The sequence below is a fragment of the Orcinus orca genome, chromosome 1 (genome assembly GCF_937001465.1).
Source record: "Orcinus orca chromosome 1, mOrcOrc1.1, whole genome shotgun sequence".
In the NCBI taxonomy this organism is placed as follows: domain Eukaryota; kingdom Metazoa; phylum Chordata; class Mammalia; order Artiodactyla; family Delphinidae; genus Orcinus; species Orcinus orca.
In genome coordinates, this window is record NC_064559.1 from 152,002,322 (window position 1) to 153,155,754 (window position 1,153,433).

At 35.8% G+C, this 1,153,433-nt stretch overlaps 4 protein-coding genes and 2 non-coding genes across 23 annotated transcripts; 3 read left to right on the plus strand and 3 right to left on the minus strand.

The window, feature by feature from the left end:
• Positions 1 to 40,695: 40,695 nt before the first annotated feature.
• On the plus strand, positions 40,696 to 126,005 carry ANKRD13C (ankyrin repeat domain 13C). 2 transcript variants are annotated; one of them, XM_004280741.4, is made up of 13 exons: positions 40,696 to 41,475; positions 65,280 to 65,321; positions 74,478 to 74,582; positions 80,107 to 80,192; positions 81,370 to 81,415; positions 85,823 to 85,889; positions 90,043 to 90,187; positions 95,982 to 96,113; positions 99,275 to 99,436; positions 106,899 to 106,978; positions 108,468 to 108,566; positions 111,090 to 111,190; positions 119,176 to 126,005. In XM_004280741.4, the coding sequence occupies exons 1-13, from the start codon at positions 41,031 to 41,033 to the stop codon at positions 119,304 to 119,306; spliced, it is 1,641 nt and encodes a 546-aa protein (XP_004280789.1). In that variant the 5' UTR covers positions 40,696 to 41,030; the 3' UTR covers positions 119,307 to 126,005. The 2 variants fall into 2 exon arrangements, with proteins under 2 accessions (XP_004280789.1, XP_033263363.1); XM_033407472.2 differs by lacking the exon at positions 65,280 to 65,321 and having other exon boundaries at positions 40,734 to 41,475.
• Positions 125,542 to 180,379, minus strand: SRSF11 (serine and arginine rich splicing factor 11). Of its 12 annotated transcripts, XM_033407479.2 has the most exons (15): positions 180,249 to 180,379; positions 172,030 to 172,251; positions 167,477 to 167,539; positions 166,947 to 167,168; positions 160,532 to 160,665; positions 156,655 to 156,764; positions 154,725 to 154,817; positions 153,880 to 153,929; positions 151,879 to 152,006; positions 149,792 to 149,873; positions 144,293 to 144,424; positions 141,800 to 141,889; positions 127,557 to 127,673; positions 127,037 to 127,175; positions 125,542 to 126,931 (listed from the first exon to the last, which is right to left on the minus strand). In XM_033407479.2, the coding sequence occupies exons 3-15, from the start codon at positions 167,524 to 167,526 to the stop codon at positions 126,734 to 126,736; spliced, it is 1,545 nt and encodes a 514-aa protein (XP_033263370.1). In that variant the 5' UTR covers positions 167,527 to 167,539; positions 172,030 to 172,251; positions 180,249 to 180,379; the 3' UTR covers positions 125,542 to 126,733. The 12 variants fall into 12 exon arrangements, with proteins under 12 accessions (XP_033263370.1, XP_033263371.1, XP_033263372.1 ...); XM_033407480.2 differs by lacking the exon at positions 167,477 to 167,539; XM_033407481.2 differs by lacking the exon at positions 167,477 to 167,539 and having other exon boundaries at positions 166,947 to 167,171.
• Positions 146,196 to 146,297, plus strand: LOC117196974 (U6 spliceosomal RNA). Its single transcript, XR_004477424.1, has one exon. It is a non-coding gene; the product is annotated as a U6 spliceosomal RNA (small nuclear RNA).
• Positions 180,380 to 180,418: 39 nt separating the features above from the next.
• LRRC40 (leucine rich repeat containing 40) lies at positions 180,419 to 235,546 on the plus strand. Its single transcript, XM_049703196.1, has 15 exons — positions 180,419 to 180,621; positions 199,544 to 199,725; positions 201,314 to 201,387; positions 202,547 to 202,676; positions 205,850 to 205,973; positions 209,570 to 209,712; positions 212,094 to 212,266; positions 216,177 to 216,264; positions 216,381 to 216,426; positions 223,265 to 223,373; positions 226,021 to 226,128; positions 228,673 to 228,783; positions 229,344 to 229,421; positions 231,648 to 231,833; positions 234,112 to 235,546. Exons 1-15 carry the CDS (start codon positions 180,471 to 180,473, stop codon positions 234,215 to 234,217), a joined length of 1,809 nt encoding a protein of 602 aa, XP_049559153.1. The 5' UTR covers positions 180,419 to 180,470; the 3' UTR covers positions 234,218 to 235,546.
• Positions 235,547 to 247,453: 11,907 nt separating this feature from the next.
• On the minus strand, positions 247,454 to 750,284 carry LRRC7 (leucine rich repeat containing 7). Of its 6 annotated transcripts, none has more exons than XM_004280746.4 (27): positions 749,161 to 750,284; positions 637,338 to 637,435; positions 563,110 to 563,312; positions 534,640 to 534,757; positions 512,728 to 512,806; positions 499,974 to 500,063; positions 496,123 to 496,179; positions 429,444 to 429,507; positions 395,805 to 395,879; positions 389,428 to 389,572; positions 383,736 to 383,808; positions 368,219 to 368,348; positions 367,112 to 367,227; positions 363,496 to 363,565; positions 361,455 to 361,554; positions 359,050 to 359,174; positions 356,717 to 356,965; positions 351,120 to 351,320; positions 344,076 to 344,187; positions 343,683 to 343,863; positions 340,320 to 342,000; positions 336,292 to 336,432; positions 326,785 to 326,904; positions 307,228 to 307,449; positions 285,560 to 285,652; positions 268,057 to 268,131; positions 247,454 to 255,087 (listed from the first exon to the last, which is right to left on the minus strand). In XM_004280746.4, coding segments are annotated over exons 1-27 (4,728 nt in total). In that variant the 5' UTR covers positions 749,163 to 750,284; the 3' UTR covers positions 247,454 to 254,979. The 6 variants fall into 6 exon arrangements, with proteins under 6 accessions (XP_004280794.3, XP_049555386.1, XP_033263364.1 ...); XM_049699429.1 differs by lacking the exon at positions 336,292 to 336,432 and adding an exon at positions 610,796 to 610,870; XM_033407473.2 differs by lacking the exon at positions 336,292 to 336,432.
• Positions 750,285 to 1,046,187: 295,903 nt separating this feature from the next.
• On the minus strand, positions 1,046,188 to 1,046,351 carry LOC117196973 (U1 spliceosomal RNA). Its single transcript, XR_004477423.1, has one exon. It is a non-coding gene; the product is annotated as a U1 spliceosomal RNA (small nuclear RNA).
• Positions 1,046,352 to 1,153,433: the final 107,082 nt, after the last annotated feature.

Sequence of the window (1,153,433 nt, forward strand, 5' to 3'; positions counted from 1 at the left end):
CTTACACAAAATGCCTTCATTGTTACGCAGTTGACAGCAACATCCCCGTAGGAAAAAGGAAGCAGTCCCGTGTCACAGTTTATTCACCTGTATCCAGAGCCCTACTCTCACAAGGAGCACTCCTTTAAAACAGACAACAAAAATCTCCTTGTTCCCTAAACAATACAGACTTGACCTATTTACTATTGTGACTATTTTCTAGGACTAGGGTTAGGAATACTTCTGTTCCTGCAGAGTGTTAACTAAATATCTGAAAATTTATTAAACCATTTAAGAAAGAAGAGAATACAGAATAAACGGCTCTTAAAATTACAGGACTGAGGCAACTGGCTTTTCAAATTAAATACCAGGACACAGCCATTAAGCACTAGGACAACAGAGCCTAAGGACCTGCAAACTTTTAGAAACCTAGCAAAATCTTTAGCCCTGTGGGGAAAATGGATGGACTCCAAAACACTAATAGATATTACTGTATATTTAATTAATATTTTCTGTTAAAAAATAACATATCGGGCTTCCCTGGTGGCGCAGTGGTTGAGAGTCCGCCTGCCGATGCAGGGGACACGGGTTCGTGCCCCGGTCCGGGAAGATGCCACATGCCATGGAGCGGCTAGGCCCGTGAGCCATGGCCGCTGAGCCTGCGCGTCCGGAGCCTGTGCTCCGCAACAGGAGGGGCCACAGCAGTGAGAGGCCCGCGTACCGCGAAAAAAACCAAAAACCAAAAAACAAAACCATATCAACTGCAACTCATCTCGAGATATATATATATATATAGCTGTACATGGGTATGTTTTTATATGATATGGTGCTTAGGGACCCAGAGGGTCTAAAACAGTCCTAATTAGTTTATCTCCTAATATTTGTGAGCAAACACTGAGTTGCATGAATAGGGATATTTTATTTAGTATTACCATAACAAAAGATTCTTTTAAAAATGACACTGGACTTCCCTGGTGGCACAGTGGTTAAGAATCCACCTGCTAATGCAGGGGACATGGGTTCGATCCCTGGCCGGGAAGATCCCACATGCCATGGAGCAACTAAGCCCATGCACCACAACTTCTGAGCCTGTGCTCTACAGTCCACGAGCCACAACAACTGAGCCCGGATGCCACGACTACTGAAGCCCATGCGCCTAGAGCCCGTGCTCTGCAACAAGAGAAGCCACTGCAATGAGAAGCCCACCCACCGCAACGAAGAGTAGTCCCTGCTCTCCGCAACTAGAGAGAAAACCTGCACGCAGCAATGAAGACCCAACGCAGACAAAAATAAATAAATGAATAATAAATAAAAATAACACTAATATAAATGCTCTAAATCGAGCCTTTTTCACGCTCGTAAATTGAGAGAACTCTATTAGGTGACAGCTCACTAGTAGGTATCAAGGATTCCTATGATTTAGTAACTTGTAGGAATTGATCCTTCAAATGTATTCCTGTATGTGTGTGAGGATGAATAAGGGTGTTTTTTGTACCTATTTTCGCTCTTTTTAATAGCAGAAGAATGAAAAACAGCTTAGTTATCCATCCATAGGAGACTGGTCAGTGTGTTATTGATACAGTTCTGTGATGGCTACAGTATAGTTGAGAAGCAGGTGAGATTGATCTGAGTTGGTATGTCATGATTGCTAATTTCTGGGACAGCAAAGCAAGGTGCAAAGCAATGCATATGTTATGCTACTACTTTTTCAAAAGAGTATATACCATGTTGTGTTATTTTTAGAGGAACACATATGATTTAATGTGTATAAAAATCATTCTGGGGGACTTCCCGGGCGGTCCAGTGGGTGAGACACAGCGCTCCCAATGCAGGGAGCATGGGTTCGATCCCTGGTTGGGTAACTAGATCCCACACGCATGCCACAACTAAAGATCCCGCGTGCTGCAGCTAAGGCGCAGCACAGCCAAAATAAATAAATAAATATATATATATATATATACACATATTTTTATACATCAGGCTCTTATTAGTTATCTATTTTATACATATTAGTGTATACATGTCAATCCCAACCTCCCAATTCATCCCACCACCACCACCACTTTCCCCCCTTGGTGTCCATACGTTTCTTCTCTACATCTGTGTCTCTATTTCTGCCCTGCAAACTGGTTCATCTGTACCATTTCTCTAGGATCCACATATATGCGTTAATATTTTGTTTTTCTCTTTCTGACTTACTTCACTCTGTATGACAGTCTCTAGATGCATCCACGTCTCCACAAATGACCCAATTTCATTCCTTTTTATGGCTGAGTAATATTCAATTGTATATATGTACCACATCTTTATCCATTCATCTATCGATGGGCATTTTGGTTGCTTCCATGTCCTGGCTCTTGTAAATAGTGCTGCAATGAACATTGGGGTGCATGTGTCTTTTTGAATTATGGTTTTCTCTGGGTATATGCCCAGTAGTGGGATTGCTGGGTCATATGGTAATTCTATTTTTAGTTTTTTAAGGAACCTCCAGAGTGGCTGTATCAATTTACATTCCCACCAAGAGTGCAAGAGTGTTCCTCTTTCTCCACACCCTCTCCAGCATTCGTTGTTTGTAGATTTTCTGAATGCCCATTCTAACTAGTGTGAGGTGATACCTCATTGTAGTTTTGATTTGCATTTCTCTAATAATTAGTGATGTTGAGCAGCTTTTCATGTGCTTCTTGACCATTTGTATGTCTTCTTTGTAGAAATGTCTATTTAGGTCTTCTGCCCATTTTTGGATTAGGTTGTTTGTTTTTTTTTTTTTTTTTTTGCGGTACGCGGGCCTCTCACTGTTGTGGCCTCTCCCATCGTGGAGCACAGGCTCTGGACGCGCAGGCTCAGCGGCCATGGCTCACGGGCCCAGCCGCTCCGCGGCATGTGGGATCTTCCCCGACCGGGGCACGAACCCGTGTCCCCTGCATCGGTAGGCGGACTCTCAACCACTGCGCCACCAGGGAAGCCCTGTTTTTTTAATATTGAGCTGCAAGAGCTGTTTATATATTTTGGAGATTAATCCTTTGTCCATTGATTCATTTGAAAATATTTTCTCCCATTCAGAGGGTTGTCTTTTCATCTTGTTTGTAGTTTCCTTTCATTTCCAAAGCTTTTAAGTTTCAGTAGGTCCATTTGTTTATTTTTGCTTTTATTTCCATTTCTCTAGGAGGTGGACCAAAAAAGATCTTGCTGTGATTTATATCAAAGAATGTTCTTCCTATGTTTTCCTCTAAAAGTTTTATAGTGTCCGATCTCACATTTAGGTCTCTAATCCATTTTCAGTTTATTTTTGTGTCTGGTGTTAGGGAGTGTTCTAATTTCATTCTTTTACATGTAGCTGTCCAGTTTTCCCAGTACCACTTATTGAAGAGGCTGTCTTTTCTCCATTGTATATCCTTCCTCCATTGTCATATATTAGTTGACCATAGTGCATGGGTTTGTCTCTGTGCTTTCTATCCTGTTCCATTGATCTACATTTCTGTTTTTGTGCCAGTACCATATTGTCTTGATTACTTTAGCTTTGTAGTATAGTCTGAAGTCAGGGAGTCTGATTCCTCCAGCTCTGCTTTTTTCCCTCATGACTGCTTTGGCTATTCAGGGTCTTTTGTGTCTCCATATAAATTTTAAGAATTTTTGTTCTAGTTCTGTAAAAAAATGCCACTGGTAATTTGATAAAGATTGCATTGAATCTGCAGATTGCTTTGGGTAATATAGTCATTTTCACAAGACGGATTCTTCCAATCCAAGAACATGGTATATCTCTCCATCTGTTTGTGTCATCTTTGATTTCTTTCAACAGTGTCTTATAGTTTTTTAAAGACAGGTCTTTTACCTCCTGAGGTAGGTTTATTCCTAGGTATTTTATTCTTTTTGTTGCAATGCTGAATGGGATTGTTTCCTTAAGTTCTCTTTCTGATCTTTCATTGTTAGTGTATAGGAATGCAAGAGATTTCTGTCCATTAATTTTGTATCCTGCAACTTTACCAAGTTCATTGATTAACTCTAGTAGTTTTCTGGTGGCATCTTTAGAATTCTCTATGTATAGTATCATGTCATCTGCAAACAGTGACAGTTTTACTTCTTCTTTTCCAATTTGTATTCCTTTTATTTCTTTTTCTACTCCAATTGCCATGGCTAGGACTTCCAATACTATGTTGAATAATAGTGGTGAGAGTGGACATTCTTGTCTTGTACCTGATCTTAGAGGAAATGCTTTCAGTTTTTCACCATTGAGAATGATGTTTGCTATGGGTTTGTCATATATGGCCTTTATTATGTTGAGGTAGGTTCTCTCTATGCCCAATTTCTGGAGAGCTTTTATGATAAATGGGTGTTGAATTTTGTCAAAAGCTTTTTCTGTATCTATTGAGATGATCGTATGGTTTTTCTTCTTTAATTTGTTAATATGGTGTATCACATTGATTGATTTGCATATATTGAAGAATCCTTGCATCCCTGGGATAAATCTCACTTCATCATGGTGTATGGTCCTTTTAATGTGTTGTTGGATTCTGTTTGCTAGTATTTTGCTGAGGATTTTTACACCTATATTCATCAGTGATATTGGTCTGTAGTTTTTTTGTTGTTGTTGTTTTGTTTTTTTTGTAGTATCTTTGTCTGGTTTTTGTATCAGGGTGTTGATGGCCTCATAGAATGAGTTTGGGAGTGTTCCTTCCTCTGTAATTTTTTTGGAAGAGTTTGAGAAGTATGAGCGTTAGCTCTTCTCTAAATGTTTGATAGAATTCACCTGTGAAGCCATCTGGTCCTGGACTTTTGTTTGTTGGAAGGTTTTTAATCACAGTTTCAATTTCATTACTCGTGATTGGTTTGTTCATATTTTCTACCTCTTCCTGTTTCAGTCTTGGACGGTTATACCTTTCTAAGAATTTGTCCATTTCTTCCACGTTGTCCATTTTATTGGCATAGAGTTGCTTGTAGTAGTTCTTAGGATGCTTTGTATTTCTGCAGTGTTGTAACATCTCCTTTTTCATTTCTAATTTTATTGATTTGAGTCCTCTCCCTCCTTTTCTTGATGAATCTGGCTAAAGGTTTCTCATTTTTGTTTATCTTCTCAAATAACCAGCTTTTAGTTTTATTGATCTGTGCTATTGTTTTCTTTGTTTCTATTTCATTTGTTTCTGCTCTGATTTTATGATTTCTTTCCTTCTACTAACTTTGGGTTTTGTTCATTCTTCTTTCTCTAGTTCCTTTAGGTGTAAAGTTAGATTGTTTATTTGAGATTTTTCTTGTTTCTTGAGGTAGGCTTGTATTGCTATAAACTTCCCTCTTAGAACTGCTTTTGCTGCATCCCATAGGTTTTGGATCGTTGTGTTTCCATTGTAATTTGTCTCTAGGTATTTTTTTTTATTTCCTCTTTGATTTCTTCAGTGACCTCTTGATTATTTAGTAACATATTGTTTAACCTCCATGTTTTTGTGTTTTTTACATTTTTTTCCCTGTAATTGATTTCTAATCTCATAGCGCTGTGGTCAGAAGAGATGCTTGAAATGTTTTCAATTTTATTAAATTTTCCGAGGCTTGATTTGTGACCCAAGATGTGACCTATCCTGGAGAATGTTCATTGCGCATTTGAGAAGAAAGTGTAATCTGCTGTTTTCAGATGGAATGTCCTATAAATATCAATTAATCTATCTGGTCTATTGTGTCATTTAAAGCTTGTGTTTCCTTATTAATTTTCTGTCTGGATGATCTGTCCATTTGTGTAAGTGAGGTGTTAAATTCCCCCACTATTTTTGTGCTACTGTCAATTTCCTCTTTTATAGCTCTTTGCTGTTGCATTATGTATTGAAGTGCTCCTATGTTGGGTGCATATATATTTATAATTGTTATATCTTCTTCTTGGATTGATCCCTTGATCATTGTGTAGTTCCTTCCTTGTCTCTTGCAACATTCTTTATTTTAAACTCTATTTTATTTGATATGAGTATTGCTACTCCAGCTTTCTTTTGATTTCCGTTTGCATGGAATATCTTTTTCCATCCCCTCACTCTCAGTCTGTATGTTTCCTTAGGTCTGAAGTGGGTCTCTTGTAGACAGCATATATATGGGTCCTGTTTTTGTACTCATTCAGCAAGCCTGTGTCTTTTGGTTGGAGCATTTAATCCATTCATGTTTAAGGTAATTATCAATATGTATGTTCCTATTACCATTTTCTTAGCTGTTATGGGTTTGTTTTTGTAGGTCCTTTTCTTCTCTTGTGTTTCCCACTTAGAGAAGTTCGTTTAGCATTTGTTGTAGAGCTGGTTTGGTGGTGCTGAATTCTCTTAGCTTTTGCTTGTCTGTAAAGCTTTTGATTTCTCCATCAAATCTGAATGAGATCCTTGCTGGGTAGAGTAATCTTGGTTGTATGTTCTTCCCTTTCAACACTTTAAGTATATCCTGCCACTCCCTTCTCACTTGTAGAGTTTCTGCTGAGAAATCACTGTTAATCTTATGGGAGTTCCCTTGTATGTTATTTGTCATTTTTCCCTTGTTGCTTTCAATAATTTTTCTTTGTCTTTAATTTTCTCAGTTTGATTATTATGTGTCTCAGTGTGTTTCTCCTTGGGTTTACCCTATATGGGACTCTCTGCACTTCCTGGACTTGGGTGGCTCTTTCCTTTCCCATGTTAGGGAATTTTTCAACTATAATCTCTTCAAATATTTTTGCGGGTCCTTTCTCTCTCTCTTCTCCTTCTGGGACCCCTCTAATGTGAATGTTGGTGCATTTAATGTTGTCCCAGAGGTCTCTTAGGCTGTCTTCATTTCTTTTCATTCTTTTTTCTTTATTTTGTTCTGCAGCTGTGAATTCCACCATTCTGTCTTCCAGGTCACTTATCCATTCTTCTGCCTCAGTTATTCTGCTATTGATTCCTTCTACTGTAGTTTTCATTTCAGTTATTGTATTGTTCATCTCTGTTTGTTTGTTCTTTAATTCTTCTAGGTCTTTGTTAAACATTTCTTGCATCTTCTTGATCTTTGCCTCCATTCTTTTTCTGAGGTCCTGGATCATCTTCACTATCACTATTCTGAATTCTTTTTCTGGAAAGTTGCCTATCTCCAATTCATTTAGTTGTTTTTCTGGGGTTTTACCTTGTTCCTTCATCTGGTGCAAAGTCCTCTGCCTTTTAATTTTGTCTATCTTTCTGTGAATGTGGTTTTGTTTTCACAGGCTGCAGAATTGTAGTTCTTCTTGCTTCTGCTGTCTGCCCTCCAGTGGATGAGTCTATCTAAGAGCTAAATACATATTTTTTTAAAAAATCATTCTGGTAGTTTGAAGCATGGATCTGCAGTAGAAAGACAAATTTTTTACATTTTATTTGCTTTTGTGTTCAAGTTTTATACCATATGTTACCTTCTAACAATAAAATTAATACCAGCTATCCTAATTTTAAAATGTCAGTTAAGCAAGTTATTTAGAAAGAAACTTTTTTTTTTTTTGCAGTACACGGGCCTTTCACTCTTGTGACCTCTCCTGTTGCGGAGCACAGGCTCTGGACGCGCAGGCTCAGCAGCCATGGCTCACGGGCCTAGCCGCTCTGTGGCATGTGGAATCTTTCCAGACCAGGGCACAAACCCGTGTCCCCTGCATTGGCAGGCAGACTCTCAACCACTGCGCCACCAGGGAAGCCCTAGAAAGAAACTTTTTAAGTGAATAGAAGACAGCTACTTTAAATATAATAAACACTATATAGTTTGGAGTGTGTGGTAATTTTTCATGTAAATTAGCTTGTAAACAACAAAACAGCATTATCTTAACACTTACTGAAAAAAGATTAATTCCTCTTGGTAATGGGATTCTTCATGGGCATATATTTTAGAGGAAATGGGATACTTCTTAGTTTTTACATTTCTTTCATAACACAAAGTTAATTAATATTTTTATAATAAATACTTTTTACACACTATGTAAACAGCATTGTCATTAAAGTCAAGCTATGGATAGAGATATTGTGACTGAACAGAGAAAACAGTAGGGACCTTGGTGAGATGTTCCTATAATATGTTATTATTGTAAAGCATAAATATAGACAGTGATTAGATCTGCTTTGTTTTACCTCAGAGGGGAAAAAAATTCCTCTTCCTTGGCTTTTGAAAATCAAATTTATGAGAAGGCAGGACATTTGAAGCTCAGGGAGAGGAGAAAGACTTTACAACACAAGTCCTTAATTTGGGTTTTGTAGATCACTACAGTGAGCCAAAGCCCTGAGGATATCACTTATGAACCTACTTTCATTTGCCTGTAAAAATAGTTTTTTTAAATAATAAGAAAAAAACCCTGAATCTGGTTTTGGTATGACATAATTGAAAGTGATAAATCTTGAGCATAAAAGTCTAAACACTGTTGATGGAATTATTAAATTTAATATCAAGAGAGACACCAGAGATTGAGTTTCTAGCACAATTGCTTTGTTTTAGTGATGAGATTAAAAAAGTTGTGGCTTGCTCATGCTGGCATATAATCTGATGAGCATATAATCTGATAATAAACAGAGTTCAGATATTTGGGATAATAAAGTAGCCCAGAAATCATTAAGATGCATTCCACAGTGGTACAAATGTAGCCTAGTATGACTGAAAAATGTAATGAAGTACCAACCGGGGCATTTTTGAGTAACAGTGAAGCTGCTGAGTTTTGGAGTCAGAATGCTTGGGTTTGGAGCTCAACTCTAGCACCTGCAACCTCTGTGACCTTGAGAAGTCAATTTACTGAACCTCTGTAAATCTCAGTATCCTCCTCTGTAAAAATGAGAAAAATAATAATACTTGACAGTTTTCAAAAATAGGTCCTTAGAAGCTCATGGCAGGCCAGGGATAAGATACGGGGCAAGGGTTAGGATATGGGGCAGGGATAGAATATGGGACAGGGATAGGATACAGGGCAAGTAGACAGAGTGGGCAACACTTAGGTCAGAAAACTACTTTTTGATGTTTTTGATATTTCAGCATCTTTGCAGAGGTATACTTTACACAGGCCACGTGGTCCAATGGAGAAAGCTGTGCCTTTTTGCACAGCCCATAAACCACCACAAAGATAAGATATAAGAGTGATAGATAACTTGAACTATTCAGATGCGAAGAAGTCTTGTTCAACTGGTAATACAACAATTGAAAAGCTCTTGACTTACTTGCTGACAATTTTATATCATAGGGAAAACGTGTTAATTCTCCAAGTTTCAGGACTGGCTGGCTCACTGCAGAGCAATTAACCTCCCTGGTGGACAATGACACAGCCCTACATATTTCCACAGATTTCCGAATGTGGAAAGACCAATCCCAGTTGAGAACCATGACTAGAGGAACTAAGGGACTGCTCTGAATTTAATCTTACCAACAGGAGAATGGATAGGTAATGAAGGCACATGGAGAACTTTGGGAGAAAATTACCTTATCTTGAAGATTCTGGTATCTCAGAAAAGGAAAGCAAGACATATAAGACATACTAGACAAAACCTCTCCAAACTGTGTCCCTAGGAATTTCTGTACAAAACAAACAGCCTGTGGTCAAAAAGGTTTAGGAAACACTACACAGTTAATCAGTCATCTTTAGAGTTAAAATGCCTACTATTACCATGATAAGGGTCAGAGAAGTCTTAGAACAAGAAACCAAGTGTCAAATATTTCAAAAGGGAAGACTCTTCTCCATAGACTTGTGCTCTCTTCTTCTGACTCATCTCCCATTTCTACTGTAACATTTTTCTCTTAACAGCAATTTAAAAAGATAAAAAGTTAAAATTAAAATAAATAAATTAATTAATTAAAAGAGCTTCTCTGGACAGGCTTTAAAATACAGACATACCTCAGAGATATTGTGGGTTTGGTTCCAGACCACCACAACAATAATGTGAATATCACAATAAGGTGAGTCACACAAATTTTTTGGTTTCCTAGTGCATATAAAATTTTACTTACACTATAATATAATCTATTAAGTGTGCAATAGCATTATATCTAAAAACCACTGTATGTACTTTAATTTAAAAATACCTTATTGCTAAAAAATGCTGATCATCATCTGAACCTTCAGTGGGATATAATCTTTTTGGTGGAAGAGGATCTTGACTCAATGTTGATGGCTGCCAGCTAGTCATGGTGGTGATTGCTGAAGTTAGGATGGCTGTGGCAATTTCTTAAAATAAGAGAACAATGACATTTGCTGCATCAATTGACCCTTCCTTTCATGAATGATTTCTCTGGAGCATGCAATGCTATTTGATAGCATCTTACCCACCGTAGAACTTCCTTCACAATTGGAGCCAATCCTCTCTAACTCTGAACAAACTCAAAGTCAACCATGAGGGTTGGAATCAACTTCTTTCAAACTCCTGTTACTGTTGGTATTTTGACCGCTTCCCATGAATCATCAATGTTCATAATGACATCCATTCTATATACAATAGTTTGCATCTGCTAAGCCCAAACTCCCAGTCCATCCCTCCCCCACCCACCCTCCCCCTTGGCAACCACAAGTCTGTTCTCTATGTCTTTGAGTCTGTTTCTGTTTCTTAAATAATAAGACTTGAAAGTCAAAATTACTCCTTGATCCATGGGCTGCAGAACAGATGTTGTGTTAGCAGGCACAAAACAACATTAATCTCACTGTATATCTCCATCAGCGTTCTTGGATTACCAGGTGCATTGTCTATGAACAGTAATATTTTGAAAGGAATCTTTTTTTCCTAATCAATAGATCTCAAAAGTGGGCTTAAAATATCCAGTAAACTATGTCATAAACAGATGTGCTATCAATCCAGGCTTTGTTGTTCCATTTATAGAGCACTGGCAGAGAAGATTTAGCATAATTCTTATGGGCCTAGGATTTTTGGTAAACAAGCATTGGCTTCAACTTACTGTCACCGGCTGCATTAGCCCCTAACAGGAAAGTCAGTCTGTCCTATGAAGCTTTGAAGCCAGGCACTGACTTCTCCTCTTTAGCTATGAAAAGGTCCAGATGGCAACTTCTTTCAATATAGGCTGTTTCAATCTACATTGAAATATAAGACTGTTTCATTTACATTGAAAATCTGTTGTTTAGTGTAACCAACTTTATTAATTATTTTAGTTAGGTCTTCCAGATAACTTGCAGCAGCTTCTACATCAGCACTTGCTGCTTCCCTTTGCACTTCAAAAAATTTTTTTTAATTAATTAATTTATTTATTTGGTTGCACTGGGTCTTAGTTACAACAACCAGGCTCCTGAGTTGTGGCAGGCAAACTCTTAGTTGCAACATGCATGTGGGATCGAACCTGGGTCCCCTGCATTGGGAGCACAGAGTCTTATCCACTTCACCACCAGGGAAGTCCCCTGCTTTTATGTTATGGAGGTGGCTTCTTTCCTTAAATCTAATGAACCAACCTCTGCAAGCTCAAACTTTTCCTCTGCAGCTTCCTCACCTCTCTCAGCATTCACAGAATTGAAGAGAGTTAGGACCTTTCTCTGGATTAGGCTTTGGTTTAAGGGAATGTTTTAGCTGGTTTGATCTTCTATCCAGACCACTGAAACTTTCTGTATATCAGCAATAAGGCTGCTTCACTTTCTTATTATTCATTTGTTCACTGGAAAGTAGCACTTTTAGTTTCCTACTTTTCCTTTGCATTCACAGCTTGGCTAACTGCTGCAAGAAGCCCAGCTATCTGCCTGTCTCAGCTTTCAACTTGCTCTCCTAACTAAGCTTAATTTCTAGCTTTTGATTTAAAGTGATTCTTTCTTTCACTTGAACCATTAGGGGCCATTTGTAGAGTTATTAATCAGCCTAATTTCAATATTGTTGCATCTGAGGGAATAGGGAGGCCGAAGGAGAGGGAGAGAGAAGGGGGACAGCTTGTTGGTGGAGCAGTCAGACCAAACACAAAATTTATCAGTTAAGTTCACTGTCCTATATGGGTGTGGTTTGTGGAACCCCAAAACAATGACAATAGTAACATCAAATATCACTGATGACAGATCACCATAATACATATAATAATAATGAAAAAGTTTGAAATATTGTGAGAATTACCAAAATGTGACACATAAAAATGAAGTGAGCAAATGCTGTTGGAAAATTCCCACCAATAGACTTGCTCGACACAGGGTGGCCACTAACCTTTAATTTGTCAAAAACCCAATATTTGCAAAGTGCAATTAAAGTGAACCACAATAAAATGAGGTAGGCCTGTATTTAAGAAAAAAATATAAAATAATTCTAGCATCGGAGAAGATGTCATTAAATAGTAAAGAGTAATTCCAACCCTTCCACTAATGTTTTTATATGTGAAAGAAATGGGCAGTACTTTAAGGTTCTCTCCTCTGATCCTTCAACCAATCAGAAATTCCTTTGAATGTCCACACCTGGTTAATTTCTTCTCTGAATGGCCACTATAGCTACTGTAAGCTTTCATCACTCTCTTCCATCACCCTCCTTCTCTTTTAACACTTTCACAGAAAAATAGGTGTGAATTCACTAAATTTTCCCTTCTGCTCCCCCCTAACTTTACTCCACCTCTTTATTGTCTTTTCTCTGAAAGTCACACCCTTACAATAATAATAATAGCTATAACAACTACCTTTTGTTGAGTGCCTACTTATTCTAAGGGATCTACATAATTATTTTCTAATTCTTAGAACAATTCCAAAGGATAGAAATTATCTGAATTTTATAAATGAGTAAACTAAAATTCAAAGAGTTTATGTAACTTGTTCCAGTCACAGGGCCAGTGAATGGAGACTCTAAATTCCTGATCCCATCCTGTGCCTTTCCTACATTTTTATTATGTTCTCCCACACAACTCCCTCCTCTCAGGCTACAACCATGCTCAAGCCTCTCCTGTAAATAAAACAAACAGGACTTCCCTGGTGGTGCAGTCGTTAAGAATCTGCCTGCCAATGCAGGGGACACGGGTTCAAGCCCTGGTCCGGGAAGATCCCACATGCTGCGGAGCAACTAAGCCTGTGCGCCACAATTACTCAGCCTGCTTTCTAGAGCCCGCGAGCCACAACTACTGAGCTCGCATGCTGCAACTACTAAAGCCCACGTGCCTAGAGCCTGTGCTCCGCAACAAGAGAGAAGCCACGACAATGAGAAGCCCGCGCACTGCAACAAAGGGTAGTCCCTGCTCACCACAACGAAAGAAAGCCCTCATGCAGCAACGAAGACCCAATGCAGCCAAAAATAAATAAATTTATAAAACAAAACAAAAAAATTCCTTAAACAGTTCATCATTCTCTAGCAATGACTCCAATTATCTTCTTCTTTTTAAAAATTCTTATTTTATTGAAGTATAGTTGATTTACAATGTTGTGTTAATTTCTGCTGTACAGCAAAGTGATTCAGTTATACATACATACATATACATTCTTTTTCACATTCTTTTCCATTATGGTTTACCAGAGGATATTGAATATAGTTCCGTGTGCTATACAGTAATATCTTCTTCTTTCTATAATCAATGTATCTTTTAAATATATCCTCTCTTCTTCATGCCCATTGCAGTATCCTTGATCAGGTACTACCATGTGCTCCTGCCTGTTCCCTTTTCAGTTCACCTTGTACATTACAGGCAGAATAATTCCTCTAAAGTGCAGGGTTTTTGTTTGTTTGTTTGTTTGTTTTGGCTGTGCCGGGTCTTAGTTGCGGCATGCTGGATCTTTAGTTGCTGCATCCGGACTTCTTAGTTGCAGCAAGTGGACTCTTAGTTGAGGTATGCATGCAGGATCTAGCTCCCCGACCAGGGAGCAAACCCAGGCCCCCTGCACTGGAAGCACAGAGTCTTACTCACTGGACCACCAAGGAAGTCCTTAAAGTGCAGTTTTGATCACGTTGGCCCCCTCAAGTCCCTCTTCTCAAGAAAGGACTCCTATTTGTACTTTGTTCCTAAAGCTGTACATGCGTGTGTGACAATGACCAACACTGAGCTATATTCATTATTAATTTATTCATTCAACAAACAACCACTCATTGCCAATTATGTGTAAGCATAATGGTTTGTCTTGGCTCAAGTCTCTTATTATATGTTACCTGGACTATCTATTCTATCCATTCTAGCTGGAAGAACTTTGAAAATGAAGGTGCAAAACTGATTACAGTATGCCCTGCCCAGAAAACGTTTAAATTCCTTCACCTGGCATCCAAAACCCTTGGTTATCTTGCTGGTCCCTACCCCTCTCCAGCCATACGAAGCTACATCCAGTTCCTTGGATGTGCCAATATCCTTTCATGATTATGGGTCTTTATACATATTGTTATGCTGGAATTCTCTTCCCCCTTTTTCACCAGATGAGCTAACTGCTATAGGTTCTGTATATCTTAGATCAAGCTTTTCCTCTTCTGGCAAGATTTATCTGAAGTTACTATCTCCAGAGTTGCTTTCCCTCCCACAGATGTGAGTTCCATACAATCCTTATTGTTTTTATTTGAAACTGCTTGTTTAAATGTCTTTTGCTAGGTTATATGTTCCTGGAAGGAAGGCAGCAGTATCTTCGTGTCACCAGCACCTAGCTTTGTAGTTGGCATACAGAAAACACTCAATAAATATTTGTTAAATGACTGAATAAATGTTAGGCAATCGAGGTGGAGGGAATACCAAGACTTCATTCTTCTCCTCAAGAAGTCTAAAAAGTAAGCAGTGGAAACACATCAGTATTGTCATACTATTTACTGCGCTGTGTATTTGCTTTAAATGAAGCTAACTTCTTTATAAAAGAAATTTTTTCCCAGATGAATTATTAACCAGTGTATTATAAGAAATCTATACGGGCTTCCCTGGTGGCGCAGTGGTTGAGAGTCCGCCTGCCGATGCAGGGGACACAGGCTCGTGCCCCAGTCTGGGAAGATCCCACATGCCACGGAGCGGCTAGGCCCATGAGCCATGGCCGCTGAGCCTGCGCATCCAGAGCCTGTGCTCCACAACGGGAGAGGCCACAACAGTGAGAGGCTCGCGTACCGCAAAAAAAAAAAAAAAGAAATCTATAGATATATACATAAACCTCTTGATGCCTATTGGAGTGGTTTTTCTGAAGTACAAATCGGATCATAGAAAGAAATGAATATGAAAATGGAGGGGTAGTTGTTAAGAAGGGAAAATGGCAGGGTAGGAAAAGTAAGTTAGCAGGTTAAACTGTTCTTCCTATGGTTGCAGTTCAAGAAAAGGAGGAGAAAAGCATAATAGTTACTGCTGCTCCTAAGTCTTCTATATTCAGATTTTTACTAATGAACAAGAAATACTTTGTCTTCTACATGACTACCTTATCTAATCATCAAAAAACCAAATTATTCAAGCTTCAAGATGATTGGATAAATATATCCAATTATACATTATACTTAGGCACTGCTGAGCTCCTAGCATAATAGTTTTTATTAGAAACAGGCCTGAAAGTCATGTTCTCTCACTTATAATTTCATGGTTATTTATTTAAAAGTCCTTCAATCTTTACAAAAAATGTTCAACACTAGATACATCCTTTGAGATATTTCTTCCATAAGCAGAAATTACAAGTCCATTTATTTGTCTCTTGCTAAATTTTCACTTATTAACAGAGCCTCAAGCAAAAGTTTTGAGTCACAACCATTAGGATGAATAATATCACCATCTAGTCATTCATTGAATATTATTTATTGAATGTCAGCTGTGTCAAGCACTGTGCTAGATGCTGGTTACATTAATAGATACAGTAACAAACAAGACACACACATTTTCAAATAAGAGAATTGGTCTCCACTTGTAGCAAAGACAGAGTAACTGCTACCTGACTTCCTCTCTCGACACAGACGACTAAAAAACTGAACAAAATATGATTTTTAAAAAACTATTATCAGACAACAGGCAATGCAGAACTATTCTATCTTAGAGAAGGAAACAAACAACGTGAGCTGTATTGTCATCCCAACAGGAAAACTGGAGTAACTTTCTGGATCAGAGAGAGAGGGATCTCAAGCAGAACATGTTGGCCCAATGCAGGGGGCCCAGGTTCGATTCCTGGCCAGGGAACTAGATCCCACTTGCCGCAACCAAGGATTCGCCTGCTGCAACTAAGAGTTAGCATGCTGCAACTAAAGATCCCACATGCTGCAACTAAAGAGCCCACATGCTGCTACGAAGATCCCACGTGCCACAACTAAGACCTGGGACTGCCAAATAAATATATATATAATTTTTTTTTTAAAAGAAAAGGACATGATGGCCTCATTTAGCTGAGAAGACAGAGATCAGAGTTCAGAGGATTGAGGTAAAATGTCAGAGAGGGAAATTATCTAGGGAAAAGCTCTAGGAATCTGTATAAGGCATTTCCTTGTGTCTTTGGATGAAAACTAAGCTACAAATGCATAAGTGAAATTCCACAAGCCTGGGAAAAGAACAACTACTGGGTAGCTGAAAGCTGAACAATTCCCAGAGCTCACCCAAGGCAGGGAGACATATGAGTTAGAACCACAGGGTAAGACCTCAGACTTCTGGGACATTCAATAGTGACTCTGTAAGTGCAGCATCTCAGTAGTAGGCTAAACCAGCCACAAAGTAAAGGATACTTTATGACCAACCTAACAAAGCTTAAAAACAAGCCTTTAAAGGGGCAAGCTGATAGAGGTAATTTCACCACTTCCACAATAAACTTCAACATTCTTTAAAGGAAACAAAATCCAGACACTCAGCCACATCAAAGTCCACAATACTCAGAATCCAAGCCAACACCTCTAGACAGGCAGAGAAGATAATTGTACAAGGAATTGGAAGGACAATAGTTACTACAATAACTGTTTAAAATAACTTTTTTACTATAGATTTCCTGGAAGCCAGAGAAAATAAAAATCAATATAAAAGTGCCCTGTAGCTCTTCATATCAGTTGAAATGAAACGTGTATTTCTTTCAATAGAAAAGTTTTATTCTAGGCATGAATTCTGGGAGGTATTTATCCTATAGATTGTTTCATGTGAGCTACTAAGTATCACGTTAAAAGTATACAGCTTCAGAACATAAGATTTTGAGAATTTAAAACTTTCATTTTAAGTTTAAAATAGTTATTATTAGTTTCATAGTCGACTCCTAATTTCTCCACAGCTCCTTAGGGAGATGTCCTAGAAATCTGTGGCAAGATATGGTAAGAATCAATGTGCTACAACAGCAGTTGTAATAATAACAAAACAAAAACTACAGTAACATGTACATCCATGTATTTAAAAAATCAACTCTTCAGGGGCTTCCCTGGTGGTGCAGTGGTTAAGAATCCGCCTGCCAACACAGGGGACACAGGTTTGAGCCCTGGTCTGGGAAGATCCCACATGCCACAGAGCAGCTAAGCCTGTACACCACAACTACTGAGCCTGTGCTCTACAGCCTGTGAGCCACAACTACTGAGCCCATGTGCCACAACTACTGAAGCCTGCGTGCTTAGAGTCTGTGCTCCACAACAAGAGAAGCCATGACAATGAGGAGCTCAAGCACCACAATGAAGAGCAGCCCCTGCTCACCGCAACTAGAGAAAGCTTGTGCACAGCAACAAAGACCCAATGCAGCCAAAAATAAAAACAAACAAATTAATTAATTAATTTAAAAAAAATCAACTCTTCAATCTCCCCCTCCCCTCTTCCTGTGCATCATTTTCCCTTCTCTTCCAAATTTCAGAGAACTTCCATATGAACATTTTATAATAAACATTAAAGGACATAATTTAATTAAAATATCTGACATCTGAAAAGTTTTTGATTACTTGTGTTGAAAGAATTTAAAAAATTAAACTGAGTAGGATCTTGGAAATCTGTTGACCTGAATGAGATTTCTTGATCTCCACTTCTGAGTCCCATTCATATGCCTCTCCCGAGCCAAATGGTGACATGGGGCTTATGGGAAGCTAGAAGTAAGACAGGAGTCAGCCCCAGGTAGGAAGTCCTGGTCCTCCAGACCTCCCTGTCCTGTGATAGGGAAAGTATGGAGAGATTGGGGACCATGGAGGAAGTAAGGCCTCACAGTTACCAAAAAACTGGGTTTACCTCTTGGTGGGTGTTGAGCCAAAATGAGACAGGGAAGGGGGAGGGGCAGGGCACAACCTTTAAAAGAATGACACAGTTATTGAGGAGACAACAAAAACTAGTTAGAACCAACTAGCCCCAAGATGGTGGAAGATTTGACTTCCCATAGACCTTGAGCCTCATTGTAATACTCAGCATGGCAAATGACACACCCAAAGGCACCATGACTGTTCCAAGGCTGACCATAAAAAGTCAAAACTTTGGTGGTGGCCCAATTCCTGGAAATCTCCACCCTTTCCCCAAAATAATTAGAATAATCCTCCCACTTTTTAGCCTGTGAAATTACCCCGCCCCATACTCTGGGGTGACTCGCACCTTCTGAGACAGTCCCCATTCTGCCTATGGAATGTGTATCTTTCTAAATAAACTTGCTTTCACTTTACTATGGCACACTCTTGGATTCTTTCCTGCGTGAAACCAAGGACCCAAACTTGGCAGCCCACCCCAGGGACTAACCCAAGACCTGGGATGTGACCATGTTCTCACTTCCCCATTCTCCTGCAACAAAAAGATACAACCAAGGCAAAAAGCAGGAGAAGGAAGGATTTATTACTTGCAGCAAGTAAGGAGAACATGGGAATCTTTCCTAAAACAGTCTCCCCAAACAGCAAAAGTGGGGAAGTTTTAGAAGTGGGGTACACACATATTCGTGAAGGGGCTTGAGCAGAGAAGAATTCAGCACAGAATTGGGGCAAAGGTTGACAGAGTCCTATCTTTAGTTGATTAAAGTCAGGAGGGTCAACATCATTCTTCCATCCTACACCTGGGTGAGGGCCTCAGGTCCTGCAGAACTCAAAGAAACATATCAGATTGTTACATATATCCCTTCAGGAAGCACTAGGACTATTTTATCACTGAACTATTGTTTGTTTGTTTTTTTGAATTTTTACTATTTTATTTTATTATTTTTGTCTGTGTTGGGTCTTCATTGCTGTGCGTGGGCTTTCTCTAGTTGCAGCGAGCCGGGGCTACTCTTCGTTGTGGTGCGTGGGCTTCTTATTGTGGTGGCCTCTCTTGTTGTGGAGCACGGACTCTAGGCGTGTGGGCTTCAGTAGTTGTGGCACGGGGGCTCAGTAGTTGTGGCTCGTGGACTCTAGAGCACAGGCTCAGTAGTTGTGGTGCACGGGGTTAGTTGCTTTGTGGCATGTGGGATCTTCCTGGACCAGGGCTTGAAACCCTCTCCCCTGCGTTGGCAGGAGGATTCATAACCACTGTGTCACCAGGGAAGCCCTGAACTATTGTTTCTTTTTTTTAAAAAAAATTATTTATTTATTTATTTATTTTGGGCTGTGTTGGGTCTTCGTTTCTGTGTGAGGGCTGTCTCTAGTTGTGGCAAGCGGGGGCCACTCTTCATCGCGGTGCGCGGGCCTTTCACTATCACGGCCTCTCTTGTTGCGGAGCACAGGCTCCAGACGCGCAGGCTCAGTAGTTGTGGCTCATGGGCCTAGTTGCTCTGCGGCATGTGGGATCCTCCCAGACCAGGGCTCAAACCCGTGTCCCCTGCATTAGCAGGCAGATTCTCAACCACTGCGCCACCAGGGACCCCGATAAAGTTAATTTTACATAATGAAAATTAATTTAGATAGCCACATGTGGCTAGCAGCTATTGTATTGGAGAGTACAATTTTAGAATTGTCAGTGAAACCATGTTCCACAATTATTTAAAACTTCAGAATTTGGAATCAATCCTGGTTACAAATTTGGTCTTGCTATTGATTATCTGAGTGAAATTAAGCAAGTTATTTTATTGAGCCAAGCCTCAGTTTTTGTTTTCAGCAGAAAAGTAGAAATAATAATCCATATTTTGTATAGGATAGTGCTATTACTCAAAGTGTGGTCTTCGTGTCAGTGTCCATCAATAGTCTCTTTGCTGCAGGTTAGAAATGAAGAGTGAGTGACTTCCCTGGTGGTCCAGTGGGTAAGAATCCATGCTCCCAATGCAGGGGGCCTGGGTTCCATCCCTGGTCTGGAAACTAGTTCCCACATTCATGCCACAACTAAGAGTCCGCATGCAGGTTTCTAAGAGTCCGCAGGCTGCAACTAAGAAGCCCACATGCTGCAACAAAGATTCCTCGTGCTGTAACTAAGACCCGGCACAGCCAAAATAAATATAAATAAATAAATAATTTTTTTAAAAAATGAAGAGTGAGCAATAGAAAATTTTATAAAAATTTGACAGAGTAATTTTATATCTTTTGACTATAATAAAATTTTTATGACATTTAAATTTTTCTAGCTATTTGTTTTTGTTGTATTTTACAAAATATTAGTCTGCAATAGACTGTGAATAAAACAGAGCTGGTACTTTATCACAGGTGGCTTGAGAGAAACTGTCAGAGATTCACTGCAAAGATGGGAGTAAAGGTTGTAGAATGGTACCTGTTATGTAGCAAGTAATTGATGAATGGCTATTATTATGAATGTCAGTCTTGTAATTTCTCAGTCTCTAAGGTGATAAAAACAATTTCTCTCCTTTGGACTGCTCAGAATAGAATCCCATTGGTTTATTCTGTGTCTGGCTAACTATGTCCAGGCCTATAAGTCTTTATTTCTTTGAACAGCCGTAAGGTACAATAGAGTCACTATGAGTTAATAGCAATATACTCATTCTAATGATTGATTGTGCTTTTGATTGAAAAATGTGTAAAAATGTATGTAAGGAATAAAGTTTGTTACTCCAAGTGTTTAATGAAAATTTGTATTTGGGTGAGTAAAAAGAGTATTGCAATTGAAGTGAAGCACAGAGGAGTTTTAGAGCAGTGAAAACAGTCTGTATGGTACTATATTGATGCCATGCATTTGTCCAAACCCGTAGAATGTACAACACCAAGAATGAATCCTGGGGAAAGCGGGACTGGGGGATGGGGAGGGTGGGGGAGGTGTGGGGTGGTGGTGGGATGAACTGGGAGACTGAGACTGACATATATACACTAATATGTATAAAATAGATAACTAATATGAACCTGCTGTTTAAAAACTAAATAAAGTAAAATAAACTTCAAAATAAAATAAAATGGTAAAAGCAGCTGTACTTACACAAATCTTATTTGACTGGTAATCAACTTGAGGGTTTAAAAAAATTTTTTTTTAAAAAGAGTGAATCATAATGCAAAACATGGGCTTTGAGTGAGTATGATGTGTCAATGCAAGCTCACTAATCGTAACAAATGCACACCCCTGGTGAGGGATTTTGATAATGCCGTGCATGTATAGGGCAGGAGGTAAGTGGGATATCTCTGCATCTTCCTCTTAATTTTGTGGTGGCTTTACTGCATTTGGAATTTATATGGTTATTTGGTAATATTGTTTAAGAACTACTAGGTCTTCATGCAATCCTGCGTATTGCATAAGAATATAATTTATGCTATGATTTTTTTAAAAGACAGATTTATTACTAGGAACCACAAAGACCAATCATCATAAATTTTTTACTGTGTTTTGTTTGATAAATGTGTGCAGCTGTTATACTGAAAAGACTGTGACAGTTTAAAATATCATAGCAAATAAACAATATTAAAATTTTTTTGTCCACACTTGTATACTGTGTATGCAAAATGCCTTAATTACTAATAAGCCAATGTGTTATGATACCAATAAAAATATTATTGTAATTGTATAAATGAAACATACCCAATCAAAAGGTTTTAATTACAAAATGGTCACTCAGAGAACATATGTGCTGGATAAAATGCTTGAAGAAAGAATCTTGGAAAATAAGGAGTTGCTGAAGTAACATAAATTAGACAATTAAAAAAATAGGTGTAGGGCTTCCCTGGTGGCGCAGTGATTAAGAATCCACCTGCCAATGCAGGGGACAAGGGTTCAAGCCCTGGTCCAGGAAGATCCCACAGGCCGTGAAGGAACTAAGCCCGTGCACCACAACTACTGAGCCTGTGCTCTAGAGCCCGTGAGCCACAACTACTGAACTCACGTGCCACAACTACTGAAGCCCATGCGCCTAGAGCCCGTGCTCCGCAACAAGAGAAGCCACCACAATGAGAAGCCTGCGCACCTCAACAAAGAGTAGCCCCTGCTAGCCACAACTAGAAAAAACTCACGCGCAGCAACGAAGACGCAACACAGCCAAAAATAAATAAATAAAATAAATAAATTTTTTAAAAAAAGGTGTAGCAAAAGAACACAAATGTTGAATAGCCATAGCATTGAGCAAATTGAAATTGCATTCAAAAGGAAATAATATTTTTACAATGAACAATAGAGCATCGAAGGAAACAAGAGCATATATCTAGGACTCGTTGAAAATTCAGGAACACAGAGTAATAGTAAATGCCTGTAGTACGAAAGAGCATTTGGAAAAGTTGGTGTTTTAAAAATTAGATGGTGTTTAAAAATTAGAGACTGATCAAAATGAAGCTGTACATATGTTATAATGTCTTGTTTAAAATTAATCTGGATGAGTTTCTTTTTCTCCTTCCACTTCCCTTCCTCTTCTTTTCTTCTCTGTCCTCCTCCTCCACCTCCAGTTCCTCCTCCTTTTAAAATTTATCTATGGTTATTTAAAAACAAATTAGAAAAGCTTTAAGAACTAAGAATAATTGTCCTATATTGTGTGTGTATGCACACACATGCAGAAGGGTAGTTTAAAAAGTCTAACAAATATTTCAATTGGTAGATCACATCCATTAGTAATATCCCTAATCCTTACTTCCTGAGATGAAACATTAAAAATATTTTGCTTTTATTTTATGTGTTAACTGTATATAGACACCACAGTGAGGAGCCTCCCCCCAGAAGAAAAATAACGGTTACAAGTAAGCAGACTTATTTGAAAGTAAAAATTTGAAATGATCACATAGTGAATTTGAGTAGAGATGTACAAAGTCATCTAAAAAAACATAATGGCTTCCTGGGTCATACTTGACAATGACCACACAGAATGTTTTAATATATCTAAAGAAAAAAGTGACAAGTAGATGTATATGAGATAAGGGGATAGGGGTGTAAGTCATCCAGGAATTCAAAGAAAAAGGAATCACAGAGGCACAAGTTGGCACTGGCCATCCAAGCACGGTGTGCTGGTGAGGCGTGGGCTGGTGCTCCTCAGGTCTTGTAAATCTCCATCTGCCTCACAGACAGAAATTTCACTCCTGTGGAACAGGGCACATCAGGCTCACAAAACACAATGCCGTTAAACATTAGAATCAAATAACTGGCTCCTCTTATTCTGATTCCATGCTCACCAAGCAGCATTCTGCTTATTTGGCTTTGTATGTAGTTTGTCTACAGGGGGATGTGCTAATGAGTAATTCTAGTCCACTTGGTCATTAATTTTAGATTGAAATTCACATATATCAGTCTTTTATCCTTGGCTATGTTAAGTTCGTCCTTGGAAAATAGACTCACTCTCAAGAAGCTGACAGTTAGATTTCTTCACGTGTCATACTGGGGACCAACTCATGGACTATGGTGAATCCATCACAGCAAGTTCCACTATAGAAGGCTCTTGACTGTCAGCCAACATTCTCCAAATGGTAGCTCTTTGCATTCCCTGGGCCAAATGTTCATAACAGTCAGGGAACCATGGTAGGTTACATTTTAGCAATAGGGGGTCCTCAATAATTATATGATCGCTTGACTTATTTTTCTTCTCTTGATATTGCCTCAAAATGATCCAGATGATATTATTTTAGAAATTGCAGAAGTAGAATGTGAGGATAAGACTAAACTGAGAGCTGAAATTATAAAGTTTGAGAAGTGGAAATAAATAAAGAGAGTGCATTTGGAGTAAAGATGGCATCCTGTTGATACCTGTCTCACATATTGTTTTTCCCTGTGCCAACTGCTCCAGCCTCAACGCTTTCCCAATATCCGCCTTTATTTTTCTATTAATGAGAATGGGGAAATCCTGAGGAGCAAAGACTCTATGAAGGATCTTAAAATCAGAATTGAAGGAAGAGTGCTGGTAAAATTTATAGTGGTATCAAGAAAACAAATAACAGGAGAGAGAAAACTCAAGAAGGCAAATCTGCATAGTAAAGGAAAGTTGTATTATTTCATTAAGGTAATAATTTATTGATTTTTTACATATGGGGTTAGGAGCTGTTAGTAAATCACAATTTTAGTTAGCACATGGACTTTAAAGGAAATGAAGGAAAAAGGCAGACTGAGCAGAAAACATAGGCAACAACAAAATTTGTATTAGATTCAATAAATGCAAGTGGTGAGTAACGATACCTAATACCTGCTGTATAATAAAATAATACCTACTATATTCATCAAATTTGAATGCAGAAATATAAAAAGCAATTTTCAGAAACATCACCTATGCTTAAGTGTTGTTTGTAGAAGCTGATGAGTGCTTAGGATGTGCTAATCCTAAACAGCAAAAGAAGACCTAGTTTAGGTGACAGTTGATATTGAAACCAAACTTTGCAATATGAATGATAGAAGAGAACTTTATTCCAGGTAATGATTCCAATCTTCACACTACGAAGTGGTAAGATTTTATGATTCCGTCTAAATACTGATTATAAATCAGGATTCATATTCAAAGTAAATTTATAGCATGCCTTAAGAATGTTAAATAAACCAGCTCATCATTAATTAATTCTTACCACAAATATTTATTGAGGACCCATTAATGGGGCAGGGGCTATGGATATTAGGGTAAATACAACATAGTCTATACTTTTAGAGTTTATGTTCTAATGGTATACTGATACAGAGAAGTAAGTCAGCAGTTACACTATTGTGCAAATAGATGGTAAGTAATGGTGAAAGTACTCAGTGCTCTGGAAGTCCATAGAATGACCTAACCCAGACATGGATAAGGTGCCAGAGAAGTTTTCCTGAAGATATTGACAATTAATTTGAGACTTAATGGCAAGAAGAGGAGGGTGGGGCTGAGTTCTTGAGAGAGGAAATAGTGTGGACAAAGGCTTGGACATCTTTTGAGAAAAATTGTTCAGCATGACCAGACTGTTGTGTACAAGCTGGACATGGTACAATTAGAGAGGTAAACAGGATCAGTGAACCCATGAAAGTGTTTGTAATCCATGTTCTGTTCTTTGGACTTCATCTAGAGTGTTGTTAAGCTTTTAAAAATAGTTATTATAAATATTTGAGACACACAAAACAGCATAGGAATATAAAAAAATCTATTTGTGCCACTAAGCTTAAGAAATGAAACATAAATCCCCTTAGAGAAAACTCTAAAAAGCAAAAATTAAAAAAAACATACTTAATAGGGCTTCCCTCATGGCACAGTGGTTAAGAATCCGCCTGTCAATGCAGAGGACTTGGGCTCGAGCCCTGGTCCGGGAAGATCCCACATGCCGCAGAGCAACTAAGCCTGTGTGCCACAACTACTGAGTCTGCGCTCTACAGCCCGCGAGCCACAACTACTGAGCCCACGTGCTTAGAGAAGCCACTTCAGTGAGAAGCCTGCGCACCGCAATGAAGAGTAGCCCCTGCTCACCGCAAGCAGAGAAAGCCCTCGCGCAGCAACGAAGACCCAACGCAGCCAGAAATAAATAAATTAAATAAATAAATTTAATAAATAAATAAATTAAATTAAATTTTAAAAAAACATACTTAATACAAGCACATATATGTTGGAATTTCCTTCTCTCTCCCTAACTGATGACATTTCCCCGTTCATATTCCATAGAAATCACTCTCTTGAATTTGGTGTTACTATTCCTGTACATTTGGTTTTGTACTTTAACTACATATGTAACTCTAAATAATACAAACAAATGGTTGAGAGGTTAGTAAGATAAAATACAAGTTGACCAGTTAAGTTTGAATTTCAGATTAAAAAAATAATTTTTTAGTATAATTATGTCCCACATATTGAATGAATATTTGTAATACTTGCAATATTGTCCCATGCAATATGTGGGACATATTTATACTAAAAATTATTTTTTTATCTGAAGTCCAAATTTAACTGGGTGTCTTGTAATTTTTTTCGATAAATCTGGCAATCCAAGTGGTGAGAGTATGTGGAGTTCTGTGTATGTGTGCATGCAGGAGTGGGAACTGGGAGCCAGAGACAAAAGAGTTTGTGGACAGTTTCAAGTGCCAGTGGCCTGAAGCCAAGTTGGCCAGTGTAAAGTTGAGAGAAATAGTTCAATTTTAGAGCTATATGGGAGATAGAAAAGTCAAGATTTAGTGACTGGTTGACTGTGTGAGTAAAGGAGAGGGAGGAGTTGAGAATAATAAAAGTGATGTACAGGTCTGGCTAGTGGGATTGCTGACAGATAAGTTCTATTTTGAACATGTTGAATTAGATGTTCTCTTGAGGAATATTTAGTCTAATCAATACAGCACGTAATTGGATGTATCTTGGGGCAATTAAGTAATTTAAAATAAAGCAGAACTAGGAAGCCATGGACACTAGTACACTCACCCTGATCCATCTGCTCCATTTAATTTCTTACATATATACCTATCGTGTCTTAACCTCTTCTTTTACTAAAATTCCTATTCATATCTTTGTATCTCTTGCTCCAAGCCTCTGTTGGTGATCTAAAAATAATCTCATTTACATATGTTGCAATTTATCTTTTCCTTTTCATTTCATATTGACTTGCCCTCTCATTAAGGTCCTGGCATATTTCCTCCCCCACCAAAGAAAAAAAAGTCTGTGTGTTTTATCTTTCTCAGAGGAATTTCTTCCTTCAGGAACTTCCACAGCTATCTGCTCTGGTTTCCTTGGCAACCCCTGCCTCTCTTATTCTTTCTGATTACTTAAGAGAAATCTGACTAAATCACTAATAATCACTGATCATAAATAGTAGAAGGAATTAAAAGTGCTCAGCATACCTTCTGAGAAAAGGAGTAGGCAAATTTGGAGGAAATAAAAATACGGAGACCTAAGGAGATGGATGTAAAACGTGTGAAGGTATTGATTTACAAAGTTTGTTATTTTCATTTGTCAGTGCACTGTTTGGAGTGTTGTCAGGGTTGATGAAGACAATACCTCATTAGCTAGGCAGCTGTATCATCTATCCAAGCAAAATTCTCCTAGGCCTATCTCAACAAATATGGAGTGTAGGAAATCATATTCTAGATTATTGTGAAAGTATGAAATACAAACCTTGAGAGAAGGAGAATAAAGGATGTAGACTAAACTTGCTCTAATGTTTACATTAGAACATATTGGTATACAACATAAAAAGGACTGCATAGGAGGAGGGCGGAAGATGGCGGAAGAGTAAGACGCGGAGATCACCTTCCTCCCCACAGATACACCAGAAATACATCTACACGTGGAACAACTCCTACAGAACACCTACTGAAGGCTGGCAGAAGACCTCAGACCTCCCAAAAGGCAAGAAACTCCCCACGTACCTGGGTAGGGCAAAAGAAAAAAAGAAAAAACAGAGACAAAAGAATAGGGACGGCACCTGCACCAGTGGGAGGGAGCTGTGAAGGAGGAAAAGTTTCCACACACTAGGAAGCCCCTTCGCGGGCGGAGACTGCGGGAGGCGGCGGGGGGAGCTTCGAAGCCGCGGAGGAGTGCACAGCAACGGGTGCGGAGGGCAAAGCGGCGAGATTCCCGCACAGAGGATCGGTGCCGACCGGCACTCACCAGCCCGAGAGGCTTGTCTGCTCACCCGCCGGGGCGGGCGGGGCTGCGAGCTGAGGCCGGAGCGCAGGGAGAGGACTGGGGTTGGCGGCTTGAACATAGCCTGAAGGGGTTAGTGCACCACAGCTAGCCGAGAGGGAGTCCGGGGGAAAGCCTGCACCTGCCGAAGAGGCAGGAGACTTTTCCTTCCCTCTTTGTTTCCTGGGGCGTGAGGAGAGGGGTTTAAGAACGCTGCTTAAAGGAACTCCAGAGAGGGCGCGAGCCGCGGCTAAAAGCGCGAACCCCAGAGACGGGCGCGAGCCGCGGCTGAAAGCGCGGAATCCAGAGACGGGCGCGAGCCGCGGCTGAAAGCGCGGAATTCAGAGACGGGCGCGAGCCGCGGCTGAAAGCGCGGAATCCAGAGACGGGCGCGAGCCGCGGCTGAAAGCGCGGAATCCAGAGACGGGCGCAAGCCGCGGCTAAAAGCGCGGACCCCAGAGGCGGGCGGGAGACGTTAAGGCTGCTGCTGCCGCCACCAAGGGGCCTGTGTGCGAGCACAGGTCACTCTCCACACCCCTCTTCCGCGAAGCCTGTGCAGCCCGCCACTGCCAAGTTCCCGGGATCCAGGGACAACTTCCCCGGGAGAGCGCACAGCGCGCCTCAGGCTGGTGCAAAGTCACGCCGGCCTTTGCCACCGCAGGCCCGCCCCGCACTCTGTGCCCCTCCGTCCCCGCCGGCCTGAGTGGGCCAGAGCCCCCAATCAGCGGCTCTTTTAACCCCATCCTGTCTGAGCAAAAAACAGACGCCCTCCAGCGACCTACACGCAGTGGCAGGGCCAAATCCAAAGCTGAGCCCTGGGAGCTGTGAGAACAAAGAAGAGAAAGGGAAATCTCTCCCAGCAGCCTCAGAAGCAGCGGATTAAAGCTCCACAATCAACTTGATATACCCTGCATCTGTGGAATACCTGAATAGACAACCAATCATCCCAAATTAAGGAAGTGGACTTTAGGAGCAAGATCTATGATTTTTTCCCTTTTCCTCTTTTTGTGAATGTGTATGTGTATGCTTCTGTGTGAGATCTTGTCTGTATAGTCTTGCTTCCACCATTTGTCCTAGGGTTCTATCCGTCCATGGGTTTTTTTAAAATTTTTTTTCTTAATAATTAATTTTAATAATGTTATTATACTTTACCTTCTTTCTTTCTTTCTTTCTTTCTTTCCGTCCTTCCTTCCCTCCTTTAGACAACGAATCATCCCAAATTGAGGAGGTGGTCTCTGACAGCAAGATTTATGATTTTTCCCCATTTACCTCTTTTAGTGAGGGTGTATGTGTATGCTTCTGTGTAAGATTTTGTCTGTATAGCTTTGCTTCCAACATTTGTCCTAAGGTTCTATCCGTCCCTTTTTTTTCTTCTAAATAAGAATTTTTTTAATTCAATAACTTTATTATACTTTATTTTATTTTTACTGTATCTTCTTTCTTTCTGTCTTTTTTCCTTCTTTCCCTCCTTCCTTCCTTCCTCCCTCCCTCCCTCCCTCCTTTCGTTCCTTCTTGCCTTCTTTCCTTCTTTGCTTCTTTCTTTCTTTCTTCCTTCCTTCCTACCCTCCTTTCCTTCTTTCTTTCCTCATACTTCTACTAATTCCCTCTACATTTTCTCCCTTTTATCCTGAGCCGTGTGGATGAAAAGCTTTTGGTGCTCCAGCCAGGAGGCAGGGCTCTGCCTCTGAGGTAGGAGAGCCAACTTCAGGACACTGGTCAACAAGAGACCTCCCAGCTCCACATAATATCAAACGGCGAAAATCTCCCAGAGACCTCCATCTTAACACCAGCACCCAGCTTCACTCAACGACCAGCAAGCCACAGTGCTGGAAAACCTATGCCAAACAACTAGCAAAACAGGAACACAACCCCACCCATTAGCAGAGAGGCTGCCTAAAATCATAATAAGGCCACAGACACCCCCAAACACACCACCAGACGTGAACCTGCCCACTAGAGAGACAAGATCCAGCCTCATCCACCACAACACAGGCACTAGTCCCCTCCACCAGGAAGCCTACACAAGCCACTGAACCAACCTTAGCCACTGGAGACAGACATCAAAAACAGGAGGAACTACGAACCTGCAGCCTGCAAAAAGGAGACCCCAAACACAGTAAGATAAGAAAAATGAGAAGACAGAAAAACACACAGCAGATAAAGGAGCAAGATAAAAATGCACCAAACCTAACAAATGAAGAGGAAATAGGCAGTCTACCTGAAAGAGAATTCAGAATAATGATAGTAAGGTTGATCCGAAATCTTGGAGATAGAATGGACAATAGATTGGACAAAATGCAAGAATCAGTTAACAAGGACCTAGAAGAACTAAAGATGAAACAAGCAACGATGAACAACACAATAAATGAAATTAAAAGTACTCTAGATGGGATCAATAGCAGAATAACTGAGGCAGAAGAACGGATAAGTGACCTGGAAGATAAAATAGTGGCAATAACTACTGCAGAGCAGAATAAAGAAAAAAGAATGAAAAGAACTGAGGACAGTCTCAGAGACCTCTGGGACAACATTAAACGCACCAACAATCGAATTATAGGGGTTCCAGAAGAAGAAGAGAAAAAGAAAGGGACTGAGAAAATATGTGAAGACATTATAGTTGAAAACTTCCCTAATATGGGAAAGGAAATAGTTAATCAAGTCCAGGAAGCACAGAGAGTCCCATACAGGATAAATACAAGGAGAAATACTCCAAAACACATATTAATCAAACTGTCAAAAAATAAATACAAAGAAAGCATACTAAAAGCAGCAAGGGAAAAACAACAAATAACACATAAGGGAATCCGCATAAGGTTAACAGCTGATCTCTCAGCAGAAACCCTACAAGCCAGAAAGGAGTGGCAGGACATACTGAAAGTGATGAAGGAGAAAAACCTGCAGCCAAGACTACTCTACCCAGCAAGGATCTCATTCAGATTTGATGGAGAAATCAAAACCTTTACAGACAAGCAAAAGCTGAGAGAGTTCAGCACCACCAAACCAGCTTTACAACAAATGCTAAAGGATCTTCTCTAGGCAAGAAACACAAAAGAAGGAAAAGACCTATAATAACAAACCCAAAACAATTTAGAAAATGGGAATAGGAACATACATATCGATAATTACCTTAAATGTAAATGGACTAAATGCTCCCACCAAAAGACACAGATTAGCTGAATGGATACAAAAACAAGACCCTTATATATGCTGTCTACAAGAGACCCACTTCAGACCTAGAGACACATACAGACTGAAAGTAAGGGGATGGAAAAAGATATTCCATGCAAATGGAAACCAAAAGAAAGCTGGAGTAGCAATTCTCATATCAGACAAAATAGACTTTAAAATAAGGACTATTAAAAGAGACAAAGAAGGACACTACATAATGATCAAGGGATCGATCCAAGAAGAAGATATAACGATTGTAAATATTTATGCACCCAACATAGGAGCACCTCAATACATAAGGCAAATACTAACAGCCATAAAAGGGGAAATCGACAGTAACACATTCATAGTAGGGGACTTAAACACACCACTTTCACCCATGGACAGATCATCCAAAATGAAAATAAATAAGGAAACACAAGCTTTAAATGATACATTAAACAAGATGGACTTAATTGATATTTATAGGACACTCCATCCAAAAACAACAGAATACACATTTTTCTCAAGTGCTCATGGAACATTCTCCAGGATAGATCATATCTTAGGTCACAAATCAAGCCTTGGTAAATTTAAGAAAATTGAAATTGTATCAAGTATCTTTTCTGAACACAACGCCATGAGACTAGATATCAATTACAGGAAAAGATCTGTAAAAAATACAAACACATGGAGGCTAAACAATACACTACTTAATAATGAAGTGATCACTGAAGAAATCAAAGAGGAAATCAAAAAATACCTAGAAACAAATGACAATGGAGACACAACGACCCAAAACCTGTGGGATGCAGCAAAAGCAGTTCTAAGGGGGAAGTTTATAGCAATACAAGCCCACCTTAAGAAGCAGGAAACATCTCGAATAAACAACCTAACCTTGCACCTCAAGCAATTAGAGAAAGAAGAACAAAAAAACCCCAAAGCTAGCAGAAGGAAAGAAATCATAAAAATCAGATCAGAAATAAATGAAAAAGAAATGAAAGAAACAATAGCAAAGATCAATGAAACTAAAAGCTGGTTCTTTGAGAAGATAAACAAAATAGATAAACCACTAGCCAGACTCATCAAGAAAAAAAGGGAGAAGACTCAAATCAATAGAATTAGAAATGAAAAAGGAGAGGTAACAACTGACACTGCAGAAATAAAAGAGATCATGAGAGATTACTACAAGCAACTCTATGCCAATAAAATGGACAATCTGGAAGAAATGGACAAATTCTTAGAAATGCACAACCTGCCAAGACTGAATCAGGAAGAAATAGAAAATATGAACAGACCAATCACAAGCACTGAAATTGAAACTGTGATTAAAAATCTTCCAACAAGCAAAAGCCCAGGACCAGATGGCTTCACAGGCGAATTCTATCAAACATTTAGAGAAGACCTAACACCTATCCTTCTCAAACTCTTCCAAAATATAGCAGAGGGAGGAACACTCCCAAACTCATTCTACGAGGCCACCATCACCTTGATACCAAAACCAGACAAGGATGTCACAAAGAAAGAAAACTACAGGCCAATATCACTGATGAACATAGATGCAAAAATCCTCAACAAAATACTAGCAAACAGAATCCAACAGCACATTAAAAGGATCATACACCATGATCAAGTGGGGTTTATTCCAGGAATGCAAGGATTCTTCAATATACGCAAATCTATCAATGTGATAAACCATATTAACAAATTGAAGAAGAAAAACCATATGATCATCTCAATAGATGCAGAGAAAGCTTTTGACAAAATTCAACACCAAATTATGATAAAAACGCTGCAGAAAGTAGGCATAGAGGGAACTTTCCTCAACATAATAAAGGCCATATATGACAAGCCCACAGCAAACATCATCCTCAATGGTGAAAAACTGAAAGCATTTCCACTAAGATCAGGAACAAGACAAGGTTGCCCACTCTCACCACTCTTATTCAACATAGTTTTGGAAGTTTTAGCCACAGCAATCAGAGAAGAAAAGGAAATAAAATGAATCCAAATCGGAAAAGAAGAAGTAAAGCTGTCACTGTTTGCAGATGACATGATCCTATACATAGAGAACCCTAAAGATGCTACCAGAAAACTACTAGAGCTAATCAATGAATTTGGTAAAGTGGCAGGATACAAAATTAATGCACAGAAATCTCTGGCATTCCTATATACTAATGATGAAAAATCTGAAAGTGAAATCAAGAAAACACTCCCATTTACCATTGCAACAAAAAGAATAAAATATCTAGGAATAAACCTACCTAAGGAGACAAAAGACCTGTATGCAGAAAATTATAAGACACTGATGAAAGAAATTAAAGATGATACAAATAGATGGAGAGATATACCATGTTCTTGGATTGGAAGAATCAACATTGTGAAAATGACTCTACTACCCAAAGCAATCTATAGATTCAATGCAATCCCTATCAAACTACCACTGGCATTTTTCACAGAACTAGAACAAAAAATTTCACAATTTGTATGGAAACACAAAAGACCCCGAATAGCCAAAGCAATCTTGAGAACGAAAGAAGGAACTGGAGGAATCAGGCTCCCTGACTTCAGACTATACTACAAAGCTACAGTTATCAAGACGGTATGGTACTGGCACAAAAACAGAAAGATAGATCAATGGAACAGGATAGAAAGCCCAGAGATAAACCCATGCACATATGGACACCTTATCTTTGATAAAGGTGGCAGTAATGTACAGTGGAGAAAGGACAGCCTCTTCAATAAGTGGTGCTGGGAAAACTGGACAGGTACATGTAAAAGTATGAGATTAGATCACTCCCTAACACCATACACAAAAATAAGCTCAAAATGGATTAAAGACCTAAATGTAAGGCCAGAAACTATCAAACTCTTAGAGGAAAACATAGGCAGAACACTCTATGACATAAATCACAGCAAGATCCTTTCTGACCCACCTCCTAGAGTAATGGAAATAAAAACAAAAATAAACAAATGGGACCTAATGAAACTTCAAAGCTTTTGCACAGCAAAGGAAACCATAAACAAGACCAAAAGACAACCCTCAGAATGGGAGAAAATATTTGCAAATGAAGCAACCGACAAAGGATTAATCTCCAAAATTTACAAGCAGCTCATGCAGCTCAATAACAAGAAAACAAACAACCCAATCCAAAAATGGGCAGAAGACCTAAATAGACATTTCTCCAAAGAAGATATACAGACTGCCAACAAACACATGAAAGAATGGTCAACATCATTAATCATTAGAGAAATGCAAATCAAAACTACAATGAGATATCATCTCACACCAGTCAGAATGGCCATCATCAAAAAATCTAGAAACAATAAATGCTGGAGAGGGTGTGGAGAAAAGGGAACACTCTTGCACTGCTGGTGGGAATGTGAATTGGTTCAGCCACTATGGAGAACAGTATGGAGGTTCCTTAAAAAACTACAAATAGAACTACCATATGACCCAGCAATCCCATTACTGGGCATATACCCTGAGAAAACCAAAATTCAAAAAGAGTCATGTACCAAAATGTTCATTGCAGCTCTATTTACAATAGCCCGGAGATGGAAACAACCTAAGTGCCCGTCATTGGATGAATGGATAAAGAAGATGTGGCACATATATACAATGGAATATTACTCAGCCATAAAAAGAAACGAAATTGAGCTATTTGTAATGAGGTGGATAGACCTAGAGTCTGTCATACAGAGTGAAGTAAGTCAGAAAGAAAAAGACAAATACCGTATGCTAACACATATATATGGAATTTAAGAAAAAAAAATGTCATGAAAAACCTAGGGGTAAAGCAGGAATAAAGACGCAGACCTCCTAGAGAACGGACTTGAGGTTATGGGGAGGGGGAAGGGTGAGCTGTGACAGGGCGAGAGAGAGTCATGGACATATACACACTAACAAACGTAGTAAGGTAGATAGCTGGTGGGAAGCAGCCGCATGGCACAGGGATATTGGCTCGGTGCTTTGTGACAGCCTGGAGGGGTGGGATGGGGAGGGTGGGAGGGAGGGAGACGCAACAGGGAGGACATATGGGAACATGTGTTTATGTATGACTGATTCACTTTGTTGTAAAGCGGAAGCTAACCATTGTAAAGCAATTATACCCCAATAAAGATGTTAAAAAAAAAAAAAAGGACTGCATAAGATTAGTAACTACCGATCTTCTATTAATTAATTAATTAATTAATTAGGCAGCGTTGGGTCTTTGTTCCTGCACGCAGGCTTTCTCTAGTTGTGAGAGCGGGGGCTATTCTTGTTGCGGTGCGCGGGCTTCTCATTGCGGTGGCTTCTCTTGTTGCGGAGCGAGGGCTCTAGGCCTGCTGGCTTTACTAGCTGCAGCACGTGGGCTCAGTAGTTGCGGTGCATGATCTCTAGGGCATGTGGGCTTCAGTAGTTGTGGCATGTGGGCTCAGTATTTGTGGCACATGGGCTTAGTTGCTCCGCGGCATGTGGGATCTTCCCAGACCAGGGATCGAACCCATGTCCCCTGCATTGGCAGGCAGATTCTTAACATTTGTATCACCAGGGAAGTCCATAACTACCAATCTTAGTCTGTTGAAGCATTTATAAATTATAACAGTGGGATTTTATTATTTTATACAGTGCATTCCATATTTCATATTGTGATACTACTGCTTTTATTAAATAAAGACACCAGTATGGGGATTAGGTGTTTGTCTAAATCTAATACAGGTACATACATTTCACCTAAAATTCAGAAATATTCATTCTTAGAACCATGCTTAATCCTCCAGTTATTGTTGGATGATAGTGAACAGTAAGGCATCTAACAAAATTTCATTAGAAAAAGTTGGGACTCCACTTATCAGAAAGTACTTCCTCCTGCTATTGAAGGCAAATTGACCATTATTTGGATTCTTAGCCATACCAAGAGGGGAATTAAGAAGTGCTAGTCTGTAAGACCAGAGTAAATATAGTATATTGAAAAGTTGTTATATAGTTGAGTTGTTGGATTGAATTCTATCTCTGTAACATTTGAATAAAATGTAAATATGTTGTTTGATGGCGAAGTTATTCACTCATTACTTATTGATATAATTGATAACCAACATATTTCATCATATTTAGTCTTGACACTGTGATAACAGGCCAGTTCTTCCCGCACCACCCCCCACAAGGAAAATCCTACTTTAAGTCATTGGATGTAGTTCTTTTCATGGCTGCTCTTGCGTTTGTCTCCCTGTCGTCTTTTCCACCTCATTCTCATTATGAAATAGTTTTGCAGTTTTGGAGTGCTTGGCCCCACCCCACCCTGCTCAGAGATGAGTTGTGATTGGGCAAACCTGATAAGGGTAATCTCTTCTGCCACAGGGATTTGTTCAGGTAGCCCAGGCCTGAGCCAATCAACACTCTCCCAGACGCAGATATTGGACAGGATCATCTTATGAATGTCGAGCAGCAGACTTGTGGGGTCTTGGGCCCTCCTTCTGGACCTGAAGGAGGAAGCTCCAGGCCCCTGTTACTGCTGGCAGCCATCTTGTATCCTTGAGAGAAGTTGGCCTTCGGAGAATGTTCTGAACAGGGAGAAGGTGCTCTGAGTCAGAGAGAACCTGATATGTGGTTTGGAGGGGCCCCTCTTGAAGACGTATCTCTGTACTGTTCTGTATGTAAGTCAATAAATCCCTTTAATATAAGACCGTTTCAGTTGAATTTACTGTTATTTGTTAAAAAAAAAAAAAATCCAAAGTGATATATATTTACTCTTGGGCCTCACTTAAGAATCCAAGAAACTAGTAGTCAGCTAAAGTATAGTCAGATTGGGATTATTTAGTAAGTTTACTTAACATCTCATCACTTAGTTTACAGTTCTCTTGGTACATTTTAGATACTTTGGGGTCTTATGTTATAGGTGATCGATTCAACAACTGTTTATTATTAATATTAAGCATTCACTATTTCACTCTGTAAGGCACTGTGCATACAACAGGGATAAACATAGTTCAGTACTGAGAAATCTCAAAGATCTAGTTGAAGAGGTGGACAAGAATATCAAAGAGGCACGCAAAAGTTAAAATCAGAAAAGGCAAATCAGAAAGATTTGGGAAAGAAAGGGAAATCAGAAGAAGGCAAAGAAGGGACGCATATTCAGAATGGTGGGGTGTTGGAGAGGAGACAAGGAGAGGAAGGGCAGGTGTCATTAGAGACTCCTAAGAAGGGGTTACTAACTTCTGTTTTTGTGCCACGGACCTCTTTGGCAGTATGGTGAAGTCTAGGAACCCATTTTCAGAACAATGTTTTTAAGTGTGTAAAATACTTTGGATTATGAAGGAAATTTAGAGTATTGAAAGAGCTATCAAAATACTTGAAAAAACAAATTTGTGATATAGCAGTATATGTGCTTCTTTATTAACTCATAAAAGAACAAGATTTATCAGTGAGCATAATTATTAACATACTTTTGAGGTAGTGATGAATTTAAATGATATTTTGAGTTATCTGCAGCAACTGTAATGTGATATGAAAATATCTGTGGTTTCTTTTGGTTGCAGAGGCACAGGTACCTCTAATATTATTGTGGTTTGTGGTCTACATTCATAATAGAAGGATGTGCTAAATTTTATTTAGTGGTTTCATTCAATGTAATTTTCTGGACCCCTGAATTGTATGCCAAGTTAAAAAAAAAGAAAACCCTGTGTGAAGAAGAGATAAAATTTGAACTAATTCTTGATAGATTGAATGAGGTATCTAGGTAAGTGAAATAGAAATGAATTCAGGATGTATGGAATCACATGTACAAAGGCATGGTGGCATGAGAGCGGATAAGGGACTGTCAGCAGATTGCTTTGGTTAGAGTGAAGAATGAATCTGGCATTGTGCAAGGAGGTTAAGCTGGAAAGATTGGCAAAATCTCATATCCTTGGGGTATTGGTTGGTTGTACATTATAGTATTAAATGTGATTCTGTCTTTAATGTGTTTGGAATCCTTTGCAGACTCTCTACTGCCTAGCATATATAGCCCAAGTTTCATACAGTTGCTCCTGTAATCAAGTCCCAGCTTTCCTTTCTAGTCTCATTTACTACCACTTTTCCTGCCACATACCATGCTCTGATAATTCTCAACTATCATGCTATATTTATACATACTATTCTTCTTATCCCTATTCATCATTTGGATGATCACTTCCTGTGCCTCAGTTGCCTCATCTGTAAAATAGGGACAGAAAGTACCTCATAGAATTGTTGTGGGGATTAAATCAAATAGTTATTGAAACTTGCTTGGAACAATGCCTAATATGGGTAAGCTCTCAATAAATTATAGCTATTATCATTATTGTAATTTTTATTCTTACCTATAATATCTTTTTCCCCTTGCCCAATTGGCTAGCTCCTATACATTCTTTAAAACCCAGTCTGGACATTACCTCCTCCAGAAAGATTTTCTGATCACCCAACTTTCATCTCCTCCAGATAGAATTAATAACCTCCTCTTCTGTAGTATATCAGGATCTCATATAATTTCAATTCTTGTATTTTCCACAATGTACTATAAACTTATATTTCTATATCATTTTTCCCTATTATACTGTGGAGCTCCTAAAAGTAAGGGCTGAATATTATTTTTGATGTTTGTAGTGTTTGATTTTACTGAGGGGACGCTTAGGAGTTTCCATATCTGTCCATGGGTGGCAGCCACTAATAAGGTACTTTTAAATTCTAAATCCAGTGGTAACACAGATATAATGGTAGACAATTTGGTATAAGTTTAAAAAAAATTTTTTTTTTATTAATAGGATTCTGGCCACTCTTCCTGTACACATCCCTTATATATTGGTGTTTTCAAGGTTTTGTTCTAGACTGGACCTTAATTTCTCACTCTACACAATCTTCCTTGGGGAACTCAATGACTTCTGTGGCATCAATTACTGTGTAATGATAACTTCTGAATCTTAACCCAGATTTCTGTTTCCTAAGGTTCATTTCCAAATACCAAAATATTTGCCATCTAACTCCTTATGGTGAGCAACACGAACATTCAATTCAATATGCCAAAACTGAACTCAGTTTTTTCTAAACTCTTAAATCGTCTCCAGCCTAACTCTTACTAACTTGGTTTATACTCTCATAATCTCTCACCTCCTGAATCGCATACTTCTTCTAAAAATTAATTTATTATTTTTTCTGATTAATAAAAAGGAATACTTTCTCTTTGTAAAAAGAAATTCAAGCAATGAAGGGAATATGTGATTTAGCAATCTTATCTTCCAGAGTGAACTACTGTTCCCCCTGTGTGACATATATTCTACCAGACTTTTACGTGCATATTTTTACACACATTTTTATTTGATTTATGCAGGAGTCTCTCCGTTTCCTTGTCTCTATAGTAGCCCCCTTGTAATCTATTCTGGATACATACTTTTCTAAGGTATGGGTGACTGGGTGACTTTTCTAAAAGGCAAATCGCATCATGCTATTCCCCTGTTTTGATTTTGTTCTTTTTTGCTTTGTGTGTGTGTGTGTGTGTGTGTGTGTGTTTACTATTCTCCTGTTTAACATCCCTAAAAGGCTATCCATTTCTTGTAGGATAATGTCTAAACTTTTGAGATAACATACAAAATCCTACACGATCTGGCCCCTTCCTATTTCTCTAGCCCTGGAGTTACACTTGACTGTGCTACATTCCACCTTTGATGCATTGGGAAGTTTTTCCAACTGTCAAATGAAGATTGAAAATAATACTTATCACAAGGAAATAGCATATAAAGTGCTGAGCCTACCACCTGTTTCAGAGGCTATTGTGGAAGAAGAAAATGTTTTTGTACATAGGTGTCCAGTCCCTCTTGCTTTCTGAGTAGGAGGACCCTTTGAGGTGCAGATTGCCCATGCAATGCTTGAACAGAATTGGAACACCTCCCCACCCCCAGCCCCCGGCCTCCCCCACCTCCCAGACACACACACAAGAAAGAAAAGGAAGAAGGGAAGAATGACATTAATTTGAATAGATTTGAAAGACGATGGAAGGTGAAACCTGAGTAGCAGGGAAGGATGAAGAGAGGACAGTTCCCACAGGAGTTTTTATTTGGAGGGGTGGTGTTATGGAGGTAGGGATAAAGTTGGTTTAAGAAAGAAGAGTTTTGAGAGAAGCAGCTGTCAGAGTAAGTGGGATTTAGGAGAGATAAACAGGTTAGTATCTTTCGGACATTGCTAACTCCTCTGCCCTCCAGTTCCCAACAGCTTTAGTTATTTTGTCAAGGTCAGATTTATGTTCTTCAGAATTTGACGCTAGGTCGAGGCTGGCCATGAACTAGTCCAGCGATATTCCGGTTACACAATTATTGTTTGCCATCCTTCAGGGTCCACTCCCCATGCTTTAACTCTGACGCCTGCCCGAAATTCATTCATCCGACAAATATTTGAGTGACCTCCCCTCTCCCAGTCTGCTGAATAGCCTGTTATCCAGGATCAGTCCCTAAACTTCGGTGGTGGCTTTTCTGACACTCCAACACTAAAATTTGCCTTCCCCCCCCCCTTTTTTTTTCGTGCAACCCAGCACTCCGCATCCACTTCATTCGCAGTTACATTTTGTACTCAATTGCTTGACTATCTTTCCTCCTCTAACGAGCACCTTGGAGCCAGGAGTGGTGTTTTATAAATCTACTAGCAGAGTGTACGGCACGAAGTAGATGCTTAGCGAAAGTTTATTGAATGAGCGTCCTGTGCATTTCAGTGACATCATATCCTGTGTGCCTTGGCGTCAGTCAGCACTCCTGAGGGAGGCCCAGAGGTCGCAGGGTTTGTCATTGTTTATAACGTGCATCGAATATCTCAAACGCAGGCTAAGGTTTCAGACGGCCCACAAGAAGCGCGGCCATCCGGACGCTGGATCCCGGTCTTTTAGTTCAGAGACTGCAGCTTGGGGCGGGAACTCACTGCCTGGGAAGCGCCGGCATTCTGCAACCCTGGGAACAGAACCTGCGAGGGAGGGAGCAGGCAGCTCACTTATCGCGGTGTTTCCTCCCTCCTCCCTCCCAGGGGAGTTATCGCGAGAGAAGCCAGGGGAAGATGGCCGTCCCCTGTTTTTCGGTGTGAAGCAGTGGCGGCGGCTGCGGCGGTGGAGACGGGGATTCTGGTGTCGTGGGCACCTGAACTCTAGCTCCCCCCAGCGAGCGCGCGTCCCTTCGTACCTAGGCGAGAGCCGGCTCTTCTTCCTCCGGGAGATGCGTTTGTCCCGGGCTCAGGGGCGCTCTGGGAGTTCATGCTGCGCTGGAGTATCCTGGCCACCGCTCTAATCGCCTTGTGCGGCCGCAGCGCAAGCTTCGTCGCCAGGGGTGAACCTCCTGGATCCCCTCTCTGCCCCTGGCGGCGATGACCGGGGAGAAGATCCGCTCATTGCGGAGGGACCACAAGCCCAGCAAAGAAGAGGGGGACCTGCTGGAGCCCGGGGATGAGGAAGCGGCGGCTGCCCTCGGCGGCACCTTTACCGGAGGCAGGATTGGCACAGGCAGCAGCAGCAAGGGCGGTAGAGCCTGTCATAAGATCTTCAGTAACCATCACCACCGGCTACAACTGAAGACAGCTCCGGCCTCCTCCAATCTCCCCGGCGCCCCGGCCCTGCCGCTGCACAATTCCTCCGTGACTACCACCTCCCAGTCCCCGGCTCTTTTAGCGGGCACCAACCCCGTTGCTGTCGTCGCAGGTGGAGGCAGTTGCCCCGCACACTACCCGGTGCACGAGTGCGTCTTCAAGGGGGATGTGAGGAGACTGTCCTCTCTCATCCGCACGCACAATATCGGGCAGAAAGATAATCACGGTGAGGAGTGCTCGCCCCTGTCCACCTCTCCTTCCCAAAGCCTAGGTTGTGCCTCCCCAGGCCTCTGAAATCCTAACAGACCCTTCTTTCCTCTCTTTTGCCCACCATTCCAAGCCAAATGCCCGTAAATCTTGTAATAGCATGCCAGTGGTTTCGGGATTGGTTCTTGTGGGTGCGAAGGAATGTTTCTTCCCTGGCTACTTCAAACTCTTAGAAGCTGTTTGGTTTATGTTTGAGACAGGGCTTCAGTGTGTTGATTCTTGACCATAAGAAATTTTAGATTGCCTCTCATCCAACCTGGTTATCATCCATTGTTTACTGAACTGTATCTTTTCTTCTTCAACCCCCCTGCCCCCTTGGGATCTTGAATTTTGAACATATAAATTACCCAACTCCCTTCATTGCCCAGGTACAAATCCCAACCTGACTGCAACTGGTTGTGATTTCTACGTGCCATCAGGTTGTCTGTTTCTTTTCTTTCTTTTTTCTTCTACTTTTAGGAAGCTTAGTTTGGTACAAAGTGTTTACACTTTGCAAATGCTTTGATTTCTGAAAGCCACAGTACAAATTTGTTGGCATTTGATACCTGGAGCATGTAAAGTGACTTCTGAGTGGCTAAGATTTTGTTGAAGTAGAGCTTAGAGTTTTTTGCTTGTTTTAGATAGATAATTGCTAATAGTAATGTTTTATCTTGATGATCTGTGACTAAAAATAGTACTATGATTTTTCATAGTAACCTCATCATATCCTACACGACAACATATAGTGTCATTTGTTATTCAAGGACTGTATTTCTACTTTTTGCTTTAATTTATTAGCTGAATTTTTTTGTTTCTTCTAAAAACATAATGTGACTGAGCTGACATTTAAGCCACAGTAAATTAATGAAAACTATTGTCAACACTGATATTTTCAACATTTGATAGGCCGTTTTAAACTGGGTAGTTGGCAAATATTTTTAATAGCTCGGCTTTTAACTGAACGTGAGTATTGTATACATTCAGTTAGAACACACTCAACTCTGCTCAAAATAGTGCAACACATTAATGAAATACTTGCCTGTGGAATAACCTCCCTTAATTCTGTTGGACTCTAGGCTTCTTATGTACAATTAGGGCAAAAATTGACATTAAGAAAAAAAAGTAAGATTTCTGTTGGTTGTATAATTCTCTAACAACTGCATTTGTATTCTGAATTTACAATATTGTAAGAATTACTACTTCTCATTTATCAAAAATCAAATCCTCCAGAGTGTTCCTAAAAGCTGCACCCAGTTTTTCATTCCTACATTTAATTTACTTAATTACTTTACTGTTGTTGCAACGACATAATATTGTTCGTTCATGGTAATTATTTTCTAACCCTTTGGGAAACAGTTTTTAGTGGGAGATCTGTTGTAGCTTCGGGTTGTTTAGTTATTAGGACATTTTTCAGATTTGGTCTTCATAGTAGCTATATATATATATATATATATATATATATATATATATATAGTTTATCTTATGGCCATTGCCTTTAAATTGTAGAGTTCCATTACATTGAAATGTACCTGAAAACAGATAAAACTTTGTTTTTGAGAGTTGATTCCCTTTGAAAGAAGAAAGAGGTGACTATGACTGACAAAGTATGATAGTATAGTATGTTAGAACTGATTTTCTTGACTGATCACAGAAGGTACTGAATTGCAGGATTATTGGGCTTGCATATGTCATCTAGCATTTACGAGTTGGTTTGTTAAAGTACAAATTCTGTTCAAAGTAATTAGAATCCTGAATATCCTTGAACTCTTCCTTAGCCCACTGAAATTCTCTTTCTAAGTCGTCTTGATATACTAAATTCTTGCATTGTACTTAGCTGCCCTTACATTGTTGATTTTATTTTTTTTTATTGACGTATAGTTGACTTACAATGTTTCAGGTGTACAGCAAAGCGATTCAGTTTTATATATATATGTATTTTAGATTTTTTCAGATTCTTTTCCATTATAGGTTATTGCAAGATATTGAGTATAGTTCCCTGTACTATACAGTAGGTCCTTGTTGTTTATCTGTTTTATATATAGTAGTGTGTATCTGTTAATCCCAAATTCCCAATTTATCACCCCCCTCCCTTTCCCCTTTGGTAATCATAAATTTGTTTTTTATGTCTGTGAGTCTATTTCTGTTTTGAAAATAAGTTCATTTGTATCATTTTTTTAGATTTCACATATAAGTGATATAAGATATTTGTCTTTCTCCGATTTACTTAGTCTGATAATCTAGGTCAATCTATATTGCTGCAAATGGCAATTATTTCATTCTTTTTTATGGCTGAGTAGTATTCCATTGTCTATATATACCACATCTTCTTTATCCATTCATCTATCCGTGGACATTTAGATTACTTCCATGTCTTGGCTATTGTAAATTGTGCTGCTATGTACATTGGTGTGCATGTATCTTTTCGAATTAGAGTTTTCATCTTTTCTAGATATATGCCCAGGAGTGGGATTGATGGATCATATGGTAACTCTATCTTTAGTTTTTTAAGGAACCTCCATACTGTTCTTAAAGGCTGCACCAGATTACATTCTGTTACATTGTTGATATTTTTGATGAATGTAACCAATGGTTCACATACCTGTGGAAAATGTAATTGTTTTGCCTGCAATTTACATTCTCATCTCCTGCAGTGAAGACTCCTAAGGAAGAGTGGCTTCTATTTAATGTGCTACTTCTTTAATCTCCTTTTCCCCTGTAGCTGCATAATTTCCCTGCTATATTACATTACTTTTACTCATGAAATTTTACTAACCTGGATACTTTAGTCTTTTTAGATTATTTTTCCTTTCAAATTGCAAAAGATAAATGTGTTTTGAGTCACCCAACAAAAACAAGCTCTTTGTTATATTTGGATTGTTATAGCATGATGAGTACATAGCAGAATCATACACTCATACAGGTGCATAGCAGAGCCATACAATTATATCACATCATATGACATAGTTTTATATTCACTAGATGTTCCTTCCATAATGTAATGATGATGATGATCATCATCAAAGATAATAGTTTATTAAATACATCAGCGCTATGCTAAGTGTTTACATACATTATTACATTTAATTCTCACAATAACCCTGCTATAAAGGGTAGCTTTATCCTTGTTTTAAAGGTGAGGAAAGTGAAGCCTGGAGAGGCAAGGAAACTTTGCCAAAGTTGCATACTTAGTAAATAAGCTCCAAAGCTGGGAACTGAACTGACAGTAGGAACTCCAAAGCACATGATCAGCCTGTTTGTAAATATTTCTGTTGATCGGGATGCACTATTTTGCAAAGAAGTCAATTTTAATAATGTGTATGTGGCAATTTATGGCAAAGTTTTTTAATATATATTTCTCATTTAGTACTTGTAGAGAGAGAATGCCACTGAACAGCTCACAGAGACTTTCTGTAGAGCCCAAATCTCTCACTGTTGTTATTTTTCTTTTTATGTAATGGCACGGATAAATAGGCTACTTTGTCCACATGATAGCCCTTTAGGTATTTGACAAGCAAGAGCTATCATGTTCTCCTTATCTTTAGGTTAAACATTCCTAACTTCCGTATCCATTCTTCATATGACATGGTTTATAAAATTTTAAGAATGGTCCCTGAAACACAGTAAATGCTATAGAGGTATATTAAAAAAGTAAATGAAAATCTTAGTCATCTTCTTTTAGTGAAACTCTGGTTTGTTAGTTCTTTCCTTTGAGGATGGTGCCCAGAACTAGCCTTAGTGTTGAAGCTATAGTAGCCTCATCAGCAAAGACAGAGACTATGTTTATTGCTCTAAGGAATACACATTTAGTAATGTATATTAGTAAAGAGCATACATTAAATAATATAGTACAAGAGTATGTAGATTTTTTAATACTGTTTATTCTCAAGTAAGTGGCTGTCTTTCTGTTCTGTCCTTTCTTGTCCTTATTTTTTTTTTTTTAACCTCAAAACAGGGCTTTACATTTATTAGTTTTTATCTTGTTAATCTTGATCCTTTATTCTACCTACCTGGAAAGCTTATTGAATCCTAATTTGGTCACTATTTAGCTCACTGTTCATTAGCTCTTTCAGTTTGCAGTGATCTCTGAATTGAAAAACTTTTTTTTGGTGTGTGTGTATGTATGTGTATTTACAAATTATTGTCAAATTGAGTAGGAGCAAGGATAGAGCTTTTTCTTTTATGGAAAAATGTTAGTTGAGTTTGAATTGCTTTTTCTAAGCCATCAATTATATTAAGGAATATTGTATTTGGATCCAAACATATCTCTTGAAATATAAGTTAAATACAGTAACAGCCATAATATCATATATATACTGTGTTCAAATATGCCAGTGATTTTGACACATGGTATATTTAATAACAGCTCTTCTCGGGTGGGGAAAAAGATACATTAAGTGTACAAAAATTACTTAAACCTTATATCATTAGTATATCTTTAGTTATATCCCCCCCTTTTTTTTTTTAGTATAGGATTAAAGTTTAAGTCTAGGCTTTTTTTCACATTGAGTGTGAAGATTTTTCTGAATCCTTTTTTGCCATTGGTAGTTAAACAAAGCATCATGATAACATGCTATTTTTTTTATAGTTGATGCTAATGATTTTTACTTCTTCCCCTTTAGAACTGAGAATGCTTATGAAGTTTATAGAAGACTTTCTTGATTTTGACTGCATCCTATTTGTTAAACTTGTAATTTTGTTTTTTCCCTTAATTGAGTCAAATATCTTTGGAAGTTAAGCACCTTATCTTGGACATTAGTCAGAAGCTTTTAGGGGCCAGAGTGACAAAAGTCCTTGATATAAGAATTGCTCAAACCAGCGTTTCCTAGATGTGAAAAATTTCTGATCTATTCTGAGAGGTTTGGCAGTTTCTACGGCCTTTAATTACATCGTCTGGCATGTGACAAGCCATCTTCTCTATACACAGTTAATTTTCATTTTTACTGAATTGTAGTGTAATCTTCTTGAAGCTATTTTACATAGTGATTAGAGATTTCAAATTTAAAATAAAAGTCAGTTTGAGAATATTCCTGCCAATGCAGGTAACTCAATGAAGTGATACAGAAATGGTTAACTTGTGTCTGGTGGCTGACAGATTTCTTCAGACAGAGATTTTAAAACATCTTACGTTCAGAAAATTTAAAAATGTACATTTGAGAATGGAGGCAATCTTTTTGCTGCCCATACAATATGTTTATTTTGGCTTTTTCTATATGAATTGATCTTTCTTTTGATATCATTTTCTCTGCTTCGTTTTTGTCCCTAACCTTCATGATGGGTGATACAAGAGAATAAAGCACAATATGTCTGTTTGAGAAAAGGCGACTATAAAGGTAAACTTTGCATGGAAAAAATAATCTTGAAGTCTCAGGTGAACAATTTTAGTCAAGAGGCACATCTTTAAAAGAACACTAGTAGTTTTGTATCTGTCCTCCTCGTGTTTTGTAGTCTTTTCTGAATTTTGTTTTTGGAAGGCATACTTCATTTTCCCTTAGGAAAAAAAGTGGTTTCTGGAGGCCCAAGATAATCCATTAAAGTTTTATGTACTGTCACTGGGTATGAGGGTGATTTGTCTGTGAAATCTGTCACTCCACTGATCCTGTGGGGTTGATTCAGTTGATATCCATGACTGTATGAATAGAACCTTCTTCCTTTCACCTTTTCCTGCATGTGCATCTCCAACAGAATAGGACTGTCCTGGTGTTAAATGAGTTTCCTGATGCCATCATCATTAGCACTATAGAACATGAACTGCTACTTGAAATTGTGATATGAACACATCTGCAGAGCTACCTCTGAAGAGCTGCCTTCACTGAACCACAGTAGAAGTAGGAAGTCTGACCTTCAAACTTTGGCAAAAAAGGAAGCAGAAATGAGCAATTACTGATGATATTGTGTCCTGGGCATCGGCAATGAGGCAGGAGAATTCTGGAGGACTTATTGGAGAACTGAATATGTCTGTCCCAAGTTAATGGCATTCATAAGTCATAGAAATCTAAATGAAGAGTACAAGGTAATTGTCAGGATGCTTTGTGTTCTAGAAAAGGAGTGTAGATTCTCAAAAATTGGATAGGGGCTGGAAAGACAAACAGTATATTCCTGTTCATATACCATTTATTTCACTGGGGAGCAGTAGAAGATCAGTTTTAGAGCAAGACAGAAGCATGTCAAATGAGGGTAGGAAAAAGGGAAAAGGTCTCTTTTCTAACTGTTTAAAGATTATGAATGGTGTTAGTTATCAGGATATGTGAGGTTTAACTGTGTGGTTGCATTTCATCTGTTCTTAAGCCTGTTAGTCTTGTTGGTATCCCAAAGATCATCTGTAAAACTAGAAGGCTTTTTCTATATATGGAATCAGATCTGAGTTGGAGACCATGCTTCTCTACAAACTGGTTTTTATGTAATTATACTATTTATTTAACTGCTGAAATAAGTCGATATAATAATATCTATCTCTTGGGGCATTATAGTCTTAAATGGGAGACCACACTTGAAAATATTTTAATGATGAAGGCTCATATCATAGTAATATCCATTAATATCAATATCTTGCTCTACTTTTGCTGTGACGTGCCTTTCAGTAGAGGACATTCTAGTTTTTGAGGTTTAGTTAGGACTTCATTCAATTGAGGTTTTATCTGCTTCTTGAATTTATACTGCCTATCAGTTTGCTAAAAGGTTTATTTGACTCTCCTGTCAGTCATCTTTCGTCTACTACTGGTGCAACTTGATTCAGAACATTTGGATTCTTGGCTGTAGATATCTGTCAGGTGTGTTAATTTATCCTCTCTTAATCAGCATTGCGCTGATTTCTATAAAGCCACCTGTGCTGTGTTGCATATCCTCTTGGATATTGGTTGGCTTTCATAGAGAATTGTGTGGACACCTGCATTGTCCTGAGGTAAAATGCTTTTTGGAGAGTAAAAATAGATTTTAACACTATTCTAATGGTTCTTCATAGTTTTTTTCCCCCTTTTTTTGTTCATTCATTCCTTCACTTAACAGATATATACTGAACTCCTGATATGTGATAAACAGTGTTTTAGGTGCTGGGGTTACAGCAGTGAACAAAATGAACAAAGTCGTCCCTGCTGTCAGGGAGCTTACATTCTAATGGGGGAAGATAAATAATAAACAAACTAATAAAAATATAGTAAAGAGAATATGGCAGAAAAGAGTTTTAGGCAGAGAATTGCAAACACAAAGGTACCATGTTTAAAGAATAGTGTGGCTGGAACAGGCAGAGAGTGGTAGGATATGGGAGATTTTGAGACCGGGGTATAAACATGTAGAACTTTTGTAGGTCATTGTTAAGGATTTTGACTTTTACTTTGAATAACATAGGAAGCTATTTGAGGGTTTTGAATAGCCAGGTAACATGATCTGATTTTAAAAGGCTCTTTCTGGCTACTATATGAGGCAGAAAAGAAACTTTGGTGGGGGGCATGGGTCAATTTAACATGCTATTATTATAAGTGGGGGTAACTGGAAATAATGAGAAGGTAGAGCTGGTTAGGAGTCAATGATAGATTGAAAGTAATGTGTGTGTGTGTGTGAGTTTTAGTACTATAGTACCATTTATGAGAGAAAGCACAAAAATTCTCCCTTTTTATTGCTTGCTTGGATGAGACTTGAAGATGTCTGTGGAAGCTGGAGCTGTGTTGGTTCTAGGACCTGTAATTTCCTGCTTTGCTCCCTCGTTAGCGGGCACATGAAGTCAAAACTATTTTTGTAATAACCCAAAGTCATTGTTTGCCTTTTTCACAGCGCTGACATTTTCACTGATGGTACAAAAGCAGTGGTGGGTAAAATTGTTGGAACATTAGCATGAATCAAGGCACCAAACTGCTAGTAGTCATTGTATTATTCACTGCCGTGTACTTGAAGTAGGAAAAAAAAAAAAAGCCAGTTTCACAATGTCTTTGACGAAGGTGTAGAAATTGTTAATTTTTAAAGTCTTAATCTTGAGTACATACTTTTTATTCTTTGTGACATAATGTGAATTATGCATAATACTTTTCTGCTGCATACTGAAGAAAAAAAAAGGGAGAACATTTGTGCAATTGAGTTGTAAGCCAAACTAGCTGCTTTTGTCATGGAACACCATTTTTATTTGAAAGAACAGCTTACACACAAACTATGGTTATCACAATTTGGATATTTGGCATACATTTTCTGGAAATTGGATGAAGTGAACCTGTGACCTCAAGGAAAACAGTTGACAATATTTGTTGCCAATTAAAAAATTCAAGCTTTGAAATGAAATTTACAATTTGGGAAACTTGTCTCTGTCACTGTAAGCTTGACAGCTTCCTAGTATTTAAAGACTGTTCTGGTCAGATTGGTGATATTACTAAATGTGATTTAAAAATTTTTGTATACTGAAATGTGTTGACATTTGGAAGATCTGCATAACTCAGTAAATCAGTATTTTTTAGACTGATCAACGCCTGATGTTACAAAACCATGCATCAGTAAAAGATCCATTCAAAGTGTAAGAGAAACCAATGAATTTCAGTGTACCACAGTACAAAAAATTTATTGATACGGTTTGAGATCTCACATGGCAACAAACCTTAAAGAAATAACCACTTACTAAGTTTTGGTGTAGTATCAAAGGATACCGCCAATTATTTGGAAAGGCTGTTAAAATACTCCTCTTTTTTTTCAAGTGCATATCGTCTGAATCTGGATTTTCTTCATATACTTCACAACAGCATTTACACCTGACTGAATGCAGAACCAGTTATAAAAACCCAGCTGTATTCTATTAGGCCAGACATTAAATTTGTTTTTATTTTTAATTAAAGAATTTAAAATAGTACCACTCTTGTCATTCTTTTTGTTTTGTTTTGGAAAATTGCAATTTTTTTCATAAAAAAATTATATTAACATGTAACGGTTTTAACAATTTTAATTTCTAATGTAAATAGCAATAGATTTATTCATATAAGAGATTTTTGGGATCTTCAATAATTCTTAAGAGTCTAATGGGGTCTTGAAACCAGAAAGTTTGAAATCTGTTGGTATAGTAAAAAGAATACTGATTTTAGAGTCATGACTCCCACAATTTCTGGATATGTAATTTTAGGAAATTACTTAACCATTTTTAGATGTATTTTTCTTATGACATGTGAAATAGGAATAATCTTTGTCTCACAGGGTTAGGGAGCAAATTAAATAAGATATCTAAAGTATACAGCATAGTGCTGGGCACATAGTATATAATATATGCCCTGTAAATGCCAGCCATTTGGTTGATAATTTGCATACTTTGACTATAGTGGTCTTAATATTACTGGAATGTTTTTTACTCATTTAACGAAACAGAGTTCAGTTTTGTTTACCAAGTTAAAACCAAGGCATCCAATTTCAGATTTAAAAGTATATTTTGAAAAGTTAACGGAGAAAGTTATTTTAAGTTTTTAGTGTCCTTTGTGTAACAAATTAGTTTAAGCAGTAGGTTGAGGACTTAGAAAACTGAGGGGATAGTAGGTGATGGGTCAAACTAGGATACTTGAGCACTTAGTTTCATGATACATTTAGTCAGTAAAGTAAATGTGGTATTGGGTAGATAATGATGTTGATAAAGATTATTTTGCATTTAAAATATTGAAATCATAGCATGACATTTGGCATCCTTGATTGTAAGTAGTATGTATTTCTGATTATGTTCTTACCTTAAAGTGAGAGGGACTGGATCGTTGAGCTCAAAGTCATTTCTAGTTCATAAATCTTTTGAAATCGTGATTAATTTGGACTTGTAATGGGAAGTTTCATTTGTAACTTAAGTAGGTGCTGAGGCTTTTACCTTTTCATCTATATGTTCTTGGAGGGTTTAAGAAAACAAAGAGTACTTATCTAGGTGCATAAATGCCTTGATTTCTTCACCTGTATGCTCTAGAGTGTAAGTTTTTGAATAGTTACTATGTTCACATGCTACAAAAGTATAAAAAGATATAAAAGGATATGATGTAAAAATAAAATTTCTCTCCCACCTGTCTTTATCCACCCAGTTATCCTCTTTGACAGCAGCTAGTGTTATCAGTTCCTTGTTTTCTTTTTCTGCTACCATTTAGAACATGGTACTTTTTTTTTTCTCCTGAAAGATAGGGAAGTGAAGAAAGAACTATTACAACCTTTCCTACTATTAGGACAAAAATGGATATTCAGAAATTTATATGTTTGATTTTAAATGTCTTTCTCTTTTCTTATTTTTAAATTTATATCTCCAGCCTCGACTTCTCCTTGGAGTTCCAGATTTTATAATTATCTCCACTTGGGAATCTCAGAGATATTTCAAAATTTATTTGTCCAAAATGGAGTTATCATTTTCCACTTCCCACCTGGCCATCTAGTAAATCACATCATTTAATTATCCAGTTCTCAAGTGTCAATCACTGGGATCATTCTTTGTCTTACCCCCTCTTTTTACCCATACATGTCTAATTAACAAGTTATTTTGAATCAGTCTACTTTCTGTCTCCACTGCTACCACTTTGAGACCAACCAATTTTTATTATCTTTTCCCTGGAATACTGCACCAGACTCATAACTAGTCTCCCTATGTCCCCTTCCATTCCATTCTCTGTATGTTAAGAATAGTGATCTTAAAATGTAATTTGTATCATGTCATGTCCCTACTCAAGGTCCTTTAATGCCTTCTCCACTTAAAAGTAAGTTCATATTTTTTACCATATGTTATAGAATCCTGCATGATCTAGCCCTTTCTTACTTCTCTGATATAATCTTTTACCAATCCCTCCTTTTTTTCTATGTCTGGCCATACTTATTTTCTTTCAGTTCCTTGAACATGCCAGGTTATTTCGGCCTCTGTCTGGAAAGCATTTCTTCTTATTCTTTGATTTCATAGTTCTTACTTAGCGTTTAGATCTCATTTTAGAGAGATTTTCCTGACTTAAATATCAAAAAGTATGTCTGTCCTTATTATTTTCAGCCTTAGCCTTTTATTTTTCTCAACACTTATAATCTATTTTGTTTTATTTTATATTTCTCTTTCTTTATGAATATAAACTCCACGAGGGCAAGAATTATTTCTAGCTTATTAATGGTTGAATCTCTAGTGTCTAGCACTATGCCTAGCACATAGTGATCCTCAGTAAATATTTATTGAATGGAAATGAATGGATTTTCCTTCTGGGTAAAATGTTGGAGAAATAACAGAACCTATGAACTCCTTCTAACTTTGTATTAAAATACAATGATAACTCTAGAATCAAGTAAACTAGATAATGAGAGAAATTTTTAATAATAGTAATGTAGTATGATTAAATATAGAAATTATATTGATGAATGACAGGTGTTCTTTCCTGTCACCTGTAATGTGACATGAAACCCTTAGTGATTAGAGCATTGGTCTACAAACATTTCATTAAAGGGCAAGATAATAAATATTATAGGCTTGCAGGCCATACCATTTGTTGCATGAAAGTAGCCATAGACAATTCATAAACAATCAGCATGTGGCTGTGTTCCAGTAATACTTTACATCATGTCCCTGAATTAGAGGATGAAGAAGTTTCTAATATGGAAAACAGATGGCAGGAGCAAGTATGTGCTCGACAGCAAGCTTACCCTTTCTTCTTGCCTTCATTTATTGTTATCATTAAGACTTATAACAGTAGAAAAAAAATAAAACTTTTTCTGGTACCTTATTTTGAATAGAGAAATTCACACTAAAGAAGCAAGTGGGCAAGAGAGCTTATTTTAGTTGAGAGCTAGACTAACCTTGGTGATGGTTGTTAAGGAACAATGAATCCAGTGAAAAGGCCTTTTTAAGGAAGACTTTTTCTTTTAAAATTATTAGGAGAGTGAATAAGTTTTTACTTATCGGCCACCTATCTCTTATTTATCTTTAAACAGCTTTATTCTGATATAATTCCTATAGCATGCAGTTGGACCATTTAAAGTGTACAATGAAATGGTTTTTGGTATATTTAGAGTTGTGCAACCATTACCACAATCACTTTGAGAACATTTTTATCAACTTAAAAAGAAATCATGTATTTTTTTTTACCTTTCACTGGCCGCCACTCCATTTCCTCCAGCCCTAGACAATCTCTAATCTACTTTCTGTCTCTTTAGATTTTATTATTCTAGGCACTTCACGTAAATGGAAATCACACAATCTGTGGTCTTTCACTTAGCACACTGGTTTTTAAGGTTCATTCGTGTTGTAGCATGTATCACTATTTCATTCCTTTTTATTGCCGATTAAGATTACATTGTATGGATGTACCTCATTTTGTTTGCACATTCATCAATTAATGGACATCTGAGTTGTTTCTACTTTTTGGCTATTATGAGTAATGCTGCTATGAACACTTGTATATAAGTATTTGTGTGGGCATGTTTTCATTTTCTTGGGTATATATCTTTTGCTGGGTCATGTGATAAGTCTGTGTTTACCATTTTGAGGAACTACCAAACTGTTTTGCAAAGTGGTTGTACTATTTTACTGGCCCAACAGCAGTGTTTGAGGATTTCAGTTTTTCCTCCTTTCCAACACTTGTTATAGCCATCCTAGTGAGCATAAAGTTGTGTCTCCTTATAGTTTTGATTTGTATTTTCTTAATGGCTAATGATTTTGAGCATCTTTTCATGTGCTTTTTGGCCATTTGTATATCTTCTTTGGAGAAATGGCTATTCATATATTCCCATTTTTAAATTGGGTTGTCTTTTTTTTTTTTTTTTTTTTTTTTGCGGTACGCGGGCCTCTCACCGCTGCGGCTTCTTCCGTTGCGGAGAACAGGCTCCGGACGCACAGGCTTAGCGGCCATGGCTCACGGGCCCAGCCACTCCGCGGCACGTGGGATCCTCCCGGACCGGGGCACGAACTCGTGTCCCCTGCATCGGCAGGCGGACTCTCAACCACTGCGCCACCAGGGAAGCCTGGGTTGTCTTTTTATTATTTAGTTTTAAGAGTTTATTTAGAGTATTAGAGTCTCATAGGAAAGTGCTTAAATATCAGCTTGTTCTTTTAGCTTCAGAGTGTAGAGGAGTTTCTGCTATTCATTCTCTTGAATGTTGAGAGGATAATGAGGGCAATATGCTTGTCCTTTCCCATATTAGATCTGAATAAATCATTTCAGGATGGATGAGCGGAAAAAGAAAATCCATTTGAGAGTCTTTGGAAAACAGTTATTATAAAAGAAGCATCATTATAAGTATCCTGAAGATACTGTTAGGAATACTATAAGAAATAGAAGAAAAGTTTAGAAAATAATTGCCTTGTTTTTCAGTAACACATAAAACAGTTTGTTTCTTTAAAACTGTTAAATAGTGATGTGAAGAAAACAGTCCAAATTATGAAGATACTATGGAAATTTTAAAAAATATAATCACTGCATTAAAATGATCTAAATTGAGTATAGAAAGTAAAGTTTTGACAGTAAAGAAAATTGAATGAGTGATGTACAAAAATAATTTGAAAACAAAGACTGTAGAGGAAAAGGAGACAGATTAAAAGAATGAAGGACAAGTTATAAATATGGACTTTACATGTGTAGATTGTATTCTATGAATAATATGAATTTCCAGAGAATAAAACAGAAGAAGTGGATCAGAGGCAACACCCAAAGCTATAAATAAAGAAGAAAACATTTTTTTATCTAAACTTTGTTCTGATTCCAAAGTTAGAGCTCATAATTTGTTCCAGGGAAAATTAATGAAAAGAGATCTGCATATCTTCACACTATTTTTTTTTTTTTTTTTAATTGCCCAAGCAGCGTGGCTTGTGGGATCTTAGTTCCCCCGACCAGGGATTAGACCCGGGCCCTCGGCAGTGAAAGTGCAGAGTCCTAACCACTGGACTGCCAGGGAATTCCCTCTTGGTGCTATTTTAAAATTGAATGAATCCTACATATATACAAGTAAAAAGCACAGATTACTATAATATTGAACTAAAATGTATATCAATTTGGCCTCAGACCTCGCCAATGTTAGAACATACTTGATACACCATCTGCCAACTGTAGAATTCTTTCTAGCCAAATATTCATTTGTGAAAGCAATAGTAACATTCTAGAAAATAGACCAACCATCATGATATCATTCCTGAAAAATATTATTCAAAGAAGTATCTCAGATTGGAAGGGTTAAATGACTAACCCAAGAAAGGAGACATGTGTCCAAAAAGGACTGATAATGAATTTTAAACCAGTTAAATATACCATAGATCAGTCTAATAATTAAAGCAAATATGATTATAATCCTGAGAGCAAATTTCCAACCCCCTCCCAAATAAAACCCCAAAAAAACACTTTTGCTTCAAATTTTGAAAGACATGTAATCTATAATGGGTAAGGAAATGGTTTATAACCACTGATTAAATTAGTGAAACAAAAATGGAGCTAGAGGAGACATAAAAGTACTGAACTCTTTATAATTGCATCAAAAAGAATAAAATACCTAGGAATAAACATACTTAAAGAGGTTAAAGACCTGTACTAGGAAAGCTATAAGACACTGATGAAAGAAATGGAAGACGACACAGATGGAAAGATATACCATGTTCATGGATTGGAAGAATTAATATTGCTGAAATGGCTATACCACCCAAAGCAGTCTACAGACTCAGTGCAATCCCTATCAAAATACTAAGGGCATTTTTCACAGGGCTAGAATGAATAATTCTAAAATTTGTATGGAAACACAAAAGACCCTGATTAGCAAAGGCAATCTTGAGAAAGAAGAACAGAGCTGGAGGGATCATGCTCCCTGACTTCAGACTGTACTACAAAGCTACAGTAACCAAAACAGTATGGTACTGGCACAAAAACAGACACGTAGATCAATGGAAGAGAATAGAGGGCCCAGAAATAAACCCACGAACATATGGTCAATTAATCTATGACTTTGTCATAGGAGGCAAGAATATACAATGGAGAAAAGAGAGTCTCTTTAATAATTGCTGCTGGGAAAACTGGACAGCTACATGTCAAAGAATGAAATTAGAACATTCTCTAATACCATATACAAAAATAAACTCAAAATGGATTAAAGACATAAATGTAAGACCAGAAATCATAAAGCTTCTCAGAAGAAAACATAGGCAAACACTCTTTGACATAAATAGTAGCAAAATTTTTTTGGATCTGTCTCCTAAAGCAAAGGAAAAAAAAGCAAAAATAAACAAACAGGACCCAATTAAACCTGAAAGCATTTGCATAGCAAAGGAAACCACCGACAAAAATGAAACGGCAACCTATAGAATGGGAGAAAATATTTGCAAATGATCTGATCAACAAGGGGTTAATATCCAAAATATATAAACAACTCATATAACTCAACGTCAAAAAAAAAAACCCAGTTGAAAAATGAGACAGAAGATCTGAATAGACAGTTTTCCAAAGAAGACATACAGATTATTAACAGGCACATGAAAAGATGTTCAACATTGTTTAATCATCAGAGAAATGCAAATTAAAATCACAATGAGATATCACCTCACACAGAGTCAGAATGGCTGTCATCAAAAGGAACACAAATAATAAAACAATTATACTCCAATAAAAATTAATTAAAAAAAACACAAATAACAAATGTTGACGAGGATATGGAGAAAAGGGAACCCTAGTACCCAGTTGGTAGGAATGCAAATTGGTGCAGCCACCATGGAAAACAGTATGGAGTTTTCTCAAAAAACTAAAAATACAACTACCATATGACCCATCAATTCCTCTCTTGGGTATTTATCTGTAAAAAGCTGAAAACACTAATTCAAAAAGATACGTGCACCCCAATGTTCATAGCAACATTCTTTACAATTGCCAAGATATGGAAGCGACCTAAGTGTCCATCAGCAGATGAATGGATAAAGAAGATGTGGTTTACATACAATGGAGTATTACTCAGCCATAAAAAGATGGAATTTTGCCATTTGTAACAACATTGATGAACTTGGAGGGTATTGTGCTAAGTGAAATAAGTCAGACAGAGAAAGACAAATACTATATGGTATTACTTATATGTGGAATATAAAAAGTAAAATAGACTAGTGAATATAACAAAAAAGAAACAGTCACAGATATACAGAAGAGTTGCAGATACAGATATGGGGAGAGGGAAAGGGAGACAAGAAGAGGGTAGTGGATTAAGAGGTACAGACTACCATGTATAAAATAAATAGGCTACAAGGATAATAATACAGGGAATATAGCCAATATTTTTTAATAACTATAAATGGAATATAACCTTTAAAATTGTGAATCATTGTGTTATACACCAACTATACCTCAGTAAAAAAGAAAAAGTCCAGACCTCTTCATTTGTTGTAATGGGAATCAAAAGTATAGTTTACTTTTTTACTTTGAGTGTTAGATAAGCATGAGTTTAAAAATGTGTTCTAGGACTTCCCTGGTGGCACAGTGGTTAAGAATCCGCCTGCCAATGCAGGGGACACGGGTTCGGGCCCTGGTCTGGGAAGATCCCACATGCCGTGGAGCAACTAAGCCCGTGCGCCACATCTACTGAGCCTGCGCTCTAGAGCCCGTGAGCCACAACTGCTGAGCCCACGTGCCACAACTACTGAAGCCCGCACGCCTAGAGCCCGTGCTCCAAAACAAAGAGAAATCACCACAATGAGAAGCCCGTGCACCACAACGAAGAGTAGCCCCTGCTCACTGAAAATATAGAAAGTCCGCACGCATCAACGAAGACCCAGTGCAGCCAAAAATAAATAAATAAATTTATTTAAAAATAAAAGGTGGTTCTAAAAAGTGTTAGTTTGCTATAAATAGAATTTAAAATCTATCTATAATCTGTTATTGTGGAAGATGAATTTTAAAAGTCCAAATTAAAAAAAAAAAGTAGAAAAGCAAAGCCACAGGACTTAAAAAACAGAAATCTCCAAAAGTATGATTGTGTCAAATAAAGCTTTATATTCCCATATTGTGTTAGTAATGATTCTTGGATTTACAAGTGATAGAAACTCATTGCAAACTAGCTTAAGCCCCAAAGTATTTATTGATTCATATAACTGAAGATGATAGGGTAGGAGACAATAGTGACATGATTGTATCCAGATTTTCTGCAGTATCATCAGGACTTTTGTTGGCGGCGGGGCGGGTATTGTACAGTTTGTTAGATCTGGTGTTATGTAGAATTTAATTCTTCCCTCTTGTAGTTGGGCTTTCTTCTATGTCAGAGTTCTTCAACCTCTACACTTGACATTTTGTGCTGGATGATTCTGTGTGGTGGAAACCTATCCTGTGCACTATAGGTATTTAGTAGCATCCCTGGCCTCTACCTTCTAGATGCCATTAGCACCCCCCACTCCCCAGTTTTGACAACCAAAAATGTGCCAGACATTGCCACATATCCTCTGGGGGATAAAATTGTCCCTGATTCAGACCTGCTAATCTATATGGTAGAGAATATGCAGTCTCATACTCAGAACCTTAAAGTACTAAGGTTCCAATGGCAAGAGACAGTTTTCCTCACTGGCTCAAGTACAAAAAAAAAAAAAAATGCAGAAAAGAACCTTGACCCAGGTGGGAATTGTGCCCTTCCCTGAAACTATTTTCTAATTAGGTATCAGACTAGTTGGATTTGTGTCATGTGTCTTCCCTGGTTCATGTACTTAAGGTATGGCATTTGTTACTAAGAGAAAGGAGTAGTGAAGAAATTCCAAAAGTAACAACGATGACATCTACTAACTAAAAGGGAAGAAAAGGACTTTCACACATACTTGAAGGAGAATAGTGAAAAATGGAGATTTTATTGTTGAGTCAATGGTAAAGAAAAGAAAGCTATGAATCCTCAAGATTAATTGCTGATAAAATTGAATTTGAGGTAAAAATGATTTAAAAGTGCTAAGAGAGTAATTATATTTTGATAGAAGTTATGATCATTAGCACTCATAAAAGTATTGCATCTTTATGCACTAATCAAAAGAGTATAAAAAAATAGAAAGCAAATTATTAACGAAGATGGAGAAAAGTTAACACATAAAATCAAAGTAGAACTTCTGCCTCTAGTAATGATGAACTAGATAATGAGGACAACTCTTCTTTAGAAGGCAATAAGAATAAAATATTCTACTTTAAGGACATTGGAGAGCTAATGAGGTAGGAAGGGATACTGGGCCAAGATCTGGCAGAAGATGGAAATCCAAAGATGCAAACCTAACATTTGAGGTTACTTTTCCCCAGCAGCTTTTGTGAATCCGGAAGAAGCAGTTAAGAGGCTGAGCAGTACTTTAGACAGCCTTGGTGAGCTAAGAGGACAAAAGATGGAGGTCAGGGCCCACCAGGTGTGGGGTATCTCTTAAACATGCTGCTTTTGGGGATGGAAACTTGAAGAGCTGCTTAGGAATAAGGTTGAACTGCAGGTAAATCAGCTCTGATATAGGTTGAAGCATAGCTTTGAGTCATTTGTGAGGGCCGGAAAAAAAATGTCAATCCCTGAATTAGTCTAGTACCCCCAGCCACATGTCAGAAGCAAATAAAAGTCTCTGTAGAATTTGTTTCTTAGGCTTCAAGATTTTTGCAGAAGGAGTTAATTAAATATGTTCAGCATACAATTCAAGATGACCAGCATTATAGGGAAACTAGACAACATGAATGAGAACCAGAGAGAAGCAATAAGAGAAACAGAGCCATCAGAGCTTCATTTATTGTAATTATTACTAGACAGACTTTATATTTTATTTATTTACTTAATAGACGTATAGTTGATTTACAATGTTGTGTTAGTTTCTGGTGTACAGCAAAGTGATTCAGTTATACATATATATATTCCTTTTCAGATTTTTTTCCATTGTAGTTTATTACAAGATATTGAGTATAGCTCTCTGTGCTATACAGTAGGACCTTGTTGTTTATCTATTTTATATATAGTAGTTTGTATGGACAGAGACTTTAAATAACAATGTTTATTATGTTCTTGGGGGATGAGAGACAAGTTTGAATATTTTAGTGGAGAACTGGAAATTATGAAAATTGAAGTAACATATTTGGAAAATAATTCAATAGAAATTCTCAAATGGAAATATATAATAACTGAATTAAAAACTAAATAAATGGGCTTAATACAGTTTAGATCCTGAAGAAGACAGAACTCATGATCTTGGAAATATGTCAGGAGAAAATATCTACAATGAAAAAGGGAAAGAAATTTTTTAAAAATTAAAAATGGTAAGAGTAGTTCTGTTAATTGAACCCCAGGAGAGAAGAGAGAGAATATGGGGCTAAAGCAATATTTGAGGAGACAGTTGCTGAGAATTTTCCAAAATTGATGAAAGACACCAATTCAGAGATTTAACAAGTCCAACCCAAGTAAAATAAAAAAAGGATTCCACATTGGAGTGAAATGGCTGAAAAAACAATCTTAAATGCAGCCAGAGAAGTCACATTACTTTAAAAGGATCAGTAGAAATTCCTACAGCTGACTTCTCAACAAAAAAGAAAACCATAAGACTACATAGAATACTGAAGAAAATAACAGCCAATCAAGAATTATATACCCTGTACAATATCCTCCGAAGTTGAATAAACATTTACAATCAAAAACCTAAGAGAATTCACTTATCAGACCACCACTAAAAGAAATACTGAAGGATGTGTTTCAGATAGAAGAAAAATGATTCTAATGGAAGGCTAGAGAGATAGGAAGGAATGAAGAGCAACAAAAGTGGTAAGAAATCTTAAATGAATATTGATTCTATAAGGTACAAATAAAGACTCATGGCACTAGATAACAGCATATAAATCTGGATGGAGGGAATGAAGTTAGTGTTCTAAGGTCAATGACTTGCTCTCAAGAAGGGAATGTGCCATTTAACATTAGACTTTGATAAATCAAGGATGCATATTGTAAACTCTAGAGCTGTGCTGTCTAATAGAAAGCCAATGCAAGCCACATTTATAACTAAGTTTTTTAATAGCCACATAAAATAGAAGTAGGTGAAATTAATTTTAATACTACATTTTATTTAACCCAAAATATCCAAAACATTATTTTAACATGATGATCAATATAAAACATTATTGAGATATTTTACATTCTTGTTTTTCATACTAAGTCTTCAAAATCCCACTTATGGCACATCTCAGTTCAGACTAGCCACATTTCAAATACTCGGTAACCACATGTAGCTACCATATGGGACAGTGCATCTCTAGGATAACTACTAAAAGAATAGTAAAATAAAAAAAATATATACCTTCCATCCACAGATAAAAAACCAAAATGGAATAATGAAAATAATCAATTTAGAAGAAGGTAAGAAAGATGAGAAAAAGTAACATGGAACCAGCAGGACAAATAGAAAGCACAAAGCTGGATGGTAGATTTAAACTCCAATAATATCAGTAAGTATAACATATGAGGCTGGATTAAATGCTCTGGTTAAAAGACAAATATTAGCTTACTGTATGAAAAAACACCCAACTACATACAGTTGGAAACACATCTGAAATATAACAATATTGAAAGTGAGAGGAGTGAAAAATGTATTCCATGTAAATATCAATCAAAAAATTTGGAATAGTTATATTAACATCATAGTAGGTTTTAAAGCAGAAAACATCTGAGATAAAGAGAGGTGCTTCAAGATGAAAATCATTTGTTGAACTAGGAAAGTATGAGGATTTGATTTGTACTTAGTAACATAGCTGAAAATATATCAAGCAAAGTTGCTAGAAGTACAAGAAGACATAGAAACCCCCAATTACAGTGGGATATTTTTAACATTCCTCTTTCTTTAACACGCTGACAAAAAACCAGTAAGGATATAAAAGATATGAACAACACAAACTGGGTCTAGTAGGTTTATATGAAATGCTGTACCCAAAACCCTTAAGATACATGTTCTTTTCAAGGTTACAGAAAACATTTACAAAAATTGACCAAACTTGACCATAAAGCAACTCTCAACATGTTTCATTGAGATTATACTGAGTCTGTTCTCTGATCACAGTGTAAGTAAACTAGAAATTATTAATAAAAAGGTAAATATACTAGGAAATGGTAAAAAAATCAAACATTTAAGAATCTATTTCAAGAAATTAGAAAAAGAACAACTTAACTTGCTTTATTTCCCAAGTTGAGTCTATTTTACCCAAATAACATAGAAGAAAAGAAGTAATAAAAGAGCAAGAATTATTGAATTAAAACAGACATTAAGTAGCAACATGCCAAAACTTTGTTCTTTAAAAAAGTGCATAAAATTAATAAACCTCAGACTGATCAAAGAAAAAACACAAGTAACAAATATGAATGAAAAGTGGGGCATCTGCATAAATTTTAATGTCATTAAAAAATCATGGATATTGTGAACAAAATGTATGACAATAGGTGGCAATTTATATGACATGGACAGAATCCCTGAAAAATTTAATTTGTCAAAATGCACACAAAAAGGAATTAGAAAACATAAGTACTCTTGTTATTATTAAAGACAATGAATCCGTAATAAAAATGTTCACTCAAAGGAAACTCCAAGGCTAGATGGTTTTACAAGTGTATTCGTGTAAACATTTAGGAAAAATAACACCAAAAGTTTTACAATTACATTACTTAATTATGGAAACATTTGAGTTTGCAACCCTTGCCTAAGGTAATGCCTGTCGTGTTTTAGTGATCAGGTTTCTGTAACGATTTGATATTTTTAAGGTTTGTTTCTATAGTCAGAACTTTTTCTTATGCCTTCATTCACGAATGCTTATTGACTATTTTGAATGTTAGATGTGTATTGGAAGCATTTCATATACATAAATGAACAAAATATGTATCTAGTTATCCTGAGGTTAATGTCTAATGAAGGAGACAGATGTTTACACAAAAAATTTAAAGTACAGTTTAGTGTGAAAAGTGCTGCAATAAAAAGATGGGTATAGAGAGCTTTGGGAGCAGTGCAGAGGAACATCTGATTGTCTAGAGAAGACTTCAGTGAATAGGTGATGTTTGAGCTAAGCCCTAAAAGGTGAGTATTAACTTGCCAGGCAGATCGGGAAGGAATATTTAGGAAGGATTAATAAAATGTGTGAATATCGAGAACCTGGCTTATTGGAGAATTTATTGTATGCAGTTCAGGTGAAATACAGGGTAAAGAAGAAAATAGGAGAAGAAAGGAAGGTAAGGACATATCTCAAGAACCTTTTATTCCATGTTAAGGATAAAATATGGACCACTTCCAGCCTTTTAAGTGTAACATGGTCAAGTTTTTGTTTTAAAATTATTATTCCAATATAGAGAGGAGATTGAAATGGGGCAAAACTTGAGGCAGGGAGACTTGAAGGTTGTTGCAGTAGATATTCAGGTAAGGTGATGAGAACTTAAACTAGAAAAGAGGTGGGAATTAGGAATGATAATCCGAAGTAAAGGTTTTGGTTTTGGCATAGTGTTGAGCTTTTGTTTCTGGCATCAATTTGTCAACAAGTTTGTTTACTTTTTATGACTGCTTTTTGGTTTTGATAAATTGTCATAGAATGTGAATGCAAACTTATGAAAATAGTTCAATATTTAGAAAAGGTGGAAGATGATCTTATTCTAGACCAATAAAATTGGAAATTGATACTTATACATGTGGATTTCTTTTCTTTTTTTCTGGAGCTGATCAGAAACAAAATAAATGTTTAGATTAACAAGGTACTGTTTTTAGTAAAACAGAAAATGTGTATCTTCTACAGACCCACCTAGGATTTAGCATTTTGAGACAGAAGAAATTGTTTACCTTTGCAATATACTTTTTTTTTTAAGTTGAAGTATAATTGTCATACAACACTTTATTACTTTCAAGTGTATAACAATGATTTCATGTTTGTATATAGTGAAATGATTACCACAAGAAGTCTGGTTAATATCCATCACCATACATAATTTAAAATATTTTTTTTTCTTGTGATGAGAACTTCTAAGATCTACTCTTAGCAACTTTCTAACATGCAGTATAATAATAGTCATGGTGTATATTACATCCCTGTGGCATTTTTTTGACTGAAAGTTTGTACCTTTTGATTCTCTTCACCCATTTAGCCTACCCTCCCATTCTCCACCTTTGGCAACCACCAGTTCATTCTCAGTATATATATATATATATATATATATTCATATATATTTAAAAGATTCCACATATAAATGAGATAATACAATATTTGTCTTTATCTGACTTATTTCACTGAGCATAATGCCCTCAGGGTCCATCTCTGTTGTTACAGATGGCAAGATGTTATTCTTTTTTTTAATGGCTGAATAATATTCCACTGTGTGTGTGTGTGTGTGTGTGTACACACACACACTGATTTTCTTTATCCATTCATCTGTTGATGGACACTTTGGTTGTTTCCATATCTTGGCTGTTGTAAATAACGCTGCAATGAACATGGGGGGTGCATATATTTTTTCCAGTTAGTGTTTTCATTTTATTTATTAAAACTTGAGGACTGGGATTGGGACTTATTGATATTTATGAGCAAGGATGAGTATATATATAGTAAGGTACTTAAATTGTGTGATGAATGAACAAAGATTGATATAACAGAGAAATTAGCAGCAAAGGAATCTGACATCTGTTTGGAGAAGAAATCCCAAAAGCAAAATGGAAACCTTTTACGGGAGGTGGGGGGGAAGAGGAGTAAGATACCTTGTGTTTAGAAAGCATGGCATCCTCTGACCCTCACTTTGCCACATAAGCAGGATCATTTTGTGGTCACATTATTTTTGCTTAAAATTTGTCAGTGAAATTTCTGAAGGAGCTGAAACCACCTTAAAATAATTTTTCTGATGTTTCTACACTAATTTAATTTATTTTTGCTTTTGTTTTAGGAAACACTCCTTTACATCTTGCTGTGATGTTAGGAAATAAAGGTTAGTAAATATGTTCTTTTTTTGTTTAACTTCACTCATGTATAGTCAGTTTAAATATTTTAAGATGAGTTTTACGTTTTGAGTTTTAAAAAATTTGCCTGATTATTTGATGTGCTAATTGAGTTTAGGATTCAGTATATTAAAAAACACAAATACTTTCTCATTTTTCATAGCACTTTTTTCAAAGAATTAGTGGAAGTCTTATACTAATCTTTATGCCTTTTGAAGCTTTTTTTTTTTTCTTGTTTGGTTATTTTATCAAGGAAGTATAATTTCAGGAGACTCTTGTTTCCAAATATTAAGTTTTATTAATTATTGTAATACTTTTAATATTCAAAGAGTTTTATAAAATTCTTTAATATGGACTATTTTATATATCTAAACTCATAAGTCTAGATTTTTTATGGTAGATGATAATAAAAAGTTAGTACTTATTTATTCTCCAAAAAGAAAAAAGGAAAGCAACAACTCATAGACAGGTGATTTAAAAGATCTACTTTTTAAGGCTATTCCTAGATGCAATAAGTCTTAGTTATCTGGATTCCCAGTAACCCTGGAAAGTGAGGATTCCAGATAGCTGATTGGCAACCTTTTGAGTGCTAGATTTTTAAATTTTGGATGTGTTTGATAAAAATCTTTGGAAAACATATACTCTTGAATTTTTAAACAGGCTAATTAATTTTTGTTAACACTTTTCTGATGATCTAGCTGTATCATTATGAACATCTATTATTGTTATATAGTGTGATGTGGCTGTTGCTGTAAACATTTGATCTGAATGTATGATGATCTGAAGGATGTTACTAGAACTTGCTTTGTTGAAAAAAAATTCTTTTGTTGGTTTGGTTTTATTAAGTTCTTGTGCTTAGGTGAAGCATATGATTTGTAGGAAATTTAATACTACATAAATTGGGGGCTCAAATCTTTATTTCTTTATTTAGTTATGTTATTTTTTTTCTCCTTCTTACAAGGAAGAGACTCAGTCAAGTAACCTTTTTTTTTTTTTTTGCGGTACGCGGGCCTCTCCCGCTGCGGAGCACAGGCCCCGGACACGCAGGCCCAGCGGCCACGGCTCACAGGCCCAGCCGCTCCGCGGCACGCGGGACCCCCCCCGGACCGGGGCACGAACCCGCGCCCCCTGCAGCAGCAGGCGGACTCCCAACCACTGCGCCACCAGGGAAGCCCAGTCAAGTAACTTTTAAGTAAAGAGAGATTCATTAAGGTGCTACATATTATAGAAATTCAAGCTATGGGGACTAGCTATGTCTCAGGAAGAGTAGTAACCAAGACAGTCTGGGAGATCAGCGATCCTTTCTCCCTTCCTCCCTCCCCCTGTCCTTCCTCCCTTCCTTCCTCTCTGTCTCCCTCCTTCCCTCCTTCCCCCGCCCCCACCCCCACCCCCGCAACCTTCCTCCTTCCTTCCCTTCGGATATGTATATCCATCTATTTGTCCAACTATCAATCATCTATCATCTGTCTGTCTCTTATGGTGCATCTGCTGTTCTTTCTTTATATATATATATATGTGTGTGTGTGTGTGTGTGTGTGTGTGTGTGTATATATATATATATATACATATATATATATATATAATATTCTCCCTTTTCTTGATTGACTTTTCTGTTTAGTGAAATTGACCATGACCCAAAATAACTGTTCTAGGTTCCTAAACCTTCAAGGCTTTGATTTCAGTGTTCTCCACCAAGTAGTTCAGTTTCTTAGGTTCCTGAATTTCTGAACAAAAAGTTTGATTGGTCTAGTTCATGTCGAGCCAAGTCACAGTGATGAGTGACTGGCAATCTCATGAATTGACTTTGGGATATATATTTACTCCTGTGAAGTTAGCTTTAGCTTGGCTGGCTTTGGGTGAGAGTTGGGAGTAGAAGAGGAAATCAGGAATACAGAGGAAGAATGTTTATCAGGAATATTGGCAGGGCAGACAATGATAGTCATCTTTAGTATAGATACCTTGGTGAAAAGATATCAGATATAGTTAGCTAAATTTGAGCAGTTAAAACTTATGCTTTCTTTCAAAGAACATTCGATCAGAACTTTAGAAAATAACTGGAATGTATTCATTTACAATATGCTAGATGCTTTTTTTAGGGCTTTATGTATGTTTACTCATTTAACACAACAACCATGTGAGGAAGATACTATTATTATCCCTATTTTACAGATGAAAAAGTTAGCTCTGAGAAGTTAAGCAACTTTCCCAGGGTAAAGTAGCAGAGTTTTGACTTGAACTTGGAGTATCTTGTTCCAGAGCCTGGATTCCTGATTATTATGGTGAATTGCCTTGCTCTCTTTTCACTGTGAACCATTCAAAAAGGAAATGGTCTAAATCAAAGTTAGCTAACATGCATCGTGCTTCCCTCCTGTTTTTGTGGAAAATATAGTTAATTTGATGCCAAGTCTGATTGCTATTCTAAATTTAGCACTTTAATAGTAAATATGGATTTGCCAGGATTCGAATATGAAATTAAACATATCTACCATCCTAGGTCTAAGTGTTCTAATTTTCAGTAGCGGTATTGTTAGGTTTCATCATAGGATTGTATCAGCCTATCCAAAATGTGTTTCACAGAATTAGTTTCATTGGATATTGATAAGTTTTTAGAGGAAAATAGTGCTTCCAGGTCAAATTGATTCTGAAAATAGTGAGTTAAGTTTTAAGCAGTTTTGTTTATTGTGGACCTTCTTAGAACTTTTGATATGCTAATATTCATTGTGACCTTCTGAATTGGAGCCTTCTGTTGGATATAGAGTCATTGTTCCAATAGTTATTTGGTATTTTCTCTTTTTCACAAGTATCTTGAGAAACTAGAGTTCTGTGGAACATATTTTGGGAAAAACTTGGTTAGATGATTCAGGATCTGCAAATAATGTCAGTATTTGCTCTTCCTGAGTCTTTTTCATGTAGAGTAGGTACAGCCATTAATATACTGATCAATTTATAATTTTCCATTTACATTTTTCCAGTTGAATACTCTTTTTTGCTTTTTTTTTTGACCTTTTAATATTTTTGATATTTGGTTGCATAGGAGTGAGATTGAAATATGTAGTGGAAGATAAAACATCTACCTTATACTTAATTCTGTAAAGCAATTTTACATTATACCATTGTTCAATCTGTGCCACTTTTATCTTCTCCTTTAGAGATATACTATGCCTTTAGTGACTTCACTGTTGAAGGGCACTTTCTGTTTGTATACTTGTTTGTAAACATAGTAAAAATTCCCAGGGTATTCAAATATTTATTGACTGAATTAAAGAGAGATACCCTATGACCTATACACCTTTATTTACTTCTCTCAGTCATCTTAACCTACTGAATAACCTTATTTTTCACCATTGAAGTCTGATTTTTTCTGAATTTCTGAGTCTATTGACCATGTTTGCCATGTTGGCTGGCAAGTTTTTCAACTATGGATTTGAATTGAAATGGAGAAAAACATTATACTTAAAAGATTTCAGGAATCTTTAGGAGGTGAACTAGAAAACTAACCTTTAATTCTTATTCTTTTGGTTAGACATCAGAAAAAATTCTTCAAACCAGTTGCTGCAACTTTTAATTTATTATCAGTATTTTTTGGAACTGCAGTTTTCCATTTTTTTTCTGAAATAAGTCTAGAGTTAGTTTGATTTTTCATCTTCATAAGGGTCTCTCTGAATATTCTGTTTTGTTCCCAGTTGTCCTATTTATCCCATTCACTCTCTTTATATTTTGTCACCTGTATAGCTCTAGTATATTTATATGTGATTTCTGTTTATCATAATTTCATTTTGTTTAGACTCCTCAAGTCATAACTTCTTTGTGGCTCATTTGTGCATTTTTAAGCCTTACTGCCTGATTGTTAACTACCTTTTTTTCTTATTATTCATTGTTACAGTTGCTGAGAGAAGGCATTTGATTGTTCCAGTTTTTTTTTTTTTTTTTTTTTTAATGTATGAGACTAGGTCAGAGATCATGGCATATCTATGATTTTCTGGCTTTTCGTTAGTTGCTCATTTCTACATCAGTTGAGTTGTGATGTGAGCAAAAGGCCTGTGGCAAGGTCTGTGGCGTATGAGAAAACGGTTGACATCTTTAACGTATATATAAATCATACCAGTTCTATACCTTAGTTTATGCAATTGGTATATTGCTTTAGATACTGTTGTGCATCTTCCTTTTCAATATTTTTAAACTAATATTTTTTCTTTAATGATTTTTAGGTTATTAATACATGCTTGATGAAACAATTGAAATAATGCAGTATAAAGATGTATATAAAAAGCATCATCTCTCCTACATTTTTTCTGATGTAATTAACATTAATAGCCTAGTGGGCATCCTTGCACACCTTCCTCCTTGTAATACAGGGGCTTAGTTTGTTTTTACTTAAGTTGAATCACTGCATCTAGTACTTTGCCATGTTTTTCCTTTCACTCAAAAGTTTATCATGAAATACAAAGTCTGTAGATATCTATCCATGTTCATGTTCCCCTACTTCTTTATTTATGCACACAAACACATATTTACATAAAACCCCCTGGTAGGTTTCTTTAGGAGAGTGTCCATTTTATTTATTTATGTATTTATTTATTTATTTATTTTTGATTCTTTTCTTTGGGGGGCAGTATAATTGCCTTACAGTGTTGTGTTAGTTCCTGCTGTACAACAAAGTGAATCAGCTATACGTATACATATATCCCCATATCTCCTCCCTCTTGAGCCTCCCTCCCACCCCACACCCCCCCAACCCCCACCGTCACACCCCTCTAGTTCATCACAGAGCACTGAGCTGAGCTCCCTGTGCTGTACAGCAGCTTCCTACTAGCTGTTTTACACATGGTAGTGTATATATGCCAATGCTACTCTCTCAATTCGTTCCACCCTCCCTTTCTCCCTCTGTGTCCACAAGTCTGTTCTCTACTTCTGCACCTCTTTTCCTGTTCTGCAAATAGGTTCATCAGTACCATTTTTCTAGATTCCATATATATGCGCTAATATACGATATTTGTTTCTCTCTTTCTGACTTACTTCACTCTGTATGACAGACTCTAGGTTTATCCACATCACTACAAATGACCCAATTCTGTTCCTTTTTATGGCTGAGTAATATTCCATTGTATAAATGTGCCACATCTTCTTTATCCATTCATCTGTCGATGGACATTTAGGTTGCTGCCATGTCCTGGCTATTGTAGATAGTGCTGCAGTGAACATTGGGGTGCATGTGTCTTTTTGAATTATGGTTTTCTCAGGGTATATGCCCAGTAGTGGGTTTGCTGGGTCATATGGTAGTTCTATTTTTAGTTTTTTAAGGAACCTCCATACAGTTCTCCATAGTGGCTGTATCAATTTACATTCCCACCAACAGTGCAAAAGGGCTCCCTTTTCTCCACACCCTCTCCAGCATTTATGGTTTGTAGATTTTTTGATGATGGCCATTCTGACCGGTGTGAGGTGATACCTCATTGTGGTTTTGATTTGCATTTCTCTAATAATTACTGATGTTAATTTTTTCATGTGTTTTTTGGCCATCTGTATGTCTTCTTTGGAGAAATGTCTATTTAGGTCTTCTAGAGGGTCCATTTTATTTATTTATATATTAAAAAAATTCTTTTTAGCTGGTCTCTCTATCATCTTCTCTCCTTATTAACCCCCTTCTCCCATTAAACATGGTAATCCGTGTTAACAGCCTGCTAGGTATTCTTCCATACTGTTCTCCATGCTTATTATTATATACAAATATGTGTGTATGTATCTAAACACACATTCATATGTGTAGTTTTTATTTATTCCTTTATAAAAACATGTGATCATAATATACTTCTCCATTGAGCAGATATATGATTTAGCAGTGCAATGTAGACATTTCTTTCAGTCTATTGGGATGACTTAAATTCATTCTTGTTTTTAATATTTGTCTTTTTTATTCATTTTTTTCTTTCAATGCTTTATTATGAATAATTTCAGATATACAGATAAACTGAAGGATTATCACTATGAGCATTCAAATACTCTCTACCTAGCTTCAATAATTGTTCACATTTTATCATTTGCTGTATTTTTCTCTTTATCTTAGTGTTTTATATGTGTGTATATATATATATATATATATATATTTTTTTTTTTTACTATTTTTGCTGTAACATTTGAAAACTAGATGTAAGCATCATGACATTTTACCACCAAATACTTCAGCATGCATCTCTAAGAATAAGGACATTGTCTATCATGACCAAAATATCACTATCACACCTAAGAAAGATAATAATATTGTTATAATATCTGATATCCAATCCATATTTAAATTTCTCCAGTTGTTCGAAAAATGTCTTTTATCGGTGTTTTATATTGAATCAAGATCTGATTGGGATTCATTCATTACATTTGGTTGTTTGTTTCAGATAATCTAGAAAAGTTTGCCCACCTTTTTTTCCCCTTCCTTTGTACCTGACTTTTTGAAGTGTCTTCCCCAGTTAATTTGTAGAATGTCTCCCATCTCAGTTTTGCCTGATTATTTTCTCATAATGTTATTTAACTTGTTCCTTATACTCTGTTTTTTCTATGAATCAAAAATTAAGTATCGATGCTTTATTAGATTCAGGTTAAACATTTCTGGAAATAATACTGCAGAGGCATATGAACTTTATATTGTATCACATTAGGAAACATAATTTTAAGTTATCCCACTATTACTGCCACTAAGTTTTTTGGTTTTTTTTTGCGGTATGCGGGCCTCTCACTGTTGTGGCCTCTCCCATTGCAGAGCGCAGGCTCAGCGGGCATGGCTCATGGGCCCAGCCGCTCCGCGGCATGTGGGATCCTCCCGGACCGGCACACGAACCCGTGTCCCCTGCATCAGCAGGCGGACTCTCAACCACTGCACCACCAGGGAAGCCCTGCCACTAAGTTTTGATCACTTGTTTGAGATGATGATCTTCAGCTATCTCTACTGTAAAGGAACACTTTTCATTTTATTAAGTAATCTTGGGATGATACTTTAAGTAAATATCCTATTTCCCAGCACATAGCCTTTTACCTAGTGACTTTAGCATTCATTGGGGTCCTTTGCCTGTATCAGTTATTACATTGTTGTTATTGCTGATTTTCTAGTTTTATCATTTCTTCTACATTTATTAGCAGTCATTCTTCTATAAAGGAGAACTCATTGTCCTCTCATTTTTTGATGTCATTATGGGCCTATCAGTTTTTTTTTGTTTAATGTGTTGTAACTAGTCATTATTCTTTTTGATGCTCAGTTTCTCAAATTTGGCCAATGGCTGACCATTCAGGTGGCTCCTTTGTCCTTTTGACTCTATTCTTTAAAAATGCCTGCATGTTATTAGTCCAGGGATATAGAAGCATCATGCTTTAGTCAGTCATTCTCCCATGATGGATATTCATATTTGCATTATAAATAATCCTAAAATAAATGTTCATGTACATATATTCTTATATATTACTAGCAGACTTTCTTAAACACCTTTGTGAAATTTCTGTATTTATTTTACTTTATTCTGATATAATTTCCTGCTAATGTAGATGTTCCTTCTATTACTAGGAATAGTGCTAAAACAGTGCCATTCTTCCTCCACCTCAGCTCACTTGTATTACATTACAACTGTCATAACACCTTTATTTCCTTCAGAGCACTTATCATTAGCCTTTTTTATTTATTAGTTTACTTAATTATATTTTAATATTGGAGCTCTCTGATAGCAAGATCTTATCTTTCTTCTCACTAATCTTTCTTCTCACTACTTATATCCAGGACCTAGTACTTAGAATTGGCATATAATAGGCACTTGGTAAATATTTGCTAAAAGACTGATTGAATGAATGAATCATTCATTTAGGGAATTTAGGTTGGATAGCCATCCTAAATTTCCCATGAGCCTTGGTTTCAAATGTTTTTCTGCCTGTTAATATGCTTTTTATTTTGAATTAAAAACAAATTTCCTCAATGTATACAAGTGTCTATACCTTAGACTTTTTTTCTTCTGTAGGAAACTTTTATTCATGTTGTCATATATTATGTTCTTATTTTAAGACTCAGTTCAGATTACCTGTGTTAAATGTTGGATATGCCCCAGCCACTGGAGTTGGGAACAGTAAATACTATATAAACAAAACAATTGAAACCACACAATCCATTGATGAAGTACTATGTACATTAATTTTCCCATGAATAACTGGAAACGTTGAGAGCAATGATTTATACCCACCACCCCTGAACTTATCAGCCAAGATCCAAGAGGCCAGAGATCCCTCGGTGCTTCCTAAAATATCCAGTGTTGGGAATTCCCTGGCAGTCCAGTGATTAGGACTCCATGCTTCCACTGCAGGGGGCATGGGTTCGATCCCTGATCCCTGGTCCGGGAACTAATATCCTGCATGCCTCAGGACACGGCCCACCACCCCCCAAAAAAAGGAAGAGATAAAAGAAAAATCCAGTGGTTTGGGAACTGTGTCCTGAGCATAGATTTTTCTTTTATGTAATTATTCTGTCACTTGTGGCACAGTCTTCAGTGTTCCCCTTAAGTTTCAGTGGGTGACTGTGCCTGGGCTGGATGGTGAGCTTAGTATACCTTAGACTTTGTTTGATTACTAGAAGGACTGTCTGGATTTGTCCTTGTAGTCATAAACAAGTTTTTGTCCCTTTTGGGTGTTTTTCTGAAATAAACGAATTGTAAAATTTGAAAAATAAGGGTTTGTGGAAACGTTAGTGATTCTTTTTGAAAATACTTTTTTTCCCCCTGAAATAAATAATGAGCTTTCCATTTGACCTTGCAGATGTAAGGTCTTATTAGATAGTGAAATTTTTAGGTAAATTACTCTTGAGTTTCTTGGGCTGTCTTTTATAGTATGGAAACATTCTCAAAATACCCTTGGGAACAATTATTAGGGAATATAATAGTTTCTTTGCAGAGAGATCCAATTTATTTTTAGGTAATAGAATAGATACTTCTTGAATCTAAGGATCTGAAATAACCTGGTTTAGATACAGAGGAATTTTAAAAATTATTTAATTCTCTATAGTATAGTGCTTATATCATAGATCTATTATATTAACTTGATTTCTTGAATTTTTACATGAGTTTTTAATTTAGAGATTCTGAAAATTGCATGATGTTTGACGTTATCACCATTTTATGTTTCAGAATGTGCCCATTTACTTTTGGCTCACAATGCTCCAGTAAAGGTGAAAAATGCTCAGGGATGGAGCCCGCTGGCGGAAGCCATCAGTTATGGAGATAGACAGATGAGTAAGCAATATAAATTACTATTGTTGATATGTATTCTAAAACTATGAAGTGATGCATTTGAGATATTTGTCATTCAGCGTAACTTTCCATACTATGAGAAGTTTGCAGTTACTTACAAACTTATATATGAATTATTCATGACTTTATATATATATAATTACTATATATATTATATATAAATGTACCTAAGTAAAAATATATATAGACATACAACATTATATTCGTTTCAGTAGTACAACATATTGATTATTTGTATGTATTGTGAAATGATCACCACAATAAATCTAGTTAACATCTATCACCATACATAGTTACAGTACTTCTGTTTTTCTTGTGATGAGAACTTTTAAGATATACTCTTTTACAACTTTCATATATGCAGTACAGTGTTGTTAACTATAGTCAACACGCTGTACGTTGCATCCACATGACTTATTTCTTTTATAACTAGAAGTTGGTACCTTTTGACTCCCTTTATCTGTCTGTTCCCTGCACCCCATCCCTGACCGTTGGTGGCTCCAGTTCTTATCTATACTGAGACCTAGCTGTCTTTTGTCTCTCCAGGACTTACTCATAGTTTATACAGATTTTCATTGTGGTATATTTATGTTAGGGTAGTTTTAGGAATTCTATCAGACTCGGTCTTATTTTTGTAGCACATCAAAAGTTAGTTTGGAGGGAAAGAGACAGCAGTCTTTGTTGGTTTGCAGTCTTACCAGGAACTGGCAGTCTTCTTCATTTGGGTCTCAACTTTATATTTCTTTTCCCAACTCGTTAAGTAGATTAACTTCTCTTATATGTTTTCAAAGTGGTCCATTATTTTCCTTTGCAGCACTCAGCACACTTCTAAATAACTGTTCAATGTCTTTTCCCTACACTGTATCCTGATGGTATAATCTTTGTGAGGACTCAAGTCATGAATATGTTTTCTTATTCATCCTTTCATTTCTGGCTCCTAGAACAAAGAAAATTAAAACTGCAAAGAAAATTTGAGATTAATCGAGAATTAACATTTTTCTGAAAAGTATTATATTAAGATTTTTATTTACTATAACTCTATAGTAACTCTTTTAAACTATAAAGTTTAAAAAACTTTAAAATATTTTTTTCTTTTAAGAAAGTAATAACATTTGTTGTAGAAAATTAGGAAATTATTGAAGAACAAAAGGAAATAATTTCACCCAGAGAGTTATTATATTTTCTTCTAGTTTCTTTTTCTAGTCATGTTACTTTCCTATTTAAAACCCTTTAAAAATTCTTATTCTTAAGATGAAGACGAATATGTCTAACTTGGTTTATAAGATCTAGTATAATAATGTCAGTTTTTAATCTCCATCCTTATCTTGTTCTTTCCACATGGTTTGTGTATGTCAGCTCTGCTGGCTTTTCAGTTTCTTATATTCACATATCCTTCCCCTTCTGCCCCAGCTCCTCATAATTCTTCAGATCTCAGTTCAAGTACAAGGAAGCTTTCTCTGCCCGTATACTATGCCAGAATTCTACCTGTCACTTTCATTAGGCAGTAAGCTTCATTTAGAGTAGGGATTGTCTGTTTGTCTCTTAAGTACATATCAGGTGCATTGGAAACATAGTAGGAATGTGCAATTAGCTTTGACATTGAGGAACTCATCTTAGTTGGGGGAGAGAAACCAATGAATATTCTGCAGTATTCTGAAGTATTCACAAAGTATAGAGGAAAAAAGATGAGGGAGAAAGTAATTTCAGTTTTGGCAAGGTGTTTGGTTTATTTAAGCTGAGTCTCAAAGGATTTTAGGAGTTAATAATTAGGTGGGTAAGGACATTCTAGCCTATGACAGCAGAATATATATAAAGCATGGAAATGTAAAGAACAAGGCACGTTTTAGGGAACAATGTATATTTCAGTGTGGCTCCCTAAATTAGGCTACACGGCAACCATGGGTGAAGGGGTGAAGTGTAGTTTTGAGAGATGAAGTTTGATGGTAAAGGAGCCACACTGACTGAGATGTGCTTTTCAAGGTTTTAATCTCAACCTCCAGTCACTGTAAAACCTCAGAAGACTTTAAAGCAGGAATTGACATTATTAGATAAGCCTGAAGACTGTTTAATTGAGTAGGGAGGCAAGAGATTTTTAGAAAAATAATCTTTAGAACAACTATGGTAAACTTGACTTAAAGAAGAGACAGTGTGTTTAGAAAAGTAAGGGATAGATTAGAAAGATAAATGAAGGAATCTACAGTGGTTGATTATCTCTTGGATACTGGTAGTAATGGAAGGATTCAGAGTAATTCCAAAGCCTTTATCATGGATTAATGGCTATCTCATTAATTAATTGATATACAGAAAATAGGAAAAAGAACAGTATGGATTTTAATTGATTTGGTGTTAGGTTTGTTGAGTTTGAGTTTTCTGTAGTATATGCAGGTGGAACTGTACAAGTAAGAAGTAGGAGATAATTAGACTGGAGCACAGAAGGAAGTGGAAGGCAGAAGATACACATTTAAGTAATACTTGGAGCAGTAGGACATAGCTCCAAAAACTTTAGACACAAAAAACTGAAAACTTTACAAGTACTCTATATGGGAGAAGAAGGAAAGAGAAAGTTAAGTTAGTTGTGTTTTTTTGGAGCTCTTCATTTGAGTCTTTGTATGAATTCTGCCTAATATCATCCAAATCCTCTAAAGCTGATTTTATTTTCATTATCAATCACTGTTAATAAGATCCTTACAGTATGGGAGTACAAATATTGACCCTCCCCCCAAATATGATGGTAATTTTGTCTGATTGTGTTTTTTTATATAAATTTATTTATTTTATTTTATTTATTTTTGCCTGCTTTGGGTCTTAGTTGCTGCGGGCAGGCTTTTTCTAGTCGCGGTGACCAGGGGCGACTCTTCGTTGCGGTGCACGGGCTTATTATTGCGGTGGCTTCTCTTGTTGCGGAGCATGGGCTCGAGGCGCGTGGGTTCAGTAGTTGTGGCACACAGGCTCAGTAGTTGTGGCTCGCGGACTCTAGAGTGCAGGCTCAGTAGTTGTGGCGCATGGGCTTAGTTGCTCTGCGGCATGTGGGATCTTCCCGGACCAGCGATCGAACCCATGTCCCCTGCATTGGCAGGTGGATTCTTTTTTTTTTTTTTTTACGGTACGCGGGCCTCTCACTGTTGTGACCTCTCCTGTTGCGGAGCACAGGCTCCGAATGCGCAGGCTCAGCGGCCATGGCTCATGGGCCTAGTCACTCTGCGGCATGTGGGATCTTCCCGGACCGGGGCACGAACCCGTGTCCCTTGCATCGGCAGGTGGACTTTCAACCGCTGCGCCACCAGGCAAGCCTGGCAGGCGGATTCTTAACCACTGCACTACCAGGGAAGTCCCTGTCTAATTGTGTTCTGAGTGTTCGTTTCTGCTTCCACAAGTGACGTTATTTTTAATGTGAAGTCTCATAGAACAGGAATTTCTTTGCATACATTACTATGCTATATACAGTTGTTGTCACTACGTTTTTAATAATGTTTGGTCATTTTAACATAATTTTCTATTTACTAAATGTCTTCAGTCAATTACAGTATATTTAGTTAATGGAAACTATGTGACTTCTGCTTTTCATTGATATCTTTTCTATTTAGGAAATTAATTCTTTTTGTTCTTTATGTCAACAGGGGTCTGTTTGAATTTGAAGGCAAGGTAGATTGAATAAACATTTATTAAAGTATTTGCCTTTATAGTGGAGAAGAATTATAAAAAGAATTCTACTACATTTAGGTAATATCGCTTTGATATTAAAGTTAAATTATAATGAACATGAAGGTTAACCAGATTCATATAAATTTGAATCTGTAAAGAACCCTAATGTTTATATAGGTCATTGGTTCTCACACTATTTGAATTTTATAGACCAGAAAAGGATTTTATTAAAGGATTGTTGTAGAGTAGCCGACTTTTTCACTTTAGCATATAAGAACTTTAAAAGTACTTTCTTCTGCGATCACAATTTCATTAAAAAAATAAAAGACACTTTGAAACCAAAAATGAAAGAATAGTCCTTAAATTTTAAAAAAGTGTATAATGTATAAAGAAAAAGAAATCCACCCTGGTACCCAGTTTTTTCATTTGGCTGCATATCACTGGAAACTTGAACAGTTGGCCACTGAAATGTAGACTTGTGTTTGGGAACTGCTGACCGAGATCACAGGTAGTGTGTAACTGAAACTAGGTCCCGTGTTCCCTGACTTTTAGGTCTCATCCTCTTCTGTCCCAAAAGACCTTTAGTAATTTAAACATTGCTCTTTGATTTTTGGCTTTTAAAAATACATTGGGATTAAAGTTAGACCTGTGGTTAAAAATAAGTGTAGATTCTACTATTTCTCATATTCTTCCCTGAGCTTTTCCTTTTGGCCTTTGTGGACAAAACAAATCTGATTTAATAAGCTTTTATTACTGTCTTCTTTCCACATTATTTTTCCCCCAACCTTATACTTCCCTTATACTTCTGTATTCCATATAAGACGTTAAGTAGTTTATAAGAGTGCATACTGTAAAATAGTAAAAATAATAGTATTTTTATTTGTTTGTATGTATACATATGTATATGAAAACAGGACCAGGAGGAAATCAGCATGTATTGATGTATACATTTTACCCCCCTCTGTACATTTTTTCATCTTATTTCATTCAAGGCTAATATTTTCCCTTATTTCAATAAATGTTAGGGATTGATTGATTTTGCTAGTTAATTTTAGACCTTTATTCTAATAAACAAAACTTATACTTACCTACTTGCAGGCACAGTAGTAAGCAATTTATATAGAGCCTCTATAGTAACTCCATGTAGCAGATTTCACTTTATTCTTAATTGACATATGAAAAAAAGAAACTGAAGTTTAGGGAAATTAAGTAAGTGTTCCATGCTTATACAGCTAATAAGTAGTAATGCTGTGGTTTGCGCTTAGGCAGTTTGTCTAAATCTCCATCTCTTAACTGTTGAGAAGACGCTCTGGGGGGTTTCAGGTTTTATTAGAGTCAAAAGTTCTTTTCACAGATAGAGTAGGATTCATTTTAGTATTTTTTATGCTATGTTGGTGGTATGTGAGAGTACAGCCTCAAGTGAAAGAAGAACAGATGCAACTGGTAACAATTGCAGATAATTACATTTTTAGAAAAATAATGTCCAGTGGGATTTTTGAGATCTATCTTTGAGATCATCTTTTAGATCAGTGTTGACAACAGGACACTGCATCATCTGACTGAGATTGGTAATCTTGACTCAGTCAGATAAAGCCTACTGATGATTAAAAACTAGCAAAACTAGTATGAATAAGTTGATGTCGAGGTATCTGTTTTCAATTTTCCTTGAGGATCTTAACAGTTTTGCTAAAGGTATTTTCTAACTTATTCACAATATCTATATTATATCTCTGTGTAATAAGCCAGTGGTGTTTTCTAGCATGGTGAAATTGTTTTTCATAAATTTTTTATTGAGGTGTAATTGGCAAACTAGCATGGTGAAATTTATTTTAAATTAAAAAATTTTTTTAAATTTAAATTTTAGTTACAGCTCTTTTAAGGAAGCTTAAGCAGCAATCCAGGGAAAGTGTTGAAGAAAAACGACCTCGATTATTAAAAGCCCTGAAAGAGGTAGGCTAAATTTCTTTGCTGATTTTGCCCTAAAGGGTAATTGCAAGTATACTTTTAAGCATTTTAAAAATACAGTTTAATTTCTCACTAATTATTAAGGGTCAAGAAATGGTAAAAATCCTGCTTCAATTAAGCAATAATGACATTACAAAATACTCTGATTATGATGTGTAATCTTATGGGAAGCATTATTTGCTTTGATCTTAGAAGGCAGATAAAGAATTATTGCGTTCAGTAAATTAGGTAAGAGCTCTAAGAAAAATGGAGGTAAGTCATAATTAATGGCAGTAGTTTTCCTTTGTCCTTTGGATTGAAAGATTTTCTATGAGCTGAAGTGCTACTGCCTTAGGAGCAGTTTGCATTTTCTTTATGTAACAAAACTCTTTTTGTCTGTCCTACTTCATGATGGTAAGAGCTGGGTGTGCTGGCACAGAAAGGGAGAGAGTTTTGTTTTCTGTTGTTTTTTCCTCTGTATTTTGGATGCGTGAAAGAACTGTGGGAGAAAGATATATCATCATGACTATGTCTTCTTTTAGGTATGCTTTGTTTTTGAAATCTCAAGGGATAAATTTTTTTGACAATATTTGATTAATAGTTCCTTGAACAGTTATAGTCTTTGATGTTTAGCTTCTAATTTGTGAAATAAAAACGTTCTCTATAGATCTCATATGATGACATATTATTTCAAATTTAGTAAACCTATCACTTTATAGAAAAAAAGTTTGTATTGCAGTGGGTGATTTTATTAGACCATTATGAGCCTACACAATAATCATTTTGGAAGTTACTGTTTTTTTTTATAACACTTCTAAACTTATTAAGTATTTTTACAATACTACTTACTGTTATGCGAAATGGAATATTTATTGATGCAAATTTAAATGCCTGTCAGTTTCAGATATGTTCTTATGTGATTAAAACGTTCTTGTAAAATCTAGAGTGGTGTGAGTTTTCCTTTGTAGATATGTGTAGTAATGTCTGCTATTGTAATGTAATTTTAAGTAATAACCATATATATTTTTTGGTTCTTTCTCCAACTCCATACATTGAAATTATTTCCTATTCCTGTCTATAGACCTTTAATGATAACAGATTTTTTTAAAGCAAAATATTAAGTAGGTATAAGAGCTGTTAATGAAGGTGTGCATTCAATAATTATTCATATTTCATTTCTCAGCTAGGTGACTTTTATTTAGAACTTCACTGGGATTTTCAAAGCTGGGGTAAGAGTGTGCTATATTTTACTATAAAATATGTATGTATGCAGAAATGCAAGTGCAAAAATAACTATTATATAGAAATGTTAACATAACAAATATTACCGTAAGGAAATTAAAATATTTTTCATCATGTTGAATGTAATGGTTATAAAGCCCTATAGTAATACTTAATTATCCTAACCTGATTAGTAACTTTCATAATTATTATTTTTAAGATTAAAAATTCTCTTTTTTTTAAATAAAATGCCGGTTCAAATATTATAATAATTTAATATACGGAATTTTCAGAGGGAAGAGAAGAATAATTATGGGATTATTAGATTACTGAATTTAGGGGAGTTTGACATATAGTATTTAGATCCCTGAATGTGAAGAATTTGGTTAACATTAATTGATTTTGTATGTTTTGTCATCTTTCAATCACATTTGCTGCTTTTATTGCATACTTTATAGCCACTGTTTTAACATACTATTTGGTTGCACACTCTTCCACTTATTTATGAAAGACGTTAATTCCTAGATATTTTACAGTCATTTATTGATTTACCTTGGCAAGGTAAGTTTTCTCTCCTCCCCATTTTAAACATGAGTCTACTTAGGGAGAAAACTTTGGTGTCCAAATAGGAAGTTTGATCCTAGTGACCTTTACTTTACTAAGTAAAAACTATCCAAACCACTAACTTTTGGGTTAAATATTTTTTTAATGTAATCTATATATAGGTTTGAATATAGTATGCTTATGTGTGTTTTTTAAAGCATCTGAATTAATCTTTATGATATTAAGGATATTTGAATGCTTATTATCACCAAAATAATCATAAAAATAGATCATAATCATAAAAATAAATCAGATATTGATAACTCTAGAAACCACTGTTAATGTTTCATATGAATATTTCAAACTCTTTTCAATGCTTACAAACATGTGTGTATGTACATATATATAAATATAAATGTATATGTGTATATGTATCCTCAGCATTAGTTTTTTTTAATGGGATCATACTATTATATCATTATGCATTTTGTCACGTTTACTTAATATATCATAGGTATCTCACATTTTAGTTCATGAGGAAGTACTTCATTTTTTTTTTAACAGCTGCATAATACTGTACAGCATGGGTGATTAAGGTTTTTCTAGTGTTTAATCTCTAAATGTAAAATTTTAATCCCTAAATATAATCAGTTTTTTCTAACATTGTTAACAACTGTAGTTCATCAGGCTAGTTTTGGCTCCATCAAAATCACACATGAGGGAGTTCCCTGGTGGCCTAGTGGTTAGGACTCTGGACTTTCACTGCTGTGTCCCGGGTTCAATCCCTGACTGGGGAACTGAGATCCTACAAGCCTCATGTCACAGCCAAAAAAAAAAGATCACACATGATTTTGTTTTGTTAACTCTCGTAGTCCTTTATGCTCTATAAATTATTCAGAAGTCCCAGTGTTCTAGAATACTGAGAGAAAAAAAGGTTTGTAATAGCACTGTATAATAAAAGAGGTCTAAGTTAGATTGGTCTAAAGCCTGAGTACTGTTTTTTCACACGGTTTTTTTCTGTCTGTAAAGACCCCAGTCATTCTTGGCGATCCTAAACTGAGGTTGTCCCTTGAGTGTACTGGCTCTTTAATTGATTGTCTTAGTAGTTGTTAGTGGTTTGAATTCTAAGATAGTCACTTTATGTTGCTGAGCAAAATGTTCTAAAATATTTTAAAAGTGACATTTCAGTTACATGAAGAAATAGAAATGGATGTAATTACTCCAGAAATTGTGCATATGATCTGTAGTTATAAACACATTATAAATGTTGCATAATCAAGTTCATTATGCAACCACTGAGGTACTTGTTTAAAGTATTGCTTCTTTGAGAACTTGACTTTGATGCAAAAAAGTCAGCCCATCTGTTTCATTGTTGCTAAAGGTTTTTACTGATTTCATGTCAAATTATTAGCACCTGATGGTTAGATGTCATCTATAATTTTAAAAACTAAACTCATTGGCTAGATTTAGCTTAGACACTTTGGATTAAAAAAATTGGATAATCTCTATTATTAGATTTGATTATCAAGCTTTTTTCCAGAGTTTAGGCATGGTTCCTCCCCTTGTTAAAGCCCCTAATATTTAAAAAAAAAAAAAAAAAGGCAACCTAGAAATAAGAGGAAGTTAAGAAATATTGAGGTCCGGCGTTAAGTTTAATTTAGAGGTTGTGGAGCTCACAAACTCTACTCTTTCTCCTTCAGTATTTGGCTGAAAATAGCCTCAGACTTGGTTAATAGCAAGTCTGGAGGTGACTGAATTATTCCAGCTTGAGTTTTTAGGTATGGAAAAGCTTTAAATTGGAATCAGAAGTACTGGCTCCTAACTGTTTGACATGGCAAATCACATAACTTTCCTGAGTTTCAGTTTCTTCATTTTAAAAATGGGGATAATAATAACTGCCCCACCTATTTCAAGCCTTTGTTTTGGTGTAGATTAAATGAAATCATGTTTTTGAAGGAAGCCCTTCAGATACTGTAAAGTGTTAAATAATTTTAAAAATCACTACAAATTTAACATTATGTGTATATAGCATGTTTCAACAGAAAAACTAATAGTTTTTTTTCTTTATCTCATAATCTACAGAATATCCATCTTGTATTTGGGACTGTTTTTTGCATATTATAGATGGAAAACATTCAACCTAGGAACTCTTCTTAAAATCAGGGAGTAAGTGATAGCAAAACCAAAATTAAAATTTTGAGACTTTCCATTTTTCAGTTCAGAGGATTATGCTGCCTTTGGAGTACTGTGTTAGACTCTCAGATTATGCTGAGGTAACTTAAGATACAGACAGCCTAATTGTTCAGTTTACATTGGGGAAGAAAAAGTCATCACAGAATTGGGAAAATGAAAATTGCTTTATTTTTGGAATGCATTAAAATCTTTTTTTCTCAATGATATCTTTTTTTTTTTAACTTTTGCTTTTCAAACCCTAAGCTTCTTAATTTTTTTCTACATTCCCCTCTTCCTCCTTTTCTGATTTTTGATAAATGGGTATTGGTATGTGATTCTAAGTTTTGTTTTTATAGGTTACCGTACTACTTCAAAAGATGTAATAAGTTAAATTTAAATTGTTAGGATGCTGTCTTCTTGTAATCGTCTTTTTCATGCTACACCAAATATTTAAGGACAGAAAAACTGGATCTCAATAAGCATGAAAGAGGAGCTTTGATCATTTACGTAGATTTATGCCATTATTAATCTTCTTAACTTCTATTGTTTCATATAAGGAAAAGTTTTATTGGAAAATGATTTCTTATGTTCTTTGACCAGGGTAACTCTTAGTTGATATTCCCTCTGGGCAGTAAAATTTTCTTGCTTTTATAAAATAAGTCTAGAAAACTGTCTTCAATGCTGGAAATCATTTTGGATTAAATGACCTCTAAGGATTTAAAAAAGACATTTTTATATTTGGTATACCTTTAATGTTAGTGAGCAAATATTGATGCTTTTGAAAAAGTTAACTAAAAAACTAGCCCTTAATTTTCTCCAAAGTCTTTGTTTCTTTCTAACCCAGGTTGATTTATCACCCATTTTTAAAACACAGAGTTTTGTAAAATATACATATAATATATCTTACATAGATACACACACCCACGTACATACACATGTACATGTGATGTAATCTTTAATTTCAAGAATTTTGAATTTCACATTTTTTTCTTTTTTTGGTATGTGGTAGTTTAATTATATAGCCTGTTATGTAGATTTATTTATCCATAGAATAACTTACATTTCCTCAAAATATAGCCGATAATAAATAATAAAAAAACTATGAGAATATAGCTTGTGATATGAATGTAAGCAACACTGGAATGTAGAAATCTATAAGTCAATAGTATGATTGCATTTTATGGATTTTGAAACTGAGCTACAGTGAGCTTAAGTAACCAACATATTTGGGATTCAGACTCAAATTCGACTATCTAGCTCTAAAAGTGTCTTTTTCTATTACACATATTACTTTTCTGGTATTTAATCCAATTATATTTAGAGGATCAGATGGAATCCAGGCTTATCTGGTTACCCATTCAGGAGGGTTTAGTTACCACAGGGCATCGTTTTCTAACTTACAGTAATATCCTACAATATATACCCAAGAGTGGCATTATATCAACTCTGCTACTCTTACATGTGTTTGGTGGGTGGTGGTGGTGAACTATACAGCAATTACAATTAAATAGTAGGTATTTGAAGTTCCTCAAAATTGCTTTGTATATTATTTTTAAGTGGAAAATACTATTTTAAAGGAAATTATTACAATTTTGGTGAAATAGTAAAATGTTTACATTACTCTTCTTCTAATTAAAAAAATTTGTAATCTCTCTGAACTTCAGGTGGTTATTTTTTGCCTTTTCTTTTTACAAATACAGTGCCTTTACTTTCCCGAATTCTGCCTTCTGATGCATGTAAAATATACAAACAAGGTATCAATATCAGGTAAGGTGATTTGATTTTTTTCTGAGTAACAGATAATTGAGATTTAGAGATAGCTTTTCTTTTTGTAGTAATAGCTTATACTTGGATGTAGTATTTTATAACATGTTGTAATATATTCACAATATTTTATCTCCTTTGAGATACTACAGATAAGGAACCAAAGGCATAAATTGACTAAAACAAAGGTATTATTATTTAACTACAGACTATCTGGAAGGCAAGTAGAGTGAAGATCATGATATAACACTAAGAAGATTTAAGATGGTTATTTCCCTCTTCCTAGCTTTGTAGGGAATAAGGGACACATAAGGAGGACATAACTATTGTCCTGTTTTTCCTCCATCCCTCTCCAACCCTTCCCTCCCCTGTCTACCCATCCATGCTTCTAGCCATTCATCTGTTCAGTCATCTATCAATTCTAGTGAACACTTTAAGGCTAATTTTAATTTTCTTCTGTTTCCTTTTAAAACTAAGATTGATGTTTGGATCTCACAGGGAATCTATTTATTTTATTTATTTCAGGATTTTATCATTATCTCTTTAGCTTTCTGTTAATATAGGTATATTTACAAGTTATATATATCTAAGCTATATATAATGCTGGTGAATATGCCAACTTTTTAGTATATTCATACCTATTAGTATATTTATATATACATAAAATTTTACATGTCTGTATCTTATAAAAATCCAGAATATTAATTTGAATATGTAAGGGTCTAGAACTAGAGATGTCTTAAAAGGTTATCTCATATAAACTCTTCATTTTATAGATTAGAACATTCTGACAAGTGAAGTGATTTTTATGAGCATATTGCAAATTAATCACTGAGCCAGGACCTCTCTGACTTCCTGTCAGATCATATCATGTCACAAGGCAGAAATTTTAAAAAATCAACTCTTTATGAGATTTATTGTTCAATATGTTGAATTATAATGAAGAGATAACCTTTAGATGGAAGTAAGTTCTAGGGTCATTATTCTCCAGCAAAATTCTATTAAGGTAGAAGTTTCTGTGATTTTGTTTTTAAAAATAACCTCCTCAGATGTTTCTGATGATGAAAGTGTTCATGCACATTAAATTCATGGTCATTATAGAAACCTTGGAAAATACAGAAAAGTATAGATTAGAAAACTAGGAAAGGATTTGATAATGATGTAGATTTAATTCAGTAGCCTATTGTTAGCAATATATTATGGTTATTAAAAAATTATCAGTTTAAAAATGCTTAATATAGGTGCTTGCCAAAGTTAGTACATAACTTGGGAGAATAGTATTATCTTCCATGTGCTACTTTAACTAAAGGTTAGTTTTAGTTCTGTTTGATTCTTAAACTTAGGAGAAAAGGAGCTTCTTTCTTTTAAAAAATTGTTTCACATTTATATATGACTTTTAAAAGTAAATGACATGATGCATATTACCTAATAAATATAGATGATAAAAAAACCACAAAATGGTTAAGATAGAGACATGAGAATAAGAGGCTGAGAGAGAATAATTGTGTCAAAGAATGTAGTTTAAGGGAAGCTACTGCAGTTTAGCAAGACTCTGAAACCTGGGACTTACTAGCAGCCGAGGTTGAGGGAGAAATGTGACAGGTTCAAAGTGCTAGTTATCAAACAAAGTTTACTAGATTAATGGAGAAGCTGCATTTTAGGATGTATGACAAAGGTTTTTTGCATAGATGAAGAATTATTTTAAAGAAAAAGAAGTTTGTTAACATTAAATAAAAACTTTCAAATTTAAACATCAGGAGATGATTAGTTCTTTTAAACATCACTTCAAATGAATTTTACTTGTATCTCCTGACAGTTATGTGATAATTTAAAGTATCTTCTTTGGGAATTCCTTGGTGTTCCAGTGGTTAGGACTCCACGCATTCACTGCCAAGGGCACGGGTTCCATCCCTGGTCGGGAAACTAAGATTCTGCAGGCCGTGTGGCCAAAAAAAAAAAAAGTATCTTCTTTGTTGTCAAAGAGAAATTAATACTTTAGTAGAAATAGGAAAGTGTGGGCAACTTTATTGTTGAGAATACTAACAAATATTTTCACTGTTAATAATTTTGAGGTTACATATAACCACTGACTAAAATAATCATTGCAAACTTTCCAGTCAGGCTCTTCCTATTTCGAGTAGGCCCTATTTCCTTTTCACTGTTACTTGGGCATTTTTCAAGTTTTTATCTGAAACAGAACGTGTTCTACTCAAATCTTTGCATTTGTATAAAGAATTTTTTGTTCTTCATGGTGAATTACATGGCAAAATTAAAAGTATTTAGGCTTATAAGCTGAAAGCCAAGGACTAGTTAATACATTAAAATATCATTGTGATAAATTATATAAAAAATTATATTATAAATTATATCATTATGATAAATTAGATTTAAGGGCTCAAATGTTGCCAGTGTCAGTCTGTCTTTGTCTCTCTGTACATCTCTTCTCTCACATTTCCTATCCCCACCCCTTGCAACCCACTACTTGCCCAGGATGGGCAAGAAGGGAATGGAGGCAAAAGACTGTTCTGGCCCTTTTCTTCTTTTTTTGGTGGGGTATAGAGTTCCCTGGTAGCTGAAGCTTGGAGTCCAAATAGGCCATGCATGTAAAATGATCTGTTCCTTTTTTGAGACTTCAGTAGCCTGCATCTTATAGAGGTGGAGGATAAGCCCCTTTTACTGGCATTATTTTCTCTTACGCCACATGTACAAGCAATAACAGGATATGTTTAGTAGTACAGGCACCAGTAGTACAGTAGCAGGCTACTGGAAGTGGACCAGGGGCTAGAATTCAACTGTAAAGCAGCAGGTAGTGTTCACTCATATAGGAGTTGGTGACTTGGTTTTCTTTTTAGGACTTCTTATTCGGTTCTGAGGGGTGTGTATATTTTATATGGCTCAGAAAAGAGCCTCTTATACATAGGATAACCATATTTCCCTGTTCACCTCTGTTGTCCTGGTAAAATTATTAACAGTATCACCTTCACCTTTAAAAACTACTAGTTTTGGTGATAAATTATATGTAACCCTAGTTATTCTTTTGCATGCGAAATATGCTCCATTTTTCAGCTTCTCCTACAAAGCCTTGTGCAAGATTGAAGCACTTCAGGGTACTTGTGAACTTTTCCATTCCATTATTCTCCCAAATTTCAGCAAGTAGTGATTTGTAGATTTTATTTGAGACCAACCCACTGGGTCGACCATGCCAGGTCTTGGTTATAATGAGCACAACAAACATACAAGTGTGTGAGTCCATGAATATTTGCCATAGGAACGATCCATAATGTTTTCAGGCTGTGGAGATGTTGGAAAAGAAAATGCTGGGAAAAAGAATGCTAATCTGAATCTGGGAAGTCAAGCAGAAAGGCCAAGAATTTAGAGTAAGTTAAATGGTTTATCGAGTTGAAGGATGAAGCAAGGTTTGGTACCAAGCATAAGCATAGATGCAGATCATAAGGACAAGACTGTGGACACACAGTCCTTAGTCTAAGAATGTGGTCTGTCCATGGCTATACCTCTCTTATATACAGTTGACCTTTGAACAATACCGTTTTGAACTACTTGGGCCCACTTATACGTAGATCTTTTTCAAGAAATACGTACTACAGTACTACATGATCCAAGGTTGGTTGAATCTGAGGATGTGGAAATGTGCATATGGAGGGCCGACTGTAAAGTTACATGTGGAGGGGATGTGGGTCAGCTCCCCAAACCCTGGTGTTCAAGGGTCAGCTGTACTCTGCCGAGCTAGCAACTTGGTCTTGAAAGTATCAGAGAATGTTAGACAGGTCTGCTTTCCTTTTCTGCCCTTCCCCCTTGAAGTAACTTTTATGGAGTAGCTACAGTATAGGAAATGGTAGAGAATAAGGGTACAGTTAGAGAAATGCATCAACAATGGGGAAACAACCTTTTTCTTGCTGGATTAATGAAGTATATATTCAGAAAAATGAAATACAGATAAAACTGAATATATATTTAAATATTCTTTTGGTGTTTTTTAATGAGATATTTTAAATTTAGCTTTTATCTATAAATTTGATTTTGAAATATGGTATTAGCATCTTGGTTTGAGTTTAGAAGGAGCAAAACTTGTTTAATTAATATGAAGTTTTATTGAAATTTTATTTGTCAGAATTTCTCATCTATCCATCTTTCACAGGCTTGACACTACTCTCATAGACTTTACTGACATGAAGTGCCAACGAGGGGATTTAAGCTTCATTTTCAATGGGGATGCGGCACCCTCTGAATCTTTTGTAGTATTAGACAATGAACAAAAAGTTTATCAGCGAATACACCATGAGGTGAGCATGTTGTCTTATCAGTATTCCTGTAAATGGTTTAAAAATGTCTGTGTAGGGATTTCCCCTGTGGTCCAGTGGTTAAGACTCCGCCTTCCAATGCAAGGGGTGAGGGTTCGATCCCTAGTTGGGGAACTAAGATCCCACATGCCACGGGGTGCGGCTAAAAAAATAAAAGAAGTCTGTGTATGCAACCAAGCCTCGGTGTAATTGTTTTAAAAGGCGTAAGGCATAATTGAGATGGTTCATTCCTAAAGCTTTGATTTTCTTACCTCTTGCTTTTTAAAAAAGTTTTATCATCTGTTCTCTATCCTGACTAATCCACTGAGTCTGTTTGCTCTTAATTCACTGATGATCTCCTAGTTAAATAAACCCTAACTTCTCATAGTTCTCATTTGTTGAACCTGTTCTGGCCCTGTCCCCATTTATCTTCCTATCTTAGTTTCTTTTATTGTTGTGAACCATCTCTACCTCTTTAATATGAACACCTCTCTTGGCTTTCTGTCTGTACCGTTTTACTTTTCCCAATTCTTTGGCCACCTTTCTTTTCTCCGTCTTTTCACTCTTAAAGTACAAAATTATACCCCGTCTAAACACCATATCTAAACACCATGTGAATTGCCTTCACAACGACCTTTGAGAGACCATATTCACCATCATCTTATATCTGTTGTTCCCTGAATGCTTATAAACCAAAGAAAAAGCTTTTCTAGTATCTATATATATCACTGATAGCCTTACAAATGTTTTTAGGTCAATATTTTGTTTTGTCACTGTGGCTTTTATTTTTCACCATTTCCTTTCCTTACGTTTACCACATCTTGTGACCCCTTCCTCAACATCTCTTAGATTAGACCCTCCTACTGTCATATCTGTTGATATTTAGTTACCTTGTATGTGTACTATTGAAATAAATAGTTTCCTAACTGGCACTGAGCAAGGAAGAGTTGGATTCGAAGAGAAGAAAAAAAGACATTCCTTGTGGGGGAAACAGGATGAGTAAAGTCAGGAAAGTAGGACTAAGAATGGTTTATTTGGGAAACAGAAAAGCAATCTATCTGACTGCAGTGAAGGTTTCTCTTACTGAGCATAGGAACATGATTTATGGAAGGCCTTAACAGCCAGATAAAATAATTTAGGATCTGTTATAGTTGGCAATAGAGAGTCATAGATTCTTAAACAAGGGATTGATTTGATCAAAAAGTAATTTAAATGAATTAATCTTATATATAATAGTTTTTTGACTTTTCCTCCTTCCCTCTCTTCCTCAAACATTTTATCAAGGACCTAATAAATGCTAGACACTGCTAGGTGCTATGGATAGTGGCATTGTATTAATAGTATACAGTTTGTCTCCTGGTATCTGCGGGGATTGATTCTAGGAATCCCCAAGGATACCAAAATCCACAGATGCTCAAGTCCCTTATATAAAATGGTGTAGTATTTGCATATAAGCTACACACATCCTCCAATATACTTTAATTCATCTCTAGATTACTTATAATACTTAATACAATGTAAAGCCTAGGTAAATAGTTGTAAATACAGTGTAAATACCTTGTAACTAGTTGCCTGTGTGGCAAATTTAAGTTTTGCTTTCTGGAACTTTCTGGAATTTTTTTTTCTCCAAATATTTTTGATCCCTGGTTGGTTGAATCTGCAGATGCGGAACCTGCAGTTATGGAGGGCAAACTGTATATCAATTACTATCATATATTAAGCATTAAATGCCAGCATACTGGAACTATAAATACTTTAAAGCTCTTTTATTAAATCCTTAAAATAACCTGTCTAAATAGTACCATCTCTATTTTATAGATGAAAATATTGAGGCTTATAAATGTTAAAAGATATCGCTAAGATCACACAGCTAGTATGCAAGATGGATTGGAAAAGGGAGAGAATGGAAGGGGGGAAAATATGTATTTTTATGGTTATAGGCATACTTCGCTTCATTGCACGTCACAGATATTGTGTTTTTTACAAATTGAAGGTCTGTGGCAACCCTGTGTTGAGCAAGTCTATTGGTGCCATTTTTCCAACAGCATTTGCTTACTTTGTGTCTCTGTGTCACATTTTGGTAATTCTCGAAATATTTTGACTCCTCTACCAGCAAACAGATTATGACTTGCTGAAGGTTCAGATGATGATTAGCATTTTTTAGCAATAAAGTTTTGTGTTTTTTTTTAAATTTATTTTTTGGCTGCTTTGGGTCTTCGTTGCTGTGTGTGGGCTTTCTCTAGTTGCGGCAAGCCAGGGCTACTCTTTGTTGCCAGTGCATGGGCTTCTCATTGCAGTGACTTCTCTTGTTGCGGAGTGCGGTCTCTAGGCACACGAGCTTCAGTAGTTGTGGCACACGGGCTCAGTAGTTGTGGCTCAACGGGTCTAGAGCACAGGCTCAGTAGTTGTGGCGCACGGGCTTGGTTGCTCTGCAGCATGTGGCATCTTCCTGGACCAGGGATCAAACCTGTGTCCCCTGCATTGGCAGGCAGATCTTAACCACTGTGCCACCAGGGAAGTCCCAGCAATAAAGTATTTTTAAATTAAGGTATGTACCTTGTTTTTTTAAGCATGATGCTATTGCACACGGAACAGACTACAATACAGAGTAAATGATGGTGGTGCCACAGATAGAATTGGGGCATTTGGAAAAGGAAACAGGTTTGGGGTTTTAGATGACCTTCATATTGGATCTGTTGCTAAAATCAGTGTATTTGTTTCAACCTTCTCTTTATATAGACTTCTCTGAAGTATTTGCTATTATCGGTAACTCAGTTCTTAAAATTTGCATTTCCTTGTGACTTGACCTTGATCATTAGATGTTCTTTTCCCATATCTCCTTCTTACTCTCTTTTGCCTGTTTCCTTTTCTCTGCTCACTTCTTGAATATTGATATGCGCTTGATGTTCTCATTTTTACAAATTGCCAGAATAATCTCTTCCATTCCCACAGCTCTCACTACTTCTTATCAGTTGATAGTTCACAAGTATATATTTGTAACTCAGATCTTCTGAGTGGGGACCTATCTATTTAAATGCCTAATGGATAGCCTGTGTGTCTCCTAGGTACCTCAAAACTTAGCTTATTTAAGACTTAACTCATTATTTTCCCTTTAAGGTGCCCCTTCTCCCATTTTCTTTCCTTTGGTGATTGATATCATTCTCTGTTCAGCGAGAAAAATTGGAGGTTTTTTTTGACATCTTTTCTTGTATTCTCACGTTTCCTAATTAGAGAACATGTGTGGTTATTCTTGTCTCCCTCATGTCTTATAATTATCCCTTTTTTATTCATGCTGTTATTGCCATAATTTAGGTATTCATTATGTCAACTGGACGGTCACAAAAGTCTCATAAATGATCTTCCTGGCCCCCTTCTTGTCTGCTTTTAAATTATTTCACATATTGGAGATAGGTTGAACATTGAAAACAAATTCATGACATTTGTCTTCCTTAAAGACACTTTAAAAGTTCCCTATTGCCTGAAGAATGAATCCAAGTTCCTTAGCATGCCATGGTTCCTTCTGTGACCTGGCTTTTGTTCATTTTTCCAGCCTTTTTCTTACCCTGTTATCATAGATACCTTCATGCTGAACTCTTTGCAATTTTTTCCAGGCTATTTAGTGTTTCATTCCTTTGTTCATATTGTTTCCAATTCTGGGGATACCCTTCTTCTTGTACCCTCACCCTGGTGGGGCACCTACTTAGTGTTACTTCCTCATCTGCCAAGTGACCATTGTTTTGATGTTCTCACTAATGTGGTACCATAGAGCTTCTAATGCTGTTTTTGTCTATATGGCTTTCTTCTTTCTTGGGGCTAAGCTTCTCAGAGGTTTGGGGTTCTTTTAGTTGTAGTCTCTGGTACCTAATACAGCATCAGTACATTCTAGTTAGAGTTTGGCAGAATCTTTCTGTAAAGGGAGAGAGCCAGTATTTTAGATATTTAAATATATTTGCAGGTCATATGGTCTCTGTCACAACTGCTCACCTCTGCTGTTATTAACATAAAAGCCACCAGAGACAATATATAAATGAATGAGTATGGCTGTATTCTAATAAAATTTTACTTGAAAAACAGATGGTGGACTGGATTTGACTGCTGGCCACAGTCTGCTGACCCTTATTCTAGACTCTCATATATGTACTAAATAATTCGAATTCTTATGTTTTAAATAACAACAGGATAGCTAACTGGGCAATAGATGAGTTGGAAAGATAGTACTAAAAGAGAAGCCAGAGATTAAGGCTAGTAGTGTAAGTATTAGCTGATGTTATAGTATCAATGAGATCGCCAGTGGTCTGGTATTTAGGCTATATGTGTGTGTATTTTATGTCTAAAAGAATACAGAAATGCTAGATTTTGAGCAATAATCCTCAGGGCAGGGAATACTTGTTTTTTATCCTAATATGTATACATAAGTAATAATTGTTCATTAAATGTTTGTTGAATGAATGTAATTAACAACAGGTCTTTTTCAATGATGTGGTTAGGAGATAGTCTATGATTTACAGAAGAGTTATGTTTCAAAAGTTTATTTGAAATTGGGATGTTTGAAACTTAAGGCAAATTTCTTCATAGGTAGTGTTGTATATAGTGTTGTTCCCAAGCTAGTACATAAAATCCTAATTGATTTGTAATATATTTACATCATGATGGTTAACAGTTCTGTACAATCTATGCCAGTCAAAATTTCTCTTTAGGAAATTGTGTTCAGAATTAGTTTGGGTTACCAGGAATACATTTTCACCTGTTACAGCCTTAGCATTAATGTCAAGATTTTCTATCCCTCACTTGTAAGGGTGAAGGAAATGGGCTATATCTGGGTGAAAGTTTGTGGTGATGAATAGAAAATGGGCCTCCTGGGAATCTAGAAATCAGGAGGTAGGGAAAATAGAGCCTCTACTTATTGGAAACCTTATGGATGGTTCTCATTCTCCAGTCAACTCTCTAGGTTCTGCCTTTTTTCTCCCTCTTTTCTTCGGATTCTGGGGTCCTAAATATCAGAGAATCTCTCTTGGCCTATTATATTTAGAATAGAGCCTCATCTAATGCCTACTCATTTACTCTTCTGTACCTGGTCTCTTAGTTTTCTGTCCCTGAAACAAGCACAAAGCTTTCTCTTTTAAAAAATAATTATCGATCAATTATTTTATGCCAGCACTGGGGAATATGTTGAAGCAAGGCTGCTAATTGAGTTTGGAAATTATGAGTTGATATTTATGGATTTCTTTTCTTTCTATAAGGTGTATAGAGAAGATCCCATGTGGCCTCCTTTCCTTTTTTCCTTCCTTATCACCTCTCTCCTTTCCTCCTTCCCTTCCTTCCTTCCACTTAAAACTATTGGGAAAGAAAGGCTCATAGTGGTGGGTCTTTAGATTAAAAAGAACTAAAGTAAGATTCATCTATACTTAAAGAAAACAAAACCTTCTTACAGGCATTTTGTCTCAGAAGTGTCTACTTAATTCTTAAAGTAATCTTTTACAATTACTCTGCATACTTTGTACTTCTGTAATGGGTAATCTAGTATTGTTTCCATTACATATCTGGAAGAGTGTGAGTACCCTTTTTATGTGTCCTGTATTTTTAGATTCATAATTAGTTATAATTCTAACTTATTTAGTTATATGAAGTTTACACTTCTGTAATTGTTTTTAGAGTAACTAGCACTTAACATTTTTTTAGAATTGGTCCTTTTTGTTTTTTGAAATCTGTAATGTTTTAATTGTTGACATTTTCATATGTGGCGCTAAAAACCTCTGAAAACCTAGATTCTTATATTTACCTTTTGCCCCCACCCCAGGAATCAGAGATGGAAACAGAAGAAGAGGTTGACATTTTAATGAGTAGTGATATTTACTCTGCAACTTTATCAACCAAATCAATTTCTTTCACGCGTGCCCAAACAGGATGGCTTTTTCGGGAAGATAAAACAGTATGTGCAAATCGAGATTTTTACACTTTAAAAATTGTTTAGTATTTAATGTTGTCAAAATAATGTGATGGAAATACAGGTAGAAAGAAGTATCTTACTTACTTGTTTTCAAGTAGTTTATTCTCTTCTCTTTGAACCCAAATAGGGAATTATATTGGTTGGTTACAGAGTTGGAAGATAGGAGAAGCCAGGGGAGAAAGTTTAGTTCATTTGAATTTTATGTTGAAAAATATTCTTGTTGTTTGTTGCCTTGTTATTATACAGGGAACAATGTCTTCACATGGTTCCATTATATTTCTAATGCTTTTTTTCTTAGGAAGACCACAAAGAAGCATATACTTTTAAATTCATTTCTCTGGACCTTTTTTCTTTCTTCTTTTAGAATTTTAAACTATTTACTTACCCAGTATCTGTCCCTCAGTATTCCATATATTTGACTAAAATTAAATAAGCTTACATTTCTACAACACTGTAATTAAATTAAATCTCAGTGGCGGATTCCCCATTAGTGAATTGTAAATTCTTTCCATAATTCCCATTTCATCTGTCAGCAAGAGGTTATATAATATATAATATTTCAAATATAATATGTTCAAAATATATTCAAACAGGTTTTAGTTGCATGTATGAAGAAGCATCTTATAAAATTTTAAAGTCAAGGATAAGTAACACATTAGGTAAGGGACAAGATTTTAAGAATTCTATTTATCTTTTATTACATACAGTAGAAATGAATATATCCCCATTAGAAAGACAAAAATAGCCTGTAATAGTCAGGGTTCTTTGAGAAACAAAATCAGTAGGAGTTCTGTATCTCTCTGTGTATGTGTATATATCTGCATATAGATGTATATATACCTATAGACAGAAGGAGAGAAGGGTGAGGGAGAGATTGATTTATTTTAAGGAATTAGCTTGTGTGAATGTAGAGGCTGGTAAGTCTGAAATTTTTAGAGCAGTCTAGCAGCTGGAAATTCAGGAGAGAGTTGATATGGTCTTGAGTTTGAAATCTGCAGGCTAGAATCTCAGGCAGGGTTTCTGTGTTGCAGTCTTGAGGCAGAATTGCTTTTCCTTTGGGAAACCTTAGTCTTTGCTCTTAAGGCCTACATTTGATTGGATATGGCCTTTCCATATTATGGAGGGTAATCTGCTTTACTTCAAGTCTGCTGATGTAAATTTTAATTAATCTAAAAAATGCCTTCATGGAATTCCCTGGTGGTCCAGTGGTTAGGACTCAGTGCTTTCACCACTGTGGCCTGAGTTCAATCCCTCGTTGGGGAACTAAGATCCTGCAAGCTATACAGCACAGCCAAAAAAAACAAAAAGCCTTTGTAGCAACATCTAGACTGGTGTTTGATTGAACAGTTGGACATCATAGTCTAGGCAAACTGACATAAAATTAACCACCACACAGTCTTACACATAAAGCTGAAAAATCTCCCTTGACCACTACTCACAATCCCAGAGTCCTTTGCAGAAGGTTATCCAGCTGTATACCCCCCAGACCTTTCTTTATGCTTTATGTACATAAATATCTATTTATGATTGATAGGTTTATTTTTCATAAAGTGTCATTTTATCTATTGTTTTGCAACTTTTTTTCCCCCAATGTCTTAGAAGTGTTTTCTTTTCAGTAGTATTACTTCATTCTTTTTAGCAACTGCATAGTATTCCATAGTATGGATATGTTGTAATTTATTTATCCAGTCTCTTATTTTTGGACATTTAGATGGACACACATTTGTGTCCAGTTTTCTTCCACTATAAATGATGTTATGTTTACTATCCTTTTACATGCCTTTGCATTGTCTTTTATAGATAGCAAGAAATGGAATGGCTGGATTATGGGGAATATACATTTAAATTTTTTTATTGATATGATTTATTTTTAATAAATGCTTTTTCATTATAAGATTTCAAAAATTGATCATTATCACTTGAGTGTTTCCCAACCACAGAAAAATTCTCACTGTGAGATCTAGGTTCATCAATTTTCCTCTCTAAGCCTATTTGGCAACAAGTACCATTATAGGATTCCCAGTTGTGAGATCCTACATTGCAATCCATTTGTTGGCTTGAAGTCTTATTTGTTTGTACTCTGTTCTTCTGGACAGCATTAGAAGGATCACTTCAAGAGAAGATAAAAATTGAAGCTGCTGTTCATCTAGTGCTACTGCTAAGCAGCTCAAAGCTCTTGAAGAGTGTCTAGGTGATCTTCTTAAGTCTTTGACAGGTAAGGAGGGAGTCAGTAATGCTTATGGTTCCCATTTTGTAGGTAGAAACAGGTACAGAATGCCTTGCTTTCTAATGACTGGTAAGGAAGCCACCAAAAGCAAGGTGGAAATGGAAGCAACAATAAACACTTAGTTTTGGAATGCCAGAAAACAGCAGCAAGAGGAGAGCAAGTGATCTGCATGCAGGTAGAAATGGGAAGCTTATTTTCAGTAGTTACTGATCATGTTTTTTGAGGTAAGTTATTTCAAACTCTGACCACCTGTGGGTCTGGAAAAAGGTGAAGGTTAATGTTGAAGGAGCCCTCTTTTCTTGATGTCCTTTTAATCCATTTGAGTTTCCCTATCCCCAATCCATAATATAAATACATAATTATATTGATGAGCAAAACTACTTGGTTGTTCTCCCACTGTTGAAAGAAGCAAGCAACTGTAATTTGAAGTTTGGGCCTGTTAGAGAATACTGGAACAGGTAATTAATTTTAGTTGTACTAGAAATTTTTATTTCTTTTTATTCCATTTTTTTCTATCTATAAAATGGGAACATTAATTATCCCTGACCCCTCCTTGTAACTCATGATATTTGACTATTAGCTAAATTAAGTTGTCAGATAGTTTTGTTCTACTTGGGAGTAGATTCTAAAGGAATACTATGTGTTGTTTTTACTTACACTTAATTCATTTGCAGATTAACTACCATACATCTTGTGTGTTTTAAATTTTCCTTTACAAATTTGAAATGTGTAATTTTATGTATTTTTTAGCTTAATAAATAGAATGTATAAGATAATTTGATAATTTCAAGTACCAGAGGAATATTTTATTTACATCTAAATGTTATATGTTTATGAAGAAACTGTGTATTACTTCAAAATTTTAAAAAAATCTAAGATAAACTTTATTATTTTGAAATATTTGATTTTGCTTTAGGAAAGGGTAGGAAACTTTTTGGCCGACTTTTATCTGGTGAATGGACTTGTTTTAGAATCAAGAAAAAGAAGAGAACATCTCAGTGAAGAAGATATTCTTCGAAATAAAGCCATTATGGAGAGTTTGAGTAAAGGTGGAAACATAATGGAGCAGAATTTTGAGGTATAACTTTTACTTTTCTTAATTTATAATGTTCTAAAGAGAGAGGGGGTAGACTTCATTCCTGGCATTCAGTGAGTTTATATAAGTATGCTCATAGGTTTTGTTTACCATGTATCACCTTTTATTTTTCTGTGATACAGTCTTTGGTGATTTTTTGTGAACCTGTTCTTGATCTTTGAGTCTTCACTAATAAATAGATTAAAATCGTTTTGTAAGCATGAAACCTGGTGTTAATTTTTAATCCATGTCCCTTTGCATATATATATATATTTTTTTTCCTACTTCACCAACTGAAATCTGCTGCTGCTGTGAAGACCTGGCTAAAAATCTACCTACTTTATGAAGTCATTTCTAGCCTATACCTTCCCATAATATTTTTATTCAGCATGTATTTATTGAAAACATGGTACATGCAAAGAATTGTGTGACAGTAGGAAAAGGGGAGGGAAATCATGGAACTACATAGCTATATGAGACAAGGTAACTTGGCTCTATAATCTTATTTCCCTAGTAAGATGAATTGGAGGGTTTCTTAAATTTTTTTTATTTTAACAATTTTAGACTTTAAAACCAGAAAAAAAATGATTCCCAAATGTTAACATTTTACTACATTTTTTATAGCAGTGTTTTCTAGGATTGGGACCCTTTAGTGGATTATGAATTCAATTTGTGGGCTGTGACCCCCACTTTTTTTTTTTTTTGAAGTAGAATCTAAATTCAGATAATAAGGAAAAAACTAGAGCACATAGTATGGGTCCTTATTACTTTATGAAACAATAGTGTCAGGGGTGTATGTTGTGTCTACTTGCATATGTGTGACTGCTGGGTTATAGTGTAAAATGTGAGTCACAGTCAGAAAAAGATGAAAGGCTACTACTATGTGGAGACTTGAATTCCTTGAATGTTTAGCCTCTCCCCTATGGTATTGTGCCAGATTGCATTTTCAGGATAGACAAACTTTTCAGAATAGTATGCCAGGTCTCAACTAATTCATGGTGATACCGTGTGTGCCAGCAAATTTATCTTAATGTTTAGAAAGTTTATGTGTTGAGTGAATCAACCATAGTTTAGTTAAGTGAGTATAGGATGTAAAGTGCTCAAGAAGCCACATTAAATGTTTAAGTTAAAATTGTGATCCAGTTTAGTGTGATCGTGTCCCCTTCCTGCCAGATCCTCTTTGCAGTCCTCATTTTTCTTTTGTCCTTGGGTTAGAGCCTCACTAGACTTTATTTTCCAGAAGCCTCCTGGTATTTGCTGATCTCTCCATCAGTAGGAGGTAATAGGATGTGATATGCTCAGGAAATAGAAATGGAGATGGATTGAAGAGAGGGAATGATGAGCCTAATCTTTTGACAAAGCTGTTACCCTTTCCCATTGTTAACCAGACATAAAGAACATTTCTTTGGACTCTAATGTGATTTAAATTTTATAACAGTTCTTTTTTAAAAAATGATTTTGTTGTGGTGGTGCTTATTGCTACCTTTGTTTAATTTTGGCAGCAAACCATTTTGGGATGAGTACACAAATTTATTTTCTTTAGGGCAGAGGTTGTAACTTGATGCACTTGAATTGGTAAAGGGGTCTTTAAATGACATTTTAATCACGTATAGTTTGGCATGTTGAAATTAAAACATAGTTTAATCCCAGATGTCTATATAATAAAACAAAATAATATGCATTAAATAATTAAGCTTCTGACTTCTGATCAGATCAAAGGAAATAGTTCCTGGGCATTGTGTGAAGTATTTTTTCATATATCATCTCATTTAATTTTTAATTATCACAATGACCTAATGATATAACTATCATTGCCCAATTGTATAGAAAGGAAAATGAGGTTTAAAGAAATTAATATATGTGAAGTCACAAAGCTATAAGTAGCAAAGATGGGTTTTGATTCTTGGACCCTTACCCCAAGTTCTTTTTGTTCTTGGGCTAAGTATATTGCTTCCCAGATTGCCTTTGTTAAAGTCTCATCTTTGTGTGTAACCAGATTTTCAACACGTCTTAGCAATTCTTACAAAATATTGTGAAGTTGAAGTTGTAAAAGGAATGAGAGAACGTTGCTATTGGTAAAAGTAGTCAAAATCAGTATTGTGGTGTTTTTTTTAATGATGTATAGAGAACACATTAGTAAAAAGCATGTTTTTGGCTTTGGAACATTATTGAAAATTTCAAGAACTTAGAAAATATGTATGACTATTATGATTGTTTTCAAAAGACATGAAAATATTATATATATATACATATATATATATATATGTACATATATATATATTTTTTTGGCCATGTTGTGCGGCTTGTGGGATCTTAGTTCCCCAACCAGGGATTGAACCTGCACCCTTGGCAGTGAAAGCGTGGAATCCTAACTACTGGACCACCAGGGAATTCCTGAAAATATTATATTTTAAAGCCACATTTTAATAGAATTTCAGTTCTTAAAAATGTATGGCCTTTTCAGAATGCATTTATGTTCTTTATTCTAAATGAATAGCTTTTGAGTTTCTTTTTTTTTCAGACAAATATTTGTTTTAATTTCTATAAGAAATAGCTTATAGGTAACACTTGGAAGTAATTATTTGCCTTTTAACTAGTTTTGCCATTTCTACTCCTTCTTTTCCCTCTCCTTTCCAGACAGTTCTAATATTTAGTATATATTTTTGACAATATTTTTTATAGTAAAATTTAAGCGCTCAGAAATTCTTAAGTTATGGACACTTGCTCCTCCACTTTTGGTGCTTTTTTCCACTTTGTTCTAACCACTTATTGTTGGAGGGGGGAGTAATGCCCCATTTATACCTTAGACAGTCATTGATAAAAGCATTAATTGTATGCAAGCTATACATACAGAATATTGAGTTAAACTCTATTAGTGATTATGTACTTTTTTAATATATAAAATCAAAATAAGAATATATAGATATAAAATACATGAATGTGTTAAACTTCCAGAAAATTTTGCCATATAAAATATTAGAATTCAGCAAATCTGGCAATAAATCAAAACTATTTCTTATATGCTTCAAGAAAAACAGGCATTAAAAGTTTGCATTTAATTATGTAGGAAAGGTTTGATTTCATTTTAGTTACAGAGCCTACTGACTTAGGGAAATAAACTTAGAAAGCCATCTGGTGTCCTGTGGCAGCCTTCATGTCTTCCTGTTTCATTAGATAGTTATGGGAACAGTATAGTGGGAACACTGATGGGTTCAGCTGTGAGTATCAGTATATAACAAAGGATCAATTAGAATAAACATAAACTAAGAAAGACCTTATTAAAATATAATAACTGATATTCATAATGATGAAGTAAAGTGCTCAGTGGAAGGTTAAATTAGATTCATTACAGTCTCTACTAAGATGGGGAATGTGTAATGTATAGTTTAGAAAGAATTCTATTGGCAATAGTAGAAACTGCTTAGAGAATTTTATTACCTGGAAAAATATACTTATATGACATGCCGCATTATCTAATCATGCCAGGAAAATGAGTCTTTACTATGATAATATATATATTATATATATATATATATATGATAATATATATGTGATTTAATATATATATAATTTAATATATATTATATATATATATAAACACTCAGTTATAGCCAAATGTATATACAGGTATTAAATATATATAGGTATTAAATAGACTGGAAGCAAGAGTAGACAAAAGAGTAGACAATTTTAAGCAGTGCTCTGAAAGAGAAATTGACCATGATCTGCTTAGTTAGATAGAGATTTGGGTGGAGGTGTGATTAACCTTTCTGGGTTGGAGCATCAGTGGTAAATTTTTTCAGTCATTTCTTCTGTTTGTTACAGCTTCTATTAGCTTGTCTGCCTTCTGCAGGATCACAAGACACTGTTTTACCTAATGTTTTGCCACAATATTTATGACAGTCACTACCTATTAAGCCCATTTGTCATTCTGTTAATAGCCATTGCCACATGCCATACTATTGTGTGTAGTATCACATTTTATATATCGTATTTGGTATTGGTTATGATATAATTTTGGCTGATTATAACAGTAACTTAAACAAGACAGGAGTTTATTTTTCTCTCATGGAAAAATCTGAGTTTATATGGTTTCTTTGTTCTGTGAGTTAATCTCAGACCTAGCCTTTTTTTTTTTTTTGGTCTTATTTCTCTACCATTTCTAGGATCTGGCCCTCATTCACATGGTATACGATGTTTTATTACCTGTTTAGCATTCCAACCATTAGGAATGATAATTGCTAATAGTAATTAGGAAAGAGAGGACATGCCTGTTCTGTTTGAGTACCCAGTCAGAAGTTGCATACATCACTGCTCAAATCCCATTGGTTAGAACTTAGGTGTAACTAATTTAGCTAGCTGTAAAGATATCTAGAAGTCTTTAATCTAGGAAGTCATGTGTCCAGCCAAAAATTGGTAGGGAGTTTCTTTTACAACAAAGAACAGGAGATAGGTTATTGATTGGGTAGACAATTAGTATTCTCTAATGTCTCATTGTTAGATACATACCTGATGCTTCAGTTACCACATAAACTAGTAACTGTCACCCAATATATACCTTCAATTCTGACCTGTCTCTTAATCACCAGATCTATAGTATTTTGCCTACCTCCACTTGGATAAACATAGGTATCTAAGATTTAGTATGTTTAAATCTGATCAGTTTTTTCATTCTTCTTATTTTCTCTGTCTTGAGTGGTAATACCATTATCTACTACCATTACCCAAACCAGCAATCTGAAATTTGTCCTTGGACTTCTTAGCTTTCTTTAACCTCTGTGTCTAATCGATTACAAAATCCTAAAGATCTCATGAATCTATTTCTCTTCTTCCATTTTGAAATAGCTTATCATTTCTCATTTGGATTACTGAGATAATCCAAATTACTCACTGCTTACTCACTGCTACCAGAATGACCTCTCTGAAATAGATTGAACTATGTAAAGCCTCAATAACTAAAATGTATAGAATATTTACTATGTGTCAGGCACTATTTTAAGTATTTTATGTTAACAAGCCAGTTTTATCCTTACAACGACCCTCTGAGGTTATGTAGTTGACTAAACTGAGACAAAAGAGGTTAAATAATTTGTCCAAAGTCAGCTAGTAATTGGCAAAGCCAGGATTTGGTCAGTCTGGCTCCAACATTTGTGTTCTAAAACATTATATTGCTCAAAATATTCGTCCATTGCTTTCTGAGTAAAATACAATCTACTTAGTGCACAAAACCCTTTCAAACTACTTTTTCTCTTCTGTGTCTTGCCCTCTTACCTTGTATCTTGCTATTTTTCCCTTCATGTATGCTACACATGAAGGGAAAAATAGCACCACACTTGTAGTTTCCCAGTACAGCATGCTTTTTCTCACCATTGTACTTTTCTCAACGTCCTTCATTTGGTTATTTTGTTCTCTTTCTCTTAGACTTCTCCACCAGGAACCACCATTGCTGGCACATCTTTTTGGCTACCCCAATCTGGGTCAGAGAAACCTCTTCTCAGTGCTTTTATGCCATCCTCTTGATCCCTCTATCATAGCACACCCATCCTGTATTATAATTATCTACTTCCTGTGTGTCTGTTTGTAAACTTCTCAAGGGCAGAACGTCATCTTTCATATTGCCTGATGCTCAAAAACTGTTAGTTTCCCTTCTTCCCCTATTCTTCTGTTGCTACTCAGAGATCATCAATGATTTCTAACCAACAAAATCTGTGGCCTTTTTTTCAGGCTTCTTTCCCTTTAAAGTCTTTGTCATGATATTGAAACAGCCTTTTCACTTCCATGATACTTGTCTTGCATCTTGTCATGATACTTGATACTTGTCTTGTATCTTGTCATGATACTTGATGCTATGTTTTTTTCTTTTCCCTTATTGATTAATATCTGGCTCCCTTCTGTCCTCTCCGCCCTCCCCCCTGGCAAATCTGTGTAGTTTTTAGGACTCAGTCATTAGTCCTCTGTTTTATTACTTTTCATTTAGTTAGTCAGAGAATTCTTAAACCATTATCTCTAAATATGATTTCTCTCCTTTTCTTTTTGTAACTGCCCTCTAGGAACTTCCAAGTATAAAATAGTTACTATTATTTACTGAATCCTTTATACTGTGCTAGGCACTAAGATTTTCCATACACTGTCTCCTTGAATTCTTAACTATGAGTTGGGTGGTCATATTGCCATTTTGCAGGTGAATTAAATGGACAATAATATAAATAACATGCCCCAATTCACACAACTACCAGGTAGTGGAGCTGGGTGGGATTCCAGTTCATTTTTGTGTCTTCAAAATCCTTGATTTTAACAACTCTAATATGCTGCCTATTAACATCTTAAACTCATTATATCCAAAACTATACTTCTCTGAATGGAATCCTCTCCCAGTGTTACTGTTCATTTTGTTATTTATGTGTCTTTCACTTATTGCCCTTTTGCTCTACAGTTTGTGGTTTTTCCTTAGCAATTTTCGATTTCTACTGCCACTCCGTTAGTTCTTTATTGCCAATTCATCCTATTGTGATCCAAGCTCTTAGTTAACAAAGATGAGGTGTAAGTTTTAAATCTGATACGACCTTTACCACTGTTGTTGATCTCCCTTTTGAACTTTCCTCCCTAGTTCAAATCAATCTAGTGTTTTCACTGTTAATTCTCTCTGTCCAAAATATTCTTTTTATTTTCTTTTCATTTAAATTTGAGCCTCAATCCCCTAGTCTCGATTTATTGTCTATAGAAAACTGCTCTCTTTTCTGAACCCCTGTATTACTCAGTTTTTTGTAAGCTCATTTGATCTTTAATCATTTAATACTTTGTATTCCTGATTAACTATTCATGTTTGTATGTGTTTTTTCTTTCCAACTTTGAATTGTAAACTCTGTGAAGTCAGGATTAGTTTTTATACTTCTCTGTAGTTCCCACGTTCAGCATCTAGCATAATGCCAGGGACATTTTAGATGATTAAAACATCGAATGGGGCTTCCCTGGTGGCGCAGTGGTTAAGAATCCGCCTGACAATGCAGGGGACACAGGCCATGCTCCACAACAAGAGAAGCCACCGTGGTGAGAGCCCGCGCACCGCAATGAAGAGTAGCCCCTGCTCGCTGCAACTAGAGAAAGCCCATGCACAGCAATGAAGACCCAACACAGCCAAAAATAAATAAATTAAAAACAAAACAAAACAAAAACAAAAAAATAGACATTGAATGAATGGATTTTACTACTTTGACACTTTTCTTTTTATTTGAGATTTAAAAAATGATAATAAATATTATTGGACCTTACATCACCAGGGAAGTATCTCAGAATAACCTCTTAAAGCATTATATTGAAGAGATTAAGTAGATTATAGTTTATTGTATGTTTTAATTTTATATTTTAAAAAATATAATTTTCTTTTCTCCCTCCCTCTTTGTCTCTGTCTCTGTATCTCTCTTTCTTTCTCTCTCTCTCCCCCTCTCTGTTTGTTATTTTTTGGCAGCCAATTCGAAGACAGTCCCTTACCCCTCCTCCTCAGAACACTATTACATGGGAAGAATATATATCTTCTGAAAATGGAAAGTAAGTGTTGTTTTGTTTGTTTATATATTCTTTGGTTTTTAGAAAAATTTGTAAAAACATGAATATTTAGGCATAAAATTTTTTTTACAGAGAATCACTAGTATAGTTTCATCTGAAGCAGTTCTTTTTCCTTTTAAAAATATGGATGAAGGGGCTTCCCTGGTGGCACAGTGGTTGAGAGTCTGCCTGCTGATGCAGGGGACACGGGTTTGTGCCCCGGTCCGGAAAGATCCCACATGCTGCGGAGCGGCTGGGCCCGTGAGCCATGGCCGCTGAGCCTGTGCGTCCGGAGCCTGTGCTCTGCAACAGGAGAGGCCACAACAGTGAGAGGCCCGCGTACCACACAAAATATGTATATATATATGGATGAAGCATGATGAGGGAGAAGCATCCCCAGTTACATTCTCTTTTTGAATAAGTTGTAGAGCCTTCTTTTTACATCCCTCTTGCCAATTTATATACACCAAAAAACCTATAGGACATTGTTCTAAGGAAATATGAGGACTTGCCCAATACAGTTGCTTATTTGAGTTTTTGCACTGTATGATGAACTTTATATTCTGTTATTATCCAGAGTCTTTTGCAAGGTATGTAAGGCTACTCATTGTTTATCTACTTTTTGCCTTTCCAAGCTCATCTCCTGTCGTGATCTCTTTGTTTCAGCCTGTGCCAGACTACTTCTTACTATGCTTACCCAAGATGTTTGCTTAATGTTATATTGCTAATACTTAGTAGAGTACCTATTACATAGTTTTTATATCCAGTAAGTACTTATTGAATAAAAGAATGATGAATGAATGGTTTATTTTGAATGAATAAATAAATAAGAATTTTTTTCTGGCTGCCCATGTCAAAGAAAATACAGTCCTTTGTAGAAAATATTCTTTTGGTGGAGAATAAAATATTACCTACCCTCATGCTTAGTCAGAAGTTGTCTTTTTTTTTTTATGTTGAAAGGTTTATTGTTATACTTTTTCTAACTTCTCTAAAATGTTTCCATCTTATAATATTCTACAAGTAATGTAAAATTCTGTATTCTTTATATCACTTCTTATTGATCAGTGCTGAGAACCATAGACAGTAAGAGGTTGAATTGAATAAGTGATTTAAAAGATACAAAATATTTTTAAAGGTTGCTTTTTTCTATGGATTTGCTTTGTTATTAAAAATAGTGATTTTTTTTTTTTTTTTTTTTTTAAATAGTGATTATTAAAATTCAATATGAAATTTTCTGGGTTTTGATCATATTCTTCTGAACTTTTATGCTTTGCTATTTTCTTTTTCTTGTTACCATTGCCTCATTTATTATACGTTTCATTCCCTTTTAGCATAATTTTATTTCTATCAGAGTAAGAAAAGTTGAAATACTAATGAATGTCATTGGAAGATGACAGATTCTTCTTGGGAAGATGACAGCATGTGGAAAAAATTTCCTAATATTTTCTTTCTTTCTTTCTTTCTTTCTTTCTTTTTTCCTTTTTCATTTTAGAGCTCCTCATCTGGGTAGAGAACTGGTGTGCAAAGAGAGTAAGAAAACGTTTAAAGCCACAATAGCCATGAGCCAGGAATTTCCCTTGGGAATTGAGTCGTAAGTTTGTTATTAACTGCACAAGTTTATGAAAGAAGCTACTGAACTCTAAATGCTATAATAGTGTTGGCATCTGAGTGGTGCATTTGAGGCCTTTGAAATGTAAAAGCAAACAGCCATTGCTTTGACAGTGTGTCGTGCTCCCTTCTAGAAGTTTTCCAGCTCACAAAATATTAACATTTTAATTATTTTAACCAGATAAATTTTTGAATAATTATTTTTTAATTACAAAAGTAATACATGAATACATGCTTATTGTAAAAAGTAACAGTTGGGAAGTTTATAGAATAAAAATGGCAGTTTTCTTTCACCTCAGGTAAATAACTGCTGTATTTTTGTCTAGATTTTTTCTGTGTTTTTTTAGAATTTTTTATAAAAATGGGGGAACAGTCTACAATTTGTTCTGTTAGTTCCTTTTTTTCTTTTAAAAGTGAGTTATCATGGAGTTCTTACAATAAGTACATTATTATCTATCTTTTTCTTCTTTCCTTGATATATTGTAGTATTGATATACTGCCATTTATTTTATCATCCCCCTACTGATAAACATTTTAATTATTTGTAGTTTGTCACCCTTATAAACAGTACTCCTGGAGTACTTGAATATATCCTTCCAAACCTGTATTCATCAGATGCTCATTAAAAAAAATTGATTTGGAGAGATGGATGGAATGTGAGGTGGGTAGCTAGAGCAGATTCTGACAGAATTGTACCTTTAGGCTTCTCACTAAAGTAGGGGATGAATTGAAGTCCTAGGCTTTCCTTTGTAGATCCTTCCACTTTCAGTCTGGGCTATTACATTAAAAAAAAAAATTCTCACAGAAGAGAGCAGGACCCTTCTTTTCTACAAATTCTGTGCACATCTCATACTCCTCAATAGCCAGGCTTTGGAAGAGTAGATAGAATTTGGTATACAGTCCTCAAGTTATTGATCAAAGAGGGAAATAAATAGTTCTCAGAAGATGCGGGAAGGGAATTAGCCATACATACAAATCTGCATAATTTATCATATCTTGGACCCAAATGACTCCAAGATGCACCAGATATATACTCTAATGAAGAAGAATAATGTGGCAAATTATAAGATGCTCTCAATTTTAGGAGTTATCCCAATTTCAGAGATGTTAATATGTGAAAAAAAATGGGTATTTTAGAATTTATAAAATGTGGAATTATAGCCATTCCCCCTGCAAAAAGTAAAATAAGGAATATAGATAGTATGTAAAAGCCAGAAAAAGAACTCATTCTAGAATAAAATATAAGTCAAAGAACAGAAGAAAATTTCTTGTAAGTACTATAGGAAAACATAAAAAGAACATGAAATTGGTAAACTAGATCACTCTAAGATGAGATGATAAGACAACAGAATGAAATGAAAAGGAGATTGTAAACCTAAGGAAATAAATTAAGCACTGAATAGCACTATTGCAAAACAAATACAGTAGAAACAACAATGAACAGGATAGATGTGACCAAAAATTAAATTTTTATAGCTTATAGTGAATCCAGTGAAAGAAGAGGTTAAAGAAATTTGAGAAGTAATATTTATGGAGGAGAGTGGTTCAATATAAGGATCATTGCTATTCCATTTAAATAGAAAGCCTCCAAAATGTAAACAAAATAGTATTCAAAATATGATAGAAGAAAATTTCTCTGTATGGAAGAACTAATTCTGTAGCCTAACATTAGGCTCCAAGAAAAATTGATAGAGAAGGATTAGTAACAATTATTATATTGGTTAAACTATTGTATTTCAATTGTTAATAGAGAGTTCTAAAGGCATTCAGGTGAAAGGGTAAAAAACAGCCTGGCCTTACATTTTTTTTACATCTTGATATTGCTGAGGCAAAGAAAGTGTGATCTGATAGTATATCTAGGTAAGATGTCATTTACATATCAAGGCAATTGAAAAGGACACAGAAGAATTCAATAAATATAGCAGCCATGGGCCTTTTTTGAAAGAAAAATACTACTACTTGAAAATGAAATTCATCCAACCAAAGGATAAAGGAAGTTAAGAGACCTCATGAAATTGTAGTTAAGAGGGAAGGATTATAAACTGAAATTTTATGCCAGTTGGATTTCTCTTTAGTATGTAAAAAAGAAACACTCAGTTATCAAATCTATAAGAAATCAAGGAATAATAAGTATGTAAGAGCCCTTCACACACACAAAATTGACAGTGAAATTCAGGCGTCCAAACAGTGAGGCTAATTAAAGAACTTGGGAATTTGTAGACTTCAGGAAGAAGACTAGTGTAAGCCTTGAATCTGCTGAAATATAGATCTGAAATCAACAACTGTGGGAATTATGGCTGCCCAATAAAATGTGAAAGTTATAAACTTTGACACAGTGAAAAGAATAATAAAACAAAAAAACAGGAGGTGGAAGGAGGTGTCATTTTCTCATCTTTAATATCTGGAAGTCAGTAATACTGTGTAAGTTTGAAGCATGTAGTTATAAAACAACATAAAGACACAATGAAATCAATTTGAAAAATGTTTTTCTCCTTCCATTTTTCAGATTATTGAATGTTTTGGAAGTAATAGCTCCCTTCAAGCACTTTAATAAGCTTAGAGAATTTGTTCAGATGAAGCTTCCTCCAGGCTTTCCTGTAAAACTAGGTAAGAGAAAAATTTTCATGTAAGTTCAGTGTCTGTTAGAAATATGGAGCTGTTTACTAACATTTAAGAAGAAGAAATATGCTTTGAAGGAAAATGCATTTCCTAGTTTAAATTTTTATATGGTTTTTCTGTAATTACATGCATTGATATTCATGTTTTGTCAAATATATAAAGTTCCTGATGAAAACTCTAATTCTACTTAAGTCAAATGTAAGGGATATGCAAATATTTCATTCAAGAGGGTGTGGGTGAACTTATGATGCACTGTGATAATGTTTTAATATGAAATATAGGGAGACTGGATTTTAGCCCAAATTTTCAGCAGACTCTGAGTTTCTGAATAGTGGGAATGTTTCTGTTGTCAACAGTCATTATTCAGGGATACAGTAATACTCCTTACATTTTATTTTTCAGTCTTAAATGTGTAAACTTAATTTTATTTTAAACAATGATCTTTCAAAACAGTAAACTTTCATTTTCGTATATATTTATCTTCTTAACTATATTAGAAAACTGGGAGCAAGACACTATTTACAGGTTCTTTAGGAGTTGAGGTTTAGATTTAGCATTGATTTAAGCTCCAGGAGGGCCTTCAATACCATCTACTGATCCAGCCTCCAAATATTTAATCAGTGCCTGCTGTGTACTGGACCCTTTTCTATGGGGGGGATGAGAGACAGCAAAAAGCCCCTGCCCTTTTGGTGTTTACATTATGTATGGGGTAGGGGGATATTATATAATAATATAATTTTTATATAATTCCTCTGATATATTTTATCTTGTTTTACTCAATATTACTGAAACCACATCTCAGAATAATTAGGCCAAAATGCTTTAATCCCAGAAGTAATGCTTTTATTGCTAAAAGTAAACTCGACCTTCTCAACTTTCCAAATTTGGGAATACATTTTGTGAATTAAAATTGATTTTAAAACATGTTCTAACTATGTCATTCTAGATTCCCTTTGTGAAGTAAAAGCACTGGGAACCCAGTGTCTACTTGAGTAAACCAGTGATAAGATTCTAGGCAGAAACTGTTAGAAAACTAAAGCTGAGAGTTTGAGCTGTGGATCATTACATGAGTATTTCTGCAGAAGCTTCAAATCCCACTGTAATTGTCTGTAGCCAGAAAATAGTTCAAGCATTGGACTCTCTTCTATATACTGTATTTAAGGGGCACAGTGACAAACTAGAATAGAGGGTAGGGATTAAATATATGAAACTATTACTGTATTCACATTTTTTAAAGTCCCAAACACAAATCAAACCTCACAATACAAGTTTTTTTTTATGAAAAAGAAATACTTTATATAGAAAGGAAAAAAATCTACAATACTTTTTTGCAGGCATTTCTCTGATATAGAGCCATATTAACAAGGGATTTATAATTTTTTGCTTGTATACTTATTGGGAATTTGCTTACCTCTGTCTCTCTTGTCTCTTTGTCCTTCTTTCAAAATGACCATATAAAACTCCAGTCCTACGTCAGTTTAATCTTCAGTCATTTCTGTTTCTATATTTAGGCTAGAAGGTACAATTGAGGGGAAAAATTTGGGTATTGTTAACACAATTACATGTTTTCAAAAGCAGCCAGAGCTTTAAATGCTGATTTTGAATGATCTTTTCTCTGATTTGCTGCTTCCCTCATTCTGCTTTCAAAGGTTAAATTTGAGCCTCCTTCACCAGTCCCCATCCCCACCCCCCACTACTTCCTCCCACAGTCTAAGCAGATGAATTTTGTTTTCTTAGTTACAAAAAAAGGCCATCAGAAATGAGACCTCCCTCATTACTCCCAACTTCTCACACAGACTTTTCTGCCCCAAGCCCTATCTTTTTCTCCATCTTTTCTATCTCAGTAGAAGTGGTGTCCCTTTTCTTAGCTTGATTATTCTCTTCATTTGTACTGTGGATCTGTTCTCCTCCCTGCTTTTTTAAAAAGCTTGCTCTATCAGTTTCCCCATATTTCTCCTTTATCTTCCAACTCCTGTACAGCCTTTTTCTTCTTAGCCGTTAGGCTTTGTTCAGGTCTTTCTCCTTTCAAAGTTAAACCAATTAAAGGTCTTTCTCTTTTTAAAATTCAGCCGATCTAGGGAGTTCCTTGGTGGCCTAGTGGTTAGGATTCTGGGCTTTCACTGCCGTGGCCGGGGTTCAGTCCCTGGTTGGGGAACTGAGATCCTTCAAGCTGCACGGTATGGCCCAAAAAAAGAGAAGTCAGGCACAGGGAGGTGAGGGGAAGATGGCCAAACTTCAGAAATAAAATTCAACCAATCTAATGAAACAATCCCTTTAGCTTCACCCTACCCAGCACTTGCCTTTAATCTTTGCTTTTCATAGCCCAGTTGCTTGAAAGTCTACTTTTATCTCTCCATTCTTTCTTTCTATTTATAGTTATATTATAAATGGGGGAAGGTGAAAGGAGATAAAGAGAGGTAAAATTTTTCTACTTCACTTGAATTGCTAAAGTGATGACACCAGGGGCCTATGATAAATTAGTTATATATAATGTATACCTAGAGCAACCACTAAAGAAGGTGTACAAAGAGATATACTGAAAAACACTATAGATAAATAAAAATAAAATTCTAAAAAGTAGTCATGTTGGGACTTCCCCGGGTGGTCCGGTGGTTAACACTCTGCGCTTCCACTGCAGGGGGCACAGGTTTGATCCCTGGTTAGGGACGTTCCACATGCTGTGTGGTGCAGCCAAATAAATAAATAAATAAATAAATAGTAGTCATGTAACCTACAGGAAGGCAAGAAAAAGAAAAATATATGAAAAAAGACAACAAGCAAAAAAACAAAAAATGAAACAGCAGACTTAAGTCTTAAGTATATAAATAATTCCATTAAGTATAAATAGTCTAAATAAAACATTTAAAAGATATAGATTGGAAAAACAGATTAAAGAAACATGACTCTACTACATGCTATCTTCAAGAAACCCTTCAAATATGATATTGGCAAGTTGAAAGTGAAAGGATGGAAAAAGATATATCATGCAAACATTAATCAAATGATAACAGGACTAGCTATATTAATATTAGATAAAGTAGATTTCAGAGCAAAGAAAACTACCGGGGTGCGGGGGGGCATTATATAATGATAAAGGGGTCAATCCATGAAGAAGAATAGCAATCTTAAATGTGTATACCAAACAACAGAGCTGCAGGATAAGTGAAGCAAAATCTGAAAGAAATGAAAGGAAAAATAGATTTTCAATTATAGTGAGAGTCTTCAGCACCCTTCTCTCAACAGATGATACAACAACTTGAACGAAAATCAGCAAGGATATTATAGAACATCTCTACAACACCATAAACCAAAGCACCTAATTGGCATTTATAGAACAGTTTACCCAACATCAGCAGAATACACATATTTTTCAAATACTCATGGAACATATACCAAGATAGGCCATATCCTGGGCTATAAAACAAACCTTAATAATTGAAAAACAATCACAGTAGAATCCAACTATAAATTAATAATAGAAAGATAACGAGACTCTCCAGTTTGTGATATTTTGTTATGCACTCTTCTAAATAATTTATGTCAATGGTGAAATCTCAAGGGAAAATAATATATTGAGCTGGATGAAAGTAAAATTACAAATATCAAAATTTGTATAATATAGCTAAAGTCATGCTGAGAGGGAAATTCATAGCACTAAATGCATACATTACGAAAAGAGAAGTCTTAAATCAATAATCTAAGCTCCTACTTCAAGAAGTTAGAAGAACATATAAACCCAAAGCAAGCAGAAGGAAGGAAATAATAAAGAGTAGAAATAAATGAAAGAGAAAACAGAATAAATAGAGAAAGTCAGTGATGCAAAGAGCTGGTCCTTTGAAAAGAGTGATAAAATCAACACATCTGTAGCAAGACAGATAAAAAACAGAGAATGAAACAGGATAGCATGACAGATCCTGCAGAAATCAAAAGGGGATAGTAAGTGTAATAATGAATGAAAGGGAAAAAAAGGCATTCAGAGTAGAAAAAGGAAGAAATAAAATCTTCTCTATTTGCAAATGACACGATTCTATGAGTTGAATCCCAAAGGTTCTAGAAACAAACTAGAGTTAATGCATTCTGCAAGATGGCAGGATAAAAGTTAAACATACAAGAATCAGTAATATTTCTGTATATTAGCATTGAACACACTGACACCAAAACTAAATATTTTTTATGATTGCAAAAAAAAGGAAATAGATGTAAATTTAACAAAACATTTACAGTACTTGTATGCAGAAAATTATACAACACTGATGAAAGAAATAAAAGAAGATCTAAACAAAAGTAGAGACATATGATGCGCATGGATTGGAAGATTCAACATAGGAAAGATGTTAATTCTTCCCAAAGAGATACATGGGTTTAACACAATTCTTATCACAATCCCAGCCATATTTTTTTTGTAGATTGAGAAAAGATTATTTTAAAATTTACATGGGATGGCAAAGAAACTAGAATATATATATTTTCGAGGGCTGCATAACAGAATACCACAAACTGTGAGTGGCTTAAACAATAGAAATTTATTGTCTCAGTTCTGGAGATTAGAAATCTGAGATCAGGGTGTCAGCTGGGTTAGCTCCTTCTGCAGGCTATGAGAGGAAATCTGTTTCATGGCCCTCCTCTAACTTCTGGTGATGTTTTTTGGCTTGTAGAAGCATCACTCCACAATCTTTGCCTTCATCTTCACATGGTGTTCTTTTCCTGTACGTGTGTCTTCGAATTTCACCTTTTTGTAAGGACACTAGCCGTTGGGTTAGGGACCACTCTAATGATTCTTAATTTGATTACTTCTGCAAAGACCCTGTCTCAAAAAACAGTCACATTCTTAGGTTCTGGGGGTTAGGACCGGAATAGATCTTTTTGGAGGGGAAAGAATTTGACTCAGAACAAGAGCCAAAACAACTTTGAAAAAGAATGAGTGTGAGTAATCAGTCTACTCCATTTCAATATTTACTGTATAGCTATAGTAATCAAGACTGTATGGTATTGGTTGAGATATAAACATATAAGTCAACATAAGAAAAGAGAATTCAAACATAGATCCTTATAAATATGCTCAACTTATTTTTGATAAAGGTACAAAAGTAGTTCAGTGGAGGAAAGATAGCCTTTTCAACAAATGATGCTGGAGCAATTAGACATGCAAAGGTAAAAAAATGAAACTCCACCTTAATCCTACAGCTTATACAAGAATTAACTGAAAATGAATCATAGACTTAAATTTAAAAGTAAAATAAAACAATAAAACTTAGGAAATAAATGTAGAAGAAATTCTTAGGGATCTAGGTTTAAGCAAAGAGTTCTTAGACTTCACACCACAGCATGACCCATAAGAGAAAAAAAATCAATGAATTGGACTTCTTCAAAAGTAAAAAAGCTCTGCTCTGTGAAAGACCCAGTTAAGAGTAAAAAACCACAAGAATGCTTAAAACTCATCAGTAACAAAATAAACAAGCCAGTTAGAAAAGAGCAAAAGACACAAAAAGACATTTCACATAAGAGGATATATAAATGGAAAATAAGCACAAAAACAGTGTTGAGAATCATTAGCCATTAGGGAAGTGCAAATTAAAACCACAGTGAGATATCATTATATACACCTAACAGAATGGCTAAAATAAAACATGGTGACAACTCCAAATGTTTGTGCAGATGTGGAAAAACTGGATTGCTCATACATTGCTGGTGGTTATGTAACATGGTACAGCCACCCTGGAAAACGTTTTAGCCATTTCTTAAAAAACAAACAAACAACTAACCACCCAACTTCCATGGGATCAGTCAGTTGCACTCCTAGGCATTTATCCCAGAAAAATAAAGATATGTTCACACAAAAACCTGTATACAAAAATAAGTTTGTAATAGCCTCAAGCTAGAAATAACCCAGCTGCTCGGTGCAGATTCTCTTCATCTCTTCCACTCTGTGTTTGTTATTGATGTTCATACCGTTAAGTCTGCTGGACACTTTTCTGTTATCTGACTTAACCTCTCAAGATTTCATTCTTTTTGTGGAGTCCTTGTCCCAGTGAAAGCTGGTAGTTTCTCTTCAGATTTCCTCCCACTTTTTGGATAGAGTTCTCTCTTGATCTTCTTCCTGCGTCTCTGACTGCTCCTTCTGGAGCACATCCCTCCTATTACTTTTGTCACCCTACATTATATTCTCATTACATCTGCCTAAACTTAAGCCAGAACATGTTACTGCTATGCTCACAACCATCCACTGGCTTTCCATCTCATCCAGAGTAGAAGCCGCAGACTTTTTCTTGACCTAAACCCCGCTTGATCTGGCTGCCTATATCTTCTCAAACCTCATCTTCTGCTAATCTTTCCCGTACTCATTTGGCTGTAGCCACACTGATCTCCTAGCTGTTCCCAGAATAAACCATACACTTTCATTTTAGGGCTTTTTTACTTATTCCCTCTACTTGGAATTTCCTTCCTCTAGGCAACTGTGTAGTTATCTCAGGTGTTTGCTGAAAGGCCACTTTATTGAGGTTTTCCTTTGAACCCTAATCAAGAACTCTTACCCTCAACACTGAAACTCCCTATCCCCCTACTTGCTTTATTTTTGCCTACATACTTAGTCACAATTATTTTTTACCTATTTGTGGTTTGTATCTCCCAACCAGAATGTAATCTCCATAAATGCATGATTTGTTTTCTACTGTTTCCTGGTGTATATCCAATGCCTAGAACAGGGCTCATTAAGGTCATCAAACTTCTTCTGAAAGATAGTAAATATTTTAGACTTTACAGGCCATATGGTTTCTGTCACAACTATTCAACTCTTGTTGGAGAATGAAAACAGCCATAGAGAATAAGTAAACCACATATTCCAATAAAACTTTACTCTGGACAGTGAAGTTTGAATTTCATGTAATTTTATCTGCGTGAAACATTATTCTTTGTGTTTTTTAAAAAACTACTAAATTATGTAAAATGTTTTCTTAGCCCACAGGCCTTACAAAAAAAGGCCAGGCAACAGGCCTTACTTAGTTCGCTGACCTCTGAATTAGAACAGCATCTTTACTTAATAAGCACAAATGAATGATCTTTTCCACCAGAAATAACTGGAAACTCTGTAATCCTTATGTTGATTTCTTTAAGTTTTTTTTTTTTTTTTAAATGAGAATATTACTTTCTGCAATAGAATACTAGGCTTGTAACAGTCAGCCTTAGTTTATGGCATGCCTTTATCCTAGGCATTCAACTTAGCTTTCACAGAATCATTTCAGAGTTTTAAGTAACCTTTAGAGTTTATTTTGTAGATGAAATCCTTGAGCCTCATAAATTAAATGATTTGTAGGAATCAGAATCTAGGTTTTATAATTTGTGTTCTTTCCACTAAATCGTATTAGGAATAAAACTGCAGAGTGATTAAAGTATTTGGCCATTTTTGATGTCACATTTCACTCATAATTTCAGCTAGAAATGTATTTTATTTAGAAGAATATTAGGCTGTGGTGGTATGATATTACTCCAATTCTGATGAGATTATTTTTATACCATATATTAAAGTGATGGATTGTTTTTTAGTGTTTTAAAACAAAAAAGGATGAATGTATTTCATTTGTATTAAATGAAAAAAAAATCAGCTCAGATTCAGAGTATATACACTACAATCTGAAGAAAAGATATCAGAATGCAAAAAGTACAAATGTAGCCATCCCTTTGCCCCAAGAAAAAATAGTCTAGTGGAATCTGCCATCATAGTGCTAAGACTGGGAAGCAGTGGGACCTTGAGTTTTTGATGTAATTCTTGATGCTTTGGTGTCTGTCTCTCCTCACAAGTAGCCAAACTCTTCCTGCAAACACCCATACTCAATATTAGATGTATATTAGGATTTGTCTGGTCCTTGAATAACACTTTTTTACATTTTAAGGAGTATAGATATCTCTAATAGTATTTCATAGTCTATAAATAGGTTACCATTTCATTTTACAGTGTTATCATTGATTGTCCTCTCTAGATATACCCGTGTTTCCTACGATCACAGCCACTGTGACTTTTCAGGAGTTTCGATATGATGAATTTGATGGCTCCATTTTTACCATACCTGAAGACTACAAGGAAGACCCAAGCCGTTTTCCTGATCTTTAACTGACACAGAAAATGATGCCATTCAACCAAGGAAAGCTAGAGAATGCAGAGACCCCAGAAGTGAATTCAAATAGAAGGGACAAATGTTTTCATTGAAGAAAAGGGAATTATGTTGGATCGACACATCAGTGATATGATATAATGAAATGGGCCTCTAATAAGAATTCCAGCAAGTTTCCTGATGTGCCATTTTCAGTCTTTTTAAAAATATACATATTATAAGTGTAATAGTTTGACAGCTTAATGACCCCAAGTCCTTCTTATGTAAAACAGCTATGAGTGCTGTGATTTGTTTTTAAAAATTTTTACACTTCTTGTTGAAATATATATGCATATAAATATATCTATATCTATATATAAAACACTCCTGGACCATTAACATAAATTAAATGTCTTAAGAGATATGAAGCCCTTTTAAACTTGTCATCTTATATTCAAGGTGACCTTTATAAATATTCCTTCAAGCTTTGTTTTCATAAAATGTAAAGTATGTAACATTATGTATAGTTCAGTAATTTGAATGTTTGTTCAATATAATGAACTAGAAGGAATGCAGTTTTCTGTAGCTGAATGAACCAAATGGTAACCATTAAACAATTGCATTTATATGTTGCAATACACTTCAGAAGGAGCATTCTCTCTGCAGGGAATAAGGTACCTCCTTTAGCACCTTAGTGCAATTCATTGTGGTGCTATTTGTTTTTACCTGAATTCTTTCTTCAATGGAAAATGTTTGTTAATAATCTTCCTTTCATAGAAACTTTTTTTTTTTCTAAACTTGAGTTTAAAAGTCCTTTTTGTGTTCATGATGAGCATGCTTAAAGATATTCTTCTTCCAAATCTGAGCACTTTAAAAAAATTCCAAATTTTTAAACTTGCTTCCTAAGTGCACATCATTCTGATTATTTTGTTTTTAGTGGAATATGGATGCATTTGTGTCAGTTTTAAAAACAATCCACATATTTTGGGCATCCCTACATATTTAATGCTTTCAAAATAAGGTAAAAACATTTTATATGCTAATAGAATATATTTGTTACAAGTTAAATTCCAGAAACATACACAAGATTGACAATTCCTACTGTTTATTTTTTTAAGTAAGTCACAAGAAAATATTTATTGATTTTAATTATCTCCAAAGTGTTAAAATCATGCATTATTCATTTTTGCACATAAAAATTTTTCATACTTATTCCAAGATGGTTTGAAGGTCCAACAATGACAATAAATTAGGGAGAATAATGTATAACAGTCATAAAATGTTATGTTGTATTAAAGAGCTTAGCTAAGGAAATGTTTTTTAAATGTATCTTGAAAAATGTGTCAGAATGCATCTGTCAAGTTTTTTAGAGTGACCAGTAACTTTTTTCAGGATTTTAAATAATTTGAATGAGTTTAGAGACCTTTATTGAAGAGATGGCTTAAAAATCCGAAGCATCAACCATAAGAAAAATTTTGTAATAAACATCTTTAAAGCTGCATCTTCCATGCTGGTACATACTACATTGCATATGTTGACATTTTATTAAATACATTTTATAATGGAGAAAAATAATCATAGTTAAAAATTCAAAGACCAGTTTCTACCTTACGTGGGTCTGTTGAATTTTGTGGAAAGGGCGGGTAAACCCAGACTAGTTTTGTTAAATAGAAGTTGATCCCTATTATTTTGGGAATGTTTGTTGGACTTAGAGATTCTATTATCCTGTCACTGATTATATGAGGTTTGAGATACTGAAAGGCAATGATCACTGTTGCTTTTAGGCTCCCTTGCTTTGTGGGAATATGGTATACTTTCAAGAATATACTGCAGACCTTTTTTGTAATTCATTGGGGAAAAAACATGGTAAATTGCAGCTTGGGATTTATCAATTTCCTAAAAGCTGTGACTGTTTTGCTGGGATACACTGGAGGTAGGAAGACTACTGAAAACTTTTGCACTTGAATTTTGTTTTTAACTTTTTCTTTCATAAAGAATAGTACAGATTATCCATTCCAAAATGTCTTTTATCTGATCACAAAGGACAAGCAAATGTCAGTATCTCTTATGATGGTAAAAATAGGAGTTATTTAATGCAAATAAACTTTTCACAGTATTAGACTTTTCAAAATGTGCCTTTTAATCCAGCTAATGAATGAAGCTATATGCCGTGTTTCAAGTAAGTAGATAAAAACGCTATATATTTTGATACTCTTACGTGGTAATCTAGATTTTGTAATGTAGGTTCATAAAATTCTCTTTGCCTTCCATTTGTGACTGAAAAAATTGTTTAAAATTGGGGGGCTATAAAATGGTTACCTTAAATGGCCGTTTAGAAATGTTCAGTATATCCTGCCACCAGTATGGTTTCAAAAGAATATAGGATTCTTTAAGAAAATTCCCTAGAGACAGTTTGCCTGTCTAGACATTCATGTACAGAAAATTATCAAGCTTCATAAAAAGGGAGGCATAAAGCTGATGCTCTGATTATTGTGAGTATAGCTACATACAACTGTCTAGACACAAACACATTTCAGAGAAGCTGATAGCCAACAGAAGCTGAAAAAACTATTCAGTTTTTCTCCTGTTTAGAACTGGTATTGAGCCCTACTCACACTAATAAAAATGTGTTTTCATAGTGTTATTCATGCACAGCTTATCATTCACATCTTGGGGAAGGGTGGTGAATAATGAGTGCTTAAGTGAAGTTTCTCCCTAGTTTTCACTAAGCCTAAAGCAGACAAAGAGCTTGTTTCGAGGCCACAAAAGGACTAAAGAAAATACTGAGTTGCTTTTGCTCTTAACTTTTATTTGTCACAATATGGTTGAGAAAAAGTTGTAGAAAACGGGGTGAGTTCAAAGTCCTACTTGTAGTATGCTAGCCTCTGAAACTGAGCAAATTACTTAGTATGGACACACTATGCCTGTGCTTAACTCCAGCAAAAGGTATCTTAACTGTGTTTTCCAAAATTAACAAAATGAATCCTTACCAAAGTTGCTATACTTGGGAACTTTCAAAGACAACTGACAGTGAAACCTAGATAAATGGACAGGAGGTATTAAATCACTTGTAAAGACATTAAAACTAAACTCAGTAAAAGCCCATCCTTTGTATATTATGAATGAGCAAAAACTGCTTTTGTAAAGCATTTTATATCAGAAATCTGGGCCAATAGTATCTTAGAATGCCATCTAAAAATGTCATAGAATGCCATCTAAAAATGTCATCTCAGTAGCGTGCACACACACACACATATATTTTTTTGTGGTACACGGGCCTCTCACTGTTGTGGCCTCTCCTGTTGTGGAGCACAGGCTCCGGACGCGCAGGCTCAGCGGCCATGGCTCACAGGCCCAGCCGCTCTGCGGTATGTGGGATCTTCCTGGACCGGGGCACGAACCCGTGTCCCCTACATCGGCAGGCAGACTCCCAACCACTGCGCCACCAGGGAAGCCCAATAGCACACTTTTCAGATCATGTGATTATCCTTGTAGTACTACCTAGTGATGAACTTTAAACTGTTACAGCTCATTTTAGGAATAGTACTTCTGGCCATAATGGCACATATGGTACATGGAATTAGAATTTTCCTTTTGCCACAGCACCTAAAAAAACTGAAGGAAATTTCCTGTGTTTTAAAGAAAGGTATTTGGCTATCATTCCTGAATTTGCTCATGTTTTGCAGGTGAAAATAATTAGCCTAAAACAAACTGTGTAGTATAAAAACACAAAAATAAGACGCACCTGTACCTCCCATAGAATTCTTGGTCACTGAAGAAGGCTGACAGTGACTGGCGGGGATGTTTAAGTAATGAACATGGGTAGCGTAGGAATTCTGAAGAAGTGAAGCAGAAATTATGTAGTTCATACACGTTGTGGCTTATCTGCTTGGTCCTGCAGTTTCAGCCCATTCTTGTGGGTTCCAGCTTATGGTTCCAACTTATTCTTACCCCTCTCAACTATCCTTCTTTTCTTGACTGCCTGTGGGCTTTAGTCTTCAGCATCAGATGCACAGCATAGACAACTTTGAGACTATTAAACCAACTCCCACAATTAAGGTCAAATCTCTGTCAACAAATCTTTTTGGGTCATTTGGCTCCCTGGATTGAATGCTGACTGATTGATTGATAAGAACAAAATTACATGTTGCTAACCTACAGGATGCTTGTCTTCCTTAACTTGATATTTAACGCCTACTATAACCTTTAAGTATATTCTTAAGCATATTCCCACTAGCAAAGAATTAGCATGGTTCACACGTTATTTTGCTGAAGAATGTCTTTATGAATTTTACATATACTTTGATATTATAAAATGAAAATGGGAAAATAAAACTAAGTAAAACAGACTCAAAATCAACAACTCCAGAATTAGTCTCATTTAAAAACTACCTCTGCTAATAAACCCTCAGTAACATATTCTGATGGTCTTTGAAAGTATCAGTAGAGTTTCCATATTTAAACACAACTACATGTATTTGATTAGAGAAAATATTTTAGATAGGAGTGAAATGCACTAGCTAGATTTGAGACAAAAGGAACAGAAATCACAATTCCAGTTTAAAAGATGTCTGTCGATCTTCAAACAGCACAGACCACTTAATCTGGTGCCCAAGTGAAGAAAGTGGTATTGTTTTGCCAGAGGAAAAGTAGGCTTGTACAGGCTATATGACACTAAGAGCAGAACATCAGTTTTAAGATGCAACTCCAAGGTGAATGTAAAATTAGTTTTCACTGTTCTAGTAGAAGCCCAGTTTGTCTTTCTTCCCTAAATAACTAATATTCTTCTACCTTCCACATAGAATCACTACCAGGGAGCTTATTATCCAAAACCTATATTCACAAAAATGTAAAGGGAAATATAGCCATATCTGCACGCAATTTATCTTAGTGCTTTTGCTAAAACGTTACCCCAAACTGAATTTTCATATAGTTTTGAAAAGCTCCATAATTAAATAGCAGGTACCGTTTACTGACCCAGGCACACAGGGCTACATTTTTTTCTACCAACTACTTTACAAGGTAGATATCACTCCCATTTTACAGACAGGAAAATGAAGGTAGGAAACAGGTCTCCCCAGCTGTAAATGAAGCTGAAATTCATGACTGGGCTCTTAAATAGCTACTACCTCATTCACTCATGAAGAATTTAAGCAAATAAATAGCACAAACATTTTTCTAACAAAACCACTTTTATTTTTTAATCATTTTCACTACCAAATACAGAACAAAATTCAGTGTGGAGGCAGTGTTCACTTGATTTCGACTGGTTATGTGTTAAAGGCTTCTGTCCCGTGCAACCCTACCTTTGTGCATAAATGTTCACTGAAAAATAACCTAAGTATAGACTCCCTTCACGACAGCATCTTAAGTCAGTGGTACTATTTTAAAGCCCAAAATTTCTTAATCCCTTTTTAGAAATCAGCATACTATATATTCAAAGACTACAAGTGAGGGAATAAAATTTGAGTAATATTAGGCTTAACCAAGTGAAACCGCCAATATCTTACTTGTTTTTGACTTACAAAACCGACAATATCATATGGTTCAATCTTTAAATGTTTTTCTACTAAATTTTTTTGTAAGTTTAAAGAATGTCATTTGCGTTCAACTTCGTGTTTAAAAATGCAGTGATTTTTAGGACCATTACTAGAATGTCTTACTACAGACAAAATTCCCTTCCATAAAATCTTTAAAAAGTTACTACAAACTGTAAAAACAATGCTGGCTTATCTATACGGCATTTCAATTCTAAAAGTTAAAAAAAAAAAAATTATACTCCAATTTGGATAAAAGCTACAATTCCGGCTCATTTCCCCCTTAATCCCAGCCACTCAAACACTACTCATTTCATAAATGAATAAATATACTATTTAGTATTGTACAGTAGATACATACCATTGAGTTTCTATACTATTCCAGAAAAGTATGTTTATATTCACCAAAAATATAAATTTACTAGATATAGGTGGGATCATTTATCCTAAAGTTCATTGCTTTACTCAACCCAAGTCCTACACCCAAAATATAAGAAAGAAAATTACACTTAGAAAAAGACTGTTTTAGATAGAAATTAAACTAATTCTGACAATTCTAATGGCAACTAATCACTACAGTGATGGATTCCATCTTACTACTATATTAAAATATGTGGACTGAAAGGAAAAAGAACTTGATATGTAAAATGAATGAGGTAAATGCCATACATTCAACAACGTAAATAAATACAAATACAGTTTTACAGGAACATAAACATAAGTTTAAGGGTTTTATTATCAAAGTCTTGTAAAACAATTTCAGAAACTGTACATCAACATGGCACAGACTGTAGCCTACTTTTGTTTTTACTGCACAAAAGTGAAGCTTGGAAACTCCTGTAAGAAAACAGTTGCCTAACTACTTTGCATTTAACATGGAATCACTGTGTGCATAAGATTACTACTGCAGTAACAGTAACACAAAATTTATTGGTTTTATACAACTTGAGATCAAATAAAAAGTACATTATCAAGTAGATCTGTCTTATTTTTAAAAGCATATGAAGGTCAATTTAAAATGCACTATCCCCCTTTTCCAACAACGAGATTAAAGCAAATTAATAAAAGAGTGGACAATTGAAAATCAGGACAAGAGATAACTTTCTTTTACAGATGGACTTCAGGATAGGCAGATAACTTTCACTGATGTAGATGTTCAATAAATTATTTTAGGAAAAAAAATTCCCAAACACCTTATGAAAAAGTATACAACTCTACTCCAAAATATGCTATTTACTTACTGCCAAAGACAGTTTCATTGAAATCTTGTTTCTGTAATTAAAGCCTAATTATAGCCATCAAAAAAGGTTAGTGCATATATAACCCTTCAAAGTTAAACAAAAGCCACAAAAATTTAGCCACAAGGCTTAAAGGATTATCTATTTCAAATGCTCATTTCCAGATGTAACTATAAGAATGTTAATTTGTCATGTCAACAAACAAGACCATAAGTAGATCCATCATGTTGGAGGATTTGAATGACATTTAGGATATTCCTGCCACAATTAACATGCAATCAGTGCATTCCCTACATGGCTCTATTACGGCAATGAATCAAATTCTAGAAATACTATAAGTGAACTTAATAAAGGAGATCATACAACATAAACAATCCATGCCTGCTGTAGATGCATGCAGCTTTTCATTTTTGTTATGAAGCAGCACCAGAATAGTAAAACTGCTTGTTTACTCAATCAGATTTCAACCTGTCAATAACTGGTTACCCATGTATCATTTTTCTAAAAGCTTTTGGATGTAAATAACAAATATCAACATCAAGAGCTTTATAACCATTTATGACTCAGAGCTGTATACATCTAGATTTGAGATGAACAAATACAGCATTAAGGAATCACACAGAGGAATGACACTGATGCACGTATACAGTTGGATTCCCACAGAGGCAATATTCAGTCACTCATATCCATGTCTTCTTCATGATGATCATCGCCATTCACTTTGGATTCTCTTAGTGAGTCACCAGTTCCCTTTTCCACAGAACACTCTTTTGCTTTAGGAGAAGCTGGCTCTGTCAGTTTCTTCTCCTCTTTCTTCTCTTTCTCGCTGTCATACCCCTGCTCCTCTTCATCATAGTCCCGTGTAACCTGCTTTGCCAAGGAAAATAATAAAAGTAAACGTCTTCACAGGAAAATCACTTCTTTAAAGTACCAGCATCACCCAAAACACCAAAATAAATTAGTTTGTAAACATACTTTTACATCTTTATCACTCTCTGATTTTCTTTCCCGTTCCTTTTCCTTATCTTTACTTTTCTTCTTCTTGCTTGTGGATCGTTCTCTTTCATCTCTGCTTCTTTCCTTGTCTTTATCTTTCTTCTTCTCCTTTTTATGTCTAGGATGACAGTAAAATGCTGACAAGATGCTTGAAACGAACTGCTCAAGAACTTTCACCATTAATTAAATAGGAGTAAGTTTAAACTTGTTTTAGATGGCAAACTTGACAACCCAAGTTCACTTGCTATAAAGAGGACAGCAAAGATCCAATTTCAAGTCACTGGATACAAGCTGTATATAAGTAATATAGGGAAGAAGACTATAACTTGATTACAGATCGAAAATGCCCAATCCTAAACTGTTTATTATAACACAGCCTCAAGTCATGAAGAGAGTGTATCAGCACATTCTTAAGCATTTTAATTCCTGAAAAGGAAGAAAAACTCTAGTACAGTTCCTGAAAAACAGGATAGATTTAATAAAAGATTAATATTCTTACCTCCTAGGGGATGGTGAGCGAGACAATTTTCTTTTGGGAGACCTAGGCTTTTTAGGAGATCTTGTGCCACTTCTGCTTCTTCGTCGTCGTCTCTCTCTAGAACCACAAATGTGCAAACTAGACTTTAAAATACAGTATTATCCAAAAAATGCAGACACATCATAGCAGATGTGTCTATGATGGAGCTCCACTAGAAAGAGGATTCTGACAACGAAAGACCTATTTTCAAATACTGTTCTGAGCCTAAGAAACAAATGAATACTAAAAAACTGCAATTCGGCCTTCCCTGGTGGCACAGTGGTTGAGAGTCCGCCTGCCGGTGCAGGGGACGCGGGTTCGTGCCCTGGTCCGCGAGGATCCCACATGCCGCGGAGCGGCTGGGCCCGTGAGCCATGGTCGCTGGGCCTGCGCGTCCGGAGCCTGTGCTCCGCAACGGGAGAGGCCGCAGCAGTGAGAGGCCCGCGTACCACAAAAAAAAAAAAAAAAAAAAAAAAAAAAAACTGCAATTCTTTTTTTTGTAAACTATGTGCCTTTCCTTTAATGTCCTCAAGAAAACCCTAATTTTAGCAATACTTCTTAAAGACATTATGTCATCAAAACACTAGAAATGTTAAACTTGGGGAAAAACTGATTAACAAAAGTTCTAACTCAAGGAAAAACAGTCTGAAGTAAATTATTATTTATGGAATCAGTTTTAGATTCATTCAGTGGCCAAAACGTGTATAGGATAATATGCTGTGTTACGGAAGGCAGTTGCTAATAAAATCCAAAATTACTTCTAAATCACTAGGTAAAAACCAGAAAACCAGAGTTAGTGGTAACACAGATCAAACTGACTTCCTGTTGTCTAGCAAACCATGCCCAATTCACGCCCTGCTTTGAGCAATTAGCTTTTTAAGGTGTACCTCTCCTCTCTCTTTCAATTTTGACTTAAAAAAAATTCTGTGTCTACAACACAAACAGATGGGAAGGAAAGTCCTGCCCTATTCTTGGACTGGAAGAATCAATATTGTTAAAATGACCATACTACCCAAGGCAGTCTAGATATTCAATGCAATCTTTATCAAAATACCAATGGCATTTTCGTAGAACTAGAATAATTTTAAAATTTGTATGGAAACACAAAAGACCCTGAATAGTCAAAACAATCTTGATAAAGAAAAACAGAGATGGAGGAATCATACTCTATGTCTTCAGACTGTACTACCAAGCTACAGCAATCAAAACTGTATGGTACTGGCACAAAAACAGACACACAGATCAATGGAACAGCACAGAGAGTCCAGAAATAAACCCACACACTTATGGTCAATTAATCTATGACAAAGGAGGCAAGAATATACAATGGAGTAAAGACAGTCCCTTTAGTAAGTGGTGCTGGGAAAACTGGACAGCTACATGCAAAAGAGGGGCAGAACATTCTCTAACACCCTATCCAAAAATAAACTCGAAATGGGTTAAAGACCTAAATGTAAGACCAGATACTATAAAACTAGGGGAAAAGTAGAAAGTGCTTTGACATAAATCACAGCAATATTTTTTTGGATCCATCTCCTAAAGTAAAGGAAATAAAAGCAAAAATGAACTAATGAGACCTAACTAAACTTACAAGCTTTTGCATAGCAAAGGAAACCATAAACAAAACAAAAAGACAACCTACAGAATAGGAGAAAATACTTCCAAACAATGAGACTGACAAGGGGTTAATCTCCAAAATATACAAACAGCTCAATACCAAAAAACAACCCAATCAAAAAAATGGGCAGAAGACCTACACAAACATTTCTCCAAAGAATACACACAGATGGCCAACAAACACATGAAAGGATGCTCAACATCACTAGTCATTGGAGAAATGCAAATCAAAACAACTGAGGTATCTGTCACCTCACACTGGTCAGAATGGCCATCATCAAAAGGTCTAAAAATAATAAATGCTGGAGAGCATGTGGAGAAAAGGGAACCCTCCTATACTGTTGGTGGAAATGTAAATTGGTGTAGCCACTGTGGAAAACAGTAAGGACGTTTCAAAAACAACTAAAAATGGAACTACCATATGACCCAAATTCCACTCCTGGGTACACATCCAAAAAAAACCCCACAAAAAAACAGAAGATAAAAACAAACCCACAAACAAACCAAACCCCACACAATTTTGAAAAGGTACATGCACCCCAACGTTCACAGAAGCATTTTTAACAACTGCCAAGATATGGAAGCTATGTTAAGTGTTCATCAACAGAAGAATGGATAAAGAAAATGTGCTGTATCTATACAACAGGATACTAGTAAGCTATAAAAGAATGAAATTTTGCCATTTGCAGCAACATGGATGGACATGAGGGCATTTAAGCTAAGTGCAATAAGTCAGACAGACAAAGGATTAATCTCCAAAACATACAAGCAACTCATGCAGCTCAATATCAGAAAACACAAACAACCCAATCCAAAAACGGGCAGAAGACCTAAACAGACATTTCTCCAAAGAAGATATACAGATTGCCCAACAAACACATGAAAGAATGCTCAACATCGTTAATCATTAGAGAAATGCAAATCAGAACTATGAGATATCATCTCACACCGGTCAGAATAACCATCATCAAAAAATCTACGAACAATAAATGCTGGAGAGGGTGTGGAGAAAAGGGAACCCTCTTGCACTGTTGGTGGGAATTTAAATTGATACAGCCACTATGGAGAACAGTATAGAGGTACCTTAAAAACCTAAAGAGAATTTTTTTTTTTTTTTTTAGAACCATACGACCCAGCAGTCCCACTACTGGGCATATACCCTGAGAAAACCATAATTCAAAAAGAGTCATGTACCATAATGTTCACTGCAGCTCTGTTTACAATAGCCAGGTCATGGAAGCAACCTACATGTCCATCAACAGATGAATGGATAAAGAAGATGTGGCACATATATACAATGGAATATTACTCAGCCATAAAAAGGAACGAAACTGAATTATTTGTAGTGAGGTGGATGGACCTAGAGACTGTCATACAGAGTGAAGTAAGTTAGAAAGAGAAAAACAAATACCATATACTAACACATATATATGGACTCTAAAAAAAAAAAAGGTCAGGGCTTTCCTGGTGGCGCAGTGGTTGAGAGTCCGCCAGCTGATTTAGGAGACACGGGTTCGTGCCCTGGTCCCGGAAGATCCCACATGCTGCAGAGCGGCTGGGCCCATAAGCCATGGCCACTGGGCCTGCGCGTCCGAAGCCTGTGCTCCGCAACGGGAGAGGTCACAACAGTGAGGAGGCCCGCATACCGCCAAAAAAAAAAAAGGTCAGAAGAATCTAGGGGCAAGATGGGAATAAAGATGCAGACCTACTAGAGAATGGATTTGAGGATATGGGAAGGGGGAAGGGTAAGCTGGGACAAAGTGAGAGAGTGGCATGGACATATATACACTACCAAACGTAAAATAGCTAGCTAGTGGGAAGCAGCCGCATAGCACAGGGAGATCAGCTCGGTGCTTTGTGACCACCTAGAGGGGTGGGATAGGGAGGGTGGGAGGAAGGGAGATGCAAGAGGGAAGAGATATGGGGACATATGTATAACTGATTCACTGTGTTATAAAGCAGAAACTAACACACCGTTGTAAAGCAATTATACTCCAATAAAGTAGTTAAGAAAGAAATAGGTCAGACAGAGAAAGACAAATACTGTTATGACATAACTTATACATGGATCTAACAAATACAACAAACTAGTGAATATAACAAAAAAGAAGCAGACTCACAGATATAGAGAACAAACTAGAGGTTACCAGTGGGAAGAGGGAAGGCAGGTGGTAATATATGTGTACAGGATTAAGAGGCACAAACTATGAGGTATAAAATAAGCTATAAGAATACATTGTACAACACAGGGAATATAGCCAATGTTTTATAATAAGTATAAACGGAGCATAATGTTTAAAAATTGTGAATCGCTATACTGTACAGCAACTAAATTAAAAACAAAAAAACAACAAACAAATCCCACCTAACGACAGCAAACTATTGGGTGTAAGACAGGCTCAAGTATGTACTGTACAACATGGGGAATACAGTCAATATTCTGTAGTAACTGTAAGGGGATAGTAACCTTTAAAAATTGTATAAAAATTTTAAAAAATTAATTAAATGAGAAAAGTTATAGGACTTTGAAGATGACCATTATATGATTCAGGCACAAACAAAATAATCAAAAAAAATAATAAAGCCCTATACCTTCAGTTGTCTTCATTTCAGCTTCCAAATTAAGCTTTAAATAACAAAAACCACCTTACAAGTCATCTGTGACCCCTGTCCTGGAAGCATTACACAGAACTTTCCCTTCATCAAATATTTAAGTTTGTCACGGTTGTATACCTTACACTTTCTTGTACTGCTTTGTGTAACTAATATTCCAAATTCCTTAGAAGGAAAAGATGTTTTTTATATTGTATTTCTGTGCCCTATGATAGACTGTAGTACGGCTGCAAACAATAAAAATGTATAGAATATGCCATAATTTAAGAATGATTCAATAGTTAAATAGGATAAGATGCTTATGAATAAATCCATTAAATAAAGAAACAGGCAAACGATATGCCTCCAGTTTTTAAGGTAAGAAAATACATATTGCACATCCCATCTTTTATGCCCCTTTGCCACCTCAGACCTACTATGGCATTTCCTTGAGCACTTATATCTGGTTTAACTTTCTGTTTTAATATATTTATATGTGTCTTTTTAAAGAAAATATTCAGCACCTTGAAAAGAAACCCCATATCCTTTAGCTATCACACTCTAACCACTAATCTACTTCGTCGTTATAGATTTATCCATTCTGGACATTTCATATGAATGAAATCATACAACATGTGGTCTTTTGTGTCTAGCTTCTTTCACCTGGCATGTTTTCAAGGCTCATGCATATTATAACATGTAACAGTACTTTGGTTCCTTTTTACTGCTGAATAATAATCTATTGTATGGAATGTACAACTGTTTACCCATGTTAGTGGATATTTGGGTTGACTTTTTGGTTTTGAATAATGCTGCCAAGAATATCCAATCCATGTACAAGTTTTTGTGCAGACATGTTTTTGTTTCTCTTGGGCATATCACTGGGAGCAAAACTGCTGTCAAAAAACTCTCCCTGTTTAATTTCTTTAGGAATTGCCAAACTGTTTTCCAATGCAGTTGCACAAGTCTACATTCTTTCTAAGACTGAGCTGTAACAGTTTTTTATATACTCTAGATACAAGTCCATTATTGGAAACATTATTTTTCTAGCACTCTGACAGTTGCCTTTATATTCTGAGTGTTCTTTGAAACAAAGTGTTTTTGTTTTTTTAATTTATTTTACTTAGTTATTTATGGCTGCGTTGGGTCTTCGTTGCTGCGTGCAGGCTTTCTCTGGTTGCGGGGAGTGGGGCCTACTCTTCGTTGCAGTGTGTGGGCTTCTCATTGCGGTGGCTTCTCTTGTTGCGGAGCATAGGCTCTAGGCACGCAGGCTTTGGTAGCCGTGGCACGTGGGCTCAGTAGTTGTGGCGCATGGGCTTAGTTGCTCCGCGGCATGTGGAATCTTCCCGGACCAGGGCTCGAACCCGTGTCCCCTGCACTAGCAGGCAGATTCTCAACCACTGCGCCACCAGGGAAGTCCTCCAAAAAAGGTTTTAGTTTTCATTATCCGCAACTTATCTATTTCTCTTTTGGTGCTTATGCTTTTTGTCATATCTAAGGAATCACTGCCAAATACAAGGTCATGAAAGTTAACTTACATATTTTCTTCTAATAGGATTTTACTTTTGGCTTGTAAGTCTTTTATCCATTTTGAGTTAATATTTATATATAATGTGAGCCTAAGTGAATTTAATCAAGATTAAGAAAACAAACACTGTAGTAAAATGTGTAAACAAGATTGGAAGAAAATGATTTGCTGAGAAATTCAACAGCTTTAAATTTTGAGAGAACTAAGCCTCATCTGTGTCTGTGGTAAAAGATTTAAGGATTCTTAGCAATGCTAGGAGTCCTAACATTTGAAGGAGAATTATTTCCTTACTGTTTTAAAAAAGTACAATGACCCTTTACTTTTGCTTAATAGAAAATGAACAATGTCAACAAAATGTTACTGGGACTGACAGATACACACTACCATATATAAAATAGGTAAGTAATAAGAACCTACTGTACAGCACAAGGAACTCTAGTCACTACTCTGTAATGGCCTATATGGGGAAAGAATCTAAAAAAAGAGTGGATATGTGTATATGTATAACTGATTCACTTTGCTGCATACCCTGAAACTAACACAACATTGTAAATCAACTATACTCCAATAAAATTTTTAAAATAAAAGTAAAAAACAAAAAATTGGAAGAAAATGGAATTAAGCCCTTACTACTATCATATGAATTCCATGTTAAATGTGAAAAATATATTTTCTGAGGAGAAAGTTTCCAACACTGAATTTTCACTACAGCAGGTTAAAGACAGAATTACTACTCTAAGAATGACACAAATCAGAACTTGCATTGCCTCCAATTATTTTATCAATGAACCACTATGTATGGGGAAAAAATTATTTTCAGCACTAACATGTAGATATTTTAAATATAACTTACTATGATAAAATGAATTTAATGTGATAATGCAGTATACATTAGCCATTAAAACTTAGACGTTTACGGGGAAAAAACCCACACAAACAATTCAAATTATGATGTGAAATGCATACAGCAAACATAAAAACTGACCTCTGCTGAATTCCCACACTATTTTAAATACACTCTACACCATAAAACATTAAGTGAAAAGAAAAATGAACTTTAGGTTATTCTTCACAAATTGCCTTTAAAAAAACTTCACCACGGGTTTCCCTGGTGGCGCAGTGGTTGAGAGTCCACCTGCCAATGCAGGGGACACGGGTTCGTGCCCCGGTCCAGGAAGATCCCATATGCCGCGGAGCGGCTGGGCCCGTGAGCCATGGCCGCTGAGCCTGCACATCCGGAGCCTGTGCTACGCAACGGGAGAGGCCCACGTACCGCAAAAAAAAACCCAGAAGACTTCACCACTGAAGTATGTAGCTATGTACTCGAAAACATTTCATGTTCACCGTCTATTGACAGTCTTGCAAACAAAGCTTAAAAAAATGAAAGCTTAGGAGAGGAGGAAGATAAGATGGCGGAAGAATAAGATGCGGAGATCACCTTCCTCCCCACAGATACATCAGAAATACATCTAAACATGGAACAACTCCTACAGAACACCTACTGAACACCGGCGGAAGACCTCAGACCTCCCAAAAGGCAAGAAACTCCCCCACGTACCTGGGTAGGGAAAAAGAAAAAATAATAAACAGAGACAAAAGAATAGGGACAGGACTTGCACCAGTGGAGGGAGCTGTGAAGGTGGAAAGGTTTCCACACACCAGAAACCCCTTTGTGGGCGGAAACTGCGGGTGGCGGTGGGGGGGAGCTTCGGAGCCACGGAAAGCGCAGCAACAGGGGTGCAGAGGGCAAAGCAGAGAGATTCCCGCACAGAGGATCGGTGCCCACCAGCACTCACCAGCCCGAGAGGCTTCTCTGCTCACCGGCCAGGGCGGGAAGGGCTGGGAGCTGAGACTCAGGCTTCCATGGAGCTCAGGGAGAGTACTGGCAGTAAGAAAACAGCCTGAAGAGGTTAGTGCACCACTACCTGGGAGGGACTCAGGGAAAAAGTCTGGACCTGCCAAGAGACTTTTTCTTCCCTCTTTATTTCCTGGTGCAAGAGGAGAGGGGAGGGGATTAAGAGCGCTGCTTAAAGGAGCTCCAGAGACCAGCGCGAGCCGTGGCTAACAGCGCAGACCCCAGAGACGGGCATGAGACGCTAAGGCTGCTGCTGCCGCCACCAAGAAGCCTGTGTGAGAGCACAGGTCACTGTCCACAACCCCCTTCCCGGGAGCCTGTGCAGCCCGCCACTGCCAGGGTCCGGGGATCCAGGGACAACTTCCCTGGGAGAACGCACGGTGCGCCTCAAGCTGGTGAAACGTCACGCCGGCCTCTGGCACGCCCACACTCCGTACCCCTCACTCCCCCAGGCCCGAGTGAGCCAGAGCCCCCAAATCAGCGGATCCTTTAACCCTGTCCTGTCTGAGCGAAGAAGAGACGCCCTCCGGTAACCTACACGCGGAGGTGGGCCCAAATCCAAAGCTGAACTACGGGAGCTGTGCAAACAAAGAAGAGAAAGGGAAATCTCTCCCAGCAGCCTCAGGAACAACGGATTAAAGCTCCACAATCAACTTGATGTACCCTGCACCTGTGGAATACATGAATAGACAACGAATCATCCCAAATTGAGGAGGTGGACTTTGAAAGCAAAATCTATTTTTTTCCCCCTTTTCCTCTTTTTGTGAGTGTGTATGTGTATGCTTCTGTGTGAGGTTTTCTCTGTATAGCTTTGCTTTCACCATTTGTCCTAGGGGTCTATCTGTCTTTTTTTACTTAAAAGAATTTTTTCTTATTAGTTTTTAATTTTAATGACTTTTTAATTTTACCTTATTTTATTTTAATTTCTTTTATCCTCTTTCTTTCTTTCTCCTTTTTCTCCCTTTTATTCAGAGCCGGGTGGATGAAAGGCTCTTGGTGCTGCAGCCAGGAGTCAGTGCTGTGCCTCTGAGGTAAGAGAGCCAACTTCAGGACACTGGTCCACAAGACACCTCCCAGCTCCACGTAAAATCAAACGGCAAAAATCTCCAAGAGATCTCCATCTCAACACCAACATCAGCTTCACTCAATGACCAGCAAGCTACAGTGCTGGAAAACCTATGCCAAATAACTAGCAAGGCAGGAACACAGCCCCATCCATTAGCAGAGAGGTTGCCTAAAATCACAGTAAGTCCACAGACACCCCAAAACACACCACCAGACGTGGACCTGCCCACCAGAAAGACAAGATCCAGCCTCATCCACCAGAACACAGGCACTAGTCCCCTCCCCCAGGAAGCCTACACAACCCACTGAACCAACCTTAGCCACTGGAGACAGACACCAAAAACAACGGGAGCTACGAACCTGCAGCCTGCAAAAAGGAGACCCCCAAACACAGTAAGATAAGCAAAATGAGAAGACAGAAAAACACATAGCAGATGAAGGAGCAAGATAAAACCCCATCAGACCTAACAAATGAAGAGGAAATAGGCAGTCTACCTGAAAAAGAATTCAGAATGATAGTAAAGATGATCCAAAATCTTGGAAACAAAATAGACAAAATGCAAGAAACATTTAACAAGGACCTAGAAGAACTAAAGATAAAACAAGCAACGATGAACAACACAATAAATGAAATTAAAAATACTCTAGAAGGGATCAACAGAAGAATAACTGAGGCAGAGGAATGGATAAGTGACCTGGAAGATAGAATAGTGGAAATAACTACTGCGGAGCAGAATAAAGAAAAAAGATTAACAAGAACTGAGGACAGTCTCAGAGACCTCTGGGACAACATTAAACACACCAACATTCGAATTATAGTGGTTCCAGAAGAAGAGAAAATGAAAGGGCCTGATAAAATATTTGAAGAGATTATAGTTGAAAACTTCCCTAATTTGGGAAAGGAAATAGTTAATCAAGTCCAGGAAGCACAGAGTTCCATACAGGATAAATCCAAGGAGAAACAGGCCAAGATACATATTAATCAAACTGTCAAAAATTAAATACAAAGAAAACATATTAAAAGCACCAAGTGAAAACCAACAAATAACACACAAGGGAATCCCCATAAGGTTAACAGCTGATCTTTCAGCAGAAACTCTGCAAGCCAGAAGGGACTGGCAGGACATATTTAAAGTGATGAAGGAGAAAAACCTACAACCAAGATTACCCAGCAAGGATCTCATTCAGATTTGATGGAGAAATTAAAACCTTTACAGACAAGCAACAGCTGAGAGAGTTCAGCACCACCAAACCAGCTTTACAACAACTGCTAAAGGATCTTCTCTAGGCAAGAAACAAAACAGAAGGAAGACACCTACAATAACAAACCCAAAACAATTAAGAAAATGGGAACAGGAACATAAATATTGATAATTACCTTAAATGTAAATGGATTAAATGCTCTCACCAAAAGACACAGACTGGCTGAATGGATATAAAAACAAGACCCATACATATGCTGTCTACAAGAGACCCACTTCAGACCTAGAGACACAAACAGATGGAAAGTAAGGGGATGGAAAAAGATATTCCATGCAAATGGAAACCAAAAGAAAGCTGGAGTAGCAATTCTCATATCATTCAAAATAGACTTTAAAATAAAGTATGTTACAAGAGACAAGGAAGGACACTATATAATGATCAAGGGATCAATCCAAGAAGAGGATATAACAATTGTAAATATTTATGCACCCAACATAGGAGCACCTCAATATATAAGGCAAATACTAACAGCCATAAAAGGGGAAATCAACAGTAACACATTCATAGTAGGGGACTTTAACACCCCACTTTCACCAATGGACAGATCATCCAAAATGAAAATAAATAAGGAAACACAAGCTTTAAATGATACATTAAACAAGATGGACTTAATTGATATTTATAGGACATTCCATCCAAAAACAACAGAATACACATTTTTCTCAAGTGCTCATGGAACACTCTCCAGGACAGATCATATCTTGGGTCACAAATCAAGCCTTGGTAAATTTAAGAAAACTGAAATTGTATCAAGTATCTTTTCCGACCACAATGCTATGAAGCTAGATATCAATTACAGGAAAAGATCTGTAAAAAATACAAACACATGGAGGCTACACAATACACTACTTAATAATGAAGTGATCACTGAAGAAATCAAAGAGGAACCCAAAAAATACCTAAAAACAAATGACAATGGGGACACGATGACCCAAAACCTATGGGATGCAGCAAAAGCAGTTCTAAGAGGGAAGTTTATAGCAATACAATCCTACCTTAAGAAACAGGAAACATCTCGAATAAACAACCTAACCTTGCACCTAAAGCAATTAGAGAAAGAAGAACAAGAAAACCCCAAATTTAGCAGAAGGAGAGAAATCATAAAGATCAGATCAGAAATAAATGAAAAAGAAATGAAGGAAACAATAGCCAAAGATCAACAAAACTAAAAGATGGTTCTTTGAGAAGATAAACAAAATTGATAAACCATTAGCCACACTAATCAAGAAAAAAGGGAGAAGACTCAAATCAATAGAATTAGAAATGAAAAAGGAGAAGTAACAACTGACACTGCAGAAATACAAAAGATCATGAGAGTCTACTACAAGCAACTCTATGCCAAAAAAAATGGACAACCTGGAAGAAATGGACAAATGCTTAGAAATGCACAACCTGCCAAGACTGAATCAGGAAGAAATAGAAAATATGAACAGACCATTCACAAGCACTGAAATTGAAACTGTGATTAAAAATCTTCCAACAAACAAAAGCCCAGGACCAGATGGCTTCACAGGCGAATTCTATCAAACATTTAGAGAAGAGCTAACACCTATCCTTCTCAAACTCTTCCAAAATATAGCAGAGAGAGAAACACTCCCAAACTCATTCTACAAGGCCACCATCACCCTGATACCAAAACCAGACAAAGATGTCACAAAGAAAGAAAACTACAAGACAATATCACTGATGAACATAGATGCAAAAATCCTCAACAAAATACCAGCAAACAGAATCCAACAGCACATTAAGAGGATCATACACCCTGATCAAGTGGGGTTAATTCCAGGAATGCAAGGATTCTTCAATATAAGCAAATCAATCAATGTGATACACCATATTAACAAATTGAAGGAGAAAAACCACATGGTCATCTCAACAAATGCAAATGAAAGCTTTTGACAAAATTCAACACCCATTTATGATAAAGACCCTCCAGGAAGTAGGTATAGAGGGAACTTTCCTCAACATAATAAAGGCCATATATGACAAAGCCACAGCCAACATCATCCTCAATGGTGAAAAACTGAAACCATTTCTACTAAGATCAGGAACAAGACAAGGTTGCCCACTCTCACCACTCTTCTTCAACATAGTTTTGGAAGTTTTAGCCACAGCAATCAGAGAAGAAAAAGAAATAAAAGGAATCCAAATTAGAAAAGAAGAAGCAAAGCTGTCACTGTTAGTAGATGACATGATACTATACATAGAGAATCCTAAAGATGCTACCAGAAAACTACTAGAGCTAATCAATGAATTCGGTAAAGTAGCAGGATACAAAAGTAATGCACAGAAATCTCTGGCATTCCTATACACTAATGATGAAAAATCTGAAAGTGAAATCAAGAAAACACTCCCATTTACTATTGCAACAAAAAGAATAAAATATCTCGGAATAAACCTACCTAAGGAAACAAAAGATCTGTATGCAGAAAATTATAAGACACTGATGAAAGAAATTAAAGATGATACATACAGATGGAGAGATATACCATGTTCTTGGATTGGAAGAATCAACATTGTGAAAATGACTCTACTACCCAAAGCAATCTACAAATTCAATGCAGTCCCTATCAGACTACCACTGGCATTTTTCACAGAATAGAACAAAAAATTTCACAATTTGTATGGAAACACAAAAGACCCCGAGTAGCCAAAGCAATCTTGAGAACAAAAAAACGGAGCTGGAGGAATCAGGCTCCCTGACTTCAGACTATACTACAAAGCTACAGTAATCAAGGCAGTATGGTATGCGCACATAAACAGAAATATAGATCAATGGAACAGGGTAGAAAGCCCAGAGATAAACCCAGGCACATATGGTCACCTTATCTTTGATAAAGGAGGCAGGAATGTACAGTGGAGAAAGGACAGCCTCTTCAGTAAGTGGTGCTGGGAAAACTGGACAGCTACATGTAAAAGTATGAGCTTAGATCACTCCCTAACACCATACACAAAAATAAGCTCAAAATGGATTAAAGACCTAAATGTAAGGCCAGAAACTATCAAACTCTTAGAGGAAAACATAGGCAGAACACTCTATGACATAAATCACAGCAAGATCCTTTCTGACCCACGTCCTAGAGAAATGGAAATAAAAATAAAAATAAACAAATGGGACCTAATGAAACTTCAAAGCTTTTGCACAGCAAAGGAAACCATAAACAAGACAAAAAGACAACCCTCAGAATGGGAGAAAATATTTGCAAATGAAGCAACTGACAAAGGATTAATCTCCAAAATTTACAAGCTGCTCAATAACAAAAAAAATCAAACAACCCAATCCAAAAATAGGCAGAGGACCTAAATAGACATTTCTCCAAAGAAGATATACAGACTGCCAACAAACACATGAAAGAATGGTCAACATCATTAATCATTAGAGAAATGCAAATCAAAACTACAATGAGATATCATCTCACACCAGTCAGAATGGCCATCATCAAAAAATCTAGAAACAATAAATGCTGGAGAGGGTGTGGAGAAAAGGGAACACTCTTGCACTGCTGGTGGGAATGTGAATTGCTTCAGCCACTATGGAGAACAGTATGGAGGTTCCTTAAAAAACTACAAACAGAACTACCATATGACCCAGAAATCCCACTACTGGGCATATACCCTGAGAAAACCATAATTCAAAAAGAGTCATGTACCAAAATGTTCATTGCAGCTCTATTTACAATAGCCCGGAGATGGAAACAACCTAAGTGCCCATCATCGGATGAATGCATAAAGAAGATGTGGCACATATATACAATGGAATATTACTCAGCCATAAAAGAAACGAAGTTGAACTATTTGTAATGAGGTGGATGGACCTAGAGTCCGTCATACAGAGTGAAGTTAAGTCAGAAAGAGAAAGACAAATACCGTATGCTAATACATATATATGGAATTTAAGAAAAAAAAATGTCATGAAGAACCTAGGGGTAAGACAGGAATAAAGACACAGACCTACTAGAGAATGGACTTGAGGATATGGGGAGGGGGAAGGGTAAGCTGTGACAAAGTGAGAGAGTGGCATGGACATATATACACCACCAAACGTAAAATAGATAGCTAGTGGGAAGCAGCCGCATAGCACAGGGAGATCAGCTCGGTGCTTTGTGACCACCTAGAGGGGTGGGATAGGGAGGGTGGGAGGGAAGAGATATGGGGACATATGTATATGTATAACTGATTCACTTTATTATAAAGCAGAAACTAACACACCATTGTAAAGCAATTATACTCCAATAAAGATGTAAAAAAATAAAAATAAAAAATGAACGCTTAAAAAAATGCCGAGAATTCATAATGCCACCCTACCTGCTTGCACTTCTGGAACGTCTGGCTGTGCTGTAACTTTTTGGTGGTGTTTTGGAACGTTTCTTTTCTTTGTCTTCTTTCTTTTTGTCTCTAATAAATGAAAACAATTTATGAATGTATTGGAAGGTTCAACTAATATATATTTCTATCAAACTACAAATAAAAACAGATGTACAGTGAAATCTAATGTTATTCTTTAATGTTATTATACAAACTTACAAACTTTTATTATACAAACTTAATGTTATTATACAAACTTACAAACTTAAAAATAATAGTAACTCAAGCGGCGTATTTGTGGTAAACAAATTTTAAAAATCCTATTTTCCTGGTATTCCACATAAAACTTCTCTCCAAGAGCAAAGCAGAGTATGTGGCAAGAAAACAAGGATGTTGGCCAGTTTCTTAGTGTGTCTGGCGATAAACGGTAATAGTTTAAATAATTTTCTCTAGGCTCTTCAACACTCTGTTTTTCTGTCAGCTAAGTAAGTAGCAGTTTCCCAACCGACCCTGGCTCTAAATCCTCTACTGACAGGCCAAAACCCCATCGCTATTGTAAGTTTTTCTTTCAAAGCACACACCCGATGTAACCTCTTCATGGATGAAGCCAACCTTGTAACTTTTTCCCAGCTGCTATATATTCTGGGCTATTCAATGCTTTTAGGAAAAAAACATCAAAATGGAGTGTTACTACAACCAGGCCTGAACTCTAAAATCTTTCTACAGATTCTTCTACGTTTACTTTTATTCCCCACAGCATTTTTTCGCCCCAAGATTCTAGGCAAAAGGTAAAATATATACATATTTATAATATATATATGTCCCTTATATTCTTATAAACACACACCTATTTTCAACTGTTCTACAGTTTTAGAGATTAATGTATCTCTTCGGTTGTTCTAGGCTAGTCCCACCCTATATCCTGTGCTTCATTCCCTCCCATCTTTGCTCATCCTGCTCCATTAGTTATCCTCTCTATTCATTCGAGTCTTTATCATCGAATTCCTAGATTACTTTAATAGTCCCTTAAGGGGCCCCAGTCATGTTTTCCACAAATTGATGCTATACCCCCTATCAGAAATCTTTCGAAGTACAAACCTGAAAATATTAATTCCCTGCTCATCACTTTTCAATTCATTCCTGTTGCCTCCTGGATCAGCCGCAAACTCCTTAGTGTGAACAAAAAAGCCTTCTATGGTGATCTGTCTCCTTAACTTTCCTGACCTCATTTCCTGGTCCTTCTATACCAAAATACTTGCTATTTCAAGAATTCATGCTAACTTTGTAAACATTCTCTACCTGAAACCATGGCCCCCGAGTCCAGTCAAATCTATCAGAATTCAATACTCAAGAGTCACCTCTCAATAAATCTCTTCCGACATCCCTAACAATGTCCCTTCCTTTGTAATTACATTCACCTCTCTCCTAGTATAAAGAAAGTTCCTTGAGGGAAGGAATGCCTAATTGCTTTGTATAAGAGATGTTTCATTAAGTAAGCTTGTTTGTTTGACTGATTGAATTAAAAGATGACTAACTGTAAAACATGAGTAAAAGCCTCGTTAGAGGCTGAACACTCAGTAAAGCTATCCCAGAACCTCTGTCCCCACTTGAGTTATATGCTTACCAAGAATAAATTTTGTTGCCCCCTCCCTGTGATCCTTACTATTTTAATTACATAATTAAATATATAAATGGGTAAAGTAGTATAAAATATAGGGCTGCTTCTAGAAAATTAAGGCAAATATTTTAGAAAGAGATAAAGGACATTTGTTAAAAATTAAGTGTTGTGAAATTGTATTGTGTGACAACTAAAAATGGGGGGAAAAATCAAGATATTTCCAAGTAACAGAGTTCTCAACACTTTTAAAGGTGGTTTAAATGAAAAGAAAGTGATTTGGTATGTATTATTCAAGACTAGGCCTAATTTCAAACAGTGTGGCCCTATATGAAAAAACAAATTATTGAATGCATGTTTAAGTTGAAATACAATGTTAAGGTGGGGATGTCTGTTTTTTAATGAATCCTCACTTTAATTCTCTACTGGTCCCCAAACCATGGGATAAGCCTGTTAAGTATGGTTCAGTCTCTAGAATATAGCAATACTGAATTCATATTTACAAAGGTGCTCACAATGAGGTATATAAAGATGAATTAGGAAGGCATGATTGTCTGCCATAAACTCTTTGGCATACCAAGAGATGTGGCTGGTAACACTACATCCTTAGTAATGGTTGAATAGAAAAGAGGAAATGAAAAAAGGCAGTAGAAACAGCTAAGAATTTTTACTACAAAGAAATTTTATCTAGGCCTTCAGCTGTAAATAGAAATCTCAAGTTTATGAAGGAGCACATGAAAACAATGTCAGCCTCCTCCAACAGTTTCTTCCCATTTCCTATCATAACCTCTTGTCATTAAAGCAGCAATATTTGGGGGTGTTGGGAACTCTAAAATTTGTCTTCCCACTCAGTGTTTGTTAATAGTTTTTTACTGTACCTGTTTTTTGATGTGCTCCTTGACCTTCTACCCCTCTCTCTGGAATGAGATCTTCTCCGTCTTGGACTTTTGGATCGTCGTCTACTCCTTGACTTAGAATGTGATCGCCTTCTTGATCTGCTTCTTGACCGCCTTATAATGTAAAAAGAAGCAAACACATGTATGTAAATGGAAAAAGACTAGCTCTGTTTCTGACTATTTCATATAAGCATCAGACAAAAGATTCAGACATGTGGACTAGCCATCAGTGAGGGTAATTTCCTGCCATTATTTATTTACTCTACACAACAACATCTTTGATATCCTAGAAATTAGTAAATACCTTTTAACCCCTGGAATTCCTCACCTTTTAATCTTTTGCTCAACCTGTCAAACCAATCCTACTTTGCCCATTGAAACTACAACTCCAAACTTAAAAATACTGCTAGAGAATGAAGAAAAACAAAAAATATCTGACTCATTTGCATCATTTCACAATTACATAGCATTTTTGCAAGTACACCTTATTTGATTCCTCACTATTGCAAGTTAAACCCATTTACTACTTATTGAATACTTATTTATGCCCACTACATGCTTTACAAATACTAAGTCACTTACCCTCATAATAAACCTAATAAAGTATGTACCATTATTATTCCCATTTTAAAAATGGAAACCATATAGGGTGTTGCCTTCTATGATTTCCAGTTGTTGTTCTCTGAAATATATTCCACTTCTTCGATTTGCAGTTTAAGAGAAATCCAAGTAATGCAAGCATGATACAGATATATACAACTCAGTACAAACTGCCTTTTCTACTCTTAAGTGTCCTCAACATTACATCATCATCTCTTTCCTGCCACGTAAGAGATGTTTCTCCCTGTGCCTACTGCATACCACCCTGCTCCCCATACTTTCTCTAAAAGGTTAAGTGCAATTAACCTTTTGATGTTCTTTGATCCTCCTTCCTGTTTTATTCCTTTCTATTTTAAGAATAATTGAAAATAAATTGCAGTTCTTTGCTTAGACTTGGTCATTTAATTTCTAGTGGACCATTCAACCTCTTTTCATGGAAAACTTCAAATACAATTTAAACTTTTTGCTTTTACTTTTTCAAAGTGCCAAAGGACGGACATTTTCGTAATGTAGAAGATATATGTTCAAATCTCATTTATAAGCCAGTTAACTGAGAGCATTCATTATTTAACCTCTTTGAGCCTATTACTTCAGCAAAGAAAAACAGCACCTCCATCACAGAATAGTTGAAATTATAAAGCCCAGCTCAGTGCCTTACTGTAGACACATATATTATATACTGACTCCCTCTTCTCTTACTAATGTGCTAACATAGTACTGCCATCATTCTCTAGAGCAGCTGTTTCAAAACCCATCAGTAGCAGTGTCTCATCGAATTCAATAACTTTATATTTTGCTCATTTCTTACTTTTGATCATAATTGAAACTATCTACTAAAGCAATCCCTCTCAATAACATGTCTATATCCTAGGAAATTTTCATGTAATGCTTACCTACCTTTTTCTAAGCTCCATAAGGACAAGTGGTATATTATGTCTATACCACTGTACCCTTGAGCAACGACTACAGTGTCTGACTAGTAAACGGTACTACTAATATATTTTGAGTGAAATATTGACCCTATAAAATATCAGAACCATCACTTTCTTATTAAGAATTTTTTAAAATTCTGGAAAACCAAAATTGATGCTATTAGAATTAAGTATTATTCATATTTTGAGAATTCTGGCTTTAACAAAAATTTAAGTCAACAATCATCTTAGCAAAACGGTTACACATTTATCCTACCTCTAATGTATATAGAAAAAAACATAGTTGCAGGAAAAAATCTTAAGTACATTGTTGTAGGTTTCCTTCTAAACAAAGTGATTAATAATATAAAATAGTGCTCGCTTCGGCAGCACATATACTAAAATTGGAACAATAAAGATTAGCATGGCCCCTGCGCAAGGATGACACGCAAATTCGTGAAGCGTTCCATATTTTTTCTTACTTTTCATGGAAAAAAGAAGTCACTTACAAAAGAAAAAAAATTGTTGTATTATTAGTTGAAACTTAACTAAGTCTGTGTAAAGGTAGAACTGAGTTGTTCAATACAGTAGCCACTAGTCACATATGACTATTTAAATCTAACTTTTAATAATTAAAAAAAATATATAAAATAGTTTAAAAAGTCTAATAAGCAGAGGTATTACATCAATCAATTTATTATAAGGTGCTGAAACAGTTATTTTTCAACAGCATTGCACTGCAGAGCCACTTCAACACAGTTTACATAAGCTTTTAAAAATTAGAAAAATAAAAATTATCGTATTATGTATCTAAATACGTAAAAAGCTTATTGAACGTAATGGTCATTTTATATACCAAGATGCTAAAAATACAACTCATAATCTTTATCTTTCTGTTATGAGGCATTACTACAAGTGTTCAAAAGCACTTTGTTCAGGGAAATAAATGTTTCACTGTTATTTCCCATTGGTCATAATTAAAATTAGTATTTGAAAGCCTTAGCATGTCCCTGTTATGTACAAAGGAAAAAGATATAGGTTCTCCTTTTTAAGTCTTTTTAAGTGTTAAACTAAGCTATGAGAGCACCAGTTCTGGAAGGTTAGGATTCTAAGTACAGGCACAGCTCAGAGATACTATGAGTTTGTTCCCAGATCACTGCAATAAACTTAGTATCACAAAAAAGTGAGTCACAATGAATTTCTGGTTTCCCAGTGCATATAAAAGTTATGTTTATACTATACTGTAGTCTGTGAAGTGTGCAATAGCATTATGTCTAAAAAACAGTGTACGTAATTTAATTAAAAACGTGGCTGAAGATTGCTAAACATTACCTGAGCTTTCAGTGAGCCGTAATCTTTTTGCAATAGTAACAACATCAAAGATCACTAATCACAGATCACCATAACAAATATAATAATGAGGTTAGCTATTCTGGAGTGGCAATTGACAAGTGTAGAAAGATTAAACCAAGATGAATAGTAAAGATCCTGGAACACCATTCTAAGGTTTTATGTGTCAACTTATTAAGACAATAAGGAGCTTCTAAAGGTTTCATAGAGCTGTGACATGTTCTAGATTTGGTTTTTGAAAGACATCTTTAAGAATGAGATGGGCTGGGTGACAGACACACCAGACAAAACTACCCTGTAACATTCTGCTACAGACTGAATGTTTGTGTCCTCCCAAAATTCTTATGCAAAACCGAATACCCAATGTTATGACATTATGAGGTAGCGGCCTTTGGGAGGTGACTACGTTATGAAGGTGCAGCTTTCATCAATAGGATTAATGCCCATATGAAAGAAGTCTCAGAAGACCCCTTGGTCCATTCCCCTATGTGAGGACACAGTGAAGAGACAGCAAACTATAAATGAGGAAGCAGGTCCTCACCAGACACCAAATTTGCTGACACCTTGATCTTGAACTTCCCAGCTTCCAACACTGTGAGAAGTAAATTTCTATTGTTTATAAGCCACCCAGTCTATGGTATTGTTATAGCAGCCGAATGGACTAAGACACAGTCTAAGAAATGACTGAACAATGTTATGGGGTCCATCAATTTTTTTTTTCCCCAAAATAATAACAAGATATTTTTTGCCTTTTCCACTGTGACATTTGCACTAATAGTGCAAAAGCAATGGTGGTGTACAAGTGCTGGCATCTCCTTATTACAAATCAAGGTAGTGGCAACTGAACCTCCCTATTATCTACTGTATTCTTCACTGGCATTTGTAGTATGCACTTGCAGTAAAAAGAAACAAAAAAAAAGAAACCCTGCCTAAGGATGTCTTTGATAAAGCCAGTAAAAACTATTAAATTTATTAAATCTAGTCCCTTGAGTAATATTAGAGTAATATTATTGACTAGTAATATTAAATCTAGTCCCTTCAGCAATATTCTGTGCAACAAAATGGGCAGTATGCATAAATCACTTCTGATACTTTATAGTTCAATGACTGTGTCAAGGAAGACACCTGTGTGACTGAGTGTGAGCTCACCTAATTGCTTTTGCCATGAAACATCATCTTTACCTGAAAGAACAAGTGACAAACCATGGTTGTTCAGACTTGGGTATTTGGTAGAACACTTTCATGGAAAATGAGTAAGGTTTATCATTTCAAGGAAAACAAATTTGTTGCCAATAATAAAATTTGAGCTTTCAAGAGAAAATTAAATTTTGGAAAACCTGAACACACCATTGTGAACCTGACAGCTTCCTAACACTTTAAAAGGGTTTACCGATGAGATGTGTGGCGATATTACCAAGTCATTTTTTGATCTTGTGTAACAAAATGTGTCAACATTTGAAAACTTGCATAATGCAATAAATCAATCATTTTCCAAACCACCAATGCATAACTGTACAAAAGCATGCCTGGGAAAAAGATCCATCAAGGTGTAAGAAAGATCAACAGATTTTAAAGTAGCAAAATATAAAAGGTTCACTATTATGGTTTCAGATTTCATATTACTACTACCTTTTAAGAAAGTACTCTTAAGTCTGGTATTATATCAAAGAATACTATTCCCAATTACCTGAAAAGACTATAAAATTACTTTTCCCTCTTCTCACTATATATTTGTGTAAGATTTTCTACATATATTAACTAAAATATATTGCAATAAGTTGAATGCAGAATCCTGTACACGTCTTCTAGTAAGCCAAAGGTTAAAGAGATTTGCAAAGGTTTAAAACAAAGCGATTCTTTTAATTTTTCTGGAAAAGTTTTGTTTCAAAGCTAAGTTAATACAAATGGGTTTACTACTGTTATTTCAGATGATGGTTTCAAATTTTATTACGGCCAACACTGATAGATATAACCCACATAAACAAAAGCTCATCGGAGTACTCAAATTTTCTACAAGTATAGAGGTCTTAATACCAGCAAGTTTGAGAGCCACTGGGCTAGAGAGACCCTTACAAACTTATACAGGAATGTCATGTAAAAAAAAAAATACACTGGTCCTTTTAAATTGCCTAGTCTTACTCTAGGTAGGATAAAGAATAATTGGTACTATCATGTGGTTTGTCCAATAATACAAAGAACAATCTCATAAAAGGTAACAAGTTGTCATCTGCAAATATTCAAGCTTTAGATGGTAATCTGCAGGCTGCATGATGACATTCCATGTTCAAACTCTCAGGAGTCCGGTGAAAAGTCAGAACTAAAATTCAAGTTAAAAGTTTCAAGTCCAGTGTTCTTTCCATAGTACTAATTCATTTTAGTGCTCAAATCCCAGTGGCTTCCTCCTAAGCCTGGATTTTTGGGGGTTTTAAAGTATCAATCATCCATGTCTTTTCTCCATTTATATATGTGTGAACACTTATTCTCATAATCTGCTAATAGCAGTAGTTACCAAAACCACTTTAACCAGGAGCTAATTAGGTTAAGAGATAAGCAGATGTGATAGAGAAATTATCTTTGTCTAAGCTACAACTTACTACCAAAAAGCAATCAATCTAATAACCTGTGCCTAGAAGATGAGGGTGTCCTCCTCCTCCTAGAACGTGATCTTGATCTCGAGTGCCTTCGTTTTTCTTCCTTCTTATCTGGATTTAAAAGAAAAGGAATTTGGCTTTAGACATCGTCAAGCAGGAAGATTATTCCCATTCAGGAGTTATTCTTAGAATTTATTACCTTAATTTTCAGCTTTAATACAAAATTCTTAAATTCAGGCAGCTAAAGGTTCCTTTGACTATTTCATTTGCCAGACTTAGGAGGCTGTCAAGTGTCATCCATAAAACAATCTATGAAAATCATTACCTTTCTCATTCTTTACCCTTTAGAGATTTCTAAATCATGAGTCCCTTTTTCCATTCCTAGGTTCTACTTCCCCAAATATAGCTACCATTCACCCAGATTAAAACTCTAATCTTTACATGTTTATGTATTAATAGCATCTCCCCAACCAGTACTTAAGTGTAAAATATGTTTTAAAAATACGTTTACAATAAAAATATAAACATTTAAAATTGTTGGTCCAGCAAAATGTTCCTTCTTTCATTCATCACTTAGCTCTATGCTCCTTTCCTAATAAGTGTCTCATTCATTAACTCTTTTCACTATACTGCTGGGACAGAACTGGATTTTACTAATCTAGCTCTTTTTTTAATCTGTCTGTCCTTCTTCTTCCTCACTCATTTTCAACTGTGTAAGTGCAGAGAGCAGAGCTAGAAACATCTGTCATCATTTCCTAGTTTTAAAATAACACATAAACTCCTTAACTTACTCCTTTAACTTAGGACATAATGAAAGAGAAATCCAGCCATTGCATTCTTCGTATATGGACTATCAAAGTGAGACTGAGTTCCTCTTTTACATTTAGATCATTTCATTAATAGGATTCAATTTATTGTGAATGTCATTATTAATAAATTAACAAAAATCTTCGGGCAAAAAAAAAATTCATAAAGAAACCAATTTTAGTCATTTCAGTTATGAGTTTTCAATGAAAACAGAAATGGTGTTCTGGCTTTGGAGTCGTACAGGTCCAGTTGTCTATCAAAATTTCCTACTGCTTGCCATGTGACCTTGGGTTAATTGTTTAATAATTTGTTGATTAAATGAGATAATACACATAAAGCATCTGGTATTAATTTATCCATTATACTTAACAATTATTTGCCTAATACTATATATAATAAAAACCATCCCATTTATTAAGAAATAGAGTGAAAAAATAAATAAAACATTGTTTTTAATGGGAAAAAAAAAAATCAGGACCAAAGATCAAAATACATGCAGGAAGCCGGGCTTCCCTGGTGGCGCAGTGGTTGAGAGTCCGCCTGCCGATGCAGGGGACACAGGTTCGTGCCCCGGTCCGGGAAGATCCCACATGCCGCGGAGCGGCTGGGCCCGTGAGCCATGGCCGCTGAGCCTGCGCGTCCGTAGCCTGTGCTCCGCAATGGGAGAGGCCACAACAGTGAGAGGCCCGCGTACCGCAAAAAAAAAAAAAAAAAAAAAAAAAAAAAAAAAAAAAAAAAAAAAAAATACATGCAGGAAAACAATGGGACAACCATTCATTTCATCTCAAAAAGACAATCTGCAAAGAATAATACATTTGCTTTTCTTTAAACAAATGGCATAAACAGAAGATCTTTAGTAGGTTTTCTTGGTCAAATAAAAGATTGAAATCAATTAGGCTACCCCAACTTATGCAAACATAAATGATTAAAAAACCACCAAAAAAAAAAACCTCATAAATTAAAAACCACCAAAATATCACACGAAGCATTAGGTAATCCTAGGCACTAATGTTTCCGAATGAGGAATTCTTTGTTTAGCGAGTGGGAGGTGCTTGTACACTGTAGGATGTTTAGTATACCCCTGGCCCTCTGCCTACCGGATGCAGCTGGTACCAGCATGACAACTAAGTGTCTCCAGATATTTCCAAATATGCCTGGGTAACAACTCTTACCCATACCACCCACCCACTCCCAAATGAGAATCACTGCACTAAATGATCTTTTATCAAAATATGGGAAATAAAATTTAAACAATGACTGAAGTATTATTCAACTAATTTCCAAACATAATTGCATAAACCTATTTTACCTGGTTCTATAGCAGCAGAAATTAGGGACTGTGCTTCTCGTACTCTCTTCATGGCTTCCTCTATTTCTTTACTAGAGGTATCTGATTTCAGACTTGGTGAAACAAGACCAGCAGCTACATGATTCAACCTGGAACAGAACCAAGAATTGCATCTGAAATATTTAAAAATGTACAACAGCATTTCAAATAAACACATGTTCCTATCTTCATTTTAGTAAGATACTCCTTGAAAAAAAGGGGGGGGGGAACTCCACAATTTTGATAAAATTATATGTAATATATATATACAGTATAGTAAGCTTTGGATATTTACAATGGCACCTGCATTTTAAAAGACTCAGAGATATGTGGAATAAGAAAAAAAAATCTATTTAATTTTGCTCAACATCCATGAACTTTCTATACACATTTTGGCAAATGTTAGTACATGGGAATATGCTGATGCTAAAGATTTTTGATTAACAGAATCTTCCTTAATATGATTTAAAAACTTTCTAAATCATAATTTTGTTGGGGAAGATAATTACTTTTAAGCTTGCAGATGGGGAGAAACTGAGGCAGAAGCCAATGGCACACCAAAATTACTTACGAAATTCCTGAATAGAAAGGCTAAAGATACACCTTAAGGGTTTATAAAAGTAAAAAAATACTGTAGACACCAAGTTGAGGCTGGTAGTTATTTGTGGGTAGAGTGGGAAATGTAAACAAGAATGAGTACACAGGGAGTTTTTAGAAACTGTATTAGTGTTTGGTTTTTTTTGCAGTAGGCGGGCCTCTCACTGTTGTGGCCTCTCCCATTGCGGAGCACAGGCTCCGGACACGCAGGCTCAGCGGCCATGGCTCATGGGCCCAGCCGCTCCGCGGCATGTGGGATCCTCCCAGACCGGGGCACGAACCAGTGTCCCCTGCATTGGCAGGCAGACTCTCAACCACTGCACCACCAGGGAAGCCCCTAAAAACTGTGTTAGTGATATTTTTATAAGCAGGGTGGTAGACACTTGGATTTTATCTGGTAATTTTTAAGAAAAAAATGCCACTAACTACTATAATCAAATGAGTCTGTCCTGCCTCCCCCACATGCTCTCCCACTTATTGACAGTGACTTTCACCAAGTTAAGAAGAAGAAGCATTAAGCTCAGATTTGATATACTAAGAAATTACCAATGAAAATATCTCATGAATTTGTGATATATCAAGTAGGAAATATAAGTTACAGCATGAAGAAAACTTTTCAAAGCCCCTAAAAAGATGTTGACTATTATTATGTGACATGTATTACTCCTTTACTCTGGGCTAGTGTTTCCCTCACTTCTGTCTTCCTCTTATTCATCCCCTAGGGCAGTGGTCCCCAACCTTCCTGGCCCCAGGGACCAGTTCCGTGGAAGACAATTTTTCCATGGACGGACAGGGGTATGTGTGTGTGGGGGGATGGTCCAGGCGTAATGCGAGTGATGGGGAGCAGCAGATGAAGCTTCACTCGCTCACCTGCCACTCACCTCCTGCTGTGCGGCCCGGTTCCTAACAGGCTGCTGTGGACCGGTATGGGCCGCAGCCTGGGGGTTGGGGACCCTTGTCCTAGGGCTTAGCCTCTCTGATCTTTGAACTAAGTTCTCCTCCTTGTAATAAGTTCCCATAGCACCTCTGTACTTCCTTTAGTTGGATGCACATGCTTTACTATAGTTAAATAGTGTCTCCCTTTCTGAGTATAGTAGTAGTCAGTGTAATTTTTTAAATGAATCAACTAAAGACAACACTCAGCTCTTTACTTGTCATCCTGGTTTAACCTATTTACAATGATTTTCAAAGACCAATAATTATTCCAAAACAAAACCCTTTATAGATGGGCTTACCTCTGGATTTTTTCTCCTTGTTTCTAGAAAACAGGATTACATATTGCATGCCTTGAGAAAACTTTCTTTTAGCTATCAAAAATAAAATACCTGTTCTCTAGATATTAGTATATCTCTATCACCAATGGAAACAGAAGAAAAAAATCCTTACTTGGGATCAACAGTACTCATAAGTTTCAGCAACTGATCTGCTGCAAGAGACTGGAAAAACAAAAAAATAGCAATGAGAACACACAGAACAATAAATGATTACTATTTTAATTTTTTTAGTATGTTGAAATGTCCTAGAACAATCTGGCAAACCTACAGAAACTAACATATCCCAAGCACAACAATGACCAATAGAAATATAATGCCAGCCAAATATGTCATATTAAGTTTTCTAGTCACAACATTAAAAAAGTAAACAGGTGACATTAGTGACTGTAGTACTGGATACCCAGAGCTGCTTTATCAGGTAAATAATGAAATTATGAAGCTGAACAGTCCAGATTTTACAGAATAATCACCTCCTCCTTATTTTAAGACTTTCTAAGGGAAAGTAACATTTTAAGGAAACATGTAAAACAAAACTCAATGTGCTTAGTCAGTATAATAATCAAAAGAATTCCATAAAGGACTTCAGGAAAAAGTTTAGCCAAATCGCAATGAGGGAAAACAAAAATTTCCAAGTGAGTAGATGACAAGAGAATAAATTATGAACACACATTCCTATCATTTCATGACTTTATTTTGACTTCATAACATATTGATGTGGTGTTGGCTTCCTGTGAAACTCATCTACTTTGAACTTTATCAAATGAGAAATTCTTTGATGGGCAAGGGGCCAATAATGCAGTGACCTTTTAAATCTCTCATTAACAAGTTTACATAAGAAAAAATTACTACAATATATAAGTCAGTTAACTCCTGCTCTTGAAATGCAAAGTAACATTTAATGAAGTAATTTTTTTAATTACAAAAATGAGTTCAGAGTTGAAGGGTATTAAGTTATACCTGAGAGTTCAAGTTTGCTCCAGGAAGCCCAAGTGCAGCAAGGGCAGGATCAAGAGTAGGAGCTCCCAAAGCAGCCAATGGAACAGCGCCAATCTGTGAAATTTCAAATTTTATTTATTTAAAATCTTGTTTCTGTTTCTTATACTGTGGGGGTTGGGGGAGTGCGTCAATTTTTATTTCCTCTAAAGGCCAGATAATAACTAGTTTAAGTCTGTAGGCTGTGCGGACTCCAGTGCAACTACTTAACTATGCCGTTGTAGATCAAAAACAGTCAGAGACAATACATAAATAAGTGGCCATAATTGTGTTCCAATAAAAATTAACAGATAAGGGGGGTCTGGCCCAAGAGCTATAGCTTGCCTACCCCTGCTATAACATGATGGCCTCATTTTTCACTCATCACAGCACATTTATCTCTAAAATCAGAATTTAGAAAAAAATGCAAAGATTTTCACACATTCTTGTGCCATTTATAAATATTTACTGCTTCTTAGCTCCAAATCCATTGTTTGTTGTCCTACTGCGTGATACTGAAGGCAGCACCCTTATAAGCATTTCTCCTTTGACAGCTGGCACGATGTTAAGCTTTACTTTTAGGGGGAGCTGGAAATACCTTTAGGGGGAGCTGGAAGGGCACTGACTGTGGAAGGGATTCTTTATAGTTCTTTTGTCTCCTTTCTGATTCTTATTGCAGTGCCACATGGGACACTCAGTGGCCTTCACCTCAGTGAGTTTCAGTGCCATCCTCTTAGGCAGCTTCCTAGCAAGTTCCGTGGTACTCCAGAGAACTTTCTACTGTATCTAACTTTTTGAAGGAGGTCTGAATCTTAGCCTTGAGGGGGAAGATGCGCCCCCTCACCTACATGTGTTTCTTTCTTGTGTTTTCTTCCTTAGCTTAGAAGTAGAGGTTGCTTCCTATACCTGCGATTCTGGTACTCATTAGAGTTCCCTTAGTAATCTCCTGTTACTAATTAGTAATTCCTTATACTAAAACTTTTCTCCTTCGAATTACGGTATGGTTCTGTCTCCTGCCTGACATAATTCTGATTAGTCAGTTTAATGCACACAAACCAAGCAAAATCTTATAACTTTGGAGGCCGCTGACCTTCTCTACAAGCACTGTGCTGAAATTTCTCCTAGTTTCATTATTATTTAGTAAAAATAAGTTACCAAACTTCCTGCACTGTAACTGTTTACTGAGTTAAAACACTGTTAATACAGTTGATCCTTGAACAACATGGGGGCTAGGGGTGCTGACTCCTCATGCAGTCGAAAATACACCTGTAACTTTACAGTGAGCCCTCCATATCTGCTGGTCCACATACTTGGATCATGCAGTACTATAATATGTATTAGTAGAAAAAAATCCTTATATTTTATATATATATATATATATATATATATATATATATATATATAAATGGACCAAACAGTTCAAACTCATGTTGTTCGAGGTTCAACTGTACTATTATAAAAATGGTTTAGTTAATACACAATTTTGTACATCAAAGGCATCTACAAATTACCCAGATCTTTGAATTCATCTTTATTTTAAGCCACCTACTTAACTTAAAGCCCAAGAGCAAGATAACAGCGCATGAAGAAAAAAAAAAAAGTCTGAACTTCACCTTAATTTTCTTTTGTAGTTCAAATGAACATACTATTTTAAACAACATGTGTAACAGAAATCTTATGCCTCCTGACTTACGGGCTATTTTGAGAGCCAGTGACAAAACGATACAAGATATTTACAATTCTCAGAATGTTCTTAAAACGCAAACTACCACTTTAATATTTTTGATTACAATACAATACTACAGCCTTCTACAATGCTCTGACCACGTGATAACAGTATACGAACGAGAATCACAACAGCACTCAAAAAGCACAAATATATTTCCATTCTTTAAGAATTCAACAGAACTAATACCTGGGTAAGTGGGTTAGGAGTAGGCAGGAGTCCACCACCAGGCAGAAGACCTGCCACTGCGTTAGCTGGTGCCAACAGAGACAAAGCCTTAGTCTCATCAGGAATAACTCCTGCAGAGAAACATCCATGCATTAGAACACACTCTTTTGCAAGACAGAAAACACACAAAAACACCCAGAAAATGTCTCCCTGATACACCACCTGAGTTTGTTGAAAGTATTTATGTTCGCTAAAATATAAAGCTTGATTTCTATGATTATTTATCATTAATTTTATGTCAGAATGAAACTTCAATGTGTGAAAATCTGTATCCTTTTTCTCTACAAATGGTTAAGTTTCTAGAGTAAAAAAAAAATAGCACAATACACACTACTTTTTTGTTAACACTGCCAAGATTTCATCACCTGTACTCGATTTTTAAGTCATGAACCAAACGTAAGCAAGCACAGTCGGTTCTCCAGGGGTGTGCTCTCAACTTTCAAAAGCTGTTTTATGAACAACGACTCGTGTCGGCTGCTTCACTATAAAGCACACAGAAAAATCAAGATACACAAGACAAAAAAAGTTTGATTTAGGGGTTAATAATATGGTACAGTTACTATGATTTTCTTTTACACCTACCATACAAATTTTGTAAAAATTAAGAGAAGAAAAGTATGTAAAGGAAATATTCTGTTGGAATCAAGCGTAGGGCTTTTGCTGACTCATGAAAATGAATGTTTCTGAAGGTCTCTGAATACACACAGGATGTGTGTGTGGGAGTGAGTGAGAGAGAAAGAGAGAGAGAATAAGTAAAACAACATGGCACATTCCTTACCTGTATAGTAAAATGCCTTATGTTCCAACATGTGCCATGCTAACCGTACCAAAAATGCTGCTACATAGTGTCAGTTGAAAAGCTAGCTTAGCCAAACTCCTAAAGCCAAAAACAACATGTATGGCTGTTTTTAAAGCCTAATCTGTGTATTCAGATAAAATCTAAGGGCCCTAAGACAAATATTTATGTAGACAATTTAAATTCTATCCAACAGCAAAAGCCCTATACAGATGGATTAATCTGTTAATGTGCCCAAGCCCCCAAAATGAGAGTTCAATAATACAATTAAACTACATATTTGCAAATACCAGTAGTATTTCTGTAATACATATTAAGAAACTGCATCTCATCATAAAACATACAATATGTACAGGGCACTTAAGAGAAACTGGATAAGCTGCAGAAGAAAACTGTTGGGTGGTATTTTCAGCAGGGCCTGGTATATAGTTCAGGCTGAACCAGGGAAAAGAACTGTAAAACACAACAACAAAAAAGAAAAACCACTGTTAAATAAAGGTAATGGTTCCTTCCACCTAAACTGAGAAGTGCCGATAATATAAACAAATGTATACTACACAGCACTGTTATCTTGCTTGTGTCAGAGCTGTCATCAATTTAGATACCAAGAGTTATGGAGGGGGGAGGGGGGGAGAAGATCATTTAGATATAGGGCATTAATGCATCATTATTAACAAACCTACAAAGATTATGGGATAATTTTGCATGCAAAATTATGTCTCAAGAGGATAATATTAAGTATCAACATCTTACTAAAATTAGTGCATTTGCAACATTTCTGGCAAACTAAAATCCTCTTGAATTTATTGTGAGACACCTGATAGAAGATCTGCATCCATTAAAAAAAAAGTCATGCATCTGATCCTCTGATTAAAAAAAGACTATTTAAAAATAAAACTACAATTTAAAAATAGCAATGAGGCCCCTCACCAGTTAATTTTCATGCGTCAAGAGTATTTTTTTTTACTGCTGCTTTGATAGAACCATGAAATACTGCATGAATGTGTAGAAACGAAAGAAAAAGAAACAGACAAAAGAAACAAACATTAACCAAGGAACCTAAATAATCCCCAAATCCATTACTATTAAGAGTTCCTTCCAAATCCAGCTATCTCAGTTTTACCAGTTAAGACTATTCCTTACCGTAGACTTTGTGTCTATTGTTCTAAAACACTGACCAAGAACCAACACCAAAGCTTAAGAGCTAAAACCAGGGTGAATGGTGACAAAGGGATTGAGTACATCAGATATTTAGTGGACATAACATTAATACAGCATACCATACCAAAAATTACAGTAATACACTAATAGATTCTGGAACTAAATATTTCTGTAATTCTATATATGTACTCTCTAAATATTTCACTTTCAAAACAGATCCAGAAAAATTATTATGGTCTAAAAATATTTATGAAAGCCAGTTATATGATATACTGTATTATGTTCAGGGCTTGGGAACTATAATACTTAGCCAATAAGAATTCTTTAAATTAAAAGGCTAACTAATGTTTTGTAAATTACTCACATGATTTGACCCTTGTTCCAAAAGCTATGTTCTACATTTTACTTATCCTAAATTTGAATTCTGTAAATTTTCTCTTGGTGATAAGTCTTATCCTACAACAGGCACACTGATATAAAAGAAAATGCTTAATCAAAACATACTAACTCATAAGTTTATCAGCATATATATATTTTAAAACCTTAGAATTGGGCTCATACACTTTAATATCACGGACATAGATTTACTGTTATTATATAGCATGCCTTAACCCAACTATGAATGCAATTTAATTTCTTTAGAAAACCACAGAGGCAATTTTTCTAAGTTTTAAGGACTAGACATTTCACAACTTTTACAAGGAATGGTGTAAATGTTCACATCGGTATTCAAAGATCTAAGATAGCATCTAAAGTTAACAATATCAAGATTCTGCTTCCACTGACCAGTTCACTAAGGAAAGGGGAAAGCATTTATATCCCGGTCAGCATATATGTTAATAAAATCCAGTAGTTGTAACATATTTCAGTGACTTCTTTGACTCAAATTTATAGTTACCAAAAAGCAAATAAAGTAGCAGTACATTGGGAACAAACTAATATATGTCTTAGAAAATTTTACAAAATGGAATTAATAGAGTGCTGTCTTGTCACAGTGGCTTTTTTAGATCCAAAAACCCTGCTCATTATTTTTCTGCCAAATTACTTTAACAGCCTAAAATGTAAAAAGAGAGAAAAATGTAGTTAACAAATGGTTACACCAGGAAAACACCTGGGGGACTTGAGTGCTTGCTGGCCTTTAGTTAATGTCTAGAATCCCCTGTAGCTGCAGAGGACCCACTGTTTTTCAGTCATCTGGAAGAGTTTTGCATTTGCCTTCTCCACTACAAAAATCACACACACAAATAACAGAGAGAAGAATTTATTATTTAGAGATATTCTAGAAAATATAGCAAGAATGAACAAGAAAATCTGGCATAAAAACAAAACACCCAGTGCCCATCTGGCACCTAAGCTATAGGAAATCTTGAACTTTCATAAAAACCAAAATCATTGCGACCCTTGGTATACTGAAATTCAATGTGGGATATATTTTTTAAAGTTATCAGTGAGAAGAATCACTAAGAGGAATCACTAAGGAATAAAACCAACCTGGTCACATTTATTCAAAACAGAAACAACATCATGCATTTATTTGAAGGTTTCTGTGTAAATGTGCATGGCGTGAACTGTTCACCTTCAGGACATTTTCAGAAAACAACATTAAATTAACTAAGTAGATATTAGGGATATGGTTTTAATGAACTTAAAAATACTTTAAAATAATGCAAAAGGTTAAATATCTTATAAAAACAGACCCGATTTTGAATTTTTAAGTTAAAAAGAAAGCCTTCAAGTAAAAATATGGACCACAGTATAACAAGGGTTTCAAAATGTTAATAGCTTAGATTTTTAACATGCTACTAATGCTCACTCTAAAACTACACTGAGGTAGATGGTCATCATAGGATGCCCACATAGGTAGTTAAACAAAGCACAAACCTTCTGCATATGGTACGACTATCAAAGCTCTGTCAACGAATACAGTGTTTGTCAGATGCTGTGCCACAACTGCTGAGTCCGGATCATGGAACTTAACAAAGCAGACTCGGGATGAGACTGGCAAAGGCGAATCACTAAAAAATAAACAGATAACATAAAAGAAGAGAAAAATATCAGCTAAAACAGAAATGAATGATTCACAAATGACACTTGCATTCCAAAAGTAAAAGAGGCAGATAAAAATACATAACTGCACACGTATTAGTTAACCAGTTCAAAAATACATGACATTTCCAATAAAGTACTACCCACAGAACTGACCGTAGCAAACTGCACCTAGACAAAAACAATCACTGTTTAAATTTACAATGCATCAAGTTACAAACAGCTTGAAACTATAAAGTCTCAGAGTTTGAACAGGTCACAAAAATGTCAACATTTATTTCATAATAACAATACCAGCCATTTAAAAATACAGGTAACAAATTAGTTTTGGCTTAAAAAACTTTTCATTACAGCTAACTTTTCAGAGTTAAAAACAAAACTTTTTCACTATGGCTAACTTTTCAGAGTTAAAAACAAAACCATTCCATTTTAGGGACATACGAATATTGTGGTAAAGTACACCTATTTGACAATGAGTTTTCTTGATCTGCTACTAAATGCCCTGTCCTCCTAAACCTACAGCATATTAAAACTCCCAGGCATTATAAATAGTTAAGGCTCTCCCACTAGAGCACTTTCACAGAGAAAAAGAAAATTAAGCACACATGGGAATAATACTACACCCCGCCCCCCAATTAGGCAAAATTTCAGTAAGCAAAGTGTCACTCCCCTCGGCAATTGCGTTCTTATATAAAACAAAAACAAGTTGCTACAGTGCAAGCAATGGTAGCTTAAAGATAAGATTAGAAAAAGAGCAGAGTTTTTGCTGTTTTTTAAAAATATAAGATGGTTAAATTTCAGCCACTAAACTCTCTGTGAAAGGGAAAGATTAAATAAACAAAGGCAGGGGTTGCCTTAACACCAAACCAAAAGCTATTTGAAAATCAATACCGTAAGGCAGTAGTAATCATGTCATCCCTGGTTTATATTAGAATCATGGCGGGAGTTGGGGGGGGGGTTGCGGAACTACAATTACATCAAGATCTCTGATGAATGAAGAACTGAGTGCTGCCTTCTTTAATTCTCCCTGACAATTTTAATATGCACCCAGGGTTCAAAGCAAAGCTGTCAATGTATGTATCACAGATATCAAAATGGACTTAAGCCATCTTGTTACAGAAGTTTACTGCAAAATGTTTTTGAAAGGATACAATGTTTTTTCAGTGTAAAGCATCACTGGTCTAAATTAACAATGTTGCACCCAGTATACTGAAAAGAATGCTGTTTCATTAGTTTTAGTACTAAAGCTATATAGCTCTTCGTATTTCTTCCCTGACATCCACATTCTTACCACTAAATTAAAAAGCTCTTTAAACGCTATCATTTTATGTTCTTAACATCTAACACAATGCCTTGGCAGGTAGTGAGCACTTAAATTTCTTAAAAAGTGACCTCTACCATTTCTTTGATACCATCTATTGTCATTTAACTAAAAGAAAAAGATAATGACTATCAAATATTAGGTTTTTAAAGAATATAAACATAACACTTCTTTTAAAAAAATTAGGGGGCTTCCCTGGTGGCGCAGTGGTTAAAAATCCACCTGCCAATGCAGGGGACACGGGTTCAAGCCCTGATCCGGGGAAGATCCCACATGCCACAGAGCAACTAAGCCTGTGTGCCACAACTGCTGAGCCTGTGCTCTAGAGCCCGCGAGTCATAACTACTGAAGCTTGGGCGCCTCGAGCCCGTGTTCCGCAACAAGAGAAGCCACCGCAATGAGAAGCCTGTGCGCTGCAACAAAGAGTAGCCCCCGCTCGCCGCAACTAGAGAAGGCCCGTGCGCAGCAACAGAGACCCAACACAGCCAAAAAATAAATAAAATTTTTTTTAAAAAATTAGGAAAGTATGCCTACATTCTCCCAATGTATTTCTATTTACTTGGCGATCTTAAATAATTCACATTTTTTCTACCCACTCATGTCTGTGCAACATTAGTTGGCTATATCAAACCTGTAAGTGGTGGTGAAGTAAAGATAAAATACAAACAATTTAAATATCACGGAAAAGAGAGTCACAGTAAGACAACTCAGAAGGACAAATAATTAATTTCTCTCCACTTTAAATGGTCTTGTTTAAAACCATTGCTATTTGGTCCCACAAGTATACTGTCATACTTTCTCAGTTAAAATTAATAAAAGATGCTAAGATAAAGAATTGATACTGGAAATTAATTTTCATACCCTAGAATTTTGTGCAAGTACCACTGCTACAAATAAGACTGTCTTTACTCCTTATCTTGAAGAATTAATATAGAAGAGGCAGTGCAGCTGAAAAGAACTGAGGAGCAAGACTGGTGGTGATATTGTCTCTACTTTCTTAAGAGTGACCTCTAAGGGTTTTTTCAGAATCTTCTGGGATGCACACATAAAATTCAGATTACTCTTCTCCATCTCAAGCCCACTGAATCTGAGAATCCCTTTTTTTTACGGGAAGGCTCTGATTCTTAACAAGATCCGCAGCTTATACTCGTGCCTGCTAAAGTAGAACTGCTGGTTTGGGTCAGATGTTCTTTCAACCCCCAACTTAATACTGAGCTAACCATTTCTGAGCAGAGAATTTTGAGCTTATAAACAGTGCATCTCCTAAACCCTGCAAAACAGCAAGTGTGTGGCAAAGCTAACAACTCTGTTGACCTCATATGCCCTTTCCATCATGTGCTCTTATTCAGTTCTGAAGAAATACAGTAAATTGCTGCATTTATTTAAAAAAAATTTAAAGGTAAACTATGTTCTTTCCCTTACCTAACTATACTAAGTTACTTATATGATCATTAAAGTATCTCTTTTTGGTCGCTGAAAAGTTAGTAATGAATTTATCTGCAGTGTTATAAGTAGCCTTCAGTTACTGCATAACTGGCATATGCATCTCAAGGATCATTACCTGATAAGGACCCCTGTTACATTCTCCACTCTGAAATCCCACTAAAATCAAACATTTGAAGAATACCTACCAGGTGTAAAAGAATGATTCCACTCACAAGTTGTTTGGCTAAATCAAGGAAATTCTGATCAAATGGCAAAAAAGAATCAAAACATTGGGGTTTGAATAATAGTTCTGACACTAGTAGAGGGGCTTGCGTATATAGAACCTATGTGAATTTCAGTTCACTCATTTGTAAAACGGTAAAATACCTTCTTATTCTGAATATGAAAGGACTGAGCAAGATAAAATAGGAAAGCATTTAGCATACAAAAGACAAACCATGTTGAATTTTCAATATGCATTTTAAGAAAAACCAGAATCAAAGTAACCTTTTCTTTTAAAAAGGAAGAATGAGGGAACACTGACATGCTTTCAGATAGCTGTAGGTAGGGCTATCATACTGAAGAGAGGGATAGAATACTATTTCCTGTGAAGATTGTATTATCACTGGGTGAAATTATAAGCCAGCAATTTCTGGCTTAAAGGAACCAAGATATAGATGGTTCAATAATGAAACAAAGGGAGACACCTTCTTGAGGAGGTTGTCAGTGAAATGTCTGGCATAATCCCAGATCCCAGGAATTTTCCCCCCAAACAGGCATGTAGAACTGAAATTAGTTTCAGCAGGTATGTGTTGGGGCTCAGTCATGTAAGTTCTTTAAAAATGCCCCTAGAGGGCTTCCCTGGTGGCGCAGTGGTTGAGAGTCCGCCTGCCGATGCAGGGAACGCGGGTTCATGCCCCAGTCCAGGAAGATCCCACATGCCGGGGAGCGGCTGGGCCCGTGAGCCATGGCCGCTGAGCCTGAGCGTCCGGAGCCTGTGCTCTGCAGCGGGAGAGGACACAGCAGTGAGAGGCCCGCGTACCGCAAAAAAAAAAAAAAAATTAAAAGAATTAAAAAAATAAATGCCCCTAGAGTGATGTTGATGACCCCAAGGGATCTCATTCTAGAAGAGGGAGGAAGTCAAACTTCTAAGTTGGTGAATGGTGCTACACAGAAAAAGCAGTTAAATGAATAGAGAAGGCAGGGAGCAGGGGTGTTGTATTTTTATATAGTGTGATTAGGTGACATTTGAGCAACAAAAGAAAGCAAGTCCGTCACGGGCATATCTAGGATAAGAGTTCCAGGTGGATAAGAATACCTTTTGGGAGAAATACACACATACCCATTAAAAGAAAAAAAAAAAAAATCAAACACCAAATGTGTTTACAATCAATAGAATTTTAAGTGATCCGAGTTAATTCAATCTTATTCTACGAATAAGAGTAAATTTTTGGAGTATTTTTGGAATGATGAACCCCTTTTAGACTGCTAGGGATTCCATAGCACATTATCCCCAGCAAACTGTTGAAAACTGTAGTGAGCTTTAAAGAAATTGTCAATAAAGTATTTCCAAATTGTGCAGGTGAGATTAGCTACTGAGGCTTAACTTAGTTAAAAAAACAACAAAAACAACAAAGTTAAAATGAACAAAAGCATCTACATTCACACTATTCAAACTGGAAAGGCCACTAGCAGTGTAACATTCACTATATTGTTACCTTATGCATTTTCAGAAGAGAAAATGATCTGTATGTGGGAGCATATATGAAGGAGTCAAAGAGAAAAAGTGTGTCAATATTTATCTATTCCTCCCAATATAGGGGAAAGAATCCTCTTAATGCATAGCACCCCAGATCATGTTACCTGGTGCACAAAACTCTCCTGGTTATAATGGAACCACTCCTTTGACTACAAATCAAAAGCCAGACTCTGTTCCATCATGACTCCCTCTAAGATATGGACCATGTGTTAGGTAAAAGATCCAGTAAACTTCCCACACTTCTTTGTCATCTTTTTATAAAAGTATCATAAAAAGAACACTTTCGAAATAAAAGCATTTTACAGTCAGCACCTATAAAGAAGTTCTTAATGACCTGCTGGACCAGAAATAATTTTTTCATAAATAAATCCAGTATCTCACATACTTTGAGAAACAACATGATTACAATCAAGTCATCGATAATAATCAGATGTGTCACTTTTATTTTCTGCCATTTTACTGTTTATTAATTTCACTAATAATTTAACAAAGGGTATGTTGTGAGAAGATAACAGCAAAACATCTATAAGTTTCTATTATGAAAGCTATTTGTCCTTCATTGTCAAAGCAAATTTCTGTTCAAAATAACTGTAACAAAAACATGTTTGTTCCCAGACTTCTACACTTCATGTAAATTACTCTGAAATCTCCCTCCACATGTATATTCCCTCAAAATTAAAGACAACACAACACTTGCAAACAATAATCATCTGAAAATACTTCAAGTAGAAAGTGATGAAATACAGTAATACTTAAATACCGCAGTATGATCAACTTCCATTAATTATTTGAGAAGTGTACAGAGGTTAACGATTTATTACATCCACAACGGTGGCTTCCTTGAGGATTCCAATTTCCTGTTTAGAACTTAAGTGACATCATAAAACTCTTACGGTACAGCGGGTACTGAGTACCCACTGACAGTAAAATCTGAATTTTCACTTTTCCCAAAGAGCACTGGACTGTTTCATTATTTCAAATTTTTGCTCTAATATTTATCACATTTTGTAATAGCTTAATTTTTTTCTTTACAATTACTGCACTCATTCAATGCTTTTGTGATACAAATAAGAAATGACAGTAGGATAAAAACAAAAACCACATACCCCAAATTAAAAAGTTTAACATTCTACAGAATTCCTTCTGAAGAACAATTCTGAAATATAAATATGTACATTATTTAAACAAAGGAAAACCCAAGGTTTCAGCTATAACTCATTCTCTCATTTTAAAAACTACTCAGGCTCACTGAATTAACTGTCTGTCCAAACGAGTATTAACGCTGAATTATGTTCACTGGGTCAGAATCACTGAATATTTAGCATTAAGTGAACAACAGCCTATAAAGTTCAATATCAAATTAACAGAGATGAATATTTTTGTTACTTTCCAAAGAATTCAAACATTTGTTTTTTATAAAGAAATTAACCTATATACAAAATACATCCAGTGGGCAGTTTGTCTTGATTTAAGTGCCCAAAGAACGACCACGCTGGCACAATTTAAGGAAAAAGAAAAAAAAAAAGATTAGAAGCGTCTCCTAATCCCCCAAAACCCTGGCCCTGCCTCTCTGCATTATTAATAGGCCTAATGCACAGATTGCTTGCATAAGTAAACGCAATAGCCAACCTCAACTAAAGCAGACCAGCCCAGGGAAGCATGAACAAGGGCCTGCAGGAAATGCTGTGCGTTAGGCCCAGGATGAGGAGGAGTTAGCAAAAACCGTGATGGTGGACGATACTCACTCAGGCGGGAAGAGGCGCAGTTCGTCGATCTTCCCTAGGAAACCGAAGAGGGTCCGCATCTGCTCAGAGCTAGCGCTCGGGGAGACATTAGTCACCTGGATTACCTCGGTGCCGCCGCCTCCGCCGCCGCCGCCGCCGCCCCCCGGCCCGCCGCTGGGGCCCGGGCCCGCAGTGCTGGGGACGATGGTAGTGTTGCTCATGGCGCTGCTCGCGTACTCGCTCCTGCTTTAACACATCAAACACACAACAAACAGTGAGAGGGAGGGGGAAGAGGAACCGGTTCGCCGGAGAGGGGACAGGACGGTGTCCGAAGCTGCAGCCGCTGCTGCCGTCGCCGCCGTTTCTCCGCCCCGCCGGTCGCCGCGGGGAACGAAGAGGCCGCGCGAGCTCGACACCACGAGAAAACAAACGGCCTCCCCCACCTCGTTCCAACCACCTTACTCTCGGCCCGAGCTCCCCACAATGCCTTGCGGCGCAAGGGCGCGTCACCCTCGGCTCCGCCCCGTGCCGGCCCAGCAAGCCTCACTCACAGCAGGAGAAACTCGAGGGCCCGCGGTCTCGTGAAAGGAGTCATCTCCATCCCTCTCTGCTCCCTTTTTGTTTTAAAGACAAGAAAAGTGGAAGGCGTTAACTTTTTTTTTTTTAAAGCAAGCCTCCACTCCCCGGCAAAAAACTGCATGCACACTTTAGCAACTATTCTTATTAAAAATGCCCACGATATTTATTTCTTTGTACAGAGTATCTTCTACAGATCTGTCCAGTTACTAATGAAATTTACACCCTAGCTATCAAGATTTTCCTCCCTACCACTATAAAATTTTCTAAATCTTTACACACACCTTTGTAACACTGAATTTGTGACGAATTTGCTTTCCCACTAAAATCTTAAAATATATTTTAATGTTACACTCACTAGTGCTTTATAAGCTAATTTCACAAATTCACTCTTTTACACTTGATCTTAGTCAAAAGGCCTAGAAGTGATAAATTCATTTTAAAGAACATTTTACAGTACCTAAATATGTACAAGTATGTGATCTAAAATTTCTACAGAAAAACCTGCTTTACATGCATATTCTTGCTTAAAATAATTTTGAAGCTTTTGATCATAAAAAGATCCTTGCCTAATTTTTCAACCTCATGTGAATTATTCTCCCACTTTCATCCAGTGTTATCCAATGACTTGCAGTTCCCAAACCTGACAAAATCTTTTATTTCACAGTGCCTTTACACAAATTATTAATGACCTCCCTCATTTTATCTAACTGCTATCCCCCATAGGGCCTTCCTTGCCTCACTGACACAACTGCAAGCAGAGTTAGTTTCCTTCTCGCCACTCAACAACAGAGGTACATATATTTGTTATACTGACATGTCCCCCACAAAGCTCTGAGTTTTCTGGGTCAGTTTAGGACCTAGCACAATGTCTGTCACATAGTCAATGCCCAATAAATGTGCTGAACACATGCACAAATATGTCTTAATGACTGTCATTTATTCTAAGACAACTGTTAAAAAATTTACTTGATCCTAAATATTTCTGGAGGCCAAAATCTGAGGACGTATACAATATTTTCTTTAGTAAATACTTCTATGGAATAATGCAACTGAGAGTGTAATTTGTTAGAGATTAGAAACTAAAGTTACTGAGAGCCAATTGTCTAGGTTTTCTTACTAGTTACGTCATTTCTGCTAGTTCTCATACAAAGGGATGGGTAGGTTGAATATACACCTAGCAAAATTACAAATTACAATTAACTGCATGTCATTCATAAATGTGTACCTGTGAATATAAAAGATGCCAGATAATTAATTTTCTTATTTTGAATCAGACATATGTCACTGTCAAATACAGATTCTTAACAGTTTGATAAAGTTAATTAGTATATCAGTACCCACAAAATGAAGGCCTCCACAGTAGCCCAGCCCATGTAACAAATCTAAACCTAAGTCAGCCAGCACTTACAGGAAACACCTGTCAAGGAAACCTAACAGCAAATCGCAATCTTCCAACTCAGTTTTAGCTAGATTACCGTGCCCTAGAATATAGGACCTGCTAGCCTTATGAAGAAATTCTCCACCTCTTGGCCAATGCTTCTTCTAATTCTTTATAAAACTCCCTCTTGCCCAAAATCCCTTGTGAAGAGTGCTCCATGCTTGCCAGGCACTGTACTCTCCCAATCCATGGATTGTTTTCCTTTGAATAAATGGCATCAAACATCTTACTAAATTGTTTCAGTTTTGTCACTTGATACATTTAACTCTTGTTAGAAGTGGCTATGATGTTCTATGACAAAAGGGCAAATAATACAGGGGCAGGGTTCATGCCTGTCTTTTTTTTTTTTAATGTTAACATCTTTTTATTCTCTGTGGTGGATACACAGAAATCTTTTCTATTATTCCACACTTTTCTGTATGTTTGACATATTACATAATTAAAATTACAAATTCAAGCCAAAGAAAAACATAGTTCTGTGATAAGATAAATCTTTTAAGTCCTCAGAAACCAGGTTATACATAAAAACTTACTGAACACACAAATAGATGGTGCTTCCATATGGAGAAACAGTGGCAAAAAAAAATCGTTCTAATAAGGAGGATTTCTGAATATTTTACTTTCAAATCATCTAGCAGCTAAAAAAAAATACTGCACTTACAGCCAGAAGACTGGCTTAAAATAAAATACTACCTTGTTATTAATTAAGTGTAATTTGAGGAAATTTCACTTCACTTCTAAGAACCTACTTCAGTCAAAAGCTGAGTGAGGAGCTGAATCATAATTTTGAAGATCCTTTTAGGTCTAATAAATAGATTAAATAACTAGGTACCTACCTTGTGTTATTATTGTCTGTTTCCCATAGAAATGAAATAGCTAAAGGCAAATAACTAATATATGAAAGCAAATAAATGTATCCAATCTATACTAGTATTAAATCACTTTAGGTTTATTTAGGCTCCCAATTGAACAAGACTATAAAAAGTACAGAACCTGGACACAAGTATCATGCCTGTCTTATTTACTTTAACCCCAGTATCATGAAAATGTTAAAAAAAAAAAAAAGCCTCACAAATTCCTTCAAATATTATTATGCCCCTGCTATGTTTCAGGATTTTCCTAGCCCCTAGAAATACAGCAGAGAAAAAAGATAGGCAATGTTCTGATCTCATGAAACGCCAGGTTCGGTATGGCAAACTCTCAATACAAAAACAAAGACGTAAGGGAGTAATGTGCTGTGATGAAAATAAACCAGGATAGGAAATGGGGGAGAAGGTGTTATCTGAGCTGAAACTTTATTGAAAGGAGGAAGCAAAGCAATCCAAGCAGAGGAAATAGCCAATTAGAAAGGTACTCAGGGTGAGAATAAGTTTGAAGCTTTCAAGGAAAGTAGGAAGACCATTTTCTTTGTTGATTAAAAGCTTTACAGTTTATATTTCAGAGAGAGACTTATAAGAAAATCCTGTATCATGTGGAAAGTGAAGTGAAAGAAGCATGCACAGGGAAGAGCCACCTGCTTATTTTTGGGAGTGGGTTTGGGAAGGCTTCCAGTTATATTTGAATGAAAATTATTACCAATCTCACTAATGGTTGATGCTATTTCCAAAGCAAAAAGTAACCTGTCATTTTGGCCTCTTTAGTCATATTATGGCCTATTAGTCATGTTTGGCCTATACATGCATATTATAGTGCATAATTTCTGATAGGCTTTTGAAATATGAAAAATAAGATTCCCGATAGTAGTGCCCTATTGCTCACAGGTGGGGAACTGCTACTACCACCACACTTCTAAGAAAAATTTAAAGAGGTGCTTGATATTGGAAAGAAAGTCTCTCAAAGAATATTAGAGAATACTACTTTATGCAAATCCTCAAAACAGTACCAATCCTATCAGTTATAATGAACAAGCTTTAGTTCTTTCCAGTATCAAGGTTCTAAAAGATCTCATGTATAAAAGAATGAAACTACACCCCTATCTTATACCACTCACAAAAATTAATTTGAAATGGACTAAAGACTTAAATGTAACACCTGAAACAATAAAACTCCTAGAAGAAAACATAGGAAAAACGTTCCCTGATGTAGGACTTGGGAACGATATTTTGAAAGTCGAAAGCATAAGCAACAAAATTAAAAATAAACAAGTGGGACTACATCAAACTAAAAAGCTTCTGTACAGCAAAGAAAACCATCAACAAAATGAAAAGACAACCTATGGAATAGGAGAAAATATGTACAAACCATATATCTGATAAGGGGTTAATAACTAAAATATACAGGGAACTCCAAAACACCTCACATCTGTTTGAATGACTAGCATTAAAAAGGCAAGAGATAACAAAAGTTGAGGAGGACGTGGAGAAAAGGGAACCCTTGGGCACTACTGGTAGGAATGTAAATTGGTGCAGCCACTATGGAAACAGAAACACCATGTTGAGATATCTGTATCCCCATGTTCATAGCAGCATTATATACAATAGCCAAGACATGGAAAGTGTCCATCGATGGATGAATAAAGAAGTTATATCTAAAAAACAAAGAAACAAACAAAACTAAACTCACAGAAAAAGAGATCAGATATGTGGTTATCAGAGGTGGGGGTGAAGGGAGGGAGAATGAGAAGAAGGTGTTCAAGTGGTACAAACTTCCAGTTATAAGATAAATAAGTACTTGTGATATAATGTATGACATAAGTATACTTAACAATGCTGGATGATATATATGAAAGTTTCTGAGAGAATAAATTCTAAGCATTCTCATCACAAGGAAAAAGGTTTTTTTTCTTTTTCTTTTATTTTCTATCTATATGTGATGATGGATATTAACTAATTTTGTTGTAATCATTTCAAGATATAGGTAATTAAAATTGTGATGCTGTACACTTAAAACTTATACAGTGCTGTATGTCAATTATATCTCAATAAAACTGGGAAAAAGAACAATTGCAATAAAGATATTTCTAAGGAAAAGAAAAAGACCTCATGTATTTAAATGGAAATTCTTTAATTAAAAGATAGAATAGCCACAGGTATGTACAATAACTCTACCCACTGGACACCATGTTCCCAGTTGGGTAAGTCAACTTACCTGTTACTGTTAGCCACCTTTGTTCATACTACTGGAAAAGATTGTAGAGTCCTCTACATCAGGGGTTCCCAATCCCCTGGCCACACGGCTACGGGTTCATGGCCTCTTAGGAACCAGGTCGCACAGCAGGAGGTGAGCAGCAGGCAAGGGAGCGAAGCTTCATCTGTATTTACAGCCGCTCCCCGTTGTTTGTTGTTCGCATCACCACCTGAGCCCCGTCTCCTGTCAGATCAGCAACGGCATTAGATTCTCATAGGAGTGCAAACCCTACTGTGAACTGCGCATGCGAAGGATCTAGGTTGCATGTTCCTTATGAGAATCTAATGCCTGATGATCTGAGGTGGAGCTGAGGCAGTGATGCTAGCACTGGGGAGTGGCTGCAAATACAGATTATCATTAGCAGAGAGGTTTGACTGCACAGAGACCATAATAAGTCAATTGCTTGCATACTCATATCAAAACCCTATCAGTCAGTGGCAAGTGACAATTAAGCTGCATCTTACAGAGTAGACTGGACATAAGCAACACACTTCAGGTGTCACTGTCTCCCACTACCCCCAGATGGGACCACCTAGTTGCAGGAAAACAAGCTCAGGGGTCCTGAGCTCAGGGGTCCTGATTCTGCATTATGGTGAGTTGTATAATTATTTCCTTATATATTACAATGTAATAATAATAAAGTGCACAATAAATGTAGTGTGCTTGAATCATCCCGAAACCACCCCTCCCCCCCCACCCCCCAACCCCTGGTCTGTGGAAAAATTGTCTTCCATGAAACCGGTCCCTGATGCCAAAAAGGTTGGGGACCGCTGCCGTAAATTGACATAATTTTGCAAATCTGCACAAGCAACAGGTCTTTTACCAAATTAGTTGTTAAGCAGCTCTTTCCCTCTACCAAATATACTCTTTGAGGACAGGGAAGGCAATGTATTCATCTCTGTGTTTCTGATATCCAACAATATTTTACTGGAACAAAGTAAGCATTTGACAAAAACTTACTTACTGAGTATCATCTGTGTGCTAGAAGCTTTACAAATGCCTTACACAATCTACTCAACAAAGGCTTGGTGAATGAAGGCAGGAATGCATTTGTTAGATTTACAAGGAAGTTTGGTTGAGAAACTCTCAAAGTATTTGGCTATACATTTTCCCCCCATAGCTATAGAAAGCAGTAAGAAAAACATGGGAAATAAATCGCTGCTTACAAACCATAACTTAAAAAAAACAAACTTACCTGCAGATCTGTTTTGTTTTTCTACTTCTACAAATTAGGTAATTGTATTTCTCTTCTATTTCTATTAATTGGATGATTCTATAATGATTAGTATCTACTTCAAAATCATAATTATAAATCCCACACTCCCTTTTCTGCTCCATCTAAAACGAAGGGGAGAGACTAAAGGATAAGTCAGCATTAGGGGGCTAATGGACAGAATGATGGACAGACACACACCAGAACAGAAAAAGTCTACTTACTTCCAAATACTTGTTTTGTTAACTTATATTGTCTGTCAATAGCAGAAATTCTATATCTACATTTTAAAATTGACAGCACAGGGTCTGTGAACACCTTGAAACTGTGGGCAAAAATCTGTATTTTTCATTTTATTTTTCAAAGTTTGTTTTTATGATTAACATAGAGAGAAAAGGAGTTAGAGCATTAGGATACTATTGCCTAAAGCCACATGCACAGTACTCTCAGCTGTGGTCCATACAACCACAATCAATTTATTTGTAACAGATTTATTGGCGTTTGGATTGAATAGGGTCAACAGAAATATTTGGAGGGGAAAGCTCCAGGTACTGACTACTCACGACCTATCCTCTATGTTATATGAGAATTTTTTACTCTCAACTGAGAAAAGGCCATTTGAGGGACTGCTTCATAATCTTAAAAAAAAAGTGAAAAAAAAATCCAGTACTTATATGTATCTTTATTCTAAGTAAATAGTTTCAAGCATTTTAATACTAGAGAGTTTTCCCTGATCAAGGAATTAGACATCTGTACAATTTGAGCTCTTTTTCCCCTTACGCTATAAAATTAACTTTCTCATCATGAAGGAAAATTATTTCTAAAGAGTCTTATGAAACTGGTAAAACCGAAAGTGTACTCAACTCAGTAATTTGAGGATCTACATTAACTGAATGCTTTTAAAATGTGCTTTATCCTCACAACACTTAAAGGGTGCTACAGTGATTAAGAATGCAGGCCTAGAGTCAAACCAAAGGGGCTCTGCCACAATTAAGGTATTTGCAATCTTTGGCTCATTACTTTGTGCTTCAATTTCCTCATTTGAACAATGAGGATAATAATAATTTCCAACTCACTGGGTTCTTTTCTGGATGAAGTGAGAATACAAATGCTTAGAAAACATAAATATCAACTACTATTATTATCCCTAATCTACAATTTAAAAACTTTCAGTTTGAAAAATGTTTACCTCAACTGTGTTCCACTTTATACCATCACTCTATTTTAGGCTAGTATCTTGGACTATTACTACTTCATCATTTACATGAAAGATATGAATCAAGAGTTAATTTATACAGTGAGAGGAGTTTCTTAAGATCCCACATTTTAATATAGGCTTTTGGTGGCATATATTTTTTTAAAAAGATTATAAAATAATAAATGCAAAATGTAAAATATTAAAACTATATGTGTAAAAAAGTAGAAGTCCCTCATTCCCATTCCCCATGCATGTTCTCAACTACTGTTAACAGGCAATGTGAACCTCAATTTCCTTACGTGAAAAATGGAGATAATGATACCACTTAAAGTTTTTAAGATTAGAAACATTATGGATATGAAACACCTAGCACAGTGCCCAAGACATAGGTACTCAACAAATGCTTTATACCATTACAAGAAAGTCTGTGTTCCACTTCCTCTTCTCTTCAACAGGTGAATAATAACAATAATACTTCTGGTCTAACCTTAGAGCATTACCGTCAAATGTGAAAATACTTCGTAAGTGGTAGTAAACATGTGAAGTATACTATTATTAGATGCTCTTTCTCCTTTAAGAGGCTGCTGCAATGGAAACATGATGACAGATTTCAGATTTTCATATTCATTTTGTTCCTAAAGCAGCACTTTACCAATAGCACGTGTAGATAGATGACAGCTAAACAAAACATTCCTTTTTTGATAAAACACAAATGCTTCATGGAAAACTCTTGCTAGGAAGGCTTCAATTACTTTTCCATATTTTTAGAGCAAGATTGCTATTCTAATTTTCAAAAGACAAACAACTCCACATATGCTTGATCAATCTTAAAAGTACTGTGAAAAAAAAAAAAGTACTGTGACATGGGTTGGAGCAACAGACTATCAAATAACCAAAGCACCGATTAAAAAAAAAAGCAAAATATTAGTAAATACACAAAACAATCTGAATTTTTGATACACGCTAAAGCGAAAGGCCACAATGCTTTTTTCCTTCAATTTCCATCTCAGCCACTTTTAACTATGAACTGCAGTTAGTTTCAAGCCACAATTAGCTCATGGTGAAGTCTAAAGCACGTGGAGACACTGATCAAATAATTATTTTGAAGGAAGGAAGAGATAGTGGAAAGGTAACTTTTTAGGAAACGAGGAATCAAAAGAGAAGCAAAAAGGTCAGGAGCTCTATAATGGAAAAATATCAAAGCTTTATTAACAGCAGATAAATTTAGTGATGAGTGCAAAACATGTATCTCTACAAAGATGAAGAGCAAAAGCTCTGGGTTCACAGATTTGCACTGTGGAGACCAAGTATTTAAATGTTCACTAGTATTTCAACCCCCCCAATAATAGTACCCAAATCACCTAAGTATATGTAACTGTGATATTTTAAAGGATGGAAAAAAAAAATGATGTAGAAAAAAAGTAGTGGACACTCTTGAAGGTATTTTGAAAGTTAAGCTAATATTTTTCTTAATTGCGAGTATAAATACTCCACCTCCAAATTTAACAAATTTTTAAATAAAAATCTATCAATTGTGAATGTCAACAAACTATCAAATTATTACTATTTCCCCCGTATCAACTTCAGTTGGTACTAAGAATAAAGTCTCAGGGGCCATATCTTGTCTCATTAAAACTGTTGGGGACGTTTGCTTATACAGAACTTTTACCATGTATAATTATTTAATGTCTCTTTTTGAAGTATTGAGCAAATGGAGTTGCAAGCCAAATCCATTTGAATAAAAATGTTGGCAGGGGTGATATAAAGTCAAATTTTAAAATAGTGGATTTTGATTAAAATGATTTTTCTTTAAACAGATTTATTTGGTACTGGTTTTGTATCTGTTAACACAAAGAAAGGATAGTATTATGAAGTACATTCTCAGATTTGGTGCCCTAATTTTATCTCTGTATAACTTTACTACTTTAAACAAATTCATAAAACCTATACAATTGATGTTAAAATTAAGACTTGAAATCACATAACACATTAATCTTGGAAAAACGATCAAGAAAACAGCTATTAAATGTTGGAAGTAAGAATCACTAGGGATAATGGGAAATATTTTCAGCTGATTTTAGAAAAAGAAATAATACCATAAGTGCTTTTTATTTAGTGACATAAGCGACTGCTTTATAACCACCACCTGTGTTTTAGCTTTTTTTAACAGACTATAAACAAACAAAAAAACTAAAAGTAATTAAGATAAAAAAACTTTAAAAAAAACTACTTCTTCCACTTCATGTGAAAAACATTAGCAATGTAAAAGCCTTTTTGTAAGAGGAAAGTAAAAATATTTTCCTAAAGCTAGTGGACTGTAATCCTTTTACACTGAAAGTAGAGAGAAACAGAAGACAACATTTATATCAAATATTAAACCTCCTAGAGCAAGCTCACTGCTTCCTAATTCAAAAGTAAGAAAGGGAAGCACAGGGAACATACAAAGGATGTACAAATGAATAATCTAAAATAAAATGCACCGTCTCCAGAAAAAATTACCACACAAAGTTCCAATGACAACAAAATACAATTCAAAGCCACATTTGAAACTATGAATAAATAGGCAAAATATGTACTACCTTCAAGGAAACAGCATGTTTTCTACTGACTACTTTTAAGTTGCCAGTTATAAGCCTAAATGGAAATCAAATGGGCAAAATGCAATTTTCAAAGGAAACTAAAGATGTGTAACAAGCACCATTAAAGTTGAATATTTAAAACACGACGAGTCCATGTGCAATATAATTTTGCTCTCAATTTTGATAATTCAAACCAACTTATTTACAGAGTAAGGACAAACACAGAAAGAAAACTTTGAATAATAAGCATATAAGAATGTAAAAAATTCAACTCAAAGAATACTTAATAAGCAATATATGTTAGGTCCAACAGCTCCAGTCAATAATGACAGTGTTAAAAAGTAGAATGTTCTCTCAATAAATAACGTTAGCATAAAACAGCAGTTCTCACAGATAAGGCAATGTTCTGAAAGGTGAACATTATACTGATTCAGTATAGGCTAAATCTAAATCTCCTATTTTACAGAAAAAGAAAACTTCCTAGAGATGTCTGCAATCAAATTCACTTTGCTCCTGATGACATTAAAAAAAATTGTGCTCAAAAATTTGCACAAATTAATACCATTTTCCTTTGCCACAATTTCTCAATTTGCCTCAATAAATTCATCTTACCAATTGTAGCTTTCAATTTTGAAAATATTTAACATGTAGCAATGTTCATAATAACACAGCCATGTTTTAAAATGTCTTATTAAATTTTAATGGTAGTGATAAGCTGCTCTATCTTACTTTGATAAGTCATACTTTCCGTTATGAAACAGAACAGCATTCTTTGGCCGATACAATTCTTAGGGTCAATGTATTTTTGGTTTCTTCACTTTCTGTTTTCATTTAGCAAATCTAGAAGAGTGAAACCTTCCATACTTTAATAAAATGAATATAATAAACAGTAGCTAGGCAAATTCTGTTACAAATGGCAGCTATGCAGTAGTCTCCAGCCCCTACACAGGAGATATCCGTTTCATATTATTTTAATAATCCATCTTTTTTTTAAAAGAAACAAATACTTTAGCTTCAATGCTCATGTTGAAAAAGGTTCGGATCTTTTGTTTTAATGCATTCTTTCGAAAGTAATACAATGAATATACAGTGTTAATTCCCACGAATATAACTATATATAATTACACTTTCTCATAAAGAAGCTCAATTAAGTTGATAAGCTTTCAGTTTGCATGAGTTTGAGATGAAACATGATTTTCCTGATTGCATGAGGTAATAATTTTCACCCTCACTTGTTCAATCTGCACTTGCTACAGAGGTACAATACACAGTGTAATACAGATATATACTTGTAAAATTTTTATACATGTCAGTTTGTTATCTATTGAAGTTTACCACAAGAGTGCAGTCACTTGGATTTTTCAGAATTACTCTGCCATTAATCAGGACATGCTTCTCTTATACAAAATGCAACAATGTTTCAACATAATACTATAATTAAATGTCAATAATGAAATATTTTTCAAGTAGAAGCACAATAAATCAAAAAACTGTATCTTCCTTATAATTAAAAAAAAATTGAACTAAAGAAGAATCTATTGTAGGGGGAGAGGTGGCTACTGTAAAATTTTACACTTGAGTAAATAATCCTCCAAAGGTAGGCTGCTACATCCTACAAAAGAGAAAAAGGGTTTTCTCTAGTAAATAATTACCTCCTAAAACATAATTGAAGTCTCCCTAAAAATGGTTCGAAGACAAATGTTGAAAATGGTGAAATAAAAGCCACTAGGGAAATCATAATGATTAATAAGAAAGGTTTTAGAGAGAGAGATCCATCTAGGTTCAAAGGCCTGGTCATACCACTTATAGAAACTTACGACTTTTGGCAAGTTTCTTAATCCTTTTTAGCCTTAATTTCTTCACCTGTAAAATTGATCCTTGTGCTAAATAAGAGATAGTAAAAGAGGTATTATCAGCACTGAGCCTGATACTTAGGGCCCAATAAGGTAACTATAATGATTATTGTCAAGACAAACTTGGGTCGGGGGGTGTTTATTAGCGACCTTGCAAAAACTGCTATGTTCCTTGCTTTAAAACCCACTCTGTTTGTTTGATAGTGTAATTACTGGTAGTTTTCTGCTGTTCACTTTCAATGCAAAGGACTCCATAGAATTAAGAAGAAAAATAATCGAGGGGGTCAGGGTTTAGAAACCTAATTTTACGGCTGGCAAGAACGTGGACTCAGGCAAAACCGTGTGCGCTGCAGAATTTGTTAGCTGGCCGTCATATTACCTTTTAATTATCCTAATGATCCCCAGCCGAGCTGATGGGGAGTTAAAAGGATATCTCCAGGGGAAGGCTTTTTAAAACAAAATTACTTTAGGCAAAACAAAAGTCTAGCACCCAGGACAATACTAAAGAGGATGAGTTATTAATTACTTATTGAATGACTCACTAAAGCTGTATATTTCAGGCAGAAACTAACTGTCCAAGATATACGACTTACTGCACAAAATTTTCATTTTCCATTCTGAACTGGATGGAATCCGTTTCCTCACCAAGCTCTCAATATTTAAAACTTCATCTTTGCTTAATTATTTCAAAAAACCCGAATGAGATAGGAAATGATTAACCCTACATTAATGAAAAAGGAGTGAGCTTTAAAAGCTGTCAAGTAAACTGTCTAAAGTTACACAGTTTGTAAGCTACAGAAGGACCTGGGATTCGAACTCGTAGCTCTCGGGCTCCGAAATCTAAGCTTTTCTCGCTACACTCAAGCTTGCGCTTCCACTTGGCTTCCCTAAACCGTCCGGTAGAGAGAACGTTCATTATGAAGCTTTTTTTTTTCTTTTTTCTTTTTTTGTTTCCTTCTCTGTTGCCAACCCTTCCATTTCACACTACCTCTTATGTTGGGCTACGAATTCCATACAACAACAATCGAGGTGCACTAAGGCTAGGAGTCGGAGTATAGACCCAAAGAACAGAAATTGGTTTTACTTCCTACGCGGAATGGAGGTCTGGCGCCAGCACCAAAAGCGACAAACAGGCAGGGGTCCAGAGAAGCTGCAGACCGCGCCCAGGTCTCAAGTTTTAGTCAAGGCCCACGTTCCGGCCAGGCGAGGGGAGCAGAGAAGGTTATCCTTTCTTGACACCCTCGCCGCCGCGGGAGCACAGAAGAGTAGGTTGGAGTCTCAGTAATAGTGCCCACAATAAATTCAAACCCCCTCTTCAGCCCGTTAAACGCACTTACTTGAGCGAAGTAATTTCCAAGACACAAGGCCGGCACCGGCAACGGGAAGGGCCCCTCGGTCCTCCTGCCCCAGACGCTGGCGGTGACGACAGCCGAGCCGCGCCGCCGAGAGCGAAGGCCCAGCGCACGGAGCGCGCGCTCCCGACAAGGGCTGGGCGGCTCCGCGGCGCCACCTTTAAGCGTCACTGGTGGGGCTCTGCTTCTGAACACCCGGGTTTGAACATGTCGCGGCTGAAGGGAGTAGCTGGGCGGGATCCCCGAGCGGGGTTCCGAGCTGAGAGGAGAGACCGCAGTGCCTCCGTACCCCAGGGCCTATTAAAGGCGGCGAGGAAGAGCGGGCAGTTAAACCTGTCGGGCCGCAACCTCAGTGAAGGTAAGATCCAGAGGTACGACCCGATTGTGCGACCTCGCAGAAAGCACTTGCCCCACGTAGCCTCCCTTTCCTCTGGCCTAGGTTTGGCCGCCTTTTGCCCAGGCTCCTAGCCAGGATCCCGGTGCTCGAATTCAGGCACTCATAACATTTCCACTGGTTCGGTCAGCTCGTTCGGTTCCTCCTTTCGCTCCAGGAGTGTCTGGTGCAGGGAATGTGCTGGGAATACGGTCAAAATTTAAACGGGGCGCTTTCTGGGATTCCTACATTCTATGGAATAACAACATAATGTTTGACTAAATTAGCTATCAAGTGATGGGCACATGCTTTGTTTCTTTGGCCCTCTGTTCCTCCTCTTAATTTAATCACTTAGGGCAGTTATCAGCGCTAAAATTCTGTATTTTATCTGCTCCTTTGTGAACTAAGAGTGAATGTCACTGTTCTCTATCAAGACCATTTTCTGTGTGCAACTGGACAGGAGGAAATACAAGGAATAATGAACATTATCCTAAATTGAAGATCAAGATGGATGCCATACTGAGTGAATTTGGGGCCATCCTGAAAATCTGGTAAAGATAAAAAGCACAAATCTGGACACCATGAACGAATAATAGCCAGATGCTCTTCTGATTTTCTGTTGTATACGGGAGGGAGTGGGAAGTGGGGAGAGAGAGATTATGGCATTCCTCCTGTTTTCCTCTACTTATATTTAGGTTTAAGGCTACCTGGGATTAAAAGCTTCCATTTCCTTGTAATGATTGCTTTTTTTATTGTGCCATGTATAGAGTTGACCATGCAAGCAAATACTTGCTGAATGAATGAAAGGGTATATGACAAAATCTCTGCTCTACCTAGAAAAGCTTTTAATCAATGGGGACATTAGTATTCTAAAACTACAGATGTGCATATACACTTGCTTTTTCCAAAGCCTGGAACTTTCTACATGATACCTGACTAGGGTTCACTCTGCTTCCTGTAGGACTCTGCTCAGATAGGCCCTTCCTAACTACCCTATCTAAATACCATTGCTAACGTGTATTCTCTGTTTTTTAATAGCATTTATTACTATCAGAATTTATATTATATATTTGTTTATTGTCTTCTATCCTCTGCTAGAGTATTAGTTGTATGTGGTCAAGAAGCTTTGTTTTATTAATTGTTGTGTCCCTAACACTCAAAATAGTGCTTAGTACATAGTAGATTCTTATTAAACATTTGTGGAAGGAATAAGTAAATGAATGAGTACTCCCAAATACTAAGTGTGTGCTGGAATGTACTTATTGATTGGATCCAGATGGTTTAGTCTATTAAAGTTTCAGGGAGCAAATGAATTTTGACTCCTAGCTTCATGATGACATGGATCAGGGCTGTTTAGGTCATTATTGTATAAACAGAGCCTAACATAATATCTGGCACATACTAGGTACTCAGCAAATTATGTTGAAGGTACAATATTTCATAGGAGACAAAAGATGTAAATGGGAGAGGCACATGGTATCTATAGCTTATATATAAAAAAGGAATTCTTGTTATCATAATATAAAAGGTTTTTCTTTATCTAGTTGTAGCCTTCAACTTCATCTCTTGTCTTTCAGCCTTTGATATCCAAACTGCGGTAATTCTGAACTATTTGTAGTCCAGTATGGGGCCATGCTTCTTATTTCCATATCTTTGCTCATGTAACTTTGAGATGCTTAATCTCCCGGTGTTTTATTTTCTCATTTATAATGTGATAGTAGGAATAGGACCTACTAAGGTTTAAATGAGATAATACCCATAAAAGGCCTGGTACATAAAAAGTACATGGTAAAAATTGGCCATTGCTATTATTATTGCAATAGCCTCCTAAATGGTTTCCTGAATTTCTTGTTTTAAATCTCACCCTCTAAATCAGTGCCATTACCAAGAATTATCTTTCCAAAACAAAGATCTTACTATGTCATTCACATTTAATGACTCCCAGTAGCCCACAAGATTCAGCATAAAGTTCTTAGTACAACAAACAAAAAAAGTCTTTTGAAATCTTGCCCCTAAGCGTCTACAATAAAGCCTCCTGTCTCTTTTCGGAATCCTATACTTTAACAACAACGACAATAGCAAATCGTTTTTCACCCGAACAACCGTACTTTAAGGTTTTTTTAGAACAGTTTTAGGATTCCAGAAAGTTGAACAGACAGTACAGAGAGTTCTCGTATACCCTCTCTCCCCAGCTCATAGTTTCCCCTATTATTAGCATCTTGCATTATGTAGTACATTTGTCACAATTGGTCAGCCAATATTGATATATCATTATTAAAGTCCATTATTTACATACTGTTCACTCTTAGTCTTATACAGTTCTATGAGTTTTGACAAATGCATGATGTCATGTATCTACCATTCCAGTATCATATAGAATATTTTCACTGCCCTAAAAATCACCTGAGCCCTACCTGTTTATTCCTTACCCTGCTTCTCCAGAAGCCCTGGCAGCCACTCATCTTTTTTTTTTTTTTAATAAATTTATTTATTTATTTATTTTTGAGTGTGTTGGGTCTTCGATGCTGCACGCGGGCTTTCTCTAGTTGTGGAGAGCGGGGGATACTCTTCGTTGTGATGTGAGGGCTTCTGATCGCGGTGGCTTCTCTTGTTGTGGAGCATAGGCTCTAGGTGCGTGGGCTTCAGTAGTTGTGGCTCGCAGGCTCTATAGCTGAGGCTCAGTAGTTGTGGTGCATGGGCTTAGTTGCTCCGCGGCATGTGGGCTCTTCCTGGGCAGGGCTCGAACCCGTATCCCCTGCATTGGCAGGCGGATTCTTAACCACTGCGCCACCAGGGAAGTCCCAGCCCCTCATCTTTTTACTCTTTCTATGGTTTTGCCTTTTCCAACACGTCATATAATTGGAATCATACAGTATGTAGCTTTTTCAGACTGCCCTTTTTCACTAAGTAATGTGCATTTAGGGTTCCTCCATGTCTTTCCATGGCTTGATAGCTCATTTCATTTAACACTGAATGATATTCTATGGTACGGATGTACCATTTTATTTATCCATTCACCTTTCGAAGGACATTTTGGTTGCTTCCAGTTTTTGGCAATTATGAATGAAGCTGCTGTTTGTGTTCAGGTTTTTGCGTGGACATAAATTTTCAATTCATTTGGGTAAAAACCTAGGAGTGCCTTTGTTTAATTTTTGGAGCTTTCTGGATTTTTTTTTCCTTGAATATTTTTGGTCTGCTGTTGGTTGAATATGCACATGCGGAACCCAAGGATACAGAGGGCGGATTGTATACTCCAGGTCTTTCTTTCGTCCTTTATATTTATATGATTATATAAATGTATTTCTAAAGTGCAGTCATGTCCATTGTTTCTAAATTGGAAAAATAGAACCTAGCCTTTAATTTTGCTGTATATAACAAAAAGCAGTTAAAATTCTGTTGATTCTTTTTTTTTAAGGGCAAATGTGGATTTTTATTTTGAAAGAAATCATAATACATTTTTTAAAAATTTAAAGCTAACAAAAAATTTAAAGCTAACGAATAACAAAAACATTCCAATTTTCAGAAAGAACAATATATATTTTTTACTAACTACCTAACAGCTATATACAGTGAATGATTTCTATAATGCTTTATTTCCTACATTGTTTTACATCTTTATTGGAGTATAATTGCTTTACAATGGTGTATTAGTTTCTACTTTATAACAAAGTGAATCAGTTATACATATACATATGTTCCGATATCCCTTCCCTCTTGCGTCTCCCTCCCTCCCACCCTCTCTATCCCACCCCTCTAGGTGGTCACAAAGCACTGAGCTGATCTCCCTGTGCTATGCGGCTGCTTCCCACTAGCTATCTACCTTACATTTGGTAGTGTATATATGTCCATGCCACTCTCTCGCTTTGTCACAGCTTACCCTTCCCCCTCCCCATATCCTCAAGTCCATTCTCTACTAGGTCTGTGTCTTTATTCCTGTCTTACCCCTAGGTTCTTCGTGACATTTTTTTTTCTTAAATTCCATATATATGTGTTAGTATACGGTATTTGTCTTTCTCTTTCTGACTTACTTCACTCTGTATGACAGACTGTAGGTCCATTCACCTCATTACAAATAGCTCAATTTCGTTTCTTTTTATGGCTGAGTAATATTCGATTGTATATATGTGCCACATCTTCTTTATCCATTCATCCAATGATGGACACTTAGGTTGTTTCCATCTCCGGGCTATTGTAAATAGAGCTGCAATGAACATTTTGGTACATGACTCTTTTTGAATTATGGTTTTCTCAGGGTATATGCCCAGTAGTGGGATTGCTGGGTCATATGGTAGTTCTATTTGTAGTTTTTTAAGGAACCTCAATACTGTTCTCCATAGTGGCTGTACCAATTCACATTCCCACCAGCAGTGCAAGACTGTTCCCTTTTCTCCACACCCTCTCCAGCATTTATTGTTTCTAGATTTTTTGATGATGGCCATTCTGACCGGTGGGAGATGATATCTCATTGTAGTTTTGATTTGCATTTCTCTAATGATTAATGATGTTGAGCATTCTTTCATGTGTTTGTTGGCAATCTGTATATCTTCTTTGGAGAAATGTCTGTTTAGGTCTTCTGCCCATTTTTGGATTGGGTTGTTTGTTTTTTGGTTATTGAGCTGCATATGCTGCTTATAAATTTTGGAGATTAATCCTTTGTCAGTTGCTTCATTTGCAAATATTTTCTCCCATTCTGAGGGTTGTCTTTTGTTCTTGTTTATGGTTTCCTTTGCTGTGCAAAAGCTTTGAAGTTTCATTAGGTCCCATTTTTTTATTTTTGTTTTTATTTCCATTTCTCTAGGAGGTGGGTCAAAAAGGATCTTGCTGTGATTTATGTCATAGAGTGTTCTGCCTATGTTTTCCTCTAAGAGTTGGATAGTTTCTGGCCTTACATTTAGGTCTTTAATCCATTTTGATCTTATTTTTGTGTATGGTGTTAGGGAATGATCTAAGCTCATACTTTTACATGTAGCTGTCCAGTTTTCCCAGCACCACTTATTGAAGAGGCTGTCCTTTCTCCACTGTACATTCCTGCCTCCTTAATCAAAGATAAGGTGACCATATGTGTGTGGGTTTATCTCTGGGCTTTCTGTCCTGTTCCATTGATCTATCATTCTGGTTTTATGCCAGTACCATACTGTCTTGATTACTGTAGCTTTGTAGTATAGTCTGAAGTCAGGGAGCCTGATTCCTCCATCTCTGTTTTTCGTTCTCAAGATTGCTTTGGCTATTCGGGGTCTTTTGTGTTTCCATACAAATTGTGAAATTTTTTGTTCTAGTTCTGTGAAAAATGCCAGTGGTAGTTTGATAAGGGAGTGCATTGAATCTGTAGATTGCTTTGTGTAGTAGAGTCATTTTCACAATGTTGATTCTTCCAATCCAAGAACATGGTATATCTTTCCATCTGTTCGTATCATCTTTAATTTCCTTCATCAGTGTCTTATAATTTTCTGCATACAGGTCTTTTGTCTCCTTAGGTAGGTTTATTCCTAGATATTTTATTCTTTTTGTTGCAATGGTAAATGGGAGTGTTTTCTTGATTTCACTTTCAGATTTTTCCTCATTAGTGTATAGGAATGCCGGATATTTCTGTGCATTAATTTTGTATCCTGCTACTTTACCAAATTCATTGGTTAGCTCTCTTAGTTTACTGGTAGCATCTTTAGGATTCTCTATGTATAGTATCATGTCATCTGCAAACAGTGACGGCTTTACTTCTACTTTTCCGATTTGGATTCCTTTTATTTCCTTTCCTTCTCTGATTGCTGTGGCTAAAATTTCCAAAACTATGTTGAATAAAAGTGGTGAGAGTGGGCAACCTTGTCTTGTTCCTGATCTTAGTGGAAATGGTTTCAGTTTTTCACCATTGAGGACGATGTTGGCTGTGGGTTTGTCATATATGGCCTTTATTATGTTGAGGAGAGTTCCCTCTATGCCTACTTTCTGCAGGGTTTTTATCATAAAAGGGTGTTGAATTTTGTCGAAAGCTTTCTCTGCATCTATTGAGATGATCATATGGTTTTTCTCCTTCAATTTGTTAATATGGTGTATCACACTGATTGATTTGTGTATATTGAAGAATCCTTGCATTCCTGGAATAAACCCCACTTGATCATGGTGTATGATCCTTTTATTGTGCTGTTGGATTCTGTTTGCTAGTATTTTGTTGAAGATTTTTGCATCTATGTTCATCAGTGATATTGGCCTGTAGTTTTCTTTCTTTGTGACATCCTTGTCTGGTTTTGGTATCAGGGTGATGGTGGCCTCGTAGAATGAGTTTGGGAGTGTTCCTCCCTCTGCTATATTTTGGAAGAGTTTGAGAAGGGTAGGTGTTAGCTCTTTCTAAATGTTTGGTAGAATTTGCCTGTGAAGCCATCTGGTCCTGGGCTTTTGTTTGTTGGAAGATTTTTAATCACAGTTTCAATTTCAGTGCTTGTGAATGGTCTGTTCATATTTTCTGTTTCTTCCTGATTCAGTCTTGGCAGGTTGTGCATTTCTAAGCATTTGTCCATTTCTTCTAGGTTGTCCATTTTATGGCATAGAGTTGCTTGTAGTAGTCTCTCATGATCTTTTGTATTTCTGCAGTGTCAGTTGTTACTTCTCCTTTTTCATTTCTAATTCTTTTTATTTGAGACTTCTCCCTTTTTTCTTGATGAGTGTGGCTAATGGTTTATCAATTTTGTTTATCTTCTCAAAGAACCGGGTTTTAGTTTTACTGATTATTGCTATCATTTCCTTCATTTCTTTTTCATTTATTTCTGATCTGATTTTTATGATTTCTTTCCTTCTGCTAACTTTGGGTTTTTGTTGTTCTTCTTTCTGTAATTGCTTTAGGTGCAAGGTTAGGTTGTTTATTCGAGATGTTTCCTGTTTCTTAAGGTAGGATTGTATTGCTATAAACTTCCCTCGTAGAACTGCTTTTGCTGCGTCTCATACGTTTTGGGTCATCATGTCTCCATTGTCATTTGTTTCTAGGTATTTTTTAATTTCCTCTTTGATTTCTTCAGTGATCACTTCGTTATTAAGTAGTGTATTGTTTAGCCTCCATGTGTTTGTACTTTTTACGGATCTTTTCCTTAATTGATACTAGTCTCATAGCATTGTGGTCGGAAAACATACTTGGTACAATTTCAATTTTCTTAAATTTACCAAGGCTTGATTTGTGACCCAAGATATGATCTATCTTGGAGAATGTTCCATGAGCACTTGAGAAAAATGTGTATTCTGTTGTTTTTGGATGGAATGTCCTATAAATATCAATTAAGTCCATCTTGTTTAATGTATCATTTAAAGCTTGTGTTTCCTTATTTATTTTCATTTTGGATGATCTGTCCATGGGTGCAAGTGGGGTGTTTAAGTCCCCTACTATGAACATGTTACTGTCGATTTCCCCTTTTATGGCTGTTAGTATTTGCCTTATGTATTGAGGTGCTCCTATGTTGAGTGCATAAATATTTACAATTGTTATATCTTCTTCTTGGATCGATCCCTTGATCATTAATGTAGTGTCCTTCTTTGTCTCTTTAATAGTCTTTATTTTAAAGTCTATTTTGTCTGCTATGAGAATTACTACTCCAGCTTTCTTTTGGTTTCCATTTGCATGGAATATCTTTTTCCATCTCCTTACTTTCAGTCTGTATGTGTCTCTAGGTCTGAAGTGGGTCTCTTGTAGACAGCATATATAAGGGTCTTGTTTTTGTATCCATTCAGCCAATCTGTGTCTTTTGGTGGGAGTATTTAGTCCATTTACATTTAAGGTAATTATTGATATGTATGTTCCTATTACCATTTTCTTAATTGTTTTGGGTTCGTTATTGTAGGTCTTTTCCTTCTCTTGTGTTTCTTTCCTAGAGAAGTTCCTTTAGCATTTGTTGTAAAGCTGGTTTGGTGGTGCTGAACTCTCTCAGCTTTTGCTTGTCTGTAAAGGTTTTAATTTCTCCATCAAATCTGAATGAGATCCTTGCTGGGTAGAGTAATCTTGGTTGCAGGTTTTTCTGCTTCATCACTTTAAATATGTCCTGCCAGTCCCTTCTGGCTTGCAGAGTTTCTGCTGAAAGATCAGCTGTTAACCTTATGGGGATTCCCTTGTGTGTTATTTGTTGTTTTTCACTTGCTGCTTTTAATATGTTTTCTTTGTATTTACTTTTTGACAGTTTGATTAATATGTGTCTTGGTGTATTTCTCCTTGGATTTATCCTGTATGGGACTCTCTGTGCTTCCTGGACTTGATTAACTATTTCCTTTCCCATGTTAGAGAAGTTTTCAACTATAATCTCTTCAAATATTTTTTCAGTCCCTTTCTTTTTCTCTTCTTCTTCTGCAACCCCTATAATTTGAACGTTGGTGCATTTAATGTTGTCCCAGAGGTCTCTGAGACTGTCCTCAGTTCTTGTCATTCTTTTTTCTTTATTCTGACCTGCAGTAGTTATTTCCACTATTCTATCTTCCAGGTCACTTATCCGTTCTTCTGCCTCAGTTATTCTGCTATTGAACCCTTCTAGAGTAATTTTAATTTCATTTATTGTGTTGTTCATCGTTGCTTGTTTCATCTTTAGTTCTTCTAGGTCCTTGTTAAATGTTTCTTGCATCTTGTCTATTCTATTTCCAAGACTTTGGATCATCTTTACTATCATTATTCTGAATTCTTTTTCAGGTAGACTGCCCATTTCCTCTTCATTTGTTAGGTCTGGTGGGTTTTTGTCTTGCTCCTTCATCTGCTGTGTGTTTTTCTCTCTTCTCATTTTGCTTATCTTACTGTGTTTGGGGTCTCCTTTTTGCAGGCTGCAGGTTCGTAGTTCTAATTGTTTTTGGTGTCTGTCCCCAGTGGCTAAGGTTGGTTCAGTGGGTTGTGTAGGCTTCCTGGTGGAGGGGACTAGTGCCTGTGTTCTGGTGGATGAGGCTGGATCGTGTCTTTCTGGTGGGCAGGTACACGTCTGGTGGTGTGTTTTGGGGTGTCTGTGGACTTACTATGATTTTAGGCAACCTCTCTGCTAATGGATGGGGCTGTGTTCCTGCCTTGCTAGTTGTTTGGCATAGGGTGTCCAGTACTGTAGCTTGCTGGTCGTTGAGTGAAGCTGGGTTCTGGTGTTGAGATGGAAATCTCTGGGAAATTTTCGCCGTTTGATTTGGAGCTGGGAGGTCTCTTGTGGACCAGTGTCCTGAAGTTGGCTCTCCTACCTCAGAGGCACAGCACTGACTCCTGGCTGCAGCACCAAGAGCCTCAGTATCATTTTCTGTTTTAAGAATGGAAAGGTAATTCAGCCCTTCTTGTAGCATGGTTGCTATAATCTGTTTTTCTTCAATCACAGCATTTAATCTGTTTACATTTAATATAATTATTGATACATTTGAGTTTAAATCTATATTATTTTATTTTCATTCTTTCCATTTTGTTACTTTTTTCTTGTTTTATTTTGGTTTAATTTTTTTTTAAATTTTTATTGGAGTATAGTTTATTTACAATGTTGTGTTAGTTTCAGGTGTACAGCAAAGTGAATCTGTTATACATATACATATATCGACTCTTATTTTAGATTTTTATCCCATATAGGCTATTACAGAGTACTGAGTAGAGTTCCCTGTGCTATGCAGTAGGTCCTTATTATTTAGTTATCTATTTTATATATAGTAGTGTGTATATGTCAATCCCAGTCTTCCAATTTATCCCTCCCCCCAAAAATTCTATTGATTCTTATTCTTAAGTGGTGGCCTCCTGAAATGGATTCTTCTTAATGAGGTCACTTGTTAGAGCTGTGAGGCATTTTACTAACTAGATGGGGTTGTTAACTGGTATCCGTACAGTGCAGATAAATATTTACCTGTAACTGAAATCTGTGTACTCTTGAGGGTTTTTAGATACACTTTCTTTTCTAGTTCCTTTGCGAAAGAACTAGGTCCTAGTTCTTTTGTAAAAATACTATTTATTATTTTCCTCTTTATATAACCAATATGTCTACTATAGAAAAAGTAGAATCTATATACAGCATAAAAAATGAAAATAACCATCTACGGTTATCACTGTTGATATTTTGGAGGTTTTTCTTTTATAATTTTTTTTTTGTGTGTGTGTGAATATATTTAATTTACTTTCTGTTTTTTTTATTTTTAACAAATTTGGAATTGTACTGAGTTCTGCTTTTATGACTTCTATTTGTACATTTTTCAGGAACACTTGAAAAATAGAGTCATTAAAATAATCAGATAATAGTCTGTCTTATGAATATTGTGATTAATTTAAATATCCAAATATTGTTGGCAGTTTTAGAGTCATCATTCTGAGTGTCAGTTCTATAAGTTACTTAGAAAGGTATACCCAAACAAAATAACTAATAACCAACTTCAAAGAAGCACATTAGAAATATTCTGGAAATTTTAAGTGACAGCTCTTTTTATGAGCAGCAGTGTGGGAATATATTATCTTTCAACCAAAATTAATTATCTTTTGTTCAGTATAGATATTGTAGCTCTTTTTCATTGGACCAGATAAAATGAAAGTAGAATTGTAAAGGAGGTATTGATTGTTGCCTTGTGCTTGCATGACCATGGCAGAACAGTAGTGTAGGAATGTTTTTGAGTGACTCAAAAACTCAATGAAAGTAAGAGGGGCCAGTGTTTGGAACAAAAGAATGCTGTAAATTCTAAAGGAAACCACACTATTAAACTGACAAGAACATTGGTAAGTGGATAATTTATTAAATAAGCCAATTAAATTAGTTTGGAAACCATATTATTTGAGAGAGAAATATGGGTGTAAGGCTATCATTCCTTATCTTGAAGAGAGCAGTTTGGTTAGTTTCTGTTTGTGGAATTAAGTAAATAGGTCTAGGGCTTCTAGGCCACAAGATGTCATGTTGTCTGTTTTAGGGTAATGAAAATTTGCCATGTTCAGTTTGTACAGTTTGTTGTGACACGACAAAAAGTGTAACACAAACCATATGTTTACTAAGATTTTAAATAACCATCCTTAAATCTGTATTAACCATGTTCTGCTTTACTATTTAGCTTAACTCTGTATTTTGACTCCTGATTGTCTTAATGGAATTTACTGTTATATTCTAAAAAGCTAATGAGAATTAACCAAACTATCCAGATTTTATAACAAATAATTCCAGAAAGAAACTACGCTTCCAGGTGAATAGATCATCAAAACAAGCTAATTCTTAAACAATTCTTAGAAATGAAAACACGAGGAAAGTGCCTTAATCCATATGTAATGGCAAAATCTGAGGTGAACATTTAATTTTTAGTATACTGAAATCCAGGGAAGTCTACTTGTTTAGATTATAAAACAAGGACCTTGATAGTTAATTGAAAATCCCATTCCTATTTCTTGATCTGTTGATATATATTACTGAATGTTAGTATTTTAACCTGTTGGGATGTGTATCCCAAGTTATCGCCAAGGCCAAAGTTTATTTAATAAATTAGTGCAAATTTAAACTTACCCCTATATTAATATCATGTTCACTCACTTGCATTTTAATATGTTTTCTTGAGTAGAAGAGAAAAAATACAGGCTGGGAAGAATGGAATTATAGTTTCAGTGAAGCTTGTCTTCACTATAAAACTGAATGTACCCTCAAGTTAATGTAATAAATTCAAGCATGTTTTTCTCTTAAAGTGATTAGTAAACATGTTTTCCTTTTCATATGTTTAACATTGTTTCACTCTTTTCTTACAGTATCCTGGACTTCAGCAAAGAAGTGTTGTCTTCATGCATTCTAAAATAACAGTGGTTCAGGTGTTCTAAACCACAAAGATATATTCCTTTGAATCAACCTAAAGCTGCAACTGAGTTAATGCCTCCCATATAACTTTTTGAGTTAATGCCTTCCATATAACTTTTTAATTTTACTTTGGGTGTGTGTGTGTGTGTGTGTGTGTGTGTGTGTGTGTGTGTGTGTGTGTGTGTGTGTGTGTGTGTGTTAAACTTTAAAGATAGCCTCAAAGTGACACTATAATATTATGGTTTATCAATTTGGAATTCTTTGTTTAATGTAATGAGGCCATTGGTGGCCATATATAAACTACTGTGGAGAAAATTGGAATGTTTATCAATGAGCTTTCCCGGATTCTTTACAGAGTGACTTGATCTATTGGTTTATTCTTTTAAAGTGCTCATAATTGGGTAGACAGTTTAGTAAATGGCATTTGTAAGATAAACTATTATCCGAATATTACCCTGCATCTAGCAAAAGCCTTTTTGTACTGCTGTTACTGGATTCTAGCATTTAAGTGACAGTAGGGCCCTCTCATTTAATCAACGAGGAAACTGGGGACCAGAAATACTAGGTTACTGGCCAGTTTGATTAGTTATACAGTTTAAACCAGAGCCTTAGGTCCCTGACTCTTTGGTCAGTGTATGTCCATGATGCTATACTGTGTATCATAGTTGAATATATTTACAATCTTTTAGAAGATGGTAATCAATCTAGACTAGATCTAGACTTTAATGGGTATGATTTTCTGCCTTAAGTAAACAGTTATTATTGTATACTATGCATGATCATTATATTTATGAAACTGTCCAAAGGAGTCAAAAAAATTTTTTTAATCTCATGATTTATTGCTCCTATAGTTTACTTGCTACACATTCTTTTATTCATCCATGTAAACACCATTTTAGACATGTTTTTTTATTTCTTCTCTGTTTCTTCACCTACCCACTTGTATCTTCCTCAAATTAGACAGTTCTCTGCTGTCAACCCATTTGTGACTCCCTATTTCTGTAATTAGCTGTTGTCAATGGAAGAAAGAATGAATTGCCCAAAAATACATGTAAAGAAATCTTTTTGCAGTGTTTGTTAAGGATCATGCCATCCCTTGTGGAAGTCTCTAGTCACATATGGCTATTTAAATTTTATTAACCAAAATTAAATAAAATTAAAAATCAAGTTCTTCAGTCACTTTAGCCACATTATAAGTGCTCATTGGCCATACGCAGCTAGTGGCTACCATATGAAATAGGGCAGATACAGGATATTTCCATCATTGCAGAAAGTTCTGTTGGGTAGTGCTGCTTAAGGGTATTATCTACCCTGTGAGAAACATATATATGTGTATATGTATATATATACACACATATACACACTTTATTTTTTTATTCATTCACATATATACATATGTGTACATATGCATTCATAAGATTGTCTTGATATATTACATCATCTATATTTAAAAAAATTCTCTCTTTATCTTTAGTTATCTTTATTGGGGTATAATTTACAAACAGTATGTACATTCATTTTAAGTGTACAGTTTAATGAGTTTTGACAAATATATACAGTTGTGTAACTTCTACCAAAATCAAGATAAAGAACATTTCCAGTACTTGAAACGTTCCCCTTGCTGTCAGTCTACCCCCACTGCTAGCTCCATGGAACCAGTGGTCTGCTTTTTGTCAATATAAATTAGCCTCTTCTAGAATTTAATTCAAATAGAATTATACATTTACAATTTTTCCGTGTTAGGCTTCTTTTGCTTAGTATAATGTTTTTTGAGGGTCATCCATATTGTTTACAATATGTACATTTAAGTCTGTGCTCTACTTGGCATTAATTTTAGAGCATGTCACAAGGTAAAAGTTGAGGTTCATTTTTTATCTATACGAACATTTGTTTAAAAGACTATTCCTTTCTTACTAAATTATTTTGGCAACTTTGTTGAATATTAACTGACATTATTTTATTGCCTGGAATATTTTCTGAGCTCATTTTTTTTTTTTTCCCTGTTGGTCTATATGTCTGTCCTTATATAAGCTTTATGGTAAAAATTAAAATCAAGTACTGTTAAGTCCTATCGCTTTCTTCTGTTTCAAAATTGTTTAATATATTTTAGTTCTTTTGCATTTCAGTATACATTTTAGAATTAGCTTGTTAGTTTCTACAGAAATGCCTTCTGGAATTTTGATTAGGATTGTACTGAATCTATAAGTCACTTTGAGAAGTGACATCTTAAAAATATTGAGTCTTCAAGCTGTAACTTGGTATATTTCTCTACTTATCTAGACCTTCTTTAAGTTTTCACAGCAAAAAACACAGGTCTTTCATATATTTTGTATTTTCATACCATAGGTTTTGCATATATTTGTTAAATTTAACACTCAGTATTTCATGGTTTTAGATGTTATGTCTTGTAAATCTTTAAGCATTTAAGAATGTTTTCAGTTACTGATTGCTAATATGTAGAAACACAATCGATTTTTGTATATTAAGCTTGAAGTCTGTGACCTTTCTAAACTCATTACATTTAATTTTTTTGGTCGCTTTCTTAGGATTTTCTATATAGATCTTCATGTCTGCTAATAGAGACAGTTTTACTTCTTCCTTTTCAGTCTGAATGGCTTTTATTTATTTTTCTTGCCTTGTTGCATTAGTCAGAACTGCTAGTAAAATATTGACACAGTAAGAATGGGCATCCTCACTTTGTACCCAATTTTAGAGAGTAAGCCCTGAGTTTTTCACCATTAAGTATATTGTTAGCTGTAGATTTTTCAAAGATACCCTTTATCCGGTTGAATGAGTTCCCTTTCATACCTAGTTTTTTGAGAGTTTTTATCTTGAATGATTGTTGAATTTTGTCAGATGCTTTTTTTTTTTTTCATTCCTTGACAGTCATATTGTGTTACTCTTTTTCTGTTAATATGGTCAACTGCATTGATTCATTTTCAAATGTTAAAGTAGCCTTGCATTCCTTATATAAATCACTTGGTCATGGTGTTTAGATTTGGTTTTTGGTTTTTGGCTTTTTTTTCCCCCCCTTTCAATGTCTTTGATTTTGATATCAGAGTAGTGCTGGCTTTATAAAATGAGCTGGGAATTTTTCTTTCCTCTATTTTCTGAAACAGTCTGTAGAATCAGTATCATTTCTACTCTAAATGTCTGTAGAATTCACCAGTGAAGTCATCTGGGCCTGGAGTTTTCTTTGTGGGAATGTTTTAAATAGCAAGTTTAATTTCTTTGGTAGATACTATGTGTTTTATTGTGATTTATAAGAAATATATATATTTGGTCATTCAGATGACCAAAATATATTTCTCAGAGATATTTGGTCCATAGTTCCTGGCCCACAGCTCCCAAAACCCTTGGAATTTCCTGAATAATAAGAGCAATGGGAGCATCCTTTGTTATAATATTTGGTTTCTTGTCCTCAGTTCCCGAAAAACAAAAACAAAACCCCCAAAAAACTGCTTCAGAGCCATAAAAGTTAAATGGTGTCTTGTTAACAAGCCTTTAGTACCACAAGTGAGTTTATGTTAATGAAAGTGACTTGCAAAAAACACCTAAGGGTGGAGGCTGGTTGCCAGGAGAACTAACCACAGATAGAATCAGAACCAGAAACCCTGATTCTGGGGAGGAGAGAGGGGATAGAGGTTGAATCAATCACCAATGGCAAATGAGTTAATCAATCATGCCTATGTAATGAAGCCTCTGTAAAAACCAAAAAAGGAGAGGGTTCTGAGAGCTTCCACATTAGGGAACCAGTATGCTCCCATGTGCCATTGTGCCGGACCACGAGCTCTACAAGGATGGAAGCTCCCTTTTTCAGACCTTGCCCTATGTATCTCTTCATCTGGTTGTTGGTTTGTATCCTTTAATATTGTTCGTAATAAATCTGTCACTAGTGAGTAAATGGGTTTTCCTGAGTTCTGTGGGCCATTCTAGCAAATTAACTGAACCCAAGGAGGGAGTCGTGGGAACCTCTGATTTATAGCCAATTGATGAGAAGTACTGGTAATAAGCTGGGCTTGTGACTGGCCTCTGAAGTGGAAGGCAGTTTTGTGGGACTGAACCCTTTACTTGTGGAATCTGATTCTATGTCCCCTAGTAGTGTCAGAGTTGAGACACCAGGAGGGTGTCTGAGAATTGATTGTGTGGGGAACAATATGCACACTGGAATTGGGTGCAGGAACCCTTTCAAAAGGCTACTCAGATTTCCTATTGCTGTTGTGCTTTTTTTTTCCCCGTTTGAGGGAATTTGTCCATATCCTCTAAGTTGTTGAATGTATGGATATAAAGTTGTTCATCATATTCCCTTATCCTTTTTTTAAAAAATAAATTTATTTATTTATTTTTAGGGTCTTCGTTGCTGCACGTGGGCTTTCTCTAGTTGCAGTGAGCGGGGTGGGGGGGGATACTCTTCATTGTGCGCGGACTTCTCACTGTGGTGGCTTCTCTTGTTGCGGAGCATGGATTCTAGGCACGGGCTTCAGTAGTTGTGGAACACAGGCTCATTAGTTGTGGCTCACGGGCTCAGTGTTGTAGCTCACGGGCTCTAGAGCGCAGGCTCAGTAGTTGTGCACAGGCTTAGTTGCTCCATGGCATGTGGGATCTTCCCGGACCAGGGCTCAAATCCATGTACCCTGTACTGGCAGGTGGATTCTTCACCACTGTGCCACCAGGGAAGCCCCTTCCCTTATCCTCTTAACATCTGTAAGATTGGTAGTGATATTCCCACTTTCAAAGAACTGGGTATTGGTTTTATTGCTTTTTATCTATTACCGTATTTGTTTTCGATGTCATTGATTTCTGCTCTTTTTTTGTTTACTTTGGGTTTACTTTGTTCTTTTCTATCTTCCTAAGATTGTAGTTTAGATCATTGTGATATGGGATTATATATGAGCAAGATTGGCCATGAGTTGATAACTGTTAAATGTGGGTGGTGGGTACGTGAAACATTATTTCATTATACTATTTGTTAATTTATGTATATATTTGACATATTATATAACTTTAAAAATTACATAAAGCAAATAAATCTAACTCCATAGTAAATTTTTTTCACATTTATATGCCTATTGACATTTATTTTTTACCTGGTAGTTTCTGTTTTGTGAATTGGTAGGCTACTTTTAGGATGGCTCCACTGAATTCCTCAATAATTAGGACAATATACCTTTCAGTGGTTCTTCATATTTGTGGGGAGGGAAGAAAAGTGACATGAATCTTGGTGCTATAAACTCTTGAAGAAATTGAGATATTTCACAAACAATGGGGAAAAGAATGAGCAGTAAGTCAATGTTTATGGAAAAGCAAATTGATACATATTTAATAACAGCAGTATAGTATCAACAATTATCCATCCCGTAATAGTTCCTAGAAAGACAAATGTGGTTAACCAAAATATCTGAAGTAATAATGATAAAATTGTAACATTCATTTAGTGTAGTTCATGGGTAACAGATATTTTTGTTGTGTTGTATACAAATTTCTTGTGTTCTCCACCTTCCTCCTTACAAAAAAAGATATTTTCCATTACATTGCCTTTTAAGTATAATCGTCTTAATGTACCTATGTATGTGTAGGTGTTAAGAGAAAAATATATGCACAATGCTCTACATATTTTCTTTAGGAGTAGACTTGTGCATCTCACATAGCTTCTTCCATACATTTTTTTTTAATGTTTTGTATTGTTTTGTCTTGCCTTGTTTTTTTTTTTTTTGTCGTTCTTATACTGGAGCTTTTTGTTGGTGACCCAAACTGGTATGGCACATTTGTAACTTGTTTTTGCTTAAGGGTAACATTGATTTTTAGTCAAATACATAAATGTACCCATTTTTATTGACTCATTTGGTGTCAGTAACTTCACATGCTAGTGCTGGGCTGATGTGTGTTTCTCATTCCCACTCAAGTCATCCATATCTACCCACCAAAATAATAATAACAACAGTGAAGATACATTTTATGCTGCTTTTGTACTCAAAGAGTTGGAAAGAGTGGCTTTTGTTTCTTTGCTTTGCTTTAAAAATAAACCTCTGTGCATAAACATGGGTGGATTTTCATTCTGTTTTATTCCCATTTGCTGGGGATTCATTGATAGAAGAGTAGAGAAATGCAGATTGCTTAGGCAGAGAGAAGGGTAGGAAAGGGATCTTATAATTTATTCTAATACAAATATAGGTACCTCATTTTTTTTGAGTGAATGGATTTCAGGAACTTTGCTTTGCTTCTGTAAAACCATTGTATTGGATTGCTTGATCTGATTGTGTCCTGAACTTGAAACTTTGACCACACCTTTCCATTTAATGTCATTTTAAAATGATAGTCAGTAACTGTAAGGCATAACCAATGGTTGCCTTGATTAATATTAGCTAAAGTTCTAGATCATACCCATATATCGTCCTACTGGTATCAAGGAATGAAGGACTATTTAAAATAGTTCTGCTATAGCACTAGAGCAAGTTAATATTTTCTGGAGCTTCAAGTGTTATAGTGATAAACCTGGACTCTTTCTGTTTAACTTGAACAGTCTTATTTGCAGTGTCAAAGGAATTGCTGTATATGCTGCAACAGAAGTAATACAATGTTGTGTGATGGGATAAGAAATAAAATTGTACGTCAGATAAAATAGAGAGCAGCTACCAGAGTCAGATATACCTTACAAATATTCACTGAGAAGCAAGACAATTTAGTTTTTCCAGGGTTTAAATCCCGTTTAGCTATATAACCCTGGGTAAATGATACATTCTCTGTGCCCCATTTTTCTCATCTGTAAAGTGAGAATAACACCTACCTTACGGAGTTGCTATGAGATATAAATGAGTTAGTTTAAATGTTGATTTCCATACGTTCTCTGTTATGGTTGCCTAATGGTAGAGTCCATTCTTTATTTGTCTTGTATATCTAACCACTATGTGCTGTGCAGGGAATGTATATAGTAAATATAGTTGAATGAAGATAAGAGTGAGATCTAATATGAAAAATACATATCCAATATTCTGTTTTGGAATAAAATCAACTTCCATTGTAATGTAGTTGGAATTCATTGCTATTTGATTTATTTGAAAGTGTTTTTTTAGTGTTTCAGAAACTTCTTTTCAGTAGATAAGCAGAATAGCTGTTATAAACGTGTACTTAGTATCTCACCTCTTTCCCTTCTTTTTTTTTTTTTGGTTTGGTGGTGGTGGAAATAGTGCCTCAGTGTGTTTGGAGAATAAATGTGGATATCCCTGAAGAAGCTAATCAGAATCTTTCATTCAGTGCTACTGAGCGATGGTGGGAACAGACAGATTTGACCAAACTAATCATATCAAACAATAAACTTCAGTCACTTACTGATGACCTCCGACTCCTTCCTGCACTGACTGTTCTTGATGTAAGTTGACTGATTATAAATATGGATCTTCGTCTGAAGAGACTCTAAAGCTAAATTTAGGCTTTGAGTAATAGAAGACCCATGTTCAATCGGTAGAGTGCAAGGAAGAATAACAAATTACTGTGTTCGGCATAGCATAATGGTTGAGTGCAGAGTCAGAACATCAGGCTTCAAATTTTGACTCTGCCACTTGATAGCTGTGTGATCTCGGGAAGGTTACCTCTTTGTGCTTCAGTTTCCACGTTTATAAACCGAGACTGGTACTACTACCTGTTTTTAAAAATTGTTCTTTGAATTAAATGAGTTAATGCATACAGACAGAATTGGTATTTAACAAGTGATTGCTGCTGCTCGTCTTTTTTTTTATTGCTATTATTATTATTATTATTTTTTTCCTGCGGTAAGCGGGCCTCTCACTGTTGTGGCCTCTCCCGTTGCGGAGGCTCCGGACGCGCAGGCTCAGCGGCCATGGCTCACGGGCCCAGCTGCTCCGTGGCATGTGGGATCTTCCCGGACTGGGGCACTAACCCGTGTCCCCTGCATCGGCAGGTGGACTCCCAACCACTACGCCACCAGGGAAGCCCTATTGCTATTATTTTTATCATCATTATTATTGTCGGTGTTAAAGCAAGTATTTAATATTGTTTTGTTTTTTGGGGTTTTTTTTGTTATTTTGGGGGGTTTTTTTGGTAACTTATCTCCAATACTGACTTGAATTATTGAGCTTAAATTTTTGTGTGTTTATTCAGGGACTATGTTGTTTTTTGTTTTTGTTTTTGTTTTTTTGTGGTACGCGGGCCTCTCACTGATGTGGCCTCTCCCGTTGCGGAGCACAGGCTCCAGACGCGCAGGCTCAGCGGCCACGGCCCACAGGCCCAGCCGCTCCGCGGCACGTGGGATCCTCCCGGACCGGGGCACGAACCCGCGTCCCCTAGCATCGGCAGGCGGACTCTCAACCACTGCGCTACCAGGGAAGCCCAGGGACTATGTTTTTAATCCCTAGTTGCCATGTAATGGGTAGTTTATTTCATAATCTACAGACTTCTGATATACTTTACTTAGGATCATCAAAAATCTTCCATTTCATGTCTGAAAAAGTTGGATGTAGTCAGATTTCTAGAGAAGTTTTTATATTCTTCATTTGTTAAATGAATGAATTGGCATAAGTGTTCTCTTAAAGGTTCCTTGTACCTTAAAAGCATATGATTCTGTAAGAACATGAGAGAAGTCTCCCTCATTTATTTTTTGTAAATGTTGACATAAATCATACGATCAGAGGGCTGTTAGTTTCTGACCTTGTCATCTCTCATTTGAGATTGAAGTTCCACTCAGTGAGGGGAAGTTTTTTGTTTTTTTTTTTAACTGTAGTATTTTAAAATTGATCTCTTATCACTTCATGATTTATTAGCAGCAGTTTGGTCAATTTCAAACTCCTTTTTCTTTTCTATACTCAAAACAAATTACCAATAGCCCAGCTATGCTTTTGAGCTAGAATAACGAGACTATCATCAGAGAATATTGTACAATAGCAAAGCTCATGGTTAATTGTAAGACTAAGATATTGACTGTGTCTTTTAATAACTTTTAGATACATGATAATCAGCTGACATCCCTTCCTTCTGCTATAAGAGAATTAGAAAATCTTCAGAAACTTAATGTCAGGTAAAATTTTAACTTATTTCAGTATTGCTAGTATAAGGGTGTAAATCTAACATTCTTTAAAAATTTTTTCAAACACTTTTTCTAGCATGTAAAAAATGTTTTGTATTATCTCAGAAAGTGATTAAGCAGAATAATAATTTTAAGTTTTATTTCTCAGATTATTTTATTTTTTGTTTTAGAATTGCCTGCATGTTTTCTGGTTTTACAAATTTAAGGCCAGTTGATTTTTTTTTAAATACTTTTTATTTTTATGAAATAATTTTTAGTGGTTATAATGAGGAAAATTTCATGTTTTCGATATTAGTAGTTTTTAAACTATTCTGAGGACTCCTGGGATTCCATGGGTATGCGTCTGGTACTCACTGATAGGTACATGGGAAGCCAGGTGGCTAAGGCCCTAGCTAACTCTGTTTGCCCTTCAGTACACACTCAGACTTTCAAGAAAAATAACTGCCTTTTATGTTATATATACACAGGGGGAAAGGGATTAGGGAAGATTTAATTTAGGAGAAAAAAATGAAAAAGTTTAAGTGTTCAAAACATAGTTTGAAAAGCTGGGGCTTATAAAATAGATATAAATCTATCTATCACAGCATGATAAAGTTGCAGTTTTCTGGAGTTAACTGGTTTGAGGGAGAACAACAGTTCCTCAAATAACAGTCCTTATTTGGTGAAAAATAAGACTGGAGTTGCATATTGCATTCATCTGGACATGCCAGGCCCTCAAACAGAAATAGCTATTTTTGTCTTGAGTGCTACGTTGAAACCTAATCCCCATGTAAAATGTGACTTCATTGTAGTATATGTATGTGCACATCTTTGTCAAAATTCTAAGCCTCATATACAGTGTAAAAATTATAGCCCAATGTTTTCATTTATATGTAAAATCAAGTTGATTAAAAGGAACTAATCAAAAGTTCACAAATTATATGTTTGGTTAAAAATCTTTATTTCTTTGAAACTCTCAATTTGATTACTTTAGATTACTGTCATTTTAATGGGTGTGTACTTTTAGGATGTAAAGTTTGTAAGTACTTAAAATTAGTAACCTTACTTCATTTTTTTTAACGAGCCCAGGTAGTCGATTAGCAAAAATGCCTTTATAAATATTTATTGTGTTGTCACGAAATTGTTCAGCATTTGTTTTATCAATCAATAGCCATAACAATCTGAAAATACTCCCTGAAGAAATTACAAATCTAAGAAACCTGAAGGGCCTATATCTCCAGCATAATGAACTAACTTGCATACCAAGGGGATTTGAACAACTTTCCAACTTAGAAGATTTAGTAAGTTTTGATTTTGCAATATTTATATAATTTGGGGCTGGTGGGATTTTTTATTAGGCTGAAAAATTGGATGTATGATTGAAATCATGGTTATATGGGCAGCTGATTGTATGACTAGATTATCAGAAACAGTGAATTACAATTAGAATGCTAAATTAGTAATTGTAAATTTGATTTTCTTATGTTTTTCTTATGAAGGAAATCACCTTAGATTTTAATTTAGGAATAGAGTTTGGGAAAGGAGCCATTGAGGATGACTTTGTTATTCAGAGGCTTTTACGGCTTAGCAAAATAGAGGAAAGGTGTTTTTAGCGTATACCAATTCCCTTTTTTATCTCCATTTTCATTTCCTCCTCTGTAGCCCTTATGGCTCTTTTGTCCTCTGAGTGTCCAGATAATGCCTTCAGGGCCTGTTTTTTCTACCCTATTTTTCAAAATGGCCATATTTCTTGGTAAAAATTTTTATTCTATCCATTTCACATCTTAAATAGAGATAACCATAAAGCAATGCAAGTATTATTTTAGTCATATTGTTAAGAATAATACAAACAATAGGCACTTTGCTATACCTATAGCATATTACTATATTTGCTATACATATAGTAGATTACATATTACTTTGCTATACACATAGCAAAGTAGATAGTTTTATCCCCATTACAGATAAGAAACTAAGACTTGTAAAAAATAAAAAAAAAAAAAGTAACTCATCCAAAGTCATATAACTAATATGTAAGGAATTTAGGAATTTAACATAAAATAATCTGACTTCAGAGTGTATCCTTTTTTTTGTTCCCCCACTTTACCACGGAAGAAGTAAGGCTCTACTGTAAGGTATCCTATCTGAAAGACTTCAGTTGTATTCGATCAGATGTTCTAATATAAATCTCTACTCCACATAGTTATTTCATGTTACATTCTTGTTCTAGTCACAATTACATGTTTTGAAAAACTCATTAGTCATTTTAGCCTTAAAGTTTATTTTTTGTTCAAGGAAAAATTGCTTCTTTTACTTATTTTTTCTTGATATTTCACCTATCTGCACCAGTGTTTGAAATCAAAATACATACTCTCTTCAACCATTTCTTCAGTAGCTCTTTGTTTTTCAATCTGATCAGATTGGAAATAAGGTTTGGAAAGTAAAAGGCATAGGTAGGTGAAATGAGTGGTAAAGGAAGGAGCCATCAGATTTCCTTATAAAATTTGCTGGTAAAAGATAGCAATTGATTTAAAAACAAAAAAAAACAAAAGCCTAGTAGAAAGCTTAAAGGAAACCTAATAAACTTTCTTTATGGGTTCCCAGATAGTCACTGCATAATGAAAGGATGCTTCAGCTGAGAACTGTGTTCTTAAGGACTCATTAGCAAATAAATCATAAATTGAGCAACAATATATTAAAACATTAAAAGTATAAGATCTATAATAATTTAAGCCAATAATATTTCTTAAAGTTATATAAAAACTGCCTAACACAATGGTACTAAATAAATAATGAAGAAATGACTTAGCATAAATAATGATTAATTTATATGCACTGTACTTATTTTGTATCTAATTTAGTCATTAACTGCAGTAATTAAATATTTATTAGCAATTCTGTTGTTTTGGGTTCTTTAAAACTTATTAAGAATTTGTGAATCTTTTCTTTATCAGAAACTTTTTTTTATTTTTAGCTTTTGATATTGGAATAATTTTAGATTTACAGAAAAGTTGTAAAGATAGTACAGAGAGATCCCATATACCCTTCACCCACCTTAATGGGCGAACATTTTTTTTTTTTTTTTTTTGCGGTACGCGGGCCTCTCACTGCTGTGGCCTCTCCCATTGTGGAGCACAGGCTCAGCAGCCATGGCCCACGGGCCCAGCCGCTCCGCGGCATGTGTGATCTTCCCGGACCGGGGGACGAACCCGTGTCCCCTGCATCGGCAGGCGGACTCTCAACCACTGCGCCACCAGGGAAGCCCTAATGGGCGAACATTTTACTTAACTATGGGATATTTGTAAAAACTAAGAAGTTAACATTTGTACAATATTGCTAACTAAACTACAGATTTTATATTTTCCCAGTTTTTCCACTAATGTCCTTTTTTTTTGTTCCAGGATCCAATCCAGAATACTACATTGCATTTAGTGTCAGTAACTTTTGATATTACTAAATATTTATTTATTAGTAATCTGTTGATTCTTAGACCTTAGAGTATTTGGGTTGTATATTATTATATTGATGTTGTAGATTATGATAATATGTTATTTTATGTTATTATAATAACAGTATGTTTTAAAAAATACACTGATCTAGCATTTTTCCTTTTTCTATCTTAATTTATTTGGAGTTACAGTTGTTTAACGTTAGACTAAATCATAGTCTTCAGAGAACAGTTCCTCTAAGTCATTTTTTTCTTATTCATTGTTGCCACTTGCCTTACCTAACAGTTTGATGATAGCTGGTGTAGTACTTATATCTGATTTGAATGTTGTAAGAAGAATACCTGATTCATAACATTGTCTTTTAAAGGGAGTTTCAAAAAAATATTCTGTCATAAAAGACAAAACAGAAACAAAGACTTAAAGCAACATCAAGGTATAGAGATTAGGCAAGCTTGAATGAGTGAAAACTAGAGAGTAGAGTAGACTTCTGTACTTAGTTAAAGCAGACTTGCTGAGGTCAGCAGAACCAAGAGGGAATATTTTTTTCCTCCCAAATTAAAATGGCCATTTTTTTTCAGCTTACTTTTTTTTCCTTCCAAGAATTTTTCTTTCTTGCAAAGATGTTTTTCATTTCATATTACAATTTAACCATACAGTTTGCCTGATTTATCATAGGTACTCAACAAATATTGGATGAAAAAATAGATTTTTTTTTGAAAACATGATAACATGGTACAGCATGACTTAATATTAACAGAAACCTTTGTGTAAAATATTTCTGAAGTCAGAATTCATTTTAATTCCTCTCTGCTACATTATTAGGCACATAGTAGGCCCACAGAGTATATTGAGGTAATGAATGATGATCTGTGAAATTGTCAGTGAATGAGAGTTACAAAACATATCATCTGTAAATAGTTTTTTTTAATGTTGCAATGCCCTCAAAATTCTGAAACTCCCCTTAGGGATCCTTTCTTTTTTTATTTACTTGTTCATTCATTCACTTTGTCTTTCTCTTTTTAAAGGATCTTTCGAACAATCGTCTTACAACTGTTCCTGCTAGTTTTGCATCTCTGTCCAGCCTGCTGCAACTCAATCTTTCCAGTAATCAACTGAAGAGTTTGCCTGCAGAAATAAGTGGAATGAAAAGTAAATCTTCTCTATTTTAAAAAATAATTTGAAGTTGGTGCAACTTACATTTAAAAAAATATTTTTTTTTATAGTTAGTTACAGAGAAGTAAAATAATAGATTTTATGGTGGTAAATGCAAACAATAACAACTAGTCAGATTTTCTCCAGGCCATTGTAGTCTAGCAACTTTGTAAAGAATTACCACCAGGGGACTTCCCTGACGGTCCAGTGGGTAAGACTCTGTGCTCCCAATGCAGGGGGCCCGGGTTCAATCCCTGGTCGGGGACCTAGATCCCGCATGCATGCCGCAACTAAGAGTTCACATGCCGCAACTAAGAAGTCCGCATGCTGCAACTAAGAGTCTGCATGCCACAACTAAGATCCTGTGTGCCACAACTAAGACTCGGTGCAGCCTAAATAAATACATAAATAAATAAATAATAAAACAAAACAATAAAAAAAAGAAATACTGCCAAAACAATACTTTGGCATATCAAAAGGAGAAAAAGAAAATAAGATTATAAATTGTGATAATATTGTATACCTGAGAAACTGATTAAAGTTTTGAGCTATTCTATCTCTTCATTCATTTTATTCAACATTTACGAAGAGGTCATTCCCCTTTCCTAGGTGATGCCACCGATGATACATGGTTATATTATTACTGTATCCTCCTTGAGGTCCATAAGTAATAATGTCAAGAGATAGTCTAGTTTTGCCCAAATTGTCAATTCTTTTTTAAAAAAAAGTTAAAATTTAGTGGTTCCATTAAAGTTTACCATTGAACCATTATATTTGGTGTATTGTAGAACTAATATTAAGGGATAAAAAAACTGAAGGTACGTTTCAGTACCTTTTAAGTAAGTATACTTAATCATGTTAGAATTCTTGATTTAGAGTCCAAAATCTTCATAGTGATTTTTTTTTTTTGTCTAAAGGCAAACTATTATTATTTCTTAGTTGATGACCATACTGTGTCAGCTATAGACCTTACTACACTTTTTTGCTAATCATATATGAGCCTTTTCATTTTTTTAAACCTCCCTTTTGTGGAGGAAGTCATAGATGTGATTTCGTACAGTTGATTACAGATTATTTTGCAGTGAACTTGTACAATTGTGCTGTTTGACTTTTTAAAAAATTAATGTATAATTGACTAACAATATTATATTATTTCAGGTGTATAAGATAGTGATATTTTTATACATTACAAAATGATCACTGCTGTTTTACTTTAGATTAATGGTTATTTGTAATTTATAACAGGAATGCATAAATTAAATCTGCCATAAATTGAATTGACATTTCAGGGGAGCCTTTAGTTGTGATACCAGTAGTTGACTCTGCTTGCCTTCGCCATTTTCAATAAAGGTATCAGAAAGTAGAGCTAAACATAAAATATGATATCTGGAGTGCGTATGTAAGCATTTTTTTTTCACAAATTGAGTAGAAATATTGAGAGAGAGAAGCAAATATTGAAGTCAATAGAAAAATACTTTGAACTTACAGCAGTTTTTCTAATATACTATATAATTATGCTCAGATGCTTTCTGTCCTTCAGCCATGACAATGCTACTTTTAAGCTATCACCAGTAGGACATGTAGTTATTATTTCACTATTCATGATGAGATTCCAAGAACAGTATCTAACATTTGCATGGTTCTTTGTAACTCAGAATACTTTTAAATATATTATTTTGCTGCCACAATAGTTCTACAAGTTAGTAGGGATGCATATTATTTACATTTTAAAGATTTAGAAAAAAAAAAGATTCAGTAACCTAGGCTTAGAAATTATGTAGTAAATTGTAGAGCCAGCGTTTGCATCTTCTTACTCCATCCCCATTGCTCTTTTTCACTTTTACTATTCATATTTTTAAATTTTTTATTGAAGTATCATTGATTTACAATGTTGTGTTAATTTCTGCTGTACAGCAAAGTGATTCAGTTATACATATATAAACAATCTATTTTTTTTAAAATAGATCTTTACTGGAGTATAATTGCTTCACAATACTGTGTTAGTTTCTGTTGTACACCAAAGTGAATCAGCCATATGCATACATATGTCCCCATATCCCCTCCCTCTTGAGCCTCCCTCCCATCCTCCCCATTCCACCCCTCTAGGTCATCGCAGAGCACGAAGCTGATCTCCCTGTGCCATGCTACTGCTTCCCACCAGCTAACTATTTTACATTTGGTAGTGTATATAAGTCGATGCTACTCTCACTTCGCCCCAGCTTCCCCCTCCCACCCCGTGTCCTCAAGTCCATTCTCTATGCCTATGTCTTTATTCCTGCCCTGCAACTAGGTTCATCAGAACGAATTTTTTTTTTTTTTTTAGATTCCATATATATGCGTTAGCATACAGTATTTGTTTTTATCTTTCTGACTTACTTCACTCTGTAGGACAGAGTCCATCCACCTCCCTTTCTTCTATGTACTGCTTCTATTCTCAATCATGCTCTTAGATGGAAACACTTGTGAAAGCTAGTTTCTAAATTTAAAACAAACTTGCTTTATAGAATTTATTGGATCTAGGGTAGATCAGATTGTGACATTTTTCTCAGTGATCTAGCCAAATAATACATAAATTATTATAAGTTGAAAGTAGTACTATTAAATTTGTTTTGGAAAGCAGTTAACGTCTTTAAACAATGAAAGAAGTAGTCTAAGGCAGTGCATCAATTCAGTCTTGAATTATGTTAAAATTGACAGGCTCAAAGTACAGGAAAAAAAAGTTGTAAAATGCATATTGTCTATTCAAACTATAGGGTTGAGCATATATAGTGGAAAATATATGGTGGCCATTGTAAGTGGAAGAATCTGTAGTATGGATTAGGGAGAAAACTGCTTATTAAAGTCTTAAGAGAAAGAAGACCTTTACTTTTTTTCCATTTTTGTTTTCTGTTCTGCCTTTTAAGAAAGATCCAGGAGGTGAGAGAGATGCTGCAAGTGAGAACATTCTTCTTGAGCTATCTGATACCTTCTTATCAAGAGTGTTAGCTAAGGTGTTAGCAAAAGAATGTAACTTAAAAAAATTAGAAGAAGAAAGGAAGGAAAGAAGACAGGGAGAGAGGCAGTATGAGTAGATGAAAGAATAAGAGGGAATACATAGAAATCCATGGGTTTTTGACAGAACGTCAGTTGCCTATTTTAAATACAGATGTGTCTAAGCTACCACTGGCCAGAGTTACTTGACATTCTTTCATACGAGTAGTATGCTTGTATGTTTACCTTAAACTTTTTCTTTTTAAAGATGTATAATTACTGAGGGAAATAATCTCATAGTATATAGTTTATATATTTTAGCATACTTTAAAGGAGTACTAGAGTACTTTGTTTTTTAAATCTTTACAAAGATGACCTGAACTATTATTAAACATTCATTTTAATATCATTGTTTCTCTTTAATTATAACTAAATACATTTTTAGTTTACATTTATGTAATTCAGTGGTATTCTAGGATTCTTGATTATTATAGCAGTATAGAACATCACAGGTTTGTAAGTCCTCATGATTACTTACACATTCTTTGAATGTATATACAATTATAAACCAGTATTTTTTCTCTATTAAAATATCTTTGTGTTTCACTAAATATATATTACAGGATTAAAGCATTTGGATTGTAATTCAAATCTCTTGGAAACTATACCTTCTGAATTGGCTAGCATGGAATCACTAGAATTGCTTTATTTGCGGAGGAATAAATTACGTTTTCTACCGGAATTTTCTTCTTGTAAATTATTAAAGGTACTATTTAGTTGATTATTAAATACCTATACATTTTCTGAAAGTTAATCCTGAAAATGAAATTTTAAACGTATTTTACATTGAGAATATGTATTAGTTATGTGTTATTTTTTCCTATATTCCTGTTTTTCAGAATTTTAATGACTATATTAATGGTATTGTTAATAATAGATTTTTTTTAAAAAAAGCAGTAATCAATTTTAAAAATAAGAATTTGTCCATTTCATCTGCAGAGTAGTTTATAACTGGAGAAGTCGTAGATGATGAGGCTTACAGAGTAAGTTGGGACCATAGTGCAGGAAACCTGGAATACCAGGAATGAATATGTATCTAATTCTATAAGTTGCCAGCTCATGTTTACCTCATCATAGAGTCTGTTTAAAATTAATTACTTTTTTTGGTATTAAGTATATAGCATTAACATTGTATTTAAATTTGCTATGCTTTGCTTTTCTGTATGTATACTTTTATGCACTAGTGTTGAGTTTGTTTTGTTTTTTGTTTGTTTTTCTGAGTATAGTTGCTTTACAATGTTGTGTTCCTTTCTGCTGTACAGCGAAGTGAGTCAGCTATATGTGTGCATATATCTGCTCCCTCTTGGACCTCTCTCCCAGCCCCCCCACCCCATCACACCCATCTAGGTCATCACAGAGCACCAAGCTGAGCTCCCTGTGCTATACAGCAGGTTCCCACTAGCTATCAGTTTTACACATGGTACTGTGTATATGTCAATACTAATATCCCAATTTGTCCCCCCATCCCCCTCTGTCCACACGTCCATTTTCTATGTCTGCGTCTCTATTCCTGCCCTGCAAATAGGTTCATCTCTACCATTTTTCTAGATTCCACACATATGCGTTAATATACAATACTTGTTTTTTTCTTCCTGACTTACTTCACTCTGTATGACAGACTCTAGGTCCATCCACCTCACTACAAATAACTCAGTTTCGTTCCTTTTTATGGCTGAGTAATATTCCATTGTATATATGTACCACATCTTCTTTATCCATTCATCTGTTGATGGACATTTAGGTTGCTTCCATGTCCTGGCTATTGTAAATAGTGCTGCAATGAATATTGGGGTACATGTGTCTTTTTGAATTATGGTTTTCTCAGGGTATATGCCCAGTGGTGGGATTGCTGGGTCATATAGTAGTTCAATTTTTAGTTTTTTAAGGAATCTCTCCATACTGTTCTCCATAGTGGCTGTATCAATTTACATTCCCACCAACAGTGCAAGAGGGTTCCCTTTTCACCACACCCTCTCCAGCATTTATTGTTTGTAGATTTTTTTTGATGATCGCCATTCTGACCCGCGTGAGATGATACCTCATTGTAGTTTTGATTTGCATTTCTCTAATAATTAGTGATGTTGAGCATCTTTTCATGTGCCTCTTGGCCATCTATCTGTATGTCTTCTTTGGAGAAGCGTCTATTTAGGTCTTCCGCCCATTCTTTGATTAGGTTGTTTGTTTTTTTAATATTGAGCTGCATGAGCTGTTTGTATATTTTGGAGATTAATCCTTTGTCAGTTGCTTTGTTTGCAAATACTTTCTCCCTTTCTGAGGGTTGTCTTTTCGTCTTATTTATTGTTTCCTTTGCTGTGCAAAAGCTTTTAAGTTTAACATCATACACAAAAATAAACTCAAAATGAATTAAAGACCTAAATGTAAGACTGAACACTATAAAACTCTTGGAGGAAAAAATAGGCAAAACACTCTTTGACATAAATCACAAAAAGATCTTTTTTGACCCACCCCCTAGAGTAATGAAAATAAAACAAAAATAAACATATGAGACCTAATTAAACTTAAAATCTTTCACACATAAACAAGAGTTACTTTTAAACAGAATGGTGACAATGATATAAATAACTGAAAAAGTTATCATTTAATAAGATTAATTATCTGATAATCTTAGATTCTGCTAGTGAGAAATCAGTATATATAATAATCACTAATAAAAATGTTGAGTAACAAACATTTATTATAATATAAATAACTTTTTAAATTTGTACTGATTTGTTTTAAAACTTTAATTTTTTATCAGTATAGTTCTTGGATTTGTGTTTTTATTAATTCTATAAATGTAACTACTAAATCATTTCTCTGCTTTGGTTTTATAAACTTTGAACTTTCTTCCAGTTTAAACCTTTAATTAATTTTTAAATTACTAGGAAATTTTTGAAAATTTTCCTTTTTGTCATTTTTCTTTAACTGTAAGATCACTTAAATATAATTAAAAATTTAAGCATCTTAGTAATTAGAAAATTTTCCATGTATTTTTCAATGATTTGAAATCAAGATTTCAATTTTATTTTCATTATCTAGTATAAAGTTGAATACAGAAATACACATGATTGATCTTTGCTTTTGTAGGAATTACATGTAGGTGAAAACCAGATTGAAATGTTAGGGGCAGAACACCTTAAGCATCTGAATTCTATCCTTGTGCTAGACCTGCGAGATAACAAGTTAAAATCTGTTCCAGATGAAATTACACTCCTGCAATCTTTGGAAAGGCTTGACCTAAGCAACAATGATATTAGTAGGTAAGTTTAAAGATGGAATGAATAAGAAATCATGTCTGTATTTGGTTGTAATTCATAAGTTACAAAAGCATGTAGAGATCTCTTTTGTAAATCAAATTCAATAACTGTTTATTGAGTAGGTATCATGTGTAGACCTACAAAGATTTTGTTCTTGGCAGCAAGCTTAATATGCTAATGGAATCAGTTACTCCAACTCGCTGGGACACAAACTCTACGAATAACTCCTAGATCAGTGCCTGGGTACATAGAAGCTGCCTGATAAATATTTGTTGAATTTGTTAAATGACGTAAAGCCGTGGGAGAGATACGAAATACTTTGGGGGTTTAAAGGAGATACAGGAATCACAATTTATTGAGAAGAATCAGGGCAGACTTTGTGGAAGAAGTAAAATTTTTAGATGATATTATAGAACTGGGACCAGGGTGAAGCAAGTTAATTGCCTACAGCACAAAATTTAAATGTACTCACAGGGTCATGCCTCATTATAGTCCTATCATGTGATCTTTGAAGGATGACCACTATTTTCAAGTGCATGCATAAGGTGGTCATTTGGCTGGAGGAAACTGCACAAACAAAGCTCTGAAAGTTTAGAAAATAAATTGTAAGTATATATAGAGAGAACAGCAAGGAATCGAGTTGAGATGGTAGGGTGCACGAAAGGAGATTGTGAGAATTTAGGTCTTGAAAGATAAGTTGAGGCCATGTGAAAGAGGTCCTTAAAATGCCTGTGAAGAGCCAGTTTTCATTAATTAAGAGGTGGGGAGATTAAGAACAAAACCAACTTGATTGTAATCTCATTAAAAAATAAATTGGTGATAGTGGGTCAGATACTTTGGATAGGAGTGGTTTTGTAGACGGGAATTCTAAAAAATTCTATTAATCTAATAATGGTCACTAAGGAGCACTTGATATATCCAATTTACTGAGTTGACAACTTTGTAGATTTCTCTCTTATGTAATAAGGACCTAAACTGTAGTGACAATGGGAATGGAAAGAAGAGGAAAGATGTGAAAGGTGTGATGAGTTAGAATAAGTAGTATTTAGCAATTGGTTGTGTTGGAGCTGCAGAGGAAGAGGGTAGTGAGCAAAGAATCATAAGGAGTTATAAAATCATAATATTTAGAGATGGAATTATTTTCCAGATACATTAAAAAAAGACTCAGACTCACCTAGGATTGTATGCCAGTTAGGTGTCTGAAGTTTTATGTTTGGATGTCAGACACATGGTTCGCTCTTCACAGAAGGAGAAAGGTTAAGCAAGGTAGACTTTCTTCTATGTGTATATTTCAATAACTTTTTAAAAATCAAAATTGTTTTCACAATGTACATATGGCATATGGTACATCTTTTTATTTTATTTTATTTATTGTTTCTGGCTGCGTTGGGTCTTCGTCTCTGTGTGCGGGCTTTTCTCTAGTTGCGGTGAGTGGGGGCTACTCTTGGTTGCAGTGCGTGGGCTTCTCATTGCGGTGGTGTCTCTTGTTGTGGAGCATGGGCTCTAGGCATGTGGGCTTCAATAATTGTGGCTCGCAGGTTCTAGAGTGCAGGCTCAGTAGTTGTGGTGCGTTGGCTTAGTTGCTCCATGGCATGTGCATGTGGGATCTTCCTGGACCAGGGCTTGAACCGATCTCCCCTGCATTGGCAGGCGGATTCTTAACCACTGCGCCACCAGGGAAGCCCCATATAGTACATCTTGACCATAGATTTGAATGCTTGGACAGTGACCATTCTTTCCACTCACTTCTCTTTATGACAGAATTAATAAGTGACCTGGATATTCCTAAAAGTACTTATAACTAATGAATGAAATAATCGCTTGCCTCATAAATATTGGCACATACATTTTTCCCCATAACAGTCTTATTTTGGCTACTACGTGAAAGCAGCAGAAAGCAAATATTTAAAACAAAAACAATGACAAATAATATTAAATAAATAGAGTAATGGGTACAAATATTTCTGATATATATGTTTCTCTTTCTCCAGAGCTCTGGATATAAAGTGTGTATATATCACAGGGCCTAGAACATAATGAAACTTATAAGTATTTTCCTTCCTTTCATCTGATCTCATACTTCCTAGATATTAGACCATTCTATGCATTTTTTACCCCTCCAAAATCTCCTCTAACTAAAATATTGATTCCTTGCAATGCTACCAGAGTAATTTTTATAAAGTACAAATTATCAGGTTGTTCTTCTACTAAAAAACTTTGATGATTCTCCATTCTTACAGCACTGTTTCCCAAATATGGCTATGTATCAGAACCACATGAGAAGCTTTAAAAAAAAATGCAGATACTGAGGCAACAATGAATCAGAATTTTTAACAATGGAACCTTAGAATTGTTTTGGGTTTTATTTTTAAAAATTCCTAGGAGATTTTGATGCGTCTGGTTTTCCATCCAGCAGTTGGGAATCACTGTCTTGAAAGATAACGTCCAGAATTTTTAGTGTAACAGCCAAGTACATCTCACAGTCAGACTTCACTCATTCTCTTTGTCATCTTTCACTCCCACAGGTATCCTACTCTGACAACACTGAACTGCAAATGTACTGACTTTTTCTTCATTTTCTTTACCTTAGAATGCCCTTTTCCTGCCTGACTGCCTGATGGAATTCCATTCTTTTTAAGCCCAAATCCAGGCTTTGCTATTCCCTTCTCCCTCTACTCCCCTTGCTAATTTCTACTTCTGTACTCTCAGAGCAACTTTACTTGTTTAGCACTTGTCTTATTACATATATATATATATTCATTTGTTGATGTATAATCTACATACAGTAAAATCTACCAATTAAAATATACAATTTGATGATTTTTGACAAATGTATGTAATTGTATAACCATTGTTACAGTCATGAAGAACATTTTTGTTTCCCTAAATTCTCCTCGTACCCTTTGCAGTCAATCCCCTTTTCATATCCCCAACCCCTAGCAACCAGTGATGTGCTCTGTCACTGTAGTTATGCCTTTTAAAAAATATCATACAAATGAAATCATAGCATATAGTTTTTGTGTCTTTTTTCTTGTAGTATAAAGCTTTTGTGATTCATTCATGTGATTTTGTGTATCAATAGTTTATTCATTTTTATTGCTGAGTGTTATTTCATTATACAGATATACCACAATTTATTCATCTCTTCACTAGTTAGTTGATGGATGTTTGGATTACTTTCAATTTTCTGACTATTGTGAATATTCATGTAAGTCTTTGGTTGGACATTATTTTCATTTTTCCTGGGTAAATATGTAGGAGTGGGATTGCTTAGTTGTATGGTGAGTGTATGTTGAACTTGAAAAAACTCCACTTTCTAGAGTGGCTGTGCTATTTTATATGCTCACCAGCAACATAAGATAATTCCTATATTTTGGTTAGCCATACATGTGTCCTTTTCCTTTGTTCAACTAAAAATTTTTTAAGGGAAAGTTCTTGAAATCCCTATACCAATGCCTAGTATATTATAGATGCTTAATAGATATTGAGATTTAATATTTATGTGTATAAACTGGTTATCTTTTTGTGTACCAAAGATAAAAATTACTTTCCTTACTGAATGAAAATATGAATTATGCAATTGAAAATTATTCTTTCTCATTTTTTTCAATTAGGAAATATTTTATTTGCTTACATTTACTTTTTGGCACTGGATACAATTTAGCAAATGTTTTATAGCTCACATTCTTTTTTTAGTAATCACAATATGATAGTATCGAAACAAATCTCTCTCTTTTTTTTCTTTTTAAACATGTTTGGCGTCTATTTCGAGAGGAAATATTTTAGGTCTAAATTACTTAGGCTTTCTTTGACACTATTTTATGGTGTATAGTTTGTCATATGTTAGTTTTATAATCTACTTATAATCTGGTTGAAATATACTCTTCCTTGAAATCAATTTAATCTTTTGTAGTCTGCCCTGTTCATTGGGAGAACTTCATTTGAAATTCCTGGCACTAGAAGGAAATCCTTTGAGAACGATTCGAAGAGAAATTATAAATGTAAGCATATTTAGAATTCAGTGCTGGTTTTTAAATTTTATATTGAAACATACATGTTGATCTATAAAACTGCAATGTATGTCTTGGTGAATATGTCTTTCTCCCCACATTTTCAGAAAGGAACCCAAGAAATCTTAAAATATCTACGAAGCAAGATTAAAGGTACTTTTCTATTTTCTCCCATATTTTGAAGGATAACATGAAAAGTGGTAAAGAGTTAATAATATATAAATTTACATGTATTTTTGGTATAAATATTTAGAGAAAATGCTCCCTGGCAGGTGTGGCTCTAATTCTGAATCCACTAGGCCATAAATATGCTGAAATTATTTTAAAAATCATTAAATTCACAATAATACTGTTCTATCCTTAATCTCTTTGAGTCGTGTTATACTGTAGCAATTAGAAAATATAAAAAAAGATTCTGTAAGCACCTAATGCTTTACCTTTGAAAAAAGAGCAAAACTTGACTATTATGGTATAATATAAGGGTTCTGTTGACTGGGAAGTATATTAACAGGCATTTGAATATATGCTGCATTCATAGTTTTGGTAAGTTCTGACAAAAATAAAGACAAAACACATTTTTTAGGATATGCTAATTTAGCACAAACATGCACCAAAAGAAAAATTACCATAAATTTAATTTTTAATGTTTCACTAAAATTGTGATTTATTCCAGTTTTTATTTCATGTATGTTATTGTAGTACACACTACATTTAGAACATTAAGAAAAAAATTTTTTGTGCCAGTGTAATGCTGCATAACAAAGCACTCCGAAACGTAGTGGCTAAATACAGTAGCTATTAATTTAGCTCACAACTCTTGGTTATGCACAGCCTAGTCTAGCACCATATTGTCAGTCAGTAGATGTTAAATAAATAAGATAATTGTATACTTAAGTAATTTATATTTTCCACTTTGCCCTTCAAATAAATTGACATAATTTTCTAAGACTCATTTTCTGACAATCAGAGAGTGCCCTTTTTTCTCCAGATATACTTTCTCCTCAAGAAAGATTGATTATTCTGATATAAATCAGTTAGAAGTCTTGTCAGAATAATTAGAAAAAATTTTAAAGCCTTTTTTTTAGACTAGTTTAAGGTTTACAACAAAATTGAGAGGAAGGTACAGAGATTTCCCATATGTCCTCTGCCTGCACACATATACCCTCCCCCAGTATCAGCAACACTCACCAGAATAGTACATTTTTTACAAAGGATGAACCTACATTGACACATCAAAATCACCCCAGGTGCATAGGTACCTTAGGGTTCACTCTTGGTGTTGTACATTCTATGGGTTTGAACAAATGTATAATGCCATGTATTCATCATTGTAATATACAAAGTATTTTCACTGCTGTAAAAATCCTCTGTGATCTGCCTATTAATCCGCCCTCCCCCCCACAATCCCTGCCATCCCTGACAACCACTGATCTTTTTCTTGTCTCTGTATTTATTTCTTTTCCAGAATGTCGAATAATTGGAATCATACAGTCTGTAACCTTTTCAGATTGACTTCTTTCACTTAGTATTATGCATTTAAGCTTCCCTCACGTCTTTTTAAGGCTTGATAGCTTATTTCCTTTTAGCACTGAATGATATTTCACTGTCTGTACGTACCACAGTTTATCTACTCACCCACCTACTGCAAGACGTCACGGTTGCTTCGAAGTTTTGACAGTTATGAATAAAGCTGCTATTTTTTTTTGTTTTTTGGGTTTTGTGGGGTTTTTTTGCAGTACGCGGGCCTCTCACTGTTGTGGCCTCTCCCGTTGCGGAGCACAGGCTCCGGACGCACAGGCTCAGCGGCCATGGTTCACGGGCCCAGCCGCTCCTCGGCATGTGGGATCTTCCCTAACCGGGGCACAAACCCGTGTGCCCTGAATTGGCAGGTGGACTCTCAACCACTGCGCCACCAGGGAAACCCAAAGCTGCTATTTTGCATATGGTTGTCCCATTGTTTCAGCATCATTGTGAAAAAGACTATCTTTGCCTTTGTATATTCCATTGTATTACCTTTGCTCCTTTGTCAAAGATCAGCTGACTACATTTATGGCGGTCTCTTTATGGATTGTCTATTCTGTTCATTGATCTCTTTGTTCTTTTACCGTATCACACTGTCTTGATTACTGTCTTTAAGTTGGATAGCATCAGTCTTCCAATTTTGTTCTTCTCTTTCAATACTATGTTTCCTATTCTGTCTCTTTTGCCTCTCCATATAAACCTTAGAATCAATTTGTTGATACTGACAAAATAACTTGCTGGGTTTTTGATTGGAATTACATTGAATATATAGATCAAATAGGGAAGAAATGACATCTTGACAGTATTGGATCTTTCCATCCATGAATATGGGATATCTCTCCATTTATTTAGATCTTCTTTGATTTCATTCATCAAAGTTTTGTAGTTTTCCTCATAGAGTTCTTATTCACATTTATTAGATTTATACCTGAGTATTTCAGTTTTGGATGCTAATGTAAATGGTACTGTGTTTTTAATTTCAAACTCTACTTGTTTATTGTTGATATAGAGGAAAACAATTTACTTTTATACATTAACCTAATATCCTGCAGCCTTACTATAGTATAATCACTTATTAGTTCCAGGAGGTTATTTTTGGATTTTCTAACAATATGATTGTGCCATCTGTGAACAAAGACAGTTTTATGTCCTCCTTCCCAATCTGTGTACCTTTTATCTCTTTTCTTGTCTTATTGCATTAGCAAGAACTTCTTCCAGTGCAGTGCTGAAGAGGAGTGAGTGGAGAGAGGGAACATCCTTGCCTTGTACCTGATCTTAGGGGGAAAGCTTCAAGTTTCTCAACATTAATTATGACAGCTGTAGGGCTGTTATAGTCTTTATTAAATTGAGAAAGTTCTCTTGTTTCTGTTTTACTGAGTTTTTATCATAAATGCCTGTTGGATTTTATCAAACACATTTTATACATCTATTGATATGACCATGTAATTTTTCTTTTTTAGCCTGTTGATATGAAGGATTACATTAGTTGATTTTTTGAATGCTGAACTAGCCTTGCATACCTGGGTTAAATCCCAGTTGGTTATGGTGTATAATTCTTTTTATACTTTTTTTAGATTTGATTTGCAAGTATTTTGTTGAGGATTTTTACATGTATGTTCATGAGAGATTTTGCTTTCTAGTTTTATTTTCTTGCAATTTCTTTGTCTGGTTTTGGTATTAGGGTAGTACTGACCTCATGGAATGAGGAAGTATTCCCTCTGCTTCATTCCTTGGAAAAAGATTGTAGAGTATTGGTATAATTTCTTCCTTAAATGTTTGGTAGAATTCACCAGTCATACTGTCTGGGCCTGGTGCTTTCTGTTTTGGAAGGTTATTAATTATTGATTCGATTTCTTTAATAGGTAATAGGCCTATTCAGATTGTCTGGTTTTTCTTGTGTGAGTTTTGGAAGATTGTGTATTTCTAGGAATTCACCCATTTCGTCTAGGTTATCAAAATTGTGGACATAGAATTGTTCTTAGTATTCTTTCATTATCCTTTTTTGTGTGCATGGAACCTGCAGTGATGTCTTCTCTTTCATTTCTGATATTAGTCATTTGTGTCCTCTCTCCTTTTTTCTTAGTTAGCCTGGCATAGAGGCATACTAATGTTATTGATCTTTTCAAATAACTAGCTTTTGGTCTTATTGATTTTTCTCTATTGATCTCCTGTTTTCAATTTCATCAATTTCTACTCTAGTTCTTATTTCTTTTCTTCTTAATTTGGATTTAATTATCTCTTCTTTTTCTAATTTCCTAAGGTAGAAACTTAGATTGGCGATTTTAGATCTTTCTTTTTTTCTAGTATATGCAGTGAATGCTGTGAGTTTCCCTCTAAACACTGCTTTCACTGCATACAACAGATTTTAATAAGTTGTGGTTTTATTTTTATGTAGTTAAAAATATTGTAGAATTTCTCTTTAGATTTCTTTTTTGAGCTATGTGTTATTTAGAAATGTGTTGTTTAATAATCACATATTTTGAGAATTTCCAGTTATCTTTCTGTTGATTTCTAGTTTAATTTCATTGTCCTCTGAGAGTAGACATTGTATGATTTCTATACTTTAAAAAGGTATGTTTTATGGCATTATAAGGTACAAGGTCAATTAAATATATTAGGATATATATTAAGCTGTTGTATTGTACATGACTTCTTCTCATATGCCATTGGTCAGAACTTATATTGCGGCCACTCATGTAAGGGGAGCTGTAAAATACAGCTTTTTTTTTTTTTTAAATAAGCAGCTTTATTGTCATGTAATTCACATGCCATACAATTCTTCCATTAGAATTGTACAACTACATGTGTTTTTGCTATATTAACAGGTAAGTACAACCATTGCCATAGTCAGTTTTAAACATTTTCATCACCTCAAAAAGAATTGCAGTACCTTTTGGCTATTATGGATAATGCAGTGATAAACATTTATTTACAAGTTTCAGTGTGAACGTGTTTTCATTTCTCTTGCGTATATATCTAGGAGTGGAATTGCTGGATCGTATGGTAATTTTATATTAAGTCATTTGAGAACTGCCAGACTGTTTTTCACAAAGCAGCTACACCAGTTTACATTCTCATTAGTATTGTATTAAGGTTCTGATTCTTCCACATCCTCACTAACACTTGTTTTCTGACTTTCTGATTCTAGCCATTCTAGTGGGTATGAAGTGGTATCTCATTGTAGATATGATTTGCATTTCCCTGATGAATAAGAATGTTGAACATCATGTGCTTATTAGCCATTTGTATATCTTTGGAGAAATACATTGCCCAATTGAGATACATTGCCCAATTTTTAATTATTTTTATTATTGAGATGTAATAATTCTTTATGTAGTCTAGATATAAGTCTCTTGTCAGATATATGATTTGCAGATATTTTCTAGGCTTCTGTGGGTTTGTCTTTTCATTTTCTTGATAGGGTCCTTTGAAACAAGTTTTCTTTGAATTTTGATGGAATCATTTTCTTTCTTTTTTTGCTTATGTGTTTGGTTTCATATCTAAAAGTCCTTTGCAAAATCCTGTTTTGTGAAGATTTTCTCCTATTTTTCCTTCTATGAGTTTTATACTTTTGCTCTTACATTCATGTCTTTGATCCACTTTGAGTTAATTTTTATATATAGTATGAGATAAGGGTATAATTTCATTCTTTTGCTTGTGACTATCCAGTTTCTGTGTACCATTTGTTGAAAAGAATTCTTTTCTCACTGAATGGTCTTGGCATTTTTTGTTGAATATCACTTAACTATAAATGTAGGATTTATTCTGGACTCTCAATTTTATTCCATTGATCTGTATGTCTATCCTGTGCCAGTACTACACTATCTTGATTGCCATTGCTTTGTACTAAGTTCTGAAATTGGGAAGTGTAAGTCCTACTTTATTCTTCTTTCTTGGGTTTGTCTTGGCTATTCTGGGTTTCTTGCAATCGCATACAAATTTTAGAATCAGCTTGTTAATTTCTACAAAGAAGTCAGCTGGGTTTCTGATAGGGATTACATTGAATCTAGATCAGTTTATGGAATATCGCCATCTTAGTTTTTTTAATCAAAAAGTCAATAAATGTATATGGTAAAAAAAATTCAAGCAATATATAAGAACATACAATGAAAAATAAATCTATTTGTCACAGTAGTCCCCTCCCAAGAGACATCAGCCTCTCTCTTTACAGTCTCCTTGATGCTGATTATTAAAAGTAGCTCTTTGGAAAGTGTTGAGAGTATTCTATTTCAATATGTAATGATGCTAATATACATGTATATTTAAAAAATAATGCTGGGTTTTGTTGCTGGTTTAATATGTCTCTCTGCTGATGTAATTTGGCAATATATATTACATATTTTTTAAAGTGACATAACCAAATTGCTAGAGAACTTCTAAATACCAAAGCATTTCACTTGGTATTAATATTTCTCTCGGTGTCTTTTATTTCTATTTGATATTCTGTCATTTATTCTGTGCTACTTCTGTAAATAAAATATTTATATGATATGTATTTGTGTGGAAAATAATCACTTAATAATTATTGATTAATGAATAACTGATGAGCTTAATGCAAGAGAAATACACTTGGTATTATTCAACAAATGTTCACTAAATGCCTACTGGGTTGAAGCAAGATCAAGGATGCTACTGATTTTTTTTTTTTTTTAATGTTCTTTTGGCAAGCCTCTGCTCTTAACATATGAATACTAGGACCATTTTATCGTTTTTGCATCGCTAAAAATTAATAGTCTTATTTTATTTCTGTCTAGATTGCTGAAGTCTCTTTTGCCAAACAATCACAAAGCTGTCTCTTTTAAATGTGTATGATTTTTGTTTGTTTTGTTTTTTATGCCATATTATGACAGTGTGAAACATTAAACAGTCTCTGGAGATTAGTGAAAGGGTTGATTGTATGTAAATGTGTAAGTAGGTATGCATGTTAGGAAATATCTATTTAAAATAAAGTCTTAATTTGCTAAGAAAGATCTTAATGTGAGTAATGTACCAAAAGCTTACTTGACTCTGCAAATTGCCAGATTTTAAATGATTAGGGATAATCAGCTTCATAGTATCCTAAACTGAAAAGATAGGCAGATGCCTGTTTGGTAGAAATTTTGGGGAAATAATACTTTTCCTTTGTTAACAAATTCCTTCATTAGAAGTAATACCATATTATTTTTGCTTAAGAGGAAGGATTGCTTGTCATTGTTTCTTCTGAGACATTGTAGTTATTCTTTATTCTTTCCTACTCCTAAATTTTCTTATGGTAGGATTTATTAAAATATTTTGAACTTTATTTCTATTAAATAAAGATTAAATTCTAGATCTAGATTTGAGATATTGGAAATAAAGCATATGAAAAGATATTTTTACCAGTAATATCTATCAATAGAAATCATGTAAACTATTTTTAAGTATTTTTAAGAATTTTAAAAATGACTTTGCAGTATAAATATTGGTTTTTATATAACTTTTCTTTTGCCAGATGATGGACCTAGCCAAAGTGATTCTGTTACTGAGACTGCCATGACACTACCAAGTGAATCTAGAGTCAATGTACACGCCATCATCACATTAAAAATATTAGACTATAGGTATGTAATTCATTTTTTTAAATGTTGCAAAACACATAGGAAACTTTTAGAAATAATCCTTCAGAAAAATTGGTGAAGAATTCATCAGAGTGCATTAGTACTTAGAATAATAGCAATTGCAAAAACAGTGATGAGATAAAAGCATATTAAAAGTACAGTGAACTTAAATGCCCATTCCTTAGGTGATTTGTGTTGATTAGGCTTAAGAGATAGATAAACAGTTGTTAATAGTAAAATTTTTATAATAAAGAACATTTTATTATTATAAAAAATAAGAGTGACAGTATTCATTGGTAATAAAATTTTCTGACTCAGTTACCAACATCCAGAGAGAATTTTATATTGGAGGGGCTCCTATATTGGTAACTAAAAAATAAGTATCATTTATTTAATGAACACCTCAAACAGGCAAAGCGTGAGAGGTTGTACTCTGTTTATATATTTGAATACAAGTCAAATAATATGTCATAATAATGTGCTCTGGTAGCACATATGATAAACCTGAAATAATTACAATGTTGGTATATAAACTGAGGCAGAAGTCTAATAATTTTTATATATTATGGGTGTGTGTTCGATTGGAGAAAGAAGATACCTATGCAGAGATTGGAAGTGGTTGTCAAGTATTCAGTACTATCTAAGGCAACAATGATAAAAACCAATACTGTCAAAACTCTTGCAGTGATTAGCTCATGTCTGGGTATTGTAATGAAAATAAAAAAGAATACGGACTCAAGTTAGATAGTGACTGGGTTTGTTCAGTTACCCACATAGCCAGCATTAATTTCTGGCCTCTCTTCCTTAATGTATCAGTAGGTACCACCTGCTGAGTGGTTAAGATTCAGTCTCTGTTTCAGATTTGTTATGTTCCATTCACATAGAAATCACTACCCTAAACCACCTTCCTTCTTTGACACTGTAACACAGGATAGTACTCTTCCCTACTTGTAGTTGTGTCCTTCTTCTCATAGCATAACATAGCAATTTAGCATGTCTTATCTTACGCATAACATATCCATTTATTCAGTAGGTATTTTTGGAGTCTACTAGGTATGTATCAAATTCTATGCTAGGTGTTGTAATACACTGAATGATCAGACAGACTTGATTCCTGCCTTGGAATTTCTTAGCTTAAAATTCCTTTTATCTCTGGGTTCCATTCTCTCCACCCTGCATGGATATGATTTATTGAGTTTCTATTCTGTGCTGGACATTGTACTAGGTACTTCACATATGCTCTTGCTTTTAATCATTTAAAAAATCTATAAAGTAGTATTGATACAACTTTTTTTTGGTGGGGTGTAATCATTCCCATCCTTTAAAGGTACAGATGTCACAAAAGCATAATGAAGATAGTGCTTAAGACCATACATCTTAAATTGTTTTGATTCGAAATTTATTGTAATTTGTTTTCCTTGGAGTCTTTAATTGGACAGAAGTATTCTATTTAAAATATAAATTATTTCCCAATCTTAAGGCATAAATGCCTTCAACTAAAGTTTTAAACATAGCGTAAATCTTCAAAGTTTAATTTGAATAAATCAGTTTCCCATGACTTGAGCATTTCTGATGGAAAAGATAGAAGTGCTCCATCTGCACAGCAGAAAATGGGTCCTGAAAGCAAAAGTGGAAGGCATAATAACAGTGAAATCTAGGCTTTTTATCATTTTTTTTTACCTTTTATCTTTCTGTATACTGTATGCTTTTCTTATACAGTTCTCCCATAACACACATTATACGTAATATTGTTTTCTTGCTCATACAGTCATTCGACATTCCATTGAAGATTCTTTTAAGTGGATGAGGTTAGGCATTAAAAATTGTAAAAGAATAACATAAGCATAACAGCTAATTATAACATCAAATTGTTAAATCTGCAAATGTCAGAGTTCTATACTTTCATTTAAGATTAAATTTATATTTTATTGAAAATATAACTGAAAATTTTAATGAAAAGGAAATGTATTTATGTTTATATTTGCAAAAAATCTGACATAAATAACAATGACTAATTCTTCAGATTCTAATTTCATAGAACTGAGGTTTAAGGAAGGTAAATTACAAAGCTTATTTTATTAATGGAAGAACCAGGAATAGCTTAATCCAAGGCCACTACCCTGTGTACCTTTTCACATGCTAAATGAGAGAGAAATTGGTTTAGGTTATGAGAAAACTAGTTTAGTACAGTGTTGAACTTTTAAAAATGATTGTTGTCTTATAGTTAACTATATACCCAAAGAAAGTTGAGAGCTAACCTGTGTTAGAGATTTTTAAGAAAAGGGGTGAGAACAGTTCTTTAAATTATACATTTAGTTTTACTCTGAGGTAGAGGAATCTATTTACTGTTCCTTTACTGCATGACTTTTGGACATCTTAGGCTCTGAAGATATCTGTTTTTATTCCCATTGAGTATATGACTACACAGAAGTTGTGGCACAAAGCGTTATGACACAATATGTTGTCTGAATTCCTAACAGTTAACATTTTGTGGGTTGGCAGGTTTTTTTAGCATTTTTTACAGAACTTCATAATCAACTACCTTGAAAAATCTCCTTATGAAATCTTTAAAGGCCTTTAAAATGAAAAGCAATAATCATATCTTTCCAGATTGCTAAGAATGATGCATTTTAAACCATTTTTCATTTAGTGATAAACAAACAACTTTGATTCCTGATGAAGTGTTTGATGCAGTAAAAAGTAACATTATCACTTCTGTTAACTTCAGTAAGAATCAGCTATGTGAAATTCCCAAAAGGTAAGAACTGTTGGTGATGCTATTTCTGTTAAGTTGTGAATCATTCTCAGTTGTACTTGCATCTTAGTTGCAAGAATAATTATTTTTCATAGTTTTGTAATTAAAAAGTATATGTAAAATTTCTTACATTGTTAATATTTGAGGGATTTGGTAAAATTTACTTAAGTATTCCCTGAGACACTTTTAACATTGGTTCTGAGAGATAGATAGGTTAAAACTTTCTTTTTCATTTACATTTTAAACTTGGAAAATAGGTATTAGAATTATTAAAAATATTACTTTTTTCCTATATAGTGAAATATCAGAGGAAAGTCTTAAGAGGTCATCTAAAGCCAATTTCATGTAGATTAATAGGAATTTGGGGCTTTATGTTAATGAATTGCCAAGCCAGTGAATTTTTCCACTGATAGTAAAAGCAAAATTGACAACTCTGTTAACATTTTTCTCCTAGAAAAGGATTCTTCATTTACAAACATTAGAAATCATTTGCATTGTACTTTGTACTGTTTAATACATCTCTCTGGATGTTAATTATAGCACAATCTTTAGGTTTTGAGAGAATATTAGTTTAGTATAGTGTTGAACTTCTAAAAATGATTGTTATCTTGCCATTAACTATATACCCAAAGAAAGTTGACAAATAGCCTTGCAATTAAAACAGCACTATGGGAGACAGGATAGGGTAATCATAAAGAATTTGGGCAATAGAGTCAGTTGCTTGTATCTATATCCCAGATCTATGAGCTTTGTGGCTTTGGGCAGGTTTAACTAGCTTCTCTTAGTTTCCTCAGTTGTGAAGTAGAGATAATAATAGACCTATTTATAAGAGTTAAATTAAATGACATATCCACTTAAAGCATTTAACCAGTGCCTAGCACTTAATAAATACTTAAGTACTTAAAAAAAAAAGAAAAAGAAAGAAAAGATGATGTATTGGGGAAATTTCATCTGACTGCCCAAAATTTTTTTAGATGGCTTAAAATTTTTAAAAAGTCAGACAAACTATTACTTGCATTCTATTTACAGAGAATAGTTTGAGGAATGTAGATCTTGAAAGGTGATAACTTTAAGAGATTCTACTGAGAAAGGGGATCTAGTTCATCTTCTTTTTCTCTCTTGTTTAAAGTGTTCAGAAAGTATTTGATAGAATAGTTGAGCATTTAGATTGGCTCTTAGATATGACAAGTTTGCCTTGGGGATCCTAGATCAAACAAGGTGATTGGGGATGAAGAGGGAAGGAGTTAAAAGATATTATGTTATTGCTTACTTTCTCATATTATTCCACAGTCTGATTATTTTTATGCAAAACAGTATGCTATTCTGTTACCACAGTTATTTTGTCATGTTTTTTTTCACAAGTCACAAAATTGATTGCAAAAATAATACTTATTTATAAAATATTGGACTAAATGAAGAGACAAGTAATTTATCGTCTCATCACTGATTTATTCTATTGACTTTCTGGCATATTTTATTTCAAGCTGCTACCCATTTAGAATTATACATATAATTCGTATCTTGAGTGGTTTATTTGTCATAAACATTTTCCCATGTTGTAAACAATACTTTAAACATGTATTTATCTATATACCATAAGCTTGATTGTAAATAAAACAAAACATTGTATCTCTAAACCAAATTTTCAGAAGAATTACTAAATCAGAGTATGGCTCTTGATACATAAGTCCAAAAGCTTTCCAAAAAAGTTTTATCAGTTACATATCCAGACTCATGGTATCTTTCATGATGGTTTCTTTCACTTTTAATCTTCTTTAGCACAGCATTTGATATTCTTTCTTTCTTTTTTTTTTCTTTGCTAATATGATAGACAAAAATGATTTACAGTTTAACTTTTGTTTTTTGGCAAATCATATGTAACATCTCTTGTTCTTAAATTAATATCATACTTTCAAACTACTAAGTTTGATCAGGTTTACTTAGAAGTATTTAATTCTTCCTCTCTAAGTATTTGGCTTAAGTTGCTTAGTAGTAACACTTAGCAAACCTAGGAATTAACTTACAGTTTTCTTGCAATCATGATTAAATGATAATTTGGATAAGAGATACTATACTTTTAAAATGTTGCCATATCTGAAAAGCATTTTGATGTATCAGATACTTCTGGTACTTAGATGGTTTTATATTATGGAGTCTAAAACAATAACTACGATGTTACAGAATATATGTCTGACAATTTATTTTATGGATTCAAGTCACAGATATAGTATAAACATTGCCTAGATTGAATTTTTTTTGTCCATAATTGGTTTAAATATAAACTGAATGGTTTCTTAAACTTCAATCTACATTTAAGGTCAAATAGAAATTCTTGGACAGATAATATTATGGCTATTTTTCAAAACCTATTTTTATCAGTTACACATCCAAACTGATTGCAATTTTTATGAGAAAAGTAACAGTTACAGAAAATCTTAATTAGCAAAAATAATGTAAGATTTTTTTCCTCTATAGTCTGCTTGTAGTTTTGAAGTTCTGACAGTGAATTCAAATAGTATTAACATTTAAAAATTATTTTTGTTTCAGGATTGTGGAACTGAAGGAAATGGTTTCTGATGTCAATCTCAGTTTTAATAAGCTTTCCTTTATATCCTTGGAATTATGTATGCTTCAAAAATTAACCTTTATAGATCTCAGGTATTTATTGATACTGTTGCTTCCCTTTTTAAAAAATTATTTATTATTTATTTATTTTATTTATTTATTTTTGGTTGCATTGGGTCTTCATTGCTGTGTGTGGGCTTTCTCTAGTTGTGGCGAGTGGGGGCTACTCTTTGTTACGGTGTGTGGGCTTCTCATTGCGGTGGCTTCTTGTTGTGGAGACAGGCATGTGGGCTTCAATAGTTGTGACTCGTGAGCTCTAGGGTGCAGGCTCAGTAGTGTGACCCACGGGCTTAGTTGCTCTGCGGCATGTGGGATCTTCCCGAACCTGGACTTTACCTGGTTTACCCTGTTAAATCTATTATTAAAGAGTTAACTGCAGTATCAGTTGGTTGCACATTGCCATTAGGATTTGGCACATTAATCAAATACTTGAAGCAGCTGACCGATTCAGAATTCTCAGGACACAGCCTTAATGAAATCAAGAATTGACAAACTGAGCTGCATAAATTTTTGTCTGGTCAACATTTTAATTATAAACTAAAGTTGTACAGATTTTCAAACTTTGTAAATCATCTTTTTTCTCTCTAATTTAGGAATAATTTTTTAAATTCTTTGCCTGAAGAAATGGAATCATTGATAAGACTACAAACAATCAACCTTTCCTTTAATAGGTAAGAAACAGAACAGACAAATCTGAATAACAATTTTCTGTGGAAAATTTGTAGGTCTTACTAGAGAATACAACTAAAAGAACCAAATAAACAAAAAGGCCCTATATGTTTTCTTTATTTAAATATCCAGGTTTGTTTTCACTTAGTTCTACTTAGAATTAAAAGTGATGTTGCTTTTTTAGAATTTTCACAACTGATGTCTAGTAGATTTTTTGTTTCTTTTAGCCATTTTAAGAAACCTGTAAGCTAGTAGGAAGACAAATATGCAAATAAATAATTCTAATCACTGTAGTGGAAGCACAGTGCATAGACATAAGTGTTTCCAGAGATTACGTGAAGGTAGAGGAGGTAGCTCTGAAACTGAGGCTTGGAAAATAGACATTTGCCAGACACACAGGGATATGGCATCCCATGTAGAGCAAATAGCATATACTAAGGCACAAGGATGTGAGAAAATGATGGGACACGTCAAGAAGTTCAATATGGCTCGGACCACAAAGTGGGAAAGTAGAAGAGTGGAAGTCACAAATGAAGTTGGGTGTGTAAGCAGTAGCCAGCCCTTTAAGAGCTTTTTATACCCAGTGAAATTTAGATTTTATTCTGTAAACACTATGAAGGTACTACTAATAATTAAGAATAGCTAGTATTTATTGGGAGCTCATTTATTAATATTTATTATCTGCTGACTCCGGACCAAGTACTTTGCATGTATTACCTCATTTAATCCTCACAAAAGCCCTACATGGTAGGTTCTGTTATTATGTCCATTTAGAAATCGAGGATTAGGAATTAAGTAACTCACTTAAGGTTCACATAGATTATAGAGCTGGGGTTTGAGCCCAGGTGTTTTGACTCTAGAAGTTGGGCTCTTAACAACTATGTCATATTGTTTCCTATGGTGAAAGTTGATTCTGGTAAAAGTTAATATAAATATTAGTAGCTATCATTTAATATATTACAGATACTATACCAAGGTCTTCAAGTATATAAGTTTAGTACTATTATTATTCCTCATTTACAGATGAGGAATCTAAGGCACAGTGATGTTAAAATATTGCCTATTTAAGTTTTTGTTCCGTCTACTCTATTATTTGTGTTTTCTCATGTGTAGGTTATACCACTGTTGTCATTATTTAAAAATATATGCACTTCTCAGATATCTTCTAATTTTTATTTTTGAATTGAACTATCGATTCTCTATTGAGCTATCAATTGCATTGTTAATTAATGTCTTTTGGGGAGCTGGCAAAACCTAACCCTAACTTCTGTGTTAACTGGTGAGCTACATCTTTTTTAATTACCTTATTTATGGGTTGTGCGGGGGGAAAAAGAGGAGATACTATTTAGGGTGGTTTGGTCCATCTGTACTCCTTGTTATTGATTCTCCGATCCCTCTAATTACAAAGGTGCCTTGAGTTTACTGTTCATTATTGCTTTTTTTTTTTTTTTTAAACATCAAGGCAGCAAAGGAAGGGCAGTATGGGGAAGTGAAAAGGCCAACTGTAAAGCTTTCTTTCAGCTCATCCTTGTCTTTTCTAGTTGAGGCAGCAGTTTGCCTCACACTAAAACCAAACTAGCTTCTGTCCCCCAAAAGATCCTCAGGTATTTTGTGTTAATTACTGAGAATTGCTCTGAGAGCCATAAGCTTTCCCATCTCTCTTGTGGCATCTTCAGGGCTGCTTTGGGTGAGAAAGCCAGCAGCCTATAGTAGTTTTGTCATTTTTTCAACAACCAAAATGAGTGTATTTTTGGTTGTTGAAAAAATGACAAAACTAGTCAGTTTCGAAACTTAAGTCAAAGCAAAGTATAAATCTCTAACTTTTACTTAAGATATTGGCAGTGATTCTCTTTCATAAGAAGTAAAAGTGAACTAAGGAAGAATACCTACATGGAGACATTATACTGAGAGCATTTCAGGAAGATTTCCTTGTCTCCTGAATGAGAAAAGAAAAACATAGGAGAATTTACTCCAAACTTTTGTTTGATTTTATACATTAAATAGAAACTGTTACAAGTGTGTCCACTTAACATATATTTCAAGGTTTCCAGAATTAATCCAGTTTTAAAAATTTTTCTGAAAAATTTAAATGCAGAACTTATACCAAATATTAAAAACTTACATTAAGAAAACTTTATCTCTATTTGAGATAAACTTTATCTCTATTTGAAGGAATGATTTTGCTTCTGATTCTAATATATTTAGGTGTTCTCTTCATATTCTTATAGGTTCAAAATACTACCTGAAGTTCTGTATCGAATTCCCACACTTGAAACAATTTTGATTAGTAATAATCAGGTTGGATCTGTGGACCCTCAGAAAATGAAGACAATGGAAAATCTGATTACATTGGACCTTCAAAATAATGACCTCCTACAAATTCCACCAGAGCTCGGTAATTGTGTGAACTTAAGGTAAATGCACCATTCTACTAAGTTTTTCCATTCGATTTGTTGAAGTGTTATTTTTTTGTTTTGTTTTGTTTTTGTTTTTTGAGGTACTCTTGCAGGCAAGTTGAAATAAAAAATTTAATGTCCCATTAAAAATAACAGGTAACAAAACTCCGAATCCCAATTCTGTTTTTCAAATGTTACCAAATATATTTTTTAGTTTTTTTTATACAGTATGTATATGTGTAAATACAGCAATTGATTGTTTCTAGTGATACTTTTCTCATCACTATGTATGTATATAATCTGAAACTCTACTGCATAAAAATGTCAAGGAAATATAAATTCCTTAGCTGTGCATATAAGTTTTTTCAATATCTGATTACAGACTACTACCATTTTTTCAAGGCCAGCATGGTCTTTCTTACTCTGTGTTTGCTGTTACCTCAGCCTCAAGTGCCTTTACCCTGCTTTTATCAGTAATCAACCTAATTATCACCTTTGAAAACCTTTCCGATATTCCAGGCAGAGTTAGTCCCTTCTCTGATTTCCCATCCTGCTTTATTTGGACTCATTTATACCATTTCTTTGTCCTCCTTTGGAAGAGTTACCCCAGTGCCTAGACCATAGTAAGCACCTAATAAGTGCTTGTTAAGTGAATATAAAGGGAATTTGAGACATGAACAGAAAGCCCAGTAGTTATCAGAATGTGTCAGAAAAATTTAATTATTGAAAACTGCATATGATGGTGTAGCATATTTTACTTTACTAGAGTGGCACTAGTATCTTTCTCTGGTACCTCACAATACTGAATTATAGAAGACAAGTAAGTTGATTATTGTTATGTGCAATAGTTGTATTCTATAAAGTCTCCATGAACACCAAATTAGTAAATACTTAAACCATTGCTCCCTAGGGGAAATAACAGAGTTAGGCTCTTTCAAGCCTCTGGTCATGTTTTCATCAGCCAGTCAACATATAACCTTGTGTTATGTGTGTTTCTGTATTAAGATGCCTTATTTAATATTGTTAATTCATTAATATTGAGCTATGGCCAAACAGGACTGTGATTTATGCCTGAATGAAGCTTATCTAACATACGTATCTTCTGTGTAAGATACATGACATCCTTCTTGTGCTTAGAAAAACTAGACATCACTTCAGCATTACGCTTGCAGGCCATATTAAACAGTGAAATCACCAAGAAAAGGTACAATAATACAAAAAATGTTGCACTAAATAGACCATGGAAGGAACATTTGTTTACAGTATGGGAGCTGAAACAAAAAAGGCAGAGTGTCACCTTGTTTGAGCTCAGTTGGGAATGTGCCTGTCAAGTGACTCAAATTTTTTGCTGCTCGTCCAAAATGACCTTCAAAATGCCACATGTATTGATTTGGGGGTTACGGGTAAATTTTAGTGAATAAGCAAATTTGGAGTCTGAGTAATGAAGATTGACTGTAATTAACTTTTTTTCTATAAATTAAGAAAATCATTCTTTAAAATAATTCCCAAGGTACAGGAATATTTGAAGATATAATTTAGATCTATGGTATAATATGTTGTGAATCCTTTGACTTTTATTTACATAAACACTTAAAGTTATTGAAAATTAATATAAAAGTCTCTATCTTATAATTTAAGATATTTCATTAATTAAATAAAGAAACAAATCAACCAGCACTTAGATCTTAAACTGAACCTCATTTCAGAACATTTAAAATAGATTTTATATATTGTGTCTGGTCAAGGGAAGGAGTATGAAGGCAGACGTGTTAATGTTCCCAGTGTGGAAAAGGATATATCGACTATGTTATAGTCTTTGGTATGAGTATTTGTCAGTTTGCTCATTCTAACACTTGTATAAATATAATTCACCCATTTAGTATATGGTCATTATAGGATTGAGAAGGTGATGGGTAAAATGATGGTTCATATCGCAGCTCTTCTGTTTAATAGCTGTGTGATCTTGGACAAGCCTTTCTTACCTTCCTGAACTTGTGTTTCATTATCTATAAAATAGAAATATTAATGGTGCCTACATCACAGGGTTGTTAAGATAATTAAGAGAGTCAGTGAATGTAAGTTACTTAGAACAATACCTTTCACATAATAAGTATTAATTTAATGTTGTTTCAGTCATTATTGTAGTTACAATTCCAATTGTTTTAATGCTTAGATTTGAAAAGGGACAAATTCTTAAAAACACACAAATTTTACTTATAAAATAGCAAATGAAATTAGAAGAAAAGCCTCCCTAATGGAAAATGTTTTAAATTCTTAATTTCTCTCCTTTGTTTAGGACATTGCTACTAGATGGAAATCCGTTCCGCGTTCCTCGAGCAGCCATATTAATGAAAGGAACAGCTGCTATTCTGGAATATTTGAGAGACCGAATTCCTACTTAAGTTGGAGTTGTTACATAATCTTGGTCATGTTAATTCTTAGAGTTCTTAGATTGATAACTAACATATTTCTAAGGTATCATGTACATTTATAATGGTGTAACTACATATAGTGTTCATACATTTGCTCTGAATGTTTTGCATAAGATTTATCCTCACTTTCATTCCCTTATAACACAGCAAACAGTTTCTTCAGAAGTGAATTTTTATTTATCACAGTTTAATATTTTTATAATGACAAAGCATTGTTGTAGAGGTGGGTTTTTTTTTCCCATTTCTGTTTGTGTTACGTATATTATGACCAATTGACTTGAATATGACCATCCAGTTTCTACCTTTTTATTGGATATAAAATTGAATTGAATTTTGTTTAATACTGTTCTTTGGCATTTAAAAAAATAAGACTTTTCATTATCCATAATAGGACTTTTATGATGTGGTTGGTGTCAGTATAAGTTTCAAATTAATATTTACTGGATTGTTTTTGTTTATATAGTTGAAATGTTTTTTCCTAGCCTTTTTTACATGTTTCATGAAATCATTTTGTCGGGGTTTCTAATGTCACAGAAATGCTACATAAGATATGGTTATTGGTGGAGAAAATAGTAAAAGTGTTGTTATAATTGCTCTCACAATTCTGAATTTAAAACTTGACTGGGTTTTGTTTTTTTTTTAAGATGTCTTAGTGTTAAGTTTCGATACAGTAATCTAGTACTTCTAGATTCAACAAATTTAAAGGAACTGGATCTGCATATTTTTCCCTCAGAGTGTGAGCATTTAAAAAATACCTTTTGTTCTTTTAAAAAAAAGTACTGAAATTTTATTAATTTTTATGGATAACAGCAACAGAAAATAATAGCATATACTACATAGAAATCTTGAAATGTATTTTGTTTAAATACTTACTAAGCAGGTATTTGTATATATAATTACTCTGTTGATGTGTTCTAATCCATCCTTGTGCCTTTTTTTTATTTCCAGGGTCTTAATTTTTAAATTTGCTTGTAGTCATGTGGTAATTTTCTAAAAGGGAATTTGTTATATTTGATAAAAATCAAATATAAACATTTATACCAAAAATATCAGAAGTAAGTAGGCTAGTCAGTCATTATAAAACATACTATGTGATTCTATTAAGTAACTAATCAATAGAATGTATATTAGTTTATATAAATAGATGGATGGATAGGTACGTAGGTAGGTAGATAGATAGACAGGTGGATGGATGGATAGATAGCTTTTGGATGATTGAGACATGCTCATATTATGAAAAAAAATTATTGCTAATAAAGATAAATACTACGTGTTCATTAAAAAGTTACATTTTTCAAATATTGATTACAATGTTTATGTTTTTGGTTTAAAAGAAACATGCCCTTTTCATACAACAACTCTGTGGCTGCCTAAGAAATCTGCTTCGGTATTAAACAAAAGACATTTTACAATAAGGTGACATTTTATTATTTATACAATAAAGAGACTTTTATGTTATTCAAAACACTTTTTTAAATACTGAAAAAGTTGAGTACACCAAAGCCGAAAAATGGCTCTGCTATACACTGCACAGCATTATTTTAGTCCCTGTATTTTGTATCTGTACAGAAAGCATCTTCAAAATGCATTCTAATCACATTGTACACCTTTACTGATTAGTGTCAATACGTAAAATAAAACTGGAGAATACAGCTTGCATTTGCAAATTAACTGACAAAGTAATTTCACTGATTCAGTAAATTTAAAATATAGATTCATAGGACTTCTTTGCACATAAAATGAAGCAGCTTTCAAGGTTGTCATGGTCTCATACTGCAAAAAAACCATTAACTACATTCACAATCTATGTTAATAAAGTAGTAAATATGTCTTCATTCAGTTTTTATTTACATCAATATGTAATTCAACTAAAAAGTACTGTTAATTGTGATACAGTAATTTCTTTTTTAACACATACAAAAATGACAATTTTTATATATAATTTGAGCTCAAAATCACGATTATCTCAAAATATTAATTACAATACAGCCATTTCAATTAAACATGTCATGATTTAACTTTTTATAAAATGGTAAAATTTGTTATTAAAGTAAGCAATTTGTTTTGAATTGGCTAGAGTTCACCCACGTAGAAAACCTTAAATGGTAAGAGGTGTTTCCAGCCCCCTCCCACCCGAATTTGTATACAGCCACCTAAGCTAGCAAAGAGACAGAAAAGGCCCCAATTTATAAAGATTAAGCCTCTTTTGCTATACCGCTGTGGCTTGTTGTTTCTTCCATAAAAGCTTTACAAGGGTAGTGTCAATAAACTATGCAGTGAAATGCATGCATTAATATACAGTATGTCTGTAAAATGTTAGTGTTTACTCTAGTGCACATTAAAATGTTCACAAAGACTGCAAAAGAAGTCATAAATAAAGAAGCACTTACAAAGATCTACCAATTGCAAATTGTAAACTTGAAAATTACTTGATAATATAATGGAATTTCTTTGAAAACAGATCCCAATTCAAGTTCTTTCTCTGGCTAAAGGAGCTCTAGTTACTTGGCCTTAAGATGTCACTGTTTAGCTGCACATATGGTAGAGAAGTCAGATGTCATAAAAGAATATGAGTCTAGAGACTGTCTTCATTTTACTGAAATAGTGGCCCAATGTTGCATCACTGCTTAGGATTTTTTTTTAAACTTACAGAAGAGTGAAATATTTCACTAACTGAATTATATGACCTCAAATGAAAAATGGAAAATTTGTGTGTGTGTGTGCATGTGTTTAGCATATGGAAAAATATTAATATAAATAGGTGGAATTAGAGCTTCATTATACAGTAATAAAAGGATTATGCCCCAAAATAACAGGTCAAAAGAAATCAATTATCAAATAGTTTAGGAATGAGAGAATTTTCATGGATACTTAAAAATCCTAAAAACATAGTATCTAGTTTCTTTTTAATTCTTAACAAACCAATTAAAATTTAATCACTATCTTTGTTTAGAATTGCTGTTGCTAATTTAATATTTCTTCTCTGAATCAAAAGAGGCCATAGTTCGTATTTATGGTTTACTTATATACAGCTGGGTGGGGTCATGCCCTTGGCTGGTTATAAGGTGGGAAAAATGAAAATACAGTACCTGCAAACCTTACTTTTTGCAAGGTTGTTTTTGATGGTGTTTGAAATTTACAAACAGAATTCAGTAGATTTTTACCTCTGATGTTTCAACTAGGAAAAAATTCCTCTTTCATATGAAGACAGTGTCATTGTCCTTAAGCTTCCTTTAGTCCCTTCTATACACTGAGTACAGAGAGAAACTTGATTGGCTCTTGACACAAAAATATCTGGTTTATCTATCAATTATCTTTCTCGTGAATACTAAGGCTTGCATTTTTGAGGAGGAAAACGTAGTTGAGGATGTTAAAGGGAAATGCCTAAACACCATAAAGCAGTATTAAACATTTATTGCATTCCATTGACACTAGGTGTCATCAAAGCTAAAACCAAATTTTCTAGAGTAAAAATTAACATAAAACATTCCTTTCTGCCCTGAACAGATGCCTTTCCACATTCAAGACCAATAAGAGTCCTCTGAGTGGAAAGACTGCAAGTATTGAAAATAACATTTATTTTAGCAGTACATTCTGAAAATAAATTACCATAGCAAATATGGGAACTGCTTTATGTTCTATCTGCCTGAGAGTTTCATCTTGGTTTTCCTGTGGACTATTCAAAAAATTACATAAGATCTCCTGACTAAATAAGGGAAGGGGATTAGGGAGAGAAAGATACAAAGAAATATAATGTGATTTTTTTTTTTTTCCCATTCATCAAATACTTTCACTAATCTAGCTATCATAAAGGTCAGTTGACCTGCATACCTGGGCATTATTTAACCTCATTACTTTACATGTGCAAAACAAGTGTGCAAAGAAAAACACCTATGTATGTCTATACAGAGACATAAAACCTGAGTCACAATAAAAAGTTTTTAATATAAGAAAACATTTCTTAATGTAGGAAAATAATTTCTAAAGGGCCAAAAATACCTTTATACAATATAATCTGCTAACTTTACAACTCAGTGTGGATAAGCATCACATATTTTTTAAGACCCAACAAAAAAAGAAATCATTTACAGTTTTCTTAACTATAGCTTAGATACCTATATTTCAATTTCTAACATCTATTTTCATTCCCCTGAATTCATTAACTTTTCTAAAAGAAAAAAGTTAAAAGCACATTCAAATATGAGGACTGTTTAATTTCTGATGAACAGTTCCTGCTTTTTTCTAAATATTGAGGACATAGGAGATTTGGGGTTGCTAGGCATATAACAATGTCAAGCCACAAAGGAATTCTAAAATTCAAAAGAAAATATGTAATAAACATTACTTGGAAAAATATTTTGTGGATAGAGTTGGGCCAAAGTCTGCATAAAGCCATTCTTATTTGCAGGCTCCCTTTCTGCAGATGATTCACTCTTAAAAACTCCTTTCCCTACACACCCATTTCCTTAGCTTTCATTTTATTTCATTTCCTTAGATTTCCATACTTAAACCCTGGAATTGTGCCGACTGAAGCTCCATGGTTCACATTCAGCCACAAGGTACAATGTCTTCTTCACTTAACTAAATCTTTATCTCTTCCTCTTCAGGAGCTCAGTTTTCTGGGATGACTCCCTGGCCCGCTCTCACGTACCCCTTTACTTATTAGGAAAAAAAATCTGTTTAAGTGTCCCTACTGTCTTATCACTAGACACTGATTTAAGGATAATTCAAGACATACTTATCTCCTGGGCTGTATACATCTCAGATGCATACTGAGAAAATTTTATAGAAAAATGAGGGCAAGTTGCTTCTCCATCTGCCCCCAGATGACATTGTCATTAATTATGCATTTATGTCAGGTAAGTCACTGACAGAACAGGAAGCCATCTGAACCCAAAGGTTCAATCCTTGCTTGCCTCTGTAGTTGGATATAGGGCCTTGGCCCTTTCAGTACTTGTATGGACAGGTGAAGGGATTCTGGACAGTGTCCTTGAATGCTGACTTTCCTCTCTGGGGTCAGCAGGCCTGGTTTGGGGAATAGGGTGGGAAGTGCATGTGGTAGTGTAAGAGATTAGAGGCATTAACCTAGGGAAGTGTACTCGTGCTGCCTTTTTGTATGACACTTGCCTGAGGGTCACTGGAAGGATTTTGTATTGTGCAGAAGGCTAAAAGCAGAGTCACACTTTCTCTGCCAACAGACTTGTTACCATGGGAACCAATGCAGAAAAATGAAAAAATGACAAGAAGCTGAGAATTAAATGTGGAGAAAATTGATAGTTGGTTTCAACATGGCAATTTGAGCACTTGAGATTTAAACAGGATGTTCCTTGTGTGGCCAGACCAATGAAAATGGACAAAATGACGTGCTGGTCTCTGGTCCTGGAGGCTATCTGGGGAATGCAGGAAGAAAGCAGTAAGCGTGCTGTAGTTTGGATAAGGGGGACTCTGTAAAATTCAGATCCATCTCTGGTGATGTTGAGCTCTTCAGCCCAAATGTTAAATTAACCATATGATCAAAGGTGCCCTTCAAAAGGCATGTCCATGCTTAGCTTGATAAATGAAAGCAGCCTGCTGTAACAATTCTCACCTTTCCAAAGCCAACACACACTACCTGACAAGAGTATAGCATACCTAATATGTTATTGCTTGAAAATCTTCCCAAATATTAAAAAACAAAAACCAAAAAGACACAGCTTTCAAATCTGTGGTCCCTCTCCCCCCTCCCCCCAACAAGGCAGCTAATTAACCTAGAATTTAAATTAGTTTTCTTAAGGAAACAATTATTTCACTTTACCTGATGCAAGTACTCTTGTGTACCCTCCTTTGTTATTCTGGAGTGGATAATAAACTGATCAAACCAGATGAGGATTCCAAGACAATTTGTAACAAGGACTTGGGAGTTTCAGCCTAATCTGAGAAAGCAGACCTACATATTGCACTTTTTGGAGGCTCCAGGGAGACACCTGTCCTGTCCTCTAGCTTCCCAAAAGGCTACTTTCTGAAATCCTATGATTAATGCCTCATTTCCTGTGACCAGCCTTTGGCCCATATTTAAATGTAATTCCCCTGAGGAGATGAGGGAAGGTCACACTATAGAGGACTTGATTTCACCCTTCCTGGAGAGCTAGTTTTCAAGTAGTAGTGAAACCCTTCACCTGATCCACCCTCCTAACAATTAAAAGCTAAAAGCAACATCACCCAGGAAGTAGGAGACAAGCCATTATTGTATAGTTGTCTTTGGGGTATGTCTAACTTCAAATGGTCTGAATAAAATACGCTGTTTGTGTGGTTTAAAGTCCACTGGCCATAGATTTCACTAGAGATGCTTTTTTCTTTCTCACTAGTGACTTGTTGTTCTAGTTAGAATTCCTTACTGAATCCTTTGACAGTCTTAACAGTGAGTTCTTGAAATGCTAGAAGCCCATTACATTTCTGTTTTTCCAAGAGTGCATACAGAGTTCTGAAATGCAGTAAAACACCTTATTTTCTACTACCTGCAGAGTTTGGAGGCAAACTTGATAATAAACAGAAATTTGAGTACAGTGTTCTTGCTTATGCTAAAATAACTTCTTATATCAATATTTCAGTGAGTTTCAGGATTTGAGACATCTATGTTTCTGAGAGTAGGAAGCCTTTAGAATGACCTGATGCAGGACTAATCTTTAAAGCTACATGAAGCACTAAGGACAGTTCAGCAGATCTCTTTCTGAAATAGGCAAATAAAATATAATAGGGTCTTCACAAGCAGTAATGCCTTTGAATTTGACATATGATAAATAAGAGACTGCTTCTTTTAATTTCTTTTATCTCTAAAATCAGGCAGCAGATGCTTGGAGGAAGACTAAATGGTCTGCCTTAAACTAAAGAATGATTATCTTTTTCTGTGATTTTTTTTTTTAATACTAATTCTCTCACTGGTAGATCATACTTTGGACAAACTTGAGCTCTCCACCAGGTCAAGAGGCCACCTGACACTAATATATTTAATAGTTCTACAACATCCCTTCATTCTTCAGACAAGAATTTGAAACAGTTATAACACATCTCATGATATATTGAGAATTTAAATTTGATTCCTTCATTTTTTTAAACAATTGATTTCCCTTCTCAATTTTTTTGAGGTTGTGTGATTCCCTGCTGTATCATGTACCATAAAGAGTTACAGACATAACTTTTACATAGTTTTCTAGTTTATCATACAGTTCAGCATATAGTTCACAAATAGCCAGTCTTGCCAATATTAGGACATTTATTGCTTTCAGCTACCACAAGTATTTGGAAATCAAAAAAGCTGAGTGGAATGATGATCTCTGCATGGAAGGCATATGATGAATAGGTCTAGAGATCTAATATGCATGATGACTATAGTTAACAATATTGTATTGAATACTGGAAATTTGTTAAAAGAGTAGATTTCAGATGCTCTCACCACACACAAAATGGTAACTATGTAAGGGGATGAGATGTTAAATAGATCGACTGTAGTTATCATTTCACTATGTATTTGTATATCAAATCATGTTGTACACCTTAAATATATGTAATTTTTATTAAAAAACTTAAAACAAAAGGGGGAGGCATCACACTCGATAGCTGTCCTTTCTGGATTAAGGTGAGGTGTTGACTAAATAAACAGTTCAATTTAACAGAGCAAAAAAAAAAAAAAAAAAGGCCTCTCAAACTGACCACTGACCATACATATATATGTAGATACTGGGCTTTTTTCAATACCTTTCAAACTTGATCTTAAGAAATATGCCCAAAGTGATATCTGTAGGTCAGAATCCCTCTGATTAAGAATTTAAGAAGCATGATCTCATTTTCAAACTCAAGCGTGCTACACAGTCCATTGCAAATAGTTTTAATAAACTCCCATTTTCTAAGTTGCCGCACAAAGACACTAAATTGCTTCAAGGTTAAACCCACCGCTTCATCACCAAATGGCAGCTAATTTTCCAGACCATGGTTAAACTCATATACTTTTTGAAGCCCCCTTTGTTATACAGTTGCTGTCCCATCTCTAGGCTAATCCTAACCTGAGTTTGACAATCCTTGATTTTAACCTCAAAGAGCAAGTAAAAACTCAGGGGTTTTGTTGCGTATAAAACCATATCTGCTATTTCTCTTCAGAATCTCCTTCAGAATAACTTGTGGGAATTTAGATGGCTTCCACTTCTTAGTGCTTAAGAGATGTTGCCAGGGCAGCTGCAACGGTCAACACTTAGAGAAGGGTGCGGGGATTGGCCACATAGGTATTTCAGCTGTCCATCTAAATGGTATGTGTGAGAGTTGGTCTGTATCTGCATAGTTCTAGGCACTCTTTAGTTTTCTACTTTCTAGAAAATTTTATCATAGGTACTGCTCAAGTTGCATTTTTAACTGAACTCTAATGGGTCCTCTTCTGTTCTTAAACACAAAGAAAGCATCTTCCTAACATGAGGGTGTTTATTAATAGTCAAGAGTGTGATCTTTTCCTTATATATAGGTACATAAGTATTTAGAATATGCAAGTCCACTAAAACTATGTACATTTGTTAAGGTGTTTAAAATACAAATTATTTTAAAGCAAAGATTTCAAGAGATGCTAAAGGTTAACTGTTCTGTTCTCTCCTTTCCTGAGATCAATCTCTTCAAGTGGAACAGTAGGCCTTTGTTATCAGGCTTTGGTGCCCTCCCTCCAGGAAGGAAGAGATGCCCTTGATTTCTGACTTTGACTCCTAAGGGGCAGCCCCTAGGAAGGACAAAGACAGATGAAAGAGGAAAGCGAGAATTTAGCTAGCTTAGTGACCATCCCTCCCAGATATGATTTGTTCTAGACCATACTGCAGAGATTTACATTCTCACTGTCGCCTGAAACTTTGTCCTTTTTGGAAAAGAACATATATGAGGGATAGAAGCCTGCCTTCCTAAGGGAATAGAAAAAGATTCCTCATCCACATTAGAAAAACTTAATAAAGCTGAAAGGAAGCATTTGCCATTTTATTATGAGACAGAAAGTGATAATACACTGTTCTCCCCTTATATTTTGTACCTACACAGTAGCATTTATTAGACTTTTTATGTGTCTGTCTCTCCATTAGATTGTGTTTCTTGAGGGGAGGGACCATGGCTTATTTATATTTATATTTCCCTCTGTTCTCAAAATCTTTTGCTCATTAAATGTTTATTAAATTGAATGCACAGGAAGAAAAAGATAAATTGTTTTAATCACTGATAGTTTTTCTTAAAGGATAAACACATAGATTGGCTACAGGACAAATCTTAGGATAGTTCAGAGGAAGACTTAGGAGGGAATTACTTAACCACCTCTCCAAGCTATAGATCTATTCAAACTTACATACAGGTCTGGATGAATATTCTAAATATGAGTGTATATTGTTGTGGGAGTGTAGGTGAATGTGCCGGGCATATTTATGGAAAGTTTAAAAAGAAAAGAAGACATAGTCCCTTACCCTTCAGTAGTTTATGATGATCTAGGTCCCCAGGTCACCGGGATAGTAACTATCATTTTGGGGAAATATGTGAAAACCTAAAAAAAATAGTACCCGATATTGTGTGTGTGTGTGTGTGTGTGTGTGTGTGTGTATGAGAGAGAGAGAGAGAGAGTCTTGAGTTTGAATTTTTCTGAGAAATGGTCACAAACAGATTTGTAACATTTGCTAGCAACATTCATGGTTTTATAAAGAACACAGAGTGATGGCCTGCTAGAGAATCTGTCTTGATCACAACTTAGCAATAAGTATTTTGCACATTAAGTGCAAAATACTTATTGCTAAGTTGAATGACACCACAAGTAAGGCTGAAGATTTATGTCCAAAGACTTGCTATAAAAGATGGATAATTTAAAACAAACAGAAGGACAGCAAGTAAAATGTTACAAGTCAGGAACATAATGATAAAATAAAGGAAAAATCAAATTTGGAGATTGAGACTTGCCCACGACTTAACAACCTTTTCTTTTACAGGTGATTTCTGGCTTAATGAACAACACTAGAAGTAAGTGGAGTCTTGAATATGTCCATCATTCACTTACTTTACAGGGAGGTGACACAACTGGATAATCAGCATTCTGTTGGGAGGGGGGAGGCATGCAAGGAGTGTTGCAAAGGAATGCAGGCATTTTAAGCAATGGTTCCTCACAGCTTTCTTCTTCCCTCAGCTGCTTAGGGCTCCACACCCCAACCCAACCTTGGTGGTTTTCTCATTTGTTGTACCTAAAAACAGAGCTTCCCAACCTCTTTACATCATGGCACAGATAGAAAACGATCGTGTTTGTTCTGAATAATGGGGTATAGGTGTGTAAAATAAATAAGGCCGCTCCAAGCCCCAAGTGAAAGCAATAAGTTACAAGCCCCTGTGCTCTGAGGGGATCGATATCTCAGTACTTGTGGGAACTAAGCTGGCTGCTGAATGGAAAGCACTGACCTAGAAATTGCTCCCAGGAATACAAAATTAAGACTCTTCATACATGATAAAAAATAATACTTTAGGTACTAGTTGATACCAAAAATCTAGAGATAGTCCAGTACCACAAGCATTAATAGACAAAGAAACAAACAAAAAACCACTATTGGAGTATAGAAATAGCTTTCAAGTAACTCTTCTCTCATTCTCAGTACAAATTCTTCCCAATTTACATTCTAATATTTAGTTCCAGATTCTACAACCAAACCTATCATGTAAAGCTTTTGGAAGTCTGAGAAGGGATGAAAAAGATGATGAAATAGAAAATAAGGCAAATAAAGCAAGCCAAAAGCTGTATTCAAAAGAATGAAACCATGGTGGACACCTTCTATATTTGCTTTAGAATGTGTGGCCATGTTTGTTTAGAAAATATTTTTCTCTTCTGAAAAGAGAAGAAGCGTACTTTGTAAGCAAACCCAAGATGGTGCCCTAAAATTGGCACATTTGAGGTCATAGAGAAGTTATAAAGCACCAACCGCCAAAGAAGGTTGACTGAATTTGCTAAGAACATACTGTGTTAGTAGTGGGTGATCATGTGGCCAGAGGAAACTGTTTCCTTTGGAGGAAAACACCAGAGGATTTAAATAGCTTTACCTAGTCTTCGGGAAAGAACACTGTGTTTTCTTTCTACTTTTGCTTGGGTTTAAAAGAAGCAAAGATTAAATGATTGGCAGAGAAACACCATGAATAAGTAGGCCTTGGTGGAATTAGTAAAGGGGAGGCTCAAACAAGGATGATGGCTGAGCTCTGAGAGTGAGGGTATAATTAGCTTAGAAGAGGTAAACAGAAAATTTTGGTTTTTTAAAACAATGCTGTAGCCAGTAGAGGCCCTGAAGTTCCAAATGCCTAGGAACCAAAATAGCTTGAGGCCACAGGTCACCAGAGCTGCTCTGGGCTCTGTGCCAATACCCAGACATTCTGACTGAAAGAAGGGAGGTTGGGGGACATTTTAAACTACCCCTTGACTCTGATTATCACTTTATGAGACATAGTTTGAAATACATTCCATATTCACTTTACAATAAAGTAAAATCTGATTATAATATTAGGCTAATTATTTATGCACATAGATAAAATGAAAAATTAGGAGTTTATGCTAGATAACTTGTTACTGCCTGATGTCAGCTAGAAATAAAGCTGTATACAGATATACACATATTCAGATGTGGACTAGTGTTAGAACTATATAGTCAAGGCTATATGCTAGGCACACTTAATTCCTGATGTTTAAGTTTTGGAGAGCTCATTTAAAAATACATATTTTAAATAATTTGTGGCAAATATCTTCCCACATATTTGGAATGAGCATATTTGAAGGAAACTCATTAAAATAATGGCAGATAAGGCACAAAATATTTGGAAAACTGAAGCTAATTAGAGAACGATTAAACTGGCAGATGTCATAATTAAACTGAACAAATGGAACATCAGAATTTTAAATCACACATTCACCTGAGGCTGAGAGAGAGAGAGCAGTCTCTCTCTGTGATTGGGTACTAGGTGGTTGATACAACTGAGAGGTTTAGTCAAAAATTATAGAAACTGCTTAAAATAAACTCAAAGCTTTTAATTGTTTTTCTAGTATTGTTTAAATTTAGAGCTTTATTTCAAATTAATTCTCTCAAAAGAGTATGGAAAGGGGTGTTAAAAGTTTTATCAACAGTTTATTAATATTTTTTATGAACAGTTATATCAGTACAACAGGTATAAAAATGGACTGTCCAGAGCGTGTGGTCATCCAAGCTACAGACTTGCTGACTTAGATATATAATATAGATATAAGGGCTCCATCTTGTGGCAGCTCTTCCAAACTGCAGACATGTTCCTAAAAAGTATGGATCGGTCCTTCTACGTACGAGGATACTATTGATATGCTAGACTTGAATCCAGTAATTTAAACAGAGGGTCTTATTGGGATGAAACATATGGTTTCCTCTGGTTAGGAGGTTACCAACCTAGTGTTCTTCTCCCTTAGACACTTTGTTTTTTTTTTTTTTTTTCAGGGACTGAATTATATTATTTTTGCCTCTAATGAAGGCAATGTATCTAATAAAGCCAATACCAATGGCAGTAGAAATAGTTTTCTTTCTACTTTGAGATCAATAGGCCAGATTTTGACCTCTATAAAAGTTTGGGAGGGGGCGTGCGGTTTTATCAAGGTAACCAAATTTTCTGTGATCTATGTAAATAGTTCATCATGTTAATTTTAAAGCTTTTGCAGTGGCCTGAGAATTCTGGCTGGAGTGTATGACATTTCACTTTAAGGATGAATATGGTGGAATCTGTCCATGAAATGATCCAAAATGCAGTGTGAAAATATTGTTATGCTGAACTATGGCCAAAGGCCTGTGGACAGACTTTTCTTATTCTAGAACAGGCAGCATGAGGCAGTGGTTTCATTAATTTTAGAGCTAAAATAGGATTGGGGATTCCCTCTTCTAACTACATTTCCCTAGCCCCATCCCTATCACAACTTCCTTTACTATTGCCCACATCTCCAAATTTTAAATATAGCCTTGGCAAAGTAATCTACCAAGTCACAGTGTACAGGTGGAAGAACCTTAAGTATGGACCTAAAACCAGATCTAACGATGTACTTAGTTGACAGCGTTGCTTAGTTGACAACGTTGCTTCACCTCTCCAGGCCTCGGGCCTCTGGTAAAATGAGGGAACTGGGCTTAATTATCTCTAAGCTGCCTGTAAGACCAAGACCATGGCACTAAATGGTCTCCTTAGTTGACAGCGTTGCTTCACCTCTCCAGGCCTCGGGCCTCCGGTAAAATGAGGGAACTGGGCTTAATTATCTCTAAGCTGCCTGTAAGACCAAGACCATGGCACTAAAAGTTCAACCTTATGCACTCATTTCTCTGAGAGATTTCTGGCATCAATCTGCATGACTCCTTCGAAGAAAAGAAGACCCAAACAAATCAAAAGGATAGATATGATGTACTCCAATTCAGTGAACAAAAGCCATTTCTTAAACTTTTTGGACAGTGTTAAGGTCCTTAGAACACATAAAAGGGAAATTAAATACAGCTGTTGAAACACAGCACAGTAACCTAAAAGGTCTTAGAAGAAATGCTAAGGAGGAGAGGAGGATTGGGTTAAAAGGGAGAATTGAAGAAAGAAAAATTAGGAATGAACTGAGAAAATGAAAGTTTCATGGTTTAAATTTATTATGTAAATTGAACATCAACTTCCTGTTAATTCAGTATTTATTAAATGTGTTTATGTGCCAGGCCTATCATCCACTTAATCATTGTACAAATATTTATTGAGCACCTACAATGCATCTGACACTATGACAGGCACTAAGGATACATACTAAAGAAAACCAGATGTGCCCTCTCAAAGCTATTCTGTCTAGAATGCCTCTTTTAAGTATTGTCTGGTCCTCTCAAGGAGCACACAGGTGATAGGAGAGGAAAGAGCAAATATATGTCAAACCTCTATGACTGTTGATAGAATGTGGTAAGTACTGTAAAGCATACAAAAAATAATATGATGGTATTAACATGAGGGAGAGAAATTTCTTCCAATTAAGATTAGGGAAAGTTTCATGGTGGTAATGTTTGAGCTGGACCCTGAAGGCTGCATATAATTTTGATAATGTAGAAAGAGAATGGGGGGAGGAAGACATTCCAGTAGAGGGATCATTATGGGCAAAGGTTGAGATTAGAAAGTACTCAGTGAAAGGAAGGATTTTTAGGTGTCTAAAACACTGAGTATGTATAGATTGGGTGAAGAAAAACAAGCAATTCCTAGATTCAGGTAATCAGACTTTCCTTGGAAGAATAAATAGATGTCTATGATATGTGAATATGTGTGATCCTACCTCATGCAAACAGTATTTTCATGGGCTGGGCTGAACAGCGCACAGTGAAAATACTCTTCACCACACTGAAGGAACTGAAGTAAATAAACATGAAGTGCAGCCAGCTGAATGAATATTCAACTCATTGCATTTCTGAGGGGGTCACTCTAATATCCGACCCTATGGACTCACATGCTTCCTGACAGTCTATAAGAGGCAGTGGTCATAGGAGGGACTCTTTGGGGGCATTCAACATAGAAGAATCTCTTCAATCAAACATGCCAAGCCTTTTAAAATACTGACTTCTATCTCTTTCCTCCATCATGTCAGAGGCATATAGACACAGTGCTGAGTCAGGTTGAGGGACATCATTTTTTCTAATAGTCTCTCTCTTCTTTGGAGAGAATAATTTGGCAAAATTCTCTTTCACAGATTTGAAGCTGCTATTTATCTTGTCCAGTAAGGCATCTACTCTTGCCACTTCTAGCCTGTCAAATATTGTCCTAAGTCTTGGAAAACATTCATATGGCCTCCCAAAGGCCATAGGACCCAGTGGGGAGACCTATCTGTAGCTCCAAATGGAGAAACCATGCTCAAACCCAAAAGAGATTTGACTAGATAAAGATGCTGCTTCCTTTTGCAATACATGGGCTGAGGGCAGGGACAAAGGAACTCACCATATGGCCTTGCATTGTCTTTGATCTGGAAGTTTTCTCATCTTTCCACTTAATTGTGAGATTTCTGTGCAGAGGACACCATGTTACAGCCCTTGCAGTGCCTGGTATGTAGTAGATGCTCAACGAATATTTATTAACATTGCATTTAATGTTTTTGTTATATTCTTCAATAAAATGTCCCCAAATGTTTTGAATTTATGAATGACATACCTTAGGCATCTGAGATTCAGCTACAGTAACTGTTTTCCTATGGAGGAATTGTGGAGATTGGTGATGAAAATAAGTCTCTGTACTAAGATATTTTACTCTAGGTACAGAGATACTTGACTATTTGTAGGCTGCTTACTCATCATGTTATTTTAAAGCAGGAAAAAAAACTGGCACAAATAATACAATTTGTGTTTGTGCAACAGTGATAGTTTTAAGAAAAAAATATTTGTATTTTCAAAAGTAGAGAAAGGTTGGATGATTCATTTAACTTTTTTTCTCAACCACCTTTCCTACACACGTTGAAAATTATGCTAGCTTAAAGAATGAAACACTTTAAAATCTCCCTCCCCCCTCCCCAAAAAAAGGGCAAGGCCTACAACCTCAAGAGTCACAGGATTTCAGTGCTTTCTACATAAACACTGCTTGAATTTCACAATCTTCCACTCTGAAGTGCTGCTATTAACAAAAACAAAATTAGGCAAAAAAAGTGAGTTTTGCAGCCCAGGCTAATTTGGGGAGATATTTGTGTGGCTGAAGAGATACACTTCTCATTTGTGCCTGCCTTACATCCAGGTCCACTTCTTATCTTGTTCAGTGCTCAATGGGTTGTTACAAAGCATGAGCTGACTGTTAACACAGCAAAATCCAACAGGGGAAACACTACCAGATAAAGTAATGCTTATAAAGTTGGAGCCAGTGAATTATTTTCCTCTCTTTACTTCCCATGGAACTGCTCTCAGGGAAGATTATGATAATCACATAGTTAAAAGCCCAAAGGCTTCAATATTCCTAGGTTTTCATTTACTCTTTTTAATCAAAACTTAGAGTGGACTTTCCCCCTCCATTTATCAGAAATCTCAGAATTCTCCAAAGTAAAAGTTGTACAATTTATACCCTCACAGGATAGTGTTTCCAAACCATTCTCTTGCAGACAGTGTCAAAGGTGAAGACGATTGCAACCTGTCCCCATAACAATCAGCTGGGAGCCTCAGAGAGAGTCCTCAATACCGTAAAGTTCAACATTTTAAAAACAGAAGTGGAAACAGTTCGACTAAGGCATTGCCACCTTCACGCTTGTATACAAGCTTTGTTTGATGTTGTCAGACACATAAGTGCTTTCACCTTTGAGCCTTTGTTAATGCTACTATTCCAAGTTCCTTGATCACCCAAGAAAGTTCCTCCCAAACTGGGAGCTGGAACCATTAGCTGATACTCAGGGGTCTCCAAACAGAACTCTAAGGGGGCCTCTTATTCTTGTGTCAGCAGGATAGAAGAAGTCATTTACTGCCTTTGGAACATCATGGGGAGTTGAAGGAATGGATGTACAGCAGCAGCAGCAGTGAGGAAGAGAGGTCAGTTTTGCATACTAGAAACACAAATGCCCCCCAGAACGTTCAGAATATAACTAGAAAATTTGATTGTATCTGCCTTAGTTTTAGACAGTGGGGTGTTTCAAAAAATATTCTCTGAATAGTTTAGATCGAATGAAGCTGAAAGATTGCATAGGAGAGCTGATACACAGGATCTCCTATAATATTGCCCTACATGCTTTCTTTGGTGCACATTTATTTTTCCACAGCCCACATTCTATTTTCTTGCTATAATGTACACTTGGGGGATGGTTTTGCTGAGCAATGGGGGAAATACTCTGGGCCAAGTCAGGATGCTTTTCTTAATGGAAGGTGTATTGCTAAGGAAAAAGTTCATGCAAGTGATTTTGAATCTGATGATTTCCCCCCAATTCCCAGATGATCAGGTAACTACAACCATAAGAGAGGGCACATCACCAACCCAGTGTCTGAACATTTTATTAAGCCTCAGAATGATTTAGCATTTCTGTGAGAGGAACTTTACTAGACACTCAGCCCTACTTTTCTTGATACTACATGAAGGACTCATCTTCTTAACTTATTAGGTTTCATTATTTGCATAACTTTTTACTGACCCAGTATTTCAATAAACCTGCTGTTTGGTCAGTATATCAGGAATCAGTCGAATATGTTGTCTGATTGAATTTACCAAAGATTTACAGTGGTGGTCTTATGCCAACGTGGCTTTTTATCTGGTTATGTTGTATTGCCCTTTGATAAGAGGGTATTCGTCAGAATACACCTTCTTGATCTGTGTGCCAGTGAGGGGCAGAAATTTACTGAGGACAGCATTAAAAGCCAATGGAAAGACAAGTTGGCAAACACACTATATTTTCCAAAGCTTTAAATTGTGGTGGAGATATTAAATCAATTTTATGAATAAAAGTAAAATGTTTTTCTGGCTTCATCAATTATTTTGGCAAATTCAGATACTTTTCACCTAATATATGAATATATAAGACTAATTTCTTCAAAGCCTTCCTCCCTTTGAATATTCCCTCTCTTTAGCTCTCCCAGTAAAAGGTATTTCAGTCCTACTTTTAGAAAGTAATTATATTAGTGATATATGTGTAATCATCTTTAAGATTAAGAATAAATTAATGCTGATTTGTCACCCTCTCTTTAAAACTGCTTTCCATCCCCAAAACACAATCCAACATAAGGCCCCAAAACAACCAGGGCTGTTTGACATCTATGTAATTACAATTCTTATTAACTGGAACACATATATTTTATAGATTTCAATGAACAATAAATCAGCATGATATACATATTTGTATGTTATATTGACTTTCAAAATGCCTTGTCAAAAGTACCCTTTTACTTTAAAATTGTTATGTTTGTTTAGGTAGCTTGTGTTGTCTGGCAGGCTGGAATTATCATAATAGAGCTTTTGTGACAATGTATGATAAGCCATGTAAATAGTTTTAAAAACTGTCCACTAATGCCAATTTGGCTTGCAAAATCTGCAGCAATTCTAATAATAATTTTTAGTGCTTATTCCACCTCTGATTTTTCTCATACCCCTCTGTTAGGTACAGGACAGCTTCCTCAGCAGAAAGATTCCAATAAAAATCAAAGACCAAGGTGAGTCTATTGGAGTCATCATGAATTCCACTCCTTTTTTGTGGTTGTTGTTTTTTCTTTTTTTTAAAGGCACACCCTTAACTTTTGTTTGTTTGTTTTTGTTAACATAAACCAGACAATAATTTCAGAAAGTAAAGCCAATTATCCGAAAAAGGCAATACTCAGAAATCAGTGTATTATTGGTTTTGGTCACCCATGGAATCAATTAGACTTTTTTCCCCTGTAAGTGATCAGTGATTTTTTTCAGTCCACCTAAAAAAAAAAAATACCTCTTTTCAATATTACCTGCCTTTTTTCAGTATGCAGCATGGCAGTACAATTGACAATGAGGTGCTTTGGCACATCAGATTTCTTTTCCAGTTGGTCAGGGATCCCTTTTCTCTTTTCCTCATTTCCTGAGAACAGGAAGGATTAAAGCATGGCCCAAGACAATGTTGTCACATTAGGAGTGTAGAGGTGTTTACTAGGATTATGAGCCTCTCAGCTTGGCCTCAGAAGCATCTCCTGAAGCCCTGGGTTTGATGTGGAAACCTGACATAAGAAAAAAGACTTGGGAGGTCCTTTATCTGGCTCTTCTCCCACCTCTCCCATAAAAGATTAAACAAAACTAATGGGATGATTGGAGGTGCTTCATTGCCACTGAACTACTCCCATGGGTTTGTTTTTCCTTTAAGTGATCTTGCGAGGTCAGTGAGGGCCTCTATCTTGACTATCCAGTGGCTGGATATGGTGGTTTGGTGTGAGGTTTTGACAAAGAAAAAATTAGGCTCTGAAAGACATTTCTCATCAGAAACTGTCAATATATTAAAATGCATTTAAAAGTTACTTCTGGGAAGCATATTAAAGAGGCCAATCATTTAATCATTTGCTAAATGTCAAAGCCTACAAAATCATAGTATAATGTCACTCTGACATAAAGCAACATCAAAATTAGTGCCTCATCTATAAAGTGAAGTATCATTTGCCTTCAAGTGACAAATTCTATTGCCAAAAAAATACCACTGTACTTCTAATAAGTGACACTCATTTTAATAGACCCTACAAAAATACAATATTTTCAATGTCCCCATAAAACAGTAACTTACAAATATTACTCTCAGAGCTTTGGTGACATCAATATGTGACACTTGTGAAAATTCTAACAAAATACTTGGAACACTAGCATGTAAAGTAAATCCATTATATATATTTTAAAAAAGAGAGCTATGTGAAAATATGAGAGAGAATGCATATAACCAACTCTGGGAAATTATTCTGGAATTTCAAACTAATATTTTAATCAAATTAATGACTAATATATAAAAGAAATATTTTAAAGGATTATAAAATGAATTTTGATCATTTATAGAGAAAAACATTTCCAATGTAAACATAACGAATTCTATACTAATTATGCTAATCTTTGTTTTCAGTGAGACAATTTAGAATTGTATATACTTTGAAACTTTGGGGGAAAAAAGGTATTTTCTCTATTTCTGCCCTCAAAAACAGGCACAGAAATTAATAATACAGGTAGACCAAGGCTCTGAGAACTTATATTTGAAGTTTCATATTTAATTACCAAAGTTTTTTATCACCCACCATAACTTTCTAACAATAGTCTTTCTTAATGATAAATTTTATCAATACCCCAAACTCATTTTAAATGATTTAAAAGTAGCAAATTGGATAAAGCAACACACAAATAAATTCCACATTTACAAGTAAAGAAATCACAGGGGCTACAGTTTATAATCAACATAAACTTGAAGGAAATAAAGCAACACCTTTCCTGCCACCCATCATTCACTGCTTACATTTGGGGTGAAAAAGATTTATCTACAATGACCTTTAGTCTGTTTCTTAACTCTGCATGTTTTGTAATTAGCTAAAGGCATTGAACAAATTAGTTTGTCCTATTTTTATTCAGGTCGCAGAGATTAATGGCTAATTTATGAAATATTTCACTCTGTGTTATGAGAATTTAGCAAATGAATATGGAACCAAATATAAACACTTTATACCATATGTACAGTTGCTTTCATAAGGCATTATCTTGTAATTTTTATTGAAAAAGATTCAATATAGTAAAGTCTTATTTTAAGATATATTTTCTTTCTCAATCCGAGATGTTTAGTTTATGAAAATATTGTTTTTTCTCTATATTCTTTTTGTATATATGCCAACATGTACCTTGTGCTAGAAATATTTTATGGGAATTACAATTCTTTATATTTGTATTTTCTATATAAAGTCATATACAACTTTGAGGCAGTGTTTCTGATGGAGAGCAGAATTCGTAAAGAGCTTGTGTGTGCTTCCGTGCTCCGAAATTATATGAAATCCACTTCAAGAAGAAACTTATTTGATTAAAAAAAAAAAACAAAACCAAAACCAAAACTGCACCAATGCACAGCCAGAGGCTGACAGTTAAAATAATACATAACCACATGAACATCATATTTATATAGTTAACATTTTTAAGGATGACCAGTGCTAACATATAGTATTATACATTTGGCACTAATGTTTGCCATTGGTCCAGCAATTGGCAAAATTTGTTTCTATGTATAAATTTATTTTTGAACATTAGGTCTGGCTAGACGTATCTTCACTATTTATAAAAAATATTTAGACAGTAAGCTCACGTTGAATAACTAGGTCTACTGTGTTCTGGAAACTCTTCAGTAGTAATACAGCTTTTTCATGTTCCATATGTACAAAACTATGTCCATTTGCCTGTAAACACACAAATAAAACAGGGCAATCAATGTAAGATACTTGTTTATCACATTATCATTGTTTCTAACAATAAAATTCAAGGGAGTATTGAGCAACCAAGTCATGTGTTTTTAAAATTCACAGCAGAATTGCAATTATGGGAACAACTAATTTCACCCAGCTTCAACTCAATTTATTAATTCAACAAATATTTATCAAGTATCTAGTATATCCTACTTAGGACTGTCCTAGTATAGTTCTAGTCACTGTGCTAATCACAGAGATATACTGGTCACTAACAGACAGATACATTTGAAATATGATAGTTGTTTTGTTGTTGTTCTGATTTGTTTGCAGGAACTTAGTTGAGATGGTTCGGAAGTGTTCATAGGACCACTGCCTTTTTGTTGCATAATCACTGATATAAACCCATCAACACGGTCAAATGTTTCACTCATGCAAACCATATAGTATAGTATAGTTAGATCTTATTTTGATCCACTGAAAAGTCCTTAATTTACATGTCTTTATATTAAAAAGATAATTTTTATTTCCCTCATTGTTGAATGCAAATATATTCATTATTTATAGCAGTGGTTCTCAATCCCATCCAGAAATGAATTAATTTCTGTGTGATCTAGATTCATCTTGTTATTTTATAAATGAAAGAGCTACACCTCAGAGAGGCCAAGCAACATGACTAAGGTCACACAGCTAAGCTAGGGCTGAGTCATCTGATACCATAATATTCTTACTATTTCTCTCAATACTTTACTGACATAATAACACTGCAATTGTTTCTAGTGATTTGAACTGATATTTCATTCATCATGATAAAATAATCAACATTTTCCCTTTAAAATTGTTGCTATATCACCTCCTACCATAATTTTTTTCGTTACAGTGTTTGCAAAAGCTGTGATTCTCATTCAGATTCCTAACAGGTTTAATTTAACTTATTCTAGTACTGGTAAAAATAACATTTAGTCCTAAATTTGGATCTACCAAAATGCTAAATCTCTCATTCTTATAGTTTTAACTCTGGCTTAATTGTGTTGTTGTAGTTACATGTGAACTATCTCAAAAGTAGAAAGACTAAGTCAGACTATCTGCCTGGGCAATGAGACTTGAGAGGAAATAAAAAGGAGAAAACTTTTAGGGTAGAATCAATAGATTTGGCATCTGATTGGACAAGGGTATGAAAACAAACAAGAATCAAACTGTGATGCCATTAACAGAAAATGGAAACCTTGGAGGAGCAGCAGGCTTAGTTGGGAAGACAACGGAGTTTGTGGTACTGACGACACATGCAAGGAAAATGTTGCACATATATTTAGAAATAAGAGACTGGAGTTCAGGAAGGAGGTCAGGGCGGCAGCATTAGAAACAGAAGTTAGGTTTTTACCACACTTTGGTGTTTACCACATGGAATGCTGAGAGAATTATCAGAGAATATGTTTAAAAGGGAGCATTGTGAAAGAAGGGAAATCTAACTAGGGGAGCAGGATGGAGCCATGGCTTTGGATGTGTAGAATAGAACTTAAAGACAGTGTTTGCTGTTGACCTGGGCATCTAGGTAAATTTGTCTGAAGTGAGGGAGGGAAAGGTGAAACAGGGCCCAATCCTTTTTGCTAGAGGATGGCAGAAAGCAGACGCTAGCCTGATGGCTGAACTAAAGAACAAGGATACCAATGCATTGAGGGGAGGGAACAGGAAAACTGGCAGGAGAAGAACTGGAAAGGGGATCCTGAAGGGGATCAAGGTAGAGGGCTCATAAAGGTAGCAGGAAATCCACGAGGATCAGGTATTTCCTAGAGGCTTCAATTAACCCTAGTTTTCTGAGGCACAGAGGAAAGAGCAGAGAAAGAGCATAGCTTGATTAATTCTGTCCTGGAATCTGGGTCTGTTTCCAAGAAACAAGGCTTCAAGATGTTCAGACCCACAGTCCAGGTTCTGATTCAAGCTAGGGAGATTCCTTGTATAAATTAGCTTTTAATATTGCTTTAAAGCATTGGCTTTTAGTTGTCATGCTTTGTAAGTACAAATGATAGTTATATAGTTGGAAACACAAAGAGTTGATTTCCCAGAAGGAAATAAGCAGGTTGATAAATTAGACCACTGTGTCAAATAAACATTAGGACTCTACCTGTAATTCTAGTCCCCAGAAATGTTTTGGCTCTAAGCCAGAACCTGGGTGCATCTCAAGAGGCTTATTTAAAAGACCACAACTAGGGACTGCCTGGGAATGGCTTCAAATTACCGAAAGGATTCTGAAAGATCAGAAAGCAAATTATTTTAGAAAGTTTATTAAAGATTAAATGAGTTAATATATGTTAACTGCTTAGGACAAGGCCTGGAACACTGTAAATGATCAATAAATGTTAGCTACTACTATTAATATTACTTCACTATTACTTTCTTGAATTTAAGAAATACAATTTTCATTAAGCCATAAGAGTAGAAGGACGAAATGTCAGAGGAAGGAACTGTTTAGTTAACCTTAACTTTTTTTTAAAGATGAAAATGTGAGGATCAGAGAGGTACATGAAATATCCAAGCTCACACAGCTAGTGGCTAGATGAGAATTTATGTCACAACTCTGTATCTTGACACAATTTGTTTCATTGGTGTTGTGAGGTTGAAACAAATGTTTTAGGTTCATTAAATTAATTCACTTGTTAAGATTAATTGCCCTATTTCTTGTTTTTATTTTGCGGTACGCGGGCCTCTCGCTGTTGTGGCCTCTCCCGTTGCGGAGCACAGGCCCGGGACGCGCAGGCTCAGTGGCCATGGCTCACGGGCCCAGCTGCCGCTCCGCGGCATGTGGGATCTTCCCAGACCGGGGCACGAACCCGTGTCCCTTGCATCGGCAGGAGGACTCTCAACCACTGTGCCATCAGGGAGGCCCAATTGCCCTATTTCTTGATATGGAACATTATGGTAGGCCTGATACCAGGGGAGGTAATGACAGAGGGGTTTGAATGGAAGGAGAAGATAGAATCTCAGTTCTAGAGAACTTTCATTTATATTCTTAGGACAGAAGAGCCAAGAGAATTTACATTGTATTTGTTCAAATGAATATGGCTATCTGGCTTACATCTTAGATGGTTCAGACAGGGAATCAGACGATTATGTTACTACATGTGTGCAGGGCTTTTCCAATTAACATGAAGTTCAGAAAAATCACAATATTTCAACTAGAAAGGTTTCATGGTTGTTTCATGTGTGTGAATAGAAGAGCTTAGGAAATAAAGGAGGATACTATTTAATATTAATTGCAGAATATAAATCTGATGAAGCTTTGAAACATAAATGCATATAATCTACATTTATGCATTTGACATTTTGAATATGTATATAATATAAATACAAAAGATGATTTGAAGAACAAATGTTAAATTAATAAAGTTTTAAAATATGTTGCCACATTTGGCTACGTATGTTTTATATAAACACACAGACTATCATGGATTATAATAGAATGTGTGCAATTTTGAGGAAATTGCAACTTCAGTGAATGGCTTAAGTCAAAATGAAGTTAATAAGAAAATCTATGAAAGAAAAGATATTCTACAAATTTTATGCTTCAAGAATGTATAATTAATGTATTTCTGGCTTTAGCTGATTTGAAGTATAAAGGTTCATTTTACAATAGTTTTTATGTTTTTTCCAGAAGGTATCCTTCCTTGTTTTAATTCCACTTGACATCTGTGCCACAAAAGGTTTTTTAATTGCCCCTTTGCATGATTTAGACATGACAAGATGGAAGGTTAATGAAAATAACATCTGCAATTCTAACAAAAAGTACAGCTTTGTGATTACAGCTCATCAATTTACTGTAAAACATACTCGGTGTCTGGATTTCATCCTCTTATTCCTTCCTGAATTTATCTTTGATTTTCTTCTGCTAAATATTTTGTTAAGTGGATAAATTATGGATGTTTATATCACAGAAATTCTCCAGAGGATGTTGTAATTCTCCCAGGAATTCTGTTGTATTCTTATTATTCAAAGCTCTAAATTTAAAAACTAGTTTCTGAGAAGCCTTGGCCACAAAATTGGTGGGATTATCCAATAAGAAGGACAGCACGATTCTTTTAAGAATCCGAAAGAGAAATGGGATTAGAGATTTGGTGTATGATTTTGAATTGATTTAAACTAACCCTCAAGGGACAAACATTTAAAGGGCCAGTATACATGTATTTTGTATGTTAGATACAAAGGCAGTCCTTTGACTGCCTATAGCTCTTGGGATGAGGGTAAATGAAAATATACAGCAACCATCTTAGAGTTATAGGGCAAGCCTTCATGTTGTCTAATCCTGACAGCCAGAAATTATGAGACCAAACAGTGGGAATCTTAGGTAATTATATTTATGTTTCCCATTAACTACCTGGAATTATTTCCCATTGCAGAATTTTAATCTGCTAGAGTAGTCTCATTAAATATTAGGATATATTTAGGGCTGAGTATACTGTATAAGCAGTACTACAATAACTATATGCCAAGTCATTTGAAAATTTTTCCTATCAAAAAAATCTGACCTACAGACCTTAAATTCTTAGAGAGTTCCAATGAAAAATTTACACTGCACTTTTAAATGTGAGGAAGTTTGAAGTCTCAAGTGGCTTTTACGGTAGTATTAAAAAAAATTCATGGCAATAGAATTAGAAAAGAAAAAGGAGAAGTAACAACTGACACTGCAGAAATACAAAGGATCATGAGAGATTACTACAAGCAACTATATGCCAATAAAATGGACAACCTGGAAGAAATGGACAAATTCTTAGAAATGCACAACCTTTGGAGACTGAACCAGGAAGAAACAGAAAATATGAAGAGACCAATCAAAAGCACTGAAATTGAAACTGTGATTAAAAATCTTCCAACAAACAAAAGCCCAGGACCAAATGGCTTCACAGGCGAATTCTATCAAACATTTAGAGAAGAGCTAACACCTATCCTTCTCAAACTCTTCCAAAATATAGCAGAGGGAGGAACACTCCCAAACTCATTCTACGAGGCCACCATCACCCTGATACCAAAACCAGAGAAAGATGTCACAAAGAAAGAAAACTACAGGCCAATATCACTGATGAACATAGATGCAAAAATCCTCAACAAAATACTAGCAAACAGAATCCAACAGCACATTAAAAGGATCATACACCATGATCAAGGGAGGTTTATTCCAAGAATGCAAGGATTCTTCAATATATGCAAATCAATCAGTGTGATACACCATATTAACAAATTGAAGGAGAAAAACCATATGATCATCTCAATAGATGCAGAGAAAGCTTTCAACAAAATTCAACACCCATTTATGATAAAAACCCTCCAGAAAGTAGGCATAGAGGGAAATTACCTCAACATAACAAAGGCCATATATGACAAACCCACAGCCAACATCGTCCTCAATGGTGAAAAACTGAAACCATTTCCACTAAGATCAGGAACAAGACAAGGTTGCCCATTCTCACCATTGTTATTCAACATAGTTTTGGAAGTTTTAGCCAAAGCAGTCAGAGAAGAAAAAGAAATAAAAGGAATCCAAATCAGAAGAGAAGAAGTAAAGCTGTCACTGTTTGCAGATGACACGGTACTATACATAGAGAATCCTAAAGATGCCACCAGAAAACTACTAGAGCTAATCAATGAATTTGGTAAAGTTGCAGGATACAAAATTAATGCACAGAAATCTCTTGCATTTGTATACACTGAAAATGAAAAATCTGAAAGTGAAATTAAGAAAACACTCCCATTTACCACGGCAACAAAAAAGATTAAAATATCTAGGAATAAACCTACCTAAGGAGACAAAAGACCTGTATGCAGAAAATTATAAGACACTGATGAAAGAAATTAAAGATGGTGCAAACAGTTGGAGAGATATACCATGTTATTGGATTGGAAGAATCAAAATTGTGAAAATGTCTATACTACCCAAAGCAATCTACAGATTCAATGCAATCCCTATCAAACTACCAATGTCATTTTTCACAGAACTAGAGCAAAACATTTCACAATTTTTGTGGAAACACAAAAGACCCTGAATAGACAAAGTAATCTTGGGAAAGAAAAATGGAGCTGGAGGAATCAGGCTCCCAGACTTCAGACTATACTGCAAAGCTACAGTAATCAAGACAGTATGGTACTGGCACAAAAACAGAAAGATAGATCAATGGAACAGGATAGAAAGCCCAGAGATAAACCCACGCACACATGATCACCTTATCTTTGATAAAGGAGGCAAGAATATACAGTGGAGGAAAGACACCCTCTTCAATAAGTGGTGCTGGGAAAACTGGACAGCTACAGGTAAAAGAATGAAATTAGAACACTCCCTAACACCATACACAAAAATAAACTCAAAATGGATTAAAGACGTAAATGTAAGGCGAGACATTATCAAACACTTAGAGGAAAACATAGGCAGAACACTCTATGACATAAATCACACCAAGATCCTTTTTGACCCACCTCCTAGAGTAATGGAAATAAAAAAAAAAATAAACAAATGGGACCTAATGAAACTTCAAAGCTTTTGCACAGCAAAGGAAACCATAAACAAGACCAAAAGACAACCCTTAGAATGGGAGAAAATATTTGCAAATGAAGCAACTGACAAAGGATTAATCTCCAAAATTTACAAGCAGCTCATGGAGCTCAATATCAAAAAATCAAACAACCCAATCCAAAAATGGGCAGAAGACCTAAATAAGCATTTCTCTAAAGATGATATACAGATTGCCAACAAACACATGAAAGAATGCTCAACATCATTAATCATTAGAGAAATGAAAATCAAAACTACAATGAGATATCATCTCCCACCGGTCAGAATGGCCATCATCAAAAAATCTACAAACAATAAATGCTGGAGAGGGTGTGGAGAAAAGGGAGCCCTTTTGCACTGTTGGTGGGAATGTAAATTGATACAGCCACTATGGAGAACAGTATGGAGGTTCCTTAAAAACCAAAAATAGAACTACCATACGACCCAGCAATCCCACTACTGGGCATATACCCTGAGGAAACCATAATTCAAAAAGAGTCATGTACCAAAATGTTCATTGCAGCTCTATTTACAATAGCCAGTACATAGAAGCAACCTAAGTGTCCATCAACAGATGAATGGATAAAGAAGATGTGGCACATATATACAAGGGAATATTACTTAGCCATAAAAAGAAATGAAATTGAGTTATTTGTAGTGAGGTGGATGGACCTAGAGTCTGTCATACACAGTGAAGTAAGTCAGAAAGAGAAAAACAAATACCGTATACTAACACATATATATGGAAAATAAAAAAGAGGAAAAGAAAAAAAAAATCATCACGCAGAACCTAGGGGTAAGACAGGAATAAAGACACAGACCTACTAGAGAATGGACTTGAGGATACGGTGAGGGGGAAGGGTAAACTGGGACAAAGTGAGAGAGTGGCATGGACATATATACACTACCAAATGTAAAATAGATAGCTAGTGGGAAGCAGCTGCATAGCACAGGGAGATCAGCTCGGTGCTTTGTTACCACCTAGAGGGGTGGGATAGGGAGGGTGGGAGGGAGGGAGACGCAAGCGGGATGAGATATGGGGACATATGTATATGTATAACTGATTCACTTTGTTATAAAGCAGAAACTAACACACCATTGTAAAGCAATTATACTCCAATAAAGGTTAAAATAATATTCATGGAATAAAACATAAATAAGAATTTCTCTTCTGTCTTAAATGCACACATGTACTGCAGCTTGAATGTTTCATGAATTCAGGCTCAAAAACAGACATGGCAAAATAGAAAAGACTCAGTTGAAGACTTTGTTCATTATTTGTATAGAAAGTCAGGCATGGAAATGGTAATAAGTAGTAATCCTGAGGATATTTACTTGTTTATCTGCTTTGACTTTAGAATGCCTGTTTTCTTCAAAACCAGCATGTGGAATGAGCATCTCTAAAAAATGACTTCCCTATCTTGGTTTGCAAGCAGTTCCCCAACTAGCTGCACTTTATTTCTGTACTTTACCACAAAAGGAACTGCAAAATCAGCCTCTCATTTTCAGGGAACTCTTTGTATCCAGGTTGGTCTCTGTTTTGGTGGAGAGCTTGCTGTTAAGAGAAAACAGACTGGGAGTTGATTTTGTTGCGTGTTTGAAGTCAACTTTTTCCTGTGTCTCTTCCTCCATTTTCTGCTCTGTGTAATTTTGGGCACGTCTACTTCCTGGGCTAGGTGTGTAAAGGTAGAACTTTAGTTCTATTTCCTTGTTGCAGTGTTCACGTGGCTTGGCATCACACTTTGTACATTGTGGGCATTTAATGCATATTTGCCAAATCAGGGAATGGAAAATGTCATGCTATCAGTAAAATTTGCTCCAGGAGAATCAGTGTTGTATGATGGAAGAGGCTCAAATGAACTATTTAACCTCTGTCAACAACAGATACCTTGCAGGGTTGTCGTGTGTTCTAAATGACACAAGATGGGTGCTTAATTGACGTTATTTTTATTTCAGCCAAATTATGGAAGTTAGAGCCAGCTTAATGAACTTAATTTGTCTTTAATGTTTTTCATGTTTCACTTAGTACCTAAATATTATTTTTTTGATTTGCAAAAAGTATTTACTCCGTCTCTAATTAGTTATCTGTGCTGAACTTTATACACTATGAACAAACCAAATGGATAAAGGTATGCAGTGAAACTGGCATATAAAATCATACACATTTAAAAAACTATTTTTGGTTATCTTCTAACCAAATGCTATTTAAAAATATTTGCACATGTATTTTATCATTATAAGCAATAATTTCTCTGAACATTAAGAGTTACATGATAATGAACCCACCCAACCCCTACCCCCCCACCTACCCCCCCAACCCACCTTTCCCCAAACCTCTCCAATGTTTTTGATTTTAAACCACCAAATAAGATCAACAATAGAAAAGTGTTAACTTATTTAGCCTTGTTAGGAAATGCTTTAGTGAAATTTCCAAATACTTTATTTCTTTAAGGGTCCCACACTTCATTTTAACCATAACACAAATTTCTCCTCTTTACTTTTTGTAGTCTTTTTTGGGGGGAAATTTTAAAGAATTCAGAGAAATAAATGTACTCTAACCCATTCTTAGTGACTCATGATATTAATTATGAACATGAACACTCCCTGGAATGAAGCCGTGGACCCAGTTAGTTGCTTCTACTAGAGGTATTCCCCTAAGTGTGTTCTGTGGAAGTGGCTAATTGACATTGTTGGTCAAGAGGGCTGCATGGTTAAATATGTTGGGATATACCATTTTGTACGATTTTTCAGGTTCTTAATATGCTTACAATGTAGAGCCCCTGCTCTGCAACAAGAGAAGCCACCGCAATGAGAAGCCCGCACACCACAACGAAAAGTAGCCCCATTCACCGCAACTAGAGAAAAGTCCATGCCCAGCAACAAAGACCCAACTCAGTCAAAAATAAATAAATAAAATAAATAAATTTATTTAAAAAAAGGCGCAACGTATCAGGTTTGTTCGAATTATCATCTCTTTGATTATTCTATTTTGGTATCTTCGAGATATAGCCATAGACCAGGAATATACTTTGGATTACAAATTCCAAACTCTTAAAATTATTGCAAAGTAGAACTGGATGTCATAAACTAATTATAAATAATATAATTTCTCTTTTGTCAAAGTTAGGCTCTTGTCTTGGGAAGGGGTGGGGGCAGGTAAATGAAGAGGATAGGTATTGACTATCATGATAGACTAGAATACAATATACTTACAGGTGAGCTGTAGGCTACAACTGTGAGTCATGTTAACTATCAAGTACAATATATCCTTTTTTTCCAGTCTATTCATCTTTTCAACAGAGTAACTATAATTAATAGATATTCTATATTTAAATATACTTTAAATTGTAAAATGTATAATGAATTAGACTGAATTTTTTAACTGCAAAGAACATTAGAATAAAGAAACTATGATGTTAAATCAACAAAACTGCCACTTCAAAAAAGGTCAGATATCGGCAAATTTACACAGCTCAATTGAATAACATTTTTTATGCTCCATGTGCTTTCCCTGGTTCTCTCTCACTCTTCTGTAATTCGACTTGACAGAAGGTAAGGCTGTTAGGGGTCAGTTGCCCTAGCACAGTGCTCTTTCCTCATGCCACACTGTCTTAAACCAAAATGACTTGCTAAGCACAGCAAGTCATTTGAATATGCACATGAATTACAGTATCTATTCTAGGAAAATGAATAGTAAAATGACAGAATAATCATGTGAATATGTTTTAATTAACATCACCCTTTAATACACACATCTTCATGTAACTCAAATAACATGCTCATAATACCATAGCAGAATAAGAAGAGAATAGTGGGTAAAAAGATTTACAGAAAAAAAAAAGAGATAGCTCTTATATAACAAATTCTGGGTTTGGGGGAAATTTGGGAAAGGTATATCTCTTGCTATTTTATATCTCTTTTGCTACTTGCTATTGGGTTAGATCAAACCCAATAACTGCCATCACTTAAAGGGGAGCTCATTCGTTGTTTTTGTTTTTTCCTTTTACCTTGATTTTCCAGGTAGTATGCTTTCACAAAGGTTTGTAAATAAATTTGCTCCAGTGAGGAGATATTCTAATGATCTTGTAAGTGACAGATAACTCAATGTTATAAACTCATTTTTTCCAGTGTTCTTTAAACTAAGAGCCACAGTATTATAAAGAGACAAATATATAATTTCCTTTCTTAGCATCTGATGTTGGCAATGATTTCAGTTTAGAATTAGCCATTTTTATTTCCTTCAGAAAATATAATTGGCCACTTGTGCTTTTCAACTAGTATGAATGAAACTGTAAATACAGCAATTTATTTGATTAAGGTCTATGGGCATTTTTCTTTTACTGAAAATGGACTTTGATTTTATTATACTAGATACAAAAAACTTCTATAGCAAAAATAAAATGTTACATCCTTTATAGTCATTTGTGGAGAGAAGAGAAAACCCAGGTGCAGCCCTTCTGCAGTTTTTGTGACTTTTAACTGATTTGGCTTATAATTCCTTCCTACTTCTTGCACTGGGAATTCATTTCTCTGTGCACTTTGCTGTTTCTGTATACATCTCAGGGACTAGAAATACTAAACCCTCATTTTCCCACATATAACCCTTCTAGAATTTCACAGCCAGAAGTGTATTCTAACCCTGCAACTAGATATTACCTTAATTCTCATTTCCTTCTGCAGGATGTCTATATCTATATCTGTATCTGTAGATCTCTATCTATATAACATTTTTATACCATTTAAATATTTCTGAATTTGGAAGGAAAAGTCTTTCTTTTGCTCCCTCTGTCATGGATGAAGGCAAAGTCCCCAAACTTGTTTCAAGCTATGGAAGGCTTCTCTACCCAGCTTGGCATTCTAATAGATCAGAGATCTCAGATGAACTGGCTTCATTTTTTACAGACTCTGAGATTCAAAATAATTTCTTTGAAATTCAGTAGAGAAAAAAACTAGCCACTTCCTTTCCTAAACAGCAGCATGTACCCAGTGTTAGGGAGTTACACTGTCAGTTTATTCTTAGCCATTTTCCGTGGAAATTGATAAAATTATTGAACAGTTGAATTTTTGAGCTGGGGGACCTTAGCTGTAGTATAAACTCATTTTATATATAATGAATGTGAGTTCTCTAGACATGATATAAAATGCTTAAGATCAAAGGGCTAGCTAGGCAATTAAAAAATATAGAACTTCAATAATAAAGTGGTTAAAGAAAATATTTAGATTTTATGTGTCTTTTTTTTGTTTCAATGTTTTAACTCAAAAGACCAGCTGCTGGTTTGGTCTTCTGCTTGCATGGAATTGACTTGGACCTTTTGGATGGTACTTCTGTGACATTGCCAAAGGTTGGAGCAACCCTCAGTCTTTTCAGATAACTATCATTTTTGAAAACTTGAGTTTTCATGATCTTGTTAGTTAGTTTAAAATATGTGTGAGAATAAAATGCTAAGACAATTTATCTATATAGGGTTTCTACTTTTCTGGGATCTTTGAGAGAGTTCAATAAATAGAAGGTAGAAGATCTCCTCAGAGCTGAGTTGAGTGGGGCCCTTGCATTCTGGTAACTATCTGCATAGCCAATCTGACCAGAAGGCTCCTGTGTTCTCAGTGTCACTAAATCTTCAATTTATTATGTTGAACCATTTTATAATTTCTCCAAATGATCGAATCTCTGCAATGTTAGATAGTTCCATCCAGTTACACAGTGGAAAATTTCTGGGGTCATAAGTCAAAATATTGAATCTTAAATAAATTGATGATACTTAAGAGCCTTGCCCTGTGATGTAGGAAATGATTAAGTGGAAGTGAATTAAGAGAGAAGGACAAAGAAAGCAAAATGGATGAGGTTATACCAAGCATGTACTTAACTGTTTACTGGAGGGATCCTTTTTTGATATGCAGAGCTTTAAGTTAGGGAAATGTCTTTTTCCATCACACAATACATTTTAAAAAGTCACCTTGTATACAGCTAAACTTTTGTTCAAACATGTCAGCAGGGAGAGTAGAGAGATATAACCAGGTGTTTCATATTATTCAAACAGTAGTAAGCTTACTGTTGAGAAATTAAACATGGACAGTCTCTTCTCCCTCATCTAAAGTCACATAGATACCCTATTTGGGTACTTCACATTCTTACTTACACTTGATACTTATGCACAGATTCCTGTATGTATCAATTCTTCTTTCATTCCCAAAATTCATTTAAACAAAAATATTCGGAACACCTGCCATGTGTCAGGTAATGGGGATATAGGACTCTATAGGTCTGAAATGGTTTCTGACCTGCCTCTCAACCCCAGAACAATAAAGGCAAATAAGAAATGTAAGAGGAACTTATGTTCAATCACTTAATTCAAGTCATTCGGCTTAATAACTTGGGTACATATTTGTTTCAGTGTTGGCCTTAGAAAGCATTGCTTTTTATGTCTTACCTGAAGGATCTTATCACCAGGCTGCAGCAGGTTGGATGCTGGTCCGTCAGGCTGAACCCTAGTAACAAAGATACCCTATAAGTCAGAAGTAACAGAGGTTAGGATTCTATTTTCAAGAACTAGATCTACTTAAAAACTTTTTCATTCACATAGAAAACAGTGAAAACATTAAAAACACTTTACACATGTGAGGTTAAAATATTATTATAGTATTTTAAACAAGGCACCATCCTCTAAATCAAGTTTAAGAAAAGCAACATTTTTACTTGCACAAAACGCTCATATTGTTTGTTTTGTTTTGTTTTGCGGTACGCGGGCCTCTCACTGTTGTGGCCTCTCCCGTTGCGGAGCACAGGCTCCGGACGCGCAGGCTCAGCGGCCATGGCTCACGGGCCCAGCCACTCCGTGGCATGTGGGATCTTCCCAGACTGGGGCACGAACCCGTGTACCCTGCATCTGCAGGAGGACTCTCAACCACTGCGCCACCAGGGAAGCCCTCATACTGTTTTTAAAGTGCACTTATGATTTATAAATTAATTTCATGGCATAGTCTAAATTTCTTTCTTAAATAATTTGATGTATGGTTCTAAACCATCTTTTGTGCAACTTTTGTATAACTTCTGAAGTTGTCTTAAGTTATTCCTCATTGAAAATGTCTCCTATCTGATAGGTTGTAAATTCAACGTACACTTTAAAAACCTTACTAGAATCACATATAAGACTGGTTTATTTTAATGAGTATTACTTTATATGTTACTGAGAATTTTAAACTAAAATGAACAAATAAAACATAAGAAAATTCCAACGTATAAAGTTTGCAGCTATATAGTTACAAAATTCCTAAATTGATTTAGTTTATAAAAATGCCAAATTAATTTTACTGATCAAGTAGACAAAGCAAACACTTGTTGAATGTCTACCATATGCTAGGCCTTGATTGCTGGTGTTATAGAGATATACAGAATATAATTTTTGCCTTCGATGAGCTCACTATATAGTAGAAGAAAAGTCAAGAAAACCGACTATAAAACAGTGTGAGAAGTGTTATGATAGAGGTAATCAATATAATAGATTATTTAAAATGTTGCATCCAGCTTAACCTTAATGTGTTGGAGCTTCTAAGAAGAGGAGATATCTGGCACGGAATCATAAAGGACAAGTAAAAGTTATCCACACAGATAAGGAAAGATATTCTACATGGAAGGGATAGCACATACAAAAGTGAGAGTGCCTGTTACATTCAGGAAGCTGCAAGTAGTTCTATTATGACTGCAGTCGTTGTGGAAGGGTTCGAGTGGATGTGGTTGGGAACATGGAAGAAAATCATATCAATCCCCCAAAGTAGGTAAGGACCAGATCAAGATGGGTCTTTAATGGACATCTTTATCAGTTTGGGGAGCTACTGAAGTACTTTAAACATGATGGTGACAAGATTTTGATTAATATACTAAGAATGAACTGATGAGTGGATAAACAAAATGTGTATATCTATTCAGTGGAATATTATTTGGCAATAGAAAAGAATGAAGTACTGACAACACTGATGAACCTTGAAAACATTATGCTAAATGAAAGAAGCTAGTCACAAAAAACCACATATTGTATGATTCCATTTATATGAAATGTCAAGAAGAGGCAAATGCATAAAAATGGAAAGCAGATTAGTGTTTGCTAGGGGCTGGGAAGCAAGGGGAGTGACTGTTAATGTGTACAGATTTCTTTTTAAGGTAATAAAAGGGTTCTGGAATTAGATAGTGGTGACGGTTGCACAACTCTGTGAATATACTAAAAACCACCTAACTGTACACTTTAAAAGGGTGAATTTTATGGTATGTGAATTATATATCAATTCAGCTCTTATTGTTTTTAATTCTTGAGTATTCATAGAAGATAATATTTTAATGGCTTTGCCTGTTATTTAGAAAATTATCTCATTCACTAATCTGTAAACTTAATAACTCTCACTTAAACCCATAACTTTATGTGTGTATGTCTTTGTAAATGGTTTAACAAACAGACCCTAGTTAAAATATTTCTATGTGTTTTAATTTAGCATTTTAGATCTTTATGAAACATTAATTTAAGGATTTTGAATGATTTTTATCTTTCTGATTTTAACCTGTTATATTTCCCATTCCAAGATGAAACTACAGTAAGTATTAAAATATTAGAAAACTGCATAACTTTAACCAGTAATTCGACTTCTAGAACTTATGTTAGGGAAATAACTGGATAAGTATGCAACATGTATTTACTAATATGTTCATCACGGTATTATTTGTAATAATAAAAATTACAAATCACATGTAAATGTCTAATAACAGGGGATTGATTAAATAAATAAATTATGGTAAATCTATACAATAGAACGATATGTGGTCATTAAAAATGGAGTCCTAGATGACAGCTATAGAAGGACACTGGTGCTTACAGAAACAAGCAAGTTATAAAACATTATGTGTGGCATAATACTATTTTTGCTGAAACATGTTTAAATGTATATTTGTGTGGGAAAATATCTGGAAGAATATACTCCTAAACATTAGCAGTGGTTGTACTGGGTAATGAGACATCATATATATGTATATTTTTTTCTTTCTTTTTGCTTTTCTGTGTTTTCTAATATTTCTACAATGATTAGGCACTAATAGCATTAAGAAAATAGTAATAAAAACTTAAACAATCTTTTAGGTTAATGGTGTCACAATTTGGTGTGATGTTCAAACAGCTAGTTACTTTGGTCAGTTCAGTTGTACAAATGGTCAGTTCAGAAGGAAAAAGAAAACTGGTTGTTTGAAAGGGACAGTTAAATAAGGCACAATGACTAATCCACCAGACCAGTGAATGGCACTGGTTGTGAGAACACATATAATCCTCACAGTCATTTTCATACTGGGCACATAACTCTCCTACTCCATCAATCCAGGAGACTATATGAGTACTCAGTTCCCCTGGTGGTCCCCCTTTTATGCTGTTGCGGTCTCTGTAAAACAGGCAGAATGACACTGCATCTCTGGATGCTGAAGGCAAAGTTGTTTTGACTATTATTTTATCCCAGCAGTCAAAGTCTGTGCTACCTAGTTAATTTTGATTGCCGTTCTTCAGCTTATTGTACGGGAACAGTTTTAATAATTTTTGTATGAATCTAGACCATAGGAACTGAATTGTGGCCATCATATTGCAATGCTGAGAGGAACTGGCAACACTCCACAGCCTGACTGCTGAAAGAATACGAAAGCCATGTCTCTAGCAGGTTTAATTTCAATCATCACAAAGCTCTGTGGGGTTCAACCACTGTTCTGGAGACTTGCTTTGAAGCTTTCTCTTATGGTGGCCTGAGTCTTCCTAAGCATTTATTGCTGTTTTCTAAAGCATTAATATTTCTTTTCAATCAATAAGTTTTACCAACTAAGAAATTGCTACTGCCCATTGGCATAGTTTCTCTTTCTCTCTGTCTCTTTCTCTCTCTCTATATATATATCCTATCAGCCAGCATATTGCCACATTAGTCAAAACAGATAGCAATGAGTGTTATGTTTGATAATGGTCTGTAGCATTCATTATTTTTGGAGGTGGAATGCTTCCCCAAAGACTGCCTGAAAAGCCCAGTGCCCTGAGTTTTCACTGTATTTATGTATTACATATAAACACTGTCATATGAAAGAGACCAAATAACTCTGAACCCATTTTTGTGGTCTCTGTTATGATGAAATATTGATGAGAAATATGAAAACTTTGACACTGTTTTCAAAAAGTTCATTGTAGCAGTGTGTGTGGCACTCAGTATAGGGTCTATAAATGTTATTATAATTATTGAAAGTCTGAAGGTTGAGCTACAATCCAGGGTCTTTCTTTCCAGCAAAGCCTGCAATAAGAGATTTCAGAGTCTCCCAACTGTACCAGATTTACTGTCAGAAAATTGTTCATTACTCTTAGTCTTAGAGTACATTGAAAGGCCGACATTTATTATCTTTACCTTGAATTCCCAACAGATAAGAGGATTTGCATCTTTGATTTAGGGAAGGGGAAGGGAAGAGGGCTGGAAAGTCTCTCCTGTATCATCTGTGGTTTCCTAGTGGTGGCTGTCAGTGATAATGGCTCCAATTACTATTTACTTTCAATAATGAACATGGGTCCCAACAAGAGGGCTTTCTGATGGTTCTTAATAACTTTTAGAGGCTACTTCCTTTGGTAGCTCCAAGCCAACATCAGCTCTGTAACAATGGCTGCTAGAGTCTAGTTACTGGCTTATGGCATTTCTGAGTGTGTTTCTCTAATGTTCTGCACCTCATCACCAGCTCTCATGTTCCTTAGTGGCTTGACAGCACAGTGGTTTTCCCTTAGCACCACCTCTAGAGGGCATCTCACAACAGAGCTAAGTATTGCAGTCCTTTCCAAAGAACGCAAGTCTTTTCTCCTATCAGACACCAGTAACTGGGTGTGCTTGAGACAGACAGACACAATGGACTCATGTATCACAGAGGGACCCCATAGGTTTGAACCAAAGCTAATCTGGAGAGCACTGGCCGGATGCTACAAATAGGCTTGACATTTTGCCATTTCACGTTTCTTCCCCAGTTTTTAAACCAGTCTTCATATAAGTCATAAATGAAGTTTTTCCAAAAGTACCCATAATGGGTTTTTAAAAAGTTTTACTTTTTGCAAATAATTTTGAAAATGGATGAGTATAGAAGGTTTTTCACAGTGTTAAAATCTGACCTGGTCTTATTGGTTACCTAGTCTCTGCACCTCTGGACATAAACCTTGAAGGACTCAATGTTCCTTGAAAGTTAGTCTACAAGGCCAACATTTCACATTCTAACTTTAGAGGAGAAAGGAACTTTATATTGCTTTTTAATGATGAAGGTGAATGACTGTGACAGTCTCAGCTATTGTAAATGTAGACACCAAAATAGAACTTGTCTTAAGGGAATTACAACTTCAATTTGTGAAATATGCTTTTCTTTAAAATTCTGAAAAAACTTGGCTCTAGCTGATGCTAAGAAATTGGTTTCTAGGAAGGCCATATCTCAGATAAAAATTGCATACAATTACAATTCAGAACACACTGGTTATATATTATAGAATATAGTATCATATGCTTTCATATAATTATAAAAGTTCAAAGAGCGTTTCTGGAGAAAAAAATGACCCATAAAGATAGCAAACACAGCCATAGATTCAATAGCTTGCAAGGGGAAACTTTTTTTTTTTTTGGTCAAATATTGGCAAATAATTTCTTTTCATGAATTGAGCAAGGTTAATATTAACCTATGATGCAGCTCACAGAAGCAGCATTACACATACACAGTAGACTGTGTTTACTTAATCCCTGTGATTATTAGAAGACACATCAAGAATAAAGGTGTTTCAATAGCTTTACTCTCTATGAGTCAAAGTGTGAAAACAAAATATTTTAAGGTTAATTGCTGAGAGACAAATCTTGAGCTTTGAACAATTTGCTACCTTAAAAACTGAGGAATTTATATGCAGCAAGTGAAGAGATTTATCCCATGACCATTAGAAACTAAAGGAGAGGGGAGAGGGAGGAAAGGAGAGAGGGAAGGAAAGGAGAGAAAGAGAAAAGAAGGAGGGCATTGGCAGCTACATATGATGATTCAGTGTATGACTGAACTTTAGCTGACAAAACAATGAAATGTAAAATCCATAAAAAATGAACAGAAAGAAGAATTGTTTTAGAAACCTAAAAAATTTGAGCCTCAAAAGACAGAGATACAAATTATACAACTGACCAAAGTCCTCTAAAAATTTCACAAAAATCTTATGCACAGATGTTTAAAGGAATTGAAAATTCTCTTTCATTAATTTTAAAATAAATAAATATTAAAACAAAAATCACTTGGTTGCATTTGTAAAAAATAGAACTACCATATGACCCAGCAATCCCACTGCTGGGCATATACCCTGAGGAAACCATAATTCAAAAAGAGATGTACCACAGTGTTCATTGTGGCACTATTTACGACAGCCAGGACATGGAAGCAATCTAAATGTCCATCGACAGATGAATGGATAAAGAAGATGTGGCACATATACACAATGGAATATTACTCAGCCATAAAAATAAACAAAATTGAGTTATTTGTAGTGAGGTGGATGGACCTAGAGTTTGTCATACAGAGTAAGTCAGAAAGAGAAAAACAAATACCATATGCTAACACATATATATGGAATCTTAAAAAAATAATGGTACTGATGAACCTAGTGGCAGGGCAGGAATAAAGACATAGACATAGAGAATGGACTTGAGGACACAGCGAGGTGGGGAGGGGGAAGCTGGGGTGAAGTGAGAGTAGCATCGACTTATATACACTACCTAATGTAAAATAGTTAGCTAGTGGGAAGCAGCAGCATAGCACAGGGAGATCAGCTCGGGACTTTGCAATGACCTAGAGGGGTGGGATAAGGAGGATGGGAGGGAGACACAAGAGGGAGGGGATATGGGGATATATGTATGCATATGACTGATTCACTTTGTTGTACAACAGAAACACAGTATTGTGAAGCAATTATACTCCAATAAGGATCTATTAAAAAAAATAATGCATTGGAGCAACAGGAGACTATTTAAACCGATAGAAATTGGCTATGTGATTACAAATATCTTAGTAACAACGTAATGGTGTGATTCTAACAGAAAAAATACACTTGCACCATTCTTTTATGTCATTGTAAAGCTTTGTTTAGTAGCCAAAAAGAAAAATGTATATAAACATATAGTTTTCAAGATACTGCCCTTAGGACTTGATAAAAACAACCAAGAAGTAAGCAGTTTATTTCCTTTTATCTGAGATTCCTGTTAGAAATGACAAATTGACTACAAAAAATCGATTTTCTTTTTTTTAATAGTTTGGTGCTGATCACCAGGCACTACTCTCTTTTGGGGAATTTGAATATAAGAGTTGAAATTATGTTTGGCTTTGATTACTTTATACAGGTGTACCTTCTTTCACTGTGCTTCACTTTATTGCACTTTGCAGGCAATGTAGTTTTAAAATTGAAGGTTTGTGGCAACTCTCTGTCAAGCAAGTCTATCACCGCCATTTTTCCAACAACGTTTGCTCACTTCATGTTTCTGTGTCACATTTTGGTGACTCTTGCAATATTTCAAACTTTTTCATTATTATTCTATTTGTTATGGTGGTCTGTGATCAGTGATCTTTGATGTTATTACTATGACTCGCTGAAGACTTAGATGATGGTTAGCATTTTTAGCAATAAAGTATTTTTGAATTAAGGTATCTACATTTTTTTAGACATAATGCTATTGCACACTTAACAGACTACAATATAGTGTAAACATAAGTTTTAAATGCACTGGGAAACCAAAAATTTCGAGGGACTTGCTTTATTGCAATATTCATCCTATTGCAGTGGTCTGGAAACAAACCCCAATATCTCTGAGGTATTCCTGTTAGAAATTGTAATTTTCCTTTTATTGATTGCTTCAGTATTGCAATTATTCCTTAACAGTTAAAAATTTCTGGGAGTCTGTGTATTGTTGACTGAACGTACATTTTCTTCCTGTTTATTTCTTGGTAAAATTCTTAAGCTTAAAAAAAGAATTTTCTTTCATTTGATTTTCATATTTTCATTTAAAAGTAAATGATCACACTCTTCCACATAATGTCTTTCCAGATTTCTTGCCTCTTTGGGAAAAATAGGTGAAATATTTTTCATTTCTTTTACTTTATGAATTCTTTAAAGCCTGTATTTAATATAAGACCTCAAGTGGTGGTGAATATATGGATTGCTGAACTTCATACAGTTTACTGATTTGATCAGAGTTCCTACTGGCTTTTCGTCTCAGCTTTTTTTTTCTTCTTTTAAATTAATTTTTGGCTGCGTTGGGTCTTTGTTGCTGTGCGCAAGCTTTTCTCTAGTTGTGGTGTGCAGGCTTCTAATTACGGTGGCTTCTCTTGTTGTGGAGCATGGGCTCTAGGTACGCGGGCTCAGTAGTTATGGCTCACGGGCTCTAGAGCACAGGCTCAGTAGTTGCACGGGCTTAGCTGCTCCATGGCATGTGGAATCTTCCCACACCAGGGATTGAACCCATGTCCCCTGCATTAGCGGGCAGATTCTTAACCACTGCGCCACCAGGGAAGTCCTCTTCTCAGCTTTATACATAGCATAAAACAGTAGACGCCATTAAAAAAAGAGTGGGTAACTGTAGGTGGCTGTGGCGTCTCCTTCCTAGGTACTACTAAAATAGTATCAGTAATCAGCTTTCTGATTATCATCCCTGCAGTCTTCCTCAAAGCCCCTTCAGCTGTCAAATTTTTTGACACTATCTACAACACTTCAAAATAATGGATTGAAAAGTGAAGAATTCAGTCAAAGCTTTTTTGTCACTTATGCTAAAATAAGGTTTTTAAAGTGAAAAAATTATTGTATTGTAAACTACATTCAGTCAAACTATGATTCTTTTAGATAAAATATGGTTTTATGTAGAGTAGACCATACTAGAAGTATTGCTTAGGGCTGGCGGTGAAATCAGGAGGTCAAAAAGGCCAGTGACAAATGTCCAGAGGACACTCTAGTTGTGGATTCCTGACACATTGACTGACAAAGTGGCTCTTAGGCCACGGCTGTGCATTGGCAGTGTGGGGTAGAGTGAAAAGGGAGGTTTTCTTCCCTCACTTTTTAGTCTCTGTATTTCTATATTATTTGAATTTTTATAGTGAGAGTGTTTTCATTTCTTACCTGTATAATTTTTTAAGAGATACAAGTTAAAGAAAAAAGACGTTGCAGTTGTACATATGTGAGGCTAAGAACATATTATGATTTTAAAGGATGATTATGTCGATTATGTTGTGAATGCCCTAGTTCACAATCAGTAGGAGGTACCTAAGTAAAAGTGGTTCTCGATTCTCTGTCTCTTTCACCACTCTCACATTATGGCTCAGAGATGGACACCTTCAGAGAACTGAAACCGCCCCAGCTGATGTGTGCAAATCATACAAAACCCAACATATTGTAGGGTCTTCCTGCAGTATAGGAATAAGCAAATCTTGTACCTTAGTCTACATATCCTACTAAATTAGTCACAGAGTCAAGGTGGAAACATTTTTTTTGAAGTAGAGAATAGGATGAATGTATGATTTTTCTCTCTCAATAAACACACAGACCTTGGTATACCTCAATAAACAAAGAGAAACACAAATTTAAGATATGATTTTTCTTTAATCACTTTACTGTTTACTCCAACACTTCCTATTTTGTATTAATAAATGTTCTTGGAGGTTAAATGATAGTGCCTTGTTATGGGAATGTGGTTTGTGTATGGTAATGGGGTTTGATCCAGTAGGTTTCAAAAATGGGAAATAATTTCTACTGCATTATACTTAAAAAATAGAATTGGTTATTAAGATCATGTATCGCTATGTTAATTATATTGTAAGGATGATTGCAATTAAACAAATGCGTATTTGTAATTTTGTACCTTATACAGTAATCATAAACTGTTACTACTTGTTTACTGCTTAATGTAACTCTGAATTTATTAACAATATATATTTTAAAAATATATACACACACACACACACATATATATATATATATATATATATATATATATATACATTTTAAAATAACACAGTCTAAATTCTTATCTAGTAGTCCAACTTTCCAGCATAGTTCTAACACCTTCAGGTTAACTTGGTGTCTGGCAATCTATTCTCATCTGTTTATGGTTTTCCTTCAACTCATTCAAAGGATCTTAGGGAGGATTTAAGGATTTAAGTTGGAACTTACAGAAGTTGAGAATAAACTCTTTGAGTTCTCATGATTTCCTTCACACACCCAAAAGAGAAAAATGACACAATAAAAGTGTTTTGCAGTTACTTGGGTTTCCTTCTCAGTTGTCTTTGATTTCTCCGATCTTACCTATTGTTACCTAAAATTTTTTCCCATCTAAGTGTGTTGCCTCTAAACTTCCCGCTCCTTCTGATCAACATCATTCTCTAAACCACTTTCTTTCGCTGCCAAAGAACATAGATTTGGCTCAATTAGTGATTACTATCTCTTAGAGAGACTAAGACTATATTTGTAGAATATAGCAGTCTTTTTTTTAAAGAAAAAACTTAATCAGAAAAATTACAAGTATTTAAAAGCAGATTTAATGGGTCTCATTGAAAAAACTATGACACAGCAAATTTCAGGATCCACACTGAAGTATCAGTTGCTTTGGCAATCCCTCTCAGTTAGATGCCATGGTTGAAAGCACTCAGGCAGTACTTCTCATAGAGGAGCATATCAGAATTGCTGGTACTAAAGTACTTTTAGTTTGAAAGATGAAGAACATCCATTGTTTTCATAGTTGCATAATGGACACTTTTGGGGACCTGCCCAGATTCCCTTTATCAGATTGGTGCTCTCATCCTGCAGGTGCTGCTGACAGCTCACATCTAACCCATCTTTTGAAAATTACCCTCAGACTGGAGCCTCCTTACTGGGAAATGCTGGGAAGGTTATGCTCCTTCCCATGTAGTTAATGACTGATACCAGGGTACAAAAAGCTGTTACCCTCCTCAAGGTGAGACAACTCTGTGGTACCATCCATGCTCCAGAGCACCCTGTACCCCTGTACCATCCAGTTTCCACTAAGTCCACATCTTTGTGGATTTCCACTTTCTTCACCTGCCCTATCCTGCATCCCTTATTCTCATATAGATTTCACCGGACAGCAATTCTTCAATTAACTACTTGCACAAAAGTCTTCATCTCCGGTTCTGCATTTTGGGGAGCTGGCTTTAGACAAATATAAACTATAAAAATTAAAGCTCTGCAGTATCTTCTTGCCTGGAAGGGATACGTAGATTCTATATTTTGCTTACTAGCGATTCTTTGGAACCCAGTACCAGGAGATAAAATGCACCTCTGCTCCCCAAGCATAGAGCAACTTTGGGGGTAGATTGGAGGAAAAATGGATAATATTGTTATTAAATATGTATTATTGAGATACATCTCAAATGTTATATAGATAAATTTTAAAAAAGCTAAACAATACTGCTACAGGCAGAGACATGGAAGTTATTACTCTTTAATTTATTTTTGTTTTATTTCTATTAATCTGGATTCACAATATTTTCAAGAATTCTAGTTGGTTATAACATTTTCAAGCAGAAACTAGAAATACTACGGAGGTTCCTGCAATACCACTTAAAACTTGTGGTAGTAACTTTATAAATGGAATATGAAAGATTTCACAGGTTTCCCAAAGATCTTTTGGACCCTCAGTAATTAACTTTCTCTCATTGTTGGATCTGTCAATTCTTGTTAGTTATTACCTAAAATATTATTTATGAACTAATTTTAAGTGCTTTCACATTTTGATTGAGAAGTCTCTGACATTTTTCCATCAAATAGCAACAAACTTTAAAAGTCCCAAATCCTTTCCCACACCATTTTCTGTCTCCTTATTTAGCTTATTTTGTTCCATGCTAAATGGCTGAAATGATGCAGCAGAGAGAACATAGATAATATTTAACTCTAGCAACTAATATAGCTGGCTATGTACTTGGACTTTAATTTTATTGAAAATTGTTTTACTGATTGTTAAAAATATCACAAAGTGATAGCAATCTCAATTCTAGTGACTTTCTAAATATATTGTTGAATAAAAATGTCCCAATCAATGTTCTTATTTAAAATGGTACTTTTAAATCGCCTTATTTTTTCATATGTATGATGGAATGATATTTTCTTAAAGAACCAAGTCTGTGTTGAGTTATATTTTATTATATCTTTTCACAAGCTGAAATCTTATATGTCTTCTTTATAATATAATGTCTTGATACTGAAATTATCCAATTGGCTAAAGCACACTGCCATGCCTTCTTAAAAGGCCTCATATAGGTGGTCATACCTATAGGAATCCTATTAATAGGAGATTGCAAAGACTGCATTTCTATCAATATTTCTGAAGAGATTCAGGTTTTTTTTCAACATACAAGACAGAACAGAACAGGCAAAAATGCATTTTTCATTAAAAAAATTCTTGCTTTTAAAGTTCTCAAACAACCAAGTGGCATTCTGAACCTCAAACTGCAGTGTGACTAAGATGCAGCTGAAGTAATTGTGTTGTAAAATAATTTATTTATTTTTAAAAATCCAGTTTTATATGTAAATTATATACATTTATATTATATCTATTCCTTGCTCCTGAATGTTACTTTCACATAACTAATAGATTCTCCAAATTACTTTGCATTACATAATTGCTTAAAGTAGAATTAAAGATGGGACAGATATATAAATTATATTATAAAATTAATTTAGAAATATATAAAATAAATCACTTTTGTCTAGGAGTTGTACAAAATGAAGGAAATATTATATGTAGTTTAATGTTTATGTAGTAAATATAAATCATATGCTGTGTGGAGTTCTAGACAAATGTGTTTGCTATTCCTGATTTTTATATCCATGGAGATTACATGATGAGGTATAGACATAGGGTATGCACCTTTTTCATAAGTCAAGAGCATATCTTTTGCAACTTTTTATTTATGAATCACCCAGTGTCATGAGGCTGAACAAACCCAGAAAATTATTCTTGTGCATTTTCGAATTTGCTACTGCCAAGCACGCCTCTGGGTATTGCTATTCCCAGGTAAAGATGTCAAATAAATGCTTTGGATCTGCACATCTAACCTTTCTTCTCTTCGTAATATTAATCATATAAAAACTTTTATTTGATGCAATACTCGTCTCCACACAAATTTTCTTCTAGGGGTGGGAGGTGGGATGTAAATAGGAGGGAGGCTGTTTGGCATCTGGAATCAAGTTTTTAGAATTTATATAGAATTAGATATAGTAATTTATTCTGAAATTCCAGAACATTTATTTAGAGTTTATTGGTGATTATAGTATTTTACATTTGCCATGCCTACAATATTCTTCCTTGGCTTGGGATTTTACCTGTACCATGGGCAAATTAAGGCATTAAAAAAAAAAAAAAGGATTGTTTCTTCTATCATTTATGTGTGTACATGCCAATTGCCCAAATCAGTGGAAATATGGGTAGGCTCTCTGGCATCTGCTCAGCATGAGTGTTTATGATAAAACTGTGGAGAATAAGTGATTCTTTGGTCCCAATGTCCTAGTATGTATATTTCCTGATATCAAGTGATTTGAGGATATTCATAATACAGCTTCCATTTTGATCCTGTGACTAGGTGATTGTTCATGGCATTGTTCAGTGCTGTACCTTTACAGTATATAGAGAAAGAGGCTATGAGTTCTTGTTAATATCTTTAAACTCCAGAAGCTTAGTCCTTCCTTCTAAAATGAGGCAAGGAGGGATATCAGTCCCTGAATGATGAACTGTGTGAATACATCATTAAAAATTCATTTATTTTCAGAGTCTCGGGCTGCCTTATGAAGTCACACAACATGATATCAGTCATCCATTAATCCAGTCTCTTCTTCCTAACAACATCTCGTGGAAACTGTATTGGTATATTACTTAAATTTTGTAATCATGAATTATTATTTTATGAACATTTAAATATAGGGAAAGATTATTGTGGTTTGTTCCATTGGCAGGATCTCCACTGTAGTAATACCTTAGTCCAAAAGTTATACAAATGCTTAGCAATCTAAGGTATACAGTATGCTTCTAATTATCTAAGTTCAATAGAGTATACATGCTGACTTCCAAGGACTTGAAGCAAATATCTAGACTATAACTAACTACAGTGTTCTGTAACACTTTCAGTATTAGATTATTATGTTAGTCTCAACTCTACAGGGTATAAATTTGTCATGTGGCTCTTCGGCTAAGTGGTATATGCAGATAGAGGTATGTATCATAGTGCTTGTTAAGAGAAAAGGATTTGGAATCAGATCAATTTGGGTTCAAATCTTATCTGCCACAGGTCAGCTAAATGACCTTGGGCAAGTTAATTAACCACTCCGGGCCTCAACAAAATGGGGAATAATAATACTCAACTAACACAAGTTGCTAAGGAGATAAGTTCATGTATATAAAGAGCCTAATACAGTGACTAGCACATTACAGATACTCAGTAAAAGTCTATACTTTTATTATTATCATCAGATTTGTTGGATCAAAATCTTTTATCTCTCTGGAGCATCATGCCATCTTGAGAGCAATGTTTTTCTATAATAATAAACCAGATAATGGCTCCATCCACTTCACAGGGAGGGCAAAGGCAAGCATTATATGAAGGCTTTTTCATCTGGTTTTCTACAGTTTTCTCTTTCCAAGTATGTAAAAGCAGTTTTCACCTGGCAGTGAACCCAAAATAATGAACTCCATGATGAGTGAGTTGGGTTGTTCAACTACTAAACACTGTTCTGACAATGATATGAACTGCAGGACTAATTGTGCTCCATCCATTTAACCTAAGGAGACCATAATCAGACTACCTTGGCGTCTTCGAGAAGAGTTAAATTTGCAAGACCAGATGATGTTCTAAGCTCTCAAAGTCTGGTACAAAACAGTCTTTATATCTTAATCCTCAATTCTCCCTAAAGCCTCAGTTAACTTTTGGGCTGTACCAAGAGTTTTTCTGCAATAGTCTCACACTACCGCAGAACCTAAATTGGAACTTCTGCCAGACTGAACAACACAACTCACTTTTGTCCCAGTTTCATACTCTCAGCCCTTAGGGATGACTGCTTCATGCTTTTCCTATCTGGCTGTAAACCAGGTAATCAGTTTGGATGCTATTTCACTTTAGTCCTTGGCATTTGGCTGAAACAGTGGCTCCTAGCAATCATAATGAAGAAAATGGAACAAATCTACTGGCTATTTTAGTACAGAAAGTCTTCAATGACTCTAAGACATTCAGATATCTTGGATACTTAGAATTTTGAGTGTCATTACAAAACACTTAAACATTAATGAACAGTAGGTAAAATAATATAGTATGCTCGAAAGACTGCTTCTAACCCATGACTTGTTTATTGGAAGGGGATATGTATCATATTAAAGTATAAGATTTTGCATGACTAGAACTCCTTATAAAGAAAGCATCAACCTCTGACCCAGGTTGAATTAAAACATCTGTTTATTTTGGTTCTCCTCACCCCTCCTCACAGCTGTAACTTAGCCAATTTATGATAAAATTGTCCTTCAACATTGGAGAGAAGAGTATTTTTAAAGTTCATTTTCATTTTCTTACTGTTTGATATTTTTAGGTTGATATAGGCACTGGATCCCACTCTAAATTTTATGCAACCTCTACAAGAATGGGGCACTGGGGTTAAAAAAATGCAACTGAATTTCCTCGAGATTAATCCCTTTCCTTGTGAGTGGATTAAATTCTTATAGAAATTGTCAAAGCCAGTGTCTTTAGATCACCTCAACACTTTTAACTAAGTATCTACCATATGTTTGGTGTGGTCAATAAATTAAGAGCAGTCTGAGTCTTCTGTAGATTTGGAACTTTTAATTACTCTGATCAATTTTGCTGTAATAGAGATTCACTTTTCAGATTTTAAGTGTTTTAGAAAGTAATCAGGCAAAGAAAAGTGCTTTTGAGGGGAATCTTTCAATGGATAGATTATATAATTCAAGCTCTATATCTGTTGCATTTAACCAAAAGAGAAATTATAAGATCATAGAAATAGTTCAGTCTCACTAGAGTCATCAAAATGTTACAATGAAAAATTAAATGAATAGTTATAAAGTGTTCATATTTCATCACAGTGGAAGAATTACAGGCAATGACTTGAAAGCCTCACACCTGCTATCACCTTCAGTTGAAAATAAAAGCAGAAAAGTAACAGCATTCAGACATCTTGACTATTTAGCAACGTGTGCATCTTTAATTGAAAAATATCTATTACCCTGTGCCTTCCAAAAATATAGTGAAAAGATATATCTGCTGGTGAGATAGGAGAGGAAAACATGTCTTTTGAATTTCAACTATCTTATGAATGATAAGTTTGTTACCTTTTCATTGAAAGAACTTATGGAAGAGATGTAAAACCAGAGACAAAAAGAGGGGTCAAGACGAATAAGACAATAATTTGAGGCTTTTAAAAATACCATCATATGTTTCTGATAATTTTGACTTTTCATGCTTTTTGTCTTAAGATATATTAATAATTTATTAAAATTCAGTAAACACTTGGTCCTACTAAGCCATGAATATTTAAATTCTACTAAATCAATGATTATCCTCAACATCATTTCAAAAAGGAAATGTAGTAGTTACTTATACACAGACATTTCTAACTGGAATTTCCCTAATTATATAGGGTTGCTTCATATACATTCCTTATATATGAATACCTGCTCCAATCAGTTAACCAAATAAATTCTTATCTATGGCAACTGGGGATTCCTTTCTACTCCTTTCCATCCAAATAGTCCAACCTCTTTCTTTCTTCTTCTTCAGAAAGGAAAGGAAGAAGGCATAACTAATGGTAGGAAACAAAAAGATTGGGAAGAAGTAGAGGAAAATAAGGGATTAAAGGCTATGGAAATCTCCAAAGTAGGGGCATCCACATTTTTTCAGAAATAGGTCTTTAATCAGAAACTGATGTGTGGGTGATTTTTACAATAGTGGTAAATTGAAAGGATCCGCACCACTTTGTGACTCAAAGGTTAAGTCGAGAGCCTGAGGAGGTTTTATTCATATCTAATTTCTGTCTTTCTTCATCATCCCAAAGTTTTATGATGTCACTTAATGCAATTAAATTTGATGCGGTCAAAAGCAGACAGTTTCAATGATCATCAAATTATAATCACTAATTGTTTAAAAGCTGAGAGTATTAAACCCTGATGGCAGAAGGCAGGTTACATAGCTCAGGGTACATTTTTTTGCTTAAAAAAGTCAAGTGGTCCACAATGGGATCAGACAGGCCAGATGTGAACATATGCAGCATGGTGGATATTCAGCAACGTTTGAGGTTAGAGTTGGGGATGGTGGTGAACCATTACCCATGATTTGACAGACAGGGGTGAGCATAAGAGGAGGACCTGATTCCTCTGCTGTGGCTAACACTGATTTTCTCACAGAATATTTGTTTCCCATGGTCTTTCATTTCTACAATTCTATTAGTGAAATACTTTACAAACATGATGGATTAAAGAGATGGCAATCAGCTGGCCCTGGCGTTGAATCATTATTTATTCATTCTGTTACTATGAGAAAACTTTTTCCCAAATCAGTGATCCACAAATAAAATTTTGGAAAAAACTTGTTAGAAATTGCCTATATAGCTTCCTTTACAAATATATACAACTGTGAACAAAACAAAAAGCAAAAACAAGCCACTTCCTATTCAAAGAGAATGCTTAAATTTATTTTTTCTCATTCATAGGATTTGTCAAGCACTGTAGTGAATTCTTTTTTCCCTTTGCTGAAAAAGTTTCTAATTGGCTTCATAGTTAGCCAGCTTATTAAAGCACAGTAAAACCAAAAAATTGAAAAAAAATTTTTTTGCTGCAGTAGAATATAGTGTTTTTCTAGTTAAAATTGCCAATAAGAAATTCAGTTCTTACCTTGTCAGAAGGTTTAAATGGATTTCCTTGTCCACTAATTCCACCACTGATACTAAATCCAAGGCCAGGATTCTTTTCTATTCTCACACAAAACTATGCAAAAAAGATATAAAAAGGTAATCAAATACATATGAAAGCTAAATATCTTCAAATAACTGTATCCCAATAGAAAATAATCACATTTCACTTAAGTTCTCAGGGTTAGCCTATGTTAACTTGGTATATAAAAGACAGTATAAACTCTGACAAAATAGTGTTTCTATAAGCATCAGTTATAATTGGAACTAACAAAATTACCTGAACAAGCAGACATGAGTAAATATTTATTCGTTACCTGTGCAGGACTAAATTTTGATTAGCAGTTTTTAAAACTTAGAAAACCCCTTAAAAAAAAAGATTGTACATTATTTTAATTATCTACTTTAAACGTACATATAGTCTGACTAATTAGAAAGGACTGTATGAATAAGTGAAAGAAAATTTGCAAATGTAGAGTGAGGGAAAAGATGGCTATTTGATTAATTAGTTGATTAATTATTTACACATCTTTATTGGAGTATAATTGTTTTACATGTTGTGTTAGTTTCTGCTGTATAACAAAGTGAATCAGCTATACGTATACATATATCCCCATATCCCCTCCCTCTTCCGTCTCCCTCCCACTCTCCCTAGCCCACTCCTCTAGGGGGTCACAAAGCACTGAGCTGATCTCCCTGTGCTATGCAGCTGCTTCCCATTAGCTAGCTTCCCATTAGCTAACTATTTTACATATGGTAATGTATATATGTCAGTGCTACTCTCACACTTCGCTCCAGCTTACCCTTCCCGCTCCTTGTGTCCTCAAGTCCATTGTCTATGTTTGCATCTTTACTCCTGTCCTGCCCCTAGGTTCGTCAGAACTAATTTTTTTTTTAGATTCCATATGTATGTGTTAGCATACGGTATTTGTTTTTCTCTTCCTGACTTACTTCACTCTGTATGACAGACTCTAGGTCCATCCACCTCACTACAAATAACTCAATTTCGTTTATTTTTATGGCTGAGTAATATTCCGTTGAATATATGTGCCACATCTTCTTTATCCATTCATTTGTTGATGGACACTTAGGTTTCTTCCATGTCCTGGCTATTGTAGATCGTGCTGCAATGAACATTGTGGTACATATGGTTTTCTCTGGGTATATGTCCAGTAGTGGGATTGCTGGGTCATATGGTAGTTCTATTTTTAGTTTTGTAAGGAACCTCCATACTGTTGTCCATAGTGGCTGTATTGATTTACATTCCCACCAATAGTGCAAGAGTGTTCCCTTTTCTCCACACCCTCTCCAGCATTTACTGTTTGTAGATTTTTTGATGATGGCCATTATGACTGGTGTCAGGTGATACCTCATTGTAGTTTTGATTTGCATTTCCCTAATGGTTAATGATGTTGAGCTTCCGTTCATGTGTTTGTTGGCAATCTGTATATTTTCTTTGGAGAAATGTCGAGTTAGGTCTTCTGTTCATTTTTGGATTGGGTTGTTTTTTTGAAATTGAGCTGCATGAGCTGCTTGTAAATTTTGGAGATGAATCCTTTGTCAGGTGCTTCATTTGCAAATATTTTCTCCCATTCTGAGGGTTGTCTTTTGGTCATGTTTATGGTTTCCTTTGCTGTGCAAAAGCTTTTAAGTTTCATTAGGTCCCATTGTTTATTTTTATTTCCATTTCTCTAGGAGGTGGTCAAAAAGGATGTTGCTGTGATTTATGTCATAGAGTGTTCTGCCTCTGTTTTCCTCTAAGAGTTTGACAGTGTCTGGCCTTACATTTAGGTCTTTAATCCATTTTGAGTTTATTTTTGTGTATAGTGTTAGGAAGTGTTCTAATTTCATTCTTTTACATGTAGCTGCCAAGTTTTCCCAGCACCACTTATTGAAGAGGCTGTCTTTTCTCCACTGTATATTCTTGCCTCCTTTATCAAAGACAAGGTGACCATATGTGTGTGGGTTTATCTCTGGGCATTCTATCCTTTTCCATTGATCTATATTTCTGTTTTTGTGCCAGTACCATACTGTCTTGATTACTGTGCTTTGTAGTATAGTCTGAAGTCTGGGAGTCTGATTCCTCCAGCTCCATTTTTCTTTCCCAAGATTGCTTCAGCTATTCGGGTCCTTTTTTGTTTCCACACAAATTGTGAAATTTTTTGCTCTAGTTCTGTGAAAAATGACATTGGTAGTTTGATAGGAATTGCATTGAACCTGTAGATTGCTTTGGGTAGTATAGTCATTTTCACAATATTGATTCTTCCAGTCCAAGAACATGGTATATCTCTCCATCTGTTTGTATCATCTTTAATTTCTTTCATCAGTGTCTTATAGTTTTCTGCATACAGGTCTTTTGCCTCCTTAGGTAGGTTTACTCCTAGGTATTTTATTCTTTTTATTGCAGTGGTAAATGGGAGTGTTTCCTTAGTTTCTCTTTCAGATTTTTCATCATTAGTGTAGAGGAATGCAAGAGATTTCTTTTTTTATATATATAAATTTATTTATTTATTTTTAAATTTTTGGCTGTGTTGGGTCTTTGTTGCTGTGTGTGGGCTTTCTCTAGTTGTGGTGAGCAGGGCTACTCTTTGTTGCAGTGTGCAGGCTTCTCATTGTCATGGCTGCTCTTGTTGTGCAGCACGGGCTCTAGGCACACAGGCTTCAATAGCTGTGGCCCATGGGCTCAGTAGTTGTGGCTTGCGGGCCCTAGAGCTCAAGCTCAGTAGTTGTGGCGCACGGGCTTATTTGCTCCATGGCATGTGGGAATTCCTGGGCCAGGGCTCGAATCTGTGTCCTGTGCATTGGTAGGCAGATTCTAAACCACTGCACCACCAGAGAAGCCCAAATGTAAGAGATTTCTGTGCATTAATTTTGTATCCTGCTGCTTTACCAAATTCATTGATTAACTCTGTATCTTTCTGGTAGCATCTTTAGGATTCTCTATGTATAGTATCATATCTTCTTCAAATAGTGACAGCTTTACTTCTTCTCTTCTGATTTGGATTCCTTTTATTTCTTCTTCTTCTCTGATTGCCATGGCTAAAACCTCTGAAACTATGTTGAATAATAGTGGTGAGAGTGGTCAACCTTGTCTTGTTCCTGATCTTAGTGGAAATGGTTTCAGTTTTTCACCATTCAGAAAGATGTTGGCTGTGGGTTTGTCATATATGGCCTTTATTATGTTCAGGTAATTTCCCTCTATGCCTACTTTCTGGAGAGTTTTTATCATAAATAGGTGTTGAATTTTGTCAAAAGCTTTCTCTGCATCTGTTGAGATTATTCTATGGCTTTTATCCTTCAGTTTGTTAATATGGTGTATCACATTGATTGATTTGCATATATTGAAGAATCCTTGCATTCCTGGGATAAACCCCATTGATCATAGTGTTTGATCCTTTTAATGTGCTGTTGGATTCCGTTTGCTAGTATTTTGTTGAGGAGTTTTGCATCTATGTTCATCAGAGATATTGGCCTGTAGTTTTCTTTTTTTTTTTTTTGCGGTACGTGGGCCTCTCACCGCTGTGGCCTCTCCCGTTGCGGAGCACAGGCTCTGGACGCACAGGCTCAGCGGCCATGGCTCATGGGCCCAGCCACTCCGCGGCATGTGGGATCTTCCTGGACCGGAGCACGAACCCGTGTCCCCTGCATCGGCAGGCGGACTCTCAACCACTGCGCCACCAGGGAAGCCTATATAGTTTTCTTTTTTTATGACATATTTGTTTGGTTTTGGCATCAGGGTGACGGTGGCCTTGTAGAATGAGTTTGGCGGTGTTCCCCCCTCTGCTAATATTTTGGAAGAGTTTGAGAAGGATAGGTGTTAGCTCTTCTCTAAATGATAGAATTTGCCTGTGAAGCCATCTGGTCCTAGGGTTTTGTTTGTTGGAAGATTTTTAATCACAGTTTTAATTTCAGTGCTTGTGATTGCTCTGTTTATATTTTCTATTTCTTCTTGGTTCAGTCTTGGAAGGTTGTTTTTTTCTAAGAATTTGTCCATTTCTTCCAGGTTGTCCATTGTATTGGCATAGAGTTGCTTGTAGTAATCTCTCACGATCCTTTGTATTTCTGCAGTGCCAGTTGTTACTTCTCCATTTTTATTTCTAATTCTGTTGATTTGAGTCTTCTCACTTTTTTTCTTGATGAGTCTGGCTAATGGTTCATCAATTTTCTTTATCTTCTCAAAGAACCAGCTATTATTTTTATTGATCTTTGTTATCATTTCCTTCTTTTCTTTTTCATATATTTCTGACCTGATCTTTATGATTTCTTTCCTTCTGCTAATTTTGGGGTTTTTTTTGTTCTTCGTTCTCTAATTGCTTTAGGTGTAAGTTAGGTTGTTTATTTGAGATGTTTTTTGTTTCTTGAGGTAGGAATGTATTGCTATAAACTTCCCTCTTAGAACTGCTTCTGCTGCACCCCATAGGTTTTGGGTAGTCGTGTTTTCATTGTCATTTTTTTTAGGTATTTTTTGATTTCCTCTTTGATTTCTTCAGTGATTCCTTGGTTATTTAGTAGCATATTAGTGTTTGTATTTTTTACAGTTTTTTTTTTCCTATAATTAGTATCTAGTCTCCATAGCATTGTGGTCAGAAAAGATACTTTATATGATTTCAATTTTAGTAAATTTACCAAGGCTTGATTTGTGACCCGAGATATCATCTATCCTGGAGAATGCTCCATGAGCACTTGAGATGAAAGTGTATTCTGTTGTTTTTGGATGGAATGTCCTATAAACATCAATTAAGTCCATCTTGTCAATTAAGTCCATCTTGTCATTTAAAGCTTGTGTTTCCTTATTTATTTTCATTTTGGATGATCTGTCCATTGGTGAAAGTGGGATGTTAAAGTCCCCTACTATGATTGTGTTACTGTCGATTTCCCCTTTTATGGCTGTTAGCATTTGACTTATGTATTGAGATGCTTCTATGTTGGGTGCATGTTTACAATTGTTATATCTTCTTCCTGGATTGATCCCTTGATCATTATGTAGTATAGTTCTTTGTCTCTTGTAATAGTCTTTATTTTAAAGTCTATTTTTTCTGATATGAGAATTGCTACTCCAGCTTTCTTTTGATTTCTATTTTCATGGAATATTTTTTCCATCCCCTCATTTTCAGTCTGTATGTGTCCCTAGGTCTGAAGTGGGTCTCTTGTACACAGCATATATATGGGTCTTGTTTTTGTATCCATTCAGCTAGTCTATGTCTTTTGGTTGGAGCATTTAATCCATTTACATTTAAGGTAATTATCAATATGTATGTTCCTATTACCATTTTCTTAATTGTTTTGGGTTTGTTATTGTAGGTCTTTTCCTTCTCTTGTGTTTCCTGCCTAGAGAAGCTCCTTTAGCATTTGTTGTAAAGCTGGTTTGGTGGTGCTGAATTCTCTTAAGTTATGCTTGTCTGTAAAGCTTTTAATTTCTCTCTTGAATCTGAATGAGATCCTTGCTGGGTAGAGTAATCTTGGTTGTAGGTTTTTCCCTTTCATCACTTTAAATATGTCCTGCCACTCCCTTCTGGTTTGCAGAGTTTCTGCTGAAAGATCAGCTGTTAACCTTACGGGGATTTCCTTGTATGTTATTTGTTGCTTTTCCCTTGCTGCTTTTAAATTTTTTTCTTTGTATTTAATTTTTTATAGTTTGATTAATGTGTCTTGGTGTGTTTCTCCTTGGATTTATCCTGTATGGGACTCTGCGCTTCCTGGACTTGACTATTTCCTTTCCCATGTTAGGGAAGTTTTCAACTATAATCTCCTCAAATATTTTCTCAGAAGCTTTCTTTTCCTCTTCTTCTTCTGGGACCTCTATAATTCGAATGTTGGTGCATTTATGGTAGTTATTTCCACTATTTTTTCTTCCAGGTCACTTATCCTTTCTTCTGCTTCAGTTATTCTGCTATTGATTCCTTCTAGAGAGTTTTTAATTTCATTTATTTTGTTGTTCATCATTGTTTGTTGGCTCTTTAGTTCTTCTAGGTCCTTCTTAATCATTTCTTGTATTTTCTCCATTCTATTTCCAAGACTTTGGATCATCTTTACTATCATTACTCTGATTTTTTTTCAGGTAGACTGTCTATTTCCTCTTCATTTGTTTGGTCTGGTGGGGTTTTACCTTGTTCCTTCATCTGCTGCATGTTTCTCTGTCTTCTCATTTTGTTTAACTTACTGTGTTTGGGACCTCCTTTTTGCAGGCTGCAAGTTCGTATTTCCCATTGTTTTTGGTGTCTGCCCCCAGTGGGTGAGGTGTGGTTCAGTGACTTGTGTAGGATTCCTGGTGGAGGGGACTGGTGCCTGTGTTCAGGTGGGTGGGGCTGGATCATGTCTTTCTGGTGGGTAGGGCTGCATCTGGTGGTGTGTTTTGGGGTGTCTGTGAACTTAGTATCATTTTTTTTTTGAACTTAGTATCATTTTAGGCAGCCTTTTCTGCTAATGGGTGGGGTTGTGTTCCTGTCTTGCCAGTTGTTTGGTGTGGGGCATCCAGCACTGGAGCTTGCTGGCCATTGGGTGGAGCTGGGTCTTAACGTTGAGACAGAGATCTCTGGGAGTGCTCTTGCCGATTGATATTACATGGGCCTGGGAGGTCTCTGGTGGTCCAACGTCCTGAACTTGGCTCTCCCATCTTAGAGGCTCGGGCCTGACATCTGGCCAGAGCACCAAGACCCTGTCAGCCACATGGCTAGGTACATGGGGATTTTCTTGCCTTTTGGGAAGTCTGAGGTCTTCTGCCAGTGGTCAGTAGGTGTTCTGTAGGAGTTGTTCCACATGTAGATGTATTTTTGATGTGTTTGTGGGAAGGAGGGTGATCTCCACCTCTTACTCCTCTGACATCTTGAAGGTCCCCTGATGGCTATTTAATTTAAATCAGTTGTCACTGCTTTCTAGGAAAGTAGAATATTTCATCTTCTCGGTAGATAATTCTATTGTTTAGACATAGCAGGGGTTTTATTGGGTTGGCCAAAAAGTTCATTTGGTTTTTCCATAAGATCTTAACAGAAAAACCCAAATGAACTTTTTGGACAGCCCAATAGTTTGAGAAAGGGGAGAAGTTTTATCCACAGTTAGAGTGAAGGTGAAACAAAAGAAGAAAGAAATACTCAGTAAAAAGAATTTTGGGTTTTGGCAGCAGCTCCTCAAGAGGAAGTTAAAAGTGTTAGAGGAAAGAGGAAAACACTGTGAGAAAGAGAGAGGACAAAAATATGGAGAAATTGTGACAGGGAAGAGTCAATAAATATTTAGGACTGTGAAGGCTAATATTCCAGTATTCTGTGCTCTATTACCTCCCCAAACCCCAAATCATCAATGAAATCTGTTAAACGTCAGAGCCTTATGCTTTGCAGTACTGTTGGGAAACGATGGCATTAGGAGTAGGTCCACCTTGGGGTAAGGTTGGAGTAAAGATAACAGCAATTATAAGAATTGATACAGGGACTTCCCTGGTGGTCCAGTGGTTGGGACTCTGTGCTTCCACTGCAGGGGACACAGGTTTGATCCCTGGTTGGGGAACTAGGATCCTGGATGCCACATGGCGTGGCCAAAAAAAAAAAAAAGAACTGATACAAGGAACGTAGATCAAAAATTCAGCAGAAGGGAAATCAGTGTCAGGAATGACTTAGAGAAACTATAATAAACCTAGGAATTCTTGATGATCCTGAGCTGGGGATGTGAATGTGTGGGCTGTGGGGAAAATGCTAGTTTTCCATGTAAAGTGGGACGGGGTGACCCCAGATAACTGAAAGACTTGGCACCCCAGAGGTAGCATGCACTTTGGTTACACAAAGGGAAAAAAACAACTTTTATAACTTTTAATTAAAGAATGAGTATTGGAACTAGGGTGAACCAAGTATTACCAGAGATTAGCAGGCAAAAGATTATCAATAAAGAGTTAAGAAAAAAGTCTAAAGAAATACATTAGCATATATTTTGTATTTATATAAATATATATTGGAAATGTTCTTATGATTGGAAACATTTGCTTTTTTAAGTAGCTCAATGTTTTCCCCAGCAACATTGCTTAGCCTATTAATTTGCTTATGGGAAAATGCAAATGCCCCAAATGTTCTCTACATCTTTATTTTTAAGGTACCTTCAATACTTACCTCTTAGATAGTTCAAGGCAAACTTGAGTCCTATTCCTGACTTAATTAGCATATATTGTGAGTCGATGGGAGCTGGATCAATTAAGTTTGGCCATTTAATACTATTAAAGAATATGACTGAATCCTTAATTCAGTCATATTCTTTAATAGTAAACATAATGTTTATTACATAGATCACTTGCAACACAAGGACCAAAAACTATCCACTAATGTGATTTTTATGATAGACTCATTAATGAACAGTTTCTAAATGATGAGTAACTGCAATTACCATAAATACTCTCCTATATTTTTATTTTAAAGATTGGTTTAATTACAACTTTTCCCTTAATTGATCTAGATTTGTTAAAACTAGTTATCATAGGGTGGTAGAAACTACAGTTTCTAATAGTTTTGTATTTATATGGCTCACAGTCTGTGGATCTGAACATATAATAGCTTGATTAGCTCGAAGGAATACTTTAGCTTTATTCATCACACGAGTTCACCTTGTAGTCCTTTTTTTGTTATTAGTGGTTAATTAGAAAATGAGAAGAAAGGAACTAATACTATTTAAACATTTTACTTTTGCTTTTCCCATATATCTGTGCATTTCCAATTAAATTATTTAAAATTTGGGCTATATCTTTCTAATGTGAAAATTTTATATTGTATAACACAATATGTGGAAGGTGTACACTTTGGGCTTTCTCCAGGCCACTATAAAAACTGAAAGGAAACATATGCAACAGATTTTATTTACAAAGTAAATTGCTGAGGGTACTTTCTAGTCATTCTCTTTCAAGGTAGTGACTATATCTATTTTATATTATTGTCAATCTGGAAGGCACTAAAAAATCTTAGGAAAACAAATTTCATATGTGCCAAGTATCTGAAGAACTGCTTCAATATATTTTTTAATAATAGAAATAATAAAGATGACACTGTGGTTTTATAAATATGACAAACAACCACAAATTCTGATCTGAAGCTAGGCTCCCCTTGGGCACACTATGGTATGGCTAATAGGTTGTGTTGGGACTGCTATGTTCCATAAAGCATGTCAGACAGAGTATTCGTCTCACATAGAAGGAGTTCCACCTGTCTGCTAAGGCCCAAAGGGGCCATAAAATGTGAGAGGAGGGAATGCCTCACAGCCAAGAAACAGTCTGAAACTAAAAGGGTTTAGCAAAGAGGAAATGCAGTGTTCTAGAAAAAGGTCAGATCTAGGAGGCTAATAAATAGCTTATTCAATGAAAATCAGCTTTTCTATTTTTTATTAAGTTATTGATATCAATGAGTGAAATTGCTGGCTGAAGATAACAGCAACAGTTTGGCAGGAAATGGTGCATTTGCTTCTTTCAGAGTCTGCTTCCATCATTTGACTACTTGATATTTCTGGTTTGTGTTAATCTTGCTCTAATTAAAATACTGGGTCATAACTTGGAGAAGCCCATGACAAAATGGATTGTAATGTAGCAGTGAGGCTCTGTGAAGTCGTAATGTATAATCTCTGGAAGGCAGTGATCTCATTTGGTCTTGCAATGCTCTAAAACCTAGTAGCAAGAACAAAGGAAATACGTGTGTGTGGGTGTGTGGGTGGGCACATGTGCGTGAGGTGTAATTCAGGATTAGAGAATTGCATTGCAGAAAGATACCTGGTGATGCTGTAATTAACGTGCTTCCTATGCTTTGTTCTAGTGACCATTCTCTTTCCTAGCAGTATGTATTACGAAGCTTTTAGTGGATACCTGCTGTTTTTGCTGCTCAAGATCCATTCATTCTTTGTCTGGCAGTTATAACCTCAAATTCTCTTTGAAAACCACCCACTTCTTTATTCTCAGCCTGTATGCTTTCAGTGAATCATGTTATCTAGACCTAAAGCAAAGCACTGGATCCCCTAAAAATATGATTTATTATAGGATGAGCAGGTCACTTGATCAACTAGGAGTAATGAGATGGCTATTAGGATTTTCAGGAAAGAGAATCTTGCTCTTTCTTGCTTGTTTTACGTCTGAGAGAGTCTGAAGCTCTTGAGAAAGCCTTTTTGGCACAGGAACCAGCCCACAGAGAGAGAAGTCATGATTTCCTCTGAGCCTAGCATTAAGCCTTATCTGAAGCTTCCTCCATCTCTGGAGTTCCAGCTGATATGAGTTTAAACATTCTCCTTTGGCTTAAGTCTTATTAGGTTGAGTCACTCATAATCAAGAGGCATAGCTGACTAAATAAATTGAGAAGAAACTTGCTTATTTGTAGACATAAAAGAATTGATTTATCTTAAAAGAAAAAAATTATACACTTGTTAGAAAATTCTTTTGGGAAATGAAGTGAGCAGAATTTCAAATATTCTGTACTGTAAGAAATTCAAGGTAAATTTTTGATCTATTTAAGGACTGTTAATTGCTGAAGCATCAAGAAAGGACTTTGTAACTAAAAATGTTTCACCTCTGAGGCCATTTCCAGCTTTGAACCCTGAGAGTATTAACATAGAGAAGGTCTGGTGAAGAGACATCCACATTCCGCATGGAGTTTTAATCAAGTAGGACATCTGAATCACCTCTGAATGTCTATTATGTTATCTCTTCATTGACTATCTACAACAGTGGCTGGCACATCGTTAACACTCAATTAACTTTTGGTTGAATAAATAAATTGGTAATATGCATGTGTGACAAAAGATACTCTCAATTATTCACTGTCAAAAGTATATGATGACTCTTTCTTAAAACATGTGATGGGTTTTTCGAAGATATGCCAGTTATTCAAAGAAGTGCTCCAGTTATATTGTTAACTGCTTGGAAAAACCGCTGTAACTTTGAAAATGAAAATGGTTGTAGAAATCATGATTCATGCCTTTATGCCACAAATATTTATCGATTTTCTACTAAGTGCTAGGCACCTTATCAGACAGACAAAAAATCCTTGCCCTCATGGAACTTACATTCTAATGGGGAAGACAGATAGTAAACATGTGAACAGGAAGTAATTTCAGATAGTGATATGAGCTGTGCAAAAAAATAAAGCAGGAAAGTAAGTACAGTTTGACGGAACAGGAGTGAGGAGCTATTTTAGTTGGAGTAGCTAAGAAAGGCCTCTCTGAGGATGTGACATTTGAGCAGAAATGTGAATGAGATAAAGGATCAAGCAACAGACAATAAGAAAAATGGGAAAACTATTCCAGGCAGGGAGAACAGCAATTTTAAATTCCCTGAAGACAGATGGATCTTTGTAAAGTCAAAGGACAACAAGACGGCATATGGACAGACATATAGATCAGTGAAATAGAACGGAGAATCAAGATATAAACCCTAACATTTGTGGTCATTTGATTTTCAACAAAAGGTCTAAGATAATTCAATGAGGAAAGAATAATTTTTTAAACAAATGGTATAGGGACAACTGGATATCTACATGAAAAATAATGATTTTTACCTGTACCTCATACCATACACAAAAATTAATGCAAAATAAATCAGGGACTAAAGTGCAAGAGCTAAAACTATAAACCTTTAGGAAGAAAATACAAGTAAATCTCCGTCATCTTGAGTTAAGCAATGATTTCTTAGATATGAAACCAAATGTTATAAAGGAGATGACTGACTTTATCAAAATTAAAAACTTTGGTGCCTTAAAGAGACCATCAAGAAAGTGAAAAGACAACCTAAAGAATGGGAGAAAATATTTTGTATCTGGAATATATGAACGACAGTTACAGTTCAAATAACCTAATTAAAAAATGGGCAAAGAATTTTAATAGACATTTACCCAAAGAAGATATATGAATGACTAATAAACACACGAAAAGCTACTCAACATCATTAGTTATTGGAGAAATGTAGATTAAAAACACAATGAGAGGGGCTTCCCTGGTGGTGCAGCGGTTGAGAGTCCGCCTGCCGATGCAGGGGACACGGGTTCGTGCCCCGGTCCGGGAAGATCCCACATGCCGCGGAGCGGCTGGGCCTGTGGGCCATGGCCGCTGAGCCTGCGCGTCCGGAGCCTGTGCTCCGCAACGGGAGAGGCCACAACAGTGAGAGGTCTGCGTACCGCAAAAAAAACCCCACAAAAAATCCCAAAAAACCCCACAATGAGATACTATCAATACTTCACAAGATGGCTATAATAAAAAAAGAAAGACAATAACAAATATTGGTGAGGATGTGGAGAAATTAGAACACTCACATTGCTGGTGGGAGTAAAATGTGGCAGACACTTTAGAAAAGAGTTTAGAAGCTCCTTAAAATTGATAAACATAATTACCATATAACCCAGCAAGTTCATTCCTAGGTAACTACCCAAGCACAATAAAAATGTACCTTCACACACAAATTTGTACATGAATGTTCAAAAAGTGGAAAGAACGCAAATGTCTGTCACCTGATGAATGCATAAGCAATATATGGTATAGCCATATAATGGAATATTATTTGGCAGTAAAAAGGAATGAATTACTGATATGTGCTACACTAAGCACATTATGCTAATTAAAATTAGCCAGTCACAAAAAACTTCATATGTCCTATGATCTCATTTATATGAAATGTCCAGAATAGACAAATGTATAGAGATACAATGTAGATGAATGATTGTCTAGGGCTGGGGGCAGAATAGAGGGCAGGGAGTATGGAAGATGACCGCTAATGGGTATAAGGTTTCTTTTTGGAATTATGAAAATGTTTAAAAATTAGATTATGGTGATGGTGGTACAACTGTATAAATATACTAAAAAACACTGAATTGTTCAATTTAAACAGGTGAACTTTACCGTGTGTAAACTATAAGGCTGTTAAAATCAGCAACAACAACATGATCAGCATGACGAGAGAGAAAATGGCTAAGGAGAGAGTAGAAGGAGAGGAGGCAGGGTCCAGGTCTGTAGGGACTTCATGCCATAGGGAGGATTTATAAGGGTTCAGAAGTTTTCAAGCCACTAGGGATTTTTAAGCAGAAGACTGACATGATCTGATTCATGTTTTAAAGAGATCACTCTGGCAGTGGAAAACCGACTGGAGAAAAGCAACCAGCAAAAGAGAAAACAATTAGGGAGCTACTGAAGTAGATAGGAGTGAGGTAATGGCTGATAAGATGGTAGCAGTGCAGGTGATGAAAAGTGGTGAATTCAGAATATATTTTAATGGAATTGCTGTGACTTGTACGTGGGCTGTGAGAAAGGGAAGTCAAGGATCTTTGGCCATAGCAACAAGATAAATAGAAGAGCCATTAACTAAAATGGGGAAATCTAGAAGAGAAGCAGGTTTGGTAGGGGCAGGGCTGGGAAACAAGAGTTTCTTTTGCCTATGCTAAGTTTAAGAAACTCATTGGACATCCAGGTTGAGATATCAACAAGTGGGTAATTGAATATAAACATCTGGAGTACAGGGGAGAGGCCAGAGCTGGAGATATATAAATCTTGGACTCATCCATCCTGGAAGTGAATGAAATCATACAGGTGTGAGTATGGATACAAAAGAGAAGGGGGTCAAGGTTTGAGCACTGGATCACTCTATCATTTAAAGGTCAGGAACAGAAAAGGAGTCAATAAAGAAATCAGGAAAGAATGGCTAGTGTGGAAAGAGGGAAAGCGGTAGAATAGTGATAGCCAAGTGAAGAAAATTTAAAGAAAGAGTTCAGTCAAGCCACTTGCTGAGAGATCAAATGAGATGATGACGGAGATTTGATTATGGGACTTGACAGAAGTAGAGAGAATGCTTCATGGTACTGAAATTAAACTAGAAATTAAATTTGCTGCTACTTTCACTTTTAGTTCCTGGTCTTATAGGTTATTATATAACAGTGCTTGTACAATAAAGAGTGCTATGCAATGATAAGGTATTATAACTTTTGTTGTGATTTACACTATGTGTATTGCACAGCCATACAAAATCTACATAAAACTTCTCTGCATTCCCAAAATTTCTAACAAGGCTGTGTCATAGACTAAAAAAGGTAATAATTATAAAAATATATAAATGTTAATATTAAAAATTTTTTTTTGATACTTCTATTTTCATATCTTTTTCTGTTGTGTATCAGAGATGCAAGTCCAACTAAAAGTGCTAATTAAATCTTTTGAAGAAACATACTAATAGGTTGATGAATAAAATCCTTTGAGTAGCATTTTCTAGATCTTTCAGAAAAAAATAGCCAACTCTGTACGTAACTAGAAAGTAGAAACACAAATGTTCTTTCGTCTGTAAATGCATTTTAAAGGTTATTCACTTCATTTCCTTCATTTTAAACTTGAGGAAACCAAGAAGACCATACATATATTTAGTGGAACACTGAAAGAGGCCTTCTGATTCCTACTGTAGTGTTTACTGAATCCTACTATTTGACTAAACATAATTCATAAAGTCAATTTGTAGAATTTGTGGTGTTGAGTTAGACATTATTTGTGTCAAAGTATGAATTTAGAGTTGCAGTATTACTTTGGTTACTGGAGAATAAAATTCTATGGGGAAAATATGCATAAATAGCAGTAATTTAAGTAGAGCAGGATGAGGTATGGGATGTCCCTGAAATCATTTGAGTAAATAATATACATTAAAACCATCTTAATATCTATTTTCTAACCATCTTTATTAAATTATTGCCTTTTAATTTTAAAATTCATGATTAAAAAACCCAAATATTTCCAAGTTTTTCTTCTTATATCAAACACTTAGGATAATGTATTTTTCTTCACTTGGTTCCGAGTGAACCTCACCTGGAACCTCACCTGGATGAGGTGAGGTTAGATGAAGCCTCACCTGGAACCCTTGTGAGCCCTTCAGGCAACTGATCAGAACATCTAAAGAGATGTCTGAAATCATGTCTTAGCCAAAAGCTTCATGTACTCCACATATTATTAAGTATCAAAATGATTTCTTCCAGGGTACACTATAGCATCTCCTTCAAGGAGGGTTTCAGAGCTTTGTTTTTATTTCCCCTTGAATACGATGGGTGTGAGCTGCTTTGTATAACTCACAAGGCTTATTCTAATGTAATTCTAATGTAATGTTACAAGTTCTCTTTTAGGCACAAACTTTAGTTCAAATGTATACTCACAGGAACTGGCAGGAAACAGCTATGGAGCTCTGGCCCTCCTGATATGTTAGGTTCATTAGCGGGTATGTCCTCTTGTCTGGGGCAGACATGGACTTGAGGGTGCACTTTTCTATTTTTATTCTTCCAGTGTGGGCTTACTCTTGACCTCTATGTTTGGCTAGAGTGCAGCAGGCTGTAGCATTATGTGGTAGACTCATGAAATTGGATTCTAATTCTAGCTCGACTTCTCTGAATCTTAGATTTTTAGTCAGTAAAACAGGAACTGCTCTATCCACCACAGCATTATTGGTTAGATTAAATCAGTTAATATATGAAAGGATTTTGAGACATTTGAAGCATCATGCTGATGCTTTTCCTTCCTAGTTCTGCTTTGGGGTCTATATGTTCCACATATACAGATATGCTTTGCCTTGGATTATACATTTGCAAAACAGAAAAACCAAGTTTATGTTAGTTTCTATAAAGACTATCCAACAAGTTATGGATGACTTGTGTATACTTCTAAATAGTGTTAATAACACTATGCTATTCAGCTGGCAAATTGCTGAGTTATAGAATATCTCGATATCAGTTCTCAGCCTTGGCTACACAATAGAATCACCTGGGGAATTTCAAAAATTCCCATTACCCAGCTCACATCCAGGCTAATGAAATCAGTTTCTTTGGGGATGAGGCCAGGGCATGAGTATTTTTCAAAGTTCCTGAGCAGCCTCCATCGGGCATCATGGAATTTCCTCAAAAAACTAAAGTAGAACTACCATATGATCCAGTAATTTGACTCCTGGGTATATATCCAGAAAAAACGAAAACACTAATTTGAAAAGATATATGCACCCCAATGTTCATAGAAGCACTGTTTACAATATCCAAGACATGGAAATAACCCAAGTGCCCATAAATAGACAACTGGATAAAGAAGACATAGTATATATACACAATAGAATATTACTCAGCCATAAAAAAAGGATGAAATTTTTCCATTTGCAACAACATGGATGAACTTGGAGGGTATTATGCTAAATGAAATAAGTCAGACAGAGAAAGACAAATACTGTATGATATCACTTATAAGTGGAATCTAAAAAATAGTACAAATGAATATATGCAACACAGAAACAGACTCATAGACATAGAAAACAACCTTGTGGTTACCAAAGGGAAAGGGTTGGGGGAGGGACAAATTAGGGATATGGGATTAACAGATACAAACCATTATGTATAAAATAAACAACAAGGATATATTGTATAGCACAGGGAATTGTAGCCATTATCTTGTAGTAACTTATAATGGAATATAATCTGCAAAAATACTGAATCACTATGCTGTATACCTAAAATTAATATGATATTGTTAATCAACTATACATCAATTAAAAAAAAAGCTGAGCAGATTCTAATGTACAGCTGAGGTTGAGAATATCTGATATAAAGTATTACTTTATTGTGAAGGGGAGGATAAGCTGAATAGTCATTTGGATTGGGAAACAAAGGGAAGAGCTAAGAGAATGGATATGACGGCTAAGAGTTTTCATGTGGAATGGGAAGGAGTCAAATCTTACTTTCTGGCTTTCTTCAGCTCACTGTTTAGTACAACTCTATTAGTCTCTATTATGTTCATCAATAATCAAAAAGGTTTATGCATTATAATACCTTTTCTAAGTAAAATTCCCTGATAATGAACTTCAAGTGACATGCACATGATTTTGTTGTAGATAATTTGTTAAAAAGAATATCCATTATTACACATCAGATTTCTAGTCTATGGAAATTAATACCTTGAATCTGGGTCGCACATTATGGTTTAAAAATCACTTCCATATATTTTATGCCATTTAATCCTAGAGTAGAAAACAGATGATACTTAACGTCTATGAAAAATAGATATGTAAAAGTAAGTGTATTAAATTAGAATTCTTAGATATTTTGCCTTGTTTTATTGTGATGGGTAGTTTGAAAGTTGAGATGGTTTCATCATTCAGGTGGAACATCAAAGTTTACTAAGTACTTCTTTATGGCTAAAAAAGGCTAAGTGTGTAGGTTAGGTAAAATATGACATTCATTTAAATTCATTCAACTTCATTAGTGGTAGCATTTATTATGTATGTTCATTGCTATATGGAACTTATTTTAATCAGATTAGAAATTCATTAGTTCTTTAGGTCACATTAAGAGATACAGAGGTATACTTTTTCTAATAATAAAACTTTCCATTTGTTGAGTATTTTTGCTTTTCAAAGAATTGGAAGTGTTCATGTGAGTTCCAGTCAGCATACCATCTGTATAAGGCAGTTCTATAACTCTGAATTGTAGCTGAAACACGTTTAACTAATATTATTTGACAGAAAGGGACACTGAGGCCACAGCAATCATCTGGATCATGTGGTTAATTTAATGGTAAGACTGGTACACAGAACTTGGGTTCTGGGTTAGATCTGGATTAAAATTCCAGCTTGACCAATTATACCGCTCACAAGTAGCTTGACCAATTATACCTCTTACAAGTTACTTATTTTCTCTGTGCCTTGGTTTCTTCATTTATAAAAAGGAAATAAGATTATTGTGAGGATTAAATGAAATAGCGTGTGTAAGCAGGACCAACTATGTAATTAGTGGGGCCTGATGCAAAATGAAAATGTGAGGCTCTTTGTTGAATGATTTTTAAGAATTACAAGCTGGTGACAGCAGAGCATTAAACCAAGTGTGGGGCACTTCCAAATGCAGGACTTTGTGCAGCTGCACAGTTCACACACCATGAAGCCAGGCCTGTGTGTAAGATACATGGTATTTATAGCATAAATACACTTTATATAGTATAAATAGCATAGTAGGCACTCAATGTACGGCAACTGTTGTCTTTTCTTTTCCTACTTTCATTCAGACTTCTCTTCCCTGAAATAAAAAAATGTAGATTCGTTGTAATCGGTTGTTTTTCACCTGTAGCATTCCAATAAGTGATTACTTTTTTAAAGTAAAATCTCCAAGCTTTAGTAGAAATTATTGTGCTTTATCATGCTGCACACAGCATGTTTATTTGTACTATGTTTATTTTTTATTTACTTATTTTTTAACATCTTTATTGGAGTATAATTGCTTTACAATGTTGTGTTAGTTTCTGATGTATAACAAAGTGAATCAGCTATACGTATACATATGTCCCCATATCCCCTCCCTATTGCGCTCCCTCCCACCCTCCCTATCCCACCCCTTTAGGTGGTCACAAAGCACAGAGCTGATCTCCCTGAGCTATGCGGCTGCTTCTCACTAGCTATCTGTTTTACATTTGGTAGTGTATATATATCAATGCTACTCTCTCACTTCATCCCAGCTTACCCTTCTGTACTATGTTTATGATGTCTCCTTGCACTTAAAAATTATGAATGACTTAGATTTTTTCCATATTGTACTTGACCAAATTTAACATTGTTTTTGTAGTAATCATTTAAGAAAACTCTGTTTTCTCTTAATGGCCCTTTTAATGCACCACTAGAAATGCCTTATGAAAATAGAGTAACCTGATTTATATGCCTGAAACCCATATTAGAATTTTCAGTTACCTCCTTGGTCTTTGCACTTCAATTGCTACTCTATAATTTTCGTGTGAAACTATACAGTTCTTAAATGTTTTAAATATTTTCCTCCTTTTTTTTTCTTGTTAAATATGGAAAAAGTCTTGCTTTAAAGGGCACACACACATATTAGAGAGGTCTGAGTTTTCAAAAGAAAAATGAGTTAGGAAGGTAAAAAATACATAAAATATTTTTATTATGAGAGTGAATTACATAACCTCCTTCAGCCTCTTTCTGTTTGTTTGTTTGTTTTCTATCTATAGACGAGGGAGGTTGGACTGATATTCATTAAGTGCCCTCCAGTATTTTAATCCTTAAAATCTTGTATTTCTATTTCTTCTGTTTCCTATTTCTTTACTCTCAGGGTCAGGCTTACTTTGTGTGCGTGTGTGTACATGTAGAATTGTATCATTGGACTCTCTCAAAAACTTTTTGAATGTTGTTGGTGGGTGGTAATGTTTTCATTTTATAAGGAGAAAAACAGAACCTCAGGAAAGAGTTAATGACTTGTCCAGATTCACACACTTTAATAAAAGTTAACATGGAACTCAAACTCCAAATTCTGAAACCTATTCCTAGTATTCTCTTTCCTGAATGCTATAGAGCTAAACAAAGAAGTGGAGAGGTTTAGAAAAAGAAAAAGAGATGAAAGAAAACAGTGTAGTAGTTGTGGTGTGCTGGAGAATATTTAAGAGCTGGCTGGGGGAAGGGGAGGGCCCTGGTTTGTAGTGTTTGCTCATTTCCCTGGTGTAATTATCCCCACAATTTCAACCTATCAGTGTGGTGTCCCTGAAGGTAGAGTTGGGAAGATATGCACACAGCAATGAGCCAGGATGAGTATGCTCCAGCATGCCACTGGTAGTGGATAAATATTACACTGAATCATGAAAAAGGTTTTGAGAAACTGTCTCCAGATTTATAACTCAGGGGAGGGGGGAGCATAGTTTGGGGACTAGTACTATTGGTTTAAATGCTCCTTAGGCTTTCTCGTGGTCACTCCAAAGTTTTCATCTCAGCATTCCAAACCATTTCAGCCTGAAACCAAGGCAGAAAAAACCAGGAATTCAAAAGGAATTACACTTAAGTACTTTCCTTAATATAACCACTGAATGTTTAAGTTTTTATCTCTCAGTTTGAAAGACACCTGATGTTGTTAGAGTTACAAATCAAAACACTTACAATGACTATAAATACATTCTTTGAAAGAATCATGATATTTTAAGTTTGATAAGCATGTAAACTAAAACTTAATAATCCTCTCATTAAGTCAAGCTATATAATTTATGTATTTTTTGAGAAATAATGTAAAAAAGGCCTTTAAATTTAGAGTGTTAAGAATAACTGTATGTTAATACTAACCCTACTATTCAAAGTAGGGGAAACAGAGGGCATTGATCTCAGTGGATTTTAAATGTGCTGATTCTGGGAGAAAAAAATTTGTAATAACTTATCTTATTAATTATTCCTGTTAACAGGAATCATTAAATCAGAGAACTGGATTGAAGTTATGATATTTGTGGGGGAGAGGATATATGAACAATTTTTAACCTAAGCTGCCTGCGGTAAAGCATAATTTAAAACTTTATTAACTTTTTAGAATTAAAAACCTCACCTCATTACCTGATTAAAGACACCTGTCTGATTTATTTTACCTTAAATCCAACATTTGGCCTAGATCAAGGCAGGATAGGAAGAAGATTATCTTAAAAAACCCTATCTCAGGCCTTCCCTGGTGGCGCAGTGGTTGGGAGTCCGCCTGCTGATGCAGGGGACACGGGTTCGTGCCCTGGTCCCGGAAGATCCCACATGCCACGGAGCGGCTGGGCCCGTGAGCCATGGCCGCTGAGCCTGCGCGTCCGGAGCCTGTGCTCCGCAGCGGGAGCGGCCACAACGAGAGGTCCGCGTACCGCCAAAAAAAACCCCCAAAAAACCCTATCTCAGCTTCAAGAAGGGTATTAAGAAACTCAGTAGATGTCAGAAGTAGCTGGGATCCAAATAATAAATGACCCAACAGCATAAAGGAAAAAACTGGAGAATGAAGATAATCTTGTCTGATATGTTTAGGAAATAAGGACAGTGATACGTGAAGCTTTGAATAAGCAATAATAAAGTGAAACCGTTATAAACCATATTAAGGGGTTAGAGAAGTCAGTGGGAGCTTTGCCTAATTATCTAAAGAATGAAATAAGAGAAATTAGTTTTAATTAAATTAATTAAATTAAATTAATTTCTCTTACTAATTAATAAGAGAAATTAATTTTCTGAGAGTATTAATATCTTGATGTCTTACTTTCTAACCTTAATATGACTCAAGAGATGAGATCTTATTCAGTGTTCTGGCCTTAAGAAAGGAAAGCAGAGTCTACAATGGAAAACCAGATCCTAATTTAAATAGGTCAGAGGAGCAGCAATTCTTTTTTTACTACATGGCACTTATCAATAGCTTTTGGAGCGTTTCATAAATGTTTCCTAACTGCTCTTTATCATTTTGTTCATAGCAAAGCTTTATCTCTGTATTACTCAAAAATCAGAAGATAAAACTTTTAAAAAATGTTCCCACAAATCGATGGGAATATACAGTTCAGTTTTTACAATTTCACCAGAGGCCTTGGTAAATATACCTAATCCATTGAAGCTCTTTGTAACATTCAAAAGCTGTGCTGCAGAGCTAAATTGGAGTTGGGAGTGGGCAGAAGGAGGTGCAGGATAAACCAGAAAAAACTATTCCAATTCATCAATTTTTCTTTATGTGAAATGGGCATTTTACCAACCATCAATTACTCTATGTTGTAGTTCTTAACCAATGAAAATAATGATAAAATCCCTACAAAGAGTGCTCTACTCCATTCAACATGGTGACAGCATTAATGTGTCCCAAACTACATTAATGAGGGAAGGCAAACCACGGATTTATGGGACTTTCCCCAAATATTTCCTGAAAATTTATCAATTATAAAAGCTCTACTCACCTGCTCTGGATAGCCATCCATACTCCTTTGCCCTTTAGTTTGAATTAAGCACCGTCCAGGCTGAGGTCCCCGGGTGGCCTGTGAAGAGGGGATCTGAATAGGCAATGGTGACTGAAACTGCTGGATGGTCACTTTGTTTATGTTTCCCTCATATGGCTGCTGCTCCCGGCTACGATGTTGAAGGCTCTGGGACCCCATCAAGGTCTGGATGTGGCTGCCTGCCTGTGGAGAAGATAATCTGTCAGAAGGTTTGTGGTGTTGAAAGGATGTGATTAAAGTAGAAAAAAGAAAGTACAGAATACTTCTCCAGTAAGTAAAGTGGCATAATTTGGGCTTTCGGCCATGGCTAGGAAGGATAATGAAAAAACAGTAAGGGTCTGCCTGCTGTGGTTTGTGAAAATGCTAATATCGGAGCAAGGTCACGTTAAATACACTTGTCATCTGATGGCTTGCCAAAGCTTATTTTAGCCCCCATTTTAAGGAAACAAAGTTCAGTTTGGAAAATCTCAAGAAGAAAAAAAAGTCACAACTTAAAAAATAAAGTGGAGTTCTATCTGGCATTTCATTTAGAATAATAGCAGGGAGAGAGATGTAATATATGAAACATCAGGGAGAAAATTATAGAAGCTACTTTCTAATTCTGCAGCAGAAGAATTGAATTGCATATTTGCCTTTATGCCACACACATGTATAGGAAGCTTGTTCAGGTGAGTATAATCAATATTTATTAATTTTCTGCAATATTAAATCAAGAGTATGGTTTTTGCAATCTTTAAGTTCCATTAAAAATTAATCATGTGATAAATTCCTGCGAATATCTGTAGCCTGTAGAGGCACTAGATATGGAAAGGTCTTTAAAGTGAACTCTGCATGCAGATCATCTTCACATGAGCTTTCAGAGAGACTCATCAGTACCTCATTTAAAACAACAATGATCATTTATCAGCCCTTGAGGGTGGTTGCTAGAGGAGAAAGGGCATGCTTACTTTGGTCTCCCATCTTTAAATGACTGGTGCCTAATCCTGTTTCTCGTTCATTCCGATTTTCTTACCTTCATTCTAGCATGGGCTCCTTGAGTCATTCTACCTGATATCTTTTCTGTCAAGCAAGCAGTTCTGTTTGTGAGCTGATAACCTAGAACATGCCATTTATTTATTTATTTAGCCATGCCTCGCAGCTTGTGGGGCTCTTAATTCCCCGACCAGGGATCAAACCTGTGCCCCCTGCAGTGGAAGGGCAGAGTCCTAACCACTGGACTGCCACGGAAGTCCCCTAGAACGTGCCTTTTAAAATTAAGTATGGTTTAACATGGAGGTCTAACATGGGAAGTGAATGCTTATCTTTAATACTTTTAAACCTACGTTTTAATGCTGTGCTTGGTACTTCACCCAATGGATTACTTCCTGAATCCACTGTCTTTCTTTTGACCTTTTAAGGGTAGGCAATTTGGAATTTAAAAGTAAATTTCACCTTAGAATTCATTAGTTAGGAAAGTTTGTGAATTTTCCTGACTAATCAAGATTTTTAATTACTATGAAAAAGTCAGATTGGAGGTATAAAGGAAAAATTATTAAACAAGTATTCAAGGAAAAGATGAATTTTAATTATTTTAAAGTTCTTAAAGAAGAGCAACATAAGAGACATAGGAGATGACAGTGATCATGCAAAATCATTTAGAGAGGGAAGGCATGTTTTTTGATTCCAAACAAGAGGTAATTTCAGTGAAGAAAATATTCAAAATTATTATTTAGCAATATGCAAGGGAAAGAAAAAAATCATTTGATTATATTTTAGATATCCAACTGATTGTCTTATCATGTACTACTTTTTACATTCAAAGACAGTAAAGATATTTCAGTCATGAGAAACTGGAGGAAAAGATGCAAAATAAAGTTTCAGGCTATAACAGCACAATAACAAAACAATTATCAATCTAATACTGTCTAATGCAACCAGGGATCAGAAAATTACGACAGCATAAACACAACTAAGATAACCTCATAAAGGGCAAATGTGTATTTCTCTAATGTATCTATTTCCTTCTCAGAAATCTAAATGAAAGATGTCACAACTTTCTCAGCCATTCTAGAAGACTGAACACCCTTCTGGTCGAGTTTTTCCTTGTTGCAAATTCAATTCTCTCCTACCTCCTTGGAATTTCACGTTCTCTTGTTTGGTAGGCAAGGAAAGCCATGATAAACCCAGTATCACATTTGGGGCTGCTGTACTCTGAATGAAGTCACTGGCCTGATGAGTTATTCAGTTAGAGAAAATGATTTCCTGGAGCTAGAGGAACTGGGGGTGTAGGTGGACTAAGGCTGACTGGCCTGGCTACTGAACAAGCAATTGATTTTACATTTATATCTGCTTCTCACATCCACTGGTATAATACTCATGGGTCTTCAGTTAGTCCTTGAGCCAATGGGAAAGAGGAAGACTGGTTGTTTAATTGAAAGTGACAGACAAGCAAATAATTTTTATACCCAGAAAAACTTAGAGAGCTCCAGAACATAGCTTTAGTCCCACAATGCATAATCCATTAGAAAGTCAATAATGACTGCTTAATAATAATTTCATTGATTAGAATATTCTGGTAATGGTCTATCTAAGGGTAAAAAAACATAGATATTATAGAACTATAATACCCTTTAGACTTATTTTTATTGTTTATTTTTTCCTTCTGATGGGACAGTTCAAACTTTAATTATGCTTTGATTTGAAACTCTTTGAGAGCAAGCACCACATCTTACTTACCATCTTTAATAACCGGCACAGTAACTGGCACTTAAGAAACAATGGCTACTATTCAAATACTAGGTGCTAGATAATGTACTAAAACTTACCTTATACATATTGCCTCCTTTAATCCTTACAATAGCATTAAGGGATAATTATTTATTAGTTATTATTACTTAATTTTACTGAGGAGGAAACTAAGGCTTGGAGAGGTTAAGTAACTTTCCCCAGTAATTTGCACAACTGGTAAACTGGCTGGACTGGGATTTGAACCAAGGCTGTCTGGCAATCAGAGTTCATGCTCTTAAACATAAAATTACATTGCAACCACCATTCCCCAGAATTGTCTCTCTTCCTACAATAGTTGAACTATGAAATGAAAAGAAACCACAGAAAGGAACAGAAGGATCTGATTGTTAAGGAAGGATATATTAAATTTCTTTAGCAGCTCTTCAATTTGCCAAAGGGCCATTCCTACTTATTGAATTAGGTCTATTATCTATTTTAGATCCTACGTATTTGACTTAGAACTTTATACTTGAGCAATTAGGAGGATACTCTGTGTATTTAGTAATCTTTCCATGATTATGAAATAATGACACTCATGTTCACAGATGGCTTGGCAAAGCATAAAGTGGGCATGGAAGGAACATTCTGTAAAATGATTCTGTTCACATCAGTAGCAGTTTTTTCACTCTTTATTGGGGCTACCGGGTGCAATAAATGAGGATGGGGAATGACAGCTATAGAAAGCAAAGAATTAACACTAAATTCTTTGTGAAGGTAAGCAAATATGAATGACACAAGACATCTAAAGGGACAATTATGGTGTGGAGGGACTGTAAAGAGTAAGTTATTTTGACTGGCACAGAGGCTTAAGAAAGGTAATAAGGATGCTCATGATGAAGTACAAAGGACTGATGAAAATGTAGGAAATATCGAGACTGGATTCGTTCAGATAGAGGGTTAGCTATGAGGACACTGACTCACACTGAAGGAGAATTTGAACATGAAGGAATTTCTATAAAGGCTGAGGTACACATTTTGAATGATAAAAAGAAATAGAGATTTGACATTTGTTTTGAACTTTCAATGGGAGGTTGGACAAAATAACATGTATTTGAGAATAGTGATGGAATATGATGTTTTCAAGTTGACCCAAAACCATACTATCAAGGTTTATGGGGAAAACTTCAATATCCATAGGACCCAAGGAAATATTTATGTCAAAGCCACAGAAAAGAAATGTGATTTGATACCAAATGGCACTGTTCATACGCCATTCATCTCACAGCTCATCAGGCTTATTATGTGGAAATTTGAAGTGTTTGGGAGGTTTTGTATGGTATAAAATAAATGACTTTTTCACTACAACAAAGTTTTGGTTCACACTATTTTCTTAGAAAAGAGTGTTAGACTGAGAAGTTTATTACTCAATTTGGTTATCAGTTTTACTACCCATCTTTGCTCTTGGACCACTTGTGGTGCTCCCCAAAATCAAACACAGCCTCAAAGGATGACAGTTTATGCCACTGAGAATATTCAAATGGGTACAACTCATTCTCTAAAATTAAGTTCAAAAGAGTTCTAAAGATGTTTGGGGTCAGCGTCAACAATACAGAATTACATACAGAGGATAATTAAGTAACTGATTTCAAGGAAACATCAGCACTCATTTAAATGAGTCAGTTTCAGTAATTTTGTAAAACAACAACAAAACAGTCCTATCACTTTCTATCTGCACCATGTACTCTGCAGTGTTTCTCCTCCCTTTGTTTTTTCTAACATGCACTTTTGGTTTTAGAAATTGAGACAGTAGGATTTCTGCTTCTGGTATGTGGAGTAGGTATACTGTTCCCTGTTCCCTCCATTAAGAACAATGAAAAACTCTGGACATTGTACATAAACAAATATAGGAAAACTCTGGGAAGTAGACTGAAGAAGCCAAGGACCAAGTAACAAGATGGTGGTAAATTTCTCAGGTTTTATTTTTGTGTCATATATCCCAGACTAGGAGTTGAAAAAGTGGGCATCCCCTAAAATGCCAGCCAGTGCAGACAGCAAAAGCCCCAACAAAAGCCTACTCTCTCTAGCCAAAGAACCAGGAAAAAAGGGCATCCTAGCAAGACAGAAAACTTTCAGATTGCTCTACTACAGCCAAACAACATGGAAAGAACTGTGGTCCCATCCCAACAATGCCAGCAAAGGCCAAGTGGGAAGCTGATACTTCTACCCTTATAGGGATTTAACAAGGCACAACACTCCTGTTGGGGTGGTGTCAGAGAAGGCCAAGTAAGGTGTCACTGCATTCATCCCCACTGGCCAGCAGTAACCCACTCCTCACCCAGTGGTGTTAATGGAGACCACATAAGGAGCATGAACTTACACTCTGACCCAGCAGTAATGAGGCACTCCTCTACCTTCCCATTAGGGTGGTTAGAGGAGGTCTTAGTAGAGAGTCAGGATTTTCTCCATCACCCAATTATAATGAGGCTACTCCCACTGAGGTATCAGTGGGGCCATCTGGGAGCTGGAACTTCAATCCCCACCTAGCAATAACAAGGAGACTTTGCCTCAAGTGTCACTGGATGCTAAATGGAAAAATTGGACTTGTACCTCCACTTGGCCAAAATGAGGTGCTCCACCATTCCCCAAATGGAGTGGTGTCAGAGAAGGCCAGCTGCAACAGATGGTTAAATACAATCCAGAGTTTTATAACATAATATGAAAACGTCTAGGTTTTAATCATACCAAGAACCAGGAAGATCTCAAACAATGAAAAAAAGACCACCAATAGAGGCCAACATTGAGAAGACAGAAATTAGAATTACCTGACAAAGATTTTTAAGACAACAATTAAAGAAGTGCTTCAATGACCAATTACACAAATGCTTGAAAAAAACTAAAAAATAGAAAACTTCTGAAGAAATATAATGTCTTAGCTAAGAAACAGAAGATGTAAAGAAGAAACAAATAGAAATTTTAGAGCTGGAAAATACAATAACTGAAAAGCTCTGTGAGTAGACTTAACATCAGAATGTAGAGAACAGAGGAAAGAAACAATAACCTGAAAGATAAGACAGTAGAAATTATCTAATCTGTAACGGAGAGAAAACACATTGAAAAAAAAATGAACAGTCTCAGAGACTCTGTTCAAAAGTTCCAACAGTAATATTATCATAAAAGAGGAGAAAGAAAGTGGAGCTGAAAAATTAAAAGAAGAAATAATGGCTGAAAAATTCTGAAATTTGGCAAATCTTATAGATTTAAGAAGCAGAGAGAATACCACACAGGGTAAATCCAAAGAAATCCATGCACAAACACATGATAATCAAACTTGTGAAAACTAAAGACAAAGGAGAACTCTTAAAAGCAGCTGGAGAAAAATGACGTCTTACCTATAGAGGAAAAACAATTTGAATGACAGTGGATATCTCATCAAAAACCATGGAGGACAGGGCTTCCCTGGTGGCCCAGTGGTTGAGAGTCCGCCTGCCGATGCAGGGGACACGGGTTTGTGCCTGGTCCGGGAAGATCCCACATGCCGCGGAGCGGCTGCGCCTGTGAGCCATGGCCGCTGAGCCTGCGCGTCCAGAGCCTGCGCTCCGCAATGGGAGAGGCCACAACAGTGAGAGGCTCGCGTACCGCAAAAAAAAAAACAAAAGAAAAAAACATGGAGGACAGAAGGAAGTGACACAATATTTTTCAAGTGCTGAAGGAAAAGAATTGTCACCCCAACGTCCTATACTTGTGAAAATATTCTTCAGTAATTAAAGAGAAATTGAAACATTCTCAGATGAGGGAAAATGAAGAGTATCTGTCACCATTAAACTTATCCTAAAATAATAGCTAAAGGAATTTGTCTAAATCAAAAGAAAATGATAAAAGAAGAAAATTTGGAGCATTAGGAAAGGAGAAAGAACATGGCAAGCAAATATATGGGTAAAAAAAAAAAGCTCTCTTTTTCCTCTTGAATTTTCAAAATTATGTTTGATGATTGAAGTAAAATTATGTTACTGTCTGAGGTGATTCTAAATGTATATACACTGAGGAGGGTGAAGGGACATAAAAGAAGGTAAGGTTTCTATACTTCAGTTGAACTGCTAAGTGATGATGCTAGTAGACTCTTATAAGTTATGTATATGTAATGCAATACCAGGAACAATAACTAAAAAAGCTACACAAAAAGATATACTAGAAACACTGTAGATAAATCAAAATTAAATTCTAAAAAGAATTCAAACACCTCAGAAGAAGCAGGAAAAAGAAATTAGAGAAGCAAAAAAAGAGACAAACAGAAAAAAAGAACTTAAATTAAGACCTAAACCTTAATGTGTCAAATTAAATTAAGTGCATAGAGATTAAACACACAAATTAAAAGACAGATCTTGGCAGGCTGGATTAAAAAACATTATTCAACTACATGCAGACTATAAGAAGTCACTTCAACTATAACTAGGCAGGTAGATATTAAAAGAATCAAAAATAAATATCATGCAAATATGAATTAAAGGAAATGATAGGTGGCTACATTAATACTAGATAAAGTAGATTTCAGAGCAAAGAAAATGTACTAGGAATAAAGAGGAATTTTATAGGATGAAGAAGAGTCAATCCACCAAGAAGACATAGCAATCCTAAATGTATACACAACAAACAACAGAGGTGCAAATGTGTAAAGCAAAATTGATAGAACTAAGAAAAAAATAGACAAATTCGTTATTGTTATAGTTGGAGATTTCAACACCCTTCTCTAAACAACTGATAGAAGAACTAGACTGAAAATTAGCAAGAAAAAGAAGAATTCAACAATACCATCAACCCACCAGATCTAATTATCACTTACAGAACATTCTATCTGACAGCAGCAGGATACACATTCTCTTCAAGTTCCTACAGAATATTTACTAAGACTATATCCTGATTTGGAAAACAAATCTCCACAAATTTTAAAGAACTGAAATCACACAGAATGTGTTCTCCAGCCACAATAAATCAAACTAGGAATGAATGATAGAAAAATAAAAGGAAAATATTCAAACATTTGGGAGCTAAACAATGTAGTTCTAAATAATTCATGGATCAGAGAGGAAGTCTCAAGGGAAATAAAACAATACATTGAACTGAATGTAAATGCAAATTTGCAAAATACAGCTAAAGTAGTGCATATACTAGAAAAGAAGACACCTCAAATCAGTAATTAAGATACTACCTCAATAGCTTAGAAAAATAGGAGTCAAATAAACCAAAAGCAAGTGAAGGTAGGAAATAATAAAAAAGTTCAGAAATTGATGAAACAAAATGAATTACAGATAAAATGAATAAAACAAAGAGCTGGTTCTCTGAAAAGATCAATAAAATTGACATACTTCTAGCAAGACTGAAAAAGAAAAAGAAAGACCAAAATCAAGAGTGAAGGGGATATCAATAAAGGCCCTGCAGACATCATAAGGATAATAAGGTATAATACTACAAATAACTCTACATAAGTAAATTTGACAACTCATATGAAATGATTCATTTCCTCAAAAAACACAAACTACTATAACTCACACAATACGAACTAGGTAATTTGAATAGTCCTGAAACTATCAAGGTTGGATATAATTTTAAAACTTCCAGGAAAAAAACCTCTGGGCCCAGATGGTTACACTGGAGAATTCTATCAAACGTTTAAATAAGAGTCAACAGTAATTCTGCACATACATACTTTTCCAGATAATAGATGAGGCAGAAAAGCTTCTCAATTTGTGAATAAAACCACATAAGGACAGTACAAAAAAAAAAAAAAAAAAAGAAAGAAAGAAAGAAAAAGAAAATTACAGACTAATATCCTTTAGAATACTGATGCCAAAGTCCTTAACAAAATATTGGCAAATAGCATTCAGCAATATATAAAAAGAAACATCAATGGCTGAGTGGGGGTTACTTGAATAATACAAAGCTTTTTCAATATTTGAAAATCAACCAATGCAATGCCTTGTATTAATGGGCTACAGAAGAAAAATCATGTGATCATATCAAATGAAGCAGAATAATGTTGTCTTGAAGATAAGAGTGTATTTATGTCAAGCACCTTAGTACAATGCCTAATATGTACTGTAGATACTGTTTTATGATTATGACAACCAAACTGTTAAGCTTTATTTTTTTCCTCTTGTGGTGTTTGTATTCAGCTAGGGCAATTTTGATGCCAAAAATCTATGTTCTCCCATTTGGACATTAGAGGACAAACTTTTACGAATACATGAAAGGGAGCTCTGAAGCTTGAAGGAGAGCGGGTAGGGAGTTGCTGTTTCTCTTGCCCTTGGGACTTGGTGACAGTGCATTCTGCTGGCACAGTGCAGTATTGGGGGAGGGGATTCAAATTATTTGCTGATCTTAAATTTTTTAGAGCCAAATACTGGTAATATACTCCAGTGCTTCAAATGACAGATAAAAAAGTGAGGCAATAGGGCCTTTCCCTTCAGTGCATATGCCTTAGGATGGCAGCTGGCTGATATGTGCAGGTAGTCATTTGTGGCTTAGTGTATCTCTATAAGCAAATTTTTCTGTGATTAAATGTCAACTTATAAAACATAGCTCTGGAATTGGAAATTATTAATCAAAATGAAAAAACAACAGAGGATCCATAATAGAAAAAATGGTGAAATTAGAGCTAAATCTACACATTCCACCTACAGTTTGTTGTGTGATGATGCTGACTTTTACATTCCTGAAATAAAATGAAAAGGAAGATGTTAGCACTAACAATAAAAGTTTGACAATTACTTATTTTGCCCTTAAGATTTCTAGGAACCTAAAGGTAGTGGAGTAAGCCAGATAAAAATCAAGTGTCAAGAAATGGCACCTTATCATTTTGACATCCTCTATTTGGCAGCAATCCTTGATCATCTGCCAGTTGTCATGTGGTTTAGGTCTTCAAATTACATACTCAATCACGGGCATTTTCATTACAATGGATTAATTTCACATTTTATTTTTGCTTTTATATTTCTTCTGAAATGAAGATAGTATAAATGTTATTGAGTTAGCTCCATTTTCTGAAGTCGAATAGTCATTTGTGTTAAGGAACACCTATGTTAAGAATTGATGAAGTAAGTAGTTTTAATCTGCCACTGTTTTCTATTGCTTTGATCTGTGGCAAGATTTTTTTTTCCTCTTACTTAATAGCCATTTGATAGACACTCTTTGGGTTTGCACTTTTATTAAGGAAATAATTTAGAGTCAGTCTGGATAAGAACAATCTCCTGATTTTATGACAGTAATGTCCCACACTACTGGAGATAGCTATATTGTTGCACTGGTATTAGGAGATAAAATAATGTGCTTTGTGAATTAAAGAATTAATGTTGTATTAAGTACGAAAATCCAATACAAAAGTGACTGTGAAACTAAACAATATTCAGCTGTCGTTCTTGCTGTAAGTTAGGGAAGAATTTTCCATTCACATTTCTACAACTTCCTACCTGAACTATTTTTTAGAACAAATTTAATTACATAATAGGAATAGAGTAAGTTTTAAAAATACCTATGAATTAAATAATACTAAAATCAACTGATTAAAATATATCATCCTGGCTGTTTAGATTAACAAAAGGAATATTTGAAATGGTTCATTAAATACAGAAAATTATTTCATTGATTTTTTTCAAAAGCTTCTTCCTGATTTAGCCACTAAGTGTATGGAACTGCCTCTGAAGGATCCCATTTTCGTGAAATTTTTGACTTCCTACTGGCCATGTACTCTTGCTTTGGCAATTAATTCTTGTTTAGCAAGCAAGTCTTTATATATTTTCAGCCTTCTCTCTCTTATATAAATAATTTCCAATTATAGGGAGATTTGAATCTAATTGGATGTATTCATTCTTATTTCTCTAGTATAGCAAAAGGCATGGCTTCATGGGCACACTGGGAAAGGTAACACAATCATCAATCAATAAGCTTTTTTTAAAAAAGAGTACATTTAGTTCATCTGAATAACAGTTCTGATACTGGTAAACCCAAAAGAAGTGCAATATGAAAGTCTCAAGACTAGATTTGAACCCTTAGCTTACAATTCCTGTAATTGTTCTTTGGAATGTTCTATATATTTTAACTTGTACAACCCCAAACAGTGCATTTTTATCCTATTCTAGAACAATGACATATCTATTCCATAAAGACCATGCTGAGGCTAGTGTGGTAGAGACAGAGGCATGTATTTGTTAGGGAGGGAAATTAGTGGCTGTCTTAATATAGACACTAAATGTAAGCATCAAAAATTTCAATGAGCCTTCGATACGTGTTTGATAGATGCCTAAAAATGTCATCAATAGTTGATCCTTAATCACAGAAGTCCCCTAAGATATAATTTTCATCTACTTACTTTATTCCTAATCCTTCCTAACCTGGAGTGATATTTATGACAGTGGGTATGTTCACCTCTCAGGCAACTGGTGTGATTGGAACTGTTGCTTAAAACTCCCTTTTCAACCTAAGGGTGAAATTAAGGTGTGGATACTTACTATTCACACAAATATTCAGTTCCAGATTATTTCTGAATACCGAAACTCAAAGGGAAGTGGAGTTGCATTATCATTGATCTAGAGAGTCAAAGTTCTGCTAGGGTTAGAGGTTCTTTTTCATTTGGACACATTTGGTGTTTTCCCACAGTTCCGCTTTCCTTTTTAAACTTATGTCCCTTGAAAAAAGTGGCTTTTGGTCAAAAGAAAAACTCAATATATTTGTCTAAGAAATGTCTCTCTGGGGGCAACAGATAGTGCTAAAAGTTTTGTTTATTTGTTTTTGATAATTAAAAAATCTGTAATTGTATGACTTCATCAATCTACCCTTTCACTGACTCACTTCTCATTTTGGGGGCAAAGCTCACTGATAGCAAATGCATTTGACTGCTATTTATTTCTTCTTGAAGTCCAGCAGCCTCAGTAGAAGTGACACCAACATGAGTGAGGGTGATAGGAAGAGGATGGTTGAGGGAAGCAAGGAGAATCTCAACCTACCAACTGACTCAAAAAGATCTCTTTTCCTAATGTTTATAAAAATGTTTGGAGTTCAAAATGACTCTATATGCAGGATTCCGGACGCGCAGGCTCAGCGGCCATGGCTCACGGGCTCAGCCGCTCCACAGCATGTGGGATCTTCCCAGACTGGGTCACGAACTCGTGTCCCCTGCATTGGCAGGCGGACTCTCAACCACTGTGCCACCAGGAAAGCCCTCCAGTCTGTTTTTGAGTTTCAGTGATGACCCAGTCTACCAGAAGAAAAATTTACTGCAACCAGTGCAAAATTTCCTCCTATCAGAGGAGAAAAATGAGGTTTGGGAAAGAGAATCAGAAAAGAGGGAGCCAGGATTGTGCTTGGCATTACTCACAGTAATAGAGAATATTGGTTTTGTTTGCTTATGAACTGATGAAGTCGAGGCATTACTCCTGGGCATTCTTCACTGTTAATAACGCATATTGCTTTAGGAGGGAAAAAATACAAAGCCTCAGGTGAAACTTACACTACTTGACCTATTTCCTTCTGTACAAAAGGAGAGTTTAGCTACGGCATTGACATTCACTAAAGTTTAAAAAGCATTTTTTTAGAATTTCAATATTACTTAAACTAGACCAGATATGCTTGACTTTTCTGTTACTGATGGAAATAGGAAACATTTCTATTTCCTGTCTCTTATCTCTCATATGTTAAGGTTTACCCAGTTGATTTTCATATCTGCTTCATCCACACCTTGACTTGCTCTCTTATAGCCTCAGGATTTGTTCTACTTGTTGCCATTCCTATGTTTTCTAATATTTAAATCTTCACCTATCTTTCTTGTTTATTCCAGACTTTCCTCTATTTCTGTGTAAGTGAGCCTTCCGCCCCTGCCCCACCTCCCATCCCCTGTCTTTGATATAAGGGATTCCAACAGCAATAATGTCCATTCTCAGTTAAATATAAAAGCCAATAATTGTAGTTACATTTATTTCAGTTGTACATATATAGAGTACTGATAGCAATATTTGTTTTTAAAGGCAGTAATTTTGGAGAAAATTACTTTTCAATGACTACAACTTAAAGATTATACATTTTAGATAAGATTTTTTTATAGCATAATAAAATGATTTTATTTAAATTACTAAATGTATAGCTTGATTTTTCTTAAGTTGATTTTCTTTTAAACATCTACTTATTTAAAAATGACATAAATTTATTCTTATCCTGTGAAAAATTCTACAACAGACTGATTTTTGTTACCAAGTGAAAAATCAATCCCAGTAGTAGTTTGACTCAGTTGTTTTAAACACAAATGATGGTGTGGTTGTATCGTCAATAGCAAAACAATTTAAGATTTTTCAAAAGATATTTTAGACTTGATCTTTCTATATATGTATAAAAAGAAACAGTAAAATGCATTATACTAAGAAACATGACAAATGGCAAAATTATAATAAGGAATGAATATTAATAAATTAAAAAAAATTTTAATACGTCATATGGTCTGAAAAAGCAAAACTTTCGATTTGGGGGCCTGTGAAAGAAAGAATTAAAAGAACATAAAAATGATCAAACCCCACATAATTTCTTTTAGTTTCTGCTAATGAGTTCCTGGGCATGCCTCAGAGATGACGAGCATCTGGAAATCCTGAAGCTCTTAATGGCTGAGCTTGCAATGGCTGGCATTGTAGATGTGAGAAAATCATGGGCAAGTTCAGCATAAGGGGCATGTCTGTGAGCCAAGACTAAATTAGCTACATTTTTATACCTTTTTCTTCAACTACGTACATCCTGATGTTGACCCTTGATACCCACCTTTATTATTCTAACTGCCAAGTCATTATGCACTTAACCTAGAATAACAGACACTTGAGGAGGGAAGGGTCACTAATGCTGAAAGAGACCTTTGAATGTCTAGTCTTTACATATTAAAGAATTTTCAGATTTAATATAACTGGAATTTTAAAGTTTCTTGGTTACTCTTTCAAGAAGAGAAATGTTTTAAGTTTCATTTGTTTTAATATGTCACTTCAGCCTTTTTGCTGCAATGTTTTCCTGCTCCAGCATTTTAACATACCCTTACAGGTATTGTCCTTCAATTTAAAATCTTCTCAGGGATATTAAAGCTTTTTAAGACTCTCAATACTTTTAACAGAGTTTGTCATTTCAGATTTAGAGAAAAACAGCCTTGTCATCCTTATGGAGAATGCTACCAAATCAGAGTACAATGTCTGACTTTAAAATGAAAATGGTTTTCGTTTATATTTTACATTATGACCTTCATACTATATTCGGTTACATTTAGGAGAGTCATCTAAAATATTTAGTCACCCATGTGATCTTGGCAAGTAACCTAACCTCAACTCCAAGTCTCTAACTGAGGAAGTCTAAATTCAATTTCTTCTTTCATTAAAGTGGACAAAAATAATAGTGTTTACCTCATATGACTGTTGTGAAGATAAGACGAACAAATACATGAAAGCATTTAGCACAATGCCTGATACAGGGTAGTATTTAATGCATGGTACCTCATAGTTCTTACCATGGTGACTGTGACTTAATCCAATAGACTGAAGCAGTAAAAGCAATGATGTGATACGACTCTAAAATGCAGATACTCCTTCTGAGCACTTTTGTTAAAAACTAAAGTTTTTAACAGCAATTCTCAAAGTGCTCAAGCAGTACTGTCTGGAATTTGAGGGTGTGAGGGTGGATTTACCTTACTGTGACATGCTCTTCTAGCAGTGATTCCCAGACTTTTTGAATTAATGGACACCAGAATTTGAGATTTTGGAGACTGACATAGCACGGGAGAATTTAAAAACTACCTCCTACTATTATGCCACTGAAAAAAGAGGCTAGGATTTAACACCCTCAACACTTTGCCATATATTAGCCACTCTCAGGTACATAGAACAATGATGGTGGACACAGGAGCAAAATTCTTTCTGATAGATGAACACATTTTGTTTATGTTATATATCTAAACTTCTGGATCCACAGGTTGGAGGGTACCCATATTTGTTCTCCTGTAATGCTTGGAGTACTGCTAGGCATAGCCATAGGTATTACCAATATTAGTTCAAAAGATACAACAACTAGAACAGAGAGCCACAAGTTCAATCATAGTCTTTCTAAAATGGATTTCCCACGGAATCTCTGCAGCATCACAGTACTTTCTGATCACAGTAGTATCACAGTACTAGAACTACACAGTAGTATTATCCTAGTAGTAGCATCATAGTAGTATCCCTTGGCATAGAGATAAGATTTAAAAAATCTTCGGCAGAGACTTTGAGAAGCAGACTCAAATGGGGTACTGACTAAGACTTCTTCACCACTTATTATCCTTGATTCCGCATTCCATTTGTAGTTTAATTTCTGATTTTTCATTGTCATCCTATCTAGCCTAATGACTACTTACTTCAGGACAATGGCAAAACCAACACTGACTTAAAAAAAAATTGATTGTAGAATAAAATATAAACTCAAAGAATAATAGTGCAACGTTCACCCCTATTTTGGTAAATCCAGCAGCCCAGGCTAATAATCCATTACCATTTTCATTTCCTTAGGTTGATTCTCACTAGAATTTTAACTTGATATCCTCAATTAATATATAATAAAAAACTAAAATTGAATATTTAAAGCATTCTTTATTCTCTTTACTCTGTGACGTAATAGGTAAACATATCCATTATTACGTTCTAAAGTCTCAGATTTTAGGCAAAAGTGTTATAACGTAGGGTAGTCAGAAAATGCTTATGATAGTAGGAAGAAGCTATAAGTGAGTTTACACATGAAAGACATGGTAAAATTTTAAATACATATTACATTATTTCACATTTGACAAGACGTATAAAAGGCTACTGAAATTTTCAGATAGATTAAACAATTATTTTAGCCGTTAACAAGAATAACTAGCTCACAAATGTTTAATCAATACAGAATTGCATGGGGTTCTCAAAGCAAGTAGAGAAGCAAGCAAATGATCATCATGATTTGTACTGATGATATGATTAAACATAATATTATGGACTTTGAAAATAGATTTTATGTAAAATGGATGCATGAATGGATAATGTAAATACCTGTTAATTCCATTTAGAGTAATAAATGAATAAGGCTTTTCCTTTTATGGGAAAATTATAGTAGCCCTTTGCAACTAAGTACGTGATTACGGTTCTCTCTTTGGTTAGGTTATGTAAGGGTCCCTTGGCTCTGATAGGTACTCCTTCAATTTCCTACCATCACATTCACAATCTCCTCTTTTTTCATAAAGAAGCAGATTTCCCTACTTCCCTGAGATTTCCAACTTCCTCTTCACCAATCGCTTCTCATCAGCCTTTAAATGTAATCATCTTAAATATTCCTTCTGTCTTCCTCATGTCCCCTTCCAGATTCTACCGTAATTCTCTTTCCTTTTAAAAGGAAACTCCTTTCTTGAGTTTTTTTAAAGTTTCTCTATTTCTTAATGTAGGTTCCTATGGATTCTGCCCTGTCAGTTAAGTAAATTACTTTTTGTCGCTAAAGCCAAGGAGCCTTTACTCACTTACCTTGCTTGATTTTTTTTTGCACCATGTGATACTGTTGACCTTTCCCTCCTTTAAACATTTTTTTCTACTTGATTTCTAAGGTGCCACTTTTCCTTGTTTTTCCTTCTACAGTTTTTTAGTGGTCATTGGAGTTGAAAGCACATCTATTCTATTCCAATAGATTAGTCAAGGCCAATCATATAATTCCATTCATCTTGCTAGGGGTGAGAAGTCCTTAGCTGTTTTGGATCAATGAGATGTAAAAAGAGGCTTGTGGGGGGATTTAGGGAAAAAAGGTTTTGCTTGTAAGAGACAGCTATGGGAAACTTGGTTCTCTCTCCTGATGGATTGGAAGGAGGAAGCTTGTTATCTTCAGTTGCCATAGGTAGCCATCTGATAATTATGAAAGGAACCAAGTTTAGGATAAAGCCAACAATATGAATGGAAAAGTGGAGAGGGAAAAAAAAAACTAAGTATTTAAAATTATCTAACTGAAGACTAATCAGAGCCTAGATCTTGTCTACTTCTTATGTTAGCTAAATATTTTAGTGTTCAAGCCTGGAATTTTCTATAACTTGTGGTAGAAAGAAACTTATTGACAAAATCGATGGTCATTTCTTCTCTGTTCTTGTTTCTAAGGACATGCCTTAAACGTTGGTGTTCTGTGGAGTTCTGTGTCGTCTATCTGTCTCACTCACGACTCAATTATGACTTATGTTTTAATTGCTAAATTTGTATCGCCAGCTAAGATTTCTCTCCTGAACGTCAGAAAACTATATCTAAATATCCACTAAAAATTTCCACTCAGATTTCCTAAAGGTACCTCAAATCTACATCTTAAAATTTAAACTTCCCTCCCCTCCTCCACTTACACCTATTACTCTTTTGCTTTCCCATCTCAGTGAATGGCACACCATGACTCATACAAATTAGAAACCTGGGGATTAGTCTTGGAACTCTTAGCTGTCTCTTAGGCCCTATGTCCAGTCAATCACAAGATCACGTTGGCTCTACCTTTTAAGAATATAGTGGATCTTTGCATTTTCTCTCTACCACCCGTTGCTTCCATCTACTCTCCCTTGGATTACAAGAGAAGCTTTGTAACTCATTCCATGGCCTCTAGTTTTTCTGCTCACCAATTCATTCTCTGAAAAGCTGTTAGAGTGCTCTTTAGACAAAAATTTAATGATGTCTCTTCCCTGTTTAAAACACTTCTTCCCATTTCTTTCAGGATAAAGCCCAGCATAATCTGGTTTATGCTTATCCTCCTAGCTTTCTTTTAAGCCACTCTTCTCTCTTAACTTTCTTTAATTTCTTTACTAAACTTGTGTCCTCTCCAGGTGCTCTCCTAACCATCTTCACAGGAGTATATCTGCAGTGCTGGATATTGCTCAATAGGCAGATTAATAACGTGTATAACACCTGCAAATCAGAATATTAACAATTATTTGGGGTAAAATAATTTGATATTTAATATATCCTTTTAAAAAAGCACTGAAGGGCTTCCCTGGTGGTGCAGCGGTTGAGAGTCCGCCTGCCGGTTCAGGGGACGCGGGTTTGTGCCCCGGTCCGGGAAGATCCCACATGCCGCGGAGCGGCTGGACCCGTGAGCCATGGCCGCTGAGCCTGCGTGTCCGGAGCCTGTGCTCCGCAGCAGGAGAGGCCACAACAGTGAGAGGCCCGCGTACAGCAAAACAAACAAACAAAAAAAACACTGAAGTATTTATCAAGGGAAAAAATCACCACTTATGTTACAAAGAAAGTATGGGATTATGTAGTGTATATGTTATGAAGCACAATTATAAAATGAACATTTATGAGCTTAAGAACTAGAGTGTAAGAATCACAATTCAGCTTAAGAAACAGAACAGTACTAAAACTAATATTAGCTTCCTCCCTGATTCTACCCCCAGCCTCCCCTTTAGAGATAACCATAATCTTAAAGTTATATTAACCATTCCCTTATAAAAAGTTTTTTCTCACTCATATACTTATGCCTAAATAATATATTTTTAGTTTTGCTTGTTTTTGAGATTTATAAATATGGAACTCTTGATGTGTGCCATCTTCTGAAACTTGTTTTTCACTCAAACTATGCTTCTAAAGTTTATACACATTATCCTAATTATAGCTAACAAATGTTCATTGCTGTAAAGTATTCCCTTGTGTGAATATTTTTTATCACATTTCTTGTGATAGACATTTAGGCTTATCCAGTATTCTACCATTGTACATGTTGGTATCTTGAATGACATACACAAGAGTTCTTCTAGGATATCTTAGGAGGCCAATTATTGGAATGTTGGGTATATGCATATTCAGCTTTAAAAGAGAATTTGTTGCCAATGTGATTGTGATTTATACTCCCACAAGAAGTATAGAGATTACATTGCTCTTATACTTGCAGAGAACTTATATTTTCATACTTCTTAATTTTTGTAAGTCCAGTAGGTATAAAATAGCATTTTTTCTGTATTTCCCTGATTGATAAAAAGGTTCAGTTTTATTTTAATGTTAATTTACTCTCCTGATGCCCTTGTATTTTACCATACTTTTGGTACTGTGTTATATGACTTTTCATATTGATTTGTAGGAGTTTTAAAAAATGTATTCTGGAATATAAATCTCTTGTCCCTCATATATGTTGCAATTATCTTCTCGGTTATAGCTTTCTTTTTGCTCCCTTTATGGTGATTTAACATGACGTATTACAATTACCTACTCATCACTGAACCTACCTCACCAGACTAATAGGTACTAGAGGTAAGATACCATACCATATTTTATTCATTTTTGTTCCCTAACATCTAGCAAGTACTCAACATATAGTAGTGCTGCTTAGCACATACAGTTGCTCACTAAGTGTCTGATGAATGAATGACAGGATGAATGAGTTGCTATGACTTTAGAAATGGTGAATCAATTTTTTGTGGTCAAATTTCATTTTATGCAAATTGGCTACACCATACTGCTGAATCCAACGGAGTCAGAAAGTATACATTACACAATTTCCGGTAGTTGCACTTCACAGGTGGGTGTCAGACACAAATAAGAGGTGACAGATCTTCAGATAGGTGGCAGGATGTCGTTTATAAAAATTCATTACCAGCTCTGAGCATTTGGCAATGTTCACTTTTCATTCTTTTCAATGCACTTACAGTTAACCAGACTCCCTATTGTGGGATAGTATTTAGCCTAAATTTATCACAAAGTTAGAAATGATGTTAAGATGCAAGATATGGATTACATATTACAATGGATATGCAAGATTCATGGTTTGTGTCATTAATTTGAAATTGGTTACCTTTTTAGTAATGGTGTCCGGAGGTACATCCCGCCTCCCAAGAGGATAAGGATTCCACTGGCCACTAGGAGATACATCTTCTTGTCCATTGTCTAAAATGTTGCTTTGCTGGGACGGGGTCTATTGCAAAAATGGTATGGCATTCTTTAGTGATGTAATAGAAGTTTATCATAGTTTTCTGAAAAGAGTCCCTCATGATTATGGTAAAATTAATTTTGTTTAATCACAGAAAAACATATATCCTAAACTGGAGGTATTATTATATACTATTTACGTGGTAAGAACTGTAAATTAATAGCTTTTTGGAAGCAGTGAGAAATTCAATTAAAATAACCATCTTATAGTTATTTACTGAATTTTAAAGAGAAGTTTAAATTTACAGTACTGGAATAAAAATAATCATTATAAAATTAACCAATTGTTAAAAACTACAACATTTAAAAGTTGCTTCATTTGTTTCTTTAGTGTGATCTTACCACTTGGAATATAAACTGAAACCATATAATACATAGTATGTAACTTCCAATATTCCAAACCATAACCTAAAACAAATTTTATAAGGCTGTATTGATTCGGGGAGAATGTGTCTTGCACTAATCCAAAATGGTATTAACACTAGCATAGTGCTAGATTCATGGCACTATGACATTATCTACAGATCACTTAGAGGAAAGATTAACACATCAAAAAATATTGTGCTGTTAGAATTTCAGTGTAAATAAATCATAATTGTTTTGATTCCAAATTGATTTATATAGACCATTTATGCATTAAAGTTTACACTCTTCATATATATTTTATTTTTGGCTGATTTACTGCTTATTATTTTTAACAAATAATAATACTCCTGTATTTATTGTTATTACTACTAGATATTTTGGGAGGCTTCCGTAGTCTGACCTGAGTAACAGAAAATAATCATACATCATCAGAAAGATGGCATCCCGTGTTGGGATACAGTAATGGGATATTTTTCCTGTCGACGCCGATTAACTTTTTCCATAGGCTTTCTCCTCCTCTAACCTACAGGATATACAAGTACTGCTTGATTTCCTGGGGAATTCTTATGTGGTGAGATATTATACTCAATGTTTCCTATGCCATTTTCTCCACGTGTTTTGGAGGATCCCTATGGATAAAGAAAGCCTGGTTAGAGAGTGTATGTGCAACTCTTTGTGTGAAGAATGGTCCTCCAACCCTGGAATGAGGGAACTGGGCCATTCTCTTCATAACATGGCACAGACGGACTGCTTGCCAGGCTTCATCCAGTTATATGGAGTGCTCCTTCCTAATTGTTCTCCTTTAGAAAACAATTATATAACCACCCTATCTGCATTTTGACTACATGCATTTTTAAAAAGCATTGCTTGGAACTATTTAAAAATAATATTTATTATGACAGGATTAATTAAACAAAATTAGATGAAATTTTCCTGGGGTCTAGTGGATATAGTGAAAAGTAAGGAAATAATTCAATTTTCTTCTTTGGCTTTGGCCGTGTGAATTCCTTTTTCATGAGCATATCAGCAAGTATGAAAAAAGAGAAAAAAGGTACTGAATGGAGGCTCCTGGGTTAGTTAGGAATGAATTTACATGTGTTTGTTTGAAAATCAAATAGAGGTAACATATTTAAAGTATATATTACTTGAAAATAACCAGACAGCTATTCAATGACCATCTGTCTGATTTCAAGCATTAATTTTCTAATCTTTATCTTTTAGAGATTAATGTTTGCATATGCCCACACACGATTTTTCTAGCATATGATAAATCAAACTGTTAAAATTAAGCAGTTAAAATATAATTATGCAGGCAGACACTACTGGACAGTTTTCTTTTTGAATTTTTAGTACTCATGTCTTTTCTGGTTTGGTTTCTTTGCCAATGAAGTGGGATAATAAATATATTCAACTAGGTGGGTCTGTGGAACACAGAGTTTTGAGAAGTGGTCAGAATTCAACACATATAATCTTTTTTTCCTCCATATCATCTTCATCTCCATCTCTATTTCCTCCACTAAACTCCCTTCAGCTGCCCAGACATGACTCCTACTCAGAGAGCAACTGAGAATTGCAAGATTCTTTTCAATGCAAAAGAAGGCTAAAACCCTTAGTCAAAATCCTAATATCATGATAATGAGATTCTTCATTAATTTAGCAATTAATCTCTCTCTTTTTAAAATTAGAATTAACAACCGCACTAATTCCTTTATGTTACAGGGCCCAAAGAGAACATAAACATGCAGACACATGAAAAAAATACTTTGACTAGACACCAAAATTAAAGGAATTTCCTGAAAGCAATTTCCTTTATTAATTTCAAGAATGCTCTGGCCTCTTTGTTTTTCTGAAGTGAGACACCCTACGGGTGACTTAAGTTTGCAAAAAATAGACTGTGAAAACAGTTTACTAATGTTTGGGAAGGAAGAACCCAAAAGAGAATTATGTAGTGGGTTCACATTCTTTCTCAAAAGGAGTGAGTATAGCTAGTTACAAAAAAATGAACTTCTGATAAACTGCTCCTGAGCTTTACATAAATACAGTTACTTAGTTGTTAAAATTCTATGAAAAGTTACAAGGAGCAACTGTCACTATTGAATTTTATTATTTCAAAGAAAATAAGCAAATTGAGGTTCAATTATCTTTAGTACCACATTCTAGTTATTTTCTTTAGATACTTCAAAAGATTAAGAATTAGTCTTTTCCTCACCACATATGACCAATTAAATATAAAATACGTGGAAAATCATCACAATATACCATTTCTTCAGCTTCTAAATTCTGTAGATCCTTAATATTTCAAAATAAAAGAAAAACTCATCAATGTGATTTAGTGAAAAGTCAGAAATTATATTTGTTAAGAAATTCGGTAATGCTAGTAGAAGTTTTGCTGAACAGATGCTAATCCCAAAGATGACTGTGGACATTTGTAGATTTAACGTTTATGATTTTGACTACTGTGAATGATCACAAGCATCTATTGGAAGGAAGAAGTAATTTCTAATTTGTTGAGACATAAAAGTGCATGAATATGTATCTCTATGTATATGTGTATGCATGAGCATGTATATGAGTGTATGCATGCAGGTATGCATATGTGTGCCCATATGTGAGGATATATGTATGTAGAGGATTCACATATATGAGTAAATGAGCTTAGTTGATCCAGTAGCTTTGCTCTTGACTGTTAATTGATGGGTGCACTGAAAGCTTGGGAAATTCACTTATGGCATTTAGTTGGAGGAATTATATGAGAGTGGTATTAGAATTTGGCACTGTGCAAAGGTCTTGGGATATATTCCTTAAGAACTCAAGGATCTATTTTGCTTAGTAATTGGCACATGGTTCACAGAGGGCATTACCACAGCTTCAAAAAAATGTGTGAAAACAACTTTCCCCAAAGTATTTTCAGTGAAATTATTCTTTTTCTGCATATTTTTTGAAAAAAGTAGGTTATAAAGACAAATATACACCAAGTTTGGATCTTAATTATTATGATTTCACAGTGTTCAATCTGAAGATGGTAATGTAATGTCCAGATTATTTTAAAGTTAGTATTTCATTATATTGGTGGGGAAGCATCTGTATGAGTACTAAGCTTATTTTGGTAATTTTAATCACTGTCTATGAGGATTTATGTGGATTTACAGGCTGAAGGTTTTTTTCATAATTAGAAAGATAAGTGAATCCTTCTTAAGCAATAGGTAGCAAAATCAGTAGAAACTATAGGCATAAGTCACCCCAAAGTGCTGCAGAAATATTGCTTTGCTTTCAGCAAACAAAACAAAACAAAATAAAGCAAAACAAAACTGGAATTAGGTAAGTAACCTTTGGAACTAGGGTGAACGAATGCATATCAGATATTGTTACTATTTGATCCTGAGTCACTTGCATAGGTCTATAAGAAAGGACATTAGAAATTTGAAAAGAATTTAGGTGCAAACATTGCTATCTAAACTCTAATTCAAAAGACGGTGGAATAAGTATCAACTAATAAAACAGATACTGAGGCCATCTTCTTCCAGGCAAAATTATATGAAAAGATCATTGAATACATATATTTCCATAATTTCAACTTCCCTTCCTCTGAAATTGTAATTTATATTAGTGTCTGTTTCAATAAGCCAAAAAGCAGTAGGTACTATGGCGTAATATTATGTTGGTAAAAGTTAAAAAAAAAAAAAAGGAAAAAAATTATCAATTTCTCCAGTGTAGAAGAGACCACACTACTTATATTGGCAGCTGGACACCTGCAGATGGGGAGTTAGAAAAGGCCAGGGATTTCTTTCCCAGCCTTGCATGTCTCTGGAGCAGGATTATTATGGATGATTAAGTCGTGATTTTCTTAGGTTCAAAACCTTTGATCTTTTCCTGCTACCAAACATATTTCTTGGTGTTACTGAGTGCTCAGGAAATGCAAGTGGATCTTAAAGAGGGCAAGGTAACTGCTAGCATTTATTAAGCTCAGCTAAATAAGAGAGCACTGTATCTGTAGCACATAGGGGATGATTTGGATCATGATGTATTTTAGATTAGTTATTATGTTCTACTTGTGTATTCTTTTCTCCGTCCCATAAGATCTACTTTTCTGGATTGTTGTGAAGATAATATAATTATGTATATGAAAGAGCTTTATCAAATATTATGAATTACAGTCAATGAAAATGTCCGATTTTATAAACATTTGAGAAGACATCATCATATACAAGAAATAGGGACTTGAGTGCTAAGCAGAGTCGGATTCAAATTCTACTACCATGCTAGGTGTAGTGGTTACAACAGTAAAACAGTGAAAATATAGTTGAGTTCTTTTATGTAACACATGAGTCTCAGTTTCTTCTTCTATACAATGGTGAGAAATAATTCCATTCAGGATTTTTGTGAGGGTTGTGCAAAAAAAAAAAAAAATTTAAAGTATCTCATGGTACTATGTACATAGTAGATTTCCAATAAATCCTAGTCTTTATTCTTCTCCTATCAAAATATTTATTTTTTCTACCATTAATCTGGATAATAAAAATGACAGTTTGAACTGACATTTTACAATTTTATATTTCTCTTTGATAACATAAAATTTCAAGACAGTAGCTAAGCTCAATTACAACAGAACACATCCAAAGAAGCACATTGAACCATCAATAACGTCATAGAAAGTTGTCTTAAATGCTTTTTGGAGAGGCAGTGAATAAATGACAAATGAATAAATGAATGAATGAATGAATGAATAAGTAAATAGATAGAGAATACTAATAATTTATAATTTAATAGCTGACTTATATGTCTTAGATGTTCTATTTATAAATACTATTAAATTTTTTATTAAACTAGAGTAAGCATCAAAAGATGAAAATATTAAAGGAAATTAAATTTATTAAACTAATTTTGTGGTTTTCTTGATTTGCATTCTGTTAATATCAAAACAGTTTCTGTAGAATTACCATAGAAAATATAATTTACTATCTATAATACAGAAAGACTATATTTAGCTTGTAGTCCATGAAAAATGTACAGTACTCGACCTGGAATATAATAAATATGAAAAAATAGAAATATTCAAAACACATAGCAAAATCTGGGAGAGTCTTTTCTTTTTATCCACATAAATATTCGCTGTGTAAATACTTCAAGTTCAGAGTTCTTCAATCTTTATTCAAAAATAGTTATATCTTTTAAGTAGTTTATTACAAATTTGTTTAAAAGAAAATTGAGAAAAAATTATTAGATATGTTTTGGTAGTCTAAAAAAAAAAAAAAGATCCAAACCGAAAAACAAATAATTTGCTCAGTCAGGACCTCAGGTAGTGCCCTTTTGTCAATTACCATAATGGAAGGATGGGGAGGTAGGAATCACAAAAAGGTGCTCTCTCTGGGTACATAACTTGCAAGAAGACAATCTCAGTGTAATAGAGAAAATACAAAGAGATGCTCCTTTCTTCTAATTGCAAGAGGTTAAGTCTTGCCAGCAGAGGGTGTGGGGAAAGGGTCTGGATTTCAACCCCTGAATGTTCCCTGAGGAGGGCACCACCTATACAAAAGTATGCTGCAACTCCATACCCAGTTCTTAACTGGTAATATGTGAAAACATTCATTTAGATTCCTTAGGACACTTCATTTATTCTTTCTAGGACACCCCAAAGTCATTTACCACAGTACTTAACTAGAGATAGCCAGTGTTATCATTCAGCAATTTTATGAATAAAAAGATAGCTCCAGGATTTTCACAGGAGAATGAACAGTTTTTGTCAATTTTATCTACTGAAATATTTTTATTTTGATCTTACTCTATATTTTAGTGCAATTCTCATGGCTAACAATCATTTAGAGGCTGTAATGATATCTTAAATAGCTGATACTAATTTTTATTATCTTAAGTGGCAAGATGAAAGTGCTGTAATAGGTTTTTATGTATTTGTAAATCAAAGGAAAATAATTTTTGCCTATCTCCTCTCCTGGTGAGAAGGGCTCCAGGAAACTGAGCCTCAATCATAGGACCGGTTATCAACGGTTAGTGGAGAATCTGAAAGGCTGCCCCTTAAGAGAGGTTGACCCTAAAGTTTGGCAGAAAAACCAAACAAATTTTCAAATTAAGGAGCTCTGCAGAAGAGATATACCTGAGCACAAAGGCAAAAGGGCAGAGACTTAGATTGGAATCCATGAAAGGAAGTAGAGCATGGAGTAGTCTTGAAAGTGATTAAACATCCAGTAACCACACCTGATAATGTTCCTGCACTAGCAACAAGGTAGCAAAGTTGTCCAGATGCTGAAATGTCTACAGTTTACAGGGCTTAAACTCATCATTTGGGTCATAAAATCTTTTGAGGGCAATGGAGTAGTTGCCCTGACTGTTTATTTCCATCCCTTGCTTTCTTTCTTCTCCCTTTTATTTATTTATTTTTTGGTGTGTATAATAAAGTATTGATGATAATTCATTTTGAGATAGACTATTTCAATACTTGAATTACTCTTTTTTAGGGGGGCCTGGATGGCAGCTTATTTATTTATTTGTTTTTATTGAAGTATACTTGATTTACAATATTGTGTTAGTTTCAGTTGTATGCAAAGTGATTCAGTTCTATATATATGTGTGTGTGTGTATATACTGAAATGTATATATATTATTTCATATATATTCATTTTCAGTTTCTTTTCCATACTTGAATTATTCTTGGTTTGCAATTTAAGGTAGTTTCCAAAAAGAATTCCTTTAGGTCATCTCTGTGCCCAACTGAGTAAGGTTGCAATGTCTCCAAATATAACTCTGCAATATTTCTGTTACAGATCATCTTAGAGCTATAGTAATAGTTAATGAATCCATTCTATAGGGTACCCCCCCAAACATCAGAAAATTAATATAGCAACACAGAGGTACCTAATTTATATCTGGAGAATAATTTATACATTGAGAAACAGTGCTTCAAGTGTATTACCATTTTTCAGACACTGAATATATCTATATTATCCTATAGATTGATGAGAAAATAGGGCTAAAAACTAAGCAAAATAAGGGGTTATCCATATGATATAATTTCAAGGGGTTCAAGCAATAGCTTCTTTCATACCAAGATCTCTCAAATCTGCTCACTGTATTTTGAAATTCTATGATTGTAGTTTAAGGGTTTGATTTCTGTTTAATTACCAAGCTCTCCAGAAAAGGTGTCTATTTAAGTTGTGATGGCTCATCTGTTCCTTAGTGCAAATAAGTTTCAAGATCTTTTTGAACACTGGTTTTGTTAGGGCAGAAGATGAAAGCCCTGGGCATCTAAGAGGACATGAAGAACAGACTAGAGGCTCCTGTGAAAAGGGTCTCACTGACGGTAGTGTGCTGGAGCCGACTTGTACTAGCTCATGAGAGCTGACTATTCTCAGTCCCAATTCTGAGTTCAGTGATGTCAAGTTACTACTTTGAAATTGGCCAGAGAGGGAGTGTTTTATCACTGACATAGGTAAACACCATAAATCAGTCATTTTTCTCCCTGGAGAGAGTTACCTACACAATACTGGTCCTGTAACAGGAGACTGAGGACAAGGAAAATAATTTTCAAAAGTTCTCAATTAAGTTAGCCTTTTTTCTTTTCCCCAAAGTGATCATGGGTGACAAAAAAAGCTGTGAATTTAAATGTCTCTTTAATTTTATTACTCTCCTCAGAGTAGGAAGCAAGCTATACAGAGCTAGGGGCTGTTATTAAGGCTAATTTGACAATAAAACATGAGTTTGTGGTCTTATAACACTCACTTTCCTGGGATGGGAGTTTGCTTCATATGTTCATCAATTTGATTAAGAGAAGAGTGTTTGGAGGCTACCATCATTTTGTTATCCTTACTTTTCCATTGCTTTTTTTTGTAAAAACTTACTAGGTTAATGACTACATTAATAATATAGTCATAAAGACATATTGTGTGAAAATGACTCATTAGTTTCCATCGAAAGGTAACTAAGAGTGCATTAGTCAATTTAAACAGGTAAAATGTGTATTCTCTGTTTTGCCTGAATGAAACAAGCAGAAACGGTCCTTTGACAATGGAAATGTTTCCTCTTACAGTATATTCTCTTTCAAATAAGCCTACATTTTCATTTAAAATCATGTGAACTTTCCACTTTTCCATTAACCCAGGATGAGTAAAAATTTGCTAGCTAAGTTACAAATTTGTTTCTCATGTTTTACTTCTGTGTAATATTTCCTACAAAAAAAAATGGGCTAAAGAAGTATTTAGAAGTGCCAACCACTTAATTTTCATTCTAATTTAGGACTTTATGTCTTTTCCAAAGGAATCAGCTGAAATCCAATAATAATTTCTTTGTGTGTGTGTGTGTGTCTCTTTGTTTTGTTCTTTTATTTTTATTATTTCTTTCACTTCATGAGGATTAAAACTGTAGTTCACATCCATTCTCTATCTCAGCTCTTGTACTCAACCAGCATTTATTTAATCTTTTCTTCTGAGAATTCCTTACTTATAGCTAGTTCATTGGTACATTTAAGACTTAGATTAATTGACCATAACTGTGTGGGTTTATTTCTCAGCTGTCTGTTGCGTTCCATTGATCTATGTGTCTGTTTTTATGCCAGTGCCATCCAGTAATAATTTCTAGTTCTGTTCTCAGAATGCATCAGCAAGAGAATATAGGGTGGTCTCCAAAAAAGTAAAAAAAAAAAAAAAAAGGGAGGTATATATCAATACATACATATACACACACAAAAGAAAGAGAAGCAAAGAGTAAAAGAAAAAGAAAATGAATAATAAGAAAAAAAATGAGTCTTAAAGCAACACAAAAAGCCATGTACCTGCTCAATCCAAAAAGCAAAGCTGTTAAGCAGGAACCTGATAATCAATCTAGCTATAAATATTCATTTAGCAGCTAAGAGTTTGGGCTCTACATTGTTTGCCCTTGTGCTTTTTGGACTCCTGAGAGTCTATAAGCAGGGCTGTATGTACAGCCTAAACACATTACGTGAACAAACAACATTAATTGGCTTTGGTATGCTGACACATGTAGGGCAGTCCATACTTACTTTCTGAAGAGGTAGTTCTTGTAGATCAAATTTAGACTTAGTCTGCAAGTTTAAAGTCATGCTTCTGCCTGCATGCATTGCTGAAATACCTCCATAGGGCAGCATGCCAAGGTTAACTGTGCTGTGTTTGTAAGCAGCATTCTGAGTAGAGGAAATAATCATGTGACAGGATGTGAACACATGCTCAACAAACTGATTATTACACGAACATGTTTAAATTTATAACATTTAACTTAAAGCAGGCAAACAGTAACTTTCTTTTTTAAACATGCACTTGATCAGACAGAAGCATACAGTAAACAGTGTTAGTTATGCACATAATGAGTACCATCCAAAACTACAGAAAAGACAAAAAGCAAAGATAACATTTGTTTTACATTTGCTGCTAACTCAAAGGCATAAAATCTATCTCTTATATATCATGATTGTAGTGACTTCGGACAAATGTTCATCAGTGGCGGTCTATTAATTCAAAAATTTCAAACAGCGAGGTCTTAATCAAATTTTGTCAGCTGCAAATCTCATGGTCTCTTTCACATTGTAAGATTAGCACATACAAATTAGCTTAGCTTATAATTCTGCCTTAAAACTAATACACTGAAAAGTTAAAGCCAAAATCAGTTGCTTTTATTTCTCTGTCTATAGGCATAATTATGGCAACTCAGAAAAAAGAGCTGGTCAAAAAAATCAGTCAATCTGACCAGTGGATGATTGAATTTGCTTATTAGTTTAGTTAAACCAGTCAACTTGTATGTGAATCCAAATATTCTAACTTTTTTGTTGTTTCTTAATTACATTTTAAACTGGAAAAATTTCATAATGAAACTAAAGGAACTATGATTTGAACTATTAATGCTGTTTATCTGATATACCTAAATACCTATAGAACATTCTAGTGATATTTGCATTGTAGCTACCCTTCAGTAGGTTCATCTAAAGTTATTCCAAGTGTCTGATATGTAGTTTGTTTTTTTCTACAGAACTTCATTTAAAAATTAAAACATTTTGTATACCCTGTCATCAAATAGTTTCCATCAGTACAATCTCTACTTTCCACCTATCATGGACATGTAATAATTGACAGCATTTGGCCCTTTTAAGTAATTCTCTTAATTTGGAAAAAAAAATCTACAGAAGTTAACTTAGTACACTTTTTAAAACTGGATATTATTGAACATTAACAGCAGGCAGCTATTCTATTCTGAGGGCATTTTTGCAAAGAAATGATTTTTAGCACCAGAATTCCATCAACTGAAAGACTATTAAACTCCTGATGGTGTGCTGTCTACTAATCATATTCGTTATGGATCCCTGATTATTTCATCCAGAGATTTTTTTTCATTGTCACCATGCCAAAACTGAAAAGGACACTGAACATTTCAATCTAGCACTTGAATGACTCCTTAAGGGTTAAAATGACTCCAGTCTAGTGCTCTCTCAGCTCTTATGGAAGAGTAGCAGTCTTAGACATATGGGTTCATGTTTTCATTTCTCCCAGTCAAATGGGGCTCTATAGTGGAAGCATGAGCCTTGAGATAAAACCAAAGGAGAAAACAAGCATCTTTAATCTAGGGTAGTACTTGGAGCTGCCTCTCCAAGGTCAACACTGAGCAAGATCTTTAACCAACATTATGTAGAACACTTAAGCTTATCCAATGTCCAGGCTTCTAGGCAGTTCTCTTGTATGAGGAATGGACAAAGATCTTGTAGTTTCTAATGTAACTATTTGATTTCCAGGGTTCAAATCACTCAACTAAATTTCACTGAAAGGAAGCACACTGTGTCTGGGGCAATCTGACTTTGGGCAGAATGTTAAGAACAACAGTACAGAACTATTTTTACATAGCAACTCTGTGTTCCAGCACCCTGAATTTATCTTGTTTTAAGTTTTAAGTTAGATACAGCCTGAATAGCTCAGTAACTCAATTTAGAGAGGGAAAGAAAAGTTACTTGGAGAAAAGAGGAAGAGCTTTCAGGATTTGATAGCTTGAAGCAATATTCTAAGGTAATTTAATTTCATGGAATTAAATGAGAAGCTATTAAATATACATTGAAATTGCTCTGAAAAATGAAAGACAGACTGAGGGAATTATAAAGACAGAGGATACGTGAAGACTAACTAAAAAGGGAGGTATTGTCACAGTAATGGAAAAATACATACAAATTTACTTTTAGTTATCTGGATCTGGGACAGGCAGGACCTCCAGACTTCTGCTGATCCAAATCCCCCTTCCCCAGTCCTATTTTCCTCTCTCCAAATTCCTGCTCCAACTAGAGGAGTCACCTACTTTTCAGTAGCTCTGATCAAAGGAAAGGAACCATTTATTTGGGAAACCAGTAAATAAATGATGGTACCAAGTGCTTAAACTTTTGTCTTTTCTTTTTCATGCTTTGTTTTCACTCACTCCTCTGTTGCCTCAAATTACTAGTCATTGTATATATGCTCCAAAAAGCTTCTTATAACCTTTCTTGGCTAGTTCATCTTACCCTGTTACGTATGGTCGTGTCTACACGAGGCCAGAGTTCCCAAACTGTACTGTTTTATTTGGCCCCAAATATTTTCGCCCTCCAAGTTATCTGTCTACATGGAGGGTATAACTTGAGGTAAGGCATGGTGACAACCGACCAGGTGTCTCCCACTGACAGCCAGTCATGAGGCTTTGATGAGGCTCCCTTCAATGGGACTGAGCACACCTATTTGAAACAGACATTCTGATGAAATATTTTGCAAGGCAGAACCAGTTTCCACATTGAGAAATTAATACCCAAACCCACATTTATTAGTTCACTCTTTCCCTATAAATAATTGTTTTCTTGTCATGTAGACACGACCTACAAACAATATAATTATTTTAAAAGAGTACACCTGAAAACATAAAATTCAGCATTAAGAAAATATATAATAAATGCAGTGACCTGTGCTTTTAGCAGGACACCAAATGAAATAAAACTATTGAGTGAAACATTCTAATGGTATATTATACCCAGATCCCCAATTTACACTGAGCATTTAAACCTAGAAATAGAGAACAAAAGGCCCTATTTTCACAAAAAGGACTTTTAAGATTCTAAGGTCAATGCAGAGTACACAAAGCCCTCTACACCAAAGCCGCAAAGTATCAATACACTCAGTGATGATGGTCAATTGATCATAGTTCTAGAAAATGCAGACTTCTCTTAGAGAGATACAAACAACAACAAAAAGTAATTCTAGGTCTTCTACAAGTTTTTTTTTTTTGCTCTCCTCAATTGCTATGCATTTCATGATTTGCTGTGATTCAATTTTTAACTGCATTAGGATTAATGTCCCCCCCCCTTTTTTGCTGCAATATACACACTAATTTGTACGTTTGTAGTCTTTATAAAGACATCATCTATTTTTGTTGTCTGTAGTATGATTTGAATTTAACCATTTCTTTCTATATGAAAAGCAACATTCTAAATGGCAGGATTTTCATTGAATAAAATAATGTGTAGGAGGGCATTCAATCTCTGCTTATTTTATTTTTCTGTTTCTTGCTGAGAAGATTATTGCTCATTAGAAGTAATAACCTTAGTAGTCCCATAGCAGTAACTATATGCAAATTGTATAAACAAATTAGGTCTGATTTTAATATAAGTGAGTCTGTGCAGAAAGGATTAGAATACTCACTTTTTATAGATTCAATAAAAATCATACTCTTTAGGTCACTAGAGAACAGTTTTGTGTCCTAGGAGATGCATTTTGCCTTAATGGCTAGAAAGCAATTGAAGCACTATCCCATATAACAGAGTCGAATTCTTTCTTACTAACCATATTTAGGATAGTTTTGACAAATAATTCACCTATACATTATGAACTCTCAAAGAGCCTCAAACAGTATCCATGAAAAACTATTATGATCAATTTCCCCACAATATAAAGATAAATAAAATGCTGATCATCTATTCATTCATGTAGTTCATGCTTCACTACATGTGCTTAGAAATGCCAATAAAGTAAAACTAAAGGCAGGGGGGATATTCTTACAGAGAAATGCCAAACATACCCTGTCTAACCTTCTAGCTTCTATATGTCTAAGCAGCTGTTGTCTCCAGTCTGCAGGCATTTTACCACAGCTCTCCTCTCCCTTCACAGGAGTAGGCCTCGTCTTTATATCACTGTTATCTGATGGCTTGTCACCATAGTTACCCAAGTTATAGTCAGATGGTATTTTTTCCAAAAGAGCTGCCATAGTAGGCCTAGCTGAAACTGGCCTGGTTTGGGAGGCACCATAACTCTCTGTACTGTAGCTTCTTGCAGACAATGGCCTCCTTTGGGTAAGGTTTTTAACTGGAAAACTTCCCGCCTGAGCTTTCACTTCTTGATATGAAGGGTGTTCATCTTCATACCTGCCATTCCTTTTCAGGAACTGGGACTCAGTCACTGAAACGCTGCTTTGGCGATCCAGACCTGCCCTATATGGAGGTCTGCCGTACCTATCATTCGGAGGCAGCTCATGAGGTTCACTGACCCTTCTAAACATGGCCATTTCTGTGGAACTCGCCAGGGAGTCAGCTCTTCTCAAGAAGCCTGCCCTGGCACCTTGGCTTGCAAACTGGGCATTTACCACAGCATCCTCATTAACAGATGGCTGAGAAAATGAAAATATTTGCTCAATCGGTGGGTATCCTCTGTAAGCTCTAGGACTAACCAAATCCTTGGTGATGTTTTTGCCCGGCTGTTGCACGTACTCAGAATTGTGTTGAAAGGGGGGCGGTATCCTCTTTTCAGCTTTAACCTCCACTGCTCCTTGGGGATTGAAGCTTTGGTCAAATTGATAGACTTTTTTTGTCATGGAAGCTTTTTGTTGTTGTGGCCCTTTACAACTTCCATAAGTGAGCATCTCGTCATCCAGCATCGGGACTGACTGGCTTCGAGACATACTGGACATACCGTGCTCTGGTCCTAACATTTTGTCAGGTCGTTCGTGACTTCCTAAGTGATCACTCCCAGAAGCATAGTTTTCTAATGGTATATTATAAACCTTGTATGTACCAACGTCAATCTCATCGATACTCTGTGACTTCTTGAATTTATTGGACTTGATGTCTTTCATTAGTGGGGAAAGCCTCTCTGTGCTTTTGCTAATTGAAATAACACCTTTAGAAGATTCTGGGCGGCAGTGGATTTGAGAAAAGACATTACTGAGACTCCTGTTGGGATTAGAATCATGATACTCCCATGGTACTCCTGGAGAAAAAGGACTAGGTATTTCAGCAGATTCTTTTATATGTTCTTTCCTTTCAGGCAATGGGCTGGTGGTAGGGGTTGTCTCTAATTTGGAAGGGAAAGCAGTCCTGTCTTCAAAAGGACTAGGGGTTCTGGTCCAATTCTGCCAAGGATTGGAAGGAGGCACTTCTGTTTCTGGTGTGTGTCTGTGTGTAGACTGCTCAAGTTCCAGGGGAACACCAACAATCCTGTCCTGCCTAATCAAAGGCCTGCGTCCATGAGAAGATGTGCTTCTAGATTTTGAACTCAGGAGAGGATTATTGTTGGCATTCTCGCCTGTGGTTTCCTCTGCAACAAACCCGGTGTTATCATAATGTGAGCCATCAGTCCAGTTGTCAGTGAAAGTGTCACTCAATGGCAGCCGGTCAGGACGCTGTGGTAGATTCCCTGGGGGGACAGCCTCCCGCTGGCTGAGCAATGGCTTTGCATCAAGAGGCTGTGGGAAAGATTGTGCAATCCTGTGAACACAATGGGAAGAAGAAACCTGAAAATGAGGAAGATCTGGGTCCTTGCCAGAAAGAACACCCGGCCAGAATACCACCATCTTTTGTTCAACTGATCATTCATCCACACGTCAATTATGATTAACGATAGCATTATTATTCCATGTCCAAAAAGAGTCACCCCTTTACCCTGCTCTAAATTTTATTTCTTCTCAGTTATCATTACCTTCTAATATACACAGTTTACTTACCTGTTATATGTCTTGTGTCCTCTGCAAGAATGTAAACTCATGAGGGCAGAGGTTTTTTTCTCTTCAGGCTTAGCATAGTGCATGGCACATAGTAGGTACTAAGTACATATTTGTTGAATGAATGAATGAATGAATAAATGAGTGAATGAAAGAAATATAGATATTTTTAGTAATGGTCCTGAAACCTGTCTGATAATTAGAGCTACCTGATTCCTGGTCCCCATGAATTTCTGATTCAGTACATTTCCAAACTATTAGTTGAGAGTACATTTCTTATCAATGCTTCTTATATCTAATGAACCCAAGTTGTCTTCAAATAACATATTTGAGGGCCAGGTATTAGAAGACATTAAATCCATTGTATAGTGTATGCATTCACATATCTTTTTCTAGAATGTAAATTAAATTAAATTAAATAATTAAATTAAATTAAATTGTGAGTTCTGGTCATTGGCATGTTTATTCTGGTGACCACAGTATCTCTACAAGATGCTCATTTTTCTAAGTTTATTCTAAACCATTTGCACACTAATGATATTGAATTATATATCTTTTATTAAAGATTTTTAAGGGCTTTTGCTAATTGAAAAAAAGTACATTTAGAAGGCATCTTCCAAAAGTACCTAAATCAGTCTCAGCTTATATAACAAATAATAAATTTAGAAACTGAAAGAGTTAAGATTTTTATCATGGGCATCAATGAGTAGAAATAGTTATTCATCAATTACCAAAGAATATATTGTTAACAGTATTGACATTAGCAGTAAAATCTGAGTGAAAGTCATTGACTACCTATATCATATGAAAATTTTTATTTGCTATTTGTTACAACATGTTACAAAACAACATGTTACAAAACAAGGGAATCAGCACTGGATAAATGCTACTTCATTGAGTCACTTTATTGACCTCCATAGCTTTTGATTTTAATATATCTGTAAAATGGAAGTAATATAGAGTAGGAGCCATTTTGGAAGGATTAAATACTTTTACTTACATTCTAACTTTTCCAGGTGGTGATAAAATGATGATGATGAAGATGCTGATGAAAAATTTATTGAATGTTTACTCTGTACTTGGCACATTAGTGCTTTCCATGAATCTTTCTTTAATTCATAACACCATTTTGGATGGTGAATGCCCAAATGTGTCACAATTATGTACTGAGGCAAACACAATTTTTGATTTTTGATTAAAAATTTTTTGGGTTCTATCATCTCAACCTGTTAATGTACTACCCTCACTCCGTAAACAATGGTTTTGCTGTGTAAAATGGATTTATCCACTCTTGGAAATCCCAGGGGGACTACATTTGCTTACCTGCCCCTCTGTCTTCTATGCCACTCATGTGCTGAATACAATCCCCAAATTAAGAAGATTCCATTTTTTTAAAATGTTGCTGAAAATAAGCATTTGGGGACAGAAAAGAGGGAATTCTAAACACACCTGTTACCCCACAAAGAATTATGTACTGCCTCTTTAGCTGTTGTCTGCAAGGACCCCACTTTAACCCGGGTGTTAGAGGATCCTGAGGAAGCCTGGGAAGGCGAGTAGTCTGAGTAAGTGCCTGAGGAAACACTGTTATTCAGACAGTGAGTTTTGTCAACTTCAGACTCATCTGTTGATTCTGAAATGTAAACAGGAAATTATTATAATGCTGTGAACATTGACAAGTATAAACACAGAAAGGCAAGTATGAAAAACAGCATACCAATGAATGTTAGAGATACATATTTATAAAATATTTCTATAGACTATGGTATATCATAATTTACAACTGGTGATTCATCATGCACATGCATTTGTGGCATATTTTCCACATCAGGTTCACAATGTTACCTTTTTTGTCCTTCCCTAGCAGAACAAGTTTGGGTGGGTACAGAGGGGTCTCAGCTAATGAAGGGTGAAGTTCCCCAATCCTCATTTCATTAGCTGGATGAACAAAAGAATCCTGAGAGATATAATAATACAGGACAAGGAAAGTAAACATTTAAACATTGGTTAACCAAGATGGCAATATCTTTATTTGGCTCAGATACAAGATGGGACTCCAGAATTTAATTCACCGTGGCGCACTAGGAGAAGTGAATCATATGTATCTCTGAGGTAAGCACTAAAATGTTTTGTTTTTCTAATTTAAATGAGTCCACTTATTCATCAGACATTTTTTGAAAGCTGTTTTTATGCCTGGCACTGTGCAAAGAACTGTGGAGTTTCCAAAGAAAGACAAAATGCCACCAATGCCCTGGGGGAGTTTACAGTCTAGTTAGGGAGATAGATATAACTCATAAAACAGGACTGAATTATAATAAGTCATATATAAGTAATACAATACATAATCTATAACATATAAACATGTAAGAGTTCTAAGGAATGAACTCTTTTAAGAGTTCTAAGAGGAAAAAAAAAAAAAGAGTTCTAAGAGGAATATATTACTGACCAACTAGTTTTTTTTTCAAATATTAACAAAGTTAATGCACAATTGGGCCCTATAAATATTGCTTTTACTGACAATCTCCCTCTTAATTCCTACTGTTTCCCAAGTGATCTTCTCAGTTTCTTTAGTTTTACCATGCCTTCTTCCAAAGGTTTCTAGTTTTCTCATGATCAATCTAGCCCGCTAAATCTTCACTCTACATCCTTTCACTCAGTGTAATGAGCAACATTGGTATAAGAATATAACTTTATGACAAATAAACATATTTAAAAAAACCGATGAATTTTAAACTTCTGTAATTCAAATTATTATTCCCGGTTAACCAGGTAGTGGGAGGACATTAGGAAAAGCAAAATTCTCACTTCCTTCTAGATATAAAAATGGCTTGTTTACACTCAGGAGTAAGTAGTGATATAAATTTGTGCACAGCAGTTATCTTTCTGTCTTTTCCCCTTAAGCTCAATTTGAATTCAAAGAAGAATTTTCAGTTTTTTTCATTCATTAGTACTTGTTTGTTTGAACATTAATGTAATACATTTAGAAGTATTTTGTTAAATTGGAGAAAGAATACACTTGAGGACAAAATATAATAATGAAATGGTTCCTGCCTTATAACTAATTGGTTGGTAATATCAGATAGAAACTCTTACTATACATTTTGCCTACCCCCTCCTGCCACCACAAACCTGGGTATATCTGACACTTTTTTAAAAAAAATAATATTTCAGTGGGAGAAGCCTGGACAATCATCTAGTCCAATCCTTTCATTTCCTAGAGGTGGATTCTGAGACTCAGTGAGGCCCAGGCTTACACAGATAAGTAGACAAAGATCCAGCATGGAGGTAGGATTCCTTTGGGCTCTAGTCCGATGATTATCCCTTACATTGCCGCCTCCTGGTTAGTTCAGCTTGAGCATGTTAGAGACTTAACATGCAGTATTGTATATATTTGAAGAGGAATGGAAAAGAGAATGGGATTGATGGAAATTCTGGAGATGAATAGGAAAATCTGTGTTTTCATGGATTTTGAAAATTATTTCAAAAGTTTAGCATAAGAAACTTTGGATATAGTTTTGAGTTGAGAGAATAGAGTAAAAGCCTTCACACATCTTTAGAGACATGTATTAAGTAGAAGCAGATGCAAGTTTGAGAAATGGTACTATGAAAGGCATAAAATATGTTAAGACTTTCAAAAATTTTTCAGTTACAAAGTGGCGTATTTCTGTTTTATTCCTGCTTTACCACTTATTAATCAGGTTGCCTCGAGCAAGTCACTGTAACTCTCTGGATCTTATTCAATTTATCAATAAAATGAGGGTAATAGATAATAAGAATTAGTGCAAATTTCTGTCTAATACTAACATTCTATAAATATCAATATAACTTATTTGTTGAAATAATATTTTAAAAAGGAAATATTCTTATGACATTTTAATATAGAAGTATAAGCATTTTGTTTTAGTCAAAAACAAATAAACAAAATAGTTGTATAAGCACAGAAATGTAAATATAGTTAAGGATTTCACTACTTTTTTTTCCCCTTATGCCTTACACATTCGGTACTCAATTTATCTTTTATGTATAGATCAAACATTTACACTTGTATCTCACAATTGTGACTGGAGCTCTGCATGGCAGCTATAGTTTGACTTAAATTCTAGTCTCTGACGCTGCTCAAGAATTTCTATTTTGAATCAAAAAAGAGCCCTCATGACTGGGAAGAATGATATCAGCTAATCATGAACTTGCATCTCTTCTCTAGAATTCTGTGGCCCTCCACCTAGGTAGAGGACTACTACTGAAGCAAGAGTAATGGATTTACACTGACCCAGTTAGACTCTCTTATCTTTATGAGCAAAATAATGATGATGATGATGATGATGGTGGTCATCAGTTAAGAAGAATCTATTACCTGTCTACTATTGTGTTACTATGCTAAACACTCTATTTTATCCCTGTTGATTATTTAAATGATAATCTTATTTTTATTGTTATTTATTATTTTAAGTTGTTTATTATTATCACCTTTGTTTTACAAGTAAAGAAATGGAATTTCAGAGAGGTAAGCAAATAATTCCAAGTCACAAGCTTAATAGGTGGTAGAGCTGGGATTTGAACTGGAATCTGTTCTTGAAGGTCTTCTATGGGATACTGTATATGCTATATTGTCTATCCTAAGAAAAGCTCACTTCTCAAATGGGCTTCACATAACAAAGTTAACTATCCAACAAAGGAAATTAATAATTGGCTTTGCCTCTATAAAGTCTTTTATAAATAGCTGGAAGAATCAAGTTCATGTTGGAAAAGTGGGTGAAGCTTTTGGGAGTACTTTTTTGGGTGAAGACAGTGGAAGTTACTAGTAGGGAATCAAATTTACTGGAGTTCCCATTATAAGTAAATTGAGCCATATTTTTTTCTGGTGAGGGGACAGAGATTGAGGGGAAAGAAAAGGTAAAAATTTTTTTTTTTTAACCCCATTGCCCTTCCACCAGTCAAACTAAATCTTGGCTGATACTGCTGTAGTGAAAGGGAGCCTAAAGCCTAAGGTAGAAGTCAAAGGGGGAAGAAAGCTTATGCCTGAGCTTTCGAGTCAAAATAAATAAAGGCATTAATAAAAGCATTTAAGGAAACTTTCAAGGGTAGTTGACTATTCTCTTTTTCCTGGAGAAAGATGTGATTCCTCTACAGAGAGAAATTGGACTGAGTCTCCTAAGAAATGGAAAAGTGCCTTCCTTTATGAAAGTGGTTAATGCAAGCTAGCGACTCACAGAAGTATTAAAAGAGAATGTGGCAGGGTCTCCCTCTCTTGTGGATGGGAAAGGAATGGTCATTTACTGCAGCTTTCCTCTGTGCCACGAACTGTGCTCAGAACTGTTATAAATATTTTCATCTGATTTCATCTCCGCAAAATCTCTGAAAGACTGTTATTATTATCTGTATTTTTACAGATAAGAAACCAAGGCTCAAAAAGGTTTCAGTGACTTGTCAAGGTCATACAATTGGTAACAAGGTGGAGTCAAACTTTGAATTCATGTCTTCTACACTTAAGTCCTTTCCCCCGTTCTGAAAACTGTGCTCTTGAGGCACTCACAGTGCTGTTGCTAATTCACAGGGACACATGGGTTACTTTAAATATTTGAGGGGAAAAAAGCAATACTTGACATCAGTCAGATACTGAGAGAACTGCTACCTTGAGGTAGCTCTCAGTTTCAACATTAGACTGCACACTTCTTTTGATTAATAGTCTGTGTGAATCTGGGTTTTTGGTGGTTGCTGTGATAAAAAATAATCAAGTGCCACTCAAAAATCAATGTGAAACAGAAATTAGAGTTGTAGTACCCAATATGATTCCAAGGTTTGAGAAGGTAGGTGGTGTCCAACAGGTGCACACATTCCATGAGTAAGTAGTTTTGGTTATTTAAGAATGAACTAAAACTATTATATTCTCTTTCAATTTATGTGTATTGTTTTTTCAAATAACCACTAAGTGGGGCATAAGTATTTACTAAGTTGTTCAGACCTAACAATAATAATTGGAACTGTTAGGTGTTTCTTGGCTATCACTGTATATTAACCCCTGATACTTTTGAGCCTTTGAAATTTTGATTTTAAGTCTCATAGGCTTTGATTTTTACATATAAATAAAATCTGGCTCCTTAAAAACTGTTTCTAAGTCACCCAGTCTATGGTTTTCTGTTATAGCCATCCAAATGGACTGATACTGGGGGAAAAACAAATGTAATCTCCACAAGGCATGTATGAAGGAAAATGGGAGCAGAGGAGAACCTTCATATCTCTCTGACCTCCTTGTTCTTATGGCTCTCTTGGCCATATTCTCTATGTTAAAACTCTTGGCATAGGGTTGCAAATAGAAAGTGATCAATAAATGATACATCTTTCCTTTTTCCTCTTTCTCTGCTGCATTTGTAACCTATTTACCTTGCTTCTTCTTTCTGTTTTCTGCTTTTGCTTCTGCTTACCTCTGTTTGTTTTTTCTTGGTTTTCCATATTTAACAACATGGATAAATATGTCATACAGTGTGTGACACCCTCTTCCACCTTCTTGGTAGCATGATCTAAATAATGATGACCCAAAAATGGCAGGCACAGGTAAAACATATAATAAAAATGCATAGTATACACTGATCAGTTAGACACTTGGTTATTTGTATTTATTATATCTGGAAGTAGAATAGAATTAGGGCCCCTTAATTTAGATGCAGTAATGAGAAGGGAGGATGATACAGAAAAGGACATCTCCTAGCCCTAGGATGGCTAAAAGTTGGGCATAGAAGATCTAAAATCTCAATTTTAGAAAAAATATTGATATTATCAGTGAAATTTCTATTCAAGAGGAAAAGGCTGGTAGATGAAGAAAACTAAGAAAGAGTGGGGCGAATCATAGAAATAAATATGAAGCTGAAAGTTGAGCTTCAATCTTACTTAGCTTGGCTACTTTGGCAAATTAAAATTAGATAGGCAATACAAAGTCACTATAGTGTTTTTTTTTAAGGAGGACAAGATTAGATGTGTGTTTAAAAAGATCATTAGCAAGGCAATGGGGGGCTTGGGACAAGGTAAGCCAAGAAATTGACAGTTTTTACAGAAATGCAGGACAGAGTTGAGGACCTGAAGAGATAGAGGAGATACACTTAGATGAAAATGTATAGGAGTTAGTGATTGGAAGGGTCAGGGAGTGGGGAGAAAAAAGGAAGAAGAAATCAAGATGCCTCCCAAATTTCTAGCTTGAGTGAACCAGTAGATAATGGTGCCAGCTGAGATCAAGACCAATTATACTGAAGCAGAAGCAGGTTTGAGGAGGAAACATTAAAATTAATTTGGATTTGTTAAGTTTGAAGTGCTTGTGGGACAATTTTAAGATTTTTTTTTACTATTGGGATATTATTAAATTCATGACCAAAGCCATCTTTTCTTTGTCTCATCTCTCCCATCCCTGTATTAAGCAATTTTAGGATCTACGTATTTTGCAGTAGTTATTCAGTTTGTGGGTTATCATGACCTTACAGTTATCTTGATGTTAAACTGTGATGACATGAGATATAAATATAAAGTGTATGTGTATTTAGGGTGTACCCACTAAATGTTAGTTTTCCTCCTTTTTATATTATTGCAGTATCTTAGAGATAAAAGTATGTTGCTTTGCTATAGTATATCTGTAATGTTTTACAGATGAAAAAGTATAATAATATGAGTTTTATAAGCAAAATGAAAAAAGCAATGAAAATAAATATTTACTTAAATTTTCTTCCCTAGATATCCAGCTATATTCGTCTCTTTTGGGTAAGGCTTGTACTTCCGCTGGCAGATATGCACACCACGCTTATTTTTGCTTAAGCTTTCTTTTCTCTTCGCCTAGAATGCCTTCTTCTCTTTTTGACTTTAAAAGAATCACCTAATCTTTAATATACAGTTCAATCTTAAGCATTTCACATAACTTTTAAAGTGATTGGCAGTGACTGCTTATCACTCCATTTTCTTAGAGTATTATATTCTCCATCACACAACCAACAATGTTATCATGTTTTACATAATACATTCTCTAATGGCTTCATCTGTGTTAAGTTTACCTGGCTAGGCTCTCAATTATTTGGAGACTATTCACACATTTCATATTTCTTTTCTCTCTCTCACAGTGTTTAGCACAGTGCTAAATATACAGTTGGTGTTTAATGCAAAAAACTGATGCTTTGAACGCAGATTTGTAAAAGAGTTTTGTCAACCTAGATTTTTGAGCAGTAGGTATAGGAACTTCTAGATGTACTCATAACAATTATGTTTCTAATGAAGATTAAAAGATGATAACCAAATTAGCTGAAGAGTAGATGAAATAGTACAGAGGTGGCATAAATGTAGTTGAATTCTTTTCAGACCACACAAATTGATAAGGATAAATATCTAATTCATTCTAAAATATAGAAACTAAGCTTCATATTAGATTCCATAAAGCTAAATTTCAAAGTTATTGCCCCTTTTTATATAGTAGTGTTTCCTATAAAGGGTGTAACCCAAACACAAAAACATTTTTAAAAATTGGCTCTAAATCTGATCAAGAATTTTACTGATATTTGCATAATAATAATAAAAACTTCATTTAGGTTTTTCTAATGACTCATACAATAAAAGTTTGGGGTAGTCAAAGGAATATCATGAAAATGATTTAATGCACTTACTGGCCAGGCCTAACTGGGTGAGCGAATTATTCCTTCTGTGTGTATTGGAACTTTTGGAGCTGTATTAATGATTTTACGCCATGAAGGTGCATTTATTAAATGCAACCCTCATAGTTTGGAAGAGTAGAGAGACTCATTTATACATTAAGAAAAAAATGCACTTATCAAGGAAGATCTGTTCAGTTAAAAAAACATATCATTTAGTAATTCCAAAAAATCCAAACCACACTGGCAATTACCAATAACCTTGAAATACCTCCACTGTAATCTCCTTTGGGGCTACAGGCCACTTGTGTTCGTATTTTTCTTTCACAGTTTGCTCCGTGTTAGCAGTTGGATTTGAATTCTCAACACGCACTCCATGGCTTGGCTTACCCACCAGATTTTGAACAGATTTTACCATATTCTTTAAATCCTCTGGGTAAGGAGTTGGATATCGTTTTAGGTTTATTTCAACCTAGAAGTTTGTAAAAAGAAATTTAACATAAAAATACCTTCAGCAAGCATGTTCACAAAACTACTCCATTTTATGTGCAGTAGTATAACCAAATGCAATATAGTGAGTGTTGAGCTGGCTGAAAAACTGTGTTGTAGAGTAGAACACACAGTGTTCTTTTCACATTCTGCCTCCTGGGACTTCTCCCCACCCCTGGCCACCTTTCTAGATTAAAAACAATTTTTGGATTATATCTTATATTTAGGTCTACTCTATAGATGGTTGAAATAGCAGTAGGTCAAACACTTAAGTGATTGGTAATCTCTGAAAAATTTAATCAAGTTACTATCAGCTGCTTTTATACTTTAGAGGCTGTTCCCTTACCTATCTTAATTATTTAAAAAGAATCATTTTGACATTAAAAATATCTTTGGAATATCAATGCAGGTGATGGGAGAAGACCCCAAAAGATTTACAAGTGAGTTATCATGTATTAAAAAATGGGGAGTTGACAGTATCTGATCAAATATGCACCAGCTCTGTGTTAATTAGCATGTTACATCAAAAGGTAGGGTAGCTAATTCTTGTTAATAACTAAAAAAAAAAAAATCCTTCAAGGAGGCTTTTATATTTATTTTTTACCATAATAAAGTAACATGCTTTATAGGTTACATCTTACAATAAAGAGAAATAAAAAAATTGAGAACATTGTCTAGGATATTCTAGGTAAATATGTAAATTTTGGCTTATACTTATCCAGAGACTTATTTCTATTCTTTTTTTTTTTTTTTTTTTTTTTTTGCGGTACGCGGGCTTCTCACTGTTGTGGCCTCTCCCGTTGCGGAGCACAGGCTCTGGACGCCCAGGCTCAGCAGCCATGGCTCACGGGCCCAGCGGTTCCGCGGCATGTGGGATCTTCCCGGACCGGGGCACGAACCCGTGTCCCCTGCATCGGCAGGCGGACTCTCAACCACTGCGCCACCAGGGAAGCCCTATTTCTATTCTTGAATTCATTTTCGGTGTCTCAATCTGACTTAGGGAATATATATATATATATATATATATATATATATATATATATATATAAATAAATATATAAATTACTATTCTTCACATTTAATTCAGAGAGAGAAAATATGAGACATTCCATACAGATATCCCACCTTCAGAGTACTTAAAATATACTTAAAATGGAATAGATACAAATTATCCAGGCTGATTAAAATGGAGTGGGAGGAAAAATAAGGGGCATATTTACTTGGTTTGGTTTATTCCAATAGTTATGTCTTTTTGAATCTGAGTAGAACCAACTTTACAAAATGGAATGATTTATGTGATTGTGGTGAGTATGTGTTGGGGAAAGTGTGTGTGAGGGTGTGTTTGGGGAGGGCAGAGCTGGAAGAGAAGCTGAAAGGGGAAGAAGAAAGAGGGGGATGAGAGATAAAAAGAGAAAGAGGGTGGGGCACACACATACCCACCCCCTCCACACCTATGTAACACATGGGATGTAAGAAAATATGATAGTGATATAGATCTGAGGATTATAAATATGAATTCAAACACTTTTGCTCATCTGCAGTTTTAGCAAATCCACCAACTTTGTTATTCTAGTATTTCATCTTCCTGTGGCTCTCTGTCCATGTCAAATACTGGGATTGGACTTCACTAGATGATTTTTAACATTCCTTTCAGAACTAAAGTTACAAAATTATTTTTCCAATAAATGTTTGGGAAGCTGGTGAAAAACCAGATAAATTTGTTAGTGTAAATCTCATTGAAATGTAATTTAATCTTTAATATGCTGAAACAAATAGGATGAAGTTAATAATATATAGAAACAAAGCTACAAAAATATAACCCAAGAAAAAAAGACTTTACCAAAAAACAAAAGTATAAGTTGTTAGAGTGTAATATAAGTATATCTCAGGGTACTTTATAATGCATTCTTAAATAAACATAAAAAGAATGATAGCCATGCTAGACAAAATCCATTGGGATGAATGCATTCTTGGATCTGCTGTTTAAATTGGTATTAGAAATATTAATCACAAATTTGATCTAAGTTTAAAAATTATATTGTTGAACTTGTTTAAAAGTCCTTGATATCAAAGGACTTAAAAGTCAAAAAACTACATTTAAAAAATGTAAATTGTAGAATGGTGTGACTATTATGCCAATTAAGAACATCTTTTAATTTTTAATATGAATGAAAAATAACTTTCAAATAGGTCCTTAAATTAAAATTCTACACACCTTAAACAATCCTCAATATTAAAACTACACTTCTAAATTGAATCAAAGGCAAAAAATGGGACGTGTTCTTTTTTTTTTTAATAAATTTATTTATTTTTCGCTGTGTTGGGTCTTGGTTGCTGCATACGGGCGTTCTCTAGTTGCGGCGAGTGGGGGCTACTCTTCATTGTGGTGCGCGGGCTTCTCATTGCGGTGGCTTCTCTCATGGCAGAGCACGGGCCCTAGGTGCATGGGCTTCAGTAGTTGTGGCTCGCGGGCTCTAGAGCACAGGCCCAGTAGTTGTGGCGCACGGGCTTAGTTGCTCCGCGGCATGTGGGATCTTCCCGGACCAGGGCTCGAACCCATGTCCCGTGCATTGGCAGGTGGATTCTTAACCACTGCACAACCAGGGAAGCCCCCTGGGACGTGTTCTTTCTTAGAATTAAATACATCAAGTAATGTAATCTAATTTTTGTAGATGCTGTGTCCCTTCTGACACAGAGGGCTATTTGCTAATGGCCATGGTACCAATATTTTCTGGTTATATTATAAGAAAGTTAATGTTATATTTTGGTCACATTATGAGAATATATTTGGGCACTTTATCTCTGTAAAAATATTTAAATGTAGAAATAAAAGTGGATTTACCATTAAGCTAATGAAGCTTAAGCTTTAGGGTCTGTCACCTGCATGGGCTCTTTCCAAAGCCTTGTGAGGGGCCCTACTTATGTATTTACATGGTTATTTTATATTCTTTTCCTTAAAGAGGCTCCTCTCCAAATTGTAGAAGCTGAATTCAGGTCTCATAAAACTTGAATTTGTTCCACCTATACAATAAGCTACTTGCTTCCCATTCACTGGTCTACCAGCAGAATTTACTGGACTTAGAGTCAGAGGACCCAAATTAAAGCCACAGATTTACCCCCAACTAGCTATCAGGCACAATCTTTCTGTCCAGTTTCTACTCATGTAAAATGGGAATGATAATATCTTGGGTTAATCTAGAGCTCGAATGAGATAATAAATGTGAAGTCCCTTGAAAATGTATAATTTCTATGCAGAGATTAGATACTATTTCTAATATCAGATTCTTCTCATGTATTTTTTGAATCTAGAGTCTTTGGCAATCTAGTTTTATTATATATATGTCTAACTATAATACCTGTAACTGGATTTTTTTCAGGTTGTATGCAGCAATAACTATCATTTACTCATTATCTGCCATGTGATAGGCACCATGCAAAGTGTTTTATAGGAATATATAAAACTAATTATTATTAGTTATTTATATAATAAACAATACTTATTTTATTATTTACCATATGGATTTAATTATAAATGAATAATAAATGGTTATAATTAATAATATTAATTAAAATCTATAATTAATTATAATTAAATCTCATTTTAATTTCACAACCCATTTGTAGCATCTGTTACCATTTTACAGAAGGAAAACAGGGGCTCAGATGGTGTAAGTTACTTGAAGGTGATACAGCTACAGGAATCAATGCCCATATTCAACCTCAGGTCTAACTCCAAAGCTTATGCTTCACAAGTGTTACTTGGCTCAGAGCTATTCTCTGGTATAGGTGCAGCATATATTTGTACAATCTTGTGGAAGAAATAGTGTAAATCTAAAGTGTGAATTTTATTGAGTTAAATAAGATAATTTCAATTTTTAAAACATAAAGTTAGCATAATATTTTATAATTAAAAAAATGAAAGTATAGTATTTTATAATTCTGTTATGTTCGTAAGCTCTCTAAAAGCATATTTTATACACTTTTACAGATTGTTTTGCCTCTGTATTTTTCAATGCATGTGTGAAGTGCTTCAGAAATGAATAACTATGATCATAAACACAATTATATTAATAGTCCAGTAATGCCCAGTTAGTTTCTTTATATTGCTAAATATATAGGCTATAAATATTCCCTTATTCTAATACAGGATATATGTAATAGGTGGGAAAAATTTGTCAATTATGTTCTTACCAAAATGTTGTGTTTATCACTCACCATAAAGTATTTGCTCATTTTACAGGTACATTTTATTAAAATCCAATATTTTTACTGAAATGTTATTTTATTTTGGAAAATAAAAGTGTTTCACAACATTCTATATATCTCAGATCTTAAGAAAGTGCAGTAAATGCAAATAGTAGCTGCAAGATGTTGGAGACTCCCAAAGATTTAGCAATGAAGAAAGAAGTAATGTTAATAGCTAGGGCATTTAGAAGTGATACCTTGAATTCACAAGGAACTATGCTTTTCTTATATAATGATTAAATTACCATTTGATTTGATTGTAAATTCCAGTAAGAGAAATAATAGTTAATGCTTTGGTTATTAATTGTTAAATATCTTATTCTAGGAATTAATTGGAACATTTTACATAGAAAGGAAACCTATAGCAGTTTTAGTTAGGATTCTCAACTTGCCATATATTGTAGAAAGAATATACACACAGAATAAGAATTTAGTCCATTACATGTGGATAAGGTTTACAAAATATGTAGTGTTCTTCCACATCCCATTAAGACTTTTTTTCATTAAACTCTTCAATACCCCACCCACTGAGATAAAGAAGCCCTATCTGCCAGAATTCCCAGGCCAATCTTCTCTTACAGGAATTCTCATCATCTGTGCCTTCAAATTAAAAGGAAATTGATGCTTTTCAACAGATGTCCATCTTTGTGCTCAAAGTCCACTCTCAGCAAATTTCAATTCAAATCTCATGCTGTTTTAGAATCAAGTTTTAGTTATTTAATCTCCCTCAGAATTGATATTACAAAAAAATGTGTGTATGTCTGGGGACAATTTAGATTGCATCAGTAGTGTCATCAACATTCTGCCCGACTATTGGTATTCCCACACTTTAAATAAAAATCTTGAAAAATAAAAACATAAATAAAAATGAAGCACCCAACTTAAAAACCATGCCAGATATCCCACCAGTAGGCACATCATATCGATGTTCCCTCCCCCTCTGGCTCAGTTCTCCCCACCCCATTGCCAATGTCAATGACTAAAAAATTAAACTGGGATCAAACACTGGCAATTGAAAGGTTTCTGTATGATCAACATTTCTTACCCCAAATCATGCAGAACATACCCCATAAACCACTGTTCCAAGGTTGCCTCTACGTGAGGGATTCTCCTACCCCAAACACCTAGGCCTACCTGTCTGCCACTTAGAGAGGGAAGAGTGGTGGATTGTGCTGCAACTGGCAATGGAGTACACATGCTCCTTTCCTGCTGGAGGCCACTTATACAACCCCATGCCAGCTGTGGGTCATTCTGGGGGACGGGCATATCTTGGATCTGCTGATCACACCTGGCCCATGGTGTGCAGCAATCGCCAGACAGTCTGGCAGGTTGGAGAGTAATCCCACGCTGGCCCCTTTCCCAGGGGGCTTGGCAGGAGTGATCCTGTGGGAGAAGGAATCTCCATTTTCTGGGAGAAAGAGGAGCACTGTAGCAAAACTTTCACTTTATCATTTTTCTATTCTTGATATATTTTTTTTTCATTCTGGGTAATGCATTTAAAACAACCATCAGAAAATTAGTTTTAATTCTATGTAATAAAACAGTACCAATATCATATGAAGCTAAAGGGTCACAATTTCTTCACACAATGCAGCTTTCATACTAAACTAAACTAAACTAAACTTTCATACTTTCATACACTGAACACATTATAAGTAGGGCATTATACTCTAGTCTATTTGGAAGTTGATGCAATAGGTCAGTGGTTCCCTTTAAAATTTTATGTAAATTAAAGGTAAAATGGTACTAAATTTAATGTACATGTAATGAGCCAGAAAAGTATAATTAATTTAGTGCAAGATTTCAGCATATTCCATTCATCATCATACTTCCATGATGATTTATTTAGACATTTGTTTGTGTTCTAATTTGTCCAATAGCCAATGGCATTGGAAATACTCAAATTGGTCAAAACCAAGTAGTTTGAGATTTTGGAAACACATATTATTTCACCAATATATAAAATAAATCAAATATAAATAAACATAGAGAAAATGTACTCTAAAGTATAATGAACCTACTCTAATTATAATCAAACTTGATCACATAACACACAAACAGGGCTTCTAAATGTCTGTTTGCATTTGCTATATTTTATGCTTTCAATGACACATATACCAGTATTAAATGCACTCTTTTCTTCTTGGAGCCTTTGAATATAGGTTTCTTTTTAGGAAGAAGTATGTAGTTTTTGACATTCAATGAAGTAAAAGAATGAATCAGAGGTCCAGTATAGAATGCATCATCCATTGGTTCTGGATTTAACATATAAAATCCTTACAAGAAGAACTGAAATGTTCTAAAGATCTTTTTTTGTTTATTTTTAGTTAAAAAATGTCTCTTTGGTTATTAGATAGCACTAATCAACCATTTAGAAACATTTTTTTAAGTCCAAATCTTTAACAAAATTGTCATTTTGATTTGGGAATCCATTTTGGTTTCTCCACAATGAAATAGGTAGGCTTTGTCAATTACCTTACTAATTCCAGTAAGGTTCTAGAGTATGCTGGTTTAAGAAAAAAGTTTAGAAAATGTGGGAATGAGGGGATAGAAAAGAACACATCACACAATCCAGATCTATTAATAGGATGCATATACAATTACTTATGTAATTAGTCACTAAGGGTGAGAGCTGTTAGTATCCATGATGGAAAAAGTGCAAAAATAATACCATAAAAAATTGATGAGAGATTCAAGATGTTGCCATGATGATAACATGAAGACCTGATGTTGATATAATCCATATAAATTCTGTTATTTTCAAATTTATATAATGTAAAAATACAGATTTTAAAATTCCGACCTTGTTACTTGACTTAGATTAGTGCCAATAAAGCATTTTTTAAAATATGCTTTAAGGTGAAAAATTTTAAGTAATTTTCCCTAAGGGACATCACCTACTCTTAGGCTCTTACCTTCATTAAAACTTGTCCTCACACTTAAGAAAACTCATAAAGTCTTTTCAAATATTCCAGAGACATAGAATCTTTCTGAGATTTTAATGCCAATGTAATATATTAATCCATTGGTTCTTTCATAAATGTGTATTTTGGCTTCACACAGTCTGCATGATGCCTTGCCTTGATCAGTGATTTTAAAAAAACACATTTCAGTGTTTCAAAGAGGTAATAAGGTGAAGCCCATCACCCAGACTTTTGTGTTTGATTTTTAGGTTTTTTTTTTTTTTTTTTGGCTTTCTCTCAGCTTGAATCTCTTTCATGTTGCTATTCTGTAAGATGGGGTGGCATATGAAATTTGCTCAGTCAGGATGTTAGTCTCATTCCGAAGCACAAAAGTGCTTCCAAAATCATCATCCTGCTATAATGAAAGGTATCACCATGAGACTTTAAGATGTATCTGACCTTCTAGCAGAGGTCAGTCAATTAGTCCCAAAGGCTATTTGAATAATAACAATGAACAAATAAAAATAATGAGAAGAAAGAGGAAACAAAAATTAAAAGGTTCACCTTAACTTTCCCAGCATTTTCATCATCTTCCTTTTTTTCTTCAAATTCAAAGGCAACAGTCATGCGTTGTTGTCTCTGTTCTTCCCACAGTGTAGGGTTAAAGCTGTCACTGTCTGACTGGAAATCTACAGTTAGATTCCAAAGTGTTATTGCTTTTTTTAAAAAACATAAATTGTTATTTAACAGAGCTTAGTACGCTATATGAAAAATGGTGATAGGTACTAAAAACAAATACAAAGAGAAAAAAAGAAAAGGAAAAATAAAGAAACAGAAAGAAAGAAAGAAGTAAAGAGGGAAAGAAAGAAAGAGAAAGAAGGAAAGAAAGAAAAAGAGGGAAAATATTCCCCTCATATTTGTTACATAGTCTTTTAACATCTTAACTCACATTCAGCTTTCTTAAGTATACATTAATTATATATTGGGGTAGAGAAGTTTTCCAGTGTAGAGAATGAGCTCTCCATAACCTAATTATGATAATAGAGCTGAATTAGGTATTTTAAACCATTATCTCTTTTAATCTTCAAAACAGCACCATGGTAGAAGTAATATAATCCTCAATTTAATAATGAGAAAACTATAGCTGAGTTTTAAGAAACTTGTTCAAAGCCATGCAGCTTCTCCACGGACAATGCAGGATTCTATACCATGACTGTGTGATTATAGAGTCCATAACTGTAACCACTAAATGCTATTAGGATGTTATAAAAGGTACTACATAACTTTGGTTTTGCAATAAACTGTCCAAGATTGCAACCTTTCTTGTCATTGTTCTTTTGTGTGTCTGGTAGGGGGCAATGTAGTGGTGCTTGGTTTTATGGTAAAAAAGCATTTGGAAAATAGTCTTTAACATTCAGGTCTCAATTAATCTAAATGTATCTCAAATTAACAGGGAAAGGAAATGGCTTATCAATCTTTAATTTACATGTTGGTTAATGGTAATATCTTCTTTGCAACAATCCTGTGAAGATCACATGAAAATGCAATAAAAGCACTTCCCAAAGGATAACCTTTATTATATAAAACTTTGTGTGTTGCAAGGATTTCTGCAAATTCACTCATTACACTTCTGCTTGAAAAACCAAAGGGTGACTTGTTTAAATTTCAAGAAAACTTTTCTGTTACCAACTCTGCTTTCCTCAAAGGAAAACAAAGTGAAACAAACTAGGCTAATTCCTTAACATCACATCTTACCTAACTAGATCTACCTCATTCCATGGAACAATTTAGGGATTTAATCTGTCAGACTAGATCTCAGAAATGGCCAGAAAATATGAGACACTTTTCATTTTCCCCTATAGCCTTTCAAAATGAAATATTTTGTTAATCTAGGGATATTAAAATGAAAATGTAAGTAAAGTTGCATGAATAAAACATAATCCTTATTTAAGACTCTTGTTATACCCTATGTAAACACAGTGGCATTTCTTTCATAAATTCAAAAGATCAATTTTACTGAAAAATACATATGAAACAATCTTTCCTTTTTCTACTTCTGTAAGTCAAAATTTGAATGAAAATATCCTAAAATATTTCAAAATGATTCATTTCCCTTTTTAAGTAAAAAAACCTAAAGACATTTATTATAATTATCCTGAAAATAAAAACTACATAAGCAAATAGTTTCTTTTAAAAGTTGGTCTCTTTTAAAAGGGTTGGGTGGATTTAATCCATGGGTGGATTAAAGTGGGTTTACTCTTTCAAGAATTACTATTACTGTTAGACTGTGGTAAATGTGCATGACAGCCTGTGCTGGCTTGAGCTAAGGGGCCTGTGCTGAATTTCAAATGGTAAAGGATAAAGCTCCTTTGAAAATTTTATGAGTAATGTGATCATAGAAGAGAAAATTTTATTATTGAAAAAGGTTTAAGTTTTTCAAAAATTATTCCTATCATAATTGCTGACATTGTTTAGGAAAACTCAACTTGAAAAATTAGTCGTTTGCAAGTCATCTCTTTACGGTTGACTCTTAACATGAAATAATTTGGGGCCTGAGATCAGGACTAAATGTTTAAATTGTGTTCATAAAATTAGTGAATGCAGGAAATAAACCAACTTATCTTCCTTAAGATCTGACTCTTCTTAGCTCATTTCAACTGGCTAGGTATCACCTTCGGTTAACTAGTCCTGGGTTTTGCAATCCACCAAGAAAAGATGTCGCTCCTAAAAGTCAACATTATTTTCATGACAGATATAAAGAGGAAGAGTTATGTTTTTGAAATCTTACTTAGAATATTACAGTATGGAAGATAATTAGAGTTGCTTAGAGTTAACCCCGAAATGATTTATGTGTGTCATGTAATTATGTGTCTTGCCCATGTGCCAGTATTGGCCAGAGATTAGAATAAAATTAATCCCTTTTATTCATAATCATACAAGCATAGGAGAAATTTCTACTGACTGTTTACCTTCATCACCACGAGGTTGCTGTGGAAACATGTAGTTAGTCAATACTCTTTGCTTTGTTTCTGGATGGGCTTCAGTTTGTAAAGGGATAAGGGCTTTGGACTGGAAGCAAAGGACATAAATTAGATTAATATGATTGGAAGTATAAAGAATATTTCTTTTATATAGCATAAAGGTCAATAGTCTGGATGCACTTTGCTGAATGAACAGTTAAAGAAAAGTAAGGAAAAAGGTAATGAAATAAGAAAGTATAACATAAAATAAGACTATTGTAGAGGAATATTTTGAAATTCTAAGGTTTTCATAATGAGATTTTCTTTTTCTTTAGTACATTCTTTTACAAGACCTATTCATCTTCATTGAGTAATGTCAGTTTTGATCTTGAAGAGACCAAAATATGTCAAACTGTTTCAACTAAGTAAACTTTTGGTATAGTCCTATATTTTCATGAACTGTTGCCCTAAAAAATAAATGGAATTTGCTATCAAATTTATACTACACAAGATCATCTATGAATTTAATTAGGTTAAAACATAAACATTTATTTTAAAGAAATTTTTGTAACCAAAGACAGGGTCCACATACACATAAGCAACAATCCTTGTATTTGATATATCACAATATATTTACCTATGGATGGTAACATTTAATTCTCTATTATTAATTTTATTTCAGAAATACTATTTATGAAGGTATTTTTTAGAACTTTTATATTATATACTATTTTTATAAAACATATTGGAAATAATTATATTATTTAATGTTTTAAAATACACTTATTTCATGACATTTATTAATAAGAGTGAAGCACAAAGGGGATTTGGGATACCAACTTGTCTCATGAAACTAAGTCAGAAACACATTAAATTGCTGTTCTAAATAAAAGCTAAATGGTGCAGCCACTGTTCTGTTCATTCTCCCACAAGAATAATAAATCATGACATTAGGGGATGTTTTTTTACAATGCAAGACTGTAGAAAATACTGTTCCATTAGCATAGTTCACGTTGATTCCAGAAATGATTTATTTATAATGATATATTGATGCTTTGAAAAATCTACAGTCCATTGGCAAGACTTGAATTTGAATGACAATCTAATTTTTTTTAGTAGATGGAAGAAAGTGCTGTAATGACTGTAGGAATACAAACATTATTCTCACACTTATATTTCACATTTTGTAGAAGTTTATTTTACTTTTTTACAAAAGTAGCTCAATACCTATGTCTGAACAATTCATTTACCAGTAATGCTGTTTTTATGCTCAGAAAATAATCATAACAAACTAAAACCAAGATGATTTGTTTTCACTTGGTAATTCATATTTTGGGATAGGATGTTTTAAAATTTTAGGATTACAAGAAAAAAGTAAAAAGAAGGAAAATAAACTATGTCAAAATTGTCTATCACCAGTTTTTCTGGTGGCAAATCAGATGTCTTCAACTATTTCTTTTTATTTTCCAGTTAATAAAATTATTAATTAACACTCAATTACTAATTCTATTATAATCTATTTTCATAAGTATAAGAGTTAATATCAAAACAATTTCACAGAAGATACTGGTAATAGCAACAAAAGACATCACAAATTTTTTGAATAAAGTTTTAGAATTAAGTTGATTATAATTAAAAGCACACACACACACACACACAAAAGGAACATGGAGGATAATAATTCCCTCTTGTGGGAATTGTGGTAATGATTTCTTATTCTTTACCTTCAGAGGTATAATTAAAGTACATCCTCTGAGGACATGTATGTACCACCTAGAAAAATGATCATTTTGTGTATTAGGTCTCTGAGAATGAAGTAGAAGCTAGATTGAAGCATTTAAAAGGGGTGAGAACTATAGTACTGTTTGTCCACAGCAATGAAATACTTATTTGAATTATTACCTTTACAAAAATCTCTCCTCCAGGGGATAAAGAATCTATATTTTGCAGTGATTGTCAAAGGTACCTATTGGGAATAAGTTAGCAATTCAAAGTTTCAACTGTAGTTCATTTGAATAAACAAAATAAATCAGGTAATAAAAATTTTTACCTGATTGTCAGAAAGCCACAAAGCTGCAAGCTCCTTAAGTTTGGTAAATGAGAATGGTAAATTCTTCAATCTGCAAAAATAAGAAAAGTCTAATAGCATGGGTGAAGATGGATAAATTTCATTTTTATGAAGAATTTTTTAAAATACTGTAACTTATTTGTTTCATTCTTCTCTCTACTTCTTTCTCCATTGAGTAGCCTGAGCAAGCTTTTAAAAGTGAAAATCTCGAGTTTACAACTCTTCAAATGCTAGGATAAAACTGAAAATTGTTAACATGCCTTGTCAGACCTTATAAGATCTGGTCCTCCAAAACCTCTCCAGAGCTTCTTTGTTACTCTTTTCCTGACAGTCCCATTAGTTCCACTGGCCTTCTATCAGCCTACTCTGAGGATTAGCCAAGCTCTTTTCTTCTGTCTGGAATATTCTTTCTTCCATACTTCACTTAACTAAAATTCCACATATTCTTTAGCTCTCAGCTTAAATGTCAGTTCCTCAAAGCTTTTCTTGACTCTTCATTTAAATTTCTTTCACCAGTTTAGTCTCAAAGCACTTTCATGGAACATATCACAGTTTGTAATTTTTTGTTTAGTTTTGTGGTTATTTTTTTACTGTCTGTTATCCCCATAAAATTGTAGGCTCTATGAGGGCAAGAGGCCATTTCCACCTTACCTCGAAAGGAATTTACAGCTCCTGAAAGCGTGTCCTTTTGTTCTTTCACCCTTCGTATATTGTGTAATAGATATTCAAAGAGGGAATCTTTAAAAATAGCATTTTGAGATAAGTAAAGTTGGCATCAGCCTTGGTATTCAATCAAAATTATCTATTTAGGTTTGGCTTCAGCCTGTGGAGGGCCAAATCACCAACTGCCTGCTTCAACATACTGTATGATATCCCTGAAATTGTGTATGATCAGTATATTGTCATTACTTGGGTTACCACCATAGCTAGTCAACAGAGTGAATAATACAAACAAGGCACACCAATGAATTTATTGTTATTTTCTGCATGTTCACTTTTGAATACAAATATTTTAGATATGACTTGGAATGATAATTTCTTTGAAATTCTTTAATATGTTGGAATTCAATCAGTCAAATGATGAATAAATATATTTTGAGAACAGAAGTGGAAAATGTTATAATAATTAATAAGGATTGTGGAAGCAGTTAATTGTATATGCAAAAGCAATTAAGCACTATCAAATAATTTAATAAATATGAAAAGATATTGACAAGCCAAGAAACATATCAACAGAGTGTATTAGCTAGGTAAGTTTAGGAAGGATATAATAACCTTTCTGAGCTAACAGAAACTTGTAAAACATAAATAAGTATATAAAGAATAACAGGGATTAAATTATATCACAATTATTTTTAATATAATTATTTTTTATACTAGCATTTATAACATTAAACCAAACTGTCCATTAAAGTTTTCTAATTTTTTAGTTATTTAATTTAAGTCAGAAATTATGAAGTAATGTGTTATGAGGAGAAGTTTTTACATCATGTGGAGATGAATTAAAAGTAGAATATCAATTCTGCCACATAAAAATTACATGAGGGGAAAACTGTCCAGAATCATATACAATATCCATGATAAATCATCAGTCAAATCATAAATGTAGAGTATGGAAAGAAACTGTCAGAAAAGGATGTTACCTTCATTTTTCCTTGTTCTTCCAGTGACCACCATTGAAAGTGAGCATTTATTTAGTATCATAACTGTGTGGTGTATTGATCACAGGAGCAATCTTACAGTTGACAGTGTAAAAGAATCATTGTTCCTGAACTATAATGACGAACTTCTAAAATTTATTACATTTTAAATATAAAATTGGAATAATCATGACTTTTGGATAACATTTAATATTTAATCTTTTATGCAAGCAGTTTTTTCTCTGACAGTGATGTTCAACTTTAGCCTCAGCTTTGACTGAATGTTGATTTTAATCTCAGGTTAAGATTCATTGATTAATTCATCAATTTAAAAATATTAATTTGGCTCTATACTATGTTCCAATCACTGTATTAGAAGACAAACTAGCTTATATTTCTGGCCAGATGAAGTATTTTAAACTCCTACTATTATGAGATTCTCAATGTCTTATTAAAATCTTTTGCATTGGCATTTAGCAATGTGTTGTCCTATGGTACATACTCACATGTGCTATATTTGTTGGATAAATAACTCCATTAGGAGTCCTAACTATGGGTCATTTAAAAATATTTTGTAAGTATATTTTCCATATCATCATGTAAAGTATTAATGTATAAAATTTGAGCAGACCAAGTATTTAGGAGAGACTTCCAGCTCACCATGAAAACCCTCCCTCCAGGTTGACAATAATGAAGCTTGGTTCCACTGGGGACTGTAATTGAATCCACTAGAATCCATCTCTTATGGTATCTCTACGACCATGTTTCTAATCTTATTCACAAGAATATAATTAGAAAATTCTGAAAAATGTCTTACTGAAAGTTGGGCACAACATTTAATGCATTTCCTTCATTATCTTGTAGGTTAAGAGTCAAAACAAGAAATGGGGTTGATTTGACATGAATTACTCTTGATGCACCAAGCTATGAAGCTTCCATGTCACCTTGATTTAAAAAAAAAAAAAATTCCAAAGCCTTTAAAAAAAGATTTTATTTCTTACATGGAATATTTTAAGCTACTAAGTGAATGGTTTTTGAAATTCACATTAGTAGTTTTTTCTTAGACAAACCAACAAACAAATGACAACTCCCACACTTAGTGAAACCTTAGAATCTGAACATTCTCTGTGATTCCATAAAAGCTAATCTTTGTTAGTTTTGTTGCAGTCTCATATTATCATTTATCTGACTGAAACTTAATGAAAACAAAGAGTTCAAGTAGTCTATTCTAATCCACAATCACTTTATCTTCTTAGAAGTTATTTTTAGTCAGTATTGATTTTATCCTTTCCTATTTGAGGACGACTGTGGTAGAAATAAAGATGAACAGCATTTTCACCCATTCACCAATATAACAACTCTGTCACAAGAAGAGGACCTATCCTTTCTTTGTTCATCCTTTTCAGAACATGATTAAATAGCCATTTGGTTGTCTTTACTATAATGTGCAAACCTCATGACTTTTGAGTACTAGCTTCTTGGCAATATTCTCACCAGTGTTCTGGTGGTGTGGACAGTATATACATAGCTCAGTTAATTTACTGGAGACATAAATATATACATGAAAACATATATGTATGCATACATACATAACTGTGGACATATTTTTATTAATAAATTTTGTAGACTTTCACTACAATTATTTTTCCATGTTTTCATAATATTATGCTTTCTGCATATGGGAGGGTTTTGGTACATAAATTTGGGTGTATAAATTTTACATAAGTTTAATATACAATATATGTTTCTATATAATCAAACAATAAAAGTTTGAAATATCAGTTTAAAAACCATTTAGCTTCTGCCATTTTCTAAATGGATATTTGCATACTTATATAAATATTTGCATTCCATATACTTTATAAGATACAGAAAAAAATTTCAAAATTATTGATAAGAAACAATAATTTGCTTTTAGAAAATAACTAATATGTGATTGTGAAATATTGCAGAAATACCTGTTGTCACTCAAATTTAAGACTCTTAATTTCTGCATCTGTCCAATCTCTTCAGGAAGAAATTCCAGTTTATTGGAGCGTAGAGACATAACTGTTACATTCTTACAGCTTCCAATCTATGGGTAACAAAAGAAAAAAAAAGTAAAGAATCACAGTGTAAACTATTTTTATACTAACATTTATAATTTATAAAGTAATTTAATTAATTTACAAATTTCTTTATCACTTTAAAGACTATCAATATGTGTATTGTTTTATTTTTTATAATCTCACTCTCTAAAATATGTCTAAAATACATATATTCCTTTAGATATTAAGACTGTGTATCTCATATTTTTTTACATATTATGAAGGAAAAATTTTCTTTTTAATTTTGTGATTAGAATACTTGTTAGCTTCATTGTTTTCATAAATCACATTGTTTTTGTCTATCCGAGTAAGTACTAATAAGCTATGTTTATAATAGATCATATATACTCAAAAATGAAATATTGTTGATATTTCCTTTGAAAAGTTAGTTTTATTTAATGTTACAATGGTATTTTTATTCATAACTTTTGCCTCTAAATAATGATATATGAATTATTGTTCCTGTATTATGAAAGCATTTAATAGAAAATGTTAAATTGAAAATATATTTCACAGTTTTTTCTTGACATGAATACATGGAAGTCCCATTTAGAGATGAATGCTAATGGACCATTTTGGTGGATCCTGAAGTTAAAACAATTATGCAACATGATACTTTAAACAACTTATTTATATTAAAAACTTTCACTTAGAACTGGAAGTATAGTTATCTCAAAATTTATTGTTTTTAAAAGCAAAATATATAAGTTGGATTAGTTAAAATTGTATTCCTTAGCATGAACTAATTTATAATATTTTATTACTATTTTTGGCAAGCAGTGTTTAAATCAAATGTATTTCCTGGGTCAAATATAAGAACTTATAACTTGCCATTTAAAAAAGAATGATTAACAAATAAATAATTCCTGTATACATTCACAGCTCAACTCGTAAGCTACACTGCTACTGAACCTGTTAAGATTTAATCCCCAAACAGATTCATTAAAAGAAATTAATAGAAACAAGTTTATTCCTCACTTCTCTGGGTAATTCTGGAAGGAAATTCTCATCGACTGCTAACGTTCGAAGACTGTGAAGGTAGCCAATAGTAGAAGGTAGTGACTCCAGTTCATTACAGCTACAGTCAAATTCTTCTAATAAAGATAAACTGAAAATTAAATACATTAGTTAGACATTTTAAAAGGTCATGTGGCACAAAAGTTTTGGAAAAGCCATATATTCAAATTCACCAACCAAATTATTTAGCTAGTGACTACGTAATATTATATAAGTTAATTTATCTATTCAACCAAATGTTCAATACCATTTAATAAGTGGTTCAATTTGCTGAAATAAATGTAGTTCATTTTTCTCCTTTCTTAATTCACCTGTCATTTAAATGAGCCATTGAGAATGACAAAAGATTTTGTTTGTTTTTATACAACTTAGGTGTCACATATAGTCAGAGGCTCATAATGTATATCCTTGGAATGAGTGCATATAACTGGCATGGGCAGGTAGAAGGGTATAGAGGGCAGGTCCAAGAAAGGGAAGATAAGGGGGGCAAAATATTAACAACAAAAACACTGATTAAATGCTAGGTATTTTACTAAGCATTTTAGAGATAAAAATAACTACTCTTTTCTTTAAAATAACTCTAGCAGATATCTATTATTTTAAATCCATTTTACACATAAGGAAATTGAGGCATAAAGAGGCTAAGTAACTTGTCCAAGGCCACACGAAGTAGGAAAACTAGTACCTAAATGCAGACAATATGGCTCCACTCTATTTTCTTGCCTCTCAGCCTGTGCATCAGTAGCAGAGGCTATGGACAGGGCTCATTTCAGCCTGCAGATGTGTTTTGGTTGGTTTACATCGTATTTTAAAAAGTGGTAAACTCTACATAATGACCCAGACTTTTGGTGCCTTTTGAAAAAGAAGATCTGCAAATACTGGGCCTTTATTCTTGCATGACAATAATGGAAACAGAGTAATGGCTGCTGTCTTCAAATGAGCACAGTTCTCCAGTTTGCCACAATCTCCACCACTCCAAACTTAGCCTGCTTTACCCCAAATCTACAGAAAGGAATTGTATGCGTACACTTTCAAGCTATCACAAGGGAACAAGACATTTTATTGTCTGGCTTGAGATAGCTGGGAAAGAAAGAGTGCCTGGCACAGAGTAAGCGCTAGCTATATTTAAGCTGTCATTGATGTTAATATTATTACACTGCTATTACCATTCATATCATTATTTTACTGTAATAGGAAGGAACCCTCAAGGATGATGATCTCACCATTGTAAAGGGAAGACTGAATTAGAATTAGCTGGAGTAATATTGTAGAATCAACTTCCCTTTTTTATATCTTGGAACTAGCTGGCTTGAATGCAATTTATTCCCATAATTTAGTTAACAAGTGAACACAGAAATTAAGCATTTGGGTTTTAAGTTAGAATGGATTTGTGTCCCAGTCTTGTCACTTATTAGACATATTATCTTGGGTATCAAAAAATAAAACAAGGGGCTTCCCTGGTGGCGCAGTGGTTGAGAGTCCGCCTGCTGATGCAGGGGACATGGGTTTGTGCCCCGGTCCAGGAAGATCCCACATGCCGCGGAGCGGCTGGGCCCGTGAGCCATGGCCACTGAGCCTGCGCGTCCGGAGACTGTGCTCTGCAACGGGAGAGGCCCGCGTACCGCAAAAAAAAAAAAAAAAAAAAAATAATAAAAAATTAAAAAAATAAAACAAGGATCAGAGCTCAAAAATCAAAGCTGATTTTATTTACTGCCAGGAAAGGGAACACTCCCTGTTCACACTCAGAAGAAATTCACTTAGCACTGCACTGCGGGGGGAAAGTCAGTGCCAAAAGGGGGTGGTGACAGGAGGTCATGATGATCATGCTCATTAAAGATGAAAAAATTGCATTATGGAGAGATTGGAATAAGTTCACAAGTCTGTGTACAAGTAGGTAAATCAAGTCCCGTCATTCATGGGTCAGGGAAGAATCTAATTCAGTCAAGTTCAGTCTGACCCTGATCAGGGTAACTCATGATTTATGGTCCTTAACAGCTTCAAGTGGTTAAAACCCAGAAGTGGTGAGACACAGTATTCAGCTGTGAATAATAGCTCTTAGGCAAATGCTTTTCCTTTTGCATAGACAAGTCATATTACTTTTCCACAGGCCTTAGTTTCTTTGTATTTGCAGTGACGATACTAGTAATTCCTGCCTCATGCAGTTTCTCTGAGTAGTTCATGAAATACTGTAAGTAAAGAACTTAGCACAATACCTGCCATAAAATACACACTCAGGAAATATTTTCTCTTTTTATTAGTGAACCCTGAGAAATTAATTTCTAAATCCTTTGAGACCCGCACATTCAGGGGTGGTCATGTCAATGGGTACCAGACATACATGGCTGTGTGACTCTGTATGTATGCATTGGTGGTGGCAGAAATCAATGTATGTGGAAAACCCAGTAACAGATTATTTGTTTCTTAAAAAAAGTCTAGCACAGTGTCATACACATATAATACACTAAGAAAATTTGGTAGAATTGAATGAAAGAGGTTTCTATCTATGGTTTGTGGTCATGTACTCAGCAAGTGGTCATGAAAGTACGAGTGAGTTTTAAAAATAAAAACTAGTGAGACAGTGGCATGTACATATATACACTACCAAATGTAAAACTGATAGCTAGTGGGAAGCAGCTGCATAGCACAGGGAGATCAGCTCGGTGCTTTGTGACCACCTAGAGGGGTGGGATAGGGAGGGTGGGAGGGAGGCACAAGAGGGAAGAGATATGGGGACATATGTATATGTATAACTGATTCACTTTGTTATAAAGCAGAAACTAACACACGATTGTAAAGCAATTATACTTCAACAAAGATGTTACAAAAGTAAAACTTCAGATGTATGCTCAGAGGTAGAAGTCAAAGAATTAAACAATTAAATAATACAATTAAAGTTTCTTATTTTTCTTTCTTTTATGAAAACATTTTTGAAGTTAGTCTTGAATCATAGTAAGGCACTCCTTACTTTGCACAGATTTCAGTTATCATGGTTTCCTTAAATAACATTAGTCCCCCAACAACATGGCTCAAATTTCAATTACCTCAGTATATTAACTGTGAGTAACTGCATAAAGTACAAACTTTGCTGCTAACACTTCAGTCCACAAATCGCTGTGTAAATAACAGATGTACATCATGATCAGTGACTAGTCATATTACTTTTTTGAGTCTGTCAGTGATCAGCCTCTGCACATCCACTATTCAGTTCACACACGGACAGTAAGTCTTGTAGTTATGTTGCCTTCTTGTCAATCGGCTATAGAGAGATACTATAGGCACCATAATTTAAATTTAAAACACTACTCCTGGCGGTCACAAAGCACCGAGCTGATCTCCCTGTGCTATGCGGCTGCTTCCCACTAGCTATCTACCTTACGTTTGGTAGTGTATACATGTCCATGCCTCTTTATTGCTTTGTCACCGTTTACCCTTCCCCCTCCCCATAGCCTCAAGTCCATTCTCTAGTAAGTCTGTGTCTTTATTCCTGTTTCACCCCTAGGTTTTTCATGACATTTTTTTTTTCTTAAATTCCATATATATGTGTTAGCATACGGTATTTGTCTCTCTCTTTCTGACTTACTTCACTCTGTATGACAGACTCTAGGTCTATCCACCTCATTACAAATAGCTCAATTTCGTCTCTTTTTATGGCTGAGTAATATTCCATTGTATATATGTGCCACATCTTCTTTATCCATTCATCCGATGATGGACACTTAGGTTGTTTCCATCTCTGGGCTATTGTAAATAGAGCTGCAATGAACATTTTGGTACATGACTCTTTTTGAATTATGGTTTTCTCAGGGTATATGCCCAGTAGTGGGATTGCTGGGTCATATGGTAGTTCTATTTGTAGCTTTTTAAGGAACCTCCATACTGTTCTCCACAGTGGCTGTATCAATTTACATTCCCACCAACAGTGTAAGAGGGTTCCCTTTTCTCCACACCCTCTCCAGCAGTTATTGTTTCTAGATTTTTTGATGATGGCCATTCTGACTGGTGTGAGATGATATCATAGGGAGGGTGGGAGGGAGGGTGACGCAAGCAGGAAGAGATATGGGAACATATGTATATATATAACTGATTCATTTTGTTGTGAAGCTGAAACTAACATACCATTGTAAAGCAATTATGCTCTAATAAAGATGTTTAAAAAACAAAAATAAAAAAATAAAAAAAATAAAAAAAAAATAAAGTGGAAATCACAACTGTTTAATTATATCTAGAAATACAAATTTTTCCTTTTAAATTTCTAGGGTACTGACAGTAATCGAATGCAGTGCCCCTATCAGCTGGAGGAATGTATGCACTGTAAAAAAAAAAACAAAAAAACAAAAAAAAACACTACTCCTGTTGGATAATGCTCTTCGTCATCTTATTTCTCTTGGAGATTTGGATGAAAATGTGAAAATTTGCTTTTTATCACCAAGAACAACTTCATTAATCCAACCAGTGGACCAAGGAGTTATTTCAACTTTGAAGGCCTGTTATCTTACACAGACTTCTGAAGAGGCTATTGATGCTACACCTGGAGATCATACAGTTTCTTTAGCTGAGTTTTGGAAGAAATATGACATAAAGCATTCAGTTGAAAATATTCAAACATCATGGCAGGAAATAACAGCAAGTAATACTCATGCATTGTAGCAGAAACTTTTAGCATACTGTGCAAATAATTTGGCAGGATTTGAACTGAACATACATGGAATTATAGAAGAAACAGCTGACTGTGGGAATGCTGCCTGCCACTGTTTGAGAGCCTGTAGATCTGCTGCCAGAGGAACTTAGTGAAGGAAAACTTGTTGACATCAATGAGGAAAGTGGTTGTAATGAAAGGATGAAGGTGTCTCAGAGGAAGTGACCCTGGCAATAAACTTTACATTAAAGGAACTCTCAGAGATATTTCATGATATTGAAAGCACAAAGGATAAAAGTTTGGAAGCTGATCCAAGCTTAAAAGGAGGATGACAATTCACTGGCTCATAGAAAAGATGTTCACTCTGAATTACAACTTACACAATGAAAAGAAGGCAAGCACTGTTCAAACTAATTTTGATAAGCTTTTTTTTTAAAAAAAAACACTTTAATTCTTGATGTTCCTAATGTTTACAATGACTGTGTATTAAATCCATGTTGATTTATTATTTTTCCATTTCTCTATACATTTATAACCAACAGCAACAGTATTTAATGTTTGAAAAGGTTTAAAGATCTTTCGTCAGAACAATCATAATTTCCTCCATTGATTCTTAAGACTATTTTGCATAGTTTCAGTGTGCATGGTTGTTTTCATAGTCCCCACTACTGTGCAAAGTGAGGACTTCCTACAATAAAAAGACAACATTTTTACTGCATCATGGGCTATACTGAATTAATAATTTATAGCCTGAAAGTATTTTACAGTTTTGGGTTACAAAGAAAATCTATTATGGGCAAAACACACATTCTTCAATGATCTCTGAATTCAAAGGATTCAAACTCAAAATCTAACATTCCAACTGACTTTATTGATGGTTATCTTGTTATAAATCACCTAAGGTATTTTAATACAGGATCCTATATGAATACAGTTGTACCACATTTACTCAAATTATCACTGGCATTCAAAAGATAGACCAAATAAGTGAAATAAATCTGACAGAGAAAGACAAACACCACACAATTTCACTTATATGTGGAATCTAAAAACAAAAATACAAAAAAGTAAAAAAAAACCCCACAACCAAGCTCATATATACAGTGAACAGTTTGGTGGTTGCCAGGAGTAGGGGATAGGGGGTAGAAAAAAATGGGTGAAGGTGACTAAAAGGGATCAACTCCCCATTATAAAATAAATAAGTCATGGGGATGTAATGTACAGCATCGTATAGTTAACAATACTGTACTTGAAAGTTGCTAAGAGAGTAGATCTTAAAAGTTCTCATCACAAGAAAAAGGTAACTATGTATGGTGAAAAATGTTAACTAGATTTATTGTGGTGATCATTTTTCAATACATACAAATATGGAATCATCCTGCTGTACATATGAAAGTACATTACCCTTTGTACAAAAAAAAGGATAGACCAAAAGCTACCTTTTTTAGAATTTTTCTCTATAGTCTATAATAGTACACATTAAAAGTGAAAACTAGCTGCAAAGGAAGTATAAAGTACTTCAAAGCAGTGCTTCCCAAACTTTAGCGTGCATATGGATCACCAGCAGAACTCGCTAAAATGCAGATTCAGATTCAGTGATTTGGGGTTGGGCCCAGATTCTGCATTTGAAACAAGCTAGTGGGTGATGTAGAAGCTCCTGGTCCTGGGACCACACATTTTTAAATAAAGTACTTGCAAATATGGCAAGAGTAACATTAAAATACACACACACACAGATGGAGAGATATACCATGTTCTTGGATTGGAAGATTCAACATTGTGAAAATGACTATACTATCCAAAGCAATCTACAGAATCAATGAAATCCCTATCAAACTACCAATGGCATTTTTCACAGAACTAGAAAAAAAAATTCTCAATTTGTATGGAAAGACAAAAGACCCCAAATAGCCAAAGCAATCTTGAGAAAGAAAAACAGAGCTGGAGGAATCAAGCTCCTGGACTTCAGACTATACTACAAAGCTACAGTAATCAAGACAGTATGGTACTGGCACAAAAACAGAAATATAGATTAATGGAACAGGATAGAAAGCCCAGAGATAAACACATGCACATATGGTCACTTTGTCTTTGATAAAGGAGGCAAGAATATACAATGGAGAAAAGACAGCCTCTTCAATAAGTGGTGCTGGGAAAACTGGACAGCTACATGTAAAAGAATGAAATTAGAACATTCCCTAACACCACACATGAAAATAAACTCAAAATTGATTAAAGACCTAAATATAAGGCCAGACACTATCAAACTCTTAGGGAAAAACATAGGCAGAACACTCTATGACATAAATCACAGCAAGATCCTTTTTGACCCACCTCCTAGAGAAATGGAAAAAAAAAACAAAAATAAACAAATGGGACCTAATGAAACTTAAAAGCTTTTGCACAGCAAAGGAAACCATAAACAAGATGAAAAGACCACCTTCAGAATGGGAGAAAATATTTGCAAGCAAAGCAACTGACAAAGGATTAATCTCCAAAATATACAAGCAGCTCATGCAACTCAATATCAAAAAACCAAACAACCCAATCCAAAAATGGGTGGAAGACCTAAATCGACATTTCTCCAAAGAAGATATACAGATTGCCAACAAACACATGAAAGGATGCTCAACATCACTAATCATTAGAGAAATGCAAATCAAAACTACAATGAGGTATCACTTCACACCACTCAGAATAGCCGTCATCAAAAAATCTACAAACAATAAATGCTGGAGAGGGTGTGGAGAAAAGGGAACCCTCTTGCACTGTTGGTGGGAATGTAAATTGATACAGCAATTATGGAGAACAGTATGGAGGTTCCTTTAAAAACTTAAAATTAGAACTACCATATGACACTGCAATCCCACTGCTGGGCGTATACCCAGAGAAAACCATAATTCAAAAAGACACATGTACCACAATGTTCATTGCAGCACTATTTACAATAGCCAGGACATGGAAGCAACCTAAGTGTCCATTGACAGATGAATGGATAAAGAAGATGTGGCATACATATACAATGGAATATTACTCAGCCATAAAAAGAAATGAAATTGAGTTATTTGTAGTAAAGTGGATGGACCTAGATTCTATCATACAGAATGAAGTAAGTCAGAAAGAGAAAAACAAATACCGTATGCTAACACACATATATGGAATCTAAAAAAAAAAAAAAATGGTTCTGAACAACCCAGGGGCAGTACAGGAATAAAGATGCAGACATAGAGAATGGGCTTGAGGACACAGGGAGGGGGCAGGGTAAGCTGGGACGATGTGAGAGAGTGGCATGGACATATATACACTACCAAATGTAAAATAGATAGCTAGTGGGAAGCAGCTGCATAGCACAGGGAGATCAGCTCCGTGCTTTGTGAACACCTAGAGGGGTGGAGTATGGAGGGTGGGAGGGAGACGCAAGAGGGTGGGGATATGGTGATATATATGTATACGTATAGCTGATTCAATTTGTTATACAGCAGAAACTAACACAAAACTGTAAAGGAATTATACTCCAATAAAGATATTAAACACATACACACACACACACACACACACACACACACAAGATATGTCAATGATGGCTAAAATTCATGTATAAATATTATAAGAGTTGTGTTCGGTAAGGTTTTACCTTAGATCACATATCAGTACAAGCAACACTACTCAAGGTAGTAATGCTTGACATTAAACAACAGCAACAATATTGACTTAATTTTCTAAAAACATTCTCCACATTTTTCTCTACTTTAGTTTGGTCTCCATGAATCAGTCTTGGATGAGAACATATTACTGTATCATTAACCCTCAATTACCTAGCTAATGGGGAAGAGGGATTGTGAATATACTACATAGATAATCTATGATTAAACTTTAACATCATTTATGACCATTAGAAACCATTAGATACCATTAAATATTCTATTAATGTAGATGCTAATAAACATAAAAATAAATGACTTTGGGCTTCATTTTCTTAGTTCACTTTTAACTCTTAACAGAAGTAATGTAATTCCGTGGAAAATGTTCAGACAGGCTTGGGTTCCAATTCTAGTGTGGTCACTTAATATCTGAGTGAACTTTATCTACTTATTAATCCCTGTTTTTTAATCTATAAAATTGGTTGATAATGCCTGATATGTAGAGTATCAGTGAGGATTCAATGTATGCTACCTTACTAGCACATTGATCTTGGACTTCCCAGCTTCTAGAACTCTGAGAAATAAACTTCTGCTGTTTTAGTCACCCAGTCTATGCTACTTTGTTATGGCAGCCTGAACAGAATAAGACAATACATTATTATCATATTTGGATCTTTCATTCATGTTATATTATTAATCCTTACACAGATGAACATAAGCAAGGATCAATAAATAAATGGTTTTTGCTTATTATTATTGATGACTATTATAATTTATTGAAGGATATCTAACACTAAGTCTCACAATAAACTCAGAGATGTATTATTATTTCCATTTTACAGATGAGAAAACTACAGCTCTGAGATGTGAAATGATGTGTCCAAGGTCAATTAGTTAATGAGTGGAGAAGCCGGTCTAGTTCCAAGGCTTGCAAATATTCCCCTGTGCCATACTGCCTAGGTACGATGAAGAGATTAAACATGTTCAAGACATGATACTAACCTTTAAGGAGCCCATATACTAGTTGGGAGGGCATGACATTATAATTTAAAGGTAAATGATGATACAAAAGATAAATAAGAGACTTATTGGTGGGAATGTAAATTGATACAGCCACTATGGAGAATAGTATGGAGGTTCCTTAAAAAACTACAAATAGAACTGCCATATGACCCAGCAATCCCACTACTGGGCATATACCCTGAGAAAACCATAATTCAAAAAGAGTCATGTACCAAAATGTTCATTGAAGCTCTATTTATGATAGCCCGGAGATGGAGACAACCTAAGTGCCCATTGACAGATGAATGGATAAAGAAGATGTGGCACATACATACAATGGAATATTACTCAGCCATAAAAAGAAATGAAATTGAGTTATTTGTAGTGAGGTGGATGGACCTAGATTTTATCATACAGAATGAAGTAAGTCAGAAAGAGAAAAACAAATACCGTATGCTAACACACATATATGGAATCTAAAAAATGAAATAAAATAAATGGTTCTGAACAACCTAGGGGCAGGACAGGAATAAAGACACAGACGTAGAGAATGGACTTGAGTACACAGGGAGGGGGAAGGGTAAGCTGGGATGAAGTGAGAGAGTGGCATGGACATATATACACTATGAAACATAAAATAGATAGCTAGTGGGAAGCAGCCACATAGCACGGGGAGATCAGCTCAGTGCTTTGTGACCACCTAGAGGGGTGGGATAGGGAGAGTAGGAGGGAGATGCAAGAGGGAGGGGATATGGGCATATATGTATATGTACAGCTGATTCAATTTGTTATACAGCAGAAACTAACACAACATTATAAAGCAATTATACTCCAATAAAGATGTTTTAAAAAAAGATAAATAAGAGACATATAAGAAATGGAAAAATATCACGCTAGAGTGTTCCCTAACTTGTATAAAGAGTTCACAAAACTTATTTGTCCACAAAACTTATCTTTATGTCATACCTATTAAAATCTCAAGTAATGATTATTTTGAGGAATATAACTTAGGAAATGCTGGTTTAGTTAGTAGGTGTACTGAGCTTTTAATTTAAAGGAGGAAGCTGCAGTGGTCTGGGTAGACAGAGGGAAAAGAATTAAGTTGTAAAAACAAGTAAGCATATTTTTGAATCCAAATACCCCCAATCTGATTTAAGTCAATAACTCTTTACCTTATTGGACTTCATTTTTATAAAACATTTATTAAATGTGTGAGCACTTTCCATGTATTAACACATTTAATCCTCACAACATTCTTATGAGGTAGGCATTATTACTATGATTTCCATTTTACTGAGGAGGAATCTAAGGCTCTACCCAATAACACATCGAAGAGCCAGGTTTCGGACCCAGAAGGTCTGGCTCCAAAGCCAAAGCAACCAACTGCTGTGGTAAACTTCTCTCAGGGAGCTTTGTTTTAAACCAGCATCTCGGACTTCCCTGGTGGCGCAGTGGTTGAGAGTCCGCCTGCTGATGCAGGGGACACGGGTTCGTGCCCCAGTCCGGGAAGATCCCACATGCCACGGAGCGGCTGGACCCATGAGCCATGGCCGCTGAGCCTGCGCGTCCTGAGCCTGTGCTCCGCAATGGGAGAGGCCACAACAGTGAGAGGCCCTAGTACCGCAAAAAAAATAAATAAATAAACCAGCATCTCGGGTAATTCTGATGCAGGCACAATGGAATAGGGTTTGAGAAGACAGTTATCTGATAGGTGTATAAGTAAGCTGAATCCAGTTAGTGGTTCTTAAACTTTAGCATGCGTCAGAATCCCTGGAAGGGTTTGTTAATACACAGATTGCTGGTCCAATGCCCAGAGTTTCTGATTCAGTAAACCTGGGATTGTCTCTGAGAATTTGCACTTCAACACGTTCCCAGTTGAAGCTGATGCTGCTGATCAGGGGACCACATGTTGAGAACCACCAGTCTAGACTAGAATATGGAAAAACTTGAATATTAGTGTGAAGAAATTTGGGTTTTATCCAATGCAGGGTGTGTGTGTGTGCGTGTGCACACACACTTTGTTTTTAATTTTTTGATGAGAATAACATTACATGATACAAAATTCAAAAAGTACAAAAGGTATACGATAAAAGCAAGTCTCCCTATATACTCTATTGCCCAGCCCCCAAATTCTCCTCCCCAAAGCCATACATTTCCAGTTTCTTGTGTATCCTTCCATGCTTAGGGAATAGAGGGAAGTGCAGTTTTTAGCATTCAGATACCTAGAATGCTTATTTTCTTGTTATTATAGAAGTCTAGTAAGCAGACTACTGGAATTTACCATCTAGGGTATTGATATCATATAAACTAAACATCTGGGTCAAAGAATTAGAACTTTAGACATAGGTGGAAATTACAAATGAAGAAACTAAGCCACTGAGAGTTTAAGTAATTTGTCCAAGTTCACACAGTAAGTGGCGTAGCCAGGGTTCACACCCATGCTATTTGACTCCAAAGCCAGTGCTCCTTGCATTATTCCTCAGGAGTTTGAGGCCCATAGGAAAGAAGGCATTTACCCAGCTTTGCATAGTTACGTAGACTCTCTGATTCTAGTCAGCAGTCTTTCTCATTGACCATACTCTATGATGGAATGACTTTTTAAAATATCCATTCAAATTTTTGAGATTTTATTGCCTTTCTCCAAAGCTACGAAGCTAAGAGAGAGTAGGTTTAGCATATGGTTCCTCTTCCTATGGGAGATCTTTTGCCTTTAGAGCAATGGGGCTCTTAAATGACCTAATATTACAAAATGTGTGACTCAACTATAACACATATTAAGAAGCATCATAGGACCCAGCAATCCCACTACTGGGCATATACCCTGAGAAAACCATAATTCAAAAAGACACATGCACCCCAGTGTTCATTGCATTACTATTTACAATAGCCAGGTCATGGAAGTAACCTAAATGCCCATCGACAGATGAATGGATAAAGAAGATATGGTACATATATACAATGGAACATTACTCAGCCATAAAAAGGAATGAAATTGGGTCATTTGTAGAGACGTGGATGGACCTAGAGACTGTCATACACAGTGAAGTAAGTCAGAAAGAGAAAATCAACTACCATATATTAATGCATATATCTGGAATCTAGAAAAATGGTACACGTGAACCAGTTTGCAAGGCAGAAACAGAGACGCAGATGTAGAGAACAAATGTATGGACACCAAGGGGGGAAAGCGGGGATGGGGCGTGGTGGTGTGGGATGAATTGGGAGATTGAGATTGACATGTGTACACTAATATGTATAAAATAGATAACTAATAAGAACCTGCTGCATAATAAATAAATAAATAAATTAAATTAAATTAAAAAAACAGAAGCAACATAGGTCAATTAGCAGCTAAGCTTTGAAATCTGATAACTTCTCTCAGCCTCTGTTTCTGCATCTGTTGATGGGGAGATAATAATACACATTGAATAGTGTTGATGGGGCCTTTAAATAAGAATACATGTAAAGCACCAAACATGGTATCTGGCACAATATGAACACACACAAAAAGTTGTTTGTTACTATTTTCATTGCACATTCAATTATTAGAGTGGGTGGAACTCTTAGGCACAACTTAAGATTCAACAAAAAAAATAACCAATTTTTCAAGTCATGTGGCACAAAAGTCATGGAATCCATTTCAACTGTGAAAGATGTTGAAAAATGAATTCTTTCAGCAATTTTTACTAGTTGGACTATTAAAAATTACCAAAGATAAGTCTAACCTATTGAAACATTCGATGTGCAGAATGAGAATAGTTTTGGTCACTGCAGCTGATCTGAACATTTTGGTGCAGAGTTCTAGGTAGAATGTCTCATAATAAAATAAAGACTATTTCACTACTTACAGAACATTTTCTGCATGTGATCTGGTGTGCCATTAAATAGGATTCTAATCAAATTTTACCTCTAGCTTTGAGCTAAATCTCTGATCTATCAGTTCTGAATTCCCTAAAGAAAGCAAAGCCATTATATCATTATTATTATTTTTACTTCATACAGATTGTTTATTAAGGTATACTATAAAATTTTAGAAATTTAGTTTATTTTTTGCCACAAGTGCTACCTTGAAGTGAGAACATGTTAGACAATGGCTGTCACAATTTTACCATCCAAGACATGATGTATTATAGAACTGAAATCTTCAAACTTTTTCATTTTAGGACCTCTTTACACTCTTAAAAATCATTGGTAATCTTAAAGTACTTTTTAAAATATGGCTTATACCTATTGGTATCTATAATATTATAAATTAAAAGAGGCATTTAAAAATAGTTATTTATTATTCATTCTTAAATAACAATAATAAACCCATGACATGTTAATGTAGGTAACACATTTTTATAAAAGTAAGTATACTTTCCAAAACAAAAAACTTTAGTGAGAAGAGTGACATTTTTATTTTTGTGAATCTCTTCAATGTTTAGCTTAATAGAAGGCAACTGGATTCTCATATCTGCTTTGTATTCAATTTATTGTGGTATATTGTTTTGATTAAGTTATATATAAAAAAGTCCAAATTCACAGATAGGTAGTTGGAAAAGGGAAAAGTATTTTCACAGTCTTTTTGGACAATTGTGATTATTCTTTGATACTACACCCAAACTCAACAAATGGCAGTCTTTTTAGGGGATACAGTAATTGCAATGTAGAATCTGAAATACATCAATGAACTTTTCTTACTTTTCATACCAATACATTAAAATCAACTAATCTTTTTGCACTTTGAATGGGTCTATTTCTCATGTGTGATTTTGTAGCTCATGCATTGGTCATTTGGAAAGTGTTGCTTCACTTAGTTGAACAGATTTTCCAAATGTTGACACATTTCATATTACAATATCAACAAATCACACTCATTATTACACCAGTGATATCACACCAGTCTTATCAGAAAAGGTTTTAAATATTGGGAAGCTGTCAAACTCACAGTGGCAGATACAAATTTTTCAAAATTCTAATTTTTACTTGATAGCTCAAATTTCACTGTTGGCAACAAATTCTGTCAGTTGTTTTCCTTGAAGTGACAAGCTCACTTTGTTCATTTTTGACAAAATTTCTGCCAAATACTCAAGTTTGAGTAACCACAGTTTGTCAGTCATTCTTCCTCTTTTTAAAATAGACTTTATTTTTATAGCCGTTTTAGGTTCACAGCAAAACTGAGCAGAAGGTAGAGATTTCACGTATACTTCCTACTGTTTTTTTATTCTGCCTTTTTTTATTGTAATAAAATGTAGTCATATAGTCCATTTCTTTAACACTTCCCTTCATGGCTTTATATGAATGTCAAAACATCAAATTGTAGACTTTAAATATATGCAGTTTATTGTACATCAATTATAGCTAATAAATCTGTTTTTTTTAAAAAAAGCTAGGCTTTCTCCCCACCACCCCAAGTACACCCAAATCTGTTAAATTATGGATTTATATAATTCTTCACATGAAATGTGGGGCAAGATTCCTGTAAAATGGCCTTACAAAATGTTAGAATAAAGACAGCTTATTGATTTCTCACTTTACACAAGTTGTAAACAAAAGAACTTCAGTGCAACACTGATAATAACATACATGTTTCTTAAAGAACTGTAAATCAAACATTAATGGCAACATAAAATTAGAAATAAATCCCTATCAAACACATGGAATATATTTTGTCCTTAAAAGGCAATGATGACCTTTCACCTTGCAGCTTTTTAAAATGCAAGCTAAAACAGATGCTTATCTCCTTAAAGTCTAAAAATACATTAAGTTTCCACAAATATCAAATTTTACTAACAGTGTAATGGTAACATATACATAATGCAGATCTTATAAAAGTTGATTTGATTTTGTAAGACATAAGTGTATTTAGAGCTGCTACTCAGTCAAAAACATCAAATTAATAGTATCTGGAAAATTACAGGCAATGGTATAATTGAAGGTCTGGGTAATCACTTTGCTTATGAAAGAGTGATGGTTAAGTATTTCTTATGATATTATCAATATATAGTTGGGTGTCAATGTAGTGTCTAAATATAAAACTAAATTAAGATAAATTATATACAAATATATAACTAAATAAAATGTGGTCTAAAATGAGTTTACATATGAGCAAAATTATTGATATCTCTAGCAGAAAATGTGTGAAAGTAGAAAACTCAATATATTCTTTTGTTTCTGGCTTTAGAGAGACTGACTGGTATGAAACTTTGTCACTTACTTTCCGATTGTATTGGGTAGGATTGTAAGTTGATTGTCATCTACTTTCAGAGTAGTTAGTTTTTTCAACAAACCTAAAACAGAGAAGAAGATATATTAATGTATAAGAATAGATTTCTGATAAAAAATACAATATGAAAGGAATCGCTTTTTATGAGTTGTAATCCTGATCAAACTACTGTCCCTGTCCACCAGTGGAGCCAGAGGAGGGCTGACAGTCTCAACATCACTTGATTGGGTGATGAGTGTTTGTCATGCTAATTGGCTGCACTCTGCTTATATCAACCTACAAATTGATATTCGTGTGTCTAGTTTTTTTTTTTTTTTTTTCGTGTGTCTAGTTTTAACCTTCCAGTTACAAAAAATTTACTTACATCAATGAGAGTTCAAGTACATTGGTGGAGACAATAAACAAAACACAGGGCTCCATAGAAACCTGAGTTGGCAGTACTACTACCACATTTCCCTTTTCTGTTATGCAGCAAATGGACCCGATGAAACTTTTCAAGCCAACTGTGTTCGGTATTTTATTAACTCATAAGCACTAATAACTAACATTCCTGTTGTGATACAAATTGAAAACAAATCTGAATGAAGCCTAATAATCAACAAATGGGTACTGAAGTACTGCAGTGTAGTGGTTATAATTATCGACTTGGAAAATTACAACGTATGACTTCATACTCTTTCTGTTACCATAAATCCTTGACTTGGATCAGCAGTAAGCACAAAAACTTGTAGCTTTTAATCTATCAAGTAGAACTGGCCAAGAATTGATGTTCCAACTATTTATATTTCACTGTCTGATTTATGCCCTCCATACCTTTACTGCTTGATCTACTCCTACTCCCAGGGTTTTAAAGAGCAAAAACCACAGAGTAATTGAAGAACAGCTTCCTTTACCCGGCCGTAACAGAACCCATTGTATCAATATGGCTTAAATAGCTAAAATCCAAGACAAAGCATTAACAGTGGCTAATTTTTGTTTTACATTGGAATATAGATATACACTATAGACGACTTGTTTTGCAGAAAACTTGTTCTGATGGATATAGTAGGTTCCATAGTTGAATGTGTTTGGGAAATCTAAATTAAACAAAATCAACCAGATTTCTTTAATGAAGTTTTTCTAGGAATTTTTAATATGCTAATGTAATGGTGACGCTAAAGTTATTGGGCAACTTGTGTGTATGCACAAAGTATCTTGTATAGTGGTGTTTTGCGAACATGCTCTCAGAAGCACTGCTATAGCTCATGCCTACCCACCTCAAGTATTTTGAGCATACCTTAAAGGCAAAAAGTAAGTCACAAGAAGTCTGAAATAAAGCCATTGTTGCACTTTAAGTTTCACTATGCTCAGTTACGTATTCTGCAGAAGCACTCAGAATTTCTGCTCTAGTTGAGAGAAATGTTATCACTATCAGACTGCTGTGAGAAAATACCTACAATATTTGGAGATTAATACATCAGCTTGTGCTGTTAGGATACACGGCTGAAAACAGTAGCACCTGAGAAAGAAAACAATTCTCACTGGGGTAATTTATCTCTGAAATTTGAATACCAACTGCCATATTCATCTATGCTCAAAGGGTGACTGAATCACTTTAGCTTCTCTGATGTATGTGTAAGAAACTATAGACCTTGGAAATATAAAAGAACGCCTGAGCTTGTTCATCAATTGTGAAAAGACAACAGGGGACTATGAATTACAGCTAAATGAGTTGTAGTCCTGATCAAACTACTGTCCCTGCCCACCAGTGGAGCCAGAGGAGGGCTGACAGTCTCAACATTGCTTGATTTGGTCACGAGAAATTTTGGGCTGGGTTACAGATGGCTCTGCAAACATGAAAGCAGGCTGCAAAGCAGTCTTTAAGAGAATCACAGTTCCTAGGTCTGAAGTAGTGGTGAGAAAATTTCGAGGCAGGATAGGGATTAGGGCCAAAAGATTGATGCAGCAGATTTTTTTTGAAGAATGGAGTAGTGGCTCTGACAATTGACAGAAGCTTCTACAGCTTTAAAGGTTGAAGTGCGTTAGGGCTCCCTTCTTAGTTCCACGTCTGTGGACTTAAGGGAACTTCACTCATTTGTGGTGTGGCTGCTTTGTCACTCACATATTCCATCCAAGGGTGTGCCCTTTGGACACATTCTGGAGCTTCGGTAGGAATCTGGTTGTCCTTGGAGTGGAAAAAGGCCAACAGCCTCAGCTCTGTTGCTCATGACTTCCTCTTGCAGATAAATACTACATAGCTATACCATATCTGCTTGGACTCTCTTCTACCCTCAGGCACCAAAGGTACTTTATCCTATTTCTTCCTCAATTCCCCACCTCTTTATCCTATATTCCCAACTCAGATATACTGAAGAGAAAGAAAAAGGAGGCTTTTTTTGCTATGATTTTAGCTACTTATATATAAATATATAATCAGCAATGTATTAAACATTAATATCAAAAATAGCTAATATTTACATGGCATTTACCCTAGATAATAGAATTTTGAAAGCCAAACGGCTGTGCACTCATCATATCTAAGATTATAATAATTATTATATTATTATAGTACCTAACATTGATTGAACATTTACTATGTGCCCGGTACTGTTCTAAGCAATGCTACATATATTAATTCATTTATTTCTCAAAATAATCCCCTGATGCAAGTACTATTACTTCCCCACTTAAAAGATGATAAAACTGAGGCACAGAGAGATTAAGTAGCTAGTGTAAAGTCACACATTTAGTAAGGTAGAAAAGCCAGACTTTGAACTCGGGTAGCTTGACTACAAAACCTGTGTCTTTAACCACTAAGTGAATAAGATACATTATTTTGGAAAGTAAAAAAATTATATTCTCCTTTACTGAGTTTCTCTGCTATCCAAAGAAGCTGATTATTAAAGCTCTAACTTGAAAATGTAAAGAGCCCCCTTCATTTTCCCTGCAACCAGCACAAGGAAAGGGACTCAGCATACAGGGTTCATTGTTGAATATATCACTCCATTCAAATACCCCACAACTGCAGAATTAAAATAGGTGTAAAGATTTTATTTTAGTTGCTATTTCCCTTTATTAATACTGTGACGTTTCTTGTCTTTTATTCTTTTAAATGTTGGTAGTTCAATAGACGATCCATGCTCAAATAAAGAAGAAGAGATGCAATTTACCATCCAATCAGAATCAACAAATTATTTTAGGACTTTTGAACAGAGTTCCCAGGTATTTCTCTTGACCAAGAAGGAAATTCTTAGAGGAAAGTTAGCCATTCTACGTGTATAATCAGGTACTCTGGCAACTCTGCAGATGTATAAATGCAATTTTCCCTAAAAGGTCAATAGGGTCCAAAGATAGTTCCAGGAGTAAGCTACTAACAAGTTACTTTCTTAATCTGAGAACCACTCAGATTCTAAGTGAAGGTGTTAAATATGTTATACCACCTGCCTGTGCTGGTCTGTTTTATCATCCCAGGATCTAATCTGATATTTTCTATCATCTATACATGCTGCCTTCCCCAGACCAGAAGGCTAATTCCCTAGTCTGCTTTCTTAATGGAAGATATTTTAAACAAATAATCATATCATCTTTTATTTCACTATGTGACATTTTCATTTCCAGAATTTCTAATTGGTTCTTTTTATAACCACCTGTTCTTAGTCATAGCTCCTGTTTTTGTTTTATAAGTTATTTTTATTTTTACAAATGTTATTCTTCCTTTTATCTATTTGAGGATCTGCACATACTTAAAATTTTTTTTTTAACATTGCTTGATAATTTTGGTTTCCCTTGGGGTAAATTTTCCTATTGTTTGAGTTTTGGGTTGTTGTAACATTAGTTTTCCTTTAAAATTTTTGTTTTCATGCCCATTTGTGAGGGTGAATATTTTTTCCTTACCTATGCTCACCCCTCCCTGCCTGGCACTCTTATGGTTACCTCCACCTGACCCCCAAGTTTCTGGAGTTCAGAACCAGGTCTTATATTAGCAACATGGTACTCTCATTTGATGTGGATATTGCAGATTCAGTCCAAACCAGCTTGTGACGAGCCATAATTTTCAGCAGTGAATCTGTATCTGTTCTCTCCTTCCACCCTAGCTCTACATATTAGTTGCAGGTTTTTTCAAGTCTCTCTTTGCAGAAAAGGGTCCCTTCCCTGCCTCAGTCCCTGTAAGTCTGTATTCTTCTGTTACGCTTAAGGTCTTTTTTTTTTTTTTTTACTGCAGGAACAATTTATCAGTCAGGCCTAGGGTCATTGCTGTGTTTCCATTATGTCTCAAATCCAGGTATATGTTCATTCTTCTTAAGCAGGGCAAAATTATTTTATTTACTAAATACTTAAGGAGCACTTACCATACACCAGGCATAATTCTTTGTACAGAAGAGGCAGTAATGAACAAAAATACATTCTTCTAATATAGTTTTTCCATTCTCATTGTGTCTTTGAAGAGGCATGGAGTGGTGATTGAGTAGGAGAGTAAGATATGTATTTTGACCATATGGTTATCTTGACCAGATGACCATCTCTATCATCTTGACTAGAGGATGCTCTTTTAAACTATTATATTTCCTTACCTTCTACAACACTAAATAATATTTTCTAAGCTTATCTGATCATAAGTTTCATCTAGGGTATTTAACAAGAATACAGAACAGAGGGCTTATTACACATTTATTGAAACAGACTTTTCACAGAACAAGCCTGGAAATGTGGAACTGTTTAATAAAGCTCTCAGATAAGTCTTATGGTAGAATAAGTTGGAGAAACACTGTTATAAAAATATATAATTATATAAATAAAAAAGTCATCAAGTCTACAAAGAAAGAAAAGCCAGCCTGTTCTGTTAAAACTAGTATTCTCTATTAGCCTGAAAGAATAGTGAAAATGGAAGCAATAAAATATTGAAGAAAAATTTGGGAAACTGTTTTGTCTTCTAGCTTCCCTTCAATCAGGCTACCTAGGTTGTGACTCAATTTTTAGAAGCATTAATAAGTTCCAGACATATGATACATCTAATTCAGAGTGTTAAAAACTACATTCCAAAGTTAAGTAGTTTGATGATTACTCTCCTAGCTGTTTCCTCTCATAAATAATAATAATAAGATATACATACAAAAGGTTTACTCATATTTAAATTAGATTCTTTCATTATTTTACTCAGATAAAAAGTTATGACAAAAATAGATTGAGTGGTTAATATATACTAACAGACAAAATATCTGGTCTTATGAATCTTAAATATAAAGGTGAGATGTCTTTTTTGAATAATAGAAATATGAAGATATTTCATATTTATTGTTATTCCTAATTATAGTGATGTTACAATAATAGTAAAAATAGAATATAGCCACGCTGTGGATAGAAGCTACTGTAATTCTATAGTAATAAAAGGAGACATACATGTTTATCAAAGTACTTAAATCTAAGATATATACTCCTTTTAATAACATTTTACAACTTAGGAGATCTAAAATTATTTAAAATATATCAATTTAGTAGGAACATTTTACTAGGAGAGTCTTCTTGAGTTTGACAACTATAGTTACCATTTCATTTTAAGATATTGGTAAAATATTTTATCACCTTGAATAATGATCATGCTAATTTATTAATATCATGCTAAGAGTATATACCCTACATCTGCGAACAAACTATAGAAAACAGTATATTTGACATAAACATTCGTGAAGAGATATTACATTCTCACCTATAGAGTCAGGCAACTGTTGCAACATATTGGATGACAGTAAGAGGTCCTCCAGGGCTTCACATCCAGAAATGTCCAAGTCAACTGTTTCTATTCTGTTTTTTGACATATCCAGGTATACCAACATCTTTAACTTCCCTATAGACTTGATGACATTGCATAAACTCAGGGTTAGTTGAGAAACTTTCAGGAAATATTTTAAAGTTGTAAAAACCACAACACTATAAATTAATTTTAAAAGCAAATTCAACGATAACAAGTTTTGGCGAGAATGTGGAGAAACCATAACCCTCATACATTTCTAGGAGGAATGTAAAATTATACAGCCACTTTGGAAAACAGTTTGGCCATTCTTCAAAATATTAAACATAGAGTTTCCATATGACCCAGAAATCCCTAGGTACATACTCAAGAATGAAATATACATCCACAAAGAAACACAAATATTCAAAGCAGCGTTATTCACAACAGGCAAAAAGTGGAAACAACCCAATGTCCATCAAATGATGAACAGTTAAACAAAATGTGGTATATCCATAAGCTGCAGTATTATTTAGCAATAAAAAGCAATAAAGTAGCAATACATGCTACAAAATGGATGAACCTTGAAACATGCAGTGAAAGATGCCAGTCACAAAAGACCACCTATTGTATGATTCCATTTATATGAATTGTCCAGAATAGGCAAATCTATGGAGTCAGAAAGTAGATAAGGATTGCTAGAGGCTGAAAGGTCAAGAGGAAGGGAGTAACTGCTAATGTTTCTTTCAGTGGTGATGGAAATGTTCAAAATTAGATTGTGGTGATGCCTGTTCAATTATGTGAGTATTTTGAAAACCATTGAACTGTATACTTTAAATGGGTGAATTTTATGATATGTGAATATATCTCCCAACAGAGATAATATGTTAAAAGATAGCAGCAATAATCTCAAAGTTGCTGTAGAATTAAGTAAATTGAAAGAAAGAAAGAAAAACGAAGGAAGGAAAAGAAAGGAAAAAAGTTGCCACATAAACAACATATGCTGACATTCTGATTCTTACAATTTCAAATGCATAAGAAAGGTATTAAATCGTGATTTGGACTTCATCCTACTACACAGAATCAATTTGTTCATTCAACAGTTCTTTTGAGGATCTACTATGTACCAGGACTTTTGTTATATACTGGAGAACAATCATGAATAAGTCAGCTATGTGAGGGAAGAGACTTGTCATGATATAGATAAAGTCTTTAAGGTGCTCATAGCAGTGAAGGAAACTGTCAAATAAATAACTATAATACCCTATGATATGTACAATAAAAAAAGCATGTAGAGAATGCCCTAGAAACAAAGGGATGCAAATTGCCTGGAAGGCACTGCTGTCAAGAAAAGGAGAAACTGTACCTGGAGTAGAGAACAGCACAGAGAAGTGTGAGGAAGTGTGGTGTGTTTGAGGGAGAGTGGGAGATTCAACGTCTCTGAATACAGTGATGAAATTAAGCATCATAAGAAGCCAGCTGTTAAATGGCCTTGCCTGTCATGTGAGGATTACGTGATCTCTATCTTATAGGCAAGGAGAGCTATTCAAAGCTTTTAAGATGGTGAATGACAAAATCAGATTTGTGTTTTGAAATAATGACCTCAGGGAAATGTGAAGGGAAGATTCATGACTGGGGTTAGAGTAGATCTGAAAGGATTAGAAGGATTTGGAAGCAGTTTAGCTGAGGAGATGAAAGGGACCTGAGTTAAGGCAGCAGAAGTGAGGATGCAGAGGGGATGGCTCGAGAAAAATTTAAATGTGAAATGATTGGATTAGTAACTGATTACTGAGGACAGGGGAGGAATCAGGTCATACATTGGGCAGGGAGTGAATAGTGATTGTTTAGCTTGGACATGTACTATGGGAATTAGAGCAAGATAAAATCCTTCATTTTCCTTTTCTTTAAGGGCATGAGTTGCAAATAAATGTCCCACATATATCTGTGTTCAGTGGGTCATCTGCTTGTTGGTCTACCTGTATACAATTTACTATGCTGTCTCTACTTATTTGACAGAGTATAAACACATAAATATTACATAAACAAATTTATTACTCAAGCACACACTTGGCACTGTGTTAAGTACTTTATACATATTACTTGACATAATACTTTATATTCTTGCTGCTCAGAATGTGTTTTACACAGCAGCAGCATTAGTACAACCTGGGAGTTTGTCAGAAATGTGGAATCCAGACCCACTCCAGACCTATTGAATCAGAATCTGCACTTGGACACACATTAAATAAAGCTTAGAGGTTAAGTAATGTCACACGCTGGTTTCCTTGAGAATTAGAGACAAAGAGAAATTTATGAGAGAGATTCTTGGGATTAATACCAGGGGAAAGAAAGAGGGAAGGAAGGAAGCAGGATTGGACAGATGACGGTGGGCTATGATGAAGTTTTGAGGAATTCCTCAGCTGACCCTTCAAATAGTATTGAAGTAGCAGGGAAGGGGCCAGGCCTTCAGAGTCTTATTTGATTGATCATTGGATGCAGGTCTCCTGGAATAGGGGTGTAACCCTGCATGAGAAAGTTCTCTCAGCTGAGGCAATTCCTGAAGAGGGTGGAGAGCTGCAAGCAGCATGCCCAGAAGCTGGGGAGTTCATCCAGGAGGATGATGCACGACAGGATATACTACAAGTAACATTCCAAAGTTGCTCCATTAATAAGGGGTGGAGCTAAAATTCAAACTCGTTTTTACCGGAATTCAGACTGCAAAGCCTACCGATTACATTAGCACTTTCTGACTGATGCCTTAATTAACTCAGCTCATATCTCTAGCCCTGCTCCTCCAGTTCCGCATGTGGGCAGAGGGTGAACACAGTCTTAGAACAGGTGAATAGTTGCTAGGCTCGGAACTGGGTACTCTGGGTGAGTCAGGCCATGGGGCTGAGTTTCTCCTCATGCCTAGAAATATGTTCCTTGGAAAAATACTGTCACTTTACTTATATCTCTCCACCCCAAGGAACTATTATGTTACCTTAGCTCATCTCTTCTAATGAGCATAGAAAGAATAATATATATGATTATGTGTCTATGTGTGTGTATATTTCTTTTTTTGTTTCATTACGATGAGAAAATTTCTTTTCTCTTTGAAGCTTCCTGAATTGCTATCTCCAGCAAACTCAATAAATATTTTGGTGTGAAGTTTCTAAATATCTTTTTTTTGGAAGCAAAATAACAATTTGGTCTTTATTTTTATCTTTCTAAAGCCTTACTTTCAAACATCTTATAAAAGCAATAGTAGCCTGGAGTGATAAAGGCCTTTGAGGCCCAATGTCTCAGAGTTCTTGAGGATGCTGAATGTTGCTCCAACATCTCTCTGAACATAGAGGGGCCTACAGATGAGTGGTGGGCAACAAATAAAATGTCGAAGCCATCACAAGCAAAAGAAGATACTGGAGTTTGCTGTTTAGTCATATTTTGGTTGATTGATCTTAGAGTGATGGCCACAAGACAGACCTCTGTAGCAAACTAATGTTTGATCATTATCTATTTGCTTCTCTGATTTATGAAAAACAGTGGAAAAATGAAAGCCCAGGCTTCCAAAAGTATTTAAAAAGTATATTAACTTAATGTATTTTGGTACATGAACTAAAAATAAAAAGGAACATGCTTTTTTTCCCTGTGTCTTATGACAGCAGTCCCCAACCATTTTGGCACCAGGGATTCGTTTCGTGGAAGACAATTTTTCCACAGACCGGGGCGGGGGAGGGGGGATGGTTTTGGGATGATTCAAGAGCATTACATTTATTGTGTACTTTATTTCTCTTATTATTACATTGTAATAAATAATGAAATAATTATACAACTCGCCATAATGCAGAATCAGCGGGAGCCCTGAGCTTGTTTTCACTTGCCGCTCACTGACTGGGTTTTGATATGAGTCTGCAAGCAATCGATTTATTATGATCTCTGTGCAGTCATACCTCTCTGCTAATGATAATCTGTATTTGCAGCTGCTCCCCAGTGCCAGCATCACTGCCTCAGCTCCACCTCAGATCATCAGGCATTAGATTCTCAACCTAGATCTCTCGCATGCACAGTTCACAGTAGGGTTCGTGCCCCTGTGAGAATCTAATGTCGCTGCTGATCTGACAGGAGGCGGAGCTCAGGCGGTAATGCCAGCCATGGGGAGTGGCTGTAAATACAGATGAAGCTTCGCTCACTCACCCACTGCTCACCTCCTGCTGTGTGGCTTGGTTCCTAACAGGCCACTGACTGGTACCGGTCCATGGCCCAAGGGTTGGGGACCTCTGTCTTATAACACTAAATATTTAGGATTAATTATCCTGTGAAACTGTCAGACATGGGCTGAAGACTGCATTCAAGATTAGCCTTTCAAAGTCAAGCATGTCTAGGTAATTGCATAACAACTAACTGCCAGCACTGGACATCCAGGAAACCATGTCTGTTTAGGGCAGGGAGGTGTGGGGTATTCCCACAAGGAGCATCACAAAATGTGGAATTCAAGTGTACTAACTAAAGTGGGAAATCCACTTAAACTTGGAAGTATGTAATAAAAAATCTACTTTTGAAGGAGAAAAAATTAGGCAGCACTGTTTTACAGAAGATTTAATCACTACTTTTCCATTTAAATAATACACTAACTAAGGGATTAGAGGTCTGAGTTGATTTCCAAGGTTGGATTTGGGGAATGGAGTAACTGTGAAAAGTAAGATGAGCCTAATTCTCATTTATACCTTCTATTGATTCTATAGCAACAGAATTTTGGAGCATCAGAGGAACAAAAGCCTCTGGAGCTGGTATGAATTACAGACCCACCATTTACTGGCTGTGTGACCTTGGCCCAGTTACTTACTCTTTCTGTTTCAGTTTCCTCATCTATAACATGGGGTTGGTAATAAATCTGCTTCACAGGGTTGCTGTGAGAATTTGGTGAGTCATTTGTAAAATAGCTAGATAGCGCCTAGCCCATGATAAATGCTATGTAAGTGTTTTTGAATACATGAATACATTGAAGAAGCATGTATAAACTTTTCCAACTAGACAGACATTCTGATTCCTCAGTATTTGCATAAGGGATTGATCACTGTCTTACTTGTTGCCCCAGGGGTAGTACATACCTTGAATATGATACAAATCAGTCTCTGCTATGTGTAGTGGAATACAGATTTGTCTCTCATGTTATATGTGAGCCCCTCAAACAAATATATTCAAGGTCATTGAGTATATTATTTTTGTAACCCTGACATTAACATGGTTTCTAGTTCATAGAGGTATATTTGTGGTTTCAAATGGTTTTTGAATAAATCAATAAATAGAAAACATGCATGCTTTTCTGTTTTGCATTTGTGATGATAGTAGAAATGTATTCCTTTGGTGAGAGGAGAAAGTATTTTTTCCCTAATCTTTTGTCATATTTTCTTCTTTATGTGGTCCCATGCTTGTTCAAAAGAGAATAAGCTTCCTGTTCTTGTTGCTTTTGCAATCATTTAAAAAAATTTAAATGTTAATTCAAACAAGGAATAAGTTTGACTTTGGGAATATACATCTAAATCTCAGTGGCTGAAGAATTATTACACAACCAGCTGCCCTGGCTTCTTAGCCCAATGCAAGGAGTTTAGAGTTGGCTTTCACCAGAGACCATTGTGGTGGTTGTTGTTGTTGGTGGTGGTGGTGCGTGTGTGTGTGTGTGTGTGTGTACATGCTTATATTCAAGTGCATGTGTTATGAGTGGTAAGAAGCAGTGTTTTATGGAAAGCCATTCTCTCACTGGATGAAAAAGGAATGAATAGTCACACTCAATGAGTTGACTGATAAACCTACTTTTCAGGAGGTATTATTGGATGTTCTGTTAGTTGAGAAGAAAAATCGATTCTAGTTTAACTTTCTATTTTTAACAATTTATGCTCCTTGCCTTTTTCAAAAACTCAAATATGTTCTATTGGAAATCACCTGAACCAAGAGAGAGAGATTTGTATTGTGCAAGAGCTCTAACAATATGAGCAGAAACCATTATCTAGTTACCTACAAGAAGGTTGCTTTTGTAAAACTAAGACTTGGTATTATGTATAGCATTGTTTTTCATTTAACAATATGAACGTTTCAGCTTTTGAAAAACAGTAAATAGGGAAGGAGATGAAAAATATACACCTAAGAGAACACTAAAAATTTTCATACATTTTACACACCTATAACACTCATAAAAGTTATATGAAATATTAAAAAAAACAAATTAGTGAAAAACACTTGATGATGGAACACTCCTAACAAATGTTTAACTTTGAAATGAAAACACTGGGATTTAAGATGTAAGATTAATCATTATCAGTTACAATTAATATACAACATAGATGCTAGACAACATGGCATAATAAAAACTTACATACCCCAGGTAGCACTTGCAATGCATTATTATCCATCCACAGCTCCCTTAAATTTTGTATTTGATCCAGAACTTCAGGCTAGGAGAGGAGTAGGGAGAAAAGAGAGAGGAGAAGAAAACTAAATTAGTCTTTTCTTGTCACAATACAAGATGTAATTTCTTGGATCTGGAACTTTGATTTGGGAATCTAGTGTTAATCCTATAAGAAATTCCAAGTTTAACAGACCTCTTCCAGCAAAACTGGTAATCCCTGAGGTAGCCAACCTAGAATTTATGTGGAAACAATCAGAACAACAATAATAAAAGTTAAAATCTATTACTCTCCCTTAACACCCTACAATTATCCTTTGTAGTATTTATTATACTCTACTCTGTCTTCTTCACTAGAGTATAACTTTTTGAAGGGCAATGTTTGGTTTTTAATCACTGTATCCTCATATCCCCATTGTTTGCCATGATACTTGGTAAATAGTAGGTTTTTATCATATGTGTGTATTAACACCATACACAAGAACATCTCCCTCCCCTCACCCAGCTCCCAGGCATTACATTACCATGATGTGTTAATAGTATAAACCCACTCTAAGAAAGATAAGAAATCTTTTCATTTACTCAACAAATAATTAGTTGTTGAATAGTGAGGATGCCTACTACGAGAAACACACAGTGCAGGATCCACAGTTATTCAAACTCAGTTCCTGCCTGGAAGTAGCTGATGATCTAATTGGGGAGACAAATGCATATAAATAACTAAAACACAAGGCATCATATGGGAGAAAAGAATAATGTAGAGAAGTCCAGAGAAAAAAGAGAGAGAATATAATCAAGGTGTAACCTACAGCGCATAATGAAACACTTTAACTCCCTAACTAGAAGCTGTCTCTAGCTTCTATCTCCTGGGCGGCAGACTATATATAGAAGATAGAGGTTGTTATTGCTGCCAGCATCATTTCTTGATTTATGATGACCTCTTGTTGTTTTCTTTTCAGAAATCATCCCCTCCCTCACCCTAAGGCCACCTGCTTCCCTTGAAGTTGAATCCTTTTTACCACTTCAGGGAACTGACAAAGGCCTAAGCTAATTAGTGCATTATCTTCACCTGGCCACAGGGTTTGGCTCAAGGATCCATTCAGAGCAGATAAGAAGAAACGGTTCTCTGACTGGGACTTCTGGGGAAAAGACTTGCTCTTGCCTGCTGGATTTGAAACTGGCAGGGTACAGTCCTGGGGGCTTCAGGCATGAGGAAAGGGGCAAAGCCTGTTTGAGTTAAAAGATGGATCCTGATGACATCATATAAGTCTAGAATTAAGCCACACCTGAAGTCAGAGTTTTTTGTCTCTTCCAACTGAAAAAATTATCACTGAAAGAAGATACAACCATAGTTTAATAAAATTTGAGACCTAATTAGGAAAGCCAGTGTATTTGATAGAATACTTGTGGAAAAGAATGGAATTGTATCAATGTTACTATTAGACTATTGATAATTGTGGGTCAGTACAATACACTTCAGAGACTTCCAGGACTACTTTGGCAATAGTCTCTGATACCTTTAGCCTGCAATTGCAGTGGAATGTGGTACTATTCCTGGGAGAAGTTTCATTTATAACAAGCATCAAAACTTAAAGTTATGACAGGGAAAAAAAGGACTGCATGAGTAAGTGCGGGGGGATACTTTGTGTAGGAAATATTCCACTGTCACTTACATCATAGGGAACAGGTAGTGAACTACTCCATCTCTGTACTGGAAAACATCGGTCACATGATGCAGTTTTTCTAAGCCCAGGCATCATGCAGACTTTAGGAGAAGAGAAAGAGTTGCATACCTGATAAGTTCAACACAACTTTATGTATGTAATAAGATAGAGATTAGTGTATAAACTTGAAACAATGAGCCTTATTCAGGATGGACTAGATTATGCTGTGGTAACAAATTAATCCTGAAATCTCAGTGTCTTAACACAACAGGATTACTTCTTACCCCATGATCTTCTGTTACCTGCAAATCAAGACTTCCAGAAGAGCCAAAGCAGGAACGACTATGGAAAACTAGCCACTGCTCTTAAAGATCTCAGGCTGGAAGTGACACTTATCGCTTCTGCTTATAGCTCATTGTCCAGAACTGTTTATATGGCTAGGACCTAAGTTTAGGGAAGGCTGGGAAATGTAGGAGGAATTCATGGAATATTTGGTGAACACTACTGCCTCTGCCACACAGTGACACCATATGAGAAAAAGAATGACAAGAAGGAATATATAGTACTTTCATAATTTAGTTATCCCTTCATTCAGTAAGTGCTTATTAAACAGCTTCTAAGTTCCAGGCACTGCACTAGAGTCATAATGCATGGTATGGTCTCTGCCTTCAAGAAACCCATGGTCTATTTCTTGAGCAAACATACAAAGAACAAATACATGACATTATGGGAATATAAAGAAGGGGGTACCTATATGCTTTAGTATTGAGGGAAACCAGACATGGATTCATGTCGCTGAGATATGAAGGAGCTGGTCAGAAGAGAGGAGAGGAGAGGAAACACATTTTAGCCAGAAGCAGAGTGGTGAGAAACAGCATGGTGTAGGAATGGTAACAACAGGCAGTTTGCTTTACACGATTGTCAAGTTTAAAAAGGAGTAAGTAGCAGAAAATGAGGCTAACAAAAGAAGGTGCCGGTCTGTGAAGGCCTCATGTTTTGTTAGGGAGGTGGGACTTTACCTTATGGTCTAGAAGCATAAAAACTTTCTAAAGGAAAGTGATTTTGGCAGATCAATGTTTTATATGTATCACTCTATCCTGGTGGAAAAAAGAAACCAGAAAAGCTTATTAGGACTAGTAATAAAAGAGATAATGAGGAATAAAGTTAAGTTGGATTCAGAAAACGCTTAGAAGATGCATGGCCCCCAGTTTCCCAGTACTTAGTAGTGCCACCAGTGGAGGTGCAGAATTTGGAGGTAGGAGCAGATTTATGAAAGAGACTGAATGTAGTTTTGATCATGATTAGCTTTAGGTTCCTGTGAGACACAGGTGGAGATGTCCAGAAATCAGGTGGCTATTAAAATCTGAAGCTTAAGGAATAGGTCTGTGCTAAGGTTGTACGACTTAAGCATTTTGTGGAAATAGAAACCCATGTGGATGAGCTCCCTACGGGGAATGTGAAGGGACTCAGAGGTGCAGGTGACCGAGGAAGGAGCCCTGTGGAACACTAACACTTGAGAGTTGAAAACAGGAAGTGCTGCTGTCAAAGCCCATTAACAATTCCCAAGAAATAAAAATAGGATCTTGGTAATAAAATAAGTTCTAACCTTTTTTTCCTTTGTACTTCGTCTAGTTTCACTTGCTCATAGGGTGTCGGGTGAAGAGGCCTTGCCCCCCTCACTTCAGACTAGAGTTCCTCGTGCAAGACAGCTGAGCCCAACACCTCAGCTCTAGGCCGTGTGCAGAAGTGCTGTGCATGATACCGAAATCCAAGATGGCGGCAGTGCGCCATGTGTAGAGACGCTGTACCCAGCACTGCGATCTGGAGTGACTGCCGGAAGCAGCACAGCTGCACCAGACCCAGGAGAACGCTGCCCCTGCCCTGTTGAGGAGACCCCTATGAAGCAGCCCAGCCCATAGTCCGTAGGGGAGAACTTGTGCTCTAGGGCACGAGCTTGCACCTCTCCATTCTCTGATCAAAGAATAAAGCTTTCCTTTGCTTCGGAACTGAACTCAGTCTCATTCTATTGGCACAAGCAACACCAAGCAGAAGGACCCTTGTTGGGGCCCGACTCGAAAGGGTCAGTAACAGAAGGGCAAACTACAGAAGAAGGCAAGAAGAAATGGAGTCCAGAGGAGTTTAAAGGGTTATTAAAGTCCAATGAACAGAACTGTGTTAAGAATAAGTAAGTGAACAAGAGTATCATACACTGGAGAAGTGTCCAGTAAAATAAGAGATGAAGATGTCCACTCAATTTTGGAAATAGCAGCATGCTGGTAACCTTACTGATAGCCATTTCATGTGATAACTGTATTATAGTGGGTTGAAGATAAATGAGGCAAATAAATGCGGACAATACAGATAGAGTATTCTTTGTAAAGTTTGGATGAGAGGTGAGGAGAGAAGTTGTGGGGCTAGGTAGAAATTGAGGAAGTTGAGAAAAAAGAAAGCTGATAGGAAGACACTAGCAAAGAGGAACAGATTAAGGACAGACAAAATGGTATAAATTAATGGAGTAAATTCCAAGAGGTGACAAAAAAGATGGGATTGATAGCACAAAAAGAGGGTCTGCCCTTGAATAGAAGTGAGACACCTCATTTACTGAGACTCAAGGGAAGGTAGTAAGGTTGATGTGGTTGTAGGTGGCCATGGTGGGGGAAGGCTGGAAGTTGAGAGGGACATTTCTGAAGGTCTCAAATTCTCTTAATGAAGTAAGGAGCAAGGTAATCTGTTGAGCTGGCAGGGCAAGAATTTTCTATACGAAGATCATTTTGGGAGAATGGTTCATACTGGAATCGTTGGAGGGGAATCAAAGAGGAAATTAAGGGCAGTCAAAAGAGCTCTATTGGGCTTTCCTGGTGGCGCAGTGGTTGAGAGTCCACCTGCCGATGCAGGGGACACGGATTCGTGCCCCTGTCCGGGAGGATCCCACATGCTGCGGAGCGGCTGGGCCCGTGAGCCGTGGCCGCTGAGCTTGTGCGTCCGGAGCCTGTGCTCCGCAACGCGAGAGGCCACAACAGTGAGAGGCCCGCGTACAGCAAAAAAAAAAAAAAAAAAAAAAAAAAAAAAGCTCTATCAATGGTAACTATTTTAACTTTTGGGGGAGCCAGGTGGGAAACTGACAGTCTAGGAAAAAACAGAAGAAATAGGAGATTTCAGGTTTCCATGAGGTCAAAGAGGAGTATAGTAAGTGTGACAGATTGAGAGAAGTAGAAGGATAAAAAATTAGAATGAGAGAGCAAAAGTTCAGAGTTTAAGATTTCTGAAGTAGTTCCAGGCAATGAAAAAATTCAAGCTTGTAACCCTGGGTAGTATGACTTCTTGGTGTGTGTGGGCAGGGGAGGACGCTGTGGGAACATAAGGTCTTGCATGATCTCTGAGGATTTGGGTAACCTTTGGTGGACTGCATAGTTTGCTCCCTTGGCTGTGTTACACAAAGTGTAAGATAAAACTGATCAATTATACCTCTAAAATACCTCTCACAACGGGTTCTATTGGGGACCCTAGACATCTAAGACAACTAGGAGATTACTGTTGCCAACCTATATTTCTACTTTATTTCAAAAGTTCTCATTTAATTTATTTAATAATATAATAAGGTAATAAGAGTCCTACTTTACAGATGAAGAATCTGATAATCATTTTCTGGGGAAAATGAGAATAGGTTGATGAGGGTTGCATAACTGCAGCTGGGATTATTACTCAAGTCTCCTGGCTCCAAAAATGACATCATCTTACAGCTTAAGACTGAAATTCTGAAATAATGAAGAATGCTTGTGATCACAAATGCCCAATAAAGAAAGTAAAGCATATGCTGGATTTCTAAAAAAAGATAATATTTTTATTACTGGATGTTATAATAAAATATGTCACAGAGGAAATTTCAGCAACTTTCTAATAAAAACAGAGACAAAATGTATTCAGCAGATCAATACATAACCTTGCTGAAACAACATGAAGATGCAATGACGTCTCATGACCAATAGACAATTTTAAAGTGGATCTCGGAGCTAAACTAAATGGCTTACACCCAACCAAACACATAAATTGCCTTTTTTCATACCGCTTAATTTCATTCTCAAAGTCAATTGTTTGTATTAAAAATGAGTGAATTAAATCAAGAATGGCTTGGCATATTCAATGCTGATGAAGGTGCTGTGAGCTGGGCACTCACATAAACTGCTTTGATGATTATAAATTCGTTTGGTCTTTTAGGAAAACATTTTCAAATATGTATCAGTTCTCAAAAGTGTTCTCATTTGCTTCGGGGCAACTATCTTACTGAAATCATCTGAAATATGGAAAAATCTTATTGCAGAAAAATTTCATTGTAGAATAATTAATAATATTAAAAAGTTGGTCACGCTTTAAATAAACTATAGCATAAGGAAAGAGATAACCAAATTATGATAAAATATGTTGGTATAGCATACAAAAATGTAAATGAATTATCTATATTTTTATGTAAGATATACCCTGCAAAAAAGAGCTAATGAAAAGCAAGTTTAGAAAATTTGTATAGCACAAATCAATTGAACATAAATTTTAAAAAGTTATATATTTATGAATACATAAACATACAGTAAAAATAGGAATATATAGAATAGATGCACACCAAATTAAAAACAGTAATTGTTCTGGGATTGGAGTAAGAGTAGGAAGGAGAATATAAAAGATTTCTACTTGATCTACAGTGTTTTATTTCTTTACAAAAGAAATCTAACTCAAATACAAAAAATAGTTAACATTTGTTCCTTTTGGTTGGCAGGTGTTTAATATATTACTTTAAAATTTTTATATTTGTTTTCATTTTTAAAACATTAGAAAAATTATGATGGAATAATGATTAATTTTTTTCTTCATTTGCATTTCTTCTGTATTTTCCAAATTTCCTACAGTATATAGGCATTAATTTAATAAAACATTAGAGAACATTTCAGTGTCTTGTCTTACATTTACACTTACCTAAACCACTGTAGAATTATCTTTGAAGTGATCTTATTTTTATTAGCTGAAATGAGCTAAGAAAAGGGTTACATCAGTTTTAACAAAAATAGAACATATATTTTCCATGATTACAACAAATTCAAATAACTCCTGTCATGTATATGCAGTTTTATTCTGTTCTCTTGATATGACTATATGTGTTACTTTTATTCCACTAATTTCGATAATAGAGTTTGATTATATTTATCTATACACCTATTAAATTTTTTCTTCCAATAAGGTTAAGAGAAATGTTCACTGAAAAACATAACATCTGACATTTATCTAATTTTATCAAAATTAAACTAGGAAACTTTAAAATTTAAAAAGAGAACTTTACATTTGAAATGTCTTAAAATTGTTGAGATTACCTGGCAGATATTGTAATAACAAAACTTTGTTATTCCCAGAAACTATGCAGAACTGGAAGGCAACAGTATGGAACCTGCTTCAAAATGCTGACAAATACACTAGAAAGTGGTTTCTCAAATCAATAAGCGTAAAATAACCAACGCAAATTAAAAAAAATTATATTCTCCAATCAAAATGACCCAATTATGATATTTCATTGAGATGTTTGTTATTATAGTTTTTCTAAATTTTGAGATCAATACTTTAAAGTATTATTATTTTTTTTTACTTTTACCATTTTTGTTTGATAACGTTAGAGTTTGCAATTTGTCAAGGAAACATGACTACATTTTAAGAAAATTTCCCTCATTTTCCTTCAATTTTTTATTTAATAATACACTTAGCTTATTACCAGCTCTATGGCTCTCACAACTGGGAAATCTTTTATTTATGAATTCCATGGTGCACTGTGGAAACTCTTTCTGATGCACAAAATAACTAAAACTGTTCAACTCTTGATGACAAGCCTATTTGTTCATTCTCTCAATTGTTCTGTCCTACATGCCTTTAGACTGTTTAACTTCTTCAGTTAATTTCTTTGGAGATAAAAACGTTAGCTCCGTTACGGAGATTACATTCTGGTGTTTCACGTTTCCTAGGCTGGGTCCTACAAAATGTTATTAACAACTGGACAAGGGAAGCAATTCTGGTTTCATGCTTTCCAATTTAATGTACTACCCTCTACCTAGATTGCAAACTTTGATGACCTTGTCTCAATCTAAATTTAAGGGTGAAAACTGTATAACAAATACATTCTTGTCTCATAATTTGAATTGGTCTTCTTGTCTTTCTTCTCCAAAGAACTGCAGCTACTTCCTTCCTCCACCTTCTGTCTACACTGCAGCCAGTAGGCCATTTCATTATGTCCACTCTTGCTTGAAACAGTTTTTCCATTATCCAAAGAATACAAGGCCCACATACCTTGACCATATCAGACAAAATGACCCTCATCTGACCTTTGTTTACTTCTCAGCCTTTTCTTTCACAGCACCCTCAGTTAAACGTGAGCCTCAAGGAAAACCCAACTGTTTGCTGTTCTCAAAGGCATCAAGTTTTATCTTGAAGTCTGGTCTTTGCGAATGTTGTTCTTAAAGCCTGTTCACCTGATCCCTGACTGGGTTAAGAATTCTTCCTCCTGTGTTGCTGTCCCTACTGTAGCACTTTGCAAATTACATTGTAAGATCTTTGAAGCAGGAAACTGAATCTTGTTCACCTCTGTATCTCCAATTCCTTCCATGGTAATCTGTGCATGCTAGTGCTTCAAAATTTCCATCTGAATTGAACAAAACAATCTATATTCATAATCAGTCTTTTCCTCTACATTATCTCAGTAACTCCCTCCCAAGTTCCCACTTAAAGTTTGTCATCACAAGTATATGTATCACTTTTGAAGTCTCAATTGCAAATATACCACTGGCTGACCATAATCTCCTATACTTCCAGTTCACTTACTCCAGTACCCTAGAACTCCCTAGCAGAAGTTATTGATATGATATATCACTGATATGCTAAATTTACCTTTATTTGCCTATCTTTCTTTCCTTACCACACGGAGATTCATGATAAACATTCCATCATTATAAACAGTTTCCCTCAAACATCTCTCAGCAGATGTGTCCTCTTACCTTCTGTCACATTTGCCTAGATGAACCTAGTGTTTGTTGAATCCAACTTTCCGCCTTTTCTGCTACTGCACCAGGATTAGTTGAAGAAAATCACACTTTGTTTGACTGGTTTTACTGTAAATTCATGACAAGTACCTGAAATGTGGACTGAATACTGACAGGCGACCCTATTACTTTTCCCTGAGAAGTTACTTTTCAACTCTCTAAGACTATTATAGTTCTTCAATCTTGCATCTTCCTCTTACCCCAGCTTATAACTTAGCCTATAGTTCTCTGAAACAAATGAACAAGCAAACACACCATCTGAGGTGGATTTATTCCAAAGGTAATGAAGCTTAAGTTTCAGGCCTCCCACATGCATGGCTAGAAAAATTTGCAGAGGAATATATTTTAAAAACAATTAGTTAAGATTCCTGTTGTTTGCTACATTGACTTTCCCTCCGTCATAGTTCCTTGGGTGCAATGTGGCACAATTGGAATTGTGTTTAGTTGAAGCTGAGTTGGGGATACATTTAGTTTGGATTTAGTGCATTATGTTTATGTGTTTTGTAGTCACTTCTGGAGTTTTCTTTCACTAAGCACCTCTGGCCCTCCCAAATTTGTATCCCCTTTTGTCCATTTGAGATCTGGATCATATCTCTTCCATCTTTTCTTGTCTTTGCAGGGATCCAGGCCGGGAGTAATCTTTTTTCCAACACACATCAATCTCTGTCTCTACTAGGTCGCCTCCAGCCACATTCAAACATGCTTTAGTTTGTCTCATTGCTTGTATAGTCCCTTCCAGCTACTTTTCCATTTGTTTGCTCTTCTTCACAGAGACACTTTAGAAAAAGTTTGGCCACGATTTATCTTCGCTTTCTTATGTCCCATTTACCCTTCAAGCCACTCTGATGTGTCCCTGAAAACTGCTCTTGTGCAGTTTTAGGGCTGGGGTCCCTAAAATATGGCTACATGAGTCAGACTTTTAGCTGCTAAAGTCAGACAATAAAGGATAAGTAGCAAATCAGGGGAAAAAAAAATCTTAAATGTAAAAATGAAAAACTTATATTAAAGACTGATTAAAGAAAATTTTATAGTTATAAGTATTTTCAGGATACAGAAAAATATTTGCAGTTGTCAGTGCAATTTTAAATTCTAGAATTGTTAGGTGATATATGGATGTTCATTAGTGAAAATTATAATTATGGTAAACTATAATTTCTATGTTATACCTATTTTCTCTCTCTCTTATTAATGTCTGAAATGTTGAAAATACAGACATATACTTTTAGATACACCATATTCTATAATTTATAATTCCTATGAGCTAATCTATGAAAATATCTAAAATTGTTTTATTTCCTCTGTATCAGATAAATATTTTTTCCAATATAGTTATTTTACTGAATGAAAAACAAACCTGAGTCACTATTTTTTTTATTTATTGCTGTTAGTCAAGCCCGCCCCATAATGTGGATTAATTTACAATAGCAGTGAGAAATATTTTTTAATGAAACTGCTAAGATGTACGTAAGAATCTATGTATAGCATTAGTTCTATTTTTTATAGATACTGGAAAAATTCTTTTTATTTTACTACTTGATGATAACATTATTGGATTTTACTTATTTAATACAGTGAAAGTTAGTTTATCTGGCAAACCAATAACCTGAAATCTCTTTAAACTCTTAGTTCCACACTCATTATTGTAAGCCTCTGGAGCAGGGCTTACATCCCTGAATCCCTAACACTTAGCAGTGCACTTGTTGCAAAAATGTCAGCAATGACCCTTGAAGGTCAAATAGATGTACTGCAAAACTGATTTACTTTCTGAATCATAAAAGACTACTTCTATTCAGAGTGATTTCAATGTAATTCAGAATTTAAATGCTTTGAAAATCAGTAATCAATATCTGGTGTATAAGTAATTAGTTTTCTATTAAGTATATAATGCCCAATTACTTGAACAAAAAATAACAGAGAAATTATGTCACCAATCTGTTAAACAGTAAGAAATGCAGCAAATAAAAAACTGGATTGTCAAGTATGCATACATATCTTTTCTGCTTGAAACCCAGTAAATGATAAGGCAGATCATTATGCCTTACATCAGTGGAAGTTAGAACCTATGTTAAAAATTGTAAATCTTTCCATGTGAAGATCATTTTGTTAAGTGTTTGGTAGCAAGAGTAGCTCATTAGAGGTAGGCAAGAACAGAGTCAAGACAAGACCCATTCATATTTGGGTTCCAAAGTCATCCTGTCTTCAATCTGTAGAAATTAGGAAATGCTAAAAATGAGTCAACACCATTATATCCCTACCACTTAGCTTTATGCTTAATAAATATGTGTTAACTGAAAAAAAATAGTATTATCTATCAGTAGAAGCCTTTAACCATGCTGCATTTTAGTGTTCCCATTAGAGAAGTGGAAACACTTGTATCAATACTTATCCTACTTTACTTCACTACATAGTAATGGCATTTACATCAATAAAATCTTGTGTTACACATCACAAGCTTTTAAACTGTACTTTGAGAAATATAAATACTTCAAAACATTATTAGAGCTCCATGGGTTATTTTAAATAGAATTTTAGTTATTAAGTGTGCATATTTTAATTTTATTACCCTTAACATATTATAGTTTGTTTTATTTATTACTCCTGAATATGTCATCCTCTACATTTACAATACATTCTAATATTTACTATTCACTTATACATTTATTCTCAATTAAAGATCAGATCAGAACACAAGAGATATAAATATTGCTGCATATTTACTATGTTTGACCATATCTCACATAAAACAATATGAACTGGTAAAGAAAATTTATATCATTCTACAACATCTATTACTAAACCTGTTTACTCTAATACTTATAATCTTAATAATAATAATAAACAACTAAATCTAGCAACTTATAATACTTCTCATTATTAGTATTAAAACTTGGAATATTTATTTGTAAGTATTCTAACTGGCCGTTTCAGTTTAACAAGTGCTCGGTAAGTACTTGTTAACATTTAACAAGTACTTACCGAGCACCAAACTCATGTCCAGTACTCTGTTATGGGATATAGGTGCATGTGCAAGTGGGGAAGGGAAAACTCAAGAGTATTGTGATATGATTTTAACATCTCATTGTTTCTACATTTGCTTTAAAACACTTTAAAAGTCTTGGTTTTATTTTTTTCTGCACAAATTCTATCATGTGAACTATACCAATAAATTTTATATTTTTTAATAGTTTCACATAACAGTTGAATGAGCTGTTCGCCAGGGTATATATCTGTCAATAGGGTTCTACATCAATATACCCAAATTATTCTTATGGTACTGTGCTGATTTCTTTATTAATTCCCATTTGAGAGCTAATTGCTGCTATGTAATTTAGTAAAATTATACTATTTATTGGTGCAATCTACAAGGATCAAGGTTATGTAATTTGAAATTACATGCTCGATTATTTTGCTTGTCACTATAAAAAATATGGTACATTTTATCAGACAAATCTTTCTTTTATATTGCAAATGAGCAATGAGTTTTGAGGTTATAACTCAAATCAATTTGTATTGTATCAACTTTAAATGAGAAATTTCCTTACCTATGTAATCTTGCCTACTATTTATATTCTGGAACTCCCTGAGCTGTCATCACATACTTACACCTTACCTACCTAGCTTTCCACACTTACTCTTGTTACTCCCTCTCAATCTATATTGCAGTCACTCATCATGTTCTTTTCTACTATCCCTTCTGCCCAAAGTGCTTTTCCTCCTTTTCTTTGCCTGGCTAATTTCCACTCATCCTTTAGATTTCAGTTCAAGATCACTCCTTGAGGAAAGTCTTTGTATGGCCAAACTCCATTAGATGATCCTCAACACTTGTCATGGCTGGAATTTTACATTTCTGAATGCATTTGATTAATATTTGCTTTCTTCACTAGACTATCAACTCCACAAGGGCAGGGACTATCTCTGTTTTCACTTTATTTTGGATACTGGGAGTCTGACAGAGTAATCAATAAATATATTCATCCAACAGATTTGACTGACCACTTAACATACTTCAAGCACTGTGCTTAGCGTGGGGGATATGACGGAGAATAAAACAAAGTCATAGAGCTACATTCATTCATCCAAGAATGAAAGAATGAATGAATGAATAACTTGTTGATACTAATTTTCCCATACCAACCTCTCTTCCATGTAAGAATGAACCTTTCAATTTGTGTCATGCACATTGTGCTTTACCATTAACATTTTATGTACAGTGCTTTGCAAGTAGTAGATTGCTAATAACCATTTCCCAACTTGATGAATAAACTCGTGTCCCACTGGATTAATTGCAGATGTATAGGTCAAGGCTGGCTATGTCACAGGAACAAAGGAATATATTTTAACTGCAAATTTATTATCTTTTTTGTAGCAAGTTATTCTTTTCTTCATGTGTGAACAGAATGATTTCTTAAATTTTTGCCTATTATTATTATGGTTATTTAATGTTCAAATTCATATTAGCGAGTCAATAAGGAATACTGCTAAAATATGAATTCCTACAAACATGATGTGAAAAAAAGTTTCCCAGGTTTCCACTTGTAACATATGCTATGGTCTATTTTTTTCTTTTTCATATGGAGCTGTGAACAGATGTTTGGGCAGGTTAATTCTGTACTAAATCTTGTACTTCTATATGTGCCGTGCTGGCCAAGTCAGCACTGTAGCTCTCTCGTTGGTCATTAATCACCTCAAAACCGCTTATTTTTGCTATTATTAAATTAAAATGAAAATGAGAGTTCTGCTAACAAAAGCTTATTTTATACAGTGGGGAAGCAGCCTCATCTCTCATTCCTCTGCCATGAGAACCTTTACTCTTGTTACACTAATCTAATAATAAACCCTCAGCACGCTTGTGTTTCCTCATCTCTATCTATTGTGATCATATCAATCTCTTGGCCAGGATGCTCTCACCCCTCCCCACCCATCCAAAACCAGCTCATTCTTCATGGCCCAGCAACTTCTGTGCCTCAGGGAAAGCTAAAATTACATCAGTCATCCCATTAACATACGTCAGCTCCACAGCGTTTGAGTTTCTATGTTCAAACAGCTAGGCCATATACTTAGGGAAAATACAAAGATTAGGTAGTCACATGTCTTTCCCTTATGATGTTATAGTTTAAGAGAGAAAAAAGGTCAGCATTCACTCAATAAATACTTATTAACTGGTGACCATTTTAAAATTTGCGTGGATAAGAATCACCTGAAGAGTTTGATAAAATGTAGATTCTTGGGCTCCTCATGAAACCCACTGAATCAGAATTTCTGAGAGTGTGACCCAGAAGTCAAAAATTTTAACAAGTGTTGATGGTAATTTGAACATGCTTCTCCACTATACATGGCTTGCATAGGGCAGTTACTAAGATGAATGAACAGATTCTCTGCCCTCAAGGAGCTCACATCCTAGTTAGGGCAGGTGGTTAATCAAAATGCAAATGAAATATTATGTAATTATTACATTAAAAAATAGAATAGGCTTGTAAGCCAGTTTCAGGCACCATAGGGGATGGAAAGAATCAATAGTACTGGATGCACTGAAACTACAAGTTAGCCTCACTGGGTTCTGAGGAATTAAAATCCCTTTAAGACAATATTCATCAGGAAGTAGAGGAGGTAGAAGGAAAGGTTGTTCTCTGTGACCATGCATCTACATGGATAGGGACAAGTATGACATAAGAAAGAAAGTAATGGGGGCAGTGGAGGTCTCCTTAGAGAGGCATTTATAGGAGGGAAAGATTATTTCTAGCTAGTAACATAAGGACATTTTTGAGGAGGTGCTGCATTGGAGCTGGGTCTTGAGGAAGGGTAAGGTGTACAAACTATAATATAGACATGAGCATGAAGGAAAGCAAGGATATTCCAGAAGGAAGAATTAGTACAAGCAGGGACACAGAAGAAGGAAAGCAAGCTGAAGGCAGGGAGAATAGCAAGCAGTTTAATTTGGCTTAGAAAAGGGTATAAGAAGGATAACTTTCTCATAGTTGTGGATTTAGGGAAACACTCTAGGAAGGTAAACCAGACCAATGTTAGGGAACCTTGAGTACTAGACCTCAGAGTAGCATTTACTCTTTGGACAACTTATTTAACACAATATATGTTACTTTTTATACCTTGTCTCCCCAACAAGCCTATATTTTCCTTGAAGGCATGGGCATGTTTCACGTTTCCTTCAAAATCCCTCAGAATGTAGCACAACGTCTAGCATACAGCAGGAGTTCAAAAAATTTCTGTTGACTGATTAGGAGAGACTGTTTTTGTTCTCAGAAGGAGAGCTTTCGTAGCATGCAGGAGGGCTATGTACCACTGGGGTTTTCTTCACTCTGTTGGCACCTTGTTAAGCATATGAGAAGACTGTCACCGTTGACAATCACAGAGGTCATGCTGTATGTGGAGGTGTCTAAAAATGAATAATGCAAGTTTAGCCCATTGGGAACTTTACTACAGATGCATGTTCTTTTTCATTTTCTGCACATTAACTGAAAGTATTTTCTTAAATTTGTAAAAATGTGTACCTGGAATGGAAATAAATAGTAATGACTACCCTGTAAAACAACTGTTGGAATATTTAAAAAGTAATGATGGTTGTTTTGGGCTACACATTTAAGGAAGAAACCTTTTATATTGTTTTGTTTTGTTGAGCTTTGTTTTGTTCTTTAGAGTTAAAGAACTGGCTCTCAAATTCTTCATGGACTATACGGCTGTTGAAGAGGGTTGTGAGATGTTTCTTCAGGAAAAGTCACAATAGCTAATCCACCCCCATAACAAATCCATATGGCCAAGACATTCAGTAAATACACCCAGACAAAACATAAATATTTAGTGAAAACCTACTACATGTTTGAAAATGGTCTAGGTTCTTGTATATGCTGGTGAACAAATTCCCTAATTTTGTGAAACAAATTCTGATAAGATCTAGTAGTTTGGTGCAATTGTTCCAACAGCAACAATAGCAATAATTAGCTATATTATACAATATTTTAAAGTTTGTAAAACTTTTACATATCTGTTGTGTTATTTTTCACAACTCTCTTCCTTTCTGATTTTCCATACAATTTTCTTCTATTTTTATCTATTTCCATAGGGTCTATTATGCCAGTGATTCTCAAATCTCTATTGCTAGCTCAGACACCTTTACTAAATTCCAGAGCTATATTTCTAACTATGTTTTAGACATTTTCACCTATGTTTTCCAAAGGTTATTCAAACTCAATGTGTTCAGAACTTCCATCTTCTCGTATTCAACCTCCTCTCTTCCTGTGTTCCTTTTATTTCAATTAATAACAGCATTACCCACCAAATCATCCCTATTACAACTAGAAGCAACAGATTTGATTCTTTCTCCCTTTTATCCACCTTCCCCTTTCTGTCATTTCTTTATTTTCTTGAATCCATGGATTTTTTTCTTCATTTCTTCTGTCTTCACATCTTAGTTCTGGTTATATAATTTGTTTCCTAAACTATTATAGTAATTTTCACTTATCACTGTGCTTAATCTGTTCTTATTAAAGTTCTAGCTCCTATCACAATTTCTAACACAGAGTAGGTTATAAATTTTAAAAAAATGTTGATTTAGTGATTAATTCGTCCTTCAGATCAGGGGTAAATTTTAAAATGTAGGCTTAAACATATTATTCTCCTACATAAAAATTTTCAGGCTGTCATTCATGAGATAATACCAAATTCTTAGCATGACATTCAAAGACTGTAGTGCTTTTACTTCAGTTCATTTTTCTAATCGTGCCTCCTTTTATCCTGCAAAAGTACCTGTATGCCAACCATATCTAACCACTTAAAGCTCTCTAAGCCTACTCTTCTGTTTCATCCATCTGTAACTTCCATGAGCTGTTCTCTCTCCCCTACTTACCTTTCAAGTCTTTCTTTACCTTGAACCTCTGTCTTTCACTCTGAAAGTCACTCTTCAGTTCTCCTGTCTTATTTTCTATCTATCTATGCATCTACTTTTGTCTCTTAATTGTGTTGCTATCATTTGCATTTCTCTTATTAGGCTTGAATTTCTGAAAGGTAAAGTTTATGTCTTTTCATCTTTGTATCCTCAGTGCTTGCAGAGTACCTGCATAAACGTAGTGTAAGCGTATGGTGAATGAATAGACAGCAAGTTGATTCAGATGTCAAAATGGGTTTATCTCTCATCTTTCCTGAAGTTTCACTGAAGCAAAAAAAACAGAAACAAAACTGAAAACAAATAAAGGGGAAAAAATGCTGCTGCTAGTAAACACGAAATGGTAAAACTAAGAAGCCAGAAACTTAGAGAATTTTGTAGAAGATACAAAGTAAATCCAATTATGTTTAAAAAATCCAGTGCCAATCACCTGTGACTTAATACAAACCAAAAGGAGTCCCTCTGGGAAGTCAGAATTACTTGGTTTCTCTAACAAGTTCTAAAAGTTTGTGTAAATTAGTACTGGTTTTGAGAGGGGAAACTTGCAGCATCTATTAAAATTAAATATGCATAGTTAGTGATACGGCATTTCTGCCTCTAAGAAGCCATTCTTTGCAAGTATTTGCATTTGTATGTGAAGAGTTGGTCACTGCATAATTAAAATAGCAAGATATTGGAAACAACATACATGTCCATCAATGGGTTACAGATTAAATAAATAATGTGACACCCACCATAGGAAACCACATATAACTTTTAGAGAAGAATAAAAGATGTGCAATGCCCATGATACATTCTTCAAGTGAAAAAAATACATATGCATGTGCATGTGCACATTTGTAAATGCATAGAAAAAAAGTGGGATGACAGACATTGAATTTTATCTATCTCTGGGGAGTGCTAAGGGGGATTTTTCTCTTTTTCCTTTTTCACTTCTATATTACAATCACTTTTAGAGCTAAAGAGCAATATAAACAGTTTAACAATTTAAACAAAAAAAATTTTCAGACATGGAATAGGAGGGGCTGAGAGCAAAACCGGCCATAGTTAGTCCATAAGGAACAAGGACTTCTAGATGGTCAGGATTAGTACTTAGAGTTATTTCACTATCTAGGACTGCTCATTACAGATCTGGCCCATTGCCTTCTAATATGAATAGTAGGGTCAGTTAGAGAAGGAGGCAGTATTCCAGCTAACTTCAGGTTGGCACGACAAAAGCAGCAGTGAAGTTCCACTATGTGTTTATCCTCATTAGTAATTCTTCCTCCACATCTTGCCAGCAAGTACAGCTTTAGGCCCTAGGAATCCCCTAACAATGGCTAGAAGAGATGGTGGGTTGAGAGAACTCAACTAGAGCACCTCACAACAGGTAGCTGACCACAGCATTGATTATTCAGGCATGGACTGTGCATTGGACATTTGTCACCTAAAGAAGGGCCCATCCACCTTTCCTGAAGGACCCAAATGTTATCTACTTGTTTGTCTACCTGCTTGCTCACTCACCAGAGCCAGTATATAGTATCCTGCTTGAGGAGAGTGAAGTAGGGGAAGGGAACCAGAACCATATGAGACAGAATTATTTTATAGTTGGAGAGGTTCAGTGCTGTGCTTATCTCTGGGGCCTATAAGTCTGACACTGACTCTTGGCTGAGATAAGGGCAGTGGGATAATCAATGATTTATAATGCACTAAAGTTTGAAACTGTCCTGGTGGTACCCACTGCTGGTTTATTAGAAGTTATGCCTGGCATTACAAGTCAGATAGTCTGGCTTGGCTATGTGTACAGAAGGCCATGAAAGACACTACTGGAGACTTTTAGGATGCCTCCTGAAACTAAGATTTATCATACAAATCTTGGTGATTTTATCCAGAGAGGCAGCATGTCGTGTGTGAATAATGACTTTGGGAAGCTGTACTTGGAAGGCTCTTGGGCCCCTGATGTTTGCCTGCATTCTGTTTCTACTGCTTTACTGTGTAATTTACATTTATTGAAAACCTTATGTGAGAATTCTCTGTGGAGTCTCACAAATCCTTTCAATTATCTGTGTTGTAATTTTTGCAAGAACCTTGAATAAAATATAGCTGTAGTAGTTTTTTAATGCTGCATAACAAATTACTGAAAATGTAGCTGCTTAAACCAACACTCACTTATTAATTCAAGTAGGTCAGAAATCAGGGCATGATGTAGTTGTGTTCTCTGCTTAGGGTCTCAAAAGGCTAAGATGGTGGTATTGGCTAGACTGCATTATCATCTGGAGCTTGGCATCCTCTTGCAAACTCACATAGATGTGGCAGGATTCAGTTCTTTGGGGTTGTATGAAGGACGTCCCTGTTTCCTTGCTTTTTGTCAGCTACTTTCTTGTTGGGGTAGCTCTCAGGCCTAGAGAGGCCTATACTCCTTGACTATGGCTCCTTTCAAGGGCCCTCTCACACTTTCAATCTCTTTAATTAAGAAGAGTCCATTCCCTTTTAAAGGATAACCTAATTAGGTCAGAGTCATGCAGGATAATCTCTCTATTTAAGGCCATCTGATTTGGTATTTTAATTATATCTGCAAAATCCCAGTAGCACTTATATTAGTGTTTGATTGAATAACTGAGAGAAGACCTCTGTATTCCAGAGGGTGCAGATCTTGGGGGCCATCTTAGAATTCTGCCTTCCTCAACTGCTCCCAATTGTTAATTGAGTTTATTAATACAGACCATAGCATTGTGTTCCATGGAGCCACAGGAAGTAGAAGAAGACTCTTGGGTATGAGAGCACTCCTTTATTTTACCAGGACAATCCTACTTGTATCTATTGTACAAAATTACAGTCTGTAGAAATTACAGCTATTATATTTTGTTCATACTTTTTCTTTTGGTAATCACATCTAGCCTCATAATTTTAAATTGTACATGTATACTTGTATTTCTTTCTTTCTTTCTTTTTTAATGGCTTCACTGCACAGCTTGCAGGATCTTAGTTCCCCAACCAGGGATTGAACCTGGACATCAGCAGTGAAAGCACAGAGTCCTAACAACTGGACCTCCAGGGAATTCCCTATACTGGTATTTCTTTTTTTTTTTTTTTTTTATGTGGCAGACAGCATTTTTATTTTATTTATTTATTATTTTTTTAAGTTTTTTGCGGTACGTGGGCCTCTCACTGCTGTGGCCTCTCCCGTTGCGGAGCACAGGCTCTGGATGTGCAGGCTCAGTGGCCATGGCTCACGGGCCTAGCCGCTCCGCGGCATGTGGGATCTTCCCGGACCGGGGCACGAACCCGCGTCCCCTGCATCGGCAGGCAGACTCTCAACCACTGCGTCACCAGGGAAGCCCCTATACTGGTATTTCTTAAATGTATTGATCTGGCCTGAACTTCTGCCCAGACTCATAGTTAACAGCCTTCTTGACATCTCCATTTGGATACATAATAGGCATATCAAACTTAAGATTTCCAGAATAAAACTGATATTTCCCTCTAAAATTACATCTCTTATCCTTCGAATATCTAGTTGGCTGATTGGTAAAGGTCCTCCTCTATACAAAGCTAGTCTGTACAAAATGGGAAACGTAGGTGTTTTTCAAATGTGCAGACACCAAAATCAAATGTCATAGAACATTAAGAAACATGGAATGGCCCAAAGAAAGGAACAAAATAAATCTCCAAAAACCAACACTAAAGAAGTAGAGACACATGGATTACCTGATAAAGAATTAAAAATACCCATCATAAAAATGTTCAACAAACTTAGGAAAATGATACATGAAAAAACGAGTAGAAAATTAATTTAAAAACCCAGAAACTTTTGAGGTGAAAAACACGGTAGCTGAACTGGAAAATTCACTAGGATTATTCAACAGCTGACTTGATCAAGCAGAAAAAAAGATGAGACATTTGAAATTATGCAATCAGAGGAGAAAAAGGAAAAAAAAAATAAAAAAGAGTGAAGAAAGCTCAAGGGACTTATGGGATACTGTAAAATGTATCAATATATGCATTATGAAAATTCTAGAAGAAGAAGAGAGAGACAAGGGCAGAAAGCTTTTTTAAAGAAATAATGGTTGAAAACTTCCCAAATCTGGTGAAGGAAGTGCACATTCAAATTCAAGAAGCCTATAGTTAAAAACACTGTACTGAACACTTAAAAATTTGTTAAGAGGTTAAATCTCATGTTTGCACTTTTTTTTGCCACAGTCAAACAAGCAAACAAACGAAACCCCTGCATCTTGTATAGTATTCTACTCAGAAGTAGAAATGTCATCTTTCAGTTGCTTAGTCTCAAATCTTAAACTCATCCTTAACTACTCTCCCTCTCATCCCTGACATCACATCTGTCAACAAATCCTATTGCTTCTACTGAGGCAGGTTTCCTCTAAACTTAATGAAGTTCAAACTTTCAAGCCCCTTACTTGCATGAACTCCTTTCCAGATCCTGGGAGGCAGCCTGGCAAAGCGTTCACATGGCCATATGTTTTTGTGCAATTTGCACAAATCCTTTTTAAGGTTAAAAAATTAAAACATAATTCACATATGATACATTTTACCCTTTTAGAATGTAAAACTGAGTGATTTTTAGAGTATTTACAAAGTTGTTCGACTACCATAACTATATAATTCTAGATCATTTTCATCATCCCCTCTTCCAAGAAAACCCATACTCATTCTTTCCATTCTTCCCTCCTCCCCAGACCCTGCAACTACTAATCTACTTTCTGTCTCTGTGAATTTGTCTATTCTGAACAGTTCATATAGCTGTAATCATATAACACATGGCTTTTGTTTCTAGCTTCTTTCATTTAGCATGATGTTTTCAAAGTTCATCTGTTATCAGTCCTTAATTCTTTGTTATTTCCAAATATTATTCCATTGTATGGATATACTGCATCATGTTTATTCATTTATCAGTTAATGGACATTTGGATTTTCTTTCTTTTTGGCTATTAAGAATATGCTGCTATGAATATTCATGTACAAGTTTTTTTGTGGATATATGTTTTATTTTATTTTTATTTATTTATTTTTGTGGTACTTGGGCCTCTCACTGTTGTGGCCTCTCCCGTTGCAGAGCACAGGCTCCAGATGCGCAGGCTCAGCGGCCATGGCTCACGGGCCTTGCCGCTCCGTGGCATGTGGGATCTTCCCGGACCGGGGCACAAACCCGTGTCCCCTGCATCGGCAGGTGGACTCTCAACCACTGCGCCACCAGGGAAGCCCCGGATATATGTTTTAAATTCTCTTGGGTAGTGTGGTTGGATGAATATTGTGTTGGCTCCCCACAGATATGCACATCCTACTCCCTAGGGCCTGTGAATATATTACCTTACATGGACAAAGAGACTTTGCAGATATGATTAATTTAAGGGTCTTGAGATGGAGAGATTATCTGAGTGTCCCAATGTAATCATAAGTGTCCTTATAAGAGGAAGGTAAGAAGTTCAGAGAAGGCAGAGAAGGAGATGTCATAACAGAAAAGAAGTTGAAGTGATGCAAAGAAGGGGCTGTGAGCAGAGGAATGCAAATGGCTTCTAGAAGCTGATAAAGGAGAGAAAATGGATACTTCTCTAGAGCCTCCAGAAAGAACACAGCCCTGATGACACCTACAGAACTTTAAAATAATAATTTTGTGTTGTGTTGTGTTATACGTATTGTTTTAAGCCTCCAAATTTGTCATAATTTGTTACAGTTCAATCACAGGAATCGTATTTTGGAACTTGGAAGTGGGTTACTCCTGTAACAAATACCTAAAAATGCAGAAGTGGCTTTGGAACTGGGTTGTGAACAGAGCTGGAAAAATTCTAGCTAAAACTGCATGATTGAAAAAGCCTAGATTGCCTTGAACATACTGTTAGTAGAAATATGGATGGTAATGAGTCCTCCTTATCTCTACTAAGGAGGACTCAGAATGAAGTGAAGAGCATGGTACAGAAAATCTGTATCTTCTTAGAGAACACCTAAATGATCATGAAAAGACTGCTCATAGCAATGTGGACTCTAAGCCCTCACTACTAATGAGGGCTCGGAAGGAAATGAGGAACATGTTAACATGGAAAATGGAGTAAAGGGGATCTTTGTTATACAGTAGCTGAATTGTATCATACACTTATGTGGAAAGCATAACTTGTATGAGGTAAATTTGATATTTAGCTGAAGAGATTTCCAAGCAAAATTTTGACAGTATGGCCTGATCTCTACTTGCTGTTTGTAGTAAAATACAAGAGGAAAGGGTAAATTGAAAGAACTATTAAGCAAAAAGAAACCAGGACTTGACTTGGGAAATATTCATCCTATTCAGACTACAAAAAAATGCTAAAATTAGGAGATTCACTACCAGGAAAGTGTGCTCTGGAAATAAAGTCAGGGTGTGCTGGGGCAAACCTTTCTAAGGATTAAAGTGACTTGTAAGGATCAAAGTGCTTAGGTAGGTGTTTCATGGAACCTGTTAGACATCTTAGAAGAAGCCAGGAATAGACATGAGATTAACCAGGAAAGATCCATGAGGAACCCCTTGTGTAGTGGAGAAATCTTCAAGATATAAATGGGAGACCCACAAGGCTCTTTAGACTGTTGTATCAACAGAAACACTGCCAGCATGGACTGAAAGGAATAGAGAGAGGACAAAAGAAGACTGCCAGACTCCTAAAATTCTATAAGCAGGAAACAGGCTGATAAATCTACTCAGCTGTAAACCTTGCTTTCCTACCAGGAAAAGGAAGAATGATGCAGAGGGTAAAGCCAAAGGCACAGAGCAATGGGTCTTGAGCCACAGAGTTTATTCCCTGGCCTTGAAACCTCATGGAGTTTGCGTGGGTGAATTTTGATATTGGTTTTGAGTGTAGACTACTTTTTGTCCTTCCATTTTTTTTTCCCGTTCTGCATGGGAATCTCTGTAACTGTTATCCTATGCCTATTGCACAATCATATTTTGGAAGCAGATTGACTGTTTTCTAGTTTTACAGGTCTACAGATGGAAGGTGATTTGGACCCAGGATAGATTGTATACAGAACCTTGCCTATGCCTAACTTAGATGCTTTACATGATGAAATTTGGGACTTTTGAGCTGATGAGATTTAGATGAGACTTTTATACATGAGTTGATTTTGTAATGAGTGAGAATTTTGGAGAACTTGAGTTGGGGTGGATGCATTTTCAAGTGGTTAGACATGAATCTTTGGGGACAGGGACCTTACTGGTAGGCTAAACAATGGGCTTTCAAAGATGTCCATGTCCTGACCCCTGAACCTGTGAATATTCTACCTTACAGGATAAAAGAGAATCTGCAGATATGATTAATTTAAAGATATTGAGAAAGAGAGATTATCCTGGATTATGTCAGTGATCCCAAAGTAATCACAAAGGTACTTACATGAGGAAGACAGGGGAGTTGGAGAAGACAGAGAAAGAGATGCAATGATAGAAATAAAATCAAAGTAGGAGACATAATGACAGACACAGAGATTGAAGTAATGTGAGAAAGGGGTCACTAGCCAAGGAATGAGGTAGCCTCTAGGAGCTGGAAAACGTAAGGAACAGATTCTCTCATGAAGTCTCTAGAAGGATTAAAGCCCTGATGACACTTTGATTTTAGGACTTCTGACCTCCAGGACTGTGAGATGATAAATCTGTATTGTTTTAAGCCACTAAGTCTGTGGTCATTTGCTACAGATCAGCAATAAGAAAGGAGTACAGGTATGTGCCTAGGCCTGAAATGCTAGGTAAAATTAAGATCTTTTAACTATAATTTCTACCCTGACTTCCACTATGTTGCAATTTCTCTCATGTCATGTGGTGATGGAATGGCCACAGGCATTTTGGGGAGACAGATAAAAGGGAGTTACATGGGAATACCTTTAGTATAGATTTAATGGAATATATTTATATGGTTTGCAATCATGTCTCCACGTAGTTAACCTATTGTTAGCCATCTAGAGTAGAAATGGCTTCCAGAAATACTTTGTTCATTGTGTCAATTCCCCTGACCCTCATGACATGAAGGTACAGGGCCAAGGAAAGTATTGGGACATGAATATGTCCTTTGGTTCTCAGTGTGTAGGTGGAGGAAGAGAAACAAGGCTTGAAATGTAGGGAGTCAGAGGTTTTCCCAGATTTGACAATCCTAGAATTTTACAAGCTGTATCAATGAAAAATTGTAAAGATGAAACAGATGTTTCCAAATTATCAGGAATAAAAACCATGGTAGAGGAAAGCCTGGATTATTTTTCTATTATCGCCGTAGAAAATGATATTACAAAATATTTGTCATACGAACACACTGTCAAAGAGCATGAGGCCAATATGTAGGGGGAAAAAAAGAGTATCACAGATGTGTGCTATTATGTTATTTTTCTGGATTTAATGATGTTTACAACATTTATCAGCTTTTCAATTTGTATTCTATTAATTTTAATTTGTAATTTAAAATTCATAGTTTCTTTTTTTCATCTTAAGTAAACATTCACTTTTGTACTTAATTATGTATTCCTAATTTTGTATTATATTTTGAAAGAAGGTGTCCCTAATTTACAAGTTCAGATCCTACTTCTGGCTATATCTTTAATATTTACCCAGAAATCAGTCCTTACCACCTCCACTGCTACTACCCCATCCCCGGACACTACCATTTCTTGCCTATATTATTGCAATAACTTCCTAACTGGTCTCTTTGACTCCACTTTGACCCACTTTCCATTCATCCTCAGCACAGTATTCAAACTGATCCTGGTAATGTCATGTAATGCAGTGTAATTAAGGTAACATGCTACAACCAAATGTAGTGTAATGTAACATAACAATGTAAGTCAGACCATGGGTTCTACCTGTTCAAAACCTTCCAGAGGGCTTCCACTTTACTGAGAATGAAAGCCAAAATCCTTGAAATGTCTTACAGGATTCTACCTCTCCCTGTGCAACTACCTCCAAACTCCCCAAATTAACTTATCACCTACTCTTCTCACTTACCCTCCTCCAGACCTTCTAGTCTTCTTGCTGTCCACAAGTCAGGCTTGCTTTCATGTCAGGTGCTTATACTGCCTGTTCCCTCTGTTTAGAACGATCTTCCACCCAGATATTAGCATGATTTGCTCCCTCGCCTTCTTTAGGTTTTTGCTAAAATGTCACCTGCTGAGTAAAGCTTCCCTGGCCACCCTAACAATTACGCTCTCCATACATGCATACACACACACCCACACCACCCCCCCGCACACACACACAATGTCTCTCTCTTTCTCTCCATCCCCCTTTCTTTATATTTCTCCTTAGCATTTTCATTGTCTTCTGGGTTTGGTTTGTTGTGAAACCTGAAATCAAATAAATTTTTTATTGATTCAATTTCAGATAATACATCCAGATAGTATACATTTCAGCATTTCAATGAGGAAGATGTCATTTTGAATTTGATTACTTTAAATACAGTTTTTGTTAGTTTTTGGATGATTCACAATCCCTATTCACAACTCAAGAATATTCTTGGGTTTACTCCATGATTGCATAATACACTTATTTTCCTTGTAAAGTGTTGGTTATAAATTTGTACTCTTATTTCACATAATTTTCCCTGGTTCAATCAGAGAGCATTTCTTTTTTCTTTAACTTCTCTTGTTGACACTATTGACAGAATCACCAAGGCACTTGACTACATTGAGATATATGCCATTCTTAGAAAAATCTATTTATGGAAAGGGAAACAGAGCTAATTAATTTCATTTATAGTACCCAGTCTTATTGCAATAATAAGAAATGGCAATGAGAGAAAAACTGTTTCCTTTGAAAACAGAGGCCAAGATAACTTATTTTATTGCTAGGAAAAGGAAAGTTTAAAAGCAAAGAAATGAGGTTTTATTTTATTTATTTATTTTTTTGTATGTGCAACATTGGAAATTGCTTTTTAAAGCCCTCGGTCAACAGATGTTGCACCTATAAAAGTGGAGACCCCAGTTTGATCCTCCTATCTAAAAAAACTCCATAATTATTTTCAGACATAAAACACCTTTTAATTGAATGATTCATCAAGGACTCCTTTCAAATTCCAGAGTTGGTGGAAATACAGTTTTATTTATTGGTCACAGTTCTCAATTTTGTACTTTAAAGTTTCATGGAGAAACTCATTTACAAGTATGTTTTAAAGTGAATTGAAATTGATTCCTAAAAGGATAGCTTATTATGGAATGATTGTTTTTCATATAAACTAAAGCATTTCCTCCACCTCTATTATTGCTTAGTTTGAATCAAAAATTTTCAATTTGTGTAGGCACGATTCTGATGAAGATAATTGACTTAACTGTTCACTTTTAAAGTCAAATGATTCATTCATTCATTAGAAACAATTATCACGAGCCAGTTGGGAGTTGGTACTCTGCTAGAGGCTGGGAAAACTTTCTGGAGAAAATGATGCCAAAATTGAGTTGGCAAAAAAAACCATTTGTTTTATTTTAAATGTTTAAGCTATTGTCTTTTAGCTGTGGCCCACTTTTCTAATATTCTACTTCGTAATTCTGAGGTTAACTACATTTCTTTTTTTTTTTTTTTTCGGTATGCGGGCCTCTCACTGTTGTGGCCTCTTCTGTTGCGGGGCCCAGCCGCTCTGCGGCATGTGGGATCTTCCTGGACCGGGGCACGAACCCGTGTCCCCTGCATTGGCAGGTGGACTCTCAACCACTGCGCCACCAGGGAAGCCCTACATTTCTTTTTTGATATGTGACTCTGCATCAGGCTCTGATGACTGGGTGTACTGGAGAGGGCTGGGAGGCTAGAGAAGGCAGAAGGGACTTGCTCATTCTACTTACTTCCTGGGCATTTAGTATCTCAACAGCAGCACTGCTCCCTGCAGTGACACTAAGCTCCAGCAATAGCAGTTGTTTTCAGCTTGTATTTTTTCCACACAATTAGAACTAGCCTTATTAGCTCCTTGAAGACATCAGCTGACTGGTGCCCCTATTTAGAGGTCTGAGTGGCAGCTTCAAGTTTTCATAATTCCTTATATTACCATCTTCCATTTGTCCCCTAAGCTAGAGGTGGTAGCTGCTTCCTAGAGTTATTACATCTGTGGTCCTTCAGAGTCCCCTTTCTGTCTTTCCAGTTTTCTAGTACATGATTATCCATTCCTTATATTAAACTTTCTTTGTTACATACTTGATATAGTTTCTACCCCCTGCCTGGACCTTGGCTGATACAGAAACTGATGTGTCTCCAATCATTTTAAAAATTACTTTCATTTCTCAAGTTTCTCTTGATATATTGATAACCTCTGGCAATGTCTGTGATCTATATAAATTCTATATGTGTATACACGCACACAATCTATGGCCTCAGTAGTTTTACAAATGCAGGAAATGGAAGCGTTACTAATTAGGATGCTTTAAATATCTTCCCTGAAAATGGGATGGCCTGTTATAAGATGACAAATTGTATTTTTATTACTCTGTTTTTCTTATAAGCTTTACTTGAAGAATAATTAACAAAATTTTATTAGGAAGTGTGGCAAACCTACACTGTAATTATCTATAAAGGAAATTACCAGATATGTAAATATAATGCTTGCCTCAGGCATACATGCATCCTAGGTAATTAAGGATGAGCACACCTTGGGCAAACTAGGGAGTTGAAATCATTGGCTGTTACGCTACTGGTAAAGTTTAATTTAATTCTAATCAATTTAAATTACAAGTTAAAACAGCACTCAGCTGTTTCAAATTTCTATGAAAACACATTCATATTATTTATAAAACCAAACAGATAGTCTATACAACGACTGGCATTTCTTCTCCGTTATTTTGCTCAGAGTGACTCCATTCTTTACTTGATCTATCCATTTGAAATTTTTGTTTGATTCTATGAAATAAAGTGAAAAAAGTCAACAGAAACAAATTCAGTTTGAATATTGAGATTAGAAATTCTTGCTTAGTGTGATCTGCAGCCTTATTAAGCATTTAAAATAGTGACTTGTAGAGTGCAGACTATTTTTTAAGCTTTTCTATAAAGAAGCTTTATAGAATATAAATCCTCTAATACAGTCCATGGATAGCTGAATTTATGAAATCTTTTTATAAAGATGGCTTGACATACTGTTTCAAATATTAGAGAGTTAAAACGATGTTACTGGGACTTCCCTGGTGGAGCAGTGGTTAAAAATCAGCCTGCCGGTGCAGGGGACTTGGGTTCGATCCCTGGTCTGGGAGGATCCCACATGCTGTGGAGCAACTAAGCCCATGTGCCACAATTACTGAACCTGTGCTCTAGAGCCCGCGCACCACAACTACTGAGCCCACGTGCTGCAACTACTGAAGCCCGCGTGCCTAGAGCCCGTGCTCTGCAACGAGAAGCCACCAAAATGAGAAGCCTGTGCACCACAAGGAAGAGTAGCCCCCGCTCGTCGCAACTCGAGAAAGTTAGCTCACAGCAACAAAGATCCAACGCAGCCAAAAATAAAAACAAAACAAAACAAAACAAAACAAAAATGATGCTACTCATTTCCTGATGAATTCTCTGAACTTTTAAATTCAATCCATCTTTACATGTGTTTAAAAAATGTTTTTTTATCACAGAAAAATATATATTTTTTACTCTTTAAATATTTTTGTTGCTGTCATTTAGGTGTTTTGTTTTTTAAAATCCATGTTTTGTTCTTTAATCCAGAATTTGAATGGTCTGTAGTTTAGAAATATCTCTGTCAGTAACTGACACATTAAATAGCTCAAAGAGTTGAAAATACTCTTAAAATGATCTCATCATGATGCCTCAAACTCTGGAGAATGAATCCTGGCTAATTTTAGGTGCAGAGGCAGGAAGACTTTCTTTAAGGACATGAAATAGATATTTAAAAATTACCCTTTATCTGATTACTTTTCCAGAAAAAACTTACAAAATAATTAATAAGATGGTATTTCAAAATCACTTATTTCAAGATCACTCATATTCATATTTAATCCAAATGCCAGCAGGAGAGACAGAAGATACAGTTAAAAGGCAACATTTGAGGAGATAAGGACTGTTAATTTTTCAAAACTGATGAAAAACAGGAACCCATGGATAAAGTACACAAGAATAATGTATACCAACCTCATGCATGAGCACAGATGTAAAAAATATCCCTGACAGGATGGAACTGAATATAGTTTATATAGAAGGTCATGATCATTGTTATATCACGATCATGGACTCTAAGGCATACACAGAGCATTTCCCAGTCTGCTTTTAGCCTCCTCTGAGCTGAGCAATTTTCTCTTTCTGGCTTGCCTTAAAGCTTTCTTATTTTGCTTCTTATGACTGACTCTTTTGATGAATGTTCCCATAGCAGAGTTTTTGGGGGCTCTAAGTGACATTTTCCTGTATGCCACAGTCCTCTCCTTTTGAGGGAAGGGGGGATGAAGAAAGGAAGTAAAGGAGCTTGGAAGCTAGAGCTAGTTTTGGGGGATGGTCAACCATGACCTCATACTATTACTGGATCCATCCTATCTCCTCAGGGCTCTGCTACTCAATCTGCTCCATTTTCCAGTATTCTGGCTCATGGTGATTTGCTTTGGGGCTCCATTATTTCCTGCACCAGTTCAGGACAAATAGCAATTCTTAGTTCATTGGATAAATATATCTATACCTGAAATATAATCCTACCATACAGCTTTTGGACCCCATGATAATCACTGAATCTGTTTTAGGGTCCCTGACCATTCCATGACATTGGGATCTCACTAATTATTGTAACAGTGTGAAGAATGTACTACATAGAGTGTACAGAGGATTTTTAAGGATTGATGCTATCCAACTCCACACATCAACCTACTAGTGTCCCATCTCTGACCAGGCTCCAAATAATGCTCATTTGACCTCATTAAAAGAAAATGGGGGAAGGGAGAAAGAATATACCAAAAATATTAATAATGATTATATATGGGGATGAGGTCACAGATTACTTTTACTATCATCTTTATACTTCTTTTAACTTTCTAATAATTTTAAATGAACACTTATTAATTTTATATTGATAAAAAAGCCATGAAAGAAACACACATAAAAAAGGTTTTAAGAATCTATTATGTTCCCAGAACTTTGTCTAGTATCTTCTAGTGGTTATTCCTGTAGAAACATAAGATAATTTCTTTTGTTTACAATTTTTTATTGTTACGAAAGCATCCATAAGTAGATATTTCTACTTCAGACCTTGTTTGGGATATGTACCTTGCTTCTCTAGCAAGCAGACTTCTGTTTTCTTCATTAGGTTTTCTCATTCTCATTCTCATTTTTTTTTTTTTTTTTTTACTTACTGCCATCTCTTCACATCTGTCTCTTTACCATGACACACAAAATGAATCATCTAACAGTAATCTCCTAGGTGTCAATATCTAGCTACAGATTGGAATTTAATTCCCTTTCCTCCATATGCTCTTGTTTCTAGAAGCCTCTTATCAGAGCAAATTCTCTTATTTTCACATTAAAAATTGTTACTGTCAGAGAAATAACAGCTAGTCCCACACATATGATGAATAAAATTCAAATATTTGATTAAAAGTAAATAACATTAGAAATGTGAAGTTCCAGAAATATACTCCCCCCAACCCCGCCAAATAACTATTATCAAATAAAGCACCCCAGTAGAAATGCAAAAAAAAATTAAGAGACTTAACTTTGTGACAGGCATAAAATATTGGGAGTTCAAAAGTAAAAAATGTTTTTACTCAGATGATGATTTCTTAGACATCAGAAGCATAAGTCAAAATATGTGTATTTAAAATTTACCTTTAGTAAGCTTATTTTCAAAAAATAAACATGCCCTATTCAACTTTGTCAATGCAAATATTTATAGTAAAATATTGATTCACAAAGTATCCATACAAAAGGCTTGCAAAATTATATACCTGACAGAACTGAAATTCATTTGAAACATACATTAAGTGTTTATTATAGATTCTCTTGCATGAAATTCTTTCAAAAAGTCTGTGAGATATATGGGTTTGATACCCTTATTTTATTGAAGAGGAAGCTGAGGATAGGGAGTGAGCTATAGACCCAAAGGTACCCAGCTAACCAGTGATGGAGTTGAAAGTTAAACCTCAGTCGTCTGAATCCATTGTCCATGTTCTTTCAACTACTAGGCCAAGCTACATGTCTTCATGGAATCATGGGTAGATCCTAACTTCTTAACAACTAATTTAAAAAAACTACCAATAGTTTTGCCACTGTTATTCACCACCTTTACGTCTCTCTCTACCTACACTAATAAATATCTCCTTTAAAAATGCCAGAGGTGCATTAAACTATGTACTGGGTCATTTTGCTCTACTGTGTTGAGGCCACCTTGCCAGCTGCCCTATAACAAAGTTGGGTGCATCCAAAGCAGAGCAAGCTTGGCAGTGTGATGCAGCAGGCAGAAGGAAGCTCTGAAGTTTGTTTTTAATGGACCTCTTTCAGTTTGCATATCATTTGGACTCTCAGAGCCTGTAGACTTGCTATGGGGTCACTATTAAGGTTATGGCTGGTGAGGTTCCTTCACAACAGAAATCGGGGATGAACTTCCAAGCATGGTGCTGGAGGGAAGACAGGAGAGAGACTTATGCATGTATATGCAATGATAACTGGGTGATGGCACTGCCAGCAAGAGGAAGATGACCAATGCTCCCAGGGGGTATTGCCTGAGCCCAAAGAACCAACTGGCAGGTTCAGAATTGCAGATTTAACACAGGAGGCAGTATCAGCTGCAAACATCAGCCCAGAGGCCAGCACTTCTGAAATCCAGCCTGAGGACAGGGGGTCTCTTTTCCTCATGTCAGAAAGATACGTACCTTCCTTCGCACTCACTCAGATTCCATCTTAAGGAGACAAGCAGGGGAAGGCAAGAGGTTACAGAGAATTTCTATGCAGAGAAGATGAACACAACCTAAAGGGACCATGTAACTTCTAAAATTAGATTTAACTTCTAATCATAGAAAAATAGAAGTCAGTTTTTACCCTCAATAAAGAGCTGATAGAGGCTGGGACAATGATCAAATTAGTTACGGTCAAAGTAAAACAAGTTAATTTTTTTGCACATTCAAGTTGTAGTGTGAATTATACCCTATCACCCCTATACATTGGCATTTACTGGGAATCACTTTTCCAGGCCCTGTACATTTTTTAACTTAATTCTCCTACAAACCTTGGAGGGGAGGAACCATTATAATCTCCATTTTATAGAAAAGGAAAATGAGGGTTAGAGAGGTTAAGTCATTTTCACAAGGTCATGTAGCTAGTAACATAGCTGCAAAAGAAAAGCTGATTACACTCTTAAATGTTTCAATTTAAAAATAGTTAAAATACAATTTAGGTGAATTGATTTTTGAAATTTGAAGATGTTCAAGTGGAAGACCTCTGAGTAAAACAGGCTGGGTCTGCTCGTAAAAGAGTATTTTCTTTCTAATTTGCATTTGAGATTTTGGTTTTCAGGAACATTTAAAGAAAACTTAAGCCTAAAAGGAGTAGTCAAAATTCTGTCAATTTTGCTGGCAGTGAGGTCATAACATATGTTCACTAGAAAGACACTTTCAGTACAATTGGAAATAAAAGGCCATTGACCACTCCTCTCATGCTATGCCCATTAAGCAGCCAAAGCAGAAGTCTTCAAGGTATGGACTTTGAGTTAATCAAGTCTTGGTTTAATTCCTGTTCAACCACATAAAAGCTATGTAAGTCAGTGACCACCTTGAGCTTGTTTCCATGTTGCGTGGCAACATGGCAAATCAGGATTAAATGAGGCAACATATATAACACTCTGAACATGGTGCCTGCTATATAGGTGGTGGTCAAAACTGACAATTTGCATCTGCCTATCCATACCCCCGCTTTTTAAAGTTAATCCTAATATTATTCAATTCCCTGTAGCTTACTATATAGATAAACAATCACTTTAATTCCAGATTTTATTTCATTTAGCAAATGTAAATGTGCACCTGATGATTTAATGCCTGGGGTTATCAAGACAGAGCAAAAGAAATAATCCCCTGGGATATATTTATCAAATTTAGAAAATGCATTTGCTTACCAGCTCACTGAATTCATTATTGCCAAGGTCAAGTCTTTCCAACTGGGCCAGTTTGTGCATTGACCTATAACAGATGGAGAAAAATATTATTGTGAGGCAGTGCATGACACATCGCTCCAAAAGACATTCCACCCACCTCCCTATCAGATTTACCTGGGTGTATAGTGCACAGATACGGGGGTATTTTTTAAGGAGAAGTAAGTTGCAAATATACAGTAACATATGCAAACTGCTGCTTGAAAAACTTTAGTAGCTTACCATGTTTCCAAATGCCAGTCTATGGATGGAGTTCTGGCCTGGATGCTTAATGAAAATCTGGGAAGCTTGTTAAAAATCTATACCAATAGGAGGTACCAATTGGGGCTCCAAAATTCATATTTTTAAGAATCCCCACAGGTTTTGGAAACCAACGGATAAACCCAATTCTTAGTAAAGCGTTCTAAAATTTCACAATATGGCCAAAAATTCATCATCAATCTTGTCATTTTTCACTTCCTTAAATGAAATTCTGTTACAGAAAAACTTTTTTATCTTCTTTTACTGAGATATAGTTGATTTATAATATTATGTAAGCTTCAGATGTACAACATAGTGATTCACAATTTTTAAAGGTTATATTCCATTTATAATTATTATAAAATATTGGCTATATTCCTTGTGCTGTACTTTATATCCTTGTAGCTCATTTATTTTATACATAGTAGTTTGTACCTCTTAATCCCCTACCCCCAACTTTTGTACTCATTGTCTCCTAAACATATTGGCTTGAATGATGCTGCAGCTTTGAACAACATTAAACCTTGGGCAAGAGTTGGTGCCAAAGATTAGATGTACCTTAGCACATGCCATGTGTAATCAGCATTTACCAAACCATTCTCAAGTATAACATACAACATAAGAGAAGAGAGCATTTTTCTGATTTTCAAGTTTTTTATCTCCCTACTAACCAGAATGCTGTCTCCAACTCTTGACTATACAGAAATTCTGGAGGCATTGTTGACTCAAATCTCAAAAAATTTTCATTCCTTCATCTTTAAAATTCATGTAGTAATTGTCTTATAGGGCTTTTATGAGTAGCAAATGAAATACTACTGTAATTCAGACTCTGGCAGGCACTCATAAATGCAAAAAAATGTGTGTGCTCTTTCTTCACTCAGCAATTGTTACTGAAAGATTATTATGAGTTAGACAATCTTCTGGGGTCTGGGGAATAGCACTGGATGAAAAGAAACAAAAATTCCTCCTCAAAAGTACTTTACATTCCAGTGGAGATGATAATGACAATAAATAAAACAATTAAGTAAAATAAAATAATATACTAGAAGGTTATAAGTGCTATGAAGAACACTTAAGAAGAGGAGGAAGATAGGAAGAATTCATATAACATGACTGCAATTTTTAATAGGGTAATCAGGTCTCACTGAGAAGAAATATGAGCCAATGCTTAAAGGAAATGAAGGAGCACCCTAGTGCCTAGACTCTGAAGCAGGGACACGTTGCTTGCTTGAAGACATCCTAGGTAACCAGTGTGGCTGAAGTAGACTGAGGGACAGGAGAAGTAAAGACATGATAATGGGGAGTTAGAAAATATGGGGTCTTATAGCCCAAGACTTTGGCTTTGATTTTGAGTAAAATGGAGGGTCACTGAAAGGCTTTGATCAAAGGTATATTGAAGTGACTTGTTCTAAAATGATACCTATGATTTCAGGCTTGTAGACAGACCGAGGAGGACGAAGGTGGAAGCTGGGAGATCAAACAGGCAGTTAATGGAAAATGCCAAATGAGAGGTGACAGCGGTTTGGTCAGGTTGGTGGCAGCGGACGGGGTGAGAAGTGGCTGGATTCTGGACATACTTAAGATTAGATTCAAATGTTTTGTTGATGAAATGATTGTGGGGAGTAAGAGAAAGTAGAGTCAAATGTGATTAAAAGTGTGTTTTTGTCTGAACAACTAGAAGGATGAAGTGTAATTGACTGATGGAGAAGACAGGGTGAGCAGGGTTTTGGGTTCATCAAAAGCTTGGTTTTAAATGTTCTCACCCCTGTCCATCCCCCCTCAAATTTCCTCCTCAAAAGATAAATATGTGAAGTGATGGATGGGTTAATTAATTAGATGAGAAGATTCCTTTCATAATGTATACTTCCATTAAATCATCACAATGTACTTTAAATATCCTACAATTTTATTTATCAGTTATACCTCACCTCATAAGGTTGAAAAAAAAAGAAATGCTAAATTAGAAATTTCCATTGTAAAGCCAACTAGAGATGTCAAGCAGGAAGTTATATACACAAGTCTGGAGTTCAGGGAAGAAGTCCAGGCAAAATAGATCATTAGAGCATGGTCAGCATACAGATGGTATCAAGCCTTGAGCATGTGAGATCACCAAAGGAATGAGTGTAGATGAGAAGATAATAGGTCTAAGAAGACATGAGGATGAGCCAGGAAAGAAGACAGAGAAGCTACTAGGATCACAAGAGAAAAGCCAGAAGAGTGTGAAGAACTGGAAGCCAAGTAAAGATGGCGTTTCAAGTTGGAAGAAATAACAAATTGTAAGAAAAATTGATGACATACTGGAGAAATGACCACTTGATTGAACAACATGTAGATTAGTGATGACTTTGAGAAGATCAGTTTTCTGTTTTAAGCTTTTGCTAATGCTCTTTTTCTCCCGTTCAATATGCCTTTATCCATACATCTTCAATACTTTTTATTCAATAACATAAACATATTGATTTCCTACTATCTCTCAACTTTTAAGGTTATCAAGATGAAAGGTGTTTTTCCTATTATCAGGTAGCTCATAATCTTGAAAGAAAATGGTTAAGACAATGGGCCATGTTTACCCAATAGACTAAATGCCATAGAAAATATATGTGTAGGATTCTAAAGAAGTGCTTTTTCAGCGTTGGGGAGTGGGAGTAAAAAATAGGAGACTCGGGCTTCGCTGGTGGCGCAGTGGTTGAGAGTCTGCCTGCCAATGCAGGGGACGAGGGTTCGTGCCCCAGTCCAGGAAGATCCCGCATGCCGCGGAGCGGCTGGGCCCGTGAGGCATGGCCGCTGAGCCTGCACGTCCGGAGCCTGTGCTCTGCAATGGGAGAGGCCACAACAGTGAGAGGCCCAAGTACCGCAAAAAAAAAAAAAAAAAAAAGAGACTCTACTGACCCTTCACTTTGTAGCAGTTGATCAGGCTACAGAATCAGAAGAGATGGATGTTTTTTGGAAGAGACATCAAAGGGGGGCATTGAAAGAGATCAAAGCCCATTTAAGGAACTGCAGGTTAGTAAGAATGGTAAATAAGAAACATAGCAAGAAATAAGAAATAATATGTAGACAAGGGCCAGATCATGAGATCATCTATGTTAAACAAAGAAGTTTGAGTTTTAGCTTGAAGGAAATGGAAGCTTTAAGATTTAGATAGGGAAGATATATCAAATTTTTATTTTAGAAAGATCACTTTGGCAGCTTGGAGTGGTGTGGGAAATGTGGAGAAGATGTGCTAGCAAAAAGGTCAAATAAAAGACTGTCCTGAAATCTATGTGGGATATAATTGTGGCCAGAAATAAGACAATGGCAGTATGGATGATATGGCGGGAACTATGAGGGATGCACTGGTGAAGACATACTTGGTAATGATGATAGTTGGTTGGATGTGGAAGGTAAAGAAGAGGAAGGAATTGAAGCTAGTTTCTGGATTGAGTAGCACTGTGGGAATGTTGCAAAGGAATAAATCTAAGGTAGAGAGAGCTGGATGTAGTGAATACTTTTTTAAATACTATAGAGAATTTGAGGTGAATGTGTGAGTCCTATGTTAGGAGAAAATTGTGTGTGTGCACGCATGATCACACACGTGCACATGTGCGCCTGTGTAAGACTGGAGCTCAGGTAAAAGGTCTTGAGTAGAAATAAATATTTGAAAAATAAATAAGTGATGTTTCTTGTCTACTCCACCACAAAGTTATCTCTCCTTTTAAGCTCACATACTATCTGCTTTCTTTTCCATGATTTATTTGGCATTGGTCACTAACTTTCTTGAATTGTTAGTTTTTTCATATATATATATATATATATATATATATATATATATGTCTCCTTTACACTTCAAGATGCCCAGAAGGGTCTGTGTGGGACCACTAGCAGTCCAAAGATGGTTGTGAAACATTGGCCAGCATTGTAAGAACATCTGACTCACCTCTTGCCAAACCTATACCACTGAATAGGTGCTTCTAGTGGAAGGGGCAGTAGTGGCTGTGCTCCATGAAGAGAAAATTAGATTTTCTTCTGAGTCTGGGAATACTGAGGAGTGGCAGATTCTCTCAAGCTTTGTTTCTAGACCACCTTGTCGTCCAACAAACAATGAACACCAAAACTTTGGGAACCAAGGTGAAGGACCAAGTGACCAAGCATGGCAATGAATGAAAAATGACCACAGGAGTAGTAAAGCCACCTGCATTTGACTTGACCATGTAGCCTTAGGCAAAAAGTATTCTAGTGAGAACCGTCATGAGCTGAAGACCAGAAGCCTTTCCACAACTTCCTGAACTCTAGGAACTCTGTAGTTCTCACTGATCTCCAAGATGCGTATCACATAAACCTGAGAATATACATTTTTTTCTAGCCATGGTGGTTAAAGAGAAAGACACAATTATTTTTATTAAATGAAGACATGAGTGATGTCTTGTACTTGAGTGTCCTAAAGTAAATTTTATTAGTTCTGGGACTTATCTCTTTTTTCTAGGTTAAATATTGGTGATCTCTTAAATCATTTCTTACATGATGGGGTTTCCAGAAACCTAAACACCCTGATCATCTTTATCAAAGCTTCTCTTCCAAACAGGATGAGATACAAACCTGGCACTTTTATTTTTATAGATAAAGCTTTACTGGAATGTAGTCATGCCCATTTGTTAACATATAATCTATGGCTCTTTTGCACTGCAATGGCAGAATTGAGTAGTGAGACAGACCATATGGACCACAGAATCTGAAACATTTCTATCTCTGAAGGCCAACTGGCACTCAGAATTAAACACTGTTCTTTAGACGTGGGCTGACCAAGACAATGTATAAATGTATCTATTATGTCTTATGTTTCCATTAGTGTAGTTTGTTTGATTCCTTTTGTATGGGGATAGGTAGCCTCTCTGCCACCTCTAAGACTTTCTTTTCCCATCCTAGTTTTAGGCTATTGCTTTTGAAATCTTTGACTCATAAATTCATACGTAAAACTATATTTTAAGTTTATGACATAGCTTCCTACGATTCCTTTGCCATTCTTTTGAATGAGCAACAATTTTCCTTTTGTTTGCTCTGGAACAACAATGACAAAAGGCTTTCCCATGAGGTTCTCTAAACTATTTCCTGAAGCTTATTTAAGTTCTGTTTTTTAAAATTTTATTTTATTTTTTTTTAATTTTTTTGCGGTGTGTGGGCCTCTCACTGTTGGGGCCTCTCCTGTCGCGCAGCACAGGCTCTGGACATGCAGGCTCAGTGGCCATGGCTCACGGGCCCAGCCACTCCGTGGCATGTGGGATCTTCCCGAACCGGGGCACGAACCCGTGTCCCCTGCATCGGCAGGTGGACTCTCAACCACTGCGCCACCAAGGAAGCCCAGTTCTGTTGTTTAAAATATCTTTTCTTCTATTTTAATTTTATCTTATTTTATTTTCTTGATCCTAGTTTCCATTAATTACTATCACCAAAGTTTCATTCTATCATTACATTCTTACTTCCATTTTTAAAGTTACTTTCCAATATGATTTCTTACATATCTTTAAAATTTTACCCTCTTATTTCTGCTTTTTGAAAATGTCATTCTATATTATTTCTTACATTTTACACCTTTCAAAATGACTGTCTTTACCCACAAGATTTTAGACAGTCTATAACGCAGCCTGTTGCTTTTCTTGTTCGTGTGCTAGTTACTAAACTATAATCATTGTCAAATTGTCCAAAAAAAGTTCCTTTTAGATGAAATATGTAATAGGTTTTTAATTTAATTAGGACACAAACAAGTAAGGCTTTGTCAGAAAAATAAAATAGAGCTCATGGTATTTTTATGTTAGTAGTGTTTGTGAGCATTTATTCATTCACTTTGTGCTTCCTTATGGCAGGTACCACGTGGACATTGAAGTTACAAAGATTTCTGGGATGCAGGGTTTCTCAACCTTGGCACTATTGACATTTTGGGCCAGTTAATTCTTTGATATAGGGGACTACTTTGTGCACTGTAGGATGTTTAGCACATCTTACATAGTCTCTACCCAGAAAGACCTATTTTTAAAATGGGAATGACCTTTCAATGAATAATTACTTCACAGGGTGATAAATGCTAGGATAAAAGTATGTATAGATTGCCATAGGAACTCAGAAGAAGGAACATTTGACAGTTTGGTAATTATGGAAAACTTTATGAAAAGATGAAGTTTGAGCTGGGTTTTGGAGAACGTTGCTATATGAGTCATATATGTGAAAAGAAAGAATGAAAATGCTAAAAGAGTACATCTGAAGCTGAGGTTTTTCTGTGATTATAGCTTAAGTCCACAATACTAACATGTATCCTTAAAGAATGTAAGAGATTTTGGTCCAAAGTGAAGAAATTCTAAAAATTCCCATTAGAGTTTCTTGCACGAATCTCTGTCATTCTATCCTCATGGCTGGATAAGGGGATATCTGGGATGCAGCTATCTTGTGCATTGTAGGATGTTTAGCAGCATCCAAGGCCTCTACCTACCTAATATCAGTAGTAATCTCTGCAGTTTTCAGATGTCTCCAGACATTGTCAAATGTCCCCAGGGTAGAGGTTAGGGGGGCAAAATTACTTCTAGTTGAGATCCACTGTGCTAGAGGAATATTCCAGGCTTTTATCTCCTCTCCTTGCTGATTCCTTGGAGGGTGAGCCTCTTATATCCATTTGTTTACCTCCTTACTCTACTAGGTGGGGTCCCACGTGGCCTGTTCTTATGCACTTCAAGCAGCCTACTTGATTACGTACTCATTTGACTGTACTCCTTTGTCCTTACAGTAAACACGTGGGTCTGGGGCCTACCTCTTTGTCCCAACACAGGAATCTGACTGGTGTGACTTCCCCTTACAAATGGCTTGAAGGCATGATCACTGCCATAGGTTAGGGAGAAAATATCAGGACTTGTTACAGTTTGGGTCACATTCTCTATCAGTTATGCCTACAATTTGATCATCTCCTGTCTGAACCAAATATCTTTCTGATTATTTAGATTCATTTGTAAAGTTCACCTAGTTATCTGAATGAGCAAGTTCTAATGAAATTAGTTGTATTAAATGATGTTTACCAACCTATGTTCATATTATACATGTAAAAATTGTAGAAATGTATAAAGTTTCCATGATTGTTACATTTATCATTGCTGCTTCTCTTGCCTGTAATGTTCTAACTCGTAAATCTCATAGCTGGCTCCTTTTCAACTCAGCTCATATTTTTCCTCCTCATATCCCCTTTACCCAAAATTAAATCTCCTTCCCATCTTCATGTTATATATTGCCCTGTTCCATTTTCTTCTTAACACTTACACTTTCTTCTTAACACTTAAAATTAACCTAAAAAATTAAATTAAATATTTTCAGTTAATTTTATATTTTAATATTTAATACTGAAAATTAAAACTTGTTTACTTGCTAATTATTTTCCCCCTACTAGACTGAAGCTTCATGAGAGCAAGTAAGTTGTTGATCTTACAAATAGCTTCTCAAACAGTTTGTTTAATGAAGATATTCATATGTGCGTGAATGAATAACTCTTTACCAGTGAGCTGTTTGAATTCTAGAATATTTACAAAGAAAAACCACTCAATTTTTATCAGACTTCTACAGTTAACTAACAGTTGCCAAGGAGGCAGCTATAATTAATTAACAGTTGCCAAGGAGATATCCTGATAGGCCTGTTTTAATGAATATTATAATGAATATACATTAGCTTACTTATTGTAAACTATGCTTGATGATAAAGGCAGATAAGGCTGAGATTCATCCGTCCCAGGATATCTGCATCTTGTGTTAAGTTGACTTCCTGACATTTTCAATAGTAGGTTTTAAAAAATCCAAATAATAAAAAATACTAAGTGAAATATTTAGGTGAGTTTTTCATTTGTTTGGATATCTGAAATATAGCAACAAAACTCTAAATGGAGAGTAGTTTAGGGCATAGACTCTGAATTCAGACAACCTGGGTATAAATCCTGATTCTACCACTCACTTAGCTGTTTGACTTTAAACCAATAAGAACATCTTTGCACCTTAGTTTTCTCATCTGTAATATGGGAATGATAATAAGAATCCTTACATCATAAGGTTATTTTGATGATTAAAATAGTTAATACAGGTAAAGCACATAAATTGTGATTGACATATGGTAGGTGTGCTTTAAGAGTTAGGTATTGAAATACTTACAGAAGAATTTCAGAGTTGGAAATATTTTGAGAGATTATTGAGGTCAGAGTTTCTTGAAGTTTTCCTAAGGACTTATAAATGTTGCATGATTTAAAAAAAATTTCAGACGGTCAGTACATTTTGGCAAATCTTGCTTAAAAAATGTTAAATAGATTTCTTATCAGTAGGACTTCTTATAAAACATACAAATGTTCATTGTGATTATTTAACAGATTCAATTAGTTTAGACAATTTCCTGTTTATGTGACCAAAAACATTTTTCTTTTCTTTCCCACAGGACATTTCTTAGACTAGGAGAACACTGTAAATACTTTTTTGCAGATGATGAAATTGAGTTCTTGTCCATCCCAGTCCATGGAATCATGGATATACTTAGTCCATGAAAACACAGGCATGTGTGTTTCTCTATAATGAATATAGGATTTAAATTTGATCGAATCATCCTCTTTTGTCTTCTTGAAACTCTGACTTGTCAGGCCCTGCATCTTAACTCCCAATAGCCACTTCAGGCTCTTCTTGCATTTATGACTGTTTTGGACATGCTTCCCTGGTTTGACTTTCACATTCTCCTTAAAAGACCATATTGATTTTTGCCATTTGGCCTTATGCACAGCAACCTTAGGAAAAAGAAGTGCTCCCTTCTTACTAGAGGAGACTTGGTGACTTGTTCAACGTCACACAGAAAGTTAATGACAGAGCTGGCACAGGATCTCTTTTCACAGCAGCGGCCAATCATCTAAAACTGGCCTGGACTGTTTGGCTTGACCATTGTTTAAATATGAATGTTTTTTGAAAAGAATATTTTCTAGAGCTCACTGTAGTCTATGCCAGGGGTCAAGAAACTTTTTCTATTAAAGGCTAGACAAGAAGGGTTTCAGGCTCTATAGGCCATATGGTCTCTGTCTCAACTACCCAGTTCTGCCATTGTAGTGCAATGGACATGGCTGTGTTCCAATAAAGCTTTATTTATAAAAAAGGGGCCACCAAATTTGGACCATAAGCCATAGTTTTCCAACCCCTGGTCTACATCAGTCCTTAAGACCTTACATGTAGATAGCTCCGTGGGTTTATGATATAAGCTTGGTCCCTAAGAATATTTAAGTTTTTAAAACCTGATACAATAGATAAATTAAGGACTGGAAATATTTATCATTAGGTAATTGCCACTAGATAACTATATTTATATACTATTTGAAATTCTCATTTCTTAGGGTACATGTTACTGGAATCTAGGGACATTTATTCTTAATACTGTCCTTTGGTTGCATTTATGAAAATTAAGTCCTTACTAGCATGCTATTACTTTATAGCATTCATCCAATTGCAAATCTGGTAAAAGATTCCAATTGGAGCAATGACGGGAAATAACACAATATCTTGGTGCATCTGTCACTCTGATAAAATTATACAGTCTATGATTTGCTTTTTATCAGATTCAGAGGTTTTATCTATTCAAGTGTACAATTACTTCTGAAGCCACATAAAGTTGGCAGAATTTTGTTTCTCCATAAATTCCCAGTGCAATAACATGGGTTTGCTGACTCTCACAAGATTCTGCAAATTTTTGGCATGGGCTTATTCATTCCATCTTTTAACTTGTCTTTCAAATGTTCTCAAACACTCTCTAATTAGTGGCTATTCATGTCACAAGGATAGGAAAACTCCCCTCAGTTGCTACTGTCCAATGTTTCTCTCGTATTGGAACTTAGGGAAAGAATATACTATCTTTCCACTTAATCCATGTCCTATGTTAAATGGACATTTACATTTTATACTTTGGACCTGCTGATTCTACCATGTTCTCTTGTTCACAATATTTCTTTAAATGAACTTTGTATTATACATTTTTTTTTTTTTTTTTTTTTTTTGCGGTACTCTGGCCTCTCACTGTTGTGGCCTCTCCCGTTGCAGAGCACAGGCTCCGGATGTGCAGGCTCAGCGGCCATGGCTCACGGGCCTAGCCGCTCCGCCGCATGTGGGATCTTCCCGGACCGGGGCACGAACCCCTGTCCCTTGAATCGGCAGGCGGACTCTCAACCACTGCGCCACCAGGGAAGCCTTGTATTATACATTTTGAAGTAAATCATTCCTTACAACACAAGTACTAAAGACAAGAAGGCCCAGGAGTTGATATTCTTTAAAAATGCAACTAGCAGCATACCTCATGTTGAAGAAACATAAACTTATTATATTTACACACAAGGAAAAATTTAAAATCCATTGTCCAGTAACATAATATAATTTCTATGATAAAATGTTTTCTATAAAGATTCTCCCTTAATGGCCTACATGAGAAAAGAATCTTGAAAAAAAAGAGTGGATATATGTATATGTATAACTGATTCACTTTGCTGTACGCCTGAAACTGATACAACATTGTAAATCAACTATACTCCAATAAAAATTAAAAAAAAATTCTTCCTCGATTATTACTATATCTTAAGCCAATGTCACAGCTACAATATTTATGTACTCTCCATCATTTCAATTCAACTTTCCCCCAAGAACAGCAACAAAAAGCTAAACTTGCTTCTTGGATATCCCAGAAGGATATGTAACTAAACTAAACATCTATTATTCTGTCAAAGAATATTGGGAAGACAATTTTTTAGAATTCGTCTAATTAAGCAATTTGTGAATGCTTCTAATTAAGATGTTTCTCCTTGCAGTATTTAAATTTTTAGAGTAAATATTTAAAATATATAATTTACATCAAGCTGTCACATTATTTTGAGTATTTCCTTGGGAAATATTTTTTCCTTTTAAATATTCAACATTTAAAAGTTTAAGCTGATTTCATGATGTCTTATTGGAAAACTTTTCTTTCCTATAACTACGTATCTTTAATTTAATGCATAACATGAAAAAAATTCTGTATGAAGAAATAAACTTACAAGTAACCTCTCAAGAATAGCTTTAGTTTATATGGTAAGATAAACTTCTCCAGTGAAATAGATTAAAGTATAAAATAGAACCTTGTGAACAGCAACCAGCTGTAAGACAAATTCTGCACTACTCTAATTAGATTGAGGAGAAGACTGAATTTCATTCCTCTCTCTCTAGTCTTCTTGGGTTTATGACCAGAACCTGTCATTCATTCACTCTGAACGTGAGCTTTCCCACTGGCCAAAAATTATTGTGCATTCCTAACTCATGACAATGCAGTAAAGATAAAATTGTAAGACTTTTTGAACTCTTTCTGGAGAAACGGTGCCATATGAGCAGAAACCATGACAATTATCTCTGTGTATGGTCACACTTCAGGAACTGAAGCTCCTGGCTTGCACTGAAGCAGTCTAATCAAGAGGTTATGGGAAACATAATCAGCTATGAAGATGTTCATTTTCACTAGAATATGCTGCAACCTACATTATAAGCTCATGAAGAGATTTCAAACGCTACTGAAAAAATACTCAGGCACAGTTAAGCTATTTTAAAACTCATAGATAACTGAGCAGGGAAAAACAAGTTTTTTTCCTAAGAGACTCTTCACACACACACATACACACACCCACACACACACACACATACACAGGCTCATTGTTTCAGGCTCATTATTTCTTCCTATTATTCAATGAAAAAATTACAACTTGTCACTTTGGGCTTTGTAAATATTAATTCATGTACTTTTATGTAGATCTGGCCTTAGATTGTTGATACCCTGACTAATGTAAAATACAGAAACAACCCTGTGACTAAAATGTCGGAGAATTTGACCTTTAGCAGATAAAGGCCTTTGAAAATAATCTGCCAAGGTAGCCATGGCTGGTTTCCCAGGCAACTGTCATTTCCTTTCCCTTTCTTCCTTGCTAGCGGTATCTGCCCTGCATCAGAGACTGGAAATCCCAAATAGTCATGAGGCAAACCTCCTCTGCAGCTAGGATATGAGCATATGACTCAGTTCTGGCCACTAGAACAGGAAGAGGAGGAGAAGAGATTCTGAGGGAGATCCTGAGAAAGATTTTTCCCCTTGGTTTAAAAGAGGGAGAGAGGCATGAGAACTTTTTTACCTGTCCCTCTTTTTCCTCTTTTTTTCATGGTTGAATGAGAATGTGATGTCTGGAGTTGCAGCAGACACTATGAAACCATGAGGTAACAAGTTCAAGGATGAAAGCCAACATGCTGGGAATAGCAGTGTAGAAAAATCGAAAAAGACTGAGCTTTTGGTAAAATCATTAAGCTACTGAAACAAACCCTGGAACTGCTTATCTTGAGACTTTGCTATGGACAACAAGGTACCTATTATTTAAAAAGTCACTTTTACTCAGAATTCTGTTTCTTATTGCCAAAAGCATACTTCTAAATACACTCATTCTACTGAGCTATTAGGTACCTAAAAGAGCATCACATGGTTTGTTGGTGGCAGACCTAAAGTAAAAATAGAGGTCTTTTAAGGCCCAGAGGTGTCTGATACACCACACATTAAAAAAATTCCTGATTTATTAATTTGAGTTTTAGTAGATTTTAGGCAAAAAATATAAAAGAAATAGTTTTAAAACTTTTGTTCTTGATTAGAAAAAAACTTTTTGATAATACTAAGCTAGCAAAGAAATGAATATATTACTACTTAATTAAATTAAGTACAAAGGTGCTTTTGGGATCATGAGAGATAATGTGCATTGACATCTATACACTAATATGTATAAAATAGATAATAAGAACATGCTGTATAAAATATTAAATTAAATTTAAAAAACAGAAAATATGTATAAAAGTATTTGCATAGCCTTTGCAGCTTTAATTGATTTTATTTTTTTTCCACTTTTATTGAGCTATAACTGAAATATAGCACTGTATAAGTTTAAGGTATACAGCATGATGATTTGACTTATATATATCATGAAGTGATTACCACAATAAGTTTAGTCAACATCCATCATCTCATGTAGATACAAAATAAAAGAAAAAGGAAAAATATTTTTTCCTGTGATGAGAACTCTTGGTATTTACTCTCTTAACAACTTTCCTATATAACATACAGCAGTGTTCATTATGTTAATCATGTTATGCACTACATCCCTAGTACTTATTTACCTTATAACTGGAAATTTGTATCTTTTAATCACCTTCATTCAATTCCCCCTCCTTGTCCCCTCATCTTTGGTAACCACAAATCTGATCTCTTTTTCTATGAGCTTGTTTGTTTTCTTGTATGTTTTTGAAGTAGAACTGACCTACAACACAATGTTAGTTCCTGGTGCACAACATAGTGATTTGACATGTCTATACATTACAAATTGATCACCATGATGTCTAGTTACCATCTGTCACCACACAAAGTTAAAACATTATTATTGACTCTATTCCCCATGCTGTACATTTCATCCTTGTTACTCATTTATTTTGTAACTAGAAGTTTGTACTACTTTCCCTCACCTATTTCACTCATCCTCCTGATCGTTTTTCCCTCTGGCAACCATCTGTTCTCTGTGTCTATGACTCTTTCTGTTTTGTTTTGTTTGTTCATGTGTTTTGTTTTTCAGACTCCACATGTAAGTGAAATCATATAGTATTTGTCTTTCTCTGTCTGACTTATTTTATTTAGCATAATACCTTCTAGGTCCAACAATGTTCAAAGTAGTTTAAGTTTTTTCCTTCCTGCATTTGAATTATCAATATTCTAGTTTTCCATTTTGACAATTTCTTTTTCATAAATTATTCTGTGGGTTTTTGTATGATTTCTGATGTTTATAATTTCAACTTTTCAGAAACCATGACTGTGATTCTATATATATTCTGTTTCTTTTATTTTTTATTACTTTATAGTTTTGAAAATATGGTAAAGATGTTAATATTTTTCAAGTTTGTATGCCTCTTCACTTTTATGTTTATTATATCTTCAAAGAAAATTACTCCACAAATCTTTTCTTCTAAATTCAGTTAATTAGAAAAATTATTTTTTATTATGATTATAAATTAAAATTATTAATTTTTCTTAATTTTCTAAATTAAGTTTCTTAAAATAATATTTGCCTCAGACTCAACTAGATATTTTTTCTTCTATGTATTTATTACTAGAGATTCTTCCCTTAGTATTTGAATGCTAAAACCTACATTACTGGTATATTTTTTCATAGTGTCTATCAATACATAGAAATAAAATTAGCTTTTATTTAATAATTGGAATGATATGTGCTTTTAGCTGCATATGTTCACTTAAAATAGCAATTTAGGAATAAATTTCACTTAGGATAACTTTTTGATTGGTCTTAACCAGGACTAATTTTTTCCCCATGGATATAAATTGGCATAAAGATTATCATTCTAAAATATGATTATAACAATCAGTACTTAGAAGTTGTGAAATAAAATATAATAGGATAGCAATCAGAAATAACGGACTGTACAATAGAAACCAAATAGAACAATGGGTAAAAAATCAACTCTAGATGAGACCATTGTGAAATGTGCCTCATAATGAAAGCTCATTTCAATCAAAGAACTGTAAAGGACACTGAATTCTAATAGCATTATTTCTTATGGGTAATTATATTTATATAAAGGCAATCTTGATTTAAAAAAGTCGTAAGTTCAGCCATTGATTCTCAACATGCTGTCAAAAAAATGATATTTCTGAACCTGAATTTTACACTTAGCTAACTGCCCAAAAAGGAAGAAAGGTCTGATTCTTCATATCATCATTATCATTGTAGACAAAATAACAAGTTGACTATCTTACTTTGGTACTACCCTGATACTTCATTTTACAAATTCCTTGTAAATTATGCCTTTTAAATTCATTAACCAAACAATTCTTTCTTTACTATAACAAACATCTCTTGAGTACATATCAGATGGCTAGGCTAAGGGCTGGCACTAAGATGTGGTCACTTCCTTCAGGTACCTCACAACTTAGTGAAGTGGACATAAAAACCTACAATTAACAATAATAATGGATAATATGAAATTTTTATTATGTGTTTAATAGTAATTCAAGGATTTACATAACAAAACACAGTCCCTGCCCTGATGGAGCTTATATTCTATGAGAAAATTAAGAAATTAAGTAATTTTGAAATTAATGTGTTAATGTATTATGCCTGGGATTCATGCTACCTAGCAGATGTCGTGTTTTGAGAACGTGTAATTCAGGAACTGACCCAGAGATGGCTTCATATCAGATAATATTGACATTAGAGGTTATGAGATGAAGAGTTCACCAGATGGAGAAGGCAGAAAGGGATTTTCAAGCAAGGAAAATGACACAAGCATCAGCATTCTCCTAGGTATTAAAGTATTCGACATGTTCGGGAAATAGAAAAGTATTTTCTCGGTAAAATTCTCAGCAACATGAAGGGACTCAGAGGACTTCTTTATTTCCTTAGTGTTAAAGCCCAAAGAAGACAGAAAGTTCTTTCTCAAAGCAGTTCACTCTTGGAGAAGACCGGTTCAGAGAATTATTCCCCTGTCAGGCCACAGTGGGTTATGTTCCCAGGACAAGTTGGACCTTCACACTGTGAGCAGAGCTCACAGGTCTTGCGAATGGAGAACCATCAGTGCCAAAATAAGAAGATGGAGCCCAAGTCCCTTTAAGGAAAGGAAGGATTGATTGTCCCAATAAAGCAATGGTAGAAAGAACTTGCCTCTTACTTCTCTATTTCCTATTTTGATGAATGTTACCACTACTTCCCTTGTAGCCTAAAATAGAAACTTGGAAGCTATTCTAAACTTGTTTTTTCTCTATCACCTTCCAAATTAGTCAATTACAAGCACCTGTTTATTCTACCTCTGTTATATGTCTTGAATATATGTTCTCTTTTCATCCTCTCTGCCTGACCCAAAGAAGGCTTCATATCAAATAATACTAGAATTAGGGTTTAAGAGATGAAGAGTCCCTTAGCTCCTCTCACTTGTTAGTTTCCTTACTTTTTGGTTTAACCTCTTTTACTTCTTGGACTATGGTGACCCAGGACTTGTAACAGCCTCTTTGCTAGTCTGCCTGCCTCCAGTTTCAGCTTCTTCCAATCCATACTTATCATTGTCACAAGAGCAATCTCCCAAATAATTTGGTCATGTCATTTCTGGGCTCAGAAACCAAATTATTTCAGGAAAAGGTCCAAATTCCTCAACATTGCATTCAAGGAAATTATAATTTGACACCAGTTTACTTTTCTGGTTTTATTGACTGCAACACCCCTACACATATTATAATCTACAGACATTTATAGTGTCCTAAATGAGCTAGGTTGTCTAATGGGAGCCATTCTCTGGTAGATTTATCTTTGGAGGATGTGAGACTAAATTTAGCCCTTTTAAATATACCTCAGAGGACTTCTCAGATTAAAAAATACAATTGAGAATAATTGAATTTTTATGAGGAGCAATTACTGGGGAAAATATTTGTTATGGTTTTGCCTCTTGAAAAGTATTAGGTTATCAAAATAATATATTATCAAATAAGCTGTTATACTTTTTATAGATCAAAAAAATACCAAAGCTTTTGGTTTGTATGCAACTAATATGAAGTCTCTCCTGCGAAGCTGAGCAATAGAAAATAATATTTAAAAATCTATGTAAGGGATGTAATGTACAACATGATGACTATAGGTAACACTGCTGTATGATATATATGAAAGTTGTTGAGAGGAAATCCTAAGTGTTCTCATCATAAGAAAACAAATTTCTTTTTCTTTTTTACTTTTTATTTTTATTGCATCTAAATGAGATAATGGTTGCTAATTAAACTTATTGCAGTAATCACTTCACTATATATATATATATATATATATATATATATCTCAAACCATTATGTTGTATACTTTAAACTTATACAGTGATGCACTTCAATTATATCTTGATAAAATTGGGAAAAAATGAAAAAAAACTAACTGTAAATGAGTCATAATGTATCCAAATAAAAGGAAATAAAAAACTTCTATGTAAAGAAGCTTTCCTAGAACGTCAGTGAAGTAGTAGGTAGAGTCTGTCACTATCTCCTAATTTAAGAACTATTAAAATAGACATTGATTCTGAGATTTACAATAAGGACCCAGAAGTAATGGAACCTCTATTACGGTGACTTCTAATTCCACGTGATGTGTTCTTTTGAACTAATCAACACCACTGGATCTTCTCTCTTCATATCAGTTCACAGGCAACCAACTCATTAATAATATCACTTCTTAGTTAGAGCAGGGGTTTTCAGACTATGGCCTGCAGGCCAAATCTGGTCCACTGCTTGTTGTTATATAGTCTACAAATTAGGAATAGTTTTTATATTTTTAAATAGTTGAAAAAAATCAAAAGAAGAATAATATTTCATGACATGAAAATGATATGAAATTCAAATTTTTCAGTGTCTATAAATAAAGTTTGGAACACAGCCATGCTTGTTTGTTTACATACTGTCTTTGGCTGCTTTTGTGCTACAATGACTGAGAAGTTGTGATGGAGACCCTATGGCCTACAAAACTTAAATATTTGCTATTTGGCCTATTGCAGGAAAAAGTTTGCTGATCTCTGATTTAAAGTGACACGTCTTATGGAAATGTTTGTGTCCCCTCAAAATTCATATGCTGAAGTCCCAACCCTCAAGGCAATGGTATTTGGGGGTGGGCCCTTTGGGAGGTAATCAGATTTAGATGAGGTCATAAGGATGGAACCTCACTTACCGCAATTGGATTAGTGTCCTTATGAGAAGAGGAAGAGAGACCAGAGCTCCCTCTTTCCCTGCCATGTGAGGATACAGCAAAAAGGCATACTCTTCTAGCCAGGAAAAGGGCCTTGTCTGGGGGACAGAATCAGCCAACACCTTGATCTTAGGCCTCCAGCTTCCAGAAATAATTTCCTGCTGTTTAAACCACTCAGTCAAGGCAATCTGAGCTGACTAATACAATACCTAATATTTGGAAATTATAGGCTTGGTAATATTTTAATTGGCTGCCCAGAATCTGGCATTTTGGTCATTTCCACTTTAGGAAACTTGGTAGGATGCAAAGCTTACCTACTGAAAAGGGAAGAGCAGCCCTGACAGCTGACAGCTGGTAGCTAGCCTGGTTGCTACCACCAAACCATAGTATTTCTCTGCTGATCATAAGCAATTACACAAAATTATCAGTTGAGAACTCTTCAGACGATGATGGAATAAAAAAAAACAAGTCAACTACAAAATCAGACCTGGATAGAGACAAAAGCAGACCTTGTGCTTCTATTACTATAAGGAATTACTATTTCTTCTCCAATGGCAGCTCCATTGGAGCTACTCTCCATTTTCCGGTCTCAAAGGTTAAAAAATGCCCAAATCTCCAATAACCAAATGCCCCACTTTCAGAGACTACCTGATCCAGAAAAATAACCACATTCTTAAACCTTCTCCAAAATCACCTAAAATCCCTCCTAACTCCCTCTTACTGAGGTGCTCCATGGTTTTCCATGGTATGCAGCCTCCCTTGCAGCAGCAATTAATAAACCTAATGTTGGTGAGTAAGTGTACATGGTGGTTTTTGGCTGCTGGGGATCAACATCCTTTTTAGAAGCCACATACCTGGTTTTCAAGCCTCTCTGGCATCAGTGAATTGGGAACAGGGGCTCTACAAGTCAGACACATACTCCCTTCTCGCCACAGAAGCTAACTGTGGAGAATTCATTATGGCTTGAGCAACAGCAGCAGCAGCAGCAGTGAAAGTAACACGTTGCAGGGTGATGGTGCAGTAACAGTGGTCAGTACCCAGTGCTTGCAGGGTGCCGGTGCAAACTGTGGCATTCAGCATTCAGTGGTGGCAATGATGGTATGACACCACACTGTTCTTTGAAAAATTGCTTTTGCCTTTTTTCTAAGTTTCACTTGTTGTCTTATAGCCCATTCTTTCATTTATTCAATGTTCTATCATTAAAGTCTCTTTCAACTTAAATCATGCAGAGTTGGTTATCGTGTGGCTAGTTAAGAACCTGTTGATACTGGAACAACATTCTACATAGTATCCCCCTAAGCAACTTCAAGCATTTGATGACCGAAATATAACTCTCTAGTCACAGATGCTCTTCTAAGTTCCAGGTCTAATTTTTTTTTATTGTTTACTGAACAGTTTTGAATATACCATATGAACTTCCAATTTATCATGTTGGAAACAAAATTAGTCATCTTCCCAGACCTCCTCTATTTCCTGCCTGTGAGTTGATACTACCTAAATCAGAAACCCATGACTAATTATTCACAAGTTCTATGGATTCTACTCTCTTTGAAATCTGTTTCTTCTCATCTCTATGGTCATTGTCATAGCTGTAGTTCAAAGTTTTGCTTCTCCCATGAATTACTTCCATGGCCTCGATAACTGGTTATTGTGTCTTCCATTGTGTCCTCTATAACACACTCTCCACTTAGGAGCCACAGATATCTTTTAAAAATGTAAATTATATGACGACAAATAAAATTTCATTTGCCAGAACAAAGTTGCTTCTAGAATAAAAATTCACATGATACTGGCATGTTCAGAAATGCTCTTGAGTTACTACTTCCAGGATATGTTCAACTGGAATGTGTAATGGTGTCTGTGATTCTGTCCAATAGAGATCCTTTTTGGTCACTATTGTAAGCAACAAGTGACTCTGCTAAAGGGAGTTTTAAAAATCTCTGCCAACCCTGTAGCACCAAGTGTCACAGGGTAAGTTGATTCTATGAAGCATTTATTTGTTCATTTAACAAATATTTATTAAGCATCTACTATGTATTAGGCTTTATTCTAAGATATAACACTGTAGATAAAAGTAAAACAGATAAAACCTCTGCCCTTGTAGAGCTACCATTTTAGTGGGAGAGATGTATGAGAAGGAAATAAACATAAATGTACAATATAGCATGTGGTGAAATGCGTTATGAAGAAAATAAAGCAGGGTGAGAACGATTGAGATCATCTGGAGAGCTTCTATTTCATATAAAGTGGTCAGAGAGAGCCATTGTTGAAAGTTAACATTTTATACAAGTTCTGAAGGAAATGAAGAAATGTTATGACATAATGTAGTGTATATAAACACAGAAGACTATACTGTATAAAATCATGACTTACATAGTTAGACTGTCTGGGATTAAATATGAACTCTGTCATTTACAAGACCTTATAACCTTGGGCAAGATATTTAACATTCCTGTGTCTCAGTTTCTCCATAAAATGGGAACAATATGAGTATCTACATTGTTGGATGGTGCATCTTAAGTAAGTTAGTAGATGTAAAGTGCTCAGAGCCCATGGTAAACACTCAAAAATAGAAGTTATTATTAGTTTGAAAAATGTATGGTAAAACAAAGAACTGAAGTTAGGAGGAAAAACTTTTAATATCACACAATATAATCCATAATTTGTAGACAGTAGGGGAAGCAAAACCTTCAGTAGAAAACAAATAATGAAGACTCAGTGGCTAAACTTGGAGCAGGTACACAAGAAACCAGAAAGAAAAATTATGTATCATTCATCCAAGTATTCGTTGAATACCTACTATGTACCAAGAACAGTGCCAGACAATGGACATGGAGGTAAGAAGGTTAGATATTACCTTCTTTTACAGAAATTTTATAATTTGACAAGAAAGACATACAGTAAAATAGTAATTACAGCAAAAGGTGTAAATGTAATGGTATAGAATGCACAAGGAGGATATTATAGGAGTATATAACTGGAATATTAATAAGAGCTATGAAATAAAAAGCATACATGCCAGATAACATATAGAAAATTATCTAGACCGAACCAAATTATTTCACTTTTACTTTAGCTGTTTAGCCTCACTTTTACTTTAACTGTTAATCAAAGTGTAAGATACCTATAGAAGAGTACGTAGCAGAAGTGTAATGCTCACTGAATTTTCATATACTGAACTGGTTACCCATGTAATCAATATCAAGATGAAGAAACAAAATGCTTTCAGAGTCCAAAAGCAGTCTCCCTCATGCACCCTTTTAGTCACTAATTACCTCCCAAAAGATAACCGCTATTATAATTTCTGGTAAGATAGACTAGTTTTGCCTCACATTATATTCTACATAAATGAAAACATATATATTCCTTGTGCCTGACTTCTTTCCTTAAACATTCATACAGAGACTTGTACATAACCATTCAGAGCAGCCAACTCGTAACAGAGAAAAACTGGAAAAAACTTTCAACTCAGATATCCATCAAGAAGGGAAAAGGTAAAGAAATTGTGCTATATTTATACAGTGGAATACTATTCAGCAATAAAAATTGATAACCATTATAACATAGACAAATAAAATAATAATACTCATTGAAAAAAGCCATATTCCCCCCAAAAAGATAATATACTCTAAGATAATACTTACATAAAATTCTGGAAACTAATTCTTCAAACTAATCTGTAGTGATAGAAAGCAGAATAGTATTTGCCTGGGTGGGGAGTGAGTAAGCAGTGCCATGAGGAAACGTTTTTGGGCGATGGATATGTTCATTATCTTTACTGTGGTGATGCTTTTGGTGGTGTATATATGTTTCAAAACTTATCAAATTGTTACTTTCAATATGTGCAATTTATTAGATATCAATTATACTTAAATAAAGCTGTTTTTTTTTTAAAAAAGAAGAGTTGGATACTTTACTAACAAATGTTACCAAAACTTTCCCAAATTCAATATGTATTCAAATCTCTAAAAAAAGATATCCTCACATATCCTCAAAACTTCAGTCCAGTTTGAGTGAACTCTACCTTGCTGTGCCATGGTTATTAAGAACAAGGCTTCTGAGTCAGGCTGCCAGGGTTGGAATCCTTCCACCTCACCTTACCAACTTTGTGACATTGGGTAAGTAATTTCTTTATGTTTCAGTGTCCCTACTTATAAAATAAGGATGGTACTAATACCTACTTCAGAGAGTTAATGTAAGGGCTATATGAGTTAATATTTGTAAAGAATTTAGAACTCAATAAATATTAGCAATTATATGACCTATAAGAGTTAAATTCTAGTGCCTATATTAGGTAAAATTAAATGGCCAGTATTCCTTGCAAAATTCACTGAATTAGGCTTATTTCTCTTTATTGATCTAACCATTATACTGGCATACAAAACACTACTCGAATAGGCTTTTCTCTACTTTTCAAACCCCATCTCTTTTTATGCACAAGCCAATACATGCAACACAAATGAATCTCCTAGTATTTTGCATAATTCATCAGTTTCCATTCATCTCTCTGCTTTTGCACATGATTTTCCTTGGCTAGACTATCTCTTCCACAGAACCAAAAACTCAGTGAAAGGGCTCAATATATCTTTGAAATTCTCAACACATAGTACAGTGCTCAATTGTAAGTTTTCAATAAATGTTGGGCAAGTTTTCCTTGATTCTAATTTTCATTCTCTTATTGAGTTTTCCGTCACTGTGTTAAATACATTTATTTCTTGTGCCCTAAGCTTGGTATTAAAGGAATATACTGTTTTGCTCTTCTGTTAAAATTACTAAATGACAAAACTAGGACAACAGTTTATAGATTGCCATCTCAGTGTATCCATATTTACTGCTGTTTTTTAATCCTCTTTATTTCCAAGTCTTTCTTTTTTAACAATTTTAGATGCCTATATAAACCTGTTGATCCAGAGAGAAGACTGATGAGAATTACATTCTTCTGCTTTTTCCTAAAAATTTTCCAGTTTCTATTTGTTTTCCTAAAGAGTAAAATGTATATCAATTATGTACACAGAAAAAAAAGTTTGATTTCAAGCATGATCAATTTTATATTAAAAAGCAAATTTAGAAATATCTTAGAGTAACAAATGCTTTGACGTTAGAAGCTACGTAATTTCTATATTTACTTATATCAAAAATACTGAAAGCACATTGTTCAGTAATTACTATAGAAACATCCTGAACTACTTAACTGTATTTTGTGGTAATTACCATAGAAAAAAATTATATTTCAAAGTTTTACCAGTTTTTGTGAAATCCTTCTGCAAAGCATCAACTTAAAATGAAAATTGCAATTCTAAACATTTGTCCTCAAGAAAAACTATAACATAGAATTAATGTACACCAATAAATAACATAAGCTGACACAAAAATCAGTGCATTGTCTGCAGGGCTAAGAATGTTATTTATATAGTGGCAAATAACATTAAAGTTCTTATTACCTGAATGGAAAATATCTTTTATGCCTTCCTTACCAGGTTAATGTGCAGATCAAAAAATTACTATTGAAGGCTTTGAAAAATATAATACACGTTCGCTGTATAAGGTATTGGTACCTTTACAATCTTGTATGTTAGGAAATGCTAAAGAAGAAATCACCTTGATTTTAAAAGGTTGGAAAGATAAAACTGATAGTTAAAGACACTCAGCCATAAATTAAAGGCAGGAACAAAACCTTACATTATCACAAATAAACTGACACTCATAACCTTATGAAACTCATTGATCATCTCCTTAATTTATCATTATGAGGACTGAATGGTTAATCTGTGATTCCAGAACCCAAAACGTACCCTGATGTATTTTTTTTTAATGGAAAACACCTCAAAAGGATAAGCAATTCTTGCCATATGTGACAAATATCTATAATCTAGAAGAGGCATTTATAGGATTTGATTCCTAATCAAGTACCTTGGAGATAAATCAATCAAGAGCAACATCAGCATAAATAATTTGAAGTTGCTAAAAATATCATTTAAGCAGGACTACAATCTGTACGTAAAACAGTGAAGTCAGTACATTATGGAGCACAGGAGAGAGAAATGGGCTTGAATCCAGGTTCTGCCACTTTCTACTCTGCTTAATTTCTGAGACTCAGTTTCCTCGTCAGTTAAAAAAAGTGACAAGCCATACCTTACACTGTTATAAGGTTTAATAAAATAAGGTTCGTGGATAAAGAGCCTAGTATATCTACTAAATAAATATTTGTTCCCTTTCACTGTCAAGGAATTCAAGACCACTTATGCGCTAAAACAGTTTTGTCTAGATTACTGTTTTACTGGAGGGGAAGACAAAGATTGAGATGTAGTGCATATGATTTCATCTATCTTCAGTGCCAGCCACTCACAAGAGACTGAAAAAATGTGTACTGCACTGTGTATTTGCTTTATTTATGAAATGTTGCTGTAACATTTATTTTCTCTTTTTTGAGTTTTTAACTGCTGCCTTAAATGCCAACTCTTCCTTATTACTCATGTAGTCAAAAATTTTTAGCAGCTGTCAGTTAGCCAGGACCACCTCAATCCACCTTTCAACTTTTACTTCCACTGCTCATTTTAACTTATCCAACCATCAGCAAAATCAGGGCATTCCGTAATACGCCCTGTACGTTCTTATATCCTTCATTTCCTCTGCAAGTATACTGCTGCTTTCTTCCCAATAGTTGAAATATAACTTCCCCTTTAAAACCTAGATCACATGTTCTCAAATATGTCCTCCTTACCTCTCCCTGGAAGTAATCTTATTTTCTTTAAGTATTTGGGGGGATTACTTTTCTTCCTTTCTTTTCTTTTTTCTTCATTAGCTATGCATACTATTTGCAAGCCACCATTCTAGGTATTCTGGAAAATGAATAAAACAGCCTACCTTGTCCTCAAGAAATCTACAATTTAGAAGAATGTAAAAGGCAAGTACATAAATAAATAAGACAGAAAGATAGATGTATAGGCCTGATACATTGGAAGATTAAAGGATGGATAGTAAGAAACCAGTCAAGTAGGTGAAGAGAGAAGAGAAAGGGCAGGATCATTACCTTACTTAAAAGATATCTGCTAAATTTTAGAATGATGGACTAAAACTATATTTTAGTAATTCAAATAAAAGTGACACCTATACAAGTACTCAACAATATTCTAGTAGCCTGAGTAATTGAGACTTCTGGTTTTCTGCCAATAAATACATATAAATTATCAGTCTTTATCCAATTTATACTGATTGCTGTAGCAGAAGCAAATAATATAAAACTGAAAACACCTAATATAACTTTGTTATGTTTTGTTTATGACTAAAAATTTGTAAAATAATCATATTCTTTTGTGACAAAATTTAGATCTGCCAGTTTTGCTCCAGGAAAAGTTGACTCGATTTAAAAGAAAATAAAAATGGCAGAAATCGTAGTTGGTAAAATTTGATATGAACAAAAAAATAGGGATAGGAGAGTATATGAAATTCTTAATAAACATGCAGGAACCTGTAATTTCTGAGAAACATAGGGAGATGTATTCTATTTTCTAAGACGCTGCTAAGAGCTATAAAAGTTGCCTTCTCTTCATGAGATGTCAATAAGATGTTGAAAGGCAATTCAATATGTTGCTCAAATGGTGGCCCAGGTTCCCAGAAGGGACACTTATCTTACAAAGAAGGAAGGGTTTCTGTTGTAATACTTGGTATCCTGGAGAATGGGTAAGCACCTATTGTGCTGCCTTCTTCTTAAGAGTTATTTTTGTTTTAGTTATTATTGTAGATTTAGTCAAATTCTGGTTTAATATGCATATTCCACTACCCATGAATGTATAATCAATAGAATATATTTCTAAAAGATAGCTCAATAGGAGATTACTGTTATTTCAATAATAACAAATGTACATAAACACATCTTATCCTTTTACCAGTTTATCTAGTTTAAAAAAATATAGAGAGAAAGGCTAAAAATTATGTAACTTTATGAAATGAACACATTTAATATTTTTGTTAAATTGGTATATGTGACTCCTCTCAGCATAAAAGATTAGAGTGCCATAAACATTGTGAAGGAATTTATAATCACTTACACTTGTTGGAACACTACAGTGACATAGCATGAACAGTGGGCAAAAACGAATTAAGTATCATATTCAGTGGTATTTGATTTAATTTTTTACTTTTGTAATCACTTCTGCTGATGCGGTTTTAAACCATTCCAACTTGATAACAATTATTTGTTACTTGTTAATGTCTTTTCCTTAAGAAAAGTTTCCTTTATCCTATATATACCAGGTCTCAATTGTAATGTTATCATAAGACCAGGAATGCAGCATGATTTGCTGCAGTTAGGTCACGCCACCAAAATAATTATCAAACAGAACTACTGCACTATGCTGCAGATTTTAACTGCAGCTCTGTAAGACTTTTAAAATTTAACAGTGGAAAATCCAGTTCCTTACTTGGAACATGATAGAGGAAGAAGTATTTCTTAAATACTTTAAAGCTACTTTCATGCAGAATGTTTTAAGTAATCTTGAAAATGGCATTTGAAGGACATGATGAGAGCACATTATAAAACTATACTAAAATAGCACAATTTGTTTTAAAGCAGAGTCAGAGATTTACTTTTGTGTTCTTAGAAGAGCAACATACCTTTCAATATACAGTTTCTAGAGACATATGCAATATATTGTGAAAATGACAGAAGTAAATGAGTATATGACACACAGGTAAAAACTATGTTGTACAAACTCAATTAAGTAGTTTTATGAATTTTTACATAAGATCTTTATAAGTACTCATGGAAAAATCAGTGTTTACACAATTTTAACTAAAAAAACAACATCCACTTTCAAATATATATGTACTTTTTACAAAGGTCTATGCATTTAGGGCCATTATTTTATAAATTCACATAATTAAAATACATTAAGACAGAATGGAAATATTCAGAAAAGTACATTTCAACTCCGTAGTGTAGATTTGGCAAAAAATGACAATTTGTAATTTCCTAAATAAGGAAATAAAACAGAAAAAAACAAAAAAAAAAACAAAAAATAAAAATACTATTAAGGTCAATGTATCTATCCTGCTCATATCTGGTTTAGGCAAAGAATGTTCAAATTATATTTAATCAAGCAATAGTTCCAATAGAACTAGTATAAATTCTTTATATCGTGCCTTGTTCCAAAAAGGAGTGAAGATGGGGTGAAGAATGAATTTGTTGTACTGCACCAAGATGAAGATCTCTGGATGCTGAATTTCAAACTCTTCAAAATTTCAATATGAAATATAACCTACTTTTCTAAGTCAAATGTATAACATGTTAAAAGCAAATGCACCCATTGTGTCAACTTTTATTTATTTTGCAAAGACATCATTACAGAGGTTCATTCTACATGCAAATTGAAATGTTATAAGTCATTGAACTGTATAGATAAGGCCAATGTGGTTAATTAACAAATGTGTTTTATAGCTACAAAATAACTATTTCACATTAAATTACATAAAATGAAAGGATATATAAAACCAATCAATCACTGGCCTTTCATATTTTGACTGGGACCATCTGGGAATAATCTTTCACTTTGCAAAATAAGTTCACAATGGAACATCACTAGGTGGTCCACACAGAAAACCTGGGCAACCCTATTCAGTCTCTGAAGTATATAACTGACTAGAGAAATTCTCTTATTTACTTCATTAGGATGTCTTTTAAAATGATGGTTTATTCTGATCTAGTCAAAAAAATTTATACAAAAATTATATGTGACAGCAGCTTTATATAAACTAAGAGTGAAATAAACTGGACAAAGATATGAGTATTAATGTTTTTCTAGACTGATAAAATTTCACGTTAATTGAAAGTTAAGGCAACTGAACACACTTGGAAAAAAAATCAGGTTGCTCTATATTAGTCAGAAATGTTATTGTTAAGCTTTAACAAAGACCAAACATTTTGCATAACACTAGGCAGTAAGAAGGTAGCCCCCGTCAGCAGGTAGCACACCAAAAATGTTTGGTTTCATAATACAGTTTGGGAGAACTACCTCTACAAAGTCTATTCGTGCTGATGCTCCTGATGCTGCCATTTCTGGTGCCCGAAAGCTGCTGCCTCCACATCCTCTGTTGTAGGTGTCACTGTATAGTCTCAGGCGATTGGGCAAGGGGCACACTCTGGATCTTCAGATGCTAAGATGAGAAAAATCAATTTCAATGCCCAAAAGATGGAACTCCTAATGCAGAAGGCGACTAAAATAGTTACCAATTGGTCCACAGCACAGGGACGTGAAATTTTTGTTTGTTTTCATATAATTCTATATAAATAGGTTATAAACAAGATTTTCATAAAGTGGTACGGTTCTAGGATTAGACAAGTACTAGATAGGATAGAAACAGAAAATCAGACTGAGTGGTATTTGACAAGATGACTAAAAACATGCATACTTCCTAAAAGAAGAAAGCAAAATATTCATATAAAAATCATTGCATAATAAACCAGTCTCATGAAAATAACTTGCTTAAACTTTTATTTCCAAGGTTATTTCTACTCATTTAAATTAACTCTACAATAACAAGCATTATTGATGTCTGCTGTTTAAGGCAGAACACAAATGAGCCCATTGGTATTTTACTCTGAGTTTGTGTCCCTTTTTCTCTTTGAAAATAACAAAATTTGGTTTATGAATGTCCTCTGTTAAATAAAATTTTCTTTTCAAATTTATCAGTTCCCATCATATGTAGAATAATTCAGCTTAATCTATAGCGTTTAACAAAAGCTCTTATATGAGATAACAACACTGAAGAAATCAGTGAGATACAGAAGGGAACATACTGTAAAAAAGTACATTTTATTATATTAAAAGAATTTTGAGTGGAAGAAAGTTTTGGGTTGTAAAAAATAATCATTCCTTCTATTTATTTTTTACTAAATATTTAAAAAACAACTTTTGTCCAGTATCTTCATGTTTTAATAAAAACATGTGAAATTTGTATCTTGAAACATATTTTTAAAAAATAATTGATTTGATTTTTTAAATGATATATGCATATATGAGAACAAAATCATTTACAAAGTATTTACCATCTCTGGAAACACAGCAATAGCTCAAATTAATATACAATGAGTTTTGAATTAAATCAGTAAAATAACCATCATTTTTATTTTAAAAATTGGCATTTTTATGACAGTCATTTATACAGCTTGTGCACCTGAATCCACTATATATGATATACTGTAAAGTGACAAATGATCACAAATTATAACAACAAACTCTTACTGAACATAATTTTTCATCAGGAGCCATCCTGAATCAATTAATCACGCTATTACTCTACCTTAATTTTTCTCTCCTTTATTTCCAGAAAAGCCACCAATCGCATATTTTAATTAATGACTTATACATATTTCACTTACAACTTTGATGTACATTTTATTCAAATTAATTAAATGCTACAATTTTACTAACATATGATTTAAAAATTGGATATGCGTAAATAGCAAAACAAAGCAAATTATGTTTTCCCAGATAAATGCAATTATGGTTATACATAATATTAAATGATGACTGAATAGTTTATCTGCATTAGAAATTTCTCTTTGCTCCAGTTAGACTTACATTTTCAATTAAAAAAATAAAAACATAATCTTAAATTACAATATTTTTTCATACAACTGAAATTAATGCACATTAATCTTAAAACATTTTCATAGTAGAAAGAAAGAACTAGAGTCTTCAAATCCATATGATTATTAATTACATTGTAACTTGGCAAATGTTCTAAAAGTTGAACAATTCAATGCTTACATTAGGTAGATTAAAAATGCACAGAGACTGAGCAAAAATTACCTATCTGTAAGTTTAATTGACAGGCAATACATATACAGATTATTTGTGAGGATATTTTGTCTCAGGTTCTGCTAGACTTTTAGTTTTATTTATGTATTTTTGGGTATAATATTAAACAGTTATTTAAAGAGGTGTTTATGGACAAATTGATATAGCTATTCCACATTATCTTAACTCTCCCAATATATGTTTATTAAGTTCACGTTCTTAATTTAGTGATAGAAGGAAAATATCAACATGTGCCAAGTGTTACAAAGATGTTATATTTCCTATTTCATATATACCAGTATGTTTTATAAATTAGATGAGGATAATTCTATATAGCTCAAGTTCAAGCTCAAGTTGAATATAATTGTGCACTTTGTGTATTTTTCTTAGATAATTTGAAATATGCAACTGGATATCTGCCAAACTCAAAACAATGAAATCTTAGTGTTTTGTTTCAGATCTTTCTGCCTTATCATTTGACCTTCCCATAAGGCATATAGATTATTCAAGAATGAATTTGTTTCACAGAATAGTAATATAGCAGTCAGTAATCTCATCCCACTATTGAACCAGCCAAAATTCAACACCAGCTGAAAGCTTAAAGTATTACAGCACACAATTTGGCTTTGAAGATAGTGAAGCTAGGGCACAAGTACAAATCATTTTCTTTAAACATCACAGTGATCAAAAGATAAATCTTTATAATGGCAAGTGACATTTTATTCTTTAAATACATTGCATAAAATTTTTCAACCTATGTGTCATTTTCAGTATGAGATTATTAAAACTCAATGAATCAAGAATGTGCTTTTGTTACAAAATGCAGTCATCTAACAGAATAGTCTTTAGCTGACTAGTAAGAAAATTTAAAACATATATTATTATATATATAAAAGTTGAATTAATAAATAAAATTGTGTCCAAGCTAAATCAGCTTATGAAATTCCTTTGCTTTAAAATATTCCATATAACATTTTGAAATATTTTGTTGATATCCTAAGGTATTTCAAAGGCACTTAATAAATAAATGTAAGAGTGTTTTCTCTATGGCCTCCAAGTCACTACAGGATTGCATTAAGAGATAGAAAAGAGAGGGAGTGACAGATTCTGTTTGGAGAATTGAATAAATAATTCTAAGACATAATCTGTGATCTAAGTCTTTATGTTGCAATAAAAGATTACCATACAGTGAAAAAGAGGGAAATCTAGGCACAGGGCATTACATGTATGAATTTATTAAAACTTTAAAGCAAATAACTTATTGGAAATGGTGAGATATTCTTTCCTGAAGAAGCTTAATATGGAGAGGATTGTTAAAAGATGAAGCAACTTGTCAAGTGTCCTTACATACTTATTTTTATACTTCACTTTTTTTGTTCAACTGTAAAGGTGTTTCGGGTGAAATTCTTACTTGTGGTCTTGATCCTGAACCCTAGTAACATTTTCTAGGAAGCACCTGGTTTAAGTTTTCTTCTCTTTCTTCTTCAGTGTTATCCTCTCCACTTTTTTTTCCCCTTTGGGCTGCATGCAATCTACATCTCTGCTGCCTCCTCTTCCATGTACACCTTATACCTAGCTCACGTCCACATTTATTTCTTGTTCATTGAACTAAAATTTATTGAGCATCTACTGTGTTCCAGGCAATGTATTAAACAAAGGAGAGCAAGATGGGTTGGTGTCTGTCCTACTTTCTTCTCTTCTGAAAAGGGTAGTCTATTTTACTTCCTCACCATTCACTCACCAACCCACAGCTCTCTGGAATTCTAGTCCTTCCAAGTTAATAAAACTGCCTCACTTTTAGGGAGTTAGTATTACTAGTGGTTAATCATGCCAGTTTTGGTGACAGAAAGAAGCCTAGAGCTGACTTCCACTGATCTGCTGCTGTCTGTTGATCTTGAGATAGTACTTTGACTTTCCAGAGCCATTGTTTTCTTAATCTGTAAAACAGACATAATAACCCTTCTCTCAGTCTTAAGTGAAGCTCAAAATGAAATATAATTATATGTTTTATAATGCTTCACCCAGTGTCTAGCACATAGAAGTTCAAGGAATTGTCGTTAAGTATCCACGTCCAAAAGTCCGTCTATTTCCAAATCCAACTAACATTTCTCAGTTTTTGTCTTTAGGATCTCAAAGCTCTCTTTGACTATTGATTATTCCCTTCATCAAAACACTCTACTTCCTTAGATTCTATGATGAGGCACTCTTCTGCTTTACCTCACATTTTCATATCTCCTTCATGGGCTCATTCTCTGCCTGATCTGTAAATTTTGGTTTTCTGTTCTAAGTCCATTGCTCTCATCACTCAGATACACTGATCTGCTCCCACTGTTTCAAATAGCATATGTACTAATGATGCTCAAATCCAGAATTCCATCCCAACAATCTGTCTTTGAGCTTCAGATTCCTATATCTAACTCTATACTAGGTATAGAATTGAATTTTCCCAAATTGAATTCATTATTTCCCCTCTAACCTAGCTGTTCTCTCTGGAATTATTATGATTACATGTGTTTTACATTCCTTGATTTATATACATTCACTGTTCGAAACAACATAATGATTTCTTGCCTACATTATTAAAACAGCCTGTTCATCCATCTTTTCTCCCTCAAATCCATATTCCACATGGTTAACAAAGGAAATTTAACCATATCACTCTCTGTTATGTGCTGAATTGTGTCTCCCCTTCCTCCAAATTCGTATGTTGAAGTCTTAACCCCTGGTAACTCAGAATAGGACTGTATTTTTAAATAGGTCTTTAAAGAGGTCATTAACTTAAAATGAGGTCACTAGGGTGGACCTTAATGTAATAAGGACACCAGTTGTTGGTGTTCTTATAAGAAGAGGATATATGGACACAGATTCATGGAGGGAAGACCATGTGAAGACAGAGAGAGAAGTCGGCTCTGTGCAAGTCAAGGTAGGGGACCTAAGAAGAAACCAGCCCTGCTGACACCTTGATCTTAGACTGCTAACATCCAAAATTGTGAGAAAATAAATTTCTCTTGTTTGAGCCAGTCTGTGTTACTCTGCTGTGGTGACCCTAGCAAATGAATACACTACCCTGTGTATATATGCCTTTAACAGATGCTCAGAGTACACTGGATAGAATCTCAACATAACAAGCTGTCATAGGGCTAACACACCTTCCTATCTAGCTTCCTTTCTGACCACACTCTGACATCATGAATGTTTCAACAACCCTCAACTGCTTACAGATCCCTGTGCACACTGTATTCCTCACTTATGTACCTCTATTACTGTTATCCTCTTCATCTGGTTAATTTCTATCTAGACCTTTAAAGTCAGCTTAATCATTATCTTTCCAGGAAGCCAACCCTTACCCTAAATTAATTTTTGAGTAATGCACATAGAAAACTTATAAAATATAAATAAATAGAAAGATGGGGAAAAGTCACCATAAATGTTTAACCCTAGTAGGACCAATATAACTCTAATGCTTTTCTTTCTAGCCTTTTTAAGGCCAATTTTTACACAATTGACATTTTACTGCACAAGCAATTTTGTTTTCTGTTTTTATTTGATAGGATATTACTATTTGAGCATTTTCTTATTAAAAACATATTTTTAATGACTTCATAAAATATCTCACCATGTTGACTTATCTCAATTAATCTAATCATTCTAGTAGAACTAGAAATTCAGCCCTGATTGCTCTGGGCTTAATAATGAATTTTATGGTATTATTCTCAAACTTCTAATTCTAGATTTCTCTCCTGGTCTTTGGATCTGTGTATCAGTTGGACCTCTTCATCAGAGCATTTCACTAAAACTTAAATCAGTCCCAAACTAAACTCAATATTTCTAACTAGTATCTGTCCTACCCCTTCTATCTCTCCCAAACCTACTTATATATCTGTTTATAGCACAATAATTCACCAACTTTTCCAAACAAGCAACCAGTGGTTCATCCTGATGTCTCTTTTCCTTCAATCTTTCCCAACTCAAATTCAATCATTTACTAAAGTGTTTTTGACTCTGTATTCTAACTATATCTTGTGTCTTTCCTCTCCACTCCATTGTTATTCATTTAAACTGGTCCACATGATCTTTAAGCTATTGAAACGTTCTCTAACTCCATCTCTCTGTCTCCAGACACCTCAATTCCTTCCTCCATAAATTTGCTTCATAACTGCCAATGTAACTGTTAAAGATTCAAAGTGATCATGTCACTCCTTAGCTTAATATTCTTCAGTGGATCATTGAATCTTTCAACATCGTGTTCTGACCCTTTAAATGGCTCTGTACTTAGGGTTTTATATGTTTTATTCAATCCTTCTTGCACTCCTCTGAGGGAATCAGCTGACTTCTCCATTCTTAAAGAACTTCCCTTAAAGAACTTTCTTGTGACTCTTTACTTATGTATCTGTTCTCAGACTGGGAACTTGCAAGAACAAGTTATAAAACTAAAAAAAATTGCTAACAGATCTAAATATCTATGTTGACAAAAATCTTCACTGTAGGTTCACGGTAGGAAGGATATTAAAAGAGAAAAAGGAGACTAAAAACTAAGCAACTTGTAATAAAATCACAACCAGAAACAAAATAAAAATATTTTTTATATTTCTAAGTTCCTTTGGCATGGAAACGTATGATAATTTTGTAATAGAGCCTTCACTAAACTAATGTATTTATACCAGTGTCCCTAAGGGCCTGAAAAAATATGACGTAGTACTCCAACTGTGAGTATAAATATATATGTACACTTTTCAAGGTTTACTAGATTCACAAATGTTGGAAAAACTAAACATATTGCTAAAAACATGATTATTCTAAGAATAACTCAATAAATCACAAGCAGTAATCAATAGAGGTACACATTCATCATTTCAAGCATGGAATCTTAATGGAGCCTTGACGGTAAGCAATAATTACCAGAGGAGTACTAATGCAGAATTGATATTCAGTGCTAACAAATTAATTTTGAAGCTAATTGAAAAGAAACTTTGGTTTGAATAACACCACTATAAGTAATGGTTATTGTTATGATTTTTATTATGAATTTTAAGAATGTTCTGATGTATACCTTATATGGGACACCTGGTAATACATATATTCTTAAGGCAGAATTATAGTAAGATGTTTTATAAATAGAAAATGGTAAGTAACCCTTGAAGTCAGAAGGTCTGTGTCTAAAAAGTCTGGATGCCATCAGATCCTAACCTTTAAAAGTTCTTTAAATTTACTTTGGGAGGATGAAATGACACACCGTTCTACCATCCAGCCTGCTGCCATGGGCCACACATTGCTGGTTCTTCAGATTCTCTTTAGCTTTATGGCTATACTTCCAGACCCTGCAGCCACCCCAAGCCTGACACAGCAACCCTGTCTCCCTTGAAAACCACAACTCCCATAAAAAAAAAAACCCAAACATTAGCTTTAGTGGAGAGGAAGTAGGAAGACGACTCCACTTTCTCTCATTTTTACTATCTATTCTTTTCTTTTCAGACCTGGTGACTTACACACACACACACACACACACACACACACACACACACACACACACCAAATCTCCTTTTTCCATTAGAAGACTCACTCACCTTCCTTTCCAATATTTGAGTGTTAGAAATGATAACAGACTTATAGAAAAAGCATCTTGTTGAATTTATCTTAGGTTTCATTCCTTTGTCATTTGAGAATTTGCCACCTTGACAAATGCAAATCAACTCATGATCAAGTGTTAGATAAGATATATTTAGACACAGTTATTCCTTTCCAAATATTCCATATACCCCAAAATGTCCTTTTCCTTTTAGCAGTAGCACCTAGGAGTTTTGTCTTCACTCATTACTGTTGGTGGATCCGAAGTTATCCTGTTCACAGGTTGATTTTTCGGATAATTCCTGAGGTGACTGGTACTTTGTTCAGATACTCTGCCTCTCTGTCATCTATATAAAAAGAACTGTCATCAGTGGCTCACTTATTCTGAGACTCTTAAGGACCTTACTTCCTTGGCTGCTGGAATCTAATCTAATTGGCTATTAGTGTTGACTCCTAAAATTTCACTATTGCTCCATTCTAACAGCCACCCTTAGTTCTTCCTCCTAATAATTAGGGTTCGTGTAGCCTAATGCTTGATATAGCTGGTACTTAATGAACATCTGCTGAATATTGGATGGGTGTTTTACAGATGGTCAACTGACACCTCTACTAGGACCATAGCTGGTATATAAGTACCTGCACTAGTAATTAGTTTACCCTTTTTGGACAAGGGAAGTTATTTTCTCTAGATTTCTTGTGGGTAATGTGAAAGTAGTTCCCCTCTGCTAGGATGTTCTCCAGTAGAATAACTAGAATCACCCTATTTTTATACTGGGTTGGCCAAAATGTTCATTCAGGCTTTTCTGTAATATGTTACAGAACACCCGAACGAACTTTTTGGCCAACCCAATACTTTCTGTTCAATACTCAATCTGTCCCTAATGGCTAACTGCAGCAAACAACTTTCTGCTTGCAAACATGCTGAGAGTTTCTCAAGGACCAGCTTATCTTTGTGCCCTCATGTTCCTCTTCACTAGAAAAAAATAGTCAACTTCCCTAGCAGAGCAGTTGTTGCCATATACTAATTAGTAAGTCTAAGCCTGCACTATATTTTATTTGTCTAAATATTCAAATTTCTCTAACATATGGTATTGCTCCCATGATTCCATGTATCTAGTGAAAAAAGATTGTCACCATACCTTTTTCTTCTTTGGTTACAGAGTTCCTACTGAAGATTAGAGGTTTTTAATACCCTTTGTTTTCAGGGTTAATATACTTTGTTTAAGTTTGTGTTTCATCAGTAGTAGAAATCTTGCAAACTGTCCTTCAATCTGATAATATGATTGCTGTGTTGCCTTACCTTCTAACATTTCAAACATAGGGCTATGGATAGTTAATGTTTTTTTCTTAACAACAAACATGGAATATATTTAGTGAACTTATTACTGAGTGCTACCCTCTATAGTGCTTGGAAGATTTAAATGTCTTCACTACCCTTCTGATCTGGCCAATATATTTTTTCCACACTTTTTTTTTAACATCTTTATTGGAGAATAATTGCTTTAAAATGGTGTGCTAGTTTCTTCTGTATAACAAAGTGAGTCAGCTATACATAAACATATATCATCATAGCTCCTCCCTCTTGGGTCTCCCTTCCACCTTCCCTATCCCACCCCTCTAGGTGGTCACAAAGCACTGAGCTGATCTCCCTGTGCTATGTGGCTGCTTCCCACTAGCTATCTACTTTACATTTCATAGTGTATATAGGTCCATGCCATTCTCTCACTTTGTCTCAGCTTACACTTCCCCCTCCCCCTGTCCTCAAGTCCATTCTCTATGTCTGTGTCTTTATTCCTGTCCTACCCCTAGGTTCTTCAGAACCTTTTTTTTTTTTTTAGATTCCATATATATGCGTTAGAATATGGTATTTGTTTATTCTTTCTAACTTACTTCACTCTGTATGACAGTCTCTAGGTCCATTCACCTTACTACAAATAACTCAATTTCATTTCTTTATATGGCTGAGTAATATTCCATTGTATATATTTGCCACATCCTCTTTCTCCATTCATCTGTTGATGGACACTTAGGTTGCTTCCATGTTCTAGCTATTGTAAATAGAACTGCAATGAACATCGGGGTACATGACTCTTTTTGAATTATGGTTTTCTCAGGGTATATGCCCAGTAGTGGGATTGCTGGGTCGTATGGTAGTTCTATTTTTAGTATTTTAAGGAACCTCCATACTACTCTCCATAGCGGCTGCATCAATTTACATTCCCACCAACAGTGCAAGAGGGTTCCCTTTTCTCCACACCCTCTCCAGCATTTGTTGTTTGTAGGTTTTTTGATGATGGCCATTCTGACTGGTGTGAGGTGACATCTCATTGTAGTTTTGATTTGCATTTCTCTAATGATTAGTGATGTTGAGCATCCTTTCATGTGTTTGTTGGCAATCTGTATATCTTCTTTGGAGAGATGTCTATTTAGATCTTCTGCCCAATCTTGGATTGGGTTGTTGTTTTTTTAAATATTGAGCTATAGGAGCTGCCTGTATATTTGGGAGATTAATCCTTTGTCAGCTGCTTCATTTGCAAATATTTTCTCCCATTCAGAGGGTTGTCTTTTCATCTTGTTCATGGTTTCCTTTCCTGTGCAAAAGCTTTTAAGTTTCATTAGGTCGCATTTGTTTATTTTTGTTTTTATTTCCATTTCTCTAGGAGGTGGGTGAAAAAGGATCTTGTTATATATGTCATAGAGTGTTCTGCCTATGTTTTCCTCTAAGAGTTTGATAGTGTCTGACCTTACATCTAGGTCTTTAATCCATTTTGAGTTTATTTTTGTGTATGGTGTTAGGGAGTGTTCTAATTTCATTCTTTTACATGTAGCTGTCCAGTTTTCCCCGCACCACTTATTGAAGAGGCTGTCTTTTCTCCATTGTATATTCTTGCCTCCTTTGTCATACTGTCTTCATTAGTGTAGCTTTGTAGTATAGTGTGAAGTCAGGGAGCCTGATTCCTCCAGCCCCATTTTTCTTTCTCAACATTGCTTTGGCTATTGGGGGTCTTTGTGTTTCCATACAAATTCTGAAATTTTTTTGTTCTACGTCTGTGAAAAATGCCATTGGTAGTTTGATAGGGATTGCATTGAATCTGTAGGTTGCTTTGGGTAGTATAGTCATTTTCACAATGTTGATTCTTCCAATCTAAGAACATGGTATATCTATCCATCTGTTTGTATCATCTTTAATTTCTTTCATCAGTGTCTTATAGTTTTCTGCATACAGGTCTTTTGTCTCCTTAGGTAGTTTTATTCCGTTTATTCTGCAGTGGTAAAAGGGAGTGTTTCCTTAATTTCTCTTTCAGATTTTTCATCATTAGTGTATAGGGATGCCAGAGATTTCTGTGCATTAATTTTATATCCTGCTACTTTACCAAATTCATTGATTAGCTCTAGTAGTTTTCTGATAGCAACTTTGGGATTCTTTATGTATAGTATCATGTCATTTGCAAACAGTGACAGTTTTAATTCTTCTTTTCCAATTTGGATTCCTTTTATTTCTTTTTCTTCTCTGATTGCTGTGGCTAAAACTTCCAAACCTATGTTGAATAATAGTGGTGAGAGTGGGCAACCTTGTCTTCTTCCTGATCTTAGTGGAAATGGTTTCAGTTTTTCACCATTGAAAACGATGTTGGCTGTGGGTTCACCACTGAGAATGATGCTGGCTGTGGGATATATGGTCTTTGTTATGTTGAGGTAAGTTCTCTCATTGCCTACTTTCTGGAGAGTTTTTATCATAAATATGTGTTGAATTTTGTCAAAAGCTTTTCTGCATCTATTGAGATGATCCTATGGTTTTTCTTCATCAATTTGTTAATATGGGTTATCACATTGATTGATAATGAAGAATCCTTGCATTCCTGGGTTAAATCCCACTTGATCATGGTGCATGATCCTTTAATGTGCTGTTGGATTCTGTTTGCTAGTATTTTGTTGAGGATTTTTGCATCTATGTTCATCAGTGATATTGGTCTGTAGTTTTCTTTTTTTTTGTGACATCTTTGTCTGGTGTTGGTATCAGGGTGATGGTGGTCTCTTAGAATGAGTTGGGGAGTGTTCCTCCCTCTGCTGTATTTAGGAAGAGCTTGTGAAGGATATGTGTTAGCGCTTCTCTAAATGTTTGATAGAATTCCCCTGTGAAGCTATCTGGTCCTGGACTTATGTTTGTAGGAAGATATTTAATCACAGTTTCAATTTCAGTGCTTGTGATTGGTCTGTTTATATTTTCTATTTCTTCCAGCCTCAGGAGATTGTGCTGTTCAAAGAATTTATCCATCTGTTCCAGGTTGTCCATCTTATTGGCATATAGTTGTTTGTAGTAATCTCTCATGATTCTTTGTATTTCTGCAGTGTCAGTTGTTACTTCTCCTTTTTCATTTCTAATTCTATTGATTTGAGTCTTCTCCCTTTTTTTCTTGATGAGTCTCTCTAGTGTTTTATCAATTTTGTTTATCTTCTCAAAGAACCAGGTTTTAGTTTTATTGATCTTAACTATTGTTTCCTTCATTTCTTTTGCATTTATTTCTGATCTGAACTTTATGATTTCTTTCCTTCAGCTAACTTTGATTTTTTTTTTCTGTTCTTTCTCTAATTGCTTTAGGTGTAAGGTTAGGTTGTTTATTTGAGATCCTTCTTGTTTCTTGAGGTAGGATTGTATTGCTCTAAACTTCCCTCTTAGAACTGCTTTTGCTGCATCGCATAGGTTTTGGGTCGTTATGTTTTCATTGTCATTCATTTCTAGGTATTTTTTTGAGTTTCTTTGATTTCTTCAGTGATCCCTTGGTTATTTATTAGTGTATTGTTTAACCTCCATTTGTTTGTATTTTTTATAGTTTTTTTCCCCTGTAATTGATAGCTAGTCTCAGTGTTATGGTTGGAAAAGATAATTAATACAATTTCAATTTTCTTAAATTTACCAAGGCTTGATTTGTGACCCAAGATATGATTGGAAAAGATAATTGATATGATTTCAATTTTCTTAAATTTACCAAGGCTTGATTTGTGACCCAAGATACGATCTATCCTGGAAAATGTTCCATGAGCATTTGAGAAGAAAGTGTATTCTGATTTTTTGGATGGAATGTCCTATGAATACCAATTAAGTCCATCTTGTTTAATGTATCGTTTAATGCTTGTGTTTCCTTGTTTATATTCATTCTGGATGATCTGTCCATTGGTGAAAGTGGGGTGTTAGAGTCCTCTACTATGGTTGTGTTACTGTCGATTTCCCCTTTTATGGCTGTTAGCATTTGCCTTAAGTACTGAGGTGCTCCTATGTTGGGTGCATAAATATTACAGTTGTTATATCTTCTTCTTGGATTGATCAATGATCCCTTGATCATTATGTCATGTCCTTCTTTTTCTCTTGTAATAGTCTTTATTTTAAAGTCTACTTTGTCTGATACGAGAATTGCTACCTCAGCTTTCTTTTGATTTCCATTTGCATGAAATATCTTTTTCCATCCCCTCACTTTCAGTCTGTATGTCTCCCTATGTCTGAAGTGGGTCTCTTGTCGACAGCATATAGGTGGGTCTTGTTTTTGTATCCATTCAGCCAGTCTATGCCTTTTGGTTGGAGCATTTAATCCATTTACATTTAAGGTAGTTATTGATATGTATGTTCCTATTACAGTTTTCTTAATTGTTTTGGGTTTGTTATTGTTGGTCTTTTCCTTCTCTTGTGGTTCCTGCCTAGAGAAGTTCCTTTAGCATTTTTTGTAAAGCTGGTTTGGTTGTGCTGAATTTTCTTAGCTTTTGCTTGTCTGGAGGGATTGTAACTTCTCCGTTGAATCTGAATGAGATCCTTGCTGGGTAGAGTAATCTTGGTTGTAGGTTTTTCTATTTCATCACTTTAAATATGTCCTGCCACTCCCTTCTGGCTTGCAGAGTTTCTACTGAAAGATCAGCTGTTAACCTTATGGGGATTCCCTTGTATGATATTTGTTACTTTTCCCTTGCTGCTTTTAATATTTTTTCTTTGTATTTAATTTTTGATAGTTTGATTAATATGTGTCTTGGCGTGTTTTTCCTTGGATTTATCCTGTATGGGACTCTCTGTACTTCCTGGATTTGATTGACTCTTTCCATTCCCATATTAGGGAAGTTTTCAACTATAACCTCTTCAAATATTTTCTCAGAAACTTTTTTTTCTCTTCTTCTTCTAGGACCCCTATATTTCAAATGTTGGTGTGCTTAATGTTGTCCCAGAGGTCTCTGAGACTGTTCTCAATTCTTTTCATTCTTTTTTCTTTCTTCTGCTCTGCAGTAGTTATTTTCACTATTTTATCTTCCAGGTCGCTTATCAATTCTTCTGCCTCAGTTATTCTGCTATTGCTTCCTTGTAGAGAATTTTAAATTTCATTTATTGTGTTGTTCATCATTGTTCATTTGCTCTTTAGTTCTTCTAGGTCCTTGTTAAACATTTCTTGTATTTTCTCCATTCTATTTCCAAGATTTTGGATCATCTTTACTATCATTACTCTGAATTATTTTTGAGGTAGACTGCCTTTTTCCTCTTCATTTGTTTGGTCTGGTGGGTTTTTATCTTGCTCCTTCATCTGCTGTGTATTTCTCTGTCTTCTCATTTTCCTTAACTTACTGTTTACACATATTCTTAATAGTACATGTTTGAAGCGGTGTTGAATATTACCTTAGACTTTAATTTTTAATTTTGTCAAAGGAATTCATCCATCCATTCATCCATCCAGCCATCTTTCCATTTATTCTACATACTTGCTACTGCTCTAGGCAAAGGAGATAGAAATATTAAAGACACTCTGCCACAAAGGAAATCGTTGGCCTGCAAGGGAAACAAGCAAGTAAATAAACAGTTATAGCACAACAAGATAACCTTTTTTTTTGCTAAGAGAACACAGAAAAGGGATGGCTGAGCCATGCTGAGTGAGTTCAGAAAGGGCTCTCTGGGGGAGTTCATCTTCACTGAATTATAAGTAAATGAATCACTTAATGAAAGAGTAGGGACATATGTACAGGGCAGCAGGAACAACATACATAAAGGTCAAGAGATAAGAGTGTAATTCAGGGGTGACTGGAGCATAGAGTGTGAGGAGGGGAAGAAGAGATAGTTGAAGGGTAGGTCATAAATGGCCATAATCTTAAAGCGTTTAGATATTTGTTCTTGAAGGCCATTGAAGTTATTAAGGATTTTAATGTAGAAAATGAGTTAATATCTGCACTTTAGTTTTGGAAAAACATAGTGGAGGGTGCAAGAGTGGAGGCAGGGAAATAGATGATTTTAATAGCTGAGGCATGAGGCAATGATAACCTAAACTAAAGCAATGGTGATGGAGATAAAGAGAAGGGAAAACAGATGAAAGTCACTACTTATAGTTGTAATTTTAGATTTATTTATGTGATTATTTGATTAGTATATATCTCTTTTATTAAATATAAGATCCATGAGTACAAAGGTAGGGTTCGTTTCTGCCTACCATCATATCTCCTATGCCTAACACAGTGCCTGGCACACAAGTGCTTAATGAGGATTTGTTGAGTGAATTTGATAATGAATGAATTTAAAATGTGCATGCATGTTAAATGTATACTATGAACTGAACAGTGTACAAGGCAGCGAAGATTCAGTGCTGAATAAGCTATGCAAGATTCCTGCCCTCAAGGAGAAATTTTAGAAAGGGGAGAAACAAGTAATAAGTGAGAGAATTTGCGATAGTAATCAGTGTTACAAAGAAATTAAAATAGGGTTTTTGGGAAGTGCTGGGGTGGGAGAGCCTACTTTAGATGGAAGGGTCATCAAAGAATTCTAGGGCAAGTGACATTTGATTTAAGATATGGATGATAAGAGAGGAGCCAGCCATGGGAGGCTCTGGGGGCAGACAGTTCCAGACAGAAGGAAATGAATAAGCAAATTAGACAGATTTGACAGAACTTGTTGACTTATTGGAAGAAATAGGCCTAGGATGATTCACAGGATCTAGAAAATGTTATTTCTATTCTTTCTAAATGAGCTTGGGAATACTGGAAAAAGTACTGGCAGTGATGGAAACATGAAGTTCAGCACTGGAACTGTGGACTTTAAGGTACTTGTGATGCACTGAAATAGTAGATGGTAATTCATCTCCAAGAGACATTCTTTCTAAGAACAGAAAGGATACAGGCCACAACTCTAAAAGATTGTTACAATAGTGTTCTCCAGATGAAACTTTTTAGCTGACAATATCTTCAGTTGACTACGTTTCCTGAAAGTCTTCCCAATACCTCCTACAATTCAGGACCAGTAGACTGTGTTCTGTCTGGAATTCTCTAACATCATGGTCACCCAAACATAACATGACTATTAGTTATTGGTAGGCTTTAGACAGGACTAATTATTTCCAGGCAGAAATCTGGAAATCTAGACTCTTTTACTGAACTCTTCACTACAGTGCTTTAATACTGTTTTAATTTTTGCTTTCCTATAAAAATAGTTTCACTTGTGTTGAAAGAGGCCCAATGTTTGGGGGATCTCATCCATTATTTTTGCCTACATGTCATATGTAAAAACTTACTACCATTTTTTTTCCTGTTAAACCTAGTCTTGGGGATTGGGTTCAGATCTGTGTGGTGTACTGCAAATATGTTTCAATACTATCTTGGGCCATAGATCCCTTTAGGCCATTGATGAGAAGGGAGAAAATAAAACTTCTTTACTGAGGATACTTTTGTGGTTAACTCTGTAAGGTGTTATACAGACTAATGACCATCCAAGGTAGAAAGTGTCCTTTGTGTACAGACAAACCAGAGACTGTCCTGCTACATACACAGCTACTGCAACTTCACAATGAAATATTATCTCAATAGAGAAGGCTCAACTATAAGGAATTTGACCTGATAAACCTGTCCTATTTGTCAGATAACTTTAAAAAAGTGCCAGAAAGCTAGACTTTAGCAACTGATTTTATCAAGTGCGGGTAGGACCTGACAGCCTCTTGTCTTTGAACTACTAAAACCTATGATTTCTAGCTGTACCACACACTGACACTGCATGATATAAGGCATAAAGCAAAGAGCCTCTGGTCTAGAATTAAGATTCTTGATTAATTTCTTCTGCCATGGCTATATGAGTTGGACACTTCCACTGATAGCTGGATACTGCCTGCATTTTTTAGTTCTAGGCTACCAGTTTTACACTTCCTTCCCTTGAGCTTGATTTTCTGCCTTCTTGGACGTACTTAGCTTTTATCAAACCTTTTGCTAGGCTCCTCCTCTTTAGTCTGATTTCTACTCTTAGCTCTCTGTAAGCTAGATTGGATAAATTGCTTCTCATGTTCAGCAGGACTCATAACGTAGATTGAATCTGTTACATTTTAGGAGTCAAAGTCCAGTAGAGAGTATTTGCAAATTCTCATGTTCCCACTGCTAGATTTTTGCTGACACTCTCATTTTTCTAAAGCAATATGTTGATACAAGGTCATATTAAGCTGTGCCCATTGAATATTGTTTAAGAATCCCATTTACTGAATTTATTCAAAGAACATTATGTATGAACTTAGAGAAATATCAACACTGTTGAAGATGTGGCAGATTATAACGCAGAGACATAAATTGTTGATAACAAGTGAAGTAATTAATTTGTAGTTCTTTTCAACTTCTTTTATATTTTAAAATGCTTTATTTATATGTTAAAATAAGCTATCACTAATAAATTCATAAATGTGATTGTCATATATGCTTTTTTCAGTGCAGTTTTAATTTTTTTTTTTTAATTTTGGTGTCTTTTCCTCCTTTCCCTTCCACTCTTATTTACTTCTCATCCTGAATCCAGCCTCAAGTGACCCAAATATATAATCTAGTACATAGCCTATTATATTTTTCTTGATGCTTATAAAATTATACACAAATACACACAAATATAAGAAGTGCTGGCATTGTTTGTTTTATAAAAATTAAATTATACTGTATGCCAGCTTCTGAATCTTTCTTACCCCCTCAATAATAACTTGTAGAAATCATCATTTTAGTGGCTTTGTCATGTCTCTGCACCATTATTTATTCAGCCTTCATTCTGTTAATTTTTATTTTTCCAACTTTTTTTTTACTCCAAACAATACTGCCATAACCTTGTAAGTTAAGTAATCACCGACAGTTTTTATATGCTGTATAGATAGAGTCTAGCTCCATTTTATTTTAAATGAATCATCAATTGCACCAATAGCATTTATTAGGTAATATACCCTTTTCCACTGCTTTAAAATACATTTTGTTATATTTAAAACTATTATAGATACTAAGATCTATTTCTGATTTTGTGTTTATTCCATTGACTTACTTTTTATCTTATGACAATATTTATTTGATAAGAATAGTTAATATTATATTCCAATATTTGACAAGGTAAGTCCTTCTGTCATTAATACTTTTTGTTATACATTCTTGACTGTTATCCATAATTTTTTTCTCATACAAATTTTAAGATTATTTTATCCATTTAAAAAATTTGGATTTAGAGGATGGGTTAAATAAGTATTGAATTTCATTAATAATAATTTGAGAGAATAACATTTTTATATAAAGTTCCCATTTAAAAATGATTTGTCTTATCATTCATTCAGATCTTTTTTTTTTTTTACATCTTTATTGGAGTATAATTGCTTTACAATGGTGTGCTAGTTTCTGCTCTACAACAAAGTGAATCAGTTATACATATACATATGTCCCCATATCTCATCCCGCTTGTGTCTCCCTCCTTCCCACCCACCCTATCCCACCCTCTAGGTGGTCACAAAGCACAAAGCTGATCTCCCGTGCTATGCGGCTGCTTCCCACTAGCTATCTATTTTATCTTTGGTAGTCTATATACGTCCATGCCACTCTCTCGCTTTGTCACAGCTTACCCTTCTCCTTCCCCATATCCTCAAGTCCATTCTCAAGTAGGTCTGTGTCTTTATTCCTGTCTCACCCCTAGGTTCTTCATGACATTTTTTTTTCTTAAATTCCATATATATGTGTTAGCATACGGTATTTGTCTTTCTCTTTCTGACTTACTTCACTCTGTATGACAGACTGTAGGTCCATCCACCTCATTACAAATAGCTCAATTTCGTTTCTTTTTATGGCTGAGTAATATTCCATTGTATATATGTGCCACATCTTCTTTATCCATTCATCTGATGATGGGCACTTAGGTTGTTTCCATCTCCTGGCTATTGTAAATAGAGATGCAATGAACATTTTGGTACATGACTCTTTTTGAATTATGGTTTTCTCAGGGTATATGCCCAGTAGTAGGATTTCTGGGTCATATGGTAGTTCTATTTGTAGTTTTTTAAGGAACCTCCATACTGTTCTCCATAGTGGCTGTACCAATTCACATTCCCACCAGCAGTGCAAGAGTGTTCTCTTTTCTCCACACCCTCTCCAGCATTTATTGTTTCTAGATTTTTTGATGATGGCTATTCTGACTGGTGTGAAGTGATACCTCATTGTAGTTTTGATTTGCATTTCTCTAATGATTAATAATGTTGAGCATTCTTTCATGTGTTTGTTGGCAGTCTGTATATCTTCTGTATATCTTCTGTATATCTTTGGAGAAATGTCTATTTAGGTCTTCTGCCCATTTTTGGATTGAGTTGTTTGTTTTTTGTTATTGAGCTGTATGAGCTGCTTGTAAATATTGGAGATTAATCCTTTGTCAGTTGCTTCATTTGCAAATATTTTCTCCCATTCTGAGGGTTGTCTTTTCGTCTTGTTTATGGTTTCCTTTGCTGTGCAAAAGCTTTTAAGTTTCATTAGGTCCCATTTGTTTATTTTTGTTTTTATTTCCATTTCTCTGGGAGGTGGGTCAAAAAGGATCTTGCTGTGATTTATGTCATAGAGTGTTCTGCCTATGCTTTCAGATCTTCTTTTATGCCTTTCAGTAAGAATTTATATTTTTCTTTCATAAGCATTATGCCTTTCTTGTTACATTCATTCCTGAATATTACTTCATTTCTGTTTCTATTGGGAATGGAATATATATTTGTTTCTTTCATCAGTGTTTATTCTAGAATAGAAAAAAAACCTATTCATATACTTACTTTTTTCTCCAATCATCTTGCAAATACCTTTATTATTTTTTGTAGTGTATTAGGGCTCAGATCTGCTAAATGTACAGAAATATGACTATATGGTAAGCAAATAATATAACTGTTACTGTCAGTTATTTATACACAGATTTATGTCGGCAGATCTACCTTTGAAATCCTAATCTATCTTTGAGAGTTTTGCAATATTGGGCAAGTTGTTCAACCTCTTTAAGTCTTCTTTTCCTCATCTATAAACTGGAAACTGATAATGGTACCTATATTATAGTGATCACATGTGGATTAAATATATTGACAAAAATAAAACACTTTAGTACAGTGCCTGGCATATATAAGACATTGGGAAATGATGGCTACTATTATTACTACAGCTGCTGAAGAATTCATAGACAAAAATCAGTTTAAGTAGTAAAAGTAAATTTTCCAGCAGCATTGTTTCTTAATTTTTAAATGACAAATAGATATAAGATGTTAAATAGGCAAGCTTAAAGAGCTTGGATTCTTCTGAGTGCCAGGAGATTCTCCAGATAATATGGAACAAAGAATGACCCAAACAGGAAATACAATGATAGTTGAGTATTTTGCAAAACAAAATCCAACGAAGAATATGTATTTCATCTAATAAGTTTTTAAAGTTTAAGAAACAACAATTAAAAAAACACTTATCAGGAAATTAATGTTTGCATAAACAAAGAAAAATAATGGAGAACTAGAATGGTAACTTAAACTGTGTGAATTGTGGGAACCATTGGAAAAAAAGATAATTGAGCTCATAAGTTGACTGTAGTAAAAATGGATACATCCCATATAAATGTCTACTCACATCATTTAGTTCAATGTAACTTATTAATAAAGGAAGATTAGTGCAGTTTTTTCAAATATTAATACATCTTATTAAAATCTAACTAATTGGTGTAAGTTCTCTAGGAAAGTTTTTTGTTGATTTAAAAAACAGGTCAAAATGAACATATATTTGGTCAGTTTAAAGAAACTTTTTCCAGTTTTAGATTTCTTACTCCTTTCTCAACTTTGCTAGTTCTTAACAAAGGTATTATATGTAGAGAAAAAAATTACGTTTTTGTAAAAAAACTTAAATTTTTATAATTTAGCTAAGAAAAGCTCCCCAAAAGTGATTAATTTACACTTGTCAAAAGAAAGAGACTTGGGACTTCCCTGGTGGTGCAGTGGTTAAGAATCCACCTGCCAATGCAGGGACACGGGTTAGATTCCTGGTCTGGGAGGATCCCACATGCTGCAGAGCAAATAAGCCCGTGCGCCACAACTACTGAGCCTGCGCTCAAATCCCAAGAGCCACAATTACTGAGCCTGCGTGCCACAACTGCTGAAGGCCGTGCTCCTGGAGCTCGTGCTCCACAACAAGAGAAGCCACTGCAATGAGAAGCCTGTGCACCGCAACAAAGCAGAGCCCCCGCTCGCCGCAACTAGAGAAAGCCTGCATGCAGCAATGAAGACCCAACACAGCCAAAAATAAAAATAAATAAATAAATAAAAAAGAGACTTAGTAGCAGAATTCATTAACCCTAACTGCCACCAGAACAAAATCAAAGGGAATAAAAATTTTGACTCAGCTTATAATAAAAGCCTTTTAACCAAAAAGGAAATACTGGATATTCAGATTAGCTGTCTGTCAATAGCGTGTTGAATTTGGGGATCATAATTCATATAATAATAATAGTTTTGATAACATATATATATTAAATCTACTATATAGGTATGTGATACTAATATAATATGTTAGAAAAGCTATTGAATAAACTTAATCTGAATAATGAAAGACTAATAATGTATGTTTTTATTGTCTGAAAATATAAAAAACTGTCTTCATCTAGTTGCTGAAAATTATCAAAACTCTCAGTTCTTATACATTTACTAATGTGATCCTTATGTACACAGATGGTACAAACTGAGCCACTCTCAGCAGAAGCATGCAATAATATGGGTTGTATGTGAAGCAATGGATTTGTGTATGGGTTGGTCTGGGAAAACTCTTTTGGGGGAAGAAGGGGAGCTTATTTTTGTTTGTGAATAACGACATTCATTTCCTGATCAGTTACCTAGGGTTAAGAGTGGCAATTTATCATTGTAAAACCCATTTCCTTCAACTTAACCCTTTCCAGATCTTTACAGAAAGTTTGTCCTTGATTGCCTTATTAGTCCCATTTTTTTAACTTAAACACTTGATTGGAATATGAATACAATCCAAATTTTACCATTCTTATTTGTGTATAAAGAGGCTTTTTGTTGTATGCCAACACAGAAGCGCAACTAAACTGTGTTTTGTGCATGTCTTGATTGAAAAAAGTTATAGTCTTCTTATAAAAAACAACAGTAAGTTATCTTGACTCTTTAAAGAAAGCTATGTGCAGAAGGATCATTATTCAAATGACGCTATGCTTTTTTTTTTTTTTTTTTTTTTTTTGCTGTACGCGGGCCTCTCACTGTTGTGGCCTCTCCCGTTGCGGAGCACAGGCTCCACACGCGCAGGCCCAGCAGCCATGGCTCATGGGCCCAGCTGCTTCACGGCATGTGGGATCTTCCCGGACCGGGGCACGAACCCGTGTCCCCTGCATCGGCAGGCGGACTCTCAACCACTGCGCCACCAGGGAAGCCCGACTCTATTCTTTGTATGTCACGGAATCAGGAAGAAGAGCCTTTGCTAAATATTTTCCTCACCACCAGTGATTATCTATTGCCCTTGCTTAACAGGAAGAATCACGAAGAAAACAGGTGCATTAGGGAAGAATTGGATTATTAAAACAAGTCAAACATATAAAAATACTTCCTAAGTTTTCATAAATTCAAGTGAGTTGTTTTAGGCAGAAATTCTCACATTTTTGTGTGTTCTCTGTAGGTTTTCTCATACTATGAGTTGCAGTGGCATGTTTTGAATGCATTAAAAGATTCATGGCAACATTAAACAAATCAGCAGTGATTCAATGCAATAGCTATGAGAGTATAACAATATCATACAGTATTTATGAAAGCATCCAGAATGTTAAATTATTCCTGTTCATCCTTATATACGATTTGGCTGTTTGAATAATACTGCTCACTGCCTTTACCTGAACTAGAACTTGTTATAGCGGGTCATGGACCTGAACAAGGCAAAGCAAAAACAACATTTAAATGTTAATTGGAATTTAGCATGTATGTGAAGTGATGATGGGGTTCTCATGTACCATAGCATTCTGGTTAAGAATAACTTTTCTAAATTGGCTGGAAATAATTCTAAGGATTTTGAATTTATCTTTATATGATCTTCATGGATATTCAGGAAATTGTATTGTTTTTATTTAAGACAAGAACATTTTGAAAACATAACAGATCTTAACCTATTTACTATCAAGTAAGTATGGAAATAACAAAGAAAGGTGAATACTTGACTTTAAAAGTATTGTAAAATGTATATAAATATCAGCAAATAACAAAATATACATCTTTTCATTATCCACTATGTGAACAAAAAATAATAATTTGATGTGTTTCTAAGATTGTTTCTATAAATAAACATCTTTCTTCAGTCACATTAATGATCAAGCCTTTGATTAATTGTTTTGACTTGAGTAAATCTGCCAGATTTCAGCATATGAATATGGGACACATAATGTCTGATTTGGAGTGTGGTGTACAGTAGTGCACGTACAATATTGCTGGGTTGCAATTATGCTGTAGGTGTATTGCCTTCTGGTTATGCCGTCTGATTCCAAGATAAATATGAATTCTCTGAAAACAAATGACATTTATTTCTTCATTTATTCAACAATAATTGACTGATTTTTAACTTTGTGCAAGGTAGGATGCTAGGCATTGAGGAGGTTACTACGATAAATAAGGTAAAAGGACTCAGAGGACAGTTCTCAGGAACTAGAGGTCAGAGAAAACAGGAAATGCAAAACGGGCACTTTTGCCATGGCAATTTAGTGCAAATATGTTATGACTCATGGTTTAGTGGGCCAGAGTGGGTGATTCTAATACCAATATTTTGGCTTCCTGAGCAGTGGCTATCTGGATCCTGCTGTGTAACTGCCAGTGTGAGGTACAGCAGACAAAGCAGGAACAGAACTAGTAAACTTGGAACCCAGAGGCACTCTCAAAATTCCCAATTCAAAGGGTGAAAGAAAAGAGAGAAAAGAGAACATCCGGAGAGCCCATCTAGAATGGTAATACTGTGTAGCCCGCATGGGTATAGCCCCCTTCTCTATGAATTTCTTTTTATCTTGAGCAAGGACTGCTGAATATTTGAGTCCCTCTGAGAAGCTTCTCTTGGCTTCCTTTTTGTTCCCTCCCTCTGCAAGCTTAAGAACCATTTATTATGCATCCACTGCGGGTAAACATTATTTGGTATAATATATATGTAGTATTATCTACAGTGCCTAAGTACATGATATATGTGGGAAACTGAAGTTGAAAGAAGATAAGTCACTTGCTCTAAGGCACACAGTACTAAGGTGTGAAAGAGATTTCAATTCATGTTTGTCCTGTAGAGCCCAAGACCCCTTCTCTTGGCCATGATGGTTTCCTTCTCTTGATGTAGGCAGGGAACCACAGGTTGAGTTAAGAAAAAATATTCCAGATTTTATTCTGTAAACCCCCAAACAATCACCAATTGAATTTTTGATTTTTAAAGCATATTGGTATATTCTGGAAATTTGAATTAGATTTTAAAAGAATATTTTTAATTTAACTATTAACCTGTTGGAACAGCTCATCTAACAGTTGTTTTTTTCAAAGCAATACTTATTTTTTATTACATAATTTTCAAGCAATAACTTCATTATGTGTGAGATTAATAAAGATTTCTGGATTCCCTTTGCATCAGGCCGCCCCAAGTATGATGATTAAAAAACAGTTTATGATATACCAAAAATTCTGTTCTTATTTAATCTTACTTGTTTAGTAGTCACAGAGGGAAAATCAGTATGATTTTTTTTTGAAAATGCAAATAGAGAAAAGTAACAGAAAAATACTTTTTTCAGAAGAAATTTTCGGGAAGTTAATTATCCTTGTTATAATTACATTCAAGGTTTCAACTTAAAAATAAGCCAGATTTACCTATTTAATACTTCTCAGGTAGAATAAGAATAGCAAACACAATCAAATTGTTTAACAGGATTTTGTATCATCTATCCAAAACCTTATAAATGGAATGTCTGCCACAGTTTATAAGGGGGTAAATTTTATTCATGAACCAATATTGAATGTTAGCCATTATAGTTGATAGAAAACATACAAAATATTATATAAGTTACTGAACTACACCTGAAACAAGAATTTCAGGTTTCCCACTGTTACTATAAAAGGTAACATCTATCCCTTGCCCAAATCAATTGAGTTCATATTTCTCATCTATTTTCTCCCACAGTTTGCTGAGTTTCAGTTTTGCTTTCATCTTGGATTGGACTCTTTCAACATACTTCTTCCTATGATAGTCCAAATACTTTTAAATGCAAAATTTCCTGTCAGGAATTTTATCTAAAAGGAAAAAATAAAAGGTGCTAATTTCTTAATGATAATTCAAGGAGAACAGAATTCCATTAAAATGTGGCTTATCTTAAAATTTCAGATAGATCACAGACCACCAAATAATGGTTCCTTCACTACAACGATCACACTGTGTATCATCTATTAGTGTTCTTTCTTTGTTGTGCTTTATTGTTCATAATAGCAGTCTCATCAAGGGGGTGTGTAGTAGCTGTATATGGGTATCAGGGATGATTTAAAGATTTTGTAAACATTTCCAAGCAAAATGCATTTGATAAGCTATAGAAACTTTGGTAAACTACGTCTATAGAAAATTATAATTACTTTATGGATATTCTGGTACAAAGTGTTTTAAATGGTTTGCTTCCCAAGCAACAACATTTGGCCACCTAGAAGAGGTCATATTGCCTCACAGTACACTGTACCTTCATTATCTCTTTCTTAGAACACATTTTCATTTTATATAATGCCATGGAAATTCATTCCATATAAAGAGTACTATAATAAATTTTCTTATAAGGAAACATAATCAAAGAATATACCCAGAGATGATATTTATTTTTTAAATTAAAGTAGATAACACATTGATTAGCTAATCCAAGAAAGTAAATAAAGTCCATGTGTAACTAACAGTGTCAGTTTAAGCCATACCTTTATATTGCTAACATTTTTTCGTTAACGTATAGTTGATTTACAATGTTGTGTTAATTTCTGCTGTACAGCAAAGTGATTCAGTTATACATACATATACATTCTTTTCCAGTTTTGGCCTTGGCTTGTGGGATGTTAGTTCCCTGGCCAGGGATTGAACCCACACCCTCAGCAGTGAAAGTGTGGAGTCCTAACCACTGGACCACCAGGGAATTGCCCTACATTCTTTTTTATATTGTTCTCCATTATGGTTTATCACAGGATATTGAATATAGTTCCCTGTGCTATACAGTAGGACCTTGCTATTTATCCATTCTATATAATAGTTTGCATCTCTTAACCCCAAACTCCCATTCCATCCCTCCCCAACCACACCCGCCCCCTTGGCAGCTACACTGCTAATATTTTCTTAAAGACAAAGTATAGCAACACCAACTTGACATCTGTAGTGTACTCTCTTCAAGGGTAAGGATGAGTGGGATGACTAAAATGTATGCGAGTGAAATAAAAAGAAAGAAAAACAATGAGCCTTATGCATGACTTAATTTTTCAATAATCAAGAGCCAGCTGCAGTGGACAAATTATTTAATGAGAAAATATCACAGAGTTTAACTTTCTATTAATTTCTGGTTCTTACAATCAATCAGCTATACACCAGGTGCCCACTGAATGCTTGGCAATGTTTGAGGAACTAAAACACTTCTTTCCATGTTACACTGCCTGCCTTCATTCATCAAATGTTGTCTGAAAACCTTCCTTATGCTCCACTTTGTGGCCAATAGAAAGATAAATAAGTTATAGTTCTTTCCTTTAAAAGCTTACAGTCTTCTTGGGGATATACTCATAGGCAACAAATCCAATATAACGTAATAAAGGCTATCATAGAGACATGTACAAAATGCTGTGGTAGCAAAGTTGAAGGAATAATTACTTGTGCCTGCAGTGTCAGGAGACACTTTATAGAGAAAGTGGAATTTGCACTGTACTTTAAAGATTCATAGTATATCAAAAAAGAGAGAAGGGCAAATAAGACATTTCTTCTGACCCTTTAATACTCTCAGTTACTTCTATCCTCCATCTTGGATTCTGTAGCCCCAGATACCAGTCACTCTTCTGTAAACACCCCAAGTTCCCTTGCCCCCTCCTCCATCTGGCATGCCTGGTAAACCCAGCCAGCTGTCTCCTTCTAAAACTGCAGCAACGTAACCGACTTTCTGAAGTCTGCTCAACTTTCCTGAATGGACTTCTTTCCCATATATAACCTTAAATTTCAAATGGACAGTCAACACTGCCAGATGATTCTATGACACTGCCTTAATGTATTCGCTTTCCCATTCTCTAAGAGACTTATCTTTCACACTTTCTCTCACCTCCTCAAATCTCCATTATTCCCTACTCCCTCTCAGGTGATGACTCTTCTTCATGCCTCATAGAGAAAATCAAAGCAATTGGTTGAGAATGTTCTTTCCACTCCCAAGCCATCAATCTATCTATATTTATATCTATTTTCTCTAGGATCCTTGTTTCCATGTGAGAAGCATCCTTGCTTCTACGGCCACTTCCTCCACTTGTGCTCTGCATCCCATTCCCTCACTTCCTCAAGCATTTGGTCTTGTAGTTATTTTCCTTCTCTCCTGCGTTATTAATTCTTTTGTTTTTACTGAATAATTCCCGTCATCTTGCAAATATGCTTTAACATTATCCTTCTTAACAAATCCTTTTCCTGACACCATACTCCCATCCAGTAACTGCTACCTTTTCACTGTTCATTCTGCAACTAAACTCCTTGAAGGAACCATCTGTACTTGTTATCTTCTTTTGCTAATCCCTACTCTCTCCTCAACCACTCCAGTGAGGCTGCACATAATGCATTACTGAAATAGCTCTTACCAAGCTCCCATCAATGACCTAGATCTTGCTAATGCCAATGCTCAGTTTTCTGTTCCCATCATACTAGTGTTTGATACAATTGACTCCTCCCTCCCTCTTTTTTCTAGTCTTCTGTGGCACTTCCTACATGTGGTTTCCTTCTTAACTCTCTGGGTGTTCACTCTGAGGATCTTCTGTAGAATCCTCTTCCATACTTAAACTATGAATATTAAAGTGTCCTAGGCTTAATTCTGGGTCCTCAATTCTTCTCTATTTATACTCTCAATTGGTTAACTCGACCAATGTCTTATTTTTAAATATCATCTATAGTGTGATAACTCTTAAATTTACATCCCTATCTTCCTGAGCATATGGTTTATGTATTCCACTGCCTACACTTGATGTTCTAATAGGCATCTCCAACTTTTCTTTGCCGAGATCAAACTTCCGATTCCCCACATCTGCTCCTCTTCAAATTTTCTCTACAACAGGAAATTATGCCACCAGTCACCTTGTTAGTCAAACCCAATCTTTGGGAATGCTCCTTAATTCCTCCTTAAATCCTTAACTTTTCCTATCACCACAGATTCTTTCCATCAGCAAGGTTCCACTTCCAAATGGATCCCAAATCTGACCACTTACCACCTCCAGAGTACAATCCTAGACAAAGCTACTGTCATTTCTTTTCTACAGTATGGCAGTCATCTCCTAATTGGTGTCTTTTCAGTTTTGTCCACCTAGAACCTCTTCTCTGCAGAGTGGCCAGACAGATCTTTGTAAAGGTTTGGTCAAATCACACTTCTCCCTTGCTCAAATGCTCAAAGGGCTTTTCATTACAATTAGAAAATAGTCTTAATTTCCAAACATAGTTCACAAGGCACGTCATCATTTTGCCCCACCTGTCTCTCCAACCTCGTCTCATACTCCTTCACTTTGTGCTCATTATGTTCTGGATACACTGGCCTTTTTGCTCCTGACACATCAGGCTTGCTCCCATCACAAGTGTTTTTACACCTGCTGTTTCTTGTTTGTTGCTTTTGCTCTTCCTCTAGAACTTCGTATTACTCTCATCATTTAAATCGTGCAAAGCCCACCTTTTCATAAAGGTCTTTTCTGACCAGCCTAGCCAAAAAACAAAGAATAAAAAAAATCCAAAAACCAACACTCAACCAATTAAGCAAAAATACCCCCCAAATCCAATCACTTCCTATAACATCATCCTGTTTTCGTTATAGCAATTGCTTGTCTTATTCACTTATTTGTTTATGTGTTTGTCATCTGTCTCCCTTAATTAGACTTGAAAATCTTTGAAGAAAAGAGAATCTGTCTTTATTGTTCATTGTCATATTGTCATATCCTCCAGCACGTACAATAGTGTCCGACACATGTTAGGTACATACTCAATTAAAGTTTAAACTGAGTTGTTCATTATATGAAGTGAGAATTTATTGGTAAGTGTACAGAGGCACAAACCTGCAAGTCATATTTAGGGGATTAAGTGGGGAGTAACTGGAGGGAACTTGGGGGTCAAGCTGTGAAGGGTCTTGAATGCCATGTTTAGTGGTTTGGACATTATTGTAAAGGAATGGGAAGCCAAAGATTTTAAATTTTGTCTTAAATAAAACCTTGAGTTATGAGATCTTCCTTTTATAAAACTAAAGTATGTTAAGTATATATATATATATTTTTTTTTTTGCGGTATGCGGGCCTCTCACTGTTGTGGCCTCTCCTGTTGCGGAGCACAGGCTCCGGAGGCGCAGGCTCAGCGGCCATGGCTCACGGGCCCAGCCACTCCGCGGCATGTGGGATCTTCCCGGACTGGGGCATGAACCCGCATCCCCTGCATCGGCAGGCGGACTCTGAACCACTGTGCCACCAGGGAAGCCCTGTTAAGTATATTTTAAAATGTATTTCTACTTAGTTGGATATAATATTTAAAGAGATGCCCTTTAAGATTCTATTTAGTATAAGAAATGTTTTAACTTTTGCTTTTAAAATTTCATGAGATACTTAATCAAAATAAAGCTTTTGCCTCTAGGAAACTGTTTAATTTAGAAATGTTTTATGATAATCAGAAGAGTCAATAGCTTTAATGTAACTTAAACACACAATTTATTTATCTAAGTTGCTATTGAACATTTCTTAATAGAGATGTGTTATTCTTACTTTTTAACCACTTCATGTAGCATATTTTCTACCCCATCTTTATAGAACAAACATAAATCTGAACAGCTAATGCTTGATAAGAGTCACAGTGCTTTAATCTGATTAATTTTATTTCTAATCTTACTTATAAAATTATACAGCATTTACTTTATAACTAGAAAAGATTGTTATTATGTACTAAATGTTAACAGAAGTACTTTTAATGTACTGAATTAAGTTTAACTATAAAGAGAAAATGAATAGAAATACAGTGTAGTTAGGTAAAAGTTTGGGATAATTTTGAATATAGATAATGTAAAACTAAACATAATGGAATAGGAAGTTTGGCAAGGAAGAATTCACAGTTTTTTAAAGCCATAAAAGGGCAAACTAAAATCTCATATTACTAAAAGGAAATGCAAAATATACATTCAAGGAAATTAATGTCAGGAAGTTAGTATCTTATGTGAATGTTTATTTTTAATATTGCTCAGGTATTGATCTTAAATGTCACAGAAACTGTGGAAAACTATAGCAACTTAGAAATATTTCTCTTTCGTCTGTTCAGCAGGAAATCAAGCTTTTTTAGGATGCATTTTGCATATTGAAAGACCTGAATTAACCCTGCCTTGAATAGAGAGAAGAGCAGAGGCACGAAGAAAGCAGAAAATCTATGGAGAGTTAGATATATTTCACTTGTTTTCATGTGTCCTATTGAGGCAATTATGAGTAATAGTTTGTTGTTTACTCATCAAGAGTCTTTTAAAAGTGAAAATCAAAACAGGTGGCAGGGAAAGCTTTTCAAATGCTGAAATAAAACATATCTCCTAATGATTAGTTTTTTCATGCACTTTCTAAAATACCAGAGAAGGACCCTAGTGAAAATCAATTCACCATTTCCTCTTCAGTGTCCACTGTTGCTGAAACTGTTCCATCCCAAAATTAGTAATTGGAAAGAGAAAAGCATGCTGCTCAGCAGTTGCTTCCTTGGGAGTTGGACTGTGGGGTTGGAGCTTCAAATAACATAGTCAAGATGACAAAAAAAATCTCTCACAAAATGAAGCTTATTAGATTCCTGAGTCACACTATAATCAGATCAAAATTCCTGCGAAACTCTGCCTTGAAAACACTCTAGCAGAGTTTCTAAGCTACCACTCTGAAAGCAGAATCCATGGCTAATTTCACAGCAAAAGTGATGGGAAAATTAAGGGATGATTTGAAGTTTTTCAGAGAGAAAAAGGGAAGGTTCTAAGAAAGATGCTTGGAGATACAAAGGTGCATTGTATACTGTATATAGCAGAGACACCCTGTGGGATGGTGAATGTTGAAAGATAATGACACTGGAAATGTTGACTCTAAGCTGTGAAGTGTCTTGACATGTTTGTCTTCTGCAAGCTGTGGGCAGTCATTGTTTTTACATTGACATGTGTCATGGTGTATTTTAGTAAGAAAGCTCACTCTGACAAGAATAAGGAGACGGATTTCAATGGAGGAGATAGGAAGAATGAGTTACTGCAGGCTAAGACAGGTAATATTAAAGTAGGGCAATGACAGAAAGTAGAGAAGAGTGTTTAGATGTGGCATAAGTTGATGGACAGAGGATTTGGGGGTAGTAGGAGAGGAAAATAGAATTGAGATTTCTAATTTCTGTAATTAGGTGGATGGTTCTGTCACTAGGCAGTATATAATAAGATGCCTGGGATTTCTGTTTGGTTTGGTTTGGTTTGATTTGGTTTTTCTTGGAGTGGTGAGTGGAGAAGAGAGATGAAGGAGATTTCAGTTTTGATATGTGGTGAATAGTCCATCTGAGTTCTGGCTATTGGAATATGGAATTTGAAATCAAGTAAATGTGTGCAATTCACCATATCTGAGACCACAGGAGTAGTCTGTTAGCTAGGTCCTTTGTGTCTTTGTATATTTTTACAAGACTCTGAGACCAAGATCAACACTAACGTAAACTTCAGAATATATTATATCTTTAATAAAGATACTACATTTTTTCATAGAGGGGAGAGCAATCATCCACATTAAATTGTTTGAATTTGGAAATCTGCAAATGTTGAATATGCTCCTCTCTGTTCTTGTTGAGAGTTTTTATTTATTTTTTTATCATGTATTTTACGATCTGAGTTCAATTCACCCAAAGAAACTACAAACCTTAAAAAGAAAAAAAAATAGTCTTTAAGAATTGATTAGTAGCTTCATTTGCAAATATTTTCTCCCATTCTGAGGGTTGTCTTTTCGTCTCATTTATGCTAATCTTTCCTTGAATGCTTTTAAGTTGTCTAAGTACCATAGAACACACTTTTGTTTAAATGCTTTTCTGGTTCTAAATAATCATGACTCATTTTTATCAACTATTATGCAAAATATATTTCACAGTTTAAAGAAGGCAATGACCACCCAATATTCTTTTAAAATAAAGACACTGAAGTTCAAAGAAGTTAAATAATTCATAAACAAGAAGCAAGGGCCTGAATACAAGTCCAGGTTTGTCTGACTGCAAAGTATACCCTCATTCAAGTACATTCTGGCTCTTCTTAGGTGAAATAGAACTAAGTATAGGCTAAATGTTCCATGAGAGACTAAGCCTTGAGAGCTTATGAAACTGAAGTCATAGCACTTTCAATCTCGCTATTATACCAGGCTGTTTTCATCTTTTGGTAAATTTAATCATCAGGGATCAGAGTGGCTATTGATTGAAGTATTCTGAAAAGAGCGATTTGATCCCATGGTTTTATGTGGTTTTTGTGCCCTCCCCCTAACTCCTCACTGGACTCAACACAACCTTAGCTAACCATAATGCTCTCAACCTTAATTTTATGTTGAAAATACAAAGATAAAAAGAAATATAATTAGCTCACATGTTAGGGAGCTCACACTCTTTTGTGAATCCTTGGAAAGCATATGTTTGATTATTTAAAAGGGAATCTAATAATTATATTGTTAGAATGCATTATAATTTGTTGAATGCTTTTAAATATAACATCATAATTATCACTTATTTCAGTTGAATTTAAAATATAAGACCCTGTGAGAAGAAGTAAAAAAATATCCTAGTTCTAAGTGCAATTCTCTAATCCACTAATACGGTTAACCTTGATTAGCTAGCTTGTCACATTATCACCTTCGATAAAGAAAACCCAGAATGGGAGGGTACCATGGGTGTAACAAAACACCATACCTTGTAAATTGATATTCATTCGTAAAAGCGTAAGGTAGTACCATTATAAAAACACACTGTATTCAGTTATGTATTACAGTCACAAAAACAGTTAATGGAAACATCAAAAAGCTATTCTGTAAGCTGTGCCTGACAAAGGAATTTTTTTTACAATAGCACTAAGGAAACTATTGATGTATTTCATTGTAGTAACCAGTACAGTAATGCCAAATGAGATAAATTCATTAATAGGACACTGAAATGAGAATAGAAAATGACTTAGTCACAGCTGTCCAGTTTAGAATACATATTATTTTATGACTTTTTCTTCATTATGCTGACAATGATAACTGGTAGGAAAATAGATAATAAAGGAAGAGAGGTTTTAAAAAAGAAAACATGACAAATACATTATATTTTTGTAAGTCTGCCTAAAGAGTAATCTTATTTAAAAATATATAAATGAACTTATATGAAAACTAAAGACATGTTATTTGCAAATAAACAGAAATTTGAGTGGAAATTATGAATATGGAGTATTTATTGCCATTCAGGTTAGGAAAAAATCCACAATATATATATTATTCACATATATAAAACCTCTATCACTGAAATTCTCATTTTTATAAATAGTTAAGCATTTTAGCACATAAATACATACTCTCCCCTGCCCCTGTATATCTACAAGCATTTCGGACATAAAGCTGAAAATTTCCTCAGTGTTAATAGTGTTTATTTTTAAATGTTTAAAGAATTTTTGTATGAAAATAGCTTTTTAAAATAAGTTTTTATGTTGAAACAATGCAAAAAATTATAAAAAGCATCAAAGTACTATACAAATAACTATTCTGAACTACTCGATGGTAAATTGCAAACCTGGTGTCCCATCATTCCCCAGTACTTTAGTGTGTATTTGTTACAAACAAGAACATTCTCCTACCAAACCAAAGCAACCATCCAAATTAGGAAATTAACATTGATACATTGCTACCATCTAATCATCAGACCCTACCCAAGTTTTGCCAGGTGTCCCAATAATTTTTTTTTTAATAGCAGAAGAACCAATTCAGAAACACTGCTTTTAGTTATAATGCCTCTTTAGTCTTCAGTCTGAAACATTCCCTACGTCTTTTCTTAACTTTCATGATCTAGCGTCTCTCATTAACAGTGCTTTAATGTACCTCTGGTTTCAATTTATATTTATAATTCAAGGGGATCTTTTTCTTAGAGTATTTCCAGATAACATACTATGCTTCTGCGCCTTCTGTGAATATATGTGTGTTGTGTGTGTGTCTTTAGACATTCACAGAGGGGGAATACTGTAGAGTTTCTGAACCTTTGTGTTTGGGTGGGGGGGAACACAATAAAAGCAATGATGCTCAAGGAATAAAATCATGTAAATAATAGATACATCATTTACTAGTTTTCAAGCTTACATAGCCTAGAAGTTTCAAAGTATCATTCATGCTTGTACTTGGAAAGTCTTCCTTTCAATTATTCCTTAATGATTTTTTTCTATGGAGAGTCCAAAAATTGTCATAGATGATAGTGAAATAGAATTCAATTAATAACCCCAAAGAAAATTTGCTCAATAAAATGTTATATTTTGAGTGAATATACTAGAAACAGTTATAGGATTAAAATAATCCACTCAACAAATTTGGTTCTTTAAAATTGAGAGGGCCCTCTATTTGGTGCTCTGTCATAGTATACTAGGTATTTTGACAAGGCTTATTTTACATAAAAAGCCAAATCTACTTCTAGGTGAAAATAAAAATGTGAAAACTCACAATGGGCTATGAATATATTGGAAATAGAGACAATTCGGATTTTACAGTTAATATGTTTCTGGATTCCATAGCTTTTTCCAGCTTCACAAACAGTCTAGGATCTAAAAGGAGTCGTTGCTACTTCAGACTTATCATTTCTCTAATTGAATCCCTTCTTCTAACAACTCTTAGAGTTCCTTATCCACCAAGTTCATCCATTTTTCCCTTTTTGGATTTGTTCACCAGGGTTTACTTACTTATTGATATTTCCCCAGCAATTCCACTGCAACATGTTTGAAATTTTCCTCTCTTAGTTATTCTATTATGACAGCGGATCGAGGAATCACATTTCATGCCTTGTGTTCCCAGGTGGCAGGGCAAATATAAACATTAATATTAGCTTAACCTGTGTTTCCTTTCTTCATATTATTTCATATTTTTATAATTATCACAGACAAATTTACACAACATCATATTTTGGCTCAATTTGAAACAAAGTCACAGTCATAACATTATCAACGGACAGGCCATATTTTAACTTTAAGGTTTTAGAAAAATTCTCATAAAAATGGAAAATGTTTATTTAAAGATAAAATCCACCATTATTACTAACCATTTGTATGCTGTTATGTTACCTCCATGGAAATGGTTCCTCAATTTCATTTTAAAATATTATCTTATCCCTTTATTTTCATCTTGACATATGTTTCTTAACTAAATGTATCACTTTTTAATGACAAAGTCAAAGAAATAAGTCATAATACTTTTGGACTTTCTTTAGTTGTTATAAATATTAATTGCCTTAATTTGAAATTATTTTCTTCCATTGTCATGACTTGGTTATTATATGTAACTTGAAACCACCTGAAGAAGAGAGAGAGAGAGAGAGAGAGAGAGAGAGAGAGTGTGTGTGTGTGTGTGTGTGTGTGTGTGTGTGTGTAGGTTTAAAATTCAAGGCTCAGGTATCAGCCATTGAGAATCCACTAACCATTTATTCTTTTTGCCTTCATGATGCTCACCAAAGACTCATCTTATTTTAATATTTTGTATCTTATATTATTTTCTATGGGAAAAAATAATCAAGTGACACAAAATGTCCAGGTCACGTGACAGATATTTCTCATTGTGAATCAATATATCAGCATTCTTGTTTATTTATTGAGTACTCCCCTATATGCTGGGCACTGCTTTAGGCACGGGAGATTCAGCAGTGACAAAACAGAAAAAATTCCTTTTCTGAACAGAACTTATGTTCTCCTGAGAAGACCATCTCCAAGCAAACAAAAAGTCAATACAATTTAGAGAACCATAAGTGTGAAATATCAACGGAAGAGTGAAATGGTATAAAGGCTAAGGGGGAGCAACCTTATATGATGTGATCGGGGAAAGCCTCCAAGGAGGCACCATTTGAAGAAAGATAGGAATCCTAAGGAAGCTCTAGCCTGAAAAGATTTGAGGTAAGAGAATTCCAGAGAGAAACAGATAGTGCAAAAGCTCCAAAATGGGAACAAACTCATTTTTGGACTACCCTTCAAAATTAATTAAGAGGATAATTCTGCTATGAGGACAAATTTTATCATAGAAGTGAAAGGGTTTTTCTTTTTGGTTATCTAGTTTTTTCCAGATATTCAATGTCCTCAATTATTACACACAATCAAGAATGACTGTGTCAATGAGTGTTAAGCAAATGTGTACCTTAGGAAAGGAACAGTGTGAAAAAATTGATAATACTAAGTTCTATTTAATAACAGAAAGAATTTGTCCTAGAATCTGCACATATCAAAATGTCTCTATCAGTTTACTTTAAAGAGATATTTTAATGTATGTTATATCATAATTCTTCACATTTTTACATTTTTCATAGCTTGCCAGGCATTTAGACTTTAAGACAGAAGATGAAAAGAAGAGAAAATCACTGAAGACCTGCTAAAGATTTGACATCTTGTTTGTGTCCATGAGGAAATCATGAGCTATCTCTTCTTGGAGTAATTATTAAAAAGTTAAATTGTTTTTCATAAAACTATCTTTCTTCCTTTATTTTCATTAGAAGTGTAAAAATAAAGGACAGTAGAAAGCTCTCATATGTCTCTCTATTACAGGTCTAGATTGGTGATCAGAAGGTACTACATATAATACATAGTAAAAAACAGAGTTTATCTTTATTCACGACAGAACTTTCTGTAATTCTCATTTTTATAGACATCAAAACTAGGATAAAGTTCACCATACAAATGCATGCCCTTGGTTCTTTTGATTTTTGTCTATAAGGTAAAAAATAAGCATACTAGATTGAAAATAATTTTTCAGATTTTTTAAATGTAAAAACTGTAACAGCTATACAAATTGTACAAATATAACAGTCTACCAAGGAGACCCCATGTCATTTCCACACATCTTTACAAGTTTTTTTAAAAATGCCAAAGTTAAATGCATATTATTCTACTTATTTGAATTCTGTTTGATACTGGGCCACTGTCTCACAGCCTACATAATACCCATTCACCAATTATGAGCATTGTTGCTCATTACTCTGAACTGTTCACACATCTATCTCATATAAAGTCCATATTACCCATCTATGGTCAGGCTTTATATTTAAAATTTATATTTTAAAAATACATATTTAAAAACCTGACAACCTGTATCAGATTTATTTTTTATTTCATATCAAAACTGTTATTTAAGAGCAGAGGGGAAAAGATTCTCCTCCACACCATCAATATTTTCTCTTTGACCCAAATGTTCATGTTTAGGTGAAGGAGACAATTGCTCTTTCACCATAGTTTAGTGTGTAATTAGCCTTGTTTTCACTCTACTTTAAATGTAGACATTTAAAATATGGGGGATGGAAATGCATTTGCAGTAGATTAATGCTGAACAAGTAACACTTTCAACCATATTCGCATTTCTGTTTGTGCCCCCAATGTGGAAGAGGTGCCTTCCAAGACTATGCATAGTGCATTGGCTTAGAGAAAGACCACTCAAAAGTGCAGGGTATCCAGATATGGTGACATTCCTCCTTTTCACTTTCTTTCCTTGTCTTCCACTTATGGAGGAATGAATAGATGTTTTATCTCTATGTATATATTTAAATTAAATCTGTATAATTATTGAAAGCTTTATATTGCCCTGACAGAATTTTCGTACATATCTATGTAACAAAATGTACTTGAGAGTATTGTATTGATATAAAAAAAAATCAATGAAATTCAGTGTAGTTTTCTTAGAGAAGGAATATAAACAGAAAAAAATAAAATTAAGTTTTGGTTCAGCAGACAAAAGGCCTCTAAATCCTGCTGATATGTTTCAAAAATTAATCACTGTACTCAATATTTTTCAGCAATACTGCAGGAGGCTTAAAATAGCAACATAGTACTTTCAATATTTTAACTGTAGCATATACAAGTCATAATTATTTATTTGAGTAAAAAAATTCCCACTTTAAATAATTTTTGAGTTTCAAAGATATTTTTTTCTGTACAGCACAAAACTCTATCATTAGACATAAATAAGGCAAAACAGGATGAAACAAGTTTATTAAACTAAACATTGAATAAAATGTTGGAGATTAGTTTTGACATAAAAATATTCTGTATTTTTATGTAAACCAGATTTTAAACAGACTATTAAAAAGGTACAGTTTGAAAGAATGTATAAATATAAAATTTCTGCCAAATCATTTTAGGATCTCTAAGAACATTTTAATCATTTTAATGAAATATTTTTGTGTATTTTTGATTTAAAAACTGAAAATTATCTCAAACCATAAATTAACTTGAAATGTTAAACATTCTATTAGGTTGAACCTTTTGAAACTGTTGATTGTTTGGGGGCTATAAAAATGTCAGTTTCTTAAGTTTCAATGCAGTAACTTCCTGGTGTGTATGTTTAAGAAGAATCTTAAATGGACTCTTCCCACCTTCACTTGTAATTACACAGTTTTATAAAGCAGATACATTCTTAATATGAATCCCTTATAATACACTGTACATTTTAGCCTCTAGAAAAAAACTGTAGAAAAATTAACTCAATCATAATGACAAAGCATAGCCAAGATAAAAATAGCTGTCTTTTTCCTACTAGTGAAAAATCACAATTCAAATTTAGAAAATACTCAGCCACTTACTTTGGTAGAGTTTTCAAGTGATTTTCTCTTAACTCCAATATCCGCAATTTGGCAAGTCTGTAGAAATAAATTTAAAAATTGCTTCTTAATATTTCTCTATAAAACAATATTCTTATGGTAAAGTAAACTGTTACTTTATTATCCAAACAACTATGTCCAAACATTACATACCATGGTTACAGATTTTTAAGAATTATGCAAATTGGTTATGAGTAGGGTTGCATCAACATTGGAGAATAACAAATATCCCTTTCCTAAAAATGAAGTTCTTTCAAAGATATCATTGAGACCAAGTCATCTAAATCTCCTATGTTTTATAAAATTATATTCACTGTTGTTTGACTGTATGCATTCAACAGATTATTGAATATCTACTAAATACTAGATGCTGCATTCACTGAAACATGGTGATACTTCCACTCAAGAGACAATAAATGAATTTTTAACACAAATAGTATAGCATAGTGGTTAAAAGCTTGAGCTTTGTGATCAGACAGATCTGGTTAATCTTCAGACTCTCTCATATCCTATCTGTTTTTTGCCATGTGACATTGGGCAAATTAATTAACTCCTCATAACTCCAGTTTCCTCATCTATAATGAGTATGTGATAATAGTACAAAATTTATAGGGTTTTGAATATTAAATGATGTCACACATGTAAAGCATAATGCCTGGCACACCATAAGTTTTAGTATGTGTTAGGTTATTACTATTCTTTAATTGAAAAATGGGAAAAGTGCTATAATATACCATATTTAATTGACTCTGAGATTAACATCTGAACATTTCAAATGGATGCACATTTAAAAATGTATAGTATCATCTATCGTATGACAGTACTGGAGTTGGAATAATCTTGTGAAGGGGATGAGAAGTGTTCACAGTTTCTGTTGCTTGCATAACATTTGTAATTAGAAATGCATTTCACATTTAAGTATTTGTTAGTGTTTGCAATCTGGGACATGCTATTGTTACTAATGCCTATACTGAGCTTTAAAATGTACTCAGTTGAGGCTACTTTAGGACAAATATTAATTGAATTATCCAAATCCTTAGTGATGTGGGAATATTTCACTATTTGAACTATACAATTCACCTACAAGGTCCCATATTTACTGTGCTTTTAGATATTCAACTAGTTCTCTTCTCCTTTCCTTTGTGTTTTGAGTTCTACCAAATTTCCAATTTAATTTTAATCTTATAACTCAATCTTTATTTGAAATAAAGTAATTTAGTTCTTCAGAGCATGGGTATATCACTAGTTAAAGAAGTTTCTTAAACATTTATATATCTCAAATCTTCATATTTGTACTGTTGTAATAATATTTTATGACTTAGTTTGGCCTTTAGGGGCACTAAATCTCAGGTTTTGGAAAGTATCTTAAAACATTCTTTGTTAAATTATCCAGCTGAAAGTTATAGAGCTTTTTAGATTACAATAATAAAATAGAGCATTTTTTTGGCAGACAATTCACATAAAATTTAATTCTAATTTCTAAGTGGTTTGGGCTTTGATATTATGTTATCTGATTGCCCAAATTTCTTCCCCTATATTAGGACTAGTAAAAAAGAACGGACAAAATGCAAAAGTGTGTCTTAGGGAGATAAACATTTCCTGATTTAATAAACCAAAGGTATATTTGTAGTGTTATCATCAGTACCGGAAGGAAAATCTACTTTATGTGGACAAATGGTGAAGTATCAATTCATTTAGAAATGAGACAAATGCTCTTTTGAATATCTGTGAATTTTCAGAACTTCCCAAGTGTATGGTATTCATAGGTATTGTGAAATCATGATCTACAAAAGTAAGGGAATTTGGAAGAAACTTTCGAGGTGATTTCTGTATGCAAATGGAGGCTGCTACCTGTTAAGGGACTTCATTATTCCACTGGGTTCTTCTTAATGTCATATATTAGCTTCTGCCAACAGATTGGTGTTGAGTTACACTCAGTCAGTTATTTGAACAATTTTAAAGATGATCATTTAGAAAAATGCAGTTAACAATAAACTTAAAATGTCTTAACTTTCAAGATATATCTTTTATATTTAAAATAGCCAAGACATGGAAAGAAAGTTTCCATTGACAGATAAATAGATAAAGAAAATGTGTGCATATATATGTATGCATGTGTGTGTGTGTGTGTATATATATATATATATATATATATATATATATATATATAAAGCCATAAAAAAGAAGAAAATCCTGCCATTTGCAACAACATGGATGGACCTTGAGGGCATTATGCTGAGTGAAATAAGTTGGGCAGAGAAAGACAAATACTGCGTGATCTCGCTTACATGTGAAATCTAAAAAGAAAAAAAAACCTCATAGAAAAAGAGATCAGATTTGTGGTTACTAGAGGTGGGGGTGGGGTGGGGAAACTGGGTGAAGGTAGTCAAAAGACACAACTTTACAGTTATAAGATAAATAAGTACTAGGGATGTAATGCACAACAGTATTACTATAGTTAACACTGCTGTATGGCACATGGTATATTTGAAAGCTCCTAAGAGAGTAAATTCTAAAAATTTTCACAAGGCAAAAAACTTTTTCTTTGTAATTATATGAGGTAATGGATGTTAACTAAATTTATTGTCCTAATCATTTTGTAATAAATTTGTCATTACTATGTTATATACTTTAAACTCATATAGTGCTGTGTCAATTATACCTCAATAAAACTGAAAGAAAAAAATTCACTCTAGAACATCTAGAAAACATTGAAAATATAAAGATGAAAATAAAAATCATCCATAATTTCACTTCCAAGGAAATAGTCTTTTATTTCATGTACATTCATATTAGTATGGAAAACACAGTTTATATATAGCTATGATATGTTTTGAACATAACATCATAGGAATTAATAGATATTCCTCTAGGCAAGATTATAAATTGCTACATGGTATTGTCATATGGATGTACCATAATATATTCAACCAATCTCCTAGATGGATGTGTGCTTCCATATTTTTCATATTGTAAATAATGATAAACATCCTTGTCCATAAATCCTAGTGTGATACATGATGATATGATACATTTCTAGAAATGAATTACAAAGGCAGTGGTTGTAAATATTTTCAAATCTTTTAAAGCACACTGCCCTGCAAGGAGTATATAACATTCTGCAGTTTCATCAGCAGTGTGAGGTTATCTCTTTCCTCATGGTCTATAAATAACTTTACACTTTTTATAACATGCTAAAGCACAAAGCCCCTTTGTTGTCATATTAATTTGTACTATTTTTATTATTTATGATGATAAACATTTTTTGTGTTGCCAATTTGTACATTTATTATGAACTGCCAGTATGTGTCATTTACCCATTTTTTTCTAATGAGAACTTTAACTTCATACTCATTTGTAAGAATTCTTTATAAGTTAAGGATATAATTTACTTTCCATATTCAGTGGAAATATTTTCCTATTTATTGTTTTACCTTAATTTAAAAACTATTTTCTAATATTATTTTATTTTAAAAGCATTTTACGAATTCAAATCTATCCATTTATGATATTTTCTTTTGTTTCTATGCTATAAAGGCATTTTCCAACCCAAGAGTCAAAAATATCCATGTGCATATTTTTCCAGATCATTTCTGATTTTATTTTTTTATATTTAACTCTTTAATTCATCTGGAATTTGATTATTAATGACATGTAAAGACCTAACTTTATTTTTTGCAAAATGTTTCATTAATTGACATGGTCTCATTTACTGGACAAGAATGAGGGTGTCTTTAATTCCAATGGTCACTTTTGAAGCCTCACCTACTGGTGCTGGTACAGTACTTATCTAAAGTGAAAGACAATGTATCGTTTAAACTTCTTATTCTTACCTTCCAAAATTGGCTGGAAGAAATTCAAGAAAGGCATCATTCAGGTAGAGCTGGGTCAGGTTTAGAAGCTGTGTGAAGCCATCAGGGAGTCTAGAAAGGAGTTAAAGGTTTAGTCATTGCATAGATGTTGCCATAGAAACAGAACAAAAAATATATCTCTAAGGAGAAAAAATAGAAGTGTAATACATTTTCAACTCTCCTTCAGTATCACAGTAATGGAAGAATTTACTGAGCATGTTGTTACAGCTTGAAAATTTTGCCTGTTATTTAAATAAATTGGCATTCACCCACCTCCACCCAGCACCTCCACCCAGCACTGCTTTCCTATGCTGAGATTTATGTCATTGCCAAAGTCAGAGACATCATTTCTTACTGTTGCCCTAACCTTATACACACCAGTGAGATATTTTTATGGAAATTTCAAGTTGTATGACATGTTTTGTAATTTTAAATTTAATGTTCTTTCTCAATAGCATATTCACATATATAGTCAGGCAATGCTATCTACTCATTCAGTTAATCATTAAAATTTGTCTACAGTTTGTGACAATGATGACTAAAGCTGCCCAACATGAAAAGGGAAGGAGTATTTTGTCCCTTTAACTGATAATTTCTTTAACGCAGGCCCAACATACATGTACATTATAATTCAAATTGATCCAATTCATGTGCATTGAATAAAAACATTGTCACAGTAATTAAACCGAATCCTAAAGACTTTAAGAAGCACTAAAAGAGTTGAGAAAATATCCTATGGGAAAATCTTACTACTTAGATAAAACAATTATTTGAAATGTTTAAGTAAGTTTTACCAAAAAGATTTAACTCCAGGATTTTTCTTAAAAGGATATTATTTTTTAATAATTAAATTTCTACTTAAAAATTTTAATGTCTTTATCTAGGCTTTAGACAAGACCATATTCTTTCACAAAATACTTCTAAATACTGTTCATATCTGCTTTCCCCTAAAATTCCAACCTATCTCCTTCCTTGAATTTACTGACAAAATTATTTAAAGAGCTGCCTCTACTCACTATTTTTTACTTTACTCTGCAAGCTATTGCTTTCTGGCATCTACCCTAACTCTATTACTGAAACTACACTCACCAAAGGCTCTTAAGCCCTAATTCCATTAACTTCATTTCATTTCGTAACCCACATTGCCTAGCAACAGTTGCCATCACTGATTGTTCTCTCCTTCTGGACTTCTAATATACTCTACCTGCTCTTCCCCCTACTCCTGGAAAACTATATCTGAGTTTCATTGCATGGTTTCTCTTCCTCTGACCAATCTTTGGTTATGAAATGTTTTATGTATATAAAAGAGTATAGCAGAACACTCTATACATAAATCACAGCAAGTTCCTTTTTGACCCACCCCCTGGAGAAATGGAGATAAAAACAAAAATAAACAAATGGGACCTAATGAAACTTAAAAGCTTTTGCACAGCAAAGGAAACCATAAACAAGATGAAAAGACAACCCTCAGAATGGGAGAAAATATTTGCAAATGAAGCAACTGACAAAGGAGTAACCTCCAAAATTTACAAGCAGCTCATGCAACTCCATATCAAAAAAACAAACAGCCCAATCCAAAAATGGGCAGAAGACCTAAACAGACATTTCTCCAAAGAAGATATACAGATTGCCAACAAACACACAAAAGAATGCTCAACATCACTAATCATTAGAGAAATGCAAGTCAAAACTACAATGAGGTATCATCTCTCACCAGTCAGAATGGCCATCATCTAAAAATCTACAAACAATAAATGCTGGAGAGGGTGTGGAGAAAAGGGAACCCTCTTGCACTGTTGGTGGGAATGTAAATTGATACAGCCACTATGGAGAATAGTATGGAGGTTCCTTAAAAAAACTAAAAATAGAACTACCATATGACCCAGCAATCCTACCACTGGGCATATACCCTGAGAAAACAATAATTCAAAAAGAGTCATGTACCCCAATGTTCATTGCAGTTCTATTTACAATAGCTAGGATATGGAAGCAACCTAAATGTCCATCGACAGATGAATGGATAAAGAAGATGTGGCACATATGTACAATGGAATATTACTCAGCCATAAAAAGAAACGAAATTGAGTTATTTGTAGTGAGGTGGATGGATCTAGAGTCTGTCATTCAGAGTGAAGTAAGTCAGAAAGAGAAAAACAAATACAGTATGCTAACACATATATATGGAATCTAAAAAAAAAAAAGTTTCTGAAGAACCTTAGGGTTAGGACAGGAATAAAGATGCAGACATAGAGAATGTACTTGAGGACACAGGGAGGGGGAAGGGTAAGCTGGGACAAAGTGAGATAGTGGCATGGACTCATATATACTACCAAGTGTAAAATAGATAGCTAGTGGGAAGCTGCCGCATAGCACAGGGAGATCAGCTCCGTGCTTTGTGACCACCTAGAGGAGTGGGATAGGGAGGAAGGGTGGGAGGGAGATGCAAGAGGGAGGAGATATGGGGATATATGTATATGTATAGCTGATTCACTTTGTTATAAAGCAGAAACTAACACACCATTGTAAAGCAATTATACTCCAATAAAGATGTTAAAAAAAAATAAAAGAGTATATATGTACCCACAGTATAATTTAATAAATAGAATCGGTACCTTTAACACCCTCTAGGTGTCCCTCCCTGACTACATCTATTTGCTCCACAAATTCCTGAATGATGTTTACTTTTCTGCTTTTTAAGGAGTTTTACCACACCTATTTAAATCCCTAAGAAAAGAAAAAAAGTCACATGGTTTTGCATGTTTTTGAACATTATGTTGCATGTTTTTGAACATTGCATGTTTTGAACATCAAATCATACTATGAATATTTTTCTGAGACTTTTAATAATTCATATTATTAAATAATTCACTGATTAGTTAAATGAAATTCATTCATTTTGAGGTAGGTGACTGATCACCATAACATAGTATTCCACTGTATGAATATACCACTATTTATTTATCATTCTCTATCTAATTGAACATTACAGCTGCTTCTAGTTTTTTGTTTGTATTTCTGTTATATGTTCTATTTATTTTTAACATATATTCTGGTGTACAAGAGTTTACTTAAGTTATATTTCTGGTTACAAGAGATTAATATCCCTATGAATAGGTCTCAGCTAATGACTAGAAGGAGTATAAATACCTCAGCTCCCTCACCCATTGTGCTTAACAAGTCTGTGATATATGTTTAAACTGTTTCCCAGCGTTTCCCACAAAGATTAAGGTCCAGTGGTCCATACTAGTAAATAGCTTGATAACATATCTTTAACTGGTATTTTCTTAGATTATTTTCTAAATATATTGCTTGAATTACTTTCTAAACTTTTCTGCTGGGGGACCCAAACTAAACAAAATTAATATTTGTATATCAATTTGGTAGGAATTCTTTATACACTCTTAAGACACTGATCTTATATGTATAATTTTTGCTACAAATATCTTGGTTCAATTTGTATTTTGGAGTTGGATTGTTTGTATCTGGCTTCATAGAGGATGTTTCCATAAATTTGCTCCCAAAGGGAGGTAGGATTCATAAAAACAGAAAAGAGAGAGAAAAGAGGCAGGGGAGGAGTGAGGGGTTCTATAACATAGAGGTAAGAATTCACCTGAGATGGGTGACAAAGAGAAGATGAGTTCTAGAGGGAATACTTTATGTATAAGAGTATTAGAAATTAAGATTTGAGAATATTAGTAGGGGACAGGATTTATAGGATACTTAATGCTTGAGGCAAAGTTTTGAACTTTATCCTATAAGATTAAAAAGAATTTATTGTAGATCTTTGTTTTTCTCTATTTTTTGCTTTCTATAATACATTAGAGCTCATATGCTGATAGTAAAATAGTTTTTATGATAATGGCACAGATGTCCAATAGATTACAATGCAATTTAACTACTATCTTACTTTGATGTCCTTTTGGTTTCTATAGTCATTTGAGAAAATAAATCATTTATGACTTTTCAAAAAAGAAGATTAAAATGTGTAAAATGAGAAGAATGTTAAAACTTTTTATCTAATAATTTATTTTAACATTGTAACTATTAATAAATAAAAATCCTTTAAAAACACCAATTTTCTAGTTATAGGGACAGTTTGAACTACTCAGCTTACCTTAATCTATTTTTCCACACATGTATGCACTAAATGGTATTACATTGTACTACTTCTTTTGATAAAAAATATATTTCTTTAGGCTGCTTCTCTGGCAAAGTTAATCATGTAAGAAAATCTGGCTCTTACATAGAACACTTCTCTAAGGATTTAAGAATTGACTACACTGGGCAGATTCCAATTGCAAAATTAGACTGCCAAAAATAAGTTACATGAAAAAACCAGAATACAAAGTAAGACAGTTGTTTCAGTCTGCTTATAAACAAAGATGTGTTGACACTGTATATCGAATCTTTCTTTTCTAAAAATGTAGAATTAAAAGGTATATTTATACAGTATGTCTTGTTTAATAGCATGTGTATTTTTTATTTCAATTTACTTAAATAAGAATTTGTTGAATGGTTACTCTGCACTGAGATTCAAAATTAATGCTTTCTTCCTCATCTTCTCCACAGCATTATATTCATAGGTTTAGCAAAATGCTTATAACAATTATATTTTATACAAGTTTTGGGAATTTTTTATTCCTGGAATAGATTATACATTCTTTGAGGACAAGGAATTTTTTTAATCTCTGCAATAATCTAGTATTGTATTTTGAAAACATATTATTTGAAAATATATATTCAGTAGGTCTGCTAAACAGATATTCAACTTTATTCATTATTAATTTTATGGTATGATTTTGTAGCTTTAATAGTGACAGTGGTCCCACTTGTCAACATCACAACTTCCAGAGGAACATACAAGGACCTGCAAGGAAGAAGATATTCCTTAGCAAGCTAGATAAACTCAATGAAGACGAAAGTCATGGGCTGTCTTTATCCTCCTCCAAGATACTCAATGAAATCCAACATTTTACACTAAGTAAGGGAACTCTAATGAAAGGTTTTCACATTCCTAAAGGCTTTCACATTCCTAAAGTAACTGTGGTTTTCCACATTTGACTGATTTATTAAAAAATTCAAAGTATTTTTAAAAATATATACTGGTAAACAATTCTCTCTCTAAGGAAACATTTTCATTTTATTAATGGCTGAAATTAAAAGTGGAGAAAAGGGAATATTCTTACACTGTTGGTGGGAATGTAAATTGGTACAGCCACTAAGGAGAACAGTATGGAGGTTCCTTAAAAAACTAAGAACTACCATATGACCCAGCAATTCCACTACTGGGCATATACCCAGAGAAAACCAGAATTTGAAAAGATACATGCACCCCAATGTTCATTTCAGCACTATTTACGATAGCCAGGAGATGGAAGCAACCTAAATGTCCATCAACAGAGGAATGGATAGAGAAGTGGTACATATATACAATGGAATAGTACTCAGCCATAAAAAATAACAAAATAATGCCATGTGAAGCAACATGGATGGACCTAGAGATTGTCATACTGAGGTAAATAAGTCAGACACAGAAAGACAAGTATCACATGATATCGCTTACATGTGGAAACTAAAAAAAAGGGTACAAATGGATTTATTTACAAAACGTAAGTAGAGTCACAGAGGTAGGAAACAAACTTATGGTTACCAGGGGATAAGGTGGGGGGAGGGATAAATTGGGAGATTGGGATTGACATATACACACTACTAAATATAAAATAGCTAACTAATAAGAACCTGCTGTACAGCACAGGGAACTCTACTCAATACTCTGTAATGGCCGATATGGGAAAAGTATCTAAAAAAAAAAAGAGGGGATATATGTATATGTATAACTGATTCACTTTGCTGTACACCTGAAACTAACACAAACTGTAAATCAACTATACTCCAATAAAATTTTTTTAATTAGCATATTCAAATTGCAATAAAGAAAGCACACTAGAATCAGACACCTAAAATGTTTAGTGCTTGAGCACATGGGCATTGATGTCAGAAGACCTAAGTTTGAATCACAGTTCTTTCAATTATTTATCTCTGTAACTTTTACAGATCACTTAATCTTTGTAAGACTCAGTTTCCTTCTTTATAAAATGATCATACTAATATCCACTTCCAGAGTTGCTCCAATGAGTAAATGATTACCCACCCCATATTAAGAACTCACTAAACTGGAGCAATTTTATTACTTTTCCTTGGTATTGTTTTTATTCTGATCTTTCAAAATTAACTAGAATACTAATTTAAATACTTTTATCAGTGCTAATTTTATTGTTGGAATAGGCAGATTAAGATTGGCTGCAGACATCCTTGTTTCAACATTTTTCTTTTCTAATTGCATTTACTTTAGAAATTTAATGAAAACTTATTATAGGCATTTGACCTCCATTAGAACAGTTAAACAAAATTAAAATACAGGTAATATAAGTTTTGATTAAGGAGCCAATGTCAAATCTCCTACTCTAATTGGAAAGATATTTTACATCTAAATATTTTAATTTATAACCTTAAAGTTATAAAAGTAACCTAACATTATCAGAGAACATTTAGAAAATAAAGAGAAAAGAAAAATATTGCTTATAATTCCACCTCCTTAACACAACTATTATTACCATTTCATGTATTTAATTTTGATCTAATTTCCAATTAATTATTTTAACATCACTGCAAACTTGTATCATGATTTCTCCCTTTACTTTGTAATTATCTTTCAATTTTGCTGCATAACCAGAGTGACTACATAATCTATCATTCAAACTAGGACACTTTGGAGTGTTAAAAGGGAACTATTATTAATCATGCCACATCAAGAGGTATAAACTGGGATGACTTGAGCAAACAGAGACATATGATCACCCTATAAATAATCTTTATAACCATCCAGTAGATGTACCATAATTTATTAGCGATTTCCTTATTGTTGAGCATTAAGAATGTACAGATTTTTCAAATTGTATCTTTTAATTTAAACCAAAATCAAAATGTTTCTTCAGGATTTGTGAAATATAATAAAAGGAGCCCAGGAATTTAAATGCTATCTTTATGCATTTCCATATGTAAAAAGTTACATAGGTAATATTTATCTACTTCATAATTGCCGTGAAGATGAAAATGAAATAATCTAAAAGCCTGAGACATTCTAGGTTCTCAATAAATGTCGGTCCTTACTTTCTCATTGAGAAGTTGTTATTTCAATTTTATTGTAATAATTTTCACCAGTGACTTGGTTAAGGCATTCAGACTATACTATAAAGTTCACATCTAAAACTAAAACTAGTACGCTAACACTTAAAACTATAACTTTCATATTCTAGGGTTTTCATGACTTAACTACTTTGTAGATTTCTTGTATCTAAGAAGATAAACAGAAAAGCTATAAAGAAAAGTAAATGAAACCTAAGTCTATTTTTTAATAGAGCAAATTGATAATCTCTGGTATAACTGATCAAGTAAGAAAAGAAAGAAGACAAAAATTATTGATACCAGGAATGAAACAGAGAGCATCACTAGAGATATTATAGATATTAAAGGGCTAATAAAAAAAATTATGAAAAATGAGGTACCAATAAGTTTGAAAACATATGAAATGTACACATTCCTGAAAAACACAAACTACCAGAAATCACTCAAGAAAAAATAGGCAACTTGAATAGTACTATACAGGAAAAAAAAATTCAGACTAATATGCCTCATGAATATAGATGGGAAAATCCTTACAAAATATTATCAAATCAGAGGCATTAATTTATAAAAAGTGTAATACTTCATGACCAGGTAGGGTTTATTTATATCATCATGTCAATAGATATTTTTTTAAGAAAAACTTTGACAAAATTCAATGTCTATTGACAGGGAAAAGTCTCAGCAAAACAGATTTCAAAGATTTGGCAGATTCTAAGGTGGACCCCATAATCTTTGCTTTCAGAAGTTCATGCCCTGGTAAAATCTTCTCTTCTTGAGTATTGGTAGGACTTGTGACTTGCTTCTAATCAATGAAATGTGGCAAATAGGATATGATGTCATTCTCATAACTATATTACATTATGTGACTCCATCTTGCTGTGATACTCACTCTACTCTGCTGTTGGCCTCGAAGAAACAAGATGCTATGTTGTGAACTGCCTATGGAGAGGGTCACCTGGCTGGGAACTGCACCAGCCTTTAGGAGGCAAAAGAGGCCTCTAGCTGTCAGCCAGCAAAATGCTGGGGCTCACAGGTTTATAACAGCAAGAAAATGAATTCTGCCAATAACTTGAATGAGCTTGAAAATGTATTTCTCTCCAGTTGAGCCTCCAGATGAGATTGCAGTTTGATCCCTTGATGGTAGCCTGGTGTAACTCTCAAACAGGGAACCCAGCTACAGCATGACCAGATTTCTGACCCACAGAAACTTAGAGATAGTAAATATGTGTTGTTGTAAGCCACAAAGTATGTGGTAACTTCTTACACAGCATTATAAAACTAACACAGATTTTGGTATCTGGTATTGGGATTCTGCTGTAATAAATTCCTAAAAAATGTGGAGTGGCTTTGGAGCCAGGAAGTGGTCAGAGATTGCATGACTGTTCAAGAGCATCATAGAGAAAGCCTTGATTTTCTTGAAAAGTTTGAAAGTAGAAATCTAAACTCTGACAGCCCTGCCGGTAAAAGCTCAAAAGGAAGTGAGAAATGTATTATTTTAAATTCCCTCAGCTTGATAAAGGGAATGTATTAAAAAAAAAAAGTAACAATCATATATAATGGTGAAAGTCTGAATGCTTTCTCCCTAAGATTGGGAACAAGGCAATAATATCTGTTTTCATCTCTTCTTTTCAACATTATACAGGAGGTCCTAGCCAGGTCAATAAGGCTAAATAAATAAATAAAAGAAGTACAGATTGAAAAGGATGAAATGAAACTGTCATTATTCACAGGTAACATGATAGTCTACATAGAAAATCACATCCCTTCCCCCACAAAGCTACAAAGTATTTACTAGTACTAATAAGTGAATCTAATAAAGTTGCAGGATATAAGGTCAATATACAATAATCAATTATATTTCTATGATAGAAAAATTATTTGTAATTGTCCCCAAAACATGAAATACTTGAAATAAGATGAACAAAACTTGCACAATATTTGTAAACTTAAATCTACAAAACATTGATAAAAATTTTTAAAAGATCTAAATAAGTATAGAGATATATTATGTTCAGAAAAAGGAATACTCAATATTTCTGACATGTCAACTCTGCCCAAATTGGTCTACAGATTCAATAAATCCTTATCAAAATTCCATATTTTTTAGCAAGCTGATTATAAAAATTATATGGAAAAGCAAAGGGCACAGAAGAGTCCAAATAATTTTGATAAAGAAGAACAAAGTTGAAGGACTCACATTCCCTGACTGTGTGAATTACTACAAAGCTACAGTAATTAAGATAGTATAAAACTGGTGTTAGGAGAGGCATATAGATTAACATAAAAAATAGAGAATTCAGAAATGGATCCAAACACATATGATCAATTGATTTACAAAACAGGTACTCTGATAATTTTATAAAGAAAGGATAGGGCTTCCCTGGTGGCGCAGTGGTTGACAGCCTGCCTGCCGATGCAGGGGACACGGGTTCGTGCCCCGGTCCGGGAAGATCCCACATGCTGCGAAGCAGCTGGGCCTGTGAGCCATGCCCGCTGAGCCTGCGTGTCCGGAGCCTGTGCTCCGCAACGGGAGAGGCCACAACAGTGAGAGGCCCGCGTACCGCAAAAAAAAAAAAAAAAAAAAAAAGGATAATCTTGGAACTGGAACAGTTGGATATCTATATGCAATAAATAAATAAAAAAGAGAACCACAACCCTCACACCTTACATATATTTACAAAAATCAACTTTAAATGGATCATAGACCTAAATGTAAAACCAAAACTACAAAAGTTCCAGAGGAAAGCATAGAGGAAAATCTTTATGACTATGAATTTAGTAATGATCTCCTAGACAGGGACAAGAAGGATAAACCATAAAATAATTATAAATAGGGCTTCATGAAAATGAAAATCTTTTTATATTTGAAAGTCACTATTTAGGAAGTGAAAAGATAAGTCATAAGAGCAAACAAATATCTGATTTTTAGCCAGAATTTATAAAGAATTCTTATAATTCAATAATAAAAAGACAAGTCAATAAATATGAACAAAAAATCTGAACTTTTAACAAAGAAGCAATACAGATTGTAAATAAATACAAGGAAAGATTCTAATTTGACATTTAAACTATAAATTAAAACTACAATGAGATATGACAATGAGATACTATATCTACTAGACTGGCTAAAATAGAAAAAAAAAAAACTGACAGTACCAAATGCTGACAATAATGAGGAACAATGGAAACTCAGATTGCTGCTTGGAATGCACAATGAAATAGTTATTTTGGAAAACAGTTTGGAAATTTCTTAAAAGGTTATGCATACATGTACCATACTACAGAGAAAACTACTCCTAGGTGTTTACCCAACAGAAGTGAAAACAGATGCTTACACAAACACCTGTACAGAAAGGTTTATATCCACTTTATTCATAAGAGCCCCAAACTGGAAACAACTTAAAAGTCTATCAACTGAGGAAGAGATAAACAAATTGTGTTACATTCATACAATGGAATTCTACCTAGAAATAAATGGGAATGTAGTACCAATTTTTGAAATGTCAGGAATAAACCTCAAAATCAGTGTTAAGAAAAAAACCACAAAGTATGACACCATTTATATGATATTTTGGAAAAGGCAAAACCATGGGGACAGAAATCAGATCAATGGATGACTGGGCTGAGGGAACTTTTTGTGATGATGCAAATAGTCTATATATTAATGATTATGGTAATTCCATAACTATATACATTTGTCAAAATTCACTGAGCCATACACCTAAAAGAGTGAATTTTACTGTATGTGAATTATTGGGTTGGCCAAAAAGTTCGTTTGGGTTTTTCCATACATCTTAGGGAAAAATCCAAATGAACTTTTTGGCCAACCCAATATATCTTAAAAAAAAAACGTTGACTTTAAAATTGATATACTATTTAAATTGACTTTTTTTTGAGTAATATTTTAATGAATTCCCAAACTTTCTTTTAGTGTTAGACATTTTTTGATGAAATCAGTTATATTCATTTATCTTTTAAAAAGTTAAATATATGAAAAGAATCCAGAGGCATAGTCAATAAAACTATAGATTTTAAGCTTTTTAATATGTAATTTATCATCTGACTTCTACTCTCAAAGACCTGACCACGATTCCTAAATACAATAAACTATTAGAATTAAAGAGCTAGAAATCAAAATAATTCATCATCTGCCCTGGATTATGACTTAAGTCAAGGACATGTCTATAGTCCTGTTGTGATAAGTTACCAATATTTATTTCTTTTATGAGAAAGTTGCATTTTGGTCTAAGTGTTTTGGAGAATACTTTTCACGTTTTTCTTTCCCCTCACCATATTCGACATTTGAGGTAGAATATGGTTTATTCAAACATAGTTTATTCCTTGATGTTCCACACTTTCTACTAAAGGCCTCAAATTGTTTCACAAACCATTCACTGTAAAGAGCCTCATCTAAACTTCTACCTCATTCTTTTACATTCTATTTCATTTCTAGTTTCACCTACATCCTCTTCTCATGATCCATAGAGAAACCATCCTCACTACTCCCTCTCCTCAACCCTATTGGTGAAAATTTTCCCTTTAAATTCCCTTTGATAAACTTCCTTTCGTCTTTTACTGGAAACACTAGATTCATTCAATGCCTTTCCTATGAACTTCAGTTTCTCCCAGTCTCCCCATCTTCACGTGGACAAAGGACTGAGGGATTTTGCTCAAATCCTGTCAGTTTTTGTGTTATTAAAATGCCAGTCTTACTTTGCAACTCATTATCTGCATCCCAATACCACTGATTAATTTCATCCACTTCCAAATGTTACTACAACTTTCAATAGACTTTCTAGATTTTACATCCACTTCCACAGATAAGTGACTTTAACATTCAGGTCCAGGGCTTACCCAATCCATTCACTTCATGGTTTCTTGACCTATTTGATTCCACAATACACACTATCACTATGGCATATCATAATTTGAAACATGGTCACATGCTGGGTTTCACTTTCCCTTGGCATTTCTCTACTAACAGATCATGACACACAAATACCCTATTTCTGATCACAGTATTTTTACCATCCATGTCTTCCATTAGGCTATCCTCACAGAATTGTCTTTTTGCTCTTCCTGTGATATCTGGTACCTAAATACAGTACTCCCTTTTTCTGATCATACTTAATTCATTTTCCACCTTGAATCACATGACAGCTCTTTGCATGCACCTTATACACTTGCACTCTCTTGAACTTTCATCAGAACCTTGATGCTAATTTTCCAGCATGACCATAACTAATAACTGTTTTCTTAGTTTTGGCGCTCTTCCATGGAATGTTGCTTGAGAACCACAAAAAATGATGACATGGTTTCCTTCAAAGTAATGCCATCTTGTGTCAATTAGGCCTTCATTGTTACTCAGCAATGCTTTTACTCATCTTTTATTGAACTATCCTGATTTGATTATTCCTTTCCCATCATTCTATTAAACTGAATTTTAAATACAGCATTTAAAATTCATTTACTATGTGAGTTTCCCTTATCTTGGTACATTATTATCCAATGGAAATATAAAGATAAATAAAATGTAATCACTCATACTCACTTAGAAATGGGATTGACACTGGCTTCAATAATTGTTAAACACTTACAGCACTTTATGTTTTCTGGAAATTCTTGTACACCTAAAATTAAGAAAATAGTACATAAAATATACTAAACAATAGTTTTAATATTAAGAATAATTAATTAAATACACAGTGTAAACACCATATGGGTAATCACATGTAAGAATAATAACTTATTAATATAATACATTAGTGTTATATAATATACATACATTTAAAAAATATGAGTGTTAAATAATATTTTATGATAGTAATAATTGGAAATTAGATATAAAATTGAGGATAATTTAGCATAGGATATACCTTGGCTGTTTACTAATCTAAAGAAATAAAAATAGTTGGGATTATTTAGTTATTATAGTGCTGCTACAAAAGAAAGGGGAAATCAGCAGATATAAGAAAACAGAAAATAAAATCTTTACTCCCTTCATTTTGTAAGATTGAGAAGATTGAACATGTACAATGTAAAGATACCTAAGGAGAATTCACAAAACCAATAGATATTCCCAAACTATTAAGAAGCTCTAACACATTTTGTGCACCTCTTTCTTGCTGGCACAGAGTACAGCTCTACATCTGCCTGAAAGGGTGACAAGGTGAGCAATCCTTCCTGGGATCCTCTCTGGAGTCTCTGAGGTAGCCAGCCTGGCTGACTGCCCTTGGAGAACTGCTCATCTGCTGTCACAGCTGTGCTGTTGGCTATGTGACAGAAAAACACAAGTTTTTCTTACTGGAAATCAGTAAGCCAAAACTCAATCCATAAATTAGGATTTTATTCAGAGGAATAAAAGATGTGGAGGATGCTTCAATCCGTTGATACAAATGAATTAAATATATAGTTGGCCCTCCATATCCACAATTTCCACATCCACAGATTCAACAAAGCGCAGGTAGAAAATATTAAAAAAAAACACAAAACTCAGAAAGTTCCAGAAAGCAAAACTTGAATTTGCTACACACTGGCAACTATTAACATAGCATTTGCATTTCATTAAGTATTATAAATAATCTAGAGGTGATTTAAAGTATACAGATGGGTGTGCATAGGTTATATGTAAATACTACGCCATTTTATATAAGGGACTTGAGCACCTGCGGATTTTGGTATCTGCAGGGAACCAACCAATTTTGGTATTTTCTGGAACCAATCTCCCACAGATACTGCGGGATGATTGAAATAAGCCCTACAAAAATTAGAAGGGAAAACAGCTATATGAAGCCATTCCTATATCCCTGCAGTACTGCTTGCTCTCAATTTTTGAAACTATTGTTAAGCGTTTAAAAAAATGTCTATGAAGTACTAGTCCTGCCAAGTACTTCATATATGACAGAAGGATAAGGAACACTTTGTGGTAGGATTTAGTTGAACTTTTTGATGATAGATACTCAAGAAAGAAAACCCTCCACCTTCCTAGATTCTGTTGACCTAGACCACCATTTCCACAGGATTTGAAGGTCCAGAGAAGCAGCAGGAGGAGAGACAAACCAAAGAAGTCATTTACCAATGCAAAGTGAGGGTATGAAAGATGGTGTGGAGGCATTTCTCATGCCACTTCTCTCTATGTGAAGATTCACCAGAAACTGTGCTGTCCTAAAATTATTGCTGAAGGATTTTGCCTTCTTAATAAAAACCTAAGGAAGTTTAGGAGCACCATTACGTATGAATTGAATGAGAAAAACAATTACTCTTTTTGGAAAGGTCATAACACCTAGAGCTGCCCTTATTAACTAGAGGTTAACAAAATGGCACAGAAGTCAATAACATAACCCTTAGCTATCCTCAACTTTTCCCCTGAGCATTCATAGTCACTTCGGATATCTGCAACCAACAGGAGTATAAGGCTTTTACTTTTCTCCCTTTAGCTTTTTCTGCCTGGTTACCAATCTGGGCTCATTACAAGCCAGTGTGCCTGATGCCTTATCTCTACAGGTGCCTGCCTTAGGATGATATTTCCTGAAATTATATGTAAACCAAGACATGGAAGGAGAAGCAAATTAAAGTACGATTTTAAAGAAAAGACTGTAGTGTATCTCTTTATCTTCTGCTGAAAATGGAATTCCCTGCTGTGGTGAAAATGCTACCACATTATTTGTTAAAAAAAAAAAACTCATATTATGTTGTTTACAGTTAAACTTAAAATTGTTCAGAGCAGAGTCCATTGGATTAAAATGGAATCCCAACGTTATAATTTACCGTTTGGGTAACCCTAGGCAAGTCATTTAAATGTTCGATGTCTTAGTTTCCTACTCTGAAATATGATTATTATATAAATGGTTTCATCAGAGAGTTGCAGAGAGGATTGACGGAGGTAAAGCAAGTAAAGTAATTGGCATAAAGTGCTGAATATCTGTTATCTATAATTATTAGAAACAAATAGAAGCAGAGGGTGTCCGTCAACAAAGGAACCAACAATCATGTCGAGATGAGCTGGCTAGTATAAACTTGTAAAATTTATCTACCTAAGAGAACAACAAAGAGGTAGGAATTAGTGTGCTGAAAAGAATATCTCAATATCTTATCAATATAATAGCTGCAATAAATGCTCTTGCAGATGGGAATTAAATAATAAACATATTTATAAACAAATATTTGTATGTTATAATGTAAACATATATAACTAGTCTATGCTGAGCAATATTCTTGTATTTTTGTAGAGGTTTTTATAGCTGCTTAATTTGCTTATGAAAGTCAGAACACATTTGGAAAAATAGGTTGCCAGGGGAACTTTACCATATATACTAATATATGGACCTTAGATTTTAGGAAAAGTTCTTAGAGCATATCTTTAACTTATAGTTCAGTCTAAACATGGAGAGGTACTAAAGCATAGTAGTTAAAAGCATGGGTTGGAAGGATGACCTAATCTCAGTATTGTCACTTAACTAGCTATGTAATCTTAGTCAGACATTTTAATATTTGAACATCACTTTCTCATTTCTTGCCTAATTCAAAGGGCTGTTCCAATTATTAGATAGCATGTTGTAAAGCACTTAGTATCATGTCAGCCACTTAATAAGTATCTAATAAATACTAGATAAAATTCATGTATTAATAAGAGGAAAGTTAACTTACATTCCTTTATGCCACTGTGTAAAATAATTTAATTTTCTTAATAATCCTTTGAGGAAGATATATTAGGCAATATTTTCATCTTATGGATGAAGAATCACGCATTCACAAAGATTAAGTAACTTATTTAAATACCTAATGGATGTTTATAGATGGGAACGAATATAGATGGGATTTATTTAATATTTGTTAACACCATGTCTATTGTTCCTCTTTATTACGTTACTTTATTACATTACTTATTAAAATTGTTTACTGTTCCTCTTTATTACGTTACTATATTAAAAATGTAGAGCCGACATTTTTTTTAAGCATCTTGCTTCTTTTCCTTTTAAATTTATTTTTGGCCTTGCCAACCAGCTTGCAGGATCTTAGTTCCCGGACCAGGGATCAAACCTGCGCCCTCGGCAGTGCAATCGCGGAGCCTAACCACTGGACCGCCAGGGAATTCCCCGTAGAGCTCACATTTTTATTAACCAATTTTTGAGACTGGTCTGTCTGGTCCTCTGAAACACAGTGTGTTTGATTTTTTAAAAAGTTATAAATACATATATTTATACACATATATATTGTTATAATATATATAAATATACACACACTATTCAATTCTAAAAAAGTTCATACACACTTTTTTTTTTTTTTTTTTTTTTGCGATACGCGGGCCTCTCACTGTGTGGCCTCTCCCGTTGCGGAGCACAGGCTCCGGACGCGCAGGCTCAGCGGCCATGGCTCACGGGCCCAGCCGCTCTGCGGCATGTGGGATCTTCCCGGACCGGGGCACGAACCCGTGTCCCCTGCATCGGCAGGCGGACTCTCAACCACTGCGCCACCTGGGAAGCCCATGACCTTCTCTTCTTAAGACTAGCATTTTAGATTGTATTATTTCTGAAATTTACACTGAAAAATAATGAGACACAATATATGGTTATAAATTGAGGAATTATTGCTTTATCATCTTGTCTTATGTGGTTCCCTGATATTTTAATTATAAGGTCCCTAAAAGGGAAAGTCAACATTCAACAAATATTTATTGAGTGTTTACTCTGTGTTAGGAATTGTATTAAACATTGGTGATACAGTGTAAGAAAAATGGATACATTCTCTTTATTTGTGGAGCTTATATTCTGGCAAAGTAACACATACAATAAACCATAGAGAATTAGCATACACATGAAATACATTAAATAGTATTTAATTTTTGAGACATGCTATGGAAAATGTAATTAGAGCAGAATAATGATAGATCAGAAATGCCTGAAGATTTCAAACTTAACTACGGTGATTAGGGTAAGCCTTATTAATTGGAAAGGTGGCAGTTGAGAAAAGACTTGAAGAAGGTGAGAGAGATAGGAATACAGATATCTGGAAACTGAAGATGGACAGTAGGAGAATTTTAGACAGAGTGAATAGACATGAAGATTAATCATTCCTGGTGTATTCTAGGAATAGCAAGGAGGCCAGTGTGACTGGAACACAGTGAGGAAGAGAAGAGTAGCAAAGAATTAGGTTAGAGAAGTAATAAGGGGTGTATGATGGGGAGATGGGGGTGTTGACTCATGTAGGGGCTCTCAGGCCATTACAAGAATCGTTTTTACTCTGAATGAAATAGAGAGACATTAAAGGATGTGTTATACAGTCTGATTTATAATTCGAGAGGATCTCTCTGGCTACTGAGTAGAGTGGTCTTTCTGAAAGGGAGGTCAATTAAGTGTTATTGTAATAAACCATAAGGAGAATTGATGATGGCTTACATCAGGGTGGGAGCAATGGAGGGAGAAGGAAGTGAGTGGAATCTGGATGAATTTTGAACATAAGACCAATAGGACAGCGTGATGGATTGGACGAAGAGTATGAAAGAAAAAAGGAAATCAAGGACAACTCCAGGTTCTTTGTCCTAAGCAACTTGAATAAAGGAGTTATCTTGAACTTAGATGGGAAAAACAATATGTGAAATAGGTTTTGGAAAGAAGAATAATAGTTCACTTTTGGACATGTGTAATTCGAGATGTCTGTAAGACTTCTAAGAGAGATTGTCAGATGGGTTTAGGAGAGAGGTCTAGACTGTAGATTTCAAGATGTAGGATTCATTATCATTTAGATCAGGGATCCCCAACCCCTGGGCCATAGACCAGTATCGGTCTGTGGCCTGTTAGGAACCGGGCCGCACAGCAGGAGGTGAGCAGTGGGCAAGCGAGCGAAGCTTCATCTGTATTTACAGCCGCTCCCCATCGCTGGCATTACCACCTGAGCTCCACCTCCTGTCAGATCAGCCATGGCATTAGATTCTCATAGGAACGCAAACCCTACTGTGAACTACGCATGTAAGGGATCTAGGTTGTACGTTCCTTATGAGAATCTAATGCCTGATGATCTGAGGTGGAGCTGAGGCAGTGATGCTAGCGCTGGGGAGTGGCTGCAAATACAGATCATCATTAGCAGAGAGGTTTGACTGCACAGAGACCGTAATAAATCAATTGCTTGGAGACATATCAAAACCCTATCAGTGAGTGGCAAGTGACAAGCTGCATCTGATGGCAGGCTTTATAGTGGCAAGTGAGTTGATGTACCTCAATTGTACAGCTGCATCTGGTGACAGGCTTTAAATCAGAATCCGACACTTAATTTTGTCCGTGTGTGGCTCGTCCATTATTTTATTTACCACTTCCATCCACGCCTCTCCACACTGCACACTTGTCTCAGTCACAGTTTTGGTAAGCTCACAAGCTAACCCTAGCCAAAATGAGTAAAAATCAAACATCGCTGGAGAGCTTCTTTGCAAAGGGGGAAAGACCCAATGATGAGATAGCAGAAGACTCTACGACTGCCAGCAAAAAGAAAACTGCATTTAAAAGAAAATACCAAGAGTTCTACTTAAATTACGGGTTCATTGCAACAGCTGATTAACATTCTCCAAGCCAGCGTTGTATAGTATGTGGCAACTGGCTATCCAACGAAGCCATGAAACCTTCAAAATTGCTTCGTCACATGGAGACCAAGCACTCTGCATTAAAAGACACACCTTTGGAGTTTTTCAAAAGAAGAAAAACATGAACATGAAGAACGGAAGCAATTACTGAAGACCACTACTTCATCAAATGTGTCTGCACTGAGAGCATCATCCTTAGTGGCTAACCACATTGCTAAAGCTAAGAAGCCCTTTACTATTGGTGAAGAGTTGATCCTGCCTGCTGTTAAGGACATCTGTCGTGAACTTTTAGGAGAGGCTGCAGTTCAAAAGATGGCACGTGTTTCACTATCGTCTAGCACCATAACTAGACAAATTGATGAAATAGAGGATATTAAGGGACAATTGTTAGAGAGGATTAATGAGTCACCGTGGTACGCAATCCAGGTTGACAACTCTACCGATGTTGATGACAAGGCAACAATGCATGTTTTTGTGCCATATATTTTTCAGGAGGATGCGCATGAGGATACGTTATGTACACTTTTGTTGCCAACCAACGCCACAGCTGCAAAACTATTCAAGTCTTTGAATGATTACATGTCAGGAAAACTGAATTGGTCATTCTGTGTTGGTATATGCACGGACAGAGAGGCTGCCATGACTGGACAGCTTTCTGGTTTCACTACTCGGGTCGAAGAGGTCGCTTCTGAATGTGAGTCTACACACTGTGTCATCCATAGAGAAATGCTGGCTATCTGAAAAATGTCACCTGAACTTAAAGACGTTTTGCAGGATGTGATTAAAATTATCAACTACATTAAAGTACATGCCCTTAACTCACGTCTGTTCATGCAGCTCTGTGAGGAGATGGACGCAGAGCACACGTCTTCTCTTATACACAGAAGTGAGATGGCTTTCTAAAGGCAGATCACTGGTCAGAGTTTTTGAGTTATGAGAGCCGCTCCAGAGATTCCTTTTAGAAGAACAGTCACCACTGGCAGCACATTTCAGTGACACAGAATGGGTCGCAAATCTTGCTTACTTGTGTGACATATTCAACCTGCTCAACGAGCTCAATCTGTCATTTCAGGGGAGAACGACAAGTGTGTTCAAGTCGGCAGATAATGTGGCTGCATTCAAAGCCAAACTGGAATTATGGGGGCGACGATTGAACATTGGGATTTTTGACAAGTTTCAAACATTAGCAGAGATTTTGAAAGAGACAGAGCCAGGGCCTTCTTTCTCCCAGCTGGCGTATGATCACTTATCTCAGCTTTCAAAAGAGTTTGAGCACTACTTCCCAACCACAAAAGACCTCCAAACTGGGAAGGAATGGATCCATGACCCATTTGTGCATAAGCCAGGTGAATTGACTTTCTCTGTGCTATAGAAGAGGATCAACTTCTTGAGATCGTAAATGATGGTGGCCTTAAAAGTATGTTTGAGACAACTTCAAATCTCCATACGTTCTGGATTAAAGTCAAGGCGGAATAAACTGAGATTGCCATAAAAGCACTGAAAAGCCTGCTTCCATTTCCAACATCCTATCTTTGTGAAGCAGGGTTTTCTGCAGTGAGAGCAACCAAAATGAGATTACTGAGTAGACTGGACATAGCAACACACTTCGGGTATCACTGTCTCCCATCACCCCCAGATGGGACCATATAGTTGCAGGAAAACAAGCTCAGGGCTCCCACTGATTCTGCATTCTGGTGAGTTGTATAATTATTTCATTATATATTACAATGTAATAAAAATAGGAATAAAGTGCACAGTAAATGTAATGTGCTTGAATCATCCTGAAACCATCCCCCCCACCCCATCCCGGTTTGTGGAAAAATTGTCTTCCATGAAACCGGTCCCTGGTGCCAAAAAGGTTGGGAACCGCTGATTTAGACAGTATTTAAATCATGAGACAAAATGTGAGCACCAGTGATGTAAATGTAGATAATGAAGAAAAAAGGACAAGGGGCTGAACCATGAAATACTCCAAAATGAGGTTGGGGAGAAGAGGAAGAATCAACATAGGAGCTTGAACAAGATCAATCAGTGAGATGGGAGGAAAAATAAGAGTATTGAATCCTAGAAATCAAATGAAGAAAATGTGCAAAGTAGGAAGAAGCATTCAACTGTTTCAAATGATGTTGCTAGGTCAAGTAACATGATGACCAAATATTGCCTTTGGATTTAGTAATGAGGAGATCTGTATGACCTCATTTGGAATTGTTTTGGAGTGGAGGGCTTAAAGACTGGGGTGGGTTTAAGAGAGGATGAGAGGAAAGTATTGTAGATAAAGGATATAGACAACTCCATCTAGAGCTTTTGCTGCAAGGGGGTGAGGGATATTAAGGGAAGAAAATCCAAGAAATTTTCTTTAGAACAGAAGAAATAATAGCAAGTGGGTATACTGATTAGAATAAACAAGTAGAGAGGAAAATCTTGATGATGTGGTAGAGACTGAGGAGAATTTCTACAGTGATATCCATGGGTCGGCAAGAGGGGATGGTTAACCAGTGGAGAGACTGGTTTTAGAGAGAAACAGGAGTAGTTTACCTGTACTAATTTGGCAGAAATGAGAGAATATGGGTGCAGATGCTGGTAGATGAATTGATAGGATGGTGACAGTCTGGAAATCATCCTTCAAGAGTTTTGATTTTCTCAGTGGAGTAGGATAAATAACCATGAACATGGGACAGGAGAAGTGGGAGTTTGAAGACAGAAGAGAACATGTGAAATAGTCACCAGAAGAGAATGAGAGTCAATAGAGGAAGGAAGTACAACATGATTGTTGGGAAGCATTAAGGCTCCACTTCAGAACTGCAATCATGAACTTAAAGTCATATCAATCAGTGTGATTGTTTTCTTCCGGATCTTTTCAGCCATAGGTAGAGAGCTGGATTCAGTCAGGGTTGTAATTTTACTGAGCATACGTAGATATATAAAAGAGAAGCAAAGGTATCAAGGGGGTCATTTGATGACTGACCATAAAATTCAAGCCATGTAAAAAGGGCAGAGCAAACCTTGAGAGAGGTTGAGAGAATTCATGAAAAGGTGGTGGTACTAATAGATTGGTGGTTCTGATGGGGTCAAAGGAGGGTTGGAGTGGTATAAGAGGGAGTGTTCTGGAAAGATAGGAGGATGGAGTCAGTTGACATTCAATTTCTTGATATTCCTGACAGTACCTAGATCAGACCTAGGAAAACAACAGAAACTGAGCAAGTGTCTATTAAATTGGATTTAATTATATTTTTGCATCAATATCCTGAAGCAATGAACTAAAACAGTACAAACATGGAAAGAAACACATGATCTTAAGTACAGACGTTTTAGATTGAAATTACCTTTTCTAAGATGAAACAGGTAACTCTCTTTTCATACAAAAATAATATAAAGGACTTCCTATAAATACCAAATTTTAAATGATTTAGAGTTCTCTCAAATGCATTAAAGTTTATGTTTATTACTTTAAAAATTTTATATAAACCTGTATATATGATAATAGTTATAGATAGTGCATTTTGAAATGCTTCTTTGATTCTCTGAAATTCAGAGGTATCATCAGCCTAAATGGTCTACCCCATGATGTAAGTGCCGTAGGCTGAAAAAGGATTAAAACCTTAATTTTAACAAAGGAGGGATATATATTGATAACACTTTAATATTTTCATCTAATATTTTAAATGTGATACCAATTTTTATATTTTTTTTTCAATTTTGAGAAAGCAGGCAGATTTTTGGATATCTAGTAAATTGGATTAGATTTAGGAGCAGAAAGAATGGAATTTATTGAGGAAACATTATAAGCACTTTGCTTTAGTTCATCTTCACAACAATTTTATAAGATGATTTATTATTGCTATTTAAACTAATGAAGAAACCGAGGCTCGGAGGTTTTGAAACCAGGCCAAGCTTATTCCAAACACACGTTATATGTTTATTAAGCTGCCTCCATCAAATCCAGGATTTAAACTATTTGGGGGTATACATTTTAGCTACTCAAAATTGACAATGCAACATTCATAATAGAGCACAATATATTGGATGTGCTCCATATATACTCTCCAGGTCAAATACAAACAGCCCCAACTTTCTAGAACTCTGAGTTTAATGCATACTCAAGATTGACCATGTGGCATTCTTATAGGGGCACTGTAAACTGTATTTGTTCTATAATTACCTTTGGTCAAATTTCAGATAGTACTATTAACTTTCTGGAACATTGAGATTGAGTGCATTGCTCAGGTCATAATGTTCTTTTTTCTTTTTTTTTTTTTTTTTTTTTCCGGTACGCAGGCCTCTCACTGTTGTGGCCTCTCCCGTTGCGGAGCACAGGCTCCGGACGCGCAAGCTCAGCGGCCATGGCTCACGGGCCCAGCCGCTCCGCGGCATGTGGGATCTTCCCGGACTGGGGCACGAACCCTTGTCCCCTGCATCGGCAGGCGGACTCTCAACCACTGCGCCACCAGGGAAGCCCATGTTCTTTATTTCTTAATTTAATATACTGACAAGTACTATAAGCTTAGTTCCAAATCTATGTCCTCTTTATATATAGTTCAACCAATAGCTATTAGAAGGAACAAATAAGAAGAGAGGGCTACTCAAAATAGGCAGAATGTCAATATGAAGACTTGATAACTCATGGTCTGATAATAAATGAGGTGATGGGAAAAACTACAAAGTTAACACCAGAACCCTTAAAGCCTACCATTCTTATTTTGTGTAGAGGCAAGCATCTACACATACTAAAATAATTTAATAACACAAACCATAATGAACTCAAGTCAACCTGGAAAGGTTCAATTGCATTCATTATACTCATTGAAAGAAAATAATGTGATATGAAACATTTTTGGAATAATTGTCATTCAGAATGATTCAAATAAAATTTTAAAATTAGGTGTAAAAGGATAAACTGTAATTTTTTGGAAAATTATTTTGTGTATAAACCCACATTCCCTAAGGATATTTGGTAAATGAGGCAATACTCTATTAAGTAGGAAGTACTGATTAGAGTTAGATTTCAGAGACACAATCTATTATATGGGAGAAAGCAAACGCATCCAGCAGTTAGGTTAGTAAATTTGGGAGACAATGTACAGGCCAGTCATATATTAAAGACGGAGAGAGAGAGAGAAAGAGAGAGAGAGAGAAAGAAGAACAAACAGACTGGAATGATTTGCTTTACCTCCAACCCTTCAAATGAAGGGAGCCAAGAACTCAGTAGGAACTCAAGCAAGAAGAGTTAAAGGTCTCCTATAAGACTCTGCCTATTTTAGTGGCATTATGAAGAGAAAAGCCAAATGCAGGTAAAGTAATCAATACTTTGAGGCAATCATGCAACTGATTCTGCCTTTAGGACATGTCTGTCTGGAGAAAATTTTAAGAAATCTTTATGACCTTGACCAACAAGCTCTTTCATAGAGGAATGAATAAGACTTCGTCAAAAGGAGTTAAAATGACACCTGCCCTCCCCACCTTCTCTCTGCTTCAACCACAAATATATTGAGTCACTACTATATTAAATGGACCTATTTAATAATCTTACCTCATTTTTGGCTAATGATTTTTTTTATTCATTATCAGTCAACTGCTTTATTGAGCATTTACTATGCCTGCACTTTGATAGTGGCTGTTGTGAGTCTAGAAACAGTGCAAGGTGCAGCAGTTCTTTTCAGGAGTTTATCCTGAAGCTGCGAGGGGGTATGGCCTAGTAGAGAGAGGACTCACAACGCTTCACTGCCAGTCCAATTCTGTTATTTTACAAGTTCTAGGAATTACAGGGGCACACGAAGACAGGTTAATCAATCAGCTCAGGAAAGACTCTGCTGACTCTAGGTGACAGAGCCCAACACAGACGTCAGAAGGATGATGGGATGGGAACAGTTCCTTTCTCCCTTATATTTAAATATATTACCAGATTGGAAGCTCTATCTCCCATGGAGTAAGTGCTGGCAACACACATAAAAATTATATGTTGGTTTTATTTCCTCATGAAGACATTAGAAAGAGTTAAAAATCCTGGTATCTAGCTAAGAAGGTGGCAGGAGAACAGACCTGGTTTTTGTTGCCATCATACTCTTCTATGGAAATAGAGGAGTCAATCCTCTATTTTAACACTATAATCTTGGGCAGAAGTAGACTCTGTAGAAAGGAAAGTAGTCTTACAGTGAGGGAAGTGCTAGTGATTTTCAGATAAATAGCACATTAAGAGCGTTGGAAGTGAGGTATTTAACAGGACAAAATAATAAGCTTTACTCTAAACAAATGGCCTAATGATTTGCCAAACATCAAAGAGCATATTTATTGCTAATTGAAAACAACTGCAGGGTAATATTTTCTCCCCAACCCACATAAGGCATCCCAAAATAGACTTCCTTAAGAATTTATATATACACTGCTGGAGTCTCTATTCTTTTCTGAATATGCTCAAAATTTTAAAGATTTTCATCATTTAACTGGTTACTCATATCTTCTTTCTCTGGTGTGTTTGAGAGAAACTCCTCCTCTTCACTGAAAGCTGAAGACATTATTTGTCTTCAGTGTTTTTTATGCATTTGGCGAAGGGGTAGAATAATTGGCAAGTCAGTAAAACACATAATAATACCTTCAACTCTGATCGCCTTTCATTATAACTAACAACAGTGATTTGGCCCACTATGATGCTGTTCAAATTCATTCTTGTATAGAAATAAGTTTTAGAGGATGAGAGAAAAATCACTTAATTGCTGCAGAATTAGGAAGTATTTTCACATTACTTCATTTTCATTAAAGTCCTTAAATTAGAGTGTCATAGTCTCTCTGAAGCTATGACAAATCAACAATCAAACTTAAAACAGAATCACTGCCCAATTAAACCTTATCATTCATTATCTTGCTTTATCATATAAAACAATTTACTCCATTAAGACCATGTATCAACTCTGCAAACAGGAATAGACTATTTATTCAGATACCACACTATCATAAAATGCAGTTATCTCTGATGGACATAAGATCATAGTTTTACTGTTGGATTAAGATCTGAGGAAGAAAGGATAAAAGATCCATTGGCATGGAAAGCCAATGATTTACCCATGGATTGCTGTATGTAATTTTTGGGAATTTTCCTTAGAGAGGAAGGGTGATTTACATGCAGCATGAATATTTATTTACATCTCTCTCTCTCTCTCTCTCAAGAAAGATAAAGGTTAATGTACTTATTCTTAAAAAGAAAGACTAGAATCTTTATTGAACACAAGAGGTTGAAATCTGCTTTCAATGTTCAAGCATATAGAAATCACTAAGATACAGTATTTGTCCTAGAAAAGCCTATAATGTAGTGAAGAATAAGGAATATTGTTAGATGATCCCTAGCCTGTTCTCAATAATCTGAGAATATGTGTTTTTATCATAAGCAACCAAGAATATTTTAAAAATTGACTATATCCTAGGCCACAATGTGAAAGTCAATGAATAAAGAGAAATAATCCAGACTATGTAGTCTGTAACATATTTCAATAAAAATAATATGATAACTAAAAAAGCTGCAAGTTTATTGGAATACTAAAAACATTTGAGTAAACTGTAAAAAGTAGGAGGGGCATAATAAAAAAGCTGCAGTATAAAGTAGAAAAATAGAAATTAATGATTGGAGGAAAAGCCAGCCAACCAACCAGTATTGAGACAAATAAGTCAAAAAAGTATTATTTGAAAGATTAGCAAAGAAGAAAAACCTCTGGCCATATTGGAGATAAAAACATAGAAGATAGATGGAACAATTAAAAAACGTTAAGAATACAAAGAAAGAGACAGCCATGGATATGGTAGAGATTTATAAAACGTGTAAAAGAAGCCTATGGACAATGTTTTGTTTTTGTTTTTGTTTTTTTTGCGGTACGCGGGCCTCTCACTGTTGTGGCCTCTCCCGTTGCGGAGCACAGGCTCCGGACGCGCAAGCTCAGCGGCCATGGCTCAGGGGCCCAGCCGCTCCGTGGCATGTGGGATCTTCCCGGACCGGGGCACGAACCCGTGTCCCCTGCATCGGCAGGCGGACTCTCAACCACTGCGCCACCAGGGAAGCCCTATGGACACTGTTTTACAATAAAATTGAACGTCTGGATGATGGAATAGATTATTTCCCAGGAAATTATAACTTATAAAAAAGTGATCAAGAAGATATAAAGGGATGTGGATGGACGTAGAGACTGTCATACAGAGTGAAGTAAGTCAGAAAGAGAAAAACAAATATCGTATATTAACGCATGTATGTGAAATCTAGAAAAATGGTACAGATGAACCGGTTTGCAGGGTAGAAATAGAAACACAGATGTAGAGAACAAACGTATGAACACCAAGGGGGGAAGTGGGTTGGGGGTGATGGTGGGATGAATTGGGAGATTGAGATTGACATATATACACTAATATGTATATAAGAACCTGCTGTATAAAAATAAATAAATAAAATTGGAAAAAAAAAGAAGATATAAAGGTATAAGGATGGGAAAGAAAAGAAAATTGTCACATGCAGATGATATGATTTTATACACAATGATTCAAAAGAATCTACTGGTTATATATTAGAATTTATATTTCAGCACCATGGCTGATTGTAAGATCAAACTATCAAAATTAACAATGTTTCTATATAGGATCAACTAAAATTTACTTGAAATTTCTAAAAGGAATACATGAATTCCATGGTGGTACAGTGGTTAGGACTCTGTCCACTACAGGGGACATGGGTTCGATCTCTGGTCAGAGAACTAAGATCCCGCATACCGTGCAGCATGGCTGGAAAAAATAAATAAATAAAAATAGAAGGAATACAATTTATAAAACTAGAAACTTAAACTACTCAGAGATAACTTTAATGAAATGTGTGCAGCTCTTTCTTGAAAGAAATCACAACTTTATTGAAAGACACAAAATAAGATCTAAATAAAGGTAAGTACCATGTTCATGGACTACAATATTTACTATCACAAAGATAATAATTCATCCCAAATGAATCTTTAAATTCAAGCCAATTAAAAAAATTCTAATAGATTGTTTGTGAACTTCAACAAGTTAACCTAAAATTTATATAAAGAACTGAGTACCAAGAACAGCGAGACACATTTTAAAAAGAAAGAAGACCTCTATTATCAAATATTAAAACTTAATATTAAGTTATAATGCTTAGAACAACGTGATATTGGTACAAGAATAGGCAAGTAAGCTGATGGAGCAAGACAAAGAGTTTGGATAAATGTCTTTTATATGTAAAATAGGTATATTTATAAGTTAGTGAGAAAAAAAGAGACTAACAAATGTTGATGGAACAATTAATCATCTATTCATATGGAAAAAATAAATTTTGATAATATATAGCACAAAAGATAAATTGCAAATGAATTAAAGACCTAAATGGGAAAAGAAAACTAATAGTTTTGGAAGAAAATGTAGACAAACATCTTTATGATATTAGCATATGAAAGAATTTCTTAAATAAGCTGTAAAACTACAGCCCAAAAGAGAAGAGTGATAAATTTTAGTATATTAAAATTGGCAACTTCTCTACAACAAATGGCATCCTGAGCAAAGCAAAAAGACAAACCACAAACTGGGAGGTGATATTTGTAACCTATTTAACCAATAAGGGATTAGTGTTCACAGTATGTAAATCTTTCAAATCACTAAGAACCTAACAAACAATCCAAAATAAAAATGGACCAAAAAGTCAATTTGCAGAGAAAGATACTCTACACTTGCTAATAAAAAGAAATGAAAAAATGCCAACTTCACTGGTGATTGATGAAATATAAATTAAAATACTGAGCCATCCTTATATATCCATCTGACTGGCCAACATTTAAAATATCGAATAACCCCAGGTATTAGCAAGGATATGGAGCAGTGGGAACTTTGGTACTATGCTGGTGCAATCATATTCACATTGATCATTAAGGACAAATTTTAGAAACGTAATGTAGAATGAAAACTTGCAGAATAACATACACAATGTGTTAGCACTTCATTGAAATTTTAAACACACTAACTCAGAGGAAGGAAAAAGGGATGGAGATGAGAATTTACAAGTTTCATTTAAAAAAAGCTAGAGTGTTTTATCTATAATAAATGCCATCACTTTAATCTACATGGTGGTCACACTACTGTCTCATATTATTTTCTTCATGCTTAAAGTGTTTACCGTTAAAAAATTAAAGGTACATAATTTTCTTTTTGCCTGTGTTGGGTCTTCGTTGCTGCTCATTGGCTTTTTCTAGTTGCGGCAAGCTGGGGCTACTCTTCCTTGCTGTGCGTGGGCTTCTCATTGCAGTGGCTTCTCTTGTGGAGCACGGGTCTAGGTGCGTGGGCTTCAGTAGTTGCAACAGGCGGGCTCAGTAATTGTGGCTCACGGGCTCTAGAGCACAGGCTTAGTAGTTGTGGCGCACGGGCTTAGTTGCTCTGTGGCATGTGGGATCTTCCTGGACCAGGGATTGAACCCATGTCCCCTGCACTGGCAGGCAGATTCTTAACCACTGCACCACAAGGCAAGTCCCTACCTAAATATTTTAATATAACTAAGTGTCAAGTGTTTTCAATACTAAATTGAGCTTTGAATGATAAGTAAGTTTTAACCAGTGGAAAAGAGGTGTGAAAGGTGATTTAGGCAGAGGAAATTATATAAATAGAGTCACAGAGTTATTGCAACAGCATTAAACATTTGAGGCAGCTCTTCAATATCTAGACCATAAAGTTAAAAAGTACAAATTGTCTTTGTGAGATGAGCAGATAGAATGGAAGTGTAGGTGGTCAATTGTGGGAACTTTTAATGCTGTGTTAGGGAACCTATGCTCTATCCTTGATCAACTGAAGTATCTTAAGAAGGAGAGCCACCTAGTCATATTTACAATTTAGAAAGTGCTGAAGCTACTTTGTGGAGGATAGGTTTGGGAATGTTGGTGGCGATAATGGGAGGGAGAGACCAATTAGAAGGCTATGTTAACCAGTCTGGAAACAGACAAGACACTAAATTAACATGGTAACAATGGGAATGGTAAGAAAGAAACAGACTAGACATACATTTAGGAGGTAAAATTGGTAGAATTTGATGACTTAATGCATATGGGAGTCAGAAGAAAGAATGGATTTTTGCATTGAATATTTGTGTGGATAATAGTAACATTAACAGAAAACTGGATATAATGGAGGAAAAGCAGATTAGGGTGGATGATGAGCTTCGTTTTAAATACATTATGTTTGGAGGTGTTTATGGAACATATTATAGCTATGTCCAGCCTGCAGTTGGCTATACCAGTCTAAAACTCAAGGGAAAGGTCAAAACTTGACATGAAGTAGTCATTCTCCCAAGAACAAGAATATTAAATATATTTCTATTTGGAAGATTGGAGCTGATTTTAGTGGTTACTCATCACTTATTGCAGCATCATTTCTGTCTTTTCCAGCACTCAGTTACATATTTAACAGACCCCAGTATAAGAGGTGGGGACCCTATACTATGCAGGATCCCTAATGTAATATAATATAAAAATATATATTTTAAAAGAATGCTAAAGTATAATGTTTATTTACCTACCAGACATTTACTGAGCACCTGCCATGTATAGGTATTGTGTTAGTAGCTCCAAATAGAGAAATGAATAAGATAGTTTCTGACTTCAAGGGTTTTACAATCTTGTCAAATACATAGGGATATATAGAAATTAAATTACAGGACACCTAAAACTAACACAACATTGTAAATCAACTATACTCCAGTAAAAAGTTTAAAAAAAATTAAAAAGGGAACTGTGATATGATCCAGCTATTTCACTTCTGGGTATTTTTCCAAAGAAAACAAAAACACTAATACAAAAAGATATATGTACCCCAATGTTCATTGCAGCATTATTTACAATACCAAAGATATGGAAGCAACTGAAATGTCCATCCACAGATGATTGGATAAAGATGTGTCATACATATACAATGGAGTATTACTCAGCCTTAAAAAACTCTGAAACTGCAACAAAATGAATAGATCTAGAGGGTAGTATGCTAAGTGAAATAGAGAAAGACAAACACCGAATGATCTCACGTTTAGAATCTAGAAAACCAAGCAAAATGAAAACAAACTCAGAGATACAGAGAAAAAAATGGGTGATTGCCAGAGGGGAGGGCATGGGGACTGGGAGAAATAGGTGAAGGGGAATAAGAGGTAAAAACCTACAGTTATAAAATAAATAAGCCACAAGGTTGTAATATACAGCATAAGGAATATGATCAATAATACTCTAATAACTTTGTATGGGGACAGATTGTTCCTAGACATCTTGGTGATTTCTTAATGTATGCAAATGTCAAATCACTATGTAGTACACCTGAAACTAACATAATATTGTATTAATTATATTTCAATAATAAAAATTGTGTCTTTTAAACAGCCAAAACATTTGAAAATATCAATAAAATAAAATTTACCTTTTGAAATATTAAAAAAATAAATTACAAAGTGAGATGGAAGTATAAAGATATACAGAGGAAGAAGCAATTAATTCTCTTTGCATATAGAATGTCAGGAAAGTTTCCCAGAATACATAACATCAGAGATGTCTTTTTAAAGGTGAAGAGGACTCTGGTTGATGAGGGACAACAGTGGGAGAAAGAAATATTTTGGGCAGAGAAAATAGTGTCATTTCTTGTGTCACAGTAACCTGCCTGATGCATTTGAGAATGATAATTTGGCATTACCTGGGGATGAAATGGGTTAGTTGGCACTGTGATTAGAGAGGTAGTGAAAGCTATTCACAAAAAATTTCTAGATACCTTTCTGCCCACAATAGTTCACTTATCTAAAGGTTTTAATATAAAGTAGTATTTTTAAATTATGGAAGGAGAAATGGTGAATTAGGATAAGTGGAAGAATTAGACATGACAAGTAAAGATTGGAGGCACAGGCACAACCAAGATCAGATTTAACCTCAGCCTCCAATTGAATTGATTTCATAAAGGGTCACTCATCAAATTCCAACCCAAGTCAGGCAAATGTTTGCCTAGATTGACTAGCAATTGCATGAGTACCTGCCTCCAAATAAACATTCATTTTCTGTCCCTAAATCCCAATACTGATTATATTGTCTCATGTCTTGACTCTTTTCCACTGGGGCTATTCTAACCTTGTCAAACTGTGATGCTGACACTGCATTTACTTTCTGCTATCTGCTCTTTCTTCACTTGACAGATTCCCAAAGGATGTATTACGCTCCTTAAGTAACTGTCTAGGTCTCTGCCACAGAATTCAGTGACAGCTTTTTAGGTATGATTTTGTGAAAGGACTGATGTGTTGAAATCTTTTACTGTTTGTGTCACTTCTAGCAATGGCTGATATGTCATCATGTTCATTAAACCTTTAGTACTATACTAACCTTGCAGAATGATTTGCCATGCTTTGCTTTGTCTTTTTCCACAATATAGCAATCATAAGCATAGCGAAAAGTCTAAAAGTCCCTAAATACTACTTACTAGGACTTCTAATGTTGCTCACAGACTTACTTCTAAGTAGGAGTATAACCTGCAGTTTACATACTGACAACACAAATTTCTTGATGCAAGAGGACCGCTGGGAGATGATTATAATGCTCATAAAAATGTCATATTTCTTAGGAGTTTTGTGTTTATATTTGGTGATGAATTTTCTTCTGATTCTCTTTAAGAACAAGATAGCTTTTTTTATTTACATGAACTATCCAGCCAAACCTGCATGAAGGCCAAGGGATGTGTTATATTTAGCCATATGACATTTCTCAGAAATTGTAATTTGAAAATAGAATTTGATGTGTGAATGTATATAAATAGCATTATTTGTTATTAAAGTACAGAACTATCAATTCATAATAATATGTGACCTGTAAATCTATTTTTAAAAGAATAAATGTAGGCCTTTATGTCATCTTTCAATGGGCCTAAATCTAGTTGCTGTTCTCTCTAAATTGGCAAATGGTCCTTTTAGGATTGGCTTCCTGAAAACGCTCTAAGTGGTAAATAAAGTTGGTATAGAAAGATGTGTGTGTCCCCCATTTGCACTCCATTTGAAAATTTTATTTATTTATTTATTTTTGGCTGCAACACACAGCATGCGGGATCTCAAGTTTCCCGACCAGGGCTTGAACCCGTGCCCCCTGCAGTGGAAGCGCAGAGTCTTAACTATTGGACTGCCAAGGAAGTCCCAGGCACTCTATCTGTTTCCTTCAAATGAAATGCTCTCTATTCAGATGCTACTGTGCTTCATGGAATTCCTCAAGCCATATGCATTACTTGAACTCTGATAATCATTGATTATTTGTAGGTGTTAGTCTTCTTTCCCCAGTGATACTGTAAACTTTTCTACGACTCTCATATACTTGAATTGAAGAAATCACTAGCCATTTAAACTGGTACATTTCAACAAATGTTCAATGTTCCAGAAGGACCATTCATTCGTGAGTTCATTCAATATATTTTGTTGAACTCCTACAATGTGCCACACACTATTTTAGGCAGCAGAGATGTATCAGTGACCAAGACAACAATAAAAAATTAGAACATCACTGAATTTTAATTTTAGTTAGGGGAATTTAGACAATAAATAAACAAGTTAAAAATATAGTATGTCAGTTTCTCATAAAGACTATTAAGAAAATAAAACAGGGAAGGGACATAGGGTATGCTTCTAGTGTATAATAAGATCAGTTATTTTGAAGTGCACAATATTGTATTGTTAACTATGTTGGGTTGGATGGCAGATCTCTAGAATTTATTCAACCAGCACAAATGAAACTTTATAGCCATTGACTAACAACTCTTATTTGTCCTGTCTGGGCTTGGTTATCATTTCTTAGGGTAACTTTACTTAACTACACTGACTGGATTATGTCCTACTAGTATGCATATCCTTCACCTCCAATGTATCTTCACACTCAATTGTTTATTTAATCATCCATAATTATTTGTTTAATGTCTAACACATGTACTAGAATGTAAGTTTCATGAGGGCAGGGATCTGTTTTGTTGATTCCTGTTCCTTTGGCACCAAGCATATTGCCTGAAGTTACCAAAGCAATACATACATACACACACAAAGTTTAACCGACTAGCTTAATGATGAAGGGGTCATGTTTTATATCCTCATAGTGCCTATACATAACTCTTTTTGACTGATCCTTGCTTTATTGTAATAAAACAGTTAGCCAAGTTTTCATGGAAGGAAATGAGGATTTAATGAACGTATTAGGACACAGGAGACTCCCACAAACATTTAGAAGAAAAGATCATCAACATGAATATCAATAAAATCACCAGACATAACAAGTTTGGCCAAAAATATAACAAATACTACTGAGCACTTATTATTCATCAGGCATTGCTCTAAATGTTTGAGATATATTAGTGACCAAAACAGAGTAAAATCCCTCCTGCCACATAATGGAGTTTGCATTTTGGGGCAGGAGAAGACAGACAAGACCATAAAAAAATCAGTAAATCATATATTCTGAGAAGATGGTCAGTGCTACAGGAAAAAATGCAGCAGAGTAAAGGAAACTGGGAATTCAATTCCAAGAAGGGTTAACGGGTAGGCCTCATTGAGCCCGTGATACTTGAGACATGTTGGAAAAAATTTTACCCTGAGAATGAGGAAAATAAGCAGTGTAAAGTCAGTAAAATTGTCTAGAAAAGATTAAATCACATATCTGAATGCAGAGGGAAATAAGGCCTGAGTGAGTCAGGGACATTAGTAAGAGGGGAGAGAAGTTTTCTGTCTTCAATTTATAATTCAGGATTTAGCTTTTCAACAAAAATTAAATTAGAGTTGCAACAAAATCAAAGAAAAAGTGTATATCATTTGCTAAGAGAAAACATTAAAACATATTTTCAGTTAAAAATTCAAGCTATTTAGAGATGAAATGAGAATCTTACCATTTTTACTGATGTCGAGTTCTTTAAGGTTAACTAAACTAGCAATAGTGGTTGGCAGATTTGAAAGGTCATTGTCAGGAATACTTAGTTTTCTTAGAGCTTGACAGTTGAACAATTGCTGTAAAAAGAAAATAATAATTCATTAGATCTCAATTTGGTTAAATCCATTCATATATAAACTTAGTAACAAAATTCAATTCACCATCTTCACCAATGTGATAGTAAAAAGGCCAAACCCCAAAGGCTCAGTTTCTTCCACACCCATCTTCTGGATTCTCTTCAGAGTTTTTTCACATTCCATCACCATGTTAGTACCTCCCTACTCTCTGCTATCCACATTCGCCACTCAAGGTATTCTACTTTTCCCCTTCTGTTTAACATTAGTGTTCAATTTGCCACTGAACCAATTGATTTATTTTTTTCTTTGAAATAACTTCTGGAGTAACCCCTTCCTTTTTATTCTCACAGCTACCAGGATTACCTCAATTCTCTTTCTCCACAACCACAAATTACTTCCATTTAATCATGTTGAACAGTTGTTTATCTGACATGCAAGAACTGCAATACAGTTGAATACATGAGCTCACATTTCTTTTGTGTCCCCACACTGCTTCATAAATATCTATCAAATGAAACATTTAATCTCTGATACTTGGTGAAAAATAACCACTAGTGGTTGGTTCACTTCTGCCACCCATCCTAAAGTACTAGATGGGGAAGAGTCAAGTGTTAATGCAATGGTTCTCAAATCCAGCATGGTTTTAATCATTGGTGGGTGGAGGTGCTTGCTTAAAATGTGGGTCCTTGAGCTTTACCCAAAGAAGTACTGATATGGTGGGTCTGGGATGAAGATCAAAATCTTTATTTTTAACAAACACTCTAGTGATCTGGTTATTTTTATGTAGGTGTTTCCAGTATCACATTTCTGGAAACAATATGGTTAGATTTTTTAGCTATGCCCATCTCATCTTGACTACTCAAGATTTGAACAGCTGGGTCAGAATTTTTGATTCATTTCTGGAAGAATTATCTTAATGAAATCTTTTCTGTTTGACATTTCTAATTCTGTTTTGCTAAATTTCCACAGATTAAGTCTCTGGTATCCATGACTATGCAATTGGCCCACAGTACATTTAACTGCTGCTTGTTCTTAAATGTAATTCATAATTTATAGGCAAAACAATGTAGTATGTGGTTGTTATTTCTTAACTCATTACCTTTTTAAAAAATAGATTGTGCTGGTTATTACTTAAGATAAAATATGTAGTTTCTTGCTTTTGGCTGACTTGCTTTTGGCTCCTTACAAAGATTATTTGCAATACTTCATGTAGTACTAGGATTTCAATATTCTCCATAGAGATGTTGCTACTTCTTTTTATAAAGTCTAAAAAAAGAGAACTTTGATGGATAGTTTCCACTAACTACTAATTTCCTCTTTAAAAATAGAAAAAAAATGTCTACACTCATGGCCAAAGTTAATTTAAGTTCTTGTCCAGTCTCCATCATTCTGTTAGGACCATTACACTACATGCAATGTGGTTAGTTATAGATGCATAGATTTAAAAAAATCAATTGCCTTTTGGCTGATACTGGTTAGATGTATTAACTACTTTTTAGTCTGATTATTATAATCATTTTATGTAAAATTCAGACAAATTATTTTCAAAACTGTTTTTTGCTTTGTAAATTCAAACCTCATCTCAACTAAATACTCAGTTTATCTCAAGAATTAAAAGAGGTCCCTATATTCTTCTTCAATTTTAAATGAAGCCACATCAGGAACAAAAGATTTGGGCACTCCTGAACACCCTATTACGTAAAATAATCCAAGATCCTAAGATCTTGAGAGAGGCTAAGAGCATGGCACTTGGAATCAGATTCATGTAGATTTAATCCCCACTTATCTACTCACTTGCTGTGTAATCTTGGGAAAGTTACCTAATATCTCTGAATTCTATCAATTTCCTCATCTGTAAAATGGGGACAATAACATTGTCTAACTTGAAGGATTGTTGAGAGAATTAAATGAGTTACTATATGTCATCAGTTCTAAGTCTTGCACTTTCTCATGTATTAACATCTTTGCTGTTTGGGATTCATCTTCCAATCAACATTGTTATATCTGTAAGCAGTGTTTCTTTTTCCTTAGTGGTATTACAATAACGGTAATGGTGTTTCTTAAAATCAATGGCCTTGGATTTGATGAAAGGAATTACTTGTAAAAGTGTAAAACTGTGTTTGGCATATAGTAAGAGCTTGATAACTGTTAGCAATTACTAATATTTATATGTTAATACAGAAACAGAAATATACCTATATAATCTATTTCTTACTTTTCTAGATGATGAGGTCACTGAAGGCAGAAGTCATGTCTGATTCATCTTGGTGTCAACCTGTTTCACCTTTGTATATATTAAAGTGACTAGCACAGCGTCTTTTACATAGTGTATGTTGCATAAATATCTTTGAAAGTATACTTAGATAAGTAAAGAGAAAATGAAGAGAGTGCTAAGCTCCAGCTGAGTGGTACTTCACTGGTTTGGAAGTTTCAGATAGATAAACAATCTCAGTGGAATCTAAATTTAATAAACAAGCAGTGAATTCTTGAATATGAGTCATGATGTCTATAAAGTGGCAAAGAAATTAAGAAGGCATTTTAATGATTTTTTCAATATTCAATTTTTTTTTTTTTTTTGCGGTACACAGGCCTCTCACTGTTGTGGCCTCTCCCGCTGTGGAGCACAGGCTCCAGACGCGCAGGCTCAGCAGCCATGGCTCACGGGCCCAGCTGCTCCGCGGCATGTGGGATCCTCCCGGACCGGGGCGCGGACCCATGTCCCCTGCATCGGCAGGCGGACTCCCAACACTGCGCCACCAGGGAAGCCCAATATTCAAGTTTTGAATGAAAATGATGTAAAGAATGATCATGAAATAGCTGTAATTCTTCAATATAGTATAAAACAGCAACTCTAATAGCTAATGAAAGTAAGACTCTTAATGACTATGCCAAGGTAAATATCAGATATAATGAAAATACACTGGTAGAGTATCTGTCCTAAGTTATGTTGATGATGGTGACAAGGTTGACTCATGAAAGTATTTCTGGAAGAGGTAATAAAAAATGGATCACCTAAGAGAGAGCACAAATTAGCCAGATGAAGGCTAAAGAGGGATAATGTTGTATTTGTAGCATCTAAACATACTCCAAATTCAAAGACTGTGTAACTGAAACTAGCTTCAAATATTTGCTTGACAGCATGAGGATATTTGGATCATGGAGTGGAATCTCTGCATCCACAACATCTACATGCATTTAAAATATATTTATTGAATACCTATTATATAGTATGGTCTATGTTCAGCACTGAGGGTAAGGATGTGAAAAGATACCCGTGAATTTCTATTTTCAGCAGTATGGTGGACTAAATATTCAAAGAAAAACTTTTTAGTACAGCAAAATCATACACACACACACACACACACACACACACACACACACACACACACATTCCTTTAATGCGTAGGTGAGCTATGGCTGTAAAAGTATGGCTATGGCTATACTGGAATTTCTAAAATTCCAGAATAACAAGAAAATGCTAATACACCGAGTTAAGTGGGTCTGTATTTAGCTTTTGCTTTGGTGGTATCTGTTGTTTTCTGGTGGCTGAAGACTGAGAGGTTTTTTTTGTTGTTGTTGTTTGTTTGTTTGTTTTGCAACTGGAAGGATAGAAGACTGCTTGGGATTTGAACAGAGGTTGGAGATTGGCTTAAAGGCCACTCCATACATAGTTGGGTTCTCCTGAGGATGATACCATCAGTGAGTGAAGTTAAAAAAACAAACTGGGTCCTGCAAAAGGAGTCAGTGGTGAATGCATGACTTTCTCAGTTTTGTCTCGGAGTGAAGTGAGAAGGAAGAAAGGAAGGAAGAAGCAAGGAAGGAAGGGAGAGAGAGAGAGAGAGAGAGAGAGAGAGAGAGAAAGAAAGAGAGAGAGAGAGAGAGAGAAAGAAAGAAAAGAGAAAGAGAGAGAGAGAAAGAAAGAAAGAAAGAAAAGAAAGAAAGAAAAAAGAAAGAGGGAGGGAAGGAGGGAAGAGGAAGAAAGGGAGGGAGAAAGGAAGGAGGGAGGGAAGGAAAGTAGGAAGGAAGGAAGGAAGGGAAAAAGAGTGAGGGAGGGAGCGAGAAAAAAGAAGATAGGGAGAAAAAGAGAGAGAGAACAAATAAAACAAAAACAAAATGTCTAATTGTGGGATTAAAAAGTCAGTGTAAGTCAAAACAGAAAGCAGTATGGTAGTGGCATAAAAATAGATATACAGATCAATGGAGCAGAACTGAGAGCCCAGAAATAAACCCACTCATGTATGGTCAACAAATGTTTGACAAGAGAGCCAGAAAGATGCAATGGGAAAAGGATAGTCTCTTCAATAAATGGTGTTGGGAAAACTGGATAATCATAAGCAGAAAATGAAATTGGACACCTATCTTATACCACTCACAAAAAAATAACTCAAAATGGATTAAAGACTTAAATGTAAGTCCTGAAACTGTAGAATTCCTAGAAGAAAACATAGGAAAAAATCTCCTTGCAATTGGTTTTGGCAAAGATTTTTGTGTATGATACCAAAAGCAAAGTCAACAAAAGCAAAAATGAACAAGTAGGACTACATCAAACTAAAAAGTTTGTGCAGAGCAAAAGAAACAATCAGCAAAAATAAAAAGGTAACCTCTGGAATGGGAGAAAATACCTGCAAACCATTTATCTGAAAAGGGGTTAATATCCAAAATACACATGAAACTCATACAACTCAATAGTAAAAAAAAATCTAATTAAAAAAATGGGCAAAATATTTGAATAGACACTTTTCCAAAGAAGACATACAGATAGCCAATAGGTATATGAAAAGATGCTTGTCATCACCAGTCATCAGGGAAATGCAAATCAATATCACAATGAGATAAGAACTCACACCTGCTGTCATCAAAAAGACCAGAAACAACAAGTGTTGGCAAGGGTGTGGAGGAAAGGGAACCTGTGTACATTACTGGTGGGAATGTAATTGGCACAGCCATCATGAAAAACAGCATGGAGGTTCTTCAAAATATTAAAAATAGAACCACCATATGATACAGTAATCCCACTTCTGCATGTATATCCAAAAGAAATAAAAACACTACCTCAAAGACATATCTGCACCCCCATTTCACTGCAGACAAGACATGGAAACAACCTAAGGGCCCATCAATAGATGAATGGATAAAGATGTGAGATCTATACATACGTATATATATATGCACTACACTACCCATGAATGGTTGAATTCCCAGATATGGAACCATGGATCTGGAGAGCCAACTATGGGACTTGAGCATCCACAGATTTTGGTATCCGTGGCAGGTCCTGAAACCAATCCCTCACAGATACCGAGGGAAGACTATATACAGATTTACAGCTGTCTGGGGGTTTACACCCCTAACTCCCATGTTGTTCAAGAGTCAACTGTATATACAATGAGATATTATCATCCATAAAAAAAATAAAAATTCTGTCTTTTATCACAAAATGGATGGACCTTGAAGGCATTATGCTAAATGAAATAAATCAGATAAAGACAAATATTTACTGTATGATCTCTCTTATATGTGGAATCTGAAAAAGCTGAACCCATAGAAATAGAGAGTAGGATGGTGACTGTCAGAAGCTGGGGGGTGGGAGAAATGGGAAAATGTTGGTTAAAGGGCACAAATTCCCAGCTATAAGATAAATAAGATCTTGGGAGCTAATGCACAGCGTTGTGACTATAATTATCAACACTGTATTATATACTTGAAAGTTTTTAAGAAAGTAGATCTTAAATGTTATCAGCACAAACTGTAATTATGTGAAGGGATTGAGATGTGGTACCCTGTTGGTAACTTACTACCTTATTGTGGTAATCATTTTGCAATATATACATGTATCTAATCATCACATTGTACACTTTAAACTTACGTATATTACATGTCAATAATATCTCAGTAAAGCTGGGGAAAATCAATGTAGAACTAAAATTCTGAACAACAGAGGCCTATGTATCAGAAAAAAGGGAAACAAAAACATTCTTAGATTTTTGCATAGTTTGGGAGGAGGGTAAAGACACTAATTAACTTTAGATTAAAATTAAATATGCATGTTAAAATTTCTACGGTAACAATTAAAGAAATATAAATAAGGTGTATGATTTCCTAGTGGGTAGAAACAAAATAAATGGAATGAGATAGAGAAAAAAAGATCTTTAATACACATAAGTAAATATTTACATATAATAATCTTTAATACATATAAGTAAATACTTCGAAGAAATAAGACAGATAAAAATGAAGAGTAGAATGGGATAAATTAATACAAATATACCAATAGCTGCCATTAATAAATATGAATTAATCTCTCCAATTAAAAAAACGACTATCAGAGTGGACTAAAATTAAACATAATCAAGTTATATCCTATTACCAGTGATACACCCATAACTTGATGGAAGAATGATAAAACTGGCAAAATTAACCAAAAGAAAGCTAATGCAGCAATACTGATTTAAAGCAAAATGCATTAATAGAGATATAGTGGCTTTATGTTAGTAAACACTTCAGCTCACCAGGAATATATAATTCTAAACTTGTATGCACCTAGTATCATAGCTTTAAAATAGTTAAAGAAAAATTTGACATATCTACAAGGAGATATTGCAAATGTACTATCATAATAGGGTATTTTTAACACATATCTCTCAGTAATTAATTTAAAACAGATAAAAATAAAAGAAAAGTTACAGAAGAATTGATGGCCACTAGATTGTCCTAGTGGACACGTATAGAACGTTAAACTCAACTACTATAGAGTACTTTTTTAAAAAGCACATATGAAAACCTTGTGATTAGCCATGTACTAGATAGACATAAAGGAAGGCTCAACAAACTTAAAAGAATTAGTAATAAAAAGACCAAAATCTTGGACCATAATGCAATTGTTATAAATGATTAACCAAAAGATAGCTTTAAAAGCTTCTATATTTGGATATATATAAAGTTAAATTTAATAATCCCGGGTTAGAGAAGAAATCACACAGGAAATTACAAAATATGAGCAAATAATAACAAAATATTAGCAAATAATAACAAAATATTACCTGTCTAAAATGGCAGAATATAGCTAGAGTAATTGGCAGTAAATTGTATCCTGAAATGCTTACATTAGGAGAGATAACCACGTGAAAATGAATGAGTTAAGCATTCAGCTTAAGAAGACAGAAAAAATGTTAACAGAATGTAGAAGGGAAGCAACAATAAAGAAGAGTCCCTTGCAACTCACAGTGGTCTATGAAGTAGGAAAGCTAGAGATTCTGAAACAAGCCCCAGATTGGGAGCTCCTCAAACAGAGGGAACACGTCTTTTCCAGGTCACTGCATGTATCTTATGATAGTTTTTGTCTTTTTAACTTTTTTTACTGTGAAATCTAAATACACAAGAGTGTATATAATTTGTATTTTTTAAAATTATGATGATAAAATAAAGAGCCATACTCCTCAATCCAGTTTAAGAAAGTTACTTTATTCTCCTCCCAATCATGTCCCTTTGTCACCTACCTGATCCACCAAAAAACAACCAATTTCTCATTCTCTCACTTTTTACCACAGTTCTAGTAATCCTCAATATAGATACTGTTTACATTTGTCTGTTATTTTTTAAAATATCAAAATTTGATATTTTCAGACTATTTTTCCAATCTGTGGTATGTAAAATGGTAACATATTTTATCTATTACTAAAAAAATTGAACACCTTTTCGTGTTTTATTCATTTGAAAGAGTTCATCACATATTCTGAATATGAATTTTTGGACAGTTCTCTCAATATATGGCTCATCATTCCATTCTTTTTATGGTAGTTTTGATAAAAAGACATTTACAATAGTCAAATTTATCTCTCAGTTTGAATGTGTGCAGATGGTCTCCTATTTTTTCCCTACCTAAAAGTTTTAATGCTTTGATTTGCCTCATTTGGAATTTATTTTTGAGAATGATGTGAAGCAAAGATGCATTCTTTTCTCTTTACAGATGACCAGTTATTCCATTTTAAAAATAGGTCATTAATTTGTCCACTGATTTGCAAGACAAGTTCTGTTGGATTTCCACATAAGTACGGGTCAGTCTTTGGACTTTCTATTTCTAGTCCACTGGTCTATTTGTCTATCTCTCATTCCAGCTGGGTCACCAGAAATCTAAGACTCTGATTTGTGTTCGTGCCAGAGAAGAATGGGGAAGGAATATAGAGAATTCCTGGAGAAGGAAGAAACAGTCCATCTAGGCTTTGAGAGAGAAGTTCTATGAGCAGAAGGTAGGGTGGGGAAGTAGGGGTAGATTGGGAAGCACAGAGCAGTTCAGGAAGCTGTAAGAGGAGGAAAGGACCAGAGGTATGTTAGGAATGGCAAAAAATTAAAAGTGACTCTAAGCTTTGTGGAGGGGGATAGAAAATGCAGATTTCAGCCAGAAAGTGAAAGGGTTTCAGAGTCAGGGCTTTATCCCACAGGAGGTGTTCAGATGGTGATTTTTAATCATTTTTGAGTCAACCTTACTGATACTCTCTCCAGAAACACACACACACACACACACACACACACACACACACACACACACACACATTTGCAGCCAATTTCAAGGAGCCTGCAAATCACTGGAAGCCCATGCATGGTTCTGTGGACCAGGTTAAGGACCTCTGTGATAGGTCATGCCATGTGACTTCTAAAAAGACAAATGTGATCAGGTCCATCTCCTGCTTATACTTTTCCAGTGGCTCTCTCCTCTCTTCAGGACAAAGTCCAAGTTTCTTAATATGGCTTTCAATGTCCTTTACTTCTACAGAGTCTTATCTTGTTATTCCCCTGTCTCTTGTCTTTTTCTCATACCTTCCCACCTACCATCCTGCATGACCACATATCCAGACACACTGAGCAGCTGCCAGTTTCTGTATCCACCATGCTCTGCTTTGCCTTTGTAAATGCCAGGTCTCCAGGTGAAGCTCTTTTCCACCTCGCCCTATCTCACCTCCCTTCTACCGTCTTTTCCAAGCTCAGGCCCTCTCACCTTTCTGGTCACAGCTTAAGACTGGTTTACATGCTCCATTTGTGTACTTTCATAACATTCTGTATTTATCTCTATTGAAGCCTGGATGCCCCTGTTTTGGGATTACTAGACCGTAAGCTTCTTTAGTTTCTGCAGCATCTGCTGTGTATAATGTAACGCCTGACACGTTGTACTTTCTCAGTATATAGTTTTTCTTTCATGAAAATTCTTAGGCAGGGGAGTGGCAAATAATAAGATAGTGCCATTTCTTAAGTGCCTCTTATATAGGTGCAAGGCACTAACCTAGGTTTTATAGTATATGATCTACTTCTTGTGACAATGTTGTAAGGAAGGTATTATTATCTCTACTTTGCAGATGCGAAAACTCAGGAGGTTAACTTTTACAAGGTCATATATGTAGGAAGTGCCAGAACCAGCATTCAAATTCAGTTTTGTCTGGTACAAAGCAATTTCTACTTCAGTGCATTGTTCCCTCTGTACCATCAGATCTGTGCTTGGGAGAGACAATAGTGATGACTGACAACAGCTGGTGGCTGTCTGGGAGGGGAAAGTGAATGAGATAGGGGGAGTCTTCCGCCCATAATAATGGTCCTACGGGGCTTAGAGGAGAAGACTCAGATTCAGTGACTATCTTTTGACAGCAAAAATCTAAATTAGAGTAAATCTAAGTATATGTTATAGCACTTTGCTAACCCTGAAGTGCTACATAAATGCAAAGTATTATAATTTGGATTAGCATTTTATTATCACCTTTACACTCAGGCTTGGAAAATTAAGGACACAATGACGACATCATGAATGTGAATGACTGGATCTCAAAACATAGTTCCTTAGAAAAAATAAGATAGGGTGTTTATTTTTTCCACTACAAATTTAAAAAGCATTAGTTGCTTGTGAATTGTAAAGAGACAAACCCTTTTCCTGAGAAGTTTCATGTAAGATTATAAATATTCAATGAGACTGTTATTGATGCCCTATGTTGGCACAAGTGGATTCCACCAGGGAAAAGAACTAATTGTCTAATGAGTTGGCATTACTGAATGGCTGGTTTCTTAGAAGTTCTTCCTTTGAATTCCTTTAAAATTATTCAGGCTACAGTGTTTCCAAATTCATTTGAAAGCTGTTTCAAAGAAATAATTATTTTGTACACATTACAATAAAATGTTTAAAAATTCTTTAGTTTAATACAAATGTTAATAATTATCTTTAGTTAGAAAAGAGCCAACTCAAAAATAATAGAATAAAAATAGTTTTAATGTATGCACTTGGTAAAATTGTAGGCTTCTAAATATGACATTCATTCACTTCTTTCTTTACTTCGTCCCTCTTTCCTTCCTTCCTCCCTTCCCTCTCTCCTTCCTTTTCTTCCTTTCTTCTTCCTTTCTTTCCTGCCCATTTCCCTTCCTTCCTGACTGCTTATATTCAGTGAGCACTTCTTGAACATCTACTTAGTGACAGACACAGCACCAGGACCCAAAGAAGAATAACAAAGTATCCACTTCCTCAAGAATACAGTCACCTAGCGGTTATAAATATACACAAAAAATAAGATGCAATGTAGTAAATACTAGGTAAATACTACAACAGAGAGAGGGCTTTGCAAAGTGCATATTATTCCAAAAGAAACATTCCTAGACTTTGCCCTTAACCTAGAGAATTTGGATGCTTGGATTTGTGTGCCTTTTCAACGATTCTACACTGCTCTCTCACGTTATCATCCACCTTGTAGAGGTTCATAAGCAGGAAAGGGACTGACTCAGATTTTTGTTTTTGAGAAACTGGCACCTGTGACCAGAAGGAGGCAGAAGAACAATGAGAAAACATCTAGGTGAAAAATAATGAGAATATTAGTTAAGGCACTGTCAGGAAGAGTGAGGCACTCTGGGAGGAGAAATCATTAAGACTTGGTGCCAGTAATACATGGGTAGTCAAAGGAGGGAGGATTTTGTGGTCCAACAACACTTTAAGGTCTCCAGTAGTAGTGGAGTTGTGGGCTGGTGTGGGAGGTATGGAGCTGGACAAATGTTGGTAGCATCAAATAAGATTGAGGCTGTAGGGGAAGGGAACACTTATAATCCCTTCTAGTGCATTTTAGCAATATTGGATGTGTTGCAGAGACAAGATCTTTTCTTCCCTGGAGAAAGATGGCAACTACAATAAATACTCAGGCATTTTATCCCAGAAAACAATAAATATTATTGCCGCTGTTTTAAAAATACAGATCTTTTCAGCAACAATTTGCCCATTGGTGGTGTTGAATCATTTCTCCCTTTGGAACAGCAAGTTTATTTTACCATTTTTCAGTGTCTTAGAAGGAAGGGAATATATCTGTTTTATTGGAATAAGAGCTATCTGTTTGAATATATAAGACATAGCACCTTGCCTTACCCATTCTGCTTGATAACAATTTTCATTTAAAATTTTTAAAATGAATATATTTTTTAATTTACATATTAATGATTACTTCACTTGATGATACAAGCTTATAAAACCAGGAAAGAAATAGGAAGAGTGAAAAGCTGGATATAAAAGTTCTATAAATGTTCTTAATTTTGATGTAGCTTAATGGCTGCTAAGAGTTCGGGGTAAAATCTTGTTATCTCTATAGTACTTAAGACAAGTGATGTGTGTCCTTTGGGATTTTCTTTTGTTGCTTTTTTAATAACTACTAGTTGGTAAAAAAAAATTTGGTTAATTAACATTTATAAAAGTATTGGCTTTGTCTTTAGAGAGTAATCAATATGGTGTGTGAACAACTGGGTTGAATGGCATTAATTTAGACCTTCATATTAGTATAAGCTGATATATATGTATATATACATATATAGATATTAGTGTAAGCTGGTATATATATATATATTTAAAAGTTTTTAATGTCTATGCCCTAATCAGTTCTAGGTACTAAAAACCTAACCTGTGCTGACTAGCTCTGCCTAGGTCAGTAAGCCAAAGAGAAGATGGCTAATGGTATAGCTGCAGTCTCTTTTTCACTTATAGTCATAATGAAAAGGTTATAAACTTTGGAAGCAAACAGACCTAGATTTGAATTCTGATTTCATGGTTAACAGGTGACATGCTATTGAGCAAGTTCCATACATTTTCTCCAAGGTTCAATTTATCATTTAAAAAGCCCAACTAGACTGTGCCCTAATCTTATCTTTAAAAATGCATTTCTGCCAAGCCGACTTCCTTGACCCTCCAGCATAACAAGATGAGCTGTCACTCTACTGTGGTTGTGTATAATCTTGTGGACATATTTCTACAATCCACTTTTGCAAAATCAAATTCTTTATGCAACAAATATTCAGTGAGATCTAACTTTGAACCAAACATTGTGTTTCCCGTCAAAACAAAGATTAAATAGACATAGTCCCATATTTTAGTGTCTTTCTTCTTCAATCTTATTTCCCCAGAGTAGAGTAGGTATTCAGCAAATATATATTGAATGAATAACTACAACAGGTTTGGTGAGTGTAATTGTAGAATTGTACACATGGTAATACGTAGGCACAGAGGAGAGTTAAATAACCATGCCAGCGAGTGAAGCATGAAGATTGTAGGAGAAGGTGACAACTGAGATGAACCTTGAAGTAGCATGTGAGGCAGAGAAAACAGGATGAGCTTAGCGGCAAGAAAGAGCTTTGTGTTTCAGGAACACTTCCTGTGAGAGCAAGAGTAAGACATTGGAGAGGCAAGTTGTAGCTGGACCATGGGAGGCCTCCTATTAGCATTACATGCTCAGTTGTGTGGTTTTTTTCCCTGCAAGTTAGAGAGGAGACAGGGAATGGGCTTAACCTTGGGGGTAGCCTGGTCATATTTACATTTGGATCTACCACTGTTGGCTATGTGAAGAATAAATTGGGATAAAGAAAATCAGGTTTAAGACACATCATCAATAAGGAGACTGTTTCATTAGTCTGTTGAGAGATGATGAGGGCCTGACAAAGCCTCTGTTCATAGGGTGGAGAGAGCAGATTTAGGAAATATTTAGGTGGCAAAGGTGATAGGACTTGGCCACTGATGTGATGTGGAAGGTGAGTAAGTAGGAAGAGTAAAAAATGACAGGGTCCTGGCACTGGGACTGAATGGATAGTCAACAACTGAAACAGAGACTATAGGACAGGAGACAGGTTTCTAGGGGGAAATCAGAAGTGCTGAGTGTGAATATTCAAGTAGGCCCAGAACACACATTTAATCTGAGGACTGAGGGGTAGGGCTGAGCTGCCACAAGAGATTTGTGAGTCTTCAGTACAGTGGCTGAAAACGTGAGGATGGATGAGTGCGATAATCTAAAGAAAACAAGAAGCTCCTTCCTCCTCTCCCTTGAAGTTGTTATTGTAAAAGTCACAAATGAAACTTCATTGCCCCGTTTAATGGATTATCTAGTTTTTGCCTTACTTGGCCTCCCTATTCCATTTGACCATGTCATCACTCCTTCCTTAGAAGCCTTCACTCCCTCAGTTCCGTGACTATGCTTCTAAACAGAGTTCCCACTTCTGTCTGCCAGCACCTCCCCACGTCCCGCCCTGCTGGCCTTGGTTCTGCTCCAGTTCTCGGGAGGCAGTTTCCCTGCAGGCTGATGGCAGCATTTCACGGGAAGTGAAGAAGCAGCCACCATGAATGTTAATGAGTAAATTCACGTGGTGAACATATATGCAAGCGTTTATGCAGTCAGTTCTTAATTATTTAGAACAAAGAAAGAGAAACTTTATTCCTATTAAAGGCCACTGCCACACAGAAAAGAGATAACTGAGAGCCATGGGACTTAAATTCAATACAATTAACCTTTTTTGCCACCTCAAAAAAAAAAAAAAAAGAGAACAAACGTTTATCATCCACTTCAAATTTAAAGAAAACAGAAAACTCTCTAGGTAGTCAAGTAGCATGCACACATGCCAAAATGAAAAATCAACAGCAAGGCTACATTGTTATCAGGAAATCAGGAAGCAGCAAAAATGTTCTAAAGAGAGAGAGATACTATTGTCATTTTCTGGAATCTCTGGTCAAGATTCAACCATGTATTGCTGTTTCGGGTTCATTACAGAAACAGCAAACCATCTCTTTGTATAGAAAGGATAAAATCTCTAGGATTTTGTTAAAATTAATTTTCACATAAATTTTGAAAGAAAAGATATCTGCAAAAGATTTTCTCTCTTTTTATATCACTATTAATTTAGAAAAGAAAATAACTTCCTTTCTGCAAAGTGATACTATCATTTCTCATTTTATAGAAGAAAGTCAAGTTTTTGGTTTTCTTTATGGTATTACAGCTCATAAAAATCGCCAACATTTGTTGAAGATTTTATGCTTTGCCAGGCTCCATACTCACTTCACATACGTTATGTTATTTAATCTATAACAATGAAGAAAAATTACCACAAGGTCAGTAGTTAACAAAAATAAGATATAGGTAAAACAGTCCGACAAGGTAGATGGTATCTCCTAGATGGGGGAGAAACTGAGATTGAAAACCTTCCCCAAACTCAAATTCAAATTTAAATCTGCCTGATTCTAAACCTCTACAGCTTTCCACTACACCAGACATTTCACTGCTAATTGCTCTTCATCTCAGCAACTAGAGATCTAGTGAAATTTTGGAGCTGACCTTTGAAGTTAAATATACCATCCAGCAGGCAAAAACTGTGAGCTTACATTATTCATATCCTTGGCTTCTCTTCTTTTCCATCAGCACTCAGCACCTGACTGTTCACTATCTATGGAGTCTAGTCAAGGGCCTCTTCACCACCTACATCAGCACCTCTAACAACAGAATACAACCAAAACAATTTTTTATCTTCATAATTCAGATGAATTTTGTGTTTGATTCCATAACATATTCACTTTTCTCTCTTAGAAATCTTTTACTTAATTGTCAACCTAGAAAAATGTACTACATGTATGCTATAGTAGATGCTAACATATCTGTACTAATTTTTGGAAGCAAATGTTCACATGTTGATTTTTACATATTACTATAGGTCAGTTTTATGTTAGGTCAACTTCATTGTAATCACACTGACATAATCCCATGTTTCTATATCAAGTTGAGAATAGCCTGACTTCCCAGGAGTCCCTGGTCAAGAATTGGATCATGAAATTGTTCTAAGCCTCATAAACACTCTAGAGAAATTATTTCTCTAGAAATTTAGAGGATCAATATATAGAAAACCAAGCAAATAAAAAATGAAGCAAATTTAGGAAAAAAATACACTAGAGAAATAATCCTCCATCAATTTCCTAAAGGCTGATTTCATTCTGGGAGTCCAAATTGCTGCATTAGTAGAATGCTCTCTCTGATTTAGAACCACTTCATATACTAAGGACGTAGCTGGGAAATGAATAATACTAAAACCTGTATTAATCAGTTAACTATTATAAGAACAATTGAAAAGAATAGATAGCAGATACTGACCCTCCTTTATAAATTTACGTTTTCATTTTTTATGTCATTTAATTTGCTCAAATCATACCTTATAATTTACTTGAGCATCAGACATTCACATTTACCAATGTGTCTTATGGATCATTTTCAAAAGAAAGTACCATAATATGGTCAGATTTGGTCAATGCTACCAAAAGGTTAACCCCTGGTGCTTCTTCTATTCCAGCTCAATTCTCTTATTTTTCTTTTTATTATTTTGAAATTAATTTTTATTTTTATAAAAGCATTATATCAATTCATTGCATCTTATCGTTTGCATCTTATCATTCCTCCTCTAAAGGTAGTTGCTTTAAACTGTTTAAGATACTATTTCTTGTATTTTCGTCTATATTTCTAGAGAACACAATGTGTTTTTACTTCTTGTTTATCAATTGCAGACATTGCCTATTTATTTCATATATTGCAGTTGAAAAGTCATATCACTTTGCACCACCACAACCACCATCACTCTCTTTTTCTTCATCTTCTCATTACACTTACATCTGAATTTTTGGTTAAATCAGTAATGTTTGTTTGCACATTGTGTTTGTTTTTTACTCATACTTTTTTTTTTCCCCTGAAGTTTCTTCACTTTTTATTTGCTTGGTTTTCTATGCATATATCTTTAATTGTTTCCAAATGCTCCAGCAGCTCTGACAAATGCCCAACAGTAATATTTCAAAATGCTAAAGCTCATCAGATTTTGCTAGGCCCACATTTTATTCTGGAGGACTTTACTCCTGCACCCAGTATAGCCAGCTCCAGTATGGGCAGATAGCTCTGTCACTGTGATGCACACATGGCTTCCACAGATACTCATTTGCTACTCCACTGAATTGGGCTCTGGTTTCCTGGATCTCATACCTTCTTTCTTTTGGTTCACTTTCACATCCTCTAGTAGAAAACTGGGAGTCACCTGTGACTCATTTTTCTCCTTACCCAGAAATCAAGATATCAAACAGATGACCAAACCCAGTAAATTCTGCCTCCCCAAATCCTCTCCAATATGTGTCCATTGTGTAATCTTTAGGGTCACTACCCTGGGCCAGGCCACCATCACCTCTCAGATTCCTACAAGCTCTGCCTAACTGGTCTCCTTGCCTCTGGGCTTAACCTTTTATGTCTATTCTTAGTGCAGCTAGAACTATCTTTCTAAAATATATATCTGATCTTGCTGCTACCCAGGTAAAACTTTAAATGAATTTCCACAAATCTCAGTATAAAATTCAAACTCTGTATCTTAGCATGGAAGGCCTTTACAATTTCTCCAGCCTCATTTCTCCCATTGTCTCTTTTGCACTACATTTTTAAGCAATACTTAACCTACAGTTTCTTACTTATCTGTGTCTTAGTTGCAATGATATTCCTCAAGAGGAACTCCACTGAATGTTTCCAAAACACCCATTGTGTCCCACCCATCATAGTAGACAGCATGAAACATACTTGATGCAATTACTTGTTCAATGTCTGTTTTTCTTGCTAAAGAGTACCTAAATCCATTCAGTCATTATTTTCCCAGTGACTAGCAAGTATCTGGCACAGAGTAAGTATTTTTTCATGAAGAAATTAATGAATATACATACTCGGTTGCAAACTCAATTTCCTATAGGACCTAGATGGGTAACTTCATTGTTGGGGGCAGCCTGAGTGGGATCTGTGGCAAACTAGATCTGCTCCATCAAAAGAGCCTATTGATATGAGACACTAAGTCCCACCTAACTGCTACCAACTAAGCATATGGACACCTCCAGATCTTCCTTTTTTTTTTTTTTTTTTAAATAGAGGCCAGGAATCTGGACTTTTTTGGTAAAAGTTGGTATTTTACAAGTTGGCTACAGCTCATTTTCAAAAATAGGCCAAACAAAACATGGCTGCTTATTTCTGATCTCTGGTTGAAAGATAGTTTTGTATTGCCAGCCTTGCTCCGATGAGGCTCAGTTTGAGATCTCTCAGCATCTTTTGGGGTCTTTGTGAGAATGCTCGTCTGATAGCTCACATTTTGCATCTAAAGCAGAATTTGTCATGTTTTTGTACACAATAGCCCCTTCCAATATATTTTTAATAATATCATTTTTAATATCATTTTAATTGTATCAGTTCTCTAACTTGAAAATTATATCATCCTTGATTCCTCCTTCTTGTTTATCCTCCAGTCTAGACAAATGCTAAATTCTAGAAGGAAGGTCTTCTTTCAGATTAGTCAAGCGGAAAGGACATGGGATTTGGAGTAACATTCTATTGCTAGTCCATAGTTTCTATTCTATGGACTTTGCCATTTTCTAGTTGTATAACATTTGGTAAATTCTTTTAAACTCATTGTGCTTCAGTATCCTTGGACTTAAAATTAGGATAATGAAACTTATTTGTCAGAGTTGCTCTATGGACAAAAGAGCTACTTCATATGAAGTGCCTAGCACAGAGTAGATGCTCAATAAATGTTGAATTTCCTGTCTTATGCTCTTTTCTTACCTCTTCCATCTGTCTTCTTTTCCTTTTCTACTGCTAATACACTGGTCCAGGCATGTGAGCTAATATGAGTTTAGAGGAACTTGGCTTTTGCATCTGTTTCTCAACTACCTGCCACTTCAAGGAAAAACTTCACAAAATATAGGTAATTTATATACTTAGGAACCTTAATTCCTTTGTAAATTATATTCCTCTGTAACCCTAAGCTTCACATACCTCATTCTCCTATGCTCTCAGCTCACAGTAGGATTGCCACTTGTCATCTTCTTGGTTCACTGATTCCAGTATTTCTTTAACATATTGAAACCACTATCATTTGAATTAAATTTCAATATCCATCATGTCCCTTAAGTCCTACCAACCATCATCATCTGTACCCATATTTTCTTTCTTCTCTCTTATTAAAATGGATGAAATGTGCCTGTTCCTCTCAAAGGCAACCCCTTCATGCATTCTGTGTATCCTGTGTCCTTTTGCCTTCAGGACTTTGCTCATATAATTATCCCATCAATTTCCTTCATTTAGTTTCTCCCCCCTTTCTTCTAATTTATTCTTACTAGTGTACAAATGTGCTTTAATGTCATTGATCTTAAAAAACAAATAAACAAAGCTTATTTTGACCTCAAACTTCTCTCTAGCTTGTCTCATTTCTCTGCTTTCTCTCAACAAAACCTCTTAAGAGAGATGTATATATCATATACATATATACATATATATCCACCATTGTCTCTTCAACCCACTTCATTGGGTTTCCACCCAACTAATCCTATCAAGGTCACTAATTACTTCTATACTAGCAAGTACAATGGTACCTCTTCTGATCTAAGTCAATTTCTTCTCTAAAAACATCTCTGTTCTTAGCTTCCATGACAACAGCACATGGGTTCCTCCAATATCCATAGCAACTCTTTATCTCCTTGCTTTCCTAATTTATCAATGGAAACTCTTTCTAAATCCCTTTTCAGGCTTTAATCTCCTATCTCCCAAATCCATTCTAATAGCAAATCCTATTAACTTTACCTACAGAGCATGCTTCTATTTTCTTCACTACCACCAATCTAGTTGAAACTACCAACTTCTCACCCATATAACTACTGTAGCCTCTAATCTCCTTGCTTCCACTCTTAACTTACCACAATGTATTCCCACATTGCACCCAAAGTGGCATTTAAAAATATATATATATGTTATTTAAGATCACCATTAAAAAAATTCTTCAGTGGCCCCCTATCTCACTTTGGATAAAATCTTAAGCCCTTTCCTCGCTCCTTAGCTCCACTGTCTATCTACATCTCCTACTGCACCTTATACAGCTTTCTCCTCACTCATTACACATCCATCTTCTTTCTGTTCTTTGAACATGCCTCATATATTCCTACCCTAGAGTATTTCCTCTGCCTGGAATGCTCTTTGTCAGATCTGCATGGTTGACTCCCCCTGTCATCCAAAGCACAACATAAAGGGTCACTCCTTAGAGAGGCATCTACTGTCCTCTCAACCTAAAGCAGTCTCTCAGCAATTTTCTTGCTTTAATTTCATCATGATACTTGCCATTATCTAACATTTTCTCTTAAATATTATTTTCATTCCTTCTTTGCAGGAATGTAACTTTTGTGAGAACAGGAAGTTGTTGGTCTTGCTCAATAATGTATCTCCAGCTCTAGAAGAGTTGTCTACACATATTTGATACTCAGGAAAGGTTTGCTGAATGAATGAACAAATCAATGGATATATTTTACCTAAAATTTGTTTTCTATATAATTTCCAAAAAACTGGCAGTAAAAATCAGCAAATGAGTTTCATTCTCATTGAAATTTCAGTGAGATTTGATATTTGGGTAAAGGTTAGCAATAAATGATGGGATGAGTAAGTCTTTAGTTGGAAGATAAACCAGTTCAAAAACTGACTGGGCTACTACAGAAGTCCCAGTTTCTCACTGACACACATAATAAAGAGTTGTTGGTACTATCAACTTTTGAAACAATAAAACATTGTAAACAAAAATAGAAATCTGAGTAAGAAAAAAATATCTAAAGTTTTCCACATATAAACAATGTATTTTATAAATTTGTCCTACATCTTACTTTCCTTTGGGCCCCTAGAGAGTCCATCTACATTATTTATTGAAAAAAAAAACAAACCTACACATTTGAATGCCAAAATGATTGCAATAAAAGAACAGATTTGGATAAAGACGTTCCAGGCAAGAGATTAAACAGTTAGATTTTTATTATTTATGCATCACTCACGTGACAATTTTATTTTGGACATGGTTTTTATCATATTCAGATGAATTCTATACCTTTGGTGCTGGAGGACAAAGTAAATTCACACTATGCACACTGAACACCTTTGAGGGAGTAAGAGAGTTGGAAAAGGCCATTCTTTTCACCTTTATTGGATCTTCAGAGAGCCCTCCATAGCTATATGTGGAGCTACTTACGTAACATTTCATGGTTATAGACAATTCTATGTTTCTACAAGACAAACACTTAAGGAATTACCTGTTAATGTGAAATTTGTTTTTAAAAATGAGGCAACTTTATTAAAGAAGTGGCAGCTTTTATATTCTGCATTTGAAAATTTAGCCCATGTTTAATCTAGAGCAAATCTTTTCATATTTTTTACACATGACAATTGTTTAATCAGCAACTATAGTGATTCAAGTAGTTTCTTTTACTTTGAAAGATTCCTCTTGAGTAGAAGAAAAAAATAATCAATGATCATTCAAGCTTTGATAAACAAATCATAATTACGAACAAGCAACTCAGAATTTGTCCCCCTAAAACATTTCTTCTCTGGCTCCTTTGATGTCATTAGACTTCTCACAAAATAAGCAAGTGCCCTTGATTTCAAATAATTTTATTTAAAGGTGTAAGAAAAACACGGCTTCAGGCTCCCAAATTCTAAGTATCAGACATCAGTGAATTAAAAGAAGAAAGAATCAATAAAATTGCAGATATATGATGTGTAGAATACTGGAGGACACTTTGGTTTTTTTTGGCTTATCTGGAATCCATTTCCCTTTTTCCATTAGAACATCAACCTTCTTTTTAAGAGCATCCTTAATTGTATAATAATATTTTGGGAGGCATCTGGAATTTGAATCTTGAATAAATGTCATGGTTACATGGGGGTGTTTGGAGGTACACTCCTCACAAGAGCAGCAGTGTGTGGTCCGTACTGTCATTGTGCTGTGAATTCTGTGCAGCAACTCAGAGCTCTCTTGGTTTCTACCCTTTTTTTTCATGTAAAGGTCTTCAGGCTCCTATTGATTTTGAGCCTGAGATATATTTTGAATAAATGTTCATCTTTACCATACCTTTTTATGGCCTATAATAAAAAAAAAAACAAAAATAAAAAAAAAAACTGACACAACTGTAAATCCATATTAAATAGTAAATCATAGCCATTTGTTGACCAATTAACATTTTCTTGTTATTGTAGTACTGTATTTGTCTAAATTTATGTTAAAGAAGCCAATCAACTTCATTAAACATATGCCCTTTCTTATCAAAATAAACTATTTCTCTTAGCTCAAGAGTTATATATCACTTTGCCGTTTTTATAGGGCTTTCATGTACTTTATATTATTTGGTGCTCACGGCGATCCTAGGAGATGGGCAGAAATAAATTTGTTAGCATCTAATGCAGAAGAGGAAACTAAGGTTCAAAGGGGTTAAGTAAGATGTCTAAAGTCACATGATGAGCTCATTTCAGAACTTGTGTTAAACCTAGGTCTTCTCTCTTCAGAATTTACATTTACTGTAGTACTTCTGTGATAATAACCAGTAACTACAGTCACTACTCTGTTTGTCAGAATACTTCCTTATATTGTTCATCATTTTTATCTATTTAAAATGAATCTCAGATGAGTGAATCACAAAACGTTAATTGTGAAAGGAATTTTAGAGGGCTTTTTTCACCCTCTACTACCATCATGTAAAAGTATATTCTTTGACATCCCTCCTTTGACTGCTTCTAGAGTCAAAGAGCACATTTCTTAACTTGGGAAAATATTATGTCGAAGCTCTATTTTATATGGATAAAGTACTTAGAGTTTGGGAGTAAGAAAAAATGCAGAGTGTACTATATTAAGTAGTGGATTATGGAGGAGCCACAAAAATTATCTCACCTCACTTCAACCCCAAGAATCAGCATCAAAAGTTAAGAAAAGGAAAAAAAACAAATTAAATGAGAGAGTTTGATTTTCTCTGTTCTCTGCAGATATGTGCCCACATTTCCTGTCCTTCCCTACCTCTGGCCACTGTCAGAGGTCTTACTCTGCAAAATAATACACACTGTTTCAGAGGGAGTTATGCCGATGTTTTATAACAATGAAAACTTATTTCGCAGTATCTTACTACTGGTTAACACTATTGAATTGTACTCGAAATCTTCTAGAGATATAATTGAGCCTAAAGTTTTGTTGGGAAGTGAGTGACAGTGGTGGGCATTGTTATTTTGTGTAAGATAATGGGTAAAGCTTCTCTAGGAAGGTGATACTTGAGCAAAGACCTGAAGGAAATGAAGCAGCAGGCCATGTGGAAGAGCACTAGCAGAGGAAAGAGTGGGGACCAAATCTCTGAGTGGAGAGCTTGCTTGGCTTTTATGTATAGGCTCGGTACAAACAACTCCAACATAGTTGTCAGAACCCGTTCATTGGTCATTAACTTGGAGCTCTATTTTACCTGCTGGATGCTGGCAAATGATTCAGGTACATTTTTGTTGCTTATTTATTTTCTTAAAAGTCCGTGGGGATTTCTTCCATTTCATGGCCAATGACTGGATCCAAGCCATGACAAAATTTTCACCAGTCTAAAATATCCCTCTTTGATAAAGTTTTCTCTGTTTTATAGTGGATGATCAATGTCTTAGCTATACAGCCCTGCATGAGTGGTCAACACAGAATCGTGAGCACCATGCAAGTGTTTTTCGGTAGCCCTTGCCTGGCACCTGGCTTCTCAATGTCTGTTTTCTTCCCAGAAGAAGCAACTGCCAATATGGAGGTGCTTGTTTTTTCTAGCATCTCTTAGCTCACTGACAATATTCTACACTAGACGTAATATTGTTAAGATGATGAAGCATCTGGGAAGCATGTTCTTGAAAAGCGGTCTAAGGAACTTGGAAACTTGTCTTGGAAAACAGAACTCTAAGGCAAAACAGAACTCTAAGGGACTCTATGAATTCCTTTAAAATATTTTAAGGATCAAGGCAGTAATGCCAGAAGCATAATTCCTCATCCAGGTAAGGCAGGCCTTAATAATCTTAGTAGCACTCTGAGTGCCCAGCCAAGTTTTAGATGGATAGATACGTGAATGGATCTACACCATTAATATACTGCAGAACTTTCTAACAATCAGAACTTTCCAATAATACAATGGTCTACTTCTTAATTGAGTGACTTCTTCCATAATAGAAAGGTTCATGAAGAGGTTGGATGACTATTATAATAGAAATAAGAGGTAGACATTTCTGCACTGGGGGCACAGTTGGACTAGTTACTAGCTATAGGTTCTTGGAAAGCAGTGGTCCCTGGCAACACTCATGGGGCACAAAGCCAAACTTTAGAGATACATTTTGACTTGTTACCATAGCATAATCTCTTCTATCCTAACTAACACATAGTCTTTGGTTTTAGTTTTGGATAGGAATTTAATATCCCATGTGGCCTAAGATAAGTTAATTAACTTTTCTGGCCTTGATTTACTTATTATAATAATTGAGGGCTTAAATAAAATAACTTCCAAAGTTGCATTTACTCAAAAATGACATAACGTGATTCTGTGAATCAAGGAAATTCTCTGGGGAAGTGGTGGTATTAGCCCTCACAAATGTGCAGGTGTAGCTATTTGGGTCAATAACCTATCACCAAATATGGGCAGAGGATTGTTTTTCTAGAAGATGTCTTTGGAGATTTCAGTTAGAAATGACATCATGCCACAACATTTTTTGAGAGAGTCAATACCCAGAACTATCTTGAAATGTTACAAAATCTTACTATTGTACCCAGGGTAATTAACATGGAAATTTTCCTTTATCTATGGGAGGAGAATGATAAATACCAATTATTGATTTTTTTCTATTGCAGGTACTCCACAAACATTATCACACCAAGTACCCTACCCTCCTATGTATCTATCTACCTATGTATGTATGTATGTATGTATGTATGTATGTATGTATGTATGTATCTGTATAATCCCAGGAGTTGATGATATTATTTTCCCAGCTAAACAGTTTCTCCCAGTTTCTGAAGAAACTGAGGCTTTCAGAAAATAAAATACCTTCCCAACCAATTAGCAGTGCTAGGATCTAATCCCAGGTTTGTCTGAGTCCAAATCCTAAATTCTTAATCTCTAAAATACTTCTGGGTAGTTTATATGGGGAAAACTTTGTAAGTACAGTACTGCAGATTTAGTCCCGTCTTCTTTTATACATGGATAAATTAACCTCTTCTACCAAATTCACTCTGTGTCTTTCAATTTTGGTCACATATTGACTTTACCAAAATTATTTCTTTAATCTTTTTTAAAGTTCCTCTTCAGTTTCAAGAAGTTTCTCTGTAAGTTTTCTCTTTATTGCTCTTTTTTTTCACATTTGTCTTCCCACTCTATTACTTCATATATAATATACATATGTGATCGTCTCTTACTCTGTCTATAATTTTAAGTTTCCAGTTCCAAATAACAAGCAAAGCAGTACTAAATTATAAGCTGTGTGGGTTTCTATCACTGTGTGAAAGGCATGTTATTTTGTATTTTTACCTTTCACTACAAAAAATTAAGCAACACAGATTGAACTATTCCTAATCAAAACACTACCTGTTCTTTCATATCTATTTTTTGCATCTTTTCTGACACACTCTTGACATTCTTTTCCTAATGCCATTAACCTTGACTCTGTTCCCTACCTGCTTTATAAGAATGTACAGTACAGACTCTTGGCCAGCTAGAACATTCTCAGTATAAAATATCTGAATGAAAATAATTTTTAAAATGTATAAAAGGTAATTCTTGCCGTAATGTAATATTAAGAATACAAATAGTTATCTCATTACTCAATAAATCTCAAATCACAATGGTAATAATGTCAAAATAATACCAAGAAAACAGTAAAATAAGATGGCAGACAAAAAATACTTCATTTAATCTAACTGTGAAAGGTTTAAATCCCCTAAGGGCTCAATACTTTGCCTACAAGTCCTTACAAACTTTGATTAAGAGGAACTTTTCCTCACAAAACAGCGATTTTATAGCATTTTGTTTGTAGTGTACATTGTGGTAATCTCTCCAACAGATCTTCCACCTCATTTCCTTGTGTTGCTGCCAGTAAGCACAACTCTACAGAGGTGGCCCATCATTGTTTAACCCAATTAGAGTAATTTCATTTTTCTTGACATAGTGGATCCCATAGCAAATGGACTGGATCAACAATGAACATGTGACACAATTAAGGTCAATGAGACCTAAGGACAAGTTAACTGAAGAATTCTGGGGGAGACACTTCTCGTCCTTCTCAGAAAAAGAAAAAGTTTTCAGAGGCCAAAAATTTCTAATTTGGGATGCTGTGGACGTGAACACTAGAACAGTTCTAGCCATTCTGCCCCATGAGCGAAAGCCAGCCTCAGAATAAAGCTGATCCCACACAAAGCAAATAGAAACATACCAAGTCTGGAGCTTGTTCTGAGATGCATTTTCCACTTATGTGAGCCAATCAAGCCTATTTCTTGTTTAAATCAGTTTGGATTGGTTTTTGTATTACTTGAAACACACATAATGAGCCCTAATTGATATGTCAGTCCTTTTGTTTCTTAATTTACCTATTTTTCTAATAATGCACAAATATATCCATGTATTATTGTAATCAAATCTCAAGTCAGATAATTTAGATCATATCTCAATATCAGATACTTTAGAAAAAAGGACTGTTTTTTAAACAGCTGTTTTTTAAAAACTGTTTTAAAAGACTGTTTTTTAAAACAGCCCCTAAAACAGGGCTGTTTTAGGAAACTAATAATATTGAACTTTGGGAGTCAAAGAAACCTTGAGAGATTATGTGAAAGGTCTTTGAAATACATAAATCATACCAATAACAAAAGACAACTATTTCTCCTGAATTCTAATACATTGCAAAAGTGTTATCAAATCCTTGGTTCACTTGTATTATTTTTATTTATTGTTAATCCAAGCTCTCTTCATTAAGCCCCTAGTGACTGACTTGATATGTAAAACTCTCCAATGGCATTTTCTGCCTGATGCATCAAGTCAAACAATGCTGTGTAACTCTCAAGACCTTTCATAATCTGGGTTCCCTCTGTTCTCCCTACTCTACCTACATATGTCAGCACTTGCCCACTTGCACCTGCAGCTGCAGACTCTTCACAGCTTTGCTGCTCCTCTCCTCTCCCTCTACATATATTCCATCTTAGTTTTTGCATCTGTACTTTTTGGTCAGGCCCTTCCCCATCCCCTCCAAGAGTGGAACTCTTCTCTATACACAAGCTCTCCCACAGGATTTGGTTCTTTGGCCCTGATTATACTTTATTGTGTATTCACCTCTAACGCTTCAGTTTTCTCTGTGATTAGGTTGTCAGATCCTTGAGAGCAAGGGTTGAGATTTATTTCTATTATAACCCCCCTAAAGCTTCAAATACTGTGTAGCAGAGTAGATATTAAATGAGTATGTACTTGATTAATTAACCATATTTTTACTATTTGTCTTACAGACTCTGTTGCATGCATCTAGAAAAAGATTTTAAATGGCTGGATTGCCCTAGGGCTGCCAGATTTAATAAATAAAAATATAAAATGCCCAGTTAAATTTTAATTTCAAAGAAATAACAAACTGTTTTGTGTTTTAGTATAAGTATACCCAAAGCAATATTTGGGATAGAATTATACTGAAAAATGGCCTGTGTTTTAGTTTAAAAGTTACACTCTACTGGATGTCCTTTATTTCATCTGGCAATTCTAGATTGACCTGATCTAAAAAAAACAAAACTTTGTGCTTAATTTCTTAAATTAGAGCTAAATGCCACATTTATGAATTGCTTAACTTTATGTAGTCTTACTAATCAAGTCCTATGGTACATGAAGTTCTCTGCATTGTTTCATCTAGCAGTAACAACACATAGATTGAGTATCCATTATGTGAAGGTCACCATGTATCCTCCTGTACAGGGAGTCAAAGATGAAGAATGAAAGATTCATCTAAGATGAATAAGATCTTTCCCTCTACCCTCAAGTAATTCATAGCCTGGTGGAAGACACAGCCCATTTCAGTCCAGCCTCCACTTATGTGCAATCTGGATGTTAATCCATATGGCCAAAATCTTTTAGGTCTGGTTCAGCCCTCCTGGGCAAAGATTCAAGATGACACCATACACACAGGTGGTCAAAAATGAAGGATATTGGTTTTGAAGTACACATTAAATAGTTCCTGTCTCTGAAGTGTTATATAAACACTGTAATCCATTATCCTAAATGAAAACAATCATTCAAAAATCCTTTTGATCAGAGCATTTTACTCTGCTTTTGATATTAACTTAGTTTTTTTGATGGGAGATTTTTTTTCTGGTTCTTGGATATTTAACATGCATTTTTTTTAGCGCAAGCAATGGAAATGTATTGCATGATATTTTCCCCCTCTTAGCCATTAAGTTCTTCACGGGTGAATGCCATTCCAGCTACTTAACCTGAGTCACTTATTTAGGTGAACAATAGGATCCAATGATTTAGATTTTGAACCTTCTGCTGTGTGGCCTTAGTCTGCTGTAACTAATCTCTCCAGTGTTTTCTGGTCATAGGAGACATTTTCTTTGCATAGCACAAGATCATAATGGCAGTGCATATGTATGTGTGTGTAAAGTTTGACATTAGTTAAAAAATTTTAGCTACACTATATGTATAAGTTGTATGCCATATAAATTCAGTGATGTTTGTAATAACCAAAAATTTCAAATTCTAGAAATAACAGCATGTTTTTCATAATAGTATACTTGACTCTTCGTGTGTGTGTGTGTGTGTGTGTGTGTGTGTGTATGTAAAAGCATTTCTTAGACTTGTAACATATAATTCAAGGTTTTAAAACAATGTCACCTTAACATACAACATACAAATTTTCAGTTCTGGAATAAAGAGTACCATATTTTCCCTTTCTTTTCTAAACATAAGCTATTGATCTCAACCTACCAACCTGTTATTTTCTTGGAGATCATCTTCAGTTAAAATAAAAAGGCATATTACATAAAATTATGATTTCAATGGAGTTCAATTGGTTATTGGCATATTACATGAAGTTGCAAACGGAGTCACATTAAAAGGTAATGAGAATATTGGGAAAAGTTATATTAATTTGAATGATTTGTCAATTACCTAGATAGAAGACTGTAGTTAGCATTATCATTATGCCAAGTCTCTGGAGTTATGAAATACTCATTTGAAGTATATATTTTAGGTTATCAAAACTTACCTTTGGTAGCTCTTCAATTTGATTGGCATCTAGGTAAAGTTCCTCTAATGTCCGTTCAAAGTTAAAGACCTCCTTTGGCACCTGCTGAAGGCTGCAGTGGGAGTAATCTAAAACTGAGATGATTTCTTCTTCACCTCGGAAACATCGGCACGGCACCAGACGGCCGATGATTTTCCGCTTGGTGGTCATCTCCAGGCACTGCACTAGAGAAAAACAGAAAAAAACCCAACTGCTTAACTACCTGCCTTTGGAAGGCATTCTTATAATATTTAAAGCTTAGAAATTTACTTGTGTTGTATATTTTATAATTATATAATGCCTTAAAGAAGTTTACATAAGACATGCACATGCAATAGATCATTTAATCCTTAAATAGCTCTCCAAGCTATGTAAAGACATGTTCTTATTCCCATTTAACAAATAAAGAAATGGATTCAGAAAGGGTCAGAATCACATAATCACACAGTTTTGGAATGGCAGAACTGGGCCAGAATACAATCCTGACTTAGCACAATGCTTACATTCACACTTGAAACATGGAACTATATGTTTTTTTTTTAAATTTTATACAAATTGCAGTGCAGAACATAAACCTCCAGAATTTGTTGGAGAAAAACACATTTCTCTCATTTCTGCAAAATAGTCAAGTTTTACCCATAAGGTTTATGATATCCTCTTTTTGACTCAAATTTATTCCATTAATCAATAATTATTTATTGGGCTTCCCTGGTGGCGCAGTGGTTGACAGTCTGCCTGCTGATGCAGGGGACACGGGTTCATGTACCGGTCCAGGAAGATCCCACATGCTGTGGGGCGGCTGGGCCCGTGAGCCATGGCTGCTGAGCCTGCGCGTCCTGAGCCTGTGCTCCGCAATGGGAGAGGCCACAACAGTGAGAGGCCCACGTACAGCAAAAAAAAATAAAAATAAAAAAAATAATAATAATTTATTATAACTAATATGCTCCAAGCATTGAACTAGGTACTGGGGATAGAGATGAACTGAACAAAGCTCCTATTGGAGCTACAGTTATTCACTTCAGAATAAGAATCTGTCCCTATGAATCCTTTTATTTTAATGGGAGAGAACAATCATGGCAGAAATTTCTGACATCCTGGCATGTCTTTCTCTAGGTTAAAATGACCAAATGCCATGAAATCTTGCACAAAATTGATATCATGGCATCTATAACACTTTATTAAAGTTACTGTTTTTCATGTCATTCTTTCCCTAGACTGCAAGGCTGTTGAGGGTAGTAACTGTGTTTTGTTCATTTTTACATTTGTATTGGTTCTTGACATATAGTAGATATTCAATAACAAATGTAAAATGAACAAATCAGTTCATGAATGAATAGATGGATACATTTGGGACTCTCTCCCCAACCACCAACAGATACTGATAATTTGCTTGAAAAATTTCTCATTCTAACTAAAATGTCACTATCTCTGTGAATGTCTTCCAGGATAAATGAATAGTGTCTTCCTCTGAGCTCCCAGGGCACTAATCACATTGCTTCCTAATTATGTGTACTATTTCCTTGTGTACTGGGTGAGTTCTTGAAGGAGAGGATCTTGTCTTATTCATCTTTGAATTCACAATAACAGTACACAGTTTGCCATCTGCAGAAATAGTACTGAATGAGCATCAATTTGAAACTCGCATTTTATTCATTGATTTGTTTTTACTTATCAGCATAAACTTATTGCCGAAACAGAAAGTAGTGATAGTTCACAAAAATAATATAGCATTTTGTTTTGAAATGGCTTAGATTAAATCAAATTTGGAGGCAAATGAATACAATATGCTTGAGAGATGTTGAAAGTGCAGCCCAAAGCCATTTTTATTCCTCCTTTTACTTATGAAATTAATAAAATTATATTTTGGGACAGGTTCATGAGTCAGCTCTTATAGAAGGTTATAAGAACATGGTAATCTTTAGAAGGTTTAACTAAAAATATTAGGTACCTAGTTCATATTTGTTGAGGTTATTGCAGTTGTAAAGGTAAGTGATGATGGCTCAGGCTATGATAGTGGCAGTGAGGATGGGGAGAAGTGATAGACTGGAAAGGTATTTAAGAAGCAGAATCCAAAGTGTGGGTAATGGATTAGATGAGAGGTGGAAGGGGTGCTGTGGAGAGAGGGAGAAGTCTTGAAAAATTCCCAGGTTTTTAATTTATCACTAGTAGCCACATTGACTACCCAGCTGTGATGCCGTCAAGCTGGCTCAAGGTGTGTATCCTGTCTGTCTCTATGACTCACAGGTGAGGAATCAATTGTTCATATTTTGTTTCTGCCCAGTTCCTTGCACTCACCCTTTTATGCTGAACCTTGTAGCTATTTCTTGATACCCATCTGTTGCTGCAATTGCAAATTTTTTATTATGAAGAGAAAAAAGAGAATATCCAGGCCTGGACCTGAACCATTTGGCCAGAGAATCCAATGTCTGCTAAGACTTTTGCAATTTAATTCACTTAGGACTGCTTTCCCTTTTGTTGATCAAAAATGTAGGCTCTTCTGGTCCTCTTTTCGGTCCCTTGTCTCATTCTTACAATGTGATGAGCTTTCCCCCTGACCCAACTTCTCTTTCCTTCAATCCCACTAAACTCTGAAATTGTGCCTTATGTCATGATCAATAACTTCATTGATCCTCTCCACTGAAGTCTTCCTCCCCTTCATAGTCTCAACTAAAACATGGTTCACTTATAGCCTTTAAAAGTGGAGCATGCTGATTTTCTCATACCTTAAACACACTTCAAGGTTGGAAAGTAGAATTGATATCCTCCCTTGCTCTCTAAAAATTATTAATCTTCTCTCATCCTAAAAAATGTCCTGCTCCTCTGATGGTCTCATTACCTGGTAGTAACATCTTTCTACTCTTTTTCATATCATTCATTACCACCTCTAGAACCCATTGATGACTTTGGTATCTGATTCATGGACTATCTCTCAATCGGAACTCCTTCCATTCCTGATTTATGCTCCCTACACATTATAGCTTTCAACTTTTTTTCCATCTTAAATTTCTAAGTAACTTGATTATAGTGCTACTCCATTAATTTTTCCCTTGCAGATATCTAGGTAGTTTACATTTCTTCTAACAAAGTTTCAATGAACTTCTAACCAACCAAAATATATATAGCAATTTTGTTTTAAATTAATAGTACTTATTTTATTATAGCTATAAATATCACTGTAATTCAGTCACATTTTATTTCTTCTGCATCTTATTCTTTAAAAATTGCTTTTTTTTCTTTGTTTGGTTTGTCTATGTGTCTTTTTTTTTTTTAATTTTATTTATTTATTTATTTATCTATTTTTGATTGTGTTGGGTCTTCGTTTCTGTGCGAGGGCTTTCTCTAGTTGCGGCGAGTGGGGGCCACTCTTCATCACGGTGCGTGGGCCTCTCACTGTCGCGGGCTCTCTTGCAGAGCACAAGCTCCAGACGCGCAGGCTCAGTAGCTGTGGCTCACAGGCCTAGTTGCTCCGCGGCATGTGGGATCTTCCCAACGCAGGGCTCGAACCTGTGTCCCCTGCATTCGCAGGCAGACTCTCAACCACTGCGCCACCAGGGAAGCCCTATGTGTCTTTCATTAATTCAATTTCCTATCTCCTCTTCTCTTGATATAGTGAAAAACGTGTAATCTGTCTTATTTCCCCCTGGAATAATCTTTTAGGAGCACTATATCTTCCTGCTTCAGTCTGGAGTGGTCACTTTACTTTTCTAGACCTGATATGTGTGTGTGTGTGTGTGTGTGTGTGTGTGTGTGTGTGTGTGAGATCCTGGAATTTCTCTTCACTGTCATTCTGTGAATTTTATATTTCCTTCCGTTTTATTCCTACTTCCTGAACCCCATGTCTTTTCTTTCTAGACTTATTGGACTATAACATCCAATGGTGAAATATAACATCCAGTAACTTACTGAGAAAGAATCTACAGTAGGAACATTTTTGAGATCTCTGCATATACAAACATGATTTCATTTCACCCACAAACAATTGAAAGTTTGGCTGGATATATACTTCTAGGTCAGAAATAATTTTCTTTATAAATTAGAAGGCATTTTTAAAGTATTATTTTCTAGCTTTTAAGGTTGCTGTCAGGAAATCCAGCTCTACTACTATTCAAAATCCTGTTTTACGCCCACCTTCCCCTCTCCCAAAATATTTTAGAACTTTTATTCTTAGTCTTTTGAAATTTCATGACAATGTACTTTGATGTGTTTTTATCCATTGTACTGGGTACTAAATGGGCCCTTTCACGTTGGAAGCATTTATTGTTAAATTATGTTAAATTTTCTGTTATTATTTAATTGATGATTTCCTCCTCCTCTTCATTGTTTCTATTTTCTTTTCCTGTAATCCTGATTAGTTGAATGTAGGAAATGTCTGGTAATTTAATTATTTTTTCTCTTGTAATTTCCATGTCTTTGTTTTTTTATTTTATTTTCTGGAAGATTTTCTCAACTTCATCTTCTAAATACATCTCCTGTATTATCTTTTCTTAGATAACATATTTTTATTGTCCAAAAATTAGTTGTTGCTTCCTAAATGCATGTTCCTTTTTATCAGTATCATGATTGTATTTCAGGGCGCTATATCATTTCATTTCTCTAAGAAGATATTAGCTATAGACCTTTTTTTTGCCTTTTCCCCCTGCTCCTTGCATTTTTTTCTGAGTTCCATTTTCTGTTTGTTTCGTTTCATCTTTATTTTTCATGATAGGGGTCTTCCACAAATATCTGGTGATCCCTGGCTGTCCTTCAATATTGAAGAGTGACTCTCTAAAGAACTAATTGGAAGCTTTGTATGCATAATAGGTATCACTGCAGGATGATTGGCAGCAAGCCAAAGAATATTCTGGTCTTCAGCCTGAGGCATAGCTATGAAACAGGAGGGAAGGAGGCAGGGCACAACCTTTAAAAGAATGACATAGCCATAGTACATGATGAAAACTAGTGAGAACCAACTAGGTACAAGATGGCAGAAGATTCAACTTCCAGTGGACCTTGAGCATAATTACTCACACATTGTAATACATTAGCATGCTAAATGACACTCCCACAGGTGCCATGACAGTTTCAAGGCTGACCATAAAAGGCCAAAAAGTGGGTGGTAGCCGAATTCCTGGAAATCTCTGCCCATTCCCCAAAATAATTGGAATAATCCTCCCACTCATTAGCCTCTGAAATATGCAGCCCATAAAAACTAACCATGCCATATTTCGAGGCCTCTTGCCTCTTGCCTTCCAAGAGTGCTCACACTCTGTCTGTGGAGTGTGTTTCTGTCTAAATAAATCTGATTCTTACCTATCACTTAGTCTCTGAATTCTTTGGTGATGAAGAAAGACCTTAAATTCACTGGGAAGAGCTATGCAGTTTTGTAAATAAGGATTTAAGTTGATTTTTCTATTTTCAGTACTAAGTCTCCTCAGTTCTTTGTCTGGTACCTGTTGTCTCCAAGACTCTAAGGAGGACTATGAAGCAAATCAATTTCTACATCCCTTTGTGGGTGCTTTATAATGTAACTGACAATGTACTTTTTATATACGTGAATATAAACTACATCTTCTTTCCCTGTCTTCTTAAAATTTGTTGAAATCTCTTATCTCCTAGTGTCTTCTTTTCAATTTTCTCTCTCCTTGTGAGTATATGCATTTTAAAATTTCTTTTAGTTTAGTGCAATTTTGGTTGTAAGTATAGGTCAATAAGGAAGGTGGGAGATTAACTTCCATGTTTAAAAGAAAGTTTTCCTTTAAGCCCTTTCATACTTTTAATCCCTTCTTACTTGACCTATTAGGAGCATTGGACAGAGAATTATATTTTTCTTTCAGAAACATTCTCTTCCTTTGGCTCCCCTGACTTCACAATCTTCTGACATTTATCCTTCCACTTTGGTTCCTCAATTTCAATCTTTTAAGAAGATCCATCTTCTCTACCAAATATTGACATTTATAGTATTAGAGAGTTATTCCCTGGCTAGGCTTGTTGCCCTTCTAATTGTACGCTCTCTCCCTTTCAATCTTTACAGTCTCACTCACCTTTCCCAACTCTTTTCATTTAACTTTGATGAGTGATAGCTATAAATCTTTTCAAATTTCTACTCAAATTTATTTCCCTCATCAATTCCACTTTGTGTTTTATGAGCATCTCAAACATAACATGTTAAAAATTGAAGTGATGCTCTTCAAAGGTATGGAGTCCATCATCGTAGTCAAGACCTTGGACACTGAAGCCAACTCCCTGGCTGTGTGACTCTCAGCACATATTTAACCTCTATCAATTTAGTCATCTCTAAGATAACAGAGTACATACCAAGCTCATAGAATTGTGTCTTCAAGTTTTAAGCATTCACTAAGTGTTGGCAATTACTGTTCTGCCCAAACCTCCTCCTCCTCCTCCTGTGCTCTCAGTCTCAGTGAATGGCAATACAGTTCACCTAGTTTCTCAAGATGGAAAGCTTGGCAATGTTCTTGACTCCTCTCATGCCCTCACTTCCCACATCCAACAATCACCAAGTCCTAATCCTTCAATAGCCTAAACATATCCTGATTCAGGTCTGTTTTTATTAATTTCAACTGCCTAACAGCATAGTTCAAACTATTTTCTCTTGCATATGTACCTGTCTCTCTATTGTTCTCCCATCACAGTGAACCTGGGGTGACCTTTAAAAACACAAACATTATTATGTCACCTTCTTGTTTCAAATACTTCAATGATTCCTCTCTGCCCTCCAGACAGTCTCAAGTCTTTATTGCGGCTTAAAATAATGGTACTCTGGCCTGACTGCTGTCTTCCACACTCACACCCAGCTCTCTGTGCAGCCTGGCCAGGTACCACGCTTATTATTTTCTTTGCTCTTCTTATTCATGGCTTCTTTTGCATTTCTAGGACTACATGATCTTTCTTCTACTAGGGCCTTCAGAAATAGGGCTGCCTTTGCACAGGGTACATTTCCTTGCTCTTTAAAAAAAAATAGATTAGAAGGGAAAGTAGCCTCTCTTTATTTAATATGTTCCAACTCTGTATGTCCTCATCTCTATATGTTTCAATTATATGATGCCATACCCTTTGATCACATTTTAATTACATATTCAAATCAATCTTGTTCACTAGATTGAAACTTCTGTGAGGACAGGGACCATGTCTAGCCTTTAAACACTGTATATTTCCAGTAACTTTAGTATCTAGTTCAGAGTAGATACTTTAAAAACATTAACTGTATTAATAAATGAATATGGTAAGTAAAGATGATTATAATGACTTTTATTTATATAGTCCTTGTAAAATTTCAAAACAATTTATCACCTTTTTTTCTTGATGAATAAGCATTCATATATTATTTTCTGTATTTCACTAATAAACTAATTAAGGTTTAGTAAGTCTGTAATATGCATAAGGTCACACACAGAGTGATTAGTAGAATTGAGGTTAGATCTCATTTTTCTTGACCCCAAAGTTATCATTTTTTCCCATTAGCAGACCCTGCATTACATTTACAGTGATACACATAGATCAGCATATGAGAATTTATCAAACATGAGTTCACTAGTTGTTCTATACCAAACACACACACACACACACACACACACACTCACACACTTGATAGTTATTTACACATAGACTACTTCATAGGTGCAAACAGAATGATGGGGTAGCAGTGAGGGAAATAACATTGTTCTTTTATCTGGTGATAAGAGTTTAAACATTTTTTTGCATGTCAAAAGTATGAAAATACAGTAGGGTAGAATAAGTAGAGCATAACATACAAGAAAGCACATAAATGTTACATACATAATATATAGAAGCAACTTTTGCTTTTTCCTGAAACATGACCATTTCCCAGTATACCGTAGAAGCATGTGGCTTCACATCTAGTGTATGGACTTTGACTCAGAAGCAACCAGACTTCCTGTTTTACTACTATCCTTAGCAAACACCCAAAAGAGGAATTCTTAGATTTTCAGTTTTTCAAAGGGATTTAAAAAGGCAAGAGGAAAACAAGTTTTCATCTCTTCCTGTTAAAGTCCTTCCAATAAATTCCTTAAGTCAAAGATAAGACTATTATCTTTTTTGGATTCTCACTGCATGGATTCTCTTCTCTCTTGAATCATATATATATATATATATATATATATATATATATATATATATATATTTAAAATCTGAATTGAATAGCTAAAGGGATTTTTCTTTTTCTATAGCCACAGCATACAGTCAACAGTCTCCCTTTCAACACTCTCCCTGAGTCAAATGTATCTAAGTAGCAGGGCTCACTAACATGGCCTAACATAGGTGAAACAGCAAAAAGACTTATCTTGCTACAGTCATCAGGTCCTTCTCTATTCATAATTTAAACCAAAGAGAATTTCAATCACTTGGAAATTATGCCTACAGTAGTTGACCCAAGCAATAAGAATATATGTATCAAAACACCTGATTTCCAGTACCACTGCATTCTCTAGGATTTTAGACCCATGTATGCCAATGTTACCCTTGCCTAATATTTCATCCCTGGAAAGTTAAAGGGATAAGGGAAAGTTCAATCTTTCCAAGATTTCTTGTGATAAATACTCTGGCTGTCCTCATTAGTTGGCACAGTCTTACATTTTTCAAATGACAAATGTTTCTAATTTATTCACTGAGAAACCCTTTGCTTCACTAAATGTGCCACAGGGATATGGAAACCTGCCAAACTCTCTCCATGTCCTACTTCAAGAAACATCTTTAAAACCATTACCTAATCTGAAGTAGTCTCTAAAACTCCCTTATCAAGACAACATACATGGTGATTCTTGGACTTCAAGTGGAGCATCTGAGGTTTGTTTGTTTTTTGATTGTTGAAATGTTCACATTTCAAAAATACTCATATTTCATGGGTTTGTTTTCATCTTATCATTACAATATCTGAAAGCCTGAAATTGTTATCCATAATTTGATTTGATATCATTACAAGGAAACCAGTTTGTCTTCACGAAGATCAATGGACTGTTATTAGGATAAACACATTAGTGGTCTTTAATGCTGATATTATCACATCAGCAATCAAAACAAGAAATCAAGAAGGAAATCATGGTGTCTGGTACCAAGAAAAAGCTTTTCTAATAGTTCTAATTCTGCCTTTAGACAAGTGAGTTCTTTTAAGAATAGCAGTGTTTCCATTCTCCTTCCTCACATATTTCCCAGGAATTTTCATCCACTGACTTCAGAAAGTCTCTTTCTATGAATGATTCCTAATATAAACCATCATCCTTGATTTAGTTTCTAACTGTTTGATGAGCCACCTATCTTTAAATAAAACTCAACTTGTCTAAAGGAGAACGTGAAAAATATTTACTAAGTTCCTACTCTGTACCAGACACTGTGCTTTCCCTCTTGATTTCTTGCTTTGATTAGTTGTGTTTTAATTCTCTTAATGCTGTACCTTGGAGTCATCTTTTACTACTCCTTTCTTTCCTTCTGTATTAGACATTCAATGTCTTCCCTTTCCTTTCCTTACCATTCAATCTAGTTCAGATCCATACCATCTCCTAGTAGTACTGCCCAAAGTAATACAGTACGAAAGTATACTATTTCCAGACATCTTTCCTTTACAATCATTTATGCAGCAAATATTTATTAAGTGTCTACAATGTGCTGGGTACTGGGTTATATGGTGGGAAAAAACAGTGGGTAAAAGAGCTACGTTCCCTGCTCTAATAAATTTCCTGGATAGTGAGGGAGATAAATATTGAACAAAAAATTAAGCAAATAAATCCATACTTGTACATTGTAATAATTGCTTTAAAAGAAAATATTAGAGTTTTATCCATTTTATATATTTACACATTAAGTATCTTGATTAATCCCCTAAAATGCATGTCCATTCCCCAGTTCTAAAAGCTTCACTGTGTCTACATTTTCAATAGCAGTATTTCCCAGTCCATGTCCCTGGGTCGTATCTCTTCTAAGAAGTAAGCACTGTGCATTAGCAAATTAAGGTCTCAGAGAGGTTTTGTGACAAAGAAATATGCTTATTTTTGTTCAAACTAGTGTTTCCTAAACCACTTAAAATTTAAAACATGTAAAATGTTATAGTTTATCACCATAATTAGGAATTAGTCTTCTGAATCATACATTTTAGGAAAGCCTGGTCTATAAGATTCTTTAGCTTGACAATCAAGCTCTCTATAATCTATTTTTCAGCTGTTTTATCTAGTACTTCCAAGTCTGTGCTCTACCTTAAACCACTCCCAATACTTAATGTCCCTGATCCACTTTCTTCATCTATACCAATCCTGCCAAACTATGGTAATACCATTACATCTTTATAAATCATGTTGAGTAATTTTATTTATTGGTTATTATAATTTGTTCACAGGTATTAAAACATCACAGTAGCTGATGTTAAAGAAGCTTGTGTTTTGGAACTTCTGGGAATGACAAATAAAATGCTTTGTTTTACTCTTTAATTTATTTAAGTCCTTGTCTACTAGTCACAGTGTGCTCCAGTAGAAAAGAGATCCACAGAATCTGAGTTTGGATCACTTATTGAAGCTCAAATTCTTCTTTTTAAAGTCTTCTCTAACTGTTCCAGACTATAAATAATGCTGCTCTCCTTGTCTTCCTCCTCTTCCTTACTATTATTATTGTCATATTAACACTAATTACTCTAAAGAACATCAACATAAGGCTTATAGAATCAATCTGAAAAAAAATCTTGAGAGAAGATTTGTACTGAGTAGTAGAATTTACGACCTTACTAAAAAATCTTTCCTTATTTTTACATAGGTGAAAAACAATATTTTAATCTCTTGTCCTTCTTTCTCCACACATCCTCTCCTAGAATTTTTATCTACTGACTTACTTAAATATGCAAACATGACTGTAGAGGACAGTAGAAAGCAAACTTCAAGCCTAGTTTTAAAATGGCCCAAGTTCAGGAAAAAGTTCTAATTCTATAATAAAATGTTACAGCTATGTTTCTTGAAGAATTTTGCTTTCAGGCAAGTTGTGAACCTGAGCCATGAGCAGTATGAAGAAACATATTTCTAAGTATTAGGGTACTCTCAAAGATCTAACTTTCAAAATGTGGTAACCTAAAGTAATGAGTCTCTGGAATAATATCTGAAGACTTGTTTATACAGAGGTACAGAATAAGAAAATAGAAGAGAAGTAGTCAGATATAGGCATTTAATTAATAGTATCTTAGGTTTGTTTGGAACCTTAGTCTAATCACTTGTCTCATCCTTGAATAAATTACTCAGATGATGGTCTTATACCTTAATATCTCTTGACATATTTTTATTTTGAGATATAAGGTAATGATTTATGTTCTTAATGATGACTGAGTTATTATGAAAAAGATCAATTATTCAGCATGATTTATTGAGAAGCCAGAGATATGTATAGTACATTTAGAGGTAGTTTAATTAAATATTTTATTTAATAAAACTTGCAGTATATGATGGCTAATATTTAGTTTTGTAAAAATTTCACCTTATGTGAAACACTTTACTCCACACTTTATTCAAAAGATTTGAGTAGGAGTTTCAGTAGGAGCCAGTAAGAAAGCATTTTCCATGCAGTTGTCTCAGCTCAGGGATCCTTGCCTTTTGTGATGTGACACAATGTCAATATGGTGCCCTTCACAAGACACGATGAAAGACCCATGTTTTCAATCTGATATAAACAACTTAGAGAAAGCATTTTTAAATGGCATTTCATGCTGCTTTATATTCATTCTTCAATCATAAGTACAGATAACTTCTGATATTATCTCTGTTTATTAATATTTTAATTAATTCTGATGATGATGGTACTTGTGCTTTCAGGATAGTTAGAGCAAATATTGCAATTTTGAAACTCAACTAAATAAACAGGACTTCTGGAGATAATCTTTTAATCAATTAAGTTTCTTTGGGTATAAATCTAGGCAATTACTTTATAATTGGAAAGATTTTAAGAGATTCATGAAAGATAAACGCCTGCTTGAGGTCACACTCGGGCTGAAAGAAGAGTTAAAAATAAAAGAAAAATTAATTTAAAACGCTTTCTGCAAGGAAGTTAAAGGCATGTGAGAATGCACTCATAGATTTAATAGTAGTTAAATGAAAAGTTCATGAAAGCTTAACATGGAAGAATCAGAGGCTCATTTTAAAATTGAAATATTTTGTTATGATTCTGAATGTTTTCATTGTTAGTCTCTCATATGAGATTAAAAGAATAATTTCAAACAAGAATTTAAAACATCCTGAAGTATTTAAATACTTATCTTTATTAATTTTGTAAGTACTATATGTTATATATGGCAAATATAATAAACTACTTGAACCTAAAAATTTAACACAAAGAGTTAAATAAAGATTTCAGAAGTATCTTGAAAAATTGATATAATGGTTCTCACATGGAAACAATGGGCATATCTTGTTTAGAAGAAGTGGTTCTAACAGACAAAAGAGAGCACTCTATGTCAATATGGATCTATTAAATGGATAGTGGAAGGAAATTGAAGAACATTTGGGAGAGGATAAAAATAGAAATTATATTACCTTAGAAAATACACTATTAACCTCCAGATCATGTGAAATATATATGAATGATGCTTTTCTAATGAACATTAACACATTGGCATGAAGAGAAAAAATAGGAGTAATGAGAGAAGAGCTCTTTAGACATTTTGGACACATAATTCTGCTCAATCAAAATTTTGCTATTTAAAATTCATTTGTTATTTTCTTCAGAACATAAAAGCAGTGTCTATTTATTATGAAGAATTTGGAAAATATAGAAAAGTATAATAGGAAAATAAAATTTGCCATACTTCTATCATCCAGAAATAAAGCACTATTAACACAGTGGAGTATTTTCTATCATTCATTTAAGGTTGCACACTGAATACACACATACAGACACACACACATATACAACACACACATATATTACTAAGATTAAACATAATGTTTTGTGTCGTACTTTTCTACTTAGCATTATACTATAAACATTTTCTCATATCATTAAACATTCCTTAAAATATACTTTTTGAAGACTATGAAATATTGTTGTGAATATGTCTACCAATTTATTTGACCAATCTTCTTCTTATCCTAGAAATTTATATAGCTTACTATTTTCCCAAATTATAACAAATGCCTTGATAAAACAACCTCAAATATAAGTTCTTGTGCATTTACTAGGTGAAAAGAATTTGAATTTTTATTCTTCTTGATAAATATTGAAAAATTGTTCAATTATTTGTACCAACTGATATTGCCCGGAGTATTATATATGAATATCCATTTCCTTGCACCAGTGCCAGCAGACGTTATCAGTTTATTTTCAATCTTTGTCAGTTTGATAGTGTTTAATTTGAGGTGTTTCTAATCTCTTCCTTTATTTGTCCCTCCTTTAATTTATGCTTATAAAATCAGTTTGCTGAATGCACTTGACTCAATGGATTATAAATAGGAAACACTTTATTTTTTATTAGTCACTGCCTTTAAACATCATCTTTGGGAACTCTCTTCTCGCCTCCTGGACAAGAACTTTTGTCAATCCCATACTTTTCTAAATTTTCAGTTAAAGGAACAATCTCACTTAGATAATTGTATAGTTCCAATACAGTGTGTGAATAATCCAAATTTGGAAGTTTTCTATTGGCCATGGTTTTTGAGCAGGTGTGTCCATTATAAGAGAACCAAGTAAATGATTATATAAAGGGTACATCTTTATATGTGAAAGGTTAATAGAATTTAATCTCTCACTTGGTTGTGTGTTTTAGGTTGTGTGTTTACAGTACCATGAATAAATGGGGAAAATATTTCTAAGATTTTGTTCTCCATTGTCACTAATGGACTCTTTCAAATGGAAATGCCTCTTGATAGCACTTCTGCTGACTGACCTTGAAATCTAAATATTCTAAGCCTTAAATCAAGAATATTTATTTTTCTTACTGACACAGGATGTCACAGACCAAATAATTATTTTACTAATATAAATTTAATGTTTTACTTTGTTTATAAACCCAGTTAGAGCTCAATCTGCCTCTAGCAATTATAGTGAGATTAGCATATGAATGCTGTCAGAACAAATCTTTCTAATTCACATTTTCTAGATATACATAGAACAAAACAAGATACAGAAATGAGCACCAATGGAGACAAAATGCACCTGGTTTCTCATTAAGTAGCAACAACTGTCTCCCTAGACTGGCTCTGAACCAAGGGCTATATCTAATCTGAAGCAGAAAAGTAACGTAATTTCATCATTCTCCTGGACCATCTGCTTAGTTCTTAAGGATGGTAGAAAACGGTTCATTAAAAGGGTTTATATGCATTGCACTAGTGTATTTGTATGTGTGCATTGGGGTTGAGAGCATGCTGTGTCAAAGTAGGGGAAAAGTTGAACACTTTGAGATGAGTGAATATACCAGATAATTAGAGGAAACTTTTTAGCTTTTTAGATTAAGCATTTAATTTATATTGTAAAAATGTGTTTTCCATAATAAAGGGAATATACATATTTAGAATAATTTTTTTCTGCCCCCCTCAGAGTTATCAGGAGTACTGGTGGTCTGTTTTGCAAAGATTATAATGGATGTAATTGGGTAGAGTATAGAAGCTAAAGGGAATTTTATCAAATTTTTAAAAAACATTTTTCACTGAGAAATAGGGTAAATATGTAGTCATACAACCAAGATATCAAAGAGGCAAAAGATTTTTTTTCTTGTTAAAAGTTTATACTTCAGGTGAGTCTCTCAGATTGTTTTCCCCAGTGAATTTCTCCCCTGTACAGATTCTCTTATTTACTACTACTCTCACTGTTCTTTAAAGTGCCAACAATGTTTAACACATGCTCCCATTATTTTCTCCCCCAAATATGACCTTAAGGTATTGCCATCTTTGAGTTAATAGGGCAACACTCATCCAGTCTCCTAAGCTACACCTTTGGAACCATCCTCCACTCTACATTTTCTGTCATTATACATTTTCAATAACACAGATGAGTCAGAGCTTTCATATGCACCCCTCGGCCCCCACCCCACCCTGTAATCATTGTTGGAATGTTAGATCCTTTTGCTTTTACTTCCTCTGGCTTCTTAAATAGCTTTCTAGTTGGTTTCCACATAGCCTATCCTGTGAATGCCGTCAACTTCTTCCACCCAGCATACATCCAAAATGCCTCTGCATTCTGCCATGCTTTCACAAAAGCATTTCTCTGCCAGTAATGATCTTCACTCTTTTTTTAACTTGGAGAGATCTTATGCATCCTGAATACAGCTCAAATGACACTCCTTCTGCAAATCTTTTCCATCTTCCTCAGCATGTAAGTTATATCCCTTCTTTTGCCCTTTGACTTTCTAGCATTCATTCTGGTAAATTGTCAAAGCTCATTCTGTGGATTATCATGACCCTAACTTGCTCATCCGTGACCAAGACAGACAATTCCAGAATTATTTACTTTAAAAGTATCCATTCTTAGCCAGCTGAGGATTCAAATTTCTTTTCTAAATTTCAAAAGAAAGTCAAAGCACTTTCATGCTTTACTATACATTACATATGGGTGACATCTGAATGATGTATCGTCTTCCTTATGAAATGTCTTCTACAGTCACATTTGTGTTCTAAATAACAACTTGGTAGGTTATAATAAACATAACCAGATGCCAACTCTGTTTTCTTTCACAATAAATTTTTTTTTTTCCTTTAATAAATCTATGGCTCAGAAATGCTAGTCTGCTTCTAGTACGAGATAATATGTATCAACTTTTAAAAATTATTTGTTAGTTATAGATTACAATTATGCTCTTTAAACAATAATAAAATTATCGACAACGTTGAAAGCACTAATATAATTATATTTTCAATCACGAAGATTTAAGATAATGAAGGTCTATCTATGGCATATCTCTGTGAAATAATAGTCACCCTATTTTCCTGCTTTAATCTGAAAATGACTGATCATGCCAGTGCAGAATTTCATAAACATTATTAAATAAATGGGTCTCATAACCCCAAATTGTTCACAGCAATTGCTGAGATATCTCACAATATTTATACACATACACATAAATATATACACACACATATATAAATATCTTCTAATGCCATATAATCTGAAGACACTAAACATACCCAAAATAAAATGTATAAGATAATACAAAATTATTTTACTCATAAAAATATTTTTCCTCTAAAATTACTATTGGTTTGGAAATCTTTTCATTGGAAATATTTTACCAGTTGATTATATATAACTTATACAAAGCAGCATGGTTATAAGTATACTATATCAAGATATCAAGAAACCTGTATCATAATCCTAATTTTGATACAAACCTATAAGTGTTTAAAACTATTTGATGGTTAGTTTTTCATAGGCAAATAATAACTTTAGACTGAAATAGCTCAGATCTTTACCAAAAGTAATACCTTATGATTCGAATTATTTCACATATTTAGCGCTGCTTTATTCAACTTGGAATATATGAGGATTTTAGGCAGTTTTCCTTCTGAGTTTTTGGTTTTGTTTCTGAGTTTTTATGTTACATAATTTGCATAAACACACACATACACAAATATAGTTCTGTTCTTGTTCTTTCAAAATTATGTTCAAATCTTCATCACTTTTTAAATTTTAGCATCACTGTCTGAATAATTTTTGTTGGCTTAAACAAATAAATGTTCATCTTGAAATGTCCTGAGGGTTCTAAATGGGGAAAAGATCTGATCAGATCTGCATTTGTATCTTACTCCTCACTGAAGAATAGTTGGAAGAAGGCTCAGAAACCAATCAGGAGGTTCTTGAGGAAGTTGTGGCCAGCAAGGAGGTAGAGATGTGAGAAGTAAACACAGTAAAATATTTAGTAAATAAATAAATTAAAGTTACAATCAGCAAGACTGGTGATAGGCTAGTCATGGTTGGTAAGTCTCCATTAGCTTGTTTCTATACTGAATACCTTTGGAGGCTGGTAGAATTTGGTTATTTTTTCCATCTCCTCCTCATGCATGTCTCTGTCCTTTATTTTTACCACTAATCATTGTCAAATGTCTGCTTCTCACCACTGGTTCTCGTCTACACTGCATTTTGGTGATCTCTACCTTCACTACTGGTGTCTAGCATTTTTCTCTTGTCTGAGGTTCTCTTCTTTTCTTTTCCTTTCTTTTGGTTTCCTATTCTTTTCCTGCTCTTACTCATTCCCTCAGGCCTTAGGTTACATGTCACCTTTGTGGAGTTTTCCTGATCATATAGTAGATACTTAATAAACATATATCTTGTATAAATTTATGAATGGATACTTCCACTAATCTGCTCTGTTTTGGGGGTTGGCAACTGTTATGGACTGAATTGTATCTCCCCAAAATTCATAAGTTGAAGCCCTAATCCCCAACGTGACTGAGAGGGCCTTTATAGACATAATTAAGGTTAAATGAAGTCAAAAGTGTAGGCCCCAATCCAATAGGACTGTTGTCTGTTTAAGAAGAGGAAGACATACTGGGGATGTGCACACACAAAGAAAAGGCCTACATGACAGCAAGAAGGTGCTGTCTGCAAGCCAAGGAGGGAGACCTCAGCAGAAACCAACTCTGCCAGCACCTTGATCTTGGACTTCCAGCCTCCAGAACTGTCAGAAAATTAATTTCTGTTGTTTAGTCTGTGATATTTTGTTGTTAGCTCAAGTAGAATAATACAGCAATCCTTGATGTGTATGGCTATCATAAATAAATATATTTCTTCCTTTTAATTTAGAAAACTGACCAATCATACAATAGAGCCCATAAGCTCTCATCTCTTGCTTATTTTCTCCATTTGTTTGTTCATTATCTTAGAGGTATTTTTCTGATGTTACTCATAGGTGAATGCTGGACAGTTATGAAAGCAGATTCTGACTAATAGATAACAAAGGCGTTTTTTTTTTTTACTGTAAACTTTATAAGTGAATTTAGTTTGACTAATGATAGCTCTTTGTTTAATAGCTTATACCAGCATCCAGTTTCTTCTCTGGTGATTGACATCTTGAAAATTCAGATTTATAGCCACCATTATATACAAATTAAACTTGTTTTTGGCAAAGTATGACTTTATATCTTTAATAACTAACTCTTCATTAATTTAAATGTAAATTATCTAGCATAGTTAACCAGTGAGTTGCCCATTTAACCAATAAATAGCCTGCTTTTCCTTTGATAATAAAAATGTAAATATTCAGAGCAATTAAAAAAAAAAAAGAACACAAAGGTCTACAGTCAAATCACTTAACTTCTAAAAGTGTGCTCCCAATCTTATTTTAATCTTGTGCTCTCTCATTCTGTATTCATTCTGAGACTGTCCAGTTTAAATATTCTGTAGCTGCTAAGCAGTCTTGGTGGTAGGACGATAAGCTCAAGCCATCCTGATCCTTGGTGGGTTGGAAGCATTCCTCCTATATTCCTGGGTTTACAGTGGACCTGCTGAAAGCCCATGGCTGTCCCCCACTGTGACTAACACCTTTAATTACCATGCTTACCCTTATCTCAGCCTGCCTTCGCTAGATCCAGCAAGGCCAAGGGAAACTATATAACTTATATTATGATACTTCCTAGCTAGTGCTTATCACTCTACCTTTTCTTTTCCAAGTCAGAAAGGAATAGATGGAAAAAAGCAACTTGATTTTCTTTCTCTATGGCCTTTATATATAAGCTCAACCTTATCTTAACAGTGTTCTTTCCCAATGACATCACTTCACCTCTGTTACCATAGTGACCAGCTACTGCTATCTTGCTTCTAGTCAGGTCTCTCAAACCCACTTTATTTTTCAATATAGGAATTTTGCATTAGACTCAGTAACCTAAAAACCACTGTTTGGGGTATAATTATAGTCCGTTTCTTCTCTCTAAGGAATTTCTCACTTGGCCATCTTTTTCTAGGTCCTATTTGTTTCCAAGCTATTAAGAGTCCTCCAAGAGCTTACTCCTGCATACCTACTTTCTACTATCTCTCCAGGGTTCACTTAAGTTTTTTTCAAAGCTGCCGAGAAATAGTCAAATTGGTAATTCCTGATAGTTTATTAAATAAATCAGTTTAGCTCTTTCTGTGTCTTATTTCTTTCACATAAACTACCCCTGGGGGGTGGGGGGGCTTGCCTTTTACAACTAACAGATCCATCACTGTGTTGTTTTTGAATAAAAACAGCCTTTTTTTCTCTCTTTCTCAAAGGGGTACTATTCAATATTTCTAAGCAACTGGCTCAAACAGCAGCCTACTGATAAACTAACACTAAGCATAATAAGAAAAACACATAAAGGCAATTTTTTTAAAGTAGGCCTTTTGTTTTAAAGAGTTCCAGATTTCAATTTTATAAGATATTCAATGAACTGACTATGGAGAAAAATAAAGAAGTAAAAACTGGCAGAAAAAAATGTCTTAAATAGGTTTGTATCATACATAGATCCTATAAGATACTCAATTACAGATTAGTACCAGCTCTGGGGTAGGTAAAGCGGAATGATGAGAGGGTAAAACCTATGAAATTACAAGATCAAGGTTCAAATTTCAGCTCTACTCATTACTAGCACCACCATCCCCGTTACCTTCCAAATGAAATAGTAATGTTTCCTTCTAAATAGGACCGAGTGAAGTAATCAATGAAAAATTTCTCATTAGATCTCAGTACATTTTTCTTCTCCTGTGGTCTCAGTGAGACAAAGATGGCCTTTTTCAAGCAATTCAGCTCTCACTTGGCACCCAAAATAGTTGTCAGTAAGCCCAAACAAGATAAGCTTTCCCTCTGGAATAAAATAAGGCAGTTTCTGCCCAAAACAGTCAGATTTCTTTGCTGGACATGTGCAATGTGAGCCCACAATCAAATTCCCTGGTTTGAGGTTGTGAAATAAATGCATCAAAAGCCCCTTCTTCCCCTTCTTTCTTGTCACAAAAAGAAGCAAAGAGTAAATTCCAGCCATAATATTTATTAAAAGACTCAGCTTCTTAGTCTTTAATCCAAAACTCGAGTATAAGACTGGTAAGTTTAAGGATACCAGGTCTGATCAAGGGAAAGACACAACCACAAGACGGCAGTATTTCACAACAAGCGCTATAAGTGGCACTTGGACAAGTTTGCAAGCAAACTTTGGGAAGTGCTTGCTTCACAGTGGGAGACCTTCTGGAGACAGTGGTGTGGGACTACTGCCCAGGAGGAGACTAGGACAAGAGAAAGGAATTGGAGAAGGGGCTTATATATCAAGATGATGTTGTTCATTAGCAGCAAGATGGGGAGACACTGAGTTGGAGAACTGCAAAGGGTAGCAGCCTCTTCTGTAGCCTTAGGGTTTGTCTTATCCATGGCTAGCATATATTGGGTGCAGTTTTGTGAGGCATGCAAAGCAGGCAGGCTCTAAATGGCTGATATTATGCTTTGGGGGCTCTATTTAAAGCAATCGAATGTGTAAGAATTTGAGTTCGGCTCTGGCAGGCTTTAAGCTAGCAGTCTTAGCCTGCTGTGAAGACAAACTATAGGGGCCAATACACAGGTCATGCTTGTAGAACTTTGGTTTACAACTTTATTGTCTCCAATAAATTCAAGGGCTCATAAGTATCAAAGGCAATGTAATGATAATGACGGTGATAATAATAATCATGATGGCTACATTTAATTAGGTGAGGGCCTACCCTGAATCTCATAACAAGGAGAAAAACCTGGCAGTTTTATTCCCTTTATACAAATAAGGAGACTAAATACCAAAGTAGTGAATGCATTGAGATTCAATTACAGGACAGTTTAACTTAAAAACTATATTTATCCTCTATACAAGCTCCCTTCTTATAACGAGAATAGACTTTTGTATTAAAATTAACCGAAAATTTCTGGAACTTTCTAGATATAAATTTTCATCTTTCAGAAGATGTTCTCTTCCTCTGAAAGAGAATAATTACTTAACTTATTCACAAACACTGATGAGATATTTTTGAAAATCAATTTTTGATGACCTGAAGTGTCTCACTGTCATTCAAATACTATTGGATTATGTTAAAGAATGAAGAAAATATTCAGCAATTTTTATTTCTATAAAAAAATAAAAAAAACCTAGTAATTATAAAGTTCCTTGTTTTTTTCTCAGAGGTGAAGATACAGCAAAGTGACTTAGCAAGTGTTTGCATATTAAACATTGCAGAGTTGCTGAATAAATTAATAATTGCCTATTCTTAGTCAATCAGTCAAAAATAGTAATTAGGGGCTTCTGGGAAGATGGCGGAAGAGTAAGATGCGGAGATCACCTTCCTCCCCACAAATACACCAGAAATACATCTACACGTGGAACAACTCCTACAGAACACCTACTGAATGCTGGCAGAAGACCTCAGACCTCCCAAAAGGCAAGAAACCCCCCCACGTACCTGGGTAGGGCAAAAGAAAAAAGAAAAAACAGAGACAAAAGAATAGGGACGGGACCTGCACCAGTGGGAGGGAGCTGTGAAGGAGTAAAGGTTTCCACACACTAGGAAGCCCCTTGGTGGGCGGAGACTGCGGGTGGCGGAGGGGGGGAAGCTTCGGAGCCGCGGAGGAGAGCACAGCAACAGGGGTGTGGAGGTCAAAGCGGGGAGATTCCCGCACAGAGGATCGGTGCCGACCGGCACTCACCAGTCCGAGAGGCTTGTCTGCTCACCCATCAGGGCGGGCGGGGCTGGGAGTTGAGGCTCGGGCTTCGGTCAGAGCGCAGGGAGAGGACTGGGGTTGGCGGCGTGAACACAGCCTGCAGGGAGTTAGTGCGCCACGGCTAGCCGGGAGGGAGTCCGGGAAAAAGTCTGGACCTGCCGAAGAGGCAAGAGACTTTTTCTTCTCTCTTTGTTTCCTGGTGCGCAAGGAGAGGGGTTTAAGAGTGCTGCTTAAAGGAGCTCCAGAGATGGGCGCGAAAGCGCGGACCCCACAGACGGGCATGAGACACTACTGCTGCTGTTGCTGCCCCCAAGAAGCCTGTGTGGGAGCACAGGTCATATCCACAACCCCCTTCCGGGGAGCCTGTGCAGCCCGCCACTGCCAGGGTCCCGGGATCCAGGGACAACTCCCCCGAGAGAACGCATGGCGCGCCTCAGGCTGGTGCAATGTTATGCCGGCCTCTGCCGCCGCAGGCTAGCCCCACACTCTGTGCTCCTCCCTCCCCCCCGGCCTGAGTGAGCCAGAGCCCCCGAATCAGCGGCTCCTTTAACCCCGTCCTGTCTGAGCGAAGAACAGACGCCCTCCAGCGACCTACATGCAGGGGCGGGGCCAAATCCAAAGCTGAGCCCCAGGGAGCTGTGAGAACAAAGAAGAGAAAGGAAAATCTCTCCCAGCAGCCTCAGAAGCAGCGAATTAAAGGTCCACAATAAACTTGATGTACCCTGCATCTGTGGAACACATGAATAGACAACGAATCATCCCGAATTAAGGAGGTGGACTTTGAAAACAAGACTTATGATTCTTTCCCCTTTTCCTCTTTTTGCGAGTGTGTATGTGTATGCTTCTGTGTGAGATTTTGTTTGTATAGCTCTGCTTCCACCATTTGTCCTAGCATTCTACCCGTCCGTTTTTTGGGTTTTTTTTTTTTTTTTTGCTTAATAATTATTTTTTTATTTTAATAACTTTATTTTATTTTACTTTATCTTCTTTCTTTCTTTCCCTCTTTCCCTCCTTTAGACAACAAATCATCCCAAATTGAGGAGATGGACTTTGAGAACAAGATTTATGATTTTTTTCCCCTTTCCTCCTTTTGTAAGTGTGTATGTGTATGCTTCTGTGAGATTTTGTCTGTATAGCTTTGCTTCCACCATTTGTCCTAGGAGTCTATCCATCCGTTTTTTTTGTTTGTTTGTTTTAATTTTTTTTACTTTGTTTTTCTCTTAATAATTATGTTTTATTTTAATAATTTTATTATATTTTATCTAACTTTATTTTATTTTATCTTCTTTCTTTTTTGCTTCCTTCCCTCCTTCCTTCCTTCCTTCCTCCCTCCCTCCCTCATTTCTTTCTTTCCTTCTTTCTTTCATTCTTTCTTACTTTCTTTCTACGTCTACTAATTCTTATTTTCTACTTTTTCTCCCTTTTATTCTGAGCCATGTGGATGAAAGGATCTTGGTGCTCCAGCCAGGAGTCAGTACTGTGCCTCTGAGGTGGGAGAGCCAACTTCAGGACACTGGTCCACAAGAGACCTCCCAGCTCCAAATAATATCAAACAGCGAAAATCTCCCAGAGATCTCCATCTCAACACCAGCACCCAGCTTCACTCAGCGACCAGCAAGCTACAGTGTTGGACATCCTATGACAAACAACTAGCAAGACAGGAACACAACCCCACCCATTAGCAGAGAGGCTGCCTAAAATCATAATAAGTCCACAGACACCCCAAAACACACCACCAGACATGGACCTGCCCACCAGAAAGACAAGATCCAGCCTCATCCACCAGAACACAGGCACTAGTCCCCTCCACCAGGAAGCCTACACAAACCACTGAACCAACCTTAGCCACTGGGGACAGACACCAAAAACAACAGGAACTACAAACCTGCAGCCTGCAAAAAGGAGACCCCAAACACAGTAAGATAAGCAAAATGAGAAGACAGAAAAACACACAGCAGAAGAAGGAGCAAGATAAAAACCCACCAGACCTAACAAATGATGAGGAAACAGGCAGTCTACCTGAGAAAGAATTCAGAATAATGATAGTAAAGATGATCCAAAACCTTGGACAGAGAATAGACAAGATGCAAGAAACATTTAACAAGGACCTAGAAGAACTAAAGATGAAACAAACAACGATGAACAACACAATAAATGAAATTAAAAATACTCTAGAAGGGGTCAATAGCAGAATAACTGAGGCAGAAGAACGGATAAGTGACCTAGAAGATAAAATAGTGGAGATAACTACTGCAGAGCAGAATAAAGAAAAAAGAATGAAAAGAACTGAGGACAGTCTCAGAGACCCCTGGGACAACATTAAACACACCAACATTCGAATTATAGGGGTTCCAGAAGAAGAAGAGAAAAAGAAAGGGACTGAGAAAATATTTGAAGAGATTATAGTTGAAAACTTCCCTAATATGGGCAAGGAAATAGTTAATCAAGTCCAGGAAGCACAGAGAGTACCATACAGGATAAATCCAAGGAGAAATACACCAAGAAACATATTAATCAAACTGTCAAAAATTAAATACAAAGAAAACATATTAAAAGCAGCAAGGGAAAAACAACAAATAACACACAAGGGAATCCCCATAAGGTTAACAGCTGATCTTTCAGCAGAAACTCTGCAAGCCAGAAGGGATTGGTAGCACATATTTAAAGTGATGAAGGAGAAAAACCTGCAACCAAGATTACTCTACCCAGCAAGGATCTCATTCAGATTTGATGGAGAAATTAAAACCTTTACAGACAAGCAAAAGCTGAGAGAGTTCAGCACCACCATACCAGCTTTACAACAACTGCTAAAGGAACTTCTCTAGGCAAGAAATGCAAGAGAAGGAAAAGACCTACATTAACGAACCCAAAAAAAATTAAGAGAATGAGAATAGGAACATACATATTGATAATTACCTTAAACGTAAATGGAGTAAATGCTCCCACCAAAAGACACAGATTGGCTGAATGGATACAAAAACAAGACCCATATATATGCTGTCTACAAGAGACGCACTTCACACCTAAAGGCACATACAGACTGAAACTAAGGGGATGGAAAAGGTATTTCATGAAAATGGAAACGAAAAGAAAGCTGGTGTAGCAATTCTCATATCAGACAAAATAGACTTTAAAATAAAGACTATTAGACGAGACAAAGAAGGACACTACATAATGATCAAGGGATCAATCCAAGAAGAAGATATAACAATTGTAAATACTTACGCACCCAACATAGGAGCACCTCGATACATAAGGGAAATACTAACAGCCATAAACGGGGAAATCGACAGTAACACATTCATAGTAGGGGACTTTAACACCCCACTTTTACCAATGGACAGATCATCCAAAATGAAAATAAATAAGGAAACACAAGCTTTAAATGATACATTAAACAAGATGGACTTAATTGATATTTATAGGACACTCCATCCAAAAACAACAGAATACACATTTTTCTCAAATGCTCATGGAACATTCTCCAGGATAGATCATATCTTGGGTCACAAATCAAGCCTTGGTAAATTTAAGAAAATTGAAATTGTATCAAGTATCTTTTCCGACCACAACGCTATGAGACTAGATATCAATTACAGGAAAAGATCTGTAAAAAATACAAACACATGGAGGCTAAACAATACACTACTTAATAACGAAGTGATCTCTGAAGAAATCAAAGAGGAAATTAAAAAATACCTAGAAACAAATGACAATGGATACACGACGACCCAAAATCTATGGGATGCAGTAAAAGCAGTTCTAAGAGGGAAGTTTATAGCAATACAATCCTACCTTAAGAAACAGGAAACATCTCGAATAAACAACCTAACCTTGCACCTAAAGCAATTACAGAAAGAAGAACAAAAAAACTCAAAAGTTAGCAGAAGGAAAGAGATCATAAAAATCAGATCAGAAATAAATGAAAAAGAAATGAAGGAAACGATAGCAAAGATCAATAAAAACTAAAAGCTGGTTCTTTGAGAAGATAAACAAAATTGATAAACCATTAGCCAGGCTCATCAAGAAAAAAAGGGAGAAGACTCAAATCAATAGAATTAGAAATGGAAAAGGAGAAGTAACAACTGACACTGCAGAAATACAGAAGATCATGAGAGATTACTACAAGCAACTCTATGGCAATAAAATGGACAACCTGGAAGAAATGGACAAATTCTTAGAAATGCACAACCTGCCAAGACTGAATCAGGAAGAAATTGAAAATATGAACAGACCAATCACAAGCACTGTAGCACTGAAATTGAAACTGTGATTAAAAATCTTCCAACAAACAAAAGCCCAGGACCAGATGGTTTCACAGGCGAATTCTATCAAACATTTAGAGAAGAGCTAACACCTATTCTTCTCAAACTCTTCCAAAATATAGCAGAGGGAGGAACACTCCCAAACTCATTCTACGAGGCCACCATCACCTTGATACCAAAACCAGACAAGGATGTCACAAAGAAAGAAAACTACAGGCCAATATCACTGATGAACATAGATGCAAAAATCCTCAATAAAATACTAGCAAACAGAATCCAACAGCACATAAAAAGGATCATACATCATGATCAAGTGGGGTTTATTCCAGGAATGCAAGGATTCTTCAATATACGCAAATCAATCAATGTGATAAACCATATTAACAAATTGAAGGAGAAAAACCATATGATCATCTCAATAGATGCAGAGAAAGCTTTTGACAAAATTCAACACCCATTTATGATAAAAACCCTGCAGAAGGTAGGCAGAGAGGGAACTTTCCTCAACATAGTAAAGGCCATATATGACAAACCCACAGCCAACATCATCCTCAATGGTGAAAAACTGAAAGCATTTCCTCTAAGATCAGGAACAAGACACGGTTGCCCACTCTCACCACTCTTATTCAACATCGTTTTGGAAGTTTTAGCCACAGCAATCAGAGAAGTAAAGGAAATAAAAGGAATCCAATTCAGAAAAGAAGAAGTAAAGCTGTCACTGTTTGCAGATGACATGATACTATACATAGAGAATCCTAAAGATGCTACCAGAAAACTACTAGAGCTAATCAATGAATTTGGTTAAGTAGCAGTATACAAAAGTAATGCACAGAAATCTCTGGCATTCCTATATACTAATGATGAAAAATCTGAAAGTGAAATCAAGAAAACACTCCCATTTACCATTGCAACAAAAAGAATAAAATATCTAGGAATAAACCTACCTAAGGAGACAAAAGACCTGTATGCAGAAAACTATAAGACATTGATGAAAGAAATTAAAGATGATAAAAATAGATGGAGAGGTATACCATGTTCTTGGATTGGAAGAATCAACATTGTGAAAATGACTCTACTACCCAAAGCAATCTACAGATTCAATGCAATCCCTATGAAACTACCACAGGCATTTTTCACAGAACTAGAACAAAAAATTTCACAATTTGTATGGAAACACAAAAGACCCTGAATAGCCAAAGCAATATTGAGAATGAAAAACGGAGCTGGAAGAATCAGGCTCCCTGACTTCAGACTATACTACAAAGCTACAGTAATCAAGACAGTATGGTACTGGCACAAAAACAGAAAGATAGATCAATGGAACAGGATAGAAAGCCCAGAGATAAACCCACACACATATGGTCACTTTATCTTTGATAAAGGAGGCAGGAATGTACAGTGGAGAAAGGACAGCCTTTTCAATAAGTGGTGCTGGGAAAACTGGACAGATACATATAAAAGTATGAGATTAGATCACTCCCTAACACCATACACAAAAATAAGCTCAAAATGGATTAAAGACCTAAATGTAAGGCCAGACACTATCAAACTCTTAGAGGAAAACATAGGCAGAACACTCTATGACATAAATCACAGCAAGATCCTTTTTGACCCACCTCCTAGAGGAAATGGAAATAAAGACAAAAATAAACAAATGGGACCTAATGAAACTTCAAAGCTTTTGCACAGCAAAGGAAACCATAAACAAGACCAAAAGACAACCCTCAGAATGGGAGAAAATATTTGCAAATGAAGCAAGTGACAAAGGATAAATCTCCAAAATTTATAAGCAGCTCATGCAGTTCAATAACAAAAAAACAAACAACCCAATCCAAAAATGGGCAGAAGACCTAAATAGACATTTCTCCAAAGAAGATATACAGACTTCCAACAAACACATGAAAGAATGCTCAACATCATTAATCATTAGAGAAATGCAAATCAAAACTACAATGAGATATCATGTCACAACAGTCAGAATGGCCATCATCAAAAAATCTAGAAACAATAAATGCTGGAGAGGGTGTGGAGAAAAGCGAACCCTCTTGCACTGTTGGTGGGAATGTAAATTGATACAGCCACTGTGGAGAACCGTATGGAGGTTCCTTAAAAAACTACAAATAGAACTACCATATGGCCCAGCAATCCCACTACTGGGCATATACCCTGAGAAAACCATAGTTCAAAAAGAGTCATGTACCAAAATGTTCATTGCAGCTCTATTTACAATAGCCCAGAGATGGAAACAACCTAAGTGTCCATCATCAGATGAATGGATAAAGAAGATATGGCACATATATACAATGGAATATTACTCAGCCATAAAAAGAAATGAAATTGAGCTATTTGTAATGAGGTGGATAGACCTAGAGTCTGTCATACAGAGTGAAGTAAGTCAGAAAAAGAAAGACAAATACCGTATGCTAACACATATATATGGAATTTAAGAAAAATAAATGTCATGGAAAACCTAGGGGTAAGACAGGAATAAAGACACAGACTTCCTAGAGAATGGACTTGAGGATATGGGAAGGGGGAAGGGTAAGCTGTGATAAAGCGAGAGAGAGGCATGGACATATATACACTACCAAACCTAAGGTAGATAACTAGTGGGAAGCCTCCGCATAGCACAGGGAGATCAGCTCGGTGCTTTGTGACCACCTGGAGGGGTTGGATAGGGAGGGTGGGAGGGAGGGAGACGCAAGAGGGAAGAGATATGGGCACATAAGTATATGTATAACTGATTCACTTTGTTATAAAGCAGAAACTAACACACCATTGTAAAGCAATTATACTCCAATAAAGATGTAAAAAAAATGGTATTTAAATCTTATAGGAATTTAAAAAGCAAGCTCTTTAACACTTTTTCTGCAGTGCTTAGTCTTGCAAATTCCAAATGTCACTTTTGGAAATAGAAAATTGTGAAATAATTTCAACGTATGTCATGGAGACTTTCAGAAAAGCAGAAAAATTATTATTTTAAAAATAATGGAGCAATGTTAGTGTTACTAAATATATACATTTTTCCAAGCACCAAATTCTGAGCATTTTTATCAGCCAAAGTGAACTAGACTGACAATTAAATCTCTATTGCTTTCGTTGAATTAAACACAAATATTTGGGCTAAAAACAAATTCATGAGTAGTCCACAATGCTGAGAGACTGAGAGAGAAAGAAAAAGAGAGAGAGATAAAAAGGAAACTTCTTGAAATAATATTAATACAGTGTATGAAAATGATACAATATGTTCATTTTGCAATCCCTAACGGCAATTCAGTAAAGGGCCATCAATGGACACTAAGACTGCTGGGTAAAAAGTTATTGGAGTCACGATATTCACATACTTTCAAAGCCCACACATTACCGATTATAAAGGAGAAAATATACAATGGAGGGATTTGGCACCACCTCAATTAAGTGGTCACATTTAGTATCATCAATTGAGGGACAAACTGACATTATATACTTTCTGATGTGATAAGAAGCAGTCAGTACCAACAATCTAATAGTTTGTGCAATCAGGCTATGATTAACAAATCTAGTATCTTGGACATTTTAAAAGATGACTGGCCAAGACTTTTTAAAAATTTAATGTCATGTAAATGTTATTAGTACTAAAGGGATATAATGACCAAAATGTATGAACATTGATTGGATTCAAAACAAAAAAGTCATAAATGGCATTTGGGGGACAATCTGAGAAATTTAAATGTGGACCACATATTGGATGATATTATGGAGTAATTGTAAATATCTTAGACCTGACAATGGCACTGTAGTTGTGGAAAAGACTGCCCTTATTTTAGGAGCTATAGAGTACAATCTTTAAAGGTAAAGTATCATAATGTCTGCGACTTACAGAGAAAGAGATAATGCTAATGTGGCTAAATGCTGACAATTGGTGAATCTAGGAAGAGGATATAAAGGCACTTCTTTGTCTATTTTTTTATAGATATGGAGATTTCTGAAAATTTGGAAAAGATTTTTATTGTTTCATGATATTTCTTTGCATGTTGCCATTGGATAAGAAGGCTGTTTATCCACACAACTTTTAAAAATTATTTACCAGCCATTTTGTCCATAGTGCACTAAAACTGAATTTAAAAAAATGCCTCAAGCAAAAAAAAAAAAAAAAAAAAAAAAGAAAAATAAAAAAAGAAAGAATTACCAGCTGGAATAGGAAGTCAAGGAATAAGAAGTAAAGGGTTCAAAACTCTTATTCAGAAATTTTATTTGAACAGTAATTCTATCCATAAAAAATGTACCCAGAATTGAATGTGTAGAAAGACATGCATAATTGCTCATAAAAGCAAAGAAAATTTAAAATAACTTAAAATATAGCCATAAAGGATTAGTTAAATAAATATAGAATGTACGCATAGTAGACTACTGTGCAATCTTTAAAAATGATGCAGATGAATAATGTTTACATTGGTAATATACCCTACTCTGGTTCATATAGCTCTCATTCATTCAGAGATAATATTAATGTAAAATCCACATACTACTTTTTAATTCAAAATTGATTATATTAATGAGAAAATCTTTGCCATATATTGCTCAGAGCAAAAAACCTTAACAAGTTACATATTCAGAATTATTCCTTTTCGTGTGTGTGCATGTAAGTGTGTTCAGATAAAAGTACCCGGAGCTTAATAGCTTCTTAATAGCTTCTCTGATGGCTTATGGACACGTCCAATTTTCTTTGTTTTGACTGTATGTATTTTATAATTTTTCTACAATCACTGTATTTTGCCCCAGTAATAAGGTAAAACATTAATTTAAAATAAAATAAAATAAATTAAGCAGGATCTTGAATTCTTAATAAATATATGTGACACTCTCAATCTGATATTCATGCTATTTTACATGAGGCTCTAACTTTTGCAACGTACCTCATTCCAAATAAGAGTACATCATCAATGCATACTCCTATTTATGACCACCTGAAGACTGCAACAGGAGACAGTAAGCCTAGCTGAGTTGCTTATGGTAGATTAGCACAGTTAACAATGATAAGAAAGCATGAAGGATGATTTCTAAGATGGAAAACTTCTGCTTGTATAGATGCATAATCGGAAGTTAAATGCCTTTAAAAAATTACAATTTTATCAGAGACACGATTTCTCTGCATAAAACAGTTGCTGTGTTGAGAAATCAGTGAAAGAAGTTTTTAATGCTAGCAAAGAATGGTTTGCTAGCTTAAAGAAGTGAAAAGTTGAGCACGACATATAACTACCAAAATTCAGGAGAGAGATGCAAGAATTGATGTGGGAGGGCCTAATTTACGACAAATTTCCTACCATTATTCAGAAATAAAATTAAAAATAAATTGAGAGTCACTTGAACCTCAGATGAGTCAGGTGCTCAGTTAATGCAAATAAGGAAACATAAGCAGAAAATAACAAATAATCAAATCATGTTATTATCCTTGTTTTCTGGATAATTTAAATAAAATTACTTCACTGACTTAATTTTCACACTCTCTTCTCTGTCCCTGGGTGAATAATGTGTCCTCTCACAGAATCTGAAGAAAGGCATGTTCACAGAGAAGCGGAACAAGGACCAATTATAAGCTTAATTGCTTGTCTAACAGGGAACATCAAGTATCCTCAAGAATCTTGCCAGAATTCCACTAAAGGGCTTTGGATTAAGAGTCAGGAAACCTGAATGCTAGTCCCAGTTCTGCCATTAAGCAGCCACATGATTTGAGTCAAATTACCTTTTTTTCCCCTGCTACAGTGTTCTAGAGTATATGGGGACCCATTTCTATGATTCTCTAACCTTACCATGTCTTAAATAGATAAGAAAATACAGGCTCCATGTATTTTTTTCTTTAATTATGTTTTATACCAAAACCCAGTTAGATATTTTCCTACACTGGGATCTCCCCTAGGAATTAGATATTCTTTTCACATCTAGCCAGTACAGAGCATCTGGATGGACTCCTGAGCTGTTGAACTCCTACTGTTTCAGAAATGTATGGAGGCCCTACTAACTATAAAATGCTTTATGTCTAAGGTGTAAAAGTGGTTTACTATGAAAGTATGTTTTGGCAAAGGTATGTTCAAAGGAGCATGTAGGTTACAATCCAGTCTGCATTCACATCTAATTTTTTAGTTCAATGAAAATAAAGCATTTTTGTTTCTAAAAAGGGGATAGAGCCAACTCTTCATTCACTTTGTCAAAATTTAGGGTCAAAATATTGCAAGTACATATTAAGTCCAATTGAACACTGCAGAAATTATATCTTCTTCAGTAGAGGGGCTCCATTATTTACTGAAATTGAATTTTTCTCTAGATTTTTGTCCCTGTTTGTCAATATGAAATAATCTTTATTTCAATCCCTCACAACAGAATATTAACACATAGAACATTAAAATAATTACTATTTTACAGTTCTTAAATTTGGACAAGATGTTTAGAGTCTTTATTTCTAAACTTTTAGGTAACATTTTTAATTGAATAGAGCTTTTTGAATTTCTCAGTGATTGCATATTTTAGTCATAATTGTGTGCATCTTCTTTTGGACAATTAGCTACATACATGTTTCCTATTTTTCCTTAGATTGTAAAACACTGTCCAATTTTCTAAAACTATGAAAAATCTTTAAAATTTTTATCTACCATAGTGTTAAATGTTTCCTTCATTAAAAAATACCCACTTTTGGCCTTCCCTGGTGGCGCAGTGGTTGGGAGTCCGCCTGCCGATGCAGGGGACACGGGTTCGTGCCCCGGTCCGGGAGGATCCCACATGCCGTGAAGCGGCTGGGCCCGTGAGCCATGGCCGCTGAGCCTGCGCGTCCGGAGCCTGTGCTCCGCAACGGGAGAGGCCACAACAGTGAGAGGCCCGTGTATCGTTAAAAAAAAAAAAAAAATACCCACTTTTTCTTCAAGTTATGTTTCAGATCTTTTTAACAAAAGTCAGTATTTTTAAAATTAGCTGATTATGATTACTACTAAATTGGAATTACTTTTGCAACTTGTAATACATTTTTATTGAGAAACTGTTTTTCTATTTTATTATATTTTCTAGGAACTAAGTGGTTTGAAGAATAGTTCCATAGTTTGTGTAAAACGAAACAAGTAAAATACTGTCTAGTGTTTTCAAATAAATTATCTAGTTAGCCATCAAAATGTCATGTTTTTCCTATAAAGTGAGTAAACTTAGGACAATATAAAGGACATTTTCACATTTTACCTGAAAATAACAAACAATAACTTATTGCTAATAAGCAAGATTTTTTAACATTATCACTCCTTTCTCAGAAGCACTTATAAACTGCTGAGAACATCTGATGTTATTCTCTCACCCTCAAAATGCATCAATAGAGAATCCTTGGATAGCTTTGCTAACATTTACAGATGGAGACTACTTTCAATAAGTTTAGCATTGAACATTTTGTTTCAGATAAATGTTTTCCGCTTTGATATTTGACAGAGAAGTGAACACCTTTCAAAATTACAATCTGAGCAAAAATGTACTTTGGAAAATGACATCTAAATGTTTTGTCTTTTTTTTTTTTTTCAGCAGGTTAAGTTAGATGCAATTTATTTTCTGTTAGCTACTCCAAATGAATCTTATTTTCTTGTGTTGCTTCCACATTTTGATAAAACAATAGAGAATTTATATAATTGCCCAATAGCTAGTCTATCAGCATACCCTTTAGAAATTTGTTCCTTTCCTTTAGGCATAGCTGCAAAACTGTAAAGCAAACTTCACTTCTTTCACTTGCCAAATTGGTAATAATATTAATGGAATGGCAGTCTCCTTGATTGCAAAAAAAGTTGTGGGATTTATTTTCCTAGTTGAAAAAGTTGATCTGCTTTCTTAAAATGAAAGGAAGTGTAATTAATTTTCACATTTCCTTGGCTAATGATCATGGAAAGAGCTGGAATTTGGAGTCCAGTGTTCCCTTTCCCATTCTCTTACTCTCCACAATGGCAGATATTTTGATGTAGCAATAACTACCCAATCTGTCTTGTTCACAAGGAGAGCTCTGCACAGTAGGTGAAGCCAATGAACTGCAGGATGGCTTTATCCTTCTTTCCCTTGCTGCATATTTTATGGCCTTTAATGTAGCTTCATTCCTTGTTAAATGCATTCTCCAGGCAATTTGACAGATGGGACTGATTTTCTTTTTTTTTTTTTTTTTGGTGTTTATATGGTATTTTCAAAGCAAGGACAAATCTTCCTTTTTCAGACAGTCTTCAGTTAGAGCTCCATAAAGCTGTACATAATTCAGGTTTTTTTTAGGGGGGTGGTTATATGGGGATTTAGTATATTACAACTTCACAATTTCCAAAAGAACCCTGCCAATACATCTTAAATATTAAACTATTCTATTGATAATTTAAAAAGAGAAATAAAAATATGGTCCTATATATTCTATAAAAAGTAATAAAACTGCCAGTAAATACACATCCCCGGTAACTGCTACAGACAGTTGATGTTGCATTAAGCACCTACAGGAAGCATAAGGATGCAGGGTGATAAAAGTGGTTGACATGATGATATAAGTGCATATCGACTCAAATCCCTCCTGGGAACTATTTTTCCACTATCCTCACACTCAGAGCTGCCATAAATTAATAATCACTAAAATGATGAACAGCTTTTATTTAACCTTCTTCTGTATTCATGAGCATGTGATTATGGTAAGATTTCATATTTGTAATTGTACAGCCTGTTTACTTAGTGTCTTCTTCTAAGGAAATGGAAAGCCCCACATGAAATATGTAAAACTAGACTGTTCAATGTAGTCAGAGCCTTGAAGTGATACACCAAGTCTTGGTTTGTAATTTCTAAGTTCCTTAACCTAGAGCTCCCATGGAAAGCCTCTTTTCTATTGGTAATTGATTTAGGAAAAGCAATTCTATAAAATACAGTTATTTTTCACATAACACATATTAATGGCAGTGGCCATGGAAATCCACTTAGGCTCACATCTGCCCATATGGTACAAGATAAGCTAAGAGTAACAATTAATGAAGAACAGTGAAGGAAAAGAGAGCTACCTAACTGGAGGCCATGTAAGTAAATGAAGTATCTAGCTAAGAAGAAAATCTGGCAGTAAAGGAGTTAGCTGGCAAGAAGATGGTGGTGGGAAAGAATTTGGAAGAGATGATTATTGGCTGCAATAATAATATCTCTTACAGCAAAGTATTTAAGATGTTAGCCTAGTCCTTTACAGTCATTTTTTCCACTCTCTCCTGGGGTGCTGTGAGGAGCTGCCAAACTTAGATCCCCTTGTAGGATGGAACCATTCATTCTTCCAGCTGCTGGAAGGTTGACTACCAATGGCTCATAGGTGCATCCCTCTCTGGGCACTGCCTGTTTCTGAAGGCAATTACCTTCCTGGTTACACTCCTCCAAAGACTGCCTGATGCTTGTTTAAAAGCCCAGATACCTTGCTTCACTTTGGCATAATTCTAAAGGGCTTCCCCAGTGCCAGTGCTATCTGTAGGGTCTCTTGAGTCCTCTTGTTGCAATGTCATCATAGTTTAATTTCTCTCTCTACCCAGCACTTCTAAATAATCCTTATCTTTATCTTGGAGCCTGTTTCAAGGAAACCCAAAATAATAAGACAATAATCTTTATCTCAGAGCCTGTTTCCAAGGAACTCAACTGAAGACACACTTAGTTCTTTACCCTATACTATTATGAATTTCTTCTACAGTTCCCTTACAATACCTTAACCATCAGATTCCATGAACCCTTAAGTTTCTTTGCAGCTTTTGTTTAACTCTGTTGACCAGTTTTTTCCCCTTAGCACACTCCTTTTTTGCTTCCATAAACCTGCTTAACCCTGATACTCTCCCTACCTCTCTAAATGCTTTTGTTATTGTTTTGGTTTTTGTCTTTTTTTTAACCCAAGTTTTGCTCTTGGTTCTCTTCTGTAGGAGTTGTTCCACGTGTAGATGTATTTCTGATGTATCTGTGGGGAGGAAGGTGATCTCCACATCTTACTCTTCCTCCATCTTCCCCCAAAATCTCTGGTTCTCTTCCTATTTTGCTCTTAACTTTAGTTTTCACTTCATGGTAAAACCTCCTGAATCCACATTTTTAGCTCAGATCTGTCCTATGTTTCAAAAACCTATTTGGGGGCTTCCCTGGTGGCGTAGTGATTGAGAGTCCGCCTGCCAATGCAGGGGACATGGGTTCGTGCCCCGGTCCGGGAAGATACCACATGCCGCGGAGCGGCTGGGCCCGTGAGCCATGGCCGCTGAGCCTGCGCGTCTGAAGCCTGTGCTCCGCAACAGGAGAGGCCACAACAGTGAGAGGTCCGCGTACCGCAAACAACAACAACAACAACAACAAAGCTACTTGGTATTATTCCCTGAATGGCTGCTCCTCACAGCCATTCTGCCTGTCTCCTGCCATGGTCTTCATAAATCTACCCTCTATCCTGTGGTCAGAGGTGCCATGCTCAATGCATCAATACTGACAGTTATTTTCATTGTTCCATTTTTGTTGCTTTAAGAAGGCTTTGTTCCATTTCTATTTCATAAACATATGACTCTAGAGTTTTATAATTCTGGTAAAATTTTATGATGTTCTCTCCACCCAATTTTTCTCATGCAAGCTCTTTTCTCCTGGCAATACGGTAGAAAGAGAATGGTCCTTTGAGTCATATAGAAATAGATTGTAATACTGATTTTCCCTTTAGTAGCTGTAGTGACCATGGAAAAACCTTCTCTGCAGCTCAGTTTCTCATCTCTCTTATAGAGATATTATGAGGGCTAGAAAGCGAGAAAATGTGTGTATAAATGAACTTGGCCTACATAAAAGTTATTCAATAAGTGTTAATTTCACTCCCTTCTGTCCTTTCTTTCCTCTCCAGGTTTTTGGTTCCAGCTATGATTTAAAGAACTATCAGTTCCTAAATTCCAGCTAGAAAGTTCTCAACCAGATCACAGGTAGGAACTGGGCTCTTTCTTCAGCACAGATAGGAATAAAATCAGACGTGACAGCATCAGGAGCTCATTCACCTGGCATCAGAATACCTCAGGACACGGAAGCCAGGATACTGGCTCATGCAGAGATCTCCAAAGCAGCACAGGTCTGGCCAGGAGCCTGGAGTGTGCAGCTGGTAGTAGTCTTTCTCTGCCCATCATGGCTTGAGAGTCAAGTACAGTCTGTGTCAACTTTCCTCCTAACCTCCAGCTTCCCTCTCATATGATCACTACTTTGTGGCTCACCCACAATTACTTTCTTTTCTATCATAATATTTATAACCTTTAGACATCTAAGTTGTATATTGGCATTACAGGATCTGAAGAATCACGTCATCAATTTCATTCTTTAAATTTTGAATTTCTGTCCGTATAGATGCCATATGTAACCTGTAACAACTGGCTATCAATTTTAGGTTATTCATGGACAATATTATATTATTTTTATTTCTCTCTGAGTGTCTAGGAACACAATGACTGTTGCACACTCAGTGGAATATACACTTGGAGGTTTTGGGTTTTTTTTAAGTAGTAGTATAGGCTTATCTCACTTTAAGGAGTAAATAGATAATTATTTGTAATAACAGTTGAAGAGGATTTATTTAAAAATAGCAAGTTCCCGTAGCACACTGAAATTATTTTATTTACAGAAATTCAGTAATCACACAATTGTGCAATTTTTGTGGCTTTCTCTGTCATTCACAAGTACAGGTCTCCGTGACTTTTCATCCTAAAAGAAGATAGCCTCCTGACTGATTTCTACATCTCCTGCTTCTCCCTATTCCAGTACATTTCTCAAGTGATTATCAGGATTCATTTTCCAAATTCATAGCCCTATCACTCTTCTGTGCAAAACACACGCACACACTCATGAGAGTGTGGATTTCTTCTGTTTGTTTTATTTACTGCTGTATGCTAGCACCTAGAACAGGGGTTAGCATAAAGTAGATGCTCAATAAATATTGGTTGAATAAATAAATCCTAGTATAAAAATAGCACAAATTTGTCCTTCTTTTGGGTATAATTTTCCAATTTTATATTCTTCTTTACAAACTATGAAAGAAAATTTTTTTTCAAAAAAGTTTAGAAGAGGTTCATAAGTTATAAATACTAATTATGCTCTAAATATACTTTCTTTTGAAATAAATTTGTCCAATTTGATTTGTATTTCTTGATTCTTAAAAAATTATTAAAGTAATGTTTATTGTGTGCTCACTATGTGCCATGTGTCCTGTTGCTTCTTATTCCAATCCATTTCTCATACTGTTCTCAGATTCGTATTTCATATGAATAGCCCAATAACATTTATGAAGGTGTGAGTTTTGTCATTTCTGTTTGCTGCTTTATTCCCAACACCTAGACAATCTCATAAGACAAGTACAATGAGCCCCATTTTACAGATGAGGAACACAAAGGCAATGAAAAGTTAAGGAATATACTCAATTTTACACAGCCTTAAACAGTAAAGCTGGATTTCAAACTAGATGATTCAACTCCAGAACGTGCATTTTAACCACTGACTCTGATCTCATGATTTACATATCTTTGCTACCCTTCATACTCAACTAACACTGTAACTTGTAAAGAAGAAAGGCTCTCTAACCATCACATGAGCTGAATAGTAATAGAAGTAAAAGTTTTAATTTCCACATACTCTTCCAAATAATTTGTGGCAATTATCCAGTAAAACATGGAGGTAAGAAATAACCCAAGAGGACTTCTGGCAACTTTTTTAACATCAAAAAACCCACCAAAACCAAAACCAAAAAAAAAAAAAAAAACCAGTATTCTTCTCCCCTTCCTGGCATTTTGAGATCACTTTTTTTCTCTTAACCCAGTAAGTCTAAAACAAGGTTTACTATCTCTTGTTTACTGACATTTCTTCTTTAGGAAATAACATTTTCAGGATAGCTGCATAAAAGTGTGAAGCCATCTCTGAATTTCACATTAAATATAAAACATTCCATAATTGTATAAACTGACTCTTCCACAATCATAAATGAATTAAGATTAAGGTAATGAGATAATTTAGGAAGACAGACTTCCTGTCATCATAATCTATGAGAACTACACAACTCCTTCCAGAGAATTAATTACCATTATAAATTATATAGAGGGATTATAGCAAAAGCAAGTTAATTTTATTACAACAAGAAAAGATGTATTTTGCATCATATAGCTAAAAAATGACAAAAAGTAACATATACAAAATCAAATTTTAGCTAGGAAAAATATTTGTAATGTATTTGAAAGAGGGTTGATATATATATAATATACAAAGTGTAGTCACAAAGTGATAAGAAGAAGACAACAATAAAAAAGTAGGCAATAATATACAATTTACAGAAGAGCATATGACAAATAAAGAACAATGCTGAATTTCTGTACTAGTCAAGAAAATGCAACTTGAAGGAATTCAGATATTACTATCTATTCAGCACAACGAGAAGAATAAGAAAAGAGTGATTACAACCTACTTCTGGGTGGCAGTGTAAGGACAGGATATTTACATATAATCCTGTAGCAATCTAAACCATCACAGCTTTTGAGTACAATACCAATCGATTAAATTTAGCAAGTCATATGCTTCACATTATAGATAATGGTAAAAATTGGAACGAGGTCTATGCAGGAGAATTTTACAAACTCTACCAAAATTGCTAAAAGGCATACCATTATATATAACAATTCAATTTCTCCTATAATATGCTTGCATGGATGCAAAGTAATCTATGTATGCAAAGACTGGAAATGACATAAATCCACACGATGTACTATTAAGGAGTTGTAAAAAAATTAAAATTAAAGTTAAATAAGAAAACTCTTTACAAACAGATATCAAATTATCTCCTATATTTTCTAGTATGTGGAAAAAGCAAGTTTATCAAACAGTGTCTAAAATGCTATGTGTCCGTAGGCTTATGAAAAATATCTTTGGAAATTTATATAAGAAACTGATAATAGCAGTTATCTCCCTCTAAAGAGGGAAATTGGTTGGCTGGGGATAGAATTGAAAAAGACTTTTTTCAGTTTATATCATTTGGAAGGCATGATTTTTGAACTATATAACATTACCTATTAACATTAATAATAATAATAATGCTTTGGTATAATAATGTTAATGTACTTACTGTCACTGAATTGTATGCTTAAAATGGTAAATTTTATTTTATCCATATTTTACCATAATAAAATGATTTTTAATTATATATGTGTGTATATGTATATATACATTTAAAGTATATTTATGTCCCAATAAGCCTGTACCTGGGTGTGTATCCCTTGGAAACAAATATAAATAAATAAGTATATATTCAGGCTCATATACCTTTATATTAGATGGTAAAAAAATTGGAAATTGTCCCTAAGTAGGAGATTGTTTAATAAAACTTATCCATATATCATAGACTCTAATGAAGCTGTTAAAAAGAATACATTTATGAATGGATAAATAAACTGTGCTACATCCAGACTATGGAATATTATTCAGTGCTAGAAAAATAAGTTATCAAGCCATGAAAAGATATGGAGGAAACTTAAATGAGTATAACTAAGTGAAAGAAGCCAAACTAAAAAGGCTACTTTTTGATTCCAATTACGTGACATTCTGGAAAAGACAAAACTATAGACAATGAAAAGATCAGTGTTGCCAGGAATTAGGGAACATGGAAGACAGAGGATTTTTAAGGCAGTGAAACTGTTCTGTGGGATACTATAATGATGGATGTCATCATACATTTGTTCAAACCCATAGAATGTACTACACCAAGAATGAGCCCTAATGTGAACCATGGGCTTTGAGTGAAAATGATATCGATGTATGTCATCAATTGTAACAAAAGTATCACTCTGGTGAGGGATGTTGATCGTGGGGAGGGCTATGTATGTGTCCAGTCAGGTGATATGTGAGAAATATCTGTACTTTCTGCTGAATTTTGCTGTGAATCTAAAACTGCTCTAAAAGCAGTTTATTTTAAAAAGAATTCTAATGAGAGAGAAAAAACAGAAAAGAAAAAATATATTAGTCTATTTTAGTTGACATGTAAACGTTTCTATTCTACTGGAAAACAATGCATAAAAAGTGGTTTTGGCAGCACCAATTCTCCTAGAGAGAGAAACTGGAAAAGCCACACAAACATCTGCTTTCATGCGTCAGACAGTTGATGAAGCTACAAAGCTAGTTGCTAAGTTTTCAGAGTGGGGAGAAACAAAGAGAGATGAGCTGAATGTCAGAAGCTCCTTTTTCTGTAGACATTTGCCAATTCTATGACAGAAAACAGAGTCTGAGAATCTGGTTTTATTATAGTTTGATCAGAAAGCCACAACTAGGGAAAGATAAGTAAGAGTGGCTTTGGGTGATCTTGTGAGCCTAATGTGAAAATTAAAGAATTGAGAAAACTTAGATTTATATTTGATCTCTCCTTTGAGTCATTTGCTGTACTTTGATGCTTCATGACAGAGAAAACTGGAGTTTTATTTAAATACCTCTGAAACACAGGGAAGAATGTGCTGCCTTACTGACAAAGATTCATGAGGGGGCAACTATCACGATGAACACACTAAGATTTCAGTTGAAAATCTTAGAGGGCTACATGTTAAAAACAGAGATCAAGCAGAGATAGACTGACACCTAGCCTGTACTCACCTCTGTCCCTGAAAAAAAATTAGGTGGAACACCTTTTCTACTTTATTTGCCTAAATATTATCCCCTACAGACTCTAAAATTTTGTATACTCAATGTCTGGCATTCAATAAAAAAATTACTTAAATAGATGAGTTCATAATGACCAAAATATATGGGAATAAACAGACACTAAAAATAGATGCAAAGGTAATCAAGATATTACAGTTATTAGACAAGACTTTAGAGTAACTGTGATTGACATGTTCAAGAAAATAGTAGAAAAGATGTACACAATAGGTCAGATGAAAATAAATAGACTTTCACCAGATAATTAGAATATGTATAAAAGGATCAAATAGATATTTTATAACTGAAAAATATAGACTCTGAAATTCGGAACTCAATAAATGAATTTAAAATCAGATTAGAAATTGGACTAGTGAACTGGAAGACAGAGGAGTAGGTACTATCCAATTAAAGTAAGACAGAAAAAGGATATGCAATAAAGAATAAAATATAAGTAAAATGTGGGGCACACAGTGGAAAGATCTAACATATATGTAGTTGAAGTCCCAGAAAGAAGAAAGAAGGGGTTGAAACAGTACTTGCAAAGAGGATGGCTAAGAACATTCCAAAATTGATAAAAAGCTTTAACCTAGAAATTCAAGAAAATTTACAAACTCCAAGCAAAACAACTGGAAAGAAAACCACACCCAAGCTTATCATAATCAAAGCGCTGAAAATAAAGAGAAGATCTTAAAAGGAATGTAAACAAAAATGCAAAAACAACACAGTTAAAAAATAAGCAAAGGACTTGCACAGACATTTTTCCAAAGAAGATAAAGGGCAATGAGCAATGAAAAGGTGTTCAACATCACTGATTACTAGGGAAATGCAAATGAAAACCACAATGCGATATTGTCTCATGCCCATTAGGATGGCTGCTATTAAAAACAACCCACAAAATAATGAGTGTTGGCTAGGATATGGAAAAATTGGTTTGCTTGTGGCTTGTGCACTGTTGGTGGGAATATAAAATTTTGCAACCGCTACAGAAAACATCATGGTAATTTCTCAGAAAACTACAAAGAAAATTATCATATGATCCAGGAATTTAATTTCTGGATATATACACAAAATAATTGAAAGCAGAGATCTGAAGAGATATTTGTACACCCATGTTCATAGTAGCATTATTCACAATAGGCAAAAGGTGGAAGCATATTTATTTATTTCTAGCACATTGGCATTAAAAGAAATACTAAATAGTGTCCTTCAGATATAAGGAAAATATTCCCAAATGGAAACACAGACATGCAAGAAGAAATGAAAGACAGTGGAAAGGGTAAACATGCAGGTAAATATAGATAGATATTGATTCTACAAAACAATAATAGAAACCTCTTAATTGAGGGTTAGGATATCTGTAGAAAAGCATATCACAATAATAAAGTCTTCTAAGATTCTATCAGTATCAGAGAACTGTTGAAAGTTACTATTTGTATTAAGCAGTCATATGTCAAGGATGAATGTTGACATCTCTAGAGTAACCACTATAATATCACTACAAGTATCTATTTAATACAAAATCCAAAAGAATGCAATAAAGGAGAAAAAAGGAACCTGATCAGTGAGTTAAAGAGAAAATAAATAGTGACATGGTAGATATAACCTAACTATATTAGGAATTATATAAATGTAAAAGGACTAAATACTCCAAGTAAAAGATCAATATTATCATACTAGATTTTTTAAAGGCTAATATATTATGCTTACAAGAAATCATAGATATAAGAACACAAGAAGGTTAGAAGCAGAAGGATGCAAAAAGAAATACCATGCAAATATTAACTAAAAGAAAGCTGGCGGTATTGTACTAAAAGCAAAAAGAGTAGATTTTTAAAGCAAGAATCATCATTAAAGGCAAAAAAGTCATATCATAATGATAAAGTTGTAAGTCCATAAGGAATAAAAATGTTAATTGTGCTGATATCACTTGGGTAGCTTTTCAAGTAATTTTTACTTTCTTCATCATACTTTAATGTATTGTTTGAATTTTTTACAATGAGCATGGATTATTTATATAATATGACATAAAAAATAAAGCTATTTTTATTGTGGACAAAGAAAGAAATAAAACAATACAAAGATTTAAGAGTAATCTGTTTTCCCTATTAAAACTTTAGAAAGATTTGATGGCTGTTATGCCCTAATGACAACTATAAAAATTAAGCCTATAGTAACAGAGCAAAAAATATTAAAATAGCACTGAGGAGAATCAGGTAGAAAATCTCACACAAAAATGTTACATAATCTCATTTCCCTTAGCTTTATTTGTTTATTTAAGAATTTGAAGACAGTCACATAATTCTGAGTGTATTTTCTGAAAGAAGAGGATAGTAATACTTTAAAAAGAATGTGGGAATAATCCAAAGGGAGAAAAGCACTGATTCATTTGTTCATTCAATAACTACTTATAAGTAATTATAATTAAGTACTATGTGCCAGGTACTAATTGAAATTATTACTTATGATGCTGCGAAATAATAGTATATATTATTATTATATAATTTTATATAATTATATATATATATATATATGTCTCTGCCCCCAGTCCTTGACACAGGGCTCCTGAAACCCTTTATAAGTTTCTAAGTGATAAGAGCACTAGGTACATCTCTTATTCTAATATTTGGTCTTTGACCCTGGTTCCTGACACCCTGATCCTAAGTCCCTTGGAGTTTCCTGGGCGATAAGAGCGTCTTTTATTCTAATAAGGCAACTTTGAGTGGGCTCCTGGATGGCTCATGGGTTGGGGCTGGTCCCCAGAAAGACCATGATTAGAAGCTTGGAATTTTCAGGCTCATCTCCCATTCTCCAGAAAGGGGAGAGGGGCTGAAAATGGAGTCAATAATTGATCATGCCTACGTGAGGACGCTTCCATAAAATCCCAATAGTGTGGAGTTTGGAGTGCTTCCAGATGGTGAATACATCCACATACTGGGAGGGTGACACACTCCAACTCCACGGGGACAGAAGCTCCTGCTCTTGGGACCTTCCCAGACCTTGCTCTATGTATCTTTTCACCTGGCTGTTCATCTGTATCCTTCATCATACCCTTTAATAAACTGGTAAATGTTAAGTGTTTTCCTAAGTTCTGTAAGCTAAATAGAGTCCAAAGGCAAGCCAAAAGTCTTGGGACACTACGATTTGTAGCCTAGTCAGACAGAAGCTGTGGATAACCCAGGGACCTACTGCTTGCAGTTGTCATCTAAAGTGTGTGTGTTGGGGGGCAGTCTTTGGGACTGAGCCCTTAACCTGTGGGATCTGACAATATCTTCAGGTAAAGAGTGTCATAATTGACTTAAATTATGACACCCAGCTGGTATCACAGAAAATTGCTTGTTGTGGGAAAAAATCTCCATACATTGGTGTCAGAAGTGTTGTGAGTGTGATAGTAGTGTGAGAGGAGAGACACAGGAGGACTGGGTTTTTCCCAGCCCAGCAAATAGAGTATTTGTCAGCCTACTGTGGAAAATCATTTATGAGGTTACTAAATGAAATAATAATAGGCCATTTATAGTTGGTACAATTACCCAGCAATAAAGATTTCCTTAACCAAAGTATATTAAATTGAATTAGTTCTTCAAATTATCTGAGTTTTAGGGTGTTTTTAACTGAATTATACTCTGAGATTAAGTAAATCTGAATTAAGAAAATTAAACTACCCGAAGATAAATCTGAAAAACATAATTCTATTATTGTGATTGACATAGGAAGGAGATAAGGTAGAGAATAAAGGCACTGTACTGAAAAGGATTCATAAATCCATCTAGTTTCCAAAGTTGGATTATCTCCACTAGGGCTTCCAATGACTGACTAATTGTGATATCCAAAAGCTTTTTCTCCCTCAGTCATCCTCCTTCTAGGCTTTTCAGCAGCATTTAACACAGTTAACCTTTTTGGATCTCTCTGCTTCTTTGGTTCTTTTAAAACAAAACAAAAACACTGAAAGCCAGTTTTCCTCTTACTTGTGACTACTGCCCTGTTATTGTTGTCAGTTCCTCTTCCTCCAAACAGAATTTTTATAACTAAGTATTGATGATCCCAGGAATTATACTACGGTAATGTTCCCTTTTCACTCTGTACGTTTTCTGCCTGGTTAAATTCTGGTGGCTTCAACCATCATCCCTACTCAGATAAAAGCCAATGTAATCTAGTTCTAGAGCTCCAGTTCTGCATTTCCACCAACCCCGTGATATCCCCATTTTACTATGCTAGAGGCACATGAATTTCACATTAAAACTAAAGTTACCATTTCAACATCCTTTACTAAAAGTAAACTGCTCTTCTTTTAATGTTCCAGATCTCAAATAACGGAATAACTATTCATCCAAACCAGGTTCCTGTAGAAACCAGTGAAGAAGATATTTCTTTCAAATCAAAATCCTTCTATCTCTACTGCCACCATTTAGTTTGGCTCCTAAAATTTCCCACCTGGGTTACCGCAAGCATCAATTTCTTTGTGTCCAGACTCTCTCCCAGCAGTCCACCAGATGATTTTTTCCTTTGTAAGTTCTTCAATACCTTCAAAGTTATGGTCCTCTTCATTTCTTTCTGAGCTAAATTTGATGCTGACTATTACAAATGCATTTCTAAACATATTTTCATAACCTTCTCTCCTTTAGTACCAAGGTAGCCTAACAGAACTATTTAAAAAAGAATCTGAAGAAAATATATATAACTGAATCACTTTGCTGTACACCTGAATCTAACAGAACACCGTATATCAACTATACTTCAATTTTTAAAAAGTCATTGAATTTTGAAGGTGCTTTCCTTTCTAGTGCCTTATAGTGTAAGCTTGTATCACTGTATGACAATCCAAGATAAAAAGTCCAAATTTATAAACCAAATATATTAAGGACTAATAATTTACATTATAATGAGGTCTTTCATCTCTATTGAGTTATTGCTTAGCATTATTCTTTTCAAAATGAGTGGCTCAAATTGTAAAAATATTTGATAGAGTTTAAAGGCAAGGTGTTTATCATCCGTGACTTGTCATTTATAAAACCTTAAAAGAAGATTGAAAGGGAAGAAACTTCTGTTGGTTTATATAATTATTTAGGAATGTGTAATGTTAAAACACAATTTTAAACATTTTTTTTATAATTATAGAAATTTCTACTATAGGATTTTAAACATAAAAATATTTATGGACAATTTCTAAAACATTTTGATTGTGGATACTGCCATTATTACATATACCTTTATCTTTGCAAATATATTTTAATCACCATTACCATAGAAAATACCTGTTGAATTAATAACTGTATTAATTTTATCTTAAAATATATGTGTATTATGTATATATGTGCATATAAAGGTATTTATGTGTATATATGTATAATTTTAACACGTAAAATCAGTTTCTACTTGCAAACTTAGTTCCTTAATCCATACCAATGAAAGAGTTGATGTAAATACTTTCTAAAATCCTTTTAGCTTTAACATTTTCTGATTCTATTACAACCTTCAAGATACATTTGAGGAGAAAGAATCAACTCCATCCACTTTAATATGGAACAGTGAGATTTTCAAAGATTCTTCTTGCCATTGAAATAATCTTATTTACCCTTTCCACATTCTTTAAGTCCTTTCTGTATTCATTCATCCAAACATTGCATGTTTTTATCATTGAACCTCCTATTTCATTTCTTGCAAATGTCAGTGAGTACTAATAAGTGGAAAGCTCCTGTTTTGTGCCTGGATTTTATTTGATATAACCTTGAAATTTTGAAATGTAACCTTCAAAAGTGAATGTAATTTTGCTCTAGTTCTTAAAAGCATGATTATAATATAATTTCTGTTAATGGTTTAGGAGAGGAATTAATACATTTATATAGCAGTTAAATATGTCACAAGGCAAAGGGAGATCTTATTCTTAGATTGTTGAATTAGGGTTCTGAAAATAAGACCTGAGAGAGAATACAACATTTAAATTCATCTTTCTGTCCAAAATAATTTCATTATTATTGACAGAAAATTAATTTCCTGAAATCCACAGTTATCATTTTTCTTCCTAGCTATTTTTGTGATGTAATATACTTAACACAAATAATACTAAGTATAAATTTAAAATTATAAGACTATTTGGTCATTATAGAGGAAAATTCCCAGAATACTACTTAATTCTATATACTTAAGCATAGTAAAATAACATAGTATCTACTTGCTAGTTATTCTGTCTCTGCGGACTTCTAGGTTGTGACCACTTTGACTTGCATTTTTTTCATGTAGCGGGCTCCTTTAAAAAAAAAAAGAAAATGTAAAAAATTTTAATTAACTGCTCTTATAAATTGACAAATGCATCTAAATAAACATAAAAAGCAAGAATGGTTTGTGAAGAGTTTAATCAGATGCTTTTCTAATCGTCAGGTTACACATCCTATTAGCATATTTCCACAAACACTATCACTTTAGGTATTTGAGCTGTGAATATATAAATTCAGTGTGGAACAAAAGGATGATACTGTTGTCTAATATTCCTTCTTAAAGTAACACTTCAATAGCTGCAAGGAAAATTCTTTCAATAGTGATTTTCCTCCTTGCCTGTTTTATACCTAATAACTAAATAAATGTGCAATGTATCTCCTTTGTTTTTAAAAATTATAAAAACAAAATTTCTCATAAAATATTTCATAATTTAGATTCTTACAGGTCAGAGTTGCCTTTTACTCTAGTTATTCTGAATGAATAAAGTTTTAAGATCTTACTGTTAAACTTTAAACCCTGATTTGGTAATTCCCAGTAATCATTAAAGCAAAGTGCTTATTATATGTGTATATATTCATAGCTTAATGTGTTCTATATAATTACAATAATTGAGCCCAAAATACTCATATGCATTTGTAATAATCAAGTATTTTAGAAAAGTGACCTCCACGAGATTTATTTTTTTTGACTTCCACAAGATTAATGCAGATATACATTTATTTAGTTTTATAGTTTTCACTCTGATACATATACAACCCATGGATGATATGGGAAATTAAGAAAACAATGATAGCTTGAAATTATTTATTTGAATACTTAATGTAAAACCTTTATGTTTATAAAGCCCAAGAATCTCTATAAATGTGTGAGTCAGGACTTTATGGAACCTCCATTTATTTGTAGAACAGAGAAGTATCTAGTCCATGCACAGAGTCAGGCAGAGCCTGATGTGTTTCAAAAGTCATAAAGGGAAGATTTCTTGTTATTATTTAGTGTAATTTTCTAATCAAAAATTTAAAAAGGGGAGTGAAAGAACCAAGAAAATATTCAAGATAGGCTTAGTAAAGTCAATTGTACACAGTAAGATTTAGATATTAAAAAAATCTCTTCTTGAAGTTAGGACTCTACAGGATCTTCTGGAAAAGAGTAACTGTATGAAAATATATAAATAGCAGTCAAAATGCTGGAGATTATGTTTATTTAATTAATGTAATTCTTTATTTGTATAAAATACAAAATAAAGTCGTAAATAAAATTTAGCAAACCATGTGTTTAGGCTGAAGTAATTTTCTGATTACAAATGCATTATTAAAATGAAATAGAAATTAACAAATTTTATAGTTATAATTATTGTTAATAATTGTATCTTTTAACTTTTATATGAAAATTAAAAGTGATTTACACACCACCATTACAGTGTTACATTATGAAATGCTTACAGTCTGCAATATATTATCTTGAATTTTATAGAAACAAAAATATATAGTCTGATTAAATACTATTTATAATAGTCTAGGCCTACAGATTAAAAAACTGGAATCATCTATTTTAACTTCTCTACCTGTAAAATGGCAATCATAATTAACCTTAAGGGTCCCATAAAGATTTCTTTTTTTAATTATATAAATTCTTAATAGTTAAGCACTCTCCTTAGGAGGAAGGTATTTATTATTATTTTATTATAACAAGTAAAATTATAAGCCTAAAATATATTATTCCAGTATCCAGGAAAGTGATATATACTTAAAAATAAATTATTATATTCTTGTTTTCTGTTATCTTGTTTCTACCTGAAGACAAAAACTGCGTCTCCACTTTTCAGGCAGATTCACTATTCACTATAATGAGAGAAATATATGTCTGAATTAGAACACTAAATTATTATTACTATATTGTTATACTATATGATACTGTACTGTAGTACAATATACTATTATAATAACAATTATATTATTATTATAGTTATAATATTGTACTATAATATATAGTTATGTTATTTTAAGGATAGATGCTTTTGTTCTCTGTAAATCAATGGAACTGGGCCCTGCCACAGCTGGTGTAAGTATACACACTTCAGAGAAGTTTATTAGGATATGAGGAAGATACATACTCTTAAACACAGTATTTTAATTTTGCAAGAGACCTAATATTCTTAGTTACAGGTAACATCACAGTTTTAAGGCCAATGTTGAAGGGGAAGAAAAAGAACCTTTTGGTTATAATAGAGACCAGCATACCAGTCTTGATGGTTTCTTTTTACTAAATAACTTAAAATAATATCTTAAAAAAATAATAAATTTTCTAGTTTTCTTTTTTATTTTTCAGTGCTATCACTGTCCTGGTTGGTCCAGGGTATGCCTGGCTAAGTGCCTGAGCCTCTAGGTTAAAGTCCATTTTAAAAGACTTAATGGGTTTATATATGGAAGCATTGTTTGAAAGCCTTTTGAAAGTCTCCTTGCTTTGGGCTAAACTCTTTCTGTGTATTTCTGGCTTCCAGTTTTTAGTCAAAATTTTTGAAATATAACCTCATTCAGTGCCTTAATTGTATTTAAATGATGAGACAAAAAAAGAAACCACAAAACCATTCACTGTGTGCAATAGGTGGATGCTAATTCTCACTAGCTTGTGCTCATTACACAGCCCTTTCCTTCCCGCACTTTCTATAGTTTTTGATGTCCTGAGCTGCATTTAACCCCTGTTTGAGCTGCCTCTTTGTCCTGCTACTCAAAAGTAGAAAGTACACATGAAAAGTCCTTAGCATATAAGTTCTTACTTAAAATATGGTCTCCCGTGGACAAGGCCTTTTTCAGTTACACTCCTAACCAGTGTTTATTACTCTTTATTATAGATGCTGCAATACTTAGCAAGTGTTGCTATGGCACTTGGCCTATGCCTGAAGTAAATAGGCCAGATTTGGATGCCAAGCACTACAACTCTCAGCTTCACATTTCAATTATATTTAAATGAGATTGCCTAATGCAAGGGTTTATATGTTCATTAAAATTAACCTTTCAAATTCAGAGTGCCAGTGGGCACTCTTGATAACACTAAAGTTTTAGACTTAGGTTTCCAACCACTACTGCATAAATGAAAAATTCAGGGGGTTTGAAATGTCAAGGATGCTTTGAAATAGATATTGAATTGGCTAAGAACTTTAACTCTGTCTCACGGTTCATGTTCTCTTAGTGTTTTGTGATGTGATTACTAATAGTCACTGACTATTTAATGCAATAATGTTCTTGGAGCTAATGAAGAACAGGCACTGCACATCAAAGAAATTTGATAATAGTAACCCAAGCAAGAATTATGGTAGAGAATATGTTGAATTACTAGCTTGAAAGACATTTTAAATCGTCATAATCTGTTAATTATTTGGGGAGGAATTTCAGCACAGCCATCCTTAACAAGTGAGAATCCACTGTACTTTGAAGGTCACCAGTACCTTCAGAAAATTCATGTGCTGTCAAATCTTGCAGGTTTCAACTTATGGGAATTAAGAGTCAGGACGTGAGACTATACACTCAACATTAGATTTGTGAGATTTGGGTAAAGCGAAGGATGTCTTGGCAGTAAGTAGCACTGTAAGTCACTTGAATTTAAAGGCAGAGCTTTGAAGTCCAGATATCAAGCCCCTTCAGAAACTAGAGAGCAGGGACTTCCCTGGCAGTCCGGTGGTTAAGATTCCCTCTCCAATGCAGGGGGTGTGGGTTCGATCATCCCTGGTCGGGGAGCTAAGATCCCACATGCCTCACGGCCAAAAAACCAAAAGATAAAACAGAAACAATATTGTAACAAATTCAATAAAGACTTTAAGAAAATGGTCTACATCAAAAAAAAAAAAAAAAGGAAAACAGAAACTAGAGGACAAAACAAAATTATTAATATAAGACTAAGGTCTTTGTGGGCTCTGGGATAAATTATGAATAAACCCCCTAGATGAGCTTATCGGTAAGAGACAATGATCCAAAGCAGATTGAAATATAATGAGATGTGATATGACAGAAGTGTGCACATTGTACTGTGGAAGCCTGGAGAAGGGACACTCACACAATCTTGGGGTTCATGGAAGCCTTCTGACTCAGTTATCAGTCAGGGCCGAGGATGCCCCAAGCATTTTATACATTTTATTAAATTTTAATTGAACATCAGCCAACAAAACCAAGATTCCTTTAGTTTCTTCCATGTGTATGTTTTACCTTAAGGCCAGTAAAAAAGAAAGGAAAAAATGGCAGATTCTCATGAATCACTATAAGGCTTTCATTTTTCCTTTTTCATTTACTCCCCTCTCCAAATTCCTTCAACTCTACAGGGATGGAGACAAGTATAGAACTGCTTGACCTGGATAGTGCTGTCAAGGAAACCCTGCAGCTCTACAAAAGACTCTGTGCTAGATGGCATCACCCTTCCTGCCTGTTTCAGCTTTAAGTCTCCTGTCTTGACCTTTTTTTAGAACATATTCTCTCGACTATTATCTTAAGAAATGAAACTTAAAGTCTTGCTTCATCTATCCACATACATATTTGCATACATCAATAATTTTTCCTCATTTTATCACAAACAATAATCCATACACAATAACAATATTCCTTAAGCATTTTTGAAACAGAAGTGAAGTCATAAACTAAGTTAGACCCCCCCATAGAAAGTGCATCTCTCCATAAAACAACTCCCTGTCATAGAGATTATTTCTTTAATCCTTATAATGAATCTGTTAGGTAAGTGTTATTATTCTCCATTCATAAATGAAAAAACTTGACTTCAGAGTTGGTTCATTATTGTAATCGATAATTCATTCACTTAACAAGTGACGAGCTTCTACTTGCCAGGCTTTATGGTACCAGAGACACATCTTGCCATCAAAGACCTCACAATCTTAGCAGAAACAAAGCTGTACGTTCATCACACCATTTTATTTTCCTGAATAGCAAGAAGGCTGGATTTCTCTGCCCCTTACCTCCCACTACAGCTGGATTGGGGCCACATGATTGAGTTTTGGCCAATGGTGGGTAAAAGTAATAGAAGCCATTTCTTAGCCTGGCCCTGGAAAGAATCGTCTCATTTGGTCTTTTGGCCCTCTCTTCCCCTGGGTGGGCTCAGGTGACATAGCTACAAGGCAGCAGTGCCTCTCAGTTTGCATTTAACTGTGACATGAGGGAGAAATAAACTTTTATTGTGTTAAACTGCTGATATTTGGGGTTTAATTTGTTACCACAGTATAGTCTATTTTTTCTTTCTTGATTAATACAAAGTTTCAAGGGGGAGACAGACATTAGACAATTGAACACCAAAACCAAAATTGCATGGAAGGGAATAAAATGAGTACTCTGAACTGGAATAACAAAGGAGATCTTTTTTAGTAAATTGGATCATGGTTCAGAAGTATTCCCTTCCCACTCCCCATATTTCCAAGGGAAGAGTCTACCACTGATGTTGGGTTAGGCTCTATGACTTGCTTTGGCCAACAGAATAGGGAAGTAACAGTGGACCAGTTGTGAGTCTAGGACTTAAAAGGCCTTGTATGTTTCTGTTCATACTGTTCCACCTCTGCCATGGGTAAAGGTTATGAAATGAACAGGTTCAGATTAGCCCACTCGTCCTGGGAAGAAACTGAGAGATGTATGGAGCAGGCACCCTAAAGGAACAGACTGCTTCCTCACTGGTCTTTCAGACTCTAACTTTAGCTACCTCCAATACTATAATATAGTCTAGAGATAACTTCCTAAAACATTTCATCATATGTGTTTGACCCAGGGGGACACGGGTGAGGAAAAGGAGAGCTAACATTTACTGGGTGCATATGTTATTCTAGGTATTATCCTAGGTGATTAGAGATGATATTTCTTTCAGACTGGTTTCCCCTGGCAGCAGACTCTGCCTAAGACAACGATTTGAGAATAAATACTTTATTTGGGAAGCAATCTTAGAAAACACCAGTAGAAAAGGAGTGAAACAGGGAAGGGAAGGAAGCCAGTAATGGGTGTGTAATGAAGCAACTGCCACTCTGGGTCGCTAAGGCTCATCCATGGGGAATATATCTCAGGGTAAGCCATCAGAAGGTGAGGAACGTGGGCTATTTATTCTCCAACTCTCATCTGTGAATGACTGAAGGCTGAGCCTGGAGCCATTAACCCCTCTGTACTTCCAGGCTGCAGTGGACACAAGCTGAAAGAAGGGTCTCAATAAAATTTGACAGTGCTTGCACTTAGATGCCATGAGCACATAGTAGAGTGTTAATAGTCAGGAGGACATGGGAGGGCCCCCGACAGCAGAACCTTCTTTTCATTTATTCCTCATAAATGTCACCATTTTAGAGAGGTTTTTCCCTGATCACTTAATTTAAAGACACATACCCCAGTTTTCTATCACTTGTCCTTTCCTTCTGAGCCCTTATCAGAATTGATCACTATTAATTTGCTTCTTTTCTTGTATATTTTCTATATTTGTTCCTAGACTGTGAACATAATGAGGTCAAGAACTGAGTTTATTTTGTTCAACAACACCTAGTACAAAGTAGAAACCCAGTATTTGTTGAATCAAGTATTGAATGACAGCCCTATAAGCTAGGTAGTGTAATCTTCATTACTGGATGGGAATACTAAGGCCATATTAGTGGTGACAGAATTCCAATCCAGGAAGGTCTGACATAAAATCCCATACTTTTATCACACTGCGATAATGATACCATGCTCTTTTCCTATTTCCTGTCTCAGAAAACTCAATTATTTCCTATTTCTTACATCATTAAATCTAAATTCCTCTGCCTGACTTTCAGTTCCTTCTATAATCTGGCTAGTTAGACCAGTCGTGCTGCATCTTAAAAAAAATTAGTGCACAAATACACTATGGGATGAATGAAATGTTGTTTAAAACCATATGAGAAAATGACTTGCAGGTTGCTTTTTGTCAAAAATTAGTGTAATATGAAAAAACAGTGTGATCCGCCTTCTAAAAAGTCCAATGAAAAGGCTAAATGAATGTAAATGTAATTTCTAGAGCAGTCAGAGGGGTGGGTGTTAATGATGGTGCATGTAAGACTCGGTTTCTGAGGACAAAATGACTGGAACTCAGAAAAACTGACAACAGAACAGCAAAATTCCTTTTATCCATGCATGATAAGTGATTTTGCTTTAGGCTTTGGGCCTGAACAAAAAACACTCTACCACACAAGCAAAATGGAACCAGGAAAAATGAAGAAGGAAACAAGAGAGGAAGAAAACAATGTGTTTCTACTTATATTTGCTAACAATGTGTAGATGCTTTCATTTACATTATTTCATTTAAGCCTTAGGACCAGGTCATTAGCATGACTGTAGGGCCTGACAAAAGCATGAAATAATTTAGCATTCAGTCACGCAGTAACAAAATTACTGAAAATAAGAGAGTTACAGCTTGAGTACCAGGGTGAAAATTCACATAAAAAACACTAGGTAATAATATGACCTTTTTTTTTTTTTCCATTTTTTTGGGAGGAAAGAATGTATTGATTGATTAAAACTATTTGAAGCATTCCTATACTACCGCTCCTCTTTATGGGTGCTTCTTCCATGGGAGGATAGTACTCCCTGCCCCAATGATATTAGCCTAGGCCAAGTGAGTTGCTTAGGTTAATGGAATACCAGCCAAGGGGAAGCTTTAAGCCAGCCTACATTCTCTGTCCTTTGTGGCAAATCTTAGCCACGGGCTCCATTTTCTTTCTAGACTTTGGAACAAAGAGATGATGGAGCAGAGTCCCAGTCAATATGCAGCCAACATGTAATAGTAATGAAAAATAAACCTTTGTTCTTGTAAACACTAAGGTTTAAGGTTTTTTATTATTACAATGGTAAAAGCTGTGTATGAATAAGTAGGTAAAAGTGCCTTTCTAATTCTGGGAAAGTTTACAAATCAAAAATTGAGATCTTGAAGAAAACCACTTTCCATTCATAACTTTAAAAGTTTAACGCAAGAAAAATTTATAAATGTTGTTTATAATATTTAAAAAACTTTGACATGTTAAGGCATATGGGCACATGATTCCAAATGAAATGAGAAATACATTATTTACTGAGTTGTGACATTGAGTTCAAATATGCAGGAGAATTTTATTTAGTTGGTTTATAATAGTATTGTAATGCTTACAAAAACTTGAAATTTACTATGTTTATACATTAATTGATTAGATTTGTAAGAGTGGTTTAAGTCTTTGGGAAGGTTTTACTTGTTACCTCAGTGTTTGAAATAATAAAGAAGAGAAAATTTATTAGATTTATGAAGAAAAAAATATTTAACAATTTTAAGTAAAAGTTTTAAAGCAATTGTTAAAACTTACCTGATTTATAAATAGAATAAGATTTGTATGTTCAGTCTCAAAAAAATACTGAAAAACTAGGTTTAAGTTAAAAACTTTAACTTTTATAAAATGAAAATTAAAAATTGCAAATAAATAATAATTTATTAATTAAATAAATAATCTTTACTGTGCACAAAAGTCATCCTATAACATTAAAAACTCACAGCAACAAAAGTCACTATGAAGTAGTAAAGTATTTTCCATTTTATAAATAAGGAAATGAAGACTCAGAGAAATTAAAGTTGACCCAAACCAAAATTATGGTAATTCTACAATTTTTTAATTCTACAATTTGTAAAATGGCTTTCAAATGTGTCATAAAATGTAATTTATTCTCTTTTTTTTGCATTTAAAATGTTAATGCATGTTCATTTATAAAAGCTTTCTAAATCATCACTTATAAATAAAGTCTTAGCTATTATAGATACTTGTATATTGAAAAAAATTATTCTCTGGCTGATTTTTCTTTTGAAATTTTTTTTGCTTCCTCAACTGGATGGATTATTCCTGAAGAAGAGAAGAGATTTATTCTACCCCAAGTGACCAATAAAAAAAAAAAAATGTGCACATAGCAAGTTCTTGGTAAGTGCTCACTGAACTAATGAATAAAATGCACACAAAAAAAGCATTTTATTTATTATCCTTTTGTTTCTTTTCTTTATCTCCTTCATAAAAGAATCTGAGGAGGCTTATAATAAAAGATAGATACAAACTAGTTTTAAGTAAAATAAAAAAAATTAGAACCATAAAAATGAAAAGAAAGAAAAAATCTTATTATAAGACTAACATTTACTGTGACTTAGCATGGAATGTATCTGTTTGCTTCCCTGGAAGACAGGCAACAGGGCAAAAGTAGAGGCTATACATGTTCTTAATCTGTTTCAAGGAATCACATTAATTCTGATGCATAATTCTTAAAGGTGTTTAATTTGTTGATTCACATAACATACAACCTAAAATACCTGTAAATAATAACATTGACCAAATCCTTAACTTTTTCAAGTTTAGAAAAGAACCAAAAGACCTTTCAATAACGTAAAGAATAGTGATTAAGTCAAATGCATGAAACATCTGTCCATCTATCTATATATCCTTTTATGTTAATAGCTTTTACTATGAAGTATTTTTATGTTAGTTAAAAGGCAAGCCTCAAAATTAAGCTAATATGCATTAACTCACACATTATATACATGATATATATGTGTACATACGCACACAAATGTATCTGTGCAATTTTGGGAATTTGAAGCAACAATATATATAATCTGTTGGATTCCTATAGATAAGAGATTTAAATTTCTTCTTGGAATAGATATGTAGATATGTAACTAGTGGTATATCTTAAAGGATTTTAAAGTTACACCACCCTTGGATAAACTAGAGTCAGCACAATTTAAGATTAAAATATAACCTCCTTCTAAATTCGCTTAGTCCTACCTAAAAATTTATGGAAAACATTTAGAATTGACATTGAAATAGAAAAATTGAGCACCGACTTTACGAAACAAAGTGAAGTAAGATTTGTTTTTGTCTTAAAGCATTAAACTATTAGAGAAAGTAATCTATTTTTTAACCACTTATAATCTTCATAAATAATGACAGAGAGACTCATTTCCGTGAGATTTTTCAAGATAAAGTAAATCAGGACAAGGTAAAAGTGAAATGTGGTTTGTAAATTGGAGGTAAGATTCCTCTAAAACTTTTGGTGTTTTCAGACTCTTTTAGGTTATCACATTAAGTAATTGAAAAAGCATTGAAAAGCATTAAGTAATTGAAGGCTGGAGTCTATGCAGATGCATCAATGAGCTCATGAACAGGCCGCCTCATGAACTTTCTTAATGATGGTGTGGAAAATACATGGCACCAGAAATATAAGTTATGTTTATGTAATAAACATTGCAGTTGATCCTTGGAGAGGAAAACTTGTCTGGATAATGGCTAGTTGTAAAGCTGCTCACCCTTTGCTGACTGTCATCAAAAAATCATTTCTGATTATTTTTAAACACAAAAAGTCATTATGGCTATTAAGTACATATTATAGTATGCCTAGAATATTGTCTACATTTCATATATCATCAGAAATATTCATCTCATTAATATGCTTTCTAAGTGCTATAATTATCTATTCAATCAAAACTCATTTTTGCATCCTTTATATTTTTTAAGTTCACCTCTCAATCACACTCAGCCTTGACTGTACCTTCAGTATTCATTGTGGCTCTTAAAAGTTAGCAAATACAGCCTTTGAGTCCAGAATTAAAGAGTGAGCCTTTAATAGTCTCTTTTCCCTTAGTTCCCCTTCCCAATTAATTTTATAACAAGTTTAGTTAAGCGTTTGGCCTAAAGGGGAAAAAATCTGAAAAACAAAAAAGCCTCGGAAAAAGCTTAGAAATCATTTTGTGGTTGATGATGCAGGAACGATTGCCCCACCATGGATTATTCCTGGTAATACTAGCCAAAGTATTATTAATAACAGGATGCCAGCAAAAATGCTTATCACAAAAGCTGTCATGTTTACTGTCATCTGTAGTGCTTGACTTTAAAAGACAGCAATAAGAACTGATGGACTTTATGATGTGCTCTATCTTGCCTGACAGTAAACTGATAGGCATGTGACACATCAAACGCTACAAGTGAAAATACATTCTTGATTAAACATGGTGCGTGAAGACCTGTGAGCAGAGAGGTAACATTATTCACTCTTCACCCATGCAACCAAATGGCACAAAAAGTCATATATAGTTTGCTTTCAAAATTAAAGAGGAAGTATTTAGCTTTGGTCTTGATGACAGGAGATTCAAATTCACACAAAATAAAACAAAACAATGCCTGGTTTTCAAATATTTTTTATAAAAAAATGTAAATTAATTAAAAACAGAATGTAGAAAATATTGATGCAAAGACTTTCTTGCCTTTATACCATATGGACACACCATCAATTCAAACAAACTTGTAAAATGTAATCTTTTCTTTGGCCTATACAACACTGGAGATACCATTTAAAAATCTTTGAGTACAAATATCCTTTGTGCAGTAGTTTGAAAATAAATTAAGCCAACTCTTTCTAAAATAGCGTGCTCCAATTAAATAGTTAAGTTTTCTTTAAACTTATAAAACCAGAGAATCTTCCAAGGGGGCTAGAATACATTCATTGCTTTCAGGACTTTTATTTCATAGGAACACTTACTTATTCTGTATATAGAACAGTCTCACATGGATCAGAGTTTTAGTTGTGTGGGGGCCCAGGGCAGGCCACCCCAAAATATGCCTCAATGACATATTGATTATTTTGAATTAAAGTTACTTAAGAAATGGCCAATACAAGAGGGACACTTTGAGCCTCCTCTGTCTCCCTAAAAGCAGTAAAAAAAAACTTCCCATGTGAAAAATCCACCTCTAGTAGTAGAAGGACCCCCCCTTATCTCCAGAGATAAGGAATTAGGGGCAGAGAAGCCTATATAAACAAACCTTGTTACTTTAATTTACTATCCAAGCCCAAACTCTCTTTAGATTCTTCACAAATTGAGTCCCCAGAACCTAAGTTTCCTTGTCCTGTCAACTCCTCTCAAATATATTGTTTCTTTATTTAAAAAGTATAAAAACTGCCTGCTTTGGCCACTTCTTAGATCCTATTTCTATGAGATTTCCGTGCATATGAATTAAAATTCGTTTCTTTTTCTCCTGTTAATCTGTCTTGTGTCGATTTTATTATTAGTGTAGCTAAAAGAACTCAAAAGGGGTCAAGGGAGAAATGTCTCCCTCCCCGATAGTTGATATTGAGTCCAGCTGTAAATTCCAAGGAATGTGAATTCATAAATATACCACTACCTTTACTATGTTATCAGTGTAATGACTTTTTGTTTCATTTAATATGAGCAATTAAACAATAAAACTTGAAGTGTATATATTTTTTTAATGAAGATGTATTCTGCTATTCATTAATTATTTCATTCATTGAGCAAGTATTTACCAAGCATCTCCATGTGCCTGGCATTGGGCTCAGCATAGGTAATGCAGGTAGAACAGAGGTCCAGTCCCTGTCGCCACAAGTCTGACTCTAGTGAAGCAAAATTCCAAACATGACATTCTACTAATCGTGTTACTGTTTTGGGGGATATTTTATGCTAACTTTATTCAAATAAGCCTGAAACATTTGAAATGCATTGATTTTCTAACTAATATGTTGTTTGCCTTTTAATATACTTAGTTTCTTTATATGTAACATATGATTTGACAATTTAGAGAGAAAGTTTCTTGAGGCTTGGTCTGTATCATCCATCATTTTAAAGCCACAAGTATAGTTTTATCTAGCACAACTAAAAAAATAACTTGATCTTAAAACAAATCACCGTGGTTTTGCAGCTAGAGCTGCAGCAGGTCAAAGTCAAGATTGCCAGAGGTTAACAAGAGAAAAGTACTCACAGTGGGGCACAGAAGGGTCATGGGCTCCAAACTAAGGTGGACATCTCCAGGGAAGTTGTCAGGCCAGCAAGGATTCCTTCTTTCTGGGAATGGCCTTAATATAAAACACAATACTACCCTGGACTTGGGCATAAAGAAGTGACTCAAACTGGGCTGATCAAATTCTCTCTTTGCTGAGAAATAAAACTTGAAATGCAGAGGTAGTGATTTTGAATCTTTGGAACTGAATCACATTAATTATTTTTTATGTTTTTTTCTCTTTGAGAGAGAACAGCCACGAACTTCTATTGCTGAGTTCCCTAGAATTTTCTAGGTTCCTGTCCCTTTTCTCCTCTTTTGCTCCTCTCTTCCCCCTTGGCTTGAATGAGGAAGTTGAATGTGTCTCCCAGCTCCTAGATAATTTTTTTCAGGAGCTAGCATTGCTATTCTATGAAGTAATGGAACCAGCCTCACCAGAGGTGGAAATAGCTCATGGCCTCATGGTTATTCTGGCTTCCCATCCAGTACTGTAAGGATGGACAGGAAGGTGCCAGGTTAATTTGTTTTTTTTTGCTAGGCCAGCAGAAGAACTAGATGGACTCATAATTATAATGGGTTGTTCAAACATAGACTTCAGTAGAGGCAGCAAGATACTACAGAGGTGATATTCCAAAGCCAGACTGATGTATGTGGAATTTACGAAGTAATAATAATAGCAAGTAATTATATAGAGCCAGAAATTGTTCTAAAAGCTTTACATATATTAGCTAATTTAATCTTCCCTATTGTTTGCAATGAATAAGCTGAGGCACAGAGAGATTAAGTAACTTGCCTACATCACACAGCTGGTAGGTAGTAAAGTTGTTACTCAGATGCCAGAGGCTTGGCTCCAGGATCTGTGCTCTGAACTACTCCTAGCTGGTCTATACTAGCTAAGTTCAGGTTCTACTGTTTTGGACCCCAGATCAATGATTTAAAAGGGATCAGATTATTGAAAGAGAAGGAGACCTTGTGAAGGAATTTCGCTGGAGTAGCTATTTCCATGGTATGAGTACCCTTTCCACCTAGGGGTAAGGAAGCTCTCTTGGCTGGTCTTTCATTCTGCAACAGGAGTTCTAGACATCGATGTGCAGTCACATCATGGCAGACAGGAGCTATAAGGACTTCTGCCAGAATTGGTTCCTGGTTGTGAGTGCCACAGGAGTGCTGGAGGTGGGGTCAGACATGTTGCCTGCTTCTCAGGATTCCACAAGGAGGCATTTTCCCTACCCTTCCTGGGCTCTTGCCCCATTTTCTCTTTTCCAGGGATGCTGAAGGAGTTATGCAATTGGTGAGTTCTGAAGAAGAACTGAGAGTAGATGCTGCACTCAGAACCCCTCCCCTCCCTCCTCTGGATCCTGCCTGGGACATCTGGTTTTACCCTGCAAGTTTCTAGCTGTACAGCACTAGGCCCTGTGGAATGAAGCTACATGAGCTAATTCTTAGGAAGATCACGGTAGTCAGGCACTTGAGCTACATCCTCAAGCATCAGTGTTATCAGTAATAAAAACAAATAGGCAAAAAGTAAATTTTGGTGAGGTAAATAGCACCTGGAGAAGTTTTTGATGGGGCCAGGACATGGAGCTATGGGCTTTCAGTTTTAGCAAGTAGGCCATGCAAGATTTGATTGGGGGTTTATTACAGTTCACAGCAGTTTTATTCCTAGGCAAACGGTTGTTTTTGCACAGACAGGGCTGTTTTATCAACACTGTATTGGCCTTGCTGATCTTAGTGTGCATTGGCCAGTGTTTAAGCTGCTGTAGTTTGACCTTGAGCTTTGGGCTTGATACACACATAAGCCCTGTCCATGGCCTTATAAGTTAGAGAACTCTCATTGTGGATGTCCCCACAGAAGAGTAGTGAATTTGATTAATAAACAAATGAAAAGTAACAGGGAGCCCTTTTAATGAAGAGAATCTGCCCTCTTCTAGGTGGAATTGAAAAAGATAACAAACATGTCACTGAAACGATTGCATACATAAAGGTCACAAAAAGAAATAATAAAGTCTGTTTGGAGCACTTGGTCTTTAAGAATTGAGTTTGTTAAGGTATCAAGGAGGAATTGAAATGGTATGAAAAGAAGAATGCTTCAGTTTTACTATCAGAACAGAAGCAGCAGAAGAATAGAAACAAAATAAAGGAAAACTGGCTAACTTTATTGGAGGAAAAGAGAACTTTCCTTAGGAGAAATATTGAGATTTTATAGGATATATTAGACAGATATGAAATAGAAAATGGGAACTTCCAGGCCAAGAGAAACAAATATTAAAAGGAAATGGATAGACTCAGCTCTGATGAATCTTAAAGAAGAAAGTCGAAAAGCAAAAGATGTTTCAGCTGTACCAAGTCAAACAATTATGACAGAAGCCTAAAGAAATCTAACCAAAACAGAGAGACAGAATTTTAGAGAGTGATCTGGAACGAATCCCCAAGAGATGGCAGGGTCTGGGAAACTACTGAGGATGTGGCCTTTCAAAGCTGTAGATAAAGCGTCCAGAATGACAGCAATTGGGAACCACAACTTGAAGAACAGGGACATGATACCAAAGCATCACAAAACCTGGACAAATTTAAGGATAGGAAAAAATATATTTAAAGCATTATTAGGGGAGTTTCAAAGTGATAAAATCATTATAGATGAGGGTACAGGTATTGCCTTGCCCTAAGGAAACCCTCCAGAAATTTATAAAGTTAGCATTTTAAAGGAAGATCCAGCAAAGATAAAGCATATTAAAGGAGACATATTACAGGAAAAGGCATGCAGAACAATAAGAGATCAAGTCTAGGCCTGGATTTTGATCCTGACTTCATGGGAAATTTCTTCCTCAGTGGGATTATCCAACCCAGACAGGTGAGGATGGATACGATTTATTTGAATAGTGAAGTCTATTGAAAGACTCATAATTTACTGATTTCATATTTCTCATATGAGAGACCTCATGAGACAAAGTTTAGAAAAATATGTTATAAAAAATATGAGTCCAAAAGCAGTGAAAACCTAAAAAACAAAGTACTAGGAAATAGTACTAGTTTTACACTATTAAAGAAAGAAATAGATCACCTATAGGAACAATATAAACTCTTAGAAACTCAGTTCAGACCCCCTGAAATAGAGTTGCCAGATTTAATGAATAAAAATAAGACACTGTAATGGTTAGTTTTATGTGTCAAATTGATTGGGACACAATGCCTGGATATGTGGTCAAACATTATTCTGGATGCTTCTGTGAGTGTGTTTTTGGATGAAATTGACATTTGAATCAGTAGATTTTGAGTAAAACAGATTGCCCTCCATACAGTGGGTGGGCCTCATCCAATCAGTTGAAGGTCTTTATAGAAAAAGACTGACTTCCCTGGAGAAAGAAGGAATTCTGCTAGCAGATGGACTTTGGATTTGTATTGATGTATCAGCTTCTTCCTGACTCTTCAGCCTGCAGATTTTGGACTTGCCAGCCACAATAATCATATGAACAAATTTTTTAAAAATATATAAATACACACACACACACACACACACACACACACACATATATATATATGCTATTGTTTTTGTTTTTCTGTAGAATCCAAATACAAACACCCTTACCTGAGTTTCAGATAAGGAATGAATAATATTTTCATTTTAAATGTGCCCTAAATCTTGTATGAGATGTACTTACAGTAAAAAATTATTTGTTGCTTATCTGAATTCAAATTTAATCAGGTGTCTTATATTTTATCTGGCAACATTACCCTAAAATCAGTAGAACAATAGAGGGAGATAAAACACTATGGGCCGATTTCACTTCTGTGAAAAAGATATTCAGAAAGAGATTCTACTCAAGGCCTGCCTGGAATAGCCCAATGTTGAAAAAAGCAAGTTTCTTGAAAGAGCAGACGCTTAGCCTCATTAGGTCCCTAGAGGCACACATTTCTGAAGTAACAACAGCTGCTTTAGGCCAGGAACATGCTGCGGTTAATTCTCCAGATGAAACAGATAACAATGACAGCAGCTACATAGGCCTCAGCAATTCCATAGCAGTACATATGGCAAAGGGCACTAGGGTTCCAGGACTAAAGACATTTGCTCACCCGGCTTTTAGAAACCATGCTATTAGACAGACCCACATTCAGCCCATCTCTGGCACTCAAAGAGGCAACAATTTTCAAAGGTTTGAAAATATTGCCTGGGGAAAAAGGCACTGCAAACAAGCTGAACTAGGGTATTCAGCATTGCAAGCTTCTAAACTTTGCAAAAAGGCAAAGTGTCTTAATAGCTTCTCTCTGAGAGAGGAAACAGTATGTATAGGTAACTATTCTCCCATATATCACCTATGCATCATGCCAAAATTAACCTATGGATGGGAGAGTTCTTCCAGCTAAATTTAAATGCAGAAGTCATAGAGTTTACAATTTGTAAACTAGTGTGGCTAACTCCTTCATCTCCTTGTACATATGCCATCTTTTGTAAAAGTTCTACATATTCTAGTCTCCCTACTTGAAATTGCCCTCAAATCTCTCTCTAATCCTAAACCCCCATAACTTTGCACTTTTATCCACAGTATGAATTGCCTTCTAATGAATTATAACTCATTTATTTTGTTTAATGTCTGCTTTCCCCAACAAGAGCATGACTGTTGAGACTGGAAATGTTTGCCTTTTTTGGTTTGATTTTTAAATCTTTTCTCACAATGTATCACAAACACCCAGAACAGGGAGAGAGGCACATGGTAGGCACTCAAACAGTAGATATTTGTTGAATAAATGAATGTAATTTAATCATATTGCAGAAGCCTTGCTAACCATGCAGGACATTATTTGGGATAACAGGTAGAACATGAAGTGTCAAGACTTTGGTTTACAGTGGTCTTGGAGTTAAATCTACCCTGCTCCTCCTCTCTGACCCCAATGATACCAGAAGAGTCCATGAAAGAATAGCAGTTTATATCTGGCAAAGACTGCCCTAATAAATTCCCCACTAGTTGTCTAAGGGCTTAATGTTTAAGCTCAGTAGTTTAAGAGATAAAAATTCTAAGGAACATTGCAAGTGGAGATGCTTCTTATCCACTCACTTATTTTCTGTGTGGAGAGATTTCCGCAACACTATTGACCTCTTATCTCATTTCTAACTCTTATTAGGAAATGCAATTTTTTTTTTTTTTTTTTTTTGAGGTATGTGGGCCTCTCACTGCTGCAGCCTCTCCTGTCGCGGAGCACAGGCTCCGGATGCGCAGGCTCAGCGGCCATGGCTCACGGGCGCAGCCGCTCCGCGGCATGCGGGATCTTCCCGGACCGGGGGATGAACCCATGTCCCCTGCATCGGCAGGCGGACTCGCAACTACTGCGCCACCAGTGAAGCCCCAGGCAATGCAATTATTTACCAATTATTTGAAGAACTTGACATGCGTAGCCCAACACTTTCCTCCATCTTTCTTTGGGGTGAAGCTGCTTCAGGACAGATACAGTACACTGGTCTGTTTCTCACTGCTATAAATTTTATAGGAAGACTTCCCCACATGAGGAGGCCTGTGGCTTTTCTGTACTGCTGTGGCTGAGTCAGTTAAGTATGCATATATCTGAGTACAGTATGAAGATGTCCATTGTTGCCAAACATCACAGCTATGTCCTCCAATCTAGCTTTTAAAAGTAATAAAGTTGATGATTGATCTCTAACTTCCTGCCATCTTGTCAATATCTTAATTGGTTCCAAAATTGGTCTGGAATATGGAAATTATTTATTGGATGCCTTTAAACTCCAATAAGTATCATGGCATGAATCAAGTTGTATCTTTTATAGTTCATTTGTTTTTGGTAAACTTCTATTAGAGTGATACTTATATATCAAATATTGTACTTAATGCTAGTGGTAGACAAATGATAAGATGTATCTGCCTGCCCTTAAGCAACTAACAACCCAACGGGGAAAAAATAGACATGAAAGCAAAGGATAAAATACTGTGTTGTAAGTACTGCATTAATAATCTGTGCAAAGTGTTTCAGGGACTAATAGGAGGGAGGTCTTGCCCTCTGCCAAGGAGAGAAGGAGAACTTTTCATAAAGAAGGAATAAATTAGTAGAGTGGTAACTACTGAAATATATGGAAAGATATAGAAAGGGCTGAAATTTTATTTGAAGAAGTCTTTCACCAGATAAGAGAACCAACGCTTAGCAAAAACATGTAGCAAGTGAATTTGTTTTTCAAACTCCTCACCTATATAACCATTTTTTGACCTTTCCTTTCTCTTCCTGGACATCCAAACATCTCTTGAGATTTGATTCCTTGTAATTACTGAGATTAGTGAGCTAAAATCACTTTTATGATAGTCTTAAGATTTGACTAGTATTACCCTCAAAGGAATTTGCATTTTAAAAGAAGTCCAGGGACTTCCCTGGTGGCACAGTGGTTGAGAATCTGCCTGCCAATTCAGGGGACACGGGTTCGAGCCCTGATCTGGGAATATCCCACATGCCGCAGAGCAACAAAGCCCGTATGCCACTACTACTGAGCCTGCACTCTAGAGCCTGCAAGCCACAACTACTGAGCCCACGTGTCACAACTACTGAAGCCCACGCACCTAAAGCCTGAGCTCTGCAGCAAGAGAAGCCACCGCAATGAGAAGCCTGTGCACCGCAACGAAGACCCAACAACGAAGACACAATGCAGCAAAAAAAAATAATTAATTAATTTAAACAAACAAAAGGAGAAGTCCAGTGAAGAGTCAAGCCCTAACTCAAGCAAATGGTTTGCTAAGCCAGAGGTGTTAGGAAAATTAGTTCTAGTGGATCTTTTCTAAAATTATATCCTAAATAGAATCTTGGGAGAAATATGGCTGCAGATAGCTAAGGAAGCTGGTTTAAACCTGGAGATATTCCAGAGAAGAGTTTAAGACATATTTTTGCCTGAATTTCTATTATTACCTTGAATGGCAAAACTGTCTAAAATACATCAACTTTGTATAAAGTTTGCATGAGCCATGAGCCTGATTTCAATTTTCTAATTGGTCTAAGAAGGTTCAGGCTGTAAGTCTAATTTAATCTAACCTCCCTTTAATCTTATTTTTACCTCATGCCAAAATTATTAGTAAGCAACATGTAATAATTTCAGGTGTGCTGATAAAATTCAAGTTGAAAATGTAACATTATTTTTTGTTATGACACTGTATAGTCACAATCTAAGATATTAATAAAGTCAAACAAGAGTAAGATTTTCTAGCTAATGAGAAAACACTGACCACTTGTTTCTCTTGAGCCCCCTTGTACTAAAACCATGTATATTATTCCTTTGGCTTTGTTGTAGGAATTAAGAAAGGGTCACCTAAAGAAAGACCTAAGAAATGAGGAGTGGGAAAGACTAGTCTCCTAGAATGGATATGCTAACTAAAACGATAAGCAGAGCTGGATAGGAATGTGTAATTCAGCAACCCTGATGTTTTAGACACATGACTGTTAATTTATAATTCTTTAAGCTATATACACATTATATACATTTCTTTGTATGATAGTTTATGTTTAAAAATTCAGAAAATGAATCATGGAGAGCTAAAATGAGGACACAGAATACTGTAGTGTAGGTATATAGCATGGAACAGTAGGAATAAGGTAGCTTCTGGAGTCAAACAACGTTTGCGTCCCAGCTTTGGCACTTACTAGCTGTGTGACATTGCATAAATTATTTAACATGTCTGAGATCCTATAGCTTCATCTATACAATATGACTAATAATAGTTCAAATTTGAAAGAAAGAAGGGCTGGCTCTAGAATGGAAGGGAGATGTAGGGGAAATGGGTCTCATTCCAAACCAGAAGGAATTGTATTTTAAAGAAAGTTAAAGGAGCAGTTGAAGATAATGGACACATATCTGCCCACAAATTGTAGGGCTTAGATAGGAAAAGAGGGCTCTGAATGATAAATAGAGGCCTGGAAGTCACTTTAATATCAGTGCCCAGATTCCTGATCTCCCAAGTACCACCTCTTCTGTTCCTTGTTCCCATTCCCATCCCTAAAGTATTTTGGGATAGCTAAGTATATACAGACAAATATACAATACAAACAATAGTATAGGATACAGTGTTGAATAACCTTACCTGTTCCATTACGCTAGGTCAAATGGCAAATACATCATCTTACTTTCATTTCCTTAACTTATCTAGGATTATTTTTAATACCAAACCAGTTCTTGAACCTGATCGGTCCAGTATAACAGGCTTAAGCCAGTGAGTGCATAGCATTCTTATGGTGTATAGTAATGGTACAGGAATAGGAATACATCCCAATTTAGGCTAGTGAAATGATAGGGAACATTTTTTAGGATCATCTAGGAGGTTTCCTAGCATAAAGAGAAGCCCGAGAAAAGATAGTAACTCTTCTGCATACTGACATTGTTATGCACGTGTGTGAGGTCTATAACTACACAGCATGGTGTTACCATCCTGAGGATTACTTCAAATTTCCTTAGCAGATATGAGCCCTTCCGCACACCCACTGCATAAGCCCCCAGACCAAGTGAGTGAGATGACAGTAACACCCGGTCATCAACATCATACTTGAGTCATTAATACATAGTTTGAAATAGGAACCTGGTAAAAAATACAAGTATCTGGGGATTCACCACAAAATTGAGATGAAATCCACGAGAAGAAGGGTAGCCTTAGGATCTTTTAAATTAATGCACTCCACTTCTTACACTGCATTTAGTGTTCCCTACTCCTTTATCCTATTTACCATAAATCATCCAAGGCTTGAGTGCCTTTCAATCCTTGATTCATTGACACATATTTAATATAAACTTCTTAATAAGGATGGTGCATCAGCTCTCTGAAGGAGAAAACTAAAATGGGAAACAGAATGCCAAAAGAATGGGTAACTAAAAAGCAAGAACAATCACAGCAGAAGTGAAAGATGACAACTTGATTTGGAGGGATGCCCAGATGGAATTATAGGCAGTAATGGGTATTTATAAAACTGTCCTTGAATCATTAGGGAAAGGTTAAATCATGTTCAGTAACTTCTAATATGAAGGCAGGAACCTGACTAATTATCATGATTTTCACCAAACTGGTTAATACAAGAATATTTTGATATTTGGAAAGGTAGCATTTAGTTATTTGAAAACAAAATAATTTTAAATGTTATCTCCTGATAATATAAAACAGATTGTTTATATTAAGGAAAAGTAAAATATCAATGCTATAAGGATAGAATTATGTTATTAGGAATTTAAATTTTATGATGGTAAAAGAAAGAAAGAAAGAAAAACTCTTCAATTAATTTTTCTTATTATTCAGAAACTGAACAGAAAGCCTCTGTGGAATTTTAGTTCACACAGTACGGACTCAGGGAAATTTTGAGGAAAAATTATACCTTCATAGATATTTCTCTATATGAAAACAATTGTATTGTTTTTTTTTTTTTCTTTTAAACAGGCCACAATCACAACTATGCTACCAAGAATTACTTAGCTATTGAAAACTAAATTGGACTGAGTAAAAATTTTTAAAAAGACAACATAGCAAAGCTATTGAAACAAAGTTTAAGAAAATATAAATTTATAAAAAATAAATTGAAGTCATAAACATTTAGGATTGTTTAGGACTGTTATATCCTCTTGATGAACTGACCCCTTTATCATTATGAAATTATCTTCTTTATTATGTTTTACTCTGGACTTACTTTTTTCTGATATAAATATAGTCACTCAAGCTTTCATTTAAATACTTTTTCTATCCTTTTATATATAACCTTTTCATATTTTTACATTTAAAAGGCATTTTGTATAGCAACTTTTTCTTTTTTCTTTTTTTTTTTTTAACCAATCTAACAGGCTCTCTCTTTTAATTGAGGTATTTACACCATTTACACTTAATGTAATTATTGATCTGTTAAGGCTTATGTCTCCATTTTATTATTTGTTTTCTGTTTGTTCCCCTGGTTTCTAATTCCTCTATTTTTTTTCTCTTGCCTTCTTGTGGGTTACTTGAATATTTTTTAGTTCAACTTTTATTTATTTATGTTTTTTAGTATAAATAATGAAGTAAGCAGCCATACTGAGAATGTATATATATCAAGGAACTGCAGGAGATCTCTAGACCCTAAAGGTGGCCCTCAGCTGGAAGTCAGCAAAAAGCGGGGCTCTTGGTCATAGAACGACAAGAAAGTGAATTCACAAGAAAGTGAATTCAGGCCTAAGTAAGCTTGGAAGTAGGTTCTTCCCCAGTTGAGTTCATGATGAAACTTCAGCCTGGTGAGACCCTGAGGTAGAGAACCTAGACAAGCCCTACCTGGATTCTTGACCCAAAGAAACTGTGAGATAAACTGTTTTAAGCCAGTAAGTTTGTGGTAATTTATTACATAGCAATATAAAACTAATATAGCATCATAAAGAGATTATTAGTGGTCTGAATGAAAGCCATCTCAGCAGAGTGATTGGGTAGGAGCCAGACTGCATTGATTTGGAGGAATGAGTCAGGGGTAAGTAAATGGAGTGAGTATAGATAACTCCTTTGAGAGGTTTGCCTGAGAACAGTCTGGGAATGTAGGGCTGTAGCTGAATGGTTCTTTGGTTTTGAGGACAAAGTTTTTATTTTTATTTTTTAATGGTAAGTAACTTGAGCATATTTAAAAGTCTGTCTTTTACAAGAATCAATTTTTACTGAAAGTTTGCTTGGCTATGTTAAATGCAATATAGCTAGATATAATTCACATGAAATAATTGGTTAAGAGCTATGTCTCGTGACCTAATGTTGATATTAATATTGATAATATTGTAAAAAGTATAAAAGATTATAAAAGACAGCAGTATGAATTCTGTTATTTAGCAAAACCCTCTTATTTGCAATATCTCCAAATGCAAGAGGGCTCACCTTGCATCTGGAGGATCCTATTGTCTGAGTCAAGTTCCACTATTCTTTCAATTCTCAGTAAAACAAAACCACTATCATTTGGCTTTCTAAGTTGGCAGCTTTCCATGAGAGCTGACCAGTAAGTCTTGGTCTAGATCCCATGTTGAATTTGTAGAATCATAGGGAAAGAACTGTGTGAGACAAATTACTATCTAACACGAATTACTATCAAACATTGCTGCAAGAATTCCAGCTTTATGTCATTTGTTTACAACCTGTTCCTTGCTTTATATTATTATTTCTAAAAATAGTGGTTATAATTTCTGTAGATTTTTATTTCTATGATCAAAACATGCTTTCTATCCTCAAATGGTTAGTTTGAAAAAAGAAGAACAATAATAATAAATGAAGAAGAAGAGAGAGAGGAGGAAAAAAATTTGCCAAGTCCCAAGTTCTATACCAGGTACTTAAAAAAATCTTCCTTAATTCTCCAAATAACCCTTCAAGGTAGGCTCTTTAATTAATCTTATTTTTTAAATAAGTAAACTGAGTCTTGGATTAAGGAAATAATACCCAGGTTCCTGCAGCTATTCATTAAGTGTCACATTAGAACACCCTTATGGTGACTTTAAAGTTAATGTCTTAATTAACTACTATATTCCTCCCATTCTAAAAAAGAGGATTCTTTCTTAGGGAATTAACAGTGGTCTGTACAGGACAAGAAGGACTGTTCATTAAACTAACAAGGGATAATGAAGACCTCTCTGGCAGGGAATAATACTTTACATGTTTCTCATTTCTCATTATGTCCTTCCATGTTCAATAACACAGTCAATCCAGCTGAGCTCCTGTAGTGATATTTCAAAAATTGTCCTGACTGCCACGATTCAATTGTTGAGGACTTGCTTGTTACAACACAGGAAACAGTTATATTATGTACCTTACATTATACAACAATAAGACTGAAATATGTCTATCATTATTAGTCTTTTGTATCCATGGTGATTTAATGTCATCTTGCCGCCAGTCATTTGACTTAGGCTAGTGGTTTTCAGAGTGGAGCTTGCATCAGAATCTCCTGTATGGCTTCTTCGAAACACACAGATTACTGGATCCGACTCTCAGACATTTGGATTCAGTAGTTGTGGGTTGTAGACCTTAAAATTTGTGTTTCTAACAAGTTCCCAGATGCTGCTAATGCTGCTGCTGGTCTGAAGACCACACTTTGAGAACCACTGGCCCAGACCAGGGTTTTAAAACCTTTTTCTGTAAAGAATCAGGTAAATACTTTTGGCTTTGTGGACCATATAGTCTCTGTCACAACTGCTTAACTCTTCCTTTGCCATGGAAAGCAGCCATACACAATACCTAAATAAGTAGGAGATGGCTGTTTCAATAAAATTTTATTTACAGAAACAGGTGTCAGGATGGATTTGGTAAATGGACCATAGGTAGTCAACCTCTGGCACAGACCAACTCAGTATAAGAGGCCTGAAAAATAACTTTGTATATATTAAATATACTCTGTGACTCCATGAGAATCAACTATAGAATTATCCACAAAAACCCTTTCTAAGTTTCTAAATAAAATCTGCAGAACTATAACAGAGACTAAGCTGATTGTCTTAAACCAGCACAGAGGAGAAATCCCAAAGCTTCCCTATGAACCCAATAATAAAGCAATAGTTTTATGCACGAGTCTGCATCTTATAAACAGTTTTTGTTCTAACATGCCCATGAACTATACCTTCATTTTCAAATTTTAGTTTTAATTGGATATTGTTTATAATGCTAGAAACTATAAATATACCAAATAAAAGAAAACTAACACTATATTAAATGACATAGATGCCAACCCAATCAGATTATCTATTGACTTTATAATAAAATGAAACAAAACAAAGATACTCTACTTGCCATGAGTGTGCCCAGATTTAATACATTTGGTCTGTACCTGGAATGGTGTACTCCAAACTAATTTAAAATGCCAATATAACCTTAAAAATCTACTAAACTATATATGCCAGTGAACCCACTGCATTAGCTCTATCCTTACAAAATGTAAACTCCTGTAAAAAGGCATCATTCAGAAATATTTTTCTGAATTTTTGTCATAATGGATTGTGATTTAGTACCCTGAAAATAATTAGATGCAAGTGACATGAGGAAAGCTAGTATTATGGGTCATCTTATAAACTTAAAATGCAAGTATTATGTTAAACATCTCCAACAATGCTATATTTAGATGCAATATTTAGATAAAATCTCTACAATTATATATTGTAACATTTTGATAATTTTAAGATGGACTAAAATGGCCTTCTGAGGGGATACATGACTTCTTTCAAAATCTTTTCCTAAATTCGATTAAATCAAATGTTTCATTTTGATCAATGGATTTAGATTTGCTACTAGACATTTACTCTTTAGCCTAATGAAGTTGTTTTCAAAGAGTCCTCAGTTTTAAAAAAAAAAGGTTGAAAGAGAATTGTGGTCAAATGACACTGGAAAATGTTCACTTTAAACACACTTTAAAAGTTTTTTGTTTTGTTTTTGTTTTTTTGTTTTTTTTTTTACTTCAGGACCCTTTGGAAATAATATTCATGGTACAGATATCTAAGAAAGATGTGGTAAATCATGTAGCTTTTTCCAATCTCATTTGAACATGGAACCAAGTTATTAGTAGAGCATTCTGAAGTACAAGAGAAACACTTAAGAAAACAATGTTCTTAGTGCCTGTATCCAGGTACCATATGATATTTTTTAAAAAAAATAAATTCAATTAGAATCAACAAGTATTTGTTAAGTACCTCTGTTATTTGACTTATCAGTTAAAGGTTAATGTTTTACTTTTACTATGCCACTCACCTAAGTCTACCTAGAATGTAGTTAAACCTATTAAACATACTTACACTCCTCTTCAGGCCTCTTCCGAAGGGCTGCACGAACTTCTTTACAAGGACTTCTCTGATATTGTGGGGGATTCCTTCCCCTTATTAGGTTCTCCATCCTACAGGAGGGAATTAACAGAATATTTTAATACCAAAATCTTGATAAATTTTAACAAGTTAAATGGTTTAAATCAAGAGTCAACAATTCAGGTAGACCACACCATTAAGAGTATCTAGCAAGGAGTAAGACAGTAGGGAGTGGCAGTGACTCTGGTAAACTGGAGAGTGCTTGACTTTTCTTAGGCATTCCAATGTTAAAAATATAAAAACACATGTGGATGAAACTCATATAAACATTCTCCAGTTAAAGACTGTTATGGACTAAATGTTTGTGTCCCCACCCCCTCCACTCCTCCAACCCTTCCCCTCCACACCCCCATTCATATGTTGAAACTCTAATCCCCAGGGTAATGGTATTTGGATGTGGAACCCTTGATAGGTAACTAGGTTTAGTTGAGGTCATGAGGGTGGGACACGCATGATGGAATTAGTATTTTTATAAGATGAGGAAGAGAGACCAGAGCTCATTCTCCCCTGCCATATGAGGACACAGTGAGAAGGTAGTCATCTACAAACCAGGAAGAGGGCTCGCACCAGGAACTGAATCTGCTGGTGCCTTGATAGTAGACTTCTAAGACTCCAAAACTGTTAGAAATAAATGTCTATTGTTTCAGCCACCCAGTCTGTGGCATTTTGTTATAGCAGTCCAAGCTAAGTCAGAGACCCATTAACTAAAGAATGATTACTTATAAAGCAAACACATTTATCAAAAATCACGTTACCCTTTAGAAAGAAAGATCATATCTTTCACCAACATTCTGAATACCAGTTTTCAGGAGTTTTAATTGCTGCTTTCTTTTGTGCTAATGATTAAATTGGGAGGGGTTTTCTAATTCTAATCATTGTGACTTCTTAAAAATATGGTCAATATAAAGTGCACTTCTCAGTTACTTCCAATGCTGACAACCAGAAAATAATAATAAATGGGCCACATGCAACTTGGGTTGGCATATTAAACAGCATATACTGTGTGGTTAGTATTTTCTGGTTTTAGTAAACCTTACAGTTTTGTGCCAGCAATGCACACTCTGCTTATTTTGAAAACATTAAACAACTATTGAGTGTTTAGGATTTGGAAATTCAGAACAAAACAATGATATTTATCATTTAAAAATATAAACATAGCTTTTAACATCTACATAATTATTCTAATGGGATATCACTTGTTTTAACAAACATGCTGGCAGATAGCATGTAATGGTGTGGTTGTTATGGGTTATGGTGGTAGAAAGTCTCCTAGGGTGAGTAGTACAGAGAATTATATTTCTAGTGTCTAGAGAGGAAATTGGGAAAGGATAATCCAATAAAAGCAATATGTAAAATGGTGTGAAATATGAGATAAATAACCTTTTGTACTGGAAGAGTAACATAACACTATTTCTATGAGAAGCTGTCACTGGTTCTTAGAAATACTTTTCCAAATATATTTCCTTAAATCAAACCATTCATAGGTAGGGACTACTTTATATGTGTGTGTATGCTCACTCATATGCCCATGCTTGTGTATGTAAAGTACAAGAAAACATTTCTCAATGTGTGATGATAACTTGAAATTTAGTTTAACTTGAAGATCATTTCAAGTGAGAAAAAGAGTTCAAGGTTATGATAATACAATGATAGGAAATCAAGTGAAAACCTCAAGAGTTTAAGACATAATTTGCTTTAATACTATATATGGGGGCAAAATTAAGCTTCCAGGACCATCCCTGCAGTTTCAGTATGAGGATTAGCCATGTAAATTATATAAAATGTTCTACATTCTGACTCGAATTAATTCAGTGCACTATTTTGATTACATGTTTCAGAAAATACATGAATTTTCATGATGATATAATAACAATTTAAGTGAACTTTAGTTAATCACTAGTATTTACAAGCTCAAGATAGTAAAATACAACAAACATAACCTACAAATGCAAGTATCTACATAAAATTGTGATTTAATTTTAAAAAACAATTAGTCATCGTGATTATACAGATGAGGGATGACAACTTACCCTGGTTGGAAATCTACATAAACCAGTCTCTTAGATAGGCTATTACTTTTCCTTTTATGTATCTGACTATCGAGAATGTGAAAACGAAAATGGTCTAGTTGATTTTGACATAATTATATTTGAGGGTATGTCAGAAAAACTGAAATACAAGTTAGAAAGTACTGCCAAAGGCTCCAGGAAAGTTTCACTTACATGGTTGCTATTGGCATCAAAGATCACCAAGAATCATTGTGCCCAAATGTTGCATTATGGGAATGCTCACAAGCAGATATGCAAGAGATTATGCAGTGTTAGCAATGCTGCATAGTTTAATTTTAAGGAGCCTAGGTTCTGGAATTGACTGCCTGGGCTAAACTCCCATTCTGTCTCTTAAAGGATGATTTTAGGGAAAGATACTTAGCTACTTTATACCTTAATTTTCTCAGCAATAAATGGGGATAACATTAGCTACCTCATAGGATTGTTGTGAGGATTAAATACGTTAATAGTGTACATGTGCTTACACTGTGTCCACCACAATACAAGAGCTCAGCAAATGTAGTTATTATTAATCATAATTATCCCAAATAAAAATGAAATCATATACTAAAATTTTAAATGTCTGGTATGTTAGGAGAAATATGAAAACTAGCCTTTATTTAATAAAGAAAAAGAACAGATGACACTGTTGAGAAAAAAATTCTGGCTAAACAAATGTTCTGGTTATTGGAAAAATACAAAACATCCATGCACATAAATTGCCAATTTTCAAAATGAAGAACTTAATAAACTATATTTCATTTTATTCAGTAAGATTTAAAGGATCACTATATGACAATCTTCCAAGGATACTCACATGGATAAAAGTGGGCTGGTAACCTCATGAATTAATTAAAATGCTAAATAACTTATTCTTTCTTAGAGAATTCAGAAGATGTTACAAAACTGTATAGTGGCCTTTGACCTTAGCAAGAACAATGAATATATCTTACAATGTATTACCATTTATCATTTATTCCATCTAATCCTTACAACAACCTTCTGAAAGAACATTTTGAAGATGAGGAAGCTAATGTTCAGAAATGTTCAGTGACCTGATCCTGGCCACACAGGAAGTAAGAGGTGCAACTGAGATTTAATCAAGGTTTTCTGATTTTTTAAAAATCTTTTCCTAGTTGCTTTTTAACCCACTATTTCCATGAGTCTATGATTAGCTATAGATAATTTCACTAGCAGACTGAATACTTGAGATTCTACTATGTCGTGCAAATTTAATTTTGATGTAATTCTTATTGAACATAATATTAATATTTAGATTAGTATATACTCATATACAAATAGTATATATTACATTAAATATAATACTACACAAATATATATACATTTGTAAAAATGTTTATCTTCTAATTACATATTGTTTTTTTAATCATTTATCTATTTTCATTGAAATGTTTGCTTCTATTAGTGATATTTTAAGTTTTTAGAACCACGAAAAAGATAACTGGGGAAGGGACTAAGGGAAGATGGTGGAAGAGTAAGATGCGGAGATCACCTTCCTCCCCACAGATACACCAGAAATACATCTACACGTGGAACAACTCCTACAGAACACCTACTGAACACTGGCAGAAGACCTCAGACCCCCCCCAAGAGGCAAGAAACTCCCCACGTACCTGGGTAGGGCAAAAGAAAAAAGAAAAAAACAGAGACAAAAGAATAGGGACGGGACCTGCACCAGTGGGAGGGAGCTGTGAAGGAGGAAAGGTTTCCACACATTAGGAAGCCCCTTCGCGGGCGGAGACTGCGGGTGGCAGAGGGGGAAGCTTTGGAGCCACGGAGGAGAGCACAGCAACAGGGCTGCGGAGGGCAAAGCGGGGAGATTCCCACACAGAGGATCAGGGCCAACAGTCACTCAGCAGCCCGAGAGGCTTGTCTGCTCACCTGGCGGGGCGGGCGGGGATGCGAGCTGAGGATCGGGCTTCGGTCGGAGTGCAGGGAGAGGACTGGGGTTGGCGGCGTGAACACAGCCAGAAAAGGTTAGTGCACCACGGCTAGCCGGGAGGGAGTCCAGGAAAAGGTCTGGAGCTTCCGAAGAGGCAAGAGACTTTTTCTTCCCTCTTTGTTTCCTGGTGCGCGAGGAGAGGGGATTAAGAGCGCTGCTTAAAGGAGCTCCAGAGGCGGGTGCGAGCCGCGGCTAAAAGCGCGGACCCCAGAAACAGGCAGGAGATGCTAAGGCTGCTGCTGCTGCCACCAACAAGCCTGTGTGCGAGCACAGGTCACTATCCACAACCCCCTTCCGGGGAGCCTGCGCAGCCCGCCACTGCCAGGGTCCCGGGATCCAGGGACAACTACCCTGGGAGAACGCACGGCGCGCCTCAGGCTGGTGCAACGTCACGCTGGCCTCTGCCGCTGCAGGCTCGCCCCGCAGCCACGACCCTCCCTACCCCCGGACTGAGTGAGCCAGAGCCCCCAAATCAGCGGCTCCTTTAACCCCGTCCTGTCTGAGGGAATAACAGACGCCCTCCGGCGACCTACACACAGAGGCAGGGCCAAATCCAAAGCTGAGCCCCGGGAGCTGTGAGCACAAAGAAGAGAAAGGGAAATCTCTCCCAGCAGCCTCAGAAGCAGCAGATTAAAGCTCCGCAATCAACTTGATGTACCCTGCATGTGTGGAATACATGAATAGACAACGAATCATCCCAAATTGAGGAGGTAGACTTTGAGAGGAAAATTTTTGATTTTTTCCTTTTCCTCTTTTTGTGAGTGTGAATGTGTATGCTTCTGTGTGAGATTTTGTCTGTATAGCTTTGCTTCCACCATTTCTCCTAGGGTTCTATCTGTCTGTTTTGTTTTGTTTTGTTTTTTAAATTTTTTTCTTAATAATTATTTTTTATTTTAATAACTATTTTATTTTACTTTATCTTCTCCTTCCTTCCTTCCTTTCTTTCTTTCTTTCTTTCTTTCTTTCTTTCTTTCTTTCTTTCTTTCTTTCTTTCTTTCTTTCTTTCTTTCTTTCTTTCTTTCTTTCTTTCTTTCTTTCCTTCCTTTCTTCCTTCCTTCCTTCCCTCCTTTAGACAACAAATCATCCAAAATTGAGGAGGTGGACTTTGAGAGCAAGATTTATGATTTTTCCCCCTTTTCCTCTTTTTGTGAGTGTGTATGCTTCTGTGTGAGATTTTGTCTGTATAGCTTTGCTTCCACCATTTGTCCTAGCATTCTGTCTTTTTTTTTCTTTTTTAAATTTTTTTCTTAATAATTTTTTATTTTAATAACTTTATTATATTTTACTTTATTTTATTTTACTTTATCTTCTTTCTTTCTTTCTTTTTTCCTTCCTTCTGTCCTTCCTTCCTTCCTTCCTCCCTCCATCTCTCCCTCCCTCCTTTCTTTCTTTCCTTCTTTTCTTCTTTCTTTCTTTCTTTCTTTCTCTCTTTCTTTCTTTCTTTCTTTCTTTCTTTCTTCCTTCCTTCCTTGCTTCCTCTCTTTCTTTCTTTCTTCTTCTACTAACTCTTTCTTTCCACTTTTTCTCCCATTCATTCTGAGCTGTGTGGATGAAAGGCTCTTGGTGCTGCAGCCAGGAGTCAGTGCTGTGCCTCTGAGGTACGAGAGCCAACTTCAGGACACTGGTCAACAAGAGTCCTCCCAGCTCCGCATAATATCAAACAGCAAAAATCTCCCAGAGATCTCCATCTCAACGCCAGCACCCAGCTTCACTCAACGACCAGCAAGCTACAGTGCTGGACACCCTATGCCAAACAACTAGCAAGACAGGAACACAACCCCACCCATTAGCAGAGAGGCTGCCTAAAATCATAATAAGTCCACAGACACCCCAAAACACACCACCAGACATGGACCTGCCTACCAGAAAGACAAGATCCAGCCTCATCCACCAGAACACAGACACTAGTCCCCTCCACAAGGAAGCCTACACAAACCACTGAACCAACCTTAGCCACTGGGGACAGACACCAAAAACAACGGGAACTACGAACCTGCAGCCTGCAAAAAAAAAGACCCCAAACACAGTAAGATAAACAAATGAGAAGACAGAAAAACACACTGCAGAAGAAGGAGCAAGATAAAAACCCACCAGACCTAACAAATGAAGAGGAAATAGGCAGTCTACCTGAAAAAGAATTCAGAATAATGATAGTAAAGATGATCCAAACTCTTGGAAATAGAACAGACAAAATGCAAGAAACATTTAACAAGGACTTAGAAGAACTAAAGATGAAACAAATAACAATGAACAACACAATAAGTGAAATTAAAAGTACTCTAGATGGGATCAATAGCAGAATAACTGAGGCAGAAGAACAGATAAGTGACTTGGAAGATAAAAGTGGAAATAAATACTGCAGAGCAGAATAAAGAAAAAAGAATGAAAATAACTGAGGACAGTATCAGAGACCTCTGGGACAACATTAAACGCACCAACATTTGAATTATAGGGGTTCCAGAAGAAGAAGAGAAAAAGAAAGGGACTGAGAAAATATTTGAAGAGATTATAGTTGAAAACTTCCCTAATATGGGCAAGGAAATAGTTAATCAAGTCCAGGAAGCACAGAGAGTCCCACACAGGATAAATCCAAGGAGAAATACACCAAGAAACATATTAATCAAACTGTCAAAAATTAAATACAAAGAAAACATATTAAAAGCAGCAAGGGAAAACAACAAATAACACACAAGGGAATCCCCATAAGGTTAACAGCTGACCTTTCAGCAGAAACAGAAGAGACTGGCAGGACATATTTAAACTGATGAAGGAGAAAAACCTACAACCAAAATTACTCTACCCAGCAAGGATCTCACTCAGATTTGATGGAGAAATTAAAACCTTTACAGACAAGCAAAAGCTGAGAGAGTTCAGCACCACCAAATCAGGTTTACAACAAATGCTAAAGGAACTTCTCTAGGCAAGAAACACAAGAGAAGGAAAGACCTACGAACCCAAAATAATTTAGAAAATGGGAATAGGAACATACATATCGATAGTTACCTTAAATGTAAATGGATTAAATGCTCCCACCAAAAGACACAGCTTGGCTGAATGGATACAAAAACAAGACCCAAATATATATGCTGTCTACAAGAGACCCATTTCAGACCTAGAGACACATACAGACTGAAAGTAAGGGGATGGAAAAAGATATTCCATGCAAATGGAAACCAAAAGAAAGCTGGAGTAGCAATTCTCATATCAGACAAAATAGACTTTAAAGACTATTAGAAGAGACAAAGAAGGACCCTACATAATGATCAAGGGATCGATCCAAGAAGAAGATATAACAATTGTAAATACTTATGCACCCAACATAGGAGCACCTCAATACATAAGGCAAATACTAACAGCCATAAAAGGGGAAATCGACAGTAACACATTCATAGTAGGGGACTTTAACACCCCACTTTCACCAATGGACGGATCATCCAAAATGAAAAGAAATAAGGAAACACAAGCTTTAAATGATACATTAAACAAGATGGATTTAATTGATATTTATAGGACATTCCATCCAAAAACAAGAGAATACACATTTTTCTCAAGTGCTCATGGAACATTCTCCAGAATAGATCATATCTTGGGTCACAAATCAAGCCTTGGTAAATTTAAGAAAATTGAAATTGTATCAAGTATCTTTTCCGACCACAATGCCATGAGACTAGATATCAATTACAGGAAAAGATCTGTAAAAAATACAAACACATGGAGGCTAAACAATACACTACTTAATAACGAAGTGATCACTGAAGAAATCAAAGAGGAAATTAAAAAATACCTAGAAACAAATGACAATGGAAACACAATGACCCAAAATCTATGGGATGCAGCAAAAGCAGTTTTAAGAGGGAAGTTTATAGCAATACAATCCTACCTTAAAAAACAGGAAACATCTCGAATAAACAACCTAACCTTGCACCTAAAGCAATTACAGAAAGAAGAACAACAAAAACCCAAAGTTAGCAGAAGGAAAGAGATCATAAAAATCAGATCAGAAAAAAATGAAAAAGAAATGAGGGAAACGATAGCAAAGATCAATAAAACTAAAAGCTGGTTCTTTGAGAAGATAAACAAAATTGATAAACCATTAGCCAGGCTCATCAAGAAAAAAAGGGAGAAGACTCAAATCAATAGAATTAGAAATGAAAAAGGAGAAGTAACAACTGACACTGCAGAAATACAAAAGATCATGAGAGATTACTACAAGCAACTCTATGCCAATAAAATGGACAACCTGGAAGAAATGGACAAATTCTTAGAAATGCACAACCTGCCAAGACTGAATGAGGAAGAAATAGAAAATATGAACAGACCAATCACAAGAACTGTAGCACTGAAATTGAAACTGTGATTAAAAATCTTCCAACAAACAAAAGCCCAGGACCAGATGGTTTCACAGGCGAATTCTGTCAAACATTTAGAGAAGAGCTAACACCTATTCTTTTCAAACTCTTCCAAAATATAGCAGAGGGAGGAACACTCCCAAATTCATTCTACGAGGCCACCATCACCTTGATACCAAAACCATACAAGGATGTCACAAAGAAAGAAAACTACAGGCCAATATCACTGATGAACATAGATGCAAAAATCCTCAACAAAATACTAGCAAACAGAATCCAGCAGCACATTAAAAGGATCATACACCATGATCAAGTGGGGTTTATTCCAGGAATGCAAGGATTCTTCAATATATGCAAATCAATCAATGTGATAAACCATATTAAAAAATTGAAGGAGAAAAACCATATGATCATCTCAATAGATGCAGAGAAAGCTTTTGACAAAATTCAATACTCATTTATGATAAAAACCCTGCAGAAAGTAGGCATAGAGGGAACTTTCCTCAACATAATAAAGGCCATATATGTCAAACCCACAGCCAACATCATCCTAAATGGTGAAAAACTGAAAGCATTTCCACTAAGATCAGGAACAAGACAAGGTTGCCCACTCTCACCACTCTTATTCAACATAGTTTTGGAAGTTTTAGCCACAGCAATCAGAGAAGTAAAGGAAATAAAAGGAATCCAATTCGGAAAAGAAGAAGTAAAGCTGTCACTGTTTGCAGATGACATTACATAGAGAATCCTAAAGATGCTACCAGAAAACTACTAGGCTAATCAATGAATTTGGTAAAGTTGCAGGATACAAAATTAATGCACAGAAATCTCTGGCATTCCTATATACTAATGATGAAAAATCTGAAAGTGAAGTCAAGAAAACACTCCTATTTACCATTGCAACAAAAAGAATAAAATATCTAGGAATAAACCTACTGAAGGAGACCTGTATGCAGAAAATTATAAGATGCTGATGAAAGAAATTAAAGATGACACAAATAGTTGGAGAGATATACCACGTTCTTGGATTGGAAGAATCAACATTGTGAAAATGACTCTACTACCCAAAGCAATCTACAGATTCAATGCAATCCCTACCAAACTACCACTGGTATTTTTCACAGAACTAGAACAAAAAAATTCACAATTTGTATGGAAACACAAAAGACCCCGAATACCCAAAGCAATCTTGAGAATGAAAAACGGAGCTGGAGGAATCAGGCTCCCTGAGTTCAGACTATACTACAAAGCTATAGTAATCAAGACAGTATGGTACTGGCACAAAAACAAATACAGATCAATGGAACAGGACAGAAAGCCCAGAGATAAACCTATGCAGATATGGTCACTTTATCTTTGATAAAGGAGGCAGGAATGTACAGTGGAGAAAGGACAGCCTCTTCAATAAGTGGTGCTGGGAAAACTGGACAGCTACATGTAAAAGTATGAGATTAGATCACTCCCTAACACCATACACAAAAATAAGCTCAAAATGGATTAAAGACCTAAATGTAAGGCCAGACACTATCAAACTCTTAGAGGAAAACATAGGCAGAACACTCCATGACATAAATCACAGCAAGATCCTTTTTGACCCACCTCCTAGAGAAATGGAAATAAAAACAAAAATAAACAAATGGGACCTAATGAAACTTCAAAGCTTTTGCACAACAAAGGAAACCATAAACAAGACCAAAAGACAACCCTCAGAATGGGAGAAAATATTTGCAAATGAAGCAACTGACAAAGGATTAATCTCCAAAATTTACAAGCAGCTCATGCAGCTCAATAACAAAAAAACAAACAACCCAATCTAAAAATGGGCAGAAGACCTAAATAGACATTTCTCCAAAGAAAATATACAGATTGCCAACAAACACATGAAAGAATGCTCAACATCATTAGTCATTAGAGAAATGCAAATCACAACTACAATGAGATATCATCTTACACCGGTCCGAATGGCCATCATCAAAAAATCTAGAAACAATAAATGCTGGAGATGGTGTGGAGAAAAGGGAACACTCTTGCACTGCTGGTGGAAATGTGAATTGATACAGCCACTATGGAGAACAGTATGGAGGTTCCTTAAAAAACTACAAATAGAACTACCATATGACCCAGAAATCCCACTACTGGTCATATACCCTGAGAAAACCATAATTCAAAAAGAGTCATGTACCAAAATGTTCATTGCAGCTCTATTTACAATAGCCCGGAGATGGAAACAACTTAAGTGTCCATCATTGGATGAATGGATAAAGATGTGTCACATATATACAATGGAATATTACTCAGCCATAATAAGAAACGAAATTGAGCTATTTGTAATGAGGTGGATAGCCCTAGAGTCTGTCATACAGAGTGAAGTTAAGTCAGAAAGAGAAAGACAAATACCGTATGCTAACACATATATATGGATTTTAAGAAAAAAAAATGTCATGAAAAACCTAGGGGTAAGACAGAAATAAAGACACAGACCTACTAGAGAATGGACATGAGGATATGGGGAGGGGGAAGGGTAAGCTGTGCCAAAGCAAAAGAGAGGCATGGACATATATACACTACCAAACGTAAGGTAGATAGCTAGTGGGAAGCAGCCGCATAGCACAGGAAGATCAGCTCGGTGCTTTGTGACCGCCTGGAGGGGTGGGATAGGGAGGGTGGGAGGGAAGAAGACACAAGAGGGAAGAGATATGGGAACATATGTATATGTATAACTGATTCAATTTGTTATAAAGCAGAAACTAACGTACCATTGTAAAGCAATTATACTCCAATAAAGATGTAATATAGATAGATAGATAGATAGATAGATAGATAGATAGATAGATAGATTGATAGATAGATAGGTAGGTAGGTAGATAGATGATAGATAGATAAACAGATATGAAAGGAGGGCTCTTGCTTAATAGAATGCTGAGGGCAAACTGGTAAATGCTGGAGTCGGGATATTAGCATCATGGTAAAGATTGGGTCAGTCAAGAATCCTCAATGGATATTAAATCTAGCAGAAAATTTTGATGACAAATGGTAAGCTGTCTCCCCACAAACTTCTTACTAGTTGCAGCGGAGGGGGGAAATGGTAATTAATAGTGGAGAAAGCAGGTAACACCTTGACTGGACAAACAAAATTAAGATCACCTGCGAGGGACAGATGGACATTACATGCCTCCAGATGTGATACCCCAAGAAGTATACATCATCACCTACGTTGTATTGTTACTGAGAATGCATAACCCCACTCTAATCATAAAGAAACATCACACAAACACAAAATGAGAAACATCCTATTTTAAAAATGGAGCACTGTATTCTTCAATAATATCAATATCGTATAAGACAAAGGAAAGGCTGTGGGAATGTTTCAGATTAAAGGAGGCTAAAGAGACATGAAATCAAAATGCTATACCTGACCCTAGACTGGATCCTACACTGGAGCAAAAACTTCTCTTATTAGATCAAGTGAAAAAATTATAATATGGCTGATAGTTTAGATAATGTAAATCAATCAAGTTGATAACTCTACTGTGGTATGTAAGAGAATATTCCTATTCTTAGGAAATATACACTGAAGTGTTTAGGGATAAAGAGCTCTGATGTATATAACTTATTGCAATGTTCAGAAGAAATGATGTATAAACATATATAACTGTATGAGAGAGAAAATACATCATAAAGTAGATGGGGTAAACTGTAAACAATAGGTAAATCTGGATACAGTGTATATAGATGTTCTTTGTGTGATTTTTAGTTTTGCAACTTTTTTTGAGTTTCCAATTCTTTCCAAATAAAATGCTTAAAAATGAAAAAAAAAAGATAACTGCGGTCAAGGAAACTCACTGTAAGCTACATATACAACACAGTAATAGATGAATAAAAATTAAAATAGCACTAAAAGTCATTGGAATGCTAAATGTTATACCCAGTGGAAAATACACTTTGAATCAAATTAAATGTTTTACACAGCAATGTTCATGTCCAAACTATTATATAACTTTGAGACTTCCATCCTCTTAAGATTACACTTCTGACTACTTACTTGAACTCTTCCACCAGTGTCAGCTATGATCTACAGTTTGCATTAAATGGTCAGACAAAATGACCAAGAATGAAGTCTTAGAGCACAGCTGGGACACAGCAAAGATGCTATTCTAGCTACTCTCAAGCTTGGCATGTCACTAGAGGGAGTGTGTTAGTAGTTCCAGCAAGGAGAAATTAAGAGTGATGACCACAGGCAAGACAGATGCTCTAACAACTCATTGAAGAGCTCTGAAAAGTGCAGCCTACATGTCAACTGCTGGGAAGAAATAGGGGCAGCCAGATTAATATCAAGCAGCATGAAAAAGCAATCAGAGGCTATAAGCAACAGTATCCACAACTCTCTTGGTGGTGTCTCCAAAACTTAGGTCACAAAATCATCTGCAGATCTTTACAACTACAGATTCCCCCATTTCCAGTACTAAAGATTTCCATTCAGTAGACTGGGGTCAGGCCCAGGTAGATATATTTTTCAACATTAACCAAGTACTTCTAAAGTAGACTTACAATGGTCCCAATACTGGCATTGGGAACCCCTGTAAATAAAAATATATATACTTGAAGAGGTAGGAAAGGGAAGTTCAGTGAATTCATTCTGCTGATATAGAGGTGAGGTGAGGGCCTGGTGAGGAGACTGCAGTTAGGATAGGTACTATCAAAAATGAAAAGAGTAGCCAAAGCAAAAGATTCAAAGGCTGGCCAAGTTGGCTGGAGATCAACTAGATGAACCTGGAGGCTGACCATTTATAATGCTGATCATCTCAACAGTGAATTGATTTCCTCTACCAAGCTTTGGCAGACTCAGCTGGATCAGAGAATAAGTCTGGATTGATCTAGAATTGTGGATTGGGTTGACGGTGTGGCCAGTGAATAAAGCAAGGGAAGCATGGGTGAAAATATGGATGAAGTGGATTTGCTCAATATGGAGGAGGAAGAGGAAGAATGATTGAGTGCCTGGAGGAAAAGAGAGTTGGACTAAGAAAATAGAGGTATCAGGTATTGGTATTTCTAAATGTCTACTACGTGCCAGGTGAGTTATTGGGTTCTTTATATATATTACTCATGCTATTCTTATTTTTTTCATGGCTAATCTGAGGCTCAGAGATGTTAAATAACTTGCTTAGGATCACACAGCAAGTGCAAAAATTAGAATTTAAATCCAGACCTGACTCCAGAGCCCATGGGGTTAACTACTATGTGGACTATATAACAGAAATTTCTTTAATGATGCTAATGCTCAGTATCTGCACTGTCCAATACAGTAGCTGCTAGACATATACACAGTATATTCCCACTTGGAATGTGGCCAGTGTGACCAAGGAGCTGAATTTGTAATTTCTAAAATTTGATCGAATTTTAGTTTATTTAAATTTAAATTTCAATATGACAAATTTCAATAGATAGCACTGCATATCTAGAAGGCCCTATTAACTTAGCACATGACTGGTGAAAATCCAGTTCTCCACTGAAGACCTCTAAATTAAAGTCAACATGAGCAGAAAAGTAAAGTTATGGAAAAGTATTCTGTATGAGGATCTTTTGGAGACAAATGAACAATTTAACTCCTCACTGTAGAACAGGCTTACAGTAACCCCCTAGGAGCTTCCTTGCAAAAACACACTTTTCATGCAACTATGGTTTTCAATTACGGAGCTCTCCTCCTAGCACATTGAAGTACCTTGGATACTCACTTGAAACTTCTTCCTATCTCAGGGCCTTCTTACATGCTGCTTCCTTTGCCTCAAATGATCTTCCTCCTATTCCTATCTAAATAACTCCTAATCACCGTTCCAGTCTTCACTATAACATGACTTTTTAAGAGAGTTTTCTTTAACTCCTTCATCTAATTAGATCTCCAAATATGGTTCTACCCTGAAGCCTAGAGTTTTCTATCATAGCACTTATCACATATTGCAATTACATATCAGACTTCTGGATTTCTGTTTAATGCCTGCCTTTCTCCTGAACTGTAAGTTCCATGGAGGCAGAGACAATGTCAGTTTTATTCTCCATTCTATTGGAGAATTTAGTACGGTGCTTCATATTCATACTCGTTGCTTGAATGAATGAATGAATCTATCTCTCCTAATCTTGCCATAAGGGAAAATATATGATGCTGGGATCATTCTGTGTGATCCAGGTGGTCAACCTAGTGAGTGGCCTTCCAAATACTGTGGTTATCATCCCTTTACCGCCAACTCATGTGCTTCCTCTCAGTCATTCATTGGCACCCCTAACACTTTCCTAGTAGGCCATCACCTTGCACTGAACAGCCTCTCACCATCCCACTCTTCACCAGCTGCCAAGCATGAACAGACATTGGAAAGCAGGTTAAACCACCCCAGGTTCCCTTTGCTGCAAGACCAAGGGGTTAAGAGGGGCAGGAGGAGACAAGATAGATAGAACATCAGGAGCTGCTCTCCTCGGGGTGATGCATCCCTGTGTGGGGACTTTCTCCAGCAGAACCAGGGGAATTCCCTGTGCTCCCACAGGTACATTATGGGGGATTATGATTAAGGAAAAGAGATTTTATCATGACATCAAAAACTCGATTAAAAAACAAAATCAACTTGTTTTGCTTACAAGATGCCAACGATATGGAGGCTATTTTTCCCCCTCATTGAACTTATTACTATACTTGCTGCTTTGTGAGCACAACCCAAACTGGAAGTTTGTAGTGCTTAATGGGTCTATTTGATAATTAGACAACTTAGATAAGCCCCTAAATGACGTTCAGTGCACAAGTAATGAATTGAGTATTTGCAAACCCCTTTGCTTTGTGGTCTGTAGGCTTCCTAAGACTCCTTAAGGAATTAAAAAAAAATTGTAAACTAGATATAAAATAAATTACAAAGAGTAAATATCCTTGACATTACTTTCTAAGAAAGTAAGAATTCCAATTTTGTGTTAATAATTATCTTTAATTAAACAATCTTAAATAAATGCAGACATTTTTCAAAAAATCAGACTGGCATTTCATTGAGCATTTATTTAACTTGATTATAAGCAGAATTGAACACAATAAGCTACACACCTATAAATAAACACAATCTTTTATATTTAGAGTGACAATCTACATGAGTAGGAAGCTTAGTAAGATCTATAATAAAATATGGTAGCATTTGTTGCCTTCAAACTTGACAATGAATGTACAGGAGCATTTCTGTTAAAGTACAAAGGCATACAATATTGACTACAATCTGAAATTTCATCCAATTAGTTCTGGGGTAAAAAGGGTACTACCTTTCAATTAGTCGGAGTCCAAAGTTTAAAGTGTCTATCATGTGACACAAGTCAAACATCTTTTTCTTTCCATAGCTACCCCATCTTTCTTGGTATTCCTTAGCACAGTGCCTAGACTATGGTAAATGCTCCATAAATATTTAATTAATGATTTAATGGATGGATGAATGAAGTCTGCTCCTTTCTGGCAGGAACATTTGGAAGATTTTCATTTTTCATTCCAAATTTTACCCATCCTTGAAGATATATTTTTAAGTTCCAATTCTACTCAGAAACAAATCCAACCACTTCAAATATACTCAGTGCTTGCCTTCTGAATTTTCTATATGATATTTATTAAATGTTTGGAAGTGTAACTGGTGATTTTCTAGCTAGTATTTTTCTTCATTTCAATGTTTGAAATGAAGAATTACTCATCTGTATTACTCATATAGATTCTAGACCATTTGAGGGCTTTGACATAACACACTACAGTTGTTGAAATACTTCCATATAATTTATTTTGTTTCATTTTCTTGACAATTCTGAAGTAGGTATCAGTGCATCACTATTTATAGATGAGACAACAGGAAGTCTGAGAAATTAAGTGACATATGCAGAGTAACACAGGAGGGCCAGAGGAAGGACTTGAACTCTGGTCCTTGGACTCCTAAAATGCAATCTTCATTTCATAATGCTGAGAAAATATTATCAGTCTTTTGTTTTTTCTAATGTCTAGTGGATCATAAAGCAGTTCTCTTACTGAGTTGTAGGTGTTCACTAAATCTTAAAATATGGAATATTTATAAGTTATTGTGATTTTGACTTACACGTCTACAAGTCTAAAAACTAAACAGAAATAATTAATGGAAAATTAAAGTAAATAAAAATAGATAAATAAATACAAATAATAAGAATTTAAAAAATGAAAATGTGCTTAAGCCTGCATATAGGAAAAGGAAAAATAAGATTGCTATATTATTTTTAGAAATAATAATTAGTAGTCTGTTCTGCCCAGGGAAAGAGAATAATAAGGGGCAGCATGCTGTGACCATCCATCTTTACAAAGTTATAAAGCCAAGTAAACCACCCACCCCCCCCCCCCCAGCATTTCAGAATTCCTTCGTTGGCTTTGAATTCAAGAAAAAAGAGGAAAGAGTTGAAAAAGCAGTGGGCTGCTGTTTCTTTTTTTTTTTTTTTTTGCTTTTTTTTTCCTTTTTATGGAAAGTTGAGTCTGAATTCAGCACAGTGAAACAATCTCCAAACCAACCTGGAACCAAACTAGAACTATGCATGCATATTAAGTATAAGGTAGCCATTAAAAAGTCTCAAGTGTTTACAAAGATCCAATTTGAACTGCAAATGACAGTGCAAAAATAATCGATACCCAATTATCTCAGTCAAATATTTTGACTTGATATTTAATAAGGACAAACTGGATGAAATTAAACAGCAAGATTGTTGCAGGAAAAAAATAAATCACATCTTAACTACACTTAAACTGCTTGGAAACAGAGTGAAATGCCTAACATAACAAAATGATAGGTAAAGCACTGTCCACTTGGAAAAGAGCCAGATGCCTGATTTTTAATGCCAGTGATGATTTACCAAATATTCAAGGGATCATCAATAGTCTCAAAGGAGAAAATTCTTTTTACGTTGCCATGTCACACATTTACGGGATGACAAATATAACAGTATTATTTTCACCGTTTTTCAAGAAAATAGAATTCAAAATAGATGGGCATCATTATGGGCTTGAAAACGTAGATTCTACCTTTTCTAAACAACAAATCAAAAGTGGAATGTGAATGGTATATAATTTACTCTATAGAGGTTGTAGCAAACAACTGTTCCATGAAAAATCTATGAAATTGAGAAGAGCATGGGTAGCAATGGGAAAAAAAAAAGTCCAGCTCCTCATAAATTCAGGAAGCACACTATTACAAAATTCTAGTTCAAATTGATTACTTTCCTCCTATTTAAAAGAAAAAAATTCTTTGTATTTTTTATCCACACACAAAGTAGTACTATATCAGAAGTCTGTTAGCTTTATGAAGGTATTTTATTAACAAATTGAATTGATACAAGGAATAACAATCTTCCCTCAGTGAAGCTCCTTACAGAAATAAGTGAGTTACATGAAATATTTAGGAATATGTTCATTGCCAAAATCACACACACACACACACACACAAACACATACACAAAACATAAAGTTCACTAAAATCAGAGTTATTCAGAAAATAAATCCCTTAAAGCTATGTATATCAAGTGGGTGAATTAATAAAATATTTGCCTATAAAAAGGAATGACATTCACAGGATGGAAAAAAATGTAAAGAAGCCATAATAAGAAATAAATCAATACATTCAAAATATTCAAAACATGTTTATTTTACTCTTAAAAGCAAAAACAGAGCTGGCAATGTAGAAGAAATATATCTAATTAAAAATGGTGAGAAATAGGAACATATATATCGATAATTACCTTAAATGTAAATGGATTAAATGCTCCCACCAAAAGACAAAGACTGGCTGAATAGATACAAAAACAAGAGCCATATATATGCTGTCTACAAGAGACCCACTTCAGACCTAGAGACACATACAGACTGAAAGTGAGGGGATGGAAAAATGGTGAGAATTCTTGAAAAAGTTCTAACGTTGAATCAACGTAATTACTCAAAGATAAAATTGATGTTAAAAAATACAGAAAAATGCTAGCTGCTTTAATAAGATTATTAACACTCAGGTTATAATACTATTACCAAAATTATACCTGAACTGTCCATCACTTTTAAAATTTAAGAGCATATGGAAACTATTTAAAATTTTGTATTTTGAATTGCATGAAATACAGAGATACAATATAATTACCTACCATCTAGAAATTAATACAATATAATACATATTTATAAGCCCAGTCAGATTCCTTTTCTCCATTCTTTCTTTCCTTCCCCCACACATTTTGACTCTAAAGATTGAGGAAAATACCTGTGTCAACGTTTGGGTTTCATGGTTTTCGGTCAACATTTATGAAATGAGAATACTAATGCCACCAGAATATAGAATCATCTCTCCTCTGGAAAGTCTTCTGTGATTTCACCCACCTTCCCAACTATCTTCTGTCTCTCTGTCCTATTATGGGATCCTACACATACGTCTTACTGCCTCAGCCTCCACTAAAAATCCCTGAGGACAGAAGTTGTATCATTCCTGAGGATCTAGCACAATTCACTGAACACAGAAGAAATTAAATATTCATTTTAAGTGATTGAATGAATGAGTGGTGTGAGGAATAAATGTACATCCTGTACTGCTCTAATGTGATCTACAGTTATACAACCTCTTTATATATATGATTTATTCCTCATAAAGAGACTATGGGCTTAATAGTTTACAGATGAAGAAATTGAGACTCACTTGCCCAAGGTCAGCAGCAAAGCCAGACTAACGTCTAGACTTTCTGATTCCTGCTGACCTTTGTACCTGAGCACAGCTGCCTAAATGAAGGAACGGCTTTGCTCATTTCCAGGTGATTCCACTTTCACCTGGAGCCTCATTAAGTCTCAGAGGAGGGACTATTACCATATATGGCAGTTGTTTAGATGCAGGAAAAAAATGTGTGGAAGGGGCTTCCCTGGTGGCTCAGTGGTTGAGAATCTGCCTGCTAATGCAGGGGACACGGGTTCGAGCTCTTGTCTGGGAGGATCCCACATGGCGCGGAGCAACTAGGCCTGTGAACCACAACTACTGAGCCTGCATGTCTGGAGCCTGTGCTCTGCAACAAGAGAGGCTGCCATAGTGAGAGGCCCACGCACTGGGGGCCACAACTAGAGAAAGCCCTCGCACAGAAACGAAGACGCAACACAGCAAAAATAAATTAATAAATTAATAAACTCCTACCCCCAACATCTTCTAAAAAAAAAATGTGTATGGAAGGACTTAATTATTTCTCAAGAAAAGCATATACTCCTTTCTCTAAGTGAAATAGGGAGAGTTGGTAAATATGAAGTAATATTATCTTCCAAATGTGCATAAATATCTAAACATATACTATAATGTATAATGCAAATGACATCATAATCTTTTAATCAGGCATGTAAAGATCAAGTTCTTCCCTGGAGTTCTGCCTTCAGCCTGTTCTCCTGCATCCTATCTCTGAGTAACATCTTTTTGGTAGTTATAGCCCACAGGCCAATGCCTCTGTCACTGGACTGAGATTTTTGAATGTTAAGACAATGTTGCCCTAGTAAATTCTGTAGAATTGTCAGACATGGCACAGAGACACAGAAGATACTCAGCATTTTTATGACAGTACTGGGTTTGATGGCTATCATTCTTATTGATGAGAAAAAAGAAAACTTCATAATCAGAACCATATTTATAATTTCTAGGATGTTTTAAAGCACAAATACTTTCAATCTCTTACTATTTTATACTAAGATGAGAAAAAATGGGACATCTTGTATCTTTTACTAGGGAAAGAATGGTCAAATGACTCATCTATTCAGGAAGATAGGCTTCTGGGAAAAACCCAATTTAGTTTCTATTTGAGACTGAGTGAGTACCTGAACAGCCTGAACCACTCAGATGGACATCACATAATTATGTGCTAATTCTAGGAGCATTTAGAAACACCTTTTGGCATTTTATAAAAATTTATGGGGTCACAACAAAGAATCACATCCCATGGAGCATAGCAATTTCACCTTGTAAGTCCTCACCTGGCATTTCCTTTCTCAGTTCCTTCCCTCTGCATGGCCAGAAGCGTTTGCTTTTCTTTGTTTCCTTTTGCTTATCTTCTACTGGCTTCTTTTGTGGGTAAGTAAATACATTATCCACCAAAGGAATGTTAGAGCATATATTCACAGCCTCTGTCATACAACCTTTGCTTCCCTATGGTCTACTATCAATTCAGCAGCCAGGGAGTCTTTTAAAATCATGAGTCAGATTGTGTCACTGTGTTGAGCCCAGCAAGCTGAGGATTTCCCTTCTACTCAGAGCAAAAGCCAAAGTCCTTTACAATGGCCCATGAAGCCCTTTGTGTTCTGCTGCCTGTAACCTCTCCTCACATCCTCTCCTTCCCCTCTTAATCAGTTCCAATAGTTCATTCCTCCACTAACACTCTTGATCTTCTTTGTCCTGTTCTGTTTTCTTTACCCCTGGGCCTATCAACTTCTAACATAATCTTTTAATCTACTTATTTACAGAGTTTATTGTTTATTGACTGTAAAAGTCTATATGTGCTTTGAAAAGAATGTATATGATCCAAATGTTGTTGATTTTTGTTTCTGTTATATCCATTAATTAGTGAGAGATGTGTCAGTACCTTCCCCAATATAATGATGAATTTATTTCTCCTTGTACTTCTGTTATTTTTTGTTTTATATAATTTGATACTATCTTATTGTGTATATAGAAGCTATAACATCCTGATGAATTGACCCTTCTATCATTATGTAGTGAACTTAAGATCTAATAAGACTGTTTGCTTTACAATCTGTTTATCTGTTAATAATATAGTTTGCAAGAGCTCTCATGGATAGCAATTGCCTGGAATATCATTTTCCATACTTTAGATTTAGCCTGTTTTGGTCCTCTGTTTAAGGTATGTCTGTTGGAAAGAAAATATTGTGCATTTTAAATCCAGCTTTTAAAAAATTCAGTATGTACTCAGATTTTTTTGTAGTAAGAATATTTATTTGCATTATCTTATTTTACTACTAATAATTTAGATTTATTTCTGCTATCTTATTTTGTGCTTTCTCTTTATATAGATTTTCTATTTTCCTTTTCTACCCTTCTTTTAAATTAAGCGTTATTTTCCCTGTTTTCACTCTGTTTTTTTCTTCTACTTTGGAAATTATGATTTCTATGTTTAGATATATCCACATATTTAATATTTGTTTACTCTTCTTTATTGTATCTCAGACCTTCTACCTTTGATCACTTTCCTTCTTCCTGAAGTTCATCCTTTAAAATTGTCTTTAAAGTGAGTCAGATTTTAGACCTCTCAGTTGTTCATTTGAAAATGTCTACATCTTATACTTCTTCTTAAGAGACAGCTCCACAAGATGAAGAATTAAATGTGGACAGATACTGCTAGCTCATTGAAGGTGTTATTTCCAGTTTACAACCCCGTTGTGGTTGAGAAATCAGTTATGACTTCTTTTGTAGCTAATCCTTCTTTTCTAGCTGGTTTAAGATGTTTTCATTTTCTTCGGTGTTTTTCAGTTTCACTATGATATTGTCTATTTGTGAATTTCTTTTTACATTGGGTTTGCTTTTTGACCTGAGATGTACTGTCTTTCAGGGATTCTGAAAAATTATCATCCATTTTACCTTTGAACATTTGCTTCCCCCTGCCTTTTTTTTTCTTTTTATAACTCTGTTTAGAGGTAAGTTAGGCCTTTGCATTTTATCCCCAAAATCCCTTATTCTCTTGCGCTGGGAATTCTCTCTTTGCCCCTGTAATCCTCTCTTCTCCATTCTGCTCTGTGTCCTGGCACATTAACCTCTATGTCATGCATCACCAAAGTTCCCTTGCCCCTGGCATCCCAGTGTGTTTGGTCAGTGAAAGCTACCAGCGGGATATTGGGTGTGGGAGGAGAGAGGTAGGGGTATTTATTTCTCCACCTGCATCCTTAGTGTGTTGTGGGTCTTCTACCAAAGTTGCAGTTCCTCTCAGATAACTCTTTGCTATAGCTACAATTACGGCTCTCTCCAGTCTTACAATCTCCTTTTCTGTGCTCCTTTACACATAGGCGTGAAAACGATTCCCTGCTATTATTAGTCCCTGGATGCTTCATCATACCTTTCTGGCTTCTTTCATTCTGCCTATCCTGTTTTTATAAATCTACCTGGTTATTTTTATAGACTCATGTTCTTTTCTCACATTTCCATTCCTTAATTCTTAAAGCTCATACATTTGAAAATTCCAATAACTGAAGACTTTGTAATCTGATTATTCTGGTTCTTGTTTCTGCTGACTCTGATTTACGGCGCCATGCTTCTTATGGTTTCTGGTTTCTTTATGTGTTTTGTGATTTTATATGATGAACTCATTTTCCTTGGAAATTTAATCTTTGAGGATTCTTTGAGGTCCTGATTGAAATGTATTAACTCCAGAGAATATCTAAGTTTTATTTCCTGACTGCCTGGACATTTCCAGACACTAAAACAGAAGTTCAAGATTTCTAGAGTTTAACAGATGCCCTTAGAACAAAATCCAGCTTTAATTCTTACCCATCTTCCAAGGTTTCTCCTTGATTTAGCTGTTGCGTACTTCCTTATTTTCTAGCCAGCTCAGCAATTCACTTAAAGAAATGTAATTTACATTTTATCCAGATTTTTAAGTTGTTTTCATGGGAATGTACTTTCAGCGTATTTAGTGTTTCATGCTGAAAAGTAACAGAAGTTACAGTTCTTTCAAAAAAAACCCACCAAATTCAATTGTCATGATAATATATTTCACAAGGAATAAAAACAAACTAATAGGAATTACTTAAAATATTGCCAGTGTATTCAACATATGAGGAAATTGAGCCTTAGAAATGCTAGGTATGTAAGCTGAAGAATAAGAAGTAGGAAAGATAGGATTCAAAGTTACATTTCTCTAATTTCAGAATCTCTATGCTATAAGAACTCTGTTAACGCTGGCATCTTTGTATATATCAGAATTATATTGCTAAGAATATATAAAATTACTTTAGGCTCAAGTAAGAGCCATTAAATGCCCATGCTATCAGTATAAAAGTGATGAGTTAAAAAACAGCTGCTATAAGGTACACTAGAGAGAATCAATAAAATGGTATACAGATTTTAATAGATTCCCTCATTTTCAATATTAATAAACAAAATGAATTTATCTCACTTGGAAGAAATGTTCTGTGAAGAAGAATGGAGGATAAGTAAATCCATGTATACTTGGTGAAGAACTTGAAATAAATGGATGGCTTAAAAGACAACATGATAAAAATAGGTGATTTCATCAGGACTATTCTAGACAACATTTTTAAACAGGAAAAAATTCAACCGCATGAACCCTCAAATTTCTTTTTGTTCATTTTCCTCATTTCCCATGCTTACTCTGCTTTTATTCTACCTAGTTTCTCTGAAGATCTGGGTAAGTCAATAACATCTTATGGTGGATTCATTCAATATTACCCCTTATGATATTTTATATGTAGAAGATACATAAGGCAAAAAATAATATGAATGCATTTTACTTATAGTGGTTCAGATGCATAGCACCTGGATGAAGGGGAGCCTTGGGAGCACTTTTCAAATGGGACAATATAGGTAACCTTGTAATCTGATTCTACCTATGGTTCTATTGTTAGTCTGAAGTAATTCTACCTACAAGAAATATCTTGAAGTGCTGGCAATCCTTTACATAAAATCATCTATTTAAAAGACGATGGATTAAGATTTCAATAAACTGTTGTTTTAAACAAATAATTATAATGTTCTTGACTAGTTATTATACTTTAAAATATTATTATGTTTTTGGTATTTCAGATTAATCATAGAGTAACAATGTTTCAGGAATGGTTCTCACTATTCGAAACATACAAGTGCTGGTGAAAAACTAGGTCAGTGTGAATATGGGTCAGTTACCAGTACTTCCTCACACACACAGACTCACAATGCAAGTACCTAATTCGGGGTCTACAACTGACTATGGATTTTTATGCCTTAATGAATCACCATGATTTTGCTTTTAATTGAATATTTATGTCTCTTACTTTTCTTTTCTTCCCTTATTTTTTTATAACTGTAATATAGTGAAGGATTATAGTAGTTATTTCTTGATGCTTTCCATTTCATTGTCACTAAAATGATTTATCTCTACTATCATTAATATCATAGATATTTATCAGCAGTTAATCAATCTTTAGGACCTAAAGGTTCTAATTAATGGAAACACCCTTTCGAAATTCTACGTTTTATATTGAGAGAAAGGTTTGTGCTACAAGATATTTTAAATTACCTAGAGAATCTTGTTAGGAAACTAAAGCCACGAGTGGATGACTTCACAATTTTTTAAAAGTAATATTCTTTCTCATTTATCTACTACTATATACAAAATAAGCTAAATGTCATTCTTTCAAATGTTACATGGGAACAATCCTTTTTGATATTTTAATTAGAAAATGAGTAACAGGTTGAGAAGTGATGTACTATTCCACACACAGGTCTTTAATTAGTCCTCTTGATATTTACTGCCTCTCTATTCTGTTTTCTGGATTAGGGGTTCTCAAATTTTGTACTGTAGATGATAAAATTTTCACTGGGGAAATGAGAAAAATAAGCAATGTTTTGAGGTTTGCTTTAAGCAATCTTTTTGGCACTAAAATGTTCTTTCTCATAAATTGATAGTGATAATCAATGGTAAATCTGTCCTTATTATTCTAATAAAATGTCCCAAGTAAAAAAAATAGCATTGCTCTGTGAAATTCCAATGTCTGGGGACCACTGAATTGCATGATCTTGGGGAGGATCATGGCATTCTTGACCAACTTGATAAGTTGGAGGTTGGTGATACCTTTGCTTAGAGAAAATACAAAAAGCAAGGGGAGGTGCTTAGCACTGTTCCTGGCACACAGCAGGCATTCCAAAAATAGTAGCTGAGTGAATGTTAAGTGAATGAAAGTACAATTGTAAATATGGACAGATATATTTGAATATGTGTTGCCCGGTCAGAAGTTTTGCACACTGAATTGATTTTGAGGGCTATCTGCCTGGCAGCACTCTAACAATAAGCAGTATAATATGCACCAGTGAAATACAGAACCAAACAAATACCAATAACTGATCCACATCATAAATACCCTTAACCAAAATCTATCTGAAGACCTAGGAGAGAAACAAAACATTATTTTCCTTTGTAAATCTGGCTTAATTCCAGGAGAAAACTCAGGGGATAAAAATATCAACAGATAAAATGATCTTTCTTGAATGTACCTTCCTTTACATGGAAATTTATTTTCTCATTCTTTTAGCAATCTTATTTTACATAGGAGTCTCTAAACATGATTATAGCTATATTGGCTAGTATTGAATGATACAGTTCCTAAATCTTTGACCTAGAGTGGCATTTTCTTCTACACTGGCTAGCATTATTTAAATAGGCATTGGTTATTTTTACCAAAGTTAGATAAACAGATGCATTAATCAGATATTATATGTCTATTTTATGATCTATTTTGAAATAACTACCATCATTAAAACTAAGATTTTATTAGATGTTTTCCTCTGTGCTTATTAAAATAACAAACACATTCTTGATCAGAAAATCATGATGTGTTACTACAACATGAAAAAAATACATCATTTCATGTTACTGATTTGTTTTGTGCATTTTAGCTGAAGTCTAATGTCTAGTAACCAGAAGGTATGGAAGAAAGGTGATCTCTAAATTGATTGTGTTATGGGCTGAACTGTGTCCCTCCCCAAATTCATATGTTAAAGTCCTAACTCTCCGTACTTCAGAATGTAGCTATACTTGGAAATAGGGCCTTTAAAGAGATGACTAAGTTGAAATCAGGCTGTTAGGGTGGGCATTAGTCCAAAATGACTGATGTCCCTATAAAAAGAGGAGATTTGGACACACAAAGAGATACCAGGGGTATGCACACAGAGAAAAGACCATGTGAGGACATAGTGCAAAGTGGCTGCCTGCAAGGGAAGGAGAGAAGGCTCAGAAGAAATCAAACCCACTGCTACCTTGATCTTGGACTTCTAGCCTCCAGAAACTTAAGAAAATAAATTTCTGTTATTTAAGTCATCTAGTCTGTGATATTTTGTCATGGCATTCCTAGCAAATAATAAGGTCTTTTGTGCTAAAGGTTAATTGATTATTTTATTAACTAAGGTTTTAGATCTGATTACTGCCAAATGAGGAACTCTCTCCTGAGCTTGCCTTGGTCACTTTGGATTGAGATGGGAGAGAGACTGACTCTATGGTATGGGTGTTAAGTCAACATTTAAAAAAATTAGAATCTTGTTTTAATATAAAAGCTTAACTCTTCAATAATCTCTCCTATAGTTTTGGAATTTTATATTAATATTAAATAGTTTTCTTCGGATGGGATTTTTTTAAATAAAGTATTGCATGGTCAATCATAACTTTTTCAAACACCAAGAGCAATAACTCTTAATAGGGGGTAAGTTAAATAGCTACAGTTGGTGTGGGAGTAGAGATAACTTTCCAGGTCAGAATCACAGCTACCCTTTCTATTGGGCAAAATAAAAAGGCAATCTTTTTTATCTTGGAAAAAAATTGAGAAACATTGATCTAGAATGCTACTGTGAGTTTAACAGTGTTCATTGCAAAGTACTAAAAATATTCATGTTTACCTATCTTGTATTCAGTTATTGAGAAGCCTCAACTATCTGAATTATAGCTGAGACTATACAAGGAAGCCAATAACAAAACAAAAATAAAACCTCTAAATCTTAATAACAACAAATTTTGTTCTGAGACTCAAATGAGATTATACATGTGAAACACTTCCAGGAGTACTGGTGTTCAGTAAGCAATCAATAAATTCAAGCTAATTTTATTGTAGCACAATATCAATATTTGTAATAATGGTACTTAAACATGAGGAAAAGTTTAAACTATATTTACTCTATTTTATTGACAAAAGCAAAGAAAAATGTACACAACAGTTAGAAAAATGTCCATCAAATACTGTTCAACAAAATGGATGCTGAGGCTTAATAATGCAGGTTCAGTGAATAAGCTGATAACCAAAATGTATTGAGAATGTATGATTCCAGGAATTACATAACTCATTTTCTCCTCTCAGTAACCCTATGAGGTCAGCATTTCATGGAGGAGGACATAACATTGTTCAAGGTCATTCACAGCTAGAAAGTGGTGGAGCCAGAATTTGAATTCAGACCATTTGGCTGTAGAGACCAAACTATTAACCAAGAGAATTGGACAACGTTTCTTTTAAAACTAAAATTTATTGTACCTATGTAATGCCTATATGTTTTTATTTAACTTTCCAAACACCATTATCCAGTAACATTTTTCCCCTTGAGAAAGATATCATTTCCTAATTATGCTGGAAAAGTGAAAAGTTATTGTAATACACAAGTGGTTTACCTGGAGCCTTCTCATTATAACCACCTGGGGAGGCATCTTTCACTTAGAATACGATGTTAATGGTGGCCTGTGGAATTGTGGATCCTGGCAACCACGGGTTACCATAGGCATTCACTAGACCAGACTATCAACTCCGGAAAGCGGAAACTGAGCCATGTTCACTACCAGCCTCAATGTCAATCAAAGTGGTTAGGATAAAGAAGTACTCAATTTGATGAATCCTTAGAGCAACGTTTGAGGGTAAAATTTCAAAACTTAACAAGTAAGCAGGAATGCTTCCATTTTGGTGGTTATTGTACTGTGAATTCTTTAAATTCTTAGAAGCATTCTAGTAGATGCCCTTGTGCCCTTTTTTACTAATACAGCCCCAATTTTTCTCGAGGTAGTAGGTCTCAAACTCCTTTGACTCTAGGGGTGGCAATGTGACCCAGTCCAGGCTGAAGTTCTGTAAGCCAAGGTCACTAGGGGCTTCTGGGAAAGCTCTTTAAAAGAGACAGACTCTGTTGGGCTTTGTCTCTGTGTTTTTCCCCTTTGCCCTTTCTCTTCCTCTTGATTGTAACATGGGTATGACGGTAGAGGTGGCCCATGCAAACGTGTAGGCAGTAAGCAGGGCAAAAGCCAAATGTCTGGATAGACAGCTGGAAAAAGCTGGGGTTTCCACTGGCAACTCCAAGCTACTTCACTGGCCTGATCTTACTACTTACAGTGGAGGAAAGTATAGAAAAATAAAACACATGCTGGTTTAAGTCACTGTGGGGGCGACTTATATTACCAGTAATTAAATGTAATTCATAACTTATACAAATGTCTTTTAGTAATAAATGTATTTAGGCATACATATAAAATTTGTGAATTATTTTATTTAATTCTATTATTTAGCGAGTAGAAATCTATCACAGAAATCTGAGCAAATCATAGCTTTCTCAGTGTGCCTAACTTGCTCCAGGGATTCATTTGCTTATTGGCTTGATGAGACCAGTTAGCTGTGAGATATGGAATATTGCACCATCTTAGAAGAAAACCTCGATTATGATGAATGGCAACAGGGTACACAAACTGAAGCCAATCTGTTTGAAATACTGGCCAGCATATCTGGTATGAGTAATTCTGATAGTTTATCACCAAATTGTGTATTTTTTATTAATTTCATTTCTGAGAAGCACAGCCCATTTATGTTATTAAAACAATTTATCACTTATTAATAGTGAATAAATGGCAGGCAAGCTGCCATATTTGCTATTAACTTAACTTTTCTCTCACTTGTTTGCAGAAGACAATTAAGTGCAGCTTCTCTTGTAGCCTAATAGCAGCTATCATCTATTTGAAAATGAACCTATAATGCATAGAAGAAGTATACTGGGCAAGGGTTCAGAAATGACTTTTTAAAATTGAAAAGCTAGATTCTCTGTGTTAGAATGGTAACTTTGCTTTTTTGCCTAGCATCGCTACAATAGTGCACTGTTGGGAGGCATCTTAAGGTCTATCTGGCATGTACTCTGTGACAAGTTTTGGCAATTTAAATAAAGGTTGTTGTTTCTTCTTAACACAACTCTTATTTTGGAAGCAAGTATCTCTTAGGAATTTATATCGGAATAACCACAATTAAGATATATCTTTTTTCATCTGGATTTGTTTAAGTAAAAGGTAAAGAGATCAGCAGTTTCCATTTTAATATTTCACCCAAAACTGTGTTTTGAATTTTATACATACAGTTTTTTGTGGTTGTTGTTAAGATGAAGAAGGAGATGCACTAAAAGAGAAGTGGCTTAACAACCTAACTAAACCAGTGACATAAATTTAAAACTTCCACATTTGGGGGGTATTTTTCTGAAGTTTCTTATACTGCTGTATTTTGATATTTTTGTCCCGTTTCTAAGATAAATATAGGGTTCTTAGTGTCATGTCTTTGCTTTTCCCACTGTGCTTTTGACTTTTAAATAAATTACCAAGTTTATTTTATCTGCTGCTGCCTTTTAAAATGGCTCTAATAGATACGAGGTAAAATGGTCTTTGCACTGACAGATGTTCTTGGATATCTGAATTTCCATTATGACCAAAAAAGATGCATAATTTGGTCTCAACTACAAAGAAAGTTAGAGGTAAGTTTCTTTCAAACTTTAATTTTTTTTCCCTAAATCACTATTATAGTTAATTTCTAAACTAGGTTAAACTTGCCTGGAAAACAATTTTATTTATTTATTTATTTATTATTTTTATTTCTTTAAATAGATTTACACATGTGAAACTATATATGAACGATATGAATAAAATATTAAAAAGTTATTATTTATGTCTAATTTATGTCTAATTTCATTCCAAAACTTAGTTATATTCAGGTGGTACCTCTGGCTTGTCAACTAATTAGAAAGAGTTGACATTCGTCACTTATTTTTATGAATCTAGATGTGCCAAACTGTCTTGGTGGATGATTTAGCTGGAGGCCTCAGTCCATAATTCTTGAATTGACATCTATACTTGTCAACACTGCTGTAACTTTCATATGAGGATAGCATGCCTATCTGTGGCAGCTATAATCGAATGAAAAATGTGCTAAAATATACCCATTAAATTAGGTAAGCTATTGACGGTGCCAAAGAAAAGATGCTTGCAAATTGCTTCCAAATTCTGCCAAAGTATGTCTTCAAATTTGAAACACTCAAAGTGCATTTAAAAAGAATTAAAATTTTCAGATTATAAGAAATTGCACATTACATTTTATTCAGAAGGTGTGGTTTAGAAACACTAATTGAATACAAACCTTACAGGCATGCAAGTATCAAACAAAGACTTCACAGACAGCCCACAATGGGTGCTTAATGAATATTTGCTATATATATGAAAGGATGTATTCATTTGTAACAAATGACATAGACGCTTAGGCTTTTTATTAGAAAGTTTTTTGAGAATACGCCAAAGCATTTTTTAAAACATAAATTTGCTCTTTTTTTATGAGGAAGAAATAGAACTAATAGTGAGGTAAGAGGGAAAGAATTTGCCTTGAAGGAAAAAAAAACACAAAACAAATAAAGAAGTAACATTTTTACTACTGTGCTATATCCTTGAGTTTCATTAGCAGAAAGTCACACTGACTTTAACATTTTGTTTGGGAATATTGATAGATTTTCTTACTGTACCTTGTAATGTTTTACTGCATGCTTGTCTGTTATCATTCGCAAAGGATTCATATTGGTACTGAGGTTAAACCTCCTTGAGGATTGAGCCTCATCTCCACATGACTGTCATTGAAGCCTAAGAATTAGCCTATGAGGGAGTCTCTTGAAATCCACCTTATTCCTTAAGTCGTTCTTACTAGCCTTTCTCAGGCCCTAGGACAAGTCTAGGGCTGCTTGCAGTGTAAACTGGCTGTTTGTTAATTGCATAAAGGCCTTCAGGTTAGGAAGTCTGTTCACCAAACCTTATGCTCCTGCATGGAGCTGCACCTGCACGGAGGAAGGGATGCCACATGGCTCACAAAGGTGCTAGATGGATAGATAGTGTCTTTGCTGACATCTGTCCTAGAGGGTTTCTAGAGCTTTGTGAATTCCTCCCAGTTTCCATTCCTACCCTCCTCCAATTCCATTATCCAAAGGTATCAGAGATTATTTTCTTAAAAAGATAATTATAAAAAGATGAATATAACTATCTCTCTAACAGTTTTATGGTTCCTCATATTCCAAATAATTAATGAAATTTTATATCTCATACAAGGTCCTTCAAAATCTGAAGCCTATCAACCTTTCCAGCATTCACTTTCATTCTTCCATAGCCCTGCAAGTCTGCTTAGGGTCTAGGTTAGGCAAAGCAAAGGGATAATTCCTCACTTCCCAGAGCTAAAAATAGTGTTTTCTCCTTCAAAATTGGGAAATAATAGTAACAACTAACAATTTTGGAGCATCCATTGTGTCTAGGCACCATTCTAAGCACTTTACAAGGTAAAGTAGTTATTATTATTATTTCCATTTTACAGGTGAGTAAACTGAGGCACAGAGAAGTAAAGTAACTTACACAGCATCATGTAACTAATAAGTGGTGTAGCCAGAATTTGAAGACTACAGAGAGTAAGACACAGAATCCAAGACTATCTGTAAGTTCATATTCCCATGAAAAACAACCTCTTAGAAAACTGAAAATCTTGAAAAACTGCAACTCAAGATCATTCATAAATTTTTACTTCTATGTCAGCACACTATTATTTTTTTCAAAATAATAATAATATATTCTCAACATTTTCTGGTGGTTTTCCATACCATAGAAACAGTATATATACTTCAAATATATACTTTGTGCTGTCTAGAACGTCTCATCACCTATTTTTACCTGGTGTCTCAAAAAACCAAAAACCACTTCAAATGCTTATAACAGAGAACTGAATGCAGGGACATTGGTGACACAGGAGGTGGAGGAGCTGAGAAGCCCAACAGGGGACAGAGATTAGCAACAGCAGGAAATCACTATCAATACTATTTTGTAGAAACAGAGGGAGAAGGTGTGTTTCTGAAGCCTGGGTATGGATTCACCTGGCAGAAACTGAACCACAGTAGGCTTTTCTGGGAGGAGCCAGCACCCCGGGGAGATGGAGCCTTTGCAAGCTCAGCCCTTTGCAGCAAAGAAGTGGGAGAGAACTACTCTGTCTTCTCTCTTTCTTCTTTCTCTCTTCTTCAAACAGAATCTTCCACCACTAGTTCCAGCCAGAAACCAGCTAACAGGTCACCACCACAGGGAGCATGGGCAAGGCAGAGGAAGGGCAAGTCTTGGCCCTGAGGCACAGAGTCTCAAGCCCTGTACATCTGGTGAATGCTTCATTCTTAGGCCTTCCTCACGAAGATCTCCCTGCTCCTCTTAGATTCTCCCACAGAACCGTACAATTCACTTCTTTTAACACCTGAGTATTACACAAATGAACTTATCTACAAAACAGAAACAGATCACAGACTTAGAAAAGGAACTTATGGTTACCAGGGGGGAAGGGTGAGGGGAGAGATAGATTGGGAGTTTGGGATTGACATGTACACACTGCTATATTTAAAGCAGACAAGCAACAAGGACCTACTGTATAGCACAGGGAACTCTGCTCAACACTCTGCAATAACCTAAATGGGAAAATAATTTGGAAAAGAATAGATACATGTATATGTATAATTGAATCACTGTGCTGTACACCTGAAACTAACACAACACTGTTAATTAACTATAGGTCTGCAAACTAACAAATGGCACAATTTCACTCCACAAGAGTGATAGATAATAGAAGCTGTAGAATGAAACATTTTTCAGTGTTCAAAGATATAAAGGAATAAATATATTCCAGAAAGCAAGGATCTGTTTGTGTATCTAAAATATATCTAGTTAACTAGCTAGCTATGTCAGGTGAATTTGGAAATGAGGCAAGTACAAATTAAATATATAATCTCTGAAATAAATAAAACATCAGTGGAAAGGTTAAACAGCGGAATAAAACCAACAGAAGAAAAAACTAGTTTATTATAAGGTTGTCCTGAAAACGCACCCCATATGCAGCATGCAGACTAAAGTAGACGAGAAATATGAGGGAAATATTAAAAAGCATGAATGATTATGTATAGTCAAGGCACATATAATGGGATTTTAGAAAGGAAAGAATGAGGTAGAAGAAATATTCAAATAATTGACAGAAATTTTTCCCGAGGTAAATAAATATATAAATTTCAAATGGAAGGAGATCACAAGATTTGAGCAAAATAAGTGAAAACAAATCTACACCTAAATAAATTGTAGTGTGAATACAAAACATTAAACAAAATGATAAGATCTTAAAAGAGATAGAATGGTAGCAGACTTCTCATGTGTAAAAGTGGTAGCCAGAATTAAAATACCTTCAATGTTGAAAAAAGTATGTGAAAACTTAAAATTTCACTTTATGTACACTACCTTTATACTCAAGACTGACAGCAAAAATGAAGATGTTTCATTAAAAAGTTGAGATACTTCTGCTTCACAGAATCTTTAAAGAACGTATTATAAGAAGAAAGCTAAATGTGGTAGGGGATGTAGGAAGGAAAAGTCACTGGTCAGCAAAGAAATTAGTAAAATATATTGATAAATCTAAATTCGTATTGACCTTAAAAATTAAATAAGACTAAAATTGATAGCCTTTAAAGTTAATAATGGAACTAAAATGCTAGAGAGTAGCAAAATGGGAAATTAGACAACAATTATTCTATTGTTTTTCATCTCATCCAAATCCTACCCTATAGCTCTCTTCCTCTATTCTTACAGGCCACAACTCTTCATTCAGTATTTGCCAAACATTTCTATCTCATGTTTCAGTCTTTCTTTGTCTTCATAGCTAATTTTTCATATGCTTCAGGAGACTGCATCAAGGACTACTAGCTAGATTAGAAAATGCTGACATTCAAATCGGAACTCAAAATTTAACTTGCATTATGCTAGGAAACTACAAAGCTAAATGTGGGTAATTCTCTAATATCTTGTTTTTATATGAGTGCTATTCTGAATGTCATATATGTACCACATGCTATTATAACTGTTTGAATTATACTGGATTTGCTAATTTACACTATTTTATTGCTTTACTCCAAAAAGATGATGAAAATTTTGAAATAATGGCTTAAGTGAAAATCTATGCAAAAATACTCATCAGACCCTCAAATCGTTTTAAGAAAAGAATAAAGTAAAATAAATATTAGAGGCTCTAGCACTTTAATAGCAATTCTAAGTTATTGTTATAGCCACAAAAATGAAATAAAAAAGGTATGGCATGTATCATCCATACTTCTCCATTTTAAAAAAGGGAGTAGAGCTGCCAGCTTAATTTTAAGTATGCTGTCCAATTAGCCATTGTGTATATTTTTAATCATTCATATAAGTAATATACTGTCCATAATATTTGAATGTCAGTGATGCATCATTCATAACAAACTATTATAAATTCTCCACTATAAATTATGAAACTTAACATGGCCTCTGACTTTCAGGAATTTGCAATCTGGGACAAGAAGAAAAATCCCCATTAGATTTTATTTTAAATGTTTACTGGAAAAATCTTTTGGGCACCAAGATATCACAGTTCTAAATTAAAAGCAGTTGGGACCTTTTATGATTTCTATAAAACCTTATCTTTAATTACAGCATTATAAATGCATAGTAATATCTTTTTCTAATTTATTGTTTTTAAGACATATTTCTTCATTAAACATCAAGTTATTTATTACAAACATATTTTCTAAAAGAGGTAGTAGAGTGTAATGGCTAAGATCCTGTGCTCTGGAGTCACATGACTGGCTTTCAAATAGCAGTTCAAACCCTGATTAGCTGAATGATCTGGGGATGATTCTTTTTTCTTTTTTTTTCTTTTTCTGGATGATTACTTGTGCTCTGTGCCTCTCTTTCCTAATCTATAAAAAAAAGAAGGATGATGGGAAACATGAAGAAAATTTCCTAAAGTTGAACAAGTAGAGAAAAGAAAATTAGAGATATCAATTTTGAGTGTTAAGTATCTTAACATTAAAATTCCAAGAACACAAAAATGGAGAAAAATTATGGAAAGACAAGGCTATTTTCCAGAACTGAAGGCCTAAGCCTCTATGTTGTGAAGGCCCACCATATGACTAAATATTTTTTGATGTTTAATGCTATATATAGTAAATGCAATTAAAAATTCATTTTGGAAAGGTTTGTTGCTATTATATAGAAGTGCAATAGATTTTTCCATATTGAATTTACATATTTTGAATTTGCTAACTTTACTTAGTCCTAGTTGTTATTTTATGGATTCCTTTGGGTTTTCCATGAAATCAGTCATGTTGTCTGAGAATAAAAAAAGGGTTTTACTTCTTCTTTTCCAAACTTTATGCCTTACTTTACTGAGGAGCTAGAACCTCCAGTACAATGTCAAATATAAGTCATGGGAGTAGATATTCTTGCTTTGTTCCCTATCTTAGGGAAATACTTTCAATTAATTAAGTAAAATATTAGCTGTGGATTTTCATGTGTACTCTTATTAGATGGAGAAAGTTATTTTCTATTCCAGAAATTGCTAAGGATTTTTATGATTAAAGGGTATTGCATTTTGTCAAACACTTTTTCTGCACCTATTGTGATGGTCATGAGTTCTCTTCTTTATTCTGTTAATATGGTGATTTACATTAATTTGTGAATGTTAACCCTCAGATAAACCCCACTCATTCATGATGTATTCTCACTTTTATATATTGCCAGATTAAATTTGCTAGCATTTTGTTATCAATAAGAATATGGAAGACCGGAATATCACTCTTAATCACCTTAATCTTATTGACATTTATTGAATACTATACCCAATGACTGAAGAATACATATTTTTTTCAGGTGCACATGAGACATACTCCAAGATAACCAAATACAAAGCAATGAACAAATAAAATATTTTAAATTTAAAAAATTTGCTCTAAACACTACTTTAGCTGCATCCCATTAATTTGGGTATATCTTTTTTTTTTAATTCAGTTTGAAATATTTTCTAAAGTTTGTGATATCTTTTTCACCCAAGGGTTACTTTTAAATGTGTGTGGGGTTTTTATTTCAAATATTTAGCTATTTTCTAGTTTTTTGAAAAATCAATTTCTAATTTAATTCCACTGTAATCAGAGAACATAACCCATGAGTCAGCAAAGGTGTTACATGGCATTCTTCCTAAACCAAGCAAGGGAGGAAGTTCTAAAACAATTACACAATTTTGAGATTTCTGTAAACTGTTTATATTAATCTGACATTAATCCTTCCACCTGTTGAGTAAAGCAATAATTTGAGAGTAACAGAAGAACAGAGAGAGAGTTTGGGGTAATTGAGATGCACCCACCACTTGGCCTAGCAAGGAACAAGCTATGGTCAATCAATCATAAGACAAATTGCTTATCATTAAGAAAGAGAACTTGAACTGCAAAAGAATGTGGGCTGTACCTTTGAGAAAACAGCTAAAGGAAGCTGGAGGAGAAAGAGCTGGACAGGAATTTCTATTATACAAGAGTAGAGGCATGAAGGACCCACCTCTACAGGATCCTTTGCAGTTATTAGTACCTAAGCCCTAAAAGAAATGTAGCAATGAGCATCCTCCACCCAGAAAGCACTGACAGAAGATGACATGTGGTAGTAGTCAACTCAGGTCTTTGACAGGGGCCAGATCAGCAAGAGGCACTTGTCCTTCATCTCTCTCTTTCGGGACCAACACATAAGAGGAGAAACTGTTTTAGAAGAGGTGGAGGAGGAGAAGGGAAGGAGCAGATCATTCCCCTCACCTACTGAACTGATGACTTGCCTGGCTCATTCTAGCAGAAGGGAGAGAAGGATTTGTCTTGTGGTTGAAATTTTAAACTAAGTTGAAAATTTAAATATTAGAAACCGATCAGAAAATTATGGAATCTGCCTAAAATGTTTTTAAGGGGAAGCAAAGGCAGAGTGTTGTTGAAGATAGTGGTCAATGGGGGAAAAAAACCCTCAAAACTGATGTTTGAATGCCACTGAATTAAGAAAGTTTATAAGTAGGATTAATTATAAAACAGAGTTTAATATAAAAGCCATGAAAAGGTGTAGGAAAATGGTATGGGAATACAAAAAAAGAAAAGATCAATTTCCACTTTGAGAGATAGGAAAATAATGTATATGATTATAAACACATAATTACATGACCCATTGAGAAGAGAAATAGCTAAATCATCCCTGCTATACAAGCCATCTCACTGGAATTTTACAGATATTCTCCCATGTAATTTTCAGCAGCCTTGTTTTACCCATTTAGCAGATGAAGAAATGAAAGCTCAGAAAGCTGAAGTAATGAAGTAATTATGCCTTAAATTGGAAATGGCAAAACTGAGATTTGAACGCTCATGTGACAGATTTTACTCTGTGCCTCTTGTCATTGTATATTATTTCTATACATAATTTAGAAAGACATGTTCTAAATTAAATTTAATATGTCATTAACCACTCAGTTATTTAGTTTGTGGCTATTTCTAGGATATAGAATTAACCAAGGTAGACGTTGTGTCTTATACAGAAGATTTTCCTTTTTTTTTTATCTTATAGAGATTATGTATATGATACATAGCTCTCTACTTTGAGGACTGATTTAACATCATGTCACCCTCAAGGCCACTAACTGAATTGGCAGCTCACCATGTAAGGGCTATCTCGAACAGTCAGTCAGTTTAAAATGACACTTCTCCTGAGGGCTCATTCTGCAGTGGTGTTAAGAGGCATAGGACTAATCTAGGATAAGTGGTAGCACTGTTGGTCCAGCATACCAATTAGTGGCAGACTGCTAAGCATGTAAGCAGGCCAAACTCTCTAGTGAATTCTTATCACTGCTATTAACAAAATAAATCTAATGTGGTCTACTGTGAAAGGCACCGCACCATTTATCATCTCATATATCAGGTTCTTGATTCATAGGCTGAGACTTGCCACTTAAAATATACATTTTAAATAATTAAAAAACATTTAAAGTATTAACTTCATACTATGTTGAACTTAGAGAATGTATTTTTCTTTGAAAAAGTATGTAATTCATGCGACAGTGAATAATTTTCCTTTCTAATAGAAGAAATGATACAGACAATTCAAAAGTCATTGAGATTTAAATTAAGATTACATTAAATTTTCTTTTAACAGACTTGTCTTCTAATGTTAATATACTTACATTAATGTTAAGAATAAAAACCAACATGATTTTCTATCTCTGTGTTTAACAATTCTGGGTGCAAGCATCTCTTTCTGTCCCAGGTTTAAACAACACTGAAAACAACAGCAATAACTTGTTACAGGAAATAGTTGACATTGTAAGATGAGACTGTGAACTAACTAAAACTGAAATAGTTTGCTAAAGTTAAATAGTAAACTAAAACAGTTTATATGTCAAGCTTATCAGCTTACTCATCAAGATACACTTTCCTAGCTGTGCTCAACCATTCGAAGCTATTGTCATAAACTATCCAAAACCCAACCAGTTCTCTACCTTGCAAGATCCACCTTAAAATCATCCAACTCAGGCCCTAAAATCCTATAAATTTTTCCTCAGACCTCTCCATTCTATACTATTAAAACTGTGTCAGAATGATCTTCTCTAACTATTGTACTAGGTTGACTACACTAAGCTTTGTTTAATCAACGAGTCTTTGGGGTGCTCCATTGAGAAGTGGACAGTAGACAATTTTTGGAAGTCCCACTGAGATCCAGTCAGGATATCCTAAAGGCTATGGCTCAAAACCCTTGGCATGGAAGAGGCTCTCCCTTGTATTTCCTTGGATCTCCTACTCAGGGGTGTCTCCAATTGTGATAGTGAGGAAGGTTCTTCATTGGATTTGAGCTCCAATTTCTTTTTAAAAGCTTCCAAATGCTGAATTTCTTTTGGTCTAGGAATCTTTTGACTATCTCTTCAGATTTAAAAATGGTTATCTCTGGTGGAAAAGATAACACAGCTAACAATACAACCAACGGTTTCTTTATCTATCCTTGGCACTTTCCATGGTGAGTCTCTAAAATACAGTCAATTGAAAGCAAATGATTATAAGTTTGATAAGCCCAGCCTAAGTCTGTTCTAGAGCTTCAAAACAGACAAGTTTAGAGGGATTGTCAGACTAGCTGCTTTTGAAATTACTCTGCCTTGTTTTGCACTGTTACAACATGTTCTTCTCCCACTGCAGTCATGGATTACATCTTTAAAACTTAATTGTCTGCTGTAACTAAATAAATGATTTCAATCTCTACTATTATGATAACATTTCTGGAGATTTCATCAACTGGAAAAATATCAGAAAAAACTCTCCATTAAGACAATGAAAGGACAGTATCATATACTATATTTTTAAATAATTTTTTTATAGATTTATTTATTTTTGGCTGCATTGGGTTTTCATTGCTGCGTGTGGGCCCTCTCTAGTTGCGGCGAGTGGGGGCTACTCTTTGTAGCGGTGCGCATGCTTCTCATTGCAGTGGCTTCTCTTGCTGTGGATCACGGGCTCTAGGCACACCGGCTTCAGTAGTTGTGGCTTGCGGGCTCAGTAGTTGTGGCGCATGGGCTTAGGTGCCCCATGGCATGTGGAATCTTCCCAGACCAGGGCTCGAACCCATGTCGCCTGCACTGGCAGGTGGATTCTTAACCACTGAACCACCAGGGAAGTCCTATCGAATACTGTTAATAATGAATATAACCGTAAAAGGCTAGAGTGTTGTTCCTCACATCTATATCCTTCTGAAGACCTCAAGCTGAAGGCTTTAAGGAATCCTCAAGAAGCAGACAAACTCTGAGAGCATGATAAAGTGTTTGCCTAGAACTTCAGAGCAAGTAGACAACTCTACAAAGTAGACAGCTCCCACCAAACACCTTCTGATAAAGATGGCAACTGCATGAAACAGACAGGCTCCACCCAAAACCCACAGAGCAAAATCCACATATCTAGAGTCACAGACTCACAGTCTTACCTGGATCTGCATGCTTTTGGGTTTTCTTCATTTTTCATAGCTATTTTATTTCCTTTTTACAGTTTTGAAATTCTGTATTATTAACAGATATTTTTCACCTGGTAATTATGATACCTCAAAGTCCCTATATTTAATATTGCTTTTTGCATTTTTAGGCCTTGGTGTAAGTCAAATATCAGGCAACAATTAACCTGCTTGTGTTAGACTAAAACATACAACCAAACCAGCTGTTGGGTTTGTATTCATTTTATTTCAGTTCCATCCAGTTTCCTAAGATATCAATTTAAAAAAATCAGTAACTTGGTCTCCCGGGTAGTTGGACTGAACTACTAAGGCATTTGTAGAGGGCAAACAACGCAACAAAACAGAAAGTCAGATATCTAAAATTGCTTTAAGGATGCACCTATATGGGAAGGCTCTTATCTTCACAGAAATAACACCCTGAGTCCTTTCACAGGGGCTTGTTTTGGTAGTAAAATTTTCAAAGAAATAGAGCCTTGCAAAAAAGCTTAATAAGTACTGGTATGTATTCTGAGGTTGTTTGACTTTTACAGAAGTGATAAGAAAACCACACCATTTAGACTCAAATCTAAACTCTTGCTTTGTGTCTATCAGTTGATCTCTACATTAGACATGTCATTGTCTGGTGCATTGGTAATTACTGATGAATGATGGCAGACAATTAAATGCTATTCAACAATACCATTTGATTATTCAACTGAAAGAGATCATTGACAGGCCTCTAAAAACTATTATTGAATTTGGGACACAAAAGCCTATTGGTTACTATCTACAATTTAGATAGGATCTTCTACCTCAATAAACTAATACTTGCAATCAATATGGTCTCCAGTATTATCCAGAGTCCAGTTTGGACCATTAATTTTCCCCCTTTGAAGGAAAATAGACAATTTGATCCAGGAAGGATAAAAGAGGGTCTCAGTCTGAGTTCAAAACTTTAATTTTTATTTGACTTACACCACGGCTTAAGAATGAAAAATTTTATATTGATTTCTTCATCCTCCAAGCTTATTTATTTCACATTGTATAAGAGACCTGAAAACTTGGTGGACACCTACCTGCTTTAGAACAGGGAATAGTAGGATAACAAGACAGTAGGCCATAGAACTTCTCACCCAAGAAATCCATAAAGTTGGACAGGTGATGGTTCAAAGTACAGCTCCTTTAGATATTATAATTCTGACAACTTTAGGTGGAACATGTGTTTTCTCAGGTGAAGAATGTTGTACTTATATTCTGACAGACCTCTGTGGTTCCAGAAAAAAAACAAAATAATTCCAGAAAAGAAATAAATAATACAATTAGGTGATTTCTCTAATGTCTCCATATCGGTTCTGCAGATTCTTTTTTTTTTTTTTTTGTGGTATGCGGGCCTCTCACTGTTGTGGCCTCTCCCGTTGCGGAGCACAGGCTCTGGACGCGCAGGCTCAGCGGCCATGGCCCACGGGCCCAGCCGCTCCACGGCACGCGGGATCTTCCCGGACTAGGGCACGAACCCGTGTCCCCTGCATCAGCAGGCAGACTCTCAACCACTGCGCCACCAGGGAAGCCCTCTGCAGATTCTTTAGAGTGTGGATGGGTGCTGGTCTCTTGACTTAATTTATGCTCTTAATTTGGAAGTAGACTGCAAACTCTTTTTTTTTTTTTTAACGTCTTTATTGGAGTATAATTGCTTTACAATGTTGTGTTAGTTTCTGCTGTACAACAAAGTGAATCAGCTATATGTATACATATATCCCCATATCCCCTCCCTCTTGCGTTTGCCTCCCATCTTCCCTATCCCACCCCTCTAGGTGGTCACAAAGCACCAAGCTAATCTCCCCGTGCAATGCAGCTGCTTCCCACTAGCTATTTTACATTTGATAGTGTATATATGTCAATGCTACTCTCTCACTTCGTCCCAACTTACCCTTCCCCTCCCATGTCAAGTCCACTCTCTACATCTGCGTCTTTATTTCTGTCCTGCCCCTAAGTTCATCAGAAACTTTTTTTTTTTTTTAGATTCCATATATATGTTAGCATCTGGTATTTGTTTTCCTCTTTCTGACTTACTTCACTCTATATGACAGACTCTAGGTCCATCCACCTCACTACAGGTAACTCCATTCACCTCACTACAGGTAACTCAATTTCATTTCTTTTTATGGCTGAGTAATATTCCATTGTGTATATGTGCCACATCTTTATCCATTCATCTTAGACGCAAACTCTGATTATAATACTTCTGTTTTTGTATGTGTTGCAGGGATCAAATTTGGATTTCCAGAGTTTTAAATGCTGTCACACAGTGACTGTTTCACCTCATCAAATGATACAACAAATAATCTCCCAACAAAAAGAACAAGAATATATGCCACTTACAAAAACTGGAATGACTGACATCAGAAGATGTACACATGATCATGACATATTAAACAGAATTATGGATCTGTATTAATCATTGCTAGACCATAATGGTCTATATCACAGTTTAGGATTAGAAATGACCAAAAGAATGTGACTGAAAACTGCAATAAATGTACATCCTTGACACTGTGTTAAACAATAATGAGAGCAGGATTTCTTTCCTGTACCTAAATTAAGCAATACTGAGACAGTGCATGATTCCCTGCCCAGTGTTACTATTGAGAACAAACAAAATAAACCTGGTTATAGTTCTAGGAAATACTTGCTTCTGAAAGATAGTTCTGTGAAGTAACCAAAAATTTTATTTGCCAAGGTTAATATATTATTTACCAAAACTTACTTCATTATACCCTCCAATCCCAACCTATTCCTCTGCTTGCAAAGCCTGCCTTAAAATCTCAGACAAGACTCAAACCCTAAAAAAATCCTACCCTGACCTCCCTATTCTGAGACATTAATAAGATCCTCTCAAGGCTGTGTTTTATCTTATTGCACTGAGCTTAAGAAACTTAGCTTTGTTCCATCAATATGCCTCTTTGCTTATCTTTTAAGAAATTCTTTGTTATTCTTTTAGAAAATCAACTGTTGGCATATAAAACTTATTCTATATAATTAAATATGGATCACACAAGAAGAAGTAAATATATCAGGAAATATGTTAGCTATAGGGAGAGGGATTACATGAGGTAAAGAAATCACTAAAGGTAATTCACAGAATAGATATCTACAAATAGTCATAAAAGGGAAGAGAGAGAGGGAAAGAGAACTAACATATATCAGGAAACCCCTCTTGAGAAGACGTTTGATATTTTACATATACTATCTCATTTAATTATCAAAACAACCCTATCAATTTCCCAAAATTTTAGGCAAGGAAATAGAATTGATGAGATAAAACATTTTGCCTAAGCCACCATGTATACTTAATGACAGAGATGTGATAAGAAATCAGGTCTTCTAACCACCAGTCCTGTATTACTATTTTCCTGCTCAGTTCTGCAATTCTGAATTATTTACTTAGAAATAACCTCAAGACTATGAACAATATTAGTCTTTTAAATTTAAAATGTAAAAGAAATGACCATTTTATTGGAAAATATAAACAACTGCAGCAGACTCAAGGAAGAATTAGAAAATCTAAATTTATTTAGGACTATTAAAGATATTTATCCAGTAATCTAAAACCTACTCCCATCACACAAAATCAAACGGACACCACCACAAAACCTCCACTGAGTCTAAATGGTTTGGGTAATCTAAATCTACCTTACACAAACTATTCTAGAGAAATGAGAAAAAGGGAAAGAAAGGGAGAGAAAATAGAAAATGGTAAGGAAAGTGGAAGGTAAACAGGGGAGAAGAAGGAAGAGAAAAGAGAATGTTCTCCAAGTAATATGATGTCACTGTAACCTTTATGTCAAAGAATAAGACAAGGGCAATATGAGAGAAGAAAATTAGAGTCTAATTTCATTCATAAACATAGTTGAAATATCATGAATAAAATATTAGCAAGCTAAATCCAGTCAGTATAAATATTTATATCTTTCATGATCAATATACATTAATTCCAAGAACGCATGGTTGGTTTAACTTTAATCATCCTCTTATTGTAATTCCCCCAGTGAACTTATTAAAGGAGAAAAACCATATGACTACTTCAGTAGGTGCAAAAATGAATTTCAACTCTTAGTTTTTCATGTCAACAAACTAGTTTAAATACCAAAATTTCTTTAACCTGAAAAAGTTACCTACCCAATACCTTCAGCAAACATCATAGTTAATAGTAAACATCAGAAATATTTTCTCTATATTCAGAGAGAAACAAAAAATACATCCACTATCAACGTTTGTATCTGACATTGTACTGGAGCACCTAAGAAGCTCATAATAAGAAAACAAATAATTAAAAGATCCTAGAAGTTCTTTAGTTAATCACATCCTTTCTTCCTCCTACAAAATTTACCTCTGATATATAGACATTTATGTACATTTATATACATATGTATATTTATATGTGTGTGCATGTTCATGTATAAAATTCTTTGGATCTGTAGGGATGTTAGATTTCATTTATTTAGTTAGGTGAGGAGAAGATATCCTAAAGTTTAACTGGACTTTACTCTTTCCTTTTGCCTCTGAAAAAACAATGCAAGCTTCCTACCAGAAAAACTGTCATATACTAGGAACAGAAAAAGTATTCAATGGATTCAGAGTATAAAATAATTAAATAGAATCGTATATGTTGTTGCATGGCCTGAAAACATGAAGCTGACCATTTTTTCCCCAAGAAATGCATAACGCTACAACTTTTCCTAGGTAGTATTGAATTGATGCACAGTAGGTTCTTTCAAACCAGGAATTAAGTTCAGCATTCATTAATTTATTCAATCACTCAATAAATATGTCCTAAACAAAGCCTACCACTTAAAATGATGAATTAATCCCACATATTAAGGGAACTTGTTTTAATCTACTTTATAATGTCTATTCTCTAACATTGGCATGGTTTGTGGTTATACACTGCACTGCGCTCATTTTTACTAATTTAGTACCCTATATGGGATTATTTCATATGTTGTCAATATTGACATATTTTTAATTGAGATATAATTCACATATAACATTGTGTAAGTTTAAGGTATACGACATATTTATTTGATACATTTATAGATTGCAATAATATTGCCACCCATAGTGTTAACTAACTCCTGTGTGTGACTGTATGAAGTCACATAATTAACATTTCTTTTTGGTAGTGAGAAAATTTAAGATCTACTTTCTTAGAAATCTTAAAGTATATAACATAGTATTGTTGACTATGCTGTGTATTGGATCTCCAGAACTTATTCATCTTCTAACTACAAGTTTGTACCATATGACCAATATTTCCCCAATTCCCCACCTCACATTTCCTGGTAAGTACCATTCTACTTTCTGTTTTTACAGTTCACCTTTATTAGATTCCACATATAAGCAGTATCATATAGTGTTTTTCTTTCTCTTTTAGACTTATCTCACTTTGCCATGTTGTCACAAATGGTAGGATTTCTTTCTTTCTTAATGTTGAATAATATTATATATAAATTATACATATATATATATATTTCTTTATCCATTTATCCAGTGACAGACACTTAGGTTGCTTCCATATCTTGGCTATTGTAAATAACCTGTTAGAATGGCTATCGTCAAGAAAACTAGAGATAGGTATTGGTGAGAATGTGGAGAAGAGGGAACACTTGTACACTGTTAGTAGGAATGTAAATTGATTTAGCCACTATGGAGGTTCCTCAAAATATTAAAAATAGAACTATCATATTATCCAGCAATCCACCTTTGGGTATATACCCAAAATAAATAAAAACAGGGTATTGAAAAGATATCTACACTCCCATGCTTATTGCAGCATTATTCACAATAGCCATACTGTTTTTAAAATAAACAAATCATGTATGATGTATACCTTATTTTGGTATTTCTTTAATTACATTAGTTTCATAGGTACTGGATGGTTATTGCTAATTCTTACATACACACTATCAACTTTTCGGTTGTTTTCCTTAAGCAAACATTATATTTTTGCCCTGGGTTATTATTTTAAAAATCCAGAAGTGGGGCTTCCCTGGTGGCGCTGTGGTTGAGAGTACGCCTGCCGATGCAGGGGACACGGGTTCGTGCCCCGGTCCGGGAAGATCCCACATGCCACGGAACGGCTGGGCCTGTGGGCCATGGCCGCTGAGCCTGTGCGTCCAGAGCCTGTGCTCCGAAACGGGAGAGGTCACAACAGTGAGAGGCCCGCGTACCGCAAAAAAAAAAAAAAAAAAAATCCAGAAGTGGAAAAAGAAAAGATTACATTACAATGTTGCCTGTAAAATAAATTCCAGTAGAAAAAATCCAATTATTTTCATTACACAAGTATTTCAGGTGGACAAAAAGATAAAAAATTCTGTCACCTTTTTTTTTTGTCAAAAATACAAAGTTATTTAATTTTAAAAAATACTAAGTTACATTACTTGGTTACCCATACCATATAAGCTATTAGCTCTGATTTCTACTTTTTTGATCTTATCTTTATTATCTGTTTTAGATTTCTATAATTACTACTTTGCCTCATTGATTCAATACACCAAAATTATTATTTTCATAATAGATTCCATAATTATTTAAAAGTAGTTTTAATATCATTTTCTTCCTTTTAGTCTTTAGTAATTAAAGATTAATCACATTCACTAAGCTTAAAGCAAACACTAAAGTTATTTTAAATACTTGAAGATCAGACACTTCCCACTCCTCATTCCTCAATTTTTCTTCTCAAGTCAGATTTCCTTTTATACTTACTTCAATCTTCAGTCAAGTGTCTGCCTATACTGTTAGATCTATTGGCCTCCTGTGACCATCCTTAAGCTTAAAAACCATAACCTGTCATGTTTCCAGGGGCTATGTCAGTGGCTGCATTGTAACAATTCTGAAGTATCCTAAGAGAGGTGGTCACAGGCACTGTGGCCATACAGCCATAAAGTTAAGAGAGGAAAGGGTAATTTGGATTCTATGGACATGAAGGAGTAAGAATGTAGAGCTGATTAGTGGAATTCTTAGGTTGGCAGAGAGTGAGCTTTGCTTTCATCCTTCACCCAGAAAACATAAAATGATACAAAGTTTCAACAGAACCACAAATTAGGCATGTAGAACAATGTTATTCCAGAATTGAGAGGTAATTTTATGATTCAGAGCATAGATGAAAACTATAACAGAACAGCTGAACTACATGGAAAAACATGTATTTGCAACAACTTGAAATGACTATCTCAAAGATCTTTGTAGACCACACAATGAGTATGTAAGGTACTATCTAAAGTTTTCAAAATCAACATAAAACTAGATGGCAATAAAGTTTGGTGGTTAAAGCAGGCTCTACAGCCAGACTGCTTAGGTACACTTCCTGGCTCTTCTGCTTTTTATCCCTGTAACCATAGTAAGTCACTTAGGATTTCTTTGTGCCTCAGTTTTCAGATTTGTAAAATGTGTATATTAGTACCACTGACCTGATTGGGCTATTATAAGAATTAAATGTGTTACTAGATAAAAGTATTTAAAATAGTACATGACACACTGTAAGTACCTCTATTATGTACATTATGAGTTATTATGAACATTAGCTTTTATGTCACTAAGTATAAATGAGTTAAATCCTCTTATACTGCAAAGACTCTGACTTGATCATTAAACAAAGTCCAAATGTAAGTTAATTCATAAGAATTGCACTCAAAAAAATAACAGAAAGGGTTAAAAGTAAAGTATTAGTCATAACTATACCAGCAAACATGAACTAAATAAAATATCAAATATTAAGAAGATACTAAAAAAAATTTGGCCATGCAGCTTGCGGGATCTTAGTTCCCTGACCAGGGGTCAAACCCATGCCCCCTGCAGTGGAAGCAGAGTCCTAACCAGTGGACCACCAGGGAATTCTCCTAAACAACAATTTTTTTAGCACTTGTATTAGAGTATAATTATTTCACAATGGTGTGTTAGTTTCTGCTTTATAACAAAGTGAATCAGCTATACAGATACATACATCCCCATATCTCTTCCCTCTTGCATCTCCCTCCCACCATCCCTACCCCACCCCTCTAGGTGGTCTCAAAGCACCGAGCTGATCTCCCTGTGCTATGTGCCTGCTTCCCACTAGCTATCATTTTACATTTGGTAGTGTATGTATGTCCATGCCACTCTCTCACTTCGTCCCAGTTTATCCATCCCCTTCTCCGTGTCCTAAAGTCCATTCTCTATGTCTGTGTCTTTTTTTTTTTTTTTTGCGGTATGAGGGACTCTCACTGCTGTGGCCTCTCCTGTTGCGGAGCACAGGCTCCGGACGCGCAGGCTCAGCGGCCGTGGCTCACGGGCCTAGCCTCTCCGCGGCATGTGGGATCTTCCTGGACCGGGGCAGGAACCCGTGTCCCCTGCATTGGCAGGGTGGACTCTCAACCACTGCACCACCAGGGAAGCCCTCTACATCTGTGTCTTTATCCCTGTCCTGCCCCTAGGTTCTTCAGAACCATTTTTTTTTCTTTTTTTAGATTCCATATATATGTGTTAGCATACGGTATTTGTTTTTCTCTTTCTGACTTACTTCACTCGGTATGACAGACTCTAGGTTCATCTACCTCACTACAAATAACTCAATTTTGTTTCTTTTTATGGCTGAGTAATATTCCATTGTATATATGTGCCACATCTTCTTTATCCATTCGTCTGTTGATGGACATTGGAAAGATATGGTTATTTAACTTTGAAAAAATGTATAATGCATAATCATGAATCCTTATGTAATAAATAATAGGGTATTAAAATATAATCTACAGAATTGTAAAATCACAAAAAAATAAAATAATGGATAATGATTGAAAATGCAACTCATTTTTTAGAATTTTTTTTTCCAAAATAAGTATGCAAAAGAAAAAAATAAGTAATGAGATTTGGATACTATATTCTTGTTGATTTAGTATTTGCAAGTAGAACTTGGTAAAATATGGAAACTTCTTAGTTAAGTAATGATGAAAGATTAAAAACACTATCAGATATTATTATCCCACAAAGGAAACCCCAACAAATTATCAAAACAACAAATTGTAAGTGCTCTATTTTTGTGATTTCATTGCATGAAAATTGTAAAGTAATAATACAAATAAAAAAAAGAAAGAAAAAACTCTCTATTTGTGGCAGAAGTCTAAATGACACACTATTACCTAATTTAACAGAGTTCTTTTCTGAGGGTTATCTGAAACCAGCCAAGCTTTGATAATAAAATGGCATCTTCCCTCCCCTTTCTGGCTATTGCTTTTGGTCAAAAGCTATTTCAGGGCTTTATCAAGAGAGGAAAGAAGGCAGACTGGTAGGCAGGCCCCTGGTATTCCTTAGTCCCTGGTCACAATGATATCAAATAGACCAGAAGATCACTCTATCCCAAAATTATCAAAATTACATCAAACTCAGAGATGATTATTATCGTTACAAGACACACTGTGTGTAAAATGAAAAGAGATGAGATTCTATGGCAAAACTTGGAGGGATAGCAACAATTAAGAAATTTGAGTTAAAGGGGTGTAAAGACTGAGAGGTAGTCAGAAAGCAAGGAGCAAACAAAATGAGTAGGGTATGGTATCATGTAAAACAGCAGAAAAGAGGATTTCATGGAAGTTGTGGTCACTATGGCCATTAGCGGCCTTGGCAAGAGCAAGTTCAGTGCAGTGATGAAGACTGAAATCACACTGCAGTAGATTAAGTTGTGTAACAGGGTTTTGAGAAGTGAAGGCAGTCAATGTAGACAATTTCCCCAGAGGGAGTCATTTTTGAAGCATGTGACCCAGGAGCTGGAAAGAAAAAGAATAACAGATTTGGCTACATAACTATCAAGCAATTTATACAACAAATGGGAAAATATTTATAATACATATTAGTAAATTTATAAATAGCTCCTAGAAATATAAAGACAAAAGGTTAAAAGGATACAAACCAGCAATTAGTAGAAAAAGAAATAGCCAATGAATATTTGAGAAGGTGCCAATATTATTGCTGAAAAATAATTAAAGCAATGAAGTACAATATTCAACTTTTAGATTATCCAAAATTAATCATACATAGTAAAGGTGGCAAGTATAGGTAAATGGAACTGTGGATGGGTTGGTAATTGTTACACACATTTTTGTAAGGTAATTTGGCAGTAACTATCGAGCTTTAAATACTGAAATCTCATGACATATCAGTAACAATCTTGTAAATCTACCGTACAGAAATATGTGCTAATTTCACTATAGTCTGGAATAGCACAATACTGAAAAGTCCTCTATAGCAAAGAGACAACCCTTTTAAGGAGGTTTGTTGTGAACTGGAGGAAAGAAATGGATGGTAGAGAGGGGAGACAGGAGATGAAGTAGTGGAGGGCAAGTTGTTTGTTTGTAATGGGAGATAGTTGTGGAAGATTAAATGATAAAGGGAAGAAACAAGTAAAAGGAGAGATGTTAAAATACAGAGACAGTGGATAATGGATGGATGGAGGTAGAAACAATGTAATCTCAAGCAGTGGATAAGAACTGTGATAAAGGAGAGGAGAAAAGAGGACCAGTACACACACCAGTATGATTATAGATTTGGTCACAGATATTTAAATATTTAAATCACATATAATTAATATAAAACATTTATACAGAATAGTTAAAGACATTCTACTAATAAATAAGAAAAGGAAGAGCTGAAAAATAATACAAGTGAGTCTTAAACAGGAATTTCATAAATAATCATATCCAAATGACTAATATGCATATGAAAGGTGTTCAACATCATTAGTCATCAGGAAAATGTTATTTAAACCACAATGAGATTCTACTACATGCCCGCTGGAATGGCTAAAAGTAAAAACTACTGACAATACTGTTGATAGGGGCTGATGTGTAATAACAGTAACTCTGCTGAAGTGACTAAATGAACATGGATAAACTGAATCTCATAAATACAATATTCAGCGAAAGAAGAAGACAAAAGCAAAGTGAAAGAAGTTTTTAAAATGATAATTAAAATTTAATTTTCAAAAAATTTTGAAGTCTTGATTCTTACAGTAAGGAGGTTTAAATTTATACCTGATCATTGCACTGTTAGAAAAAAAAATACTGCTATGGGTTTTTATAAAGTCCTAGCTCTTGGGACATATTTCAGTATGGTAAAGCAGATGATTAAACTGAGAAATTAAATATTTAGTCACATAAACCTGTTGTTTCTTTTAGCAAAGATACCTTTCTTTGGAATTTGGTTAGAAATGTTAGTATTCTGTCAGTTGACTGAGATTATTCTATGCCAATAGATAATCTCTCCATTTCCAAATCACTGAGGACTGAAGAAAATATACCTTTTGCCTTATGATGTCAGTTAAAACTCTATAACCCAGAAATATTGATTTAAGCCAACTGAATTTTAAATTAATTGTCCTTCAGAAGGTGTCTAAGACCATGTCCCTGTGGTTGGGCCTGGGGTTCCCCTGAAGGAGTGTCCATTTCCACTGTCAGTTGTACTGGGAAGAATTTTATCTTCAGATTGGATTAGAAGTCACGGTAAGGATAACAAGCTCTTCTTCCTTTCTCAAAGCTCCAAGTGGCAGCAAACCTGGACTCTGATTTATAAAAAATGCTCTGAGCACTTCCAGGAATGCCAGACAAGTTTGTTCCTGCCCAGAGGAGGCTGACCAGGAACCAAGACGTAGCTTGAGAAAGACCTGAGGCCAGTCCCAAGCCTGTCATCTATTAAGAGCAGTCACCTCTAATAAAGTTGTAAGCTTCTAACTCGTGAGTATACTTAGTATCTTTAATTTTTACTTGCTAAATTGAATAATAGTCTAATCTCTAACATGTTTCAGATAATTTTTTTTTTTTCGCTACGTGGGCCTCTCACTGTTGTGGCCTCTCCCGTTGCGGAGCACAGGCTCCGGACGCACAGGCTCAGTGGCCATGGCCCACGGGCCCAGCCGTTCCGTGGCATGTGGGATCTTCCCGGACCGGGGCATGAACCCGTGTCCCCTGCATCGGCAGGCGGACTCTCAACCACTGCGCCACCAGGGAAGCCCTCAGATAATTATTGGGAAGATCTTTCCTACACTTGAAAAAGCATATGATTAGGACACTGTACTGTTCTCCTGAGACACTGAGCCTCCTAAAAATCCACTATAGCTCTTTGTACCACCTCCACTTCAAGATGAGTTTCTATACAGTTCTCTTCGTTCTGAACATTATGTCAGGTATTGGGTTTCAATTAAGTCAGTATTTCCTAAGAGTTGGATATTGATGTATAAAGTCCATCATCACTTCTTTTGGTTATAGAAAAACCATGAATTCCATAATCAGAGATGCTAAGGCCAGACAAAATAATGGAGTATCGTCAAGTTATAAGAAAAAGGACAATTTTTGGTTTTTCCATGACCTTGTTGAATAGACTGGTATGTAAGAAATGGACCTGAACTAGGTGAATAGCCATATCTAGACAAAAGTCATTTGGATAGTAACTATAATTAAAGTATGTTATACACATGGACAAGAAAGTTTCTGTCCCAAAACTAGTGCCAAGGCAATAGTGATTTAGGAAATCAGCTACTTTCTATGTGACATTTATTCTCATAGAATTTTCCAACGATATTGAACAATTAGTAACCTTAGAAGGGTAGAAATCATTTTCATCTATAGTTATACAGAATGAGCTACCATCATATATAAGACAGTATTGTGATAGAAGATGAGCATGGCAGGATGTCTTTGTTTAAGGAAGTTATGAGTTTAATTTCAAAGTAAGCCAAATAATGTACACAAATAATGTAAAATGAAGTATAATAGAGGCTCTAGGAAAGATACAAATAGAAAACTGAGAGTTCAGAGAAGGAAAATATTATATATAATAATCTGGTAAAGCTTTGGAAAAAGGTCAGGATTCAGAGAGACACTGAAGAATCAAAAGCACTTAATTAGGCATAAACAGGATGAAGAGAACATTACTGATGAAAGAAAAGGCATGGGCAGGTAAAAGGCTGAGACAGTGCAACACAAGTTAGAAAAAAAGTGGTCCAGTCCAATAAGGGCTTGGAGAAACTACATGGCAGTAAGGAAAGAAATGCCAAGGCATAGAAAGAGGCTTTGAATACATTCCAAGTTGGAATTTTTACTTAATTCAGGAGACACTTGAGGGCATTGAATGAAGGAACTATGGAAGTGGTTCCATCAGTTAATAATGAGTAGGAATATTTGAAATGAGGCAAATAGAAAAAAGATGAAAAGCAGGTGAATAATGTAGCCTATATATTGTAACAGTTCTAGAAGAGGGTGGTGAGATACTTAACAGGCAGAATGACAGAAAAAAAAGGAGGGTGGTGGTAAATTTACCTCTTCCAGAGACTGAACTTGCTAGAGCAGTTGTTACTAGACTAGTTAGGAAGTCTGGTATGGACATAACTTTACAAATGAAAATGGTAGAACCTGACAAGGCAATCTGCAAGCTAACACTTCGAGAGTAGAAAAATAAACATATTTTAGTAAAGAGATTGAGTATGATTACTAAAGAGCTATGATATTTCAGCCAGGAAATTTTCTAGTGAGAGAAAATCTTCCATATGCATCTGAGACTAGAACATAATCTAAATTCAGTTCTAGAGATTTCCCTAAAACCCTAAGATTCCAAACTCTCTACTCTGAGTTACAGTAGAGAATCTATGAAAACTAATAAAATCTGTAGAAAATCAGATGGCCAGGCTTTGATTTGGGACAATCATTTTTTTTTTATAACAGAGTATTAAAAAAAAAAAAAGGAAGGGATAGGGAATATGGAGTTGGATAAATCTAGGTTTGAATTCCAGTTCCAGAAGATGTTGTATAAGTTACCTCACCATCTTGCACCTAGGTTTTCTCTTCTGTAAAGTGGGGATAACAATGCTACCTCATGGGATTTTTAATGAGTATTACTTCAAATTTAAAAGTAAAGTACCTTGTCCAGACCAATTCATAGTGAGGGCTCAATAAACGGTAATTACAAAAAAAAAAAAAAGAGACACATATTTACAAAACAAGAAGCAAATATCAAGTAGAAATGAACATGAAAAGATGAGAACAATCCTTAGAAGAAATACTGTCAAGGACTTTCCATTTTATTTCCATTAAAATAGCTATAATTTCAAAACAAAAGCAAAAAATTAGTGAGAAGAGTAGCATTATTTACATTATTGAACATTTCTTTAATGTTGGTTTAATGTAAGTAACTGGATTTTTGTACCTGCTTCTGCATAGGAAGAAAATTTAGCCTCACATAGATAATTAGTTGGAAAAGGGAGAAGTATTTTAAAATGATTTTGGATACTCTTCTTTGATGCTACATGAAAGCTCCTTGTTTCTTAAAGCCTCATTGCAATATGGAATCTGAAATCATATCAACAAACCTTTAATCTTCTATTACATTAAAATCCATGGCTCTTTCATTTTGAATGGATAGTTTACCAATATATGATTTTGTAATATAAAGCATTGATCATTTGGACAACACTAGAGCACTAAGTTATCTTCCAAATGCTGACACATGTCATTATACAATATCATAGTACTGCCAACCTCATCAGAAAAGCCTCTGAACACTGGGAAGCCTTCAAGGTCATAGTGGCACAAACAAGTTTTTCAAAATTCTAATTTTCACTTGAAACCTTGAATTTTACCATTTACCACTACAATTTTTGTCCTTGAAATAATTGGCTCACTTTGTTAACTCTTAAGGAAATTTCTGCCAAATATCCAAGTTTGAATTGTCTGTTCTTTCAAGCAGGAATAGTATACTAAGGAAAAAAAAGAAAAGACAAGTTCAGTTGGAAACTCAAACAATAGAACGAGGGCTTTTCCATGAGACAACCATTGGACTTTGGTATGCAGCAGAAATACCCTATGCGTAATTCCCATTACTTCATGCAGAATAGAAAAAGATTTTCACTCAAAAGTTAGGATTTATTAGAATAATTAATCTTCCTTCATCAAGGATATTCTTAAAATAAACTGATGATATTTTGATTGCAAGTGAGTGGCAATGAAGAAGATAGTACTATTTCAGTTTGATTCATGTGAAGGCACAAGCAGCTTTACTCACCATTGCTTTTTTACCATCAGTGCAAATGTCAACACACTGAAAAAGACACATAATTTTCATTACTTACTAAGAAAAAGTTTGACTTTACTGGCCTCCCTGACCCAAAGGTCCACGGACCACACTTTGAGAACTGCTGAACTAGAAGTAGTCACAGTTGAATTGGACAGGGGTCTTTGAAGCACTACAGCAGAGCCTGCACACATGCCAACCCCTCCACCAAACAGAGAGCTATATTGGACTGTGACATGAGTAAGAAATGAACTTGCATTGCTCAAGCCACTCGAGGTGGAGGTTGTTTATTGCAGCAAAAAGCATCTCTAATTTAGAAAGTTATACCCTGGAATTCGGTGTTACCATGACAAAAACTAAAATATGGGCATTAAGCTAATGCTAGATGTTTGGGCTATAGATGGCAAGGAGACAGAAGTTATAAGGCTGGAAAACCCTATTCTGCTTTTTCAAATATTTGGTGAAAATATCACTAGTGAAAGCTCGGAAGCAGGCACCTGCTCACGGAGCCTGTAGCTCTAGAGGAAAGAATGAACACGACCATGTGTATCAGATGCTACTGTTGTTTTTCAGTAGAATATTATAAGAAAGAGATGAACTTAAACGAGAATTGGCAGATTTGTTAGCAGAAATGACAGGGAAGAGAGAGCCCATAAACTCGAGGCCTTCAAGGAATGCTAGAGGCAACAACTTCTAGGTGCCAAACCACAGGAAATAAGACCCCCAACATTTGCCTCTGAGAGTCAAAGTTCTACTAAGTTTTAGCCATCATAGCAAAGGTCAGATTCAGGATATAGCCTCTCCAGCCATGTCTGAAGGCCTAAGGTAGCTACCATTAAGTAGAGTCAGACTGGCATACACAGGAAAGAACTTAGGGTATAGTTACTGACACAGAGTTGACTTGAATCACATAGATCAAAAACCTACTATGCCCTTCTCTTTCCCAGCTTTAGGTACATATATATATATATATATATATATATCAATAGAACCTTGTTCGTATTAAAAAAAAAAAAGCCTACTACGTTTTTAAGAAAATTTTATGGCCAAAGAAATCAGGATCCTGAACTTACTTGATATTTAAAATGACTCTCTGGCCCCAATACTTGCATGTGCCAGAAGTAAGTTGTGAATATTGGGCATCCACCAAGATAGACATACCCACCAATTCTCACATCAGATCTGGTTATGAAGGCTAATAGAAAAGAAAGAACTTCCCAGACAGAGCCTGGAGCCAGGGAACTTTAAAAAAATGGATGAATGTGTTCTTATTAGAATTGGAGTCTAATTAAGAAACATCCCTCCCATCACCCTCACAGCAGGCATCTTCACATCCTGCCTAGTTATGTTTCATAATTGTTATGGCCCAGTGTCTTCCATTCTTCCTCTATCTAAAAACAAGTTTCTATTATTTTTTTTATTATGCTCCATCATTGCACATTATTGTTATGCATGAGGTTGTGGATTACTTTTTATTTTAGTTCTTAGGCTGTTGGCCCACACAGAACCACATTTAGGTCTCATGAAGAAGACTGCTTATCACCCAAGTAGTGTCCCTACACTTTGACGTGGATCCAGGGACTAAATGGGATTTTGGGTTGCCTTTCTGGAGGGGAAATGAATCTGTCCTATACATGGGAAAAAGAGTAAAACAAGTATGTGATGTTCTGAAGAGTGGATTGTAAAAGTGCGAGTACTCACCAGTTTCCATGTTTTCCCCTTCTTCCTGAGCAAAGTAAGAGTACATTTTCCATACCCCTTTGGGTGGCCTTCTGACTTATTTTTGGACAATGGGATGTGAGTGGAAGTGATGCATGCCAATTTATGAGTACGTTTATACCTCATTCTCTTCCCTCATCTTCTGGCTGATGATGAAAATTCCAAAGATTTAAAGGAACTAAATGCAAAAAAATAAAAGAAGTCCGGATCTCTGGACAGTTGCTTATATAGAGTGTACTCTGTTGACCTGCACTGGACTTTGAAAAAAAAAAAAGTGAAGTAAGCCTTTTATTACAATTGTTTACTGAGATTTAGTTTTTTGTTTGTTTGTTTGTTTTACACCAATCAGCTACCTTGACCTGAAGGGTTGAGATGCTGAGTCCTGCAGACAAAATCATTTCCTCCACTTGCAGACCCAAGTCCCACAAGCAATCTGAGTATTTCTGAGTTTTGACTCTAAATATATAACATACTCTTCAGCTCACAAAGATTTTGGCACAACACTCTATCCTTGCTGCTAATGTGTTCTTATAAATAACACTCCCAAGATAATTCTGACCTTTGTTTTTAAACTGGAGATTTGATAACTATTGACTGGGAACCTACTATGTGTCAGACATTGTAGTAGATGCTGGTGATACAGTGATAAGCAAATCAGATGTGATCCCTCACCGCATATTAATAATGTGCTTGCTTCTGTTGACTCATTTGCATTTGACTTATATCTTCTTGATTTATGTTAGATGCCATCCTAGTCCTGCCTAGAGGTGAATTCTAATCTCTAGCTGCTGCCACCCATATTCCAAGGTAATTGGGACATCCATTCAACGATCAGAGCTGTGAGTAAAATGTATGAAAAAGAGAAAGGCAATAATGAAACTGGCCACCAGACAATTGCTGGTTTTGTTACTGCTTAGAAATTTAATGTCTTTGTCATGTAACTTGGGACAAATAGATGTAGCATTAAAAGTGCAAATGCAGTATGGAAATTAAATTCTCCTCAAGGAACAATGAATGACCTTGGCTTCCAACATTTAGAGTTAGGCACAAGTTTTGACAGCATTTTTTCAAGAACACATGTTCCTCTCATTTTCCTGCAGTATTGTCTAAACATGGAAGTTTCCTTGGGTTGGAGAAGTACTTCATTATGGAACAATTAGTCAATTAACTTCATTGTTCCTACTCTGGTCTATCCTTTGCCATTATGAATGTATCCCTTCCACTTTGAAATACAGGGTATTTAATTTCTCTGGAAACCTGGTAAAGCTAACATTTTTGACAACATATCTTTAAGGTAGAATCCAAGCTAACCTTGGTCATTCATTAGCAATGGCCTTAAGTAAAATTTATTTTTCAATTAGTCTTTCTAGGCTTCAGATTATTATTTTCCCTCATCATAAAGTCCATGGATATATCAAATCATTAAAGTTTTGGAAAAGAGTTTCCCATTAAGTTTTCCACATTATAATAATGATAAATTTAAATAAAATATTGCTGAATTAATTGAGGAAGCAAACACACATGACTTGAAGGCTTCATTTTTATTTTACTAAACATCTGATTATGAGAGTTCTGTGCATATATGGTACAGTACTACCAAATATTTTTATTATAACAGAATTATTGACCTATTAATATTTTAGAATGTAAGTACAAAAAAGTTAGGCATACATTTCTATAGTAACCAAAAGAATCCGGATTTTACTAATAAAAATTCACTTTCTAAACACATGAAAGAATGCTCAACATCATTAATCATTAGAGAAATGCAAATCAAAACTACAATGAGATATCATCTCACACCAGTCAGAATGGCCATCATCAAAAAATCTAGAAACAATAAATGCTGGAGAGGGTGTGGAGAAAAGGGAACACTCTTGCACTGCTGGTGGGAATGTGAATTGGTTCAGCCACTATGGAGAACAGTATGGAGGTTCCTTAAAAAACTACAAATAGAACTACCATATGACCCAGCAATCCCACTACTGGGCATATACCCTGAGAAAACCAAAATTCAAAAAGAGTCATGCACCAAAATGTTCATTGCAGCTCTATTTTCAATAGCCCGGAGATGGAAACAACCTAAGTGCCCATCATCGGATGAATGGATAAAGAAGATGTGGCACATATATACAATGGAATATTACTCAGCCATAGAAAGAAACGAAATTGAGCTATTTGTAATGAGGTGGATAGACCTAGAGTCTGTCATACAGAGTGAAGTAAGTCAGAAAGAAAAAGACAAATACCGTATGCTAACACATATATATGGAATTTAAGAAGAAAAAAAAATGTCATGAAGAACCTAGGGGTAAGACAGGAATAAAGACACAGACCAACTAGAGAATGGACTTGAGGATATGGGGAGCGGGAAGGGTAAGCTGTGACAAAGCGAGAGAGTGGCATGGACATATATATACTACCAAACATAAGGTAGATAGCTAGTGGGAAGCAGCCGCATGGCACAGGGATATGGCTCGGTGCTATGTGACTGCCTGGAGGGGTGGGATAGGGAGGGTGGGAGGGTGGGAGACGCAAAAAGGAAGAGATATGGGAACATATGTATATGTATAACTGATTCACTTTGTTATAAAGCAGAAACTAACACACCATTGTAAAGCAATTATACCCCAATAAAGATGTTAAAAAAAAAAATTAATGAGGAGGAAGACTGAGCAGTCCTTTATGAGTTGAAAGCGACCACTATGATATTCTTATGTTCACATACAATGGGTGCTTTTAAAGTGCTTTCAAGCACTTAGTTCCTTGAAGAAATAGAAAAATTCTTCCTTGTTAAAAAAAAAAAAATTCACTTTCTAGATATCTAAAATTGACATTAAATTTTATTTGCTGCACCATGATTACAAGCCTAAAGGTTTTAGAAAATATACTCACTGTTTCTTGTAAGCTTCTTGTAAGAGGCTGATATTAAGAATCATACTTTTTTCTATACCTTGCAGTGCTAGCACAGCACTGCTTTCAAAAATGCACTTGAGAAATATTTACTGAATTCCTTTGACAATCACATTTAAATTTTGCTTTATCTTTTAAATTAAATTAATAATTTCATTAAACTTGGTAATACGTACTTGGTGATTAAGTGCCATCCTCTAGCTCACCCCCCTCCCCAAGGGAGCTAAAAATTCTTGTCTTCTCTGTGTTGAGGGTGTTGGGGGAGGGTTGCGGGGGTAATGTTAGGAAGTGACTGCTTCCTGCTCTTTGGGGATTTTCTCAATTCAGTGTGTGCTTATAACATTATAATTTTTAAAAATTATTTACAATTATACTAATTTTGCAAAAATAATGTTTTTCATTAACCTCATAGTAATGTGAACCTGCATTTCATACAATTGATTTTTTTGCATCCCCCCAAATTTCTTACTTCATTAACATATGTATATGCATATATATACAATATATATACAATTGCATGTATATCTATAGTCTCTTATCTTGTCTCAGCTTAACCACTTACAGAGGCTTATTTTTCCTCACGTTATTAGAATTCTGAAAGTAGGAAGCTGTTGGCACTGATTTAATAGCTCAACAAAGTCATCTCCTTGTTCTTTTTATTTTTTTGGCCTTTTCCTCAAGATAGCTACTGCAGATTTCTTTCAACTTGATAAGCCTCTGTTTCCTTTACTAGAAAAGCAAAACCGTTTCAAGAACACCCCAGTAGTCTTCTGCTAAAATTTCACTGACTGGAACTATTGTTACAAGGCCAAGCCTAGCTGCAAGGGAGGCTGGGGAAATGAGGAATTATTCTTTTAGCTCCTATAGATGCAAGTGGCAAGGGAGAAGGAAACTGAGTTTTTGGCACAAAAGCGTTTATAAGTTCTTTATAAAAGGGATTAAATAGTTGATAAAATCTAACAAGTTATTTTAAAGTAGGAAGAGTAATTACATGGATCTACAGTCCAGCATATTTATATTTAATCTGAATATCTTATACTAAATATTTGGCTAAAAGTAAAGAAAAGAAGAAGAAAACTACCCCAGGCTCTTGTAAAGACAGAAATACAGTAGACCTAAACTAGTTTTTATCCTATGCAGTGGGATACATTGTGGAGATATCTATATGTTACACTGAGAAAGATTTGATATAACCTGCGTCTTGCCTCCAAATTTGTGGTAAATTGTTTCTAGTCATTCAAGTAATTATAGTTGCTTGGTGTTATTACAAATTCCACACATTGCCACAGTAAGTAGATTAGTTGCATTTTACAAATGAGATAGATCACACAAGTTGTTAAATTCTGTATCCCTCAGGTCACACAGAAGTTAATAGGAGGGTCAAGGTAAGTAATCAGTGCCAGGAAAGGGAACATGAATGAGACAATGAAAGTTGCCTAAAGGTGATTTAAATTGCTCCTGTTCCTTCTTACACAAAAGAACAGCCCAAATTGGTGTTTGGTCAGTGATATCAACATGCCATAGAGGCCAGGACAAATAAAGCTTTATCTGCCTACAGCACTGTTAGGTAAAAATGAACACATTCCTAGCTGATTTGCATTCAGTTTTAGTGGCATAGAAAAGTGTGATACACAGTTGTCACATACTCCAGGGTTGTATTCCAATTGTATTTAATATTGCTTGAAATATGTTGACAATGGGATTGGGTATGGAAATTGTTATAATGAACAGTTTATTATTATGCTCCTGAGTGTTTGTCTTAACAATAAAATTCTCTGAGAAGAGAACCTGTGTCTGTCAGATTCATTTTACACTGGTGTCCCTCCCATGTGCCACTGCAAGCACAAACGTGATTAGCAAATGCTCTTGATAATGTAAGTAAACCAATAAATTTTTCCAGTGGAGAGTTTGTGTATGTATAGGATGTATACATGAATATATCTTAATATGAAAAAAAAAGTGAACTGGTTTGTCAAGAACAGAGCTATTAGATGTATAATTAGATGAATGGTTTCCAATTGCTGAAATTTTATGAATGATAATATTGTGTTCTCACAATTATATGCTACATAAATATTCTTATATTTTTCTCATTAGTCCTTACTCTTTTCCAGGCTATTAATGAAAATCCATAATTGTTTTTCATTATCCCTTCCTCTTGGATATATGTTTTTTTCTGCCATTTATCCTGTGAGTGTAATTAATGACACATCTTTCCAGAATAATTCTTCTTCTCCAGCTTCCTCATGTAAGTGGGGTTTCAGGAAGTTCTCACCTCATAAGTTATCAAAATGCTTACATTTGCCAAATCTAGAAACATGTTGCTTTGCTCAACATTTGTAAATGTACGTTCACTTAAGCAGCAAATATTTCAAATCAAATGGTCTTACTGTACACTAGTCAGTGTGCTAGGGGCTGAGAATACAACAGTGAACAAGACATACCCCCTGATCTCACTCATTGTACATACAAGCAAAAAACGCAGCAAAGATAATACATTGTGGTCCACATCAACAAGGATGCACTGAGTGTTCACACACTGAGGTCACTGAGACACACCTCATGAGGACTGGAAGATGATGCCTGGTGTGAAAACCGAAGGCTGAGTGAAAGTTCATCATGTGAAGATGGTGTGGGAAGGTAAGATTGTTTCAGGAAGAAGAACTAGCATATGGAAAGGCCAAGAAGTGAGAAAAATAGGCCAAATTAGAGAACCTGAAGTTGTTTAATGTACCTAGAGCTTACAGTGCAAAGAGTGAAAAGATGAGTCTTGCTTTAGTACTTACTTGTTATGTGATCTTGGGCAAGTTACTTGAGTTGGATAAGTTATTTAAACCCCTGGATCTCAGTATCCTCATTTGCATAGGAGAGAGAGTGATATCTTTAACGTAGAGTTGTAAAAATGACAATATGTGTACATATATTTAATTTACAAAATTAAGTTAAAAACATTAGAGATGTTTTAGGTAAATTACATTACCTAGTATAAAATACACAGACTAATTTAAGGAAATAGTCCCTCACACCAATGCTCTAAAATCCCTGATGTGTTCCTTCACCACTATGGGTATTCCCTCAAGTCAAAATAAAGCTTCTATGTCAGTGACAAGAGTTTCAGAATAAACCTATTCTTGTCATTAAGAATATTTCATAACAATTTATTTTGAAGTCAGGCCATGGCTACTTTCTATTAATTAAACCCTGTGTATCAAATCTTATAGCAGAATGCCCAATAACCTAATTCTTAAACTTCTCACAAATTTAATTTACATGTATTTAAATGTATTAGAATATTTTACATGTATTTAAATGTATTAGAATATTAACTCCAACAAAACAGTAAAGAAAATTACATAAAATAACACTGTTATTGATTGGAAAAAAGCATGAGTAGTGATTATTTTTTAATCTTAGATCAAGTTTTGATCTTGAAGTGACTTGATCTTAGATCAAGTCACTTCAACTTTTAAATTCTTAAAAATCTATAGTATATTATTTTATTGCAGAAAAGACTGGTTTGGCATATTATTTTAATTTCAGTTTGCTGAAATAAATGTATTTACTTTTAATGCAATATAGGGCAATAACATTAGACCAAAACAGGAATTATTCAAAGACATCATTAAAACATAGATGACACAGAAAAGAATCAAAAGTCAATCCTCATTATATGAAGATTCTGAATTTATGAAGTTGCCTTTTCAAAAAAATTTTATTTGTAAACTGCAATCCAATACTTGCAGCACTTTTGTGGTCATGTGTGGCCATGTGCATGCATAGAGTGGCAAAGACTTTAGTTGCTCTATGTGCACATTTTCAGATGAGGCTGAACAAGGTATTGCTTTGCCTACTTGTTACATCTTTCATACCTCAAAGTCTTCAGTGCCTCGTTTTTGCATTCTTGTACTTTTTGTTGGTGGTTTTGTTCTTAAAGTGTTCCCCAAGCATGGTAATGAAGTGCTATGTAGTGTTCCTAAGCACAAGAAGGCTGTCAAGCACCTTATGGAAGAAATACATTGATAAGCTTTGTTCAGGCATGAGTTATAGTGCTATTTGGCCATGAGTTCATTGTTAATGAATCAACAATATATATTAAAGAAGGTGCCTTCAAACAGAACACACATAAAACAAGGTTATGTATTCTTTGGTTAATAAAAGCCTTGTGACCAGAGGCCTGCAGGAACCTAACCCTGTATCTCTTCTAGGAACAATGATTTGCTAATTCAGTATTAGCAGAACTTTATAAGAACATAATTACCATGAATAACCAAAGTCAATCTCTTGACATACTTTACCTCATAACATTTTTTAAATGCTACAAATCTAAAATAAGGTCAATACAGTGAAAGGTAAATAGCAACCTAGGAAAAATATTTGCAGCACTTAGGACAGCAAAGGGTTAGTATCAATAATATATGAGAAAACAAACAGAAAAAGATGTGAAAATAGAATATATTAAGAGCCAATTGACTTTAATTCTACTTTGGTTAAAATTGTAGTTAAAATCATTGGTCACAAATTTGAAAAGTATTAATAAAAAATGTGAAGTAAAAAAAGCTCTTGACGTAGTGTTTTGTAAATAAAAGTACTAAGTTATTCATTACCTTTTCTCGGAAGAAAATTTAGCCAATATTTATGTACAGTTGCCATAATACTTTAATTAAATTTGTACCTAGTCTGTATCTTTTCATCATAAAGTTGAATTTCTTGACTTAAAGTGTATTTAATAAGAGTAATGATCTTTCTTATAAATAGTCAGATTTAATTAAAAATTCAAGAAGTGTTTTTGTGTAACTGTGAGCTTGAAGGTGTCTGTTATAAAAAACTGCATTTGGTAAAATATTCTGTGTAGAAAACTGTGTTTTTCCTTAAATTTCTGAATTATTTTTTCTTGGAGATTAAATATACTCACCAGTCTTGTAAGAGTTTAACCACCATGTGTCAATTAAACTAGTATACAAGAAATGAATTTCCTTGTTAGATTAGGAATGTTTTTTTAAAGGACTGTCTCTTAAAAATGTGCCATGTAAAAAATCAAACATATCCCTAATCTAATTACATTAAAATACAAAAAAAAAAAAGAACCCCAAAGACCTTGTACATTCTTCCACAGGGGCAAATAGTGGAAACAAAAGACAAAGAGGCAATTTGCTAAGGCACTTCAAAAGGCCAATAAGCATGTTGAAAAAATCAAAATCACTAGTAATCATGGAAATGGAAAACAAAAATGAGTTACCAATTCAGGATATCAGGCTGGAAAAGATTTAGAAAGAAGGAGGGGAAGAGAAGTAAAGAAAGAAGATAGACTAAAGGATATGTGCCTGAACCCAGCGACAATCTTGTCATCATTGAAAATGGGGCAACGTGAAATTGTATGCTTCATGATATGGTATATAACACCACCCATAAAGCATTTTTGTAAAAAAAAAAGAAAGAACTTGAATCCCATCAAGCCTTTAGATATAACCACCAGTTTATATGAAGAACAAAAAAAGAAAAAAAAAAAAAGAGGGAAAAAAGAACAGGTTAAACAACACCACAACTGATTAGTCAAATCTAGATCATGGAAAATTGTTGAGGAAAAATTACCCTATTTCTTCAACATATAAATTGAAAAAAAAAGAAAAACAGGAAATCATTACAGAGTTCAATTCTTATCTATTAGAGATATGCACTGAAGCACTTATGGGTAAAATGATATATGGATTTTCTTTACAATATTATAGTAAACAAAATAAATATCAGTATAGATGAAACAGAAGCAGTAAAATAATGATCATTGTTGAAGATGGCTGATGGGATATATTGGGGTTCATTTTAACGTTCTTTCTACTTTTTTGTGTATTTGAAAAAAACATGGGAAATAATTCTGGAAGGTCGTTTGTAAAATGCCAGTGGTACAAGTCCTCATTGTTATATATATTATTCTATATAAACAGTAGTCAAGAATGTTCAGTGTTTATTGTAGCATTGTATAAGAAAAAACTATGAAACAACCTGAATATCCAAAAATAGAGTATTAGTTAAATAAAATACACATATATCACTCATTAGAAATCATAACTTACAAGAACAATTATTCACTTTGGCTAAAAACAGGGCTTTCAAGTTAAGTAGACAGGTTCAAATCACATCTATGTCACCTACCAGCTGGGCACCATTGTATGTTACCTAACCCATGTAAACCTCAACTTCTTCATCCATAAAATGGTAAGTGTAACAGTACTTATATTAATGAGGTGTTTTCAGGGTTAAGTGTTATTAATTTCTGGGTAGTGGGATCATTGTTGATTTTTCCTTCCTTACAGTTTTAGGTTTTTCTACTATCTCTGTCTATCTCTCTCTCTCTCTCTCTGTGTGTATAAACGTCTCCCTCTCTCTGTATGTATAAATGTAAAAAATTAACTCACAGTTTTTATAGACTCATAAATTTATCTAACGTTTTGATTTCATATGGTAAAATTTTTTCTTCAGCTAAGAATAGAAAAATGTAAATATTAACATATTGAATCATCCTCTACTATTGTTCTGTCTAATTAATCATCTTTATGAATATGTAGAAGTGGGTTAGATTTGAATATTCAGAGGTTAAAACATCATGTTATCAGGATGAATGCACGGAATAAAAGTAACATTCTAAGCATTGTAAGAAAACAAGGCTGGCCCAAGTTCAAATTGTGAAGCCCACAGTCTCCCTCCATTCTCCTTTCTCTGATTTTAGACTAGTTCTTTCCCTTCCCAACTAAAAAGCTTAATGTTTTCATGCTGCCTCTGCTAATTGTCAAAAATCCTATTATCTTGAAATATTTCCTATGGAGAAATACCAATTTTATAAATATCGTGTTGTATGAGACTACATGAACACGTTTTCTGCTATGTATCATTAAGTTAAAGATATATATGGCAACTTAGGGGAAATTCCAGTTCCTATTTTAAAGGTATTTGGGTAAGATATTTGGTAGAATATAAGATCTCTGAGGGCAGGGTTCTCACAGGTCTTGTTTGCTTCTGTATCTCTACCACCTAACAAAATGTCCAGTATGTTGAAACACTTAACAAATATTTACTAAATTTGTTGAAGAAACTGAAAAGAAATTAAGTTAGGGACTGAATGTGGCCAGGTGACTGTTCTGTCATATTTTTAAAGTTATTTTAAGGGGTTGTGAAAGCTGCCTGGCAGAGCAGGACTCTACCTGAGTGCCTGGCAGAGCCATCGCATTACATGACCACCTCCAGACAGCCGATGGGTGAGTGCAGCAGAGAGTTTCAACTGTGGTCTCAGAAGTCTCAGGCGGCAGGAGATGATGCCACAGTCTTTGGGGTTGAGGGTCATGCCAACAGCTTTGCAGAGCCTTGGAATGTGAGGAGGAGGGCTCTGGCAGAGGCAGGGGCCAAAGCCGAAGATGGCCAAAGAAATGTGCCTTGAAGAGTCCTTTCAAGTTAGTCTTGAAGGCACAAAGAAACAGAAGAGAAAAGGAATAAAAACTTGGTAGAAATTGGCAAAAGCCAAGTCATTTGTAGTTGGGCCATGCCAAATGATCACCAGCATTTCTACACTGTTGAAAAATTACCTGGACTATAATAAAATATTAGTGTTAGACTTGGGCAATGAAAAATCCAAAATGAGAAAGCCCAAGATATCATCCTAAGGTCAGAAAAGAATGTTACTACCTTGAATGTCAGCTATTTCCTTTGAAAGAAAAATATACTTCAGAACAAAGAGAAGAACCTGCTCAAAACCAGTAGGTATGTCCCTTTAGCATGAACTCCAACAGTAATGATGACTCCATTATTAACATAAATTATTATGTTAAAATGAATTATTAACACAAAAGAAGATATTTTTGAGCCTAAATTTGAACAAACTACACCTAACCTTAGAGATTCACACGAAAGAAAAAGATAAAAGAAAAGCTAACGTAAAGAGAAAATCAAATTGTGTATTAAGGTATAGAGGGAGAAAAAAAAATGAAAATTAAACAGCAACCAAAAAAATCTGTCCCTAAAAATATTTGGATGGCTCTGTCAGTTTCAGTAACGCTTACAATCTTATTTTGGTATTATGTTACTCCTTTCTGACAAAATAAAAAGAAATGATTCTAAAAGAGAAGAAAGTAACAATGAGTCTGAAATGGGCACTAGTGAATCATGTCTAGGAGATGACAATGATGACTTTTATTTGCCTTCCAAAACACTTGGCTAGTACACTCAAAATCTTGTCAACCAATGAGACAGGAGCCCCATCACCAGGTCTCCATTAAAAGCACTAAAACATACTGAGGATCCCAAACCAACACAAACTCTTATCAATGCACCACCTGAAAGTCTTCAGTCAACTCATCTTATTCTGAAGGATATCACCAATGTCAATTTGTCTCCTGTTGTGAAAAAGCAGAAAATCAAATCTTTTTCCAAAAAAGAATAAAGAATAAAGAAAGCCCAGCCTTGACCTTGCCTAAGTGTAGGTGTGCAGTCAGAGTGAACTATCATGCTCTGATTCATTTTGAAACTAAAAAGAGCCGACCTTTATAGATTTGTGTTTCTTGAAATCTCCCATTTCCAGCAATACAAAAAAAACACAACTCAAAAAAATATCAATCAAATATAATGACGCTTTTGTTGGATGGATGTTGTTGAAATTGTCCCACACCCCTCTCCTTCCTTTGCTCAAAGAATCTGTAAGATAGTATATACCCGGGTCAAACTGCCATGGCCATTTCTTCAAAACTATTCTGAAAATATGACGTTTTACCTTAAGCCTTTAAAAAATTTAGGCTGATTTTTTTTCTTTTAAACATAAATAGCTATAATTGAATACTAAAATAGTGTAGATTTCTTACACTGCCTAAAACCTTAATTATAATCAAAATATATATTATACTTACTTTATTAGAAACCAATAGGATGTTTTAATTATGTTTTGGCAACTTCGTGTTTTTTTTTTTTTTTTGCGGTACGCGGGCCTCTCACTGTTGTGGCCTCTCCCGTTGTGGAGCACAGGCTCCGGACGCGCAGGCTCAGCGGCCATGGCTCACGGGCCCAGCCGCTTCACGGCATGTGGGATCCTCCCGGACCGGGGCACGAACCCGTGTCCCCTGCCTCGGCAGGCGGACTCTCAACCACTGCGCCACCAGGGAAGCCCAACTTCGTGTTTTTAAAGTCAGTGATATGATAGTGAGTGATTTTTGAAGATGGATGGAGGAGCTTTTGAAACTCCTTACTACAGTATTTGAGTAAAGTAACTCCTTGATATTCAGAGTAGGATACATCCTAAGTTGCTTGTGAACCCCTTATACCACTGTTGTATTTAATTTCTCAAACACAGTTGACCCTTGAACAACATGGGGGTTAATCAGCCTATAATTTATAGTCTACCCTCTTTATCCAGAGTTCCTCCACACCCACAGATTTAACCAGGCACGATCAGTGTAGTACTATAGTATTTACTACTGAAAAATATCAGCATAGAAGTGGACCAGTGCAGTTCAAACCCACCTTGTTCAAGGATCAACTGTAAAGTCTGTTTGAGATCACGACAAGAGAATTGATGGTTTCTTAAGATCAGGGACTAGATAAATGACTAGATCTGAATGTGCTCTAAAGTATACTATTTAAAGTAATGCCTCAGTAAAATCACAAGTGTTAAATGTGTGAATTCCAAGGGTATTTCGTACTTGCTTTATATAAAGTTTTCCATCAACCATGAGAGGGATTATTCAGTTCAGAAAGTTTGAGACATATACAGACACATATGTATATGTATATATATCTTTCAGGTTTTAAAGCAACTGTAGTTTATCCCTTTAAAAATAAAATTCTTTATAAGATAAAATAGTAACTTTGAGTTTGATTTTCAATTTAATATTTAGGAATTATTACTCTAGCCTTTTGGTTTAGCACTGGGATCATTCTCTACATCCTACATCTTGGCACACTTATTTTTCCAGCCATAATTCTCAATGAGGCCTATGTTCTAGCAAAGTCAATTTTCATTCTAAATAAATAAAGAAGAAGAACTCATGCCCTCCTACTTGTTATGTGTGTTTTTCCATACCACATCTTTACCTTATCTCAGACTATTGAAATCCTTTTTATCTTTCAAGACCCACAACGAATATAACCTTTTCTAGGAACTGTCCTCCAGTACCTAGAGTCAGGGACCAATTGATGTCCCTATCTAAATCGAACTACAGTTAAATGGCAACTAAACCACGTATCTCAATTGCAATTATCCGTATGCACATTCCATCCCCCTCATAGACCTAATGACTTCTAAGGAAGACATTTTGTCCTATTATTTCTGGCATCCTCTACAGCATATAGTCAAGCACCTTGCACAAAGCAAGTTGTCAATAGCTTTGTTGAATGCATTCTATATATTTAATAGAAGAGTCCAGTTCTGTCAGGACAATCATCTTCACTAAGGTGAGAAGATACCTGCCTAGCCAACCAATCACTCTGAGGTCCAATGGGATGCCATATGTCAAAACCAGATTGCTCTCACACATTTGCTGAATGACTGATTTTTAATATTTTTCTTACATATACATGATGTGTCTTTTTACCTCATTGGCATAACACCATGAGTAGTAAATAGTTTAATTTTCTTTTATAGAGTAGATACTATTTAATTTGTATTATTTTATCTCTCTAACCCTACCATGGCAGGAAGTTTCTCAGAGCCACTCTAATACATGTTACCTCACCTAATGCCAGCAAACCCAGGGGATTGTGATAAAAATGTTGGTAGATTCACATCTACTTATAAAATAATTACAACAAAGCCCATAAAACAATAAAAAGTGATGTTAAGACATCATAGTTCTTCACCAGAACCTAATCTATCATGCATATTATTCTCTTGGGGTCCTGCTCTCTGCTAGAGCTAATCCAGTAAACCAAATCATTAAATCAAGTTAAGGTATTAATGAGTTAATGTTTTTCTAGTTCCAAACAGCATCTTAATCTTACTGAAGGACTTCTGTAACCCATCTGCCTCTCACTAATAGCGAGGATTATTTGGGGATTTTACAAGTTGTAAATTATTCTAAAGGGCCAATACAAAATATCCCATTATTTTTTATAGACACTTATTTAAAATGAAAAATGATTTTGTTATGAAGGGCAAAAATTAAATTGTGGTATTTAGCTCTGTGGCCTAGGATCAAATCTGGAATGACTACTAAATAAAATAAAATTAGTAAACTGTATAATTTTTGAGAGGCTTGGAATTTTAGACTTTGAAAATAGCATATCTACCTATGTAAAACCCTAGAAATAGCAACATGGAAGTCATAACTCGTCTTCTAAAAAAGTCCCAGATATACACTTTTTCTCCCTGGGTCCAAAGAAAAGGAAAAAACAAACCTTAAAATATTCAAGAACTTGATAAGGCAAAAAAAAAAAAAAGCAATTTATAAAGCTGATGTAAATAAATTAAAATTTTTATACTGTTCATATGTTTGAAAAGTGATTCATTTATTTTATAACCAAGATTTTGAAAGTTAAATCAAACTAATAAGGATACAGGAAGAAAAAGGCACAAGCAGAACAACTACAGGGAGACTGGTTACTATTCTTCCTAACTTGTCATCCACATTCTGGTATCCCAAAGAATATACAATAAATTTAAATATAAACATAATCAGAAATTTGGAGATTATTAAAGACATACTGCATAAGAATAAAAGGATTTTAGAGTTGTATGATACAAAACATCTAGCCCCTAGGATGAAAAAGCAATAAATGAAACCAAAATTTCTACTTATTTTTTGCTTAAAAATCTGTTTCCATTAGATATTGGAGTGATGCATGTATAAACCAAAGATTGCTAAGGGTTGCCTAAGCTTAAGTGATCAGAATCTAGAAGAGAGGCAATGGGACAGACTGATTTTTCCCTCTGAGCCTCCAGAAGGAATCAACCCTGCTAACACCTTGATTTCAGACTTCTGGTTTCCAAAATTATGAGGGAATATGTTTCTGTCATTTTAAATCACCCAGTTTGCAGTAATTTGTTACAGTAGTCCTAGGAAACTAATATAATACAATAGAACAAGGGGGTAAAAATAGTAAAGAAATTCAATAATTTAAAAATTAATTTTAATTTGCTTTACCAAAATCCATTTCATGTGAAATTTTCCATTTTCAGGCTTTGTAAAATTCAGATATATAATAAAATATGTACCATAACATCTAGCTATATGCCACTTTTAAGAATCACTGGTCTATTTCAAAGAACATTTACTCTCTTGTAGTTTACTTTGTGTACAGTATTCTAATCATTAAGCATTATGGTCAATGTTGCACTGCTGATTAGAAATATTCTTTTGTCATTAGTACTATCAAGTAATTATGAAAATATAAAAACAAATGTATTAGAGTGAATCTATTTGGAGATGGAAAAAAATGCTGTCAAAATTATAACTGAACAGGGAGACAGAAGATCTCGGTTCTGTTCCTTGCTCGGGCATTTTAAAGTAAGATGGACATGGGACTAACTAAATCTCAATTTATTTGCAAAGTAAAACTGACAAAATTTGCCCATCTATCTCCTTAAGATTCTTTTTGAAAAAAGATGAAAAAAAATGAAAATGTTTTATACATTATTGGGGTTAGATACTTCAAAGTTTTCTTGAAAGTAATGTTTTTTAATCATAAAACTGCAAAGAAAATATATGTGTGAACCGGTATAAGTACCTTTACAAAACTATACAGCTATCAAAAGCAGCAGCTTCTTGAAAAGAAAAAAAAAAAATAGCAGCAGCTTCTTCTAAAGGTGAAGAAGAAAAATTTGATTAACAATTTTTAAATTTGAATATCATTTGGGCCTCAAATAAATGTATATTCTCCTTATTCTTGTTAATAAATGAAAAAGAAGAAATTAGGAAAAGTTTGGAGCATTACATGATGTTTTTTATCTTGATCTGGCAAAAGTTTTATATGTTGATTTTTTTTTAAAGTATTATCTTTAACAATTTGAAGATTATGCTGTTATGCTAAAAATTACTATATTGGCAGGGGAAAAGGGTGTTAACCTAAGTAACTCTAAATAAAAGGAGTCCACTAAAGGCAAAAATAACTGCACATAAGTACTGTTCTCTAGCTGATAAGTTGTTTCCCACAAGAAAATGATTTACCAGTTCTGAAACCACTATACATATATAGTGGGACTGAACAACTAAGCAAATGGATAGCAAAAGGTGGAAAGTAGGTTCTTACTATTGGGATAGGTGGTTACAGAGAAATAAGAAGAGGTGGGTAGAATGATCCAGGTGGTAATGGATTAGAGTTGGAGAGAGAATGAACTCATGTTTGGCTTAACATAGATACAGAGAGTTACATATAGAAATATTTTGGGGCATATATATACACAGGTTAGTATGCACACATATATTTTCTTGTTCTGTCAGCTGAGAGGGCCTGGAGGCAATGACACCTCAGTAGCAATAACACACCTAGTGCCTTGATTTTGGTTTCTAAAACCATTCTTTCATAAAAGATTCCAGAGCTCCTTGGAGAGATGGCTGATTCTAAGACTGGGATAGGAAATATACAAGATGATCCAGGAGCATCTTGTAGCACCACAAAGTAAGGAACTGATACAAAACTATGGGTGTGTGTCAAAGGAACTCAGAAATCAAATAATAGAGCATTAATAATGGTTAAAACTGGAACAATCTGAGCAATAAAATAAAGTTGTATTGGATTATAACCCAAAGTATAAAATAAACATCTATGAGTCACTATTGGCACTTTATCACTGTGTTCTTCCTCCCCAAATCCTATAGCCCCAGTCTAATCATAAGTAAAACATAACACAAGTCTCAATAGAGGGATATTCTAAAAAATATCTGACCAGTATGCCTCAAAACTAACAGGTCATCAAGAACAAGGAAAATCTGAAAAACTAACACAGTCAAGAGGAGTCCAGGGAGACATGATGACTGAATGCAATGTCATACCCTGGATGATAGAGACAGAAAAGGACATTAGGTAAAAACTAAGAAAATATGAATAAAGTATGGACTTTAATGAATAACAATGCATCACTATTTGCTAATTAATGGTGACAAATGTACCATACTAATGTAAGATAATAAAGAGGAAAGTTGGCATGGGGGTATATGGGAGCTCCCTGTAACATCTTGTAATTTTTCTATAAATGTAAATACCTGTATTACTTCTAAAAAAGTTTTTAAAAATGATTATAGTCATGGATTTCTACAGAAAGAAGAAGACTATGCCCCCATTCCAATGACTTCACCTTATATGTGAAACTAAGACACATACTTGCTCATGGTCACAAAAGTTATTGAATGAACTAAACTGAAATTTGTACTTAGTTCAATGTATTGTCCTCTGTACTATAATATCAATTTATTGCTGAAGACAAATGTAAAACTCATGGTTTTATATTTCTGTTACTTGTTGATGATGCCATTTCAGTAGACCCTTTACATAATTCAGTAATACTTTATATGGTATTAGTTCACAGTAATTTGCTACTAGTAGCTTTAACTAAAAGATACTAAGTAGCACGTATAGAATATCACATTGTACATTTTACTTTTTAAATTAACAAAATATACTGAATATGACCTTTTCTAAACATCATGTATGTGCTTTTCTATAATAGAGTGATTCCCTAAGTTGAGTTCAGATGTGTATTTTTGTTTGCCTTACAGTTCTAAACTTGGCCCTTGCAGTCACTTTGTGGAGCTCATCTATCTCTTCCTCCATGACCGTATTTCTAGTTTTTACTTTGTTATACACTTTGCAAGTGTTTAGCAGCCAGTTCCCTTCTTCAGTTCTGTTACTTCTGAGAAGTCTGCTATGTTGTATGAAAGAGAGCACCAAAAACACAGAAGTCTTGGGTTTTGCTACTTTTTACCAATGTAATTTGAAGTAAATCTGTAATCTTTGTGAGCTTTTAAGGATGGTATAAAGATGCAATGAGATATATGCTACAGTCTATATATGTCTTAATTTTGTTTTCTATAGGAAATGAAAGTAGGTAACTAAGCTTATAATAAGATTTTTGAAACAAAAATAGTTACAGTAGAAATAAATAGCACCAATAACCAATAAACATATATTGAGAATTAACCTTTAGAGCTTCTAAGATGTCCTGCACTATACTACTTTACACCCATTATTATATTAAATCTCTATGTAGTATATTTATTACCATTTCCATTGACAGTTAAGGAAATTAAACCCCAGAGAGGTTAAATGACTAGTCCACATGAGTTTTAGTGCTGAAATTTGGGGGGCATTATTTTTCCAACTTGGAGTAGTTTGTTTTATTTTATTCTTGCTAAATTTTAATTTTTCTAGTATGCATACAAAGCAGCAAAAACAAAAATATAAACCCAGAAAAAAAACAAGGCTCATAGAATCACCACAAATAAGGTGCTGCTTTTTCTTCATTGAAAGTAAATTGTATCATTTGGAATGTATTTGGCTGAAAGTAATAGAAAACCTGGCTTACAGTGGCTTAAACAATAAAAAAAAATATTGTTTTAGCTTGATGTATGAGGTAAAGTATAGTGGTAGAGTGGCTATAGACTTAGTCTGATCTCTGTCTCAAAAGGGTCACCATGGAACTGGGGAGCTTCCCTCCCTATTCTGCCAACTCCTGAATCAGATTCATTCTAAGACTGGCTAATTTTGTGGTCAAATATAAATGCATTGATTTCAGGTATAATATAAATAAGAAAATATGCATAGGAACAAAAGGAGCAGTTTAATTTCTCTGTATTTTCTTAGGAGTGAGGAAACTTTTGCAAACCTCCTTTCATGTTTCATTGGCCAGAACTGGGTCTAAACCAACCACTGGCAAAGGATTGGAATGGCCATGATCAGGCTAGACCAGTCATGATTTACCCTGCAGCTGGAAATAGATACATCCTTCCCTGAGACTTGTGGGGGAGAGAGATATCCAAATAAAATTAGGGTTCTGCCCGCAAGCAAGAAAAAGGGACTGAATGGCAAGTAGATAACTAGTCATGTCTGGTGCCATCCCACAATCAAGTAAATGAAGGGGCCAAGGCTAAAAAACTCCAGGCTCCTACACCCACTACTTTTTATTTATATTATGTTGTTTCTGGTTTATCAAATGTGACTTTCTAATGAATGGAATATTATTTTCCAAAGCTTATATAATTAAAGGTCTTGTTATAGTTTTATTGTACTGAGTTAAAAAAAAATAAAACCTGACAACTTATGACATGGCTTAGAATGTAAAGACTGGAGTTCATCCTATATTAGGTCTAGTTTCCTGTTATAATTTACATAAATTATTTCTTGAGACTGGAAGGTCCCAAGCAAGGTATGGAGGTTCCCAGTGAATATTTATCCTGCATATATGCTCACAGAGTAAAGAAGCACTTGTAACAAGATAAATGATCAAGAAAGCTGCCAGTCTGCTTCCTCAGGTACCTAAAAGAATCCTTGGTAAATGTAGCAAAATGAAAAAAACAAGTACACCAAAAAGAAGTTGATGTGAACACCATCTGCACTCCATTTTATTTGTGTGATCCTAGATCTATTACTTACCCTCTCTGGTCCTTTGATTCTTCATTTGTATACTGAAATCATTTCTTCACCCTTATGTGGTACACATTAGCTAAATGTAGGAGATGAGTAATGCACACTGTTTTTCCTTTTTATACTTCCCCTGTAGAGATTCTTCCTAGAGCTTGAGACACATTTGAGGCAATTACTGTGCTTCATTTGCCATGTCAAGTCAGGTAAGAAAACTGTGTGGACAAAATATATGAAATCTATGGTGACTCTGAAAAGTCTGAAGAACATGTATATAAAAGAAAGAGAGCAAAAGGCTCAAATGGGATCAAAGTTAATAATGTTCAGTAGAAATACCTGGAATGTGAAATCTGTAGAATGTTGGATCACTGACTTTGCTAATGGTATCCATGACTTAACTAATTTTGTCCAATATCCCTTTGTGCATTTTGGCTAGAAACACCTTGCTATGTGTTATGGTTAATTTTATGTGTGAACTTGTCTGGGCTACAGTGCCCAGATATTTGGTCAAACATCATTCTGGTTGTTTCTATGAAGGTGTTTTTTTGGATGAGATTAACATTTAAACTGGTAGACTTTGAAGAAGCAGATTACATTCTGTAATGTGGACAGACCTCTTTCAATAGTTGAAGACCTTAATAGAAAAAGACTGACCTTCCTTCCCCTGTCTCTGTACCTCCCTGCCACACATACACACACACACACACACACACACACACACACACACACACACACACACACACACACACACACAGCAAGAGTGAATTCTGCCAGAAACTCCCTTTGGACTAGAACTGAAACTTCTATGAGTCTCCAGCTTGCTGACCTGCCCCATGTGATTTGGGAGTCATCAAACCCGAATCATGTGAGCCAATTCCCCAATTCCTTAAAAAAAAACCCTGTGTGTGTGTGTGTGTGTGTGTGCGTGTGTGTATGTGTGTGTGCGTGTGTGTGTGTGTGTGTGCGTGTGTGTGTATGTGTGTAGATATAGATTATATATATATATATATATATATATATATATATATATATATACACACACACACATATATATATCCCATTGGTTCTGTTTCTATGCAGAACTCTGACTAATAGAGCATGTATCCTGGGCCTGACTTAAACATTTCACAATGTAGTGGGAAGACACATATAATAGGAACAGAAGACTTGCTTTCGGATGGAGTCTGCCATTTCCTAATCCTTGGTAAGTTTCCTTGGTTGTTTCTTATTTGTTCTATCCGTAATGGGCTTCTATTTTCTTTATTTACTATATGGTGATAATCACATCTACCTTACAAGGTAGCTATGAATGTCAATATATGTGAAAGGTATTTTCTAATTACAAAGTATAATATTGGCTACCATAGTTATTCTTACCATGTTAAGCATCATTATTCACATTGCTTGCTAGAAAAAGACCAGTTGTTCAATGGAGACAAAGGGACTTTTCCCTAGGAAAGCATAGCCTATGCCTCAAAAATCTAAACCTGGCTTTTGGAGAATTCTTAGGAAAAAATTCTAATGTAAGGAAATATCTCATAAATTCTAACAATAACAATGAGCCTGCCCCCATGTCAACTATACACCAATTTACTGTTCAAGAAGGCCTTTACAAAGATTACCAGCCCAGAATTGTACTGTGTGTGCTTAAGATATTGCCATCACTACATATTTTAACTTATTTAAACTGGATCAAAACATGCTCCCTGAGATTCCCCATAGATTACATTCCTGAATGTTTAGTCTCTGGATTGCAGGTAAATTAAGTTTAGTAACCTGACACTCAATAGAAACAGAGTAGGAAGAACTCACACTTTGTTTTTAACTTTTTAGCTACAATTTAGTTAACTGTGACCAAACGCATCTTTCCCGGTATGCATTAGTAGAAGGGACAACACATTTGTATTTAAATTTATTCAAGTGATACAACAGAATTTTGCTCCTTAAATCAATTTACCTCACACAGAAAAATTCCATTTGGTGGATGGGAACAGTCCCTCACCCTCATAGAATATTCTATTGTGATTTTTTTTTTCTGTCAAGTCTTCCTTGCTTATTCTCTCCCTATTTCTATGATTGTGATTTAAATGAAAGCACTGAGTCAACAAAAGTATTTGCAAAGGTGCAAACTACAAAGAAAGTGACCATATAGTTGTATGTTAATATGTGATATTGTTTGAATTAATATCCTAGTAGTTTATGTTGAAGTTAGAGGTAAATGGACATAATCAGAAATAGGTTAGTCAGTCTAGCAGACTGTCCCTCAGATATCTCTTCTTAGGATCATTCCACACTCCCTCTAAAACCTGGCCACTTGGAGGTTTCAAGTCCATAAACTTACTTCAGTCAACAGCAATACTGAGCATTTACTATGGGTCAGGCATTTTCCTAGATGCCGGAGACACCTTGCTTGATGCTGTGGTTCAAATTAAATCTTGAAGATCTATTATTTAAATTACACCTATTGGAACCAGTCTAATTTAAGGAACATTTTTATTTATAATATATGGTGAAAGGAGACAAAGGCTAGAGGAGGTGGGAAAGGCAGTGACTTGTTTTTCCTTCTAAAGACTCAGAGAACTCAAACCCTTTAGTTTAGAAAATCAGTTGTACTCTTTGTAGTCTCTGGACCTTTGTACATGAAATTATTTTTAGTTTTAAACTTTAAAAAATATTTATTTTTTAATCTATTGACTGTGTCTCTCTCCAGCGTCTTCCTCTTCTCTTCCCAAGATGTAAATGTCATTTCCACCCAGCAGTTCTCCTGTATTTCTGTGTCTAGGTTTGATGACTATTTTCCTCTCTCATATCATCATGTATTTTCCCAGTCATAGAATTAGAATGCTAGCCTTGGTTTTGTTTTGTCTTTTTCACAAAACTATTAACATTCTGACATCTTGCATTTCTTTACTGATATTTACCTTTAGGGCACACACTATGCACTCAAAATATATTTGTCAAATAAATAAATAAATGGATCAGTTAAGCCACAATCAGTACAGAAATTCCAGACCCTTTCCCTAAATCTAATGATCTTCATGTCTCTACCCCATTCATTCTTTCATTTTTTCATTCACAATTATGTATTAAGACTCTACATCTGTATTTTGAAATCAGAATTAAATATGCAGCATGTTCTGCTTAAGAAAATATATCTGGATATGAATTAGCTAATTAACAAGGTCATCAGTAACTGATATTGAAATACATATTATTTTCAATATACTCTATAAATTACTTAGTTTTTACTTATCACATATCACCTATTTCCCTCCCCCTCCTCCGCTAGAGTATAAGCCCCTTGAGGACAGGGATTTTTGACAATTTTGTTCAGTGCTTTACCCTAAGTTCTTGGAATAGGCCTGGTACACAACAATTACTCAATACATATTTGTTGCATTAATAAAATAATGAATATACAGTAGAAAGAACTCTGGTTTGCAAGTTAAAGCCCTGGATTCAAGTCCTGGCTGGGAAACTCTGATAGTATCAACTCCACAGAGTTTTGTGAAGATTAAATAAAATAATGCTTGTAAAAGCAAATTGGGAAACACTGACCAAGTGTAAGGACTTATCGGTAATATTGAATCAGGAACACATCCTCTTATAATAAGACTGATAAAAGATAACAGTAGTATTTATTGGGTTTTATTTTTCAGTTTTATAAGATAGTCAATGAAAATTTAAATAATTTCTGAAATTAATCTGCCTGCCCCACCAACACACGAGACTGATACCAGAATGTTGTTCCCAATCAACACGCTGTAACTAGCTCTGTGTAGATCCTACATAGCTCTTACACCAATGAGAGAGGGGAAGGAGAGGGAACACTGCTCACAGACTAAGCACACGTGCCACAACTGAATCCAAAGATGCATTTGTGGGTGAACTCCCTTTCTGTTACCAAAATAGGTATGAGGAAAAAATTTTCAAATAAGTTGTAATTCCAAAGGAGAAAAAGACACTACTCCAACTGACTTCCCCAAATCTATCAGGAGAAACAGCCACCCGGACTGGGGAAGACTAATATTCTTCACACCACCAAACCTATATAAACTTGCACCATTGTTTCCTTCTATTTTCAGTGGAGAAAGCATCTCTCTACCTTTCAATGACTCCACAATTAGATTTCTTTCCTTCTTGCTTTTCAACAGCCTTCGTCTTTGGCTAGTCACTCTCTACTGCATCATTGAAAGAATATATATATATATATATATATATAAATTCTTTTAATTATTTTTACATGTATATATATATAACTGAATCATTTTGCTGTACACCCAAAACTAACACAACTTGTAAATCAACTATATTTCAAAAAAAAAAAAGAAAATTCTTTGCTTCTCTAGTGGATCTTTCCAAACAAACAAACAAACAAAAAAATGAGAATATAAGTGGTTCCACTTTTAGCTAAACCTGGTAACAAATTTCCCCACAAATCCAAAAGACTGACTTCCTATTCACTTGAGATGAAAGAAGAAGGTTTGTTCCAATTAAAGCTGAAAATGTATGTATAGCCACCATTTAGTTATGAAACAGGTTATCTTTCTCAGACACTTTAATAGATCCTATCATTTTTCATCCATGGTTTTATCTCCAGTGGTTAACAGTAAGGGCTCTAGAATCAAGTGGCCTGCATTTTTGTTCTGTTTTCACCATATAATATGCTATGTGGTCTTGAGCAAGTTACTTAATCTCTCTGGGTTTTCTTTTTATCCAGAAATTATAATAACACTAGGGTTGTGAAGAGTAAAGACAGTAATCCCAATAAAGTAGTTAGAATAATGCTTGACACAAATGAAGTGCTCTTATTATGAAGAAGGACTTGTCTCAGAAGAGAAAACAAAAAGTCTTTGCCTTAAAGTACCTGGATAGTCCTTCTCCTATAGACACAGACCCATAGGTATCACTGTTCAGTTACGTGTAATTGAGGATAATTACTTAGAAGAGTCAAGTAAAAGGTTATTAAATTACATAATCTACTCTATATGAGACAGTTTAATAGCCTGAGCAGGCAATCACTTACTGAATATATTATTAAATATATATTTTAAGTAAAAATATGTGCTTTATTATAAAAGCTGAGCAAGTTAAAGAAAATTTACTGGAAATTTAAATGGCATAATTGTAGTTAAATATTTTCAAAAGGGGCAAATGATGGGATATTTGTACAGATTTCCTAATATACCAAATATATTATTAAAGTGCCATCTGGCAGAGTTAATTGCTGTTGGAATGAGTAACGTTATATATCATTTCACCACACTTGACATGGAGTAAAACCAGCACAGGTTAAACTTTACTATGTGTGGTAGTGCCTATTGCACCATTAGAGCAAGAAAACTAAGGTAAGGAAAATAATGTAAGGGTAGCAGTTGCAGTGGAGTAATTTCTATTGAAAAAAAAAAATGAATTACCAGGTAGCTTTTGGTCCAGTAGTGGTTAAAAGCCAGACTTCCCAGGTTTGAAATCCAGCACTATTCATTACCAGCTGGTAGACCTTGGTAAGTTAGTCAACTTTCTTGTGCCTTACTTTCTTCATTGGCAAAATGGACACTATGATAGTACCTCTTTCCTAAGACAGTTGTGAGGTTTAAATGAATTAATTCGTGGAACATGTTTAAAATAGTGCCTGATATATGGTAAATACTCAAAAAGTGACAACAATCATTTTTACAAAACTCTTTTTATGTACAGTGATATCATCTTCTACATATGTCAATATTAAAAGGGAATGATATGACTCCTTTTCACGCTTTAGGATAGTTTAGGTAACACTTCCTCCATGTTGAGTAGGAGTTAGCCAGGTATATGGGTAACAAAAGCATCGAAGAGAGAAGCAATGCAAGGAATGGAAAGTAAATGCAGGATTTGACCAGATCTAGGTTTTGAAAAGATACCTGTTGCCACCAGAGACTATGACTCAGAGGGCTAAAATATGGGTGGCAGAGAGACCAGTTAAAATACCATTGGAATAGTTCAGGCCAGAGATTTTGAGGATGAGGACTAAGGCATTGATAACAAGAAGAGAAGATCACAGGTGAGCATGAAAGTCTGTGTAAATAGAGTATGGACAGGACTTAGCAATGAATAAGATACAAAAAGCTAAGAAAAGGGAGAATTCAACAACAAGCTCTGAGGAGCATGTTATAAAAGTAATTCCAAAGGCATTTTAGAACCGTTAGGAGCCATAATAGAACTGTTAGCATCAGAACAGAGCTTTCCTGGAGTGATTTTGAGGAAGAGAGTACAATTGCACTTATATTACTATTTATATTCTGGAATGCTTTCCAAATAAAATTGGTCACAGTAAGCACAAACACTACTACTATAATCCTTTTGGAAAATAACTTCATGGTATGCATAAAGAAGCATAAAACTGTTTACAATCAATCATACAAGAATTTTACTTCTAATAGATGATTCCAATGTGTTTAGTAAGTAAGGGGATAAAGAGGTATATACACAAAAATGTTGATAATTTTGATAATTATTGATAATAGGAAAAATGTCTGCAGAGCCTGAATGACCTTCAGGAGAAGGCTAGTTATGTAGTATATCAACTTCATAGAACATTATACAGACAATAAGAATTACACATTTTAATAACTCCTACCACTTACTGAGTTCACTGTACTAGACACTTTATAGATTATTTCATGTAACCATCATAATTCTCAACAGTAAGTATTGTTATCCCCATTTTACAAGGAAAAAATTAGACTGCAGAGAAATTAAGACAATTTCCCAAGGTCACCCAGCTAATGAATGGCAAAGGGACTGAAGATGTTGCCTGTGGATAGGTTGTGTTAAGGGATGATCAGTTTGAGGGTTCACAGATGTAAGAAGTTCCCAGCCTCTGTTTCCACAGCTGGGAAATAGCAGAACAAAGATTTAAGCTCAGATCAGGTTCATCTGACTACAAAGCCTGTTCTCTGAACACCAGCTTAGCAAGTCATGTTTAAACAAGGAGAGCTGAACATCTATGGTTTCAAATGTGAAATGTATACACCAAAAAGGTAAAGAAAAGAAGGCTACAGGACAAATGAGAACTGTTGTGTTGTGAAAGTTTAAAAAATTTCCTTAGATATTGTTTCAGTTTTGTTTCACAAAGAAATGACATTTAAAAACAAGTAGGTATTTAATTTTTAAAAATCTTTTATAGTATATTTCACACACCCAAGACTCTTGCTGATACCTTAAATTGTCAGTATATTTTTAAAATCAAAGAATATTTATTGAATATCTACTATTTGCTTAAAAATAAATGTGAAACATTGCTATAACCACATGTGAATTGGTTCAAAAAGCAAAACAATGTAAAAAAGTATAAAGCATGTGTTAGATGTTCAAATATAGTTTTATTATTATTAAGACCACTTGGATTCTACTGTGGGTTTTTCATGAACTTACATTATTTTTTAATTAATTTGCTTATAATAGAATGTGATTCCTTTCTCAATTATTCCAAGAATAATCAAATTTCTAAGTACAGAATTTTAATTTTATATGCTCCATTACTCACCCTCCCTTCCGTGCTACATACTGCAAAGTCCAACAAATTTAATTCACTTAAAAAAATGGATTCTTTGAAAAAACTGTATACAAAATAAAACAATGTATTAATTAGAAATATCTATGTAAAAATTAAAAAAAACTAAAACTTTTATGAGGCATTAAAAGGTAGCATTTAAATGTCAGGATTTCTAGGTTTGGATCCTAGCTCTGTCTCTTAAGACCTTGAGAAAAATCACTCATCCTTTTCAATCACACCTTATGCTTTCCTTATTTGTAAAATTAAGAAGATAAAATTTCCTTTCTCCCAGAGATGTTGTGAAGCTTAAATACATGTCAGACATTTATAAAAGTATTCCTGATACATGAAAATATTAGCTGTTATCAATAAATCTAAAAGTAAGATGCTTGCCATTTCTACTCCCAATATAAGTTCTTAAATTTCCACAGTGCCCCCTAAATGATCAGTTATGCTTTAGCCAAAATCTTAGTAGAGGAAACACTGCCAGAAATTTAGTCCTGACCTCAAATCAGGCAATCTTCGCCCTCCAGATAGAAAATTTATATCGGCATTTGGCTAGCATTAGGTATTTTATAAATGACCTAAAACTCAAAAGTTATGAAAATGTTCAAGTGCTTCCAAAAAGTCAGCTTTTTTTGAGCAAAAAAAAAAAAAAAAAAAAAATTGTGCTCTCTCTCCTTTTTTTTTTTCCTTTTTATTCTTTTGTTAGGAATAAAATACAATTTCTGTGAATTTTTCATTCTTGATCCCTTTCAGGTGATGTCTTTATGTTCTTTTGAATCAGCAGATTTTAAATCATGATTTAATTTCATTTAAAACTTTTATTAAATTGGAATATCTGCTCCTTTTTACAGACCGAAGGGATAAGGGATGTGTGTGTTGGCTTGTGTGGGTGTGGGTGTGGGTGTGTATGTGTGTGTCTGTGTGTGGAAGGGACAGGAAAGAGGAAAAAGAATATGAGATAGGCAAGATAACCTACACTACTGTATTGTAGCATGTGGCACAAAGTAATTTCCTTTATTCCCCTCTAGACTATAAAGTGTTTAATGGTAGGAATTAAGTCCATGCCTAGCACTTCACATAGTGCCTTGCATATACGGAACATAATTAGATTAATATAATTTTTAATAAGTGTTTACAGGGCAAGAAGGAGAAAAAAATTAAAAAGGAAATAAATGGAGGAATGAAAATACTGAGGGAGATGAGAAAAGTTTTTGTATAACTGAGGTAAAATGGTAGATCTGCCTTAAAGAGCTATTATACAGACAGATGTGTCAAATTTGCTAATGTTTTACTAATAAGAATTTTAAAATGCCCATTTTTTGGTTGATCTGATTCCTGTTTATTCTAATTAGATGAAGAAATGGACAGTTAATTACCCACTTGATCATCAATCCTGAATCACAGATTAGATTTCTGATGAATTTGTAGATAGTACAGAAAAAGAAATATTTATCTTGGTGATATTGGGTTATGAAAAATTGTGGAATCAGAGGAAGTTGTCAAAATACTAAAGATCAGATTTATAAATGTGCATAGAATGGAAATCTATCATGGAAGCTATTATTTTTATTATGCTTTTCTATAGGGAGATTATTTGAGGATCATATGGCTTTACTTCAAAGCATGTATAATTGATGCCTGCTAGGCAGAGAGATTTTTCCTCTTGACATCTATGAGGAGCCACTATTCTGTCAAATAGCTCCTTACTCCCCACCCTTTTTATGAAGTGGCAACATAAAGCATTCCCAACAATATTAGAAACTGGTGTGAACAAATGGAACCAAATGTATGTGAAGTGGAAGCCCTTTCATGGTAATTGAACGACTCATTTTTGGAGCACTGATTTTTGAACATTTTATTTCTGCTTGTTTATTTTGAGGCAATCTTTGGAAAGTTTCAAGGAGTAAAGCAAATGAACCCCTATAACTGCTGGGTATAGCATCTTCCTCTGGTACACTATCCAGAATCAGTGATCAGTGATTGTACTCTGCTATTTTCATAGGATTTCCTAGAGTTTACTTTCCCATTTCAAGTAATCATTTTCATCCTCATCTAACAAAAATTAAACTTCAATTAATGTATAGCTAAGCTTTCCTGTATTTAAGCAAAATAGCTATACTTTCTAACCACCATTTCTTAATGTAACAATATTAATGATTATCAATGATATTTTATAACATCTTATATATTAAAAAGTGTTTTCAGATTTATTTTCTTTCAATTCTTACATCTCTGTGAAACTAACAGAATTCAGGGAGTTTCTACAGAGGTCATACACTGTATGTATTTGTTTTATTTTATTGAAGTATAGTTGATTTACAATGTTGTATTAATTTCTGCTATGCAGCAAAGTGATTCCATTATACATGTATATTCTTTTTCATATTCTTTTCATTATGTTTTATCACAGAATATTGATTATAGTTCCTTGTGCTATACAGTAGAACCTTGTTGTCACTTTATGCATTTTTGATATCTGTAGCTTAAATGTAATATTAAGCCTGGGCTAATAAACTGGCTAGAATTGGACGTGGTTAGCTGAACAGCAAATCTGTGACCAGATGCAACTAGGCCATGGTTGTCATTGTCAGGATTAATTGGACACACCATCACATAAGAAACCTGGAACATGTATATATTTCTACTACCTCCTTAATGCTCCAAAGACATGTATTCACCTGACATTCTAGTCAATTTTATATGTGTATCACTAGTTGAGGCAGAGATTTCTAAAAAAGGCTTACCAATCCCCACTGTTGCTGACATTTTTGGAATACAATAGGCTCCCTTTGTGCAGAATAGTATATATTTTTAGGCTTCTGCAAAGGTTGCAAAAGTTCATGGCTGATAAAGCAATAATTGTTAGCTGTTGCATTTATTGTTAATATTATTAGACTTTGCTGATTCTGATTGCCAACCAACTCTGTTAAGAATGATGGAAGAATGCAACATAACTTTATTGAGTACCTATATATGCTAGGAATTTACTGGGTGCTCTATTTACATTATCATATTTAATACTCACAAAGATTAATGAGATATTAGCCCCTGTTTTTAGATAAAGACACTTAAGCATAGCTTTTGTCTTCAATTTATACTCTGAGGATATGGAACATACAGAATAAACAATCAAATTTGTTACCTATCTTTTTGGGGGAAATTTTAGGATATAATCTTAAAAAACAATAGAATCTCTAAATCGCAGAAACTAATAATAAGACCATATATTTGGATACATTTCATGGATAATATTCATTCCTACATTTTATTCCCACCCTCTTAAACTGTGGAGACGGTGATCTTCACTGCGGAGAGAGAGGATGAACACAGTTAAGAACAAAGAAGTTATTGTTCAGCCTTGAATTTCAAAATAGAGTATTTAAGAACAATAGGCAGAAATCCAGACACTTGTTGAGAAAGAGGTTTTTCTTGGAATTTCAAAAGCTGGACATTAAGTATCAGAGATCAAGCTAGAAAAAAAAAGTGGTACAGATTGTGACTATCAGCCACAGAGTACAAACAAGTGCTTGGTGACTTAATATCTGACTTCCGACCCCAAAAGAAACACGCATTTCACCGTATAGGAAGAGGAAATGATTCAAAGTGAACGGAACTAGGGTATGGATACAGTGGGTGCCTAATGATTGGCTCACTGTTAGGATTAAAACTTCAGGGTGAGTGTGACAGAAATATCCAAATGGCTCTAATGGCATCTCTTCAGGGCTTGTGCTTCTCTTCCCAAAACATAACCCTCGAAGTCTACAAGCCTCTTAAAACACCTCAGATCCACAATTGGTATCTGGGCAACAGCCCAGGGAGGTTTCTACAGACATGGGCCCAAGGACCACCTCATAGAGTTCTTTGTATCCCAGTGATACCTGAAAGTTTCTAAACTAAATGTTTCTGAGGTGAGCATGAAGTGCTGAAGGGACAGATGTATATAAAGAGATGGGGAGGTGAGATAAGAACATAAAATACAGACACCTGAGTGATCGATGGTCCAGGTGGGTTATACAGAAATGTTAAGGGCAGCTGTAGTGTGGACTGGGTTGACCTTCTACTTCAGTAGAGGCCAGAGAGCAAAAGAAGAGGGGGTCATGGGGGATAGGTACCCCTCCCCCAGGATGTCTCTCTCTCTCACACACACACACACACACACGTACCAGCAGTAGCAGCAGCATGAAAAAGAAGGAGAAGAATATACTGTTTTAGATAAAAAGTGACTTGGTAAATTTGTCAGGAAAATATAAATTTAACAAGTACCAACTGAGAACTTTTGTGAGATACTTTGATATAGGTTATAAGTAGATTTTAAGAGTTGTATTTTGGAACATCAGAGTTTGTGATTCTAAGTTTAAACCTACTAAAATATTAAATTAATATTTTAATAGTATTTAGTAGCTTACAGAACATTTCCATTTATTCATCTTTAATACTTTACAAAACATTTCCATCTATCTTACTTGATTCCATGGACAAATGGTGAGGTAAATATAAATATTATTTTCTTTACACAGATGCAAAAAACCAACCCTTAGAAAAATTATGCAGCCTGTTCCAAATTTCTTAGTTATTACTTGGTAAAGCTAGAGCCCAAATCCAGCTTTGATAATGCCAAAGCTTAGAGTTTCTCCACTTTTTTGTATTGTCTTTATTTAATGTTGATATACTCAATTTGGAAAATTAAATGTTTAGAATCTTCTTTCATCTGCATCTAACAAGAAGAAGAAACAGACAATTTAGAGTATAGGCCTGATCACATTATCCTTGATGGATCTATATGTATATACAGGTTCGTTGTCAATTTTTTGTTGTTCATTTATTCCCTTGTTATTCATTTATCCCTGCAATATTTATTGACTAGGTACTGCATGATAAGAGCTGGGTGTACAAAAAAGAATAAGGTGCTATTTCTGATATCATAATGCTCATCCTAGCAGAAAAGACACATAAACAATTAAAATATAATTAGAATTCTGGTAGAGGTATATGCAAATTACTTTCAAAAAACAGAGGAAAAGCCACTAACTTTCTCTGGACTAGAAGGAGGAGAAAAGCTATAGAAAGGCTTCATGGAGAAAGTGATATTTGTAACTAAGAGCTATAGAATGAGTAAAAGTTTGCCAGTATTTCCAGCAGAGAACATGGCTTGGAGCAAGGCAGGGTATATTTTTGGAGCTTCTAGTAGTGCGATATGGCTAGAATATTAAAGGGATCTAGGAGGGGAAGTTAGAGCAGAAGTCACTGTGCATATATGTAATCCATGTCAAAGAGTTTGAACACAGGGAGTCAAGGATGATTTTGAATCAGGAGAGCTATCATAAGTAGAACTCCTGAATTTCACAAACTCTCAAGGCCAGAGAGCCCCACGGAGGCTGGATTGGAGGAAGAAGAGTCCAGAGGGAATAAGGGCCAGTCAGAGGCCACTGCAGTAGGGCAGAGGAGACATAAAGACGTCCTGAACAGAAAGAGCAGTAGTGAGACCAATGAGGGTAAAGGGATTTGAAAATATTTGAGAATTAGAGCTCCCAGAACTAGAAGAAAAAGCCTATGTTGATAAGGGAGGGAAGAAGTGAGAGATTTTAAATTTGGGTGATTGAGTAAGAAATATAAGCAATAATCAAAGAGAAGTGATTTAAGAAGGAAGACACTTTCTATCAGTAAAGTACTCTATGATATTATACCATATTTTAACACATGCATACTTAAAAATATCCCAATAGACATCTAAGTATACAAACATGTACAATATATTTCTTCAGGTAAATATACTAAAGGCAAGAAAATAGTACCTCCTACAAATGACATTGTTTGGATACAGCTGTGAAAAGGGCATGAACATGTTAGGAGTTACTAGAATCGCTTGGATTCTGTTTTGTTCCTCAGAATTCAGAAAACGGTAATTCCAAGGTTTAACAATAAATGGGATTCCTTAGAATCTTTGATTTTGTTGCTTAGTAATGGACAAAAAAGACAGTATTTTGGAGAAATAACAAGTATTTAAGTAATACCCATTAAATTCTTAAATAACACTTGAAATGCCAAAAATAAAGTCAGCTAAAAATGCCTTTTTAAAAAAATTGGGGTATAGTTGCTTTACAATGTTGTGTTAGTTTCTGCTGTACAACAAAGTGAATCAGCTATATGTATACATATATGTCCTCCCTCTTGGACCTCCCTCCCACCGCCCCCCCATCCCACCCAGCTCCCTGTGCTGTACAGCAGGTTCCCACTAGCTATCTGTTTTACACCTGGCAGTTCACATGCATCAATCCCAATCTCCCAATTCATCCCCCCGCCGCCATGTCCACACTGCCATTCTCTATGCCTGCATCTCTATTCCTGCCCTGCAAATAGGTTCTTCTGTACCATTTTTCATATATACAATGGAATTACTCAGCCATAAAAAGGAACGAAATTGGGTCACTCATAGAGACGTGGATGGACCTAGAGTCTGTCATACAGAGTGAAGTAAGTCAGGAAGAGAAAAACAAATATCGTATATTAATGCATATATGTGGAATCTAGAAAAATGGTAAAAATGCCTTTTTAAAATTAATAGTTTGATTTAAAAAATCTTCATTGCCATTTACTAAACTAAAAAGACATTTTTCAATTAAAATAAAAAAAATAACATTTATCAAGAGTTATTGGAATTATTTTAGTTACTGGCATGCATTAGCTCATCTAAACCACCACCCCCCCCGCCCCAATACCCTATCAGAACAGGATTACTTGGCATATTTTACACATCAGAACCCAAGGCTCAGGAAGACTAATCTGTCCACGGTCTCACAGCTGGAAAAAAGCAGCATTAGAGCCTGTTCCAGACCAGCTGAAGCTAAAGCCCTTGCTCCTGACCAAAAATGCTACATGATCTCCCTTCATGTTTTGTCTTTGTAATCAACAGAACATATACTTCACTGTGACCTTGGGCAATTCATTGGTACTTTTAGGGGAACTATGAACTCAATATGGCAAGTGGTATAAGGAGCAGCATTTATTAAGCCTCAACTAGCAGTGTTAGGCTCTTTACTTGTTGCTTTGTATCTATTATCCTATGTAATCTTCAAAACACTCCTTTGAGGGAGCTTATAGTTATTATTTCAATTGTCCCCATTTTACAGAGGGGTAAACTGAAGATCAGAGGGGAATAGAGGAAGCGTTAGGCATACAAGACATACAGCTTACTGGTAAAGAGGGTAAAGAGTATGGAAATCCACAGAACTCCTCAACCACTTCATCACAATGCCTCCTCCTTGAAGGCATATACAAGGTCTCTTTGGAGACCTCAGCTCAGCTTAAACTGAGAGGAATATAAATAAAAAGAAGGAGCAGAGAATAAGTTTAAGAAATTTGTAAGTGAAATTTGAAAGCTTGTGGGCTTCAGCTTAAGAAATTGAGATATTTTATAAGCAGTGGGGAATTACTGGAGATCTCTCAGAAGGAAAATTAATTTTGTATGGAAGGCCTTCACAAAGATTAATTTGACAGATGGGTGATGGAGATTAAAGTCAGAAAAACTAATTAAAATAATATATTAAATTCTTACATATAGGGAAAGAGATAGGAGGAAATAAAACATTTTTAAATGGGTCAATATTTTAAATTGACAAAAATTGAAATTAAATTTATTTTGAAATTTTGGCTTATCCTGTAATATAACTGGAGAGAGTAAGCTTGACTGAGTGTCAGACCAGCTCTTGCTACCCCCGCTTTTTAACAATAGTAGATTTAATTCTGCAGAAACCTTCTGTTCTCTATAGATTCATACTAGCATCCATAATTCTTCCATTTTAAGAAACATTTTTGTAAGCAAAGATTTGTATTTAGTTGACATTCACCATTTTTGTGATATAAAGGAACCAAAGGCACTACCTTATAAAATATATAAGGTAAACAATGGAACAGTTTGCTAATTAAAAATTCTAGAAAGATATATATTTTGGTAATAGTTCATGTAGTTCTTCCTGAATTCACTGGTGGCTGAAGGTGTCATTCTGACAAGGTCAGTGGCCCTCATTTAACTGGCTGCAAGTGTTTTATCACATATTGCACTTCTAAGAATGTTAACTGTGATTGCCCACAATTTATTCTTGACATCTGCAGGCTTTTCCAAAGCTTCTCTTTTCTGTGTTTATGGTGCAGATGAGTATCAACATCATAGACATTTCCATGTGTGATGGGAATTATCTTCATAATAGTGACTTAATTTACAAATATATAAATTATGTTTAAGATATAGACTATCATCTTTTCAAAGGCTTTATATTTCGACTAGCCTGATCTATGCAAATGGTAAATATATCCCTGGAAAAAAAATAACTACAACATTCTACAACGTGAACTTTTCCTTATGCAATAAAACTTCCTGTTTCTATCTTTTCAACAAAAGAGAAAATTACTTTTTAGTCTATAAATTGTTCATGCTTCCCTTTCTCCTCTTAATTTGGCACAAAGACCTTTAATTAATATATATGTAATATAATATTACATATAATTTTATTTTTTCCTAAAAATCATATTTGCTCACAGAGTCAGTGAGCATTACATAAGGAAAAAAATTATAGCATGCCTAGATGAGTTCCTGAAATGACAGTAGGTCTTTAATAAATGTTAGCTTTCTTCTTCTCCTTTTACTCCATTTGTACGTGTATTCATTTTGAAGCATTTTTATAAACGTCCAAGATAAAACAGTTTGAAGGATAAGAAAGATAAAATTGTACATGAGTATAGCAGTTCCCACTCAATAAACATGTATGGAACACTTTGTATGGCATTGTGCAGTGCCAAAAGAGAATGTGGTGGCAGAGGTTTTCCACCGGAAGTGAGCACTCATTTGAAAGAGGAAAGTAGACTAGGAGTTAACCAGGTGAAGAGAGCAGTTAATGAGAACAGCACAGGAAAAGACCCTAAGGTTGTAGGAAACAGGCCTGTTCGAGGCACTGAAAGAGGACCAACATTTTTGGACACGTAGGAAGTCAAGTTGGAGTGTGGATAACAGGCAGACTTGAGGGACTTGCAGAAAAAACTTTGGATTTTGGTCTTTGTCCCAAAACAAATGGCAAATTAATAAACTGTTTTCACTGGAGAGGAGATAAGGTGACTTGATTTGCATGTCCAAAGTATTACTAAGGCAACACTGTGCTTGATATTTTTTCTTACATAAATTATTTAATCATCACAACATTTATGTGAAATGAGTAGTATTATGTTTGTTTCAAGGGTGAGTAAATTATGACGTGAGAATTAAAAATAACTTTCCTAAGTTTTTACCCAGCAAAAAAGTAACAGAAAAATGTTTAAACCCATATATTTGATTTGACTGCAATTCAACTACTCATATCACTAAACCACAGAGGGCAGCAAAATAAAATTTTGACAGACATTTGATAAAATAAAAACTTAAGGCCAGGACGGCAGAAGGCAAGAGAGTAATATAGGTTAGCCAACAAAGGTAATAAGAATTCCATGTCTTCTAAAATAGAAGAGCCCCAAAATACCCTCAAATATTTCTGTCATATAGGATAGTAGAGAAATGAAATTCTGAGGAAATAATCATTCTGTCCCCCTTTGCCTCTGAAGCTTTTTTTTGCTGATCTGCTTAGAGTTCACTTTCATAAAAACTATAACCAGTCACAACAGGATATTTAGGATGAGGGAATTAAGTGATCCCAAGCTCTGACAAAATCTAAAACCAAAGCCAAAACTAATGCCAAAACCAAAGAGCTATATTCAGCAAAATGAGTAAGTCTTTCCAACTGCCTCAGATTATCCTGGAGTCGTGTTTTCTCTACTATTTTGCTTATTTAGCTGAGCACAGAAGACACTCATTAAGAGGTAACGCTGGCAGTCCCAAATACCTTCCTGTCCTGCAGAGGCCTCGAATATACACTGATAATTTGGTGTGATAAAGTGAAACCCTCTGGGAGTTACCCCTCTGTCAATCGAAGGAAAAAAAAAAAGGAAGAGCTAATGCAATGCAATCCTGGACCATAAGACAGTTCAAATGACTTTGCTGAACTCTAATTCTGTCGGTAACCTGTAACTGAAAATAAATAATGTCTATATTTTCTTAAAATTTCCCCAGTTGGGGGTAAAATGTTTTTCTGTTAAAATAGAAAGTGAGAAACTATAAAATAATTATATTTTAGCATGATAATTCTTGAATATAAAACAGTGATTTTCAAACACAGCAACCTTACTTGCCTCTGTTTTATGCATTGGAGTTTTTTGTACTGTTTCACTTGATAAAAACGTTTCATGGGCTTCCCTGGTGGCGCAGTGGTTAAGAATCCACCTGCCAACACAGGGGACACGGGTTTGAGCCCTGGTCTGGGAAGGTCCCACATGCCGCGCAGCAACGAAGTCCGTGCACCACATCTACTGAAGCCCATGCACCCTAGAGCCCGTGCTCTGCAACAAGAGAAGCCACCGCAATGAGAAGCCCGTGCACCGCAACGAAGAGTAGTCCCTGATCGTCACAACTAGAGAAAGCTGTGCACAGCAATGAAGTCAGGTGGTTTCAAAAGAACACCAAAGAAGTTTAAACATAAATGCTCTTACATATTTACTTCTGAATAATTTATTTTAATTATAAATACATCCAATTTTAAGGATTCCATCTAACAGAAAAAAATAAAACTTTCTTTGTGAAAATACGATTCATGAAATAAATAATGGTCACAAACCACAGTGCTAGATAAAGTAGACCTGAATAAAAATAAAATATATAAGGTTTTGAACATTAAAAGGAATTTCAGATTATAGTTTTATCAGTTGATAGTTAACTATCAGTTATCTGAGAGTTCCAAAGTACTATTCTTAAAATCTAAATCACTCCACAGATCCTCCAGATTTTCATAAAAGAATAAAATTTTACTTCATAACTAAGCTTCAGTGTTTTAAAACATAAATTCTGTTGCCCTAAGCTAAAACTGAGTTATTATTTATCTAAATTTCAAGATGAATGTTATTTTTTCAAAGTGCCCCATGGTAGGATAATAGCTATGCTAGGGAAATAGCAGGTCATAGTCCAAGTAATTTATTTGAGAAATTTATAAAATACATTTGAACTCAAAGAAAAAAAAATCAAAATATATACACAAGTAGTACTGTATTAAACAGATCTGCATGCTGGCCAGGATAAAAGGGGGAAAAAACAAAAGCAAAAACAAAGAAGAGAACTAAGAGAACTCACAGTTGATATCCACTGCCTCTATTATCTTTGGTGCCAATCCACTTGAAGGCAGTTCTGATATGGTAGGAAAACTCTTTTCAAGCATAAATGCTAAGAATGCTACCCAAGCCATAAGCAATGATTTGAAAAGACTCAGAGTTCCTAACAGCATCACTGAGCCTTGATTATAGTTATATGATTTGTTTTAGCCAATGGAATGTGAATGGACATAAAATACGCTATGTGTGAGCAGAAGCTTTCACTGAACTTGAGTGGGTCAGTTTGGCCTCTTGTTCCTGTCCTCTACCAGAAGAACAACACATCCCAGGTAACGGTACTCCTTCAGCCTGGAGGCTGGAGTGAGAAGACTGGGTGAACAGAGCAATGCAGAGTTGCTGCTGTAAGTGAGAAATAAATGTGGTTGTAAGCCACTGAAATGTTTTGGTATCTTTAGTTACCACTGCAAATGCTAACTGGAAGAAGGGGTAAAATAATATTTTACTCAGTTAGGCCACAAATTGTTGGTTACTTGCAGCTGAACATATTCCTAAATAATATATCCATAATATGTACATAAATAAAAGATTATCACTTTACTTACATATGCACTCTCTGGGCAGCAATTTACAATGTGTCTGAACTGACAGAACTTAGCATCAGAAAATTATAAATGTGAAGGCCTAAAGGAAAGGGACCACACAGGGGATAACTTGCAAATGTGTGTGGCCTTGCCCAGAGAAGTATGCAGCATGGATACCAGGGTAGTTACAGGGCTACAAGAGGATAGGAAGTACTTGAGATGGGCTGCTTAAAACAAACTATACCAACAGTTAGCAGCCTTCTGTTCATCTCAGGCAACCAAATGTAAAAGGACCAGAAGTAAATTGCTCTTTCCAAACTTTAAAGCATAACAGAAAGAGGTAGAAGAAATTAGTATTTGAAAGGAATGGATACACATTCATGTTTTCTTTTCATGCCAGAGAATAATTAGAAGAAAAGCAAGAGAGCAATATCAAGTGAGTCACTCTAATGCATACTCAATTATCATTTATTTGAAAACTTTTTTTCTTAAAAAGAGGCTTTAATTATTTTCCCCACAAAAGTATTCGCTACATTTCCAGTAATTTTATATAGGGATGTTTAGCTTTATAAGCTGAAGCTCTGATTCATGCTTCCTCAATATCTCAGTCAGTTGCTCAGTTTCCTTAATATTAGTGTCAATGTTCTAGTTATGCTTGAATAGATTAGCTCCCTATCCAGGATTCTTCAGACAATAAATTGTACCTCCATGTGTCCAGTTGCTCCTGTCAGAAATCTTGAAATAATCCTTGATACCATACTTATTATCTCTAGCCCTTTCCCACTATCAATTCAGCAAAGAATACAAGAGGTTCTACAAGGCATACCCACTTCTATCCACCTCTGCATTTCCATGACCAAAATCCTAGCACAAGATACCTTAATATCTTGCCCAACCTACTGTAAACATCTCCTAATTTAAAAATCCCTACTTCCTCTCTGACCTTCTGGTAATGCATTTTAAACAAAGCAGCTCAAGTGATCACTTAAAAATATCAATCAGTTCACACCACTCTTCTGTTTAAAAATACTTAATGACTTCACATAGGATGTAGAATAAAAATCTTATATTCTTAACTGGGTCAATAAATTCTGAGATGATCTGGTTCATGCCTGTCTCATATTAATGCCAGTCTCTCCTTGCTCCCTAATATTCAGCCACACTGGCCTCTTTCCAACTACACTGCCCTCCAATGCACCACCTTCTTCTGATTTAGAGTCTTTGCATACACCATTTGCCCAGCCTGGAATTCTCTTTCTCCCTCTCTTTGCCTGGCTAACTCCTATCATCTAAGATGTCTTACTTAAATATCAGTTCATCAGAGAGGTTACTTCTCCTGCTCAGATCCCTATTACATTCACTCTCAGTACCTTGGTCTTTTCCTTCATAGCTCTTATCATAACTTGAAGTTTTATATTCCTAGAGTGATTAGTTGTTTAATGTCTGCCTACCCCGTTAGGCTATAAGTGCCATGAAAACAGGGGTCACATGTGTAATCAGCCTTGTCTAGCACAGGGCATGGCACAGAGTTACAGCACAATAAATATTCAGAATGGATGAATGAATAAATGCATGAACATGGGTAAAATGTATTAAACTGAGAAAATGTTGCAGATTCTAGTAGATTTGGTAGAGTTTTTTATTATAAGTATTGTCCCAACAAGCTACAGAATGATAAAATATGTATCTCGCTGGTTTCTTCAATTTGTTCACAAATCAGAGGAGCTGCTTCTGTGTTGTATGTACAAGAACGATGGCAGAGTTCTTAGACTTTAGGTGTATCAAAATATGTGTGAACACACAATTATAAACTAAGAAAGTCAAAGTGCTTCAAACATATAAAATTTTCTCAATTAGACTGATCTTTGTCTCTTTTAAATATAGCTTTTTAAATTACTAAAATTTTAATTACACATAAAACAGAATACATTTTTTTATACAGCAGGTTCTTATTAATTACCTATTTTATACATATTAGTGTATATATGTCAAGCCCAATCTCCCAGTTCATCCCACCACCACTCCCCACCCCTCGACAACTGCTTTCCCCCCACTTTGTGTCCATATGTTTGTTCTCTACATCTGTGTCTATATTTCTGCCTTGCAAACTGGTTCATCTGTACCATTTTTCTAGATTCCACATATATGCATTAATATATATTTGTTTTTCTCTTTCTGACTTACTTCACTCTGTATGCGGTCTCTAGGTCCATCCACGTCTCTACAAATGACCCAATTTCATTCCTTTTTATGGCTGAGTAATATTCCATTGTATATATGTGCTACATCTTCTTTATCCATTCATCTCTCGATGGACATTTAGGTTGGTTCCATGTCCAGGCTATTGTATATAGTGCTGCAATGAACATTGGGGTGCATGTGTCTGTTTGAATGACAGTCTTCTCTGGATATATGCCCAGTAGTGGGATTGCTGGGTCATATGGTAATTCTATTCTTAGTTTTTTAAGAAACCTCCATATGGTTCTCCATAATGGCTGTATCAATTTACATTCCCACCAACAGTGCAAGAGGGTTGCTTTTCTCCACACCCTCTCCACCATTTGTTGTTTGTAGATTTTCTGATAATGGCCATTCTGACTGGTGTGAGGTGATACCTCATTGTAGTTGTGATTTGCATATCTCTAATAATTAGTGATGTTGAGCATCTTTTCATGTGCCTCTTGGCCATCTGTATGTCTTCTCTGGATAGATGTCTATTTAGGACTTCTGCCCATTTTTTGATTGGGTTGTTTGTTTTGTTAACATTCAGCTGCATGAGCTGTTTATATATTTTGGAGATTAATCCTTTGTCCATTGATTAATTTGCAAATATTTTCTCCCATTCTCAGGGACGTCTTTTCATCTTGTTTATAGTTTCTTTTGTTGTGCAAAAGCTTTTAAGTTTCATTAGGTCCCATTTGATTATTTTTGTTTTTATTTCTATTACTCTAGGAGGTAGGTCAAAAAAGATCTTGCTGTGATTTATGTCAAAGAATGTTCTTCCTGTGTTTTCCTCTAACAGTTTTATAGTATCTGGTCTTACAATTAGATCTTTAATCCATTTGGAATTTATTTTTGTTTATGGTGTTAGGGAGTGTTCTAATTTCATTCTTTTACATGTAGCTGTCCAGTTTTCCCAGCACCACTTATTGAAAAGACTGTCTTTTCTCCATTGTATATCCTTGCCTCCTTTGTCATAGATTAGTTGACCATAGGTGCATGGGTGTATCTCTGGGCTTTCTATCCTGTTCCATTGATCTATATTTCTGTTTTTGTGCCAATACCATAGTGTCTTGATTACTGTAGCTTTGTAGTATAGTCTGAAGTCAGGGAGTCTGATTCCTCCAGCTCCGTTTTTTTACCCTCAAGATTGCTTTGGCTATTCAGGGTCATTTGTGTCTCCATGCAAATTTTAAGAATTTTTGTTCTAGTTCTGTAAAAAATGCCATTGGTAATTTGATAGGGAGTGCACTGAATCTGTAGATTGCTTTGTGTAGTATAGTCATTTTAACAATATTGATTCTTCCAATCCAAGAACATGGTATATCTCTCCATTTGTGTCATCTTTGATTTCTTTCATCAGTGTCTTATACTTTTCTGAGTACAGGTCTTTTACCTACTTAGCTGGGTTTATTCCTAGTTATTGTTTTCTTTTTGTTGCAATGGTGAATGGGATTGTTTCCTTAATTTCTCTTTCTGATTTTTTGTTGTTAGTGTATAGGAATGTAAGAGATTTCTGTGCATTAATTTTGTATCCTGCAACTTTCCAAATTCATTGATTAGCTCTAATAGTTTTCTGGTAGCATCTTTAGGATTCTCTATGTATGGTAGCATGTCATCTGCAAACAGTGACAGTTTTACTTCTTCTTTTCCCACTTGTATTCCTTTTATTTCTTCTTCTTCTCTGATTGCTGTGGCTAGGACTTCCAAAAGTATGCTGAATGATGGTGGCAAGAGTGGATATCCTTGTCTTCTTCCTGATCTTAGAGGAAATGCTTTCAGTTTTTCACCATTGAGAATGATGTTTGCTGTGGGTTTGTCATATATGGCCTTTATTATGTTGAGGAAAGTTCCCTCTATGCCCACTTTCTGGAGAGTTTTTATCATAAATGGATGTTGAATTTTGTCAAAAGCTTTTTCTGCATCTATTGAGATGATCATATGGTTTTTATTCTTCAATTTGTTAATATGGTCTATCACATCGATCAATTTGTGTATAGTGAAGAATCCTTGCATCCCTGGGATAAATCCCACTTGAGCATGGTGTATGATCCTTTTAATGTGTTATTGGATTCTGTCTGCTAGTATTTTGTTGAGGATTTTTGCATCTATAATCATCAGTGATATTGGTCTGTAGTTTTCTTTTTTACAGAAATATAGATCAATGGAAAAGGACAGAAAGCCCAGGGTGATGGTGGCCTAGTAGAATGAGTTTGGGAATGTTCCTTCCTCTGAAATTCTTTGGAAGAGTTTGAGAAGGATGGGTGTTAGCTCTTCTCTAAATGTTTGCTAGAATTCACCTTTGAAGCCATCTGGTGCTGGACTTTTGTGAAGTTGGAAGATTTTTAATCACAGTTTCAATTTCATTAGTTGTGATTGGTCTGTTCATATTTTCCATTTCTTCCTGCTTCAGTTTTGGAAGGTTATATCTTTCTAAGAGTTTGTCCATTTCTTCCAGGTTGTCCATTTTATTGGCATAGAGTTGCTTGTAGTAGTCTCTTATGATGCTTTGTATTTCTGCAGTGTCCATTGCAACTTCTCCTTTTTCATTTCTAATTTTATTGATTTGAGTCCTCGCCCTCTTTTTTCTTGATGAGTCTGGCTAAAGGTTTATCAATTTTTTTAAACTTCTCAAAGAACCAGCTTTTAGTTTTATTGATCTTTGCTATTGTTTTCTTCATTTCTATTTCATTTATTTCTGCTCTGATTTTTATGATTTCTTTCCTTCTACTAACTTGGGGTTTTGTTTGTTTTTCTTTCTGTAGTTCCTTTAGGTGTAAGGTTAAATTTTTCTTATTTCTTGAGGTAGGATTGTATTGCTATAAACTTCCCTCTTAGAACTGCTTTTGCTACATCCCATAGGTTTTGGATCATCGTGTTTTCATTGCCATTTGTCTCTAGGTATTTTTTTATTTCATTTTTGATTTCTTCAGTGATTTCTTGGGTATTTAGGAATTATTCTTTAGCCTCCATGTGTTTGTGTTTTTTACATTTTTTTCCCTGTAATTGATTTTTAATTTCATAGCGTTGTGGTCGGGAAAGATGCTTTATATGATTTCAATTTTCTTAAATTTACCAAGGCTTGATTTGTGACCCAAGATGTGATCCATCCTGGAGAATCTTCTGTGTGTACTTGAGAAGGAGGTGTAATCTGCTGTTTTCGGATGGAATGTCCTATATCTCAATTAAATCTATCTGGTCTATTGTGTCATCCAAAGCTTGTGTTTCCTTATTAATTTTCTGTTTGGATGATCTGTCCATTGGTGTAAGTGAGGTGTTAAAGTTCCCCAGTATTATTGTGTTACTGTCGATTTCCTCTTTTATAGCTGTTAGCATTTGCCTTATGTATTGAGGTACTCCTATGTTAGGTACATATATATTTTTAATTGTTATATCTTCTCCTTGGATTGATCCATTGATCATTATGTAGTGTCCTTCCTTGTCTCTTGTAACTGTCTTATTTTAAAGTCTTTTATCTGATATGAGTATTGCTACCCCAGCTTTCTTTTGATTTCCATTTGCATGGAATCTCTTTTTCCATACCCTCACTTTCAGTTTGTATGTGTCCCTAGGTCTGAAGTGGGTCTCTTGTAGACAGAATATAAATGGGAATTGAATACAATTTTATATTAAACTGTAAACTAGAGGTATGTCCATATAACAGCCTTGTAATTGTGACACCATAAACTGGACATCAGGATTCTTTCACTAGAATTTCACTCAGTGAATTTGAAAGGAAGGAAAGTCTAGGTTACCTTGAGTAACAAACACTCCCCCAAATCTTAACACAACAATACATTCACTCTTGTTCATGCTACATGTTGAAAGGGATGACTTTATTTAATGTAATTGTTCAGGTGTCAGGCTGATGGAGGCCCCATCATGACAAATATGTCTGTAATTGCTGTATCAGGAGAAGAGCAAATAGTGCACTAGGTCATAAATACTTCCACTCAAGAGATACTCCTCACTTTTAGCTCCTATTGCATTGGCCAAATTAAGTCACATGTCAGCCTAACTGCAAAGAGGGACTGGGGACTTAAATCCTATGATGTTCTCAAAAAGCAAAGAGAAGAAGAAATCCAGATGAACCACACTAAAAGCTGCCAGAGTCAGAGACATTCAGAGGCATAAATGAAACCATTCATTCACACAACATGCATTTTTTCTGCACTATGCTGTGAACTAGTATGCTAGGAATAAAAATCAAGTGAGCCACTATACATGTGCTAGTTTTGGAGACAACCACTTAAACAATTATTTAAGGATGCTAAGAATGATACATATTCACATTTTGAAGAATCCCCAAAAGACCAACTTACAGTGATCTTGGGTGATCACACAAATCACACAATTTAAAGCTTTGATCTTTTTTAAAAATATAATCAAAGCACTCTAAAGTTTCATTAAAGTATATTAATAGTCATATATATTTCATTTAACTAAGCAGTCTAAAAAGAATGTACCAACTTAACAGTGATCTTTACTCAGCTTAAGGGTAAATTTCTTACATGTCTCAGATCCAGAGGAGAGTGTAAAACCTTTCAAGTAACATCATAGGGTTTTTTGTTGCCTTCCTTCTCAGTGTAAATACTGGAAGCTATTATATTACTTTTTATAATGTGAGCCCATCTGACTATAATTCTTGACTCTCAATAAAATGTCCTACTTTTTATACCAAAAATATACTATTTTATCCATTGTTAAACAAAAATATTAAAAATATTAAGGACATTTAAGACAAAAAAAAATTCATCCATATTTCCAGAATCCAAATTCAATTTTCTTTTTTCTGCATTCCTATCTATCTTTCACACATTATCATACAAAGAAATTCTACTTGGAAAAAGGAGAAGAAGATTAAGAATATATTCCATTCTAAAAATCGTGGATAACTTTACACATGCAAAGAAGACATGTACTCTTGAGCTTTGGGGCTGTCCTTGTCACATGCAGAGCCAAAAGGGTGACAAGTGCATCCCCAAGACTGTGTGCAAAGAGACTGATGTTATTCCACTAGCAGTCACTATTACACCATGTATTCACAGCTGAATTTATGCTAATTAACAAAGAGTAGAGAAGATATATACCTTGCCAACTGTTCCAGGAGACAAGGGCCCTTGGCCTGGCTCAGAGGGTGTATTTAGGATAGGATGCATAGAGAATGTACCTAGGACTAAGAGCTTGACATATATACAATTATATTTAGGAAAAGCAGACATTAAACACTGTTTGTACAAACCATGCTTTAACATTTTACTCACCAGCACATTTTAGACTTTAAGATAAATGCATTCTCAATTACCCATCTTCCTAGTTTTTCCAATATATTTTCGTAAATGAGCATGTACCCCATCTGTTAATTCATATATTTATTAACTATTAATAACTATATTTAGTAACTATATTAATAACTATATTTACTAATAAAGCTTATTTTCTTCATAATTTTTATATAGAAAATAAATATACGTTGCAGTTCTAGTAGTTTCTGTACCAAAGTACAAAGAATACATCACCTTTGCACCTTTCCCCTTGTTCATATCCCACTTTGGTATCCACTATGTTTGAGTTTCAGCAGCTTGATTTTATTCTGCAGGAAGTAAATCTTAGTTATATCGAGATAGAAAAAGCAAGTAAGCAAGTAAATAAGCAAGCTAGCAAGCAAGGAATTAAATGCAAAAAATCCCTTACTCCTTGTAGTACCTGTCTAAATAACGTCTCTTTAAATAGCATTAGATCATTTGAAAGACAAAATAAGCATTATTATGGAGGTAATTCAAACCCCGGACCGGTAAAGGTTGACTTCTTGTCTTACCTTTAACACCTAGTCTTAGGATATTCAGATTTTGTCATATAAAATTGTATGTGGGATTATATTCACAGATACAGAAATATGTTCCATTCTATCACACCCACGAGTCCCAGAACAGTACACTGAAAGCTGGCATGAATAAGAACCATTCCACAAATGAAAAGCAGAGCTAACGTTCTGATATGTAATGAACTAATTTAGTCACCATATTTTTTCTTCAATTTTAAACATTAATGCTACACTAAGAAGTATTCATTTTTCCTTTAAAAATGGTTATGATATGTGGCTATGCAGGTAGTCTTGTTAAGTAAATACTTTTGTGTGTAGATATTTCTGTATGCCATTATTTATAAGCCAAATACATATTTTAAGAGATGTACATCATCATTTCAAAAATGTTTTATAATTGTTGCTAATATGTTTTGGTAGTAGGTTAGAAAACATCTTAAGTTTCCCAGTAACTGAAGATTCTAGATAAAATGTATTCAGAATTTTAGTATTAGAGAAAACATTAAATGAGAAACATTTGTTTCAATTTGTCTCATGAAAGAACAGAGAATTCCCTTCTTTAAAGTCATAACAGTCATAACATAACAGATAAGTAAGTAGATATTTAGCAGTAAGAGGAAATTTATTATTTCAAAGGACCCTCCAAAATATAACTTTGTAATGCAAAAAAAAAATAACAGAAATGAGTATGTTTTTAGAAATTTCAACTATATCATATTTTATTTTCCTGATAAAAATGTTTTCCTAATCAATATTCAAGGCAATATTTTATAGAAAGGTCTAACCTCACTTTAAATAATTCTTGTTTTCTGGTAAGAAAAATCATTGATTATCCTTAATGAAATTAGCAAATTCAGAAGAAAATTCATTTATTTAAAAGGAATTGAACTTTTCTCCATCATCTAATATTTAGTTGGCATTATTCTAAATAGATCAATAATTTAAAAGAACATTTTAATTTTCATTAAAAAGGCTGTAGTATCCAAACTTAGAATACTTTAATATTAGTGAAATTAATTCCATATTTCTTAAATAATGGTACCTTTTTAAAAATAGAATACTTAACAGATGGTAAATTTATAGAATTAAACTGCCTAGATAGTCAAATCAAAGTGGAAAGATAAGGCAATTGTCCAAAAATCTTAGGCTAAATAAAAACTCAGGCCAAAATTCAAGCCAAAAATGAAATGAGAAAGAAATGTATTTTGGGTGGGTCATCATGTTGGCTGACTTCATTAACTGAATTTAGTAGACTAAGATTTTCATCCTTATTTCCCTTTGCTAAGGTGTAAAATTTCCAGAAGTTCCAAGGGTGTGGTTTTAGTGGCTGAGGTTGGAAGCCAAGAGATCTGGTTCTATTTATGTTTCTCTCACTAACAGATGTGTGACCTTGTACAAGAAAGCACACTTATCTGGGCTTAGTTTCCTCTTTTGTAAAATAAGACCCTCTAAAGTCTTTTAACTCTCAGAGATGTTATGAACTCATGAAATAGTAAGATGACAGCTATGTGAGAGTATGTATTATAAAACAGAGCAATTACAGCTGTATGTGTATGTGTGTGGTATGCTCAATGTTCAACAATATGGTATTACCCTAAGGATATTGCTAATATTTAACAATCACTCGAAGTTTAAATAGGTATTTGATTTAATTATAATAGCTTTTATAATTGTCTTAAGAAATTAATCACACTTGAAGTAGGGAAGAAAATTTTTTTCATGTCTTGTGTTACACCAACTCAGAATAACACCAGAATAAATATTCAATGTGATGCCAGTGCTAAGAATATGTGGTCGGAGGTACATCTCCATTCTAATGACTCTGTAAGATGCCTACTCATGGTAAGAACTGCAATGGTGAATGCATTAGATGCAGAAAACCTAATAAGTTAATATTCAAGAAGTCTAATTATTTGCACTTTTAAATTATTTTAGTTACATCATTTGTGTCATATTAATTCTTCAAATTCAGCTGACACATTTTAGCTTTGTATCCATTACTCACCTTTTTAGTACAGCAAAGGTCTTCATAACATTTAGGCACTATCTCAGTAAGGTTCATTTCTTGCCTCTCCTTCCATTACCACATAATTTGATAATGCAGACAGCCATCTATAAAATATTTTGCCACTATACAAACCTATATTTATCTCTTTTAGTATAATAATAGCGTAAAAGCCTGTAATTTTTTTTCTTGGGGAATTAAATCAAATGCTTTCTTAGACTGTTTTACCCATCTTTTCCTCTGCTAGCTCTGTATTCCACAGTACCACCTCCTTTTCTTTCTCCCTGTGAAAATCTCATAATGATAGTACTTACACTATCAGTATTTTTCTTTTCAGGTCACCTACCTCTTTTGTTTAACTGAAACCTACAGCATTTCACTTGTTCTCATATTATTTTACCTCTTGAAGAGCACAAAATTTAATTCTCTCCATCTGAACATACACACACACACACACACACACACACACACACACCACACACACTTACACATATATCCTGCCATTCTCTTGCTCTTAACAAATTTGTTATGCTACCACCTTGGGCCTGGGATCACCATCACCTGAGGTTAAACATGCTCTCAACCTACTGAACTTCATGTAGAGTAAAAGTACCCTGGCACAACTGAAGAAACTGCATCTTTAAGAAGCAAGTAAATGAAGTCTTTAAACAATGTTAAGCATCTACGCTAGTGTTAAAATATTTAAATAGATCATGTCAATGCTAATATAAATTTCACTACTTCATCTCTGGTAACTACTATTGCTTTCATGTTTATTAAAGTGAAATAATATTTTTCTACAGAGATTTTAAGTAATTTATCAAGCAGTGAACAGTACAGTGAAAGTGAGTATATGCAGGAAATCCTTTGGGTTATTAAATTTATTTAATAATTTTTCCATGTGTCATTGAATGACAAATGATAATTTTTCTGTTATGGTTAATAATTTACATAGCATATATGATACCTCTCCAGAGGTTTATATATCAAATCACAATTTCAAAGTAGATATGACAGCTATTGACTCAAAATTGCTTTACTGAAAACTTCCTTAATGTACTTTTATATGACAGATTCTAATAGTTTATTAAATGTTTCTGTCATGAATTAATTATGCCAGGAAGATAAGCAGCAGTATCTTCTGTACCAATATTAAATGGTGGTCACAAAAGTAATATGGTGCATTATTGCCAAATATGTTGATCACTTTGAAAAGTTGTTTCAAAATATTAAGTTTTTTTAATTCATTGGGAAATAATTCAATGATCTACAGATTTCTGTCATCTAACAAGCAACAATTTTTGCCTGTGAAGGAGAAGGCATAGGATGGAGAAAATGGTACAGAAGCCAAATCTGGGTTTAAATCATCACCTTGTAGCTATGTGACATGGACGTATCACTTCTGTCTTTGAACCTAAATTTTCTAATCTTTCAAATGGTGAGAATAATGCTTCTTAAAGGATTATTTTGAAATAAGGCACCTGACTCATGGTAGGTCTTTAGGAGCTGGTAGCTGTTACTATAATTATGCACTATGGTAAGAGAAGCCAGATGACAAGGGATGGTTCCTGACCACAAAAGGTCAAGAATTTTAAGCATATCACTTAATTCCAAGATAGGAAATAAACATATTTAACTATTTAAATGGCATACCTTAAAAACATACTATGCCATCACGACATATAACCACACACACACACACACATTACTATAGAAAACCTCATTTGTACCAAAAAGTTTATGTTGCACTCTTCTAAAATGTACCATTTTGTCTATTATTTGCTATGTACTAGAATTATAAATTAGCAATTATTACTACTTCTATTTTATAGCATTAAAAGAGGCTGGTTTGTATTACCAGGATCACATGTTAATTCTGGAAGTACCTATGGTTTTCTTAATCCTCTTTCACTACCTCAGGATAATTCACTAGAGTATTTTCTATAAAAACATGGATATTTCTAATGATTCAAGCCCTATTCACAAAACCTGGCTAAAAACTTCATAAAGGAAAAATATTACTGTTTTGTGGCCATCATTTTTCAAACATTGTTGATTTATAGTACCACTTTGAAATTTGAGTTTTCATTGACAATTCACGAATCAGTATTTTAACATATATACAAAACCTACCATCTAGGCATCTCCTTTCTGATTTTGTGGTTCCTCAGAGTAGAATTTAATAGCTACACTATATGGTCAAATTGCTATTTTAATCTTAAAATTCCAATTTTTAATCCTTAGACATTAAAAACCCTCCACTGAATACTGATGTAGTAAACAGCTTCAAAGTAAAAATGTCAAGGTTCTCAGAAGATCCTAGAATCATCTTCTATATGTCCTTCCTTGAAGATATGAATTACTTAATGGTCATTTGGCTTGGCACAAACTAAAGGTCTGTTCTGTGTCACAGATGTGAATTAACGTTTCCCCCAAAGCCATCTTGCCAATTCACGTGACTGACTAGACCCAGCCAAAACAGAATATGGATGATACTCTACAAAGCAGCCATTCTTACTGGAGAGACCAAAGTACTCCAAGTAATGTCTTTTATTGGTTATGTGGTTGTTATAATTATTATACTCAGTGAATAGCATATATTCTCTAATGAAGAATTTTCCAAAAATTATGAAATAATTTATGTGAAGGAAAAAGAATGGAATATGGATCCAGAAATAACTCAGATGGTAATTTATCAATAGTTGGTTACTCTTTGTGCACTCTGTTAATTTGGATATGAAATGAAATTATAATATCATGGAATGAGGGATCCAGCCTTACACTGGGACAACAGTCATCAGAAGATAAAATTATAGTAAAAATAGGTGTAATTTTGATACATCAATGAAAACATACCTTATCTTCAAATTTTCAACTGTTTTATTTATTTTTTCAACTATTTTTAAAGGGTGGACATTTTAAGTCATGATTAAAGAAACTAGGTTTTCATATCAAGTATTACCATGTACTATGAACTGCAAATGAGAGAGATCTAAGAAATACCCCTGAGAATTAACACCATGTGGATAATACAGTCACTTAATGATTTCATAATTGATAAAAATTCATAGTGATATTAATCTGTATCTTTGCATTTTTTTTAAATCGAAAGCACACAAAAATACAGATGCACAAAAGCACTTTAAGCTATGTTCTATATTTTATAGAGGAAGCAGAAAAATTAAAAGCTTACAAACAAAAGTGGAATGAGATTTTAATTAAGAAAATTTTAATGCCAGACTAAAGCAGCACTAAAATTCGGAATAAAACATGGCTACTGTAACTGAAGCAGGTTTATTTCTTTAAGAAGTGCTTTCTAATTCTGAAGCTGCATATGTGCAGGCACACGTGATGGGGAATGTAAGGGTTGCCATGGTAAGTACACATCTTTTCTTGGGCAGTCAAGTATTTTTAAAACTGTATAAAGAACTCTCACTTCATAATATGTCATGGAAATTGACTCTGCTCTCCTTACCAACACATATTAGTATGATGCAATGCAGCACAGGACAGAAATAGCCCACATTTCTAAAAACTTCAGCCCATTAAGATCGCTTATAAAACATGGAGTGAAAATGAAATAAGAAATCTCCAAGTCAGGGAACTAATTAAATGGTGGGTCTAGAACAAGTTCTACCTCCATTAAATTAATAAATAATCACACCCCAGGACATTCCACATGCCTGATACACTCCCCGGGAGTCCAAAACGCAAACAGCGCTAAACACCACCCTCAATATACTTTAGTCATATGACTTACTTTTAAGGAAAATTAAAATCATTCCTACAGCCCTACTTTCTCATTCTTCCCCGTGGCGATCAATGGTTTCCAAGAAGCAGGGATGTGACTCTTATCTACTGTCTTTTGCACAAAATCTCGTGGTGCTTCTCTTAAGAGTCTGTGAAGTCAGTTCAAGACGCCTGGATGGAGGCGTGACACTTGGACTGGGGAGGTGGCAGAATCTTTTGAGAAACGCAGCAGGTTCTGAGGCGCTAGAGAACCCACGTGTGCAGGGGCTGGAGAACTTTTCCGCCACGTCTCCCGGAAGGAATGCCTCACTTTTAAATAGGGTCTAGCTGGGGCGAGGGGCGGGGGTGGGTGGAGGGTGGGCAGTAAAAGAGGAGAGGTGGGCGGCAGAGCAGAAGGTTCAAACCCTTCACAGGTATCTACTCGTGCTTCTCCACATTCTATTCTCGCCCCCTTCAACTTTATTATTTTTCCTTCTTAAAGGAGGACTTAAGCAACGGGGATGCCGAGCATCTCATAGGCTCAGCCTGGAACAAAGAAAATCGAGTTCCTAATACTGTATCGCTCCTGTTGGAGATCACGTGTCCTGCTTTCACTGGAATGCACTCTTCTCGCCCACGCTATAAATTCTCTACTGTGCTTAGAAATTTTACCCAGGTTAAAATATGCTCACATACAAATTGCTTTTCATCTACCAAGAGAACCACATTTCAATGTAAACAGGTACACATCTTTACGTGGTGACCCAGTTACCACTGCAGGTAAATTCAGAAGTGTATTGGGAAAGTAATGGGAAAGAGCAGGTGGAGGACCTTTTATATCTCACTGAGCGTACCCCCCCTTACCCCCCATACACACACCTTTTCTAATTTCTTTTGAAGGACAACTTCGAAAGGAACGTGGGAGTCGTGGGAGTCTCAGACGGTTCCTTCCTGAAGCCGATTCCCGGGAGTTGTGAAAGTGACCCTTCCCTTCTCTGCCTGGCGCTGCGCCCTCTCGCCCAGCCCGCTCGCTTTGTGACTTGATGGGGAGGAGACAGTGAGGGAGAGGGCGGAGGCGGGTCCTTTATGCAGCCCTGATGGGCAAGAAGTAGTATAATGAAGCAATTCTGCAGCCATCTCCGTTATTATTAAGTCACATTCTTTTTAAAGGCATTCTGTACAAGCCGCATTCCCTCACCCCCATTCTTGACTCTGCAAACTGTAAGGCAGGACACCCTGTGGCAGCCAATTGAGTTGTCCGTGAGCTAAGGTGCTATGGTTATCGTAATGTTAATGTGCTTCCCTCCCTCTTTCCACGTAGGATCTGAAACTAGTCCTGCATCATTAATGACTCTAAGAGGAGGATGCTAGATGCTGAAGGGGGCTCAGCACTGGGATTGGGAATAGAGCTGGCTCACCAGCTTCGCCGTGCAACACAAAGAAGATGTGTGGGTAGGAGTTGTCTAGCTTAGGGGGAAGGAGACAACGCTTTTCCTGACTCCCAGGGAGAAAGCTTTCGCTCCATCGCTCCCCCAGTTCTTTCGGTCTTCCAGTCTCTCATACTCCTTCTTCCCCTTCATCCCCTCCCCAAAACCCCACCCGTTCCCTTTAATCCCCAAAGGCATAAAGATTTTCTAATTGTATTTTTCAAACAAATAGACATCAAACAGGAATACTACAGCTTCTAAGATAAAGGGACAAACGCGACCTGCCACAAGTGTGTGTGTGTGTGTGTGTGTGTGTGTGTGTGTGTGTGAGAGAGAGAGAGAGGTGGGGGGGAGAGGGAGAGAGAGAGAGAATATCAAACGAGCGCTTCATCCTTCAGACACCTCCAGGAAAAAACTGACTGGAGATACCCAAGATAATAAAGAACTAAGATCAACCTCAGCTCAACCAACGGTCCCAGCACCAGGACCCCAATCTAGCTCTTTACCTTTCCTTTTTGCAATATGTAACCCTTTAAGTTCAGCCCAGGCCGCTCGGCGCTCCCCTGCACCCGCACAGCTAGCACCCCATTCTAAATGCCCCGCAACCTACCACCTCCCCGCCGCCTCCGCGGGCCACCGCGCAAGCAGCTCCCAGAGGGCGCTGAAGGCTCCGGTCCTCCCACCCCCGCCCCCGTCGGCCACCCGGGTCCCACACCTCGGGCGCTGTGGCTGTCGCGGCGAGGCCCCCGCAACCCCCTTGGCCACAGAGCGATAGTGTCCTACTCACATCGCCGGCGGGAGAAACAGCCCATGAGGTTCCGGAGAGAGTGAATCGTGCAGCTGCCAAGGGTTATTCCTTAAAGTGTTCGGGGGTCCGCAGTGGAGTGGGCACGAGGTTCCTCGGAGGAGAGGAGCGGTGAAGGAGGAGAAGAGGAGAAAGAGGGGATTCCAGGCAGGTGCCACGTTAGACCATGATGCCCGTGCCCTTCAGGTGGACACCTGGAGAGGTTCCGGCGGGAAGCAGCCGAGGGGAAGCCCGAAGCGCTGGCGGGGGAGGCAGGAGCGCATCCACTGCCCAGCTTCCGCCTGCCCTGCGCGCCGCGCTAGCGACCGCAGCAGAAGAGGCAGCGGCGGTGGCGGAGGCGCAGCTCCCTCCCCACCCCCAGAAGGCTCCACAGACAATGAATCCTGGGCGGAGAAGATCCGAGCAGAAAAGGCGAATCTTGCACCCAACTCCGTAACACCCCCTGCCCGCTGCCGCGCCTCTCCTGGGCGAGGATCCCCGGGGACCGGGGCGCAGCGGGCGGTTCGGAGGGGCAGTGCGCTCCCGCGGCTGCAGGCGGCGGCCGAGTGGGCGGTTGCAGGTCCCTCCGGCGAGAACCCGCTGCCCAGGGGCTGAGTGTCCGTAGCTTCGAGCCCAGGGTTCGCCCGGAGTGGGGTCCTCCTCGGTGCAGTGGCTCGGTGAACAGGTGCCAGGATTGGCAGGCGAGGAGGCGCTGCTCCTGGCTCTTGGCTGTGTCTCCGTGCTCTCCCCGCCCCCTCTCTTTTTTCCCACCCCCTTTTCCGACGACACCAGCTGCAGCTGCTTCAAAGTGTAAAAAATGTCAAGGAGATTTTCCAGCAATAGGGGAGGGGGTGACCACGTTCACAGCCCTCGGCCTCTTTTTGAGATCCTCGCCTGCCCCTCTGACCTCCACTCGGGCTTCCCCAAATTGTGAGAAGAAAAATCCCAGTCCGGCGGAGAATTGAAATGGTCGCCTTCTCCCGGCTCCGGCACAGGCTGTTGTTAGAGAACGGGACAACGGGCCGAGCTCTCTGGGTTCTTTCAGTCGCCCGCCGTGCGCCAGGCAGGTGCCCGAGGCACGGCGCCGGGCAGCGCTGGGCCGCCGGTTCCTCCCGTTGCCGGACCGGCCCGTGGCGCTCGGGCGGCGCGGCGTCCTGCAGCGCGGGCGACTCCGCTGCACCAGCGCCCCCGGGCCTCTGCGCCTTCCAGAGCTCCCCTGCACCCGCACCGGCTCGGTGACGCTGCGCTCGTGGCTCCGCAGGCTGCCGCTCCTGCTATCTCAGCAAAGAGGCGGCTGGGAGCGCCTCCTCGGGGTTTCCTCCCCCGCCCGCCTTTCCCGCTGCAGGTTGTTGTCTGCCAAGGAGAAAAGTCTCTGCTAGCGGGTCGGTCGCTTCACGTCAGTCAAGGCAACGACCTTTGTGCCTGCTCTCACGTTCCCTTCTCTTTCTGGGGCCAGGGTTGCTGCCCTGGGAGTGCGCAAAATAAGAAGGGGTTTTCTAACTATCCTTCGTGTTTTCACCGCCACGCCTCCTGCCATGAACACACACTCTCACACTCACACACACTCATATGCTTCCTCACGTAAAAGCACACACAGACACTTTATTCTCTCACACTTGTCTTTAAACTCTCATAAGCAGCAATATGTTAAGAAACATATTGACGAAGCTGGTACTATATTTAGACTTCTCTTTTATTCTCTAAACCCATTGGGTCAATTCTCTCTTTAAAATAAGATTTATTATCCTGGAATCACCTACTTTTTTTCTTTTCCTGGAATATAGGCTATACGCTTTTTGTTTCCTCATTATAAGAAAGGATTTCCCTTTAGTTCTCTACATCGCTAATACAGGCAGATGTCATGGTATTCATTTACCACTCTGGGGTGGATGCAAACTCACAGTTTACTAAAAAGAAAATGCATTTGCTCATATTCTTGGATTTGCAATGCTAAAATCATCAAGGTCAAAAATCATCTTTTCTGGCTGTTAAGGATTGTCTAGGAAGAGACTTTGGAGATTGACACCTAATCTGCAGAGTACCAAGAATTATTATTTTCCACTTTACCTGGGCCATGAAAGTGGGCTGACTTTTAAGGATAACTTCCCAGTATATCATATTATTTGCATGTAAAAGGAAAGAGGAATGAGAGCATATTTTGAAAATCCAGATCATTTTAAAAGTGTGTTATAAAACACCACTGAGAAAGGGTTCTGAAACGGCAAGGAGATGAAAAAAAATTTTTTTTAAGGACAAATTTTGAATTGACCTCTGTGGAGCTCTATTTTTTTCACCCATGGTTTTGTCCTTGTAAACATTTGCCACATCTTAGTGTCTCAGCTGGATGGAGTGATATGAAAAATTTTAGGTACTGATTGAAAATCTAAAAAAGGCATAACCTCGCACAACAGTTATACAATTGTAGCAATTCTTTACAGGCCTCCAGTTCTTTTGGATACAGTTTACACAGAACTTTCACATATATTATTTTATTTAATCCTTTCCTAAAACTATTTGGTGGGTAACGTTTTCCACACTTATAGGAAGGGCACAAGGCTCATCTCAGAAACGTACCCAATTGCCATGTACTTGAACTCAGAATTTCTTATTTTAACTCCAGGATTCATTCCCTTTTACCAAAATATTTGACCAAAAAAAAAAATTGTATGTAAAATCACAGCCAATTATGAGGAAACTGCAGATCATTGCAAACAGGTAACATACCTACCAATGAACTTACATCTCAGGTGTTCAGTGGAACTTTCCTAAATGAAAACAAAATTGTTCCCTTCTAATGGAGAGAAAGATATTTTTTTGGAACCCCAAATTAAAAATTGATGATGCCCCTGTAATATATTTCAAATCATACGCCCTCCTTTCCTCTTTGTCATATCCTAGAACCTTGATTTCAGACTATATAGGTTCAAATGGATAAAATATTTTAAATATGTGCAGGTGTGATGCAGTGCCTATGGGTTTTTAACAAACATGATTTTAGCATGAAAAAAATAAGAAGGAAGTATTCTCTGTAGAATGGGCTTTGGATACAATGGCCCAATTTTTTTCTAAGGTTTATGAATCTTGAACAAATTTTGGCCACCTTCACTATTTAAACAATGAAGCATACTGAAGAGATTTCAATGGTTTCATAGAATTAAGGATCTATTGAAATGCAAATAAAGATGCTGTCTTTAAACTCCAAGTTGCCCTCTCATCAACCCTCTGGAAATGCAGATGACTGTCTGCAAATTGGAGAAAGATGAATGTAGAATATCCTTAGGCTGTCACTCAAGCAGAGGTCCAACACCAAAAACAGTAACAACTCAAAATTAGGTCAAGGCAGTTTTAACAGTTTAGCTGTTCAGATTACATCTAAGAATGGTTAGACATTGAATCCATAAAATTTTGTAAACTGTTAATCAATTCCTTTGACTCACACTACTAAAATTTTTGAAAGGATAAGCTGTTTCCAGGATAAGCAGGACTAACCTTGTTTGAAAATAAAAGACATATGGTGATATTAGACAATCAGGCACCAACTATCTTTCTAATATTTTTCTTTGGAAGCCTGGTATGTCACACTTGTCTTAAAAAGATTTCCTCTTCGGCAATTCCTGATTTTAAAAAACCCACTTATAGAAAGCACAATACTTTCAGTTTTACCAACCATTAAAGTCTTAACAGGATTATCTTAATTAGATATTGGTCCTTGGGGAAATAAAAAAAACTTTGTTAAATTTTGATTTATGGGGATATAGATCTGAAGAGCTCGGAGCTGGTAGAGCTTGGTAGGACAGGATCAGTATCAGTGGGGTACCATAAGAGTATGGAGTACTGTTAGCTTTTGAAAAACAGGGAGAAACTCTGAAAAGGAAGTGGGAGTCATTAGATTCTTCTTCAAGTTAATCTGTTAGACAGCCTTTACTGTGAAACTAATCTCTCAGATTAACAATCTAGTCTAGCTAAAGAGAATGGTTATTGTTATATTGAATTCATTTGGATAATTATTTTTTATTTTTAAACATTAATTTGCATATTTATGATATACAAAATACAATGAACACTAATGTACACATCATGCATCTCTTTTAAGAAGAAAAATATGATTGATAAGATTGAAGCTTCCAGGACTTCCCTGGTGGTCCAGTGGTTGAGACTTCACCTTCCAATGCAGGGGGTGTGGGTTCAATCCCTGGTCAGGGAGCTAAGATCCCACATGCCTTGTGGCCAAAAAACCAAAACATAAAACAGAAGCAATATTGTAACAAATTCAATAAAGACTTTAAAAAACATGGTCCACGTTAAAAAAAAAAATCTTAAAAAAAAAAAGGATTGAAGCTTCCTCTCCCATTCCTCTATTTCTTCTCCCCTTACCCCACAGAGGTAACCTCATTCCTAAACTTTTGTATTTATTTGTACATTTGTACATTACTAAATTTCATGCCCTTTTACTGCTAACAACATGTTTATATTGCTTTGCAAATTTTACTCTTACAAAAGTGATATAATGCAGTATGTATTCTTTTACAACTTGCTTTTGATTTTGAAAGAAAACGGCATTATGTCTATGAGTGTGAATTGTCTTGATATGTGACACTCTGGTTCATTAATTTTTACTGCTGCATGATACTTGACTTTATGAATTTGTCATTTTCACCTTCTGATGACAATTTTTACTTTAGTAATGCTGTTATAAACATGTTTGTTTATATCTCTTTATGTATATGGATGAGAGTTTTTCTATTTTATATACCATCTAGGAGTGGATTTCCTGGGTTGTGGAGTATATTCGATATTCAATTGTTTTCAAACAATTTACATTCCTGCTATCATTTATAAGAGTTTTCTTTGATCCATATCCTGGCAGTACTTGGTATTATCAGATACTCTCACATTGTCCAGTCCAGTCCAAGGGGTGTAAAATGGTATTTCATTATGGTTTAAATGTGTATCTTCCTGCTTAATTATAAGATTGAGAACCTTTTTATATTTATTAACACTCCACATTTCCAATATGAATTGGTTAGTTTATATATTTCATGCATTTTTCTATTGGGTTTTCTTGGTGTGTGTGTGTGTGTGTTTGTGTGTGTGTGTATCCTGGATTCTATTCCTTTGTCAGATCTCACCTTTGATTTTCACTCTTAAGATGATGTATTTTTATGAAAAGAAGTTTTAGTTTAATAATGTCAACTTTATCAGTACTTTCCTTTATGATATGTGCTTTGTATCTAGTTTAAGAAACACTTTACTATCCCAAGATTATATATTTTCCTATATCGTATGCTAAAATCTTTAGAATTTGAATTTTTTACCTTTCAGACTTTAAACTATCTGACATTGACTAGATAGAATAAGGTCTTGTGATTTCACAATCTGTTTTCACGAGATCAGTGGCATGAGAAAAATTAAAGAAGCTATCATGGATTTACCCTGTACTTAAGAATTAATAGTCCAAAAAGAAAGGATAAAGAAAAGTCAAAGAAAAAGAATAAGATGAGGTGCCTTGCTTTCCTTGTCAATATTGATTGTGAAACTACAGTAATTTAGGACAGTTTTCAATTGAAACAGTTTAAAGAGATAGGTGAAACCAAATACAAAGGCCAAAAATTGAGCAATGAGCTTTTATACAACAGAGGAGGCAGAAGGCAATCAGCTACCTCGTGAGGAATAAAATGGAAACTTAAACAAAAATTAATACCTTACCTCACACTATAGACAGAACAAAATCATATTGGCGGTTTTCTCTCACAAGCAGTTCAGACAAAATTTAATATACCAGTACTCCAACAGGAAGGTTATCTTAAATGAAATATAAGTAAAAAGACCAGCTCTGAGGAATTTAATATATTTTTTTAAAAACATAATATAGGTGAGTTCACTAACACATTATGGTATAAACATTTTCTGAGAATGTCTTTGCTATCTCTGGGTAGTTTCCTATCTATATAAAATTTTAAATACATTTTCTTCAACCAGAAGTTCTTTCTGATTATAAAATTACATTATCCCATGATCTTAAATTTTAATACAGTATATTATTATTAATTTGAGTAGATAGGAATTATAAAAAACAGGTAAGGAATTGATGATTTTACTAGCAAAGGTTTTTTTTTTTAACAACAACTATAAACTGCTGAAGAATTTTCAGTGGTCTGCAAATATAGGAATTCAAACTGCATAACTAACCAGAGTTCAGGAGGTTTCATGCACACAAAATCCAGAACATATACAACATTCACCTTCCCTTAGATAACATAATCCTTTAACCCAAGAATCTGTACGTTGCTGATATTAAGTTGTTTCTATGCTAAATCAGTCAGTAAGGAAACCAATTATCTTTCCTTAGAAGTTAAGGTAAACTAATATTTGTTGCTTTTTTTCTGCTTTGTACTTTGTCATACCTTAGCTGAGATAGGCTGAAAGCTAGGCATCTTGCACCAGTTAGCCAAGTTGTGAACGCAAAGGAAGAGTTCTTGAATGAAATTAAAAATGCTACTCCAGCGAACACACATATGATAAGAAAGCAAAACAGCCTTATTGAAAAGAAAACTTTTAGTGGTCTGGATAGAAGATCAAACCAACCACAACATTCCTTAAGCCAAAGCCTAATTCAGAGCAAGGCCATTACTCTCTTTAATTCTATGAAGCCTGAGAGAAGTGAGGAAGCTGCAGAAGAAAAGTTTGAAGCTAGCAGAAGTTGGTTCATTAGGTTTAAGAAAAGAAGCCATTTCCATAAAATAAGAGTGTCAAGTGAAGCAGAAAGTGCTGATGTAGAAGCTGAAGCAAGTTATCCAGCAGACCTAGCTAAGATAATTAATGAAGATGGCTACACTAAACAATAGATTTTCAATGTAGTGAAACAGCCTTCTATTGGAAGAAGATGCCACCTAGGACTTTCATAGCCAGAGAAGAGAAGTCAATGCCTGGCTTCAAAGCTTCAAAGGACAGACTGACTCTCTTGTTATGGGCTAACACAACTGGTGACTTTAAGTTGAGGCCAATGCTTGTTAACCTTTCCAAAAATCCTAGGGCCCTTATGAATCATGCTAAATCTACTCTGCCTGTGCTCTATAAACCGAACAACAAAGCCTGGATGACAGCACATCTGTTTACAACGTGGTTTACTGAATATTTTAAGCCCACTGTTGAAATCTGCTGCTCAGAAGAAGACTCCTTTCAAAATATTACTGCTCATTGACAGTGCATCTAGTTACCGAAGAGCTCTGATGGAGATGTACAATGAGATTAATGTTGTTTTCATGCCTGCTAACACAATATCTATCTATTTCACGCCTGCTAACACAATATCAATTCTATAAATAATACAATATCTATTCTGCAGTCCATAGATCAAGGAGTCATTTTGATTTTCAAGTCTTATTATTTAAGAAATACATTTTTTAAGGCTATAGCTGCCATAGGTAGTGATTCCTTTGATGGACCTAGGCAAAATAAATTGAAAACCTTCTGTAAAGTGTTTACCTTTCTAGATGTCTTTAGGAACATTTGTGATTCATGGGAAGAGGTCAAAATATCAACATTAGCTGGAGTTTGGTAGAAGTTGATTCCAACTCTCATGGATGATTTTGAGGGGTTCAGGACTTCAGTGGATGAAGTAACTGCAGTTGTGGTGGAAATAGCAAGCGAACTTTAGAAGTGGAGCCTAAAAATATGACTGAATTGCTGCAATCGCAGGATAAAACTTTAAAGGATGAGGAGTTACTTTTTATGGCTGAGCAAAGAAAGTTGTTTCTTGAGATGGAATCTAGTCCTGGTGAAGATGATGTGATGGTTGTTGAAATGATAACAAAGGATTTAGAATACTACATAAAGTTATTTGATAAATCAGTGGCAGGTTTTGAGAGGGTTGGCTCCAGTTTTGAAAGAAGTTCTACTGTGGACAAAATGCCATCAAACAGTATTGCATGCTTCAGAGAAACTTTTCATGAAAGGAAGAGTCAATTGATACGGAAAACTTTAATGTTGTCTTAGTTCTGAAAAACTGCCAAAGTAACCCCAGCCTTCAGCAATCACCAACCTGATTAGTCCAGCAGCCATCAACTTTGAGGCAAGAACCTCAACCAGCAAAACCATTATGACTTGCCAAAGGCTCAGATAATGGTTAGCATTTTTTAGCAATCAATTATTTTTAAATTAAGGTATGTACATTGCTTTTATAGACATAATGCTATTACAAACTTAATAGACTATCGTAAACATAATTTTATATGCACTTGGAAATCAAAATATTTGTGTAACTTGGTTTATTGTGATGTTCACTTTATTGTAGTGGTCTGGAACTGAACCTACAATATCTCCAAGGTATGGCTATAATTGTTTTCTTGTATAACACAAGTCTTGGGACCTCAATTATAGTGTCAGGAATTTGCTTTGTTCTAGAAAGAGAATTCTTAGGAAAGAAAGTCTTTCCATTCAAAGATGGGAAAATAGACATAGCCAGAAAAATATTTATCCTATGTTTTTGCTTATTATGTGAGACCACATCTAAAACCTAAATGGAAATGATGGAGGAAAGTATAAGTTGAACACAACTCTAATTTAATTATAAGGTAAGATATACTAAGCTGTGATGATTTTGTCTATTTGCCTGACAGAAAATAGTCAAATAGTGGTGCCAGACACAGTAAGTTCAGCAATTTGAGGTTTTAAAAATTACTTATTTTTAGTAAAAGCAGGAGTAGTTTGGACATATGTAGTCAGGACCCCAGAACTTTTTGTTTAGGTCTCACTGTTATGCTTACTTCAAGGTGAAAGAAATGGCTTTGAGTATATAAATCATACTGGAATATTTTAATATGTTCCAGAATGGTAATATTTAGCATAGAATCTAATCATAGTTCAGAGTGGAGACTTCATACTATTGACTATTAAGAATAACTGATATAAATTTACACAGCTTGCTATTATCCAATTTTATTTATGTTTTCAACTCTATCATTAGAAAAAATGTTTGTTAACAGGAAACAAGTAGAGATTCATTTAGATCCAGGATAACATTTTATTTCAGTGAATTTTTCTTCTCAACAGTTTACACTTAATACTTTATCATCTATAATTATAAAACCCCACAGTTTCAAAATTTTGGGTTAGATGAAAATGTCTTTTTTTACACTTTATTCTTGAATAATAATTTAGTTGGTATATAATTCAAAGTTGACAGTTACTATTCCTTAGTATTTTGAAGATATTATTCCATGGGTTTTGGTCTTCATTGTTACTGTTGAAATATCTGCTCTCAGTCTAATTGTCATTTCTCTGTAGACAATCGTTCCTTTCATTCTTGCTGTCATTGAGATATTCTCTTTTTGGCTTTGTACACTGATGTATTTAGGCATCAATTTCCTTCCATTTTATTTTCTAGTTTTTAAAATTTTATTTCTCTTATTTATTTCTATTTTTGCTGTTATAGATTAATTTTTTTAAAAATATTCAGCTTTTATCTCTTAAAATACTGTCTCTCCTCCATTCCCTATATTGTCGCTTTCTTATTTTATCTTCCGTATCACTAACTACTCTGTAACATTTTCTCTCTTCTGTCTCTCTGTGCTATAGTTTCTCTAATTAGTGGCCTTTATATTTCAGTTAATTGATTCTTTTTCAACTATTTAATGTAATGTTTAGCCTACCATTGAATTTTGAATCTCACTAATTATGTTTATAATTTCAACAAGTTTTTTTTGTTATAAGATTTTCTGATCTGTTCTGAAAGCATATTTCTTGCTCATGTTTTTGATTCACTCTTTTATTTTGCATGCTGGTTTAATAATTTTAATATCTGAAATTCAAGAAGTCTAATTTGGGGTGCTGATTTATTTTCTCTTGACTCTTGCTAATAGTGGTATATTTCCTTGGATTCGGAGCTCATTTTCAGTTGGATGTTACATGTGGGAATAATGTGAACCCTTGGTTAAAGATGTTTCCCTGCAATAAGGATTTGTATTTGTTTTTTTTTCAGATGACCCAAGGAGCTAGCTACCCAAATCATTTTAATTTTTAGCTGTGGGTTTCCCAGATTATCAAATAAGTCCCAAGTGCTCAAAAGACCATGCCTGTGATTACAAAGAAAAGACTTTCTTCCCAACCCAAAGACAAGGTTGAAGCAGACAATGTGCTGTTTCTGTTTTCCAGAAACAGAAAAAATTCCTGTTTTCCAGGGGTAAATATTTTTAAATTAAACTTAGTGAAAATGTAGGCCTTCAAGGATTCCATCTTTAAGTTAATTCCCACCTTTTCTAGGTTAAAGGTCTAGTGTCCTATTCAGCTGCCTGTTAATAGGGAGATTCTGTTATAGATTACTTATTGGCAAATGCCTTCAGAGGAGTTGTATATTTAATGTTTCTTACCACTATGGTTTCCTATTTTATCAATTGTTTGGCTTTCAAGAATTAATCTTCTTTCTTGAAAGTTAATTGTCCACAAAACAATGACAAAAAATGCATAGTTTTTAAATTTTTATCCAGTTTTTCTAGATGTTTTGTCCTAGAAGTATTTTGATGATATTCAGACTGCCATGTTTTGGAAGTGGAACTAATTTATCTATTACATCACAATTTTTGAGGTGATATTTTTCAGTGTCAAAATGTTGAAGTTACTTAGGTTAAATAGTATTTGTATATTTCCTTTCTATGAAGCATGCTGTTAGAGGAGACAGTAGAAATGAGGCTTGCCACCAAGATGTTGTTACAAAGGACTTTATGGACTGATAGCTTCTAAGTGAAGCAAAGAGAAACATTCTTGGTTATTATTTTTGATGACCCTGATCTATTTTCAGGATCAATGTAAGCAAAAGTCTCCTTTAATACCGGTTATCGCCATCAGATAATAAACACGTTCCTCTAAATGAGTTATTTTTTTTTATTATAGGACACACTAAAAGATAGCATTAATGATTATTATTCGATTAAAATCTACTCTCCTGATAACAGTATGCACAAACAACTTGAGTCATGAATGATGTTCCAAACATTCATCTAACAATTGAGAATTTATATCTGAGACATAAAAGGTAGAAAACCAATCAAATTTAGCTCCTTTTGAAATAGGTGGATTCTTTGATAAATATATAAGGGAATTCAATAATCTAGAAAATTATGAAAGAAGAAAAAGACTAGTAGCAATATAACATTTTTAAAGAAAAGGGTATATTAAAAATTACCAAAATGTTTCTCTGATATTTTTAATATTTTATTTTTTTTCTTATCACAGAAGTGTTATGCTTATTGTTAAAATCTAAAGCAGTAGAGATTTTATAAAGTAAAATATGAAAGTACTCTATAAATTTTTCCCTTTAAATAACCATAGTTATTAGTGTGGTATACTCTTCTGAATTTATCTCAACATATAGTAACATAAAGTTACATACATTCTTACATTTACCCCTCAGAAGTATATTGTTTATATGTATGCATATCGCCTTATTACTTGCTTTTGCTGAACAATATATGGTGAAATATCCTTCTGTTTCAGTTCTAATATAGTAAGATATCCTGTCCCTTTTTATAGCTTTATAGAATCCCATTGCATGGATATACCATAATTTATGTAACCTCTTTTCTATTAATGGCTGTTTGGTTAATTTTAATTTATTTCACTATTGCAACAATTTTGCAATGAATTTCCTTGTATATATGTCCTTGCATTCTTATGCATAACTTTTATAGCATATATTTTTAGAAATATAATTAGAAAACTATATTTTATATAATATTAATATAAATCCAATATATTAATAATTATTGTAATATAATATAGCAATATGATTACATAAAATAATTCTAGTATTATTGAAAACTATACATATACAAAACTTTAATAGATAGTACCAAAATCCCTCCCAAAATGTTAAACTAATTTATGTTGTCACCAGCTGTTCATCAAAATTTTTGTTTTTCACCTACTGTTGACCTTAGGTACCAATCATCTTTTAAACCTTTCCAATCTAATAAACAAGTACATCTCATGATTTAATTTGTATATCTGCAATAGTTATTAAATTGAGGTTAAGCTTTATCCCTTTTATGAAAGTTTGAAATGCGATGGTCTTGTTTCATCATATTTTTTGTCTGTGGCAAGAAAATAAGCAGAAATGAGGCAACAATATAGAAATCAAAATCTTCCCTATAGAAAATTAGTTTTTAGGTAAGTCTGATGAGAGTTTAGTAGTAAAAGGAATAGGTGTTGAAGTTTTCTCAGTTCATTACATATCCCTAAAATCCCACCCCCTAGCTCCTTCTCATTTCTTTACCAAGAAAAAGGTCACAGATCTGAGCATCTCTGATATCCTCTTGCATTTAAACCACATCAGTAAAATAAACTTCACCCAGTTGATTTAAAGGAATGTTTTACTGTTTGGACAGAAATTTGGCACCACATGGATATAACCAAAGATTTTTTGATAACCTATTCTTCCCATGAGACACTAACAGTTCACATTATGTAATCTTCAACCTCACTAACACTTGCTTAGTTTCATTGCTTGAAAATGACACAGACCAGTATCTCTGAGCTTGGGTTACTTAGTGTATTTATTCCTGCATAAGAAAATAAAATTAAATACAGTTCACTGTTAGTCATTTTGTTTTAAGCTTGATATTTGGTTTGACATAAAAACAAATAGTATTTCTTTCTTTACAGTGGTTTCTCTATGCACTACGAAGCATTTTAAAATAATAAGTAAGAATCTAGGAGTGTTGAGAATGAATAGATAATACGTAAATCATTATGAATGCAATTTATTCAAAGTATTAAAACAGTGGAGGTGGTTTTTACTTTCATCATATGAATAGACACTGGATCAGGATGCAGACATTATCTTTTAAATCTAACAAGGTGTTTTATAATGTTAAATGCATATCTAAAATAACTGGGAAGATTTTACCATTGCTATTTAACCCTTATGTATTGTACATCTCTAAACATGTCAAGATATATTCCTGTTTCTCTAAAGTACACACTTGGATAATTTAAGAATCCTATGCTTATACTAACATTAAATTTAAAGAGATTATTTTACTTCTCTGGAAATAAATCAAAATTTTATATAGGTAGCAGAGTAATTACATAAAAAATTGAATTTAAAATCGAGCTGCCTGCTTATATTACCCACAATGTGTTTAAATATCTTTATGACTGTAAGCTATACCAAAATGATTTAAGTAAAAATTCATTTTTATTTATACTTTACCACTGTTTTTGCTATGCCCATTAATATGACTGATTTTTGGAAATTATATGCCATTAGCTGATTTCCCTAAAAATGACTACAAAACTTAAGACTTTTTGAGTTCTGTTTTCAAATTCTACTTCTACTGAATATATGGTTAATTGTATAAAATGAGGTTCAATATATTTAATGAATACCTACTATGTGTAAAACACTTTCATTGAAAAGAAGAATATAAATTACACTGCCTGATTTGCAGTTACCAGCGGGGGTAACTAAAGCTTTTAGAGAATAGAAAGAAGGTCAAAAACTCCATTCACTTGATGAGATTTATTCAGCAATTTATAGAGTTGATGCTAATGTCTGTTACTTTGCCTCACTGTGATGTTGAGAATTTCTTTGCATCTAGAAGCAGACTCCCTTTTAAATTATTTTTTCCAAGAGGGAATCCAAAATTTCAACCCCCAGAAGGCTACTTTCTGTTGTACCATTTTTATACAACTGTACTCTGTTGATGTATCTATCAATTCCTGCCTATAAATTCCCATGAACTTCCACAGTGAAGATGAAATAGATCAAGTCTCTGTCTTACAGGAGCTTAAAGTCAAGTGAGCTCACATAGGTATTGTTTGGAAAACTCCTAACAAAAATGGGCTACTGGATTCTCTCCTTCCAGTAACATAAAATTCAACTATACATACTATTCAAGAAGTGTTGGAGATAAGGAAATATTCCTTTTGTTAATTCACTTTCCTAGATGGCCTGTTCTATAAATAAACCAAATAACATATAGTAGAGCATTAACCTAGTGCAGAGAACTATGGGTGACATAGAGAAGTGAGGTGCAATCCTTTGAAGTAAGTTCAATCTAGTGAGAGGTGTAAAATATATATATATCTTTGAAAATTATTTATACCTTTTATTGTTTTCTAGAATGTGATGATTCATAGTAGCTGGATGAGTTTATTATTTTATTTTATTTTTCTGAGGATTGGAATGGGCATGGGTATGAAAGCTGAGGGTAGAAACTGATACTGGATACATTATTCTGCAAAATCAAGTGGGCAGTGGTAGTGTTAACAGCTGACATGGACAAGAAATCAAAGAGGAAGGTAGAGGCTACAAACCTGGGCACTATTTGGTGCAGAATTATTGAAGTGATCCCAGAGAAGGACATAGTTTGAGGAAGAAAAACCGATGGTGAGATTATGGGAGGCAAATGCCACAATGTGATTCAGCTCAACTCCATCAAATCTGTACAGAAGGGACTAAACTGAGGAAATTCTGATTGTGTTTAGATTTCTTATAGTAAGCAGTAAAGGAACAGCAACCACAAAGCTTCTGGAGGATGAACAAAATCACCACATGAGGATGATCAGCTTACAGTGGGTTATATATATATATATATATATATATATATATATATATATAAAGGTAAATAATAATTTACGGTATAACACAACTGATTTTGAATAAATACATCAACAGGAAGTATTTTATAAGTTCAAAAGAAGATTGGTGAGGAAAATTTGTTATAAAGAGATTTTGCCAATTTATGTCGAAAAAACACCCACTGTCAAACAGGAACCCAAGCAGCAGTTTTCTCTATACCTCACAAAGTTCCGAAGGATGGCAGGCACCTGGGGAGGATACTCATATCAGAATATGAGTTTGTGTTCCAGAGAATGTGAGAATATGCTCCAGCCCTGTACTTATCCTGGCAGTTAGAGATTAGATTATAGTTGTTGTCCATGGGGACAAAGTACCTATCAGAGAAATTAGTATTAACCACCGCTTAAAACTCTGATACAAAAGCATTTCCCTTAAAGGTTTTGGCAGTTCTCTGTTTACATCACTGGACAGAGGAGCAAACTCAGCTTTTTTTTTTTTTTAATGGGAATTCTCAAAAAGACAGGCTGTCAACTTAAGACATGGTATCTTAAAATTACATTCTTATAATTAATCCAAGCAACCATGAAGTGCTTATAAAGGAGTATACAAAAAGCCTTGAAAAAACAGCTAATTAGAATAATTAGGTATTACTTTCACTGAATATTAATATCCTTGGACTATCCTACCTTTGAGTAGTCCTAAGTCCTACTTATACTCTTTACTGTCTTTTGAACTATGATCATTCATCTACTCATTTTCAATATTATGTCAAATAATATAACTTGGATATACAAGGACATTAAAAACATTATGGGGAAACTAAAATACGATGAGTCCTGAAGAACCTGTACTTCTCCCTGACATAAAACATTAAATACAAAACTTCAGATGATACATTAAAGAGGTAACCATTGTAAGTACACTAGTTATGAAGTTAAGAACAAGGTATCAAATCTACATTCAAATCCCAGTTCTGCTAAACACTGTCCAAATCTTGGCAATTTCATTTTTAAATTTAATTTTAGTTATTTTTTTATACAGCAGGTTCTTATTAGTCATCCATTTTATACACATCAGTGTATACATGTCAATCCCAGTCTCCCAATTAATCACACCCCCCACCCCCCGTTGCTTCCCCCCTTGGTGTCCATACATTTGTTCTCTATATCCGTGTCTCTATTTCTGACCTGCAAACTGGTTCATCTGTACCATTTTTCTAGGTTCCACATATATGCGTTAATATACGATATTTGTTTTTCTCTTTCTGACTTACTTCACTCTGTATGACAGTCTCTAGATCCATCCACGTCTCAACAAATGATCCAATTTTGTTCCTTTTTATGGCTGAGTAATATTCCATTGTATATATGTACCACATCTTCTTTATCCATTTGTCTGTCGATGGGCATTTAGGTTGCTTCCATGACCTGGCTATTGTAAATAGTGCTGCAATGAACATTGGGGTGCATGTGTCTTTTTGAATTATGGTTTTCTCTGGGTATGTGCCCAGTAGTGGTGTTGCTGGGTCATATGGTAATTCTATTTTTAGTTTTTTAAGGAACCTCCATAGTGGCTGTATCAATTTACATTCCCACAAACAGTGCAAGAGGGTTCCCTTTTCTCCACACCCTCTCCAGCATTTGTTGCTTGTAGATTTTCTGATAATGCCCATTCTAACTGGTGTGAGGTAATACCTCATTGTAGTTTTGGTTTGTATTTCTCTAATAATTAGTGATGTTGAGCAGCTTTTCATGTGCTTCTTGGCCATCTGTATGTCTTGTTTGGAGAAATGTCTATTTAGGTCTTCTGCTCATTTTTGGATTGGGTTGTTTGTTTCTTTAATATTGAGCTGTATGAGCTGTTTATATATTTTGGAGATTAATCCTTTGTCCATTGATTTGTTTGCAAATATTTTCTCCCATTTTGAGGATTGTCTTTTTGTCTTGTTTATGGTTTCCTTTGCTGTGCAAAAGCTTTTAAGTTTCATTAGGTCCCATTTGTTTATTTTTGGTTTTATTTCCATTACTCTAGGAGATGGATCAAAAAAGATCTTGCTGTGATTTATGTCAAAGAGTGTTCTTCCTATGTTTTCCTCTAAGAGTTTTATAGTGCCTGGTCTAACATTTAGGTCTCTAATCCATTTTGAGTTTATTTTTGTGTATGGTGTTAAGGAGTGTTCTAATTTCCTTCTTTTATATGTAGCTGTCCAGTTTTCCCAGCATCACTTATTGAAGAGACTGTCTTTTCTCCATTGTATATCCTTGCCTCCTTTGTCATAGATTAGTTGACCATAGGTGCGTGGGTTTATCTCTGGGCTTTCTATCTTATTCCACTGATCTATGTTTCTGTTTTTGTGCCAGTACCATATTGTCTTTATTACTGTAGCTTTGTAGTATAGTCTGAAGTCAGGGAGTCTGATTCCTCCAGCTCCGTTTTTTTTTCCTCAAGACTGCTTTGGCTACTCGGGGTCTTTTTTGTCTCCATATGAATTTTAAGATTTTTTGTTCTAGTTCCATAAAAAATGCCATTGGTAATTTGATAGGGATTGCATTGAATCTGTAGATTACTTTGGGTAGTATAGTCATTTTAACAATATTGATTCTTCCAGTCCAAGAACATGGTATATCTCTCCATCTGTTTGTATCATCTTTAATTTCTTTCATCAGTGTCTTATAGTTTTCTGCATACATGTCTTTTGTCTCCCTAGGTAGGTTTATTCCTAGGTGTTTTATTCTTTTTGTTGCAATGGTAAATGGGAGTGTTTCCTTAATTTCTCTTTAAGATTTTTCATCATTAGTGTATAGGAATGCAAGAGCAAATCTTGGCAATTTTTGAAAAACCTGTCAGTGCCTCAGTGTCTTAATCTGTAAAATAGAAATATCTACTTATCTAGATTGTAAAAATGTTAAATTAAAACCTAAAAAAGTGCTTAACATGTGCTTGACACATAGTAAGGGCTCTGTAAATGATAGATACTATTTACCACTAACTGTCATACTTAAATGTTAATTTAGTCTATAAACAAAACCAATCATTTTCAGAAGCATTGCAACTACGAATAATGACTATCTTTCCCACTAGAGTATAAGCTTTATTCAAGCAGGAATAATGTCTATCATATTCAACAACCATTCCCATAAGCCTTGTCACATGGATGTTGTTGAATTGTATTTGTTGACGTATTGAATGAATATGCATTGTCTGGGGAATTTTTACAGAACATTAATGATCCTAAAAAAATTTGAAAGACTACATATCTACACAGGGTCAATCAGAGAGTTGAACTATGTCTAAAAAAAAAAAAATAGTTTCACCAAATCCTACTTTGGCTGATGTGAAGGTGGAGCCAAGTTTGTAGTCATTCGTTTATGATAAAAACACCAATAAAGGTCAACACAGTTACTTAGATTTTATTCTCATATTTTTGTGGTCAGCAATTCTCTTCAGGTAATGTTGTAAGGTACAAAATGATGAATAGTGTTTAATCTCAGAATCTAATAGAGAAGAAAAGCCATGGATACAAGGAAAAGAATGATAAGGACAATTAAGGGAGTACTATTAAAAAGCACTGTGAGTGCTCAAGTAGGAAAATATTTATTTATTGTTAATTATAAAAACTAACTACTAATAACTAATTGATATATTTGATAACAAAATCCTTATATGATCAATGTTCTCCCATCATTTTTGACCTCATTCTCTACTTACTACTCCCACTTCCTCTAGCTATACAGGTCCCTTCACTGTTCCTCCAACCTTCTAAACATAATTCCTTTCCAGAAATTTTTGTATTTTCTCTTCCCTCTGCTTAGACTGATTCCTTACCAGAGTTTCATAGAACTCAGCCTCTTATTTACAGATTAGTAATAAAAACTTGCTTTCTCAATGAGACCTTCCTTCCTCTGAAAATTTTAGCCACATACACAAGCTTCATATCACTCTTTTCTGTTTTTTTCTCCTGAGCACTTAACGTTAAGTATGATATATCTTATCTTGTTTATTGTTGGTTTTATCCTATTATAAAGTAAACTCCATAAGAGATTTTTGCCTTCTTAACTAGTCCATGTCCAGTGCCTGGAAGAATGCTGGCACATTACAGGTGATCAATATATTTTTCATGGATTAAAGAATGAATAAACTAATGATTGTTTGAGCCTTTATGGTTCAGAAGGGGCACTCACACACATTTGTTCTTTTGCTCTTCCTAATGATTCTGTGCAGTAGATAGTATTACCTTTAGCAGAGGAATCACTTGAAGACTTCTTAGAATAGATGGATGGCATTTGATAAGACCTTGAAGCTTGAGAAGGAGATTTGGAAAATAATATAAAAAATATTACATTTCCAAATTTAAAAAAAAATTAAGAATTCTTATTGGTCCTACCATTTGATTAAAAAGAAATATTATCTTTGTGACTGTGATTAATATTTTAAATTCAGATGTGTTTTTTATGCACGTGTGCTTACAATTCCCCAACTTACACACCATGGGCACCTGACAACACAAATGGCCCTGATCATCCTTTGCATGACTTTTTCCTCTTCCAAACTTTCCCCTCCAGCTTCTTTATTATCTGCCTGTCTTTTTAATAGGACAGTATTAAAGAGCTTTGATTTAAAAAGAAAGCAAATTCATTATGTTCAAATTGTGTTTAAAATACTCAAAGAAAAATATTGTCTGGAGAGTAGTATGAGTGAGTAATCTGCCATGTTAGGCACCAACGTTGCCTGTTAAAAAATCAGAATCAAGTTTTCAAATGTGATAAAATAGATTTCACTGTATTGTGAGCTCCTTGAGATCACAAGCTTTATCTCTCCATTCCAGGCATGTAGCATGTGCTTATTCAATTTTTGTTTAATGGATATTTGCTGCATTAATATAAATCATTCACTGATTAGTCGAGAATGGAGAGGTTGAATAGGGTTATGAATTTATTTACTTATTTTTTCAACAAAAACTGAGTAAGTTCTAACAATGTTTAAGGAACTATTCCTGGTACTGGAGATATAATGAACTAGCAGGTTTTGACAGTGCCTTCAAGGAGATTGCAAGATAGTAGGAAAGACAGACATCAAGCTATAAGCATAATCATAACATATAAGTGTTATATAAGTGTTACGAAGGAGAAAGCGCTATGAGAGTAAATAACAAGAGATGGTTCCTGATTGTAACGCTGCCACTATAACTTAAAAAAAACTTTAAGTTCTTCTCCTAAAAATTGAGCAGACACGTGGAGTAAATAATACAAAGGACCTAAACAGGAAAATTAAGATGAAAAGGTCCTTCTTTTTTTTTTTTTGTGGTACGCGGGCCTCTCACTGCTGTGGCCTCTCCCATTGCGGAGCACAGGCTCCGGACGCGCAGGCTCAGCGGCCATGGCTCACGGGCCCCGCCGCTCCGTGGCATGAGGGATCTTCCCGGACCGGGGTGCGAACCCGTGTCGCCTGCATCGGCAGGCGGACTCTCAACCACTGCGCCACCAGGGAAGCCCGAAAAGGTTAGTCTTTTCTCTGATAAGTTTTAAACAAGATGTCTTAATGCTTTGGAAACCTAAAGAAACAGAGTTGGGGAATGAGGAGGGTAACTGACAGAATGGATCTGGTTCTATACATCACCGTATTCTTAAATCACTATGTTTTACACGCAGTATAAGCTCAATAAGTGTTACTCGACTAAATTAATTAATTAATTAATTTATGAAAGCAACACAAGATAATGGGCTAAAAGATACTTAGACTTAAGAGGCTATAAAAGTAGAATTATTTTAATTGGGGACCGGACGTAAAATTTAGAGAGAAATTATATGGACTTGTACAAATGGATTTGAATTTCTTTTAAATCTTCTTCTTCAGTGTCTCAGTTTGTTTCAACATTACTTCTAATGTGTCCTTAGCTTGCTTACATGGTTGTGCTAAGAATCAGTGCTGATCCAGAGGAATATTAAAAAAGTTAAAAAGTCTATCTATCTACCTACTATCTGTCTATATATCTATCTGTCTATATCTATCTATCTGTCTACCAATGTAGGTTACAACTGTACCACTCTTCATTAAAACTCTCATTTTGAGATTATGCCATTTCTAATTTTTAAAGTTGAAATATTCTTCTAAGAAATATATAATATTTGTTAAATCACAAGGTGTTAAGTGAACTGGATTAGGTCATCTTTTCTATCACAGGTGACTGATTTGTAGAGACACTGATGTCCATATTAGTCCTTCCTCTCTCACCTTGGTTTGCACTAACCACCTGCTTATCTTCTGAGGTAAGTAAAAACAACTGATTATCCAAAGTGGTAAGTGGTAGACTTTGGTGGGAGTAGAGTTGTTTAGAAGAAACAGGGTTAAATTACATCTTATACAAGAGATGGTAAGGGACAGATATTGTTGGTTGCATATGCTCAGCCATTATCGTCTTCTTACTTATCAACAGAACCCAAATTTTGTTCAGATATTGAGCACTGATATGATAAAGGAAAAAAGGCCAATGTATTATGAAAACACTTTACCCATGCTTGGTTTGCGTTTGCCATAATTTGGGAGGAATAGTGTGCTGTGATTTTTCTGGGGGATTATCTTCCTTTCTGATAAAAAAGAAAGAGAAATATAGAAAAATCTTGTCCCTGCCCTTGCTTCTGACTTTGAATGGTATGAGCTGAGGCAGTCAGGTGGAACTGTGGCAGTCATCTTCAGACCGTGAAGAAAAGACAAGAGAACCACTGATAGGCTGACCCAGCACCCTGAATTTGTTCACCTGTTGAACTGATCCTGGGCCCACCTACTTTCAGACATTTTGTTATTATGGAAAGTCAAACTATTTTAAACTACTTTTAGTTGTGCATTCTCTAATATAAAATCAAAATCATTATAACTGATTCATGGGAAGTTTGTGTGAATCTAAAAGAAATCAGCTATGTGGTTAGTTTATATCTTAATTTATTGACATAGTATTTTGATCACAAGTGAAAATTATATACAAAATATACATAGTATACATTCTGAATAAAATAGTAACATCCTTGGATAGTCATCAGTGAAACACTTGGTTTAGTATACTATTACTCTCAAGTAAAGTTCCCAAAAGTGCTGAAAAGATAAGAATGCATTGGTTAAAGCACTAGTAATTGTAGTTAAACAACATATCTGTAAGTGCAGCATCATAAATTTTTATTGCTATGAAAAATATAAAGCCAAAGTTTTAAAAGACCTTACCTGAGGCCTGAATCAATCAGTCAAATGCTGGGGAGGGTGTTCTAGACAAATGGAAGAGCATGAACACCAGTTGCCCTGAAAATGCCACCAATGAGGGTCCAAAGCCTATAAAATTCTACTCAGTGAGAAGGCTGAGAATAAAAAGTAACTTTCTTACAGTATTTAGGATGCTTTTGGCTACAGAGATCAGAAAATAGGACTCTGATGTATAAGGAGTATATATCAGAAAGCCATTGGCTTAAATAATATGAACTCTAGACAGAGAGAAGTTCTCAGAGGTGGTTGGCCTAGCACCTCAACAGCGTCGTCAGAGACCCAGGTTCCTTCAGTGCCCTTACTCACAGGCACCCTAAGCGATTGGGTGGTTGCTAGTAGTAATTGAAGCCATGTTCTTTCTCATTCATATACAAACACATGGCGTGAGAGGAAGAAAGGCTTTTCATGACTCTCTTTTAAATGTTAGAAACAATTTTTTTCTAGAAGCTTCTACCAAACTCTCTCGTTCTTACTGGCTGGAAGTGAATCACTTGTCCATTCTTCCATCAGTTCCAGACAAGGAGGAATGGGACTCTTAAAACAATGAGAACTATTCCAAAGCTAAGAGGTGGGGGCATTTTTCCTGAGCCATGTGAGCTGCATGAGAAGTGCAATTATACCTGAATAAAAGTGAGGTTCTGATAAGAAGATAGAAGAAATAGATGGACGAGAATAAACAATAAAAGAAGCCGATTGCTTCTTATTCACCAAGAGCCTACTATATTCAGATTTGGTAGTAATAACTCTTATGTATTAAATTATGTAATTATCATATTGCCTACACAAGATAGTGAATATCGTAGTAGACACTACTAGTGACCTAGTGTATCTATCAAATTTGCTGGGTTATGCTGAGGGGATAACCCGCAAACCTCAGTGTCTTACAAAACCAGTGCTTCATTTCTTGCTTATGTTACATGGCCCAAGCAGCTTTGCTCCGTGTTTTCCTCTTTCCAGGACCTGGGTTGAAGTCATACCTTTGCATGAGACCTGCGGGCCTTTGTGGGAAAGGGAAAAGGATGATGTCAGAACTTCATGATGCAGTGAAAACTTCTGGTCAGAATTGGTTTATGTCACTTTCTACTCACACTTAATTAAGTAAAATAAATTTCATGGCCAATCCTGATGTCATTGAGTCAAGGAAGTCAAATCTTCTCACAGGCAACTAATAGTTGGGAACAATAATACACTAATACACTGTACCGCCCCTAAGTAGGACATTCAGTTCCTCCTCCTTCTTCACTCCTGATGTGCCTAAGTGGTGTGGCCAGGATTTGAACATTGGTCTGCCTACTTCTGTGCACCTTTTCTAACTAGTGGTCTAAGGGACCACACAAGGATATAGAATAAATTACTTTTAGATGTATTTTAAAATAAATATTTGAACTATTTTACCAATTTAGGAATCGGTGGTATTCTTAAAAATAATTCTATGTCAGTGTTTGCAGCTTAAGATACATGTCACTACAGCCATAGTCCATGAACAATTTGGTCTCAGGGCCTCTTTACACTCTTAAAAATTGTTGAGGACCATAGAGTTCTTATAATGTGAGTATTCCTACTCTCCGTATTTACCATAATAGAATTTAAAACTAAAAAAAAAATTAAAACTAATTTATTAATTCCTTTAAAATTAACAATATTAGGCTCATTACATATTAACATAAATCATGTATTTTGTTAAAATAATTTATATCTCAAATTTTAAAAAGTGAGAAGAGAGGCATTGTTATGTGCACTATTGCAAATTTATTTAATGTTTGATTTAATAGAAGACAGGTTATTTTATATGCTAGATCTGTGATATATGTTTTTTTGTTTGAAGTACATGAAGAAAGTTCTTACATAGATAATAGGGAGAAAAAGGAGGAGTATTTTTAGACAATTTTGGATATTCTTCTTTGATACTACACTAAAGCTTGACAAGTGACAGCTTCTTAAAAGTTAGTTTCAAACAGAATCTGAAACCATATCAATAAACTTTCTGTATTCTGTTACAAAAAAATCCTTTGGTTTCTTCTGCATTTTGAATGGATCTTTTAACCATGCCTGATTTTGTACCATAAAGCACATTAATTTGAAAATATTGGTTCACTAATTTATGCAGATCTTTCTGCATAATTATGTTGCAAAAATATGTTGATGCATTTCATCATACAATAAAAATTATATTTATTAGTATTGACACTGATCTCATCAGAAAAGTTTTTAAGTATTGGGAAGCTGTCAAGCTCAAGATGGCTGACATAAGTTTTCTAAAGTTCTAATTTTTGCTTAAAAGCTCAAATTTTATCACTGGCAACAGTACTGTCAGTGTTGTCTTTGAAATGGCAGGCTCACTTTGTTGATTTTTGAAAAAATGTTTGCAAAATAGTCAAATAGTTTGCCTACTTGTCATTCTTTCAAATAAAAATGGTGTTTCGTGGAAAAAAGTGATTATTTCATCTTGCACCTTAAACAATTACACAAGTGCTTTTCTTGATTCAGATACATTTTTTTGTGTTATTCAGAAATGTTGTGACATACTTCCCATTTTTGTCACAAGGAATATATTAAAAAGAAATGCATTCAGAGGTAGAGTTTTAATAGAATTAATAATTTTTATTTCTTCATCAAGAACATTCTTAAGTAAAAATGGCACTTTTATTATTTATTATTTTGTTATTATTATTTTTCATGAAAGTGTGTGGTGAAATACAGTATAGATAGGTGCCACTGCCTTGATTTTTGTTGAGAAGCCAGCAATCTAACCCACCATTTCTTTTGTACTATCAGTATAAATTTCAACATAGTGAATAAAGCAAATAATGTCTTGGTATTATAATGAAAATAGTTTTGGCCTTGTGGATTCCTTGTAAGTGCTTTGAGTTTATCCAGGGTTCCACACACCAGTCTGAGAACTCTATAAAACCCTTGTAAAGTGTAGCCAATTTAACTTATATATTTAGCTTAGTTTAACAAAAAATTGCAAGCTCGTTCTCTTCTTGGCACTCTGATAGGTGATAGAGTTAAAAAGATGTATAATAATGTTCATGTTTTCAAGAAACAAGAGCACTCAAGAAATATTACTCAGCCATAATAAAGAATGAAATAATGCCATTTGCAGCAACGTGGATGGATTTAGAGATTATCATGCTAAGTAAGTCAGACAGAGAAAGAAAAATATCATATGATATCATTTATATGTAGAATCTAAAAAAATGATACAAATGAACTTATTTACAAAACAGAAACAGACTCACAGACTTAGATAAAAAACTTATGGTTAGGGCTTCCCTGGTGGCGCAGTGGTTGAGAGTCCGCCTGCCGATGCAGGGGACATGTGTTCGTGACCCGGTCTGGGAAGATCCCACATGCCGCGGAGCCTCTGGGCTCGTGAGTCATGGCCAGTGAGCCTGCGCGTCCGGAGCCTGTGCTCCGCAACGGGAGAGGCCACAACAGTGAGAGGCCCGCGTACCGAAAACAAAAAACAAAAAACTTATGGTTACCAAAGGGGAAATGTGTGGGGAGGAATAAATTAGGAGGTTGGGATTAACATATACACACTACTATATATAAAATAATCAACAAGGACATACTGTATACCACAAGGAACTCACTCAATACTCTGTAATAACCTATGTGGGAAAAGAATCTGAAAAAGAATATATATATATATATATATATATACAACAAAATCACTTTGCTGTACACCTGAAACTAACACAACATCGTAAATCAACTATGCACCAATATAAAGTAAAAATTTTAAAAAATAAATAAAAGTCCCAATAGGAAAAAAATAAATAACCAGCAAGGACCTACTTAATAGCACAGGGAACTATACTCAGGATCTTGTAATAACCTGCAATGGAAAAGAATGTAAAAAAAGAATACACACACACACACACACGTATATAACTGAATCATTTTGCTGTACATCTGAAACTAACACAACATTGTAAATCTACTATACTTCAATAAATATTAAAAAAAATCATTCTAGGCCCAGGAGTAGAACTGTGAACAGATAACTGCCTTACAGTGTCATAAGTGTTCTGATAGAGAGGCAGAGGGAATGATTGGAACAGGGAGTGACCCTAGTTTAGTCTCCGATTTAGGTAACAATACCCAGAGCTGAAAGGAGTTTAGCCAGGTGAATAAATGGGTGCTAGGAGAGTGTTCTGGCCAAAAAAAAAACCTCTGAAAAAAAGGTATGGAGATGTAAGACTTATATGTAGTTTAATATCTCAAAAGGTGAAGTTAGGAACAAGAAAATTGAGGTAAGTTTTAGATCACTTAGGTCTTTGTGTGTCTAGCTAATGGTTAAGACTTTAAAATGCTGGGATTAAATCAGCAAAACAAGGGAATAGTTAGGCATAAGTAATGTTGAAATAAGATTTTGGGGAGGTGATGTGTGGGAAAGGGGCAACTGTAAAAGTTTATCTTGGAAGCTCTTGAGTTTGTGTTCATGAGACACCAAATGAATTGGTGCTGCTAGAATATGAAGCTTAAAGGTGATATAAGTAGGGATATAAATTTGCTTCATTAGTGTAGAGATGGCACATGAAATTGTGACTGGATGAGATTACTAAAAGAATGAAGAAAGAAAGTAGTGAACCAAGAACGGATCTCTTGGGAAATGGGTTTTAGCAGGGGAAAAAAGAACCTATGAAGGACATTGCAAGCAAAAAGGTAGAGAGAAGGGTGGGAAGCTGTTTTTGGATGAGATCAGCACTTAAATCAATGAACTTTGAGTAAACTGATTGTTCTCCACAATGTTGGTGGGCCTCGCCCAATCAGTTGAAGGTCTAAATAGCATAAAAAGTCAGCTTCTTCCAGCAAGAGTGTTTCTCCAGCAGCCTGCTTTTGGACTTCATCTGCACCATCAGCTCTCTGGGGTCTCCGCCTGCCAGCCACACTGCAGATTTGGACTTGGAAGTCTCCATAATTGCTTGAGACAATTTTTTATAATAAATCATATACATATATGATTATATATACAACATTTATATATAATATTGATATTTATATATGTATGCCTATCTGCATCTATATCTATATCTACCTATAGCTATATCATTATCTCTCTGTATATCTCCTATTGGTTCTGTTTCTCTGGAGAGTCTTAAGAAATATAGAAACAGTAAAGGTATAGTATCATGAGAACAAAGTTGTAGAGCAGAGAGTAACCAAATATGTTCCTCAGGATATCTTTTCTGCGCATGCTAATGGGTACAAAAAATAGTTTTGTTGTAATTATATCTGGGAATTTCTTGGTGCCTTTTAAAATACACTCACAGTACAACCCACAAAATTGTAAAATGTATAACTTTTTAATATTTCAAATCTAATTTTTTTCATTCATCATCACTCTTCTGGGTAGTCAGGAGGTTGTTTTCTGTTTTTTAAAAAACTACTTTAAATTTTAAAAGATTACCTAGTTGTAATAGTTTTCAGTTTAAGTTAGTCCTTTATTGGTAAAGGCTCTGTTTCTCAGAGTTTTACACTCTCCCTCTGTTCTTCACTCAAATGTCATTTAGATTTCTGAGGGAAATTACTATGTCCTTGTTGGGGCTACCAGTGATAGCGAAGTCACTTAGTATCCATGGGGTCATAAGGTGTCTTTTTGGACTCTGTACGGATTATAACCTTGTCCATTTGGTCATTGCTCTTGCAGCTGACATTTGGTGCCCAAGTTGGCAGCTCGTGAGCATATGATATTTTTCCTGAGCTTGGCCAAGGGCCTTTTGTCCTCCCTGATGACTTGGCTCCACCTTGGTCCTCACCAGCACTTGAAGTTTGGATACACGCTAATTGAGACATAACCTGTAGCTAGAGTTACATTCCCCTGTCCCAGCACTCTCTCTAGTAAACTCTTTAGCCAGATGCTTTCTGTACCCACTGTAGGGCACTTGGGAAGGTCTGGACACCTGCCAAACCACAGGGCACCCCGATATTGACACTGTTGGCAAGTAACTCCGGTTAGCCTCTGTCCAAACACACGATGCCACCACCTGTACTTTGTTTAATATGGTTGCCTCTGGTTGTGCAGAATCATTCTGCAGGGGGCTCACCTCACCAATACTAGTGAGGGGATAACCTTTCTGCTCCAGAATTGCCCCCCATCTACATAGCAAACAGCCCTCCCTTAAGGCTGAAGATGAAAGGTTAGAACACACACATCCCCTCAAAACCTAATTCTTCTACTTCGGGATTTCTTCATATTCCCAACATTCATCAACATTGTCAGAAAAGGCAAAATTTCCCCTTTCCCCCATTTTATTTTCCTTTCCTCTCTTGATCTGAAGTTTATATACTACACACATTCTTTAAGTAAATACTTGACTCAATGAAGTTTATTCTTATTACATATTTCTGGCTTACTCCAGAAAACTACACGGACTTTGAAACATTAAATCCCCCCTTCCCATCTCTATCTGATGTCCAGTATTTTAGGTTCAACCTGATTATACACTGAAATTAGTCACTATCATCATTATTGTTTCATACAATTGATGCTTATTTAGATTTGCCGATACCAATTACTATGCTAATCATATTTCTTATACCACATTCTTTCTTTCTGGATTTAAAATCTCCATACCAAAATGCAGAATTTAGTGGCTATTTCAAACAGTCTATGAATCACAAACCCTCTTAAGCTTTGTCTAAAATGTGTTTGCTTTCACTCCTGATTCACAATTTATATGAGAATAGAATTTTAGATTGATGTCATTTTTCTGTAGCATTTTGAAGAAGATATTCTAACATTTTTCTATCTCCATGACTGTTCTATTATTGCTGTCTGCCTAAGTATCATTCTTTCTAGGCAAACTGTCTTTTGTTTTAAGCTTTTTTTATGTTATACATGCAATTTTTAAAATAAGTAACTGCATATAAAGCGAATAGAACAGAGCATGGCACATAGTAAGTACAGAATAAATCTTAACCACTGCTATTGCTGTTACTTTAAACATACATATTTTTCTCTTGCAAGTTTCTTTATTTCAAGTTCTTAAGTTGCTGATTCTTTTGTATGTATTTTCTGCTAACTCTCCCTCATCATGTATCGGTTCCTTACATGGTAGTGGTTTGTCACGTTTTGTGTGTGTGTTTGTTTTTGTGTTTTTGTCTTTGGTAGGGAGGGGTGTGATTATAGCCATTTCCCTGAGGGAGCTCCCAGAACTGGTTGGTTTTTTGTTTTGTTTTGTTTTACTTTTTATTGAGTTATATTTGACATACAACATTCTGTTGTTTAAGATGTACAACATATTGATCTGATGCATTTATGTTGCAATATGACTGTCATAGCAGCCTTAGGTAATACCTCTATCATGTCACATAGTTATCATTTCTTCTAGTGTTGGAGACAATAAAATATTGTCTCTTAGCAAATTCAATGTTTATTATAAAGTGTTGTGTGTAATCACTATACTGTGTATTAGGTCTCCAGGATTTAGTTATCTACTAATTGTAAGTATATACTCTAAAACAACATTTCTCCCATTCCCTCACCACCAGCTGCTGATAACCATCATTTTACTCTCTGCTTTTATGATCTCAGTTTTTTTAGATTCCACGTATAAGAGATCTCATACAGTATTTGTCTTTGTCTGACTTATCTCACTCTACATAATGGCCTCAAGATTTATCCATGTTGTTGCAAATGGCAGGATTCTCTTCTTTCTCATGGCTGAATAATGTTCAATTATGTACATACACCACTTCTTTATCCATTCATCTGTCAGTAGATACTTAGGTTGCTTCCATATCTTGGCTATTGTGAATAATACTGCAGTAAACATGGGAGTGCATATGTCTCTTCAGTACCCTGTTTTCATTTCCTTTGGGTATAACTTAGAAGTAGAATTGACAGATTGTATGGTAGTTCTATTTTTAAGTTTTTAAGGAAACTCCACACTGCTCTCCATCGTGAGTGGCTAAACCAGTTTAAAATCCCACCAACAGTGAACAAGGGTTCTTTTTTCTCCACATACTCACCAACCTTTATCTCTTGTCTTCTTGAAGACAACCATTCTAACAGGTGTGAGGGGATATCTCATCATGGTTTTAATTTGCACTTCCCTGATGATTAGTGATGTTGAGCACCTTTTCATGTACCTGCTGGCTGTTCAGATGTCTTCTTTGGAAAATTTCTATTTAGTTCCCTTTCCCATTTTTTAATTGAATTGTTTGGGGTTTTTTTTTTTTGTTATTGAGTTTGAGTTCTTTATAAATGTTGGATATTAACCCCTTACCAGATATGTGGTTTGCAAAATTTTCTCCCATTCTGTAGGTTGCCTTTTTATTTTGTTGATTGTTTCTTTTGCTGTGCAGAATTTTTTAAGTTTGATGTAGTCCCACATTTGATTTTTTTCTTTTGTTGTTTGTGCTTTTGGTGTCATATCCAAAAAATCATTGCTAAGATTTAGGTCAAGGAGCTTCTTCCAAATTTTTTCTTCTACGAGTTTATGTTTCCAGGTCTTATGTTTAAGTCTTTCATCCATTTTCAGTTAAGTTTTGTGAGTGGTAAGACAAAGATCCAGTTTTGTGGTTTATCAGTTTCTCTGTCCTAACCTCCTGTGGAGATTTTTATTTGTTTTGTTTGTTTGTTTGTTTTCTTTCCTATGAGTACCCCTTGAGTCCTGGGTTCTGAAACTTTCCATAATGCAAAATTTTAATTTTGGTTGGACTCGCTAGAATTTTGCTAATCTTGAATCAACTTTTATATTTTACTCTTGAAACTCTAATTCTACATAAGTATTGTCAACATGAACCCTGAACTACAAAAGACCCAGGGTAAAAGGGGAACCATTCTTTTTCTCATTTTAGAGTAGAAATGAGCTCTTCCAGGATATCACCTTAAGGAAGGCACCTGGGTTTCTCTCTAATGTCTCTCTAAATCTCCACAGCATCAACTAATGTCATTATTGAAATGGCATTAGGTTACTTCTTTTCTGTCACTTAGAGTTTTTCATCTCTTTCATTTGAGGTTAATTATATATTTTTAAATTGCTGTTGCTTAAAATATTTCTACATATTTGTATGGGAGACTGTTCCATGCCAACTCAATTTGCCATGATTTTGGAAATCTATTTGTTTTTTATATTGACACATAATAAGTGCTCATTACCACCAGTTTTTTTTTTTAACCTCTTTATGGGAGTATAATTGTTTACAATGGTGTGTTAGTTTCTGCTGTATAACAAAGTGAATCAGCTATACATATACATATATCCCCATATCTCCTTCCTCTTGCATCTCCCTCCCACCCTCCTTTTCGCACCCCTCTAGGTGGACAAAGCACCGAGCTGATCTCCCTGTGCTATGAGGTTGCTTCCCACTAGCTATCTGTTTTGCATTTGGTAGTGTATATATGTCAATGCTACTCTCTCACTTCGTCCCAGCTTACCCTTCCCCCTCCCTGTGTCCTCCAGTCCATTCTCTACGTCTGCATCTTTATTCCTGTCCAGCCTCTAGGCTCTTCAGAACCATTTTTCTCCTTTAGATTCCATACATATGTGTTAGCATACAGTATTTGTTTTCCTCTTCCTGACTTATTTCACACTGTATGACAGACTCTAGGTCCATCCACCTCACTACAAATAACTCAATTTTGTTTATTTTTATGGCTGAGTACTATTCCATTGTATATATGTGCCACATCTTCTTTATCCATTCATATGTTGATAGACACTTAGGTTGCTTCCATGTCCTGGCTATCATAAATAGAGCTGCAATGAATATTGTGGTACATGACTCTTTTTGAATTATAGTTTTCTCAGGTATACCCAGTAGTGGGATTCCTGGGTCATAGGCTAGTTCTATTTTCAGTTTTTTAAAGACCCTCCATATTGTCCTCCATAGTGGCTGTATCAATTTACATTCCCACCAACAGTGCAAGAGGGTTCCCTTTTCTCCACACCCTCTCCAGCATTTATTCTTTGTAGATATTTTGATGACGGCCATTCTGACCGGTGTGAGGTGATACCTCATTGTAGTTTTGATTTGCATTTCTCTAATGATTAGTGATGTTGAGCATCCTTTCATGTGTTTGTTGGCAATCTGTATATGTTTGGAGAAATGTCTATTTAGGTCTTCTGTCCATTTTTGAATTGGGTTGTTTGATTTTTTTTTGTATTGAGCTGCATGAACTGCTTATGTATTTTGGAGATTAATCCTTTGTCAGTTGCTTCATTTGCAAATATTTTCTCCCATTCTAAGGGTTGTCTTTTCATCTTCTTTATGGTTTCCTTTGCTGTGCAAAAGCTTTTAAGTTTCATTAGGTCCCATTTGTTTATTTTTGGTTTTATTTCCATTTCTCCAGGAGATGGGTCAAAAAGGATCTTGCTGTGATTTATGTCAGAGTGTTCTGCCTGTTTTCCTCTAAGACTTTTATAGTGTCTGGTCTTACATTTAGGTATTTAATGCATTTTGAGTTTATTTTTGTGTATGGTGTTAGGGAGTGTTCTAATATCATTCTTTTATATGTAGCTGTCCAGTTTTCCCAGCACCACTTATTGAAGAGGTTGTCTTTTCTTCATTGGATATTCTTGCCTCCATTATCAAAAATAAGGTGACCATATGTCCGTTGGTTTATCTCTGGGCTTTCTGTCCTGTTCCATTGATCTATCTTTCTGTTTTTGTGCCAGTACCATACTGTCTTGATTACTGTAGCTTTGTAGTATAGTCTGAAGTCAGGGAGCCTGATTCCTCCAGCTCCTTCTTTCGTTCTCAAGATTGCTTTGGCTATTCGGGATCTTTTGTGTTTCCATACAAATTGTGAAATTTTTTGTTCTAGTTCTGTGAAAAATGCCAGTGGTAGTTTGATAGGGATTGCATTGAATCTGTATATTGCTTTTGGTAGTATAGCCATTTAGAAAATGTGGATTCTTCCAAGCCAGGATCATGGTATATCTCTCCATCTGTTTGTATCTTCTTTAATTTCTTTTATCAGTGTCTTATAGTTTTCTCCATACAGGTCTTTTGTCTCCTTAGGTAGGTTTATTCCTAGGTATTTTATTCTTTTTGTTGCAATGGTAAATGGGATTGTTTTCTTAATTTCTCTTTCAGATTTCCCATCATTAGTGTAGAGGAATACAAGAGATTTCTGTGCATTAATTTTGTATCCTGCTACTTAACCAAATTCATTAATTAACTCTAGTAGTTTTCTGGTAGCATCTTTAGGATTCTCTATGTATAGTATCATATCATCTGCAAACAGTGACAGTTTTACTTCTTTTCTGGTTTGGATTCCTTTTATTCCTTTTTCTTCTCTGATTGCTGTGGTTAAAACTTCCAAAACTATGTTGAACAATAGTGGTGAGAGTGGGCAACCTTGTCTTGTTCCTGATCTTAGTGGAAATGGTTTCAGTTTTTCACCATTGAGAACAATGTTGGGTGTGGGTTTGTCATACATGGCCTTTATTATGTTGAGGTAAGTTCCCTCTGTGCCAACTTTCTGGAGGGTTTTTATCATAAATGTGTGTTGAATTTTGTCGAAATGTTTTTCTGCATCTATTGAGATGACCATATGATTTTTCTCCCTCAACTTATTATTATGGTGTATCACATTGATTGATTTGCTTATATTGAAGAATTCCTGTATTCCTGGGATAAACCCCACTTGATCATGATATATGATCCTTTTAACGTGTCATTGGATTCTGTTTGCTAGTATTTTATTGAGGATTTTTGAATCTATGTTCATCAGTGGTATTGGCCTGTAGTTTTTCTTTTTTGTGACATCTTTGTCTGGTTTTGTTCAGGGTGATGGTGACCTCATAGAATGAGTTTGGGATTGTTCCTCCCTCTGCTATATTTTGGAAGAGTTTGAGAGGGATAGGTGTTAGCTCTTCTCTAAATGTTTCATAGAATTCACCTGTGAGGCCATCTCATCCTGGACTTTTGTTTGTTGGAAGATTTTTAATCACAGTTTCAATTTCAATACTTGTGTTTGGTCTGTTCATATTTTCTATTTCTTCCTGGCTCAGTCTTGGAAGGTTGTGCTTTTCTAAGAATTTGTCCATTTCTTCCAGGTTGTCCATTTTATTCGCATAGAGTTGCTTGTAGTAATCTCTCATGATCCTTTGTATTTCTGCAGCGTCAGTTGTTACTTCTACTCTTTCATTTCTAATTCTGTTGATTTGAGTCTTCTCCCTTTTTTTCTTGATGAGTCTGGCTAATGGTTTATCAACTTTATTTATCTTCTCAAAAAAACAGCTTTAAGTTTTATTGATCATTGCTATTGGTTCCTTCATTTCTTTTTCATTTATTTCTGATCTGATCTTTATGATTTCTTTCCTTCTGTTAACTTTTGGGTTTTCCGTTCTTTCACTAATTGCTTAGTGAATTAAGGTTAGGTTGTTTATTTGAGATGTTTCTTGAGGTAGGATTTTATTGCTGTAAACTTCACTCTTACAATTGGTTTTGCTGCATCCTATAGGTTTTGGGTCATCGTGCATTCATTGTCATTTGTTTCTAGGTATTTTTTGATTTCCTCTTTGATTTATTCAGTGATCTCTCATTTTTTTAGTAGTGTATTGTTTAACCTCCATGTGTTTGTATTTTTTACAGATTTTTTCCTGTAATTGATATCTAGTCTCATAGCATTGTGGCCGGAAAAGATACTTGATATGATTTCAACTTCCTTAAGTTTACCAAGGCTTGTTTTGTGACCCAAGGTATGATCTATTCTGGAGAATGTTCCATGAGCACTTGAGAAGAAAGTGTATTCTGTTGTTTTTGGATGGAATGTCCTGTAAATACCAATTAAGTCCATCTTGCCCAATATATCATTTAAAGCTTGTGTTTCCTTTTTTATATTCATTTTGAATGATATGTCCATTGGTGAAAGTGGGGTGTTAAATTCCCCTACTATTATTGTGTTACTGTCAATTTCCCCTTTTATGGCTGTTAACTTTTGCCTTATGTATTGAGGTATTCCTATGTCAGGTGCATAAATATTTACAATTGTTATATCTTCTTCTTGGATTGATCCTTTGATCATTATGTAGTGTCCTTCTTTGTCTCTTGTAACAGTCTTTATTTTCAAATCTATTTTGTCTGATATGAGTATTGCTACTTCAGCTATCTTTTGATTTCCATTTGCATGAAATAACTTTTACCATCACCTCACTTTCAGCCTGTATGTGTCCCTAGGTCTGAAGTGGGTCTCTTGTAAACAGCATATGTACGGATGTTGTTTTTGTATCCATTCAGCCAGTCTATGTCTTTTGGTTGGAGCATTTAATCCATTTACATTTAAGGTAATTATCGATATGTATGTTCTTATTACCATTTTGTTAATTGTTTTGGGTTTGTAATTGTAGGTCTTTTCCTTCTGTTGTGTTTCCTGCCTAGAGAAGTTCCTTTAGCATTTGTTGTAAAGCTGGTTTGGTGGTGCTGAATTCTCTTAGCTTTTGCTTGTCTGTAAAGGTTTTAATTTCTCCATCAAATCTGAATGAGATCCTTGCTGGGTTGAGTAATCTTGGTTGTAGGTTTTTCCCTTTCATTACTTTAAATATGTCCTGCCACTCCCTTCTGGCTTGCAGAGTTTCTGCTGAAAGATCAGCTGTTAACCTTATGGTGATTCCCTTGTATGTTATTTGTTGCATTTCCCTTGCTGATTTTAATATTTTTTCTTTGTATTTAATTTTCGATAGTTTGATTAATATGTGTCTTCGCATATTTCTCCTTGGATTTATCCTGTCTGGCACTCTGTGTTTCCTGGACTTGATTGACTATTTCCTCTCCAATGTTAGGCAAGTTTTCAACTATAATCTCTTCAAATATTTTCTCAGTCCCTTTGTTTTTCTCTTCTTCTTCTGGGAACCCTATAATTTGAAATTTGGTGTGTTTAATGTTGTCCCAGATGTCTCTGAGACTGCCCTCAGTTCTTTTCATTCTTTTCTCTTTATTCTGCTCTGTGGTAGTTATTTCCACTATTTTGTCTTCCAGATAAATTATCCGTTCTTCTGCCTCAGTTATTCTGTTATTGATTCCTTCTAGAAAATTTTTACTTTCATTTATTTTGTGGTTCATCATTGTTTGTTTGCTCTTTAGTTCTTCCTGGTCCTTCTTAAATGTTTCTTGTATTTTCCCTATTCTATTTCCAAGATTTTGGATCATCTTTAATATCATTACTCTGAATTCTTTTTCATGTAGACTGCCTATTTCCTCTTCATTTGTTTGGTCTGGTGTGTTTTTACCTTGCTCCTTCATCTGCTACATATTTCTCTTTTCATTTTGCTTAACTTACTGTGTTTGGGGTATCCTTTTCACAGGCTGCAGTTTCGTAGTTCCTGTTGTTTTTGGTGTCTGCCCCCAGTGGGTGAGGTTTGTTCAGTGGCTTGTGTAGGCTTTCTGGTGGAGAGGACTGGTGCCTGTGTTCTGCTGATGAGGCTGGATCTTGTTTTCTGGTGGGCGGGATCACATCCGGTGGTGTGTTTTCAGGTGTCTGTGAACTTATTATGATTGTAGGCAGCCTCTCTGCTAATGGGTGGGGTTGTGTTCCTGTTCTGTTAGTTGTTTGGTATGGGGTGTCCGGCACTGGAGCTTGCTGATCATTTAGTGGGGCTGGGTCTTAGCGTTGAGATGGAGATCTCTGGGAGAGCTCTTGCTGATTGATATTACGTGGGGCTGGGAGGTCTCTGGTGGTCCAGTGTCCTGAAGTCAGCTCTCCCACCTCAGAGACTGAGGCCTGAGACCCTGCTGGAGCACCAAGACCCTGTGAGCCACATGGCTCAGAAGAAAAGGGAGAGGAAGAAAGAAAGAAAGGAAGAAAGATAGAAAGAAAGGAAGGAAGGAAGGAAGGAAGAAAGAAAGAAAGGAAGGAAGGAAGAAGAGAGCAACCAAACCAAAAAACAAATCCACCAATGATAAGAAGCGCTAAAAACTATACTAAAAATAAACAGACAGACAGAACCCTAAGACAAATGGTAAAAGCAAAGCTATACAGACAACATCACACAAAGAAGCATACACACAAGCAAAAAGAGAAAAAGGAAAAATATATATTTTTTTTTTAAAAAAAAGGAAGAGAGCAACCAAATCAATAAACAAATCTACCAATGCTAATAAACTCTAAATACTAAACTAAGATAAACATAAAACCAGAAACAAATTAGATGCAGAAAGCAAACCCCAAGTCTACAGGTGCTCCAGAAGTCCACTGCCTCAATTTTGGGATAATTTGTTGTCTATTCAGGTATTCCACAGATACAGGGTACATCAAGGTGATTGTGGAGATTTAATCCGCTGCTCCTGAGGCTGCTGGGAGAGATTTCCCTTTCTCATCTTTGTTCACACAGCTCCTGGGGTTCAGCTTTGGATTTGTCCCCTCCTCTGCATGTAGGTCGCCGGAGGGCGTCTGTTCTTCACTCAGACAGGACGGGGTTAAAGGAGCATCTGATTCGGGGGCTCTGGCTCACTTAGGCCGTGGGGAGGGAGGGGTACGGAATACGAGGCGAGTCTGCTGTGGCAGAGGCCAGCGTGACGTTGCAACAGGCTGAGGCATGCCGTGTGTTCTTCCGGGGAAGTTGTCCCTGGATCACGGAACCCTGGCAGTGGCAGGCTGCACAGGCTCCTGGGAGGGGAGGTGTGGATAGTGACCTGTGCTTGAACACAGGCTTCTTGGTGGCGGCAGCAACAGCCTTAGCGTTTCATGCCCATCTCTGGGGTCCGCGCTGATAGCCGGGGCTTGCTCCCGTCTCTGGAGCTCATTTAGGCGGTGCTCTGAATCCCCTCTCCTCGCACACCCCTAAACAATGGTCTCTTGCCTCTTAGGCAGTTCCAGACTTTTTCCCGGACTCCCTCCCAGCTAGCTGTGGTGCACTAGTCCCCTTCAGGCTGTGTTCACGCCGCCAACCCCAGTCCTCTCCCTGGGATCCAACCTCCGAAGCCCCAGCCTCAGCTCCCAGACCCCGCCTGCACCGGCGGGTGAGCAGACAAGCCTCTTGGGCTGGTGAGTGCCAGTCGGCACCGATCCTCTATGCGGGAATCTCTCCGCTTTGCCCTCCACACCCCTGTTGCTGAGCTCTCCTCCGTCGCTCCCAAGCTTCTCCCCTGCCCACCCCTGGTCTCCGCCAGTGAAGGGGCTTCCTAGTGTGTGGAAATTTTTCCTCCTTCACAGCTCCCTCCCAGAGCTGTACGTCCCATCCCTGTTCTTTTGTTTCTGTTTATTCTTTTTTCTTTTGCCCTACCCAGGTATGTGGGGAGTTTCTTGCCTTTTGGGAAGTCTGAGGTCTTCTGCCAGGATTCAGTAGGTGTTCTGTAGGAGTTGTTCCACGTGTAGATGTATTTCTGATGTATTTGTGGGGAGTGAGGTGAACTCCATGTTTTACTCCTCTGCCATCTTGAAGGTCCCTCCCAGTTTTTGGTTTTATTATTGCACATCTGGCTGGATATAGAGATCCAGTGCTTAAGAAAGAGATCCGTAGTCATTTACTGTACTCATTTACTAAGAAGATCATACAATTTTAGCTTATTGGAGACTTCATGACAGCATCATTCTCATTGTTTGGTAAGCAGCATCCTAATTCTCTTTTTACAAGTAAGGAAACCAAAGATGAGATTAAATTAATTACCCTCAGGCAACAGATACAACCAGGATGATTATCCAAGACATTAACTCCAAATATGGAGTTCTTTCCTCTGTAAGTTTGCTTATAAGTTTAGGTGAAAATCTCCAGACAACGTGAATATTATTCTATGTAATGAAGGTTTAACTCCTTACCCTCAGTAAGTATTATTATAAAGTATCAAAGGCATACAGAAATAAGTCAGAATTCCTGTCAGCGTTTTGTGTGCTGTGTCTATTTTCCTGCCCTGAAATCTAAAATGTGGCCAAAGCCCTTGGGTCAAGGGTAGTATATGACAAGCAACTACTTTCATAAGAATTATGTAGGTAAAAATGGAAAATTAATGTGTGATGATTTTGTGTTCAATGTCAAAAAGTTAAAGTTACTTTTTCTTTTAAACTGACTTGATTCAAAGAAGGGCACCATAATTGGGATTTAAAACCATACAGCTATCTTATTTCTTTTTAAAATACTAATAAAACTATCTATGGTTTTATCAGATTTACTCCAAGCTTGCCTATGGAAATTTAGTCTGCAGTCATTTGTTTCAGATAGAGAAGTTTATTTGTTTAATTAATACATTATCTAAAACTGTGTATGTGTGAATGGACTCACACCTAGATACACATACATTATATTTATAAATGTTTTAGTGTAAAAATTCAGATGACTTTGGACTTTATAATATAATTACTTTATATATGGCATGAAACTGTAGGAAATACATTTTATAGGTAAAATATAAGATATTTTATCAGTTTTCTATCTATAAATATAAAAGCTAGAAGCAAAGTTAGAGATAATCTAATTCTCCCTTTGCATTTCAAAGATGAAATAACATCAAATCATAGAACCAAGATTAAAATCCTAGTTTTTGCACCTTTCAATATGTTATGATTCTTCTGAATATATTAAAATATAAAGGGTAAAGTCATGAAATTTAACAAAGTTAAATGCTTACTTTATTTATTTTAAATTGGGGTGTATAAAATATTTAATGAGATTCATTTATTCTGTATTTTCCCAGAACAAGTTACATCTATTTAGACAACAGAATTGATTTGATAATTCATAGTTTTTAATGTGGCTGCTTTACATGGTGAAATCAATTGAGTCAATGACACAACGCTCACATTAAAATATTTTTTTAAATGTTAGAGCTAGCAGTTTTGCTTTAATGTTTGTCACTAGATTTGAAATCAGACACCATCAATATTGACTTCTTCCAATAATAACTCTCTTGAAATAAAGAACAGTAATAATAAAATAGGTAACAGTTTTCCACTGGCATAGCAATTTTTCATTTATGAACTGTCTGGATTCAATACTGGGCCAGTTACTTAACCTTTCTGTGCCTGTGTTTCATCTGAAGAATGGGGATCATGATACCATTGTGAGAATGAAATGTGTTAAATACGTAGAGCACCTAGGGCTTCCCTGGTGGTGCAGTGGTTGAGAATTTGCCTGCTAAGGCAGGGGACACGGGTTCGAGCCCTGGTTCTGGGAAGATCCCACATGCCGTGGAACAACTGGGCCCGTGAGCCACAACTACTGAGCCTGCACATCTGAAGCCTGTGCTCCGCAATAAGAGAGGCCGCGATAGTGAAAGGCCCGCGCACGCGATGAAGAGTGACCCCCGCTTGCCACAACTGAGAAAGCCCTCGCACAGAAACGAAGACCCAACACAGCCAAAAGTAAATAAATAAATTTTAAAAAAAAGTAACAAATGTTCAAGTGCAATTGGTGTCTTTAAAAAAAAAAGATACTATGCTGTCTCTCAAATAATATGTATAAAAAAATATGTAAAGCATCTAGAAGAATGGCTGTTGCATAGTTAATAGTGAATGAGTCAGCTATTACTGTTTTTGTTGGTGGTGGTATTATTTTTGATTTATTTATTTTATTGTTAGGAGCACTTAACATGAGATCTACTCTCTTAACAAATTTCAAAATGTTCAATACATTATTGTTGACTATAGTTACAGTGCTGTTCAGTAGCTCCTTAGAGCTTAGTCATTTTGCATAGCTGAAACTTTAAGCCCATTGATAAGTAACTCTCCGTTTCCTCCTGCCGCCAGTTCCTGGCAGCCACCGTTCTACTCTTGGAACCTAAGATTTTGACTATTCGTTGTTATTACCACTATAATAACCCTGACAGTTGGGAGTCTTCAAAAGAGCTTAGACCACCTGATAAACTGAAGTAGAAAAATGTACTGATATCTTTAATTGTTTAGGTCATTAAGATTTATAGGGTAATTAAATTATTATAGAATTTAATTACACTAACCAAATGTGCTGTTTCCAGGTAGATATTTAGTCCTGGTCAAGAACAGCACTGTAATAGTGTGATTCCAGAAGATCTAAATCTTTTTTCATTTTCTGGATTTGTGTTAAGCGTGGTTCTCAACATCTTAAAGAGGGCTAAAATAATTAAAGATAATATTAATATTTCAAATCACTGGTAAAGTTGAGTACTTAGTAAAGCCAAAGGTGAACAGTACAATCAAAGGTTATTAATTCAAAGATAGTATAACTAGGATAGACTGAGATTTACTAAGGCAGCCTTCTCTGAGGTATTGCCTAATTCATCTGTTAAGTATGAATGATAAACTCTTTATTTAAAATATTAGATCAGATTAGATCTTCTTATCTTCTTTTCTATTTTTTCCATATGTGGTCCTGTGTGCCCAGCAAAGGATAAAGACATTCATAATTGGCAGTTGAAAGATTAGCAACTCTCCTGATGTTTATCTATTTTTTCTCACTTCAAAACATTGTAATGAATTATATTGTGATGCTTTGGCTTATATTTGATCATATTTACTAATGAAGTCATAGGTTTAAGGTTGAAAACAACTTTTAGACTGCAGAGTTGTATTTGTAATAGATACTGTGTTTGTCTTGCCAGTATCTATATTACCTCTTTCCCATTTTGTAGCCACCATTGTGGAATTTTGACCACACCATGAGCAACAGTTGAGTTGAAGCAATCAAGGAAGTTCTGCATTTCTTGCTACAGTTAATAGTTTAGGGATGGGCATATAGCTTAAGCCAGGCTTAAGCCATCTGGTACAAGATATTCTCTTGGTTACAGTGAATGTAACCTAAGTTATTTCATTCAGAGGGGATCTTAGGACATTATTAGCAATGGTTGGAGAAAGAGAAGCCCCTTTTCTCCTGGATGTTATCAAGGAAGCATTAAACAGTTGTTTTTCTGCCATGAGAAAAGCAATCTGAAGATGCAGCTAGTCCATAATGATGGCAGAATTGAGAGAATCAAAAACATGTAGCTGCAAAGACATGTAGATGCATTTTTGAAGATATCTGCTCTTTAAAGAAAAAATTTCCCAGCAAATCCTTTGACTCTGTATTTAAAACACATTCAGGATCTGACCAGCTTGCACATTTATTGCTATGCCCTTGTCCAAGACACCTTATCTCTTGCTTGCCTTATTGCAATAGCCTTCGAAATGGTCTCCCTGCTTCTATGCTTGTCCCCATTTAGTCTATTCTCAGCACAGCAGCCAAGTAACTTGTTGAAGTGTGTGACCTTGCCACTTCTCAGTATCCCCTAATAGCTCCCCATCTTATTCAGAGTCAAATCTAAGGTTCTTATAATAGTCTATAGAGTTCTATGTGCTCTGAACAGTATTTCCTCTCTTGACCTATCTTTCTCCACCTTCACTCTCCCTGACTCTGCTCAGACCTAAGTGACTTCCTTTCTGCTTCTTAACATTCCAGGCAAACCCCTACTTCTTTCACTATTAATTCTCTCTGCCTGGAATGCTTTACCCCAAGATTTTCTCATGGACCACTCCTTCATTGCATCAAGGTCTTTATTCATATGTTACTTTTTCAGTGAGACCTTTCAAGATCAAACTATTCATATAAGCACCAACCCCTTATACGCACACATGCACACACATATCCCAACTCTACTTGATTCCTTCTCAGCTTTATTTTTTCTTTAGAGTCCTTATCATCATCTAATTATTATTTTACTTATTACTTTTACTTATTTTGTCTTCTCTTTATTGAATACAAGTTCCAGGAATGTTTCTGTTTGATTTGCTGTTATATCTCCAAAACATTTCCTGGCACAGAGTTGGCACTTAATAAAAGCTTGTTGAATGCCTCATGAATCTCTGGATGAAATTATTCCTAAAGTCAATCTCTCTTTGAATTTTCAATTTACATAAAGAATACATTCCTTTTATTATTGAAGTCAATTTAAGTTGAACTATCTTTTCCTTGCAACTAAAAGCACTGTAACTGAGACAGTAATTAAATATCTGATGGACAGAATGAGCTTGCCAGAAACAAAACTTAGGATGAGAATTCATGTGAAAGTGATTTATTAGGAAAAACTTTGTTATGGGTTGAACTGTGTCCCGTGAAAAGATGTTCAAGTCCTAACCCCCCCTCCCCATACCTGAGAACGTGACCTAATTCGGAAGTAAGGTCATTGAATATGTAATTAGTTAAGATGAGGTCATACTGGAGCTCTTAATCCAATATGACTGGTGTCCTTATAGAAAGGGGAAATTTAGACATAGCCATGAACCCAAGGAGAAGGCCATGTGAGCATGAAGGCCAAGTATAGATGATGCTTCTACAAGTTAAACAACTACAAAGTCTGCCAGCAGCCCACTAGAAGCTAGGTCAGAAGCATGAGACAGATCCTCACAGCCCTCAGATGGAAGTAACCCTGCTGACACCTTGATCTCAAGCTTCTAGCCTCCAGAACTGTGAGACAACTCCAACCCACTTGTTTGTTATGGCAACCCTAGGAAATAAATACTGACTGCTAGGGGATTTCGGAAATGGGACTGTGACAGGAAGAAAAGCAAGCAAAGGGGCAAAGCTCTACAAAAGGTAACTTTTTTTCAATCTCACAGAACTCTATGAACCGTATAGGTACCACTTCTGAGTTGTCCTTGTCATGGCCAAGAGAGCAGAAGCTTTAGAACTTCAGTCCAGAGCAGCCATTGGTTAGGGGTGCCCACTTGGTCTGTGTGGATAGAAGAGGTTCTTCAGGGTTTCCCTGTGCTCAGACAAAGCTTGTTCCAGAAGCCAGAGACCAGCCTTCGAAAATGATCCATGAGTGCTTACTGCCAGCTCTTGGGAGGAAAAGAACAGTGGTGAATTTTATGAGGAAAATTGGCAAAGGGCTGGAGGATGTGGGTAAAGCACTGAGAGCATCTGCCACAATGGGTTGGGAAGCAATAAGGGACACTGAATAGCTGGAGAAAAGGGGGATGTAAATCATATATACAATCCATTGTTTTTCTGTCTAGTTAGGCTCTGGTGGTTATATTTATCTACATTATTTGAGTTAATAAAAGACCCCTATTGTAAACATAAGATGTGTGCTGAGTATCTATAAATAATTCCTAGTGTTTAAAATCATATTTGATTTGAGAAAAACAAAAATGGGAACAAATGAGAAAGTAAAATACTGACATAAAAATTTAAAAATGTATGAAGGTCACAACTGTCTTTTAAAAAATGTGTGTGTGAAGAGAGAATTGGAGGAATTCATATTTGTCTGCAGAGCCGTAGAAATACAGGAAAAGCAAAAAAGGACCTAATAATTGGCATTCTTTTAATCAAATATACTTGTTGTTGGTTCCCAGGTACAGAGGCAGTTTCATTTTGAGATATTTTCTTGCTTGCCTGCAGCCGAGAGACAGAGGGACTGGTTTCTAAAAGTTAGACAAGAAACACCTGATTCCACTGTTTATTAAAAAAGAATGTGCCTGTATGTTTACCTAGCTCCAGTAAGGTTAAAGAATTGTAGCAATAAAAGATATTGTCACCAACTGTATGGTTGACCTTTTCTGTGCAGGAATACACTGTCTTTCCTACTACACATAGGTCAAGATTGCATTTTAGTTTTCATTTGTGACTTTTCTTTAAAAGGCTTTTCATTTCTTACAGGTCATTATTTTTGATACATTTGATTGAATCCTTGCACTGCCTGATGCAGGATTGATTCTGACCCTAATATTTATAAAAAGTAAGGTTTTGTAGTCATAGATCATTGCATTGTCTTTTTTTTTTTTTTTGTATTGTAAGGTATCTTGTATATAATGGGCATGTCTTTTATTTTGGAAGACTTTTTCAGTGGCTTAACCAACAGCCTTTTATTACTTCCTCTTGTTAATAGAACCATAATTTCATTCAAGAAACTATGTGTCTGGCCACATCAATATTTGTCAAAGCCCATCATAACTTGAACATTTCCATTCATCCTAGTCAGTTACTGTTTTGACCAATGGAACGCAAACATCTGTGAAAGGACTTCTGGGAAATATTTTTCTTCCTGGTAAAGATCCACAAAAGGGAGAAAGGAGAACTCTTCCCTCTCTTCCTCATTTAGACACTTGTGACCTTGAGGAAACATGCCAGAGGGAAAAAGCCAGCAAGATGCACTTGCCCAAGAGGAAGGATTGAAAAACACCTGGTATCTTAACAATGTTGTTGAGTTGCTAGAAACAAACTTGGGACCATCAACTTCTAGTTTTGTTAATAAACACAAAGTATCTGTAGAGTATAAGCTACTATCATTCACGTCTGTCTCCTTTTATTTGGTACTGAATGCAACCTAGCTGAGACACTTATCTTTTGCATACTTATTATGTGTTTGCCTAAAGTATTTCTTTATTTTTGATATCTGAACATGAAGCTGTGCACTTGTGTTTGTTATTTCCCAATACTCTGCTGTGAGTTATTCCTTAATGTCACACATTTGTGATGTGTGTGATCATCATATCATTTTTTTCCAGTCTCTCTGTTTTAGCTCATCTTCTACCTATGGTGTTTTATTGATCTTAATTCAGCATGATACTATAATGTAGGGTCCTTGCATTACACAAAGTTTAGTTCAAGCTCCTATTGTGCCATTTAACATCTGTGTCAAGTTAATCAAGGTACTTAACCTCTCTGAGGCTTCAATTTTCTCATCTGTAAAATGAGGAAACCAATGTATCTTCATTATCTTTTATTATGAGGATTAAATAAATGCTTAGTAAGTAACCAGCAGTGATGCTTATAAAAATAATGCTTCTGCCCTAAACATTTGCATTATTCATAATCTAGTGTGTTGGCTTGTTTGCCAATGAACTCAGTTCCATTAATACAGGGGTTTTGTTTGTTCTGTTTATTTTCACTACTGTATCTCTAGTGCCTTGAATAGTGCCTGGAACAGTGTAGGCACTTGATAAATATTTGTTAAATTATTGAATGGATTGAGTTACTGACCTTGGTTTTGGTGACCCTGTAGTCTAGGGCTCATAGTCTTAGAGAAAATTGCACAGTATTATAGGAAATAATTCATCTATTTAACAGTGTTTACATAAACAGGTACTTTGCAAAGAAATCTGAAGATCAGGGGTTGCCTACATGCTGGATCTGGCTGACAGAGAAGTTTTGTTTGTCTTAAAAATGTTTCAATATTTTTTCAATTAGTTGTCAAACAAATTTTTCTAAAAAAGAAACTCTACATAAAATTAGTTTCTCTTTGCCACTGGAAGATGTTAAATCATTGCATGGCAATCATCTGAAACTGTTTAGTAGCTGCCTGCTTTAGATTGTGCAGGTTCTCAGAATCCCTGCCCTCACTCCCATTTGCTGACACTGGTTGCTACCACTCAGTACACTTGCACTATAGTTTTGGTTTTGTTTTTTAATTTTCAACTTTATTGAGGTACAAGTAACAAATGAAATTGTAAGATATTTCAAGTGTACATTGTGGTATCTTGGTTATTTGATATATATAAACATTGTGAAAGGATTCCCCCATCAGTCAATTAACATATCTTTGTCTCACATATTTACTTATTTTATTTCTTTATTTTTTTGTGAGAATTGCATGATAGTTTTTGTTAGGGTTACCCTACTTCATATGTGACTATTATCTGTCTGGTTCTTGTGGGCATTTGAGTTTGTGATTTTTGCAGATCTGACCCTTGAATTTTACCTGAAGCTTGCTGCTTTATGATGACCTGTATCATACCCAAGTCTTCCTTTATCAAGAAATTTGACAAAAAAGACTCAGGATTATGAACTATTATTTAACTTATACTGTGGGGTCTCATTACTTTAGAAAAATTAACCTTCATTTTTAGTTCAAATAAAAAATGCACATAGTTCAAAAAATAGTACCAAAAAACTAATGCAGCAGGATAATAAAATGGAATCTCTTTTTCAGTTTCGTCTGATGCCCAAAGGCCAAGAACAAAACAATTGCTACCAAACACCCCTATATTCTGAAGCTGGGTGCTTATAGACCTGTGTTGTACAGACTAGCCAATCGTGGAACTGATTCTCCTAGCTTTGATGATCCTCCACATCCTGCAATAATAGGGGAGGCTGAAGAATTGGAAGAGAGGATTCCTGGAGAGTTTTGTCATGTGCTGTGTGATTTTCACCTCTATGAGGTGGTGGGGGAGGGATGCCTCCCTCTCATCTCAAGATGCATGAGAGGACCCTTGAAAAGATCACTCTGATAATTTGCATATATCTCTTGGATTTTCATAAGTGCTGGTAGCTGACTCACATCTGGGAAGGCTAAAGGTGAACAGTAATAAGTGGAGTCGCTTGCCTGGCAGCAGAGCAAACAGATGAGGTTTTTCCAATTTTTTCCTTCCTTGGAAGGAAGCTGCATTTCCATTTTGTCTGGCAGGAATGTGAGACTTTCCTAGGAGCCCTGTGGACCCATAAGATGTACATGATCTGGAGCCAAGTTAAAACAGTATATTTTAAAGGCTGAAAGTGTTATTTGATACAGAAACTGATTGTACCATCCTAAGAGAACAAGTAACCAGTGGAGAACCATTACTGTTCACAGCAAAAACGTTTAGGGGAGCCCCAGAAAAAACACCCCTGAGAAACTCACAGAAGTGCCACTACCCACAAGAGGAAAAATCTGAGGGTGAAGGAAAAAGAAAAGCATTAATTAGAGAAGAAGGCTTCTATTCTCTCCCATCATCACTCCCAACGTTCACTGAAGTCTCCCAGCCTAGAATAATCCTGAGGATTGGGGAAAGGTTTTAAAATGGGCAAAACTGTGGAGCTCTGCAATTATGACCTGAGTTTGGATTATGTAGTTACTATGCTTAGATCTAAAAATGACCAGAGGACATTTTACTGTCTCAGAATGATCTGAAATACTAATTGTACCTGCTAGAAATTTTACCCAGGGGGTAGCGAAAAAAGAGACTGCAGATTGTATTTGAAAGACTAGTGGAGGCATCAATTAATTTTCTACTTGCACCTTATTGAATTCTGCCCATATAATAAAATAGTTGCCATTATATTAAAAAATATCTTTATCCAGCACAGCCTCTCCATTGTTATGCTTCCCAAAGGCAGACACTTTGGAAATTTTTAGCTGTTCCTTTTAGTATTTACATCCGTATTTCTATATACTATGCATACTCAGATTTCTCTTGATTGATGAATTTTGACAGAATCTATTAAGCTTTTTATTATAGCAGTTAAGAGTTCGGATGAGCTAACAATCCTTCCTCTTATCTTCTCAATATAATTATATCATAATTCTTGGTAAAATCATTAGTATTTACATTACTAGGATTATGCAAATTACTGAGCCATGTAGTATACTATGAATACATTTCTTTAAAAAAAATTTAATTTTACCTAGAGCTAATTATTGTCTCATTTTTATCCATTTGCTTAGTGTTACATGTACCAATTGCTATTATTTTTCTAAATACTCTAACAGGCCTGCCAATTCTTTACACTAATGTTCACAAATACTGCCAAACATCAGATGATTTATCATTTCCATGCTTTTATTTTCATCTCCTTTCTCTTCATCTCCCTCCCCACTCCAGTTTTTCTTCATCTTTTTTTCCTTATTTCTGATGAATAAGCTGTCACCCAGGGACTTCCTTCACTTTTATTTTAGAAATTCCCTTTGCTTATCTTCCATGTTGCTCAGATTTTTCTTTCTTTGTTTATCTCCTTGTTTTGCTGAGATATATCACTTGTTGGTCTCCTAAGAAGGTGCATGAGATGTAATTGTTTTACTCTTTACATGTAAGAAAACTTTGTCCTCACAAGTGATTGAGAATTTGATTAAATATACTATTTTAATTTGGAACTCATTTTTTCTAACTATATTGAAGACATTGCTGACTGTTTTCTAGTAGCTGAAGTTGCTGTTGAGAAGTCCAATGCCATGTTTTCTTCTTATTCCTCTGACTTGTTTTTCCTGTTGGAAGGTTTTTAGGGTCTTCTTTGTATCCACAGTGCTCTGATATTTTATAATGCTGCTTTGGTATGGATCACTTTTATTCAATGTGTTAGATCCTTGCTGGCTCTTATCAATGCAAAATTCAAGTACTTTGGTAATGGAAAATCTTTTTAAATTAATTCTTTGGAAATATTTCTCTTCTTTTTCTCTAGTTTTTCAAAAACTTCTATTATTCAGATATGTGACCCCCTACACTGACTTTAATTTTCTCTCTTTCCTTCCTATTTTTGATATCTTTGTCTTTTTATTTTCCTCCTAGATGATGCTATTTCCAACACTTTGAATTTTTCTTGAGTATTTTTATTTTAGCCATCATATTTCTTATTTTAAAGAACTCATTCTTCTCTGTTTCATTTTTATAGAATTCTGTTTTATCAATGCAATGTTTTATATTTCTGATAATATCAATTATGGTTTTTCATTGCTTTTTTCAAAACAAACTGGTCAGGAGATGTGACTTAGGAGTGATTTCACAGTCATCATTTCTTGACTGCTATACTTTAATTTTAAGGATTTTATTTAAAAAAAATAAAACTTACCTGATTATTAAAAAGTCTACTTCTTTCATTCTATTATTTTTATTTAACTATAAGACTATTTATTATTATATAGACAATGTAAGTAATACAAAATAACAGTTATTTACACCACTTTACACACTAGAAATTATTTCTTCCATATGTATTTATAATGTTTGTGGATGATACCTTTGATATTCTGGTCACAAAACTACTATTCTAATAAGTCAAAAATGACATTTAAGTTTCATTCAAAATCTATATTTTGGTGTCATTGATAATGCAGGAAAAAATATTTTGCAGATTAGTATATGTGTACAATTATTGAAATAAATGTTCCATTTATAAAAAAAATTGCAAGTGTTGCAATAAATAGTACTTGGTTTTTGTGTTTTGTTTCAGTACACACTAATTTGGGGGCCATATTTTCACAAAAAAAATATGCAGTAGTTTCCCCTTGGATCGAAGAACAGCTTATATTTACTATTTGCTGCAGTCTGCTGAAAGTCTGCAGCAGTTTGTGCCAAATGCATTGCAGATGCTGCAGCAGCAATAATGTATTCATGATATGTTCAACTACATTTTGACAGGAGCAGTTTCTAGATGTGTTTAGTCAACTCCTGGCCTTTGCAAGGAACATAAATATAGATTGTTTCATATTCTATGCATATCCATCAAATTTGAAATAGAATGGACCCTTATAAATGGTAATATAAAAATCCATGAAGGCGATGAAGAATAAAGTAATAAAAATTTCATTCAATATAATTTGGAATCTAACAGGTAACCTATGAAGTATTTGTTGTTTGGATGTACAGTGTCTACTTAATTCATGCTATAATCTATGAGCCAAGTAATTGAACAAGTCAAAGAATATTCCACATAATACCTAAAACTAAATATAATGAAAGGTGGAGTTAGCACCACTCAAAGATGAATATGATTCTTTAGATGGTTAGTGTAATTGAAGTTTATATATCAGTAAAGCTTTAAACTGTGCTATAATTGATAGATTTTTGTGATTAGAATTATGAATATTTTCTTTTTAGAAAGTGTGGTATAGATTTCTCATTTTCCATCACACTTTGTCTTCCCTCTTCCAGAGAAATAGATTTTAGCTAAGTAGAATGCAACTCACAATAAAGATTACATTTCCAAACCTCCATGTGCAGCTAAGTTGCCCACGTGACTAAATGTTTGACCAACAAAAGGTAAGTAAAAGTGATGTGTGTAATTTTCATGTCTTTCCCTTATTGGGAAGAGATAATGTCTTTTCCTTCCCTTTCCTCTTTCTGCTGGCTGCAATATCAACATAGTGGGAGACTTACTACTCAGACAAAAGCAACACTTTACAAATGATGGCGACTTTATGAAGTCATGTGGCAGGGTCAGCAAACAAACTCACACTTTTACATAAACAAGAAATAAATCCCTTCCTTTAAAGTCTTTCACAGAATCGTGCCTAATCCACCATGTCAGAATTAATCTCTTCCACCTGTATATTTACTTAGCATGTAATTAGAACCCTTGTATTTTCATCTTATCCTGTTTTGGATTGTTGTTGGTTTTTTAAAATTTATTTATTTATTTATTTATTTTTGGCTGCATTGGGTCTTCGTTGCTGTGAGTGGGCTTTCTTTAGTTGCGGCGAGCAGGGGCTACTCTTCATTGCAGTGCATGGGCTTCTCATTGTGGTGGCTTCTATACTTGCGGAGCATGGGCCCTAGGCTCTTGGACTTCAGTAGTTGTGGCACGCGGGCTCAGTAGTTGTGGCTCCCAGGCCTAGTTGTTCCGTGACATGTGGCATCTTCCCGGACCAGGGCTCAAACCTGTATCCTCTGCATTGTCAGGCGGATTCTTAACACTTCGCCACCAGAGAAGTCCTCTATTGCTTTTTATGTGTGTGTATTTGTTACTCTCATAACACCATGACACAGTGATGGTTTTTCCTCTCTCAATTCCACCAAAAAGCAACTAGCATGCTATACTCCGGTCCCACTGGGTTCCTTGAACGGTTTAAAAATAATTTTCTCTCAGGGTCTTCACACTTGCTATTCCCACTACCTGGAATACTAGTCTCACTGACATGTTATATAATATTATATAAGATAATATGACTTCTTTTGTTCAAGTCTCTATTGAAATGTCACCTCTCCCAGATGTCTTCCCGCATCCTATTTCACTTTCTTTACTCTGCTGATATGCAATCAGCAAGGATCCTGGAGCAGAAATCTTGAGGAATTGCTGAGACAGAAAGTACGAAATATCAGGGAAAGATTCCTGAAGTGATGGGAGTGATTTTGGGAAACTGAGCTGAGAGAACACAGGTAGAAGTAGAAGGAAGGAGAATTTTAGGGTCATCTCTTGGTGAGCTTCATTTGGAACAGTTGAGGGATTGTCCCTTTCTTTTCTTATGGTTGGCTGAATGGTGAGTAGTCAGAGTATTTGCCCACAGGTTTTAAGGAATAAAAGTGTACAATTGAAACCTGGTAAACAGAGTACCCACATTAGCAAATAACACAAACTGGAGTTTGGCATCCAACTTGCTTGCCAAACCCAACTGATTTGGCACCTAAACTCCGAAGATAAGTCCAGCCATCCCAGTGTCCCATCACAAGCACCACAGGCAGAGAGATAAAGAGAATAACCAAGAAACATTGACTGTTCAAGAAAAACTGACACCATGAAAGAGACACAAAACTCTACAAAAATATTAAAACAAACAGAAAAAGAAGTAACTATGAGTTTTTCTGAGCCTACTGTGTGTAATTTAAAAACTAGAAACACTAGAAATCAGAGAGAAGGCAGATAATGACTAGAACAAAAAAGTCATTGCTCAGTTTTGAGTTTCAAAGGAGAGATTTAAATTCCAAGACTGAGACAATGGTTTGAAAACCAAACATATTTGACTTTAGTTGAAAGGAAAGGTTGTCCTTGTTTTCATAAGTTGAGTTGTAACTATAAAAAGCAAAGCATGGAGATTGCCATAGAACAAAACCATAGAAAGAGGAAGCTCAGAGGTGAGAAGCCTGGTGCTTTTTAGCTGGTAAGTTCCTAAGAAGCGGCTATCTCTACATTACCTTCTGCAAATCAAATCTTGATGTGCATGCATGTGTGTATGTGGGTGAATGTGTATTCGATAAAGATGACCTTTCTCTCAGAGACCTGCCAAAACATACTTATACAGAGTAGCAGGGATTTGGCTTCACACTTCCAAATCCAGAGAGCCTGCAAACTTCTTAGAGATGCCCACTAAGGTTGAAGGAAATGGGAAGGAATGTGTCTAGACCGATAACCTGAAGACAACTGCTACTAGGTGAAGGCAAACAGCTAAGAAATTCAGAACTCCCCACCCCTACCCCCTCTACCATCAGCAGTGTTGGAGGGGCAAAGATACTGAGAGGGCAAAGGAAGAGGATGTAGAGTGTGTGGACCATGGAACAAGAGCTCAAGTGACACCAGATAAGAGCAGCTGATGCTAGTGCAGAGTGAGATTCAAGACTAGGTGTAACCATATATGTGGAGATCAGTAGGAGAGAGGAGAGAGGCTGGCATTCACAGCAGATTGCTCTTTCCTGACATCAGGATTATACATGCCTAGGTAACAGTTTTCACTTGTATAACAGAACTCCTCGAGCTAGTTTAAGCAGAAGATTAAATTACATTCACATTCAGTTTTACAGCCACAATTGTGATAGATATTCATATTTACTTCTGAATTTAAATGCAATTATGAATAAATACTTTGTGAGTAAAATACATGTAACATTTCTTAAACTAATATTTTATTTTATCAGTCTTTTATTTTTATGATGTTACTATGAAAATTCTTTGATTCATCTTTCATTTGACTGGATTACTTCAAACAAAAATTTTAAAGTGATACATGGGTAATATATTTGAAAATGTCTTTTTATTGTCAACACATGTGAATGATGATCTGGATGGGTAAAGGTTTTTGATTTGTACTCTTATCCCTCAGCTTTGGACACTGCTCCACTGTCAACAGCTAAAGTTGCCAAAGAGAATTGGGAGGTAAACCCATTGCTTATTTGTTTTCCTTTATAGGAGACCTAGTTCTTTTAGCTGAATGTTTCTTAGATAAGCTAAGTATTAATATAAAATTTGTGACAAATAAAATTGTCAATCTTTGCTATTTGTTTTTTGCTTGCTTGTTTTTTATTTTTCTGACAAGCAGACCTCAGTGAATCCTTTGGAGATGCAGATTTATGTAGTCTTTCATTTCAGGAAAATTTTCGTTCATTAATATTTGAATTTGGTTTTGTTCTTATTTACTAGCTCTGTTGTATTCTCTAGGCATAAAAATAATCTTTGTGTTAGATAGTTGTTTTTTTCCTTCTATTACCTTTTTAAAACTGTTTTCCAATGTATTATGTATAATTTTCTGAAATCTCTGCCTCATGCCATTGATTTGACCCTCTGAAATGTGGACTGCATTCTTTCTTTTCTTTGTCTTGTTTGTAAGTTTTACTCTATCTTTACTTTTAAATTTATTTTCTTATTCTGCTACTGTCTCTTTCATTTAATTTATTATCATAACTTCTATTTCATAAAAGTTGTTTTCCTCAATGTCCTTAATTGTAATAAAAATATTTCTCTTTTTTATCTTTTGTCAAATTTTTGCTGAAGTTCTATTTTTTTCTGTTTACTTATGTTTATGTAGGATAAATTCTATTTTAAGTCCATGTGTCACAGAGTACTATAAGTAGAATCGCCTCAACTCTCTTTATGTTCATCTGTGCAGTCAATGCACATATATTTATGGAGTCTCTGCTCTGCACCAGGCACTATTTTTGGCCCTGGACAAAAATAAAAGTTAACAAGACAGACAACCGACCAGCTCTCTAGTAGGTTACACTCTAGTGTGGAAACTTAGGCCATGATATATACATAGGATACTGTTAAACATCTGTAAGCACTATGGAGAAAGTGACAAGTGGGAATGCAGCAAAGCATGATTTTAGGGCTGATGCATATTTAACTACTATTAGGCTATCCTGAGGCTGCTAGAAACTAAAGTTATAAATTCAGTGTTTAGCACCATGGTTGCTGAATGGGGGCGCAAAGAACTGGGACCCTGAGCAATGCAATCTAAGTTATCCTCTTTTTTTAATCATATTTTTTCCATTAGACTAGGAATATGTTTTGCCCCATTGATGGTGTTTCCTTAGAGTTCAGTTTCTTCTATTTTGAGTGAAACAGTTATCTTGCTGAAAATTTATGTTAGCTGCCACATAATTACTAAAGCATTTTATATCACAGCCCAAATATTATTTATCTCTATATGGTTGTTTCTGATAAGTTAGCCTCTAACTCTCACTTTTTCTCATGAGAAGTTCAGGTTAGATGATAAATGTTCTAGTCCTGCCTATACTGATGACTTGAAGAAGTATGTCTTTTACATTTTGCCACAGAGCTGCCTACTTTTATTTTTAACCTTTATCTATCAGAACCTAGACAAACCAGTAGAACTTCCTGACTATACCTCATACAACTGTACTATACATTGGTTAACAGTGTCCTTCCTTAAGGTGGCCTAGAATTGTTTGTATCAGAAGAGTTTTCACCAGAATCTCTGGTAGGAGGTTGAGCTCTCTGGTTTTGGATTAAATAATATTTTTGTCTTTATTGGACTTTTTGTTGTTGTTAAATTCCTTTGTTTTAAAAGGGGATTATTTGCTGATGTACTTATTCTAAAAATTTCATGATATTTGTTGGATGTTCTACTTCTTAGTGTTCTTCATTGTGCATTTAAAATATTTGTTATTACTTTGCCATTATTTTGTCCTTTATATACAAAACATTATTTCTAACATTTACTTATCAAAGTAAATCTACTGGTCATATAAGAAGAAATGCAACACAACATTATCCTGTCTTTATGAAACCCTCCAGATTTATTTGTTCTGACCCATTTCATAAACTACAGAAAAAATAAACAGAAGACAGAAACATTTTATGGTAATGTATTTAGTTAAGTGAGTCCTTATCATCTTTCAGTAGTACTGAATATTAAAATATACATACATGCATGCATACCATGAACAACTTACAGATCTCAATCACTAAATAGTTTGCAAGGAGATATAATGATGATAGTATAAGGGGAGATTGGTTAGGAGAAAATAAAAAAGTGCATTTTGGTTTACTGCACTCTTAGCACTATAGAACTTATCACACATATTTTAAAAATAATGAGCAAACCTAAGATTCCTCACATTTCTCTTGCCTCCAGAAACTGGTTAAGTTTTCACTATTAATAATACAAAAACTATTCTCTAGAGAATCGTGGTACTCTCTGACTAACACTGTGAGACTATATCACCTATGTTATTTAGTTATTTCAGGCCAATGATCTAAGGGCAAAAAAAATGAACACAAAATTCATACTGAAACAAAAGGAAAAAAATCCTTTAATAACTTCCCTTTGTTTACAAAGGCCATCGTAAAACTGCCAGTGCTTGTGTCCTAGGGGTATGCAAGATGATCCATTGTGGTGTAGATATAAAATTTTAAATTCCTCATTATATTTACCTTTATCTTATACTTTAAAATTGTTTATAATTTGCATATGCTTTTCAGAATAAGTACAGTAAAACACATCTAAATTATAAACAAATTAGTCTACAAATCTTGGAGGTGCAAAGTCAGACATTTTTTTTTACTAATAAAGTACATAATAAAGAAAAAAATGAATGTCACTGGATGTAGACAAAAGTTCCCCTCATCATCCATTGAATTACTTTTGCACCTTCATCAGAAATCAATTTGCTGTATTTGCATGGGCGTATTTCTAGATTTTCTAACTGTTCCATTGATACAGGTGTCCATCCCTTCACTAATATCACATTGTCCTGATTAGTGTAACTATATAGTGGGCCTTAATATCAAAAAGAGGTGCGTCGGTGGCTTAGACCTCCTGGTCAATGGGAGCATGGGGCTGAGCTGCCCATGCCACCATCAAGTTGCTAACATGATTATGCAGATCTATCAGACACAGGGAAAAAATTCAGCCACCTCACCCAGATTCTGCAATCCCTATGAGGCTGCAGATGAAATACTGAAGAACTGTGTGGCTGACAGGATCTTTGTGCTATGGCCTCATGTCAGACCTGAGCCTCTGAGGTGGGAGAGCCAAGTTTAGGACATTGGACCACGCAGAGACCTCCCAGCCCAACGTAATATCAATCGGCGAGAGCTTTCCCAGAGATCTCCGTCTCAATGCTAAGACCCAGTTCCACCAAACGGCCAGCAAGTGCCAGTGCTTGATGCCCAATGTCAAACAACAAGCAAGACAGGCACACACCCCACCCATTAACAGAGAGGCTGCCTAAAATCATAATAAGTTCACGGACACCGCAAAACACACCACCAGACTCAGTCCTGCTCACCAGAAAGAAAAGATCCAGCCCCACCTACCAGAAAACAGGCACCAGTCCCCTCTAGCAGGAAGCCTACACAAACCACTGAACAAACCTCACCCACTGGGAGTGGACACCAAAATCAACGGAAACTATGAACCTGCAGCCTGCAAAAAGGAGACACCAAACACAGTAAGTTAAACAAAATGAGAAGACAGAGAAATATGCAGCAGATGAAGGAGCAAGGTAAAAATCCACCAGACCAAACAAATGAAGAGGAAATAGACAGTCTACCTGAAAAAGAATTCAGAGTATTGATAGTAAAGATGATCCAAAATCTTGGAAGTAGAATGGAGAAAATACAAGAAACATTTAAGAAGGACCAGAAAGAACTAAAGAGCAAACAAACAATGATGAATCACACAATAAATGAAATTAAAATTTTCTAGAAGGAATCTATAACAGAATAACTGAGGCAGAAGAACGGATAAATGACCTGGAAGATAAAATAGTGGAAATAACTGCCACAGAGCAGAATAAAGAAAATAGAATGAAAAGAATTGAGGACAGTCTCAGAGACCTCTGGGACAACATTAAATGCAGCAACATTCGAATTATAGGGGTCTCAGAAGAAGAAGAGAAAAAGAAAGGTCTGAGAAAATATTTGAAGAGATTATAGTTGAAAACTTCCCTAACATGGGAAGGAAATAGTCAATCAAGTCCACAAAGCACAGAGAGACCCATACAGGATAAATCCAAGGAGAAACACACCAAGACACATATTAATCAAACTATCAAAAATTAAATACAAAGAAAAAATATTAAAATCAGCAAGGGAAATGCAACAAATAACATACAAGGGAATCACCATAAAATTCACAGCTGTTCTTTCAGCAGAAACTCTGCAGGCCAGAAGGGGGTGGCAGGACATACTTAAAGTGATGAAAGGGAGAAACCTACAAACAAGATTACTCTACCGAGTAAGGATCTCATTCAGATTCGATGGAAAAATTAAAACCTTTACAGACAAGCAAAAGTTAAGAGAATTCAGCACCACTAAACCAGCTCTACAACAAATGCTAAAGGAACTTCTCTAGGCAGGAAACACAAGAGAAGGAAAAGATCTACAAAAACAAACTCAAAACTATTAAGAAAATTGTAATAGGAACTTACATACCTGTAACTACCTTAAATGTAAATGAATTAAATGTTTCAGCCAAAAGACATAGACTGGCTAAATGCATACAAAAACAAGACCCATATATATGCTGTCTACAAGAGACCCACTTCAGACCTAGGGACACATATAGACTGAAAGTGAGGGGATGGAAAAAGATATTCCACGCATGCAAATGGAAATCAAAAGAAAGCTGGAGTAGCGATTCTCATATCAGACAAAATAGACTTTAAAATAAAGACTATTACAGAGACAAAGAAGGACACTACATAATGATCAAGGGATCAATCCAAGACAAAGATATAACAATTGTAAATATTTATGCGTCCAACATAGGAGCACCTCAATACATAAGGCAAATGCTAACAGCTATAAAAGGGAAATCAACAGTAATAAAATAATAGTTGGGGACTTTAACACCCCACTTTCACCAATGGACAGGTCATCCAAAGTAAAAATAAATAAGGAAACACAAGCTTTAAATGACACATTAAATTAGAACAAAAAATTTTACAGTTTGTATGGAAACACAACAGACCCCGAATAGCCAAAGCAATCTTGAGAGAGAAAAACGGACCTGGAAGAATCAGGCTCCTTGATTTCAGACTATACTACAAAGTAACAGTAATCAAGACAGTATGGTATTGGCACAAAAACAGAAATATAGATCAATGGAACAGGATAGAAAGCCCATAAATAAACCCATGCACATATGGTCACCTTATCTTTGATAAAGGAGGCAAGAATATACAATGGAGAAAAGACAGTGTCTTCAGTAAGTGGTGCTAGGAAAACCAGACAGCTACATGTAAAAGAATGTAGTTAGAACCCTCCCTAACACCGTATACAAAAATAAACTCAAAATGGATTAGAGACCTAAATGTAAGGCCATGCACTATAAAACTCTTAGAGGAAAACAGAGGTAGAACGCTCTATGACATAAATCACAGCAATATCCTTTTTGACCCACCTCCTGGAGAAATGGAAATGAAAACAAAAATAAACAAATGGGACCTAATTAAACTTAAAAGCTTTTGCACAACAAAGGAAACCATAAACAAGACAAAAAGACAACCCTCAAAATGGGAGAAAATATTTGCAAACAAATCAATGGACAAAGGATTAATCTCCAAAATATGCAAGCAGCTCATGCAGCTCAATATCAAAAAAACAAAAAACTGAATCCAAAAACGGGCAGAAGACCTAAATAGACATTTCTCCAAAGAAGATATACAGACTGCCAACAAACGCATGAAAGGATGCTCAACATCACTAATCATTAGAGAAATGTAAATTGAAACTACAATGAAGTATCACCTCACACCAGTCAGAATGGCCATTGTCAAAAAATCTACAAACAATAAATGCTGGAGAGGGTGTGGAGAAGAGGGAACCCTCTTGCACTGCTGATTGGAATGTAAATTGATACAGCTACTATGGAGAACAGTATGGAGGTTCCTTAGAAAACTAAAAATAGAGCTACCATATGACCCAGCAATCCCTCTACTGGACATATAACCTGAGAAAACCATATTCAAAATGAGTTATGTACCCCAATGTTCATTGCAGCACTATTTACAATAGTCAGGTTACAGAAACAACCTAAGTGTCCATCAACAGATGAATGGATAAAGAAGATGTAGCACATATATACAATAGAATATTAATCAGCCATAAAAAGGAATGAAATTGAGTTATTTGTAGTGAGGTGGGTGAACCTAGAGTCTGTCACACAGAGTGAAGTAAGTCAGAAAGAGAAAAACAAATACCTTTGCTAACACATATATATGGAATCCAACAACAACAACAAAAAGGTTCTGATGAACCTAGGGGCAGGACAGAAATAAAGACGTAGACATAGAGAATGGACTTGAGGATACAGGGATGGGGAAGTGTAAGCTGGGATATAGTGAGAGAGTAGCATTGACATAATACACTACCAAATGTAAAATAGATAGCTAGTGGGAATCAGCTGCATAGCACAGGGAGATCTGCTCGATGCTTTGGGACCACCTAGAGGGGTGGAATAGGGAGTGTAGGAGGGAGATGCAAGAGGGAGGGGAGATGGAGATATATGTATACACATAGCTGATTCACTTTGTTATACAGCAGGAACTAACACAACACTGTAAAGAAATTATACTTCAATAAAGATGTTAAAAAAAAAAAACCCAAAAAGAATATCAAAGCTATTGATTTCACCCACTTTGTTATACATTGTCAATATTAGATTAGCTATTCTAGAGCATGTATCTTTCCATAGTAATTTTAGAATAAGCTCCTATATGTATACAAAAAAAACCTAGCACGATTTTGATAAAAATTGCATTAACCTATAGAACAACTTGGAAAGAATTGGCATTTTTAATATGTTAAGCTTTCCAATCCTTGAACATGGGATTAATCCTTTTTCCCCTCAAAAAGTTTCTGTGAATATCATTTAAATAATATACTGAAATAATATGAATATTATTCAGGTAATGTAACAAACAGAAACTTGTTCTTAGTAATTTAGATTTCTATTTCTCTTTTTTCCCATAACCACTTTTTGCATAATTTCTCCTGTGAGTTGCACTGTTATTGTATTGTTTTTTAACCACTTTATTGAGGTGTAATTGTCATACAAAAAGCTGTACAGTTTTAATGAATACCATTTAATAAGTTCAGAGATGTTTATACTCATGAAAGCATCACCACAATCAATGCCATAAATATATCCATCCTCTCCAAAAGTTTCTGTCCATTTTTTATTTATTACTATTATTATTTTGTGATAATAACACTTACTATAAGATACACTCTCTTGAAATTTTAAAGTATATAATATAGTATTTTTCACTATAGGGGCTATGCTGTATAGCAGATATCCAGAATTATTCATTTTGTGTCACTGAAACTTTGTACATTTGGGATATCACTCTCCATTCTGTCTTACTTCCAGCCTCTGGAAACCACCGTTTTACTCTCTGCTTCTATGAATCTGACTTTTCCGAATCCTCATATAAGTGATATCATCTAATATTTGTCTTTCTGTATCAGGCTTATATCACTTAGCATAATCTCCTCCAGGTTTATCCATGTTGTCATAAATAACAGTATTTCCTTCTTTTTTAAGGCTGAATAATATAAAGTTGTATGCATATACCACCTTTTCTTTCTTTATTCATCCACCAATGGACAGTTAAGTTTCTTCCACATCTTGACAATTGTGAATACTGCTGCAATGAACATGAGAGTAGAGATATCTCTTTGAAATCCTGACTTCAGTTCGATTGGGCATTTAGTACTCAGAAGTGGGATTGCTCAACCACATGGTAGTTTTATTTTTAATTTTTTGAGAAATCTCCATACTGTTTTTCATAGAAACTGCTCCAAATTACATTCTCACCAACAGTGTCCAAGGGTTCCCTTTTCTCTATATCTTTGTCAATACAAATTTTTTTTTTAATAATAGCCATTCCAACAGGTGAGAGATGATATCTTATTTTGGTTTTGATTTCCATTTGCCTAATGATAAGTGATGTTGAACACCTTTTCAAATATTTGTTGGCCATTTGTATGCCTTCTTTGAAGAAATGTCTATTTAGTTCCTTTGAACATTTAAAAATTAGGATTATTTGTTGTTTTGTTTGCTATTGAGTTGTAGAAGTTCCTTATAGCTTTTGGATACTACCCCTTTATCATATATATGGGTTGCAAATACTTTATTCCATTTTGCAGGTTGCCTTTAATTTTGTTCATTGTTTCCTTCACTGTGGTGAAGATTTTCAGTTTCATGTAATCCCACTAGTCTATTTTTACTTTTGTTACCTATAATTTTGGTGTTCTTTCCAAGAAATCATTGCCATAGCCAACGTCAAAAAGGTTTATCCCTATGTTTTCTTCAAGGAGTTTTGCAGTTTTAGGTCTTACATTTAAGATTTTAATCCATTTTGAGTTGACTTTTGTGTATGGTGTACAATAAAGATCCATTTTCATTCTTTTGCATGTAGATATCCAGTTTTCCCAGCATCATTTATTGAAGAGACTATGCTTTCTCCATTGTGTATTCTTTGCAGTCTTGTTGAAAATCAGTTGACTGTATACTTTTTACTTCTTTTTCTTGTCTTATTGCTGTGACTATTCCTATTTTCTGAGGGTTTTTATTACGAATGAGTGTAAGATTTTGTGAAATGTTTTTTCTGCACCAATTGATATCACCATATGACATTTCTTCTTTCATCTGTTGATATGATCAATTAAATGACTGATTTATTTTCAAATATTGAACCAGACTTGCATACTTGGAATAAAAACTACTTGGTCATGGTATATAGTTCTTTTTTTATACATTGTTGGAATCTTCTTGCTAACACTTTGAGCATTTTTGCACCTTGTCCATGAGCAACATTAGTCTGTAGTTTTCTTTGCTGTACTCTCTTTTTCTAGTTTTGGTATCAGGATGATGCTAGTTTCATAATATGAATTGAGAAATTTTCCTTCCTAATCTATTTTCTGGAAGCAATTGTGTAAAATTGGTGTTAGTTCTTCTTTAAAAGTTTGATAGAATTCTCCAGTAAAACCATTTTGACCTGAAGATTTATTCTTTGGAAACTTTAAAATTATATTTAAATTTCTTTAATTTCTTAAACTTAAATTTCTTTAATGATCATAGGACTATTCAGGTCTCTTTCATCTTGGTTGAATTTTGGTTGTTCATAGTATTCTCTAGTATGTGTAGTGATATCCCTAGTTTCATTTCTGAAGTTGGTGATTTGTATCTCCTGTTTATTTTTGCCAGCCTTCCTATTACTTGATCAATTTTATTTATTTTTAAAAAATAATCAGTTCTTCATTTCATTAATTTTCTCTATTTTTTCCTGTTCCAATTTCATTGAGTTTTTTTTCTCTTAACTTTATTGTTTCCTTTCTTCTGCTTGCTTTGGGCTTATTTTGCTCTTCTTTTTCTAATTATTTGACAGAAAGAAATAAAATGAGGTGTTGATCAATGCTGTGCTGCCTTATCTAAGGCTGTGCCCATAGAATAACACCAAATAAAAGTAAAACACATATTTCATTTATATTCAAAATTGAAATCTCCCATCTGAATTTTGGTAAACAGCTGGATGAACTAGAACAACTGTATAGTTAGTGTCCTGAAATATGAGAAGTTGTGGGAAAACTCACTTTCTTTCATGAAAAATATGCTAAAGTTGAATTGTTGATTTGGGGTGGTATTTGCAATGTCCCCAGCTGATCCAAATTAACTGAATGTTTGACCTCAATCTGGATGTATGACAGAGCCTAAGTGGAATGAATGCTGCTTGATTATGATAAAATCAAAGCAGTGAGCAAGGGTTTTTTTGGTATCTTTTTTAGACAACATTTTAACTAAAACAAATATAACCGATTATAAAATATACGAAACTTTTGGTCTGCAAGTGTACCAGCAATAACCAAACAAGTATCTTTATATTGGATCAGAGAACCTTACATTAAAACAAATCTTTGATAAAGATACAAATTTTAGACAGATACAAAATATAATACTATAACTTTAATATTTTCAATTAATTTCTTTGAAAATACTGCATTTTACTCTGGGTTAAATCTTAAAATAATAATAAAATCTTTAAATGATTCTTGAGAAGAGTGACCATGAAGCACAGAGTAGGTGTTTCATATAAGATTTTAAATGACTGGATAATTTTTTAATAAAAGTTCTAAAAACTTTTGGTAACTGTGTACACTTTACTTTCATATGGATGACCTTTAAGATTTTATAACCCTTAAAACTCAACTTGCTCATAATTAATTAAAATCCTTTTCACCTTTTTCATTTTCTTTTAAAATCCTGTTTACCTTCATTTCACTTTCTTCCTTTTTTTCTTTAATGCCCTCTTAACTTCCAAGTATTAATCTAGCCTAATAATTCCAGGTTTTTAAAAATATCTTTTCCTGTCACCACATCTCCACTTAATTCAGTTTATCACCTGTCACCCACAACATTGCAGTTGTCTTCAATTTCCCTGCCACTAGTCCTGCCCCCAACCAAAGCAACTTCTATCCATTGCTTCTAAAAGTAGGGGCCATTCACCAGATCACTGGAATCATATAAAGCTTTCTTCACCTGGCTTTACAAAAGGATAAATGTAGAAGTAGAACATGCCTTCCAAACACCAGAATGCTTTGAGATAAATGAAAGAAATGTCCTGTGAATTATCAAAGTGCCAAGCCTTAGAAATAGCTCAATTTAAATTATATGTATATATTTTTATGTGAGTGATATATATTCTATATCATGATATAAATGATATTCATATATATGATTTTACATATATTTTATGAATATCATAATTATGGCATCATTGCAAGTTGCCCTGAGGGGACAGGATGAGCAATACAGTGCAGTTTGGCTACTCTGAATGCTAATCTTTAAACTTGGTGTTTGTATGTTTTCTTTTTGCCATTTTTCTTTAAACTCATTGCTTGACTCAACACTTAGAGCTCTTAAGCTCATACTCTGCCTCTAAGAAAATAATAAATATTATTTCTCTCAAGGAGAAATAGCATACTGTAGTACAGTAAAAATTTTAGCTTGGGAGTCAGTCAGAAAGTAATGCAGACTTCTCAGAACCCAGTGCAGAGCTCCTTCACTGTCCGCTGTCTACACACTTAGCTTCAGGTCTGCCCAATTTGGGCTCCTTTTCCCTCTTCTCTTTTCCCTTTACAGAGATGGAGGCAGCTAGATTTTCAGAACAAAATCTACTTAGTAATAAAAAGCAGTGGTCTCTGGAACAATACCATGTGAAAAACAATAGGAGCCAGAATGTATGAGAAAACAATTATTATCTTTCTTTCTCAACCCACCCAGGATACAGAATATCAACCAACTCCCTGCCTAGACGTGGGATGCAGTTTTTAATCATTCTGAAAACAGCAGTATCTGCTTAGGTATTGGTGCAGAGCAAGGTACAAAAAAAAAAAGGCAGGTTTTAAATTCTAAATCTTTCATTCCACTTAGATTTTCAAGTTACCTGAAATCTTTAAACCTTAGTTTGTCTTCTATACAACTGGACTTAGAATACCTTCGGTTTCAGAAGTAATTATTAATAACAACAGTAATAACTGATTTATTTACTGTTTACTCTGGTATCAGGATAATCTAAGTGCTTTGCATGCATTACTTCATCATCCAGTAACACTGCTGAGTGGCTTTTGTAATTATCAAAATGAGGAAATTTAGGCTTACTTTGCTTAAGGTGACTTACACAAAAATTACCAAACAGGCAATTCAAATCTAGGACCGCCTGATTCTGGAGCATGATTTTCAACCATCATACAATACTGCATTGGATTAAATGAAAATATGTATGTAAATGAAACTGATACATAACATGTGCTAAATAACTACATGTCAGTTTCTTTCTCTATTTATGTTTATAATAATGTTAGCATCTGAACAATGAAATCATAAAAATATTGGTTTTGCTTTACAGATTCATATATCAACAAGTCTTTGAAGTTTTAAAATAATTTTACAGTATTAAAAATAAACATAAAAGTATAGGAATAATCAAGAAAAATCTCTTGGAGAAGGTAAAATATAAAATGACTTTAAAGAGATGGTACATATTGACCAAAAGGAGGGAAGTGAGAAGGTGCTTTGCCCTATACATAAATATATATATATATACTTTTGTTTTAAATAGAATTAGTTGTATTTTTTTATAGATTTCAAAAAGTCCCTGTTACAAAGTTCTTCATTTGCCAGTAGAAGTTAAGAGTTTTACTTCCCCAATAAAATTGACTTTGAGTTGTAATGACCTATTTTAGTTGTATGAGCCATATCCTGGGAACTCTTTAAATGTGAGTGTACTCAGTTCTTCATTAACATCCTGACTTACATGTCCCTAAGTGCTGCTACAGCTGCTTAATTCAGCATAGGATCATTGTTGCAAATGCTTTGATTGAATCAGAGGCAAATGTTCTCTTGCTTCACTGGATGTATTCTGAACAACCAGATGTATTCATAAGCCAAAAAAAAAAAAAGCTTAAAAAATAAAACAGAGGTAAAAAAACTAGACAGTCACAGATTTTTTTTTGCAGAGATAATATATGTCTGTGAGGCTATTTACCAAATTAAGTGAATAGAACTTGATTTATGGTCATTTTTATTAACTTGCTACTTATGAGTAGTTTTACTTGGGCTGGGTCCACATACATAAATTTGTTGCACTTGGTCGAATAATAGATTAAGTTCCACCCATATGCATACATAAGTGTTTGAGTGTAGATTCCAAATTAAATTCTCCATATACTTAGACTATGTGGTATGCTGCCATCTTGTTACAGGAATAACTCAGTAAAACACCAGGTTAAACACTTGTACTTACAGAGTGTTCCTGAAATGTTGGTAGAGATATGTTAATAATCATCAAGGGATCCAATTTTATTATATATTTATAAATAAAAATCCAATGTGTTTGCACTTAAAAGTCAATAAAGTTTATAAAGAATGAATGAAGGTATTCCTGAAAAGGATAATTAATGGAACTAATGATTAATAATAATATGGACCAAGTATTATGGTAGGTGCTGTGATGGAGACTACAACTCTCTTCCAGCATCCATTTTCCTCTTATTTATTTTGGTATTAGACCCCAAACCTCCAAATTTAAGGCTGAGGAACAGGATGGTCTGCTAGAGACTACATGGTCCATGTAGAAATAAAAATAACGTACAACATATTTCAAATTCTTGAAGACAAGCTGTCTGCCCTAGACTTCCTCTCTTTCTTGCTCCCAAAACAGGAATGCAGACATGAGATCAGCCAGCTTCAACCACAAGTGCAACCATGCCATAGGTTTTAATAAACCATTAAGATGGACAATATAAGTCCCTGGATGGCTTTGTGAAGCAGGGCTCACCTACCCACCCTGGTCTGTTAGGTGGCAGAGAAACACATTTTTTTTTTGAAGTAGCTATAATTTTAGGTCTTTTTGTTGTAGTGTCTTAGCCAACACCCAGTATAATAAATGGACTTTACATATTTCTCTTCATTTAATCTTTAAAACAACTGGATGAGGGGCTTCCCTGGTGGCACAGTGGTTGGGGGTCCGCCTGCCAATGCAGGGGACGCGGGTTCGTGTCCCGGTCTGGGAGGATTCCGCATGCCGCGGAGCGGCTAGGCCCATGAGCCATGGCCGCTGAGCCTGCGCATCCAGAGCCTGTGCTCGGCAGTGGGAGAGGCCACAGCAGTGAGAGGCCCCCATACTGCAAAATAAATAAATTAATTAATTAAATTAAAAAAACCCAACTGGATGGCATGGGTCCTATTATTCCTATGTTAATGTTCAAGAAACTGGTCTATGTAACAATCGAGTCTCCAGGTCATATACAGGTTTGAATACAGAACTCATACCTTTTTAACAACCATATGACTTTTGTTCTAAATTCATATCCCCTTTCCATTCACATATGTTTGCTACTGAACGTCTTTCTCTCCTCTTCTCCTAGGTGTCTAGCTCCTCTATGACTTCCCTGGTGTTGTCTTGCTTCATCAACAGCTATTCTCAATCATTTCTGGATTCAGCATTTCCCAGAATTGCAGTGATAAGTTGTTTTGGTTTGTAATGCATACGTTTTCAGGGTACATAATTGAAAAATCATATTGAAAAAGTTCCATTTTTCACAAGATCACGTAAACCAAAGAGAAATATATCTGATTGCATTAAAAAGAACAGTTCAATGAAATAAATATACTGTATTCCTTGTAGGTGTAGTGACTGAAATCTGGTTTATTTATTTATTTTTGAAATATGAGATATAGGCTCTGCACTTTACCTTCCCTGTAACTAGAAACATCTTCCTGTAGTTTTCTGGTAGCATCTTTAGGATTCTCTATGTATAGTATCATGTCATCTGCAAACAGTGACAGCTTTACTTCTTCTTTTCCAAATTGGATTCCTTTTATTTCCTTTTCTTCTCTGACTGCTGTGGCTAAAACTTCCAAAACTATGTTGAATAAGAGTGGTGAGAGTGGGCAACCTTGTCTTGTTCCTGATCTTAGTGGAAATGCTTTCAGTTTTTCACCATTGAGGACGATGTTGGCTGTGGGTTTGTCATATATGGCCTTTATTATGTTGAGGAAAGTTCCCTCTTTCTTTCTGCAGGGTTTTTATCATAAATGGGTATTGAATTTTGTCAAAAGTTTTCTCTGCATCTATTGAGATGATCATATGGTTTTTCTCCTTCAATTTGTTAATATGGTGTATCACTCAGAATGGGAGAAAATATTTGCAAGTGAAGCAACTGACAAAGGATTAATCTCCAAAATTTATAAGCAGCTCATGCAGCTCAATAACAAAAAAACAAAAAACCCAATCCAAAAATGGGCAGAAGACCTAAATAGACATTTCTCCTAAGAAGATATACAGACTGCCAACAAACACATGAAAGAATGCTCAACATCATTAATCATTAGAGAAATGCAAATCAAAACTACAATGAGATATCATCTCACACCAGTCAGAATGGCCATCATCAAAAAATCTAGAAACAATAAATGCTGGAGAGGGTGTGGAGAAAAGGGAACACTCTTGCACTGCTGATGGGAATGTGAATTGGTACAGCCACTATGGAGAACAGTATGGAGGTTCCTTAAAAAACTACAAATAGAACTACCATATGACCCAGCAATCCCACTACTGGGCATATACCCTGAGAAAACCATAATTCAAAAAGAGTCATGTACCAAAATGTTCATTGCAGCTCTATTTACAATAGCCTGGAGATGGAAACAACCTAAGTGTCCATCATCAGACGAATGGATAAAGAAGATGTGGCACATATATACAATGGAATATTACTCAGCCATAAAAAGAAATGAAATTGCGCTATTTGTAATGAGGTGGATGGACCTAGAGTCTGTCATACAGAGTGAAGTAAGTCAGAAAGAGAAAGACAAATACCGTATGCTAACACATATATATGGAATTTAAGAAAAAAAAATGTCACGAAGAACCTAGGGGTAAGACAGGAATAAAGACACAGACCTACTAGAGAATGGACTTGAGGATATGGGGAGGGGGAAGGGTAAGCTGTGACAAAGCGAGAGAGAGGCATGGACATATATACACTACCAAACGTAAGGTAGATAGCTAGTGGGAAGCAGCCGCATAGCACAGGGAGATCAGCTTGGTGCTTTGTGACCACCTAGAAGGGTGGGATTGGGAGGGTGGGAGGGAGGGAGACGCAAGAGGGAAGAGATATGGGAACATATGTATATGGATAACTGATTCACTTTGTTATAAAGCAGAAACTAGCACACCATTGTTAAGCAATTATACTCCAATAAAGATTAAAAAAAAAAAAGAACCATCTTCCTGGACTTTCTTTAAATCTGGCTTATCATATTTTAGATTTAAGTTTAAATATCTGTGGAAGCACCTTTTTTCTATTTGTTAATTTCTGGTAAAAAAATTTAGCAGGATTCTTTTGTTGTTGCTGTTTTTGCTAATGCACATCAGTCTGTCCGTGTTACCTCACCTCCATGGTGTACAGCATTTAATATAGGAAGTATTATAGAATTTGCTCTGTTTTCAAAATAATTGACTCGGAGAAGTGCTAATGAAGAGAAGATTTTATGGACAATTTCTTTGATAATAAAACTTCAGCATAGTTATTCAAGGTGAAAATTAATGCAAAGGTTTTTTGTTTTGTATTTTCTTATTATTCAGGTCACAGTCAAGTTGCTGCAGTTTGTGCTTAGCTGTGAAATAACAACAAAAGCCAGTCTGTCTATGGTTTGCATACTACTCTTAGATACTGTACTGAGCTGTTTATCTATTCATTACAATTTCTCACTCTGGATTTAATCCTGCAAAGAACCCTAGGGAACGGGATTAAAGCCAATATGGATTAAGGTCCTTAGAAAACTATTCATGACACAGAGTGCATAATCGAGTGTGTATTCAGCTCAAAACAGTCAAAAATTCAATTTGATTGATAATATGTTACTGAATGTTATATTGGGATGGTGCTGCTCTTGCAATAGTAATTAAAAGTCTGTCTGGCTTTTATAAAACCTTTATAGAAGGTTGAAAAGAACTGTCTAAAGGTGAAACTGGACTCAGCAGGACTGTAATTTTATTTCACTACCTTTCAAAAATACAGTCAGCTTTTGTTTAAAAGTGTAAATAACATAGACATTACTCAAAGGTTATCTTTAACTAAAGGAGTCTTGCTCAAATTTAGGTGTATCTTTGTATAGTGATACCTGCCTTCAAATGTTTAGAATTACTCATTCCTACTGAAGCTGGTTATGAGTAAGCCATACATCATAAGTTACCTAGAGACTTCATGTACCTCCCCTCTTAACTTTTCTCCGATTTCTACCTTATAAGACCCTCATGTCTTTGAAAGAAATTCTCTGAATTCCATTCTTTACTGGCTCTGATATATACTATCTACTAATTCAACATTAAATAATAAAAATATTGTCATCATATTTAATTGCCTTTAATCACAGGTTCTACTCAAGGGTCATTTTTACAATGCTGTTTTGAAAAAAACAGTTTCTGTAATTTGATTTTTTCTTTTTGAAAGAGCAATGCTAAATGGCTAACCTTAAATAACATAATGTAAATTTTAACTGGAACATAAAAACAGCTTTTATTCCTTTTATTTGTGAATGTACTAATATGTGTAAAAATTTAAATTCTAAAATGTTTGTGGTATATACCTATACTAATCAACAGTGAATGCCTGCTGAATTCTAAACCTTGTGGTAAGTTGGGAAGCCACACACAATTGTAAAAACAATCATAGCAACAATTACAGATGACCACAAAAACCTTTTATATCCTTCCTATTGAGTATTCTGCGTGACATAAATAACTGCTTTCATTGGCAGCATAAGGTAGAAATGATGTTGTACCAATTTCTGAATACATACCCCCAAACTGACCCAACCATTGTGCCACTTGCCACTTCCTGTATTGTGGTTGCCTTGCATTTTCTTTCTCTTGAGACTTTTTCACCATGCTGTGAGGAAGCCCAAATAGTCTTATGCGGAAGCCTAGGTAACAGCCAATGCCAATGTGTCAGCTGTGGTAGTCAACCTCTAAAGTGGCCCGCAATGATCCCTGCCTTCTGGTATCATGACCGTGCAGTCCCCTCCCACACTAAATAAAACTGAACTGTGTGACCAATAGGATACTGCAGAAACAGCAGTATGTGACTTCTTAGGCTAAGTATAAAAAGCCATTGCAACTTCTGTTTTGCTCTCGCTTGGATTACTCAGGGGAAAGACAGCTGTCATTTAATAGGGTCATAGAAGCAGTTCTGTGGAGAGGTCCAAAAGGTGAGGAACTGGTCTTCTGCCAATAGCCAGTACCAAATCATCTTCCATCTGAGTGAACCATCTCGGAAGCAGATTCTACAGCTTCAGTCAAGCCTTCATATGACTGCAGCCCTAGTTAGTGTCTTGGCTGTAGTGTCATGAAAGACCCTGCACAGAACCACTCAGCTAATTCTCAAACTCCTGACCCACAGAAATTATGTGAACAAAGCCAAATGTTGATTGCTGATAAATTTGCAATAAGTGATAAATTTGAGTTAAATTGCTATGCAGTAATAGATAACAAAGACACCAGCCATTGAATGAAGCCATCTTGGAAATAGATTTTCTAGTCCCAGTTCAGCTACCACACTGCTATTGTGTAGGACAAAGACAAACCATCCTTGCTAAGTCCTGTCTGAATGGCAGATTTGTGAACAAAATAAATGATTGTTGTTTCAAGCCACAAATTTTTGGAGTCATTTGTGTGCAGCAATCAACAACTGGAATGTATCATGATCAAGTAATATATGTTTCTACTACCAGAGAGTTTACCATACAGAGGCAGATAAATAAATTCACCAAAGTATATAATGGGGAGATAAATCAGGCCATCAGTGTACAGAGGAGGAGTGCCTAACCTAGACAAAATGGTAGGGATTCTGAGAAGGCTTCCTAGAGTAAATGATATCTGAGTCTTGTAAGATAAGATTTTATTGTGATGTTTGGAAATATGGTACGCCCATATGAATGAGTATTGTTTACTTTACTCCTCACTGCCCTTGGAAATGCAGTTTATAGTCTTCTATAAATATTGATAAATAATAACTATCTTAACACAAATACTATTCTAAAATTGGTCATTATTATTGTCTTACAAAAATCAAAGCCAGTGCTTGATAGGAACAAGCACATTTAATATCTCTGATTAAATTAAGATTTGTGTTCTAGCTCTGATTAACCATCATCATATCTGTGGAGAGAACAGTTAGTCCCACCATCATCTAAATAAAAACATTTTATGCTGATTACAGATCTGGTTTCAGAATGTTTGTTTTTGGAATATTTATTGAACCATTAAGGTTTTCTTATTAAACTATTAAGGTTTTTCCCTCTCTGTCTTGCTCCCTCTGCTTCTTCTGGGCCATTCCAATCCTCCTGGTTGCTAGGATAAGTGTGTGGAAACAATCTAAGCATCAAGTTTCTACAATCATTCTGCAGCTTACATTGCTCATCAAGAAAAAGAACTTACACCACTTTAAGATAACGAGTTCTTCAAGACAGTGATACCAAGAGCAGAACTGGTGATATGTGGGTATGCAATTGCATACTTCCTATATACTCTTAGCAAAATCATAGAGAAAAACAGGTGTGCCATTCACAAAAGATTTTTTAAGCACAGGTTCACATTAAGCATTGGTGATACAATTAAAATTCTTTCACTCAGGACCTTAGATTTTGTTGTTGGCACAAATACCTGGACCTACTTATTCTAAAATGGTGCTAATTAGGCAATGTGTGGCTGGTTTTATTTCTAATTTACTTCATTGGCGTACAGTGTTATTCACCGTAATGGCATTAGTGTAGAGAAGGAGCCCTCCTTTGGGGGAAATCAGGAGGAGGAAATATGCAAACTATACTTGGGAAAACATCCACTTTGTTGTTTATTTACTTAATGTTTGTGATTTGAGAACATATAAACTTTGGCCAATTTTCCTCTTCTTTTTTTGTCTATTTCTTACAACACTTTGGTGAAGTATGCCCTTGCTAAAAAATTCCAAAACCAAACTATTTTATTTCATCTGATTGCCTTTGATGCTTTTCCTTCCTCTTATTAGCAGAATCTCCTTCTCATCAATGCTGTCTATGCTTGTTAAAATACCTTTTTGGTTGTTCTAACAAAGACAAACTAACACTGGTTTAAATAAAATAGAAATTTCATGCAAGGATACAAGTATAAACAGTCTAGATCTTAAATGGAGGGTCCATAACATCAGAGACTGCCATCATCATAGTGTGACTACTATATCATAATCTAAGATGATTGCTATTATAATGACTACATTCCAGCCAATGGGAAAGAGATAAAGGGGAGTAGAGAGCATGCTTTTTCAGTTGAAAGCACCAACCTGGAAGTTTCACATATCACTTTCATTCAAAACTAGAACCAGTCATATAAACCTACTTAGCTGCAAGGGATACTGAGGGATACAGAATTTTATTGGACACATGGCATACTAAAACTTGGGAGTTCTACTACTAAATAGAAAGAAAGAAATGGCAATGGATTCTGTGAGGAAGAATTACAGAAATGTTGTACACTATTTGTAATTATGGCTTCTGAGGAGATTTTTGTATATGCTGAATAAATATTGTTGCACAGCTATGTAGAATCTATGTTTAAGGATATGATAACATTAGAAATCATAATTATTCTTTCTTTGGAGGCAGAGCCTCCTGAAACTCTTAAGATTCTTCTGGTATCAAGGAACAGAAAACTATTCAAGGATCTCATGGATCTTAGGAAAAACTAGAAGTGGGAATTTCAAGTGGAAAATTATAGATGGTTCCTTGCCTCTCTCAGGCACTGTGTAATCTCTCTGTACTCTGCTGCTCTCCTGAGTTGGCTGCATTTATCTCTACAAAAACCCTCAACCCACTCCGACTTAATCAATTTCCACATATACATATATTCAGAAAATGGCCACCAACTTCAACTTAATGTCATGACCTCCCAACTATAGTACATTCTATTAACAAAGTTAATTTAGATCCCAAATTCCTGGAATTGGAATCAGACTGAGCCAATTTCTATTTAACCACAATTCCATAGTCACTGACCAGCCTATGTGTGTTTTCTCTGAGTCTTCACTCTTAACGTAATCATCACTGCCAGGTATCATTTTGTTTGCTTGTCTCACTTAGGGAAAAAAATTAAAACAAAACGTTAAAGATCATTTTATACTAAAACGAGAGAGGATAGGGCGGGGCAGTGGTAAATGCCAGAAGTCCACTCTGTACGTCATTTGCCAGCATCATCATCATCATTATCATTCTTTTTTTTTTTTTTTTTTTTTTTTGCGGTACATGGGCCTCTCGCCGTTGTGGCCTCTCCCGTTGCGGAGCACAGGCTCTCCAGACGCGCAGGCCCAGCGGCCATGGCTCACGGACCCAGCCGCTCTGCGGCATGTGGGATCCTCCCGGACCAGGGCACGAACCCGTGTCCCCTGCATCGGCAGGTGGACTCTCAACCACTGCACCACCAGGGAAACCCCATTATCATTCTTATACGTCTATGATTATCTTCACGTTTTGTAGGGGGAACATATCATGTGATAGACATTTAAATAGAATTTTTGAGATAGATATCAATGCAAATAGCAAAACAAATGAGTTTAAAATCACTGAAAAGCTGGAAAACTGCTTAGTTTCTTTTTTTTAAATTAATTTTTATTGATGCATAGTTGCTTTACAATGTTGTGTTAGTTTCTACTGTACCGCAAAGTGAATCAGCTATATGTATGCATATATCCCCTCTTTTTTTGGATTCCCTTCCCATTTAGGTCACCACAGAGCATTGAGTAGAGTTCCCTGTGCTACACAGTAGGTTCTCATTAGTTATCTATTTTATACGTAGTATCAATAGTGTATATATGTCAATCCCAATCTCCCAGTTCATCCCACCCCCCTTTCCCCCCCTGCCTTGGTATCCATACGTTTGTTCTCTATGTCTGTGTCTAGTTTCAAATGCTTATTGAAGGACTAAATAATACTACAGGAGATGGGGAAGGGCAATATTAAGCCTAAATCACTGTAAAGGAAAATATAGAAATGAGAAATGTAAAAAAGAGAGGATAGTAAAAGTAAAGAAAGACATAGAAAGAAGAAAGGAACATATAATAAAGAAAATAGAAATTCACATATTTGCATTAAGAATTGGGTGCAGGGGCTTCCCTGGTGGCGCAGTGGTTGAGAGTCCGCCTGCCGATGCAGGGAACACGGGTTCGTGCCCCTGTCTGGGAAGATCCCACATGCCGCGGAGCAGCTGGACCCGTGAGCAATGGCCGCTGGGCCTGCACGTCTGGAGCCTGTGCTCTGCAACGGGAGAGGCCACAACAGTGAGAGGCCCGCGTACCGCAAAAAAAAAAAAATTTTCAGAAATTAGTTCAAGCACCACTCAGTGATGTCAGAAACACAAAGCCCAGGCTAAATAATTTTTTAAAAAATGTTTAAGGAATTTATGTAATAACTGACATCACAGTTTTGATATTTTTAGCTTATGCTATCTCAGGAAGCAAGGAGGAATGCATGCTACTCACAGCCAACTTCTATTCATATATTCCATACATATTTATTGAATGCCCAGTATGTGCCAAGTACAATTGGCCTTCAAGTTGAGATTCTTAATCAACAGCTCTTTCAGCAAACTGGTCTTGCATGTATGTCAATATTAGTAAATGTTGCAGGTGCTTTGAATGTAGAGTTATCTAGAGGAAGGGGAACATTTCTCAGAATAGTGGACTCTCACACCCCCTTTCTATGGTTATTAATCAAACACATAATTCTGTAGCACGTGTTGAGCAAATTTATTGACTACTGAGTAAATGCCAAAGATGTGTATGCCTGAAATGCTGATACTGATATGAGCTGTGACAAATTTATTATTTATTGAATGGTTGTACACAGGCAAAGGAATAATTTATATTTAGGAGGACTTCTTTAACAATGTTTTTATGATTTTGGAAAACAAGATTATATTTTAAAAATCAATGGATTATATAAATACTGTGATGGTTGATTTTATATGTCAACTTGGCTGGGCCATGTTGGCCAAATATGTGGTCAAACATTATTCTGGATGTTTCTGTGAGGGTGTTTTTAAATAAGATTAACATTCAAATCAGTAGACTTTGCATAAAGTGAATTGCTCTCCATATTGTGGGTGGGCCTCATCCAATCAGTTGAAGAGCTTGATAGAAAAAGGTTGTCTCTCCCAAGTGAGAAAGAATGTTACCAGAAACTGCAACATTGGCTTTTTCCTGGTTCTCCAGCTTGCTGGCCTTTGGACTTGAACTGTACTATCAACTCTTCCTGGGTCTCTAGCCTGCTGACCCACCTTAGGTTTTAGACTTTCCAGCCTCCATAATCACACAGTCAATTGTTTAAAATAAAGCTCTTTACACACACACACACACACACACACACACACACACACAAACACACACATCCTTTATGGTTCTGTTTCTCTGGAGAATCCTGACTAATATGATAAAAATACACTTTCTATTAATATTTTCATCTCATTCATATGACATGTTTGAAAAAATGACCAATTTAAGCTTAAACATGCATTTCAAGTGTCTTCATTTCTGAGGCATTATTTTCAGTTTGTCTAAAGAATTTTTTTCTGATACCATCTCCAAAAGAAGGCATTTTGTCTTCTCATTGAATATCACACAAAATTTTGTAGGATAACAAATGATGACTATTTATCCTTGGAGAAAAGACGGAAGTGTTTTTATGTACCTTTCCGAAGGAGATAGTTTTGGCAAAATTCCTGTGAAGCTAAACTGATATGGACCAGAGACAGATCTACGTGTCAGAACTAGTACTTGTGCCTCAGTTTGGCAGATCTTTATCTTGTGCTGTCAGAATTAAGTAAAACAGTGCTATGTTTACAAATTCATATAATCTTCACTGCAGAGATGTATGTATTTTCATTTTCTTCTGCTTTTAGCCTTACTGCTACTGTTAATTTCTTTCTTTAAGAAATGCATCCTCCCAACTTCCCCACCCCAGGACCCAGCTTCACCCACCAGCAGCCTGCACCAGCCCTGGGACCCTCTCCCTGCCCACCCCTCCCCATCCACCAGTAGGCCAACACCAGTTCCAGGACCCCTGGCCTACATACATATATTTGTATGGTAATGGATGGTAACTAAAATCACAGTGATAATTTTGCAATGTAGAGAAATATTGAATCCAATTTTGCAATGTAGAGAATTATTGAATCCCTATGTTGTGCACCAGGAACTAACAGTGTCTGTAGGTCAATTATACTTCAAAAACAAAGAAACTTACAGAGAAGGAGATCAGATTTGCGATAATCAGAGGTGGGGGTGGAGGGTGAGGGAACTGGGTGAAGATAGCCAAAAGGTACAAACTTCCAGTTAGAAGATAATTAGTAGAGATGAAATGTACAACGTGATAAATATAATTAACACTGCTTTATTTCATATATGAAAGTTGTTAAAAGAGTAATGCATAAGAGCTTTCATCACAAGAAAAACAATGTTTTATCTTTTACTTTTCTTTTGAATCTATATGAGATGATGAATATTCACTAATCTTATTGTGGTAATCATCTCATGATGTATATTAGTCAAATAATTATAATGTACACCTTAAACTTATACAAGGTTGTTTGTCAATTATATTTCAATAAAACTGGAAGTGAAAAAAGAAATACTTTCTCCTCCATGTGCATCCCTGACTAGTTTTTAGATGTATTTAGTGTTTGTGTGTATTTGTGTGTATATATTTGTGTGGCTCTTGCATCCATGCCATTTATGGATTGTATGGATAATAGGAATAGCTTGAAAAAGCGTATTTGGCTCCAAGTTAAACCGAGTGAAAACATGAGACGCAAGTCCCTTGACCATCTGGAAGTGTCTTTGGTAAAGAGCCTCCTTGTTCACCGTTTCTGTGACATTTATCATTCTTCCTCATGAGCTAGAAGTGTCACTGTTATTTCTCTAGCCTGTAAGGGTGATCTAAACTGCCTAAAGTCCCATGTGAGTCTGAGTCTTCTTAAAATTCTACTGCCGTCCATCTCCTTCATATTTAGGGCCTTCAAAAGACCTCACTACTTCAGTATTTTGTCATATCACCATATCCTCTACTAGAGTATCAGAAAACCAGGCAGTAGGCTCCCAGTTTTCTTCCATTATCCTTTTCTCTAGGTCGCTGAGGCAAATTCCAATCAAGCTAACACAAAGTATATTTGAATGACACCACTCAATATCCTGTTAATAAATGTCCTTTGCTACCACGCAAACGAACTCTCAAAATGTGTTATGTGTGCTTAAACTCTCTGAGTTTTAGATAAATGGCTGTGTATCCACACTGGCAATAGCCCTTTATTTTCCATTTTTTTGAATTTTAATGCTGGTGTCCTGGAACCCAACATCTTTACTTCTGGAGCCCATTTTCAAACAGTAATACTCCTTTGGGCTGCTGGATTTCCGTAGATGGAAAATTTCTTTCAAGCGGCTTTATTCTCCACTGCCTTAGACAAGCTACTGATGTTAGTTACACAAGATCTTTGTTAACTTCAAATCATCAGGGTCTCACAGGACCTTTCAAGCTCTCAAAACACTCCTACCATTAAGTGAAGATCAAATGTCACCGGTTTTGTCAGTTCTCAATCCCATTGCTTCCTATCACTCCACATTAATATTATGGTTCAGTAAGATTTTGGTAGCCCCTCAGGTTAGTCCATATTTTCTTCTCCTTTGATATTGTTGCGTGTCACAAGAGATGCCTAACAAACTGTGATCTGAGGCACAAAGAGGTTAAGTAGCTAGCCCATGCACTGGGTTAAATATTGTAATTGAGAGATTATGTTCCCACCTCATCATGCTGGCTGTATGCATGGTCCCAGACTAGTTCTTAGATATATGTAGGCAGAAAAGTTAGAATTGAATATCTCCACAAAGGCACAAAGCATAATTAATCCATATACATATAAGTACATATATATATATATATATATGTTACGCACACTCACACAAAAGCAGCAACAATATGCTCCTTCACTTTGATGGATAATGATAAGACATTTTAAGACTTACTGGGAGATTGTCTCTAGTCAGACAGATAATAATATAGGCCATGAATGGTTTATAACCAAGGAAAAATAAACTGGAAAGTAAAGAATACTCTTCACTCTTGTCATTTCTGGTGAAAATGGTGGACTACTTACTGAGTGTAGTCTGTCAACTTAATGAGAAAAATATAGACGGCTAATTAGTGGTTTAGAAAAGAATATTCCAATTGCTTGCCCTTTTTTGGAAGTAAAATTATAATTGGTATCTTGGTTAACATTTATCATTAGGTTAATTAAGCAAATAATGAAAAAGTTGATTTAAAATCCATTATTGAATGATACATTTCCTCCAGGTAAGATACAGACCTAAGCAAATTAATTATCACTAGATCAATGTGCTCCAAATTTTAAAAAATCATTAGTGTTACTCACTATTGATTACTTTCACACTGATCGAATAATTCTGGTACTATGACATAATATTACATAGTTTGTGCTATTTTTTAAGTAATAAACTTTATGTTTCAAGGTAGTTTTAAGTTCACAGGAAAATCGAGTGTTCCCATATAATCATCCTCGTATGTATACAACCTCTCCCACTATTGACTTCCTCATCACAGTGGTACAGTTATTACAATTGATGAACCTACATTGACACACCAATATCAGCTAAATTCCATGGTTTATTAGGGTTCATCAAGGTGTTGTATATTTGATAGCTTTGGGCAAATGTAAAATGACATGCATCCATCATATACAGAATAGTCTCACTGCCCTAAGTGGTCAAAGTGTATGGCCATGAAGTTGTATACCTTGCTTTCCAGTAGAAAAAACAGAGACCAATCACATGTTGCTTCCTGATAAGCTCAAGGAAAGTGACTAAGCCTGTTCTGCCTATGTTTGTTAGGTATATGTATATGGGCTGATTAGTTCTTTTGTATTTAAAGTACCTTGGTGACAATTCCCATGCTCTGGGAAAATATCAGGAAATCAAAATGAATTTCCTGGGATTTACCAGGTCTTTGTAGCAAAATCAGCCTTTGGCAGAGTGCCTTAGTAGGTTTCCAATAAATAATTAAGAATTTGATTTAAGCAGATAGAAAAATCTAGAATACAGTTTAGTCCACATTAGAATCATTTGCTAAGCTTTTAAAACTGTAGATGCCTGGGCTCTACCTGATTAAAATTTCTGATTATGTCGATTTGTAGTATAACTTAGATATATGGACTTCAAGAAATCCAAGCAAATAATATGGAAGCAGATGAACTAGGCCAAATTGACGGGATAGAACGCAGATGCCATCTATTTGGGCAGCTTTCTGTCCTGCTCAGAGACTACTACCTGTATTGCTCAGTAATGACATGGACTATGTAAAGACAGAATCACAATTTACATGTCTTATTGATAATGTGACACAATGGAATTAGTAAAGGCTTTAAAATCGGTTTGACCTGGACTTTAACCCTGGCTCGGCTATTTATTTGAGTCAGTTTCCTCCTTTATAAAAAGAAAATACAAATACCTACTGGGTTCCTGTAATGATTAAAGAGTCATGTAATGAAACTGACCCAACACCTGAGAAAGAGTTAGTGCTAAGTAAATATTTCTCTCATACAATACCCCATCTCTGAACATGCCACACTCACAATATGACACATGTGACTGAACACAACTGAGAATGGTGGGCCCACCACATAGACATGCTAATTCAACTGCTCATATCTATAGAAGCAGACTTGCCCAGATTTATAAAGAGAAATTGGTTGTATTATTTTAATTAAAATGGGTGGTCCCTAGATTGCTATTAATAGATTATACCTCAGGAAAAGAGTATGCTTTGGTTTTAAAATTCTCCTTTGTCAGCATCTGTTACTTTACTGCATTAAAAAAGTAAATAATGCATGTATTTGTGGGTATAAAAGTGGGATGATCTTATGCAGAGAGATGACGGTACATTTTTCTCCTTAATCTAGGTGGAGGATGTCCTGGTGCAGACATCATTTTCCTTTACCCTTGTTCTTTTATTTTCTGAACTTCATTCTGTCTTAAACCTGGTTGTGAAGTTTTACTAAATTTTCCCTGTGAGAAAATGATTTTGAACTTGTCAATCCATCAGGCATGATCACTGGGAAATATTTGTACAAAATGTACTTACCAGGAAGCTGAAACTATAAAGGTGTGTTTTCTACTTGTCACTGTAAAAGAGCATGACGAATTCATTGTTATTCTGACTTCACAGTTGTCAGCTATTCTACATACAGTGGTCACATAAGCGCTATGATTGTCACAAGCAGTAGAACTGGATGTATCTTTACAAAAATATCAAACATCACTGCACTACCAGGGACATGCCCATTATTCCTAGTAAGACAAGGGATATCAAAAGGTCTTTGATTAGTTCACTGTGTCACTATGTGGTTGGATAACTTCGGCAGTGAGCTAATTGTGGGTTTTTTTTTTGTTTTTTGGCTTTTTCTTTGTGGTACGCGGCCCTCTCACTGTTGTGGCCTCTCCCGTTGCGGAGCACAGGCTCCAGACGTGCAGGCTCAGCGGCCATGGCTCACGGACCTACCCGCTCCGCAGCATGTGGGATCTTCCCGGACCGGGTCATGAACCCGTGTCCCCTGCATCGGCAGGCAGACTCTCAACCACTGTGCCACCAGGAAAGCCCCTAATCGTGTTGTTTTAATAGGTATTGGGGGAAGGTAGGTTTGTTACTTTTAGCTTTCAACCCACTTTCTAGCTGGTTTTTCTATAAATGTATGCAGTTGCTCATTTAAAAAAATCATATTAAAGCACATTTATCAATTATCAAAGTAAAAGACAAAAAAAACAAAGTTTTCAGGGAGACTACCATGTGCTAGACATTGTGTAAAATGCTAGGGATACATGGGTGGCTACATAAGATCCTCATTTTCAAAATACAGTTGACCCTTGACGTAGGTTTGAACAACACAGGTCCACTTGTACGTGGACTTTTTTTCAATAAATTGCTGGAAAATTTTCCTTGAGAGTTGCAACAATTTGAAAAAAAACTTGTCGATGAACTACATAGTCTAGAAATATTGAAAAAAATTAAGAAAAATTAAAGTATGTAATGAATGCATAAAATATATGTAGATACTAGTCTATTTTATCATTTGCTACCATAAAATATACACAAATCTATTATAAAAAGTTAAAATTTATCAACACTTACCCACACAAACATTCACAGATCATACATGGTGCTAGAGAAATGTAAACAAATGTAAAGATGTAGTATTATATCATAACTGCATAAAGTTAACTGCATAAAGTTAATATACTGTACCACTGTAATAATTTCGTAGCCACCTCCTGTTGCTATTTTGGTGAGCTCAAGAGTTTCATGTCTCTGCTTAAAATGCCCTGGGACACTAATCATCTCCCAGTGAGCAGTTCTTCTGTAAATTGCATATCGGAGTAAAAAGTGATCTTTTGTGGTTCTCCCCTGTTTTGCGTGGTGCTTAACCCAATCCTGTAAACCTTGAATCCTACCAGGGATCCATACGAAGTGCCACTAGTGATGCTGGAAGTGCTCCAAAGAAGAAGAGAAAAGTCATGACATTACAAGAAAAAGTTGAATTGCTTGATATGTACCCTAGATTGAGGTCTGCAGCTGGGTTTTCCCACCATTTCAAGAGAAATGAATCCAGCATAAAGACGATTATAAAAACAGAAAAGGAAATTCGTGAAGCTGTCCCTCTAGCTATGCCAGCAGTCATGAACACCTTGCACTTTTTGCAAAATACCTTTTTATCTTGTATTGAATATGCAGTTTTTTTATGTGGGTTCAGGGTTGCTGTAAGAAAGGCATACCTATAGTCTAATATGAGTTGAGAAAAAGCAAACTCATTATGTGACAACTTAAAGCAAAAAGAAGATGAAGGATCTAAAACTGGAGAATTTAATGCTAGCAAAGGATGGTTTGATAATTTCAGAAAGCGATTTGGGTTAAAACTTGTCTCTGAAGTTAGAAGTTCCAACTAGTATAGGGACTACCTTTTGAAGTTCTTTTGATATTGGATAATGCCCCTGGCCATCCAGAACCCCATGAGTTAAGTTTTGGGGGTGTCAAAACTTACATGCAGATTTTCGACTGCGGAGGGTGATGGTTAATGCCCCTCACCCCCTAGTTGTTCAAGGGTCACTCACAATCTATGGGAGGGCAAAATAAAGGCTTCTATATAAGTGTGACTTGTGCTGGGGTGGAGCTGCACACAGAGTGCTGTGGTAGCATAGAGATGGGCTGCAGTTAGGGGAGGTTTATTTGATGAGATTATAACTCTTGGTGTATATAATGCAGGAGAAAGATGGTAGAAAAGGGCATTTTAGGCAAAGGGAGTTGCTGGCACAAAGCCGCAGAGGCAAGAATGAGTGTGGGGCTTTGGGGAGCTGGCGGTTCAATGTGGTTGGAGTTTTGAGTGGGGGTAGTCATGACAACAGATAATGCAGATAAGTCAGAAAGTAACCAGATCAGAAAGGTTCTCAGTGCCACAAAGAAGACTATATTTTACCCCCAAGTTTACAAGACACCAGTGTAAAGGCAATGAACATATTTGCAGAGAAGTTCTGTAACAGCATGGAAAATAGATAGGATGGGAATAATATTAGAATTAAATTAAATCCCTTTGGTTAAGTGCTGTTAATACTGTTACTCAGCTTTTACTCTCCTGGAGTGATTCCTACAAATGCTGCAAAAGGAGGATGTTAAATTACACAGAACAGATTATCACTATTTCTGCAACCAGGGACAAAAAATACAACTCTCAAAAGCAAGCATGATTCATGTCTGCCTCCAGGGACACTTCTCATTAGATAAGGGCAGCACTGTTACAGCACTCCATAGGACAGAAGATCAGGCTGCACAGGAGGACTCGTGGTGGAAATGCATTTTCAACAGTTAGAGAACAGAGTACACCTTCAGCCATTTGATCCAGGAATGCAGTCCCAAATTCTGCCAAGAAAAGTCTTCCGACATTCTGTGGGTAAGGCCTCTGATTACTGCTTCTTACTTCAAAGATGTCCACCATTATCTGAAGCTCACATATCTGCTTGAATTCAGACAAAATCAAGAAGTAAACTAATTCATTAAATTGTAAAAATTGCCCTCAATATGTTCAAGGGTTTGGGTTGTAGAAGTTCCCAAAAATGAAAGAATGTGACAGGAAGATATTTAGAAACTGCTAATAGGATTCTAACATTTTTACTTCAATAATACTTATAGGCCATGAAAAGGAGAATAGACTTATTCCACAGGGTTCTAAAAGACTCTTTAAAAGAGTATGTGGGGGGAAATGATAGAAAAATTGACTTTATTTCAAAATAATAAAAGTATTTCTGAAAATTCAGAGCTTCCTCATTTTAAAAAGCACTGAGTTTTCTGTGGCTGGAGGTGTCGAGATGTATGTTAGTCTAAGAACTGTCTTTAGTCCGCAAAGTTTTTTTTTTTAATTTTAAATAATTTTTGTTTTATTGAGGCAAAGTGAACACATCCATGTGACTAATACTCAGCTTGGGAATAAAATATTATGTAATGAAGATAAAAGTGAAAAAACATTGTAATGACTTTTCTACAAGTTTAAATGTGTCTAGTGAAAAGCCTATCTTATCTTGAGGTTATGTCTTTCTTTTCTTTTTTCTTTCTTTTTTTTTTTGGTGTTTAGATACACTTTCTACTGGGAAATGATATGTGTAGATCTTAGACTTTCCTGGTCGATGTTTTTACTGTCTTTAACTTGACAAAATAAAGTTATTAAGGCAACACTGGCTTCCCTCGTTACTTATTGAAATGCCTGTCTTTCATCAGCTATTAAACCTAGAGTGTAGATAACTACCTATAAGAGATGATGGAAAGGATATTTACTCATTGTATAGATGAGGAATAGAATATCTTTAAAAGTTTTTTTTTTTTTCCAAACTGGAAATCAAACCAATTAAATAAAATTTTATTTCAAGAGTTAAAGGACTGGGCTTCACTGGTGGCGCAGTGGTTGAGAGTCTGCCTGCCAATGCAGGGGACACAGGTTCATGCCCCGGTCCGGGAGGAACCCACATGCCGTGGAGCGGCTGGGCCCGTGAGCCATGGCCACTGAGCCTGCGCGTCCAGAGCCTGTGCTCTGCAACAGGAGAGGCCACAACAGTGAGAGGCCCATGTACAGCAAAAAAAAAAAAAAAAAAAAAAAGGACTTTTTTTGTATTTCTTTGGCTCATTTGAAAAATTGTTCTTTTCTACCTGTTTGTTTCTCTGAAAGTGAGTAGATCTAAGCAATGTATTTGCTTTTTGTTTTTTTAAAAGATTTTTTTGATGTGGACCATTTTTTTAAATTAATTAATTGATTTATATTTATTTTTGGCTGTGTTGGGTCTTCGTTTCTGTGCAAGGGCTTTCTCCAGTTGTAGCGAGCGGGGGCCACTCTTCATCGCGGTGCGTGGCTCTCTCACTGTCGCGGCCTCTCCCGTTGCGGAGCACAGGCTCCAGACGCGCAGGCTCAGTAGTTGTGGCTCACGGGCTTAGTTGCTCCGTGGCATGTGGGATCTTCCCAGACCAGGGCTCGAACCCGTGTCCCCTGCATTGGCAGGCAGACTCTTAACCACTGCGCCACCAGGGAAGCCCACTTTTTGTTTTTTTTAACAAATGTGTTTTCTTGTTTTCACAAATTTTAGCCTACTTCTCAATAGCTCAAGAGATGCTAGAATCCTTAATGGTAAGTACCTTATGATTTCACATTTAAAAAAAAAAACAACTACAAGCAAATTCGTTAGGACATTTTTAATTGTTCTTGAATAAACTATGCTTCTAAATTTAATACAGCAAACATAGTGATTTTTATGAAAAAAATCAAAACATATATTTTATGCTTTTAAATTATTTTAGAGCTATAAAACATTTTAAATAGCATTGTATACTTTAATGTGAAATTTTTTCCTGAAAATATTATTAACAACAATAAACTGCTTTGTTATAATTTAAGCTTGCCCAGAAATTTTTCAAACTACAAGAAAGCGTCATTGCAAATTGCTACTCCCAGAGAAGCAACTCAAAACCACATTACTGCTGACATGTTAGCTGAATTAACTTTGCTTGCTGAAAGATAGGAGTTTAGAGAATGATGGTTGAGCAGAACTGACTGTTTTTCCAATCAAAACTCTGGCTGACATGCTTTATCTAGTAGCTTTGAGTAATGTCCTCATTTTTTAAAACTCTGTTATTATGTATCTGCTAAAGTCCAGAAATACAGTTATGTCCCCTTTGCCAGTTTGCTACAGATAAAAAGAAAAATCTACCAATATAAGTCTAGATAACAGATATATAACTTATGAATCTATTATTTCTCATGATGGTAAAATAGATCAGAATGAGACATCCATGAAAGGAGGGTATTGGACATATGATAAGTGGTTTAAACAGAGAAGACACAATTTTGCACCAGGTCCAACCACAGCCTCTGCAGTATTATTTGAAGAGTGTTTATAATTACTGAAAAATGAAAGAAACAGTTATATTTAATTTAATCAATGTTTAATGAGTATATTCTATATCTTGGATATTATATAAAATTCTGAAGAGAATACAAAGTATACCACAAACTACTGGAGAAATGGACTAATTTATTGTTATAATTATGAAAATTTACCTAGTGGCTCAATTGACATGCAGTCTTTAAAATTACTCACTCCCAAATATAACACAATTTTTAATTTCGTAAGTGATCAAAGTTAATTCAAATTGAAATAAGAAGTATCATTTATAATTATTAATTCAAAATTAAATATTTTAAAATTCTTCAACACTGGAAAACTTGTAATAAAACTACAGCAATTATGTATTGTAAGTGGTATTGTAGATTGGCACAAATATGTTTTAAAGACTATCAAGAAATGTCTTTAATGAGTGGCACATTGTTCATATCTTTTGAAATATTAATGGACCATTTGTTCCTGAGAATTAATTTTGAAAACATAACTCTTTGGGGAAAAAACTATATGAATTTGGATGCTCATTGCAAAAAAATTTAAATGAGATCATTGCTAATGTTGTGAAATAGAAAGATACTGAGGAAGTTACAGAACACCAGTTCAATTAAATATAATGTGATCATAAACATTTGTTATAAAAATAATTCAGCATATTTCTAGAATGATTTTTATGTCAGGAAAAAAAAATCTCCACAGAAATCATGATGAAAATATTAGAGTTTCTAGGGTAGCCAGAACTTGAGGGACCAGATGAAAAGAAGGGAAATTCATCAAGGTGTGCTCAACTTTCTACATGCTGTTTTTCCTCTTAAGACATTTGCTCATTTTCAGTAAAAGTCAGGAGGCCAAAAGGCCAAGAAGCTTGCCAGAACAGATGCTGCCAAAGAAGCTAGTGAAGTTTCAAGGCAATCTCTTTAGGCTGGGAAGATAAAATTTGAGTCTGAGATGGCCAAAACAGCTACATGTGAAAGTTCAAGATCTCAGTGAGAAGAAAAGTGAAAATAAGTCACCCTGACACATGTTTAACTCACAAAACTTTTGCTATTTCAGCTGCACATGACAAAAAAAGGTAAGGAATCAAGCAGAAAGTTACTGTGAAGCAGAGTAGAACTTTTGACAGTTCTCTGGTGCTGAAAAAAATGGAGTTCAGTAGTTACCAAGAATGAGGGCTTTAAAATATAACCCAGGCTGTCAGTGGGGACTCCAGGAACATAGGCAAAAAAGAGGAAGCTGGAGTCTAATAGAGACTGAAAACCAGCCTCAAGTCTTTTCTGTCCGTGATTAGATTGAGGTGATGTACCTATCAGAGTACAGTGTACACTATCTCTAAAGGGAGATAGCATTATGCCAAGCCCACAGATTTTCAGATGTAACATCTGGCATTAAAAATATATATTCTTGACACACAAGGAAACAAGATTAAAGGGAAGAACAGGCAATCCAAACAAATCCAAACTCTTCAGGAGACTGTAAGAGAATCCAGAGTTGCAAACATAACATTCACAATATCTACAATGTTAAAAAAAAAAAAAAAAGCATAGGAAAATATGACCCATTCTCAAGAGAAAAGACAAAATGGAGGCCATCCCCAAGAAGACCTATATTTGGAATTAATCTCAAAGGATTTTATAATAAATGTAGAACTGTGCTCAATGGTGAAAAAGAAAATCACTGATTTCTCATTAAAAACTATGTAGTCAAGAAGATAAGGAAATAACATTTTTAAAGTGTTAAAAGTAAATTTTAACCCAGAATTCTATATACAATGAAAATATTCTGTAATATAGGAGGCAAAATGAAGATATTTTGAAATAAAAGATAACTAAGAGAATTCATTGGTGGCAGACCTATACTTCAAGGATTGCTAAAAAAAAGTCCTTCAGATTGAACAGAAATGATACCAGATAGGAATTTGGCACTTTAGGAGAAAATAAATAACATCAACATTTGTTAAATATCTGGATGATTGTAAATATCTTCTTCTAATTTCTTTAAAATACATATACTATTTAAAGCAAAATTATTAGTTTGTTATGTATATTAGATATGTTACATAACTATAACATAAAGAATGGAGGGAGATAAATGGACTTATATGGTGGCAGGGTTTCTAATTTTTTTTGTTAAATAGTACAATATTACCTCTAACTAGACTGTTAAACATTATGGACATATATTGAAATATCTTGAGAAACAAGCAAAAAAAAAAGACAAAAAGTATAACTAAAACACCAGTAAAGAAATTAAAATGGAATCTAAAACTATTCACATAATCAAAAAGAAGTCAAGAAAGGAGGAATAGAAACCAAAAACACAGACTGAGGGGCAGTGTCAAACAGCAAATGAATAATAAAAACATCAGGTCTAAATTCAACCTAAAATTATCAACCATATTAATAATTGTATTAAAGTTTCATGTAGCAAACATTAAAGTCAGAGACTGTCAGATTCAAAAGAGGAAGACCAAACTATTTGTTATCATAAGGGGTGTACTTTAAATACAAAGACAAAAGGAAGTTGAAAACAAATAGAAAAAATATACTACACAAACAGCAAGCATAGGAAATTGAGAATCATTATATTAATATCAGATAAAACAGAATTCAAAATAAAGGATCTTACCAGAGATAGAGAAGAACACTTCTAAATGATAAAAAAAGTCAAAACATAAGAATGAACTAAAAATCATATGTGTGTATGTACCTAATGTCAAAATCTCAAAGTAGGTAACACAAAAATCAGTAAGATTAAAGAGAGAAATAGATAATTCCACATAGTCAAAGACTTTTTCTTTTCTCTTTTGACAATTAATAGAACAATTAGAAACAAAACTCAGTAAAGACATAGATGATCTGAACAGCACTGTCAGCCCTTTTGACCTAATTAATATTTATACAATCCTACATCCAGCAATCTTAGAATATACATTTTCAAGTGCACATTGTATGTCCATCAATACAGACTATATGTTAAACTATAAAACAAATCTAAATAAATTTTTCAAAATTCAAATCATACAGTGTACATTCTCTGACCACAATGGAATTAAATTAGAAACTAGGAGCTATTAGATAATAGTAAGATATTAGGAAAGCATAAAATACTTGAAAACTAAATTACAAACTACTAAATAATTCATAGTTCAGAGAAGAAGCTATAAGGGAAATTATTAAACATTTCCAACTAAATGATAAGGAAAATTGAGCTCACTAAAAAGTATGGGATGAAACTAAACCAGTGCTTAGAGGGAAATGTATAGCTTTAAATAGATATATTAGGAAAGAAAGAGATTTAAAATTAATGACCTAGGTTTCCATCTTAAAAAGATAGAAAAATAGAACAAATTAAAGCCAGAATAGGTAACAAGGATGAAATAAGAAATATAATAATGGAACTCAATGGAAAACAAACAATGGAGAAAATTTTAAAAACTAGGCTTAGCAATATTGATGAAATATAAAACAGAGAAAACAGACTCCCAATATCAAGAATAAAAGAGAGATTATCATTTTGAATTCCACAGATATTAAAAGGATAATAAGGTAATTTTATGACCAAGTTTATGCCTAGAAATTTTTCAACTTAGATGAAAAAATTATTATTTAAAAAATACACCTAGTCCAAATTGATACAAGATAAAACAGAAAAATCTGTTTAACCTTACATATATTAAAGTTAATGAACTTCTTATCCAAAATCTATAGGCACTCCAGACTCACATGGTCTCTCTCAAAAACTTCTCTCAAATATTTAAGGAAGAAATATCACCAGTCTTAAGCTTAGTGAAAAAAGAGTAGGGAAGAATTAGCAAGTTATTGTTACAAAACCAGCACAATCCTAATATTAAAATCTTACAAGGAGAGTACAAAAAAAAATTCCAGCCCCCCAAATCCTCTTTACTATTGGTAAAGATACTACCAAAATACTAGCTAAATACAGCAGTATATCAAGAGGATATCAAGTATATCAAGATTAAGTAAGGTTAATATAGAAAAATCAATTTTATTTTTATATGTCAGTAGCAAAAAATTAGAAAATGAAATTTAAAAAACAAGTCACTTTACCATAGCAACAAAAGCCACAAACTAAGTAGTAAATTAAACAAAAGATGTGTAAGACTTCCACCCTGAAAACTGAAAAAGTGAGAAAATATTAAGAAGATCTAAATAGACAGATAATTCATATATTCTACTGATTGGAAATGTTTAATTTTATACAGAAATGAAAAGGGCTTAGAATCTCCAAAGCTAGATTGAAAAAGTACAAAATAGAAGACTTACACTATCTGACTTCCAGACATACTGTAAATCAAAACGGTGTGGAACTGTGTAAGGGTTGATAGAATAAGGAGCTCCCAAATAGATCCTCACTTTCAACAAAGGTGCCAAATCCAATGGAGAAAGGAAAACCTTTTTAACTAATGATTCAGTTTTATATATATGTTTCAACTATATATATATATATATATATGTTTTCAGATTATTTTCCATTATAGGTTATTACAAGATATTGAATATAGTTCCCTGTGCTATACAGTAAACCCTTGTTTTTACCTATTTTATGTATAGTAGTTCATATCTATTAATCCCATACTCCTACTTTATTCCCCCCTTCCCCCTTGGTAACCATAATTTTGTTTCTATGTCTGTGAATCTGTTTCTGTTTATTTATATAGATTCATTTGTATTCTTTTTAGATTCCACTCATAAGTGATATCATATAATACTTGTCTTTCTCTGCCTGACTTCACTTAGTATGATATTCTCTGGGTCCATCCATGTTGCTGTAAATGGCAATAATTCATTCTTGTTTAGGGCTGAGTAATATTCCATTATATATAATGGAATATTAATACATATATTCTAAATAGTGCTGTTATGAACATTGGGGTGCATGTATCTTTTCAAATTAGAGTTTTCATCTTTTCTGGATATATGCCCAGGAATGGGATTGCTGGATCTTATGGTAGCTCTATTTTCAGTTTTTAAGGAACCTCCATACTGTTTTCCATAGTGGCTACAACAATTTACATTCCCACCAACAGTGTAAGAAAATATATACATTTACTTTTCTTAATCTCAATTTCTTCTTCTGTAAAATATTTATAAAGATTAATTAATTATAAACTATAATTACATACCATATACAAATATTTATTAATTACCAATATAAAGGAATATTATGAAGTTTACATGAGATAATGAATACAGTCTACACACTGTGTATTGTAAATGGTAGATTCTATTACTGCTACGATTATATTAAAAATCACATTTAAACTGCAAGGGTCAAAGCCACAGCTTGAAAAATCTGTTATGCCGTGAAAGGATTTTAGATTTCATATGTGGTAGAAAATGGAACGTCACTGAATAATTTTATCCAGAAGAGTACCATGATACAGTTTGCATTAAAGAGATCATACTTCTTGCAATATAGAGGTGAATTGGAGGACACAATAAGGAAAACAGATATAAGACTATTTCAGTGGTCCATGAGAGAAATAATAAAGGTTTGAACCAAGTCAACCACAGAAACAGAGAAAAATGTATAAGTATGAGATTATAAAAGGCTGGAAATAATGGAGCATGGTTACCAATATAATGTTGCAACATGAAAAAGGAAGGAATCAAGAATGACATCCAGGCTCCAGAAGGATGATGACTTCATCAAGATAGCAAATCCAACAGGAAATACAGGTAGGAAGGTAGGTGGTAGGAGGGTAGGACTAGATTAATAAGATAAGGTTGGTTTTGAAGAAGTAGAGTTTGAGTTGTCTATAGTACATAAAAGCACAGGGATCTATCACACAATTCGGTTATGTTGGCTTCAACTTGGAGTTTAGGACACTTGTGGGTTTCCTACATATAATACTTAGATAAAGTTATGAGACCATATGTGACTGCTTATAGAGATTAGAGTGATAAAAAGAGAGCTAAGGATTAAACTTTGGAAAACATAAATATATGAAACATAGGTAGAAGAAATAGAACTCAAAAATGGAGGCCGAGAAGACACATCCATGTAGTACAAGGGAAATCAGGAGATACTCATGCTGAGGAAGCCAAGGTGGAAGTGTAACAAGAAGGAAGTGGTCAACCTTACCAAATGCTACAGGTAAGTAAACTAAGATTAGGAGAGAAGAAATACCATATGATTTAACAATCATTGGGTGGTTTGTGATGTTTATAGAGGAGTTTCATTGCAATGGTGGAGGCTATAATCAGACTATAGAAGGTTGAAGTATGAATGAACCATTCAGTAGACTGTTTTTGTTTTTGTTTTCCAAAACTAAGCACAGCAATGTTTTGGGTCCCAAGTCTTCTTCCAGAATTTTGCTACACCCTATCAAAGGTGAAGTCTATTTCTCATTTCCTTGAACTGGAATAGGACTTTGTGACTGTCTCAATGAACAAACTATAGCAGTGTGACTTCCAAGTTTAGATCATAAAGGAAATAAAGATTTTGCCTCTCTCTCTCTCTCTGTCTCTCTTCTTTCTCTCCTTCTCTCCCTCTATCTCTCATTGCTGGTTCTTGAAACTTACATGTTGTGAGGAAGCCTAGGTCACATGGAGATTCTACATATAGGTATTCTGGCCGAAGGACCCAGCTAACTTCTCAGTGCTAACACCAGCACCAACTTCTAGAGTGAGCAATTCTTTGAATGATTTTAGTCCCTATCTTTTGAGCTGCTCCAGCTGAGACATCTGAAGCAGAGATGGGTTATCCCCATTAAGTCATTCTCAAATGTTAGATTACATATCCTAGATGCTTTAGGCCACTAGGTTTTCGACAATATTTTATAACCACAGTAAACAGCACAGATGCAAAGGAAAAGAAACCATAAATGTAAATTATTCTTTGGAAGTCCTTAGCACTGAAGAATTACAGGAGAAAATGAAATTAATATCCAGATGAAGATAGAAGGTAAAGAATGTTTGGGAGTTTTTAATTTTGTTATCAAAACAGGGTCATCATAAGAGGAATCAACATGGTGGAGTAGGAGGACCTGGAACTCACCTCCCCCGTGAATGCATCAAAAATACATCTGCATGGGGCTTCCCTGGTGGCGCAGTGGTTGAGGGTCCGCCTGCCGATGCAGGGGACATGGGTTCGTGCCCCGGTCCGGGAAGATCCCACACGCCATGGAGCTGCTGGGCCTGTGAGCCATGGCCGCTGAGCCTGCGCGTCCGGAGCCTCTGCTCCGCAACGGGAGAGGCCACAGCAGTGAGAGGCCCGCGTACCGCAAAGAAAAAAAGAAAAAAATCTGCATGTAGAAAAATTCTCACTGAAAACTAAATGGAGGCTAGCAGAAAGACTCCTATACAACCAAGGCTGTAAGAATGGGAAGAGAAGTGATCAGGTTGGGACCTGTGCCCCTGGGAGGGAACTCAGAGGAAAAGCAGAATTGCATGGGCAGAGACCCTCTATGTGGAGTGAGCAGCTGGAGCCACATATTGGGCACCCCAGCCCCAGGGTCCAACAAATGGAAGACAAGCCCCCTTCTCTTGTTGGAGGGCTGATGGGACCAACAAGAGGGCTATGGGAAGCCCAGACTCTCCTCATGAGGAGTGTGTGAATGCTTGCTTGTTCCCAAAGCAGGGTGAAGAGGCTGGATTGAAATTAAAACTGCAAGGTGGCTGACTCATTTCCCACAACCACCCTAGCATGCACCTAACATAAGCTGGCTGCTTGTGTCCTGTAGCAGCTCCACCCAGGAGCAAGCAGGGCTGCCGTGACCAAGGAAACTACTTGGCCAGCCATGAAACCCTGAGGCAGCTCAAACCCTAAGTCACATCTGAATAGGAAGGTGGTAGTTATGACTGGTGATTGCACAGGCTATGCATCAGAGGCAGTCCAGACTAGTGACAGTGACCAGACCGCCACAGCCTGCACCACAGCCCTTGTCAAATACTAACACCTGCCCCTCTTGTTCCAAGCACTGCTCCTCTCTGGGGCAAGGTAAGCCAGTGCCTGGAGGGGGAACTGAGCTAGCTCAGAATCAACCCTCAGGACGCCTGCTCCAGCAACTTGAGACCTGACCCTGCCCTCAATAAGACAGTGACAGCAACCGAGCAGAAGGGAAGCCCTGCTTCACACCTGGCTCCAGGCCTAACCCCTCCTTATCCAGCCCCACCTCTATCAAAGTAATAGCTGCCAGCACACTCTGAGAAAAGACATGACTTCTGTTCACATGAAAACCAGCTGCCCCATCAAAGACAACCGGACAGCAAAAAGAAAAAAACAATTTAAATTTAAAAAAAGGAAAACCATTGAAGGGATATTTGGGATAACATCAAGCATACCAACGTTCACATTATAGGGATCCCCAGAAGGAGAAAGGATAGAGAAGGGGGTCAAAAATGTATTTAAGGGCTTCCCTGGTGGCGCAGTGGTTAAGAGTCCACCTGCCGATGCAGGGGACATGGGTTCGTGCCCTGGTCTGGGAAGATCTCACATGCCGCAGAGCAGCTGGGCCCGTGAGCCATGGCCGCTGAGCCTGCGCATCCGGAGCCTGTGCTCCACAACGGGAAAGGCCACAACAGTGAGAGGCCCGCATACCACAAAAAAAAAAAATGTATTTAATGAAATTATGACTAAAAATTTCCCAAGCCTTAAAGAAGGAAACAGATATCCAGGTACAGAAAGTACAGAGGGTCCCAAAGAAGATGACCCAAACAGACCCACACCAAGACATGTAATAATTAAAATGACAAAAGTTAAAGAGAGAATTCTAGTGGCAACAATAGAAAAACAAAGAATCATACACAAAAGAACACCCATAAGGTTATCAGATGATTTTTCTGCAGAAATTGTGCAAGCCAGAAGGGACGATAGATCTAAAATGCTGAAAGGGAAAACCTGCAAGACTGTCATTTAGAATTGCAGGAGAGATAAGAAACTTTCAGATAAGCAAAAACTAAAAGTTCATCAATACTAAATCAAACAGGAGGAGGAGCTTCAAGATGGCGGAAGAGTAAGACTAAGACGTGGAGATCACCTTCCTCCCCACAAATACAACAAAAATACATCTACATGTGGAACAACTCCTACAGAACACCTACTGAATGCTGGCAGAAGACCTCAGACCTCCCAAAAGGCAAGAAACTACCCACGTACCTGGGTAGGGCAAAAGAAAAAAGAAAAAAACAGAGACAAAAGAATAGGGACAGGACCTGCACCAGTGGGAGGGAGCTGTGAAGGAGGAAAGGTTTCCATACACTAGGAAGCCCTTCGTGGGCGGAGACTGCAGGTGGCGGAGTGGGGAAGCTTCGGAGCCATGGAGGAGAGCACAGCAACACGGGTGCAGAGGGCAAAGTGGGGGAGATTCCCGCACAGAGGATGAGTGCCGACCGGCACTCACCAGCCCGAGAGGCTTGTCTGCTCACCCACCGGGGTGGGTGGGGGCTGGGAGCTGAGGCTCGGGCTTTGGTCGGATCCCAGGGAGAGGACTGGGGTTGGCTGCGTGAACTCAGCCTGAAGGGGGCTAGTGCGCCACAGCTACCCGGGAGGGGTCTGGGAAAATGCCTGGACCTGCCGAAGAGGTAAGAGACTTTTTCTTCCCTCTTTGTTCCTGGTGCGCGAGAAGAGGTGATTAAGAGCGCCGCCTAAAGGAGCTCCAGAGACGGGCGAGAGCCGCGGCTAAAAGCGCGGAACCCAGAGACGGGCATGAGATGCTAAGGCTGCTGCTGCCGCCACCAAGAAGCCTGTGTGCGAGCACAGGTCACTCTCCACACTGCCCCTCCTGGGAGCCTGTGCAGCCCGCCACTGCCAGGTCCTGTGACACAGGGACAACTTCCCCGGCAAAACCAACGGTGCGCCTCAGGCTGTTGCAACATCACGCTGGCCTCTGCCGCCGCAGGCTCGCCACACATCCGTACCCCTCCCTCCCCACGGCCTGAGTGAGCCAGAGCCCCTGAATCAGCGACTCCTTTAACCCCGTCCTGTCTGAGTGAAGAACAGACGCCCTTGGCGAGCTACACACAGAGGCGGGTCCAAATCCAAAGCTGAATCCCAGGAGCTGTGAAAACAAAGAAGAGAAAGGGAAATCTCTCCCAGCAGCCTCAGAAGCAGCGGATTAAATCCCCACAATCAACTTGATGTACCCTACATCTGTGGAATACCTGAATAGGCAATGAATCATCCCAAATTGAGGAGGTGGACTTTGGGAGCAATGACATATATATATATATTTTCCCTTTTTCTCTTTTTGGGAGTGTGTATGTGTATGCTTCTGTGTGTGATTTTTTTCTGTAGAGATTTGCTTTTACCATTTGTCCTAGGGTTCTGTCTGTCCATTTTTCAGTTTTTGTGGGGGTTTTTTGTTTGTTTGTTAGCTTTAGTATACTTTTTAACACTTATTGGTGGATTTTTTTTTAGGTTTGGTAGCTCTCTTTTTCTTTATTTTTTGTTTTCTTATTTTAAAAAAGTAATATTTTTTTATTTGAAAAAATTTATTTTATTTTACTTTATGTTATTTTATTTTTTTTATCTTCTTTCTCTCTTTCTTTTTTATTCTCATTTTTATTCTGTGCTGTGTACATGACAGGCTCTTGGTGCTCCAGGCAGATGTCAGTGCTGTGCCTCTGAGGTGGGAGAGCCAAGTTCAGGACACTGGTCCACAAGAGAACTCCCAGCTCCACATTATATCAAACGACGAAAATCTCCCAGAGATCTCCATCTCAATGCCAAGACTCAGCTCCACTCGATGACCAGCAAGCTCCAGTGCTGGACACCCTATGCCAAACAACTAGCAAGACAGGAACACAAAACCATCCATTAGCAGAGAGGCTTCCTAAAATCATAATAAGGCAAAAGACACCCCAAAACACACCACCAGACATGGATCTGTGCACCAGAAAGACAATACCCAGCCTCACCCACCAGAACACAGGCACTAGTCCACTCCACCAGGAAGCCTACACAAGCCACTGCACCAACCTGAGCCACTGGAGGCAGACACGAAAAACAAAGGGCACTACGAACCTGGAGCCTGTGAAAAGGAGACCCCAAACACAGTAAGTTAAGCAAAATGAGAAGACAGAGAAACATACAGCAGATGAAGGAGCAAGGCAAAAACCCACCAGACTTAACAAATGAAGAGGAAATAGGCAGTCTACCTGAAAAAGAATTCAGAATAATGACAGTAAAGATGATCCAAAATCTTGGAAATACAATGCAGAAAATACAAGAAACGTTTAACAAGGACCTAGAATAACTAAAGAGCAAACAAACAGTGATGAACAACACAATAAATGAAAGTAAATATTCTCTAGAAGGGGTCAATAGCAGAATAACTGAGGCAGGAGAATGGATAAGTGACCCGGAAGATAACATAGTGGAAATAATTACTGCAGAGCAGAGTAAAGAAAAAAGAATGAAAAGAATTGAGGACAGTCTTAGAGACATTTGGGACAACATTAAATGCAAAAACATTCAAATTATAGGGGTCCCAAAAGAAGAAGAAAAAAGAAAGGGACTGAGAAAATATTTGAAGAGATTATAGTTAAAAATCTCCCTAATATGGGAAGGGAAATAGTTAATCAAATCCAGGAAGCACAGAGAGTCCCATACAGGATAAATCCAAGGAGAAACACGCCAAGACATATATTAATCAAACTATCAAAAATTAAATACGAAGAAAAATATTAAAAGCAGCAAGGGAAAAACAACAAATAACACGCAAGGGAATCCCCATAAGGTTAACAGCTGATCTTTCAGAAGAAACTCTGCAAGCCAGAAGGGAGTGGCAGGACATATTTAAAATGATGAAGGAGAAAAACCTACAACCAAGATTACTCTACCCAGCAGGGATCTCATTCAGATTTGATGGAGAAATTAAAACCTTTAAAGACAAGCAAAAGCTAACAGAATTCAGCACCACCAAACCACCTTTACAACAAATGCTAAAGGAACTTCTCTAGGCAGGAAACACAACAGAAGGAAAAGACCTACAATTACAAACCGAAAACAACAAAATGGTAATAGGAACATACATATCAATAATTACCTTAAATGTAAATGGATTAAATGCTCCCACCAAAAGACTTAGACTGGCTGAATGGATACAAAAACAACACCCGTATATATGCTGTTTACAAGAGACCCACTTCAGACCTAGGGACACATACAGACTGAAAGTGAGGGGATGGAAAAACTATTCCATGCAAACGGAAATCAAAAGAAAGCTCGAGTAGCAATTCTCATATCAGACAAAGTAACTTTAAAACAATGACTATTACAAAAGACAATGAAGGACACTACATAATGATCAAGGGATCGATCCAAGAAGAAGATAAAACAATTGTAAATAATTATGCACCCAACATAGGAGCACCTCAATACATAAGGCAAATACTAACAGCCATAAAAGGGGAAATGGTCAGTAACATAATCAGAGTAGGGGACTTTAACACCTCACTTTCACCAATGGACGGATCATCCAAAATGAAAGTAAATAGGGAAAAACAACCTTTAAATGATACATTAAACAAGATGGACTTAATTGATATTTATAGGACTTTCCATCCAAAAACAACAGAATACACATTCTTCTCAAGTGCTCATGGAACATTCTCCAGGATAGATCATATCTTGGGTCACAAATCAAGCTTTGGTAAATTTAAGAAAATTGGAATCATATCAATTATCTTTTCTGACCACAGTACTATGAGACTAGATATCAATTACAGGAAAAAATCTGTAAAAAATACAAACACATGGAGGCTAAACAATACACAATTTCATAATCAAGAGATCACTGAAGAAATCAAAGAGGCAATCAAAAAATACCTAGAAACAAATGACAATGAAAACACGACGACCTAAAACCTATGGGATGCAGCAAAAGAAGTTCTAAGAAGCAAGTTTATAGCAATACAATCCTACCTTAAGAAACAAGAAACATCTCAAATAAACAACCTAACCTTACACCTAAAGCAATTAGAGAAAGAAGAACAAAAACACCCCAAAGAGAGCAGAAGGAAAGAAATTATAAAGATCAGATCAGAAATAAATGAAAAAGAAATGAAGGAAACAATAACAATGATCAATAAAACTTAAAGCTGTTTTTTTGAGAAGATAAACAAAATAGATAAACCATTAGCCCGACTCATCAAGAAAAAGAGGCAGAAGACTCATCAATAGAATTAGAAATGAGGAGAAGTAACAACTGACACTGCAGAAATACAAAGGATCATGAGAGGTTACTACAAGCAACTATATACCTATAAATTGGACAACCTGGAAGAAATTGACAAATTCTTATAAATGCACAACCTTCCGAGACTGAACCATAAGAAATAGAAAATATGAACAGACCAATCACAAGCACTGAAACTGAAACTGTGATTAAAAATTTCCAACAAACAAAAGCCCAGGACCAGATGGCTTCATGGGCAAATTCTATGAAACATTTAGAGAAGAGCTAACACCTATCCTTCTCAAACTCTTCCAAAATATAGCAGAGGGAGGAATACTCCCAAACTCATTCTGCAAGGACACCATCCTCCTGATACCAAAACCAGACAAAGATGTCACAAATAAAGAAAACTACAGGCCAATATCACTGATGAACATAGATGCAAAAATCCTCAAGAAAGTACTAGCAAACAGAATCCAACAGCAGATTAAAAGGATCACACACCATGATCAAGTGGGTTTATCCCAGGAATGCAAGGATTCTTCAAAATATGTAAATCAATCAGTGTGATACACCGTATTAACAAATTGAAGGAGAAAAACCATAATATCATCTCAATAGATGCAGAGAAAGCTTTTGACAAAATTCAGCACCCACTTATGATAAAAACACTCCAGAAAGTAGGTATAGAGGGAACTTTCCTCAACATAATAAAGGTCATATATGACAAACCCACAGCCAACATCGTCCTCAATGGTGAAAAACTGAAAGCATTTCCACTAAGATCAGGAACAAGACAAGGTTGTCCACTCTCACCACTATTATTCACCATAGTTTTGGGAGTTTTAGCCACAGCATCAGAGAAGAAAAAGAAATAAAAGGAATCCAAATTGGAAAAGAAGTAAAGCTGTCACTGTTTGCAGATGACATGATACTATACATAGAGAATCCTAAAGATCCTACCAGAAAACTATTAGAGCTAATCAATGAATTTGGTAAAGGAGCAGGATCCAAAATTAATGCACAGACATCTCTGGCATTCCTATACACTAATGATGAAAAATCTGAAAGTGAAATCAAGAAAACACTCCCATTTACCATTGCAACCAAAAGAATAAAATATCTAGGAATAAACCTACCTAAGAAGCCAAAGACCTGTATGCAGAAAATTATAAGACAGTGATGAAAGAAATTAAAGATGATAAAAACAGATAGAGAGATGTACCATGTTCTTGGATTGGAAGAATCAACATTGTGAAAATGTCTTTACTACCCAAAGCAATCTACAGATTCAATGCAATCCCTATCAAATTACCACTGGCATTTTTCACAGAACTAGAACAAAAAATTTCACAATTTGTATGGAAACACAAAAGACCCCGAATAGCCAAAACAATCTTGAGAAAGAAAAACGAAGCTGGAGGAATCAGGCTCCCTGACTTCAGACTATACTACAAAGCACAGTAATCAAGACAGTATGGTACTGGCACAAAAATAGAAATATAGATCAATGGAAGAGGATAGAAAGCCCAGAGGTAAACCCACACACATATGGTCACCTTATCTTTGATAAAGGAGACAAGAATATCCAATGGAGAAAAGACAGCCTCTTCAATAAATGGTGCTGGGAAAACTGGACAGCTACATGGAAAAGAATGAAATTAGAACACTCCATAACACCATACACAAAAATAAACTCAGAATGCATTAAAGACCCTAATATAAGGTCAGACACTATCAAACTCTTAGAGGAAAACATAGGCAGAACGCTCTATGACATAAATCACAGCAAGATCATTTTGACCACCTCCTAGAGAAATGGAAATAAAATCAAAAATAAACAAGTGGGACCTAATGAAACTTAAAAGCTTTTGCACAGCAAAGGAAACCATAAACAAGACAAAAAGACAACCCTCATAATGGGAGAAAATATTTGCAAGTGAAGCAACTGACAAAGAATTTATCTCCAAAATTTACAAGCCACACATGCAGCTCAATATCAAAAAAACAAACAACCCAATCCAAATATGGGCAGAAGACCTAAATAGATATTTCTCCAAAGAATATATACAGATTGCCATCAAACACATGAAATAATGCTCAACATCATTAATCATTAGAGAAATGCAAATCAAAACTACAATGAGATATCATCTCACACCAGTTAGAATGGCCATCATGAAATGTCTACAAACAATAAATGCTGGAGAGGGTGTGGAGAAGAGGGAATTCTCTTGCACTGTTGGTGGGAATGTATATTGATACAGCACTATGGAGAAAAGTATGAAGGTTCCTTAAAAAAGTAAAAATAGAACTACCATACGACCCAGCAATCCACTACTGGGCATATACCCTGAGAAAACTATAATTCAAAATGAGTCATGTACCAAAATGTTCATTGCACCTCTATTTACAATAGCCAGGACATGGAAACAACCTAAGTGTCCATCAACAGATGAATGGATAAAGAAGATGTGTCACATATATACAATGGAATATTACTCAGCCATAAAAAGAAACAAAATTGAGTTATTTGTAGTGAGGTGGATGGACACAGAGTCTGTCATACAGAGTGAAGTAAGTCAGAAAAGAAAAACAAATACTGTATGCTAACACATATATATGGAATTTAAAAGAAATTTGTCATGAAGAACCTAGGGGCAAGACGGGAATAAAGACACAGACTTACTAGAGAATGGACTTGAGGATATGGGGAGGGGGAATGATAAGCTGGGACAATGTGAGAGAGTGGCATGGACATATGTATACTACCAAACGTAAAATAGATAGCTAGTGGGAAGCAGCCACATAGCACAGGGAGATCAGCTCGGTGCTTTGTGACCACCTAGAAGGGTGGGATAGGGAGGGTGGGAGGGAAGAAGATGCAAGAGGGAAGAGATATTGAGACATATGTATATGTATAACTGATTCACTTTGTTATAAAGCAGAAATTAACACACCATTGTAAAGCAATTATACTGCAATAAAGATGCTTAAAAAAAAAGAAAGAAAAAAATAACTAAATCACCGTAAAAGACATATTGAAAAGTCTTCTCTAAATGGAAAAGGCTATAACGAGAAGCAAGTAACTATAGGAAAGGAAAATCCATCTAGTAAAGAGACAATATATTAAAGAGTGAGGATCAATCACTTAAATAAGGTAGTACAAAGGTTAAATGACAAAAAAATGAAAAATCACACTGGAGGGTGTGGTGGTGGGATGAATTGGGAGATTGACATATATACACTAATATGTATAAAATAGATAACTATTAAGAACCTGCTCTATAAAAAATAGAGAAATTAAATTAAATTTTAAAAAAGGAGAATCAATTATAACTGCAACAATCCATAAATGAATAAACATGAAGATGTAAAGAGTGACAATCAAAAATGTAAAGTGTGGAGGAATGGAGTAAAAAGTGTAGATCTTTTAGAACGTGTTCTAACTTAAAGGACTACCCGTTTAAAACAAATAGACATAGTTATAGGTCAACATATACTAGCCCCACAGATTTAAATCCTTCAATAGATACACAAAAACAAGAGAGAAAGGAACACAAGCATATCACTAAAGAAAATCATCAAACCACAAAGGAAAAAACTAAAAGAAGAAAAGAACAGGGAAAGACTACAAAACCTAGAGGAAGTTTTCTGAATGTGCTTTGATTTTCAATCCCAGCATTATTTATACTTAGTTTACTATTCCCTTGCATTTATATAGACAAGAGAGAGTTGAATTCCACTTCCTTTTAGTTTCCATAACTTATATTCAAAGGAAATTTAATTGTTAACCCAATAATTAATCATATTTTAGGCAGTAGATCTAAATCATAGAACAAGTGAGGAGTGAACGAGAGGGTCTTCTTTTCATTTTCATGATATTTAATGCCGGAAACCTTGAATATAAACTTGGATTTTTCTTGACAATTTGTTGATGTTTTTCCATCCTCTTTAATGAAGTAAACAGTACCTGATGCATTGTAAAGATAGTTTTCTTAAATAGCTAAACTAAGGAATGAAAGTTTTCAAGATGACAGTTACTTATTTTGCTTCTGCAGAAGACAGACTCATAGCAAGCTTCTTGCATAGAGACAGAAAAATAATGCATTTTCTGTTAAAAATGAAGGTGCTGGGATTATTTCAAACTATGTACATAGCGAAGGGATACATATTTATGCTGTTTGGAGGATGCTCCATTTCATTTTGACAGCAAACAGATTCAAGTATGTACAATAAGAAATCACTGTGAATTTTCTTCTGACCATTCTTATAACTGCAGAAGTGGTTCAAAGATCTATGTTCAATTTGCAGATGTGCATGTACCTGCATGGGAAGTACTGAATTATATAAATGTTTATTTCCTGTTTGTCCTATTTAGTACATACTATAAAGCAACTTCTCCATGCTTTGTTCCTGATTAGTTAAATGAATCCATAATCAGTCTTTGCACAGTGAAAATAAGCAGTAAGAAAAAATTCCCATTAAGGTTGTTCTGAATTATGTTCTGTTTTTCTAGCTCAGCACGGGAGACTTTCCTGTATTTGATAATCTCTTATGTATCTACCATTATTTCTAACATTTCTTCTTTCTCTCACCTCAGTGATAAATGTGTACTTCTTGTTCATAATTTTTAGCCCATTTTTAAAGAGATAAGTGGATCATTTTCATTATGAACATGGAGCTGTGAGTTAACCTCACTGCTCTTCAGCTTGTTTCTTTGTAACACGGAACAATTATAGCAACTTCATGGATTTTGGTGAGTACCAAAGATATATCACTCTTGATGTGTAAATCTGTAAGCTATGAATTATTCTCCCCAACAGTTTCATCTTAGAAAGACTATTGTTTAAAGACTATTTTCTATGCTGAAAGAACCTAAAATATTTGCAATATTTAAAAATATTTTGAAACTCTATATTTGTTTAGTAGTAAGAAGATGTTTCCCATTACTTTCTCGTCTTCATCTATAAAATGAGGATAATAATATCCAACTTGTAGGATTGTGGTAGGAGTTCAGTGAAAAACTTATATACAAATCCCTAAGAAGAGTGCAGGGCATATGGTAAGCACACAGTAAATACATTGTTATTATCAATATTGCATAACCAAGTCCACACACAAAGATTTGGAGACAACAAGGACCAATATGGAAAATAATCTGTTGTTTTCATTACATGAGGTTCGTTGATTTTCTCCAGGGAACATGTCCCAAGATAATGGATATGAACAGGGGCTGAAGATTTTTGCCAGCATATATAAAGAACTATTCCTCTTCTTCTTTTACTTTATGCACTCAATAACACATTTTGTAAATTTCCTGAACATGTTATTTGTTAAGTGTCAGCCTAGTCAGCTTGCATTTGTAAGAAAAATGGATTTCTCAATTGGAAGAAGACAATTCATCAAGTAGGAGACACATGAAAGATAAGAACTGTGAGGATTATTTATTTACACACTTAGATGCTGTTTCCTATGTGATATCCATTGTTTTAAGCACTTTAACCATATTAACTAATTTAGAAATCATTATATGTATATATATATATATATATATATATATATATATATATATGATTATAGTAGCCTCTATTACTCTTTCTGTTTTACACATAGGAAAATTGAGACACACAGGGTTAAGCAAATTTTGCAAGATCATACTGCTAATAATTGGAGTTGACTTGAACACAGTGAGTCTGGGTCCAGAGCCCTTGCTGTTAAGCACTACATAGGCTCTTTCTAGAAACTTTTGGTGCCTTCTATAATACAGCTCCTTTTTGCATTCTGGTCACTATATCACCTTTTGGCCTTTTGCTTTACTGGGCCATTGATTCAATCTCCATGTGAAAATGCTTACTATCTTATCACTACTTGGCCAAGCAAGCATGGTTAGTGGAAAACACTCAGATCTGAGAATCAAAATTTAGATACTGTTTTCTTTGCTGTGTGAACTCTACTTATTCCACTATCTTCCATAAGACATTATTTTTTGTCTGAATTTCGTAAGGGAAGATCTATGCTTAAGTAAGTGGGAAATGATAAGCTAAAGGAACTTAAATAGAAATTTTAAATCACAGAATTTCCAAAAAATTGATATTCTGGGATTCTTAACAGACAGATCTAAGAAAAATTATTCTACAAACTCATTTTGAATGAAACGCTTTTTATACAGAAAATCTCAAAATTTCATATCACTAATGCTTTGAAGAAAAGATTTTGGAAATTCTTAGTTACTTACTTTAACTCTGAAACATACTTTGTTATTTTTATGAAAAATAGTTTATTTTGTATGATTCTAACTAGACAAAAATCCTTTAATTATGACAAATAAGGAAGGAAATCAATGGCATTTATATTCACTTTGATTCATTATTATGTTTTCATGCAAAATCTGATCAAATATCTGGAAAATTTCTTCCTTAGGAGGCTGGAAGATAAACTAAAAACCAGGCTGAAATTAATACTCAAACTAATACTAATACAGTGAGTCTTCTGTAAATTTGTGTCTCATTTCTTAATGGCAGAAAATCTATATTACTCATCTTTGTATCCCCTGCGCCTAGCGGAGTTCTTTGCACAGAAGAACTCTGGATGGAATGAAACTAGTATGGCAAGTTTTTTCAAGAAAATTCCAAGTAAGAATGACCACTGAGAGTGCCATTTAGGTTTGTTTTCAGTAACATTGCAATGTTTTTGTAATACAAAAGATATGCCCCTTAAATCCAAGGACAGCTTTATTGTTGACCAAATACAGAAAAAAAAAAAAAATGCTTGTTGATGGGTAGAAAACAACTTCTGAAGATCTGAACAGAAGTATTTAAAATGAAGTGTTTTCAATTTGTCATTTCTTATGTTTTCCTAAAGTTACAAAACAATTTCTATTCAAAAATGATTTTTTTAATGGATCAATTCTCTCATTGTACTGTGATAAATTTTAACACCCGAAATGTCTCTTCAAATCCAAGAACTTCTTCAGTCCATGGTGCTCAGTGCTTTATACTGAATTTCTATAAGCAACATCAAAGCTTTCTTTAACAAGCCTTTTTGAGTAGCTACTGTGTAATCATTCAGTTTCCTTTCTCTCACCAAAGTTCAATGTTTTATAGGTCCTACAGTTAGCAATCAAAACTCTGACACCCAATCATGTTAACTTAGACCATCACAGACATAACCTCAGGTTTTGTAAAAAAAAATCTGCTTTGTTTTGTGGGACATAGAAAGAGACAGAACATTAATTTTATTGACATGTTATACCATTGTATAATTAACAGTATTGCTACTAAAAGTATGGAGACCCCTGGATATCTTAAAGCCATGTGGATTAATGTCCAGTGTCTAAAAACTGAGACTTTGGGGCAGCGCCAAAGAAACAGTAAAAAGCACGTAAGTGGTCCCAAGGTGAATTAACCCAGGCTGACAGTGCTACTTATGAAACGTGCTGCTCATCTATATCCACAGGAGGTAAAGATGTAGAACCAGAACATAGGAAGAAAATACCTTCTTCCAGACTCAAATATGAAGTCTACCTCAGTTGCCTGCTAACAATAGAAAGCCCAAGCACTTCTATTTTAATACCCTGTGTTCAGCATACTGAATTGTTCTGTTAAATTTGGATATGGCTGATATAAATATAATTCTTCCACAATGGTGGAATATGAAATTCACTGAAAATATTATATCTTGTTATATATCTTTTTCTTCTTCTCTGCCTCTGTCTCTCTCTTCACAGTCATGTACTTACAAAGCTGTTTAAGGATATTTTTCTCCACAATTATTTTTCAGCATGTAATTTTCGGGCTTTAAAACCATAAGTAATGATGCCATACACCCAGACTTTAAATATCTAGCTCTGACCTATGTGTTACTGACTTAACAAAGTCTATAAAAATTTCAAATGCTTGGCAGATTTTTCTTCATTTTAATAGCAATTGTTAGAGTTTTTTTTTTTTTAAGATGTTGGGGGTAGGATTTTATTAATTAATTAATTTATTTTTGTTGTGTTGGGTCTTCGTTTCTGTGCGAGGGTTTTCTCTAGTTGTGGCAAGCAGGGGCCACTCTTCCTTATGGTGCACGGTCCTCTTACTATCACGGCCTCTCTTGTTGTGGAGCACAGGCTCCAGATGCGCAGGCTCAGTAGTTGTGGCTCACAGGCCCTGTGGCTCCGCGGCATGTGGGATCCTCCCAGACCAGGGCTCGAACCCGTGTCCCCTGCATTAGCAGGCAGATTCCCAACCACTGTGCCACCAGGGAAGCCCAGCAATTGTTAGATTTTAAAAAATAATTATTGGTTTTATATATATATATACTTTTTTTTTTTTTTTTTTTTTTGCAGTACACGGGCCTCTCACTGTTGTGGCCTCTCCTGTTGCAGAGCACAGGCTCCGGACGCGCAGGCTCAGCGGCCATGGCTCACGGGCCCAGCCGCTCTGTGGCATGAGGGATCCTCACAGACAGGGGCACGAACCCGTGTCCCCTGCATTGGCAGGCAGACTCTCAACCACTGCGCCACCAGGGAAGCCCCGAATGGTTCTATATTTATATCCTGAATGCCTCAGGGAAAAAGCAAATATCTTCCAAATACAACCTACTTCCTTAATAAAGGTGATATTTATTTGAGATTTGTTTAGTAGAGACTTTCAACAAATACATGTTATGCACTCTTATGTAGAAAAGTATTAGAAAATGTCAAAATAAAATAATAAATCCAATAACGAATATATGGTGACTTAATTGTGACTTTAATTATACACCTTAACTGTAGAATTACACCCTATAATGAGATACACATACCAACAACCCCCCACATCTCAGACAAAACTTTACTCTTCTTAGATATAGAATTTAAACTTTATTTTGAAGTTAATTCAAAAGTAAAAAATAAAACAATAAAAAGCAAAACAAGGTAGATACTATAATTACTCTACACAATTTCTGATGTTTAATTAAGAATTAACATTTAAGGAAGCAAGACCAAATGGCAAAAAATTTGCAGTAGAAATGGACCTACACATCATCCAGGGTAATGGGACATGGACATAAAATAATTATTATGAATATTTTCATAGAAATAGAGGGAAATGTCGAGAGAGAGAACTGGTCTGTGTAAAAAAAAATGAATCATATGTATATATGGAGATAAAGAACTTGATAGATTTGTTATAACAACAAATTAGACTTGCAATGAGAACAATAATAAGTTAGAGGACAGAGCAAATCAGTACACAAAGAGAAAAAATAAAGCGTGAAAATACCAAAAGGAGTGAAAGGGGTATGGTGAAAAGATTTAATACCAAATATAATTGGAATTACAGAGGAGGAGAAAAAAGGGAGTGGGGTGAAAACAATAGTTGAAAAAATAATAGTTGAAAAATTTCTAAAACTGATTAAAGGTATCAGTCAGTGTGATTCAATAATTTCTATGAACCTAGGAACAAATGGCACACACCTAGGCACATAATAATAAAATCTACTTCAAAAAAAAAAGAAAAGAAAATTGAAAACCTTTAGAGTAAGTAGAGAAAAGGCAGATCGAGGGAATATCAGTGAGACTGACAGCTGACTCATCAACAGAAATGATAAAACCAAAGACAACAAATTGCTTTGTTAAAGTGCTGAAAGAAGTAGCTGTCAACCTCAGATTCTACACAGAGAAAAAGTATTCATTAGTAGATAATGCAAAATAAATCATTTTTAGACAAAGTTTGAGATAAGTTACTGTCAACAGTCATGCACTTCCAAAAATACTAAGGGATGCTCTTCAGACAGAAAGAAAATAATCAGATGGAATCACAGAAATGCAGAAAGGAATGAAGAGCACATGGTAAATAATGGAAAACACCACTAGAAATCTGAGTATATTGGTTAGGATCTAGCAAGGAGACAGAAACCAAACCAATTATTAGAACAGAGAAAATTTAATGTAAAGATTTGTTCACTAATCAAAGAAAGCTAACTTTTAAAAGGGGCAAAAGGGCTTCCCTGGTGACGCAGTGGTTGAGAGTCCGCCTGCCAATGCAGGGGACACGGGTTCGTGCCCCGGTCCGGGAGGATCCCACATGCCGCAGAGTGGCTGGGCCCGTGGGCCATGGCCGCTGGGCCTGCGCATCCAGAGCCTGTGCTCCACGATGGGAGGGGCCACGGCAGTGAGAGGCCTGTGTACCACAAAAAAAAAAAAAAGAAAAGTAAAAAAAAGCGGGGGGGGCAAAAGAAGACTCTAAGAAGCACATAAGTAGCACATACAAACAAAACAAACAAAAAAGCCCAGTTGTTATTCCTAGGCAGAGAGAGAATGAAAAATAAAGAAACTGAAGACTCAGAGACTGTCCCTCCCTACTCTCCCCCTGTGTCTTCCCAAAACTGAGATTCATATATTTGTTTTTTAAGAAGGCATGACTTCCATAGGAACACACTACCTCATAGGGTGAAGAAAGATTCCAGAAGGCACAGGTCAGAAATGATAGGCCACAGATGGAAAATGTCAGCAGGCTGGAGCTGATTTAAGGAAATAACTCTCTAAGTTGGGAAATAGTTCCCTGAGGATGTGACCAGAGATGCTGTGCAAGCAGCCCACTGGAGCATCTCAGAAGCAGCCATTGGATAGAGAGAAATAGGTTCAGCCAGGGCTACCAACAAAGCACAATTAGAGCTTATGGAAATGGCTACTGAGCGCAGAGAGCAAGGCCTGAGTGTGCAGATAAAACTGGTCTGTGAGGTCTGTAGGGCACCCTTGCTAAATAAACCATGGAGGACCTTTACATAGAAGAAAAGTGTCTTCCTGCTTCTTTGCCTTCTGTTGTCACTACAGTTTCCTCTCTTAGCAAATTCTAACCTTTTTTCAGACAGCAGAAGAAATGTTCAGAGGGTACAGCCTGAGTATCACAAAGCAGGAAAAGAAAGATGGATTTGTAGATGAGAACAATAAGTTGATATTGGTTCACTGATATTGTCTTGTGTGGTTTAATAATATGTATAATTGCAATGCATGTTAATAATAGCATAAAATTGAGAATTAGGTGAAAAAGTTATTTTCCTAGGCTACAAAATGGAAAATGTACCAATTTAAAGTAGAATGTACCAAGTCAAAGGTATTTATTGGTATCTCTAAGGAATGTACTAGAAGAATAGTAAAAGACAATATGACTAATAAGCTCAATTGGGAACAAATAGAATCATGAAACATGCTTGATTCAACAAATAGAATATAAGAAAGGGAATAGAAAAAAGTGATGAAGCAAAAAGCAAAGAATAATATGGTAGATAAAACTCAAATCAGTATTTACATTATGGGTATAAGCTAAATTCACAGTTTAAAAGAAAGGTTTTAAAACTGGAATAAAAAGATACAAAGACAGATTGAGATTGAAAGTAAAATGATTAAAAAGATACACTGTAAAAACTGTAACTAAAAGAAAGCCAGGAAAAGTACATAATAATAGACAACTCAGACTTGGAGGCATGAAGTATTGCCAGGAACAAAAAGGGAGTTTTCACAATAATAAAAGGGTTAATTCAACAGAAACATAATATTCCATAATTTATGAAATTCATATAATATAATTCATATCATAGACCTAAAATATCCATAGAAAATTCTAGCAGGCTTATAGGAGAAATAGAAAAACCTATAATTATAGCTGGAGATTTTATCATACCTCTGTCACTGAGGAAAAACAAAAACAAAATTTAGTAAAGAATAGAAGATTTAGACACCATGATTAACAAAATGTCCTAATTTACATGTTTAAGCATGGCATCAACAAATGTGGAAAACATTTTATATTCAAGTACTCATAAAAATTGACCAATTATTATGCCATAAAGCAAGCCTCATCGTGATTCAGAGGATTTGCCCTCCACGGAGAATTTAAGCTAATACTCAATAATTTTTTAAAAAGCTAGAAACTCCCCAAATGCTTGACATTAAGCCAACACTTGTACATAACCCATGGGTTATTTCAAAATGAATATTAGAATATATTTTGAATAAATTATATTAAAATGCTACTTATCAAAATGTGGGGAGCAGCTAAAGAGACATGTTTAGATATAAGTGCATAAATTAAAAATGGTTAAAAATTAACAATTACAATTATCTATCTCAAAAACCCATAAAAAAGAACAGCAAATTGTCTCCAAAATATGGAAAAAGGAAATAATGACAGTATGAGCAGAATTTCATGAAATAAAAGCAGACATGCAATAGAGAAGGGCAGAAAATCCAAAAGCTGATTCTTTGTAAGAGCAAATAAAATTGTTTATCCCTTAGCAAGACTGAAAAAAAAAAAAAAAGAGAGAGAGAGAGAAAGAACAAAAACAATTTCAGGGATAATATGGAGGACATAATCACATATCCAGAGGTATTATACAAGTTAGGAGAGAATATTATGAAAACTAAGCCAACAAAATTAAAATATAAATAAAATGAAAATTTTTAGAAAAATATTTAACAAAAGTAAGGAGTAAAAATCTCAATGTTCATTAAAGAAATTTAATCCATATCTAAAACTTTACCACAAAGAAAACTCCAGATCCAGATTGCCTCAACAGTAAATGAAACCGATTTTTTTCATTTGTAATGTAACACTCTTACACAACTCTTTCAGAGAGTAGAAAAAGAGGTCACACTTCCCAAGCTGTTTTATGAGATTGGTATTATGTTGAGAACAAGAATTGAAAATGACATTACTAAGAAAAATAAATTACAAAACAGTTGCAAAATCCTAAACATAATATCAACAAGTGTAATCTAATAGTATATAAAAAGGATGCCACATCATGACTAAGCAGAGTTACTTCCAAGAATGCATGTTTGATTTTGTGTTAGGCAATCAATAAAAGTAATTCACTGTATCAGCAAGATGAAGGAGAAAAACCAAAGGATTGTAAGTATACCCAAATCACTTGATAAGATGCAAAACTCATAATAAAAACCATTGGTACACTAAGAGTAGGTGGGAATGTTCTTAACCTAATAATCTACAAAAAATTCTTTGGCAAAAAATTATATTTAATGATGAGCTATCAAGTTTCTTGTGTGTAGAAACAAAATAAGATAACAAAGTACTAACACCAATTTTATTTAACATTGACCTGGAAAACAAGCTATTCCAATAAGGTAAGAAACATATAAAAAATATAAAGTTTAGAAAGAAATAAGTAGATTTTCATTATTCACAGAAGATTTGATTATGGATACAGAAATTCCAAAATAAAATACAAATAAATTATTGGAATTAATGAATGAATTTAGCAAGTTCACCAGATACAAAGTCAAAATAAAAAAAAATCATTTGTATTCTAATCACTACCAATAAATTAGAAAATGGAATAGAAAAAACAATCTTTGAAACTAGGTGATGAAATTTTATTTAACTGAGAATAAACCTAATGCAAGACTTCAACAGGTAAAACTACAAAATACCGAGAAAAATGAAAAACCTAAATAAATGATGGAATATTGTGTATCCATGGATTGGTAAAGTCAATGTTGTAAAGATGTTATTTCTACCCTAATTATTTACAGATTCAATACAATCTCAATTAAAATTCTAAGAGACTCTTTTTTTGGTTGTTTTTTGGGGGCAGGGAGGAGGGATAGAAACTGACAAGCCAATTAAAAAAATGTTTATGGAAATCTAAAAAGTCAAGAATAGGAAAAACAATATTAAAAGAAGAACAACGTTGAGTGAGGACTTATACTACCAGGTATAAAAACTTATTACAGAGCTACTGTAATTAAAACAGTATGGTTCTTATGCAAGGGAAAACAAATAGATTGATGACAAATAATCTGAAAGTCCAAAAACAAACTCACATCTCTGTGGTCATTTTACAACAAAGGTGACATAGTAATGCAGTTGGGAAAGGATGGTCTTTTAAATAAATAATGTGTTTATTGGTGTAATTATCAGAAAAAGATGCACCTTAACCTCTAATTCACACATATAAATATAATTTTTACCTCCTTTGTAGGTATAAATGTGAAATTTAAAACAATAAACCTTCTAGAAAATAATATAAGAGAATATTGTTGTGGCCTTGAGATTGGCAAATATTTTTAAAAATAGGAAATAAAGAACATCTATTATAAAGGAAAAGATAGAAATTAAACTTCCTCTAAATAAAAAATCTTTTCTTCATCAAATATTCCATTAATAAAGTGAAAACCCCAACCACAGAGTAGATAACAATTTTTGAAATACTGATATTTTTACAAAGGACTCATATCCAGAGCATGTATAAAATTTGTATTAAGCCATAAAAAAGGGACAGGTGGCACAACAGAAATATTAGCAAAATATATGAACCAAAAGAATATATCAAATTGACTATAAGCATATTAAAATGTGTTGAATGTCATCAATCATCAGGATAATGCAAGCTACACCCTCAATCATATGCCGTTCCACTTAGAATGGTTTAAAATTCATAATACCCAGTTTGGGTTCAAATGTGGAGCAACTGCAACTCTCATGCATTGCTAGTGGGAGTGTAAATTAGTTCAACCACTTGGAAAATTATTTTGCAATATCTACTAAAATTGAAAATATGCATCTTTTGGTCCTGCAATTCTAAACTAGGTAAAAATCTAACAAAAATGAGAACTAAAGACATATACGAGAATGTTCATAGCAACATTACTCAAAATAGTTCCAAACCAGAAGTAAATGTTAAAAACATTTAACATTAGAATAAACATCAACAAAAGAATGAATAAAATCATTTTATATTAATATAACCCAGAAATTTGAATGAACAAAGTGTTGCTTTAGACAGAAACAGGAAGAAATCACAGATATAATATTGAAAAGAGGAAGCCAAACACAGAAGAGTACATATAATATTATTCTATTCATGTAAAACACACACACACACACACACACACACACACACACACAATAAAAGGACAAAACCAAAAACTAGTTGATGGGGATAAAGTAAAACTATGGTTTCCTTAAGATAGTTAATGACTAGATGGAGGCTTAAGCAAGGATTTGTGTGTATTGGTATCTTGGACTTGTGTGGATTCTACATGGTTGTATTCATTCAGTTTATGGAGCTATATGCCAAAGATTTTGGGGAGTTTCATATTATATTTAATTAAAAATATTATATCTACAATAATATCAACAACAATAATAAATATGACTCTCTTTTGTTGACAAATTTTCCTAAGTTAACATACACAGTGCTTTTTAGTCTGTTTCATTTAATCCTCACATCAGTCTCATGAGTATATTTATTTATTATGTTGATAAGGCATTGATTCTAGGAAGGTTAATCAACTTCCTTGTCACTGGTAAAGCTGAGATTAAAGCCCAGGTCTGCTGACTTCAGAAAACATGCTCTAAATCACTCTATGGTACCTTCCCCCATACATTGAATCATATTGCAAGCACTGTCTTACTGGAGGAGATACAAATGAGAATTATGATAAAACATTTAGGCTAGGATGACTGAGTACCACTTGGGACGTAATTGCTGCAATCAAGTTATGAGAGAAACCAGACAACACTGGCAGAATTACTGCTATTGACCCTGATGAGCTGAGGTCTGAAAGAGTGTGCTGTTGGTTATCTAAAATGTCAGCTGGTCACAAGCACCATACAAAATGGTTCAGAATCATGACAAGCAGGGTAGTCCAAGAGGTAGGAAAAATGACAAGAAAGAGTCAGTGAATATTAATGAAACATTTCAGATAGCACAAGGGTGGAGTAAGGTGGGTTGTTTTCATCTTCTTAGAGCACCTATTCATTTCTCATATGGTCCAGGGAGTACCCAGAGTTTTGAGAGGTTTTACAAGTGGATAGTTGGAAAGGCAGGAAATAGAGAATATGGCTTGAAAACCTTAAAATCTATCCTATAACCATAAAAATCACCCTGATCCACTTAGTAAAATTAATAAAATTTCTTATCTGATTCATAGGCTTCGAACAAAATGCGATGTATCAGTGCATCTCAAACTTTCTCCCCAGTACCCTCAATGGCTGAAGACAGTGAAGTCAAAACCCTCAGGGTTCTAGGAAAACAGTGCAAATTAGCTGAAGCAAGCATAATATTTCTTTGAAACTTAGTGTTTTATTTTAAAATTTTATGCTTATTTTGCAGTCTACTTCATAATACACTTATGTTTGACTTAATATGAAATCATGTTTCACATTACTTAGAATAAAATTGGTCTTCTAGGAAGCTTTGCCAACCCCTTTCATACTTATGTATCTCCATTGTATATGTCCATGGAATCTGACAAAAGTTGCTATAAGAAAAAGACTTTAATTCTATTAACTGTAAAAGCCTGTGAGAGTATTGTTTGTCATCATTGTTATTATTGTTTTTATCATAAGACCACTACTTTGGTAAGAAAATGAGTTAGGAAGCAAATATTCAGCTGTCTTTTCCATCGGGCATCTGTCCTAATGGGTAGATGCAGTGTGATGAGGGCTGGCTCTATGCTTCAGGGCCGGACCATCCTAGGGTTTCCATCCTGCTTCCCTTCCCAGGGATTAGCAACAATCCAGGTGGTTTGCCTTACAGCTTGGTGCCTGACAGTATGGGCTTCTGCCCATTAAAAACTATTTCAACAAATCACTGAACACAGAGTTTCTATGAAAGCCGAGAATGTCAGGCACTACTTGACAATTTAACTGCATGTGTACCTGCCATGAGTTATTTACCTGCCTGTTAATCAATTTAACCATAAATACTATTGTAAGAAAAAGAGAAACTAATTAAAAATCAGCTTACATGTGAATCAATAATCCCTCCAATGCATGATTTGTGAAAAGAGAACTAGATGACTAATAAATCAATTAGGGTCTCTATTCTACCCTGGGGCTCAGAAAAGACAAGAGATCATTTCATAGTATGAAATGGATAGTGCCTTGTGCCTTGTGACTTAGGGGCAATTCAATTCTTTAACTTGCCTGAAGAAAACATTTTAAATATCTAGTGACTCTGTTACTGCTTCTACTGAAAACTCCAAATAGTCCACTGGTCAAAAGGAAAAAAGTGCTAGAACAGAAAAACCTATACACATGACAGTTTAGAATTTAAGATAAGACTGGCATCAAATGGTCTTGGTACAACTTTCAACCTCATCGCTTACTGGCTGTGTGAATTTGGGGAAATGACTTCATGTGGGGAGTCTTGGTTTCCTAATTTTTAAAATGGAGAACATACATACCTCACATGGTTATCCTAAGGATCAAATATGATGTTTGTAAGATGCTTGGGGTAGTGCATTTTATATGAAGTAGGGAAAACACTCTATTGTTATGAGTACAGGTACAGGAGACAGATAGAATATGATTTAAGTCTGGGTTCTTCTGTTTTCTAGATGTGTCATCTTAGGCACATTTCTTGAACTCTCTGAGCCTCAGTTTCCTTATTTCTAAAATTGGAAAGTAAATTTTGGGTAAAAATTATGGAGGGCTGACAGCAGGCTAAGGGATTTTAGGTTTAAAAAATAGATGGTAGGGAGTTTTTGAAGTTTTTCTTTTTTAGCAAAAGTATGGCAAAATGGATTTTAATTAAACATGAAAATTAGTTCTAGTATACATACTATGCATCAAGAATTGTGCTAGGCAGTGGGGTATAAAGAAAAAATGAGACCTGAACCATATCTTCATTGTGCTTATAGTATAATAATGGAAACAGATGTAGTAACAATAATTACAATAGAAGTCTGTACAAGTGTCTTAGACTTCTTTGATTAAAAGAAGCTATTAATTCTATTGGGAGTATGTGTGTATGTGCATTGGGGGGTAGTTTAAAATATAAAAGTGCTCTCTAAGCTGATAAGGTGATAAAGTCAGATAGGACATACTAGGTAGGGAGGAAGCATATGCAAGAGAATTTAAGTAATGATCAGTGGGTAATGTTACAAGAACCTTCAGTTCCATATTTGAAGTTTGAAGAGCATGTGTGTGTGTGTGTGCATGTGAGCATCCATGCACATATGGGGACATGTGAATACATATATTGGGGAGGTTCAGCAAAGGAGAGAGAGAAGAGACTGGAGAGTGGTTGGGAATCCATACTGTCAAACTGAATTATAAAATATAACATAGATTTGAGAATTATAAAATTTTAACTTCATAGGTAGTACAACACCTTGGTTAAGAGCATGCATGACTTCTAGAGTCAGACTGTCTGATTCAATAAATCCAGTTCTAGTACTTATTATCTCTGTGCTTTCAAGTTACTTAACCTTTATTTTCTTCAGTTCTCATCTGTAACATGGAGGTAATAACAGTACCTGTTTCATAAAGCGTGTATGTGGATTAATGGGTTAATATTTTTAAAACACTTAAAGCAATATTTGTTAGATGAAAACAATTAGATAACTCATTTGAATATAGAAAATCTACCAGGTTGGTAGGAGTTAACTGTAACTTAATCATCAATATTGACCTATCTACCAAAAACAAAAAATTATGGACAGAAGAGGGATGGCCAGCAAAGACTGAGTCCAGAGAAACAGTGAGGATTGGCCCTCATTAGTTGTTGAAGTTGAGGAGGATCCATGCAGCCCATGCTGAAACAAATGCCTGTGCTTAGATGTATTGAAAGTCTCTAGGCTTCTACTTCCTCAACATATTTCTAAATTAGAAGAAATTTGTTGGGAAAACAAATCAACAAAAATAAATGCCATGGAAGTGTAGTTCTAGAGACTTGTGGGAGGCACTCAATTGAGATTAGAAGATGGAAGAATGTAGAAGCTATTCTTCTGGAAGTGGCAGCAGCAGTAGCTCCAGCAATGCCCATTTCAAGTAGTGGCTCCAGAAGTGCCAAAGGTGAGAGGTATTCCCTCCACTCCTGCTAAATAACAGAGATGGCAGCTCAAAGAATATCAGCTGTGTGTGAACTCTTGGGCTCCTGCAGAGTGATGATGACTTCCTATAGTTTTTAACCTAAGGGTAATAACACAAACCCTTTGTTCCATCAGCCCTTCCAACATTTTTATATCTAACACCCTGAATTAAATTTCTGTCTACTTCAAAAACCTTTCTGTTTCTCTGATTTGATGCTTTATCTAGGACCAATAATCTTAGACTTTGGGTAGCCAGGCTTTTTGTGTTTTATCCCACTCTCTTAAGCAATGGCTATGATGAAGGATTCTTGAGAGGCTGAATAGTTACTACACTGGGAATGTCAAAGAATTTTATATGGGTTATAGAGTTACAACATAATTTGAATTCAGCCTTGTCATGTTTCTGATATTAATGTAATGACTGAGACCCTAAGAATGAGAATAGTTGCATTTGGGTGGATTTGGATGAATCTGAGAACTTTGAAGCTCTGTATTACCATGAGGTTCTCTTGAATATAGATGTAGCCCTTTCTTTTCTCTTTGTGGAAACTAGGAAACTCTTGCTTAAAGAAAATCAATGACCTTGCCTGACAATGTCTATTTTTCTCAATTTCCATTCCACTAACCTCCATTTCTATGACTATAATCAAAAACCCCAGATATATCCCAGTGGAACAAGTACAAAGTCTTAGTATGGAGGAGGCACCTAACCACTAATAAGTATGGTCAGGTTTTTATTTATATCAGCAGAGACTGGAAAAATACAGTAAATCTCCTACATACAGACCTTCAAGTTGCAAACTTTCAAAGATACAAACATGCATTCCATCAACATCAGGTGTGAGTGAACTTGCAGCTTGCCCTCCGTCTCCTATTGCTGATGATCCTTCACCTCTACCATCTCCCACCTCCTCTCCCTCCTCCAGTCATTAACTCTTCTTGCCTGTTCACTCGATGCCAGCCCCTATACACCAGCTGTTGTACTGTACTATTGTATTTCTCAAGGTACAGTACTGTAAGATTAAAAATGTTTCCTTTATTTTTTGTTTTCATTGTTTTTTATGTATTATTTGTGTGAAAAGTATTATAAACCTATTACAGTACAGTACTGTATAGTCGATTGTGTTAGTTGGGTACCTGGGCTAACTTTGTTGGACTTAACAAAGTGGACGTACAAACGTGCTCTCGGAATGGAACTTGTTGGTATGTAGGGGACTTACTGTATGTATGAGAATGTATGTTGTGCTAGATCAAGGAAGACGAAACCACATTATACTGTGATGATTCTACTGATATGGCTGCACTTAACTAACTGTTATGGACTGAACTGCCTTCTCCTTCCAGTGTCTCATGGTATCACCATATTTGAAGACAGACTCTTTAAAAAGGTAAAGTTATATGAGGTCATTGGGTAGATCCTAGTTCATGTGACTATAGTTGAAGATAGGGCCTTAAATGAAGTGACTGAGTTAAAATGATGCCATTAGGGTTGGGCTGTAAGCCAGTATGGCTGGTGTCTTTATAAGAAGGAGAGACATGAGGATGAACATGGAAAGGCCATATGAGGGATGCACTGAGAAGGTGACCATCTGTAAACCAAGGAGAGAGTTCTCACGAGAAAGCAAATCTGTCAATTGTTTGATCTTCGACTTCTGGCCTCCAAAACTATGAGGAAATAAAATTTTATTGTTTAAGCCACCTTGTCTGTGGTGCTTTGTTATGACAGCCCTAGCCAACACTGACTCACATATTTAATGTGTTAGCCCCAGAAGCCAGGAGTGAATCAGGCAGTTCATTTAAATAATGTGAAATCTTTGAACTCATTTGATACCTCAACTCAGTGATGACCAACATTCTATTCCAGGATTTACCTGGAACAATGGAGGATGGTGGTGCTTGGCGGGGGTGGGGTGCAAATGAGAATTATTTGGAAGGCTTGTTAAAACATGGATTACTGGGCCCCACTCCCAAAGTTTCTGATTTAGTAAGTCTGGGTTGAAGGAAGAGAATTTGCATTATTAACAATTTCCCAAGTGGTCCAGGGGCCATAATTTGAGAATCACCAAGGCAAATCAGAAGTACTCTTTTCACCAAGGAACTTCTCAAAATCTTGGTAAAGGGAGCACCATCATTCATCAAAAGTTTTCTAGTAAATTTCCCCTGCAGATCAGGAAAAAATGGTTGGAAAACAAGGGGCAATAATAGGATGCTGGAGTGGTGAATGCCTGGTGGCAATACTTAAAACACCAGACACAAGATAGGATAGAGTTAATAGGCAGCAAAGCCAGAGGAAAAACAAAAACTCCACAGGGAGTTTTAGCAGTTGCTAAGTAATCACTTTGTTCCTTGGAATGGAAGAGATGGACAGCTTACTAAAATATTACTTGATCTAAATAAAATAAAAATAAAATTCTGGGTCTGGTGGCCAGAACTTTGACTTGAATTGCCACAAAGAGCTTTTTTCCAATTCATAGATCAAGAGTCACTTTATTCAAGGGAAGGTCAAGTTCTCTTGCAGTGCCACAAGTAATACTGTAAATCTTCAAGTGTTTACTAAAGGAAATGGAGGAAGTAGACATGGGGAGGATTATTAAACAATGGCTCAGATTTGACACTAATCCTCAGAGACCTAAAATAACGCTGTGGTCCAATAGTCCAAGTAGGGGTTTGTACAGGTCAGATGTTAAATCAAATCTTTGTTTTAGACTTTCTCAAAGTGATTATCATACATAATCGTTCCTGAAAGTACAGTTGAAGTGACATTTTTTGGCAAAGAGTAAAATCCCATATTGACTTCCTGACCCGTACAGTAAGGTCTATTATTAGGAAGGGCCAAGTAGAAGTCACTGAAATGTCAATAATAAACAAAATAGAAAATCAAATGAAATATTGCAACCACAGGGACATTTCAGAAAGCAGTGCCACTATCAGAGATTTGAAAGATGCAAGGTAGTGATTGCTATAACATCTTAACTTAACTTATTTTTTGACTTGTGAATAAGACCAACGGATCCTGGAGAATGTGCATTGTCATAAACCAAATCAACTGGTTACTCCAATTGCAGCTTCTGTTCCAGGCTGATCTCTCTATTTTTAACATCTTTGTTGGAGTATAATTGCTTTACATTGTTGTGTTAGTTTCTGCTGTATAACAAAGTGAATCAGCTATACGTATACATATATCCCCATATCCCCTCCCTCTTGTGTCTCCCTCCCACCCTCCCCATCCCACCCCCTAGGTGGTCACAAAGCACCGAGCTGATCTCCCTGTGCTATGCAGCTACTTCCCACTAGCTATCTATTTTACATTTGGTAGTGTATATATGTTCATGCCACTCTCTTACTTTGTCCCAGCTTCCCCTTCCCCCTCCCTGTGTCCTCAAGTCCATTCTCTATGTCTGCATCTTTATTCCTGTCCTGACCCTACGTACTTCAGAATTTTTTTTTCCTTTTTTAGATTCCATATATATGTGTTAGCATACTGTATTTGTTTTCTTTTTCTGACTTACTTCACTCTGTATGACAGACTCTAGGTCCATCCACCTCATTATAAAAAACTCAATTTCGTTTCTTTTTATGGCTGAGTAATATTCCATTGTATATATGTGCTACATCTTCTTTGTCTATTTGTCAATGGACACTTAGGTGGCTTCCATGTCCAGGCTATTGTAAACGGTGTTGCAATGAATATTGTGGTACATGACTCTTTTTGAGTTATGGTTTTCTCAGGGTATGTGCCCAGTAGTGGGATTGCTGGGTGGTATGGTAGTTCTATTTTTAGTTTTTTAAGGAACCTCCATACTGTTTTCCATAGTTGTTGTATCAATTTACATTCCCACTAACAGTGCAGGAATGTTCCCTTTCCATGACACCCTTTCCAGCATTTATTGTTTCTAGATTTTTAGAGTGGCCATTCTGACCAGTGTGAGATGGTACCTCATTGTAGTTTTGATTTGCATTTCTCTAATAATTAGTGATGTTGAGCATCTTTTCATGTGCCTCTAGGCTATCTGTATGTCTTCCTTGGTGAAATGTCTATTTACATCTTCTGCCCATTTTTTAATTGGATTGTTTACTTTTTGGTATGGAGCTCCATGAGCTACTTGTATATTTTGCAGATTAATCCTTTGTCAGTTGCTTCGTTTGCAACTATTTTCTCCCATTCTTAGGGCTGCTTTTTTGTCTTGTTTATGGTTTCCTTTGCTGTGCAAAAGCTTTTAACTTTCATTGGGCCCCATTCGTTTATTTTTGTTTTTATTTCCATTACTCTAGGAAGTGAGTCAAAAAGGATCTTGCTGTGATTTAGGTCATAGAGTGTTCTGCTTTTGTTTCCTCTAAGAGTTTGATGGTGTCTGGCCTTACATTTAGGTCTTTAATCCATTTTGAGTTTATTTTTGTATATGGTGTGTGGGAGTGTTCTAATTTCATTATTTTCCATGTTAGTTGTCCACTTTTCCCAGCACCACTTATTGAAGAGGCTGTCTTTTCTCCATTGTATATTCTTGTCTCCTTTATCAAAGATAAGGTGACCATATGTGTGTGGGTTTATCTCTGGGCTTTCTATCCTCTTCCATTGATCTATATTTCTGTTTTTGTGCCAGTACCATACTGTCTTGGTTACTGTAACTTTGTAGTATAGTCTAAAGACAGGGAGACTGATCCCCAGCTTCGTTTTTCTTTCTCAAGATTGCTTTGGCTATTCGGGGTCTTTTGTGTTTCCATACAAATTGTGAAGTTTTTACTTCTAGTTCTGTGAAAAATGCCATTGGTAGTTTGATAGGGACTGCATTGAATGTGTAGATTGCCTTGGGCAGTATAGTCATTTTCACAATGTTGATTCTTCCAATCCAAGAACATGGTATATGTCTCCATGTATTTGTATCTTCTTTCATTTCTTTCATCAGTGTCTTATACTTTCCTGCATACAGGTCTTTTGTCTCCTTAGGTAGTTTATTCCTAGGCATTTTATTCTTTTTGTTGCAATGGTAAATGGGATTGTTTCCTTAATTTCTCTTTCAGATTTTTCATCATTACTGTATAGGAATGCAAGAGATTTCTGTGCATTAATTTTGTATCCTGCTATTTAATCAAATTCATTGATTAGCTCTAGTACATTTCTGGTGGAATCTATATATACAGTATCATGTCATCTGCAAACAGTGACAGCTTTACTTCTTCTTTTCTGATTTGGATTCCTTTTATTTCTTTTTCTTCACTGATTTCTGTGGCTAAAACTTCCAAAACAATGTTGAATAATAGTGGTGAAGGTGGCCAACCTTGTCTTGTTCCTGATCTTAGTGGAAATGGTTTCAGTTTTTCACCATTGAGGACGATGTTGGCCGTGGGTTTGCCATATATGGCCTTTATTATGTTGAGGAAAGTTCCCTCTATGCCTACTTTTTGGAGGGTTTTTATCATAAGTGGGTGCTGAATTTTGTCAAAAGCTTTCTCTGCATCTATTGAAATGATATTATGGTTTTTCTCCTTCAATTTGTTAATATGGTGTATCACATTGATTGATTTGCATATATTGAAGAATCCTTGCATTCCTGGGATAAACCTCACTTGATCATGGTGTGTGATCCTTTTAATCTGCTGTTGGATTCTGTTTGCTAGTATTTTGTTGTGGATTTTTGCATCTATGTTCATCACTGATATTGGCCTGTAGTTATCTTTCTTTGTGGCATCTTTGTCTGGTTTTGATATCAGGGTGATGGTGGTCTCGTAGAATGAGTTTGGGAGTGTTCCTCCCTCTGCTATATTTTGGAAGAGTTTGAGAAGGATAGGTGTTAGCTGTTCTCTAAATGTTTCATAGAATTTGCCCATGAAGCCATCTGGTCCTGGGCTTTTGTTTGTTGGAAGATTTTTAATCCCAGTTTCAATTTCAGTGCCTGTGATTGGTCTGTTCATATTTTCTACTTCTTCCTCGTTCAATCTCGGAAGGCTGTGTGTGTCTAAGAATTTGTCCATTTCTTCCAGGTTGTCCAATTTATTGGCATAGGGTTGCTTGTAGTAAACTGTCATGATCCTTTGTATTTCTGCAGTGTCAGGTGTTACTTCTCCTTTTTTCATTTCTAATTCTATTTATTTGAGTCTTCTCTCGTTTTTTCTTGATGAGTCTGGCTAATGGTTTATCAATTTTGTTTATCTTCTCAAAGAACCAGCTTTTAGTTTTATTGATCTTTGCTATCATTTCCTTCATTTATTTTTCATTTATTTCTGATCTGATCTTCATGATTTTTTTCCTTCTGCTAACTTTGGGGGCTTTTTGTTCTTCTTTCTCTAATTGCTTTGGTGTAAGATTAGGTTGTTTATTTGAGATGTTTCTTATTTCTTGAGGTAGGATTGTATTGCTATAAACTTCACTCTTAGAACTGCTTTTGCTGCATCCCAAAGGTTTTGGGCCGTCATGTTTTCATTGTCATCTGTTTTTAGATATTTTTTTGATTTCCTCTTGGATTTCTTCAGTGATCTCTTGGTTATTAAGTAGCATATAGTTTAGCCTCCATGTGTTTGTATTTTTTATGGTTTTTTTCCTGTAATTGATATCGAGTCTCAGAGTGTTGTGGTCAGAAAAGACACTTGATACAATTTCAATTTTCTTAAATTTACCTTAGCTTGTTTTGTGATCCAAGGTATGATCTATCCTGGAGAATGTTCCATGTGCACTTGAGAAGAAAGTGTATTCTGTTGTTTTTGGATGGAATGTCCTATAAATATCAATTAAGTCCATCTTTTTTAATGTGTCATTTAAAGCTTTTGTTTCCTTATTTATTTTCATTTTGGTTGATCTGTCCATTGGTGAAAGTGGGGTGTTAAAGTCCCATACTATGAATGTGTTTCTGTCGATTTCCCCTTTTATAGCTGTTAGAATTTGCCTTATGTATTGAGGCATCCCTATTTTGGGTACATAAATATTTATAATTATTATATCTTCTTGGATTGATCCCTTATCTTTATGTAGTCTCCTTCTTTGTCTCTTGTAATAGTCTATTTTTTAAAGTCGATTTTTTCTGATACGAGAATTGCTACTCCTGCTCTCTTTTGATTTCCATTTGCATGGAATATCTTTTTCCATCCCCTCACTTTCAGTCTGTATGTGTCCCTAGGTTGGAAGTGGGTCTCTTGTAGACAGCATATTTACGGGTCTTGTTTTTATAGCCATTCAGCCAGTCTATGTCTTTTGGTTGGAGGATTTTATCCATTTACATTTAAGGTAGTTATCGATATGTATGTTCACATTTAAGGTAGTTATCTATATGTATGTTCCTACCCAATAGGCAATGTTCCTATTACCATTTTCTTAATTGTTTTGGGTTTGTTATTGTAGACCTTTTCCTTCTCTTGTGCTTCCTGCCAAGAGAAGTTCTTTTAGCATTTGTTGTATAGCTGGTTTGGTGGTGCTGAATTCTCTTAGCTTTTGCTTGTCTGTAAAGGTTTTAATTTCTCTGTCAAATCTGAATGAGACACTTGCTGGGTAGAGTAATCTTGGTTGTAGGTTTTTCCCTTTCATCACTTTAAATATGTCCTGGCACTCACTTCTGGCTTGCAGAGTTTCTGCTGAAAGATCAGCTGTTAACCTTATGGTGATTCCCTTGTATGTTATTTGCTGCTTTTCCCTTGCTGCTTTTAATATTTTTTCTTTGTATTTAATTTTTCATAGTTTGAATAATATGTGTCTTGGTGTGTTTCTCCTTGGATTTATCCTATCTGGGAGTCTGTACTTTCTGGACTTGATTATTTCCTTTCCCATGTTAGGGAAGTGTTCAACTATAATCTCTTCAAATATTTTCTCAGTCCCTTTCTTTTTCTCTTCTTCTGGGACCCCTATAATTCGAATGTTTGTGCATTTAATGTTGTCCCAGAGGTCTCTGAGACAGTCCTCAGTTCTTTTCATTCTTTTTTCTTTATTCTGCTCTGCAGTAGTTATTTCCACTGTTTTATCTTCCAGGTCATTTATCTTCTTCTACCTCTGTTATTCTGCTATTGATTCCTTCCAGGGATTTTTAAATTTCATTTATTGGGTTGTTCATCATTGTTTGTTTGCTCTTTAGTTCTTCTAGGTTCTTGTTATACATTTGTTGTGTTTTCTCCATTCTGTTTCCAAGATTTTGGATCATCTTTACTATCATTACTCTGAATTCTTTTTCAGGTAGACTGCCTATTTCTTCTTCATTTGTTTGGTCTGGTGGGTTTTTACCTTGCGCCTTCATCTGCTGCATATTTCTCTGTGGTCTCATTTTGCTTAACTTACTGTATTTAGGGGCCTCCTTTTTGCAGGCTGCAGGTTCATAATTCCCATTGTTTTTGGTGTCTTCCCCAGTGGGTAATGTTGGTTCGGTGGTTGTGTAAGCTTCCTGGTGGAGGGGACTGGTGCCTGTGTTCTGGTTGATGAGGCTGGATCTTGTCTTTCTGGTGGGCAGGACCACGTCCAGTGGTGTGCTTTCTGGTGCCTGTGAACTTATTATGACTTTAGGCAGCCTCTCTGCTAATAGGTGGTGTTGTGTTGCTGTCTTGCTAGTTGTTTGGCATGGTGTGTCCAGCCCTGGAGCTTGCTGGTTGTTGAGTGGAGCTGGGTCTTAGCATTGAGACAGAGATCTCTGCGAGAGCTCTTGCCAATTGATATTACATGGGGCTGGGAGGTCTCTTGTAGTCCAATGTCCTGAACTTGGAAATCAGCTCTCTCACCTCCAATGCTCAGGTCTGACACCTGGCTGGCACACCAAGACCCAGTCAGCCATATATGGCTCAGAAGAAAAGGGAGAAAAAAAGAGAAAAAAAGAAAAATAAGTAAATAAAATAAAAGAGTTATTAATAGAAAAAAATTTTAAATATTATTAAAATAAAAAATAAGAAAAAGAAGAGAGAAACCAAGCCGATAAACAATCCAGCAATGATAACAAGTGCTAAAAACTAAAGTAAGATAAGCATATAAATCAGAAACTAGTCAGTCACATACAGCAAACCTCAGGTCTACAGTTGCTCCCAAAGTCCACTGCCTCAATTTTAGAATGATTCTTTGTCTATTCAGGTATTTCACAGATGCAGGGTACATCAAGTTGATTGTGGAGATTTAATCCACTGCTCCTGAGGCTGCATGGAGAAATTTCCTTTTCTCTTCTTTGTTTGCACAGCTCCTGGGGTTCAGGTTTGGATTTGGCCCTGCCTCTGCATTTAGGTTGCCCTCTGGAATCTGCTTTTCGCCCAGACAGGAGGGTGTTAAAGAAGCAATTGTTTAGGGGTCTCGGGCTCACTCAGGTCATGGGGAGGGAAGTGTACGGAATGTGGGGTGAACCTGTGGCGGCAGAGGCCTGCGTGATGTTGCAACAGCCTGAGGCACACCATGTGTCCTCCTGGGGAAGTTGTCCCTGGATCCCGGGACCCAGGCAGTGGTGGGCTGCATAGGCTCCCGGGAAGGAAGGTGTGGAGAGTGACCTGTGCTTGCACACAGGCTTCTTGGTGGTGGCAGCAGCAGCCTTAGCATCTCATGCCTGTCTCTGGGGCCCACGCTGTTAGCCGCGGCTCACGTCAGTCTCTGGATCTCGTTTAGGCGGTGCTCTAAATCCCCTCTCCTCACGCACCCCGAACAATGGTCTCTTGCCTCTTAGGCAGGTCCAGACTTTTCCCCGGACTCCCTCCCGGCTAGCTGTGGTGCACTAGCCCCTTTCGGGCTGTGTTCGTGCAGCCAACCCGAGTCCTCTCCCTGGGATCCAACCGAAACCCGAACCTCAGCTCCCAGCCCCCGCCTGTCCTGGCAGGTGAGCAGACAAGCCTCTTGGGCTGGTGAGTGCTGGTCAGCACCGATCCTCTGTGCGGGAATCTCTCCCCTTTGCCCTCCGCACCCTTGTTGCCGTGCTCTCCTCCGTGGCTCCGAAGATTCCCCCCCACCACTCCGTCTCCACCAGTGAAGGGGCTTCCTAGTGTGTGGAGACTTTTCCTCCTTCACAGCTCCCTCCGAGAAGGACACGTCCCATCCCTATTCTTTTGTCTCTGTTCTTTCTTTTTCTTTTGCCCTACCCAGGTACGAGGGGATTTTCTTGCCTTTTGGGAAGTCTGAGGTTTTCTGCCAGAGTTCAGTAGGTGTTCTGTAGGAGTTGTTCCACATGTAGATGTATTTCTGATGTATTTGTGGGGAGGAAGGTGATCTCCACGTCTTACTCCTCTGCCATCTTGAAGGTCCTCCCAGGTTGATCTCTTAATTGGAATAAATCAGCATAGCCCCTGTCATTTCATATGGAGCTATTAACCTGAAAAATGCTTTTCTTATAGTGTTTAGTAAGGACTATGTTAAGTATTGGTTTCATATGACAATGACAACCGTATACCTCTAATGTGTTATCACAGAGCTATGTCAGGTCTATGGCTCTCTTAATATGATCTAGGCTATAGGAATGTTGACCATTCTGCCTTTACAAAAATATCACATTAGTCCCCTATATTGATGACACCATGCTATTTGGACATTATAGCCAGAAGTGTTCTAACTGACTTGGTAAGGCTCAAAAATCCCAGTGCAAGAGATACATTAATAAAAACTAAGGGGCACACAGTAAAATTTCCTTGAATATAGTGATCTGGGACATGAGTAAATTGAAAGGTAAATTTCACTCCATACACAACCTACTACTAAGAAAGAAGCATAATGTTTGGTGGACATTTTTGGATTTTAGAAACAATACATAACCATCATTCAGGGTGTTTCTCTCATTCAATTACTAAATAACTTCTGAGAGGTGCCTAGAGTAAGAGAAGGTTTGATAACAGTTTCAGTTTCAGTGTATATTGCAAGTTTTCCTCCACTTGGTCCATATTGCCCATTATATTAAATGATGCTGAAAGCATATACAGTAAGTTCCCTACATATGAACCTTCAAGTTGAGAACTTTCAAAGATGCGATTGTGCATTCGCATGTCCAATAATGTAAATTAGTTCACGTGTCTGGCATACATTGTCATGTGTGTGCACCCTCTACAAGTGGTCGTGCTTTTGCATACTTTACTGTATACTACTGTAAAGAGTACAGTAGTATAGTATCTTTATTTCAAGTCCAGGATGTTCAGAAGCAAGAGTTAAAAACCGTGGTGATGTGGCTGTTACTGCTAAGAAGAGTCAGGAATTAGAGGCCGAGAGAAAGGACAAAGAAAGATAAGAGGAAGAAGAAGTAACTGAAGAACCAAAGAGAAGCACAATGCAGGAAATGACAAGGGCATTTTCTTTATTTGAGGAGGCACTGTTCATTTTTGAGGCACAGGACCGGACCCCAACATAGAACAGTACATGAAGGTTGCAGCAGCCATTCAGAATGCAATCCAGTGCTACTATGGCATCTATGATGAGAAAAGAAAGAGCTACTACCCAGACGTCACTGGATCCTTTTTTCAAGAAGATAGATTGAATTGAATCCAGCAAGGAACCAGAACCTGTGCCATCAATGTCAGGCATGAGTGAAAGTGCAGCTCGCCCTCCATCTCCTATTGCTGACGATCATTCAGCTCTACCATCCCCCACCTCCTCTCCCTCCTCCAGTCAGTAACTGTTCTTGCCTTTTCACTCGATGTCAGCCCTGTATGCCAGCTGTTGTACTGTGCTACTGTACTTTTCAAGGTACTGTACTATAAGATTAAGAATGTTTTCTTTATTTTTTGTGCTTGTCTTTTATCTATTATTTGTGTGAAAAGTATTATAAACCTATTACAGTACAGTATTATATAGCCAATTGAGTTAGTTGGGTACCTAGGCTAACTTTGTTGGACTTACAAACCAACTGGACTTAACGAACATGCTCTCAGAATGGAACTCATTTGTATGTAGGGGACTTACTGTATGATAAATAGAAATCCTATTGATACAAGCCTGGGGAGGTGGTAAATCACAATGTTTAGGGAAAAAAGTCTCAAGTCCTCTTTAGAAAACAACTATTCTCTTTTATAAAAACAGCACCTTGCTTGCTATTGGCCACAAGTAATGTCTGAATCCCAGACTGTGAGACAGAAAGTGACAAAATTGGGTTCATCTGCTCCACCAAGCCAGTGAATGCATGCATCAAGTAGAAGTGAATAACACAAAATTGGGCTTGATCAGGTTTTGAAGGCACAAGTAAGTTGCATGATCTTGGACCGTTATGGTAACTACATTATTTGCTCTCCTCCAACCCGTTTCTATGACTCCATAGTGCAGAGGTTGGCAAACTTTTTCTCTAAAGCGCTAGATAGGAAATATTTTAAGCTTTGTGGGTGTTAATGGTCGTGATCACACCTACTCAGCTCTGCCATTATAGAGTATACATAAAGGATTGTGACTATGTTCACATAAACCTTTATAAAAGCAGCTTGGATTTGACCTATGGGCCATAGTTTGCCAACTCCTGTCATACAGAGTTCCTTACAATTAGTTTACTGAAGGAGAAAAATATTAGGTCTGTGCTTAGTAAGCATTTGGCCCAATATGCTGGGACCACTCAGAAGAGAACTGTGCAACATTACAGGCATACTCAAGGAAAGTCCTGAAAGATAGAAAGGTAAGGGAATTCCCTCAAAGAGCAGAAATTCAAACAGTACATCTAACTCACACTTTAGTAGAGAGATGATGGGCCTACAATGTGTGTATCTACACTGATTTATGGAACATAGCTAACAGTTTGGCCAGGTAGTCAGAGAAAAAGTTTGGCAAATTGTTAACAAAATGATATACAGGTGAGGTATGTGGGTGACATCTCATGAGAGGCACAGATTGTGATTATGTTTTTGTTCCATGTGAATAACCAATAGAGGACATTCAGAGCAGAAGAGTATCTCAATAGTCAGGGAGATAAGATGGATTTTTGTTATAGTCAGTCAAGTTCAGTCAGTGTCTTTTTTCATCCTACTGTGTTTAGTGGGTTGAATTGTGTCCTGAAAAAAGATATGTCCAAATCTTAGCCCCTGGAACTTATGAATATGACCTTATTTGTAAACAGGGTCTTCGTACATATAATTAAGGATCTTGAGATAATGTCATCCTGGATTTAGGTGTTTTCTAAATCCAATGACCAGTATCCTTATAAAAGAAAGAAGAGGAAGGTCTGAGACATAGAGACACAGGGAAGAAGACCATGTATGTAAATACGGAGGCACAGATTAGAGTTTTTGCTAAGAGTTGCTGGCAGCCTTCAGAAGTAGGAGAGAGGCATGAAACAGATTTTTCCTTAAGGCCTCCCATAGGAATCCATCCTGCCAACCTTGATTTCAGACCTCTGGCCTCCAGTACTATGAGAGAACAAATTTCTATTGTTTATGCCATCCAGTTTGTGGTGTTATAGCAACCCTAGGAAACTAATATATTATTTTTGCTTAATGAAATGTGGACTTGGCATCAAGGGTTGAAGGCTCTACACATGCTCAGTCACCAAGGCTGATATGGCTATTGCCCATGCAGTGTTCCCAGCCTGCCAACAATGAGATCAATGTGAGCACAGAACAAAGCACCATTTGAGGGGAAGATCAAGCCATCCAGCAGCAGATTGATTGTAGTGAACCCTTTCCCTCATAGAGTGGGCAGTGGTTTATCTCCACTTCATGATATGAATAATGCCTTCCATACTTGCAATACTTTCACATGTGAACTCATAGAATGTCTTATTTAGGGGCATGATATTCCACAAAATATTGCTCCTGAGCAAATAATGAATTTTACATCAAAAGAAATATAATAAGAGCTTAAAAACTATAGAATTCATTGTCTCTCCATTATCTTGTTGCAGATGGCCTTGTGAGATGTAGGAATGGCCCATGAACTAATCAGTTATGGTGCCTTGTGGGAGGCAAAACCTTGTGAGGTTAAGATGTTCTGTAAGATCCGGAATATGTTTGAGACATGCTGCTGTTTCTTCCATGGCCATAACTGGACTTCAAAAAGATAGTTGAGAAAGGGGGGTAGAAGAACTAAATTTGACCAAGATTCTGTGAGGAGGTATAGCATGTATTGAAAAGGATAAAATTTGATTTCAGCACATTTGTTTGTAGGAAATTTCACCTTTGTCTTTAAAAGAAAAATAGTCTTCTTATTTTTTCATAGGTGGATAGCTAAGGTAATTAAAATAAACACTTTGAAAAAACTAGCATAGTAGAGTACAACAGGAGTACTAGTCTATTCAGCAGATGTGAATCCCCATTAATGTGAATTTAGAGCTATTCCAATATTAATAGCTATGCAAAAGTAACAGGCTGTTCTACTTTGGTTAAGTAATGAGTGCTTGGAAAATATTACATTAGAAATCCTATGTTCCAATGATAGATTTTCAGTGTTCCTACCCCAACCCCTAGTACCACTATTCTTTTTATAGTTAAATTTTAATTGTTGATGGTTTTCTATTTCCTTCCCTTGATAGTCTTATTTTTATAAGTTAGCCCACTGTTGTAATATTGGAATTTGGGACATTTTATTTTCTGATTTTATGTTCAATTTTTGTTGTGCACTCTGTCCTCATTATTACAAGTGTAGTTTACCTCTATTCTTTAGACAATGATAGCTCAGAGAATGATGAAGCACACATATTACCAGCTGTAAATATCACTGTCAAAAAGTCATTGTGTTACATTGAACATCAAAGTGTTTCTAATCACATCTATAAATCTTAGGAATATGATTAGAATATACAAGCCAAAAATAATGATTTCTATAACATGCCTAGAAATGGAACATAATGAAACATTCAATATGTAAACTTACAGAACCTAAACGTTGTGGTATTATATAGTAGAATTTCAAGCCAATGAACAATGACATTTTTTAAATGATGCTTTTGAAATAAATGTATTGCATGCTGCCTTACATAGGCATACCTCAGATATACTGCAGGTTCTGTTCCAGACCACTGTAATAAAGTGATTATTGCAATAAATCCAGTCACATGAATGTTTTGGTTTTTCAGTGCATTTAAAAGTTTTGTTTACACTATGCTGTAGTCTGTTAAGTGTACATACCTTAATTAAAAAAACTTTATTGCTAAAAAATGTTAACCATTATCTGAGCCTTCACCTATTTGTAATCTTTTTGCCAGTGGAGGGTCCTGCCTCAGTGTTGATGGCTGCTGACTGATCCGGGTTGTGGTTGTTGAAGTTTGGGATGGCTGTCACAATTTCTTCAAATAAGATAATGAAGTTTGCTCCATCAATTGACTCTTCCTTTCATGAACAATTTCTCTGAATATGCAATGCTGTCTGACAGTATTTTATGCACAGTAGAACTTCTTTCAAAGCTGGACTCAGTCCTCTCAAACCCTGCCACTGCCTTAGCAACAAAGCTTATGTACTATTCTAAAACCTTTGCTGTCATTTCAACAATCTTCACAGCATCTTCATAAGGAGTAGATTCCATCTCAAGAAACCACTTTCTTTGCCCATCTATAAGAAACAACTCTCATCTGTTCAACTTTTATTGCAACAATTGCAACAAAGTTATATCTTCAGGCTCTATTTTAAATTCTAGTTTTCTTGCTAGTTCCACTACATTTGCAGTTACTTCCTCCACTGAAGTCTTGAACCCCTCAAAGTCCTCCATGAGTGTCGGAATCTTCTTCCAAAGTCCTGTTAGTGTTGATATTTTGACTTCTTCCCATGAATCACAAATGTTCTCAATGGCATCTAGAATGATGAATTCTTCTCAAAAGGTGTTCAGTTTACTTTGCTCAGATCCATCAGAGGAATCACTATGGCAGCTACAGACTTACAAACTATATTTCTTAAATAATAAGACATGAAAGTCAAAATTACTCCTTGATCCATGGGCTGTAGAATAGATATTGTCTTAGCAGGCATGAAAACAACATGAGTCTCATTGTACATCTCCATCAGAGCTCTTGGGTGACCAGGTGCATTGTTAATGAACAGTAATATTTTGAAAGGAATCTTTCTTTCTGAGCAGTGGGCTCAAAATATTCAGTAAACCATGTTGTAAACAGATGTCCTGTCATCCAGACTTCATTGTTCTGTATATAGTGCACAGGCAGAATAGGTTTAGCATTATTTTTAAGGGCTCTAGGATTTTTAGAATGGTAACTTAGCATTTGCTTCAATTTAAAGTTACCACACCAGTCAGAATGGCCATCATCAAAAAAAATCTACAAACAATAAATGCTGGAGAGGATGTGGAGAAAAGGGAACCTTCCTACACTGTTGGTGGGAATGTAAATTGGTACAGCCACTATGGAGGACAGTATGGAAGGTCCTCAAAAAACTAAAAATAGAACTACCATATGACCCAGCAATCCCACTGCTGGTCATATACCCTGAGAAAACCATAATTCAAAAAGACACACACGCACCACAATGTTCATTGCAGCACTATTTACAATAGCCAGAACATGGAAGCAATGTAAATGTCCATTAACAGAGGGATGGATAAGGAAGATTTGGTACATATATACAATGGAATATTACTCAGCCATAAAAAGGAACAAAATAGTGCCACTTGCAGAGACATGGATAGACCTAGAGATAGACCATACAGAGTGAAGTAAGTCAGAAAGAGAAAAACAAATATCATATAATATTGCTTATATGTGGAATCTCGAAAAATGGTACAGATGAACTTACTTGCAAAGCAGAAATAGAGACACAGGTATAGAGAACAGACTTATGGTTACTAAGGGGGGAAGGGGAGGTGGGATGAATTGGGAGATTGGGATTGGCATATATATAGTACTACGTATAAAACAGATAACTAATGAGAGCCTACTGTATAGCCCAGGGAACTCTACTCAGGGCTCTGTGGTGACCTAAATGGGAAGGAAATCTAAAAAAGAGGGTATATGTGTATATGTATAACTGATTCACTTTGCTGTACAGCCGAAACTAACACAACATTGTAAAGCAACTATACTTCAATAAAAATTAATAGAAAAAATAAAGCCTCCAAAAAAAATAAATGAATAAGATTACCAGCTGCATTAGCCCCTAACAAAAGAGTCAGTCTGTCCTTTGAGGTTTGAAGCCAAGCATTGGCTTCCCCACTTTAGATATGAAATTCCTAAATGACATCTTCTTCCAATATAAGGCTGTTTAATCTACATTTAAAACCTATTATTTTAAGTGGCCACATTCATTAATTATCTTACTTTCTCCATCACTTGCTGCAGCTTCTATATCAGTACCTGCTTCTTTACCTTGAACTTTTATGTTACAGAGATTGCTTCTTTCCTTAAACCTCATAAACCAACCTCTGATAGTTTCAAACTTTTCTTTTGTAGTCTCCTCATCTATCTCAGCCTTCAGAGAATTGAAGAGAGTTAGGGCTTTGCTCTAAATTAGGCTCTGGCTAAAGGAAAGGTTGTGGCTGGTTTGTTCATCTATCCAGATCACCAAAACTTTCTCCGTATCAGCAATAAGGCTGTTTCACTTTCTTATCATTCATTTGTTGACTGGAGTAACAATTTTAATTTTCTTCAAGAAAGTTGCATTCACAACTTGGCTGTTTGGCATAAGAGGTATAGCTTTTGGCTTATCTCAGCTTTCAACATGCCTTCCTCATTTCTAGCTTAATCACTTCTAGCTTTTTATTTAAACGGAAAGACATGTGACTCCTCTTTTCACTTGAACACTTGGAGACAATTGTATAGTTATCAACTGGCCTAATTTCAATATTGGTGTGTCTCAGGGAATAGGAAGACCTGAAGAGAGGGAGAGAGATGGGGAATGGCTGGTTGGTGGAGCAGTCAGAACACACACAACATTTATTGATTAGGCTTGTGGCTCCTCAAAACAATTCCAACATTAACATCAGAGGTCACTAATCACAGAGCATCATGACAAATATAATAACAATGAAAAAGTTTGAAATATTGGGAGAATTACCAAAATGAGACACAGAGATATGAAGTGAGCAATGCTGTTGGAAAAATGGTACTGATAGACCTGCTTCAGGCAGGGTCGCCACAAACCTTCAATTTGTGAAAAACACAGTATCTGTGAAGCACAATAAAGTGAAAAACAATAAAAGGAGGTACTGCTGTACAGTAATGTCTCAGCTGTATAGAGAACTCTTTTAATGAGAATCATGTAATTGAAACAAAATCATTGATCATGCTAAATAGAGCTGCACATCCATGCAAAATCCCTCAGTGCCCACATCTATATGTCAAGGCCCAACTGAACATAAATAAAGTAATTTTTGAAAAACCAGGATAACATCTGTATTAAAAAAATTCTCCTTTATAATTTTTTTGCTTTTTTCTCTCTAAAAATCCTGGTGGACAATTCCTAGAAACTGAAGCACATAGTAACCTGTACCTCCACCTATTAAAATTAAGGCAGTTCTTATAGTTGGTCATCTAAGCTTGTGTATTGACTGGTTCAAATTTCAATCATGAATGCATTACCTTATTTGAGTAAGTACCGTTTAACTCTACTTTCCTCCAATTTTATTAAAGTAAAATGACTAGGACATTCCTTGGCACATAGTAGAAACATTACTCAATGAATGATAGGTGCTTTGTTCATTACTCCTCTCATCTCTCTGCACTTAATAAATTATCCTGAAGACTAATTCTCTGATGGTTCTGAGAAAGAAATTATTGTAGTGAAGCAGTGCATTTGGAGAAGGAGAAAACCATGATTTACCCATCTCTTGATCTACCATTATGCTTTCATATATGGGAATGCGGAGTGGGATGCTTATGTGGGCCTCATTGGACAGTTGGGCAGGGAATGTCTTTCTTGCAACCAGCTGAATCTTAGGAGGAGCTGTTAAGTGAGGACTGTTCTGTGTTCTAATGCCTGCTTAAGCTCCCAATGCTTGTTTAAACTCAATGGCCTAGGGGAAGGAGAGAAGTCTAGTTACATATTGGTCAAGTCAAATGAGTGGGCATTTGGTCCAGACTGGTCAATAGAGACAAATAATGGGGATTTGGAGAGTCTGTGGCTTTGTCATAGATAAGCAAGGACATCATCTAGGAGCCTTATCTAAGTCATATGGGGAAGAATGTTTCTTTGTAGTAAACCATTTCCTGGAATACAAGAGGGTGGAGGGATTTCTTAACCTTTGCTCTTTTCCAGGATCACATGCTTCAAGTAAAGTTCAGCAATGTCAGTCCTCTCCTTTATGTAAAATAGTAAAATGTTGGAAATAACACCAGCCCCTCTTTGAATTCACTCTATTTTGTAGACAAATTTTGGCTGCAAATATCAGGTAAAACTATGGATCATCCACTCCCAGGGCCAGGTGAATTGCACCAGTTCCAGTATCCAGGAACTGTTTGTGGTACTTAGAGAATTCCACCCTCAGGCAAAGTTACCAACAGTTCAGGTGATACCTGGTTTATTCCAACATTGTATTTAATAGGGAATAAAGGGAATGTGAAATCTTTTTACCTTCTATCTCTTTAGTGTCTTATAATTACTGCCTCAGTGAAATCAAATAATCAAATAAACAGAATACAGTTTTCAATTTTGTCAGGTGTTTCTAACATAAGGTTAATAATGTTTTTATCTCTTGTTCTTATTGTGAAGATTTAGAGATAATATTTAATGATAGTTCAGATAAGAGCAGAAATCTTATGGAGGAAATACTTTTCATATGGAGGTGACCTAAATCTTTAAATAATCCCAAGTAAGTGATTTTCTAACACTTATTAGTTTCTTCATTCAGCCAGTGAATACTTTATTTAGCACCTAGTATATGCCAGGCCCTGGATAATGGTAACACAAGAATGAATGGGATGCTTTCCTGCTGCCATGCCTTTATAGTCTAGTAGATAGGTCTAACATATAAAATTTACTTATAACCCAAAGCCAGGAGTACAAGTAGAGATTAGTACAGGATATTACTAAAAAGTAAAAGAAGGTGTAACTAACTTCTCCCTGAGAGAACTCAGGGATCCCCTCACACAGGAGTGACATTTGAATGAAATGCTGAAAGAAGAATGGAAATTAGCCAGACAGAAGGTGAGGAAGGACTTTCCAGGAAGTAGAAATAGCAGTTGTAGAGGCAAAAAGGCATTTAAAGCATGTCATATTTGAAGACCCACCGGTCATATAAGGTGGACAGAGGGTAGGGGTAGTGGAGAAATGGTTGGCTATGGGGCTATACAGCAGAGTATTTCTCAAAAGGTGATCTCAGGAACGCTGAATCTGAATGTCCTGGCCTGACTGTTAAAAAATCAGACTTGTGATCTTTAATTAAGACACCATGCAAAACTTGCCCATGGAGTAAGGATCTAAAATCTTCATTTTAAACAAACATCCCAGAGGACTCTGATCCACTCTAAAGTTTGAGCTTCACTGCTGTAAATGTTGACAAATTTAGATGATGAGGTTCCTATCTACTAAATGATAGCGATTAAACTTTATAAGTATTTGCATAAAAATGAAGGTTTTAAAATTGGAGTTAGACTGATTACATTTTCCATACAGTAAGATCACTGGCTTCAGTGTAGGTGATAATTAGGGAAGGGGGGTAGGAGGATGACACAACAATAATAATAAAAAATGAGTTAAGACCTGGTTGCTACAGTCTCAGCAGGAGATGTTGTTGTTAAGGGTTTAAAGTAAGGTGCGAAAATATTTGAAAGATATTTAAAAGGCAAATTTTGTGAGCAATTAGAGGTAGAAGATAAAGTGGAAGAAGGAGCCTGGAATGACTGTGAGCTTTCTTGCTTTGGTGACAGTATTTCATAAAAGTGTGTGTGTTATTGCAAACAAAGCAACTGACAAGGGATTAATCTCCAAAATATACAAACATCTCATGCAGCTCAATATCAAAAAAACAAACAACCCAATCAAAAAATGGGTGAAGATCTGAATAAACATTTCTCCAAAGAAGACATACAGATGGCTAAAAAGCAAATGAAAAGATGCTCAACATCACTAGTTTATTGGAGAAATGCAAATCAAGACTACAATGAGGTATCACCTCACACTGGTCAGAATGGCCATCATCAAAAAGTCTACAAAAAATACATGCTGGAAAGGGTATAGAGATAAGGGAACCCTCCTACACTGTTGGTGGGAATGTAAACTGGTACAGCCATTATTGAGTGCAGCATGGAGTTTCCTTAAAACACTAAAAATAGAGCTACCATATGATCCAGCAATCCCACTTCTGGACATATATCTGGAGAAAACCATAATTCAAAAAGATACATGCACCCCAACATTCATTGTCCATCAACAGAGGAATGGATAAAGAAGATGTGGTACATATATATGATGGAATATTACTTAGCCATAAAAAAGAACAAAATAATGCCATTTGCAGCAACATGGATGGACCTAGAGATTGTCATACTGAGTGAAGTAAGTCAGACAGAGAAAGACAAATATCATATGATATCACTTATATATGGAATCTAAAAAAGGTACAAATGAACTTTCTACAAAACAGAAATAGAGTTACAGATGTAGAAAATAAACTTATGGTTACTGGAGGTAAGGGGGGAGGGATAAATTGGAAGATTGGGATTGACATATACACACTACTATATATAAAATAGATAACTAATAAGGACCTACTGTATAGCACAGGGAACTCTACTCAATACTCTGTAATGGCCTATATAAGAAAAGAATCTAAAAAAGACTGGATATATGTATGTGTACAACTGATTCACTTTGCTGTATACCTGAAATTAACACAAAATTGTAAATCAACTATACTCCGATAATTTTTTTTTTAAATGTGTGTCTGTCAAATGCTTTACACACATCACTATGTTAATACTTTCAACAACTCTGAAGGAGCCAAGATATTTGTCTTTATTTCTATGTTACAGTTCATGAGACAGGGTCTTAGAAATGTGAGTCAAGTTGTCCTCAGTCCCAAAGTACATAACAATTAAGTACCAGTGACAGGATTCAAATGCAGGCAGTCTGGGTCTAGGCTCCACACTTTTACTCTCACACCTACCATGTTTTCCTACAGAATTAACAAAAACATTGCTTAGGAAGGGAGGATTGCTATTGTTTCACTCTTGCACATAGCACTGAAGACCTCACTCAGGAAGTCTATGATGTCCTGGATAGATTATTAAACTACGCTGTAGTTTTTACCTTGCTTCAGTATTAATGGCTCAGTTCCCTCTTTTATGAGGTTAAGATCTGAGAATTAAAGAGTTGGTCTTCCTTTAAATAGCATAGTACCAAACAAATTGCTCTGTTTAGAATCACAGTATTGGCCACAACTTCTGTCCGTATGGGAATGGCATCATTTCTTTTCATAGTAAATGATCTTTCGCTTAACAAAGTATCTTCATAGGCTGTTTTGGGCAGAGGGAATGAGAAGTTCCTTATCTCCCTGTACCCCACGGTAGAAGGAAACTGTGAAACTTATGTCCTGCATAAGAAATGATGAGAGATGGGGATCTGGAAAGAAAGGAAGAAGACAGAAAAAGAGGGGACATAAAGGGGCAAGTGAATCTATCAGGAAACACTTTCTGGTGGTAAAGGTGGCCAAAGGAAGAAAAGTGTTGAAGATTCAGTTTTATCCTTGCTGCATGATGCTGTGATGTAATCCTTAACCTGTTAGACCAAGTGTTTCTTACTGATGGTGCTGTGAAAAAATAAAGGAAAAGGGGTAATGTCCCATGTATGAGTCACTATACATCAGAGAGTGTATTATTCTATAAGAGGTGATCACGTTCTCATAAACCTGTAAAATTAAAAAAAAAAATTATCATCAAGCAGGCCTAGGAAATTTACATAAAATTGCCTAGAAATATCAATCTCACATCCAGTAGGAAATCCAAAGCCTGCTTAATGATTTTTTTTTTTTTTTTTTTTGCAGCGCTGCATGTGGGATGGAAACCATGCCCCTCACATTGGAAGCACGGAATCTTAACCACTGGACTGCCAGGGAAGTCCCAAGGGTTTTATTTTTTAAGTTGAGCAACAAAAGAAAAGGATGGGGGGAAGGAAATAGGGAAGAGAGAAAAAAAAGGGAGGGAAGTGAAAGATTTAGGGGCAGGGAATTAGGACCTAAAAGGTAAAGGGGAGCAGCAGGGTGTGGGAGAGGTTTGAGGTGGTGATACAGGGAGAAATGTTGCTGGTTGTCATGAATTAAACCTCTTCAAAGTTTTATTAAGAATAAAAAGTAGCATGCTCATTTAATTTTGCAAGCAGCAAAATTAATGTTTCCTCTGTTTCGCAGTGGCTGGGTATTAGGAACCAGATTCTCTTGACTCCAGGGCTTGGAATACAATTACTGTTCTACTAAGAGGGGCATTTGAGCAGGATTTGGAAGTGGAGGGGAGGCAGAGCCATATTCCTTTGTTCTTTGGCGGTGGTAAGTGAGTGCCTGGGCTTTAGCAGATGTAAGATTTTGTAGAGGTTTTGCTGTTATTAAGAACAGCATCTGCAGTTTTCTGTTCTGCTTGGAAAAACCTGATTACCACCTGGTTCTCCACACTACACCTGTAGTGGTGAACCTGAAAGCTAGTGGAAGTTTCTCCTGATGTTTGCATCTTCAGCCCTCCCAGTGGTTTTGCAAACAACTGATTCCCTGTATTAAGCCCTCTTTTGCTAAAAATTCTTAGAGTGATTTCTGTGTCCTGACTGAAACTTGGGTTTGGAATTGATGATGTTGAACTTTACCTGAGCCCTGTATGCCTAGAAAATATTAATAGTTCTGAAATACCCCACCCTTTTGTTTTCAGAGGCTTCTGCCTGCGAATATTCTAAGATAAGACCTTGCTCCATCTTTCCTCATAACTCCTGTACTGCTGCAATGACTTCCTGTGTACCTGCTTCTGTAATACCGAGGCCCCTTCCTTCTCTTTGAGACAGTCTTCTTTAATAAATGTTCTCCCTGTTAACAATAGCCTGAACACAGTCATCTTGATTGTCTGGTGCATCTTGTCTTTCACAGGATCACGCTTTGTTAATATGACTCTGCACAGAAACTACTTATGTCAGGATTTCATAAGGGCTATATCAGCAATTTTTTCAAGATCAATGGATGAGACTTTTTCATTGCTTTCTATCACCTTCCTGAGACACATAGCTTAAAGAAATTTTCTAACACCCCGGTGTCATTGTGAGTTCAAATGACATGATAATTAAGAATTTATTGCAACTTACTCTAATATAGGATATTTCCTCTGATCTTCAATTTTTTTAAACTGCCCATTATGTTAAAATTGCTTTTTAGTTCTCAGGAAGCAGACTGTAAAAACACAAGCTTTCCCAAGACCAAGTGGGTAGGTCACATTATTCTTTAAAACTTCTACTGCTTGCATTTATGTCCTAGAGCAGGTCACTTATCTTTAAAGTTTAGATCCTCTGTAAAAGAAAATAATTTATTGAAATGTTATGATAATATACAACAAAGGTAGCATTCTTGTTTAGAAAGGTATAATAATATACTTATGTATTAATATAAATTTCTGCTATGAGCATGTTTATCTAATAAAAATCCAGATTTTAACCATAGAAAAGTTTACCTTTCTAATCATAGCCTAAAACCCAAACTTTTTTATTAGTTGCATTCATCATCTTGTCTTTCTTTTATAAAGAATTGTCAAAATAAAGAAAAAAATGTCCATAGGAATTTGAGACTGTAGTATAACATTCATGGCATTTTCCACTTGAAATAAAGTTAAATCCTTTCTTCTTTTCTCAAGAAATTTTTTCTGTTATGCCCCTTTGTTTTCACTATAGAAGTCCCTTTCCATATCCAGTTCATAATAGCTAATTTTCCCCATCAATGATTCCATCTTCCTTTCACATGTGCATAAATTATGGCTGATGTTCTAAGCAGTGGGTGACAAGAAGTGTGATGCAAAGAAAAGTGAGAAATGAAAAACTGTACAGATTTTGTGTTATTAAACACATCCAGGCTTGCTAGATTGAAAAGAAAATAAAGGTACCACCAGAGTAGACTGTGGTAACAAATAATTCAAATTCTCAGTGATTTGAATATCATGGTTTTTTTTCTTGTTCATGTAGGTCAATAGGGAGCTCTCTTCATCTTAATGTCCCAGGGACCCAGAGGACAGAGCAGCAGCATCTCAAATGAAATAAGTTACCATACCAGAGTGAAAGGAGGACTGAAAATGCCACTTAAGCAATTAAATGCTCTGTGGCTGAACTGGTAAATGTCACTTTCACTCAAATCCATTGGTCAAGAATAATCATCTGGCCCCACTAAATCACAAATTGTTCCTGGAGAGTAGATAGAAGAAAGCCAGAAATATTTGGTACATAGCACCATTAATGACTGCCACAGAAACTGAGGCAGATAATTAATTCTGTAAGATTTTTATAAATGGTATTATTTGGGTTGCACTAAGTGGGTCATACTCATATGTTGTATTGGGCTTTACCTACATGAAGCAATTTAGAGAAATTGGCTTCTTTTATACGGGAAATGATTAATGTCTACAGGTATAGCTATTGTATCCAATGTTCTTTTCATTATAAGATCACTCATGTATTTACTGAATATCCAGCATATATAAGGCACTCAGGAATACGAAGATGAATCATCATGTATGGTGTACTCAGGGAATTCACACCATGCAAAAGGAGATAAGATAGATGCATATTATTATAGAACTTATGAAATACTAAATGTGAGAATCTGAATCAGGAAAAGATTACTTTGGGCTGGGCAGGGAAATGAGAGTAGAAGAGATCATATTTTTGTTGGGTCTTGAAGATTGAGTATCAGTTGAATACCTGTAGAAATATGGGAGCATTGTAGAGAAAAGAATGGCATGAACAAAGCAATGGTGGTAGAACATTGTGGTTTGTGTGAGAAACAGAGGATATCAGCAAAAAATATGTGAAGTGAAAAGAGAGAATATTGCAAGTGTAGTAAAAAGCATGGCAATAAAGCAGATGAACTTAACTGTAAATATCAGCAAAGAATTTCATCTGATTTCGTTTCAAATGTTATAAAGTTTAGAAAATGATCTAGGGGATCTCAGGTAAGCCAAAAGATGAAATAATACCTCTATTTTATGATATGACATTGAGGAAATTAGGAAATTTAGCTGTGAATGAATTTTGAAACAGCGTTCTCAGGGAAAAAGTTCAAAATGATTTAAGGGTAACTCTAGCACATTTAACATGTGGAGCTGACACAATTGATTACTAGGTAAGACCAAGACTACAGAGAAAGCAGTAATAAAAATTCATTCATCTGTTCATACATTTATTATTTTAGCAAGCACTCAGTCCAAGAAACCACAAGTAACTCAATGCTGCCAATAATCATGTAAGCCTGGAAGTAGATCCAACCTCAGTTGAGCCTCACATGAGACTGCACCCCGGTGGACAACTTGAGGTGTTGTGAGACCCAGAAACAGAGGACCCAGCTAAGCATTGCCCAGTCTACTGAACCACAGAAACCATGAAATAATAAATGTGCATTGTTTTAAGCCACTAAGTGTGTGGTAATTGTTATACAGCAATAGACAAGAAATACAGTGACTGAGCCTAGACTTTAGGCCTGCACACTATCTATAAGAGAAGTTGGAAAAATAAGCATTTGAACTTGCTAATTTCTCAAACACAGGAGATAGTCTCAGAGGTTGGGAACCTGTCTGTATTTTTTGTTTCCTAAGGTTGATGCAACAAATTACTACAAACATGGGGATGTAAAACAAAAGCAATTTATTCTCCAAAAGTTTTGGGGGTCAGAAGTCCAAAATCAAGGTGTTTCCTGGACCAAACTCCCTCCAAAGGGACAAATCTGCTTTGCTGTTTTCAGCTTCTGGTGGCTTCTGACATTCATTGGCTTGTGGCAACGTAACTTAAATCTCTGTCTCTGTTTTCAAATCATCTTCTTTTCTGTGTCTCTTTTTCTGTGTTTTATAAGCCCACTCTCATTAAATTTAAGGCCTGCCTTAATCGAGTATGACATCATTTCAGTCCTTACCTTAATTACCTTCACACTAAATTTCCATAAACACAAATGTGCTTCCTGACCAGGATGAAGTTCTCCAAAAGTATTGCCATGTGATTAATTTACTATATCTTGATTTACCTGGTAAAGGTGACCTAGACAGGCCATTTTTTTTTCAGTATGGCTTGAACTACTTATTTATAATTCAATACTTCAATCAAACACACATTTTGGGGAGATTTAGGGGAGATTTCATCTTTGCAGGAGAAAATATCTTAGAGCTTAATACCAAACCAATGATTTCTCTATTTTAATTTAAGCTCCCATCCTTGCTCTGTTCAACACTTACATGTGAAGCAAGAGTTCATATGCAAGTCCACTGAAATATAGAAGGGAATACAACTATACATTTGTAGCAGTGACATGAAGACCCTAAAATAATGCTCTGATTAGAAGAAGGAAATGGAAGATTTTTCTTTGAATAGGAAGTTGTTTGAACTCTGAGGGTATTTCTGATTGTCCTTCATTCAACTTCAAAGGCAAAAAGTTTTGCCAGAGCATTTTGAAGTCAAATGATTCTTTGCTTGTGAATTATGGCCAGTGAGGTCATGTTTATTGTTTTAAAGGTTCTGTCTGTATTCTGATAGTGAGCTCCAATAAAGAACCCTCCATATATTTTCTTCTGAATTTCAAAATGCTCAGCAGGATTGAGTTCTGGAGGCAGGAGGAGAGTTTATGAAGGAAAAACATTATTTTTGACATGATTTACTATAAGACACAATAGCCACTTTTTGTGATTCAAAATAAAACCAGCTTCTGAAATTCTATGTAAAATTTTATAAGGACCTGGTTATGAAGCCAAACTTTAGGTTGATTCTACTAGACGTTGAAGATGGATGTGAGCTATCCTCAAACTGCGAGCTATACACTCTGCCACCACTTTTTATCAACTATGTTTTCTACATCCCTTCCTTATCTGAAGTCAGGTATTATCTTCTGCTTATGTAACGAACTCTTAAAGTAATATTGATTTGGGGTTATTAAATGTCAATCCTCCTACTTCATATATTGACTGATTCTCTGCTTTTCAAGCATTAAATTAAGAAATACTTTGTACTGTCAGTCATCATCCTGCTATAGCTTAATGGTATTAAGTAGAATCATGATATAGCATGTAGTCTTGACAAATGCAATTTTTATTTACTGTACAATATTGAAAGTTGTTAGTATATTCTCCTATTATAGAGTAAGCTCTTAACCAATGCATGAATAAAGAAGGAATGTAAGTTTGAATTATATAACTCAAAATTTTTATTGGCAATCTTCTAAACATTGTTAAATTATATCAACTTCAAATTTGACTATATTTGTCACTTATTAATCACCAAGATTGATTCAGTATCAAATTCTAGTTCAAGGTATAAAAACCAAATCCAACATGTTGTCTCTATTATTCAGTTTAAATATAGATATAATTGTGAGCTCCAAATCTATATTTGGACTGGTATCAAATATTCTTTAATTGCCAACTTTCTTCTGATGGGAAGAAAAGATAACCAACAGGATTCTTTAAAGATATATGTCTAAGGCTTCCCTGGTGGCGCAGTGGTTGAGAGTCCGCCTGCCGATGCAGGGGACACGGGTTCATGCCCCAGTCCGAGAGGATATCGCATGCCGCAGAGCGGCTGGGCCCGTGAGCCATAGCTGCTGAGCCTGCGCGTCCAGAGCCTGGGCTCCGCAATGGGAGAGGCCACAGCAGTGAGAGGCCCGTGTACCGCAAAAAAAAAAAAAAAGATATATGTCTAATCAGTCAACCCAGCCAAAACTTAACACCATTCAAAGGAGCTTCCTAGAAGTAAGAATGTCTTATTTATTCATTCATTTAAAAATCTTCATTAATCTGCCACTATGGATCAGCCCCTGTGATAGGTGTTTTTACCCTGTATCAGGTGTTTTGTTGCCCTTTGTCCTCATAATTCTTCAGAGTAGCTGAAATTTTCTTCTTTTTGCAGATAAAGAAGTGAGAATCAGAAAGGTTAAATGAATTTATCAAATAAATTATTTGACTTTAACCAAACATACTCTATAGATTTATGTATAGTTAAGATTTACATAAAATAAATAAACATTATATGCTAATTAGGAACACTTTTTTTAACAGCAAATAAACTAAAAGTGAATTAAGCAATTTGAGGTTACTTTTATCATATGTCAGATATCTATAGATTTCTGCTGACATTGGTTGAATAGCTCAAATATATAGAAACCAATATTTCTGAAATTCCCTGCCCTACACCCCTGCCCCAGCTACAAGAATTATCGTATACACATTCCAGGAAAAAGAAAACAGGAAGAAAGTGGTGGCGATGATACTGATTCAATCCTTTTAACCTAGAAAGCAAGAGCCATTTGCTTCCCAGGAGCCATTCTAGCAGATTTCCAATTATACATCAAGATCTGTATCACATGACCACTCTCTTCTTACAAAAGAATACGAGAAAGCGAATATTCTTTCAGCCCAGTGATAGAAAGAGCAAAGGGAAAAGGGTAGGAAATGGGTGTTGGATTTCTCATACAATGCAACCAGAAATCATCACAATACTTGTCTACAAATATTGTCTATACTTCATGGTAGGAAAGAAAAAAATCCACAAACAAAAACAAAACAACAAACAGTAAGTCAGTTCAGAAAAGAGTGTGTCAAAGTATGTGTACATGTATTCATTTCCATGTGGGCCTGTATGTGTGTGGGAAAGGTGAGTGAAATATAAAGATCAATATCTGGAACCTACATAAAAGATATAGACATAGGAAACAGGACCAGGAAAAAACAATAAAGGTTAGTTTTTAAATATGACAGCTAATTTGTAATCCAGGAGAAGTTGCAGAAAACACACTCCACATAATATCATTCTCTCAGTGGCTTCTCATTGCCTATTAATTTTGGTAGATCCTCCTAACTTGATCTTTAAGGTTCTTCAGTAAATGGTTTCAGACCAATTTTTAGTTTACCTTCTACTCTTAATAATTCTATATTACAGACACTCAGGTCAAACCTATTCCTTGGATATGCTCCATATTTTTCCAACTTACTCATGCTATCCTCCATCTTAATGACCTTTTTTATTTATATTTTCTTGTTTTTAATCAGGATGTCTGCTATTCAAATCTCAGGCTTCCTTTAAGCATGTCTTAGGTGACAGTTTCTCCATGAAGACTTTTAATTTCTCCAGTTGAATGTGAACATTCATACAACTGAATTTTCATAACACTTTAACACTTTTTTCCTTATAGGATGCTTGATGCTTGCCATGCATTTGTTTCATTTAATTATGTACTTGTTTTCCTTTCATAAGAATATATATTTTTTAACCTTTTGCTACCTTCAGCAGTGAGTCTTGTACCTTGGATAGAAAAAAAAAAAAGACTGAGTGAAAAAAATGTGTTGATTTAATGAACAACACAGAATTTTCTACAGATGACTTTTATTGATGTTTACTTACATCTCATCATACCAGATAAGATTATCAGGAATCCTTAGGCAAGACAAATATTATTCACAGTAGCTGGATGATCTATATAAACACATTAAAATGGAATAATAGATTATGAGGATGAGAATTGGTGGAATAGGTCTGTTAGAAGTGTAAACGCCCACTTATAAGCATCAATTTGTAGGAAAAGCATTTAGAGCATCTCATTTCCCTTCCCTTCCAAGTACTCTGTGCTATATATAAATTTAAAATGACTTTGAAGTCTGAACTTGGTGGCATGAGATCAACTGTTAGATATAAAGGAAAGAGTGATATTATTTTAATAATGTTTTTCTTATAAGACAAAGGACTTTTGTTAGGTTCTGGAAGGGATTTGTTTCAGAAGATTAAAATCTTTCCACTTAATTAATCACTAAAGGTTAATTTTATATAGGATTTATGTCTCATGAGCATGGAATCCATGGTCTCCCAGTTACACATTGGTCTTGTAGAAAATCCAGCTGCTATCCTTTAGGCCAAGATTAAGGCAGTATCAATTACTTATTAATCATATTACTCTTGAAATATAGCTTTGACATCTGCACTGTGCTCACTAGAAGAGTCATTTACTCCAATACTCTTGATTTTGAACCACTGCATGTGATTCTTCCTCAACAACAGCAGCTCATATTGGATCTCATCCTACTAAAGTAGCTCATTTTTGATCTGTACTGATGGCTTGGCATTAAGCATATCAATTGTATTTCAGAGTTTATTACATGAGTCTGAAGCTCATACAATATTGAGTATAATATGATTACATGATTATTCTGCTAGGCTTCAAATACAATAAATAGGATACGGTTATGGCAGAGTGGAGCATATTGAATAACATAGCTCAGCAGGTGTCATGACATCCATATTTCTTCCCAGTGCTGCAGGTACTAATGTCATAAACAGAAAATTAAAAATCAACTCTTTTTTAGGAAAAGTAAAGTTGCCTGCTGTTGTCGCAGTTTGAGTAGAAGACAGAGGCAACTGGAGGAGAAATACGCATATAGAAAACAGTGCTGAAAGGCATAGCAGGGTGCATACAAAGCACTTTAAAAGAAAGCAAATATCAAGGCTAGTATTTGAAATATTTACCAAGGAATTTTCCTCAGATCTTCTCTTACCCTTTGCACTCCCCCCTTTGGAGGGACAATGTAGCATAAAAACATTAAAAAAGGTAAATCACTTAGGATTACAAAAGTCTAGTCTTTAGGTGTTTTTTAAGTCTAGACTTTAAAGAGCTCAGATATAACATGCCACAAATGATAACTTTGAAAGAAAAGATGAAGAAATAGACTACCCACCTCATCTCTCTCTCCTAGAAGTAAATGAGAGAAAGACCACAGAGAAAAGTAAATAACTTAGTCTATGATGTTTACCCGAGAAGTGGATTTATGCCTTGCCCTTGCCCCACCACATACAGAGCTCTTGGGGAAAGATAGGGGAGAATATTCTGGATATACTTGGAGATCTATGAGCAGAGAGGAATTGTAACCTTGTCCCCAGAGTAGAGCCGAGAGTAACCACACAACCAGTATGTTGCTAGAGCAAAAGCCAAAGCAAGAACTAAGCCAACACCCTTCAAAGTAGAAGTACAAAAGGTACCCATAGTCTGATGGGTTTAGAATTAGCAGAATGTATCTTTTGTACATGGAGAGCAGTGTGGCCATGCTGGAGGGATTGGTGCCCTGAGTTTAGAACAAAGAGGGTGAGCAGCTCCCTGGGTGAATCCCTGTCTATAGGTGAGATGGGAACAAGCAATGATTGTTAGAGTAGATAAATGAAAATGGAGATTTTATTGTGCTATCCCACTGTTAACATGGCAAGATCAGAGTGCTACATAGTCCCCTCTTCCTATAGAATTTGGATATAACCCTTGGGAAAGGATGGTGAGACTCCAAGTTAACAGAACATAAATTTCCAATTTCTAGAGGAACATGGATTTAAAATAAAGTCCATTAATACCAAACATAACACTCCACTTCTTGCACACTCCAGTTTATGGCTCGCCCAATATATACAACATATCATTGATAAAGACTTGGTGCTTAACCTGAATTTTAAAGAAAGATAACATGATTTTATCCATCTTGTAACATTAGAACCAAACACAAGATATCACCATTCTACAGCAAGTGGGTTTAAACAAGAGTTCTCCATGACTCAGAATACGACCGTATAGGCAGAAGAAGAGTGGGGAGTAGAAGAGGATCAGAATAGAAACTTAGTCTTAAAGATATAGAATTTAATTTTTGTCATTTTTTTAAAATGAGAGAAGTTTAATTTTTTTTTTTTTTTTTGCGGTACGCGGACCTGTCACTGTTGTGGCCTCTCCCATTGTGGAGCACAGTCTCTGGATGCGCAGGCTCAGTGGCCATGGCCCACGGGCCCAGCCGCTCCACAGCATGTAGGATCTTGCCAGACCGGGGTACGAACCTATGTCCCCTGCATCGGCAGGCGGACTCTCAACCACTGTGCCACCAGGGAAGCATAGAAGTTTAAATTTTTTATTGTAACCTGGATATATGTTATTAAGAGTAAATAGTATATAATTACATATAGTAAAATAAATTGACTTCTGTTTCTACATCATGGGTTTGGTCATTCTTAACAAATCCTTTTGTCTTAATATGTTCTGAGATTGGGAACATTTTCAGGCATTGTTACAGATCGATATTTGACCAAAGTATCTCCCATCTGCCTTTTATGATTAGGAGTGCCCTGTGTGAAAAAACTAAGTTAGTTATACACCTTATGAAATGTACTTTATCAAGACTTCTTTCTTTCTAGATTTGCTGAATACTAAACATTCATTGTGGAGTCCTTGGATTTAACTTTTTGACCTAGATATTACAAAAGTGTGGTGTTCTAATTAAATATAGATGGATACAATTTTCCCTAAATCTTTATCAAGTACGTATTTGAAAATAAGCAGATTTCATACGTCTTGAAGAATGGCATTAATATGCCATCTCCCATCAACTCTACTCCAACACCAATATGTTGAAAAAGTATTTTGATACATAACCTAGATCCTTCATGTAGAAGCCTGATATTTTCTCAAAAATATTCAGTGTGTTAGTAGAGAAGTGGGAGAAAAAAGAACTTAATATTCTTCTCCACTTAGAACACGAAATGTCTATCAGTGGAGGGGAAATAACACTTCAAAATGTAAAAGAAATGACAAGAATAGACTGAACTATCTACATGTTTAAATCCCCCCCCACACCCCCACCAAAAGATCTCAGTATAAAAATGTGATATTCTCCACAGTACGTGGCACACATATTTTAACCGGAAATGTATTAACATAGGACAGGGGGATGATTGGAGGGGTTAGCTGGAGCATGCATAACCAGTTGAGAGATTTTCTTTTTCATTCTGAATCCTAAAATACAATTTTGAGATAAAGGTGAACAATTTCAAATTAGTCTCATAGTCAATGTTTAACTAAGCTCTCTGGATAAACCTTTAAAAATACTCTTAAACCTACTAAACAAAGGAGAATAGCAACTTAATATTTGTTGTTGTTCTAAGTGTAAGTACACAATTTCAAAATTTTCCACAGGCTGAAAACCTGTGGAAAAAGCATTTTGCTATGAAAATTTGGTATCAGCGTTTTTTTGTCAGCGTACGTATTCTAGGGTAAGCAAGTGGCCCTCTGTATGGATTCAATGTTTGTATCCTTTCCCCACCCCGAGATTAACGTATTGAAGCTCTAACCATCAATATGATGGTATTTGGAGATGAGTTCTTTGGAAGATAACTAGGGTTAGATGAAGTCATGTGGATGGTGCTCTCATGATGGCATTAATGACCTCATACGAAGAGCCACCAGAGAGCTCACTCTTTCTCTCTTAGCACAAAGAAGAGGTCATATGAACACACAATGAGATGTCTGCAAGCCAGGAAGACAGCTCTCACCAGACCCTGACCAAGCTGGCACTCAAAGCTTGGACTTCCAGCCTCCAAAACTGTGAGAAAATACATTTCTATTGTTTAAGCCACACAGTTTATGGTATTTTGTTATGGCGTCTTCTACTACAGCCTCTTAAGTAATGAGTAGTATCAGAGTTCCAGGGGGTCAAGAGAGGGAGGGAGGCGTTTTCAGCCATAACTTCCTGTGTTGCCCATGCTTACAAAGCTTCTTAGTCTTGGGGCTCCTACACAATTACCTCTTATATTTCCTTCTAAAGGCCTCCTTTCCTTTTCTCTGTATTTCATGACTTTTGACTTCTGATCTCCTTTGACAATAGCAAGCAATAGGGCTTTCTGGGTTTTTTTTTCTGCTTTTAGTATTGCTACCTGTGTCTCTGAAACCTACTTTAGATCAGGCATCCATCTGCTCACTGTTATTTCAATGAAGAAGCAGGTAGGGCATTTGAGTGTTTAGGGTGAGGTTGCAAGTAAGATGAAGGGATAGAGAAGAGAAGTAGAAATTATCAATTTACTATGTGAGAAAACAAAAGTAAGTTGAGGAACGATGCACTACTCTTTAAGGGTGATTTAATAGGAAATAAACAAAAGAATTGCAGTTGTTACACAGCCCAGGTTACTGCTAAGAGCTACAACCTGCATACCAGGAATTGGTTGGTTTGCCCACCTTTTAGAGGTGTGAACTTGTTATAATCTTAGGTAGGTCACATCAACTCTCTAGGCCTCAGTTTTCTCATTGGTAAAATTAAAAGTTTGGATCAGATGAATTCTGGGCTTGCTTTCAGATCTTCTTGGAATAGGATGCTTTTATTTTTGCTTTGAATTCTGTCAAACAAAGTTTCTATTAAAAAATAATATAGGTCACCTTTATTCATTTTTTTTTTTGGAACCAGTTGATCTGTCCTTCTTTACATCAGAAACCCTACAAAAGGGAATCTTAGACTCTGGGTTCAAAAGGAGTTTAGATCATGTACTCCATTTCACTCAATGCAGCCAATACAAACAATGCAGTCTTGATGTCCAGTTGACACTTGGCAGGCTCCTGGTTAGCTCTCCTAGAAAATGTTCACAAATAATTTCGGAAAAATAAATTGATTTTGTTGAAAAAATCAAGATCTTTGATATTTCTTCTAAACAGTAATTTGTATTCAGTGTCTACCTATTGGTACTAGTCTGTTAGTGAACACTAAATATGCTTGATTTCCACCTGGTTGAATGTCCTTCATTTCTTGCATCATTCTTCATATGACATGGGTTCTAGAGCCCTCAGGTCAATGTCAAAATTACTAGAAAAATGCTCTGTTCTTGAAACATTTCTAATTAATTGGATGGTCTATAGTTGAGTGTTTGTGCCAAAATTCAAGACACCCTACAGCCAATGGAGAGCCTGGGAGTTTCATTCGCATTGTAAACCAAGGACAAATCATCATGGGTTACAGTACAGAAGACCATCGTCGGCTAAAGAAACCATGACAAGGTTTGGGGGATTGTAAAGCATACAACTCTGGAGTTTGTGAAACAAAGGGGAAAATGGCTTCATTATAACTGAATATATGATACACTAAAACTCTGAGAGAAATGACATCCTTTGCAGTTAAAATGAGGGATAATTAGGGGAAAAAAAGGTTTTCTTAATTTGTACTTTAAAAAGCTGTCACAGATGCAATACTGATGAGACAACTTGCCTTAAATCTGCAAGGCATAAATAAATACAAACATGAGTCCATTTACACATCGTTTCTTGACATAAAGGGGAGAAGGCTTGTAATATCTAAAACATCAAACAGTTCTTAACAAATATTTCCAGCCAAAGGCAAATTCCAACATGATAGGATTTTCATAGGATCTTCACATCTGTAAGATCACCTCTGACAAGAAAAGAAGTCTCTTTGAGGTCAAGTCCATTTTATAGTGATATTTTTTCTTTTTGTGAATAATGCCTCATTTCACACAGAACTGTTTTTAAAGTTCTGCATTACAGTGACAGAAGCTTTTCCTTTAGACATTTCTTGAACTTTGCCATTTTTAAAAATGTGTAATTTTTTCTGTGATTTCCCATTGCCTATGGAATACCCCACCTCTTATTCTGAACTTAAGGTGCGATACACTTCCAGTCCACCCTATTCCTTCCCCTTCCACCTCCCAAGATGATTAAGGTCCTCATCCCATTACAGCATCAGTTCAAAGTTCAAAACTCCACCACTGAAAGCTTCTAAATAAGGTACCAATGAGTAAGTAATCATTTAAATAAAATTTGGGGCAAAATTCTTCTCCATCCCTGGACTTTTGAAACAAATGAAACAAGTTATCTGCCCCCAAACATCCCAACATATAATCGTGGTGCAGGCATAGGATATAAACATTACTGTTAAAAAAAAAAAAAAAAGGTGGAAAATGGAAGGTAAGACAGTTTCACGGGTCTAATGCAATTTTGAAATCCATCTGGGCATAATCCAGCCAGGGTTCTTTGATTAGGTTTCAAGGCCTGGGAACTCTCAGTTCTGACTTCTGAGTACTTGCTTATACCCACTGGGCCCTTGGTTCTGCCTTCTGAATCATCATTCCTTTTTCATGAAAAGTAGCAAGTGTTTGCGGCTATTTTTATCAGCCTGCCAGTAGAATTTTGGGAGTTCGGGAGCTTCTTTTAATTTCACACTCTCTGTTTCTTATAGTCCAAGCTGGAAGTATCTCTGCTGACATAATTTCCACAAGAATCTTGTGGGTCTGTTGTGAATTTCACAGGGACTCATTCCATCACACAAAAACTACACGCACAGATTTTTAAGATAATGCCTTCTCTAGCCCAACCTCCTGTCGAGGTGACTTAGAGAAAATATTCTCAAGCTTCCTAGAGGCCCTCTGATTTGATTGAGAGGATCTGTAAGCACATCCTTAATCTCTTATGAATGAATCCTCTGATATTTTTGATCTTTCTGAGGTTTCATCAAAGGACTATAGAGTCACGCTCTCAGCCTTTTCTCCAGAGTATGCTTTCCAGACTGTGAGTCTCTTAGTTAAATAGTTCTTCCCTCAATCTGTCTCTTTCCTGTACCATTTTACCATAAGCAACAAGAAGAGACCAGGTGGAACTTTCTTTTTTTTTTTTTTGAGGTACGCGGGCCTCTCACCGCTGTGGCCTCTCCTCTTGTGGAGCACAGGCTCCGGACGCACAGGCTCAGTGGCCATGGCTCACGGGCCCAGCAGCTCCACGGCATGTGGGATCTTCCCGGACTGGGGCACAAAGCCGTGTCCCCTGCATCGGCAAGCGGACTCTCAACCACTGCACCACCAGGGAAACCCCCAGTGGAACTTTCATATCTTTGCTTGGAAATCTCTTTAGCCATACACCCAGATTCATCACTTACGAGTCCTGCTTTCCACATAACTGAGGACACAATTTCTGCCACTACATAATGAAGATCCATCCTTCTTGCCCTAATTTCCAATAATGACATCCTCACTTCTTCCAGAACCTTCGTCAACATCATTCTCAACATCCATGTTTCTCTGAACGGTCTGCTCAAGGTCACTTTGGCTTGCTCAAGCATGCTCCTCACCGTTTTCCTTAAACTTCTCCCAGCTTCTGCTCACTGTTCAGTTCCAAAACTATTCCATTTAAGTATTTGTTACAGTAGCACCACACTTCCAGGTCCAAAATCTCTATTAGTTTTCTATGATGATGTAATAAATTACAATTTAGCATCTTAAAACAATGCCCATTTTTTTTTTTTTTTTTTTTGGTACGCGGGCCTCTCACCGCTGTGGCCTCTCCCATTGCGGAACACAGGCTCCGGACGCACAGCCTAACAATGCCCATTTTTAACTCACACAGTATGTAGGTCAGAAATCTGGACATGGCATGGCTGAGTTCTCTATTCAGGGTAGAACAAGGCTGAAAAACAGATTTCTGCTGGGGCAGCACTTCTCATCTGTGGTTTGAGATCCTCCAAACTCACTGATTGTTGGAAGAATTCAGTTCCTAAGGATTGTAGGCCTGAGGTCCCCCTTTCCTTGCTAGCTGTCAGTAGGGCCACTGTCAGCCCCCTGAGGTCACTTGTCTCCTTGGGCAGTTCAACAACATGGATATTTGCTTTCCCCCAGGTCAGCCAGAATGCGTTATCTCTGACAATTTATTCTGCGACCAGACAGAGAAAATTCTCTACTTCTAAAGGGCACTTATGATTATGTCAGGCCCATCTGGACAATCTCCCTTTTTTAAAGTCAACTGAGCCATATGATATAACATAATCACAGGAATAAAATCTATTATTTTCATTAGAGGTACATAATTTACAATTCCTGGAATTATACAGGGCATGTACATCAGAAATCTTGGAATTCTTCCTACTCTTATAATAATATATTAAACAATGTCATCTAGCCCACAGTCTGTCTCTAAAGGCCTACATAAATCAGGCTCAATTATTTCTTTTCCCATCCAGATACAATATCAAAGAGACAATAACAAAATTCCCAAAATTACTGTATTATAAGCTTTACTATTTTAAGTAATGCTTAAGGAATCCCAGTGAAATCTATATTGAGATTACAGGATTCAATTAACTAAATATAATACAACAGAAACCTAAATTTTATATATAATCATTTATGAAAAAAAAAAAGTCTTTTAAGCACAAGTAATTCAATTTGTACTCAAAGATCAATCACCTTCCTTTCTTACAAAAACTGAGCTTACAGAAGTCTTTATGGAAAGAGAAAACAATTATGTGTGTTCTCACATTATACATATTTGCATATCAATAAATATAAATGTTGAGTACCAAATGGGAAAAATAGCTTTGTGTATATATGTATATAAATGCAACTGAGAAAGACTTGGAGGTCCTTGCATAGTAGTTCTCAGTCTTGGCTGCCAAAATGTACTCAGGGAGATTGAAAAAAAAACAAACTTCTGGGTACCATCCCTATAGATATTAATTCAGTTGCAGGTCATGGCCTAATTATTCTTGTAAATGTCCTCAAGGAGTTGACAATTTAAAGTGAGAAAAAAGACACTACAAAAGTTAGCTGTTTTCACCAAGGATTTAATATTAACTTTTAAAGTTTAATACAGAGAAGAATGCAAAGTCAAAAGTGTATAGCTCAATGAATGATCACAAAGGAACACACCCATGGAAGGTCCACTCATGTCAAGAACAAAGAACCAGAGCATCCCTCATAATATTTCCAAAGTATTAAATACCTCCTCCCCAAGAATAACCATTTTCTTGAATTTTAACACCACAGATTAATTTTGCCTATTTTGAATTTCATACAAATTAAATAATAAAATTTTTAAAATCTGATTGTTTCACTCAACATTATGTGTGTGAGATTCATTAATGCTGTCGTATGTAGCAGAGATTTGTTTTCTTCCATACTCTATAGTTCCTGAATTGTATAAATGTATTACAATTTGTTTACTCCTCACTTACTGGACATTTGGGTTATTTCCCAGTTTGGGACAATTATAATAATGTGATAAACACTCTTGACTTATACATACATGTCTTTTGGTGCACATATGTACACATTGCTAGGTCTGGGATTTCTGGACCATAAAGTATTCACATATTCACTTTAATAGTTACTTCCATGTAGCTTTCTTAGAGTGATTGTACCAATTTATACTCCTACCAGCCTGTGTGATAGTTCTCATTGCTCCACATATTTGCCAACAGGACTATTGCAAATCTTCTCAATTTTTAGCTGTTATAGTAGCTGTGCAGTGATGGCTCATTGCAGTATTATTTTTTATTTCATTCCATTTCTCTGATTGTGGCAATTTGAAAATTCTCTCATATGAAGTGCCTGTTCAAGTCTTTTTGCCCATTTTTCTATTGAGCTGTCTGATTTTTCTTATTGATTTATAGAAATTCTTTATATAATTTGACCAGAAGTTCCTATTTAAGTATGTGTTTTGCAAATGTCAAAACTACAGAGATTGGTTTTGCCCTCTTTTAAGGGTTTCTTTTTGTTTAAGAGTAATTTTAATTTTACTGTAGTCAAAGATGTACTCCTGGAAACTTATTGTTTCTACCTATAATCTATAAGCCTGACTGTTTGCCTTTCAGTTTAAGCTTTATTAAACATAGTTTTTATGTGTAGATAATTAAGTAAAGATCAAGTCATTGTTTTTCTGCACAGATATCCAGTTAACCCAGCACCATTGACTGGAAATATTAGATGAAATTCTCTAGAGATAACTTGAGGTTCTAAATAATGTCATCTTACACTAGTGGGGTTTTAAAATTTCTTCTGTAAGATACTAGGTTAAGGGCATTTAACTTTAATGGAAACAGGGATTTCGAAAATTTGAAGCCCCAAGAGGGTTGGTATATTTCAGATTGACCCTTATTCCTGGGGCATAAGTTTTTGGTGTACTATTTTGGGACCCCTCCATTCTTGGTGGGCTCTGATCTGTTTCCCCAGATAGTGAGTCTGCCAAAAGTTCTGTTCACTTTCCTAACCTTTCAGCTACTACTTTCAAATCAGCAAATGCTTGAGGGGAAAGTTGTCCTAAGTGTCAGGTTCACATTTCTATGTTTTCTTCATTTTTGGGACCTTAGTCTGGTGAACTTTACTTCCTTGGTAGCTTACAAACAAGGCTTACACACAGATCTTGTTATTTTGTCTAAATTTTTTCTAGATGTTTTAAGCAGGAGAGTTGGTTCAAAATAAACTAGTCTACATTGTCTAAAACAAAACTTTGTACACACTGCTATATTCAAAAATGTAATTAAGGCACTTAATGGCTATCTAATTTCTTAAAAGAGATAGGAACTCAGTGAATTTCTGTTTATCTGACTTCTCATGATATGGAATAACATGTATGTTTAATTTATCATAAGTACTTAGCTCTTTTAAAAGATGTCAATTTGGAATCAACTGGTGACAAATCAGTGGAAGAAATATATTTTTGGCCAGAGAAGGGAGTCCTTTAGGCACCTTTCAAGTGATAACTCAGAGCTAGATGTTAACTCCGTCTCTGTAAAGCCTCTCCTGGTAATGGGGGTGGTAGAGATTTTCTGTGTTTGTAATAGTGGTGTCTGGAAACTAAAGACAACACCTGTTTCTATTGTACAATGACAACTATGGCTCAGCACCTGGTTTTGGGAGAGCAGAAATACTGCGATATCCTTTCTCATTTTGATTTTCCCCCATTTATTGCTCTGTCCTAAATCTTTGTATTGATTAAGAGAAACACAAGTTATGTTTGAAGTTATAGCTAGATGGTTAAGGAGAATCCATAGGTCAGGGGTGTTGCTAGCTCATTCCAACCAAAACAGATCAGTTTGATCTATATCCCCCTTGTTTTCTCTCTTGGTCTTTCTACTCACGTTTAAGCCTTAAGTATATTTAAGCATATGATGTTATGATGGTTAGGACAATAGAATCTGTCTTTACTTATTAGCACATTAAAGTTTTCAGCTCTTGCTTCACTGTTGATAATAATTATGCTAAAAATAGTGGGGAGGAAAGGGACATTCTGAATCCATAGAGTTCTCTCAGGGTTTTCATATTCAATAATTTTCAAACATTAGAGAAAAGAATTTGGTACATCTCCTTCTCTTCTGACCATTAGTAGTACTAAATAACTCAAAAGTATACAATAGGGTTTCCCTGGTGGCGCAGTGGTTGAGAGTCCGCCAGCCAATGCAGGGGACGCGGGTTCGTGCCCCGGTCCGGGAGGGTCCCACATGCCGCAGAGCGGCTGGGCCCGTGAGCCATGGCCACTGAGCCTGCGCGTCCGGAGCCTGTGCTCCGCAACGGGAGAGGCCACAACAGTGAGAGGCCCGCGTACCGCAAAAAAAAAAAAAAAAAAAGTATACAATAAAATGTTGAGATTTCTGAAAGTGTGGTCCAGAGATAAGCTGCACAGAGTCTGAGGGTCTTTAGAATGCATGTTTAATATTTATATTTATAGTCCTCACCCCAGATTTAAGTCTGAATCTCTAGAAAAGGGCCCAGGAACTGGAATTTTAACAACTTTCCTGTGCAAATATGATTTTTATACACATTATTTAACATTTACAGTGGGAAGTTTTTTACATACATTACCTCACAGAGACTTCTAGATAGGTAGGATTATCTCCAATTTCCTAATGGGCAGACTGTGACACAGAGAGGTCAACCACTGGGACAAGCTCACATGTAAGTTGAGCTGACACATCAGCCAGTTCTCCTGCCACCAAGTTCAATGCTTGTCTCACTACATCAGCTTTATTCTCTACAAAGAATCTCTATCTTAGAAAAGAGATTTTTTTTCCCCACATACAGCTTTTCTTAAGCTGCATAAGTCCAAACAACCTCATATTTGCTCTGTGATAGCAATTATTGTGACAGGGTATTACTAACAACTTTCAGTGCACACACTGGGTTTTTCAGTCACAGAGTGCCCAATTTTGTCAAGACATTTTAGTGCTTGCTTGAAGGTTCTGTATATAAAAACCATGCCCTGGAGAGAGTGCTTTTAACACCCGTGAGCAGCAGTGCAACGTGAGGTCACCAGGAGCAGGGACGCTGCCACTGTTAGAGCAGATACAGATGACTTCTAACAACCTTTGATGAATGACTCAGCCCCAGCTCCACAGAGGTGAAACTCAGCAGAACCACTCAGAATTACCTTCTGGAACAAACAAGAAAAAGTGGCATTTCTTATCTGAGAATAGGAAACTGGTGCTCAAAAAGTTACTGATAGAGACTACTGATTAAATTACGATAGAATACTACTAATTTACTGGACTGACTGGAATTTGGGGTATTTTTTTCAGTTGTTTATTCCCTCAAGCAAATACATGAAGATAACAAGTGTGGCTACCACTGACAGCTACTGATACTGAATGCATCATATGCCACAAACTCAATGTAGAGCTTTATAACAACTGTCTTACTTTACTCATCACAACAAACTTATTATTTGTTTTCATAAGAGAAAACTAAAGACTACGGATGTCAAGTAATTTGCCCAGGGCCACCTTGTCTGGTAAATCCTTGTCTATCTGATTCTAGAGCCCATTAACTTAACCACTTTACTACATTTTCTTTCTTGATGTACTGAAGGTCCATTTTCATATGATGTAGATGTGTTATAATTTAAAACAAGTAAAGAGAAAAGACTAGAAAAATCTTTTTTCTCTCACTGAGTGAGAGATTTTCTAGTAGTATAGTACCATGAGAATGTTCTTCTCACTCTAACACAAAGGATTAGGATATGGGGGCACTAGCCTTCATTCTTCTGCCCATTTTTCATTCCTGAAAATTTTAATTTTTTTTTTTTTTTTTTTTTTTTTTTTTTTTTTTTGGCGGTACGCGGGCCTCTCACTGCTGTGGCCTCTCCCGTTGCAGAGCACAGGCTCCGGACACACAGGCTCAGTGGCCAGGGCCCACGAACCCAGCCACTCCGTGGCACGCGGGATCTCCGCAGCACGTGGGATCCCCCTGGACCGGGACATGAACCCATGCCCCCTGCATCGGTGGGTGGACTCCCAACCACTGCACCACCAGGGAAGCCTGGAAATTTTAATTTTTTGAGGAATCTCCATATTGTTTTCCATAGAGGCTGCATCAATTTACATTCCCACTAACAGTGTGTAAGAGTTCCCTTTTCTCCACATCCTCACCAGCACCTTCTGTCTTTTGTCTTCTTGATGACAGCCATTCTAATTGGGAGCATGACTTTTAAATTTTAAGTGTGAATTTGATTAACTGGTCATGCAGGCTAAAGATATATGGTGGCCAGTAATTGGCTTGTCTATCTATCAGGCCAGCTGGCCAGTAAAACATCTAGAGTTTTAATATTGTAGAAAAGGCAAGAGATTTTATGGGTTAAAGGGGAAAAGGAGACATTTACATGCCCAAAGAGAAAGCACAGTTTTGAGAGTATATGCCACTAAGTTCAAGACCAAAAGAAACATAGGGTAACTGTGTCCTGCATAACTGAATTTAACTCTCAGATGTGCAGAGTGCAAAGGAATAAGAAATGCAATGAACGTAGTCCAGGCAAAAATAGCAGTAGCAGTAAAAGTATTCTCTTAGGAGTTTTCCTGATCCATATTAGTAAGCAGAGCCACATCTTTAGAGGAAATTAGGTATAATTTAGGAGTTACATCCCTTGAATGGCTCTGATTCAAACATGCAGAACAACTTTGCAGCCCTGCTGGGCAGAAGGAAATTTTATTATTGCATGGTATTGTTCTCTGAAGTTATATAAATTGTCTATTTGGTAATGTTATTGGTATCCACACTTTCCTTTTTCCTTATTCCACAATGACTACTGTATCACTTATTTTCAGATAATAATTTTATATAATTACATTTTTCATATTTCATATCCATGACTATTCAAAAATATTTTTTTTCAGATAAGAAATTAAGACAATTTATATTCTAATCTTTATAAATCCCAAAATGGCTGAGCAAACTAGAGGGTAAAATTTCTAAAAATAAATATGGCTAAAATATTACATACTGGCACTTGACCATTACTAATGGGGATCATGCTCTCAGGGTATAACATTACCAAAGAATATCACTGTATCAGTTAGCTATTGTTAACCACCCCATAATTTAGTAGATTAAAAACAAAACTTTTAGGGAAGGCAGAGACAAGATGGCGGTGTGGGAAGACATGGAGTTAGCATCTCCCCACAACTAGGGCACCTGCCGGTGGCTGGCGGGACTCTGACACCCAAGAAGAAGGGAGGAACCCTAAAGTGAACTGGTAGGACGTAGGGGGACTGAGGAGTGGGGAGAAGTGGAGGACAGAGAGGATAGATACCCCTGAGGCTAGGGAGATCAAGAGAGGCAGGTGGGAGGAGCTAACCAGGAGGAGCAGGAGAGGAGAGGAGGGATTTTACCCCACCCACTTGAGCCCAGGAAGTCTGCTGGGCTCCCACATGAGGTCCCCTGACTTCTGAGACCAGGGGTAGGGAGCACGCCTGGGCCCCTTCTGTTCTTTGAGCCTAAGCCCCGCTGCCCAGCCCCCAGGACCTTTTCCATCCCTGTGCATCTTAAGCATAGGCCCCACCCACTGCCCAAACCTCACCCTTGCTTAGGCCCTGCCCTCCACAACCAAGGCCTTTTCCCCCTTGTTTTTTTTTATTTTTTTATTTTCCCTCTGCCTCTTTTTTACTATTGTGATACTGATGTACCTTCTGGTTGTTGATTCATCTAAATTTTTATTTTTATATTCTTTCTAACATATCTGTTAGTTTCCTAGCCTAATTTTATTTTTTATTTTGTTATTGCTCTCTCTTTTTTTTTTTTTTTGCCACTCCACGCCGCTTGTGGGATCTTGGTTCAGGAGCCACAGATTGGGTCAAAGCTAATGCAGTGGGAGCTCTGAGTCTGAACCACTGGACTAACAGAGAACCTCAGACCCCAGGGAATATTCATCAGAGTTAGGTCTCCCAGAGCTCCTCATATCAGCACCAAGACACAGCTCTACCAAATAGCCTACAAACTCCAGTGTTGAAAGCCTCAGACCAAACAACCAGTAAGACAGGAACACAAGCCCACTCATTAAAAAAAAAAAAAAAAAGAGAGAGACAGAAAAAAATATGTCACAGATGAAGGAGCAAGGTAAAAACCTGCAAGACCAAATAAATGAAGAGGAAATAGGCAATCTACCTGGAAAAGAATTCAGAGTAGTGATAGTAAAGATGATCCAGAATCTTGGAAATAGAATGGAGGCACGGATGAGAAAATACAAGAAATATTTAACAAAGATCTAGAAGAACTAAACAACAAACAAACAGAGATGAACAACACAATATCTGAAATGAAAAGTACACTAGAAGGAATCAATAACAGAATAACTGAGGCAGAAGAACGAATAAGTGAGCTAAAGACAAAATGGTGGAAATAACTGCTGAGGAGCAGAAAAAGAGAAAAAAAAAATGAAAAGAATTGAAGATACTCTCAGAGACCTCTGAGAAAACACTAAATGCACCAACATTCGAATTATACGAATCCCAGAAGAAGAAGAGAAAAAGAAAGGATCTGAGAAAATATTTGAGGAGATTATAGTCAAAAACTTCCCTAACGTGGGAAAGGAAATAGTCACCAAGTCCAGGAAGGACAGAGAGTCCCATACAGGATAAACCCTAGGAGAAACACACCAAGACACATATTAATCAAACAAACAAAAATTAAATTCAAAGAAAAAATATTAAAAGCAGTAAGGAAAAACAAAAACAACATAGAAAGGAATCCCCATAAGGTTATCAGCTGATTTTCCAGCAGCAACTCTGTAGGCCAGAAGAGAGTGGCAGGGTATACTTAAAGTGATGAAAGAGAAAAACTTATAACCAAGATTACTCTATCCAGCAGGGATCTCATTCAGATTCAACTGAGAAATCAAAAGCTTTTCAGAAAAGCAAAACTGAAGAGAATTCAGCACCACCAAACCAGCTTTACAACAAATGCTAAAGAAATTTCACTAGGTGGGAAACACAAGAAAAGAAAAAGACCCACAAAAACAAACCCAAAACAGTTAAGAAAATGATAATAGGAACATACATATCAATAATAACCTTGAATGTCAATGGATTAAATGCCCCAACGAAAAGACACAGACTGGCTGAAGGAATGCAAAAACAAGACCCATATTTATGCTGTCTACAAGAGCCCCACTTCAGACCTAGGGACACATACAGACTGAAAGTGAAGGGATGGAAAAAGAGATTCCATACAAATGGAAATCAAATAAAGCTGGAGTAGCAATACTTGTATCAGATAAAATAGACTTTAAAATAAAGACTGTTACAAGAGATAAGGAGGGACACTACATAATGATCAAAGGATCAATCCAAGAAGATATAACAATTATAAACGTTTATGCACCCAATGTAAGAGCACCTCAATGCATAAGGCAAATTCTAACAACTATGAAAGGAGAAATCAACAGTAACACAATAAGAGTAGGGGATTTTAACACCCCACTTACACCAATGGACAGATCATCCAAACAGAAAATAAATAAGGAAACACAAGCTTTAAATGACACAATAGACCAGATAGATTTAATTGATATTTAAAGAACATTCCACCCAAAAGTGGCAGAATACATTTTCTTCTCAAGTGCACATGGAACATTCTCCAGGATAGATAACATCTTGGGTCACAAATCAAGTCTCATAAAATTGAAATCATCTCAAGCATCTTTTCTGACCACAACACAATGAGATTGGAAACCAATTACGGAAAAAAAAAATTGTAAAAAACACAAATACATGGAGGCTAAACAGTGTGTTACTAAATAACCATGAGATCACTGAAGAAATCAAAGAAGAAATTAAAAAATACATAGAAATAAATGACAACGAAAACACAACAACTCAAAACCTTTGGGAAGCAGTAAAAGCAGTTCTAAGAGGGAAGTTTATAGCAATTCAATCTCACCTCAAGAAACAAGAAAAATCTCAAATAAACAACCTAACCCTACACCTAAAACAACTAGATAAAGAAGAACAAAGAAAACCCAAAGTCAGTAGAAGGAAAGCAATCATAAAGATCAGAACAGAAATAAATGAAATAGAAATGAAGAAAACAATAGCAAAGATCAATAAAACTAAAAGCTGGTTCTTTGAGAAGATAAACAAAATTGATAAACCCTTAGTCAGACTCATCAAGGAATAAAGGGAGAGGATGCAAATCAATAAAATTAGAAATGATAAAGAAGAAATCACAATGAACACTGCAGAAATACAAAGGATTATTAGAGACTGCTACAAACAACTATATGCCCATAAAATGGACAACCACGAAGAAATAAACAAATTCTTGGAAAGGTACAATTTTCCAAGACTGAACCAGGAAGAATTAGAAAATATAAGCAGTCCTATCACAAGTAATGAAATTGAAACTGTAATTAAAAATCTTCCAGCAAACAAAAGTACAGGACCAGATGGCTTCACAGGCTAATTCTATCAAATATTTAGAGAACAGCTAACACGGATCCTTCTCAAATTCTTCCAAAAAATTGCAGAGGGAGGAACACTCCCAAATTCATTCTACAAAGCTACCATCACCCTGATACTAAAACCAGAGAAAGATATCACAAAAGAAGAAAATTAGAGACGAATATCACTGATGAATATAGATGCAAAAATCCTGAACAAAATACTAGCAAACAGAATCCAACAGCACATTAAAAGGATCATACAGCATGATTAAGTGGGATTTATCCCAGGGATGCAAGGATTCTTCAATATACGCAAATCAATCAAGGTGACACACCACATTAACAAATTAAGGAATAAAAACCATATGATCATCTCAATAGATGAAGAAAAAGCTTTTGACAAAATTCAAAACCAATTTATGATAAAAACTCTCCAGAAAATGGACATAGAGGGAACCTACCTCAATATAATAAAGGCCATCTATGACAAATCCACAGCAAGCATCATACTTAATGGTGAAAAACTAAAAGCTTTTCCACTAAGATCAGGAATAAGACAAGGATGGCCACTCTCGCCACTCTCATTCAACATAGTTTTGGAAGTCCTAGCCACAGGAATCCGAGAACAAAAAGAAATAAAAGGAATACAAGTTGGAAAAGAAGAAGTAAAACTGTCACTGTTTGCTGATAACATGATACTATACATAGAAATTCCTAAAGATGCCACCAGAAAACTACTAGAACTAATCAATGAATTTGGTAAGTTTGCAGGATACAAAATTAATGCACAGAAATCTCTGGCAGTCCTATACACCAACAACAAAAAATCAGAAAGAGAAATTAAGGAAACACTCCCATTTACCATTGCATAAAAAGAATAAAATACCTAGGAATAAACCTGCCTAAGAAGGCAAAAGACTTGTACTCAGAAAACTATAAAACACTGATGAAAGAAATCAAAGATGACATAAACAGATGGAGAAATATACCATGTTCTTGGATTGGAAGAAGTAATATTGTGAAAATGACTATTCTGCCCAAAGCAATCTGCAGATTCAGTGCAATCCTTCTCAAACTACCAATGGCATTCTTCACAGAATTAGAACAAAAAATTTTACAACTCGTTTGGAAACACAAAAGACCCCGAATAGCCAAAGCAATCTTGAGAAAGAAAAACTGAGCTGGAGGAATCAGTCTCCCTGACTTCAAACAATACCACAAAGCTACAGTAATCAAGACAGTATAGTACCAGCACAAAAACAGAAATTAGATCAATGGTACAGGATAGAATGCCCAGAGATAAACCCATGCACATATTGTCACCTAATTTATGACGAAGGAGGCAAGAACATACAATGGAGAAAAGACAGCCTCTTCAATAAGTGGTGCTGGGAAAACTCAACAGCTACATGTAAAAGAATGAAATTAGAACACTACCTAATACCATACACAGAAATAAACTCCAAATGGATTAAAGCCTTAAATGCAAGACCAGACACTATAAAACTCTTAGAGGAAAACATAGGAAAAACACTCTTTGACATAAACCACAGCAAGATATTTTTTGACTCACCTCCTAGAGTAACGGAAATAAAAACAAAACTAAACAAATGGGACAATTAAACTTAAAAACTTTTGCACAGCAAAGGAAACCATAAACAAGGCAAAAAGGCAACACTCAGAATGGGAGAAAATATTTGCAAGGGAAACAACAGACAAAGGATTAATCTCTAAAATATACAAACAGCTTATGGAGCTCAATATCAAAAAAACAAACAATCCAGTTTAAAAATGCACAGAAGACCTAAATAGACATTTCAGCAAGGAAGACATACAGATAGCCAAGCAAAACATAAAAAGATGCTCAACATCATTAATTGTTAAAGAAATGCAAATCAAAACTACAATGAGGTACCATCTCACACTGGTCAGAATAGCCATTATCAAAAAATCTAGAAACAATAAATTCTGGAAAGGGTGTGGTGAAAAGGGAACACTCCTGCACTCTTGGTGGGAATGTAAATTGATACAACCACTACGGAAAACAGTATTGAGGTTCCTTAAAAAACTAAAAATAGAATACCATATGACCCAGCAATCCCACTACTGGGCATATACCCTGAGAAAACCATAATTTAAACAGAGACATGTGCCACAATGTTCATTGCAGCATTATTTACAATAGCCATGACATGGAAGCTACCTACATGTCCATCAAGAGATGAATGGATAAAGAAGATGTGGCACATATATACGATAGAATATTGATCAGCCATTAAATAAACGAAATTGAGTTATTTTTAGTGAGGTGGTTGGACCTAGAGTCTGTCATAGAGAGTGAAGTAAGTAAGAAAGAAAAACAAATATTGTATTCTAATGCATATATATGGAATCTAAAAAAAGAAAACGGTACTGATGAACCTAGTTGCAGGGCAGGAATAAAAAGGTAGACATAGAGAATGGACTTGATGACATGGGGTGGGAGGGCGAAGCTGGGGTGAAGTGAGAGTAGCAACGACATATATACACTACCAAATATAAAATAGTTGGCTGGTGGGAAGCAGCAGCATAGCTCAGTGCTTTGCGATGACCTAGAGGGGTGGGATAGGGAGGATGGGAGGGAGGCTTAAGAGGGAGGGGATATAGGGACATGTGTATGCATATGGCTGATTCGCTTTGTTGTGCAACAGAAACTAACACAGTATTGTGAAGAAATTATACTCCAATAAAGATTTATTTTTAAAAAAAAAACTTTTACTTGTTCAAGGTTTTGTGGGTTGGCTGGGTGATTTTTCCAGTGTGGGTTCATTCATGCAATTACATTCAGCTGGTGGGTTTGCAGGGGGACTGGGCATCCAGCAGGGAGGGCTGGAAAGCTGGGCCTCTTTTTCCTTGTAGGGATTCATCTTCAAGGACACTAGACTGGGTTCCTTCACGTGCGGTTTCAGGCACTTTTAAAAGAGTGCAATCCTCAATGACTATCAAACTGCATTCAATTTATCCTACTGTACAAAACTAAATGATGTGGCCAAGCCCTGCATCAATGTCCAAGGGGACTAAATGAGGGTGTGGATACCAGATGTAATTCATTGGGGGCCTTGAGAATAACAATCTACCACCAGCCATAGCTCCCCTCCTCTCTGATTTCATATGAGGAGTATTAACCAAGCATTTCTACCTCACATTCCCAAGTTAAGTCATGCTTGAGGACGGACTAATGCCCAAGTAGAAAAGATAAAATTCCCATAGTGGAGGCAAAAGTTGCTTCATGTGTCAAGGATTTCACCTGATTATTGTTGCCTCCACTCCATTCCTCTGTTCCCTTACCTACTCTCCCTCTCACTGACTTCTCACTTGCTATAGACATCCTTTCCCTTGTCTTCTCTTTTAGCACTTGTCTCAGTTAAGGCTCAACCAGAGAAGAAGATAGGAGATAGATATTAAAATATTTATTGCCAGACTCATGTTGATTGTGGGAGCTGGTTAGGAAAGTCCAAAATTCATAGCACAGGACATCAGGAAGGGCAAACTGAACTCTGGGATTCTGGGTCGTGAGATGAAGCAGCTATCCACAAATGGTATTTCTTCTTCAGGACAACTTCAGCTCTTAAAGAATCAGGCACACCCAGATTATCTAGGATAATCTCCCTAACATCAAGTCAACAGTCAAGATGTGATTAAGGACTTTAATCACATCTACAAAATACCTTCACAGGAACATGTAGATCGCTATTTGATTGAATAACTGGGGATTGTAGTCTAGCCAAGTTGACACATCCAAAGACCAGCACAGCATTTTTCAATACTTGCTATACAGTAGCAAATTTGATATCTCTTATTGACTTGACTAGCCACTACTGCATTTTCTTTTTCCTAAAAACTGTGGTTTTTTCTACAAGTTCTAGCTTGGCTGCCTAACCCTGACTCATGATATTTGTTTATCTAATCTTACGTTCCTGTACTGTTTTATTTTCTCTGACTTAGGGGTAGAAACTGGTCATGGATGCTTCTAATTTTCAGTTCACTTCACTGTTTTTTGTTTTTATTTTTCCCCAGTTTCCCAACAACTGTAAGTGCTTACAATCGTGTAATTGATTCCTTACATAAAACATCTTACCTGGTTGTTGTTTTCATGACAGAACCCTGACAAAGGCAGTATGTATAGTATAACATGTAGTTCATTATAGTAACTCAATGTATATTGGTTATTTCATAAAAGAAAAAAAATATATATATATGAGCTGCTGGGTTTGAGTGCATCCTCGGTTACATGTGATGTTTTCATTTTTCTTACATCCATTGCTATCTTTCTATTGATTCATCCTTTCACCTACCCATCATTTGACTATTCCTAAAGAACCTGATCTACAACAGTCTTTACCATCTCTGTTAATGACTATTGCATTTTTCCAGTAACTTAGATCAAAACCCTGGGCTTAATCTTGACTCCTCTTTTTCTCTCATATCCCATATCCCATATGTCAGTGAATCTGTTGGTCTCCCTTCAAAATATTTGCACTTCTCAACATGTGTTCTGTCACTACCTTGGTCTAAGCCTCCTTCATTTTAACTCTTGACTGGACATTGCTAACAGTGTCTATAATAATCTTTCAGAAATGAGTAAAAAATGCTATAAAATTTACATTAAAATATGGCTTTTTTTCAGTGCCTTCTGGCATTTGCTTTTCCCTCTCTCTAGAATGTTCTCTCCCGAATCCTCCTGGCTTATTGCTACAATTCCTGGAGGGTGTTATCCAAAAGCCCACTTCTTATTTCAGCCCTTTTTGACCACCACATGTTACATTTCAACCAACACTCATTTCCTGCTTTATTTTTTTCTTTAGCATTTTTCTCGTTTATTATCTATATTTCCCTCGTATAGCAAGTCAACGTCTTGAGGGCATAATTATTGTCCAGTTTGTTCCCTGGTATATCCTCCAAGTCTAGAACAATGCCTGGTATGGAGTAGATACTTAATTTTTTTTGTTGTTGAATATATAAATGAATGAATGAATGAATGAGTATTATTTAAGTGATGCAATGACTCTGGGAGGATGACTATATAGTTAAGAAAAACAACAACAGCAACCAGAAAACTCCCTAGCCAATGTATACCAAAGTAGACATGAAAAAGCATTAGGTTGTTGTTCAGCTTTACGAAAATTTCAGAATGTCTTTCCTTAATTGCAAATAGCCACTCTAAAATACTGTAGAGCATCAGAAGGAGAAAAATAAACTAAAATATAGAAACATAAAATTAAAGAATATTCTTAATAGTGAAGAATAGGTTTTATAGAGTCATAAAATTGAAATACATACTTTGGTAACTAATAGGAGGGGTAATTTTCAGTATTGATGGAATACTTAAGATCTTCTCTCTTCACAGAGTTCAGAGAGGCTTGAAAGATCTAAGGCTAAGAAGGAAATTAGGATGGCTTCCTTCCTAAATTGCACTAAGGGACCTCTTGGTATTCTTGAAACAACTTCCATATTGACAAATGCCCAAGTAATCTTCCACCAATTGGAAATATCCCCAAATTGTCATATATATGCTGGTCACAGAGTAGTCTTAAAAACTTCACTAGAGGTAGTGAGGTAGTGTATATGTCAGGAACTGGCAACAACATGGGCTCATAGAAATGAACTAAGAGTCTCAATAAGAGGCTAATATTTCAAAACTCTAAGTCCAGATCTAAGACCTGGGGTAGGAGTGGGATTTAGTGAAGTCAAATGCAATTTGGGTTAATGTCATTTTCTAAAGTATATGCTATCTGTGATGTGGAGCTGTACATTACCTACTTCTTTGAGATAAATGAGATTTAGGGCATCAGTTGTGATGTTAAAGTCACAGTTAAGGAGAATCATCTAAGGCAATGTAATAGATACCAGAACCAGGATCCAGCTCTAGAAATCAAAACTGGCAGCCACTCATCAGCAGGTCAGGTGTCTTCCATTCAGCTTTGGATTTAGGTAGAAGTAATTCAGGAAAAAATAAATGTATGTAAGTATGTATGTATGTATGTATTGTACGCATGTATGTATGTATTTATCAGAGAGTTAGACCAGGCAGATAAACTTGCCACAAGGGTAAGGAAGTTCTTGCCTAGTTCTTTCTCGGAGATTCAGAAATTACATTTTCCACAGCCACTTAGTCAATTGGATGTAGGAGAAGCAGGTTATTTACACACTCACGTTCCACAGAAGGTATAGAACTCCTGGTATCTCGTTCGGTCTCCCTATTATTGCCTCAGTGTCTGGATGAGATGGAACCCAGGTCACTAGCCATAGCTGTTGGGAAAGATCAGTAAAGAGGGACTGATCCTAATGCCTGACTTTTTAATTAAGATATAAATTTTGGTTTTAGAGTGACAATAAAGTGAATGCCCCAGAAAACAAAAATTAAAAAGAGTAATATAGTAGTGTTCAAAATATAAGTATATTTTTGTAAACTATATATAGAGAGGATGTGAAAGAGACAAAATATTCTGTAAAAAGTTAACAGGGTTACCTCTGAGTGAAGAAATCATGTATGAATTTATATTTTATTTTTCTATTTCTCCTTTGTACTTTGCTAGTATCTTATAGCTGTATATTTATTATTTTTCTTTTTTTTAATTTTAATTTGAATTTAGTCTAGTAGAGTCCCAATGTCACACATTTGCTGTTAGTTTCATGAATATTAAGGGGAGATCTTGTTCTAAACCAGGAGGTAAATCACCAAGATATATTGTGAATTTACTACTAGCCCTCAACTCTACCAAGTGCTCAAGAGCAGTGAGTCTTAATTTAAAAAAAAAAAAATTAGATTTGAGAATGCATAAAAGTTTTGAGCACTTTAGGTCAGCTCGGTGCTTTGTGACCACCTAGAGGGGTGGGATAGGGAGGGTAGGAGGGAGACGCAAGAGGGAGGAGATATGGGAATATATGTATATGTATAGCTGATTCACTTTGTTATAAAGCAGAAATGAACACACCATTGTAAAGCAATTATACTCCAATAAAGATGTTAAAAAATGCATATCTGAAAATTAATACATTTTGCATAAAATTTAAGGGTGTTAAAAATCCCTGAAATCCAACTTGGGGCCGTTCTGTGCATCACACATTAAAATCTGAGGGTTGGAAAAAAATGTAAAACCCTATGTCTGTTCCTTAGTTTTTATCTATTTATGGAAACCAGTCCTATAGCCATGAAAAATTAAGCAGCAAGGGAGAAGCAAATGAATGGATGGATGAATAAATGAATAAATTAGTGATTATATATATGCATACATGCATATGTACAAAATTTCTTCAAGGAAATATACAGTTAATAGATAAATGAGAAGGACTTATGTTGTACCAGCAAATTAGGTACAATTACACCAATTACACAAAGCAGCAGAATTATCTGTCAGGTAAACTGACCTATAAAATAGATTAATCCAACAGATCAGTATTAAGCTTTAAAAAGAAAATATAGCCCGAATAGTACTTGAAGTCCATCCCAACTTCCTAGATGTAATAATTCTACTTTGATTTTATTGTTGATATTTCTATATGTAGAATAAATAAGGAGTGACATAAAAATAAATATTTCCTAGTCAATCCAGCATTTGGCTTTGAGGTAGCATGGCATAGTGAAAAGAATTTGGAGTCTAAAACAATCTAAAATTGGAATTTTTTTTTACCATTTGTTAAATATGTTTTCTGGGAAAAATCTTGACCTTTCTGAGCCTCAGTCTTCTCATCTATAAAATGGGGATATTCTGGCTATTTATCGCTGTGTACAAATAACTCTAAAACTCAGTGGCTTTAAGGGATAATATTTCATTATACCTCATGTTATTGAGAATCACTAATTTGGGCATGGCTCAGCTGGACAGTTTCTCTGCTCCATGAAGTGTTGGCTGAGGTCACCCATGTGTTATTCATTTGGGAGATTCTCTGGCCTGGAGGGTCTTAAATGGCTTCACCCCCTTGTCTGGAACCTTGTGTGTGGGATGTTTGGACTCAGCTAGGCTTAGATGATTGGAGCACCTACATGTGGCGCGCTGTAACATGATACCCTCAGGGTAATTCAACTTCTTCATTGTGGCTTAGGGTTTTAGAGAGAGGTTTAAAGGGAAAGGAAATGGAAGCCCTCATCAGTCTCTTAAGGCCTCAGTCTTAGAAACTGGTAGAGCACCACTTCTGCTGTTTTTTCACCTTAGAAATCACAGAGACAACCTACATGCAAGGTGGGGACACACAGACTCCATCTCTTGTTGAAAGAAATGTCAGAGAGTTTATGGCCACCTTTTGTCTGCTTCAAGGAATAATATTTCCTACCTTATTAGAGCTATTATGAGAGTTAAATAAAATTTAAAATATATGAACCACGCTTAATGAAATACTTGAAAAAGTTAGAAAGCAAGCATGCTGCATGCTTATCTCCCAACAATTGCTCCTACAAACTATCTTATTTTCTGGGGTTTGTTTATCTTCAATCCTGCATAAAATTTCAACAGATATCATAAAACAGTTAGTCATCATCAGGTATTCAAAGGATGTTTTCTTTTCCCAGGTTTTACTAACAGAACAGTCCATAAACATTTGAAACATTGAATTCTCATTCAATTAAAAACTTTTCTTTCCCTTTATCCTCTAGTGGGGATAGGCTGGGAATGCTTCCATTCTTATTTTCACTTCACATCTTCCAATGCCAGGTAGTTGTTTTGTGACACAATAGATAATAAGAAAGGTATGGAACAAAGGAGGTCTTACTTGTACTTTTAATGTTTCAGTGACATCCACTAGATGTGGTGGATGTCCAAAGCCATTTACTTATTTCCTTTGTCACTTCTATGGATCTCTGATTTTAGCTCATTGGTGCATGTGACAATCTCCAGCTGGCCACATCCATCCCCCTCTAGCTTTTGCCTCTAGCTTCTTTATATCAAGGTCACCTTAGTCTTTGGAGGAAGCAGATTGACGTAGTCATTTTCAGGACAATTCATGGCTAGCCTCTTTCTGACACATGGAAATCACACAGGAAAACTCTAAAAGTTTGTCTTGCTTTCAGTGAAGACTTTTTTATTCTGCTGCTATAGGCTACTTCAGCTAGTCAAAGCTGCTAGCCTTTAGACGTCTTAGGTATGAATCAGACAGTAGTCACTGCATCCTTCAAATTGCAGGAGTTGCATACCAGACTCTCCAAATTCTTAAAGAATCCCTTCGTGTCAGGCAAGAGCAAAGTAATCTCCTCCCATGCCCTGTTTTTCACCATGGTTGACATCAAGAAGTGGAATATAGGACATACTGACAATTTTTCCAAAGCAATCTTAATGTTTGCTAATTCCTCACATGTGTTATTTATCCCCAAAAAGGGTGGTGAGCTAAGAATTTCAATACCATTTTTACAATTTTAAGCACGCCATGCCTAGGGAATCTGATGCCTTGGCTTTTTGAAAACATGGCCCCCCAAATTCTGATTTCTATTAAAACGAGGGTCTATGTCTCCTCCTGTTGAATGCATGTAGGCTTTGATCAATAGAATATGGGGAAAGTAACACTGTGTGACTTTTGATGCTGTGTCATAAAAGATGATGTAGCTTCTGCCTTGCTTGCTGAAACACTTACATTGGAATCCCTGAGCCTCCATGTAAGTAGTCCAAATCCCCTGAGGCAGCCATGCTGTGAGGAAGCCAAGCCACCTAGAGAGGGCACACTCAGCAATTTCAGTTTTCAGTTCTACTATTTGAGTCCTCCCAGCCCAAGTGTCAGACGTGTGTGTGAAAGAGCCTTTAGAAGATTTTGGCTCACATTTTTTGAGTCACCCCCAGCCCTGGAGTCAGTTGAGCTATCATATGTTGGATACATATTTCTGACCCACAGAATCTGTGAGCATAATAAAATGGTTGTCTTATGCTTCTAAGTTTTGTCTTAGATGGTCACCCAGTAGTAATTGGAACAAGTACTGGCTGTGTGTGTCTGTGTGTGTGTGTACATGTGTGCATGCATGTGTTTGGTTGGGATCTCAACCAAATCTGAGTAAGAAAGAGTCATATTAATGTATGATTACATAAAGCACTTGGAATACAATATGTACTTAATAAATAAAAGATAGTTGTTATTCTTCTTGAATAATACAAGGAACAAAATCTCAGCAAGACTGCTTTACTCTCAGTATGGCAAGATCCAGGAGTTTTTAAAACCATTTTTCTAAAACATGCCAATAGGAATAAAGAAGGGCTACCCAGATAAGTCTGTGCCATTCCATGCTTTGTCAAAGCATTTACTTGTTTGCCTGTCACCATACTGCACTGTTCATATGACATGTGATCTGTCATATGACAAGGATCAGTACTTCTGTACACAGCCTGTTAAATGCAGATGATGGGGTTTGGGAGAAAGTGGCAGGACTGTATCCAAAGTAAATACAGGAAAATCTCATTTGATCAGAAAACAAAATGCCAAAAGTGAAGGATATTCTTGAACAGCATCTGCTCCCACCCACTACTCCTTCTATCTTACTTTGAGTCTAAAGAATCATGGGGAGCTCTGGGGAGACAAATGTGGTCCTTCATGAGAATTGTTCAGGTCTTCAGACCTGCAGAAACTCACATGCATTAAAGAGACTCATCTGTGTAAGAAATGCATCATGCTTTGGTAGTGAATTTTCTCCTGACAGCTTGCAAGCAAATGGAAATTCTAGTTCAAGAAATATTTGTGCTTTAATCAACTGAAGAATTTCAGCCTTTGATGAGCTCATATTTTTATATACTAAAGTCCAGATTCCTCAATACTCTACTATTTTGTAATGTATACCTACAGAGGTATTTGCTTAGCCCCTTGCCTTATCCTGAAAGAGATCCTTCTACAGTCATCATGGTGATATGTTGATCTTGTATCAACCAAGATTGAATTATCTCCATGCAAGAGACTAGCCAGGAAAATGTTCTTATTGCCTTATCATGAGCCAACTACTTATTTCTTTATCAATCAATCAGTTACAAAGTGACTACTGGGGACCACCACGACAACTGTATAAGGAGTTCCTTCAGTATAATGTCAGGGACTAAGCAAAAATTTCATGAGTATCCACTATGAAAAACAAAGAAAGACAAAATTATAGCCTATCAATTAGAGACAGTGTCAGCTGTGAGCATGGAGAATGAAGCCAACCCAGAGAGTAGAGCAAAGACAAATGATATAAAGGGAATCCTAATACCATTATAGTTCTGAATTCACTCCTTTCTTGGGACCAAAGAGTTCCTTGACATGTGGGTTCATGAGATATCACATTAGGCTTATAAATATAACCATTCCTTTACTTGTTTAAGCTAGAAACAATGTGTCTCTCTACCTTGCTCCAAAAGAATCCTAATACACTCATCTTTTAATATTCCCTCTTCACACTCTGAACTTTAGCCACAAAAATGTCTCAGATTCCTGAATTTGATATTCTCTTTCTTCTTGCTAAGTGTTTACACATGTTGCTCTTTCTGTCTTCTCCCTTCCTTCTCCTTCTCCTGGGCTCACCCAGCTTATTCTTGCCCATGCTCTATAGCTCAGCTTAGAAATCACTGTTTTGGAAGCTCTTCTTAACCCCTTACATTAGACTTAAGTTCTTCTTAATGCTCCCATAGTTCCAGTATATTTCCTATCATAGAAGATATTTTCCTATATTTGCCTGTGTCTTCCAATAGACCTTCCAATAGTAGGATCTTTAAGATACAAGGACCTGGGTCACTCTTACCACCATCATATCTCCAGGTCCTGCAATATAGTCTGGCACATGTAGGGATTCAATAGCAATATCTCAAATAAATGTACAGATTTATTTTAAAAAGGCGCTCTCTTGCTCTTTCTTGCTTTCTCTCTCTCTCTCTCTCTCTCTCTCTCTCTCTCTCTCTCTCTCTCTCTCTATATATATATATATATATATATATATATATATACTAAAGATGCATAAAGTACATTGGTTATAAAGGTAATACATACAATAAAAATAGTGAAGTAAACAAAATGTGTTCTTTTTAGTCTGAATAGTTTGTGCTTCTCTGTTCCTCTGAGCTTGATTTCCTTCTTTTGTTCCAACTGAAATGCCTTTGTTTTTGTTTTTACTGAATCTGCCATTCTTGAATGGCTTCTCATATTCAACACCCTCTTATTTTCCTCTTTTCCAGCAAAACTCAACAATTTTGTGACCTATTCCTTCATATCCTTCTTAGGCCAGGACACTTATTGACACATTAGCACCATAGCCATTGCTAGCATGGCTTTTCCAGTCAGTACATATGCATGGCCTGAGTGACCTTCTGAAGGAAATGTCTCAATCAAAAAATATAACTCACTTCATAAGAAATTCATGCAAAGGCAACCCAGAGGGAAGGTAACATTTTTAAGCAGGTAAGACCCTGTATTCCTCAAATCAAATCAACAGCCACCCATCTTCCTCTATTGTAGGGTCAATCCCACCTATACATAATATCAGTGTATCTCACATATGTGAGGAGAGAATTATCAATTATCCTTACTTTTTTAAACTCATAAGAATAAGTACCTTGTAGATAATCAAGCACAAGAATATTTATGCTGGCAATAAATAATAGGACCTAAGTAATTCCCCCAATCTGATTCTATTCTATTTAGCAAATTGCCGTTTCTCTTCAACACTCCTTAGTAGATATATTACTCAATGAAATATGAATGTGGGGAAGAGCCAATAAAACTTGCTACACTTAGCAGAAGAGATGTGAATAGTGGTCAAAACTTGTACTTTCAGTATAGGTCATATTCTTTAATTTTTTTACTAAGCTCTTCAACAATCTTCTTTGGTGGGGCTTAAGGTTATCTCTGCTGCACTTTATTCATACCGTTTTACAGCACTTTACCATGTTGTGTCATAAATTTCGTTCTCTGTTTATGTCCCCCATGTAATTGCTCTGTATTCAAGGATAGGGTCTTTGTTATATTGGTTTTGAATACTCAGTATCTGGTACTCTTCAGGCACTCAGTAAAGTTTCGTGGTAAAATAAAGAAAATTCATTCTACATATTATTATTTATTTGGATGCTTTAATAACATATAAAGTCTAGAATTCAAGTGATCTTTATTATTTCTCTTAAATCATTTCCTTCTGAAGATGCCATGGCATGTTAACCAGGGTTCTATTACTTACTAGCCAGAAAGGAATGAACATGCACACCTCACCTGTTTATGTTAAGGAACAAAGGCTGATGGTGTGATTTTCCCACTTTATTCCCAGCTGTGAATATGCTTACTTCCATGATTTCTGTTCATTCTCTTGGGGCTTCCTCGAGACTACTATCTGCAATTGTAATATATGAAAATTGTTTAATTAAAGAAGGTGTCTCTGCAAGGTTTAAGTGTCAGACCCTATGGCAGTTTGAAATTTCAAAATCGTGAACTTTGTTCTCTGATTTGATCTTTCTCTAGCCACTTGTTTGTATCTTTATTTTGTAATATTCTTAATGTTAAATTCCATCTGTTTTTCTGTACATTTTATGTCTAGTTGCTTTTAGTTTCAATTACTAAATAAATTAGCTTGGTTATTCAAGCTAATAAATTCATCTTAATTATTATATTCTACAGGTACCTTTTCTTCACCCATCTTTTCGTTCATTCACTCCTTAAACATTTATTAAATATCTATTTTGTACCAGGCACTGGGCTAGAGATATAAAGACCACGAATATAGTCAAGGAAAAAAAATGCAGATTTGAAAAACACAAATAAATGCACTTCAGTTTTTATATGTTTTTAGGAGGTTGTTTTTTTTTTTTTTTTTTTTTGTCACAAATAACAAAGTCTCAGCTTAAACTAGTTTAAGCAAAAATGGGAACTGTGAGCTATGAGTGGCCCATTCTGGACCATATACCCATCCTGAACTAATGGACTGTCCAAGTGGCAGCAAGTGGGGAAGAGTCTCTGATTGGCCTAAGCTGGGTTATGAATCACTCCTTATCAATGAACTGGGGTCACTGGGTCATGTCAAAGTTGTATAAAATGGCTACTTCCAAGGTAAATATATATAACGGGTAAGAAATAATTACTGGAAAATAGGCATGTGTAGGAAAAACTATTTTCTTAGCACAGTATTTGTGATAAGTTCAGGGAATTGTGGTGTCACAAGTGGGTCTCATATTAGGGGATGAAGTCAGAAAAACTTTATGAATAAGGTGTACCTAGAGCTTAAAATCTCAAGTGATAAATGTGTGTTTGCTGGATGGGTCAAGATTGAGAGTAGAAAACTCCCCAGGCAAATGGAACAGCTGGAGCAAAGGCTTGAGTGTAAAAGAACCTGATGAGTTACAGGCACAGTGTGTGGTCTGAAAACAGATAATACCTATGGATGGAAGAAAAATGATTGAAGGGGGGATTCAGGATGAGACACATATTGGAGGGGCAGTGAATGGCCGGAGGATGGATTTATTCTGTAGATTAGCTACTTTCAGAATTTTAAAGCACAGAAATTTTTTTCACTGCAATTAAAAATTTATGTGGAAATCCAATGTAAAAAAGAGGTAAAATATTGGCTTGCTCTGCCTGAAGGCAGAGGGTAAGTCGGGAAGCAGACGGAACTGGCCCAACTTGCTCTCATCACCCTTATAGTTTCCATGAAATATCTTGAGGACTACTGCTGTAAGCAAAGGAATCTGAAAGAGTTGTATTTTGGAAAGAGTTCTCTTAAACAGTATGGCTGATAGGGTGGAGATTCAAATTTGTGAGGAGATGATTTCAATAGCCCAGTTGAATGAAAAACTAAGACTATTTAAAGCTGGGATGAAGATAAGAAGCATTATAAGACAGTCCCTTGGGAATAATAATTACCTAGCATTCAAAGATCTCAGTTCATAATGATGCACACAGCAACATGGATGAATCTCAAATTCAGGCTTAGCAAAAGAAGCTAGACACAAAAATGTACATACTGCATGATTTCATTTATGTGAATTTTAGAAAAAGCAAAAGCAATCTCTAGGGCCTGAAAACATTATCAGGGATTGCCTAGGGCCATGCCTGGTTGTGATGGGGAATTGATTGCAAAGAAGCACTGGGAACTTACTGGGCTGTTGTCAAGTGTTGTGTATCTTGATTGTGGTGTTTCATGGGGGTATGAAATTTTCTAAAATCACCGAATTGTATACTTCAAATGAATTAATTGTATTGTTTATAAATTATACCTAAAAGAAGTTGATTTAAGAGGGAAAAAACCCTCAATTCATAATTGGGTCTATTACTAAGTAACTGGGTGACTAATCAATCCAGTATATCTTCTGAGCCTCATTTTCTACAACTGCATGATAGAAATAATGAATAACTCTACTCCAGCCTATCTAACAAGTTTGCTTGTGAAGCTAAAGCCAAATCGAAAATGGATAAAAAAGCACTTTTTACCCACCATAACAAATAGAGATGTTATTATTGGATCAGAAATTTGAAGACTAGGATGATAATTTGTTCTAAATAAAGGGTCTGGGATTAGTCATATTCTACAGGGCTGGTGAAATGTTTGTCAAAAAACTGTAAGTCATAATTCAATTCAAAATCGAATCAAAATTATCCTGGTCAATTTTTAAAAGAGATAAAGAGATTAAATGATGTAGAATGTTATTAATTTTCCTTAAATTTGGCTACAGAAAAAAATAATGAAAAGACATAATTTATATATTATTCTTGTTAAAATAACCTTGTTTCATCACTATCAAGGAGCATTTATAAACCATTTACTATTCATGAAGCCGTGTGTGCTTAAAAAGAAATAAGACATGTGTTAAGTTTAAATTAAATTTCATTTTAAAGTATTCATGATTTAATGTTAAAGCTACCACAGGGAAGCATTCAGGAGCTTAAATCTAGAATAAAAAATTCTATAGCAAATATAATATAGCATGGATATCCTATCTTAAGATAGCATGAATAATTTGGATTAGATTTCAATATACTTTTACAAGAAAATTAAGGAGTTTGGACATAGCTTTAAAACTCCAGAAGTTCAGATGAAATGGGTGAATAAGTAGAACAGGAACTCCAGATATCACTTTCTTATGCTCCTGGAAAAGTAAAAGTTGTTGTAAGAAACAAAAACAAACAAGCAAACAAATTTTTTTAACTCTGCTTGTGGTCTTGTAATATCTGGTTTGTGCCTGTTTCCCGTGGAAAGGTGCATTCATCATCTGAGGAGAGGCATCACAAGTTGGCAGTTGTAAATTTTCTGTAGTCAGGCTGTAACCCTCAGTGTTTATAGTCTCCAAACTTAGTTTTATAAAGCTATCAAGAAGTAATATAGGGGCTTCCCTCGTGGCGCAGTGGTTGAGCGTCCACCTGCCGATGCAGGGAACAAGTGTTCGTGCCCCGGTCCGGGAAGATCCCACATGCCGTGGAGCGGCTGGGCCCGTGAGCCATGGCCGCTGAGCCTGCGCGTCCGGAGCCTGTGCTCCGCAACGGGAGAGGCCACAACAGTGAGAGGCCCGCGTACCACAAAAAAAAAAAAAAGAAGTAATATATTTTGTAGCAACAGATCCCCATAAAGTGAGTTTAAAAGTGATGAATAGAGCAAGAATACCAACAGAATAGCTTATGAGAAGTATAACTACTATAAGAAAACAGTAGGTGAACATTGTCACTCCATTTCCTCTAGAACATAATTAGAATATCACTTAGTGGGCATGAAAATACAATAAGAGGCATTGGAAGAATTGGAATCAAGCTAAAATAATTTTTCAAGATAATGAGAATAATTTGTGATAATGGTCTTTCCAACGGGATAGAAGTTAGGAGTACTATAAGGCGCTTTACTGAGTTTCCTCCCTGGTGGCCAGTGTTTCAGTGAAGTGGACAATCTTGCCTTTGTGACTCTTCCTTTATTATTCGGCTGTGGCAGACCAATCCCTGGTCACTTTCAATTGATGAACTCTTTCTTTATAATTATTAACATATTCAATTAGATAACATTGAATATGAATACTCTGAATCATGATATATTAGAGCTTACAGATACTTCTTGCCTTCTTGGAGCGCAGTCATGTTTGCATCATTTGCAATTTCTTTATTTTCTTAATAATGACAAGAATTACAGGTTTTTTAGGGAATAAGTTTTGTCATTTTTATATCTCTTATCTCAATTGCTAAAGTTCTAATCGCATGCTTGAAACATAATTATTGATTAATTAATTGACCAGCATGATTCAAAGTGAATTCTTTCCCTATTAGTTCAAACTATTATCCATATATTTAACATGGTGAATGATTAAAAATAAATATATACATAAGTAAATGTTTCCTGAGTAAACATTTATTTATAGTCAATCCTGGTGTTACACCAGAAAACTTATTTCAGTCTTTCTTTTCCTTTAGGATAAAACATTTATTCTCTGTTCATATCAGTCAAGGGTCTGTTGCAAGTATCAGATAGGCAGAAAATAAGTGGTGTACGAAGAACATTGTTGGAAGGGTTAGAGGACCAGTTGCAGACTGAGGATCGATTACTTCCAGAACACCATCATAGAATGGCCACTAGGGGAGCTGCTGCCTTCTAATCAGGATGCTTAGAAGTCAGGGAGCTGTTCCTCTAACTCCTCGCTCCAGGATCAATCCAGCTCTGCTCAAGTCTGAAGGTCAAGATGTTCTCAACAAACTCTAAGCTCTAAGGCCTGACCACCTCAGCTCTAGTTGTGAAATAAATGAGAACCACGCCAACTACTAGCTTCAGGAGCATATTATCTCAAATATGTTTCATTCCAGTAAAATGGATGTTCTGCAGGTTCCTTGCCTTCCTTCTCCCTCTAAATGCCTGCAAATGTGGGGAACAGCTAATGGAACCTCTGATAAAGCTAAAAAGGAAAATCCACACTCCTCCTATTTGTGGGCCAGTAGAAACAGAAGAATTCCCAGGAGGGGGACTATGTATCACTTGTTACTTCCAAATCTCATAAGGGTGTATTTTGGCTTATCAGAAGCTAGGTCATAGGTGGAACTGAGCTGTCAGGGAGTTTGGGAAGCAGGATTGAGACTAGGGTGAAGCAAGAGAGACATCCAGGGTACAGAGTTTAAGGTGGCACTCATTCTAAGGTGCCAATCCTGTACTTGCACAAGCCTTAGAGTGAATGCATTCTTAAATATGTGGGACTGGACACCTCACTTGTCTCACTCTAGCCCTGGCCACATTGAGAAGCCTTTAGCAAATGGAGTGGTTTGGAAGAGAGTTCATAAGCCAGTCTGCAGTACTGGCCACAGTCTGAAACTTGTCTGCTTAAGATTCAGCCAGTCCTTTCTCCTGTAGTCAAACTACCAACAACAACCCAATGGCCACACAAAGCCATTATGTGTGCCTTTGTCTACCACAATACAACTACCTCACAAATAAATGAAAATTCAACACCTTTTCTCCATTTTAAGTGAAAGACAACTGTTATCACCTGTAAGATACCCAAAAGAAAACCAAATGCCCTGAGACCATAACATTCAGTAATCTGCTTATTTTATCTCTTTGTTCAAGAATCCTGGTAGCCATAAAAACATGGCTCTGATCAATCTGATTCATGGTAAAAGATAACTTTTTGTTATTCTATATATTCATTTTTTAACTGGAAAAGAAATTATTTCTGTATTCTTTCATAATTTAGAGTCATCTTGTAGATAAAATGTCAAAAACAAATTAAAACCATGATTCAGACTTTGTGCCTAGTAGGAGAAAACATGATCAGAAGATATTGCTGCAAAGTTCCATAGATAAATAATCTGAGATATGAGGATGTTGCTGAAAGTTTCTTGAAGTAGTTTTCCCTTTTAACAAAGAATACACAGAGAGCTGACCTGGGATGATACTAAGCATTTAATAGAGGAGAAAGAATTAAGCCTATTTGCCTCTAAAGTAATTTCTCAGCTGACTGATTTGTGAAAGCATACTCAAGAGGAAAATTCTCCTTACTAAGACACTAAAAAGACAAAACATGCATGCAACACAGTACCAGTAAATTCCAATGGCAAAGATAAAGTGAGGAAGACAGCACCTGTCAGAGGGGTGAGGGTGAGAACTGCAGTTTTAGGTGGGGTGTCTGGGGAATGCATTACTGAGAAGGGAACTTTCTAGTAATAACCCCAAACTGAAGGAGGAAAGTGTAATGCTTGTAGATATTTTGGGAAAAGGGTAGAGGATCCAACAAACGAAAGCACTGAAGTAGACGCGCCTTCTGCAGTGTCCCGTGTGCCTGGGGTGGTGGGCAGGAGCGAGGTAAGGAATGCTACGGAAGAGATAATAAGAGAGCTGGGTATGGCCTCGGTTCTGGCCATTTGTAAGGACTGGTCATTTTAAGAAAAAACATTCATTCAGGACCCAAAAAAACATTCATTCAGGACCCAAAAAATGGAGCAAAAACATAAAAAATAAATACAGGCACTTCTTTAAGCTGATATAGGAGACCTACAGAAACATCTAGAGTGTGTATTATATTTAAAGATAAAGTATTGAGTTAGATATTCTGACTAATTGGATTTTAATGATTGTACCTTTGATGATTTTTATAGGGGATTTTATATTTGAACCACAAATATATAACAAGTCTGTTAAATAGATTTATTTTTATTTGGAATAAAAGTCTGTATATTCCAAGTTATGAAGACAGTCTTCTTTGTTATAGAAACATTATTTTTATTGTCTTTCACATTTAGATTTTCAGTACTTCTGGGATTGATGTTAGTATATGGTATGAGATAAGGTTAAAATTCTTTTTTTCCCATTCAGATATACAATTTTCATAGACCATTTATTAAAAAGTCCATACTTACCCACTGCTCTGCAGGGTCACTTTTATCATAAATCATCTAAGCATAAATAGTCCTACTTCTGTAGTCTGTGGTTTTTCCATTTGTCTGTTTTTCTACTCTTGAGCCAGTACTAAACTCTGTACATTATTGTTGCTGCATATTAAGTTTTGTTATTCTACCTTGATCTTCATTAAAACAATCTTGGCTTACCTTAAGCCTGCTGCAGTTCCAAAAAAAAAATAATAATAAAAGTAAAAGAAACAAAAATATAACAGTTAGAAAGAAAAGAGAAAAATCAATATTGCAGACGTTGCAGATGAAATGATTGCTATTAAAAATAATGAATCCACAGATAAAAATATTAGAATTAATAAAAATAAAGGATAATGGGTATTAAGCCAATATTCAAGATAAAAGCAATGATTGATTAGAAAATGTAATCTAAAATAAACCATTTACTACATATAGGGAGGAAAAACATGATATTTAGGAATAAAAAAATAGTTTAAGATTTTTATGAAGAAGGTTGTAATATCTATCTGAAGATATAGAAAACCTGAATATGGAGAGGTGTTCATATCCTTAGATTCACTATACTAAAAATGACACCTCTCTGTAGACCAGTATTCCCACAGGATCTTTGTGGAAATTTACAACTAAGTTTTTAAATTATTTGGAGGTATAAAGTGTCAAAAATAACCCTGAAGAAGATTTTCTTTACTATAAAAAATTACTATGAAACTAAAATTATTTTAATAGTATAGTATTGGCTTAAGGATAGAATTCTAGAAAAATGGAACAGAATAGAAAATCCATAAACGGTCATATCTGTGTATGAAAGTATAATTTAACTTATGACATAGTTGTCAGATCAGATCAATGGAAATAAATGGTTTTGAATTATTGTTTATCCACTCGGGGAAAAAAATGTCAAATTAACTCTCTACATCATTCAAGAATCAATTCCAGATAGAATAAATATTTAAATGGGAATGGAAACCTCTATAATTATTACAGGACATTTTTTACGACCTCAGGGCAAGGAAAAGTTTACTAAACAAAAAACAGAAAATGCAAATCATTTAAAACAGACTGGGAAAATATATTACTAGATTAAAATAACTTCTGATCATCACAAATACCATAAAGACCACAAAATACAAGCTAAGAACTGAGAAAATTCTCACAACATATATAACCAATAAAGGATTATTACCCCACCAATCAATCAACAAGAAAAAAAAACAATTAAAATTGAACAAAAAACACAGACATTTCATAGAAGAGGTATATGAATGACCTTTGAATACACAGAAAGATGCTCAAGCTCATTAGCAACCACAGAATTACACATTGCTGTCTCAGTAACACATTGTTTTACAGCACTCTGTGTTGTCAGGAGTGCGGGGCAATGAAAAATTTCATCCGCTGCTCATCAAATGAAAATTGTGGCAAACACTCTGGAAGACAGTTCGCCAGTGTCTAGTAAAACTCGGAAAATCCTGCACCAGTACAGAAGAAGGTAATTTACAAGGCAGGATTGTTTGTGGTAGAAAATAAATTTTAACATTTTAAATGCTGATCAATTGTAGGATAGATTAACAATTGTGCTAAATTCATACAGTATGGTAATATTCAGCAATGAAAATAAATTGACTACAGGTATGCACTGGGTTAATCTAATTCCCAAAAACATATTGAGAGGAATATATCACAGAACCACAAACAGTATAATTCCATCATTTAAAAAATTAAAAAATAAACAACACGGGGCTTCCCTGGTGGCACAGTGGTTGGGAGTCCGCCTGCCGATGCAGGGGACACGGGTTTGTGTCCCGGTCCGGGAAGATCCCACATGCCGCGGGGCGGCTGGGCCCGTGAGCCATGGCTGCTGGGCCTGCGCGTCCGGAGCCTGTGCTCCGCAAGGGGAGAGGCCACGACAGTGAGAGGCCCGTGTACAGCAAAAAAATAATAAAAAATAAACAATACGAATTATATATTCTTTACAGCCACCTGTATATGTGGCAAAAACGATAGAGAAATTCAAGGAGCTGATTAGTACAAAAATAAGAATGGTGGTTTCCTCTTGAGGTGAATGGGACTAGTGTGATTGAGTAGGTACACACAGGGGACATAGATGAAGCTCCTAAAATACTAGCCATGGTATCTCTTAACTGGGGTTGTGGGTCTCCAGTTATTCCATTAGTTAATAGTCTTTAAATTTGAATATGTGTTTTAAAGCTCTCCAAACTTAAAGTATGTTTAACAGTAAAGTATTTTACACAAATAAATGGGTAATTTTTATCTATTTATCCTTGTAAAATAAAGACTTTGAGATTTCTAAATTATTTCAGGACTCACCTTTACATAAAATACTTCTATGATTCCACTCACCCAGGTCTCCAACTTTATTTGATTAATTCGCATGCCAACATTTTTCAGATTTCCTCAAAAATCTACATCCACTTACAGAGCTGTATTCTTTGATCACCTAAGAAACTCATTATCTGGTAGAGGAAAAGTCAAATGAAAGGAATTTTATCAGTATGTAATTATCCTCAGTTTTGCCTGTTTCAGCACAGGGAATTGAAGAACTGCTGGATTCTGAATCAGATGATCTGCCAGGTATTTATAGACAGTATCTCAATTAATTCTCATGAACTCATAATGCATCTGTTAAACTTCTATTTTGCAAATAAAAAACAGTCTCAGGAATGATTAAGTAATGTACGCCTGAGTACCCAGCTAATAAAGGATAGAAGAGAGAAGTAATCTCCAGTTTTCAGGCCCTAAAGCCATGGCTCTTCCCACTGCATATGGCCACCTACAAGGAGACTGGGATTGCCAGGTTCCATAGACATCAAGCACAGTGCTTTCGATGGATTAAGAGCTTAATACATAGCTGATGGATGAAAGAATAAATAAATGAGTTTCCTGAAAAATATGGTCCTTAGCTGCACATTGGTTTTTATTTTCTTAGTCTGTAGATCTTTCTCTCACCTTCGATAATGTGTCTGTATAACCCTGGACCACAGAAGTTCATTTAATAATTGGAAATCACACTTTCTCATACATAGAGCATTTTAAACAACATGCTAAATAAACAAAGTTACCATTATTCAACTCTTTTACCTGTTTTCTCCCCCTTTTTTATCATACTATATCATGCCTTAGAAAACAGGACTGTAGCAACACACTTTACTAGTGGTAACTACTAATGATAAGTACTGCTATGAAAATTATATAGGATAAAATTTCAAGTTATAAAAAATAAATTAGGTCTCTGTTACAAATTCTATAATTTCAAAATTCTGCAAAGTGATTGTATCACAGCCATATTGTGGCAGATGGAGGACACTTTTACTTTTTAACATAAGGTTTCCTCAAACTCAAACTATACTTAATTCAAGAGTCTAGAGACTATCTCTCCCTTTCCACTGAAGTAGCTATGCCTATTAAATAATTATTGTGCTTCAACAGCTTCTTAATTTATAAGCAAGATCAGTTGGATAAGCAAGCATCTGTGCTATTCCCCAAGACCTCTATCCACCAGCTTGGGAATGTTTTGCTAATAGAATCACAAGGCTTTTATTGTAGAATTAGTGAACTGGAGAAGAATATTTATTTGCATGTCATACATGTAGTATTTTTTAAACCTATAAATAATGAAATAAAGTACTTGGATTTTGTCTGAAAATAATTTCTAGGTGCTTTAGGGAATTGGTGCCAAGAAAGAGCCTGCTCAAGGGCTTGCTGACTGTTTTCATGTGTCATAAAACAGCTACAGATTAACTGATTCCCATTTTAAATAGTAAAGAAAGACAGACTTTTGGGTAATTTGCATTTAATATTGATGAAATGATCAATCTGAACAATTTCACAATTCCTTCCTCACTGCCTCTCTCCTCTTTCTTTCTTTATTTTTCTTTCTTTCTCTTTCTTTCTTTTCCTTCCTTCCTTCCTCCCTCCCTCCCTCCCTCCCTCCTTTCTTTTTCTTTCTTTCTTCCTTTCCTTATTTCTTTCTTTCTCCTTTCTTGCTATCCTTTATTCACTCTATTTTTCTCTTCCTTCTATTCTTTTCTAACAGGAAAAAGACAGCAAAGGTGGAATTTTTAAACCCTATTATTGCAATAGAAAAAATAACCTCTGGGTTTTGAATAATGGAGCAACTTTAAGAAAAATTTAGTCCTGACAGTAAGCTGGTGTATTAATTTGTCAAAAAATTTATAATTTGCAGTGTCATACTCTGAAAACAATAAAGAAAATTCAATGTAGCTGAAGACCTCTAAACTAAGAAATAGTACAGACATCAAGTGCAGGCCCTAGTCTCACCTCACCCTAGTTGTATAATTTTAGGTAGCTGATTTAGTATGCTCATCTACAACATAGAGTGTTTATTGAAGGAAACTCAGGTGAGATTTTTCATGTCAAAGCAAGTTAAAAATGGCAAAGCTTCATATACATGCAAGACATTATTATTTGAGAAGAAGAGAATGTTTCTTTTCTACCCTTTAATGTTTACAATTAAAATGGCTGCAATATTTCCTGGATTTACTGTAATTCTATTTGGCTTTTTGGAGAAGAGTAATTAGAAAATGGAAGTCTTCCAATCTGGCCTTTTGATAAAAAGTTGATATATTTGATGTTGTGGGTACTCATAAGAGAGTATCATTTTACCTAAAGCAAACCAGCAGAATGCTTTGCCTTACAGCAGAAATCCTATTTAGTATTCAATTTGTCAGCTGTGTCACAATCAGGAATATTTTAAACTGATTTTATGTTAAATTCAAATGCAGAATGTGGAGTACATAAATATTTATCCAAGCTATCAAATAAACCAAATTCTTAGAGTGACAATAAAGATATATGTATATATTTTACAAGATTAAACCTCTTCTGTTTTCATTTTTACTGTGTTTCCATAATACCCTCTCATTTAACTTGTTGGTTGGTCTGCTCATACAGGTGAGTGTAAGTTTTTAGTTCTTGGCCTGCCCTCTCTAGCCTGGTATGATCAAGACCAAAAAAAAAGAGCTTGCCTTTGTTTCTTCTCACTCAGCGGAAAGCAAGTGAAGATTCTGGGCCGGGAGTGGATGGGCTCAAGGACACTGGCATCTTTACTTGGCAAAATTTACTTGCTAATTGAAACAACTGGAAGAAAAGAAAAGGTCAGAGAGAAGGTCTTAAAAAGGATTATGGAGCTAGTGAATGCTTTATTGAGTATGTCAAAATTCATTAATAATTTGGAAAATACTACCCAGCAAGTCTTCCATGATTGTGTTTGTATTGATTAACATGCTGAAATCTCATTTCCCCCCCAGCTACCTATAAATCCTTGGGGAAACTCTTGTTTTGAGTTTTAGTTTTCTTACTTATTCCCAGAATGTTTGGTGAACACCATACACTCTCTGAATTTTAATTTCATCTATAAAATTATAATAACACTAAGTACAGAAATCCTGAGAAGATTTCCATTATTATCTATAAACACATACAATGAGGAGGTTTAAATGGATGGGTAATTTGTACCCTACTTATATTTGTTTTGTTCATATTAACAAGCTTTTTCCCAGGGAATTGTCAAAAACGGCATGCTTCATTTACATGAACAACCATGCAACTTTTTGAATTCTTTATAACTTGAACAGGGTAGGTAGTTACTGTTTTATTTATCTATGAAACAAAAGAGTAGCAATACAATGATGTTGTTAGCAACCAGAAGAGGCATAAAACAAGATTACTCCATTCCTTAGTCATTTTAAAGAAAACATCAATTGTTATGACTGCCTTTCAGCCTTTGTGTGATAAAAACTCACTTTGTCTCCACCCCTCCCACAGAAGAGTTTTCACTCATAGTATGAACCTGCATCCTTCCTGGGTTGGTCAATCAGAAACACTCCTTTTGCTTCAGTCAGATCTATCAGTTGAGGGTGGTGGGTGGGATCTAAGCTAGATAAAATAGACTTTCTTAAGACAATTAATATATGACTAATCAGAATACATTCTTATACACTATATTCATGTCTTCAGAAATTGGTGACTAATCTTCATATCCTAGAGAAAACAGAAAAAGATTGAGAGATGTCTGATAACATTGGCATCAAAAATGAAAAATCATGGTCATAGAAAAACACTTAGCAATGTAACATTCCATTAGTAGCATTATGAAGCTTTATTTCCATGTCAGGTATGGTTCCTTACATTAATATCTCTGCATCAGGGTCTTCCCTGACGGTCCAGTGGTTAAGACTCCGTGTTCCCAATGCAGGGGGGTGGGTTGGATCCCTGGTCAGGGAACTAAGATCCTGCATGCCGTGTGGTGTGGCCAGAAAAAAAAAAAATCTCTGAATCAGCAAAATTAAATTCATTAGACAAAGAACATCTAAGCTGCTTGCCTCAGCTTTCCCAGGTTAAGGAAGTAGTCCTTGGCCTCACATAGGAAGAAGAGAGAGCCCATCTAAAAGGAGACAAGTCAGATCCTGATCCTGGAGGAGCAGATCCTTTGTTTACCACTCAAGGTACCCAGGTGGAAGAGGAAGAGGAACAACAGTTCACACACATCAAAGTTAGATAGCATTTTATCTGCTTCACAATCTCAAACCCAGAAAATAGTGTTCCCAAATTTAAGTAATACCTTCGTTCTTACAGAGGAATGTTTGCAAGACTTTGAACAAGACGTCATCTTGTTCTAGCCCCAGATTCATTCTTGGATTACAGTAAGTAAGAGAAAGGATGGAAAGGGGCACGATCATCTCTAACAGCAATTATTTTCCCCCAACAACCATCTCTCTCATATATATTCCCAGGTAAAGTACTGGAAGATATTTCCATTTATATTTTCCTGTAGGTGATTTCACTAGTCCTTGGTTTTAAATCTTACCCGTATGCTGATAAAATCAAAATTTATAATTCAGCCTAGAAATGTCCCTTAAAATTCCAGACTTGTGTATCCAACTTTCTATACTTCCACCTGGTTGTTTAATATCATGTCTAAAAGAGAACTTCTGTTCTCCCAACTTTTCCTTTTTCAAAGTAACTACCTTTCTGTTCATGTTCACAATTTGGGAAAATCCTTCACTTACTCTTTTTAATCCATTCAAGCCAACTTCCTTCACGCAATCACCGGAGAGATTTTTCTCAAATGTCTCATAAAATAGAAATTCTTTTGGCATGCAATGTCCTTTATGATTTACTTTAGTTCTATCTTTAACAAGTACTACTTTTCCAAATGACCACAGTAATCTAGTCATAATAAAGAATATCTATTTCCCATAAAGTGATACGCTCTTTCCATATGCTGAAACATGCCCGGAATTATCATCTCCCCACCCAGTTCCTGCTGGCTTCCCATCCATACTTTAGAATTCAACTCAAGCATCACTTCTTCTGTGAACTGACCCTGACACTCAGGAGCTGCCTTCTTTTGTTGCCATAGCACCTTCTGCTTACATATATTAGAGTTATTTTCACCTGGAATCTAACAATCTGAAATAATATGAAATTGTGTCTCTTTTCTCTTCTTATTAGATTATGAAGACTTTGAGGCTAACAATTTTTTCTGTTTTTCTTCTTGCTTAACTTTTTTTTTTTTTTTTTTTTTTGTGGTACGCGGGCCTCTCACTGTTGTGGCCTCTCCTGTTGCGGAGCACAGGCTCCGGACGCGCAGACTCAGCGGCCATGGCTCACGGGCCCAGCCACTCCGCGGCATGTGGGACCCTCCCGGACCGGGGCACGAACCCGCGTCCCCTGCATCGGCACGTGGACTCCCAACCACTGCGCCACCAGGGAAGCCCACCTGCTTATCTTTAAATCAACAAGAACGTAGCACAGATTCTGGCAAAAGATGGTACTCTAATAATATTTTGTTAAAGAATAAATGCTACCAAATAAAAAGCATGGTTTTGTTCAAATAAAAAGCATGGTTTTGTTCATTTAAGATAAATCATTTAAGAATTATTTCACATTATTTTGTTAACTAACATATTTTTGTTAACTAATATAGTAGGCGTTTAGTAGTTGTATTCCTCTGTTGACACCATCTTCATCCTTAATACCTGACAAACAAATCTGCAGCCTAAAATACATTTTTTACTCTGCTGTGAAGAGATAAAAATAATTTGTACGAAAGCTATGTTTAAAGAGTGAGTTATTAAATCTCTAGCATAGTTCAAGGTATAATAAATAACTTTATCTGTGATTTGAGGTTTGAGACATTTTCATAAAAGGAGATTTGAAGTTTGAGTTTACAGTGGTTTTACAAGGACCATCCTGACGAGCAGAGAGATGTTCTAATCATCTATAGTTAGAGAAGAAAGCCCCAGGGTGGAAAGGAAATAAGAAGCTCTGGCTCCAGTTGTATAGAGATCATGATCCCTGAGCGAAATTAAAGGTGAGAAATCTAAATCTGGAAGAAAAATATTTTAAAATATTAGTGAGAGAAAGGAAAAACCAATCTTGAAAAAGGAACATAAGGCTGGAAGTCAGCAGACCTTGACTCTGAACTTTGCTTATTGGGGGAACTTATGCAAATTCTCCATTTGTCCTAATAGTGTAGATACAGCCAGATATGTCTGCCTTTGCTTTCTGCCCTAAAGTAAGCAAAGGTTAAGATGGGAAATAAATGAGGAAACAATTTTGAGAAAGGAAAACCCTCTTCTAACTTAAGTAATTATTATTATTATTTACAATAATAGTAATAATGAACAGATTAAAAAAAAATAATATTAATAAAACAAGAGGGTCTTCCCTGGCAGTCCAATGGTTAGGACTCCGTGCTTCCACTACAGGGGGCACGGGTTCAGTCCCCGGTTGGGGAACTAAGATCCTGTATGTTTAGCAGCATGGACAAAATAATATGTATATATTAATAAAACAAGGTGACTGGTGATGGTGCTCAGTTTTAGGGGGAGTCTGCCAATGGATACTAACTTTGAAGTGTCAAGTTGCTCCCCAGATACCTGAAACTATCTTGTTCACCTTCTTTACCCATTTACATTCTGTCTTTCCTTCACACTCAGATCAAGTTAGAGAATTTTAGAGGTTTGGGGTATTTCAAAAAATCATTAATCTAATTGCTCCTCTGTTTCATAGCAAAGGAAGCATATAAAGCCCGGAACATTACACAATTTGCTCTAAATCGCCCTGCCCAGGGTAGCAACACCACAAGATCATATATTTGCCAACCACCAATTTGATACCATTTCTGTCCCATGAATCTCTCTGTCTACCTGCAGCCCAGAGCCTAACTACTTGAGTTCATACAGCAGAAGACTGCAAATAAGAATCAAATCCCATCTCTGTCACTGACTGGTTGATTTAGGCAAATAATTTATCTTCTCTGAACATCTATTTTTCATCTGCAAAACAAGAATATAATAAATGGAAAAAGTAATTAAAGATAGATCAATGGAACAGGATAGAAAGCCCAGAGATAAACCCACACACATATGGTCACCTTATCTTTGATAAAGGAGGCAGGAATGTACAGTGGAGAAAGGACAGCCTCTTCAATAAGTAGTGCTGGGAAAACTGGACAGCTACATGTAAAAGTATGAGATTAGATCACTCCCTAACACCATACACAAAAATAAGCTCAAAATGGATTAAAGACCTAAATGTAAGGCCAGAAACTATCAAACTCTTAGAGGAAAATATAGGCAGAACACTCTATGACATAAGTCACAGCAAGATCCTTTTTGATCCACCTCCTAGAGAAATGGAAATAAAAACAAAAATAAACAAATGGGACCTAATGAAACTTCAAAGCTTTTGCACAGCAAAGGAAACCATAAACAAGACCAAAAGACAACCCTTAGAATGGGAGAAAATATTTGCAAATGAAGCAACTGACAAAGGATTAATCTCCAAAATTTATAAGCAGCTCATGCAGCTCAATAACAAAAAAACAAACAACCCAATCCAAAAATAGGCTGAAGACCTAAATAGACATGTCTCCAAAGAAGATATACAGACTGCCAACAAACACATGAAAGAATGCTCAACATCATTAATCATTAGAGAAATGCAAATCAAAACGACAATGAGATATCATCTCACAACAGTCAGAATGGTCATCATCAAAAAATCTAGAAACAATAAATGCTGGAGAGGGTGTGGAGAAAAGGGAACACTCTTGCACTGCTGGTGGGAATGTAAATTGATACAGCCACTGTGGAGAACAGTATGGAGGTTCCTTAAAAAACTACAAATAGAACTACCATATGACCCAGCAATCCCACTACTGGGCATATACCCTGAGAAGACCATAATTCAAAAAGAGTCATGTACCAAAATATTCATTGCAGCTCTATTTACAATAGCCGGGAGATGGAAACAACCTAAGTGTCCATCATCGGATAAATGGATAAAGAAGATGTGGCACATATATACAATGGAATATTATTCAACCATAAAAAGATAAGAAATTGAGCTATTTGTAATGAGGTGGATAGACCTAGAGTCTGTCATACAGAGTGAAGTAAGTCAGAAAGAGAGAGACAAATACCATATGCTAACACATATATATGGAATTTAAGAAAAAAAATGTCATGAAGAACCTAGGGGTAAGACAGGAATAAAGACACAGACCTACTAGAGAATGGACTTGAGGATATGGGGAGGGGGAAGGGTAAGCTGTGACAAACCGAGAGAGAGGCATGGACATATATACACTACCAAACGTAAGATAGATAGCTAGTGGGAAACTGCCGCATAGCACAGGGAGATCAGCTCGGTGCTTTGTGACCACCTGGAGGGGTGGGATAGGGAGGGTGGGTAAGGAGGGAGACGCAAGTGGGAAGAGATATGGGAACATATGTATATATATATAACTGATTCATTTTGTTGTAAAGCAGAAACTAACACACCATTGTAAAGCAATTATACTCCAATAAAGATGTTAAAAAAAAAAGTAATTAAAGAACCATTCATAGAACACCAGATTTCATGCTTGGTTCTGAAAATACAGATTTAATTGAAACAGACCGTACTCCTAAAGATCTCACAACTTTTCAGTGCAGCATTTTATAAACTGTACTCCACGGCACCCTGGTCCTTCAGGAAGTTAATATTGTTTGGACGGAAAAGTATAACTGTATGTCAGCTTTTGGAGATTTGTAATGCACATTAGCATGTTGAAGACTTTCAAAAATTCTACTTTAAATCAGTTTAGTATAAACAAATAAAGATCTGAGATAATATTTATGAAAGTCCCTTGGTAAGTGTAAAATGGAAGACATACAATATTCATCCTGCTCTTCTGCAAATTCTTATTAGAGTTCCTACTTGTCTTTTTTTAATTTTTTTTACTTCACTAGTCTTTTTTTCTTTCTTTAGTTTATGTCTCCTAAGTAGTTAGTCATTGATGGGCTCTTGAGGTAAATTCAGATTCAGCTAATGCAATTTGCCAGGCACTGAGCTAAGCATATTCTCCATGATTTCTGGCCCAGCACATAATAATCAGTGTAAAATTATTGGCTGCTGCTGTGAGGATGAAGCGGAACTACAGATTCCTCTGAGCTGGAGGCCAGTATCCATGAATCAGAGAAGTTGTCTTCAACACCTCTCAGAATTAAATTGTCACTCACTCTTCTCATTAGCTCCTTTGAAACTTGGTCCTTGATGAAATATATACGCTTTTGTTCTGAAAGTCACGTTAAAACAAGGACGATAGCAAACTGCTTCAGCACGTTTAATAACAGCAACTATTGACATCAATGAAGCACTTCCGTATGCCAGGCACTGGGAGATTATACACATAGGCATTTACTCCTCCCCATAACTCTACCAAGCACGTTGTCATTGCTGGTTCCCCCCCCCCCCTTTTTTTTTAGGCTACTGTTGAGATGATCCTGTTTTGGAGAGTTTATCCTGTTAATGTGGCGAATTAGATTTGTTGATATTTAAATATTAAACCAAAGTTGCATAACTGTGATAAAGCCAGCTTGTTCTTGATATAATTTTATTTGTTTTTAGATTTGAATAGCTAGTATATATGAAGAAAGTTCACAGCAATGTTCATTAAAGATATTAGTCTGTATTTTTCTTTCCTTAAAATCCTTAAAATGTTTTTGCTAGGTTTTGGTATCGGAGATATACTGGGCTTATAAATAAATTGGGAAGTGTTCCCTCGTCTTCTATCTTCTAAAATATATTGTGAACATTGTTATTTTTCCTTCCTCAAAAATTTGATAGAATTCACAAAAATATCTTCTGGGCATGAAGTTTTGTTATTTTGGGAAGGTTTTGATAATGAAATCTTTTAAAATGTAATTGCTATTCATATTTCTATTTCAACATCTTGTACCAGTTTTTTTGTTGTTTCTTTTTTTACGGTATGCGGGTCTCTCACTGTCGTGGCCTCTCCTGTTGCGGAGCACAGGCTCCGGACGCCATGGCTCACGGGCCCAGCCGCTCTGCGGCATGTGGGATCTTCCCGGACCAGGGCATGAACCCGTGTCCCCTGCATCGGCAGGCGGACTCTCAACCACTGTGCCACCAGGGAAGCCCGTACCAGTTTTTTGAGTTATGCGGTTCAAAGAACTTGTTCATTTTATCTAAGTCATCAAATTCATTGGCTTTATGTCATAATATTTGCTTATTATCCTTTTATTGTCTGTAGGATCTGTAGAGATATCCCAATGTTATTCTTGGTATTGTTAATTTGTATTTTTTTTTCTCTTTTGCTCTTTATCAGTATAGCTAGGGTTTTATTAATTGTATTAATTTTATCAAAGGACCAACTTTTGCCTTTGTTATTTTCCTCTATTATGTCTGTTTTGTATATCACTTATTTTTGTTCTTCATATTTTTATTTTTCATATTTTTATATTTATTTTTCATGTTTCCATTTATCTTCATTCAAAATGTCCTTGCTTTTTCTAGCTTCTTATGGTGGACAATTATAATATTGAATTTAAACCTTTCTTCTTTGCTAATATAAGCAATTAGAGCTGTAATAGTTTCCCTCTAAGCACTGCGTTAGAAGTTTACCATGAATTTTGATATATTGTATTTTCATTATCATTCAGTTTGATATATATTCTAATTTCCCTTGTCATTTCTTTATTCACCCTGGGTTCATGTAAAAGTGTGTTGTTTACTTTATAAATAATTGAAGATTTTCCAGTTATCCCAGATATCTTTATATATTAATTACTAATTTAATTATCTTATAGTCAAACTCTTCTGCAAAAATCAATATTTTCAAATTCATGAGAAAGATTTTATGGCCCAATAGATGATCTGTCTTGGTGATGTTCCATGTTCATTAAAAAGAATGTGGGCTTCCCTGGTGGTGCAGTGGGTGAGATGCCGATGAGGAGGATGTGGGTTCGTGCCCCGGTCTGGGAGGATCCCACATGCCGCGGAGTGGCGGGGCTCGTGATCCATGGCTGCTGAGCCTGCGCGTCCGGAGCCTGTGCTCCGCAACGGGAGAGGACACAACGGTGAGAGGCCCGCGCACCACAAAAAAAAAAAAAAAAAAGTGTGTATTCTGTAGTTGTTAGTTGTTAGTGAAGCATTCCATATCAATCAGATTTAGATCTCCAGCCATGATTGTGGATTTTTTTTCTCGATTTCTGTCATTTTTTGCTTCATGTATTTTGAAGTCTGTTATACATATATATTTATATATACACATGGAAAGTGAGAGAAAAGAAGTATGTGTGTATGAATATATGTATACATATATGTTTATATGTACATATGTGTGTATATATATACATATCTGATAATAATTCTTGTTTTGATGTAGACTTCATCTAATCTTAATATAGCCACAATTGCTTTCTTTGCATGGCATATATTTTCTATTTATTTACCTATCTGTGACTTTATGTTTAAAATGTATCTCTTGTAGACAGCATATATTTGGGTAGTGCATTTTTATCCAGTTTGAAAATTTGTGGCTTTTAATTAAAATGATTAATTCAGTATATTTAATGTAACTTTTACATTGTTTGCTTTAATTATAAAATTTTGCTAGGTGTATTTTTTTGTTCTATATTTTTTCCCCTTTGTTCCTTCTTTTTTTGCCTTCTATTCAATTAAATGAATATTTTTGAGTATCCTACTTTAATTCTCCTAATGAGTTTTTCATTTTTATTACTATTCTATGTATTCCAATATGTATCTTTGACTTCTCAAGTCTTCCTAGAGTTAATATTGTATACTTCACACTAAATATATTTTTTAAATGCACCATACAACACTAAAACTCCATTTTTGCTCTCATTGGATGTTCTATTTTTGTCATATATTTTACATGTATAAATATTATAAACCTCATAAGAAAATGTTTTTTTCACTTAAACAGTCAATTATCTCAAGGAAATGAAAAAGAAAAAAAAAATGGTAATCTATCCTATTTACCCAGAAATTTACACTTTCTAGTGGTTGTCAATCCTGTTTGTTATAGGTTGAATTATGTCCCCTCAAAATTCATATGTTTAAGTCCTAACCCATAGTACTTCAGAATATGATCTTATTTGAAAGTAGGGTGGTTGCAGATGTAATTAGTTAAGATGAAGTGTTAGGGTGGGCCCTATTCCAATATGACTGGAGTCCCATAAAAAGGGAAAATTTGGACATAGAGACATATACACACAGTGAGAACGCCATGTGAAGATGAAGGCAGAGATCAGGGTGATGCTCCTATAAAATAAGGAACACCATAGATTACCTGCAAACCACCAGAAACTAAGAGGGAGGCAGAAAACAGATTTTCTTCACAGCCTTCAGAAGGAACCAAAGGCTGATATCTTGATTTTGGATTTCTAGCCTCCAGAACTGTGAGACAATAAATTTCTGTTTCTCAAACCATCCAGTTTATGGTCTTTTGTTGCAGCAGCCTTAGCAAATTAATACACTGCTCACAGATGCAATTTTCTATTATAATTTCCCTTTAACCTGAAACCCACTGGACTTGCTCTGTATATTTTCTGTAGGTATATCCAGTTCCTTAAAATTAGCTAAAGGCAAGTTTTTTCCCACTGTCCTTAATGCCCCAAACTTGACTCACTTCTTTTTTTCTATAGTTGTTTCTGATCTCCTTTTGGGAATATTCCTGATATAAATGAGCTTATCTATTAACATTTAAGAAAGTCATCTCAGAAAATTGGCCAGAGTGGCAGTTTTAAATTAACCTTCTGACAACTTATTTTGCAGGTGAATATTTAAAATAAGGAAGTCCAAACTGGAGGAAATAAGCAATCTTCCAAAATGGGCTTTACAAATAGTGATAATAATAAAAACAACTTATGTTCCCTATTCCTTAAAGTAGCAGCCATGCTGGCATTCAAATTACTGCTGTTAACTTAGGGTACCACATTAATTTTCAGAAATGTTTCATTTATAAAGAAGCAGGAAAAGTCCTGCTTCCTGATAACTACCTCATATTTCCATTTCAGGTGAACAGAAGTTGAATGGAAATACAATTCATAAAAAAAATGTAAGCTGAAAATAAGTAACTTCTTGACATCCAGTAGAAACGGCAGCTTAGATGGGAAAGAAAATTTTGTTCATACCCAGTATCAAATGTATCTGCAATATTATTGAAGAAGTAATGAGAATTTATCTCCTGAAGTCATTTAATACCCATTACTCAAGGAGTTCTCAATTGCTTGTTCTGTGGGTACATACACACCTAGGCCTTTGGTGCACACACCAAAAGATATATTGCAATTATGTTGGCTGTATATTCTAAGTCTAACATCATGTCACATGGTTTGACCATAATATTTAATATTGTAATCAAGATAACATTATACAATTTAGAATGTTATGATCATCATAATATAGATATGTACTAGAACTAAGAGAGAAAACTAACATTAAATGAATATTTATTATTATGCATTAGACATATTGTATATTGCTCTACTGATTTCTAACAACATCATTATTGCTAGGCAGGAATTGTTATTTTTAATATAAAAAATTAAGATTCAGCTAATAAGTGAAAAGATAAAATATGAATTTAAGTCAGTCTGACTTATACAATATGTTAAAGCATTTTATAACATCTTTCAAAGAAAGAAGATTAATTAAGAAGCCACTGAGCATTCAGATTAAGACTATATAAATTAAGATATAGTCAGTGGTAACATACAAAAAATATTTAAGAATATTTATGAAGTAAAATTTATAGAAGTTGTCAAATATTTTTATGTTAGTAGATGAGGGAAAAGAAGAATTTAGAGAATAAGTCAACAGTTCTCAAGTCCACATACATAAAAATAATACTAGCAACTCCCCTTTCTTTATCCTGAAATAAAATTTCTAGATATCTAAAAATTATCTGCATCCATTTGTTAAGCAAAATCAGTATAATCCTTTAAATGTGACATATAATAAGAGAAATTAAAGGAAAACAATTTTAGCAAAATGTACTTCAGTATATAAACCACAGCATGATTACCTTGGGAAAGCATAAGGAAGTTTTTATGCCTTAAATGGATGAATGAAAGAAGAATGAATAAAGTGATTCTACAAATTTTTGTACCCATATGAATGATAACTATGAATATGACAGCTACAAAAGCAGACTTATGGAGTAGTTATTATTGGAGACTCAAAGACCATGAGCTGTGTTGCCAACAGTGATATAATTTTCTGTAATGATGAAAACCTCTTGGCAGTATTTAGGAAAATGGACAGTTTACATGGTGTATGAATTTCTGGAAATTCATTATATATTGAAACTGCCAAAAATTCTGTATGCTTAATGTAACAGAGAGTTGGATTCAAGGATGAAGGAATTTTAAAAAAAAGGTTTTTTTTTACCTTTCTGAATGTCCGGCCAGACATTTAAAATTCATTCAACTTGTGAAACAATTTTGGGGGGAATGTGGGCAACCTGATCTACAGGTTGTTTAGCATCTCTAGCCCCTACAAAAGAAATTGTACTGGTAACCCTCAATTTTTATGACAACCCCAACCCAAAAGACCACACAAATGTCCAAAATGCCGCATTAGGAGAGTATCTTTCCTTTCGAGAACTGCTGCACTAAGATCTTGAGCCTTGGTGTTGGGGATTATGTAGATGCTGTTCATAAAGGTTGGGAACATGTAAGAAAGAGCAAGTTTTGGAAGGACAGATAATGAGATCAGTTTTAGATATATTGAGATGGAATTAATGTAGGATATTCATGTAGGGTTATGCATGACAAGTTGGAAATAAAGAACAATAATTCAAAAGAGAGACTAGAGAGTAGTTTGGAACTATAAGAATGGGGTAAATGGTCAGAGAAGAGGATATAGAAATTAGAAGGAAAGAAATATAAAGACAGATCCATTTAAAATTATATTTAGGGAAAAGAAAATCAAATGGCAACCAGCAAATTAAAGCAAAAAGTAAAATACAGAGGGATAACAGAAGTAGGACATATATATATATATATATTTTTTTTTTAATTTATTTTTGGCTGCGTTGGGTCTTTGTTGCTGCGTGTGGGCTTTCTCTAGTTGTGGCGAACGGGGGCTACTCTTCCTTGCGGTGCACGGGCTTCTCATTGCAGTGGCTTCTCTTGTTATGGAGCATGGACTCTAGGCATGCAGGCTTCAGAGGTTGTGGCACGTGGGCTCCGTAGTTGTGGCTTGTGGGCTCTAGAGTGCAGGCTCAGTAGTTGTGGCTCACAGGCTTAGTTGCTCCACAGCATGTGGGATCTTCCCGGACCAGGGATCGAACCCGTGCCCCCTGCATTGGCAGACGATACTTACCCACTGAGCCACCAGGGAAGTCCAGGGCATACATATTTTAATGAAGAAAACGGAAAGAGAGATTTAGAAAGAAAGAGTGGCTGGCACTCTCAAATACTTTAAAGAAGTGAAGGAGAACAAGCTGAAGAACCAAGACAGTTCCGCAGGATTTGGTAGCATGACATAGTTAAACGCCACATGTGGAAGGGATTGAGAGGAGTAGAAACTGAAGATGCAGGAACAGGAATATGCATTGTTTCCTTTACCAGCTCTACTTGACATCAGACTCGAAACATTCAAGTTGAGAGCTTAGTCCAGGACAGACAATTGCTGAGAATAGCTAGACAATCTAGAAAAAAAAAACAATCTGGTAGCATTATAATGGCCACATTCTCATTGGCATGTGGATCTGGAATGAATCCTATTTCCTTCACAGCATTCAGTGGATCTTAGATGAGCTCCGGGCATAAGACTAGCCATTCATTGGTCTCCATATCCTGTAGAGATAGAAATTCTGCCGTGGCAGCACCAGTCTGACAGGGTCTGCACACTCAGCCAGGCTCCTGTGCATGCTCTGCTTCTGAAACCAGACCAGCTCCAAAATCCCAGCGCCTGATTAGAACCCTCGTCTCACTGAACAGACCTTCTGGTGTGCAGTCCTCTGTGCCTCGATGCAAATATCCCCACTAACCAAAGACATCTTTGAAACTTTGACAAGCCCATGCCAGGTGACACCAGGATCCCTTCCATTCCAGTTCTTCATGCTGTTATGGACACCATATTTAAAGTGTTGGCTTTACAGCCAGGATTCTAGCTTCTTGCTCTTCCCCATTAGCTTTCATGTTCCTACATCTATAAGAGGCAAGCCTAGATGAATAAACTCAGCTGAGGAAAAGGAGGTGAGCGCAGAATGCCCACTCAAGAAATTTAGAGGTAAAAACGGCACAATGGACATTTTCCTCAAGCAGTATTATTGATGAGATCATTGAAAAGCCATCCTGGGACAAAAAACTCAGATACTAAATAAATGACAACTTGCTTTAGAGAGAGAGAGAGAGAGAGAGAGAATAATAAGCCAAAAAATTCAGAGTAAGATAACTCTTCTGGGGTGTTGGGAGAGTAACATGATTGTATAGTGTCTTCAAAGGCAGTGCTCACACATATTTTATTTCTTAAAATGGGTAACAGTAGGTATTTGTTTTATTATGGATACACATATTATTGGGGTGTATGTAATATTGCACATGAATAGAAGGTATATTTTTAATGGGGTGATAACAACCAAAGCATCATCAACAATAATCTAATCCTTTGTTATTTGTACATCATGTTCCAGATATTATGATACTATTTTTTTTTTTTTTTTGCCGTATGCAGGCCTCTCACTGTTGTGGCCTCTCCCGTCGTGGAACATAGGCTCTGGACGCGCAGGGTCAGTGGCCGTGGCTCACGGGCCCAGCCGCTCCGCGGCATGTGGGATCTTCCCGGACTGGGGTACGAACCCGTGTTCCCTACATCGGCAGGCAGACTCTCAACCACTGCGCCACCAAGGAAGCCCTGTGATACTATTAATTTCTGTAAGATAGTGATTATTATCCTTATCACACATATGCTATAGAAGATCAAGTAATGTGATTGCGAAAAAGGGCCCTGGAGTCTGAGGACTTAGGTTCAAGTCTATGAACTGCTACCCACTTGCTATGTGTCCTGAAGTAGTTTACACACTGTTTTTATGCCTCCACTTCCTCATCTGTAAAATGCGGATAATAGAGCTGTTTACCTCCAAGATTGGTTATGAAATAATCAATGTACAACTGTGTTGTTATTCTAATTCCTTTTAGTATTCCTAACTGATGGTGTCAAGCTTCATATTTCCAAAGTCTATGGTGTACCATTGTTTAACTTAAGGGCGGGACTGGCAGACTATTTAAGAGAGTGAGGATAATTAATAAATCAAGGTCTCAGGTAGTAAGAGAGAATGGAACGATCTCATTTCTTTTAGGATTTAGCCTAATAGGCATAAAAGGATAGAGCATCTAGTTTCCTTTTCAGCAGTAATTTTGAAGCTTTCTCTGCCCTTTGCAAAGCTGGAGATTTCACATGAGCTAGATCTCAAGGGCTCTGCTTGGCACCAGGAATAAGTACATTTGACCAGGTTTAATAGGATGAATAGCAATGCCTTTGCTGAAGTAAAAGTCAGACCATATTTTTCCTTCTTTTCAAATATCACACTTGATATCCCAGCCCGCCAGGAGAAAGATGTGCAATTTTCCATATTTTAAACACAGTACACACAAAACCAATCTATGTATCAAGTAGGAGCCATAGATAGCTATGATTTCTACCTGAAAATATTTTAATCTAAAAAAAGTCAGGAAGAACTTTGTAAAAATTGGACAGAATTTTATGGAGTCATTTGAATATATTCCAGGGAATGCCCAGTGTCCATCAGTGATCAGCAAATGAAGAGGTTATTCACATCACGATGGCTGTTTCAGAGGCAGTGTAACATGGTGGTTAATGCTGTGGGCTCAGGAGCCAGAGTGCTTAGCTTTGTATCCCGAGTCTGTCACTCACTAGCTGCATGACCATGGACAAATTACTTAACCTTTTTGTGCCTCAGTTTTCTGTTTTGAAATGGGTTCATTAAAAGTACTGACCTCATAGGACTTGCAAGGTTTAGGTGAGTTAGTACTTACTATACAACCTGCTGTTCTAAGAAAAATTCCAGGCACTTAGTAAGCAATCAGTTCTAAATGTTACCACAATATTAATTATTTCTTTATACCATTGACATTGTTTTATATCAGAGGAGTTTATTATAACTCATAAGAGACTGTAAAACTTTGTGAGATAGGAATAATTGATTATTCAATTTATAATGAATGATTTTTTTTAAAAATCAGTGGAAGACTTTTTAATCATCAAGTTGGGAGAAGACAATGGAAGCTAAAATATAATATTTTAGCTTCAGTATGGTCAAAATATTACACACCCTTTGAAACAACAGTTCACTTATGGTTATTTCTGCCAAAAAGAAAATTTCTAGCTATTTGTGCAAAAACAGACATAACGATGCTCAGGAGAGCGTATTTAATAATGCTAAAAATTGGACAGCAACCTGAACATCCAACAATGGAAAATTAATTTACTAAACCATGGTATAATACTATATGCATTAAAAATATGTTGTTAAAGAATATTGCTGTGTAAAATGGTAAGTAGAAAACTAAACGGCTACAAAACAGCATTTACATTATCATAATGTATAAAGGCAAACATATGTATTAAGATTTACATACAAATTGCATATACAACAAAATACTTATAATGGGGCATTTAATTAGTGGAATTGTTGATTTTTTTTTTCCTTTGTGCTTCTCTGTATTTTCCAAGTTTTTGGAATTGAACATATATTAATTTTATATTTATAAAAGGTTATTGAAATTAATTATGACTAAAAATATTGGATATGTAAATTGTAAATTTACAAGTATGTAAAGTTCAAGTTATAAAAATAATAAGGATATTAATTTCAAGAAAATAATATCCAAAAATTTTAGTAAATATAAACATGTTTTCCCTCTGACAGATTCAGCAAACACAATCCAGATGCTTTAACAGCTCCAGAGAGGACAGAAATTTAAAAATAAGCCATTAGTTAGAAAAGCATCACAGGCCTAAACTTCAGGTGGCTGATTATTGGTAGACATTAGGCACTTTATGAACCTAACCATGATTTGATTATTTATAATAAAGGATAACATAGCTATAAACAAAGCATGATGTGGATTTTTGGTGTGCTGAAAACACTGATGTTCATTTCATTACCAGAAACTTCACCTATTAAAAATGTGAATATTGTAGAATTCCTTTACACTTATTAATTCATATATTTTTTCAAAACTATTTACCAAATACTTTCTAAATTATTAATGCCTTGGACTAGGCAATTTAAATAGAGAAATGAATTGTATGTTTCCTGCTCTAAAGGCTTTATACAAGTTATAATACAATGTTTTGCAGTACATTGTTTTGTTATGTGTTATAAATAATGCGTCGTATGTAGTTGTGTGGCCCTTTCCAGATTCTTGGACAGCAATACCATAGAAATGAATATCGTTTCCACAAGACTCTTAGGCAAGCAAAGCTTTTTATTAAAAGAGATAGATAGCTTCTGCACAAGGGAGAATGCAGGAAAAGAGTGCAAGCTCTCCAAGTAGAAGGGGCGAGTTGCTTTTATAACAAAAGGGAGGGTTTGTCTCATGATCACTGATAATTTCCAGAAATGGTCAGACTCCTATGATCAGCAGCAGGTGGCTCCATTGTGGCAATCAGGAATAGCGGGGGCTTCTGAGGAAAGGAAGAAATGCATGAGAATTTTCTGCAAGAAAACACAGGAATAGATAAGGTTAAAATTTACAGTTGAGCTTCTTGTCTTGTGGCAACTAGGTATACTCCTTAGTGTAGCAGAGATAGTTAAACTTTTATCCCTGGGAGCCTGACTTTTGTCTCTGGGACTCAGGCCCCCAGGGCCTTTGTTCTTTAGCTTTCAAGGCCTGTTTTGCCCAAGGCCATTCCCATGTTCTTTTCCAAAATGGCTGTACTCTTGTCTTTATGTATCATTTGTGTATAGTTACAGTACAATGTGTTTTGTTCTGGATTAGCACCTAACGTGAAATGAATTTTGTTGCATTGTATTAACTCGTTCTAGAGTCTTCATCATTAGTACTGAGAAAACTGACTCATCATTTCACTTAGTACCCCATGTCCAAATAGACACCATACTCCAAACCGTGTGATACAGTAATTTTTAAAGACTTAAAGTCAAATGCTCTGTCCTTTATCAATCCAACTTCACCAAAATCAGCTTTAAACTACTTTAGTCATTATTAGTCACTTATGGATATGGAAAAGTACCTCTAGATTGATTAAGATAGTGACACCTGAAATTCATGAATTGCAACGAAGGAATAATACTTGTCCAATCCACTGGTTTTAAATTTCTTCCAGCTCTTCACTTGGCAAGTAGTTGTCTAAGAGCTTGACATAATCAAGATTAAATGTTGTTAAGTATAAAAGGATGAGAGTATATTTGGATTTTCATGTCATTGACATTCCATGGATAAGAGTGCACAGTCACTCATCATTTTGAGCTGTAAAGAGATTTTGTGATTCAAATCAGAAAAAAAATTTTTTTTCCCTGAATCATCACAACTGTAGAAGTGGTTTTGACTTTGATGGCACTCAAAATTAGTGAGGAAAAAAACACCTCAAAAGCCTGCAGTAACATCAAAATATTAACATTGCATCAGCTGGCAAAGCTGTCTACCTATTTCAGGACTGTTTTAGCTCTATAGTTCAGAAGGATTAATAAACCTTTATCTTCCCAGTACACTATATACATTTCGCTGGGTCTCTGCCAATCTTTTGGATGGACCTGAGCTTATTAGTGTCCCTAAAAGTTGTAGCCAGAACAACTCAGAAGCAGTTCTGCTACCTCGAATATAGTTACGACAAACTCATAGTGTTGTGGAAGTAGAAAAAAGAATAGGATCAAGAATTCTTTGTCACTAATGGACAGAAATACTCTCAGTGAAAAATAACACACAGTAATCTTGACAGCCAAATCTGTTTGACCGTGTCCTGCTTCTCACATCATGATCAAGTCTACTATCTAAAGGGACTATAGCCAGAGTAATTGGCAGGTGTATAAAAACCCACCACGGAAGTTCTTTGGAAGGGAATATATGACTGCACAAAATAAAGTGGTTAGCCTCAAATAACGAAAGTCTGTTTTCCTGGTGTCAAAGAAGGACCTCGATTGGAGAAAAATAAGAAGATGATGAGATGATGATAAGAAGCATTTATATAGTTCTTACTAGTCGGTAATCACTGTTTAATTATTTGTATATTTTAATTCATTTATTCAGCAAAGAAACTCTTATTATGTTAGTACTATTTTCATCCCCACTTTAAAGATATGAAAACTGAAACTCAGTCAGGCAAATTCACTTGCCTAAGGTCACACAGGTAATACATAACACAGCAGGGATTCCACACTGGCAGTCTGCTCTGTGTCTGTGCTCTTAAGTCCTCTGTTTTGCCATCAGCAAATAGTGAGTGAATAGATGCATAGGAGCAAAATATTTTCAAGAATCAAAACAAACAAAAAGGGCTTCCCTGGTCGCACAATGGTTAAGAATCTGCCTGCCAATGCAGGGGACACGGGTTCGAGCCCTGGTCAGGGAAGATCCCACATGCCATGGAGCAACTAAGCCAGTGTGCCACAACTACTGAGCCTGCGCTCTAGAGCTCACAAACCACAACTACTGAAGCCCACGTGCCTCGAGCCCGTGCTCTGCAATAAGAGAAGCCACTGCAACGAGAAGCCCGCGCACCACAACTAGAGAAAGCCCGCGCACAGCAACGAGCACCCAACACAACCAAAAATAAATAAATTTAAAACAAACAAACAAGTTCATATATACTCTTGAAAGTTCTTGGCCCTGTCTTTCAGAGACCTAAACAGTAATAAGCAACTTATGACCCATAGGTCGCACAAAATCTAATTCCAAAAACAAGAGAAAAAAAAAAAGTTAAAGCTGATGCAATGTGAACACTGCAACACGATAGCAGTTGAATAGCAGTTGATATTTGGCACCTGTAATTACTAAAGGCAATTTAATTATCCACGCCTCATATTTTTTAATTCTCTGGGAAACAAAACTCTCATCAATGTTTATTCCCTCAGCATGTGAAATGGCTGAAATCTCTGCTTTGTTTCTCATCTTCACAGCCCTGCTTTTTCAGCCTCTCAGCAACTATCTATGAATCAGCCAAGGCCTGGCAGAGAAAAGCAGTATGGACTTTGGAGCACCTCTCTGGATTTTCTTTTTCTCACAAGCCTTGTGTCTTGGTAGCATTCTGATAAATGAAAATAGATTTGCTTTTAAAATATTGTTTCCAGCTACTCCGATTCTTCTGAATGTGAGGCTTGGTTCAAAGCAAGGCAAATTAATCCATCATTGTTAATTAAAGACCTGCCCTCCTACCTAAACTTTAAAGGGAGATTTTTTTTTCCAGAGCAGAAAATAGAGACCTTTAATCATTTGACCATTAAGATAATTGTTTACTCTTAAATGTTCACCAACCAGTAGTAGGTACCTAAAGGGATGTACATTTGCATACCAGTCTACATAATTTTCTCTTTTCTTTTTCTCAAATAGGTATTTTTATGGCAGTTATCCCCTTCAGGGTTCATAGAATATGGGATTCTAGAACACAAAATCCAACATCAGGGCCTTATAGGGGTAATGCACATCATTCAGTGACTATGAATAGGGAATTAGATGCAGTAACTGTATGAGTCTTTGGTTGTATCTTAATGGAAAGAGAGAGCATGCATTTTTAGTTATAAGAGAAATAGTTGCATTGTACTACTGTCAGATAAAAAATGGAAAATTTTATTCAAGCCAAATTTGAGGATTATAACCTGGGAAGAACATTTTAGAAATCTCTGAGAACTGTTCCACTCGTTAGAAGTCAAGGCACAGTTATATAAGTTTTTTGAGACAGAAGTCTGTACATCAAATGACATATTATTGACAGTTTACATAATCCAGATCTAGGTGCCATGTGAACCCTTATCAAGAAGCAATATTATCTTTAAGGAGCTGTCTTATTGATGCTAGGAAAATATTGCTCTTTATGATTGAGCAGGTATTTCTGCCAATGAGGAAGGCTTGGTTGATACATAATGCAGGTACACCACGCACAGTGAGGGAAAGAGGAGGCCAGAGGAAAGAGATTTTTTCATTAAATTTTTTTTTGTCTTGCCATAAGATATGAATTTTATTTCACACTACTTATGAGTATTATTTAAATTGTGGTAATGAGATGAAATTTGTGTTTGTGTGTGTACATTTGTACGTGCATGTGCCATCCAAGTGGTTGACTGTGTTTTATATTTGTTGCTTTTATAGCCAACCTTCTGTGCTTCCTTCTCTTAAGTGAATAGAGAATTTTATTTGAATATACCTTTTCCCTACTCCCTCAGTTCAAGTGATAATGGTATAGCTGGCTCTAACACTTGTGTATGGTCAGGCCACTCAAGATGGCTGTTCTCTTGCTCTTTGTACATCTCCTGCCCGACCAGTGCCTGCTTCACCTGCACCCTACCCACTTGACTGACCTTCCTACATACTTGCCCCAGGCTCCAGTTACTGATTGTTCCAAAAGGCAGATGCAAACAGTTGCTAATCAGGGAAGTGAGGGAATGCAGAACCTAAGGAGGAGTAGTCAAGAAACAATAGTGCAGCCATGGGACAAGGTCCTGGTTCCTCCTTAAGGAATATACATAACAATATATCTTTGAGTTCTTTTATAGGAACTAAGGCCTCCACCCATATAGAAGATGGTAACTATAGGCTCAGACCCCAGACTGGTTGAAAACCAGAGGCTGATGATTGAGAGTCCTGGAACACTGGCCTGTTACCTCACCATCAAACAATCAGAAGAAAGTCACGCACCCTGAAGCCCTCACTCCAAATTTTGCCTAGAAAAATTTCTCCCCAGAAACCATCAGGGAGTTGGAGATTTTTGAACATGAGCCACCCATTTTCCTTGCTTGGCTCTGCAGTTAACCTTTCTCTTGCTCCAAACTCTGACATTTCACTTTGTTTGCCTCACTGTGTAGGAACTTGCATTCCATAACAAACCCACACTCTTCCTATAATTGTTAGACCTAGGATTTTTGCTAGAATTATTGGGAAAGAAGCATGCTATGTCACCGTGGTTTCTAAGCTGGGATGATATAAGTTTGAAATGGTCATGGGCCACCACAAGAATGTGTGAGCCTAATTGTGGGAGAAGTAGAGCTGAGGAATCGAGACAGATTCCTGATGATCTGAGTACTTCCTGATAACCACCTTTACCTAAAGGAAAAGGGAACTACTATAGAAGGATCCCAGAAGTCAGACAGAGCAGACTGTATACCATCAGAATTTATACATTTCCTTTATGTTTTTCTTTTTGCTCAAGCTAGTTTGAATTGGATTTTTACAATTCATATCTGAAAGAATTCAATTGATAAATATTTTGTTTGATGGAGTAGGATTTGCTAAGCAAAAAAGAAATGGGAGAAATTTCAAAGGAAGAGATATAAAGATTTCACTGATGTCAGTACATGAAAGTCATTGTGATGCTTCCCATAAGACCCTTGAAATTAGAAAAATAAGATTGCTCTGTGTGAATTAAACCAAGAAATCAATGCCTAATGAATAAAAATTAAGATAAGCAAAGTCACACTAAAGCTAGAATGTGGATTTTGTTCTGGTTGTATAGTCTTTGGAATTAAAAAGGAGGTCTATGGCTTCCTCTTTATCAGGCCTGGCATTGTGAAGGGTTAGTTGGAAAGCCTTACCAAACATCTTCATGGAAATTTTCTTTTTTTTTTTTTTTGATCAAAAAATCAGACCCAGCTCATCTTGTAACTGAGCAGGACCCTATGGGGCCTTCCCAGACCAGACTACCTCAGCACCATGTCCTCCACCTGCCTCTTGTCTGCAGAAAAACTGTAGCCTCCTCGGCCTTCCCTGAGGTCCAAAGAGTAAATTTAATCAGAGAAGTGAGAAAATGCAGTAAGAAAAGAGAACAGTCAAGCAAGACAAAATAATACTTTAGCCATTAAACAAAGACAAGGACCTTTAGTTCCTCTTCAAGAGCTATAGATAATATTCTGGACCATGTCTTTTGAGTTGTTTTGAAGATACTGAAACGACTTCACCAAGTGAGAGCAGTTAACCGTATGCTACCTACAAGCACATATGTAAACCCAAGACCAGCTGGAACCAGGAGGCTGATGATGTTGATTCCTGATTACCTCACCACCAACCAATCAGAAGAATGTCCACGAGCTGATCACACACCTCACAACCCCCCTCTCTCACCCTATCTTTAAAAACCTTTCCTTGAAAGCCTTCAGAGAGCTTGGGTCTTTTAAGCACTAGCTGCCCTGGACTCCCTGCTTGTTGCCTGCAATAAACGCTCCACTTTCTTTTACCACAGCCCGGTGTCAGTAGGTTGGCTTTACTGCATACAGGCAAGTGGACCCAAGTTTAGTTCAGTAACTATTTGACCCAAATATCATTCCAGTAGTTGCACTGTGTTCCCTTTTGTGCTATGAGACATTTAATTTGTAAAATTCTGTGTAGAATGCTGAAACTCAGAGAGAGAGAGAAAAGGAGAAAGATTCCTGTAAGATGTTGCAAATCTGCCAGGGCTCCAAGACCCATATGAAGGGAAGAGAGGTTGAATAAGGTTATTTTCAGTGAGCTGAAAACACTGCACTTTAATTATAAAATTGCAGGTTAAATAAACTAACAAAAAGGACAGGAAATTAAGACAGAGGTAGTTTGGGAACCAAGGGATTTCTCCAGTTGCTGTAGCAGATGCTGGATTTCCTGCTGAATTACCTCAGAGAGGTCTGCATTCTGGAAAGTCAGATCTCTTGAATAAACTCAGGAGTTCCATCCTATGGATTTTTAAGATACATACCAACACATAAAGTGGTTTGATTACATTCTGGGAAAACAAAGTTCAACTTGGCCAACCAAATCTTTGGTCTCTAAAATATTGATTTGATTGATAAAAAATAAAATATTTCATTTCATTATTTTAGTGTCACATACAGTTCATATCTTTGGTCCCTGAACCATAGTAATTCAATAAATTTTGTAAACAAACCAACAAAAAGTAAAATTGTCTCAATTTTCCTACCAAACCTCAGTGAGTTTGCTTAATCAAATTTGCAGTTGGTTTTACAGAATTAACTACTCCAGTAAGTCAAAATGCCTTATTCAGTCATTTTGTGTTACACTAGCTAACTTTTAAGATAAATGGCTGTAGCACTGCATTGAAATGAAAATAAGAGCAATAGGAATTTTCTCCTGGAAAAGAAAAATGCCGAGAAATGTCTACTATTAATTGCTTTTAGTTTGTGATGCAAAGAGAAAACACACAGGTAACATACCAGAAAAGGATGTATTTCTCTCCTGTGTAAATTATTGCACTGAATTTTGAAAATGTTTTACAGCTTTAATATGCTGGTTGAGAAACCATTTTTAGAACTTGCAAATAGAGCAGGTTTACCACTCTTCAGACTCTCTTTACTCTTTGAAGTCTTCACAGTGGCCATATCAAGTTCCCACAGCATTATGTTGGCGGTGTGTTTTCTCTGACCCCTGGGGACTTTTGCAATAGTGATATTGACCCTTTGATGTTTACACTCAAATTTTTTGATCTTGAAAGTAGAAAAATAAATATATTTGCTTATTTCTAAAACCATTTTCACACAAAAAGTCTGTATTCACCTGTTGTTTATTTCCTTGAATGGTTTTGTTTTCTATTGAATCTTTTCTATTTACAAAGTATAACAGATTCTAATAACTGTGTTATGATCTTTTGAGTTTCCTTTAGCACCCCAGTTAATTGACCACCAGCAATAGTAAGGTATTTATGCAGTGACAGATAAGTGTCCAGAAAGTAAAATCAAAGAATTTGCTTAGGCAAGAAATGTTAACAAAACAGCATTTGAAGCAGCAAGTAGGTAGAAGCACAGCAGGAAGCTGGTGGTCAAAGGCAGCCTGGAAACTACATTAATGAACATCCTGTTTGAACCGGAGAGGACAGTGTCAGCTACTTACTTGCATCCTGCTCTGAGAAGATTAGTCCTCTACAGGGAAGCCCAGGAAATCAGGGTAGATTAGTGCCAAATTAAATGAAAACAAAATACACCCACAGAAGGAGTATTCTTTTCATCACTTTAGAGAATCCTTCCATTTCATAAACCGTACAGAATTAATGAGTTAAGTTTGCAGAAGCATTTGCCATAAATGCTTAAGATTAACTGCAAAAGATGTCTAGAATTCAAGCAGAATTGTGATGTACTAACAAAAACTTATTTCCAAATGGTACAAATCATGACACACATGCAAATGTAGAATGAACATATGTCTAAAATTTATTTGACTTATTAATTGATGAAGGATCAGTATGATAGTCAACGTGATTCAAAGGGCATTTTAAGAACTAGATATTTATAGGATATTTGATAAAAGAATCTTAGGAAGAATTATTGGGTTAGATTTAAAAAAAACTGGTAAATGTTATACTGTTCACATTTAGGGTTAATTTTCTTACAATAGAAATTATTTGCACTTCTGCCATATGAAATCTCCAAGGTCACATGTAACTTCACAGTCTTAACTCTTAATAAGTAATAAATATCAATGTCAAACAATGGTACATTCTCTTAAAGAATTAACTGTTAGGTTATTCAGTTAAACAATGCTTCAATGTGACATTGAAAAGATATGCAAGCATTCTTTTGCCTTATTTATATGTCATTTATATGTTTTTGGATACTTTTTCCTAACAATACTAAGCAGATAGGCAGGAACTAAGTCTTTGTATTTATAACCAAGATGTGCCATTATTTCCTCAATGTGTAATAGCCAAAAATTTTCCTGTTATGCCAACTAATTGTTTTCAAATACTGATCCTGGGACTTCTGTTGTGGTGCAGTAGTTAAGAACCCGCCTGCCAATGCAGGGGACACAGGTTTGAGCCCTGATCTGGGAAGATCCCACATGCCTTAGAGCAACTAAGCCTGTGTGCCACAACTACTGAGCCTGCGTTCCCGTGAGCCACAGCTACTGAGACTGAGCGCCACAACTACTGAAGCCCACGCACCACAACTACCAAAGCCTGCGTTTTCTACGGCCTGCGTGCTGCAGCTACTGAGCCTGCATGCCACAACTACTGAAGCCTGTGCACCTAGAGCCCGTGCTCAACAAGAGAAGCCACCGCAATGAGAAGTCCATGCACCGCAACAAAGAGTAGCCCATGCTCACTGCAACTAGAGAAATTCCGTGCACAGCAATGAAGATCCAAATGCAGCCAATAAATAAATAAACAAAAATTAACAACCTAAAATATTGATCCTATTTGTCATTTATTTCTTGCCTAAAATATTGTATAGTTCTTTGAGGGGAACTTAGCTTTCTCAATTTATAATATGTAAAATCTTCAAGGGCACACAGCTGAACTTGCTGTTAGAATATCAAAAATGGACCATGTGATTTCAAATCAAAGACAAGGACTAGCTAGATATTAGAATTTTCTCTTCTGGTTTGGTGGATGTAGTAGGAAGAATAAGAATTGGAGAAACACTGGAGAAAAATTGTAATATTTGAACTCAAAGAACTTGGTGAAATCTTGTTCTCTGATTTCAATCTGGATTGGTTATTATAACTTCTAATAGTTAATAAAATTTTCCAAGTTTCTGTGAGCTAGACAGTCTCTGCTTTCTCTAATTTTACTTTAGGTCCTATGAGGCTATGGCTAGTATAGGAGAAATCCAGGGACAAATTATATCCAGATACTGACTGACAAAACTGTCTTGCATAGCTGATTAACTTAAAGATTTTCTCAAGAAATTATCAATCTCACCTTTGAATCTCACTGGCATTAAACATGACAATAGGCCTGGCAATTCAATCTTTATTTTAAGAAAAATCATCAATAATCCTTGTTCTCATGCTATTGAAAACAATATAAATAGACATGACTTTTGCCTTTATAAAGTTGACATTTGGCAGCCATGGTACAGGCAAAAAATATCAGGACCTGCATAAGAAATATGTAAATCAAGATAACTCTTGGTTGTGTCTGTATAGGTAACTGATGAATTAGAATTTTACATATTGTTATGTAAAAATGACTTTTTAAACTTTTAAAAAATACATTCATGGATATGAAGCAATATTTTATATCCTAGAAGTACTTTATTAATTCTTAGTCTCTTCCAACAATCAGTTTCTGTGTGCAGTTGTGAATTTAAGTGTATGTGTGAGAGAGAAACAAAATTTGTTTTGTTTTTCTTTTGGAAAGTAAAAATCATGGGTGAGGCCAGACTGGGTAATACTGTCAGGAGAGCCAATGTGGTGTGAAAGAATATCTGAGCACCAAGGTCCTTGAACTGTGACCTATGATCTAGAGAGTCTCTCAAAGGATTGTATGACTAAAATTCTGCCGTGGGAATGTAAAGTCTTGAGAGGCATATGTGAAGAACATAAAGAAGGAAGCAAGGATTAATGTAGCTGCAAAGACTTTAAAAAGTAGCATCACTGAACAACTTTGGTGAAACCAGTAGTTTTGCACATTAAACAGTAGACTTTTAAAAATGCTGAGAGAGGACTTCCCTGGTGGTCCAGTGGCTAAGACACCATGCTGCCAATGCAGGGGGCCTGGGTTCAGTCACTGGTCAGAGAACTAGATTCCACATACCACAACTAAGAGTTCACATGCTGCAACTAAAGATCCTTCATGCTGCAAATGAAGATCCCACATGCTGCAACAAAGATCCTGCATGCTGCAACTAAGAGCCAGTGGAGCTAAATAAATAAATAAATAAAATGCTGAGAGAATCTGGGAAACTGCTATAGCCAGACTCATTCTAGACTCTTTACAGCCAACTTTGTGATGATAATCAGGATTAAAGGAGAAAAAATATCCTAAATAGCTGTTCATTGAGGCTGGCATGGACTTAGAGGAGAACAAACCAAGTAGGTGACAGGGACAGTTTACTAGTAGACAGAGATAGGTGGGTGACATGGTGTTGAAAGAGGAGGAGAAGGATCTGAAACAAGAGGTAAAACTAATAGATGGGATCTGATTAGACTTATAAATGAGTGATAAAGAAGTTAGACCAAATGACCATGTCCTGAACATGGGGTTGACCATAAACTCAGATACTAGAGGCGTTCTAAAGGAAGAGATATCAATCATTCTGAAGTATTTGGGGAATGGCTCACTGGGGTAGGGTTATATCTTCAGGTTTTGAAAATTGTTAGGACTTTACTAGGTTGAATAGGGGAACTACTACAAAACAACTAATACTGAAAACTTGTTGAAAACAGCTAGTATAGTGGGAAGCAGCCACATAGCACAGGGAGATCAGCTCGATGCTTTGTGACCGCCTGGAGGGGTGGGATAGGGAGGGTGGGAGGGAGGGAGATGCAAGAGGGAAGAGATATGGGAACATATGTATATGTACAACTGATTCACTTTGTTATAAAGCAGAAACTAACACACCATTGTAAAGCAATTACACTCCAATAAAGATGTGAAAAAAAAAAAAGCTAGTAGCTATGAAAAGCAACAAACTTGCCAAATTAAAAAAAAAAACACATGCATGAGAAAATAGAAAAATAGAAAAGTGTAAAAATAAGATTTTTCTCTCAGGTCTGCTGCACATCTCTTTGCTTCTATTAAGTAGGTCTCTCGTACTCACAGTGGGGTGCCCTTCAGAGACAAGGACATTTTTCAAATGTCAAAAAAATCTTCTAATCTGATTGCTAAGCATGCCATGATTAATGTAAAGAAAGGTCAAGTTCAATAACACAGACAAAAAAGGAGAGTCTGAGATTTGATCTAAATGATGGCTATAAGCATCGATTAGTCAAACAAGCCCAATCATAGCTATTGGTTTAGACTGTGGAATAGCTGCCCTTCAAGGTATTTTCACTTTACAGTGGTTATTTCAGACCTTTAAGAACTGCTAAGAACATTGATGGTGGATGGTATTACATTTTTTAAATTCCCAAGGAGATTGAGGAATACAGTCAGAAAAGCTATGACGAGTCTGTTATTTGGATCTTTTTTTTTTTTAAACAGTTTATTTATTTATTTGGCTGCACCGGCTCTGAGTTGTGGCCTGTGGGATCTAGTTCCCTGACCAAGGATTGAACCTGGCCCCTTTCTTTGGGAGCATGGAGCCTTAACCACTGGACCACCAGGGAAGACCCTGTTATTTGGATCTTAAGTGTGGTGGAAAATAACACATTTTTACTGCAATAAAAGCCCTACTAAAAAGCTTGAATCTATTATGTTAACTAATGAAAGAAGTACTTAATGAAGTTTTAGCTAGGGTTTTAAACGAATTAAATATTGAGAATTAAAGTACACGTAGAGAATTCTAATTCCTAAAATTATCCCCATATAAATGACAAAAATATGTAAACAAATACAAATAATTTATGAACCCTGCATGATATGACCATAGTCCTACCTAAGAATTTCAGATTAAACAGATTTACCAGGAAAGATCAGGAAAAATAACACTATCTTGTGGGTGAGGGGTTCTTTTTTTTAATGAATTTTAATTATTTCCCCAGACTTTAATGTTATCTGTTAATGTACTTTATGAAAGATGAAAGCTAAAGTTTATTTTCTCATTAGCTTCATTATTGTCACTGGCAGACATTGATTCTCTCCTTCCCTGGGCCTTCACTTCATAAATATGTAGAAGCAATATGAACATAGTAGTCATATTCCAGTGGGGGGGGATTCTTCTTGTCCATCAACCATCTCTTAAATTTCTTGATTTTCAATCAGACCAACTGAGTGTCTATTTAAAACTTTAAATAGCATGAGACAAAATTAAATTCAAGGCAAATTGAATGACATAGAAAGTACCACTTTATAACTGTAACTTGCAAATCCACAATGAGGACATAGTTTGTCATGAATATTTGAATATTATAGCACCAAAATACCGAAAGCCAAATCTTCAAGAATGACATGAATAAAAAGATAATAATAAATACAGAAATGTATCTCTTTTCCCTCATGTTAGATTGCATAGAAAATAGTATAAGTAAGAATAGAGGGTTTTGGGAAGGCGGAAAATGGCGGAAGAGTAAGACGCGGAGATCACCTTCCTCCCCACAGATACACCAGAAATACATCTACACGTGGAACAACTCCTACAGAACACCTACTGAAGGCTGGCAGAAGACCTCAGACCTCCCAAAAGGCAAGAAACTCCCCACGTACCTGGGTAGGGCAAAAGAAAAAACAGAGACAAAAGAATAGGGACGGCACCTGCACCAGTGGGAGGGAGCTGTGAAGGAAGAAAAGTTTCCACACTCTAGGAAGCCCCTTCGCGGGCGGAGACTGCGGGAGGCGGAGGGGGGAGCTTCGAAGCCGCGGAGGAGTGCACAGCAACGGGTGCGGAGGGCAAAGCGGGGAGATTCCCGCACAGAGGATCGGTGCCGACCGGCACTCACCAGCCCGAGAGGCTTGTCTGCTCACCCGCCGGGGCGGGCGGGGCTGCGAGCTGAGGCCGGAGCGCAGGGAGAGGACTGGGGTTGGCGGCTTGAACATAGCCTGAAGGGGTTAATGCACCACAGCTAGCCGGGAGGGAGTCCGGGGAAAAGCCTGCACCTGCAGAAGAGGCAGGAGACTTTTCCTTCCCTCTTTGTTTCCTGGGGCGTGAGGAGAGGGGTTTAAGAACGCTGCTTAAAGGAACTCCAGAGATGGGCGCGAGCCGCGGCTAAAAGCGCGAACCCCAGAGACGGGCGCGAGCCGCGGCTGAAAGCGCGGACCCCAGAGACGGGCGCGAGCCGCGGCTGAAAGCGCGGAATCCAGAGACGGGCGCGAGCCGCGGCTGAAAGCGCGGAATCCAGAGACGGGCGCGAGCCGCGGCTGAAAGCGCGGAATCCAGAGACGGGCGCAAGCCGCGGCTAAAAGCGCGGACCCCAGAGGCGGGCGGGAGACGTTAAGGCTGCTGCTGCCGCCACCGAGGGGCCTGTGTGCGAGCACAGGTCACTCTCCACACCCCTCTTCCGCGGAGCCTGTGCAGCCCGCCACTGCCGGGTTCCCGGGATCCAGGGACAACTTCCCCGGGAGAGCGCACAGCGCGCCTCAGGCTGGTGCAAAGTCACGCCGGCCTTTGCCACCGCAGGCCCGCCCCGCACTCTGTGCCCCTCCGTCCCCGCCGGCCTGAGTGCGCCAGAGCCCCCAATCAGCGGCTCTTTTAACCCCATCCTGTCTGAGCAAAAAACAGACGCCCTCCAGCGATCTACACGCAGTGGCAGGGCCAAATCCAAAGCTTAGCCCTGGGAGCTGTGAGAACAAAGAAGAGAAAGGGAAATCTCTCCCAGCAGCCTGAGAAGCAGCGGATTAAAGCTCCACAATCAACTTGATGTACCCTGCATCTGTGGAATACCTGAATAGAAAACCAATCATCCCAAATTAAGGAAGTGGACTTTAGGAGCAAGATCTATGATTTTTTCCCCTTTCCTCTTTTTGTGAATGTGTATGTGTATGCTTCTGTGTGAGATCTTGTCTGTATAGTCTTGCTTCCACCATTTGTCCTAGGGTTCTATCCGTCCATTTTTTTTTTAAATTTTTTTTCTTAATAATTAATTTTAATAACCTTATTATACTTTACCTTCGTTCTTTCTTTCTTTCTTTCCGTCCTTCCTTCCCTCCTTTAGACAACGAATCATCCCAAATTGAGGAGGTGGTCTCTGACAGCAAGATTTAGGATTTTTCCCCATTTACCTCTTTTAGTGAGGGTGTATGTGTATGCTTCTGTGTAAGATTTTGTCTGTATAGCTTTGCTTCCAACATTTGTCCTAAGGTTCTTTCCGTCCCCTTTTTTTTTTCCTAAATAAGAATTTTTTAATTCAATAACTTTATTATACTTTATTTTATTTTTACTGTATCTTCTTTCTTTCTGTCTTTTTTCCTTCTTTCCCTCCTTCCTCCCTCCCTCCCTCCTTTCTTTCCTTCTTGCCTTCTTTCCTTCTTTGCTTCTTTCTTTCTTTCTTCCTTCCCTCCTACCCTCCTTTCCTTCTTTCTTTCCTCATACTTCTACTAATTCCCTCTACTTTTTCTCCCTTTTATCCTGAGCCTGTGGATGAAAAGCTTTTGGTGCTCCAGCCAGGAGGCAGGGCTCTGCCTCTGAGGTAGGACAGCCAACTTCAGGACACTGATCAACAAGAGACCTCCCAGCTCCACATAATATCAAACGGCGAAAATCTCCCAGAGACCTCCATCTTAACACCAGCACCCAGCTTCACTCAACGACCAGCAAGCCACAGTGCTGGAAAACCTATGCCAAACAACTAGCAAAACAGGAACACAACCCCACCCATTAGCAGAGAGGCTGCCCAAAATCATAATAAGTCTACAGACACCCCAAAACACACCACCAGACGTGAACCTGCCCACTAGAGAGACAAGATCCAGCCTCATCCACCACAACACAGGCACTAGTCCCCTCCACCAGGAAGCCTACACAACCCACTGAACCAACCTTAGCCACTGGAGACAGACATCAAAAACAGGAGGAACTACAAACCTGCAGCCTGCAAAAAGGAGACCCCAAACACAGTAAGATAAGCAAAATGAGAAGACAGAAAAACACACAGCAGATAAAGGAGCAAGATAAAAATGCACCAGACCTAACAAATGAAGAGGAAATAGGCAGTCTACCTGAAAGAGAATTCAGAATAATGATAGTAAGGTTGATCCGAAATCTTGGAGATAGAATGGACAATAGATTGGACAAAATGCAAGAATCAGTTAACAAGGACCTAGAAGAACTAAAGATGAAACAAGCAACGATGAACAACACAATAAATGAAATTAAAAGTACTCTAGATGGGATCAATAGCAGAATAACTGAGGCAGAAGAACGGATAAGTGACCTGGAAGATAAAATAGTGGAGATAACTACTGCAGAGCAGAATAAAGAAAAAAGAATGAAAAGAACTGAGGACAGTCTCAGAGACCTCTGGGACAACATTAAACGCACCAACATTCGAATTATAGGGGTTCCAGAAGAAGAAGAGAAAAAGAAAGGGACTGAGAAAATATTTGAAGAGATTATAGTTGAAAACTTCCCTAATATGGGAAAGGAAATAGTTAATCAAGTCCAGGAAGCACAGAGAGTCCCATACAAGATAAATACAAGGAGAAATACGCCAAGACACATATTAATCAAACTGTCAAAAATTAAATACAAAGAAAGCATATTAAAAGCAGCAAGGGAAAAACAACAAATAACACATAAGGGAATCCCCATAAGGTTAACAGCTGATCTCTCAGCAGAAACCCTACAAGCCAGAAGGGAGTGGCAGGACATACTGAAAGTGATGAAGGAGAAAAACATGCAGCCAAGACTACTCTACCCAGCAAGGATCTCATTCAGATTTGATGGAGAAATTAAAACCTTTACAGACAAGCAAAAGCTGAGAGAGTTCAGCACCACCAAACCAGCTTTACAACAAATGCTAAAGGATCTTCTCTAGGCAAGAAACACAAGAGAAGAAAAAGACCTATAATAACGAACCCAAAACAATTTAGAAAATGGGAATAGGAACATACATATCGATAATTACCTTAAATGTAAATGGACTAAATGCTCCCACCAAAAGACACAGATTAGCTGAATGGATACAAAAACAAGACCCTTATATATGCTGTCTACAAGAGACCCACTTCAGACCTAGAGACACATACAGACTGAAAGTAAGGGGATGGAAAAAGATATTCCATGCAAATGGAAGCCAAAAGAAAGCTGGAGTAGCAATTCTCATATCAGACAAAATAGACTTTAAAATAAGGACTATTAAAAGAGACAAAGAAGGACACTACATAATGATCAAGGGATCGATCCAAGAAGAAGATATAACAATTGTAAATATTTATGCACCCAACATAGGAGCACCTCAATACATAAGGCAAATACTAACAGCCATAAAAGGGGAAATCAACAGTAACACATTCATAGTAGGGGACTTAAACACCCCACTTTCACCCATGGACAGATCATCCAAAATGAAAATAAATAAGGAAACACAAGCTTTAAATGATACATTAAACAAGATGGACTTAATTGATATTTATAGGACACTCCATCCAAAAACAACAGAATACACATTTTTCTCAAGTGCTCATGGAACATTCTCCAGGATAGATCATATCTTAGGTCACAAATCAAGCCTTGGTAAATTTAAGAAAATTGAAATTGTATCAAGTATCTTTTCTGACCACAATGCCATGAGACTAGATATCAATTACAGGAAAAGATCTGTAAAAAATACAAACACATGGAGGCTAAACAATACACTACTTAATAATGAAGAGATCACTGAAGAAATCAAAGAGGAAATCAAAAAATACCTAGAAACAAATGACAATGGGGACACAACGACCCAAAACCTGTGGGATGCAGCAAAAGCAGTTCTAAGGGGGAAGTTTATAGCAATACAAGCCCACCTTAAGAAGCAGGAAACATCTCGAATAAACAACCTAACCTTGCACCTCAAGCAATTAGAGAAAGAAGAACAAAAAAACCCCAAAGCTAGCAGAAGGAAAGAAATCATAAAAATCAGATCAGAAATAAATGAAAAAGAAATGAAGGAAACAATAGCAAAGATCAATAAAACTAAAAGCTGGTTCTTTGAGAAGATAAACAAAATAGATAAACCACTAGCCAGACTCATCAAGAAAAAAAGGGAGAAGACTCAAATCAATAGAATTAGAAATGAAAAAGGAGAGGTAACAACTGACACTGCAGAGATAAAAGAGATCATGAGAGATTACTACAAGCAACTCTATGCCAATAAAATGGACAATCTGGAAGAAATGGACAAATTCTTAGAAATGCACAACCTGCCAAGACTGAATCAGGAAGAAATAGAGAATATGAACAGACCAATCACAAGCACTGAAATTGAAACTGTGATTAAAAATCTTCCAATAAACAAAAGCCCAGGACCAGATGGCTTCACAGGCGAATTCTATCAAACATTTAGAGAAGAGCTAACACCTATCCTTCTCAAACTCTTCCAAAATATAGCAGAGGGAGGACCACCCCCTAACTCCTTCTACGAGGCCACCATCACCTTGATACCAAAACCAGACAAGGATGTCACAAAGAAAGAAAACTACAGGCCAATATCACTGATGAACATAGATGCAAAAATCCTCAACAAAATACTAGCAAACAGAATCCAACAGCACATTAAAAGGATCATACACCATGATCAAGTGGGGTTTATTCCAGGAATGCAAGGATTCTTCAATATACGCAAATCTATCAATGTGATAAACCATATTAACAAATTGAAGGAGAAAAACCATATGATCATCTCAATAGATGCAGAGAAAGCTTTTGACAAAATTCAACACCATTTATGATAAAAACCCTGCAGAAAGTAGGCATAGAGGGAACTTTCCTCAACATAATAAAGGCCATATATGACAAGCCCACAGCAAACATCATCCTCAGTGGTGAAAAACTGAAAGCATTTCCACTAAGATCAGGAACAAGACAAGGTTGCCCACTCTCACCACTATTATTCAACATTGTTTTGGAAGTTTTAGCCACAGCAATCAGAGAAGAAAAGGAAATAAAAGGAATCCAAATTGGAAAAGAAGAAGTAAAGCTGTCACTGTTTGCAGATGACATGATCCTACACATAGAGAACCCTAAAGATGCTACCAGAAAACTACTAGAGCTAATCAATGAATTTGGTAAAGTGGCAGGATACAAAATTAATGCACAGAAATCTTGGCATTCCTATATACTAATGATGAAAAATCTGAAAGTGAAATCAAGAAAACACTCCCATTTACCATTGCAACAAAAAGAATAAAATATCTAGGAATAAACCTACCTAAGGAGACAAAAGACCTGTATGCAGAAAATTATAAGACACTGATGAAAGAAATTAAAGATGATATAAATAGATGGAGAGATATACCATGTTCTTGGATTGGAAGAATCAACATTGTGAAAATGACTCTACTACCCAAAGCAATCTATAGATTCAATGCAATCCCTATCAAACTACCACTGGCATTTTTCACAGAACTAGAACAAAAAATTTCACAATTTGTATGGAAACACAAAAGACCCCGAATAGCCAAAGCAATCTTGAGAACGAAAGAAGGAACTGGAGGAATCAGGCTCCCTGACTTCAGACTACACTACAAAGCTACAGTCATCAAGACGGTATGGTACTGGCACAAAAACAGAAAGATAGATCAATGGAACAGGATAGAAAGCCCAGAGATAAACCCATGCACATATGGACACCTTATCTTTGATAAAGGTGGCAGTAATGTACAATGGAGAAAGGACAGCCTCTTCAATAAGTGGTGCTGGGAAAACTGGACAGGTACATGTAAAAGTATGAGATTAGGTCACTCCCTAACACCATACACAAAAATAAGCTCAAAATGGATTAAAGACCTAAATGTAAGGCCAGACACTATCAAACTCTTAGAGGAAAACATAGGCAGAACACTCTATGACATAAATCAAAGCAAGATCCTTTCTGACCCACCTCCTAGAGTAATGGAAATAAAAACAAAAATAAACAAATGGGACCTAATGAAACTTCAAAGCTTTTGCACAGCAAAGGAAACCATAAACAAGACCAAAAGACAACCCTCAGAATGGGAGAAAATATTTGCAAATGAAGCAACTGACAAAGGATTAATCTCCAAAATTTACAAGCAGCTCATGCAGCTCAATAACAAGAAAACAAACAACCCAATCCAAAAATGGGCAGAAGACCTAAATAGACATTTCTCCAAAGAAGATATACAGACTGCCAACAAACACATGAAAGAATGCTCAACATCATTAATCATTAGAGAAATGCAAATCAAAACTACAATGAGATATCATCTCACACAAGTCAGAATGGCCATCATCAAAAAATCTAGAAACAATAAATGCTGGAGAGGGTGTGGAGAAAAGGGAACACTCTTGCACTGCTGGTGGGAATGTGAATTGGTTCAGCCACTATGGAGAACAGTATGGAGGTTCCTTAAAAAACTACAAATAGAACTACCATATGATCCAGCAATCCCACTGCTGGGCATATACCCTGAGAAAACCAAAATTCAAAAAGAGTCATGTACCAAAATGTTCATTGCAGCTCTATTTACAATAGCCCAGAGATGGAAACAACCTAAGTGCCTGTCATCGGATGAATGGATAAAGAAGATGTGGCACATATATACAATGGAATATTACTCAGCCATAAAAAGAAACGAAATTGAGCTATTTGTAATGAGGTGGATAGACCTAGAGTCTGTCATACATAGTGAAGTAAGTCAGAAAGAAAAAGACAAATACCGTATGCGCACACATATATATGGAATTTAAGAAAAAAATGTCATGAAGAACCTAGGGGTAAAGCAGGAATAAAGACGCAGACCTCTTAGAGAACGGACTTGAGGTTATGGGGAGGGGGAAGGGTGAGCTGTGACAGGGCGAGAGAGAGTCATGGGCATATACACACTAACAAACGCAGTAAGGTAGATAGCTAGTGGGAAGCAGCCGCATGGCACAGGGATATTGGCTCGGTGCTTTGTGACAGCCTGGAGGGGTGGGATGGGGAGGGTGGGAGGGAGGGAGACGCAACAGGGAAGACATATGGGAACATATGTTTATGTATGACTGATTCACTTTGTTATAAAGCAGAAACTAACACACCATTGTAAAGCAATTATACCCCAATAAAGATGTTAAAAAAAAAAAAAAAGAATAGAGGGTTTTTAACAAAAGAATTAATAAAGTTGGATGAATATAGATCTATAGATATAGGTAGTAAAAGAAAGGAACTCAACCATGGAACAGTTATAAAAATGGACTACATATTAAACTCAAAGAAAAAGTCATTTAATTCCAAATTTGAAATAGTACAGACTGCATCATCAGATGATAATATAATTCAACTGGAAATCAAGAGCACAAATAGAAGCCAAAGAAAATCTCCAACTATCTCAGGTAAGCTCTGAAGGGGTTACCCTTCTGGGAATCACACAGTGTTCACACCTTGCTCCTATTGTTAAGCTTCAGGAGCCCAAGGATTTCTTTAGGTAGAACAGTCACAGGCTGCTACTTGACAGATTTTTGGCAACAGTTTCCTTAAAATCCTAGAAGGCATCAGGGCTATTTGATTCTGGTCAATTTCATAAGAGAGTAAACTATTTCCAAAGACAAAGATCTTAAACCTCAATTTCCCTGGTGGTCCAGTGGCTAAGACCCTGCACTCCCAAAGCAGGGGGCCAGGTTCAATCCTTGGTCAGGGAACTAGATTCCACATGCCACAACTAAAAGATTCTACATGCCACAACAAAGATCCCGTGTGCTGCATCTAAGACCTGATGCAGCCAAATAAATAAATAAATATTAAAAAAAAAAGAGAGAGAGAGATCGTAAACCTAAGGAATCTTATCTGTTGGTCACTGGTCTTTTTCCCTACCCATTTGTTAATTTGGAAAATAACCACAATTAAGAAAACACCTCCTTTAATCCAGCCCTTGTCTGATTGTGCACTCCCCTTGTTTGTCAGGGAAAGCTTACAAGAGACATTTTGGAGAAATTCCTGGAACTTCAGTGTTGCCAATCTCATGCTTGCTAATTTTACTGCTTCAATACTGTATAGGATAGATTAGGGTTCACATAACAGAAATCATTGCAGCTAGGTTAAGTAGAAAAGGATTTAACAGAGGGAATTTGGTGCTTTCAAAATCACTGGGAGAGCTGGAGCTGGGTCTTGCAGGCTCTAGGCAGCACTGGAATCCACCTTTACAGTAGTTAGGATCCTGCCATTTTACCTCAAATGTGGCCAGCCTTAAGAACCTATTTGCTTCTCAACACTTACCAAAAAGCTAACTAATTAAAATATCAAAAATATTATGGTATGTTTTTGTTAAGTAATTGTTGCATTCAAAATTAGGTACCTCCTTCCCTGCAACTATGAAGACTTCATTCTAAATAGTAGTCATGTAACCCTTACCAAATGACAGCAAAATACTTCAATAATTAACAAGATTAAAAAACACCATTGCTTTGGTTCATCATACTTATTTTTTCCGTGAGATGCAGTGCAGTTGTGTGGTTAAGCAAAAAGTGTTGATGTCATACAACATGAGTTCAAACTCTAGTATTAACTGTGAAAGCCTGGGGCAATTTAATGATGCTAAGTTTTAATTTCCACACCTGTAAAATGGGAATGATAATAATATGACTACTGATAGAGACATTATGCAACTTAAATGAAGTAGTGTACTGAAGTACTTAAAACAGCACCTAGCACATAGTAAGCCCTCAGTGATGGTGAGACAGGTTTTACTACCACCACCTTGCTACTTTTTGTTCTCTCGTTTTTCAAGTACACTACCTCTTTAAGTCATAATCTCACATCTGTCACCATTATGCTAGCAGCAATTGACTTCCTAAATCCCCAAATCCACTGATCTTTATTCAGTCCACATTCATCTTGGTTTCTCTGCTGGCTTTGACATTGTTCATCATTCTCATCCATTCTCACACCATTGACACTGATGGCATATACCAGCTTTCAGGCTTTGCCCCCAGTTCCACCCTGCGTGCTCAATCTCTCACAGTAACTACAGCAATATTTGTGGTCATCTTTTTCTTTTTCATCTATCATCCTAGTGCTAGGCCTCATTATCTTATGCCTGTGCAAATTTTTTATTCACTTGCTGATGGCTGACTTTTTTTCATTATCTCTGCTTCAATTCATTTTGTGTACCAACTGACAAATGAATATCTTTAAAATACTGATTATGTCATTCTCGTGCTCAGAAATTTTCAGTGACTTTCAATTGCCTACCAAATGAAGTTCAAATACATTGGTCTGGTTATCAAAACACTTCTCATTCATCTCCTAACATGCCTTTAAGCCTCCTATCCAGTAATTTCTGAACTGTGGCACTCATCACATACTATGCTTCTATTGAGGCTTTTCTCCTCATAGAAATTTGCCTGGAATGCCCTCTTCCCAGCCTTTTCCATCTCCTGACTTTTTATTTATCCCTCTAACCCTGGTTAAAATGCTTTCTTCCCTAGGATAACCCCAATTAGGAGCAATCAATCTCTCCCTTTTCACAACATTAAAGATTGACAGGGCTTCCCTGGTGGCGCAGTGGTTGAGAGTCTGCCTGCTAATGCCGGGGACACGGGTTCGTGCCCCAGTCCGAGAAGATCCCACATGCCGCGGAGCGGCTGGGCCCGCGAGCCATGGCCGCTGAGCCTGCGCGTCCGGAGCCTGTGCTCCTCAACGGGAGAGCCCACAGCAGTGAGAGGCCCGGGTACCGCAAAAAAAAAAAAAAAAAAAAAATTGATATTCATCATTGGGTGCATCACATACATGTTAGAGCCAAATTTTTGTAATATCACCTAACTGGTATATTATACCAGGGTCAGAAAACTTCCTTAAAGGCCAGATAGTAAATGTGTAAGTAAATATGGCTTAAGGACCATATGGTCTTTGTCACAATTATTCAACTCTACCTCTTTAGTGAGAAAGTAGCTGTAGACTGCTTATGTAAACAAATGGGCATAGCCATTTTCCAATAAAACTTTATTTACAAAACAAAAACAGTTGGCCAGCCCAAGGGTTGTAGCTTCTTGATCACTGCACTAGACCATCAACTTCTGAAATGCTGGAACCACGCTATATTTATTTGAACACTGTTAATACTACCACTAATGAGTCATTAAATACTCCCCTATAGTCTATGCCAGGAACTATGCAAGTGCTTTTTTTTTTTTTTTTTTTTTGCGGTACGCGGGCCTCTCACTGCTGTGGCCTCTCCCGTTGAGGAGCACAGGCTCCGGACGCGCAGGCTCAGCGGCCATGGCTCACGGGCCCAGCCGCTCCGCGGAACGTGGGATCCTCCTGGACCAGGGCACGAACCCATGTCCCCTGCATCGGCAGGCGGACTCTCAACCACTGCGCCACCAGGGAAGCCCTATGCAAATGCTTTTATGCACATTATTTATAATCATTGCAGTGACTTTAAAAACTCAGTATTGCTATATTCCTTTTGCAGATGAGGGAACTGAGGTGCTTACCACAAAGTGAAATTCTTATTTTTACATATTTGTTTACATATTTGTGGTTGAAGCTCTCTCTAAAAGGAAACTATAAAAACGAAGAACAAGTATGTCTCCTTTGCTATTGTTTCTGGCACAGAATAGATATTCAACAAGTGTTTATTTAATCAATTAATGAGTGAATTAAGCACAGAGTAGCTAACCCATTTGTCCGGGGTCACACACACCAGTAAATAATAGAGCAGGAATTCAAATTTACATTTTCCTTTTTTCAGTAGTCCTTCATTTTCTCCAAGCAAATATTTCTTGAAAACCCACCGTATGCCATGGGCTATGAGCTTTTAACCATACAGAACTGCCTATCATATTGTATACAATAATAGCCAACACTTATAGAGCACTTACTATGTGCCAGGCTCTGTTCTGAGTACTTTATACGTATCAACTTATTAACAATCCTGTAAGGTAGGTATTATTATTATCACCTCTAGATATAAAATTTAGGTACAGAAAGCTTAAGCAACTCACAATATCTAGTAAGTGGTATAATCCAATGCTTTTTTTTACATCTTTATTAGAGTAAAATTGCTTTACAATGGTGAGTTAGCTTCTGCTCTATAACAAAGTGAATCAGTTATACATATACATATGTTCCCATATCTCTTCCCTCTTGCGTCTCCCTCCCTCCCACCCTCCCTATCCCACCCCTCCAGGCAGTCACAAAGCACCAAGCTGATCTCCCTGTGCTATGCGGCTGCTTCCCACTAGCTACCTTACATTTGGTAGTATATATATGTCCATGCCTCTCTCTCGCTTTGTCACAGCTTACCCTCCAGTGCTTTTTAAAACGTTCACTTTATTGCCTTTTGATAAGTAGTTTGTAAATACTGATAAACATTGATTTTTCTCCTTACCTCTTCTTTTGACTAGTCAGTAGATTATGTCTTAAAATAAGCTGGCTTTCATAGCACTAAGATCCATGTTTCCTGAGAACCACTCCCCTCTAAAATTAAATTTTACTTCTGGTCATACAGAACATCTCATTGTCACCTTTTCATTTGCTTGTACTTCTTCCCCAATCTGGAATACCTCTCATTTTCTCTGTCACTTTAAACTCGCTCAAGGTAGGGAGATTTATATATATATATATATATATATATATATATATATATATATATATATATATATTAAGTTTAATAACACCATCTCCTAGAAGATAGAAAATGTTCACTTAACCTTTAAACTATACCTGAATTCAATTCAGTAACTAGCATTCCTGGAATGGATTAGCCTGTGGGTCATACCCTAATGTTTGAAATCTTACAAAAATCTTCCATTTCACTTAATAATGAGCTAGTAATATGTATAACACTCTGCATCCAGTTTTTGTCTTTTTACACATTTTATATCAAGTTTCTCATTATGCATCAAGTGAGACATTAGCCATATTTTAACTTCCCTTTCAGGTATTGAAACATGCCTTTCTTCCATCTCTGAGTTGTGATTTGGCTAAGAGCAGGGACTATGACTGATCCATCACAGTATTTTGCATAAAGCGTGCTCCTAGACACTTGTGAAATGACTGGATGAATAGGTATACATGTGCATATGCAACATCTACTTCATCTTCTAATTAGAACCCATCTTAAATTGACCTCCTAAATACTTCTCAGACTGCTGTTCCTGTCCTTATTTCGCCACAACTGCTATGGTTCAGGCCCCCAAAGCCTTTCAACAACATTCTTAGCACAGCAATGGGCCCAGCTTCCTTACACTTCATCTCACCCAACTTCTCAGTTCATCCTACTCTTTGCTGCCAAACTGGGAAATTTGGTTTCATTATGGATTATATAGTTGTCCACAGGTTCCATGATTCAACAAACTGCCAATTAAAAATATTTTAAAAATTTCCAGAAAGTTCCAAAAAGCAAAACTTGAATTTGCCACATTCTGGCAACTGTGTACATAACATTTACATTTTATTTACAACATTTACATAGCATTTACACTGTATTGGGCATTATAACTAATGTAGAGTTGATTTAAAGTATATGGGAGGATGTGCATAGGTTATAAGCAAATACTATGCCATTTTACATAAGGGACTTGAGCATCTGTGGATTTGGGTATCTCAAGGAGGAAGGGGTGGTCCTAGAACCACTTCCCTGTAGATAGCAAGGGAAGACTGTATACTCTTCAGTGTCCTTCCTCCCATACTATAGATGTAGGTCAAAGCTCTTTCCACCTGCATGTAGCCCTCCTTGCCCAGCTGTCCGGCTCACATGCATTCTGTATCCAGTTACACTGAGTACAGTACTTGAAATTTCTGGAACATACCACCTGCATGTAGCCCTCCTTGCCCAGCTGTCCAGCTCACATGCATTCTGTATCCAGTTACACTGAGTACAGTACTTGAAATTTCTGGAACACACCACACTCTTCTACTCAACCATGACTGTGAACATATATTTCCTTCTGAATGGAATACCCTTTTTCCCCCTCTGTGTGAGATGCACTTTTCTCCCAGTGTGGCACTCTTTCTTAACTTTTAAGACTTAAGTATCACTTACCCCATGAAGCCTTTTGCCATGCCAAAAACTAAAATTTGTTCTCTCTCCTCTGCTCCTGTGGCAACCTTTTTTTTTTTATTCTGAATATAATGTGTTTGTATAGCTATTTTCCCCATTGAAATGGAAAATCTTTGAGAGTAGCAATTTCAAACATCTGTAACCTTGTCACAATGCTGCCATATAGTCAAGCCAGCAATAAATACTTTTCAGTGAATGATTTAACTAATCAATCAATAAATTCATGCTGACATTAAAGAGGTTAAATATATGCTACAGAGATAAGAGTCATTCAATACAAAGTTTTGGAACTATAACATTGATAAAAAGATTTTGAGTATAGCATTCATTAAAATCATGGTATGTGGTTATATATGCATAACCTCATAACTTTATTTGGAAAGAAAATGTCACCAGTAAGTGATTAAATTGCTTAATCAAATAATATCTGGCATTTGAAAATGGATAACCTGCCAATTGAGTTGTAAGAAGTTTCTAATTAAAAATGGATATATAAAGGAAACTGCGTTGGTTTTTGATGGCTACAGTATAAAAATTAATTATATAGTTATATTAAATGTACCATGAGTATATTAATTTTCCTAAATGATATTTAGTTGTTGGTCTCAGGTTTTCCTATTAAATTACTGCTAATTGCAAATTTGAAAAGTATTTACTTTAATGTTGAGGACAATACCAAAAGATCTTATTTCAAAAGAAAAATCTACGTAAAAAATGGAAAGTATTCCTATGTGACTGATGCGGCCAGTAAAATAACATTCTAGTATACCTCCCCTACCTGCCCCCATCCCGATTACACAGTTTACAATGTTTGTGTGAGGGAAACTGCAAGCGAATAAAGTATCTACTTTTATCAACCAAATCAAAGGAATTTTCTGGTTTATTTTATTGCCAGTATCACAGGAATTTGAGGCACCTTTCAGTTACTTAGTGGGACATTTGATCAGAAGCAATCTTAGAAGACTATCATATTATCGATATTTTCAGAAGGAAAAGTTTGGCATAGGGTGTGAGTAAAAGGTATCAAGATACCAATCTTTCAAGAACACTTTTCCTCAAGTGACTCCAGGGTCTGTTTAGAATCCAAAATGCTTCTGCCTTAGATAGTGGAGTAGGGGTTCATGTTGATGCAGAACCAGAGTTTTCCAGGGAAAATTATGATGCTTGAGCAAAATAAATAAAACACAGTCATACTAATAAATAAAGTAGAAAGGAATAGTCAAGTGTGGTACATTTTTTTTTAACAACTGGTAAGTGTTCTCTGGCAAAATATAATATTTAGAGCTTAGGACTGAATTATTCACCCAGTAGGTGCTCAATAGCCACTGGCTGAATGAATGAATATTGCAATTCAAGTTGTAAACATCCCTTGAAATAAAGCTCTCTCTTACAGAAAGAAGCAAAGACTCCAAGTTGGAGAATATCCAATTTTAGGATGGTGGAGTTATGCCCAATGAATGCAAACTAGCCTGTCCATTAGTCCCCAGTGAAGTCTCTCACAACATTTAGCTTAAATACTCATAAGGAACAAGAAAAAAAATAAACTTTAAAAAAAAGTCTTTGATTTCCGTGGCATTTATTGGCGGAACCCAAGAGATCATCATGATTCTGGTTTCAGCAACTAATTGATGGTCAACAGACACTTTATCTCATGAAAGAAAGTCCCTCTCTCTGCCTAAAATAAAATTGGAAAATAATGTATCTCTCTGTCTACGCCTTTGGTAAGAGAACCAAGATATGTACAAACCATAATATTTTACAGCTGCCTCTCCACCTTGGTAAGGCCACTGGCTCCATGAGGACCAAGTATGTTTATTTTAGTTCACCACTGCATTGACAGTAACTAGAACAGTGTCTGGTACCCTGTTTTGTATTTAATAATTATATTTCAAACGAATGAGTTATTGAAAGGTATTTTTTTAGGATTATTTCTCTAATTCTAACTTCTCCTCCTCTCTGTCTCTTGCCTACCCACACTTATCTAATCATTTGGTAACTGCAACCCCTAACGGACAACACATTTTATTCTGAAAAATGTGGACCCCACAAAGAAGTTCTGAAGAACATTATTAGTACAAATTAGATAATGTAGTTTTCTTTATACATCACCAATTAACCAGGCAAAATGGCCGGGAGAATATCCAATTTTAGGATGGCAAAATTATGTCCAAAGAATTCCAAGTAAACTACAAATTTTACCTGAGGAAATGCATATTCATCTGTCCGCTAGGCAATGGGGTGTTACATCGAACTGTGTTTATGGTGCTGTGTTTATCACTTGTTCTGGAGGTAGGGTGTAAGTCCTAATTTGTGGCCTTTGTTGATTTCTATGGTATATTTTAAGACCCTATGACTTAAGGCAGAGTTATGGAGCTGGCTCCAAGACACCACTATCTCCAAGTATTTATACCTCAATAGCAAATGCTTATACAACAAACAAAATAGTGATATAACAAATAAAATAAAATAATAAATAATAAAAAACTGCTCCTCACTAATTGTTAAGTACTATAAAAGTCCTTTATTTGCTGTCTATCTATTCATGTAGTATAGTACTTACTATTTTTATTTTTTATTATGATAATGCTGTGTCCATAGCAGATGGTAATTTACTTAAAAGCAGAAAATTACTTCAGTTATTTATTCAACAAATATTTTTTATCAACTGTATGAATTCTCCATAGTATACAACATAGTAGACTTAACTATAGAATGGGATTGAAAAAAAGCTTTATTTAAAATATTAAATTCTCTCTGGATTCTCTGTAGTCCTGTCAGCTTCCCAATTTCCTCCCTGACTGATACGTCCTTGTGTCTAATGCATTCTCATGTAGTATTTGTTGTCTATACAACTCACATGAAGTTTATTTTTTTATGTATCTTTACATATATTTACAGTTAAATAACCCATATCCAAAATAAAGTAAGTTTCTTCTAAGTAGAGATTGGATCTTATTGTTCTGTGTCCTTAGGAGCCAGTCAAGGGTTTTTTATGACCCAATAGTTCTTTTATACCTCCTTTGGTTTCTAGCAGACAGATTAGAATCTCAATAAATATTGGTTGCATTTAGTGGAATGATTTTCTCAAACTCTTAAACAATTTCATTCAGTTTCTTGATGTAGTTATAAAATTTATATGAAAACTAAACATGTCACTGTTTTAAAATAATGAATAAAAGTTATAGTTACTTCTCCATTTTAAAAACTATATATCCAAAGTATATTAATGTTTGGTATCAATGATAAAATGTTTTCCTGATTAACCACTGGATATAAATCAAACCATATTGCCAAATAATGAGAGAAAAATATATATTACATTAATAAATCATTGAAATAAAGTTGTTAGCCTTTCTGTTGAACATATTTCCATGCTAACAGAAGATATTCCTTGAATATCTCCACATGTGCTTTATAATTAGGGAAAAAAAAACTGATTCTAACAAAACCTTTTAGGTTACAACCATATTAACTCTATCTGTATGTTGCTGAAATAACAAAAGGTTGTTAACCCAAGAATATAAACAAAGAGAAGAGTTAGAATTAAAGCACTTTTTGACTTTCCATCCAGATACAATACCTTGCAAACACAGTTACTCCTAAAGAGCAAGTCTCTGCAGTAATTTTTTTAAATTATAAAAAAAACTGGAAAACAGAAAGGCAAGTGTAAACTGACTGTATGTTAGGTAATCTATTTTCTTTTCAATGTAATGAATAAAGTAGACATGATCTTAAATTGACAATGACATAGTCCAATAAATATACTCACAGGATATCCTATATCCTATCAAGCAGGAACTATAAAACTGCCTTCTCTGAATGTCTTCAATGATTTATTATATCTCACACTTAATAACATAAGGTGTGACTTTAGAATATGGCATTGGTACAGTATCCAGGCAAGAAAATTCACTTCCCTTTTTTTCACAATTATTCTGTGGTAGAATATGTATATTTTCCTCCCTAATGTATTGATGTTTCATTTTAAAGTAACTTGTATTTGATTTTTGAATAAATGATACATTTACCTATTCAAAAAAAAAGTGTACTGTAGAAAGTCTTCCTACTACTACTATTAGTTTTTCTTTATCCATTCCCTCGTCTAGAAGCATTAAATGTTACATATTTTTAATCTACCCTTCCCTACGTTTATACAAACATTTTTTAATAAATGAAAAGATACCATTCAGTCCTCCTACTTCTTACTATTTTTTTGAAATGTAACAATATATATTTTAGGAATTGCTCCTTATCAATGCATAAACTTCTTCCTCATGTTTTTTTTTATAACTCCATAATTTTCTATTGAATAGTTGTAGCCATAATTTATTAAAACAGGTGTTTATTGATGGCCTTTGAGGTTGTCTCAATTTCTTACTAATACAGATCTTCCTTGATTTAGGATGAGACTACATCCTAACAAATTCATTGTAAGCTGAAAATATTATACATCAAGAATTCATTTAATACACTTAACCTACCATCATGGCTTGGCCTGCCTGCCTTAAACGTGCTCAAAACACATTAGCCTACATTTGGGCAAAATCATCTAACACAAAGCTTATTTTATAATAAAGTGTTGAATATCTGATGTAGTTTATTGAATACTGTATTGAAAATGAAAAACAGAATAGCTGTATCGGTACAGAATAGTTGTAATTGTATTGGTTTTTTACCCTTGTGGCTGCATGGCTGACTGGAAGCTTTGTCATACTGCCGCTGTCCAGCATCATGAGATGGCTAGCCTGAGAAATGATCAAAATTCAAAGTACTGTTTCTACTGAATGCATATCATTTTTCCACTGTTGTAAAGTCAAAAAATTGTGAGTCAAATCATTATAAGTCGGACACCGTTTGTACAAACAATGCTGAAATAAATAACTTTGAACATACATCATTTTGTTCATGTGTGAGAGTACCTGAAGAGTATATTCTTTGGAGTAGATTTGTGGGGAAGAGGAATGTGTGCATTTGTAGTTTTGATTTTTGATGCAATAAAAATTGTCTTCCATGGAGTTTGCACTAATTTACATTCTTACTATCACTGCAAGAGAGTATTTTCTTCTTCTTCCCTAGTCAAAATACTTTTAATATTTCTACCATTTTCATAGGTGAAAAACATGACTTCACTTTTTAAAGTGAAGAATGACACATGTACAGAAAAATGTACAAAACCACAACCGGATCAATGAATTTTCACAAGCTGAACAATTCCATGTAAGATAAGAGAAATAAATTAATGATTAAAAAATAAAAATGTGGGGCTTCCCTGGTGGTGCAGTGGTTGAGAGTCCGCCTGCCGATGCAGGGGACACGGGTTCGTGCCCCGGTCCGGAAGGATCCCACATGCTGCAGAGCGGGTGGGCCCGTGAGCCATGGCCGCTGAGCCTGCGCGTCTGGAGCCTGTGCTCCGCAACGGGAGAGGCCACAGCAGTGAGAGGCCCGCGTACCGCAAAAAAAAAAAAAAAAAAATGTGAAGATAAAACACAATTGTACTTAACAATAGTAAAAAGTATATGTCCCTTTGGCCAGAGAGGGTCAGTTGAAAATTTTCTATAAATGAGAAAATTCAGTCTGCATACCAAAATAACATAAAGAAATCAATAGCTTTTACATATACAGAAAAAAGCAGCATTTAAAAGATATAATGAAAAAATATGTCTATTCACAATACCAATAAAATAATTAAAAATAAATATAGGAAAATATATTTTAAAATATATAGGAAAATCTATACTAAAAAGTAATTGTTATTGAGGGAAGCCAAAAGATTTAGGGAAACAGAAAGGCATAGAATTTTGAATACGAAAATTTAAAGTTGTGTGTTCTTAGGTTAATCAAAGAGTAATGCAAAAAAATAATAAAATGCAATACTAGTAGCATTTTAATTTTTTTAATCATTAATTTCTTCTTCTTGTCTTAAGTGAATATATATAGTAAATACAACGTAACTTGTTGACACACTAAGTATTTTACAGCGTAGCTTTGGTCTACTTGATTAGCCACGGAATGAGAAAGATGAATTTTAGAACTACTGGATTTTGGTTTTATTTCTTCTTGTAACTTTCATAATTAATGCTTTATTAATAAGATCTTAGTTAGCACTTAGATATTAATACTCATAGCTTATTTGTGAATTGAGGTCTTATAAGTACAAAGTGACTCTTTTCTCATTTAATGTTTATTTTCTCCTGAATTCAACCTTGTCTAAAATTATGGTAGTGATCCTCTTTCCTTTTGTCTACATTTACCCCATATAACTTTCTCCACCCCCAACTCTCTCTGTGTCTATGTGCATGTTTATGTGTTTGTATGTGTGTTTTCAATTTTACATTGTTTCTTGAATATAACAGATCTAGATTTTGTATTAGGATCAAGTCTTATGTAATCTTTTTGCTTTGTTTAGGGTACTTGTATCTTCTGCTATTGTTCAATGTTTCTTTTTGCTTCTAATGGTTAATTTTAAATGTATATTTCTGTATAATACCTTGATTTTCTACTTCTTTAGATAGTATCTATTGATTTCTCACCTTAACAAATGACATCGTAATTCTATCTTCCTCTCCTTTCCACTCTCTTCCCTTTCCTCTCTTCCCTTTTCTCTTTGCAGATTATCTTATTTTTCTTAGCGTTTTTCTTTAATTAAGTATGTTTGTACTGGATATTCTCCACTTATTTCTCAAGAACCACTATCTGTAATTCTCCATTCTATTCTGTGACCTGAAAGGCTGACACATACGGTATGGGCTGAATCAAAAGTTTCTGTTACCTTCTGGCTTCCAAGTGCATCAGTCAATGGAAACCCCCATTGAGTGACCCTATACTATCTAATAGGTTCTCCCTTACCTTCACATCCGTAATAAGAATTCCTCACTGTTGCTAGCTCCTGGGAATTTTGCCATTTCTTGCTGGTTTCCTTTAACTTTGCCAGCATTAAAAAAAAAATCCACTTGTCAACTCTTCTCAATTATCCCATTCAAGTATGTCATCTGCCTCCTGCTGAGACCCTGACTGATACATTATTTTTACCTTTACTTATTGATTTATCAACTTCACATAGTATCTCTGGACCTTTTTTTAATAAATATGAGGAAGTCAGCAGGCTTATATTCCCTCTCATCATCTCTATTCCTTTCACTTTTAGTTTCTTTTTGAAAAATATAATTTCTGTATTGTCTCAGCTTAAACTACTCACATTCCACTTTACAAGCATATTACTTAGTTTATTTAATATTAGACCCACTGTCAAATATTTAGTGTTCACTACCATTTCTTCTGCTATAATGTCCCTGCCATCCTTGGTTATGGAAATTTGTTCTATAGTGCTTTTATTTTTAAGAAAGAGTCATGAGAATAACATCTCTGATTTCTTGCTTCTTACATGTTGAAAATATTTGTGCCTTCACATTTGAATTATATTTAGCTGAGTACAAAATTCTTAGGGGGAACTCACCAATTCCCCCTCCCCTCAGCTGCTGGTAACATCCATTCTCTTTCTTTCTCAATAAATTTGCCTATTCTAGATACCTCATATAGGTAGAATCATACAATATTTTTCCTTTTTTGTCTAGCTTATTTCACTCAGCACAATGTTTTCAAGGTTCATCCATGTGGCAGCATGCATCAGAATTTCATTCCTTCTTATGGTTGAATATATTATATTGTACGTATACACCACATTTTCTTTATTCATTCAAATACTGATGGACACTTGGGTTATTTCCACCTTTTAGCTATTATGAATAATGCTGCTATGAACATTGGTGTACAAATATCTGTTTGATTCCCTGCTTTCAATTCTTTGGGGTATATGAGTACAGTTGCTGGATTGACATTTTGTTTTTAATCCTCTTTCACTTTTTTTGATGGTCATTGCTTGTGGTAATATGTTCCACATATGTTATTGATTATAGCCATAAGACGGCTCATAGTTTTATTACAGGATATGTTTATGTTTCCAGTTTTTATTTTTCTTGCTAATTTGGGTGTTATCTGAGAAGAAAATGTGAGATAATGCTAATTTTATTCTACTACTTTGAACCAGAAGTATTTAATCAGTTCTTACTGTCAACTGATTTGTCCAGAGATGCTTAAAATATCAATGCTAAACCAAAGTTTATTTCCCTTTCTCATATGTATATATATAAATTAATAATAAAGTTTAGTACTTAAAAAAAATAAATGAGTAACCATTTAGCACCTACTATACTCTGGGATGGGTGCTTGGGGCTTTAAAATTATATATTATTACTTAACTTATCTAATTTAATCATTAAAGTAAGCCTTGGTAAGGTAACTATTACTCCTATTTGTTAGATAGGTTAAAATCTGTAACAGAGAGCTTGAATAATTTTTCAAAGCTACAGATCTAGCAAGCTATCTAACTGAGAGTGTATTCAGCTCTTTCTAACTCTATAACTCATATTCTTTTCTTTGTAGCAAACTCCTACCCACTGTAATGGCTAAGCTAGCTTTCAGTAAAATCAAATACCTCAATTTATAGCACCAAAAATTATAAGTATAGGCATTAACCAATTGGAGACTTTTAAATGTAAGTGTATAATCCATTTGGTCCAATTCAGAATATATATATATTTAAAAACCAACAAACAAAAACACTGAGAAGAAGCAGTATTTTTGGTTTGGTGTCATCTCAAGAGACTGAACTCCCACTTAAAATAAGAAAAACATAACTTCAGCGTTACCTGGTAGTTACCAATTAAAAGATTGACTCAATCTGCCATTCTATTGATATTTTCATTTCTCCCTAGGTTTCTTACGTACATCATAGAAAAATGCTGAATACTGACATATATCTACAGTAAGGGCTAGCAATACACACATTTGTAAATATCTTTGCTATGAAGATTATGCTTACCTTGGCTTAAATAAAATTTTGTCACTCTCTCTTAATGAAGATCATAAATTAATATGTCTAGGTGAAAATACATTTTCAATTTCAAAGTATATTTGCATGTTATATATCTTGGATGCCACAAGGTATACTTAACTTAATGAAACTTACACAGCTCTTACAATAAGACTCAACTTATAAGCCACTAAGTTAATATTTATATAGAATTATAAAGAGAACTGTAATTTTAAATATTCTTATTGGTCATTTTTATTATACATTAATTGTTTTTCAGATTTCAGTGCTTTTATGGATCTTAAGAAATACAGTATGTATTTATGTACTGTCTTGTTTCAGAAATAATTTAAAGCAATGTATAAGTGGATATGTAAAATAAAAAAAACAAAAGAAGAGTAGGGAGAACCAAAGGAAAAATAAGTGATATATATATATGTATATATATACATAATACATATCAATTATAGATCTTGATATGGTGAAGTACTTTGCCAAGAATATAACCAAAGATATGAACACAAAGAAAAATTTTTGTGGGTTTAAATATATTACAGAAAAAATTTTGACACTTTAAAATACTATATATGAAATAAAATTTAAATAAATAGGTTGAAATATATATATATATTATAGACCAAGTTGTCAAATATCTATAAGGAAAGACTAAATAAATAAGGCAGTTTGAGAAATTTCTAGGTACCTGGACCAATTGCCAGCTCCTAGTAATCTAATCTCATCTCAATTTATAGTAATACAATTTTTCACATTGTGGATTGACACAGACTGATAATTTTGAACAAATATATCATGTAAAGGATTGAAAATAAACAAAAGCTAAAGAAAATAAAACAAAAGTGGAGGTATGTATTGATAAAAATATTCCTCAAGTGAAAATTTGAATTGTGTATTAGGGTAAAATTTGGAAGAAACATAGATGTCTGAAAATAAAATACTATTAGATGGATAAATTGTATGCCCAGAGGAGAAGTCGTTGTATAACCACTTAAATGTTTTTGCCAATAATATTTAAAGATATAGCAAGATATTTATTGCTAAGTGAATATCTGGTTAAAATGTAGTGTAGTTCGATCTACAAAACCATACCCTTCTCTTTTTCTATCTAAACATTTAGATATGGATTCTTATTTGGAGATTGTCTCGAGGTTATTTATGGGTGATTTATTTTCACCTCTGAATTTTTTGTTGATATTGCCCTTTTCAAATTTTCTACAGGGAACGTGCACTGCATTAGTAAACAGAAAAATTATTTACATGAAATAAACTGGTTGAAAAATGAAAGGAAAAGAAAGGTAGGGACATAAGTAGGTACTAGACATTTGGCAAAGCATGCATCCTGAAATGACCTAACCATTTGATCTGAACACTTAAAAGCCAATAAGTAATTTAACTTCATCCATAAGAGGAAAAAGGAATTTTTCAAAAGAAACCAAATAGTCATGGTATTAAAGCCAGACATGAATTACTCTAAGGCTGATTTTTAAAAACAGCATTCTGAGATAAAGAACAATATCTTTGGTAACATCCTTAAGACAAATATTTTATAATGATGCACAAAACTGCCCTTTTCCTTGACTAACTTTTACTCATCCTTCAGATCTTCAGTTGGGATATTGCTTTCTCTAGTAAGCCCTTCTGAAGCCTCCAGAATGAGTTCCAAGCTCCTCCACTTGGCTCCTAGGGCACCTTGCACTGCTCCCACCACAGCACTTTCCTCTCTGAGTTGTATGCATCAGTATACACCTGTATACATCACCAGGCTCCACAGGACTGAAGACATCTCTGTTTGGTTCACTGTCATACCCCTGGTCCTTAGCCCAATGGTTAGCACATAGTAGGTGTTCAATAATTTGTTGAACTAAACTGAATTTCATAAGACTATCTGTTACTAAATTTCAGTGTAAGCTCTTGGTGTCATCAAATTAGAAGAAAATTTACAAAATAATTTGGCAGGAGCTGTAGCCTTTATAATATAGTATGTATGTTTACCTCTCCACTGATCTGGCGTGATATTTTAGAATATCAGAGAAGGTGGATGGATGGTTTGTTCTGCATATAATTATTCCTGTACATTATATCTCTCAAATGAACGTTGGAAAAATACTGGGTTATAGCCAGCTCAAATTTGTTTAGTAACTGGCAAGGTCTTGATACACAAGTATTTTTTTGCTACCAGTTATATAAAGACTCATGTGCCTTAACAGATCATAGGAGATAATGATAAACATCCATTTTGAAAGTTGTCTGAAAACTCATCAGTAGGATCAACTCTTTTCTTCGAAATATTTTGATTTCATTTATGCACATAAGTAAATAGACAATTTAGATCCAAATTATGTTCCTTTTTTCACTGACATAATAGTTACCTGCTTCAAATAAAAGTTAAGCAGTGAAAACTCACAGTTGTCCCTGCCATCATTAGAAATGTGATGGGTCAAAAAAACCCAGTCATTTGATCTATGGTATTATGCTCCTTATAAAACAGTCAAAATGTTGAAATCATCTAGTAAAAATACTAACTTTGCTTATAAAATAACTGATTTTAACTCTGCTTTTTGGCCACAATTATGCACCAGGACCAATCAAATGCTATGGCCTGAATTTCACCATGCGGACTATAATTGGTAAACCTAAATCAAAATCAATATTATCCTCCTAATTTTAACATTAACCACGTGACAAATGTCCCCAAATATGAGAACCTCTTGTTAACTAGCTAGCTAAAGATGTTAATACACATTTGAACTGCTAATAAGATTGGCACTATTACCTCAAGTGACAAATATAGATATTTCATACCATCTTTGTTTTTTGTTTGTTTGTTTGTTTGTTTTGGCTGTGCAGCATGTGGGATCTTAGTTCCCTGACCAGGGATTGAAACTGTGATCCCTGCAGTGGAAGCACAGAGACTTAACCACTGGACCACCAGGGAAGTCCCTAGATACTTCAGACTTAAATAGTTAGTGAGGATATTAATTAGAAATAGAACTAATACTTATCATCAAAGCTTATTAAAATGTTTTTGATAGTTTATCAACTTCCAGAGTTTAATCTTTGTACAAACTCATAATACATCTTTCACTTAACTAAAGTGGGGCCATTTTTTCTCACATGTTAACCGTAGTGTAAGAACGATCACTATAACACACTGGGCATACTTAATTACTTTCCAAAGGATTATTGGCTTTAACCACCAGCACTCAATCCATAATGGTTGATGATATTCTTCACTTTATCAATTCAGTTTATATGAATTTTTTTCAGTAGTTAATGTTGTCATAGAAGTTCATTTATTTAATACGCTTAAAGGATATTTACCACTTTCTCCTCATTTTATATACCGAGAGCCAAACGGCTAAATGACTTGCTCATAATGCAGAGCTAGTTAGTGACAAAACTGGGAAAAGGTCTTCATTCTCTTAACTCTCAATTTAGCACATGTATTTACCATAAAAGAAATTTTAAGATTTAAATGCAAATTATTTACTTATGCATAAATGCATGTTTATAGAGATTTTTGAAACATTTACTGAATCCTTGGGATACAAATACTCCATAGACTTATTTTTAAATCATTAAATTCACTTTTTATTTGTAGGTAGATAAAAGAGAGATATATCTCTTCATTAGTCAGCACAAATATTAATAATATTATTTCAAGAGGAAGTGATGACTTGAAAGAGAGATAGCAGTCCTGAGAGGCACCAATATAAGTTCATTAGTTAGTCTCTCCTCAAAAAGCCATAGCCCTTGTGTGTATTAGGATTCTTAAAGTGAATTTGTTTTCCATATTGAATAAATTGGTATTCATATTTTTATTATTTTTTCCTAAAATATAATATTAAAATAAAATCATAGTTTATTTTTCGATTTTTATATTTCTGGGTTATTCTGCTATTTAACTTTCCAAAGTGTCCAGTTAGATGTAAAGTGTTTAAACCATTGCCATCTCATGACAACCTTGATACTGCTGATATCTGTCAGATGATAGAGGGTGTATATAGCTACCCGAACAGGTTCTTTTTAAAATTCAGGATCAATGAAAATTTAAGTCAAGGAATCAATCATTTTGAGGAATACAAAATATTGTTCAACTATTTTTTTCACCTTTAAAACTCTTATGTTCATAAATTGTAGGAAGCATATTTTGGTAGCAGATAAACTATCAAAATCCATCTTTGTATGAAAGAATGAGATGTATAAAGAAAAGTGCATATAAAAGACTACTTCCTGATTTTTCCCTCAGAATTTCAAACTGTGAATAGAATTTGTGAAAAATATGATAGTAAATTTTATATAATCTCTCTGAAAAATCATTTGTTAACTCATTTTTGACTAAAGGCCAAATATAATGTGTTAGTTTCCAAGATGTAAACACTAAATTCCATGCACAGCAGCTGTTGGATTATCACCAACAATCTGAATTTACTTACATAGCTTAAAAAAATAGTTCCCTATATTCCTAACCACAGATTTTCACAATCAAAACTGCCTTATTCTTCACATAATTACATCTAAACATATCACTAACCCTCTAACAATTGTCTCTATGGTGTTTCTTTTACATTTTTACAGTTGAAACCTATAACTTAGCTCTAAATTTTTCTTTGTGTTCTGACATTTAGAAAGCAACATGCTGTATTTACCATTCTCTGCTAACTTCTTTGACTTCAGAAATTTCCTCCATTCCTTTTTCTTCTCTTCTTGTTCCAGAGTTACCTTTGGTTTTCTGTGCCAATTAGTCTACCTGAGAACATCCCATTAATTTTCTTGTCTTTCCTGTAACTTTTTCTATCCATAACAGTTTCTGCCTTGTTTCATTGATCAGTTCCTCTTGCTGGTTTAATCCTGGAAAACAACTGTTTCCATTATAAATCTTGTATTCTCTTCTTACCTGTGCTTAAGACCCAGAGCAGAAAGCAACATCTGGCAGCAACTTCTTATATTTATAGCATCCTTCTTACATCTACTTATTCACTGAATAAGCACCTTTCTAGATAGAGGGTGAATAAAGGTGAATACAATATAATCCTGCCCCATGTGGAGGGCTAGTTTAGCAAGGAAAAAGTTGTAAGTAAATAAGTGAAACAATATAGGTCTCAATCAAATAACTAATGAATCAAACATTTTACATACATCTGATTGAGGGCCTACATGAGGCAGGCACTGTACCAAGCCCTGAGAGATGACAGAAAACAAAATAAACATGGTCCTCTCCCTTGTGGAATTTATATCTCAATGAGGAGATAGAAATTGAATGTAGTCATTTAAACAGCACTTTGGAGACTACTAATTTATCACCTCTGTTTCTTTAATGCTGGAACTACATTCTCGTGCTTCATAGTCTGAAGATAAATATGGCATTAAACAGAATGCTTTGACCTACATTTTATGTATATAAGGCTTCCTGTAATAATGGACTGAAATCACAATGCTCATCACTCCCTGGCTATTATTTGCTGCAGCTGCATCTGTGAGCTGAGCTGGTCACTGGGAGGCCTCCAACCATAAGGCTATGTGGAACTGTCATTTATCTTCATTCTGCAGGGTGATGTTTCACCTCACCAATATCCCCGTATTGACAAAGCTTACAGGGACCATTTTTTTCTTTGCTTATAAATTTCTGGGCATTGGACATATGGAAACACATTTTTATGATCTATAAATATCATTATTTGCCAAAGAAAATCAAGGATAATGACAAAGTCAGATTTCCCAGAGGAAAGAAATCTCAATGGATTAGAGCAATGATGCTTCATAAAAATGATGTGGAACTTTGAAGTAAAATCAGCTAATGAATCATAAACAAAACAATTTCATATGCATTATCTTGCTTTCATTTTTATATCAACCTTTTCAGAAAGGTAGGACAGGTGTTATAATCTTCATGTTATAGGGAGAAATCTGAATGGCTCAAGATCACTGGATACAAGGTCCTTTGGATTCCAAAGTGAGGGTTCTTCTACTACAAATGGAGAGAGGAATGGGAATGCATCTGGATAAGGGAGAATGTCTGGCTGTGTCAGGAACTGTGCTGGTGAATTATGCATATTATCCCATTTAACTGAACAAGAGAAATAAGAGAGGTTCAAGGATGGCTAAGAAGCTGATGTCTAAAGGAGCCTTACAGAATAAGAATGTAAGAATTCCCCAAGCAGGCCCAAGTAGTAGGTTCATCTGGTCCTGTGTTCTTGTCTGTTTGTGACACTTAGAGGCAGGCCATCTGTGACTGAACCTCAAAAATTTGAAGATATATGTAGAAGACACTAGCACAGACACAGAAACACACACATATACACACACTCACTACTAGCTCTGTAACTTTGAATCATTCAAACTTCTCTGAACTTCAGTTCTCATTATTTCTTATTCTCATTAATATAGTTATTTTTTACTAGTTATATTGTATTGACATTACAGTTATCATAAGTCAACTCACTGACTCACTGACTTCTGAAAATAGTTTAACCGGCACGGGCTAGAGAGAGGTTTGCTTAGGGGTAAAAAAATAATCTACAGCAAAAAGAGAGCACATGCTTATGTCGTTCCCAACCCCATGTTCCTTTGAAGGCATATAGACAACTTCTGATCCTGATGAAGAAATGGTGGCAGGGAAATAATTCCCTGGTGCCAACTCTGTTTGCCAGCTCTGCAATCCGTATAATTATATGCACGATTTTCTTTGTTAGCAATAAAACTAATGACTAGGCTGGCTTATCCATGGTCATTTCAGCAGCATTCTAGGATTGCTGTCCCACTTCTGCAGAATTCTGTTTAAACATCAGACCGGCTAAGTTACCAAGATCCACCAATCAAATGCTTGCTAGAACTGATGAAAAGCTTTTCAAATAAATACCGTAACAAAAACAATTCTACTAATTCACCATAAAACTGTAAGATGTTTTGACTTTATGATAATTGCTGGTCAGAAGCTCACTATTGTTTTCCATGCAGAATTTCAAAATTGACATTGATCTTGTCAGTGACATCCCACAAATGTTTTTCCTTTAAGATGAAAAGAGTACTTTGAGTGGTGAGCAGACGCAACTGCAGGCCCTTTATGTGGCAGAGCCCTATTGATATTTGAGCCTCAGTAGATATACAACATCCTTCGTTATTCTTTATCTTTGCACCTTTTCTCCTTTTCTTTCTCTATCTGTTGCTTTCATGGGTATCCTTGATGGGAGAACAAGAGGATTTTTTCAAAGGACGAAGTATACTAGATTCATAACATCCTTTACACAGCAGGGAAACCAAATAAATAAAAGTTCTCTTTTTCAATGTTGTGCCTAACTGTGCTCTTAGGAAAGATAATTAACTGAGGAAAAATTGCCAGAAATAGAGGTGCAAGGATTAGACTTTGAAAATGAACCTGGAGTCACATATGTATTTGTTAATGGATAAAAGAAGAAAAATGCTTTCAGGAGGGATTGTTGAGTTTTTATAAGGTGTTTTCAAGACAGTTTAAATGTAAAAGGTTCATATCTACTGGATACATTTTTCTCAGTTCTTGTTCAAAACAGCAGTTTTTGAAATGAATGACACCAGCCTAAGATATTATATAATATGATACCCTAAAAATAAAATGTCTGAACATCAAAATTTCCTCAGTGTCCTGAGGTTCCCAAGACGAGTGGAAAAAAGGCTCTGAAATAGGGCATAGGATTGAGAGCTGTGAAAAGAAAGTTAAAACATACAAAACAAGGGCATGGAAGCTTAGAAAGTGCTTTTATCTGCCCATTTCATCTACTTTTCTGCTGGAAGTAGTGTTTCAATTAACCAATCTACTTTCTCCTTGAGCTCATAATGCAGTTGTCTTTTTTTATTATTTTATTTAAAATATTGGTTTTCTTACATTTTGTATTTCATCTCAGGACAGTGTTTGCAAACTCACAAGGGGTTTGAAGTTTCACATCCTGTTGAGGAAAGATTTTAAAGCCAGACATTTATATCGCCAGTTTCTAATTTGGCCCATGAACTAAGGTTACAGGGATTTAAGCTAGAATGTGAACTCATCCTGACTCCTGTTACTTAACTCTTTTCATGCTAACTCCAGTCTATTGTTCCCCATAACCTTGCCTTGATTATTTACTTCAGGTACATCAGTCTGAGATTCTGTGATGCTGCACATTATAATTCTTGTATTTTATACAACAACTGGGTTTAATAAGCATGAAAAAGAGGAAGGGATGTAATCTCTCAACTAATATCTCAGGTAGCAAAATAAACTTGTGACCTTTTTATTTTCTTTTGCTCAAGTTAGCTATTACTTCAAGAATTCCTTCAAGATGCTCTGTGTTTCAATAGTAGTCATCATTGCAGTACAAGAATTCTGTTCATGTCCCAGATAGTTTTGCAAGTTTTTCATTTTGTCCTTTTGTTTGTTTGTTTATTTTTTGATGCTGTCTCCTGGCACCCCTTATCCCGAGTATCTGTAATTCCTGCCATGAGTGGTAGGATAGGAGAGGAAACCAAAAGAGTAATGGTACATTTTTCTCCTACCATTTTCTCTTTGCCTTTTCCATGTCTTTAGGGGCATCAGTGTAGGAGACCTGAAGTTTCCTGTCTTGCTTAGAGAGCCTTCTAAATAAATCTCTCCTGTTATCTCTCTCACAACACACTTTTATTTTCCTATAGGGCCCTTATCATAATTTGCAAAACTATTTATTGGAAATGGGATGAAGAGACAGCTTGCTTAAAGAAGAATTCCAAATAATAAATATGGACTCCTCCCCTCCAGGAGGTGAAGCTTAATTCTCCTCCCCTTGAGTGTAGGTTGGACTCAGTGACTCCTTGTTGATGAAGAGTATAGGAAGGTAGGGGCTTCCCTGGTGGCGCAATGGTTGAGAATCTGCCTGCCAATGCAGGGGACACGGGTTCGTGCCCCGGTCTGGGAAGATCCCACATGCCGCGGAGCGGCTTGGCCCGTGTGCCATGGCTGCCAGGCCTGCACATCCGGAGCCTGTGCTCCGCAACGGGAGAGGCCACGACAGTGAGAGGCCCGCACACCGTAAAAAAAAAAAAAAAAAAAAAAAGAGTATAGGAAGGTAAAAATAGTAACTTTGCAGTGGAGAAAACAGGCTCTACTTCTTGGCCAATGTTAACATCACCAATGATTAAGTCATGCTGAGAGCATGTACCCCCTAGTATAATGTAATGAAAGTACACTTTATCCTTGTATTCTTCTCCCAAACCCATAACCCCAGTCTAGTCATGAGAAAAACATCATACAAACTTAAATTGAGGGACATTCTACAAAAGTCCTTACCCGTATTTTCCAAAAGGATCAAGATCATGAAAAGTAAGGAGAAACTGTCACAGACTGAAGGTGACTAAGGAGACATAATGATTAAATGCAATGTAGTATCCTAGATTAGACACTGAAATAAAGGACATTAATGAAAAAAACTGGCAAAATCCAAATAAAATCTCTAGTTCAGTTAATAGTATTTACCTATGTTAATTTCTTACTTTTAACAAACATGCCATGGTTATATAAGATGTTGACATTAGGGAACTCTGTACTATTGAAACTGAGCAGGACCCTGTGGGGCTCCTGCACACAGAAGCTTTTCAATGTCCCCATTTCTTGTTTGTAGGGCATAGACTCCAGCCTCCATGACCTTCCCTGAGTTCCAAAGGGCAGATTTGAACTGTTGCTAATCAGGGAAGGGAGGGGATGCAGAGACAAGAGAGGAGCAGTCAAGAAACAGTAGTGCCTGTCTTGGGGCAGGGAGCTGGTTCTGCCTCAAGGGATACACATAACAATATCTTTGAGTTCTTCTGCAGAACTAAAACCCCCACCAAACTGAAGATGTTCCAGAGAGAAAGTCAGTTTGATAACCTAGAGAAACTCATCAGGAGACCACCTGAGGCCAGATTAAAGGAATGCAGGCCCTGCACACACCTTGATCCTTATTAGCAACTCTGCCCTTGAACCACTGCTATAAAACTCTTCACCAAATCCTCCCAGGTCAGGGCACACAGTTTTTGAGGCCTGAGACTGCTGTGTCCCCCTTTGCCTGGCAAAGCAATAAAGTTATTCTTTTCTACTTCACCCAAAACTCTGTCTCCAAGATTTGATTCAGCACCGGTGCACAGAGGCCAAGTTTTTGGCATCAAATTTTCTTCATCTTTTGTGTAAATCTAAAATTATTTTACAATAATTTTTTTAAGGAGAGTGAAAATCTTTACTGGGTATAGATTTGTTTACTGTCTGCCTCCCCCATGGTACTGTAAGCTCTAAGAGGCCAATGAACATCACTATTATATAACTCTTTTTTATCCTGGGGCCTGGAATTGTAAGATTTCCTGGTAAGAACTCAGGAAATATTTGTTGGCTGAATAAGTATAACTGCATGCTGAGGACTTGTCCAACATCTGCTGTTTGCAGATTCTACTGGGATTTTATACCAACACCGGGGTGAACTCAAGACAACGTAGGCATAAAATGAGACCTAAGACATTTTCTTATACAAAAAAGCATGTACCTTCTTCTATAGTTCTGTCACAAAATGAGGTTCATTCAACTGACACACAGCAAGGCAAACACTGAAACTCTGAAGTCTACAGTAGAGAAAAGGCTAATTCACAAGGCAGCAGACCAAGGAGGCAGGAAAGCAAATCTCAGATTTCTTTCCCCTAAGATAAGGGTTAGGGCTATTTATGGGAAAAAGAGGCAGGGTGGTTTGAGGTGTGGGGAAAGGTGGTTGGAGGTAAGAAAAGTGAGGTAATCAGTGGTCTGTGCAAGGGTAGTCAAGCTTCAAGGCTTTATAGGGTGCAAGTTCAGAAAATGGTGGCATTTGCATGTTCTGAGGGTGGAGTTTGGGGCCCTCTGATGTCAAAAGGTTACCCATGGGACACTCACATAGGCCTGCTTGAATGGTTGGTGGTCTCAGCAGGTCTGAACTGGGCAAGAACTAGCTTAATGTTTCTGAAAAACAACTTAAGCAACCATTACTATAATGAGGTGGGAGTTTAGTTTAAAATCAACTAAAAGCCAGTGACTAAAAGCAAGTGAGGCAGATTATGCTTAGTGGGACTAACCAGGGTATAGCCCTCAGTTTCATTTTCATTGGTCACATTTTTTTATTTCTATTTCTGGCACAAATTTCTCTGATGGGGTTCAGGATAAGTTACTCCAGGATAAGCTACTTCAAAATATGGCAACTTAGCATGTTAAATATTTCAAGCTGAAGGAATTTGAGAAATGGTGTATGCAGGGAGGACTTTCTGACCTTCCCTTGAAGTAGGCCATAAAACTCTCATGTGAGAAGTGCTCTCTCAATACTCAGAAGAAAGGAACATTCTCATCTTTGAAAATGAAGGGACAAAGAAGGAAATCTGAACAAACAGGCCTTGTTAAGTTTCCCCCAGTTTACCATACTTAGCTCACCTTTGTCCTATCACATCTTTTCAGAACTTCCCATTATTCATCAAACCTAGCATGAAAACACTCAAATTTAACCATTTCTCTGGGTCTTTATTTCCTTATGAAGGCTCCTGTGTCACATAAAACTTATATTAAATAAATGTGTTTGCTTGTCTCTTGTTAATCTGTCTCTTGTTATGAGGAATCCAAGTAAGAACTTAAACAGGTAGGAAAAAATATTATTTTCCTCCCTTGCATTATTTTGATCCAGTTACAAAAAGCCAGATCTAACGATTAAGTCAGCCATTTGGAATCTTAGCATTTAGAGCTAGAAATGCATTCAAATAATCAGGGCTTACTTTGTTTTGGTAGTGAACCTTTATCTTTAAACAAAACCATTAGTGAAATTCAAGAGGGACAAAAGCTCAGCTCTCTATTTTTCTTGAGGTCCTCCCCATGTGGCTTTCTCCTTATACTTGCAGACCTTCAAGAGGAGGCCGGGGCTCTGCAGAACCCAGTTTGAAAGCTAGAGCCATCATTTTACTGGTAAGGAACACTAAAGACCTGAGAAGTGAAATGATTTGGCCACATATCACTTACAGAAATTTTGATAAGATCAGGAGAAAAGCCAAACTTTCTTGAGGATCTTTCCTAATGAGCTCAGTTAGGTTGTTTAGATGCAAATTATTCATTTTCTCCATCACATTGAAATTCTAATTTATTTTCCCTAAAAACAAAGATATTTTTTGACTGAATAAGATAAGAAAAATATTACTCTCCATCTTCCTCATGGTTTTCTTCTTTGTTTCATGAGAATTTTTTTCTTTTCAGAGCCCACCAATATATCTATGGGCAGAGAGAAGTTGAGATCTCTTGTTTAAACTTTGTAAATTATAGTTCTCAAATCCTAGTTTCCATGATGACTCTTACACCTCATATGAAGACTTATGAATTTCTCTAAAAGTTGATCTATGATGTGTACAATAAAGTTAAATGTTGAGATTGATATTTATATGAAGATATGTGAACCTCTCTGAAACTAGACCTCCCCAGGATATAATGAACTGCAATGTTAAGAATAAAACAATTAATTTAGAATGTGTGCCCAGCCTTACCAGGTAACTCAGAAAGAAAGAAATCACTTCAGAGCATACATTATATTAATTGGAAGTAACAAAGTATAATATAGTAGAAAAATTATTTGAGTAGGGCACCAGGAAATCTGGATTCTACTTCTGATTGGGTTATACATTTTATACATTCATTTTGAAATCCCTAAGATTTGAAGGGGTGAACAGGAAACGATGAACTCCTTCTCAAAGTTGTGTCTAAATCTGAGTTTACAGTAACATCTTTGCAGGATGTGAAATGAGAGCTGCCTTTCAGGAGGCATTTCCTCTGTTTTTTCCGGAGCACAGGGAATACTTCATACATGTCTAAAGAATTCTAATACCTGATTTTACCTTCATACATTTTTCATGCCAGTGCACATTCCCTATACTAATGAGGCTTTCTGTTAAGTCCTTTCCTGCTAATGATGTCTAAAAACCGAAGGCCAAGTAATGAGCCAATCAATAGCCTCCATTAAAGTCTCTTTGTAGAACCTCTTCTAATTTTATCTCCTATGGTGTGACCTCCAATTTGCATAAGAGAGATACTACTTAAACTTACATGCAGTAAGTTTGATTGACTGAACCTGACAAAGGTGGGGGAGCAATTGCCTAATTTAAAGCACATCCAAAAGATGTGGAAAATGATTAAGACTGTGCTATAATTACTCTAATAATTCTTATTTCTGCTGGTTTTAAAAATTAACTCCCTCATATAATTTTAAAAGTAATACCCTCTAAGTTTATTTTCCTTAGGTCAGGGTATAAATCCCACTAAAATAATTCTAAATCAAGGGGCAATGAACAAAGCAGTGGACATTTCAGGTACTGAAGGAAGAAGAAGAAATACCTTATCCCAAGACATTTTGTTGCCTAGTGTCAAAAATTTTATATTCTGGTTTGTAACACCTCGCCCCCTCCCTGGGGCATTCTTCCTAAATTTCAACAGTTAATTATTTTAATGTGTTAGAGTTGGCCTCAGAGATTCCTCTACCGCATTCACATTCAGTTGCTCCCTTGTTCTTATATCATCCTTCTAATGTTTTCTTTGCTGTCCAGGGACACATCTCTTCTTTCTTGGTGCCTTTCTTTTCAGACAATTCTCTCACCCATATCTCTCTTTATGGAAAATGCCAGTTTTACAACCTTGTTTTTAATACAGATCTTAGAAGTGTTTCCTTTTATCTCAAGTGTTCCTATTCAATTTATCTTTCTCAGTTGTTCCTATTACCATTATTAAATGAGTTTCCAAGGTTTAGTGAGAAGACATCATTGGGCACAGCAGCATTAAATCGACATTTAAAAGAATAATATCTAATATACACTGAGTGCTTACTGTGTGTCTGGCCTTGGGTTAAATATTTACGTAAATCACCTGACTTTATTCTCATAACATCCTTTTTAATTAAATACCCAGTTTGCCCCCATTTATAGATGAGAAAGCTAAGGCTTGTTAAAAAAAAAAAATTCAACAGACTAAATTTTAAGATTTAATTGGCTTTATTCAATGATTCATAAACTGGGCAGCATCCCATCTAGTCAACAGAAGGGCACTCCAAGGAGTTGTTCAACTCCAAGGGGTTGCTCCAAGGGTGGAGCAAGAAGGTATGAGCAAATGAAAAGAAAGAATTGTTTCTGGCCAGGCCATCTTCTTTTGGGGGTAGGGAAAGGCAGGGGTCTTTACCATGCAGATTACCTCCTGTTAATCAGGAAATTTCAGATTGACTGTTTTAAAGGTCACATTTCTGGAAGGGGTTGAAACTGCAATTAAGTCTTGTTTTACTGTCATAGGAGGCAAATGACTCCATTTGAGGCTTGTTATTTCTTTTTAACAATTCCCCCCTTTGATCAAACTTTCTGCCTAACTGAGAGATGTGATCAAAATTGAAGGCATTAAAGCCCTTCTCCACTACTGCTCTATATCTTATAGCTTTTTCTGATCCTTTGTGTGGTATCACTAGGTCATGATGTTTTTGCTTAATCCCTGAGACATTCACAGATCAGGGTTTCAAGTTTACAATCTTTAAGTCAGTTACTCTCTTTGTTTTTTTTCTGACATTCCAGTCTTAGGGAGATCATATCTAGTGGTCAGCACCTACAAAAATGCATTTAAACCTTTTGATAAAATACAATGTGCCAGGAAGAGTATACGCATGATAATTCCAAATGTTTGGAGTGAACTTCAGAGCTATGGTCCCCAAGACCTGAGCCAATTAAAGAAAGACCCTGTTGAAGGAGTCACTCTTTTAAGCCAAATGGCTTGCTTAATGATCTTATGTAATTGAGTTTGAACTTCCCCAGAATTTTCAATCTGGGTACAACACATGGTGTTGGCCATCGCACAGACATCTCCTTGCTCACCTAAAAGATAATCAAGGGCTATCCTATTATCAGGAACAACTTTAACCAGAGAGTCTATGGATGTTTGTTGGGCAGCAATTTTCTTAGCAATGGAATCTGCAATGTCTCCAAGAGTCAAGGAGTGATTTCTGATCATATTCTCATTTGTATGTATTCCTAATCAGGGAATATCCAAGGGTCAGTCAGGTTTTTAGTGCACGTGGGAAGAGAATTTCCTAGCTTGAAATAAAGAGTCATCCTAAATGCTTTACAAAGATGGGTACTGCTGGTGAGCTCCCTTAGTGAGTGGGGACAAATTTTACCTCTATTAACATGGGAATGTGGAGGTGAAGAGAGGGCATTGTCTTTCCAGGCCAATGTGAGAATAAAGGAAAGAAAGACAAGAAGAAAGGGGTTCATGTTCAGTAAAAGTACGAAGTCTTGATCTGTCATCTTGGATGGAAGGAGTCTACCTCAGTCAACTGCTTCTCTTCCTCATCAATTTGATTCGGAGGTCTCCAGCATTCCTACAGGACCAGGTGTCAGGTAGGGTCTTCTTAAGCTATGAGATGTGTACCCAAGGCTCAAAGTCTTCTAGTTTTACAGAAGTGTCAGTGGTCAGGGACAGTTGGTAAGGTCCTTTCCAATGGAGTTCCAGGAGTGTCTTAGTTCTTAGTCAGTCCAAATCAGAAGGATGGGAGAAAATTAGAAACATTAGTTTGGTGAGTTGTAGTCAGATATTTGAGGATATTAGAAGAATTCAGGATTCAGTCCAGTTTAAGGTATATAATAAGACCTCGAAGACAATTAACAGGACTAGAATTTAATGTCTACAAAGGTGCAAACATAATTTTTCTCTCCACAATTATCTTCATTTTTTACCAGAGATAATTACAGTAAAACTAATTTGTTTGACAAGGAATATGAAAATAAGAATATTCACTGAGAGTTTCTGAATTCTGGAGGAACTAGGTAGGAAGAAAAAGTAAATGCTTTACCTCTTTACAAAAAGGTATATCTTACCAAAGCGTTGATATCTTTAGAGAAAAGATTTCTTTAAATCTGGAAAAAAATTAAGAACCTGTAATATTTTAAACACAAAGTCATAAAAATTATAATCATCCTCATCAGTTCATTTAATTCCGTGTTAGTACTACTTCTTGTTATGCTTTATCTGGTTTTTCCGTTAGTTCTTTTGACCTTGCCTGATGATTGAGGGTAGGGACAGTGATAATTCAAGGAGGTTTGCAAAGTTATCTTTAAGGATCATATGAGTTGCCCAGTGAAGTGGCTACCTTGGTAACTGGAGACTGTGGAACATATACCACGAATGAGAAAAAACATTTTCTAACTTTCTTTGCCACTGTGAGGACATTGGCCTTGTAGCAAGGGAAGGCTTTAACCCATCTGGAAACCATACGTACAATAACAACAACATATTGATAACCCATACTAAGTGGGAGGTGAATGAAGTCCAGTTACAGGTGTTCAAAGGGTCCAGAGAGAGGAGGTCTGAGGCCTCTAGGGACAAAAATAGTTTTTCTTAAATGCACTATGGTGGGTAAAGGAATGCAAAAACCAGAAAATGGCTTTTCCAGGGAGCCAGAAAGAACCAAGCAGCTGTCTTGTAGTTCCCATAGCCCAGCCCTGAATGTTCATTAATATATAGCTATGTTTACTTCTCTTAATTTCTCTGATTTAGGAGCAGACTATTGTCATGTTACAAGGACATCAGGATGGCAAAAGTCTGGCAACTGAGTGGCCATTTTTGCAAAAGCAGAACAGATTTTGCCTACATTTGCCACGATCCTAATAGCTTCTGTTGCTGCTGCCTTTGCATGAAAGTCAGCTAGGGCATTTTCTTGATATTCAGATTCAGTCCATTTAGTATGAACCTCATTTTTTGTCATCAAATTACTTTTCAGAAAGTAAGAGAATAGCAGTGAGAAGATCACCTGTTTGTTGCCCATTTTTGACCATGGTCCCAGAGAACATCATATGCTGTAAGACAATGGCTAGAATTACAACTGATAACATTATACCAAGGCATATCACATTTCTAGGAATTTCACACAGTTTCTAGAAAACTTACATACCTACGCCAATACAAAATAAAGAAGGCCTAGTATTACTTAAAATATATATATTATATTAAATATTTATTAAATATATAATATTACAGTAACACATTATACTAAACAAATATTTAACACTAGAATATATTTAAGTGTGATAGATCACAACTAACCTAGAACAATGTTTGGTATATAACAGGCATCCAGTACATATTTGTTGAATATGTAGCTGACTAAGAAACTTCAAATCCATGAATTAATTCACATCTATGAAAAAGTAAGCCTTTGATGTCAAATAGCAATCTGAAGATATCTAGAAGATAAAACTATTACTGCCTGTGAGCCATTGTTAAAACAATATGGACGGACTACCCATATGTTACAGCAAACATGGGAGATTCCTTTTAATTTTATTTATTTTATTCTATTTTATTTTATTTTTTGAAAATTTAAAACATTTTTATTCTCAAACAAATATAAAAGGCTCTTTCACTTAAAATGTAAGGAAAGGAATATAAAGTAAATTGTTGATCTTATTGTACAGATAACTGTTCCATAAAAACAATTATATATAAACTTTCAAATGTCTTGCCCACCCCCTACCATGCAATAACCCCACTTAACTAAAGTTGTTGCCATTTATTTTTAAATACCTTTTTTTCTATTCTTTTTCAAATTATTTTCCCATTTAGGTTATTACAGAATACTGAGCAGAGTTCCCTGTGCTCTACAGTACGTCCCCGCCATCTATCTATTTTAAATACAGCAGTGTGCATGTCAATCCCAAACTCCCAGTCTATCCCTCCCTCCCCCACCTTTCCCCCCAGTAACCATAAGTTCATTCTCTAAATCTGTGAGTCTGTTTCTGTTTTGTAGATAAGGTCATTTGTATCATTTTTTTTCAATTCTGCATATAAATGATATCACACAATATTTTTCCTTTTCTGTCTGACTTACTTCAGACAGATGTATGTATGTATGATCTCCAGGCCCATCTATATTGCTGCAAATGGCATTATTTTGTTCTTTTTTATGGCTGAGTAATATTCCATTGTATGTATGTGCCACATCTTTATCCATTCATCTGCTAATGGACATTTAGGTTGCTTCCATGTCTTGGCTATTGTAAACAGTGCTGCAATGAACATTGAAGTGCATGTATAATTTCTAACCAAGTTTTTCTCTGGATATATGCTCAAGAATAGGATAGATGGATCATATGGTAGCTCTATTTTTAGTTTTATAAGAAACCTCCATAGTTTTTAGTATTACTTTTTATTTGGCATTGCTTTCCAGGTAATTTAACATATCAAATAAGCTTAATTAGTTGAACAAATCTTTTGAAATGTTCCAGAGACCCTCTGAAAAATTTCAAAGTTAGTTTGTGGTCAGAAGACTTCATTTAGAATATGATTTTGGAAAGTTTGTCAAAAATGTCAAAACGTTCTAAAACACTTTACTAAATAGGATCACAGATTATGATGACATAATACTTAATATCTTTTAGCAAAACTTAGCTCTTTTAATATTAAGAAGACTCAGTTTTCTTAAGTAATCAAAGACCTGATAAAGACAGGAAACAAAGAAAATTATTTTGATAAAACACAAAACCTTTGTTTTCTAGGTCAATTGCTTAAAAGATAAAGAAGAACTTTGTTTACAATTTCTTATTAAGAGCTGATCTACAATCCCAGAAAACTTGTCCTTTCAGAAGATAAAAGAAAATTAAAGTTAGTTTTACATAACATAAAAGCCTATTTCCAAAAACCCTATAATAACAAATCTTTTTTTTTTTTTTTTAGCCAACTTGATTATGCAAGGCAAGATTCTCTCTCTCCGAAACAACCAGAAGTTGTAGATTAGATAAAATTATTGTCATTTCCCTTACAGGAATGTATCTTCGTACCTCATGCCTTTTCTTAATCAAAAACATATCCTGCTTCCCTTTCATACAGAGTTGTTTCCTTTATTATTTCTAGTAGTTTCAATTATTTTTAACCCTTAGAAACCTTTAATTTCTGGTGAAAACTAAAAAGTAAGCAAGTATGAATTCTCTTCTACATTAGCATTCTGTGTATTGGCAGACTTATACTTGTTATAATTTCTGGAAAATGTGCTTTTTCATAGAAAATTTCTCAGTGTGACATAAAACATGTTTACTAATACATCCAATTTTATCTTTAGTTTCTCTGCAATAGGAAGCCAAAAGTAAATAAACTTAGTTTAATAATTAATTTTTCACTATTTTATCTTACAATATGATTCAGAGGTAGAAAAACATCAGACATCTACAATACACAAACACAGACACACACACATATATATACACACAAACATAAACATAGAAACAGAAACTTCAGTGCTTCCATTCTAAAAATTTAACCTTAAAGTGGATATGATAATGCAAAACTCACTCGTTAGGGGCTTCCCTGGTGGCGCAGTGGTTGAGAGTCTGCCTGCTGATGTAGGGGACATGGGTTCATGCCCCGGTCCGGGAAGATCCCACATGCCGCGGAGCGGCTAGACCCGTGAGCCATGGCCGCTGAGCCTGCGCGTCCGGAGCCTGTGCTCCGCAATGGGAGAGGCCACAACAGTGAGAGGCACGCGTACCACAAAAAAAAATCAGTTACATCCAAACTGTTTTTCTGACATATGGAATAAGTTAAAGTTACCTGCTCCGATGACTAAGGGTTTTTTTTGTTGTTTTTTTAATAATATTTTTGGAGAAGACAAATTTTTTTTTAAGTTTCAGATGACCTAAGTGTCAAATGGCCTTTCCCCATTCGCATAAGAATTGCTTTCCTAAAGTTTGCATTTCAAAGAATGGCTCTTAGGTCACAGAGAAATTCCGGTAGGAAATCTACATCACAAAGGTACAGATTAAGTGCAGGGCAATTCTGTTTCCAACGTCCTGATCTCTTCAAGTGGTTTGCAAGGAATAGGTAAGGTAATGTGTATTAACAAAGAAAAAAAGCAAGTGAGTTTTGAACTTATAGAGCCACAATTTTGTCCTGTAAATATTTGATTTGTGAAACAAAGACAGCTGGGTTATTTTGAATGTTCTTCTTTCTCTTTGGGCACATTTAGCTTATGGGAGAAGCTAAAAAATTTCCTATTAGGCTCTGAATATTAGTTTCCAATTTGGCCAAATTTCTGATCATAAAGTTATTAAATTCTTTCAAATATCTTGTCAGTTTTCAGCTTGGAAAACAGTAAATATTTCTGGCAGTACTGAACAACCCCATTAATTTTAATCTTTAGTTTCCCCTTTACCATTTAAGGTAATAAACGTAGCAGTTTATTAGAAAGTCCCTCAGAGTTCAATCAATATTGGGAGGAGCCCATATGGGAACATTTGAGTTGATGTTGATGAATTTGCATAGACCCTTTGAGGACAATCTCTTTTCCAGTCCCTCAGTTGATTATAATTGAGATATCAATTTCTGGGCCAGTGTTTAGATGATGAATCCCTAAGAGGGTGTAATGGAGGAGACCCAGGTGTTACTTTGGGTCTCTGGCCTTGGAGCTGTTGTAGCTGCAAAGTTATTTGCTTGGACGATTTCTGTTTGAAACCTTGCTCCAGAGTCCTTTCAAAAGGCTCAGCTATAGTCACAAGTTCAATCAGGTTGGTAGCCTCCCATCCTATATTCTGCCTTTTTATCCACTAATCTCAGGAAATAATCCATTTACAAATGGGCAGCTAGAGTAGGCTGGGTGACCTTAGTTCCTGTATGGAACTCCAAATGCCTTAGAAAGAAAGCTTCCAAATGGGCTTTAAAGTCTGTCACAGATTCATCTCTCTTTTGTTTGCATGATTGAAAAATAGACCAGTCAGGTGGACAGGAAGATTTTAGGAATAGATCATGAATATGCAGGTGAAAAAGGATGGAGGAGCCAGCAGGAATCACATCAGTGGTCACATTGGTCCTGCCACCCTTTGTTATAGATACCGTTAGTGTCTTTAATTTTTCATTAGCCTTTTGTAATGACTCTTTTAATGAAGCTATTTTGGAATCTTGAAGCCTTTTATGAGCTTCTGCATACCAGTTAAAGTAGGCATTCCATTCTATCTGTCCAGTTTGGGATCCCTTTCTCTCAAGTGCATTTCTTAATGAATGATATGGTCTAATTGGAATGTTCCACATAATGGCCATTGTAATTATAGATTATTTTTAGTAAAATATTACCATCTTATTAGATATCTGGAACTTTCAAGACTATAGTTGTCAAACGTAAAATGAGCAGGTGTGCTGGAGTGTGGTATGCTCAACTTTTGGATATAAAGCATTCTTCTTTTAGCTAGGCCTTTGGTTCTCTTGGAGCCAAACTAATACCTAGAAGGGATATGCCATGGGGTTGGGAATTATGGGGTGTTTTACAGTGTGCCTTGTTTCACAGAAATTTTCTTGAAGTTGGCAAGTGACTAGTGTCAATCTAACCTGTTCCATGACTAACTTATCCTATCACAGGATCTTCTTGAGGTAACAAGCACTCTAACAGCTTTTAAATGCCTGACTCATGCCCATCAATTTTGTGACTTTTTGGCTTCCAGGATTTCCATAAGCAATGACTTTACCTCATGTGCATATTAACAGAAACCAGCAGTAAACAGAAAACTAGAGACTGGAAAAAGGATTGTACCAGCAGCTTTCTAAGAATGAGAACTGCAGACTGACTCCAAACAAATGGAGAACTGAAGCTTCCACCAGCAGTTGTCAGAGTGGAATCTGGGGAAGAATTCCAAATAAATGGAGGAACTACAGCAGTTCCCAATGCAGAGTCTGGGGACAGAATTAAGGGCTTAGGTTTTTCATCCAAAGAATTTTGGTCTAAATGGCTAGTGACTTGGCCCCAGGTAGAACTATTTGCTAGTTCTGTTGGGCTCCAGGCAGAATTGTTGCCAGCTCAAGCTGATCTGCCCTGTAAAAAAAAGTCAATGAGACTGGGAGCTCGAACATAAAGAGAGGGGAGCTCAAACTGAGAGGAATGAGGAAGTTACCAAACGCCCCTGGGAACAGCAAGAAATGCAGTGAACTCAAAAGGATTTGTGGAGTGTCATCTCTGTTTCTCATTTTCCCCAAATGCCATAGGAAGTTTGCTTCAGATCCCACTGCTGCCACCAATTTGTTAAAAAAAAAATTCAACAGAGTAAATTTGAAGATCTAATCAGTTTTATTCAATGATTCATAAATTAGGAAGCATCCCATCTAGTAAATAGAAGGGCACTCTGAAGGTTGTATAAATGAAACATTTTTATAAGGAGAAGGAAGGTGGGGTAAGAAGGTATTAGCAAAAGAATATAAAGTATTGTTTCAGGCCAGGACATCTTTGGGGGAAAGGGAATTGCAGTGGTCCTTATCATGCAGATTACCTCACTAGCATTGATCAGAAAATTTCAGATTGATTACTTTAAAGGTCACATTTCTGGGAGGGGTTGGAACTGCAATTAACTCTTGGTTTGCTGTCATGGAAGGCAAATGACTCCATTTTGGGGTGCTATTTCTTTCGAACAGGCTTAAGACAGTTTAAACAGAAACAGATTCAACACATAGATTTAGGTACTTATCAAGATCACTGAAAAGTGGGAGGTGTGGTCTCTATGCAGGGTCTCTGGGAACAACACCCACAAACATAACGGGACAGGACTGATTTCCCTGCAGAAACGTGGGGGATCAGGAGGTCTTTGCTAAGCTATTAAATATAAGAACAGCTAGAGGTGCAAGCCATGAAACTGGGAGAAAGGACCAGGAAGCCCTTGAAGCCATCATGATCCTAGATACTTACAAAGCTAGACACTAGTGCTCTGCTGCAGAAAATGCCCACATTTCTATGATATTTTCAAGCAGCATAGTAAACTAAGTGCAATGGGAATGTGGTCTATGTCGTCTCTCCTCTACCTTTCAAAACTTTGTTGAATGCAATCGAATGAGTGAACCTAATTTGTCACCAGATTCTGGCTGCAAGGGAATCTGGGAAATGTAGTTTTCAGTCTTTCAGCATCTACTGTAAAGGGAGGCATCCTAGTAGAAAGTGGGAATAAATGTGGAGTGCCAATTAAATAAGCTATATCCAACACAAAGAGTAGTGACTGTGACATAACACAGAGTTAGTAATCAGTGAAATTCAGAGTACAACTCAGGCTGACTTGTTTGCAAATCCTGACATCTATACTACACTGCCTCTACACCAAGATGCTCCATATTTCCAAATGCATGTTTTGGGGAACATTAATTTGTGTGTTTTAACAGGAAAAATCATTCAAACAAGGACTAGAAAGTGGAAAAACTACTAGATGTTGTCTTTCCTTTCCTCAAAGATTATTAGATTATTATAGTAATTAAGATACTATATGCATTTTTGATGTAGATAAAGACATGTGTTGCTTACTTACTATATGTAAATTATGCCAAACCAGAGAACATGGCTCCTTTGAAATATTCTGTGTTCAAACCTTATCATGCTGTGATCTGGAGGGAGGTTGATTCTTTTGATATTATTGTTATAATTTTAAAACCTTTGCAATCTATAATTTAGAAGTCTAAATATTTATTTCAGGAACTCCTACCAGATACACTTGGTATCTTCAAGGTTCTGGGATAAGCATCCGCAACTGTCAAGATGTACCTGACTTCAGGACTCATGGTATCCAGAGATGATCTTGGGCTGACAGCATTCCTCTGTCAAAGGAAGTGTAAGGAACACAAAGATGCTAACAGCAGGAGGCCACTCTCCTTCGTCCTACCAACTGGAAGTGGAGTGACAGATAACTGCTAATGCTATCCCACCTGCCTTATGTTCTTTAAGATATCTGTGTACCTTAGGTTCTTATGTACCTTTAAGATTCACAAAGACATTTTCTGAAACAGAGCTTTTCCTTTTCCTTTAAAAAAAATGTTGTTGTCACTGTTATTCCCAGCTTCAGTGACTTTTTTCTTACACAGATAGGTCTGGGAAAAAATCAGTAATTGCATTCAGTGTGTTCATGAGAGCAGGGCATGTTGCTGACAGTCAGAATATCTGATTTCTCTACCCTTGACTTAATGTGTGAACTTGACTAAGTCACTCCACTTCTCTCAATCTCATTCATCCTCAAAAAATAGAAGACACATCACTGGATAATATTTGAGTGAAATCAATATTCAAAAGAATCTCAGGACTCCAGTTGCACATATCTTCCTGACTCTCTATTTTATTAAAATAATAAAGAAGATGGAAAAGTCTTTTTACATAGCTTTCAATCATAAGAATATTGGAAGAATATTCTATTTCATAAGAATAGAAAGTTAATGATGCACTTGCCATATTCATTAATTGTTTGTTTGTTTTTTTGTTTTTTCTTTCTGGCGTTTATCCTCCCCAAAGTGTTTTGTATTATGTTGTAAGGAAACTACCACTTCCAATAGACAGGTAGCTTGAGTTTTCTGAAGAGAGAAGGGCAGTTATTTGAGTGGCAGAAGCTAGTAAACTTGCTTGAAGAAAACGCAATTTATATGTATGTGTGAAATCTATCGTATTTTTAAAAAAACCCAGAAAAATTCCCATTCCTAGCTGCCACTTCTTTTTGGTTTTCATAATTGCAGTGGCAGGATAATAAACAGGCTGCCAGAAAGTGTGTGAACATACTCTTTTGTCTGGTCTCCTGAAACAGTCTCATTGAATAGGGTCAAGTATTCAATAATGATCTTTAAGCTCTTACTATGTGTAAGAAAAGTGTACAGCATTTAGGACCCTAGGATCTCTTTTACTCTTTGTTATGCATTTGTTGAGCAATGTAAGCAAAATCTTTCTAACTTTCTTATACAAAAAGGACCTGGTGTCTTACTTTTGGCTTGGGTGCCAAGGACCTTTTTTCTTTAAGTAGAAAAATTCTCTCCTAAGACTTACACGGCAATTATGTAAATTCATTGAGTCCTGTCTAAACTTGTCAAGTGAATTGGAATACTTTACAGGTTTACAACGGATATGAACTTCTGAAATGTAGACTCCCCAAGTTCAGAGGGTCAGCATCTTTTAGGGCAATGCTGACTTATCTGTGACTCTTTCAAATCAGTTGTAACATTCTGCCTTCTTCTTGTGGCCCTGGGGAAGGATGTGGTTCTGACAAAATAGCAACCTCTTTGATTGACAAATTGATCTACTATAAAGCAGGTTTTCTTTTTCTAGCTTGCATCCCTTTTTGTTTTTGTTTGTTCTTCTAGGAGCTGTTTAAAAGGGTGATCTTTCCACAAGAAGGAATACTGTTCTTTGGCCGAGCGTATTTCTTCCTTTTTATTTCCCACTAGATTTTAGACTCACTGAAGCATGGAGTGGACATTTTGTCTTAGTTATCTTTTTATTTTCCTATAGCTATATTTTCCTTGCCTACTTATACTATAAAACAATAATCAATCACCTTTATCAAATCAATATTTTAAGTGTGACATTTTTGTTGTGTCAGGCCCTCTACCAAGTAACTTAAGGAAGGATGATTACTGCCCTCTTTGAATTTATTTCCAAAAGAGCCACTGCTACAAAAAATAGTTCTTGGCATTCTTCATATTTTCATTATTATTTCATCATTTTTATATCATTTTATTTTCCATGGTTTTGCTCAATCATGACCTTATTTGTTTGTCCATTTTTCCCATTTGATTAATTCAGTGAAAGAGGGACAATATTTGTTGTTTATCACTTTATCGGCAATGTTGTGCTAATTGATTCTGTATCTATTATATCACTTAAACATCAAAACCAGCCTGTGATTAGGAATTACCATCTTCCTTTTACAGATAGGAAAACTACGCCTTCAAGACGTTAAGTGTCATCTTAAAGGTTACACAGTTGGTAAGTGGCAAGGAATGATTGTTTCTAAGAGATCTACCATTCTCAAACATACTTCTCACAACATCTCTACAACATCTCGCTGTTGTTGGAGTTCTAAAAGGGGAAGGAAATCATGTTCTGTATGTGATACAAGACTCTAGTTCACCTGCAATTCTGATTCCACCTTGTAGCATGAGAACGAACAGAACTTGTTTTGATAAAACATCAACAGAGATTAATAGCTTTTTTTCCCCCCAGATGTGATACAAGCATGCTAAGGTGCTCAGATAAAAGGTGTTATATAAATAAACTGCATTCTTTTCAATCTAATATGATTATGAGTGGTAATCCAATGGTGATAGGTGACAATATAACTTTTAATTTTTAAATAGTTTTTATCTTGCTTTGTTGTAATCATTCTACCTAGTGTCTTAATTAAACATGCCACCTGACTTCATCCTCTCTAGAGAACATTTGCTATTTATATTATTATTTAAATATATCCAAACTTGTCATCACTGTGATGCCTAACATAATAACATTAATAGCTCTCTTTCATTAAGTATTTACCCTGTGCCATCATTCAGTTGCTAAGTATCTTCAATGCAAGACATTAATACTTTAAATAATCTTATGGAATATGCTATACTATCATTATTCTCATTTTTCAGATAAGGAGACTGAGGCTTATGGAATTTTCTCCACACTCAAGGCTCAGCTCAAATGTCACCTACTTACAGAGTTTTCCTAATCACCCCGTATCAAATTGTATCTGGGTTTCCCGTGCCCTTACCATCTCATATTCTATGCCTATACACTGCAATTTTTTTAAACAAGTAACTAACCACCGTGTGAAATTATACATATATGATTCTTTTTGTGTTTTATATATATGACAACTTTTTGTTGCTGTTCTATTTTATCCACCTGCAATTAAGATCCATAATGCCGTGAGCTTGTTTTGTTACCACTGTTATCTCTAATGCCTGAAACAGCCTACAGCACAGACTTAACTTTAGATAAATAATTGTTATTGAATAACTAAATTAATGAAACAATTGACTTGGAAACAATGTTTAGAGCTGAGAAAAAGACCCAGTTTTTTCTACCTCTAGTTCAGTTCTCTTTGTATTATATTATGTAAGGATATATAAGAAACCTTAGTTTATGCATTTTTAAAGTTTGGGAATAGAAATACTGAGATTCATTTTTGTTTTATCTATAGCTATATAGTTTCCCTTAAATTATACTAGATTAATATGATTAAAAGCGAAAGTTTTTAATCTGCTTGGAGAGCAATCTCTTCAGAGAACTGTGTGCAGTTTGGTGCTCTTACTTATAATTCAATCTCATTTGTTTGTGAGAGCAGGAATCTTCATTAAACAATAAGCTATTGTCATAAGGTTTGAATTACTATACTATTCAGAATATATTTATTTTAATTTCTTTTAAAGTTGCCTAAAATTCACACGTTTACTCTCCTTTCTTTGATTAGTTGGCAGTAGTAAAACCTTACTCTGTGTCTACACAGACCTCTTTGATATGGCTCACCGTCTTTGAGTCTGAAAATGGACTTTTTATGAAACCTCTCTTGGCTCATTTTGCTACAAGTTAGAAAAACTCAAGGAATGAGAGCTCAAGAACTGAATTTGTATTCGGATGACTTTTTTTAAAATTAATTTATTCATGTTTGGCTGTATTGGGTCTTTGTTGCTGCACACAGGCTTTCTCTAGTTGCGGTGAGCAGGGACTACTCTTTGTTGCGGTGCGCGGGCTTCTCATTGCCGTGGCTTCTCTTGTTGCGGAGCACTGGCTCTAGGCACTCGGGCTTCAGGAGTTGCAGCACGCAGGCTCAGTAGCTGTGGCACGCAGGCTCTAGAGTGCAGGCTCAGTAGTTGTGGTGCACAGGCTTAGGTGCTCCATGGCATGTGGGATCTTCCCGGACCAGGGCTTGAATCCATGTCCCCTGCATTGGCAGGCAGATTCTTAACCACTGCACCACCAGGGAAGCCCTGTATTAGGATGACTTTTAAAAGTACAAGTCAGTGGGCTTCCCTGGTGGCACAGTGGTTGAGAGTCCGCCTGCCGATGCAGGGGACACGGGTTCGTGCCCCGGTCCGGGAAGCTACCACATGCTGCGGAGCGGCTGGGCCCGTGAGCCATGGCTGCTGAGCCTGTGCGTCTGGAGCCTGTGCTCTGCAACGGGAGGGGCCACGGCAGTGAGAGGCCCACGTACTGCAAAAAAAAAAAAAAGTACAAGTCAATTGCCAAGAATGCTACAAATGTGAAATCGTTTCATTTGTGATCCTGCTAGGCAGCGGTCCTAATGACTCTGTCTGATTCACTTGGCTGTTTTACTTCAGCAATCTATCGCTAGATGGCTGAGACTAGGGACTGAGTTGTAGCTAGGATTTGGGTGGCAAATCTGCATATATCCTAGGTGAAGTACATTAGAAATTGATGCCAAATGAGGGCAATGGACCTTTTAAATTCCAGTTTGAAACACTGGATTTGCAAAGCATCTGCCAGATGCACTGCTTTGGCTTCAACTAGACTTTATTTTAAAATTCTTGTTGGGTAGAAGCAAGAGTCATGGCAGGATTTCTCAGTATGTGGATTTTATCACATGATTCTCATGTGAGTACATGAATTTTCCTAAATGAGAATACATACACAGAGAGTACCATACATACTACCAGGCTGGGCATTTAACTGTCTCGCACCCGCAATAAAGAAGCACATGTATTCAGAATTACAATTTTAGTAAGAGTGCAATGCATTGGGTGCTGAATCTGGGAGCTGGCATAAGCCTGTATGATCTCAGAACTGAGCTGAACCTGGGGTCAGCCGTTGGGGGAGAGGTATTTCTCCAAGGGTGGTGTGTGGCAGCATAAACATGACTGTGAACCATAATTACTATTATAAGGAGCTGATTCAGGGAATCAAATTCAGAGTGTTAACTTAAAAATTATTCCGGTATTTGTTAAAGATGGTAAGGAAGACTGCATTCAAGGGACTATTGCAACGGGGTTTTGCAGTAGAGGGGAGGACTTGGACTAGACTGTGTATACAAGGACAAATGGGAATGTATAGGCAAGGAGCGGGGGGGGGGGGGTCGGGGGGGTTGGGGTCTGTGGACCGGAAATAACTAAAGGAAATATCAGAAGTAAGGAAGGGGGGATTCTGGTTAATTAAACAAACTGGACAGGATTCTTGCTGAAGGCTGTTCAGGGTGATCAGATATCACCTGGGGAATGATGGGGAATGAGCAATTTGATCAAACTTTGGGGATGATCCGATTTATAGGGTGGAGGATTCTCACTAAACTAATTTGACAAGACTCTTGCTCTTGCAGACAAGGCCCAAGGACAGGGCCAAATCAAAAAAGTGCCCAGAGACTTCTGGGAAGATGGCGGAAGAGTAAGACGCAGAGATCACCTTCCTCCCCACAGACACACCATAAATACATCTACACGTGGAACAACTCCTACAGAACACCTACTGAATGCTGGCAGAAGACCTCAGACCTCCCAAAAGGCAAGAAACACCCCACGTACCTGGGTAGGGAAAGAGGAAAAAGAAAAAACAGAGACAAAAGAATAGAGACGGGACCTGCACCAGTGGGAGGGAGCTGTGAAGGAGGAAAGGTTTCCACACACTAGAAGCCCCTTTGCGGGCAGAGACTGCGGGTGGCGGAGGGGGGAGCTTCGGAGCCGCGGAGGAGAGCACAGCAACAGGTGTGCAGAGGGCAAAGCGGAGAGATTCCCGCACAGAGGATCGGGGCAGACCGGCACTCACCAGCCCAAGAGGCTTGTCTGCTCGCCCGCCGGGACGGGCGGGGGCTGGGAGCTGAGGCTCGGGCTTCGGTCGGAGCGCAGGGAAAGGACTGGGGTTGGCGGCGTGAACACAGCCTGCAGGGGGTTAGTGCGCCACGGCTAGCCGGGAGGGAGTCTGGGGAAAAGTCTGGACCTGCCGAAGAGGCAAGAGACTTTTTCTTCCCTCTTTGTTTCCTGGTGCGAGAGGAGAAGGGATTAAGAGCGCTGCTTAAAGGAGCTCCAGAGATGGGCGCGAGCCGTGGCTAAAAGCACAGACCCCAGAGACAGACATGAGACGCTAAGGCTGCTGCTGCCGCCACAAAGAAGCCTGTGTGCGAGCACAGGTCACTATCCACACCCCCCTTCCAGGGAGCATGTGCAACCTGCCACTGCCAGGGTCCCAGGATCCAGGGACAACTCCTCCGGGAGAACACACGGTGTGCCTCAGGCTGGTGCAACGTCACACCGGCCTCTGCCGCTGCAGGCTCGCCCTGCACTCCGTGACCCTCCCTACCCCTGGCCTGAGTGAGCCAGAGCCCCCGAATCAGCGGCTCCTTTAACCCCGTCTTGTCTGAGCGAAGAACAGATGCCCTCCAGCGACCTACATGCAGAGGCGGGGTCAGATCCAAAGCTGAGCCCCTGGGAGCTGTGAGAACAAAGAAGAGAAAGGGAAATCCCTCCCTGCAGCCTCAGAAGCAACGGATTAAAGCTCCACAATCAACTTGATGTACCCTGCATCTGTGGAATACCTGAATAGACAACGAATCATCCCAAATTAAGAAGGTGGACTTTGAGAACAAGATTTATGATTTTTTCCCCTTTTCCTCTTTTTGTGAGTGTGTATGTGTATGCTTCTGTGTGAGATTTTGTCTATATAGCTTTGCTTCCACCATTTGTCAGAGGGTTCTATCCGTCCCTTTTTGTTTGTTTGTTTTTGGGGGTTTTTTTGAAATTTTTTTCTTAAAAATTACTTTTTATTTTAATAACTTTATTTTATTTTACTTTATCTCTGTTCCTTCTTTCCTTCCTTCCCTCCTTTAGACAACAAATCATCCCAAATTGAGGAGGTAGACTTTGAGAGCAAGATTTATGATTTTTTTCCCCTTTTCCTCTTTTTGTGAGTGTGTATGTGTATGCTTCTGTGTGAGATTTTGTCTGTATAGCTTTGCTTCCACCATTTGTCCCAGGGTTCTATCCATCCTTTTTTTTGTTTGTTTGTTTTTTAGATTTTTTTCCTCTTAATAATTATTTTTTTATTTTAATAACTTTATTATATTTTATCTTACTTTATTTTATTTTACTTTATCTTCTTTCTTCCTTTTTTTCCTTCCTTCCCTCCTTCCTTCATTCCTTCTTCCCTCCCTCTCTCCATCCTTTCTTTCTTTGTTTCTTTCTACTTCTACTAATTCTTTCTTTCTAATTTTTCTCCCTTTTCTTCTGAGCCATGCGGATGAAAGGCTCTTGGTGCCACAGCCAGGAGTTACTGCTGTGCCTCTGAGGTGGGAGAGCCAACTTCAGGACACTGGTCCACAAGAGACCTCCCAGGTCCACATAATATCAAATGGTGAAAATTTCCCAGAGATCTCCATCTCAACACCAGCACCCAGCTTCACTCAACGACCAGCAAGCTACAGTGCTGGACATCCTATGCCAAACAACTAGCAAGACAGGAACACAACCCCACCCGTTAGCAGATAGGCTGCCTAAAATCGTAATAAGCCCAGAGACACCCCAAAACACACCACCAGACGTGGACCTGCCCACCAGAAAGACAAGATCCAGCCTCATCCACCAGAACACTGGCACTAGTCCCCTCCACCAGGAAACCTACACAACCCACTGAACCAACTTTAGCCACTGGGGACAGACACCAAAAACAACGGCAACTATGAACCTGCAGCCTGCAAAAAGGAGACCCCAAACACAGTAAGATAAACAAAATGAGAAGACAGAAAAACACACAGCAGATGAAGGAGCAAGATAAAAACCCACCAGACCTAACAAATGAAGAGGAAATAGGCAGTCTACCTGAAAAAGAATTCAGAATAATGATAGTAAAGATGATCCAAAATCTTGGATATAGAAGAGATAAAATGCAAGAAACATTTAACAAGGACCTAGAAGAACTAAAGATGAAATAAACAATGATGAACAACACAATAAATGAAATGAAAAATACTCTATATGGGGTCAATAGCAGGATAACTGAGGCAGAAGAACGGATAAGTGACCTGGAAGATAAAATAGTGGAAATAACTACTGCAGAGCAGAATAAAGAAAAATGAATGAAAAGAACTGAGGACAGTCTCAGAGACCTCTGAGACAACATTAAATGCACCAACATTCGAATTATAGGGGTTCCAGGAGAAGAAGAGAAAAAGAAAGGGACTTAGAAAATATTTGAAGAGATTATAGTTGAAAACTTCCCTAATATGGGAAAGGAAGTAGTTAATCAAGTCCAGGAAGCACATAGAGTCCCATATAGGATAAATCCATGGAGAAATACACCAAGACACATATTAATCAAACTGTCAAAAATTAAACATAAAGAAAACATATTAAAAGCAGCAAGGGAAAAACAACAAATAACACACAAGGGAATCCCCATAAGGTTAACAGCTGATCTTTCAGCAGAAACTCTGCAAGCCAGAAGGGAGTGGCAGGACATATTTAAAGTGACGAAGGAGAAAAGCCTGCAACCAAGATTACTCTACCCAGCAAGGATCTCATTCATATTTGATGGAGAAATTAAAAGCTTTACAGACAAGCAAAAGCTGAGAGAGTTCAGCACCACCAAACCAGCGTTACAACAAATGCTAAAGGATCTTCTCTAGGCAAGAAACATAAGAGAAGGAAAAGACCTACAATAACGAACCCAAAGCAATTAAGAAAATGGGAATAGGAACATACATATCGATAATTACCTTAAATGTAAATGGACTAAATGCTCCCACCAAAAGACACAGATTGGCTGAATAGATACAAAAACAAGACCCATATATTTGCTGTCTACAAGAGACCCACTTCAGACCTAGAGACACTTACAGACTGAAAGTAAGGGGATGGAAAAAGATATTTCATGCAAATGGAAACCAAAAGAAAGCTGGAGTAGCAATTCTCATATCAGACAAAATAGACTTTAAAATAAAGACTATTAGAAGAGACAAAGAAGGACACTACATAATGACCAAGGGATCAATCCAAGAAGAATATATAACAATTGTAAATATTTATGCACCCAATATAGGAGCACCTCAATACATAAGGCAAATACTAACAGCCATAAAAGGGGAAATCGACAGTAACACATTCATAGTAGGGGACTTTAACACCCCACTTTCACCAATGGACAGATCATCCAAAATGAAAATAAATAAGGAAACCCAAGCTTTAAATGACACATTAAACAAGATAAACTTAATTGATATTTATAGGACATTCCATCCAAAAACAACAGAATACACATTTTTCTCTAGTGCTCATGGAACATTCTCCAGGATAGATCATATCTTTGGTCACAAATCAAGCCTTGGTAAATTTAAGAAAATTGAAATTGTATCAAGTATCTTTTCCAACCACAACGCTATGAGACTAGATATCAATTACAGGAAAAGATCTGTAAAAAAAGCAAACACATGGAGGCTAAACAATACACTACTTAATAACGAAGTGATCACTGAAGAAATCAAAGAGGAAATAAAAAAATACCTAGAAACAAATGACAATGGATACACGATGACCCAAAATCTACGGGATGCAGCAAAAGCAGTTCTAAGAGGGAAGTTTATAGCAATACAATCCTACCTTAAGAAACAGGAAACATCTCGAATAAACAACCTAAACTTGCACCTAAAGCAATTAGAGAAAGAAGAACAAAAATACCCCAAAGTTAGCAGAAGGAAAGAAATCATAAAAATCAGATCAGAAATAAATGAAAAAGAAATGAAGGAAACGATAGCAAAGATCAATAAAACTAAAAGCTGGTTCTTTGAGAAGATAAACAAAATTGATAAACCATTAGCCAGACTCATCAAGAAAAAAACGGAGAAGACTCAAGTCAATAGTATTAGAAATGAAAAAGGAGAAGTAACAACTGACACTGCAGAAATACAAAAGATCATAAGAGATTACTAGAAGCAACTCTATGCCAATAAAATGGACAATCTGGAAGAAATGGACAAATTCTTAGAAATGCACAACCTGCCAAGACTGAATCAGGAAGAAATAGAGAATATGAACAGACCAATCACAAGCACTGAAATTGAAACTGTGATGAAAAATCTTCCAACAAAGAAAAGCCCAGGACCAGATGGCTTCACAGGCAAATTCTATCAAACATTTAGAGAAGAGCTAACACCTATCCTTCTCAAACTCTTCCAAAATATAGCAGAGGGAGGAACATTCCCAAACTCATTCTACGAGGCCACCATCACCCTGATACCAAAACCAGACAAGGATGTCACAAAGAAAGAAACCTACAGGCCAATATCACTGATGAACATAGATGCAAAATTCCTCAACAAAATACTAGCAAACGGAATCCAACAGCACATTAAACGGACCATACATCATGATCAAGTGGGATTTATCCCAGGGATGCAAGGATTCTTCAGTATATGCAAATCAATCAATGTGATACACCATATTAACAAATTGAAGGAGAAAAACCATATCATCATCTCAATGATGCAGAGAAAGCTTTTGACAAAATTCAACACCCATTTATGATAAAAACCCTTCAGAAAGTAGGCATAGAGGGAACTTTCCTCAACATAATAAAGGCCATATATGACAAGCCCACAGCCAACATCACCCACAATGGTGAAAAACTGAAAACATTTCCGCTAAGATCAGGAACAAGACAAGGTTGCCCACTCTCACCACTCTTATTCAACATAGTTTTGGAAGTTTTAGCCACAGCAATCAGAGAAGAAAAGGAAATAAAAGGAATCCAAATCATAAAAGAAGAAGTAAAGCTGTCACTATTTGCAGATGACATGATACTTTACATAGAGAATCCTAAAGATGGTACCAGAAAACTACTAGAGCTAATCAATGAATTTGGTAAAGTAGCAGGATACAAAATTAATGCACAGAAATCTCTGGCATTCCTATACACTAGTGAAAAATCTGAAAGTGAATCAAGAAAACACTCCCATTTACCATTGCAACAAAAAGAATAAAATATCTAGGAATAAACCTACCTAAGGAGACAAAAGACCTGTATGCAGAAAATTATAAGACACTGATGAAAGAAATTAAAGATGATACAAATAGATGGAGAGATATACCATGTTCTTGGATTGGAAGAATCAACATTGTGAAAATGACTCTACTACCCAAAGCAATCTACAGATTCAATGCAATCCCTATCAAACTACCACTGGCATTTTTCACAGAACTAGAACAAAAAATTTCACAATTTGTATGGAAACACAAAAGACCCCGAATAGCCAAAGCAATCTTGAGAACGAAAGAAGGAGCTGGAGGAATCAGGCTCCCTGACTTCAGACTATACTACAAAGCTACAGTAACCAAGACAGTATGGTACTGGCACAAAAACAGAAAGATAGATCAATAGAACAGGATAGAAAGCCCAGAGATAAACCCACGCACATATGGTCACCTTATCTTTGATAAAGGAGGCAGAAATGTACAGTGGAGAAAGGACAGCCTCTTCAATAAGTGGTGCTGGGAAAACTGGACAGCTACATGTAAAAGTATGAGATTAGATCACTCCCTAACACCATACACAAAAATAAGCTCAAAATGGATTAAAGACCTAAATGTAAGGCCAGAAACTATCAAACTCTTAGAGGAAAACATAGGCAGAACACTCTATGACATAAATCACAGCGAGATCCTTTTTGACCCACCTCCTAGAGAAATGGAAATAAAAACAAAAATAAACAAATGGGACCTAATGAAACTTCAAAGCTTTTGCACAGCAAAGGAAAACATAAACAAGACCAAGAGACAACCCTCAGAATGGGAGAAAATATTTGCAAATGAAGCAACTGACAAAGGATTAATCTCCAAAATTTATCAGCAGCTCATTCAGCTTAATAACAAAAAAACAAACAACCCAATCCAAAAATAGGCAGAAGACCTAAATAGACATTTCTCCAAAGAAGATATACAGACTGCCAACAAACACATGAAAGAATGCTCAACATCACTAATCATTAGAGAAATGCAAATCAAAACTACAATGAGATATCATCTCACACCAGTCAGAATGGCCATCATCAAAAAATCTAGAAACAATAAATGCTGGAGAGGGTGTGGAGAAAAGGGAACCCTCTTGCACTGTTGGTGGGAATGTAAATTGATACAGTCACTGTGGAGAATAGTATGGAGGTTCCTTAAAAAACTACAAAGAGAACTACCATATGACCCAGCAATCCCACTACTGGGCATATACCCTTGGAAAACCATAATTCAAAAAGAGTCATGTACCAAAATGTTCATTGCAGCTCTATTTACAATAGCCCAGAGATGGAAACAACCTAAGTGTCCATCATCGGATGAATGGATAAAGAAGATGTGGCACATATATACAATGGCATATTACTCAACCATAAAAAGAAACGAAATTGAGCTATTTGTAATGAGGTGGATAGACCTAGAGTCTGTCATACAGAGTGAAGTAAGTCAGAAAGAGAGAGACAAATACCATATGCTAACACATATATATGAAATTTAAGGGAAAAAAATGTCATGAAGAACCTAGGGGTAAGACAGGAATAAAGACACAGACCTACTAAAGAATGGACTTGAAGATATGAGGAGGGGGAAGGGTAAGCTGTGAGAAAGCGAGAAAGAGGCATGGACATATATACAGTACCAAACGTAAGGTAGATAGCTAGTGGGAAGCAGCCGCGTAGCACAGGGAGATCAGCTCAGTGCTTTGTGACCACCTAGTGGGGTGGGATAGGGAGAGTGGGAGGGAGGGAGATGCAAGCGGGAAGAGATATGGGAACATATGTATCTATATAACTGATTCATTTTGTTGTAAAGCAGAAACTAACGCACCATTGTAAAGCAATTATACTCCAATAAATATGTTAAAAAAAAAAATAGTGTCCAGAGGAACCTGACTAAAGTTTGGTTAAGGAACGAGTCTTCGTCAAGGGTGAGGTCTATGTACGCAGAGACAACAAGAAAATGGTTTACACAACCAAAGTCTCCATCCAGGGACATCTTAGAATCAGCAGTGAAGGGTGGCCGAAGACAAGACCCTGCATGCAGGCAGAATGGTGAATGGAATTTCCTTTATATGTTGAAGTCCACGGTCATGAGGGTGGAAGTGAGGGCAACTTGGAACAGGAGGAGAGGACTGAGCATATCGATGAGTTCCTTGCTCCCTAAAATGAGGGCTCCTAAAGCTAACACCTTGATAAAGATGAAAGCAGTGAGTAAAAAGTGGGCTTTTTCTCAAATATGAAGCTTTTGTATCCTATCAGCCATCATCAGCCTTGTCCTGATTTTTTCAGTCAATTTTTTAAAGCTACTATAGGTGTGTTTTGTGGTAACACTCCCAAATCATTCTTTTAGCCTGTCCCCTTTCTGAGGGTTACAAAGATTAATTAATTTATTTTTAAAATTATTTTTAAATTAATTAATTAATTTCCTAATATTAACTAAATTCAAGCAGTTTTTTGTAAAATTTTCCTAGGTACTTTTATATACTTTATCTTACTTGACCCTTGCAACAGTCATGAATGGGGTGTGTGTGTGTTTGCATGTGGGTGCATTAATATTCTCTCAGGTTGAAGAAACAGAAACAGAGAGGTTAATTGGCTTGGTCAAGGGCACACAGTTTGGAAGTAGCAGACCTGGGACTTAAACTTGAGGCTTCTGAATCCAAATCCTGGGCCTTAAAACAATATTTATGATGGAACATTACACATACAAGGAGGATGTTATTTTGTTTTTCTTTTCATGTGTTAGAATTGTGTCACGAAAAAATAGAGAAAGCTTCAATAATTTTCCTACCTACTTTCTCAAAAGATAATATACATGATTGTTTGTTTTTTGCTTGTTAAGAACCAAAATATGCTCCTGTTAGTGTCTGTCTGGTCACCAAATAATGGACATACAAATGCATCCATTTTTGTGAAAGCATTTTCATCAAGCCACATGGAGCCTCTGGGAGGCTCAGTACCCACAAATTCACTAAGGGTTGGTTTTGGTTAGTTTAGGTGATTGGGGCCCAGGCTAAAGAAGTCATGATGAAAGACAAAGATAAAGCCCCTGGGAGGATCAGTGGACTTTCTTCTGCTCTAGGGTCAAGTACATCCCCCTGACCCTGCCTTACTAGTGACTGAAAGGGAAACTGCACCACAGAACTCTGGCTGATAGATTGATGGGTTGGTTCATTTACTCATGTACAGCCTACTTCATGCTAAGCACTTTGCTAGCTACAAGGGATTCTAAGAGGAACAACAATGTGGTCCCTTTTTCAAAAATTTATCACTTCTTGTTCAGTGGTATGGAAATGCTTGCAATAACACGAACTAAAAAGAAGCCTGAAGTGACTGGTACATAGGACAGTAGAATGTAGGAAAGCAGCTTGACACCATAGTTAGAACACAGACTCTGGAATCAGACTGCCAATGTCTAAATGCCACATGTGCAACTTGCAAGCTGTATGGCTTTAGCCAAGATATTCCACCTCCTGTGACTCAGTTTCCTCATCTGGAAAATGAGCATGAACTTACCGTGGCAGGGCTAGTTTGAGGGTTAAATAGGTTAATATATATATATATATATATATATTTTTTTTACGGTTGTGGCCTCTCCTGTTGTGGAGCACAGGCTCCGGATGCATAGGCTCAGCAGCCATGGCTCACGGGCCTAGCCGCTCCGCGGCATGTGGGATCTTGCCAGACCAGGGCACGAACCCATGTCCCCTGCATCAGCAGGCGGACTCTCAACCACTGCGCCACCAGGGAAGCCCTAAATAGGTTAATATTTTTAAAGTGCTTGGCGCTTAGCAAGCACTAAAGAAGATTTCGTTAAATAAATAAAAATAGGAATCAGGAAAGGCAGGAAATAAGATTGGACAGGCAATCAAAATGAACATTTGTTGAGTATTTGTGAATGCCAGGCACTGTATGGCCCTTAACTTTTAACTGTCACAGTGACATGAGTCAGTAGGTTTAGGATCTCCATAACGCAGAGGTTCTCAACCTTGACACACATTTGAGAATGGATAATTCTTCATAGTGGGGAGCTGTCCTGTGCATTGTAGGATATTTGGTAGTATCCCCGGCTTTTGTTCACTAGATGCCAATAGCACTCTTCCCCCATTTGTAAAAATAAAAAAAATGTCTCTAGACATTGACAAATGTCCACTGGGATGCACAATCAACTGCTCCCACCCCTACTGAGAATCAGTCACTGCTAAAATCAGGAAAATGAAGCTGAGAGAGGTTAAGCAATTTTTCCAAATCACACAGTGAATAACAGTAAAACAACAATGGGAAGTTAGTCTGTATGACCCCTGTAAAGATAAAGATATAATAAATAATGTTCTGTAAAGATGAGGACAGAATGAATAAGCTTTAAGAAAGTTTCTAATATCAGGTTGTGAAATCCATGCTATAGTGATTGACTTGATTGTTCATTGAGCGATAGAATTAACTTGATCAGGTGTATATTTGGTGTATAACATGGCACATGGACTGAGGAGGTGAAAAACTGAAAAGTGAGAAGGTATGCAATCATCCAGATGTGGCATGGTGAGGACTTGAACACAGGCTATATAGAACAAAAGAAACAATAACTGAAACCACCTCAGAGTACAATTTGTTGAGATTATTCATCATTGTAGTCATCCTAGGTGAAGGACTCCATATGCCTCTTCTGACTTTCCTTTTGGTACTCTTGCCACAAGATAAACATATGAAACTGTTACTTAACTTTACACTTCAGAGAAAATGGGTTAGGTCCCGACAGATTAGTTACAAGCACACACAGGGTCATACAGATAGTCATTGGTTCTTAGTCTTTCATTTGAATCCCTGGGACGCTGTGTCTCACCACACTTCTTTCTAATCTAAATGATGTCCCATGACTGACTGCAAGAGAATGGATATTTACAAAGCTAATCAATACCAGTTTATTGTATCTGCTTCAATCCACTTTACTTACTGACATGGTACAATCCTGAATAGCCTTTTCAGATAGGTAAGGTGCAGATTCTCTCACCTGTAAGTCTGATTATAAATCCCTTCTTCCTCTTTTCATTTATCTCCCTGCCTTCCCTCTCTCTCTCATCATCTCTTTTCTGCTCCCTCTTCTTTTGGTGTGATACAAATTGTACAAAGTACACTGAAGTTAATAATCATGATAATAGGATCAACAAAACAGCTGACATTTATTAATATTTTGCTTTGTGCCTGACACAATTTTAAGCTCCCTGCCTTTATTAACTCATTTAATAGCACAACCTTATAAGGAGGATATAATTCTTATCCCCATTGTACAGATGAAGAACCAGGCGTACTTACTTCCCAGCATTATCAGAATCAAAGGGGCAAATGGATACACTAAAAAAACTGCAAAACACGACAGATTTGAGCTGATGTTATTATCATTTTTCTGACTTCATTATCTAACAAAGTGAAATCTGACAACTCTACTTAACCCAGACCCTTAAAACCTACAAACAATAATTGGAATGGAGAGCAGATGCTCACTATTTAACAAGGCTTGTTCTAACAAATAATAAAAGCTCTTTTGTTCCTGTTTGCTTTGTTGAAAATGAATTTTTGTTCACTTTAAATTAGGTCAGGCATAATTAGGATTAAGGAGTAACCAGACTTGAAAAATGACTGTACATAAGTGTCACCTATCTGACCAATATATCTGTATTAAAAGAATTAACCTGAATGACTAAAATGCACTGACATTGTGCATTTGATTTCTGTTCTCTACTCAAAATATTGAGGGATGGACTTAGTGAGAAACAGAATCTCCACCAGAGGATAATTTTGTCTTTCTACCAGACCATATCACAGCTATTAAGGCTAAGTATAGAAATCAGGCTAAGAGGAATATGCTATGATGTGTAAAAATCTGATTTTCTCTTAAAAATCTAAAATATTTCACCAGCCCACACACACTGTTATGGTGTGATTCTTTTTTTTTTTTTTTTTTTCGGTACGCAGGCGTCTCACTGTTGTGGCCCCTGTCATTGCAGAGCACAGGCTCCGGACGCGCAGGCTTAGCGGCCATGGCTCACAGGCCTAGCCGCTCCGCGGCATGTGGGATCTTCCCGGACCAGGGCATGAACCCGTGTCCCCTGCATCGGCAGGCAGACTCTCAACCACTGCACCACCAGGGAAGCCCCAGTGTGATTCTTTTGTGTTATGATTCCTACTCATTTTGTGTGAAATTCCTAGGATTTAAGCTATGGTAAGTAATTCAAGATGGAGTCACAGTGGCCAATGTGAACTCCACAACAGTTGTTTTGAAATGTCTGATACAGGACTGCAAGTGTCTTAGAGTGATAAATAAGAGTGTTACTTTAGATAAGGAATTGGTTTGGTAATGTCAGAGGAAAGACTTTACTGGAACATAGGAGCAACTATAGAGATAAAACCCCCTAGGGTGTATGTAACCTTTACGCCATGCTGGCAGACTTCTTAAAATGAAACCACTGAGCCAAGACACTTGAAGGCTCCTTGCTGGAGGACCTGACTCCATGCTGCTGCTGGGAGCTGGTCTAGTCAGCGCTGCCAGAGGTCCTGTTGGAGCAGAAGGTGACTTTCCACTCAGGCTTGTCTCAAGATCTGTTGTTGGACTGAAGACCACTGCTCATGCTGAGATGCCTCTTCCTGAACTTCTCCTTGGAGTGGTTTGTTACCCCTTTTTCTAATTTCACTACTCTGACTAACCTGTGTTGTGTTCTAATTGTGTGCAATATACTGAGTGATTTGTGAGTTGAATATTAGCTACATTTCATGTATTTCCAATCCATGATTTTTACCTGGGCTTACCTCTGGGACCTGACAAAACACACACTCTGTATCTCATCTCACTTTTATCACTAGTATCGTAAGTATCTTCTTTAAACTTAGTGATTTCTTTTCCACTGCATCAAAGTTGAAATGTTTGTATAAGTGGTTCCATCAATTACCAAAAAGTGCCTCGTGGTCAGATCCAGTGGTCTCACGTCTGTCTTCATCCTTTCAACTATTCTTCACCACATTTCATTGAACTTGCTTCACTTTTCTCTTCTTCACTCCTAAAATTTCATTTCTTCAGAATATTGAGTTTCTAGTGTTCAGCTCAGCCTTTTCTCTCTTCTGTCTCCTCCCCTTCCCTTCACTTCTCCCTACTTCCCTCTTCCTTTCGCTCTCTCTCTCTTCTCCCCCACACTTCTGTCTCTGTCTTTCTCTCTATTTTATTCTTTCCCCTGGACTCATATGGTACATTTTCCTAGATGATGCTTGAACTCAAATGCTTTATGTCTTTATAAATGTTCTCATAGTTCTCAAAATAGTGGCAGCCTCCCTCTCCGAGCTATACTATACTTTGATGTTTCTGGTTGTAATTAAAAAGATATTTCAGGACATCAGTAGACCAAATCCAGTGACATGTTTTCACTTTACTTTAATGCTCCATGAAACAAATGCCAAGAAATACTGCATTCAGTTCTTTGCCAAAGGTGGGATTTATCAATATTCTGAGAAGTCCATGCAGGGCTAGCTGAGTGAAAAGAGTGCATAAAGAAGGATACTTGCTGGTAGACAAGCTCCTATGAGCAACTCTTTCTTCAAGGGAGAAGGATTTGTTCTGATTCCTTTCATTATCCTTCTTGTGAAGAAATTAGGAAACATCGAAGCATAATTTTGCTTGGCTTTATTCAGTATTCAAAGGGACATATTTTCCTACAAGTTAGTTATTTAGGCGTAAACATACAAAGATAAACATACATGATTTCTAAGTAAAATGGCTTTAAGTATGAAATTTGAAGAGGTTGTTTAATCTTTTAACGTAAGAGGAGCAGCCTACCTTTTTGGAAAGGGCAATCACATATTGACAATCTCTACTTAAGAGCAATAGAAAATAGTCACCATTTGTTACTTCCATTTACTTTCCATGAAAAGGAAAAATTGCTACTTAGTGGTGTGATGGAGAGGATTCTGCTAGAATTGTCCTTTAACACTATGAGGTTTGAGCTCCACGTATATTTCCACTCTTCTAGGCAACGACAAAAGAGAAGGCAGGCAGATATCTTAACCAATTTATGGCCGAAATTAAATTTACTAATTGAACTGCAAAATCTGCTCATTGACCATATTTCCAATTTCCAATTATATAGTCAATATCAATCTAACCCTTCAAACTCTAAAACTCAGAGTCAATTTTCTCTTCTCTTTCTTCTTTACCCTACATAAGCAATTAGTCCCAAAATCCTATTGTCATGCACTATTTATTGAACATTGAGTACATGTAAGTTACAAAGACCCCCCCCCCATTTCTGTTCCCTTTGCCACGGCCTTAGTTAGCTCTCCTGTGAACCTACTGCTGTGGTCACCCCACTGGCATTCTGGTGTTCACTTTTTCAGCATTCTGATTTTATATTTCATCTGTTTCCTTTCTACATCCTTAGGCTTAGCTCTTCCTGTGGCCTTCTTTGAATATTTTACTGAACTTTTCTAATTTCTAGCCCTTTGCACACTTTGTTTTTCCTTCTCCCCAACTCCTGCTCATATTTCAAACTTTAACTTATATGCTGCTTATTTCTTTTTTTAATAGATCTTTTTTTTTTTTTTTTTTTTTCTTTTTGCGGTACGCGGGCCTCTCATTGCTGTGGCCTCTCCCGTTGTGGAGCACAGGCTCCGGACGCGCAGGGTCAACGGCCATGGCTCAGGGGCCCAGCTGCTCTGTGGCATGTGGGATCTTCCCAGACTGGGGCACGAACCCGTGTCCCCTGCATGGGCAGGCGGACTCTCAACCACTGCGCCACCAGGGAAGATCCAATAGATCTTAATTGGAGTATAATTGCTTCACAATACTGTGTTAGTTTCTGTTGTACACCAAACTGAATTAGCCATATGCATACATATGTTCCCATATTCCTTCCCTCTTGAGCATCCCTCCCACCCTCTCTATCCCACCTCTCTAGATCGTCACAAAGCACTGAGCTGATCTCCCTGTGCTATGCTGCTGCTTCCCATTAGCTAACTATTTTACATTTGGTAGTGTATATATGTCGATGCTACTTTCACTTCACCCCAGCTTCCCCCTCCCCTCCGTGTCCTCAAGTCCATTCTCTATGTCTGTGTCTTTATTCCTGCCCTGCCACTAGGTTCATCAGTACCATATATATATATTTTTTTTTTAGAATCCCTATATATGCGTTAGCATATGGTATTTGTTTTTCTCTTTCTGACTTACTTCACTCTGTATGCCAGACTCTAGGTCCATCCACCTCACTACAAATAACTCAATTTCGGGTTTTTTTTATGGCTGAGTAATATTCCATTGTATATATGTGCCACATATTCTTTATCCTTTCATCTGTCGATGGACATTCAGGTTGCTTCCATGTCCTGGCTATTGTAAATAGTGCTGCAGTGAATATTGTGGTACATGTCTGTTTTTGAATTATGGTTTTCTCAGGGTATATGCCCAGTAGTGGGATTGCTGGGTCGTATGGTAGTTCTACTTTTAGTTTTTTAAGGAACCTCCATACTGTTCTCCATAGTGGCTGTATCATTTACATTCCCACCAACAGTGCAGGAGTGTTCCCTTTTCACCACACCCTTCCCAGCATTTATTGTTTCTAGATATTCTGATAATGGCCATTCTGACTGGTGTGAGGTGATACCTCATTGTAGTTTTGATTTGCATTTCTCTAATAATTAGTGATGTAGAGCATCTTTTCCTGTGCCTCTTGGCCATCTGTATGTCTTCTTTGGTGAAATATCTACTTAGGTCTTCTGCCCATTTTTTAATTGGATTGTTTGTTTTTTGACATTGAGCTCCATGAGCTGTTTGTATATTTTGGAGATTAATCCTTTTTCCGTTTTTAATTTGCAAATATTTTCTCCCATTCTGAGGGTTGTCTTTTCATCTTGTTTATGGTTTCCTTTGGAGTGTAAAAGCTTTGAAGTTTAATTAGGTCCCATTTTCTTATATTTGTTTTTATTTCCATTACTCTAGGAGGTGGGTCAAAAAAGATCTTGTAGTGGTTTATGTCAAAGGGTGTTTTTCCTATGTTTTCCTCTAAGAGTTTTACAGTGTCTGGTCTTACATTTAGGTCTTTAATCCATTTGGTGTTTATTTCTGTGTATGGTGTTAGGTAGTGTTCTAATTTCATTCTTTTACATGTAGCTGTCCAGTTGTCCCAGCACTGAGTGAAGAGGCTGTCTTTTCTCCATTGTATGTTCTTGCCTCCTTTGTTGTAAATTAGGTGAGCATATGTGAGTGGGTTTATCTCTGGGCTTTCTATCCTATACCATTGATTTATATTTCTGTTTTTGTGCCAGTACCATACTGTCTTGATGACTGTAGCTCTGTGGTATAGTTTGAAGTCAAGAGGCTGATTCCTCCAGCTCCGTTTTTCTTTCTCAAGATTGCTTTGGCTATGCAGGGTCTTTTGTATTTCCATACGAATTGTAAAATTTTTTGTTCTAATTCTGTGAGGAATGCCATTGGTAGTTTGATAAGGATTGCATTGAGTCTGTAGATTGCTTTGTGCAGTGTAGTCATATTCACAATATTGATCCTTCCGATCCAAGAACATGGTATATTTCTCCATCTGTTTATATCATCTTTAATTTCTTTCATCAGTGTTTTATAGTTTTCTGAGTACAAGTCTTTTGCCCCCTTAGGTAGGTTTATTCCTAGATATTTTATGCTTTTTGTTGTGATGGTAAATGGGATTGTTTCCTTATTTCTCTTTCTGATTTTTCGTTGTTGGTTTATAGGAATGCCAGAGATTTCTGTACATTAATTTTGTATCCTGCAACCTTACCAAATTCATTGATTAGTTCTAGTAGTTTTCTGGTGGCATCTTTAGGATTTTCTACGTGTACTATCGTGCCATCTGCAAACAGTGACAGTTTTACTTCTTCTTTTCCAATTTGGATTCCTTTTATTTATTTTTCTTCTCTGATTGCTGTGGTAAGAACTTCCAAAACTATGTTGAATGAGAGTGGTGAGAGTGGACACTCTTGTCTTCTTCTGGATCTTAGTAGAAATGCTTTCAGTTTTTCACCATTGAGTATGATGTTTGCTGTGGGTTTGTCATATATGGCCTTTATTATGTTGAGGTAGATTCCCTCTATGCCCATTTTCTGGAGAGTTTTTGTGATAAGTTGGTGTTGAATTTTGTCAAAAGCTTTTCCTGCATCTATTGAGATGATCATATGGTTTTTATTCCTTAATTTGTTAATATGGTGTATCACATTGATTGGTTTACATATATTGAAGAATCCTTGCATCCCTGGGAAAAATTCTACTTGATCATGGTGTATGATCCTTTTAATGTGCTGTTGGATTCTGTTTGCTAGTATGTTGTTCAGGATTTTTGCATCTATATTCATCAGTGATATTGGTCTATAATTTTCTTTTTTTGTGCTATCTTTTCTGGTTTTGGTATCAGGGTGATGGTGGCTTCATAGAATGAATTTGGTAGTGTTCCTCCCTCTGCAATTTTTTGGAAGAGTTTGAGAAGGATCCATGTTAGCTCATCTCTAAATGTTTGATAGAATTTGCCTGTGAAACCATCTGGTCCTGTACTTTTGTTTGTTGGAACATTTTTAATTACAGTTTCAATTTCATTACCTGTGGTAGGTCTATTTGTATTTTTTAATTCTTCCTGGTTCAATCATGGAAAATTGTTCCTTTCCAAGAATTTTTCCATTTCTTTGTGGTTGTCCATTTTATTGGCATATAGTTGTTTGTAGTAGTCTCTAATAATCCTTTGTATTTCTGTGGTGTCCGTTGTGATTTCTCCTTTTTCATTTCTAATTTTATTGATTTGCATCCTCTCCCTTTTTCCTTGATGAGTTTGGCTAAGGGTTTATCAATTTTGTTTATCTTCTCAAAGAACCAGCTTTTAGTTTTATTGATCTTTGCTATTGTTTTCTTCGTTTCTATTTCATTTAGTTTTGCTCTGATCTATATGATTTCTTTCCTTCTACTGACTTTGGGTATTTTTTGTTCTTCTTTCTCTAGTTGCTTTAGGTGTTAGGGTTAGATTGTTTATTTGAGATTTTTTCTTGTTTCCTGAGGTGAGATTGAATTGCTTTAAACTTCCCTCTTAGAACAGCTTTTACTGCGTCTGTGTCCCATAGGTTTTGGGTCATCGTGTTTTTGTTGTCATTTGTTTCTGTGTATATTTTTAATTTCTCCTTTGATTTCTTCAGTGATCTTTGGTTATTTAGTAGCACACTGTTTATCCTCCATGTGTTTGTCTTTTTTACAGTTTTTTTCTCGTAATTGATTTCCAATCTCATAGCTTTGTGGTCAGAAAAGATGCTTGAGATGATTTCAATTTTCTTAAGTTTTCTGAGCCTTGATTTGTGACCCCAAATGTGATCTATCCTGGAGAATGTTCCATGTGCACTTGAGAAGAAAATGTATTCTTCCACTTTCGGGTGGAATGTTCTATAAATATCAGTTAAATCTATCTGGTCTATTGTGTCATTTAAGGCTTGTGTTTCCTTATTTATTTTCTGTTTGGATGATCTGTCTGTTGGTGTAAGCGCAGTGTTAAAGTCCCCTGCTATTATTGTACTACTGTCGATTTCCCTTTTCATGGTTGTTAGCATTTGCCATATGTATTGAGGAACTCCTATGTTGGGTGCATATATATTTATAATTGTTATATCTTCTTCTTGGATTGATCCTTTGATCATTATGTAGTGTCCCTCCTTATCTCTTGTAACAGTCTTTATTTTAAAGTCTATTTTATCTGATACGAGTATTCCTACTCCAGCTTTCTTTTGATTTACATTTGCTTGTAATCTCTTTTTCCATCCCTTCACTTTCAGTCTGTATGTGTCCCTAGGCCTGAGGTGGGTCTCTTGTAGACAGCATATATATGGGTCTTGTTTTTGTATGCCTTCAGCCAGTCTGTGTCTTTTCGTTGGGGCATTTAATCCATTGACATTCAAGGTTATTATCGATATGTAAGTTCCTATTACCATTTTCTTAATTGTTTTGGGTTTGTTTTTGTGGGTCTTTTTCTTTTCTTGTGTTTCCCACCTAGAGAAGTTTCTTTAGCATTTGTTGTAAAGCTGGTTTGGTGGTGCTGAATTCTCTTCAGTTTTGCTTGTCTGAAAAGCTTTTGATTTCTCTATCGAATCTGAATGAGATCCTTGCTGGGTAGGGTAATGTTATAGTTATAGGTTTTTCTCTCTCATCACTTTAAGTATATCCTGTCACTCCCTTCTGTCCTGCAGAGTTTCTGCTGAAAAATAAGCTGTTAACCTTATGGGGATTCCCTTGTGTGTTATTTTTTGTTTTTCCCTTGCTGTTTTTAATATTTTTTCTTTGAATTTAATATTTGTTAGTTTGATTACTATGTGTCTTGGTGTGTTTCTCCTAGGGTTTATACTGTACGGGACTCTCTGTGCTTCCTGGACTTGGGTGACTTGCTGTCTAATTTCTCTTTTTTTTTTTAATGAGTGGGATTATTTTCCTGTCTTACTGGTTGTTTTGCCTGAGCCTTCCAACACTGGAGTTTGTAGGCTATTGGGTAGAGCTGGGTCTTTGTGCCAAGATGAGCACTTCCAGGAGACCTCACTCCAATTAATATTCCCTGGCTTCTGAGGTTCTCTGTTAGTCCAGTGGTTTGGATGAGGACCTCCCACCAGAGGAGCTTCAGCCCAACCCCCAGTTCATGAACCAAGATCCTGCAAGCCATGCAGGGTGAAAAAAAAACAAAAAAAGAAAAAGAAAAGAAAACAGTAACAAAGTAAAAAATAAAATTAGACTAGGAAACTAACAAATATGTTAGAAAGAATATAAAAATAAAAATATAGATGAAACAACAACTGGAAGTTTAAACAAAAACACAATAGTAAAAAAGAGGAGAAAAAAAGAAAAAATGGTGGAAAAGGCCGTGGCTGTGGAAGGCAGGTCCTTAGCAGGGGTGAGGTTTGGGTGGTGGGAGAGGCCTATGCTTAGGACCCACAGGGCTGGAAAAGGTCCTGGGAGGTGTGGGGGGTTGGGCTTAGGCTCAACAGAACAGAAGGTGCCCAGACGTGCCTCCTGCCTCTGGTCTCAGAGGGCAGGGGACCCCACCTGGGAGCTCAGTAGGTTTCCCAGGCTCCAGTGGGTGGTGTCAATGCCCTCCATTCCTCTCCTGCTCTTCAGGTTCTGGAGGCCCCCTCCTGCTTGCCTCTCCTGTTCTCCCCTGGCCACCTTCCTACTCTTCCAGAACCAGCACATCCCAGAGGGGGCCTCTGAGAGCATAGGACCCGGCCGAAGAGCCAGGCAGAATTCCCCAGCCAATTGGGCAGGGGAAACACTGGGCGCGCTCCCCCCAATCCAAGGCCCCGAGGGTCCCTCCATGCGTGGGAACACCTCAGGGACACCAGTTGTGTCCAGCCTCCACTTGTCTGCCCCCTGAGTCCCCCCACATCCTACCAGTTCGCTTCGGGGTTCCTCCCATATCATTGGGTGTTGAGGTCCCTCACCAGCGGCTGGCAGGCGTCCTAGTTGTGGGGAGACGTGTTTTCATTCAGCAAACATATATTGTGTACTATTGTTTAAGACACTGTGATAGGTGCTAGATGCTAAATGTTACAGTCTTGTCATTTCCTACTGAGTTTACTTCAAGCTTCATCTAAAAAGTAAGGTTTTCCACAATGTGATTCCTACTTGTCTTTCTAAGTATCATTTCCTCTCTCTTCCATAAGCACTTGTTCATTGACATGGTCATACCACTCACCACGAATACTCATCAGCCTGCTCCCTACCCATATGTTCCATGGATACTCATAACTCTGTGACTTTGATCTTTCTCCTTGTTCAATATTAAATACACACCAAGAAATTGTTTTTTAATATTCATTCACTTAATAAATACTTATCATTTGTTAACTGGATATATGCTAGTTACTGTGTTAGTGCTGTGGGTATGAGGGTTGACATCATAGGGTGTACTCTTGAAACTTGTTCTCATCATTTTGAACTTTTATCCCTATGTCGTGGTTCTAGGCTCACCTCCATGAAACCTTTCCTGATAACCCCATCATATTTAATTCTCCTGCTCTTCAGCCTCTCCCATATTTACAAATCTTCTTACTACTTATTCATTCTGCTTTGTATTTGTGGTCAGTTGTTTATGTAAGTCTGTCTCTGCTAGACCTCTCAAAAGACAGAGAATATGTTCTATTCACTTGCTGATAGCACCAGGCTCATGTAGACTTAACATAAAGGCTTAATAAACATGTAAATCCCAATTATCCAAAATAACAATTGTTTACCAATGAGAAAAGTTGCCTGAGAGTTTCCTTTAGAATGTAATAAAGGAAAAAGTTTACTACATCCTGGCTATTCTGTTACAGTGTAAACTCTATTCCATTTTGCTCACGTTTGTGTTCTTAGCACATAGTGCAGTGCCTGAACATCCTAGGCACTCAATAAATAGCTCCTCAGTGAATAAATAGACTGATTACTTACTCTTTTGTTAACTAGCTGTGTGCCTAAAACCTCAACTCTTTGAGGTTCAGTTTCCTCATCTATAAAATGGTATAACAAGTCTTAACTCACAAGTTCTTTGTGAGGCTTAAATAACTAAGTTAGACCTCACTTGTTGAATGTTGAGTTATTACCATTATTTGCTAATTTTAAAGTCATGTCTTGGAAATCTTAACAACAATTAAGGTCAGCATGACTTGTATACTTGTTAATGAGATAATTTAAGTGAGTACACTATTAGACGTCTACATTTTTTCCTCATTTTCTCTGTTCAAAAAAGTATACAGGTAATCAAAGGTAGATGATGTTTCATGTTCCCTGCTTTACTTCCTGGAATTCTAATATATGGTTCATTTTGACAAGGAAGTTTCAATGTATTTCATAAATATGAAATCTTAGGATTGGTTTGGACCATTGTAATCATCTCATTCTTTCTCCGCTTAATGAATGCAAAATTTAATTTTCAATAATCATTACTTCTTATCACCAAGCCTCAACTTTAATACCCCTGATATTAGGGAGTTTACAGGTATGATGTCTTGCCTTCTATTGTAGTGAAATTCTGCCCTGTCTCAGTTTTCCTATAGTTTTCGAAAGTTGTTCTTGTTCCCTTTCTAGAACTGCACTGGAAAATCCTACTTCTCCTCTAGGCCATTTGAACTCTCACTATCTTAAGGCAGTTATTAATTCATCCTTGGATAGTTTTTATCCAGCTAACTATTTCCAGATTCTTCAACCAGCCTCATACCACATGGTTCCTGAGTCCTCTGGCATTCTGAATGTCTTCCTGCTAAATCAGATTAAATTATATTTTCCATATAGTGTTATCTACATAACTTGGGGAGCCCAGTACAACATGAAAATGTGAAACCTCTGGTTAAAAATTTTTCATAATTTAAGAGAGCAACAGCAGAGCCTTAAACCAACTGCAGAGCCCTTCTAGGTGCAGGACTCTGTGTAACAGCATAGGTTGCATGTTGATGAAACTCTGACTCTATGGAGAAATTTCATTTCCACAGTCTTCTATGACACCTCAAAAAGGGTTATGAGCCCTATTGCATGGTCACTTCTCACACTGATATTTTCCTTTGTATATGGTGACATAAATTCTAGTCCTGATTCACATCTGTTGCCACACTGTAATTATTAATAGTATCCTTTCACAATCTCAAAGTGTACTCATTTGGTTGTTAAACTGTATACACATCTATCTCTGAAGCAGGAATCAAGTCAATTTTGTCCATTCCTGTATTTCCTGGCCCTTCATTGTGCCTGTAAAATAATTGACCGCTTAATAAATATTAAGTGATACTGATCACAATGTGAGATCTTGGGAAGAAAAGACACATTACCAACTAACACAAAATCTCAATTTTCTTTAACTCTTGTGCTATAATGTTCCATATCAATATGTATATCTGCGCATAAATACTTGTTTCCCTTCCTATACTTTTAGTTCATTTCATGTATTCCCACTCATGAGGATTTCCTAGACTCTACCATGTAGAATGATCAGTTCAGATCTTTTTTGTGCTTTTCTATAACTTTGTTGTTCTTATCTATTTAATGACACTTACTACAATTGAATTATAAATCGCTTTTTTTTGTGAACCTAATTCCACAACTAGCCTATAAGACTCTAATGAACAGGAATGTTATTCATAAGGGTGATCTGTGTTATGTGGGTTCTTAAAATATGTTTGTGGAATATGTAGTCAGAAGCAAAAGAAGTAGATGACAGTTGCAGCTTGAATTTCTAAGGAGAAATTCTGTTCTCATAGTTCTTGTGTAATACACATGTAAGTATCATTCAGGGGTTTTGCAAAACTTTTCTGCATGTTGGAGAAAATTGCATTCCAGCAGTGTAGGACTCAATTTTGAATAGAACCTTCTTATCAGATTAAGAGTATTCTTAGAATTATCAGTCATGTTACAGAGGTTGAGAAAAGAACACACAGACTAGAACTCATGGGCCAAAGTTCAAAGGAAATTTGCTCTCAAGTTTTAGGGAAATATACCACCATGTCTAATACATGGTAGGCACTTAACAAATCATATTTTCCCATTTGATTTAATTTGAAGCTGTCATTTGGTGTAAACAGTAAGTAAATCTAATATGTGCTGAGCACTAGTTTTGTGAATAGGGGACTGCAGTGGATGTTGAGTAAATATATTTCTATAACTGGCTCTACCACTGATTGACTATATTACCCTGGACAACTCATTTAGCTTCTCTGGGCTTGAGTTTTCTTATCTATAAAATTATATAACTAGATTTTTTAAAAACTACATATTACCTTCAAGCTCTAAGATTCTTCGATTCTGTGGGTTTAGTGCTGTTGTTGTACTACAGGGTACACACCTGAGGTCTATATGATTTGATTATATAGGGCTTTGAAAATCAGAAACAAAGAGTTAATCATATTGCAGAAGGCAAAATAGACTCATGAAAATATGGGACATTATAAATGTCATAGGTAGCATTAGAAATCAGTAAAAAATTGAGATATTAATTAAATTGTACTGGGACAATTGGCTTATATACAGAAAAATAATATTGATATTCTACCCCACACCATATACAAAAGTAAATTCCAGATTGATTAAAGACAAAAATATGATAAGCAAAATTTTTAAACTTTTAAAAGAGAATGCAGGAGACTATATTTATGTCCTGATTGGAAAGGCTTTCTTAAATAAAGTGGGGAAACCAAGTAACAAACCACAAATGAAGGCATCAATAAGTTGACCCCATAAACAAAGCTAAAAGAGAAACCATACACTGGGAGAAGATATTTGCAATGCGTGTAAGAAAACAAGATTAGCATTCATTACATATAAAAAGAAATCTACAAATCAGTATGTAAAAGACAACCCATTAGATAAGAGGGTAAAGATATGAACAGAAGGCATAAAGATATACATAAAGAAAAGATGTTCAACTTCACATTTTCACACCCATCAGATTTATAAAGTTAAAAGTCTGCTAACGTCAAGTGTGTGGAAATGTAAATTGAGGATGGTATTGTACTCAGAGGTGGGAATTCAGGCGGCCTTACAAGTGATTTGAGAGGAAGATACTTAGGGCTCTGTCATTTCAGACAAAGGTTGCTGAAATACGGCTAGGAATTTAACAGATTCCATTTTAACCATAGATTATCTAAGGCATCAAGTCATGGAGGTAGTGAGTGGTTCCTGAAGTTCATCACTTACGTATGTGTGTATGTATGTACGTATTTATTTGGTGGGGTGGGGTTTAAAAGGAAAACTGTTGTGGTGAAGTTGGTAGCTATTCAAGGCTGTAAAAGCAAGAAGGGGAATTCTGTGTTTCGCTGCTTCTGGGTAGAGGAGTGCCAGTAACAGCCCACTAGTCCTTTGCTTAGACATTCCCTGACTAGAGAAAAAGTGGAGCTAGATATACAAAACATCAAAGTTACAACCCAAAATATACTTTACGTGGCAACATAAAAAGAAGGCTCAACTGACATAAAGGGGCACCTCACCTACATTTTTCCACAAGGAAAAGAAAGTGCAGACTGAACAACAAGCAGAAAAATTCTGGTAACAAGGAGGGAACACTAAATACACTAGAGAAATACGTAAAACTACAAAATGTCTGTTTTTTTAAAAACCTTGCAAAAATCAGGGGAAAGCGCAAATGCAGTCCCCCACTACCTCAAATTATGCAGTCAAGTTTCCCACATTTGGGGAAATCAAAGAGGTCAGCACATCCGGAGTGCAATGGATAAGCCACGCCCTGGGAAAATCACCTTCATGATCATGGTATCTCCCCTGCCAGGTAAGTATGAAGTTGATCACTTTAAGAGGAAAAAAAAAAAAAAAAATGTATGGTAGCAAAAGAGGTAGAATGCAAATGGCTAAAAAAGAAAAACCTCAGATAACCTTACACACGTTTGCCACTGTTTTACCATGAAACTCTATTTCAGGCTTGCCCTGAATTTGCCTTCTCGGACCTTATACCACTAGCAATTTTGTTTTATTCCCTTGGCATAATATTTCCAGTAATAGCTCCTCCCCAGTGGCTCTGGCTGTATTACTTGGTACTTCCTTCCCCTGGCTGACTGCTATAATTCATAGCATATATATACTCATATTCATAGCATAGATACATGTATCTCTGCTTAGAATTCTCTCTCTCCTGTGACTTAGCCATGCCTCCTGTTTTCATCACCCATCTAATGCCAGTTTTAGTCAATTTCTGACCTCTTCTGCCACAGCTTCAGAGCTGGGCTACCAGTTCCTGAGCTTAGGACCTTAAATACATAGTTCATTTTGGGAAAACATAAGAATCCCAGGCTGTTTGTAATAGCTTAGATCCAAAAAGGACATCTTCTTGAAAGGTATGTTGGGTTTATATGATGAGTGACTTTCTAGTAGACTAATGGTTTTGCAAACACTTGTTCCACCACATGAAATAACAACTTTGATTGAATCATTTGTTTTTGTCAACTGTTTCTAGTGTTTCAAATTCAGCAATTACTTCTGGTTGTTTTTTGTTTTGTTTTGTTTTTTTTCATTTCCCCGATTCACTAAGAAAACAAGATTTATTCCCCTTCTTCATAATTTATCTTACTGTTTGTGACCCCTGCACTTTCTCTGGTAAATCAGATAGCTACATTACTTGTTTTTGTCTCTACCACCGAGACACTTTCTATGCCACTGCTGACACCAAGATTTTTTTAGTCTGATGAGTTGTTGATGTGTGAACATGTTTTGCTTTCATGACATGAACATGTATTCCTGGGTATGCAAATTGAATTAGGCTTGCTAAACTGAATCAGGGCTGGTTCTCAAACAGTGGGGAAAATAACCATAATTTGCATGAGGAAATAGTCAGAGATTTGGTGTCCTAGAGACCTAGATTTTGAATCGTTGAGTCAGTCATTTGTGGGAAATTAGAAAAGTTAATTAAGCTTTCTGAATTTTAGTCTTATCACATATAGTGACTAAATTGCCACATTTTCTTAATTTTAAGATATCAAACATAAGGCATGTCAGCAATTTAATAGCAGCATTTCACAAAAATTATAGCCTATATCAAATGCAATGCATGCATCAGTATAAAAAGGTAGAAACAAGTAGATGTTTTAATATCGTGAAAATTTAATAAAACCTATCTTGCAAGGTTTTGTAATAAAAAAATAAGTTTTATTTATAGTAGGCACATCTGTGGGTATGCATGGCACAAAGTAGGCATTCAAAAAACAGTAGCTATTATTCTCACTTAACTGAAATAACATATGATATCTTGCTATTTTTTAAAAATTTAATACAAAATTAATCTGAACCCACAAAGTCTATGTCATGTCTACGGTCCTCACAATATTTCTGCACACCCCTCTGGGTTCATGTCCTCCCTGGTAGCTCTTGTTCCAAGTTCCTGCTTCTCTTGAGCTCTGACTCATCTCATTTTCTGTGTCTGTTCTCTTCTCTCACCTCTGATTTTCCTTTGATTTTTCCTCTCATTCACTCAGGCTTTTGTGTGTAAGGCAGGCTTCTCTGAATGTTTAGAGTAACTGGATTTGATCACCATAAAATATTAAAGATGACTTATAAGCTAGTTATTTTTGTTCATAAAATCTCCTTGTCTGCCTGGTCACCAGAAATTTCTTCCTAGTAATGTTTTCCTCAGACTCTGGAATTCTGCCATATTGCTTTCTTTCACCAGCACATTCTTCATTCCCTACTTTCTCTATTATAAAAACTTGGTCATTTCTCATGCAGAGTATTTTTTTTCTCTGTGAATATTTAATTGTATCCTTTTAACCTATGTATTTGGAGTCCTACCTCCTGCACCCAAAAGACTAACCAATATACACTCTGACATATAGAGAATTCTCTTCTTAATAAGTCTGATGCTAGTTATCAATATACTTTCCCAAACAGCTACAGTTCATGCAGGATGTATTTAATGTTGTCTAAAATGTTAAACCCAACTTTCCATCTACACTCTACCTGCACCCATGCAACTGAACATGGCTGGAGAAAAACATAAACTATGCTGACTAGTCTTACTTTAGATTTATGACCATGAACTTCAGATGTGCCCTTAATGCTGCCTGGAAATCATACTGTTTCCTTACTCTATCCTTTGCTGCATTCTCATAAACAGCTACTTCACAATTCCTCTTTATTTAACAACACAACACTGACCTTTCTTCTTCATTCTCTCTCTTTTATTTCAGCTTGGACCTTGCCCCTTGATAATCTCATCCCATCTCATGGCTTTTAATGTTACCTATGTGCTGATACTATACACACACGCACACACACAGACAACGAGGATCATCTCCTCCCTTACCACACTTTCCTTTGAGCTTCCTCGTTTGTATCCAACTGCCTATATGATGTCTCCACTTGGATGCCAAATGAGTATCTCAAACTTATGTCCAAAACTGCTGCTTCCTCATCCCTCCTCCACGGTTCGCCCCACTGATTACATTCCAAATCTTAGTTGATGGCAACTCCATTCATTCAGTCACCCAGGCCTAAAATCTTAAAATCACTCTTGCTGTCTCTGTCTCTAACACATGCCACCCCAAATAGCAAATGCTGTTGGTTTTATCTTCAATATATCACGAATTCAACCACTTCTTAGGGCCTTCTTTTCTATCTCAAAAAACCATTTAGCTACTGGATTATTACAATATCCTCCTAATCGGTCTCTTTTCTAGCTCCTATGCCTTCCTGCAGACTCTTCTGGATAGACTATCCAGAGAGATCCTGTTAAAATCCAAGTCAAATCCTATCACGCCTCCACTCAAAATGCTCCCATGGTTCCTCAGTTTCGCAGAGTAAGAGCTAGTCCTTATAATGATCACCAGGCTGTGGTAGTCTCCACGCCCTCACTGCCTCTCTGTCCTCCTCTCCTATGAATGGTTCGTCTGTTACTCTATTCCAGCCACATCAACAGCCTTCTGCTCCTGAAGCCTAGGCCCCCTCCTCCCTGAGGACCCCCGCAGTGGCTTCGCCCTCTGCCAGAATGCTGTTCCCTCCATAGCCACACAGCTCGCACCCTCATCTCCTTCAAGGCCTTCCTCTAACATCACCTTCCACTCAGACCTGCCTTCACTACTGCATTCAAACTACAACTGCTTTCTGCATCCCGACATTCCTGAAAACTTTTACTCCATTTTTCATATAAAATACATTACTTTCCTACTTAACATTTAAGTTACTTATTTAATTTGTTGTTCAGTGTCTCATTTTCAATATCAGGATATAAGCTTTGCATCTTTTTTATGACGGATCTTCAGTAGTTGGTGTAGCGATTGGCAAACTATAGACACTCAGTAGATATTTATTGAATGAATAAATAAATGAAAAGATATTATACAATAATTCACTAATTCATTCAATTAGAACACTCAGAATGATGCTGAGGCTACAACATGAATAAATTCTAACAACTGAGGACTTTATAGTCTATTGGGATAGTTAAGTATATAAATAAAGGTAGCATAAAGCAATCAAAGACACTGTTACAGAGTTATAAAAAAGGACTCTGGGAAATATAGAAGACTAACATGGAAAATATGGGTGACTTTAAACAATGTTTTGATGGCTCATAGGATACAGCTGGGCAATGAAGAAGAGTGTAATCTAAATAAAGGGGGTGACATGAATAGTACAGGGTAATGAGAGTCTTTTGTTTTTCATTTCTCTCCAATACTGTATGACTGAGCAAGCCAGTTCAAAAGAGGTGTGCTCCATAGGTTAGAGATTTCTGTCTGCTGTATTCACTAGTATTCACTGTATTCACTGTGTACCCCTAGTACCTGGAACAATATTGGGCACATGGTGGATTCACAGTGTTTCTTTGTAGAGTGAATTAATGGACTTCTTATTATAAAAAAGAGGGTTTTGCCAAATGAATTTAAAGTCTTTTTCGGTTCCATTATCCTAAATTACAATGAGTATGCTTTGAATTGTCAGGAAGAACCTAAGTGATTAGGCCAACCTCAGAACAAAGTGGCTATTCGAGGAAGTGGTTATCTCCCCATCCAACAAGGCTTTCACTGTTTAAAGATATACATGACCCCTTTCCAAGACACTGTACAAAGTATTTCTGAATTTGATCAGGAGTTATGCTAATGCCTGTCTTGAGTCTGGTGCTGCAAAGATGACTTAAAAAAAAAAAAAATCCATGTGGTCCTCTCAGAAGCCATACAGTGCATAAAAGAAATCTAACCTTTGGCCAGCTCTGCGCCACCTTTGGATAAATCCTTGTTTTAGGTGTTGTTATTGTCAAATGCATTTACCTGAATCCAGTCTACCTTTTATGGTCACATAAATAATTAAATTACAACTCAGAAGAGAAACTCAGAAAAAGTATTTAAAAACTACAGGCATGGTTCTCTGTGTACCATATATTCTCAAGAGCTAAGGAATATCAAAAAAGAAAAAGTTAAAAAGAAGGACAACTTTCATTTTGTGCAAATTAGATACGCTATTGTTAGGCAGTGTGTACAAAACTTCATTAGCAAATAGTACTTATTACAGGACCTCAGAGACACTTTATATTTTTAACTCAACAACTTTTCAAAACAGCTGAGCTTGCTCAACCCACCCCACTGTTGGAGTGCCATTTGATCACCAAGTAAGATTCACAGGACCAGGTCATGACTCTGATGCAGGAGCCCCCTGCACTGACCATCTGCTAAAGGATGGACAGTTTTATTTGGATTATTTTTACTTAGAGCTTTTGGTTCTCATTTCATCCGATGCTTACAAGTCCCCTTAGTATCAGACTCTAATCCAAATATTTGTACAGCTTTCCACTGTCTTGTTCCTTGAGGGTCTTACAGCAGAGAAAACTTTAAGCTGTTGCATACTCTTTATTTCCACTGGAATTCACCACTACCAGGTAAACTAAACAGGATAATGTATGAACTTTTGGGGAACCCTTCTTTTGGCTTTCCCCCTTAAACCCTAAGTTAGAGCCAATCCAATCACACTTTACTTCCTTTCCTCTTCTGAAAGGATGCATCATAGTTTATTGGTAATAAGCATGGGCTCCAGAAACAGACTTATGTTCCAATCGTAATGCATAATACCGGCTTCGTGACCTTGGGTGTATTACCTTTTTAAGCATCAGTTTTCTCATCTGTACAGTGAGGATAATAGTACTTGCTTTGTAGTTATAATGAATAATTGAGATCATGTGCAATAAGCATAAATCACCATGTCTGACTTATATACTAAGTACATTATAAGTGACAGTAACTTTTATGCAGGACAGTCCATTCCTCACCTCAGTTATAACCTCAGTTATATCATACCAGCCACTGGATAGGATAGAGCAAAAGGCCTCCATCCTACTTTATGTTTGATCTAGTTAATTTTTCTTCTAAAGATTTCACATCCAGTCTTTTAAAAGGATATAGGAAAAAACAAAAAAAGGATATAGGAAGTTCCCATATATAGCAGCCTCATTATTCAATTTTTATTCCTATATGTTTTTGACGCCAGGACATCCACATGAAATTAGAGCGAAGAGGGAGGCTTTGTGATCAACACCATTTCCCTTCAAAATGCTTATTCTTATCGAAAAACTTGTTTCTAGACTATGCAGCCATCAATGTGAAAGATTTTGAGTTACAACTTTACATGAAAACAGAGCTTAGGAAAAATAAAATAAACATTGTATACAATGTTCTTTAATTGAAGATACCCAGTTAACCTGTCATTCTATGAGGAGGTTACGTTTCTGAGAACTACTCAGTAGTCTCAGGCGACAGATGCCTAGAATATTATTCTGTTGCCACTGCATAGGGCGAGAAGAGAAGAATGACTGATGGGTCCCTGGGGCTATTCAGTGATATTGTGCATTGCCAGAAATAGGACACACAGGGGACAGTGACATAGTGAATATCTTTATATCAGAGACATGCTAGTTATTCCTGTGCTATGGAAAGAGAGTAGAAGGAATCTGGATCTTCCATCTGGATCTCCAGGTGATACCATTGCCAGCTGCTGCAAACAGGTTGGTTGGGCAATGTGCTATCCCAGAATTCCACACTAGTGAGCCCATGTAGTCATTTATTCATTCAGCAAATATTTGCTGAGTGCCAGCACTTTACCAGGTGCAAAGAATACATTGACAATCAAGGCAAAAGGAATCCTTGCCTTCAAGGATGTTCTATATCAGAAGACAGATAAATGAGGAGAGCTGCTGTAAAACTCAACAGGGAGATTTGATTTAGGCCAGGAAGTTGGGACCAGGGATTCCCCACTCCTCTCATTCCCATCTTCTCCCTGCCTCCTCACCCCTCATTTGTGTCTCTTTGACCTACAGAATGCCTGCCTGAAGGGTGAGTTGCAGGGGGGATCTGAGTATGCTCCAAACCTCTGGTTTCTCTCTTCTGAATAAAGAGACTCAAGGGATTGTGCACCGCAGGATCTTCATTTCCCCAAGAAGACAGTTCAGCAGAGGGACTCTGGCCCTGCAGGGGGAAAGCTAGAAATGGTGAAGGGTTGGTTTAATTCAGACTTCAGTATTAGAGCTAAACCACATTCTCCAATCAGATTTATGGATCTAAAAATGAGCTGATATTTTGATAACCATCTGTCTGTCCTGAGCCTAATTTCTCAATGGATTCTAAACTTGGAAGAGAAAATAAACATGCTGTTTACTGATGTCCTTTATACCCCATCATCTTATAGCATTTGCCAGATATCTGAGGAGTAGACACAAGAAACTGGCATTTAAGAACAAAATTAATCCACTGGCAAAAAGAGAGATTGAGGTTTTTGGCTTAAACCGAGGAGGTATTGAAATTTTTTGCCAGTGCTAAAGCTAGGAACTTTATCTGTGTGGGGCTTTGCCTTTGGTTACTGAAGACGGTGACACTTGGGGTATTGCAATAACCAGAGACCTTTATGACGGACCTTTATGACTGAACTTGATGTGATTTAAGAAGACACATAGGGATCAGATCATAGAGGAAAGTATATGTGTCTTACCTAATCCTCATCTTAAGACAGGCAGTACTTCAATACACTGGCTTTTTTAGGCCTTGCTGGGCAGAATAACTTTTTTTCCTGCATTTACTGAATTTCTTAATGAAGATTATAGACTAAATCTTTAAACTCTAAAGACAGCTAATCTCAGTGAGGGCTACCGAACACTGGTATGTGTTTTGTGCCAGGCATAGGGAAGAAATGCAAGGTTATATACTCCCAATTCTGTTTTTCTCTATGTAGATCAAGGTTCAGGACTAAGTGGGGAACAAATCATGGCTAAACTCTAGGATTCATGTAGGTTATCTTTAGGGTCCTGGGTCATCTTCCCTACTAACAGGTTGTCTCTGTTTAGTACTCTGATTTATTGGTTACCTAAGCCTTGACCATGGTTTTTAGATTACAGTGATTCATACCTTGGTATTGATCACAGAAGCATGTTAGTCTTTATTAATTAACACTTTGAAAGGAAAGAAGAATCTGGCTTCTCCTTGGATTGACATAGAAACTCCATGAAATTTTCCCAAACTCATGAGTTAAGAAAGAACATACCTACATAAATACAATGGAATATTACTCAGCCATAAAAAGGAATGAAATTGTGTCATTTTCAGAGACATGGATGGACCTAGAGACTGTCATACAGAGTGAAGTAAGTCAGAAAGAGAAAAACAAATTTCATATATTAACACATACATGTGGGATCTAGAAAAATGGTATAGATGATCTTATTTGCAAAGCAGAAATAGAGACACAGACGTAGGGAACAGACATATGGATACCAAGAGGGGAAGGGGAGGGTGGGATGAAATGGGAAATTGGGTTTGACATATATACAGTACTGTGTATAAAATAGATAACTAATGAGAACCTATTGTATATCACAGGGAACTCTACTCAGTGCTCTGTGGTGACCTAAATGGGAAGAAAATCCAAAAAAGAGGGAATATATGTATATGTATGGATGATTCACTTTGCTGTACAGCAGAAACTGACACAGCGGTATAAAGCAAGTATACACCAATAAAATAAAATAAATAAAATAAAATAAAATAAGAAAGTACCTAGATTACTCAGCTTTTAGAAGTTAAACTTACTGAACAAATCAGAAAGGCGAAGATAATTTTAAAATATGCTTATTTCTTACCATCAGAATAGTAACAGTGACAAGAAATAAAATTCAAAAAGATCAAAACGAATTAAACAACATGATAGTTATTTCTAGATCAATAAGGATGATGAAGAGCAGAAGATAGAAAAAGAGAGTTGAGTTTTTAGAAGATCAGGGTTATTTCTCTAAAAGAGCCTGGAAATGCAAGGTGCTGAGAAGCAGATGGCAGGTGTTTTGGTTCTCCCTAGGCCCACGTAGCTCAGGTTCAGAAGCATCAACAATATTTACAATGCGGGAAACTGTATGGTGATTCTCCGGTGTAAACAAATATAGAAAAGAGACTTCAAGTGTCAAAGAACTTTCACAAGTAACAGTGGCAATGATCACTATGACAGAAGACAAAGACTTCTCACAAAAGAAAAAGAGTGGAGCCTATGTCACTCGACAAAACACACAACACAGCCCTGAGGGATAGAGGGAAAGCAGAAAGAAGAGATTTTGCGTATGCCAAATGGGGAAGAATGGCATGTCTAGTAAGATCTCGTGACTGAAGCTGCCACTTGTGCTCAGTTATAATGTCTTTTAAAGAAGGCAGGGATGTCTCAAATGCCATGCTCTGAGAGTTGAGATGGTGCATATGTAGATCCTTACCCCCTGCTCTCCCCTTACAGACGACAAACATAGCATTACAATTAAACTTATGGGAGCTTTTTCTCATAAGAGCTTAATTTCACAGCCTGTAGCCTTCAGATTACTGACATGAATTAACAGGCATCCTGGTAAATCGCTAAAACCAAGACTTCCCTGTATCTCTCCTCTTCCTCAGCTACTACGTTTCTGCTTTCATTTCTGGCAACAACGTGGGTCTGGATTGTACAGAGTATAGGGTTCTGGGAAGAGTATTTCTGTAGAGGCTGGAGACTGACTTGAATTTTTAAATTTTGCAGTGTGGGGTTGAAGCTGTGATATTCTTTTATGTCCAAATATTACAAAAAACATGGCACGTAAGCGGTTTTAAGTTGGATTAATTCCACATTGACATGATTTAGAAACTATACTTTTTAGTAGAAGCAGTCTACTGAGTCCCAACTCTACCCAACAATAGCATCAGAGATCTCTCTGAGTCAGACTGAGCGGAATAAGAAATTGGGTGATTGTGATGAAACAATTTTACATACTATTTGGTCTTAACTTGTAAAGAAAAAGGAATATAACCTTTGGACCTCCTTTTGTATCCATGTTCTTCATAATCAGAGCTGGTTTTTATTCAAATTTAGGACTTCTTTAGGATTGTTTTTAGAGGACACGTCTATTTGTAAATCAGAAGGAAAAAACTAAAGGATGAATTTTCTACCCAGGATTCAGAAATTTGTTCCATTCTGGCCCATTTCAAAGCCTTTCGGAGGCAAAAGCTAAATTGCCCACCAGTTGCCTGGCAGGACTTTAAAGGATGAGTGTCAAAAAAAAAAAAAAAAAATAGTATGAGTGTCTGATATTGTGAGGTGGCCTCAGGAAGGTAACAGCATTACCATCCTCATCTCTTCCCACTAGTAAACCGGCTACACCAACAGTTGACTATAGACTTAATGAATAAACTGAGTGGGTTAAAGACATAAAAATCTGGGGACTTTGGAGACAGATACTTATTCCATATTCCTAATTTTTCAAAAGGAAGGGGAATGGAGAAAGGAGAGAATTTCTACTCAATTTCCTGGGAAAGAAAGTTTTAGATGGAAGGCTCTGAGTTTCTCTCTAGCCCCAAGGGAGGAAGAGTGACTTGTCTGACACAACAGTTTGGGAAAAGAGACTCAGTTCGGTCCTTCTGTTTTTCCTCTGCTTTGGGAGCAACACTCTGGCCTGCTCTTTACAACCCCTGAAATTGGGGGATTAAGTCCAATTCAGGGAGAGTTGTAGAAGTCCCTCTGGCTGCAAATTTATAATTATATTCATCAGTCAGTTTTGCTTTCTCTCTGTCTTCTGCATCTTATTTCTCAGTTGGCTCTTAACTCAAGAGATCAAGGAAGGGTTTTTATTTATTGCCTCCACTGAAACCCTAACAAGGGCAAGACTATACAATATTGGCTTTCCTGGTGAACCTTTTAAAGATTTTAACAAATATAAGTTGTTGGGCTGAGCAAAGAAATAGTGATGGTGGAGTGGAGATTTCTAGGCTAAAGAGAATAGCTAAGGAAAGGCATGGCACTGATAGAGCAAATAACATAGTTAATAAACTGAAATAAATCCAATATGATCAGAGCAAAAAATGTAACAAGTAAGCGGATCTACGTACTAAGGAAACATTGTGTAGAGCGTGGCTATGGAGTTGAGATTTTTGCCCTAAGGTAGGTTTGCCAGATTAAGTAAATAAAATTATAAGACTCCAGGGCTTCCCTGGTGGCGCAGTGGTTGAGAGTCTGACTGCTGATGCAGAGGACACGGGTTTGTGCCCCGGTCCGGGAAGATCCCACATGCCGCGGAGCGGCTGGGCCCGTGAGCCATAGCCGCTGAGCCTGTGCGTCCAGAGCCTGTGCTCCACAACAGGAGAGGCCACAACAGTGAGAGGCCCACATACCACACACAAAAAAATTATAAGACTCCAGTTTAATTTGAATTTCAGATTAAAAAAACAAATATTTTTTAGTACAGGTATGTCCCATGCAACATTTGCAATATATGCAGTATGCTTACACTAAAAACTATTCTTTGTTTATCTGAAATTCAAATTTAACTAAGGGTCCTCTATTTTATCTCGCAACTCTATCCTTATGGAAATGGCAAATCACTGAAGTCTTGAAAACATTCAAGTGATCAGAAATCAGAGAGAAAGAAAACTAGTCATGCAGCAAAAGGAAAACGTCTCTTTCCAAATGTTCTCAATTTTCTTTAGAGCCCCTTCCAACATGCCCTCACCATAAAACCTATAATTATGAGAGCTTGTTATATCCTATGACTCATGATAATACTGTAAATACAGGCTGATAAAGATAAATTACAGTCTCAGTAATATGGCAGACGAGGCTGACTTGTAACAAAAATGGAGTCTGGATTCTATCTCTTACCGTTCATGCTCTGTAGAGAAAAAGCAATACACAAAAGTGACTGAGGAACATAGCAATTTCACGTGTGAAACTGGGCACACTCATTTTGCCTCCATTGAAATCTAACTTCTACACCTCCCTAATCTACAAAGCCTGTGTTTATTGTGCCTGACCTTTTCAGAATGCAGTGACTTCTGTTGAGTTCGTGGCCACCTCAGTCTGATTCACAGCAAGGTGTTTTAAATGGACTGACGCTGCAATTACTCAAACGTGATCCATCAGAAGAACAGCATCCTGAGCTACCTGCAGAAGAAATGGGCACAATACCAGTAAACAGAAACCATTCTCCTGACATAATATCCATTTTCTAAACACAAATCCTCTTTTGTACTTGACTTCACTTGTTTCCTAAATACCTCTATGTCCCTTCTTTGTAACCTTTTCCCTAGGAGTTCTCTCATATGGCAGTTGTTAGAATTCTAATTGCAACTCTCTGGGACAGAGTAATGGTCAGATTGGAACGAGTTGTTCTCACCTCCTGATGGGTCAATTTGTGGGCTTGTAACTGTGTGAGTACATGCATCACCAGGAAACCAGTCTCTCCATAGGAGGTCAGCAAGTGGTAGGAGCAGTATTAAAATGGCAAAGAAAAGAAAAGGCCAAAACATTTGAAAAAGCACTGACTTTTTTTTTTACAAGGCCAGGTATGTGGCTACAATACATGGTAGGTACTTTAGAACACCTCCCTACCCCAGAAATGTAACACATGTTATTGCTAACCTTCAGTATGTCCATCCAGTCCTAGTGTCAATATTACAAAAGTGAAACTGAAGTATAGGAAACCCAAGCCTGAGTACATGGCTGGAATTACTAGATTTCTGGGCAAGCCAAGACCACACTAAGTGAAATAGAGTTCAGCTAATAAATATCCATTCAGGCTAACATTTGATGAATGCTTACCATGTGCCAGGAACTGTCATCAACACTTTAATCATAACTATTTAATACTCACTACAGTCCTACAAGGTAGGTCTTATTATTTTTACCATTATACAAGTGAGAGAATTGAAACACATGAACACAAATTTTTAGCCAAGCTTACACAGCTCAAGAGTGATAGATCAAAGATATAATCCAGGCAATTTGACTTATTCTGAGGATGGAACACCTTTTAACAGCGGAGAATCCTTGTGTGCTCTACAAAATACAAATGGAGATTAGCTTACATTGCTTTGTCTTGGTAATAAGTTCAAGTCTAACAGTTTTCTCAATTTCCCTTTGCAGTTGCATGATTCTAGGTGACTTTACAAGGATTTATGTTACATTTAAAAAAACAGTATGTGTGGTTGTGAACAATACTTGCTCAAAGCAACAATCAGTTCTGTGCTTTGATTGAATCTATATCCATTCACTCTTTTATTCAAAAGTCATGCATGGAGTGCCTAGTGGCTGAGGTGCACTAAATTTGGTTATCAAGACATTGTTCTTGATCAGAAGAATTGCACAGCCTATAGGAATATATAGGCATGCAAGGAGAATATATGGGAATATATAGGCATGCAAGGAGACAATTAGAATGGTAATCACATTGCTTGTTTACTAATTGTAGGCTAGGCCAATGCTCTAGAGAATATGTAATTCAGTGTCTCAAAGACTCCCAGCCTTGCTCTTTTCCCTAACTGCTCACTTGGGACATTTCCACCTCTTGCAAAATACCCCCAAAGATTTCTAGAAATACCCAGTGGATGCTTCTTCTGGTACATGAACTGATCCATTAGCTACAGAGACTTTACAGTAGACGCACTGATTAGGAGAGTCACAGGAGGAGAGAAGGAACACCATCTTGTTCTCATTAAATTGCTAATGGGAACTTCACTAGGGCCACTGTTGACAGTGGCCCTAAGCCACTCCTCTCCCTTGGACCATGGTGGGGTGGGGAGATTGTCCGTGCTCTGATTCTGAGTTACTAAATAGGGTTTAGTTAGTAGGGCATTCTGTAGCATAGCCCAGTGGTACTCAACGTCTCAGAGACTCTCAGAAAAGCAGTATCCCCAGCTGTGACTCTTCCTTCTCTAAAAAAGCCAACATATCCAAAGGACTAGGCAGGAACACACGCTTCATTATTTTCCATTTTTGTTTCTGTCTCTTAAGAGCTTGAAACAAACAGATAAAACACAACGGAGCAAACCTTTCCCTGTCCTTTAGCCAAAACACATAAAAAGTCTCATGCAAAATATTCATGCAAATTGTGGCCACCAGCCCACTAATAATGTGCACAGCCTGATTTAGTTTGGACTCAAATAGGACACCCTGCTACACACAAGACATGTAAATGATATGAGACATGAACAGAGTTTGAGGCATGTAGAAGATCACTCTGTCTGGAAGCTCTGGAAATCTTTTTCGAAGCAGTGACCCTTGGGCTCAATCTTGAAAAATGAGTAGCAATTTATTGTTCAACGAAGAGACATTATGGCATGTTAGGCAGAGGAAATTGGATACAAATGTCTGGGTGTACGGAAGAGCTTGGAATTCTGGGGTGAGTGGGAAGTATAATGTGCTTGGGGCACAAGTTGTGCATTAGACTGTCCCTGTGGGGATGCAGTTTGGGGAAGTGAGGCTAGAAATAAAGGATGGGATCAAATTCAGAGTAGCCACTATTCTGGGCTATTTTCAGTCAAAATTTTTCTAAGTGGATCTCAGTGTAGGGGAGGAAAACAATCATTTTCCTCTCTACCTATCTTAGGTTCCTTGGTTGGGGTCCTATAAATTAGACTAACAAAGGACAGATGACAAAGAGGAAAACAGACAGAAGTGTATTAGCATGTGCATCACAGGCATACACAGGGGGGCACTCAGAGATGAGTAACTCACAGGGGTGGGTAGAACTTGAGTTTGTATAGCATCTTAACAAAATAATAATAAATTTTAGAGAAGTGACAAGACAAAGGAAAAGGGCTTGTAGCTTCTAGGGGCAGCAAATGTGGAAAGGCAAATATATGGAAAAACTAATGGTAGATAAGGGCTAGTTTGAGCAAGGTTTGTTATGTTGGTTCCTTTAGTGTCTTCTCTGGGCTGTTAAGGGTTTAGATTTGTCTCCAATGATTAACTTTTGTCTTTCCTTATTCAGAGGAGAGAGGGGACACCTTTACAAATTTATGTCCTACTTTTAGGCAAATATGGGGAGGGCAAAGAGCTTTTCTCATATCTGCTTATTCTCAAGTGACTTTAGCTAACAGTCTCTACGGCTCAAATTGCTCTCACATACAGTTTCTCCTTTGATCGTCACAATAATTTCATGGAGTTGGCAATGCAAAGGCATTATTCCCATTTTATAGATTTGGAGATTGTACCCCAAATGACAAAATGGCTTGCTCAACATATTCAGCTCTCTGGAACCCTGCATTTTGTCATCCAGAGAAATTCACTTGTGTCCTGGATTCCCAGTGCTACCATAATAGTGTAACAATAGGATTTATAACATTGGAGTGGTGAGGGCATTGGCATGAAAAAGGGTGGCTTCATATCTTTGCTCTGGTCCTTACTAGCTATGCCCTTAACTGAGTTACTTTGCATCTTTGGCTCATGTCTTCTACTCTGTGACATAAAGATAACAATCCCTGTCTCTCAGAGTTGCTGTGTGCATCAAATGAGAGACTGTATATGAACAGCACCATACGTGGTACTTAATAAGAACTAAATATATCATTGCCTAAAATCATTATCATCATTTTTATGAAGTAACAGTGGATAATGGGAAATATAGTATGCAAATGAAGGGGCATGTAGATTCAGGTATTTATTCTGATTTCCTGCTCTGACCCTCAAATTCAGATTCCCAGAAAACAAATTTTTACTTCCATCCATATATGTTTGCATTTAAAGAGTTCAGTTAGGTCTGATTGGCTGCTATTAATGCCAGAATGCTGGTTGAGCTTGGTTGCTTTATAGTCTCTCACAGCTTTGTAAAGTTAGGGAAAAGAATCCCTGAACTGTCATCGTGGGGGCCATGTTTATGAATTATTACATGTGTTGCTGGACCACGGTGAGCCCTCAAATTTATTTTTATGATCATTCTCACTTTTGTGTAACTCAAGGTCATTTATTTGGCCAGCTAATGACTGTAGTAAAATTATGAGGAAATGGTCTAACATCACTATTCCAACAAAATGACTCATTGATATTTAATGTAATATTAACATTGCCTTAGAAAATCTCTAAGACATGTTTTAAACATATATATCCATATTCTCCCCTGAGAGAGAATTTTACTGTTTATTTAATGAGTCAATTAAGCTGAAACAAGGCACTATATTCTTTTTTTCTCTTTGTATAGAAATAGTCATGTAACTTGACCTTCTGTCATCAAAAGTAAACGTATTAAGAAAATCAGTAGTAAACATTTTCCAGTGTAAATTTCAGCTTCATCCTTGCTTGCTGTCTGCAAGGGACTGCTGCTGTGGGAGCTTATGTCTTAAAGATTTCCCTACCCTTGACACCTTGGGTAACTTCAATAGCAGGAGCTTTGAGAATCTAAATTACTCACCTCTGCTGTGCATTTACTGCTGTCATTCAGTTGAATGAAATTAAACTTGCCACTTGTACCATCACACAGAAGAAAATTATAGAACTTTTTAAAAAAACGTTATTTCATTTAATTAAGGAGCAAATAGAATTCTGTTCTACTTCAATTCTTTGGTATAAAAAAATACAACATTGAAGAAAAGGGAAAGCATTAAGTTTCTATGAGAAGTTTAATAAGTGAAATCAAAATCACAACTGGGCATTACTTTTAGATGCTATTTATGCAACTGTTCTTTCCACTACATTTATCAGAAAGTCTCACCAATGCCTAAAATTCTACCACTCCTACTTCCTTGTTAATTTTGTCCTTGGTATTTTTTTTTCGGGGGTGGGGGGGTTCCTCTGGAAATTACTTTCATTTCTGTAGAGAAGTTTGATTAATTCCTAACATGGAGAAAACAATAAGGAAGCCTGGGGAAGATCTTTTTCTTGGTTCTCACACTTAATTTTGTACTCGTTTTTAAAAATGCATAGATTTCACATGAAAATTGTGATTAGTGGATTGTCTTGAAAAGTCAGAAAATCTGGCCACAGTAAGCCTATGTTTCAGCATGACAAACATCAGTGGGAGCTGAGCAGCAGCTGCCTCCTTTACATGGGATACGTGAACTCCAGCTGGCCACAGTCTGCACCAGTCTCTATTGCCTCTCCACTCAATCAGCCTGCTTTACTCGGTTAAATTACTGGCATGACTCTGAAGATATTTGTAATTATATAGTTACTGATTTTTCCATCTAGATTTGGATTGATAGATATTATTATTACTATTATTTTATTATTATTACTATTTTTTAACAACAAAAGAATGCCTACCAGGGAGGTAGGCAGACTCAAAGTCTGTCTCTGATGACTTTAAAATTTTTTCTAGGATATGGGTGACCTTAGGCATTTCTCATAGGTAATGTTCTCATTTTAAAACTGGAGATAGTAATTCCTATCTTTTTTAGTTTTATGATAATTAATAAGATGATGCATATAAAACATAATTCCTAAAGCAGAGTAGGTGTGCAATAAATGTTAGCTACAGTGTTCTATGATATAACAAAATAAATGTGGTTTTAAAAATTGACTCTGCATTCCTATCACTCCATTTCCTATAAAAGATGCTCTGTATCAGGATCTTTGATTTTCAGTTGCATTTTCCCCCTTGAGTGGTCTGGGATAATTGCCAATGGACATACTGCCTCTGTCATTCTGGGCGAATCTTTTGGTCATGAGCTTTGAGCAGGATAATGAATGAATTAGGAAAGCTGAAGCAAACGTGTGGGTTGATATCCCTTGTCAGAGCTTTGATTTAGATTCCTTGAAGAACAACAGAAATGTTCATTATATTTTCATTCCTTTCAAAATGCAAAGAATAGCAGAGCTTCAAAAACAGGACAGTAACGCACTACCCTAGAGGAAGTCATTTGAACAAATTTAAAAGCAGCCTCTAAGAATCAGGGCATAGATGCTTTCCTCATTATTTCTCCTGCACATTATTTGGCACCATTATCTGTTTTGATCCCTTTCTACAGATTTTCCAACATTAATGTGATGCAAATGTGATTCTTGGATCCAGTAAAGGGTCTGCAGCTCACGCTCATGTAGAACACAGTCGGTCATTAAACAGATTCCTGATTTACTGCCTTTAATTTCTTCTTCAGGAGCAGCAGCAGAAGCTTGTGGGTGGAGGTGGAGGATCTCTAATTACAATCATGGATAGAGAAATGGTTTCTTCTGACATTTTTCTTTCAGAGAGACTAAGCAAAACTGTGGTACAGTTTAACAGTACTCTTCTTAACTCACTGCAGGTTGCCATGGAAACAGGAATCTCGCATCAACATGAAAGGCATTTAGGGAATCTGTTAGGCTTTAATATTAGCATGATCTAAGCATTCTTGCTCACCACTAACAAGTCTAGCATCTCTTTAGAGTATAATTAATACTCATTAAATCTCTCTTCACGTGGTTTGGGGGAACTTCATATTGCATTTGAGGTCATTTTGGGGAGTGACCAACTCATCAGAGAATATGCATTTTGTAGAACTACACTTAGCTCATCTAGCACATGAAATAAGACTCACTCTACTTACACTGCTATTTTCACATGATCCAGATTTAGATTTTAATAGAGAAGAACATGATTGCAATGGCAATTAAAGAAATCTGCTAATATTTAGGAAGTTTATTTATAATAAAGAAGAACCAAATGGGAATTTTTGTTCTATAAAACAAGTTTAATAGAAACATGCCCTTTGATTACTTGTGGTAGGTAACTTTTAGGTTAGCTCCCATGTGTAAGTTTAGTTTTGCCAAATATATATTTTTAGTGTTTGTTTTTGAGGACAATTTACTTTGGAATCTTAAAACCCTAAAAGGCATATTGCTGGCCAGATCACGTGGACTTTTTGTTTTTCTCCCAAGAGCCATAAGAATGTGATTTAAGGGCCTTCCCTGGTGGCACAGTGGATAAGAATCTGCCTGCCAATGCAGGGGACATGGGTTCAATCCCTAGTCCGGGAAGATCCCACATGCCACGGAGCAACTAAGCCCATGTGCCACAACTACTGAGTCTGCGCTCTAGAGCCCGCGAGCCACAACTACTGACGCTCATGTGCCTAGAGCCCGTGCTCTGCAACAATGGAAGCCACTGCAATGAGAAGCCTGCACACCTCAACGAAAAGTAGCCCCTGCTCGCCGCAACTAGAGAAAGCACGTGTGCAGCAACAAAGACCCAACGCAGCCAAAAAATAAACACCAACAACAAAAAGGAATATGATTTAAAAGCCACCAATTTGTTTAAGGCAATTATAGCAATGACTAAATTACCATTTTCTTTTATTTCACAAAAGAAGGGAATTTTGGTGGACTTATTGGGGAAAAAATGAGAGATGTTTTTGAATTATGTTTCAAACTCTTCCAATTATTTTTATGTGAATTGAAATAAGTCACTGATTCATCAGTTAGTCTTCTTCCCCACTTGATCTCCTGAAATGATTCTGTGTCTTCCCACTATTGAAAGGTTCTGAGTGGCTTTTAATGCCTATTCCTGGCATAGGGCAAGCAGCAAGTTTTTGTGATGAATATATCAGCTTTAGAGTCAGAAAGCCCAAATTAAATTCTCAGCTCCACTGGTTGCCAACTGGGTGACTGGGCAAGGTATTTAAACACTGTACTTCCATTTCATCATGTGGTTGTTATAAGGTTTAAGTGAGATAATGCATGTGCAGTACTTAGCAGATTTCTGCTATAATATATACATACTAGCATAAAATACACACACAGTGAATTTTAATTATGTCATTATTATATTAATTTTATAGCTTAAATAATCTGGCAACACTGCTAAGCCAATATTTCCCTTTTTATTAAAACCAAACATCGTAGCAGAAATTAGCTCTCCTTCCTTTCTCTGAGCTTGCTGTTCATCTTCTTGAAAAGTGGATTATACTAATAAAGTATCCAAAAACCAGAGAATAGGTAAGAAATGAAAATAATAAGGCCATCATAAACTGGAAATTTGATTTGTAGGTGGCAAGTTAAACAAAACCAGCCAACCAGTCATCTGTAGTTGAGAAGAGTTAAAATGTGTCTATCAGTAGTTTAGTTGCTGGCTCATCTAGCTTTTAGACAAGAATCAATTAGTTTGTAATAAACTATTTATCATGAACAGATGCAGAAGCTATGATTACTCTCACTTGATATTTAATTTCTTATATGTTGAGTTTTAAACATGTAAATAAATTATTTCCCTTTCTAAGTCACATGAAATGGAAGCAAAGTGAATAGACAAAATGGTATCAGATGGAGACAAAAGGTGAACTTAAATAAGGAGTTAAATAGTTAGCTCTTAAGGACATGGCTTAGGTTTGGGGTAATAGTGGAATTTTTAAAGCTGCACCCCAGAATTAGACAAGTGTGAACACCCAGGCATTGGAAGCACTAGAAAAGAGCTTCAGGGACAGAGATTACCACTAGAAAACTTGTAGCATGAATGAGAATAGAATGCATGGTCACAGTAGGCAGGCAGCTTCCAAAGACAAAGAAAGGAGAGAACAGCTGAGATGCTTATGTCCAGTAGCTGCTCTGGCCAACTTCAGACTGGAGCACGTGCTCTATGGAAGTGGGCAGGTCTGAAAGGAGAGAAGCGGGGAGAGTAAAGTCAAGCCAAGCATTCCCAGTTTCTCATCCCCCAAATCACCAATCAGATGAAAAGAAGTGACTGAGACAGGAGTGTTACTCCAATCGATGGTCCTCCACGTTGGTGGAGAATAAATATGTTTGTGAGGGCTGCTGTAACAAAATACCACTGGGTGGCTTAACCAACAGAAATTTATTTTCTCACAGTTCTGGAGCTAAACGTCCAAGATCAAAGTGTAGACAGGTTTGGTTTCTTCTGAGGCCTCTCTCTTTGGCTTGCAGATGGCCCCCTTCTCACTGGCTCTTCACATGGGCTTTCCTCTGTGTGCTTGTATCATTGATGTCTCTTTATGTGTCCAAATTCCGTCTTACTGTAAGGCCATCAGTCAGATTGGATTAGGACCCTCTCTAATGGCCTCATTTTAATTAATTATCTCTTTAACGGCCCTACCTCCAAATACAGTTATGTGCTGAGAGACTGGGGGTCAGGACTGCAACATGAATGATTTGGAGGCAACACAGTTCAGTCCATAACAATCAATGTGCCCGTAACAGCATAGTAATAACTAGAGACTGTGCATCACAATGAATATTTCTGTAATTTCCTCTTTCCTTTCCTTCTTAGGCAGCTTTTTAGGGAGCTAAGCTGCCTTCACTATGAGGCACAATGAGGGGCAAACCTGCAGCCAGTAGCTTATAGTATCAGTGATGTACAGAAACAAAATGAGAAATTGCCAAGTCTATCTTAAAAAGACCATTTACTGCCTGGTTTCTTGAAGGACATATTAAATTCCAGCAAGTTCAAAATGTTTCAAGGTGGCTAATCATTTCAGAAGTGCCAATAAACATGAAAGGATAGTTAATTTATCTTTTGAAAAATGAAGGATTACATTTTACCACATTTATTCTGTTATATTTCTATGTGACATGGGGTTCTAAAATCACATTAAAACAATTTCCTCCTGGAGAACAGTTTGTTTTAATAAAGCTAAACACAGAGAGTAAGAATAATGATAAAACCTGTTATCTTTGGAACAAATAGCTATAAATGAAATGAAATTAAGTGAAACCATAAAGAAAATTCATTTGTTCTTTCATAGCACCTTTCCACGGAGACATTAAGAACTTTACAAATGCTCATTAGGTAGGTTAGCTAGTACACTGCACCTTGGAAATTACCTTTGTATTCAAATTGAAAATTTTCAGATCTTGCAACCTGACTATGGAACAAAGAGAAAAACAGAAGTTTCTTCAGAAATTCCCAGATCCACGCCTAGGTGCCTATGTTCTGCTCATCCTTTGAGTATGCCACATAAATGGGAAAGACTTAGGACCAGGCCTTCCCCCAAACTTCTGGATTTCACTTTAATCCATAGGTAGATAATGGAAAAAAATGGATTTAGGGGAAAAAAAACTCAGCCCCTATTTTTTTCATTGTGTTTAAATTACTAATATCAATATCAAGAATTAAGATTAATTGAATCCTATACCAGACATAAAACATTTTAAAGTTCATGATTTCAAGCCTCTCTTGAACACAATGACCATGGCAGTCTGTTAAGGGCTGTGGAAATACCAACACATGGAATGAAGCATGGTGTCTAGTCCAAGGATGCTCACAGTCTAACTGGGAAATTAGACACTAACAACTGTCATGTATAACCATATGTAATACACAGTATTATATATAATAACTGTAGTACTTGTTTATAAAGTCTAGGTTACTTAATGAATAGAAACAGAGGAAGCCAAGACTCACTAAGTTTAGAGAATCTAGGAAAGCTTCTCATAGGAGAAGACATTTAAACTGGGTCTTGAAGGATGTGAAGGATTTTGTAGGAAAATGTTTCCCAAAGGTTAAGGCAGAACATAAGAGAACAAAAGAGAAAAATACAGATGAGACACAGTGAGTGGAACACTTGGTGTGAAAAAGTTGTGAAAATCAGATAATGTAGGACCTTGACTAAGATTTTGAGAAATGGGAGAAATAAAATATGATTTGTTCTCCTGGAAGACAGTTCTGGAAGCATGTGAGGGTAGCATGCACATAGGAAAGCAGGCAGGTGGACAACTTTTCCTATGAGAGTTTACTAGCCAGATTTTCAAGGGCAACCTGAACATGATGTCCCTTCCTAAGTTAACTTATTGCTCTAAATAGCTAAGAGCTTTGAAGGTGTGGTCACTTTAATGTAATGTTCTCACATAGTCTATCAGTCTATCACCTCCCCCTTGAGGAGCATAATGTAACCTTTTATAAAGAGAAAAATTCTAGTTTGTCTAAACAACACAAAATCTAAATTCTTTCCAGACCACTCCTTTATTGAAAACTTTACATGTTTTTACCTTAAGTTTATGGCTCTCGGTTTAGCTATATCCTCCCATTTTTTTCCCCAGACTGTGAACAAGATCCTACTCAAAAATCAGGTAGTCAATGATAAGTATGGTTTGTTGCCTCCTCTTTACAAAATCTCTCTCTCTCACCTCTGCTGTTATTGACATCTCTTATTTCATTGTGCCATTCATTATATCTTCAGCCCATATGCCATTAAAAGTGCAGCCAAATGTTGGCTGGAAGCCCATTCTCAGATGTTTTAGAGAACTCAGCAGTGATCTCAATCAGGTTGGGCAACATCACAATGGGTTTCTCCCCACTTCTTGGCTAGTGAACCTGGGCCGAGATTTCAGCTTCACCCTAAGGGTTTTATTCTTTTGAACAAATTCATGATGTCTCTTGACTAACGTTGCTGAAATAAATTACATTGAAGTACAGGACTTTTTACATATGTTGCCAAATTGTTCTTAGTTTTCGATTGGTCTTCACTCAATGGTAACTTTAAAATGTGGACCTCTGAGTGTATTGTCTCTAGCACTACCAAATGCCTAACTGACACCTCCACTTAGATATATCACTGGTACCTGAAATCTAGCCTGTGTGCAAACACACCTCTGGGGGCTGCCTCCCACAGCTGTCTTCCCCATGTCATTCAATGGGGCCACTATTCACCCGGTTGACCAGGCCTTACACTTAAGTAATGTCCAGGCCCCTTTCTTTTTTCTCATTCTTTAAATGCAATCTGTCACCAAGTCTTGTTAGTGATACTCTCAAAATATATCTCAACTCTAAGTAAGCTCTTCCTACCAGCTTCACTGCTACTTGCCAAGTAAAAATGGCCTGAATTGCTGCATAATTCTTTCAACTAATGTCCCTGCTTTTGCCCTTGTTCCCTACATTCCATTCTCAATATACCAGAAAGGGAATAAAACTTCTGAACATGTAAATCATATCACATAACTCCTTTGCCCCAAATTCTCCAATACTTTCCTACGACAGTCACAAAAATACCTTACTCCTGTTCACAGCTCACAGCTGAAGCCCATTACCCTTTTGACCACATCTGGGCAAACTGCTTAGAAGGCCTAGAAAGCTGCTCCCTCCTTCGGTGCAGGTGGGCCTCAGCCCCACCACTAACCACAGTGAAAGCCTAAGCCAGTCTCCTTCCTTGCACTGTCCTTTTTGTTAACCAGGCTTGGGCCGCTCACCCTGTTCTTCCAACAAGTCTGATTATATAAGGAATAAGCCTTTTCATACTCTCTTGGGGTGTGTATGTGTGTGTGGTTATTGGTCTTGACATCCGGAACAAATTTTCGGGGGGGGGGGGGTCCATCCTTGCTGTGCTACTAGCTAGCTAGCTATCTGTCATTTATCAATCATCCATCTATCTTCTCTCCTCACCAACTTGGAGTTTTCATACTTGCCTCATGTACTCTTGGTGGTGTGTATACCTTTTGCTCCAATTTATTCACATTTAAAAATTCTATACGAGGACTCCCTTAATCTCTACATATAGGCTTTGAGTTTGGGCCTTTATTCCTTCTCCTAAAAACTTTCTTTATATCATTTATTACCATGTGTTATCACTGACAACAACTCTCTCCTTGACCAGACTCTAGATAGGAGCCTCTGAGCCTGACTAGACCCCATCCTTGGCATGTCTTCAAGAACCAGTTTTAGGGGCTTCCCTGGTAGCGCAGTGGTTGGGAATCCGCCTGCTGATGCAGGGGACACGGGTTCATGCCCTGGTCTGGGAAGATCCCACATGCCGTGAAGTGGCTAGGCCATAGTGAGCCATGGCCGCTGAGCCTGCGCATCCGGAGCCTGTGCTCCACAACGGGAGAGGCCACAGCGGTGAGAGGCCCGCGTACCGCAAAAAAAAAAAAGAGAAAGAACCAGTTTTAGTAAAAATCCTGTCCAATCAGTTTAGCCAGAATCCCCCCCTTACCCCTGATGTTTCTCCTTAGTAGTTTTCTATCTACAGACCCCTACCCTGCTCCTTGGCTATAAGTTCCCCTTTTTCCTTGCTGTATTTGGAGTTGAGCCTAATCTCTCCATACTGCAAAACCCCACTGTAATAGTCCCTATAACTATCAAGACAGTTCTGAATAAAATCTGCCTTTCCATTTTAACAAGTGATCACTTCACACTTTTGATAATACTGACCAACCTCTGAGCACATATATTGACATCCAGAGTCTCTAATCATATTCACATACAAGTAATACTCCACTGTGTGGTTTCTCTGATTGCTTTTGTTTATTTTTAAACCTAGACACCTAGATGAAGTTACTCCACATTTCCATGCTTTAAGTTGTACACAGAGCAAATGCTACACTCCCTGGGCAACTTCTCTCTTTTGCATTTATAAGGAGCATATATTCCCAAGTCTTGTCCTCCTTCTTTCTTAATAATAGCTGTAGTTTTCGTCTTGACATTTTGTGTCTTTCTACAACAAACATAAATTATTACTCCCCTCTTGGTTTGGTGATCAGCACTTGCCTATCAGTCATGGCACACTTGCTATCACATGCCTTCCTTTTCTCCCCGGTTAACCTGTCTTACACTCTGTGACCAATGCTTCAGAATTCACTCAGAACAGTTTGCCAGCTGCCCATTTCAATATATTTAAATGATCTCAAGAGATAACATCTATTTGCTCTTCAGTATCATTGTCAAGAACCCTTAACATAGTCTCTTATCAAAACATTTTTCTCTTTTTTTCTTCCATCTTTTGTAGTTAGGGACTGAAATCTAAGAGGGGTCCGTCTGCTGGGCTGCTCAGTCCAGGCTTGACGACTGAGCCTGGATCAGAATCCTGGAACCAGTCTTCTGCCTCATTGGTCTTGAAGCACCCTTTTATTGATGCCCTCAGAATTGAGAAAGCTAAAACTTCCCCTAACTGAGCTCACAAGCAATTGAGACATAAAATAGAATGTTCCTCTATTAATAGATAAAACGTGGTAAAGCTAACCGAAGATTGGAATATTTATACTGTTTGATTTGCACATTCTGTTCCTCTGAGAACAGCTGTATGAGAAACTGTAGTGTTTTTATGTGAACTTGATATGACGGCAAGGCTGTCATAAAGGCTAGTATAATAGATCTACTATATTGTGATGAACCACCTCCACTGGTAAGGACAAGCCTGCCAAGTAGAGACTCAGAGCTTCTCTTGGATGGTTTTCTTCTGTTCTAGTCTGCATGCAGACCGCTTTCTCTCCATTCACATATTCTTTCATGGGACAATAGCTTCAAAATAATAACTACCTTATATTAAGTACCTGCAATGCTTCTAATGTTTTAAGATAATAATAATAAAATAATAATAATAATAAACACATTAAATACTATACTCCAGGCACTGTTCTAAATAACTTGTTTATCCTCATAACAACCTTATGAAGTAGGTACTTATTACAGTCTCTATTTTTAAAAATATACATAATCTTTACAAAGGAGTGTATAAAATATGAATATTGATAAAATGAACACCTAAGTATCCACCACCCAGCTTAAGAAATAAAAAATGCATCTCCCTCCTTTCCTACATTATCTCAATGGACCAGTATCTTGAATGTGTTGTTAATAACTCCCTTTTTTTTCTCTTGGTTTATTGGTTTGTCTTTTATCTTATTGACTTGTAATGCTTTTATTTCACTATATCCTGAATATCAATATTTTATGTTTCATATAAGATGCTGATATCTTCTCCCAGTTTATGGTTTTATTTTCACTCTCTTTACTGTTATCTTTTGCAATTAATTTTAATGTAGTCCAATTTATCAATCTCTCTCTTTTTAAGTTAAAATTATTTTTTTCTTGTTGAAAAAATCCTTCCCAATCCTGAGGTTGTAATAATATTATTCAATGTCGCTTTCAAAGGATTTGATAGTTTTGCCTGTCAATCCCCGGAAATGATTTTTATGAATGTTGCGGCAGATAGGTAATTAGTTACATCTTACAGATAAAAAATCTGAGGCGGGAACATTGTCTTACTCAGGCTTACAGATGTTAAGTAGTAGAGCTAAGATTTGAATCCAGGCAGTCTGATTTTGGAGTCCACACACCTATACTGCCTTTGAGGGCATTATTAAAAAAATTATACAGATGTGGAAACTGAGGCTCAGCGAGGTTACGTGACTTGCCCAAGGTCACACAGTCAGTAAGAGCTACAGATAGTATGCAAACTTTAACACTCCTTAGATCAGAATTTGTATATTTTCCTTTATATGTCCTGTCTTCCTAGAACCACATGCTGGTCTGTGGATTCTATTCCCACAAACTCTCTGCTCTCTGTTTTATTTTGGGAGTGAGTCATTTTCTTCTCCTCTGCAGAGAGTTGGTTTTACCTGTACTCTTTGTTCTTAAATTGTTTAACCCACAAAGTAAAAATTTATCTTCTGGTCTTGTATCTTATCATCTTTTTCTGAATTTATCACATCACCTTATTTCTTAGTCTGAATTTATATGTAATTTTCACCTCTTAGAGCCCCATCTGCTGACCTTCTAATATTCTGCATTCAAATTCTATTTACAGCAGATCATTTTACTTTCAGCTTCATGTTTCCTCTTTTTCAGTGATGGCAATTAACACATCAAGGATTTCTTTGATCTTGCTCCTTCCCCGCTCCTTGGGCTCATCTTTTACTGCTCCTTACATTTAATTTTGTTTCATTCTTTCCTTCGTTCATTCAACCAGCGCTCACTCAATTCGACTTCCTATGTTTAAGGCCCTGTTCTAGATGCTGAAAGAAAAAAAATGTTTTCGCCCTCATGATGCTTGCATTCTAGTGGGAAGGCAGATAATAAACAAGTAGACGCATAACGTCAGATGATGAAAAGTGCTATGGGGAAAGGAAAGGGAAGGAAACGAGTGTGGTCAGCTGGAGTTGCTTTTCTTTTTTTCTTTTTTTTTTTAATTAGTTGATTCATTGGATAGCTATGGGGAAAAAAACTAACAATTGGCAAGTATCCTGAGTCCTAGATTTGGTTAAGTGCTTTATTTATTTATTTTAAGTTTTATTATTTTTAAAGTATTTTTATTCAATTTCACTTGCACTTAACTCCTTCTCTAGAAGTCAAGGATGATAGCTGACTTCTCCTTGCCATGCCTTGCAAGGGCAGAGATACAGGTAAACCTTTTGATAAAAGTGGGCTACTGTTTCTGACTCTTAAAGATAAATGCTGGCTACTGTTTCTGACTCTTAAAGATGATATACATATGCTCCTTTCTATGGTTACTTTGAGTTCAAAGGAAGCAGCAAGCTTGTCACTTCTGGATTTTTAGAAGGTCCTTAATTCAGCCTAAATTATCTCAAAGTACAGCCTTTATGCAAACAAACTACTCTTTCTATTTTGCTGTTACATCTTCCTCTGCTCAAAATGTCATTTGTCCTATTGTCACATAATGAAATTCTGCTCATCTTTCAAAGTCCAAATTAGATATCACCACCCCATTCCCTGCCAGGGATACTTCTCTGACCACCTGATGCAGAATCCAAGAGCACACCCAAGCATGTGGCATCACTCTTAGTTCATTATACCTAGTCTTGCAGTGCTTTAGTGTCAGACACATAGAGTCCCCTAGTATATTGCAAGTTCCTTAAGGAATAAAAACAAGACTGATTTTAGGGAATTTCAACTAAAATAATATTCTTATTTAGTACTGTAGTTCTCCTACAGCCAGAATTTAATAGGCCTATTGTATAAACTTTTAGAAGTATTTATTGAACTGAATTGAATTACATGATTAGTCAGACCGAATAGTCTTTTCTTCTTTCATGAAATCATTTAGGATCTGCTCTATGCCTTGAACTGTGTCATGAAGTAAAGATAATAACATAAATATAACATCGGTCTTGTCTTATAGACTGGTGAGGTAGACACATGAGATGAAAACATGCAGTGCAGTGGAAATACAGAAACTGGAAAGCCAGCACATCTATCTGCTTAGTTACCAGCTTTGACACTAGCTAGCTGTATGCCTTGGATATGTCTCTAATCTACTGGTGCCTAAACTTTTTCATTTGCAAAATGAGGGGAGTAAATTCCCACCTTTCAGAGAGACTTTTAGGTGTACAGATAATGCCCAGAGCATAATTATCAATAAGTGGGAGCCATTATTATCACTGTAGTATGACCTTGTGTATCAGCTAATGTGAGAGCAGCCAGGATTGTTAAACCAATTCAGCCTGGAGGATTAATCCAGATGACTAAATCAATACAGTGGTATGTCCACTCAAACCAGACTTGTTCTTGGGGGCACAACACTGCTTGTAGAAATGACCACTGTCAAGATCACCTCAAATTTCATGTGTAAGAGAACGTGTAAGTAGAGGGACTTTCCTGGTGGCACAGTGGTTAAGAATCCGCCTGCCAGTGCAGGTGACACGGGTTCCAGCCCTGGTCTGGGAAGATCCCACATGCTGCGGAGCAACTAAGCCCCTGCACCATAACTACTGAGCCCTGAGCTCTAGAGCCCGTGTGCCACAACTACTGAGCCTGTGTGCCATAACTACTGAGGCTGCACTCTTGAGCCCATGCACCACAACTACTGGGCCTGTGTGCTACAACTACTGAGCCTGCGCTCTAGAGCCCGGTACCACAACTACTGAGCCTGTGTGCCACAACTACTGAGCCTGTGTGCCACAACTACTGAGCCTGCGCTCTAGAACCAGTGCGCCACAACTACTGAGCCTGTGTGCCACCACTACTGAGCCTACACTCTAGAGCCCATGTGCCACAACTATTGAGCCTGTGCTCTAGAGCCTGTGCACTTCAACTACTGAGCCTGTGTGCCACAACTACTGAGCCTGCACTCTAGAGCCCGTGCACCACAACTACTGGGCCTGTGTGCCACAACTACTGAAGCCCATGTGCCTAGAGCCCATGTTCTGCAACAAGAGAAGCCACCGCAATTAGAAGCCCACGCACCGCATCGAAGAGTAGCTCCCGCTCACCACACCTAGAGAAAGCCCATGTGCAGCATTGAAGAGCCAATGCAGCCAAACTTAAAAATATAAATAAATAAATAAATTTATTTAAAAAAAGAGAATGGGAAAGTAGGTAACATTTATTGAATGACTGTTATTTGTTACATTCTTATTAGGTGTTTCATATACATTATTTCATTCAATCTTTACAATAGCCACGCTGGTAAGTGGTCATTATTGTTCCCTTAGTATACACCTAGAAACTGAGATTTGGAGAAGTTAAATATATGCATTTCTAATATTGTAGTCCAAAATAGCCAATTAAACTTCAAAAACGTGTGTGTGTATGTGTATAATATATAGACACCATAGTTGTTTCACTAGGAAGCATGTTATTAAATAGTGATTTTGAATATCTGCCCTCTTTAACTGCAATTCAGGTGTGTTTATAGAACAATGTCATCCCTTTGCCGAATCGAGTGACACATAATGTACTATCTAGCATAACAACTAAAACCTAAGGTGTCCTTTGAAAATTTCCAGTCTACTTTTCAGAATGTAGTAGGCATAGGATTACTGGCAAATAGAAGAGTCATCTTTGCCCTCTCATATGAGCAGACAGCTACTGTACATCCCAGGTAGTAGAATAGCAGAATATGATTTCTAGATGAAATCATCTGTTTGTTGGGGTCATCCCTGTTATTATATAATCTAGGCTGAGTTGATACAAAGACCATAATTAAACATTGTTAAGAATTTTCTCTGTGCCTCCTGTGGCACACCAGCGGCTATTCCCTTTGCTTCTTTTTCTTTGAATTACTAGAACACTGTTGGCTGTACTTTGTATTTCATATACCCTGGAATGTAGTCAGGCTCTTGATATTGTAATCCTTTAACTGAGAAAATATTTAGAATTGCTTTTATGAAAGAATATTGCTGTATATTCAAGGCTGAAGTATTAGTGCTCTTCTGCTCTGCCTCTATGATTTTTTAAAAATGTAGATTCATATATATGTATAATATACATATGTATTTATATGTTGTATATATAAATAAATGTTTGAAGTGCATGTGAGTGTACCCATCGACTTATTCTTTTTAACAAAACAAACAACAAGATAATAAATAATGAGTAGGATTTTTTTAAATTGAGCACAGTGATAAATGTGCCCAGGTCTGCAAATGTGAAGAGCATTCAGCTAGCATTTTTAATACCAAAGATAAAAATGACATGTCAAAGGAATATATTTTTCTGTGATAAAAGGTAGATGACTATTCCAAGTCGGGATCTGTCATAACAGAAGTGGCCTCACAATATGGCATCCTTAGCCCTTGGCAACAAGGATAGTGAGGACAATTAAAGGAGACAGGGCCTGGCTCTGTGAGACTGGCTCTGTCGGCCTGCAAGCCTGGCATGGTTTGGACAAACCTCACCGCTCGGTGCCTGGGGAAGGAAGAGGAAGAGGAACGTCCAACCTGGACTGTGCGGCACGGCAGTGGCCTGTGAACAGTGCTGGTGGCGGGCAACTAATATCATTCAGAGGATGGTGTTCTCAGGATGATGCAGTGAATCTCACAGTCTTAGACAGGAAGTCAAAGCGCCACTAAGGAGAGGAGAACGATAGGCTGGTAAGAGCTAGACAGTTTCAGAGCAGTTCAGGTTATCAGGCAAATGGGGTGGGCAAAGAAACCAACGTACCTGCCTTGTCTTCTGGAAATAAAAGTATTGACGTGGTATAGAGGTTGTGGAGCAGAGAATCCTGTGACTTAGAAGCTTCTTGGACTCAACCAAGAGCTTATCCATGGCACACTAGACACTGGGCCCATTGGCTGCATAATGCAGTCCAAAGCCCCTCACATGATAGCAAGAGACCTTCTTATGTAGCCTCTGACTTTGCCATAATTGGCTCGGGAGGGAGGTAGGCATAGAGGAGCTTGGAAAGGTAAAGTTGGCTGAAACTAGGTTGACCTGAAACTGCAGTCTGTTATTGACCCACCAGATAATACTTGAGAGGCAGGAAAAGGAATGACCATTGCTCTGCTTTAAGATGAAAGGTATGCCCTTTGCAGCTAATATTTTGAAATTCTTTATTAGGGATTTTCCAATTTGAAAAACAAAATCTTCCTATCCAAATGTCCAACTCAGCATTTTTGGGGACCCATAATTATCTGAAAAAAGAATAACAGAATGAATGCAAGAAACAAGATGCCTTAGATTAAAGAACAAAGGCAAAGACAGCCCTCATTTCTGTGATGTTTTTCACATAACTGAATGTCCCCAAATGCTTCACAAAGCATTTAATTACATGCTAGCAGCGGAGGAAATGCTGGCATTGCTGTGTGCCAGCTTCAGCCCACGTAAAGTGGGGGATGTCAAGTTAACTCTCTAACTGCAAGGAATTTGCAGAAAGCTCGCTCCCAGTTTTTTCTCTTGGAAAGCACAGCTTCTCATTTCTTATTACTTACACATTTCCTGGGGAATGAAGTGGCCTAAATACACTACTTCTTAGCAGGCAGTCACAGGATGGTAGTCAAGACAAGATGGTAAAAATGGGTGCTATTTGCAACCTAAGAGTCCACAAAAAAGACCTGAACATCTAGGAGTATGTAAGAATGGTGGGCAGGAAAGCATTTGAGAACTTCAGCTGGAGAGTGACAGAATTGGCAAGGCCAGGGGTATATAAAACAGGCTGGGAACATTTTAGGTTTTGCTTTAAAGGTTGGCCTACATTTCAGCACACCCACTCTCTTTAGATCCATAGGTAACAAAGAGCTCCCACAAGCTCTTTGTGGGAGCCCTTAGTGCAAGGATGGCATGATTGACCAGACCCTGAAATAGTTCAACTGTGAACCTGGATGAGTCATGGCCTTGAAGCCTGAAACCCTAACACGCACTGGAAGAACTGCTTATATTTTAGTAGAATGGGATCATGAATAAATGTATAGACACAGCAAAGACTCTAGACTAAGTTTCTTCTATGAGGAAGAGACTGATATACCACTGAGGTGAGTTCAGGCTTTATTTTGTAGACAAAGGGCATCCGTTAAAAGATTTTAAGCAATGATAAGTTAATTATTTATTCAATTTCTTAGAAAATATGTACTGAGAATCTTCTTGTATGCCAGGCACTGGGGAGGTATAAATGAAACAACCTTTGATCCCAAGGAGCGCACAGTTTAGTAGAGGCAACTTCTTGTGTAAATAAATAAGTACAGTTAGATATTGGCAGTGCTTTAGTATCATCATATTTTATGTTTATTTAAGGATAACAAAGAGATATGAGGAATTGGTCAATTTGACCTGAGTATTTAAGGTAAGAGGTTTAAGAAATACAAGCTAAAAGAAGAGCCTGATGAGATGACTTTTGAAAGATCAGTGAGATCTCATTTGGTAAAGGCACAGGAAAGGGGCATTTTGAGTACAGGCAGAAACATGGTCAGGGGCATGGAGACTTTAATCAGACTGGCTTGTTTTGGAAACTGGAAGTAGTTGAGTATAACTGGAGTGCAGGGGTGAAGTGGTATGGTGGGAAGCAGCTAGAGGGACAGATAATCATCTTATAGTCCACACTATGGGGTTCTGAGTCTAACAGCAGTGTGGAGAACAAGTTAAGGTTGATGTCAATGAGATAGCTAAGAGATCATCATAACTGCCCCTTCAGAATAGGTAAGAAGAAAACATTTGCAAAAGACACATATGATAAAGGACTGTTATCCAAAACATACAAATAAATCTTAAAACTCAACAGTAAGAAAATGAATGATTAAAAATTAAGCAAAAGAGAGACTTCCCTGGTGGTGCAGTGGTTAAGAATCTGCCTGTCAATGCAGGGGACATGGGTTTCAGCCCTGGTCCGGGACGATCCCACATGCCACAGAACAACTAAGCCCGTGCACCACAACTACTGAGCCTGCATGCCACAACTACTGAAGCCCGCACACCTAGAGCCTGTGCCCTGCAACAAGAGAAGCCACCACAATAAGAAGCTCACGCACCGCAACAAGGAGTAGCCCCTGCTCGTTGCACTAGAGAAAGCCCGTACACAGCAATGAAGACCCAATGCAGCCAAAAAAAATTAAATAAAAAAAATTAAAAATTAAGCAAAAGATCTTAAAAGACACCTCACCAAACAAGATATACAGATGAAAAATAAGCATATGAGAAGATGCTCAACTTCATACATCATTAGGGAATTGCAAATTAAAAACAATAATGAGACACCACTACATATCTACTGGAATGGCAAAAATCCAAAACAGTGACAATGCCAAATGCTGGTGAAGCTTTGGAGCAACAGGAACCATTATTCATTGCTGGTGGAAATGCAAAATGGTGTAGTTACTTTGGAAGAAAGTATGGCAGTTTCTTACAAAACTAAACATACTCTCTCTAATAATCACACTCCTTGGTATAAAATCAAATGAGTTAAAAACTTATGTTCACACAAAAGACTGCACATGGTTGTTTACAGCAGCTTTATTTATAACTGCCCAAACTTGGAAGCGACCAAGATACCCTTCAATAGTTAAGTGGATAAATAACCTATGATACATCTGGCCGATGGATTCAGGGCTAAAAGGAAATGAGCTATCAAGCCATGAGAAGACATAGAGGGAATTTAAATGCATATTTCTAAGTGAAAGAAGCCAATCTGAAAAGACTACATTCTACATAATTCCAACTACATGACATTGGTAAGAAAGGGGGAATAAAAAGGGAGAGCACTGAGGATTTTTAGGGCAATTAAACTACTCTGTGTAATATTATAATGGTAGGTACATGTCCTTATACTTTTGTCCAAACCCATAGAATGTATTCATACAACACCAAGAATGAATCATAACATAAACTATGGACTTTGGGTGATAATGATGTCTCAGTGTAGGTTCTTCAGTTGTGACCAATGCATCACTCTGGTGGGGAGTGTCAATAATGGGGAAGTTATGCATGTGTCAGGGTAGGGCATATATTGGAAATCTTTGTATTTTCTGCTAATTTGTTCTGTGACCCTAAACTGCTTTTAAAAGTAAAGTCTATTTAAAAAAAGATAGTGCCTAAACAAAACAATAGCAATGTGGATGAAGAGGAATGGTCAGATGTCCAACAGTTATTGCTAGAAATGTGATGTGGGGATGACAATGAATTCTGGCCAGGATAACCAAGTAGTTGATGAGGTTGTCTATTACTTTAGACAACAGTATTTCTCCACATCATCACAGACTATTGAATCATTACTAATTTATAAATAGAAACTACTTTTAAGCATTTGTTGTTTTATAAAATATGTTTTTAGATGCAGCTCATTAAGCTTCACAACATCTAAGCATTTAACACATGGCTTGGCAATCAGCAATCACTTGTTGAATGAATGAGTGAACAAATGTACAATGATGTTTCATAAGGATTGAATTGTGTCTGTAACTTAAATCTTGAGTATTATGAATATTTTTGAATCTTGAGTATTATGTAATCTTAAGTATTATGCCTGTAATTTGGATTCAATTCTGATTCAAAGTCTAGTGTTTACTGCACTGCACCACAATTGCCACTTTTTAGACAGAAGGAAAAATACAGAGATCATGCCACAGTCATATACCCAGGATTGAACCCATCTTACCACTTGTACTCTGGACCTCTACTTACAAAATGGTAATGATATCATTCTCATGAGGCTGTTTTATGTTTAAATGAAATGAGATGATGAAATCTCCCAACACATAGAAGATATTCGATACAAGTTAAAGGAATCTGCTTTGATCATATGTTGTGCTAATTTATAGCAGTTCTTTACTTTTTTTATTCTTACCAGTTGCTACTGCTAATGTAGCAGATTACTGCTATAGAATCTGGTCATTACATTAACACTAGATATGATGTGGAATGGCTCTCAAAAAAAAATACTTCCCCCTTGTACTCCTCAAGAAAGTCCAAACATTAACAAGTCATATATCACATAAATATGTCTCAGACTAAATTCTGTAATAGACAGTCATCTACTAGCAGACAGACACACTGATGGCCAAGCAACATATGTGGAAAGTGAAAGGAAGCCTCAGGTCTCTATTATTCCGGGTGCTGAAATAATACCTGAGTGAAAAATTAACTCCAGAGAGTTATGAAAAATTCCAGTGTCAGGATTCTAACCTTATTGTTATAATCTTGAGGGAAAAAAAATTCATCAGAACAGATGGTCTAACCAAGGGCCAGTTATGAATCCTAACCCTTGGCCACTCTTCTGCCTGGTATAATGATTGAGTTCAATAGACATCATACGTGTATTTAATTATATTTAGTACACTTATAATTTAAGTGATGTATTTTAGAAAAAAATCACAGACAACACAATAAAAGGGAAGTTCAGTGAGGGGATGGAAAAAGCCTTTTGGAATCAGGACACATGGGTTCTGATCTCAGCCCTGCCAATAATGGACAGAATAACTTTGGATAAATCACTTTGCTTCTCTGAGCTTCCATGAATTTTATAGCACATTGCAGCGATTTATAGCATTTAATATAATGTTCTAGTTAAGGATGCTTTATAAACTCTAAATTTCCATGTAAGTAGTTAGATTAAGATACTGTCTTTGTTGTTCCAATCATCATCATCATCATCAAATTTAGTTTCAAGCTCAGAGTATTAATCAAAATTGGAGCATAACTGGTCATCAGTGGGGACTGTCTTGATCAGCACAGTCCACTGAAAATATAATGCAAGATACATAAACAATTCTAAATTTTCTGGCAGCCATAATTAGATGTGGAAAGAAAAGGAACAGGTGAAATTAATTTAAATACTATATTTTATTTAACCTAATGTGTCCAAATTATTATCATTTCAACATGTGATCATCAGAAAAATCATTAATAAGATTTTCATGTTTTTTATATTAAATCTTAAAAATCTGATGTGTATTTTACACTTTATCCCATCTCAATTAAATACTGAATTTTCACCAAAAATACTTGATTTGTATTTAGATTGCATAAAATTTAGAGAAAAGGTAGAATCACATATCCAAGTATTCCCAAACATACTTAAAGTTTTCCCATAACTGAATTCAGTGTCAGTTTTAAAATTTAAATCAATTAAAATCAAAACTTCTGTTTCTCAGTTGCACTAGACACATTTCAAGTGCTCTGTATATGCAGGGCTAGTGGCTACATATTGGACAGTGCCAGCTCTAGAGTATAATGTCTTCAGGGGTTCAGGCGAGCTTGTAGATAAAATATAATAGTACAACAGGTACTAGGCATAAGCAGGGACACGAGGGTACAGGAGCACAACAAACAATCTATAATAAGAAGAGTAACAATAATAATAATTCCTCACATTTCACTTTAAGAAGCACTTACTCGATATCAGAAATGTACCAGCTGCTGGGGGTTCACTGATGAATGTCCCTGTCCTCAAGTAACTTAGTAGCCAACATTGAGTTAGATTAATAAAAGCTATATAGCAAGTTACAGTTTAACTACATTTATGCAGGTGTTACTTAATCTACTTAACAAACTGTGAACTAAGTAGAATTATCAGGGTTTTTTAGATGAGGGCAAGTGAGCTGAAAAATGCTATTCCACAACATTGAAATGAAACTTGGGGCTTAAAGACACCATTTGGCAGGGTCACAGAAAACTGGAGAGTGTTTTGGGCCCCCTAAAACGGCCCCCTATACCAGGGAGCACCTTATTTCTCTCAAAGTGATTGGCACTCCAGTCCTTCAGTTAGTATATCTACACTATTGAATGGTGCACCCCAGTAAAATGTGAAAGAAGTCTAGAATTTAGCAGGTCTTACCGTTCAGTAATTAGTCTTAGGATCCATCAGCAAAGCACAGCGACCCCACCTTTAATTCAGAGACAGGTAAAGCTCAGTTGTATGCTTTAAAAAAGAAATGTTTTATTCTGAATTTCATCGTCATGGTTTATATCAATTATTTCTTTGTGCTATGTAAGAGAAAAAAAGGATAGACTCGAAAAGGAGAGGATAGGAAAAGAGGAAGTAAAAGAATAAAAAACTGAGCACTTCAGGATCTTAGTTACTGCCAACATGTTTTTTTTTTTTTTTTGCTGTACGCGGCCCTCTCACTGTTGTGGCCTCTCCCGTTGCGGAGCACAGGCTCCGGAGGCACAGACTCAGCGGCCATGGCTCACGGGCCCAGCCGCTCCGCGGCATGTGGGATCTTCCTGGACCGGGGCACGAACCCGTGTCCCCTGCATCGGCAGGCGGACTCTCAACCACTACGCCACCAGGGAAGCCCTTCCAACATGTTTTATTCTGGCACTGCGTATTACCTTTTACAATCAGTCCTGCTCCTGTTTCATGAACCTCCATAACATAAGAGCAGACTTCTAGAACCCCTCACAAGGACTTCATCCTAAACGTCTTTTCCTGACTCAGGCTGTACACCGCACTGAACCTTCTCCACCTAATCATTTTCGGATCTGATGCTTTAGCAAAATATTTATAGCTTCAACCCAAGGTTCATTCTCAGATTATGATTATTCATTCATTATGATTATTATGATTATTCAATCATAATTATAGATTATGATTAAAAGTCTTCAGACTATAATGCCTCTGCTTCTCTTCATTTCCCCTTCCTTTTACAGCTCTGGGCCTGCACATTTGCAGGGCCTGCTCAGTGTAATCTGTACTGGGAGACCCTCCCATGGGTCAGGAGATACTCCATATCTGTGTCCCCAGATAGAGAGGAGAGAACACCCTGAGGTCTTAGTATCACCAAGGCTTGATGAATAAGTGAAGGGTGGATGGATGGATGGTTGAATGGATGGATGGACTGATGCATTAGTGATAAGGTGTGCAGAACAGATGGAAGGATGAAGCAAAAGACAAGGTGACTCTACATGCCAGAAGCTCTTTGTTACCCAGCATTCTATTACCTGGCCCTTCACCACTTCTGCAGCACAGCGATAACTGAAGCAGCTAAAAGTGGCCCTGAGGCTCTGAAAAAGCTAATGTGCCTTCTGAATTCTCCAAAGAAAATGTGCATTCAAAATAATTCAATGCTCAGGATATTGGGTTGAACTCAAATGTTCTGATTGGCAACCCAAGTAAATACTGAGGTATACAACATGGATGTGATTTTTAAAATCATAGAAATTAGAGATGAAAAGGTAATTTGAAAATTACTTAGCCCACCAGTCTCATTTAATGAGTTGTCTATATTCCCGGCGTCTACTTGCTCTTTAATTATTCATGAACTCACTTCTATCAGGTTTGTCCTCACCACTCCCCCAAAACGCATTTGTCAGGGATATTAATACCCTGAACAGTACTAGATTCTAGGGTACAGTCACAGTCCTCATTGTTTTCAACCTATTAGGCAGCTTTTGAAGCAACTGATCACTCTTTCCTTGAAACTACGGCTTCACTTGTTTTCACTCTTATTGAACGGCTTCCTCCTTCTCAGTCTGCTCTGATGGCCCCGCGTCTAAACCTTGCTCAGGACGCTGGTCTTCTCTGCCTCCACTCACTCCCTTGGCAGCCACGTGCAATTCCATGGCTGCTTTATCCGTATTTCAGTCGTTTTCAGATTTTTATCTCAAACTTCGAGCTCCCCTACTCTCCAGGCTCAATTATCGTACTGCTGACTCGAGATTTCCTCTCGTATATACTTATATATCTGTATCTACATCTTTATCTATAGGTCTATATTTATATCTATGTCTATATCTATTTACATCTAACTTGGATCCTTTGATTCTTCTCTCCCCTCCCAAAATCCGCTTTTCTCACAGTGTTCCTCACCTCAGTAAATGGCATGAAATTTTAAAATCATCACAGATTATTCTATTTCTTACGCATCTCACATCCAATTCATCAGCAAAAAAGCTATGCTATGAAATCTGTCTTCAAAATGTATCTAAGACCTAACTATTGGGGTCTTCCCTGGTGGCGCAGTGGTTGAGAGTCCGCCTGCCGCTGCAGGGGACACGGGTTCGTGCCCTGGTCCGGGAAGATCCCACATGCCGCGGAGCGGCTGAGCCCGTGAGCCATGGCCGCTGAGCCTGCGCGTCTGGAGCCCGTGCTCCTCAACGGGAGAGGCCACAACAGTGAGAGGCCCGCATACCGCAAAAAAAAAAACCTAACTATTTTTCTCTGCTCCCCCCGGTTCCCGTCCTAGCCCGAGTCATCGGCAGTGGTTCCTAACTGATCTTGCTTCTACACTTGTCCCCCTAACAGTATTTACTCCATACAAGAGTCAGAGTGTTTTAATAGAGCAATCAGATTGTGCCTCAAATCTGCTGAAAATCTTTCAATGGAGTTTTCTGCAACTCAGAGTAGAAAGGAAACACCTCCCCACTAGCTACAGGCCCTGAATGATTTGGTCCTGCCCACTCTGACCTCATCTTTTTCCACTAGCCCCGTCTTCACTGTGCTCTTACCACAATAGGACACTTATTATTTGTGGAACATGATAAGCATGATCTTGCCTCAGGCTCCTTGACCTTGCTGTTCCCTTTGCTTGGAATGCTCTTTCTCCAAAGATGCACATGCTCACTGGTCTCTGCTCAAATACTGCCTTATCAGAACGGCCTCCTCATACCATCCTATTTGAAAATTGTATGGCCTTGCTTCTTTAACCTCTGCACCAGTTTCACTTTTTATAACTCTTACAATAACTTGCACACTATATGGCTATCCATTTGGTTTTGTCTTCTCAAATACAATGTGAATTCTATGAGAAAGAGACTCTGCCTGTTTTGGACACTACTACATCCTCAGCACCTAGAACTGTGTCAGCCCCTAGTAGTGACTCAACAAATATACATTTTAAAGTATGTGAATGAAATAGAGGCTCAGACAGTAGCTTGGAGAGTCAGTAATAAGAACTGGACCTCCTGACTCCCAGTTCGGTGGTATCCTGCCTGAACATTAGTACAACAAGAACCCAATCTCTGACTGTGGAGTTATAGAAAGGGTACTGTGCACACTCATATACTGAGGGTAGAATAGCAACAATTCATTCCATAATCATCGTTGAGTACCCACTTCTTGCCAGGCACTGAAGTACAGACATGAATAATACCGAGCCTCTGCCCTCAAACTACAAATTCTCAACTAATCGCGGTGTAGTTTGAACCCAGGCAAAGAATTCTTCCAGACTCATGGTGTTTGTGTAGTCAAAAATGATGATGCCTGGTAAGTCCTACAGAATAAAGAAACAGTGGCCAGGCAGCCAAAAAAACTATCCTAAACAGTAAGATGATACATGCAAACCCCCAGAGTCATAAGAGAGCCCAGCACGGTTAGGAAACTGCTAAAAGTATGGATGAAAGGAAGGCTTCAAGGAGAGGAGTGAGACTAAAGAGATAAGTAGGGACCACATGGTGGAATGCTTGAGATAACGCTACAAAATAACACTTGTAGATAATTCTACAGGATGTAGACTCTAATCCTAAAGGCTGGTGGAAACCTCTGAAAGGGTTTTAAATGGGAAAGCAACATGAGAAGGTTTGCGCTTCAAAAAGATAATTCTATTTGCCAATATTGAGAAACACTCTTGGAAAATAGGCAGGAAGGCCAGTTAGGAGGCCATTGTCATAGAACCGGCGCAAAGTTATGGGGGTCTAAGGTGATGACAGTGAAATTTATTCTATTATGCAAATCCTACTGGGATTACAGCATTTCCAGTAAACATCAACATGATTCCTCTATGTTCCTGAAAGGAAGCAAGGGTGGCAAATAAGGATCATAATAAAACATCCTTCAAGGCCAGCATCCAAACTTTTTCTCATTCCGAGAGCAGAGGCATATTTATATACGAAAAGATTACCATCTTGATAATCAACTCTGACAGCAGAGGCTGGTATCAGTGACAAAAGTAGAAAAGATGAGGAGCTTGTAATGGTATATCTGAGATAAGCACCTCGGTTTTTTGAAAAGGCAGAGACAAGCAGAGGCAATTCAGACATAAGCCTGCAAGATTAGGGAGAGCTGGGGTGTGGGAAAAGAGGTGAGACCTTTCCAGGGAAGTTGGAACATGACACTGAAAATGATATCCTTCTTGGAGCTGGAAGCAGGCCAAGACCCAGTGGGAATGTTGTTACCATTTACACTCCCTTGACTTATGAAGCCTTGTATCTCTTTATACAGAAGGACAATTGCAACTGTGAACCAGGGAGAAGCAGAGAGAAGGACTGGCAAAATAATCTTCTGACTGAAAGAATGATTTTCCACAATGTAAGACCCATTGGAAAGTGGCTTATTTCTTCCTAATAAAGACAAGATCTTTGAAGCCCAAGGTCTGATGTCTAATGATATATTGGAGAGCACAGGGAGAGAGATTTGAAGAATGTCAGGAAATTAGAAGATGAAGTTTTAAAGGTTCAATTTTGTAAACCATTCAACCTCCCTGTTCCTTTTTCCCCCTCACATCTAAAGTAAGGGTTATAGACCCTGCCCTGTCTGCCATACGGTGTGGGAGAATTACACTACCAAACGTAAAATAGATAGCTAGTGGGAAGCAGCCGCATAGCACAGGGAGATCGGCTCGGTGCTTTGTGACCACCTAGAGGGGTGGGATAGGGAGGGTGGGAGGGAGGGAGATGCAAGAGGGAAGAGATATGGGAACATATGTATATGTATAACCGATTCACTTTGTTATAAAGCAGAAACTAACACACCATTGTAAAGCAATTATACTCCAATAAAGATGTAAAAAATAAATAAATAAAATAAATAAAATAAAAAAAGAAACAGGAAAAAAAGATGTAAAAAATTAATAATAAAAATAAAAGAAAGGTGAAACCAGTTTGCAAATTCTACATGTGTATTGATAAATATCTCCCTTGGGAGATCTTTCTAAATGATAAATAAATCATTCTGTATGTTAAAATTTTAAAGCTCACATTAAAAGATACTTTTGCATTTTGCTTTTGTTGCTCATTTTCCCTCATGAAAAGCTAAAGTCACACTGAATTGTAAATGTTCAAACACACATACACACAATGAGGATCTGGCTTCCTGGATAAGTTGCTGCTCTATTTTCTCTTGTCCTTCTTTTCTTAGCTACTTTTAGACCATTCGTTCACACTGATCATTGGTCAGCAGGTGCTGTGTGAATAGAACTTTGTAGCTTCCAAGATGACAGGCACACAAGATGAATAATGAATAAGTGTAAAGAAAATGTGAATAAACCTCAAATGTTACCTTTTCTCACAGTCTGTGGCTGTAGGATTTTCAATACTGACTGTGACAGATGCATACAAGCAATTGTACAGCCAGGACTCAGACACTTAGAAAAACAGACTGATGCTAAACCCCATGATCTATGGAAGTATTCTGACTCAGTTCAGTGTTTTAAGTTCAAGAATTCTTAGAGGCTTGCAGGCACCAGCCACTTCCTGTTCTTGTTTCCTTTACAAGGTGCTATTTCCAAAAGATGTAAAATGTTGGGAAATGTAATTGAGAGGAAATATGTTCCTAATGTCAGGGGCAAACATCAAGGCTTGGTTAGCAGAGAAAATCACTGCTCCTATAGTCAGACCACTGGCGGTATAGGCACAAGGCACAAGGTAAGCTAGTCGGGACACCAGGGTGCTGATGAGAGGAAAAGGGTGGACAGTGTATCTTGGGCAGAGTCCTGACAGCTGTGAAAGCAGGCTCATTTGGGGAAATTAAAGAAATTTAGTATGTGTGGAGCCTAGACTGAGAAATAAAGTGTGAGAAATAAAGTGGAGAGAGATAGGACTAGAAAGTACAATGGAGGCAAGATGGAAGGGCTTTCCATCCATTTTAAAGGTGGTTGAGGATTGTCCTATTTCTGGCTGGGGCAATGCCTGGACTGCAGTGTGTACAGCAGCTGTGACGTTATAACACATTGTCTCAGGGCCTGAATAGTAGCTGTTTTCAGGATTTGTTGGTGGTTGTGACCTGTCACTTAACGGTTAGGAAGGTTTATGAAGAAGAGGTGCTATAGCTTGGAGGCTAAAAATCTACTTTCTCGAGTCAGATAGCCTGAATCAAAATCTCAGTGAGCTGTGCAACTTTGAGCAGTTATTTAGCTTCTTAAATCTCAGTGTCTTCATCGCTAAAAATGAGGGAAATAATAGTACCTATTTCATACTGTTCTTCGGGAGATTACAAGAGTGTTTAGCCCAGTAATTGGAACACATACGAAAAAGCAAACATGTTTGCATTTATCATTACAGTTATTATTTTTGTAAGTTGACTTCCATAGTTTCCCCAGTATGCATGATATACATATATATACATATACATGTATATATGTATATATATATGTATGTATATGTATATATATATGTATGTATATGTATATATATATGTATGTATATGTATATGCATGATATACATATATATACATATATACATATATATATATATATACACACACACACACAAACACACATCAGTGGAACATCTGAGAGATTTTGTTTTTTGTTTTTCTCTCTGTCAAATGGATAAAATTAACATTTACTATGTGTCAGGTACTGTGATAAATGCTTTCTATACATTACCTCATTTTATCCTCAAACTTTTCTGTTCTTTCCATCGCTGTTATAAGTGAGATCTCATGGCTTGTAAGAGGTAGAGCCAGATTACAATCTAGCTCTGTCCTAATCAAAGTTTAAAGCTCATGATCATTGTACTAGAATGCCTACTGTGAAGATGATGGCTTTCCTTTTAGGATTATAATGCAGAGCCCTACAAAGATTCCCATTTGCATTCCTCTCTTTGGGGTTAGCACCCATGTAAAATACAGTATACTATATATGTTCATATAAATCTATATTCATTCCCTTTCAGGAAGAAAGATAGCACTACTGAAAACAATCATAGCATACAGGTATAGTTTTAAATACCAACAGTGGTGAGCAATCTGTGTACATACAAACTAATTTATACTAATCACTAGTAAAGCCTTCTATCTACACCTAATTCACAAGGTAATTCCTTTCATATGCCCACAAGAGGACTTTTTCATGTTCTGAGTCTCAATGATTTCTTACAATTTCATATCTAGTCTGTAGAATAATATTAATATCCTCAATATCAATTAATAATGTCAACAACCACAACAATAATAATACAGATTACTTATTAACACTGACACTCTACCATTTATAGAAGTAAGGTATGTCAGGCACTACTTAAGCACATTATATATGTTATTATATATATTACATATATATATATGTAAATAAAAATTATCCCCATTTACTATATGAGGAAACTAAGATTAAAAGAGGTTCAGCAATTTGCACAGGGCCATACAGGCAGCAAATGGTGAAGTCAGATTTTAAATATAAAGAGAACTGAGTCTAAAACCTATATGTGATCTTTCTACTTACTGTACTCTACCAGAAAGATTTTTTTTTCATTCAGCACCATTTCCTCTTGCTACAAATCACACATACTCTACTCTTCAGTGTTCTAGAAGTATTTAGAAATACTGTTCTCTTCAACCCTCCTCTACTACAGGACTGAGGGCAGGCATGGCCTACAGGGTTTTATGTGGCTAGAGACAGAGAAAACCTTGGGGAAGGGCAAGAGAGGGAAATAGCATTGCAAAAACTAAACTGTAAAACAACAGGTCCCAAATAGAAATTCAAAAATCCAAACAGGAAGGCTCAAAACTCTGTGAAGATTCAAAAAAGCTGAGAGAGCCAGAAGGTTTTGACATCTGTTGTATGTATGCAATTTATAAATTTGCAGACAATATGGTGTGTGTGTGTGTGTGTGTGTGTGTGTGTGTGTGCAATGTATTTGAATTTATAATCTAGAGGTAGTCATTTGAAGAATTCACAGGTCATAGGAATTCTAGAGCAGAAAGGCCCGGGCTCCAGAGCTGGTTGTTACCTGAGTCAGCTATGTTTATTTCCGATCGATTCCAGAGGCTTTGCTAATTAACTTAATAAATATTAAGAATGGGTTTTTAATGGTGACAAATTAGTAGTATTTAAGATCTATGCTTTGTCTAAGATATTTGGAGACACACCACACCCTGGCATAAATAGGAAGTCCAGTGAGACCTCCACTGTTCACTCTTCAGGAGAGTGGATGATGAGTGTAAGACTAATTGAATCCTGCTTCTATACTTTGCATCATCTCTAGTGAACCCAGAGACAGCATGTCATGTTCAGAGCACCTAAAGAACCGAGAACTGGTACATCTTTGAATGTACAGAGTAGGGCTGTTGAGCTGTTATTTGTTACAGCTTTTTAAACAAATAGCATTTCTAAAAAATATCTCCAAGTGTGGGTGGATCTGCTCTGACACTTGCTTTTATAATAACCTGCTATCCAAGTATTGATGTTGTCAGGGAGTAGCTAACACTCGTCTCTAGCTGACTGCAGCAGCTACCAAAATCTATCACAAGTAATCTAATAAATGTACATAGACCATTTGGCTTCAGCCAGTTCTCTACAACGGCAACATTCTAATCCTGGAATATGAGAGCTTTGGAAATGAGTGCAGGGATAGAGGATTAAATACAAATAGAGGATGATCTCTGGCAGTTTGTCATAATAGGTATCAATGTCTGCTTTCTGCATTTACAAATGAGTCCATTTTGCCACCACCCGCCTGCAGACATCTGAGATGTAAGAGGTGGGGTGGAAGTTGACACCTTCCTTATAGCCAAGATTTCCTTACTGATGATCTTGCCAAAATAATGACAAGGAAAATGAACTATCAGCAGCTGTTCTCTCTATTATATGCCAAATATCTGGTTATTTCCAAGAATCCAGCTTTTTGTCTCCATATTGATCTAACATGCAAGTTACCAATTCTTTGCCTTAGTATCTTCTTAGACCAGCTTCACTCCATTTCATTAAGCACTTACTGAGTACCTAGTTATGTTATATGTGTATCATAGATTTCCTTAGTGAAAATCCTCAATAAACTTGATGTGGTTCTACAAATTGTTCAGACCAAATGATCATCTAAAACAGAGTTCAGTTCAATGTGGAGGTTGATGCTGTGATGAATCTTCATGCTGATTTTCCATTTCCCTAAATACAAGTCACATTTTGTATTCACTTTTCTATGTCCTTTTCTGTTATTGTCACCAAAGGTTACAAACTTTCTAGAGAAAACCAAAGTCTGTGTGAAGACTTTCTATAATTAATGTAGGTGAAACATGCTGTCAATTCTTTTAAGGATTGCTATAAATGCACCAACATATAGCAGAGCCATTTATCTTTTCCAGGTTTTTTTCTTTCATTCATAAAGCAAAAATAAAGCAAATGAACAGACAGAAAACAAACACACACAACACACACAATACACACAAACAAAAACCAAAGAACCCCTTTCTTAATGACTTTCTCTAGAATGCTAGAGATCTTTTGCTGTAATATTGAGAGAGGGCTGGAAACATATCAGCTTTGTGGCCCTTTATTGCACAATACAGCAGGCATAAGTCAGACTGAATAAATCTGTTCCTCTTTCTTTAGTGTGTCTAAAAAAAGAAACAGTAAAACCCATCAAAGCATGTTCTAAAGAGAGGCAGTCTTCTGTTATGATTCTACCTGTTTGTGCCTGTTTGAGCCTGTACTTACTTTTTCATTCAGCACAGAAAGGTCAATATTTGGAAGAGAACAAGAAGGATATTTATGAAACTGTAGGAACACACATTTCATTTGGCAGTGCTAGCTGTGCCTTCCATACTTTTCTGAGCCATCTCCATAGGAAGCCAGTATAAATGCTACTTATTATTTTTGTGAATCGAGCTCTTAATTTGCATCTGCTTTCTATTGGATAAGTCCAGGAAATTGAGATCACAAAGTTTAAAAAGGAGAATACCTGTTTAATGTTCCATGGTAGTCAGATTTTGTGCTTGATGCTTGCTCACAGCAAAAGCCTTGCAGGCGAGAGGCAGAATGAGCAATTTAACCAATCACTGACTGCTTGAGTCCATTATGTAAATGGAAAATAAGGCCATTGTATTAATGGGGGAAAAATGGAAAAATAAAGTCTTATCTTAACAGTTCATTGTTTAAAGAGAGACTTATTTTAATGTCTGTCATATAAAATGGGTCTTTTAAAAGCAATACATAAAAATTCAAAAAGGAAGTCTATTCTGGGATTATAAACATACATGAATCTATCATTAAGGTTCTAATATAGCATTTCTGTTTTCTTTGTCGGATCTAATAAATAGTAATCACAAACATCAAAATATATTGCATTGCGAAAAGTTTATAGACCTTTATTGGAAGTTGACTTTTTCAGCCTCAAAAACCAGCCCTTACTAAGTGCCACTTTAATGGCAGGAGCTTTGTACATTTGTTTGTTTTAATCCTTACAACAACCTTGTGAGGCAGTTATTTTATTTTATTTTTTTTCTGATGATGGCTCGATGTTATATCTGTTTGATGATGTATCAGTTAGCTGTTGTTGAGTGACAAACAACCATAGCTCTCCATGACGTACAACAGACAGTTGATAGCTTATGCATCTGGAATCAGCTCTCCTGATCTTGGCTGGGTTTCTTCACAGGTCTAGAGGTTGTCTGGCTATCAGCTGAGGTGACTGGAGCTATTTGGCTCTCCTCCACATGTCTCTCAAACTGCCACAGGCTGCCCCAGACATGTCCTTCTCATGGCAATAGCAGAGGTAAAAGTGGACTAGACTAGTGGAAATGTGCAGTTCCTTTTATAAACCTCTGTTGGCTCACTCCTATTAACATCTCATTGGCCACAGATATATAGAGAGAAAATACACTGCCTCTCGATCGGAGGCACTCCGAAGTCCCATGACAAGGGATGAAGAATTGGGCCCATTAAGCAATCAATCTCAAACAGACGACAAAGGCTTAATATTGTCTATTTATTTCACCAAATTGCTGTCCATGTTCTATTGATTTAACTTTCAACATACCTGCAATATTTGCAACTTTTCTATACACACTAAGAAACTAGAAACCAAACCAGACTCTAAACAGCTCTTCATGGATCATTTAATTATTCCAAAACTTTCCCAACTCATTTATTATTTTTCTTAATAATGAAAATGGTGCTGTGACAGTCACCATTTATTGGCATTTGTTATATGCCAGACACTGACTAAACACTTTTAAATCTTACAGTGATCCTACTGAGTGGGTACTATATTCCTAGTTTTATAGATGAGAGGGAAAATGAGCTGTAAGGATATTGAGAAACTTGTCCAAGTTTGTCCTGTTAGTAAGTATTGAAGCTCAATAGTAAGTATTGAATGGAAGTATTGAAGCTTCCATTGAAGATGGAAGTCCAGGTCTACTGGATGTCAATACCTGGGCTCTCAATAGCCAGTCTATCACATTTTAATCCATCCAAATGCTAATCATTTGAATTGCCTGCATGTTGTTATCTCATGTCATTCCTCTGTAAGGAAAATTACAAATATTTCCTTTTGCCTTTTGCCTATCAAAAAAAAGCTATGTCGTTCTTGTGACACACAAATTCCAACATACTCTGGGTACAATATCATAAACTTTTTCCCAGTAGACAGTATTTGTTCTCATTATGCAAAGCACTCGACCATGACCTGCAGAGGCCTGCTCCTTCCTACTTTCCTCTCTTTGTTCAGACTAGTTTGGGCCCTCTCTAGCAGTATCGCGCTTCACCCATCTGCCTTCAAGATGTCTCTAATTCAAGGAAATGCCTACTCCAGTTAAAATGACACTTTCAGTTTGTAAAAACATTTAAGAATTTACAGAATGCTTTTACATTTATAGACACATTACTCAATTCTTATAACAGGTGAAAGGGCATATAAAAATAAAAAATAATAGACTTAATTCTCTCCATTGAAAATAAGGGAAGATATCCTTCTCCTCTCCTTTTTCTGACTGTTTACTTTAGAAAACTTATAAGTACTTTCTTTTTGCTTTGAAATGCATATAAATTCTTTGAAAAACTAGATAGGCCCTTTGTCAGCTTTATGACCAGGAGTATCTTTCTCAAATACGTGGGAGCCATTTCTTTGAAATATAAACATCAAGGGAGTTAGCACCGCTACCTCTTCGTTTCAGTGGGAGGGTAGGAACCCAACTTCATGGATCCCTTGCTCCAAGTTGCATAACTGCTTCCTATTATAAAGATATGAAAAGTTGTTTTTCTTCTGGAAAAAGCCAATTAACTAATACAGACAGTCACACCAACTATGAAGTGATATTGGGATGAACTATGTGTGGCAAATGGTATTGTCAAGTCCTCTTACTTGACAAGGACAAATTTTTCTTTATCTCGAGCACAGGTATGTAATGAGTCATATCAGCTTGGCTACATTAAAGGTTGAGATTTCTTTCTGTCTTTGCAGTCTCTTAGCAGATTGCCTGTGATGTGCAAAACTTCCTGGTTTAATGTTTGTGTAATAATAAAACTGTTTTCTTTCCCTACTAACTTTGTAGAGAGAATTTTTAGGTTGGGAGAAGATTTTTTGTCTTTAATGATATTTCCCCAACACAATCCACAAGGTAAATATTACTACACTCATTTTACATGCTAGGAAACTGAAGATCCAAAAGATGAAGTGATTTGCCTATCCAGACAGTCTTACAGCTTACTATGTTGTAGAAATAGTGGGTTTATAAATTCACGAAGATTGGGATCATGTCTGTCTTGCTGATAATTTTATTACCAGTGTTCCACCAAAATATGGCAATAGTAAAAGTAAACTTAGTATTTTTGGAAGAATAAATAAAACCCTGAATCCTAAGTTCATTCCAATATTATATTTGCTGCTAAACTTGTAGCAATTTAGAGTTATGGTGTGGTACCCACAACAGCTAGGAAATTAAGGAGAAGGATTGTTATCTGACTGTGAACTAGTGAGAACAAAATATAATGGATCAGAGTAGAGATATTCAAAAACTCTGAAAGAGAATATTCTAACACCTAGGACTAAACTATAACTTAATTAAATATATAAAAAGATATAAATAAATAATGCAGTGGTGTTTGGGGATGGGGTGTGGTCAGCAATGGGATCACTGAAAAAAAGACAACAGAAGCAAAGTCTGGCAGAGCTGATCCTGTTACTGGTCACATTGGTAGAAGCAACTTCAGCCAATAGTGTCACTGGCAAGATCATCCCTAAAGTGAAATGGGATCATCAGATGATCTTGTCTCAATCTTGTTAAATTATATAACTATCTAATTCCTGTAGGGCCATTAAATGGCTTAGTTAATAGATTTCAAGTTATTTCAGTCCCTATTATTTTATTTTCTTAGAGTAAGCCAGTTAGTTTCTGGTTCATATTTGCTTTCTCATCAGGTATGACTAGCATAAAAGTATGTTCAACAGTCGTTTTTGTGTCTGTCGCAGTACCATTCTAAATTCAGTAGCCCAAGTTAGTCAAACTCTTAGGAGTTGACCCCTTCTGGGCACTGACATGAGTGAATCTCTGGGCCTTCAAAGAATAGAACCATATTAGATGGGCCTTCTCTCACACCATCAGGTCTCAGTACATTTTACATATGACACACATGACAGTACAAGCTCACGTACCTAAAACACCATCTCCGGGAACTATGCCCTAGCTCTAGCCTTCCCCATTTGCTACTCATTCAAGAAAGTGTATGGGAATGAAAGTAAGAGAACATTACAACATATGGCATACTTTCACAAAAACATGCCCCATAAAACATTTCCATACTTTACCAACAGGCATGCTGTTAGACAAAAGGTGGGGAAACTATACAAGTTTAGAAAATTCTGATATGACAAAGCAGTAGTTTGCTGAAGCTGGTTCATACCAACTCATAAGAGCTAAATCTCTTGTCTCTTTCCATCTCTGCACTCAGTAATGTCATATGGGTACTTTGAAATAGGCCAAGGTGGGATTATTGACACGAAATCTGCAAAGACTACAAATTGGAGATTATTTTCCAGAGAGCAGTTTATCAGCATACCTTTGGATGATAAATTCTTTATCACAGGAATTCTGAGAGATTTTTAAATTATAATACCCACGATGTCTTTAAGATATTTGGCCATGAAATACTTTTGTCAAGACAAAATTGAATGCTTTATAAACTATAAGAAAAATGAATTAATTAAAAAATTATATTATCAACTATTTTACTGGTTAATTACATATGGCATACCACCCTACTGATCATTCCTTCACTTATTGATGTATTTATTCAGTAATAATTCAAGAGCCTACTAAGCAACAGACACTAGTGTACCAAGATACTATAGTTGAATACTGTTCTCTGATGCCACTTCCAGCTGTTAGTATATTCTGAGTTTTACTGTTCTCAGTGTTGAGATTTTCATCCACATGTCCCTGAAAGCAGCTCCTGTTTAGTCATTGGCAAACAGTGGGATATTCCATGTTCCTATACAGGACCTAATATCCTAGACATCATGCTAAGTTCCTTAAATACCTTATCATACCCAATCCTCATCCTTTTATGGTACCATAGTATTTTTATTATCCCAACTATTACAGGTGATGAAATTCAGTCACATAGAGATTAAATGATCTGCCCTAGGTCAAATGATAGCAAATTCTAGAATCAAAATTCAAACCTAATAAACAACTCATAGATATACTTAACACTAGGATTTGCCACCTCCAGACAAGATATTTAAGGTTATGTTGTGACACTTCCATGCACTCAGAGGGGAGGAACAAGCTGAATGTGTTCACACATCTGTTCATTAAGCATTTATCCAGTACTTACCATGAGATATGTTAATCGTGTTTCTCAAGATATGTTTTGTATACACCAGGTGTGCTCAGAAGTGCTCCATGGGGGTTCCATGCAGAGTCTCAGAAGAAATATAGCTCATCTTCTCAGAATTCAAAATTTCTAAGAGGAGGAGAATATATTCTCATGTTAAAACCAAAAAAGATGCGTTGGGAATAGAATGCAAAATTTATGTATGTTTTACATAAGCACTGGAAAATTCTCAGAGATTTCACATTTTGGAGTAGCAACTACCTTGGCCTAAGTGTCAGAATTCTTGTGGTCCATTGATGAGCTGGAAACACTTTGTAGCTGAAAATCTCCTAAATGTTAGCCATTACATTAGAGTGCAGGTTCCAGAGTCAGAGGACCTGGATTTACCTGAATGATAGGTCTTTTGTTATCTCTCCTGCTCCATTCCCCAAGTATGCTGGACTTCTTTCTGTTCCTACTCACACTTCACTCTGGCTGGAACTCTCTTTACCTAGATCTTCTTATGCCTGGTCTATCTCCACATTGAGCTTCAGCTAGACTTTCACTTATTCAAACCTTCTTTGACTCTCCTATCTAAAGTCACAGTCTAATTCTATTTTCAGTTTTGAGGAAACTGTAATGTTTTCCACAGTGGCTGCACCAATTTACATTCCCACCAACAGTGCACTAGTGTTCCCTTTTCTCCACATCCTCGCCATTTGTAAAAACATGGAAGAACCAAAAGCATGGATAGACCTAGAGGGTACTATACTTACTGAAATAAGTTAGAGAAACACAAATACTGTATGTTATTATTTATATGTGGAATCCAGGAAATGGAACAAATGAAATGAATATAACAAAACAGAAGCAGACTCATAGATACAGAGAATAAACTAGTGGTTACCAGTAGGGAGAGGGGCAAGGTAGGGGTAAGGAGGGGCTTAAGAGGCACAAACTATTATGTATAAAACAATCTACAAGGATATATTGCACAGCACAGGGAATATAGTCAATATTTTATAACTTTAAATTGAGTATAATCTATAAAAATATTGAATCACTACACTGTACACCTAAAACTAATATACTATTGTGAATTAACTATAAGTCAATAAAAAATAAAATAGAGTAGATATCACCTTGTGATTACCCAGACGCTGGGCAGCTGGAGGCCGGGTGGTCAGGACTGCACCCCACTCCCAAGGAGGGGAGACGCCAGCAACCCCAGCTCTGTGGTTGAAAGCAGATGCCCCCTGAGTCCCTCATGTCTGATGTTCCATCAGCACCATGTCATTAGCAGTGTGGATGAAAGGCTCTTGGTGCTGCAGCCAGGAGTTACTGCTGTGCCTCTGAGGTGGGAGAGCCAACTTCAGGACACTGGTCCACAAGAGACCTCCCAGCTCCACATAATATCAAATGGCAAAAATCTCCCAGAGATCTCCATCTCAACACCAGCACCCAGCTTCACTCAACGACCAGCAAGCTACAGTGCTGGACATCCTATGCCAAACAACTAGCAAGACAGGAACACAACCCCATCCATTAGCAGAGAGGCTGCCTAAAATCATAATAAGCCCACAGACACCCCAAATCACACCACCAGACGTAGACATGCCCACCAGAAAGACAAGATCCAGCCTCATCCGCCAGAACACAGGCACTAGTCCCCTCCACCAGGAAGCCTACACAACACACTGAACCAAACTCAGCTACTGGGGACAGACACCAAAAACAATGGGAATTACAAACCTGCAGCCTGCAAAAAGGAGACCCCAAACACAGTAAGATAAGCAAAATGAGAAGACAGAAAAACACAGCAGATGAAGGAGCAAGATAAAAACCCACCAGACCTAACAAATGAAGAGGAAATAGGCAGTCTACCTGAAAAAGAATTCAGAATAATGATAGTAAAGATGATCCAAAATCTTGGAAATAGAATAGACAAAATGCAAGGTACATTTAACAAGGACCTAAAAGAACTAAAGATGAAACAAACAACGATGAACAACACAATAAATGAAATTAAAAATATTCTAGATGGGATCAATAGCAGAATAACTGAGGCAGAAGAATGGATAAGTGACCTGGAAGATAAAATATTGGAAATAACTACTGCAGAGCAGAATAAAGAAAAAAGAATGAAAAGAACTGAGGACAGTCTCAGAGACCTCTGGGACAACATTAAACGTACCAACATTCGAATTATAGGGGTTCCAGGAGAAGAAGAGAAAAAGAAAGGGACTGAGAAAATATTTGAAGAGATTATAGTTGAAAACTTCCCAAATATGGGCAAGGAAATAGTTAATCAAGTCCAGGAAGCACAGAGAGTCCATACAGGATAAATCCAAGGAGAAATATGCTAAGACACATATTAATCAAACTGTCAAAAATTAAATACAAAGAAAACATATTAAAAGCAGCAAGGGAAAAATAACAAATAACACACAAGGGAATCCCCATAAGATGAACATCTGATCTTTCAGCAGAAACTTTGCAAGTCAGAAGGGACTGGCAGGACATATTTAAAGTGATGAAGGAGAAAAAGCTGCAACCAAGATTACTCTACCCAGCAAGGATCTCATTCACATTTGATGGAGAAATTAAAAGCTTTACAGACAAGCAAAAGCTGAGAGAGTTCAGCACCACCAAACCAGCTTTACAACAAATGCTAAAGGAACTTCTCTAGGCAGGAAACACAAGAGAAGGAAAAGACCTACAATAACGAACCCAAAACAATTAAGAAAATGGGAATAGGAACGTACATATCCATAATTACCTTAAATGTAAATGGATTAAATGCTCCCACCAAAAGACACAGATTGGTTGAAAGAATACAAAAACAAGATCCATATATTTGCTGTCTACAAGAAAGTCACTTCAGACCTACAGACACATACAGATAAAAAGTGAGGGGGTGGAAAAAGATATTTCATGCAAATGGAAACCAAAAGAAAGCTGGAGTAGCAATTCTCATATCAGACAAAATAGACTTTAAAATAAAGACTATTAGAAGAGACAAAGAAGGACACTACATAATGACCGAGGGATCAATCCAAGAAGAATATATAACAATTGTAAATATTTATGCACCCAATATAGGAGCACCTCAATACATAAGGCAAATACTAACAGCCATAAAAGGGGAAATCGACAGTAACACATTCATAGTAGGGGACTTTAACACCCCACTTTCACCAATGGACAGATCATCCAAAATGAAAATAAATAAGGAAACCCAAGCTTTAAATGATACATTAAACAAGATGAACTTAATTGATATTTATAGGACATTCCATCCAAAAACAACAGAATACACATTTTTCTCAAGTGCTCATGGAACATTCTCCAGGATAGATCATATCTTGGGTCACAAATCAAGCCTTGGTAAATTTAAGAAAATTGAAATTATATCAAGTATCTTTTCCAACCACAATGCTATGAGACTAGATATCAATTACAGGAAAAGATCTGTAAAAAATGCAAACACATGGAGGCTAAACAATACACTACTTAATAACGAAGTGATCATTGAAGAAATCAAAGAGGAAATCAAAAAATACATAGAAACAAATGACAATGGATACACGACGACCCAAAATCTATGGCGTGCAGCAACAGCAGTTCTAAGAGGGAAGTTTATAGCAATACAATCCTACCTTAAGAAACAGGAAACATCTCGAATAAACAACCTAAGCTTGCACTTAAAGCAATTAGAGAAAGAACAAAAAAAACACCAAAGTTAGCAGAGGGAAAGAAATCATAAAAATCAGATCAGAAATAAATGAAAAAGAAATGAAGGAAACGATAGCAAAGATCAATAAAACTAAAAGCTGGTTCTCTGAGAAGATAAACAAAATTGATAAACCATTAGGCAGACTCATCAAGAGAAAAAGGGAGAAGACTCAAATCAATAGAATTAGAAATGAAAAAGAAGTAACAACTGACACTGCAGAAATACAAAAGATCATGAGGGATTACTACAAGCAACTCTATGCCAATAAAATGGACAACCTGGAAGAAATGGACAAATACTTAAAAGGCACAACTTGCCAAAACTGAATCAGGAAGAAATAGAAAATATGAACAGACCAATCACAAGCACTGAAATTGAAACTGTGATTAAAAATCTTCCAACAAACAAAAGCCCAGGACCAGATGGCTTCACAGGTGAATTCCATCAAACATTTAGAGAAGAGCTAACACCTATCCTTCTCAAACTCTTCCAAAATATAGCAGAGGGAGGAACACTCCCAAATTCATTCTATGAGGCCACCATCACCCTGATGCCAAAACCAGACAAAGATGTCACAAAGAAAGAAAACTACAGGCCAATATCACTGATGAACATAGATGCAAAAATCCTCAACACAATACTAGCAAACAGAATGCAAAAGCATATTAAATGGATAATACACCATGATCAAGTGGGGTTCATTCCAGGAATGCAAGGATTCTTCAATATACACAAATCAATCAATGTGACACACCATATTAACAAATTGAAGGAGAAAAACCATATGATCATTTCAATACATGCAGAGAAAGCTTTCGGCAAAATTCAACACTCATTTATGATAAAAACCTTGCAGAAAGTAGTCATAGAGGGAACTTTCCTCAACATAATAAAGGCCATATATGACAAACCCACAGCCAACATTGTCCTCAATGGTGAAAAACTGAAACCATTTCCACTAAGATCAGGAGCAAGACAAGTTTGCACACTCTCACCACTCTTATTCAACATAGTTTTGGAAGTTTTAGCCACAGCAATCAGAGAAGAAAAGGAAATAAAAGGAATCCAAATCGGAAAAGAAGAAGTAAAGCTGTCACTGTTTGCAGATGACATGATACTATACATAGAGAATCCTAAAGATGCTACCAGAAAACTACTAGAGCTAATCAATGAATTTGGTAAAGTTGCAGGATACAAAATTAATGCACAGAAATCTCTGGCATTCCTACACACTAATGATGAAAAATCTGAAAGTGAAATCAAGAAAACACTCCCATTTACCATTGCAACAAAAAGAATGAAATATCTAGGAATAAACCTACCTAAGGAGACAAAAGACCTGTATGCAGAAAATTATAAGACACTGATGAAAGAAATTAAAGATGATACAAATAGTAGGAGAGATATACCATGTTCTTGGATTGGAAGAATCAACATTGTGAAAATGACTCTACTACCCAAAGCAATCTACAGATTCAATGCAATCCCTATCAAACTACCACTGGCATTTTTCACAGAACTAGAACAAAAAATTTCACAATTTTTATGGAAACACAAAAGACCTCGAATAGCCAAAGCAATCTTGAGAACGAAAAACGGAGCTGGAGATACCGGGCTCCCTGACTTCAGACTACACTACAAAGCTACAGTAATCAAGACAGTATGGTACTGGCACAAAAACAGAAAGATAGATCAATGGAACAGGATAGAAAGCCCTGAGATAAACCCACACACATATGGTCACCTTATCTTTTTTTTTTTTTTTGGTCACCTTATCTTTGATAAAGGAGGCAGGGATGTACAGTGGAGAAAGGAAAACCTCTTCAATAAGTGGTGCTGGGAAAACTGGACAGGTACATGTAACAGTATGAAATGAGATCACTCCCTAACACCATACACAAAAATAAGCTCAGAATGGATTAAAAACCTAAATGTAAGGCCAGAAACTATCAAACTCTAGAGGAAAACATAGGCAGAACACTCTATGACATAAATCACAGCAAGATCCTTTTTGACCCACCTCCTAGAGAAATGGAAATAAAAGCAAAAATAAGCAAATGGGACCTAAGGAAGCTGCAAAGCTTTTGCACAGCAAAGGAAACCATAAACAAGACCAAAAGACAGCCCTCAGAATGGGAGAAAATATTTGCAAATGAAGCAACTGACAAAGGATTAATCTCCAAAATTTATAAGCAGCTCATGCAGCTTAATAACAAAAAAAACAAACAACCCAATCCAAATATGGGCAGAAGGCCTAAATAGACATGTCTCCAAAGAAGATATACAGACTGCCAACAAACACATGAAATAATGCTCAAAGTCATTAATAATTAGAGAAATGCAAATCAAAACGACAATGAGATATCACCTAACACCAGTCAGAAAGGCCATCATCAAAAAATCTAGAAACAATAAATGCTGGAGAGGGTGTGGAGAAAAGGGAACCCTCTTGCACTGTTGGTGGGAATGTAAATTGATACAGCCACTGTGGAGAACAGTATGGAGGTTCCTTAAAAAACTACAAATAGAACTACCATGTGACCCAGCAATCCCACTACTGGGCATATACCCTGAGAAAACCATAATTCAAAAAGAGTCATGTACCAAACTGTTCATTGCAGCTCTATTTACAATAGCCCGGAGATGGAAACAACCTAAATGTCCATCATTGGATAAATGGATAAAGAAGATGTGGCACATATATACAATGGAATATTACTCAGCCATAAAAAGTTCACGAAATTGAACTATTTGTAATGAGATGGATAGACCTAGAGTCTGTCATACAGAGTGAAGTAAGTCAGAAAGAGAAAGACAAATACCGTATGCTAACACATATATATGGAATTTAAGAAAAAACAATGTCATGAAGAACCTAGGGGTAAGACAGGAATAAAGACACAGACCTACTAGAGAATGGACTTGAGAATATGGGGAGGGGGAAGGGTAAGCTGTGACAAAGCTAGAGAGAGACATGGACATATATACACTACCAAACGTAAGGTAGGTAGCTAGTGGGAAGCAGCCGCATAGCACAGGGAGATCAGCTTGGTGCTTTTTGACCGCCTGGAGGGGTGGGATAGGGAGGCTGGGAGGGAAGGAGACGCAAGAGGGAAGAGATATGGGAACATATGTATATGTATAATTGAGTCACTTTGTTATAAAGCAGAAATTAACACACCATTGTAAAGCAATTATACTCCAATAAAGATGTAAAAAAATTAAAAAATATATAAATAATAGAGTAAAATACAGTCACACTCTATTACCATATCTGCTGTATTTAGAACTATGTGTACTTTTTTTCATAGCATATATCAGTATTGGAAATTATTTATTTTATATTTGTTTTTATTTATTGCCTCTATCTTTTAAGGGAATTTAAGCATTCCAAGAGCAGGAAACTTGTCCACTTGTCCACAGTTTTATTCCTAACCCTCAGAACAAAGCCTAGCATAAAAGGGCATTTAATAACACTTGTTAAATGTTAAATGAGTGAATAAATGATGAAGTGTGTAAACCATTTGTTACTTTACTAACCCTTCTCTCTCAGTTTCTATAAGGGGGAAAGTATGGCATTTTTTTCATAGTGTCACAATGAAGATTTACAAAATACATAAAAAGTGCTTATAAGAGTGCCCAACATATAGCAAACACTTAATAAATTTATTATTATAAGTGAAAGACACATAAGAATCAATGTATACAACAAAGAAAGTCACTTTTCTATAGTTTCTGTGTTTTACGGGGACTGTATTGAAGAGGCATTCTAAATTAAAAACGTACAGATTCTTTAAACCCACTGTCTCAAACCACAACTAAGCATCAGGTAGATTTATGTTGGTCTTGTCACTGTGGACATAAGCTGCATTATCCCCCAAAAGTAGTGCAAAACATAAAATTCTTCCCTCATAGGAAGGCTATAAAATGTTAGCAATAACGTAAAAGACAATGGCCATAATGATTAACAGCAAGGGCATGGGCAGAAAGCTGCGTTATCTGGTTAATACGTTTTAAATGTTTATGAGTTGTGAATGTGTTTGTTTATGTATTCGGTGCTGACCACTCACACAGAAAAAATGACAATGATGCTTGCCCTTTTTAAAATTTGAAATCGTAAAATCTTTCATTGAGGCTGCTTCAATGCTATAAAAACTATCCTATGTGTTCATTATCAAAAACTTCCATTTTTAGACTATATTCCATGTTAACAGAAACATTTTGGTGTAAAGTGGGCATTTTACCCTAAAATCCTATTTTACAAAGCCTATCCAAAAATTGGGGTTATTTAACTGTTATAATTTAAGAATTACAGATTACGTTGGGGTTCTTTTTCACGGGTTGATAAACAGTCATATCTAGCTCATTTCCGAGCATTTAAAAAAATACCATCGTATAACCTATTATGAATTCTGTTGTAGGTACAGGGGAAAAAAGCAGTTTATATGGCAAACCAAGTCCTGTCAATGATGTTTACATTCTAGTGTTGGAGAGAGGGACAAAAATAAAGTGTCCAGAGCATCCAGAATCTCAACTCTGGCTCAACTTGTCTTGTGGATCTGAGGGCCATTCTTGAAGTTTTGGCATCCAAACTGGGATACTGCCAGAGTAACTGCCATGCTGTCAAGCACTTTGCCTTCTAAGGGTAAGTTAGAGAACCTCGCTTCCTAACACAGCCCACCAGTCACTGTAGCTGGTACTGATTAACTCTGTGTACTTGTCTTTCATTCAGTAGTAACAAGAGTCCTGACTGCCATGTTTTCAACTCATGTCCCAACCTCTTGCACCTGCTATTCTTGTCTCCATATTATTTCTTCTCTTCTCTATTTATGTAGTTCAATCTTCCCCTACTTCACCATCTCTATGATCTGTATACTACCTGTTCTGTTGTGAACAAACTGGCATTAATTTTTTAATTAATTTTTTTCCAGATCATGAAAGAAATACATGTTCAATATAAGACAATTATAAAATTTTAAAAGTATATATTAAAAAGAACAGTTGGATTGCCCCAAAAGCACAACCCAGATATAACATTTTTGGTATTCTGTGTTTGCCTACAATCTTTTTCCCCACATGTGTATCCTTACTAGTTAAATGATTTTTCGGAATTGTTGATATTTTCTAAATTGTGGAGGAAGCCAATTAGGGGATCACTCTGCTCCTTTGTTTCTCTATACACTGGTTCTCACTATTCTCCAAGAGGAAAAATCAGAGTGGAGGGTTTAGAAGTGGAAACTGGCACATGAGTTGTCCAGCCCCTTCCTCTTTTCCTTCTCTTGGGACCCAGTTGCCTATAAAGGAGCACACTTTTTGTTCTGCTCCTCCATGTGGTAAGTCTTAGTGAGGTGGGTACCTGGTGGGAGGCCTATCCCAGCCCAACTCTGCTGAAGACCGAATGGGAAGCTCTGTCTAATTTTGGCGTGTTACAAAGACCACATGCCACTTTCTTCAACTGCAGCTTTTTTTGTAATAAAGGTGATATTTTAGCCTTCATTCTGAGGAGCTTTTAATCTTATTTTTCAAGTTGTTCAGGACTTGGACAGGAAAGAAGGATGTTGCTTTATTCTTCACACAGCGACAAAACACATGTGCTCTGTGATGGATGCTGTGATGTGCCATCTAGGTGGCCCTTTCATAAAAGCTTGTTTTCCCAGCTTCTGGAATTAGCATCAGCACAGGGCTGTCAGCCCCTTCAGGGACCACCTCAGGTGTGAAGAGCATCCCCATCCAAGGTCATCACCTTTCTTTGAAAGTCTACATCCAATAGCTGATTGATGCATGGGTATAAAGTCCTGGTCCATCTTTTGGGACATTCAATTGTCATTTTAGCTCCAGAGCTCCCTAAGCATCAAAAAAGGATTATCATTGGGTATAAGTCATAGGTTGGTTTCTTCTTTTGCTCACAACTGCTTCCTTTTTCTCTATTCTACAGATGTTGTTCCCAAGGCCCCGCCTTAAGAAATATCCAACATACCAAATTCCATCTCTGAGACTGCTGAGTCTGCTTCCTGAGAAACTTAACCCCTCACATTTATATATACAAATACACACACATCACTTTATTAAAGGTATATGTTGTAATAACCACATATTATTAATAATACAGGAATCTAATAATAGAGGAATAATATTGTATTCAATGGTGATTCCATAATTATTCTATCTAACTCTTGTTCTTGGACATTTTTTGTATTCCTAATCCTTGCTGTTTTAAATATCACATCACAAAAAAACCTTTGTTTACAAATATTTTTGCACATATCTAAATCTAATTAATTGTGAAGGATAAATACATTTGTGAGAGTGAAATTACTGCATAAAATAAGATGCATATTTTTAAAACGTTTTGATGTTACTGTCAATTTGCCCTCTGAAAAATCTCACACCAATACACACTCCCACCAGCAGGAAAGGTGAAAATCTATTTCAAAGCACATTTACTAACATTGATGTTTTAAATAATATATTATCTAGTTATTTAATTATGTTTTTATTTTCCTTATTAATAAGTTAGAAAATTCATTTATATATTTATTAGCCAATAAATATTATCTCTTTCTTTGTGAATTATATGTCCACATACTTTGTTTATTCTTCTTGGTTGTTATTTTCCTTAAAAATATTTTATAAAACTTTTCAAAACCAAAGAGTAATGACATTTGTATAGTACTGAGCTTAACATGAAAGAAATCGATCATTCTCTCCATTTGAGTGTTCTTTCATGATATAGTCTATACCAATGCTTCCCAGGGCATCTAGCAATGTCTGGAGACAATTTTGATTGTCATGACTTTGCAGGGAGGGTAGGGAAAGGAGGTGCTACTGGAATCTAGTTAAAATCTAGTGAATAAAGGCTAAGGATGCTGCTAAACATCTTACAACAGGGAAGACCACTAAAACAAATAATTATCCAGTCCAAAATATCAATCATGCCAAGACCGAGAAACCCTCATCTGTACAGAGAGTTCTGCAAAGTTCTTGGTTGAGTTTATTCATAGGGGTGTGTGTGTGTGTGTGTGTGCACGTGTGCAAGTGCGGGCATATAAAAATTCTTCAATTACATTTTCTGACTTAATGTTGGTTGAAATGAATTACTTTTTATGTGTGTATTTTGAAACTCTAAATCTTATTTTTGGTATTTATATATTTGATTTCTTACTCTCCTGGATTTTCTATTTAATGATATTGTTCCTGATAATAATACAGGTGTTATAATTTTGAAATTATTTTGTGTATAATGTAGGTAAGAAAAATTAGTAAATGTACTGACGTTTTTGGAAATCAGGGTTTTCAGTTCCTCCAGGACCCTACATGCTATAAAGCACAACTATTACTTAATTATAGTATAGGGCTGTTATTTTCTAATATAATAGTATCACTAGTAACAGCTACTATATACTGAGTCTCTCTGCTGTCTGTCTGGTGTGTGTCACTCTACTCACTGATACACATGCAATACTCCGTTTGTTCCTCATAATAATTCTATGAAGTGGTTATTATTTCCCCTGAACTTCACAAATGAAGTTCAGAGATTTTAAAAATATGTCAAATGCCATCCAACTAAAATATGGCAAAGATTCAAACTTTTGCGTGCTCGACTCCAAAGCTATCCTCCTTCTATTTAAAATACTAAAAATGGAGCTAAAATACCTTAGTGAATTCAGATCTTTAGCCTATAGCTGATACTGTTTGTTCTTGCAGATGAAACCTGAGGATCCTTTTACCAGGTACTATCTACCTCTGAGACTGTGATTGGAATTGGATGCATAAGTATATGTAAGTTATTTTCAATTATCCACTAATCTAAACAATAAATATTTCCAGTCAGGGCAGTAATAAGAGGCACCAATATTTATCTTTCAACATTTTCATGTTGAAGGGACAACAACTGCTATTGATTGTCAGTGTGAATATTACTTCAATGTCACAAATTTCTCAATAGCTTTTTTGGTTTTATTGGCATGAATTGTTTGTTTATATATATCATTCTTTCACAAGATGTGAATTCCTAGCATATTTATTTTTTCTTAATCCTCCTCAACATACATAAAATGTCAGTCTGGAATAATTATAGGTGACAGGCACCTAATGGCTTCTGGGACCTGGTCATGTCATAAGCCTTCTTTGCTGAAGTGCTTTTCTGCTCCGAGGAAACCTTCTTTGAGGCTGAAGCTGTTCTCCCCTCCCAGACTGAGAGACAGTAATGAGAGGGTTAACTAGTCCAATTATTTGCAAGTGTAATTGTCCATAATTTGAAGACGGCAAATATCCTGCTTTCTGGAGCTTATAGGAAAGAGAGGAAAGATTCACATTAACTAGGAGAGGTGAGCTTCCTTTGTCATTTCTCTTTCAAGGAAGCTTCAAACACTTTGCACTGAGGGAAAACAAAGGTGTTAGACTGTTAGAAAAATAATTGCAGCATTGAAGCTAGGAACTGCTGTGAATAGCGGCAAGTGGAGAGAATTGTTAGAGCTCAGGAAGTTCAGCAATGGACTCTTGTCTTGACCAGTTTATAACAGGAGCCATATTACAACCTAAGTAACTCTGGAGGTCCACTGGACTGCATGCTCTCAGTTTCTGGGAAATAGCCCTAGAATCTCATAAATTCTCTTGTTTCGCTTCAGCTAGTTCAAATGGGTTTATTTCATCGAAACTAATGAGTTCTAATGAATAAAACACTACAGTAACCAATTCAGATACTGAATCCTCTGGGGAAAGGTATATTCCCTTTTTTGAGCATTAAGCCTTCAGCTCTGGGAGACAAGCAAAATGCACACTGTCCCTCAGATGAAAAGTTCAGTTTCTCTGGGAAATCTATTTGATTAGCTGTAGAGCTACTTTGCTAACCAGTATGCTGAAGAGCTAGAATCTCCAGTATTCTAGAGCTAAAATCTAAGCTAGAATCACCCTTTTCGTGGTGCAGGTTGCATTTTCATAACAGGTCAATTAGACAATGAAAAATCACTTCTCGAAATTAATTCAACACACTCCACTGCCTTTATGTTGGTTTCAGCAAAATGTCTAAGATGTATATTCATATGCCTTGAACAAAATGGTTCAGTAATTTGTCTTCAGCTGCTAGTCACTATTCATTCAGTTGAATTCATTTTAAGTGTGATTGTGTCCAGACTGTTGTGTGATCTGATTAAGGAACCACAAAAAAGACATGTAACTTCTCTTGGGAAATTTGTATTTTGGGGGTTTACATTTCTAGTCTGAAATAACTCAGTGGCTACTTGGTTACTTCACTACTTTATTTTCATTGAATAAATCATATTTTGGAGTCACAGCCTTTAAATTCTAGGTGATGCTGCCCAGGCAAGTAAAAGCCATGTGGCTGGTTCAGCGATCCATGGAAAACCAATTTCCCTTCCAAACTGAGAGATCTCAAGAGAAAAGAAGACAAAACAAAACAAAAAATACATGATTCTAAATGAACCAGACTCTTGAAGTTGTGTTCATCTCTAACAGCTATGATTCAATGATCCCAAAAGATAAATGTATGAAAACAAGAAAGAAAGACTTCACCTGAATGTAGAAGAAAACCATCCGCTGAAGATGAATGATTCATGAAATATTTTTCCTATTTTTTAAAAACTCGTTTGCAGTAAAAATCTTTTTGAATGAGAAATTACATTTGGGAGATTTTCTCTATGTACACTAATGTCTTTTTCTTTGTTTTTTCTATTTTGGTTCTTTGCAAATGGGTCTAATCCAAGTAAAAAAATAACTGGAAAATTCAGCTTTCTTATCTGTAGAATGGGATTAATAGTACTTATATGTTAGGGCTTCTATGAGAACTAAAGGAAATAATTCATGTAAAAATGTTTGAAATTCTAACCATTTTTATTAATGTAAGTTCATTTATTCATTCAGCAAGTATTTGCTGAGTGAGCCCTATGTGTCAGACACTGTTCTAGTTTTTGGAGATGTAGCAGTGAGGAAGACAAGCTCCATTCCTTCAGAGACCTTACTTACTAGTGAGAGAGAAAAACATTAACAATAAATGATAGTATTTAATTAGTGTTCATTTACTTTGATGTGATAACGGTTATTGGGATTGTGTAGGAAATTTCCTTATTCCTAGGATAAGATGAAGAATTTAGGGGTGAAAGAATGATGAAGAATTTAGGGGTGATATATTGCAATGTTTGCAACTTTAAAATATTTGGCAAAAAAGTCTTATGTGTATGTGTATATGTATACATATATGTTTGTATATTTGTGTATAAATGTGTGTATACACACACATACATGAGAGAGAGAAAGTAAATGTGGCAAAATGTTAACAACAAAAAAAAATTAAAAAAATAAATAAATATATGCTATAATATTTAGAAATGATCTTTCCTATGAAGAAAAATATTCATGTTAGTATAGCTATTAAACAAAAAGCCATGACATATCAATAGGATTTCCGGACAATAGGGATTACCAGATTTAGATGACAGAATAGAATGATCCTAATAGTATCATTCATGATCTTGTCCCACTAACCAACCAGACATAGTGCAAAGAAACTTGAAGAGGATAGTAGAAGTCAAACTACTAGGGGTTACATATATTGTGAGTTTTGAAATCTTTATCAAAGTAAACAAACTGAACAATAGGTAAATTGTATCTTTTTTTGCGTTACGGGGGCCTCTTACTGTTGTGCCCTTTCCCGCTGCGGAGCACAGGCTCTGGACGCACAGGCCCAGTGGCCATGGCCCACGGGCCCGGCCGCTCTGCGGCATGTGGGATCTTCCCGGACCAGGGCACGAACCCATGTCCCCTGCATCGGCAGGTGGACTCTCAACCACTGCGCCACCAGGGAAGCCCTGTATCTATTTTTTAAAAAAGGTTGTTAATTCTGGATTTGGTAAACTTTGTGAAGTAGGTTAATAAAAAGAAAATGTAACTGGCCAATATTTCTGAAATTGAATACTCTTTCTGCCCCTAAAGAACCTATTAAAATAGCAATTATAATAATGATAATGATTAATAAATACTTATAATGATAATAATATAGTAATAACAATTGTTAACATTTATTGAAAGCTTACAATGAATCACATTTTTGCAAAGCCCTTCAAAAGCATAGCCTCATTGAATCTTTAAAACACTATGAGGAAACAGACTCACAGACATAGAAAACAAAATTATGGTTACCAAAGGGGGAAGGGGTAGGGGAGGGATAAATTAGGAGTTTGGGATTAGCATATACAAACTACTATATATAAAACAGATAAATAATAACGTCCTACTGTATAACACAGGGAACTATATTCAATATCTTGTAATAAACTAAAATGGAAAAGAATAAGAAAAAGGATATATATATATATATAGACATATATACATGTATAACTGAATCACTTTGTTGTACACCAGAAACTAACACAACATCGTAAGTTAACTACACTTCAATAAAAGAAAAAACACTTTGAGTTACTTGCCATTATCTTCCTCAATTTATGGGTGAAGAAACCAAGACTTACAGAAGTTCAGTACCTTCTTCAAGGACACAGAGTTGGTAGAGAAGAATGTCAAATGCTTCTCTATTGATTTCAGAACTCTAAAAACACTTTGCCAATACTCTTTGTTCTTACTGGATTATGAACTTTTCCTTCATTACCTATTCTGTACAGTTTATTCAGCATCCTACTATATTGGGTACCTTATATATCACGTCTTTCTTAATTATCTAAAAAAATATGATGAGGTATGTCTTAGTCAGCTATTGGTATATAGCAAACCATACCAAAAACGCGTGGCAAAATCAATAAGCATTTTTTCTCACTCATGGATTTTTGAGACAGACTGGGAGCCAGCTAATCTAGTTCAGGCTCAGCTAGAATTGGCTGCAAGCCATGGATCATCCAGATATGATCTACATGCCTTTCATTCTCTTTGGACCATTCAGCTAACTTGAGTATATGTTTCTCATGACTATGACAGAAGCACAAGAGAGCAAACCCCACCCAACCCCACCCAGCCCAACACAAGCAAATGTCAAGCCTTTTTTCTCATCAGACCTTATAAAATTCCTTCAGCCAAAGTAAGTTACATGGGCAAGTCCAACATCAATGGAGCTCGGGAACATATTTAGACTTAGTGGAAGAAACTGCAGAGGCATATGGCAAAATACATGGATACAAAGAAGATAAAGATTTGGTGACAATGATGCAATCTACCACAGATATCTACAATATTATTACAGATGAAAAATTAGAGACTTAGGTTGCTTAAAAACTTGACTTTGGTTAGCTAGCTCTTAACTGAAACAGTAAATCTTTTCTGCCCATTCTCAAAGAAAAATGGCTTTCCAGTATTGGGAGATGTTAACGAAGAAAAAAGAAGGAACTTGAGAGAGTTTATGGTGTATGCCTCTATTCTTCCTCTGTGTCCCTTGCAATACCTAATCTTGTTCGTGACCCACAATGCATGGCCAATAAATGTGTGATGATCAAGAAGTAGCCATCAAAGACTCCAATTAAACCAGAGGCAAATGCACAAAAATGATAGTGTTGAGTGGGACATTTTTATAGGTACCTTTTCTATACTCATGGTATTTGTACAGAAGGAATTTTAAAGTAATGCAAAAGTAGAGTTGGCCTTTGAGCAAAGAAATACATATATTTTGGGGAGAGAGATGATTAAAATGGAACTCTGGCATTCCTTAAGTAGCATTATTAAACAATCTATTTAGCAAACCTGTTATCCTCATCAGTTTTTACTAGGAAAAAACACAAAACAAAGCAAAACAAAAACAGACAAACCGTGATTACAGACTTGTGCTTCCCAAATGGAGGCAAATTTGGCCCTTTGTTTCTCATCCTTCTAGAGATGCAAATCTTGGGCTTTTTTTTTTTTTCTTTTTTCTTTTGCGGTACACGGGCCTCTCACTGCTGTGGCCCCTCCCGTTGGCGGAGCACAGGCTCCAGACGCGCAGGCTCAGCGGCCACGGCTTACGGGCCCAGCCGCTCCGCGGCATGTGGGATCTTCCCGGACCGGGGCACGAACCCGTGTTCCCTGCATCGGCAGGCAGACTCTCAACCACTGCACCACCAGAGAAGCCCCAAATCTTGGGCTTTTAATAGACAGTGATAACTTGATTTGCTCTCAACTCAGTAGTTTTCAGTATAATTGATGCCAAGAAAACAAATGTTGCAGGGCAGGTACAATTGTTTTACAACTGAGAGAGATCATTTGGGTCCATTGCACTGCAAACACATTGAAATTAGTGAAGATATATAGAGCATGTGAACTCTTTAAAAGTAGATGAGAAGACAGAGATGCCCTATGAAGAATGAGAGTCAACGACTATAATAATAAGAGCTAAGATTTATAAAATGCCTACTATGAAAGAGTCAATACTGCACTATTCTAATCTGCATTATCACACTCAGCCCTAATAAGAACTCTTTATTTTCTCATGCATTCAATAAATACATGGTGACCATCTGTTCTTTAGTAGACCTTGTGCTAGTTGGTGGCAATATAGTGAGGAACAAAAGTCATCATGGCCCCTGTCCTTATAGGGCTTATATTCTAAACAAATAATCAAAAAAATAATTATACCATTGCAACTGTGTCAACTGCTGTATAGATGAATTTAATCAGTAATTAAACCTGACTGAAGAGGTCAAAGAATGCTTCTCTGAGGAAATAATTTGAGTTGAGATCTGAAGGACAAAGATGACTTAATTAAACGGGAGAAGAGCATTTGGTCAGAGGGAAGAGCACATATGTGCAAAGATGAGGCAGGGAACAGAGGTGCTCTACCCTCTGGAATGCAGAGTGAAGAAAAGCAGAGAAGGATGAGGCTGGAGAAGAGATGGGGGCCAGACCATGCAAAATGTGGTCGATAGAGATGTTTTGTCTTTATTCTAAGTACAACAGGAAGCCATTGAAGGGAGCCATAGGAAGAAGACCCAGCACAAGTGACATTATCAGATTTTCAAACTGTCTAGCTACTAGGTGGAGATAGGTTTGGATAGAAGAAGGCAGGCAGGGTGAATGCAAATGGACTACTTCAATAACTATTTCAATTATCTAAGAAATGATTACAGCTTAGACTATTTTGATGGCAGTGGAGATAATGAGAAATACTGTCTTTTGCAATTCTAAGGCACACTTGAAAAAAGTTTAACGTCTCTGAAATCAGGATACTTCTTATAGTCTCTGTGCTATATTAATTATCCAATTGCCATGGCCTGTGTAAGTGCATGGAAATTTTCAGAATCCAAAAGATAACAGAGCAATTCTCTTAGAAATGGTATATAGCCAAATTTCATGATGACAATACTGTGTGAAAAAACCTGGCGCTCTAGAACTCTTAAGTCAAGCAATATGTCAATGCATGCATTGGCAGCATTTTTTCTGTTATGGGTACTTAAAGTAATGGTGTATGTTACAGTTGATGGGATTTTAGATTCATTGAAATATGACAAAAGGATATTAGAGGTTAAACCAACAAAGGCTAGTTAAGTATTGATTATGGAAAATAAGGGAAACAGATGACTCAAGTGCCTGTTTTGGTTAAAAATATGTGTAACTTTATGAATCAAGAGGTAAATAATACCATACCAATATTATTCCCATTTAACTGGCCAACTAATTGAAATAAGAGGAATTAAGAAAACTGTCAAAGGCCATACAATTTACAGGTGGCAGGGACTGGATAGGTCTGATTGCAGTGCCTTATATGCTAAGACATATACAAAATAAAACCTGGACCAACAAATATCAGAGAGTAAGTAACTGATTCACTAATGTATGGAAGTATATTAAACATTACTTGATCTCACAAGTAATTAAAAAATATAAACTAAAATAATAATGGAATATTATGTCTGTCACATTATTAAATACAAAACAATAAATTAAATGATGAATAAAATAAATGATCAGATATTGGCAATATTGAGTATAAATTCCTTTTCATAATGTAAAACTAACATTTAAGAGCAATAAAAATAAAATAAGTGTGACGGAAAGGAACACGTGGGTCAAATATATGCAAATAATTATTAATTACACAAAGGAATGCTATTTTGACATTTTCTAGACTTGGGTAGCATTCTACATTTTCTTCTTATTGTTTTTCTTTTTCTTCTTTTCATTTTGAGAGGGAGCGGACAGGGGGAAGAGGACACCAGCTTTCTTTTACTACAGTGTTTTCATGAACACTGCTCTTGGCTCACGTTCAGGATCCTGGGATCAATTTCTAATTCAGACATCCTCAACTATCTCTCATGTCAAGAGCAAATTGAGATGACATCTATCAATGCCCAGCATAAACACTGTCATCCCAGTGAGCTTCAGCCTGTCTGAACAGATGGGGCTTAAATCTCTGGACTCATTATTTACCTTCCAAGCCCTTCCTCTCCTCTGGCAAAGCACTTGGACACAGTTACACATAAAGCTAAATGGCCTGCCTTTTTGTTCCTAGATTGTACCTTGTCCTTTTCTTCCTTTCGGCACCATGGTTTTAGACATTTATTGTCTTTACAGAACTGATTCAAGAAGATTTGTGTGACTAATCCACATCCCTAAATAATTTGCTATGGTGTAATCCTTGGCAATTCTGAATTTCACCTGAATTCATGAGAAAGATGAGTGTCATTGGCTTGAAAGCCATGTGAAGTAAACCCTAACTCCATCTTACCTGGCTGAAATAAACCAGAATATTGATTTCTGGGTTTCTGTAATAACTGTTGGTTAAAGAGGGAAAGAATAGTTCAATCAAACTATTGAACATCTCATGACATGTACATGTACATTTGCAAGACCATGACTTGCAAATCCCACAAAGTGGTTGAAAAGTGTAATTTGGGGGTTTAGAACTGACAATCACTAAGTAAACTTTTCCTTGTTTATCCCTTTCATCTTTATGAAACTATCATCTTTTTTAAGAAGAAATCTTATTTTATTTCATTTCTCTCACTCTTGAAGTCAATGCAATGCCACTCTCCTTGAAATTAAAAATGGAATACTGAGCTCCGAGTAATATTAACAGAAGTATACTGAAATAAAAATGTTAGGCTCAAAGAGAGGCTGATTATTTTTATATGACAATGTTGTGATATTTTACCTAACATACTTGATATATATGCTAAAAGTTGGGACTGCAACCTTAAGGAATCTTATACACAACAAGTTGCAAACTGGTGACATACAGTTTGAATTCAGCTTTCAGATGTTTTTTGCCTATTGTTAATTTTTTAAAAATTAGTTACCACAGTGAAAACCTGGAGAAATTTAAATAGAATTGAAAGCATTCTGCCATGGAAACAATCAACCACGTTTGATCCGTGTTAATATAGGATTTCTTCTAAGTTTCCAAGCTCATAGTATATTTATAAGTTAATCAAAGTAATTATTTTTCCCACAGTACCAGTTTTTAGTTTTTTAAAAATCCTTTTCTCTATCTTTTTCATTATATTAATGTGAAAATTTTGCCTCTTAGTTTAATCTCCTTATTTTTGTTTGCTTTGCATGTCTAATTCCCTAGGATGTACCAAGTTCCTTTATTTTTCATCATTTCTTGAAAATGTAGTCACTCAAGGCTATACATTTTTCCATGTGAATTGCTCTTTCTGTATCCTATGTTTTGACATAAGATGTTCTCCTGTTCCTTGTTTTATAGATAATTTTAATTTCACTTCTGATTTTTTCCTTGTTAATCTAAGTTATTTAATAGTGTCTTTCAAGTTGCTAAGATTTTTAGTTCTAATTTGATTGGCTCATAATCAGAAAATCCACCCTTAAAAAATCCTGACTTTTAAAAAATCTTAGGACATTTTTATGCAGACCCATACTAAATAAAATTCTAGATATTATTTATTAAATGATTATAATATTTTATGTTTATTAAATCAAGCTTATTGATCACATCATTAAAGTCTTCATAGTCTTTATTTTTAAAGATTTTGTCTACTGAATCATTTTAATTTTGGAGAGGTATTTTGAAGTCTGTTATAAATTCACAGTTCTATCTTTTTTTCACTTTATTCTTATGTTTTTTAACAGTTATGCCTATGTAATTAGGTGCTGTATTGTTTGGAGTATACACATTTATGACTATTATGTCATCATATTGGGTCTCATTACACAATGACTTATTTTAGCCATTTTTGTGCTTTTAATATTAAATGCCATCTTATCTGATATTATTATTGCCATTATGGTTATCTACTTATAGCAATTCCTTAGTATCCCTTTTCCAAGCTGTACTAGATAGGATATGGGTAATATATAATACACACAATATATATTCCCATCTCACAAATATCAAGATAGGTGATCCACAGTTGAATTTGTGGCTAAATGCTATTAAGTCCAGGGCTTCTATCTTCTCAATTCACAGATTCCATGTTGTATTCTAAAATAGCTCTCTATCTTCTATCACATCCACATTCCAGCTAATTGGATGGAAAAAGGAACAAATGAGCGGACAGGACCTTCCCTTTCAAGGGAATTATTTGCGAGTTGTAAACATCACTTCCATTTTTATCCATTCACCAATAGTTCATCTTTTAAATTTATTTTTGGTGCGTTAGCTCAGCAATTTAATACATATTTTCTCCCTGTACAATTTATAAGTTGTGCTATATATTTCCATTTCTTTTTCAGGTACATACCTCTATAATATAAACTGAAAATGTTACCAAATAATTCCTCCACAAAAACGATTCTGTATAATAAAAACTTCGGTCTCAGCCCAAAGAGAGGTGTGACCCTTGTCCCCAGTTCCTTTAGGGTAACATTTAGACCCTGATGATTTCTCAAGTAATAGAAGTTACTTTGTTATTCATGGTTGGCCCCTCTGATAACACTTGATCATTTATGCTAATGAGATGATTCATGGTGGGCCACTAGGTAATTTATACTAACAAGGATAGGGGCTGGCCATGTCAGAAGACCAACCATGTGATTGATTAGAGGCTTGGGACTTTGAGTAACATGCGATCAGCCTGACCTCCAGGGAACAGTAGTGGTAATGGAGGTTGAATTCAACTAAGTGGGCAATAATGCAATCAATCATGCCAACATGATGAAGCCTCAGTAAAAACTCTAGATGCCAAACTCAGATGAGCTTCATGGGATGCATATACTGCTAGGAGGGTAACACATCCCTGAGGACGTGGAATCTTCATGTTTGGAATCCTCTCAGCCCCCCATTCTGCCCTATATATCTCTTCCTTTGGTTGGTTCTGATTGGTACCCTTTTGCTACAATAAAACTGCAGTTATAAGGATAATGCTTTCCTCAATTCTGTGAGTTTTGGCAAATTACTGATTCTGAGGAATTCTGTGGAGACCCCCAAATTTGTATCAAGCTGATCTGAAGAGAGGATGGCCCTTGAGAACCCTAAACTTGTGACTTGGCTGGTGTCAGAAACCAGACAGACTTGGAAGTTTTGACTTAAGGACTATGCCCTTAACCCCAAATTTGGTTAATTCTGGGCACTCGACTGCACTACTTCTCCTCTACTCACTTAAAACTAAGAGTATAAGACTACTTGTACTATACTCTCATACTCTCTCCCCCTACAGATAAGTGATAAAAATACTTTACTTCCCCTCTTTTTCCTATTCTTACTCCAACTCTTTTTGACATATTATTACTCTTATTTCTGTACTATAATTAGAATTTATCTTGAATATGCTTACTATATTTCAGGAACTTCATTTAACATTGCATTCTTGCAATGTTAAACATAACATTCATTCTCAAAGGATCTGTCACTATTTATTTAAATTTAACTGTTAGTTTTATTGCTCACCACTTGTTTCCTCCTGATTCATTTTTCCCATCCTGAGTTCTCAGCTTTATCTCCTGATTCTTCTTTTTTTTTTTTTTAATGGATCAAGTTCTTCAGAATGTTTCTCAAATGTGGTATATGAGTAGTGACAATTCATCCCTATTTTCCTAGGAAGTCCTACTTGTTTTGGTGGAAGTATTGATAATGCCATTTTTCACTTTCCTTTAGGATGATAAATTATATCCCCCTCCAGCTTTCCTAGCAAGTCCTAGTTTATGCCTGTTATTGTAGAATAATTATTAATAGTGGCACTTTTCACTCTCAATTGGAATGATAAATTATATATTACCCTATGTAAGGGAACACATATTCTGAATTCTTGAGTATCTGTATCTATCTATCTATCTATCTATTTTGGTCTTATGTATTAATACCTTGGTCAGATATAGGTTTCTAATGTTTTAATTTTTATTTCTGACTCATTTATTATTTATTTATGTATTATTTATTTATTTATGTATTATTCCACCATCTTCTAGCTTATTTTACTTTTGCAGTCAGTTTGCTCTTTCTGTTTGAAATGTTAAGAGATTTTTATTTCTTTATCTTTAAATTTAGAAATTTGAATGCCTAGGTACATGTCCTTTTTTTTTTATCACTCATACCAGCAACTCAGTGCATCTTTTAAAATGATAAAATCTGGTCTTTCTTTAGTCCAGGGATATTTGTGTTAAATAGTTGTTAAATTAGTGTAACCCCTACATGTGTTCCTTTCACTTTTTCTGGAAGTTCTATTATTGGCATGTTATATCCTGGATCTATCCTCAGAACCTCTTTTCCATCCATATCTGCACTTTAAAATATTTGCTCTGAACTTTTCTTTCCTTCTTCTATTTGATCTTTTGGATACTAATTCAGGTCTCAACAATGGTCACAATTTCTTCACTTTACTTATCAAATCGTTTAGTTGGAAATCATGTTTTAATGGTGAAATTTTTATTTCCAAAAAGTAATTTCTGTATTTAATCTGAATAGTCTTGTGTTTGTATTACTTTTCTATTCAAGTTGATGTTTTTCTCCTCCAGCAGCTATATTTTGTCAGCCATCTGATCTTTTGGTTGTCCTTTCTCTGCAGGTGTGGGACCCCCTTTAATATGTTATGATTTTTTTTTTTTTTTTTGGTCAGCTTACTAGAGACAAGTTCTGAAATTCCCTAACTAGCAATCGGCTCACAAATTATGGGATGAAAAACATTTTCTAACCTTGTGAGCTGGCAGTGTTCAGAAGAGAGCCTGAGCTGGTGGTGCTCTGAATGGTCAACACAAAGAACTCTTTCAAATCCTCCTAAACTCGAAGCTTAATAAGTCTTTTATCTCTAACCTGAAAGCCAAACCTCACTGTTCTACAGATTACTGACACGGTGGGAAGGATGACCAGAAAGAGAGAGAAGCAAACAGGGAGAGAGAAGTTGTGAAGTTGTATAAAAAATTTTTAATTTGATTGGTGCTGCAAAATTGAGTATTTCTGCCATCAACAAAGATTCACCATCACAATAATAGTACCAGTTTGGAAAGCATAACAAGAAAGACAAATTGGTGGTAATCAGAGCATCAAAGCATCTAAGGTGGAAAACCAAAGGAAAATTACATTTTATGCCTGATTTCAATAACAATGCAGCTTAATTTTTTATTCAAAATTGTATCTTACTATAACAGTTAAAGAAGTCTTTTCCCTTGAAATGACGGTTATGATAATTGAAGCAATATCTAAGGCATAGTAAAAATGTGAAATTCAGAATAAATTTATCCAACTTTCATGAATTTATAAAATAAATATTGAAGATGGTGGGGGCACGTACCCTATAAGGAGAAAAAGTAATTTCAATCAATTAGCATTTGATTTGGGTGTAATTTTCTATGACTATGCTTTGTTTTTCTTATTTCCACCATATGTTTATTATCTTATAAATAAATTATGTTTAGTAAAATTTAATTAGCTGATATTTGTAAAGCTGTCTAAAGATGGGCTTTGTGTAATTGCTAAGAGGTTTTTTTTTATTACTAAGTATCAATATTTTGTCTGTGCGCTTGCTGCAGATAAAGAACATTAATTTTTAAAATAGCAGTAGAATCTCTCATTCTACATAGCCTTATAGAAAGAATCAGGGGACTCTAAAGCATCTGAAGAAACATTCTCAAGGAGTTAATTTCTAGCTTATACAACTATTTACAGAGCTCAGATATATGTTCAAAGCATTTCAAGGCCTTGAAAAAAATCATGCTCTAGTCACAATGTCACTGTCCTCAATATTAACACACGGGTAATCTCGGGTTACAAAGACCAGCATTCAAGAAAGGCTGCTGCATGGTGTTCATGAGAAGATACGTAGTGTGATTGAGAACTGACCTATACCAATTTGGTCATAGATAAAAGGAGCTGCCAGTAAAGTCAGAGCTGGCTGGTGTTTCTTACTCCCCATAATATAGCTGCCGGGTTATAAAGAAAGCAAGTCATGAATTAGTCCTCAGTTCTGTCCCCTACATGGACATTTATTAGATTACTATTTATTAGGAAAGCTGATACAGAAGGGGTTCATACATCTGTTTTCTACACTTTAAGAATCCCCAGTTCCGGGCTTCCCTGGTGATGCAGTGGTTGAGAGTCCGCCTGCCGATGCAGGGGACACGGGTTCGTGCACCGGTCCGGGAAGATCCCACATGCCGCGGAGCGGCTGGGCCCGTGAGCCATGGCCGTTGAGCCTGAGCATCCGGAGCCTGTGCTCCACAACGGGAGAGGCCACAACAGTGAGAGGCCCGCGTACCACCAAAAAAAACAGAATCCCCAGTTCTATGTCCTCTAGGGGAGTCCGTCACTAAGTGGTTTTGATAAGGACACGGCAAAATTCCTGAGACAAGGAATCCATCTAATTGGCATCATGCAATCCATACATTCTTCCAAAACCAATAACTGGACACATGACCAATTAGGGGATCAAAAGCATGGATATTGTCTCTGAGAGGAGCAAGTAACAAGCAAAGATGGTTTAGCTAAGCCACATATCTTGAAAGTTTTCAATTTTTCAAACAAGTCTCCTTTTAAAAATAAATGATGAATACAATGGAATATTACTCATAAGAAGAGACGAAATTGAGTTATTTGTAGTGAGGTGGATGGAACTAGGGTCTGTCATACAGAGTGAAGTAAGTCAGAAAGAGAAAAACAAATACCATATGCTAACACATATATATGGAATCTAAAAAAAAAAAAAGGTTCTGAAGAACCTAGGAGCAGGACCGGAATAAAGATGCAGTTGTAGAGAATGGACTTGAAGACATGGGGAGGGGGAAGGGTAAGCTGGGACAAAGTGAGAGAGTGGCATGGACATATATACACTACCAAATGTAAAATAGATAGCTAGTGGGAAGCAGCCACATAGCACAGGGAGATCAGCTCGGTGCTTTGTGACCACCTAGAGGGGTGGGGTAGGGAGGGTGGGAGGGAGATGCAAGAGGGAGGAGACATGGGGATATATGTATATATATAGCTGATTTACTTTGTTATAAAGCAAAAACTAACACACTGTTGTAAAGCAATTATACTTCAATAAAGATGTTAATAAAATTTTTTAAAAATGATGATAATAACAACATTAATTTCATCAGTAAAAACCCATTTTTATATCTACTGCCCACTTAGTAAAGTATCAGTTGTGGATTAGGTGTTGATAGCAGAGGATGTGTTTCTCTGCTATCTCTGGAATGTGACCCTTTATCATATTGCTAGTTGAAGACCTCTGGACTCTAAAGTCCTGATAGCATGGTACTGTCTAATCGCCCCTAGAGCTAAAAATAACTGGCACACGTTAACTATGTTGAAGTGTTTTAAAGCAAATTATAGGCATTATAAAAAAACGTGCTGGAAGAAGTATGGGATTTTGAACAAAGGTCTCTTTAGCAAATACTTGCTGAGGTATGTGATGTTTCAAAAATTACTTAACTTCCTGTAGTCCCAATATATTAATCTATAAAGAAGGGAATGTAGTAATACATATTTCATAGGATTGTGATGAGAATTAACTGAATTTTCAAAAAGTGCTTTATAAATGGTAAACATTACTTTTAGGTTTAATAAAGGTTAAATGATCCTTAAGGGTAGGTGGAAGTATGTTTTTGTAGACAGAGAAGGAGGGTTTTCTTAGTCCTACTTTATGCCAGGGATTTTGCTACTTGCTTTATTGAGAAGATAGAAAAATATAAGCTCTATAATCTTTAATGTCATAGTAGAAAACCTATAAGCTCCATACTGTTTGATTCAGTCATATCTAATAAAAATCATGCTGATACCAGAGGCTATAAGGGATCTTATTAGCAAATGTTAATGAAAATTGGGGGAGGATAAAAGATTGTGGGCTCAGGTACATTGCAGGAAGCAAACTTCTGAACTCTAAAGTCATTTACTGCTCATTGATAAAGATAAAATTTTGGAATGTTTGCAAGGCAATTGACTTAGTGTTATCACAAATACACACTTTATTTCTTGCTAGAGTAAGATCTGTGTCAGATTTATACCTGTTCTCTATCTCCTCATCATAAAACTCCTTGCCTATTTTTGAAGAATTTCCTTTAAAATTAGGGACTTCAAAAGTTTAAAGGCCTCTCTTATGAAATGTAACCAATAATTCTGAAGCTATATATTCTAGTTGCTTGCAACAAGTATATTATGATTCATAATTGTTTGCTGCCCCTCCCTGGAGGACAATTATAATTTCATGGCCAGCTGATGACAGAACCAGCCAGTAAGTGAGAATAGAAATGAGTGAATTCCATTTCAAGCAGAAATTTTAAGCACCAGCTCACACTTTCTCTTTGTTATGAGTCAACAATGTTTTATACATTGGATATTGCAGAGGGCCCAGAGGGAATACACCATGAAGAAGAGCCATACACCACTCCATGATGGACACATAGCATTAGTGATAAATGAATCTTTGCTGTTGCAGAACACTGAGATTTTAGTCATTTGTCACTGCAGTCTATCCTGCAGTGTTCCACTCACAATCTGTAACTTCATTTGTATATAAGACATTTAAAATCCATTGTTACTTTGTTAATCAGAGAACATCATATTTTGTGTCTGACTTTTTTCCTTCAAGACACAGGGTGACTGACACTGATTATTTTGAAAAATAATGTGAAGAGTTTTTTTTTCTCTTCAACAGCAGCTCTACCTGGATCTAAATTAAATAGGAAGCCAGCAAGACAGGTTTCTTGTGTCTTATATAAGAAAAGCAAAGAACTATCACTGGCAGTAGAAAAGTACTAATACTGCCCAGAGTGATCCCAGGCATGTAGTAGTTGCTCAATCAATATTTGTGGGATGAATGGATAAAATATAATACCAGTTAATTCAAGTAACAGTCACATGTAAATTGGTCTTTATTTTCCTACAGTATTAGTCCGCTCCTGCTGTAAAATAATTGTATAAGAGACAAACCCAGAATTTCAGTGGCTTAGGAAATTAGTGTTTCCTTATTCATAGGTCTGTGGGACACTTGGTATGGCTCTATTTCAGTCCAGTCTAGTTTATGTCTGTTTCACATGTTTCTCATTCTAAAACTGGTTATTCAGTGAATTCTGTCCTCATGTGGAAACATAGAAGCTCAACAGAATAAGTCAAACCATGCAAGTATACTTTCTGCTTGCATACCTGTGCACATTTAATTACTCAAAACAAGGCACAGAGCCAAGCTGAATATCAACAAAGAGGAGATACAGTCTCTATCTACTCTCCTGGAAGGTCCATAGCAAAATTTACTGACACAAATTTGTAAGATAAGGAGAGCGTAAAGGGTGGGAACAAAAATACTAACTCATCCACCAAAGATGACTTGTTTTTGAATAAAAATTTAAAAGCAACATCAATAAACAGCAGTAACCTCCTCTAAAGTACTAATTATCTCTGCTGAGAATTTTGCAGCAATCTTTGGTCCACTGAGGACTGCTTAAACTCAATCGTTATAAACAGTTGAAATTCTGAAATTGAGTAATGCATGACATGGGAATCTCTGCTAGGAATAAATGATCTTTTAAAAAATCTAATTCTAAATTCAAGAAGTATTTGTGAACCTTTGAAATGTATTTTGAGTAAGGCTTTGTAATGAAACACATGTAACTATAATTCATATGTTAATGAACATGTATGATGGTGATGGTTAATTATATGTGCAAACTTGGCTGGACCACAGTACTTAGAAATTTGGTCAAACACCAGTCTGGGGGTTTCTGTGCAGGTATTTTTTAGATGAGATTGATGTTTAAATTAGCAGACTTTGAGTAGAACAGATTATTCTCCAGAATGTGGGTGGATCTCATCAAATTAGCTAAAGGCCATAAAAGAAAAAGACTGAAGCTCCCCCCAGGAAGACCGAATACTACCTCCAGACTACGTTTAGGCTCAAGCTGAAACATTAACTCTTTTCTGGGTCTCCAGCTTGCTGGCCTGCCCTGCAGATTTTGGGCTTGCCAGACACTGCAATTGTGTGAGCTAATTCTTTAAAATAAATCTATCTCTCTATACACATATCTTATTGGCTCTGTTTCTCTGGAGAACCCAGACTAATACAATGACTAACATTACCTATGAATGGCAGAAAAGGTATGAATTGGGAGATAATTATGAATTTTACAGTTATGAATGATTAACACATATAAAACATCTCTCGTTTTCAACATGAAGTAAAAGTATCCACTCTTTATTAATTGATAATAATAGAGACAAGGTGAGGAATGCAGATACAGCATCATCATCAAATCTACCTTCCGCACCAAATCCTTTAAAAATTACAGAAAAATATGTTTTAAATATAATAAGTACAGAATATAATGGAAAATAAGATAGAGTGACTTCAGCAGAACAGAAATTTTGAGAACCACCTGAAAGGTGAATTGCAGACATAACTGATTGGCCAGAGACAAAATTAAGAAAACCGCAGCCTCCAAAATATGAAGAAAAGCTGGAATGTAAATTCAAGCAATTTTAATGATTCTTGAAACTCAGAGTCAGATTGTACAAAGAGTCAGAGAGGACCCTGGAGAGTTTACCTAAGCAGGACTATACTTTTGGAATGCTGAGTTCTTTTTCTTCCCTTGCTCTAACTGAACAAGGAGCAGCAGGGACATTTCTGAGGCTCCTAGTGTGGGCCTGGGGGTTTGAGAGAAAAGCAGAGCAAAGCTTGAGCTAATGCCAGTTTGCAACCTAAGTTGAAGTTGGGGTAAAGGGATGGGGGAAGAGTGGAAAGCAAAGCAAGGTCATTCCTGACAGAAAGGAAATGATTTACAGTGCTTCCAAGCCAAGTCAAACAGTTTTATTCTGGTAATTGGTGGAAGCCTGGGGCAAGAGGACTAGTTCTTCTGTCTGTTTTCTCCCCAGCACATCCTGAAGTAAAGCTCACTTGTTGCGTCCTCCACAAAGATACAAACCTCACAGTCACCTCAGCCAGTCAGAGAGAGGGCTATTGGTGACAAAGACTAGCATACGTGCAAAGGAACTGTTTCTCAGTACCCTGACTAATCTGCTAGTCCTTCACTCCTAACTCAGATTGGCAAACCATGGATCACCAGACTTCTGGAGAAAGGCAGTGAACTGAAAGAGAATGAAAAGATAAACAAGATATTCTGTATTTAATATATTTTAAACATATTTTTCTGTAACTGTTAGCAGATTTGATGCAGAACGTAGAATTGATGATGATGCCGTATCTGCATCTTCATCTAGTCTCTATGATTGTCAATTAATAAAGAGTGGAGGGGCTTCCCTGGTGGCGCAGTGGTTGAGAGTCCACCTGCCGATGCAGGGGACACGGGTTCGTGCCCCAGTCTGGGAGGATCCCCCATGCCACGGAGCGGTTGGGCCTGTGGGCCGTGGCCACTGAACCTGTGCGTCCGGAGCCTGTGCTCCACAATGGGAGAGGCCACAACAGTGAGAGGCCCACGTACCACAAAAAATAAATAAATAAATAAGAGTGGATACTTTTACTTCATGTTTAAAAAGAGAGATTTTTCATATACATTAATCTTCCATAACATTGTAAGCAAAGAACAGTTAACTTTGGTAAAAGATCAGAAATTCCAAAAATAAAGGGGGATTTAAAAAAATTATTTAATTAACATTCTCCAAAAAACAGAGTAGCTCTTGCAATAACAAATATTAAGAATCTGCACTATGAAAATTACTAAAATGAAAAGAGTAGCTGAAATTAGAGAAAAATCAGAATGGTGAAGTAGAGAAGAGAAATGGCTAAAGAACAATTTAATGACGTGTAAAATTAAGTCAAAGAGATTTTTAAAAAAGTAAAAAGACAAAGAAATTAAAAGTGCAAACAAATTAAGACTCATAGAGATCAATGCAGGATATCTAATATCTGTCTAAAAGGATTTCCAAATCAAACAATAGAGATAATTGATGAAAAGAAATAATAGAAGACCTACCTTCCCACTGAGATAAAGACATATGGTCTTAGATGAAATTGTCCACTGAGTGACAAACAGCATAAATTTAAAAGAAAAGAACATACACATATCCTGATTTACCTAAGAACTTCAAGAATAAAGAAAAACTGCTAAAATTTTCAAAATCACTAAGTTACTCACAAAAGAAAAAGATTTCCATTAGGGATCTGGGTGGTGCCTATATTGTAGAATGGATCTTACATTTTCTACAGAAAAAAAAAATTGTAAAATACCTTTGAAACTATAATTTTACACTTAGCCAATATGTTGGTCAAGAAGAGCAAGTTATGACATGTGAAGACAATTAAAGGAAAGTGAAATGTGAAATCAAGAAAAACACTGAAATTTAAGAAAGAATGCTGAGTGAAGAAATGTAAAAATAGTAAAGTTTCTATAAATGTTGATATGCAATATCAAAAATAATATGTGGATCAAAAACCCAATACAATCATTACATGAAAAATTGGGGAGGGGCAGATGGAAGAGGAATTTGGTGATAAGTGAAACTGCAAAGGTCTTCAGATTGGATTTTTTTTTTAATAGTGTTTATTTATTTTTACTTGTTGACAGTTTTGCTTTGTTTATTTATGGCTGTGTTGGGTCTTCGTTTCTGTGCCAGGGCTTTCTCTAGTTGTGGCAAGTGGGGGCTACTCTTCATCGTGGTGCGCAGGCCTCTCACTATCGCGGCCTCTCTTGTTGTGGAGCACAGGCTCCAGACGCGCAGGCTCAGTAATTGTGGCTCACAGGCCCAGTTGCTCTGCGGCATGTGGGCTCTTCCCAGACCAGGGCTCGAACCCGTGTCCCCTGCATTGGCAGGCAGATTCTCAACCACTGCGCCACCAGGGAAGCCCTTAGATTGGATTTTGATCAAAGAGAGAGTGTAAGTATTAACTTTAGACTTTATTATTCTTAGAAAAAATAGTCAAAATATCAGCTTCAAAATCAAAGGTAATCATTGGAAGCCTAGAAATATAATGTATAATTTTTAAAACAACTCAAGAACACTTCAAAAAACTGAAATGAATGATAACTATAGAAAAAGGAGAAAAGATAGCCAAATTTCTGCCTATAAAATGATTGGAATCACAAAATTTTATAGGCAATTCCTAGCAAATTTTAGGACCCAATTGTTTCTGTGTTATAATTTTTAACTCTATCCCTGACTTATATCTGTTCTCTTAATTAACAACCTCTGTGACAGTAAGAAATGAAATGATGAAGATCTAAATGAAGGATGACTATAGGATTAACACAGAGTAAAGGGATTTCCACGAGATTAAAGAGATAGAATTGCAAAAACTGGATCAGTGCAATGTGGGGATGAAGGAAAGGTAGTAGTTAAGGATGATTCCCAGTTCGGGTGATAACTTCTTAAATGTCATATACTTAGGAAGCACCATGTGTTGTGGGGAGAGAGGAGATGTTAAAATATAGGTACAGTATGGCATAGGACCTGGGGTCAAGGAGTATGACATTTGAAGGCTCCAAATCATTAACACCAAACCTCATTCTACCTGGGCAATTTCTTAGCCACTCCAATTGTAATGCTCAACCTTCTTGAGTAAGGAGTCAGAGTTAGTGTAGCAGCAATGGTTTTCACTTTTATTCCCAATCCTGTGCCCTGGTTTCTGGAGATAACATCTCAGGAGCTACAGCTCAACAGAGACACTCTGACATCATGTTGACTAACCTTAGGTTTTAGCTAACCTTAGATTGTGTAAATCACCATCAGTCATTTATTACTTGAATATTTTGTACTCATGCAGGGGCTAGTCAGTCATTTCTGTTCTTAGAAAATTACTTGCTCTTCCCAGAACCATGCAGGTTAGTCTTAACTGTCTTTATCCACCTCTCTCAATGTACACATAGAGAGAGGGAGCAACATATATACATATATATATATATATATATATATATATATATATATATATATATTCTGTAGGCAGATATATGTGATCAAAAAATACATATTTCAATATTCCATAGCTATTCATAGCTATTATATTCAAAAGAGAAGCAGAGTACCAATATGTGCCAACATTATTAAGTTTTCAGAATATGTAAAATGATAAAAAGATTCTAAGATAATTCCACAAAGTAAGCATAACAACAAAACTGGAGAAGGAATAAATTTATTCTAATCAAAAAGGATTTCTTTCTAAGAAATACAAGGAGGGTTTAGCATTAGGAAAATCATATTATAATTCACTACATTAGTAGATTAAGAAAAAACAATTTTGATCATCCTGATAGATGTAGAAAGCATTTGATATGATTTTTGTTTAAAAACATCTTAGCAAGTTAGAAATAGAAGGAGACTTATTTGATAACATGTGTATACCAGAACTTCCCAGCAAAACTTATACTTAAGTAGTTTTAAAAGTTACACTGAACTCAGGAACAAATTGTAGATACCAACTACTACTGTCATTAGCCAATATCTTAATGGAGATCCTAGGCAAAGCAGTAGATTTAGAAAAATAAATTAAAACTTTACATATTTAAAAAAGACAAACTGTCAGAATTTACAAATGATATAATTCTCTACCAAGGAAATCCAGGAGAAATTATTTGAAATGTTCAAAAAATTCATAATTGGCTTTAGTAATATTACTGGATAAAAAGAGCTACATACAAAAATATCACTACTTTATACAATAGAAATAAATAATAAAAAAAGGAGAAAATATTACTTGAATTAGCACCAAAACTATAAAACGTTAGGAATATAACCACTACCTATTCAAACAAAAAGGTAACCTTTTACTAATAACCATAAAAGAAGACTTAAGTAGACATATAAAATTCACAAATGGAAAAACTAAATATTATAAATATATAAAATTCTCATGTTAATCTGTAAATTCAAAGCTATCTCAAGCCTATATTCTCAGATGATTCTGACAAGTTAATTCTTCAATTCAAAATGAAAAGGAAAATACATAGGTAGTAAAGAAATTTTTGGAAAAGAAAATAAAACCTTTTATATATCTAAAAGGTTTAACCTTTTAGGTATCAAGCAGACCCATATTTACATGTACCCAGAGTTATCTAAACTGTGAGGTTTGAGGGCACAGGTCCCTACAAACCATCCTCATTTCTGACACCAGTTGCAAGTTCATGGGGTTCCCCATACTACGCTTAGGTGTAATAATTAGCTAAAAGGAGTAAGGGAACTCATTGAAAACTGTTACACTCACACTACAAGTTGTTGATGGAAAAGGATACAGATTAAAATCAGCCAAGAGACAAGACACATAGAGTCGAGTCCACAAGGAGTCCAAACATGGAGGTTCCAGTAGTCCTCTCTCCACCAAGTCATGAACAGCCTGGTCACATTGTAGACAATCTGCATAGAGAATTGCCTGCCAGGGAAGCTCGCTTTCAGTGTCCAGAGTTTTTATTGGGGCTGTATCACATGGTGCCTTCATGGTTGACTTTTAGTCTGAAGCCCCTCCTAGAAGTTAGGCTAATATCTTTTGTCATCAGTTCTTCTGGAAGTTGGAATTGGTATGTTGCAGCTCAAAGTCCTCATCATAAATCACACTGTTAGATTGTCCAGTGGCCAAAACCCTTATGTCAGGCAGAATATTCCAGGGTTCTAGAGCTCTCTTCCCAGTCATCAAGGGCAAAGCCCAGACTTCTCTTTGGGTAAGGTTAATTCTTCACTACACAATATGGAAATTTAGTGTACAGCATGGAATTCAAATAGGAAATAATCTGCACATTTTCATATAAAAGTAATGGGAAATCTCTGGAAAATGTATACTAAACTGTAAACTATAATATACGCCACTGTATGAAGAAAGCATAGGAATACTGGGGGTCAGGAATGTAAGGAGGGATTCATTTTTTGCTCTTTGTACTTCTAAAGTATTTGGATTTTTTTTAAAAACAATAAGAATCAATTAATAGATATCTTGTGTGATGTAAATAACTATTTCAAAAAATGAGATTTTCCCCACTTCCACTAAATAAATATGAACGTAAATCTATACAAATCAGGTTTAAGAAGAGCCCCATTTTTAGCTCACATGCATTAGTCTGGGCTTACCGGCTCTCCTACTTACCTCTGAGAAGATGGAGGTTGGAATGAGCTGACTGCAACTCTATGAATCTATGAACATTATTTGTATATGTGGAGCCATTTCTTTTTTTTTTTTCTTAATCATTATTCCCAGTCAAATGGCACAGGCTTGAGAAGGGCAAAGACAGCCAGAGATTGCACTCTGGCCTACCCTCAAAGTATCCTTTATGAACTACCCTTCCTAAGTCCACCCTTTAAAGTCAATGTTTCCCACACTTCCTCCCTTGCTCTGCTTCTCTCACCAGACTGCAAAGCCTCAGAGGGTGAACTCAACTACCTTGAAGTTGTCTTTTATCATTTGTGGCGATTCACGAATTATATTCCCTGCCTCCAATTCCATGGACTTCAATTTCTGTGTTTGACCTCTTTAACCTCTCTGTAACCTGTTTACTCTGCATTAATCCTAAAGTCAGTCTTAGTTTAGGTCTTCATCATTTCATTTCTTACTATCATAAAGGTTGTTAATTAAGGGACCAGGTGGTAATATACATAAGTGAAGTAGACCGCTCTAAGAAAATCCAGAGTAGTGAGGGCTATGATGGGCTGGAGGATTCTTGCCACTTTTAAAAGCATTCCCTTTCAAAGTTTTGTTTGCTGTGTCTGTGTTTTGTTTTGTTTTCCATCATTGTGGCTAAATACTTCTGTGGCCAAATTCTGAGCTAGTTTGCAAACTCTGTGAACATGGTCTCTATACCTTGTATCTTACAAATCTATTTGGCTTCTGGAATGATCTGTTTAGAAATGTAAATCTAATAATATCATTCCTCTACTCTAAAGTTTTTCAATGATTTAATTTGAGGCTAAAATCAAAACACCTTACCCTGGCACTCAATCTTTTAATGATCTGACTTCTGATTATCTTCAGCTATATCCCTTACCATTTCCATTTCACACTGTGATCCCGCTATTTTGAAATTCTGTCAGATCATACAATGTCCTATGCTCTACATTGTTTCTGTGACATTCGCGACTTTTTAGAAGACTTCCTTGACTTTACTTATTTCACTTACTTGACCTTCCCTTATTCCACTCTGATGTAATCCTCTTGTTCATTGTTTCTTCACTGCCACTGACCTACTTCCTTCAAAGCAATTTTTACAGACTACATGAAATAGTATATGTTTGCTTTCTGCCTCTTTCACTAAAATGTGTGCTCTTTAAGGTAGGCTTGATGTTACGTTTATCTCTGTAGAAATGGCATTTGGAACTTAACAGAGACAATATCAGTATCTCTTTTTTTCCTGAATGTATTTTTCTTCTTCTAACTGTAAAGTTAGCCATTACTTTCAATATAACACACTCGTGAACACAGCGTTTGGCAGCAACAGGATTCAATCCTTCCTCTACTAGGTACTGCCTGTGTGACATTAGATAAGTTAGGTAATCTTGCTAAACCTCAGTTTTCTCGTAGGGCCTACCTCATCGGATGACTATGAAGATTTAAATAATATAATTCATTAGTACAAAGCCTAGCACTTTGGAGCTGTTCAAAACTGCAGATTATGGTCATGGTAATAGTACAGATCTTCCGCAACTTAGGATGGGGTTACACCCTGATAAAACCATCACAAGTTGAAAATATCATAAGTTGAAAATGGATTTAACACAGCCAACCTACCAAACATCATAGCTTAGCTTCGCCTAGCTTAAAGGTGCTAACAACACTTACATTAGCCTACAGTTGGGCAAAATCATCTAACACCAAGTCTATTTTATAATAAAATGTTGAATATCTCATGTAATTTATTGGATATTGTACAGAAAGTGAAAAACATTACACTTCTAAGCATAAATCAGTTGTTTACCATCGTGACCATAAGGCTGACAGGGAGCTGCAGCTGCCCAGCATCACAAGAGAGTATCATACTGCATATGGCTAGCCTAGGAAAAGATCGAAATTCAAGGTATGGTTTCTACTGAATGTGTATCACCTTTGTACCATTGTAAAGTCAAAAAATTCTTCAGTTTAACCATCATAAGTTGGGGACAGTCTATAGTAGCAGAAATAGAAATAATGCGGATAACATTTTAAAAATCAAACATTTGAAAACATTTATTTAAAAGCTAAACTGCAATTCAAAAGAAACAGTAAAGCATACTGAACTCTTATTATAGTGGTTCTCAGTAAACCCACACATACCTTTTCTTGCCTCAAACTGAACTAACTGCATCACCCTGTCCTTCATCCCCCAGAATGCTCCTCCTCCTGGGTTTCCTATGCACCGAATAGTATTGCCATCCACACCCTTGGCTAATCCAGTGACCTGGGAAGGCCTTCGTGACTCCTCCTCCTCCTCAACTCTACAGCCAATCATCAAATCCTGTTGATTCTATCATACAATAGCCACCATACTAGTCTCACTACACTTCATCTTGCCGACCCTAACTGATTTTCTAAATAGCAACCAGAAATAATCTGAACATTTCTCTTCCCCTCAGTACTTCCCATTGTGCAAACTCCTTCTCATTGCTTAGACAAGTCTCACAAGACTTGCCAGACTATGTTCTGGCCCAATATTCCAGCATCATCTCTGGTTACTCCCTCCTTTACACTTGGGCTCCACCAGCTTATAATTCATTCCATTCCTCCAATCTATCTTGCTTTTTTTCACCACTAAGTCTTCACACAAGCCATTTCCTTGTCTATAACTGGCTTCCCAAGTCTTCTTAACCTGGCAATCTACCATTCATTACTCAGTTCCACCATATGTGTGATTTCTTCCAGGAAGCCTTCCCTGACAGATATCCCTTCTCCCTCTATGGCTCATGTAACACAGCACTTGACCTGTTTCACTGTATTAAAAATGCCTGCTCACTTGTCCTCCTTTTATGCTCCCTTATACTCTGAGCTCTATGAAAGCAGAAACCAGGTGTGTCTTGCTCACCATTGTATCCCCAGTGCTTACCTCAATACCAGCCGCACATAGTAGGAACTGCAGTACCCATGCATGATAAAAAGAATGAATGGACGAGTGGACTGTTAAGTCTATTTTGAAGCTGCATCTAGGTCAAACTGGTGGGTGTAAACTCCTTTCATCTTTATTCCAGCTTCTGTGGTGACCGTGGAAGAATCACTGTTTTCCTGAGTTTTCATAGATGTCTGTAGTTAGTCTGTTTGAAGTTCAGCAGTTCTATGAAGTTCTGGGCTGTGAAGTATAGCAACTCTCCTCTCCTCAGCAGTAAGAGACTTTTTCACACTTTATTTATGAGAATAGAAGTGCTGATTCTTTCACTGCGCATTTCTTCTCCAACTAATTGATTTTATTTTCATAAACTTAGAATTACTTTTCTAAAACTCTACTTGATTCTTCTTTTCAGTCCTCTGTGTTTAGAACGCCACTGATTTTTATTACCACTACAACTGGTAAAACCAACCAGCTATGCTGACTGGGTCAAGGTCTTCTTATTTAGTCTAGATATTCAATCTTCACTTTCTGACTTAAAAAACAAACAAAAAGTACATTTCCAGGCATCAGTGATTTGATGCATATGGAATGAAACTATCGCTACCATCTATAATCTCAATTCTTTGAAGGAAATGGTGGAAAATCTATTCCCTATCTCTATTAGCAATTTCCAATGAGAGGAATGCTTAGATTTTAGTGATAAAAATCAAATCCTTCCCAAAAGTTTTATCATCATGCACTTATGAGGATAAATAAAGGAACAGTTCATCAAATGGAAAATACATATGGGCTTTGGAGCTGGATGAAAATGAATAAAGTTAGAGTCATGGCTCTGTGACTTCCTAGTTTCATAAACTTTGGTATTTTATTAAACTCTCTTAGACTCATTTTCCCCATTATTTCTTTAAACAGTTTACCGTAGTACCTACAATAGCATTGTTTTGAATGTTAATTGAGTAACACACATAAAGTGCCTTTTATCTAATGTTATTGTACAGAGTTTACCTATATATTTTACAGTTACTCTTTGCCATGAAGCAACATCTGCGGCAGAGTTTTTGCAACAGTATGCTGTTATATAATCTGAGCCTGAAAGATGCACACTGATCCTGTCATCTTTGTAAACAGTCCTTTGACGAAAGCATTCCCTGGGACCTATCTTTACATGTTAGACACTCAGTCTGATCCAAATGTTTCCTATCTTCACTTAAGGTGGTTCCAAATTAGTACAAAAGTTATAACATTCAAAGAGCTCTGCTACAGAGCATGTTCCAATGCTTGGCTTTCAGCTTTCAAGATCATCTGATGTCAGGTGATGTGGATTACTATAATTTTTTCTGAACTTCCTTCTTGAGATTTGAAATGGCATATTCTCCCATACGGTCCTGCCTCTAAAAGAATTTGCTTGAATCTGAAAGCAGAATATGGATAGAACACTGCTCAGCCTAAGCTCAGCATCTGATATGCGTAAAGATTTTATAGAGTTGGCACTTCTCACCTGCTGACTCACATGGGAAGCACTCTCTACCTATATATTGTGGCCAAGATTTCTATTGAAAAGATGGTTCTTCAATTTTGTAAACATTTAATGAAGTGACTTCTCTAAGCTCTTTACCTGAATGACTAAAAATGACAACTTTTATTCATAGGGTTGCTGCTGAAGGGAAGGTCCTTTGACTATCCATAGCTGCTTCACAAGCCATCTAAAACAACAGACACACCCTAAAGTGACCAGCAATTACTCTTGTATAATCCCCTCCCCTTAAGAGCATGAGGAATCTGATTTCTTTCTAACAGTATATGGCAAAGGCAATGAGCTATCATTCCCTTGATCAAGTTACCTTATATGGCAAAGGTGATGGGATATTGCCTTTGATTCAGGTACATTATATAAGACTCTGTCTTAGCAGATTAGAGCAAGACATAAACAGCTACCTTGTGAACTGCAAGTGGAGAAGGCCATGTGTCAGGAAACTGTGGGTGGCCTCTAAGACCTGAGAGAGGTCTTCGGCCAACAACCAGTGAGAAGCCGAGGCCCTCAGATACATAGCTGCAAGTAAATGAATTCTGTCAACGACCCAAAGGGGCTTGAAAGTGGATTCTTATCTGGCCAAGGCTCAGAGGAGATGGCAGCTTGTCTGACACCTCGATTGTAGCCTTGTGAGATTCTCTGCAGAGGACCGAGCCAGGCCATGACCCAGGACTCCTGACTCAGGGAAATGGAAATAATAAACGTATGTTTTAAGCCACTAAATTTGTAGTAATTTGCTATATATCAATACAAATGAATACAGTAGCCTGAAACAAAAATGTTTTTTTTATTTCTCAGGCTTCTCTGGATTGACACGGGCTCACGTGGGGGTCAGCAGGAGTCACCATGTGGCTGCTTTCAGATGGAAGCTCAGAATGTATGGAATGGTCTTAACACTCCCTCCCCCCTCCCCCCATGTCTCTCCAACAGAAGAGCTGGACTTCTTGCAGAGCGGCTCAGAGCTCTAAGCAAGAGAGAGTGTAAGTTGCCATCTCTCTTAAAGCCTGGACTCAGAAGTCCTAGAACCTCCCTTCTGCTATACTTTATTGGTCAAGGCAAGTCACAGGCTATTTCAGATTCAAGGTAGGGGAAATAGGCTCCACCTCTTAATGTGGGAGCATCCTAAACATATGGAATGGGGGAAATTGTTGATGGCAATATTTGCAGGCAATTTGCTACAATCCACCCTCTGGCCACAGTTCACAATCATTTCACGTGCAGAAGGCTCTCACCCCCACTCAAAACTCAGAAGTCTTATCAGGCTTAATGTCCAGTTTCTTGTGATCCACATTCATGTCCAGATAAGGCTCTTCTAGTGTGGGTCTTGTCAATCTGGAGACTTGTAATTTAAAAAGACTAATTCAGCAGACAACGGCAAGGTGCATGTTCTCGGAGCACCCCAATTTTGAACAAGGAAAATTTCTTGATTAGGATTCAGTCTGTTCCCTGGGAGTGATTTTTTATGGCTCTAAGCTTCATCCTTGAACCCTTACCTCTGCCTTTCAGATCATCTTTTTGCATAAGAAATGTCCTATATTTATAGCTGAGTGGCATTTTCAGCCTTCATCCTGCCAATACAAAGTTGAGGGCCTAAAAGTCCCTTCATTTTAAATTTTCTCTGTCCCTTTTCATCCAATCTAATTAAACTACCTTAAAAAAAAAAACAACACTGTGTTTCCAAGGTATCAAATTATAATCCAGTACACTAGAAAAATGCCACAACCACAGATCTCTTTAGGTCACTCTCTACTTTGGGCTGAGATTCAGGATGCTCTGGGGTAATATCTTTAAAGTTCTTTGAAGCCTCTTGTCTGGTCAAAAGGGTCTACAAGGCACTGACTTAAATCTCTCAGTGTTTTTAACAAGCAGTATTAAAGATATGCCATTGATTCGATCTTAACTCTGAGTCTACATTTTGCTGTCAGAGCTTCAATTTGATCTTTGTTCTGAAGCTATTTCTTATGCTGAGAACCTTTTGTAGGTTTGAGTAACTGGGAATGAGAAATAGTATTATTTTCCAACCCAGCAAAACCCAGTTGAAAATATTTCTTCTTGGTTCTGTTGAACACTGAAAAGTTCCTTCTTTAGTTCATTTGTCTCTTATAATATCTTCTCATAGCTTAAAAAATGTTTTCAAAATGTTGCCTGGAAAGCTTCCAAGCCATACAGAATTCACTAGGTACTTCTTCTATCTTCTAAGTAACTTCAGACAATAATCTTAATTTTTTCTGCCAATACTTAAATACATACCCTACACTTTTTCCAGTCTTTCATAGTAATTTTCCCAGTTTTCTGGTCTTCCTTCATTAACAATCTCCTCATCACCATTCAGGCCTCTGCCAACTACTCAGTCACAATGCCAATGCCATATATTTTATGTTGGAAATAGCACCGAAGTTCTTACCTCTGAATAACTGCCCCTGAGGAGCTTTATCCACATAGGAGTTTGATTAAGGTGACAGGATCCTTGACTTGGAGCTGATTTCGTAATGGGATGTGACTGGGGAGAGGTGAAGGTGTTTTGCAGATTGGGGGGTGTGAATTGCTGTGGCAGAATACAGAGATAGATGGCCTCTGAAAACGGTTATCAACATTTCTTCCACCCTTGTACACACATGCCACTCTTCCCATCAAGAGGTGGAGTCTGTTTCCTCTCTTCTGGAAACCGGTCTGGTCTTGTGATTTGCTGAAATTACATTCTTGGCCCAAGTGTTAAGAAGACTGACATCTGCTTTTTGCCTCTTGGGGACAGTCATTAGACTAGTATATATCAAGAGGTTACATGTAGAAACACTGTGGTGGATAAGATGCAACTTTGGCCACTTCAGCCCCAGTGGACTTCCCCATTGAATGTGACCTCATTCAGCCTGTACAGTGTAGGAAAAAATACCCAATTTAGCTCAGTCAACACAGAACTATGAAAAATAATAAACTATTTTTACATCGCTAACTTTTTAGTGCTTTTTTATGGCAGCAACAAGTAACTGAAGCAAATCTTGATCATGGAATTATATATAACACGGTTATATTATGGGTCAGCTAAAACTGTGGTTTCTTCAAGCATAACTGACTTATATAATCATGCCACTAAGATAGTTGCTTGTATACTTCAAAATAAAGTATCTGAATAATGTGGGATTGAGAATAGTTTATTTACTTATTTAGTGATTTTATTAAACATATTAGGATAAGTCAGAAAGACAAAAGACTGAATAAGATATATTGTATATTTGGGTTCCACAGATGTGTAGGAATTGATTCCTTGATATCTTGTTTGTTATAAGGTGGTTGTAAATTTCTCAACAAATGTATACCAAAAGGTAGGGTGACAGATATTGAATATTAATAATGTGCCTACTAGATATGCTTTTAATCATGTGTACTCACATATTAGGATGGAGGCTGGGTTAATATTCTTAGGAGAAGCTCAAATTAAATTGCCCTTCTTTGTTTAGTTTTCCTTTTCTCATTAGGATTCTATCCTCATTAGCTGAAAATACAGTGTCTTGTAGTTAGCAATAACCAAGCAAAGGTTATGTTTTATTTCTAAAAATTATATAACTAACCAAGCTCTATAAACTAAAGGTTAGAAAATATAACCCCATAAGACACAATGAAATATAAAAATACTCAGATAATCATTGCTTTTTCTGTGGGGAAATTGAGTTTTCAGGGAGATCAAGTGTCTTGCCCAAGATTGAATCCACTTCTGTTTGTATCAGAAATCCATGCCTGTCTCTTTTTCTTTTCCTCTGTGTACAGAGTGTCTCCTAGAAACTGAGGTGCTCTGTAAAAAGTGAGACCTGGGAATATAACATTGAACAGAAAGTGGTGAAAGGTGTGTGGTCGAAGGCAACTCTAGATGGTACTATTCTTTTATAGAACATAATGTTTTTGCTTATTAATCACTTGTTGTGGCTGCCTTCATTTTCTGCAATGTTAGAAGGTCCAGTACAATGTTTCAGGTCTTAATTGTACTACACCAACTTCCTCATCTCTCAAGAAAAATTTATCAAGGAGAGGGAAAAAAAAGGTCATCTAATAAAAAATATTGCTACATTTTAATGAGTGTTTACTATGTGCCCCCCAATAATTCTGTGTCCAAGAAATGTTTATGTAATATTTCTATATCTAAGGACTAATATCACTTATCATTGTTACCCTAAAAGTCAAGACAGATAGCAAGACAGGTCATGTTATTGCAAAAGTCTAGTGTAATGAAATCATTGTGCCCAACTGGTTACTTTATCTGGTTACACCACCAGAAAACAAAGCAGGAGAAAGAACCATGGATCAGTATTTACAAAATCTTACCTAGGGAGCTCTCAAAAAATCTATAGTTTCCTGTTCCACACCCTCAGAGATTCTGATTAATTAGTTGTATCAGTCATGGTTCCAGCAAGGGTCAAAAGAAGTGATTCGAAGAATTTATGAAGGGACTGCTAAAAAACACTAATGCAAAAAAAAAATAAATCCATAATGTGGAAATATCACAATTTTAAATAAAGTGTCATATGGAACCACACTGGAACCTCAGGCAAAAGGAAAAATCAGAAATAGTGATCCTGTCTTTATTTAAAATTTTGACATTGTGTTCACCATGGATTTTTTGCATTAATTTTGATTTTTAAAAATTAGTGCATTAAAAGATTATTTATCTTGATTACCGAGTTTTCTGACATACTCCTTTCCCCTAAATTTTGTACTCAAGGTGTGCACCTGTGTCTCCTCACACCACTTGTGTCCTTGCCACACAGAATGTGTGACATCACCAGAAACATGGCACCACTTCTGACTGCTTAGACTCATACCACAGCTTTACTACTTATCAATCCTATAACCATGGATTATTTACTTTACCCCTATGAAAACTTTTTTCACAGATTACTTTTGAGAATTAAATGAAATAATCCTCAGAAACAGTACAATGCTTGACACAAAGTTAGTTCTCAATAAATAGCTAGTATTATTATGTTTGGAGTTCTAATTTTATTTGACTAATTGAGGAAGGACAATTATTCCTTTTATGATATTATAGACTAAAATAAAGTGGGGTTTTTTTCTTCAGAATTTTAAGACGTTGTACCAGTGGCAACAAAGAAAAGCTCTGCTTGCCCTAGGCCTTCTAAGAGGTCTCATTCCAGACCAGCTTTCTGAAACAATGGAAATATTCTATAATCTTTACAAGCTACTAAAAGCTATTTCCCCCTGACCCCAACCCAATGGACTAGCCTTTTCTCACCACTCCAGCATTTGCTGATTTTACTACATAGATTACATTCAAAGTCTGCAGTCTCTGCAGTAACCTCCAAAGTGGGAGCTGCAAACCCAGGAATATGTAAGATGATCCATTGGAAACAGGGAGAAAATAGAGTACATCATATTTATTTTTAATATAAATATGAGGAAGAAATTAAACTTTCTAATATTCAGTAAATGGGCCAACCTCTTCTTTATCTTGCCTTACTCAATCTCTGCCTTATTCAGTCCTCACTCTACCTAAGCTTATTATCAGAAAATAATCCCAGAAAAGAATGAACACTTCACACAACAGAAGTGTTGACAGTAGTGTTCTCATTGGGTGGTTTGTGTTTGAACATAAAACATTTTGCATTTTATGGGATATCATATGGTTAACTGTGTTAAAAAAATAAAGATTTAAAAATAAAATCTGTACAATACTATGTAATAAAATGAGAACTGGTTATAAAATCTTTCGGCAATATAGTAAAAAGAGTTGAGCTGTTGACCTTAAAAGTAAATTATGTGTTTTTGTTTTGAAAAAGAAAACAGTTCCAAATTTGCTGACTTTTATTCTGGTATGACAAGTGGCTGTTGGGTAGCTGCTACTTATCAGATGTTTAAATAAATAAACTCTTTTAATTCATCCCTTCAAGTTAAAAGGGATATTTCAACAATAAGCAAGAAAATAATTGCTTTTTGAAAGGAATTCTTGCTGTGGAGAGAGAATATGGAAAATAGATGCTTAGAATTATTTCCATCCTTCTCTAGTGTTGCTGCCCAAAATGCTGTGTATCACCCATAAAAATGTTCATATCTGCAGACTCTAATCAGAAACATAGTCTTTTAACCTTCTTAAAATTCTCACAAATAGTATTCAGCGGGGAGGGGCTTTGAAACACTTTTTTAAAAATGTAAAAGCACAGTGTTTTATAGTTAGGTTGAAAAACGACCAATTGAATCAGAGAAGAAGGAAATTTACAAGATGTAACGATATAAACTATCCATAAGTGGTGAATAAACTTAAAAATCTTGTGTAGTAATTTTTTTAATTGCAGTTTATGATGCCTTTCTACCATTTGGATTCGTAAATTTTTTTCAGCTATGGCAGCCATAAAAATCAGGAATAAAAAAATGAAACCAAAATAAGACCTTTATATTGGTATGTCACAAAATGTTAAAGATTAAAAGGCAATGAGGCTGTACCACAATGTTCATTGCAGCACTATTTACAATAGCCAGGACATGGAAGCAACCTAAGTGTCCATTGACAGATGAATGGATAAAGAAGATGTGGCACATATATACAATGGAATATTACTCAGCCATAAAAAGAAAAGAAATTGAGTTATCTGTAGTGAGGTGGATGGACCTAGAGTCTGTCATACAGAGTGAAGTAAGTCAGAAAGAGAAAAACAAATACTGTATGCTAACACATATATATGGAATCTAAAAAAAAAAAAAAAAGGTTCTGAAGAACCTAGGGGCAGGACAGGAATAAAGACGTAGACGTAGAGAATGGACCTGAGAACACGGGGAGGGGGAAGGGTAAGCTGGGATGAAGTGAGAGAGTGGCATGGACATATATACACTACCAAACGTAAGGTAGATAGCTAGTGGGAAGCAGCCGCATAGCACAGGGAGATCAGCTTGGTGCTTTGTGACCACCTAGAGGGGTGGGGTAGGGAGGATGGGAGGGAGACACAAGAGGGAGGAGGTATGGGGATATATGTATATGTATAGCTGATTCACTTTGTTATAAAGCAGAAATTAACACACCATTGTAAAGCAATTATACTCCAATAAAGATGTTAAAAAACAACAACAAAAAAGGCAATGAGCCATATTCAATCACATTGCTTTCCCCTTACGTATATTTATATATTAATAACAATATATTAGTGAGAGTAAAAATGATTGTATACCTTTAATAACATTTTATCTCATTCTTTTAAAGTGTATATTTGTATACATTAATGATATTCATAATACATTAGTACTATAACATATGTAGGTTTTTGTTTTGGTTTTTTTTTTGCGGTACGCGGGCCTTTCACTGTTGTGGCCTCTCCCGTTGCAGAGCACAGACTCCAGATGCGCAGGCTCAACAGCCATGGCTCACAGGCCCAGCCGCTCCAAGGCATGTGGGATCTTCCTGGACCGGGGCACGAACCCGTGTTCCCTGCATCAGCAGGCGGGCCCTCAACGACTGCGCCACCAGGGAAGCCCAACATATGTAGTTTTTTAAAAAGAAATAAAAAGTCTAATATTGGGAAGGTCCAATTCTTTCTTTTGAGTTATCAAAAATGTCTGAATGTTTGGATAGTTTATTTCTAAGTCTACTCTGTATGTCTTGACTTCTAATTAGGTTGAAAAAGCCTTAGCACATATATTCTTTAACTTATGCTCACAGCCTTTAAGATATTGTTTACCATGTAAAAATAATAGGCAACAATAAAAATAGGTATCACTTATCAAATGCTATGCCAGGAATTATATTGGTGTTTCACACTATAGTACAAGCTGCCAAGGAATACTCTGTTTAAGCCTCATACCATATTTATGAGGCAATACATTGCCTTATAATATACCAAGAAACTGAGAGTCAGAGCAGCTAAACAACTTTCTCAAGTTTACAAAGCTAGTAAGTGACAAACTTATGATTTAAATACATTTCTTTCTGGATCTGAACAATAACATTACTAGTAAAATAAGTATAGTAATAATAATGTCTAAGATTTATTGAGATTTTATTACATGCCAGGATTCTAAGTGCTTTACATTGTATCATATAACCCTTACAAGAATTCTTGGAAGTAGGTACTATTATAATTATCCTATATAGAGTTTATTAACTAGAGTGTAACATAGCATTTACATAACTAACCCAAGCTAGTAATTGGCAGAGGAATATTTAAGCCCTATAGACCATCCCTTAAGTATACTGTACTGCCCCTAAAGACTATGCTGTTTACAATATGGCATCGTCTTCTTACAGATTGATTGACCTTCACTGACAATAATGGTATCATTGTTAATCTCATCATCCTAGGATTATTTCTAAAGTTTTATACTTTTAATGAATTCTTCAAAGAGATAAGATGAATGAAGATCATAATGTTGGAGGCCAAACCCAGAGAGAGAAATTTGAAAATTGAAAAATTTGTCTACATAATTTAAGTTTTGGATTCCTTTAGATAATTTAAGTGTAAGTGCTTTGTTTACTTGCTCAATTTAGCTTTAGAATTGTCTCACTTCTCCACATCACTGAGCATGTCTGCTGCTACGGACTATGTAAAGCAGAGTTCTTTTCATAATTAGACAATAATAGTGACTAAGATATTCCCTGTAAAATATGTGGTAAGTTGTAAAGCCCTTATTTAATGTTTAAATCAGGTTGTGGCACTTGTGAATTTTTTTTAATGGCGCTTGTGGATTTTGCATTCTAGGCTTTATACCTTGTGGAATTCAAATCACTTGCAAAAAAACTTAGATTTAAACACTGTAAGTTGTCTATTTATAGATGCCCTAACAATCTACCCTATTAGCTATTATTAGCTATTGATTGAAAGGTTTTCAAGAAAAATGAAATGTAAGATGTACTACAAGGCAAATATACATTCTGCTTCCAGTGATGGAAATGCTTCTGTTAGATGTTGAGGAATCATAACTTTAAACAGGTTGTGCTTTTCCCCATAGATTCTGTAGAAAACTCACTGTGACTGTGTAGTTTCATTTCTATTGAAAGAAAATTTAGTCTCAATTCACTGATTATGATGCTATGTATTAATAACTTCCTATTATGCTAAACCAGCTGGACACACTTGACTAACTCTGGAAGGCAGTGGACGAATACATTAGCTGTGTGGCCCAAGTTCTAACTTTCCACCTGTGAGTTGGCCCCATTTGCTGATACACTATTTGGGAGATTAATAAACAAAGTTAAAAGAATGTTTATAAGAGCAGTGGAAGGTGGGCATAGAAAGGCAAGATAAAGAAGGCATTAGGAAATACAATTGTTGCTATTCATTAAGCTTTTCAAACTTAGACCTCTTAGACCTGAGAAATAACTCAGGGGCTCTCTATATAAAAGAGTTACAAGAGAAGGATTGTCAAATCAGTTTAGTTTTGTTCCACAAATATTGATTCACCACCCCCAACTAAGAGTAAAACCAAATGGACTATTTTTCTTCAGTAATAGTGTGTTGAGCACAGCCATGGGCTAATTCTGGATGTGACTTTTCAAACAAGCCTCTAGAAAAAAACAAAAATTCGGACTTTTTAAAAAAGATTTTTATTCTCTCTCTCCCTCTCTCCTTTTCTCTCCCTCTCGATCTCTCTTCCTCTCTCATCTATTAAGCTATCAATCTTATTTACAAAAGGCATTCAAACATAGATTATGATGGTAAATATTCAAATGGTTTAATGTTTTCTCCAAGGACAAAAATGTCTCTTGAGAAAAATTATGTCATTGAAAAAGAGTGAAAACAACAATTTTAATCATATACTACAACACTTTGTGCACAATTAATATTATTTCTAATATTCTGACACATTGACAATGCTCTGGATGGACCTAGAGTCTGTCATACAGAGTGAAGTAAGTCAGAAACAGAAAAACGAATATCGTATATTAATGCATATATGTGGAATCTAGAAAAATGGTACAGATGAACCTATCTTCAGGGAAGGAATAGAGATGCGGATGTAGAGAACAGATGGGTGGACACGGGGAGGGGTGGGATGTATTGGGAGATTGGGATTGACATATATACACTACCACATATAAAACAGATAGCTAATGGGAACCTGCTGTATAGCACAGGGAGCTCAGCTCAGTGCTCTGCGCTGACCTAGGTGGGTGGAATACCGGTGGGTGGGAGGGAGGTCCAAGAGGGAGGGGATATATGTATACATGCAGCTGATTCACTTCGTTGTACAGCAGAAACTAATACAACATTGTAAAGCAACTATACCCCAATTTTAAAAAAATACATGAAATTGATATAGCCACTATGGAGAACAGTATGGAGATTCCTTAAAAAACTAAAAATAGAACTACCATACGACCCAGCAATCCCACCACTGGGCATATACCCTGAGAAAACTATAGTTCAAAAAGAGACATGTGCAGTGAACCACAATGTTCACTGCAGCACTATTTACAATAGCCAGGACATGGAAGCAACCGAAGTGTTCATCAACAGATGAATGGATAAAGAAGATGTGGCACATATATACAGTGGAATATTACTCAGCCATAAAAAGAAATGAAATTGAGTTATTTGTAGTAAGGTGGATGGACCTAGAATCTGTCATACAGAGTAAAGTAAGTCAGAAAGAGAAAAGCAAATACCATATGCTAACACATGTATATGGAATCTAAAAAATAAAAATTGGTTCTCATGAACCTAGGGGCAGGACAGGAATAAAGATGCAGACGTACAGAATGGACCTGAGGACACAGCAGGGGAGGGGAACCTGGGACAGGTGAGAGAGTAGAATTGACATATATACACTACCAAATGTAAAATAGATAGCTAGTGGGAAGCAGCTGCATAGCACAGGGAGATCAGCTCGGTGCTTTGTGACCACCTAGAGGGGTGGGATAAGGAGGGTGGGAGGGAGATGCAAGAGGGAGGAGATATGGGGATATATGTATATGTATAGCTGATTCACTTTGTTATACAGCAGAAACTAACACAACATTGTAAACCTATTATACTCCGATAAAAATGTTTTAAAAAATACATAGATTAATTAGACTGTGGAAACCATTATGTGAACTGCTTCTACAGTCAAAGGAGTAAAAATGCTCTGATTTCCAGGGATTTGCAATGAGGTCAAAGGCTTCACCATGCTCCCTAAGATAATATTTTATGATAATTTCAATAAAGTCCTATTGAAGACCCAGTATAAGTCAAACAGAGCTCTTAACACTTAGCAAGAGAAAGAAGTGCAAAAGTGTATGTTCACATGATTATGTGGTGATGTGGTAATAGCAGTAAGACCAAGGGAAGATGTTACCATGGATTGCTATAGACAATGTGTAAGAAAAGTTATGAAACAAGATTTCAAAGAAGAGCAGACTTACTCTACTCCTTTATTATAAAGAAGTTCACTGACAGGGGAGAAAACAGAGAAAGAATATTCTAGACTCAGGGAAGCTGAGAGATAATGATAAATAATATTTATGGAGTAACCGCTGGACATTTTACTAAAATTCTAAGCATGTGCTTGCTCATTAAATCCTGATTTAGAAAAATCTTATGCAGTAGGTAATCTTATTTCAGTTGTAAAAACAAGAATGCTAAATCTCAGATAGGCTAAGTAATTTACCAAAGATCACAGAACTAGAAAATGTTTGTGCCATGATTTAAACCAAGATAGTATGATCACACAACCCATGTTTTTAAACAGTACATTACACTATATCTCAAAGGTGCTGAGATGTAGAATAGCATATTTCCAGGGAGTACCAAGAAGGTCAAGGAGGTACTTGCTTAAAGCAGAATGTGTGTGTATATATATATATATATATATATGTAAATGTGTGTCTGTCTGCTATCTGTATTTATGATATTGCTTAGTCTTGGTTTCTGAGAAAGTAATTACTTGAGACACAGTAGATTTGTGCCTTTATTGTTTTGTACCCAACATAAGACTCTAAATTCCTCAAACACAATCTCAAATAGATTGATTGATTTTTTTCATAACTATTTCTCACTAGGATTGAATGAAATATAAATTCCTTTTTTCCCTTTCACTTATTTGGATACATTCATCCTTTTTCTAATAACAGTTTCTAATTTTTGTTAAGAAATCACTCCTCTCCTCTTAATCCATGAGCTTTGTAGAGCTAACATCATGCCCAGGGGAGATATAGGAACCAGCCTGGAAAATCAGACCATCACATACCTCTGAACACAGACAGATTTGTTTCATTGATGGCATATGACACAATCATGATCAATGAGAATTACTCTTGGGTTTATGGGGGTATATCTGGAGGAAAGAATTACTCTTTCGGCTCAGATTTATAAGAAGAGGATGCAAAGCGAGAGCTATTGTCAATCATCTTGCCACCGCATTTTGCCAACGGTTTTTATTCTGCCTAAGTATAAAAGTAACCATGAAGGAAAATGTATGACATTACTTTAGTCTTAAGTGTGGATAGTAATTGAAACAAATGTTTCTTGTTTAGGCTAGTTTAAGTATGACTTTCTGTTAGCTGAATATGAAAGACTGAAAGGCTCCTGAACAATACACTGATACATATAATGGCCCTATGGTAAGCAGCTTCTGACAAGACCCCATATTACTTTTCTGTGGCAGCTGTAACAAATGACCGCAGACTTGGTGGCTTAAAACAACAGAAAACTATTACTTCACAGTTCTGGAGGCCATGAGTCCAGAATCAGTATCACTGGGCCTAAATCAAGTCAGCAGTGCTATACCCCTCTAGAGGCTCTAGGGAAGAATGTATTCCTTGCTTCTTCCAGCTTTGGTTGGCTGTTGACATTCCTTGGCTTGTGGCTGCATTACCCCATTCTGAAGGTCAGCATCTTCAGATCACTCTATGCTCCATCTTCATATCCTCTTTTCCTTTCTATGTATAAATTTCCCTCTGGCTCCCTTTATAAGGATGTATGTATTGTTTTTAGGGTTCACCCAGACAATCCAGGACAATCACCCCATTTCAGGATCCTTAATCACATCTGCAAAAGTTCTTATTTTGCCACATAAGGTAACATTCACAAGTTCTAGAAATTAGGACACAGATATCTTTGGGGGAGGGCATTTTTCAACCTACCACAGATCCCAATGATGCCCACTTCCCAGTAGTCATACTCTTGTGTGATGCCCTCCCCTGAGTGGGGGCTGGACCTAGTACCTTGCTTCCAATGAATAGAATATGGAAAAATTGATGTGATGTCACTTATGTGATTAGTTTATAAAACAGTTTGACTTCCATCTTGCTAGTCTTCTCTCTTTCCATTTCTTTCTTGGCTTACATACTTTGATGAAATAAGCTGCCATGTTGGATAGGCCCATGTGGCAAGGAACTGAGGGAAGTCTCTGACCAATAGCCACTGAGAGTCTGAAGTTTTCAGTCCAACGGCGCATATGGAACTGAATCTTACCAACAGCTAAGTGAATAACCTTAGAAACAGAATCTTTCCCTAGTTGAGTCCTTTGATGAATACAATATATCCAACATGTTCATTGTAGCTTGTGAGAAACTGTGAAGAAAAGGACTCTGCCAGCCCATTCCCAGATTCCTAACTCACAAAAACTGTGAGATGATAAATGTTGTCTTAGGCCACTAAATTTTGAATTAATTTGTTAAGCAGTAATAACAAGGCACTAAGTAAATATCCACTGAATAAAATGATAAGTGAATGAGGCTCGTAGGTGTTAACAGTTGGTCTATGCATGGTAGAAAACAGGTAAGAACAAGAAAGGTGTGATCTGGAAAAGATTCAGTCCAGTAATCAATCAACAATAATTTGTAAATCTCACAGAGATGGTACACTGTTCTGTGTTACTAAATGAACAAATTTTATCTGGGTATAAATTAAAATATCTACTATAGAGTATATCGCCATGAAACCTTTGATCAACTTAGAAAAAAGTCACAAAAGTTATTGATTCTGTGTTTTTTGATAATTATGCCAATGTGCTCTTTACTCCTTTTATTTTCTTAAAATCTGTGTGTCTGTCAGCCATTGCTATATAAAAAATAACCACAAAAATTTCAGTAACAAACAACAATAAGTATTTATTTTGCTTACACATCCGTAGTTTGAATGGGTGGGTAAAGAATCAGTTGATCTAGATAAATTTCAGTTGAGCAGCTTTCATTCACAGGTTAAGAATAGATCTGATCTATGAACCTCTTTTCCACCTCCTGGAATTAAGTGGGCTTACCACGGCACATATATTCTCTCCATGACAGTGGCAAGAGGACAAGCAAAAGCATTCAATGGCTCTTAAGTAGAGCTGCCAAGTAAAATACAGGGTGCCCAGTTAAATTTGAAATTCAGATAAGCAACAAGTATTTTTTAGCATAAGTACATCTCATGCAATGTTTGGGACATCCTTATACTCAACTAAATTATTTCTTATCTGAATTTCAAATTTAACTGGACATCCTGTATTTTTATTTGCTATATCTTGCAACCCTAATCTTAATACACAGGTATGGAACTGGCAAAGAAAGCCACATGGCAGAGCCCAAAGCAAAGGGTCTGGTACATATAAGCCATGGAGAGGAGAGAGTGAATATTTTGAACAACAATCTACCACAATTTGTTAAGCCCTGCAGTAAAAGCAATAGAACATAAGTTAGATATTTTAAACTTTTTTCTCTTACTTAGTTTTCAAAAACCCATGTCAGCAATATAAAATAATATCATCAATTCCATAGACCATAAAATAAAATCAGTCTCATTATCTTTGTTCTCATGTTTTACACTAAAGGTAATATACAAATATTTCCCAATAATATGTCAGTTAAATTTAAGTACCCATTTCCTAAAATAATAGTATATTTTAGTTTCAATTCCTCCATGCATAATTTTGTGTCTGTTTGTATTAAAACAATTCTGTGCTTATCTGAATACTCTTTTTTTTTATCATACCTTGGCTACAGTGCAAACTTCTGTTTAATCTCTGCGTTAGAGAATCCATTTCAAGCACAGCTCCAAACATGTTTATGTATTAGAAGTTTTTAATAGATTTTTAAAAATACTTTTTTTGAGTAGTTTTAAATTCAAGGATAATTTAGGGGAAAATACAGAGATTTCCTATATACCCCCCTACCCTGACACATGCATAGCCTCTCTATCAACATCCCCTACCAGAATGGTACATTTGTTGCAATTGATCAACCTATATTGACACATTATAATCCCAAAGTCCACAATTTACCTTATGGTTCACTCTTGTTGTTGTACATTCTATGGGTTTGATCAAATGTGTAATGACATGTATTTCATCATTATGGTACCATACAGAGTATTTTCCCTGCCCTAAAAATTCTCTGTGATCTGTCTATTCATTCTCCCCTTCCCCTTCAACCTCTGGCAATCATTGATCTTTTTACTGTCTCCATAGTTTGTTTTGGTTTTTTTTTTTCCAGAATGTCATATAGTTGGAATCATAAGTATGTAACTTTCTCAGATTGGCTTCTTTCATTTACCAATATGCACTTCCTCCATGTATTTCCATGAATTGATAGCTCATTATTTTTAGCGCTGAATAACATTTCATTGTCTGGAGGGTCACAGTTTATTTATCCATTCATCTACTGAAGGACATCTTGGTTGCTTCCAAGTTCTGGCAATTATGAATTAAGCTGTTATATACATTGAT

What these genes read in the sequence shown, in the direction of transcription:
- ANKRD13C (XM_004280741.4), top strand. Translation starts at nt 41,031, where the DNA reads ATGACCGGGGAGAAGATCCGCTCATTGCGGAGGGACCACAAGCCCAGC. An exon ending in TTTCCCTTGGGAATTGAGTC is followed by an intron (nt 108,567 to 111,089) that starts GTAAGTTTGTTA and finishes TCCATTTTTCAG; the next exon opens with ATTATTGAATGTTTTGGAAG. An exon ending in AGGCTTTCCTGTAAAACTAG is followed by an intron (nt 111,191 to 119,175) that starts GTAAGAGAAAAA and finishes TGTCCTCTCTAG; the next exon opens with ATATACCCGTGTTTCCTACG.
- SRSF11 (XM_033407479.2), bottom strand. Translation starts at nt 167,526, where the DNA reads ATGGAGATGACTCCTTTCACGAGACCGCGGGCCCTCGAGTTTCTCCTG. An exon ending in CTGCGCCTCTTCCCGCCTGA is followed by an intron (nt 160,666 to 166,946) that starts GTGAGTATCGTC and finishes TTTATTTTTTAG; the next exon opens with TGATTCGCCTTTGCCAGTCT. An exon ending in CCCTCATCTTCTAGGCACAG is followed by an intron (nt 144,425 to 149,791) that starts GTTATTAGATTG and finishes TTACATTATAAG; the next exon opens with GCGGTCAAGAAGCAGATCAA.
- LRRC40 (XM_049703196.1), top strand. Translation starts at nt 180,471, where the DNA reads ATGTCGCGGCTGAAGGGAGTAGCTGGGCGGGATCCCCGAGCGGGGTTC. An exon ending in AGAAATAAGTGGAATGAAAA is followed by an intron (nt 205,974 to 209,569) that starts GTAAATCTTCTC and finishes TATATATTACAG; the next exon opens with GATTAAAGCATTTGGATTGT. An exon ending in TTAACCTTTATAGATCTCAG is followed by an intron (nt 228,784 to 229,343) that starts GTATTTATTGAT and finishes TCTCTAATTTAG; the next exon opens with GAATAATTTTTTAAATTCTT.
- LRRC7 (XM_004280746.4), bottom strand. An exon ending in CATTGCAAGTGCTACCTGGG is followed by an intron (nt 389,573 to 395,804) that starts GTATGTAAGTTT and finishes AATGTCATCAAG; the next exon opens with TCTATAGGGAAGTTAAAGAT. An exon ending in CAAAGGAGATTACAGTGGAG is followed by an intron (nt 344,188 to 351,119) that starts GTATTTCAAGGT and finishes TATATCTCTCAG; the next exon opens with GATTCTTTTGTTCATCCAGC.